Genomic DNA, 1,153,433 nt, shown 5'->3' on the forward strand with positions numbered 1-1,153,433 from the left:
AAGGCAGAGGAACCAGAGATCAAATTGCCAACATCCGTTGGATCATCGAAGAAGCAAGAGAGTTCCAGAAAAACATCTAATTTTGCTTTATTGACTATGCTAACGCCTTTGACTGTGTGGATCCACTGGAGAGTAGCGATCCACTGGGGAAAGAATACGCTTTCTGAAAATGGCGCTCCGCAACGATTCTATTTCCACATGCAAAAACATGGATCTACTAATAGATACAGACCATCATCTGTCACAGTTAACTTACATTGGATCATTAAGTTAAACTTCACTTAATGTGAAACACCAAACTGTAAGACTTCTAGACAATAACATAAAATCTAGGTGACTTTGGGTTTGGCAATGAGCTTTTAGATAAAACACCAAAAGCACAATCCATGAAAGAAAAAGTTGATAGACTTTTAAAATTGAAAACTTCTATGAAGACACTTTAAAAAGACAAGGCCAGACTGGAACATGCATGTGTTTGGTGTCCAAAGAATACCAAGGACTGGTATCCAAAATATATTAAGATTCTTTGTATGTGTGTGCATATTAGTTACAAAGAATTCTCAAAGCTCAACAATAAGGAAACAGACACCCAATTTAAAAGTTCACAAAAAATCCTAATAAATACCTCACTGAAGAAATATAGATAGTAAAGAAGCATGTGAAATACACCCAACATCCTATGTCCTCAGGAATTTCACATTAAAACAATGAGATACCACACTACACATCTTTTAGAATGGAAAACTTTTTTTAAAATCAACAATACCAACTGTTGATGAGGCTTCAGGGCATCATAAAAATGTAAGAGCAGTACAGAGCAATAAGCAGTAAGAATTCCGGTAAGAATGCAAAATGCAACAACTTTAGGAGACAGTACAGCAGTTCCTTACAAAGGTAACCACACTCTTATTATAACATCCAGCTATGCCCACCCACACAAAAGCTTGCAAACAAATGTTTATAGCAGCTTTATCCATAATTGGCCCAAAACTGGAAGCAACCAAAATAATCTTCATTAGGTGAATGGAAAACAAACTGGTACACCCAGACAATGGAGTAGTATTCAGTGGTAACAATGAGCTATCAAGCCACAAAAGACATGGAGGAAACTTAAATGCATCTTTAAGTTGTGAAATGCATCTTTAAGTAAGTGAAAGAATCCAGTCTGGAAAAGCTACACAGTGTATGATTTCAACTATAAGACATCCTGAAAAAGACAAAACTATATAGAGTCAGTAAAAAGACCAGTAGTTGCCAGGAGTTTGGAAGGGGTATGTGGGAGAATAGGGGAGAGTGGGGAGGAAAGACTGGTGGAGAACAGGTTTAGAGCAGTGAAACTATTATTTGATATTGTAATGGTGGATACGGGACATTATGCATTTATCAAAACCCATAGAAATGTACAACACAAGGAATTCCCTGGCAATCCAATGGTTAGGATTTGGAGCTTTCACTGCCATAGCCCGGGTTCAATCCCTGGTCTGGGAATTAAGATCCTGCAAGCCACGTGGCTCGACCAAAAAATAAATATAAAAAAGAAATGTACAACATAATGGTAAACCTAACTTTAAGTATGGACTTAAGATCATGATAATGTATCAATATTGGTCCATTAATTGTAACATATATCACACTAATGCAAGATGTTGATAATAGGGAAAATGTGTATGTGGGAAGCTGGATGTTAATGGGAGCTCAGTACAATTACCACTAGATTTTTCTGTAAATCTAAAACTTTCTAAAAAATAAATCTTACTAATTTTTTAAATGTAAAATGTTAAAAAAATGTAAAATGTTCATAAATTTTAACAAATTTATAAATTTCTGGTTATAAATAATTTCTCACTTATTTTTAATGTATTTTTAAAATGTTTTCCAGTGGATTAGTTTTTATTCATAGAATCAGACAAAAATTAAGCCCTGAATTCTAAAAACCCTATACTGAAAAGCACAATTTTTTTTTTAACTTGAAGTTTCAGTCCCACTAAGAGCAAACAGGCCTAAATTTTCCCAGTAAAATACCAAAAGTGAAGGTATGGGTAGTCATACCCATTTTTGAAGTGTTCACACATCCTAGCATATTACCTGGAGAGGAGCCCTGCTCATCTGGTCATGTGCTGGTCAAGACTCCTCGTGTGAACCCTGTGTATGACACTGGCTTTTCTCAGTTCCAGACCACAGGAAAGCCCTAACCCAGGTGGCCTAAACTCGGCACACGCATGAAGTGTGTTCCCATCCCCCCGGGGAAAACTGTGAACGCTACACATAATGCAGGTGCCTCCAAAGGGGAAACAGAGTCTCCAGAATTCCCTGGTGCACATTCTCACCTTTCTCATTCCTTGTCCATCTGACTGACCTCAGCTGGAGTGACCCTTCCTTTAAAAGAGAGGGTCCTGCCTTTCTTGGTTTTAAAGCACACCATCAGATGGGTGTTGGTGCTTGCTTCTGACTCAAAAAGAACCTCCAAGGTAACAATAAGCACGATTTGCTCAATGATACCCCTACACAAGAAGGAAATCACTGAACTCGGTGTGGTTTGAAATTCTGTGTAATACCACTTTCCTATGCCCACATCCCATGAGAGTAAGCAGTGAAGACTTTTAAACTGAAATGTGTTAGATTGACTGTTCTTAGCCAGAGTTTCACATCAGAACCACCAGAGGAACTTTTCCCAAGTGTACAAGCCTGGCCCCCTGCCTTGATCTCACATAACAGAAGGTTCTCAGGAGGCTGCTTTGGGCATGTGTATTTTGAGGATGCTACCCAGTCAGGTCTGGTGTTTGCTAATCGTTAGGAAACGCTATAAGAGGTAACTGCAGGTAGCCTGGTCATAGTCAAGGGTATTTGGGGCTCATCCCACCTTTACCCCTCTTTTGGTCAGTGAGCAGCTTACTAGTGTGCTGAGGAGGCAAGCAGTTTTCCAGGAACTGACCCATATGCCTTAGGTTCTTGTCATCTGTGCCTTTGCTGATCTCATCCTTGACTCCTAAAGCCGGTCAGGGGACGAAAGATGCAAATATTCAACAATAATTAACCTCTCTGGGCAGCTCCACTTGTGGCAACCTCAGCCTGGGGGCCCCTTGCAAAGGCTCCAGGCAGCTCCAGCGGGGCTTTCTGCAGACCACCCCCTCCTGTGCAATATTAGGGCTCCTCCAGATCCAGGGGGACATGGAGGGAACACAGGGGAAAGTGCTTGCAGGAGAAGAGAACATGCCACTGTCCCAGAAGGCAAGTGGCATTACCGAAATTTTGATGAAGTTGTTGATGCTTCTTTTGAGCAGCTACCACAAGATTGTCTGCATGACAGACATCAACAACTAACCTTATTTCAGGAGTTGACCTGCAAACCTCAGAGTTAATCCAATCATGTAGGTTTTTACCAAGAACTGCAGTGATTAATCCTCTACTGGGTACTACTGGAATGAGGGTGAAAAGGAGAAGCAGAAGAAGAACAGGACAGACCTAGTTTCCCTGGTCAGAGTAGGGATGAACCAGGGGCAGCCCCATCTAAGAGACTCAGAGTGCCCGCCTGAGCTTGGGTTTTCCAGGGATAGAAGCTGAGAACAGCACCTTGGTTATCATCTGGATCTAGCTGGTTAGTTGGTAACCCCCATCAGAGCCATGTTCGCCTTGGTCGTATAACTGGAGTCACTCTCCTTAGGCAGACTCCAGGGGCCTGACAGTCACTGGGGAACTTCATAAGTTCTTGCCCAGACTGAAGGCAAAAAAGCTGAAGATAGCCATGCTGGTGTTCCTTAAGTAATATAGGTCAAGCTCTAAGTTTCGGATGGACTCATCAGACAATCCCATGGATGGAGGAGCATGGTAGGCTGCAGTCCATGGGGTCATTAGAAGTCAGACACAACTGAGCGACTTCACTTTCACTTTTCACTTTCATGCATTGGAGAAGGAAATGGCAACCTACTCCAGTGGTCTTGCCTGGAGAATCCCAGGGACGGGGGAGCCTGGTGGGCTGCCGTCTATGGGGTCACACAGAGTCGGACACGGCTGAAGCAACTTAGCAGCAGCAGCATCAGACAAAATCACCTCCCTCTGCAAAAGTAACTCATTGATCCTGACAGAATGGCTACAAAGACTCTCTGTTGCAGGGTGACCTGGAGAAGGCCACCAGCTTCTTTGTGCCTCTGTGTCCAGCAGCCTCCTGAGAAAATGAGCTCCGAGAGGGACCAGGGGAGGAGTGCTGTTTTGCAATTGCCATGGGAGTGTACCATCTCCTATCAATGCAAGGATAGTCCCCTTAGTTCTTACTGATGACCAAAAACGTGGGGCCTCCAAGTCAGACCTGCCTTGAGGCCCGGGGACACGGCGATGAACAAGGCCACGTGAGCTCAGCCTCTCCGGGGACTAAGAATTTTGGCCCTTGCAGCTCTTGCAGAGTGTCTCCTCCAAGTGAACTGAGAGAAATTTGTGGCACCTTCACTTCCTGTCTGCATCTAGCAGGGCAGGGGCTTGCTCCCCTTCACAGAAGCAGATTGGGCACAGAGGCCTCTTGTGTAAAACCAGGCTCCAGGCCCCCTTCTAGACAAGCTCTGCAAGGGGCATCCCCGGGGACCATTGGCCACCTGCCCAGGAGGAGCGAGCAGATGCCTCTAACAACTCCGACTGTCACATGCATAGTACACTCCTTTCCTTCCACACACTATGTGGACATCCCTTCTGGGATGGCTTTTCTTTTCTCCTCTGTGTTCTTAAAAAACAAAACATCATTGTAAAACAGGGAATAATGCAGCTTCTTCTGAAGCAGGACGGGCTGCACGTGCTCACTGCTCCTTTCCCATTTCTGAAAAACCCCCAGTCCTAAGCCTCCCTTACCCAAAGTGGAGGAGGTGGGCAGCTGATGGCCTTGGAGGCAGGGGCTTTCCAGGGAAGGAGATAAATAGTCACAGGAACCTCTGTCCAAAAACTTGGACACAGGACAACATAGCAAAACTGGGAGTGGGGAAATTCCTGCTGAAAAGGTCAAAGCCAACAGCTCCAGCCATGAAATCAGAAGCTGCTTGCTCCTTGGAAGGAAAGCTATGGACAAATGTAGAGGGCGTACTAAAAAGCAGAGACATTACTTTGCCAACAAATGTTCCTCTAGTCAAAACTATGGTTTTTCCAGTAGTCATATATGGATGTGAGAGTTGGACCATAAAGAAGAAAGTGAAAAAGGATGAAAGTGTTAGTCCTTCAGTCATGTCCGACTCTTTGGAACCCCATGGACTGTAACCCACTAGGCTCCTCTGTCCATAGAATTCTCCAGGCAAGAATACTGGATGGAGTTGCCACTTCCTAAAGAAGGCTGAGTGCCAAAGAACTGATGGCCTTTGAATTGTCGTGCTGGAAAAGACTTTTGAGAGTCCCTTGGACTGCAAGGAGATCAAACCAGTCAATCCTAAAGGGAATCAGCCCTAAATATTCAGTGGAAGGACTGATGCTGAAGCTGAAGCTCCAATCCTCTGGTCACCTGATGCGAAGAGCTGGCTCATCTGAAATGACCCTGATGCTGGGAAAGATTGAAGGCAAAAGGAGGGTCACCCAGGATGAGATGGATAGGTAGCATCAGTGACTCAACGGACATAAATCTGAGCAAACTCTGGGAGATAGTGAAGGACAGGTGTGGCTGGTGTGCGACCCCATGAATCGCAGCATGCCAGGCCTCCCTGTCCATCACCAACTCCCAGAGTTCACTCAGACTCACGTCCATCGAGTCAGTGATGCCATCCAGCCATCTCATCCTCGGTCGTCCCCTTTCCTCCTGTCCCCAATCCCTCCCAGCATCAGAGTCTTTTCCAATGAGTCAACTCTTCGCATGAGGTGGACAAAGTACTGGAGTTTCAGCTTTAGCATCATTCCTTCCAAAAGAAATCCCAGGGCTGATCTCCTTTAGAATGGACTGTTTGGATCTCCTTGCAGTCCAAGGGATTCTCAAGAGTCTTCTCCAACACCACAGTTCAAAAGCATCAATTCTTCAGCACTCAGCTTTCTTCACAGTCCAACTCTCACATCCATTCATGACCACAGGAAAAACCATAGCCTTGACTAGATGGACCTTTGTTGGCAAAGTAATGTCTCTGCTTTTTAATATGCTATCTAGGTTGCTCATGACTTTCCTTCCAAGGAGTAAGCGTCTTTTAATTTCATGGCTGCAATCACCATCTGCAGTGATTTTGGAGCCCCCAAAATAAAGTCTGACACTGTTTCCACTGTTTCCCATCTATTTGACATGAAGTGATGGGACCAGATGCCATGATCTTCGTTTTCTGAATGTTGAGCTTTAAGCCAACTTTTTCACTCTCCTCTTTCACTTTCATCAAGAGGCTTTTAGTTCCTCTTCACTTTCTGCCACAAAGGTGGTGTCATCTGCATATCTGAGGTTATTGATATTCTTCCTGGCAATCTTGATTCCAGTTTGTGCTTCTTCCAGCCCAGCGTTTCTCACGATGTACTCTGCATATAAATTAAATAAGCAGGGTGACAATATACAGCCTTGACGTACTACTTTTCCTATTTGGAACCAGTCTGTTGTTCCATGTCAAGTTCTAACTGTTGCTTCCTGACCTGCATCCAGGTTTCTCAAGAGGCAGGTTAGGTGGTCTGGTATTCATTCCCATCTCTTTCAGAATTTTCCACAGTTGATTGTGATCCACACAGTCAAAGGCTTTGGCATAGTCAATAAAGCAGAAATAGATGTTTTTCTGGAATTCTTTTGCTTTTTCCATGATCCAGCAGATGTTGGCAATTTGATCTCTGGTTCCTCTGCCTTTTCTAAAACCACCTTGAACATCTGGAAGTTCACAGTTTACATACTGCTAAAGCCTGGCTTGGAGAATTTTGAGCATTACTTTGCTAGCGTGTGAGATGAGTACAATTGTGCAGTAGTTTGAGCATTCTTTGGCATTGCCCTTCTTTGGGATTGGAATGAAAACTGATCTTTTCCAGTCCTGTGGCCACTGCTGAGTTTTCCAAATTTGCTGGCATATTGAGTGCAGCACTTTCACAGCATCATCTTTTAGGATTTGAAATAGCTCAACTGGAATTGCATCACCTCCACTAGCTTTGTTCATAGTGATGCTTTCTAAGGCCCACTTGACTTCACATTCTTCTTAAATGCTTTCAAAAGTTTCAAAAGTGTCCTGACCTTCCAAAATATGAGAACGTTTTCACCCAAGTAATGGGGTTAGCAAGGCAGAAGCCAGCCTGCAGTTACAGAGCCTCCCTCCTCAGCTAGAGCAGAGCCAGTGTGGCCCTGGGCAACCTGCAAAGCCGCATTTGCTGCTCAGCCTAGGAGCCAAATCCCTGCTTCTTTCTGGATGAAGAGGTTCCTTCCTGGGCACCCCCGATTGCTCCTCTGCCTGCAACATGCACAGGCCGCAGCCTTTCCTCAGGCGGGACCCTGGCCTTCAAAACAAGGGCTGACCTGGCTCCAGATTCTCCTGCTGAACAAAATGGCATTGGGGAGCCAGCCTCTCTGACCCTGCATGAACCCAAAGCCTCCTGGAGCTCCGAGGGGAATCTGGACTCCTGTCGACTCTCACTCATCTCCCCTTCCAGGCAGGGCCTGCAAAGCAATGCTTGGTTCAGCCTGCCCCCCAGCTATGAGGTCCCTGGAGCCTGCTTCCCTCCCCCCACACCCCACCCCTCTCACCTCACCCAGGGTGTCCTGAGGACCTGGGTGGGGTCGATGGAGGGGGGCCAGAGGACAGGTGCCTCACCCAGCGAGTGTGAGTCAAGGCCAGCTGGGAGGGCGGGGCCCAGGTGGAGGAGCTCTGGGGACAGCAGGAAGGAAGGGGAAATGGAACCTTCTCCACGGCTGCCCAGGTCCTTTGGAGCTCTTTCTCTGGGCTGAGCCAGGAGACCCTGAAGAGGGTCACCCTGATAGAACATCCAGGGATCTTCCACCTTCTCTTCACATCCTTGTCGGAAGACTATGTCCTCTTGAAGCCTACCTGTGCAGGAGAATTTTGCAAATTGCCCATGGCTTTGTCACCTGTGGGAAACTACACAGGTCATCTTACAAACCAGCCTGCTTATCAGGTGACTGGAGCCAAGAAGATTGCAGGCCTGGGGTGGGGAAATCCCATCTAGCATGGCTTCCTTCCTTCCCCCCTCTGACTGGACCTCACAGGGGTGGGCCAGCCTTTCTGGACCTGGCATCCAGGCTGCTGGGCTCTCTGCCAGGTGTCCAGGGGACACCCTTCCTGCCACCTGGTTCCCTCTCATCTTCCTGGGGCACAGGGAGCCTGAGGCTCCTGCTCTGGAGACTACGTGGAAAACACCTGTATTTGCAGGGCCTCAAAACATCCTGCTCCAGCCTGGCTTCCTGTGAGAAGCCGAGCAGTAACGGTGGTTACTTTGGACTTCATGGAGCATGTCCTGCTGGTGGGGCCCTTACCAGCCTAGGACTGAACAGTAGGCAATGCAAAGGTGCCCATGACTGTGCTCCCTCAAGGCCCTGGGCCCAGCAAAGGACTATATTCATCAGTATGAATCCTGCCTGTGAGTGTCTGCACCTGAGCGTTACGAGTGACAAATTTAAAATCTTGATATGCTGGTGGAATGCTGCTTGATTTGTTTAAACAAACGTGGGTCGTTTTTGTTTTTTCAGATTCTCAGCCTATTTTAGAGGGTTGTTGGACCTCCTTTATATGCAGAAAATAGGTCTGTCTTCTCTCATTTCTTAATGGCCTTTGCATCCTGGGCTTCCCTGGTAGCTCAGTGGTAAAGAATCCGCCTGCAATGTAGGAGAGGCGTGTTTGATCCCAGGGTCAAGAAAATTCCCTGGAGAAGGGAATGACAACCCACTCCAGTATTCTTGCCTAGGAAATCCCATGGACAGAGCAGCCTGGAGGGCTACAGTTGATGGAGTCACAAAAAGTTGGACATGACTGAGCAACTGAGCACGCACGACTGAGCACGGTCCAGGTCCTACCCAATGAACACGTCACCCAAGCCCACAGTCAGGCCAGTTCCCAAGAATAAAGAGAAAAGGAGGGCGGCCTGGTCTCCATTCCTCTCCCCTTGAAGTTGTTCAGCTCTGCTGCTGCCAGTGTCTGCCCTGTCCCCCACCCCTCCCCCACATGCAGCCAGGGCCTGCCTGGAGCCCGGCGCCCCCTCCCGGTGCGGCTCAGGGGCAAGAGCGCTGTGGGAATTTTCCATCTGACTCTGCAGCCTTGTCGGCTCCTCCTCAGATCATTATCCTGCCACTGACACCAGGCGGGTTGGGCAAGCTTCCCTGCAGGGCCTGGACCTGCTCAGCCCAGGCTTCTGCTCTGCAGCTCACAAGGGCAGGAGCGGGTTTCGGGCCCCAGGTACCCTGCACCCAGCCTCTGCCCAGGCCTGTTTCGTCCTAGCCTCCTGCTCTCTTATTTCCTTCGGCTTTCCCTCTGGGCGGCTTCTGACTCTTCCAAAAACCCCCTCCAGGAAATATGCTTGTTGCCACAAAATAATGCAAACATGCTCCTGAGGCTGCCTGGGCCACAGTGTTCTTTGCCTTCCAGAGACCTGGAGAGGGAGGAAGAGGCAGGACAATGCCCCTTGGTCCCCCCTCTCCAGACACCCTGAAGGGGACAAGAACAAGCCACAGCCACTGCAGGGCCTGGGACAGACAAAGCCTTGGCGCATTGTCTTAAGGGAACCAAGCCAGGAAAAGGCCACACGAGACCCTCAGACACTCCCAGACCCTTTCTGTCTGTTTAGTAATAGGAAAAGTTTGTGTTCGTGCTCAGCTGTTTCTGTTTATCTGATTCACACTCCTTGCCCTGTCAGGAGCAGAAAGGGAAGACATGGGCACAGACACCTCCAAGCCCCAAGGTCCTGGGGAGTGCCCAAGGTGGGGCTGGAGGAGGGCAACGAATCCTGGCTGGGCAGTGTCTGGGGGCCATGCCCTGACCTACACCCCTTGGTCACAGTGGCCTGATGCCCTGCACCCCCAGGGGCACAGGGCACGAGGCAGGGGTGAGGGTTGCCCTCTGCAGAGGAGAACGGCAGTGGGGTGGGGGCTATGGGAAGTGTCCGGGGCAGAATCGAGTGATGCCCAAAGCCTCTCAGTGGCCTGACCCCTCAGCTCTTCTCACCCCTCCCCTCACCACCACTCGGGGTCGCTGCGCTGAGGGGCTGAGGAGAATGTGGCCCGTCCCCAGCTCTCCTCTCCTGCGGCTACCGCCTCCATGATGCCGCCATGCTTGCTCAGGAGAGGAGTGGGATCCCAGGGGCTCTGGCTCCTGGTGCAGCAGAGGTGGTGGGAGCACTCACCTACCGTCTCCTGTGTATCATCCCTCAGACCAGCACCACACATGAACTCTACCCCGTCGACTCTCTCAGTAGCAATCCTATGAGGTAAATGTTTTCATGCCCATTTGACATGGGCTCCTGAGGCTCAGAAAGATGAGTGAGGTCACACAGGTGGTAGCTGGTGACTCAAAGCCAGGCTATTTGACATGCAACAGCTGTGGAGTCTTTCCCAGTTTCGGGGCTGCCATCAACCAGAAGACACAGCCCTCACCTTGTGAAAGCCAGCACATCCAGTCTCACCCAGCTCCAAACTCCAAGACCCATAGCATCTTTGCACCTACCAAGGGGAGCCCAGGGACTCCCTGGATGCCCCTAAAAGAGACAGGTGTTTGAAAACTCGGCTTTCTGGATTGGCCTGGGACTGACTGGAGAAGAATAACATGGCAGTGAGAATTCCCTGGCAGTCTAGTGGTTAGGGCTTGATGCTTTCACTGCCCAGGGCCCAAGTTCGATCCCTGATTGGGGAACTAAGATCCTGCAAGCCATGTGCAGCAGCCAAAAAAAAAAAAAGTGACATAAAGTAGGTGAAAAGGTCCCATGTCCACCTTGGGTGTGTGCGTGCTAAGTCTCTTCAGGGGTGTCCAACTCTTTGTGACCCTATAGACTGTAGCCCATCAGGCTCCTGTGTCCATGGGGATTCTTCAAGCAAGAGTACTGAAGCGCTGGAGGGGGTTTCCGTGCCCTCCTCCAGGGGATCTTTCCAACCCAGGGACTGAACCCTTCGTCTCTTATGTCTCCCACATTGACCACCTGGGAAGTCCTTTTTCACCTTAAGCCCCCAAACTAGGACATAGACCAAATGAGGTATAAGGCCTAATAAGAAGCAAGCCAAAGTAATTGTGCCTTCTGATTTCAAGGAAGAATTGACCGCATGTTGGATGAGCTACATTTACCCTTGTGGCCCATTATTGGTTCTCACCAGCCAGAGGCCAGAAGGGGTTTAGGGCTCTGGGGCCAAGCCTATAGGCCTATGGCCTGTCTGCCTTCAGGCCCTGCAGCCCTCAGACTGCAGGTCAGAACCCAGGAGACAGGCTACAGGAGAAGATGAGTTACTTAACTGAGGCCGGAAAGCTTTTGAAATGAGGCCCATCTGCCCTCAGACAAGCACTGTGTGCCTGTGACCCTGGAGAGAGGGCAATGTCTTTGACCCGCCCAAGATCCCCCTTGGGGACCGTTCCATCCTCTTCTGACCTTCTCACCCCCCGGGCCACTCACCCCCACCTGCCGCATCTGTGGTCTAACAGCTGTGGAGGGTGAGCAGAGACGTTAAGCCCTAATGTCTCCAGGTTCTTAACAGCTGGGAGCTCTCTCTGTTGCCTGGTGGTTTCCAGCCTTTCTTCTGGAATGTTCAGCTGACAACATCTCTATCAGCTGTGAGTGCCCAGAGGCTGAGGACTGACAGGTAGGCAAAATGCGTTTCAGCCTTGGCTTCCCAGACAGGAGACCACCGCAAATCCTCATTTCTGCTTTATTTGCACTGTTTTCCGGTTGGGAAAAATGTTATTGAGTATGGGGGTGGGGCCTCTCGAGACTCCAGGGTCTAGAGTCTCTCTGTTGACACACAGGTGGACCCGGTGGGGATGGCAGCGAGAAAAAGACCCCTTCTGAGAACTTGTGGCAGAGTGGGGTATGGAACTGATAAGGATTAAAGGACAACTCCTGGGCTCTTGGGAGCTGCCATGCCCACAGCGAGCCTTCAGTTCCCAGCCTCCCGGTGGCTCCCAGGCCCCAGTAGGCCCCACTTCAGGGCTCTGAAGCCCCTGGCTGCCTGCATCAGAATCGCCTGGGTGCTTGTTACAGTTGCCCGATGCTGGGTTCCAGCCTGGATGTTCTGATCTCAAAGCAGAGGAGGAAGGACAGGGACTGTGCCTCCCAGCCCCCCCACCCAGGTGACTCTCACTTTAGGAACCATCTCCCTGTGCGCTCAGGCCGAACCCAGACCAGGGGCAGTCCACACACAGAGCCTGTTTCCTCTTCCCTGGAGACTTCCCTGCCCCCGGATTTCTGGGTTAAAGGCCAGACATTCCAGAAAAGCAGCATTTCTCCTGGTGCTCTCCGCAAAGGAGCCAGTGGCTAGGCCTGAGAAGCAGCCATTCCTCGCAGGAGCCCCTCTCCAGAGCCTTCCACCCTTGTAACCCCACCTGGACCCTGCCCCGCGGGCCTCTGGCCAGGTTGACAGCATGGGAAAGCCCCATGGGAGCCGCAGAGGTGGTGGAGAGGTGCCAGCGAGGGCTGGGAACCCCACCTCCCCTGAGGGTACTGCCGGCACCCCAGGCCAAGGCCTCCCCACCTCGGGGTGCCAGCTGAGCCCCATCCCATGGCACCCGCCCCCTCCTGCTTCCTCCTCTGCACTCAGAGCCGGGGAGGCCTGCCCTGGCCAACCTGCAGACTTGGATTCATCTTTCAAAACCAACCTCCGCCCCCTCACCTTTTCTGCTAATCCTCCTGCCAAGCTGACAGAGCCTTGATGTTCCCTTCCCGTGGGGAGGTGGCACGTCCCTCATGTCCCTCACGCTGTGGGACTCATGTCAGCACGCAGAGCGCCCCTGCAGGCGCACCTCTGTGAGCAGCCACAGGTGGGAGTAGGTGTGTGAGGAAGGTGGTTCTTAATTGGGCTTGTGGTCTGGAGGTAGTTGAAAGCTGCTTTTTTTCCCTCCTAACAAGGATTTGGGTGGGTTCTCTATTATCTCATTTCAGAGGTGAAGCAAGACCAGCTCAGTCACACCTTCCACACTTCAGGTAGGCTCATGGCTCTCAACTTTGGCTATTTCCTCCCTGATGCTTATTGCCATTTGCCATTATTTTTTTGGTTTGCGTTCTCTCTCTTTTTTTTTGGTTTTCCAGAGTGTGAGTGAGGATGGGGTGTATTGGCTTCCTCACTGAGTCTTCAGACACGATGGCCAATGAGACCCAGCAAGTGTTCACTAAATGTTTGTTGACTGAGTGCATAGGGCTTCGAGATTACTGTTTGTAAACCTAAACATGTTTGTGAATTGTGTAAGGATAGACGTGACTTTAAATCATTGGTCCTACCCAGCAGACTCATTTGACAGGTAATTTAGCCTCGTGGTCTATATTTTCCTGATCAGACGCAGGTACCACAGTGACTCTTGACCTCACTTCCACAGGCTCACCCCTCATGCCAACTGTGTGTGACTCAAGCCACTGGGATGAAATATGATTGGTTAGGATGTGACCTGCCACAGTGGCCTAAGTTAGCTCACAGGTAGGGGAGGAATGGGGCTTCCCTAGTTGCTCAGTGGTAAAGAATCCGCTTGTCAACGTAGGAGACATGGGTCTGGAAGATCCCCTGGAGAAGGGAATGGCAACCCACCCAGTATTTTTACCTGGGAAATCCCATGGACAGAGGAGCCTGGTGGGCTACAGTCCATGGGGTCACAAAGAGTTGGACACGACTTAGCAACTAAACAACAACAACAAGGGGAGGTTGTGGAAGCACACAGCCTGGGGTAGGGTCTGGGCTTTCTCACCCAGGGCCCTCAGGCTACTCAGTCCACCTGCCACTCACCACGTAGGCTGAGAGCTCACCCCAGGAGCCTGAAGCGCTAACGACCAGGCCAGACGTTCGATCCTGAAAGTGCCACACTGGCCTCGGGGGTGGGTTGCCCAGTGTCCAGGGCTCCTCTCTGATGAGTAACCCCCTCTGACACTGACCTTTGGGCACTAGGCACCAGCCGGCACAGGGCCTTTGTGAACTTGAAATAAAGGCGACCAGTGGCTCAGACGGTAAAGCGTCTGTCTGCAATGCAGGAGATGCGGGTTTTATCCCTGGGTTGGGAAGATCCCCTGGAGAAGGAAATGGCAGCCCACTCCAGTATTCTTGCCTGGAAAATCCCATGGACCGCGGAGCCTGGTAGGTTACCGTCCATGGGGTTGCAGAGAGTCGGACGCGACTGAGTGATTTCACTTCACTTCCCCATCCAGATGGTCACAGCCCAACCCCGGCTGGATGGGCCCCCACTCACACCTCCGCCCACACCTGCATGGCTGTACACAATAGTCCTGACCTCAGGAAAGTCCCCAAGATTTGTAGGAAAAGGAAAGGCGGACAGTACATTCTCCATCAGGCCCCTTCTCTGGGCCTTCCCCAAGCATTCCATTCCATCTGGCTTTACTGGGCGGATCTTGGGCTACCCACCCCCTCAGTAGGACCCTGGGCCCTGGAGGGGGCTGGACCTGCCCCATGGCCCAGGATTCGAAGTGAGGTTCCTAGTTGGGACCAGGGACTGGTCGGACTGCCCCACCTGGCTCCCCTTCAAGGCCTGTCTTGAGCTCCTGCCCACACCTCCCCGCCCTCTGTCCCCACACCTCCTTGCAGTGTTTACCACATAGGAGGCCCAGCGAGCCAGTGAGCTGGGAAACTCCCGGCCACCTCCAAGCCACGGCCGCCAGCTGAAATATAATTAGCCTGCCGCTCCCACAGAGGCGACACTGTGTGCTTGCCAAGCCCCTGCCTTCTACAGCATGTTGGCAGCCACCCAGGATAGGCGAGCCTCCCAGCCTGCCTTCACTGTGGGGAGAGGAAGAGCTGAGAACAGATAGAGAAGAGGGAAACAGAGCCATGTCGGGGAGGCCCGAGCTCGGGGCTGAGTCCCTGAGCCCGGAGCAGGCCTTGGAGTGTCACCCTCGTCCATCAACCCCTGATCCCCTTGCCCTCAGCCATCCCAGACCCTGTGCAGGGTGTAGGTGGGGAGACGCCTCTCTGGGCATCTCCGGCCAGTGGCTACCCTCACTGGCCGAGGGTTTCTACAACAGAAGTGTCCTGGGCTGTGGGGGACTTGGCCACAGGGGCCTCGGCTTCCCAGATGAGGTGTTTCAAGTGGTTTTGCTTTTGAGGAACCTGCCACCCAGCACTTCGAGGGCCTCCCCTGCCCCATGCCTGTCCCAAGGCCTTCGCTGGCCCCGTTCTCCACCGCATCCCACCCCACCCCTGGCTCCCACCTCCTTGCTGCTGGCCCTGGGCTTCTGTGGCCAAGGAAAGCGGCACAGGCACTGGCAGGTGCATTGCCCTTGACCCTGGAATGATTCCAGACTCCGCTGAAACTCTGGAAGGCACGCAGAGCCAGGGGTTACTCTGAAGTCCAAGCCTCCAATAACAACCTGTTTAAACAGAGCCAGAACCCTATGGGCCCACCCTCCCAATCCTCAGCCTGCCTTTTGTCAGCAGATAAAATTTAGTCAATAAGTTTAATCAGAGAGGTGAAGAAACAAAGGAAAACTATCAAAGGAGATCAAATACTACTATAGTCATTAAGCAAAGTCAAGGACCTTTTAGATCCTTCTCAAGGGTTACAGATAATATTCTGAGCCATTTCCTATGAGCTGTCCTATATAGACTGAGCGCCCCACCAGGTGGAGGAAGTTAACTCTATGATGACCAGACTGTAGCCAGGACATTAGCTGCCACAATTCCCAGAACTGGCCTCAAGGAAATGGGAACAAAGCAACCCTGGAACTAAAGACTAACTGTATTTGATGCTGATCAGACCACCAATGACCAATCTCAAAATAACTGCCAGAGCTGACTGTGCTGTTTCTACATGTTGCCCCCTCCATCAGCCTGTGAAAACTCTAACCCACTGATTGTCAGTGCAGGGGGATTCAGTCATCCTTTGGACAAGCGTCCGCCCTCCCCCCAGTTGCCAGCATCCAAAATAAAGCAAACTTTCCTTTCCACCAACTTTGCCTCTTCATTGGTTTTTGAGCAGCAAGCAGCCAAACCCCACTTTCAGTTATACTGTCATTCCCCAGCAATGACACCAAACTCCTGGAGGCCCCCAGCATACACCATCTCCTCAAGTGTTCCCCAAGGACCGTGCCCTACTTAGAGAAACACTGGCCCATAGCTCATGACTTCAGTGCTTATGCAGAAAGGAACAGGAGCAAAACCTTCCCACTGTTGGGGGCCACTGGGGACCATCACGGGGTCCATCTGGGTTCTGGCTAGGGTCTCCCCTCCGGCAGCCAGAGTACCACAGTCCATGCAGGCAGAATCTTCAAACCCCCTGAGGTAGGAGGACCCACCACTATTTCCTCTCTCCTCCCCAGCCATCCAGCCTGAAAGTAAAGGCCCATTGGAAGGTCAGAGCTTCTGGCACTCTTGACCCCATGTGTATCATAAACCCTTAACACAATGGTCTTTCCTGCAAGGGTTCATTGAGGAATTTACTGCTAGAAATCTAGGTAGTTCTCACAGTGCACGATATGGTGTTGTTGCTGTTTAGTGCCTCAGTCATGCCCGACTCTTTTGTGACCTCATGGACTGTAGCCCACCAGGCTCCTCTGTCCATGACAGGATTTCCCAGGCAAGCACACTGGAGTAGGTTGCCATTTCCTTCTCCAGGAGATCTTCCTGACCCAGGGATTGAACCTGTGTCTCCTGCATTGGCAGGCAGATTCTTGGCCACTGAGCCGCCAGTGCCATCTTTATCTCCTTCAAACGTTCATTCCTTGACCATCATTTCTAAGTACTCCCTGCACACTTTTCATTTCTCTCATTCTCCACACCACTGTTTAAGTTATCTTAGATAACTGGAGAATCCCATGGACAGAGGAGCTTGGTGGGCTACAATCCATAGGTTGTAAAGAGTCGGACACAACTGAAGTGACTGAGCAGATATTCGTTTATCATGTATCTTCTACCACAAGAACGTGCATTCCATAAGAGACCTTCTCTTTTCTGCTCACTGGGATTTCTGTCCCTCCTCCCCGACCCCTCTCCTACACAATGCATGGTGCGTTAACAGGTGCTCCATAAATGTGTTGCATGAATGAAATGCCCATGGTTTAGCCCCATTCTCTCTGCCAGGAACAGGTGTTCATCCTTTGATCACTCAGGAGGTTCATTTGAAAATTAGCACTGAGGCTGCCTTAGGCAAGGGGCTTGACCCCTGGGCCTGAGGAGCAGCCTGAAGCTCACATGTATCATAGATCATCCATGTGTTGTGGGAAGGGGCTGCTGACCACTTGGTCTACATTCTTGCTGATAAAGACCCATCTGGCCAGCACTGGCCTTGCAGACCAGAATCAGAAGCTTCCGGTGTGGCCCTCACCCTCTTTCCCGGCGTGCCTTCTGTGTGCGCCAGCAGGAGGCTGGCCACTTCCTCTATGGTTTGTTTTACTTCTCCCTGATGTCTAGTTCTATTTGAACTTTGACGCCTGAGGCAGGACTGCAGAGAGCAAGGGAGAGATGATCTAGAATCATCTCGGGATGATTCCCAGTTTTTCCTCAATCCCTCAGGTTCCAGCACAGCAGGACGGTGGCAGGTGGTGGAGAAGTTCTCCACGGGGTATCCTGGAAATATGCTGAGAGACACAAAACCATGTCTGGACAGGTGTCCTGGCCAGGGTCCACCTGCGTAGGAGAAGTCCCGAGACTGTAAGATGGGACAGTCCCTGATGCTCCCCACCAGCCACTCAAGACAGGGTGGAGCCTCTCCCTGGAAACAGCACCAGGATCAGAGGAGGTGACAGTGCTGTGGCCTTGGTCCTCCATTCTGGGTGCTGGGGTGACAGCCTCAGACCTGAGTCATGACCTGCGGATGATCCAAACCCTTCCCCCTCCCTCAGGAAGCAGGGGGCTTAACAGAAATGCAGAGAGAAAAGGCTTCCTCCCCACATCCTGACCTCCCTGGTGCTGCCAAGGGGCTAGCTTGCCCCCACCCCTCCCTCTCCCAGGCCCCGAACACAGGCACCCACCAGATCCTGCCAGTCCTCTCACACTTCTCAGGCTTCCTTGCCTCCCTTTCCAGGCCCTTCTAAAAATGTTGTCAGGAATTCCCTGGTGGTCCAGTAGTTAGGACTCCACCCTTTCATTGCCGAGGGTCCAAGACCTGAGTTCGATCCCTGATTGGGGAAATAATATCCCACAAGCCATGTGGCATGGCGAAAAATTAATAAATAGAAATAAAGATGCTGTCACCTTGAGCCCCCAAATGGCGACCGTGACATGGCTCCTTCTATAACCTCTCTCATCCCTTGGTGAGATAGATCTTCCTTACAGTCTGGTGTCAACATTTTTCTGTCCCAAACTCCAAACCCCAAAGCGTACAGTACTGCCTCTTGGGTACAATCCTCTCTTCAGCCTTTCCCACGCTGCCCAAACTGCCTTCCCAGCCTCATCACCACTCCAGCCAGTTCTGTCTGTCCTTCAGATACACTAATCGTCCATCCACTTATTTGTTCATTTATATTTACCATGAACAGTGATTTATAGGGATGAAAATCATCTTTCGTTTTGTGAAGGAGTAGGGACAGAGAGCAAGAAGGGATCCACACGTCCACTGATATGTGAAGTGGCCTCGGATTTTTAAAAAATTTAAGTATTTATTGACTGAGAAGTTGTGTTTATTATATTGGGTTTATAAAATAATTTATTTTAAAACTTTTTCAAAATAAGGTTCTTTAAAAAGATAAGGTACATTCAAGCAAATAACAAACTTATTTATATCAATTAGTCCAGTATTTTAAAATAACAAAAGAAAAATACTATTCTTGCTATCTCTTAAGTACCACGCCCCTGGTATTTTTCTGAGGAAAAAAAAAAAGTGCATTACTTTCAATATCGGTTTATCACTTTTAATTTTTCATAAAATTGCCTGCAATCTTCTTTAAAGTTGTGTTTTGAAGTTAATAAATTTGATATTTTGGAGACTTTTAATCTACTCTTTCAATTGACCACAATTTTTGAATGAGAATTTACCCTTTGTATAAGTGCCCCGTCAGCTTAGGAAAATTTTGCACATAATGGCTATTCTAAATTCTGATATTACAATCTGTAACTCTTTCAGTGCTGAGTTGCTGCGGGAACACTTAGCAACTGGGAGGGGTGGAGCAGTGAGAGCCCAGCTGGGAGTAAAGTTTTCATTAGCGGCGGCAGCCGCTTGGACCGGGGCTTCCCCACACAAGCTTTAGTTTCCCCCCTTTTGTAAGGAGCAAGGATTCCACCCGGCTGCACCCAGCCGGCACCCAGCTGGCACCCAGCTGACACCCAGCTGGCACGTGCGGTGAGGGTCTCGTGACAGTGGACACTGCAGGCGCAGCTCAGGGCTGACACGTGGAGGCGCTCAGTGGACCTGCAGTCCTGCTACAACGCAGGTGCAGCCTCCCCTGGACCCTCGGGGCTGGCTCCGCCTCCTGCCTCCCAGGACGCCCCGCCCACCGCATCCTGCCTGGGTCGGAGCCGCGGGGAGCTCGAGGTTCCACTCCGCAGGCTGTCACAGTTCGCGTGTACAGTGTGTACCCCGCGCCCGGCACTGTTCTAAGCACTTTGCGTCAACATTAACAAATGTACGTCTGGCAGCGGCGTCTAGGATCCCTACAGTCATTAACCCGGGAGGCCTAGGGGTGAATGGCCGAACCAGGCTACACGCCCAGGCAGGCCGGCTCCTCGGCTGGCAGGCTGCCTCCAAGGTTGTCCCGCTGTCCCTCTAGATGCTATCCCCACCCTTTTCCTGTGTCAGGAGGAGGGTGACCCTTGCGTCCAATCCTGCTCCGCCCAGCGCCCTTGCCCACAGGCTGCCTTTCCGCGCTGGGCAGTGGAGCGGCCAGGAGAGATCAAAGGGAGGGAAGAGAGGAAGGTCTGTGTTAATTCCCCCGACGCCCTCCCTGCCAGGTCACCCAGGCTGGCTGTGACCCTGGAAGGAAGGTCGCAGCCTCTGTCAGGTAGCCCCTTGCACTGATTCTCTCCTTGATTCCAGTAAGTAGTCCGAGCACGGAGCTTCACTGCTACTGAGCCCAGTGCTGTACCCCCTCACCCAACCCCCTACCCTCTCACGCCTCACTGCTCTTGGTTCCGGTTTTGTTGTTCAGTCGCTCAGTCGTGGCTGACTCTTTGAGACCCCCTTGAACTGCAGCATTCCAGACTTCCCTGTCCTCCACCATCTCCCCAACTCTGCTCAAACTCATGTCCATTGAGTCAGTGATGCCATCCAACCGTCTTCGCCCTTTACAATTTTTGTAAATAGATCCTTTGTCAGTGAAGTGTTCGCCACCCTCTACTGCCTCTCAGCCAGCCATCCTGCAAGGCTTACCTTGTCTTGGGCCCTATCAGTTTGCTTCCTCTTCTGCCTCTTTTTAAAAAATATTTATTTTTATCTATTTGGCTACAGTGGATCTCAGTTAGGCCTGCAGGATCTTTAACTGTGGCATTGGAACTCTTAGTTGTGTGGTTGTAGGATCTAGTTCCCTGACCTGAGATGGAACCCGTGTACCCTGCGGAGGAAGCGCAGAGTCTGTAAACCACTGCCTGCCAAAGGAAGTCCCTTCCTTCCTTATTTTTCTGGAAAGATTTCCATGGTTACAAAAGGAAGTGCAGTGAAGTCTCCCTTCCTTTCTTTCTTGAACACCCAGTTCTCCCCACAGGCAGCTCATGAAATGTTTCAGTTTTTAAAAAATGTAGTTAAAAGTAATATAAAATTTTTCCATTTTAATTGTTTTTTTAGCATATAACTGTGTGGAATTAAGTGCATTCACGTTATCACCACCATCATTCTTCAGAACTTTTTCATCCTGCCCGTCTGAGACTCTGTACCCATTGTCAGGAAGGAAAATAATTTTTTCCTCTACTCTTTGAGGTTTTTGTCTAAGACACCCCTTTCATGAAAGAGGGATTAACAGGAGAAAAACAGATTTAATTCAATTTTATATTTCTGAGGGTCCCAAAGATATGAGACCCAAAAAAGCGACTAAAGTAGGCACACAATCTCCAGAATGGGGGATTTTTTTTTTTTTTCTTGCTCTCAGAGGCACAAAGGAAGGTCAGAGTAGCTGTCCTTGCACTGGCTACTTCTTAAGTAACTTTAATTCAAAATAATCAATATACCATAGTGTCATGTTTTGGAGTGGCCTTCCCTGAACCCCATCACCATCACAAAATTCCTAAAATGATTTTCTGTGACGCCTTCCGGAGACATTTTATGCATGGTCACACAAATAATATAAATAAACCCGCAAGTGGTAGCTTATTTTATGTACCACCTGCATCTTGCTTTTTTCACTTTATACTCTATCTTGAATATCATTTCACATCCATCCATAATACACGCTCTCATCCTTCTGCTCAGCTTTCCCTTGTTTGGATATTCCCCTGAGCTTAGCCTTTCCCACACTGATGGAAACCAAGGGTATTTTCAATCTTTTGCGGTTTGTTCCTAACGTCCTGTTTCCTCTCCTGGTTCATGACCTTGCATCTCTTGCTCTGCTTCCCCACAGGGAAACCAACCATCCCCGTGACTTCAGGGCCTTCCAGTCCTCTGGGCTCCCGACTTGCCGTCCCTTCTCCTTCACCCCCGGCTCTGCAGTGACCCCAGCACATGTGTCCTGGAGCCAGTACTGTCCTGGAAGCCTGTGTATCAGATGTGATGTCAGGTAACTGGAGAGGGTGCCCATGGGTGAAGGTGCCTTCCTAACACAGGCTGCTGGAGAGCACCCACATTACACCTGCAGGGGTGGAGGTCTGAGTTCTGTCAGTGTCCGCAGGGGCCAGGAATTCAGCACTAGGTTTCCAAACTTTATTTGGTCCTAGCTGAATTTGCTGACACCTACTTTGGGAGGTGAGGCTGCCATATAGCCTATTTGTCTTTCCGTCCACATCCTACACTATTTTTCCTGACACTGCTACCCACATCCCACCTTCTAATTAAAATAAAAATTGTAGTAAAAAAAGAAAGAAAATAGTAGAGAAATCTCCCCTCCCCCCCCCAAAAAAAAAAGACTCAAGATTTATGCTAGATACGTGGGTCAGGATCACTTACAATGAAAAATGCTCTTCACAAAATACTATGAATAATAGTGTATATTTTATAAGCACCCATATGATACCCATGGACCCCGCTCATTGCCGTGCGAGGTAAGTACTGAATTTTTCACCACTTTACTGATGAAGAAAGAGGTCCAGGAAGATCAAGGGACCATCCAGGAAGTGCCAGAGGTGGGGCTCCACTAATGCCTGCATTTCCCCCTGAGTTTGACCTTCAGCCCTAAGGCAAGCCTGTTGGTGGATGATGTTGCTCAGAGATGCTACTGAGGAGAGGATTCTAGAAATCTTCTACTGATGAACCTCTTTGCAGGGGAGAAATGGAGATGCAGGCATAGAGAACAGACTTATGGACACAGCGAGAGAAGGAGGGGGTGGGACAAACAGTGGCATGGAAACCTATACATTACTATATGTAAAATAGATAGCCAGTGGGAATTCTCTGTATGACGCAGGGAGCTCAAGCCAGGGCTCCGTGATAACCTAGAGGGGTGGGGTGGAGTGGGAGGTGGGAGGGAGGTTCAAGAGGGAGGGGACATGTGTATACCTGTGGCTGATTCATGTTGATGTATGGCAGAAACCAGTACAATATTGTAAAGCCAATTATCCTCCAATCACTTTTTTTTTTTTTTTTTTAAAGAAAGATCTATAGGCCTCAAGGCCTTGGAGGTAGTGGGCACTGAGGTGGGTAATGGACCAGCAAAATTAGATCAGGTTGGGGCTGACCTCATGGAGGATGCTGGAGGAGACAATTAGAGATGGCTGGAGGCCTGGAGACAGCTGAGGATGCGTTTGCACTATCCTGAGAATTGATGCTGTCCAGAAGAGTGAAAGAGAGGCAAGGAAAGGCTCGGCCCCTGCGGCTCCCCATCCTGAGCAGCCCAGGTCTGAGGTTATTTTACACTGTCCAGCTCCCTGGCCTGATGAAACCTCAACAAGGCAGGAAGGCAGGCTGGGGAGACAAATGGGGAGGAGGGCCTATCTGCAGAGTTCTCTGGAGAAAAGCTTTCTTCCTGGTTCCTTGAAGCTCCGCTGAGGAAAGCCTTGAGGAGAAGCCAGGGAGTTCGTTTGGGGGGACACCCTAAGTAGCTCCCTCACTGGGACCCCACCCATCCTGGCCTTCTTGGAGAGCTCCCAGGATGAAAAAAGCCTGGCCTGTTACGACCAGTAGGTGATTCAGCACCGTGCACCTGACCGAGAGCCCAGACTTGCAAGGCCCACGGGGCTGGATGCCATCGAGGAGAGGAAGACAGGCCACCCCCCACCACCCGCAAAGGGCTTCTAGGGAAGGGGACATTGCAGGCATACAGACCAGAGTAGCCCCAGATGGTGTCAGCTGGGGGCTTGAGGGAGTCCAGGCCTGGGGCAGCCAGCGGGTGCGGCAACACTTGTCAGGAGAGGCAGGGTTTAATACCCGTTTGCTTTCTTCCTGGCAGTTCCTGATAAGCTTTGACCTTTCCTCTCTCTGGGAGCCACACACATGCACACACACTCTCACACACACACTGTCACACATTTCTGGCCATTCTCTGTGTGCACTGCTTCAGGGAAGGGAAGTGACAATATAAAAAGGAGAAAAAAGTATAAAAAGTCTTCCTGATCTCTGTGGTCCAGAATTCCAGCTCCTCAGAGGAATGGCAGACACAGGAATAGATTTGGGGAACTGTTTGAGGAGGAATAGCAAGGCTTGTCAGCATCCTGGGCTTGGGAGCAGAGTCGGGGGTCTGTGAGATATACATAAATGTTGGTGGGGCCCTGAGAAAGGGGTACTGACCCAGTTTTCTGGGATGAGCCAAGAGGAGGCGGCAAAGGTCCAGGTTATGAAGGGCCAAGTGGGGTGTCAGGCAGTTGGGCCCCTGCAACCCTGTGGGCGGCAGAGGAGTCCTGTGCACTCCACTTATACTGCAAGACTGGGGAGGAGAGCACAGCCTCGGAAGGGCCTTGTGGGCACGAAGGATCGAATGAACTCAGGCCCCCTCCTGCATCCTGAGTAAGCCCACCTGGACTCAGGATCCCCCAGGAACCTTGAGGGGATGAGGGAAGCAGCCAGCCTCTGGATTGCCAAGATCAAGTGTCTGCCACCTCAAGGGAGTGGGGACTGAAATGCAAAAATGAGGATGAGGTACAGAAATCAACCCTTGTCCACCCAAATGTGCATATTGCAAATCTAACCTTTTATAAGATAGCAAATTTTCCCAGGTGCCTCAGTGGTAAAGAATCTGCCTGCCAATGCAGGAGACACAAGAGATGCAGGTTCGATCCCTGGGTCTCAAATATCCCCTGGAGTAGGAAATGGCAACCCACTCCAGCTTTCTTGCCTGGGAAATCCCATGGACAGCAGAGCCTGGCGGGCTATAGTCCATGGGGTCATAAAAGATTTGGACATAGCTTAGCAACAACAAATATTTAATAAAAAGCTTACAAATAATGGATAAATAGTAAACTGGAGGATATTATTATACCATATATAATGAAAATACTAATTTCTTTCATATATGAAGAAGTCCTGTTAACAAATAGAATAGTTCATAAAGGATATAAATAAGCAGTTTACAGAAAAATAAATACAAATGACTTCTTAATGCTTGAAACATATTCCTAAGCCATAACTGGAAAAATGCAAAGTAAGATTACAATGAGATACCATTTTTCACCTACATGATGGGAGAAGGTTTGCAAGTTTAACAAAGCCCTATGAGAGAGCAGACAGACAACCCTTTCTTTATGACTCTTTTTTTTTTTTGATGTGCACCATTTTATAGTCTTTTTTGAATTTGTCACAATATTGCTTCTGTTTTATGTTTTTGTATTTTTGGCAAGGCATGTGAGATCTTAACTCCCCAACCAGGCATCGAACCCACACTCCCTACGTTGGAAGGCAAAGTCTTAACCATTGGACCATCTGGGAAGTACCTCTCCATGACTCTAGATGGTTGGGTAAATTGGCACAGCAAATCTATCAAAACTGAAGTACACATTTCTTCTGTTTGACTCTGTAGTTCCAGTTCTAGGAATTGACCTTGCAGGTACATCCTTACATGTCCACAAGGATGTTTGTTCGAGAACGTTCACAGTAGTAGCCTTGTGTGTAGTGGTAAAAAAGTGGAAAGGACCCAAATGTCTATTAATAGAAGACTAGATAAATAAATAAATAATGACACCAATGAAATACTAAGACCATTCAAAATGAAAAATTTCTGTGTATACTGACACGGAAAGAACTTGGAGCTATGTTGTTACTTAAAAAAAAACAAAAAAACAGGGACTTGCTTGGTGGTCCAGTGGTTAAAAGAATCTACCTTCCAGTGCAGGGGACGTGGGTTTGACCCTTGGTTGGGGAACAAAGATTCCACATGCTGAGGGGCAACTAAACCAGCTCACCCTTACTAAGCCTGCGCACTCTAGAGCCCAAGCACCCAACTAAGACATGATGCAGTCAAATAAATAAATAATTTTTTTAAAAAAGCCAGGTACAGAATACAATGTATAGTTTCCTTCTATTTGCATTAAAAAAAGATTATGTAAATATATGCATGCTTATGCATGAACATTTCTAAAGAGGTTGCAGAGGTTAAGCAAATATCCATGTGTTCTCATGGGATAATTTTGTAGTGTTTGAATGGTTCAGCTTCTCTGGGTGTCTTCTGTTTATACCAGCATTTTGAGGTAAAGGGGCAGGCAGGAGCAAAGGAGCAGTGGGAAGAAGGCTGAGCAAGTACTTCTGTTGGCTGAGGGCTGAGTGGGCAGCAGGTTCTTGCGTAGGGAATTAGCATTTTCCACGTGGATGGCCGCAGACTGCAGGGACAGGGGCTGAGTCACAACTATGACAAAAGTCCACAACCTTCCAAAGGCAAGCTTTGCTGACATGTTCCAGAACAATTTATCTTTGAGAAAGGAGCCCCAAAGGGGCTCCAGGAAGGGCTGGGAAGAACTGATAAGCATTCTTAGCAGAATGTACATAAGCTCAAAGGTGAGATCAACAAAGAGTTTTTAACAGTCATTTTAGATTATTACTGGGGAGGGTGCAAATGCTTGCACAGGATAAGAGAAGAAATCCAAAGCCTAGTAATAAATGAGCAATGAGGGAACTAGAAGCATAAATTCAAACAGAGTTAATTCCAATTCAAACAGGAAGATCTCATTTTCTACCCATCAGATTAGTAAACAATGTTCAGGATCGCTGCTATTCAGTGTTGGTGGGGATGTGGAAAGACAGGTGATTTCAGACATCATTGAGGGAAGTGAAAAATCACCCCAATCATTTTAAAGAACAGTTAGGCAGTAGCAACAAGTTAAATGTGGATTCACCCTGAGCTTGATATTACTACACTGCCTCAAGTTGGCTTCCCTGGTAGTTCAGACTGTAAAGAATCTGCCTGCCAATGTAGGAGACTCAGGTTTGATCCTTAGGTTGGAAAGATCCCTTGCAGAAGGGAATGGCAACCCACTCCAGTTTTCTTGCCTGGAGAATTCCATGGACAGAGGAGTCTGGGAAGCTATAGTCCATGGGGTCACAAAGAGTGAGTCGCTAACACTTCACCCTGAGCTAGAAATTCCACTCCTCGGAATCTGCCCTCTGCCATTCTGACAAAGGCATATTCAAGAATGTTCAACATACTGTGGTTTTTCAAGCAAAATACTAGAAACAATCCAAATGGCTATCAATCAGAGACCAGATAAATAATTTATGGGACATTCACACCATGGAATCCTTAAAATGCTTGAAGGGCTGAGGCAGATTTACATATGTTGGCAGGACATGACCTTTAAGGCATATTGACAAATGAAACAAACAAGTCAAAAGCATGGCACATATAGTGTAATACTTGTATTTAAAGACCCTCCCAAATCCAAAGACTATATCATACATAGAAATAGGTCTTGGGGATTCCCTGGTGGTCCACTGGTTAAGACTCCATGCTTCCTCTGCAGGGGCCACGGGTTCCATCCTTAGTTGAGGAACTAAGGTCCCACAAGCCAAATGGACAAAAAGAAAAGAAACAGTTCTAGAAGGATGTTACCTCTGAGGAAAAGAATTGGAAGAGGAAGAGAAGAATTGGAAGGGTGTGACAAAGAGAGACTATACATTTCTGTGCTTGGGGATTTTTAATTACTTATTTTTAGACAATGAGCCTGCATCAGTGTATTGCTTAGCTGCAGTATGTATGGCCATGGTTAGCGTACATCCTGGTTTTATTAGTTATTAGCTGTATAAGAGGCACAAAACTAAATCTCAATGAGCCTTACTTTTTTTTTTTTTCCTAAAAAGATAGGGCTAATAATGGCTTGTTATGAGGATTAAACTTATAGAAGCAAAATGCTCTGAACAGAGCCGACCCATGGAAAATGTTTCGATTATCACTACTTGTGTAATTAAACATAAACTTTGTTTCACAAGGAGTCTGTGCCTGCTTGGATGGAGAATCCCACACCAATATGGCCAAACGTATCCCATGAAGGGCTTGAGAAGGGAGGGAGAAACTTGCTGCGTCTGTGTCAAAGGGAGAGTAACAACTCACCCTGGAGGGTGAGGAGCCAGGCCAAGAAGGCACAGAAGGTGCTCCCTGAGCACCGCTGGGCTGACGTGGACAGTCTTTCTGTGGCACATCATGCTGGTAAGCTGCAGTTTGAGGTGACCAATCTCAGTGAGCCAAGGTGAGGGAGCCCCTCTTGTCTGAGACACAACCTCTTTGAGGGGGACACTGAGAAGCAGTGACTTTGGAAGATCAACACTTGTGTTTGGGATCCTCCCGTGGGTTCTGGTCAGGAGCCACTAGTACTCTGTGCTAACAGGGAGATGCTGGGAGCAAAGTCAGCCAGGCCTTGGACCCGGAATCACCTGTGTAGACCTTGTGCTTTGGAGACTTACGCAGACTGCTGTGTTTCCATCAGCAACAGATTCAACTGATAACTTTAAGGACATTTAAAACTTTTTTTTTTTTTTTTGCCCATAGATGATATTTCCCCCTCTCTGTTGACAGAAATTAGGCATGACTTTTCTTCCCCTCTTCACAGATAACATGCTTATAGAAAATAAATTCTTCAAAAGGGGTGATCAGCCCTCCCTGGGATGAGGTCTTTAAGTTCAGTTCAGTTCAGTCGCTCAGTTGTGTCCGATTCTTTGCGATCCCATGAATTGCAGCATGCCAGGCCTCCCTGTCCATCACCATCTCCTGGAGTTCACTCAGACTCAACATCCATCGAGTCCGTGATGCCATCCAGCCATCTCATCCTCGGTCGTCCCCTTCTCCTCCTGCCCCCAATCCCTCCCAGCATCAGAGTCTTTTCCAATGAGTCAACTCTTCGCATGAGGTGGACAAAGTACTGGAGCTTCAGCTTTAGCATCATTCCTTCCAAAGAAATCCCAGGGTTGATCTCCTTCAGAATGGACTGGTTGGATCTCCTTGCAGTCCAAGGGACTCTCAAGAGTCTTCTCCAACACCACAGTTCAAAAGCATCAATTCTTCGGCACTCAGCCTTCTTCACAGTCCAACTCTCACATCCATACATGACCACAGGAAAAACCATAGCCTTGACTAGACGGACCTTAGTCGGCAAAGTAATGTCTTTAAAATGCGTCAGAATCAGAGTGGAAAGATAAGCAAGACTAGAATGATCCATGTGGTACTGGAATAGAGTAAGGCAAAGTAAGAATTCATGTTTATCTTAATACAGACACAGATGGTTACATGTAGAAATAGTTACGGATGTCTATCTATAGACTAGTAAACACATTTTTATCTTTGCTCTGTTACCTGGGAAACGACACTCTAGTAGCAATGAGCAACACCAAGTACCTGAATCTTGGTTTCTAGAATCATTCTCCCATAACCAGAACCAGGGCTCCCTGGAGAATGGTCTGATTCCAGGACTGAGGTGGGAAATATACAAGATGAAACTGAAGCATCCTGTAGTGCCAGAGAGAAAGGAAGTGCTCACAAAACAAACACATGGATAGAGAAATGGCAAAGGGGCACAGGAGTCAACTGAAAGAGTTCCCAATGGCTAAGCGGAGAATTTTGAGCAATACAATAAAAAGTAGTATTGACTATACCCCAAAGTCTAAAACAAGTCCATATTGATATAAATAAATGATTGAATATATTCATAAATGGATAAGAGACATATCTTCTGTGCAGAGCGACTTCTACAAATCATTTTATTTTTGGCTGTGCTGAGTCTTGGTTGCTGTGTGGGCTTTTCTCTAGTTGCGTCCAGCAGGGGCTTCTCTCTAGTTGCGGTGCACAGGTTTCTCATCTCGGTGGCGTCTTTTGTTGTGGAGCACAGGCTCTAGGGTGCGTGAGCTCAGTAGGACTCTAGGGTTCAGGAGTTGCAGCATGGGGGCTCAGTAGTTGCAGCTCAGGCTCTAGAGCACAGGCTCAGTAATTGTGGCACAACGGGCTTAGTTGCACCGCATGTGAGATCTTCCTGGATTAGGGATCAAACCCATGTCTGTTGCATCAGCAGGAGATTCTTTACCACTGAACCACCAGGGAAGCCGCTGTGCTGAACAATTTAAAAAGAGAAGTGCATGTAAATTCCAGAAATGCTCAAGTCAATATCTTGTCATTTTCAAGCAGGAAATACACACACACACACACACACACACACACACATAATATGTATTTTTTGTGTTACTTGTCTATAAATATTTTGCTTATAAGAGCTTCAAAAATCTGTTTCCATTTTTACAGCATTTAAATTTGCAAATATATATACACATTTACAAATTTAAAAGCTGTAAAAAATATAAATATATATGCTGTAACACTTCAATCCTGGCAAAGCTGCAAGAAACTTCAGCACAGACACCCATCACTGTGAGCAATATAAGTTCATACATGCCTTTTGGACACCACCTTGGCAATATCTGTGAAGAAGTAGAAAAACATTCATACCCTTGAACACGGTAGTTTCTTTCCTGAAAATTAATCACAAGGAAAATAAATCCCAGAGAAAAGACAGCAGGAAAAACAAATTGCATTTTGCTGCTATTTTATTCAAATGAACAAAGCTTGAAACTATTTAAATGTTCCACTGAAGTTTACAAAGTGATAGTCACTTGGTGGAATCTTACTTGAGTACTAAACGTATATGAGAAGTAACATGGAAAATGCTTATGAGCACTTTCGAGAAAGAAGTATACACATGGGCTGGAGGTCTGGGAAGCTGAGCAGTTGGGCTGTTGGCACCTGGATCCTTTCCATTTGCATCGCACACCCAGCCTTTCCTCCCGCCTCCAGGGTCCAACACAGCCTGCTGACTTCCTCACCCAATGAACTCTCAGGCATAGACAGGTCGCTCAACTGGTATACTTTTGGAAGAAATGTTTCCTTAATGTTGCTATGATGTTCTCTAGTATCACTTTAAAAACTCTCCTAAATATTTACTGCTGAACCTGGATTCAAACTTGAACAGCGTCTGCCAGTGCCTCAGCCCCACTGAAGCCTAACCAAACCCTCCCACGACTCACACATCCTATTCAAAGTTTCCGTTACTATCACACAGCCACCTACCGGCTTTCTCAAACAAGAGTGCAAGAAAGCCCCTGCGCGCCTTCAGATGAAGCTGAGGATTTTAAAAGGTCAAGCAGGTCAGAAACTAGCAGCTTAAAACAGAAAGGATTTTCCAGGGAGATGCTCGGATCTCCTGTGGAGAATGTAGGAATCAGGCACCACAAGCCAGGGCCAGTTACTCTCTGTCTGGGGAAAGGGGCGGGGCTAAAGACCTGAACAGTTTGGTGGGAACTAGCGGTGGGACTGTGGCCCCGCCTCCTTTCCGCTGCTGCGCTGCGCACTGGATGGTTCCCGCCCCCCAGCAAGTATACGCGGAGTGCAGGCCACGGATGTAAAGGTTCTAGGAGGCACATTAAAAAGAGTGGAAAATAAGTGACATTAATTTTAATAACATACTATTAAAATAATTAATATATTTTGCTTAATCCAAAATCTCATTTCAGTATTTAGTTGATCAAAAAAATTTTTTAACATTCTTTTTTCATACTAAGTCTTTGAAATCCAGCTTACGGCATATCTCAGTTTGGATCAGCCATATGTCAAGCACTCAACAGTCACATGTGAGCAGAAGCTACTGTATCAAACTGCACAGATCTACAACTTTTATCTGTCTCCTTTTCTTTCCTTCTTCCATCCCTTCCCCCTTCGTTCTTTTCATTCCTTCCTCATTCCCCTCCTTCTCTCCCTTCTTTCCTTCCTTCCATCTATATTTCTTTTTTAAAACATACCATTTTTAAGAAATTGAGGCATATGCCTATCTGCCTACAATGCTCACCTAGGCAGGAAATCCTGGAAAGCCTTATTTTTTGGAATTCTCTGCTGGCCAGGGGCTGTTCTCTCCTGCTTGCTGCAGCTGACATGTGAGCAGATACCCTCTTTAGGCTCCTGGCAGCCTCCTTATCAGACTCCCCTGGACACATCTAGCCCCCACATGCTCATCCTCCCTGGTTGTAGGTGAACAAGTTGAGCTGGCTGTCTCCATGAAGAGATGGGGGCAGGCTTATGCAGGCCCTTTCTTCTTTTCTGGCAGAGTCTTCAGCACTTGGCAAGACTTCCCAGGTCTTTTTCGTGACTGGAGTTGCACTTTGCATTGGAAGTTGGCTGCTGGCCAGAGGCTCCTCTAGCCTGGAGAGTCCCTGCGTCCATCTCTGGGCCTGAGGGAAACTTTGAGCGCCCAAGTAGAGGTCTCATGGAGTTAATGACAGAGATTGTCACATGTCCCTTAGCAGTCCTGGAAAACCACTCTGGGAGCTAAGTTCCTGGAGGAGATCTTGAGAGGAGGACTTTTAAGGGGACAGGAGAGATAGAGAATAGAAAGTCATTTTCTAGGCATAATTTTACCTGAAGTCATTACTTCTTTATTTGCATTTCCTCTCATTATCAAAGTAAACACACACACAATTGCAGTTATGCAATGATTTATGCAGTTGCTATGAGCCCAAAAGCACTTGCGTAGCTATGTGTGAGTTGGTGCATCCCTGGCTTCCCGCTCTTGGGGCAACAGGAGGCGCTGGGAATTTCTCAAATGTTCACAAGAATGTTGAGAGGGAGTTCTGAGTAATCACAATTCCTTGAACTTCTTGTGGGAAAATAAAGTCCCAATTTCCTTTTAGAGATAACTGTCTTTGAAAGCTGTTTACCATGAGAATTTTTGTTTATGGTTCAGAGAATGGTCAAAACACACTTCTGTGGAAGGTCCCAGCAAGTAAAAAATCCCACCATGGGGACGCCCTGGTCCCCAGCACAGGAGCAAACTTGAATTATCCAGCTGGGCTCCAACACCTTCTGTATTTCTGATCCAACAGACTCTGGTGTTTTAGCCATGAATATAATCAGTCTCATACACTGTTGATGTTGGTGTGCCCCCCTGCTTCTGTTCCCTCCTGCCCTATAAGTAGCTCTCAGCTGGATCCTGGGGAACCAAGTATCAGGGAGACAAGCAGGATCTGCCTGCCTTGTGGGCTGGTCTGGGAGCCACTCCTCACCCAGGGGTCCCTGCTGAGCCCTCACTCTCACTGGGTGCCTCTGTTCAGAGCCACACCCTCTTTGGCTTCTGGTCTCCACCAGCCAGGTTGACACATAGATTAAGTAAAGAGAAGGCAAAAAAAAAAAAGAAAAGAGAAAAGGAAAGAGAAAAAAAAAAAAAAGCCATCCCAAGCCAAGATGTCTGTGCCCTCTCTCTGCAGGGGTGGAGAACTGTGTTGGCAGCTGCTGTCCAACCCACAGACCCAGCTGAAGGTGGAGAGGATGCCGTGGCACTGTGGAGCCCACAGTGTGGGGAGCTGCCTGCCCGCTCTGTCGGGGCAGCTGGACCATGCTCATCCAGCCTGGACCCTTAGCACCTGTCAGCAGGCTGGCTTTTGTTCTTTGTACGGAGCACAGTGAAAAGAAAAAACCCACAAAAACCCAAAAACTCTTTTCAGGGTCTCAGCCAACACAAATTTGATAATTCCAGCAATAGCCCAGATACAGAGTGATCTCATTCCCTCAAAGGGTGCCCGGCCATCCCCTACCTTGTGCAGAGAGGCAGAGGGAGGGCAAGCCCCTGGGGTTCCCAGGCCTCTTTGTCCCCAGCCGACCTCTGTGGAGGTCCAGGCTTCCTCATGAAGACCCCACAAGCATCACTCCTTTGTGCTCAGAAGCAACAGAGCAGGGAGCACCTACATGGGAAAGTATGGGCTTTAGGGTTTATACCAGCTTTGCTTCATGGTTTTTCTGTTATTCTTTTAGTCATCTAACAGACACAGAGCTGAACACCGCCTGGTCTTGGCTCTGACAGCCCCTCCCCTGGGCGGCTGGAAAGGCCTATCTCTGGTGTATCCTGGTTTTTCCTCCAGGAGGTGGAGAGCCCTTGCTTTGAAAAGTGCCTACAGAGCAGTTTCGCCCCTCTGTGAACATGAACCAGCCTTGGCAAGCGTGCGGCTGAATCACAGTCTTGGTGACACAGAGCACGTGGCGTCAAATTGCCCAGAGGTATGACTGGCACCCCAGCTTGTGCCTCCCCACCCCAAAGGGGGACCCACTGTCAACACAGAACAAGGGATCCAAAGATGAGCCTTCTGGTTTTCTAAAAGCCAGTTGTTGAGTTTCAAGGCCTTCTCTGTATGTGGTGAATTCCTTGAAGGCAGCTGAAGTAACCACTAATTTTTTTTTTTTTAACCTACCTAGGTTAAGTGCCTTTTTCTGAGAGGAGTAAATGCCTCTGTGTGTGCCAAGTCGCTTCAGTCATGTCCGACTCTTTGCGACCCAATGGACTGTAGGCTGCCAGGCTCCTCTGTCCATGGAATTCTCCAGGGAAGAATGTTGGAGTGGCTGGCCATGCCGTCCTCCAGGGGATCTTCCTGACCCAGGGATCGAACCTACATCTCCCCTCTCCTGCGTTGGCAGACAGGCTCTTTACCACTAGTGCCACCTGGGAAGCCCAAATTCCTCTGTGGGACTTCTGAATTTGAGGGGAAGGTGAAGAATGTTCTTACAAGGGAGTTGAGTGGGGCAATCAGTTCAAATAGCTGGCTGGGGGCACCTCGATTCCTGACCCTGAAAGCTCATGGCCAACCTGGTGATGGTCTGCCTCAGTCACAATCATGCCAGCCACAGCCCAGAACTGCTTCCAGCTCCTGACATGCCCTGGGTCTGGTGTGACCCCAGTGGATGTCTACCTGACCATCCTTGCAGATGGGGCAGAGGTGGGAGAAGGCAGGCCAGCCACTTATATTCACTGAGCCGGCTGGAAGCCAGGCAGCTGGTGGCTTATCGGTGACAAGCTGAGCCTGACTCATGGCCCTGTCATAACTCCTGGTGGCAGACTGACCCACAGAGGAAATTACACAGCACTCTGTGGTCATGGTAGAGGCAGGGGCTTTTCCAAGTGCATCAGCTGGGAAGCAGCCTTCACCCACACTGGAAGCTCAGGCTTGGGGACCCCCACTGACTTCAGGTTAGTCCTGGTGACCACGGGAGTGAGATGGCCTGTGCAAACCCCTTCCGTCGTGCCCTGCTGGCGGGTGGGGCACCCATAGCCCCAGCCCATCTGTGACAGAGTTGCCACGCTCCCCAAATCAGCCTTCCACACACAGCTCCTGGGGTGGCAGATCCCAGTCCTCCCACAGTCTACACAGGCCCTGGGAGCCTGCCAAGGGCCTTCGTTAAAAAAGGACAGTGCTAACAGAACCAGAGGCTTCTCCCCTTAGTTGGTTGTGTGACTCTGGACAACTAAATCAAACTTGCTGTATCTCAGTTTTCTCATCTGTCAAGTGGGTCTAGAATGCCTACCATAAGCTGTGGTGAGGGTTAGATGCTGTATGCAAAGGGCCTGGCACAGTGGCGGGCTCTAATACATGGCCCTTGTTCTCAGTCTGAGGCAAATTTCAGATTGGCCCCAACCTCCAGGGCTCAACTTTCAGAGCTGTCCCTCCCCCGCATCCAGGCTCCCAACTCTTCATGCAAATACGTGGCTAGAGGAGGAGACAGAAATGCCATCATCACGAAGGAGTTGATTCTTCTGGGCAGTGTGAAGGAGTGGCCTTGCTTGAGACACTCTGCAAGGGGCGGGCCACTGAGGAGGGTTCTTACCATCCTCCTCTTGTCCACTCCTATCGGACCCCCCAGGGCCATCCTGCAGAGAACTCCGGAGTGGGGGGAACTGGCTCCCTGCCCCCAAAAGCTGGAGGAGAAGGGTGACCAGAGCGCAGGAGGAGAGAAGTGATGGGCGGCGCCAGGCCCTGTGTCTGGAGTTAGTCCTGGGAGCCACCTCTGGGAGAGCCTTCAGCCCATGAAGACTCTGATGGGTTAGAATGTTCCCCTGGAACCCAGAGGGCAGGACTGTCTTATGGACTCTTCCAGCCCACCTGTGCTGTCGCCAGGGGCAAGGGCTGCACTGCCCCCATCCCGCCCGTCCATGACAGGGGCCCCATGCTAGGGTTACCAAGTGCCGGTTATGGGGATAGCTGCAGGGTGGGCAGCCCAGGTTGCCTCTCCAGGAGCTATCAAAGGAATAGATCAAGTAGATGTATAACAAGAAAACACTGCCCAGGACCCTGCCTCCTCCCTACCTGCTCTCCACCACCACCTCGAAGCTCCCTCCCCCTCGTGGTGTGTCTGTTCTTCCTTCAGCCTGAAGGCCCATCCACCAGCAACCCCGGGTCTGGAGTGTGTCTCCAGCATCCCGGTCAGGGTTCCAATTCTCTCCTGGCCTCAGTTCAGTTCAGTTGCTCAGTTGTGTCCAACTCTTTGCGACCCCATAGACTGCAGCACGCCAGGCCTCCCTGTCCATCACCAACTCCCGGAATTTACTCAAACTCATGTCCATTGAGTTGGTGATGCCATCCAACCATCTCATCCTCCTGGGCTCAGGGTGGTCTTAACCAGCAGCCTTGGGGTTCCCAGAGGCCAAGGCCAGCTCTTGTGCCTGGTCCCCTGAAACTTGCGCAGTGCCCAGCACACAGTGGGTGCTTGGCATTTGCAGAAAGTCTGGTGGGGAGGCCGAAAGCAGCTGTGTATATGCACATACATGTGTAAAGGGGGTGTGTAAGGGATGCAGATTCATTGTGCACCTGCTACGCAGGGTATCTCATTTCATCAAGTCATTTGGTCATTTGTGTAGTTGCTTTGAGGGTGGCTTTTCATGTACATTCCTCAGCAGGGGTGGGGGTGAGGAGAGCTCTATTCTATTTTTATCTCCCCCACTGAAGGGTGCTCTGTTCACAGGGCCCTTCCTCCCCTGGCACTTTCCCCTACATGCAGCTGCAACTACAAGCTTTGCTTGTAAAGGAACTAGTTGCTTCACATCCACTCACCTCACCCACTCCCTCTGAGCTCTATGGGGCCCCAGTGCCAGCGTCACTTCTTCCAGGGACCCTCCTCCTTACCCCACCCCAAGACCAACGCTGGGCTGCTTCCTCCTGGAACCTGGGAACCAGCTGAGATATGACATCTTCCTTCTCCCCCATCCCCAGCAAGGGTTCTCTTGGACTAGTGGCCCCTCCCTGCAGCAGCCTGGCAGTGGGAATAGCCCACGACTCCACGTGGCAAAGGAGCAACTCTAAGGCCCTTTCACACCCATCGAGGTTGGTTTATTTTAATCCATTTTATGCCCAGTTGAGCATTAGAATGCAGTTTGGGGACTTCCCTGGTGGTCCAGTGGCTAAGACTCAAATACTAATGCAGGGGACCGAGATTTGATGCTTGGTCAGGGAACTAGCTCCCACATGCCACAGCTAAGAGCCTGCATGCCAAAACTAAGACCCAGTGAGGCCAAATAAATATTTTTAAATCAAGAATGCAATTTGGAATTGGAGACACGATGGTTACATCTGGGAAAATGTAGTTATTCCGCATGTGATCTTTATAACCAGCCTGCATGTGAGTACATGAGGAGGACAATTATTATCTCTAATTTACAGATAGGAACTCTGAGGTCCAGAGATTAAGGTCACTCAACTGTTTCTCTGTCTTCTGAATCCCAACTCAGAGCCACTTTTTACCACCAGGTATACACAGAAGCAGGTGCCTGGCACACAGGCTAGAAGAGGCAGGGCTCAGATAGAGTTTCCGGGGACATCTCTTCCCAGGGAACACAAGCCGGGAGACCCTTGGCTGCACTAAATGGCTGGTCTACTCTGGGTGTTGAGAAAGCCTAGAAGCTGTGGTCTCCTAGGGTGGGAAACTGCACCACCTCTGGGCCAACACGTGATCATAGCTGGTAGTGAGGTAATGTGACCATGTTACAATGTCCCAGACTTCACATGCTTTCCAGAGATGGACTCATTGAATCCTCATAAAACCCTAGAAGGCAAATCTGATTCCCTTTTACAGATAAAAGGACAGAGGCATAGAGAGGTTAAGAAACACGTCTGAGGTTACACAGCTAGAAAATAGCCAATAAATGTGGCTTTCCCTCAACTCTTTTTGGACTGTTGACTCCTTTGGGCAGAAAATGAGACTGGTCCCTACATCTGTGCCCTGAACATGAAAACAAGTGTCCCTAACCTGTTGTGTCATCCCTGTGCTTACGAAGGTGCACTGTTGCTTGGCAGGTACAATGGAGGGTGGTTTACTGGATTTTGTAAAAGCAAAATTCCTTTTAGTATTTTATGTTGTTGGGGTAAGAAGTACAGGGGTCTTCATTTTTCAGCTATTTGCAGGCACAGGTGCTTTCCATCAGCTCGGGCTCTGCACAAGCCTGACCCGGAAAAGGGACAGGTGATCTAGGGCTTTTCTGGCCAGAAGACCTGGCATGCACCAGCTGCAGACGGCACTGCCCTCAGGACTGGGGCCTCAGTGAATGGCTGGAGAACACAAACCCAACCCAGCATGAGGCCTGGTGTTTTAGGGTAACTTTTTAAAATTAATTACTTTTAACATATATATGATTGAAGTAGAGTTGACTGACAGTGTTTCAGGTGCCCTGCAAGGTGAGTGCATTATACATATACGCATATATTTTCGAAAGTGTTTTCCGTTATAGGTTATTACAAGATATTGACTATAGTTCTCTGTGCTATTAGGGTAACTGACTGGATCTGGACGCAGCTCTTTGTAACAGTTATCTCTACACTGCAGTGCTGGACATTTGTCCCTGGGGCTCCTCTCACCAGTCCGCGCTTCTCCGTAGAGGACCAGGCTGGGCTCAGCCTGGGGGCACACAGCAGAGATGCGCGCAGGAGCCAGTGAGGCTGGCCTATTCCCTTACCCCACGGCAGGCTCTCTGGGCTCAGGTCCCACCAGGCTGCCCGGACTTCTGCCAGACCAGGCCTCAGGGAACACGGAGGCTGCTGCGAGGCCTGGGCCATGATCCTCATCTTTCTAAGTGTTAGTCGCTCAGTCGTGTCTGACTCTTTGCAACCCCATCGACTGTAGCCTGCCAGGCTCCTCTATCCATGGGAATTCTCTAGGCAACAATACTGGAGTGGGTTGTTATTTCCTTCTCCAGGGGATCTTCCCAACCCAGGGATCGAACCCAGGTCCCCTGAATTGCAAGCAGATTCTTTACCATCTGAGCCACCTCTAAACAGCCCCTTTATTAAGCTCTCCAATTACCCACCTGCGGGTGAGGGCTGGTTGCGGCCTATTACATCTCTAATGCGCACAACAGTTATCCGGACCCTCTCCTCTCATCCACTCCTCACGCCCACTGTGTCAAGTCAAAGTGACCTCCACCAACCCCACCCTCCGTTCTGAGGGGCCCGGAGCCCAGGAGATCCCAGCGCGTTGGGTTTAATGGAACTGATGGGCCTGGCGAGTGGAAGCCGGGTTACTTCCCGGGAGAGGCGCCGCAGGAAACCGACAGACGGATGTGCCAAGCGCAGTCCTCCAGGGTGTGGAGCCTCGGGAGGCACGGGCCGGTCGGGCCATCCACGGGGCGGACTGAGACCTCCGCTCGGTCAGGGCCGATGCTGCGGGCCGCAGGGCGCACGTGACCTCCAGGAGCGTCCGGGCTGAGAACGACCCCTCCCCACCCGCTCTGCAGACACGAGGGCTGGGACGCCGCTGCCCAGCTCCCACGTCAGCCCGAGACCAGGCGAGGGGAGGCTCCGCCCCGCGCTCCGGGGAATGCGGTCCTTTTTCGCAGGGGCTGCACCCAGGATACTGACCTCCGGCCTGTCAGCTCTAAGAGAAACGGGAAACGCTCATAGGCCGGTCCCTCCTTGGCACTCTGGTCTTTTTCCAGGTCCAGAAAGCAGTATCAAACGCACCCTGTTACGGTAATGTATGAGTCAGTTCTGTCCTGTTGGGGCTTCTCCCCGAGGTGCCCAGGTGTATGGCTTGACAGGTGGGGGCAGGGACTGGAGAGTGAAGAGTCCTAGACTTTGCAGGCAGGAGGAGAGGTTGATAAGCTTCCGACCATCTCCCTAATCACCTTATATTGTAGACAAGGAGGGGACCTGGATTGCAGAATCGGTCTGGAAACCAGGACTCCCAGCACCCAGCAGCAAGCACCCTTGCACCCAACCCTGCTCTCTGGCACTGAGCTGTTTTCCGAGCAGTTTTTCTAAACCTCTTGCTGAAGGCCCACAGGCTCAGGTCAAAGAAGCTTTGTTGAAAAGTTGTTGCTCAGAAGCTGGGGAGAGACGACCCTGGCACATTAAGGAAAGTAGATGCTGCCTCCTGAAGCCCCTCCTCCTGAGGAGCCTTGTGGGAGTACATCCCTTTTCTGAAATCCTCTGTTTCTCAGGATCTCCCAAAGTAGACTGTAAACTCTAATCTTCACGTGGGTCAGTCCACATTTCCTGGAGAATTTCGGTTCTCCTTCTTCCTGCACAGTACAATGTTGGCAACGATTCCTAGGCAACATTCCAGCCTGCCTCATACCCAGCCTGAGCAGTGTGTGTTGAATTTGGTTGCATAGTCATCCTAGGACAGAAAGTACAGCAGTCCAAGGACTGGGATTAAAGAAGGACTGGGTGCCGATGCCCAGACCATCCCAGCTGGGACAGGGCCTTCTATCTCCCAGACAGGGATGAGGGTGGGTGCCAGATGGGCTGGGGTTAATATGGATTGTTTTCTGAAGCAAAGCAGGTAAGACTTCCTCTTGTCCCCTACCCTACGACTAGTATCAGTGGTTGTATTATTGAGAGCTTATGGATCCTGCATGTTTGGATTGCTTCTTTCAACCCTGCAGGTTGGAACTACCAAAGCCCCAGTTTAAAGATGATCAAACTGAGGCACAGAAAAGTTAAGTGGTGTGCTCAAGGCCTCATGGCTGGCAAGCGGTGAGGCTCGGAGGCCTCCATTAACTACTCCATTCTATTGCCCCCTCCTCCCCAAAGTGATATCCACGGTGGGTTCCCTGCTTTTGAGGGCATTGAGGTACCTGCTGAGCAGAGTCACAAAGGCTGCCCAGGCAAGGCAGACTCCAAAATCAAAAAGCTTTTTCTTTGTTGTGCTTTTTCCATGACCCCTGAGCTGTGAGAAGTCCTTGCCCAGCCTGTACCCATGGTTGCCCAGTGGGCCTCTGAGGGGAAAGGTCAGAATTGAGAGGACAACATGAGGAATTAATCCAGCCACCCCAACCCTATCCGTGGCACTGCCTACTGTAGCGGGGGTGGTGGTGGGGGGATTGTCATGGAACCCTCACCAGAGAGCTTGGTTATTCAAACAGACTGCAAAACAATAAGGCTGGAAATCAAGCCAGGATGCAGGGCTGGGAAGCCAGAAAAAATAGGAAAGATACCTCCCTTATCAAGATCACAGAGGCTGCGTTCAGGGAGCAGCTGGAACAAAAAGTTCCAATGAAAACTCAAAGTAGCCACTGAAGGAGGGGGTGTTGGAGGACAGACACTGTGTGGCCGGTCCCATGTTTCCCAGGGCAGGGTCTGGGCCATCTTTCCTGTGTACGTGAATGGAGCCCACAGCACGGAAAAAGGGCATGTCCTGCTTAGAACTTCCTGAATCTGAAGCAGCTCTAGCCGTTAACACCTGTGCTTTCCAACCTTCTGTGACATTTACTAGGCCACTCATTGTACTAATTTCTTAATTTAGGAAAAATGAAATAGAAAAAGTCTTGGGAAATCTAGGAAGCTCATTGCAGGAATACCTCAGAAAGATGACTCAGCACTTCTCCATTTCACAAAGGGAACCAGAAGTTTCGCAAATACAATGTTGTTCTTGCTAAATAAGGGGACTGAACCAGGAACCTGACACCTAAATTTTTTGCTGAGTGCCCCTGGGGCTCAGTTCGAACATTCTTTGTTGGCAGGAGGAGCACCCTCACCTTTTCAGAAATGGTTGAGTCTGGAATGGCTGAGAGACTCGATTCAGCCAAGAATCACGAGTTGGTTCAGGCCTGGTAGTCAGCGTGTTTTTCTGGAACACCAGAGATTGTTGAACTATTGATCCATTTCTCAGACCAGAAGCAATAGTGCCAACAGAAGATTTCCCCAGGAATAGGACATGAATCTGTGTGTAGAGTATGCATGCATACAGTTGTGTCCGACTCTGCGACTCCATGGACGGCAGCCCACCAGGCTCCTCTGTCCATGGGATTTCCCCTGCAAGAATGCTGGAGTGGGTTGCTATTTCTTTCTTCAGGGGATCGTCCCGACTCAGGGATCGAGTCTTTTGTTTTTCCTGCATGGGCAGGCAGATTTTTTACCACTGTGCCAACTGGGAGGCCCAAATAGGACATGAAATCCCAATCAAAAGCAAGTGTCCAAAAAAATCTTTTAAGGACAGCATGATGAGTGGTTTTCTAGTTTGTTCACTATGATCCATTTGCTCTTATAAATGTGGTTTGTAACAGGCATATGAACATTAACTATAATTCATCAAGAAATTAGATGCGTGGAAATAGACTTTTCTGTTTCTGTAGTAGCTTGTTTTGCCAAGTTACTTAAGTTGTTTATTTTTAAAAAGTCCTTTCCCAGGTGCCATGCCCTCCTTACCAATGCTGTAATTTTCCTAATTTTGCACAGGCCTCAGATATGATGTATTGTAGCCGGTGAGAGTTCAGTCAACTTTAGAACATCCCAGCTGTACATGTCACATCCTATCACCTGCTTGCGGATGGCAACCACAGCATGGTTTGGTCTGGAGCTGACAGGAAGAGTTGAGAGAGTTCAAGACTTGTCTGAGAGTCCCCCCAAATCTCCCTGAGCCAGGGAACTGAGCCCAGCACTGCTGCAAACCCCGGGGACTCAGAACTGGGGGGTTTTCTAAGGCTGGATTTCTTCTTGCTCACATACACGCACACACGCACACATGCATAGCTGTTTATCAAGTGTCGTTTCTTCGTTACTGAGAACCACCTGTCTATAAAAAGAGGATGTCAGTGGCTTCTCTTGGAAGCCATGCCGGCCTTTAGTTGGCCCCGGAACTTCTTGCATGCTGCCTGCCCTGTCTCTGGGCTGGGAATCACAAGCATTGGTCCCAAGAGCAGCCTGGCACTGGTTTTCCTCAAGGACTGGAAGTTCTCGAGAACAGGAGCCACAGCACACTTTTGGAAACTCGTTATAGCACTTTTAAAAAACATATATACTTTAAAAGTAACCAGGGGAACAGCAAATGTTTTCAATACTTTTAAAGTGTCCCCTAGTCGTGGTTCATGATATGTTTATGTATTTTTATATAGACTCGATCCTGTGTTTTTGTCCTTTCTGTCTTAACATCCTACAGTGTACACAGCACACATTTCGATGTGATTCAGTCATTTGTTACTATGTAGTGTAAACTACCCCAACATTTAGTGACTGAAAGCAACCTTGATTTATGATTCCTCGAGATCCTATGGGTTGGCTGGGGTTCTTCTGTGCCATATAGTATTACTCAGGTGGCTCCTTCAGCCAGGAGTTCTCCTGGGCACCTCTGTTCCTCTTTTTGAGCTGCCTTATTCACAAAGATGTCTCCTCCTCCCACTGGCTAGTCAGGGCTTCCTTGCAGCATGGCAGCTGGGTCCTAAGAGGGACACCTTCCAAGAGAACAGATCTAAAGCACCAGCACTGATAAAGGCTGCTCTCTTATTATGCTTCCTTGGGCTTGTTGGCCATCATCAGGCACCTGGTTAAGCCAGAGAGGATGTGGAAGGGACAGGGGGACAGATTCGAGGAGACAGGCTTCCTGGGAGGGCACAGTCTATCTACCACGCTGGAATAGCCTGCCACCACTTCCTTCTTATTCCAGCAGTTGAGTAATAGTTATGGATTTGACATTTTCAGGCTCAACTCTTTGAGAGTGGACCTGATGTTGGCATTGTGACTTTGCACGGATGACATTAGACTCGTGCCTCCAGGCTAGTGCTGAAGTAAGAATCACTTACCAGTGAGTGAGCCTGGCTGTCAACAGAGTACCTAACTCTTAGCAGGGCTGGGATGGCCTCCATTTGTCTTGGTTACAGGGTACCTCTTGCAAAGTTGTGACACAGGTTGAGGGGAGATCAATACCTTTTTATTTGTGGGGCTGGGGGAGGGGGACTTCATGTGAGAGGTAAAACTAGTGATGGTGGAAAAGGTGCAAGAGTGAGCACAAGACCTAAAGGGCCTCTCGGTGATGGCATGACTCCAGGGGTGCGGAGACGGCTGTTTCCCAATGTTCAGATTTGGAGATTAGCAAGGATCTTGAAACATATCCATTGCAAATGTCAGGTGGCTACTGTCTTCATGTAATAAGTTTTTGCAGGGGGTGTAGGGGGGAGGGACGGAGAAGGCAATGGCACCCCACTCCAGTACTCTTGCCTGGAAAATCCCATAGACAGAGGAGCCTGGTGGGCTGCAGTCCATGGGGTCACTAAGAGTCAGATACGACTGAGCATCTTCAGTTTCACTTTTCACTTTTATGCATTGGAGAAGGAAATGGCAACCCACTCCAGTGTTCTTGCCTGGAGAATCCCAGGGACGAGGAGCCTGGTGGGCTGCCGTCTATGAGGTCGCACAGACTCAGACACGACTGAAGTGACTTAGCAGCAGCAGCAGCAGTAGGGGGGAGGGATAATTTAGGAGTATGGGACCAACAGATATACACTACTAAATATAAAATAGATAAAAAGCAAGGAAACTATAGCACAGAAAACTATCTTCAATATTTTGTAATAACCTATAATGGAAAAGAATCTAAAAAAGAGTGTATATATATATATATATATATATATATATATATATATATATATTTGTGTGTGTGTATATATATATATATATAACTGAATCACTTTGCTGTGTACCTGAAATGAACACAATATTAGATCAGCTATACTTCAATAATAAAGAATTACTCTTTTGCTGATATGAATGTAATTTAAATATAAAAGGAAAATAATTCACCCAGTGGCAACTTTCCCATCTCCAGAGCTCCTTTCTGAACACCTTTCAGAGAAGGTACGCACAGCCAGGACCACCCACCCACTCAGCAGCAGTCAGTGATTCACAGCCCTGTCACTTGTGTGTTTTCCCAGGCTGTGGTCATATTCCTGGATGATATATTGTAAGTGTAAACACGGGGTAGGTACATTTTGTGTTCTTTTAAAAATTCATCATACCTTTCTTTTTCCTATTCCATATTACAGTTTGCTTAACTCTTCCTCTGCAGGAGAACATCTATCTAGGCTTTCTACACTTTTGCCTTTATAAATGCTGCTGCTAAGTCGCTTCAGTCATGTCTGACTCTGTGCGACCCCATAGACGGCAGCCCGCCAGCCTCCCCCGTCCCTGGGATTCTCCAGGCAAGAACACTGGAGTGGGTTGCCATTTCCTTCTCCAGTGCATGAAAGTGAAAAGTGAAAGTGAAGTTGCTTGGTCGTGTCCAGCTCTTAGCGACCCCATGGACTGCAGCCCACCAGGCTCCTCCATCCATGGGATTTTCCAGGCAAGAGTACTGGAGTGGGGTACCATAGTACTGCTCTAAACATCTTTGCAAGTCTTTTATTTTAGGTGATTTCCTTGAAGGTAATAAATTTATACTCCCTGACCCACTTACCTCTAAGGTGAGTCAGGGGGTATATATGTATAGTTCTTGTTGCTTATTTCCAAACTGTTCCTAGACCCAAGCCACCCAAATACATTCCAGATGTATTGGAGTCAGATATGAAAAAAACAAACATCCCCACCCCCACTATGAAATCTAAGTGAAAGTGAAGTTACTCAGTCATGTCCGACTTTTTGAGACCCCATGGACTGTAGCCTATCAGGCTCCTCCGTCCATGGAATTTTCCAGGCAAGAGTACTGGAGTGGGTTGCCATTTCCTTCTCCAGGGGATCTTCCCAACCCAGGGATCAAACCTGGGTCTCCCACACTGCAGGCAGACACTTTACCATCTGGGCCACCAGGGAAGCCCTCATAAAATCTAAAGGAAAACAATAGAAAATAATATAATTGTTGGAAGTGAAAAGACTTTCTAAGTCTAAAAGGGAAATGATCATGTAAGAAAATATTGATAGAGTTGATTTAAAAAATATTTCAAGCCACACTGAGCTGAGTAAAGACCATTTCCTGAGGCAATGAGGGAAATACACTTCCAGGCAAAGGCTGATGTCCTCTGCATTCCGTTGAAATATAGGTAATGAAAAAAATCCCTTTCCAGGAACATCACAGAAGTAATGTGCCACTTTGTTTGGAAACCAGTTGGAGAATATATGTGGTACACCTGAAATGAACATTTCAACTAAGTCTGATGCTGTAATTATAAAGTGTTTAAGAATTTAAATAAAGCCTGGTAAAAGACATTGATAAGCAAAGTGACAAAGTATTAAAATTCTTACAGTATCAATAAGTAGGAAAGAAAAAACAGTATTACTTCAATATAAATAAAGGAAACAAGTAGACAAATCACAAATAAAAGCAGAGTTGAGTTCAGTTCAGTTGCTCAGTCGTGTCTGACTCTGCACCCCATGGACTGCAGCAGGCCAGGCTTCCCTGTCCATCCATCTCCCAGATCTTGCTCAAACTTATGTCCATTGAGTTGGTGATGCCATCCCAGCCATCTCATCCTCTCTCGCTCCTTTCTTCTCCTGCCTTCAATCTTTCCCAGCATCAGGGTCTTTTCTAATGAGTCAGTTCTTTACATCAGTTGGTCAAAGTATTGGACTTTCAGCTTCAACATCAGTCCTTCCAAAGAATATTCAGGACTGATTTCCTTTAGAATGGACTGGTTGGATCTCCTTGCAGTCCAAGGGACTCTCAAGAGTCTTCTCCAACACCACAGTTCAAAAGCATCAATTCTTGAGCGCTCAGCTTTCTTTATAGTCCAACTCTCATATCCATACATGACTACTGGAAAAACCATAGCTTTGACTAGACAGACCTTTGTCAGCAAAGTAATGTCTCTGCTTTTTAATTTGCTGTCTAGGTTGGTCATAGCTTTTCTTCCAAGGAGCAAGCGTCTTTTAATTTCATGGCTGCAATCACCATCTGCAGTCATTTTGGAGCCCCCAAAATAAAGTCTCTCACTATTTCCATTGTTTCCCCATCTATTTGCCATGAAGTGATGTGACCGGATGCCATGATCTTAGTTTTTTGAATGTTGGGTTTTAAGCCAACTTTTTCACTCTCCTCTTTCACTTTTATCAAGAGGCTCTTCAGTTCCTCTTCACTTTCTGCCATAAGAGTGGTATCATCTGCATATCTGAGGTTATTGATATTGATTTTGAGGTTATTGATATTTCTCCCGGCAATTTCTTCCAGCTTGTGCTTCATCCAGACTGGGCATTTGGCATGATTTACTCTGCATATAGGTTAAATAAGCAGGGTGACAATATACAGCCTTGACGTACTCCTTTTCCAGTTTGGAACCAGGCTGTTGTTCCATGTCCAGTTCTAACTGTTGCTTCTTGACCTGCATACAGATTTCTCAGGAGGGAGGTCAGGTGGTCTGGTATTCTCTTCTTTAAGAATTTTCCACAGTTTAGTATGATCTACACAGTCAAGGATTTGGTGTAATCAGTAAGCAGAAGTAGATGTTTTCCTGGAATTCTCTTGCTTTTTTGATCCAACAGATGTTGGCAATTTGATCCCTTTTCTAAATCCAGTTTCAACAACTGGAAGTCCACAGTTCATGTACTGTTGAAGCCTGGCTTGGAGAATTTGAGCAGTACTTTGCTAATGTGTGAGATGAGTGCAATTGTGCAGTAGTTTGAACATTCTTTGGCATTGCCCTTCTTTGGGATTGGAATGAAAACTGACCTTTTCCAGTCCTATGGCCACTGCTGAGTTTTCCTAATTTGCTGGCTTATTGAATGCAGCACTTTCACAGCATCATCTTTTAGGATTTGAAACAGCTCAACTGGAATTCCATCACTTCCACTAGCTTTGTTCTTAGTGATGCTTCCTAAGACCCACTTGACTTCGCATTCCAGGTTGTCTGGCTCTAGTCCACTGATCACACCATCATGGTTATCTGGGTCATGAAGATCTTTTTTGTATAGTTCTTCTGTGTATTCTTGCCGCCTCTTCTTAATATCTTCTGCTTCTGTTAGGTCTGTATCATTTCTGTGCTCTATCCTGCCCATCTTTGTATGAAATGTTCCCTTGGTATCTCTAATATTCTTGAAGAGATCTCTAGTCTTTCCCATTCTATTGTTTTCCTCTAATTCTTTGCATTGACCACTGAAGAAGGCTTTCTTATCTCTCCTTGCTATTCTTTGAAACTCTGCATTCAAATAGGTGTATTTTCCTTATTCTCCTTTGCCTTTCACTTCTCTTCTTTTCTCAGCTATTTGTAAGGGCTCCTCAGACAACCATTTTGCCTTTTTGCATTTCTTTTTCTCGGGGATGGGTCTTGATCACTGCCTCCTGTATAATGTCACGAACCTCTGTCCATAGTTCTTCAGGCACTCTGTCTATCAGATCTAATCCCTTGAATCTATTTGTCACTTCCACTGTATAATTGTAAGGGATTTGCTTTAGGTCATACTTGAATGGTCTATTGGTTTTCCCTACTTACTTCAATTTAAGTCTGAATTTGGCAATAAGGAGATCATGTCAGCTCCCATCTTGTTTTCGCTGACTGTATAGAGCTTCTCCATCTTTGGTCGCAGAGAATATAATCAATCTGATTTTGGTATTGACCATCTGGTGATGTCGATGTGTAGAATCTTCTCTTGTGTTGTAGGAAGAGGGTGTTTTCTATGACCAGTGCGTTCTCTTGGCAGAACTGTGTTAGCCTTTGCCCTGCTTCATTTTGTACTCCAAGGCCAAATTTGCCTGTTACTCCACATATCTCTTGACTCTCTACTTTTGTGTTCCAGTCCCCTGTGATGAAAAGGATATTTTTTGGGGGTGTTAATGCTAGAAGGTCTTGTAGGTCTTTATAGAACTGTTAGCTTCAGTTTCTTCAGCATTACTGGTTGGGGCATAGACTTGGATTATTGTGATACTGAATGGTTTGCCTTGGAAATGAACAGAGATCATTCTGTTGTTTTTGAGATTGCACCCAAGTACTGCATTTTGGACTCTTTTTTGTTGACAGTGAGGGCTACTCTATTTTATTAGAAGAAATAAAAGCACAATTACTATTAAGTAATCAAAAAAGATATGATAATCAAAGAAATGCACATTTAAAAGAAGACATACTTTTCCATGTATCAAATTAGCTGACTTCAAAAATGTATCACATCCAGGATTAGAAAAAAAAGTGCTATTGCAGCACAAGTGTTCTTACTAACCCACTGCCTGGAGAAGGGAGACTGGCTGTCTGAGAGGGCACTGATTTAGCAATAGATGTAAGAACTGAGCAAGCACATGCCCTTTGACCCAGTACATGCCTTTGTGAAACACCTACCTAAGTATATAGCCTTAAATGCGTAAGATGCTCTATATTCGACATCATTTCAGACACTAAAAGAAGGAAATAAACTAAATATCTAATGTTAGAGATGTGATCAGGTCCATTACAATAGTCACTTGTTGAATGTTGCGCAACACAGTCTGCTGACTGTGATGATGCTGAGCAGGAGAAATGAAGGCGTGGAACAAAGCCTAGCGTGTGATGACCGTTATATAAATGAGAATGAAGTCAACTCTGCCAAGACTGGTACCAGGCACTGGTTACGTGCCATTTAAGTATACGAAAGTATACACGATGCATCGGGTGCCACAGGTGGTAGTTAAAGGGGATTTCTGTTTTATGTCCAGAGTCCTATTTCATTCTGAAAGGAGGAAAGTATTGCAAGTAAATGTCACAAAATGTGATATGCCTGGAGGGGAAATGCTTTGATTGAGATGTACCAATGTGAGGGAATAAAAGGAGGCATGCTTAAGAATCCTGGGGAAGATAAGGAAGGGGTTCTGCAGGCTGAAGAGGAGTTGGCCAGCTGCAGCCAGATGAATGGGCTGCTGGGTTGGGGACAGAGGCCTTTTGGGCATAGGGACCAGAAGAAGCAAGGGTGCACAGAGAGACTGGGAGGTCGGGCAGCCAGGGTCCACTTATAAAGGGCCTTGTGCCCACCCAAAAGACCTTATGCTTCATCTTGAGGCTGCTGGAAGGCTCACTTGGGGGCTCTATGAAGGTCAACTGGGGGAGAGAGGGACCCAAGGAGGCAGGGACCATCCTGAGGAGTCCTGGAAGCTCGGTGGTCAGCCCACCAGTCACTCACCTGCCCGTGGCAGGCTCTCCCTCTCTTGGGCAGGAACATCAGATCCAGGTGGAAGGTCCTGGAGCTCAGAGATCCCTGGCAAGCCCTTCTGGGCAGTCACGTTAGAAAGCGGTATCAGGAAAGGAATAGTGATGGTCAGAGGTCTTGGCAAACTGCAGTCAGTGGGCTGGAAACATGGAGCAAGTGGAATCTAGTTGTCATTTTGAGGGTGTCCACTGCCCTGTCCTAAGAGCACTCTGACCCCCTTTTTGGAGATTGCCTCATCCCTACTTCCCTCAAAAAGAGCCATGGGGGCCAAATCCTTCCAGCTCCACCCCCACCCCAGCCCAGTCTTGACAGGCACGTGGCCTCTGCCTGATCAATCAGATGTTCTTGCCCAGGACTTCAGACCCTGAGTGCGTGAGCTGAGGGCAGCAGGTGGTTAGAAGTCATTTAGGGAAGGAGTTACAGGAGAGGTGACTGCAGCTTTGGCATCCTGGCCGTGACCTTCTGGGTGGCTAGAGCTCTCAATTCCTGACTTCCCCAAGTCTGGACTCCCTGGTCTCTTGTCCATTTTGTGAGCCCTCCATCCCCTGTGGGCTTCCACTAAATTCTCCTTTGCTTCAAAATTAGCTAGAGCTGGTTAATGGCTTACAGACAGAGAACAGGGCCCGAATCAACCCCTCACCTGATGTGTTGATGTGTTGGTAATTGGGAGCTGGTTGGAGTACCCCACACTTTTCTCTTTGCAGTACATCTCGTACCTAATTCATCCCCCATCACCTCCAGCCAGATCTGTGTTTTCTCACCGCTGGACAACTGCAGCAGCTTGCTAGCTGGGCTCCTTACAGCCCACTGCATCCTAAACTCTACTAAGTGTCACTGTTGCACTTCATCCTGTGGCTTCCCTGCTCAGGAACCTAGTGTGACTCCTGATTGCCTGTAGGTCCAGTCCAGATGTGCATAGCCTTCTGTAATCTGGTCTTGCCCGTGCCATCTGTCCATAGGAGCTCTGTGGTCAGGCTCCAGGTGGGGATCCACCTTGGCTCATTCTGCTTCTGGAAAGCCTTGTTTTTGCTCATCTGTCCAAACCCTGGCAAGGATTTGGGGCTGAGAGTTGGCTCTCTAGATCTGGTTCAGTGCCCTCAAGAACTTGCCTTGGTGAGGGAGTGGTCACTGACTCTCCCTGGGGGTGCTCCTGTTATCTATAGAAGGCCTGGAATGGTTGCTGGTGGTTTCTCACAGTTCTGAATTGAACCAGTACTATTCAAGGCCCCTTCCCCTGCTCCTTTTGTTCACCCTTTTTCTTCTTGAGGCCCTTGACATGCCTTTTCCCTCAGTACTAGGATTTTAAGGCATGCTCAACTAAGGGTTAATGTTTTTGAGAACAAACTAAAAATGGGAATAGTTTTTTTTTCCTGATAATTAAAGTAATAAATGCAAAAAGTAGAGAGTAAAAGAACTCTCTCTCCTGAAAGTTTTAAAGTGTGATAATGGCATTCGAGTTATACATTAAATATACATTTCTCTTTCAGGGACAAATACTAAGATATTTAAGGATGGACATATGATATGATGACTGGTGTTACTTCTAATGAGATGGAGGTAAGGAAATGGAGAGGTTTAAATGAAAACAAAATTGCCCATGAGCTGATAACTGAAGCTAGAGATGAAAGTTCCTTTTAATATTCTACATTTGTATATATTTGAAATTCTCCATAATAAGTTACCAAAAACCCCTAAAAAACCCAACCACCCTAGAATCCAACCCCCCTGGAGAGAACCCCTATTAACTTCTTGGGACATTTGTCTCTCAGTTTTGACATCTGAACCCACTTCTTACGTTTGGGGGATGCCCTAAGTTGAAGCAAAAATGCCAGGCACTCACGTTCCTAGCCTCCCTTGCACGGGCACATGACCAAGCCTCCAGCAATCACACCCTTCTGCCTAGGCCTTGAGTCACAGGCTAATAATGATGGGAGGGATTGTGTGGAACCCATTCCAGCCCGAGTGGAACAGGCCAGACTGCAGCGATGAGCTCACCAGCTCTTTTCTCTTGACTCTTCATACTGATGGGATTACTGTGCAAACTGCTCTGTAAGGTGTCTTTTTTCCTCTTCTACTTGATAGCATGTGGAAGTGTCTTTGTGAGTACAAAGACCCGCTCCCTCCTTCATTTTCACAAACACAGTTGATGCTGCTACAGGAGCAAGGGTTTCCTCTTTCTTACCTTTGCCACAAGTGGGTTGGTAGAGGGAAAGGAAGGGTTGTCATAATAAAAGTCACTTTCGTCTCAGTGAGGCAGGGTGGGGACTGGGACAGCCTGAGGGTGTGCCCGGTCAGCTGCTGCCCCTCATATGGGCTCCTGGCAAGGCCCCAGGGGAGGGGTATTCCTCACACGCTATAGGCAGGTTGTGCTCAAGCCCTGAGCAGCTGGCAGCCTGGCCCACTAATGACCACGGGAGCAGAGATGTCGCTTTCCACGGCTCCATGAGGCTGATGGAAATCAGGAGCCTCCAGCTCACAGCCAGGCCTGTGCCCACAAGAATGTTTAGTTTCCCACTTTGGGTCAGGCATCTCATTCAAGGTGTCTCCTAGTCCAGCCCTGTGGCAGCTTTTGTGGATCGGGTCTGCACTGAATGGGCTCCCCTCCCAATCAGGGGACCATGTCCCGAGGATGAGACGGGCTGGGCGAGGGTGGAGCCCTGGGGCACGGGACAAGGTCAGGAAGGGCACGAGGGAAGACTGGATACCCCAGTTTGTCTTTAGAGGATCTGGTTCCTCAGGTCCTGGATGACCCTGAGAGGCGGAGGAAGGAGGGTGCTGCTTGGAGGGGACGCCCTGCCCTAGGAAGGGTTGTCAGATGCCTCTCAATGCTGCTGATGTGAGTAATCCTAATAGCAGGAGCTGGCAGCTCCTGAGCCCTTGCTACGCATGGGGCACTTTTCCAAAGCTTTACGGACACCATTCGTGATGGTTCAGCATCATAGCAACTCTTTAAGGCAGCTGCATCGCCCCGGTTTACAATGAGAAACAGAAGCATAGAGGTTCAGCACTAACCCAGGGTCGCGCGATGGTATAGACCCAGGGTGGGATCCAGGCTGGTCTGAACCTCAAATAGCTGGGCAATCATGCTGGGGGTGGCTTCTGAGCTGACAGCCACCAAAGGTGCTATCTGCTGGTCCTTTGAAAAGTGATCCTTGAAGTCCCCTTCCCTGGAGCTTCACAAGCGTTTGGTTCTACCCCAAATCAGCTGGAAATGTGTTCTAAACTTAATCATAAATTGCTTTGGACAGGGTTTCCCAGCAGGCTTGGAGAAGGCAGAGCTTTCTCTCTCCTTCACTGGTGGGTGCCTGCCATTTGCTCTCAAGAATCCTCCAGGGACAGCCCTTGAGCTGGATCCGGTGTCTGGAGCTTCCCTGGCAGCTGGAGGCCTCCCACACTGAAGCCTGGCCTGCCAAGACTGTGTCCACAGTTCTGGGTGAGTCTCCTACGTGCTCTGTCAGTTACTTTTCAAACACTCCTAGGAGGTACCTTTCCAACTTTTCTGATAAGGAAATTCTCTAAAATAAAAGTACTAGTAACAAGTAACTTCTCAGAGTTAATAGGGGTTTACGTGGCCGACGGAGCTACTTGAGATTAAACAGCAGCAGCAGTGGGCAATGCCAGTGGTTGAGGATCTTCAAGTGCCCAGCAGATGAGGAGGCCCCCGGACCAGCCTGATGAGAAAGAGCTCTGGAGGCAGAAGGGGTGAAGTTTGGGTCCCAGCACTGCCCCTCTTCTTGGTTGCATCACCTGACAAGTTACTAAACTCTGAACCTCAGTTTCCCCATCTACAAAATCGGGCTAATAATTCTGCAGTCACCCTCCTCCCTGTTAGTGATCACGTATATAAAATGCCTGGCATATTGAGACATTATATCTATTATTATTAGTCAGCAGCAGCTGGATTACATGGGTACTTTGTAGTGGGGATTTGTGATTGTATCTAAGACTTGTCGATTATGGGTAAAGTGATGGAACATGTAAAACTTGTTGTTTGATCCCCCTCCACTTCCTCTGGGCTCCCTGGGTACAGTCTCCTCTGTAAGCTCCCTATTGGCCCACCCCTAACACTCACCTGTCATTGCTCATAGATTCATGTCCTGGATTTTTAGTCTTTTTAATTTATCAAAATGTGCCTGTCATGTGTCCTCGTATTCCTCAGGACCTCTAGGCCTAATGGCTAATCAGTGGAGGCTGCCCCTAGTTTACTGTCTACATTAACATGACTTTATTCTTCTACTGTTCATTGAGATAAGTTTGCTATTCCAGGAGACTCTTGCCCAGACAAATAAACTTGGTTGTTATATTACAGAAATTTCCTGAAAGACCCATCAGCTCTTTAACAGGAAGTATCAACAGATAGTGCATGCTGGAGATACTTCAAAACCCTCACCTTGAAATCCTCACCTTGCTGTTTTCAACCCCAAACTGCTATATCAGGGAAAGACCTGTTTTAAGCCACATTTGAAATTCTCATTGAGATATATATCCCCTTGCCTCTCCCCGCTCAGGGTGCAGTGGGAACACGGGTAGAGAGCCAAGTACAGAAGTTCCCTGGGGACACTGTTGCTGCATGCCTTGGGAAATGCTGCACACACAATGCTGCATACACCCCATAAAGACCCTTCCCCGGTGAATCTGCTGGTGGGAAAGTCCTAGTTCTAGCCTCAAAGAGGTGACAGCTTTCTATTCCATATGACTTGTTAATTACATGATATTTACATTTCTGTAGTTTAGACCTCACCAAGCCAGAGGTTTACTCAGTGTTTTGTGGAAGAGAGCAACTGAGTTAATTGCAAATACACATAAAGGTTTTTGGAGCCTGAGCTACCCCACTGGCTAGGCCCCGTGTGACGTGCCATGTGGCAATGTGCTGCCTGGACAGCTGCCTCCTAAGGATGGAGGTGGGAAAGTCGTTCAAAGGAGAACTTTAAAAACCAGCATAAAACTGAGTCAACAGTAGAGCATTTCACCTGAAAGAAGATCATTCACTGGTCTTTGGAAGTTGCATTTGCTTGTTTGTTTTGGGTTCCCCTGGAGATGAACATTAAAATACTGCCAAGTTTTTAAATGTCTGACCAAAATGTCTAATGTAGTGACTTTGGGTAGACCTGGCTTCAGTCGGGAACAAACATAGACCACACAACTGGAAACTCCTGGAAGGAGACACATGCCTCATTTCCTTTCATTTAGAATCATATGAAACTTGATACTGAACATCCAGAGGAGATGAATTAAGATTCGGGTCCAAATCTGCCTCAGTCCCATGCGATCGTTTGGTTTACTGAGGTTTCCCAAGGTCTTACATCTATCTTGTATGCTCTGCATTATTATGGAGTTTTTATCAGATAATCTTTCATTAAGCAGCCCATCGAAGTTCAAACCATCCTTAAGTAATATTTATCCAATTTTGAAAGGACAAAAGTAGCAAAGGTGTAAGAAATAAAATCAGAATTGATGACCTGAAGTCATTTAGTTAATAGGAATCTCTATGCATGTTGGGAGCTGCTTTATACCACAAGCTGGGAATGTGAACCCAGAGCCCACCCAGGCCTGGAGCTTCCATTTACTGTCTGTGTGACCTGAGCTGAGTTTCTTAACATGGCTGTGCCTTAGCTTCCTTTACAAAAAATATGAAAATAATAATAGTACCTACCTCACAGAGTAGTTTGAGGATCCCAGGACTTAATATTTATAAACCACTTAGAATAATGTCTGGCATAGAGCAAGTACTATGTACATGTGTAATACTGAATACGTAAAAGTAAATTTAGGGACTTCCTGGTGGTCCACTGGTTAGAACTCTGAGCTTCCACTGCAGGGGGCAGAGGGTACAAAATGAAGCTATAGCAACTTAAAAGCTTTCCAAAAATTTATCTTCAGATGGCTGAATGTTTTCCATATGGACTATATTCAGTGAATTTCTGAAATTAGGAAACATGAAATGCTGGCAACATTTAAGGGGAAGTGATTCTTTAAGGTCTTCCCTGATGCATTGTAGTCAGTACTTGTTAAGGCTTCTCATGTGCCTTTTTTCTATGTTTTTGTTCCTTTGATTTTTTTCTTGTTAAGGTGTCTCATATTCTGATAAGGATATTGTAGGGACTTTGTCATAGGGAAGCCAACCCCTCGTTCCATCTTCTTGAAGGAGGCCTGGTCAGGGCCCCTCCCAACACACTGCAGCAACCTCATGAAAGGGACAAATAACCTTCTTTTAAAGCCAGCTTTGCTTTTTCTTGGGCTTCCTTTGTGGCTCAGCTGGTAAAGAATCTGCCTGCAATGCTGGAGACCTGGGTTCGATCCCTAGGTTGGGAAGATCCCCTGGAGAAGGGAAAGGCTACCCACTCCAATATTCTGGCCTAGAGAATTCCCTGGACTATACAGTCCATGTGTACATGTGTACAGGGTTGCAGAGTCATACATAACTGAGCGACTTTCACGTTCTTCTTCTTAATTAGTGAATTACTCACCAAGTGCATTTCCTTCATGCTTTTGTCCTTTTCTTAGACCTCAGGTGATCACACTTCTGGCCTTTCATTGTATCAGCTGCTTTCCTTATTATTAATACACTTACCTGGTTCGATGGCAGGTTTTTTCACCTTGGCCCCTATTTTAATGTCAGCCCTCAGGATCCAGCCCTTCTTTGCAAAAGACTCACATTGCTGGATGCTAGATCATCCTCAGGAGCAGCTGCAGAAACGCTTGTCCAGGTTTGTCAGTGGTACCCAGGGGGATGCCCGAGAATGCTGGCTTTAATAAATAACCAACATAACAGTGTATTCAGAATGTTCCTCAGAGTGTGGTCCCCAGGCCAGCAGCACAGGCCTTGTCTGGGGACTTGTTAGAAATGCAAGTGTCAGGCCAGCCTGGGACCAAATGAAATAGAAACTGTGCTTCAACAAGATCTCCGGGGCACACAGGTGTACATTCGAGTGCACGCTGAGTTTGAGAAGTGCTAGATTAAGGAAAGGGGCAACAGAGGATGAGATGATTGGGTGGCATCGCCGACTCAATGGACATGAGTTTGAGCAAGCTCTGGGAGATGGAGAAGCCTGGTCAGAAGCCTGACCAGGAAGCCTGGCGTGCTGTAGTTCACGGGTTCACAAAGAGCTGGACACGACTGAGTGACTGAACAACAACCGACTAAGGCACGCACATCATTTGTCATTCATTCCATTGCTTTCAGGCTCAGTTCTGGAATCTCAGAGCTCACAGAAATGCAAAAATGAACAGTACAGCGTGCTGCGGAAGCTTACTTTAATCCCATCCCAGAAGTTAGTTTTGTTCTGAGCACAGCTTTGTTTCCTGTACTTGTTGAGAGGGGCCTACTGGTCACTTGGGATATAAGAGGATAGTTCTGGCCTGGGGAGCAGATAGCTAACTAGGGTGTAATCTCTTGGTCCGCCTCTCCTGCCACATTCTGCCCTGGGGGCCACTGATCTGAGGTCACATCACATTCTGTGCCTCATCCTGTCATCCTCTCTTCTATGTACTATCTTTCTCTCCACCTGAGCAAGGAGCTCTTTGGGGCAGAGGCCATTTCTGTGTCTCTTGCACCTGGCACGGGGCCTGGAGAATAATAATGCTTCGTCATGCATTCCCTCTAGGAGAGAAACACACATGGGTCATCCAGTTTCAGTTTCTGTGATACTCCTTCAAATGGGGAAATGAAGTGGGATATTCTAGTCCAGGTCCCAGAGGTTGGAGAGTGCTTCTTGGGTATGTTTCTGACTGTGGTTCCACTCTGACCTTTCTTGCCAAGTGAAACTTCAACTTTACCTAGGGCGAGTTGATGAAAATCGGGAGGAGAGGGGGCGAAGCAAGTACATCTCACTGACTCAGTTCTAACTGTAAGCATTTAATCACTTCCAGTAGCAAATGAAGTTTCAATGCAAATGCCCCCCGGCACCCGGCCTTGACATCTCTAGGCCCCACGTGAAGGAAAGTCTTCAAATTGCTCAGACTGGAGTTTGTCCCATCTTTAAAGAAAAACCCTTCCTTCTGGAAATGACTTATCCTGAGGATGAGGCAGGCGAAAGGAATCAAGGAACTAAATTCAAGGAAGTTGCTGACATGATTTTTATTCCTCTCTTATACCACTTCCCTTCTCCCCAAGGCTCCTATGCTTCTACCTGTCTTGACAGGACCTTTGGCTTCTTGGAGAAAATCAGAGCGCATAGAAGGCTGCCAGTCTGTTGAACTGTTTTCTTTGAAAACTTGGGTTCTCATGTGCTTAGAAATTTGCAAGGGAGAAAGTCTAAGGAAGATTTTCCATGGATTAGAATGTTTCAGTTCTGAAGTTTTTATTTCGGGAACTCCAGGCTCCAGCCACCAACCAGTGGTATGAAGGTAGGGTAGGTTAAAAAAAGAAAGGAGATGGAGGAACAGGAAGATGATCCAGGGAGGAAAGAAACTGAGGCCAGCTACTTCCAGGTTTATACAGACAATGGAATCCACTTTGGAGATTAGGGTCCAGAAAAGCAGAAAGATTGAATGAAGCCAAGAAGGTGGAAGGCTGGGCCCAACTGGGTCAGAAGAGGCCCTTCTGTGCTGTGAGCCTGCAAGGTCATGCCTCTACACATAAGCTCGTCCCCAAGGAGCCCGAGGACAGGTGGGCCACGTCTGTTTGTCCCATCTCTCCAACCCTCTAGTGTAGAACTGGAGTGACTTGTACACTCAACCACGAGGGGCAAAGAGGCACATCTGACTGAGACCCGCTAAGGGAATCATTCCAAAATTGGGAGCCAATTTCCAACCTTTGTTCTTTGAGATTGGAGGTGGATGTCCCTCCCCTCACCCCTCTGACCGCTTATGTGTGTCAGTGGAGGGCTGAACCTGACATTCATGTGTTAGATCATGTAACACCTGTGTTCAGGTGCTCCAAGAAGGACAAGGAGTTTCAGCGAGGGCCCTGTAGCACCTGAGAGAAGCTGAGACAGGTAGAGGGGCCACCACAGTGCTCAGCTCTAGACGAGTGAGGCTGCAGGAGGGGTATAGAGCCGGCTTTGACCACATGGTCCAGTCTACAGCAATACTCTTTACATATGAAAGATTCAGGAGGTATTGGCCCCTTTTTGGTCTAAGAAGATAATTATCATATTCACTTGACTGTGACATCATTTATGGGTCCAGAAGAGGACAACATAAGGGAAGAATAATGTCCTCTTAGGCATAAGCCAAAGTACATGAGTTGTATTGATACACCATTCTGCATTTTCTGCAATGCTATAAATTTTCCTTTACTCCTCTTTCTGTCTAGGCAAGAGATGCATTTTAGGGATAAAAACTTTGATAGCATCTAAACCTAAACTTCACAAGTTACTGATTTCTTGTGGAATCTTCTTCTGTAGAATCATTGAGGAGAATCAGATTGAACTGATGAAAAGACCCAGACTTCCTCAGTTTTATCCTGCAGCTAACAGTACAATAGGCTGATTTGCAGGTGGATGGTGCTTAAAAGCTGTTAATCACTGAAGACAAGAGTGCATTAACTAAGTTAACCACCTGTGTCCTGAAAGGTGACCCCAAACAGGACATTCTCTGTGGACTTATTCCTTCCCGTGTGAAATACAGGATGTTGTGCAACGGCTTGCGTTTTTTCTTCAGCACAAGGTGCCTGGCACTGTTATGATTTTTGCGCGGATAGCCTTGTGCAATCTTCAGATGGTCCAGTTTGTAAGCAAGGAAACAGAGGTGGGCACCTGCTAACATACGTTAGCACTGTCCTATTCCTAAGCCCCCATCCTCAGAAACTTCTCATACAGGAGACCTTTCGCAGCTCTAGAAAATGTAAACTCCACATACTACTCTTGGCTAAAATAATTTCCTAAAGCTGAAGTAAGGTCTCGGAATAGCTTAAACCAAGAAGATAAAAGCAGGCGGCAATGAAGAGCCTTCCAGCTGTGGGCCAAACAGCCTGCCCGGCCCAAGCCTGAGACTGTTTCCTATCACCTTACAACAGCCTCCCTCCCACGCACTGGGCCGGGGCTGCCTGCGAAGCCCAGCTGGGAGGCTGGTGTCAACAGTGTGAGAAGCTGCTCTGTGAGAGGGTTCCGTGGCTGTGGTGAGTTCTCCCACATGCTCTCCACCTCCGCCTCCGCCTGGGGACTGAATGACTCTCAGTGTAGGAGACCCACAGCAGCCCAATGAAAATGATCAGGATAACTCTGTTCATAAAAATCTGTTTAATAAATATACATCTTAAAAGTACCAAAATAATTACCGACAAAATACACTATGTGCACTATTTACAGGAGGGGAACACACACCTTGACAGGTAGTGACTTTTAACTCCACCCCCCCGACCGGTTTAACAACACACCTGATGGTTACATGTCACTCAACTGGCGCAGCCACAGAACCCATGGTGATTCAACCAATAAGCATAATAAATAAGAGTCCTTTCATCAAATTTTGAATAACCTTCCCCCTGAAACCCCACCAAAGGTGACATTTAAAAGAGGTTTTCTCTGAATTCCAGTGATTTTTCTTGCCCCCTCTTCCAGAGTTTACGAAAATGACAAACTGAGGGTTAATCCAGAGTAAAATGTTCCAGACCAGGCAGTGTGGCTGTAAGTACATCCCTCCCTTTTTTTTTTTCTTTTCTTTTTTTTTTAGAAAAATAAAACTCTCTTTTTGTACAAATATACAAGTCCATGTTCTTTTAGCTTCTTTCTGAAGCTCATAACGTCAGACGCTGGCCTCCAAGCACACAGTCATCGTAGGGAAGCTAAAAAGAGAAAAAAAGGCATGTTAAACTCGCAGGGCTTTTCCGAGGGTGCTAGGATGATGGGGTGGGCTGTTACTGGAAATAACTCAAGTATTCCTGGACCCCATTCTCTATACACTGAATGTAAATGAATTTCCTGGGCTGAGGGAGTTTTCCTTTAAGGATCCTCCTTCAACAAGAGCCAAAAAAAAAAAAAAAAAAAAGACATGCTCTTGGGATTCTGCTTACACATACTCAAGCTTGAGAGGCTCATTACATTGAGACCCTCAGGATAAGGAGGAACTCTAGGAGCCTTAGAAGGGGGAGGGAGAATGGCCTCTCTCCTTTCTTTTTGCAAAGCCATGAACAAGTTAATTGGGACTCACCTCATCTTCTGTGAACTCTGATTCGGTGTCATAGCTTTCCTCATCCTCGCTCTCTGGCAGTGTCTGAAGGTTCTCTAGGGTCAGCTGGCCCAGCTGCTGCTGTATCCGGGTGCTGGGGCGGCCCCACGTGAGCTGGTACGGGGAGTAGCCCTGGTAGGTGACTCTGTTGACATCAGCCCCACACTTCAACAGGAGTGACACCAGGTCGGGATTCTGCAGGTCCACTGCCAGATGGAGGGCAGTTCGGCCATTGCAGGGCTCCTGGAACCATAAGGAATTCAAGATGCTTATGGCTGAGTTTGGAAGTTCTGCTTGCAGCAAAAGCCCTCGTATTGAGGACCAGGGTGGCCTGATGTACCCCATTTGAAGGTGTGAGGCACTGACCTGAGCGTTGACATCAGCGCCCAAGGACACCAACAGCTCCACGATGCCCAGGTAGCCATGAATAGAGGCCAAGTGCAGACACGTGTGGCCTAGAAGACCAAAAGTAAGACAGTATTATAACTACTTGTTTCAACACTCATTTCTCAAGCAGAAGCTTTCACCTATTCTTTTTTTTTCTTCATTTATTATTTTCAATTGAAGGATAATTACAATATTGTATTGGTTTCTGCCATACATCAACATGGATCAGCCATAGGTATACATATATCCCTATTCTTTTGAAGGATACATTCTTAATTTGAAGAGCTCAGAATCTGGGTTCTGAATGGACTTTAGAAAGGCATCAACTAGGCCTTTATACATGTTTTCTCCATCTTTCATATGTTGAGAGCTTAGGCCTTGCTTGGCCTCCTTAAGTCAGCCTGCCTCCCCCGTGTCCACCTCACCTGCCCTCTGATGGGCAGGACAGCCAGACATACCATTGTAGTTGGTGGCCTGCAGAATGGAGTGGAGCTGCTGGGTTCCCCGGGGCTGAGTCAGGACTCCCACACTGGCCAGGCAGCCCTGCTCACAGGCAAGGTGTAGGGGGGTATTTCCTCGAAAGTCTCGGAGCTCAGGATCACAGCCAGCTTCCAGAAGTGCCTCAGCAATTTCTGGCTGGTTAGTGATCACAGCCAAGTGGAGTGGCGTCTACAAACAGAAGAGGGACAGAAAGGATAAGCCATGGATCCAACCCACCATCTGTGTTCCCTTGAACCCCAGAGATATCTTGGTTGTGGGTGCTGCTTTTCCCAGGCGCATACCAGGGGCAAAGCAAAATACCAGAGGCCCCAGATGGGCTTCATAAAGGCCTTCCCAAATCAATGGAATTTTGTGTTCTAGAATACTGGCTGACACAGGTGTAAAAAATCAGGGCAGATAATGCCCAAACCTTTGTTAATCTAGAAATCATGTGCAAGACCCGGTTTTATCTCGGGGTCAGAGCGGGAGAGAGAGGTACGCGGCGGGAGAGCAGTACCTGCTGCAGGTTGTTCTGGAAGTTGAGGAAGGCCAGGTCTCCCTTCACTTGGCGGACCACTTCCATGGTGAGGGCCTTCTCTTCATGGATGATGGCCAAGTGCAGGAACCTGAGGGGAAGAGAGGGAAAACCCCCAGGGCTGGTGAGTGCACTGCGTGGGGCCCGGGGAGGCGCGGCCCGCGGGGGATTGCGCAAGGCCGGGGTTTCTGGAGGCCGAGGCCGCGGTGTTTTCCGCGAGGTTATTATGAGCTGAGTGTTCCTGGCAGGCGCCCAGGGACTTTCCGGCCCCCCGCCCCCCCCGCGCTCGGCGGCGGGCGCCGGCCAGACCGCCCCGCCCTCTCGCCCGGCCGGAACGCCCTGTACTTCCCCTCCCGGCCGCGCGGCGCCCGCCAGCGGGGCAGAAACTCCCGCCCCCCCCTTATGCAAGCGGGGACTTCGCGTCCCCGCCGCCGCCCCGCCTCCGGCCGAGGGGACCCGCACGGGGGTGTGCGTGCGGGGGGTGCGCGCGGCTGCAACGCAGGGCCGCGGGACCACGGCCCCGGAAACCAGCGCCGACCCCCGACCCGCCCCCCCCGCCCCGGCCCCCGGCCCCGCAGGCAGCCGTGCACCTTTGCACAGCCTCGGGGTCGGTGCACGAACCCCGGTGCGCGGCCGCTGCGCGGGCCCCGCGCCTGGGGCTGCAGGCCCAGCGCCTCCACCCGGCCCTGCCACCCGGGCCCGCGACACTTACGAGTCTCCGTCCTCGGTGAGCTGCTGTTTCCAGGGCTCGGCGCCGCGCGGCGCCTCCTGCGGCTCGAGGCGGATCTCTCGCAGCTCCTTCACCATCTGCTCATACTCCTCGTCCTTCATGGAGTCCAGGCCGCTGTCGTGGCGGTCGTCCAGCAGCCTCTCCTTCTTGAGCGCGTCCCGGGGGCCCTCCATGGCCCAATCTTGGCCGGGCTCGGCAGGCTGGAACATGGCGCGGTGAAGGCTCGGGCGCTGCTCCCCAGTGCACGGGCCGCGGGCTGCGCTGCGCTCTGGCTGCTCTCGGAGTCGCGGGCGAGCGGGACGACGGGCTAGGACTGTTGTGGGCTCGGCAGCGCCGCCGCGGCGCCCTATAAGCGCTGGCAGGGGATTTCTCCGGGGCGGGGTCAGGCGCGGGGAATTTCCAAGCCAGTCAGACCAGAAAAGAGAACTGGCCTCGTCCTCTGCTAGGGGGAAAAAGAAGCCTAAACCCCGCGCCCGAGTTCATCAGAGAAACTCCCTGTGATGAGCCACTGGGGTCATGTACAGGGAACTTTTTGATGAACGCTGAGTGGCTGGAAAGTCCTCCTGACCGGGCCCCCTCCCCGGGTACTTCCCTGCAACCTGCACGCAGTAATCCTGGCCCTCTGCAAGAAGCTCTCTTTCCCTGGGTTTTCCCGATTTGATCGATTTGATTTAGGGTCGTCAGCTGCTGAGATCCCAAAGACGCAGGCCTGCAGGCTGGTTCTTCACTGGGGTTTACCGACCTGCAGGTCTTTTCCGGTTTTTTTTTAAATCTTTTGAAAACGCGAGTGGAAATGTTGGCCGGGTGTAGGGATTCACTTCCCCAAAGCTCTCTGCGGGGAGGACGCACTGGTCGGTGGAAGGTGGCTGCCTCTGCCTTCCTGCCAGTACCAGGCTCTTAGCATTGTAGGCACCGGCTGAATAGCCAGCCCCAGCCCACTCTCCACTCCCACCCCCACCGCCCGACCCCCGGGTAGAAGTTTCTAAAGCTTTTGGCATTAAAAGCCTAAATGATTGCTGCTACTGCTGCTGCTAAGTCGCTTCAGTTGTGTCCGACTCAGTGTGACCCCGAGACAACAGCACACCAGGCTGCCCCATCCCTGGGATTCTCCAGGCAAGAACACTGGAGTGGGTTGCCACTGGGGAACCGTCAAATCATTTCCTTGGGATTATCAATCCTGTTGACTGGAGGAGAGGCAAGCACTCTGCCCTGTATGCAGGAAAACGGTGAAAACAACCATGGTATTTTTCAAGGAAAGCAAGGTATGAGTCTTTGTAGCAGAGGCTGTAAATCCCTTGAAGTAAGGAAATAATTATGGAGGTCGGGTTCCCTGCTCTGCACTGTGCTGCTGCAGGGAACAGACCCTGAGCATACTTCTGGGTCCTCTGCTGGGTGACTTTGCAGAAGCATTTGGGGAAGGTGGCTGAAGAATGGGTAGAGTAGTGCCTTATCCAAGATGAGGCCTTATGGATGGCTAAGAAATTAGCTGCCAGGCATAGTGCAGGAGGCTCAAGGCAGCCCATGGTGCCCTTCATCCTGCCTCTGCTGGCTCCTTGCTCTCCTGCCTGGGAGAGACATGCATGGGACCCATGCTTGCCATATGGGTAGCCACTCCAGGCTCACCACCCTCCTCTCACCTGCAGAAATAGAACCTAGGCTCTCTGCGCCCCCCCCACCTCCTAGTCAATGAGAGGTATGCATTCATCTATTTCTAGAATTGGTCCAAGCAAAATAAAGAAACTTGGGTCAGAGTTCTTCAGAATAGGTCCCAGGAAGCCTCTGTAGTTTTGCAGAGATTTCTGGTGATTATTGCAATCATCTTCAGCTTAACTGACCATGTACTAACCAAGCCTTCTCCGTTGCTCATCTCCCCTTTCCATTCCCCTACCCCCAGTATCTGAATGTAGGGAATCTGGGTCAATGGGAGTGAGAGACAAAATATGAGGGGGAGAAAAAAGTAAAATCAAAAAGTAAAACTGTCGGGGTAGTAATGGTCATATATTAAAATGAAAACTTCTCAGGGATAGAGTCCTCTGCAGGCCTGTGATACACAAATACATAAGTATTAGGAGAGGTGCAATGGAGGCTCTAGGAGACCTCAGTTCCCAGCTTTACCTCTAGTTACCTGCATGTTAGTTGGAGAGATTAGCTGACTTTGCTATGGGATACCTGCTTTTATAATAAGATTGGGTTTAATGCTGTTTAGATTTTTCTCCAGATTAAAAACTACATTACTTGATCACGAATGCTCGTGTATCTTTGCTTAAGGGTGACCACGGCTCTTAGAAATATCATGGTATAAATTTTTGAAGGGCTCCAGCACTTTCTGCTATACATTGTTAGTTCTCAGAACTAATCTTGTAAGTAAGGAACTATTGTTCCCACTTTCCTAAAAAGAAACAGATGCAGATAAATTTACCTCGACATTCCATGGCAGTTTATCAAATTTCTATCCCAACCTGTTTAGCCAAAACCAGTCATGATATTAACACTTTTGAAAACACCTTGTGAAAATGAGACTGAATACACTATAATCTGAAAGATATGCAAAGTATTTTCTACTCCAATTGTTAGGTAAAATAGAGAGTAGATGTTCTCCCGTCTGGGGATTTTCATATATAAAAAATACATTTAAAAGGTACAGAAATAGCAAACTCTGACTGCCCCGCTTACAAAGGTACCTTAGAAGACAATTGTCAGCTACAGGTTTGAAAATAACCATTGAAAAAAACTATGCATAAGTCCAGAGTCTTTCAGGAATATGTTTCTTTGCACCTCCTGTGATGGTTTTCTGCAGCTGCTGCTGCTGTAGCCTTGGGCAACTGGGGGGGTCTTTATTTCTGATTGTTTAGTGTGACACCTAGTGGTAAGATTCAGGCCTAGGTAGTCAGTGATTTGTCATGGCACCTTGGAACTTTTGAAAAGACCATGATGCTGGGAAAGATTGAAGGCAGGAGAAGGGGATGGCAGAGGATGAGATGATTGGATGGCATCACAGACCCAATGGACAAGAGTTTGAGTAAACTCTGGGAGTTGGTGATGGACAGGGAGGCCTGGAGTGCTGCAGTCCATGGGGTTGCAAAGAGTCGGACATGACTGAGCAACTGAACTGAACTTGGAACTTTTGGGAGGTGCTGAGCTTTGATGACCTGTCCCTCTAGTGGGGATTCCCAAGGAGGTACCTTTTGTTTTCCTGCAACCAGGGAGACAGTTGTGGGTAATGTGATCCAAAAGGTTTTCTCTCTGTCATATGCTCTAAAGGGTTTAAATCGGCAAACATTACAGTTTGGGTGACAGAGAACATACTGGGGAAGTCAGAAAACAGCAACAGATGGAGCAGAAGACAGCAAAACTGACTTGGTTTAGAAAGAACTTTATACACTTAAGAGTCGTCCCTACCTCACTGTGAAGCATCTTAGCTAATCTTGACCATTTTAAAGATGTTAAAACCTCTTAAAGTCATGTTAAAGCCTTTTTTTTGGCTGTGGCAGGCAGCTTGTGGGATCTTAGTTCTGTCCCCACCTCTCCAATGGAGAAGGCACTGGCGACCTACTCCAGTGTTCTTGCCTAGAGAATCCCAGGGACGGAGGAGCCTGGTGGGCTGCCGTCTATGGGGTCGCACAGAGTCGGACACGACTGATGCGACTTAGCAGCGGCAGCAGCACCTCTCCAATTGGACCTGGGCCCCAGCAGTGAAGTCCTAATCACTGGACTGTCAGGGAATTCCTTTCTTTTCTTTTCTTTCTTCTTCTTCTTTTTTTTAATATAAAAGGCAAAAGAATAAGTTAGCCTTGAAGTGGCTCACGAGCAGCCCTGGAGAAGCAAGCATCATGGACAGGATGCCCAGTGAAGCTTGCTTGCTTCACTGCCAGCAGGAGCCACCCCCATGGGAAAAGGAACACCATTAAGGCCTGGGGACGGGCTGCAGGCACTTCATGTGCTCTTCCTGGGTGGGGCATGCACAGTGTGGACTGAACCTCCTGCCTGAAGTGTCCAGTGGCCTGGCAGCGTAGAGATTTTTCTATACGTTCAACCAGGTGGTCCAGCATATTTGACTTTTCTTAACAGCATGGGTCGGGTGTCCTGTGTCAGTGGCCAAAACTTGTTTTAGCTCCAGCAAACCAAGCTCCTGAAGAAGGCTGTCCATGGCTCCCTGCGGCTAGGCTGGAAGAGGGAAGAGCTATGACAAGAGCCCCGGAGGCCAGCAAGACAGGCAGGCTGCTGATGGATGCCCCGCTGTGAAATTCTGAATTTATATCCTGCCTCGAATCCCAGTCTTCTTTCCTCCTGTGGTGGTTAGCAACCATTTCTGTCCATCCCTCTCAGAACCTGGGGCTCCCGTGCTCTGGAGCATTCTCCATTGAAAAACAGCTGTCAGAACTTTCACAGTGACCTGAAAATAAGACTGTCAAAGCCTTCAGAGGTTTCTTTAGCTATAAATCCTGCAGTTTAATGGGACTCAAAGTTTGAAAGGGTCCTAAACTCCTTCCCGTACTTTCCAGTAGGGCCCAGGCAATTTTTGCAAATGCATGACGCTGGCCACGTGAGAGGGAATGGTGACATCTCTGACTGAGAGTGTCTCTCACACTCAGCTCAGATAATTTTTGCCAAGCAGCACTTGAAGTTCAGCACTGACATGCCATCGTTAAAGAGAAAAAGAAAAATCAGAAAATGGATTTTAATGTGAAAAATCTCAAATCTTAAAGCTTTGTAAAAAAACAAGCAAAATGCATTTCTGCATCCTTTGACTAAATCGAGCCTGCAGGCCCTGAGTTTATAACCTCTTTTTCAGCCAAGGTATGATGATACTTTGGGTACTTTGGGGCAAGGCACCTGCCTTTGCCTCCCTTGGCAACATCAGGATTCTCCTCTCCTGTGTAACTGTAACCAGGGGCTGAGAGTGGAGTGTGTCCCTCCAAGAAGCTCCATCTACCCCTGCAGGCAGGGCTGGAATCGCTGGAAGAGAGTTCTCTCTTGTCCCCCATAACTTTCAACACTATCCTGTAAAATAAGTGTAATGAATTCAACATAACTCTGATTTTTCTTACAGAGATTACTTAGGTTTTTAAAAAATACTCATATGGTTTCAATAAACCTCTCCTTGAGGTGTTCTGCTAGGCAGGTCTGCCTGTTGGATAACCAGCTGCTGCCAGGGGTGGGGGTGGCCCTCACATGTTATCTGTGGCCAGAATTCCTGGTTCTCCCTTTCGGCTGTTTGTTGGCAGTAACCAAGCTACAGGTGTGAGGGTGGTTCATGTTCTGTTGTGTTTAGGGAGGAGGACTTGGATTAGGGAGGGGGTGGAGGTTTAAGAGCACATTGCTTCTTCTGCATGCCTGTATGTTTGCTGCTGTTTCTTGTGTGTAAATTGACTCTGAGTTCAGTCAGGGCACAAGGCGGCGGAGCACTGGGGCCTCTCCAAAGGACGTGGGACCTAAGAGAGAGGAGGTCCCTGCTCTTGGTACATAATCAGGGGAGGAGGTCATGACCCCTCTCAATGTCAGAGCACCTCCAGAAGCTGTATGGGGATGTAGACGTTTTTATTTTTCCTGTGTGGTCTAAAGTTTTGGGAATGGTTTAGGTCAAAGGTAAACAGAATCATAGCTGCATCACAAATAATCATAGATTTGCTTCAGTTTATAAATAGAGTAAGGATTTAAGAACCTTAATCCTTAGCCCTTTCTTGTAATCACCAAGATAATGTCTTGCCCAAACCTCCTTTTTGACCCTCTGTTCTCTGAAGTAGAGCCCCAGATAAGTATTGGATAAGTATTAAAAATCAAGATGTGTCTTGGAGTCTTCTCTCTGAGGCTGTTAATGATGGATACTTATAAAAAAATTGATTCTGAATGTTACTCTTAGGCTTTTTATTTTTAATTTTTCAATTGAAGTATAATTGATTTACAATATTATATTAGTTTCAGGTATATTCATATATGTACATGTATAATGTATATATTTCATATTATTTTCCATTATAGGTTATTATACTAAATATTGTTCCCTGGACCAAACAGTAAATCCTTGTTGCTTATCTATTTTATATGTAGTAGTATATTTTTGTTAATCTTATACTCTTAGGCTGATTATTAGATGCTGAAAACAAATGAGGGACAGAGAAAGAGGAAGGGTTCCAAACAGAAGCCGTGAGCAGGGAGAAAGGGGGAAACTAATGTGGGACATTTTCCCTTTGTTGCTGAGTCTCAGCCATCAGAATCCAGTCCCATGACTGTGACATATTCCCTCTGGATAAATCACTCAGCTTGGCTCCGAAATGCTCATCATTTCCTATATCCCACGGCTGTTTATATAGGCCACAGTTCAGGGATTATTTTAACCAAGAACACCGGCATTTTCAGCAAATGAGGCAAATGTATGCGTCACCAAATCTTTAATGCTAATATTTGAAAAATGGGCCATTTAGAAGAGAATATAAAGAGCACAGGAGACAAGTAATCCGTGTACCCCTACGCTCACTGATTGAAACTCAGGAGGCTCGGGGAACGTGCTTAGGGGTGAGAGCACGGGTGCCGGTCTCGGTAAATAATCTACACAAATGTGATGATGGAGAGACGCAGGGAAGCCCACGCACAGCCTGGTGACAAGGTAGGCTCTGCTGTCTGGAAGGGCTCAGAGTCACCCCCAGGTGGCCAGGGCATCAGGGCAGGAGGGAGAGGGCAGGATGAGTGTTCACAGGAGAGAGAGGAGCAGCAGCTGAAATTCGGGGTGGAGTACAGAGCCACAGTGGAATTTTCCTGCTGGAATGGCAGAATCCAGACAGGATGAGGAGCTCAGTATGGATGGTATTGTCTGCAGCGACATCTTCAGGCCGTCCGTGGAATAACTTCTCCGAGGACCCACATTTTCTTAAGGATGGGATTTCCGGCAAGTTGGGTGGAAGATGTGCCCAGGGACTGGGTATTTAGGTGTGACTCGAGTGCATCATTTATCACAGTTCCCCGGAAAGCTGTGCATACTCCTGCTCCTGAAATCCCTCTAGCCGGTCAGTTCAGTGTATCCTACTTTTGATATGACTCCAACCCGTGTCCTGTTTCCATTGTCCCCATATTACTGTAGGCCTTGTTTTTTGACAGTAGCCTCTCAAGTTATGTATACTAAATTTACTGAACACTTACCATGGCTGGCACTTGATGTACTTTATCTATTTAATCTTCAGAAGCGTTGTCCTAGATGGAGATCGTTCTCTGTTTTGAAAGGTTAAGTCACTTACCCAGAAAGCCAAGCCAGCATTCAGACCCATCCCCTGTGTACACTCTGACAATGTGGCTTGACTGTTCCTACTTAAAACTTTTTCAAAGGTAACGGCACAAATTATGTGTTATATTTTCTGTAGTAATAAAAATATATAAACACAGAATTTGCACTTGGTTGAAAAAGTGGTTAAAAAATTCAAATAGTATCAGAGGGTTACAATGAGACAATTACATTTCCTTTCACTAACACACATTTTTGTCCTGTTATTTCCTGTAACAGGATCTCTAATGACTTACCATGACCTGCAGGACAGAGTCGAGCTCCTCAGGCAGGATTCACAGCCCTCCAGAGTTAGAGTCCGCCCAGTTTGGCCACCCTGGTCCCCATTTCTTCCCAGCACCACCATTCTGCTCCTGGGGATCTGGTCTGTATTGGGATATATCCTCTGCTGTCCTTCCCTGCCCAGGGACCAGCTTCCTTCTACTACTTCCTTGCCAGGACCTTCCCTTTCCAAGAGTCTTTCCCTCTGTTCCTTTCCCCAGAGGACTCTGGCCCGTCTTGAATCCTTCTGATTCTTATGGCCTGGCTTGTACATGGGGTCTGAGGTCACACGTTGACTCTTACTGCTTAGTTATTGCTCGGTGTCCCCTTTCGACTCTAGTTGGACACAGAGATGGGGGTGGAACGAGCCCTGCTGGGAGGGGTGGAGAAAATTCATGTCTTCTGTGTTTCTTTTGTTCAGTCCATTGTTTAAAGTGCCAGCATCCTCTTTTCAGAGCTAACATAATTGTTCTGTTTTAAAATGGTAATTTTAAAAATATTTATTTATTTTGCCTGTGTCGGGTCTTAATTGCAGCACTGGGGCTGCTATCCAGTTGTGGTGTGTGGGCTGCGTAGCACTCTGGGCTCAGTACCTGTGGAGCGCAGGCTTAGTTGCCCCATGGCATGTGGGATCTGAGTTCCCTGACTGGGGATGGAACCCTCTTTCCCTGAATGGGAAGGCAGATTCTTAGTCCCTGGGCGACCAGGGAAGTCCCGATACTTGTTCTTCGACTCTTCTGTTAATACCTCATTCTTCATCCAATCAACTCTTCTCTGTCTGGAAACTGTCTCAAGCTCATCTGGTCCAGCTTCTGCCGTGGAGTAAGGTGTTACCACTCTCATTTTACAGAGGAAGGAAGTGTTGACTATGAGGAGGACAGGGGGCCAACCCAGAGCCATTCTAGAACTCAGCCCATCAGGGGACTAGAGCATTAATAAGAGGAGTGAAGAGACTGCAAATAGACCTAGATGGTGCCTCACTTCTCTTCTTTCCTCTCTGCTCCATGAGGGTACCCTCTAAGGTGGGACCCAGGATAAATAAGGCAGATGACTCCCCCTCAGAACCCTCAGTACAGAGATAGATGAGGTCCTGGAAGCTTGCTTATGATTTAGTCCAGTTCCTCAGCACAAGAGATCAAAGACTAAGTTGAGGCAGAAGCTCTAGGTTATAGGAAAGATAAGCATTTGCCTAGAGTATTTCCCATGGCAGAAATCCTTGGGGGACATATTGGAATGAGGAGAAGAAGGCTGAATGGGAATCAACCTAGTTGATTGAGAGGTTGCCCAGCAGGGCGGTGCCTCATCAGAGCTCCCATCAGTGGACTGCAAGGCTGAAGGCCTATGGACACATGGTTGGGCTGGACTCAGTGGAGGGATAGCTGTCCTTCCAGGGTGATCTATTAGAAGCAGGAACATTTTCAACACAAAATATATCTCAAGAGCTTGACCTTGTATCACAAAGCATACAGCAACTAACATTAAAAAAAAAAAGTCGCTCAGTCACGTCCAACTCTTTGTGACCCCATAGACTATACAGTCCATGGAATTCTCCAGGCCAGAACACTGGAATGGGTAGCCTTTTCCCTTCTCCAGGGCATCTTCCCAACCCAGGGATCGAACACAGGTCTCACCCATTGCAGATGGATTCTTTACCAGCTGAGCCACCAGGGAAACCCCCAAAATATGGAACGCTTCACGAATTTGCGTGTCATCCTTGTGTAGGAGCCGTGCTAATCTTCTCTGTATCATTCCAATTTTACTATATGTGAGGTGGAAGCAAGCACCAACTAACATAATCAGTACTTAAAAAGCCCAAGAACGATAGATGGTGTGTCATATACCTCATTCAGGCAACATCTAGAACAATTCATTTCCCAGATGAGTTTTCCTCCAAGAGCAAATCCTAGTGAGGAGTTCAGGTCATTCAGTGCAGGCTCTAAATCTCAAGAGCCGGATCACAGAGAACTTCATTCAAATAACACGACATGTGACCATACACAAGACAGTTTTGTAAAAGAAGTACAGGGAGGCTTAGATGTGTTAGATGTCAGGGCATCTTTGCAACTTTCCACTGTTAAAGGTTTTTACCTTCTCACTTCAAGTCTGTCTTCTCACTTCAGGTCTAGCAATTCATCAGGCCAGCCCTGGGTGATTCATCTTGGCAACAGCAGGATTGAAAATTAACATAGAGGTGCATGAGAGGGGTGCTGTCTGTAGGGTGTTGAACTGAGGCTAAAAATAGGTGGGGGTTCCTGGGGAAGGCTCTTTCGTGGCCACAGGCACCACAAAAGGAAAACTCACAGGGGAAATCTGCCCACAAGAGAAGACAAAAGCCCCCGCCTCTGTCACCCCTTTTGCCCCACAGGAAAAGCTCGAGGTGACAGTGAATTTGGTGCTTTCAAAATGTCACAGCCCCCACAGACAGGCTGGCCTTCCTTCTTACCCCAGGCCTCCCATCAGAGTCTTTCCTGCTGAGCAAATTCGCTTTCTTAGTTTGTGATCCAGGATCCAGCATAGACGTCTGTCCCAAACTGCCTGCGGCTATGTTTAGTCAAAGGACTGGTTACGCTAAAGGAAATGTGACATACTGACACACTTGACTAATACGAAAAGAGCAGATCCCTAGAGAAAAAGTGTTGTGTATATAAAGGAAAAAAAAACATTAATTTGTCAAGCGTTTATTAAGCACTCTTCTGCCAGGCACTGCTGGTGTCTGAAGATACACACACAAAAATTATATATATATATATAGGTTCCTGGCTGTTAGGGAACTCATAGGCTGCTAGGGAGAGAATCAGATCCAGGAGTGATTTGAGTAAGGAGTGATAAAGGCTGAGGTTGAAGTAAGAACAAAGTGCTCTGGGAGCATAGAATTAGGGAAATTAAGGCAGGCTGTGAGGGTTGGTCAAGGAGTTGTTTTTTTTTTAACTGAAGTATAGTTGATGTATAGTATTATGAAAGTTACAGGTGTCAAATATAGTGATTCACAATTTTAAAGGTCATGCCCCATTTATAGTTATTGTAAAATATTGCCTATATTCCCTGTGTTGTACATATATCCTGGTAGCTTATTTATTTTATACATAGTAATTTGGATCGATTAATTCGCATACCCTATATTGCCCCTTCCGCCTTCCCTCTCCACACTATAACCACTTGTTTGTTCTCTGTGTCTGTGAGTCTGTTTATTTTTTGTTATATTCACTAGTTGGTTGTATTGTTCTAGATCCCACAGATCAGTGATATCATCCAATATTTGTCTCTATGTCTGATTTATTTCACTCAGCATAATACCCTCCAAGTCCATCCATGTTGTTACAAATGGCAAAATTTCATTCTTTTTTCCTGATGGAGTAGTATTCCATTGGGTTGTATTCCATATATATGGAATATATATATGCACGCACACACACATATATATCAGTCCTAAAAGGAAATCAACTCTGAATATTCATTGGAAGGACTAATGATGAAGCTCCACTATTTTGGCCACTTGATATGAAGAGCCGACTCACTGGAAAAGACCTTGATGCTGGGAAAATTTGAAGGCAAAAAGAGAAGGGGAAGCAGAGGATGAGATGGTTAGTTAGCATTATCAACTCAATGGACATGAATTTGAGCAAATACTAGGAGATAGTGAAGGACAGGGAAGCCTGTGGGACACAAAAAGTCCTATAAGACTTAGCGGCTAAACGACAAAAAATATATATACACCACATATTCTTTATCCCTTCATTTGTTGCGGGCCCTTAGGTTGCCTCCAAATCTTAGCAGTTGTAAATGATGCTGCTGTGAATATTGGGGTGCATGTATCTTTTCAAATTGGTGTTTTTCTTCCTTTCAGATGTATACTCAGGAGTGGAATTGCTGGGTCATATGGTAACTCTGTCTGCAGTTTTTTGAGGAACCTCCCATACTGTTTTCCATAGTGGCTGCACCAATTTACATTCCCACCAGCAGTGTGAAAGGGTTCCCTTCTTCCCACATTTTCCCCAGCATTTGTTATTTGTGTTCTTTTTGATGATGGCCATTCTGACAGGTGTGAGATGATAAAGGACAGGTTTTAAGGGACAAGTGAAAGTCAGTCAGAAAAGTGGGGAGAAGGCCCAGGAGAAGGTGGAGTCTGTGGAGAAGCGCCCAAATGTGAAACAAGCAGTTGCACGTGGGCTGGTGTGGGGCGGGGAGACAAGAGTGTGGGCAGGAAGGAGATGAGGCAGATCCATGTGACTGAGCAGAGAAGCTGGAACAGTGCCTTGAAACCTATGGAGAGCCCCTGGGGGGTTTTGTTTAAATTAAAAACTTTTTTTTCTTTTTTTTGGTTGCACCGAGCAGCATGAGGGATCTTAGTTCCCCACCTGGTGACTGACCCCAGGCCCCTTGCAGTGGATGTGCAGAGTCCCAACTGCTGGACCACCAGGAAGGTCCCTGGGGGGTTTACGTGGTGGCTGCCATCAGTGTGCTTTGGGGGACAGTGTGGCAAACAGACTGGAGAGGATTAGGCATGAAGCTGGCGGCCAGTGAAAGGCAGTGACTGGGAAGTGAGGAAAGAGATGGCTAAAGAGATCCCAGAGTGGGGACAGAGAGGATGAGAGGCAAGGAGAGAGAAGGAGGCATCAGGAGCTTCTAGTTCCTGACCTGGGCTGCTTAGTGGGGAAATTGGAAGAAGAGTGGGTGGGGGAAGTGATGGGTTCTCTGTTGGGTGTTTTAATCTCAGGGGACCTAGAAATGTGGAGATTTCTAAGAGAATAAAATATTTGGGAGTCGTCAGCTTACTTGAGAAATAGCTGAAGTCAGGGTGAAGACAAAGTCACCCAGAATTGCGTGTAGATTCTAAGAATCAAGATGCGAACACCAGCACTTAAGAAACTGAGGGTAAGAAGCCAGCAAAAAATCTGAGAACAGCTCAAGAGACGGGAGGGAAATCGGAAGAGGGGCTGTCCCAGAAGCTGAAAAAGGCGAGAGGTATGAGAAGATGGTCATTGGAAGAGGAGTCCAGTGTGGCAAGATTGTGTGACTGTACAGATTGCTCACCAATTCAGGAAACTTGAGAAAAGGCCAGATTGAAAGAAAATAAAGTTTTCCTTATGATAGAATGTTGAATTACTTCAAATACACATTTATAAGGTTAAGTAAAGAGGTCCTTCAGGGCTGTGATTGCAAGATTTACCAGTAGTACATTGAAATCATGGAAGAAAAATCTAGCAGCTATTTTATTTTGTAGGTGAAGAGACAAGGTCGATGAGGTTAAGGGATGTACCCAGCTAAGGGATGTTGGATGTGACCAATTTAGGTCACACAACTAAGTCGACCAGGACTAGAATCCATATCTCTAGATAATTTAGCCCTCCGCTGTTTACTCAGTGGTTAGTTCTCAAACTGCAGCTTGCCTTAGAGTCAACAGAGGGCTTTTAAAACTAGATTGCCTCACCCCCCTTCTCCCATGCCCCCACCTCTGGAGATCTTTGTTCAGTAGGTCCTGGGTAGGGCTTGAAAATGTCTTTCTTACAAGCTCTAAGTCCTTTATTGCTTCTGGCCGGGGACCACACTTTGAGAACCACTGCTCTAGATGCTTCTGAACACTTAAAAGTAGGGAGGATTTTAGAAAGCAGCTGGGTTTCCCAGGATGCTTGACCGTTCTCTAAGAAACTCTCAGGATAGTAATTCACTTGGAAAGAAATTCATGTGAGTCAGTGTCCCTGTGGAAAGTATGAATATGGAACTGGACTTGATTCATTCAAAGCTCTGCCCTGAGTGCGCACGCTGTTCTAGACTTTTCTTGGCATGGGAGATACAGTCCAAAACTCTGCCCTCAGGGAGCTTACCTTGTTTAGGAGACAGAAATATACCAGATAAATAAGTAAAATATAGACTACACTAGTGAGGGTGTTTAAGAGAAAAATGAAGTCAGAGAAAGGAGTAGAAATGTCAGGGCAGCAGGACATATTGAAATTTTAAGCAGGGTGGCTGGGAAGAGGAGAGGGCAACGGCGAAGACCTGAAGGAAGGGAGAGAGTGAGCTGGGTGAGTGCAAAGGCCCTGAGGTGGGCCCTCTTGGAAACACGGCAGGGAGGCACTGTGGGTGAAGTGGAGTGAGTCAGGGGAAGAGCAATAGGAAATGAAGTCAGAGATCTCAGAAAGCCAGGTCAATGCTGGGATCTTAGGAAAGGATTTTTCACATTTAGGAAATTCCTCCCTAAAAAGTTACTCCATTTCTCTTGGACTAAACCGTATTATCTATTGCTAAGGGAACATTAGGTCCCAAACTTGAGCTCTGGCTCTAGGGATACTGAAGGGTTATAGAAATTCCCTCCACAGAGCGGCTAAGGAGTTTGCTCAGCTGCTTGTTTTCTTCTCCAAACAATTGCCCACAGGCCGGTCTGCAGAGACAGGCCTAGGAGGACATGCGTTTCTCTGATCACCTTCTCCATGTGTCTATGCACGGCCCCATCCCGCCTTCCTCATTCATGCCCTATCCCACCCCCATCTCTTCACTCAATGCTGAGAGAATTGCCCTGGCAGTGTGTGCCACATTTTTTCTGTATTACAAATGACATTGTCCGCACTTCTGGGAAAAACGGACCCCACCCACAGGAGTCTTGGGCGGTGGCTCAGACCTTCAGTTTGTCAGTCTGCATTCTTTTTATGGTCAAGACTTTTGGATCCTGGCCCACCCCACAACCACCTGTATTGGGGAAAGAAAAAACCCAATGCTTTAAAGGACAGCCTAGGATGTTTGTCTTTCTGGAAGATTATTGAATTTATATTCGAATGTATAGAAGGCAAACTATTAGGCTTGATGGAACATTGTGCTAAGAAAGCTTTGCTTTTTCTTACATTCTCACACATACAGTCTGACCTCGAATAGGATTGGATCTATAGCACAGCAAGGTGTTTGTGGTCTGTGAAGTCTCAGACTAGGTCCTGCCGCAACACGCAAGACCAGAAAGATGTAGTCCTGGAGTCTGGGGGGTTATATCCTAGGCCTCTGAGAATAGAGGAATATTTATGAGAATTTATGTTTTCATGTCGGGACATGAGACGTATTTTCTAGCAGAACAAAAGAGAATTCTAAGCTCCCCTCACAATTTGGTTTTGAGTCTTCAGAGTATATATCTGTTTCCTTGAGTGGAATATAGTTTTGAAGCTAATACTAATATTGACAAATTAGTAAGTTATCTGTGGGTAAAAATGATTAAGTATTGGATTTAAGAACAAATGAGTTTTCACTGATGACTTTTCTTTCCAGACTTGAATTTCAGGCTCTTAGTGGCCCATGTAGCGTAAAGGGTGAGTTTCCCCACCTCTCTGGAACAGCAACTCTGTCCCATCCAGAAAAATATACCACATGTGGGATGCTCTAGGAGCTTAGATGACCTGTCCCACTCCTGGAGTCTGGGGGCTCTTTGGCACAGGGGCATTTTTTGTTGATCTCTAGAATCTTAGGTGGTGGGGGCTGAAGTGACCTTGAAGGTCAGTTAGTTCAAGTACTCCTTTTATATTTAAAGTGTGTCTCAATATCCTCACTAAGTGGTCTAGCAGCTTTGGTAAAACACCTCCAGTTTGCACCTAGGAAGGACATTAAGTGAGAAGAGAGACCCCAGTTATACTTACTGAAGGCCTTTGTGCGGGAGCTGAGTTTTGATGTGGTTAATCTGCTCAGTTCAAATGAAAGTCAGTTCAATTAAAAGAGAGGAAAAGGAAACTTGGCCAATGTCTCTCTTCTTTTGCCAAATGAAACAGTATTGTGGATGCAGAATTGAGACTACCTTTTTGGAAAACAGCTAAATGGCAAGCACCCTACACTCGTATTTCCCTTCTAATTAAAAAACAATGCCATTAAAAAAAAAAAAAAGGAAAAAGAAAAAACAATCCCAAATGCCAGACCACAACAGCAAAATGTTTCACAGTGCCCCCACCCCAATAAACCCTCGTTTCTTGTCTCCACCAACAAAAACAACTTTTATGGCCCAGTCTGTACATGAATCACTCTGTGGAAATGATAGCAAATGCAATAACCCCAGACAGCTGCAATTATCTAAATGTCTCCTTATTAGCCATTTGAATGGTTGAAGCCTTATAATCAAATCAGAATGAATGCTAATCGAAATCTAATAGAGCTTACGTCCGTTTGATTAGGTATCAGAATTTGATTCCGATATTGTTAAGTTACAGCTATGGCCCATCAAGTCACACTAAAAATACATTTTATAACCTTATTGGCAAAAGAAGATAGATTCTTTCCATAAACAAGGGCAAACTGGAACTGGTTTGTACTGTGCCAGCGCCACCTACCGGGATTTAGTGGAACTGCAGAGACCATCTTTCCTTGGAAGTGGGGCACAGCTATTTGTTGTCTGATTCCAAGAAGATTTTTGAAATTTAAGCAAGAGATACTGCCCACGTTTTTAATTCTATAATTAAATATGACTGCTTATCATGGAGAATATTAATAATGATTATTTCTGGGAAAGTGTGTGTTGGCAAGAACTAGAGGTAAAATTGGCTAGACTAGGTGAGACCAGTTAATGGAGGGCTGCTGGGTGAAGAGCTGCAGAAATGAGCCTTAGCACTCCCCATGTCCTAACTGACTCCATTCCTCCCCTTCTCTCTGCTAATGGAAGATTCACTTACTGTTTGTAATACCTCTGGAATAAATAACAGGTACTGAATCTCTGCTGTGGTACAAATACAGTCTCAAAATCCTGTTGAAATATAAACTGTGGTCCCTTCCTGAGGGGGTTTGTAATCAGTTCTGTGAAGAGTTTGGAAAAAATACATGATACCTCATAGTAGCAGTTAAGGGCTAACTTTTGTCATATAGTAGTGTGCTAAGAAAGAATGGTTGGGATGTAAATTTTTAAAAATTGAAGTATAGTTAATTTGCAATGTTGTGTTAGTATACAGCAAAGTGATTCAGTTATATATATATACATATATATGTATATACATATATTCTTTTTCATATTTTTCCATTGTAAGTTATTATAAGATATTGAGTATAGTTTCCTGTGCTATACTGTAGGTCTTTGTTGTTTACCTATTTTATATGCAGTAATGTATATATGTTAATCCCAGGATCCTAATTTACACTCCCCCATCCCCTGCTATCCCTTTGGTAAAGGGATGTAAGTTGGGTGTAAGTTTTTTGAGACTTTACGTGTGTGAAATAAATTTATTCTACACTCAAGCTTAAGACAGTTTGCCCATATAAAGTATACTTTTCTCTCACTCGGTGAATACATAGGGAAGCTTGTTTGTAAAATATATGTCCCAGGAGTTTGAGAGGTAGTAGAGGGATGGTAAGTCAAATTTGTTGCTTAATTTACTAACTGCCTAGAAACTTAAGGTCTATATATTTGCATACTGGATTTGACCTGAATTAGCCCTGATCTTTTTTCAAATTTTTAAAATTGTGAAATACACATAACATAAAAATTGCCATCTTAATCATGTTTAAGTAACAGTTCAGTGGTATTAATTACATCCATATTGTTGAGCAGCTGTCACCACCATCCATCTTCAAAACTCTTTTCATCTTACAAAACCGAAACTCCACAGCCATTAAACAATGACTTCTTATTTCCCTCTCCCCTCAGTCCCTGGCAACTGCCATTCTACTTACTATAATTTAGACTACCTCATACAAATGGAATCATACAGTACTAGTCTTTTTGTGACTGACTTAGATCTTCCCTGGTGGTTCAGACGGTAAAGCATCTGCCTACAAGGTGGGAGACCTGGGTTCGATCACTGAGTAGGAAAGAAACCCTGGAGAAGACAATGGCACTCCACCCCAGTACTCTTGCCTAGAAAATCCCGTGGATGGAGGAGCCTGGTAGGCTCTAGTCCACGGGGTCGCAAAGAGTCGGACACGACTGAGTGCCTTCACTTTTCAGTTCAATTAGCATAACAGGCTCAAGGTTCATCCATGCTGTAGAGTATGTCAGCATTTCCTTCCTTTTTAAGACTGAAAAATGTTCCCTTTATGCATAGAGCACATTTTGCTTATTCATTCATCTGTCCGTGAACTCTTGGGTTGCTTCCAAAATTTAGCTTTTGCAAATAAAGCCGCTGTGAATGTGGGTGTGTAAATATATCTTTGAGACACTGCTTTTAATTCCTTTGGGCATATATCCAGAAGTAGAATTGTTGGGTTATATGCCAAGTCTATATTTAATTTTTTTTTGAGGAACCACCATGCTACTTTCTACAGTGGCTGTATCGTGTTATAGTCACGCATGTAATGCACACGGGTTCTAATTTCTCCACATCCTTGCCAACATTTATTTATTTCTTTGATGGTAGTTACCTAATGGATGTGAAGGGGTTCCTCATTGTAGTTTTGATTTGCATTTACATAACGATTAGTGATGTTGCCCATCTTTTCATGTGCTTATTGGCCATTTGAATAGCTGTTTTGAAGAAGTGTCTATTCAAGTCCTTTGCCCATTTTTGAATCGGGTTATTTGGTTTTTGTTGTTTAGTTTTAGGAGTTCTCTATAGACTCTTAATATTAATCCCTTATCAGATACATGATTTGCAAGTATTTTCTCCTTTCATGAGTTGCATTTTCACTCTGAGTGTTTTTTTGGAGGGGTACCAAATTGCTTCATTTGAAAGAATGGTACAAAAGAATTTAAGTAGATGTTTGGGTACAACCTATAGAAAAGGTAAAGGTTACCCCCCAAAAAACACTTTCAGAGTGTTGTGAAGTCCATCTTGTGTAAATCAGTTATGTGGTCACCCAGTTCTTTGTATTACCTGGCTTATTCAGGTAATGAGTCTCAATGAGGTCAACAAGTGGGGGTTGATCTTATCAGTGGCCAGTTCTTGCAGCTCCAGTAGCAACTGATTCACGCTTCCCGAGGGTAACAGACACTCCACTGCGTTCAGCTCCTTCTCCCGGTCCTTAGGATCTGGTTCCTTGGTATCTTGGAAGAAGATGTGGTCACCTCATTGATTCTGCAGCTTCATCAGTTTCTCAGCATGTTTCCCCTCCTCACGAGACTGGTGAAGAAACTATTTGGCAAAGTTCTGCCGAGCCACAGGATTGCAGCCAAAGTAGTGAGACATGGACAGGCAGAGGTTGGAAGTGTAGGGCTCCGGGTTGATCTGGCAGTTGATGGTGGCCTCTGAGTCCTGTTGGAGGTTCTGGCCCTCCAGCGAGGGACCTCAGTGGTCAGGGAAGTGACAAGGAGAGGAGGTGAAGGCAGCCCAACACTAGAGCAGCAGCAGGGGCCGTGGGGTGGGGTGGCGTGTGGGCTTTGGGGCAGCCTGAGAGCTCTGTAAGGAGAGTTGAAGGGCTGGCTCTGAGCACCAGCAGGCATGGGAGATTAACACCTGTTCTGTCCAAGCGTTGTTTTACTTATTTATTTGGCTGCCCTAAATCTTTGTTGCTGCATGTGGGATCTAGTTCCCTGACCAGGAATTGAACCCAGGCCTCCTGCATTGGGAGTGTGGAGTCTTAGCCACTGGACCACCAGGGAAGTCCCTGCCCAAGCATTGTTGAAGCAGGAAACCATGGTTGAAAATGTCCTTTTATGCGCAATAGTTGTCGATTTTCATGAAGTCCAACTTATCTAGTTTTTCTTTTGTTGCCTATGTCTTTGGTGTCATCTCCAAGAAATCATTGCCAAATCCAATGTAGTAAAGCTTTTGCTGTTTTCTTCTCACAGTTTTATGGTTTAGGCCTTATGTTTAGTTCTGTGATCCATTTTGAGTTAATTTTTCTGTTTGGTATTAGGCAAGAGTCCAGCTTCATTCTTTTAATGTGGCTATCCAGTTTTCCCAGCACCACTAGTTGAAAAGATTGTCCTTTCCCCATTGGTTTTGCTACCCTTGTTGAAAATCAATTGACCATCTATGCAAGGGTTAATTTCCAGGTCTCTATTTTATTCTGTTGGTCCATATGTCTATAGACCAGTACCATACTTTTTGATTACTATTGCTTTGTAGTAAGTTCTGAAATCAGGATGTGTGAGACCTCCAACTTTGTTCTTCTTTCTCAAGATGGTTCCTTGAGATTCCATGTGAATTTGAGGATAGATTTTTCTATTTCTGAAAATAGTGTCATTGAGATTTTGATAGGAATTGCCTTGACTGTGTAGATCATTTTGAGTACAATAGGCATTTTCAATATTAAAAATTTAATATTTAGTCTTCTCATTCATGAACCTGGGATGTGTTTCCATTTATTTATGGCTTCTTTGATTTCTTTCAGCAATGTTTTATAGTTTTTATTGTATGTCTTTAACCTCCATAGTAAGTTAATTCCTAAATGTTTTGTTTTACAGTTTCCTTTTCAGTCTGTTCATCTTAGTGTGTATTAATAGAAATGCAACTGAATTTTCTGTGTTCAGTTTGTATCCTGCTATTTGCTGAATTTATTAGTTCTAACAGGTTTTTTGAGGACTCTGAGGGTTGTATACCCACTCCAGTGTTCTTGCCTGGAGAATCCCAGGGGCGGGGGAGCCTGGTGGGCTGCCGTCTATGGGGTCGCACAGAGTCGGACACGACTGAAGTGACTTAGCAGCAGCAGCAGCGGCAGGGTTGTATACATATAAGAGCGTATCGTCTGTGAACAAAGATAATTTTAATTCTTCCTTTCTGATTTGGATGCCTTTTATTTATTTATTTTCTTTCTATTCCTAGTTTGAGAGGTTTTTCTTTATAGAGTGAAAGGGCATTGAATTTGCCAAATGCATCATGAAGGTTTTTTCCTTCATTCTGTTAATGTGGTGTATTTATACTGGTCAAATTTTCATATGTTGAACCCTCCGTGTATTCAAGGAATAAATTCCACTTGGTCATGCTGTGTAATCCTTTTAATATGCTGCTTAATTTGGCTTACTATTATTTTATTGATGATTTTTGCATCACTGTTCATAAGAGAGATTAGCCTGTAGTTTTCTTACAGTGTCTTTTCCTGGCTTTGGTACTATAGTAATACTGGTCTAGTTGAATAAATTTGGAAGTGTTCCCTCCTTGTCAATGTTTTGAAAAGTTTGAGAATGTTTGGTATTGGTTCTTGTTTAAATGTCTGGTAGCATTTACCACTGAGCCATTAAGCCCAGGGCTTTTATTTGTTGGGAGGGGAGGTTTGACTACTGATTCAATCTCATTAAGTCTATTCACTTTTTCTATTCCTTTATGATTCAGACTTGGTAGGTTTTGTGTGTCTAGGAATTTGTTCATTTCATCTAGGTTATACTGTTTGTGGACATACAATTATTCATAGTACTTTCTTACAATCCTTTTTATTTATATAGATTCACTAATAGTGTCCCCACTTTCATTTATTTTGTTTTAGTAATTTGTGTCTTCTCTCCCTTGTCCTAGTCATTCTAGCTAAAGGTTTGTAAATTTTGTTGGTATTTAAAAAATTTTGTTGGTATTTTTGGTTTCATTGATTTATTTTTTTCCCTACTGTTTTCTACCCTTTATTATGGTTATCTCCACCCTAATCTTTATTATTTCCTTTCTTCCACTAGCTTTTTTAGGTTCATAAGTTGTAAAGTTAGGTTATTTATCTAACAAGAGAAATTTCTTATTTTTTAATGTAACTGCTAATAGTTATAAAATTTCCCCTTTCCACTGCTTTTGCTGCCTTGCATAAGTTTTGGTATGTTGTGTTTTCATTTTTATTAGTTTGCAAGTATTTTCTAATGTTCCTTGTGACTCCTTTTTTGATTTTTTTTTAAAAGAGTGTGTTGTTTAATTTCCACACATTTACTGAATTTCCAATTTTGCTTCTTTTATTGATTTCAAATTTTACCTTGTTCGGAGAAGATATTTTAGGTAATACTATTATTTTAGTCTATTGAGACAATTGTGGCCTAGCATGATTTATCCTGGAGAATGTCTCATGTGTACTTGAGAAGAATGTGTTTTCTGTTGTTGGGTAAAGTGTTCTATTTATATCTATCTGTTGGATCTAGTTGTTTGTTGTGTTGTTCAAGCCCTCTTCTTACCTGTCTTCTACTCTTTGTTCTATCAGTTATTGAGAGAGGAGTACCAAAGTCTTCAACTGTTATTGTGGAACTATTTTTCCCTCAATTTTGTCAATTTATGTATTTTGGTGGTCTGTTATTAGGTGCATAAAATTTTGTAATTGTTATGTCTTGATATATGCAACATTTGTTAATATAGACTGTTCTTTAACTCTTGCAACCTTTTTTTTATTTAAAACATTTTGTCTGATACTAGTATTGCCATCTCTAATCTTCCTTGGTTACTATTTGCACTCTTTTCCAATCCTTTCACTTTTAACTTATTTTTGTCTTTTGATCTAAAGTGAGTCTTGGGGACTTCCCTGGTGGTCCAGTGGCTAATACTCAATGTTCCCAATACAGGGGTCCCAGGTTCAATCCGTGGTCAGGGAACTGAACCCCACATGCTACAGTAAAGACCCAGAATAGCCAAATAAATAAATATTAAAAAATAATAAAGTGAGTCTCTTGTAGAGAGCATCTAGTTGGATCATTATTTTAAATCCATTCTGCCAATCTCTGCCTTTTTTTTTTTTAATTTTTAAAAGTTTTGGCTGTGCCAGGTCTTTGTTGTTGTGAGTGGGCTTCTCACTGTGGTGGCTTCTCTTATTGCAGAGTACAGGCTCTAGGTACTCGGGCTTCAGTAGCTGTGGTACTCAGGCTCAGTAGTTTCAATTCAAGGGCTCTAGAGCTCAGGGTCAGTAATTGTGGCACGTCGGCTTAGTTGCTCTGCGGCATGTGGGACCTTCCTGAACCGTGGGTCGAACCCATGTCCCCTGTATTGGCAGGCAGATTCTTTTTATATTCTTTTATTTACTTATTTATTTTTGGCTGTTTTGGATCTTTGTTGCTGCAGTGAGTGGGGACTACACTCTAGCTGCGTAGCTATGCGTGCACTGCTCATTGTGGTGACTTCTCTTGTTGAGGAGCATAGGTTTTAGGCACATGGGTTTCAGTAGCTGCAGCTCCTGGGCTCTAGAGCACATGCTCAGTAGTTGTGGCACATGGGCTTAGTTGACCCACGGCGTATGGGATCTTCTTGGATCAGGAATTGAATTTGTGTCTCCTGCATCGGCAGGAGGATTCTTTACCCTCGAGCCACCAGGGAGGCCCAACAGGCAGATTCTTAACCATTCTTCCACTGGACCACCAGGGAAGTCTGCAATCCCTGTCTTTTAGTTGGAGAGTTACTTTGGCCACCTGACGCAAAGAGCTGACTCATTTGAAAAGACCCTCTGATGCTGGGAAAGATTGAGGGCAGGAGGAGAAGGGGACGACAGAGGATGAGATGGTTGGATGGCATCACTGACTCAATGGACATGGATTTGGGTGGACTCCAGGAGTTGGTGATGGACACGGAGGCCTGGCGTGCTGCGGTTCATGGGGTCACAAAGAGTCGGACACGACTGAGCGACTGAACTGAACTGAATCTATTTACATTCAAAGTAATAACTGCTAATTTTATTTTGCTGTTTGTTTTCTATATGCCTTATACTTTTTTTGTCCCTCACTTCCCACACTGCTGTCTTCTTTTGTGTTTAGCTGATTTTTTTTTTGTAGTAAAGCATCTTAATTTCCTTCTCATTTCTTTTTGTGTATATTCTTTAACTATTTTCTTTGTGGTTGCCATGAGGATTACATTTGATAATCTAAACTGCAGCATTCTAATTTGAATTTATACCAGTTTAAATTCAGTAACATACAAACACTCTTCTTCTGGTACAGCTCCATCCCCATTCCTTTGTTATTGGTGTCACAAAATTACATCTTTATACACTATGTCCAAAATCAGTTATAATTTTTATTTATTATTCATCACTTAAATTGAATAGGAAACAAAATGTGGAGTTACAAAGCAAAGTTATAATAATGCTAGCTTTTAGACTAGTAATTGTTTTTTTTAATGTATTAAAAGCAGAATTACAAAGCACTTCTATAATAATACTAGCCCATGTATATACCTTCAGTGAGATATTTATTTCTTCATATGACTTTGAGTTACTGTCCAGTGTCCTTTCATTTCTACCTGCAGAACTCTAGCATTTCCTGTAGGACAGGGCTAGTGTTAATAAACTCTCTCAGATTGTGTTTATCTGGGAATACCTTAATTTCTCTCTCACTTTTGAAGGTTACTTTTGCCAGGTATAGGATTCCTGGTTGACAGATTTTATCTTCTAGTACTTTGACTGTATCAGTCCACTGCCTTCTGGGCTTCAAGGTTTCTGATGAGGAATCTGCAGATAAACTTACTGAGGATCACTTGTCCATATGTGATGTGTTGTTTCTATGGCTGCTTTCACGGTTCTGTCTTTTGTCTTTCAACAGTTTGGTTACAATGTCCCTTGGTGTGGCTCTCTTCAAGATCACCTAGTTGGAGTTTGCTGAGTTTGGTTGTTTATATTCATGCTTTTTATCCAACTTGGGAAGTTTTCAGCTGTTATTTTCTTCAAATAATCTCTTCCCCTTTCTTTCCCTTGTTTTGAAACTCTTGTAGTGTGCATGGTGGTTTCCTTAAAGGTGTCCCACTGTTCCCTTTAGCTCAGTTAACTTTTCTTTAATCTTTTTTTCTTTCCATTCCTCAGACTTGCTAATTTCCATCATCCTATCTTTAAGTTTGCTTATTCTTTCTTCTGCCTGCTCAAATCTGCCTTTGAAATTTTCATTTTAGTTATTACACTTTGTAACTCTAGAGTTTCTTTTTAGGTTTTCTATCTCCTTATTGACATTCTCTGTGTCTTCTTTTAGTTCTTTAACCATCTTTTTGACAGTTATTAAACAGTCTTTGTGTAGTAGGTCCACCATCTGTTTTTTCTCTGGTACAGTTCTGTTGGTGTGGGTTTTTTCTTTGAATGGGCCAACATTCCTGTTTATTTGTATGCCTTGTGATATTTTTTCTGTTGCTGTTGATAACATGGACATTTCAATATAGTGATATGATAACTCTGGAAATCAGATTCTCTCCCTTCCCCAAGGTTTGATGGCTTTTGGTTTTTATGGGGAGGGAGGTGGGATGGGTGTCTAGGAGGGAGGGGACACGTGTATGCCTATGGTCAGTTTATGTTGATGTATGGCAGACATCATCACAATACTGTAATTATACTTCAATTAAAATGAGTTAATTTTTGAAAGAAAGGGCAAAAAAATTGCGCTAGTCTGTCTCTGCCAAAAATCAGCCTGAAATGTAGACTTATAGTCATCTTGGGTCTCTTTTTCCCTAGATTATAATTTAAAAATTTTTTTAATTAGAAAATTTGAAGTATAGTTGATTTATAATGTGTTAGTTTCAGGTGTATAGCAAAATGATTCAGACATATGTATCCTTCTTCAGATTCTTTTTCCTTATATGTTATTGCAATTCTCAGGTCTTTTTAAGTCTGTGTCTTTCCCCAGGCATGTGAGGTGACTTTCTCATTTCTCCTATATATACAGTTGCTTTTGAATTCCTGGTGTTTTGGTTCCCAAAATGGAGGATAAATAGTCTGTGCTGTGCTGAGAATTGAAACTGATGAAAGTAGTTTCATGGAAGTTACAAACATTCAGTGGACTCTAGAGTTTCAAAATAGTTACATCAGACAGATTCTACCAGCACAATTGTTGTCCAGGTGGGGAGACATATTCCTGGTGCTTCTTATCTATTATCTTCTCAGAATCCTCCCTTCAGATTTGATTTTTTAAATTGCAATTTACTATCCCATAGTACATATTCTGAAATCATACCAAATTTTTAAGAACAAGGCAGGAGTATAAAAATATAAATGAAAAAGTTTGGAATTGGTGAGAAAGGAAAAGAAAGGTCACCTGAAGTGATAAGAAAAGATTATTTCAATGCCAGCATTACGGCTTGTGGTAGGCAGAACAATCTCTACCCCTACCCCAAGATGTCCATAATTCTCAGATCCATGTGAAAATTTGAGATGACATGGTAAAGGGGAAATTAAGTTTTCAGATGGAATTAAGGTTGCTAAGCAGATGATCTTGAGATGGGGAGATGATCCTGGATTACCCTTGTGGAGCTAATGTAATCACAGGGTTACTTATAAATGGAAGAGAGAGGCAGAAGAGAAAGAACCAGAGATATGGCAATGTGAAAAGAACTCGGTTGATGTTCCTGGCTTTGATGGTAGAGCCAAGGAATAAAGATAGCCTTTGGATGCTGTAAAGAGGTGAGGAAATGAATTCTCTACTAGGGTGTCCACAATGAACATGAGCCCAGTGAGACTCATTTTGGACTTCTGACTTCCGGAACTGTTAGCTAATACCTTTGTATTATTTCAGCCACTAAATTTGTGGTAATTTGTCATGGCAGCTTCAGGAAAACTAAAAGGGGATGGACAGGAAGGAAAGCTGAAGGTGAGGAGGCAGTAAAGATCAAGGCCACTGTTATAGGGCCAAAAGCAGTAAACCAGTTGAGGTTCTCAGCTCTACCAAATACCATCTGTGTGACCCAGATCAAGTTACGTAGCCTCTCTGTGTCTGTATATCTTAATTTATAAAAAGCAATAGTAATAACACCTCCTTACATGGCTGCTGTGATGATGAGATGAGGCAATCTATGGGAGACTTTAGGGCAGTGCCTTTGGTAAATCCTAATAATATGAGCTGCTGCTGCTGCTATAACTACTCTCACAGTTAAAATATATATATATATATATGTATTTTTATAATTTATTTGGCTGCACAGGATCTTAGTTGCGGCTTATGGAATCTAGTTCCCTGACCAGGGATTAAGCCTGGGCCCCCTACATTGGGACTGTGGAGTCTTAGCTACTGGACCACCAGGGAAGGGCCTCTGGCAGCTTTTATATGTCTTTTTTGTTTTTCAGTGATCCAGTGTTTATTTACAAAATTATCTGTATAACATATACATACGTAGCCAAAATTCACTTTCCATGTGAAGTAATACCGATTAAAATTATATTAGAATTTTGTGTATAACAAGGTTTTATTTAAGTGAACATTCAGTTAAACCTGCCCTACTTCTAACCACATTTCAGGTAAGATGACTCCTGCCTTCCAGACAGGAAAACCAGACCATCACAGTGGAAGCAGTGTGAAGCCCGATTGGTGACCACAGCTCCAGGTTAGTGAAATGAAGTTTACTTCTTCTTAATCATGGTTACCAGGTACCAGTATAGAGTGCTGCTCTTTTCTTAAGTTTTTGGAGTGGTTCAGAACATATAGCTCTATAGGATATTAAATATGGCTCTAATGTTTGCAACTGATGATCGTCCTGATGTGAATTTTTTACTTGGTAGCCCTTCTAATTGGAAGTCTGCCGTTTTGTTTTGTGTGTACAATTTTACATAATTTAAACTTATAACTTGAAATAATTTTGTGGTCATAAAAGTTGCAAAAGTAGAAGAGAGTTCCCATGTATTCTTTACTTGGCTTCCTCCAATGATAACTGTTAGGGACCAAACGATGGGCTCTAGGACCTGAGTCATGTTTACCAGAAAGAGACAGGATATGCGCTCATCCTGCCTGGCCAATCATGTAACACCAGCTACTCCTATAACTGAGACAAAGATCTGCCTGTATATAAGCCGCCATACTCCTTTGTTCGGGGCTCTTGTCGGATTCTCTTGTGTGGGATGAGACTTGGGCCCTAGTGCGCTAGAGATAAACTCCCTTCTTGCCCTTGTATTACAGTGGTGGACTTGCTCTCTCTCTCGGTGGGTTCGGAGATATGGGCTCGGAGCATAACAATAACGTTATCAAAACCAGCAAATTGATGCTGGTACAATGCTAACAATAATGAACTGCAGAGTTTTCTCAGATTTCAGTCTTTACATGTACTGTTTTTGTTGTTGTTGTTGTTTGTGGTGCAATTCTATGACATTCTTTAAAATGTATATATTTGTATAACCACTGTCACAGCCAGGTTATTGAACTGTTCTGTTGCCACAAAGAAACACCCTTGTACCCCTTCTAGTCACACCCTCCTCTGTCACCAATGCCCCGCAATGACTGATCTGGTCACCATCACTATAATTTTGTCACTTCAAGAATATCATGTAAACAGAATTATATGTAAGATTTTGAGATTGACTTTTCTTTTTCACTGAATTTAAAGCCCTTGAGACCCATCCAGGTTGTTGCATTTGTTACTGCTGCTGCTGCTAAGTCGCTTCAGTCATGTCTGACTCTGTGCGACCCCGTAGACAGCAGCCCATCAGGCTCTGCTGTCCCTGGGATTCTCCAGGCAAGAATACTGGAGTGGGTTGCCATTTCCTTCTCCAATGCCTGAAAGTGAAAAGTGAAAGTGAAGTCGCTCAGTCATGTCCAACTCTTCACGACCCCATGGACTGCAGCCTACCAGGCTCCTCCATCCATGGGATTTTCCAGGCGAGAGTACTGGAGTAGGGTGCCATTGCCTTACTAAAATGGTCTTTTTTTTTTTTTTTAAAACTAATGGGTAATATTCTATTATAAGGGTATACCACAGTTTATCCATCCACCTAATGAAAGATATTTGGTTTCTAGTCTTTAGCTCTTACAAATAAAACTGCTACAGGCATACCTGCCGGTATGCAGGTTTTGCTCCAGGTCTCCACAATAAACTGGATATTGCAATAAAGCAAGTCACATGAGTATTTTGGTTTTCCAGCTTATGTAAAAGTTGTGTTTATACTATACCATGGTGTATTCAGTGTGCAGTAGCATTATGTCCGAAAGAATAATGTATATATCTTAATTTAAAGAATACTTTATCTTAGTTAAAAAATGCTATTTAGCTAAAAGATGCTAACTGTCATCTGAGCTTTCAGTGAGTTATAGTAGTAGCATCAGTGATCTTGGATCGCTGGTCATTATAACAAATATAATAATAATGGAAAGTTTGAAATATTGTGAGATGTACCAAAATGTGATATGGAGACATGAGTGAGTAAATGCTGTTGGAAAAATGGTGCAGATAGACTTGCTCGACACAGGGTTGTCACAGATCTTCAATTTATAAAAAATGCAATGATCTGTGAAGTGCAGTAAAGAAAAATAGTAAAATGAGGTATGCCTGTATAAAATTCATGTGTATTTTTTATGACCATAGCTTCATTTCTCTATAATAAATACTTAGGTTTATAAGATTTTTAAGGGTTAAGTAAGATCATTAATGTTAAGGTACTTTGTAAATGGCAGTGCTCAATTTAAACTTAAGGCATATTACTCTGAGTTGTATTAATCATGATAGATAGTGATAAAAGGCTGAAAAAAATATAGGAAAAGAGGTGATAAGAGTTGGTGGCAGATGGATGGGAACAGTGAACCCAGTTTTTGGGCTTTTCTTTTGGAGAAGATAAGATGATGTTTTTCAGGTAACAGAAGGTGTTAGATTCTGGGGCAGCCTTTCATACAATGGAAATGTGGGATTGAAGTCAAAACAAAAGGTTGAAATGTCTTGGGACAGTGGTGATGCACCAGCCTCTGCAGGATACCCACAGTTCAAGAGGGAATATTAATAGAAAGAAAGATGGACAGAGAGAGATTCTTTCCTACATCCGACAAATATATACTGGGCCCCTGCTGTTTTCCACACATTAGTCAAGACCCTAGATACACCATGATGTTCGCTACCAGACAGGGTCCCTGCATTGATGAAGCTTATATGTTAGAGCGCAATCTAAAAAAGTTAATGTATAAGATAATGTCAGGTGGTGATAAATGCTATGAATAAATTCCCTTCTCAATTCCCTACTTCCTCACCAATAAAAGAACTAGAAAGGAATTCCAGGGAAAGGAACTGGAGAGAGACTGGAGTTGCTCTTTCGGAATGTATGGTCAGGAAATCTTCTTCAAGGAGGTGATTACTTTTGAAGTTTCTGGGGAGCTGAGGTCATCGGAAGATAAGAATTGCGCCAAGACTTGGTTCAGAGGAAGTTGTCGGAGACATTGTGTACAGGGGAGGCAGGTTTTTACTTCTACCCTCTTAGAGTTTTTCAGCTGAGCCTGAGACCTAAACTGACATAGAAGAGAGTGATGGGAAGAAAGCATACAGATAAATGATTACATGACAGCAGAGACCTCATAAGGAATGAAGACCCAAAGCCATGGGCCTCCAACTTGCTTTTGTATTATTTTTGTTAATGCATTTATCTTCTATTTGAACCCAGAGAAGCAAGTGTGGAAAAGTGACCTACGTGAGGAGGCCAAATGAAGAGAAGAATGACTTGAACAAGGTCTAATGTGTAGAATTCTCTTGGTCTCAGCTTCTCATCCTTGGTGAGAGGAGGAGGAGGAGGAGGGGAGGACCTCTTTCATATAAGGAATTTCCTCTTTGGCTTTTAAGAGAAAGAAGGAAGGTCATAAGCTTTTCTCTTATATTTTCTGTCTTTCAAGTGCCTTTAACTCAAAATAGTCAATATGTTAAAGCAGTATATTTTAGGCTAATGTGCTCTGAACTCCTTTGCATTCACAGGAAGAAGGAAACTTCTTACCCCTTGTCAGAGCCCAAACCTAGAGTTGTCAAATCAGAGCAAGTTGCCTTTCTCTCCTTTATGTAACTGTTTTGCTGTTTTTTACTCCAGTGAAATGGGTGAAAATGGAAAAGTACTATGGAAATACAAGTTGTGTTGTTATTAATGATATTGTGGCCCCTCCTGTGCCTCACACACACCATGATGATAAGACATACCTCTTCTCTAAAGAGAGGAATTATCCTTCTCACAAGTACTGGTGTGATACATGTTCTTTTTTCCTTTCTTCTTCCTTTCCTTTCCTCCCTCCTCCTCTCTGTCCTGTCCTTCCATCCTTCCTATTTGGGGGCACATACTGGTATCTAAGTTGTTTGAAAGACCAGAGAAAAAGAAACAAAAAATAGCGACATAGACCATTAATCCTGCATCGTTTTGCCCTGCAGACAGGGCTGCTCCCACTGAATATCCTTTGCAGCTTTCCTCTAGACAGGATGGGGGAATCTCACTTTTTCACTGCCCCTTTGCTCTCTCTTTTCCAAGGTGAGGAGGAGGAAATTGGGAAGGAGTGAACTTGAGGTCAGTTTTAAACAAAATATTTTGGATACAATTGAAGCTCTTTTGAACCCATCTCAGTCTTAATTCCCTACTTCCTTGCTCCTGTGTATCCTTCCTACCTCTGTTTTCATACTTTTGGTACCTATAAATGTATCCACAAACAGAGATTATTGTTAAAGATTTACATTAATGAGGGACTTCCCTGGTGTTCCAGGGGTTAAGAGTCCGTTCTTCTAATCCAGGGAATGGAGGTTTGATCCCTGGTTGGGGAACTGGGATCCCCCATGCCACATGGCACAGCGAAAAAAAAAAAAGATTTACAGAAATGGCATATTGAATGTATTCCGTTGCTATTTCACTCCTCATTCTGATTTGAGATACATTCATATTGATACATGTTGTTCATTCATGTGACTGGATTGCTTGAATATTCTACATTTACTCATCCATTTCTTTATTAGTGGTTTCTAGATTTTCACAATTGTGGACAATACTATGGTGAACATTTTTTGTATGCGTCCTCTTAGGTACCTGTATGATGGTTTCTCTAGGGCAGTGATTCTCCAAGGACAGTGTCTAAATCAGCAGCATCAGGCTTACCTGGGACTTGTTAGAAATCCAGATTCCAGGACCTTCACCCAGGCTTACTAAGTTAGAACTTAGGGGTGGGGCCCACCAGACTGCTTTAACAGACTTTCCAGTGATCCTGATGCAAGCTTGAGTTTGAGAATTATTGCTCTAGGTGTACATTTTTATAGTAGAATTGCTGGGTTATAGGATAGGTGTGTTTCCAAATTTATGCGATTTAGACAAATTGCCTTGAAAGTAGTTGTGGCTAATTTACATTCCTAAATATCATCCCTCAGTCTGCAGCTTTTCTTAATCTTTTTTTTTAATGATAAATGTTGCCATACAGAGGCTTTACATTGGAATGTAATTGAATTTATTAAAATTTTTCTTTGTGTTTTGTGGTCTTGGTCTTATTTGTGTCTGGATATCAGAGAGAGTATCCTAAATGGCCTTCTGATCATTTAAAAGTTTTACCTTTCCCACTTAGGCCTTTAAATTTTCTAAAATTAATGAAAAAATAGTAGTGCTTTTTTCTGACCTGCTAAAGAAATAGGGCTTTTGCCAACTTTAAAGTACCTGGACAGTTGCCTCAAAGATAAAGGTATCATTATAGGTAAATATTTGGTGAGGGTAGGCTGGATGGTGGTGTGGGGAATACATGTATATGGTGAAAAAAATGTAAAGAGCCAAAAGTTTTACTGTAATGAAAAACACAGATTTAGTTGAATTTAAGATCACTGAGGCAGAAGTTGGAGCTGTGTTTTCTATGATTGTTTTATTTATAGTGCTGTGTATTTCCTGAGCTTGTTTGTTTTCATGCATCATAGATGCCATTGTATATGGGGTCTTGTTAAAAAACACACACAAGCTGTGAAAATTATACTATTTTACAATACTACATTGTTTCTGTCTATATTTGGATCCTTAAGCCCTCTGAGTAAGTAAGTGATAGTCCCTCAGTTGTGTCTGACTCTGTAATCCCATGGGCGGTAGCCTGCCAGGCTCCTCTGTCCATGGAATTCTTCAGGCAAGAATACTTAGGCCCTCTAGTGGCCCCTACATTAGTTGGGACTAATTAATAATTAACCTGTGAACTTGGTATTATACATTCTTTGATATGAGGTTCTTCATACAAATTCCAAGAAAACAGAAGATTTAGGGGTAACTTATTGTTAATTTAGAGAAGGAAATGGCAATCCACTCCAGTACTCTTGCCTGGAAAATCCCATAGACAGAGGAGCCTGGTAGGCTACAGTCCATGGGGTTGGAAAGAGTTGGACATGACTGAGCGACTTCACTTTATTGTTAATTAGGAAGGAGTCTTCGAATACTTTTCTGATAGAGATCAAACATTTATTTTATTGAAGTATAGTTGATTTTCAGTGCAGTGTTAATTCCTACTGTATAGCAAGGTGATTGAGTTATATATGTATATATATATTCTTTACCCAGTGGCTAAGTGGGTCAAGAATCCACCTGCAGTGTAGGAGATGCAGGAGACGTGGATTCGATCCCTGGGTTGGGAAGATCCTCTGGAGGAGGTCATGGTAACCCACTCCAGTATTTTTGCCTGGAGAATCCCATGGACAGAGGATCCTGGTGGGCTACAGTCCATAGGGTTGCGAAGAATTGGACACTGTTGAAGCTACCGAGCACAGCGGAGTGGCAGCGGGGGGCGGGAGGCTCCCATCTACTGGTAACTGACAAGCGTTTGCTAGCCTGGCCGGGGGCCTTCCTCTCTCCCCAGGGCACCAGCACCTTTCCACTCAGTTTTCTTTGTGCTTTGTTTTGCTCTTCCGGGCTCAATTCAGGGCCTCATGATATAATGTCTAGAGGTTCAGTTTTGTCATTGTAGAAAATAAATGAGCCTAGAGGTTATTTGGTTTTAATTATCATTCGTTAACATGATCAATGTAGAGGATTTAGTCATTCAAATGGGTAATGGTGGGACATTTAGGTAATTACAGCTGTTGAATGTTCTCTCTTTTGTTAATTGTTTTATTGAACAAGATTTATAACTAGGTCTTGAAAAGGAGTGGTTGATGCTGAGGGTATCAGAGGCCAGCGTTTTGGGAGGAAGTGGTAGAGAGAGACCTGGGCCTAAGCCTTCACTCTCCACTGTTTCCATCTCTTCATATTCCTAAGAATAGATGTACAGTAAACAATCCCTTGAGGCTGAAGGAAAAGACCCAAGTCTGATTGTGTCTATATCTGGACACTTGTGACCTCAAGGAGCCCCCTAAACTAGTCGGCGCTAATTAATAATTAACCCATGTACTAATGTTTTCTCTGATAAATGGTCTTGGTTTATTTGTGGTTCTCCCTTTCTCAGATGTTCTTCTCTGTCCTTTCTAGTGATCCAGGTCTTACCCTTTCTCCACAGGCTGATTTCAAAACCACTTATTCATTCAAACCCCTTTACTCTGTATCCCTTCATTCAAATTTGTTATTTCAACCAACCAACTATGCACCAGGTTCTGTGATGGCCCTGGAGATTACAAAAGTGAGAAATTAGAAGAAAATTTAAACTTGCTTCCTGATACTGCCTATGCTTTTGTTTATTGTGAAGAATTCTTCCATGACACTAGAGTTTGTGTTATTATGGTTTGAATATTACCCAGCCTTACAGTTATCAAACATAAAATGATGATCACAACACACAAATAAAATCCTGAAAAGTATAGTTGAGATTAGAAGTGGAATAAAGATGAAATGTGGTTGGGATACTGATAGAAAATAATTCACAGAAACTATGCTGAAAGAATTAGAAGACTGACCATTCCAAAGTCGCTTTTATTTCCATGTGGTATTAAGTCAGTTTTGGCCAAATAGACGCATTCCTAGTTGTTATCTTATGCTCCATTTCCTTGATCCTTATCTCCATGTCTTCATATCGCCATTTAAGCAAGTTTCATAAATTCTACTAAATATCTTTTAGAAATATCTCACCTCTCCTTTAGCTCCTTGGGGAGCCTTCCTTGAGTGCCCTCATCCTACCTTCCAAAAAACAGACTGGCTGATGTAGGCGGTTCAGTAAATCCTTGAACTTGTCTCTGTCAGACTGAATTAGAAATGTTTAGTCACTCATAACTTTTATTTATCTGTGAGTTCCTTAAAAGTAGGCATCATGTCTTATTTAACTTTTGTGTTAACACCAGCAAAGTGCCTGGCACAAGGTAAATACTTCATAAATGGTTCCTGAATTTAAAAACATTAATAAACCAAGGAACAGTTTCCTTAAAACTCACAAGGGGGCAGCAAGGAATACAATTCTTTTCCGTTGTCTGCAAAATCATGCATCTTTAGAGCTAGAAGGACATTAGGTTAGTTGAATGAGAATGAACTTTTCTTCTTAGAAGGCTCAAACATTTCTGTTGAAAAGGACTTCACTGCACGTAAGGCACTCTTTAAGGTATCCTATAAAGGCAGCCTTTGATAGCTGCCTCAGTTCCAGGCTTTTAAACATGCAGTCTATTGTCAGTCTTCACAAACATGCGTATTTGGTCTAACTCTGTGCTTAGTTGCCTTAACAGATTCTTCTAAGATTGTGTCAAATAATATGCACTGCCCTAAATGAAATTTTTTGAGTACAGTGTTTGCTTGGCTTATTGGTTTCTTACATAATCACATAATTTTATTACCTTATTTAGTATCAACTCCCCATTTTTAGTACCCACTTGCCAATGCAGGAGACATAAGAGACGTGGGTTTGATTCCTGGGTGGGGAAGATCCCCTGAAGGAGGGTATGGCTACCTGCTTCAGTATTCTTGCTGGGGAACCCATGGACAGAGGAGCCTGGCGGGTTATAGTCCATGGTGTCTCAAAAAGGCGGGCACGACTGAACACATACGCATGTGCTATGTAAAGATATGTCTCGTTCTTTTTCATAGCTTTAAAGTATTCTAAGTACTGTACTAATTTAACCAACCTCAGTGAAAGGACAGTTGAGTTATACTAGATTTTAAAAATTTTATAAACAATGCTATGCTAAACACCCTTGACTACTTGAACATTTCCATGAGATGAATGTTTCTATTATTAGAAGTAGATACGTTGAATCAAAGGAGATGAACATTCAAAGTGTAATATAAATATATGTACAACAAGAGTATTTCTTCATTTATGTTTCCCTACTTGCTTTTTAAAAAAATTTTTATTTATTTTTTCCCTACCATCTTTTAAAAACACTTATTTATTTGGCTACCTCTGGTCTTAGTTTGGGACATGTGATCTTTCACTGTGGCACTTCGAAGCTCTGGTTGAGGCACACTGACTCTACAGTGTTCAGACTTGGCTATTTTGTGGCATGTGGGAGCTTAATTCCCTGACCAGGGATCGAACCAGTGTCCCCTGCATTGCAAAGCATATTCCTAACCCCTGGACTAGCAGGGAAGTCACATTTTCCTACCTTCTTGCTGACACTGAATATCATTAATGTTTCCATCTTTGGCAATCTGATAACAATATCACATTATTGTTTTAATTCTATTTGATTAATTTTAGGGGAAGTTGAACAGCTTTTAATGTTCATTAGCAATATTGGTGTGCATGACTTGCCTATTCATGCTCTTTGCCCATAGTTCTGTTTGAGGTGTTTTTCTTTTCCTTATTGATTTTTAGAAGGCTAATAAATTTTTGTTTTGAAAGATCTTTTGGGTTCTCATTTTCAGTAGACTATTATTCTTCCCTGGCCTGGAAACACATTCTCTGGTTCATCTGTGGTAAGAGCTTCCAGGCCATTTAGTTAATGAAACACTTTCCTGCTCAAGAGGGCTTGGTCTCTGATCATCAAAAGGATGATAATATCCAGTTTCCGTTCCTTTTGGAGCCAACATCTTTTTCTCTCACGTTAATTGCTTTATGTTCTCCCTGCTTGATGCATTTGACCTTAGGTTTTTCATGTAGTTCTTTCTTGTAAATATCCAGCTGTATTATATCAGAGGAAAATTCCTTTGGAGTTTTGAGTGCATTAGATAAGGAAACTCCATTGTATCAGTATTTCTTTCAAGATGTGTCAAATTTTTGTCTCGACCAACGAATCCCCTTTGATCAAAACTTTGTTCTTTGGAGTCCACCTGTTCTAAAGCTCTTTGGACTCCCACCTCCCCTCGGAGCCAGTGACAGCCATTATTTCTTTGTCAGGGTGAGAATGCCTAGATTCCTGGTCATATGTAATTGGTCATAGATAATTTCCCTGAACTCCCTATAGTGGGAATGCTTCTCTGTTTCTTAATTCAAATAACTGTCCTGGGTTTCTGTGTGCTATCAGGTTCTGCTTTGCCCCAGAAGCAGCAACAGTGACCTCTGGGGCTAGCCTGAGAAATTAATGAAGCCTTGTGGGATCCTTCACAAAGGAAGAGTTGGCATAAATGGGAGGTGTATTCTGTATGGTTCTCAGGGGAGTTGAAACAAACTAAAGATGAGAAAATGCTGCCACAGCTGCTGCTGCCTGTGAGTAACGTGAGGGTGAAGTGTTGATAGCACACGGATCCCCAGAGAAAACTTGGAGGGTGAGACCCTCATGATGCTGCAATGCTGTTTTCATGGTCTTAGCGTTGATTTTCAAATAACACATTCACTTAAAGCCCAACTGACCACGGACGAATGCAGGATGGGGTGGTTATGCAAAGCCCACCCACAGCAGCCTGATTATCTCTACCACCAAGCATCAGGGTGGAAACAAATCAGGAATTCTAGGTCCTTTTCAGCTCCCTGCTCATAAATAAGCTTTGTTTGGAGACAGGCTGAAAGAGGGAAGCCAGCAAGAATTTTCCCTCCGTGCCTTTGACAACGAATAGAATGAAATTTTGTTCTATTTTATTTTTATGAGGAAGCATAATATTATTCAATCACCTTTCCCTACTCGCCCCCACTTACCTTTCCATAGGTGAACCTGTGTACTCATCTATGTGGTTTTTCATATGGTAACTTATGCCGCTGGTACCTTTAGAAATATTAGGGTCCACCCTTAATGGTTTCCTCAGTAACTAAGGTCTTTTTTTTTTTTTTTTTGGTGTGATCTATTTATCATGGTCTTACATTTATTTATTGCATAACTAAATTTTCCTCAGTTGTATATATTACACATGTTGCTGATAGAAAATGCGGCAAATACTGCAAAATCCTAGAAAAAAGAAAATAAAAATCAGCCACCTTCTTATTAAAGATAGCCACTATCATTATCTTGATATATATCTTTCTGTGTTGTATGTACATAAACAGTTCTCATTATTTGTGGTAGTTATGTTCTGTAGTTACTACAAACAGTGTATTAGCGAATATTGAACCATTGCTCCTAGAAAAAGTATTGGGTTAGGTTCCTGTGAGTCTCTGGTAACTACTACTATAGTAGTCCAGGCTATGAGCACACCATGATTTATTTAACCATTTTCCTAGTCTTAGACACTGAGTTTGTTTTTGAATTTTTGCTCTTTTACTGTCATCCTAGAATGTTGAGCTTTATTCATACCTGTTATTTACTTGGATACTGTCTTCCAAGTGGAATTATGATTCTAGTTTCTAAAGACAGAATGTTATACAGTTCTGTCTTGCACAGATAATCTAGTACATGGCTTATACTTTTATGTACATGTGTAGTCAAGGGTTAACTCAGGAGGCCTAGGTGATTAAATCATGTATATTCCAAAGATATTTATGGCTGGACTTTGGTCAGCTCCTGGGAGAAAAGCTCTAAGCCCTTGGAATATCTGCCTGATAAGAGTGTCTTTGTACAATGACCATGCATGCGAGCTGAGTTCTCAATCGTGTCTGACTCTTTTCAATCCCCTGGACTATAGCTTGCCATGTTCCTCTGTCATGGGATTTCCCAGGCAAGAATACTGGGGCAGGTTGCCATTTCCGACTCCAGGGAATCTTCCTAACCCAGGGCTTGAACTCACGCCTCCTGAATTTGCAGGCAAATTATTTACCAGTGAGCCTTCTGGGAAGCATAGTGATCACAGGCCATGCCAGATAGTTTATGTTGACCATATGATTTGTGGTGAATACCTGTTTTGGTTCAGCTGAGGTTCTGGGCCACACTGTATTAGCTAGACCTCTGGGGGCGCTGGAGACTGACTAGCTGAAGTTAGTCATGTCTCTGCTCCATGTCCATATGATTGATCTGCAATTAACACCTTGGTCACCAAGGCTCAGGTGAGTCTCCCTGGTTGGCACTATGTTGTCACACATGTTGCTGGGAGAATAAGTGCTGTCTTTCCTGGGAGAGGACAGCTGGACGCTTGCACTTGATTTCTCCTGATTCTGCTCTATGAAATTTTTCTTTTGCTGTTATATCATAACCATGAGTATAAGAGCTTTTCTTTTTAAAAATTGAAGCATAATAGTTGATCAGAAGATGAGATGGTTGGATAGCATCACTGACTTGATGGACATGAGTTTGAGCACGCTTCAGGAGTTGGTGATGGACAGGGAAGCCTGGCATGATGTAGTCCATGGGGTTGCAATGAGTTGGACATGACTGAGCGACTGAACTAACTACAGTGTATAGTTTCAAGTATTGTTGTTCATTTGCTAAGTTGTGTCCAACTCTTTGCAGGCCCATGGATGGCAGCACACCAGGCTTTCCTGTCTTTCATTGCCTCCTGGAGTTTTCTCAAGTTCATGTCTATTTAGTCAGTATGCCATCTAACCATCTCATCCTCTGTTGCTCCCTTCTCCTCCTGCCCCTTATCTTTCCCAGCCTCAGGGTCTTTTCCAGTGGGTCACCTCTTCATATCCGATGGCTAAAGTATTGGAGCTTTAGCATCAGTCCTTCCAATGAATATTCAGGGTTTATTTCCTTTAGGATTAATTGGTTTGATTTCCTTGCGGTCCAAGGGACTCTTAAGAGTCTTCTCCAGCACCGCAGTTCAAAAGCATAAATTCTTTGGTGCTCAGCCTTTTTTATGGTCCAGCTCTTACATCTGTATATGACTACTGAAAAAACTATAGCTTTGTCTACATGGACCTTTGTTGGCAAAGTGATGTCTTTGCCTTTTAATATGCTATGTAGATTTGTCAGCTTTCCTTCCAAGAAGCAAGTATTTCAAGTATATAGAACAGTGGTTTAGTTATATCTGTCTAGACATAGATTCTTCTTCAGATTATCTTCCCTTATATTTTATTATAAAATATTGAGTATAGTCTCCCGTGCAATACATATAACAACTTTTCTGAATTTTGTGTATCCCCTTAGTGAATTATTGAAACTGAGGTGGTCTTAGAAATCCCCTTGATGCAATATGTTATATATTTATATATACAGGTAGGATTCTGTGCACCAAATCATATATACTTATTTCCTGGGAGATTTAAAAGATTTCCAACTATACTGCACTTAATTTTTGCCTTACATACTGTTTTTAGAAATCAATCTGTATTAGCAATTCCACTATTGAACTTTTTTTTTTTTTTCAAATGCTTATTGGCCATTAGAATTTCTTCCTCTGTGAATTGTCTATTCGGATTCTTTTTCTCAGCTGATTCTTTTTCTCTGTGCTTTCTCAGTAAGCACATTCACATATACACAAAGGAAATCAAACTTTATTTCCCTGTTGGTACATGGAGCTTGGTGTTGTCTATATAGCTAGTGATTTGCTTTATCTAAATAATCCCTAAAATTGCACACCCCTCAGGAATACCAGCTTTCTTCAATATCTAATTTTCTTCTGCCCTGCCTCTACCTTTAAGTCATGTCAGTCCCACTGGCAATCTCTGTTAGACCCTTTTCTCTGGGCAAAGGTTTCATTCACTAAATTCATTGATTTTTTTTCCTTTACAACATCTCTAATGTATGTATCTTTCTTTGCATTGCCATCGTGCAAGCTTAGACTTTTAGACACTCACATTGTATTATTACAAGAACATTCCCATGAATTCTGTAACTTTTGTCTTCAGACAGTGGTCAGTTTCTGTGTGGTTGGTCTAGATGTACGACCCAGGAAGTATCAGTAGGTGAAATGTGACCTAGGGAGTTAAAATGGTGAGAGATATTCAAAGCCTGGTTAAGGTTGTCTAAGCACTTTATGGTAAAGCAATTATGGTATTTACTGATAGAATCAAGCTTGAAGCAGGCTGAGAAGGGTGTGATCCATAACAGGATTGCATGTAACGGATGTGTGTGTGCCAAGTCGCTTCAATCATGTCCAACTCTTTGCCGTCCTATGGACCGTAGCCTGTCAGGCTCCTCTGTCCATGGGATTCTCCAGGCAAGAATACTGGAGTGGATTGTCGTGTCCTCCAGGAGATCTTCTCGACCCAGGGATCAACTTGCATCTCTTGCACTGGCAAGTGGCTTCTTTACTTGTAGAGCCACCTGGGAAGCATGTAATGAATGCCAGCTCCTAATTGTAGCATGTTTTTATATACGGTCTTCACTTTCAGGGGTCTCACTCCTGGTCTCTCCTTTTAGTCTTCACTGAATTGGGCTGGACTCTGGGTTTCTCCAAGTCCATTCAAGAGAAGCCTACCAAAAATTAGGAATATTTGTTAGGCAGGCTGCAGGTCTCCTATGTATTACCCTCAGGGATCTATCCATTCTTGTCTGTCTGTATTTCACCTGGGTACACGTGTATTCAGTAGGAAATCAAGAGATACCTGGAGTAACAGGCAAATTTGGCCTTGGAGTACAAAATGAAGCAGGGCAAAGGCTAATATAGTTTTGTCAAGAGAATGCACTGGTCATTGCAAACACCTTCTTCCAACAACACAAGAGAAGACTCCATACATGGACATCACCAGATGGTCAATACAGAAATCAGATTGATTATATTCGTTTTGTAGTCAGCGAAAACAAGACTGGGAGATGATGACTGTGGCTCAGATCATAAACTCCTTATTGCCAAATTCAGACTTAAATTGAAGAAAGTAGGGAAAACCACTAGACCATTCAGGTGTGACCTAGATCAAATCCTTTATGATTATCCAGTGGAAGTGACAAATAGATTCAGGGGATCAGATCTGATAGAGTGCCTGAAGAACTATGGATGGAGGTTTGTGACATTGTACAGGAGGTAGTGATCAAGAGCATCCCCAAGAAAAAGAAACGCAAAAAGGCAAAATGGTTGTCTGAGGAGGCCTTACAAATAGCTATGAAAAGAGGAGAAGTGAAAGGCAAAGGAGAAAAGGAAAGATATACCCATTTGAATGCAGAGTTCCATAGAATAGCAAGGAGAGATAAAAAAGCCTTCCTCTGTGATCAATGCAAAGAAATAGAGGAAAACAATAGAATGGGAAAGGCTAGAGATTTCTTCAAGAATATTAGAGATACCAAGGGAACATTTCATGCAAAGATGGGCACAATAAAGGACAGAAATGGTATGGACCTAACAGAAGCAGAAGATATTAAGAAGAGGTGGCAAGAATACATGGAAGAACTGTACAAAAAAGATCTTCATGACCCAGATAACTACAGTGGTGTGATCACTCACCTAGAGCCAGACATCCTGGAGTGGGAAGTTAAGTGGGCCTTAGGAAGCATCACTGCGAACAAAGCTAGTGGAGGTGATGGAATTCCAGTTGAGCTATTTCAAATCCTGAAAGATGATGCTGTGAAAGTGCTGCACTCAGTATGCCAGCAAATTTGGAAAACTCAACAGTGGCCACAGGACTGAAAAAGGTCAGTTTTCATTCTAATCCCAAAGAAAGGCAATGCTAAAGAATGCTCAAACTACTGCACAATTGCACTCCTCTCACACGCTAGTAAAGTAATGCTCAAAATTCTCTAAGCCAGGCTTCAACAGTACATGAACTATGAACTTCCAGATGTTCAAGGTGGATTTAGAAAAGGCAGAGGAACCAGAGATCAAATTGCCAACATCTGTTGGATCATCAAAAAAGCAAGAGAATTTCAGAAAAGCATCTATTTCTGCTTTATTGACAATGCCAAAGCCTTTGACTGTGTGGATCACAACAAACTGTGGAGAATTCTTCAGGAGATGGGAGTACCAGACCACCTGACCTGCCTCCTGAGAAATCTGTATGCAGGTGAAGAAGCAACAGTTAGAACAGGATGTGGAAAAACAGACTGGTTCCAAATAGCGAAAGGAGTATGTCAAGGCTGTATGTTGTCACCCTGCTTATTTAACTTATATGCAGAGTACATTGCAAAATGCTGGGATGGATGAAGCACAAGTTGGAATCAAGATTGCCAGGAGAAATATCAATAACCTCAGACACACAGATGACACCACCCTTATGGCAGAAAGTGAAGAAGAACTAAAGAGCCTCTTGATGAAAGTGAAAGAGGAGGGTGAAACAGTTGACTTAAAACTCAACATTCAGAAAACTAAGATCTTGGCATCTGGTCCCATCACTTCATGGCAAATAGATGGGGAAACAGTAGAAACAGTGAGAGACTTTATTTTAGGGGGCTCCAAAATCACTGCAGATGGTGACTGCAGCCATGAAATTAAAAGATGATTAATCCTTGGAAGAAAAGTTATGACCAACCTAGACAACATATTAAAAAGTAGAGACATTACTTTGCTGACAGAGGTCTGTTTAGTCAAAGCTATGGTTTTTCCAGTAGTCAAGTATGGATGTGAGAGTTGGACTATACAGAAAGCTGAGCACCAAAGAGTTGATGCTTTTGAACTGTGGTGTTGGAGAAGACTCTTGAGAGTCCCCTGGACAGCAAGGAGATCCAATCAGTCCATCCTAAAGGAAATCAGTCCTGAATATTCATTGAGAGGACTGATGCTGAAGCTGAAACTCCAGTACTCTGGCCACCTGATGTGAAGAGCTGACTCATTAGAAAAGACCCTGATGCTGGGAAAAATTGAAGGCAGGAGAAGAAGGGAGCGAGAGAGGGTGAGATGGCTGGATGGTATCATCAAGTCGATGGACTTGAGTTTGAGCAAGCTCTGGGAGTTGGTGATGGACAGGGAAGCCTGGTGTGCTGCAGTCCATGGGGTCTCAAAGCGTCAGACACGACTGAGAGACTGAACCGAACACATGTATAGACCCTGCAAAGGGTGGAATATTGTGGAATATGTAGGGTTACTAAAAAAACTAGTGGACCAAGTATTCCTCCCTTATGAAATCCAGACTGGAGGCTGGACTTTAAAGAGTAGTACATAAAAACAAACAAACAAACAACACTATTGCTACCGGAGGCCTTTATGGCCCATAAAACTGTAGTAGGTAAAATGGCTGGAGAATAAATGCCAACAGAGACAGATAGGGCCACATTCCTGTGAAATCCCAGCTGGGGTAATGCAGGTGCTGGGATTCTGTTCTATAATCTCTTCTGTTCTATAATCCATTTCTGGGTGAGGACCCAGTGGCCTGACTGACTGCTTCCTTCAGAAGATTTGAGACTGTGTTAGACATGGATTACTGGAGGAACAGAGACACTTGTGTTAGTTTTGACCCAGCTGGCAGGAAGCCCACGATCAGCAGAGATGTCTCAGATGTTTCAGGCGGTGAGCCTCTTCCAGCTCGTGTTGAAGGTGGTCGTCAGTAGGAGCTCTTTCACTCCAGTGAGCTGACAAGGAGGTGCATTTATAAAAGAAGTATGTTTTAGTTGTTAGAGCATTTGTCTAGAGTAGATGACCGGATCTTGTCCCTGGAAATTGTAACTTTTGATCTAGATGTGGGCCCAGGAACATGGTGTTTTTATCCTCAGGGAGGCTCGGAAAGCACTGGCCTCAGGTTCATTTGTGGAAAAAGAGCTCTGACCGAGGTCAGAACTGTTGGATTCTTCCAGAAACAGGCATTGTGGGGCTGGAGGGGGTTAGCATTGTAGTATGGGTGAAGTCTAATTTGCTAAAGAGCTGGGAAGTGTCCAATCCAGGAGCTGCATGGGTAATAGCCCTCCTCAAATAGATTCATCAGCAGTGTGCTCACACTGATGAAATGAGCGATAAACCCAAGGAACACAACTCCTTGGTGAGCTGGGAAGCGGGATTCCTCTTTAAGACTGTGGAGATTTTTGTTGGGATCAGTCATATGAACTTCTTGGATTAGGAGACATTGAGCTCTAAGAATCCGATCTCCCGGGTTCCTCTAATCATTTCTTTGCGTGTACATTCCCGAAAGGAACAACACTGGGTGGTGTCAACTGAGGGTTTATGTAAGGTCAGACCTGGAGAGTAATTTGTCATCCAGAGGGGACAGGAGAAGGCATATGTTTGTACTAAAAACACTTTGCAAGTGATTTTGATGTTCTGTCAAGAATTCTTGCTTTTGAGGAATCTGTGATCTCAATTTGAGATTTAGTGTAACCTGGGCTACAGACTCAGCCTTGTCTGGCTGCCTCATAATAATTCTCTTACTTTATTACTCTGACTTTCCTGATGCTTTAACAGCCTGGTATCTGGACTGAATAAATTCTCTTGCCTTGTGGCCTTTATCCATATGACTTGCATGGGGCTTCCTGGTGTTCCATTACTTTGACCTGGCAGCCCGGCCAAGATTTGCTCTCAGAAGCAAACTTGTCTGGGGTGGTTCAGCATCCTAGACCTATTCTACTCCAGTCTCAGAAAGCAGGTCCTAGCATTAAACCGGCATCCAAGGCCTTCATCAGATCCTAGTTTATCTTTCTAAGTTTCTCTCCCATCAACCTCTAGTGAGAACTCTTGGTATCAGTCGGACTAGCTCAGTTACTGCATTAAGACCATGTCTACCTTATGATGCTATATTAAAGCTACACTTCCCCACCAGTGGCTTTGCCCAAGGCCTTCCATACACTGGGAATGCCCTCTTCCTGCTTCTTAATCTATCTGAACTCCTCTGGTTTTTAGAATAACTTTTTTTCTGAATATAATGCTAATCTATGTATGTATGTGTGTGCGTGCATGCTAAATTGCTTCACTCGTGTCTGACTCTTTGTGACCCTTTGGACTGTGGCCCACCAGGCTCCTCTGTCCCTGGGATTTCCCAGGCAAGAATACTGGAGTAGGTTGCCATGCCCTCCAGCAGGGGATCTTCCCAACCCAGGGATCAAACCCGTGTCTGTTACTTCTCCTGCATTGGCAGGCAGGTTCTTTACCACTGGCACCACCTGGGAAGCCCAATCTATGTATACTATGAGGAAGTGAAGTGAAGTGAAGTCACTCAGTTGTGTCTGACTCTCTGCGACCCCATGGACTGTAGCCTACCAGGCTCCATCCATGGGATTTTCCAGGCAAGAATATTGGAGTGGGTTGCCATTTCCTTCTCCAGGGGATCTTCCTGACCCAGGGATCAAACCCGGGCCTCCCGCATTGCAGGCAGATGCTTTTAAATACTGGATAAATCATAAAGGAAAAAATAATCCACAGAAAAGATAATCCACTGTTGTTTCTTCCCACCTCTTTCTTTTTCTTATGTGCACAAGTGCATGTGTGGAATTAACAGTTAATTGTATTTATATATTTTGTTTTCATTTCCACTTAACAGTTCTTCAGTGCTTCCTCTTCTTACTTTTGCTCTCCAGAACAACAAAGTCCTCACTCAATCTCATGAAAGAGGTATTTTTACCTCTTTCTCTAATACCCTGGGGACCCTATCTTCTACTTCAAATACTTTGCAAAGAAAGATTGTGTTCAAAAAAGATTCTGATGCTAGTTCTCAAGAGAATAATAAACCTTATCTTGTAATAAGAGTACAGATAATGCAGATATTTAAAAATATTTTTGAATTTTACATATTCATTAGGGTCAACGATCAATGTTTGCATGTTGGAGGAAAAAATGGAAGGAAAAATCTGTAAATGATCAAAATTTTGAAACTATAGGAAAGTGTAGACTACATCTACTCTAAGAATCCAGAAACATTAATGTTTTATATGTATTCTACAGTTTTTTTGGTATACATTTGAAAAATAGAATTGGAAATCTGCCTCACAGTTTGCACCCTTTTTTATTACTACTATATCACTGATACTTAAATAATCTTTATAAACTGACCAAAGTTATTGGCATTTTACTTTACTAGAACAAACTCTCCTATGTTTGCATACTGGGTTTGCATTGTTCTTTTTGTGCAAATTGTTAAAATCTAAATTAAATATAAATGTTCATGATAGTTTTTAAAAGTGCAGTTTTTATATAGATAGAATATAAGTACTAAATATAATTAAATCATACAACTCAAAGGTGGATTTTTAATCATTTAACAATGTCTGAATAAGCCATTTATTCTCCATTCACCTCTCGTTTCTTGACAGTTGATCTCTCCAAGATCATTTCTATCAAATTCTGTTTTTGATTATGTACATGTTATGTTTGTCAAATATATATATGATTGAAGAAAGTAAAATTGCAGATGCTTGACCCTTTTTGACTATAGAAACGACAATTTCAACACACACACGACACGCTTAGCGTTTATCCTGCGTCTTAAGCTCTGAGTCTTCAAGAGAAGCACTAGTTACTCAGCCTGTGCCGCATAAATGCCTTTTTCAGGGATGCTACTGCTGCGCCTCCTCTCACACACTGCCCCCCTGGCTGGCAGTCAGTCCTCACCGTGAACTCAGTTCTCATAGGCAGTGGGGGTGGGGGGCAGAGGGAGGGGCGTTGGATAAATGTCCTGAATCAAGCAGCCTTTGTGCTGTAGTCTTCTGTCACTCTGGATTTGCTCACTCGCCTTTTCTGATGATAACTCTGACTGGCTTAGAAATGTCAGAGGCAGCTGTGGTTGAATCAAACTAAAGAGTGAGGCTCCTCTCAGTGGCCTCTGTTTCTTGCTTTCCTCTGGGGAAACACACTTTAAATGTGCCTGAATTGCATTTTTTGGCAGATTGTTACAGTAGAATATTGACTCTCTGATCTGAAGCCAGGCTTGTCCCAGGGATTGTCTGCTTTTCTGAGAGCTAATAATGAGAATTGATCAATGGTGGTGGTGGGAGGAGAGGGTGGGGTGGAAGGGAGAAGAACAAACCCTGATAGCCGTTCAGTGAACACTCGATTCTGAAGCTGTTTGGCAATTTATCTCTATTCTTTTGCATTATTTTTTCTCATCAGAAGTAAAGCAAGTATTCAATAGACATTGTACAACTGAATTAAAGCAAAGTAGAGTCAGCCAATCAAATCTAATTTCTGTTCCTTTCTTTCTGCTTATTTCTCTATCCTTTGGTTCTCATCACCACCGTATCCATATAGGTCAAGTCTGATTACAGACAACCCCAGCGGGAATTACATCATTTTCAATGTAATGGAATTTCATTATTGCAATAGGAAGCCTGGGAAGATGGAAGATCGGGTTCCAATTCACCCCCTGGGGAAGGAAGGATAAATACCTACCCTTCTGATTAATCATTATTCCACAACCTCAAAACAAACAACAGAAATCCATCGGTATGAGAGGGGACAGGGTGGTAGAAATGCAAGCCAGGGATGATTTCTTTTTTAAGTTGAAACTTCCTTCTTTTTGATAAGTGATCTTCTTCTGACGGTTTGATCAGTTTTACTTTATTTTAAAGCAGTGTTTCTCTACTTCCTGTCTAACTCAAACCCCTTTTTATAAAGGTAACTGTCTCATCCCATCTCTCCTACAGCCTACCATCCAAATTCTGATATGATTCTAGAAGTGCCATGCCGCTCCCTTGTTGGGAAGCACTGTATCACCTCTGGTAAAATACTTTTCTTGAGCTTCACTTTCTTTGTTTGCATTGTGTGCACAGTAGGTTGTTTTCTCCCAGATGTGAATTTATAGTATTGTTGATTCAGTGCGTCTTCCAATTAGATATGCTTCTCTACCTTACTAGCCCCTCTACCTTAAAATGATGATGTCTTCCAAGAGACTTCTCAGAAGATACTGACTTGAAGAGCATTTTTCTTTGGTTTTTAAGTGTGCTTGTTTGTGGATGACATATAGGAAAAACTTCCTTTTATATATATATATTTTTTTGTTTTAATTTTTGATATCTAACTGACATATATTAGTTTCAGATATGCAGCATGAAGATTCAATATTCGTGTATACTGTGAAGGATCACTAACATAAGTCTAGTTACTGATCACCACAGGAAGTTACCTTTTTTGTTTGAGAGCTTTTCAGATTTACTCTCCTAGCAACTTTCAAACATACTTATGGTATTATTAACTATCATCACCCTGCTGTACATTACATGCCCAGGACTTATTTATTTTATAACTGGACATTTGTCCCTTTTGACCTCCTTCATCTGTTTGCCCCCACTAACCTCCCTCCCACTGCCTCATCACCTCTGCCCAGGCCTCTGGCAACCATCAGTGTTCTTTATATCCATGAGTTCAGGTTTTTCTTAGTTTGATTTTTGGATTGTGCATATAACTGAGACAATACCGTATTTGTCTTTCTATGTCTGACTTATTTCTGTTAGCACAATACCCCCAAGGTCCATTGGTGTTGTCACAAATGGCAAGGTTTCCTTCTTTTTTATGGATAATGTTCCTATATATGTATATATACAACATTTTCTTTATCCATTCATCCATCGAAGGACAGACACATAGGTTGATTGTATATCTTAGCTGTTATAAACAATACTGCAATGAACACGGTGGTACACATATTTTTTCAGGTTAGTGGGATTTTTTCCCCTTTGGATAAACAACAGGAAGCGTAACTGCTGATCATATGGTAGTTCTGTTTTTAATTTTTTGAGAAATCTCCACACTGTTTCCTATAGTGGCTGCAGCAATTTGCGTTTCCACCAAAAGTGTGCAAGGGTCCCCGTTCTCCACTTTTTTACCAACAGTTTTTCTTGTGTTTTTGCAATAGTTATTCTCACAGGCATGAGGTAGGACCTTATTGCGGTTTTGATTTGCCTTTCCCTGACAGTTAGTGATACTGAGTCTCTTTCATGTACCATTGGTCATCTGTTGTGTCTTCTTTGGAAAACTGCCTGTTCAGGTCCTCTGCCCATTTTTAATTGGGGGTGGTTTTACTGTTGAGTTGTGTGCATTTTATATATATATATTGGATATTAACTACTTATCAGATACGTGATGTGCAAATATTTTCTACATTCCAAAGTTTCCCTTTTTATTTTGTTGATGGTTTCTTTTGCTGTGTAGAAGCTTTTTAGTTTGTAATTCCATTGATTATTTTTGCATTTATTGCCTTTGCTTTTGTGGTCAAATCCAGGGAAAATCATTGTCAAGACCAATGTCAAGGAGCTTATTGCCTCTGTTTTTGTCTAAGAGTTTTATGGTTTCAGGTCTTAACGTTCAAATCTTTAATCCTTTTTTGAGTTGGTTTTTTGTGTATGGTGTTAGATAATGGTCCACCTTCATCCTTTTTCATGTGGCTATCTAATTTTCCCAACACAATTTATTGAAGAGACAGTCCTTTCCCCGTTGTATATTCTTGGCTCTGCATCGTAAATTAATTGACCATATATGTGTAGGTTTGTTTCTGGTTTCTCTTTTCCATTCCATTGATCTATGTGTCTATTTTTATGCCAGTATCATATTGTTTTGATTGCTAGGCTTTGAAATATAGTTTAAAATCAGGAAGCATGTTGCCTCCAGCTTTGTTCTTCTTTCTCAGGATTGCTTTGGCTATTTGTAGTCTTTAGGATTATTTGTCCTGTTTCTGTGAAAAATGCCACTGTGTTTTTGCATTCTTCCTTGGAGTCTATGCCAGAAAATCAGGTGATATTTTTTCCCTTCTTGGTGCATACATATATTTATAATGATAATGTGTGCTGTGCTAAGTCACTTCAGTCATGTCTGACTCTTTGTGACCCCATGGACTATAGCCCACCAGGCTCCTCTGTCCAGGGGATGCTCCAGGCAGGAATGCTGGAATGGTTTGCCATGCCCTCCTCCAAGGGATCTTCCCTACCCAGGGATCAAACCTGCGTCTCTCATATCTCTTGCACTGGCAGGTGGGTTCTTTACCACTCGTGCCACCTGTGAAGCCCAAAATAATGATAATACTTAAAGCTTATTGAGGACTTTGCATGTGCAGGCTCTAAATGATTTAATTCTCATAATATCCTATTATTTCCATCTTAAGATGTAGAAACAGAGGCACTCAGAAGTGAGGTGGTTCACCTAAGGTCATGCGATTAGTAAGTGGTAGAGTCAGAACATGAACCCAGACAGTCTGAGCCTTGAGTCCATGCTTTTGATCTTCTTTTCAGTTGTGTGGTCCAAGACTGAGGGAAAATCCATTGTGCTAATACCAATAATATAGATCAAATCCAGTAGCATAAATAATATTAAAACAAAAATTTCTTATCAAATATTTTAAGCTTCATTTGTTGACTTTTTTACATTTCAAGTAATTACACATTCTTGGTACAGAAATTATAATAAAACAGAAGTCTCTTGGAATTTCCTATAGTGGAACTTACTGTGTAATTTATACTGTAACAATACTAAGAAAGCTTATCTGTATTCTGATAAATTAAAAAAAATCTGGTTACAGTAAAATTACCTACACTATTTTTTTAAAGGCCACACTATTCAGCATCATTATATGTACTCTAATGTGATTTTTAAAAATAGTGTTGTTTAAGCCAAGAAACCTTGAAATTTAAAAAAGGAACAATTATTTTGGATTAAAATTTTAAGAATCAAAATTTATAAGTGAGTGGATAAAATATCATTGGAATCTATCTACATGTTCTCTGTGATCCTTTCTACCATTTAACTATGAGCTATAATAAATTCCAATGATATTTTATCCATTCATTTATAAATTTTGATTCTTAAAATTTTAATCTGAACTAATTGTAAATTTTTTAAATTTCAAGGTTTCTTAGCTTAAACAACACTATTTTTGAAAATCATATTTTCAAAGATTAAAAGATACATATTAAAGAGTCACGTTATGGAGATGTGAGTACAACTCTCATATCTGGCCCTGTCTACCTGGTTCCCAGCCCTTCACCACCAATTGCTGTTTTATTTTCTTCTGAATCTTTCCAGACATTTCTACATATACAAGTAGAAATATGTAGAATACATATTCTCCCCTTTTCTTACACATAAGCTAGTACTATCCTATACTTCAAATATTTAAGTATCCTGGAGGTATTTTCCCATATCAATATCAGAGTTGTCTCACTGTTTTTGTACATCTGCAAAATATTCCAACATGTAGATATACCATAATTTAGTTAGCTCATTTCCTATTAGTAGACACTTAGATTGTTTTCCAGCCTTTTGCTATTACAATGTTTCAGTGGATAACCTGTGCAGTATATCTACAGAATAAGTTCCCAGCAGTGGATTTGCTACGTCACAGGACATACACATTGGTCATTTGGATAGGTAGTGTAAATTCCCTCCATAGCAGTTGTATTAATTTACACTTCCATCAGCCATGTGTGAGAGTGCCTGATTCTCCATAGTTTTGCCAACACTGTGCAGTCTCAAACATTTGGATTTTTGCCAGTTTAATAGCTGAGAAATAGTATACTTTTAATTTGCATTTCTCTTATTATAAGTGAGATTGGATATTTTCTCTTGTGTTCAAAAAACATTCTTGTTTCCTTTTCTGTGAACTATTCATATCTTTAGCCCATTTTGCTATTGAACTAGATCAATAGTCTGTTTTCTCTTTCTGTTTATAGGACCTCCTGGATAAGGGAGATTTGCCTTTTATCTGTGGAAAGAATTACTACAGACATTTTCCTCCAATTTGTAATTTGTCTTTTGATATCACATATAGTTTTGGTTTTTTATTTTTGCCATGCTGGATTCAAAAACTGTTTTTAGGTAGTTAAATTTATCTATATTTTCTTTAATGACATCTGACTTTCAAGTCATAGTTAGATCCTTCTCTAAGCCAAAGTTATTCTATAAAGGAATTCTCCTTTATTTTTGTACTTCTATAGTTGACTGGCTCTTTCTTCTATCTCTCTTTTCTTCCCCCATCCCTCTCCCTTCTCCCAATTCTTCCTCCTTCCCTCCCTCCTATCTGTGATCTATTTGGAATATTTCTAGTATAAGGTATGGACAATACTTTGTAATATTACTTTGTTTTTATATCTATGAATTTTCTTTTTTATTTCCTCTGTTTCAGGTAAATATCCTACTCAGGGTCTCTATAGGGCAGAAAGCCAGAGTATTACACAAGACTCTTTTGGCTTTAGTTTCAAAAGCTTAAGCTCTTGGAAAAATTAAGGGGGCTTGTGGAGAAAGAAAAATGAAGGAGATTTTCAGGTAGAGGTAGAAGGTACTGGAAAAGTGGGGTGGAAAGTGAGCCTTCGCCAGAGCTTTAGGTATACGGGATTAGATACTAAGTCCTGAATATGTTGATGAAATAGAGGAGAACCACTAAAGGCGCCATTTAGATAAGACCATGGAAGGCTAAGTGGTGACCTGTGCATAGAAGTGACTGGTTGCTAGAGCCAGTCCCATGCCCATTTGCCCCACCCCAACACACAATATATCAGCATCTTGACACAACTCAGAAGAGATGAGGGAAAGGCTTTAAAAAGAACTAATCTTAATTTTCTGCTAGCTCAAGAGATTGGGGAGCTGGAGTCAGAAATTAAGCTTTTCTATAAAATGAAGTGATATTTCTTGTTTTTTGAATTTTTGATCATGCGCACTACATATGCTTTAATTTAGTTGTACACTAAATGTTGTAGCTTGTAATGTATTTTACAACTCATTACAGCAAAATTTAAAATAAAAGATCAGCAAATTCCAGCTTTTGAGAAGTCATGAACTTGGATCCAGCCTGTGGGACTACATGTATCAAGCTGTCCTTGGGTGCACCTGGGCCTCAGGTTTTGTTTGGGTTGGTGAGTGCTCAGGTGCACAGAATTGAATTAGTCAGACGCCTCAGTTCTTGGCACATAGTGGTGATTCTATTATAAGGTCTCTCTCTCACTTCCATTCTCTTCAAAGCTACCCAATCCAGAGTCTTTCCCCATGGTTACCCATAGAAATTTAGACTAGTCCAAATATCTCTTACAAAAAGTAATTCCTGTTGACTAACAGAGGTGATTGGGAAAGAAACAAGAGCATGATAGGCAAGCTGCAAAAAGAGTGTAGCTGGAGTTGGATAGTATTCGACTGGACTTTCTTCACCTGCGAAAATGAGGTTAATAATAACCAGCTCCAGATCTAACATAAAATATACAATAAAGAAAAATAAACCAGGATTATGTAATGTTTACAAGTTTTGAAGAAAAAAGAAGTATTAGAGAACTTTCAGATATTGAATAAGCTAAATAAAGCAACAGATCTTTGAATACTAATGGGAAACCCCAGAAGTCTTTATTTATTGGTATGTCAGCTACTGTAAGATGGTGAGGGTAACTCACTGACCTGAAAAAACACATTTCAAACCAGTGTGAGATGTGGCTAATTGACTAATCAGAGTAAGAAAGACCCAGATGACTTTTTAGAATAATTCAGATCAGAGTGGATATTGACAGGGCAGATGGTGAATGGCACTGAAAGGCAGATTTAATTTATTTACTGTTTGCATTCTAGTTTCTGTAATTTTAATTAAAGTGAGTTAAACAAAATCTTGTCTAAGCATTTTTCCTTCCCAATATGAAAGGTGTTGACACATCACATCATTGAGTTGGGAAGATAAAGACAGGGGAAAGGATTGGAATTTGGTGTGAATTAACATATCACAAGGCTCTTGTGTCTGTAAAAGGTGAGGAAATAAACACATGTGTTGATGTAACCCCAACTGTATAGAAGATTGTCAAGGCATGTGTGTGTGTGCTTGGCCAAAAGCTGTTGATTCCAGAAATGTAATTTCATTTGATGGATTTTATTGTAATTAACACAGGGAGTTGTACTAACTCAGAACTCTTTATTATCTTGGGAGAAGACTTGTGAAATGTATGCACTTACAAAATAGGATTCATGTTTTGCAGAGGGTTTATAATGCTAATGGATCTTGGGAACCTTCTGGGATTATATCAAGCTTGCAATTAGGGTTTCTCTTTTGCAATCTCAAGTGTGATTTACCTGGAGCGTTTCATCTTAAATGGTATTTAATAGAACTTGGAAGCTCTTGAGGGCAGGGACTTGGGTTTCGTTGTTGTTGTTACCTATTGCAAAGCACCAACTCCACGGCTACAGAAAACTAGCAGTCACTTTTTATGTGTAATTTTGCTTATTCTTCAAATCCAGTAGAGATCATCTCTAACATTTAGCAGTTCACAAAAAGCATAAAGTTTACATGAGCACATTAATAGTATGTAGAAGATTCACTGTCTGTTTTAAGAGGGCTTCCCTGGTGGCTCAGATGGTAAAGAATCTGCCTGCGATGCAGGAGACCTGGGTTTGATCCCTGGGTCAGGAAGATCCCCTGGAAAAGGGAATGACAGCCCACTCCAGTATTCTTGCCTGGAGAATTCCATAGACAGAGGAACCTGGCAGGCTACAGTCCACGGGGTCGCAAAGAGTCAGACACATATGTTAGTAATTAAGCAGAAATCTTGGGACTTGTATGAAGATAAGGTAGATAGGATAAGCAAAAGGAAAACTAATTCATGAATTTCTTCACGTAGTGGATGGAGTTAGCTCATTTCCTGAGATATCCAGAATAAAATGCAAGATTCAGAAAAAGAGCTACCTAGAAATTTTAAACCTCAAGGTTGAGGACAAGATCCACCTGCAGTTCTGAGTTCAGCTGACGACTTGGATACTGTCAAAGCAGAGTCTGCCCTTTCAAACCTCTCCTTGGGAAACTAATTAGCAGAATAATAAAAAGGCAAGATCAGCTCTTGTCTTCCTTGTTGGGGATATAAAAAACAGTAGTTCTAATTAGCAATAATTAAAATTTAATTAAGAAGCTCTTTGCGATCCTCCTTCCCCCTCCCTCAACTGGTGCTCGCCAGCTCTTGGTCGTGGAGCTGTTTTTATCCCTGTGGTGCTGAATCACAGCTTAATCATAAAGCCTTAGATCACAGCTTACCCAGTCCCAAGCACTAATCACCACAGCCTTCAAGAGTGACAAGTACATAGTCTAGCTTTTAATAACATGAGCAATTACTTTCTTCAATTTTGTAATCATAAATTATGATTCTTCTGTCCTCTTTATCAGCTGATTGCGGATGCCATTGCCCTAAAAAAAAAAAAGATTTGTTCCCCCAGTTCTACCGCTTGTTGAAACGAGGATAGTAGGAGGCCTCCAAAGATATTAAATATTTGAACTTTTATGCTTTAAAGCAGAAAATTGGCTTTAGAATAAAAGGCTAAAACATTGGTGAAACCAAGCATTTAAAAAATAAAAGTAGGGACTCCTCTGGTAAGCCAGTGGTCAAGATTCTGTGCTTCCAATGCAGGGGCCTTGGGTTCATGGTTGGGGAACTAAGATCACACATGCTGCATAGTGTGGCCCAAAAATTAATAAATGAAAATAAGAGTATTTGACTTAAAAATTAAAACAACATACTGCAGAGGGAGGTTCAGGAAAGCAGCTATAGTATTTGATGCTCTTCACAAGCTTTATAGAGTCATCTAAGTATTAGTTAACATTTAGAATATTTCAAATTATAAAAAGGAGTGTCTCTGGATTATATGCTTTAACATGATTACAATGATGAATTTTATGTTAGTGAATTTTATCTCAATAGAAAAAGGCACTCAAACTCTGGCTTTGTCCTAGTTTTGGGTATGAATATTAATCACATAGTTTACAGAGAGAGGAGAAAAAAAAACAAGACCTGATAGATCATTATGAGCAAAAGAAAAAGGAAATAATCAAGAACAGAGGAAAATTAGTTTTTTAAAAGCCATCGGACTAGGAAATATAACCCCAGTTCTTTAATTATTAAGGGAAGGGCTCTGAATCTGCTCCATTATCTTAATTATGTTTCTGGAGCAAACATTATTTCAATGTGATAAAAGATGACATGACACTAAAGGTAAAGGCAGAGCAGATGTTACATGAGTAACAAGCCAATAGGCCCACATTCTGGTAATTTCTTCCCCACTAGACATGTTCTCATTAATCTGTGATTAATAGGATTTGAGTATAGTAAATGATGATGATCTATTGTCTGTCTTTGTCGAGCACCATGGAGAGAGTAATTTGTCAGCTCAGCTTTTGTGTGACTATTTAATAGCAAAGAGGGAGAGAGAAAAGACGCTAATCTTCTAATTGGCATCTATAGAGAAGGTCTAGGAGAACACTGCCTGTACGGAAATAGCCCCGAATAATTCCTATGCCTGAGCCAAGCAAATGTGGACTATGTGTATCTTTTATGTAACAGTGCCTTCCATAGAATAAAAGGCAGGGCCAGGGGAAGAAAAAGCAGCAATGAAACAATCTGAAGAGATCATAGGCTAGTATTCACTTACTTTTGAGTCTTTTTCATCTGTAGTGACTTGCCAAAAAGTGGGCACCCCAAAATCACTTTTGTTTAAAAATTAGTTGCCCAGCTGGACCGAAAAACAGCATATAAAATAAAAAGCCACCGTTGTCACTCCCACCAGCAACAAAATAGAATGCCCTGAACTTACAACTTAAAAAATTTTAATACACCAATTAATCAGATATTTTGAACTAAAATGGTTCAGTGGTTAGTCTTATCTGTTCTGGAAGTTTCTTCAAATGCCTAAACCTTGGTCAGAACAAGTACAAGTACAGAGTTACTCTTTCCCTCCTTCCCTCTCTCTCTCTTTATCTTTAAGGACTTTTTGCATGTTTTTCCATATTCTGAGTCTTTCCAGGTACTCTTCTGATTGCTGGAAATGAGTAAGACAAGGCCTTACTAAGAGATATCTACAATGTGTAAAAACAGCAAAAAAAAAAAAAAAGTAAATGCAGAGTATATAAAGAACTACCTCTGATCAGGTTTGATAGAAATTGGTTAAGAATAAAAATAGACAATTGACAGAAGAAGAAATTCAATGTGGACAGTGAACATATGAATAGATGTTCAATATGCCTAGTAATCAGCAAAATTTAACTTGAAACATAAGATTTCATTCATACCCATCAGATTGACAAGTCCAAATAGGGACTCAAATCTGGTTGGGAGTGAAAAATCAGACAACCCCTTTAGATAGCAATTTGTCAGTATCTAATAGTTCAGTTTCAATTTGTCAATGTTTATAGCATTTTTCTAGAGCTAGGCCCCAAGAAACCCATGCACATGTACAGTCAGGTGAAAGTATTCATTGCTGCATAGTTTCATTCAAAGTGAAAACAGTAGTTAGTAGTGTAGTTATATGGCATTTTTTTGGCAAAATGTCAGAGACAAGATTCCAGCTTCTAACAACAGTGCTGAAATTATTAGACAGGCTTATTGTCTAATTTTATTGTTTTCATGAACTTGAGAAGTTACTTTCGTTACTTTGTGCTTCAGTTTCTTTATCTATAAAATAAGGGGGTTGGATAGAGAATCTTTTAAGGTCTCTTCCAGTTCTAAAGTCTTAAGTTCTATTTTTATTCTAAAACACCAGTCCTGATTTATATGGAAACAAAACAGATGACCAAAATTTTCCCCCATGTTAGTAATAAAAGTGTATTTATCCATAAATACATGTAATACAAATAATAAAAGTATATTTATTGGCTGTTTTCAAAAGGCAAAGGAAAGCTTTCTGTCTTGAAATTGGAAGCAAACCATTCTTGAGCAGTACTAAAAGAGTTAATTGGTCATGATTAGAGTTGGAGAAGGAGATTTCAAGATTTGGAGATTTTATTTACTTATATATAGGGGCTTCCCTGGTGGTTCAGTGATAAAGAATCTGCCTGCCAGTGAGGAAATGTGGGTTCAATCTCTGGGTCGAGAAGATCCCCTGGAGAAAGAAATGGCAACATACTGCAGAATTCTTGCCTGGGAAATCTCACGGACAGAGGATCCTGGTGGGCTAGAGACCATGGGCTCACAAGAGTCGGACCCAGCTTAGCGACTAAACAACCACCACATGTAGCATGCATGCACACACATATATATATACATACGCACCCACATATTTTCATATGTACACATTTTCTTTCTTCAGGGAGTTCATGGGAAGCTAGGGTTCAAGAGAGATGAATTAGATTTTAGACAGTAACATCTGCAGATACAAGGCAAAGGACCTGAATAGACATTTTTCCAAAGAAGACATACAAATCACCAATAGGTACATTAAAAGCATCTTGACATCTCTAATTATCAGGGAAGTGCAAATCAAAACCGCAATGAAATATCACCGTATACCTGTTGGATGACCCATATCAACAAAGCAGGAGATAAGTGTAAGTGAGGATGTATAGGAAAGAGAATCCTGTGCAATGTTGGTGGGAGTGTGAATTGGTGTAGCCACTATAGAAAAAAGTATGATGTATGGAAGTTCCTCAAGAAATTAAATAAAAACAGAACTACCAAATCTTCATCTGTAACTTCTGGTTATAGATCCAAAAGAAACACAATCATTATCCTGAAGAGATACCTGTACTTCCATGTTCATTGGAGTGTTCCTCACAGTAGCCAAGGTATGGGCACAAATGAATGTCCATCAACAGATGAATGAATAAAGCAAATGTGGTACAGATGCAAGGGAAATTCACTCAACTTAGACAAGAAGGAAACTTTGTCATTTGTAACAGCACGGATGAAATGTTACAAATTTCATCCATGGCAATATGCTAAGTAAGATAAGTCAATTATTGCATGATATCAACTATATGTGGAATCATTTTTTCTTTAAAGTCAAACTCATAGAAACAGAAGAAAAGCGTTTGCTGAGAGTTGGGAGAAATATTGATAGAGTTGGTAATAGTGTAGAAATCGTTACAAGATGAATAATGTCTGGGGATCTAATTTATAGCATGGTGAGCATAGTTGATATCACTAATGTATAACTGAAATTTGCTAAGAGAGTAGAGCTTAAATGTTCTCAGTAAAAAAGAAAAAAGAACAACAAAAAAGAAAAAGATAAACTTGTGAGGTGATGGATGTGTCAACTAGCTTAATGGTGGGAATTCTTTCACAATGTATATGTATTATCAAATCATCACATTGTATATTTCGAAGATCTCAAAATTCAATTTGTTATACCTCAGTAAAGCTGGGAAAAAATTGACTGCTCCTGGCTAAATCTAATCATCTATTTTTTCCTGGCACAGTTTTTTTTTTCCACTGTATTTCAAAATAAGTGTAGATTAACAGGAAGAGGCAAAAAGTAGTAGAGAGAGTCCCCATGAATCTTTTATCCAGTGTTCCTCCTGTCGTAACATTTTATAGAATGAAATCGTATGTCATCTTGGAAAAGGAAATTGAGATTTCACCATTTTAAATGCAGCTGTTTGTGTTTCTGTCTCTATAGTTTCTGTGTGATGCTCTCACACGTATAGGTTTGTGTTACCATGACCACACTCAAGCCACAGAACTATTCATCAGCACAAAGACCCTTTATATTACCCCTTTATAGTTATGCCTACCTCCTTGTCTTTCCACATCCCAGTAACTATTATGTTCCTAATCTCTATAATTTTACCATTTTTATATAAAAGAAATATTGTAAGTATGTAACTCTTTGAGATCGGTTTAGTCACTCAGTGTAATTCTCTGTGATCCATCCAGATTGTTGCCCAGCTCAGCCGACCATTCCTTTTTATTCCATGTTATGAACATACCATTGGTGTTCATATCTAAACTGAAGGACATTTGGGTTGTTTCCAGTGTCTGGCTATTGTAAATAAAGCTTCTACAAGCTTCCTGTACAGGTTTTTGTGTTATAGTCTTAAAATCTTGAGCTTTTTTTGTGCTTTCACCCTCATTGACTATCCTATTCTTTTTGTGTGTGTGCAAAACCCCTGCATCTTCTTTATTTTGCATACTTAAATTTCAGAGCAAAATAAACAAAAAAATATTCTACACAACATTCAAATGCCGTGTTTCTGTCCTATTCTTAAAGTCAAAAACGAAGGACACTCATTTGAATCCTTATGTTTGTCAATTATTTCTCTTTAGCTCTTTCATTACCTGACCTGCTCAGACTTTGGTCCTCACAGGGCAGATATTTCTAGAAAAGATTATGTACTCTCATAGCTTCAAACACCAGTTTTGGTGCCTTCAGTTCAGTTCAGTTGCTCAGTCATGTCCGACTCTTTGCGACCCCATGAATTGCAGCACGCCAGGCCTCCCTGTCCATCACCATCTCCCGGAGTTCACTCAGACTCACCGTCCATCAAGTCAGTGATGCCATCCAGCCATCTCATCCTCTGTCATCCCCTTCTCCTCCTGCCCCCAATCCCTCCCAGCATCAGGGTCTTTTCCAATGAGTCAACTCTTCGCATGAGGTGGACAAAGTACTGGAGCTTCAGCTTTAGCATCATTCCTTCCAAAGAAATCCCCGGGCTGATCTCCTTCAGAATGGACTGGTTGGATCTCCTTGCAGTCCAAGGAACTCTCAAGAGTCTTCTCCAACACCACAGTTCAAAAGCATCAATTCTTCGGCGCTCAGCCTTCTTCACAGTCCAACTCTCACATCCAAATATGACCACAGGAAAAACCATAGCCTTGACTAGCTGGACCTTAGTCGGCAAAGTAATGTCTCTGCTTTTGAATATACTATCTAGGTTGGTCATAACTTTTCTTCCAAGGAGTACAGCTCTATATCTTTAGATAACTAGCTGTTCATATAGTATCGCTACTTATATATTAGGCCAGCACCAAAGTATAATATTTATTTGTCAAAAATGGAACTTTTTCCTATTGTGTACATCCTGAGAGCCTTCTAAGCCTCACCACTCTCCTGGATGCCTAGGGATATAGTCCTTGCTGTTTGTGACTTATCCTTTTCTTTCTTTTCTCCTATATTCAATCAAGCATCAAACCCTGATAGCTCTTTCTCTGTGTCACGTCTTATCCTCTTTCTTTTTTCCGTATTGTTTTTCAGTTCTCAAGCTATCCTTCTCTTCCTTAGTCTCTCTTATGTTATATACACATTATTATGTTCAATTCTGTGGTTAGTCCTTTTTCTTTTTTTGGGCATATGCTGACCAAGTGTGCTTTTAAAATTATTATTACTTTATGTTTTGTATTGAAGCATAGTTGATTTACAGTGTTTCCGTATACAGCAAAATGATTCACACACACATATACAGACATTCTTTTCAGATTCTTTTCCATTATAGGTTATTACAAGATATTAAAAACAGTTCCCTGTGCTATACAGTAAGTGCTTATTGTTTAGTCCTTTTGTTTTTTTCTTCTGTATTCTAATCTCTATCAGAAGGGTCTGTCTTTCCTATAGCATTGTTATGATACTCTATGTTAAGGAATCTAATTTGTCACTATTCTCTATTATATAAACTTCTCAACTCTATTGCCATTTGATTTCATTCAGGCTGGTCTTCTACCTTCTTCCACAGATAAATTTCTGTTATACAGTATCTGCCATGGAATTTTTCTCATATGTCTTCTTTACATGTTTTAAAATAATTTTTCATTGTAAATGTAATATGTGTTCCATATTTGTTATAGAAAATTTACAAAATACATAAAAGCAGAAAGAAAAAAGTTACCATAATATCACCTCCTAGAATAATGGTGTACTCTGTTGTATATCGAGTACTTTAGTAATAATCTTGTTTTATTTCCTTGAAGTCACTATTATTTTTAAAGGCTTAAGATGCACACCTTTGCATTTCCTTCACACTCTAAGTGTGTGTGTTTGCTGTTTGATGTGTGGTGTTTTGCCTCCCAAAGATTGTAAGTGCATCAGGAAGAGTAAGATGAATCATAGGGCATCTTGCCAGTCAAATTTTAGGGGCCACTTCCTAAGTCCTGGGTCAGCTGTTTACCCTGTCTCTTACATTGTGCATTGATGTGATCTAGTTTCTAAGTTCCACCACTTGCAATCCCAGAATTCCTTTTTCAAGAGTGCTGAGAAGCAGGATAAAGTTTTCAAAAATTTCCTCCACCGAACTGTTTTCGAAGTCAATATACAGATTCCTTTTTACTTTTAAGTTTTTAAAATATTGTTTAGTACAAATTTTTTCCTTTGTTCTTTTTAAAAATTTTCTTTTAAACTGCTAGTAACTTTAAAGAGCCAAACAGGAAGCAATAGCAATGCTAACAAACTGCATTCCTTTCCCCCAAACATTTTGGGGAAAGTGGAGTCACAAAAGAAATGTTAAAAATAATAGTAGTTGCACTTCATTTTCATTGAGATATAGGTGACTATTGTCTGTCTTCTCAGAGTCCAGTGAGATTTGTTGAGAAAACCCCACACTCCCCACACTATTGTTTCCAATTTCAATGTTCTTCCTACCTAACGTGTAGAAAAACCATCCACAATATCCCTTGAAAATCAATGTGTCACTCTGGAGTCAGAGTGCTTTTAAATCTGAGCTCTAATAGTTACTAACAGGCTGTCCTTGGGCAATTGACCTGATTTCTATGAGATCAGCTTATTCCTCTAAAATGCAAATAGCAAAACTTAGCGCCTCGGGGCATTAAAATAATCAAATGAGATATTGCATGTGAAGGGCCTAGCCTAGAGCCTGACACAAAGTAGACTTTCAACAAATGTTAGTCTACTCTCTGCTTCCTTTTCTTCTTAGAGGACCTTGAATATTACTTCTGCATATAAGGGGACGCTTAGTTACTTGCTACATGAACATATGAAAAATCTCCTTTACTCCTGAGTAGAAATTTCTCCCCCCCCATCTCTTCCTGTCTTCACTGATAACTTATATGCAACACAGCATGACTGATACCTTCCATTAAAATTTTATTTAGAATGATAGTAGTTTGTACATTATATTTACCCTGGAAGATTGGGAAGTCATATTACAAAAATGACAGAATAAAATAGAAACAGTGTCTACAGCTAACTGAATGAATCAAAGAAGGATGTGAGATTGGGAAAATATCATTACTGTTTCCTTAACAAAGGCAGAAAAGTTCAGAAGGCAGTTATAAAATTATATGAAGTTCAGAAAGGCACAAAACGATATTAAGATGGATCTCTGGTTATGGAAAAGTGAATAGGTTGACAAATTCTCTCCCAAAGTAACTATGAACTTGTACAGAAATTTCAAAACCAGTCATTTCAGGGCTCAGGGAATCTACAGGGCTCAGGCAAACAATGAATTGAAAAATGTATATCCTTTAGATATTGGTATGGAGAAGGAAATGGCAGCCCACTCCAGTATTTTTGCCTGGAAAATCCTATGGATGGAGGAGCCTGGCAGGCTACATACCATGGGGTTGCAAAGAGTTGGACAGGACTGAGCGACTTTACTTTCATTTTTAGAAATCGATGAAGAGTGGGCGTCTTCAGGGAGAGCAGGGGTGTCCTTGCCTAGGGCTCTCTCCATATTATACCATGATTTTTGGGGGGCTGTTGTTCTGTTAAGGTGGTACTTGCTGTGAAAATCAGTAACTTTGATGCTGGATGAGGCTAACTTGACTTGGAGTAGAGGGTGGAAAACCAGCAAACCAGAAGATCCTGGAATCTACAGGGGAATCTACAGAAGAGCCTGCACCTGTCTCAGCCTTAGGTCTTGTTGGAGCAAAAGGCAGACATGAGGACTATCCAGAAATTTAACAGAGAAATCCTAGTAATAAAAGAAATCAGTTATTGAATATTTCCTGTATGATTGGTCCTTTGCTTGACACTGGGACTATAAATATAACTAGGACATAATTTCTACATTCAAGGAGTATACAGTCTACTGAAATAAAACAAATATGCATCAATACCTAGTTTTCTAGACTTCCTGTTGTATGGTAGCAGCCATCAATCAGTAGCAATCAGGATATCGCCTGATAATCATCCATGCCCTAAAACTTTGTCCATCCATGCCCTAAAACTTAGCTTGCCCGCCTAAATTGCTCCTGAGTGTGAAATAGGAACAATAATACCTGTGTGAAATGACTGTTGGGAGGCTTGATAAGATGCACAGTAGCACAGAGTTAAACACTCTATAAACAATAACTTTCATGAGTTGATTTGAAATATACCATACTCAACATCATGGAACAAGTGGTATTTGAACCACTTCCTAGTCATAAGAATTTGGGTAAAATAATTATCTGAGACCCAATTCCTCTATGTGCTTTTAGAAGAAAAGGTTGCAGACTTATTCTCTGACTATTTATAATAGAACATTCTCTCTTATTCCTTCATGTTCCGCTACTACATGTTCTCATAGAATAAAGTTGCTTTTAGCAGTTATCTAATTTGTAATTAGACATTGGCAAGTATGATTGCTTGATAATGTTGATCTTTCCCACTAGACAAAAGACTCACTGACAGCAGGGGCTGTGTGTGGTTTTGCTTGTCATCAGATCTCTGGAGTTTAGCATGATGCCTTGCCCAGTGCCTTAGCGCAGTGGTAGGCGGTTAATAAGCAGAACAAATGAGTGAATGAATCAAGAATCGATTAAGAATAAAACACGAAAAGGATGTCTATTCATGTTGTGAATAAGAACTGCTATTGGTAAAACTATGGGTTGGAGGTGATGCAATGAAACAAGAAAAAAATATGAAAAATATTGAAAAGGAGGAGAAAATACACTTACAGATGATATGATTATACATGGAACACCAAGTAAATCAACTTAAAAACTACTAGAAATAAGAGAGTTTTTAGTAATTTAGAGTAATTGAAAAATAAATTTATTAAAATCAATAGCCTGTTTGTATACCAACAAAAACCAGTCATACAAATAACAGGCTTTCTGTTTTTTCATTTGTTTCAAGCATGCTTGTAGTTGTTCACTGAAACATTTTTATCATGGTTGCTTTAAAATCCCCATGAGTAATTCTAATATCTCTATCACATCAGTATTGACATCAATTATCTTTTATTTGTATTTGCTTTTAGATATTCATGGTTTTTTATTTGACAAGTGGTTGAAATCTGGACATTTTTGTACTGTATTCTGAGACTCCGGATCATGTTTAACCCTTCTGTTAGCTGACTGTCTCTGATGCTACTCCAGCATGGAAGTATTGCCTCATTACTGCTGGGTGAGTGTGTAAGCCCAAGTTTCCCTCTCAGTCTCCATTGCACCTCCTGGGGTGCTGCTTGCTGCCCCTGGGTAGGCGTGGAAGTTCTGGCTCCTTGCATTGTCTCCACTGATGCTGTGGTGAAGGTAGCCTCTTTATTGCTGGGCATAGTGAAAGTTCTGACCCTCTACTCTGCCTCCTCTGACATCATCCTGGAGAGGGTATTGGGGCACTTTGGTAATGCTTATTGAGATTGGAAGTCTAGGCTTCCTATTAGACCTTGTTGGCATCAGTGGAGGTGGGATCACAATTTTTTCTGTAGTGTTTGGCTGGAGTAGAGCAATTATTGTCTAAAAGATTTCTGTGTCCGCTGTGTTTCTGGTTCTCTGACTATAGAGAAGGCTTTTGCTGGGTCTCTATGTTTGTCTGCGCTTGTTGGCATTTCCAGCTTGCCAGCTTCTTGAGCTCCACGTCTGGGACATATGAGGCAAGAGAAAATCCAGGGGATATATACCATATATGTCAAGGTTTTAGCCAGTTTGTCTTCTTTCTGCCTTTCTGAGTCTTATGTTTGTTTAAATATAATGCTCAGTGCTCTCACTTGCACTTAGAGGAAGGAATAGGGATAAGTATGACTATTCTATCTTACCAGAAGTAGAATTCCTGAAACCTATTTTAAAAAACTAAATTATGTCTTATTGATTCTTCCATACAACTACTACAGCTGCATATATATATATATATAAAATTCTGTAAGTATAGATGAATGAACTTTATATAACCACCCTCCTGATATGTATTTGTTTTCTGGGTTCAATATTATAGAAACTAATCCTCCCTAGCAATTCAGAAATGCAATGAAATCAATGTGAGGTGACCAAATGAATTTCATAGTGGAAGCTTATATAAAAGAAAAACAATAAGGTATTACATAACTTCTGTTTTCATTGTTGTTCAGTCACTAAGGCATGTCTGACTCTTTGTGACCCCACGGACTATAGCACGCCAGGCCCCTCTGTCCTTCACTATCTCCTGGAGTTGGCTCAAAGTCATGTCTGTTGAGGTGATGATCCTATCCAACCATCTCATCCTCTGCCATCCCCTTCTCCTCCTGCCTTCAATTTTTCCCAGCATCTTTTTCCAGGGTCTTTTCCAGTGAGTCAGCTCTTGGCATCAGGTGGCCAAAATATTGGAGCTTTAGCTTCAGCATCAATCCTTCCAATGAATGTTCAGGGTTGATTTCCTTTAAGATTTATGGGTTTGATATCCTGGCAGTCCAAGGGACTCTCAAGAGTCTCTCTAGCACAATTCAAAAGCATCAATCCTTCAGCGCTCAGCCTTCTTTATGGTCCAGCTGTCATATTTGTACATGACTACTGGAAAAACCATAGCTTTGACTAAATGGACCTTTATTGGCAAAGTGATGTCTCTGCTTTTTAATGCTTTGTCTAGGTTTGTCGTAGTTTTCCTTCCAAGGAGCAAGTGTCTTTTAATTTCATGGCTGCAGTTGTCATCTGCGGTGGTTTTAGAGTCCAGGAATAAAATCTGTCGCTGCTTTCACTTTTTACCCTTCTGTTTGCCGTGAAGTGATAGCACCAGATGCCATGATCTTAGTTTTTTGAATGTTGAGTTTTAAGCCAGCTGTTTCACTCTCCTCTTTCACTTTCATCAAGAAGCTCTCTAATTCCTCTTCGCTTTCTGCCATAAGGGTGGTGTCATCTGCGTATCTGAGGTTATTGATATTTCTCCCAGCAATCTTGATTCCAGCTTGTGCTTCATCCAGCTGGCATTTTGCATGATGTACTCTGCATATACATTAAATAAGCAGGGTGGCAATATACAGCCTTGACATACTCCTTTCCCAACTTTGAACCAGTTTGTTGTTCCATGTCTGGTTTTGACTGTTGTTTCTTGACCTGCATACAGGTGCATGACTACAAAATAGTGAATAATACCTACCATAAAAATTATAGTAGTTTGATATTGATACAGAAAGTATAGAAGGATCAATGATTCAGAAGGAAAAAACTCTGAATTAGATATAGGAAAGAAATTCCCTGGCAGTTCAATGGTTAGGACTTCCTTGCTGAGGGCCTAGGGTCAATCCCTGTTTGGAGAACTAGATCCCACAAGCCATGGCATGGCCTAAATAAGTAAATAAATAAGATATAGAAGTATATGAGAATTTGGTATATGATAGAAAGGTCATTTTTAACAAATGGTCTTAGGGCAACATTTTCTAAGTTAGCAACTCTGCAAAAACAATAAGTTGATTCCAGATTGCTAAAAAAAGTAGTAACATAAATTCTAGATTATTAAAATAAAGAAGGAAGATATAATATCTGAAACATATAAAAGGGTTGCTTTTGTAATTATAAAATATTTCTGTATATTAAAAAAATAGATATACCTATAAAACATTACGAAAGCCATAAAAGTAAGTCAAAATGAAAAAATTAAATAGGGCAAAGACATACAAGATTTGCTTGACATCACTAATTATCAAAATGATGAAAATGACAATGATAAGGTATTTTTCATTATTCAGATGGGGAAAGGTAAAACTTGTTTGGCAAAATCTGACATCAGTGAGAGAGTATGGGGAAATTTCCCCTCAGTCACTGTCAAAGTGGGTACAAACTGAAACATTTCCAGAGGGCAAGAGGGCAATATATCATAATCTTAAATTAGAACACCTTCTGATTTAGTAATACTTTCAGGAATGTATCCCAAATGGTCATCACACTGTAGTTTGTAATAGCAAATTGCAGAATGGAAATGGCTTAAAATGAAAGAAAGGGTACATCTCTACATTGTGTCCTCTCAATAGCTGAAAATGGTTAAGTAGATCTAGTATTGACATGAAAAAATATTTAAGATGTTGAATAAAAAATAGGTAGCTTTTTACATAGTGCTGTTTATATAAAGCTGTATAAAGCTCTGTGTGTGTGTATGTGTGTGTGCGTGAGCATGCATGCCTATATATACCCTTTGAGAGATTCTAAAAGGAGCAAAGGTTTAGATTCTGGAATTTCAGGTATATTATACTTTGTCCTTTTTTTTTCTGTTGTATTAGAAGGAGAGAAATATCATTTTTAGAATCAGAAAAAAGCTATTTTTATAAAAAATGTAATTTCCACCATCACTAAAAAAATCTCAAGATTGTTCATAGCATATACTATTTAATATACAAATTGTATAAATGCGTATGCAAGGTAATAATCAGTGCCATCTTTTGCTCACCTACATAGCTCATATGTAGGTGGCACACTTAAGCTCTTCTTTGTGTGTTGCTATAATTTCATGACCAGATAACACAGGATGTCTTGCTGTGCTCTGTTGAAGAGCCGTATTACCATGAAATGATGTGATGTAATCCAGTAATGACATGATGTAATACAGTACTATCTGGCTGGGAAATCTTAGGCAAATTACTTAGCCTCTCTGAATCTCCTAACTATCCTCCTTTGTAAAATTAACATCTACACTACCTACTTCCTAACATCTATAAGGATCAGATGAGATGATCAGTGTGAAAACATTTGCTAAATTTTTAAAGTGCAGGTGTAGTTCCCATTCTTATCACTGTGTTTATTAAACTAAGGAAAACTGCCATTAGCAATTAGGAAGATTGATATTATCATGTATAAAATATGCTATCCAAGAGAAAACTTTGGAAGAAAGTGAAAAGGGAAGAATAAGCCTTAAATCTAGAATAAGAATCAAACTTTGGTCACATCTTTCTACTAAGAATTATAAAATGACATTTTGATACTTTGAACCAAATAAAACACAGAAGCAATTGCTCCATGGTGATGGTAAAGGAAGAAAGTGTAATCTATCCACCAGGAAGATTTTGATCCAAAATGAAACAGTTTTATCCCCCTGCTAGTCAGGCAGAAACCTAATTACTCTTGTTTGATCTACTACAGAGAGGAAAACCTGAGAAGCATAGATTATAGACAATTTTATTGATTTTAATCTTAGATATCAACAAATGAAGGTTTGGTACTTTGCATAGATAGGTACTATGCTGGTGTTAAGAATAAAACTCAATCAATAATAATAATTTTTGTTTGACTGACTTTTTTCTCCTTTCAATTACAGAGTTGGCTATCTCATAGTTCCTTTAGGTGAATGCTTTAAAGGTAATCTCTCTCCAGTTGAGAGTCTAATGTGGAACTACTTTTCATTTCATTTGATGTTCAGTTCAATTCAGTTGCTCAGTCGTGTCCGACTCTTTGCAACCCCATGGACTGCAGCACGCCAGGCTTCCCTGTCCGTCACCAACTCCTGGAGCTTACTCAAACTCATGTCCATCGGGTCAGTGATGCCATCCAACCATCTCATCCTCTGTCATCCCCTTCTCCTCCTGCCTTCAATCTTTCCTAGCATCAGGGTCTTTTCAAATGAGTTAGTTCTTTGTATCAGGTGGCCAGAGTATTGGAGCTTCAGTTGTAGCATCAGTCCTTCCAATGAATATTCAGGACTGATTTCTTTTAGGATTGACTAGTTTGATCTCCTTGCAGTCCAGGGGACTTTCAAGAGTCTTCTCCGGCACCACAGTTTAATGTTGCAGACATCAAACTGGAATAAAGGAAACTTACAAGCTATGGGAAGGTTGGGGGCGTAAAGAGAGATGAACTTAGATGAACTTTTCTTTATATTGTGTCAATCTTGATTACTGTTTGACCAGTTGGATCCAATGAAACATGGAAATGAGATCAAGCACGTGTAAACTAGACTACTCCTCCTCCTCTCTTGCTTTCCTTTGCACAACAGGGCAGTCTGAAGACCTGGGTTCTGAGCTCAGATCTGGTCCTCATGAGCTTAGCGATCTCATGTTGAAGGCTAGTGTGGCAAAGTGCCGAGAACTAGAATTCAGTGGTGCTTCACCGCAGGCATCGGGCTAAACACTTTATATGCACTCTTTTTTATCCTCACAACAATTCTGTGCTGTAAATGGTATTATCCCCTTTTTACAGATGATGGAACTAAACTAATGAGAGTTAGGGAACTTGGCACAGGTTACACAGAAGAGAAATATTTTGAAGCTCAGATGAAGGACTGTTTAAGACAAATGTTTCAAAAATTGTAAAATGCTCTACAAATTTTAACTATCGATACTATTATATCATCCTCAGCAAAAAAGGTAAAAATTTTTTCTTTCCAAGTGCTGTTTCTAGAGAGGCTTCTACCTATTCTGCGTTAATATAGCAACTTCTTCCATTTCCAAAAAATGTAAGATTAGTATTAATACCTGCAGGTGTTCCAATGGCCTTGCTGTCACAATGGCAGAAACAGTTGTTTTTGCAGAGATGATGACAGATACAGGAGGAAAACAAAAGGAAATCTACTCTCCTCGCCACTCTGTTAGGATTTAATAAAATCCACTGTGTTAATAAACCAGTGAATTCTATTGTATGTGTGGGAATCATTGGGCTGATAATGGCCCTGTATCATAATGGGTCTCTTGGGAAAGGTCACTCTTGGCTCTGTGACTTTCCTGTCTTGTCTCTTTTCAGTCACACAGGCAGCACACACACAAGCTATTTGTCAACTTCACAGGCACTCAGCTGCAAACAGCAGCAACCCTCAGATTATCTTGATGGTTGGTGTGTCCTGAGAGATAAGACAGCTGCGTCACTCCTGAATGACTGGTGACTCCTTTAGAGGCTGTGGCCCTTTCTTTCATACAGAAGTTATCAGAGCACCCACCATTCAGTTCAGTGTTCCCTTGTGGTTGTAACTGCTATTAATACAATTAACCTTCTTATGGGAATATAATACCAGACAGTAGGGAAAAAGGCACAACTTCATTCCCACGTTCTAACTAGGGCTTTGTGGTTTATTACATCTTTTCTCAACCCAGTGTTACTAATGGTATTTCTATTTGACTCTTCTCAGAAGTCAAATCATCAAATGATGCGTTTTGTTAATTCTCACGATCCTAATACGTTATGATCCTCTTTTATTTAGTTGGGGAGACTGAAGGAATTCTCAGCAGACCAATTTAGAAAGCACCAGAAAACCCCCTGGACTGAGAGATCTGATTACATGGCACACCATCTTACTCTCCTTGTCACAACCAGTGACCTCTTTCAGTGTCCCATGGTTCTTTCTTCATAAAAAAGAATTCACCTTTTAGGGAGTTAATCAAGCCAGTGAAATATATCTAGGGTTGTGTCTATGATCCGTATTGACTCCAAGTTGTTCTGCTGCACTGATGGGCTAGTCATCAGGTTTTCTCCTCTAAAATTCTTCAAGTCTGGGCACTGATGACCACAGGCTTTGGGGGGTTGCTGGTCCCATTTCTGGGTCCCGGATTGTGCTTATTTCTAACTTGAAAACACTTGAGACCAGGGCCCGATGAATTCTCAAAGGCATAGAACAGTCTTATTCTCCAAAGTCAGAGCTGAGGATCAGTTCAAAATCTGGAGGAAGGCTGGATGGATTGTTAAGGGCAGGCCTTCCAGAGGTGGTTAGTTACCCTCATCCTGGTCATTGTGGACTGCGGCATTTGTCCTAGCCAGCCATTTTTTAAAGATACACTCCTGGTCATGCAGTGTGTTCTGGAATACTTTTGTTTCCTTTTTATAATTGTTTCCTTTATTGATATTCTCATTTTGTTCATATGTTGTTTTCCTGACTTTCTTTTAGTTCTTTGGCCATGTTTTAATTGTTTTAAAGTCTTAGGCTAGAGAGTCCAATGTCAAGGCTGGTTTTGATCCAGTTATTTTATTCTAAAGGGATAGGCTGTTCTTTCCTGTTTCTTTGTGTGCCTTGTTTGTTGAAAACTGAGTATTTGAATATTGTAACGGGATAATCTGGAAACCAGCTTTTACGCCTTCTCTAAGATGTGCTGGTTCTTATTTTTTGACTATTGAAGGCTGTAGCAGTCTATTGCTTAGTGACTTTCCTGAACGATTTTTGCAAAGATTATATATCTTGTCATCTGTGGTACTTTAAGTCTCCGTTCCTTCAGAGATTCTTTGATGGCTAAGAAATAAAATAAAATTTTAAAAATGATCCCTTCCACCACAGGAAAAAAAAAAAAAAAGACCCAAAAACCACACCAAATACCTCTCCCAGTCTTTGCTGATGGGCTCTGAACTAGGACATTCCCACACTTATCCAGGCCTACCTTGAGTTTGGCAATCAGCCTGAGATGAAAATTTAGGGTCTTCTCAAGTTATTTTCTGAGCATGTGTCTTTCCTTGTACATGTGTGTAACTTTCTAAATTCCTGTGAATAGTCCTTGTATGGTTTAGTCGCTCAGTCATGTCTGACTCTTCGTGACCCAGTGGACCGTAGCCCACCAGGTTCTTCTGTCCCTGGGATTTCCCAGGCAAGAATACTGGCATAGGTTGCCATTTCCTTCTCCAGGGGGTCTTCCTCACCTGGAGATCGAACTGGCATCTCCTGTATTGGCAGGTAGATTCTTTATCAGTTTTCCTGGTGCTCAGTGGTAAATATCCTTGGGTATTTTTGATTGCCCTAATTTCCCTTAAAACCTCTTTCAGGTTTTCCTCCAAAGTTTGGGTGGTCTATTGTATGCCTGGACCCTAATCTTTTACCCCAGATATCTGTGGGTTATTTGTATGCTTTACAGCTTTTTTTGAACAATATATTCAGGTTTTCTGGCCCGAGTTCTCAGTCCAAACAGAGACAAGCACTTGATTTGGCCCTTCAGGTAGCCTCACACAAGTTGAATAGACATAAACAATAATTCGCAAATCAAGTTTGCTTTTTCTGGAACCCAGGACCAGAGTCCACACTAGGAACATGGGTACTGCTGTTTCAACACTGCCCTCATGCTGGGATGGAGGTGAGGCAAGCACAAGTTAAAAAGGTCACAAAGCCTTCTTAATTTGCAAGTTGTCTTTTTCTTGGTTGAGTATTCGTTTAGTTGCTGCAAACCTTTGTTTTCCAGAGTCCTGCCAAAGTTGATGCTGACAATTTCTATCTGTTTTTCAGTGTTTCAGTGGGGGAATGAGAGCTTGGAATTGCCTACTCAACCATTTTACCATCCTCATTATCATTAGCATTTACTATATTGGAATTTTTGGTTTACAAAGCCCCTCTAATTTCTGTATTGAGTTGGCGTTTCTGGAGTAATTTGAGACTTATTTATTTGTCCAGTTTATCTCTACTCTTAGTGAAAGATGTTGTTATCAATTATGACCATAATTTCTTACTTATTTAAATTTTTTATTGGAGGATAGTTGACGTACAACGCTGTTTCCGTTTCATGTGTACAGCAAAGTGAATCAATGATACATACATCCGCTCTTTTAGATTCTTTTCCCAAATAGGTCATTACAAAATATTGAGTAGAGTTCCCGAGGTCTTATTAGTTATCTATTTTTTTATATAGTAGTATGTACATGTCAGTCTCAATCTCCCAATTTATCCCTCCCTGCCCTTTATCCCCTGGTAACCATATATTTGTTTTCTACATTTGTAACTCTGTTTTGTAGATTAGTTCATTTGTACCTTAAGATTCCACATATAAGTGATATCATATGACCATAATGTCTACATTTAAGGTCCTGTAAATCAGTAGTTCTCAAACCTGACTGCACATCATACCTACCTATGGGATTTTTAAAATGCAGAGATGCTCAGAATCCTCCTCTGACTTGAAAAACTTGAAACTCTGAGATTGAGGAGCAAAGTGAATAAACTCAACTAGGCTTCTCTTTAGAGTACCATGGTGAAGGATAACACATTTTTAAACATGTAGTAAAGTACTGTGTACATCACTGTAGTACAGGCGCACCTCGGAGATACTACAGATTCCCTTCCAGACCACCGCAAAAGAGCGAATGTGCAATGAAACAAGTCACATGAATTTTTTGGTTTCCCAGTGCCTCAAAGAGTTATATTTACACTATACCATAGTCTATCAGGGCTTCCCTGATAGCTCATCAGGTAAAGAATCTGCCTGCTATGCAGGAGACACCAGAGACGGGGGTTCGATCCCTGGGTCGGGAAGATCCCCTGGAGGAGGAAATGGCAACCCACTCCAGTATTCTTGCCTGGAGAATCTCAGGGACAGAGGAGCCTGGTTACAGTCCATGGGTTACACAGAGTTGGACATAACTGAGCACATGGTTGCTGCTGCTACGTCGCTTCAGTTGTGTCTGACTCTGTGTAATCCCATAGACGGCAGCCCACCAGGCTCCCCCGTCCCTGGGATTCTCCAGGCAAGAACACTGGAGTGGGTTGCCATTTCCTTCTCCAATGCAGGAAAGTGAAAAGTGAAAGTGAAGTCGCTCAGTCGTGTCCGACTCTTAGCAACCCCATGGACTGCAGCCCACCAGGTTCCTCCGTCCATGGGATTTTCCAGGCAAGAGCCCTGGAGCGGGTGCCATTGCCTTCTCCAAGCACATGGCACACATAGTCTATTAAGTGTGCAGCAGCAGTATGTGTAAAGAAACCAGGTACACACCTTAATTAAAAAATACTTCATTGCTAAAAAATGCTAAGCACCATCTGAGCCTCCAATGAGGTTAGAACTTTTTCTCTGGTAGAGGGCCTTGCCTCAGTGTTGATGGATGGTGCCTGATCTAGGTGGGGGTTGCTGAAGGCTGGAGTGATTGTAACAGTCTCTTGAAATAAGACTGCAGTGAAGTTTACCTCGTCAACTGACTCTTCGTTGCACAAATGATTTTTTTGTAGTATTCAGTGCTGTTTGTTAGCATTTTACCCACAGTAGAACATTTTTCAAAGCTGGAATCAGTCCTCTCAGACTATGCCACTGCTTTGTCAACTAAGTGTAAGTAATGTTCTGCATCTTTTGTTGTCATTTCAACAATCTTCACAGCATCTTCACCAGGAGTGGATTCTATCTCAAGAAAACACTTTCTTTGCTAATCCATCAGAAGCAATTCCTCATCCATTAGAGTTTTATCATGAAACTGCAGCAATTCAGTCCCATCTTCAGACTCTACTTCGAATTCTAGTTCTCTTGCTAATTCTGCCACACCTGCCCTGACTTCCTCCAGTGCAGTCTTGAACCCCTCAAAGTCACCCATGAGGTTTGGAATCAAGTTCTTCCTGACTCCTGTTAAGGTTGATATTTTGACCTCTTCCCATGAATCATGTTCTTAATGGCATGCAGAATGGTTTTCTTGTTTCCAGAAGGTTTTTGCTGTACTTTGCCCTTATTCATCAGAGGAATCGCCATCTATGGCAGCTATATGCGCATGCTCAGCTGTGTCTGACTCTTTGCGCCCCTATGGATGTAGCCCGCCAGGCTCCTCTCTCCATGGGATTTTCCAGGCAAGAATCCTGAAATGGGCTGCGATTTCCTTCTCCAAGGGGTCTTTGTGACCCAGGGATTGAACTTGCGTCTCCTGCATTGGCAGGCAGATTCTTTACCACTGCACCACCTGGGAAGCCCAATGGCAGCTATAGTCTTACAAAATGTATGTTAAAGAATAAGACTTGAAAGTCGAAATTACCCCCTTGATACAAGCGCTGCATGATGGAAATTGTGTTGGCAGACATGAAAACATGGATCTCATTGTCCATCTCCATCAGAGCCCTTGGGTGACCAGGTGCGTGTCAATAAGCAACAATATTTTGAAAGGAATTGTTTTTCTCAACAGTGGGCTGAAAACATTCAGTAAATCATGTGGTAAAACAGATGTCCTGTCTTCCGGCTTTGTGCTTCCATTGACAGAGCACAGGCAGAGGAGATTTAGCATGGTTCTTAATCCATAGAATTTTCAGAATGATAGATGAGCACTGACTCTAACTTCAAGTCCTCAGGTGCACTAGCCCCCAACAAGAGAGTCAGCCTGTGCTTTGAAGCTTTAAAGCCAGGCATTCACTCCTCTTCTCTGGCTAAGTCCTTGATGGCACCTTCTTCCAACAGAAGCCTGTTTGGCTTGCTTTGAAAATCGATTGTGCAGTGTAGCCCCCGTCGCTGATGATCTTATCTAGATCGTCTGGGTAACTTGCTACAGCTTCTTCACGGCGCTTGCTGCTTCACCTTGCGCTTGAATGTTTCTCAAATCTCACGAGCTAACTCTGCCAGCTTTAAACGTTTCTTCTGCGGCTTTCTCACCTTTTTCTTCAGCCTTTCCTAGAACTGAGGCGAGCTGGGGTATTGCTCTAGATTAGGCTTGGACTTAAGGGAGTGTTGTGGCTGGTTTGATCTCTCCAGGCCACTAAGCTTTCTCTTTATCAACAATAAGGCAGTTTTGATTTCCTATCATTCATCTGTTGACTGGAGCAGCACTTGTAAAAAATCTTTCAAGAACGTCTGCTTTGTATTCACGCCTTGGTGAATTGGCACAAGAGGCCGAGTTTTGGCCTTTCTTGGCTTTCGAAGTGCCTTCCTTGCTCAGTTTGTTTCCAGCTTTTAAGTTAAGGTGAGAGATACGCAGCTCTTCTTTTTTTAACTTGGACACTTTGAGGTCATTGGGTTTTTACTTGAACACTTAGCGTTATTGACTGGCTTAATTTCAAAATTGTTGTCTCAGGGAATAGGAAGTCCCGAGGAAGGGGAGAGAGAGAGGTGGAGCAGTCAGGACACACAACACTTGTGGGTTAAGTTTGCTGTCTCATATGGGCGCAGGTTGTGATGCCCCAGAACAATAACCTCAAAGATCGCTGATCACAAGTCACTATAACACATACAATAACAATGAAAATGTTTAATATTTTGATCATTATGAAATGTGATACAGAGACCAGAAGTGAGCAAACACTGTTGGGAAAATGGCATCAACAGACTTACTTGACCAAGGGTTGCCACAAACTTCAGTTTGTAAAAAAACATAGTATCTGTGAAGTTTTTTTTTGCTAAGTCTAACATTTTTATTCTTAAATATTTTGTTTCAATAAAGATCAAACATACTATTTGAAGTTAACCAGTGATTAACTTTGACAACAGCAATATGTGCACACTTGAATTAGTTTTTCTAACTGTGTACTTATTACATATATGTGTGTATGTCTATTTCTATTTTTCTATTTGTATATTTGTACATATACATAATTAGATAGTTATTTTAAAAGGTAAACTCTTGACAGTGTTTAATGTGATGTTTAATTTTTCATTATTATATCTTGACTGGAAGAAAGGAGCAATAAAATAGATCTCTAATGATCATACTAAGTGAAGTAAGTCAGAAAGCAAAATACGAATATGTATAATATCGGTTATATGTGAAATCTAAAATATGACACAAATAGACCTATCTATGAAACAAAAACAGACTCACAGACACAGAGAACAGATTTGTGGTTGCCAGGGATTGGGAAGTGCGAGAGGGATGGAGTGGGAGGTGGGGATTAGCAGATACAAACCATTATATATAGGATGGATAAACAACAAGGTCCTGCTGTATAGCACAGGGAAGTGTATTCAACATCCACTGATAAACTGTAATGGAAAAGAATTTTTAAAATTATATATATATGTAACTGAATCTCTTTGCTGTGCAGCAGTAATTAATATTATAAATCAATTATACTTCAATAAAAGTTTCCACCAAAACTCCATCAGTGGCTAAGAAATGTAAAACATAAAAAAATGTTGACTAAAAAAATTTTTAATGTATCCCTAAATACATAGTTCTGTGGCCAGCAGTATTGTGAAAATATTGTTTATGTATGGTTAATGTCCTTACGGACTTTTGGTTTTCAGGAAATATCAGTTTAAAGTAAATCATTAATTCAAAAGGATGAAGATTCTCCTAGAGAACAGACTTCAGGGACTTCCCTGGTGGTCCAGTGGTCAAGACTCAGCTTCCAGTGCGGGGGGTATGTGTTTTGTCCCTGGTCAGGAAACTAAGATCCTGCATCCCACCCGACATCAGGCCTCACTGAGTCGCAGGCTCTCACAGCGTCCCTCACAACCTTCCTGCTGTTGCTCTGCACTAGTGTTTTAAGTTAGCTCCCTTTCTAAAGTCAAGAGCTACCTAGACCCTCCTTCCCTGTGGCTCAGATGGTAAAAGCGTCTGCCTACAATGTAGGAGACCTGGGTTTGATCCCTGGTTGGGAAGATCCCTGGAGAAGGAAATGGCAACTCACTCCAGTACTCTTGCCTGGAAAATCCCATGGACAGAGGAGCCTGATAGGCTACAGTCCATGGGATCTCAAAGAGTTGAACATGACTTAGCGACTTCACTTCCCTTCACTCTTTAGCTTAGTCTCCAGGGAAAGGTGTTGGCTCATTTATTTATCCCTATTCAACTTCTCTCTAGATAGATAGATAGATTAGATAAATTGACTAGATAAAGCCATTTATCATTGTTTTAAAAAAGTTTATTTTATTTAAGTATAGCTGATTTATAGTGTGGTGTCAATTTCTAGTGTATAGCAAAGTGATTCAGTTATATGTATTTATATATGTATATAGATGCATTCTTTTTCATATTTTTTTCCATTTTTGTTTATCACAGGATATTGAATATAATCCCTGGTGTCATTCTTTTTTTTTTTTTTTTGAAGCCCTCTTTTTAAAAGGGCTTGGGCAAAAAAGAGAAAATGTAATGCTTTTTTTTTTTGTTCAGTAGAGGCGCATTACTATTTGCTCCCTTAAGAAGGAATTTCAAGGAGAAGGCCTCAGAACATTTTTAAACCAGTGTCATGAATGCTTCCTTTTAATAAAAGAACCCCTCCTAAAATAATGCTGTCCTCAAGAGGATCATCTGATAGTTTTTTTTGCTGTCTTCTTATTTCTACTATATTTGTATAATCATCGTGGCGAAATTATTGGAGAAATAGATGCTGTGATAGAATTTTCATGGTAAGGGTAATTTCTTTCCACCCTCCAACCCACCTTTCCTGCGTGCACATACAGCGTTATTTCTATTTGTGCTTTAACCCGCAGTGTGCCATCTTTATTGTTTTTATTGGCAGGCGCTCCAGTTGACTTCCTCTGTGACAAATGTTCGCTACATTTTTAGACTTTCCAGTTGTGCTCCATCTTTTTTTCACCTTGGTTAGAGGGGCAAGGATCAAAGCACAGAACTGGGCCAGTCACTGCTTATGTTTGTGCTTTATCTCATTAAGTGCTTATCACCAGGAAAGCAAACAGCCTGTCATGAAATTTGCCTTGCAAACAATATAACAAAGAAATCTCATGAAAAGAGGCTGAACAGAAGGTGTGTTTAATCTGTTGTGGTGTTGGTTTCAGCCCCAGTTTTAGACTGAGAACGATGATACTTGGGAAAAAATTGGGAGTCTGCCTGCGGGCAACATTCACCCCTGATGCAGAGATTGCTACAGAAATCTAACCATTGGAAGTTTTCAACATACAAATCAGGATTTATTAAAGGAATTAATATCTTTGAAGGCTCACAAAGCAATCCTGTTTTCTTGCAAGATGGATGAAAGGCGGAGATTTCAAAACATTTGCTAGAAAACATCAATAGCCAATCCTGCTGATTTAATTTTTTCAGTCCCTCAGGCATCAAAAGAAGTTGTGACTTGTCCACATTTGCCTCGGAAGCAAAGCAATATTGTAAATTAAAGATGGCTGGAGCTTAGCTGGCTGCATTTCATTTTTAATTAGTTGGCGCTTCACAATATTTTTCAATGTTTCTTAAGCTCAGAAGATAAGGAACTTCCTCCTCACATTTGTTGTGATGAGGGTGTGGGAAGTATGGGTGACGTTCACTTACACACCCAAGAGAAAGTTCTTAGACTTGGCTGTCCATCCCAAACGTGAAAAGAATTGGTATTTAGTCAGATATATTCCTCTTCTTTATTCTTGAGCAAGCAGAGATTTCCGATTCCTTTTAACCAGTTGGGAACTCACAGACATAATGTCCCCAGAGATCAGTGCTAGGAATCAAAGCAAATTCTGACAAAGTGTAACAAAAGCAACAGATTTTGCTTTGGGCATTTTGTTGACGTGTGTGGCTAATTTGTAGGATGCAGACGCTGGAATTGTGTTTTCCCTATGATAATAAAAATGAAAAAGGCATGTAATATATGAGACTAATCTTTCATTGGGCTTCCCTGGTGGTTCAGAGGTTAAAGCCTCTGCCTCCAATGCAGGAGACCCAGGTTTGATCCCTGGGTTGGGAAGATCCCCTGGAGAAGGAAATGGTAACCCACTCCAGTATTCTTGCCTGGAGAATCCCATGGACAGAGAAGCCTGCTGGGCTGTTCATTCAAAATATGTCTGTTGACTACTCTGTCAGGCACTGTTTTAAGCAATTGAGATAAAATGATGAAGAGGAAATCAAGATTCTGGACCTTGTGAAGCTTGCATTCATTGGTAGAAATATTACAGCCTAAAAAATACTCTTGTAAATAGAAAGGCAAATTCTGGGAGAACATGGATCCTATCAAGGTAGCATCAGATTTTCAAGAACATGTGACAATATTAGTGTATCTAAATCTGTAATCTTATCAATTATACATGTTAAAGAACATGTTAAAAAGAACCCTAGAAAAAGGAAACATAAAGAATAGGAATTTGCCAGTATATCTTCAGGGCATTGAGCACGGAGCCTCTGACTGGCAGCTTCCAGTCCCCTTTGCAAGTCAGCCTTGAGAGTGGAGGTGAAACTGTCAGAGTAGCTTGATGTCATTAGTAAAGGTCCCTCAACTAACTTTCACTGCTATGATTCCAAGGTGATCAAGCAACCTTCGGGTATAATGTGGTTACCCTTATGAGGCTTCCTACAGGGAGAGAATGTATTAAGTACTCCAGTCCTTTTAACTTTAGAGTTCTCACTATGTGTATAGCAGCATTCTGGTTTGCATTTAAATATCTTGTGAATTTGGTTACTGTGAATCTGAACATCTTTGGGTATTTTGATGAAGCTAGCTTTCTATAACTGTATAACTGAAATTCAGACCCTCAAATAGTGTTTTCCCAAGGGTGGTTTTAAATTTTCTAAGTGTTAGTCATTCAGTTGTGTCTGACTCTTTGCGACCCCATGAGCTGCAGCCCATCAGGCTCTTCTGTCCATGAATTCTCCAGGCAAGAATACTGGAGTGAGTTGCCACTTCCTTCTCCAGGGGATCCTCCCAATGCAGGGACTGAACCTGGATCTCTTGCATTGCAGGCAGATTCTTTACTGTCTGAGCGACTAGGGAAGCCCCCTTAAAATTTCTGGTGTGAGGGAAAAGCAACACATAATATACAAGGGAGCTTCCCTAAGATGATCAGCTGATTCCTCAGCAGAAACTCTGCAGACCAGAAGGGAGTGGCATGATATATTTAAAGTGATGATAGGGAAGAATCTACAGCCAAGAATTCTCTACCCACCAAGGTTCTCATTCAGATTCAACGGAGAAATCAAAAGCTTTATAGACAAGCAAAAGCTGAGAGAATTCAGAATGACAAGACCAGCTTTGCAACAAATGCTTAAGGAACTTCTATAGACAGAAAAGGCCACAACTGGAAACAAGAAAATTACGAATAAAAAGCTCACTGGTAAAGGCAAACATACAGTAAATGTAGGAAAGTCATCTGCGCACAAATATGATATCAAAACCAGCAATTATGAGAAGAGGAGAGGTAAATGCAGGATAGTAGAAATGCATCTGAAATTAAACAATCAGCAACTTAAAATTTCCTTGTTTACATACAGACTGCTATGTGAGCTTCACTGGTGGTTTAGATGGTAAAGGATCTACCTGCAATGCGAGAGACTGAGTTTGATACCTGGGTTAAGAAGATTCCCTGGAGAAGGGATGGCTACCCACTCTAGTTTTCTTGCCTGGGGAATTCCATGGACAGAGGAGCCTGGCAGGTTGTACAGTCCATACGGTTGCAAGGAGCTGGACATGACTGAGCAACTAACACTTTCACTTTCAGACCGCTATCTAACTTTTCTGGCATGAGAGTCACCTAACCCAGGGGCTTTGTTAAACACACAGATTCCTGGACCCATATTGTGCTTATCCTGAGTCAGAAACTTTGAGAAGGGGCTGCACAACTGCATTTTACTAAAGTCCCCAAATGATTCCAGGGCACAGTAAAGCTTGAGGGTCACTGCCCGAGAAGCTCCGGATCAGTGCTACTGAAGCCCTGTTAGGACATTGAACCCTTTTCCTAGATAACATCTTCATCTTTGTAATCAGACCAAAGTATTTCAGCGGACCATTGTCCAGGCTGGGTGGCTCTCCCAGTCTGGCTTCCTTACTTTCTGGTCTCATTTCTCACTTCTCCTCTCAACTTTCTGTGCTTCAACACTCTGAACAGGCAACTTACATGAAACCTGGCAACCTGGAGGGTTTTTGTTTTGTTTTGCCTTTTGGAGGAGGAGCAATAAATAGCGTCCTGATTCCAGGCCTGAGTTCTAACCCAACTGAGAAAGATAAAGGAGACAGTCTGAGAGCTAACACTCTTAATCACTGCAGATGGTGACTGCAGCCATGAAATTAAAAGACGCTTACTCCTTGGAAGGAAAGTTATGACCAACCTAAACAGCATATTAAAAAGCAGAGACATTACTTTGCCAACAAAGGTCTGTCTAGTCAAGGCTATGGTTTTCCAGTAATCATCTATGGATGTGAGAGTTGGACTATAAAAAAAGGTGAGCCCTGAAGAATTGATGCTTTTGAACTGTAGTGTTGGAGAAAACTCTTGAGAGTCCCTTGGACTGCAAGGAGATCCAACCAGTCCACCCTAAAGATCATCAGTCCTGGGTGTTCCTTGGAAGGACCAATGCTGAAGCTGAAATTCCAATACTTTGGCCACCTGATGCGAAGAGCTGACTCATTTGAAAAGACCCTGATGCTGGGAAAGATTGAGGGCAGGTAGAGAGGGGACGACAGAGGATGAGATGGCTGGATGGCATCACTGACTCAATGGACATGAGTTTGGGTAAACTCCGGGAGTTGGTGATGGACAGGGAGGCCTGTCTTGCTGCAGTCCATGGGGTCAGAAAGAGTCAGACAAGACTGAGCAACTAAACTGAAACTGATTCCTAATGGTGACTAGGTTGGAGAATGTGGCTTACATGTGGAAAATAGGGGCTTCTTAATTCTAAACTCCAGAATTAGACACTCTTACCCACCTGTCCCAGGAAGAAATGGATAACTACTGGCCTCTTCTCTCAGGGGCAATCAGTGACTTCTATGCTTGGGTAAGGCCAAGAGCCGATCAGGTTGATCAGAAGGAGGAGAGAGGATGAAGGTGGCTGAGCTAAACATACCAAGTTCTGGTCCCTAATGCACCAATCAAATGACATCATCCTTCTTTCCCTAGTGAGGAATGAGTAAAGGACGGAAAGGAAGGAATCTAGTAATGTCACCATAACAGATGTCCCTTGATACAAAAGTTGATACAGGCAACATCAGGAGTGGGGAGCAGACACTCCCCTGACAATGTGACTTCTTGGTGGCTGAGATACCCTACTGCTCCCCACTCCTTCCCCTTATTTTATAAGCTTCACTCCACTCATCTTGCAAGATGCAGCTCAGATGTTGACGCCTCTGTGCAGCTTGGGGGAACTGAAGGGAATACTCCTTTTATGCCGTCACAGGACTTTGGGCAACTGTTATCATAGTATGTACTTATGTGCCTTCCCATGCGAGTGCAGGGACTGTGGCTTATATGTCTTTATATTTCCATAGCAGGTAGTCGATGAATTCTTGCTGGATGACTGTGAAAAAGTTGGTAAACTCAGATATATTTAAATTCATATACTTTTATAATACTATGAGTTATATAAATAATATTATCATATATTCTATTCTAACATATAACTAATAAAATAAACTTTATACTCCTATAATGTGTATTATATAAATGATATATAAATAATCCAAATGTTGTTAAATTAGTATTTTTAAAGGGTTTTTGGATATGGACAATGTTTTAAAAGTCTTGTTTGAATTTGTGACAACATTACTTTTGTTTTATGTCGTGGTTTTTTGGCCATGAGGCATGTGGGATCTTAGTGCTCCCACCAGGGATGGAACCTGCACGCCCTGCTTGGAAGGCAAAGTTCTAACCACTGGACCACCAGGGAAGTCCTAATATTAGTATTTTTAGGTCTTCATTTTAACACCAAGATCAATAAGAAGACTATCAAGTATTTTCCTTTACCAATCAGTTCAGTCACTCAGTCGTGTCCGACTCTTTGTGACCCCATGGACTGCAGCACTCCAGGCTTCCCTGTCCATCACCAACACCTGGAGCTTCCTCAAACTCATGTCCAGTCAGTGATGCTGTCTAGCCATCTCATCCTCTGTCATCCCCTTCTTCTCCTGCCTTCAATCTTTCCCAGCATCAGGATCTTTTCTAATGAATCAGTTCTTTACATCAGTTGGTCAAAGTATTGGAGCTTCAGCATCAGTCCTTCCAATGAATATTCAGGACTGATTTCCTTTAGGATGGACTGGTTGCATCTCCTTGCAGTCTAAGGGACTCTCAAGAGTCTTCTCCAACACCACAGTTCAAAAGTATCAATTCTTTGGCACTCAGCCCTCTTTATAGTCCAACACTCACATCCATACATGACTACTGGAAAAACCATAGCTTTGACCAAATGGATCTTTGTCAGCAAAGTAATGTCTTTGCTTTTTAATTTGCTGTGTAGGTTTGTCCCAACTTTTCTTCCAAGGAGCAAGTGTCTTTTAATTTCATGGCTGCAGCCACCATCTGCACTGATTTTGGATCCCCCAAAAATAAAGTCACTGTTTCCACTGTTTCCCTATCTATTTGCCATGAAGTAATGGGACTGAATGCCATGATCTTAGTTTTTTTGAATGCTGAATTTTACGCTAGGTTTTTCACTCTCTTCTTTCACTCTCATTAAGAGGTACTTCAATAAAAAAAAAAAAAAGAGGTACTTCAATTTCTCTCGGGTTTCTAACATAATAGGAGAGGTTATTGATATTTCTCCTGGCAATCTTGATTCCAGCTTGTGCTTCTTCCAGCCCAGCAATGCACATGATGTACTCTGCATGTAAGTTAAACAAGCAGGGTGACAACATACAGCCTTGATGTACTGCTTTCTCAATTTGGAACCAGTCCATTGTTCCATGTCCAGTTCTAACTGTTGCTTCTTGACCTGTATACAGATTTCTCAGGAAGCAGGTAAAGTGGTTTGGTACTCCCATCTCTTTAAGAATTTACAGTTTGTTGTGATCCACACAGTCAAAAGTTTTAGCGTAGTCAATGAAGCAAAAGTAGGTATTTTTCTGGAATTCTCTTGCTTTTTCACTGATCCAGCGGATGTTGGCAATTTGATCTCTGGTTCCTCTGCCTTTTCTAAATCCACCTTGAACATCTGGAAGTTCTTGGTTCATGTACGGTTGAAGCCTGGGTTGGAGAATTTTGAACATTACTTTGCTAGCATGTGAGATGAGTGCAATTGTGTGGTAGACTGAACATTCTTTGGCATTGCCTTTTTTTGGGATTGGAGTGAAAATTGATGTTTTCCAGTCCTGTGGCCAGTGCTGAGTCTTCCCAATTTGCTGCCATGTTGAGTGCAGCACTTTCACAGCATCATCTTTTAGGATTTGAAATACCTTAGCTGGAATTGCATCGCCTCCACTAGCTTTACTTGTAGTGATGCTTCCTAAGGCCCACTTGACTTCACATTCCAGGATGTCTGGTTCTAGGTGAGTGATCACACCATCGTGGTTATCTGGGTCACGAATATCTTTTTTGTACAGTTCTTCTGTGTATTGTTGTCACCTCTTCTTAATATCTTCTGCTTCTGTTAGGTCCATACCATTTCTGTCCTTTACTGTGCCCATCTTTGCATGAAATTCCCTTGGTATCTCTAATTTTTTTGAAGAGATCTCTAGCCCTTCCCATTCTATCGTTTTCCTCTATTTATTTGCATTGTTCACATAGGAAGGCTTTCTTATTTCTCCTTGCTATTCTTTGAAACTCTGCATTCAGATGGCTCTACCTCTCCTTTGCTCTTTCGCCTTTTCCTTCTCTTCTTTTCTCAGCTATTTTAAGGTCTCCTCAGACAACCATTTTGCCATTTTCCTTTTAGGCTTTTCTATATTCCAAAAACTTGCCAACAAACTTCTGGTCAATGTGGATGTTGACTGTTCAAGTCCTATTTTTGAAATCTTATGGACATCATCTTATTAACAGGGCACATAGGCTAGAAGATCTGCTTCCTAAAAGATGCCCTCTTCCAGTCATATAAGTTCACCTAGTCATGATTGAAATAAACTATTAGGTAATAAAGACTCACTTTTTAAATAACTGCAATGAAATAGAAACTACTAATAGGGAAGCTATTTCAGGTAAAAACTAAAATTTCAAAGTTCAATTATTTTAGAGAAAGTTCTATTATGATTAATGATTCACATGTATACTTTATTATGAGAAGATTTCTTCTCTCCACGTTTACTTACCTTTTTTTCCATTAAAAAAATAAAATTAGATTATATTTGACTTACAGTGTTTTGTTAGTTTCAGGTGTACAGCAAAGTGATTCAGTTATACACATACATCTATCCATCCTTTTTCAGATTCTTTATCCATATAGGTTACTACACTGAATAGAGTTCCCCGTGCTATACAGTAGGTTCTTACTTGTTATCTCTTTTATATATTAGTAGTGTGTGCTTGTTAGTCCAAAACTCCTAATTTATCCCTCCCTGCTATGTTTCTCCTTTGGTAATCATTGTTTTTGAAATCTGTGGCTCTTTTTCTGTGTTGTAAATAAGTTCATTTGTATCATTAAAAAAAAAATAGATTCTACCTGTAAGCAATATCATATATTTGTCTTTTTCTGTCTGACTTACTTCACTTAGTATGACAATCTTTCGTTCTGTCCATGTTGCTGCAAATGGCATTATTTTGTTCTTTTCTTATGGCTGAGTCATAGCCCATTGTATATATGTACCACGTCTTTATCCATTCCTTTGTCAATGAACATTTAAGTTGTTTCCATGCCTTGATTGTTGTAAATAGTGCTGCAATGACTATTAGGGTGCCAATATCTTTTTGAAGTATGATTTTCTCTGGATATATGCCCAGGAGTAGTAGAATTGCTAGATTTTAAGGAACTTCCATACTGTTCTCTATAGTGGTTATACCAATTTACATTCCCACCAACAGTGTAGGAGAGTTCCCATTTCTCCACACCTTCCCAAGTTGATATACTTTGTTTAACTGTGCAAAAAAAGGATAAAAGGCACTATATGTCTTTATAGCAGGGATGATATATTGTCACAAGCCACTGCTGCTAAGTCACTTCAGTCGTGTCTGACTCTATGCGACCCCACAGATGGCAGCCCACCAGGCTCCGCTGTCCCTGGGATTCTCCAGGCAAGAACACTGGAGTGGGTTGCCATTTCCTTCTCCAGTGTATTAAAGTGAAAAATGAAAGTGAAGTCGCTCAGTCGTGCCCTACTCTTAGTGACCCCATGGACTGCAGCCTACCAGGCTCCTTTGTCCATGGGATTTTCCAGGCAAGAGTACTGGAGTGGGTTGCCATTGCCTTCTCCGCACTAATTTCATACAATTTAAGGCACGAGAAAAGTTTCACTTTTAATTTCTAAAATCAATGTATAGATCCTTGTAAAAGGGACACAAAATATCATTTTTGTGGTATTCTCTTAATTTTGAGATGAATATTTGGTCTTAGAGAGTGTTTGATTGTCTCTAATACTGGCTTTGTTTGAAATTTACCTTTTGTTTCAATTGATTGTTGTGGGAAACTTCTCAGGTGATTGGTAGCAGCATTTATTAAGGGCTAAATCACTGCAGGTGGTGTCTGCAGCCATGAAATTAAAAGACACTTGCTCCTTGGAAGAAAAGTTATGACCAACCTAGATAGCATATTCAAAAGCAGAGATATTACTTTGCCGACTAAGGTCTGTCTAATTAAGGCTATGGTTTTCCCAGTGTCATGTATGGATGTGAGAGTTGGACTGTGAGGAAGGCTGAGCACCAAAGAATTGATGCTTTTGAACTGTGGTGTTGGAGAAGACTCTTGAGAGTCCCTTGGACTGCAAGGAGATCCAACCAGTCTATTCTGAAGGAGTTCAGCCCTGGGATTTCTTTGGAAGGAATGATGCTAAAGCTGAAACTCCAGTACTTTGGCCACCTCATGCGAAGAGCTGACTCATTGGAAAAGACTCTGATGCTGGGAGGGATTAGGGGCAGGAGGAGAAGGGGACGACAGAGGATGAGATGGCTGGATGGCATCACGAACTCGATGAACGTGAGTCTGAGTGAACTCCGGGAGATGGTGATGGACAGCGAGGCCTGGCGTGCTGCAATTCATGGGGTTGCAAAGAGTCGGACAATACTGAGCAACTGAACTGAACTGAAAATACATTGAGCTAGGATCTGCACAAGGCTAAATCTCTCCCTGCTCTTTAAGAACCAACAAAACAGAACTAAAGGCCAAAGAAAGCTTTTCCAAACAACAGTGTAAGTTGTCTCAGCAAGAGCCATATTTGCCATTTTTTCTGAAAGAGATCCAATGGCTTAGTGTATGTAGAATAATCAAGCCATTTTCAAAATAAGTCTTTCTTCTCATTTTAATACTCATTTCTATAATACCAGACATTCTTTAATTCTGTTTCAAACAGGTGTCTGTTAGTGCATTTTTTTCTGTTTAGGACCTTCTGTAAACTTTAAAAATTGGTCTGTTTTGCCAATCAGCATCTGCTAAACCCTGGGCCCACATAATATCAGTAAATGTGCTTCTATTTAACTATCTATTTACAGTCATAAGAGAAATAAACATATATAATAAATGCATCTCAATGCATAGCTGTGCGGGAGTACAGATGTTTTATTAATGAAAATGAATCCAGCTTTTTGTAAGTCATGACAGCAATATAACATTTCATTGTTTGGTTCTGTGCTAGACAGTCCCTGCTGTTTCTACATAGAAATTCCTGTAATGCCTAATGGACATCTGGAAGAATTCAGCCAATTAATCAAATTCACGTAGGAGCTAGGCTAATGGCTGTCTGAAAGGCAGATTACATTAAATCAAACTTGCAATATGAATGAAAGCACTTAATCATACATGCAACATTCATTAGATGCGACACAGCAAGTGTTTTGATTACTTTAATGAAAGATCAGGTAAAGTGCATCAGCTGAACAGATTGAAAAGACAGCATGCTTACAAATGTTTGATTATCCTGAATATCAACAGAAGCAGTGCCAATAATTTATAGCAAAACATATTTGTAGGTGTCTAGAGCTGGTGAGCTCAATGAAATTCAGGGCCTTTGCTCAAAACAATAATTAATATATGATAAAAACTTTGATCAGATGTCAGAAGAAGAGACAGATTGCTAGAAGTTTAGTAATTTATGGTCACTGGGCATCTTCATGTTTTGAGTTACTTGGAGTCTCCTTGAATCCCAGCTTCATTTGCTTTGAGATACACAGGTTTTTCCCCAGCTTCACTGAGATAGGATTAACACATAACATTGTATAAGATGTGCGTTATTTGATATACATATAACTTGTGAAATGATTACCACAGTGAGGTTAATTAACACATCCATCAGTTCAGTTCAGTCACTCAGTTGTGTCCGACTCTTTACCACCTCATGAACCACAGCACACCAGGCCTCCCTATCCATCACCAACTCCACCCAAACCCATGCTCATCAAGTCGGTGATGCCATCCAAGCATCTTATCCTCTGTCATTCCCTTCTCCTCCTGCCCTCAATCTTTCCCAGCATCAGGATCTTTTCAAATGAGTCAGCTCTTCGCATCAGGTGGTCAAAGTATTGGAGTTTCAGCTTCAACATCAGTCCTTCCAATGAACACTCAGGACTGATCTCCTTTATGATGGACTGGTTGGATCTCCTTGCAGTCCAAGGGAATCTCAAGAGTCTTCTCCAACACCACAGTTCAAAAGCATCAATTCTTCGATGCTCAGCTTTCTTCACAGTCCAACTCTCACGTCCATACATGACCACTGGAAAAACCATAGCCTTGACTAGACGGACCTTTGTTGACAAAGTAATGTCTCTGCTTTTTAATATGCTGTTTAGGTTGGTTATAACTTTCCCTCCAAGGAGTAAGTGTTTTAATTTCATGGCTGCAATCACCATCTGCAGTGATTTTGGAGCCCAGAAAAATAAAGTCAGCCACTGTTTCCCCATCTGTTTGCCATGAATTGATGGGACCGATGCCGTGATCTTAGTTTTCTGAATGTTGAGCTTTAAGCCAACTTTTTTTCACTTTCCTTTTTCACTTTCATCAATCACCTCACACATCCATCACCTCATGTATTTAACGTGTGTGTGTGTGTGTATGTGTGTGTGTGTGTGTGGTGAGAACATTTAAGATATACTCTGAGGTACATGGCTCAGCTGGTAAAGAATCTGCCTGCAATGGAGGAGAACCAAGTTCAATTCCTGGGTTGGGAAAATCCCTTGGAAGAGGGAATGGCTACCCAATCCAGTATTCTTGGCTGGAAAATTTCATGGACAGAGGAGCCTGGTGGGCTATAGTCCATGGGGTTGCAAAGAGTTGTACACAACTGAGCAACTAACACTTTCGCTTCACTATGGTACACAGTTTGGTTTTGTTTCAGTGTAAAGTTGTTGCTAAACTTAAAACATAGTATTGAAAGAGTAGTTAACTTGGTATGTTGGGCTCCAGAATCTCATGACAGGAATTAAAATGTTATTCTTAATAGCTGTTCCTGCCTTCTAGATTTATGAATATTTTCCACCTTTTTTTCACTAATGATCTCAATTTTTTCCATGATATTTTGCAGAAAGAAATCTTATAAAGTTCATTCCTACATAATATTGATGTAGCAAATGCCAACTGTAGCTTTCTGGGTGAAACAAAGATAAAAGCTTTTTGTATCTACATATCTCTGTGTATGTCTCCACACATGTGAAGAATTTCCTTTTGGTAAATCATTTTGATATTAGGCAGGATTGGCTCAGATGGTAAAGAATCTGCCTGCAATGCAGGAGACGTAGGAGACATGGTTTTGATCCCCGGGTTGGGAAGATCTCCTAGGGGAGCGAATGGCTACCCAGTCCAGTATTCTTCTTAGCCTGGAAAATCCTATGAACAGTGGAGCCTGGTGGGCTACTGTCCATGGGGTCACAAAGAGTCAGACGTGACTGAGCAACTCATACTTTCACAGGATTGCCTTTACAGGTGGTGGACACTTTTTCCTGGGGCTTATCAGAAGGACTGACATTATTTCCCTAGATTGATGTATGGGTCTAGAAATAGAGAAATGGACATAGGACCTTAAAAATCCTTTTTAAACATGTTATTTAATTTAAACCAGTGAATATGCAGTGAGTACACAGTTGTTTTAGATGCTATGGATGGTAGCAAATGTGAAAGATGTGGGTTCTCATAGTCACAGGAGTTTATAATATTCTATCCACCAGAACATACAAAGAGAAAAATCAAGGCAATAGCAATAACAAAGAGAAAAACACAGTCTAGCATGTATTCAAGCAGAAGATAAAAGTACAAATTTATAAATTTTGTAAAAAATCAGAGAAGAGCTGAAATAAAGGGAAAGTTTGCATCTGAGTTGCTTAATTTACTTGATGAGAAATATAACTTAAGAGAATTAAAATTTCACTGTTCCAGAATTAAGTGTTACAGAAAAATCTGTGAGTACTATTTTGCCTTTTTATAGAGATGGTAAAAATTGAGTGTATTTTCAAATACTATGAGGCTAAATGAGTTAACGGTTTTTACGACAGGCTAGAGATTGTTCCTCTTTCCAGGGTCCTCTCATTACACGTGCATTCACAAAAAGGGAAATAAAAACTACCTGGCCCATAATATAGCCATTATTTATAATCTAATAGCCAAATAATGATTTTTCTACCAAAGACTTCTTGAATTTCAGCAACACACTAAGCATAAAACTAGAAGGAAAGCTTCACGCGGTGGTACTGATTAGGACTTCCCAAAACATTTAGCTCATGTCACAGTTACTTCAAAAGATCCACATTGTCAGCTGCTAAACATACATATGATAAAAAAATGGCATTGTATCCTGAGCTACATGCTTTCTTGCCCCATTTATTTGTCTAATGTCTTTTCTTTTTATTGAAGTATAGTCTATTAACAATGTTGTGTTAATTTTAGCCCAGTGATTTAGTTATATGTGTGTGTGTATATATATACATACACATATACAAACCTATTCTTTTTCAGACTTTTTTACTTATGGGTTATTGAGTGTAGTTCCCTACGCTCTACAGTTGGTTATTTATTTTATATGTAGTAGTGTGTATCCGTTAATCCCAAACTAATTTATCCCTTCCCCCGTTTCCATTGGTAACCATCAATTTACTTCTATGCCTGTGAGTCTGTTTCTATCTTGTAAATAAATTCACCTGTATCTTTTTTTTTGATCCTACAGTAAGTGATATTATATGATATTTGCTTTTTTCTATCTTACTTAATATGATATCTCTAGGTCCATCCATGATGCTACAAATGGCATTATTTCATTCTTTTTTATAACTAAGTAATATTCCACAAACACATACATATACATATACACCACATCTTCCTTATCCATTCATCTGACAGTAGACATCAATCTTTTTTCTTAATAGGTTCAGTCCAGTTCAGTCACTCAGTCGTGTCTGACTCTTTGTGACCCCATGAATCGCAGCACGCCAGGCCTCCCTGTCCATCACTAACTCCCAGAGTTTACCCAAACTCATGTCCATCGAGTTGGTGATGCCATCCAGCCATCTCATCCTCTGTCGTCCCCTTCTCCTCCTGCCACCAATCCCTCCCAGCATCAGGGTCTTTTCCAGTGAGTCAACTCTTCGCATGAGGTGGCCAAAGTATTGGAGTTTCAGCTTTAGCATCAGTCCTTCCAATGAACACCCAGGACTGATCTCCTTTAGGGTGGACTGGTTGGATCTCCTTGCAGTCCAAGGGACTCTCATGAGTCTTCTCCAGCACCACAGTTCAAAAGCATCAATTCTTTGGCGCTCAGCTTTCTTCACAGTCCAGCTCTCACATCCACACATGCTGCTGCTAAGTCGCTTCAGTTGTGTCCAACTCTGTGTGACCCCACAGGTGGCAGTCCACCAGGCTCCCCCGTCCCTGGGATTCTCCAGGCAAGAACAGTGGATTGCCATTTCCTTCTCCAGTGCATGACAGTGAAAAGTGAAAGTGAAGTTGCTCAGTCGTGTCCGACTCTTAGCAACCGCACAGACTGCAGCCCACCAGGCTCCTTTGTCCATGGGATTTTCCAGGCGAGAGTACTGGAGTGGGGTGCCATTGCCTTCTCCATACATAGGTGATCTTAAAATTCCTAGTTGTCAGTGCTTCTGTTGGGAAACAGTTGACCTTGAACAATGTAGGGATTAGGGGCACCCCCTCCCCCAGCAGTGAAAAAATCTGCATGTGATTTATAGTGCCTTCCCTATATTCAGGCTTCCCAGGTAGCTCAGTGGTAAAGGATCCACCTGCCAATGCAGGAGACACAAGGAACGTGGGTTTGATCCTGTATTGGGAAGAGCTCTTAAAGTAGGAAATGGTGACCTGCTCCAGTATTATTGCCTGGAAAATCCCATGGACAGAGGAGCCTGACAGGCTACAGTCCACGAGGCTGCCAAGAGTCAGACATGACTGATCAAACTGAGCACGCACTCCCTATATACAGTTCTTTCCCACAGGCAGTTCTGTATATTCAGATTCAAACAAGCAGCCACAGACTGGATCACGCAGTATTTACTGTTGGAAAAAATCTGCCGATAAGTAGACTCCCTTGTGTTGTTCAGGGGTCAGCTGCAATTATTTGTATTAGCTCAGGTAGGTTGAGACAAAACGAAATACTTTTTTTCTCCCCACTAGCAAATCATCACCTATTTATGTGAGTGATCGATCAAGAGCTGTCACTTCAGATATGTTTTTAATCTCTTTTGAAGCGTGAAGTTTAACATCCTTCACCCTAGAGAGCCCTCCTCTGATGGGATTTCACTAACACTGAGTTCTGTCTGTCTGTCTATTACTACCAATCTGTCTAGCTGTCTATTTCTGTGTCTCCAGTTTTTCTAAGACTCCTTCTGTGACTTCATTCTTTGTACCATTCAGAGGGAAACGGCAGCTACATGATCTTCTCCTATTGTGTTATGGAATCATATTTTCCAGACACTTTAAGATCATGTTTTCCTGAGATACCTGAACAACTGCATCTAAAGTGTATTCTTTGCTATTCCTCCAATTTCTTTCCCTAAAAAGAATCTGGGAGTAGAGCAGGCAGAATAACAATGCCTCCCTTTATCTGTATCTAGGAAATGCCCTCATTCCCCGAATTCTAGAAGAAAACATTACTCTGAGATAGAGCCAAGTACCTGGTCCCGCTTTTCCTGCACAGAGCCTTAGGAATAAGACGTGAAACTTTAAATAAGTTGAAATGTTTGCTGCATCATACTCCTTCTTTCCTGTTTTATTGCCACTGGCTAGGTCGTTGAAGGCTTTGTGACATCTAGAGCTCTTCCTTCTCAGGAAGTAGCCCTATAAGAAATTGAACAATATTTTATTCAAATTCAGTGGTTTTATATTCTTGGCTTGTAATTCTTTTATGAAGGTTTTCATCCCCTGAACCCACCTTAGAGTGAGATGGAACAGCAAGTTGTGACTTCTGGCTTAGTCACTGGAAAAAACCTCCCTCTTGTTCTACTAGGCTTTCCCTGAGGCTCTTTTCAGAAGTGTTTCATTCTTACTTTAGTTAAGATGACTCTATCATTGCTCATTTTCATAATTTTCCATGGGGTCCTTTCTAATAATGCCCGTTATTGAGCTTTTACTTTAGGTCAGGTATGGTGGTTGGTCCTGGCTGTTGTTGTGTTCGGTTGTATCCAAGTCTTAGTGACCCCATAGACTGTAGCCCACGAGGCTCCTCTGTCCATGGGATTTTCCAGGCAAGAATACTGGAGCAGGTTACCATTGCCTACTCCAGAGGATCTTCCTGACCCAGAAACTGAACCCACATCTCATATGTCACCTGCATTGGCAGGCAGATTCTTTAACACTAGCCACCACCTAGGAAGCCCTAGGTCAGATATATGTTAGTATTATTCACAGGAAAACTATCTTCACAACTCTTCAAGGAAAGTCATATTTTAAGAATGAGGAAATAGGTTCAGAGAGGTTAAGTAAGTTGTTCAATGTAACACAGCTAGCAAATTGCCCAGCCAGGACAGGAACTTGGGTCTGTCCAACTTCAAGGCCTCTTTATTCAACATCATCCTTTCATTATGTACTTTAAAGGAAAGGAAAGTGAAGTGGCTCAGTCGTGTCCGATTCTTTGTGACCCCATGGACTGTAGCCTACCAGGCTCCTCTGTCCATGGGATTTTCCAGGCAATAGTACTGGAGTGGATTGCCATTTCCTTCTACAGCGGATCTTCCCAACCCAGGGATGGAACCCAGGTCTCCCGTGTTGTAGACAGACGCTTTACCGTCTGAGCCACCAGGGAAGTCTTTATATACTCCTTAATTCGCTTTTATTTGTGTTCCTTCATCATCATACTTCGATGCATTCTAAGAGTACCTTTATTCTGAAGACATGGTTATATAGGAGACAGAAAAAGGCCTCAGACCTTTAAATCTTATCAGCAGCTCCAGGGAGAAGAATTCAGTCAGGATTTGGCTTGCAGAGACATGAAGCCATCCAGATGAACCCCTGGCAGCTTATCAAGCAGTTCTCCACACCTGGGTTACCTTGAGCTTGGAAATAATGGGCAGCAGTTCCTCTAGGCTCAGTCCAATTTGGTTCCAAAGACTTCTGCAGTGCAGCCAACTTAGTAAGAGTGTAGTGTTATTTAATTACTTGAACTCATTTTTAAAAATATTAACTGCGTAGACCACTGTGCGAGGTACTTTGCAGGCAGACTCTGTCCCCCGCCTCAAGGGCATTCACAGTGTCAAGAGAGAGAATCTATTCAGTTGACACAAATATAGGTGTGGTGGGGCCAGAGCATGCCTAGGTGGCAACAGTGTCCAGTAATGCCGCCCGAAGCCTTAAGTCCTGAATTAGTGTTCTGGAGGATCCCTGGTTGTGAGATTAGACCAAATGCAGGTCGTTTAGCCATAAAACAGATAACATTTGAGTCCATTCTAGGTGGGTTCTTGGAAGCAATCTCGGATTTGATGGCATGAAACCAGAAGAGGGTCATAAAGAAATCAAAAAAGAACGAAGGTGAAGGAAATAAAGCTCAGCCTCAACCTTCAGTAGCAAAACAGTATTTCTTCTTAACATTTAAATGAACAAAGACAAAAAGAAAATGGCCAGCTTGAGAGGAAATGGAGGAATAGATGACAATACAGTTCTTATTGCCATTAGCCTTCATAGCTAAGGTTTTTAAAGTGCTTTACAAAATATTATGCTTCACAATATCTTTATGAGACAGGCAAGTGTTATTATCTCCATGGAAAGGTGGGGAAAAGAGGCACAGAGGTTTGCTTCTTTTATGCCAAGTGAGGCCAAATATTTTGTGGAGTATTTGAAATAAGACTTGAAAATAGAGAGGCCAAGAGAGAGAAGGCTGGAAGAATTTGTAATTGAGGGGCATAATTTCACACCACATAAGTGTCTAGAGAACGTTAATATAGTGAATCTTCATTTCCAGTGAAGTGGAATGAAAGCCTTGAATTGCTTCAATGCACCACATCGTGCAAATAGCAATTTCAGTTTCAGAAAATCCGCCACTCATAGTAGAGTTGTTCAGCGAAAATGGTTGTGATGAGGATTTCACACATAATTGTCCAAAATATGTTCAGAGTTGTGTACTGTGTATCTACAGAATATATCTATACAGACTTTCTCAGTTGAAATGTTAAATAATTACGGGCATTGTGCGGACTCTGAAAATACACTAATGAGTATCTAATATGTCTTGGCTCCACTGTGTTATTTGTTCACGTATTTCTTTTCCTTTTATTCCTTGCCTTTTAGATACTGCTTTTTCTGTGTCTTCTCTCATTTTGGAATTTTTTAAAAGGGTTCTGCCCAGGGAAGACAGCTGCGGTAGCTCACTAAGAATAAATGTCACCGTCCTAGTTTATTTATAAAATATGTATAAAGGATATAAATACATAGTCATCTCCTTTAAAGACTTAAGTCTCAACATTCCCAGTGAGAAATATGGTGCTTATAGTAATTTGTTTTTATATTTTTCAATAGAGTGTTTGAAGTTAAAACATTTAGAAAGTTAGGTTGTCTATCAATTAGTTTCTGACCAAACTAGGAATAAAGCCTATTGATCTGTTAAAAAAGATTTTTATTTTGTATTGGGGTATAGCTGATTAGCAGTGTTGTGATAGTTTCAGGTAGATAGCAAAGGGGCTCAGCCCTAAGTATACGTTTATCTATTCTCCCCCAAATTTCCCTCCCATCCAGGCTGCTGCATAACACTGGGCAGAGTTCCCTGTAAAACCTTTTGATCTTGACATCTAGTTAGGACTTTTCAAATTGTTAATGCTCATGAATATACCATGTGGGTCTTGTTTTAAAACTAGCATTCCATAGAAGATTTGAGGTTACAATGCTGCTTTCATTTTTAAACTAGTTTCAAAGGATTAAGCACAATAAACCTTTGGGAGGGAACAAATTAATCTATTTATGATCAATTGAAATTATTAAAGCTGTTTACATAAGAGTTTCAACTTTATTATGAAATTACAATGACTATTAAAGAATAATCAGTTCAGTTCAGTTGCTTAGTTGTGTCTGACTCTTTGCAACCCCATGGACTGCAGCACGCCAGGCCTCCCTGTCCATCGCCGGCTCACGGAGTTTACTCAGACTCATGTCCGTTGACTCGGTGATGCCATCCAACTATCTCATCCTCTGTTGTCCCCTTCTCCTCCTGCCTTCAATCTTTCCCAGCATCAGGATCTTTTCAAATGAGTCAGCTCTTCGCATCAGGTGACCAAAGTATTGGAGTTTCAGCATCAGTCCTTCCAATGAATATTCAGGACTGATTTCCTTTGGGATGGACTGGTTGGATCTCCTTGCAGTCCAAGGGACTCTCAAGAGTCTTCTCCAACACCACAGTTCAAAAGCATCAATTCTTGAGCTCTCAACTTTCTTTATAGTCCAGCTCTCACATTCATACATGATTACTGGAAAAACCACAGCTTTGACTAGATGGACCTTTGTCGGCAAAGTAATGTCTCTGCTTTTTAAAATGCTATCTAGGTTGGTCATGGCTTTTCTTCCAAGGAACAAGCGTTTTTCAATTTCATAGCTGCAGTTACCATCTGCAGTGATTTTGGAGCCTGATAAAGTCAAGTCTCTCACTGTTTCCATTGCTTCCCCATCTATTTGCCATGAAGTGATGGGACCAGATGCCATGATCTTAGTATTCTGAATGTTGAATTTTAAGCCAGCTTTTCACTCTCCTCTTTCAATTTCATCAAGAGTCTCTTTAGTTCTTCACTTTCTGCCTTAAGGGTGGTGTCATCTGCATATCTGAGGTTATTGATATTTCTCCCAGCAATCTTAATTCCAGCTTGTGCTTCATCCAGTCCAGTGTTTCTCATGATGTACTCTACATATAAATAAATAGCAGAGTGTTTATAAGTTAAATAAGCAGGGTGACAATATACAGCCTTGACGTACTCCTTTCCCAATTTGGAACCAGTCTATTGTTACGTGTCCAGTTCTAACTGATGCTTCCTGATCTGCATACAGATCTTTCAGGAGGCAGGTCAGGTGGTCTAGTATTCACATCTCTTTAAGAATTTTTCAGTTTGTTTTGATCCACGCAGTCATAGGCTTTGGCATAGTCAATAAAGCAGAAGTAGATGTTTTTCTGGAACTCTCTTGCCTTTTTGATGATCCAGTGGTTGTTGGCAATTTGATCTCTAGTTCCTCTGCCTTTTCTAAATCCAACTTGAACATCTGGAAGTTCACGGTTCATGTACTGTTGAAGCCTGGCTTGGAGAATTTTGAGCATTACCTTGCTAGCATGTTTTAATTAAAAATTTTAATTAAAGTATAATTTACAATGTTTCAGGTGTACAGCAAAGTGATTCAGTCACATGAATCTTGTCTATTCTTTTTTTCCTTTTTCATTATGGTTTATCACAGGATATTGAGTATAGTTCCCTGAGCTCAGCAGGACCTTGCTGTTTTTCCATTCTATATATAATAGTTTGCGTTGGCTAGTTCCAAACTCCCAAGGAATTATATTTAAATACAGCTGGAATTATATTCCTCATCTGATCTAGTGGAGAATTAAGCCCTAATAAATTAACTTTTTTCCTGTGCATCTAGAATAGTACTAATTTTGTACTGTCCTTGAGAGAACTGAGAGAATAGTCAAGAAATTTTCTGTGGAGTTCAGATGAGGAATCTGAGTTGAAAATGTTGAAGTTTTCTTTATTTAATCTTCTTTGCATTTCTGTCTTCTCTCAACAACCTCCCCTCAGCAAAATATTAACAACAAACAAGCTTTAGGAAAATTTGCCTTATTGGAAAGCAGAACAGTCCTTACATATAAGTGTTACAGTGCATGAAGGCAGAAAAAAGTTTTATCATTGACTGACAACTCTATTAGACAATAATAGCCAGGCCAATATTCTAATTATCTCCATGGAAGGTTCCTGGAGAAATAGAAAGGAAGTAAAGGAAACATAGCCAATAGTGTCATTCTATCCTATTCTCTCATAATAATACTGGCTTCTTTAATAATCATTTCCAACACAGACACATGTCCGTGGGTGCACACTCACACACACAGAATATTTGCTTTTACTAAACAAGTATGGTTGATATTTTAGCAATAGCAATTTTCAAAAACCAAGAAAGATGTTAGTATGGTTGATCTCATGAGGTATCATATTCTTAAGTGAAAAAGCAAAACAAAACCAACTTAATAATAACAGAAGATAAGAGAATATGATAATTTCATCTTATAGATATTTACTATAAGATGAAATGCTACTCATTTCACTCATTAGTTGATAGAAAAACTTGAACTATACTCTGTTAGTAAAGAAAATACCTTTAGAGAGTAAATAATGATAGTTTTCTGTTTACCTACTCTGCCTTTAAAGTCTTTTTCCGGATTACTGCTTGGGCCATGTGGGTTTGGTGCTACAAATGCTGATCCAAAGGGCCCCAAAGGAAAAAAATTACACAAACATTCTTTTTTTAAAAAAATTTCTCCATGAGGAACGATCTCTGAATCAGTGTTTAAAGTTACATATAGTAAGTTTTATGCCACTGTGAATAATTCAGTTCAGTTCAGTCACTCAGTCACGTCTGACTCTTTGCGACCCCATGAATCACAGCACACCAGGCCTCCCTGTCCATCACCAACTCCTGGAGTTCACTCAAACTCATGTACATCGAGTCGGTGATGCCATCCAGCCATCTCATCCTCTGTCGTCCCCTTCTCCTCCTGCCTTCAATCCCTCCCAGCATCAGAGTCTTTGCCAATGAATCAACTCTTCGCATGAGGTGGCCAAAGATTCGGAGTTTCAGCTTCAGCATCAGTCCTTCCAAGGAACACCCAGGACTGATCTCCTTTGGGATGGACTGGTTGGATCTCCTTGCAGTCCAAGGGACTCTCAAGAGTCTTCTCCAACACCACAGTTCAAAAGCATCAATTCTTCGGCGCTCAGCTTTCTTCACAGTCGAGCTCTCACATCCATACATGACCACAGGAAAAACGATAGCCTTGACTAGAGGGACCTTTGTTGGCAAAGTAATGTCTCTGCTTTTTAATATGCTGTCTAGGTTGGTCATAACTTTCCTTCCAAGGAGTAAGCGTCTTTTAATTTCATGGCTGCAATCACCATCTGCAGTGATTTTGGAGCCCAAAAATATAAAGTCTGACACTGTTTCCACTGTTTCCCCATCTATTTGCCATGAAGTGTTGGGACCAGATGCCATGATCTTCATTTTCTGAATGTTGAGCTTTAAGCCGACTTTTTCACTCTCCACTTTCACTTTCATCAAGAGAACATTGGCAGTAGCCATAACAGCAATATCTAAATCTTTAGGTCTATAAATAGTGATATAAACTGGAAAATACAAAAAAGATATCAGTCTGCACCACTAAATATTAATGACCAGTTTGGTTGTTTGGGTGCTGTTTAAACAGTTGATATTAGTTTTCAGTTTGAGTTTGTAAAGGGCATCTCTGGTGGCTCAAATGGTAAAGAACCTACCTGCAATGCAGGTGACCCGGGTTTGATCCTTGGGGCTGGAAGATCCCCTGGAGAAGGGAATGGCTACGCATTCCAGTTTTCTTGCCTGGAGAGTTCCATGGGCAGAGGAGCCTGGCGGGCTACAGTCTATTGGGTCGCAAAAAGTCAGACATGACTGAGTGACTACACTTTCACTTTGCATATGTAAAACTCAACAGTGCTGGTTTTTAAATCTGCTTAAAAATAAGTTAGATGTGGGGAAGCATGGCTAAAAATATCATATAAATTTTCATTATGCACACAAAAATATTTCCCTTTAATAAAGATTTTCTCATTATATTTAATGGGAAACAACTAAAATGTCATGAAAACAGTCCAGTAGGGAAACTTTTACTATTTATCTTTCAGATCATATTTTTTTTCCTTCCAAATGTGCACATATTCTTGTGATGTTTTCAAAAGTAGGTCCTGGTATAGATTTGACTCATCTGTAGATCCTAGAGGAGACACTCTATAGGATCCAGATTTAAATTCAGCAGCAACTTTTTCTAGTTCTTTAGTTATATTCTTTTGAAACTCCCACTGCATCTTGGTCAAATAAGTCTCCGTGCTGTTATTTGAAGGGCATGGAATTGAGGTAGAAAGCACTACATTTGCTCTTGGAGTAAGATTTCTATTGAGCCCTAAAGTATTATTAAAATTTCCAAACAAGGGGGACTCCAGGACTGGCCTCCTGGTGAGAGTGCTGAGGCAAGATCTGTCCTGCCGTTTCTGCATTCCAAGTTTGGTACTGACCTCTGCCAACCTCTCCTTAGTCTTGTCTAGTTTATTTGCCAATGACTTTCTAACTTCTAGTTCTTCTAGGTAGAGTTGCTTATATTTTTCCAACTCTGCTTTATTAGAATCTTCTTAAAAAATGTTCATCTTGGAGAGTTCAGATTCCAAGTCTTTAATTCTGAGTTCCACCTGACTTCTTATTAAAGCATTACTCCTCTCTCTTAACTGCTCAAAGTTTTCTTGAGATGCTGCTTTTACCTGACTTGTGAGTTGACGTAACTCCTTTTAGTCCTGTACCTCATCTTCTAAGTTAGCACAATCACGTGACGTGACCTCCAGTGAAGCCTCCAACATAGACTGCATTTTTAGGGTATCAGCCAGTTCTTGTGGAAGTTGTCTCACGGCTGCTGTAGCAATCGCACTGGGGCTCCTGCCACCACCACTGCAGGGCCCAGACCCTCGGGGCTCCCAGTCCCAGCTTTCCGGGGGCCGTGCGAGCCCCAGCAGGCTGTGGATTTCCTCCACCACACAAACGTTCTTCAAGTGTGTGAATTACTCCCTGGGCATTATGACTGAATTTTGGAATCTGGGTTTCTTTGTTTTGAACCCAGAACTGTGCAGTTCAAGCTGAGTGTCGTTGAAATTAAAGTATAGGAGCACCAAAGGAACCGAGAGGTCCTCTTCCTTTTCAAAACCTGTATGCAAGCCAGCCTAGTGCCTCTTTTGATTTCCCCCAAGTCAGCATTCAGTTTTAGGTCAATGTCAAATAAGGAGATAAACCACAGATTTCACAGGGCATCATATAAATGTAAGAGGAATCGAATGAATAAATTTATAGATTTTTTTCAATGAAGTGATGAGTAATGAATAGTTTGTTCGTTTACCCTGAAATATAGTCATCTCGATATCTGAAGGGAGTTGGCTCCTGGACCCTGTGGATATCCAAATCTGCAGATGCTCAAGTCCCTTACATAAAATGGCACGGGTGCATGCGTGCTTACTCACTCGGTCATGTCCGACCCTTTGAGACCGCGTGGACTATGGCCCGCCAGTCTCCTCTGTCCATAGGATTCTCCAGCAGGAACACTGGTGTTGGTTGTCATTTCCTTCTCTATGGGATCTTCCCAACCCAGGAATTGAACCGAGGTCTCCTGCATTGCAGGTGGATTCTTTACCATCTGAGCCATGAAGGAAGGCCATAAGATGGTATAGTATCTGCATATAACCTATGCACCTCCTCTCATACAATTTAAATCATCTCTAGATTACTTATAATACCCAACACAATATAAATTCTATATAAGTAGTTGTCAGAGCATGACAAATGCAAGTTTTGCTTTTTGGAACTTTTTGGAATATTTTCCCAAATATTTTTGGTCCACAATTGTTGAATCCATAGATGTGGAACATGTGGATATGGAGGACTGACTGTAGAATTACCATTAGCTAAAGCACAGTGATCATTCTGCCGTAGTACAATATATAACAAGTCTTCTAGTGAAATCATCTCACATCCAGTGTATCTCACTATTAACCTCTGATGTAAAACTTGATTCCAACTAAATCTGATTATATTGCAGGGAATCTAGCATTAGGATGGTCCTAGACATACACATGAAAAACTTTCTTTGTGTTGCCTACTTTTCCCATTGATGTAACACAAAATATTACTTATGACATCTAGTACAATGATTTAGGTAATAATGTCACCAGCTAAAGCTATGACATGGATGTAATACATAGTTTCAGTTAGCCTATCAGACACAAATCTTCAGGAAACTAGGCTTTATTGGTTCAGATACTTGCCTGCTTGCTTTACAGAACACTTTGTTAAGTGAAAGGAAGAATAATGTCTCCAATTGAAAAATAGAGGGAGTTTGGGGCTGGCAGAATGCAATTGCCCAAGTTAGAGCAAACCAAATTGATCTGAAATCATTTAGATAACAATGTGATGGTCAGTGGACAGCATTTGTTTATGAAGACAGATTATGCCCGGCAAATCTGATTTATTTGATCTTATAAAATTACTCAACAAGTTTGTGGATAAAGAAAACTCCATGGGCAAACAATATATCTAAATGTTTGTAAAAGCTTTTGATGTGGGTCTGCATGAGATTAAGATAATTGAAATGCTAGGAAGATGTTGCCTGGATAACAATGCAATGGTGAGGTTATCAGATTCAAAACAAAGTAATCATAAAAAATGGATCATAATAGCTAACTGATATATTTGGCAGAAGACCATAAAAGAGCTAGTATCTTTATAGATCAATATGGTAAACAAGTATGAAAATGATTTAGTGCACAAAAATTCATTTACTCTTTCTATAGGAGATAACAGATCATAAATAAGAATTAGTTTAGGGACTTCCCTGGCAATCCAGCTGTTAACACTCTGTGCTTCCAATGCAGAGGTCTCAGGTTCAATCCCTGGTTGGAAAACTAAGATCTCATATGCCACACAGCATGGCAAAAAATTCAAAATACTTTACTTCTTGTCCAAAATGAACTATTACTTTATTCTGGCTTCTACTAATACTTAGAAATTTTATAATTTGTGATATCTGCTAAAAATATTAACATAGACAATCATAAGCTTGATAGATTTTCAAAACATAATAAAATCTGATAAAAATCTTATAGATTTGTAACTAAATTCCTTTATAGATTTTTAAAAGCTGAGAGATCATTTAACAGCAAATAGCTATAGGTGCCAGAAATGAGGATGAAGATCAAACGTACATTTCTTACTATAAATCACAATTTCACAGCTTGTAAAGTAGAACTATATTTTGGAAGACATATTTTTTAAACACCTGATACAAGTTTTAAAATATTCTCTCTGAGAGTGTAGCATAGCTAATGTCAATTCAGTTCAGTCACTCAGTCGTGTCCAACTCTTTGCAACCCCACGAATCGCAGCATGCCAGGCCTCCCTGTCCATCACCAACTCCCGGAGTTCACCCAGACTCATGTCCCTCGAGTCAGTGATGCCATCCAACCATCTCATCCTCTGTTGTCCCCTTCTCCTCCTGCCCCCAATCCTTCCCAGCATCAGAGTCTTTTCCAATGAGTCAACTCTTCACATGAGGTGGCCAAAGTACTGGAGTTTCAGCTTCAGCATCATTCCGTCCAAAGAAATCCCAGGGCTCATCTCCTTCAGAATGGACTGGTTGGATCTCCTTGCAGTCCAAGGGACTCTCAAGAGTCTTCTCCAACACCACAGTTCAAAAGCATCAATTCTTTGGCGCTCTGCTTTCTTCACAATCCAGGTCTCACATCCGTACATGAATACTGGAAGAACCATAGCCTTGACTAGACGGACCTTTGTTGGCAAAGTAATGTCTCTGCTTTTAAATATGCTATCTAGGTTGGTCATAACTTTTCTTCCAAGGAGTAAGTGTCTTTTAATTTCATGGCTGCAGTCACCATCTGCAGTGATTTTGGAGCCCCCCAAAATAAAGTCTGACACTGTTTCCATTATTTGCCCATCTATTTGCCATGAAGTTATGGGACCAGATGCCGTGATCTTTGTTTTCTGAATGTTGAGCTTTAAGCCAACTTTTTCACTCTCCACTTTCACTTTCATCAAGAGGCTTTTTAGTTCCTCTTCACTTTCTGCCATAAGGGTGGTGTCATCTGCATATCTGAGTAGTAGCATTTCTACTACTCTGTATCTACCCTAGAGGAAACACTCTTAAATAGACTCAGAGACACAGGGACATGGATATTAATCATCACGCTTTGTTAAGTGTGAACACAGAGCAACAGTGAAATAAACAATGGCATATGCACACTAGGGAATATTATGCAGTAGTTAAAAAGAAATAGGTGATATAAAATAGATAACCAAAAAGGACCTACTGTATAACACAGGGAACTATACTCAGTACTTTGTAATAACCTACAAGGGAGAAGAATCCATAGTGGCTGCACCAGCTTGTTGATGCATACGTACATTTGTACACATACACATACATATCGCTTTGCTGTACACCTGAAACTAATGCAGCATTGTGAATCAATTATACTTCAATTAAACAAAACAAAACAAACGAAATAGGTGGATCTATCCATTCTGAAGGAGATCAGTCCTGGGTGTTCTTTGGAAGGAATGACGCTAAAGCTGAAACTCCAGTACTTTGTCCACCTCATGCGAAGAGTTGACTCATTGGAAAAGACTCTGATGCTGGGAGGGATTGGGGGCAGGAGGAAAAGGGGACGACAGAGGGATGAGATGGCTGGATGGCATCACTGACTCGATGGACGCGAGTCTGAGTAAACTCCAGGAGTTGGTGATGGACAGGGAGGCCTGGCGTGCTGCAATTCATGGGGTCGCAAAGAGTCGGACACGACTGAACTGAACTGATGAGTCATAATGTGGAATGATTTCCAAAACAAATTGTTTTGTGAATAAAGCAAAGTGCAAGAAAAGGAACAAATAGCTGTTGTAATGGTAATAATTTTGAGAGAAACTGAAACTAATTGTAAATAAAACTAGAAGGAAAAAGGAATACAGCATGATATGTTTTTAAAGTCTTGTTGTAAAATGGACTTTTTCCTTTTACATTTTTAAAAATATATTTTATTCAAGTATAATTAACTTGCAGTATTGTGTTTATTTCTGCTGTATAACAAAGTGACTCAGTTACATATATATATGTGTGTGTGTGTGTATATATATATATATATATATGTTTTTCATATTTTTTCCATTATGGTTTATCACAGAATATTGAATAGAGTTCCCAGTGCTATAAAAAAGGGTCTCGTTTATCCACTATATATATATAAATTTGCATTTACTAATCCCAGGCTTCCACTCCATCACTTCCACCCACTGTTGGCAACCACAGATCTGTTCTCTATGTGAGTCTGTTTCACAGATAAGTTCATCTGTGTCATATTTTGGATTCCACACATAAGTGTTATCATATGGTATTTGTCTTTCTCTTTCTGACTTCACTTAGTATGATAATCTCTGAGTCCGCCCATGTTGCTGCAGATGGCATCATTTCATTCTTTTTTTTAACGAGTAGTAGTCCATTGTATATATGCCCCACATCTTCTCGATATATTCATCTGTCAATGGATATGTAGGTTGTTTCCATGTCTTGGCTAATGTGACAGTCACACTATTAACATAGGTGTGCATGTTTCTTTTTGAATTATAGTTTTGTCAAGATATAAGCCCAAGAGTAGGATTGCTGGATCATACGGCAACTCTTTTTAGTGTTTTGAGAAACCTCCATACTGTTTTCCATAGTGGCTGCACCAACTTATGTTCCCACGAACAGTGTAGGAAGGATCCCTTCCACTGTACCCTCTCCGGCAGTTGTTATTTGTTGACTTTTTAACGATGGCCATTCTGACCAATGTGAGGCGGCACTCATTGTAGTTTTGATTTGCATTTCTCTAAAAATTAGTAATGCTGAGCATCTTTTCATGTGCTTGTTGGCCATGCATTACATCTTCTTTGGAGAAACGTCTGGTTAGATCTGCCCATTTTTCAACTGGATATTTTTCATTGTTGTTTCTGAGTTATGTGAGCTATTTGGTATGTTTTAGAAATTAAGCCCTTGTCAGTCACATTAAAAAAATACTTTCAATATATACGCACATATGTTACATTAAAAGGTTTAACAATATCTACATAATAGCTACTAACCAGTCAGAACTGACAATGGCCAGGGCTCTGAGCAAGGGGAAGACTCTAAAGGCCTGTTGGTATGTTGGACATTAACTCTTTAATGGTTGGAAAATGAGCAAGCGAATGGTGTTTGGGAGAGGCTGAAATGTCTGCGTGAGCCAAGGTAAGGCCATTTGGAAGGTGATGGCTATTTGCTGATTGGTATAGAAGTTGTTTAATATTTTAACAACTGATGTAGTTTTGCTGGTGGGTAGCAGCTTTATAGTAGCCAAAGGACCTAAGAAAAATAAAAAACAGAAATTTTTGAATAGGTTAAATTATAAAAAGTAAAATACAATTTAAATAAACGGACCACAAAACATTCAATTTCATTGGTAATTAAATAAGTACAGATACTTAGTAAAAGCAGGACTTTTCCCTTATTCAACTTGGAAATGTTTTTTCTCATAAGTGGCAAAATATATAGTTAAGGGAAAAAAGGTAAAAAAGAGGTATTTCTAAGCCTACTGATAGAAGCCTAAACAGGCACAACCTTTCTGAAGGACATTTTCTTAATAGTCACCAAAAAAGTTTAAAATGTGAGTCTATTGAATGGTTCTGGTAAACTAGATGAATCCTCCCAGTAAAAACAACTAAAAGATCCAGATTTAAAATTTATTCTTCAAGATAAAGGGATATGAAAAGGTAGTTTGGAATTACCAGACTAAAGGTGAAGGAGAAATGGGAATCCAAATACATTCTGCCCTGAGGGAATTGGCTGACTGGCGAAAATCAGAGTATTTGTCTGGGCTCAGTGGTAAAGAATCCACCTACTAAGCAAAAGATGTGGGTTCGGTCCCTGGGTCAGGAAGATCCCCTGGAGAAGGAAATGGCAACCCACTCCAGAATTCTTGCCCTGGAAGTCCCATGGACAGAGGAGCCTGACAGGCTACGGTCCATGGCCTTGCAGGAGATACACTGAGTGACTAAAACATCAACAGTATTTGTCTGGATAGACTTGCAAGTGCAAAGGAGACAAAAAGCGAACTCCAGGACCTGCACACGACAGGAGGTCTAATGGAAGACCCTTTTCCACAGGATACTGAGATTCCAAAGCCCTTGAGTATTTACTGCTTGTATGCAAATTGCCTGGGTCAATGAATCTCAAAGCCTTGAACCTGGGTTAAAATAGCTGTTTGGCAGTGTCTCCAGATGCTTGGCAGAAGGAAATACAGGTCTGCTCTTGAGGAAGATACTTTTATCATAGGCCTAAATAATTTCTATAAATAATTTGTCAAATACAATGTTCAGCACATCCTTGTATCTGGCAGAATATGAGAATGTGTTATCTTCTCAATGGTAATCAGGTGCACGAGGAAGCCAGATTAAATGAACAAGAATCATCAGAGACAGCAATCAACAAAAACAGACCCATGAAGACTTTAATTACTAGAATTATGAGGCATGGACTACAGCACAATTACGACAGTGATGTTTAAAAACGTAAAAGAAAAAAAATAAAGATGTAAAATACCAGCTTGATGCTTTCTACAGAGAAGAGGAAACTATAGAAAGTGAAAGTGAAAGCGAAGTCGCTCAGTCATGTCCGACTCTTTACGACCCCATAGACTATAACCTACCAGGCTCCTCTGTCCATGGGATTTTCTAGGCAATAGTACTGGAGTGGATTGCCATTTCCTTCTCCAGGGGCTCTTCCCAACCAAGGGCTTGAACCCAGGTCTCCCACATTGTAGACAGACACTTTACCGTCTGAGCCACCAGGGAAGTAAGTAAACAGCAAATCTGAATTTGAAAAAAGCACCAAGTACAATTTTACTGTGAGTTTAAATACTGTGACTTTATTTTAAATAAAAATATATAGGTATATTTTATAAATAAAAATATTTTTTATTAGTAAACTTATAAAAGTAGGGAAAACCGCTAGACCATTCAGGTATGACCTAAATCAAATCCCTTATGATTATACAGTGGAAGTGAGAAATAGATTTAAGGGCCTAGATCTGATAGATAGAGTGCCTGATGAACTATGGAATGAGGTTTGTGACTGTACAGGAGACAGGGATCAAGACCATCCCCGTGGAAAAGAAATGCAAAAAAGCAAAATGGCTGTCTGGGGAGGCCTTACAAATAGCTGTTAAAAGAAGAGAGGCGAAAAGCAAAGGAGAAAAGGAAAGATATAAGCATCTGAATGCAGAGTTCCAGAGAATAGCAAGAAGAGATAAGAAAGCCTTCTTAAGTGATCAGTGCAAAGGAATAGAGGCAAAGAACAGAATGGGAAAGACTAGAGATCTCTTCAAGAAAATTAGAGATACCAAGGGAACATTTCATGCAAAGATGGGCTCGATAAAGGACAGAAATGGTATGGACCTAACAGAAGCCGAGGATATTAAGAAGAGGTCGCAAGAATACACAGAAGAACTGTACAAAAAGATCTTCACGACCCAGATAATCATGATGATGTGATCACTCATCTAGAGCCAGACATCTTGGAAAGTGAAGTCAACTGGGCCTTAGAAAGCATCACTATGAACAAAGCTAGTGGAGGTGATGGAATTCCAGTGGAGCTGTTTCAAATCCTGAAAGATGATGCTGTGAAAGTGCTGCACTCAATATGCCAGCAAATTTGGAAAACTCAGCAGTGGCCACAGGACTGGAAAAGGTCAGTTTTCATTCCAATTCCAAAGAAAGGCAATGCCAAAGAATGTTCAAACTACCGCACAATTTCACTCATCTCACATGCTAGTAAAGTAATGCTCAAAATTCTCCAAGCCACGCTTCAGCAATACGTGAGCTGTGAACTCCCAGATGTTCAAGCTGGTTTTAGAAAAGGCAGAGGAACCAGAGATCAAATTGCCAACATCCGCTGGATCATGGAAAAGCAAGAGAGTTCCAGAAAAACATCTATTTCTGCTTTATTGACTATGCCAAAGCCTTTGACTGTATGGATCACAATAAACTGTGGAAAATTCTGAAAGAGATGGGAATACCAGACCACCTAACCTGCCTCTTGAGAAATCTGTATGCAGGTCAGGGAGCAACAGTTAGAACTGGACATGGAACAACAGACTGGTTCCAAATAGGAAAAGGAGTATGTCAAGGCTGTATATTGTCACCCAGCTTATTTAACTTCTAATGCAGAGTACATCATGAGAAACGCTGGACTGGAAGAAACACAAGCTGGAATCAAGATTGCTGGGAGAAATATCAATAAACCTCAGATATGCAGATGACACCACCCTTATGGCAGAAAGTGAAGAGGAACTAAAAAGCCTCTTGATGAAAGTGAAAGAGGAGAGCGAAAAGTTGGCTTAAAGCTCAACAGTCAGAAAATGAAGATCATGGCATCCGGTCCCATCACTTCATGGGAAATAGATGGGAAACAGTAGAAACAGTATCAGACTTTATTTTTGGGGGCTCGAAAATCACAGCAGATGGTGATTGCAGCCATGAAATTAAAAGACGCTTACTCCTTGGAAGAAAAGTTATGACCAACCTAGATAGTATATTTGAAAGCAGTGACATTACTTTGCCAACTAAGGTCTGGCTAGTCAAGGCTATGGTTTTTCCTGTGGTCATGTATGGATGTGAGAGTTGGACTGTGAAGAAGGCTGAGCGCCGAAGAATTGATGCTTTTGAACTGTGATGTTGGAGAAGACTCTTGAGAGTCCCTTGGACTGCAAGGAGATCCAGGCAGTCCATTCTGAAGATCAGTCCTGGGTGTTCATTGGAAGGACTGATGCTAAAGCTGAAACTCCGATACTTCGGCCACCTCATGCGAAGAGTTGATTCATTGGAAAAGACTCTGATGCTGGGAGGGATTGAGGGCAGGAGGAGAAGGGGACGACAGAGGATGAGATGGCTGGATGGCATCACTGACTCGATGAATATGAGTTTGAGCGAACTCTGGAAGTTAGTGATGGACAGGGAGGCCTGGCGTGCTGTGATTCATGGGGTGGCAAAGAGTCAGACACGACTGAGCAACTGAACTGAACTGAAAAGGACTAAATGCTCCAATTAAAAGTTAAATATTATCTGACTGTTTAAAAAATCCAGCTACTGTTAAGTGGAGACACCCTTAAAATATAATGATAAAAAAGGTTGAAGTCAAATACATACGTTGTAAATGCCCATCAAATAATAGTTGATGTGTCTAGAAGAAAATATCAGACAAAACAGACTTTAGCTCAGAAAGCATCACTACAGATAAAGAGAGATACTGTATACTTCTGAGACATTTGGTTATCTGAACAGATAATGTTTTAATTTATATGCACCTATGACAAAATGTCAAACTGTATGGAGTATAAATGAGAGACTGCAAAGAGAAATATCATAATTTACCTTGGTTCAAACAGCAAAAGAATCTACCTGCAATGCAGGAGACCTGGGTTCGATCCCTGGGTCAGGAAGATCCCCTGGAGAAGGGAATGGCTACCCACTTTAGTATTTGGAGAATTACAATGACGGAGGAGCCTGGCGGGCTACAGTTCCTGGGGTTGCAAAGAGTTGGACATGATGAGCAGCTAACACTTTCCATATATATGTGGAAGGAGGCATATACATATATAATCCTTAGTCTGTTGTTTAGTTGCCAGGTTGTGTCTGACTCTTTTGTACTTGGTATATACAGCTGCAAAATATATGCACATTCTTTTCAAGCATATGAATGGGATTTATTTAAATTATAGATAAAACCTGAGAAGGCTTTTTTCCCCAGCCATGTAGACAACCATCGTTATTATTTCAGAATGTTTACTGAGACACACACACACACGTTATTCTGTGTAATCCTAAACTGGTTAGATAGTCTCTACACTTATGAGTTTACAAGCAACACCAAGTATATAAATAGTGATAGAGAAAAAAAAATCAATAGTGAGCACAAGTAAGAGCCAGTGCTGTTGAGAATATTAGTTCATCACATTCAATTTAGTTCTCATTAGATGATATAGGTATTGTTATACCTAATTTCTGAAGGAGATCAGCCCTGGGATTTCTTTGGAGGGAATGATGCTGAAGCTGAAACTCCAGTACTTTGGCCACCTCATGCGAAGAGTTGACTCATTGGAAAAGACTCTGATGCTGGGAGGGATTGGGGGCAGTAGAAGGGGACGACTGAGGATGGGATGGCTGGATGGCATCACGGACTCGATGGACATGAGTCTGAGTGAACTCCGGGAGATGGTGATGGACAGGGAGGCCTGGCGTGCTGTGATTCATGGGGTCGCAAAGAGTCGGACACGACTGAGCGACTGAACTGAACTGATATCTAATTTAGAGATTGTTGAGACTCAGAGAGATGAAGTAAAATTTCCAAGATCACCTCTTCATTAAATGACAATGTTAGAATTGAAATCTACTTGTTTTATGAGCAATAAACCAACTCCATAAAATATCTTTTTGAATCTGGAAGTAAGGCAGTAGGTTTTCATATAGAAGGATCTCTTTAAAATTAGGAAGATGAAGTCTCTGCAGCCTTCACAAAGATTTTAGTGTTTATTGGTAGGAGGGTTATATACTGAGCTGAAGAAGTAGCTAAAAGAATTTGATGAGAGAAGTATCTTAGAAGACAGAGCTGGGGCTGGTGACTGGAAACACAAGAATGGCTGAGAGTAAAGAGCTGTCATGTTTCCTGCACAACAAATTAAAATGCTTTCCATTGTGGCATCTGATGCCATTGAAAGGCATTTTTTTCTAGTTCAAGCTCACTCTTTTCCAATTGCTTACAGTTTCTGAAGTGAATCTCAGTTTTAACAGGCAGTCTTTCACGGCCAAGTGAAAGTCAAGTTTTCTCTCTACTTCCCAGTTTTTAAGAAGGTGTCAACTATCTATTTCACTGCTTAACATGGGGAGAAAGCACTTATAGAGATACTATACTAATACAGTTCAGCAATCAATCATTTGAATCCATTCAATATTTGAATATTTAAGGCCATATCATCTTCTGTCAACTACTTTTAAAATTGTTATTTTTAATTTTAACAATTTATTTCATTTAAATATAGTTGACTTACAATGTTGTATTGGTTTCTGGTGTACAGCAAAGTGATTTTTTTAACACATATATATATATATAATTTTTTCCAGATTCTTTTCCCTTATAGGTTGTTACAAAATATTAAGTATAGTTCCCAGTGCTCTAGCTTCTTGTTGGTTATCTATTTTATATACAGTAGTGTGTATATTTTAATCCTAACTTCCTAATTTATTCCTCCCCTCCCCTTTCCCCTTTGGTAACCATAAGTTTATTTTCTGTGGGTCTACTTCTGTTTTGTATATAAATTCATCTATATAATTTTTTTTTTAGATTCCACATATAAGCATATATTATATTTGTCTTCCTCTGTCTGACTTACTTCACTTGGTATGGCAATCTCTAGGCCCATCTATGATAGTGCAAATGACATTATTTCCTTTTTTTTAGGTCTGAGTAACATTCCATTGTATATATGTATCACATCTTTCTTATCCATTTCTCTGTCAATTTTCAGTGCTTTATAAGAAAAATCAGTGGCTTTCTCTGAATAATACCAACGCTCAGTTTAGTGTGGGATACAGTGTTCTCTTCAATCCAGCCCTGACTTATCTTTCCAGCCTCAGCTCCTCTGCTTGGCAGCATCTCCTCACCACAAAGGACATCAGACTTCTTGCCCACATGTAGAGATCACAGTGCTGTAGTGCCCACGTGACAGCAATCTGGGGCCAGAGAGTTTAAAGAACCTGTCCCAGTCATAAAGCAGGTAAATGGCCGACTAAGAATTCAAACTCAGGCCTGACTCCAAATCATGGGCTTAATCCAGTCAACCACACTGTCTTCTGTCTTGGTATGTTTTGTGAATCTTATTTCAGTAAAACAAAATTAATTTTGAGCACACCAAAAGCTATGCCCCATCAGTGCTATCTGGCATCATAGTTGGGTATAAAATATCAGCCAGTCACATAAATAAGTCTGCTATTTCTGTAGAATTTATAGTTGCCATTAGTGTCAATAATTTTCCTTTACCTCAGTAATAATAATGATAGTACCTTCCATTCATTTAGGGCTCACTGTGTGCCATCCATTGTGTTAAGCCTTTAAAATACATTAAAATATTTAATGCTAAAAGTGTTCTTTGAGATAATTGTTACTATTTCTATTTTGTGATGAGGAAACTGAAGCTGCAAAAATGCTCAGTAAGGTGCTTGAGATGAAACAGCTAGTTGTGGAGCTGGAACTGAACTCAAGACCATCTCACTTTATAGCCTGTGCCCCTGACGGCTACACTATCTGTCTCTCCATAAAGCTCCTGAGAGACAGAACAGTGTAGTTTAATCTGGATTAAACTTGTCAATAACCTCCATGCCTTATGCCTGAAATTCCTTGTTTTCCACACAGGCAATCTTATCTGGCAAGTCTTGTCTTTCCATCTAAATAGCCGGCAAGCTTCTTTCTGCTCTCATTCTCCTGGTTTCTGGCTACTGAAGAGCTTGAGGCAAAAACTCTGGCTTAGAAGCTGGTGTTTATTTTCCCTGGAGGAAAGGACTTCAGAGGAAGGGAGTGGGAGTGATCCAAGCCATGGGTCAAGTGACTGACGTGGGGAGAAAAGATCTTTCAAGGATATAAAAATTCAAGGAAGACCTTTTTTTTTTTTTTTTAAGTTTTCTATTTTTTTAAATTTTAATATCTTTAATTCTTACATGCGTTCCCAAACATGAACCCCCCTCCCACCTCCCTCCCCATAACGTCTCTCTGGGTCATTCCCATGCACCAGCCCCAAGCATGCTGCATCCTGCGTCAGACAGACTGGCGATTCAATTCTTACATGATAGTATGCATGTTAGAATGTCATTCTCCCAAATCATCCCACCCTCTCCCTCTCCCTCTGAGTCCAAAAGTCCGTTATACACATCTGTGTCTCTTTCCCTGTCTTGCATACAGGGTCGTCATTGCCATCTTCCTAAATTCCATATATATGTGTTAGTATATTGTATTGGTGTTTTTCTTTCTGGCTTACTTCACTCTGTATAATCGGCTCCAGTTTCATCCATCTCATCAGAACTGATTCAAATGAATTCTTTTTTACGGCTGAGTAATACTCCATTGTGTATATGTACCACAGCTCTCTTATCCATTCATCTGCTGATGGACATCTAGGTTGTTTCCATGTCCTGGCTATTATAAACAGTGCTTCGATGAACATTGGGGTACATGTGTCTCTTTCAATTTTGGTTTCCTCGGTGTGTATGCCCAGCAGTGGGATTGCTGGGTCATAAGGTAGTTCTATTTGCAATTTTTTAAGGAATCTCCACACTGTTCTCTATAGTGGCTGTACTAGTTTGCATTCCCACCAACAGTGTAGGAGGGTTCCTTTTCTCCACACCCTCTCCAGCATTTATTGCTTGCAGATTTTTGGATCGCAGCCATTCTGACTGGTGTGAAGTGGTACCTCATTGTGGTTTTGATTTGCATTTCTCTAATAATGAGTGATGTTGAGCATCTTTTCATGTGTTTGTTAGCCATCCGTATGTCTTCTTTGGAGAAATGTCTATTTAGTTCTTTGGCCCATTTTTTGATTGGGTCATTTATTTTTCTGGAATTGAGCTGCATAAGTTGCTTGTATATTTTTGAGATTAGTTGTTTGTCAGTTGCTTCATTTGCTATTATTTTCTCCCATTCAGAAGGCTGTCTTTTCACCTTGCTTATATTTTCCTTTGTTGTGCAGAAGCTTTTAATTTTAATTAGATCCCATTTGTTTATTTTTGCTTTTATTTCCAGAATTCTGGGAGGTGGATCATAGAGGATCCTGCTGTGATTTATGTCTGAGAGTGTTTTGCCTATGTTCTCCTCTAGGAGTTTTATAGTTTCTGGTCTTACATTTAGATCTTTAATCCATTTTGAGTTTATTTTTGTGTGCGGTGTTAGAAAGTGATCTAGTTTCATTCTTTTACAAGTGGTTGACCAGTTTTCCCAGCACCACTTGTTAAAGACATTGTCTTTACTCCATTGTATATTCTTGCCTCCTTTGTCAAAGATAAGGTGTCCATATGTGTATGGATTTATCTCTGGGCTTTCTATTTTGTTCCATTGATCTATATGTCTGTCTTTGTGCCAGTACCATACTGTCTTGATGACTGTGGCTTTGTAGTAGAGCCTGAAGTCAGGCAAGTTGATTCCTCCAGTTCCATTCTTCTTTCTCAAGATTGCTTTTGGCTATTCGAGGTTTTTTGTATTTCCATACAAATCTTGAAATTATTTGTTCTAGTCAAGGAAGACCTTTCTATTCCTCTCATTTTTCTCTGTACCAAGATTCCCAAATGTCTAGAATCTGGGACTCTTTATGACTTTGTCTCCCCCTTCTGTGCTCAAGGTGGGCTCTAGATTTATAGTTTGCAGTAATAAAAAAGAGATGCTTTTATTTCCTGAGTCAGAGAGTACGTTTATTATATTTTGTGAACAGAGCCAAACTTTTTAAAAGGAGTTGTACTGAGTTAGCATCCATTAGCAGTGTATTAGAGTTCCAGTTGCTCCATATGCATGCCAACACTGTGATATTAACAGATTTAAATTTTAGTCATTTTGGTGGTGGTGTCAGAGCATTTCACTGTGGACTTAAATCATATTTTCCTGATGATGAATGAGGTTGAGCGCATTTTCATTTATTTGGATACAGTCTTCTGTGTAGTACCTCTTCTTGTTTCTTTTCTACTTGATTGTCTTTCATTGTTATTGAATTTGTAGAAGGTCCTTATAAATTTAGGATAAAAATCTTTTGTCACATATATGATGTAATACTTTCTTTTACTCTGTGCATTTTTCACTTTTTAAAAATTTATTTTTTATTGAAGTATCAGTTCAGTTCAGTCGCTCAGTCGTGTCCGACTCTGCGACCCCATGAATTGCAGCACGCCAGGCCTCCCTGTCCATCACCAACTCCCGGAGTTCACTCAAACTCACATCCATTGAATCTGTGATGCCATCCAGCCATCTCACCCTCTGTTGTCCCCTTTTCCTCCTGCCCCCAATCCTTCCCAGCATCAGAGTCTTTTCCAATGAGTCAGCTCTTCGCATGAGGTGGACAAAGTACTGGAGTTTCAGCTTTTAGCATCATTCCTTCCAAAAGAACACCCAGGGCTGATCTCCTTCAGAATGGACTGTCTGGATCTCCTTGCAGTCCAAGGGACTCTCAAGAGTCTTCTCCAACACCACAGTTCAAAAGCATCAATTCTTCGGCGCTCAGCCTTCTTCACAGTCCAACTCTCACAACCATACATGACCACTGGAAAAACCATAGCCTTGACTGGATGGGCGTTTATTGGCAAAGTAATGTCTTTGCTTTTGAATATGCTTTCTAGTTTGGTCATAACTTTCCTTCCAAGGAGTAAGCATCTTTTAATTTCATGGCTGCAATCACCATCTGCAGTGATTTTGGAGCCCAAAAATATAAAGTCTGACACTGTTTCCACTGTTTCCCCATCTATTTGCCATGAAGTGATGATACCAGATGCCACGATCTTCGTTTTCTGAATGTTGAGCTTTAAGCCAACTTTTGTACTCCCCTCTTTCACTTTCATCAAGAGGCTTTTTAGTTCCTCTTCACTTTCTGCCATAAGGGTGGTGTCATCTGCATATCTGAGGTTATTGATATTTCTCCCGGCAATAGTTAAATTAAAATGTTGTGTTAATTACTGCTGGTATAGCAAAATGACTCAGTTATACACAATACACCCACAGCCCCCATATATATTATATATATACAATATATATGTCTCCTTTTTCATATTCTTTTCCATTATGGTTTGTCTCAGGATACTGAATATAGTTGCCTGTGCTAGACAGTAGGACCTTGTTTATCCGTTCTATATATCCCACTTGGCACAGAGATGCTTTTTTAAAATCCAGTGGCTCACTATTTTAGTCATCAATTCATTTACAACTGTGCCAGACATTGTTCTAGATACTGGATATACAGCTGTGAAGAAAACAAAAAATAGCTTTGGGGGGACAACAATTAACAAATAAACAAATACATATATAATGTGGTGACAGATTGTGGTAAGTTCTGTCAAGAGAAAGCAAGGTGAGTGGTACAGGGATAGCAAATGATGAAGGGTACTAGTGGGTATGGGGCTGCCATTTCAGGTCAGGTGGTCAGGGAAGGTTTTTCTGAGGTGGAATTCTTTGAGTAAAGACCCCAGTGAAGCGAAAGAAGAAGTTGTGAGCATATCTGTAGAAAGAATGTTCTGGTGGGATGAATGGCCTTGAGGTGGAACGTACTTGTCATGTCTTGGGAAAATAAGGAGATCAATACGTATGGAACAAAATGAGGAAGAGCATGGTGGAAGTTGTGGTTTAAGAATCACAGGGACCAGTCAGAGTTTTGGATTTTATTCCAAATATGGCAGGGAGTCATTTCAAGATTTTGAGCAAAAGAGTGAAGTGGTCAGAGTTATGTTCTAATGGGATCCATCTTGCTGCCCAGTGAGAAATGCATTATTGAGGGGCAGGGGTGGACACAGAGAGACTGAAGGAGAGTACAGTGGAAGGGAAATCTGAGAAGTCTTCAGACTCAGGAAATGCTTGAGCTGACAAGAACTGCTCACAGATTGAATATGGAGTGTTTGGCTTCAGTCAGAAGTTTTTGAAATTTGGTTTAGGCAGCTAATTGAATAGAGGTGCCATTTACCAAAGTGAGGATTAGGTTTAGGAAAATAAATCCAGTGCTTTGCCTTAGATGAATGAGAGGCCATTTGACTTACAAGTTCTTGCGGGAGAAAAGGCCCATAGTAGATGCCACTGGTGTTTACCTTGTATAGGGGCATGTCTGTGTTGAGGTGAGGCAGCAGAGAAATAGAAGAGATAAAGTTCCTTCTGAGTAATCATCTGATATTCAAGTGACTAGAAAGTAGGTCAGTTATCTGAGCTTGTCTTGTACACACTATGATTTCAGGGCAAGAAGTCTCTGTACAGAAAATTTTTCCCATTGCTATTATCACAAAATTCCTGAATTTAAGTCAAAGTAATTCGTTCCATAATTAGAAATAGGAAAATTAAAATGCAGATAGCTTGAGAGAGAATTCAGTGTGTATGACTTTTAATCAAACTATACCAGAGCAGATGAAGGTCCTATTGTGTATTCAAAAGGTCTTGAGTAGTTAAAAAAAAAAATGTGTGATTATCAAGAGAAAGGATGTATTATAGATAAAGAAAGCAAAGATTTCACAATCTTGCTAAGGGCTACCCTATTTATCATAATTTCTAAGTGGGAAAATGGAAAAAGAAGTGTTCATATATTGAAGGATTATCTGGATTTACAGCTAAGTGGAGAGTATCCATCTAAATTATTTTTCTCCCCCCTAGAGCCCCCTTTCTACCTTTTATTTAACCCCTAATCTCTCCCCCAAAGTGTTCTTCAACTGGAAGGCCATGGCATGATAGAGGCTTTTCATCTCTTTTTTGGGCCCCGGGTTCTGGAGAATGTTACTTAACTGTGCAATTCTCATTTGATGTCCCACTGTCATTTCTGCAACAGTGTCCTGGAGGAGGGGTACCACGTCTAATACTAGAAAGGATTTAAGACATTAATTTTTCCCCTCATTATCAGAGTGCTATATGCTTATTGCAAAAACATTTTTAACAGAATCTTTAAAAATAATAAAATAAATCTCTACTAATTAGAAGCAAGTCCAACAAATTTCTGGCATATTTCTTTCTAGTCTTTTATTCATTTTGTACTTTCATAATTGAGCTTTTTATTGTACATGTAGCTTTGCAGCCTGCTGTTTTGCTTAACATTAAGACATACACATTTGCTAGTGTCATTGCATTTTAAAAAATTTTTATTCATTTATTTTTGGCTGTGCTGGGTCTTCCTTGCTGCACAGGCTTTCCTCTGGTTGTGGTGAGTGGGCTTCTCTTTGCAGTGGCTTCTCTTGTTGTAGAGCACGGGCTCAGTAGTTGTGGCACATGGGCTCAGTCGCTCCGTGGCATGTGGGATCTTCCCGGACCAGGGATTGAACCCGTGTCTCCTGCTCTGGCAGGGAGATTCTTTACCACTGAGCCACCCGGGACGCTCCAGTGTCATTGCCTTCTTACGGCATAATCATCTTTAGTAGAGCTGCACCACAAATTCAAGGTGGTTTCAGGTAGTTTCTGATTATATACAATCACAAAAACACAGTGAAAAATGGCTTGTGCATGTATCTTTTCCCTTCTTTTGGATGATTTACTAAAGGAGGAGTTGGTAAATTAAAGGACATACCTGTTTGTTTTAAAGCTTCTGACATTCACTGCTATACTGATTTCCAGAAAGGTTGGTATCAAGTTACACCTGAGGGGAAGTGAGGGAGGCCTATTAGAACTTGGATCTGTAGAAAATATTTGGTAGCAATTTTTCCTCTTTTTAAAAATAATAATGCTTTTTTATTTTGAACACACAGAAGAGAAATGACTGTGTTTTTTATGTGTCTGTGTGTGTGTGCTCAGTCTTGCCTGACTCTTTGCAACCTCATGGACTGTAGCCCACCAGACTCCTCTGTTCACAGAATCTTCCAGGCAAGAATACTTGTGTGGGTTGCCATTTCCTTCTCCAGGAGATCTTCCTGACCCAGGGACTGAATCTGTGTCTCTTGCGTTTCCTGCATTGGCAGGTGGATTCTTTACCACTGAGCCACCTGAGAATTGTTACATGCTAATCATTAGTTGTTCTGTTTCACAGTGGTAACATAGGGCTAATTCAATACTAGATGAGTATTAGCCTAAGTCTATGGGGTAGCCAATACAAGTGTTAAGGAGTGGGGAGAATAGCAGATGCACTTGTGCAGGGAAACTCTCCTTTTAATGGAGGTCTGATGTTCACTGGATATTGAGAGAATGGGGTGATGAGGAAAGGAAATAACAGAAGAGGCATTCTGGGGAGGGGAAGAGTAGAGAAGGAGGTGGCTGTTTCCCCCAGAGGAGGGGTGATTGCAGCAAGAGCAGAGCAGCTCCCAGGCAGGTAGTCAGCTCTTCCCTGGGAAGCAATGAAGCAGAGCTGGTAGAAGGATGGGTCAGGAGCAAACCCTTTGGTAACCCAGGTGATGCTGATGTCCATTGGGTCAACCAGAAATTTCAGGGTAGATTTCTGTAAAATGGTGGTCAGGAACAGAAATAGTACAGGCCAGGCCCTCTTCTCCATGAATTTGTTTATCTGAAAATAAAGATAATCCTTGAACACCATGTTTGTGAACCATCACAGAAAGATTACAGAGCAGTTACTTGATCTGATTGAATAGTTGTACAGATGGAAGAAGACAGGATGTCTGGAAGCCAGGAGGGCTGGAAGGATGCTTGGATAGATGGATAGACACACTCACTAGCCATTTAACAATCAGCAACATTCATTCAAAAAATATTTATTAAATATCAACTGTATGCCAATCACTTCATGAAGTATTCTCACCTTATAACTGCCCTTCTGACTTTTCAAGTTTCCATAATTTTTTTTTTCCTAGAAAATAGATCCATATTTTCAGAAAGGTGAAAGACTGAGGAGAGGAGACTGCTTTGTCTGTGTTTCCTTTTCTCTCTCTGGCAGAAATTTCAGGCAAAGATATTATCCCTCATGCAGTTTCAAAAGCAAATGTTACTCCCTCACGGTAAAACTTTAAGTGACTCTCTCTGCCTGTCCTGTGTAATTAAGTCCAAATTACATGACCTAGTCCTTTACATTCTTTCCACAGGCTGATATGCCATGGTTTTGCCTTCCACTCTTTTGGTGTGTGTGTGAAAATTTTTATTGTGGTAAAATATATATAACAAAAGTGTCCATTTAAAGAATTTTAAATTGTTTAAATTTAAACATGTGCAGTTTAGGCATTAATTGCATTCACAGCGTTGTCCATCTCTCACCACTATTAATAAAACTTTTTCCATCTCTCCAGAAGGAAATTATATAACCCTCTTAAGCGATAAGTTCCCATTCCTGCAGCCCTGACAACCAGTAATAATCTTTCTATTTCTATGAATTTGCCTAGATATTTCATTTAAGTAAAATATGGATAAGCATTCTTTTCAATAAGCATTATAGACATTTCATGTAAGTGAAATCTTGGAATATTTGTCTTTTTTTCTTTGGCTTATTTCACTTAGTATAATGTTTTTGAGAGTCCCCATGTTGTAGTATGTGTCAGAACTTCAGTTCTTTTTATGGCTGAATACTACCCGTCAGTTGTATATACTACATTTTGTTTGTGTGTTTGTTGGTGGACACTGGGTTGTTTTCACTTTTGGGCTATTGTGGATAACGCTACATTTTGATGGACATCAGTGTGCCAGCGTGTGATTCAGTCTCTGTTTTCAATTCTTCTGTGTATATACCTGGAAGCACAAGTGCTGGGTCATATGGTTGACAGCAATTCTGACACAGTACTATGCACCCAAGGAAAAGCCACCCCCCAAAAAAGGGGCCATCTCAAAGTATTAAAATTCTTATATTAGATTTTCCAAACCAGACAGTATCTGGGTCATTAGAAATAAGAGGAGAACAACTGAGAAGTTGAGTTAGAAATCATCCATAAAGTGGCATGTCAGAAACAATCAATTCAAAAAACAAAGCTTACCTATACAACTAAAGGACTCAAATATTTTAAGTAGTGATTCCAGATATTAATTTTGATCATAAAGTATGGAGGTTTATTTATTTTATTCAGTTTTGTATGGTTTCATGCTGTTTAATGGGAGACATCATAATGATGGTGTTTTTCAAACTGTGGGATGTAATCCATTAGTGAGTTATCAAATAAATTCGTTTGCTATGACTAGCATTTAAAAAAATAAAATAGAAGTGAATAGAAAATACAAAACTGCTTGCACCTAGTTAAGGGTAAATGTTATTTTGTAAAACTTTTGTTTCAGTTACCTGTGTGTTCTGTAAAATATTTCTAAATGTGGGATGTGATCAGAAAAAAAATAGTTTGAAGACACTGGTCTAGTGGAAAGTCTGAGCTTTGGAATTAGTGAGAACTTGGTTTTTGATTCCGGGCTCTGGGTGACTTCAGCCAGTGATACAACTTCTCTTGCGGCTCAGTCCCCTCATCATAAAAGGAGAATAATATCTACTTCTGTTTTGTGTTTGTGGAAAGATTAGAGATTACTTAAGTAGAATGCACAAAATCTAGCCACTGATTAACAAATATATAATTACTTCCAAATCTTCCCTCAAATAATGCTCTCTGTGTTAAAATGCTTCATGCATTAGAAGGAAGACAATATGTGTTACTGATGACTGGATCTGTTATGCCATAGTCTACTCTGAAAACATATCGGCTCAGTCTGTTTCTCCAATTTTACTTAGGAGGCTTGAACACACAGTTCTTTTCCCTTCCTATTCTCAGATTGTACTTGTCTATACCATGGATTTGGGGCACTTTACTATGCATCTGCCATATATATTCTAATTATTTTTCATAGATCAACTAGTATCACAAACTTTCAGATCTCCTCTAGTGCTGAAAACAGTGCTGGATGAAAATGTATTGAGTTTTTAAAGGTCCATAGCACATTTTTGGCAAAGTATTTCTTACACAAGGGGAGCAGAGGAAATCCTGATTCCACCAGTATTTCTCACTCAATCTACTCCATGCTAAACAGTTCAGTTAGGCACCGTCATGTCTCTGGGTAGTACAAGTGGAAGGTGCGAACAGAGAGAGCACTTTATCTGAGGACAGTCGAAAATTAGATCCTGTTTCCCCTCCCCGCTCCTATGCCCATGGGGAGGAGGCATTCATAAGCCCGGAGGACCGGGGCCCAGAAACCTGCTGGCGTCCTGAGCTCCAGAGGCTTGCCAGCACGCACGCTCTCCCGCACTGAGAGCCCTTCTTCCCAGATGAATTCTCATAGTATCACAGACGCGCGCAGGCTCGATCGATACTGGATGGCAGACGTGCTCCCACCGTCAAGTGTAGGCACACGGCGGTGGAGTCAGCCGCCCTGCCGCTCTGTCGCAGCTTCTCATCAGCTCGATACCAGCAGAGGACGTTAACCCGTTCGCCGGCTGACAACCAACTCGTCGCCTCCCCAGCACCTGCGGCCCGGCGCCCTTCCTCTCAGCTGTGCTCTCGCAAAGTGGCCGGGGAGGCGGGGGGGGGGGGGCGGTGCTTTTCCATCAGCCTCCCACACGCGGGGCCAGCGGGGTCCCGCCCGCAAGGAGGGCGCTGTGAGGTGGCCTCTCCGCCCGGCACCCCAGACGGCCCCTGGAGGCCACTGACGCAGGGAGCGCCGAGCTTCCTCATACTCAGCACCTTACCTTCTCGCGTCTTCGCCGGGTGGGCGGCAGGGAGGAGGCGCAGCTAAGCCGGGCCGCGCCGCGCCGCCTCCCGCCTAGTGGACCCGCGCGAGCCGGGTCCGTGAACGCCCCGCCCCCGCGCCCGTTCCCACTCCTGATTGGCTGGTCCAGCCCGAAGGCGACCTTGCGGCCCCTCGGCCCTCGTCTCAGCTATAAAGGCGGCGGACGCATGACGGCCTCGGCGAAGCTCGGGCGGCTGCGGTGCTCGCCCTCTTGCAGACCCCGCGGCGCCCCTGTCACTCTTTTGCCCCTGAGCGCTCCGACTCCACCATGCCTAGGGGCTTCCTGGTAAAGAGAACTAAACGGACGGGCGGCTCTTACCGAGTGCGCCTAGCTGAGCGGGTCTTCCCCCTTCTGGAACCTCCGGGGACGCCACCCTTCCCCGAGGAGGCTTCCAGTGCCCCTCAGCCCGGTGTGGACCGGGAGGCACACCCAACTCCGGAGGAGGAGGCGGCCCGTGAACTGTCAGGGTCGTCCTGTCGGGCGGCTAGGGTGAGCCCAGCGGCGGGCGGGAGGGAAGGCGCGGAGTGGAGGGCGGATGGTAGGGAGGGTCCGGGGCCCAGCCCCAGTCCCACGAAGCCGGCAGGCGTGGAACTGCGCAGGGCGTTCCTGGAGCGCTGCCTCAGCTCACCCGTCTCTGCTGAGTCCTTCCCCGGGGGCGCTGCTGCTGTGGCCTCTTTCTCCTGCTCGGTGGCACCAGCAGCTGCACCGACCTCGGGGGAGCAGTTCCTGCTGCCGCTCCGGGCACCGTTCCCAGAGCCCGCGCTACATCCGGACCCCGCACCCCTCTCCGCCACCTTGCACGGCCTGAAGCGGGCCACCGGCGGCGAGCGCCGCGCCAAGGCTCCTTCGGGCTGCTCGTCTGGGCCCGCAGCCGCGGGAGTCAAGAAACCAAAGGCCATGAGGAAGTTGAGCTTCGCCGATGAAGTCACCACGTCCCCTGTTCTGGGCCTGAAGATCAAGGAGGAGGAGCCCGGGGCGCCGTCCCGGGGCCCCGGGGGCAGCCGCACGCCGCTGGGGGAGTTCATCTGCCAGCTGTGCAAGGAGCAGTACGCAGACCCCTTCGCACTGGCTCAGCACCGCTGCTCCCGCATCGTGCGCGTCGAGTACCGCTGCCCCGAGTGCGACAAGGTCTTCAGCTGCCCTGCGAACCTCGCCTCCCATCGCCGCTGGCACAAACCGCGTCCCGCAGCGGCCAATGCAGCCACGATCTCCTCGGCCGACGGGAAGCTGCCTCCATCGTCGTCCTCCCCGGATTCCGGGACTGTTGCATCTTTCCTGGCCGAGGGGAAAGAGAACAGCCGTGCGGAGCGAACTGCGGATCAGCACCCACGGGCCAGGGACAGCTCCGGGACGGAGCAGCACCAGGACAGCGCCCCACAGCCCGGCCTCCAGGTGCTGTCCCACCCCGAGCCTCCACTTCCTCAGCTCCCTTATACGGCGGGGGTGTTGGGGCGCCGGGTGCCTGAGCCCGGCAGTGCCAGTGGTGTCGGGGGACCCGAGATCTTCGTGTGCCCATATTGCCACAAAAAGTTCCGTCGCCAAGCCTATCTGCGCAAGCACCTGGGCACTCATGAGGCTGGCTCGGCCCGCGCGCTCGGCCCCTGCTTTGGCTCGGAACGCGGCAGCTCCCTGGCCTTCGCCTGCCCGCTGTGCGGGGCGCACTTCCCGTCGGCAGACATCAGGGACAAACACCGGCTGTGGCATGCGGTCCGCGACGAGCTGCTCCTGCCCGCTCTGGCCGGGGCGCCTCCCGATGCACCGAATCCAGGCGGGGCATCCGACGGGGATGCTCAGCAGATTTTCTCGTGCAAGCACTGCCCGTCCACTTTTTTTAGCTCCCCGGGGCTGACCCGGCACATCAATAAGTGCCACCCCTCAGAAAGTCGGCAGGTACTGCTGCTGCAGATGCCGCTGCGGCCAGGCTGCTGAGGGCCGAGAGACGAGGAAGATTGTAAGGTGGGCTGTGGAGGAAACGACCCTGGGGATTTCTGTGGGGTTTTCTTCAACTTGCGAGTTTACCCTCTTTCCTTATTTTCTCACCTGAAACTCTCAATAGTGTCAATGTTCCGCCTGAGGAGCGGACAGAGAAATATAAAATCTCTCTCTAGAGCAGGTATGTATATGGTATAAGCGTTCCTGGTCAAGATGTGTCAGCTTTAAATCTTCCTCACAAGATAGGATTCCCCCCGCCCCCACCAAACTCTGGAGACCCCAACGAATCCTATATGACTTGTAATTCCTATGGAAAGTCGCAGTGAGTGCGTGCATGTCTCTACAAAGGATTCTAGCTACCAAAAGTGGAGGTCCTTTTTTTTTTTTTTCCCTCTAGCCATCGCAAGCGCCTCTGTAGTTTCTGTCTCAATGGGGTCAGACGTCTTGCACTGTATATTCTGTGAATTAACAGTTATGTGATTGGTGCCAAACTTACATTGGGTGGGTGGGAAATACAAGACCAGTGTCTTGTAAGAAAGGAAATGTAAGATGTTTGCGCACTTTTGGGTGATGTGGAGATCTCCTTGTAAACTTTCCTTTTCTCAATGCTTAGTACACTCTGAGGCTGGTGTCTGGAGGTGGGGAATAACGCCTCTTACTGAAAGGAGTTGAGAGCCCTCCCAGATTCTCACCTCTAGCCCTTTTGTGTGCAGTATTCAGGAAGATACTTTAAACCTTTAATATAAGCTTTTGGGAAATACAGAACTCATTTCCTAAAGTTTCAGTTTAAGTAGGGTTTCATCCAACTTGTTTTAATGTTTCTGTTGTAAATCTTATAATGTGTATTATATATGACACTATGTTCAGCTTAAGAAAGATGTTAATACTTATAACCCACTATGAAAATGAATGGCAATTCATTATTTCAGCAGCAATCTGGTTTTGAATTTCTTTTTGTAAACCATATTTAGCATGTATTCTGTACCTATGCCCTAATAGCCAGAGTTTGGAACACTGGCTGAGTACTGCTGGACAGGTAGCCCCTATTTGTAAGATGCTTACCACCAAATAAATGTACATAGCTGGTGCTTTGTTGCGTTGTTTGTCTAAAGAATCCCATTGAACACAGCCTGTTTCTAAATGCCACACTTCTCATCTCCCCAAAGCCAGTAATCTTGGTGATCCATTTAGTTGGAATACAGACAAAAGAAATTATATTTTGTAAATGATTATAATGGTGCATAAATGGGAGATTTTCCTTGGAAGTATGGCTGCATAGACTGAACTCCAAAAAGCAAGGGATATGTACTATTCTTCAAATATTAAAGATACTTTACCACCCAAAAATGTCAACAGAAAATATTTTACATATTTTTTTTCAAAACTAGTGAATTATTTGAAGATGAGTAAAATGTTAACTGTGCTAATTAACTTCAGTATTTTTAAGTTAGTATTTTCACTCCAATTTGTTACATATTATCAAACCATTAACTTGTTCATTTTTTTTAAAAAGGAAAAGCACTACAGAAATTTGTAAGTAGGTATTTTATCTTTTTTGCAGTTCTTCATTTTGGTTGTGGGAAACTGTATTGTTTAATCTTGTTCTCAGAGCTCTCTCTATCCATATTTATCCTTTATATAAGCTTTACTGGGAATTTTAGTTTATTTTCTACATAGTTTCTTAGGAATTTGTTTTTATCTATAAGGAAATCCAAAATTTTAAGTGCACAGGAACTCTGAAAGCTTCCTTTACAAACTGTAAAAAGTTTTGTTCCTGAATATATATTACCAAAAAAAGTAAAATTTAAGTAACCAAAGAAGCATGAAAGTGAGATAAATAGATGCTTTAACCAAGTGCACTGGAGGAAGTTTCTGGTGAGATGCTATGAAAAGTGAAAAATCTATTTTTAGTAACTGTGGTAGGATCTCTGAGAAATGGGGTGTATCCAAAGAAGAGAGTTAAAATTCGTTTTTCATGATTAGTTAAGCCTAGTTAAGTTAGTTTTTCATGCTTTATGGCCCTGCTTATTAAGTCTGAAAAAATATAAAAGACCACTCATGAACACAAAATGATAAGAATATTTTTATTGTATTATTAAATACCATCTTTTTTCCACTGTTACAAATTTGTAGATACTACATGAATGATGATACATAATTTATATTTTATAGTTTGCCGATATGATGTATTTACACATGCAGTTAGTACCAATGTCATGCTACATTTCCTTAGGAGATGCTCGTTCAAAAAAAAAAAACGTGAGCAAAATGTGAGCAGCTTATCTACTGTAGGAAAATATTTGTGGAGGGTGGAATGTATACCAACCTGCACCTGCATGTTCAGTATTAACAATATTAGATTAATTTAGACTCCTGGGTCATGTTCCCTTTTCTTTTAAAATAATACACATAATTTAAGCCACACACTTAGAAAAGTTTTCTTTTTTTCCTACCCACCCCACCTCATTCTTCCCTTTTCGGTACTTAAGAAAGAACATAGATATACCAGGGTCCAGCAGCCAATAATAAGGGGCCATAATCTCAAAACAGAAGTGGCATTTAACAGTGATACCATTTAAAAAGCAAAACATTAGAAAAATATTTGGAAGCTAAACATGAATCAGAGTCCAGCACAGTGATTTTTCTGGTTTTAGATATGTCATGGCATCACCTGCTACACAGCCGAGAAATGAGACACTGCTTTGGGAAGAAAAAGGTAATGCTAAACTTATTTCAGCTGGAACTTGAGAAGCTAAAAGACCATTTATTTTAAGTCGTTTATTTCGATAACATAAATAATCCATACACATCAAGTGTATTAACAGATCTGTAACTTTTGCCACAACGTTACAAATGTTTAAAGATGTACATTTATTAAAAAATTATATATTTACTGAGCCATAAAGTTGTAATGGGGCACGATAAAATCATGAGGCTTATCTGTCCAATTATATTTTGGCTCAAATTTAATTATGAAATTCAAAGTAAAACTACTTGGACATAATTAGTGAGGGAAGGTAAAGGGTATAGAATAAAGCTTCACCCCTTACCCCCCATATGGCAGCGTGGAGTGTGGGGGAAAAAACCAACCGAATAAACAACCCAAATCTAAAATACTAAGTTACAAATTATTTAAATCCAGTGTTTTCTAAAATAAATGTTCAGGAAGGAACATGCATATTATGGCAAACACAAAGCCTGGAAGGGTTAACGCCATGTTCATGCTAAGGTGGCTACTGGTGACCACTGCCAGGCTGCTGTCTCCTTAGGACTTATTGGCGGAGCCAGAGGAGCGACGCAGCTTCATGGACATGCGGCTTTTGCTCGTTCGAGGAGACATTGGAGAGGCCAGGTCGGCCCCGTCTACCTGCGCCGCTGTGGGAGTTTCACTGGATAGGATCTCTGGGTAGGAGCCTGTGGGAAACAGCAAGCGCATTAGTGCAAATCCTCTGGCTCTCCTCCTATAAGAGTAACTTCTCTGCTACAGATCCAAAGACCTTAGTGAGGTCTTTTGAGAGGAAAGAGCAAGCCCCAAATTTGCTTGTTACAAAAGTCTACTAGTATTTTATTTAAAACCCAGTGATCTGGGGGCTCATGTCATCATAGTAGCCAGAAAGCACCAATCATTATTTCCAGAACCAGAATCAACCAGAGAGCTCCCCAGAAGAAGCAATGGGAAGCAAGATCTTTAGGACAGAAAGGACAAGGATCCAAAGCACCATCAGCATGCACATGAGGGCTTAAGAAGCAGGTGAGAAGGACCAATTGCTATCTCTTGGGTACAGAATATAATCAACAAAAGGGCCTTCACTGCTCAAACTGGAAAATAAAACAGCACCAAGCGTTCCCAAAAGGGACTTAGTAGTATGAGACCATTAAACATGCTAGGAAGTTAAATTTAAATATGTTTTTAAGAAGGAACAGGATAAATTCTGGGGGGAGAGGAGGGTGAAGACAAGATCTCTCATCTGAAAGTCAGTTCAAAAAGAAAAAACTGCTCTCTCAAAGTGTCTCAATTTAGAAGAGATAAGTAATGCTCATTTTCTTAAACTTCTCTAGTTACCAGTAGAGTCAGTAGATTTAAATATTTGAAAGCAGCAAAAAAAATGAGTTCGAATTGGAAAATTCTTCGTATCATGTACAAAGTAGTTCTTCACTTTTGTATGTTATGTCTATGAATTATGATTCTCTAATTTACACACTTTGCACACTATAGGCACTCAAATATTTCGTTAAAACTAAAAACCCCTGAAAAAACCCGCAAATAACAAAATTTTTAACATTCTGTATATTTTGAGGCACTTTAATCCAGGTTTCCTTTGTTTTATGTACATAAAAATTATCTTTATGTGTGTCACAAACAAAGGTGCATGACACAGGCTGCAGGCTTCAATGGACACAGCTCCTTACTCTGTAGGAAACTTTTGGCACATCTGTTAGCCACTGGAACTCCTCACTGACACTCTGAGCTTGGGAATACTTATACTACTGCTTCCATATAATGAAACACTTGTGCCTAAGTTGAAGGTATGAATATTTATAAAGAAACAAAACCATTCAATAAAGGGTACAGATCCTACTGAGATGTCTTAGGAAATTAAGAATGTATCTCTATAGAACACTTCAAAATGTTTTCAAGGTCAAATAGTATACTCAAGAACAAGCATATATTGTCAAGGAAAAAATATTTTATCACTAATCCTAATTCAGGTAAATTTCCCTCTTTTTCAAAGTAACTTCTCCAACATTCTTTCTTTTCTAACTGAAATGAGGTTGGCCTTCAAAATACAAGAACGACACGTACTTCTGTTCGCCTTTAGTCTTCCCAAAGATCTGAACTGGTTCATACTGGACCCATACTGGAAATCTTAAAGAATATGAATCCACGGCCCTTTTTAGGGGAGCACTGCAGATGGATGGCAGAAGGAAGGTGAAGAGCAGTAGCTCATGCTTTTCGGGTAATGCATACTTATTTCCGGCCAGTCATGAGAGGCCTTCCCATGTCTGTTTACCTTGAGATGGCCAATGTTTTCTAGTGGAGGTTTTGGGAGGAAGAGAACTATCACTGCATTTCTTTCTTTGTTGTGAATGAAGAAATGGAGTAGCAAGCAGAAGTGAGAAAACAAAAGAGAAGACAGATAACAGATATGAGCGACATAGTGCAGAATTTTACAGGTGTTAACAGAGGAGCAGAGAAGACAGTAATCAGGTTTTTATTATGAAATACAATTGGGCATGCAATGTGTTAGGGTGATGAAGTTTCACAATGGACAAATGCTTGTACATTCAAATGTTATACTTACCCACTAACAAAACAAGTTCAAATAGGAAAAAAGAAAAGAAAGAAAAAGGTCTATGAGAAATTCTATAAACATCTACCTTTTAAAGTGTTCATTGTACTGGTGGCAGGTTATCCTAATCACTCAATCATAAATTCTCTCGGGCTATACTGCCCAACATGGTAGCCACAGCCACATTACAGTTAATTAAATGAAAAATTTAAATTTGGTTCCTTGATGCACTAGCTAGCCACTTTTAAACTGTTTAGCAGTCACAAGTGGTTAGTGGCAACCGTAATGGACAGTGCAGACACAGAACATTTCCATCATCACAGAAAGGAATGCTACTTAAGAGTATGCCAAATTCAAAGAATATTTTTCTTCAAAAACAGCAATTCCTCTACGTCCCCCTTACTGCCTTCAAGGTGAAACCCCTTTCAGCCAACTGAGTCAAATCAGACTTTTTAGTATGTGTGTGGTATACAGCTATTAGGACCTCCTCACGTTTTAGCAAATGATGTTTGTGATGGATACTCAGCATACCCAAATTCCATAAGTGATCGATGGTGGACAGATCTCAATTTTAGATTTAAAGAATAATGTGATACTTGCACTGCATTTCACATCCTACTCTAAGTATTGACTTATGTCACTTGAGTCAAAGAATATTGATTTATTTCTATCAATAAAATATTCTCTAGTATCAAGTTTAAAAAGTATATGCTCCTATGTTTTACAAAATGTATCTATTACTAATGTTTTTACAGTACTCACAGAGAATGGTGTCTATATCTTGATGGTACAATATATTGATTTGTATTTTGTACACTGATTACAATGAACTTTATTACAAGCAACATGAATATGACTTTGGGGATCTATAAAGATTATAAAAGGGCACTTAATGGATCGTTATTTGTTGTGGCTTTAATTATACTACTTGCTGACAGGTATCATCCATTTAAAACTGCTGAAGTTACTGGAGGTACTAAATGATACCTTTAAAAATATTGTGACTTTGAAAACAATTCTAAATAATAATGAAGTAAGAGGTAGTGTCATGTTAGAAACAGCACGGGCATAGGTTAGACAGACCTAAGTTAAATGACAAGTTTAGTTTGCTGGATACTGGGCAAACTAACCTGAGATAGTTTTCTTATTTGTAAAATGGAGACAATACTAGCTGTATTCCAAAGTTGTGGGAATGAACGCCTACAAATGCAAAGACCCTGACATATAGCAGGTATATAATAAGTGTATACAATAAAACTATGATAAGAGCAAAAATTAACAGACTTTAAATCAAAACAGATGAAGATTAGAAAAGATGGGATAGAAACTAAAAATAGTTTTTGAAGAAAATGACCAATAACAAAATGTTAATTGGTAAAATGTGGAGAACATAACCGTTTAGTTTGGGGGAAAATAGAGAATCTATCCACTTTTATGTTAATATTCCTACAAAATATAACCTTTGTTAAAGAACAGATCACCCAAATAATCTTACTGCTTTAATATCGGTAAAGGAGTAGATATGTGGCTAAGATTAGTGTGGACGCACCACTGAATGTCATAAAGTTAACACATAATTTAACATAACACAGAAATACAGGCAAACATGAGGTTTCTTATTAAGATACTCAAAAACTACCATTATTGGAGACTGAGAACATATCAGTCCAAACTTGTCATATTTTATCTCCTTACAAATGGGAAAACTGGGTTTAGGATAAATGGATTCATTTGAGTTCATGGAGATAATAAACAGGAGAACTAGGATTTAAATACAGATCAGTCTGACTTCCAAAGCCCATAGTTCTCCCATGGCAACCTTAAAACTATATAAAAAATAATGAAGATTTTTCAATGGATGGAGAAGTAGAGCCTTCAAAATAAAACTTTTTAACAAACTCTAATTTGCAAACATGACGGGTTACTGGGCAATTTCTCTCCTCCCTCAATATCAAGAAGGGACTGAAAATATTTAGACTAAATAATTATATTAGTTAAGATCATGCACTCTGAAGTCAGACTCTGACTTTAGCAGGTGACTGGGTAAACTTTTTTGGTTTTCATCTTATAGAAGATTCAATGAGAGGATGCACAGTGATTGTTCAATTATTGTTATTTTCATCACACAAATTTTATATCTAAATGACTGGTCTGTGTGAAAACTGAACCTAATAATTATTGTTATTAAAGGTTAATGGACTTTATTTAAGATTAATATTATGTGCTTCTTGGTCAACATACAAGTCAAATTTCTAAGTTCAAAATACTGAAAAGAGAATATACTTGGCTGCTTTTAATTTCAGGCTAACCTACTGATAAATATCATTAGGAATTTGTTTTTAAAAACATAGTAAACAAACATAGCTTATATGTCAAAGGCAGTTGATTTTCTATTGGCACTCACAAATAATATTTAGGATATATATAAAATAACTATCTTCTGAAAAGCTAAAATCTTTTCTTCTAGATCATTTCAAAGCCTGGGAAAAGGAGAAAACTTTAATGGCTGAATTTTGATGATTCATTCCACTGAAAGATTCAAAGAGATGGGCCTGACAATTGTCATACTGTCTCATCTATATGTGGCAATATAGATTTTATGAATTAATAGCAAAACTGAGGTTGGAATGAAAGATTAGATTCTACTCTAGGTCTTCATAATCACTATTTGGATTATTTGAATCATATTACTAATTTTTAGAATATTTACTTAGGAACCTATGTTTTCTAAAGGTAATTATACAAAGTGGTATGCATATGTAGATATACATATATTTATCTGCATATATGGTTGTGTATATATTATGTGTATATATGGTTGACCCTTGAATGTGGGGATTAGGGGTGCCAACTCTCTATGTAATGTGCCTGTAACTTATAGTCAGCCCTCTATATATGCAGTTCTCCCTACAGGTAGGTAGTTCTTGTTCCTCTCTATCTGTGGTTCTGCATTCACAGATTCAACCAATCTAGTATTGTGCAGTACTGTAATATTTGCTACTGAAAAAAAAAATGCATGTGTAGTGGACCTGTGCAGTTCAAACCCATGTTGTTCAAGGGTCAACTGTACATGTATATGTGTGTGCGTATATGTATGTATATATGTGCATATTCAGAGGGAGTCAAATACTAATCAACCCTTTACTATTTAAAATACTAAAATTTCTAACAATTTGTAGAGAAACAAACCCAAAGGGAGGTATCTAATACTAGCTCAACTAAAATAATAGAGTATTAGAGGTAATTCTAGATTATAACAGAATATATTCAAAAATACTTATGGCTGATGATAGTAAAAAAACATTAACACTGGAAAAGACTTGGGGCGGGGGAGAAAAGACAAGACTCACTTTGAGAAGATAATATGACATTAGGGGAAAATATCAGGATTTTGAACTGCCAATATAATCTGACCAGGAAGAGGAGTAATTTCAAAGTTTAGAGTCAGAGGAGAGGTGTTCATGAATATTAAGACATTAAAAAAGAAGGTCACTGTAAAACTTTTGATATTTTCCACACACATGCCTGACAAAGATAAAGGGATTTTTTTCCTGTAATTTTTTTTTTTAAATAAAGGACATGAAAAATCTAATAATGTTTTAATGTGGTTATGGAAGATCAACAATGTGTGACATCACGATATCTCCCTCAATGACCTTAGGGATAAAAATAATTTCCCTTAAGTATCAGTCTACTGCTACAGACAGAGTGCATTTTGAGAAAATACAGTTATGAAATTTATGGATCAACTATGATACACCAAAAATGTTTTTCATGTCTATTTAAATACTAAAAATTACCTAGAAAAATCCTCCTTGGATTTCAATGTCATCACAACTAATAAATTACTGTTATACAGGAAGTAGGTATTAAATAAGCTTGAGCCAAGTTAAATAAACTTAAAGTAGTATTTTTCCACTATTCTACTGAATAGAATTATATTATTATAATTCTATTGGTTTGGTTAGAAGAACAGATTATATTCTTTATATGATTATCATATTGATATTCCTTTAAAACATAATTTCAATTTATTGTATTAGTATTGATTAGTATTAGTTTATATAGATGTGGTATGCATAGGCTATCTAAATTGATTCTCAACTGCAGTTCTGAATGCCATTTCCTCAGTGTGGCGAATCAATTTTTTCATTATATTAAAAAGTAGTAATGAACCTAAAAATCTTCACACTAGTATGCAATTTTTGCAAACCGTAAGTCAGGTCCATATGGCTATTATGTGGCCTATTTCATGTCTTCTCTCTACACTTTAACTTATAACTTTAAAGGGAGTTCCGCATGTATGAGTTAGTTTGCGATAGGAAAATCAAAATTTGAGCTGATTGGGGAAAACAATCTTTCTTCAGATGTCATTATGTTTTGCTACTGTAAATGGGGAAATGTTTCCTTTTTTATATTATTGTGTTGAATTGAAAACCACTTTGGGGTCTCTCTGGGGGTCTAGGGGCGAAGACTTCACTTTCCAGTGTAGGGGTGTCGGTTGCATCCCTGGTCAGGGAGCTAAAACCCCACATGCCTTGTGCCCAAAACACCTAACACAAAACAGAAATAATATTATAACAAATTCAGTAAAGACTTTAAAAATGGTCCACATTAAAGAAAAAAAAAACACCTTAAAACTGATAAAAATTTTATCTTTCATAACTATTCAAGTCTATAAAAAAGCATAAAAATGTATTCAGTAATACTGGAAAAGTTATTTACAGGTAAAAAGACCTTTTAAAAAAATTCAAGGTCATGTTTCTAATGGTTCCTAAAAGCAAAGACAATTAAAAAAAAAGTAACCAGGGACTTTGCTGGTGGTCCAGTGGCTAGGACCTCTGGGCTTCTTCTAATGTGGGGGCCAGGTTTCATTCGATCCCTAGTTGGGGAACTAGATCCTGCAAGCTGTGACTAAGACCAGGCACAACCCCCCCACCCCCACTCCCAAATTAACCAAAGAGCCTTGACTTGGCTGCTGTATCATCCTTTACCTAATGTCTCAGAAAGTGAGACTACTACTTACTTCCCATATTATGTATCTGGTCAAATGTGTAGGATAATACATAAAATATAAGAAAAACATTAAGAACAGGAATATGAAGGACTACAGCTAGTAAACAACTACAACATAAAAACTAACAGCCTGTATACATTTGAGGGGAGAAGTTAGTCTGAACATGGTCTAATCAATATTTTCACTTGTGAAACTTATGGTTCAACTATATGATAAACAAAGGTGTTCATGTCTATTTCAGTAATGTAGTCTGATATTTTATTAGATATTCTCTTTAACTATTTTTTAGTGGTTGTTCATTAATTTATTTTTAGCATCTTTCTTTTACCATCTTTCTTAACGCCAAGCCGAGTAATTTCAGATAGTGTCAATCCACTGAAGCAAACATTGAGACTTTTTAATCTTTCTAAAGACTGAACCCAGTCTAATATAATTTTCTCTGTTAGGTATTTTATATTATTAACTGAAAGGGCTCCAAGTTTCTTTGTAAAATTATTTTTATAATGGCCAATTAAATGGGTGATAGGAATGGAAACTAATTTCACAGACTAAACCTCAATTGAGAATTAGTTATTTTTTTCAAACCAATTAAGCCAGAAAAGGAGTACTGTGCCTGTTAAACTTATTTAATACAAAGAAAACTTACATACTATAAAGAGAATTTGAAGGCTTATTATAATGAATTTCAAGTATACTGTATTCTTTTTCCCTGCTTCCCTTGAACATCATTAAAAGAGTCTTTGTATGTCAGGTGCCTAGGACAGTGTAAGGCACACAACAATAACTATTTGATGAGTAAGGATATCCAGTAACAATGCAACACATTACAAAATACAGACACACCATTTCAGTTCAGTAGGACTACTTTTTCATGCTGAGAAACAAAAAGGTCAATACAACAAGGTGTAACTAACTTCAACCAAGGGTTCTATTATTAGTTATTTTTATCCCAGAACCAATGTTAGTGTTTCATGCAGACCTAGGTTAGTAAGTATAATTCTGGAAGAAATTTAGTGACAATTTCTGAAATGTTTAGTATGAACCAGGGCAGTGTTAAGTTTGCTTATTAACTGAGTTACAAGCTTAGTGCTTGCTAATTTTTTTAAAAAGGAAATGGGGGAAGAACAAAGGGTGTTTTGTGTGACACTTTGTCTTACCTTCAGATAAACAGAACTGATATTTAATGATCTAAAGAGGGAAAATAAAATAAATGAAACAATCATAAGGAGTGCAAAGTATTACAGAATAGGAAGGCCATGAGTCATTTATTTTCTTACTGATTTCTTCAAAATTAGTTAACTGTAAAAATGCAGTACCCTCTTATAATCTTGAAATATTACAAATAATTTACTGTTAAGTACTTCTAAATCTAGACCAGTTATTTTAACTTTATTTGTAAAATCAGAAATGATAAGGCAATCTTCTTGGCCATAAAATTTGATCCTCCAAATTTGAGAGTGCCTGCTCAACTGTGTTTCTTTTGCAGATACTTCAGCAATGATTCTGTGAAACGTAACTGTTACTGCCCTTTAGCTAAGATAAAATGTAGTGTATGTGTTTTTAATGAAGACTGTTGACGTTTAAAAGAACTGTATTTAGGTAAAAGAAAGTATAAATCAAATTTATAGGCCAAATATGAAAATAATGATGAAAAATATCTATACTTCAATGACTGGAATTGTACTCGAGTAAGTTTTTCATTAAGAGTTTTGTTTTTTTCTCAGAACAAAAGGGTATTGCATTTCAAGTTCGAATAATGACCAGTAACTAATACTTGCTTTTAACCTTACCGGCATCAGATGGTAAATGATGGTAGGGAGCTGGAGAAAAAACCTGTGCTGCAAAATCTTCAAATGTCGTTGGCTCTAAATGGTGCTGGACAATCGTTTGCAGATATCGTGCTCTCTCCTCATAGCTGATTTCCTTCAGTTAAGGTTGAACTTAAATGCAGCTTACAATGGAAAAGAACAGATCTGCTCAAAAAGGCCTATCACTGCTAAGCCATTACTTCTTAATAAATATATTCGCCAACTATTCTTGCATATCACTAAGAGTGTGACTTTGTAAAGAGTAAAAAAATATAGCTATTAACATAAGTTTACTCTTCCGGACACCATTATACCTGGTAGCTTAACAGAGATACATTTATTAGAATATAACTAACAGTAAACTGTTGGAAGAAAGAAAGGTTAACAGTTTACTTGGAAGAGGATTCAACTGCTACCAGGGCAGCCTAGGCTCATCTTATCTGGTTAATCAGCTTCGATCTGCAGATGTACTCTGAAAAGCCACATGATAAATATTATAATGCTGCTTAAAATACTATGTCTGAAATTCTATTTTTCATTTGCAATGATTTATTGTGAAAAATTCCTGCATATCTTCTTTTTTAAATCCCTGCATTTTCCCAACAATTGTTCTCATTTTGAATGGAAGACTACTCTTGCTGTAATCCTTGAATAACTCCATGCAGTTAAGATAAATACACAGTTGAATCTGTATGTCAGAAAAAAATACCTAGTCAATTATAACACTGAAACAGGCAGGAATATTTGCAAAGAGTCCACAGGACTCCTAAATACTGTCTAACAAAAGCATCTACAGGGCACTGACACTGACAGAAAAATACTGTACTTCCCTTTCACCACATTTTCTTCTCTGATATTATTGACAAGCAACCAGTACCTTGAAGTGTTGTTGCTTTTGAACAACCCACTCCAGGCTTCCTGTTTCAGCAGGCCTGATTGTGCTGTTAGCACAGAGAGGGCGAGAAAGAGAGAGAATATTTCTGTTGTTCACGAAAGCAACTATGGAAATGGCTGTCAAAATGTAGAGCAGCAGGCAGCAACATACAATTATCAGGAAAAACTCACATGCTGACTTCATGTCGTATAGTTCCTGAACTGAGAAATCAGTTAACCTTTCTTCTACAACTTTTGAAAGTTTTCCTGCTGTACTCAGTGTGCTGTGTTGATAGGCTTTACATGAAACATATAAATAAGTATGAAGGATAATAAAAATTTGCCTATTGCTTCTTCTCTATTCACTGAATTTTCCCTAAGACCCATTTTAGTATTTTACCCTCAAAACTCATTATTCTCTCTTTTTAAAATTGCAATTCAATTGTTGTTCTTCACTTCTTTAAACTGTAGACCAGGTCTATAACCAAGACCAAGAAAAAATTTTGAGAGGAAGATAATTTAAAATGTTAATTCAGTGGGAGATCCCATAGCCAGTTACATTTACAAGGCATTATTGAGAGAAACAAAGTTAAGTCTATATTCATTGTGCACTTAAGACTGTGATGTCTTTTGCCATCTAAAGGATTTGAGTAATCTCTCATACTACATATTATGTATCAAATATTCAAATAATCTTAATTCCAATTCCCTGTAATCCATCATTTTTACTTCTGGGGCTGAACTTCAAAATAATTTCACTCCTGCAATGGGGAGCAACAGGAAAAGATGCTATATTAAAATGATCAGCAGTAAGGATTTTATAGAAGGATCATGCAGACATTTTTGAGTGTTAACCCAGAAAAGTAATATAGCACACTTTTTAAAAGAGAGTATATGGTTATAAATGAAAGGGGATGAAACTGATGGTTCAATCTAAATAATACCACATATCTCACAACTTGTTGGAAAGTACTTTTTTCATTGGGGGAGATTCACAGCTGCCGAATTTTCTGCAGTTAATAGAGTCCTTTGATTCACAGCAGTGCCCCTTGTACAAAAAATACTGGCCTTTGTGTATTACCAGAAACTAATTTTCTATTTGGCTGAAAAGGGAAAAATGGGGTTATTGCTTCTCCCTCCTACAGAGCTTTTCATTATGCCTGATGCACTCAACTTCTAAGCTCTTCTGAGAAAAAAAATAACTGAAGAGGCAAGAGGTAGAAAAATGAGCTTGTTAGCACATTAGAAGTGAAGTATCTTGGTGGGCCCTAGAAATTCCCAGTGGTGTGTTAACTTATCACTCTATGCATGCTGGCACTGATAGTCTCCCAATTGATCACTCTCTTTTCGCACCAAAGGTGCTGCCAGGAAGCAAAGGCTGAAGGCCCACAGGAGAACAGTCTGCTATCAAAACAAGCTGTTTTTAAAAGTCTGCTTGAATGGGTAAAATGCTTCATGAAAAGTAGGGTGGAGACACCTACCTGCTTTTAAAATGCTCTACTTTCAGAGGGCCTATAAATGAAATATTTTACTTTATCTTATTATATTTAGAGTTTACACAAAAATTAGGCAGAGAGAAAGCAAATTTAGTATTTCTAAAGCAAGGAGAATACTTCCAAAGTAGTAAAATTTATTAGAACAAGAAATGACTATCTAGAGAAGATACATTTTGGGGTGTAATTCTATTTCACTATATAAAAGGTGATTCAGAAAACTCTGAAGAAACTTCAATATATAAAACTATACAAATTAAAATTATCTAGACATAATATATTCATTTTGTAGAAAAGCCACGATATATTTAATAAAATTGCAAAAAAATCATTAGAGGTAATAATGCTTACTAAACAATTTTTAAAGTCCAAGTATAGGTGGCAGAGTAAAGGAAAACAATCACTGATGGTTGAATTTAAATGAAAAACTGTAACAGTGATATCTGCAGTTTCCTTTTGGGGGATTATTTTCAGAAAATAGTTAGCTTAGTAACAGTAGAGTACAGTAAACCACATTCTAAAAGCTAAATTCTTTCTAATTTTCTAAGTTTGCTGCAGTCAAATAAAGCACAAACAATAATATCAAAGCAACCCAATCTACGTACTTACATCTTTTCTCCTTTTACTTTGGAAAACATATATTAAGGTGATATACTGAACTCGAAGTACTTAAACCATAATCCTGAGTCCACAAACAAGGAGCCTTTTGTGACTAAGATGATTATAAAGGTCCAAACAGTGATGTTAGCATCTGGAATGGTAACCATAATCCAAAACAGTTAATTCCTATATGTCCTTAAAATAGGTTACCCACTTATTCCTTAAAAGGCAGCTCTCTAGGGAAGAGTTATTAGTACCTACAAATTGAGTGGCCTACACAAACCTGATGGATAATAACAATTCAAGCTATATTCCTACTGCAATTGTATGTTGCCATTGGCATTGAAATTACAAATGAAATGGGTGAGATGCTAAAAAGGTGACGGCATACTTAAAAAACTCAGAGTAAAACTTAAAGTACAAGTCTAAGTTGAATTAAGACAGTTTTTGTTGCAAATCTAAAACAACCCAAGCCAAAACTAGCTAGTAAAACCCCATTTGATGAAGGAGACTTTTGGCTGGTAGGAATCTTTAATACAGAACTAGCCAATCAAAAGAAATCACACACAGGTGCTGCAATCACAGCAATATAATTATCCACTAATCCTCCTTTCCTTCTACTTTCTGCAAAAGCAGAAATGGGGGGAAGGAGTATTACCCATTCTAAAAATAAGAAAAAGCAACTAAATATTTTTTATAGTATAAATAGTTTAAACCCAATCTGTACTTCATTAATGCAATGTTAACATCAGTATTCATTTTAAGTAATTACTTTGATTTTAAACTTACATGTGAAATAATAAATCATGGCCCTGTGTCACTGGATCAAGATCAGCTGTCATGAAACTAGGGTTCAATTTCAGCCCACTCCTGGAAAGAGATGCTTGAATTCTCTGTGCCACATTTTAATGTGAATGTTAAAAACAGTTATTTTGACCTCTGACTCAACCTCCTTGTATCAGGTTGGTGCAAAAGTAACTGCTGTTTTTGCATTGTTGAAATTTGCCAATTGATACTGGAACACATGCTAAATTAATGTGGTTATGCTATACATCATTTTAATTTGCAACTCTTGCCTTTTTTTGCTAAAGACTTATTACTTGCTGCTTATATTTATTTTAGACTATGGAAATAATGTTAGATAAGAAGCAATTTCGAGTAATTTTCTTGAGTTCAAAATCAGTCGTAAAGCAGCAGAGACAGCTCACATCATCAACAACTCATTTGACCCAGGAACTGCTAACGAATGTACAGTGCATTGGTGGTTCAAGAAGTTTTGCAAAGGAGACGCGAGGCTTGAAGATGAGGAGTGTAGTGGCTGGCCATCTGAAGTTGACAACCACCATTTGAGAGAGACCATCGAAGCTGGTCCTATTACAACTACATGGGAAGTTGGGGAAGAACTCAACATCAACCATTTTATGGTCTTTCAGCATTTGAAACAAATTGGAAAGATGAAAAAGTTCGGTAAGTGGGTGCCTCACAAGTTGACCAGAAATAAAAACATTGTTTTGAAGTGCTGTCTTCTCTTATTCTATGCAACAACAATGAAGCATTTCTTGATCAGACTGTGACAGGCAACAAAAAGTGGATTTTATACAACAACTGGCAATGCCCAACTTAGTGTGGTGAGACCAAGAAACAGCTCCAAAACACTTCCCAAAGCTAAACTTGCACCAAAAAAAAGTCATGTCACTGTTTGGTGGTCTGCTGCCCATCTGATTCACTACAGCTTTCTGAATCTCAGTGCAGCCATTGTAACTGAGAAGTATGCTCAGCAAATCGATGAGATGCACTAAAAACTGCAACAACTGCAGCCAGCGCTGGTCAACAGAAAGGGCCCAATTCTCCATGACAATGCCCAAGCGCATATTACACAACCGACGCTTCAAAAGTTGACTGAATCGGGCTACTAAGTTTTGCCTCATCTGCCATATTCACCTGATCTCTCACCAACGACCACTTCTTCAAGAATCTCTACAATTTCTTGCAGGGAAAATGCTTCCACAACCAGCAGAATGCAGAAAATTCTTTCCAAGAGTTCATCGAATCCCAAAACAACAGATTTTTATGCTATAGGAATAAACCAACTTATTTCTCGTTACTAAAAAAATGTGTTGATTGTAATGGTTTTTGACTAATAAAGATCCGTTTGAGCCTAGTTATAATGATTTAAAATTCAGTGAGAAACCACAATTATGTTAGTACCAACCTAATAAATAGCAAGTGTTGTCTCCATGTGGACACTTTTCAGTACCAGTTTAAGAAATATATACATGCATTCATTTGCAAGAATGCTTTGATAAAACTTGTCTATGGTACGTACAAGAGGAACTTCTGAGTTATTCTGAGAAAATTGATTTCTCATGAGAAAAAAGAATATGAAGAAAAGATGGTATGGTAAACAGTTAATTAGTGCCACTTATTTCAACTTTACTAATGTATAGGAAAAATAGAGAAAAGGTAATTTTTTTTAAAGGTAGATTTGGTTTTAAAGAAGGAACAACCTTTCATTCTCCACAATAATTTTCTTAATAATACAGTGTAATCAGGGGTTTTATACGTCCAATGTAATTCGTGACTAGTTTCAAAGAAATTGAAACTTGTGTGTGTATGTGTTTATATATGTATATATGTGTGTACACATGTAGTACGTAAGAACGAATATAAAGTATAATTTTTCATAAAAAGGTTACGAAAATGATAAGCAGACATCAAAGGCCTATCATTGCCTAACAAATTGCCTCTTAAATTCAAGTTTAATGTTTTCTTTCCAAAACAAAGAGAAACCCTACTGTCTCCTTTTTCAGTAAAGGCAAAGTATGAAGTATCTATATCTGTGCTTGACAGCATAGCCTCAGGGATTCAAGGCCCATTCTGAAATTCCTAATGCAGTAAGCACTTGCCCACACTCATATGAATGTGGTTTCTTTGCTGTTTTACCAGTTAGGAATTTCGTCTGCCTTCTCTCTATAGAAAATTCCAAGAATGGTCATTGCAGGAAGAAAAAGAGTTTTGCACAGTGACTTAAATTTTTTTTGTGAATACTACCTACCTTATTTACAAAGTTTGCAAGATGGTTGGTAGCTTGGTACTGACTCTGGTGGGAGTTTTCACATCATGGAACTCAATAAATGCCACAAATCGAGGCCTCTTCCTGCTCTCCAGAGCCAGCTGTTAAGCACCAAGTGTGCCTCTTTCCTCATGCTTGCTCTTCTAATAAACTAGTGGGAGACTAATGTCTGAGGATGGAGGCCATGCCGTTTTATCTTAGTATCTCCAGCACCTAGCACAAGACCCAGTAGTACTCCTTGACTGTTTATAAACTATAGAAGGAATGAATCAAGTTGGTTTGATAATTGATTAGGAGCCGGCTGACTTCCCTGGTGGCTCAGATGGTAAAGTGTCTGCCTACAATGCAGGAGATCCGGGTTCAATCCCTGGGTTGGGAAGATCCCCTGGAGAAGGAAATGGCAACCCACTCCAGTATTTCTGCCTGGAAAATCCCATGGATGGAGGAGCCTGGTAGGCTATAGTCCATGGGGTCACGAAGAGCAGGACACAACTGAGCGACTTCACTTATGCAGAGAGCCTGCTTCCTCTAATCCCAATTAGGCTCTCCAGAGACAAACCCCCTCGGGGGCAAATATAGTTGGGACCTACCTAGGATTGAATTTAGAGACAGTGTTTGAATCTTATGAGGAAGAGTTTGGTTCTACCCCTATCTTTAATCTAGCTGACCTTTTTTGAAAGAAGTGAGTAAAACACTGTGTATACCTATGTAAGGTGTAACATTAAAAGAAAGCTGATATTAACATAAAATAATTGCCCATGGAAGAAATGCTATAATGTTCAACATAATCACAACTCATTACAATTTAGCATTGAAATGCACATTTTGTCCCATTGGTTGGGATAATTTTTTTTTTTTAAGAAATTAAACATTTTTCATCAGTTCTACTTCTTATCATCCAAGTGGCCATCTGCAGTGAAAGGAGAAAAGGAAAGACAACTGGGAATATCTCCATAGATAAAATAAAATGAAAGGTATTTTCAAAATCATTTTAGGCAGATATCCAAAACTGCTCTGTACACTGAGTGGTAAAAATATCCTTGAAAAAAATACTTGGGAATTTAAATATTTAAGGTTTTAAAAAGGCAATCTTGAGAGGACTGATCCCAAGGCATAATTTATAGAGAATATTTTAGGACAAGTCAGAACTTGAGGAAGGATACAACAAAGATCTACCAACATTTCAGGAAACTCAGCAAAATGCTTTTCAACAATAAGCTTTGCCTTGAAGGAGAATATGAAGATTTGCTTAGAAAAACAAAGCTGCTGACTGGTAGAGTTGGGACTAGAACCTTGGTTATTTAAGAGTCCAGTGCTCTTTCTACAGACAATCTCAATGATACGAATTTAGATGGAAAAAAAAAGTATAAAAGGCTAATTTTAGTCAGCTCAGGGATGGCCAACACAATGACTATTAGCTTAACTTCTAAGATTGGCAATTTTCAAAAAATGTTTGTTTATATAGTTGAATCTTATATGTAGTATAGTAAAAATCTATAACATGACCTAAAAAATGAGAAAATAAACCACATTTGGCTTTTCAGTTCTAAAAGACCATGAAATATTTTCAAACATTCTGAAGCAGTATCATTATAGGATCTTGAAAACATAATGGACAATTAGAATTTTATTGAGATATAATATATAGGTAGATACATTTTGTAAGTACAACTCAAGGATCTCATGACTATTATTATCAGGAGTAAAGTGGGATACTTTCCTGAAATATACAGGGCAATAAAGTATCCCACAGACTAAAAGGCACTGCTCCTTTATAAGATAAAAGTAAGCTACACTGCTTACTTTATAAAGATCTAGTATATTAACACTCCATTTCTTTCCTACAGCAACTAATTTCTTTAAGAAACATGGAGTCTAGTTCATATGCAGTAAAAATAAAATTCTCCTACATAAACAGCATGAATCTTAGAATTGTTTAGCAGGAATTCTGAAAATCCACAACAGGTTATGACAAATAATTGTGTATGATTTTTATGATGTCTAATATTAATGAAATTCTTTAGTAGTTGATACTATCTACACCATGAAGGAAAAGCTGTGATTTGTCAGAGGAGACAAAGCTGGGCTTTAATCCATCCTTTTAACCATACTGCCAAGTCTATATTGTTTTCACTGCGTCTCAATTAGGAGACAGGCAGGACACCTGGTACTTCTTTATCTAAGTCCCATGGGCTGCCAGATGACTCAAAATCCATAACAGGTGCTAAGGCACTGTGAGGATAGTCCTATTATTGAAAGCTGGAGTTGTATAAAATTTGGACCATATATAATTGCTCATAAATCAGTCAATTATTAAATGAAAACATTAAGTAAAAAGTTGATAAACCCAATTCTATATAACAAAATTTATGTAAACGCACTTAAAAAGATTAACCTTAAATAAATAGGATTAAAAATTTAAACCTACCTAAAGGTTCTGAAAATCCTTCCTGATTTAATAATCCAATAATCACTGGCAGCTTCTAAAAAGCACTAACATTATCAAATATGTATATGTTTCACTTTCATGAAAGTTGTATAAACCAAATCATCTAAATGAAAAACTAAGTTACTTGGATTTCAAATTTAATGAAATTAAAATTTTGTACTCTCATTCTCAGTAAGATCTGCTTGGAAGTATTATCATTAAGTAATGAGACTTCCACAGTCAACAGAGAACTGCTTCAGAACTACCAAGTATTAGAGTAAGAGTTTTAATTGTTTAAAATTTAAACTAAGTTTAAATGTTGAGGGAAAATCAGAAACAATCACTTGTGTTTTTCCTTTTAGGAACAAAAATTTCAATACATTAAGTTAAGGAAATCAATGTGTTTGGAACAAATACTAAACTTGGGTTATGTCAGAAGACTGCAAAAAGGAAAAAAATAACTAAGTGAAATTTTACAGTGTACAATTACTTAAGTGTTATCTCTACCTAAATGTGCACTAACTTAATTAAGATTCTGTTTAAATGCTATAATTATTGGGAGTACACAAAGTGATTTATTATCATGGTAAATAGTTACAGGGTGCAGCAAACCATCATTTAAGACAGTGTCATAGAATCTACGATAAACAATATATTGGCTTAAACTAATGCACTATATGCCCCCAGGGAATAACAGGCTCAGAGACAGGACTTTAACATTAAAATCTACCCATTAATCTTGACTTAACTATAATCTATTCTGTAGTAAAAGGAAGAATGGGTATTCAATGAATTACTGTTTTTGAAATACTGCACTGGCTGCTCATTTACTAAAACAGTTTAAGTGCATATCAGAGATGGAATAGTAGTTAAATTTTACAGAATGTTACTAATTTTATAAAACATGCATTTGATTTTCCTTCAGTTTAGCAAGAACATCAAAATTCTAAAAATCTATAGATTGAAAAACTTTTCTTAAAATAACTCTGTGATCCTTTGAAAGGACATGTTGCATAAATTACAATACTGCAGTATAATTTAGTCAACTTAATTTCTGCTGAAAAAAAAGAATCATCTATGGAAATACATTGTGGGGTCAGGATCTTGGGGGCTGAAATAAGCTTTTAAGTTGTACATCATTGTTTTTTTGCATGAGAACCTCCAACTGCTTGATTAGACTGACCAGAAGAAAATGTAAAGACCTGGAGTGGTGTTTATATAAATATTACAGCATACACTGACTCACTTTTAAAAAAGATATCCAAAATAGAATTCAAGGAAAGATAATCATGAGTGACTGAAACAGGCATCACCTCATTTAAATGATAAATCTAGTATTTAACCTTGAGATTTGCTTAGCGGATTATTTTAGCATTTGCGACTGTTACACATAAAATTGATTTATATTTCTGTATCAGTATAGCTTCTATATATTCAGATGATATTCAGGAATTGTTAAAAGCACACAGTAAAGGAAATTAAGTCAAATTTGTCTCTAACCTTATGTGATGCATAAACTTTGGTGGTTTTAACCCACTTCCCCTTATTTTAAATTTCTATCAAGATTACAAAACATTATTTTCAGTTCATTTAAACATAAAAATACCATGAAGGAAAACTGACTTTTTGCTCTGCTATAATCTTGTGGGCTGTTAACAGGGAATTACTACAGGTGGTTGCTTAAATGTATTTATTTGCTTTCTTTTTGATAGCAGGTATGTGCTAAATAAAAATCAACACCTTTATCAAGAGAGAATAAGTAAATGTAGAAACATCAGTTCTACAACAGCTATTTTTGCTGCTTCTCTTTTTCTCAACAGCAATTAGTAAAGCAACCCCTTCCCCTCCTCCCTAGTGCCGTCAAGCTGTTCAGAGCAGTTTGCAACTCGACAATGGTACCATTGTGAATGCTCTCTGGGCTTCCTTCCCACAGAGAGTTAAATGGGCAGTTCCTGCTGCCCATGATTGGTGTCCAGTGAAATAATACTCAAGAGCCAGGTTTTATCAGCTTCACGCCAAAGAAGTGAAGCCAGGGAACCCAAGCCTTCATATCATACTGGACCATATGCCAACCCTGATGGCCCCAAAGGTTTATCACTAAGAATCAGGATCCATCATGTCCCTTGTGAAATTTCACTTCACATACCTTATGTGAAATGCAAAGCTTCACTAAAAACCGAACCTTCTTTACAATTGGCATGAACAGATGGACGGTAACAGTGGTTTGGCAAGCAAAAGTTAAGATTTAAATAGGCTGTATTCTAGTGTTTGAGAGGAAAAGCAGTTAGAAGAAAATGAGGAGATCTGTGATCCATAGTTTAATTTTAATTCCATTATTGAGTTATTAAAAACACAATAGCAAAATCTCTTATATTTAGTAAAAAAGGAAATTAATGGATTAAAAGCACTGCAATTCCTTCATTACACAAGGTTAGAGTAATTTCAGCTTTACATCCTTCATTCTTTGCTCTCTGAAATCCCCAAATAGCATCTGAATCTACTACTGTTTTTTATATTTAAAAAAAGACTAGAATAAAACTTACACATTATGTAGTAGGTATACTCAATAATAACATAGGCACACTAGTGCATCTAGGTCACAAATATCAACATAAAGGTTTAATGGAGAAAAAGTTCCTTTCTAGCATAGGTCAGAGGTTAGTAAAGATACAGAAGTAGAGAAACTTCAAGTTTTGTTGTTCTTATGGAAAAGTGGGACGATCACCTGATAGTTTTCTATTTTCTTTCTGGTATACTATGATATAACCCAACTATCTAGACTGGACCATATGTGGACCATACTGTCATGCTGGATGTGGCAAAACAGTTAAGATGCTGGTAGTGCTTTCTTTTCCTATCAGAACAGGATAAAAATACTTCATCTGTCAACAACATGTTAAAGTATAATAATATATAAAAGCACATTTTCTGAGCTCTTGCTACATGGCAGACAGGCTGCTTAGTGCTTCATATGGATAATCTCATTTAATCCTTACAACATTCCCGAGTTTGGTACTCTTTTTACAGATTAAATAAAAATCAGACATAAAGACAGTGACACTTAATAAACGGTTCTGGACTCTGAAGCCCATGCTGATTTCCCAAGAGTCAGCTGCCACACTTTAAAAAATAATTAATTTATAATTAAGGACTCAGGATAGTCTGTATTTATCAATATTATCTTCAGAGGAAATGATCTACAAAAGACAGTAGATATATAAATTTATGTAATTTCTCAATAAACTCACTTTCTTCTAACATGAAATGGCAGCAATATTGATGGGCCTCCCTAAGAGGTTTTATAATGTTCTATCGTAATGAATGGCAAACTGCATTAGCAGAGCCAATCAATTACATTTCGTTTTGGCTCTTATACTTTTGCAACAGGTTCTATACATTTGAGTAGCAGAACTGCAGGGATAACAAACTGTGACTAATTGAAGAATGATCATTGACTTCTGGTAATTTGTCTGATAAAGTTAAACAGAAACCCAATTCTGGCATTTACGAAAAAAGTCAAATCTAAACAGATTAGAAGAAATCAAATGATATTGGTTTGGTAGGAAAGAATATTAAATCTAGGAGGAAAGTGTTTTTTTAAAGATAACCATTTAGTTTCATAATATCCCTTATAATGTATATTTCAGAATATTACATATGTATTATATATGCATAAAAAACTGGCTCCCCTGGTGGCTCAGACGGTAAAGTGTCTGTCTACAATGCGGGAGACCTGGGTTCGAGCCCTGGATTGGGAAGATCCCCTGGAGAAGGAAATGGCAATCCACTCCAGGACTACTGCCTGGAGAATCCCATGGACAGAGGAGCCTGATAGGCTACAGTCCATGGGGTGGCAAAGAGTTGGACACAACTGAGCAACTTCACTTTCACTTTCTATACATAAAAATCTCAAAATATAAATGGCAAGGATTATAACAGACATGCTCCATTCCACCTACTCAGATCTCACCTTTGAGGCCCAGATTTTCCACACATTCTTCCCTAGTTTTCTGACTCCAAAGTAATGATTTTTTCTTCAGGACTCCCATAACATTATTATCTACAACCTGACCGTGACACATTTTACCTCGTGTAATTTTTAGTGTAAATATATATTATCTCTCCTATTAAATTATAAACTTATAGAAGAGATTAGCATCTGATTTGTCTTTGCATTTCTCTCAAAATATTTACCATTACTATGTAAGTGATCAACAAATATTTTTGATAGAAGAAAAACAGTATAGTTCTATCTTCTTACCTGGTGGTGGTTAAACTAATTATTCATCATATTTAAGACTGATAAAACTTTTTTCAAATTATATCCTGGAGTAAGAAAGGTTAAGAAGAAAACTTAAGAAAACTAAGACATGGGAGATGGTTAATTTTATGTCAACCTGGCTCGGCCACAGTACCCAGTGTTTGGTTAAATAGCAGCTTAGATGTTGCTCAGAAGGTAATTTTTAGGTGTGATTACCATCTCTACCCTAACTCCCACAGATTTCAGACTTGCCAGTACCCACAATCATGTGAGTCAATTCCTTAAAATCAACCCCTCTCTCTATATATACACTTAAGAACATGCATCCTACTGATTGTTTCTCTGAGAACCCAAATACAATATGATTATATACTGTAACTTCTGAAAATTTTGTATGTATAATAAATTTCACATTAAAGAAAAACAGGATGTATGTAATATCAACATATTTAACATTTATACACAGTCATAATGTCTCTGGGATCAAAACAAATAATTTAAAATTTTTATTTAAGAAAAAGCCATGATATGACTTTTGATCATGAAATTGATGTTTTAGAATTATATTCTTACAAAAAAGTCAAAAACAACTAAAAAAAAAACCCCAAACCCCACACCAAAACACATACACACTCTCTTTCAACAGGTAACTACTAAATGATGGCTAAACATCAACCTGACATAGTCCTTAGGTCTAATGGTTATACAGAATGTGCCTACTCTTCCTCCCCAGTGATGCATTTCAATTCTAACTGCATGATCAAACCAACAAATTGAGCTCGAGACAAAAAAAAAACAAAAAACAAAAAAAACCCAAAAAAACCTAGCTGACAAAGTCAGAAGTTGTAAGGAAATGCTTTTCAAGTACAAGTAATGCAAGAAATGACAAGTGAAGTGAAGGAGAGGTTTCAAAGCTTGAAAGACAGTCATCAATACTGACAGATTACTGTAATTCTGGCTGCCAGCATGATCGATTTGGGCAGCATATGACAATCAATATTGTCCTCATTTAGTGAACAGCATTAGATTCATAGATACAGAAGATGTTCCTAGGATAAAATTTAAGCTGTATTTAATGATCATAAATAGCACAATTTATGCTGTGGAATCTTAGTGGGTACTTTTATTGGGCATAAAATAACTGACACAGCAGTTCAATTATCTAAATATAATTGAGTTTATTACATATTCTTTTACTCCATTTCTCTTATGAGGATTAAAATAGAACCTGATGGTTTTCAAAGCCTATTGCTATCTCAATTTTTATTGTAATTTCTCATAAGCTTTATTGATCTGTTTTAGAATACATGATTTTTTCCTTAATGTGAGCTTATCTGAATTTGTCAAAACTACATATTTACAATTTTATTATTTCTGAAATATTTGCTATTTAAAATGAAATGACATCTATATTTAGTATCTTAAAATGAAATCATCTAGTTGTAATTTATTATATAAACTTAAAAATCAAAGTAATCTCTGTATATTGTCAATTCCCTCAGTATTTAAAATTAACATACACCTTTGTGAACCTTTGTGAAAAGAGAATAGTTCTTCAGATCAGCAAAGGCTAAGAGTATCTCTACTATATACTTAAATAGTATGGGGAAATAACTTCTATTCAGCTTTTAAATTCAAGCTTCCAAGTCAAGAAAAACTTGTTTGATCTGATTTAATATTTTTACTGATTGTTGCTGAAGTGGTTTTCCTGATAGAAGTTCCTCATATCTGCTGGGTAAAGTGTTCATGTTTACTGTTTTCATCTTAAATTCTCTCTCTTCATCTTAGAATTTTCTCCAGTGTGGTATCTATTAATGTCTCAGCAAGATTAACTATAAGAACTTCATGAAACAAGCCTGAAAATCCAATTCAATCAATTAACCAACGAACCAACTAAATATAAAAACCCAATTAGGCAATTCCTTGGTGTTGGGTAGAGTTGTTTTATATTGACTGTAATCTTTACACATAACAGAATTAATCACGGCACAAAATAATGTATCTTATTTCATTTACTAGGCGCATCTAAAATTCATTTTCTCATTTATTCTTTGCCACAATTCTGAGATGGGTATTAGCAAGTTTTTTATTAAAGATGAAGAAAGTTAGGGTTAGACATTCTGGGACTTGACTATGATCACACGGCAGACCTCAGGTTAAAATCAATGTTTATAACTGCAAATCCAGCTATTATACCTCTAGTGTAACATGCAAATGGGAAATAGTCTTCAAGAGGTGCAGGTAAAGGAAATTAAGCCATATCCTCACTTTTCATTGGTGTACTTGAACTATTTGGTGATGTGCATCTTACATGCTGTTTGTCTCTCAGGCCAGAAACAGTTTGTGTTAGCTCAATAAATTGAGTTCCTACTGACACAAGAGGCAAGTAGAGGTTTGTATTACACTCTAATTGCACTCTCATCACTTTCCCAAAAGATTTAAGGCATTCTTAAAAGCTTTTGCACAACAAAGGAAACTATAAGCAAGGTGAAAAGCCAGCCCTCAGAATAGGAGAAAATAATAGCAAGTGAAACAACTGACAAAGAATTAATCTCCAAAATACAACACACATTTCTCCAAAGAAGACATATGGATGGCCAATAAACACACGAAAAGATGCTCAACACCGCTCATTATTAGAGAAATGCAAATCAAAACCACACTGAGGTATCACCTCACACCAGTCAGAAGGGCCATCATCAAAAAAGTCTACAAACAATAAATGCTAGAGAGGGTTTGGAGAAAAGGGAACCCTCTTACACTCTTGGTGGGAATGCAAACTGGTACAGCCACTATGGAGAAGAGTGTGGAGATTCCTTAAAAATGGAACGGAACTGCCATACGATCCAGCAATCCCACTGCTGGGCATATACCCTGAGGAAACCAGAACTGAAAGAGACACGTGTGCCCCAGTGTTCACTGCAGCACTATTTACAATAGCCAGGACATGGAAGCAACCTAGATGTCCATCAAGGGATGAATGGATAACGAAGTTGTGGTACATATACACAATGGAATATTACTAGGCTATAAAAAGGAACACATCTAATGAAGTGGACAAACCTGGAGTCTATTATACAGAGTGAAGTAAGTCAGAAAGAGAAAGGCAAATACTGTATATTAATGCGTATATATGGAATTTAGAAAGATGGCACCAACGACCCTACATGTAGCACAGCAAAGGAGACGCAGACTTTGGGACTCAGTGGGAGAAGGTGAGGGTGGGATGAAACATGTATATTACCATATGTAAAACAGACGACCAGTACAAGTTCGAAGCATGAAGAAGGGTACCCAAAGCTGGTGCTCTGAGACAACCCAGAGGGATAGGGAGGGGAGAAAAGGGGGAGGGGGTTCAAGATGGGGGTCACATGTTTACCTGTGGCTGATTCATGTTAATGTATGGCGAAAACCATCCAATACTGTAAAATAATTATCCTCCAATTAAAAAAAAAGATTTAAGGCATTCTTTCTACTGTATCTTAAATGAAATGATGGAAAACACTAACCTCAGGATGAACATCAGGATCAGGGGAACTATCAAGAGGCAAAGGTCACAAAGACATCAACTGCAGTAGAGCTGACAATGTGGACAAAATCAGTTTATGCATAATAAGCTTTCTAGAGATAGGAAATAATAAACTGAATCTTTACATTTCATAACAATGACCACTTCAAATCTGAGTTTTCAACTAGAAGTAAATGAAGATGTAACCACTACAAATAAGAACAATATTGTAAAGTAATTAACCTCCAATTAAAATAAATAAATTTATTTAAAAAAAAGAAATGCTATATAAATGTCACTAAGCTTAATTAATCAATGTAACATGTCAGTAACCTATAATTCTATTCCACACCGTCAGAATACCTGAGAAATTACACAGAAATCAGGTTACTTAAGTCAGTGTTTCTTAAAAGAAGAAAACATATGCTGTAGACTTATGATAAATCTATTTCATGTGCAATAGGATATTTTAAAAAGCCTTTCTTGTAAAGCTTAACATCTACAGTTTATTATGTAGAAGATAAATAATTGAAACGTTTTTAATCATATAGAAAAAGTATATGAAGACACAAATCCACTTTATGAAGGAGTAATGAAAACAAATTTAAATTTTAAAACTGTGTGCATATTTCGTCCCAGGCAGCGCTCGAAGAGTTTTACACATATTGACTCATTCAGTTCTCATTAACACTATAGGCTAGATATTATTATCATTCTTCATTTTCTGGATAAGGAAATGAGGCTGAGAAGTTTTGCCCAGAACTGCAGAACCAGGAAGAGGTGACCAGTATTTGAGTCCAGGCAATCTGGCTCCAGAAGTCATGTCCTAAAACACTCCACGTCCTCTCATACTTCCATGTTTCTGTTATGCTGTTCCCTCTGCCTGGAATACTCTTCTTAATCTCATCTACCTGATGAACTCATTCATTGTTCAAGATTGGGTCAATCCTTATATTCTCAGAAGTGTTTGCTGATACCACCATCCCTTCCAGCTGAGAGGCCCCTTGTTATAATAACTTGCAGAACATTCCGTGCATAACTCTTATTACAGTATAGATACTGAAAACAATATATTTCCTCAACTAGACTGAGTACTCTGCAATGACTGCTTTGGTTATCTCTGCACATCCAGATTAGCAGACCACCTAGTATATAATAGTGCTCTAATTAATTAACCAAAAGACAAGTACTGACTACAACTGTATAAAAGAAAATACCATAACTGTTTAAACACTGGGGAGGAACACTCCATCATCTATATGTCAATAAACAAGAACTCCGTAGGTCTTTAGCACATTAGAAGAAGTTACCTTAGAAAGTAGAAAACAACTGTTAAACCAACTGTTGAAAAGGATACAAGTTTTGATACAATGGAATCAGGGATTTCAGAGCACGGCTTGCATTTATAGCTGTTGCTCGAACCATAATAGGTAGGACCTTTCCATTCACAATAGCACCATCAAAGAGTGGACCAAAGAAGGGAACCTGATTGAGAAATTAGAATAATTTAACAATTCAAACTGGAAAAAGGCTGTAAATAAAAACAATCAAAACCGTTTGCATATAAAACAATCTTTCTGCTTCCTCTTTAGTTCTTCCTTTAGCAGAAATGCTATTCAAATTTTCTGCCAAGATGGGTCATTCATACTAGGACAACAAACAAAACAAAAAACGCCAAAGGTCTACAGGGGTTCCATTCAAAAGAATTATGTGCTTCATGTAACTGATTAAACAACTTATACTACCTGCCAATTTTCCAATTTTTGGAGCCTCAACTGTATACAAAAATCCAACACTTCAAGTTACTTTATCATTTTCATGCAATGCCAGCTTTACCAATGAACCTAAAACACTATTTTTTATTATATGGTTTATTAGAAAAAGATCTGTCACTATTATCATATGACTGATGTTTTCAAAAGTATTCCATTTGAATATGGCTAGTACAAATGGCAGCTAAAGGCAAAGACATGAGCTATGGATAATACAATAAATATTGTATGTTTTGTGGCCACATATTGTCTCTGCTGTATATTCTTCAATTTTTCAAATGAGAAAAACCCATTAAAAATGTAACATTCTTAGCTTGTGGGTTATACGAAAACAATAGGAAACGGGCCATTATTTGCTGACCTCTGATTAGATGAATCCTAAAAGAAATCTGGCTATAAGCCATAAGCATTGTTTCATACATGGGAAACAATCCATTTCAAGAAGATTCATGATCAACAGTCAAAAACTAGTTTTTCCATAAACAAAATGTCCTCAAAAAAATAAATAATAAAAACACCAAAATACTGCCAAACTTTTATTCTGAAAGAAAATATTTCTGCAGGTGTTTCAGCCCTATGAGACATTCAACTAGAACTACTTGCTTTTTTTAAACTTTGTAGAATTCTCATTTATTAAGTGACATAACTAAATAATCACGCAATCTTAACAAAATGTATCAACTAAAAATATAGGAATCATACTATTCTAAAAGGGAATGATTACCTGTGTTTTAGGAAACTCTAAATCATCCTGTTAATAAAGGTAAGTCTTTTTGTGAGCTTAGTGTAAAGGAACTTCCACTCTGGCACTACCTAGCTTTGTCCCATTCAAGTACAGTTTCTATCTGTTTTTCCTGTTTTAGCTCCTTCTGAACTAGACTTGGACAATTCACATAGCTATTCGAGTCTGTGTCTCATCTCCCTCTCCATTTTTACATAGCCTAATTCATCTGACAGAAACTCACAAATCCACACAGAACTCAAAATATTTTATTAAAATGTAAGATAAAGAATTCTTACCTCTGGTTTTTTCATTATCTGGATACTGAACATGTGGTTTTTCATCGGGTATATAACAATAAGGACATCACCAAATTCTGTAGGAATAATTCCTCTCCTGTAGTCTCTAGTATGCTCTGACCAAACAATGTGCACTTCATCATTTCCTAAATGTCTCAACTGGAAAACCAAGAAAACAGTTCATAGTGCTTGAGAAAAGCCCTGTGAATACTGTCATACAGCTACTAACAACATACTAGAAAAAGATTAAAAGGCAAAGAAATTTTAAAAATATTTTTAAAACTTCACTTGACCATTTCTCACAACATGCAAAACACAAACACTCAAAAAGATGTTAGGAGATGCTGCAGAAGACCAGATAATTTTCAACTGTCTACAGTCAATGGGAAACAGAGAAATTAGATTAAAAAAGATTCACATACAGTCCACTCTTCTTAACCAGCAATTGCACCAATTTTCCACTACCAAACCTTTCCAAAAATTGTTTAAAAGAGTGTTTTAAAAAGTGACTGATTTAAGACTGTTCTTTTTTTCTGACCACTCTCTGGAAGTGCTTATGACTGAAAGTGAAAGGGACTAAAGGAGGCAACAGGAAGAGAAGTAAAAGAAGTAAATAATTCATAAATTACCTTTGGAGTAAGAGAAAGTTGATTATACTCAGCTTAACAAATTTATTTCCAGGTTTTCTTTGCCTATGAAATTTTGCCTATGAAGGTGTTCTTGGCAATCAGAGTTAACATTATGTTCATTAAAATTATAAAAAGTATCTAAAAGAGTTCTACTAACTTATTAGAAAAATTAACTTAATATCCATCAGTACTGAATTTTCTTCAAGGAAATATGTTTAAACATGTATTTTAATATACAGTTTGGTTATCTTGGTACATTTATTGATTCTGCCACTGCAAACATTTGAGTCCATTATTGGTGCCTAACTCACGGGTTTTTCAATTACCTTCAGATAACTTGAGATACTGTAGACAGAAATGTGTGCAAGAGAAAATTAGGGTAAGTGTTGTCAATATTCTTAGTATGAACTAAAATACAGGCAATTTCTGTTTTTGAAATAGTGATTTATTTTGGCTTACTTACTACACGGCAGGATTACAAACGTGTGATTCAAACAAACAAAGGAATTAAGTTCAGTTAATAAAAGGTTCTCTTCTGTCATCCTTTAACCTTGGAGTTCTTAATCTGGGTTCAAAGGAATCTATGTATTTTGCAAATTCTATGTATTTTTCTGAGAAGAGTCTATCATATAGGACTGCTGCTGCTGCTAAGTCGCTTCAGTCGTGTCCGACTTTGTGCGACCCCATAGATGGCAGCCCACCAGGCTCCCCCGTCCCTGGGATTCTCCAGGTAAGAACACCGGAGTGGGTTGCCATTTCCTTTCTCCAATGCATGAAAGTGAAAAGTGAAAGTGAAGTCACTCAGTTGTGTCTGACTCTTCGCGACCCCATGGACTGCAGCCTACCAGGCTCCTCCATTCATGGGATTTTCCAGGCAAGAGTACTGGAGTGGGGTGCCATTGCCTTCTCCGTCATACAGGACTAGGTAACACACAAAAAAGCCAAGAACCAATGTTCTAGCGGTTCTTAAAAGTCCCCAACACCAATCTATCTAGAAAATCCTAATCGCTATGAATAAAATTAAGTATGTGAAAACACAAGGTAAATCCCTGAACTTTAAAATTTATATTCCTAAGTAAGAAACGTCCTCTCTTCTATTATAAGATAGTGCCAGCTATTACTCTAAAGACAGTGCCTAGTTAAATCTATAGAGCAGGATCTATTATTTTCAAAATATAGAGATTTTTATTTTCGTTTAGAGAAGACTTTTCTTTAGGTTTAAGTGGATTAAAGTTTCTTTTTGGAAAACATAAATGTGCTCATTGCCCTAAATACATGATGACAGACCTCAAACATCAAAACAATGTTCATTTCAAGTTTTAATTATCATTATTTACAACAAACACATACACACACCTTGAATGATATACATGCACAGGTTGGGCTTTGTGACATTTTTAAAAACCAAAAAAGATTACACAACTCAGAAAAGCTATGGCTCTATAATTTCATTTTTTAATCAAAATACTTTAAAAATATCCTTCCTATACAGCCATCCCCATGTGTCAGCTTCCCTAATAGGTTTATGTTAACTGAATACAAAAGAAATGTGAAATAAATTTAACCAGGAGGGATGATCCAATCTAATTTTGATACATTAATGTCATATGCTGTACATGTTACAATAGCAGCCAGATCTAATACTAAGCTCCAGGCTATACTGAGATTTCCAAATGGCAGATTGTTCTAAGTGATATCAAGTATAATTGAAGTAATAAACGATAGTAAAAGCTGAGCACACTGTCAGGAAGAATTTAAGTATTTACTTTTTAAAATTAAATGAGTTAGGTTAGGAAAGACAAGACAACTGAAATAATGCAGGTCTCAATTTACAGAAAATTCCTTTTATTTATCTGCTACATTAACCCTTGAACTCTTGCCAAAGCTATCTATAATTTCTAGTGCCCACTTATCTAAAGAAATGAGAGAAAAGGGCAACTGTAGTTTTATTTTATAATGAAAGTTTGTCTTCAAATATCTACCACAGAGTATTAGAAGTCTGTTATGGAAGTTTAACAGAAAAGAATAATTTTTTACAAAAATACTGTAATGCAGATATTTGTGGCATAGAACCATGCATATAACAAAGTCATTCAGAACATGTTGAGTCATTTTAACGAAAAAGCTTCAAGTACATCCCTTATCATTATATCCAAATGCTAAAAAAGTAAGTATTTTATGCTGTTATGGTGAGGCATGTTTTTATATCTTTGTCTTTAAAAACCTGTTATATAAAATTAACTAAATTACTAATTATCATTATATAACAGACAAATGGAGAAATTGCTAATCACTACCATGTATCTTGGAGGTTTTTAAAGACTGCTGAAAATAAGAATTTTGAGTGGTTAACAGTTAATGGAAATTTCTGAAGTGTGTTTGACATTTGACATAAATATTTTATATAGCATTTTATATTTTAAATTATTTTATCTATACCTTATCTTATAAGGATTTAAAGGATTGTGTATTATGTACTGGTTTCTCTCTGGGCTTCCCAGGTGGCATAGTGGTAAAGAATCTGCCCGCCAATGCAGGAGACACAGGAGACTTGGGTTCGATCCCTGGAGGAAGAAATTGCAACCCATTTCAGTATTGTTGCCAGGAAATGCCCATGGACAGAGGAGCTTGTCCGTGGGGTCACAAAGAATCAGACATGACTGAACATGCATGTAATTATGTATACTGAGAAAGTTTTTCTATATACTGAAAACTCACAAAGGAATTCCTACCTGCGTATTTTTGTACCCATATGCCAATCACTTCTGAAATAGAGTATAAGAATTCTATATATGGGATAGGTCTGTTAAAATGATTGACAAGCAAAATACTCTTCCAAATTCACTTTGACTGCTATTGAAGTCATTTTGGAATTCAAGGTATATAACATAAGCTGCAGATTATCATCATCAATTTATGAAGACAAAATGGTTAAGTTTACCAACATTCATTTTCCTGATTATCTCAGTTTACTGATATTTCTACTAAATTTTGGTGTGTGGAACAGAACAATATCAAATGTGGAATGTGCTCAGTCACTCAGTTGTGTCCGACTCTTTGCGACCCCATGGACTCCTCTATCCATGGAATTTTCCAGGCAAGGATACTGAAGTGGGTTGCCATTTCCTGCTCCAGGGGATCTTCCAGACTGAGGGATCAAACCTGAGTTTCTTATATTTGCTGTACTGGCAGGCAGATTCTTTACCACTAGTGCCACCTGTGAAAGAGAATATAATATCTACATATGCTCTAATACAACCAAGGCTACTTCCTTTGTTCTGTACACTCAATTATTCTCTGCATTTTTACAACACTGACTTAAGTGGAAGCTGCAGTCAATTCAAACCCTTAAGCCTTTTTCTTAGAAACTTTCTTTTAAGTAGGTACAACTGACTACTAGAACTACAGCTCTTAATAAATTTTATCTTACCAGGTTCTGATTATCTTTAAGCGTATCAGGGTCTTTTGTTAGCATGATTCTTCTATTTAACACGTTGGCTCTGACTTTTCTAGATTTGGATTATCTTTAAAATCAAAATTTTGTGTCTTTATTTAGATTTTGGATAAAAATGTCAAAAGGGACAGATCTGGGTAGGAGGCTTATAGCAAGTCATTACAGATGTCCTTCTTAGTTAAATGAATATCCAACAGTTACTAAATGTTTTCTATTCTAAGTGCTCTGTGATAATTTATTTAATGTTCACAACAATGCTATAAGGTAAGTATAACTATTATTAACCTTATTTTTATATGTGAGGAATTGAGGCTTAAAAAGACAAAGTTATATAACTAGTGTGGCAGAGCCAGGATTGAAACCCAAGCAGGTTAGTTTCAGAAACCACATTTTAACCACCTCTATACATTGCCTCTCATTAAATAATTAATTTATGTCTCTAGATATAATTACACAATCAGTCAATAATATACTTATTGAACTATTATTAAGACCACATTTCTTCAACCTGTCCACAACAAACGACTTAGTTAAATGCTTTATACTGTGTATGGCCTTCCCTGATGTAGTAATCCTATTAAAACAAATTAAGTTACTTTGATGTGATTTGTTATGGTGAACTCATGCTAGCTCCTAGTGATCACTACTTCATTACCTAAGTGCTCACAAACCATCTGTTTAATAATCCTATTTTGCCGGGCACTGACATGGAGCTCATGAATGTTAGTAATTTTTGTACTTGGTGGCCTGTTCCACGTCCTTTATGAAAATCAGATGTTTGCCTATCAACAACAGTGTTTCTCATTTTCCATGATTATCAGGAGAGATTCCAGAGTTAATTCTAGATTTCCTCGGTTGAAAACCATTCATTTGATGCTGGAGACTAAAATTCAGGTAATGTAACTATCATCTCTTTTACAAAATCAGCTTATCCCCTGATGTCCCTATTTCTATTAAAAGCAGGTTGGGAAGATCTCTATTGGGAAGATCTCTTGGAGAAGGAAATGGTAACCAACTCCAGTATTCTCACCTGGAGAATCCCATGAACAGAGGAGGTTGGCGGGCTACAGTCCATGGGGTTGCAAAGGGTCTGATACAACTGAGCAACTACACTTATAGCATCTCTAAAAAGCTCATAAAAAATTTAAAATGTATTATATTCCATTTTTGTACTTTCCTTCCTAATGCCTCTACTGTTGCTCTACATAAGATGTAGTCATCCTAACAGCTGGACTAGTTCTTGAGTTCCTAAAAGGCCTCCCCCCTCTCTTTCCTCTCTACCTTCTTTCAAACACTGGCAAATACTAAGAGCCAAATGCACTGTGAAAATGTTAAGTCGCTCAGTAGTGTCCCACTCTTTGTAGTCCCATGGACTGTAGCCTACCAGATCCTCCTGTCCATGGAATTCTGGAGTGGGAAGCCATTCCCTTCTCCAGGGACTGAACTTAACGTCTCCTACATTGGCAGGCAGATTCTTCACTGTCTGAGCCACCAGGGAAGCACTGTACCAGCTACTGGAGATACAGTGGTGAGGAAAAACAGACGTGTTTTCTTTTCTCACAAAGCTTTACGTTCAGTGGAGTGAAAGTAAAAAACTATTCAATTAATGAATAATCAACAGTATAGACAATGATATAAATATACTTCTCTGAATGCAAAAAACAAAGACAACTCAACTATAATGGCATTGGAAGAATGCATAGAAGATAATTAAGTTAAGGCAGTTACTTCAGGGGATTAGTGGTATATGTGTAGAAACTGAAACTGAGTTAGTACTCACTGTCCCAAGCCCTTCATTCTTTGCCCCTCATCTTCATATGTAGCAAAACATAAACTAACATATACTCTTCAACCATGTGAAAAAATATAATCTCATACATTTTCACAACTCACTTGCTGTCTGGATCATTCATTCCTCGTAATTAGGAAAAGCTTCTTGAAGCAATAGGAACAGCATCTAGTATTATAATACTTTAGCAGAGTGGACACTTGATAAATATGCTATTAAAAAGATAATACCACAGTACTTAGCAATTTTTTTCCTACAATTACATAGTGTACAGCATAAAAATAAAATTACCTGCACTTATGGCTTTACGACTTCCCTGGTGGCTCAGACGGTAAAGGGTCTGCCTACAATGTGGGAGCCCCTGGTTCGATCCCTGGGTTGGGAAGATCCCCTGGGGAAGGAAACGGCAACCCACTCCAGTATTCTTGCCTGGAAAATCCCATGGACGGAGGAGCCTGGTTGGCTACTGTCCATGGGGTCAGAAAGAGTTGGACACGACTGAGTGACTTCACTTCATGGCTTTACTTAAATATACCATTTAGATGGTGATAAGTGCTTAACAATATAAAATAGGGTAATGTGGTAGTGTTACTAGGTAGAGAGGGCTTCCTTAGCTCAGATGGTCTGGAGAGGTCTCTCTGAGGAACTGTCATGTGAATCTGAGAACAGAATAATGCAGATGAGGAAGCGTGTGTGTGTGTGTGACTGTGACTGTGTATGTAAGTTGCTGTGTGTGTTTGTGTAAGTTGCTCAGTCGTGCCCGACTCTTTTCCACTCTATGGAGTGTAGGTCACCAGGCTCCTTTGTCCATGGAATTCTCCAGGCATGTATACTGGAGTGGGCTGCCATTCCCTCCTCCGAGGAGAAAGCCTGATGAGGTGGCAAAAGAGCATTTCAATGGAAAGAAACAGTAAGTGAAAAGCCCAAGTTGGGAATGAGCTCGATGTGATGGCAGGTTAGAATGATAGCTAGTGAGGCCAGGTTCTGGTAAATGAAAAGGAAAGTGACAAGAGATGAGATTGAAGAAGTAGGCAGGCAAATAGCCACATCTTGTAGGGCATGGAAGGCCATGGTAAGGAATTAGTTTAATCTATGTGCAATGAGAAGCCACTGCTATACCATCCAAATTAAACCAGCCACAGTGATAGGATAAATTTACTCTGAACCATTTATATTTCCTGGTTTCTCTATCTTCGATTCTTATCATCAGGAGTATATTTATAGAAACTGGGTTAAAGGTGTTTGTCATTCAGTTGTATCCAACTCTTTGTGACCCTGTGGACTGTAGCCTGCCAGGCTCCTCTGTCCATGGAATTTTCCAGACAAGAATACTGAATACTGGAGTGAGTTGCATTTCCTTCTTCAGGGGGAATCTTCCTGACCCAGGGATGGAACCTCCATCTCCTGCACTGCAGGCAGATTCTTTACCACTGGGGTTAAAGGTAGAGTTTTTTATATTAAAATTATTTTATATAATGTGGCTAAATTTGGGACTAAAATGATGTATATAATTCCATAGAATTATTAACTATTACATTAATTACACTTTTACTAACACAATGAAAAAATTTTTATTATTCCTTCAATTTGTTTTCCATTTTCCAGACTATACTAGAATAGAGTTCTTTGGAAAATGAAGTATTTTAATTCTATTTCTAGATAAAATCCAGAAAAATAGATTTAAAGTTAAAATCAGACCAAGCAGTTTTATAAAGCTCATTTACTTGCGAAACTATTGTGACCAAATTTCAAAACAGAAAAGAACTGCTGTCCAAGACACTAACAGTGTTTCAGAGGGAACTGACTTAAATAAAGTGCTTCTTTCCCCTCTTTTGGGGGGTCCAGGAAATGAAAGATAGGCTAGAGAGTCCAACTAAGTAGGTTACAATTATCTCAACTTGATCTTCATCAAATTCCTAAAAGGGTGATTCAGCTACCTATGAAGCAGAGTATCAGCAAGTGGCTAGAACAAGGAGACAGAGGAAATGAGACAAGCTCCTGTGAACACTTTATACCAATGCTTGCAGCACTTTTGATTTTTAGGGGTGAATAAACTCAGTTAAGTGGAAATTATTTTTAACCATTTTCTGTCAATCTTCCTCAGGTAGAGATAATTTACAGAACAGAAGGTTGGACTGGAGTTACATCAAGATTCTTAATATGGTGGTGTAATATTTCTAAGACAGACTACTTTGTAGACTGAATGCTTGGTTAATTTGTTAAAAAAAAAAAAAAAAAAAAAGAATAGCTAGTCCATGTTGTAAAAATTCTGTTGCTCTCATTTTGATCCTTGAAAAAGCCTTTCTTGACAAGAAATAAACAGCTACACTTATTTACCTTTATTTACCAAAGATATTTACCTCTAATTCTAAGAACATAAAATGCTTAAAAATAATCTATAGAACTACCATATGATAGTTTAAATAAAAAGTAAAAACCAAAATTAGTTTCTATAAAATAGATATAAATGATTTTCTCCTATCAAGTTTAAAACAAAGAACCAGAGTCATAAATAATTCTACCTTGCCAGAGGCACAGCTATTTCTTTATACTGACTGTCGAGTATCTAATTTAATTAGAGGTATTAAACTCCATGCTGAGGTCAACAAGCCTTACTTCCTTCAATATTACACTTCAACCAGTGCTCATTAATGTGTCTACTGAATGGATTAACACACCTAAAGATATATGTACAAAGGAAAGGGGGACAACCTAATGATATCCAATTGTTCATTTGTAATAGGACACATGTTCTAGGCCTCAACTTATTACCACTAATGTGGAATTTATTAAATTCAGGAGAAAAAATACCAATACAGAAAGTGATTTTTTTATTAAGGAGAACTGGTATAAGACAACTAGTTTCTATGATGAAGTTTAAGCATTTAACCTTTTATTAAAAAGAAATTGATACTATAATAGAGCTAAAATATAAGCTTGTTACTTAGAAAAATCTTACATACTAGGACTCTGAAGAGCACTGAGCAGAGAAAATAGGTAAAAGGAAATCTCATATAGAGAGCAATAAATATAAAGCTTTTTTGATATCTATGAAAAGAACATTTAGAATAATTTATACTGAATTATATAACGGGGTAAATTTTTCCTCTCTACTGAATTAAGTGAAATATTGCATCAATTTAGTTCCACCTTGATAGAGTAGATTTTGTTTAAGATTACTTAAATTACTACTGGAGAAAACAAGAGAACTATACCTTCCAAAATGATACCACTTTATTACATATTGTTTATAATTTTGACAGGTTTTGTTTTTATATGGTATTTTGTTTTTATATGTGAAAGAAGTGATATTTTGAAGATTTTTCACTACAACAAACAAACTCCTAAAATGCTTTAGGTTAAAAAAGCCTATCTAGCCAGGATAATTTTCTTCAATAAAACAGGTATAGTTACTTTACCAACTAACATAACAGCATGCTTGCATTATAAATTTTAAAATGATAAACATATGCTTACATTTTTATTTTTTTCTACCTATCTACCTACCTATTTATATATTTATCCTGGCTGCACCACACAACATGTGAGATCTTAGTTCCCTGACCAGGAATTGAACCTGTGCTCCTGCTTTGGAAGTGCAGAATCTTAACCACTGGACCACTATGGAAGTCCCCTGTATTTTTAAAAGTTATAATACTTCTTACATTTCAGTACTAAACAACTGGGAAATTATGCCATGTATCTGCCTTCATTTTTTTTTTTTAATAATTTGGGGAAAAAAACCCACTAAATAATTAGAAAAAAAATACCTGTCCTATTCCACTTGGTAAATTGTTAAAATATACAATTTTACATGTCTAATTAATTAACTTAAAAGGAGAGAAAAACTAAAATTTCTGTCTAAGGTGTTGTGTCAGCAAAATCGTGGACCAAGGAATTGTTTCTTTAGAGATGCTGAAAAAACACAATCTTATATACAGAAAACCCTGATTCTACAATAAAATCTGTTAGAACTAATATATGAATTCAACAAATACAAAATTAACACACAAAAAGCTGCATTTTTAACAGAAGAGGAAATTGTAAAAACAATTCAATTTTTAACACATTAAAATAAAATATTAGCATAAATTTAAGGAGGAGAAAGATGTTGAAAACTACAAAATATTGCTGAAAAAATATGAAAGACTACATAAAAAAATGGAAACATTTCCCATATTCATGGATTGAATATTATTAAAATGACTACTAAAGTGATCTAAAGAGTCAGTGCAATCCTACTGAAATCCCAACAAGGTTTTTCACAGAAATAGAAAAACCAATCTTAAAATTCATACAGAATCTCAGGTGACTATGAATAATAAAAACAATCTTGAAAAAGAGGAATGAAGTTGTAGAATTCTTATTACTTGATTTCAAAACTTACTCCAAAGCTATAGTAATTAAAGCATTAATTAAAGCAAAAGGACATTCAGACCAATGGAATAGAATAGGGAGTTCAGAAAGTTTTACATAGATGACCAACTGATTTTTGACAAGGGTGCCAAGACCACTCACTAAAGGAATGCGTAGTCTTTTAAACAAACATTAGTGCAACAAATGAATAGCCACATGTAAAGGAATGAACCAGACTTGTACCTCATACTCTACAGAAAAAAATAACTAAAAATGGATCCAAAACATAAACATAAAAGCAAAAATTAAAATACTCTTAGAAGAAAACACATGGGAAAATATTCACGACATCGGATTTAGCAATGAATTCTTGGATTCAGAAGCAACAAAAGAGAACATAGATAAACTGAACTCCATCAAAATAAAACTTCTGTGCATCAAAGGACACTATCAAGAGAGTGAAAAGACAACCTACAAAATGGGAGAAAGTATTTGCTAGTTATATATGTGATAAGACAGTAACACCTAAAATATATAAAGAACTCCAATAACATAACCAGAAAATTACAAGCAACCTAATTTAAAAAATGGGTGGAAGGAAAAAAAAAAAAAAAAGGGTGGAAGAGCTGAATGGACATTTCTCCAAAGAAGATATACATATGGCCAATAAGCACATGAAAAGATGCACATCATTATTCAAAAGGGAAATGAAAGTCAAAACCACAGACAGTATAACACTCTGCACCTATTAGGATTAGCTGATAACAAGTAATGGCAAGGATGCAGAAAACCTGGAACTTTTGTGCACTGGCTAGTGGAAACGTTAAATGGCACAGTCAGTTTGGAAAACAGCTGGACAGTTCCTCAGAAAGCCAAACATATAATTTCCATGTTACCCAGCAATTCCACTCATTAGTCTATACACCTAAAAGAACAGAAAATAGGAATTCAAACAAAACCTGCATGACAATGTTCACTGCAGCATTATTCACAATAGCTAAAAAGTGGAAACAACCCAGTATCTATCAATAGATATATGGACAAACAAAATGCACATACATATCGTGGGATACTATTCAGTCACAGAAAGGATGAAATTCTGACATGCTTCAACATCAATGAAGCTTGAAACTATTATGCTAAATGAAATCAGACACAAAAGGAGAAATACTATATTATTCCAACTTATTATATAGGATATCTAGAATTGGAAAATTAAAAGAGAAAGAAAGCAAATTAGAAGTTACTAAGGGCTGGGTGTAGGTGGTAATGAAGAGTTATTGTTAATGGATATAGAGTTCTGTTTGGGAGGATAAAGTTCTGAGATTTCCAGTTTCCAGCCTGGCAAGTAAGAACAGAAGTTAACACACTGTCCTACCAACAAGTAAAAAGCTGAACAACTGAAAATTCAACTATAGTACTCTTCTTAGATCAGAGAAGTGAGGTCATAGGGAAAATATGCAAAAAAAACCCCCCAAATTGGATAGGCAAATATGATGAATAACAATTTAACAGAGCAGAAACCTCTGCAGGAACCAGTGCCAGAGCAGGAAAACCTGAGTTGTTGTTGACGAACTGCTGGAGACTCAGTGTAAATAAGAGTGACAGAATGAAGATCAAAACCAGAGTAAGATATGGCAGGGATATGGGAATTACAACTTTGATTAATATGCAAAGGGCACTAATGGAAAAAATAACATGCAAGAACAGATGGATAATATAAGGATAGAGATGGACATTCTCAGAAAGAAAAAAATGATGCTAGAGATAAAAAAGAACAATGTAAGTAAAATGAGGAAAGCCTCTGATGGGCTCATTTGTAAACTGGACAAGGCTGAAGAATCTCTGAGCGTGAGGATATAACAACAGAAATTTCTGAAACTAAAAAGCAAAGAGAAAAAAAAACCCTGAAAAAAACCTCCCAATATCCAAGAACTGTGAGACAACTACAAAAAGTGTAAAATTTATGTGTAAGAGGAAAGAAAGAAATAGAAGCAACAGGATGGAGAATTGCCCCAAATTAATGTTAGACACCAAATAACAGATCCAGGAAGCTCAGAGAACACTAGCAGGATAAAAGGCCCCCAAACTACATCTAAGCATATCACATTCAAACCTCAGAAAATAACAGATGAAAAAGCCTTGGGAGAAGCCAGAAGGAGGAAAAACATTTTACCTATGGAGAAGCAAAGATTAAAAATTACATCTGACTTCTCTTAAGAAATGAAAGGAGGAACAGAATAGAATAAAATATTTAAAGGGCGGAGACAAAACTACTAATCTAGAATTCTATACCCTGTGAAATTATCCTTCACTAGTAAAGGAGAATAAAGACATTTTCAGACAACAGAAACTGAGGGAATTTGTTGCCAGCACACCTGCCTTATAAGAAATACCTTTTCAGAGAGAAGGGAAATGATACACGATAGAAATTTGGATTTGCATACAGAAAGGAAAAGCATCAAAGAATCAATAACCTGTGGCGGATTCATGTTGATGTAAGGCAAAACCAAAAAAAAAAAAATTGTAAGAGAAAAAAAAAGAATCAATAACTGAAGGCAAAATAAAAACTTATTTTTCTTATTCTTAATTGATCTAACACATAATAGTTTAAGGTAATAAATGGCAACAATGTATTTGATAATGTATGCTTATGTATATAAGAGCTTCCCTGGTGGCTCAGACAGTAAAGGATCTGCCTGCAATGCAGGGGACCTGGGTTCGATCCCTGGGTCAGGAAGATCCCCTGGCAAAGGGAATGGCAACCCACTTCAGTATTCTTGCCTGGAGAATTGCATGGACAGAGGAGCAGTGGGCTACAGTCCATGGGGTTGCGAAGAGTAGGATGCTACTGAGTGCCTAACACACTCATCTATATACACGGTTAAGTAAAAGTGAAATGAATGATACTGCAATGACACAGGGATAGGAGGGAAAAATTGGGCACATAGGTACTTTTAGTGAAGCATCATGTGTTATTTGAAAGAGGATTTAGTTATAAATGAATAGTACAAACTCTAGGGCAAGAACTGGAAAACAGTTTTTAAAAAAAGCACAAATGATATGCCAAGAAAAGAGAGAAATGGAATCATTAAAATGCTGTTATAACCACAAATGGCAGGAAAAAAATGTAAAGTACAAAATCAAAGAACAAGAGTAACAAATAGAAAATAATAACAAACATGGTAAATATTAGTCCAATTATATTAATAATCACTTTAAATGTCAATGATTCAAATACATAGAGACTGTCAGAGTGGATTTAAAAAAAAAAAGCCCTAACTATACGTTGTCTACAAGAAATCAACTTTAAATATAGAGACACATACAGATTCAAAGTAAACAGATGTAGAAAGATATACCATGATACCACCAATAAGAAAGCAGGAGTAGCTATACTAATTTCAGAGACAGCACACTTCAGAGCAAGGAAGATAACCCATGATAAAGGGGGGCATAACCTAATGATAAAGAGGTCAATATTTCAAGAAAACATAACCAATCCTAAGGTGTATGTACCTAACAACAGGGTGTCAAAATATGTGAGGCAAAAACTGACAGCACTGCAAGGAAAACAGAAGAATCCACTATTATAGTTGGAGACTTTAATACCCCTCTCAGGAAAGGAGAGATCTAGCAGGCAGAAAATTGGTAAGGATATAGTTGAACTTAACAGCTTCATCAATCAAGTGAGTATAATTGACATTTATAGACTATTTCATTCAACAATAGCAGATTACACATTCTTCCCAGACTCGCACACAACATTCACCAGATAGACTATACTTGGGCCATAAAACACACCTTAACAAATTAAAAAAATAGAAATCATATGATGTCTGCTCTTAGACCACAATGGAATTAAACTAGAAATCAATAACAAAAAGATAGCTGGTAAAGCCCCAAATGCTTGGAAATTAAACAGCACAGTTCTAAGCAACACATAGGTCAAAAAATATTTTGAAATAAATGGAGAAGTTCTGAAAATCAATGTTTGTGATGGCTGTACCACACTGTAAATGTACTTTATGACAAAGAACTGTACATATTAAAATGATTAAAATGATAAATTTTGTTTTATATACATATTTTACCACAATAAAAATTTCTGTGCTTATAAATGAAACTATTAGTATTTAAGGTTTAATCCCTCAATATACTCTAATATATCTAATACTTAAAAATTTCACCATTTAGAGTATAATTTTAATTAGAACTCAACCATTTAACTATTCTTAAATGGTGTTAACACATTTCCAAAATTAATTTTGCTATGATAATGGATTGTTAAACATCCATTTCAGATTCTTCTTAAATAATTAAGGAAGACCTTTGTGACTGCTGTGAAGAAAATAAGAAATCTTAATTTAAGACATTGCTATAAAGGTTGCAAAAATACAACTTCAAGTACCTTATAACCATCAGGTTTAATATATTGAAGTAAAAATATCCTACATAAGTTTCTTTAAAAAATTTTCAACAAAAAATGATATACTTTGTTCTGCTCTTATGTTTGCAATTGAAGATACTACTAATTTTAGACTCTGCTCTGGGGTTTAAAAGTTGTATCCACGGTTCTGTGAAAACGAGGATCACTGACAAGTTCTTAATGATTACAATAATTTATCTTTTTGCATTATACCCATAATTGTCTCTAATTTGGGTATGGCTTATTTTTATACAGATTTAAAATGAGAAGATGGAAGAAAGTGCTTAATTGAAGTTTTACACCAACCCAACTCTACCATTTTCTCGTCAGTATTTGTGTCTCATTCTGTATTACTAGAAGCTATATGCTAAGATACTCTATAGAAAATCTGTGACTAAATATACTTATCTTCCTAAGCATCAATTACCTATACCTTTACTATTCATTCCAATCTAATTAGCACCCATATATTAGTTATTCTAACCATTACTCATTTAGTAGGCAATTTCCAACAGTATTCTAAAATGTAAACAAAAAACATCAAGGGTATTAATTCAATCTTATAAAGTATTTGAGAGGAATTCTGAAGGTCCTTTTCAAAAGAGTATAAGTATGAAACTGTTTTCATAGGTTATTAATGAACTGTGATGAGCTCTGATATTAACTAACATAAGAGTATTGAGTAAAATGGTCTACTGTATTAAGCAGGTTACATTCAGCAGTGGTTTTGAATAAACTGAGGGATAGGAAAAAAAGAAGATGAAAGAAATGGTGGACAAGGTTTCACTTGAAAAATGTGTTTCTCCCTAAAAACACCAAACATGGATTGAGCACACACAATTTTATTCCAGGGTATGTCTGTGGTCACTAGAATGATGTTTGAATGCTGGCGTCAGCTACAGCAAAATGGTGGTGTAGGTTTTAAAAGACATGGGCCACTAAAACCATTTCACTGTACCTCTCATAAATCCTAAGGCAGTAAAATCTATTTTAATGAATTAAGACTTATTTTATCTGCTATATTTTTAGTTAAAATTTATTATAAAGCACATTTTAAATGCTTTATAATAATTTACATTTTCATTTTTTCCCTTTCCCTCAATCAATATAAATGTTACATCCATCTCTGTGTGGGGACGTGAATTATAATTTCACCAATCTGAACATATATAGTAGTTTTTCAATTTTTCAAATGCCCATTTTCTTGAAGGCAAATGCTTTTTTAAGACTATAACCGTCAATCATATCATTAAGGAAAACAGTTTACTCTGCAACAGTTTTTTACTGTTTTTTAAAACAGTACTAGGTGAAGAACAAAGTACTCAGAAATAGCTCTTAATCAATTAGATTTACTTGCTCACATATTTTACTAAGATTCTAACTCTGAGCACTTTTTTCCTTAGCACTTACTTTTTTGGTCAAAGAGTCATCAGAATCTGAAGGCATTCTTGTTGACACATGAAATATTACTTCAACTGTAGAGGTAGCAAAATACGGTGTGGTCAGTCCAGTGCTTTTATTTTTTTGTAGTCCTCCCATGAAACCACAATGGTTTGTAAGATTTACCTAGAAGCAATGAAAAGACACATAATGTTTATTAACAAAACCAAACTAAACTCACTACGGAGAAAGACTCAAGTCTCTCACTTTGCAAAAAATATGGGGAATGAAGTCTTTTGCATACTACCAACCATGGCTTGTTCCAGAATTATTAGTTAGAACTATTCTATACCCTGGTAGATCTTGTTAAGTATCTGAAGATCTCTAATTAGTAGGAACTAATTAGCAAAAGAATCAACTGCTGAGTGCAGCCCACTAGGTTGTTAGGCTGCTGTTGCTGCTAAGTCGCTTCAGTTGTGTCCGACTCTGTGCAACCCCATAGATGGCAGCCCACCAGGCTCCCCCGTCCCTGGGATTCTCCAGGCAAGAACACTGGAGTGGGTTGCCATTTCCTTTCTCCAATGCATGAAAGTGAAGTTGCTCAGTCGTGTCCGACTAGTAGTGACCCCGTGGACTACAGCCCACCAGGCTCCTCCATCCATGGGATGTTGTTAGGCTATTAGGTGTTAAATTGTAAAGGCTGTAGGGGAGACATCAAGGGCAAAGAGTAAAAACCAAGTGGCAAAAATCAAGACTGGAAATGATCTGGGGAAAAGTTTAAAACAACAACAACAACAACAACAGTAATTTCAGTTTGATTAAATAATTACTTTGGTGTGACATATTTATTCATCAAAACTGGCTGCCTAATTATTAGTACCTATCATAGCCCAGAACAAAAATACAAAAATGTACACTTCAAATGCATTAAAAAATCTTCAAATTAATCTGTGCAAAGACTTTTAAATCTCTTTTTCCCAATTATGATATATTTAATATCAGGGTCATTTCACTGGACTTATTCGATGCACAGACCAGTAACTTGCTCATTGAAGAAAACCAAAGAAAATACTGTAAAGAAAAAACCAAAACTTAAACATGGCTTGTATCTCTCCATTCAGAGAAAACAGCTATATATATGCTTGTAAAAAACAAAATATAAATAAGTGCAAAGTAGACAGAGGATGAGATGGCTGGATGGCATCATCGACTCGATGGATGTGAGTTTCAGTGAACTCTGGGAGTTGGTGATGGACAGGGAGGCCTGGGGTGCTGCAATTCACGGGGTCGCAAAGAGTCGGACATGACTGAGTGACTGAACTGAACTGAGAGACTTACAAAAGCAAATTTCTGCATATTTGAACTAAACATATCTCTACTAGCAGTATATTTTACTAATGGCTGAATGTATAAATAACAAGTTAGCTGTCATTCCATTACCATAAGATTTCCTCATTTATAATGTTTAAAATTTATTTTTAACTCAGTAATACATTCACACAATTAAAAGTTCAAAAGCTACGTCAGTATTTTTTCTTCCATATTTCTCATCTCTAGCTACTCAGTTTCACTCTAACAAAGCAATCTCTTAAGTATGCTTCCAAAAATGTTCTCTATATACAATTAAATTTTAAAGGTATGTATGTGTGCGTGCACACACATACAACATAGATATACAATGTTCTGCAACTTGCCTTAGCGCACTTAAAACTTCTTGAAAAATACTCCTTATTAGTAACAGCCTAGTCATCTTTTTGTTTTTATGACTTCACAGAAGTCCCTTTTCTTGATGTACAATAATTTAGTGCCCTACTTGAAGGATATTTAGACTTTCCCAGTCTTTTGCTATTACAGTCAATGCTGCACTGGATAACACTGAACACATATCATGCTGCGTTTGTGAAAGTAGATCTGTAGGACAGTCAAAAGTGGAAATTTAAGTCAAAGGACATGTGCATTTCTGATTTTGAAACCCACTACCAAATTGCTCCCTGTAGATTGTACCAACAGTTGCATGAGTGTTTCCCTCATATGCTCTCAAATATATTATCAAAATGTATGACCTCTGCTGATAGGTTACAAAAATGATATTTTAAGTGTACATTTTTGTTGTTTTCTTTTAGTGAGAAAGTTAGTTTCAAGTCAATTTTCTAAGTACGTAAGGAGAAAGTATAAGTTTAGCGCTCCTTGCTATAAAAGTTTTGTAATGTGCAGATCTCTATTTTTTAATTAAATGTTTTATCTGGAGATTAATTATAGATTCTACAAAGTTCTAAGAAATAACAGAAAGAGATCTTATGTACCCTTTGCTCCGATTCCCCCAATGCAGAACCATATTATAACCAGGATTCTGATATTGATATGATTGAGACAACATTTTCATCACCACAAGTATTCCCCGTGTTGCCCTGTTACATGACCCACACCCACTTCCCCCCTACCCCACCTCCTTCTTAATGCCTGGCAATCACTAACTTGTTCTTTACTACTAAAACTGTCATTTCAAGAATGTTATGTAAGTGGATTACATGGCATGTAACTTTTCCAAGTGTTTGGAGGTTTTCCCATTATTTCTCTGTTAATGATTTCAAGTTTGATCCTATTGTAGTTGGAACACACCTTATATGATTTCGACACCTTAAAATGTGACGTTTCTTTTAATGGTTCATACATTGTCTATCTTGGCATATGTTCCTCAGACAATGAAAATGTTATGATATTGCTGGTGGAGTGTTTTATATAAATGTTCATTAGGTCCTATTGGTTGTTGGTGGTGTTGAGACCCTCTATACACTTGCTGATTTTCTCTCTACTTCTCTCAGTTGTTGAGAGAGGGGTAAAGTCTCCATTTTTTGGTGAATCTGCCTATTTCTTCTTTTGGTTCTATAAGCTCTGCTTCACATATTTTGCAGTTCTGTTGTTTGCTGCACACGTTTAGGATTTTTAAGTCTTCTTAGTGGACTGACCCTTTTATCATTGTTATAGAATGTGCCTTATCTCTGATAATTTTCTCTGCTCTGAAGCCTACCTTATTTAATATAAATTCAGTCACTCTGGCTTTAAGATTTGCATAATATAATTTTTTCTGTCCATTTATTTTCTACCAGCCTGTAATATTATACTCGAAGTGAGTTTCTTTTACAATGCATATAAGTGAGTCATGTTCTTTAATCCACTCAGCCAATTTTTTTGGGAAAAAAATTTATCTATTTATTTGGCTGCCTTGGGTCTCAGCTGAAGCACATGGGATCTTTCAGCATGCTAGCTCTTTGCTGTGGTTTGCAGGTTTCTCTTGGAGAAGGCAATGGCACCCCACTCCAGTACTCTTGCCTGAAAAATCCCGTGGGCGGAGGAGCCTGGTAGGCTGCAGTCCACGGGGTCGCTAAGAGTCGGACACGACTGAGCGACTTCACTTTCACTTTTCACTTTCATGCATTGGAGAGGGAAATGGCAACCCACTCCAGTGTTCTTGCCTGGAGAATCCCAGGGACGGGGGAGCCTGGTGGGCTGCCGTCTATGGGGTCACACAGAGTCGGACACGACTGAAGTGACTTAGCAGCAGTAGCAGCAGCAGCAGGTTTCTCTCTCAAGTTGTAGTGTACAGGCTTTAGAACATGTGGGCTCAGCAGCTGCAGCACATGCATGGGCTTAGTTGCCCTGCAATATATGGGATCTTGGTTCCCTGCTGCTGCTGCTGCTAAGTCGCTTCAGTCGTGTCCGACTCTGTGCGACCCCATAGATGGCAGCCCACCAGGCTCCCCCATCCCTGGGATTCTCCAGGCAAGAACACTGGAGTGGGTTGCCATTTCCTTCTCCAATGCATGAAAGTGAAAAGTGAAAAGGAAGTCGCTCAGTCGTATCCAACTCTTAGCAACCCCGTGGACTGCAGCCTACAAGGCTCCTCCATCCACGGGATTTTCCAGGCAAGAGTACTGGAGTGGGTTGCCATTTCCTTCTCCCTGACCAGGGATCAAACCTGCTTCTCCTGCACTGGAAGGTGGATTCTTAACCATTGGAGCACCAGGGAAGTCCTGACTGCCAATTTCAATTGTTACATTTAGATCATTAATATTTCCTGTAATGACAGATACATTAGAGCATAAGCTCACCATTTTATTTTTTTGTTCTCTGCACATTTGCCCTTTTATTTTTTCTATTTCCTACGGGTTATTTGAAACATATTTTAGAACTCTGATTTTAGTTATCATTTTGAGCGTATCTTCTGTTATATGTTTCTTACTGGTTTATCTTGGTATTTATTAAACATACCTTATTACAGTCTACCGATGTTGTCATTTTACCAGTTTGAGTGAAACACAGAAACCTGTCACTTTATGTCCTTTAACCCTCCCCTGGTTTGTAATATAACTGCCATGAATATTTGCTTGGTGGTAGTGTTGTTTAGTTGCTAAGCTGTGTCTGACTCTTTTGCGACCAACATGGACTGTAGCCTGCAAAGCTCCTCTTCCATAGGATTTCCCAAGCAAGAATACTGGAGTGGGTTGCCATTTCCTTCTCCAGGGGATATTTCCAACCCAGAGATTGAACCCACGTCTTCTGATTTACAGGCAGATTCTTTAACACTGAGCCACATGGGAAGCCCAATTTCCAGTACACTATAGTTATATATGTGTTCTTTACATATATTTTCCCCTCACACCACAATTACTGCAGCCCACGTGCCTAGAGCCCAAGTTCTGCAGCAAGAAAAGCTACTACAATGAGAAACCCATGCGACGCAATGTAGAGTAGTCCCTGTTAGACACAACTAGAGAAAGCCCACATATAGTAATGAAGACAGCACAGCCAACAACGAATAACTTAAAAATAAAAATTAAAAAAGTGGGTTCCTCCATTTATACATATTTATATATATATTTATTATACATATTTACATATATATTTATACATTTATATATATTCTCCATTTTCTGTTAGCACATGTCTGCCTCACCATTTTACAATTTAAATAAACATACTAATTCAAATCTATTACAAACACCTCACTTCCCAGCTATAATTATTAACACAGACAAATTGGTTCAGGAACCTTGACATGAGCTGGTTGCTAGCATGACATAAAGTGTAGCACCTTCCAATATTTCCTGCTTTGCAACTGGAGATACTCTCTCTCGGGAACATGCCCTCTTGAATGAACTGTCTCTTTTTTGGGTACCAAACCTTAGAGGGCAATGTAGACCTCAGGTGAGTGAGAGGTATACTTTAACAAAGATGAAGAACAGAAAAGGAGAGGCGAGAGACTGGTAGAAGGGTTCTCACACATTAATTTTAGTAAAGTTGAGGATCTAGAAACTTATCTCCTCATAACTAACCATACCAACATGGTCAGTCAGAACCCTTGGGACAGTCCTAGAATATTTATATCTTCATTTTAAGATCACTAGTCTAATGGTCATAATTGTGAGGAAAATCTGGATCTTTTAAGTCTATGAATTTAGTACACTCTGAGAATATATTATATGATAAAACAGTCAAAAGATTTCCTAAATCCCAATCGCTGCTGTCTTTGTAGATGAGATATAAGGCAGAAACAATAACAAATCCATTGTTAAGTTGCTGAGTCTCCTAAAATAATGCTTCTAAAGTAAACTAAAAGGAAAAAGAAAACTGCTGCTTCCAAATGAAAATAAAATGATATTTATATAATTTAGAAACAATACCTCCCAACCAAGACCAGCTACAAAATCTTCATATGCTTGACTTCCTCCTGTATTGGTGAGAATGGAATGTTTGTCTTCTTGTCCTTCAGCAACATAAAATACTGCAATCTTGTGTGTCTCTCGGCTATAAAACAAAAGATTTCACCATTCATTCAATCATTAATTTATCCAATAATAAACTTCTAAATATGGGGCAATAAAAAAGATGAAAATGAATTAAACCTTATAATTCAAAAAGAGAGAGATCTAAGTATAAGTAAAAAATTCTGAAAGTTACAAAATTGTGATTTGGACAGAAGAAAAGCATGATTACTTCTGACTGAGAAATTAGACAGAAATTTAAAAGAGAAAGTAATATTAAGTTCGGTAAAGGCAACTAAGATTTGACAGATGAAGAAGAGACGGCATCCAGAAAGACACATAGGTGTGAGTGCACAAAGCATCTGAAGAGCTGCCTGTTGTACAATGTAGCTGAATCCCAGAGTTAGAGGGACTGTGTTTTAGAACTAAAACTAAGTAGGAGTACAGAGATGAATAAGAAATGATCCATTTCTCCAAATTACTTATAAGAAATTCATACATAAATACTATAAAACTTTATGAAATAACTGACAAATTCTGAGACATTTTAGTTTTAGTTCTCCCTAAAATTAAAAATGCTCCTAAAAGCAAACTTCTTGTATGAAATTTGGCTTTCCAAGATAACAATAAATGACTCAAGCAAACAACTATCAATGTACTTCTGATTCAAAGACACAAAGTAGAAAGTAAAGGAAATGGAAAAAGATGCTATGCAGATAGTAATCAAAAGAGCTGATGTTGCTATATTAGACTTTTAAATAAAAATGTTACAGGTAGTTAAGAGAGACATCTTAGGGTGAGGTGGGGGTTGGTTTGGGTACAAGGGATTCTTTTTTCCATTCTGTGTATTTATGTCATTAATCTGACAAGTCTCCCTCCTCCACATATGTCTGTCCCCATTCCCATATTTGTATGGTACAAGCAATAAAGACTAAAAAGCTATCAGAGCTAGTAAATGACTTCAGGAAGGATTTAGGATATAGTATCAACATACAAAAACCCAACTGTACTTTTATAAACAATGAACAATCCAAAAACAAAGAAAGCTATTTCTTTTATAATAGCATCAAAAACATACAATAATAAAAATGCTTAACAAAAATATTTTGTACTAACAAAAGTACAAAACTTAAATACTCTGAAAGCCACAAAATGTTTTTGAAGAAAAGTAAATATCTTAAAAAAAATCCCATATTCATGGACTTAAAAAACTTATTATGAAATTTACCAAATTGATTATAAATTTAATACAACTTTTACCAAAATCCTAGCTTCCCTTTTTTTGGAGAAGTTGATAAGCCAATTCTAAAATTCACAAGAAAATGCAAAAAATTCCAGAGTCAAAATAATCTTGAAAAGGAAGAATGAAATCAGAGGACTCATAATTCCCAGTCTTAAAGCCTGCTACAAAACTGTAGCAATCAATGGACCGTGGTACAATCATGGAAGTAAAAGAAGTTCATTCCTGGCTGACTCTCTGTGACCCCCTGGACTGTAGCCTGCTAGGTGCCTCTGCCCTGGAATTCTCCAGGCAAGAATACTGGGGTAGGCAGCCATTCCCTTCTCCAGGGGATCTTCCCAACCCAAGGATCGAGCCCGGGTCTCCTGCATTGCAGGCAGACTCTTTACCACCTGAGCCACCAGGGAAGCCTGTGGTATTACCACAGCAGAGACATATATATGTGGTCTTTTGTGACAGGGTTTTTAGCACAGTGTTTGCAAAATCCATCTATGTTGCAGCATGTGTCAGCACTTCATTTCTTATCCCTGAATAATACTAAATTTGTGAATGTACTACATTTTGTTTATTCATTCTTAAGTTGTTGGATATTTGCATTAGTTTCACTTCTCGGCTGTTATGAATAATGCTGCTGTAAACATTTGTGTCATTTTTTAATGGACAAAAAAGGCTTTTTGCCACAGTACCAAGCCAACTCAATAGGAGAAAAAAGTATTTTCAACAAATGGTCCTGAGGGAACTGGATATCTGTAATGCAAAAGAATAAAGTTGGAATCTTACCTGACACCATATACAAAAATTAAAAAGCATCACAGACTCTGAATATAATGTCTAAAATTATAAAAATCTTATTAAAAAGTTCACAGAACTATAAAATGTCCATGTAAAAAATGACACGAATGTTTACAGCAGGATTATTCATAACAGCCAAGAAGTGAAACTAACGCAAATGTCCATCAATTTATGAATGAATAAACAAAATGCAGTATATTCACAAATGAGTATTATTCAGGGATAAGAAGAAATGAAGTGCTGACACACGCTGCAACATAGATGAATTCTGAAAACACAGTGCTAAGAAGCCCTCACAAAAGACCACATATGTTTGAGTCCTATTATATTAAATATCCAGAACAGGCAAATCTATAGAGAAAGAAAGTAGATAAATGTTGTCTACAGCTGGTGAGTAGCGGCTAGTGTTCAGGGGTAACGGAGAATGACCAGTAATGGGAACAATGCTTCTTTTTGAAGGAAATACTCTAAAATTGCTGTGATAGCTGTCTATGAATATACTAAAAACATGTACACTTTGAGTGAACCTTATGGTATGTGAATTACATCTCAAGAAAGATGTCAGAATTTAAGTTGGAAGTATGAAGTAAATTTAAGTTGGAAGTATGTGTAAATTCTGATCCTGGCATAAAGGGGACCTGTCAGTGTTCTCAATATTCCAGATAAAGGGCTATCAGCTAGAACTCATAAATCACAATTAATAAAGTTGAGCAGAGTTATATAGAAATGTTCACCTATTACTAAGTCAAAAAGAGAAATACATGTGCCAAATAGGAAAATTTAGAAAATAAATCTTTAAAATGCAAAAGTAAAAGAGAATCACTTTATATTATCTATGCCCTTTTAGAAATTTGTAAAAGTAGAGCTTGTTGTTGTTTGGTTGCCCAGTCATGTCTGACTCTTTGTGACTCCATGGACTGCAGGCCTCTGTTGTGAAGAAGACCTTACCTGCTCTTTAACATCAGATGTTAATTTTTCACCATTCCTTCTTATTTTTCTACTTACTACTTCTACTAAAATACTTGGTATATATCGGATTGCCATTAAATTATTATGTGCCACAACAGTGAATGAAGTAAAAAAGATCAGAAAAAAATGAGTTTAGTGAACTTATAGGCACAAATATTCTATAATAAGTCCAGTACTGGCAAAATATTATGAGCTTACTATTGGAAAATTAAAAATGAAATATGCCAAGTTACAAGCACTCTGATTCCCTATATATACATTGCAATAGAGAGAATAATAAAAATAATTGAGATTTGAAGTTTAAAAATATGGTAGTTCAACCATGCAGAATAGGAATGAGTTAATTTAGTCAAAGAAAACAGAGTATATATAAATGGTTGAAGAGATAAGACTATAAAGAAAGAATCTTTTCATTTTCCTTCTTCCTAATCCTGCAGACAAATAATCAGGTTTGTTTCCAGATTCTTGGCTTAAGAAGAAGCTCAAAGTTGCTGTACTATTTATCACATAATTAGAATGAATTTTTACTTGAACCTATTATGTCAGAAGAAGAAAGGGAAGTGGTTTCATTATTTAATTCTTATAAAAAAGCAAAATAAATGTCATGTGTTCATTTGGCATATAATATCAAAAAGAATCTATGCTGTCTCAGTGAAGATGTCCTCCATATACTCCAGCTATATATGAGAATGGAAGTGGTTTAGCAGGAGCCAAAAACTAGAAAAGCATAAGGTAATGTAAAACAACCACGAATAGCCAAGAATAGCCAATATTGGCTGGTATGGCCTGAGTTCTAAAGAATCTGATCAGGCACTGGGAAGTCATTAAGGAATAAAATAAAAATTTTACATTAGAACAAGGTAATTTTAACATGACTTTTGAAGTCAGGGGAAAAGAACGTTTAAAGAGAGAACAAACACATGATAAAAACTAAATAAAAAGAAAAGAGAGAACAGACGACAGTATTAAATTTTTAGGAGATATAATACTCATGAGGTTTTTAGGGCAGAAACTATTCTGTATTATATTGTAACAGGGTATGTGCACTCAGTCGCTTCATTTGTGTCTGACTCTTTTGTGACCACATGGACTACAGCCCACCAGGCTATAGTCTGTGGGATTCTCCAGGCAAGAATACTGGAGTGGGCTGACACGCCCTCCTCCAGGGGATCATCCCGACCCATGTCTCTTGTGTCCCCTGCACTGCAGGTGGATTCTCCACTGCTGAGCCATGGGGGAAGCCTGCACGGTATGCGTGTGTCACCATACCTTTATTAAATCTCATTATCTCATACAATATACGATGCCAAGGGTGAACTCCAACATAAAATTCAGTTAATATATCAACACTGGGTCATCATTTTAACAAATGTACCACAATGATATAATGTAAAAATAACTATATGTTACCCACAATCACAGAAAACTAACCAATCTAATCACATGGACCACAGCCTTGTCTAACTCAATGAAACTAAGCCATGCCATGTAGGGCCACCCATGGGTCATGATGGAGAGTTCTGACAAAATGTGGAGAAGGGAACAGCATACCACTTCAGTATTCTTGCCTTGAGAAACCCCATGAACAGTATGAAAAGGCAAAAAGATAGGACACTGAAAGATGAACTCCCCAAGTCAGCAGGTGCCCAATATGCGACTGGAGATCAGTGGAGAAATATCTCCAGAAAGAATGAAGGGATGGAGCCAAAGCAAAAACAACACCCCATTGTGGATATGACTGGTGACAGAAGCAAGGTCCAATGTTATAAAGAGCTACTGCATAAGAACCTGGAATGTTAGGTCCATGAATCAAGGCAAATTGGAAGTGGTCAAACAGGAGATGGCTAGAGTCAACATTGACATTTTAGGAATCAGTGAACGAAAATGGACTGGAATGGGTGAATTTAACTCACATGACCATAATATCTACTACTGTGGGCAAGAAACCCTTAGAAGAAATGGAGTCCGAAATGCAGTACTTGGATGCAATCTCAAAAGCAACAGAATGATCTCTGTTCGTTTCCAAGGCAAACTATTCAAAATCACGGTAATCCAAGCCTATGCCCCAACCAGTAATGCTGAAGAAGCTGATTGAATGGGTCTATGAAGACCTACAAGACCTTTTAGAACTAACACCCAAAGATGATGTTCTTTTCATTATAGGGGACTGGAATGCAAAAGTAGGAAGTCAAGAAACACCTGGAGTAACAGGCCAATTTGGCCTTCAAGTATGGAATGAAGCAGGGCAAAGTTAATAGAGTTTTGCAAAGAGAACACACTGGTCATAGCAAACACCCTCTTCCAACAACGCAAGAGAAGACTCTACACATGGATATCACCAGATGGCCAACACTGAAATCAGACTGATTATATTCTTTGCAGCCAAAGATGGAGAAGCTCTATACAGTCTGCAAAAACAAGACCAGGAACTGACTGTGTCTCAGATCATGAACTCCTTATTGCCAAATTCAGACTTAAACTGAAGAAAGGAGGGAAAACCCACTAGACCATTCATGTACGATCTAAATTAAATCCCTTACGATTTATACTGTGGAAGTGAGAAACAGATTTAAGGGACTAGATCTGATAGACAGAGTGCCTGATGAACTATAGACAGAGGTTTGTGACACGGTACAGGAGACAGGGATCAAGACCATCCCCATGGAAAAGAAATGCAAAAAAGCAAAATGGCTGGTTGAGAAGGTCTTACAAATAGCTGTGAAAAGAAGAGAAGTGAAAAGCAAAGGAGAAAAGGAAAGATCTACCTATTTGAATGCACAAAGAATAGCTAGGAGAGATAAAGCCTTCCTCAGTGATCAGTGCAAAGAAATAGAGGAAAACAACAGAATGGAAAGACTAGAGATCTCTTCAGGAAAATTAGAGATACCAAGGGAACATTTCATGCAAAGATGGGCTCAGTAAAGGACAGGAATGGTACGGACCAGAGAAGCAGAAGATATTCAGAAGAGGTAGCAAGAGTACACAGAACTGCACAAAAAGATCTTCACAACCCAGACATCCTGGAATGGGAAGTCAAGTGGGCCTGAGAAAGCATCACTACGAACAAAGCTAGTGGAGGTGATGGAATTTCAGTTGAGCTATTTCATATTTCAAATCCTGAAAGATGATACTGTGAAAGTGCTGCACTCAGTATGTCAGCAAATTTGGAAAGCTCAGCAGTAGCCACAGGACAGGAAAAGGTCAGTTTTCATTCCAATCGCAAAGAAAGGCAATGCCAATGAATGCTCAGACTATCGCACAACTGCACTCATCTTACATGCTAATAAAGTAATGCTCAAAATTCTCCAAGACAGGCTTCAGCAATACATGAACTGTGAACTTCCAGATGTTCAAGCTGGTTTTCGAAAAGGCAGAGGAACCAGAGATCAAATTGCCAACACCTGCTGGATCATCAAAAAAGAAGAGAGTTCCAGAAAAACATCTATTTCTGCTTTATTGACTATGCCAAAGCCTTTGACTGCGTGGATCACAATCAAATGTGGAAAATTCTGAGAGAGATGGGGATACCAGACCACCTGACCTGCCTCTTGAGAAACCTATATGGTGGGGAAGCAACAGTTAGAACTGGACATGGAACAACACACTGGTTCCAAATAGGAAAAGGCTGTATATTGTCACCCTGCTTATTTAACTTATATGCAGAGTAATCACGAGAAACGCTGGGATGGAAGAAACACAAGCTGGAATCAAGATTGCCAGGAGAAACATCAATAACCTCAGATATGCAGATGATACCACCCATATGGCAGAAAGTGAAGAACTAAAGAGCCCCTTGATGAAAGTGAAAGAGGAGAGTACAAAAGTTGGCTTAAAGCTCAACAGTCAGTAAACGAAGATCATGGCATCTGGTCCCATCACTTCATGGGAAATAGATGGGGAAACAGTGGAAACAGTGTCAGAGTTTATTTTTGGGGGCTCAAAAATCACTGCAGATGGTGATTGCAGCCATGAAATTAAAAGACGCTTACTCCTTGGAAGGAAAGTTATGACCAACCTAGATAACATATTAAAAAGCAGAGACATTACTTTGCCAACAAAGGTCCATCTAGTCAAGGCTATGGTTTTTCCAGTAGTCATGTATGGATGTGAGAGTTGGACTATAAAGAAAGCTGAGTGCTGAAGAGTTGATGATTTTGACCTGCGGTGTTGGAAAAGACTCTTGAGAGTCCCTTGGACTGCATGGAGATCCAACCAGTCCATCCTAAAGGAGATCAGTCCTGAGTGTTCTTGGAAGGACTGATACTGAAGCTGAAACTTGATTGCTTTGGTCACCTGATGCGAAGAACTGACTCATTTGAAAAGACTTTGATGCTGGGAAAGATTGAAGGTGGGAGAAGGGGACGACAGAGGCTGTGATGGTTGGATAGATTCACTGACTCAATGGACATGAGTTTGCATGAACTCTGGGAGTTGGTGATGCAAAGGGAGGTCTGACGTGCTGCAGTTCATGGGGTCGCAAAGAGTCAGACATGACTGAGCAACTGAACTGAACTGAATATTCATTTTATGAATCTGGCTCTAACATTAATTTTAAAAACATGACAACAGACAAAAATTTAAGTAAAATATTCTAATAGATGAACCATGCCCTAATTAAATATGAAATTCTAGTAAATTTAACCCAGCAAGAAGTCATAGGACCTAGGAAGGTTTATCCCAAGAATGCAAGAATTACTTAATATAAACAATCTAATTAATATGTATCAACTTGGTAAGAAAGCAAAGGCTGAATGCAAAATAAATAAAAATATATGAAAACTTGAGTTGACGCTGAAAAGGATTCTGACAACATTTAACACCTGTTCATTATGAAATTTCATAGGAAATAAGCTACTTTTCCAGGATGATACAAATAATCTATTTCAAACTAATAACCAATATCTTACTTAAGGATTAAATAGAAGAGTCATTTCTATTAAAAGTAGACAAGACGAGGATGACCGGTCTTCCTATAGCTATTTAAAACTGTAGTTAAGTTTTATTCAGTGCAATAAGACATGATGATATAAGCAAAAGAAAGCATAACCTTTTTTTTGTCATTACTTTTTGAAAGGAGATATTTGCAGAAAATGATTGTACACCTAAACAAATCCTAAGAGTGAGACAACTATAAAATGTTTAAAATCAGTAAGAGTCATCCCAGGGTACACTGGGATGACCAAGAGGGATGGAATGGGAAGGGCAGTGGGAGGGGGGTTCAGGATGGGGAACACATGTACACCCATGGATTGTACATCCATTGATTCATGTCAATGTATGGCAAAACTACACAATATTGTTAAGTAATTAGCCTCCAATTAAAATAAATAACTTTATATTAAAATAAATAAATTCCTGATTTGGTAATGGCAAAAAATAAAATAAAATCAGTAAGAGAATTTATTAAGGTATTTATTTATTTATTTATTTATTTTCATTAAGGTATTTAGATACAAAATACAGTGAGGGGAAAGATTCTACTCAGAATACTAATACAAAAGTAAAATATACCCCTAAAAGTAATGTCCGGGTCTCAGAACAAATAAAAAGCACTCTATGATTATGAATGGGAAAGTGAAAAAGTGAAAGTGAAGTCTCTCAGTCATGTCCGACTCTTTGTGACCCTATGGACTGTAGCCTACCAGGCTTCTCAGTCCATGGGATTTTCCATGCAAGAGTAATGGAGTGGGTTGTCATTTCCTTCTCCAGGGGATCTTCCCAACCCTGGGATCGAACCCAGGTCTCCCGCATTGTAGTCAGACGCTTTACCCTCTGAGCCAGAATGGGAAAAATGATGATAATAAGGGTGTTTACTCTTTCCACAGGAAAGTTTTACTGCAAATCCAATCAAAATATCAATGGGATTTTTTTCCCCTGGAAAACAATATCATAATTCTAACAAAACTCTGGTAGAAAAAACAGGTAAGAACATCTACAAAAAGAAGAATGTGTTTGGATGAAATGAGGAAGAAGACTGATCCTATCAGATACTAAATTATAAAGCTGTAATAAACAGTAACATCTCCAGAAAATTGACAAATTAATAGCAATAAACAGATGGCTTTGAAACAGCTTAATATCTGATAAAGATGATATCAAGTCAATGGGAAACATATGGTCTTTAACAAATTCTATGACAAATTATAAAAATAGACTATTTTCCAACATTCAATGTGGTTCCATTTCTCATTCCATAAATCACAATACATTCCAGATGGGATTAAAAAATTAATATAAATACTTAGAAACCTAGAAGGAAATTTAACTATTTAATTGATTTTAAGACAGAACTCTCTAAGCACAATTACAGAAATTAAAAAGATTGAGAGATAATAATACATAAAATGAAAAACCTGTATGTTAAGCCACCTAAAGATGTTGAAAACTGAACTAGAACTCCCACAATAAACACAAATTATCAAAATTAATCCTTAAGACATACACATGTAAGAGAGCTCTTATAATTAATAAAAATTCCTAAAGAGGAAAAGGACAGCAAGAGAGAATTTGGAAACAGATTAAAATTTTTTTACAAGTATATGAAAAATATTAACTTCACTAGTATTTAAAAACTATAGGTTAATAAGATACCATGATCTGCCCCTCGAATTATAAAAATTAAGAAAATGTGATTAATATCTTGTGCTGAACAGGCTGCAGTTACACAATGTTGGTGGGATTAGAAATCAGTACTTACTGGAAAGCAATTTTATAATATATATGGCCTGAAATAAGTTCTTATGCTTGACCTAAGAATTCTATTTCTAGGAATCTACTATAGGGGAAGAAATAAAAACTCATGTCAAAAATTCACAGAACTTGGTGCCATAAAAATATTTTTTTTTGAAGAATATCAAAACAGTTGAAGAAAATGCTTACAATATCGAGTTTTTTTTAAAAGACATAACTTACTACATATTACTATGATTCCAATTTTGTAAAACAAAAATGATATATATGTCTATCAAAAAGACTAAAATACATAAAGAAATGTTAACAATAGTCTTATGAATAACAATAGTTTTTCTATTTTCTTTAACAGCCAAAGATATCATACATTATTCTAAAAAATTATTCTGAGGAATGCTGAAAACAAGGAAAAACAAGAATGACTGGAAATGAACAAAAAGTACATTTTTTTATAAATTTGGTAGTAAAAACATGGAAGGGATGTATTATAGCTTGAAAGGATAAAAACTGAGGAAAGTTTTGTTTTAAACACATAAACTTAGGGCAAGAGAAGTAGAAATACAAGATAAAGAAGGAATAACTTTCTGAAGATCCTAGAGGAGACTAAGAAGATAGGAAGCAGAAGCATAGAAAGAAAAAAAATGCTTTTCTGACAAAGAAAACGAGCAAGAGAAGATGGCTCAATACAGAGAAATTAAAAAAAAGATGTAAGGTATGTGTGTTTGATGTGGAAATGGTCTGAATCGTCTTCTTCACTTTGCACTCCTACAGAATACTGATGGTAGGGTGAATGGCTTGTTACAAGCTAGTTTCTCAATGGTCAGAATATAGAGATGACTTTTGATTACACTGACAACTTGAGGAACAAAGAAGTGGTTTATAATAATTACTTTAAGAAGTAAAGTATTATAAAAGTGAACAAGGGATAAAAAATTTGCCAAACAACAGAGGCAGCATTGTTGAAGTAAAGATGCATGAATCTACAGTAACTTCCTGTATCATACTGGTCTGATAATTTTCTCTAGTAATGTACTGCTGCCTAGGAGTAGAGGAAGCAGATGTTAAGAATGATTCTGATTAAAGAACTGGTTATAGAAATATATATCTATATCTATAAACTTAACAGTTTTGACATTGTAAGAGAAGGTGTTTTAAAAATGGTTAACAATATGTGAATCTGCTTGACAGGCAGGCAAGTGGAATCGGTGGTGGGTGGGCAAACTGACTGGGAGAACATGAAAAGCAAGAACTGTAGACACGAAAGTATAAAACATCACTCAAGCAAGATGTTGAGACAGTTAAGAAATGTGAATGTTAAGGATGTTGTGGATTTCAAATTTCAGAAATATAAGCATTCTGAAGGAGATAAGCCCTGGGATTTCTTTGGAAGGAATGATGCTAAAGCTGAAACTCCAGTACTTTGGCCACCTCATGCAAAGAGTTGACTCATTGGAAAAGACTCTGATGCTGGGAGGGATTGGGGGCAGGAGGAGAAGGGGACGACAGAGGATGAGATGGCTGGATGGCATCATTGACTCGATGGACGTGAGTCTGAGTGAACTCCAGGAGTTGGTGATGGACAGGGAGGCCTGGTGTGCTGCGATTCATGGGGTCGCAAAGAGTTGGATACAACTGAGTGACTGAACTGAACTGAATAATGGTACCATCCAAAGTGCTGCTTTACTAATGTGTTTCTAGTTATACTGCCAAAAAGCACCTATTCATAAATTTTATTTTTATGAACCTAAAAAGGAAAGTAGTGCATATGTAAGTTGACCATATGGGAATTTCAGTTAAGTAATATTTTGTAGTTTCTAGTACGAGTTTCTGAGGAAATCACATCCAGATACACCAGGAATCTAGAAATCAGGTTTATAGTAATATAACAAACTATCTCCATCTTCTTCATTTCATTAATATTTTTGTAGCTACTAGCTTATATACATACACCAGTCATTTCACTTTGGCCTCTTACACTAATCAAAAGGGAATATCTAAGTATGGGGAAACTAAAGGACATTTTATAGGTTCAATCAGATTTATTCAACTCAAAAGATGATTCTGAAGTATATAAAAAGATATAAATAATCCAAAGATATCAAACATTTAAATGTAGCTGTACATTTTTTTAAATGCTTATTATTTCTAAGATAGTATAAATGAAAAAAGTTTGTGTTCAGAAATTTGTAATTCAACAATACATTATTATTCACATTATGAATAGAAACAGCTGAGGTGCTAGATATAGACTTGAAAATTTCTCAACGACTTACCACTGTCTTGAGTCCAAGTTCCTAAGTTCTCTAAGTAGTTTTTCATTTTTCTTCAGGAGATGAAAGCTCCTCCTAAACAGAGAGATTTATAAACATTTTCATCATCTTTGCAGTGAATGACATGACAGTCCTGGAAATACTTTCCACTCTACTCATGCAATTCTTACACTTTTCTTGCCTTTTCATACTTCTAACACAAAGGAGAAATAGACCCTAAAAAAATGCAAAGAATATATGTCATTATTTCTACTGAGTCCCTCATATTTCTGCTTGTGGATCATTATCTCTTGACCATGTAAATGTCTCCTTGCAGATGCTATGAGTTTCCCAAATTCATATTCAGAAAAATGGATAAAAGCACTTTGTAGGTTCTTTCTCAAGAGTTTCATAAAAATGTGTGAGAAAGTTATCCTTCATGAGAAATATTTCACAAAATCTAACTCTTTATCAGATAGGGATGCGTAATCCAGATAGAGTTTCTTTCTTGTTTTACATTATATGTGTTTTTTGCACTACAAAGCAGTGTGCAAATTTTACCAAATACATTATACAGGTGCTGAATATGTATAAGTTACATTCATGAAAGTAAAATAGAGCTTCCTTTCTTTTTCTCAAGAAGCAATATACGGGCCATTGCACAGCAAAAGAGAGTAGCTGCTGCTGCTGCCGCTGCTAAGTCGCTTCAGTTGTGTCCGACTCTGTGCGACCCCAGAGACGGCAGCCCACCAGGCTCCCCTGTCGCTGGCATTCTTCAGGCAAGAACACTGGAGCGGGCTGCCATTTCCTTCTCCAACTGTCACCTCCTATACTCAGGAAATTACAAGAGTTTTAGGAGCTGTGTTTGAGAAATTGGGGACACAGCCCCAGTGTATATTTCTGTGTCATATGATACATATCTCCCCAATTTCTCAAACAGAGCTCCTAAAACTCTTGTAATTTCCTGAGTATAGGAGGTGACAGTTGGAGAAGGAAATGGCAACCCGCTCCAGTGTTCTTGCCTGGAGAATGCCAGGGACGGGGGAGCCTGGTGGGCTGCCGTCTCTGGGGTCGCACAGTCGGACACAACTGAAGCGACTTAGCAGCAGCAGCAGGAGACAGTAGAGTCGTACACAGACTTCCTAAAACCTCTGGAGTTTCCTTTTAATTTTGTTCTAATAAGGTAACTTTTGGTGGTGTTCTCGTTAACCTCAGGATGGTGCCTCATCACCAGAAACAGTAAGCCACCAGAAAGAGCAAGCTTGAAACTTTCAGCCCTGCCTCTGGGGAGAGAGAAGAACTAGAGAATTGAGTTAATAATCAATCATGCCTACACAGTAAGACCTCCATAAAAATAAAACAACGGGATTCAGGGAGCTTCCTGGTTGAACACATTCAATGTGCTGGGAGGGTGGCACACTCCAACTCCACAGGGACAGAATTTCCACACTTGGAATCCTTCCAGACTTTACTCCACATACCTCTTCATCTGGCTGCTCATCTATATCCTTTAATTGTCCCTTATAACAAACTGATAAACCTAAGTAAATGTTTTAAGAGTCATTATAATTAATTATCAAATCCAAGAAGGGGGTTGTGGGAACCCCTGATTTACCCAGAGTTGCAATTGGTGTCTGAAGTAGAGGGCAATCTCATCAGTCTAAGCTCTTGTCTGTGGTAACTCCAGGTATTGTTGAAACTGCCTGGTGTGAGAAACTCACACATTTGGTGTCAGAAGTGTTGTAAGAAAAAACAGTTTTTCCTATTAGCTTACATGAAGGTTGGAAAAAAGATTTTTCTCAATTATTTGAGCTATGTGTTCTAAGTCAGATAGTTATACTAGTCATTATGAAAATGTTAGAGTTAATTCATTAGATTCAATTATCTTCTTATTCCTCAGAAACCTGATTATGGCTCTGTGGACTAAAAAAAGAAAGAAAATCTGCCTACTGGTCAAAGAACTAACTGATAGGTAAAATTTAGTGAGGGAAAGAATGGAGACTAAAATGCTGATCATAAAATGATTAAGACTAATATTTCTTTTAAAAAAGGAAAAACCTGTCCTTTATCCTTACCTTTTGTCCCAGGAATTCATTCCCAATATACTAAGAAGCAATCTGCAATAATAAAATGCTGACTGAGGTTTCTGAGGTGTTGGTTCATCTTGTTCTGCAGCTTTCATGTTTAAGTCATTAAAGTGTTTCTCAACAAATTCTTTTTCCTCTGTATGCTGCTTAAGGATAGCATTAATAACATCATTCTCCTGTTTTTCAGAAATGCACACAGGCTGTGGAGCAGGAATATTAAGTGAGACTCCAGTTCTCTGTAAGCATTCAGGACTGGTTACACCTAAATACTGCAAAAGCTCATCAAGAACATCTTCTTCATCTCTGATTGTGTCCCAAGTTGGTACAGTTTCTCTAAAACTTCTTTTAAACTGGAGGGAAATCCCATCTTTAACTGTTATATCTTCTAAGCATTCATTAGATGCAGAAGGTTCTTCTGGCTTCTCTTGGTGAGACAATGAAAGTACGAGAGATGTAGGTTCTGACAGACCACTTACAAGAGGTGGTCCATACAGGATGGCAGAATCCCATGAATATTTTCCAGAAAGATCACGTACTATAATTCTGACATTTGAATTGGCTGATGCAAGACCAGCAGATAAACCTCCTCCAGGTATACTCTCTTCAGCTCTGATCTGGATACAGGACACTAAGGTTGTATTGTTTAACACAAAAAACTGAATATTTGGACTCTCGAAGAGTTCAGGGGAAAGTTCAGTGCTTTCACTGTAATGATTGTCGTGATTCTCACACACCTGACTTGTTAACATAGCAGGACCACCGCTCATTGGATAATGGCCCAAGTGATTCACCAGATGTGTGATAACAGTGCGGGCAGCTATGGAGATTAATCCTTGCTGCATCTGAGTTTTCACTAGGAATAAAGAAAAATATAAGTGAGTGAGAATACTGCTGCTTCCTAGAGAGTCATATAACAGTGAAACAGACAGCAAATAGGGATTCCATCACATTATCAAAATCACATTCAAATATTAGAGCAAATATTTTCAATATAACATATGAATTACAAGAATGATGGCAAAGAAGAAAACTACTCAGATAAAGTTTTGTTAATTTTTATAAGAAAGCCCTTTTTGAAATTTTTGCTTATGGATTCTTATTAATAATTTAAATTGAGGCCCTTAAATGTACATCATACCTTCAAAGAAGGTTCAAAATTGTTTTAAATCATGTGAAATAGCTTTGCTCCCAGATTAAAAAGTCAACAAAATCCAACTGATAAGTTTATCTTATCAGGAGATACAGAGACATAGTTTGTAACATGCCTTGAATAGCATTTAACTATGGCTTAGATGGATGATGTAAAAGTGTCACAGAAAAGTGATCTTTCAACTAAACTTCAGGAGTCAGGGTCAATTTAAACAGTGAGTCAGTGTAGCCTGTACATGCCAAGGAAACTTTAAAGGAAAAATATTTATGGCTTGCCTATTTTTCTAAGGCAGTAAACTGGTAAGGAGTACATCTATATGAGTAACTTTAAAACAAAAACAAAAACATAGGAAATGGTAAAAACAGAAAACTCAAAGAATATAGCAATAAGAGGCCTGAAGAGGCAAGGTGCCTAATGTCAGGACCTGAAGGAAGAGGAAAAAGGAGGGGAGGGTGGAAGGAAGACAAAGAACACAGAAAGAGAGTAAAGGCAGAAAGAAAGAGAGGAAACTCAACTTTTTAAAAGTTCACAAGGGAACTAAGTTGTACACTGTTGGCATGATTACTTAAAAAGAGGCAAGAGAGACAAATAGTGTCATATAGTCCAGGAAACAGCCTGGAAGATTCAGAACTGACACCCCTCGGTACAGGCAAAGCATAAGTAACAAGCCAGCAGCTATGCTATTAATACCAATAACATCTTCTTCATTATTCCAAATATAAAAAAGAACAATTTTCTTTGGACTTTGTTGATTTGGAAATGTTACTGTCAAAATTTTAATCTTCTTCCATAATCAATCAAGTTTTATTACATATATGTATATATAAACATTCTTCAATTTACTTAAAAAGTTCCAATTTCATCAAGCTGTTCTTTGATTATAGTTACGGCTAGCTCTGAAAATGAGCTATTTTAACACTACGTAAGAAACTAAATGACTGATCTTAATTCAGTCCTACATTTTCAAGACTTACTATGGTAAAGCAAAAAGATAGGCCACGAAATGATGAGGAACGGGTAATCTGAATCTAGTGCCTGCTTTTGCTTCTCTAATTATAACTCAGAATATAACGAGTGTTCACACTGTAAGGGGCCTCGCAGATAAACTAGCCAATACTTCTCATTTTGAACAAGAAGACAAATGGGTTTACAAGTTCAGGGATTTGCCACAGAAGGTATCACATTGGGGCAGTTATTATTTTCATCTTTATCACAACTCAATCTCCGTATTTTTCTCTTTTGTTAAACTGTCCTTTTCTTCTGGCAAATTACTTTGACATACGGAAACAACGCATTCAAATAAGTTTTTTCTGCGTACAGAGTCAAAAAAGGGTACTTAACATAAATTAATAAATGGCCAAGATCAACTGGAAAAACTCATTTAAACTAAACCATGAAAAAACAAATAAATAAACTAAGCCATGTTTTAAATAGTAATAGATAATTATGATTAAATTAAGTTTATGCAAGAAAATTTTTTTCCCCTTTCTTCCTTTTGAGTGACAAACAGGTGACTCATTTAGGCAGTGAATCTTTGCAGACATTTCTAAAGAAGCAAAAGAGTGTAATTTAATAAAAATGGACTACAGAAAAGAGAAGAACTTCTGACTTTGGCTTCTTCTGTGATCATGGACAAGTCACATAAAACTTCTTAAACTCCATTTTTCTCTAAGGATACCATGGAGTTTTTGGTAAAGATGAACTGAAAACTCATATACAAAGCCTGATATAACTGAAACAATACAAATCAATTTTGAGAGCACTGTAAGTCACAAAGGTTTTATGAATTCCTTTTGCAAACTTGCCTATAACTAAACTGTAAGAATGAGCCAGTTCCTTCCCTAAAACTGAAATAACCTAAGTCTAGGTCCTGTCCATTCTATACATGCTCCCCTCAAGGAAAGAGACAGTGAGAATGCAGTTTAGAGAGCTTCTTCACACATGTCATAATTACTAACACCGAGAACATTTGACAAATGAACTTAGATTTCACAAGTTGGTAAAAGCATTTTCTTTCCTAAACTGCTTCTCTAATTCTAGGATATTTAAAAATATACGAGGATTAAAACAAAAAAAACCTCTCAACTTATTAATTTGGCAGTTAGGATTACTTAGATTTATTTTGAATCATTAGCTATTGAACATACATATCTTCTACATATCTACCTAGATATAAAAAACATGAAATTCTCTAATTTAGAAATTAAAAATGAAATTCTAAAATAACTAGCCTTGTGAGAAAATGCAAAATGAAGATATCAGTGCTTCTAATGCTTTGGGTAACTAACATTCATTTAAGTAAGTCTATTCAAGGTTGTCTTTTCAGATCGTCAGATTAAACAAACCCTACAAGCATTTGCAGCAAACCCATAATTACAGATTATTATGGCACACAAAAGCAGCAAGACATAAAAAGCTGCTGCAATTCACTGCACTATAACAGAACATGCAGAGGAAGTTAATTTTGGCAAATGCTTTAAATATTAGCTTTGCATAATATGTACAGGTGAAACTATAATTAAGACAGAATGAATCCTTTGGAGCCTTCTTTCACTCTGACCCTGCAAATGATGACTTTCTGCTAATAAGACTACTGCCATTTGACAAAAAGCCAACTTCACTATCTTGCTTCTTTAGTAAATTTAATAATTACAGCTACTCCTGCCAATAGTTTTCAAATCAGATTTGTTCAGTCCAATACTGAGCTTATTAGGGACACTGTGTGTTTAGAAACCTTTGGCCAAAAAAGTACTTGAAGATGATGAAGGCATGCATCAACAATTAGCCATTTTTGCCACATTAAAAAAAAACAAAAAACCCTCAGCATGTAGTCACTACAGACCACAGAATCACCTGCTGTTAGCTCACAGCTGTTCCTAAAAGGTTCTGCATTTATCTGGTCCTTAATATCTTTAAGAAAGTCCAAAGGGAACAACTTTAATACATTTAGAGAATAGTACCCCATGGAGTATTTGGTATCAATATAAAGCTCATCTGTTTAAATCTTTACACCTTTCTTTTACAGTGACTGTTAACGGCACAGTAAATTTTACATGAAATACATTAAAACTTCCCTTTTAGTAAGTAAATATTAAGTAAACTATTTATTTCACTGTTTAAGAAATATACTATATTGCCCTGAACCAAGTTTTATTGTTTCACACCTTTAAAAATGCAAAAAGGAAAGAATATTTTCATTTAACTTTGTTTTTAAGTAAAATAAACACTGTATTATGCCAAATCTAAAGAAATAAGTCATGTATATCAATTATTGTCTGAATTATTTTTATTACATTCCTAGTTCACTTGTACATATGTGTTCTAGACAAACTATTAGGTATTTGTGGTTGACTCAAAACCCAAGCCCTGTATTTCCTTGATACGTAACTTTATACCTTCACTTGCATTTTATGTCACCAATCCATTACCATGGCCACATTCTGAATGTTTTAATTATTTATAACTATTCTACCTTTAAAAATCAAACTTTCCCTTAATAGTGTATACTCTAACCAAAACCTCCTAATCTATTGACTTTCCATTTCTGTTCTGAAGAGCCCTTGGAGAGGGCTCTTAGACATGAATGGGAAAGAAGTCTGCTGAATCTTCATTGTAGCTCTACTTTAAGAAGTTTTACAAAGTAGACTTCCTTGTGAAATTTATCTGAAGAGTGTCTGCTGCTTAAAAACTCATTTAATAAACCACTGTCCTAACATACTGATAAGCCCAGCAGTTCTCAACCTTGGCTGGATATTAATCACCTGCAACGTTTTAAAAGCCTGAGGAGTCCCAGATCAATATATCAAAACCTCTATGGATGGGACCAGAGTATCAGTATTGTAATATGCAGCCAAGGCTGAGGATCACTGCTCAAACTTCTTATCACCAACCACATCTACTTTCTGATTCATAGGATCACTTCTACTTTCTTCCAGCTTATTAGCTATTTCCTAACATCAGTTCAATCCTCACCAACCCTAGACTCTATAATTAAACCACATACCAATATTCTGAGAGCCATCGTTCCCTTGTCTATCTGCCAGATCCAATTTACGGAATGTTGAGAGATGTAAACAAAACATTGTGGTTTCCCCTTTCTATTGGGTCCTCAATACTTCTGTCAGTCCTCTTAACTTATTTCAATTTTCTTCATCTTTCTGATTTCAGAAGAAGAGCTAATATTAATACCTAAACTTTCTAGCTCTCAGGAACTTCACTGTTAATGAACCCGTTACAACTTTCTTTCCCAGTTTATAATGGAGTTTAGCTCTTTTTAAAACTCCTTTAATGCTGAATAATCTTATCTGTTTTATCATTTTTCTTGACTTTTTTAAAGAGCACTTTTGACAAATGGCTCTACTTCCTTAAGTCCTGCTTGCTCTCTAACCCACAGCCATCCACTTCTGTCTTCTACTCTGCTGAAACCAAAGTAGATGTATTTGTCAGTCTTTTTGTACTTAATATCTCTATCATTTAATACCTTTGGCCAGTCTTTCAAAAATCTTTTTCTTCTGTTTCTGAGAAACTACTCTTTCCTGGTTTTCCTTCCTGTCTAACCTTTTCTTCTCAGAACACACACATCTGTGTAAATACATATTCCTAACAAAGACCTCTCTGCTAAGGTGGAGATCTGCATGTACAATGAACTGTCCCACTAAGTCACATGAATATCCAATAGGCGCTCCTAGTTAAACCATTTCTAATACTGCTCTCATTTCCCTCCCTAATTCTTTAAACTTTCTCATATTCTTGGTCTAGTTTGGGGAAGATATAACCAATTTAACCCTTTAGCAACTCTTGTCTCTCCTACTGCAAGCTCCCTAAAAATCAATCTAACATATTAGAGATCAAGCAAATCCCTTTCTCTGCAAAGGACAGTAAATTATCTTTGGTTTTATGGGCCATGCTCTCTCTGTCCAAACTACTCAACACTGCTATTACTACACAAAAGCAGCCATTATGATATTTAAATGAACAGCATGGATGTGTCTCAATAAAACTGTATTTAGGTGGCAGGTGTGGGCCACAGTCTGCTGATTCCTAAAATACTACTCTCAAAGAGCTCTTAATAATAGTTTTACCATGTATATCACCTCCTTAAAACCCTTCAATAATTGCGGGATTCCTCTGGGCTACCCCTGCATCTTTTTTTAATTTTTAATTGAAGGATAATTGCTTTACAATATCGTGTTGGTTTCTGCCATACATCGACATGAATCAGCATAGGTATACATATGTCCCCTCCCTGATGAACGTCCCTCCCACCTCCCATCCCTCTAGGTTGTCGAAGAACACTGGGTTTGAGTCCCCTGCATCATACTATACCCCTGCATCTTGGATGTACTTTTATTTTTATATGTAGTCATATCATAAGGTTACTTGCCTACATATTTCCTTATCTCAGATAGTAAACTCACTGAATATAAAAACTGTATGGTTAAAGAACTTAATCAGAAATAAAAACTATATGGTTAAAGAACTTAATCAGAATAAAGAACTTAATCAGAACTTAATCACAATATGGTTAAAGAACTTAATCAGTATCAGAATACCTGTAAGTATAAAAGGAATGTCATCACGTATGATCTTAGTACTTGTGTATCTGAAGTTATTTCTTAAACTAAAAATGAACTTTAGTTATAATATACATGGCAAGGTAAACAATTATAAAGTAAGGCATACTTCCTTCCAGTATTTCTACGTAGGCCTCAAAGCATACTCTGGCAGAACCCAAGCAACAGTACTGTCCTGAAGAGAATTCATTTTACCTTCTGTTACTGGCTGGAGTTTAGAAGATCGTTCCGAATCAGGAGAGTGCAAAGGTTCAGGCTCTTTTAGGCTTTCCAAATGCATAAAAGGATCATAATCTACAGATGCCAAATCAGAAAGGCTTATTGGAAAATACCTCGGATTGCTAAAACACTGAGCTCCATAAACACACCCATGTAATACCTGCAAATACAGGGGAAAAAACATACCACATTTTCCTTTTCAGTGAAAATAAAGGTAAAAGGAGAAAACAACTGCTAATACAAGAACTTGACAAAATTTTTAAATATTTAAACACACCTCTTCAATCAAGGTAAAATTTTTCTTAAAAAGAATGAGCAATATTTAACTAATGATTCTCACATTCAACAAAGATTTCACTTTTCAACATTTTGCAATGAAACAAAGTCTTGTAAGAAGTACTTTTAAATTGTCCACAGGTACTGTAAGATAAATCTATGTTCTTAGAAAATTGCTAGCTCTAAAACAATGAAAATGCAATACTAAGAAATGTTAATTCTTTAGGTTTCAAAAATCCTTGGTTACCAAATAAATGATAAAGCAAAGTTTACCTTATAAATGCAGTTAAGAACAGATTTTTCTATTTTATCATTTTCTGCTCCTGTAGCATGGACTGGTTGGAGCAGTGTCTTAAGAGGTAAGGCCATGATCCAGTCCAGAAGACACAGAAGTAAGGATACCACCAACTGAAACAACAAAACCCCACATCCTCAGTATAACCAGAAAACAGAACATTCAAACTTCAAACTATCTGTAAGTATAAAAGATACACAGCAAATGAGCTTTCACCCATTCTCCCACTGTAAGCTTTTGTGAAGTGCAAGCGTAAATGAGAATGAGGAACTAGGTACAAGCCAGGTGATTTGGCACCTGTCCCTTGGGTGGCAGGCTTAAATAGCGGAGTGCTCGACGTATGGTCTAAACCCTTCTCTCCTCTGACAGGGTGTGAGTTGGGCATTTCCTCCTGATTGTATGGAGTTACGCTAGGAGTGGGGTTTATGACAAGTGCTACAGCCTTTCCTACCTATTTTTGATGTAGATATTTTCTCAGTCACTTGATGTATAGAGGTCACTTGATTAGTTTCTGGATTTCTCTCAGAGAGAACTGTTCCACGTGTAGCTATATTTTCCACAGGTCCAAGAGAGGAGAAAAACTCAGGAGCTCTAGGTCACTATCTTGGGACTCCCTCTCTGCCTATTCTTTACCTGTCACTCTTCAAGGTGTTATACTTTGCTAACCTATCTTACTCTTGAGCTTCTCCTTAAGTGATCACATATATTCCCAGTTTAATACAACTCATGTATTGACAATGCCAATAATTTTGTTTCCAGCCTCAAATTTACTACTTTAGTTATATAGATGGTGGTCTCTACCTGGGCATCACTGCTTACATGCAACACACTAAAAACTGAAATTCATCTTTCTTCAAATATCCTGCCTTTTTCTTTATTCCTGATGCTAGTGATGGATGCCACTTTGTCAATATTTACCTTTATTCCTTTAGCTTTATTTCAGAACATTATAAATTCTCATAGAGATTACTATAATTAACAATTACTATATTATTCCTTTTGCACATTCTTAAGTGATCTCTCACAAATCTGGCATTTTGTTGCATATTAAAACCTTTCCAAAAAGTCACTTTCAAAAAAACAACTTTCTCAAAAGCCCAAGTTTCTTAATGTAGAATTCTGACCCCTTTCTATGTCTAATGCCTAATTCCCCAACCTTGAATCATGCATTTCATGTCCTATAATATGGAAATAATTGCCTACTGCCTTCCCATAACATTATGTCTTCCCATAACATTAAAAGATGCTTGTTCCTTGGAAGAAAAGTTATCACAAACCTAGACAGTGTATTAAAAAGCAGAGACATTACTTTGCCAACAAAGGTCCATACAGTTAAAGCTATGGTTTTTCCAGTAGTCACATATGGATGTGAGAGTTGGATCATGAAGAAGGCTGAACATCGAAGAATTGATGCTTTTGAACTATGGTGTTGGAGAAGACTTCTGAGAGTCCCTTGGACTGCAAGGAGATCAAATCAGTCAATCCTAAAGGAAACTGACCCTGAATATTCACTGGAAGGACTGATGCGGAAGTTGAAGCTCCAATACCTTGGCCACCTGATGCAAAGAGCTGACTCATTAGAAAAGAGCCTGATGCTGGGGAAGATTGAAGGCAGGAGGAGAAGGGGATGACAGAGGATGAGATGGTTGGATGGCATCACCGAATCAATGAACATGGGTTGAGTGAACTCTGGGAGATAGTAAAGGACAGGGAAGCCTGGCGTGCTGCAGTCCATGGGGTCACAAAGAGTTGGACATAACTGACTAACAACAACTGTCTTCCCATAACACACCATGACACTGTACACATGATTTTACTCATGTTATTCCCTCCACTTGGAATAACTCTCTGACTCTACTTGTTTCCATTTATGTAGAAGACCCCATTCATCTTTAAGCAACTATTCCCTTAAAACAAGTCCTCCTGCCTTGATAGTTAATTACTCCCTCCTCTACCTTGTATCATACACATTTTTGTACTTTTTACAGTAAGTACTTACTATACTGGATTGCTTCACTTGTCTCTCTAATCTTCAAAATTCAGGAGAGCAGGGACCATCTTATTTATGTCTGTTTAACTAGCTCCAAGCAGAATACCACAGACATATTTTGTGATTAATAAATGTTTAGTGAATAAAGTAGGCGGGGAACAAAAACCTGATAGTGGAGCTTTTTTTTTTTATGAATAGCTAGGCCTTTCGAAGACAAAATGATAAAGAAGGAGGTGGCTAACCAGTGACCCAGATATAGTTCACAAATTCGATCTGGAATTCTTGACCATAGGTTAAGACACTAAAATGAAGGACTCCTGTCTAAAAATGGAGTAACAGGGTCTTTTAAAGATGAGGGATGTATTTATCAATCATTAGATAATACAATCAAATAAGTTTTAAACTAAGTACAAAGAGAAAGAATAAAAAATTCTTAGGTAAACTCATGAAGTTAGTGATATGGAAGACAACAGGAAAGACCAAAAAATGTTAAAAAGCATCACTGACTCAATCACTTTGCTCAAATGGACATGAATTTGAGCAAACTCTGGGAGATAGTGAAAGACAGAGTAGCCTGGCATGCTGAGTATGTGGTCGAAAAGAATCTGACATGATTTAGCAACTAAACAACAAGCCCACACAAGAAAATAACTGAGAAGAGGTCCAGAAACATAATTATAACTGCAGAGTTCTGTAAACAATGGGCAGAATACATGAGATTTCAATACAATATGATTAAGAAATCCTAACACTGAGATTTGGAGAAGAGAATTCAAGATTGGGATGCAAAAATGAGAAGGAATAATTTTCAGAGAAAATCAACAGGATCTAGCGCAACACTGTCTGATAGAACTTTGTGCAGTGATGGAAATAGTATATATTTGCCCATGTGTCTACTGAGCACTTGAAATGTGGCTGGTACAAACAAGGAATTAAAATTTTCGTGTAAATGTTCAATTTAATTTTATTTAAAGTCACACATGGTAAGCAGCTACCATTTGGGCAGCCCATATCTAGAGTCCCTATAACAAGCTATGTGCAAAAAATTAACAGACATATGAACCAACAGCAAAGTGGAACCTATAGCCTTTAGGAAAAAAGTTCAATGGAAAGAGACTCATCAATAATCCAGATATTGAATTTAACAGCTAGAACTTTAATTACATACATATGTTAAAAATCTATGAAAGAAACAGAGATAACTGATGAAATAATGCAGAATTTCAGGAAAGACATGAAAACTATAAAGAGATATCAAATAGAAACTTTAGACTGGTAAGTACAATATCTGAAATAATTAAAGGAATCTCATAATAAATTTACTGAGGTAAATACAATCTTGTAGAACATTTTGATGGCCAAAGGGTATGTCTTCTCCAAAGTGTCATACCTTTATACATTATATGAACTCTCCTTATTGGAAATTTCTTTACTTCCTATCAGTAACAGTTATATTAAAATGCATGGCTTCCTTAAGAATGAATTCCTCACAATTAGTAACTTTCAAGCATAAATAAGATCATAACAACTAAAAAAAAAAAAAATGGACAGAACCCTCCTAAGTTCCTTACAAAAAGACTTTATCCAATGACCATGATTAATTTGAAATATGAACTAAAAATATAATTTAGTTATACTTAAATAATGGAAAGCTGTATCTCATAATTAATGTAAGATTAATTGTGTCCCATATAAATATATATACTTTCACGGTTTAAAAATAAAAATATTTTACTAGATAATCATATTGTTAAATATAAAAACAAATTTAAATTACCCTCTTGTCCATTTCATAAGATGACGCTTCCGTACTTGGCAAAAGATGGGTAATAGTGGCTATTAGAATCTGTAAGAAATTTAAAAAAAGCTCAAAATATGTCAAACTAATGCTATATCTTAAAACAAACACTAATGCTAATAAAGTGATAGAAAATATACTGTTGAAAGTTTAAGCCAAAATATACTGTTATTTCAAAGTAATTTTTAATAGGTCAGTTTTTCAAGTATACTATCAAACATTTACAATCTTAATGTACAGAACCAAAGTTATATACACTCTCTTAACTATAAATGGTTTTCTTATAGATTCAATTCTTGAATCAATATGTATAAATATACAAGTAATATATGTTCTGACAGAAAAATCAGAAGATACAGATAAACAAAATGACATATAAAAACCATTGGTAATTTACTACTGAAGACATCTGCTTTAATCAACAAGTTAAGGAGGAATGTATCTTAACATAATAAACTCCATATAGGACAAGCCCAAAGCTAGCAACATATTTGAAGGTAGAAAGTCAATGTCCTTTTCTCTAAAGTTGGGAATAAGACAAGGATGCTCTTAACTGTCATTTCTATTCCACACAGTACGGGAAATCCTACCACACCAATTAGGCAAGAGAAAGAAATAAAAAGCATCCGAATCTGAAAGGAAGAAATAAAATTATTTCTATTTGTAGATGACATGATCCTATACCCAGGAAATCCTAAACATTTCACAGAAACAACCTATTAGATTAGAACTCACAAGTGAATTCGGTAAAGTTGCAGGATGCAAAATTCAACACATAAAATCCAGTTGCATTTCTATACACCAACAATAAACTATCACAAAGAGAACTTAATTTATAATAGCATCAAAGTCAATAAAATGCTTAGGAATAAATTTAACCAAGGAGGTGAAAGACCTATATACTGAAAATTAGAAAACACTAGTGAATGAAACTGAAGAAGACAAATAAATGGAAAGATATTCCATGCTATAGACTGGAAGAATTAACAGTTTAATTGCTCACACTACCCATAGTGATCTAAAGATTCAGTGTAATACCTATCAAAATTCCAGTGGCATTTTTCTCAGAATTAGAGAGAACTATCCTAAAATATCATAAAATTTGAATAGACTTCCTCCCCCCCGCCCTACCACCACACACAAAACCAAAGAGCCAAAGCAATCCTGAGAAAAAAGATCAAAGCTTCACACTTCCTGATTTCAAGTTTTATTATAAAGCTAGAGCAATCAACAGAGAAGGAGTACTGGCACTCCACTCCAGTACTCTTGCCTGGAAAATCCCATGGATGGAGGAGCCTGGTAGGCTGCAGTCCATGGGGTCGCTAAGAGTCGGGCACGACTGAGGACTTCACTTTCACTTTTTACTTTCATGCATTGGAGAAGGAAATGGCAACCCACTCCAGTATTCTTGCCTGGAGAATCCCAGGGACAGAGGAGCCTAGTGGGCTGCTGTCTATGGGGTCGCACAGAGTCGGACACGACTGAAGCGACTTAGCAGCAGCAGCAGCAGAGCAATCAAAATATGGAACACGGGCATAGAACAACTGACGGGTTCAAAATTGGGAAAGGAGTACAGCAAGGCTGTATACTGTCATCCTGCTTATTTAAATTATATGCAGAGTACATCATGTGAGATTTTGGGCTGATGAGTCACAAGCTGGAATCAAGATTGACAGGAGAAATATCAACAACCTCAGATATGCATATGATACTATAATGGCCAGAAGTGAAGAGGAACTAACGAGTGTCTTGATGAAGGTGAAAGAGGAGAGTGAAAAAGCTTGCTTGAAGCTCAACATTCCAAAACCTAAGATCATGGCATCTGGTCCCATCACTTCATAGCAAACAGAAGGGGAAAAAAGTAGAATCAGTGAAAGACTTTATTTTCTTGGGCTCCAAAATCACTGTGGACAGTGACCGCAGCCATGGAATTAAAAGATGCTTGTTCCTTGGAAGGAAAGCTATGACAAACCCAGGCAGCATATTATAAAGCACAGACATCACTTTGTCGACAAAAGTCCATACAATCAAAGTTATGGTTTTCCCAGTAGTCCTGTACGGATGGAAGAGTTGGACCATGAAGAAGACTGAGCCCCGAAGAACTGATGCTTTTGAATTGTGGTGCTGGCAAAGATTCTTGAGAGTCCCTTGGACTGCAAGGAGATAAAACCAGTCAATCCCAAAGGAAATCAACTCTGAAAACTCATTGGAAGGACTGATGCTGAAGCTGAAGCTCCAATACTTTGGCCACCTGATGGGAAGAGCCGACTCACTGGAAAAGACCCTGATGCTAGGGAAGACTGGAGGCAGGAGGAAAAGGGGCAACAAAAGATGAGATGGTTGGATGGTATCACCTGATTCAAAGGACATGAGTCTGAGTAAACTCTGGGAGATAGTGAAGGACAGGGAAGCCTGGCATGCTGCAGTCCATGGGATCGCAAAGAGTCAGACATGACTTAACAACAACGATCAAAATATGGCGCTGACAGTAAGCGACTGACATAAAAACAGGCACCCAGACCAGTGCGTTAGAATGAAGTCTAGACATAAACCCACACATACAGTCTATTTTAGACAAGGGTGCCGAGAACACACACACATGTAGTGTTGAAAAAAACTGGGTATCCATGTGCAAAAGCATGAAACTGGACCCCTACTTTATACCACTCACAAAAATTAACTTGAAATGGATCAAAGTCTCAATACAAAGGCTTGAAACCTTAAAACTCCTAGAAGAAAACATAGGAAAAACGCTCCATGACATGGGTCTTGGTAATAATTTTTTGGAAATCATACCTAAAGTACAAGCAACAACAACAAAAAAAGACAAGAGGGACTACATAAACTAAAAGCTTCTGCACAGAGAAAGAAACCATCAATAAAGTGAAAAGACAACTTACAGAATGGAAAAAAATATTTGCAAACCATTTATCTGTAAGGGGTTAATACCTAAAATATACAAGGAATTTCTACACCCAACAGCCAAACAAATTATCTGAATCTATAAAAGGGCAAAGATTCTGAGTAGACGTTCTGCCAATGACACACAATTGGCCAACAAGAACATGGTAAAGTACTCAACATCAGTAATCATCAGGAAAATGCAAATCGAAATCACAATGAAGTATCACCTCATATTTGTTAGGATGGCTATTTTTAAAAAGACAAGAGATAATGTTGGTGAGAATGTGGAGAAAAGGGAACCCTTATGCACTCTTAGTGGGAATGGAAACTGGTACAGTCATTATGAAAAATAGTATGGAGGTTCCTCATAAAATTAAAAATGTAACTACCATATATACTACTTCTGGGTATACATATGAAGGAAATAAAATCAGTAACTCAAAGGAATATATGCACACTCATGTTCACTGCAGTATTATTCAAAATAGCCAAGATATGGAACAGCCCACATGTCTTTTGACAGAAAAATGGATATAGAAATTGTGGTGTACATACATACACTATTGAATATTATTAAATCATAGGAAAGAAAATCCTGCCATTTGTGAGAACATGAAAAAACTTGGAGGGTATTATGCTAAATGAAATAAGTCAGAGAAAGATAATCTTGTATGGTATCACTTACATGTGGAATCTAAAAAAAGCTAATTTTGTAGAAACAGAATAGTATAGTGGTTGCCAGGGGCTGAGGTCTAGTGAACTGGGGAGATGGAGGTCAAAGGGTACAAATTTCCAGTTAAAAGAATAATAAATTCTAAGGATTTATCATATAGTACAATAAATACAGTTAATCATACAATACTATCTTAAAGTTGCTAAGAGTAGACCTGAAGCATTCTCACCATAAAATTAACAATGTGTAATAATCAATATGTTAATTACCTTGATCTTGGTAACCCTTCTACAATATCACTGCTTTCTACATTTAAAATATATTTATTAATTATTCCCCAATGAAGTGAAGGAAAAATAATTTACTTGTCTTCCTGGATATTGTGGTATATATACTCACAAATATATGACTTTTAAAAGAAATTTTATAATGCGGCTTTTAAAATTAACATATATTGTACACTGAACATAGTATGAACAAAATTGATGAAGTATGAAATAGAAGACCTTATTAAAGCAAAATATTAATATAGTTTTATCATTTACCCTGAAAATTTCTTGATCTTATTCAATTTTTTAATGTGTATGTTAAAAATGTATTGAGGTGAACTTATTGTATTTTTATTGCATGCTATTTTTATAAATGAGTGCTTCAAGTAAAAAAATTCCTCTAAAGGTAATTTACACTGTAAAAGGTTTTACTCACTAATAGAATGAATCTAGTATATCAGATTAATACTTAATACTGGTAACAGAACTGGGATTCTATTCCTAACCATGCAAGTAGGTAGCCATTAGGGAACTCCTCTACCATTTCAGTATTTCATTTCTTCATTCAATTAGAGATGAAGTATAACTATTTATCTGTAGCCATTGGCCACCATAATTTATAGTGAGGCAATCTGCAAAAACTCTACACAGCTAAGAATTAGATAAGTATTAAAATAAATAAACTGAGAAAGAAAATATAAGAAAGCATTTGGAGGCTTTCAAATGAGAAAAAAATATCTGCTTAAAGAATACCTTAACTTTCAACAGAATAACCAATCTTAAAGAGTAAAATTTTCAAGTTTTAAAATTTCAAATGCTTTAATACATACATATATATATATATATGAACATTCACATTTACACCCCGTTATCAAGTCATACATGATTACGACAGTAGCTGCAGCCAACACACTTTTTAAAATTTATGTCCAATCACTTTTATGGCAAAATGTATCAGTGTTTTATACATATTTTCTCATTTGGTTTTCAGAGCAACTCTGTGAGGTAGTTATTTTTATCCCAAATGCAAACATAAAGAAAGTCAGAGTTTAGAAGACTGAGTTCATAGTTACAAACGTAGTAAATGGCAGAGTTGTGGGTTAATTAATCCAGGTCTAACCTTCAAACCCAATCTCTGAACCATAATACTGTATTAAACTCAACAGATATTTATTTAAGAGATTTTATATGGAAGTCATCCTATGCATAAAAAATAATAAAGAAAAACTGTCACTGTCTTAAAGAAGCTTAGATGTTTTTACACAAATATATTTAGTGCTACAATAGGGCCTTGATGACATGGCTGACTGGCGAAACCTTGGACTTGAAATTTAACAGACTTGGGTTTGAACTCTGTTTCTACCCTGGTTTAGCTTATGACTTTATATAGTTACTATATCCTCAGTTCTCTCATCTTATATAAAGGGAGAAGAGGAGGAAGAGATAACATAACAGTCTGCTTCAAATGACCTTTTATGAATTAAATGAGGTTAACATATGAAAAGGTGACTAGCATAATGACTGATACATAGTAAGTGCTTAATAAATAATACTGTCTTTCCTAAAAATGTTATAAGAACATGAAGATAAGAAAGATAAATTCTGGTTGGAAAGAATAAGTAAGGATTCTTGTTTTTTGAGGAGATGGTGTTTAAACCAATCACTGAAAGATGAGGTGGGCAGAGAAAGAAGAGCATTTTAGGTAAGAAGATGAGTAAAGGGTATGTTTAGGGGATAACAGCTGACTCAGGTGCCTAGACTACAAGGTATTTCATCAAAGGAATCTGTACATGATTCTGAAAAGATGGTATGGGTTCTCATCTGGAGGCTTCCAAGTAAATCACAAATAGAGTTTGGGTCTTATAGGTAAAAGAAAGTCACTTGGAGACTTTAGTTTCATTGTTTTTTTTTCTCCTTCAGGATAGTGACATAAGTCATGTCAATATGAATGACGACTTGGAGGGATGACCTCAGAAGCCAGGAGACCAGTTTAAAAGGCTATTATAGTATCTTGTGTTACAGAAAGCACAGAACACACAGAATTAAAAAAAAAGAAATAAATAAAAGACTTTATAAATGACTGGCAGAAGAGGAAAGGGAAGGAATGAACCAAAATAATGTTCTGATTTTGGTAACTGAAGGGATGGTATGTTTTCTAACCTAAAACAGGGAATGATACTGAATATACATTATAAAGACAACAGCAATAATAAATTTGCACATAGCATTTAAAACCAACTACATAATCTCTTAATATATTAAGATAACATTATATAGAAAAGGACTACCATGAATTATGGTATTTCAAATATGTACCCTGAGTGGCCACTATTTAGCTATGTAAAATTTAAAGAAAACTATTAAATAATTTTATATTTCAAGGTATCCAAATGTAAGAATACTTAACAAGTCATAATAAACAAATGAGAAATTACTTACTTGAATAATTTTCAAGGGAGAATCAGGCTGGTAAATCTGAAGTCTAGGTACATAATGAACCAGCATGTGAAGCATGTTACAAGCTACATGGGCTACTGTTTTATTAGTAAACTGTAGTAATAAGAAAAAAAAACAAAAAAGAAATATGAAAAAAATTTCTTCCTGGCATTATTTATCTATGCACTAGTTGTTGAAAAAATTTTAATTGTATATACATGTTTATTTTTGTCATTCTATATTTATATTAATATTGGAAAGATAAATAAAACCTGCAAAATTAAAAAAATCATAACATTCCAAATATATAATTAACTTTATTTTTTCTTTGTAATGTTTGTCCTCATTAAAGTGTTTATTTCATTTCTAGAATGGCCTCTAAACTGCTCATCTTGTTATCCCATTTTTCCCCACTTCAATCTACTGTATAAGATACTTGCAAATTGTCTTCTGAACTGTGCTTAACAATCTTAGATTACTCCCCACTGGTATAAAGCCAAACTTCTATGCTTATCTCTCTATGACCAAATCTCACCCGCTCTTTAAGCCGTGACTAGATGTGTCCTCTTTCTAAAGTCTTCTCTGATACCTACATCAAAGTAACCTCTGCTTTCTCTGAATTGAATCAGCAGCTTACACACACCATTCATTTGGTTCTCTCAGCTTTTCAGGTTTTATTACTCTTATTTTGATATTTTTCAGCCATCATATTATTAATCTCTTCAATCTAGTATTTACATTTCTTTTTTATTCTGTATTTCTCCTCTGCCTAGCAAAGCACCTCAAACATAGTATATACTCAGAAATACCTGTCAAGTATTTTTGTATTTTGTGTGTTTAGAGTTCTATATAGATATCGTATTACAAATCACACAACAAAAAAAAATCACTAATCTCTTTACTAATAAAAATATACACTGTTCATTCAGACTCCAAATAATCAGGTTATTAATTCTGAACAAATCTGATTCTGGTCATAAACAGGGCATTTAACTTGAATGATAAAGCCAAAAAGTGGAACAGCTTAAGAATTCAGGAGGTAATAAAGATCAAAGAGTAGGTTACAAAAATATTGATTAAGAAACGGTAAACAGCCCTACATATATTGTTAAATGACTGGTTTCCTTTATAGCAGTCATCCATATGTATCTTAGGGACAAAGCCAAATATATAAAAAGCTGAGATAACATAGGCCATCACTAAGATACCCTAAATTCAAGAGTAGAACTACTAAGGAAAACGTCAGAATCAAGGAAATAATGTAATGCACAAGATAAAATTAACATTTGGGGAAAAATAATAATGCATTCTATACTATCTTAATATTCTAAATATTTACTTACTTACCTTTAAGGAAACACAAATTACATTCAGAGCTTCCTTAATTTGAGGATGATGAGACTCATGGACTAGTTCTTCACAAATCCAAATACCTAAACTGCAAAGTGCTACACATCTGCAAAAAGGCAACCAGTAATGACACAAATAAAAGCGGATGTGCCTGTAAATGAAATGAAACCACAACCACAACCAAAATATTCCCAACCAACCAACCTAGAGTGAAAATGCATAATTTAGGTGAATTAATCAATATGTTACTGTTAATCAATTCATTACTGTTCATTAATCAATTTGTTACCTAGGAAAATAAAGTGGGAGAAAAGCATATTCCCCAAACTCTAAGCCTTATTTTTTAAGTTTATTTTATATTGGATAGTTGATTTACAATGCTGTGTTAGCTTGAGGTATACAGCCAAGTGATTCAGATATACATATTTCCATCCTTTTTCAGGCTCTTTTCCCATATAGATTATTACAGACTATTACAGACTACTGAGTAGAGTTTCCTGTTCTAAGCCTTATTTTCAACTACAATTTACTACCAAGATCATAGGTGGGGATAAAGACACAGGATCTTTCTGTCAAACCCATACTGACAAACTGATATCATCAATTTCCCAAACAAATATGGAACCTGCTTTCAAAAAGGAAACTGTAATTTTATTGACTGGTAGCAGTAATAAGATATTTTTTCTTTCATATCTTTTAAATTTAACATAACTAGCTATGAATTCTCTTTAAAACAAACTGAGAACACAAAACTTATACACTTTATAAAGGAATTCCAACAGAAACAGAACTTGGAGAATTTTCATTTTGTTTTCTAATGTGAAGAGTTATGTCAAGTCTTAAGAAAGTCTGACTTACCGTGCAGGACCAGAGGGCTCATCTCTTGCAGAGCTTAACACAGTTTTGATTATAAGTTCCTAAAATGAAGGAGAAACAGTAGCAATGACTAAGATTTCATTCATTTATTCAGCAAATATTTATTAAATAGCCACTATGGGCCTAGGCACTAGGGATACAACAGAGAAATAAAAGAGACATTTTTGTTCTCATGTACATAATTTTAATATATTCCAATGTTATTCATAAAATTAGCTACATAAATAAAACAACGGTACGGTCTGAATGTTTGTGCTTTCCTTGCGAATTCATACATTGAAATCCCAACCCCTGAAGATGATGGTATTAGGAGGTACTTAGACCACCAGGGTGGAACCTTTATAGATGGGATTAATACTCTTCTAAGAGAGACTCCCACAGAGTTCCCTAAGCACTTCTTACTCTGTGAGGAAATAGCAAGAAGGTACAAGCTAAGAACCAGGAAGAGGGCCTTCACCACAATGTGACTATACTAGAGCCTTGATTTGGGGCTCAGCCTTCAGAACTGTGAGAGATAAATTTCGGTCACTTATAAGCTACCCATTCTGTAGTATTTTGTTATAGCAGACAAATATTTTTGGAAATTTATCACCAAATGTGTATGTTCAAAAACTTTTTCCTGATTTTGTTGTTGTTCAGTCACTAAGTCGTGTCCAACTTTTTGTGACCCCTTTTATAAGCTGCAGCACGCCAGGCTTCCCTGTCCTTCACTATCTGCCAGAGTTTGCTCAAATTCATGTCCATTAAGTGATGCTATCTAATCATCATCATCTCCTTTTGCCTTCAATCTTTCCCAGCCTCAGGGTCTTTTCCAAAGAGTCAACTTCTTTGCATCATAGGGACAAGTACTAGAGCTTCAACTTCAGCATTAGTCCTTCCAATGAATATTCAGGGTTGATTTCCTTTACGACTGACTAGTTTAATTTCTTTGCAGTCCAAAGGACTCTCAAGAGTCTTAATAGCACCACAACTCCAAAGCATCAATTCTTCAGCGCTCAGCTTTCTTTATGGTTCAACTCTCACAACTGTACACAACTACTGGAAAAACCATAACTCTGACTATATGGCCTTTGTTGGCAAAGTGATGTCTTTGCTTTTTAATACACTGTCTAGGTTTGTCACAGCTTTCCTTCCAAGGAGCGTTTTTTAATTTTATGGCTGCCGTCACCATCCAAAGTGATTCTGGAGCCTAGGAAAATAAAATCTGTTACTGCTTCCACTTTTCCCCTTCTATTCGCTATAAAGTGATGGGACCGGATGACATGACCTTGGTTTTTTGAATGTTGTGTTTTAAGCCAGCTTTTTTTCCTGATTAGGAAAGCAATAATATGTTCACTATAAAGATAGTTCAAGCAGATTTAATAGCTAAAAGGTATGAACATCTTTTTAAACTTTTCAAAACTGAGAATTATCATTTAAAAGTAAGCTTCTTTAAAAATTATAAACCATGACAATGTGTGAATTTGGGGAGAAGGGCCAGTTAATGTGTTTTTTAAATATCATTCAATTAGAGGTTTTCAATGGCTAAGTCAAATATCTTTCTTGGTAAATGTCACACTGCACTTCAAAGTATTTTCAATTATCTTTTGATATTGATTTCTAACATAATTCTACAGTGATAAGAGGACAGATTCTGTATGATTTCAATACCATTAAGCCATGAAATTTTTTTATATTGTTTTATGTCCCTGGTTATGTGCCAGTGTCTCCTGGCTTGTAGTCTATAGAAACTGGAATAGAATTTGTATTTCATTCACTAAAGATTTATCGGATATACAGATTGTAAGGTCCTTAAGAGGAGTGAACTTCTACTTACCTTTGTGAATTTAGCATCTAGCCCAATGGCTAGGAATTAATAGGTAGGTGGAAGTTACCTACCTATTTGTTTAAACCCTAGAGCTTTCTATGTAAGCTCTTTCCTCTCTGTCCATGGAATTCTCCAGGCAAGAATACTGGAGTGAATAGCCATTCCCTTCTCCAGGGGATCTTCCTGACCCAGGAATCAAACCTGCATTGCAGGTGGATTCTTTACCATCTGAGCCACCATGGAAGCCCCTCTATGCAATAGTGTTATTATTATTATTTTTTAAATCACTTCAGTCATTACCTCCTATACAATGGCCAACAAAGTAGAAGGCCACTCAGTTCATGCAAATCACATATAGTAGGCTAAGCTAAGCTCAAACAAACTCAAAACTGCTTAAGAACACTGAAGCTCTTAACTTATTTTTGATTTTCAGAATCCTCTGAAAGTAGAAGAAACCAAAGCCATTACATCCCTAAAGAGTAAAGGTCAATTTGTATAATTTCAATCAAGTATCATTGCAAATTCACATCAGCCCCTATGATTTTATGTTTCAGTGAAGTTCACTTGTCTAAAAAATGTCAGAGTATATTCTCCATGCCAAGCATCATGGTAAGCCTAAGGATGTAGCAGTAATTAAGACCTTGGTGTTTATCTGTCTAAAGTATAAATCAGACACTGAAAAATAACAAGTGTGATGAAGAAAAATAAAGGTGGTACAGAAAGTATATGCAATACTTCAGACAAAAATCTGTCTTTAAAAATTTTTTCAGAGAAAGCATGTGTTTTAAAAAAGTCATCAGCATGACTCTCAAGGAGACAGAATGCGACTGTCTTGTCCCTTCTTTATTCTCTTTTTCCTTTTAATTCTAGGGCCAACTCAGCTCACAGAGACCATTCGGCAATTACTATAACAAGCGCAACTTCTTAGGACTCTTAAACCCACAGGAATTTATAGTAGGTAAGAGAAGTTCATTATCTGGGTAAGCAATTGCATGGTCACTTCAATTTTGTACCATCTCTTGTTTAAGCCTGTTAATACTTCAGGTGCATGGGATCCCCACCCCAATTCCACACTTTCCTAGAACAGGAAAGAATGTTCCTTTACATTGTTTGATTCATCACCTTGGCAAACTAGAAGGAGAGAGTCAAATGTGCAGGCCGAGTACTATCAATCTTAGAAGCCTTATATTAGCAGCATCAAATCTGACTCAGGATTTCAATAAATGTTCAGTGAGTGAATGAATGAATCCTAAGATAATGGCATATAAGTGGGTTCAATAGTGAGAAAATGTTTCCAGCGTAGTTACAAATAAAAAAGGCTATGCTCCTAATGAACATTCCAGCTTTTGTGTCTGAGGGGTACAGCTGGCTAATGTTCTTTAACAACTGTGTGGCTTTCTAGAGGAAAATAAAGAATACAAATTTTCCCAAATATACTGCTATGATTATAAATTAGTCTCTGACTTCTTACCTTAACATCTGTAAATTGAGACACAGCAATATCAGGGATGTTGGGATGGAGAGCAGGCAGTTCACAATACAAGTTGGGAAAGCAAACCAAAGATCCCAGAAGAACTTGTGCTTCCACTCTTGGTGCCTATGTATCACATTTTAAAAATCTTTAACTTATCAGAAAAATTACTTTATTACCTAATCAGATTATACAGCGAAGTCAGAGTACAAGACAAAATTCAAAAAGGAAAGGGGAACACAAAAAGAGAAGGTTTTCACTTGTACTTTCCACATAAACTACTGTTGTTCTCAATAAACTCAATGAACAAACAGAGCTTTCCTTAAGAGCAGCTAAAAAGCAGAAATGTGGCTGCAGCTTATGTGTATGTAGACAGGAATACAGTTTTAGTTAACGGCATAAAATGACCCTAATTTCGAGGAAAAATATCCTTTCATTTTAAAGGCAACTTACGCATTGTAATAGATTGTTCTAATGAGTAGAAGACTCAATGTCTCTATATTACATCTGTAATAACCTAAGGATGAATAAAGTAACTAGGAATGAAAATGTTCACTGTATCTTCAAGAAACAGGCACTAGTCTAGATGAGTTTTATGGTATTATGTACATGATAAAAACACTACCTATACTACTTAATAAAAACAAAATTAAAAATTATGCTTGGACTGAAGATGAAGGTAACTTTTCATCCTTTCTCTTTAGCTATATTAAGCCATTTCTTAAGTATCAGCACTGAATGTTTATTTTTCTTCTTCTGCCTTCTTGCATGCCCACGAACCATCAACATCCACCTACTGATACAATACATTACTTAACTTACTAAAATACCTACACATCGATGTATGTTTAAGCACACCTAACAAAAATGCTAAAACAAATCAATTAGAAATATAAAACATCTTCTATATACACAAAACAAGAATCTATCCCCAAAAGGGTTTCCTTATGTTAATAAGCGCTGTAACAGAAATGATGGAGTATTCTAATTTTCAACAAAATAACTCATTTCTTATTTAAAACATAATCTAGATTTACAGATACAAGGCCAGAGGCATAATGGAACATGGTAGGCTCATAACCAGTATCTCAATTAAAAATCAATTATACTACAAAAGTGAAAAAAAAAAAAAACTAGATTAGTTACGGGTTTTCTTTATAGCTGGACAATGAAATTGGGAATACTTGTTCAGGTATGTGGGGCATAAGGGAAGGCATAACTAGAATGCAACTGTAATTAAGAAAGGCAACACCTAATCAAATTACTCCGTAATCTATCTAGGGATGGCGGAATTAACAAAAGGAAGATATGTATGGGATCTAAAATGAGGCTTAATTCTAATTAAATTATATATTTTCCTGAACATTAACTTGTCCTATTTTATCAACAATGGCTCTTCCTTTGTTGCTTTGTTAGCTGCATTTTGGTTAACTGCTGTTTGTTATATTATGAAGGATAGGAAATAAAAACTTACATTGAGAAAAGCTGAAGAAGCCACTCTACCAGCTGCTACAATAAAATCCATAATAAGCATTGTTGCACCAGGCAAACCAAGTGAGAAAAATTGAGGTGAGCAGTGCTTGATGATTGTATTGACAATATCCTTAGGAATAAAGAAAGGAGGAGAAAAAAACCCCACAAATGTAATTCTGGGTATCAGCTAATCAATATCCTTAAATATAGATAAGATATGAAATAATAAAACAAGTAATAACTGTAAGTGCTTGCATAATAGGAAAGAATAATTTTAATTTTTCCAAATAATCCATGCTTAGTACTATATTTTGTTAAAGGAAAGTAAACTTAAAACACTTTTTTTTTTCAACTGACATCAACCCTGGAGAGTCAGTCAGAAGGCTCTTCACTTCACAGGGTTAAAAATCTAAGGCCCATGTGTTGTAAAACTTAACTGCAGAGTAGTTCCTCCTGCCTCCTACCTGCTCCCATGAGATCACTTTGATGTCTGAAGCTGCATGGCTTGCTATGTGGCAACTTGGAAAATTCTTTTTTAGAAAAACTGAAGCCCTTTGATGATAGACATCTAGCCTCAAAAATCTAGACTTAGGCATTCTTAAGGGAATATTCTTAACTTGGTTATTCATTCATTTTGCCTTTGGAATTTACCATGAAGTGCACCAGGTTGTATTACTCAATCCAATTTACCTTAAATGAAGCTCTTTATCCACAATTAAGAGTGCAAGATAAAACACCGTAATTATTTCACAGTAACACAAGAAGTTTTTTCACTTTTCAGAAAGATATATCATCTTTCATATTAATTTAATGCTCCTTAAATGAACTGCAAGTGATGTACTGAGTCTTAGAATAGGAAAAAAAAACTTCTGACCACTGCATGGTTTTCACTAGCTGAGCAAATCCTAAGTCTTAAGTGCCAGCTATGGGCCTGCTTCATCACTCAATCATGTCCGACTCTTTGTGATCCCATGGACTGCAGCCCGCCAGGCTCCTCTGTCCATGAGATTCCTCAGGCAACAATGATGGAGTGGGTTGCCACTTCCTTTTCTAGGGGATCTTCTGACCCAGGGGTCAAATTCGCCATCTCGTGTGTCTCCTGCATTGCAGGTGGATTCCTTATCCGTTGAGCTATCGGGGAAGCCCTAAGCATGCGTGTGTGTGCGCTTAGTCGTATATTAGGACATTAAAGGAAAATGCTCTCAATGTAAGCAAAGGATGGTTCTTCAAAAACGAACTAGTTGGTGTAACACTAGAAGAAACATGCACTTAATAATCAAAAAAGATCTTCACAACCCAGATAATCATGATGATGTGATCACTCATCTAGAGCCAGACATCTTGGAAAGTGAAGTCAACTGGGCCTTAGAAAGCATCACTATGAACAAAGCTAGTGGAGGTGATGGAATTCCAGTGGAGCTGTTTCAAATCCTGAAAGATGATGCTGTGAAAGTGCTGCATTCAATATGCCAGCAAATTGGGAAAACTCAGCAGTGGCCACAGGACTGGAAAAGGTCAGTTTTCATTCCAGTCCCAAAGAAAGGCAATGCCAAAGAATGCTCAAACTACTGCACAATTTCACTCATCTCACATGCTAGTAAAGTAATGCTCAAAATTCTCTAAGCCAGGCTTCAGCAGTACGTGAACCATGAACTCCCTGATGTTCAAGCTGGTTTTAGAAAAGGCAGAAGAACCAGAGATCAAATTGCCAACATCTGCTGGACCATGGAAAAAGCAAGAGAGTTCCAGAAAAACATCTATTTCTGCTTGATTGACTATGCCAAAGCCTTTGACTGTGTGGATCACAATCAACTGTGGAAAATTCTGAAAGAGATGGGAATACCAGACCACCTGACCTGTCTCTTGAGAAATCTGTATGCAGGTCAGGAAGCAACAGTTAGAACTGGACATGGAACAACACACTGGTTCCAGATAGGAAAAGGAGTACGTCAAGGCTGTATATTGTCACCCTGCCTATTTAACTTATATGCAGAGTACATCATGAGAAACGCTGGACTGGAAGAAACACAAGCTGGAATCAAGATTGAGAAATCTCAATAACCTCAGATATGCAGATGACACCACCCTTATGGCAGAAAGTGAAGAGGAGCTAAAAAGCCTCTGGATGAAAGTGAAAGAGGAGAGCGAAAAAGTTGGCTTAAAGGTCAACATTCAGAAAATGAAGATCATGGCATCTGGTCCCATCACTTCATGGCAAATAGATGGGGAAACAGTGGAAACAGTGTCAGAGTTTATTTTTCTGGGCTCCAAAATCACTGCAGATGGTGATTGCAGCCATGAAATTAAAAGACGCTTACTCCTTGGAAGAAAAGTTATGACCAACCTAGATAGTATTCAAAAGCAGAGACGTTACTTTGCCGACTAAGGTCTGGCTAGTCAAGGCTATGGTTTTTCCAGTAGTCATGTATGGATGTGAGAGTTGGACTGTGAAGAAGGCTGAGCGCCAAAGAATTGATGCTTTTGAACTGTGGTGTTGGAGAAGACTCTTTAGAGTCCCTTGGACTGCAAGGAGATCCAACCAGTCCATTCTGAAGATCAGCCCTGGGATTTCTTTGGAAGGACTGATGCTAAAGCTGAAACTCCAGTACTTTGGCCACCTCATGTGAAGAGTTGACTCATTGGAAAAGACTCTGATGCTGGGAGAGATTGTGGGCAGGAGAAGGGGACGACTAAGGATGAGATGGCTGGATGGCATCACGGACTCGATGGACGGGAGTCTGAGTGAACTCCGGGAGATGGTGATGAACAGGGAGGCCTGGCATGCTGCGATTCATGGGGTCTCAAAGAGTCAGACACGACTGAGTGACTGAACTGAATAATCAAGTTAATCTCTCAATTACAATAGCTTGTTTTGAAACCATTTTTCAGGATAAATGATGTTATAAATAGGAGAAATCTGTAAATAAATTACTCATATAAAGGAATGCTTTTTAATTCTACACCGTGAAAGTCAAGAGTAAATACATTCAAGAATCAAAGATAAAGTCATAAAGTAATTTCTTAGAAAGTACATATATTTACCTGATCAATGTGAAGCAATCCACAATGCATTATGTTGTAGAAATGTGTTAGAAAATCTCTATTTGGAGAAACATCTTGTCTTCTTTTCATTGTATTACAAATAAGTTTATAGGCATGTAATTTACCTTGTTTATATTTATCAGTTAACATGGTTGCCTACAATTAAAAGATGTTGTTTTCAATACTCAAAACCAAATACTATTTGTTAAGTAACTGAAGCAACTGAATACAACAAGCAATATATTCGTTTTTATTTATTCCTATATTGGCCCATTTTCTTCATTGAAACAAATATCAGAATTACTAGAATTATCTTTATTACTAAAATTATACAATATAGGCGTGAATAACTACACACTGTTTCACTTAGGGAAATGCACCAAACATATCAAATAATACCTAAAAGGATCAGTACCTTAAAAGTACACAGTACACTCTGTAACAGAAAATTGAGGTTTACATTTCATTTAAATATAGTAACATAATTTTCTATATTCATTTTTATTTCAGTAATAAAATTGATGCATCCTAAATAATAATTTTGCTAGGCCCACTCCTCTCTATATAACCCCTAATGGCTAGTTAAAAACTAAGTGCTTTATAGGGAACTATATTCAATATCCTATGATAAACTGTAATGGAAAACTACATGAAAAAGAATGTGTCACACACATAACTGAATCACTTTCCTATACAGCAGAAATTAACACAACATTGTAAATCAACTATACTTCAATGAAACAAATTAAAATGCAAAACACAAAACAAAATTAAGTGCTCTAGAAGACCACACACAGTCTTTTCTTTCTCAAATGTTTGAGACTACATACTTATTTACTAAATGCAATTTTTAAGTTAATATTTTATATATTAAACTTACCTTAAAAAGCCAAGGTGTAAGAATTCTCAGTGGAGGAATTAAAACCGGTGGAGAAGGGGAGGTCAGGTTATCAGTTGAAATGCCAAGATTATCTCTAATCTGTAATTTTCAAATAAAATGCAACAAATCTATGATATGAAAAGTGTTCTCTTTTCTGGTTTACCTTACCTTAAACCTGAGATCTAGTTCCTACCACCAACTATATATTCAATCATGGTTAAGGCATCAGTCTGTAGTAGGGGACTGGGGAGGGAATATTATTTTAGGCTTTTTCTATACTTCTTAATACCTTATATTTCTTTCCTTCTCCCTTTTTAGCTTTTGCTTATTTTTTACCTTAGCTAGATTCTGCCAAAGTTCACAGAGGTAATCAAAAACTTGAGCATGTATTTCAGGATCCATAATAGCGTTGACATCTCCCAAAATACCCAGCATCCTTCGCCACATTACAGTAGCAACATCAGCATGCCATCCTGTAAGAGTGCCCCCTGCCATCACACTACAGCATTCAGATGGAAATTCACTGATTTCTAAAGAAAAAAATAATACACAAGTATCAGTAATTTTTCCAGAGAATTGATCAAAAAAATACATAGGAGTCAAATTAATAATCTTAAATATCTACAAAAGTGAGTAGGAGAAATGTCAATATGTCTAAGTGTTATTTTTTCCTGCTAAGGTCAAAACCTCACTAGTTTGTAATTCCTTATTATGACAATATGGGCTTCCCTCATAGCTCAGTTGGTAAAGAATCCAGCTGCAATGCAGGAGACCCCAGTTCGATTCCTGGGTTGGGAAGATTTCCTGGAGAAGGGATAGGCTACCCACACCAGTATTCTTGGGCTTCTCTTGTGGCTCAGCTGGTAAAGAGTCCCCCCTGCAATGTGGGAGACCTGGGTTTGATCCCTGGGTTGGCAAGATCCCCTGGAGAAGGGAAAGGATACCCACTCCAGTATTCTAGCCTGGAGAACTCCATGGACTGTATAGTCCATGGAATCGCAAAGAGCTGGACACGACTGAGTGAGTTTCACTTATTATGACAATAATTACTTCTTCAATAGTGCTTCTATCTAGATTTATCTAAGGAGAAAATGACACAGATACAAGATGGAGAAATTTATGTTTTGAAATAAGGATCTTATTTATAAGTATGTACTCTCTCTTTCATCCAATAGCTATTTCAAGTCACCTCATCAAATTTAACACAAAATCTCAGGATGAAGGCAAATCCTGTAGGAAACAAGTCTTCCTTAAGCTTGTTTCTTTGTAATTAAAACTTTTGAATAATAATATTTCTGTATTTCACAATTAAGTCAGGTCTAGCATCAAAAGGGATTATCACAATGGCATGAAAAAAAAAACCATAATCTAAAATTTCCATAAATTTCTTTTGTTTATTAATATTGGCATGATTATATATAAGACCTACAGGTAACCTAGGGTCCTAGTCTCATTTCTGTCACTAATTATGTGACACTGTATAAGTTATTCAATAATCTCTCTAAAACTACAGCTCATCTATAAAAATAGATGGTGTAGGTAGGTACCATTATAGATCTCCTCCAGCTTAAAAGAAGTCATTATCCTATGCAACGTATATAATGGAAAATGTAAAACCATTGGAAAGGTTTTTCCTGCTTGATGATATCTCAATGTACTGATAATTTACAAAGTCATATGTAGTAGACATATATCCTTTATGCTTAATGTTTACCTTTTTCTTCTTTGCATGTAGTGTGCAGTAACTGATTATTAAAAAGTTACTAAACAATCTTCCATAATAATAAAAACAGGCTTCTAGTGTAAATTCACTAAAATGAAATTTTTAAAAAACACTAGAGTTAATCATCACTGTTAACATCTTCTCTGTTCTACAGAACCTTCATAATATAGTGGTAAATCAATAGATTTGTAGCTATGAAGGATATAATTGGAACAACTGAGGATAACTGACTATAGACTAAAATTGCAGTAATACATCAATGTTAAATATCCTGAATGTGGCCCTTATATTATGATTTTTCAGGAAGTGTGTATACTTATTCTTAGGACATAGTTGCTGAAGTGTTTAGATGTAAAGAGTCTAATACTTGCTCTTACATGGCTCAGAAAAGAAGGGCAGGTACGGTGGTGGTGGTGGGTGGGTGGGTGTGTTACGGTGGGGAGTGTGTGTGTGTATATGTGTGTGTACAGAAAAAGATACAGTGGTAAAATATTAACAACTGGTGAATTTATCTGAAAGATTTATGGGCATTCATTTTATTACTCTTGCAACTTTTCTATCAGTTTGTAGGAAAAATTGAAAATAAAAACCAAGAAGCCAAAAAACTGCAGGCCAAGAGGAGGAAAGAAAAGGTCAGAAATAATCTGTTGATACAAACCAGAAAATGAGGGCTATGTAATTACAAGGTAATTGGGAATTAAGAGTATGAGTACCTTAAAAAAGGCAGGGGGGTGGGGGAGTAGGGAAAGGAGGAAGCAGGGAGGTGGAGATGGGAAGAGGAGGAAGCAGGGAGGAGGGGATGGGGAGAGGAGGAAGCAGGGAGGAGGGGATGGGGAGAGGAGGAAGCAGGGAGGAGGGGATGGGGAGAGGAGGAAGCAGGGAGGAGGGCATGGGGAGAGGAGGAAGCAGGGAGGTGAGGATGGGGAGAGGAGGACAAGGGAGGAGGGGATGGGGAGAGGAGGAAGCAGGGAGGAGGGGATGGGGAGAGGAGGAAGCAGGGAGGAGGGGATGGGGAGAGGAGGAAGCAGGGAGGAGGGGATGGGGAGAGGAAGAAGCAGGGAGGAGGGCATGGGGAGAGGAGGAAGCAGGGAGGTGGGGATGGGGAGAGGAAGAAGCAGGGAGGTGAGGATGGGGAGAGGAGGACGCAGGGAGGAGGGGATGGGGAGAGGAGGAAGCAGGGAGGAGGGCATGGGGAGAGGAGGAAGCAGGGAGGTGGGGATGGGGAGAGGAGGAAGCAGGGAGGTGAGGATGGGGAGAGGAGGACGAAGGGAGGAGGGGATGGGGAGAGGAGGAAGCAGGGAGGTGAGGATGGGGAGAGGAGGACGAAGGGAGGAGGGCATGGGGAGAGGAGGAATCAGGGAGGTGAGGATGGGGAGAGGAGGAAGCAGGGAGGAGGGCATGGGGAGAGGAAGAAGCAGGGAGGAGGGCATGGGGAGAGGAAGAAGCAGGGAGGAGGGCATGGGGAGAGGAGGAAGCAGGGAGGTGGGGATGGGGAGAGGAGGAAGCAGGGAGGTGAGGATGGGGAGAGGAGGACGCAGGGAGGAGGGGATGGGGAGAGGAGGAAGCAGGGAGGTGAGGATGGGGAGAGGAGGATGAAGGGAGGAGGGCATGGGGAGAGGAGGAATCAGGGAGGTGAGGATGGGGAGAGGAGGACGAAGGGAGGAGGGGATGGGGAGAGGAGGAAGCAGGGAGGAGGGGATGGGGAGAGGAGGAAGCAGGGAGGAGAGGATGGGGAGAGGAAGAAGCAGGCAGGAGGGCATGGGGAGAGGAGGAAGCAGGGAGGTGGGGATGGGGAGAGGAGGAAGCAGGGAGGTGAGGATGGGGAGAGGAGGACGCAGGGAGGAGGGGATGGGGAGAGGAGGAAGCAGGGAGGTGAGGATGGGGAGAGGAGGACGCAGGGAGGAGGGGATGGGGAGAGGAGGAAGCAGGGAGGTGAGGATGGGGAGAGGAGGAAGCAGGGAGCGGGGGACTGGGGAGAGGAAGTCATGTGGTTTTAAATTTCTTCCTTTGGCCAAACAGTAAATTTGCTGCATCACCAATTAATAATATAGTATATTATTCATTATAAATATTTTATTAACTGTGTCCTTGGAAAATTTTTTTAGCATATTTCCAAAATGATTTTTTTATCCTGATGCTTGTTACATCATGTAGGGCACAGCAAAAATAACTTTTTATTAACTTCCAGTTTCTAAGGCTTCCCAGTCACTTTTAAACATTTGCTTAAGCATAAAAATACTTCATTTGGACTGTACTTTATAATAAAATATCAAATAACAAAAATTAGCATGTAAATATCTTTAAGGGCAGGGAAAAAATGTTACAGCAATAAATTTCCCAAAGACAGAACAGTTCAAAAGACTTATAATACTACTTATATAACATATATAAAATACATAATCAAATTTAAGATGCATTATTCAAGATCTCCTGACACTAATGCTCCCAAAAGAAAAAATGGCAAAGATCTAATTTTTAAATATTGCCTAGGTCATCTGGTGTCTGAAGAACAGAGTGGTGGAGCTTCTCATCGAGCTGTAGATCCTTCTGTTCCATGTGATCTATATTCAGTGTGGAAGGAGAAGGTGTCTGTGACCTGGATCCCAGAGCTGAATGGACTGGAGAGGCACTTTCTGAACCTGTAAATATAATTTCATAAAATTACCATAAAGAGTATATTTAATACCCTCAACCTAAGATGTAATGCTTAAAAGCCCAATAAAACACAAACTGAAAATATCAAAAGATAAAATAGATTATAAATTGGGTGAAGAATTCAATAAAATCATGGTACTGTACAAGATTCATATCTAGCAGTCTCATTCCATGTCTACCTTGGGACTAGTGTGGAATGAGAACTGGACTTAGCAGTTAACAGGGACCGTCAGTGAAAGCAAGAATGTCCACTGCCATTCCTGGTCCAGCTATAGAAACTCTGGTACCCACCACTACTTTATTTCATTTACTTCAGGCTTGACGTGATTCAGGAGAAGAGAAACTTCCTTATTGCTATATGCCACTACCACTGCTAGCTTCAACATTTTTCATTTAAAAACATATTTTTGAGAGCCAGCTATGGTTTTGCAAATATAAGCATTTAATTTTTTTTAAATTGCTGAGTACAATTTCAATGAATACTGAATGAATGAATACGTTACAATTTGATAATTTATTCACTGGTTAATGGATATCTGGACTATTTTCAATTTAGCTACTATGAATAATGCTGTTATGAATGTTCACATATAAACAACTGAAATGAATACCTAGGGATGGTCATATAGTTAACGTATTGTTTAATTTGAAAAGATACTACAATGCTTTTGCAGTGGCCATATCACTTTGTGCTGCAATTAGTAATGTATTTGCAGTTGCCTCACACTCTTTTCAACACTGGTACTGTTGGTTTTTTTTTTTTTTTTTTAACGAGCTGATTTATTATATGTATAGCAGTATCTCATGGATTTTATTTATATTCCCTGATTACTAGTAATGTTGAGTATCTTCTCATCTAAATTTATGTTTCAGGGCAACTAAAGTAAAAGGTATTATTGAAAAGTAAGAACTTTTTCTAGTATTTCTCTTTCAGTAGTAACTTAAATTCTCCAACAATCAAACTGTGGAGCCAACCTAACTGGCTCCTGTCTTCCACTCAGCCCTCATTCTGCAATGGGCAAATATTTCACCTATCATCCATCAAAAAGGCATCAAACTACAATGGGAACCAGAGTGAATTTGGATAAGACAGTGGAACTCCTGAATATGGGTCACAGACTGCTCAGGCTTCCTCTGGTCACTGTACTGCTCTTGGAATAAAGTGACACCTTTCATGACTCAATTTCTTGGACCCCATGTGTCATATGATTGTCAGGTTTAACCACAAATAAAAAGTTGCTGAAATTCATAATTGACTGTATAAATACAGAGTACTAATACAAACAGTTTCTTTTTGGCAGTGTGGTTTATCTTTTCAATAATATTTTACCAAAGAAATCTACAAAAATCTAGGCAAATTCTGAAAATCAATGAAAAAGATAAAGTGCAGTGCCCCTTAACATTTTTCGGTTATTTATTTCAAAATTGCTGCAGGAAATGCTCTGGTGTAAACATCTATAAAATTTTGCATATGATATTAGGAGTTCCTAGAAATCCCCAAAGCTTATCCATGTGGACTCCAGGTCAAGGGACTCTTATAATAATGTTTTTTCTTCTCTCTCCATTGTTACATAAAGATGAGTGGGAAAAAAATAACACTTAAATAGTAGTAAGTAATAAATAAAATCTATCAAATAAAAGCCTGCAAAAGTTCTTTGGTGGCTTAAAAAATGCATTTAAGGAATACATTCCCTTGAGTAACTTTACCAGTAACCGTTGCAACTTCAGTACAGAAAGCTTGTTGATTAAGACTGCTTGTTTCTGAGTCAATGTGTAGTGTGGTTAGACTAGCCACCTCTTGCTCTTCAGCACTCTGATAATGGCCAGAACCTGAATCCATGTCAGCAGAGGATGCATTCCCAGTATCAGCTCCAAAACCAAAATCTACAGGAAGAAGACATGCTAGTGAACAGATGTTCTGATTACAAAACAAAAATATTTACAAAAGAGATGAGCTACTTTATCAAAATAATTAAATATGAACATCCCCCCTAAATCTACTTCATATTTACATACCATTCAGGCAAGTGTAAACAATATTAACACTTTGAAGTTTATAATTAGAAACAAATTTTTAAAGATCTTCAGAGCCGATTATTAACAAAAATAATGATAAAAAGGCAGAAACACAATCATCACTATTCTTATCCATGTTTTCTGGTAGATGGAAATTTGGTTAACTGCTTTTCAAGTTTTAGAATCTCCAGAACAGAGATATGTATCATAAAAATGGCACATATGTGGTAAAAGTAATTTTTCTCTTAAAACTCACTTCCACTCCAAGATTATAGTAGTATATAATCCACGAGGGCAAGAAATATAATTCTCCAATGAATCTCCCAGCTCTTCATAAACTCAGTTCCCAAGATTTTGACTCTCCTTTTAAATGTTGGTATCCTTCACTGACTACCAAGTATAATACAGATTGTAGCAGAAAAGCTATGTGGTAGTAATATAGCACCAAGTAACATCACTGATGTCACTTTAACATGAAATGATTATTCAAGTAAGGTTGTGGGTAATGTAACATTGAATGTGACTGTACTGAACATACTGAAGCCTTGCCCGTAACTAGATGCTAAGTGTTAGTCACTCAGTTGTGTCTGACTTTTGGCGACCCCAGGGACTAGAGCCCACCTGGCTCTTCTGTCCAGGGGATTCTCCAGGCAAAAATACTAGAGTGGGTGGCCATTCTTTTCTCCAGATCTTCTCGACCCAGGGATCGAACCCAGGTCTCCTGCATTGCAGAAGGATTTTTGTCCTGTCTGAGACACCAGGGAAGCCCCCATGACTAGACAGTGCTCCCCCAAAATGACTGCACGAAATAGTCCCTCTCCTAAGCATGACTGTCCCTTATTCTAATACCAACTCCATCCTAATTTTTCCCTCTTCTATGTTTCTGGTCTTAAGATACCATTTGTTTTATGAAATAAAAGTTTTTTTTTTTTAATGCCTTTAGTTGGCAAAACAAAGTAGTCTCAACTTGAAGTGACTCCCCCAAAAATCCTTACAGTTTCACTGAAAATGAAATCAAAATACATATATAGGAAGCAACATTAGGGAGGAAGGTGATGGTTATATAATCCTTAAGTCAGTCTCGAACAGAAAACAAGTTAACAAAAAACCATATTGCTCAAGCAGTAAAAAGATACTTGCTGTCAAATTTTCGGCCATCATACTGGAAAGCGCTGAAAGAATCCGAATGACTATCTGAGCTGATAAGATCACTGCTCCCTGCACTGGCAGGAGAAGTCCATTCTGAGGGTACACCTGGGTCATCAATAGGACGCATTTGGTTTTGCTTATTTAGAATATCAGGGAGGTCTTTGGGAATTTCGAGGCTACCTGGACTACTTCCTCTTCGTGTCATAGTCTAAAAGAAAAATTTTACCATTAAAAAAAATTGTTTTTAATTCTCACTAAGCATCTGAAATCTTTAATTTCCAAGATAATCATCACAATAAATACTGAAATTTAGGGCATGAAGTGGCGGGGGGTGGGGGTGGGCAGGGGGACACTAACTGAAGAGTCTACGTTAACTGTATGGAGCCAGAGCCTGAAGCACTGTTGGTCTGCCTAAATCAAAGAGTCAAATATCATAAACAGTGCTGGGCCTGAGACTCTGAAGACCTAAAAGGATCCATGGAGTGAATATTAAGTTAAGAAATTCGAACGGAAAAACAGAGGCCAATGGAAGAGGAAATTCCCTGGTGGTCCAGTGGTTAGGACTTCAGGTTGCCACTCCAGGGGGCCCAGATTCCATCCCTGGTTGACGAACTAAGATCCTGCAAACTGTGCAGTGCAGCCAAAATAAGGACAAATTTAAGAAGAAAGGAAAATGAAATGGAGCTGCAGACTTTGAAGGCAGCGGAAATCCAAGTGAAAAAGCAACTCCACATATGTTTATCTATATAATTTCACATATATTTATATTTAAAATTGGGGGAACTGGGCCAGAAGACCTCTACTGTTACCTTTCCTACTGAGGGCTGGCAGCAGGCATAGAGCACCCTAAGAGCAAAGATGAAAAACAAAGAGCTAGCAAACAGGTACACCAGTCTTTCGCTCTGGTCAAAACTAAAAGCCTGCTTGTTTTATGTCTTTGGATAAAGAATATTATAAAAATATAATTTAAAAATCTTAATTAAAAAAAAAAGGCCTAAATTTGGGGTGAAGGCTGATTGGAATAAAATTATTCACATATGTATCGCACACGTATATATGTAAAAGGTATGTATCTTTTAGTATTTCTACCCTCCTCTCTAGAAACAAATAAATAAAATAACACTTACTGAGGCATTACCACTTCGAAGTCGTTCTGCTATAAACTCATCCATCAGATCAGGAACATTAGCATTGCTGCTGCCAATATCACTATTAAGAGGAGGCAGTTTTGTGCTCATGTCCTCTTTATTGACTAAAAGCAAATAAACAACTATATATAGTGAGTAAAGACTTAACTACATTTCCTAAATTTAAAACAAACAACAACAGCCACAACAAATTACCTATGCCATATCAATTATTTGCCAGACATGCATCTAAGAGTAATTTTTCTCCTTTTAGATTTAATTTTAAGAATTAGTAAATTGATATTTACTTTATTTAACTAAGCAGATGTTAGTCAATCTTCAGTACAACCTTAAACAGCAAGAAAGCTTATAGATAAGCACTAGTTGGGAGTTAGGTTAATATTGTCTATAAAGAAACTGGTATATTTTTCTTTCTTCCTGTCTCTATGCTTCTACTTGGAGCTTTAATAATTTAGAAATCCATCTTCCCCGAAGAATATTTACAAGGAATATATCCCCTGAATTTTAAGTTATTAATAAGTTAAAATTCTATGATCTTGACATAATATTGTTTCTGTTCACTACAAAATCTAATTTTATTGTTTGAAGAAAAAAGATTTTCACAAAGGTTCTTTTAAAAAAAATAGTTATTATGAATTTTTTAAGACTATACTATGATTTACATTAACACAGACGTTTAAAAACTCGGGAAACTGACAGAAAGTAAGATATTTACTTATTTCACTATTATGCTATTGAAAAGGAGATTTCTCCACAACCAAAGGAAATCAACACTGTTAATATTCCTAATGAACTTCTAAGCATTTCAGGTTAAGAAAATATACTGGTCAGGAACTCACTGTGAAATACCATTATCTTTATACTACTTGGCCAGGCTTTGCTAAGCTGTCAAATACTGCCCTCAAGTGGCATTAATGGCTCAGTGCAAGATGCAGCGTTCTGTTAATCATGCTAACAAAACCATGTTAAACAAACGAAATCAAAACCTACCTTACTGCTGAAAGTTAATTTTCTATAACTGTACAGTTATTTTAAATTTGAATCAAGATAAGAGAAAACAGTTAACATAATCTTGCTTTCTGTAATCTGTCCATAGAGGTTCCATATCTAAATCATGATTGGCTATCATGAAACCTTTATGTACATCTAAAATCTCAGAAAAAATGATAAGTGTTTTAAGGATATGACTTGCATTCTATACAAATGAATGCAAAACTAAAAAGCCTACAGCTTATTTGGAAATGGAGTACATGAAAGTAAGCACACCTTGAGGTTTAAGACATAATTTCCTCTTCAATAACAATTAACTAAAAATGTTGGTGTTCATTGTAGGACCCTGATTTCCATTATGTTAAATAATGTCAAAATAATTTTCTACAAGAAAAAATAAAACTAAATAAATCAGCAGTAAAAATAAATGAAACCAATTATTAAGAGCTGGGATCCTTTTAAATGTAAACTATTGGGGGGGCAAGGGAGAAAGTATTCCAACTCCTCAGCAAACTTAATTTCAAGTTCATGTAGTAAACACTAAAAACATTTGATTTAGATAGTCTTTGGAAGGTCATTAAATTTTCCTGTATCCCCTCTTCTCTATCTGTTCAGCAGCAAAGAGGTTTAACTAAATGCTTTATAAGGGAAATTAGTAATTTAAATAAACATTTTATGCTGGGAAAAATACAGCTGGGGAAAGGCGCATGCATAACCAAACAGAGAGAAAGCAGTGACCATCCCAAAGCTTTTTGATTGCTTATAGCTTGCTTCAGTTGCATTAAGCCAAACTGGTGCTGTCTTCTCCTTTTGCGCTCTGCACAGTTAGTGCTCACCTGCAGCTTTCCTTCCAAAATAGCCCATTACATGACTGTACAGATCCCTCAGTGGAGCCTCTGGTGGCATTCTGTTCTGCCTCTGTGGGGAAACATTTGCCTTCGGCTTCGAAAGAGCATGGACAACAGTTTTATAAACGCCACCCAGGGAGCCCTGCGGTAGTCCTGCCTCGTGACTTGATGACTTAATAGTACTACGACTACCTAACTGATTAGTTGCAATTCCTTCTTTCTGTAATATGGCGGTGGGAATCTCTGTCGTTTCCTTAATTGTTTCACTGCTTGCTGATGCTGCACTAATTGTATCTAGAGGCCTGTACACACCAGGTTTTACTAGCTCTGCAGCACTGTTGGAGCTGGTGTGGGGGTTGCTGATGTTGCTATTACTACCACTAAAGCCACTGAGCTTCCGCAGTCTCATCTTCCATGGAGCCTCTTTGTTTTCCAGAGGATTATAAAACTGAACTGACTCAGTAGAAGGTCTAAAAGTAACATGAACACTATTTCGCTTTTTAGTAGCAATTTTCATGATTTTGGCTCTGTGAGTTACTGTTTCAGACAAGCTCCTTTTAGTTGGAGAAAGCTTGCTAGTGCTTGTAACATGAGGCATTCTACGGTTAACAGGTGCTTTTAGTGTAGTTTTCTTGGCATGCAAAACATGTGGGACAGTGATTTTTTCATTAATTTGCACACCCTTCACCTTTTCAGCTAGTGTGGTATCTATACAGGCATCTAATTCTGTGGCTGTTTGTCTATACAGATGTTTTCTCTTTTCTTTATCACAAGGGCTACCTGAACTAGGTTCCGATGACTGTTTATCATTGTTTAGTTGTTTACATTTTTCAGAAGTTTTTGTTTTCGTAAAGCTGTCTAACTGGTTGGGTGCACTAATATTTGTGAAGACAGTAGAGTTTGGTTCTTTTTGAAATTGTATATTTTCAGGAGTTCCAACAAAAGAGGTGGTATTTTCTGATTTATTTTCCTGGTCTATGTACTCTAATTTATCTGAGGATGATCTTTCATCCTTATTTACTGCAACAGAGATCACTTCCTGCGAAGCTGCATCTTTATCTAACTCGTTTTTACTGTGACTTTCTTGGGTTTCCTTAAAATATTCTTTCAGGGAGGAAAGAAGATCATCATCTCCTTCAAGGTCAATGTACTGGATTTGTTCAAAAGCTGAATCTGCAAGTTCTACTGGATCTATTAAGTGACAGAGATGGTCATATATGCTATCACCAACTTCCAGAGAAGACTCTCTACTATGAGTATCAGTGATGTGGCTCTCAGTGGATCTAGTTATTGAAGAAGCCTCTGTGGAACTCTGCAAGCTTGGTGCATGACGGGATGAACTGTCAATGACAGGAACTGCACCTTTGGCTCGTTCAACAGTGAATGGTTCCAAGATGTCAGAAGTGCTGCTACTTCGAGGCAATGGCTGCTCCTCACTCAAAGCACCAAAAACTTCATTTCCAGTGTCTTCACTTTGCGAAAAATGTCTGACTCTAGTTGGACGAGGAAGTATTTGAGCATCATCAATATCTGTTACAAAAAAAGAGAAAGAAAGAAAGAAAAATTATAGAGTAGAAACTATACAAATACAAAAAAAGTATTAATTTCAACCATTTTCTAAGCATATGCTTAAAAATAAAAAAATTTGAGTTTTTTTATAAGCTCAATGAAAGAAAATCTACACATTTGTTTGTAAATAATGATGGGCACAAGCCAATAGAGCATGTAGTATAAATGAATTAGAAAACTACCAGAATACATTTTAAAATGTTAACATGCATAGAACAAATAGTGAGGTGATGAAACATTTGGAAGTGCAGTTAAAGATAGAGCTGTGCCAATAATTTAAGCAATTCAAACTTGTTATTCAATTTTTCCTAATAAAGTTTCAGGCAGAAAAAAGTAGATCTTAACACAAAAAAGCTCATCTTAGTATCCCACTACAGAAACTCACAGGGTCTCATAAATTCCTGTTTCCTTCCCTACCAGGCAAGAAACATCACCTTTTCTTCAAATTCTGTTTATTTGACCACTTATTACACTTGGAAATCTCCATCCTCTTCCTAAAGTTCTCTTTGTCAGGAAACTAGTTATCTGTTCTACTGAGGTATTTTACTTTATTACACTATTAAAATCTATTTACCCTATCAAATAAAATCAATACACTGCTAAAAAAATTATACTTTTTCATTTCTGACACAACAGCATTAATCTACTAGGAAGCAATGCCAAACACTGGCCCGCTCCATTAGGTAACCACTGAACCCTAAAAACTGCACCTACAGCTTCTTATATTTCTTTTTAAAATTACAGATTTGAGAGTCAAAATGGATATTTTGACTGAACAAACTGAGTCCTAAAGAGAGGAAACCACTTCTCAAGTCTGAGAAGCAGGCTTAGTGTTCCATGTCATTGTATTGTTTTTAGTGCCTGAAGTGCTAATTATGTGATAAATTTTCAAAAATATGTATAAAATTGAAAATCACAATATGAAATACTATTTAATTGCAGAGATATATACAAATTAAAACGTTTACTACTGATAAAACGTCATGTTTACAAAAACATCTTGGCATTTTACTAAGACACAGTAAGAAAAATACCATGAAAAAGGGACAAAGAGTCAAAAAGTCTGATATTGGTACTCATTAGGCTTGTAATGCATAGATTAAAAGTAACAGAACTATAACTGATGAAAACGAAAAGATTTAGATCCAGAGAAAACAGTTACTTGTCCAAGATCAGAGATATATTTATTGAGGTGGTTCAAGATCTAAAACTTAGGTTTTCTTACTCCAGACTCTGAGAAGTAAGTTTTCTCATTTATAAAATGGGGACAGTAATTCAAAATATTCTCAGGATCTATGTGAGGGATGAAGAGAGGCTGGTACCTCTGCTATTTCACTGATATCACTTTCTTTGTATGAGATCCAAAAGGAGCCACCTTATACTAAATTCAAATCAAGAGCAGTTTGTGATATACTAAAATTGCACTGTATTCCTGAAGATATACACTGAGACTCCCAATACATGTCAAATATAAACTATCTCCTAAAGTTGAAACAACTCTTTATCGTTAAGTTGAGAATACTTTTAAAAAATGTTAGCTTTCTTCTTCACTTTTCTTACAAATTCTAAATGAAAAACAAAGCATTTCCGCAGAAACTTTATGCATATATTGTAATACTGTAGCAGATCAGTAATGCATATTTGTGCATCTTGACAAATGTGAAGTAGTTTTGGTTTGTCTCCCATAACAGGTCAGAAGAACCTCTGCCAAGAGATTATATTCACCATGCACTCCAGTTTCTTCCCACAAAATATTCTAAAAGGACTCAGCAAAGAATATAGATTATATAACTTTTCTATAAAAATTATTAAGAATGTTATAGTTGGAATTTTTTTAGCTGCAAATTTAACATCAAGATATTAAAACCTTATTAAAATCTAATGCCATGAGACTAGAAAATATATGAACTTCAGGGAAAAAGTTGAATATTAGTGTTAATGTTTAGTTTCCTTTATTGATAATCTCATACTTTTTCCATTCTAAAGAAACCAATAAAGATTACTGTGAAGTTCTGTTTTTAGGCATTTCCTCCCAAATCCAGTCTTCATGTTGCATGTTAGGAAATTTAGCCATTATTTCAGCTTGTTTTTCCCTAAACTTTTGATAGTACATATTAATATATAAAAAATGTTCATGTCTAAGAGGGCAAGGGCTTTGAAGAAACTGAAAATATTTTTATAACAATAATGTACTGTTAGTAAATCTAAGTTTCAACAAAAAAGCTTTCTGAAAGTTTTAAGTTTTAAAATAGTTCTTACCCAGGCATATAACACTAATACTAATCGCATAAAATCAAAGAAGAAAGTAACTGCCGAAAGGAAATCAAAATCAGCACTTGAAATTAGGCAAAACTGACTCTAACAAGGCTTAAAGTTTAAAGAAATAAACCTGAACCTTACTGAAGATAATGTCTAAATGACAGCTCAATCATACACAGCTGTCCTGTATTCATTGGGGACTGGTGTCCAGGAGCCCCCGTGGAAACTAAAATCCACAGACACTCAAGTTTCTTATATAAAATGGCCAAGTACAATAAATACAGCTGGCTCTCCAAACCAACAGGTTTACTTGTATTCAACCAACCTTGGATATGAAGGACCAACTGTATAGTCCTTCCTACATGCACTGTTCTAAGCATCTTACGTATATTAACTCATTTAATCTTCACAATAGCCTCATGAATTAGGTGTATTATCCCCATTTTACACATGAAGAAACTCTAAGACTTGCCTAAGGATACACAGCTAGAAGGTGGAGAGCTGGGATTTGAAGGAAGGCAAAAATTAGTCCAGGTTCTTACCTCCTGAATAATATGTATTCATGAAATAATTAAAAATTACTAGTAATATTATAAATCAGCATAGTAATTTATGTTTATAAAGCTAAGAATCTTAGGAATCAAAACTTAGGTCAACTACAAATATTAGTAAACTATATAGAAAAACACAACGGATAAACTTTGTATTGGACTGCTGAAAATAATGGTAATAACAGGTTAAAACAGACACGGCCTTTAAAACTATTTAATTACTCTGCTTACATTTTACCTTGAACAAGTGTCTAATTAAATTAATTCAATGTAAAGAATCACTAACCAATGACTGAACAGGAAAAAAATTTTTTAATGAACTTAAAAAAATAAGTGAACATTGAAAAAATGCTTCCTATAGAGCCTATAAAGTATTTGATATGTCAAGTTTCATCTCTGGATTTACTTAATGATGTTTTACCATTAAAGCGTTGGAGATCATCTCTGGATTAAATCATAGTTTTTTTCTGAATGTTGTGTTTCAAAAAGAAGTTTTCTTTGATATTTTGAAAAGATAAGCTGTAAATGAAAGTGCAATATTAGCTTGTAACATGTAAAAAAAAAAAAAAACAAAACACCTCTTTTCACTGAAATGTACCATTTTTCAGGATTTTCTTTTTTTATATTAACATGACCACATCCCCACTGTCTGAAATAGCTCTTGTCACACAGTAGGGGCTCAATAAATACTGGTAGAAGGGAAGCATCTTTTATATTAAAAACTAGAAGCTGCTAACTAGTAAAATATCAAGGTAGTTTCTCAAGGGGAAAAACAATTTATAATACTAAGATACTACTGGAAAATTTTAATAATTTCTAAAATGAGGTACAGAAAAAAGTACCCAAATCCCTTTTACCAAAGCTAAATTCTATTCCTAGTTAATCACAAACAGTAGCTATGAGTGGCAATATTTTTACAGCTCTTGAATTCATAAAATCATTTATATTAATATACCTAGAAACTGATGTTATTTAGAGGCTCAAGGCTTTTTTGGAATTACTGAAGGAAAAGACAATGTTCTTCATATAATTAAAAAATTTTTTTTTCCCCTATTTGGGCTATAGTGAAAATGTACCTTATTATTAGTAGAGGCTAGCAAAAACTCAACATCTTTTTAAGAGTAGATGTTCATTTTGTAGGTAATTCAAAGCAGTATCCACATCATTAAAATCGTATGAAAAGACTGAAAAGCAACTAGCCAAGCCAAAATAATTAATTTGAGACTACTAAAATTTAAAATACTGAACTATCATCTACTCTTACCCTTTTAATATTATTTCCTTGACTCAAATTCTGGAAATAGATAAATGACCAATATATTTTTTATAAGAAAATTATACAGATTTAGTATTTGTTTGCAAACATATTAAATAACACTGTGTTTAAGTTAGCTTCAAATTTTTCTTGAGATGTATTTTTAAAAGAATTAACACAAATTATTTCAGTGAAAAAAATTCTAGTGTCACTTAGCATTACATTAGAATCTGCTGGTTCTAGGCACAAAAATTGTTAGAAAATTACTATCACATATTGGTGAGAAGGAATAAATTCCTTGATTGTGCAAAGAAGGGCCTACTTGATTAGATAGGAAATTCTTCTCCTGATGAGGCAGATCTTAGGAACAAGATGGGGCATGAGACATACCATCTTCTTTCTCCTGATACTCAGAAAGTAAAAGTTGAAAGATCAAAAACATTTTGCTCTGCAGTCCTCAATTCAAATAATGAAGTACTGCTAATAACCTTAGCAGTCTATGTAACATGGCTTAGACAGCCTAGAATTTAACAGCATCAAATGTGGCAAACAAATTAGCAGTTTTGAGAACTAACTGGGAAGAAAGTGGGCCTGTAAACAATTTCAGACCAAGACAGTACTTGACTAGAAAATAGCAAGAACAGCTGCAAAAGTCAATTGCCTACCATGCTGTTCTTTTACGTGCCTTCTATCATGAAAGTAGTATTTTTGGCAGTGAAAGCTAATTTACATAAGAAAAATTATTGAGATTTCTGATTTCTCTTTTTTTAGGAAAATAAAGACTGCTAGACTGGGCTACCATATATGTAAAAGTACAGTCGGGTGGTACAGGAGACACGACAGGGAAAATGTGCCTGCCCAGACACCAGCACTACCTGCAGAGCTTTAAAAAAATAAAGTAAGATCTCCTGAAACCCCCAGGATATTATATCAAAACCAGAGACAGACACAAGTCTGGGAAGAAACATTTGTTCAACGTCAGATGAGTTCGATGTTAAGAACTCATGTCACTGGCTGTGTCAATGCTGTTGAAATAGTTCCTGGCGCTTAAGAAAAACTCTCCAAGGATATTTAGTGACTCAATTAGTTTAGTCTGTCTATATAAAGTTATACCATATAGAATCACATTTATAGCAATGTAGACTGAATAGTCATCTAACCCAGAATACTAGAGGAGAAAAAAGGGCTAGATGACAATAGGGTACACTGAGAACTGACAGTTCATTCTTAGAAAGAAATCATAGCATGTTAAACAAACAAATATCAAAGAACTAAAAGGAGTTGTCTTTTTGCCATGTAAGTATTCAAGAGTATCAGGTAAATATTTTTCTGGAAAATTATACTTCTAACCAAAAGCTAGAGTGATTGTCTATGGGTAGTTTCACTGTCTTACTGGTGAAGCAGTTATAGAAACTTCAACTCTTGTTCTTAAGATGATGCACCCAGGAAATATTTATTATGAGTTCAACTAAGCCCACTTATATCAGTGGGACAGATTAAACTATGAAAAACATACTTCACTTTCCTTTTCAGCTTTTCCTTATGTACCTCCTCTTGGTTTGGGAAAAATCTCTAATCTTACCAGGATTAGGGATGGTGGAAGGGACCTTCATGGACCTGAAATAACATTATTAATAAAAATGCACCTTCTCTCGCATAAGCCTACAGTTCATTAGGAACTAAAAGGGTACAAAGATAGGTTGTTAAAAAATAAAAATCAGTAACCTCACCAAAGGTCACAATATGAAGGGAACACTCCTAAGAAAACAATAGGAAAGCACCCAAGAAGGCGCAAATAACTTTCTTTAAGCCAGCACGTTTTGCATAATAAGTACAGCTGACTCTTGAACAGGGCTCTGAACTGTGCTGCTGCTCAGCTGCTAAGCTGTATCCGACTCTTTTGCGACCCCATGGAATATAGTCCGTCAGGCTCCTCTGTCCATGGGATTTCCCAGGCAAGATTACTGGAGTGGGTTGCCATTTCCTTCTCCAGGGGATCTTCCCAACCCAGAGATTGAACCTGCCTCTCCTGCATTGGCAGGCGGATTCTTTACCGCTAAGCCACCAGGGAAGCCCTTAAGATGTGTGGGTCCACTTATTTGTGGGTTTTTACAAATAAATTTGTACTACAGGACTACACTATGTGTGGTTGATCAAATCTGCCCATGTGAAATAACAGAAGTGGAGGGCTCATTGTAAAGTTATATATACAGGGATTTTGGATAATGTGGAAGGACAGCAATCTTCACCCTTGGATTGTTCAAGTACCAAGTGTTTATTAAAAACAAACTTGCTTCTGTCTAAAAGACAAGGCACTATATGATTCTAGTCATACAGAAAAAAAATTTTTTAAGAAAAAACTAAGCTAAGGTGGTAGAAATGACAGTGTATGTGTGCGTGTGCGCGTGCGAGAGAGAGAGACTGACTTGAAAGTGTCACTAGGGAATTTTGGCAGTAATGGAAATATTCTATTTTTTGTTTGGGGTGAAAGATGATGAGGGATGTACAATTCTCAAATCTAATTGAAATGAACCTAGGAACTATGCATTTTATTATGTTAATTATGCCTTATTAAAAAGGAGATCATCCCAGTACTGTAGATACAGGACCTGAGGCAGAAGTGGAAAGTCGATCACTTTCTGAGGAAAGGTTCTGAGGCTCCTTAGAAATTGGGGCTTCACAGAATGGTTTTGTTATTTGGTTTAAAAACTAGTTATTAGAATTCTATACACTATTATAATCGAATACAAAGATTTATTCCAAAGCAACTTTTCGATTACATACTTGATTCCCCTAGCTTAAATTTCATTACTATAGATGATGGAGAATGCACTATTTAATATTTACCATATATTCAGTCAAATGATGACATTATAGATGAAATTGTAAATACACATTACTACTCCACCTGACCACCTGAGAAGGAAAAAAATCAGACATGAACAGAAAAAAAACCCCGGCCATTTACAACCCCAAATATTGGTCATTGGCACAGCACTAAACTTAGCACTTCCAGAATGAACTGCAAGGATAGCATTAGAGTTCAAATAACTCAAAATGTTGATTTCTCAACCACTTTCCAAATTTCCCACACCTCCCCCAAAGAAATTAACTTTGAAGAGTTTATTTGATTAAGCAAAATTTGAAAGCAGAAGAATTAAAAAGTGAAAAAGGTGGTGCAGAAATTAGCAGAGGTGGCACTACCTGACAGCTCATCAGAAAGGGGAGTGAGAACAATATCAGGCAAGAAGGGTTTGGAAGTATGGATCAGAACAGGAGCACTTTTAGCACTGCGTATATAGGCCGATGGCAGAGCACATTCACCAATGGATCGGCTTCTCATGGCTTTAAAAAAGGAAAAGAAAGAAGTGGGGAAGGAAAAAAGAAGAGTGACTATAATGAAAGGCTTGTGTCATAGAAAAAGCAGCAACAGAGAAAACTAAAAGATACAAAGGAAGGAAATCTTAAATTAAAACATTTCAGCACGGCAAATACTGGCAAGCTGTAAGAAAAGAAATCAGAGAACACACATGACATTTTAAATGTAAATTTTTTGGTGTAAAGCAGGAAAATGATTTGTTTTTCATTATTAGCAATTACAATGGTACAGCATTAAAAACAGCATACACTTTAATCGGCACTATGTTCTCAAAACTAAAGACTGAAAAGTTCATTGAACAGAAACACTGAAAAGAACCCATATCAATAGTTTCAAGAGATTTTGGGTACCATATTTGGGCATTTTTCTGAGCCACTCTTCTTAATGAAGCTGAATTCCAAGAGCAAATTCCTACTTTCATACTTTTCCCTAATAAAGTTTCAAAGTTACTCACAGGTCTTTTTTAGAGAATTGTATGTAATTCATAATCTAAAGGATTGAATCTCATGGTTACTATCTGTTCTTGACAGAAGAAGAATGCTTAATTAAATCATTATCTCTTATTTAAAGATAACAGTATCTAAATTTTAAAATTTTAAGTAAAAATATTTATAGAAAATAGCATTTGGAATCAGCATGAAGAATCAAGTTATTGAGAAAAATAAGTTTGTGTTTATTCAAATCTTAACTATATTACATAAAAACTTAAAAGATTAAAAATTGTCTTCATTTCTATTTAGTTGTATTTGGCAATTTCTTAAAAGAAAAGTAACCAGTTTGCAAAATTAAAGACAAATTTTGACACCCTCAGAAATAAATAGTCAAGTTTATCTCTCAAGTACTTTTTAACACTTAGAGATTCTTGAATAAATGAAGGTATAAATATTTTAAAAGAAACAAGATTGCATAAAATCCAGTATAATGGTGACATAATACACATATACATATATATTTGAATGTTACCATCATTTCAAAAATCTTAGGTTTTCCTGGTTCCCCAATGCCTAAACCCCTTAAGTGTATCAGGGCCTTTGCAATCCAACCGTAATATCCACTGAAACTTCATCTCCTCCTACTGTTATTCCATGCTACTGCCACACAGAATTTTATACCATTTCTTGAAAATTCCATGCTCTTTCACAACATGGCCTTATGAGTTCATAATATATTTGGTCTTCTTTTCTTCTTGACACTCCTTCATATATAAAATGTCATCTCATCTGTGAAGCTTGAAGACTTTCCTACATAGTTAATTTACTAGCAATACAGCAGTTACCAAAACAAACAAGAATTCCTCTTTTTTACAAAGCTTACGATCTATTTTTAGTGGACTGTATGTTTTATATGCCTCCCAGTTTTTAAAAGGCAAAACCTGTATCTTCTTATCTCCAGTGCCTGGCACATATGAGCTCAACAAATCTTTACTGAGTACCTGTATTTGGATAGCACAGCAAAATTATTTGAAAAAAACTAAAGTTTTCATTGTGAACATATAGAAGAGAAAACCAAAAAAAAAATTACTAACTGAAAACTAGATTGTATGTCATAGAGTTTACCACTGGAAAAGAATAATCTAAGTCCCTATTCCCCAAATTTATTAATGCTGGCAAAATAACAGATTCTTTAAGAGTAGCTTTTTTTATAAGTTTATGTGTAGCAAAATGTGGAAAGCTGGAATATATTAAGAAAAGGTAACAACGTGCCTTCAGTGTATGACTTCCCGTGTATTATATTAAAGGTTAAGTGTATTTTAAAATGGAAACTATATACAAAATGTCAGAGTCTGAACCTACTCATGTTTTTCTGCTGGCTTCCTCTCCCTCTTGTGAAAGTGGTCAATTTTATGATCCAATTTGAAATAAAAGTTATGTTGACTTCAAGATAATCATTCCTTAGAACTTGTTAGAACAAAGACATAAACACAAAGGTAAAACCTAAAGTGCTGCTTATCAACACAAAAGGTAAATACCATCTACAGTGATAATCAGATGTGATTAAAAAGAGATATTTCTTTTAGAGCCAAACTGAATCAAATTCTCAATTCCGCAGATGAATTATAAGCTTTCTTGATGTTTTCCCTTGGGTTAGGTAATTTCTTGGAAATAACAATTCCTTCTTTCTTTTCTACCACCAACTTGAAGCAAGAGCTTGGGCATTTCTCTTGGAACTTTCCCCATAATCACTATGATATAAGTTTGCGTGCTATGATCCTGAATGAATTCTTCAAAAAGACATGCCTCCATCTGCTACTATCTTTATGTTTACCTGGAAATCTGTTAAGTGCCTCACAACTGTGCAATCTACACTATAGAAAATAAGTAACAATGAATTAGCTACAGAGATTTTGGTGGATTTACTCATTTAAAGCTTATATCACAGAATCTCTGTAAAGCCACTGAAACTGGCCCAACTTCAGTGAATTACCCTACAATGGTCTCTTAAGTGTTCAAGTGAAAGGAAGTGTCACACATCTCTCACTGTAAATCAAATGCTATAAATAGAAATGATTAAGTTTAGTGAGGAGGACATGTAAACAGTCAATATAGACCAAGAGCTAGACTGCTTGCTCCCAACAGTCAAATTGTAAATGCGAAGGAAAAATTATTGAAGAAAATTGAGACTGAAGAGACAAATGATAAGAAAGCAACAAAGTCTAATTGCTGGGAAGGAGAAAGTTATCTGGAAATATCAAACCAGCCACAACATTCCTTTAAGCGAAATCCTAATCCAGAGTAAGGTCCTAACTCACTTCAATTCTAAGAAGGCTGAGAGAGGTGAAGAAGCTGCAGAAAGTTTGAAGCTACTTGGTTCATGAGATTTACGGGAAGAAGCCACCTTCATAACATAAAAGTACACAGGAAGCAGCAAGTGGTGAAGTAGAAGTTGCAGTGAGCTATCTAGAAGATCTAACTAAGATCATTAATGAAGGCAGCTACATTATACAACAGATTTTCAATGTGGACACAACAGCTTCTACGGAAGAAGCCATCAAGGACTTTCATAGCTAGAGAAGTTACTGCCTGGCTTCTAAGCTTCAAAGCATAGTGTTATTAACAAAAGTCTATAGTTTACATTAGGGATCACTCTTAGTGTTATATATTCTACAGGTTTCTAACAAATGTATAACATGTATATACAATTATTGTATCATACAGAATAGTTTCACTGCTCTATTTAAACCCTCTGTGCTCCACTTATTTCTCCCTCCTCATTGCCCTGCTTTCCATTCCTTGGCAATCAGCATATTGTCTCTTCAGTTTTTCCTTCTTCAGAATATCATATAGTTGTAATCACCATGTATATAACATTTTCAGATTGGTTTCTTTCATTTAGCAATAGCATTCGGAACTCTTGCCTATTTTTTTCCATGTCCTGATAGCTCACTGTACCTTTTCAAAGAATAATATTCCACTGTATAGATGTACCACAGTTTGTTAAATCATTCACTTATTTATGAATATCTTGGTTGATTCCGAGTTTTGGCATAAACTTCAAGTTTATGAATAAAGCTGCTACATATATTTGCATGCCAATGTTTGTGTGGACATATGTTCCCAACTTACCTGGATAAATGCCAAGGAAAGTTTGATTCTACAGTAAGAATATGTTTACTTTTCTAAACTACAAAACCATCTTCCAAAGTGGCAGTACCATCTTGCAGTCTCACAACCAATGAGAATTACTATTGCTCCATATCCTGCACTCCTGTCTTTCTTACTCTACACTTCACTCACTCTGGCCTCTTTACTCTTCCTTAAATAACAAAGCACACTCTTAGACTAGGGCTTTTATTCTTTTCCTTCTGCCTGGAACACTTTTCCCTAGATGCTTCCTCTCAGTTTATTCAGGTCTCTGTTCTTATATGATTAGACAGGTCTTCACTGACCTCCCTATCTAACATCCCATTTCTCTATCCTTATACTCTTGCCCCTTACCCTATTTTACTTTTCTCCATAGCACGTAATACTGCCTGATGTTTGGTTTGCCTGCTTATTATGGGTCTCCCCGACAGAAGAACTGTCAGCTTCAATGGACTTTATTACGTTTGTTCTCACATGTATCCTCAATGCTTACAACAAAGCTTCCACTGTGAATAGAAGTATTTTTCATTTGAATGACTAAAGGCCATGCATACATTATCGTATATGCACAGTTTTAGAAAAATCCTCAAAAACTAGTAATAGCAGTTATCTCTAGTGGGGTGACCTGGGTGGGTGAGGAGCAGTGATGCAGGAATGACTTATTAGAATACATATATGCTTTATCACAGTTTGAATTTTAACTATGTACATTCCCTAAAAACATAAAAAATTAAAAACTTAAGAAAATATATGTCTAAAGGATATCCTAATTAAATGTGTTCGCCTTTTAGTATTTTCTAACTTTATGCAGGCACCTTTCTGAACAAAATTTATTATGCATTAAACTTCTGATTGGTCAGTCCAATGAACAAGCCAGAAAAGATTCTGATAGAGGTACAAAAAGTAATTAGTCAGGCATGCACTTAAGATGAATATTTTAATCATTATATGCTTTTATAAAGATTAGAAATATGCCATCATGTTAGCTATGATTTCTTCTCATTAGACACCTAAGATGTTTTTGTGCTTCCTTAAACTTTTATCTTTCACATTAAGCATAAATTACCTCTATAATCAGAAAAAATATAACCTTTAAAAAATATTCTATTTTTAAAGAAAATAAAGTAAAATTTTAAACTTAGAAGAATTCCTTCTTCACCAATACAGAAATATTTCCTATACATGTGACCTTAACATAAAATAAAGAAAGGCATTTCAGATGTAATCAACATATTCCTTAAGAATTTCAAAATATAATTCTACACCAAAATGTCTAAGTATTATATTAATTTTTATCCAATATCCTTTTTCCTTGTATAATTTCTTACTCTTCTTGCTTGACATACAATCAATATAATTCTATGGTTATTTTACAGGCAGGAGACAACAGGGAAAATATTCTTTTGAACAATTTTAAACTAAACATTTTAAATTCTTATAAAACCCTTAATTTCCCTATTCGCTACTTGTTTCTTCCTTTAGAACTCTAATTCTTAACACTTTAGAACACCTCATTTTACAGAAGACATATCCTACAAGAATTTTAAATTTATTTAAAATAACTGTTTTTCATTGACTCTATAAAATATAGACACATTCCCACAGAAAACTCCACTTTCACAGAATCAGATTGCAAAGCCTAAAGTAACTTCAAGCAATTTTTGTTTCAGGCATATGAGATACTATCATTCCAACTACACAGATGAAATAAATAAAGTCTAGAAAGTTCAGTAAATTATTCAAGGTTATTGAGCTATTTAGTGATGAGAGTGAAAAGAGATCAGGACAAAGTCCTCTTGCTTTTCATGGCAGCGCTTTTTCTACTATGATGAAGACCAGGCTTTAAATCTGAGAGGAAAGGAGTGAGACGGTAACTAGGTCCACAGTATGCCAAGTGATCCCACATCCAGAAATTCTTTCCATCATTGCCCTCTGCGGATATTTCCAAGACTAGAAATGTCTTCCCTACCTGTTAAAGGCAGCAAGGAACCTAGGAATATACTCTACCTTGGCCTCAGCTGTCTATAAACAGAAAACGTAAATTCCTCATTGGAAGTCTGTGAAGCCAATATAATTACATAATTGTAGCACTGAAAATAAGCTACCCTATTTTTTCATGTTTATTAGAAACTACATCAGTTAACGCATGAGTTCTGTAGAGTGAGTCAAGAGTTCTACTTCTCAATTCTGTAAAATAACAATTTAAAATTATTGACATCAGTGATAAAATAAACTACATAAAAACAGTAATGTAAGATATATCTTCCTAGCATAAAGGAATAACACAGTATGTCATCAGACTCCAAGTTATTCCTGAAATAAGTTTTGCTATAGAAGTTTTTCATTTAACAACAGAAAAACAACTGATATGAAAACTGTGTTTGCATATATTGTTACTAAGAACTATAAACATATCACTGCATACAATTCTTATGATTTTAAAAAGTACATACCAACAGTTTTTTGCCGTACTATACTCCTTGCCTTTTCTGTGCCTGGGGAACCAGTGGTTGTTGCACTTCTCTGCCTCATTGGGGCTTGGCCAGGCTGATCGCGACTCCATCCTCTAGAAAATGACTTGTCAACTGAAACTTTCTGAAATTCATGTCCCACTCCTAGAAATGCAGATGTTCAATCTCAGTGCACTGTCACCTCATCAATAACTGCATCAAATTATGTATGCCATTCTGCCTCAGATTCTTAGGTTTACTAATAAAGTAACTAGATAACATGCTTGTGTACTGAAAGGGTTTTTTGAAATTTGTGTAAAAATCACATTCCAAAACTGAGTGATAATAAATCCTCTGCCACCCACTTATTTCATATAGAAGTGAAACATTTGGACAAGCAAAAAATGATAGAAAATGAACTAACCAAAATTCATTGTAGGAAGGAAGTTACTTTATCTTTACCTGCCAATAATAGCCACTTGGGAAATAAACAGTCCAGGAAAAAGTAGTTTGGTCACATACTTACCACTCTGGACTGTTAAGTATGAAATGTGACTCGTGTAATCTCTAGATAGCAACTAATTATTGATAACAAAAAGTCCTAGCAAACTCAGTATAATACAAGTCTTCCCTGGTGGCTGAGTAGGTAGGGAATCTGCCTGCAATGCAGGAGACCCAGGCTCAATCCCTGGGTCAGGAAGATACCCTGGAAAAGGAAATGGCAACCTGCTCCAGTATTCTTGCCTAAAAAATCCCACGGACAGGGGGAGCCTGGCAGACTACATCCATGGGGTCACAAGAGTCAGACATGACTTTAGTGATAAAGCACTATTACCAGTATTATAAAGACATGTTTCTTTGATATAATCACTATGTTACTGTCCCTCTCCAGCTTTTTAACATTAGACAGATATATAATCCATAGTCAGGGAATGTTTGCTTTTAGTTAAAACTAAGGAAATGCTTTCAAAAGAATTTCTCAAGTACTTCTTTTTGAATACAGTAACATGAAATCACCTTCTAAGTTTTAATAAAAATATGTGTATGATAAAAAGGAAGAGTGTTTTATAATTTTCAGTTTGGTTGATTGTTAAAAATAAAATATTTAAGATTCTGAGCTACTTTATTAGATATGCACAGAACCACTGAATTTAAGGCTCTTCAAGAACAGTTATAAGGTAAGTACATGTTTCACTGTTGAAAATTTATAAACTTTAGGGTAAATTAAGGAGGGAATAATTAAGAGAAATTATGACTTTCACCTTTACTCCTCTCCCTGGCTTGATACTCCCAGAGCAAATTATTTAAACAAATTTATATGAAGCATCTCTGTGAACAACTCTTACCTTTCCCTTTGTGCTTTTTTTGTTTCTGTTCACTCAGCTTATCCAATGGTAAATCACTGAGATCCAAACTATACAAATTTCTAGCTAAAACTTTAGTTAGTGTCTCCATAGTTAGCGACCATTCAGTGGCTAACTCTTCCCAATAGGTCAACGATGACAATACTGAGAGTAAGTCATCCCAAAGTTCTCGAGAGATGTACACATTTAGATTTGCTTTAATCCAGGCAACTATAAGAGTCTGTAAAGACAAATAATCAGAAATAATAATGAAATATGTTCAAAATCAATTATTAAAAAATTATCCCCAAACTAGAACTTTAAATCACATAATATCCATGATATCCTTTCTTGGTACATAATACTTATAAAAGTAACACATGCACTCATTAGCATCTACTCCAAATTTCAAAAAGCTGCCAATTTCCAACATTCTAACATTAGGACAAGTTTCCAAAACTGAAAAGAAATATGTTAAGTACATGTTGTTCAAAAAGAGGTAAGTCTCCACATTATTACAGGTTGAAATAACTGAGTAATCAGTAGTTACTGAACTAACTACTAACATTCTCAAAAAAAAGAATGGAATCACTAACTACACAGTTTGAATATTCTAAAAGGAAAAGTTATTAGAGATGTATTTAACATATTGATACATGTTTCTAAAAATTTGTATGTAAACTTGAAGGATAAAATTAAATTTGATTTTAAAGACACCAGTGGAATTAAAGGTGTTCTGTACAAATTCAATCACAGGATAAAAAACGTATTTATAAAAGGGCAGAAATTACTGATCAGACTATACCCTTGAGACTTAATAGAATTCTATTGAAGATAAAATCCTACTTAAGAAATAGTCACAAAATAAGTGTTTTAAAAGCATAACTCAAATTTTATATAAGTTTAACATTAAACATAAAGATAAAAATAAGCAGAGTTTATGACATAAAACAGTAATAACTAGTGCTTTCCATTTCATTCAGAGAACAAAAATATTACTCCATATAGCAAGCTAAAATTGTATCATCCAATAGCATTCACCATTGGGTTAGTTCTAATGATGGGGGGAATAAAAGACTAATGAAGTCAAGAGGAATTTAAATAATAAATGTAGCTGATTTGAAAGACTTATTCACTATCAGCACAGAATTTTAGGTAAACTAGCACCATCTGGGAAAAAAAATATTAAACTGAAAACCTACACTAAATGGCCAAGAATGAGATCTGAGATAGTTTTTATCCTTGACATTAGGAGCCATTTTATCCATGTGTTTATATTTAATGTCTTGTCTTTAAAAAAACATTATTTTGCTTTCTATTCTCCAAATAATCTATTACACATGTAACGTCAGTACTCTATCCTTGGGCTGGAAAACACAACATATAATTCCTATATCATCAACTACTACTAATACTTCAAATGAAGACGTGAAGAGAATAAAGTCTTACAGTATACCGTGGTGGGAAAGAATCTTGATTTACTTTTTTTTAAAACTACAGAACAACTTAAAAGGAAGTTTTGTTTTTCTAACAATGCCAGAGACTTGGCAACTCATAACGCAAACAATTAAATCATTACCACAAAGCCTTCTGGCAGCTTTTTGCAATCATAGCAAAGTGTACCCCACAAGAGATAGAGTAAATGTCATCAGTTTAACACTTTTTTCATAGGCCTGATTGGTATTTCATCTATTCTGCTAGGCTGTTAGTTTGTATGTATGGCAAACATACTACTAGATATACAACTTTATTTGGCTCTACAAAAGCTCCTTTAATATGATTTCTGATTTAAAGCTTTTTTCCCCAGGAAACAAGTTCAGGGCTCAATGAATCTTAAGAAAAACTACGTATCTATCCACCTATTTATCTATCTATTTATTTATTTATTTTTATTGCCTGGAAAAGTGGTCCTGCAAGTCGACCTGCCAAAGTCATGTTTTTTTTCCCCTGGAACTGTAGAAAAGCTTGTGATGGCATCTTCAGTACAGACTCCGTGACTCTGAGCAACACAAGCAGCATCTGTTCCCTTAAAGTAAAAAAATTAGTTAATGTTTCCTTCTTGCATATGTTTGCTTTTGGTTAATGAATAACTTTGAAATTAATATTTGCTATAAAAATGGTATTATCTTTCAATAATTCAAATATCTTTCAAATTTCAGAATTCTTTATATATTAAAATATAAATTTTCATTTTACAAATCTACACCAGCCATTTTTCAGTCATAATACCTCTCCATCAAATAAAAATTTGTACAAAGCTGATGAATTAGGGGTGAGAATATGGAGAATGCTCCCATCCCCTCGCCCCACAAATCAAGCAGTGACCTTACGGAGCTGTCTGAAGAACATTTATTTGTCTTTACAATACAGTTCTACCTGATGCCTGTCTACCTCATTCATCTTTACAACATGGAGAAACTACGTATCTTGAATTGTACCAGGTTCAATTCCAAAAACTGCATGATACTTTAAAAGATCACAATGAGAGCCGATTATACAGAGTGAAGTAAGCCAGAAAGAAAAACACCAATGCAGTATACTAACACATATATATGGAATTTAGAAAGATGGCAATGACGACCCTGTATGCAAGACAGCGAAAAAGACACAGATGTGTATAACGGACTTTTGGACTCAGAGGGAGAGGGAGAGGGTGGGATGATTTAGGAGAATGGCATTGTAACATGTATACTATCATGTAAGAATCGAATCGCCAGTCTACGTCTGACGCAGGATACAGCATGTTTGGGGCTGGTGCACGGTGATGACCCAGAGAGATGTTATGGGGAGGGAGGTGGGAGGGGGGTTCATGTTTGGGAACGCATGTACACCCGTGGTAGATTCATGTCAATGTATGGCAAAACCAATATAGTATTGTAAAGTAAAATAAAGTAAAAATTAAAAAAAAAAAAATCACAATGAGCCTGATGAGAAAGCAAGGATCATTACTCCATTGCTTCTTTCTGTCCTTTCTAGTTTGGTCATCTTTCAACTCTTTATTCTCGATGTGTACTGCAAGTCACCCAATCCTTACTATGCCTCTCTTTCCTTAATGTTTAATATTAAGACCATAAAACTACCTTATTTGCACCTGATAATTCAAAAACTGACTCAACCACATGCCAAAAAAAAGTCTGACAAGGGGATTTCGGCGGGTATATAGACAGACTAATAGCCCAAGTCTCTATCACAGCTTCCTCTTCTTTGGCTTGTCTCCAGGCCCATTCCAGGCACAGCAATAGGTGGGACAGACCATGTGAGAAATGTGCCAGAGGCAGCAAGAGATCCCAGATGTAGGTATCATGGTTTTCTGGGAAGTGAGGGCAGAATTAAATATAAAAGTATACTCAATGAACAGTATCTGAACTTATTAACTAAACAAATATATGTACTAAACAAATATATATGTATTCAGCTCATAAAGTAAAAATCAGAGGTAATGTATTTGTAACCTTTAGGCTTCCAGTTTCATTATATGAAACAAAAAGCCATTTAAAGTCAACTACACATTCAATAAGTAATGGATTTTCCAAGTAAAACTTTCTGATTTGTGGTCAAACTCCAATTCACTCATATATCTAACTTTTCACTTTATAACACAATAATGATTTTAATTATAAAGTCCTGTAAATTCAATGTAAATATGTGAGTAATCTTTCACAATGCTATGACTTCAAGGGAACTTACAAAAATTCTAAAATTGTGTTCCACACAGAAGTCTCTCACTTTAACCTGGCTTAAGACCATTGATTCAAAGCATATGACAAGAAAAAAAGGGGAAGGACTAACAAAGAATGGTTCAAAGTAAAAGTTATTGGCTGACAATAACTTGGGCTCTGAAGTCAGAAGGACCACAGTTCAAAACAAAGGTGTGTAAACAATGATAAATTACTTAATTTCTTTGTGCCTAAGAATCACCATGTAAAATTATCTACCTTATGGAGTGCTACAAGGATTAAGAAAAAATTAGATGTAAAAAGATTAAAAAGATGTGACACAGAAAAGTGCTCCAAATAAGCTAATAACAGTAATTACTTCTAACTATATCAATATGGATAATAAAAAGCTTTTTTTAATGAAACTTTTTTCCTATATGTAACAAAACAAACTAGGCATATTCTTTTACTAAGTACTCCTACTTTTAAAGAATGAGTCAAAAGAGGAAAATCATATACATAATAAGGATGTTTACTGTCCTTCTCTCCTCCAACAACAAAAGTTAACTACATGTCCACCAAAAGGTGGTTAGTTAAGGTCTGGTACATACATATGGTATAACACTATGTGACTTTATGTGGTTTGGTCAACCAAACGTTCACCAAAGGACAAACAATGATTACCTATAGAGAATGAGCTGCTGGGAAACTTTTATTTTCTTTCTAAAACTTTTCTTTGTTTTAATTTTACAATGAACAAGTATCTTTACAAAAATTGAAGAACTGCTCTTCTCATCTCTCTAAAAGTCCTTTTTTAATTTCAATTAAATTTTTATAGAGTATCCATAATATATGATACTAGGCTAAGAAATGTAGGAAATATGAAAACAAGACAGTTAGTATATACCTTGTAGAGCATCTTAATTCAGTGAGGTAAACAGATATGTATAAAGTAATTTAGGAACTAAGACAATTTTGAAAAGATCTACAACACAGGTGATACTATTTAACCATCTCATCCTTATCTCTGTTGTAGATCTTGTCAAAATTGTCTTAGTAAATGTAAGACAAAATTGTCTAAATTGTATAAATGTCCATCACCAACTGAACAGACATAATTTGAGCTAACTCCAGGAGATGGTGAAGAACAGGGAAGCCTGCTGCAATCCAGGGGTTTGCTAAGAGTCAGACACGATTTAGTGACGGCAAAACCACAAAATGACAGAGGTAAAAACACAGAATGAAAGGAAGAGAACTGAAAGAGGAAGAATATGTGAGGAAAGGAAGGTAGAATCTAAGGATAGTTATGGTAACAACAGGAAGAGAGGACAGGAATTAGATTCTCTAAAGAAAAGTTCAGACTGCTTAAGAGAGCAATCTGATAAAGCTGGCAGGTAGGATCACATCCTGCAGGACAGAATTAAGGCTTGAGATAGGGCTAGAAAAGTAGTCAGGAGCCTGACTGTACAAGGCCTTGAATATCAGGTTCAGGAATCAGGCAGTCATACATTCAAACATTTATTTAATCATTCATTTAAACATACATAAATTCATTTATTCATACATGCATGCCAGTATTCATTCCTGGGGAAGGCCATCAATGCCCACTTTAGAAAGATAAACAAAGGGATCTTATAAAGTTTGATCAAAGATGTTTGAGATAAAGTGAAGGAGAACATTGTTGCCGTCATGATTATTACCTAAAATATTATAGTTATTCATTCATTCAATAATGGAAGCCTGTATAATATTGTTACCAGCCCTATTCAGACACTATTCCTCTAGAATTTACTATGTGCATATACACTTAAAAAAAAAAAAGCATTTTTTTACCAAGTCTTTTTGTCCATTGATACTTGCACAACCATGAACCGATAAATGTTAAGAATTCGTTTACACATATCTGTGTGCTCATCCAGAAGACTTTTTATCTCATTTGCAGGTTCAAGAAGAAATATGTTTGAAGAATTTATAATAAACACCTAAGGTAAAAGAAATCATAAGCTGTTTGTTACAAAATTTATAGGGAAAAAAATGCAAGATGTTAGGTGATCTACAACAAACTTAAAAGCATTAGACTGTAGGTTAGTTCTAATCCTGCTTCTACCACCAGCTTGATATGGGAAATTAAAGTTCATTAAATCTATTTTTATGTTTATCTAGACAAATATACAATTACTAGCAGGCACTGAAAGAAAATAAACCAAGTGAAAAACAGCAATTTTTAAAAGTGAGGCTTTAACATAATAACCTTATTACTGTCATAAAATGGAAAGAATAAAAAAATAAAAACAGTTTAGGATAAAAGAGGATAGATACCTCAATCAAGGTGAACTTTCTGAATGAGGTGTTCAAAATCATCTATTTTCTTTTTTCATGTTTATTGATTATGTGTGCGTATCTGTTTTGTTAATAACAGACTGCATATTACAGTGCTACTAATCAGGATCTATCAATATGTATCTTAAATTGATTATAATATCATTAACTATACTTTGTTATAGAGGACAAAGTTGTTATATTAGTGACAAGTATGTGCAAAGGTTCTCAAAACACTTTGGAGGAACAGAACATTACTTCTATTGTGAACCAAGGACATTTGCAACTTCCATACCCACAATTCTGATTTAAATTCCCTGGATGAACTCTGAAAATATAGCTGTAAAATCATATGAGCAAAGAACACTTAAGCTAACTTTAAAATCGTGAAAAGAGCTGACTCTGTAGGTCTATCAACACTGACTAAGAAAAGCAAAAGAGGCACAAATAACATTAGAAATAAAATAAGGATGTACCTACATACCCAGTGGAGAATTTTAAAATGATGGTTTAGTGAATAACTTTATGCCAGTAAAACTGAAAATTTAATAAAATGGATTATATTTTGTAGATAAAACATAAACTGCCAAAACTGACTCAAGAAAAAGTAGAAAAGAGGTACAATACAAAGACAGTGAACTGCTAATCAAGGTATCCCTGATCCCATCACTAAACACCAGGCCTACGCTGCCTTACAGGCAGAGTTTTATCCAATTTTCCCAGAAAATGATCCCTATTGTACATAAAGTGTTTCAGAAACAAAAAAGAAAAAAAAAACTACCAAATTTATTTTTATAAAACTATAAACCAGTTATCAAAAATAGAAAAGGACTATATAAGAAAATTAAGAGATACTTCAGAACATACAGATGAGAATCTTCAAAAAAGTAGCAATTCAACTCAAGCAAAATATAATACTTTATGACCAAGTAATATTTACTTCAGAAATCTAAGAATGCCTTGACATCAGCAAAGTTTAATAATATAATGTACCCTATCAACAGATTAAAATGTGAAAAGGTAGAATCATCACACTGCATAAAGAAAAGCACTTAGCACTTATTCATTTTTTTACAATTTAGCACACTAAGAAAAAAGGTAAAATTTCTTAATCTGAAAAAGACTATTTATCAGGAACTGCAGCAAATGTTTTAACAGCAATTGAACTTGAAAAGTTCTGCCTGAACCTGGATATATGGAAGTAGTGCCAAAAGTCAAGAGCAAGACAAGGATTCCTCACTATCATCTCATTGTCCCGTGGAACCCAGTAAGCAAAGGAAGTGACAGGGAGCAGAAAATGAATATAAATAAAGATGACTTAGAAAAGACAAAGATCAACTATGTAGCAACCTGGAAGAAAAATCTTCCTAAGAAGAAGAAAAGCAGGTTTAAATGACCTGAGGTGAGAGCCGGCCTAGCAAAAGCGAGGAATACCAAGTATAGAGTGAAGTGAGGAAGGGGAAAAGCAGTGGGAGGTACGTTGAGAAACAGCCAGAGCACCTAAAGCAGTTTCTTATACTGCCAGTGGTGAGGTACAGGTTTTCCCCCCAGTCTTTTGCAGACCAATCCTATTGTAAAATACAATTTTAAAAAATGAATAGGATAAAGGAAATGAGAAAAAGACATGCAAAGTACAAACCCAAACTTCTCATCAGAATGAAGGGATATTAAATGACTTAAGTTTCTAAACTTTTACTCTCAATTTTGTAACTACCTGTGGGCTGGGACTAGTCTGTGGACCACATACTTTGAGGAGCAATGATGTAAAAGGCTTGACAGATCACTGGGAAGAACTCAGTGATAATAAGTCACCAGAGGCTTTGGAACAGAAAAATGACATGATCTGATTTATGGGATCCCTCTGGCTATTGGGTTGAGAATATACCAGGGTGATGGCAGGTGCAAGACCAGAAGCAAGAATAGTAATTAGAAATTTACTGCAATATTCCAGATGGAAGATTATTGAGGCTTGAACAAAAGAGGTAATATGAGTGCTGAACAGTAGTCAGATTCTATATACATTCTGAAAGTTGACAGGATTTGTTGTCAAATTAGATATAAAAGAAACACAGGAAATAAGATGGCCTGAGCAACTGGAAAACAAGAGCTGCCATCAAATGAAATGAGAAAAACTGCAGGAAGACCATGTTTGTTGAACAAGATAAATCAAGTTTTAGATACGTCAAATTTAAGATGTCTATTAAATAGTCAAGTGAAGATGCTAACTTGGCATTTGAATATTTGAGTTCAGGACTCTTAAGAGTTCAGATAATAAGTCTCAGACTAGAAATAAAAAGTATAAGTTGCAGTGTAGAGATGACACTTAAAGCCCTAAGAATGGATAAGATCAATAAGATATCAGTAAGTTTACATAGAAAAGAGAGCCAAGCACTGGTTCCTGGGTACTTCAACATAAAAGTTTAGAAATATTTTGAAAAATCAGGAAAAAAAAGAAAAGAAACCAAAAACCTAAGAAGTAGCCAGCAAGTTAAGAGGAAATAGAAAAACAGGAGGGTATGATATTCTGAAGGCCATCTGAAGAATGGTTTTAACAGAGAGGAATGACCTACTCTATAAAATGCTGACAAATCTGGTAAAATTAGGACTGAAAAATTCCATGTGATTTAACAATGGAGAAGTCACATGTGGCCTTGACAAGAACAGTAAGATTAAAAAATGAATAAATACAATGAACTAAAAATCAGTAACAAAAAAAATCCAAAAGAATATGGAAGAACATATTAATAGGCCATACATAAGAAAAGACACTTTATTTCAGTAGTGATTAAAGAAAAGCAAATTAAAACAGGGAAACACAAACTAAAAAGAATAACATTTCATATACACAGGAGCTGCAAAAATTAAAATCTGACAATATAAGCTATGAGGAAGAGACAAGGAAATAAGAACTTATACGCACTACTAAGGGAATGTAAAATATAATCATGCTGAAGAACAATTTGGCAATTAATAGTTAAGTAAAACTGATAACGTACAAATGCTCCAACCCACCAATTCCACTTCTACTTATGTATCCTAGGGAAATTGTCCAACACGTACCCAAAAATACATGTATAATAATGTTCAATGCAGCATTATCTGGAATACTGAGAAACTGGAAACCACCTTAAAATACCAACTTAAAAAACCATCAACACATACACACAAAAAACATCAATAGAAAAATGATTAAGAAAGTGCAAAATAATCATAAATTAATTATAATACCACCAAGTAGTTTTAAATGGATTAACTATGGCTATGTATCAACAAGAAATCTCAAAAACATACTGGATAATGTAAAAAGTTGCTGATGACAGTATACTATGACACAATTTATATAAATTTTAAAACTGTATGGAAAAAAAATGCAATGTTTATCAATACACATTATGATATGAAGGTTAAGGAAAAAACATTAATACGGCATAACTAATTGATAACAGTGTGTGGTGAGTTCACTGTATTTAAAAAATTACACTGAAATATTGAAATATGTATTTGAAATGTTAATGATTTTTTTTTTATAAAAATAAACAAAAAGTGATCTACCTGCAAAACTGCCTGGGCACCAGCTCGTATGTTTTGTTCTATGGCTTCTTCAGAAGCATTATGAAGAATATCTTGGTAGGTTCCATTTTTAGGCCAAGTGGAATTTCGAACATGATCAGCAACATTGGTCCCATTTTCCTGAAGCAAAATATCAAGTTAATACTTTATCAATTAAGAATGCTGTGACAAGTCAGTAAGTTCAAGAAGTAAACTGGAAAGTAGTAGGTCCCTCTGTTAAACATCTCAAAATAGAAGATATCCTATTTGACTACAAAAGTAACATATATGTACACTGTAAAAAAAAGTTCTCATTGACAAAAACATAAGAAAAAAAAAATCAACCATCAGGACGAGCCAGAAATTGTACTATTTCAGATATAGAGACATTTTTCTACCTATCTAATGTATAAACCTCCCCTCTTACACTTACACACTCCAAATGGGACTGTACTGGGCTTCCCTGGTGGGACAGTGGTTAAGAATCCACCTGCCAGTGCAGGGGACACAGGTTCCATCCCTGGTCTGGGATGATCCCACATGACGCAGAGCAACTAAGCCTGTGCACCACAATTTCTGAGCCCACAAGCCATAACTGCTGAGCCAGTATGCCTAGAGTCTGTGTTCTGCATCAAGAAGCTGCTGAAATGAGAAGCCTGCGTACCACAACAAAGAGCAGCCCCTGCCCTGACTTGCCACTAGAGAAAGTCCCAACGCAGCCAAATAAGTAAATAAATAAATCTTAAAAAGAATGGGATCGTATTATTTATAGCTTTGTAAAAGATAAATCCTCTTCTAAAGGAAATGCCAGAATCCAAATGACATAAATAAAATAGCTTCTATTTATCCTACTTAAGAAAAATAAAATTCCTATTATCCAAAGATAGATGAATACTGACACTTCAAACCATTAATACTGCATATTTCTGCCAGAGTGTTAGCTGTCAAAAGTCCTGCTGATTAAGGAGTTCCCTCAGTTAAACAGAAATTTCACTCAATGTTGTTCTCTCTCTTTTTTTTTTTTTAAGTTTCTAATTTCTTTCTGCTTTTGGTCACTCAATAGTATCTTCATTTTTTTTTTTTTTAGTATTCTGCCTAGAACTTACAATTTTAAGATATGGGAGATTTAGTCTAATCAAAGTATTATTTCATTACCAGAAGTAGAATTGGAACTCAGCTTTGTCTGAGTAGCCAATACAATATATCATGGTCTAGTCTACACTGTTCTCTTAAGCTCCATACTTCTCCATCAGGTATCTTCTGAACAGTTCTTCCTGAATGACCCACAAGCACCTCAAATTCAAGACACTAAAAAGTAAATTTATACAAGCATGCTTTCCTCATTTCTACCAATCTGAATATAGCCTCCTTGGACATAATCACCACACTTGCACTTATTTTCACTCCTGTTCATGTGTGAACGGCAACTAACTTGGTTGCAAAAAGAAAAAGCTTGGGACACCTTCTCATTCCTCATATATAATTAATCATCAAAACTTGATTTCACCATCAAAGGAGCTCATATATCTGTCTTCTCCCTTATATTTCCATTGCAACTGCCACTGTCCTCTATCAGGTGCCTATTATCTCCTTCTGGTACTTCCTAGCTAGTGTCCTTGCCTCCAGACTGGCCTCCAATCTATCTTCCATTCTAAGCCTGGTATGAGCCTTCTGAGATTTGTAACTATCCATGCCATTTTCTATTCATAATCTTTCCAGTGTCCAGAATGTAATCAAAGTCCATCATGACAGCATACACGTTACTAAACAGGGTCCAGTTCTTGTCTATCTCACATTTCTTATCACTCTTAGCTACAGCCAAATAAAAGTATTTTCAGTGTATGTACTACAGCATCCATTTTGATTTAGTTTCACAGTTTTGTTTTGACTGGGATGTGCAGCTTGCAGGACCTTACTTACCCAACCAAAGATGAATCTGGGCCCCAGCAGTGAAAGCACCACATCCTAACCACTAGACCACCAGGGAACTCCCACCCCACTTTAAAATATTATCCCTTTTGTAATACCATCCAATTTTGATCTAGACAATGACTAAAAGAATCAGAATACAAGCTCTTTTAAAGTTGTGACATCAAAGAACTTTGGGACAGAATACTGAGATAACATATTATCTAAACTGTGAAATATAACTGACCGTTGAACAACATTGGGTGTAGGGCACCAACCCTTCAAGCAGTCAAACATCTGCATATAACTTACAGTTGGCTCTCAATATCCACAGTTTCTCCATTATCGACAGATTTAACCAACTATGGATTATGTGGTACTGTAATATTTACTATTGAAATAGATCCTCATATAAATGGACCCACACAGTTTAAACTCACATTGTTCAAGGATCAACTATATACTGAAAAGTATCTTTACCTTCCCATCTATCCCATATCACCACACTTCTGTGAAAATCTTATCTATTACACTTATACTAAAATACATGTCTTATTTTACCTCTTCTCTTTTTTCTCCTTCTTCCATTGAAATATCATGGTCTGTGACATTGTCAATGCACGGAAGGTCTGAAGAAGAGATCACAATTTCTTCAGGCTCTTGCATGAACAAAGGTTTTTCCTCTTGCTGGATCCATTCTTGATATACTTTTACCACTTTTCTCATAGCTGCTGCTTCGCAAATTGGTAATAAAAATGCCTAGTGAAAAAAAGAGAATATAATGACACCTTTTACTTTACTGCAAACTACTAAAATATACATTTCTATCTTAATAAAATGTGAGATATAAATGATTCTTAAAGAGCTAAAGTCAAACAACTCACTGTCAGAAAAAACCTTTTGTTTCCAAATAATCTGTAAGTACATTAAGACAAATACTTTTGGCAGATAGATATGGATTTCCAGCCCTAGGAGCAAAGATTTGTTTCAATAGTACTATTACAGAATGAAAATATTCCCTGTAACTGTGCTCCTATAAGTTTAATGTAAATATAACATCATAATAAATCACATTTTTGTAGATTAAAATAAATTTTGATAAAAAGATTTTAATTAAAAAAATGACTCTAAAAAGCAATAAAAACACTACGTAACAAGGCAACTTAGCTTTTCACAACATATTGTTTAAAAAGGTAAGAGTTTTCTTCTGTCATTTTACACACTTAAAATTTTACAAGCTAAACAATATGGCAAAAATATTTAGGAAGTTTAAAGGAATACTTTACAGTTATCCTTTCCTTTCAGTGTTATCTTAAGTTTAAAAATAACATTTTCCTTAACACAAAAACATCATCACAGAAAAAAAAAAACAACCCTTTTAAACAATTCATACTTATAAAGCAAGAAAAACAGTCTCACTACTCAAAGTCCTTCCCTTATAATATTTGTGCTTATGTGTTAACATTTTCATTGTATTTTTTTAACAAATAAAATTGGTATTCAACTTGATTTTCTTTTGTATTTGTTTCATAATGATTATCTATGAATTTCAGCTGTAAAAATCACAAAACCTTTACCTAAAACCTGCTACTTTCTACTCTAGAATTATCTATGAATATATAACAACAATCATGGGGTCAAAAGACTACTTTATCTGACTGAAACTAGCCAATAAAATAATGATGAAAAGTTCATGTGTAATATCAATAGGGTATTTCATGTTGTTTGGTAATCCTTTTATTTATTGCTATTATTGATTCCCTAGAAAACTGCATTACTTGTTACTTTCTTCCACCTAACAAACCCATTCTCAAATTCTCATTCTCATGTTCTGACAGTTTAATGGTCAATGACATAATTTTGATCATCACTGCCTGCTCTAAGACTATTTTCCAACTGAAGCAACAGTTCAGATTTCCTTAAAAATATTAAAAGAAAAAAAAAAAGCTCAATCTCTAAAAGTTCTATTCTCAAATACTGAAAAATTTACTTAAAAATCAGCATGAGAAGTCTCTGTATTTTCTGCTCATTTTTGTTTTGAACCTAAAGAGAGAAGTCACTCAGTCGTGTCCGACTCTTTGTGACCCCGTGGACTGCAGCTGACCAGGCTCCTCGGTCCATGGGATTTTCCAGACAAAAATCCTGGAGTGGGTTGCCATTTCTTTCTCCAGGGGATCTTCCTGATCCAGGGATCAAGCCCGGGTCTCCTGCATTGCAGGCAGACTCTTTACCATCTGAGCCACCAAGGAAGCCCTTGAACCTAAAACTGCTCTATAAAAATAAAGCTTATTAATTTTAAAAATATTAGACCCAGAGCTACAATTTTCATTATTGCACAAATTATCACACTATATTCCAAGTGGCTGGATGTATCTATTAAAGACAAGAGTGAATATATACCACATTTGTCCTTACAGGCCACCATACTGATTTTGCCTACACACTAAAGGATCTTGAGGAAAGACTGATCTTAGTCATGGATAAAAATCTGATGCATAAAAACTAGAGGGTCATTTTATACATTTACAATGAAAAATAGCAGTCTCAGACCAGAACGTTCAAATCCATGAGTGAGTGAAGTTGCTCAGTCGTGTCCGACTCTGCAACCCCATGGACTATATGTAGACTACCAGGCTCCTCCATCCATGGGGTTTTCCAGGTAAGCACACTGGAGTGGATTGCCATTTCCTTCTCCAGGAGATCTTCCTGACCCAGGGATTGAACCCGGGTCTCCCACACTGTAGGCAGACGCTGTACCATCTGAGCCACCAGGGAAGTCAAATCCATATATTGGCACCTTAATCTTTCTACATAGTACCACTTACAATCAGATACAAGTATTAATTGATAATAAGGCAATCTGTCATTATAGGCAAGAATATGTGAATCAATACTCAGCGAATTTTCTCTCTACAGGTAGACCTACAAGGTCATCTCCACTTTTATGATTCTATGACCATAAAACTACATCAAAACCAGAAAACTACAGGGAGAAAAAGTCAAAACAACAAGAAATAAAAAATAAGTAAAATATTTAATGGTATCAGCTTAAGGCAACCTGGTACATAGTTTTCTAATAACTGGCTTCACCAATAGGATCTGATTTACTGGTAGCTAAGGCTCTCTTCTTTGGTGAAAAAACACTAATAAAACATGTTAGTCTCTGATTAGTTTTTAAATGGGCTTCCATTATTAACCAACCCAGATTGTGACAAACACATTCTTTAAAATTTAATTAAATACAGTGAGCATTTAGCAGACCTGGCAATTTTTTGTCTCCTTAGAGCCAAAGAGGTTAGAGACAAACCTCCTTAGAGACAAAGAGGTTCACATTTTGTCTCAGAATACTTAATCTAACGTATGTTAACATGAATAATTCATTTTCCAAATTAAAAGAAGAGAATTATTAACTTTTTTGTTTAATGTTTAGCTTAATAGAAGACAGCTGGATTCTCTTATCTGCTTGCTTCCATATTAAATCTGATACAATATCATATGTCAGGTATCCTAGGGACAATTTCGTTGTACATTTGTGAGAGAGCAAGAGTGAAAAAGGTTTTGACCTTATGAACCTCAAAGGTTCTGGGGATTTCTCAGGAGCCTCAGGTTATACTTTGCAACCCACTGCCACCCATTTATATATTTTATACTATCATGTAAGAATCAAATCGCCAGTCTATGTCTGATGCAGGATATAGCATGCTTGGGGCTGGTGCATGGGGATGACCCAGAGGGATGTTGTGGGGAGGGAGGTGGGAGGGGGGTTCATGTTTCGGAATGCGTGTACACCCGTGGTGGATTCATGTCAATGTATGGCAAAACCAATACAGTATTGTAAAAGTAAAATAAAGTAAAAATAAAAATAAAAATAAATCTGTGGTGCTTTTAAAGGCTAAACTCTTTATGTGCTTTATTTACCTCACATCAAAGTACCTGTGGCTCCTCACTGTAGCCTCCAAGTACTAACAACATACAGCACAAAGAATGGGTTTATTTATAAAATAGAGTGTTGATGTCTAGAGTGTTATTATGCCTATTCTATACTGAACTGAAGGGATATGGAGAATAATTTTATCATTTCAAACAATGTGGGCATTTATGCTTTACAGCTGTACCTTTCTTTTAAAGACTGAGCTAGAACTCACAATCATTAAACTGGCCCTAAAAAAAATTATCATCTATGTAACAAACTGTCTCAAGACTTGGCTTCCAGAAATACATGTTAGCCCACAGCTGGCACTAACAAAGTGTCCAGCACTTGACAGTTACTGAGTTTCTTGATTAACTTACCAAATTTGACAATTCACCAAAATTCACTCAACAAATTCACCATAATTTATTTGGTGCCTAATTCACTGCTAGGCACTATGGCTACAATGATGAATGAGTAAGACAAGTATTTATGGAGGGTAATAAGAAAGATCAAAATTAAACAAACATTAAAAAATTTCTGAAACTACTCAGGAGAGATACTATGAAGGAGAATCTAGTTTTCAGAAACGTCATTAAAAAGAGGTCCTTACTGAGCACATGTGTGTGTGCACGTGTGCATACACCTGCTTCATGGGTGGGCAGGTGAAGGGGTGAGGGTAGTCATGGAAGACTTTTCTGGTGTACTCACATTTAAGCTACGATTTTAAAGGCTGAGTAGCCAGGCAAGAAGAGGAGGTGAGAAGGAAAGACAGGAAGGCTGAAGACAGGGAAACAGTTAAGTGTAATGGCTATGAGGATGAAATTATTTGAAAGACAAAAAGATAAGACATTTCTACTAAACTTACCTACAGAGGGACTTGTGCTCTAGCTGGGATTGCTAAGGGCAAAATCATCAGATGCCCATATACCTAATAATTAATGAAATATTTCTGTCTATACCACAATATGAAACATATGAGCCTTCAAATTAAGAAATTATTACACAGATTCTCCATTGTGCAAACTTATCATCAGTATTAACCAAGTAAAAATAGCTTTTCTACTACAATCTAATCTTAGAAATTGATTCCTTTCAAAACATTAATGATTCATTGGAGTCACCACCCTAAAATCTATTTAAGTTGTACCTTAAAAACCACTTTTAAAAATCAGCTGTTACAATAAAAACATCTCAGGGAACTTCAGTTCCCAGCAGTATTGTAAGAAAGATACCCTAGAATCCACTTGCACAGAACACCTAAGTTGTCGCATAAAAAGTATAATATATCTTTTAAATGAATGGCTCAGCTTGTAAGGATATTCTGAGTCTAGAACAAAATCAAAGTATTGATCTAGAGGGGTGAGTATGCAATGCAACAGGTGGGTGCTGTCTTGGACAGCCTTCAGAGCTTTGCTTTAATGCCCTCTGTGTGGACCGGAGAGACCATATAAACGAGAAACCAATCAAGGGTACATCCTCAAACTAATGGTGAGCTAGGAGAGGAAGAAAAAACTTGACTCCAGAGAAGAGTCAGTGAGGAAACTTGTCTGCTGACTTTGAGTAAGGAATACCAGTCTTCCCTGGAAACTCATATTTGCAGGCTGGCTATCACCTAACTTTGAGTGCTGCAAAGTGAGAAGTATCATCAGCAAAGAATTGTAATGTAAAGTAAACCAAGGTTGACAGGACTCCTCAATACCTGAGAGAAGCAAGTGCAAATCTTTTCTGGAGGAACACATGCTTCAACCCAGGTTTCAAAGAAATTCTCATAAGATTCCAAAGAAATGTAAGCTCTTAACATAAAAATCCAAACAAACAAATGAGGGTGAATAAACAAACAAACAAGGCCAGAACAGCAAAAACTTAAGTTACTAGAATTACTGGAATAAGGAATATGAATATTTCAATATATTTTAATATTAAGAAAGTGAAAATATGAACAAATAAGCCACTGTAAAAAAAATCACTGTAAAAAATCAGATATTTAAAAACAACCAAATATTAACTTCTAGAAATTAAAATATAAATAATATTATTAAAAACCCATGAAGGGGAATTCTATTTCCAAGAGTGTGATACTAGGTAACCAATCGTACAACTGAAAAAAAAATTTAATACATTAAAAAAAAAAACAAACTTGTATCTTCTTAAATGCACTGATGAGCCAAAACGTAGGGAGAAATATTTGAAAATAAAAACTTACATGAGGTCCAAATTCAAGAGAGGTTTTAGGTGTAGCAATGAAATGGTTTCATTTTGAGTGGAACCAATTACTCTGGATTTTATGGATCTATAGGGGCAAGGAAGAAAGAATGATAGGAAACCTCCAAAATTGGAGTTCCAAATGAATATATGTCATCAGTGAAATGCCCGGCTGTATGAAGCATAAGCTGGAATCAAGATTGCTGGGAGAAACATCAATAACCTCATATATGCAGATGGCACCACCCTTATGGTAGAAAGTCAAGGGGACCTATAAGAGTCTCTTGATGAGGGTGAAAGAGAAGAGTGAAAAAGCTGACTTAAAACTCAACATTCAAAAAATAAAGACGACGGCATCCAGTCCCATCACTTAAAACTACCCCATTAAAAGTCTGCAAGGAAAACTGCCCATACATAGAGGCAAAGTAGATAACAGAGATCTTCTCAGAGACACTGTCACCAAAAGCTAGCCTTAATACAGGTTTACACTTGTACGTTCATATTATCTGGCTGGCTTAAACTTCAGGAGTTCAGTTTAATGTGAGATTGGAAGAGTTTCCTTGCCTCTATATGAAGTAAATGCATCTCCTCTCTGGAACAATCAATCTTTAACAAACCAAATCAAGAAACAGTCATAAGTAGCAAAAGTTCAGAATCAAAATTCTGATCACAAAATATTTCAAGAGAATATATAGCACCATGAAGAGGAGCATTCAGAAACAAAATATGGCAGACTCAGACCTATAAAGACTTCAGGAATATCAGGAGGATCACTCAATAGAAAATAAAATATAAATATAATAAAAAATTTTGTATCAATACATAAAAAGTAAGGTATGAACTAGAGACCTAAAATTGACCAAACAGACTGGCCAACTTCCAGAAACAGCTGTAATTAGAAAGAAAGTATCCAGAATATAGCAAGGAGAGACAAAGAGATTGAAAATATATATGTGAGATTAGTAGATGTATAAAGCAGGAAGGTTTAACACATATCTTGAAATGCAAAAAAAAAGGACAGAGGCAATATTTAAAGAGAGAATGATGGCTGGAAATTTTCCATAACTGTCCAATTATACTAATCCATAAATACAGTATGCCCAAAGTATCCCCTGAAGAATAAAAGGAAATCTAGACCTGAACAGTGAAAAGTGAAAGTGGAAGTCACTCAGTGGTGTCCAACTCTTTGCAACCCCGTGTACTATACAGTCCATGGAATTCTCCAGGCCAGAATACTGGAGCGGATAGCCTTTCCCTTCTCCAGGGGCTCTTCTCTTTGATCCGTGGGATCAAACCCAGGTCTCCCACATTGCAGGTGGATTCTTTACCAACTGAGCCACATAGGAAGCCCAAGAATACTGGAGCGGGTGGCCTATCCATTCTCCAGTGGATCTTCCTGATTCAGGAATCGAACTGGAGTCTCCTACATTGCAGGTGATTCTTTACCAACTGAGCTATCAGGGAAGTCCCAAATATGCCACAGTAAAATACAAAATGCCAAATAATTTTTTTTTAAAAGGTATTAAAAGCCAGAGAAAAACAACTGACCTATAAGACATCAAGAGCTCAACTACTGATTGACATGTCAACAGTAACACGGTAAACCAGAAGAGTGGGAAAGTATCTGATATGTACTGGGTGAAAATAACTATCAATCTAGAATTTTATATGCAGTGGAAAAAATATGTGGGCAAAATAAAAGGCATTCTCAGAACAAAAATTTGTAAGTGTTTGACATCCACTAAGTTTACTCCTTGGAAGGAAAGTTATGATCAACCTAGATAGCATATTAAAAAGCAGAGATATTACTTTGCCAACAAAGGTCCGTCTAGTCAAGGCTATGGTTTTTCCTGTGGTCATGTATGGATGTGACAGTTGGACTATGAAGAAAGCTGAGCGCCGATGCTTTTGAATTGTGGTGTTGGAGAAGACTCTTGAGAGTCCCTTGGATTGCAAGGAGATCCAACCAGTCCATTCTGAAGGAGATCAGTCCTGGGTGTTCTTTCGAAGGACTGATGCTAAAGCTGAAACTCCAATACTTTGGCCACTGCATCCGAAGAGTTGACTCATTGGAAAAGACCCTGATGCTGGGGGGGATTGGGGGCAGGAGGAGAAGGGGACGACAGGATGAAATGGCTGGATGGCATCACTGACTCGATGGACATGAGTTTGGGTAAACTCCAGGAGTTGGTGATAGACAGGGAGGCCTGGCATGCTGCAATTCATGGGGTTGCAAAGAGTCGGACATGACTGAGCGACTGAACTGAACTGCAAGTAAATTCTCAATGATGAATTTCAAGCAGAGGAAAGTAATTCTAAATGAAAGATCTGAAAAGGAAGAAATCATAATCAAAAGGAGTGATGAATAAAACTAACTGCAAATCAACTGAATACACAGGTAATAATGATACTGGAGTTAAATATATAAACATGCAAAATAGAACTGAATTATTTGTTAATAACAATATATTATTTGGGGAGAAATTAGAATAATAGGGTTCTATTAACCTTGTATTATTTAGGAAGAGGGTAAAAAAACAATAATTTTATATTTGGAAAGTGAAGTATGTATGTTAAAATTTAGATAGTTATCACTAAAGGAAAAGAAAAAACTTTCAAACCAAGTGATAGGAAGGAGGATACAGAATGAAAAAATCATCAATTAAAAAGAAAGCAAAAAATAAGAGGAATATAAAAAATACAGACATAAGAAAAATGAAAACAACAAAATAAGATCATATCAATAAATCCAAACATATCAGTAATTATAATAAATATTCCAGTTAAAAGACAAAGATTTTTTAAAATCCAACCATATTTACAAAAGACATAAAATATAATAAAGAGGACTTAAAATTAAAGAATTAAAAATATATACATGAGGATAATTATAATAAAAAGTGGTATTAAAGTACTAAAAGTAGACAGATTACTATAGGTAGACTTTAAGCAAATTAAGTTTTCTTTCTTACTACAGATAATTTCTACAGATTAAGAGGTCCACAAACAAAAAGTTTAACTCACCAAGAAGATATAAAATTATAAATATGTATGTACTTCATTACAAAGCTTCAAAATATACAAAGGAAAATTTATGGAACTACAAAGAAAAAATAAGCAAATCACCATCAGAACAAAAGATTTTAATACACACTTCTCCATAACTGTGAGGTCAAGCTGACCAAATATTTTAGGTAGGAATACAGAAAAGTTCACCAACACAATAATAAGTTTGATTTAATAAACTTTAAAAATCATGAACTTCATAGAAAAGAATACATTCTCTTTGAACATACAGGACATTTATGAGGATTGACTACATACTAATTACACAAATTATATCCTCTGCCAAAAAGAATCACATTAGAAATCTGTAAGAAAAAAGAAAACTAGAAAAATCTTGTTTGGAAGATGGACACCTAAGTAACTCACAGGTCAAAGAAGGTATTAACATGAAAATTAGAAAACATTTAGAAGTGAATAATACACATAGAAAGTTTGTAGACTGTAGCTAAAACAGCATTCAGAGGTAAATTAACAGTCTCAAAAATGCTTATATGAAAAAAATGTTGAGCCTAATTAGCTACGAAAAGAACCATCAAATAAAATCAAGAAAAGTAGAAAGAAATAACAAGCAGCAAAATTAATAAATGAGAAAATGAACATAAAACACAGAGGATCAACAAGGCCAAAAGTTCACTCTTTGCAAAGACTAATAAAACTGACAAATCTCGTAAGAATCATCAAGAAAAAACAAACAGGGAACAAATACTAACAGGAATGACAAGGAAAAACATGAATATAAATGCTCCAAAGATTTAAAAAGATTATAAGAGAATGCATTTAAAAACAAATGTAATGAACAAGTCCCTACAAAAACAAACATACTCAAACTGACTCAAGAACTAGAAAACCTTTATAGTTCTATAAGCTTTAAATTTTCCCATAAGCAAAGTAGAGTCCACTCATACTTGTCAAATATCTTTCCTTTCGCACTTGTCTCATATTCTGTCAACCCAAACCTTAGAGCTGGCAACTCACTGCCAAAGCTGGACAAAATGTTACAACTTGTTTGTTTACCTTAGACTGACAAAGCTAATGCTGCCTCATGCTTTCTTTCACATATCAACAAACATGTAGGAGATGAAAATCTGTTTTGCCTGAGAGCTCCCTGGCATGTGAAGACAGTGTGGCATAGAATAAAGAGTACTAACAGAATTTTAGTCCAGGATCTACCACTTACTTGCTGTGAGACTTGAATGATCCCCTTCAGCTACAAAACTCAATGATGTTTACCTGTAAAAGTTAAGTACCTTTGCTATTAAGAGCAAATGATTAGTTTTCAAAAGGTTTATTTTCCCATAAAATTTCCATGTAACTGAAAATTTCTATGTAACTGAAAATGTGCACTCAGGAATTTTTAACTATCTTTATGTGAAATAGGTTTTATTCTTCTCCCTTCCCTCTTCTTTATTCCCCAAACAATATATGCATTAGGCAAATTTAATTTCAGAATGCCTTAGAAGACAAAAACCGAGCCTCCGTGCGGAGGATAAAGACACTCTATTCATAAATCATTTTTTATTAATTTTAGAGTGAAAGATAAATACTTTTAATATAACTTATTAACAAATTATAGGAAGAAAACTTTCAAACCATAAAGTGAGTCACTAAGAAAATTATTCTGGTAACAGAAGAAATATTGGGGGGATAATTATTAAACCAAAGTTATCATACACTAAAAAAATAACTGAAAACATTCAAAGATTAGATATAGTAAGTTTTAAAAACTAAATATGAACTTTAAAAAACTTTTTCATGAAAAATAAATTCTAAATAGCTAAAAGTCAGTATATTTAATATTAAAGGCAAAAGTTTGTATTACAAATTAAAAATATTGAGAGATATTTTACCTGACGAAATATCTCTGTGACAAAGTTTACGTTACTTCTTTTAGAAGAAAAAACTCGGCGAACTATTTCAATGTCTGTGAGATGCTCTTCATCAATACTACAGAGACTAGAAGAGCTAGGTTCTCGCTCCGTGAGAGTGCTTGTGTTGGAATGAGACTGTTCAGGTTCTGTACTTCTATCTGTTTTATCAGCATTATCATTTTTGTTTTCTTCTCTGGATACCAAACTAGCAGCTGCTCTCTAAAAGAAAAACAAAGTGGGAGAATGTCACGATCCTTTAACTCAATATTTTGTCTTCCAATAGCAAATACTGACAAAATTCAAAGCATTCCATAAGTAACTTATAGCATTGTTTAAAATCTAGGAATAGAGTTTCATTTAGAATACATGCTAAATAATTAAATGGCAATGAAATAATTCAATATCTAAGTGACATAGTGATACACAATAAACATCTACTCAATTAAGTTTTTCAGTGTGTTTGTAGCACAAACAAGTTACGAATTAGACTGGGTAAAAGAATAATGCCAATGGAGTCAGCTTGATCTTCAATAACAAATACCTTAAAACTGGACTATTTATTGTCTTAAATGTGTGAAGTCATCTCTATTTTACCATAAACAAAGATTATGCAAGCAAAAACTTCTTTAAAAAACCAAAGGAACAGAGAAAAAATGACAGAAAAAGTAGAAATGAAACTAACATAAAATATAAATTAGAAAACTCTACATTCTAATAACTTTAACAATTTTCACCATGACTGAAGATGATGGCTGAACTTAGGGAAAAAGCAAAAGTCTTCAGGCAGTATTAAAGAAATTACTACCATGGTATGATAGGTAGCACTATACAATTGCATGATAATATACTTCTGGTACATTATTCAATTTTTGGTCTCAGTTCTAGCATCTATAAAATAAAAGGGTTTTAAGTATGTAAATGATCTCAAATATGCCTTCCCAACTAAAAAAAAAAATCTTATTTTTAGTTTATTGAATTCTGGGATCAGAAAGAATAGTTCAGCTTCAGAGTGTCTACATTCAAAACTCTTTGTAGAGAACCTAGAACAATGTTTCAGGGAAAACACATCACATAATCTGCTATAGACAAATAAAAGGCTAGAGGGAATATAAGTAAAATTTTCTGAATGTTAATGAACATACTTTATACCCCCACTTAACTTTTAAAGTACTTAAAGAGGTTGTATAAAAAAGCACACACATATTAAATATCTTTAAAATGAGGAAATATGAGAAAAGGAAAATAAAAATAAAAACACTGCAATAAAGACAATTTCAGGAAAAAAATGCACACTGAGAGGAGGGGCAAAAAAGAGGGTAATGGTTTAATTAAAAATACAGAATTTTAAATATTAGTTCTTCCACTGCATAGCTGTGTAACTTTACACCACATTTCTAGAGTCAGTGTTCCTGAAAAAGAGGACATGACATGGCGACAGGACTTTAAAACAGTACTCTATGAATGGGATTTCCCTGGTGGTTCAGTGGTTAAGAATCTGTCTCCGAACACAGGGAATGTGAGTTTGATCCTTGGTTGGGTAACTAAGATCCCATATGCTACAGAGCAACTACTGAGCCCATGTGCTACAACTAAGACTTAAGGCAATGAAAATAAGTAACTAAATATTTAAAAAGTAAATAAAAAATAAATAGAACTATGAAGGTCATTTAATTGCAAGTTGTTTCCAATTGCAAGAATTTGCACAATTCAGAATATTTTTATTTGTACAATTTAGAATATTTTTAATACTGTACAATTAACATGAAATAAAGAAATAAGCTGAGACTTGTATATGACTGAAATTATCTTCTATACCTTACAACATTACAAACTGCATTTTTCATTAAGAAAACTATTGTTTCTATAATGCTTATTAAAATCTGGATTTACAAAACACATTTATAAAAAGAATGTAGCATTATTATTTGTTTAAAATGTGTTCTACATCTAAGGAACTGAAATCAGTGGACAAATCTCTAAACCCATTTTTAACTTTAACAAGTTTGCTCTGTGTGTGTATTACCTGAATATTTTTTGGCAAGACTTCACCTTCCATCCCAGGAATATGAGGTCCTGTATGCGGCTTTGGCTCCAGCCAGAATGAAACCAGCCAACGAATGACAATAACACGAGCCTTAATGAAAGGCTCCTTTGTACAATAGATTGCCTCATTGGTTTCAGCATCCTTCTTTATCATGACATAATGGGGCTTTGGTCTCATCTGTGGGATATCTACACAGAATGAAACAAAAACCAAAATAAGAAAAGAATTATGCTTAGATAAATCTGTGTTTTTAAATATTTCAGAAAACGTGATAATATCCTGATTTAAGAAATAGAATTAATACCTTTTAAAATAATTTGCTAGATATTAGCATGGAATCTAGAAGACTGACACATATACAGCTGATATATGGAAATGTGCAAAAATATCACTAAAAAAATCATTAAAAATATTAAGAAACTTCCAGAGCCATTTAAAATTAATGAGAGCTCACTTCAATTAACTAGGTCTGAGACACATATTTTGATATCATACAAAGTATGAGAATTGTCATAGAAAAATTATTTTTAAAGCAAATATCGTTTTCAATGGTAAAGGTCTGCTACTCTAACTTAAGTCATTTCTACCAGCCTTAATGACTATGCCTAAGCTTGTGAGCTGTCTAAACTTGGCAGAGCTTAGAACAGAAACATCTTTGGGCAAAAAAGACATCTCCACATACAGGCTGTCAATGGCTTCTATACATGGCAGTGGTCTACTTCTAACCCAGGCTTTGTCCTTGAGGCTATAGCTTCAAGGTTCCGAAAAACATTTTGGCACGGACACTGAATAATGGAACAAGATATGATCAAAATATATGATAATATAATTATTCATACAGAATTTGAAAGAGAGATACAAAACCAAACCTTTGAGGGACCTTTAAAAAGTTTTACAAAATACTTTAAAGATGATACCAAACATTAGAATTAAGTTTAATTTGTGATCACAAATATTCCTGGTAGGCTAACTTCTCCAAGAGGTGATACCCAGAAATAAGTTTTTGATAAATCTCTTCATTTGGAGTGAAAATTCTCCACTGATAAAATTGCACCTTCAGTATGACATTCAATATGAATCATGGTACACTATCTCCAATTAATCAATACAAATTAAATGTTACAAGTTTTCTGCAGGTAATAAATGCTAAATTTCTACTCATGAATGTTTTACTATTACATATAATATTTTAGAAAATTACAAAGATTACTTACCAAGTACAGGATGATATAAACTATTCTCCTTACAGATGTTTGGGAAAATATAAGGCAAATAATATTTCTTAAAATGTGAAAACAGAAATGAAAATCCTTTTTCTTGGTTTTCTTTGTTCTTCCACTCTAAACTTTTTACCTAAAAATAAACAAAAAATTAGAATCATTCCAGGAGGAAAAAAAATACTAGTTGTTAAAAACAAGCTTATAAGAGGCTACCTAAGCAATAAACTAGACTACAAAGATAAAAAGCTAAATCTGTGTATGTACATATGTTTATGTAAATAGAAAAACTTGTGCCATGCAAATACAATATACAGTTTACCCCTGAAAAACCTGGGGGTTGAAGTGCCGATCCTCTGTGCACTTAAAAATTCATTCGTAACGTTGCAGTCAGCCCTTCAAATTCATAGATTCATAGATTCAAGCAACAGTGGCTTGTGTAGTAGTGTAGATCATATTTATTGAAAAATATCTGTGTATATAAGGGGACCTATATTGTTCAAAGGTCAATGATATATGTTATCTTTCAAAAACCTTATAATGTGCTCTGAAAAACTGTCAAAGTTGACTTAAAACTCGGCTCTACTACTGACAAAGATGATAGTGTTCTTTCCTCTTTCTCCCTTCCTGAATAATTCAGCCTAAAAGTCAAACAAAACAGGCATATGTGAGAGGGTAGAGTGGAAAGCATGAAAGAGCGTCAGTCAAGCGCAGGCAATCAGAGCCTGACTACAGGAGGCGTCCAGGAAGGGAGTGTAACAGAGGCAGTTCAGTGGGGACTCAGAGTCTTACAGGGGTGAGGAAAGGATCCATCAAGTGTAGAGCAGAGTAAGCCAGAAGGAGCAGAGCTGTGAAATAGAGGGTGTGAAAACTCCAGTAGGCTGAGGAAGATATCTAAGTAGGGGGATAATAAAGTGGACCTGAGTGGACCACAGCGAGATACTACTGTACATTAACTTTAGAATGACCAGAACTACAGACTGACCATATCAACTGATGGTGAGTATATGAAGCAACCTTATATAGTCACAAACATAGCTAGTGGAATATAAAAAGGTATAACCACTTGGAAAAAATATACCTACCATACAATCTAGCTATTCCACTACTAGATATTTACCCAAGGGAAAAGAAAGTCTGTATTCACACAAAGACTTATTTACCAATAATCATAGTAGTTTTATCTATAATAGCCCAAAACTAGAAACAATTCACTGTACCATCCGTAGATGACTGGATAACAAATCACAGCATATCCATACACTGAAAAGTTACTCAGCAATAAAAAGAACCAAACTATAGATACATACAATAATAAAGATTTTTAAATTATGCTGGGAAAAAAAAAAGGCCAGACCAAAAATAGAAGAAAAAAAGAGGTAAATATGATCCTACTTATATGAAAATACAGAAGATGCAAACTACAGTGAAAGTAAATCAGATCGACAGGAGCCTGGGGAACAAGATGACGAAGGGTGGCAGGCAGGTACAGAAGGGAGGATTATTATGGCATCTGAGAATTTGTAGGGGTGATAGATACATTCATTATCTTGATTGTTGTGATGGTCTCAGGGGGGTTTACATGTAATAAAATTCATCAAAATGTACTTTTCAAACATTACAGTTTACTGTGTGTCAAATGTATCTCAATAAACCAGTAAAACAATTTTAAAAATTTACATGAAAAACAAAAGACATTTTAAAAATAAAAACTGGTAATACAGTAACGGTAACTACTCACTACAAAACACAACTATATATCATAGTTGGTTATTCTAAATACTATACACTAATTACTTAAGCCCCAAACACCAAAATGAGATATGTATTATTTTTTTGTCTCTAGGCACATAGAGGTTAAGTAATTTACCAAAAATCATATTATCAGTAAGATGCAGAGTCAGGATTCAAACCCTGGCCATCTCGTTCAGGGTGCAAATTAACTTCATAACGTTTGTTTGAAAGACACAGGGAATTTTTGTGTTCAAAACAATTAAAAGAAATATGTATATGCTAAAAGTGTTTTCATCAATCAGGATATGCACATTTCATATATGAAGACAAACAGGTTAACTTACATAATATAGGTACCTAAAATTTTTAAAAGTACAAGTAGGTTTAAGTTAAATAACATCCCTCCACCCTCTAAGGGCATCCTTACTCCACCTCCTCAATTGCTGCTTCTAGTCAGATTGATCCCTAAATCAAACCATCTTTCATTTAAAATGCCACAGCTGCTAACTATAAACGAAAGACTAGAAAGTAAACACAACTGGCTCACATAAGGTATATACACATAAAGTTCAGATTCTGCTCAGTTCAGTCCCTCAGTCATGTCTGATTCTTTGCGAGCTCATGGACTGCAGCATGCCAGGCCTCCCTCTCCATTGCCAACTCCCGGTACTCAAACTCATGTCCAGTGCGTTGGTGATGCCATCCAACCATCTCATCCTGTCGTCCCCTTCTCCTCCTGCCTTCAATCTTTCCCAGTATCAGGGTCTTTTCAAATGAGTCAGTGTTTTGCATCAGGTGGCCAAACTATTGGAGTTTCAGCTTCAGCATCAGTCCTTCCAATGAACATTCAAGACTGATTTCCTTCAGATGTGCTGGCTGGATCTCCTTGCTGTCCAAGGCACTCTCATGACTTCTCCAACACCACAGTTCAAAAGCATCAATTCCTTGGTGCTCAGCTTTCTTTATAGTGCAACTCTCACATCCATACATGATAACTGGAAAAACTATAGCTTTGACTAGACGGACTTTTGTTGACAAAGTAACGTCTCTGCTTTTTAATAAGCTGTCTAGTTTGGTCCTAACTTTCCTTCCAAGGAGTGTCTTTTAATTTCATGGCTGCAGTCACCATCTGCAGTGATTTCGGAGCCCCCAAAAATAGTCTCTCACTGTTTCCCCACTTACTTGCCATGAACTGATGGGACTGGATGCCATGATCTCTTAGTTTTCTGAATGCTGAGTTTTAAGTCAGCTTTTTCACTCTCCTCTTTCACTTTCATCAAGAGGCTCTTTAAAAAATTTTAAAAAAAAAAAGAAGAGGCTCTTTAGTTCTTCTTCATTTTCTGCCATAAGGGTGGTCATCTGCATATCTGAGGTTATGGATATTTCTCCCGGCAATCTTGATTCCAGCTTGTGCTTCATCCAGCCCAGCATTTTGCATGATGTACTTACTCTGCATATAAGTTAAATGAGCAGGGTGACAATACACAGCCCTGATATATTCCTTTCCCGATTTGGAAACAGTCTGTTGTTCCATGTCCAATTCTATCTGTTGCTTCTTGAGCTGCATGCAGATTTGTCAGGAGGCAGGTGAGGTGGTCTGGTATTCCCATCTTTTGAATTTTCCAGTTTGTTGTGATCCACACAGTCAAAGGCTTTGGCATAGTCAATAAAGCAGAAACAGATGTTTTTCTGGAACTCTCTTGTTTTTTCAATGATCTAGCCGATGTTGGCAATTTGATCTCTGGTTCCTCTGTCTTTTCTAAATCCAGCTTGAACATCTGGAAGTTAACAGCTCACATATTGTTGAAGCCTGGCTTGGAGGATTTTGAGCATTACTTTGCTAGTGTGTGAGGTGAGTGCAATTGTGTGGTAGTTTGAACATTCTGGCATTGCCTTTCTTTGGGACTGGAATGAAAACCAACCTATTCCAGTCCTGTGGCCACTACTAAGTCTTCCAAATTTCCTGGCATATTGAGTGCAGTAGCACTTTTAGAGCATCATCTTTCAGGATTTGAAATAGCTCAACTGGAATTCCATCACCTCATTAGCTTTGTTCATAGTGATGCTTCCTAAGGCCCACTTAACTTCATGTTCCAGGATGTCTGGCTCTAGATGAGTGATCATACCATTGTGATTATTTGGGTTATAAAGATCTTTTTTGTACAGTTCTTCTGTGTATTCTTGCTACCTCAATATTTTCTGCTTCTGTTAGATCCATACCATTTCTGTCTTTTATTGAGCCCATCTTTGCATGAAATGTTCCCTTCGTATCTCTAATTTTCTAGAAGAGATCTCTAGTCTTTCCCATTCTACTGCTTTCCTCCATTTCTTTGCATTGATCACCAAAGAAGGCTTTTGTATCTGTCCTTGCTATTCTTTGGAACCCTGCATTTAAACGGGTGTATCCTTGCTTTTCTCCTTTGCCTTCATTTCTCTTCTTTTCATAGCTGTTTGTAAGGTCTCCTCAGACAACTATTTTCCCTTTTTGCATTTCTTTTTCTTGGGGATGGTCTTGATCCCTGCCTCCTGTACAATGTCACAAACCTCTATTCATAGTTCTTTGGGCACTCTATCAGATCTAATCCCTTGAATCTATTTGTCATTTCCACTGTATAGTCGTAAAGGATTAGATTCAGGTCATTCCTGAATGGTCTAGTGGTTTTCCCTACTTTCTTCAATTCAAGTCTGAATTTGGCAATAAGGAGTTCATGATCTGAGTCACAGTCAGCTCCAGGTCTTGTTTTCACTGACACTATAGACATAAAGAGTCTACTATAAAAATTTCTCTCTCTAGCTCCCTTTCTAAGAGGTTCATAATCCCTCTAATGATTTTATTTCAGGAAGAGCATATTAACATATTTTCAGAAGTAAAAATCTGTTACTCCTCCTTTAGGAAAATAAGCAAGTATGTACTATTACAGCATAACTGGAAGGAGTTGAAAATGAACTACCCACAGGACAGTAAGAAGGGTGATACAGAAGAAGATTACACATACCTGAATTACTATATATTTTAAAAGTGCTTCAAGAAAATAGCTTGTAAGATCTTCTTGTCCTTTATCTCCTGATTGTGGGGGGACAAGTGGAGTGATTTCCTCTATAGTGACTTGAGCTATCCAAAGACAAAAGTTTGGTATAACCACAAATTTAAGAAGATGATAATATGACCCAAATAAAATTTAACTACAAAACGGATAAGCAAAGAATAAGCAAAGAATAAGCAAAGCTTGAGAATATTCTAATGACTGAAACTTGAAATAAACCTAAGGTCATACTGACAGCCCATCACAACAACCATCAACTTTAATAATCAACTGTTTCATGAACCCCTGATCAAGGAAATGTGATACAGGGATGGACAGATATTCAGGGAGTAAGAGTGAATAACGTCAGCCTGAAAAAGAACTGCTCATGATATTTTCAAATTCAGATTAAGAGTGTACATGACAAAATTCCATAAATATTATAAAAACATATAATACTATGCATATCCATCAATTAAAGGACAATCTGATTACCCTAGGTAATGTCCATGCTTGTTTAAGGTAGCATTTTATTCAAAGGATGAAATACTATTAATATTTCCCTTCCCGAAAGAAAGAGAAGTTAGCATTTTAGTTCCCTGTTTATAAAAGTCCACTTGTAAAAAAAGAAGAAACTTGCACATTTTTTAACTTTTTAGATATTCAAAAACATTGATTATAACAAAAGCAATTCAAGAAAATCAACCCACAACTAGCTAAATTCTCTTAAATATTTCCCAGGCAACACAATCAGTACCTGGTTTAGCATAAGCAGGTTCCCAAACCTATTTCTAAGTAAACAGAAGGCAAGAAATTAAGCCCAAAGATGATTTTTTTTAAACAGTTCTCTTTGCACAAAGTAAAACATACTTGGACTTCAGTGTACATCAAAATTACCTAAGGGAACAAGCTGATACATGACAATTCAAAATTAAATGTAAAAATGGCCTATATTAAACAATAACAGGGGTCTTACAGGCCCTAGTGAGAAAGCCTCTTGCACAGCTAGCTAATTCCTAGAGAGAAAACTACAGGCCTGAAAGTTTGTCTTTCAAATATAAACTAAATATCCAGAGCCCATATCTCTACACTTCCTCTGTTGGGCTCTTACACTCAGGGCTGCTGTTGCTAAATCGCTTCAGTCGTGTCCGACTCTGTGCGACCCCATAGACGGCAGCCCACCAGGCTCCCCCGTCCCTGGGATTCTCCAGGCAAGAACACTGAACTGGGTTGCCATTTCCTTCTCCAATGGGTGAAAGTGAAAAGTGAAAGTGAAGTTGCTCAGTCCTGTCCAACCTGTCCGATTCTTCGCGACCCCATGGACTGCAGCCTACCAGGCTCCTCCATCCATGGGATTTTCCAGGCAAGAGTACTGGAGTGGGCTGCCATTTCCTTCTCCATACATTCAAGGCTACTAATCTCCTAACCTAATGACCCCTAGGCCTAGGTACCAAATAACCAGATACAACCTCTATGCCCCAGAGCCTGCTATTAATAAAATTATCCTAACTAGCCAGTCCTAGACATGCTCACCCTACTTCACACATTTCTGACTGAGCTCTTGCCCATGATATCCACCCCTACCCTTTAAGCCCCATCCCCGACTGACCCTGGTGTTTCCCTGTGTGACCACCCTCCTTGGTGTGGCACAACCATTTCTCCTGGGAACTATGAGTAACAAGCTATTTTTTAACAGCAATCATCTCCTGATCTGTTGGCCTCATTATACCTGGATGTTAAAATTTTTATTTATTAACATTTTTCTACTGAAGTATAACTGACATACAACATTATACTAGTTTCAGGTGTACATGATTCAACATTTGTATGCACTATAAAAAAATCATGCCAATAAGTATTTATTATCTGTCACCAAAATTACAAAAAAAATTTTTTTCTTGTGGTTAAAAACTTCTAATATTTACCTTCTAAGCAACTTTCAAATTCACAACAATTGTCATCAACTACATCCTGATGACTTATGTATGTTATTTACTTTCTGACTAGAAGTTTGTAACTCTAGATCCCCTTCACCAATTTTGCCCACCCTCAAACCCCTGCCCCTACCCTGCTCAAACCCCCTACTCCCTGACCCGCAACCGCAAATCCTTTTTCTCTGAGTTTTCTTTTATAAATCCCACATTTAAAAACACGGCCTTGGATTAACCAGTTAAAAATGTACAGACATTAAAAAATATATATTAACAAACTATACAAAATTTTTAAAATAATGATGGAAAAGATGAATCTTACTTTCTTGTAGGTTGAGTGGAGGATTAATGAGGTTATCTAAAGTTCGAGGTCCATATTCAGACTGTGGTGCTGAAAATCCAGGGATTAAGCATGAAAACATCCAAAGCTGTTCTTTGCTACAGTTATTCTGAAGAGCTTGCAACCATAATAAGAAAAGCCGAACACCTTCTCGCCTAATCTAAAATGAAATGAAATGAAAAACAGTAGTTTTATTTAAAATGGAAATATTTTCTTCCTTCCATGCACAAATTCTCTGGAAGATGGTTATAGACTGATACTCTCCAAAGGAGAGGAAGAAAAGGAAGGCAGGCAGGAGAGGGAGTCAGAATGATAGCCATGACAATTTACTGACCCCCTTAGCACTTATAAATCTAAATTTATGGATTCTGAACAAATAAACTTGGTCTCTAACTACTTAAGGAGTTCATGATCCAAGCCACAGTCAGCTCCTGGTCTTGTTTTTGCTGACTGTTATAGAGCTTCTCCATCTTTGGCTGCGAAGAATATAATCAATCTGATTTCAGTGTCGACCATCTGGTGATGTCCATGTGTAGAGTCTTCTCTTGTGTTGTTGGAAGAGGGTGTTTGCTATAACCAATGTGTTCTCTTGGCAGAACTCTATTACCTTTGCCCTGCTTCATTCTGTATTCCAAGGCCAAATTTGCCTGTTACTCCAGTTACTCCTACTTTTGCATTCCAGTCCCCTATGATGAAAAGGACATTTTTCTTGGGTGTTAGTTCTAGAAGGTCTTGTAGGTCTTCATAGAACTGTTCAACTTCACCTTCTTCAGCGTTACTGATCGGGGCTTTAAGAGATTTAAGATTTAAGGGACTAGATCTGATACACAGAGTGCCTGATGAACTATGGATGGAGGTGCGTGACACTGTACAGGAGACAGGAAACAAGACCATCCCCAAGAAAAAGAAACACAAAAAAGCAAAATGGCTGTCTGAGGAGGCTTTACAAATAGCTGTGAAAAGAAGGGAGTAAAAAGTAAAGGAGAAAAGGAAAGGCATACCCATTTGAATGCAGAGTTCTAAAGAATAGCAAGGAGAGAGAAGAAAGCCTTCCACAGCGATCAATGCAAAGAAATAAAGGAAAACAACAGAATGGGAAAGACTAGAGAGCTCTTCAAGAAAATTAGAGATACCAAGGGAATATGTCATGCAAAGATGGGCTCGATAAAGGACAGAAATGGTATGGACCTAACAGAAGCAGAGTCTATTAAGAAGAGGTGGCAAGAATACACAGAAGAACTTTACAAAAAAGATCTTCATGACCCAGATAATCACAATGGTGTGATCACTGACCTAAAGTCAGACATCCTGGAATGTGAAGTTAAGTGGGCCTTCGGAAGCATCACGACAAACAAAGCTAGTGGAGGTGACGGAATTCCAGTTGAGCTATTTCAAATCCTGAAAGATGATGCTGTGAGAGTGCTGCTCTCAAGAGGCCAGCAAACTTGGAAAACTCAGCAGTGGCCATAGGACTGGAAAAGGTCAGTTTTCATCCAATCCCAAAGAAAGGTAATGCCAAAGAATGCTCAAACTACTGCACAATTGCACTCACCTCACACGCTAGTTAAGTAATGCTTAAAATTCTCCAACCCAGGCTTCAGCAATATGTGAACTGTTAACTTCCAGATGTTCAAACTGGTTTTAGAAAAGGCAGAGGAACCAGAGATCAAATTGCCAACATCCGCTGGATCATGGAAAAAGCAACAGAGTTCCAGAAAAACATCTCTTTCTGCTTTATTTACTATGCCAAAGCCTTTGACTGTGTGGATCACAATAAACTGTGGAGAATTCTGAAAGAGATGGGAATACCAGACCACCTGACCTGCCTCTTGAGAAACCTATATGCAGGTCAGAAAGCAACAGTTAGAACTGGACATGGAACAACACACTGGTTCCAAATAGGAAAAGAAGTACGTCAAGGCTGTATATTGTCATCCTGCTTATTTAACTTATATGCAGAGTACATCATGAGAAACGCTGGGCTGGAGGAAGCACAAGCTGGAATCAAGATTGCCAGGAGAAATATCAATAACCTCAGATATGCAATTGACACCACCCTTACAGCAGAAAATGAAGAAGAACTAAAGAGCCTCTTGAAAGTGAAAGAGGAGAGTGAAAAAGTTGGCTTCAAGCTCAACATTCAGAAAACGAAGATCATGGCATCCGATCCCATCACTTCATGGGAAATAAATGGGGAAATAGTGGAAACAGTGGCAGACTTGACTTTTCTGGGCTCCAAAAGCACTGCAGAAGGTGACTGCAGCCATGAAATCAAAAGACGCTTACTCTTTGGAAAAAAAGTTATGACCAACCTAGACAGCATATTCAAAAGCAGAGACATTACTTTGCCAACAAAGGTCCATCTAGTCAAGGCTATGGTTTTTCCAGGGGTCATGTATGGATGTGAGAGTTGGACTACAAAGAATGCTGAAGAATTGTTGCTTTTGAACTGTGGTGTTGGAGAAGACTCTTGAGAGTCCCTTGGACTGCAAGGAGATCCAACCAGTCCATCCTGAAGGAGATCAGTCCTGGGTGTTCACTGGAAGGACTGACGTTGAAGCTGAAACTCCAATACTTTGGCCACCTGATGTGAAGAGCTGACTCACTGGAAAAGACCCTGATGCTGGCAAAGATTGAGGGCTGGAGGAGAAGGGGACGACAGAGGATAAGATGGTTGGATGGCATCACTGACTTGATGGACATGGGTTTGGGTAGACTCTGGGAGTTGGCGATGGACAGGAGGCCTGGTGTGCTGCAATTTATGGGGTCACAAAGAGTTGGACATGACTGAATGACTGAACTGAACTACTTAAAGCTATCAGGTAATTTTTACACTATAACTTTCACTTATAAAAAATCAAAATCATTTCCTTCTTGTTTACTTCCATTCTTCCCAACATTGCCACTCTAATCCAAGAAGAAAGGAGAGGGCAATGACCACTCCTTGGTATAACTATTAACTGCTAAACAGGGGAATGGTCACGGGGATCCGGATTCACTGCTAACTCTTTGCTCTTGTCCTTTAAAGGCTTATCAGCCTGAAATTATCTCATTTTATTTACTTCTAAAGGGCAAACTTGGCCTATTACTGTATTTTTAAGCAACTAGAACAATGCCCAATACACAGAAAATAAATATTTAAACTGATGAATGCTCTTTCAGGACAACAAAAGGAGAAAACAAAGCAAACTCCATATCTCCAAGCAAAACACAAAGTTCTTCACTAACCTAACCTCACTGATAGCTTCAGATATTCCTCTATCACAGCTTTGTACACAACTGAGCTTCCCAGGTGGTGCTAGTGGTAAAGAACCCAGCTGCCAATGCAGGAGATGTAACAGAATCAAGGTTCAATCCCTGGGTTGGAAAAATCCCCTTGAGAAAGGTATGGCAACCCACTCTTGTATTCTTGCCTGGAGAATCCTGGACAGAGGAGCCTGGCAGGCTACCGTCCACAGGGTAGCACAGAGTTGGACAAGACTGAAGCAACTTAGCACACATGGATGGTTTGTAAACAGCCACTGCCAAAGCTAGGCATCTGTTGCCACCCTCTCAGTTCAGTTAGAAACAGGACAAAGCTGTAGGAAGGCTTATCCCGTTGTACTACAAACCCAAGCGTTGACACCAAAAGTACCTACAATGAGACTTTTACCCAACTTAACAGCAAGATGCTTTTGGACTGAGAAGCTTTTCTAACCACAGCACAATGGGATAATAAAAAGGAAAAAGTAATAATAATAAACAAACCATTTTTAACAGATGTACTACTTCCCCTCTACATCTCACGATAGCTATGGTAAAATGAAGAATTATTTATTGAATAGCTTAATAATTTGTATCTTCTGGGGACCACAGGGAAAAGCACAGTTGTTCCCCAGTATCTATGAGGTACTGCTTCCAGGACCTCCCCTACCATGGATACCAAAATCAGCATATGCTCAAGTCCGATATATAAAATGATATGGATGTAGAGCTGACTGTGTTTCTGCCAAATGAGTCAAATGCAGTGGTAAAACTACAAAAAGTTTTCAACAGCATGGTCAACCTCATGCATACTGACCATACTGCTATTTTTTAAGTGATTTCACTTCAATCAAGGGAACTGAAGATAATTCATATTTATTTAGGAAAACAATGATGCAGGCAAGTGGAGCAGTTGACTATATGCTTTACTCAATTAAAAAAAACAACACAATAATGGGGCTTTCCTGGTGGCTCAGTGGTAAAGAAACCACCTGCCAATCCAGGATACCTGGGTTCAATTCCTGTCCAGAAAGATCCCACATGCCACAGAGCAACTAGGCCTGTGTGCCACAACTGCCAAGCCTGTACCCGACAGCCTGGGAGCCACAAGAAAAGCCACCACAATGAGAAGCCAGGACACAACTGGAGAGCAGCCCTCGCTTGCCACAACTAGAGAAAAGCCCGTGCAGCGACAAAGACCCAGCACAGCTGAAAATAATTAATTCAAATAATATTTTTAAATATAAAAAAGAAATATAATTGCATTATACCTTCAAGGAGTTTCCTGTGTGTAGTAGTTTCTTTAAAATCAATCCTGAAAAGAAAAAATGATTTTAAACATTCATATCTTATTCATTTCTAAATGTTAAGAGTTATCAGTAAGACTTGAAAACACTTTAAAAACAAGTCCTTGGTCACCTCCAAATTGTTCTTGGTGACCTTAACATCCCTCTGGCCATAGTCTTGGGAAGAGGGCATATAAAAAGTCACCATTTTAACACATGGTTTACTGGAATTAAATATGATTTATCCTATTAAAATAAACAATAAAACCAAAATTGCATTTAAGGCAACAATATGTATTTTACTGACTGAACTGAAGAATATAAATACTTTCACCATCACTAATACAAATAAAAACCAATGTAGAAAATTATATAGTTAATCAAATAAACACCTAAAACTGTAGTATTTCTTAACAAACGTTTCCCCTGTACTACTTTTTCTTTTCAAAATACTCGAAGTATTCAAAATAATTTTTCTTGTAATTATACAATATTTCAAGCCTATAATAAAATAATGAAATAATATTCACAAACAACCAGAAGTCCACCATTCAGTTTGAACAAATCTAAACAGTCTCATGTTTCCTATAATTTCAAAATTTCATTTATTTATGTTATTTATGTATCACTTAAGCCTCCTGTGAACTCATCCTGTATCATTTTCCTCCTTCCCTTCCCAAAAGAAATCTTATCCAGATTTTGTTATTATCTCCAAAAATATTTTATTACTACTTATTTATAAATCCATAAAATATTTAGAAATAGTTTCTATGTTTAAAATTTATACCAGTAACAAAATTTCCTCTCAGCTATTTGTTCTAATCTTGCATCTTTATTCTTTCTAGGAACACCAAGATTACATATTTTTATATGAAATATATATATAAAATGATTAAGACTGTGACTCTACTGCTTAAGTTTTATTTATCATATTAAAATAAGCTTTAATATTTCAACAAATTGTGTTCATTTATCTGCAATTCCCTTCCTCGTGTCTGAGCAAATTCAGTTACTTTAAACAATTCTATATAAAGCCTATATAAAGGTCTTAATCAGCTCTCCTAAAAAAATCTATACATGCTAAATGCATTGTAGTATCACCGATTGAACCCTGGAACAGAAAAAGAAGTTAAGTGGAAAACTAATCAAATCTGATGAGTGTTTTTAATCATGCATGGGCAGTAAATTCTGTCGGATGCTTTTTCTTCTACTGGCATTACAGTCAAATAAACATCACAGTCAGCATTACAGGTGGTTTTGTCATTTATTCTATTAATAATTTTTCACAAAATGCTTTTCAAATATTAAACCAATCTTGCATCCCTGAGATAAATCCCAATTGGTTACCATTTACATACAGTCTTTTTGTCATACTACTAAATTTAGTTAGTAAATTATTAAAGATTTTTGCCTCTGTGTTTATGATGGATATTGAACACTACTGTGTTCTTTTGTGAGGTCTTTAATCTGGCTTTATTATCAAGATAATAACAGACATGTACATAGACTGGGAAGAGTTCATTTTCTGAAAGAGTTTGTAACCAATTGATATTACATCTTTTAAAGATATTTGGAATTAAGCTTTCCTTTGTGAGAAGATTTATAATTGTTACTTTAAGTGCCCCAGAGATTAAAAAATTATAGAAATTAGACAGTAAATTTGAAATGAATCCTTCCCAATTAGCAGATGTTTTTAAAGTAATCTGCAACAGGGAACAACGGCAGACACAGGAGATGCAAAATGGAATACAGCTTTTCTGGCAGCAGCACTGAGAGTGAGTCATCTTAATGAGGGCTCCCAGGTGGCTCAGTGGTAAAGAATCCGCCACCAGTGTAGGAAATGCGGGTTCAGTCCCTAGGCTGGGAAGATCCACTGGAGAAGGAAAGGTTTGCTATTTCTGCTATTTCCACTATTTCTGCCTGGAAAACCCCATGGACAGAGAAGCCTGGCAGGCTACTGTCCATGGGGTCACAAAGAGGTGGACACAGCTGAGGGACTGAGCACATTCTTTTTTGAGTCAGTCTGAATAATTTGTATCTTTCTATGAATTTGTTGATTTTATTAAAACTGCCTTGGGTCTTCCTGGTGATCCAGTGGTTCCAGCCCTGGTCAGAGAACTAGATCTCACATGCTGCAACAAAGACTCGCAGAGTCAAGTAAATAAATATGTTAAAGAAAAAACTGCCTAACCTGTTAGTGTAAAGTTGTTCAAGTTACTTTTTTTTAAGGATTCTTTTTTTTTTTTTTTTTTTAGTTTTTTATTTTTTAAATTTTAAAATCTTTAATTCTTACATGCATTTTTTTAAGGATTCTTAGTGACAAAGGAAAATTAGACATTTATTGGAATACTACTAAACATGACAACTAGATAGCCCAAAGCTCTTTTACAGATTGAAAACTACAGTCCTCAGTAGAAAAACTTTACAAGTTCAGATGTCTAGAGAAGTTTCTTCACAGATAACCAACAACATTTTAATGATTATGAAATAAAAAATAGGATTTCACTATTCTATTGAGCACCTTATCATGCTTATTAGCAATTTATATGTCTTCTTTGGTGATATATATGCAAGTATTTTGCATATTTAAAAAACTTGTTTGTCTTACTGAGTTGCCAGAGTTCTCTATATATTAAGGACACATCATTTTTAGTCTTGAGCTTTATCAAAAAAGTTTATTCTCAACAGGCTTTATTATTTAAAATTTTGTCTTTTTTTAGCCCCCGCATCAATATCCATCCTATATGTAGTTTCTTTTGCTTCCAGAACTGCTAACTGGGATGACTTATAGTTTCAAAGCCTTAGAGATTTTATTTGCTACAACTGATTAAGAATTGTAGGGCCTAAATAAACCTATGACTTTTTTAAGAGGAAAATACAATTTTTACAAATGAATATGAGGCCTGTAACATTCTACTTCAACAATGTAGATATGGTGGCTATCTGTGTATTCACCACAAGAGAAAGGTCATGAGAATCACTAGCAATCACCTTTGTTCTAACTGAGACACTGAACCAAAGCCAGAAATTGCCTACCTTCAGATTCCTTTTTCATCCAAGAGGGAAAAAAGGCTTACAATGAGAGTCAGAGAGTCCTGTGGCAATCCTATGATTATTAAAGAACCAGACTCCAAGCCAGCCAGCATCTTGGCTTAACTCATTGTAAGAGAAGCCTGTGACCTCCTGCCTATTTGGTCTTTCACAGTAATCAATACAGCAGGGTTGTATGTTTTTCCTTTCCCCTTTTCCTTTTCAGCTTTATTTCTTGATCTGGGAAGTTCTACTTTGGCTTTTTAAGCAGTAAGCTAAACCCCAGGTCCCCCCCACCCCTTTTTAATTTTTTTAAATGGAGCAAACTGCCAATCTACACTGCTTGCTTTCAAACCTGGAACCCACGGCTCTTATACTTGACACTTTGCATTTGCCTTCCATTTCTGATTACAGAATATTTACTTTGATGTAGCGTCTACTTTTATTTTTAGGCTTTATAGTTTATCATCATTGCTAACATATTCAGAGTAATAACAGGTGGATCCAAGAAATTTAACATGCCACTATGAAACTTAATATCCCTTCATGTATGTTTTAATCTCATATTCCCAGTAAGTTTAATTCTGTATTCTTTATTTTTACTAAAGTACAAACTATGAACTCATTTCAAGTAATAGCCAACTCATTACAGAATATGTTCAAATATTATCACTTATTTCAAATGTGAAGTAGTATTTATATTACTTACCAATACTATGAAACTGCCATCGCTGATGAATTCTTTCTGGAAGAAGTTGTAAAATTTTCTAAAAATCAATACGAATAAAACAAAGAAAAGTATGAAAAGCAAGTAACAAGTCCACATCTTGAACAATGTGAAAAATTAAAGAACTTACACAAAGCCTTTAAGAGTTTCTTATGCAGAAGACAGTATTACAAACACAAAATCATCTTTGAGCTAGTCTGATGGTAGTGGCACTACTTCAGCACTGGCATACTGATCAGTATCTGAAAACTCCAGAAAACAACGAGCTATACTAACTCTTGGAACAGGAAACTGATGAAATTTATCTTTTACAAGGATGTAAAAGTTATATTTCTCTTTAGTGAATAAATACTATATTTTTTAAGGCTTGTTTTCTATTCTTAGACTTTCTGTGGAAACTACTGATCTGTTCTAAATTCTTTTAGATACTAATACCTGTTATATTTTCTCTTCAAGTAGTTCTTTCTTTCTCCTATTTTGATAAACCTAAGAGGGGAAATATTTTGCTTTCACAAAAATCCTATCAAATATTTGTACTAATCACATGAACCTGAAGATACTTATATATTATAATGGTTATAGGTATGAGAAAAAAAAATTTAAATTCAGGAGCCCTATGGTTAAGCTAACCCATACATACTTCTACAAGTTTGGAATATTTCTTACATATAACATCTTCAAAATTTTGTCTTTATTTTCCTTTACATATTGTACCTATATGAATTATTCTACTTCAATAGCTGCCTTATTATGCTGCTGAACTATGTTCTCAGTACTCATCTGCTTGCTGAATGGTATTTGTTATTATTGCTGCTCTATTTTATTACTATTTAGAGTCATCATTAATTGAATGTTCATAAGGGCCAAATAACAGACACTTTATATAAAGGATATTTCATTAATCCTCAAAACCATCCTAAAAGGAGAGATCTCACTTGCCATAACAGGTTAAGAAATGTGTTTAGGTTAGAAAGTGGAAAAACAGATTCCAGCTTCCAGATTCCTATCTCCAGAATCAGTGCTTTCATACTATTCTGTTCAAAGAATGGTATGCCTGTTTTTACACTTCTCTATCTTCCTTTTGATAATCGTCTCTAGTCCTTCTCATGTAAGAGGATGATGAAGAAATTATAAAGTTCTTCACAGACAGGTGTTATTCCCACATAAGATACAGAAAATTCTTCAGCCTTGCTCTCCTACCTTTCTCCCATACTGAGCCAGCAACTGTATAATTATATTTATTGCAGTATGGAAAGAGATAAAATTATAGAAAACTAAAAAGACAACTTTGTGAACTACTTAAAGTACTTCTACATTGTCACTATTAAATTACACTTTATCATTTTTATTCAGTAATATAAAGATGAAAGAAATCTTGTACACTCTTAGCTACACAGAAGAAAACAGAATATCAATCCTATGTCATAATGACATTCCACAATGATGAACTTTATTCCAGAAAAAGGCAATCAGTGTATTTAGGTAATTTCCTGATCTTTTAAATCATTAGTCTCTAAAGGTGGAAGTCAGATATTGTTACCATCATAAGTACAAAAACAGCACACAGGTTAAGTATTTTTTCTGAAAGATAAAAACCCCATATTTAACACTTATTTTCCTAATGAAATTTAGTGATGGATTACAGACAAACATTTCAGTTCAGAGTAACAAATGACCAGTATAGATTACATACAGAAAAATAAGGATTATGTTTTAATAGAAGGAATACCCTGAAAGAGCTTCTGTTTAACTAGTCAATGATCTCAATTTCCTAAATATAGTTTCACGAATGTCTGAAGGAATACTTTCCAGGAATTATTATCTTTTCTCTGCACATACTTTTTTATTGTTTCTCAAAATCTCCATGCTTTAATATTCCCCTTGTAAACAATTCATGCAAACACTTTGGGAGGTAAATATGAGCAAATTCCTCAGGGTTAATGACAAACGAAAATTAACTGCAGAACTAGGTACCAAACCAGTTACTTCTTTTGGAATGCTTAAAAAAAAAATTTTTTTTTTTAAACTTTCCTTTTTTAAGCTGTGACTAACTCAGCAACTGAGAAAGATCAAGTTCTTTGAATTCTTCTAAACCATACCAAAATAGTCAATATACAAAACATTTAGCAGTAAATGGAACAGTCCAGTCTTTAGAAACTGATTTCTAAATTCTTTATGCCTTTTAAAACACAAGGTCTAATTAATCCTGGCTGTTTCCTGATCGCTAAAATTCTCAAAAAAGATTGGAATACTCCTATCACTATTTGATTTGAAAGCCAGAATGAAGAGCAAGGAGTTATTTGAAAAGCATGTGTGTCCCTCATTTTTATCACTGTGCCAAAAATAAAACAGAAGTTTTAACAGAGTATCATGTTATTTCCTTCTGCTTTTTTAGCAATACAAACGTGTCCCACCCCAATAAAAAGTAACGTGGTAGAACAACAATGTATAAAATGCTTAAAACTATTCTATACAAGTTTCCAATGAAAAGTAGTTAAACCACAAACTATGAACTCCTTAGGTATATAACAGTTCCATGAATTTATCCTCTCAAGTAAGTATGTTTTAGAATTTCTTAAAGAAAATTCTCCATTTGTGTAAACATCCCACAAATTAAAATTTTTATTGCTTTTAAACACCATAAATATTGTACCAATTGTGGCTTCAAATGCACAAAACCATTAATTCTATCTGTACCTAAAATATACCTCAGAAAATAATTAAGACAGGTATTTTTTTAGGTTAAACAACAGAATTTAGTTTTTAAAAAGCATGGCAGATTCACAGTGCTTGTTAATATTCAACATTTTCCTTTGTATGTTCCAAAAATTAATTTTGGGAAAAAAGTAACATGGGTAGGTACATACCTCAAAAATAAAAAGTATAGCATCCAATTCCTCCCTTTGGGACTTGTGACCTAAAACATTTTTACAGAAAAATATTTAAACGTTATCATTTTGTCCTCAATGTCAACAACCACTTAAAAAGCTTAAAATATTTCAGGCATAGTTTTTTCTCAGTGATTCTTTAATAAAATATTTAAACTGTATTCTGTTCAATGTGTAGACAATATAGCATCTCTACTCTTTAGACAATTACATTTAGGTTCTACATATTTATGTCTAAAAAACAAATAATAATATATTGTGGCAAACTGTTAAGTGAGCTCTTAAAAATGAAATTATGAAAATGACTGCTCAAACCTGACACATGGCCCTAGGGCAGAGTAAAGGTGAGAAAACAAATCTGACCAGGGAAAAGGCAAATCTTCTAAGCCTTCTCAAAATAATAAGGGTATAATTAACACTACTAACCCACAGTGTGAGCAGGGTATCTGCAAGCCATCTGAGAGGAGAACTGAAATGATACTAACATTCCAGTGTGCAAAAGTCTGTTTTAAGTGAACGTTTACGACAATTATTTGAAACATCAGCATAAGCCAGGATTGATTTTAACATCTTACCTTTCTGTTTAAGACTAGCTTCAATAGTAACAAAATTCTCAAAAAACACATAATATATATGTGAAAAATGTTGGTCAAAAAACTGTTTAAGATCAATGGATTCTGCATTCTCTGAAAAATAAATGAAAACAGTTTTTAGTGATTACTATTTATATCACATTCAGCAAGTATTTACTGTGGCAAGTTTCCTTCAAGAATGTCAAAGAACTGCTCTTAAACTTCTATCAAAATATTTGAGAGATTTATTTATACCTTATTCTCACAACTTTAGTTTTTAAAGATTTTATTTAGTTTTAATTTTTAAAACTTGCCAAATCAGGTTATCATAATCTTTGAAGAAAACAATGTCTCAGAAAGATTCATCCAAAATCATTAACCAAACCAAGTTTTATTTTCAATTCACAGCTCACATTTTGTAACTTCTCCCCAAGACAGTTAAAAATCAGTATTTCTAAGAGTAATAAAACATGACTAAAATACATTTATTTTAAATATCTAACAGCAGGCTTTCCAAATAGGCATTTAAGTATTACAAAACTCATAAAATACTGTTATAAGAACTGTCAGTGTAGTCCAAAGCACAGAAAAGTAAACATTTAACTGTATCCATAGCAGCAAGTGTTAGGTACTAACACAAAATTACGTTCAAAACACAGGAAGGAGTGAAGGTGGGGAAAGAAAAGCTTTGACAGAGAATGTATTATCTGAAAAGATCTTTACGGACAGGAAGGTATTTGGATATGATGTGGTGGTTTTGAATAAGAAAGACATTCTTGGCATTAACAAAAACATGAAGTGAAGAAAACAGACAGAATGCAGAAAATTCATTCATTTTGGCTAGCTTTGAGCATTTTGATGAAAAGAAAATGGAAAAAGTAGCCTTGATATGTCATGAAATGTCTTAAGTACAAACTAAGGAAATGGCGTTTATCATTTAAAGCAAGATACCTACACAGGTATATAGGTGCCTGTGCTTAGTCACTCTGCCTCGTCCAATGCTTTGCAACCTCATGGACTGCAGCTTGCCAGGCTCCTCTGTACATGCGGACTCTCCAGGCAAGAATACTGGAGTGGGTTGCCATGCCCTTCTCCAGGGGATCTTCCCAACCGAGGGATCAAACCCAGGTCTCCCACATTGCAAGTGAATTCTTTACAGTCTGAGCCACCAGAGAAGCCCATGAGTAATGGAGTGGGTAGCCTCTCTTCTCCAGGTGATATTTCCAACCCAAGATTCAAACCGGGCTCTCCTGCATTTTATTGTTTGTTTTCAGAGGGAATGAGAAAGTTGGGGAAAGGGGGAGGAATTAACAACTTTTATATACTTCCAACTACTCAAATTCATTTACAAAAAGCATGTGTCTCTTCTATAATAAACAAATTTGAAAAAAAGCAACTGGAAAAAAAAATATAGGATAAACTACTACTTGTTGGTAAACTCAAATTAAAGGTAAGAATCAATTAATTTCTTGGAATGCTTAAAGGCTGAATAGAAGATTTCAGTATAAAGTTAAATATTAACAACATATACATAGCACTTTAAACTCACTGTGGTATATTACCTTATCCTATGAATATTCATAATAACTCCTGAATTGATTAGCTCATCTATGGAGTTTTCCAAGACCGTTTCCCTTTTCCTTCACCCTCCCAAAGGAAGGGATGGATGCCCTCTCCTCTCTATTTCCTTCTGTTCTGTACAACTCTCTTTCATGAAAGTAATTATGTCTCAAGTATTTTCTTATCTCTTTTCCAGGACTAGTCTATAGCTTCTTTAGGACAGAAAGTGTGTCTACTTTAGCATTTATAAAACCTAAGCACAGTGCTGAACATGCAAATGTGTTTTATTATAAACAAATTATTTTAATTTTATTGTATTCACTTTGTAGCTCGGAAATTTATATCTTGGAAAACACTGCATAATCTACTGACAAGCAAAAGAGCACTGCTTCATCTTGACTGGAGTAAGAACACCCAGGTTCTGTTCCTACCTGTATCAGTATCTGTGTGACTCTTCAGAGAACTGGGCCGGGGGCGGGGGGGGGGGGGGGGGGGGGGGGGGGGGGGGTGGTTAACAGCTACCATAAACAATATTTCCCATATGCCAGACATTCTTCTAAGTTCTATATAGAAATTAATTCCTATAGTCCTCAAAACAGCACTATGAAATAAGTACTATTATTATCCTGACTCTAAAGATGAGGAAATAGGCACACAGAGTTTAAGTAATTCAGTTAGTGAGAAACAGGGTCATGGATTTAAACTCAACACAGCCTGGACTGGGCTTCCCCAGTGGCTCAGACTAAAGAATTCACCTGTGATGTGGGCAACCTGGGTTCGATCCCTGGTTTGGGAAGATCCCCTGGAGGAGGGCATGGCAACCCACTCCAGTATTCTTGCCTGGAGAATCCCCATGGGCAGAGGAGCCTGGCAGGCTACAGTCCATGGGGTTTTAAAGAGTGAGACACGACTGAGTGACTAAGCACAGCAACACACAGCCTGGGCTTCGTGCTTATGCTCTTAACCTCTACGTTATTCAGCCTCCAGTGTTAACACATTTATACGAAAAATAAGAAAAGAACAAAGATAAGAATAATAGTCACTGAATACTAGTTAAACATTTTAAAGAATACCAAAATAAAACACATACACTAAAATAAACAGGAAAAGTATTCTACTTTCCCCATAGAGTAGTTTGAAATAACAAAGAACTATGAAATCAGAATGAAATAAACTGCTGTAATTATCACTAAATTTCCTGAAACTAATGTTTCTAACAAAAGTAATGTCCCCAGGGAAAAAAGAAAATGAGAAAAGAAAAAACAAAAAAAATTCAAAACATAACAGAAGCAACTGTGAATCAGCTCAAGATTTTGCAACATAATTTAGGAGCCAAGACAGCCTCTCTCTATTTCCTTCCCATATACTAGGTTAAACAAAGCCTGGAAATTACATACTTACTAATAAAAAGTACTGGATCGAAATTAAGAAGTTTGTTTTTTAAATCTGTATCTATTTATAATGATCTAGTTAGCAAATAAAAACTCATAAAATACTTTTGCTCATCAATTCACAAAACTTACATGGTCAGGGGAAAATAGGAGAAGAAACACACAAAGTGGATATAAAAGGATAGGTAGATAGAATAATATAAAAGAAGGCTTCACTAATTTAAAAACAACTCTCTAAAATAATAACACAAGAGAAAGGAAAATATAAAAAGAAAAGAAAAGCAGGAAGAAAGATTATGGAAAAAACTTCTACCCAATACCTTTCCCTCCCTCCCCCTCAAATGACCATAACCCATTATGGGTATTGTTTTTTCTCTTTCTGTGAATGTCTCCATTAATTTCAGTCAATATGGCTCCTAATTATGTCACATTAGCTGGTACAACTGTCCCTCTATATAAGCAGGTGATGGTTCCGGGAACGCATCAGATGCCAAAATCCAAACATACTCAAGTAAGTCCCTTACATAAAATGACATAATATCTGCATATTAACTTATGCACATCCTCCCACACACACTTTACGTCATCTGTAGATTACTTATAAAACCTAACACGATATAAATACTATATAAATAGCTGACTGGGTGCAGTGAATTCAAGTTTGATTTCTGGAACTTTCTAGATTTTTTTTTTTTTCCCCTAAATATTTTGGATCCATGGTAGGTTGAACCTGAGGATGCAGACCCACCACTCCAAGATGGAGTGCCAATTATATTATTCTCTTACAGATACTGGATGCTTTGGGGGACAGGAAGCATGCCTTAGCTTCTTAAACCTTCGATATTTTTTTCAAAATTTTAATCTGAGGGAGTGCTCCACATAGTGCTAAACTGATGGCTGGAACTTAAAAGCTTAAACATTCAAAAATTTCCCCAATTTTAGAAATATTTTTGTTTGATTTGTTTGTGAACTAGAGGTTCCTTAAAGGAATCAAAGAAACAGTTCTACTATAAATTAAGATTGAAGTTTCTGAGATTGTGAAAAACTGACTCAGGCTTAGGAATGCTTTGAAGACCTTTGGGAATACTAACTTCAAGTGGCAAAACAGTTCCAGACCTCACTGAGTTTTCACAAAGAAAATTTCAGATGTCTCTTTAACATCTTTTTATGAATAAGGTTAACATATTTCCTACTACATACTTTGAAGACATTTAAGCTCTGTAACATACATAATTAAAAATTACACAGTTTAGAAGCCAGTGTTCCTGAGCTTAAATTTCAAGCACCTGTACTAATACCTCCATTATAAAAGTTATCACATAACCCAAGTTGGAAGACCAAAAATTCAACAAATTTTGCAATATCATTCTTCCTTCTCACCTGTTTAAAAAAAAAATTACCATTTAGAACTTTTTCTCAAATGATGGCATTATAATACACTAAACTACGAAGGGTACTACAAGGAATCTGCTTCTAATAATAAAGTAACAAACAATGCAAATTATTTCCTTAAAATAACCAGTAATAAAGAGGACTGATGCAACAATATGGTGAATAACACACCAAAAACCTCACCAATTGCAGAGACACAGAAATGCTGGATAAAAATAAATACAAGCTCAAAACAAGAGAGGGGAGAAGGAATGGAAATGAAGAAAAGAGAGTAAGTAGGAAAGGAGGAAGCGGGATGTTGGAAAAGGGCTAAGAGGGGAGAGGAAGATGGTAACAATGTGGAATGGTGAAAGGCAGGAAGGGGTTGAAGGGGAAGTATGGAGGGAAGGAGACTGGAAGGAAGGATGAAGAGAAGGGAGAAAGGTAAGAGGAAAGAAACACAAAAATACAGCATTAAGATACAAACAATATGGAATTAAGCACAAATAAGGAGGAAAGCAGAAGAGAAAAGTAGGAGGAAAAGCGGAGGAGGGGGGTAAAACTACACAAACAGGCTGGAAAATTATAAATAATACATTGTCAAGTTCTAAAAAGAGGCAGATATAGGAGAAGTGACAAGAAACTGAGAAAATGGAGGAAGAAAAGAAAGGACAAAAGAAAGAAACAAATACTTGGAAGAGAGCCTGGTGCTCTTATTCAGAATGTTCTAACACAGAAGAATAACAAGATGGAAATATTATATAAAGATGATGAGAGAAGATGGTAGAGTAGGAGAATGTGTATTCATTTCCTCCTGCAAGAGCACCAAAATTGCAACTAGCTGTTGACGCCAGAACCCACCAAAAAAAAGATACTCCACGTCCAAAGACAAAGAGACCTGTAGTGAGATGGCAGAGCAGCACAATCACGATAAAATGAAATCCAATAACCGCAGGGTGGGTGACCCATAAACTGGAGAACAATAATACCAAAGAAGTTCTCCCACTGTTGCAAAGGTTCTGGACCTCACCCCAGGTTTCCCAGCCTGGGGATCTGATAAAGGGACTGGGAATTCCCATGCAATCGGACCTTGCGGGCCAGCGGGATTTGATTACAGGACTTTCAGGGGCCTGGGGAAGAGGGAGACTTCAGTCTTGGAGAGCACAAACAAAATTTTGCACATACCAAGACCGAGGGGAAAGGAGCAGTGACTCCACAGGACACTGAACCAAAATTACCTGCTAGTGTTGGAGGGCTGCCTGTGGAGGCATGGGGACAGAGGCACTGGCAGGATCAGGCCAGTAAGGGCTCCCTTAGTGTAAATGCTCTTGGAGTTCACCATTAACCCTACCATAGAGCACACAGACCCTAAGTCTGGGTCAGTTCAGTTGCTCAGTCATGTCCAACTCTGCCACCCCATGGACTGCAGCAGAGTGCCTGAAGAACTATGGACAGAGGTTCATGACTTTATACAGGAGGCACTGATCAAGACCATCCTCAAAAAAAAGAAATGCAAAAAGGCAAAATGGTTGTCTGAGGAGGTCTTACAAATAGCTGAGAAAAGAGACGCTAAATGCAAAGGAGAAAAGGAAAGATATACCCATTTGAAGGCAGAATTCCAAAGAACAGCAAGGAGAGATAAGAAAGGCTTCCTCAATGATCAATGCAAAAAAACAGAGGAAAACAACAGAATGGAAAAAACTAGAGATCTCATCAAGAAAATTAGAGATACCAAGGGAACATTTCATGCAAAGATGGGCTCAGTAAAGGACAGAAATGGTATGGAGCTAACAGAAGCAGAAGATATTAAGAAGAGATAGCAAGAATACACAGAAAAACTATACAAAAAAGATCTTCATGACCCAGATAACCATGATGGTGAGATCACTCACCTAGAGCCAGACATTTTGGAATGTGAAGTCAAGTGGGCCTTCAGAAACATCACTATGAACAAAGCTAGTGGAGGTGATGGAATTCCAGTTGAGCTGTTTCAAATCCTGAAAGATGATGCTGTGAAAGTGCTGCACTCAATATGCCAGCAAATTGGGAAAACTCAGCAGTGGCCACAGGACTGGAAAAGGTCAGTTTTCATTCCAATCCCAAAGAAAGGCAATGCCAAAGAATGCTCAAACTACTGCACAATAGCACTCATCTCACACGCCAGTAAAGTAATGCTCAAAATTCTCCACGCCAGGCTTCAGCAATATGTGAACCGTGAACTTCCAGATGTTCAAGCTGGTTTTAGAAAAGGCAGAGGAACCAGAGATCAAATTGCCAACATCCACTGGATCGTGGAAAAAGCAAGAGAGTTCCAGAAAAACATCTACTTCTGCTTTATTGACTATGCCAAAGCCTTTGACAGTGCGGATGACAACAAACTGTGGAAAATTCATAAAGAGATAGTAATATCAGATCACCAGTTAGAATATCAGCAAGTTAGAACTGGACATGGGACAAGAGACTGGTTCCAAATTGGGAAAGGAGTACATCAGGGCTGTGTATTGTCCCCCTGCTGATTTAACTTATATGCAGAGTACATCATGAGAAATGCTGGATTGGATGAAGTACAAGCTGGAATCAAGATTTCTGGGAGAAATATCAATAACCTCAGATATGCAGATGCTACCAACCTTATGGCAGAATGTGAAGAGGAACCAAAAAGCCTCTTGATAAATGTGAAAAGAGGAGAGTGAAAAATCTGGCTTAAAATTCAACACTCAGAAAACTAAGATCATAGCATCTGGTCCCATCACTTCAGAGCAAATAGATGAGGAAACACCAGAAACAGTGACAGACTATTCTCTGGGCTCCAAAATTACTGCAGATGGTGACTGCAGCCATGAAACTAAAAGACGCTTACTCCTTGGAAGGAAAGTTATGACCAACCTAGACAGCATATTAAAAAGCTGAGACATTACTTTACCAACAAAGGTCCATCTAGTCAAGGGTATGATTTTTCCAGTAGTCATGTATGGATGTGAGAGTTGGACTATAAAGAAAGCTGAGTGCTGAAGAATTGATGCTTTTGAACTGTGGTGTTGGAGAATACTCTTGAGAGTCCCCTGGACAGCAAGGAGATCCAACCAGACCATCCTAAAGGAAGTCAGTCCTGAATATTCATTGGAAGGACTGATGCTGAAGCTGAAACTCCAATACTTTGGCCACCTGATGCAAAGAACTGAGTGATTCGAAAAGACCCTGATACTGGGAAAGGTAGAAGGCAGGAGGAGAAGGGGACGACAGAGGATGAGATGGTTGGATGGCATCACTGACTGAATGGACAGGAGTTTGAGTAAACTCCAGGAGTTGGCGATGGAGAGGGAGGCCTCGTGTGCTGCAGTCCATGGGGTTGCAAAGAGTCAGACATGATTGAGCGACTAAACTGAATGTATTTTGACAAAAAGCTCTATTTACCAGGAAGTCTTAATTTCAATTCTGCATTAAGAGAATTAAATAAAATATAAAGAGCAAAAACCAACAGCTATTTAAGGAAAAGCAAAGTCACTTGAAGTGTGGTAGATTTTGGAGAGGGTGGGATGTATAGGAGAAAGTGACATGGTAACACACATTACCATACCTAAAACAGAGAGCCAGTGGGAATTTGCTGAATGACTCAGGGAACTCAAACCTGGACTCTGTAACAACCTAGAGGGGTGGGACTTAGAAGGAGGTTCAGGAGGGAGAGGACATATGTATACCAATGGCTGATTCATGTTGATCTTTGGTAGAAAACAACAGAATACTATAGAGCAATTATCCTTTGATTAAAAATAGATAAATTTTTTAAAAGTATGGTAGATTTTAACACATCTGTCTCATTTAGCAAAGGTAAGGCTAGTCACTATGCATAAGATTTGAACAACACAATTAGCACTTTACCCTTAAAACTCTGAATTCAATACAGTATAAATCTTTTCATGTAAAAGTGAACTAGTAAGGACACAAACTAAGGAGAAAAAGAACCAAGAAAAACAGCACATACCATGCTCTCTGGGCTTTTCTGGTGGCTCAGCGGTAAAGATTCTGCCTGCAATGTAGGAAACCCGGATTCAATCCCTAGGTCAGGAAGATGCCCTGGAGAAGGGAATGGCAACCCACTCGTCTTCTTGCCTGGAGAATCCCATGGACAGAGGGGCCTGGTGGGGTACCGTTCAGGGGGTTGCAGAGAGTCAGACACGACTGAGTGATTAACATGTGCTCTCTGACGAAAATTAAATAAAATTTAGAATTAATAACTAAAGTTAAGCCCCCTTATAAAAGGAGGAAAGTTCTGGAGAGTACCTAATTCCCATAAGCCAGACTAGGAAAACTCACAATTGATGCAGCAATTAGCCCTAGAATGAACACTACTCCAGAGCCACCTAACATATCATAAAAGCAAGATGCAAACAGGTCAAACTGTTTAAGATCATCTGAACAGAGCTCAATTTTATAGATATACGACTATCCAGGACGAAATAAATTTATCTTGTCTGGTATTTAATTGAAGACTACCAGGCATGCAGAGAAGCAGGAAAACCTAAATCATAATGAAGAAAATAATCATCAAATCAGATTTAAGCCAGATTTTAACCCAGATGTTCGGCAGGCAGAAAAGGACATGAAGACAGTTATTATAACTATATTCCACATATCCAAAAAGTTGAGGATGGAAGCTGTATAAAAAGAACTCTTCGAATCGAGCTTCTAGGTATCAACCAAAATTACAATGTCTAAGGTGAAATGTTAAGAGATGTGTATATAAAGGCACTATAAACACTGGGCTGCCCCAGGTGGCTCAGTGGTAAAGAACTGTCACCTGCCAATGCAGCAGATGCGGGTTCCATCTCTGGGTTGGGAAGATTCCCTGGAGAAGGAAATAGCAACTCACTCCAGTATTCGTACTTAAGAAATCCCATGGATTGATAAGTCTGGTGGGCTACAGACCATGGGGTCGTAAGAGTCAGACATGACTTAGTGACTAAACAAGTACTATAAACATTAAAGCAACTACAAAAATAAAAACATACAGGTAATAAGCCAAAAAAAAGAAAACAAAAATCACAAAAATACTTGATTAATCCAAACAAAGGCAGAAAAAGAGGAACAATAATCAAAGGGGGTAAGTAGAAGATAAAGAGTAGATGACAGACTCTACATAATCACATTAAATAAAAATGATACCCTCAAAATGTTAAAGACTATCAGATGGATAAAAAAGCAAAACTCATCTACACTGCTCAAAAGAAATATAAAGCGTACACTTAAAATATATGCAGTTTACTATATGTTGTTATAACTAACATACATTTTAAACAGCTCAATAAAGCGGTTTTAAAAAATCTAATTTAATATATATTCAACACTATGTTCATTAGTTTCATTCCAGTATGCTTTTTGAAGTGAGAGTGGGTGAAATGGAACTTCAAAAATAAAGTTTCTGGAATCACTCTAGGAAATGCATTGATCTACAGAGTATTTCCTCAACACTTAAACCTATGCTCCTCTGTGTCCACAGAAGTTTTTGCACATGTGAATACATTCTTGCACTGGCAAGCAGATTCTTTACTACCGGCACCTGGAAGCTCCCTATGAATGCATTCTTAAGAAAAAAACCCCAAAACTCGGAAAACACTCATAACACAGGAATTTACAAATTTACAAAGGAATTTAAAGCAATATAAACAAAACCAAAAAAATGACTTTTTTCTTAATGCTTTCAAAAATAGTCTACTGTCCCAACATTTTAACTAGAAAATCATTTTAACTAGAAAAAAGACTCAGAAAATAATTACTAAAACCTATTTTTATTTTTATATAATAAATTAATATTAACAGAAATGAAAATGGCAAACTCACTCTTGTATTTAACAATGTAGCAAGGAGGCAAGTCAATCTCTCTCTTGATAACTGTCCTGAATGTTTTAATTCATCAAAACAAAAGCTAGGAACCTATCTCCTGTATAAATACTTAAGATGTTTGTTTTTTTAATCTTTCAAATACTTATTATTCGTTAGTCCTTTACCATGAAAAGCAAGCAGATACAAATCATACTAAAAACATGCTAGAATTTCAAAGCAAGCAAAATTGCTTAAGATATGTAGCTCATCTGTTTACCATACTGATGCTTCAAAATAACTGCAGAAAAGCTCCTGATATGATAGGAAGATAAAAATGTATAGAACTGAAAGAACAAAAAGCACTGAAGGAAGTATTAATATGTGATCATGATCTGAAAACATATTAAAAAGCAGAGACGTGTACTTGCCAACAAAGGTTCATCTAGTCAAAGCTATGGTTTTTCCAGTAGTCATGTATGGATGTGAGAGTTGGGACTATAAAGAAAGCTGAGTGCCGAAGAATTGATGCTTTTGTACTGTGGTGTTGGAGAAGACTCTTCAGAATTCCTTGGACTGCAAGGGGATCCAACCAGTCCATTCTAAAGGAAGTTGGTCCTGAATATTCACTGGAAGGACTGATGCTAAAGCTGAAACTCCAATACTTTGACCATCTGATGTGAAGAACTGGAAAAGACCCTGATGTTAGGAAAGACTGAAGGTGGGAGAAGGGGATGACAGAAGATGAGATGGTTGGATGGCATCACCGACTCAATGGACATGAGTTTGAGTAAGCTCCAGAAGTTGGTAATGGACAGGGAAGCCTGGCGTGCTGCAGTCCAAGGGGTTGCAAAGAGTCGGACACAACTGAGTGACTGAACTGATGATCTGAAAATATTTATAAGCCCTTTAATTTTAAGATTAAAATCTATAAAGTAAAATAAAATTTTTTCTCTTGCCTTCAATGATTCCACACAGGCACAGAGGAAATGAGGAGATACAGTGAAAAAGAGAATCTAATAAACAAAGATACAGTGTCCTATATAAGAACAAGTCAATTCTGTTTTATCAAACATACAAGCTAAGTATGGCAACATAAAGATAAGGAAAAGCAAACAAGTTGTAATCACTTACGCTTACTTAATAGTTTATATCTGCATAGATAGCACTTTTACAGTTACACAAACATGATCTTGCTCATTCTCCACAAATATATTTTTGAAATTCTCCACACAAAGCTATTAAACAATTCCAAACCAGCTCTTCTGAGCCCTCAATCAACACCACCACATTAGCCACACTTGAGGTGGTAAGCCAAAACATAAACTTGTGGCCAACTTTAACTGAATTCATTCTGAAAGAACAGTATCTTTAAAGAATTATTTGAAAGCTACACAGTCCAGCAAGGGATGAGACGGGAACTCTGAAGTTTAGGACAGGCAGGCACTGCAAATTACCAAGAATTCAGAGGATTTAGTGCAGTTGCATACATACTACCTTAGAGTATCTCCTGACACTGGCTGATTATAGCCTGTTCAGTTCATCAGAATACCTACATTTTAACTAATTAAATTCATTTGTGATACCAAACCACTCTCACACACAGTGTAAAGAGTTAAGTACCATTCAAACATTAGTATAAACTGGTACCAACTGCTTTCCTCATAACACAGCAAAGGAGCAAAAGAATTCCTCATACAGTATGAAGACGGGGAAGAAAGAAGGTAATATCATTTACTGACACCCACCATTCTCTAAAGACTGGGCTAGATACTTTAGTTTCATTAATTCTCATGGAGATAGGGACCTATCAATTTTATTTTACCTCTTCACTTTATTAAAAAATTAAACTCAAAACCAAGCTTCAAAGAGACTAAGACACTAGATCAAACAGCAATTAACAGAACCAAACTGAACTAAGAATAAAGTATGCCTTACTCTATGCTACCTCCCAAGACACATAAACAGTTGTGACATTAAAGTTTAGGGCTGACACAAGTCAATGCTGAAGGAAGAGGATACAGAAAACCTATTACGATAATGTTAGCAATGAACTGTCTTTTTCCATGTTCACTATGAACTTTTCTTTCTGTATACTCTCTCTTTAAATTGTGGTGTCTTCCAGGAACATGTCCTCCTCCTCCATCTGATACAACTTGAACTCTATCTATATAAAAATACTTCCCCAATCCCTGGGTTTTGGTGGTGGTAAAGAAATCAGCCTGCAATGCAGGAGATGTGGGTTCGATCCCTGGGTTGGGAGGATCCCCTGGAGGAGGGCATGCCAACCCACTCCAGTGTTCTTGCTGGGAAAATCCCATTGACAGAGGAGTCTGGTGGGTTACAGCCATTGGGTCACAGAATGGCCTGAAGCAACCGACCACCACCAACCCACAGCTACTATTTATTTCATGCTCTTTTCTGAGATTCAGGCTTACATTACCTATCCACTTACATCTTCCACAGGTGTTTCAAACTCAACTTGGCCCAATATGAATCCACCATCTTTCCTCTCATCTTCAAGTTCTTTATTATTAACATTCCCTGACTACATTGGTAATATTATCTAAATCTTAAACCTGACATTCAACTCAGATTCACCCCCCTCTCTTCAGATCCCTTTACTCCACACCACCCCACCCCACCCCCACCACTCAACGAAGCACTCATTTTTCACCCTAAACAGTTCTGCAATGCATTTCTTTCTCTCGATGCCTGCTGTCATTTGATACTTCATGATCTCTTGTCTGAATTTTATTAGTAGCCTCCTTACCTATTCTCACAATATTCTAAGCCCACTTTTTATCCATCCTCCATACACTGCTACCAGAATAATTTACCCAAACCTAAGTCCAACTACCTGTATCACTCATCTACTTAAATACTTACAGGGCTTCCCACTGTAAACAGAATAATGCCCAGGTTCCCTCACATGATATACAAGTCCTATTTTTCTTCCCTAACTTCTACTATCTTGCCCACTACCCACTTCACAGTAAGACACTAAATGAATCATGGTACATACATGCAAGTGAATAGGCATCACTAAAAATACTCATGGAATATTTTGATAAAACTATGAAACACTAAGTACTTATAACTTAAAAAAAAAGCAGGTTATAAGATAATATCAGCAAGTTAGCTGAATAAAGAACTCTGAAAATCTCCATTAAAAACAATTAAGCAAAAGTAAACACTAAAACCTAACTTTTTTGGAAACCTAGAAATTAATCAAAGGTTTGCAACAAAGACATTTATTCATGAAAAACAGATGAATCTCAATAAAAACAGTAAGCTTTGTGGCATTTTAAACTTATCGTGTTCCCATCCTCCATCCTCATCTCCATGGCAGCCTTAAAACCAACAGCCCACGAACACAGTGACAAGCAGCAGCCGATCAGTCACTGGAGAGTCAGAACAGAATCAGGGTTCTTTCAACGCTTTACTCTGAGAAACATCATTTTTTGCCTCACCTACCTGCTCCTTTGAAAACTGAGCTCACAAAGCTTGTCTTTATTTAACTTAATTTAGAACTCACCCAGTGTAACAGTTTTCCTCTTGGAGTCATTTGTGAAAAACGATCACTGGCAATTATTTTTTAACACCACAGCTGCCTGAGGCAGCAATCACTAATGAGGCAAACAACTAATCAAATAATAATAATAATAATAATAAAGGAAAAGCCAGGGGATGAGTTATCCATAGGGAACTTTAAAGAACACCAACACATTAAAGGGAGTATAGATGACCGCGTGCATGAGCTACAAGCGTATTAAGGAAAGACTGGAAAAATATTTAAACTTTCACCTCTGGCTGATCTGGAGACTGCACAAGAAGGATGTGAAGGCTAAAAAAGTACTGTAAACTGTTTCCTGAATACTGATAGTATGTCCCAAACACATACACAGAGCCCGGTGGTGAAGACTAGTGGACTTACAGACTCCAAGCTTGTAAATAAGTATCCATCCAATCATTAGCTGACCACTAGGCTGAATGAGTGAAGAATCCAGTGGTCATAAATAGAAGAAAACCGACTGCACATAGTTCAGGAAAGTCATTGAAGAATCACATAGCAACAATAACAAACAGAAGAAACAACAAATCATGGGAGAGAGGGAGAAACTGGTTTCCAGGGTTGCTGTGCTATTTAAAATGTTAACTTATCAACAAAAATTACGGGACACAAAGATATAAGAAAGTGCACTCCATGTAGAAGAGAAGTCAATAGAAACTGTCCCTGAAAAAGCACAAACATTAGATACACCAGACAAGTGTGACAGTATCAAACACTAGCACAAGTTTTAAATATGTTCCAAAAGATAAAGAAAACCATGTCTAAAGAATTAAAAGCAAGTGTGAGAATGGTATCTCACCAAGTGAGAGAATGTTAATAGTAAGGTGGCTTCCCTAATGACTCAGTCGGTAAAGAACCTGCCTGCAATGCAGGAGACCTGGGTTAGATCCCTGGGGTGGGAAGATGCCTTGGAGAAGGGAACAGCAACCCACTCCAGTATTCTGGCCTGGAGAATTACACGGACAGAGAAGCCTAGCAGGCTACAGTCCATGAGGTCCCAAAAAGTCGGACACGACCGAGCAACTTTCACTTCTTTATGTTTAAAAAAAAGTTTAAAAATACAATGAACAAAATGAAAAGCTTACTAAAAGCTTAACAGCACATTTGAAATGGCAAAATTAAAAATAAGCAGGGCTTCTCTGGGCTCAGTGATAAAGAGTCTGCCTGCCAATGACTCGGGTTCGATCCCTGATCTGGGAAGATCCCACATGCTGTTGAGCAACTAAGCCTGCATCCCATAACTATTGAGCCTGTGCTCTAGAGCCCACATCCCACAACTACTGAAGCCTGTGCACCCCAGAGTCTGTGCTCCACAATGAGAGACGCCACCACAACACGAAGCCCATGCACCACAACTAGAGTAGCTCCCACTCGCTGCAACTAGAGAAAAGCCCATGCAGCAACGAAGAACCAGCACAGCCAAAAATAAAAGTTTTCAATAAAATAAAATACAAACAAGTAAACTCAAAAGATAGGTTAGTTGAAATTATCCAGTCTGACAAACAGAACTTAAAAACAATGAATAAAAATGAACAGAACCTCAAACATTTCTGGGTCACCATCAGATGCAGTAATACATATTTAGCAGGAGAATTGAAAGGAGAGAAAAGAAACACAAGAATTTCAACAAATAATGGCTGAAAACTTCCCAAATTTGATGAAACACACTTCTCCATATTTTTAAGAAACTCATCGGGGCTTCCCTGGTAGCTCAGTGGTAAAGAATCCACCTGCCAGTGCAGGAGATGTGGGCTCAAGCCCTGGCTTGGGAGGATCCCCTAGAGAAGGAAATAGCAACCCACTCAGAGCCCATATCAAAGCACCTCATAACAAAACTGTCAAAAGTCAACAACAAAAAGAATCTTGAGAATACAAAGAGAGAAACACATCAGTTAACAAGAAAGCCTCAAAAAGAAAAATATAATTTGTCATCAGAAAACAGGGAGGCCAGAAGTCACTGAGATGACACAATCGAAAAGCGTAAAGAATACACCTGGCAACCAAGAATTCTATATTCAGCAAAACTGCCCTTCAAAAATTAAGGCAAAATTAAGGCATCCTCAAGTACACCAAAACTGAATTTGTTGTTAGCAAGTGAACCCATCAAGATGAAATGAGAAGATTCTAGACAGTAAATTGAATCTGCTGGAAAAAAGACTTTGACTTGTAAGTGAAAAAATAATAAACCAAACACATGGCATCCAGCTAAAACAATGTGTAGAGTTAAATTCAGAGCTTTAATCAACACCTCAATACAGATCTGAACATCAATAACCTAATGTTCTATTCTACAAAACTAGAAAACAAAGAGCAAAAGCATGGGGAAGAAAGGAAATAATAAATATTAGAATGGAGATAAGTAAATCAGAGATAAACAATACTAAGAAATCAAGGAACCAAAATTAGTTCTTTGAAAAGATAACAAAATTGACAAATCTTTGGCTAGGCTATCCAAGATAAAAAGAGATATGATTCAAATTACCAATCTGGACTGGAAAAAAAAACATTACTGCCAATCTTAAAGTAACAGAAAACATATTAAGAAATACGAGGAGCAACTGTATGTTAGCAAATTAGGTGATCTACGTGTAAAGAAAGCTAAGTGCTAAAGAAATGATGCTTTTGAACTGTGGTGTTGAAGAAGACTCTTGAGAGTCTTTTGGACTGCAAGGAGATCCAAACCAGACCAACCTAAAGGAAATCAGTCCTGAATACTCATTGGAAGGACTGATGCTAAAGCTGAAACTCCAATACTTTGGCCACCTGATGCGAAGAACTGACTCATTGGAAAAGACCCTGATGCTAGGAAAGACTGAAGACAGGCAGAGAAGGGGATGACAGAAGATGAGCTAGTTGGATGGCATCACCGACTCGATGGACATGAGTTTGAGCAAGCTCCAGGAGTTGGCAATGGACAGGGAAGCCTGGCGTGCTTCAGTCCATGGGGTTGCAGAGACAGACACGACTCGGTGACTGAACTGACATATAATGGACAAATTCAAAAAAAAGACATAAAAGAAACTACCAAAACTGCCTCAAGAAGAAACAGAAGATCTGAACAGATCCATAAAAAGACAGACTTAATAAAAAAGAAAACTGACCTCAAAGAAAAGACCAGGCCCAAATGGCTTCATAGGTGAATTCTAAAAATAGAAAGAACACTTTCAAACTAAACCAATGAGGCCAGTATTATCTTCACTCCAAAATCAAAGACATTACAAAACACCTGCAGATTGATAATCCTTATGAATAAAGATACAAAAATCCTCAACAGACTACTAGAAAACTGAATAAGATAACATATAAAAAGAATTACAAATCATGACCTAGTGGGATTTATCTCAGAATGCAAGGTCAGTTCAACAAACAAAAATCAATCAATGCAATATACCATATTAGTAAAAGGATCAAAACCCACATGACAGTCTCAACAGACATGGAAAAAGCACTTAACAATAGCCAACATTCTTTAATGATAAAGACACCCAGAAAGTTAGGAATAAAAAGTATATATATATCCTCGGGGCTTCCCTGGTGTTTCAGTGGTAAATAATCTGCCTGCTGATGCAGGTGACACGGGTTCAATCCTTGGTCTGGATCCCACACACCATGGAGCAACTGAGCCCGTGTGCCACAATTATTGAGCCTGGGCACCGCAACGACTGAGACCACACACGGCAACTACCAAAGCCTGTGAGTCCTACAGTCCATGCTGGGCAGTGAAAAGCCACTGCAACGAGCAGCTCATGCACTGCAATGACGAGGAGCCCCTGGGCTCACTGCCACGAGAGAAAAGCCTGCACCACAACGAAGACCCAACACAGGCAAAGATTAAAAAAACTGAATTATATATAATAAAAGTAACACCCTCAATCTGATAAAGGGTATCTATGAAAATCCCATATCTAACTTCATAATGACTGGTAAAAGACCTAAAGTTTTACCCCTAAAAACATAAGACAAGGATGTCTGCTTTTACCACTTTTATTTAACACTGTACTGCAAGTTTTTGCCAAAGAAATTAGACATTAAATAAAAATCACATATATACCATAAAGTGAGAAGCATTACATCTCTATTCACAAAAGACATAAATACATATTAAAAAATCAGACTGAAAAACTATTTTCGCTCAATCTTGAAACCTGTTCTCGATCTAGTTCTGCACTTCCAAAATAGAAAAGTTTCTTCAATTCATATCCCTAAAACAAAGGCTTTCTTTTGAATACTGAAAATAATTAAACATACACATATTTTAAAGTAATAGGAAGGGAAAGTAAATACTATTACACTAGGAGAAGAAGGCATACTTTAAAACAGAGGGTGAAAACAATAACAAAATAAAACAGGATAAAAACAGAATGAGTCAGAATGTGAAAAGTTAATTTTAAACACTGTGTAGACCATGCTTCTCAAATTATATACAGGGACAGTTGCTTTTTGTTTTGGGGGGATTTTGTTTTTAAATTCTAATTCAAAACAGACTAATGCTTTACAATAAATTGCTAGAAAATACAGTGAAAAGCACCTATACTCTATTTAATGGTCTATACGCTATATTCAACAAGGCAAGTCCTCAATCACACAACTGGATGTCACAGCATTATCACACTGAGATGAGCTTCTCAACACCTCAACTTCTGCACTTAACATGTTACAGACTTGTAAATAAATAGCTGGAAAAACTAGCACCAGTCTGTAGGCTACATTTTGAGTAGCAGTAGTATTGACTGGGAAGAATGATGCAGAGGTTTTGGTATACAGGGTGAGTATCCTTAATACTGGTACTTGAAATGAGCCATCTATTCCTGCAATGAATTCGGGAACCTTGCCATTAACTTTTCATTTCTAGGGTGAGGCCTGATATCCTTATTTTTTAAAAGCTTGAAAGACCACTGCCCTCAACATTCCTGCATTTATAGCTGTGCTCTTCTTTTACATCTACTAAAATTTCAATCCTCTTTCAAGGTACACTTCAAATGACCCAGCTTCATGAAGCTTTCTTCAAGGCATCTTGTTTATATATGATCCCTCTGAGACTACAAGATCCATCCTCCCAATGCAGGGGGCCGAGGTTCAATCCCTGGTCAGGCAACTACATAAGACCCAATGCAGCCAAATAAATATTATATAATATATATAACCCTTTTGCCTTTTATACTTATGTTTCATATTTGACATGATTCTCTTATTATACCATCAAGTCCCTTATTCTTTTGCAGTTGCCCCGAAACTAGCAAAGCACTATATATCAGCTATTTAATGGTTGCTCAGGACTATTATTTTCAGATTTTGAAAGAAATGGAGGCAGAAATTAATAATTATTTTTCTTAAAGACAGTTTGCAAGAAATGGCATGATTATAAGCAGCAGCTTATGGTAACAACCAACTTGCCTTCAAAAAGTCCTAAGGACAACTGACGGAAAAGAAAAGATGACTGGGTACTCTGAAGCTATTGATTTTAAAAAATTCAAACACTGACAAATTTTTGGTAACACAAACACACCTTTTACTAGCTACGGCACTTCAATTTGGGGTAGTGAAGCACAGAATAATGTTGCTAAGTGATGCAACTCAAAGATTTGTGTTATTCAAAATAAAACATGAACAATGAATTTCACTTCCTTTCATTTATTCAATTCTTTGTTTTACCAAAATATAATTTTTAAGTAAGTTCCTAATTTACCCGTTTTTAATAAGTTAGAAACTGAAAATACAAAATCAAGACCATCATCAAGTATATTCAGAGGTTCTGCTGACTTTAGATCATTAATATCTGATTCAACTTTAGCACCTTTAAGGTTCCAATTAAAATTCAAATGTTTTGAATTTTTCCATAAACTCTGTGCTTCAAATGCATTTTTTTCATATAATACCTGAAATTGTTAATTTTATAGACAGCCAAAGCATCTATAAATTGTTAAGCAAATAATATAGCTGAGATCAGAACCCAGATATTCTGACTGTACACACTATATACCTGTTACTAGTTATTTAATACTCAAATTTCCTTGGAGATCAATTACTATCTGCCACACTGGTCTGTTGAAGGAATTAAGTCAGGTAACACACATGAAATGTTTGGTCCAGCACCTGTCACAGGTAAGTGTTCAAAAATATTAACTCTTATTTCTATACATGATAGATGCTCCTATAAACAATTCCATTCTTGAAAAATTTCCAAAAGATAGAGAAGAGATAGACCCACATCTAAAATGTACTGTGTTCAAAGGTCAAACTATTTGTTAAGTAATTTTAGAAAGCTAACAATTTCTGAGAATGCTAATGTTCATCTAAAGGAACCATACCTAAATTCTAAAATCAACCCCCAAATAATATTTAGACTAGTTCAATTTTTTCATTATTCTAAACAACACTGCAGTGTTTAGACACACTCATCCACTTAGCTCCTCAGGCGAAAAAATACTAAGAAACGGAAGTATTGGTTTCAAAGCATATACAGGTGTACATCTAAAATTCTCACACTTAATGAAGCCCTCTAATTTACACTTGGCCAGCAATGTAAGAGAAAATCTCCTTCCATTATGTCTTGACAATGCCCTTTACAATTTTCTCCCAATTTCATACATTTTTAACAGTTCATAAATTAAGGAAATTAATGCCTTTAAACATGTTGCAAAAGTTTCTTGGCTGTTTGTCTTTTAATTCTGTTAATGACAGATTTTACCATTAAAAATTTTAAGTGTTTTATAAAGGCAAATTTATCCAACATTTCTGTGGCAATTTCTAACTTTAAGTTTTAAGAGCTGTCTTCTCTCAATATTGCAAATGTATGTATTTAATTTGTCTTCCTTTTTATACTGAAGAATCTAAGTAATGTAGAACATAAAGATATAAAGTAGTGATCTATATATGCTTTTTATCCAAATGAACATTCTTTCTTCCTAATCTTTATCTAAACCACCGTTTAATGAAGTGGTCACATGAGTTCCTTCTGCAGCAAAGAGAAGCCATCTCTTTTAACATTCTTTTTAAATACACCTATTCCTGACCATAAAAGATGTGCCAATCTTTCTCAGAGAAAAATATAAAATTTTCTTTTATGAACTTTAAGCAAAGCCTAATTAGATAAATGGAGACTTCTTGAGATAGGAAGAATATAGCTGACCCTTGAAAAAGACAGGTTTGAACAGTGCAAGTCCATTTACACATGAATTTTTTTCAAAAGTAAATACTACAGCACTACACAATCCATAGCTGAATCTGCAGACGTAGAACCAGGAATGTGGAAGGCCAACTATAAGCCACATGTTGATCTTCAATTGTCAGAGGGTTGGTGCCCTTAACTCTATGCTGTCTTAGGGTCAACTGCAGATATACCACAGATGTCAATCTCCTTTAAATTAAACGTATGGACTCAAGGCCATCCAATTTTTAAAATCCTAACAATATTTATAAAATTTAATTGATTTTCAAATTCATATGGAGAAGCAAAACAACAAAACACTAAAAGATTTATATCAGTATACTGTGGCTGCTGTGACAAATTAAGAGCCATAAACTCAGTATTCTGTTTCATCCTCTCCTCCGTGTCTATCTTCAAGTCAGTTTATTCTGTTAGGTATGTTGGGGGGTGGTGGTATATACTTCAAACATGACATGTTGTTGTGCTCACTGATTCATAAGTTTTTTGAAAATCAGATGTTATATGAGTCATTAGCTCTTTCAATAATGGTGAAGATTATACGATAACCTCTGCCATAATGCCATAAGCATTCTTCATTTAACATCCTATTTTTTTGCTTTTATTTTTCTGTTTCACACGGGACAAATTTTAGATTTTGAGCCAATTTTTTGCACAGGTAATTAAGATATAAACCAAGGGGGGTTCTTTTGATACTGACTTTAATGGTTTTTTCTATTCTTCATCGAAAGGAAGTTGTTCAAAGAAGAGCAGCTTTGCTCTCCTCGTACCTAATATATTCATTCATGAATTATGTAATATTTACTGAGCACCTAATTCATGCTGGGCACTATGCTGAGGTTAGGGATACAAAGCTTAAGAGAGACACTTCTACTCTCAGGAAGGTTGTAAGATATAGGCATGCAAATAAGTAATTACATTGTAGTAAAATAACGAAATTATTAGAAGTAAATAGGAAAAGTCCCTATACCTACCGGATGACAGAGAAGGCTTCAGCAAAGCTCTACAGGTTTCCCGCTATTCTTAAGGAAGAGGTTTTAAGGCTTGAGGCTTTCAGGTGTAAGCATAATTCTTACCCCTTGCTTTTCTTTGAATACAGTTGCCATCTTACACTGTTTAGGTGCCTTCTTGATAGCATCTGGTCTACTTTTTCTACCAGTGAGCAGCCCAGAAGTCTTATTACCACTCATATTCACGGAGTACTACTTTCATATACAGCATACCCGATTCAAAATTGGTTTGTAAGTAATAGTGATATTTCCTAAAAATGGATTACAGCACGCATGCAAACCATATTAGGTTTCCAACTTAAGAGTTCATACAAAGTCTACTTCCTTTCTATAGTAACTGTCCCTCCAGACTGTAGTTTTGAAATCCAATAGGTGGGATTATTATTTTAGTGCTGATGCTTCTTTCTTTCTTCCTTTCTCCTTCCTTCCTCCCTCTTATTCTTTCTTAGTAAGAAGGTTAAAAGAAATGGGCTATTGATTATGGTACAGTAAATACCATTACCAAAAGCATAGGCATCACAGAAAGTGATTTCTCATTCAATATAAATGAAATGTAAAATACCAGAGGGTAACAAGAAGTTGAAGAAGAAACTGAGACTAAGATAAAATTTTCTTTTTCTATCACATTGTCAATCTTAGTGAAAGATGGTGCTGTCACTTATACGAATAGAAAAAAAAATTATAGACATGTATTTGTAGACATTTGATCTTGTCTGTTAGAATAGATCTAACAAACATACTAATTGGCTATTTTTCTATTTTCTCCAAAACCTATTTCTACTACATGACCTTTCTAAAAGAGACATTAGATAATATATGAATGTACACATATACACAAATTGTGATTGAACTCAGAATAAAAAGTTTTAACTAAAAAAAAAAAAGTATGCTTTCTTTTCTAAGACACTGTAAACTTGTAACTCAACATGTTTCTCTTTTCACTTTGGCTGCCAAGAAATCTAAGAATCAAGTTCAATGCCTTATAGTTATAACCAGCTCATCTCTGGAACCTTACAGTGTTACCTTTAAGTAATGGCTATTCAGCTGTTCATCACTAATTGTTCTAATCTACATTTTATCCAGTCCTATAAGCCATGCAAAATTCTTTGGATGGAATAAAATCCTTAATAAGAGAAGTGTTAATGCAAAAATACAAAAAAAAAAAAATTGGTATATTATGCAACAGTTTGGTTTACTAAGCAAATTAACCAGTAACATTGTTTATGTAAATAATCTGCTCAGTATATCACTTCTTCATAAATACACAAAGATAAAACATTTCAAGAGTCATACTAAAGAATATAAAGAGTTTATACAAATTAAAGAATAATAAAAAGTCTAATGACATGTATATAGGATTACTTACTAACTTTGCATATCAAATCCTAAAAACATATTCAAATATCAACTTAGTTTATTTTTATAGGCAGTTTACAGTTCACAGTGACTCCTATACATTTCAGATTTCCAGGCATATCTGTTCCAAGTTAATCTATACCACTTTCAAGTTATTTACTTAATGAACATAAGCAATACTTGTTTCTGTCTTTATATATTATTTTTTATATCTAATGAACACTAGTTTCTCATTTTCCTGATTTAAGATATTTTAATCCAACTTTCTTTTTGAAAACATTGATATATTCAGATTAGTGAACAATTAAATATTTTTCACAGATATAATCAATAGTCAACTGATCATAAATTTCTTCTCTAAATATAAAAATGGTAAAAAGTAGGGGCCAAGTTGCATGGCTAGGAATCCAATTTTCAGTCTCATTCATTTAGAACTTACTATCGGCATCTGATGTCCAATGCTTTGAAAACTGTTTATGTTTCAGGGGTTTTTCTGTTCTTTGGTTTGTATGTTTCAAGCAGGTATGGACATCAGATAGGGAAAGTCATTCCTGACAGATGGCAAACAAATGACGTATACCTTTGACAGCTCCAGTTTACTGACTCAAGAGTTAACAGGCCATGGTGAGAGGAAAGGGAATCTAGGAGAGCCAGTGGAAACTGAGTTGAGAAAATGAGCTGACAGTCCAAGGAAACCAAGGTAATCAGAGTCCACATGACAAAGTACCAAAGATGAAAGAACCATACCTAGGAAGGCCCTAGGAGACTGGAGAAGGTCTCCTTTCAGTCTGAGCATAAACATGTGCAAGGAAACTTGCCAAGACAGGAAAAAGAACTATGTGAGGGAATATGAGAGAACAGTGCCAGAGGCTCACATAAGCTGGGGAACAGTGCCTGTTCCCAAGAGCTGGGCTATGAAAAAATCCTTCATACCTGTGGGGTACCGAATGGAATATTCAGGAAGGTATTGTCTCATAATACATAATTACCCTTAAATGGATCCACTCAACAAACTCTAAAGGCAAGACTTGAAATAATCAAACTGTTTTCAAGTAATTTAGCAGCATCTCAGTAAAAAGCTCAAGAATTTACAGAAATATAAAAATACCCTGAGGCTAAGAAGGTAAAATTCACAATGAGACATCCAAAAATAACTCAGCATTTAAAGAAGCAGGAAAAACAACCCAGGATGAGAAGAATAACCAACTGACAGAAACTGACCCAGAATAGATAGAGATGTTAGAATGAGCAGAAAATATTACAGAGGGTATTTTACTTGTATTTTATATGTTCAAGAAGCTAAGAAAATATACAGATGATATAATTTTATATGTACATACAGACACACATACACAAAGAACTAGATAAAAACTACAATATCTGAGATGAAAAATAAACCAGAGGGATGGCAGACTAATATAGCAAAAGAAAAGACTCGTGAATTTGAAGAGTAGCTATAGGAACTACCCAAGATAAAACACAGAAAAAAGAATCTAAAAAAAAAATGGAAAGAATATCAGTTCTTTTTCCAATGCTATAAGATCTTTCAATATAATACTTCCTAATAGATGAGCCTGATATTAATACCTTTTAATATGCCAATAAGTAAAACAAAAAAATAAAAGAAGTGAGGGAAGAAATAACCGGGAAAAAATGGCCCAAAAGTTTACCAACTTTATGAAAATGCTAAACCTACAAATCTAAGCATCTCAATGATTCTATGGCAAGAAATACTGAGAAAACTACACCACTGCACATCATAATCAAATTGTTCAAAACAAGTGATGAAGAGAAAATCTTAACACATTATTGAGTACTGGTCAGAGAGGTATTAACGCCACAGGCGTTAGTTTCAGCAAAAATTCCATGCTCAATAATGTGTTAAAAGTAGCCAGAAAAAAAGAGAAAAAAGAAGATACATACAGAGTAAGATAAGGGGAAAGCAGACTTCTTATCAGAAACAATGCAAGCAAAAAGACAGTAGAGCAAAATCTTTATTTAAAGGTCTAAGGAGAAAAGCCATCAATCTAGAATTATAACTGCAGCAAAACATCTTTCAAATAAAGCGAAATATCGATTTTGACATTAAAAAAGTAAAGAATCCATCACCAGCAGAGCATCATTACGCAAGAAATCTTAAAGGAAATCCAACAAGAACAAAATGATGCTGGATGGATAGAAATATCTCTGCAAAGGAATGAAGAGCACTGAAAATGGGCACTACATGGGTAAATATATACCTTTTTCTTCATTATTTAGAAGTCCTTAAAAGATAACTGCTTGTTTAGACAAAATGTGTAAGTAAATGTATGATCAAAAAAGTATAAAGTCTGGGAAGACGAAAGTAAACTCTAGTAAAGTTCTTATACAAGAAGTGGTACAGTATATTACTTAAATAGTAAATAGCCTCTGGCAAGTTGAAAATATTTACTATAAATCTTAAATCAACCAGTAAAATATTAAAAGATTACAGCTAATTAAGACAAAAAAAGAAAAATGTAAAAAAACCATCCATTTATTCAACTAATACAAAAAAAGGGCAATGGCTTCCTGGTGGCTCAGACGGTAAAGCGTCTGTCTACAATGTGGGAGACCTGGGTTCGATCCCTGGGTTGGGAAGATTCCCTGGAGAAGAAAACGGCAATCCACTCCAGTACTTTTGCCTAGAAAATCCCATGAACAGAGGAGCTTGGTGCAGGCTACTGTCCATGGGGTCACAAAGTGTCGGGCACGACCGAGTGACTTCACTTTCACTTTTCATAAAAAGCCAAATAGAAAAATGCAAGATAACAGACACAAAATTTAAACCAAACTCAAACAAATCAATAATGACTTTAATTGTACATCATCCAGTTCTAAATGATAAGTTATTGGTCTGAATCTGAACAGAACAATTAAGAGTAAGAAGACTAAATCACTAATCAAAAGTATCCCAACAAAGAAATATCCAGAACCAGATGTCTTCAACGGTGAATTCTGCCGAACACTACCATTCGATACAGCACAGGCAGACTTTGAGGGCATTATGCTCAGTGAAGTGGCAGGGAAACAAATACCGTGTGATCTCATCTACACGTGAAATCTATGAAACCGAACTCAAACAAACAGATCAGAATGGTGGTTGAGGCAGTGAGTATGAGGGGAAAATGGGTGAAGAGGGTGAAAAGGTATAAATTTTTAGTTATAAATGAGTTCTGGGAATGTAAGGTACAGCACAGCGACAAAGAAAAAAAGAAAAAAGTTCTCCAAATATCTTAACTAAAAGGCCAGTATTACATTATATTAAAAATTAAGATTCAAACATATACGCTGGCTCCAAAAAAATCTTCTTTATATAAATGTAACAAAACAAATAGATTAAAACCAGAAAAATATATATCCTAGTAATGCTAGTCAATGAAAGCAGAAGTCTATATCACTATTAAAGTAGATTCCAGAGCAAAGGTTATTACCACAGATAAAGATCATTTCATAAGGCAAAAGAAGTCAGTTTATAAAGAGGAGATAATAATCCCAAATGTTTAGAAACCTAGTAACAGAGCTTCAAAATACATTAAGCAAAATCTGATAGAACTCAAAAAGAAATAGACAAACCCCCAATTATAGTCAGAAATTTCATATCCCCATGTTCAATAATTCATAAACAAGGAGAAAGAAATTCAGCCAGGATATAGGAGACTTGAACAATACTATCAAACAACTTGTCTTGACACTTTTCAAATACTCAACCAACAACAGGAGAATATATACTGTTTTCAAGTAAATATGAAACATTCATCAAGTTAAAACATATTCCGGGCTATCAAATTTCAATAAATTTTGAGGAATTCAAGTCACAAAACATAGTTTCTGACAATAATGAAATTATAGCAGAAATCAATAACAGAAAGGTATCAGGATACTCTGTCAATATTTGAAGCTAAAGAACACACAGGTTAATAACCCATAGATCAAAGAAGAAACCAAAAGAGAAATCAGAATGCATTTTGGACCTAGATGAAAATGAAAATATAAAGTACCCATAATTTGTAGGACACTGTTTAGAGAAAATTTCTAACAACATATGCATACATTATAAAGAAAAAAGGTCTCAGATTAATAACCTGTTTACACTTAAAGAAACTAGAAAAAAGAGCAAATTAAAACTAAGCAGGAAAAAGAAATAATTAAGACCAACGCAGAAATCTATTAAATAGAGAAAAATCAATGAAGTAACAAACTGGTTCTTTTAGAAGATCAGTAAAAGTGATAAGCATCCAGCCAGACTGATTAGGAAAAAAAGATAAATTATCAATATTAGGAATGAGGTATGACATCACAGATTCTATAGGTATCAAAGAACAATAGGAAGCATTATGAACAACTTTATACCTATAAATCTGACAACTTAATATAAAATAAGAAAATTAACTGAAAGACACAAACTTGTTTTAAGAAGAAACATAACCCAAACAGCCCTCTACCTACTAAAGTAGTTAAAAACCTTCCCTCCAAGAAAACTGTGTATCTAGAGGGCTTCGTTGGTGAAGTCTACCAAATGTTCACGAAAAAAAAAAAGATACAAATTTTCTATGAACAATTTTCAGAAAACTAAAGAGAAAGGAATGTTTCTCAATTAATACTATACGGCTAACATTATGTTTAAAAAAAAAAAAAAGCAAAAACATTACAAGAAAAGTAATATCCCCCATAAACATAACTACAAAATTACAAACATTCTAGCATATAAAATCCAACATTATATGAAAATGACAAGATGTCACAATTAACTTAGGCTTACAGAGGACTGCAGAGTTGACCCAACATTTGAAAATCCATACTGGAATTTATCATATTAACAGAATGAGAGACTTCCTTGGTGGTTCATGGGTTACTTAAGACTTTGCCTCCCAGTTCGGAGGGTGTGGGCTCAATCCCTAGTCCAGGAGTTAAGACCCCATATGCCTCAAGGCCAAAAAAAAATAGAACATAAACAACAGAAGCAATACTGTAACAAATTCAAGAGACTTTTTAAAAAGTTAACAACAAAGTATTTAAAAAACAAAATGAAAAAAAATTTAAAAACCTGTTAACCTCAACAGAAACAGAAAAAAGCATTTGACATATCTAGTATCCATTCTTGATAAAAACGCTCAGCAAACTGAAAGATTAAGACTTTCTCAACATGACAAAGAACATTTATTCAAAAGCCTACAATGAACATGATATTATATGGTTGGTTTAAAAACAGATCACCTTACCCTTCAGATCAATAAAAAGACAAGGATATCCACTCTCACCACTTCTACTCTACACTGTACTAGAAATTCCAGCAAGTGCAATAAAATAAGAAAAAGATACAAAGGCATAAAAAGAAGACTTAAAGACTCTATTAATGAGTTCATGTATGTAAAAGATTCAATGAAATCTATAAAATACTAACAGAACAAGTGAATTTAGCACAGTTTCAGCATATAAGCTCAATATATAAACATCAATGGTATTTTACTAACAATCAGAAGTAGTCATGAAGATACAATTTACAAGGATATAAAAAGTACAAAATATTTAGGGATAACTGACAAAAGATGCATTTAAGACCTGTAGATTAAAAAATACAAAACACTGCTAGGGATATTAAAGGAGGTCTATATAAAATGAAGAAACATACCTTCTTCATGAGTCAGAGAAATTATTACTGTCAATTTTTCCCAAACTGACCTACAGATTCATCACAATCTCATTCCCAGCAAAATTTTTATTTATTCATTATTTATTTTAGAAATTGACAAGCTAATCTTATGGAAAATTAAAAGACAAGGCATAGCTCCCTTCTCCCAGAGCAAAAAAATACAAAAAACACCTTTGAAAAGGAAGAAAAAAGTTGTAGGGTCTACACCATCTAATTTTAAGATTTACTATCAAGTTATAATAACAACAACAATAAAAAGCACTGTGGTATAGGCAGCAACACAGATAAACAGATCACCAGAACAAAACAGTCCCAAAATAGTTCTATACATATAGAGACAACCGAATTTTGGAAAAAGTACAAAGGCAATTCAGCAGAGAAAGGAAAGTCTTTTTCAACAAATGGTGCTAGAACAATTGGAGATTCATATGCAAAAAAAAAAAAAAAAATCCTTCCATATCGCAAACTATATTCACAGCTAACTCAAGATGGATCACAGACATAGATCCTAAAATGATAAAACTCTAGAAGAAAGCATAGGAGAAAATTTTTATGATCTTGGACTTAGGCAAAGGTTTCAGATACAAACCATATAAGAAAAAGTTGATACATGAACTTAATCAAAATTAAGAATTCCTATTCCTTCAAATAAAATGTTAAGCGAATTAAAAGATAATATTTAAAAAAAACACTCTGCAAATCATGTATTTGATAAAGTACTTATATACAGAATACACGGTTTCCTAGGTGGTGTTAGTGGTGGTAAAGAACCCGCCTGCCAATTCAGGAAACATAAAAAACGCAGGTTCAACTCCTGAGTGGGGAAGGTCTCCTGGAGGAGGGCACAGGAACCCATTCCAGTATTCTTGCCCGGAGAATCCCATGGACAAAGGAGCCTGGCGGGCTACAGTCCATAGGATTGCAGAGAGTCAGATGTGACTGAAGTGACTTAGCACACATAGAGAATATATTCAGAATCTTCAAAACTGAGTAAGAATGCAAACAGTTCAATTTAAAAACAGGTGAAATATTTGAACTTGATTTCATCAAAGAAGTCATATACAATGGCAAATAAGCACGTGAAAAGAAGTTCATTGTTATCAGATATCAGGGAAACAGCAACTTGACAAAGCCTGTGACTGTGTGGTTCACAATAAACTGTGGAAAATTCTGAAAGAGATGGTAATACCAGACCACCTGACCTGCCTCTTGAGAAACCTGGATGCAAGTCAGGAAGCAACAGTCAGAACTGGACATGGAACAACAGTCTGGTTCCAAATAGGAAAAGGAGTACGCCAAAGCTGTATACTGTCACCCTGCTTATTTAACTTATACGTAGAGTACATCATGAGAAACGCTGGGCTGGAGGAAGCACAAGCTGGAATCAAGATTGCTGGGAGAAATATCAATAACCTCAGATATGCAGACGACACCACCCTTATGGCAGAAAGTGAAGAGGAACTAAAAGCCTCTTGATGAAAGTGAAAGAGGAGAGTGAAAAAGTTGGCTTAAAGCTCAACAATTCAGAAAACTAAGATCATGGCATCCTGTCCCATCACTTCATGGGAAATAGATGGGGAAACAGTGGAAACAGTGTCAGACTTTATTTTGGGGGGCTCCAAAATCACTGCAGATGGTGACTGCAGCCATGAAATTAAAAGACGCTTACTCTTTGGAAGGAAGTTATGACCAACCTAGACAGCATATTCAAAAGCAGAGACATTACTTTGCCAACAAAGGTCCGTCTAGTCAAGGCTATGGTTTTTCCAATAGTCATGTATGGATGTGAGAGTTGGAAAGCTGAGTGCTGAAGAATTGATGCTTTTGAACTGTGGTGCTGGAGAAGACTCTTGAGAGTCCCTTGGACTGCAAGGAGATCCAACCAGTCCATCCTAAAGGAGATCAGTCCTGGGTGTTCATTGGAAGGACTGATGTTGAAGCCAAAACTCCAATACTTTGGCCACCTGATGCAAAGAGTTGACCCATTTGAAAAAGACCCTGATGCTGGGAAAGATTGAGGGCAGGAGGAGAAGGGGACGACAGAGGATGAGATGGTTGGATGGAATCACCAACACAATGAGTTTGGGTAAACTCAGGGAGTTGGTGATGGACAGGGAGGCCTGGCGTGCTGCGGTTCATGGGGTCGCAAAGAGTCGGACACAACTGAGCGACTGAACTGAACTGACAAGGGAAAGAAATACCATATCAGGTGGTGTTGGTGCATTTCTACAGGACCTATAACTCTCATATACTGCTTGTGAGACTGTAAATTGGTTTAAAACAAAACAAACAAAAAAAAAAACCAAGAAGCAGTACATTTGTTTTTAAAAAGAATACAACTGCCACAGGATTCATCCATTCCATTCCTAAGTACTGACTCCAAGAGAAAAGAAAGCATTATGTCTACACAATAGGTGTACCTCACAGCAATTTTACATGTAATAGTCGAAAAGTGAAAACCCACATGTTCATCAACATGTGACCGGGACAATCAAATGATAGCATATCCATATAATAAAAGCGGTAAGAGCAATGTATTATAGACACATCATCACACAACAAATATAGAGGAATTTCAAAGTGTGCTGAGTAAAAGAAACCAATCCAAAAGAGTAAGCACTGTTAATTCCATGTATATGTTATGCATGGGTCTCCCAGGTGGCACAGTGCCAACGCAGGACACGTCAGAGACATGGATTTGATCCCTGGGTTGGGACGATCCCCTAGAGTAGGAAATGGCAACCCACTCCGTATTCTTGCCTGGGAAGTCCCATGGACACAGAAGCCTGGCAGGCTACGGTCCAAGGGGTCACAAAGAGTCAGAAAGAACTGAGTGTGTGGCAAAAGGAAACTCTGGGAGATTACAGATGTCATTTGTTTTCTTGATTATCTGACTATATTCCCAATCATGATGTCATGATGGCTTCACAAAGTGTATGTATGTCAAGAAGTATTCAACTATGCCCAGTGTTCACAGCAGCATTATTTACAATTGCCACGATATGGAAGCAATCTAAGTGTCCATCAATGGATGAAGGAATAAAGAAGATGTGGTGTATATATAACAGAATACTACTTAGCCATAAAAAAGAATGAAATTTTGCCATTTGAAGCAACAGGGACGTACTTGGAGGGTATTACACTAAGTGAAATAAGTCAGAGAAGGACAAATATTATGCGACATCACTTGTATGTGGAATTGAAAAAATAAAACAGACCAGCAAATGTAACAAAAAAAGCAGCAGACTCACAGAGAACAAAGTAGTAGCTACCAGTGGGCAGAGGGAAGGGGAGAGGGGCAAGACAGGGGTAGAAGATTGAGAGGTACAAACTACTGTGCATAAAATAAGCTAAAAGGACGTATTGCATAGCATGGGGAATATGGCCAATTTTATCACTACAAATGGAATATAACCTTTAAAAACTGTGAATCACTATTGTACACCTGTAACTTATACAATATTGTGTATCGCCATACTTCAACTTTTTAAAAAGTATTCAATTATATGCTTTAAATTTGTGTGACATATCATTTATCAATCACACCTCAATAAAGTTACTAGAAAGAATGAGCCAAAATTGATTAGCTAGGTGAGCACTTACCTTTCTTTAAGCCAAGAAGACTGAACTGTTACCATACCATACAAGAAAATTAACATTTAGTCAATATCCATTATATGCTAAGTATCTAACAAGTGGCTAGCATAATGCTAAGTTCTGTGCTTAGTATCATAAGGCCATTCCTTGGGGGGGAAAAAAAGGGAGGGGATAGGGCAGAGCAATGAAACTTTAGCAACTAGACAAGGTTTTATTTCTAGTCTGTAATAATTCTAACTTCCAGTTCCTAAAAATCAAATATACAACATTATCAATAAACACAGTAGATTTAAATCTAAATCCTCCAAGTTCTATAAATTCAGCTGGAATTGTCCTTCAGTGGGAATACATGCCAGGACAAAGGTTTACATTAGATGCTTAAATTATGTTCTCATATACTGGTAAGCCTGAGAAGGCAATGGCACCCTACTCTAGTACTCTTGCCTGGAAAATCCCATGGACAGAGGAGCCTGGTGGGCTGCAGTTCATGGGGTCGCTAGGAGTCGGACACGACTGAGGACTTCACTTTCACTTTTCACTTTCATGCATTGGAGAAGGAAATGGCAACCCACTCCAGTGTTCTTGCCTGGAGAATGCCAGGGACGGGGGAGACTGGTGGGCTGCCGTCTATGGGGTCACACAGAGTGAGACACAACTGAAGCGACTTAGCAGCAGCAGCAGCAGTATACTGGTAAGCACTGAATTCTAAAAATACCCTTTGAACGGCAGTTTAATTTAAAGGTTAAAAATACAGTTTAGATGGGACCAAAAAAAATCAAAATCCTGTGTAACTGGGAATACCCTCTTCTGCAAACTAGTTTCCTTATAGTGGTTATGGATTAATAAAAACCTGTAGTTAACTTGCAAAAAGGATTTGAAGTGGCTCTCCCATCTGGGAGAGCCCTAAGACATCTTCCAGTCTTTGCAGTCCTACTCTCCCCTACTCATTTGCTTAGGAATTACACTAATCATATTTCAAAGTCACTGTGACCACTCAGAAATACAGAATATTTAATTCAATTAACTAATGTTAGAACCAAGTATAGTACTTAGAGGTCCATGTTTTTTGTTCTACATTTGACAAGGTTTTCAGCACTATTCCCATTTGGAGCTGGAATACTGTTGTGAGGGATTATCCTGAGCATTTCAAGATGTTCAGCTGACTTGCTGCCCACTAGATGCCAGAAGCACATCTCCATAGTTGTGACAATCAACAGGGTCTCCAGACATTCTCATTGTCCTCAAGGGAGCAAAACAAGTCCCTGTTGAGAGTTACTGTCCTAAAATGAGTGCAGTAATCTCTCTGTATGGACCTCCTTCACTCACAGGGCAGGGAGTCTGAAAACAGAGTCCTCCATTTGAAAGTTCTTAAGAATATTTTAAATGATTATAGATAGTATATGCTCCTTTAAAAAAAAATAATAAAATTACTAAAAAGCAAAGTTTTTTTTTTTTTTAAACAAACACACACTGTTTTGTTTTCAAACTGAGAAAGCTAGGCCCTACAAAATACCTGATACCTATGACCTCTTCATTCAGACCATGTCTCCAGGGTGGAAAAAAAAAAACTTCTAAGGCCAAAGAAGTATAAACAAACCATTCCTTAACTAACGAACTGTGGCAATTAATTTAGAACATGTCAATACTCTATTGGAGTTCAATTTTAGAGCTCTGCCATTACCCAACCTACATTTTGTCCTAAGTAGGTTATCAAATATCACTGTCCTCAATTTCAAACTGCCATTATCTGTGGTAAATCTCCTACACATTAACTTTCCCTGTCACAGTCTCCTAACCAAATTTTTTCAATGGCTTAACTCTCAAGTGAAATGAAAATAAAAAGATCACAATGTCAACTGTGTCTAGAAAATTTGTATTTTCTTGAAAAAAAATCTCTCTTTACATTGCTAAACTGGACTTAATCGCTTTCTATTACACAATAAATATAATTTACTTGGGATACAGATTTGCTGCCATATATGCAGAAAGAGTTAAAAACAAACTGGAGACATGAAATCTGGGTTCTGGCTCTGCCTCCTAGTACTTGGATGACCAGGTAACAGTCCCAAACTTCAGCTCTCTTAGTTGTAAAAAATGGAGAATAACTTTACTAACTCTAAAGTTATTGTGTGGATCAGTTACCACTTACGTGAAATAACCGTACACAGTAAAGAGTCATACAAAGGTTGAGTACTGGTAGTATCCTGTTGGTGTGAGTACACCACATAGTAGAGAAACATGCACCTCAAATAAGAGAGACTTAATTCACTGAATAAACGTCATTTTCCAAAAGGAACATTCTTTACGAAGAGAGCCTGAGATGATAAACCTCGGACTAGGATTCAGGCATCTGAGTGCTAAACTCAGTTCTGCCATTTACTCTCTGTATCAACAAAGGCAAACTTTCCTTTTCACTTCAAATTTCGAAAAAAATGATTCAAGTTCTGGACCAGTTGTTCCATAAGTATTGTTACAGCCTATTGGCCCACGAAATTACCAAGTGGGCCAAAATGAGTGGGTTAAACTCATTTAACCCTTTATCCACAATTCAAGAGTAGTTCGGTTGGACGCAAAAGAGAAGGTAACAGACGGTAAGAAAATTTTATTTAAAAATAGAATGTTGTATGATTCTCCAAAAGAAAAAGAAGCGATAAACTACCTTGTTTTCTACAATTAATCATAGCTCTCCCTCTAAATGATAGTAATTATGAGCAAGGTGCATTAACAAGGGCGGGGCTCTTTCCCACAAGCTTTTAGGGAACCACCCACTTCCCAAAGAGGTGTAACTGCTTCCTCCTTGCCCTCCTTAGCCAAGAAACTTGAAAGATTAGGGTTTATATTGTCTGAGTTTTTTTTCTTTTCACTTGGGTGGGGATGGCGGTAGTCATCTGACAAACATATCCTATAAACACCATTATCTGCAACAACAAGTCTCCAGAAAGTCTAAAAATAATCTAAGTTGTTGAGTAGTAAGTGTTTTTAAATCAGTTCGGGCTATTAACTCAAAACGAGGTAACCCTGTGTGTGATTAGCGTTTGCCAACTACCAAGTGTTCCCTTCCCCAAATTATCCGCCCTCCCGCGTCTCTGTAGAGGCGATGCCTCGCCCTCCACTAGCGCATCGCGCCAGGGCCGGAGGGAGAGTCCCCAGGGGCTCCCAGGAGAGGGAAGGCCGAGCAACCCAGGCCTCCAGACGCCGTCAACCCCTCGCCCCTCACCAATGACGATGCGCAGGTGCTTGAGGCGGGTCAGCGCGTCCTTCTTGGTGTCCAGCACCTTCTGGGTAGACTTCTTCACGTCCCCGTGCGGCTTCTTCGAGAACATCCTGCCGCCGCCACGGCCGACTCCGGCCCCCTCCCGGCCAGGTCAAAGCGGCGGAAAGTGGAGGGAGTGGGCGGGGAGGAGACTAGTGCGAGCGGCTCATTCACTCCCCAGCCTTGCGGGCCCCGGCGCGGTCGACTCCTCCCAGACCAAGGCCAGGGCCGCCACCTCCACCCGACACGCGCGGCGTCTGCAAGGCACCTTCGCCTTTAGCTCCAATATGGCGGCTCCCCTCTTCCAGTACTGCACGGAGGGACGGAGACCCAGGCGCGTCGCCCGCCGCCGCCGCCGCTCGCCGCCACAGGCCAGGGCCGGGCACCCAGGACCCGTAGCCGCGGAGGTGCGGCTGTCGGCGGCAGCGGCAACACTCCTCTCTCCCTGAGGCCCCCTTAAGGTTAAGTCTTCTTTAGCAGCCGCCAAGGAGACGGAGTGTGGTGATGGGGTTTCACGACTTTGCCGTCGGTGGCGAATGGTCCCCGTGGCAACCGCCTTCTGACGTCAAGTCTTGACGTCACGCCAGCGTGAGATCACCCGTGGCATTACCTTTAGTTTCCTGTGTAAGTAGCCAGAAGAGTAGCCTGGGAAAGTCAGGAAAGGAAAATCTTGTGTGCGCCTTTGGAAGCTCCCAGAGTAGTCTGTTTTTAAAGGTCCTCCGCCTGTCCCTTCTATTTACTATGTAACTTAAGAACATAGCTCCAGAACATCAGAGTAGATGTGCAGTGCATTTTAGACGCCATTTCTGAAGGCTTTGTTTTTAACACCCCTTCATTTCCTTAATTTGAATTCTGTATAAAGAATTTTTGTTTATATTGCAAACTGATGGTTAATAATTTACTGTAGTTTTGAGATTTGTGGTATTATAGTACATCCTCTTGGTTAAAATTGTCTTACACAAATGAGTTCTGCCAAAAGCTTGTTGTAGTAGAAAGAAAAATTACAGGGAAAAGAAATCTGGAGAGCTGTAAAGGTTAATTTTCTTCATCTGTAAAGAGTTCACAAATCCAGGAGAAAATTGCTAAAGCACAAGTAGAAAAGTTAGTAGAAAACATGAAACAAGTATTACGGAAGTGTGTACTCAACTAAAACATGTGAAAAATGTTCACAACTCGTGGGTAATTTTTAAAACTCAGATTAAAATAACATTTCAACAATTTAAACAGCTTTTATTGGAGTGTACTTGATACACAGTAAACTGCACATTTTCAAAATGTGCAATTTGGTAAGTTGGATATTTGCACATGACCATGAAAACTTAAGCAGTCAAAATAGTGAACATACTCATCAGCCCCCAGATGGTTCCCTTACCCTTTTCTAATCCCCCCCTCCCACTGCCCCCAGCCTGGTCTTTGGGCAAACACTGATTTGCTTTCTGTCACCTGGAATTTGCATTTTCTAGAGTTTCATGAAAGTGTGTGCTTATAGTATACTCTCATCTGATTTCTTACAGTCAATATAGCTTATTTTTAAGTAATGTAACATTTTACCGGTCAAATGTTTTTAGGAGTTTGTTTTAAGTTAGTCATCTTACAGCAGGTGAGGGCAGCAGCAGACAATCCTATTGCTTACTAGAAAGAAGCAGTAATGACTACAAAAGTTGACATGGTGTATCAAGACATTTAAAAATGTTTATATATACTGATTCATTAGTTTCACTTTTAGGACCCTATTCTAAACTATCAGAAATGGGAAAATATTTATATAAAAATATTAAAGCATGATTTATAACACTGAAAGATTGGAAATGATTGATGTCCATCAGGAGATAAAACATCCAGTAGGTAGAATGTCACGGAACCATGAAAATTATTAATATGAAGACTTTTTAATGACATAGAAAATACTCAAGATACTGTTAAACGAAAAAGCAACACAGTGCTGAAAATATTATCAAAACTATGAAAGAAACTATGCATGTAAAATGTAGTTAGAAAAAATTCAAAAAACCTCCACAATTGTGATTATAGCTGCAAAGTAAAATCACAGGTGAATTTAATTATTTCCTTTACGTTTTTGCTTAGTTTTTAACTAAAAGTCATATATTGCTTTCACAACTTAAAAAACAAGTCTATTTAAAGAAAATTAAGAAAATCTAATGTACCAATTTTAAACTCACAAAACAAATTAAGATGTATGTATAGGAATAGAAACCCCTTGAAAATAAAGCCTTTTTTGAAAAATTTATGATATGTCCTGTGGTACAGAACAAATATTTGTTGATATTTAAATTATGTTTACATTAAAATGGTTTCTTTTGCTAGTACAAGAGTCACCCAACCCCATGATTCTGGCTAACATTTATTTGGTGATTTTGGACACCTATGTCCCTATTAGTAACCCAAGTGTCTTTTCTGAGCTTCCACAAGCTACTCAGATTCAGTATATACAAAACAACACACTTCATCTTTGTCCTCTCCACTCCCAAACCTGATCTTCCTCCTTCGTTAAATATCTCCACTGGTACTACCACTATTAGCTCAGATTTTCAATCCAGTTTTTCATCTTAAGGCTTCTTCTCTGTCATCCAGTCAGTTACCAACACCTGATGATTCTACTTCTTAAGTATTTCTTGATTTAGTCCTCTTCTCTCCATTATCACCACCTTTGTTCAGGCTCAGGGCTTCACCATTTCTAGCCATGTTTGCTAGAAATGGCAGTGGTTTCCTCCCTGTCCCCACATCTTAGTAAGATTTGAGTATCCATTCCTTTTTAAGTAAATTTTAAGAGTTAAAAAGAGATGCCCAGTGGTCTTGCAGTCAGTACTTGAATATCTGTGTTAATGAGGAAAAAATGTGGCATTAATAAATTCAAGACATCATTTCTTTTTCTTTTTTTGGTATACATATTTGCTTAAGGATATATTTTATAGTTAGGAAATGCACAGCACTTTGGATCAAAGAATAAAACCCGTATTGAGGAAAGGCTATAACACGTCCAGATTTTATATGTTGCTCCCACTTCATAGTGATTATAACCAATCTCTAAGTTTGTTAAGATGATGCAGGAAAAGCTGACCTAGACTCTTGCTCTTTCTAAACTTGAAGTGGAATTAAAAAAAAAAAGTAATTAGCCACATTGATTGTGGTGGATATATGCTGGCTTGCCTACCGTCTGGTAATCATACCCAGATTTTTCTCTGAAAAGCCCCCCCTCTCTTGGTCTCATTTGATATGCTTCTGCACTGCCCCGTTTAGACTTTGGTATTCTAGCACTCAGCAAAGAAAGAGTGTTAGGGATGGGCACGTGACCAATTCAGTCTAATAAAACTCTCTCCTACAACTACTGCAAAAGAGAAGTTCTTTTTTCCAAGATGAAGGCCTGGAACTGCTAGGAATCAACAGGTGAAAAGAATCTGCTGAGGATAAGGCCAATACTCTTGAGCACAGAGGGGATATTTAAGTAGAGAGTAAGTCTTGAATTGCTTGAGCATTTGGATCCAACTTGCCTGAAGTACCATGGTCTTTTCTATTTCCCAGGTCAACAAAGTCCTTATTTCGCTTTAGCCAATTTCACTTGGGTTTCAATCACTTGATAGGAAAAGTTCCTGACTTAGACATTTTAAAGATACTCTGCTAGGCTGAATAGGGAGTAGAAATTTTAAAAGAAAAAAAAATGTCTGAAAACAAGACTACAACCCTCCTCTGAAGTCCTCCAGCAGCTTTTTCTTTACCATGACACTCACCTTACTCTATGTTGTAGTCTTCTATGCTTCATCTCCATTATATTAAGCTGTAATCTGTCTTTAAGGCAGGTTTTTAAAATTTTTCCTATGTTGCATAATTCCAGGCTCCAAGAGTTGCTTTCTCTCCCTCTTTTACTCTGTCTTCTCTGTCTCTCTCTCTGCTCTCTTCAGCTCTACCAGGCATGAGGTAGGCACCCAATACATATTCATGGAAAGAATAAGTAAACACTAGGCACTCAGTAAATGCTTACTTATTATGCAAAGATAATAGTTGCAGTTTCTGCTGAGGATGGTGGAAAGAGGACTAAGAAAGGAGAAACAATGCTCAGTAGGGGCAGACAAGTCAATCTTTTATTATTTTTCAGGTTTCGATTCACAGGGAAATGTATTCTATGCTTTCCTTAGGGTTTGAGGTGGAATTTTTTCCTCCATCTTTTATGTTGATCTATTTCAACTATGAAGGTTAAATAGCTATTAAAGCTTTAAAAGATGAGAAAGTTGTACATGGTTGAGACAAGAATAAAGATGCAAGGAATAGGGGAAAAGAAAAGTAGTCTTTATTAAATGATTCCATGATTTATCCATGAAAATGAATGTAAGTTGTGGTCCCCAGAGACTCAAGCAGAAAGATAAACTTGGAGGCTACATTTTGGGCAATTCATTCTGTCCCAAATGTATTACTAAGAATATTTCACATACTATTTCTGTGTTTGTTTCATATATATTTTTTCTATTTGCTATATCATATCCCAGTTTTGTTTTTTTTTTGTCTTGCTGCAAACAGAAAGGCTTCTAAGCAGAGCTATGTGCTTTCTGTGAAATTAATTGTGATTTCCTTTCCTATTATTGTGGTTTTAAAAATCCTCTTTCCCTATTTGTACCTCATATAAACATGGCTATGCAAAGAAAAACATTTTCCTCTGCAAAGAAAAATTCAGGATGTCCTATTACATTGATGGAGTCACCAAAAGAATCTGCAATAGCTGAAAAAAATCCGTAAAATTCTGAACGGTATAAATTGAAATTGTGCTTGGAAAATTTCTTCTATAAAATAAGAGTCTGCTTGTTTGCAAAACAGTTTTCTTGACCCATATAAATAGCCCTGTCTAAAATACAATGAAATATTTTATTTTTTATTTTTTGGTTACTTTTTTTTTTAATAATTTTAAAATCTTTAATTCTTACATGCATTCCCAAACATGAACCCCCCTCCCACCTCCCCTCCCCATAACATCTCTCTGTTAAATTCAGCTAAGAGAGCTGTAAGACCCACCTCAACATGTTAAAAAAAAAACAAACAAACCCACCCCATGTGTTGCTTAATAGTAGTTTATTTCAATGACAATATATCCTTTTTTTTAAGTTTACAAAAATTATTCATTTCCCACATGCATAGCTTGTATCATGAAAGTTACAAAGCTTGTTTTGAGGAAACATTATGATTCAGTGGAAAGATATATGAATTATTCAAGGGATTTGGGTTCTAGTTCATCTCAGCATCAGTCTTCTCATTAGGAAAGTCAAGATAAGGTGTGCTCTCAGTGATTTGTGAAATTCAGGAAATAATAGTGTTTTCAGTCACAATCTTTAGAGTTAGGTAGATCTGAGCTGGACCTTTCCTTTCAGGATTTACTTTATCAGGGATCTCTGGCATATAGTTTAATCTCTCTGAGCCTCATTTTCTTCATACGTAAACCATATCAGTAATTGTGATAATTAGGTAAGAAGTGGTATTGAAAGTTACTTCTATAATAGCTGACATATAATGTTACTTCCCTTTCCTTTCCTTGATAGACTTTTAGTGGAGCAACTTGTATAACTGTTTAAAATTTTGCTCCCTCGATATCCTATATCCCATCTTCTTGCAAAATGCCCGGTACAAAATGCTCTCAATAAATATCTGTTGAATGGAAGAGTGGGTGTCAGTCCCCTTCCCTTTCTCTTGCAGGACACTCAGTAAATGATTTATGAATGAATGAAATAATTTTAGAAAACAAAAAATGTAACAATAATAATTATATGGCTGGCACACCTGAGGAAAAAGGACACACCTTTAACACCGTAGCAAAACAAGCTGGCACAAATGTAATTTAGAGAGCATGCCCAGTCCACTGCCTGATTTTCTCTTTAAAGGCTCTCCCCACTGGAGACACATTTATTTTGAAAAGACAAACCTAGAAAATTATCTTTATAATACTGCTTGTGAAAACTAGACTTGAAACTTAAGTTTAAAATCATGAGCATCCCAAGAAAAATATGTCATCATTGAACTCCCACATGTGAACATTACGTTACTATTTTTATAAAGTCAGGTTTATTCAAATTGAAGAGACCTTTTAAAACTGTTTTTAATGGGCCTTATTTCTGTAAATCAGTTTTAGGTTCACAGTGCTCCTTGCCCCCACATGTGCACAGCCTCCCCCATTTAGCAATATCCCCCATGAAAATGGTTCACGTGTTACAACTAGTGAGCCTACACTGACATATCCTTGTCACCTAAAGACCATAGCTTACATTAGGGTTCACTTTTCGTGATACACATTTTATGGACTTGGACAAATGTATAATGACATTTTTCTACTATTATAATATCAAATGGAGTATTTTCACTGCCATAAAAATCCTTTGTGCTTCTATTCATCCCTCTCTCTAACCCCTGGCGACCAGTGATCTTTTTATTGAACAGACTCATTTTTAAAAACAATTTTAAAATGTACAGGAAAATTGGGCCAATAGTATAAAGACTTCTCATGTGCTCAACTGCTAGTATGGTATATTTATTACAATTAATAAACCAATAAGAGATTTCCTGGGGTCCAGTGGTTAAGAATGCACTTTCTAGTGCAGGGGATGGTTCAATCTCTGATCAGGGAACTAAGATTCCACATGCCTGGTGGCAACTAAGCCCTTGGGCTGCAGCCAAAAAAGAAAAATGATATGTTATCATTATTAACGACATTCCACAGTTTTATTTTTTATCTGATGTCTTTTTTCCATTCTATGATCTTATCCAGGATACCTTATTACATTTAGTTATTATTTCTCCTTAGGCGCCCCTTGGCTGTGATAGTTTCTCATATTTTCCTTGGTTTTTATGACGTTAAGAGTTTTGAGGCATACTGGTCAGATTTATTGAAGGGTGCCCCCCTACTGAAATTTGTCAGTTGGTTCTCTCATGATTAGACTAAAGTTGTGGGTTTGAGGGAGGAAGATCACAGAGGTAAACCATTTTCATCACATCATATCAATGGTAAATACTATCAACCTGACCTCCACTGTTGAAGTTGGACCTAGATCACCTGACTGAAGTACTGGCAGGTTTCTCTAATGTAAATTTCTGTTTTGTTTTGATTTGTTCTTGGCTTTTCCCTACCATCCTCTTCGGAGGAAAATCATTACGTGAGTCATTATTAGCTGATTGCATTTTATTATAAAAGCTGTACATTTTCTTCTGTTACTTTAGACATGGTGTCTCTTTTAGTTTCATTACTTGTGAATGAGAGGGTTGCAACTGTGTCGCATTAATAAAAGGAGGAACAGAATGCTTACCAGCTGAGTCCTAATGAGACATGAATGGCAAGGAACTGAAGTTAACAGAAAATTAAAGACCAAAGAAGTAATCAGCAGGGAGACTAATAGTTTTCAAAGCTCTGTGTCTCTGGATCAAAATTATTGAGGGCCTCCAAAGGGCTTCTCAGGTGGCTCAGGTGGTAAAGAATCTGCCTGCAACCTGGAAGGCCTGGATTCGATCCCTGGGTCATGACGATCCCCTGGAGAAGGGAATGGCAACCCACTCCAGTGTTCTTACCTGGAGAATTCCATGGACAGAGGAGCCTGGTGGGCTATGGTCCATGGGGTCATAAAGAGTCAGACATGACTGAACAACTAACACACACACACAAAGAACTTTTGCTAATCTATAACATTATTAAAATTAAAGCTGAGGAAACTACAAAATTCAGATAAAAGAAATTATATATATAGAAATTATATACATATGTATATATGTGTGTATATATATGTGTTTGAGGTGAGGTGAGGTGAAGTCGCTCAGTCGTGCCCGACTCTTTGCGACCCCGTGGACTGTAACCTACTAGGCTTCTCTGTCCATGGGATTCTCCAGGCAAGAATACTGGAGTGGATTGCCATTTCCTTCTCCAGGGGATCTTCCCGACCCAGGGATTGAACCCGGGTCTCCCACATTGGAGGCAGACGCTTTAACCTCTGAGCCACCAGGGAAGCCCTATATATGTGTTTGTATATGTATATACAAACACATATATAGTGTGTGTATGTATATGTATACACACATATGTGTATATATGTATGTGTATTTACACATATGTATATGTATATATACACATATGCGTGTGTATGTGTGTATAAGTGGAGAAATGGACTTCCCTGGTGGTGCAGTGGATAGGAATGCACCTGCCAATGCAGGGGACACAGGTTTGATCTCTGGTTCAGAAAGGTCCCACAAGCTGCAGAGCAACTAAGCCCATATGCCACAACTACTAAGCCCGCTATAACTCTAGAACCACAACTATGGTAGCCTACATGCCCTAGAGCCTGGACTCTGCAATAGGAGAAGCCACCACAATGAGCGAGCTTCCCTGGTGCTTCTAGGGTAAAGAATCTGCCTGCAATGCAGGAGTCACAGGAGACGTAGGTTTGTTCCTAGGCAGGGAAGATCCTTTGGAGGAGACATGGCAACCTACCCCAGTATTCTTGCCTGAAAAATCCCACGGACAGAGGAGCCTGGTAGGGTACAGTCCAAAGGATCGCAAAGAGTCAGACACAACTGAAGCGACTTAGCACACAGCACACACACACACACCACAGTGAGAAGCCTGAACACCATAATGAAGAGTTGTGACCGCTCACTGCAACTAGAGAAAAGCCCCCGTGCTGCAATGAAGACCCAGTGCAACCAAAAATAACTGGAGAAATATTTCATGTTCGTGGAACGGAGCATTCAGTTTTTTAAAGATGTCAGTTCTTCCCAACTTTGTCTGAACACAATACCAATCAAAACCTCAGGAGGCTATTTTGTGGATAACAACACACTGATTCTAAAGTTTATGTGGAAAGGCAGAAGATCCAGAATCAGCCAACCAACACTGAAGACGAACAAAGTCGCTACGTCCTTATTTGAAAACTCACTTAACTGTAATAATTAAGACAAGTGTGGTATTGATGAAAGAGTAGACACAACCAGAAATAGAGTCACGCAAATATAGTCAGCTGATACTTGACAAAGGAGCAAAGGCAATTCAATGGAGAAAAGATCGTCTTTTCAATAAATGTGCTGAAACATGTGACATCCGCATGCACACACGCAAAAAGGCCTAGATATAGACCTTTCAATTTTCACAAAAGTTAACTCAAAATGGAGCATTCCTGAAGGTAATGTACAAAACTATAAAACTACTAAAAGAAAATGGGAGAACACCTAGGTGAGCTTTCATTTGGCAGTGAGTTTTTAGATATAGCACCAACAGCATAATCCATGACAGAAAAAAAAAAATGATGTCAGATTTTATTCAAGTTTCTGCTGTAGGAAAGATATGGTTAAAAGAATCACAGGATTACTCAGCAACTGGCAGAAAATCTTTGCAAAATACATATGTGATAAAGGACTTGTTTAAAATATAAAAAGAACTCTCAAGAAAACAAGTGACCCAATTTAAAAAATGGTGAAAAGACTGAATAGACACCTTGCCAAAGAAGATATACAAATGGCAAATAAGCAAATGAAAAGATGCTCAATATTGTTGACCATTACAGTAAGATACTACTGCTCATATATTCAGTTCAGTTCAGTCGCTCATATATTAGAATGACTAAAATTCAAAACAATGATGCACTAAATGCTGGTGGGAAAGTATTCACTGCTCAGTTCAGTTCAGTTCAGTTGCTCAGTCGTGTCCGACTCTGCGACCCCATGAATCGCAGCACGCCAGGCCTCCCTGTCCATCACCAACTCCCGGAGTTCACTCAGACTCACGTCCATCGAGTCCGTGATGCCATCCAGCCATCTCATCCTCTGTCGTCCCCTTCTCCTCCTGCCCCCAACCCCTCCCAGCATCAAAGTCTTTTCCAAGGAGTCAACTCTTCACATGAGGTGGCCAAAGTACTGGAGTTTCAGCTTTAGCATCATTCCCTCCAAAGAAATCCCAGGGCTGATCTCCTTCAGAATGGACTGGTTGGATCTCCTTGCAGTCCAAGGGACTCTCAAGAGTCTTCTCCAACACCACAGTTCAAAAGCATCAATTCTTCGGCACTCAGCCTTCTTCACAGTCCAACTCTCACATCCATACATGACCACAGGAAAAACCATAGCCTTGACTAGACGGACCTTAGTCGGCAAAGTAATGTCTCTGCTTTTGAATATGCTATCTAGGTTGGTCATAACTTTTCTTCCAAGGAGTAAGCGTCTTTTAATTTCATGGCTGCAGTCACCATCTGCAGTGGGACTGTAAAATGGTACAGCCTGCCTTGGAAGGTGGTTTCTTACAAAGTTAAGCATATTCTTACAATATGATCCAGCAGTTACACTCCAAGGTATTTGAAATTGAAAATATGACTGATTTGAAAGTATGGCTTCACCAAAATCTGCACACAAATATTCATAACTCCAAAATTTGGAAGATAGGTGAGTGAATAAAAAACTATGTTACATCCATAAAATGGGATACTATTCATCAGTGATAAAGAAAACAAGCCAAGAAAACACAGGGGTGAATCTTAAATGCGTATTACTAAGTAACAGAAATAAGTCTGAAAAGGCCACATACTTTATGATTTTAATTATATAACATTCTGGAAAAGACAATATGATAGCAACAGTAAAAATTAATGGTTGTTAGGAGCTTGGAGAGGAGGGAGAGAGGATTGAACAGGTAAAGGACAGGCAGTTTTTTAGGGGGTAAAATTATTCATTTTAATTGTGGATACTTGACTCTATGCATTTAACAATATTCACAGAAACTTATAGACCATCTAATGAACCTTAATACGTACAAATTAAAAGAAATCATTTAGAAGACTATAGGATCCCAAGTTGGAACACAGAATGTGACAAAATAATTAATCACTATTACATGTATGAGCCAGCTTCACTGAAGAAGGTAGGGAAAACATACTCATTTGAAAATGAAAGAAATCCGTAAGACTAAAGACTAAAGAAAATGTATGTAAACACTGTACTCTAGTTGATTAAGTCTTTTTCCCATGAGGGTATGGCTTAATTCTGATACTGGTATACTTGTATACTGAAATTAAATAACTACATAAGTAGATAGCAGATGGCAGGACCCAAGTTTCTTCCTGTTGGAGTGGGAGATTTTCAGATAAGCACAGGGAGGTGGGTAGAATAATCCATTTGGTAGTGGATTTGAGTTGAAGAGATCACCAGGGACTTATTTATCTTAATATAGATACAGGCAGTTACATGGAGAAATATTTACAGATAGGTATATGTGGATGGATTAGTAAACACATGTGTATTTCCTTGCTCTGTCAGCTGAGAGGACTTAGAAGCAATGACACCCTAGTAGCAGCAAGCACACCTATAGCCAGAGTTGGCTTTAATACCATTTTACAATTAAAAAACAACACAACAAAGCTCTTTGGAATAATGTCTGGTTCTAGGATTGAAGCTGATTCTAGGTTTCATATACAAGATGAGCCTGGAGCATTTTGTAGTGCCAGAAATAAGGAAATCCATCACACACACACACACAAAAATGACAGAAATATATCAACTGAAAGAGCACTCAATAGCAAAAGTTAAGATAATGTGAACAACAAAATAAATAAGGTAATCTTAAATTATAACCACAAATATAAACATCTATGAGTCCATATTGATATAAATAATAATTGAATAAAAGGTAAATGGGGGAGAAGAGATAAATCTCCCATTCAAGAAGATTTTCAAAGAATTTATATAGCTACTCAAGGAGATGGAGAGTAACTCCCTAGTTCTTAAGTGTGGTCTGCACATTCAGAGTTTCTTCCAAAGAGTACAGTACAGAAGGGGTGGAGGGAGTAACCTTATAGTGGAGAAATGACACAGACTCAGCCAGGTGATCAAGGTTAAAATAAGCAGTGAGGTATCACATTGACTGTATGTACCCTTGGTATAATATAATGAAAATGGCACTTCTGTGGTTCCTATTTAAAACCTATAACTTCAGTCTAATCATGAGAAAAACTTTAGACAAATCCCAGTTGAACAGTGCTCCTCAAAACTGTTAAGGTCAAAACCAAGGAAAGTCTGAGAAACTATCATAGTCAAGAGGAGCCCAAGGAGAAATGAAAACTAAAGGTAATAAGGAATTCTGAAAAGATTTGGGGATACAAAAAGGACATTAGGTAAAAACCAAGGAAACCTGATAAACTATGTAGTTTAGTTAATGATGTATCATTGTTGATTCATTAATTGTAACAAATGTACCAAATCATTTGTAAGAAAAGAAAACTGGATGCAGGGCAAATGGGAACTCTCCCTGTATTCAATTTTTTGTATAAATTTGAAATTGTTCAAAAATAATGTCTCTTAAATCATTAAACCTGAGAAATCATTAAGCTATTTTAATATGCATAAAATAACAATGATATGCCATTGCAAGATAACATTCATAATTTTTTGAAAAATGAATTTTGAACTGACATATTTATGAAAAAATAAAATATCTTTTTTTAAAAGACAACAAATATTTTGTGAGAATAAATATATAATTGGGAAGGGGGAATATTTTAATAATTTTTTTCAGATAATTGTGGCCACTCTACTAAAACTAAACTCAATGAGGGGTAGTTTCTTAAATATTAGTTGTAACATGGATTATGAAAGCATATCAATAAACTTTTTGTATTCTTTACATTAAAATCTTGCACTTTAAATGGAACTTTTGCTCATGCATAATTTTGTAGCATTATACACTTGCCATTTGGAAAATAATTGTTCACTGAGATATACAGATATTCCAAATGTTAATACATTTCATTAAACAATATAAATATTAAAAAAAATCAAATACATCAGAAAATCCTTTAAGTATTAGAAAGTTGTCATGCTCACCATGGTGAATAAAATTTTTCTGAATTCCTAATTATCATTTGGAAGCTTGAATTTAACCTTTAGTAACAAATATTGTCAGTTGTTTTACTAAAAGTGACAGGCTCACTTTGTTTATTTGATATTTTGTGAAAATATTTGCCAAATATCCAAGCCTGAAAAACTATAGTTTGTCAGTTCTTTCAAATAAAAATTCATTCCTTGAATCAAGTTGCTAGGTTAGCTTACAACTCAACTGTGCAAATATTTTTCCTGAAGACCACCATTGTACTTTAGTATGTAGGATTTGCCACAGAAAATATTAAAAATGATGTACTCAGTGCTTTGGTTGATTAGGTGCTAAGTTGTGTCCAACTCTTTTGCATCCTTATGGACTGTAGCCCACCAGGCTCCCGGGTCCATATTTCCCAGGGAAGAATACTGGAGTGAGTTGCCACTTCCTTCTCCAGGAGATCTTCCTGACTCAGATCTTGACCCATGCCTCCTACATTGACAGGAGGATTCTATATTACTGAGCCACCAGGGAAGCCCACTCAGTTCTTGGGATTGCATAAAGAATAATCTCTCCTGATTCATTTAGGATATTCATAAGTAGAATTGGTGATGAAGAATACAATGAATGTTGGTATCATTTGGTACCACTGCCTTCATGCTAACGTGCCAACCATTTTACTTATCATTGCTTTTGTACCTTCACTTCCAATGTCAATAAATTTTGTAATTTCTTTCTGTTGGACTTGATTTAATTTTTTGGGAAAACAGGTAGCATTTACATACAAGTCAAGAAGGAGTAGAATTAGGAATGTAATACACAACATGATAAATATAATTAACTGATGTATGTTATGTTTGAAAGTTAATAAGTGTAAATCCTGAGTTCTCGTTACAAGAAATTTCTCTATCTTTTTAATTTTTGTAACTATATGAGATGATGGGTTTACCCTAAACTTGTGATAATCACTTCTTAATGTATGTAAATCAAATCTTTATGTTGCATACCTTAAACTTTTGCAGTGCTGTCAAGGATATCCCTTGGACTGCAAGGAGATCAAACCAGTCAATCCTAAAGGAAATCAGTCCTGAATATTCATTCGGACTGGTGCTGAAGCTGAAACTCCAATACTTTAGCTACCTGATGCGAAGAACTGACTCCTTGGAAAAGACCCTGATGCTGGGAAAGATTGAAGGCAGGAGGAGAAGCAGACAACAGAGGATGAGATGGTTGGATGGCATCACTAACTCGATGGACATGAGTTTGGGCAAGCTCTGGGAGTTGGTGATGGACAAGGAAGCCTGGTGTGCTGCAGTCCATGGGGTTGCAAAAAGTCGGACACGACTGAGCAACTGAACTGAACTGAACAAAGATATCTCAGTAAAACTGGAAGGGAAAAAAAAAAAGAAGCATTGGAAGAAACTTTATGATTGGTTAAGGTCAGAAAGTGCTGAAAATAGTATTACAATGAATATAGAAGTTCTTAAGCGAAATATATTTTTAATGAGATGCGTTGATGCAAAGGCTGCTAACATTATTTAATAGCGTCAGGAAATTAATTCAAAGAGAGGATAGATAAGTAAACTATATTGTATATCCTTTCTCTCATGCCCCATATTTAATCCATTAGTAAGTTTTGTTGATTTTTATCTCCCATTATCTCAAATTTATCCATTTCTTTTTGCCATACAGCCTCTACTCCTGTCCAGGTCACCATTATCTTACCTCAATATCTGATTGATTTCTTCCTTTATTACTCAATTTATTTTCCACTAAGCAACAAGTGATCTTTTTTTTTAAAAGAAAGATCTGATCTTAAGTTAGTATAATCTTACCACTAATCTAATGGCATCCCTGCGTACAAACTTCCTAATGGCAACCCACTGCATTTAGGATTTAGAAAAAAATCAAATATCCTTATAATAATCTACCAGGCCCTGAGAGATGTGGCCTTTCTCTAATTTACCTTACCTTGTGTCCCTTTTACCCTTAAACACTGACTGTCCAAAGTGATCTCTTAATTCCTCAAACATGAATGTGAGAAAGCTCTTTTCTACATCAGGACCCTTACATATCCTGTTCTTTCCGTTTACGATATTCCTACTTTTCATCCAAGCTGGCCTAATGCCAAACTGTCAGATATTAGCTGAAATATTACTACTTTAGAGAGGTCTTACCTGATGGCCACTTACACAGGTCTCTGTGTTATACTCTTGTAACACCAGTAGAGAACATCCCTTAATTTGCAGTCAACTGTTTAATATTTACCGCTTTACTTTTCTCTGAGCTCTGTGCAAGCAGACGCTGTGTCTGTTCTGTTCATCAGTGAATCTCCTGAAACCACTGCTCTAGCTGACACACAATACACAATCAATAGCTAATATATAAGTGAAAATGAGAGGGAACTTTTGATAAGAACAGAGAAGAAAGTATGATAGGAGATTTTAAAATATTTTACTTGCTTTTCATAACACATTTTAAAGAAAAAATTATTAGCTGTCTGTTACTCAGAACTCTTTCAGCTGAACGGAAGAATAAGCAGAAAAACCACTTCAATAAGAAGAGTAGCTCATTAGTTCATGTAACTGAAAGTCTAAGGCTTAACACTGAGCCCATGTGGATCCAGGTGCTTAAATTAAAGTCATCAGGAATCTTTGCTTTTTCTCTCTGCTCTTCTGTTGCTTCCCATGCCTGCCTCCCTGCTTCCCCAAGTTGCATGTAGAGGAGAAATGGCCCTAGCAAAACTAAGTTCATAGGCTTCAGGGACCTTTTAACTTCTAAAGACAAAAACTCCTTCTCAATAGCTCCAATAAAAATTCTGTCAATGTCCATCATGGCCTAGGTTGGTCCACGTGTCCATCCCTGGACCAAGAGAATATAATATTCTGATTGGCCACTTGAACCACATGGGAAGAATGAAGCAGAGGGAGTTATTGAAGGGAAAATCAAGGAGCTATTGCTTCAAAAAGGGGATAGATATTGAGGAGGCTAAAAGATTCCCACTGTAACTACACAGAAAAATTATCTGAAGAGGAAAAATACAGATTAAAAATAAAACTGTATGTAAAATATTTGTCACTGAGAAAAATCTTAAAAGAGAGAAGAAAAATTTCTCTACTTAAAAAAAATCAGCTATTGACAACAGAGAAGAACATAATGTGAGCTATGAGATAGTGGAATAATAATAACATAAATATGCTAATAGAATATTATCAGGTTTATAGTTGAACTAATCCAAGAACTAATTTCTGCAAATAGATAGTTAATACAGGGATGGGCCCTGTACTGTCAACAGGCTATTTCAAGCACCTTTAAATAGTTTCATTCTTCCCAGGAGAAGGGCATGGCAACCCACTCCTGTATTCTTGCCTGGAGAATCCTATGGATAGAGGAGTCCTCTGGCTATAAGACCATTGGTTCACAAAGAGTTGGACACAACTGAAGTGACTTAGCATGCACGCATATTCATTATCTTGGCTTGGTAAATAGGATTTAAGGGCAAACATAATATGTAAGATGCCAAGGCCATCATATTGATGACAGAATCTATTCTTTTTTTTCCCAGAATCTATTCTTATATTAATAATAATTATAATAATTTTATATTAGGCTTCCCTGGTTTCTCAACTGGTAGAGAAGCTGCCTGCATTGCAGGAGACCCTGGTTTGATTCCTGGGTTGGGAAGATCCCCTGGAGAAGGGATTCTTGGACTTCCCTGGTGGCTCAGATGGTAAAGAATCTGCCTGCAATGCTGGAGACCTGGGTTCAGTCCCTGGGTTGGGAAGATCCCCTGGAGAAGGGAATGGCTTTTTACTAAAAATAATTGTTAATCATCTTATACTAATAATTGTTAAATGTCAGAAGTGAAATAGTTTCATTCTTTCTAAGTGAAAAGTTGTGTGTAAATTGAATAAAATTAGGTATTTTGCTATGTAAAAGAACAATTTGGAATGTTCTATAATTTTTTATTTCATTAAGCATGCCCAGATAGTCCAAGCTTAGTAAATAACATGTCTTAAAAAGATCAAGTAGCATTATTAGTAGAGGAAGCATTGTTATCCCTAGCATGAGTGCAATGGTGATATGGAAAACTGTCATCTGTATTATTGTAACAATAAAATGTTTAACATTAAAAAAAAGTTTCTTTCTTAAGCAACTGAAATCATAGAGCATGCTAATATGCTTTACTTGTGTCTGATCTTTGCAACCCTATGCACTGTAGCTCGCCAAGCTCCTCTGTCCGTGGGATTCTCCAGGTAAGAATACTGGAATGGGTTGCCATACCTTCCTCCAGGATCTTCCTGACCCAGGGATTGAACCCGCATCTCTTATGTTTCCTGCATTGGCAGGCGAGTTCTTTATCACAGTCTCATATAATTGATAATAAATTGGTCTTATTTAGTTGTCAATGTAGATCTCTGAAGACTTAGATTTGGTTTGAATGATTAAAATGTTTACCCTGATTTGAGTATTAGCCATTAGTTACTGCCTCCTGCCTTTGTTTTTCTACTACTACTACTACTACTACTACTACTACTACTACTACTACTACTACTAAGTCGCTTCAGTTGTGTCCGACTCTGTGCGACCCCATAGACAGCAGCCCACCAGGCTCCTCCGTCCCGGGGATTCTCCAGGCAAGAACACTGGAGTGGGTTGCCATTTCCTTCTCCAATGCATAAACATGAAAAGTGAAAGGGAAGTCGCTCAGTCGTGTCTGACCCTCAGCGACCCACGGACTGCAGCCTACCAGGCTCCTCTGTCCATGGGATTTTTACTGGCATCTGGCCTGGGTCCGTCAGTTGTGACAAGGTTTGTGGATGTACAGTTGATGTCTCAGCTCCACCATGTGGTAGTGTTTGGAATCAAGTTTGTGTGTGCTGCTCAGTCGCGTCTGACTCTGCGACCCTGTATACTTTAGCCCATCAGGCTCCTCTGTCCATGGAATTTTTCAGGCAAGAATACTGGAGCAGGTTGCCATTTCCTTCTTAAGCGGATCTTCCCGACACAGGAATCAAACCTGCATCTCTTGCATGGGCAGGTGGATTCTTCACCCCTGACCCACCAGGGAAATCATAATGAGGATATATTAGATTAAAAAAAAAATGGGCTTGTAGCTTCCTCCCTATATCTACTTTATTCCAAATAAAAATGAAATTGAAAATTTTATACACAGAAGTTTTCATCTTTTCTTCCTATCCCCTAGGCTATACTCCCTGAATACACGTACCGTACTTTGGAGACTACTGACCTAAAGAAATCCTCACACATAGGCCCCAAAAGATAAATACAAGGATATTCATAGAGGCAACTATTTTTAGTAGTGAAAAAATTGAAAGCAACCTACCTGTCCATTAACAGGTAAGTGAGTGGAATTTTTTGTGTGTGAGTGAAACAATATTTATTCAATGGAATATGTGTACTCAAGGGACTACCTTAGAGCAGATCAAAGTTACCTGGACTAGAGCTACCTGTATCATAATAGATATGTCTCAAAAACATTGTTGAGGATAAAGGAAGTTGTAGTATTACATGTAGCGTGATATGATTGTTTAGGTCTTCCCTGTGCCTCAGATGATGAAGAATCTGCTGGCAATGCAAGAGACCCAGGTTTGAACCCTGGGTCGGGAATATCCCTTGGAGAAGGAAATGGCAACCCACTCCAGTATTCTTGCCTGGAGAATTCCATGGACCAAAGAGCCTGGAGGTTATGGTTCATGGGGTCACAAAACATCAGACATGACTGAGTGACTAACACTACACTACTACATGACTGTTTAAAACATGTTAAATAATCATTTCTATAATATACAAAAAATGAAATGTACACAGAATCATTTCTAAATATAGAAAAAATGAAATGTACACATGCATGGTAATCAAAACACTGAAGTCAGAATAATGGTTATTCTGGAGAGGGAAGGAGAAAATTGGGAATGAAGAGGGATGTGGAACAAATGCAATAAAATGATAAGATCTGACAAAGCTTAGAGGGTATTCTGTTGTTATATATATAATATTCTGAATTACCTTTCTATATGTTTAAATTATCATGTCAATAATAAAATTTTAATAAGGCAGATTGAAAAGTTATACCAAAGAAAGTATAGGAGAAAAACTAGAAAGAAAAAGCCAGAATTATTTTATGTCTACTCTATGCCAAAGTGGGCTTCCCTTGTGGCTCAGCTGGTAAAGAATTCGCCTGCAATGTGGGAGACCTGGGTTTGATCCCTGGGTTGGGAAGATCCCCTGGAATAGGGAAAGGCTACCCACTCCAGTATTCTGGCCTAGAGAATTCCACGGACTATATAGTCCATGGAGTCACAAAGAGTCAGATATGACTGAGCAACTTTCACAAGCCAGAGCAAACCCAGTAGGAAATGGAGTGGTATTCCCTATTTACTGAATACTAAAATGACTACGGATTATGGTGGGCATACCATGGGAGAGAATGAGCCAAGAGCTAGAATCTCCAAAAAATGACGGGGGGTGGGGTGAGCCTGGGAGGTATGTACAGAACAGCCACAAGTAAAGAGACTGTGTAGTATATCCTGATGACAAGCTGGGGGCTTTTAGGGAAGGGAGGTGGAAATGATCATCTAGAAGGAACGAGGACACCAAGCATACTTACACCATGACAAGGCTCCTAGGGGAGCGCCATGTTCCCATTAGAACAGGAAAGTTAAGGGACCTTTCCAGAGAAAAGGGTAACAATATAGCAGATTTTGCTGATGACTGACCATGTGTTTTAGAAGGCTCTCAATAAATGAGTGCTTATTAAGGATTAATGAAAAATGAGACTTAAAATGTATCTAATGATTGCATCATGCCTACCTTTTAAAATGCCTCAACTGAAAAAACTTCATTCTGCTTTCATGTTTTTTTTAACGTTAATTTGTATTATCTAAAAATGACAATATTCTTTTCCAGCCTTATTCATTTTTCCTCTTATGGTTCCTCTTACATTTCCTATGTATCTTTTCTAAAATCTGTTTGGGGAGAGGAGAAAGAAACTCCTTTTAAGCAATACATCTTCGTGCAACTCTAATTGCTTAATCTCCCATTATTTTGTCTGCCTTAAACATAAATACATCAATGACAGGAATTTTAGAGCTTGACAAGAACATAAAGATAACATAATGCAACCTTCTCACTTTACAACTGACCAGAGAGTGTAAGTTCAGTTCAGTTCAGTCACTCAGTCGTGTCCGACTCTGCGACCCCATGAATTGCAGCACACCAGGCCTCCCTGTCCATCACCAACTCCCGGAGTTCACTCAGACTCACGTCCATCGAGTGAGTCAGTCCATCCAGCCATCTCATCCTCTGTCGTCCCCTTCTCCTCCTGCCCCCAATCCCTCCCAGCATCAGAGTCTTTTCCAATGAGTCAACTCTTTGCATGACGTGGCCAAAGTACTGGAGTTTCAGCTTTAGCATCATTAAGAATGGATTGGCTGGATCTCCCTGCAGTCCAAGGGACTCTCAAGAGTCTTCTCCAACACCACAGTTCAAAAGCATCAATTCTTCAGCGCTCAGCCTTCTTCACAGTCCAACTCTCACATCCATACATGACCACAGGAAAAACCATAGCCTTAACTTGGACCTTAGTCAGCAAAGTAATGTCTCTGCTTTTGAATATGCTATTTAGGTTGGTCATAACTTTTCTTCCAAGGAGTAAGTGTCTTTTAATTTCATGGCTGCAGTCACCATCTTCAGTGATTTTGGAGCCCCCCAAAATAAAGTCTGACACTATGATTTGCCAAATTGTCTTGCCTGGTTACTAGCAGAACCAGGGCTAGAATCCATGCCTCCTCTCCAATTTCCTTCTGTTTTTCTCTAAACAGCAGAAACACAGAAATCATCTGCTAGAGGGACATTGTGTACTGACAGTTGACTGCAGGCTCTGAGGTCAGACTACTGAAGTTCAGATCTTAAATCTGCTACTTATTAGCTGTGTGACCTTGGTCAAGCATCCTAACTGCTTTGTGCTTCAGTTTCTCCATCTACAAAATGGAAGGCATAATTATATCTACTTCATAGAGTTGTTATAATGATTAAATGAATTAATGTCCTTAAAGCACATACTGTGCTTGGAACATGAAGAGTGACCAGAAATTCAAGTTAGTGTTACTATTTAGCACATACTCTGCTAGCTGCTGATATAACAGAGATTAACAGAAGCCACAGATATTACTCACAGCTGTTTTTGTTTGGTCTGGAGTTTAATAAACCAAACCAAACCAAAGTAACAGCAAAAAATGCACTTGAAATAATGTTTACAAATCTGGTTATTTCACGTAAAGTTCTAAATTTCCAGTTTCTCTTGAAAATCAGAAGGTCTGACATCTAGTCCCAAATTCAGATGTAGCAACAACTGGCTGGAGCTAAAAGCAGCTACCCAGCTTTAGTCCACACCACTCACATGATGTATTCACATGCTTGCCTCTGAAACTGCATCCCAGGCTAAGACAATCCCTGTTCTCAAGGAATTCACAATCCAATAGGCAAGATGCATCTGCTAAACAACCCACAACAAACAAGTACAACATTGCCAAGCACTAATCTGAAGGAACAGGGGCATGTACTGAATGGTGGAGGAGTTGCTGGTGATGAATGTTGTCAAGAAAGTGGCTTTGAAAAACAGGAGTGCAAGAGGGTTGCAGAGAAATAGGATACACAAAGAACATTGAAATGGCCAACAGTTCGTCTGTTTCTCAACTGATGAGTCCAGTTTCGAGACTACAATAAGAAAAGGACAAGTAGGCTGACACTAGATAATAAAAGCCCCTTAACTTGGATTTCAGCCAAGAGATGGATGGCCCTTGAGATGTTTTCTGTCATTGAATTCTAAATCTAACTTTAATGCATGTATGCTTGGATACTCTTACATTCTCTGTCAAATGTCTTTGGACCTTGTATTTGAGAAAGAAATAATTTAAAACCCACGATATTGTATGAAATCTCTTTCAATAGCAAATTGCCACTTCAGGAAGAAGCCTTGTTTTTATAATTGATAAAATACAGTTTTTAGTTTTGTCTGCAAGTAGTTTCCTTATCTGTAAAATGGGTATAATAGCACCTAACTCAGGGCTAATAAATTGGGAATTCAACTCAATGTAAGTAATGTAAAGAACTTACTAGGGTATCTGATACAGAGTAAAAGTGGTCAATTAGTATGTTGTTATGATTAGGATATATAATGAGTTTTCCTTGTCTATCATCCCTACCATTGAAAAAATAAAACATTTCATTAAGTCAAATATGTATTTTTCATTTAAAACTTTAGTTAAGATTGGAGGCATTTTCAGGGCGCGTATGGTAAACTGGAACTGTGTTAGTCACTCAGCTGTGTCCAACTCTTTCTCACTCCATGGACTGTAGCCCACCAGGCTGCCCTGTCCGTGGAATGCTCCAGGCAAGAATACTGGAGTTGATAGCCATTCCCTTCTCCAGGGGATCTTCCCGACCCAGGGATCAAACCTGGTCTCCTTCATTGCAGGCAGATTCTTTACCGTCTGAGCCACCAGGGAAACCCGCATATGGTTAAAAAAAAAAAAAATGTAAAACGTACTAGAGAAAAGTGCCAAGATAAAGCTTCCTTTCCTTTCATATTGCAAAAGTTTCAATAATAATTTAAAGATTTTTGTGCAACATAGAAAATGCAAGTTGTCCGCAGAAACTAATTCAACAATAGTTTAATAGTGGTAATAAAAGTGCTTAGGTAAAGACATTTCTCCAGTTCCTGTAGCCTTAAAGAGGAGGAAAAGCCCTCAGGCAAAAGACCTTTTCACATCTGACAGTAACATCCTGGATGGCCTGGAAGCTCAGACAAGCACTTGGCGGGAAAAGAAAACATACAGACCAAAATCTCACAATCTGTTTCTGTTTAGTTTATAAACTGCGACCGAGTCTGGCAGCTTTCGTGCCTTGTGGGATTTGAAGTCCAGAGGGGAGAAACGATCAGGGTAGTTGAAGCTTCGAAGCCGGCGGCCCCTGCAGGTCTGAACAGTAAGGACTACAATTCCCGACACACACCGCGAGGCCGCGCCGTAATTACCGGCAACCAACCGGACCGGAGCAGGATTAGCTCCATCCCCCGGCTCGGGAGGACTGCCTCCACCAATGGCAGAGCTCTCACCGCTGAGCCTGCGGGTTAGGTTGTGAGGCTCCGGCGGGGGCGGGGAGGAGCCGAGGGGGTTCTGAACGAGCTCGGCGGCGGGGTGGGTCGGGGCGTTCGGCGCGCCCTTCATTGAAGCGGCGGTGGCCGGGCTGGGCGCCGGGAGTGGGAAGCGACGGCGCGGCTGGAAAATGCCAGTCCATTCCCGAGGGGATAAGAAGGAGACGAACCATCACGATGAGATGGAGGTGGACTACGCCGAAAACGAGGGGAGCAGCTCCGAGGACGAAGACACCGAGAGCTCGTCGGTCTCCGAGGATGGAGATAGCTCAGGTACGAGACCCAGCGGGCTGGGACCCCGAGTCCTCGCGCCAGGCTAGCGAAAGGCCGCTCTCCACACGCCGGCAGCTGCGTCCTGCTGGGAGAGCGGGGCGGGGAGAGAGGGAAGGGGCGGAGACTGGCTCCCGGCCCTCCGTGGCACCCAAACTGTTCGCGGGGCGCTGCCCAGCTCCTGGCGGGTCCCGGTTGGCGGGGCGGAGCGGGGCAGGGCGCGGGCCTGGACTCGTCCAGCTCACGGACGCTGCTTGGTTCTGTTCTCGATCCGCCCCGCCCTTGGGACCTCCGGGTAGTGCCTCGGGCTATCCGGAGCGGAAAATGTCCCGCATCTTATCTGGGAGACGCTAGAAATGCCTCCTCTCCCCACACCGCCGACTTCTTATTTTTGCACCTTTGCAGCCCTTCTCAGCGTGTGTGGGTTGTCAGGAGCCGAGGGTACTCGCTCTTGGCTGGTTTAGAATTTATTAATGTCAGCTTCCAAGTCAGCGTGTCAGTCAGTAGTTGACATTCGTCCTCTTTCGGGGGGCTGACGTGGGAGCTGGGTCATCTGCATCATTTCTGTGAACTTTTCAAGACTGAGAAGAAGAGCCCAACATCAGGACTGATTTTAGATCTTCATATGCTTATCAATAACTGGCTGATTTTGGCAGCTTTGAAGTTCTCCAAATCTTTTCTTCCCTTCAGTCTTTTCTAACTTTGTGCTGTTTCAGATTTTTTTGTTTGTTTATTTGTTTTTGTTTTCTGTTTTGAAGGGAGTGGGATGGGGTAGAGTGGCGGGGGGTGGGGGGAGCAGGTTAACACCATAAAGCATTTTTTGCAGTCTTTTAGGAGTGGTTATTTTAAAAAGAGATGAAATTTATGATTACCTGGGTTCCTTTCCTTCTATCCATACGACGAAGATGAGACTTATTTCTTTGTTTTGGCCTGATTTTGGCTATGTGAAGCAAGGATTGATGACAGGTTAACAACAGCCTATCATCACCATGACACTCTCTTTTTTTAGGCTTCCCTTTCAAAGAAAACCTCCGTGGAAGTATGTAATTTAAGTCAATAAATCAGCCACCCCGAATAAGTGTTTCTGAGTGACTTCCTTTTGCAGTATTGGGTTCTACTCAGTGGATGGTATAAATAGTTATGATCTGACCACAATTAAACAGCTGTCATAGGTCACCACTTGAATCAATTGCCAAATGAACGCTTATTTATAAACAATGCTGTAGAATTTGAGAGGTAGAGGACATCTTTTCAGTACAGGATGGTCAGCCAAAGCTAGTGGGATTACCTAATTATCTTGAGGAATGGGCGGAATTTGGATTGGAGTGGTAAAGTTCAGGTGTTTCTATAGAAGAAGGAATATAAGAAAAAGTGCAAGGCGAGAGCTTAAGCCTTATTTAGAAGAGTGAGAAAACCAGTTTGGTTGGGAGAAGGATTTGAGCTAGAAAAGGAAAAGATATAGGTGTTAAAGACTTCAGAAAAAGCAGAAAGTGGGATTGATGACTACCAGTTTAGGAGTCGATGTAAGAAGAAAAACCCAAATACAAAGAGAATGGTGGTCGTTTGAACAAAAATAGAAAAAAAAAGATTTGAGATGAAGATAGAAGATAAAGTATTACAGACATGTTGTTTTTGAGGTCCTGATGGTGTATTTGAGTCAGAGTGCCCAACTGACAGGTGGTAATGTGGCATTGGAACTTGCCTGGGATGGGAAGTATAATTTGGAACTCATCTGCTTAGTCATGAAAATAGGTGAGATTTCAAAAGTGAGGATTACAGAGAACATCTCTACTATATGTGAGTATGTTTTCTGGATCTGTAAAACATTTTATTTTCACATGTTCTTTGTTTTTGTTTTTATGGGAGTCAGGATCTTTCAAAATGACATTTACTAAAATTCTGCCTTTCTAATTTTTATGTTGATCCTTGTGGGCTTTTGTTTTTAACTGTCTTTTGTTCTATCCCCCCAAATAATGGACACATTAATTTATGAAGAATATGATAATAACTTGAAGCACAAGTCAGATTTTTTAAGCACAAAGAAATTAAATAGATTTTCCAGTTGCATGTTGCTTTTGTATCTCTTTTCTACCATTTATCTTGCATGTTAAACTCCCACAGTTTTATTCCTCTCCAGCCTTGGTACTGGGCCAGTCTTAAGGCTACAGAAAAATTCCATCCAGAGATATTAGGGAGTGAGTCATCTTGAGGGACCACATTTTAAAGAGTCAAGGAATAAGCTCTTAAGAGCCAGAGATAATTTTAATCTGTTTCAGAAAAGTTAAAAAAAAAATCATACTTTCTTGCTGTAGAAAGTAACTGGACATAATTTAATTTTTTCTCATATTTTGACCTTTATTTGATGATGATCAATACAAATATCATTTTGTGCTTAAGTTATTCTGATGTTGTCAACTATATGTGATGTATTGATAAAAACAGACAATGTGAAATATAGGAGAGAGCTGGTAGCTATCAGTTGTTTTCCTTGAAAAGTTTGCTTGTCTTCCTCCTTCCGCTTTCTCACTGACTGACAGAAATTTGGGGAGAGGGAACAGTGGTAGCCTAAAAGTAGGAAACCAAGATACTCTGTGGTAAACATAATGAGATTAATTTTCTTTTTTTATTTGACTTGCAAATTATCTGTGTGAGCATTCCATAAGTGGAATTCCATAAGTGGAATTCCATAAGTATTCTTGAGCAATATTAACCTTTAAAGGACATAATCATTTTGGTGCTTAAGTTCTGGTGAGTTGGTGGAAAACAAGCTGAAAGTGGATTAATTACTTTATAGTCATAGTTTAAGGTCAACCTTTCTCTTTTTGGCCGTGCTACAGCATGTGGGAACTTAGTTCCTTGACCAGGGATCGAACCTGTGCCCCTTACAAGTGGGAGCACCATCTTAACCACCGGACCCCTGCCCCATCAGCCCTTTAATAAAATGATTTAAGAATGAATAAAGAGGCTTCCCTGGTGACTCAGTGATAAAGAATCTGCCTGCCGATGCAGGAGACACGTTTAATCCCTGATCTGGGAAGATCCCACATGCCAGGAAGCAACTGAGCCTATGCACCACAACTGTTGAGACTATGCTCTAGAGCCCAGGAACTGTAACTACGTAGCCTGAGAGCTGCATCTGTTGAAGTCCGGGCGCCATGGAGCCTGTGCTCTGAATCAAGAGAAGCTGCCACAGTGAAAAGCCCGTGTGCGCAACCAGAGAGTAGCCTCCACTCATTACAGTTAGAGAAAGGCCCGCACAGCAACAAAGACCCAGCACAGCCAAAAATAAATACATAAAATTATTTTAAAAAGCGGATAAAATTAAGAATGTCTAGCGACTGTTTTAACTCTTATCTGTATTTTACATTAAATCTACAGTGGAAATTATTTTTGATAAATGTTTAAGTCCTAATGTAGTTTTTCTGTTTTTTTTTTCTTTAACCATTTGAATTAACCTTCAGATGTATTTGGAACATAACATTAGTTTTAGCTTTGATATTTGCATTTTATTAACAGAAATGGATGATGAAGACTGTGAAAGAAGAAGAATGGAATGTTTAGATGAAATGTCCAATCTTGAAAAACAGTTTACCGATCTCAAGGATCAGTAAGTAGTAATTTCTGAAGGTCACTGTTACTGAATCTCAACCTTGTCACATGTATACTAGCATGAGAGAAATTATATTCATTCTAAACTATTTTCCTTTTTGTTTTTTATGGGACTGACTGACCTGAAAAAGGCTTCAACTCTTGTTTTCCTGTTGAAGGCCTCATTAACTAATCAAGGGTTTTGAGGCTGGTTTTGGGGGGGATTTAATGAGATTTTTATGTGGGTATTGGTTATGAAAGTGTTTTCCTTGGATTGCTGTACCCTTGGTTCTAATACGCTTGATTCATTCTTTTGTTAAATAACTGGATAAAGATAAGATTTTTTAAAAAGTTTGAGAATAAGAGTTATTTCCCAGAGATGGCATGGTGATTTTTATTTATATCTTAACATTGGATAATGTATACATTGCATGTTTTCACATGCATTGTTTAGTTTGCTTCTCTGTAAGGTTGGAAGATAGTTTTGTCTCTCATTTGCGCTTGAGAAGATTGATGCTCACAGAGGTTAAGTGATTTGTTCATAGTTTATCAGAAGGTGATAAATTAAGCTAGGCTTTGCCTCTTAGGTGCTATCATGTTCCTTCCACTAAGGCACATTACTTTGGAGGAATCGTAGTGGAATCACAGGCCCTGAATCCAGGCTTTCTTGACAGATTTTAAAAATATAATAATAGATTCTTTACTATCTACTGTAAAGATTGAATGAGCAGTATATAAAATTCTCAGCCATGTGTCTGGCATGTAGTATGTGTTTATAGATACTGTTTTTTCCCCCTCTTTATAATGCCAGAACTCTTATGTAAAGTTGGTAATGCACGAAGGGGCTCCAGTGATTGGAGAGAATAGAATAGATGCAGATTTTAAAGACATCTGAAAGGTGAACGTTCAGTGTAAGGTCATGGGGCATGATATACTATAGGAAACGTAAATGAAAGGGAGAAACCTTTGAGCCCATAGATAGCTTAACTTATTCAGAAGCTGCCTCTTCAGTTTATGGATTCTTTGTGATTTTGCTGCTTATTCTCTTTCTCCTACTTCTTCCCTAGAGAGGCCCAAAGAAGAGATGAAAGCCCATTTAATATCTGGAATTGCCAGCCTGAAATAAGACAGATTTCGTTACCAGATGAATCCTGCTGTTTATGCCATTTCTGGTGTTAACTTTCATTGGTATTAGTGATAAATATATAGATAATGTTCTATGCTAGTGTGACAAATTGATATAAGCAATCCAAAATAATCCATAGTGTAAAATTTTGCCTTTAAAAAGCATGATGCTTTCAATGCTAAAGATTTACATTGTTAATTTGAAGTTAAAATTAGTTTGGATTCCCAAGAATCCATTGTTTGGGCAACACAGAGAGTTCATTCAGTTCATTTGGGATCATTCTGGAAAAGAGGAAGCAAATTTGTATTTTAGCATAAGAAATCCATGAACGAGTGATTCTTAAACAGTTATTTAAGATATATATGTTGAGCTTTTATAGAGCCCTTTTGGTTATCCAAGAAATGAAAATTGTTGTAAAGCTCTAGTATACTATATTACATAGGAGAAGTTTGCATCTAGTGAGTCATTTGGTCTAATCTTGTTCCCCTTGGGGCAAGTAGTTGCCTTGGTTTTTGCTTTCTCATGGCTCACCATGATCACCAGCCAGTTCCCCTATCAGCCTTATTCATTTCTGAAAGTATTAAAAGTAGACTCATTAACACTATTTAATAGGATTCTTTCTCAAGGAATTAGTATAAATATGTTTTTGAAAAAAAAAAATCTTGGCATAAGGTTTATAATTATTTTTTTGTCTTGCCCTGTTGCTTTGTTTTTTATTTTTGTCTTCTCATACTGTGTATCTCTTTAAGCTGTCTCAAATCCTCTTTGGAAGAGGTGGGAAATACATTAATAATAATAATAATAATAAATACCCTGCTTTGCCTGTTCTAGCACTATAGGGCACATATTAGCACTCTTTTCCTAAGGCAAAAAATCCACAATTTGCAGTATGTAAAGTGGTGGAAGGTGAGTTCTTCCACCTTCTTAAAAAGAAAGAGGGACTTGTCCCACCCAAGTGTCCATTCATTTCAATGTTCAGCATCCAACAAACATTAATTAGCTTCTATTCTGTGAATAGTATTGTGGTTGCTGCTGCAGGACTCATGATCCTTGCCTTTGATGAATTTATACTTGATTCCAAGGTTGTAGAAATTATACTGATTTTGGGGAATCTATTCTTTTAAAAGTGAGTTAATTGAACAATGTTAATTCGCGTATCCTCTTCATTCAGGATGTTCACCTATTCAGGATACTTTATTATCCATATTTTATGTGAGTTTGATGTTTTTCAGGTGCAGTCATCTTTTGTATTAGTTTTTTAGCATTTTGTCTGAAGTTGTATTTATAATTTAAAAACTATTAGTATCGTGTTATACTTTTCGGATTTCATACATTGTATGTTGAGTTTTAGAAAAGTTTAACCCAGACATGATAGTGTATTATTCTGGAAGTTGATTCAGATAATTTTTCCTTTCTGGTTTTAAAAAAAGAATATTAACTAGTTATTAACTAGTATGAACATTCAAACTTGCTTTATTCCTTTAAAATCATTATATAAATCACTATGCTAAATATAATGATCAATAATAGACAATATTAGTTGTCTTAGTTGTATTAGTTGGTATTTTCAAGAGGAGAGAGTGGAATGTTACATGAATGCCAAGTATCATCATGTTTTCAATAGTCAACTGCTATTTATACAAACAACTATAAGCATAATCAGTGGTTTCTTCTGGGAGTTACTATATGCCATCCTTGTGATGTATTATGACATAGTCACCTATGATGCAGTAATAAATGGCAAAAATTTTTTTTACATGATGATCTTAAATCTGCTTTGAGATTTTAGGATATCTTTGAAATGCTACAAAACCAGGGTTAGAAGTGCTTCTCATAAAGAATGACAGTTTCAACATTTTCTTGTTAAAAAAGTTCTATCCTGCAGGACTATTGGTAAAAATAAACATTGGGTTGCCTCACATACCATCTTTGATAATCAAGCTGAAGGTATTGATGTGCAAGCTGTTACATTAGGCCTGTTTGCATGTAGACTCATAAAAAGAGCAACGGGGATTCTTTGCCCCACTTTTCACTTCCCCATCTGCCAAGCAACTCATGTTGTTATAGCTTCTTCATTCGCAGTCTAGATGAGCTGGGTATGCCAGGTCTTAAGTTCCCTAGGCTTTGGTTTTACCTTCATCACTCTGCTTCTTCTTGGTTCTCTTAAAAATTAAGTAGGCTGAATATTTTTAAACTGACTCCTTTTCAAGAGATTTGGAGGGGAGGCAGGGAATTATTTATTTTTGACAGCTAATAATGCCTGTATCTAAATTACTCAAAATAATTTGTTCCTTTTAAACTCAGTGTTTATTTGACCTTTTCTCTTAGAATTGATTTATTCTGCAGTGAAAAACACCTACAGTGTCCAGAGGTAGTTATTTTGGTTGTATTTTTTTGATTTGTAAATTAACCATTAAAAAGTGATATGTCTAAAAAATAGAAAAACATTTCTTTGTGATTATTTGCATAAAAGTCAAATGACGTAACTGTGTTCTTGTCACCTGAGATCAAGGAAAAAATATATTCGGTAGGCTATTAGAATATGAATGATATTAAGAGATAATGTATAGAAATGATAAATTGTTAGCCTTTGCTGGGCCTTTAAAATTAATATCTTAATTTTTGCTTTGTTAAGACTTTATAAAGAACGATTAAGTCAGGTGGATGCAAAACTACAAGAAGTCATAGCTGGAAAAGCACCAGAATATTTGGAACCACTGGCAACTTTACAAGAAAATATGCAAATTCGTACAAAGGTAGCAGGTAGGAAAGTGAAACATCTTTTCCATATAGTAGAATATGAATTCTTCAATAGATTTAAAAGGTGGTTGTTGTTAATAGAAGTACAAATGTATCTACGTTGAACAGAATATTATACTATCAGTCAGCCCACAGTTATTTTAATTTATTAAATGCCTCCTGCTTTTCTCTGCTGCTGTGGAGCGTTAAAAAAAAAAAAAGCCCTCAAATTGCTCACAGTGTTGTTGAAAAGATATTTCCACATGTGAAACAGTTAGAAACCAGGATATTTTCATTAAGACATACTGTTAACACCGTAGTTTATTTTTCTATTAATGTTCAATTTAAGTCCTCTTAGTATTTTTCATCTTTAAGAGTGATAAAGAGTTCTTATTTATAAAAACATTTAAAAAATTTTGATCAGGATGTTACAGAACAGGGAATTAGCCTTCAAACCTGTAGTTCAGCTATGAGTTTTTATTTTGGAAAGTTTGATGGTGCATTTGTGATTATGAATAAATGGAGGTGTATTTTATTTGTATGGTTAAATTTCAGTCTTCTGTTTGTAACTGGGATCTGGCCTCGGAATTGTGTCCTACCATGCCTAACAAAGGATATATCTATTTGAAGATCATTTAATGATTTTTCATCGTCAAACTAAAAACTGAAATTTACTGAAGATGCTGATTGTTTTCTTTTTGGGGAACAATAATTGATCCTCATACACCTGTTACATATTAATAATACCTACGGCATTGTTGATAATAGGTTCTTCTTATACTGAATCCTCCTTAAACCGAATTTTAGTCTTGAGTGCTTAACATTAAGTATATAGATAATGTTATGCTTAATCTACTATTTTTGCATATTGACTTAGCACATCCTTAAAAGTAAACATGTCCTTACTTTTCTTTGACATTTGAAAAGAACTAAGTGAGACTTCCTTAAGTTTTGAAAATATTACTTGAGTCAGTTATTCACTTCGCTACGAGGTGGCCTCCTGTACTTTTTGATTGTACAAAGAGTAGTGTGTGTGATTGTGTTGCTGACGGCATAGTTCCAGATATCTGTTCCTTGCCTTTACTGTACAAGAAAAAGTATTACAGTTCTAGAGGCAGCTATGGCATAGAGTTAAGTATGTACATCTAGACCTCTTTGCCATTTTTGTGATGGCGTATTTGCATGGCCTACTTTCTGTGTTTTTTTAAGGGTGCCTATTTTATGCAGTGGTCTCGGTACCTCTAAGTTAAACTTGAACATCTATCCTCTAGGTAAAGCTCTGTCAGGAGCACTCAAACATCATGTTATTTTATAAATTTTCTTATATTAGTTTATACATTGAGTCTTGGAAGCTTCGGACTCTATTTTGTTTCGATGGTTATGGTATCCAGTTGTTAGTTTGAGTATATATGATTGAGAAACCAGAGTTTTTTTTTTTACTGTTTCCCTTATGAATCCTGAGACATTGTTTTTCATAGGTGAAGAGTTTTATTTTTGTTTTAATCATTCTCTAACAAGCATTTGGAAATATTTTTTAGAAAAATGGCTAAGAACTAAAATTCGCGGTGTAGTTTCTCTCTAGCTCTTAGTTTTGTAGTCTTCTTTGATGTATATTTTGACTGAGCCTTGTTATTTCTAGTTTATAAAGGTAAAGTTAGACCCACCAATTTCTTCTTGATCCATTTTATAAAATAGGACAGAATTCTTACAGGGAAGTGATAATGAAACTCCTTATTGCTAACATAATCAGAGTAATTGTGTTTGGTTGCAGGAATCTATAGAGAGCTCTGCTTAGAATCTGTAAAGAACAAATATGAATGTGAAATTCAAGCTTCTCGCCAGCATTGTGAGGTACTGTTATTTTGTTTAACTTTTAAGCTGATTTCAATTCTTCAAGTCTTCTTCTGAGTGCAGCAGTTAAAAAAGTAAATGAAACAAAATTGAATAGTACTTTAGCTCAGCCCACTTATGCAATTTTTTTTAATACAGTTTCATTGGAAGCTATATTGGAAATGGGACACAAAGAATCATACAAAAGAACTAAGTGATATAATTTTAGAAGTTTTGCAGCTGTCACCTTAAAAAGACTTTGTAATAATTATGTCATCTGGCATCACCAAAAGTAGTATAATTAGTATAATGTTAAAGACTCAAAAAATGTATATCCGGTAGTTATATTAACTTCTCAATTTTTTGATCTGTCTCCACATCTTAGGGCAAAATTCTCTATGGGGGAAAAATGGATTCTCTATGTTCTGTTTATTTTTAATAGCATTGGAAAACATAGTGTTGATTTTGCAGATTACTTTTCATAAGGCCTAGACAAGATCATAAATAACTAGGGAAAATAAGAACAAGCTCTGTGATGATTCTTATCTTAATGTACCATATCTTTATAAACTATTAAAATACTGAGAGTAGATAGATATAAAAATGATGGAGCTTGTGTCATTTTCTTGGTTATAACTGAGATGAAACATTTTCTTTTCTAAGAAGTACCTGTACCTATCTTTTGCCTTTATGTTGAGCTTTTAGTCTTTTCCTCATTGACTGTAGGGATTCTTCATATATTCTGGATACAAATGTACTGCTGGTTATAAGCTTTGCAAATATTTTTACCCAGGCAGTGGGGAATCTTTTTCATTCTTTTTGATGACCTTTTAAACAAAATTTCACATTTTAATGTGGTTGAATTTATCATCTTTCCTTTATAATACTGTATGTTTCTTGTGTTTTCCCCACTTTGAGTAAAACGATATGTTTTCTTTTAAAATTTGAAATTTGTTTTTTGTTGCTAAACTACTTTTAATTCATTTTTGTGTGTGATTAAAGTATGGATCTAATTTTACTTCTTTGCTTTTGGATAGGTAATCTCACTGTTTATTACATACTTCATTGTTTCCCCACTAATCAGCAGTTCCATCTCTTTTTTATACCAAATATCCATGTATGTGCTGGCTTGTTTTTAGCGTTTTTTTCATCTGTTCCAGTGGTCTGTTTGGCTCTTCTTGCACCAGTATCACAATTTCTCTATTTGCAGCTTTCTTTCTAGTAAGTTGATGACTCAATAGCCTAATAATTTTACCTTGCTCTTTTCCTTCTTACAGATGTTATTATTATTAATTATATTTGTTGTTTAGTAACAGCTTTTTAAAAATTACCTTTTTTACTTTTTATTTTCTGCTGCTGCATAGAAAAGTGAGTTTTATATATTGATACTATATCCAACCATGTTACCCTTCTTAATTTAGAGTGTAAATAATATAAGTAAATCATCATATAGTAATAATGTGATTTGTGAATAATGCTGCAGTGAAAGTGATGTGTGTATTCTTGGCACCCTTGGTGAAGTTCAGTTGACCATACATGCATGGGTCTATTTTCAAGGCTCTCTATTTCTGTTCCGTTGGTCTAAGTTTTATTCTGGTACCATATTGTTATAATTACTGTAGTTTTATAATATGTTTTAAAATTAGGAAACGTGAGGCCTCCTCACATTTGTTCTTCTTTCTCAAAATTGTTTTGGCTACTTGGGGTCCTTTGTATTTTCATATGAATTTTAGGATTGTTTTTTCTATTGCTGTTAAAAAGTCATTGGAATTTTAATAGAGGTTATATTGATTTTTTTAAATTGCTTTGGGTAGTATGGACATTTTAACAATAATAAGTCTTCCAATCCATGAACATGGGCTCTCTTTCCACTTATTTATGTTTTTCTTAATTTCTTTTATCAGTGTTTTATATTGTCAGTATACAAGTCTTTCAGTTTAGTTTATTCCTAAGTATTTTATTGTGTTAGATACTCTTGTAAATGAGATTTTTAATTTCCCATATCTCCTTAATTCTATCAGTTTTTGCTTTATATATGTGTGCATATATATATATATATATATAGAGAGAGAGAGAGAGAGAGCGAGAGAGAGAGAACTTCCCTGGTGGCTTAGACAGTAAAGCATCTGTCTACAATGCAGGAGACCCAGGTTCGAGCCCTGGGTTGGGAAGATCCCTTGGAGAAGGAAATGGCAATCCACTCCAGTACGATTGCCTGGAAAATCCCACGGACAGAGGAGCCTGGTAGGCTACAGTCTATGGGGTCGCAAAGAGTCGGAGACGACTGAGCGACACAGAGAGAGAGGAAGAGGGAGAGAGAGACAGAGAGTCTGTATTAGCACACACATATTAAAATTTTTGTGTTTTTAATGAGTGTAACATTTTATCCTTTTTTTATACCTTCTGTCTCTGTAATGGTGATTTTTGCCTTAAAGTCTATTTTGTCTTGACAGTTAAAGCAGGTACCCTAGTTTTATTTGGCTTGGCATCTGCCTGATAAGACATTTTTTCATTCTTTATTTTTTTTATCTTTTCACTTTTTTCTGGCCTTGTATTTTAGGTGTATTACTTATAAATAACATATACCTTGATTTAAAATAAAACTAACAATTTTTGTCTTTTAACTGATAAATTTAGTCCAATTATTTTGATACATAAGCCCAACCTATTCTGTGTTTTTAATTTGTTATGCTTTATCCTTTTATAAAATTCTCTCCTGACGTTTTTTTGGTAAGTATGTGTGATGTGTTGAGTTTTAACATTACATCAGAAATTTATATCCTCTATTTCTATTTTATTGATTACCTCCACATTTTCCATTTCTATATTTTAAAGCTTATCTTAAATTTTCAGTATACATACCTCCATTAGTAGAATCTAAATACCAATCAATGGCTCTGTTCTCCTCAATAAAATTCCTATATAAAGGATCTTAGAACTCTAACTGCAGTTACTCCCTCCCAAATTACAAGTTATAGTTGTTCACAATTTCTTACCTTTCATACTTTAGATGAGATGTTACTTTGATCTCATAGATTTAGTTGTGTTTAAGTTTATCCATATTTTATTAATACTAGTTACTTGTTCACTGTTTTTTAATTATTAATTTGTCTGTATCAGATCTTAGTTGTGGCATGTGGAATCTTCACTGCTGCATGAAGGATCTTTCTCTGTGGTGCTCAGGCACTAGAGAGCGTAGGATCAGTAGTTGCTATATGCAGGCTTAGTTGCCTGGAGGCACATGGGATCTTAGTTCCCCAACCAGGGATCGAACTCGCGTCCCCTGCATTGGAAGGTGGATTCTTAACCATTGGACCACCAGTGCAGCCCCTTGTTAGTTGTTTTTGAGTTGCAACCCTTCCCCGCAGGTTTATGTTTTGCTTTTTGAAGAATATCCTAGGCATTCCTTCCCTGAAAGTCCTTTAGTTCAGTTTTTCTTTGTTCAAAAATAGCTTTATTTGTAAATATTGTGGAACAACAGTTTAGGGGGTTATAACACTCTAGGATGACAATTATTTCTTGTTAATATTTTTAGGATCTTGCTTTCCACAGTCTGTGCTAGAAGCCTACAGTCATTTGTAGGTAATTTTTTTCCCTTTCCCTCACTGGCTGCAAAAACTCTTCTCTTTGTTGTTCTTCAGTTTCTGTACTGTGTGTCTCCACAGGATTATTTTTCTCTCCTGACTTGGATTTGTTGTGACTTCTGCATCTCAGAATTTGTTTTCCATTCATTCTCTTTTATATTTATTTTTTGTTTGTTTTTCTGGCCGCAAGGCATGTGGGATCTTAGCTCCCTGACCAGGGATCAAACCTGTACCGCTTGCATTGCAAGGCGAAGTCTTAACCACTGGACCAGCAGGGAAGTCCCTCCATTAATTCTGGAAATCTCTCAGCTGTTAACTTTTCTGGTATTGCCTCTCTTCCATTGTCTTTACTTCCATCTTCTGAAACTCTAGTAAGTCATATGTAAGTCCTCATTCTGTCTTTCATGCTGCTTAATAGTTAATTCATATTTTTATTCAGTAAGTCATTATCAGACCTTCTTAGAGCCTAATTCTGCTGTTTCTTATTTCTGCCAAACCTCACAGTTTGCTTATTTCATGATTCTGGAGGCTTTATTGGTAGGAATTCTGCGAGCCTTGGACAGAAGACGTGGCTCTTCAGATTGTGTGTATGTGTGTGCGTGCATATGCTGAGTCATGTCTGACTCTTTGCAACCCTGTGGACTGTAGCCCTCCAGGCTGCTCTGTCCACGGGATTCTCCAGGCAAGAATACTGGAGTGGATTGCCATTTCCTCCTCCAGGGGATCTTCCCAACCCAGGGATTGAACCGTCTCTTGTTCTCCTGCTTTGGGAAGCAGGTTCTTTATCACAGTGCCACCTGGGAAGCCCCCTTTAAATAGTATCTGCTTTTTTTTCTGCTGAGTTGTTTTAGCCAGTATCCTCATCTGCCACCAGCACATGACTGCTTCAGTTTTTTGGCTTAGGATTTTCTGTGTTTAAATCTCAGATATGTAGAAATCAGACCTGAGATGATATATGTTTAGGGAAAACTTTTTTCTCCACTTATGCTCTATGCTGAGACAGATTTCCCTCAGGTGGATCGTTTAAGTCAGCCTTTTCATAAAATGTAGTAACCCTTCAGAACCGTACGGGGATCTCAGTTACCTCCAAGATCTTTCTCTTTTAACCAAACAGCCATTAAAAACCATGCTTCCGCTGTTCAGTAACCAGCAAGTACCCTCAAGGAGACCACAGTTTCAGTATCAGGTTAGCATGCTGGTTTCTAGCTCCTTGTTTACGTTTGATCCTTGGGGATATCTCTTATTTTCTTGAGAGATTAGCTATATCTTTAAAAAGATTTTGTGGTATTCTATCTACAATGTCTAGAGGTGTTGGGAGTTTTATTTAATTTTGTTTTTTGTGAATATCTAGTGCTTCTTCATAGACTAACTCTCACATCCATACATGACCACAGGAAAAACCATAGCCTTGACTAGACAGACCTTAGTTGGCAAAGTAATGTCTCCGCTTTTGAATATACTATCTAGGTTGGTCATAACTTTCCTTCCAAGGAGTAAGCGTCTTTTCATTTCATGGCTGCAGTCACCATCTGCAGTGATTTTGGAGCCCAAAAAAAGTCTGACACTGTTTTCACTGTTTCCCCATCTATTTGCCATGAAGTGATGGGACCGGATGCCATGATCTTCGTTTTCTGAATGTTGAGCTTTAGGCCAACTTTTTCGCTCTCCGCTTTCACTTTCATCAATAGGCTTTTGAGTTCCTCTTCACTTCTGCCATAAGGGTGGTGTCATCTGCATATCTGAGGTTATTGATATTTCTCCCAGCAATCTTGATTCCAGCTTGTGTTTCTTCCAGTCCAGCGTTCCTCATGATGTACTCTGCATATAAGTTAAATAAGCAGGGTGACAATATACAGCCTTGATGTACTCCTTTTCCTATTTGGAACCAGTCTGTTGTTCCATGTCCAGTTCTAACTGTTGCTTCCTGACCTGCATACAGATTTCTCAAAAGGCAGGTCAGGTGGTCTGGGAAGAATTGATGCTTTTGAACTGTGGTATTGGAGAAGACTCTTGAGAGTCCCTTGGACTGCAAGGAGATCCAACCAGTCCATTCTGAAGGAGATAAGCCCTGGAATTTCTTTGGAAGGAATGATGCTGAAGCTGAAACTCCAGTACTTTGGCCACCTCATGCGAAGAGTTGACTCATTGGAAAAGACTCTGATTCTGGGAGGGATTGGGGACAGGAGAAGAAGGGAACGACCCAGGATGAGATGGCTGGATGGCATCACTGACTCGATGGGTGTGAGTCTGATTGAGCTCCGGGAGTTGGTGATGGACAGGGAGGCCTGGCGTGCTGCGATTCATGGGGTCGCATAGAGTCGGACACGACTGAGTGACTGAACTGAACTGAGTGTACTACATTGCCATAAATAAAAATCAACAAGATACATTTAAGTAATGTTTTTTCTTAGGCAATTGTATTGATATTCTTTCTCTTCCATGGTTTTTCAGCTTTGAAAGTCCTCACTTCTTCATAGAGATGCTGAATATTTACCTCAGTCTCTTCTGGTTTAGTTATGGTTTGATGTTTTAAATGTTTAATATATAATTACTACTATAATTAATCTGTTTAATTATATAATTAATCTGAAAATACTCACCAGTGGTTCAAGGGCATTTTTAGATAGGAAATAGAAGGTGAATAGGAACTTTAAATATTTAGAGTGTTATGTGTTTTACATTCACTTTCATTTGAATGCTTACAGCAATTTTATAGAATAGGAATTGTCTTGATTGTTATGAATGGGTTAACAAAGACTCAGAGAGTTTAAATAATTTGCTTGGAAGTCACACAGTTAATAAGCAGCAGAACAAGGATTGAAATCCTTTGTTTATTTTTCTAGTTATTTATGTAGTTTAGTGTTAAATCTGAACTTTGTCATACAAGGCTTTGTATCTGCTTATTCCTTAGTTCTTCATTTGACTCATATGTTAATAATGGAAATAACCCGAGGGACGAGGGACGTGGGAAGAAGGAAGACATACTGCCAGTTGTCAGAATAAAAGATTGATTAGCAGCAGATAGAAAAGAAGGGCCAGGGCCAGAGACTAGACAGGTTCATGCAGGTATGCACACAGAGAGTGTTCCAAAAACCACAGAGGCAATCAAGGCAGCAGATGGTTTGTGTCAAATTAAGGAAGAAAATCATATTTATAGAATACTATAATGTGCCTGAAACACTAAGTTGGGTAGAGATACTTTATTTAGGTTATCTCATTTAAGCCTCCCCATAGAGCTGGAAATGAGTTTTAAGATGTGATGGCAGGTGGTAGCAAGGTTTCAGCCAGGCCCTTAGGGTTCAGGGTTAGCATTCCTATTTTTAAAAATTGGTGAGAGCTCTTCAGAGCTCTGATTTTTTTTGATTTTCAATTCATTTGATTATTTTTTTCTGATTATAACATTAATAAGTGTTTGATGAGAAAACTAGAGAAATAAGTCTAAAGAAGAGAATAAAAGCAACCATAATCTTACTAAGCAGAAGTAATTACTGTTAATAAGTGTGCATGCATGCTCAGTTGCTCAGTCATATCCAACTTTTTGTGACCCCATGAACTGTAGCCCACCAGGTTTCTCTGTGGATTTCCCAGGCAAGAATCTGGAGTGGGTTGTCATTTCCTTCTTCAGGGGATCTTGCCAACCCAGGGATTAAACCTGAATCTCCTGTATGCAGGCAGATTCTGTATCACTGAGCCACCTGGGAAGCCCTAAGTGTGTGTATGTTTGTATAATTGTTTTTCACATAGCTGGTGTGACTCTATGTATACTATTTGTATCCTAACTTTTTAATAAGCAGCATTTCATAAGTTTAACCTTATTGCTCTAAATACTTTTTTTTTAAGGGTCACTTTGTGTTTTTTATTTTTAAAAATTGGAAGATGGCTCTTTTAAGGTGCTAGCCTGCCATCTTCTTGATCAGCTGGCCCCCTAAAAAGGTCTCTTTCTGCCTCAGCCCCTTATCTCTCAGATTCATTGGCCTGTTGTGCAGTGAGCAGATCAAGCTTGGACTCAGTATCAATTTGGCTTAGCCAGCCAGGAGCCTGCTGCTTGTGTCTAGCTGATACTAATCAAGGAATATTGGGGCAAGACCCTAGTAGCTGCTGGGACCATTTGTCCTGAAGTTCTTTTCTTTCAAGATTCCCTGCAGTGACCTGGCTGCCCCCAGTGCTTGGCAGTTGAGAAAAGGAACAGACAAACTTCTACTAGTTGACAGACTGGGATTTTGTTTGTAGGGATTCATTAATGAAAAACCCAGCCCTGCATGAGATAGATCTATAATCTCTTCAGAAACTTGACATCTTCCAACTCAGTTCAAAATTGAGTGAGCATCCAGGAAACCACTGGCTCATTCACTGCTCTGATGAGGTCTTAGCTTTGGAACACAGAACAATGCAGAGTTATGCACTTAAAGCTCAGAAAAGGATGCAGAACAGTATGCGCTAGATCAAGCCACGCTCCTTAGCACTTTAAGAGATGAAGCCATGAGCCTTTGGAGTGGGAGCACTGGCTCCAAGACCCTAGGCTACCAGAGAACTAACCCTCAGTTCAGTTCAGTTCAGCCGCTCAGTTGTGTCCGACTCTGCGACCCCATGAATCGCTGCACACCAGGCCTCCCTGTCCATCACCAACTCCCGGAGTTCACTCAAACTCACATCCATCAAGTGATGCCATCCAGCTATCTCATCCTCTGTCATCCCCTTCTCCTCTTGTCCCCAATCCCTCCCAGCATCAGAGTCTTTTCCAATGAGTCAACTCTTCCCATGAGGTGGCCAAAGTACTGGAGTTTCAGCTTTAACATCATTCCTTCCAAAGAACACTCAGGGCTGTCTCCTTTAGAATGGACTGGTTGGATCTCCTTGCAGTCCAACGGACCCTCAAGAGTCTTCTCCAACACTACAGTTCAAAGCATCAATTCTTCGGTGCTCAGCTTTCTTCACAGTCCAGCTCTCACATCCATACATGACCACAGGAAAAACCATAGCCTTGACTAGATAGACCTTTGTTGGCAAAGGAATGTCTCTGCTTTTCAATATGCTGTCGAGGTTGGTCATAACTTTCCTTCCAAGGAGTAAGCGTCTTTTAATTTCATGGCTGCAGTCACCATCTGCAGTGATTTTGGAGCCCCCAAAAATAAAGTCTGACACTGTTTCCACTGTTTCCCCATCTATTTCCCATGAAGTGATGGGACCAGATGCCATGATCTTCGTTTTCTGAATGTTGAACTTTAAGCCAACTTTTTCACTCTCCTCTTTCACTTTCATCAAGAGGCTTTTTAGTTCCTCTTCACTTTCTGCCATAAGGGTGGTGTCATCTGCATATCTGAGGTTATTGGTATTTCTCCCGGCAATCTTGATTCCAGCTCGTGTTTCTTCCAGTCCAGCGTTTCTCATGATGTACTCTGCATATAAGTTAAATAAACAGGGTGACAGCATACAGCCTTGACGTACTCCTTTTCCTATTTGGAACCAGTCTGTTGTTCCATGTCCAGTTCTAACTGTTGCCTCCTGACCTGCATATAGGTTTCTCAAGAGGCAGGTCAGGTGGTCTGGTATTCCCATCTCTTTCAGAATTTTTCACAGTTGATTGTGATCCACACAGAGGCTTTGGCGTAGTCAATAAAGCAGAAATAGATGTTTTTCTGGAACTCTCTTGCTTTTTCGATGATCCAGCAGATGTTGGCAATTTGATCTCTGGTTCTTCTGCCTTTTCTAAAACCAGCTTGAACATCTGTAAGTTCATGGTTCACATACTGCTGAAGCCTGGCTTGAGAATTTTGAGCATTACTTTACTAGCATGTGAAATGAGTGCAAATGTGCGATAGTTTGAGCATTCTTTGGCATTGCCTTTCTTTGGGATTGGAATGAAAACTGACCTTTTCCAGTCCTGTGGCCACTTCTGAGTTTTCCAAATTTGCTGGCATATTGAGTGCAGAACCAACCCTAGGTGGCATCAAATAGTGAGAACTCACACAAAGGAAAGCTCTAGAATACAAGACTCTGCATCACCCAACCACCAATAGCACCCTGTGCAGGATGCCTCATCTAAACAACAAACAAAACAAAAAATACAAACCACATCATCAGTAGACAGGAGTACCACCTCATCCAGCCTTGTCCATCCGAGGAAAAACAAACAAACATGCAGCAGAAATCTCACCCTATATGAAGGTTACACAAACCACTGGGACCAACCTTAGGTGGGGAGAAACCAAAAGGAAGGAAGAATTCTACCTTGAAGCCTGGGCAAAGAAGACCTCAAGTACAATAAATTAAAAAAGAAAAAATGAAAAGGCAGAGAAATACCACACAAATGAAGGACAAACTAGAAACAAGTCCAAATAAATGAAGAGGAAATAGGCAAACTGCCTGAAAAAGAATTCAGAATGATGATAGTAAAGATGATCAAAAACCTTGAAAACAAGATGGAGAAAATGCAAGAATCAATTAACAAAGACCTAGAAGAATTAAAGAATAAATATGCAGGACAAACAACACAATTACTGAAATTAAAAATACTCTAGAAGGAATTAGTAGCAGAATATCTGAAGCAGAAGAACGAATCAGTGAGCTGGAAGATAAAAGGTGGAAATAACTTCTGAAGAGCAGAATAAAGTAAAAAGAATGAAAAGAATTGAGGATAGTCTTAGAGACTTCTGGGACAATATCATATGCACCGACATTCGAATTATAGGAGTCCCAGAAGAAGACAAAAATAAAGGGTATGAGAAAATTTTTGAAGAGATTGTAGTTGAAAATTTCCCCAACATGGAAAAGGAAATAGTCAATCAAATCTAAGAGGCACGAAGAGTCCCATACAGGATAAACCCAAGGAGAAACATGCCAAGACACATACTGATCAAACTAACAAAGACTAAACACAAAGAAAGAATATTGAAAGCAGCAAGGGAGAAGCAATAAGTAACATACAAGGGAAACCCTATATGCTTAACAGCTGATCTTTCAGCAGAAACTCTGCAGGCCAGAAGGGAATGGCAAGATATATTTTAAGTACTGAAAGGGAAAAATCTACAACCAAGATTACTATACCAAACAAGGATCTCATTCAGAATTGATGGAGAAATAAAATGCTTTTCAGACAAGAAGAAGTTAAGGGAATTCAGTACCACTAAACCAGCTTTACAGCAAATGTTAAAGGGACTTATATAGTCAAGAAATACAAAAAAAAAAAAAGAAATACAAGAGAAGAAAAATGATCTTGGTACGGGGAGGGAGGAGGGAGGGGGGTTCAGGATAGGGAACACGTGTATGCCTGTGGCAGATTCATGTTGATATATGTCAAAACCAATACAATATTGTAAAGTAATTAACCTCCAATTAAATTTATATTAAAAATGGCAATAGGAACGTATATATCAATAATTACTTTAAATGTAAATAAACTAAATGCTCCAACCAAAAGACACAGATGGCTGAATGGATACAAAAACAAGACCCATATATATGCTGTCTACAAGAAACCCACTTCAGATCTCAAGACACACATAGACTGAAAGTGAGAGGATGGAAAAGTATATTCCATGCAAACGGAAAGCAAAGCTGGAATAGCAATCCTCATGTCAGACAAAATAGACCTTAAAGAAGACTACAAGAGATAAGGAAGGACACTACATAATGATCAAGGAATCAATCCAAGAGGAAGACATAACAATTGTTAATATCTATGCACCCAACAGAGGAGCACCACAATGCTATGACACTAGAAATCTGTTACAAGAAAAAAACTGTAAGAAACACAAATACATGGAGATTAAACAACATATTTCTAAATAACCAACAGATTACTGGAGAAATCAAAAGGGAAATAAAAAAATTTCTAGAAACGAATGACAAAACTCAAAACCTGCGGGATGCAGCAAAAGCCGTTCTAAGAGGGAAGTTTACAGCAATACAATCCTACCTTAATAAACAAGAAGAACATTGAATAGACAACCTACTTTACAGCTAAAACAACTGGAAAAAAAATTAGTAGAAGCAAAGAAATCATAAAGATCCAAGCAGAAATAAATGAAAAATGAAATAAACAGTAGTAAACATTAATAAAACTAAAAGCTGATTCTTTGAGAAGATAAACAAAATTGAGAAACCTTTAGCCAGACTCATCAAGAAAAAGAGAAGAATCAAATCAACAAAATTAGAAATGAAAAAGGAAACATTGCAACAAACAGTACAGAAATACAAAGGATTATAACAGGCTATTATGAACAACTATATGGCAATAACATGGATAACCTGGAAGAAATGGACGGATTCTTAAAAAAGTTCAATTTTACAAGTTCAGTTCAGTTCAGTCGCTCAGTCGTGTCCGACTCTTTGCGACCTCATGAATTGCAGCATGCCAGTCCTCCCTGTCCATCAGCAACTCCCAGAGTTCACTCAGATTCACGTCCATCGAGTCAGTGATGCCATCCAGCCATCTCATCCTCTGTCGTCCCCTTCTTCTCCTGCCCCCAATCCCTCCCAGCATCAGAGTCTTTTCCAATGAGTCAACTCTTCACATGAGGTGCCCAAAGTACTGGAGTTTCAGCTTTAGCATCATTCCTTCCAGAGAAATCCCAAGACTGAATCAGAAAGAAATTATGAACAACCCAATTACAAGCACTGAAATTGAAGCTGTGATCAAGAATCTCCCAAAAAACAAAAGCCCAGGACCAAATGGCTTCACAGGAGAATTCTGTCAAACATTTAGAGAAGAACTAAAGCCTATCCTTCTAAAATTCTTTCAAAAAATTGAAGAGAAAGAATATTTCCAAACTCATTCTATGAGGCCACCATCACCTGATACCAAAACCAGACAAAGACAACACACAAAAAGAAAACCACAGGCCAGTATCACTGATGAACATAGATGCAAAAATCCTCAAAAAATTTTAGCAAACAGAATTCAGCAACACATCAAAAAGCTCATACACTATGATCAAGTTGGGTTTTTCCAGGGATGCAAGGATTCTTCAATATACGAAAATCAATGTGATATACCATATAAACAATTTGAAAGATAAAAACCATATGATAATCTCAATAGATGCAGAAAAGGCCTTTGACAAAACTCAGCACCCATTTATGATTAAAACTCTTCAAAAAGTGGGCATAGAAGGAACCTACCTCAACATAGTAAAAGCCATATATGATAAGCCTACAGCAAACATTATTCTCAGTGGTGAAAAATTGAAAGCATTCCCCCTGAGATCAGGAACAAGATAAGGGAGTCCACTGTCTCAACTATTATTCAACATAGTTTTGGAAGTCCTAGCTATAGCAATCAGAGAAGAAAATGAAATAAAAGAAATCTAGATCATAAAAGAAGAAGTAAACCTCTCACTGTTTGCAGATGATGTGATACTATACATAGATAACCCTAAAGATAGTATCAGAAAATTACTAGAGCTAATCAGTGAATTTCTCAGTTCCAGGATGCAAAATCAATATGCAGAAATCACTTGCATTTCTATATACTAGCAATGAAAAATCAGAGAAATTAAGGAATCAATCCCATTCACCATTGCAACAAAAATAATTAAATATCTAGGAATAAACTTACCTAAGGAGACAAAAGAACTGTACACAGATAATTATAAGACACTAATGAAGGAAATCAAAGATGACATAAACAGATGGAGAGAGATTCCATGTTCCTGGGTAGGAAGAATCAATATTATGAAAGTGGCTGTACTGCTAAATGCAATCTACAGATTCAGTGTGATCCCTATCAAATTACCAGTAGCATTTTCCACAGAACTAGAACAAAAAAATTTCACAATTCAAATGGAAATACTACAGACCCTGAATAGCCAAAGCAGTCTTGAGAAAGAAGAATGGAGGTGGAGGAATCAACCTTCCTGACTTCAGATTATACTACAAAGCTACAGTCATCAAGACAGCATAGTACTGGCACAAAAACTGAAATATAGACCAATGGAACAAGATAGAAAGCCCAGAAAGAAGCCCATGGACCTATGGGTGCCTTATTTTTGACAAAGGAGGCAAGAATATACAATGGGGCAAAGACAACCTCTTCGATAAATGGTGTTGGGAAAACTGGACAGCTGCATGTAAAAGAGTGAAATTAGAACACTTCCTAACACCATACACAAAGATAAACTCAAAATGGATTAAAGACCTAAATGTAAGACAAGAAACTATAAAACTTTTAGAGGAAAACATAGGCAGAAAACTCAATGACATAAAGCAAGATCCTGTATGACCCACCTCCTAGAGTAATGGAAATAAAAGTAAAACAAGGGGGACCTGATTAAACTTAAAAGCTTTTGCACAGCAAAGGAAACAAGGTGAAAAGACAACCCTCAGAATGGGAGAAAATAATACAAATGAAACAACGGACAAAGGATTAATTTCCAAAATATACAAGCAGCTCATACAACTCAATGCCAGAAAAACAAACAACCCAATCAAAAAGTGGGAAAAAGCCTAAACAGTCATTTCTCAAAAGAAGACATATAGGCAACTAACAAACACATGAAAAGATGCTCAACATCGCTCATTATTAGAGAAATGCAAATCAAAACCACAATGAGGTACCATCTCACACTGGTCAGAATGGCTGCTATCAAATAGTCTACAAACAGTAAATGCTGGAGAGGGTGTGGAGAAAAGGGAACATCTTGCACTGTTGGAGGGAATGTAAGTTGATACAGCCACTATGGAAGACGGTGTGGAGATTCCTGAAAAAAACTAGGAATAAAACCAGAATAAAACCAGCATATGACCCAGCAATTCCACTCCTAGGCATATCCAAAACTGAAATAGGCACATGTAACCCATTGTTTATAGCAGCACATTTGTAATACCTAGAACATGGAAGCAACCTAGGTGTCCATTGACAGATGAATGGAAAAAAGTTGTGGTACATACACACAATGGAACATTACTCAGCCATAAAAAGAAATGCATGTGAGTCACTTCTGATGAGGTAGATGAAACAAGAACCTATTATACAGAGTGAAGTGAGTCAGAGAGAGAAAGATAAATACCGTATTCTAATGCACATATAGAATCTAGAAAAATGGTACTGAAGAATTTATTTACAGGGCAGCAGTGGAGAAACAGACATAGAGAATGGACTTACGGACATTGGGAGAGGGCAGGAGAGGGTCAAATGTATGGAAAGAGTAACACGGAACTTACGTTACTATATGTAAAATAGATAGCCAACAGGATTTTGCTGTATGGCTCAGGAAACTCAAACAGGGGCTCTGTATCAACCTAGAGGGGTGGGGTGGGGAGGAAGATGGGAGGGAGGTTCAAAAGGGAGGGGTTATATGTACACCTGTGACTGATTCATGTTGAGGTTTGACAGAAAACAGCAAAATTCTATAAAGCAATTATCCTTCAGTAAAAAATTTTTTTCTTCTAGTTTTATGAAGATGTAATTGACATATAGCACTGTGTAAGTTTAAAGTGTACATCACAGTGATTTAATTTACAAGCATCATGATATCATAAGTTTAATGGGCAGCCATCATCTCATATAGATATAAAATTAAAAAAATTAAAAAATAAATTTTTCCTTGTGATCAAAACTCTTAGGATTTACTCTTAACAACTTTTGTATATAACACATAGTGCTATTAATTATATTAATCATGTTGTACTTGTTTATTTTATAACCGGAAGTTTGTACCTTTGGACGGCCTTCAACCAGTTTCCCCCTCCCTAAATACTCTTAAAAATCTGCTTTAACTGGGTAATGTGTGTACATATTCCTGAAAGCACAGGCTTATAATGCAAAACAGCAGCCTCACTACCATCTCTGTGTTCTACATGCAAGCAGCAATTGTCTATGTAAATCTTTTATCTACTGCTTCTGGAGTTTAGCCTCATTTCTAAATAATATCAGTTTTGGATAGTACGTTTTGAAAGCCGAGGATTCCATATTAGTTTTCCTCATCTCATTCTTCTGATATAGTTATGTCATAATTTTTGTTTTTGTTGTAACAATAACTATTTTTTACTGATCCCAGCGTTATGCTTTGCTTAAACTTCCCTTCTTGTACAACTATGTTTTTTTAACCTTGGAATTAATTGCTTCGTTTATTGTTTGTTAGTTTTCTCTTGTTTATCAGTTCTTCCCAGAGACTCGAGCAGATTTATGAAAACCCCCAGTGCCGTTTTCTGCATGGTCAGATGCTTCAGGTAATCCATGAGACCCGTTTCCTTCTGGAGTTCTCCATCCTGGGAGCAAGTCTTCCATCCCTGGACCCCGTTCCTTTCTGCTCCATCTTTCAGATACTTTCTATGCCAGCTGCATCTCTGTCTTCATGGGTTTCTCTTCACAAGTAAAGTGATTCCCTTTACTTCTTTCCCTGCTATAGTCTTGTTTTCTTTTTTCAGTTTTGTTGAGTAGCTTCTTGGGAAAAAGGGTATAGAAGTTAGGTGTTTGAGACTTCTTGTATTGGTTATCTATTGCTTTATAATAAATTACTCCAAAATGTAGTCACTTGAAACAGTAATCAGCATTTTATTTTGCAGTCTCTATGGTCAGGAATTTGGGAGCAAAGTAGCTGGGTGGTTCTGGCTCAGGGAATCACATGAAATTGCCGTGAAGAGGTCAGCCAGGGAAGCAGCTATTTGAAGGCTTGACTGGGACTGCAGGAACTGCTTCTATGGTGACTGACTTAAAGACTGGCAGGTTGTTTCTGGTTGTTGGTTGGAAGCCTTATTCCCATAGGCCTCTCCACAGGCTGACTGAGGGCCCCCATGACCTTGTGACTAGCTTCTCCGAGGGTGAATGGTTCACAAGAGCAAGACAGAAGTGATAGTGTTTTTAATAACCTAGATTTCTGCCACATTATATTCCTTACAGATGAGTCATTAAGTCCTGCTCACTTTCAGGGAGACAGGAATTAGGGTCTACCTTTTGAAGGGAGGCATGTCAAAGATTTATTGGACATGTTTTAAAACCCTTACATCTTTCATGTCTGGAACCATCTTTTAACTCACCCTTCAGAGTATGGAATTCTAGATGTAAGTAATGATGTTTCCTCAGAATTTTGAAGGCATTTTTCCACTGTCTTCTAGCCTCTAGTATTGCTTTGGGAAGCCTGTTACCATTGTGAATCCTGATCCTCTGTACATGACCTTTTTTCTTCCTGAATAGCTGTAAGATGTTTTCTTTGTCCTTGATGCTATGGAACAGCAAGGTGATATGTGCATCTCTCTTCATTCATGTGGATACTCAAGAGGAACATTTATATCAGGAAACATACCTTTTGCTCTGAGAGGTTTCTTATATTGTTTCTTCTCTATTATTTTCTGTTTTCTCATTTTGGAATTCTTCTTGGTTAGCTGCTGAACCCCCAATATTGATTTTGAATTTTCTTATATTTCATATATATATTGTATTATTGCATATTTTGTAGATCTTATATATTATATTTTTATTATAGGTACTTCCCTCCACCTCTTCCCTTCATTCTTATTTTATTGTTTTTAAGAGTGTATTCAACTTTCTTTTCCAGTCCTTTTACTAAATATTTTATTTCCATTCTGTATTTAATTTCCAAGAGCTCTTATGTCCTCTGATTACCCATTTTTAACATTTTTTCCAACTCCTATTCTTTTCTCATGGGTGTAATCCCATCCCTTTATGGGTATTAAATGCAGTTGTTTTGAACTTTTTTTCTGTATCTTGACTTGTTCCTGTTTCTTTATACTTCTTTTTTGTTCCTTTGTCTCTCTGTGTTTCATTTTGATGCTTTTCACAAATAACTAGCCACCTTTGGCCATCATTCATATCTAGGAATGAGTCAATATAATCTGCCTGTGTGCAGAGCTTGTCACCTGCTGAGCTCTAGAAGTTTTCTTCTCACTGGTGAGCCTTTCTCTCTTTAGGGCTTCCCATGTATTTTCCCCCATCCAGACCCTTCTTCATTTCTTTGTAGATTTGGAAGTATGACTCAGACTTTTTGAATATTCCCCCCCTCAACTTCTTTCTTTACAGAGTTCCTGTGTGAGTATAGTGTACATAATGCAGATCTTGGGGTTCTGTCTCAGTTTAGTTATCATGTTCAGAGGTTATGGCCTGGCATTGTCCTCCTTCCTTTGTTTGATAACTATAAGTGTCGTTTGTTGATTTATTTTGTACTTGTTTTCTGTTTACTTCATTATGTCTTCGGGAAGAGAGAGTTTATGATCTGGATTCATTTGTAATTTTACTGTAGCCGTTTTCCCCTACTTTTTGAATTCTGAATGTTTGTTATCTGCAGAGTAGTAGTATGGATGTACAATAATTTCTGTAGCCAGTACTCTGTTATTAGATTTCACTTTGTTCCTGGTTTTATGCATTACAAATATTGCTGTTGTGGACATCCTTTTCCATGCAACATTGGCCAAGGTTGTTATTTCTTTAGGATGGAATCCTCAGTGTAATTACTAGATCAAAGGATATAGTCAGTGAAGTCCTTAAAACTTATTTGTAAGTTACTTTCTAAATTGTTGAGTTGGTTTATATTCTCTATATCAGTTGGCATAGTTTATTTATTTAAGTTAATTTATTAATTTTAATTGGAGGCTAATTACTTTACAATATTGTGGGTTTTGCCATACATTGACATGAATCAGCTACGGGTATACCTGTGTGAAGTAAGTCAGAAGGCATCCTCTCTCCCATCCTGAACCCCTGAACCCCTCTCCCACCTCCCTCCCCATCCCATTGCTCTGGGTTGTCCCAGTGCACCGGCTTTGAGTGCCCTGTTTCATGCATTGAACTTGGACTGGTGATCTGTTTCACATATGGTAACATGTTTCAGTGCTATTCTCTCAAATCATCCCACCCTCATCTTTTCCCACAGAGTCCAAAAGTCTGTTCTATGTATCTCTGTCTCTTTTGCTGTCTCACATATAGGGTTATTGTTACCATCTTTCTAAATTCCATATATATGTGTTAATATACTGTATTGGTGTTTTTCTTTCTGACTTACTTCACTCTGTGTAGTTAGCTCCAGTTTCATCCACCTCATTAGAACTGATTCAAATGCGTTCGTTTTAATAGCTGAGTAATATTCCGTTGTGTATATGTACCACACCTTTCTTATCCATTCGTCTGCTGATGGACATCTAGGTTGCTTCCATATCCTGGTTATTGTAAGCAGTGCTACTGTGAACACTGGGGTACACATGTCTCTTTCAATTCTGGTGTCCTCAGTGTGTATGCCCCGCAGTGGGATTGCTGGGTCATAAGGCAGTTCTATTTTCAGTTTTTTAAGAAATCTCCACACTATTCTCCATAGTGGTTGTACTAGTTTGCATTCCCACCAACAGTGTAAGAGGGTTCCCTTTTATCCACACCCTCTCCAGCATTTATTGTTTGTAGACATTTTGATAGCAGCCATTCTGACCGGCATGAGATGATATCTCATTGTGGTTTTGATTTGCATTTCTCTGATAATGAGTGATGTTGAGTACCTTTTCATGTGTTTGTTAGCCATCTGTATGTCTTCTTTGGAGAAATGTCTGTTTAGTTCTTTGGCCCATTTTTTGATTGGGTCATTTATTTTTCTGGTAGGCATTGTTTATTATAATTGAAAAGAATAAAACAACTTTGCCAAGTGAAGAATAGTATTGCATACTGCACATTTTAATTTGTACTTGTATTTCTCTCTGTCTCTTCTTTTGGCTATTTTTGGTAGTGAGTATATGACTGCAGCCATGAAATTAAAAGACGCTTACTCCTTGGAAGAAAAGTTATGACCAACCTAGATAGCATATTTAAAAGCAGAGACATTACTTTGCCAACAAAGGTCCGTCTAGTCAAGGCTATGGTTTTTCCTGTGGTCATGTATGGATGTGAGAGTTGGACTATGAAGAAAGCTGAGCACTGAAGAATTGATACTTTTGAACTGTGGTATTGGAGAAGACTCTTGAGAGTCCCTTGGATTGCAAGGAGATCCAACCAGTCCATTCTGAAGGAGATCAGCCCTGGGATTTCTTTGGAAGGAATGATGCTAAAGCTGAAATGCCAGTACTTTGGCCACCTAATGCAAAGAGTTGACTCATTGGAAAAGACTCTGATACTGGGAGGGATTGGGGGCAGAGGAGAAGGGGACGACAGAGGATGAGATGGAGGATGGCATCACTGACTCAATGGAGTCTGAGTGAACTCCGGGAGTTGGTGATGGACAGGGAGGCCTGGCGTGCTGCAATTTATGGGGTCACAAAGAGTCGGACACGACTGAGTGACTGAACTGAACTGAACTGATGGACAGTATTTAGAGTTTTCTTACTGATTTATCCATGCTTGTTTAATTTCATCTGATGGTTTTAAGGCTTTGTCATGTTGCAGGTATTTTTTATTGCTTTCTTCTTTTGTTTGCTTTTTAATGTGTCTTTAATTTCTGTGTGCACAAATAGTTCTTTAAACATAACTTGTCCTTCGGATTTTTGTGCTTTGAAAAACTTTCTTCATCCCAATATCATTCACTATCTTTCCTTACTTCCTTTAAATTTCATTTTGTAAATTTAACTGTTTAGTCCATTGTTTTATATAACATAAGGCAAAGAACCTTACGTTATAAAATTTTTTCTCTGTATCAGTTCAGTTCAGTCACTCAGTCGTGTCCGACTGTTTGTGACCCCATGGACTGCAGCATGCCAGGCTTCCCTGTCCATCACCAATTCCCAGTGCTTGCTCAAACTCATGTCCATCAAGTCGGTGATGCCATCCAACCATCTCATCCTCTGTCGTCCCCTTCTCCTGCCTTCAGTCTTTCCCATCATCAGGGTCTTTTCCAGTGAGTCAGCTCTTTGCATCAGATGGCCAAAGTATTGGACTTTCAGCCCAACATTAGTCCTTCCCATGAATATTCAGGACTGATGTCCTTTAGGATGGACTGGTTGGATCTCCAAGGGACTCTTCAAGAGTCTTCTCCAGCACCACAGTTCAAAAGCATCAGTTCTTCAGCACTCAGCTTTCTTTATGGTCCAGCTCTCACATCTGTACATGACTACTGGAAAAACCATAGCTTTGACTAGGTGAACATTTGTCGGCAAGGTAATGTCTCTGCTTTTTAATAAGCTGTCTAGGTGGTCATAACTTTTCTTCCAAGGAACAAGTGTCCTTTAATTTCATGGCTGCAATCACCAGCGGTGATTTTGGAGCCATGAAAAGTAAAGTCTCTCACTGTTTCCATTATTTTATCAGCCATGAAGTGATGGGGCTGGATGCCATGATCTTAGTTTTCTGAATGTTGAGTTTTAAGCCAACTTTTTTTCTCTGTACACTTAAACTCATTTTTCTCTTGTCATTTATTGTCATCTGGTTTTCAAATAATTTGAAAAGTCACCTTTTTTGTAACATTTCCCACAACTGGAATCTGTTTCTTGGCTTTTAAATCCTGTTCTGCTTATCTTTTTATTCCAATGCAGCATACTTAAAAAAAAAAAAAAGGACTGTAGCCTTTTAATATGTTTTGTTCTTTCTCTGGTAATGCTAGTCCTTGAAAATCTCCTAAGATGCTAGTCCAGGTTCAAAACTGTGAGATGCCTTAGTCAGGGAACTGCCAACAGGCAATTGATTCTGAACCCAGGCCAGAGGGAATATGAGTGCAAACATGGAACCTTGGAGCCACTTTGCTGGCACTCCCTAACATGGCCCTGATGAGAAGGAGCATGGTCTCAGTTGGTGAAAGGGATCAGTGAGCAGGTTCACTAAGTATACGTGTGAAGATTGGAGGGGTGTGGGATTTTGAAGCCAAATGTGTAGTTATAATTAATAATACTTTAAAAAAGGTAAATTACCTATTGAGTATAGAAGGCTCTACAGGCACCAAAGAAAGGGAGTTTGAAAGCCTCTTTCTTTTCCAGCTGTCTTTTTACCTGCTTCAGTTATGACTTTCTTTCCTTCTCATGGAAGGCTGTTGAGGGGCTGGGGATAAGGGAGAGAAGAACAAAGAATAATGAGGATAGAGTCAAGGCACTTCTATTTGTGTAATTTAAAGTATACCTGTGGTATTTTTTAGAGAAGCCTTCAAAACTTCAAACATTTCAGTCCTATTGTACCTTTTTTTTTTAAACAATGACTGGTAGGTTTATTTCAGAATTTCTGTTTGGCCTAGGGCAAATATATCAATGGAATACAAAGAGAATTCACCAGTTAAAAGTCCATATTCTTTTTTTTTTAGTGGTAATTTTTATAAAACATTTTTTCATTGAAATATTTTTGAAAGCAAAGGCTTTATCACTCCTACTTAGCTTTCAGAGGCCTCTTTGGTTGGAGAATCTGGCTCTGTTCATAGCCATCACACAATCTTGACTGTGACTGCAGCCTGTTCTCCCTTCTTATCTGCTATGTAACAGTTCCCAATTCTTGTAGTACAATTTAGATAATGCTAGACTATTCAGTAAAATTTTACCAAAAGCAGAGGAGAAAGTAAAAGGAAGTAAGCATAGAGAGTAACATGTAATGAGATAATTTTTCATAGGGGATCTAGTTTTAGCCTTCTTCAGCTCTGCTTTCTCTCTGCCTCCAGGATTGCTTCAAATTTACAAAAACCATCTTTTCTCTTCCACTTGGCAGAGCCTTCAAGCATACGTAGACTCTAAATTTCAAACCCAAAAGAGAAGACTTCATGATGGACACTGGGAATGCTCAAAATGGGCATGGCTTATGCCTTCCACAAGAAATCATAACTAACTGTATTCCAGTAGCTACTATGAGACAGGCATATCTAGCTATATCCCAATAGGCTATTGTCTTTACTAGAGATATGCATGTGGTAGGTGGGTGGCAATCTGTCACAGCCTTTTATATGATAAATCTATGTGATTTTATTTATCATATAAAATTATAGTGGGAAATGGCAACCCACTCCAGTATTCTTGCCTAGAAAGTTCCATGAACTGAGGAGCCTGATGGACTACAGTCCATAGGGTTGCAAAGAATTGCACACTACGGAGTGCGCACGTGTGCGCACGGACACACACACACACACACACACACAGCTCATCTTCACGCTGATGCTCATCCTCTGGCTTTAAAAATAAAGGATACAGTATTTTATAATTAAAAAAAAAAGGGCTAGAACAAGTGGATCCGGATTCTAGTCTGATTTACTAGTAAATAGTCTTGTCTCTTAGCCAGTGGCTCAGTCTTTCTATAGTTTTGTTGAAAGATTGGGATATAATTAGTCTGTAATATTACGATTTTATCTTTAATTGAATTGTTTGAAATAATTATAAAATTTATACTTGAATTTTATCTTTAATTGAATTGTTTGAAATAATTATAAAATTTATACTTGAATTTTTCTCTTGAATTCGTCTCTTTTAATACGATTGACGTATTAGTGAGGAATTGTTCTGATATGAGAAAAAATAGTTTTGTTTTACAGTGATACATTTTACAGGAAAGGCTCTCCATTGTGCTGACAGGGGGCCTGCCTGTATTTGAAAGGGGCTACAGGAACTCACTATGAGTTTTTTATGAAGTAAATATTTGCCTCTTTATCACATACAGATTTAGATATTCTTAAACAACTTAATTGCATGTAGTTCTCTGTATACTTAGATTCTTAGTTTCTAGTTTTAGTTCATTCATATATTTGACATTTCATCATTAAAATTTTTAAGTTGAATTTAAACAAAAGCACCATATGTTAAAATACTTTAAAAAGTGAGTTATTTGGTATTGTTAGTTAAACATGGAACGATTCTTTCTTCCTGGTTATGTGTGATCTATTTTTTTTTTTCCAGAGTGAAAAGCTTTTGTTATATGATACAGTACAGAGTGAGCTAGAGGAGAAGATAAGAAGGCTTGAAGAGGACCGGCACAGCATTGATATTACCTCAGGTGAGGGGAATGCTGTGACTGTCATGTTTAAGTGGCACTAAATCTTTGTTTTACTGAGGTGTCTCTTCATATCTAGTCTCTTATACAAATGGTATATAAATGAAGTGTCCTAATGAGAGGGCAAGGAGGAAGACTGCTAAAGAATTTGCTGTGATTGTTGCTTTAATTGGGACTCATACTTCAGAAGGATATAGAAAATGTAGCACATGAAAAGGAATAAAATAGAAGTGTGACAGGAACAACAGGCATGAGGATAATACACTGTAAGAACAGTTAAGAATATTATTACAACATAACAGTAGTATTGGAAGACAGCTACAGTATATATTCTTTCCTCTAAGTCTTGAAAGATTGTCATGTGGAAGAAGGAATAGAAAGGACCTTTTCTCTTGGTCCTGCACAAACTAGGACAAAATGATGGATATTATAAGGAGGCAGATTTTTGTCTCAAAAAGAGGAAATACTTATTAATAATTAGATTAGGCCAAAGTGAAATTGGCTTTTTCAGGGAAAGGCTTTCTACACCTTGGAAGATTTACTGGGCTATCCTATGGTTCTTGGATGAGTATTATGTTACTTGTTTTAAATTCTGTTTGTCTAGGATACAATAGGCAGAGCAGACGAGCTGAGCTCTCGTGCCATTGTTCGACTAGTTGGCTGGCCATCGTTGACAGTTTTAGCTTTTCTAGGTCAGTCTCTTCTTATAATTGAAGTGATGAGACTGTCTGCCTGAGAGGTAGCTTCGAAGATTAGTTGAGACCATTCATGTGATGAATATTTAAGTGCCTGACATATATGTTCATCAGTTACTAGGCATTAGGTGGCAAATTGAATTTTATTCTAATGAAAGAAGAGGAAAATTCATAAATATATAGCTGCTCATTAAATTATATGTAGTCATATATATATATAATATATACCCATATTTATAGCATATAAACATAGCCACCAATGTAGTTTTGCTACTATGAAATTAGTCTTTTTTTTCCTTTGATCTCAAGAAATCAAGTAATACTTAATTTTTATTTACTTGCCAGAGCTGTGGAATGATGAGCTTCAGTCAAGAAAAAAGAGGAAGGATCCTTTCAGTCCCGACAAAAAGAAGCCAGTTGTTGTGTCAGATATCCTTTTTCAAATTTTCCGGGTTTTTAAATTTTTTTTTTTAGTTGTTTTAATGTATGTTTTTTCACTGTGCCTATCTTTGTAACTTTTATTAGTATACATTATCTTTATTTGCATGATCCTGTAGTAAGAGATGATTTTTAAAAATGATTGAAAGCAGAAGGGTATAGTTTAGATTAAGCCAGGTAGAGAGGATAAGAAATTTAGCCATGATCTCAACACTGAAAATTAATGTGGCTTTGTAGATCACAAGGGCTTTGAAATGAAGCAGCTGTTTATTAGATAGTGTGATTGCTTAATTCTCACGTGTACTTTTTGACATTTTTAATGTCTCTGAAACTGGAATGTCTTTAAATTACATTAATATACACATTCAATCTTGGCATTCCCTATGGTACCTTCCCCTGGCTCCTGCTTTCCCCCTTACCCACCTCAAAACAGTGATTAGGTTGTTGGTTTATTTTACTGTCAGAGACACCATAGGATTAAGAGAATATGGTTATAATATCTGAAGTACTAGAACATACTTAACGCTGGTAAGTTTTTTGAAAAACAATTTGGAGTCAGAATTCAGCATGCTGATGGTTTCTGTCTGAAGTCGTTGTTCCAGTCTCTGAAAAACAGAAATTTGGAAGTATAGTTTAAAATTGAAATTCTTACAGCTAAACTGACCTTGACTTTTCAACGTCCGTATATAGTTTATATGTTACAAGATCTTGATATTCTTGAAGACTGGACAACAATAAGGAAGGTATGATTAAAGAGCAATGGAATTCAAGTATATTTTTTGTAGTCTACTTTTTAAGAGTGTATAATTTTTCACTAATACATCAAAATATTGTTGTAAATATGCTTTACTTTGCAACAGTCTCTCTAGGCAGTCATTACTAATACAGATATCTGTGGATTGCAAGAGTATTTTATGAGAGGCATGCTAGCAGTTTGATTCTATTTTTTCCTGTGATAACGTAATTAACAATTTATGCAAAAGTATGCAAAAGTATTTTGGTTGCCCCAAAACAGTAATGGATTACCATTCTGTGCCTAGGGCTTAGCCTGGTACTGGCTCACAGAAGGCACTCAGATATATTTGTTGAATGAATGAAAGTGAGTGAATATTTGAACCTTTATTATACATTTTTGCATTTTGTCATTAAACATTGAAATGTTAGAAGATTTTCTGTGCTTGTTTGAAAGTGGAGACTTGTTTTCCTATTAAAATTTTCCATTCTCAGAAGCTTCTTAGTTGAGAATTTGAGATTATATTAGGTATTGATAACACCTCTAGAATAAATTTTTATTCTTTTTATATTCCCATGGTTTTAAACATTACCAACTTATTGAAGCAGATCATATTTCACTGTTTGTTATTAAGCTTGTAAATTTTATATATTAAATGGATATCGAAATATACTTTGATTTTGAACTCAGACATCTTTCTTCTTCTTTTTTTAATTAAGGCAATGGCTACACTTGGTCCACATAGAGTGAAAACAGAACGTAAGTCATTTTGTCTGAGTTCAGAAATCTCTTTGGAGACTTTTTAAGTCAATTACATACTAAACCACTCCCCCGTCACTGGTTTCATTTAATCAGTGAACGCTATATGCAGAACTGTGAAAAATTCTTCTGGAGACTTTGCCTCATGTAAAAGTTTCAAGATTTATGAATGGAATGTATTTCTTCTTTAGTGCTTCAACTGCATTACAGTTGCTAATAATGGATCAGTAATCTTAAAAGTATGTATTTAGTGTTTTTTAATGGGCTCAGTAATTCTATAGGGGAGGTGTCTAGAGTCCATGGATGGCCTTCAGAGAGCCTGTGAATAGGAATTGTGGACTTTCAATTCCTCAAGCCTCTGGAATTGTGCACAAAGTTACTTCTGTACCTATATTTTCTATGAGAGAGATTAGAATGCTGGCAGTTGGGTTCATCAAAAATCCTGAAATCACTGCTGAAGTAGTGACGGACATTACTGTCTAGAATAATTTCTCTGTTTCTACCTTCTTTCACTGTATAGATTTGAGCCATGGATTCCTTTAAGAGTCTGACTACACTGTTGAGTGGGTCTCCTCCCCAGCCCCTGTTATCTTTAGCATGTGTATTCTTTGTTTTCTTCATGGCACTTACCACAATTTGTAATTTTTTGATTGTTTACATGTTTACCTGTCTCCTGAGAGAATCGTAAGCTCCACAAAGGTCAGAAATCTGTCTGTTCAGTCACAGTGCTCAGAAAACATTTGTTGAATGAATGAATGAGTGAATACTTACTGAAAACCTTTTAAATACCAGGCACTTTTTGAGGTCAGTGAATGTAGTGGTTCAAGAGTTGAACCTCCTGGAACTTCCTTGAGGGAGGCAGAATGATAATGTATATGTAAATAGATGACTAACTAGATACTGACAAATTGTAATAATTGCTATGAAGGAAATATAAAGCTGTGGTGAAGATTACCTGAGGAGTGGGTAGAGTGGTTGGGGAAGACCTTTCTGAGGTGGTGACATTTGAATGATGCAGAGGGGTATATTTCATGGTGTGCTTTTGACAGTGTGCTTCCATAAAGAATTTTTTTTTTTTCTGCATGAGTTTATCTGATGAATCTCAAACCATTTCTAGAATTTCAAAATGAAAATTCTACTGAGGACATTTGCTTTTTAGAATCAAAGGGCTGGGAAATTCTTGGAATATATGTTAAACTTTGCTTTTTTGAAGTGTCAGTTGAGACAATAAAAAGTGTCAGGCGAGACAATATGAAAAAATATAATTTTCAGTGGAGATATGACAACTCAGATTTTAAATCTTACTTAAAATGGCACTAGTAAAGCATAATGCATCATCTTTTCTCCTTACACTTGTCTAGTTATTGATTTATTATATATTGTTTGTGTGTGTGTTAGTCATTCAGTTGTGTCCGACTCTTTGCACCCCATGGACTGTAGCCCACCAGGCTCCTCTTTTCATGGAATTTCTCCAGGCAAGAATAATGGGTTGCCATTCCCTTCTCCAGGGGATCTTCCCCACCCAGGGATTGAATCTGAGTCTCCCGCTTTGCAGGCAGATTCTTTACCCTCTGAGCCATCAGGAAATTTTCAGTGGAAATATGACAACTCAGATTTTAAATCTTACTTAAAATTGGCATTAATAGTGGATAATATATCTGCTCTCTTGCACTTGTCTAGTTAATTGATTTATTATATATATTTTTAGCTTTTTTAAATAGCTCTATTAAACACTGAATTATATAAAAAAATGTAGGAAATGAAATTCTCTTTGTTTTTATTAGATGTAGGTTTGTTATCTGAAAAAGTATTTTTAGTGTTTTTTCACATATATGGGTGGATTGGTATTAATGCTTAAGTGTTCTGCACTTTTGTTCCTCTGACAATGTCTTATTAATATAACAGTTTTTGAACTGATCCCTTTAGCACCTGTGAAACTGGAAAAACACCTGCACAGTGCTAGATCCGAAGAGGGAAGGTTATACTATGACGGTGAATGGTATATACGTGGACAGACAATATGTATTGACAAAAAAGATGAATGTCCTACAAGGTAAAAAGCCTTTATTGTTTCAGTGCTGCTCAGTATTAGAGTGTACTGAGTTGTTGTCAGTAAATTTTTGCTGCTTGTGTAGTGCATTCCTAATACCTTAATATGTGCCTGTGGATTTCTTTCTTTTTGTGACGTATGATTTGATTAGCATGTTTGAACACCAGTGTTAATGTTAACTTTTGGGGGTATATTTTAGTATTTTGTATAAAAAAAATTGCATCAATCAAAATGGGAAAGGAATTGAAAATTAGTGAAAATTTAGAGTGATGGTAATTAAAGTATAACTTGAAAACTGAAAATTGCCTTTTAGAAGATTCAACCTGTCTGAGCTTAAATAAAGTTTCTATAATCATTTATAGAGCCTTCTAAGTTTTCTCTGGTGTGGCCTTTGGAAAATATTAATGTGCATCACTTCTTTAGTTCCTTTATAGTTTATTATTTAATCCTCAGAGTTTTTTTATCCTCTACAGTAAGAAAATAACTTTTTCTAGGTAGTAATAGTAAATAAGGTGTTTGCATTTATTACTGAATACTCGTTTCAGGAGCAGATTTTTCTCATAAAAGTCCATTGAGCTAATTAATTAGTAGGTTACATATATAATACTCCTGGATTTTTTGCTTTATCTTATTGCTTTTGAGTCATATAACTACTACCACTTAGGATCTGTGTGTATGCATGCTAGTTGCTTCAGTTGTGTCAGATTCTTTGTGATCCCATGGACTGTAGCCTGCCAGGCTCCTCTGTCCATGGGATTCTCCAGGCAAAATACTGGAGTAGGTTGTCATGCCCTCCTCCAGGGGATCTTCCTGACCCAGGGATTGAATCCATGTCTCTTAGATATCCAATATTGGCAGGTGGGTTTTTTACCACTAACACCACCTGGGAAGCATATATATATATATATATATATATATATATATATATATATATGTATGTATGTACACATATATATATACACATACATACATACATACATATATATATAAAGTACCCCTGGCTTCTTTGCCTTATCTTATTGCTTTTGAGACATATAACTACTACTGTGTACCATAAATGTGGTTAAAAAGGAAATGCTTGTGCTCAGTCACACAGTTGTGTCTGACTCTTTGCGACCCCATGGACTGTAGCTGGCCAGACTCCTCTATCCATGGGACTTTCCAGGCAAGAATACTGGAGTGAGTTGCCCTTTCATTCTCCAGGGGATCTTCCTGCCCCATAGATCAAACCTGTGTCTCCTGTATTAGCAGGTGGATTCTTTACTATTGAGCCACCAGGGTAGCACTAAAAAGGAGATAAAATAGCATAAAAGAGGATTAAACACAAACATAGTTTTAGAAAGACTTCTGTTAGGTTGGTGCAAACGTAATTGTGGTTTTGGACTGTGAATTTTAAATCATTGTTACTAGGTTCAAACACATCTTTATTAATCAAAATAGGAACCATTACAATCAGCACATTTTTGCCAATGGGAAATTAGTTTATTTCTGTAGCATAAAAATCCATGGATAGAGATGTGAACTCTTTCTTGGAAAACATTTTCGGCACCCTGCTGGTTGTAGAAGCATTTTCCCTGCAAGAAGTTGTCGAGATGCTTGAAGAAGTGGTTGTCAGTTGGCGTGAGGTTAGGTGAATATGGCAGATGAGGCAAAACTTCGTATCCCAGTTTGTTCAACTTTGAACTGGTGGTGGTGCAACGTGTGTTTGGGGGTTTTTGTGGAGAAGAATTGGACCCTTTCTGTTGACCCCTGCTGGATTCAGGCATTGCAATTTTCAGTGCATCTCATCAATTTCCTGAGCATACTTCTTAGATCTAATGGTTTTGTCAGGATTCAGAAATCTATAGTGGATCAGATGGGCAGCAGACCACCAAACAGTGATGGGGACCTTTTTTTGGTGTAAATTTGGCTTTGGGAATTGCTTTGAAGCTTCTTCTTGATCCAGCCACTGAGCTGGTCATCACCGGTGGTTGTATAAAATCCACTTTTTGTTACATGTCACAGTCCAGTCGAGAAATGGTTCATTGTCACTTCAGAACAACGAGTGTTTTGATTTTCAGTCAGCTTGTGAGGCACTCACTTACTGAGCTTTTTCACCTTTCCAGTTTGCTTCAAATGCCAAATGACCATCAGTTCATTTCAGTTCAGTTGCTCAGTCGTGTCCGACCCTTTGCAACCCCATGGACGGCAGCATGCCAGGCCTCTGTGTCCATCACCAACTCCGGGAGTTCACCCAAACTCATGTCTGTTGAGTCGGTGATGCCATCCAACCATCTTATCCTCTGACGTCCCCTTTTCCTCCTGTCCTCAATCTTTCCCAGCATCAGAGTCTTTTCAAATGAGTCAGCTCTTCACATCAGGTGGCCAAAGTATTGGAGTCTCAGCTTCAACATCAGTCCTTCCAGTGAACACCCAGGACTCCTTTAGGATGGACTGGTTGGATCTCCTTGCAGTCTAAGGGGCTTTCAAGAGTCTTCTCCAACACCACAGTTCAAAAGCATCAATTCTTCGGCACTCAGCTTTCTTTATAGTCCAAATCTCACATCCATACATGACCACTGGAAAAACCATAGCCTTGCCTAGACAGACCTTTGTCTCTGCTTTTTAATATGTTGTTTAGGTTGGTCATCACTTTCCTTCCAAGGAGTAAGCATCTTTTAATTTCATGGCTACAATCACCATCTGCAGTGATTTTGGAGCCCCCCAAAATAAAGTCGGCCACTGTTCCCACTGTTTCCCCATCTATTTCCCATGAAGTGATGGGACAGGATGCCATGATCTTAGTTTTCTGAATGTTGAGCTTTAAGCCAACTTTTTCACTCTCCTCTTTCACTTTCATCAAGAGGCTCTTTAGTTCTTCTTCAGTTTCTGCCATAAGAATGGTGTCATCTCCATATCTGAGGTTATTGATATTTCTCCTGGCAATCTTGATTCCAGCTTGTACTTCATCCAGCCCAGCATTTCTTATGATGTACTCTGCGTATAAGTTAAATAAGCAGGGTGACAATATACAGCCTTGACGTACTCCTTTTCCTATTTGGAACCAGTGTGTTGTTCCATGTCCAGTTCTAACTGTTGCTTCCTGACCTGCATCCAGGTTTCTCAAGAGGCAGGTCAGGTGGTCTGGTATTCCCATCTCTTTCATAATTTTCCACAGTTTATTGTGATGCACACAGTCAAAGGCTTTGGCATAGTCAATAAAGCAGAGATAGATGTTTTTCTGGAACTCTCTTGCTTTTTTGATGATCTGGCGGATGTTGGCAATTTGAACTTAATGATCAATGTTGAGTTCTTCAACAACTTCTTGTGTAGTTGTAATAGGATCAGCTTTGATGACGGCTTTCAGTTTCGTTGTCAACTTCTGATGACTGGCCACTGCACTCCTTATCTTCAAGCTCTCAGCTCCTTTGCAAAACTTCTTGAGCCACTGCTGCACTGTGTGTTCATTAGCAGTTCCTGGGTCAGGTGCATTGATGTTGTGAGTTGTCTGTGCTGCTTTACGACCCATTTTGAACTTGAATAAGAAAAATCACCCAAATCTGCTTTTTGTCTAACATCATTTCCCTTGTCTAAAATAAATATAAAATACACAGCAAGTAATAAGTCATTAGCAAAAAAACATAAAGTGAGAAATGTATGTTAAAAAATGATGTATAACATAACCGCATTTATTTAAGAATGTATTCCAATATCAAATGGCAAAGTTCAACAATGCAAAACTACAATTACCTTTGCACCAACCTAATAAAGATTAATAGTGTTAAAAAAATATGTATGAGTACCATAGATACTTGACACTGGGAATTAAGATTTGTATTTAGAACATATCCTACAACCATATCAATATGAGTTGGAGCTGTAATACCATACAAGAAGTGGTTTTAGCTCCAGTTTTTTGTCTTTTGGAGTTGGGTGGGAATGGACAATGTGCTTTTAATAGTTCCAAGAGTAAATTTTACCAACTCTATTAAGAAAAGAAAGGAGATAATTGTGTTGTTGAATGTGGTGTTTTTGGCAGCATGCCCTGCTAGTAGCATTCTGATAAATGACAATTACATACCTGAGTCCACCCTTACAGTCCAGCTATTTTGGTTTTATAGCTAGTGCTCTAAAAGTGGAGGAGGCATATTGTCATTCATTCATTCATATGTTTTTTTTTTCTTTTTAGTGCTGTAATTACAACAATTAACCATGATGAAGTTTGGTTTAAGAGGCCTGATGGAAGCAAATCTAAGCTTTACATTTCACAGCTACAGAAAGGAAAATACTCAATTAAACATTCGTAATCATGATTTAAGTGTTATCTAAATCTACCTTATTAGTGTTACCAAGTATGATGTGCCATGGGAATTAAAAAATGTATTCAATAACTTAATATTCTCATTGAATCATGAGAGACTGTGTATTTATAGGTAGTACTCTAAGTAAACCTCATGTTGATATGTTATTAAAAGAGACAGTAATAAAAGTTTAGTCACGATCATTACATTTATTTGCCTTTTTGATCCAATGACCAATAGGTGTATATGGTAGGGTTTTCTTACTAAACTTTTTCCTTTGGTTTTTATGTAAATCTGTCTTACCTTTAGTGAACTGTGTTAGCAATGGCGACATTTATCTGCAGTTTTCTTGATTTTCAAGATCTTTTCTCTGATCATATATTTGTAAATAAGCCTGATAAAATGTTTCCTATAAATGGTTTGTAATAGCACATTCGTGTTAAATCAAAACTGAAATTTAAACGTATATATGTGAGTATGTATAGATGGCTTCATCAGCTTATTTAGAACTGATGGCCTTACTTTACAATCTTATTTTACCCAAATTAAGCTATTCGGCTGGAAAGCTAAAAGGAGCACTTTTGTAGACTAGCAGTTTTCCTTCTCCTCTTCCTTGATTGTATGGTGGTGACCTATTTTTACAGGTCATACTTTATGTTGATTAGCAAAGTTAGTGTCAAGTAATAACATGCTTCTTCCTGTGTTTCTCGTGAATCTTTGGAAGGCAGGTATTGATGCCTGGTATTTATGATACAGTATGTAAGTGGGTGGACAGTAACTGACAGTATTGTGGTACTTGCTGTACATGTCTGATCTTTTGAAACAGATTTTTAGTAAGCATTTTCCAGAGGTAAAACTAGGTTCATATCCTAATTTTATTTCTAGGGCAAAATAGACACGGATGATCTCCTTGAATCTATTCCCAAATTAATATTTTTATCTTTGGTGTTTCTACACTTTAAGGCCATTTCGTGCAATTTAGAAAGTATTGGCCTCTTTTCCCCTAGTCACATTCAAAATTAACTTCTGAAACCTCAGGAACAGTACAGAGATCAAAGCCCTCAGTATGGCAGCACAATTGGCAATAGTATGTATTAGGGTACAACCAAATCAGGTATTCCTTGTGGTCTTATGCACTTTAATTTCTGTTATTTTGAGACTTAAGAGGATGAAGAAGAGATCTACTTATTAACACTTAGGGCAGGAATATCTGCATTTTTCCGTTTGTTTTCTCACCGTTTTACCTCTGCAGACATCTTCCTGTGCAGATCACTACTTCAGAGTTGCCAAATGTTAATTAAAATATTTGACTTCTGAAACTCGTTATCAGCAAAGTTATGAATGTTGTTCTATTTCTAATTAACCTTAGCAAATGTACATAATATCATAATCTGATAGTATTTGACAGTACTTATGTATACAATGTTTCATAAGCATTTTTAATAAGATTTGTATTTTTAAATTTAGTATATAATAAAAAGATGTGTTTGAGTGTCATTCGTAGTGTCTTGAATGACTTGTGCATGAGTTCTTTTATTATTTATAACCTGTCTACTTCTGAGAAGGATTTGAGCCAGTTTACATTAATAGGTATGGAGTGTTGAACAAATGTTACTTCTTCTCTCTTTCAACCTCTGTTGCAGATATTTAAGACAGCTAAGTTATACTTAATTTAAATATATGCACATATGTTCTACTTTAATAAAAATATATTGTATAAGTTCTGAAATTGTAAGTAGAAGTCTTTAATTTAAAAACCATGATTTAGCACATTTACTTTCAGAACTTCAATGTTTATATCAAATAAAACAAATTCCATAGTATTGATGCTGATTCAGGTAAGCATATGCTTGACTGTGATTGAAGTACTATAAAATAGATTGTATTGTTGTCAGTTTGCCATTTGACTTCTGCTCAAATAGTTTAGGGAAACTGTTCAGTTCAGTTCAGTTGCTCAGTCGTGTCTGACTCTTTGTGACCCCGTGGACTGCAGCACGCCAGGCCTCCCTGTCCATCACCAACTCCCTGAGTTTACTCCAACTCATGTCCATTGAGTCGGTGATGCCATCCAGCCGTCTCATCCTCGGTCGTACCCTTCTCCTCCTTCCTTCAATCTTTCCCAGCATCAGGATCTTTTCAAATGAGTCAGTTCTTCACATCAGGTGGCCAAAGTATTAGAGTTTCAGCTTCAACATCAGTCCTTCCAATGAATATTCAGGACTGATTTCCTTTAGGATGGACTGGTTGGATATCCTTGCAGTCCAAGGGACTCTCAAGTCTTCTTCAATACCACAGTTCAAAAGCATCAATTCTTCGGTGCTCAGCTTTCTTTATAGTCCAACTCTCATATCCATATATGACCACTGGGAAAACCATAACCTTGACAGACCTTTGTTGGCAAAGTAGTGTTTCTGCTTTTTAATATGCTGTCTAGGGGAATTGTTAGAATCTGCAAAATGTGATGTAGCAGCTGCTGATAACCCTACAGTCAGCCTCTGTCTTAGGATCAGTATGAGGACTTTTCCTGTCTCAGCTTCCAGGATTTCATGTTTAGTTATCCCTCCCCAACATTTCCCATTAAAAGAATCTAATCATTACTAATCTGGTTCATCACTAAAATTAGTTAGCACACAGTAAATGCACACTCATTTCTGTCCTTTCTTCTCACTGGCCCCTGAGTACTTTTCATTGCAAACTGTCACATAAAAGTCGTTTTGATATATGTATTGTTACTCAGTACTCAGATACCCCTGGACAGAAACATATACAATCTCAAATAATTGATAATTATTTTAAAAGAAGAACAAGAATGTTGTCTGTTATTTCTGATTTTGATTTTGGATCCACTAAGTCCAGTACACTAAAATTGAATTAAAATGAATTTATAAGATAAGGAAAATGGATGTAGGATGAATGAATACCCTAGTTAGGATTTATATAGTTTCTTGCCAGGTTGGAATATAAACTATTTTAATTGCTAAAGATGAAGAAATCTGAAGTATTTTTAAAAGAACATGCAAGCTCAGAATGGAGTTAGGGAAAACACATGTTCCTTACATTGTCTTCATGGATGAACTGCCAGAAGTATGCCTGATATATCAGGTGGGATTAATTGAGGCATTTCCATCATTGGTCACTGTGGTGCAGAGTCTTGTCCTTTACCTTCATAGGCCCCAAACTTAAACTTTATCCATATGCCCTTTCGTGTCTGCCCCCCACTCCCAATTCATATATTAAAGCCATCACACCCATTACCTCAGGACGTGACTGTATTTGGAGATGGGGCCTTTGAAGAGGTGATTAAGTTAAAATGGGTGTTTACATTAGGTCCTCATCCAATCTGACCAATGTCCTTATATTTTTTATTTTCAAAATTTCTTTTGAGGAAATTTGGACACAGAAAAATTTGGAAAGCAGATGTGTGCACGCAGAGGGAAAGACCATATGAAGACAGAAGTCCACTGCCTGCAAGCCAAGGAGAGAGGCTTCAGGAGAAACCAAACCTGCTGACACTTTGATCTTGGACTTCTGACCTCTAGAGCTGTGAGAAAATGCATTTCTGCTGTCTGAGCCACCCAGTCTGCGGCATTTGTTATGGCGAGTCTGTCAAACCAGTAACACGCCCTGAGTTGACCACTCCGGGAAAGTTAGACCAACTCACTCACGATTGAACTGACAGCTGTGTGTCGATTCAATAATTTACATTGGGAGATATAACTGAGAAGGGGACCTGACTCAAGTCAACTACTTGGCATATTGTTTCCTTCTAGGAAGATCTGTGTGAAATCACTTGGAATCCAAAGATTGGTTTGTTGAAACCTTAGGGAGTCCACCTGTCCTCTCATTATGCTGGACACATTGTTATAATCTGATTTTTAAAAAATTCTATTAATATCTGTTCTACAGCAAAGTGATTCTTGTACACATATATATTCTAATTCATGTTCTTTTCCATTATGATTTATCACAGGATATTGAATATAGTTCCCTGAGCTATGCATTAGGATCTTGTCATTTATCCATCCTATATAGTTTGTATCTGCTAGTCCCAAACTTTGAATCCATGTTTCCTCAACACTGCTTCCACTTTGGCAACTGCAAATCTGTTTCCTATGCCTGGAAATCTATTTCTGTTTTATATATATGTTCATTGATGCTTTATTTTAGATTCCACATACAAGTGATATGATACGGTATTTGTTTTTCTCTTTCTTTGCTTAGTACGTTAATCTCTATGCCCATTCATCTTGCTGAAAATGGCATTATTTCATTCTTTTTGTGGTTAGTAATCCATTGTACACATACACCACATATTTTTTTTTTTAATGTGTTCAGTTCAGTTCAGTTCAGTTCAGTCGTTCAGTCGTGTCCGACTCTTTGCGACCTCATGAATCGCAGCACGCCAGGCCTCCCTGTCCATCACCAACTCCCGGAGTTCACTCAGACTCACGTCCATCGAGTCCGTGATGCCATCCAGCCATCTCATCCTTGGTCGTCCCCTTCTCCTCCTGCCCTCAATCCCTCCTAGCATCAGAGTCTTTTCCAATGACTCAACTCTTCTCGTGAGGTGGCCAAAGTACTAGAGCTTCAGCTTTAGCATCATTCCTTCCAAAGAAATCCCAGGGTTGATCTCCTTCAGAATGGACTGGTTGGATCTCCTTGTAGTCCAAGGGACTCTTCAAGAGTCATCTCCAACACCACAGTTCAAAAGCATTAATTCTTCAGCGCTCAGCTTTCTTCACAGTCCAACTCTCACATCCATACATGACTACTGGAAAAACCATAGCCTTGACTAGATGGACTTTAGTCAGCAAAGTAATGTCTCTGCTTTTGAATATGCTGTCTAGGTTGGTCATAACTTTTCTTCCAAGGAGTAAGCATCTTTTAATTTCATGGCTGCAGTCACAATCTGCAGTGATTTTGGAGCCCCCCAAAATAAAGTCTGATACTGTTTCTACTGTTTCCCCATCTATTTGCCATGAAGTGATGGGACCAGATACCATGATCTTCGTTTTCTGAATGTTGAGCTTTAAGCCAACTTTTTCACTCTCCTCTTTCACTTTCATCCAGAGGCTTTTTAGCTCCTCTTTACTTTCTGCCATAAGGGTGGTGTCATCTGCATATCTGAGGTTATTGATATTTCTCCCGGCAATCTTGATTCCAGCTTGTGTTTCTTCCAGTCCAGCGTTTCTTAATCGGCTGTACTGGGTCTTAGTTGCAGCATGTCAACTCTTGTTGAGACATATGTGATCTGTTTCCCCACCAGAGATCGAACCCAGGCCCTGTGCTTTGGGAGTGCAGAGTCTTAGCCACTGCATCACCAGGAAGGTCCCAACACCACACCTTCTTTTTTCATTCATTTACTGATGAATATTTGGGTTCTTTTTATGTCTTCAGTTCAGTCGCTCAGTCGTGTCCAACTCTTTGCGACCCCGTGAACCACAGCATGCCAGGCCTCCCTGTCCATCACCAACTCACGGAGTCCACCCAAACCCATGACCATCAAGTCAGTGATGCCATCCAACCATCTCATCCTCTGTCATCCTCCTCTCCTCCTGCCCTCAATCTTTCCCAGCGTCAGGGTCTTTTCAAATGAGTCAGGCTCTTCGCATCAGGTGGCCAAAGTATTGAGTCTCAGCTTCAACATCAGTCCTTCCAGTGAACACCCAGGACTGATCTCCTTTAGGATGGACTGGTTGGATCTCCTTGGAGTCCAAGGGACTCTCAAGAGTCTTCCCAATACCACAGTTCAAAAGCATCAATTCTTCAGCGCTCAGCTTTCTTCACAGTCCAACTCTCACATCCATACATGACCACTGGAAAAACCATAGCCTTCACTAGATGGACCTTTGTTGGCACAGTAATGTCTCTGCTTTTTAATATGCTGTCTAGGTTGGTCGTAGCTTTCCTTCCAAGGAGTAAGTGTCTTTTAATTTCATGGCTGCAATTACCATCTGCAGTGATTTTGGAGCCCCCCAAAATAAGTCTGACTCTGTTTCCACTGTTTCCCGATCTATTTGCCATGAAGTGATGGGACAGGATGCCATGATCTTAGTTTTCTGAATGTTGAGTTTAAGCCAACTTTGTCACTGTCGTCTTTCACTTTCATCGAGAGGCTCTTTAGTTCTTCTTCACTTTCTGCCATAAGGGTGGTGTCATCTGCATATCTGAGGTTATTGATATTTCTCCCGGCAATCTTGATTCCAGCTTGTGCTTCATCCAGCCCAGCATTTCTCATGATGGACTCTGCATATAAATTAAATAAGCAGGGTGACAATATATAGCCTTGATGTACTCCTTTTCCTGTTTGGAACCAGTCTGTTGTTCCATGTCCAGTTCTAACTGTTGCTTCCTGACCTGCATAGAGTTCTTTTTTGTACAGTTCTTCTGGGTATTCTTGCCACCTCTTCTTAATATCTTCTGCTTCTGTTAGGCCCCTACTATTTCTGTACTTTATTGAGCCCATCTTTGCATGGACTGTTCCCTTGCTATCTCTAGTTTTCTTGAAGAGATCTCTAGTCTTTCCCATTAGATTGTTTTCCTCTATTTCTTTGCATTGATTGCTGAGGAAGGCTTTCTTATCTCTCCTTGCTATTCTTTGGAACTCTGCATTCAAATGGGTATATCTTTCCTTTTCTCCTTTGCTTTTCGCTTCCCTTCTTTTCACAGCTATTTGTAAGGCCTCCTCAGGCAGCCATTTTGCTCTTTTGCATTTCTTTTTCTTGGGGATGGTCTTGATTCCTGTTTCCTGTACAATGTCTTAGCTATTGTAAAATACTGCTGCTATGAACATTACATAGAAGGGCATGTATCTTTTTAATTACAATTTTGTCTGGATATATGCCCAAGAGTAGGATTTCTGAATCATGGCAACTCCGTTTTTAGCTTTTGATTTGGTTTTTCCTGGTGTGCTGCTGACTGGGATCTCACTGTGAAGACCAGGTGCACAGCCCTCCTCTAAGTTCTTTCTATACTATGTACTTTGCCACTCTGCCCTGTTTATTGGACCAGTGTGATCCCTGGCTCATGACAGCCAACAATAATAATGCTTGTAATTTGAATGCCTGCCATATGCCAGGAACATTTTTTTTAAATTTATTTTTTATTAAAGGATAATTACAGAGTTTTGCTGTTTTCTGTTGAACCTCAACGTGCATCAGCCATAGGTATACATATATCCCCTCCGTTTTAAACCTCCCTTCCACCTCCCTCCCCACCCCACCCCTCTGGGTTGATACAGAGCCCCTGTTTGAGTTTCCTGAGCCATACAGCAATTCCCGTTGGCTCTATATTTTACCTATGGTAATGTAAGTTTCCATGGTACTCTTTCCATACATCTCACCCTCTTCTTCCCTCTTCCCAGGTCCATATGTCATTTCTCCATGTCTGTTTCTCCACTGTTGCCCTGTAAATAAATTCTTCAATACAATTTTTCTAGATTCCATATATGTGCATTAGAATACATTATATGTGTGTTATCTATATTTTTCTGACTCACTTCACTCTGTATAATAGATTTTGGGTTCATCCACCTCATTAGAGCTGCCTCAAATGCATTCCTTTTTATGGCTGAGTAATATTCCATTGTGTATATGTACCACAACTTCTTTTTACATTCATCTGTCATTGGATATCTAGGTTGTTCCATGTCCTAGCTATTGTAAATAATGCTGCAATGAACAGTGGGATACATGTGTCTGTTTCAGTTTTGGTTTCCTCAGGGTATATGCCTAGGAGTGGGATTGCTGGGTCATATGTTGGTTTTATTCTGGTTTTATTTCTAGTTTTTTAAGGAATCTCCATACTGTCTTCATAGTGGCTGTATCAATTTACATTCCCACCAACAATGCAAGAACGTTCCCTTTTCTCCACACCCTCTCCAGCATTTATTGTTTGTAGCCTTTTTGATGAGGGCCATTCAGACCCCTGTGAAGTAATATCTCATTGTGGTTTTGATTTGCATTTCTCTAATAAAGAACTATGTTGAGCATCTTTTCATGTGTTTGTTAGCCATCTGTATGTCTTTGGAATAATGTCTATTTAGGTCTTTTCCCACTTTGTAATTGGGTTGTTTGTTTTTCTGGTATTGAGTTGTATGAGCTGCTTGTAGATTTTGGAAATTTATCCTTTTTCTGTTGTTTTGTTTGCTATTATTTTCTCCCATTCAGAGGGTTGTCTTTTCACCTTGCTTATAGTTTCCTTTGCTGTGCAAAAGCATTTAAGTTTAATTAGATCCCACTTGTTTACTTTTGTTTTTAGAGGTGGGTCATAGAGGATCTTGCTTTGATTTATGTCCTCAAGTGTTCTGCCTATGTTTTTCTCTAAAAGTTTTATAGTTTCTCGTCTTATATTTCGGTCTTTAATCCATTTTGAGTTTATCTTTGTGTATGGTGTTAGGAAGTGTTTTAATTTCACTCTTTTGCGTGTAGCTGTCCCGTTTTCCCAGCACCATTTATTGAAGAGGCTGTCTTTACCCCATTATATATTCTTGTCTCCTTTGTCAAAAATAAGGTACCCATGGTGCATGGGTTTTTTCCTGGGTTTTCTATCTTGTTCCATTGGTCTATATTTCTGTTTTTGTGCCAGTACCATACTGTCTTGATGACTGTAGCTTTGTAGTATAATCTGAAGTCAGGAAGCTTGATTCCTCCAGCAGCATTCTTCTTTCTCAAGACTGCTTTGGCTATTCGGGGTCTTTTGTGTTTCCATATGAATTGTGAAATTTTTTGTTCTAGTTCTGTGAAAAATCCTACTGGTAGTTTGATACAGATCACATTAAATCTGTAGATTGCATTTGGTAGTATAGTCATTTTCACAATGTTGACTCTTCCTATCCAAGAACATGGAATATCTCTCCATCTGTTTATGTCATCTTTGATTTCTTTCATTAGTGTCTTATAATTTTCCGTGTACAGTTCTTTTGTCTCCTTAGGTAAGTTTATTCCTAGATATTTAATGTTTTTGTTGCAATGGTGAATGAGGGTGATTCCTTAATTTCTATTTCTGATTTTTCATTGTTAGTATATAGAAATGCAAGTGATTTCTGTGTATTGATTTTGTATCCTGTAACTTTGCTAAATTCACTGATTAGCTTTAGTAGTTTTCTGATACTATCTTTAGGGTTTTCTGTGTCCAGCATCTTGTCATCTGCAAATAGTGAGAGCTTTACTTCTTCTTTTCTGATCTAGATTCCTTTTATTTCTTTTTCTTCTCTGATTGCTGTAGCTAGGACTTCTAGAACTATGTTGAATAATAGTGGCGAAAGTGGACAACCTTGTCTTGTTCCTGATCTCAGGGAGAATGCTTTCAGTTTTTCACCATTGAGAATAAAGTTTGCTCTAGGCTTATTATATATGGCCTTTACTGTGTTGAGGTAGGTTCCTTCTATGCCCATTTTTGAAGAGTTTTAATCATAATTGATGCTTTTGAACTGTGGTGTTGAAGAATATTCTTGAGAGTCACTTGGACTGCAAGGAGATCCAACCAGTCCATCCTAAAGGAAATCAGTACTAAATATTCATTGGAAAGACTGATGTTGAAGCTGAAACTCTAATACTTTGGCCACTTGATGCGAAGAACTGACTCATTTGAAAATACCCTGATGCTGGGAAAGATTGAAGATAGGAGGAGAAGGGGATGACAGAGGATGAAATGGTTGGATGGCATCACCAACTCAATGGACATGAATTTGAGTAGGCTCCCGGAGTTGGTGATGGACAGAGAGGTCTGGTGTGCTGCAGTCTATGGGGTTGCAAAGAGTCGGACATGACCAAGCAACTGAACTGAGCTGACTGAATCATAAATGGGTGCTGAGCTTTATCAAAGGCTTTTTTGCATCTGTTGAGATTATCATATGGTTTTTATCTTTCAATTTGTTAATATGGTATGTCACATTGATTTTCGTATATTGAAGAATCCTTGCATCCCTGAAATAAACCCAACTTGATCATGGTGTATGAGCTTTTTGATGTGTTGCTGAATTCTGTTTGCTAAAATTCTGTTGAGAATTTTTGCATCTATGTTCATCAGTGATATTGGCCTGTAGTTTTCCTTTTTTGGTGTTGTCTTTGTCTGGTTTTGGTATGAGGGTGATGGTGGCCTCGCAGAATAAGTTTGGAAGTGTTCCTTCCTCTGCAATTTTTTGAAAGAGTTTTAGAAGGATAGGCATTAGCTCTTCTCTAAATGTTTGATAGAATTCTCCTGTGAAGCCATCTGGTTCTGGGCTTTTGTTTTTTGGGAGATTTTTGGTCACAGCTTCAATTTCAGTGCTTGTAATGGGTTGTTCATAATTTCTGTTTCTTCCTAGTTCAGTCTTAAAAGATTGAACTTTTCTAAGAATCTGTCCATTTCTTCCAGGTTATCCATTTTATTGCCATATAGTTGTTCGTAATAGTCTCTTATAATCTTTTGTATTTCTGCATTGTCTGTTGTAACCACTCCTTATTCATTTCTGATTTTGTTGATTTGATTCTTCTCTATTTTTCTTGATGAGCCTGGCTAAAGGTTGGTCAATTTTGTTTATCTTCTCAAAGAACCAGCTTTTAGTTTTATTAGTCTTTACTATTTTTTCTTTCATTTCTTTTTCATTTATTTCTGCTCAGATCTTTATGATTTCTTTGCTTCTACTAATTTTGGGTTTTTTTTGGTTCTTCTTTCTCCAGTTGTTTTATGTATAAGTTAGGTCGTCTATTCAATGTTTTTCTTGTTTCTTAAGGTAGGATTGTATCGCTTTAAACTTCCTTCTTAAGGCTTTTGAATATAGTGAAAATGAGTATACTACCCAAAGCAATTTACAAATTCAGTGCAATCCCTATCAAGCTACCAGCCATATTTTTCACAGAACTGAACAAATAATTTCAAGATTTGTATGGAAATACAAAAACCTCGAATTGCCAAAGCAGTCTTGAGAAATAAGAATGGAACTGGAGGAATCAACTTGCCTGACTTCAGGCTCTACTACAAAGCCACAGTCATCAAAACAGTATGGTACTGGCACAAAGACAGACATATAGATCAATGGAACAAAATAGAAAGCCCAGAGATAAATCCACACACATATGGACACCTTATCTTTGACAAAGGAGGCAAGAATATACAATGGAGTAAAGACAATCTCTTTAACAAGTGGTGCTGGGAAAACTGGTTAACCACTTGTAAAAGAATGAAACTAGATCACTTTCTAACACCATACACAAAAATAAACTCAAAATGGATTAAAGATCTAAATGTAAGACCAGAAACTATAAAACTCCTAGAGAAGAATGTAGGCAAAACACTCTCCGACATAAATCACAGCAGGATCCTCTATGATCTACCTCCCAGAATTCTGGAAATAAAAGCAAAAATAAACAAATGGGATCTAATTAAAATTAAAAGCTTCTGCACAACAAAGGAAAATATAAGCAAGGTGAAAAGACAGCCTTCTGAATGGGAGAAAATAATAGCAAATGAAGCAACTGACAAACAACTAATCTCAAAAATATACAAGCAACTTATGCAGCTCAATTCCAGAAAAATAAACGACCCAATCAAAAAATGGGCCAAAGAACTAAATAGACATTTCTCCAAAGAAGACATACGGATGGCTAACAAACACATGAAAAGATGCTCAACATCACTCATTATTAGAGAAATGCAAATCAAAACCACAATGAGGTACCACTTCACACCAGTCAGAATGTCTTCGATCCAAAAATCTGCAAGCAATCAATGTTGGAGAGGGTGTGGAGAAAAGGGAACCCTCCTACACTGTTGGTGGGAATGCAAACTAGTACAGCCACTATGGAGAACAGTGGGGAGATTCCTTAAAAAATTGCAAATAGAACTACCTTATGACCCAGCAATCCCGCTGCTGGGCATACATACCGAGGAAACCAGAATTGAAAGAGACACATGTACCCCAATGTTCATCGCAGCACTGTTTATAATAGCCAGGACATGGAAACAACCTAGATGTCCATCAGCAGATGAATGGATAAGAAAGCTGTGGTACATATACACAATGGAGTATTACTCAGCCATTAAAAAGAATTCATTTGAATCAGTTCTGATGAGATGGATGAACCTGGAGCCGATTATACAGAGTGAAGTAAGCCAGAAAGAAAAACACCAATACAGTATACTAACACATATATATGGAATTTAGAAAGATGGCAATGACGACCCTGTATGCAAGACAGGAAAAAAGACACAGATGTGTATAACGGACTTTTGGACTCAGAGGGAGAGGGAGAGGGTGGGATGATTTGGGAGAATGGCATTCTAACATGTATACTATCATGTAAGAATCGAGTCGCCAGTCTATGTCTGACGCAGGATACAGTATGCTTGGGGCTGGTGCATGGGGATGACCCAGAGAGATGTTATGGGGAGGGAGGTGGGAGGGGGGTTCATGTTTGGGAACGCATGTAAGAATTAAAGATTTTAAAATTTAAAAAATAAATAAAGGGAAAAACAAAACAAAACAAAAAAAAATGGCTTTTGCTGCATTCCATAGGTTTTGAGTTGTCATGTTTTCATTATAATTTGTTTCTAGAAATTTTTTTATTTCCCTTTTGATTTCTGCAGTAATCTTTCGGTTTTTTAGAAATGTGTTGTTTAATCTCCATGTGTTTGTGTTTCTTACAGTTTTTTTCTTGTAATTCGTATCTAGTCTCATAGCATTGTGGGCAGAGAAGATGCTTGATATGATTTTGGTTTTCTTAAATTTACTGACGTTAGATTTGTGACCCAAGGTGTCTATCTTGGAGAATGTTCCATGTGCACTTGAGAAGAAGTTCAGTTCAGTTCCATCACTCAGTCATGTCCAACTCTTTGTGACCCCATGGGTTCCCTGTCCATCACCAGCTCCCGGAGCCTCCTCAAACTCATGTCCGTCACGTTGGTGATGCCATCCAACCATCTCATCCTCTGTCGTCCCCTTCTCCCACCTTCAATCTTTCCCAGCATCAGGGTGTTTTCCAGTGAGTCGCTTCTTCACATCAGGTGGCCTAATTACTGGAGTTTCAGCTTCAGCATCAGTCCTTTCGGTGACTATTTAGGACTGATTTCCTTCAAGATCATCTGGTTGGATCTCCTTGCAGTCCAAGGGACTCTCAAGAGTCTTCTCCAACACCACAGTTCAAAAGCATCAATTCTTCAGTGCTCAGCTTTCTTTATAGTCCAACTCTAACAACCATACATGACTACTGGAAAAACCATGGCTTTGACTAGATGGACCTTTGTTGGTAATTCTTCTGTGTTTCGATCTAATGTCCTGAAGATATCAATGAGATCCGTCTCACCTAATGTTTCATTTAAGACTGTGTTTCTTTATTAATTTTCTATTTTGATGATCTGTCCCTTGGTGTGAGTGGGGTGTTAAAAGTCTCCTACTATCATTGTGTTACTGTCGGTTTCTACTTTTATGTCTGTTAGTGTTTGTCTTCTGCTTTGAGGTGCTCCTCTGTTGGATGCATAGGTATTTACAGTTGGTATGTCTTCCCTTTGGATTGATCCCTTGATCATTATGTAGTGTCTTTCCTTATCTCTTGTAATCTTCTTCATTTTAAGGTCTGTTTTGTCTGATGTGACCGTTGCTACCCCAGGTTTCTTTTGCTTCCCATTTGCTTGGAGTATATTTTTCCATTCTCTCACTTTCAGTCTATATGTGTCTTGAGGTCTGAAGTGGGTTTCTTGTAGATAGCATATATATGTGTCTTGTTTTTGTATCCATTCAGCCAATCTGTGTCTTTTGTTTGGAGCATTTAATCCATTTACGTTTAAAGTAAATATTGATATAAATGTTCCTATTGCCATTCTTAATTGTTCGGGGTTGATTTTGTAGATCTTTGTTCTTCTCTTGTATTTCTTGACTATATAAGTCCCTTTAACATTTGTCGTAAAGACGGTTGGTTGGTACTGAATTCTCTGAACTTTTGCTTATCTGAGAAGCTTTTTATTTCTCCATCGATTTTGAATGAGATCCTTGTTGGGTACAGTAATCTTCGTTGTAGATTTTTCCCTTTAAGTTCTTTAAATATATCCTGTTATTCCCTTGCCTGCAGATTTCTGCTGAAAGATCAGCTGTTAAACGTATGTGGTTTCCCTTGTATGTTACTTGTTGCTTCTCCTTTGCTGCTTTAATATTCTTTCATAGTGTTTATTCTTTGTTAGTTTGATCAGTATGTGTCTTGGCATGTTTCTCCTTGAGTTTATTCTGTATTTGACTTTTTGTGCCCTTTGGACTTGTTGACTATTTTCTTTTCCATGTTGGGGAAATTTTCAACTATAATCTCTTGAAAATTTTCTCATACCCTTTCTTTTTGTCTTCTTCTGGGACCTCTATAATTCGAATGTTGGTGCATTTAATATGATTCCAGAAGTCTCTGAGACTCTCCTCAGCTCTTTTCATTCTTTTTACTTTATTCTGCTCTTCAGAAGTTATTTCCACCTTTTATCTTCCAGCTCACTGATACATTCTTCTGCTTCAGATATTTCTGCTATTGGTTCCTTCTAGAATATTTTAATTTTAGTAATTGTGTTGTCTCTGTATGTTTATTCTTCAATTCCTCTTCAGTTCAGTTCAGTCACTCATTCGTGTCAGACTCTTTGCAACCCCATGAACTGCAGCATGCCAGGCCTTCCTGTCCATCAACATCTCTCGGAGTTCACTCAAACTCATGTTCATCGAGTCGGTGACACCATCCAGCCATCTCATCCTCTGTTGTTCCCTTCTCCTCCTGCCCCCAATCCCTCCCAGCATGAGTCTTTTCCAATGAGTCAACTCTTCGCATGAGGTAGCCAAGGTATTAAAGTTTCAGCTTTAGCATCATTCCTTCCAATGAACACCCAGGGTTGATCTCCTTCAGAATGGACTGGTTGGATCTCCTTGCAGTCTAAGGGACTCTCAAGAGTCTTCTCCAACAACACAGTTCAAAAGCATCAATTCTTCAGTGCTCAGCTTTCTTCACAGTCCAACTCTCACATCCATACATGACCACAGGAAAAACCATAGCCTTGACTAGATGGACCTTTGTTGGCAACGTAATGTCTCTGCTTTTGAATATACTATCTAGGTTGGTCATAACTTTCCTTCCAAGGAGTAAGCGTCTTTTCATTTCATGGCTGCAGTCACCATCTGCAGTGATTTTGGAGCCCAAAAAATAATGTCAGCCACTGTTTCCCCATCTATTTCCCATGAAGTGATGGGACCAGATGCCGTGATCTTCGTTTTCTGAATGTTGAGCTTTAAGCCAACTTTTTCACCCTCCTCTTTCACTTTCATCAAGAGGCTTTTAGTTCCTCTTCATTTTCTGCCATAAGAGTGTTGTCATCTGCATATCTGAGGTTATTGATATTTCTCCCAGCAATCTTGATTCCAGCTTGTGCTTCTTCCAGTCCAGCGTTTCTCATGATGTACTCTGCATATAAGTTAAATAAGCAGGGTGACAATATACAGCCTTGACGGACTCCTTTTCCTATTTGGAACCAGTGTGTTGTTCCATGTCCAGTTCTAACTGTTGCTTCCTGACCTGCATCCAGGTTTCTCAAGAGGCAGGTCAGGTGGTCTGGTATTCCCATCTCTTTCATAATTTTCCACAGTTTATTGTGATCCACACAGTCAAAGGCTTTGGCATAGTCAATAAAGCAGAGATAGATGTTTTTCTGGAACTCTCTTGCTTTTTCCATGATCTAGCGGATGTTGGCAATTTGATCTCTGGTTCCTCTGCCTTTTCTAAAACCAGCTTGAACATCTGGAAGTTCATGGTCCATGTATTGCTGAAGCCTGGCTTATAGAATTTTGAGCCTTACTTTACTAGCATGTGAGATGAGTACAATTGTGTGGTAGTTTGAGCATTCTTTGGCATTGCCTTTCTTTGGGATTGGAATGAAAACTGACCTTTTCCAGTCCTGTGGCCACTGTTGAGTTTTCCAAATTTGCTGGCATATTGAGTGCAGCACTTTCACAGCATCATCTTTCAGGATTTGAAATAGCTCAACTGGAATTCCATCACCTCCATTAGCTTTGTTCATAGTGATGCTTTCTAAGGCCCACTTCACTTCACATTCCTCTAGGTCTTTGTTAATTGTTTCTTGCGTGTTCTCTATTTTGTTTTCAAGATTTTTTATCATCTTTACTATCATTATTCTGAATTATTTTTTAGGTAGTTTGTCTATTTCCCCTTCATTTGGACTTCTGGTTTTCTAGTTTGTTTCTTCATTTGTGCAACATTTCTCTGCCTTTTCATTATTATTATTTTTCTCAGTTATTGTGTTTGAGGTCTGCGTTTGCAGGCTTCAAGGAAAGTTGAATTTTTTCCTTGAAGAAAGTAAAATTCTTTCTTCCTTTTGGTTTCTGCCCTCCTAAGATTTGTCCACTGGTTTGTGTGAGCTTCGTTTAGGGTGAGATTTGTGCTGAGTTTTTGTTTGTTTTTCCTCTGATGCGCAAGGCTGAGTGAGTTGGTAATTCTGTCTGCTTATGGTTGGATTTGTATTTTTGTTTTATTTGTTGTTTACATGAGGTGTCCTGCACAGGGTGCTATTGGTGGTTGGGTGATGCATGATCTTGTATTCAAGTTGTTTCCTTTGTGTGAGTTCTTACTATTTGATACTCTCTAGGGTTAGTTCCCTGGTAGCCTAGGGTCTTGGAGTCAGTGCTATACTCCAAAAGCTCAGGGCTTGATCTCTGGTCAGGAACAAAGATTTCACAAGTGGTTTGTTATGGCATTAAATGAGATAAAAACAAATATCCAAAAATGAGAAACCAAAGATGAACCCCAGACAAATGGCAGTTAAAAATCAGGCAAATAATAATTAAAATGATGGAATATACACATATACACCCATGAGCAACATGAAAACAGTCCAACAGAAATAAAGTACAGTAGATTGACCCAGTGAACAAAGGACATCAAAAATTATATTTATCAGTTAAGAACAAAACTAACTTAAGCACAAACTGGAAAGCAAAACTCAAGCAAGGTGCCAAGTGGGGAATAAAGCCATGAAAACAAAACTGACAAATATGTTGAGAGGAAAGGAAAGAAAGAAAGAAAGTCTAGATATCCAAAGTTAATTAAAGGTTGATGAAGATTTACATACATTAAAGATTAACTGCAAGGGGAAAAGGACAGTAGGAAAGGCAAACAAAGGAATAAATGTATAAAAGATATAATAGGTTTAAAAAAGAAAAGAGAAAAAAAGTGGAAGAAGAAAGAAAAAAGGAGAAAAAGGGAAAACTCCACAGAACTGCAAAAGCCCAAAGTAAAAGCAGAGGTTTATAACAACAATAGAAAGTGTGAATGAATCTGCACATATAGATATACACACATAGTCAGAATCAAAACAGTCCAACCAAAATAAAGCACAATAGATTGACCTGGCAAACAAAGGAAACCAAAAATCAAATCTACCAGAACAAAACTAGTTAAAGCACAAACTGGGAAACAAAACTAAAGCAAAGTGCCAACTGGGTAATAAAGCAATGAAAATAAAAGTAACAAATATGTTGAGATGAAAGGAGGGAAAGGAAAGAAAGAATAGATACGCAAATTAAATAGAGGTAGATAAGGAAGATTTATATATTAACGATTAACTGCAAGGGGAAAAGAACAGAAGGAAAAGCAAAGGAATAAATGTGGAAAAAATAATAATAGGTTTAAAAAGTTAAAACTAAACAAGAGAAAAGAAAGAAAAGAGGAAAATGCCACTGCAGAAGTCCAACATAGAGGCAAGGGTTTATGACAACAAAAAATGCGACAGGAAAAAGAGAAAAAAAGCTCAAAAGCTTAATTGGATTTCTTAGTGCCAATACATTCGACAACTACAACAGAGGGTGTGGAAAAAAAAAAAAGGAAACCCAAAGAATCTACATAACAGGTCAAAAAATGAGAATAATAAATGTTTTTCTTGAGTCACTGCTGTCAGACTCCTTTCCCTCGCTGGGAGTCACAGTCCACCTTACCTCCGTAGGATGGCCTCCAACACTGTGCTGATCTCTGGACCTGCTGTGGGGGTAGCTTAGATTCTAATCTGGTCCTACGCCTCTGTGTTCTTGTCTCCAATGTCAACAGCTGTCAGAGCTAGTGTGTTTTCTTTTGTGGGAGCTCTCAATGGCGTTTCATATATTCCGTCGACAGGGTCTGCTTAGTTGATCATGTGGATTTAATCTGCAGCTTGTATAGCTGATGGGAAGGTTTTGGGTCTTCTTCCTTAGTCACACTGCCCCTCGGTTTCAATTGTGGTTTTATTTCCACCTCTGCATATGAATCATCCATTGGAGTTTGCTCCTGAGGCTGCCCTGGAGGACTTGAGCCTACCCAGGTGTGGGGGTGGTGCAGCTGCTTGGATTGCAGTGGTTCTGGCAGCACCAGGTATTCAGGGGGTTTGTCGGCTAGGGCAGCAAGAAATACAGTGCTCTAGAAGGGTATGGCAACCAGTATTGGCTAATACCCTCCAATATTCTTGCCTGGAGAACCCCCTTTCTGACAGAGAAGCCTGGCAGGCCATAGTCTACGTGGTTGCGAAGTGTCGGACACAACCAAAGTGACCTTGCATGCATAGACGCAAGACTTTTTTTTTGCTGGGGCAGCTCTGTCCCAGTGAGAGTTGAGCGTGAAGGTGGTGCAGCTGCTTGGCTTGCAGGGATGCTGGTGGCGCCAAGTGTGCAGGGACATGTACTGCCTCAAGCGCAGGAGTAATGGCCCTATCAGGGTCTTTTTTCGAGCCTTTCTAGCTGGCAATCAGAAGGCCTCTTTGGCCAGTCTTTCTCCATACCTCCATCCCATTCAGACACTTAGAGGGTTCCCTTGCCTGGGGTCCTTTGTTGTTTGGTGCATCAGGCACATAGAGAGGGACCCCTGATTGGGGTCCTACTCTGTAGATCAGCACATCAGGCACTTAAAGGGGCACCCTGGTGGGGTCCTACTCTGTAGTTCCATGGGTCAGGTGTTTGGTGGGCCAGCCTCTCTATTGTTCAGCTGTGGATGCTGGTGTGTGTGAAGAGAGAGGCTATGGTGATGGCTCTAGCCCCTGCGCGTGACTCAGCAGTATCGCCTTGCTTCCATGGCTGCCTAGCTTTCCTCCACCGGCATTTCCCACCACGATCCCCTCCCTCACATCCCCTCAATCTGTCTCTCCGCAGTCAACAGCAGCCCTTGCCCTGGGATTGCTCCACAATCCCTAAACTCCAGCTCCCAGCCGCTGCCCCTTCCTGGAGACCAGGGTTCCTATCTAGGGTATCTATGACTGTGGCAAGGACTGTCTGATTCTCATTCCATTTAGGCTACCATAGGTCCACTGTTTCACTCTCAGCCTTAAATGTTTCTCCTCTGACTCAGACAGTTGCCCCGCTGTGGGGATCAGACCCCTGCTTCAGTTCCCCCACTCGCTGAGGGCAGGTCCAGTCCTAGTAACACTCCTATTTTTCCCCCTGGTTCCTTCCTCCTGCTGAGTTTTGCGTGGTTCTATATATTCTTTTCCACTGGTCAGGTCCTCCTGTCCGTTCTAAGCTGGTGTTCTGCATGCAGTTCTATGTCTGAAGGTGTATTCCTGATGTATCTGTGGAGAGAGATGTACCCCACGTCCATCTACTCCTCTGCTGTCTTGTTTTCCAAGGAGTGATTTCTGGAACTATAGTATATAAGTAGAAATTCCCTAGTGGCTCAGACAGTAAAGAATCTGCTTGCAATGCAAGAGACCTGGGTTCGATCCCTAGATCTGGAGATCCCTTGGAGGAGGGAATGGCTACCCACTCTAGTATTCTTGCCTGGAGAATTCTATGGACAGAGGAGCCTGGCGGGCTACATACAGTCCATGGGGTTGCAAAGAGTTGGACACAACTGAGTGACTAACATTTTCACTTCACTTTTCATTTCAGAAAGTTATTTGATATTTTTCATGTTTAAAACAAAATGAACCTAAATATTGGAATTCTGATATGCTTTCTTTATAAAATTACTATTTAATAGGAAATTTCTGGTAACTTTTTCTCAAGGTATGGGAGGCAAAAGATTATGGCAGAACTTATATTTTGAATGTTTTTAAACTTAGTTGACTAGAGAAGGCAATGGCACCCCACTCCAGTACTCTTGCCTGGAAAATCCCATGGATGGAGGAGCCTGGTAGGCTGCAGTCCATGGGGTCGTAAGAGTCGGACATGAAGAGCGACTTCACTTTCACTTTTCACTTTCACGCATTGGAGAAGGACATGGCAACCCACTCCAATGTTCTTGCCTGGAGAATCCCAGGGACGGGGGAGCCTGGTGGGCAGCCGTCTATGGGGTCGCACAGAGTCGGACACGACTGAAGCGACTTAGCAGCAGCAGCAGCAAACTTAGTTGATTATCTCAAGTTTCTAATCTTTCTGAAAAATGTGTATTTGATACATATATTATCTATTATCTATTTATAACTGGGAAGCAAGTATAAGCCTAAGATTTCTTTTCTCCTAAACTTACAGTTAATATATACTCTTTCAAAGACACAATTTATTAAATGAAGATCAAGAGGAGAAGGTATGTAGTAACTGTCTTTAGAGTTCACCTTTCCTTTCCTTTTCCATTTTTCTGTATCTAATAGAAGTCTGAAGTGGGTGAACTTGCCAGGAGACGTTGCATACTCTTGAAGAGAAAATGCCATAATTCTAGTCCAGAAGCAGGTCATCTGTTCTAGTAAAGATTACAATTTACATTAAACTGCTTAGAAAACCAAATCCTTAGGTAGAAGCTAAATGATATCTGCTGTTAGTGGGATGGTGAAAGAAATGTATTTTGTTTATTATTGAACAAATATGGAAATGGTATTGCTAATGGCAAAGATAGTGAATTGCTCACTTTTTTGAAGATAAATGTATGGTTTCAGTATATTTTAAGTACATTTATGGATAATTGTACTTACTAAGGAAAGATGATTTAAAAAAAAGATTTAAGGCACTGTTTAAATTATTCCTTGGCTATGTCCATTTTTGATTTGAAGCTTACACTCCACAGTGTTAACCTATACATATTTTATCAACATACTTATGTTTGTATAAATAATAACACTACCCACTACACCAGGGCAAACTTGGTTTGGGACTTTCCTACACACCCTTGAGCTGTCCTCCTCACTCTGTGCCTCATGCCCAGGAATATCTGTTGGGGGTCTCAGGCTTCTCATAGTCAGGGGAGCCCAGGGGTTTTGTCTACTTGTTCCCCTTCCTCTCCGGTACAGCTCCCTTCTCCCTCCTCCTTGTGTGGCTGCTCAAGGGACTTCTTAGCACGGGTCACGGTCATGGCCCAAGTCCACTCTCTATGAGGCTACCGAGGTGGGAGGAGATCCAAGATGGAGAGGATGCTGGTCTGTCCACTGCCTGCAAGACCTCCCATGTCCTCTCCTGATTCTCTGGACTTTCTCTTTTTCTCCTTGCATTTTAAGCTTTAAAAGACTCTATAAGATTCTGTGACGTATAGTGGTTGTTTTCCTGCCAGGTAGATAAAATAGGACACAGCAGGACCCATTATTGACACTAAAGGAATATCGTGTGTACTCCTCTTTGCCTTTTTTTTAAATGTCAGAACTGATTAATTGCCTTTAAAATGTTTTAAATTTTAAAAAAATGTATTTTCAGATTCTTTTCCATTATAAGATATTGAGCATAGTTCTCTGGGCTTATACAGTAGGTCCTTTTTGGTTATCTATTTTATATATAGTAGTGTATATCTGTTAATCCCAAACTCCTAATTTATTTCTCTCCACACCCTTTCCCCTTTGGTAACCATAAGTTTGTTTTCTATGTCTATGAGTATATTTCTGTTTTGTAAATAAGTTCATTAGTATACATATATATATATATATATTTTAGATATCACATGTAAATGATATATTTGTCTTTCTCTGACTTCACTGAGTATGATAATTTCTAGGTCCTTTTATGTTGCTGCAAGTGGCATTATTTCATTCTTTTTTATGGTTGAGTAATATTCCTCTGTGTGTGTGTGTGTGTGTGTGTGTGTGTGTGTGTGTGTGTGTGTGTGTACACGCACACAGCATCTTCTTTATCCAGTCATCTGTTGATGGGCGTTTAGGTTGCTTCCATGCCTTGGCAGTTGTAAAGAGCTGGTGTTTTTATTTCTAAAACCCCAAACTGATATTTTTCCACTCTTGGCTGAACTTCAGTACTTTTACCCAGCACTTTAGTTCTACTTTTTCCGGAAAATGCTTCTTCCCCAGCCATGTGGTTCCAGTGGAGCAGCCATCTTTCTCATGTTCTGCCAGTCGTGGTCATAGTTGTTTAGATTAGGTGGGTCTGTAACTCAGGCTGCCCCAGCTGGAACCCTTCCCTAGGAGCTTCCAAATTTTTTCTGTGGAAGCTGGGAAGACAAGCAGCGGGCAGTTAAGTTTCTTGTGGTGTGGAGATGGTATAGAGAGCTGAAGAGATGAGAGATGGGCAGGCCGTTCTTGGCCCTTGACTTCCTGCTTCCAGCTCACTCACAGTCCACCTACACCCTTTTCTTTCTCATGTTAAGGAATCTTCAAGTTAATACCCCCTTTCCTAATTTTTTTTAGTTGACTTTCTGACCCTTAACATTTATCATGAACACTAGGGCTTCAAATTCTATTGATTGCTGTCTTTAAAATAATAAACTTCTTTAATTTCATCACAAATTCAAGGAATAAAAGTAAAGGTATTTTTAGAATTGTTCAGATGAGAAGGAAAAGCAGTCCCTGACAACTGGGAACTGTCTGGTGCTTATTTTGGTATTCTGTTGAACATTTGCAATTGCATAAAACATCATCACCAAACAAGGCTACTCTGTGTCCATGATGAAGTGAGACAAAATGCCAAGACCCTGCTCCCCCTCATAATCTTGTGTAAGTAGAGACAAAACCAGGGTCAGCCTGCCAACCACAAAAATCCGAAGCCTTCCCCTGTCCTGGCTAATAGGAACAGCTGCTGCTGTCCTTCCAGTGATGGCTTTGGCTTTGTTTCATTCCTCTTGCCTTATTAATAAGACTTATTAAGATTTCTAATCACAGAAGTGCTGCACTTCCTGACAGAATCCTATTCAGAGCAAAGCCCCACTTCTGTGACTCCAACCCCAAATCTTCTACTACAAGCCCACATCTTTTAAGTCCTTTTCTCATACCTTCTTTCTCAGACACGCGCAGTTCCCCATGCTGTGCTGTGTTCCCTTATGCAATGAGCAGAAAACGCAACTTGAACTACAGGTGTGCTTGTTACGAACGGTCTTTGGCTGGAGGGTGTTAATACATGGAAACTTTAAACCTGTTTTGCTTAGTCTAAAGATACTTAGGTGTATTCTAGACAGTGTTCTGTCTAGAGCTCCCATTGTGTGGTTATAGTTAAATGATAAAATATGGTAACCTTTGATTTTTCAGTTACATTGTAGAAGAATAATAAAAGACAGGGTGAAAGGGCATTTCATGAAAGACACTTGTACTGCAATCTGACTTACATCGCACTTTGCTTCCCCCACCAGAAGATAATGTTAATATTTTAACTACTTTAACCAGGGACTGTCTCCTGGAAATGTAAAAGTTGTGTTACAGTTGCATTTTGATTAAAACCTGAAGGTGGCAGTAAATTCCTACAAGTCTTAGGTGCTTAGTTTGGAATTTGTAATTTTTCATCTAATCATTCAAAATTGTACAGTGAGTCCACAGTCGCATTTAATTCTGTTTCATACTATTTAAGGGGTGTTCAGGAAGAAGATAAAGTTCTAAACAAGCATTACACTGTTATTACTGTTTACTGATTAAAAAGAATTTACCAGGTAAAAGGCTTAGGAACATTGCAACAGATTATATGCTTTAGAGTTACTACAGAAACAAAGTATGGAATAAAACTAAGGAAACATTAGAACTTTTCATACAGATCAAAGTGCTTTGAAGGGATGTGGTAGTAAACAGTTTAATTTGTCTATTAAATTAATATCCCTGTTGTGAGCTTTTCTTCTCCACTTCCCTGGTTTTATCCTCAACATTCTTTAAATAATTTTGTATGATTGTGTTTTACCCAATGATCTACCTATAATCAATAGGATTTCTAGACTATTATTAATCAGGAATAGCCTAACTGATAATTTCATAAAGGGCATTTATAAATGGCAAGTTTATAAATATTAATTCATATTGGAAAATGAATTATTTCAAAGATCTTTAACATAAAGATCTAAAACAAGACCATTTCATAGTTCTTTCTCATAGTCATTCTCTTCATTGTCATTGTACATTGATTTATACCCAAGTTTAGAGTTATGTTTTTAGTGATCCCAGTATATAGACACACGATTATTTGAGCTTTGAAATTTGGGAAATAGGATTTCTGTAACCTTACTAGATTAAAGTTAAAATAAACAGGTACTGTATGTATTGGGGCTTCCCAGGTGGCTCAGTGGCAAAGAATGTCCCTGCCAGTGCAGGAGATGCAGGAGACACATATTCATTCCCTGGGTTGGGAAGGTATACTGGAGAAAGGAACGGCAACCATTAATTATCAGTTTAGAAATTATTAAAATATGGATGGTCTGAAATTTTAAGATATTATTTTATCTCTTCACTTAATTTTATTAACTCTATTTTAAACTATTTAACTCTATTCTTAAGGTTATAGTATAGTAATAAGTGACTTTGTTAACCACAGTAAATACAACTGTAATTTTCATAACTCATATGATTTATTTGTATTATTTTTTTATGGTAGTTTCTCTTAGGCAGTCAGAAATTTTACATGAAGAATGAAAGAGGTTAGTCATGAGTTTGTTTATTTTTGACCAGAGGAAAATATAAAGTTAGAAGCAAATACATCCTAGGATTTCCCTGGGGGGTCCAGTGGTTAGGACTCTGTGCTTCCAATGCAGGGGACATAGGTTTGACCCCTGGTCGGGAACTAAGATTCCACATGCCACAGGGTGAGCCAAAAAGTGTATATAAATAAAGAAGCATAGATATCTGACATGTATATTTATTCATGAAATATTAATAACTCTTCATAGTATAAAGTTTCCAAAATAGTCATTTTTAATATGGCAGTTATTCTCAATAGTTATACATAACTAGTTTATTTCATTTTCAATTAGTGTTTTGATTTATTTGTAATACTTGAAAAAATAGTAAAAATCTTTTTTAATATTTTCATTATAGAATATATCTAACTTAGTAAGACACCTATAACGTTATCCATCATAGAGAGCCACTAATTGTGCTCTGTGTGTGTGTGTGTGTGTGTGTGTATTGTCTTTAAGGACATTATTTTTAAAGATCTATCAGTGTCACTCAAAGAGAGTCTTTTAACTGTAGATTCAGTGTAAGTTAGAGCTATTTTAGCTTATGTGCTTGAATTCCATTTTTCAGATGGAGAGCATAACAGTAAATATAAATATGACTCCCTATTTGTGATTCCCAGCTTAAAATGTAGTTATTACAAAGTAAGTCTCCATCAGTAATTATTTGTAATTATTGACTCTAGTGGTGATTGATACTGGCTGTCAGCAGAGGGCGCTTTGAGGTTTTTCCCTAGCAGAATCCCAAGATACTGGCAGCCCGAGTCTGGAATGTTTGCAAATTGTCTTCATAAGAGTAAAGACATTTCTAACATTTCTTCATTTTCTGTCTCAATTTTAAAACTCCCAGACTGTCTGGCAAGGGATAAGAGGAGCTTCAAAAAAGCCAGCTGCAGTCCCAGCTGAAAGCACAAACAGGTGTGTGATGGTCCTACGTGGTGAAATCTGATGGGTGTGGAAACTCCCTGAATTCTTCCTCCCAGCCCCTTTCAAACTCCATCATCACTGTCAGTAGCTCTCCTGTAGAGATCAAAATGGCAGCCAAAAATGAAAGCCTGTGGTTCTAAAACAGTCTAATTTATCCATAAGAAAGTAAACACCAAATGGAAAAGAAGACGCCTGAGGGGGACCCAATGCCTAGTAACCTTCTGGATGACCTAGGGCAGTGGCTTCCTTTCTGACAGGGACACTTGTCCTAACTCATACACATGTATGCACACATACCTACCACTCACACATACCTAAAACCAAAGTGTCTTGGAACAACATTTACCCTTATGATGTATGAAAGAGGGATCTACATTTCTAAATACTAAGGTGAAATATAGGGAAAAAACAGGATATTTTTTCAAGGAACCTGACACGCTTGACTTGAAAGTGTTTGGCAGAAACAAAAGGTCAATACGCACCTCAAACACTTCCAAGGAAGAATAAGGTAAAGGGATATGGTCTTACCAGATAGTAGAATTTTAATAAAGATTTTGTAGTTGAACACTGAGGGATCATGGCAAGACTGGATGCTGAGATCAGTGGAAGAGAACAGAGGAGGAGGAGTGCACTCAGCCCACTGGACATCCGTGGATGCTTGATACACAAGAGAGGGGGGACCTCAGAGCTGTGGGCAAAGAGCGGACTTTCCATAGTGGTTGTGGAAAAATAGTTACCCCTATAGGAAAATATGGAAGCTGGACTTGTACCTTAATACAAAAATTGGTTTCAGATGGAGAATTCTGGAGAGATGGTGATGACAGCAGTGTGGTTTTTCAGTCTCTTATTTTTCACATAAAAGCAGTCCGAGAAACCAGATAGCAGAACCAAAAGTTCATGGATTCCATTTATGATAAAACAAAATGGAGAAGTTTTCCTACAGACCCTGAACTATAGGTGGATGGGGCTACCACACCATGAGCCACAAAACACAAACAGCACCTGGGTAGGAGGAAGAGGGAAGCAACAGGGAACAGGAGACCCGTAAAGTAGCCGACGGGTGTTCACTGGAAAGCAACACGGGCTACTTAGAGAAGAGCGGCTGGCACTTGCAGAGGTTTTGCTCTCTCCACTGCCAAGGGCCTTGAAGGAAGATGGACTGATGGTGTGGAGAAACTCAGCCCCAGGAACTTTCCAAATGGTCAGGGATCCACACTGAGGAGAACCTTCTGGGAATATAATCAAAGTTGACCAAGATAGAGACAATAGAGACTAAGGACAGAGAAGGTACAGACAGAAGTGGGGTGTGGTAACAGAAGCAAAAAGAGCTCAAAAAATAAGCCACCATATTTTTAAGCGTCACATAGAAACAACTCAAGAGGAAACTCTAATATTGGACAAGGTGTCCTGTGCCTTGCTTACTCTAGCTGTCCAGGAAAACCATTTTCATATTAAAAGAAAGTATTAACTTCAAATCCCATACAAAGCTAGTATAAGAAAAAGACAGTAAGAAGTAGAATAACATCCCAATGCTGGAAAGACATGTCTACAAGTCAGATCAGAACAGTGATCTACTATTTCAAAACCACTCAGATAATTGAAAGAATGTTACAAGACATGAAAGAACAAAATATTTCACAATTAGAAAAACTCAGAAATGAGGTGACAGAACTCAGCAAACAATAAAAAATAAAAAAATCATTTCAAAAGGGAAGATGAAACTAAAAGGAGCACAAGAGTGAATAAACCCAATACATATTCCTTAAAAGAAACAGAAGGTGAAAAGAGGAAAATTTAAAAGTCAAGAAAGTAGGTGTTGAAAGGGATTCAAGAAGAAATGACAAATATTGAAGACAAAGAAGATTGATCACATGGATTATGATATCCCAGAAGAAGAAAGCCAAAGTGAAGGCATGGTTCATTTCAGTTCAGTTCAGTCACTTAGTCGTGTCCGACTCTGCGACCCCATAAATCACAGCACGCCAGGCCTCCCTGTCCATCACCAACTCCCGGAGTTCACTCAAACTCATGTCCATCGAGTCAGTGATGCCATCCAGCCATCTCATCCTCTGTTGCCCCCTTCTCCACCTGCCGCCAATCCCTCCCAGCATTAGAGTCTTTTCTAGCAAGTCAACTCTTCTCATGAGGTGGCCAAAGTACTGGAGTTTCAGCTTTAGCATCATTCCTTCCAAAGAACACCCAGGGCTGATCTCCTTCAGAATGGACTGGTTGGATCTCCTTGCAGTCCAAGGGACTCTCAAGAGTCTTCTCCAACACCACAGTTCAAAAGCATCAATTCTTTGGTACTCAGCCTTCTTCACAGTTCAACTCTCACATCCATACATGACCACAGGAAAAACCATAGCCTTGACTAGACGGACCTTTGTTGGCAAAGTAATGTCTCTGCTTTTTATTATGCTATCTAGGTTGGTCATAACTTTCCTTCCAAGGAGTAAGCATCTTTTAATTTCATGGCTGCATTCACCATCTGCAGTGATTTTGGAGCCCCCCAAAATAAAGTCTGACACTGTTTCCACTGTTTCCCCATCTATTTCCCATGAAGTGATGGGACCAGATGCCATGATCTTCGTTTTCTGAATGTTGAACTTTAAGCCAACTTTTTCACTCTCCTCTATCACTTTCATCCAGAGGCTTTTTAGTTCCTCTTCACTTTCTGCCATAAGGGTGGTGTCATCTGCATATCTGAGTTGTTGATATTTCTCCTGGCAATCTTGATTCAAGCTTGTGTTTCTTCCAGTCCAGCGTTTCTCATGATGTACTCTGCATGTAAGTTAAATAAGCAGGGTGACAGTATACAGCCTTGACGTACTCCTTTTCCTATTAGGAACCAGTCTGTTGTTCCATGTCCAGTTCTAACTGTTGCTTCCTGACCTGCATATAGGTTTCTCAAGAGGCAGGTCAGGCGTTCTGGTGTTCCCATCTCTTTCATAATTTTCCACAGTTTATTGTGATCCACACAGTCAAAGGCTTTGGCATAGTCAATAAAGCAGAAACAGATGTTTTTCTGGAACTCTCTTGCTTTTTCGATGATCCAGTGATGTTGGCAATTTGATCTCTGGTTCCTCTGCCTTTTCTAAAAGCAGCTTGAACATCAGGAAGTTCACGGTTCATGTATTGCTAAAGCCTGGCTTGGAGAATTTTGAGCATCACTTTACTAGCGTGTGAGATGAGTGGCTTGGAGAATTTTGAGCATTACCTTAGTAGCATGTGAGATGAGTGCAATTGTGCGGTAGTTTGAGCATTCTTTGGCATTGCCTTTCTTTGGGATTGGAATGAACACTGACCTTTTCCAGTCCTCTGGCCACTTCTGAGTTTTCCAAATTTGCTGGCATATTGAATGCAGCACTTTCACAACATCATCTTTCAGGATTTGAAATAGCTCAACTGGAATTCCATCACCTCCACTTGCTTTGTTTGTAGTGATGCTTTCAAGGCCCACTTGACTTCACATTCCAGGATGTCTGGCTCTAGGTGAGTGATCACACCATCATGATTATCTTGGTTGTGAAGATCTCTTTTGTACAGTATAAGGCAACATTTAAAAATGTAATTGCAAAAAACTTTTCTGAGATTAAAAAAGGATTTGAATTTTATGTTCAAAGTATAACTGAGAATATTGAATCAGAAGAAACAGTAACAAGACATATTCTAGTAAAATTACTAAAGTTTGAGGAAAAATATTTGGAGGTTATCTAAAAAGAAAGCGTATGACATATAGAAAACTACATTATCACTGGATTTTTCAGCGGAATGCTTTGTCCCAGAAGAGAATTGAGAAACATATTTAAGATACTCAAGGAAAGAAAGTGTGAGGCAGAGATTTTATATTTAGCACACTTGACTTTAAGAAATAAAGGGCACAAATCATCACCAAACAAGCACTCAGGGAACAATACAGATGTACTTGGAGGTATTGCAGGCCTGGTTCCAGACCACCGCAAGAAAGCAAATATAACAATAAAGTGACTCACATAAATTTTTTGGTTTCCCGGTGTGTATAAAAGTTATATTTTCACTCTGCTTTAGTCTATTAAGTGTATACTAGCATTGTGTCTAAAAGAACAATCTACTTACCTTAAATAAAATAATGCTTTTGGGAGAATGGTACCAATAGACTTGCTTGAAGGAGGTTTGCCACAAACTCAATTTTTTTGGCCCTACTGCATGGCTTGTGGGATCTCAGATCTCTGACCAGGGATTGAACTCAGGCCATGGCAGTGAAAACACCAAACGTAACTACTGCTGCTAAGTCATTTCTGTTGTGTCCGACTCTGTGTGACCCCATAGATGGCAGCCCACCAGGCTCCACCATCCCTGGGATTCTCCAGGCAAGAACACTGGAGTTGGTTACCACTTCCTTCTCCAATGCATGAAAGTAAAAAGTAAAAGTGAAGTCGCTCAGTCGTGTCTGATTCTTGGCAACCCCATGGACTGCAGCCTACCAGGCTCCTCCATCCATGGGATTTTCCAGGCAAGAGTACTAGAGTGGGGTGCCATTGCCTTCTCCGAACATAACTACTACCACCAGGGAACTCCCCCATCAATATTTTAAAAACTCAATATCTACAAGGTGAAGTGTGAGAAAATGAGGTATGCCTGTATTCCAGTGAATGCTGCCTAAACAAACTATAAGAGAATGAGCTTCAGACACCCAAAATGACTAGAGAGATGCTATAGTACAGGTATTAAATATATGATTAAGTGTATAACTAAGACTGGGGGTTAAGAGTTGTGTTATATTATTTTAGAAATAATATGCATTTCAAGTTAAAACACTGTTTTTCAGCCTATATCTTTAGTGTGAGATGCTGTTTCTTGCAAAATCTACTACCAATTTTAATAAGTATCTCACCAACAGTAGTGTTACAAAAATCAAACTTGAATAAATTCAGTTCAGTTCAGTCGCTCAGTCGTGTCCAACTCTTTGCGACCCCATGAATTGCAGCACACCAGGCCTCCCTGTCCATCACCAACTCCCAGAGTTCACTCAAACTCATGTCCATCGAGTCGGTGATGCCATCCAGCATCTCATCCTTTGTCATTCCCTTCTCCTCCTGCCCCCAATCACTCCCAGCATCAGTCTTTCCCAATGAGTCAACTCTTCGCATGAGGTGGCCAGAATACTGGAGTTTCAGGTTTAGCATCATTCCTTCCAAAGAACACATCTCCTTTAAGATGGACTGGTTGGATCTCCTTGCAGTCCAAGGGACTCTCAAGAGTCTTCTCCAACACCACAGTTCAAAAGCATCATTTCTTCGGCGCTCAGCTTTCTTCACAGTCCAACTCTCACATCCATACATGACTACTGGAAAAACCATAGCCTTGACTAGACGGACCTTTGTTGGCAAAGTAATGTCTCTGCTTTTGAATATGCTGTCTAGGTTGGTCATAACTTTCCTTCCAAAGAGTAAGCGTCTTTTAATTTCATGGCTGCAATCATCATCTGCAGTCATTTTGGAGCCCCCCAAAATAAAGTCTGACACTGTTTCCCCTGTTTCCCTATCTATTTGCTATGAAGTGATGGGACCAGATGCCATGATCTTTGTTTTCTGAATGTTGAGCTTTAAGCCAACTTTTACACTCTCCTCTTAATGCCTGATCATTATTTGGTTCAGCAAAGAAGTCATTCAGATCACTAGTGAATGAGACTCCTTCTAACGTGATAATTGGTTGATTTATATATATGTATATATACATTAAGGAGTAAGACAAATGTGAAGATGTATATCACAAGTTCACTCATTTGTCAGTGATGCAAATGACCTCTTTGATGAATTGAGTAGTGGTTCTTAAGTACTTTCTCATTTTTGGGGTGGTATTCCAAAATGTAATTGCTATAGAACCCTATACTTTTGAGTTTAATTTGCACTATTAACATTTCCTTCATCACTTTCTTAGGTCTGCTGCTGCTGCTGCTGCTGCTGCTAAGTTGCTTCAGTCGTGTCTGACTCTGTGCGACCCCATAGACGGCAGCCCGCCAGGCTCCCCCGTCCCTGGGATTCTCCAGGCAAGAACACTGGAGTGGATTGCCATTTCCTTCTCCAATGCATGAAAGTGAAAACTGAAAGTGAAGTCACTGAGTCGTGTCCGACTCTCAGTGACCCCATGGACTGCAGCCCACCAGGCTCCTCCGTCCATGGGATTTTCCAGGCAAGAGTACTGGAGTGGGGTGCCATTGCCTTCTCTGTTCTTAAGTCTAGGGAATCCTAAAAAACAATAAATCAAGCCCAAATTTGTAGCCTTTGTCAGTTTTTGTGATGTGCATACTGCCACCATGGTCGATTTCAGGCTGCCAATAAGTTGTCACTGAAGGCAGGGTTGAGAAGAGCTGGGAAGCCTCTCTCCATGATAGAGTAATATGGCGTTTCCATCATGCAGTTATAATTGATGTAAAACCCTTAAAAGCATAGCTAGTGATAACATGTAGTACAATATTTAGGAGATAATAAGTTTCAGGTATTTTCTACCTTTTCTTTCTTTATAATTTAATTGTAAGTTTATATAATTTAATTTTTTATAATGGATATGTTTAACAACCAGCTTGCAAAGTTCCTGAAAATGTAACAACTGGCTCTCCTGAGCTGATATGAGTTGGTCCTAGCATACCACTTGATAAGAGGGAAAGAGTATATGTAGTATGTAATGGCTTGAGGAAGTGGAGTATACTATTTTAAGAATAGGAAGAGTATATGAATTTTTAAAATGTTTTCTGTATTACTGGTGTTTATTTTGGCTGTTCTGGGTCTTTGTTGCTTGGCGGGCTTTTCTCTAGTTGCTGCCAAAGGGGGCTACTCTCTAGTTTCGACGTGAGGGCTTCTCTTTGCAGCGGCAACTCTTGTCGCAGAGCATGGGCTCTAGGGCACGAGGGTTTTAGCAGTTGCAACATGTGGGCTTAGTAGTTGCAGCTCCTAGGCTCTAGTGCACAGGTTGTGGTGCATGGGCTTTGTTGCCTTCCAGCATGTGGGATCGTCCCAAACCAGGGATCAAACTGGTGTCTCTTGCCTTGGCAGGCAGATTCTTGACCACAGACAGAATCCTCTGCATTCTCGAGAATCAGAATTCTCATATGGAAGAAAGGAGATATAATAGAAAAGTGGTTACATAAAAGCTTGAGTTGTAATTGGAATTATTCATATCAATATGTGATATTATTGGTATCAGTAACAAATATTATGTATATATTTTGTAGTTTTGTCCAATGAACAGTCCAAAAACAATAATCAATCCAGAAATAACATGCATCCTTTATGCTTAGATTGTGATACAGTGTAAATTCTCATTATAATTTCTAATTAAAAGAAAACAGGGCTTTGGGGAGGAGTGGCCAAATTGAGGACTTGGGCAAATGAGCAAGACAAGCCTACAGCATATCCTATATCACCAGAGAAAAAGAAAACTTCAAGTACTGCTAGGGTTACATCAAAAGGATTCAGAAGCCTGCTTTAAAAGGATCCTAGTGGTCAAAGATGGGACAATTTGAGCTCAAACATGATATTTACAATGGATTGAAGCTCATAAACATGTTTACATTGAAAAGCTTATAATGATTGTGTGTATGTGCGCATGTGTGTATATACCTTTTGGAGAATGATAAGGAAGCAACTGGAGAAGGCAATGGCAACCCACTCCAGTACTCTTGCCTGGAAAATTCCACAGACGGAGGAGCCCAGTAGGCTGCAGTCCATGGATTGTGAAAAGTCTGACACAACTGAGCAACTTCACTTTCACTTTCAAGGAAGCAACTGGAGAAGGCAATGGCAACCCACTCCAGTACTCTTGCCTGGGAAATCCATGGACGGAGGAGCCTACTAGGCTGCAGTCCATGGGGTTGCAAAGAGTCTGACACGACTGAGCGACTTCACTTTCACTTTTCCCTTTGATGCATTGGAGAAGGAAATGGCAACCCACTCCAGTGTTCTTGCCTGGAGAATCCCAGGGAAGGAGGAGCCTGGTGTGCTGCCGTCTATGGGGTCACAGAGTCAGATATGACTGAAGCAACTTAGCAGCAGTAGCAGCAAGGAAGCAACTCATTATCTTGAGAACTGGTGAATAAAGAGAATGAGTCCAACATTTAACCTGCCTTGCCTGTATGAGCTATACCACTTGGTAACAAAAGAGTAGATTATTATAAAGGTAATCTAACAAATGAAAATAATATCACTATTGGCAATTTCCAATGAATGGCCATAAGCATTAAACATTAATGACTGCTAATATCACAAAATAAAGAGATAATCAGAAATTATATGCCTTTAATAGTCTTGAACCTGAGTCTAATCCAGTTTCTGTATGCAACTGACAATTTGCAGAAATTCAGAGAACAGAAGAAAATTTTGGATTGTACCAACAAAATGCAATCATCAGAATCCAGTCTGTGGGAAACTCTACAGGTTAAATGGCTCAGGTTCTTCAACTGAAAATGCATAAGGAAATGAAAGGGATAAAGGGAGAACTTACAGAATAAGAGAACTCAAAAGACATATTTTTTTAAAAACGAGGCAAGAATAACTTATAATGTGTTGACAAAATTATTTTTAAAAAGCAGAGGAATGATTATCATAAAAGCTAGATGGGAACTTCTCTGGTGGTTCAGTGGTTAAGAAATCACCTTCCATTGCAGGGTATGCAGGTTCAATCTCTGGTGGAAGAACTAAGATTCCACATGCTGTGGGGCAACTAAGCTCATCTAAAGTCTGTACTTCAACTACTGAACCTGGATTCTCTAGAATCAGTGGTCTGCAACACGAGAAACCTGTGCTCAATGAGAAGCCCTTGTGCCCCAACTAGAGAAAACCCACATGTCACAGCAAAGACTCAGAGCAGCCAAAGAATGAAAAAGCCAGATGGGAAGCTTCTTCATGTGGGAAGAGGAAGAGTGGCGACTGGGATGGGACACATGGAGGAAGCTTCTGGAGGTGCTGACAAGATTCTACTTCTTAACCAAAGTATGTTTGCCTTATAATAATTTCTTGAGTTTTGTGTGTGTATTGCAGGCTTTTTCTGTCTTCACATTTTATTTTACAATAAAAATATTTTAAGCAATTAATTCCAGATGAATTTTGAGCTTGTGCCAACATGCTTATGTATCTCACCTGTGGAAGAAGCCTTGGCTGTTTCTTCCTATCAGCTAATTGGAGGGAACATCTATTGGGCCACAGGTGTGAACTGAAGGAGGGGTGTTGGTTCTCAGAGGCAAGTGAGTGGGGGGACTGGGCAATGTGTTTGGTTACTTATCTATGCCTTCTAGATCTGCTCAGTCCTCCCTGATCCTCTCTGATCCCCAACTTACCTCCTCTTGTATGCAACTGATGATGAATGGTTCTGGTGTCCATGATCAAGTAGTCAGTCTCTATTAAGGGCTAAAAGCAAGTCAAAAGCTGCTTTACAAATGATATCTAACTCCCTGCTATTGTTCCAGAGCCCTGGTGGTCTAAAGTCTGGCTCTCCTCTGTGAGACTTGCCAGAGACTGCAGGGCATCCTTATCTACCGCAGATACCTCTAGCTCATAGGGTTTGACATATCCTAATCCATGTGGCAGGCCTGCTTGGAGCACAGCCTACAGCTGCTGCCTACTCCTCCCTTACTATGGAGGCCATTCAAAACTAGCAATGTATGGAGTCATCTGGCCAAAAGGTTGGATTCCCCAAAATGCACAGTCTCCAAAATCTGTAGAGGACTACTGTTTGGTGTGCTTCCGTCTTAGCAGTAGATTGTACAAGGTGCCATAAATTGGTCTTTTCTTGGATGGTATGTTTCAGCAGGACTCAGGCCACCCAGTCTCACTCAGGACAGCTTCATTAACAGGGCAAGTCCTTGAATGATTGTGTAGTCATCTACCACTTTCTGATACATATATTTCTTATCAGCATTTAGAGGCCTCCATGATTCCCACTGCATCCTCCCAGGGCTCAAGTAGTTTAACAAAATGTCATTAATGTAAGCGACCAGCGTCATATTCTGTGGAATGCCCAGATAATCAGAGTCCCTTTGGACTGTATTGTAACAGAGAGCAGGAGAATTAATGTAACCCTGGGGCAAGACCATGAGTGCATATTGATAGCTGTTGCAAATGAATGTGATTTGCTTCTGATCTTTTTTCCTCATAAGCATTTAAAAGACTGCATTTGCCAGGTTAATAGCTACATACCATATGCTGGAGTTTGTCAATCTGTTCCATTAAACATAGCACATCAAAATCATAGCACAGCAGCTCAGACTGGGGCTATCACTTGGTTAATTTTATAGCAGTGCACTGTTCTGCCCTGATCTGTGTGATTTTTGCTGGGCCTGTGACAGAAGTCTCAGATTGCCTGCCGAGGGATTCTGCAAGGATTAGGGAGAAGGGTGTGTAGGGGACAGAAATCAGAAAATTTGAGAATAGAGATTTTATCTATGTTATAGAGATGTGAAGAATAGAAAATTAACATAACTAGAAAAACAGAATTCCATAGTTTCTTCTCAGTGTTGAGAGCCCACGTTTGATTATGACCCTACAACCATAGTTGCTGTAGTTCAGTTTCTGAGTTATGTACAACTATTTGTGACCCCATGGACTCTAGCACGCCTGGCTTCCCTGTCCTTCACTATCTCCCAGAGTTTGCTCAAACTTGTCCATTGTGTCAGTGATGCTATCCAACCACCTTATCTTCTGTTGCCCCGTTCTCCTGCGCTCATTCTTTCTCAACATCTTTTTACAGGCTTTTCACATTAGGTGGCCAAAGTATTGGAGCTTTAGCTTCAGCATCAGTCCTTCCAATGAATATTTAGGCTTGATTTCCTTTAGGATGTACTGGTTTGATCTCCTTCTTGTCCAAGACTCTCTCAAGAGTCTTCAACACCACAGTTCAAAGGCATCAATTCTTCTGCTACTTGACTGTGATTTTCTTCCAGCAAAACTCAGAGGACAGTAGGAAGAGTCAGAGAGTTGGGTCATCCAGGGTCAGAGGGACTACAGCGCAATGGAATTTTAAGGCTGTACTCCAGTATTCTTGCCTGGAAAATCCCATGGACAGAGGAGCCTGGTGGGCTACAGTCCATGGGGGCCACAAAGTCACACAACTGAGCAATTTTTTTTTTTTTTTTTTGCCACACCATGGGACAGATTTTAGTTCCCTGATCAGGGATCGAACGCTTCCCTGGCAGAGAAAGAGCAGAGTCCCAACTGTTAGACTGCTAAGGAATTGCCCAAGGCTGTGCTTTTAATACGTTGTCTATTCTGCCCCTGACATTTTCCATTTCTTCCATGGATGTTGATCTGGTTAAGTAATGCTTGTTATTTCTATTTTTAAAGAAAAGCTTGTATTTATACATATTTTTAAAGTTTTAGCATAGAGTTGTAGGTAGTATTTTGTAAAGAAAAAAAATTCCATCGTCTGTCCATGAATTCTCCAAGCAAGAATACTGAAGCGGGTAGCATGCGCTTCTCCAGGGTATCTTCCCAACCAAGGGATCAAACCATGGTCTCCCGCATTGCAGACAGATTCTTTACCATCTGAGCCACCAGAGAAGGCCCATATCTATGGTTAGCACCCCCATAGCTTTCCTGCCTGTCTGCATATATTCCTTTTTCTTGACTAGCTAGAGATTGGTGTTTTCATTTTGCTCCTCAGGGAAGCTGTTCTTAGATTTATTTTTCAGTTGCACTGGTTCTAAGCTCCTTTTAGGGCTATTCATATCTGATTCTGTTTCCTGCATTAGACAGTAGGCTGTGAGTAGAAAGAGACACACCTGGGGTTTCCTCTGACCCCCAGGAACACTTAACTCCAATGTCTTCCACAACCGTGGATTCAGTTCATTTTGATAAGATTGACTTAAATCTTCCTATTTGGTAATTTTCCTTTAGATTCTAAAAGAAATGAAAAATTTTATTAAATCTGCCCTAGTTTTTTTAGTGTAGGGCTTGTCAGTATAGGTTTTTCCACTTCCAACAAATCAAAGGAAAATTTTACGCATTCTATCTTGTAGGTTAAACAGATCTAGGAAAATTATTGTATATAGGATGGATAACAACAAGGTCCTACTGTATGGCACAGGGAACTCTAGTATCCTGTGACAAACCAAAATGGAAGAGAATATATATATATATGTGTGTGTGTGTGTCTGGGTGCCTCTTGTGAAACCTGTATGCAGGTCAGGAAGCAACAGTTAGAACTGGACATGGAACAACACACTGGTTCCAAATAGGAAAAGGAGTACGTCAAGGCTGTATATTGTCATCCTGCTTATTTAACTTATATGCAGGGTACATCATGAGAAATGCTGGGCTGGATGAAGCACAAGCTTGAATCAAGATTGCCAGGAGAAATATCAATAACCTCAGATATGCAGATGACACCATCCTTATGGCAGAAAGTGAAGAAGACCTAAAGAGCCTCTTGATGAAAGTGAAAGAGGAGAGTGAAAAAGTTGGCTTAAAGCTCAACATTCAGAAAACGAAGATCATGGCATCTGGTCCCATCACTTCATGGCAAATAGATGGGGAAACAGTAGAAACAGTGGCTGACTTTATTTTTTTGGGCTCCAAAATCAGTGCAGATGGTGATTGCAGTCATGAAATTAAAAGATGCTTACTCCTGGAAGGAAAGTTACGACCAACCCTGACAGCATATTAAAAAGCAGAGATATTACTTTGCCAACAAAGGTCCATCTAGTCAAAGCTATGGTTTTTCCAGTAGTCATGTATGGATGTGAGAGTTGGACTATAAAGAAAGCTGAGCGCCGAAGAATTGATGCTTTTGAACTGTGGTGTTGGAGAAGACTCTTGACAGTCCCTTGGACTGCAAGGAGATCCAACCAGTCCATCCTAAAGGAAATCAGTCCTGGGTGTTCATTGGAAAGAATGATGCTGAAGCTGAAACTCCAATCCTTTGGCCACGTGATGCAAAGAGCTGACTCATTTGAAGAGACACTGATGCTGGGAAAGATTGAGGGTGGGAGGAGAAGGGGATGACAGAGGATGAGATGGTTGGATGGCATCATTGACTCGATGGACATGGGTTTGAGTGGACTCTGGGAGTTGGTGATGGACAGGGAGGCCTGGTATGCTGCAGTTCATAGGGTCTCAAAGAGTCGGATGCAACTGAGCAGCAGAACTGAACTGAACTGATACATAGTGGAGTCACTTTGCTGTACAGAATAAATTAACACAACATTGTAAACAACTATACTTCAAAAAAATATTTTTTTAAGGCTCTATTTACTGGGGGTAGGGGACAGGGCATGTGGGAAGGGAAGGAGATGTCAGAAAACTCTATTTTATGATTTCTGAAGTTGGACTTAAGAACTGATGTTTGAATTGTTTTCCAGCTAGCAACTTGCTGGCTTTGGGTATAAGCTTCATTGCACAGTACTAATGGTATGAATACAATAGAATTGAAGAGGTTAATTTTCTTTCTGCAAGAATGTTTTGGTAGAGTGTTTGTAAGTGGGTGAGATAATAGGCATTTGGGCTTCTTGTATGGTGTGTGGGGAGATGAATATCATTATAGCCAGTATGATGGACTATTTGGTAGTATCAAAAGACTTAAATGTGCACATATCCTTTGTCCCAGAAATACTGCTGCTGAGAATATATCCTAGGATAATAATACAGACAAAAGGGCAAAGATATATGTATGTACATAGGTATTCATTGCATCACTTTAGAACAGAAAAATGGGAACTGGAAAATTTGAATAATAGTAATTTGTATAGATTCTGATATAGCTATACAATCGCTAGAGAATTATGCAGGTATTTTGCAAAAACATGAATATGTGTTTGTATGTGTGTGTTTGTATATAATTGATACTTAAAAGTCTGGACAGGAGTTTTAGTTAAGGTACCAGCAGGACCCAGATGGCACACTCAATTTGAGTAATTTGGGCCAGGTTCCATGTAGGGGTTATTCACAAGTTGTAGGCAGGACATAGAGAAACAATGAGATATAGTACAAGAACCTGCAACTGATGAGGGTGTGGAGGGTGGGATGTTCTTGCCACATCTGTGCCTGCCTGAAGTAGCCAGCTGTGCTTGGGCCACTTCTTCCTGACCTCATGGACTGTAACCTGCCAGGCTCCTCTGTCCATGGGATCATCCAGAAAAGGATACTGGGAGTGGGTTGCCATTTCCTACTCCAGGGGATCTTCCTGACCCAGAGATCAAACCCACGACTCCTGCACCTCTTGAGTTAGCTGGTGGAGTCTTTACCACTGAACCACCTGGGAGGCTCAAAGGAGCCAGAGGAAGAGGCTATTAGGGAGAACTATAGTCTGAGTGAACTCCGGGAGTTGATGATGGACAGTGAGGCCTGGCATGCTGCAATTCATGAGGTCGCAAAGAGTCGGACACGACTGAGCGACTGAACTGAACTGAACTGAACTGATGTGGCCTTTTGACAGGATTTGTGACTTTTCTTAAAGTGATGGAGTCTTCCCACAGTGTGGTTGCTGCATAATGAGTATCTTGGCCTTTCTTTCCTTCCTCTCCCTACTCTCCTACTGGTGTCCTTCATTCATTTGAGCTTAACCAGAATTCAGACTGCAAAAGGTCCATTGATGCAGTCCATGTAGATCAACCCATAAAACACAGAGCAGGGTGGGCAGGATTCAGAGGGGATCCCAAGGGGACAATCAGAAAATACCAGCTCAACAGATGTACAGCAATATGTTAACAGAGGTTATACTGGAGAGTGGGATTCAGTTCAGTTCAGTTCAGTCGCTCAGTCATGTCTGACTCTTTGCGACCCCATGAATTGCAGCATGCCAGGCCTCCCTGTCCATCACCAACTCCTGGAGTTCACCCAAACTCATGTCCATCGAGTTGGTGATGCCATCCAGCCATCTCATCCTCTGTTGTCCCCTTCTCCTCCTGCCCTCAATCCCTCCTAGCATCAGGGTCTTCTCCAGTGAGTCAACTCTTTGCATGAGTTGGCCAAAGTTGGAGTTTCAGCTTTAGCATCAGTCCTTCCAAAGAACACCCAGGTGGATTCATATTCTTGTCTGTTTCTTCTAATTTCTTGACAGTGAACATATCTGACATATGAGTTTTAAAAGTTGTATGGGTTTGTGTGTGTGTGTGAAAATAGTTTACCTTAAATTATCTGAAAATTATGAACTTACTTTACCAATATTTAGTTGTTTTGTATCTGAATGCCTTCTCTCAGTCCTTAAACCTTATTTACTTAAACAATATCCTCCTCAGGGTTTCTTAAGTGACAAAACAAGGAGTAACATCTTAAGTAACATCTTGCCTAATTCCAGCAGATGTTAACAACTGGGGTTGGGGTAGGGATTTAGCTTTATTTGGGAATGCTTATTGCCTTTTGATGAAATTATTGGTGCCACTGTGACATTTAAAGCCATTGTATGGAAAAGCAGTCTTAGTTTCTCAGAAGAAAGGAGCTTTAAAAGCCAAATGTAATTCTTTAATCCTCCTGATAGAATATGGAATTTAGTTGGATTAGTAGATAACATTATTAAAGCATTATTCTTAAAATGAATTTATTAGACCAGATTAAGATAAAATAGCCTATTTTATGTCCTTCAGGGGTGCATATAGAAACATTTATGTTATTGATTTTTTAGCACTTCTCTACCATGGAGGAGCCTTAATGTGTATGTAAGTTCATTTGTATCATTTCTTTTTAGATTCCACATACAAGGGATGACATACGATATTTCTCCTTCTCTGTCTGACTTACTTCACTCAGTATGACTATTTCTAGGTCCTTGCATGTTGCTGCAAATGGCATTATTCTTTTTTATATTAATACAATATTCCATTATATATATGCACCACATCTTCTTTATTCATTCCCCTGTCGACGGACAGTTAGGTTGCTTCCAGGTCTTGGCTGTGGTATGCAGTGCTGCAATGAATACTGGAGTACATGTATCCTTTTGGATTATGTTTTTCTCTGGACATAAGCCCAGGAGTGGGATACAGGGTCATATGGTAGCTTTTTTTGACCTTTTATGCAGTTCATGCGGTTCTAACGGCAAGTATACTGGGGTGGTTTCCCATTCCCTCCTCCAGTGGATCACATTTTATTAGAACTCTTTTTTGTGACCCATCCATCTTGGGTGGGGCTGCTTGGCGTGGTTCATAGCTTCACTGACCATAAAGAAGGCAGAATGCCAAAGAATTGATGCCTTCGAACTGTGGTGCTGGAGAAGACTCCTGAAGGTCTTTTGCACAGCAAGGAGATCAAACCAGTCAATCTTAAGGGAGATGAACGCTGAATATTCACTGATATTCAGGACTGAATGCTGAATAGTCCATCAGGAAGGACTGATGCTGAAGCTGCAGCTCTAGTATTTTGGTCATCTGATGTGCATAGATGACTCATTGAAGTCCCTGATGCTGGGAAAGATTGAGGGCAGAAGGAGTAGAGGGCATCAGAGAATGAGATGACTGGATGGCATCACTGACACAATGAACATGAACTAGGGCAAACTCCAGGAGATGGTGAGGGACAGGGAGGCCTGGCATGATACAGTCTGTGGGATCACAGAGTTGGACACAACTGGGCAACTGAACAACATGGTAGCTGGATTTTTAGTGTTTTAAGGAACCTCCATACTGTTCTCCATAGTGACTGTGCCAATTTACATTCCCACCAACAGTGTAGGAGGGTTCTCTTCTCTCCATACCCTCTCCAGCATTTATTATTTGTGGATTTTTTTGATTATAGCCATTCTGGCTGGTGTGAGGTTATATTTTGTGGCTTTGATCTGCATTTCTCTAATTAGCAATGTTGAAATCTTTTCATGTGCCCATTGGCCATCTGTATGTCTTCTTTGGAGAAATATCTACTTAGGTCTTCTGCCTATTTTTTGAGTGGGTTTTTTGTTTTGATGCTGTTAAGCATTGTGTGCTGTTTGTGAATTTTGGAGACTCATCTTTTATCGGTCACATCATTTGCAATTATTTTCTCCCAATCTGTGGGTTGTCTTTTCACTTTATTATTTCTTCTGCTGTGCTGAAGCTTTTGAGCTTAAGTAGGTCCCATTTGTTTATTTTTGTTTTTATTTCCATTTTTCTGTGAGATGGATCAAAAAGGATATTGCTGTGATTTATGTCAGAGAGGGCTCTGCCTCTGTTTTCCTCTAGGAGTTTTATTGTTTCCAGTCTCACATTTAGGTCTTAAATCCATTTTGAGCCACAGTCTTTCTCTGATTCTCTTTACTTCTTTCACTTTTAAAGACTCTTGTGATCAAATTGGACCTCCCCCCTTCCCTGCCCCAGATAATATGAGGTAATCTCCCTGTAATTCTAACTGCAACCTTAATTACTCTTTGGTGTAATATAACATATTCTAGGGTTCCAGGAACAGAATATGAACATCTTTGGAAGTCATTATTCTGCCTAGCATAGTCTATCTTCTGGACCCTAAGTATGTCAATACACATCCCATGTGTAATTTTATATTCATCACATCACAAGATCTGCAATTAAAGCATTAACACAAATAAAAAATTCATCTAAATCTCATTAGCTCAAAAATCCCAATCACAACTATCATCTAAATCATGTATGGGGGATTCTTCTGCCTACCACATACATGTTACATACTGAGGAATGAGAATGGGTAGATCAAGATAAATAAATGACAGTATATTTCTCATCTGAAACAAACAAATGAGAAAATAGTAGAGGAGCCTCTTTCAAGTACTGAGGGAAGAAATTGTTAATTAGAATTTAATACCCATCAAAATATATGTATTTTATTCAATCTCAAATAAGACAAAAAAAGAGAAGAAAAAAAAAAGCAAATGGGATATACAGAAAACATAGTCACATGATAGACTTTAACCATACCAATGATGGCATGAAATGTAAATGTTTGAACACTCTAAATTACAAGGTATAGATTACCAGATTGGATTAAAAGAGTAAAACTCAATTATATGCTGCTTACAAGAAACACTTTATTTATTTAAATTAATTTTTATGGGAGTATGGTTTGTTTTCTATGAAATAAGTTGTTTTCTTTGGTGCAAATAATATGACATTTTTCAAATCTCAGGATGTAAAAAATATTTCTTAACAGTAAGTATTTGGGATTCCTAGACATTCTAGAGAGCAGAGATTCTTCGTGAACTTTCTTTTTGAAGAACAGTGACAATTGGGAGCTTTTTTCTCCCCTACTCCTAGGTGTAAAGATTAGTTGAGAGACTGAATCTTCACTTAATGATTATTTCAAAACTTTCTTAACTAGTGTTTTTCATTCCTAAAGGAGTGAAATCAACCTCTTTACAGTGAGTTTTACATCTGTTCTCAACTGATCTCCCTCAATTGCTGGCTATTTCTCATTTCAGCTAAACTATATGGCACCTGACACAGAATCTGAAATAATTGTATTGGTCATTTTTGTCACATTTCACATCTCTGAAAGTGAAACAGGGCAGTTGATGTGCAGACATCAGTTGACATTACCTGGCTTTTTCTCTCCCTTTAGTCAGTTATGTACATTTATGGCTCGTAATGAGCACACTTGTCTGATATTTCTAGTTAGAGCCAATTGAAGCAGATGGTTCATCACTTTCTAACGTAGCTATTAAATGTCTCTGCATTTAAGCCCGACATGCATGCCTTTGGCTCAACTAACACCTTTTAATATGTTTGGTTTTCATTTTTTTAGAATCGGAATTCTGGTTATATAAGCTGAAGTTTTGTACAATACTCATTAAATTATTTTACGCTTTAAAAATAGCATAAATATGTATAAATTAGCCTATGCATATATATGTATATGTTTTAAAACAACTGTTTTGATAGGAAGCTGTGAAAATGCTACAATATTGTCGTTCAGTTGCTATGACATGTCCCCCCTTTATGACCTCTTACTGCAGCATGCCAGGTTCCTCTGTCCTCCATTACCTCTGGATTTTGCTCAAACTCATGTCCATTGGGTCAGTGATGCCATCCAACCATCTCATCTTCTGTCGTCCCTTTCTCCTCCCGCCTTCAATCTTTCCCAGCATCAGGGTCTTTTCCAGTGAGTTGACTCTTTGCATTAGGTGGCCAAAGTATTGGAGCATCAGCTTCAGCAACAGTCCTTCCCAATGAATATTTAGGGTTGATTTCCTTCAGGGTTGATTGGTGTGATCTTGCTGTCCAGGGAACTCTCAAGAGTCTTCTCCGGCACCACAATTTTAAAGCATCAGTTCTTTGGCAGACAGCCTTCTTTATGGTCCAGCTCTCATATCCGTACCTGACTACTGGAAAAACCATAGCTTTGATTATATGGATCTTTGTTAGCAAAGTGACATCTCTGCTTTTTAATATGCTGTCTAGGTTTTCATAGCTTTTCTTCCAAGGAGCAAACGTCTTTGAATTTCATGGCTTCCACAGTAATTTTTGAAGCCCAAGAAAAGAAAATCTGTTTCCATTTTTTCCCTTTCTATTTGCCATGAAATGATGGGACCAGATTCCATGATCTTAGTTTTTTGAACTGAGTTTTAAGCCAGCTCTTTTCACACTCCTCTTTCATTTTCATCAAGAGAATTTTTAGTTTCTCTTCACTTTCTGCCATTAGAGTAGTGTCATCTGTGTATCTGAGGTTGTTGATGTTTCTTCTGACAGTCTGAATTCCAGCTTGTGCTTTATCCAGCCCAGCATTTCACATAATGTACTCTGCATATAAATTAAATAAGCAGGGTGACAATAAATAAGCAGGGAGTACCTTGTGGTACTCCTTTCCCAATTTTGAACCAGTCAGTTATTCCATGTCTTCTTCTTGACCTGCATACATGTTTCTTAGGAGATAGGTAAGGTGGTCTGGTATTCCCATCTCTAAGAGTTTTCCACAACTTGTGGTGATCCACGTAGTCAAAAGCTTTTAGTGTAGTCAGTGAAGCAGAAGTACTTGTTTTTCTGGAATTCCTTTGCTTTCTCTATGATCCAGTGAATGTGGGAAATTTGATCTCTGCTTCCTCTTCCTTTTCTAAACCCAGCTTGTACATCTGTAAGTTCTTGGTTCATGTACTGCTGAAGGCTAGCTTGAAGGATTTTCAGCATAAACTTGCTAGCATGTGAAATTAACCCAATTGTATAGTAGTTTGAACATTCTTTGGCATTGCCCTTCTTTGGGATTGGAAAGAAAACTGACCTTTTCCAGTCCTGTGGCCACTATTTAAGTTTTCCAAATTTGCTGACATATTGAGTGCATCACTTTAACAGCATCATCTTTTAAGATTTTAAATAGCTTACCTGCAATGATAAAGGACAGAAATGAATAAGGACCTAACAGAAGCAAAAGAGATTAAGAAGAGGTGGCAAGAACACACAGAAAAACTATGCAAAAAATATCTTAATGACCTGGATAACCATGATGGTGTGGTCACTGAGAGCTGGGCATCCTGGAATGTGAAGTCAAGTGGGCCTTAGGAAGCATTACTACGAACAAAGATAGTGAAGGTGATCGAATTCTAGCTGAGCTATTTAAAATCCTAAAAGATAATGCTGTTTAAGTGCTACATTCAGTGTGGCAGCAAATTTGGAAAACTCAGCAATACTGCAGTCCATAGCGTCACAAAGAGTTGGACACGACTTAATGATGGAACAATAACAACAGCAAAAATGTCCAGATATTTGAAATATTTGTGACTTTTTTCTTCTAAAGATAAAAATATTTAAAAAGAATATTTACTTTAAGAATTGTCAGAGTTCAGTTCTACATATAAGAGAAAAAGGACCAAACTGATAATTAAAGTTTAATAAAAAGTCAAATCATACAAATTTAAGGTGTATGTGGATCTCTTAAACAGTTTTGAATCTAACAGTCTGGGATCTCATACTTTTCACCTTGAATCTTGAAATATCTTTTCAAGGTCCTTAATCAATTGACTTCGAAATCAGTAGATCATCAAGATTATCCTGAATGGGCCTGGCTTAATCAGGTGAGACTCTTAAAAGCTGGTCTGGGCCCTCCCTGAGGTGAGAAACTCTTTCTTGCTGGCTTTGAATAAATAAGCTGTCACAAAATAGTGGTTATGTGGAGAGGCCCATGTAGCAAAGAACTGTGAGTGACTCCTTTGGAGCTGAGGGTGGCCTTAAGCAAGAAACTAAAACCCTCAGTTCTTGACTTCAAGCAACAGAATTCTGCTGATAGCATGAGGGAGCTTGGAAGTGGAACTCTGCCCAGTCAAGCCTCTGATGACCCAGTGGATGCTTGGATTGCAACTCAGTGAGCCTTGAAAGCAGAGGGCTCAACTTAGTTCGCTTCTGACCTGTAGAAACTGTGAGGTAATGGATGTGTTTTGTGTAGCTGCTAAGTCTGTGGTAACCTGTTACACAGCAACAGTGACCTCATACAGTCCCCTCGTCTCTAATCTCTTGTAATTTTTCTTTCATGCTTCAGATAGCATGGTTTTTCTGAATGAAAATTTTGGTAGTATTGAGATTTCTCCTCTGCATAAAATCTTGCAATAACTCCCCATGGTCTAAAAGATGACGTCGACACTTGCCAAGAGTGTTAAGAATCGTCCTGACCTTTTCCTCTCCTCCTTACACTTCTCTTCTGCGTCCTGTGCTTTTATAGTGGAAACCACTGTGTGCCAAACACTCTTTCACTCCCATGCCTTTGCGTGTGTCCTTTTCCTCGGATTGCTTACCCTTTCCACCCCCTTGCAGGCAGTAGGATTATTTCCTGATGTTCCTGTGTCTTACTTCTGGGTATATTGTAGGATGGCACTTCCTTCTCCATAAAGGTAGGTATGGCCATGTAACGTGTTTTGGCAAATGAAAACAGAGCAGAAGTGACTAATATCTCATAGACAGAGACTCAAAGAGCCATTGAATAATTTATGAAATCCCCTTTTCTGGCTGTAGTACTTAGTGGTGATCCGGACAAAGGAGACTCTGTCTGGGCCCCAGAGGGAGGAGACGTGAAGCGTCCCAAAGCCAAGCTGACAGGTTTGGGGAACAACTATAAATCTTTGTTGTTATAAGCCATCATGACTTGGGGATTTGGGGTTCCTTGGGGATAATTTATGTTATACTGATGGGTATATCACTCCCTCTTGTCGGGATATGCATCCTATAGACTCTGCTCAAATTCCTGACTTCTCTAGACAGTGAAAGATTTTCTTCTCTGTGTTCCAATAAATGTTAAACCTACCTCTTTATCTCTGTAGTATCTATCTCATAGATTGCTGTGAGGGTTACTTGAGTAAATAGATAAAGTGCTTCTTAACAATAGCTGGTGCATTCAGTTCAGTTCAGGCACTCAGTCATGTCCAACTCTTTGCGACCCCATGAATCGCAGCACGCCAGGCCTCCTTGTCCATCACCAACTCCCAGAGTTCACTCAAACTCACGTCCATTGAGCCGGTGATGCCATCCAGCCATCTCATCCTCTGTCGTCCCCTTCTCCTCCTGCACCCAATCCCTCCCAGCATCAGAGTCTTTTCCAATGAGTCAACTCTTTGCATGAGGTGGCCAAAGTACTGGAGTTTCAGCTTCAGCATCATTCCTTCCAAAGAACACCCAGGGCTGATCTCTTTAGGATGGACTGGTTGGATCTTCTTGCAGTCCAAGGGACTCTCAAGAGTCTTCTCCAACACCGCAGTTCAAAAGCAGCAATTCCTCGGCACTCGGCTTTCTTCATAGTCCAACTCTCACATCCATACATGACCACTGGAAAAACCATATAAGTCCTCAAAAAGGATTAGCTATTCTCATCACTGGGGCTTCCCAGGTGGCTCAGTGGTAAAGAGATGTAGTAGATGTGGGTTCTATCCTTGGGTCACGAAGATCCCCTGGAGAAGGAAATGGCAACCCACTCCAGCATTCTTGCCTGGAAAATTCCACGGACAGAGCAGCCTGGCAGGCCATAGTTTATGGTGTCATAAAGAGTTGGACATGACTGAGCACACACACATGTATTCTAATTATTATAGTACCTCTCTTGTTGTATTGCAATCATCTGTTAAATATTTGTCTGTTTCAGTTCAGTTCAGTCGCTCAGTTGTGTCCAACTCTTTGCAACCCCATGAATTGCAGCACGCCAGGCCTCCCTGTCCATCACCATCTCCCAGAGTTCACTCAGACTCACGTCCACTGAGTCCATGATGCCATCCAGCTATCTCATCCTCTGTCGTCCCCTTCTCCTCCTGCCCCCAATCCCTCCCAGCATCACAGTCTTTTCCAGTGAGTCAGCTCTTCACATGAGGTGGCCAAAGTACTGAAGTTTCAGCTTTAGCATCATTCCTTCCAAAGAAATCCCGGGACTGATCTCCTTCAGAATGGACTGGTTGGATCTCCTTGCAGTCCAAGGGACTCTCAAGAGTCTTCTCCAACACCACAGTACAAAAGCATCAATTCTTCGGTGCTCAGCCTTCTTCACAGTCCAACTCTCACATCCATACTTGACTACTGGAAAAATCATAGCCTTGACTAGACGGACCTTTGTTTGCTGCTAAGTCACTTCAGTCGTGTCCGACTCTGGGCGACCCCATAGATGGCAGCCCACCAGGCTCCCCTGTCCCTGGGATTCTCCAGGCAAGGACACTGGAGTGGGTTGCCATTTCAATGCATGAAAATGAAAAATGAAAGTGAAGTCACTCAGTCGTGTCTGACTCTTAGCAACCCCGTGGACCGCAGCCCACCAGGCTCCTCTGTCCATGGGATTTTCCAGGCAAGAGTACTGGAGTGGGTTGCCATTGTAGTGCTTATTTGGAGAGCAAGGACTATGTTCTTTTTTGTCGTTGTATCATAGAAGCCTGGCCCAGTGCCTAGAACATAGAAGGCATTTACTATATATTTGCTAATAAATGTTTATTTAATATATTCCAGAAATCCTGATTTCTAAGTTTCCATGCAAAAATCCTCAATTTGTATTTTGTTACTGTAATTTATTGTGTGTTTGAGAAGGTTATGCTTCTCATTATTTTCATAACTGTTGAACAATGAGGGACAGTTCCTAGATTATATTTAAGATTTTAGTAGACTTAAAGTCAGCCTGTGACCTTTGACAAGTTGTTTAATCATTTTAAGCTTCTTTATCTTCATCTTTAAAAAGGATGCCTACCTACCTCATGTGATTGTTATAAGGAATTAACTAAGTGTGTGAGTGCTCAGTCTTGTCTGAGTCTTTGCAACCCCATGTAGCTCTCCAGCCTCCTCTGTTCATGGGATTTTCCAGACAAGAATACTGGAGCAGGTTGCCAGTTCCTGCTCCCGGGGATCTTCCAACCCAGGGATCAAATCTGTGTCCCTTGTGTCCCCTGCATTGGCAGACAGATTCTTTACCACTGAACCACCTGGGAAGCCCCATTAACCAAATAATTTTTTTGTAAAATAGCACAGTACTTGGACAAAGGAAAACAATGAATTTTTTAATGGTTGACTTACATATTGTAAAATGATTACTAAATAAACTTAATTAGCATCTGTCATCTCGTATAGATACAATAAAAAAAGAAGAAAAAACTTTTCTTAATTATTTATAATTTGCTATTATTAGTTCTTATATTTACCTTTGGCTTTTCTTAGCTAGCTTTAAGTGTCTGAAAAATTAGGAGTTTAATACTTCCCCCTTTATTTTTCATAGAAATGATATGACAATAATTTTTGCCACATGCCTTGAGTTTCATACTCTCATTGTAAGTAACATGAAATAATATTGTGTATATTTAACTATTTGAATGAAAAACAATACCAGAGGTTTCTGTTGTCATTGTATGAGAAATTCACTCATGTAGTTAGTATTGTCAATATAATACAATTCTACAAAGAACATTCGGCTTGTCCAAAGAGATGTTAGGTGTAAAATCACATTTTACCTATCTTTTCTGCAATATCACCATTACATTGTTTCTATCTCAAAGACCCAAATATTATCTGTATTAAATCTAGATGTACCATTTTTTACAGCTCCTTGCATCTTTAAAGGTAGCTGCTAAAAATACCAGAAAAGGAAATGGCAACCCACTCCAGTGTTCTTGCCTAGAGAGTCCTGTGGACGGAGGAGCCTGGTGGGCTGCTGTCCATGGGGTTGCACAGAATTGGACACAACTGAAGTGACTTAGCATGCATGCATGCATTGGAGAAGGAAATGGCAACCCACTCCAGTGTTCTTGCCTGGAGAATCCTAGGGACGGGGGAGCCTCCTGGGCTGCCATCTATGGGGTCGCACAGAGTCGGACACGACTGAAGCGACCTAGCAGCAGCAGCAGGAGCAGCCACCAGTGTTCTTGCCTGGAGAATCCCAGGGACGGGGGAGCCTGGTGGGCTACCGTCTATGGGGTTGCACAGAGTCGGACACGACTGAAGTGACTTAGCAGCAGCAGCGGCAGCCAAAAATACCGTCAGTGGGTAATCTTTAAAACCTTCCAGAAACCCTGTTCAGGTCTTTTCAAATGAAATTGCAATCTAGTTAAAACTAAATATCCCTTTAGAAACAGAAGAGTGAAGAAGATTAAAAAAGAAAATGGTTTAAAATATGACTCATTCTTCTGGTTGGAGGTTTTAAAGAGACATGCAAGGAAGAGCAAAATATAGATTTTTATTTCATGATGAGTAAAAAAAATTACCTTAGTGGTAAAGTGATACCATTTTGCACGAAATACTGCAATTTCTTGAAAGAATAATCAAAAAACTTATTTGGATCATTGTTAGCAAAGTTCACACTAAGTTTCTTCAAAACATAGCTCCTAATGTTTCTCCGAGCTTTTCATAGATCTATAATGGTAGAATAAGGAAAATATTTGATATTAGGAGATATTTCCTCTGCATCATAATGAAACTTCCAGTTATCATTTTCACTATTTTAGCAAGATTTATATTACTGTAGATGAACTTTTAATCCTTTTTTCTTTTATATACCACCTTCCAAAATTAATTACAATAGTCTGAAGTATAAATTGTGGTGAATGAGTCTTTGGAATTGATTTTTTCTTATAAAATATTTTAAAAGTTAGAAGTAGCCTTAAGTGGTTGAACCAGTTTAAGTTGTACTTTACCAGCTTCCCTGGTGGCTCAGAGGGTAAAGCGTCTGTCTACAATGTGGTAGACCCAGGTTTGATCCCTGGGTTGGGAAGATCTCCTGGAGAAGGAAATGGCAATCCACTCCAGGACTATTGCCTGGAAAATCCCATGGACAGAGGAGCCTGGTAGGCTACAGTCTATGGGGTCGCAAAGAGTCGGACACGACTGAGCGACTTCACTCATTTACTTTTAGAAGAAACTAAAGCACTTTGTTTCACCATCTATTATAGCTTTTCTCTGTCAGTTTCTTTTGTTGTAAAGAATATAGTTTGTTGTTATCATAATCAAAATGATAGAATGTATATTTGAAAAATAGGATTCTTAAAAATTCTTGACCCAGAATTCTCCAAGCCAGGCTTCAACAGTACATGAACTGTGAACTTCCAGATGTTCAAACTGGAATTAGAAAAGGCAGAGGAACCTGAGATCAAATTGCCAACATCTGGTGGATCAATGAAAAAGCAAGAGAGTTCCAGAAAAACATCTACTTCTGCTTTATCGACTATGCCAAAGCATTTGACTGTGGATCACAACAAACAGTGAAAAATTCTTAAAGAGATGGGAATACCAGACCACCTGACCTGCCTCCTGAGAAATCTGTATGCAGGTCAAGAAGCAACAGTTCGAACTGGACATGGAACAACAGACTGGTTCCAGATAGGAAAAGGAGTCCGTCAAGGCTGTATATTGTCACCCTCCTTATTTAACTTCTATGCAGAGTACATCATGAGAAATGCTGAACTGGAGGAAGCACAAGCTGAAATCAAGATTTCCAGGACAAATATCAATAACCTCAGATATGCAGATGACACCACCCTTATGGCAGAAAGTGAAGAACTAAGGAGCCTCTTGATGAAAAGTGAAAGAGGAGAGTACAAAAGTTGGCTTAAAACTCAACATTCAGAAAGCTAAAATGATGGCATATGGTCCCATCACTTCATAGCCAATAGATGGGGAAACAGTGGAAACAGTGACTGACTTTATTTTTTGGAGCTTCAAAATCACTGCAAATGGTGACTGCAGCCATGAAATTAAGACACTTGCTCCTTGGAAGAAAAGCTATGACCAACCTAGATAGCATATTGAAAAGCAGAGATGTTACTTTGTCAACAAAGGTCCATCTAGTCAAGGTTATGGTTTTCCAGAAGTCATGTATGGATGTGAGAGTTGGACTATAAAGAAGACTGAGCACTGAAGAATTGATGCTTTTGAACTGTGGTGTTGGAGAAGACTCTTGAGAGTCCCTTGGACTGCAAGAAGATCCAACCAGATGATCTTGAAGGAAATCAGTCCTAAATAGTCCCTGAAAGGACTGATGTTGAAGCTGAAACTACAATACTTTGGCCACTTGATGCAAAGAACTGACTCATTTGATAAGACCCTGATGCTGGGAAAGATTGAAGGTGGGAAGAGAAGGGGACGACAGAGGATGAGATAGTTGGATGGCATCACTGATTCAATAGACATGAGTTTGAGTAGGTTCCAGGAGTTGGTGTTGGACAGGGAAGCCTGGCATGCTGCAGTCCTTGGTGTCGCACGACTGAGTGACTGAACTATGACTAACTATAAATTCTTGACTCAGATGACTTAGTGAATTACTGTTAGAGCTGTTATTTTCATACCAGGAACTTTCCAGGTTAGAAATTTCATATGCAGAGTTGGCGATTATATGTTTCTTTGAATACACAACGATGTGATTACAGTGCCACTGTTAGCAATATTTTCTGGTGCCTTAAAGGTTAGCACTAAACACTTAAAAATGTGACTGTTAGTTAACAAGTAATGATGTAATTGGTTTGTGTTTCTAGCACTTACTGTACTCATATAAACAACAAAATAAGAACAAAAGTAATTTCTCCTGGGATCCATTGTTTACTTCCTTTCCTCTAAAGGTAAATGCTGCACTGCTGCTGCTGCTGCTAAGTCGCTTCAGTCGTGTCCGACTCTGTGCAACCCCATAGACGGTAGCCCACCAGGCTCCCCCGTCCCTGGGATTCTCCAGGCAAGAACACTGGAGTGGGTTGCCATTTCCTTCTCCAATGCATGAAAGTGAAAAGTGAAAGTGAAGTCGCTTAGTCGTGTCCGACTCTTAGCGACCCCATGAACTGCAGCCCACCAGGCTCCTCTATCCACGGGATTTTCCAGGCAAGAGTACTGGAGTGGGGTGCCAGTGCCTTCTCCGAATGCTGCACTAGAAGAGTAATTTAGAAAAAATAAATTTATGAACAAAACATGCCATGTTTCAACTTTTTAACTCATAACAGCATCTGCATTTTCAAAAGTATAAATTGTCAATCATGACAAAACCACCATATTGCCATCTAATGTAGCAAAAAGGTAAACATCATTGCCAGAGCCATCCTGTACACAGTGCAGGGTGTTCCATGGGCTGGGGTTTGGAAATCAGACAGACCTTGTTTCTTTCTTCCCTAGTTTCTCCTTCTTGCTGTGTGAAACAGCCAAGTGACTTGGGGTCCTTTGGTCTTAGGTGTACACATTTTAAAATGGTGATAAAAACATTTCAGCCCTAGGGTGTGGCTCAGATGGTAAAGAATCTGGCTGCAATGAGGGAGACCTGGGTTCAATCCCTGGGTCGGGAAAGATCCTCTGGAGAAGGAAATGGCAACCCACTCCAGCATTTTTCCTTGGGAAAGCCCATGGACAGAGGAGCCTGGTGGGCCCCAGTCCATGAGGTGGCAAAGAATCTGACACTACTGAGTGACTAACACACACACAAAAGCATTTATCTCCCAAGGTTGCTGTGATGGTAAATAAACCCTTGTAGAATATACTGTTTGGTACAGGATAAGTACTTAATCCCCTAGAGGAAGAAATGACAACCCACTGTAATATTCTTGCCTGGAAAATTCTATGGACAGAGCAGCCTGGTGGGTTACAGTCAGAGTCGGACATGACTTAGCACACACACACAAGCACTTAATACTATTACTATTATTATTACAAGTGTAGTATTTTATATTTTTATACTTTATACACTACTTTCAGCTTTTATCATAGAACAATTTACAAGGATTTAATAAGCATGATTGCTACTGGATTTGTTCAAATGAAAAAGCAGCATATTCCCCTTGCTTTGATGTAAGATCACAATGTATGAAAAGTAATATTTTTTACTCAAATTGTTCCTGACTTTAAACCATTTGAAGGTACAGTCTCATTCATCTGCCCTTGTGAAGCTTTATTCCACAAACTGTCTATTACCCCGCTTTATAAATGAGAAAGAGAAATGTGAAATAATTTCCCTAAGGTAAAAGGCCAATCAGCTCTATAACCAACCTTCATTTGATGAGGAAATGTTTGAAATATGTTGTTATCTTCTCATCTGGCTCTTGATAAATCCTGAAATTTTCAAATCTAGTTGAGGAACATCTGAATATACAGGAGTGAAAAGCAGGCTAAAAGAGAGTGGTGGTACGAAGCCTTTGGTAGCGACCCTGCCATCCAGTCTTAGCCATTTCTGCCTTTAATCTTCTCAGTCATCAGCAAGTGTTAAGTCCATTTTAAAACTATCCTGTAACCTCCAACCTTAAGAAAATGAAAAGAATTTTTTTTTTTAAATGAGAGATCTTGCAAAAACGTTTCACCCAGAGGTTGAGAGTTTTTTTCCTCTCTTGATCTGGGTGGAATTAAGTTCTTGCCAGAAGGAAGCAGAGCGGCATGACCAGTATGACCTGGTCTCGGAATGACCTGGCGGACGTCTTGCTTTAGGGAGTATTTCTCGCTGTGGATGACAGTTGCTGCCGTTCTTTTACACCCAAACATGCTAGTGACGGTGGTCGCCAGTTTACTCAACAAAGATGTCTAGCTAGCTGACAGATGTCAGTTTTTTCCTGGGGACAAAATGTTCTAAGAGTCTTGTGGGAAAAGAGGACAGACATGGAGACTTTATTATTTCATTCTGATTTGTGCTTGTTGCTATTTATGAATGGCTTCCATCTAATTAGGTGTTTTTAAAATTTAAAACAGTGTTTGTGACTCTAATAACTCCCAAGCACAAACTTGGGACATTAACTATTGTGGCGGGGAGGGTATTCAAAAAGTCTTTCAATCACAAGGCTGTAATTGATTGTATAGCACGTGAAAGAAATATTTATTGTTTTATAGGATAATTATGGAAACATGAAAAATAGCTTCCACTGCTAAGTAAAACCCAACTTCCGTTTTTCAGAATTAGAAGTTTTGTTGTAAAAATTTTTAACCCGATGAACATATTTGCTTTAGATTTATGAGTTAAGGTAAGTCAGAAGGGGATCTTTCGTTTGGGTGTTTAACCAGGAAACTTATTTTAAAAAGGAAAAAATAAAATTAATTTAAAATTTCTTGTTTCTTTGCAGATAGTTTCCAAACCTGAAGGCACAACTGAGGATAAAAGTAAATGGAAAGGGACATTAAGGAGTCAATGGTCATAGGAAAGAAAGCACAGTGAACAGTATCATCAGTAAATCACTATAACCCCAGGACACTAACACCCTTGAAAAAAGTGCATGGCCAATAATGCTTTTATGGCTATACTTAATAATTTTCTCCCATGATAAAAATTAAAACCAAAGTGTTTCATGGAGTCATTCTGAGATAATCTTTGAAATATTATAAAAAAGAAACTGGTCTGTTTTATACTTCAGGGGGGAAAAATGTTCACATTTTAGAATAGCATTCTGTGATTATTTTTAATGGGAAAATAAAATATAAGTGACTTCTCCAGGAATCAATATCCTCTTTTCTCCATTCTTGGTGTTTTGCAGGCTGATTAATTTGCAGAGGTTGAGTTTGATTGCCGCTAAAGTAGAAAAGCATTATAGATTCGCTGTTATTCTTCAAGCCACTTGGCTAAAGTCTATGGTTCTGCCTCTATGTATTTATCTACCTTTCCACATGGCGCTTAGCACTGGAGCTTTGGGCCTCTCCTAAACATATTGTGAAAATCTATTGTGCTGAATTCTCAAGTCTTGCTGTGAATAGGTAACTACACCCCCCCCCCCAACCCCCACCCAAGATAGCTGTTCTGTGAGGTAAAGGTAAATAAGCCAGAGAAACAGGCATTTATAAAGCAGCTTTGTGTGTCTATGAAGAATGCATCCAGCAAAATTTTGAAAGCAAAAAGGGGAGGCTCTAAAGGTCATAAAATTTCTATAAATCATGTAGCAATTAAAGAAATAATGACTGAAATAAAACTTGCTCAACATCTAATGTGTGGTATTTTTAAATGGTTGAATGGAAGAATTCAGTATTTTCAACACTCATGGTATACTCTCTTGGTTATGGTTATTGGTTATTAATTAATCCTGGATAAATTTTTTTTTCAGTTTCTAATGAACAGTTAATTGAGTAAACTATATCATTAATCTTCTTTAAATCACCTCTTTTCGAATGTTTGAAACATTTGAAACAAAGCATAAACAAAGCAAAAAGCAATGTTTTTTGATAGGTCAATTCTTTAATCAAATATTTCAGCATTAAATAATGGGATTATTGCAAATTGTTTGACTTTATAGATATTCTCAAAGTTGCATAAATATGTGTGTTGGAAAAAAAATTTGTATAACATTTGTATAGCTAGCTCCAAAGGTTAATTTGGCTTAAATACAAACTGAGTCAAGTATTATAAAAGCCTTTCAATATATTTGTTCTATTTTTGGGAATATGATGATAAGTTATTGTACAGTTTGTTAGAGTGATTGTCAAAATACATTAAAAATACAAACTACATAAAGTCAGGCCCTTTTTGAAGGAAAACTCAGTTATAAGGTAAATGTATTTCTTATGCAGATAGAGATTTATGCTTTAATAATTATGGTGATGTTTAAATAATGAAAAATGGAAAGTTCTTCAATGTTGGTAGTTGTTGAAAATGTTAATTCATTACATTTTCTGAAACACATAAAGAAAGCATGAAATACTTTAATATAGAGTCTATACATAAAATAATCTGAATTCTTTCCCAGAAGCAAATCTAGAATCAAATTGGTGAATCAACACCATTATTGCCACTGCAAACAGCTACTTAAGAAATCTGCTCCCAATTAACCTTATAGACAAATGAAAAACCATCTTCTAAAAACAGACACATTTATTTCTGTAAATATGTAAATTCCTCAGCATTTCTACAATGTTGAAATAAACTGTTTTCAATCTGTATTTATAGATTAGAGTTGGGAGCAATTTCTCTGTCCTTTACAAACAGCCTTGACTGCCTACTCTGAGTTCAAAACTGCCTTAAAATGTGTAATTTTTTGTATACAAAAGGCATTCTAAAATTGTATTATGCAGTTATTGTGCTAAAAGAATGACCCTTGCCATGCTTTGTTTACTGAATGTCAAATTTTCATTTGTATTACAGCTGTGTACCACAGCAGTTTCGGTTTTGTATGAAGGGCAACTAATGCACAAAACAGTCAAACCACAGAGCAGTAATTAGTCTGGAAAAGATCAAAGTGTGCTCTTCTAAATCCAGCCAATTTGCTCTGGGTGTGCAAAACCAATAGTCTTTCTTTTGCTAAGGTCTCTTATTAATTTTTGCTTTCGTTTGCTGCAGAGCAGCTGCTTTACTGTCAATCCAACATCCTGCTTAAAAAAAATCCATTTTGATGCCACAAATGCAATTTCAATGGGTTTAGGAATAATAACCAGCTTTTTTTTTCCTATCCCACTTCTAGGAGATAGAAACTTGAAAGTTTTCAGCATCTGTAAAGTGAAAGAAAGCAACAGAAGGCATAGCACTGTTTGGATTTGTTGCTCTAGAAAAAGCTGAAGATGAATGATCTGTAAATATTTCTGCTTTTAGTGCTTTTAACCAGCTCTGTTCTTATCTGCTGCTTGCCTCTCCTTTTAGTAAGAGTTTTTCTTATCCTTTTTATAGTCACATTATGGTTTTTTAATGGAGATATTGAATGGTCCAAATTATTAACTAAATTGATGGCAGGAAAAAAATTAAATGAGTGGTTTACATCTCTTGGAAAGCAAACACTAAAGTCAGGAGTATCACCTGCTATTTTCTTGATGTAATTATCATTATTTTTGACTGAGTATGGAAGTGGTCATTGCAAATGATAAATAAACTTTATTAGGGGAGGTGATTCAAACTTGTGAAGATGAAAAAGTACATCATCACTTAAAAAATGAAATATAATCCTGGAGAATATACTCTACGTGTAGTATATGCATTTCTCCCCTTCTCCATTTCTGTCATTTTGCTTATAATAGTCTCTCTGGCAGAAAGTAGAGAGAAAAATGTTGGTCAGTTTATTGATTCCTATTCATATGGCAGCTTTTCTGTAACTGTTACCTTGAACTCTGCTCAAATATTTTCTTCCCCTCTCTCTCTCTCTCTCTCTCTCTCTCTCTATATATATATATATATATATATATATATATATATATATTTCTTAGTAAATTTCTTTACCCAAGCAATGGATAGTAACATGTATTAGCTGAGTAAATCTGTGTTTATGTGTTTGCTGTCTCAACAATTTTCCTGACTTCACAACAAACCACTTAAATTTTATTCTGAGTACACTCCAAATATATGCCAAGTATTTGTTTTAGTGTCAATATCACCAGACACTGAAATACAGCACCCCCAAACCAAAAAGTGTAATGATACAGAGAGTTTGCATAATGAAAAGAAGCATAATAATTCAATCTCATTTACAATAATTGATTCATAAACAAATGTGGCATGTCCATGAAATGACCAGATACGTTTATTCTGAAAATATTTTCAACTGAACAAAAATTTAGTGCTTTTTAAAAATAACAAAATGATCATACAGAGGTTATCTCTTTCTTCACACGGTATGCACAAATCAGGCACTAACTACTGATTTTACTCTGAACTAACCATGACATCGGAGAAGGCAATGGCACCCCACTCCAGTACTCTTGCCTGGAAAATCCCATGGACGGAAGAGCCTGGTAGGCTGTGGTCCATGGGGTCGCTGAGAGTTGGACATGACTGAGCGACTTCACTTTCACGCATTGGAGAAGGAAATGGCAACCCACTCTAGTGTTCTTGCCTGGAGGATCCCAGGGACGGGGGAGCCTGGTGGGTTGCTGTCTACACGACTGAAGCGACTTAGCAGCAGCAGCAACCATGACATACTAAATTAACTTCAGCTTCAGAGCCCTCATCCTTTTATTATAATATTTGTTGTCTTATTAAAATCTGTCATTACCCAGGTGACTCAATGGTAAAGAATCCTCCTGTCAACACAGGAGATGCAGGAGACATGGGTTCAATTCATGGGTCAGGAAGATTCCCTGGAGGAAGAAATGGCAACCCACTCCAGTATTCTTGCCTGGAGAATCCCATGGACAGAGGAACCTGGTGGGATACAGTCCATGGAGTCGCAAAGAGTCAGACATGACTTAGTGACTGAGCACGCATGCACGCTATAGTCCTTATGATGCATTCCATTCTTTTTCCACTCATCAGTTTTGGAGGGGCCAACTCTGAGGATAATAATGTGATAGGAATACATCGATTGCTAGACATGAATTAAATATATTTAACCTATGTTTATAGCTGCTATTATAGAGTCTTTACCTGAATCTCTTAGAAGACAAATTGAAACATGACATTAGGCAGATAAAATAGTCTCAGGGAATGTACACAAAATCTCACTTAGAAAATTGTTTAAAATCTGGGCTGAGTTTTTTTGTTGTTGAGGTTTGATTGGTACACAGCACTGTATTAGTTTCAGGTGTACAACATAATGATTTGATATTTGTATATATTGTGAATTGATCACCATAAGAAGTCTGTTTGACTTTCATCACCATACATAATTACAGAATTTTTTTTCTTGGGATAAGAAATTTTAAGATCTACTCTTTTAGCAACTTTCACATATGCAGTACAATGTGGACTGAGATTTTTTTTAAAAGATTCTGAGGAGAAAGAGGTTCTAGAAAATTGAACAGACTTTCTTCCCAGAAAAAGAAGAAACGCTAATTTATAAACTGTAAATTGGTAGTCACTATCGATTTGTATTAAATTGTCAAGAGAGTGATTTGTGAATTCTTGCAAAAGTAATTGCCATTGGCCAATGTAGTAAGGCAAGACAAAGGTGTAAGAAATGTTAAGGACAAAAAAGAAAGACACAGAAAACTTTAAAACAACCAGCAGTGTATTAAAACAAATGGAAGAGTTCAATGAGGTGCTGGATAGCAGACCAACAATAACAAAAACAAAAACATCAACAGAGTTCTTTTATATTTGCACTGGTCAATTAAAAAATAATGGAAATTGTGCCTTCATTATAGCAACAAAACTTGAAATATCTAGAAAGTGATCTAATGAAATGTAGAAAATACTTGTAGAAAAATATTAAAATTCTATGAAAAGGCCCAAAGAAACTTTTGTCTAATATGATCACAGCTTTTATTTATTTATTTATTTATATTTATTTGGTCATGTTGCATGGCATCTTAGTTCCCTGGTCAGGGATCAAACCCAGGCCCACAGAAATGAAAGCACTGGGTCCCCATCACTGAACCACCGGGGAAGCCCTGATCATAGCTTTTAGAAGAGAGTTTGAGACATGGTAGACACTGAAGAAATATTTGTTGAATTAATGAATGAATCTGAATAAATGAAGAGATACATCCTTATAATCAATGGGAAAGTAAAGGTTGTAGAGCCCTTAATTCTTTCTTTTTCCAGTGCAGTTCCAATATGGTAGAGGGAAGCTTTAAGGAGGATAAGTGGGATTGGAAATGTTGTATAAGGGAGAGTAACAGCAATAATGGGCCTCCCTGGTGAGTTAGTGGTAAAGAACCTGCGTAGCAATGAGAAGACGTGGATTCGACCCCTGGGTGGGGAAGATCCCCCGGAGAAGGAAATGACAACCCACTCCATTATTCTTGCCTGGGAAATTCAATGGACGGAGGAGCCTAGTGGGCTACAGTCCATGGGGTCGCAAAGAGTCAGATACAACTTAGTGACTGAACACGCACACAGCAGCAACAACAACAGAAAATAAAAAGCAGCTGGGCAGATATTGATAATAGGATACGGTGAACCAATCAACTCAGTAACAGGTGCCTGGGAGCCAGGAGGGGCAAAATGAAATAATACAATTTTCAATTAACAGAAGCTATTTTGCCTGGAGAATCCCAGGGACAGAGGAGCCTGGTGAGCTGCCATCTATGGGGTCGCACAGAGTCGGACACAACTGAAGTGACTTAGCAGCAGCAGCAGCAAGTGATGAAATAAAATTGGAGACTCTGATGGGCTTGATAGTTGTCACTATCCAAACAGCACTTGATGAGTCAGTTGATGGATTGTCTTGAACAAAATGAAATAGGATAAGCACAAGGGGGAAGCCTTGTTCATAAGTCCAAAGACTCAATGACAAAAACACAGTATAAGAGAAATGCCTTAACATTACCACATGTAAAAAATTTAAGAGTTAATTTTAAGCTCAGTATGAATTAACAGGATGAAATAACTGACCCTTCTCCTTCCCCAAATAAAGCAAAACAATCATTTTTAGGCCACATTAATCAAGAAATAAAGTATAATTATATAAGCTGAAACTCTTAACTCTGGAAGCCCAGCCTTCTGATATCAATACTTATCTCATAGCAATTCAGATTCAACAGATATATGAGCTTTCTCTCCTAAATCCACTGTTCTCTTGATATTTCTTGTCTGGGAGGGCTTGTCTTCGTAAGTACTCCACTACCAGTGAAATTACCTATGCCCCTAGCTATCGAGTCAAGTCATCCTTATTTCAGATCTTTTCCTTATCCCCACATACATTTGGTTTTCCGTGTTTTGTCTTTGTTTCTCCTGTTAGCCGTTGTTCATCTCTCTCTCCCTTGCTATCATGTTGTTTTAGGCCTCAGTTCAGTTGAGTTCAGTCGCTCAGTCGTGTCCGACTCTTTGCAACCCCATGAATCACAGCACACCAGGCCTCCTTGTCCATCACCAACTCCTGGAGTTCACTCAAACTCATGTCCATTGAGTCGGTGATGCCATCCAGCCATCTCATCCTCTGTCGTCCCCTTCTCCTCCTGCCCTCAATCCCTCCCAGCATCACAGTCTTTTCCAATGAGTCAACTCTTTGCATGAGGTGGCCAAAGTACTGGAATTTCAGCTTTAGCATCATTCCCTCCAAAGAAATCCCAGGGCTGATCTCCTTCAGAATGGATTGGTTGGATCTCCTTGCAGTCCAAGGGACTCACAAGAGTCTTCTCCAACACCGCGGTTCAAACGCATCAATTCTTCGGTGCTCAGCTTTCTTCACAGTCCAACTCTCACATCCATACATGACCACAGGGAAAACCATAGCCTTGACTAGATGGACCTTAGTCGGCAAAGTAAGGTCTCTGCTTTTGAATATACTATCTAGGTTGGTCATAACTTTTCTTCCAAGGAGTAATCGTCTTTTAATTTCATGGCTGCAATCACCATCTGCAGTGATTCTGGAGCCCAGAAAAATAAAGTCTGACACTGTTTCCACTGTTTCCCCATCTATTTGCCATGAAGTGATGGGACCGGATGCGTGATCTTCGTTTTCTGAATGTTGAGCTTTAGGCCAACTTTTTCACTTTCCTCTTTCACTTTCATCAAGAGGTTTTTTAGTTCCTTTTCACTTTCTGCCATAAGGGTGGTGTCATCTGCATATCTGAGGTTATTGATTATTTCTCCCGGCAATCTTGATTCCAGCTTGTTTCTTCCAGTCCAGCGTTTCTCATGATGTACTCTGCATACAAGTTATATCAGCAGGGTGACAATATACAGCCTTGATGTACTCCTTTTCCTATTTGGAACTAGGCCTACTCTGTTGTTTTTCGGTCGTGGACAAAGTTGTGTCCAACTCTTTTGTGACCTCATGGACTGTAGCCTGCCGGGCTCCTCTGTTCTCTATCCTACTCAACTCTCAGTCTCCTAGCTTGTCAGTTTCCAAACTTGCATGACTAGCTACACAATTTCTAGGGTATGTATTCTTAAAACACAAATATGATCTTATTTCCCAACTCTAAATGCTTCCATAGGTTTTCATTCTTCCTTTCCATTACCTGTGCTCTATCCATAACAGTATTTGGAACATGTATATCCAATATAAATATAAATGTACATATATAAAGATTTATTTTGTGCATGATAAAACATACACAAAACAGAATTTTTAAAAAAACGAGGCACTCTAAGAATTTAACTCATTCAAAATATCATTTATTAATAGAACATCTATTTTGCAATGCATTTAAATAGGCTTCATTAATTTTTAAAAACTTGACTTAAATTTTTTTTGATACAGGGATTTGTGGTTCAGTTTTTTGTTTTGTTTTGTTTTTTTGATACTTGCTTTTGATTGCTGCAGTGGCTAAACACAGGGTACTTGAAAAACAAAAAGAAATAGAAATGCATCATTGGCTATGATTAAAACAGTTTGTATTTTTCAGTCCCATCCAACAATTATCCAACCTTTTTTTCTAAAATTTGAGTAATACATTTCCAACTTCCATAATTTCAATCAGTTGTTCTTGTGAACTAACTAAAAGGCATTACATTTTAATTTTTTTTTGAACAAAAAGAGCTCCCATGAAATCCTTTATTTACAAAATTTGAGAATGTTAGAAAATCATTTTTGTGCTTTTAAGTGTGCAGGTGTGAGAACAACACTCACATTGTTTTTGCTAATGAAATTGCATAATAATAGAAATGGTGCCATTTCAAATATGCTCTGTCCATACATGTTTCTTTTGGAAAATTGTTTCTTTCTCACTCATGGCTAAACTCTCATTTTTGTTCTGAAAGGACAGATTAAGTCTATTTATTAAGGACAATTTTTCTGCAGCAGTTTTAGATTTATAACAAAATTGAGAGGAAGGTCCAGAGATTCCCCATATAACCCCCTATACAATGCCTCCTCGATTATCAACATCATTCACCAGGATGGTACACTTTTGACCAAAAATGAACATTTTTGACATTAAAATTGAACATTTTGACATAATAGTAACCCAAAGTCCATGGTTTACCTTACGGTTCACTTTTGATGCTGTATATTCTATGGGTTTTGACAAATGTATAATAATATGCTAACTTCTGGTAATTCACTTCAGTCGTGTCCGACTCTGTGAGACTCCACAGACGGCAGCCCACCAGGCTCCCCCGTCCCTGGGATTCTCCAGGCAAGAACACTGGAGCGGGTTGCCATTTCCTTCTCCAATGCATGAAAATGAAAAGTGAAAGGGAAGTCGCTCAGTCGTGTCCAACTCTTAGTGACCCCATGGACTGCAGCCTACTAGGCTCCTCCATCCATGGGATTTTCCAGGCAAGAGTACTGGAGTGGGGTGCCATCGCCTTCTCCAGTATAATGATATATATCCATGCTAATACCGTTCAGAGTATTTCAGTGCCCTAAAAAATCCTCTCTGTTCTATTAATCTCTCTTCTATCCCCCACTCTGGGCAACCCCTGATGTTTTTATTGTCTCCATAGTTTTACCTTTCTCAGAATGTCATATAGTTGAAATCATACAATATGTAGCCATTTCATTTTGGCCTCTTTCATTTAGTATTACAGCAAGTCATCCACATATGAATGAACCTTCAAGTTGTGAACTTTCAAAGATGTGAACGTGTGTTCACATGTCCAGTCATGTAAGTTAGTTTATGTGTTTGGTTTATATTGTCATATGCGTGCATCATCTACAAGTAGAGCAGGAAACGGCAAAGGGATTTTTCTCTGTTTGAGGAGGCACTGTTGGTTTTTGAGGCACAAGACCCAAACGTAGAACTCTACACAAAGGTTACAGCTGGTGTTGTCAGCGTTTCACATTTTGGCCATCCTAATAGGTGTGTAGTGTTATCTCATTATGGTTTTATGTTTCTCATTGTTTGCATTTTCGTGATGACATGGGATGGGGAACATCTTTTCATATGTTTATTTTCCATCTATATGTCTTCTGTGGTGAGGCGTGTGTTCAGATCCCACTTTTCAATTGAGTTGTTTGTTTTCTTGCTGAATGTTCTTTGTATATTTTCAATAATAGTCCTTTATCAGATGGTGTCTTTTTAAAGTACTATCTCCCAGTCTGTGATTTGTCTTCTAATTCTCTTGATGTTGTCTATTGCCAAGCAGAAGCTTTAAATTCTAAAGAAGTCCAGCTTATCAATTGTATCTTTCATGGATCATGTCTCTGGTGTTGTATCTGAGAAGACATCACTATGCCAAAGGTCATCCAGGTTTGCTCCTATTATCTTCTAGGAGTTTTACAGTATTTTGTTTTACATTTAGGTCTATGATCCATTTTGAGTTAATTTTTGTGAAAGGTGTCGGCCTGTGTCTAGATTAATTTTTTTTTTTTGCATGTAGATTTCCAGTTGTTCCAGCACAATTATTTTATTTTATTTTTCTTTTTTTTACAATTAGTTTAAAATATAATCTTTACTCCTTTGTTACTCCATTGTTTTGCCTTTGCTCCTTTGTCAAAGACCAATTATCTTTATGTGTGTCTATTTCTGGGTTCTCTATTCTGTCCTTTGATCTATTTGTTTATTCTTTTGCCAGTTCCATACTGTCTTAATAAGCAGTTTTACAGCAAGTCTTGACGTTTAGTTTCATTAGTCCTGTAACTCTGTTCTCCAAAACTGTGTTGGCTAGCCTGGTCCTTTTCAGTTAAGTTCAGTTCAGTCGCTCAGTCATGTCCCACTCTTTGTGACCCCATGAATCTCAGCATGCCAGGCCTCCCTGTCCATCACCAACTCCTGGAGTTCACCCAAACTCATGTGCATCTAGTAGGTGATGCCATCCAGCCATCTCATCCTCTGTCGTCCCCTTTTCCTCCTGCCCTCAATCCCTCCCAGCATAAGGGTCTTTTCCAATGAGTCAGCTCTTCACATGAGGTGGCCAAAGTACTGGAGCTTCAGCTTTAGCATCAGTCCTTCCAAAGAACACCCAGGACTGATCTCCTTTAGGATGGACTGGTTGGATCTCCTTGCAGTCTAAGCGATTCCCAAGAGTCTTCTCCAACACCACGGTTCAAAAGCATCAATTCTTTGGTGCTCAGCTTTCTTCACAGTCCAACTCTCACATCCATACATGTTCACTGGAAAAACCATAGCCTTGACTAGATGGACCTTTGTTGACAAAGTAATTATCTCTGCTTTTCAATATGCTATCTAGGTTGGTCATAACTTTCCTTCCAAGGAGTAAGCAGCTTTTAATTTCATGGCTGCAATCACCATCTGCAGTGATTTTGGAGCCCAGAAAAATAAAGTCTGACACTGTTTCCACTGTTTGCCCATCTATTTGCCATGAAGTGATGGGACCGGATGCCATGATCTTCGTTTTCTGAATGCTGAACTTGAAGCCAACCTTTTCACTCTCCTCTTTCACTTTCATCGAGAGGTTTTTTAGTTCCCCTTCACCTTCTGCCATAAGGGTGGTGTCATCTGCATATCTGAGGTTATTGATATTTGTCCCGGCAATCTTGGTTCCAGCTTGTGCTTCTTCCAGCCCAGCATTTCTCATGATGTACTCTGTGTATAAGTTAAATAAGCAGGGTGACAGTATACAGCCTTGACATACTCCTTTTCCTATTTGGAACCAGTCTGTTGCTCCATGTCCAGTTCTAACTGTTGCTTCCTGACCTGCATATAGGTTTCTCAACAGGCAGGTCAAGTGGTCTGGTATTCCCATCTCTTTCAGAATTTTTCACAGTGTGATCCACACAGTCAAAGACTTGGCATAGTCAATAAAGCAGAAATAGATGTTTTTCTGGAACTCTTGCTTTCTTGATGATCCAGTGGATGTTGGAAATTTGATCTCTGGTTCCTCTGCCTTTTCTAAAACCAGAGTGTGAGATGAGTGCAATTATGTGGTAGTTTGAACATTCTTTGGCATTGCCTTTCTTTGGGATTGGAATGAAAACTGACCTTTTCCAGTCCTGTGGCCACTGCTGAGTTTTGTGGGCCTTTTACCTCTCCATAAAAACTTTAAAATTAGTTTGTCAATATCCATGAAATAACTTGCTGGGATTTTGATTGGTGTTCGCTTACTTTAAAAAAATCTTCTAGGTAGTGTGCTAGTGACAATCTACTTTCATCATAGAATAGGTAAGCAAATTTTGGACATTTGTTTATTTGTAAAAGAAAAATGTGCAACTCATATTTATATGTGAAAGTTCCTTTTACATTCTTTGCTGTGAGATAAATGTCTGCTAACCTCAGATTTGCATGATAATTTTTCACCTCATTAAAAGGTTATTTTAAAATATTTTAAAGATATGGGCTACATTTTAAAGGATTTGTTTTTGTAAAATTAATGCCATCAGCAAAATATTTGTCTGGATTCATCATTTTTGTACCCAAATTTGCCTTTAATGATGCAGGTAATGAACATTTTCCATTTATCTTAAGATTTCCTTTTTTTTTCTTTTAGTCAAGTTTGTATTTCTACTCAGTATTTCCTTAACGTAGCCTTCTTAAAAGAGGTCGTTACTACTAATGAGAACATATATTCTGCACTACACTTCACTGTATTGGCTTGCAAAAAAGTTCTTCACATATTTTATTATTGACACAGTGTCTAGCAAACATTAAAAATAGAAACTTGTTAGAAATATCTATAGTTTATCCAGTGGTTTAGTGAATTTTCTAGTACTTATTTCTTCAAATATTTAGCTCTTTATCTATCTAACATTTTAACTAGTCACCGTCTTAGGCTAGGCTCCCAAAGAAGCTGATTTTGAGGCAAGAATTTGAGTGGTAGTAATCTATTTGGGAGGAGTAGATCCCAGGAAGCATGGATGAGGGATGGCAGATGTGAGAAAAGAAAGGAGGGGGTGATCCAATGAAGGAGATGTTATCAACTGAGTTCCTGCTGTGGGAAACTAGGGTTCACTCCTATGGAGAGCTTAGGAGCCAGTACAGAATTTTTCTGAGGACTGCCCTGGTGGCTGGAGAAGGCAATGGCACCCCACTCCAGTACTCTTGCCTGGGAAATCCCATGGACGGAGGAGCCTGGTAGGCTGCAGTCCATGGGGTCTTGAAGAGTCGGACATGACTGAGCAACTTCACTTTCACTTTCCACTTTCACGCATTGGAGAAGGAAATGGCAACCCACTCCAGTGTTCTTGCCTGGAGAATCCCAGGGATGGGGGAGCCTGGTGGGCTGCTGTCTCTGGGGTCGCACAGAGTCGGACACGACCGAAGCAACTTAGCAGCAGCAGCAGCCCTGGTGGCTCAGGGGTAAAGAATCTGCAACCCTTCAATGCAGGAGACAGGAGCTTGATCATGCCTCAGAGCAACTAAGCCTGTGTGCCACAACTATTAAGCCTTTGCTCTAGATCCTGGGAGGTGTAACTACTGAGCCCACTTACCACAGCTCCTGAAGTCCATGCTCCTGAGAGCCTGTGCTCTGCAAGACGAGCAGTCACCACAATGAGAAGACCTCACACTGCAACAGAGAGTAGCCCCGGCTCACCGCTACTAGAGAAAAGCCTGAAGAGCAACAAAGACCCAGCACAGCCAAAAATAAAAATAATTTTTTTTTAAAAAGAATTTTTCTCAGTTGTTCCACTTGAAGCAGAGTAAATATTCTCTGACTCTTGTCTGTCATTGACTAAACATTAATCACCCAGTAAAAAATTCCATGGATAGAGGAGCCTGGCAGGCTATAATCCATGGAGTTGCAAAGAGTCAGACACGACTGAGCAACTGAGCCTGCACACACCTGACACACACTTTTGGCCTACCTATTTGCAGATCTAGAGGGAAGCCTCAGATACAGGGACACTGGTGCTGCTGGAAGATGTCCACAGGAGGAAGAAGACTCTTGAGAGTCCCTTGGACTGCAAGGAGATCAAACCAGTCAATCCTAAAGAAAATCAGCCTTGAATAGTCATTGGAAGGACTGATGCTGAACTTGAAGCTCCAGTCCTTTGGCCACCTGATGTGAAGAGCCGACTCACTGGAAAAGACCCTGATGCTGGGGAAACATTGAAGGCAGGAGGAGAAGGGGACAACAGAGGATGAGATGGTTGGATGGCATCACTGACTCAACGGACATGAGTTTGGGCAAGCTCCTGGAGACGATGAAAGACAGGGAAGCCTGGTGTGCTGCAGTCCATGGGGTCAAGAAGAGTCAGACATTACTGAGCGACTGAACAACAACAAAAAGTTCTGGCTGGAGTCCCTGCATCATCTGCTGAGGTCTCCACATGGCCTTGAGAATGCTTTTGACCATGTTTCCTAAGGCAGGAAGAAAAGAACCAAAGTTATTAAGTAAAAACTCTGCAAAAGAGGCTTATAAACTATTGAGTTTAGTAAACTTTGTAAGGTCTTCATATTCTACATGTAAATTCGTATCTTAAGTCATATGTCAATGACAACAGATTTGAATGTGTCGTTAGTATTTTTAGATTCTACATGGAGTAGAAGGATTAGCTCTCCCTTTTTTTTAACTCTTATTTTACTTATCTTATTAGAGTTTTTAGTTTTGGCTTTCTTTGATGAGATCTTTCAAAAGTCACTTGTCTAATTTGTGAGGGTTATTTACTTTAAAGTAGCTAATATATGCAGCATTTTAAATAAAAACAAAATGGTGATGACTAACTGTCCAGGGCTTCATGTGTGGAATTCCCATTTTTCTTTCAAGTTGTTTTGCTTACATGTCACTGTTTGTGATATGTGACAGTTTGACATTTAAACCTATTGAGGGTGCCAGTGTCAATTCAAATGATATATTAGTAATGCTTAATATTTGACTAGTTCTTGGGGTAAAAATCAATTAAAAGAGAAGTTCTCATACTCAAATGCTTCTTTGAGTATGTATAGTGAAGTCTCTCAGTCGTGTCCGACTCTTTGCGACCACAGGGACGGTAGCCTACCAGGCTCCACCGTCCATGGGATTTTCCAGGCAAGAATACTGGAGTGGGCTGCCATTTCCTTCTCCAATATGAGCTCATATTTCCCATGCTTCGCACCCAGCATTTCATGCCCAGTTATAATGAACTTTTTGGAGTTCCCTGAATTTATCATCTTGAGTCTTTATGTCAGGGCTTTTGCTTATAATATTGCTTCTTCCCAGATAGCTCTTTCTGTACGGATTTCTTGGTAGTACCTCTTCTATGAAACTTTTCCTGGCTCTTTCCTACTCCCCAGAGAGCACTAAAAACATACTCTTGAAATGTTACTGTATTCTCCACCTTAGCCCTCATTCCTTCTGTTGAACATATTTGCTGACATTCTTGGCTCCTCCTCTAGACCATTGCCTCCCTGAAAACAGAGATGTTGTCTAATTTATCTTTGTATCTCCAGCACAGAGCCCTAAACGGACACATAATCATGCTTGTTGAATTAACCTCTGGAGGTGATAGTCATCTATTATATGCACAGTATCATGGATATGAACTTGGGCAAACTGGACGACTGAATGACATTGGTCAGTTAGCACAGAGGATTGTGTGTAGCTCTGGGTGCCTCTTGAAGAAAGTCTTGGAAAACTTATATGTACTCAGAGGAAAAGAATTCCAAACAATGTCATGAGACCAGTTCTAGCCTGAGACTTGTATAGAATAACAGGGAAGGGGGATTTTGGTTTTAATATAAGGCAGAATTATCTAACAGAGCTGCTTGAACATGGGATGAAACCGGCTTTGGGACATGGTGGGTTTCTTGCCATTGAAGATGTTGAAATAAAGCCTGAGTGGATAACCTCCTTGAGCAGGCTGAACAAGGGCTTAAAGCATCTGGAGTGATCATAGTGAGTGGAGGGGAGTTTAGATAATCTTTGAATTGTAAACAATCAAGCTGAGATTTGAAATCATTTGATATGTCTAGTGATAGGTCTAAACTTTAGTAGATACTTTTCAGATAAAAACACACACACACCACAGTGAGGCTATTGTAAGTAAACAATTTCTGTCATTCAGAATCTCTAGACCTGGATGATACACAACAGTAATGTAGCTTTGCCTCTCATGAGTCAGGCTAAGCAAGGTTTTGAGCATGTACTGATGCTGTTATTATTTTTTTTTCTGAATATAACTAGACATTTAACTTACTTCCTCTTTTCATCTTAGAAGTAGAACACCTTCACTCTATCCAATTATGGATTTAAAATTTACAGTCCAAGAGTCCATAACAAAGTGAGTATTGAAAAAAAGGCAGTTATCTTTATATATTTAGGATTGCCTAAGACAGAATTTTAAAAGAAAAGACTGAGCAATTAAAACTTAATTCCGGAAATAAATAGTATATCATAGGCCTAACACTGCAGAGAGAAGAAAATAATCTAAAAATGACATCCCTAAATGGTGACTCTTATAGAAACTGAGAGGTTAGCACATATAAACTATTATGTAGAGACTAGATAAACAGTAAGCTCCTACTGTGTAGCATAGGGAATTATATTCAATATCCTGTGATAAACCACAATGGAAAATAATATGGAAAAGAATATATATAAGTGAATCACTTTGCTATACAGTAGAAATTCATACAACATTGGAAATCAACTATACTTCAATAAAATCAATTAAGAAAAGAAATCAAGACTCAGTGAGGTTAAAGGGACAAGGCTAAATGCTGTACAATGCATTGGTTTCAGAACCTAGACCCCAACCCATCACATGCAATTCCCCTTCTATGGGTTTCTCCTTTTTGCTGCCTCAAAAGTTTAAAATGTGGCCCCTACCATGAACAGACTCTTGCAATCTCTTAAAGGCATAAGCCATATGCATAAAACAATTAAAGAATAACAAAAATACAATCAAGTGCAATATATGTCTTACTGCTGAAGAGTAGTTTGGAAGGTCAACAAGGTGAGAAATCACGGGCTAGAGGATGCAGATGTTTTATTAAGAACAACTTTGAAAATAGCTCTGAAAGATAATTAGGCTTACAAATTTTTTCTTTGGTTCCCAAAGTTCACGTTGGCTTTGTCCACATTCATCAGGGCCTTTGCTCTCTTTTCTTTCTTTCTAGTTTCACTACTACTCATACTGGCCAATAGGATGCAAGCATCTAATTGCAGTAAATTCTTATACATTCCAAGTGACCCCCACAAAACAGGTTGCCATGGTAACCAAACAAAAAGGGATTGGAAACAGAAGTAAAGTATATTTACTTAATGTCTGATGGGCTCTCTGCACAATTTTCATGAGACCTGTTGCTGGCTTTCTTTTAGGTTTCGGTGCCAGTCACCACTTACTTTTTAAGCTGTTAAAAGATTAAAAACTTTATGTGGCCTTTCTAATATAGAAAGTTGTACTGAGCAGTGACGTTACCAATATTTATTTTTTAATATATAAATCTTATTTAGAAGTGTTGATTTATTACATAGAATTAACACAGGAGCTTGCAGTTCTTGTCAATGGAATTGAAGTGAACAGAAGGTTCATTTGATGATGATAAAGAGTCTTTAAGAATGCTACAAGAAAGGGAAGTGACAGTAGATTTGAAATAATTTTGTTAAAGGCCCTCCTATTTGTTTTGCCACATAATTAATAAAGATATTCACTAACCAGTTGAGATAGAGACTTCATTGATAGTTATTTTATGTAGAAAGTCTTAATTATAGACTACATAATTAACAATTTATTGTGTTCTGGCTAGTTTTAATCCTTTGGTGAAGGAAGATTTTGACAGTGAAATAAAGTCATTTAGGCTCATAAAATAAGCCTAACATTTTCTGAAATGGGGACTAGGACCCACACTCTACATCCCATCCATTGTCTTGGTACCTCTTTGAAGTGCAAAAACATCAGAGCTTCAAAGGCAGTCCAGAAAGATGGCATCTGCAGCTTATGGCCAACTCTGGAAATGTAGACAAATTTGCTAGTGGTGTTGGCATAATTGACTTGTCATTTTAAAATTTATTTATCATTATTTTTATGTATTTTCACTTATTTTAAATTTTATTTTGTTTTATTTTCTAGGCCACACTGTGTGGCATCCAGGATCTTAGTTCCCTCACCAGAGACTGAACCCATCCATGCCCCCTGCATTAGGAGCTTGGGGCTTCCCTGGTGGCTCAGATGGTAAAGAATCCATCTGCAATTCCAGAGATCTGGGTTCGATCCCTGGTTTGGGAGGATCCCCTGGAGAAGGGCATGGCAAACACCGCAGCCCGTTCTAGTGTGCTTGTCTGGAGAATACCCATGGACAGAGAAGCCTGGCAGGCTACAGTCCATGGGGTTGCAAAGAGTCGGATATGACTGAGTACGCATCCATACCTTCTTTGCATCTTTCTAGGTTAGTTCTCTTATTCTAGCAGCTGAGCATATGATTCTTGGAGCAAGATTTTTATTCAGTGAAGGGATTTGCCCCTTAGGAGTAGAGATGACACAATGCCAAGCTAATTCTGCTCTAGGGTCACAAGGGAAAAAGTTAAAAAAAAATACAAGTTTCCCCCAATAAATACCACTTGCTTGCAACAATAACAGAATACACAGAAGAATGTTCATTATGTATCTGTATTAATGCCTTAAATGTGATCTATGCTATTTTTGTACTTTGGGATCAAAATCTATTCCCTCTGCCTTCCAAACTGGGCTGTTTATGTGAAGGATGGTTATGCAGCCTTCACCAGCATCCTCAACATCTGGCTACCATGTCGCCACAAAGGAAGAATTAGAGCCAATGTGAAGTCTAATTCCTATTTGGAACGTTTCTCTATTGCAACCTCCAGTTCAGTCATTCTTTGGAAAGGAGGTGGCAAGTTTGAGTAATTTTGGAGTTAAGATCCAATAAGAACAATGGTCAATGAGCTCCAGCATAAAGGTTAATGGAGGCAGATTTTATTCTGAAGAGACAGATTGGTAGACACATTCTTAAGTCCCTACATATGTTATCTAGTTCATGTAAGAAAAGGACAGGTTTTAACATCAAAGGAATGTTATAAAGAATTCTTTACTGAAGTTAGGGAGATTGGGAGAGTAACTTTGTCCTTTACCTCCAGAGAAAAATGTAGACTGGTGGAGGGAAAAAAAGGTTTCTGCTAAATTCTTTCTGATTTGCTCAGCAGCAGCATTTAAATACTTGCTTTCTAACTTATGAAATAATTGATATTGAATTTTCCTTACTTAACTAGAATTCATTCATTTGTTCCATTTCTGTCCAGTAAGCAAAAATACGGCTTTTCCTGGGTATAGTCTTAATTAGTAAACATTTATTTAGAGTCTTCAATAAATGACCTAAAGATAATTTTAAAAATTGCTCCCCTGGCAACAACAATCTCCCCTCCTCTTGCTAAGCAAGAAGAGCAACCCCCAGCCGCCTTTTCCTGATAACAAAAAGGGGCTCGTGGAATGACCTCAGCTGCTTTCCATTTTTTCATTTGTTAACCCAAGTCTGCTGAGCCTTGTCAATAAGTCCCTTAAGTGTCCAAAGGAATCTCTGTCTTTCCTAAGCTTCCTCTCTCCCGAGGGGCCCATTATCTCTATTAGCCTGCCATAGAGAAAGAAGACATTCGTGGCATGCTCCAACTTCTCTGAAGTCAAGGATGCCTTCAAAAGCGAAGTTCGGGTGGTTAGGGGAGGGGAAGTAGCGCAGGGGACAACAGGGAGGAGGGAAGGAATTGTAAGCAAAGGGACAGCTGAGGGATTGGCTGGTTCTTCTGGGCATTCTGTGAAGCCTCTTTGGAGGCAGTGAAGAAAGTAAAATTCAGAGGCATCTTTTAAAAAATGCTGTAAAGGTTCTGACTCCTTAAGCTGATCTACATAAGGAATAAAGATGAGAGAAATAACGCCAGTCAGAGGGCCAGGTATGAACCCAACCCTATTTTCACTTACGTTTGCTATTTTTTAAAGGGACCATTATATTCTCTACTTGGCAGTATACCAGAGGAACCAAAACAGGAGAGCTACAGTATCACATGGGGCTTCCCTGGTGGCTCAGATGGTAAAGAGTCTGCCTGCAATACAGGAGACCTGGGTTCGATTCCTGGGTCAGGAAGATCCCCTGGAGAAGGAAATGGCAACCCACTCCAGTATTCTTGCCTGGAGAATTCCACAGACAGAGGATCCTGGTGGGCTACATACAGTCCATGGGGTCACAAAGAGTCAGACACGACTGAGTGATTCACACACACACACACACCCACCCCCACACACACACCCCATCACATGGTTGTGGTCCTAAAGCAAGATCCTGGTGGGCTATGGTCCATGGGGTCACAAAGAGTTAGATACGACTGAGTGATTCACACACACACACAAACAAAGTCAGACACGACTGAGTGATTCACACACAGACACAGACACACACACACACCTCATAACATGGTTGTGGTCCTGGATCAAGACCTAAGTAGGTTCCCTCAAATGCTATCCCAGTTAGAGGAGTATGGACTCTAGAAACACCTATTCTGACAAGAAGCCATAGATTAAAAAAAAAAAAAAATTAAGTTTACACCTTAAATAGCTTCGTGTTAAATGTGATAAAGAAGGAGGGAAATTATGAAGAGAGATAGGCAGGAAATTTTTTTCTCAGTGGACTTGTATTTCATTTCGTTTAAACTGAGGCAGTTGCTTCTCTTACTAACATGTTATGCAAGTATATTCTTAGGGAACTGGGGACAAAAATTCCAATTCTGAGCAATAGAAGATTGAAGACTAAGTGACTTTTCTATTTAAAAAATAACTTTTTCCAAGTATAAAAATAATCTATGTCCATTATAAGAAATTATGGACAAATTAATGAGTTCCACACTGGGGAAGATGTGATGGTAAGATTCTCTATTCATTTTTTAAGAGTGAAAAAATGGTTTGAAAGAACTGAAGCGTTTTCATATGTCTGGCTTGTAGTGAGGGGCCAAGCAGAATGTTGAGCCTTCCTGCAAGGCTGAGGTTGCTCTGATTATGACCTGGCTCAGGAGACTGTCACAAGGGTTTAAGGATTAAGAATCTGGGAGGCAGCAGTGTCACCACTATTAGGTATATTTGGCCCATGGTGTTACTAAATTAGATTCATTTGGCCCACCTGCCCCAGATTAAAAATGAGGTTTACAGCTGAGAAAGAGTATATTGACAAAGCAATCAAGCGAGGAGACTGGAAAGCAAGTCTCTGAGCAGCCTCCCTGAAGGTATGGGGGTGGGGATATTTATGGACCGAGCAGGGTGGTCTTAGGGGAAGGGGGGAAGTTGATTGGAGGCAGGGGAAAAGGTGAGGTAATTGGTGTTCTACACAGGTGTATCTAGGTTGGCTGTTTCTGCATATCAAAATGGAGGCGCTGAGCCATGATTGGAGAATGGAGTTTTCAAGTCCTCTGACGTCACCAGGTGGGGGCGGGGTAAGACGTCCGCGCAGGCTCAGTTTTACGGTCCGTGGTCTCAACCTGCCCCAGCTGGTCTGCATTGCACAGGAGCTGACTACAGGTTCCTGTAAACCAAGTGGACTGTATGAAGCTGGGGAGGTATGCAACTCAAGAGAAAAAAGAAAAGGGGGGAAAAAAGCTAAGTAAACTGAGGTTAATCAATGAAGAAAGGATTTTAACAAGCTATTCCCTTCTCTGTTCTGTAAGACACGCTTAAGAATTTCTGTTATCAACTTGTGTTAACTCTATGGGTCATTGTTTTAGTGCTGTGGTTCATCTTGGTGTTAAGTTTGAGTGATAGTGGGACTTAATTTTGGACTATTCTGGTGAGTGGGAATGCTGTGTGTTTGTGAATAATTCGGAAATCCAAGGGTTGTCAAGTGAGTTTGGAAAAAAAGTGAACATTTTAACTGGTTGGTTCCTTTTGTTTCTTCTCAGACATACCTGCTTAGAAGGAAAAATTAGGAGCTACTTCAACTATTGTTCTTTTATCTTTCATTTGCCCTGACTAGGGAAAGAGGTGCTGCAGACTTGGTTTGGTTATCATACCTTCAAAAATTAGCTGCAATTCAAGATGTTTTCTTATGAGAATTTGCACCCCAGGGCCATAATGTAACATCTGTTTTGCATAATCAAAATATTCCTGGGCTGAACTAAAAGGCCCTTTGAGTGCTTTGGAGGTGTTACCTGAGGCAATATTTTCTCTGCTTCTATGAGAAAAGGGCTTTAAGAAAGCTGCTCAGAGGAGGGTGCAAACCTCAGAACAATTGAAAACAAGTGGTACCCACTTCCTCTCCCAACCAGAATGTCTTCTGCAAGCTTGCCCAGGAACCAGAAAGGGAAGGAGACCTAACTACACTTTCATCTGGAGGTTGGAAGCTGGAGAGAGGATTGAATTGCCAGTGAACTTTGCACTGTGATTTCGTATCGAAGCGGCTGCATGTGTGCCACCTGGTGATGGCATGATTGGAGCATTAGTCCTGGCTCAGCCTCGGCACCATTGATAACTCTGCTTAACATCACCCCGGGGGAGGCTTTATTAGAAGACCAGTCACTTTGCCTGGGCAATGGTGTACATTGGTGCCCCATTCAACCCTTTTTCCCGACATTAGCACATCTGAATGGGCCACCAGTGAAGCCATTCAGCAACCAGGGTTTCTGGGTGGCCTGGGGCTGAGCTGAGAATTCTCGTTAATGGACTGTGAGACTTAGCCTATTGAGGTACATGAACTCAGTGACCAAAGAAAAGTGAGACAAAGATATCCCTCACAGGAACATGTAGGTCAGAAGTGGACAAAAGCAGACATGGGCCAGTCAAAGTTTTTGATGACTGAGCTGCAAAGGCAACACGGATCCCTGTGGGGCTGCTCCGCGAGAGCTATTTGACAGAAATCTCAAAAATGCCCTGACACTCTGAGAGGAAGGCATTTACCAGAATTGCAGGCGGTGTGTGAAGTTATTTTAAAAATGTTTTTTCCTTCCACTTGTCTTTGTGGTAATTTCCTATTTGGCAGTACTTAGAAAAGGCCCCCGATAACTAGAATGAGAAGAAAAGAGTTGCAACACTGAACTGGAAAAAGCATGCTTAAAAGTGAAAGGTGATCGTGGGCAGCATTCCCAATGTCACTGGTACTCTGAGTTATTTTCAGGGTCTAAAGGGACCAGAAGGTGTGCTTTGGGAACCAGAATTTGTGCATGTTTAGTATAATTTTAGTAGATTTCATATTTACTCTTAAGATGTAGGATAAAAAATACATTGTTTTGAAATTTTGCATAAACACAAAAGAATAACTGAAAAAGCTTAAGGAATCATTTGTGATCTACATGATTAATTATAATAACAGCTTGCTTAATACTGATTAACCCTACACTGTTGCTTCTCAATTCTATGGGAGAGACATTCATCCTGTGTTTAGATATATCATCAATGTAAATGTCTAAAGAACTAATACTCAGATGCATGTGAAATTTGAAAAGTGTTCTGTAATTTTTCAAGATGGTTTTTTAATAACTATATGAATACTTTATTCCAAACCAGCTTTATGTAAATGATTAGAATTTTTACAACTTTTTGAGATAGCAGTATGTTTTAAAATATTCAGAATTTTGGTTTTGTGAGATTTGGGGAACCTAGGAATACCTGTAATCTTGTTCCATAAAAGGAGCTGAGAAGAATGTGTGTGTGTGTGTGTGTGTGTCTGTTTTAAATCCTGTCATAAGTAAGGGAATGATTTTTATGTGGGAAGTATTCTATTTTAAAAAGTGTGACTGAGTGACTTCTCTGGTGGTCTGATGGTTAAGAGTCTGCCTTGCATTGCAGGCCAGAGGGACTATGGTAGAAAACATTCTGTTTCAGTATAAATGGATATGACTCAAGGTATATAAAGGTATATGACTCAATGGATATGATCTCAAGGTATGATTCTTCCTTTTCCTTCAGTCCCACTTTTTTTTTTTCTAACATTTATTTATTTATTTTGCTGCACTGGGTCTTAATTGAAGCAGATGGGATCTCTGCTGTGGTGATTTTGACTTGCAGAATTTTATGAGGGTGAGGGCTTCTGGGTCCATTTAGCCGATTGTAGCCATAGTATGATTGAGGCCTCCAGAGGTTTAGTAGTTTGCCAGAGACCCACTTAGTATCTGGGCTTAAAAGTAGCACTTTGTCTCGTGGGAATTGTTTCATTACAACAGTAATAGATCTTTCTTTGTTAAAGGCTAGAATCCTTAGGTTTCGAAGTTGTTTCACCTCATATTGGGATTTCCCTGGTGGCTAGGTAATCACTAAATTTTCTCTTCTGTTCCAGTCAAGCCTGTCAAATTGCTTTTTCTCCTCCAGTTGCCAACTCTTTAGTGCATTGTTCTTCCATGTTGTCTTACCCAGCAGTTTTCCTCTCATTTGCATCCTTTTCAGTTCAGTTGCTTAGTCATGTCCGACTCTTTGCAATCCCATGGACTGCAGCATGCTGGGCTTCCCTGTCCATAACCAACTCCTGGAGCTTGTTAAAACTCCTGTCCATTGAGTCAGTGATGCCATCCAGCCATCTCATCCTCTGCCGTCCCCTTTTTCTCCTGCCTTCAGTCTTTCCCACGATCAGGGTCTTTTCCAAGGATTCAGTTCTTTGCATGATGTGGCCAAAGTATTGGGGCTTCAGCTTCAGCATAAGTCCTTCCAGGGAATATTCAGAGTTGGTTTCCTTTAGGATAAACTGGTTGGATCTCCTTGCAGTCCAAGGGACTCAAGAGTCTTCTCTAATACCACAGTTCAAAAGCATCAATTCTTCAGCGCTCAGCTTTCTTTATAGCCTAACTCTCACACTCATTCATGACTACTGGAAAACCCTTGTCGGCAAAGTAGTCTCTGCTTTCCATTATGCTGTCTAGGTTGGTCATAACTTTCCTTCTAAGGAGTAAGCGTCTTTTAATTTCATGGCTGCAGTCACCATCTGCAGTGATATTGGAGCCCAGAAAAATAGTCTCTCACTGTTTCCATTGTTTTGCCATCTATTTGCCATGAAGTGATGGGACCGGATGCCATGATCTTTGTTTTTTTGAATGTTGAGTTTTAAGCCAGCTTTTTCACTCTCTTTCACTTTCATCAAGAGGCTCTTTAGGTCTTCTTGATGAGTTTGATTAGTTTTTCTTTACAGTTAAAATTTTTAGATCTCAAATGCCTTATTATTAGTTAGAAATGTCTTGGCAATGAGTGGATGTGATCCCACTATCATGTCACCTCTGTTATTTTTGGAGGGCATGGCTTATGGTGAAAAGAATGGGAATTCATTTGTAAAATCTTGAGCTATCTTTTCTACAAGCAATAAAGTCTTTGGATTTTAAAGGATAATGACTTTAGATATCTAAATTTTGTTTGAAGATACTGTTAAAGCAAAGTTGAGATGAATTAGTTGATTACTGTATGGAAATTTTATTTATTAAAAAAATTTTTTTAAAAATTTTATTTTTACTTTATTTTACTTTACAATACTGTATTGGTTTTGCCATACATTGACATGAATCCACCACGGGTGTACATGCATTCCCAAACATGAACCTCCCTCCCACCTCCCTCCCCATAACATCTCTCTGGGTCATCACCGTGCACCAGCCCCAAGCATGCTGTATCCTGCGTCGGACATAGACTGGTGATTCGATTCTTACATGATAGTATACATGTTACAATGCCATTCTCCCAAATCATCCCACCCTCTCCCTCTGAGTCCAAAAGTCCATTATACACATCTGTGTCTTTTTTGCTGTCTTGCATACAGGGTCGTCATTGCCATCTTTCTAAATTCCATATATATGTGTTAGTATACTGTATTGGTGTTTTTCTTTCTGGCTTACTTCACTCTGTATAATCGGCTCTAGTTTCATCCATCTCATCAGACCTGATTCAAATGAATTCTTTTTAACGGCTGAGTAATACTCCGTTGTGTATATGTACCACAGCTTTCTTATCCATTCATCTGCTGATGGACATCTAGGTTGTTTCCATGTCCTGGCTATTATAAACAGTGCTGCGATGAACATTGGGGTACATGTGTCTCTTTCAATTCTGGTTTCCTTGGTGTGTATGCCCAGCAGTGGGATTGCTGGGTCATATGTATGGAAATTTTAAAGCTTTCTCATACATCAATTAATGGGTATAAAGGTTGGTTTGGGTTTCCATATTTTTACTTTTCCATGTAAGAAACTGCTGGGTTTGGGTTTATTATATTAATAATATAATAATAATTTTCCATTTCATACTGTGTATGAAGAACTGAGTTAAACATTTGACATACATTCTGTTACTGAATCCTCATAACGATCCTATAAAATAAGTACTTTATCATCTCTGTTTGACAGACAAGGAAACTTGAACTTTGAGAGGTTAAGTGACTTGCCCATGGTTACCTGGCTATTAAGTGGGAAATTGAATAGTTTTTGGAAGTGGTCTCAACCTGGTTCCTTTGAAGAAGCAAGACCATCATTAGTAATTGTATCTTACTATGCCTTGTGAATGTCTTTCCCTTTATACTTTATTGATGACACATGGTGCTTTTCCAGCAATTCAAGGTCTGTAAGGGCACAGCCAAGGGCAGGGAAATGGTACTTAGATAAATCATATTACTAGGGTTGCAGCTAAGATCTACAGCCATAGGGGCCACTGTGGGTGGAGGATTGTGGGAAGGGGCATACTCAGTATTCCAACCAATGCCTCTTTTTCAGCATCGGCCACTGGCTAGATGTATGTGCTAACATGTTCTTATTCTCATATTCTGATACTCATTGATTCTGATTTCTGATCCCACGCATTTCCATTTCTTTTAGAGTTCAAATGGTCTGCTTTCTGATTCAGTTTCCCTAGGAAACATATGAAAATATTTTCTGAATTGTAGAAGTCCAAATTATCAAATACTGTAATATTATGGTTACATTTCTGCTGTTTAGATGATTATTCTGCTGTGAAACTTCACCCAAACTTCTGGTTTAGGAAAAGTCACCTTTACAGTTTTCATCAACTGAAAAAAGAGCCACATTAGGTGTAATTATAAATTTTGATAAAGTAAAGCATAATTATGTCGCATTTTAGGTTAGCAGATGGGGTTCAGGACACACTGCTGCCAAATACGAGTATTGTCATATTGAGTACTTTAAACTGAAGGAATTTGAGAAACCAGCATGTGTAAGAAGGACCTTCTGACCTTCCCCTGAAGTAGATAAAAAATTTCATGTTAGAGATGCCCTCATTATATCTGGAGGAAAGGAGCATCCTTATCTCTGAAGATCTAGGAACCAGAGAGGATTCTGAATGAACAGCCATTGCTAAGCTTCCCTATTTACTTGCTTCATGCCCTTTGTCCTCTGATGCTTTTTCATGACTTTCTGTTCTTAATCAGACCTAATATAAAAATGCTCAGGTTTAACCATTTCTTTGGGTCTTCCTTTTGAAGGTTCCCATGTCACATGAAAAGTATGCTAAATAAATTTGTATGCTTTTCTTTTGTTAATCTTTAAAAAAATTTTTTTCCATGTGAGTTAAACTTCATTACCATATTTTTTTGTGTGTGGATGACTCATATGGATTTGGGAGTTGGTGATGGACAGGGAGTCATGGCATGCTGTGATTCGTGGGGTTGCAAAGAGTTGGACATGGCTGAGCAACTAAACTGAACTGAATTTGGATTTATAGCATTTATTTATTTTAAAATTATTATTAAAATTTGGCCACACTGTCCCACATGTGGGATCTTAGTTTCCCCACTAGGGGTTGAACCTGTGGCCCATGATGTTAAAGTACAGGGTCTTAACTGCTGGACCACCAGGGAAGTCCCTGTTAAATCTGTCTTTTGTTATAGGGGTCCCAGTCAAGAACTTAGAAGGGTAGAGAAAGATGTTTTTCTTCACTAATAAAACCTACATAAAAGTCTGACAGATTGTCTGAAACTGGCTTCTACTCTCTCTCAGACGCGAGGCTAAGCATCGCTCCTATGAGAAGGATGACGTCAAAATGCAAACCTGGCTTTACCTTACACTCTAGTTTTCTCCAGAGAGGGTATAAAGTTGGCAGCAATGGCTGGTGCCATTTCACTAAGGAGATACACAAACAAAACATGAGCTTTTACAATCACCCTAGGAATTTTAAAAAATCTTGAGGCCAGGGTCCTACCCCAGACTTAGTTCAGTTCAGTTGCTCAGTCATGTCCAACTCTTTGTGACCCCATCGCCCTAGGAATTTTAAAAAATCTTGAGGCCAGGGTCCTACCCCAGACTTAGTTCAGTTCAGTTGCTCAGTCATGTCCAACTCTTTGTGACCCCATCGACCAGAGCATGCCAGGTCTCCCTGTCCATCACCAACTCCAGGAGTTTACTCAAATTCATGTCCATTGAGTCGGTGATGCCATCCAACCATCTCTTCCTTTGTTGTCCCCTTCTCCTCCTGCCCTCAATCTTTCCCAGCATCAGGATCTTTTCAAGTGAATCAGTTCTTCGCATCAGGTGACCAAAGTATTGGAGTTTCAGCTTCAGCATCAATCCTTCCAATGAATACTCAGGACTGATATCCTTTAGGATGGACTGGTTGGATCTCCTTGCAGTCCAAGGGACGCTCGAGTCTTCTCCAACACCATAGTTCAAAAGCATCAGTTCTTTGATGTTCAGCTTTCTTTATAGTCCAACTCTCACATCGATACATGACTACTGGAAAAACCATAGCCTTGACTAGACGGACCTTTGTTGGCAAAGTAATGTCTCTTTTTAATATGCTGTCTGTACCCCAGACTAATAACTAAATAACAATATGTGGAGGTAGAGTCCAGGCATCAGATTTTTCTGAAAAGCTTCCTGAGTGATGCCAATGTATAGCCAGGGCTGAGAAGCACTTGTCTAGCACCGCACATAGATCAGAAATTACCATATAACATGGTACAGGGTCCTTTGGGAGATAGAGACATTAGAGTTAAGACTTGGACCTTGCCTTTTAATGTGGTTCAAAACACTCCTGCCACAAAAATGGTTACTAATAATGCAGTGAGGTCACTTGTTATTAGTAACTGATTGGTAAGTGAGAGAGGTGACCACAGAGTATGCGTATGTAATGGTGGCTAAATAGCCTCCAATTCCTACCCTCATCCTTCTGGGTAATAATAATCACTGTCTCCTGTGTGCCAGATAGTTTATTTGCCTCATTTCATCTTCTCAACTGCTTATCACTTAGGTGGTATTCTCATTTTACCGCAGAAAACTAAGGCTTGATGATACTTGTGGAAGGTCTGTGCAACAGGCTTGGAAGGTAGGTCTATGGGGACCAGCATCCATGTCTCTAACCATTAAGTTGTACAGTTTGGTCTTGGTAGGTGCCTGGTCAGTAGCAGTTAGGGTGAGCTGTGTGCCATAAAATGTTTAACCTTTATACATTTACATTTCTTATTTTTAAACTGAGTATTTTGAGAAATTCCAAACCACAGGAAAGTTGAATGAATAGGACACTAAATGCTGTATAAATCCCCTTTTGGAATTTGATTGTTTTCTCATTATTAGATACAGATTAAATATTCATGGCAAGGATACTGGACAGCAGGTCTATAATTCTTAGTGGATCCATCACGACGTTCATATCAGATTGCCCCACTATCGGTGATGCTGCTGCTGCTAAGTCGCTTCGTGTCCAACTCTGTGATGCTAAGTTTGGTCATTTGGTTAAGTTGGTATCTTGCCTAAAGTCCCTGTTGTACAGTTAACCTGTGTGGTGATATTTTAAAACCAATAATTTTTTACCCTTTGGTTTTAGCATCTGTTATGATTTTTACACTGTGGGTTGAAAATAGAGATTTTTTATTTCTATCATTTTCTTGACATTCATTAGTTGGTATATTAGTTGCCTCAGGCTGCCACAACAAACTACCACGGCTTGGGTGGCTTGAACAATAGAAATGTATTTTCTCATGGTTCTTGAAGCTAGAAGTCCAAGACCAAAGTGTCATCAGGGTTGGTTTCTGGTGAATCCTCTGTTCTGGCTTGTAGGCAGCTATCTTCTCAAGGTGTCCTCACTGGCCTCTTCTTTGTGACTTGGGGAGGGAGAGAACTGTTTGGGGTGTCTTACTCTCCTCTTTCTACAGAACACTAGTCCTGTGGGGTTAAAGCTATACCCTTGTGACCTCATTTAACCTTAATTACCTTCCTACAGGACCCGTCTTCAAATACAGTCACATTGGGAGTTAGGGCTTCAACATATGGACTTTGGATGAAAGACAATTCAATTATAACAGATGGTGTTCTGTAAAACTGAGCTTTCTTCTCCCCACCCCTTCCCTCCTCCTCTTCCTTCTCCACCTCTACCATATTTTCTCCTCCTTCTGAGTTTCATGATGGATTCATGGAGTTATTTTTCATCAATTGTACTATGACCTGTTCTGTCATTTTTCACGGTGATCAAATTGTTCAAGATGTGGCCAGCGGGAGCTTCGTCAGACTAGCACCAGTGTGTTTCCGTATGACTCTCTCGATGTTTAAGCACTTCCTTCCTTTCTTGAATAAGATGTTCTGGTCTACCTTGTGTTTTTCCTATCCCAGTCATTTCTGGAATCAGTCAGTTCTCTAAGGAAACCTTGTTCCTTTTGGTGGGAGATGGTATTTAGAAACACTATCTTTGAGCTTGTGTTGCTAGCTCTGATTACCTTGTGAGTCTGTTATTTTTAATAGATTTCTCCATACGGTCGCTATAAAGACTATACCAAAAAAGACTTTATTGAATTAGAGATTAACTCTTCAAGAGTACAATCAGGCATTTAGTAACATTTGAAAAGCCTTTGAGTGGCTTGGAATGTAGCATGTACTTAGTAAATAAATATTGATAAATGAATGAATAAATGGCCTTGAATTGTGGGGTTTGCTTGGTTTGCTAGGAGGAGAATTTGCCCAGGCTGTAGTGAGTGGAGGAGATTGACATCATTCCTCGTATATGTATGTAGATATGCATCTTATCTGCATTTTTTCAGTCTGTAGCTGTCTCTCCTGTTAAGAAGAAAAATCCAGATTCCTACCTCCAGACCCTTTATAAGTTCTTGTAGCTGTTTCCCCAGGAAGTGATTCCTTGGAGCCTCTAACTTCTCATCAGTGGTTCTCAGAGCATCCCTTCAGACTTCTAGGGGGATGAGATAACTTATCCTGAAAAGATACTTGAAAAGAAATATTTTTTCCTAGTTTTAAAAAACAGCTAGCTAAGGAATATTATTTTTTCACAGATGAAGAGAATCGAGTTAAAATGAAGCTAAGAATACAGATTTCAGAGCTCTTGAGACTCTCATATATTTAATATCTATCCCGAGGAACAAGGATTCAGTCACAACCACTCTTTAAGGATCTATTTACTGTCAAAGTGTAATTGGATTTTGATATAGCAGTTCATTTTAGTGGGGGTGGGCAAGGGAAGGTGATTACAAAGTAACAAAATGTAAGTGATGGTACCTTTGATTTTTTTTTTTTTTCCCTTTCCTGCTCCTGGATCTTAACAGATACTGGGAGTAAACCCCTTATCCCCCACAGTAGTCTTAGAAAACAAGGCATACACTTCAACTACTTCTGCTGTGAATAATCCATTGAAGCCAAACAGTATTATACTAGATTCATCAGTGTTCACACAAAGGTCATATCCTTACATATCTCTTTGAATTTGTGGGACGCATATGGTGTACCACTTCTATAGAAGAAATATTTTCATTTTAGAATTCAACTTTTGTAACCTTTGGCAACATGTAGTATCAATGGCTCTTTGTTGTTCAAAAAAAAAGTAAAACTGTAAGCTATCCCCAAGGATATGCAGGGCGTTGCTATAGCAACAGAATCTGCCTCCTAGCACCACAAGAGAAGCTATGAATAAAAGATGGTGTTCTAAGGACAACAGAATAGAAGAGGTTGTTTCGATCCTTCTAATACCTGAAATTTGCTGTTATTTTGTTAAATGCAAAATAAAAATCTTGGGTAAAGGCCCAGTTCACTAAAGGGATGAATTTCTATATTGTACTTCAGATGTCATGGGGAAAAATATACACTTTCTGAATAGAGTCAGGCCATGGTAGGAGGACCAGGAAAGGGCCGAAATGTTTGATTTATGTTTTTTTTTTTGTTGTTGTTGTTTAATTATTTACTTTGGATGAAAGAATTCAAAGACAAACATGCTATTCAGACATACAGAAAATAGGACTATTTGGTTTTTGGCCATGCTGCACTGCATGCGGGATTTTAGTTCCCTGACCAGGGATCGAACCCACACCCCCTATAGTGGGAGCATGGAGTCTTAACCACTGGACCACCAGGAAAGTCCCTGGTTCTATATTTGAACATAGCACACTATGTAAAACATAGGACAAAACAAAGTACTGTAATTTCAGCTTGCACTGTCTGTTCTGAATCCAGTTATTTTTATGTGTACCCACTTTGGTCACTGAATTCTAGTTCCTAGTGATTTCTCTACAACTGCCTGCTGCTGTGCGACCCCATAGATGGCAGCCCACCAGGCGCCCCCATCCATGGGATTCTCCAGGCAAGAACACTGGAGTGGGTTGCCATTTCCTTCTCCAATGCATGAAAGTGAAAAGTGCCTATCTACCTACTAACCTAGCTATGTTATATTATATTGGGTATTTTAGGACCCACATCTTAGGATGATAGATAAAGGTTTCAGATGATGCAGAAATAGATGAACTTTGACTCTGTCTCTCTCTACGCACCAACACACCTACATACATGTATATATGCATGTATCTTTTCACAACCATATACCACATTTAATTTTTAAGAAACATCCTTTTTTATTGTGTGAAGTTATTGGTGGGTGAACTATTATTCTAACAAGAGGTAAAGAACTCACCCCTCTCTAAATGCTGATTTTCAATATGCTGCTGCTGCTAAGTCACTTCAGTCGTGTCCGACTCTGTGACCCCATAGACGGCAGCTCCCCCATCCCTGGGATTCTCCAAGGCAAGAACACTGGAGTGGGTTGCCATTTCCTTCTCCAATGCACGAAAGTGAAAAGTGAAAGGGAAGTTGCTCAGTTGTATCCGACTCTTCGCGACCCCATATGAAGAGCTAAATTAAATTATTGCCAGAGATATGACTTCCCAGGTGGTGCAGTGGTAAAGAATCCACCTGCCAATGCAGGAGACGGAAGAGACGCAGGTTCAATCCCTAGGTTGGGAAGCCCCCCACTGGAATGGTAAATGGCAACTCTCTCCAGTGTTCTTGCCTGGAAAGTTCCATGGACAGAAGGGCCTGGCAGACTACAGTCCATGGGGCCACAAAGAGTAAGACTCAACTGAGCACGTGTGAGCACACACGCAAGTTGTGATGATCAGAGCAAGGGGCTGCTATGCACTGGATTATTTCTCCCCCACCCAAATTGATGTCTTGAAGCCCTAACCCTGAATGTGACTCTTATTTGGAGACAAGGTGTTTGTGGAAGTGATTAAGGTTAAGTGAGGTCATAATGGTAGGACCCTGATCCAATAGGATTAGTGTTCCTTAAGACAAGAGACCAGAGCTTTCTCTGTTTGTGTGCATGTACTGAGGAAAGGCCACGTGATCACACAGTGAGAAAGCAGCCATCTATGTCAGGAGAATAGGCCTCACTAGGAGGTAACCATGTTGGCATCCTAATATCAGACTCCCCATCTCTAGAACTGTGACAAAATAAGCATAAGCCATTTAGTCCATGGCACTTTGTTATGGCAGTCCAAGCTGGCTGATACAGATTTAAAAACACTTGGTGTGATTACTTAATTTTCTTTTAGAGTCAGAGTTTAAGGGAGGGCAGGTATGCACATGATTCTCAAAGTTTTTCTAGGACTGGTCTTTTGTTACTGTCACCTTAACAACTTTACATAATTGGGAATCTGAAGGTTTCTAATACAGTTATTAAATGTGTTTAAAAACACTATTTTGGCTGTGAAACCTAGAAAAATAAGACCTTTTGTTTTAGTTGCAATAATTTTCCCACTTATTTTTGTGGCTGGATACAATTGCAGAAGCTTAACAAAAAGGCAGCATTTTGTTTTTCAATTCTATCTTAATTTAGGTGCTGATTGACTACATTTGGGAGAATGGATTAATAGACTCTATATTAGTACTAATTTTATGAGAATAGATTCTGGACAACCATTGTCAAAATTTCAGAGATCTTTTTTTCTGTTCAGTGTTTTCCTTTCCTTGGATCCCCCCATAAGTCAAAAGCTCCAGAGAATTTTTTTTTTATTAGCAAGGAGTCTATTCAGTTGAGCTGGTTATATGTCTTGGTTGTTTCTCCTAGTCTTGAAATTAAGTGGTACGCTAAAATGTTAATATTGAGGGGTGGGAACATGGATTATTCTTTTTTCTCCTACTTTCCCACTTATTTTCTAAATTTTGTATAATAAACATTCATCATGAAAAATAATAAATTTGAAAAATAAGTATTAGAAGAACTTGTAAAAATCCTGTCTTCTTTGAGGAAGAAGTTTAGATGGTTTACAATAAAAGACATTCATACAATAAAGCTAGATGAGCTGCTGCTGCTAAGTCATTTCAGTCTTGTCCGACTCTGTGCGACCCCAGAGACGGCAGCCCACCAGGCTCTCCCATCCCTGGGATTCTCCAGGCAAGAACACTGAAGTGGGTTGCCATTTCCTCCTCCAGTGCATGAAAGTGAAAAGTGAAAGTGAAGTCACTCAGTCATGTCGACTCCTAGCGACCCCGTGGACTGCAGCCTACCAGGCTCCTCTGTCCATGGGATTTGCCAGGCAAGAGTACTGGAGTGGGTTGCCATTGCCTTCTCTGAAAGCTAGGTGAGCTAGGAATTAGAAATTTAAAGCATGAAAAAAGGAAGTAAATACTCTGTGAGATTTAGTATAGTTATGGTAACTGAACATTAAATTTAGCTCTGAGCTTCTTTATATCCAAGAAAAAAATGATGGATTAGAAAATGATCATTATCTGATCAAGAGAAAGTATATCATCTAAGTATACTTAGTGAAAGGACATTTTTTTGCTTGTTAAACTAACTAAAAGGAACTTTCATAGTATGTTTTATTTGCGTAAACAAAGTTTTTTATATGCTTGTAAATATAGAGAAAATGTTTGGAAGATACTCAGGAAACTATTGATGGTAATATTAAGTTGCCAGACACTTTTGCTGCCTAGCATACTTTCCCCTTACTTTGATAACAGGGTCCCCCTTCCTTAAGGGAACAGCTCCACTTCTATTTTAGTCATGAGTTTCTGGGCACTGCCAACTGCAGTTCCTTCTTTGACCCAAATCAAGCTAATCAGAGCATTTCTCTGGGATTTTTTTAAGGGAGAGAAAAAACATCCCTTTTCTTGTTGGATGACAGTGATGCAGGGTATGTTCCCTCAGTCATGTGAAGCCCTGTTCTTCACCACCCAAGATAACTAACGTGCATGTAACAGCAGAGACCAGAAGCTTACACCCCAGTCTCATTCCCTGAGGCCTTTGGTACCACTCTGGTTTTGGCAGTGTTTGCTTCGATTCCTTGCCTTATCCCTAGTGGCCTTCACTTCTTCTCCAGCATTTAACTTCCATCAAATTACAGATCTGTCACTTGCAATAGAAAGAATCTTGACTATGTGAATACCTCTGGGAGTTAGAATTGTGTGGGCAAGAAAAGGATATGGGAGCTTTTATATTGCTTGGGGGAAAACAAAAACTTTTTAAACAATAAGCACTTATTGTATTTATAATAAAAATCCTACTGGAAATAAAGGCAGGAAAAATGTATCATGAAAAAATTTATATAGGAGACATTGAACAATACAGAAGACAGTATCTCCAGAAAAGCAAACACACTGGGCCTTTATTCAGGTGTCTAGTTCTTACGCTGAGCTTTGTTGCAGTCTGAGAATAACCCTGAAGTGGTACTTGGTAGAGGACCTAAGCTAATGTGGTGCTCCATTAATACTAAAGTAGCCTATGGAATGCTTAGAGGAGTGGACAGAGAACAAATCTCAGGCTGTCAGCCTATCAACCTAAGGGCCTTGGCTATTCCAGGTGAACTTCTATGATGAGAAGTTAAGTGTGCGTATACTGTTGATGGCAGAACAATATGCTTTGGATTATAGATGAGCAGATGGCGGGGTGACATCTTATGAAAGATGAAGATAATGCTCAGTTGTGTTTTTACCAGAATGAAAGGTCATCTCTCTTGCAAATGGAGATGGGTCATGGAGGTCCCTGAAGCTGAGACCAAATTTTCTTTAAGAGGCAACTTCACATCTGCTTAAGTCCTTGCGTGTACTTTACTGAGACCTTAGGGTAGCTTAAGATGGATACAGCATGTCATAGGGGAAACAGACTTGAACTAGTTTACACTTCCAGTATGACTCACTGACACCTATAACCTTAGCAACCTGCCAGGGCTGGGTTCCCCTTGAGCAGCTATAGATCGAGAGTTCCAAATGCTTTTTGACTAATCTGTCTGCAAGTGCTTCTTAACTCAGTATATATTCCTGTCTGTATTTCTTTATTCCCTCTCTAGTTTTGTTGTGCAGTTGCTCAGTTGTGTCTGACTCTTTATGACCCCATGGACTGCATCACGCAAGGCGTCCCTGTCCTTCACCATCTTCTTTTCTCCTTTAAGGGTACCTCTATCTATCTAGTCATCCCAGCTGGTAACCTGGGAACCATTCTAGATCTCTCCCTTTGTCTCACTACGAGTATACAATATAATTGCCCCACTCTTACATATTTAGAGATTTTGTCTTCCCCTCTCTATCTTCATGACCTCTGTTTTTGGTTCTGTGCTAATTATTTGTCATAGGACTAGTTAGTATTTATTGAGCGTCTATTATGTGTTAAGACCTGTGTGAGGTTCTGAGGATTCAGTGGTGAGGAAAACCGACAGTTCTGTTCTCATGAAGCTTGTAGTCTAGGGAGTTACTGTGATACATTTCAGCTGGTGTCCCTGCCTTTATATATGTTTTAAAATTTTATTTGTTTAGCTGCATGGGGTCTTAGTTGTGGCACCTGGGTTCTTCAGTCTTCATTGTGGCCTATGGACTCTTTAGTTGTGGCTTTAGTGGGATCTAGTACCCTGACCAGGGATTGAACTCCTGAATTGGGAATGTGGAGTCTTAGCCACTGGACCACCAGGGAAGTCCCTTAACTGTGGTGTCTGCTTTTAGAATACATGCTCAGTCTGTGAGCTTGAGTCCTTTTCTAAAATTCAAATGCAAGATGCAAATCTGATTTAAGTTAATTGTTTGTAGGATGAAATACAAATTCCTCAGCTTGGCACCCAAGTTATTCATGATCTGACTCCTCCCTCTGTCTTCAGGCTTATTTTTTTCACTATAGTTACTTAAAGAGTGACTAAAGCCACTGCTGAAAATTAGTATTCTTATATATATCTGACTGCATAGAAGGGTAAAATTACGGATTTTTATGTATTTGAGATGGGTGAACCTACAGCCTGTTACACAGAATGAAGTAAGTCAAAGAGAAAAATATCATATGTTAAAGCATATATATGGAATCTAGAAAGATGGTACTGATAACCTATTAGCAAGGCAGCAAAGGAGACACAGACATAGAGAACAGACTTTTGGACACTGAGGGAAGGAGAGGGTGGGACGGATTGAGAGAGCAGCGTGGAAACATCCATTTTGCTGTACTATGCTAAGTGACTTCCATTGTGTCCGACTCTTTGCAACCCTATGGACCATAGCACTCCAGTCTCCTCTGTCCATGGGATTCTCCAGGCAAGAATACTGGGGTGGGTTGCCATGCCCTCTCTCAGGGGAACATCCTGACCAGGGATCTAACCCACACATCCCTTAACATCTCCTGCATTGGCAGGTAGGTTCTTACCACTAGTGCCACCTGAGCATGGAAACATACACAGTAAGTAAACTGGATAGCCAGTGGAAATTTGCCGTATGACGCAGGGAGCTCAAGTCAGGTATTCTGTGATAATCTAGAAGAACTGACTCATTTGAAAAGACCCTGATGCTGGGAAAGATTGAAGGAGGGAGGAGAAGGGGATGACAGAGGATGAGATGGCTGGATGGCATCACCAACTCAATGGATATGAGTTTGAGTAAAATCTGGGAGTTGGCAATGGATAGGGAGGCCTGGCGTGCTGCAGTCCATGGGGTCGCAAAGAGTCGGGCACGACTGAGCTGCTGAACTGACTGACTGACAAGATAGAATTAAATAAATCGACATACCAAAGAGATTATGAATGAGAAGACAATATCTGTCATTTCTCTCTAATCCATAAAGTCATTTTATTTTAATAAACATTCCAATTTTTTTTAATCTTGAAATTTGACGAATTGAAATAAAAATTTATATGGAATAATAAAGTATCCAAAAGAGCCAAAATAATTTAAAGAATAAATTGGGGGGAGTTTACTTTGTTGAATAACAAGATTTAATATGAAATGATAGCAATTAAAACTGTGATTTTGGCACAAGACAGGCAGTTAGACCTCATGTGCAAGTGTGACATTGTGTGTAATAGAGCTGGAAGGATAAATCAATAAGGAAATTATAGATCTTTTTATAAATAATACTGAGACAATTGGCTCTGAGTATGGGAAAAGAATTGGATTTTTATTTCATGTCACATGCAAAATGAAATTCGTAAAGATAAAGATCTAGAGAGAAAATAAAACTTTAAAACAAGAGAATATCTTTACTCTACAGGCTAAGAAAATTTATTATATTAAAAGCACATCAAGGGACTTCCCTGGCTGAGACTCAGGGCTCCCAATGCAGGGTGCTTGGGTTTGATCACTGGTCAGGGAAGTAGATCCCACATCCTACAACTAAGACCTGACTCAGCCAAGTAAATAAATAGTTAGATAAATAAATATTTTTTTAAAAGCCCATCAAGGAGGAAAATGAATATGTTAACCATATTAAAATTGGTATGCAAAAGGTATTATAAAGTTAAAAGTTAGTCATTTTGAGTAATTATTTGCAGTACATTATCTGATACTGAACTCATTGTTACTGAAAAATGTGCCTGAATTTCTTTATTTCCCATCTTGATGAAGAGCATCATTATGGACCTACTCACCCAAGCCAACAACTAGTTGATGAAATAAATTAAGGGACAAGTCAATAAGAAAAATAAAAATAGCTCCACACACACACAAAAAGGGGCAAATGATGCAGAAAAAGCCAAACAGTAAAAGAAACCCTAAGAGTTAACATATGAAAGACATTTTGGCTTCACCAGTGATAAGGTAAATGGAATTAAAACAATACCAGGCTTCCCAGGTGGCTCAGTGGTAAAAAATCCTCACCTGCCAGTGCAGGAGCTGCAGGAGATAAGGGTTTGATCCCTGGGTGGGGAAGATCCCCTGGAGGAGGAAATGGCAACCCACTCCAGTATTCTTTCCTGCATAAATCCATGGGCAGGGGAGCCTGGCGGGTTGCAGTCCATGGAGTCCCAGTGAGTCAGACGAAACTGAGTGACCGAGCAAGCATGAACAAAATGAAAACAATACGGTGTTAGTTCCTGTCCACCAGACTGGCAAGTTTCTACAGGTCTGGTAGTACCAAGCATTGGCAAGAATGTCCCGAAAGAGGAGCTGTCATATGACAGAGGCAATTTGGTAAGAACTGATAAAATGAAAGATGTACAGCCTTTAGTGATTCTAGTTTTATTATGCCTTGGAGAAACTCATGCTTGTATAAGAGTTGTAATGGCAAAAACTTATAACATCTGAAACTTCCTAGAGCAAGAAATATGTAAAAGGAAATTCCTTCCTCAACAGAAACTTATTTCTCACTGCTCTGGAGGCTGGTGGTCCAAGATCAAGGCATCAGCATGGTCTGGCCCATTGGTGTGGGCTCTCTTCCTGGTTCATAGCTGGCATCTTCTCCCTTTGATCTCACATCTCTCAGAAGCCTCTTTTGTAACAGCACCAATTCCATCCATGAGAGCTCTATTCTCATGAGCTAAGCTCCTCCCAAAGGTCCCACCTTCCAATGCCATAACCTTGGACATTAGGGTTTCAAAATATAAATTTTGAAGGGACACAGACATCCAGACTATAACAATGCATTATGGAATACTCACATATTTAATTACTGATAGATTCAGGTTATAGATACATTCATTTTTTGTATTTGTCTTATGTTCTTTATTCTGTTTTTTCTCCTTTTTTGACCTTTATGAATAAAATATTTAAAGTTTTAAAAATTTCCCTCTTATTATCAGTTTCCCTCTCAATGCTATTCCTTTAGTGATTATTCTTAAGATTAGCACAGATATCCTTGACTAAGTAGATACACTAAAAATTAATGCTTTTAACTCTGTCCAGTCAGTAAAAGGTCTGTAGAATACTTTATCCTATTTAACCTTTTTCCCTTTTGTGCTATGGTTATCATTTTATTTCTCCATATAGTTTAAGCCTACAGTATTATTGTCAACAATCATTTGAATATAACCACATATCTCTTGCTCTGAGTTTCTGTGCTTACATCTGGAATCTTTGTACTTTTGCCTGAAGAACTCACTTGAATATTGAGTGTGGATCTTTTGGAATAAGGTTTCAGAGTTCTTATTTGCCTGAAAATATTTTGTTTTAATTTCAGATTTGAAGGATCTTTTGCCGGGTATGTAATGCCAAACTGGAATTTATTTTTTTCTGCACTTTAATTCCTTGGCTTCTTTTTTTCTGTTGACAACTCTTACTTCCTTACTTGTCTCTAAAGGAAGTGTGTCTGTCTTCTCTGGTTGCTTTTAAGATGTTCTCTTTGACTTTAGCTTTAAATAGCTTTGCTGAAAGTATTTAAGTGTGATTTTTTTTTGGGGGGGGGGATGTATTTAGCTCACTGGTGTTTAAATAGGTGCCTTGAGATCTGTATCAGTTTTTGAAAATTCTCATTCAGTTTTACAATCATTGTTTCTTACCACTTCTCTAAAACTGCAGATGTAGAGATATTAACCATTTTACCACATCCTACATATCTCTTGTGCTCCTCTTGTATATTTCTTTATTCCCCTTTCCATGTTCTAGTCTGTTTTCTACTAACCTGTCTTTCAATTTCCTAATTTCTTCTTCTGTATCTAATATGCCTTTAACTCTGTTTACTGAGTTCTTATTTTCAGCTATTGTATTTTATAGATTCCATTACCATGATGAACGTCTCTATTTTGTCATTTATCTTATTGAAATTTTTAATTAAAATTATTTTAAAGTTTATGTCTGATAGCTCCAATATCTGGATCACCTTCTGGTCTACTGTCTATTTTCTATCCCCCCCTCACCCCCACATTGGTTTTGGTCATTTCTTCTATACCTGGTATGCTAAATAGTTTTTAAAAAAAGAATGTATACATTATATAAAAAAATTATAAAGGCTCTGGATAATGTTATCCTATTCCAAATATGAGTTATTTTTTCCTTTTTTTTAAAATGGAAGATAGACCCCATCTTGTTTTAGTCACTAAGGAAGATGATTCAAAGCTGAATTTAAGTTTCTGTGAGAGCTGGTCTATTTTTTGTTTTGCTTTACCACAAAAGCATAGACTTTGGGGAGTCTGAACTGAAAGCCTGAGGTATTTATCAGATCATCTCTTCTTTCAGTTCAGTTCAGTTGCTCAGCCATGTCCGACTCTTCGTGACCGCATGAATCGCAACACATGGAGCTCAAGTTAAAATGTGTGTTTTTTTTTTTTTTTCTTTTCTGGCTGTGCTGAGTCTTCATTGCAGCTTGTGGGCTTAGTTGCCCCATGGCATATGAGATCTTAGTTCCCAGACCAGGGACTGAACCCTCAGACCCTACATTGGAAGGCAGATTCTTAACCACTGGACCACCAGGGAAGTCCCCTCGAATTTTTTTTATCTCTTCAGCACCAAAAGACAGCCAGCAACGTAGCTCACTTGTAATTTAGGAATTAGCAAATTGGCAGAAAATTTTTAACTCACTTCTCTGTGATTCCTTTTTCTCCTGGATCCTGCTCCTTCTAATTCCTGGCTAACATAAGTGTCAGTTTTTATCTTCTAACCCTATGTAATTGACACAATCTCTGAACCACTGTTTTCTTCTTGACTGCCTAGCCCTGAGCCTTTTAGGAAAGAAATGGTAATAGGAGGTGTCATGGTCAGTCTAGTGCATCTGCTTTCTGTCAAGGATTAGCTCTCAAGTTCTGGCAGTCTTGATTGCTCTCCAGTGCCTTAGAAAATGACTTTTTTGGATAGCTTATTGAGATTTTCTAGTTATTACTAGCATATGAGTGTTTGTCTTATATAAGCTACTCTGGCAGAAGTTTCTGATCTCCTTTTCCAATTGTTCTTTTCTGTTGTGGATGACTTAAAACTGTTTTAAAATGACACTTTGATTCATTACAATAGTTGGCGGACCTCTAGCTGATTCATTTATAATAATGTATACATTAGAAAGAGCAAAACATATCAAAATGAGTAATGCTGTTGAAATTTAGTATGGTTAGATAACTATACCTGATTTTTGTGGTTAGATATTTAAATCACACTAGAATTACTTATATTACTCCATTTCCCTGAAAAAAGGATGAAACTATCAATAGATTTTTGTAATGTCATTAAAACTCAGTAGTGAGGAAGATTAACTTGTAAAACGTTTCTCCATTGATTTAACTTTTTTGGTCAGAGAATTATTTAAAAAGAAAATCCCTAACTTTTATTGCTCTGCTGGCTAATAGCGATTTCTTTATGTCCTGAATTTACTGAATCAAGAAAACCTTATCTAGGAGTCAGGTCAGACTTTACCTAAACTAAATACTCTCTATCCAATAAGTCTATAATCTTGCCAGTGTGAATTTTATAAAAATTACAAGACAATGTGACTTAGTGGAAAAGAACATGGACTAGGAGTTCAGATATGCAGTTTCTAATTTATTGACTATGCCAAAGCCTTTGACTGTGTGGGCCACAATAAACTGTGGAAAATTCTGAGAGAAATGGGAATACCAGACCACCTGACTTGCCTCTTGAGAAATCTGTATGCAGGTCAGGAAGCAACAGTTCGAACTGGACATAGAACAACAGACTGGTTCCAAATAGGAAAAGGAGTAACATCAAGGCTGTATATTGTCACCCTGCTTATTTAACTTCTATGCAGAGTACATCATGAGAAACGCTGGACTGGAAGCAACACAAGCTGGAATCAAGATTGCCGGGAGAAATCTCAATAACCTCAGATATGCAGATGATACCACCCTTATGGCAGAAAGTGAAGAGGAACTAAAGAGCCTCTTGATGAAAGTGAAAGTGGAGAGTGAAAAAGTTGGCTTAAAGCTCTTAACATTCAGAAAACGAAGATCATTGCATCCAGTCCCATCACTTCATGGGAAATAGATGGGGAAACAGTGGAAACAGTGTCAGACTTTATTTGGGCTCCAAAATCACTGCAAATGGTGATTGCAGTCATGAAATGAAAAGACGCTTACTCCTTGGAAGGAAAGTTATGACCAATCCTGACAGCATATTAAAAAGCTACTACTTTACCATAATAGAAAGACTACTTTGCCAACAAAGGTCTGTCTAGTCAAGGCTATGGTTTTTCCTGTGGTCATGTATGGATGTGATAGTTGGACTACAAATAAAGCTGAGCACTGAAGAATTGATGCTTTTGAACTGTGGTGTTGGAGAAGACTCTTGAGAGTCCCTTGGACTGCAAGGAGATCCAACCAGTCCATCCTAAAGGAAATCAGTTCTGAATATTCATTGGAAGGACTGATGCTGAAGCTGCCAATACTTTGGCCACCTGATGCGAAGAACTGACTCATTTGAAAAGACCCTGATGCTGGGAAAGATTGAAGGCTGGAGGAGAAGGGGATGACAGAGGATGAGATGGCTGGATGGCATCACGAACTCAATGGACATGAGTTTGAGTAAACTCTGGGAGTTGGTGATGGACAGGGAGGCCCACCATACTGCGGTCCAGGGGGTCGCAAAGAGACATGACTGACCAACTGAACTGAAGAGTCTTGTTCTGCTAGTGACTGTGATTTGGATCCTATAGACTTCTTTGGGCCTCTGTTTCCTTATCTGACTACAGTTAAAGTAGTCAGTGGCTGTGGCAGATTGTATTTTCCAAAGATAGCTTCACACATCACTATACCTGATCGCACATATTCTTACAAAGTAACTGAAATTCTGCTTGCTGAGCGGTGAGGTCTGTGTTGTCCTTTCCCCACTCCCTCACTTTAATCTGGGCAGGAACTTGTAACTATTCCAACCAATAGACTATGGTAGAACTGAGGCTATGTTACTTCTGAGGCAAGATCATAAGAAAATAGCGCTTTACACTTTTTGATTGGGTCTTTTATTTTTCTGGAATTGAGCTGCAGGAGTTGCTTGTATACTTTTGAGATTAATTCTTTGTCTGTTGCTTCATTTGCTATTATTTTCTCCCATTCCGAAAGCTGTCTTTTCACCTTGCTTATATTTTCCTTTGTTGTGCAGAAGCTTTTAATTTTAATTAGATCCCATTTGTTTATTTTTGCTTTTGTTTCCAATATTCTGGGAGGTGGGTCATAGAGAATTCTGCTGTGGTTTATGTCAGAGAGTGTTTTGCCTATGTTTCCCTCTAGGAGTTTAATAGTTTCTGGTCTTACGTTTAAATTTTTAATCCATTTTGAATTTATTTTTGTGTATGGTGTTAGAAAGTGTTCTAGTTTCATTCTTTTACAAGTAGTTGACCAGTTTTCCCAGCACCACTTGTTAAAGAGATTGTCTTTTCTCCATTTTATTTTCTTGCCTGCTTTGTCAAAGATAAGGTGTCCATAGTGTATGGATTTATCTCTGGGCTTTCTATTTTGTTCCATTGATCTATATTTCTGTCTTTGTGCCAGTACCATACTGTCTTGATGACTGTGGCTTTGTAGTAGAGCCTGAAGTCAGGCAGTTCCATTCTTCTTTCTCAAGATTGCATTGGTTATTCGAGGTTTTTTTGTATTTCCATACAAATTGTGAAATTTTTTGTTCTAGTTCTCTGAAAACTATCATTGGTAGCTTGATAGGTATTGCATTGGATCTATAGATTGCTTTGGGTAGTATACTCATTTTCACTAAATTGATTCCTCTGATCCATGAACATGGTATATTTATCCATCTATTTGTGTCCTCTTTGATTTCTTTCACCAGTGACCTTTCTTTATTGAGAGATACTTGCTGCAACTTGGAACTCAGCAACCCTGCTGTGAGGAATCCTGAATCAGCCCTTTGGGAGCCATCAGATGGAGAGACATCCGAGTGCAGAGAAACTATTTTTCCTCTTTCAGTTTCATCCTTTGGCCCACCTTCAGAGGTAACTGGTATCTCCAGTTCCTGGGTCTTCTGTTGAACTGACTGGCTTCTTATTGCCTTTCCTTACTGTAGGTACTTAGTTTCTAACTTTCTCTGGTCCTCTGGATTCAGGGTCATCCATCCTTCTCCTTTCAGATTCAAAAATTTTGTTTTTCTCTCTCATTTGCTATTGTCTTCTCTCCTGTGTTTTTATCCTTGGGGCTTCATGACTTTTTATTTCTCTTATTTTGTTTAATAGTGTTGAGAAAGAAGCAGAGGTGAATGCTTGTATTCTATCCTCCATGTTTAATTGAAGTGTCTTCTTTCTTTTTCTAAATTTTCTATTAAAACTCCATTTTCTTTTTTGACCTTTTGTATAATCTTTGAAAATTCTGACTATAAAAGCTACTAAAACTTACTGCAGGGCCAGGTATTTGCTATAATGTTGCTAGTGAAATACATTATTGGGTGCTTTGTTTTAGTAACCCATGGAGAAAAGAGTCTGAATTAAAAGATAATCTCCCATACATATAAGATCTGTTGATTTACTTTTACTTTAAAATAATTGAGTATTTTTAAAAGTAGTTTTAGGTTTACAGAAAAATTGAATGGAAAGATCTGAGGTTTTTTTTTTTTTTTTAACAAAGGTGCAAAGGTAATGCAGTGGAGAAAGGATATTCTTTTCAACAAACCACACTGAAATAACTGGATACTCATATACAAATAAGCAAAAAGCAGAAAACTCTTCTATCCATACCTTGTACCATAAACAAATATGAATTCAAAATGGATCGTAAACCTGAATATAAAACCTAATCTATAAGATGTATAGAAGAAAATAGGTATGATCTCGAGTTAAACAGAGATTTCTTAGATAAAGCACCAGAAATAAAAATTGGTAAGTTGGTCCTCATCAAAATTAAGAATTTCTGCTCTTCAAGAGATACTATGCAGAGAATGAAAAGGCAAGCCACAGTCTGGGTGAAAATATTTGCAAACCACATATCTGATGAAGGACTTGTATTCAGAATATTCTAAGAGGTCTCAAAATGCAACAGTAAAGAAATGAACTCCGTTTTTAAAAGTGGGTAAAATGTCTAAACACATTTGATGGAAGAAGATACATGATGACAAAGAAGTACATGAAAAAATCCTCACCATCTTCACTCGTTAGGGAAATGCAAATAAAAACTGCAAAGGAGTACTCCCACATGTTTATTAGAATGCAAGACATTACAATGATTGACCATACCAAGTGTTGGTGAGGTTATGGAGGAAATTTTCACATGTTGCTGGTGGGAATGTAAAATGATATAAACATTTTGGAAAGCAGAAAACATACATATACCCTATGTCATAGTCATTCCATTCCTAGGTATTTATTTAATAACGAAAGCATATGTTCATACAAAAACTTATACACAGTGTTCTGCTGCTGCTACTGCTGCTAAGTCACTTCAGTTGTGTCTGACTCTGTGCGACCCCATAGACGGCAGCCCACCAGGCTCCCCCATCCCCGAGACTCTCCAGGCAAGAACACTGGAGTAGGTTGCCATTTCCTTCTCCAGTGCATGAAAGTGAAAAGTGAAAGTGAAGTCACTCAGTCGTGTCTGACTCTTAGCGACCCAGGGACTGCAGCCTACCAGGCTCCTCTGTCCATGGGATTTTCCAGGCAAGAGTACTGGAGTGGGATGTCATTGCCTTCTCCAACACAAGCATTCAGAGCAGCCTTATTTGCAGCAACCTTAAGCATTGGTAAACAGCCCAAATGTCCACTGTCAGGTGAACAGATGATTTGTTCACTGTTATCCGTCAAAACAATGGAATACTACTTGGCAATAAACAGAACTACTGTCACATGACCAACATGTGGCAGCTAGTTTTTTGAGGACCCTCCATACTGTTCTCCATAGTGGCTGTACCCACTTCCCTTCCCACCAATAGTGTAGGAGGGTCCCTTTCTCCACCCTGTCCAGCATTTGTTATTTGTAGACTTTAATGATGGCCATTCTGACTGGTGTGAGGTGGTACCTCAGTGTAGTTTTGATTTGCATTTCTCTCATAATTAGCAGTGTTTAGCATATTTTCATGTGCCTGTTGGCCATTGAGGTGCATGTATCTCTTTGAACTAGTGTTTTCTTGGAATATTTAATCAGGAATGGAATTGCTGGTTCATATGGTTGTTCTATTTTTAGATATATTTTTTTGAGAAATCTCCATACTATTTTCCACAGTGCCTGCATCAGTCTACATTCCCACTAACAGTGTACAAGCATTCCCTTTTAGGGATTTTAAGGGGAAAAAAGTACGCAAAGTTAAATGAGAAATCTGTTTCTGAAGAGTTAAAAGTTGTCATTAGAAAATGCTCCACTAACTTGAAGTGTTTCTTGCCTGTTCTCATTTGGAAATATAGAATGATGACTAAAAACTACTCAATATGCATGCTAAATTGAAGTTGATTAACCTCTGACCTTTACACATCATTTAATGAGGCAGCATGCACGCTGGCATGAAGAAGGCTCTGTCAAAATGCTGAGTTTCAGTTAATTCCTTTTCTGGAGCTCTTTGTTTTGCTCCCAGCCCACCTAATTTGACTCTTGTCATGCTCCATACAAGGCTGGGGGCTTTATATGAATCCCAATCAGTCACAGTTATTGGCAGAAGCAGCGTGGTGGGGAATGATAGTGTCGTGGAGTCTCATGTATAAAAAGATGTATGTGATCAACAGAAAATAAAATATCCTTTTGTCTCTGGTGAGTCCAATTTAGCAATTATTATGGCATTTGAAGAAAATGTCAGTGTAGTCATTTTGTTTAGATTATTTCGTGTCTTGATGAGCTACGAAAAGGGAATGAATGCTGAGATGGGTGGTGTGTGATAGAGAGCTGGCTGAATTTTCTGTGCTGTACACAAAGACTGAAAACAAATTGCCCACAGATTGAAATAATTTCCATGGGGTCACAGATGTCAACAACATCTTTCAGAATTGGTTTTCTTTTTAAAACTAGAAATTTCTTTCATGATGTTGTCCAGCTATGAAAACGAGCTTCATGTGAAACACATTTAGAGTCGTTGAAGGCCAACTTGAAGCTCTTGGTGATGTCACCCTTTTATATTATTTATTTTATCACTTTTATCCTTGTGATCATCAGTGTCATCATTAAATATTTATTGATTGTCATGTGCAGGTATTTTTTAAAAACCACTGAGACTATACATTTAAAACAATGTGAAAATGAAAGACTTCCTTTATATAGTTTCATTTTAATTATGTGACAGGTCTATATATGATATATCTGTAATTCTCCCATAAACAATGGGAACATTTTTAAAAATTAGCTTTTAAAAGCAACTTCGTGCCACAGTTAGTGTCTTTTGACTATTAGCGTGAGGTTAAAGTAAATACTTTTAGAATCTTCCTATCATTATAAAGTTGCCTAAGGGACTAGAAAGACTCTTCAAATGGAGGCAATAATTTGGGCCTTAGTTTCATAGAACACTACTTATCATCTGGGAGAGGCCGTGATATCACAGCCTCTCAGTGATATTATTCATTCATATGACTGAGATAAAAGTATAAACCCTTAGAGGGAAAACACCATCTAACATGTGCTTCACATCTTTTAGCCTAGATGCATTCATCTTTGGCATTTTTTGTCTTGTGCTTGTGCCCCATCATTTCTGACTCTTTGCGACCCGATTGACTGTGGCCCACCAGGCTCTTCTGTCCATGGGATTCTCCAGGCAGGAATACTGGAGTGGGTTGCTATGCCCTCCTCCAGGGGATTCTTCCCAACCCAGGGATCGAACCTGCATGTTCTGTGTCTCCTGTGTTCCAGGTGGATTCTTTACCTGCTGAGCTGTTGGGGAATACTTATTGAGCAGCTACTATCTAGGGAAAGATACAGGTAAGAAGCTGTTAGTTTGGTGAGACTATGACAGTATAGATGTGTGATCTAGGTATTGTAAGAGACACAGACCAGGCTCCTTAGCTTCATGTTAGGGGTCCTGGTGGTGCTCAGAAAAGGCTTTCTGGAGCAAGTGATAACCTCAACTAAGATCTAAAAGTTAACAAGGCAGAGGGAGTAAGGAGGTAGAGAGAAGTTGTGGAGAGGCCAGTACCCATGAACGCTCAGAGGAGAGAGGGTGAGCTTGGCACTTTCTTAGAGTTGAATGTGGTTCAGTCTGGCAGGAGTACACACTGGATGCAGGAGTGGTGACGCATGTGACTGGGGAAGTGAGCAAGGGCCAGAGCAAGGCCTGGTATACAAGGCCAGGGGACTGGAATACAAAGTATTGGGTTGGCCAAAAAGTTCATTCCAGTTTGTCTCTAAGTATAACAGCTTAAGGGAAAACCCGAACAAACTTTTAAACCTGATGGTTTAAGTGGGAAATTTCATTTGTTTATAGTTTCAAAAAAAAGCAAGAGAGTTCCAGAAAAACATCTCTTTCTGCTTTATTGACTATGCCAAAGCCTTTGACTGTGTGGATCACAATAAACTGTGCAAAAATCTGAAAGAGAAGGGAATACGAGACCACCTGACCTGCCTCTTGAGAAACCTGCAGGTCAGGAAGCAACAGTTAGAACTGGACATGGAACAACAGACTGGTTCCAAATAGGAAAAGGAGTACATCAAGGCTGTATATTGTCACCCTGCTTATTTAACTTATATGCAGAGTACATCATGAGAAACACTGGACTGGAAGAAACACAAGCTGGAATCAAGGTTGCCGGGAGAAATCTCAATAACCTCAGATATGCAGATGACACCACCCTTATGGAAGAAAGTGAAGAGGAACTAAAAAACCTCTTGATGAAGGTGAAAGTGGAGAGTGAAAAAGTTGGCTTAAAGCTCAACATTCAGAAAACGAAGATCATGGTATCTGGTCCCATCACTTCATGGCAAATAGATGGGGAAACAGTGGAAACAGTGTCAAACTTTATTTTTCTGGGCTCCAAAATCACTGCAGATGGTGACTGCAGCCATGAAATTAAAAGACGCTTACTCCTTGGAAGAAAAGTTATGACCAACCTAGATAGCATATTCAAAAGCAGAGACATTACTTTGCCGACTGAGGTCCGTTTAGTCAAGGCTGTGGTTTTTTCTGTGGTCATGTATGGATGTGAGAGTTGGACTGTGAAGAAGGCTGAGCGCCAAAGAATTGATGCTTTTGAACTGTGGTGTCGGAGAAGACTCTTGAAGAGTCCCTTGGACTGCAAGGAGATCCAACCAGTCCATTCTGAAGATCAACCCTGGGATTTCTTTGGAAGGAATGATGCTAAAGCTGAAACTCCAGTACTTTGGCCACCTCATGAGAAGAGTTGACTCAATGGAAAAGACTTTGATGCTAGGAGGGATTGGGGGCAGTAGGAGAAGGGGACGACAGAGGATGAGATGGCTGGATGGCATCACTGACTCGATGGACATGAATCTGAGTGAACTCTGGGAGTTGGTAATGGACAGGGAGGCCTGGCGTGCTGTGATTCATGGGGTTTCAAAGAGTCAGACAAGACTGAGTGACTGAACTGAACAACTTCACTTTAGAAAAGACAATGTATTTGATGAGAAGGAAAATACTTGAATTTGAAAACAAATTATTATAAACTGTTATAGTGAATATTTGTTAAATATATGAATGTGACTAAATATACTACAATTTAGCCCTTTCTAGAAATATGTTTTGCATAGTTTTTATTTCATTGTAATATGCCATAGTCATATATGAATATATTATTTAGAATTTAAAACCACACATAGTAGCCTTCTTCCCTTAGAAGTAGGGAGACAGAAACCTCTTCCATTTCATTCAGTTCAGTTGCTCAGTTGTTTACAACTCTTTGCAACCCCATGGACTGCAGCATGCCAGGCTTCCTTGTCCATCACCAACTCCCGAATCTTGCTCAAGCTCATGTCCGTCCAGTCGGTGATGCCATCCAACTATCTCATCCTCTGTCGTCCCCTTCTACTCCTGCCCCCAATCCCTCCCAGCATCAGGGTCTTTTCAAATGAGTCAGTTCTTCTCATCAGGTGGCCAAAGTATTGGAATTTTAGCTTCAGCATCAGTCCTTCCAATGAATATTCAGGGCTGATTTCCTATAGGATTGACTAGTTCAATCTCCTTGCAGTCCAAGGGACTCTCAAGAGTCTTCTCCAACACCACAATTCAAAAGCATCAATTCTTCAGGGCTCGGTTTTCTTTATAGTCCAACTCTCACATCCATGCGTGACTAGTGGAAAAACCATAGCTTTGACTAGATGGACCTTTGTTGGCAAAGTAATGTTTCTGTTTTTTAGTATGCTGTCTAGGTTGGTCATAGCTTTTCTTCCAAGGAGTAAGCATCTTTTAATTTCATGGCTGCAGTCACCATCTGCAGTGATTTTGGAGCCCAGAAAAATAGTCTGTCTCCGTTTCCATTGTTACTCCATCTATATTTGCCATGAAGTGATGGGACCAGATGCCATGATCTTCGTTTTCTGAATGTTGAGTTTTAAGCCAACTTTTTCATGTTCCTCTTTCACTTTTATCAGGAGACTCTTTAGTTCTTCTTCACTTTCTGCCATAAGAGTGGTGTCATCTGTGTATCTGAGGTTATTGATATTTCTCCCAGCAATCTTGATTCCAGCTTGTGCTTCATCCAACCCGGCATTTTGCATGATATACTCTGCATGTAAGTTAAATAAGTAGATTGACAATATACAGCCATGATGTACTCCTTTCCCAATTTGGAACCAGTTTGTTGTTCCCTGTCCAGTTCTAACTGTTGTTTCTTGACCTGCACATAGGTTTCTCAAGAGACACGTCAGGTGGTCTGGTATTCCCATCTGTTGAATAGTTTTCCAGTTTGTTGTGATCCACGCAAAGACTTTGACGTAGTCAATAATGCAGAAGCAGATGTTTTTCTGGAACTCTCTCTTTATCAATGATCCAGCGGATGTTGACAGTTTGGTACTGGTTCCTCTGCCTTTTCTAAAACCAGCCTGAACATCTGGAAGTTCACAGTTCATGTACTGTTGAAGCCTGGCTTGGAGAATCTTGAGCATTACTTTGCTAGCACCTGAGATGAGTGCAATTATGCGGTATTTCATTAAACTGAGGGAAAATAATTTTCATGCATCAAACATTTATAGTGTTCTCACAAACATAGGTTCCATGAAAACCAGCTACAATGGAAATAGCAATGAGGACAGAATCCTGTAATATTTACTTATCCTGTGAGTTGGGTTTGTGTTAATTAGGAACTTAATTAGGAAAAGTTGATGCATTTGGGAAATGGAAATTAGAGCAAGAAATAGCTGCATTTTTAGGTCAAGTTTTCCACATAGTTCTGGAAAACAAAACTGTAACCAATACATGAAGTAGCATCAGAAGGTTGAATGAACTCCCTGCCCTTGTGAATCAAATGGTCATCTGACCAACTAGAAAGTGAGGTACAGATGTGTTGGAGTGCTCTTACAGCCAGTATGAAACTTCTCGATGCCTCAGGCAGTAGTGTGCGTGAGCAAAGGAGGGCAGTTTGGATACCTCTTTTCTAGTTTCTGAAGAATCCCTGGAAATTCTTGAATCTATTTTTATATTCAGTGAGCTTCTAACTCTTACTTGATCATCAGCACTTTATCCTTTTATCACCTGGCTTCTTATATCAATTCATTTTGCTATAGATCCTCCCCACTGAGGTAGTAGGAGGGCTGATGCTGAAGTCTTATACCGCTGTAGGATCAGGGAAGAGGCAAATAGGTGGAATCTGCCTGCCATGTAGGAGACCTGGGTTCAATCCCTGGATCAGGAAGATTCCCTGGAGAGAAGGAAATGGCAGAAACTCCAGTGTTCTTGTCTGGAGAATTCCATGGACAAAGGAGCCTGGCAGGCTATAGTCTATAGAGTCGGACACAGCTGAGTGACTAACACTCACTCTTTTCATATGGACCTCCACTGGAGCCAAAACAAACCCATAGAGGGCAAAGCTACTTCTGAATCTAGAGTGCACTAGACTGTACCCTGTATTGCTCTTAAGGACCTATTTGCCTTCCTAGGGACATCACTACAGTGATTCAAGCCAGCAGCCTCCCTGTCCTGCTCCTCAACCAACTGCTTTCATCTCCTGTTGAAATGAAACATCACCTTTAACTTCACTGCAGTGGAATGTCCATCCAGATTCTAATAACTGTCTTGGTTTGGGAGAGAACTCCATACTCATATATGTCTGCTCTCTGCTCTCAGTCCTCTTTAGAATATACCAGAATCAATAAAAATAATGCCTAGATCCCCGTGCATATTAGCGTCCAGGTATGGCCATATGACAAATGCTTGCCAGTGGAATGTGAGTAGGTGGGGGCCACTTCTGAGTATGGGTCTTAAGACACAGGGCGTGTGCTCTTACATGTCCTCGTTTCCTTTCTGAGGGCTGGTATACAGTGGCGCCTGTGACCCAGCTTTGATCAAACAGGCATGGAAAACATGCTAGAGTTTTCCTATTCAGGATGTGGTCCACAGCCTGTCAGCCTGGGATCCTCTGGGAGCTTGTCGGAAAGGCAGACTTTCAGGCCATATCCCAGACCTGAAACCAGAATCTGCATTTTTAACAAGAGTCCCAGTAGTTTCATATACTTATTAAAACCTGGTAAACCAAAAACAGAAATATCTTGGCTCTCTGAGTGATCACATGGAGCGTGGCTGCCCTGATAACTGGTGCTCTCATCTCAGGATTGCTGTGTGTGAGAAAATAAGCATCTCTGAGAACCCACCAGAGTTTGAAGTCTCTTTGTTGTAATGGCTTCCTCCTAAGTAATTCAGTGTTGTTGTTCAGTCACTCAGTCACGTCTGACTCTTTGCGACCTCATGTATTGTAGCACACCAGGCTTCCCTGTCCTTCACCATCTCCCAGAGGTTGCTCAAACTCATGTCCATTGAGTCGGTGATGCCATCCAACCATCTCATCCTCTGTCATCCCCTTCTCCTCCTGCCTTCAATCTTTCCCAGCATGAGGGGTATTGTAATGAGTCATTTCTTCACATCAGGTGGCTAAAGTATTGGTGCTTCAGCATCAGTCCTTTTACTGAATATTCAGGATTGATTTCCTTTAGGATTACAGTTTACTATAACTGATTTGAAGACTGAGGAAACTTGAGATTTGAAAACTATCATGAAGGCCTCACAGGAAATAGGATCCAACTTGAATGTTTGGAATAAAGAGATTTTAATAATGGGAGGGGTGGGCAGGGTTAAGGATACAGGGGTACTGTGGGGTCTTCTTTTAAGAAGTTTGGGAGAAAAGTAAAGGAAACCAGCTGGCAGCTAGAAGTTATAGTTTTGGAATCAAGCCTTGAATCGATTTGGGACTGTGAAGAAGGGGCTAGTGAAAGGGAGGAGATGGAGCTAAAAGGAGGTGATTGATGGGGTTCTAAAGGAGCCGGGGGCTTCCCTCATAGCTCAATTGGTAAAGAATCCGCCTGCATTGCAGGAAAACCCAGTTCGATTCTTCAGTCGGAAAGATCCGGGGGAGAAGGCATAGGCTACCCACTCCGGTATACTTGGGCTTCCCCTTTTGGCTCAGGTGGTAAAGAATCTGCCTGCAATGCGGGAGACCTGAGTTCAATCCCTCGGTTGGGAAGATCCCCTGGAGAAGGGAAGGGCTACCCACTCCAGTATTCTGGCCTGGAGAATTCCACGGACTATATATTCCATGGGGTTGCAAAGAGGCGGACATGACTGAGTGACTTTCACTTTCAAAGGAGGCAGCAGGGCTGAGGAAAGAAGGATGGTCATTTCTCTGGGATAGGAAGGAAGGACGGACAGAGCTGTGTGGGGCCATGTGATGTGTGAGTGTGACTTTGCTGAGGAAACTCATGCCTTCTCTGAGAGCAGGAGGTGAGTGCTTGTGAGAGAGAAGGCATCATTTCCCATACAGGTTGTGGAGATCTTGTATGAATTAGGTGGAGGAAGGTGGCGAATATATGTGGGGAGGCCTCTGTCTATTTGAAAATCTCTCCTGTTGTAAGTCTTCTGCTTTGCTCCGGGGCACCAAGTAGTCCATTGGGGAACCACTCTGTCCCTGTAGAAAGTCATGCTTTTGATGAAGGGTCCCCTATGTTAGAAGCAGTTAGGTAGAGAAGTGCCTCAGAGTGGAACCTGAACCATTGGTAGCATATCCTGAACTACCATGTAACTCTGGGGCACTAACATTTCATTGTTGTTTCCTGGTCCATTGGTGTATCCAGTGCTCTGGATCTGGGGCTTGAGCCCAGGTGCTTACCTGGTTGCTTGAAGAGAATGAACTAATGCATAATAGAGCAGCTGCTTCAGTTTCATTCATTCAAGCCTCTGTTTAGAATTCATAGGTGGGAAAATCGTTTGGAAAATGCTATGGCCAGAGTTGGCTGTCAGCAGTCTTGTGTGTTATGAGCCAGAAAGCTTGGAAAGATGGATACTGGCCCAGTGGACTCAAGTTCCCACCACCTATTCTGTAGAATCTGGTTGGTGATGCTTGGGCCAGGGGGATGCTAGCATTATATAATATCTTCATGTTAGCCAGCTTTACCGGCCAAATCATCAGGACAGCTGGTGGCTTCTATTTGGCAGCTATTTTAAGAAAAGGATTTTTTTTTTTTTTACAGAGACAATGGATTTTTTCATCTATGTTTGGATGGATTTGGGCCTCTCTTCCACTGCTGAATTTTGTCCAGTTAAAAAAAAAGCAGTGAACAAGAACACACAATTCTCCATCTCTCTGTAACTTCTGATTCTAAGTCTATAAAAAGGGATCCACTTTATACCTGCTGGATATAACCATTTCGGAGTAATTTTTTATGTTGAAAGGTCATGTTGTAAATAGGGAGGGCATATTTTAGAAGCATTGGTTAATGTTTTCATAAGATTCACATCACAAAAGATTTATACCAGTATAAAACACTATAATACAAAGCTTCAATTATAAGATACCTAGTCATACAATATTTTTTTGACATGAATATAGTAAATAATTATAAATTCTTGGTCTTTTAAAAAATTTCAGGAACAAAATAACTGGACCCTTTTGGGAGATATTGTTGCTAATGTGAGATTTTTTTCTAACACTGTCTAGGTAAACTTGATTATCTAATTGTTTATGAAAGAGAAAAAAGCAAATTCAAACTTAGTTGATGGGATAATCCACTACTTTATCTTTTCCTTGCATTTCTGGTTAAATAGTGCTTACGAAAATTTTATTTGCTAGTTGTAGGCAGACTTATCCAAAAATAACCATGCATGAAAAAGGTTCATAGATGTTAAATGGAAAAGGCAAGTTATATTATGTATAGTGTGACTCCCAAACCTATAAAAAGAAAAATTAGCATAGGCATACACAAATACAGAGATTCATTTGTACATGTGTAATGTGTAAAAAATGATTGGAAGGAATTGAGTTTTAATTTCATTTTTTATTGACTTTTTTTTTTCCATTTACTGTTTTCCTAAATGGAGGTTCTTCTTGTGTGTGGGCAGGTGAGAGTAGACTCCTAAGGAAAATGCTGCTTCTCAAGTGAGCCTGGGGCTGAAGCCTACCAATGAAGTAAGTGCTGAGAGGTGTTATGTTATTTCCAGGGTGGGCGCAATGCTGCAGAATTGGAAGCCTGAAGTAATTGAACCCGATTGCTTCCCTAAAAGTATAAAATGCTGTACATTTATTTATTCCCAATTGTTTTACTGCCAGCATTCTGTATTTGAGGTTTGGATAAAAGTTTTCTTAATCAGAAAAAAAATATTAAAAATAAAGGGAATTTTGAAGTGATGAACACAAGTAACAGTTTGGTAACCTGTGGAAAATGTACTTGATTTTTAAAAATTTGTTTTTTTTTAAATTGAAGGACAGTTGCTTTACAGAATTGTGTTGGTTTGTGCCAAACATCAACCTAATGTACTAGATTCTGAGTCAAAGAAATCATTCATTGTATTAATGTGTATTCTACTAAGATGGTGGTTTAAGAAAGAAAAATGGAAAACGCTCAAGAAAGAACAACCACACAAGGCAACCTGTCCCTGTGTATCCTGGCTCATCTTATACCCATCACAGACAGGCATGTTTTGGGGTGTGTTAAATTATTACAGAAAAGATGCCAAGTGCTGAACACATTATAAATATAATAATTGTTATAGCAAAGACATTTTATTGCAGTGTAGAAGCCAATATTGTCTGATTTCTGAAGACTTAAAAGACACCTGCAACTTAAAGTAGGCCTCAGGGAAGCTTGTGGTGAGCCATCCAGCCCAAGGCAATTTATTGGCAGAATTAAATTCTGGCTCATTTCCTTAGTGCCTGTGCGTCCATCGCTCTCATTAACTGCACTAGTTACCAGTGGAAAACACATCTTTCAGTGCAGGGCACTTTGCTGAAGTGGAGCCAGCCTCCTGCAAAGTGCCTGGAAGATTGGTTTGGAGTATTCTGAAGTGGCTTGGGGGTCCCCAGAGACTCCCAGGCATGGTACAGTGACTCTTGTTAGGGGCTCCTTCGGCCTCAGTGGAAGGTTCTGAAGTGAGACTGTACTGACAGCAGGCACTGTTGCTAAGACAACTTGTGTGTGTCATTTTGCGGGGGAGGGGTTCAGCTCTGCAGCTCACCTCCTATCGCAATGAGAGGAATGTGAACGGAGAGGAGGATATGAAGTGAAGGGAGCGCAGAGGCCCAAGACAAGTCTGATAAAGAGACCTGGGCAGAGTCACTTACAGGGCAGAAGAGGCTGGGGTCAGGGCTAATGGCAAGTTGCAGAACATCAGTGGAGTGAATTCAGACATTTTAGGAGAGGCTGTGGAAGTGAGGGAACCTGGAGATGAGGTAAAGATGTGAGGTTTGCTGCAGCAACCTCAGTGGAAGGGCAGACTGGGGTGAAATGAGGCAGGGTAACATCAAAATACCTGTGGATTTACAGAGGTGGTTATGCCACACACTAGTTTCTGGAATTTTCTCTGTGATAATTTCTGCATTTTTACTCAACAAAGTCCCATTATGCTCTTGTGTTTTTTCTTTGCCAGTGCAATGCACAAGGTGGAGGAGTGTTTCATGAGTGACAGTTAGGTAAAGGAATGATTATATTTATCTGTGGTTTTTAAATTGGCCAACATCCCAATGCTATGGGATGGGACAGAGAGCAGGGGTTGCAGGAAGATGACATTGGTCAGACTGGAGAACATGGTGCTGCAGAGAGGTGGGTACTGTGCCCATAGTAAAGGACGTGGCAAGAATACTTGGAGTTGACTCTGGAACAGTTCCTCTTCTCCTTTCAAGGAAGAGGAGACTAGTTTGTGGCATTGAGGTTATGTCATCCTGGGATATGGGGAGCTCTGAGATGAAATTACAGGGTGCATTGAGACCAGGCTTGTCTTTGGAGTCAACAAAGAGAATGTGATTAGAATCCTAAGAGTGCAACTGAAACCCATAAGGATAAAAAGAAAGAAAGGAAAAGTCAAAGATTCGCCTAAGGATTGTAGTGCACTCTATCAAATTGAACAAGTTGCAGCAGCCTTATTGGCAGATGTCTGGAAGAACCAACTAGAATAATTTACTTCATATGCGTAAGCTGCAGAAAATCAATAAAGGGACTCATGAGGAATCAGGATAGAATAGGGAGGCCTTTTCAAAGGATCTTCCAAGTCCATGAGGCATCAGAGGAAGCTACTACTTCTGACAGATTTGGTGTTTTACAATGAGAAATTCCACCCTTAGTGAATATAGTGTATAGTGAGCTAGGAACAGCAAGTCTGTAAAATTTCGGTGATTGTGTACTATTTACTTATTTCCATATGCTCTGTGGTTAAAGTGAAGGGGCTCATATTTTCACTCAATGTTTTATGATTATTTAGTATCAATAATACTGTGTGTATTAGAATGAAACATGTTTAAGGTACCAGCGTCCTTGCCCTCCTAATAAGCCTCCCTAGCATGTAGGAAAGAAAAGGAAATATTATGGCTATAGTTTAGTTTAAAGCCTTTGGAGAGCATAAATAACAGTTTAGGCAAAGGATTCTTAGAGAATTTTTCAGTTGTTTCTACTTTACAGACTTAAAAATAATAGGTAATTTTCTAAATGAAGTTCCGTTATATACTTCCGTATATAATTATATTCTACTATGCATATTTCTTTATTTACATTGCTATGAAAACAACTTTACTGTACCATAAGGTTAAAGTTATTAATTGCTCTTGCTTCCTAGTTTTTATGGCTATAGGGCAACACTGACATCTTAATTTTAGGGCATACTTTTAAAGGTAAAATTTGAAAAACTCTTGATACTGGAATATCTAGGTTTGTTTTGTTTTTGGTTTTTCTTTTGGCTTCTAGTATGTGAATCCCTGTCCTGTGTTATTGGGGTTTCTAAAAGTTAAAAATGATTGATACTTAATTTCCCAGCTAATTGGGCATGCAGCGATCATATAGACATGTGACTGAGACTTGGCGAGTCAGATGCATCTACCATGGACTTTGAATTGATAGAGAATAACAGAGAAGTACAGGAAAAGTGGGGAGTCTTTCCTGGCATCAGCAATAGTGACAGCAACAGCCACTTCAAGGGGGCAGCAGTGCCACAGGGTAGGGCATTGTTACTGTCACTGGTGAGTTCTGGGTGACAAATTTGTTTAGCAGTAATTCTGGCTGCCTGATCTTTTCATTCCTGCTCATTTTCTGATCTTGGTCTTTTAATCGTTCCTGTGACTTTGGAGCTACCCAAAGTCCTTCTAGTAAATCTCACTGTTACCGAAATCAGCTAGTCATTCATTGCCTGTTACTTGCCATTGCATTTTATATTTGTAGGTTTACCACACTGAATTGAGAGGAACGCAGGTTTTTCTTTTGTTACCGTCTGAGTCACCAGGGAAGCCTTCTGTGGTTGAATGCAACCATAGAAGACCCCAGGACTTCCCTGGTGGCTCAGACAGTAGAGAATCTACCTGCAGTGTTGGAGACCTGGGTTCGATCCCTGGGTTGGGAAGATCCCCTGGAGAAGGAAATGGCAACCCATTCCAGTATTCTTGCCTGGAGAATCCCATGGACGGAGGAGCCTGCTGGGCTACAGTCCATGGGGTTGCAAAGAGTCGGACATGACTGAGCGACTAACACTTTCACTTTTTCTTTCAAACCTATGACTAGATTCAAGGGGGATCAACAGTCCCAGTTTCCCAGGGGGTTCCTGGGACACATAACTTATGGATGTGTCTCTGTGTTGAGCTGGTCAACCCTATTCAGTAGCCAGGTGGCCTTAGCCATGTTTCAAACTTGCTGTAACTGTTTCTTCATCTGTAAAATAGAGGCTTACCTGTTGTTATGAAATTCAAATCGGACAGTTAATATGGAAGTGCTTTGTAACACATTGCCTACTGGGGCTTCCCTGGTAGCTCAGACAGTAAAGAATACGCCTGTAATGCAGGAGACCCATACAAAGGGCTGCACGAAAGCACAGTGGCATTAATGTTGAGTGGTTCTAGACCAGAGTCCTCAGTATGACCCGTTGGACAGTGCGAGAGTGTCTTCCCAGGACCATCTGTATGAAAAGACCCTGTTACAATACATAATAAATGTTCAGACCTTTAAAATGATTTCTGGGCTCTCCTCCAGACCTACTGATCAAGCTTTCCTGGGAGTGAACTCCCAATAATCTGAGTTTTAAAAATTTAAACTGAAAAAAGTTAAAGTAGAATTTTAAAAAGTTTTCAGATTACTGTAATTCACACTAGAATCAGAAGATCCTGCCTTGAGAAGAGAGGATTGTTAACCCTGCTTGCCCTTTTTACTGACTGGAGTCCTCTGTTCTAGAGACCACATTTTATATCCTTGTTGCTCAAAGTGTGGACTGTGGACCAGCAACAGTGGCCACCTGGGCACTTGTTCAAACTGTAGACTCTGAAGCTCTGTCCCAGTCCTAACTGAGTCAGAATCTATAGTTTAACAAGATTCAAGATCTCCAGGTGATTGGCATGTACTTTAAAGTCTATAAAGCACTGATGCATGTTAAGTGAATGTCATAGAGTGGGGGAAGGATTGACTTGTCAGGTATAAGGTGTTGGGCCCAATAGGTAACTCTTTTGCCCCAGCCTCTCTACCAGCTGAGAGTCAGGCCAACGGATCAGATAGATGGGGATCAGAAAGCCAACATTTCTGCTGAGAAAAGCTGTGTTGAGGCATGTGACTTTTGTGTGGAGTCAAGTTTTCATGTTAACTCATTCCTGAATTGAACAGCAGACAGAGTCAAAGGAGAGAAAGAACTCATCCAGGAAGCTAAGTGTCCACTTCCTAGCCCTCCGGCCAGTTCCCATATCTCCTTGCTGGGAGGAAAGTCACCGTGCTCCACCTTGGTGGTGCTTCTAACATCGGGATGTAAAAAGCAGCCCAGAGACCTTTTGTTGTCCTTCAGGAGACCATGAATCAGTGTTGGGCAGTCTGCCCAGGTGCTTCAGAGTCACGGTGACACAGGGTCTTGATGCCACCCCATGGAGTCTGGGTAGGCAGCCCCTTTTCCCTCCCCAGCTGCCTCTTTCTCCTGTCTCCTCATTTTGCACTGGCTGCACAGCTGCCAAGGCCAGGGAACCCGTGGAAACCCAGGTGGTGGCTACATCTGCAGATGAACTTTGGAGGCGGGAGCCAGTTAGTGAGCTGTATGTACATTTTTGAGAAGAGAGGACTGCATTTTATCTCTTGCTAAGATCAGGTCACCTTGGATTCTTCCTTTAGTCCCTGAAGGACTTTTCTTCCATGTGTAGGTTTCCTGCCTCCCTTACGTGAAAATGACTCTCAAGTCAGGCTGATCGCCTTAATGCCTAACAGTGTGTTGGTGATATACAAAACCAGCCATTGAACCCCAGCATGTCTAGCATCGTCTAATCGTTTAATTGACCATAATGATTTGATTATCTGGGTTTAAAACAGGACAATCGGCAGTTTTTTCAGAGTGCTTCCAGGTTGATTACATATGGAAAGGGAGGAGGTATGTAATATCTATATACCCAGTAACTGCTTTTTCAAATTACATTCATTCCTCTTTATTTTATTTGAAAGTATAGGGAGTTCAATATAGTTCAAGGAAAGCATTGTGGTAAACAGCCAGCTTAAATGGTGAGCAGTGTAAAGAGCAGCAGCTTGCAGAAATATTGCTATAGATACTAAGACCATATCCTGCCTTGGTACAGACGGCACATAATTGAATCATGTTCAATAGAAAGCCATTACAAAACCGAACTTATTTGCAATGCTAATGTGGGGAAGACAGCTGTCACAGGGAATTAAATATGATCATTCAGGGCTTGAATAAATGAGGTGTCCATTATCTTCTGGCTGTGTTGCAGGCTGCTTAAAAACACAAATAAATGGTACTGTTGCAGTAACCAGCCCATGGTTTTGTTTTTTAGTCATAGAAATATGAGGGTGTTGGAGGCGGGGGTGCGGAGATAGATAGAAAAGAAGCTTGGCAGATAAATACAGGTAAGTGGGCAAAGAGTTTATTTCCCTCTTCCCCTTCAGAAACCATGGATGCAAAGACATAATCAAAATTCTATTTTTGATGCCTGAAACAGACTTTAATTCTATTAAAGATTTTTTTTCTTAATCAAGATTCATCCCTTCTCCTTAAGACTCAAATCACAGCCAACTTACAAAGGAGGCTGAATGTGAAAGGGTAGAGTGGGGAGTAAACAAAGCTAATCCTTTTGTCCCTTCCCCAAGGCCTTCCTTCTCAGCCAAATAGGATAATTCAGATAACAGAACTTCTTCAATCTGCCAGTGAGCATAAAGGATAGTTGGATCAGTGTTAGTTTAAAAAATGCCATTAATTATCCAATTAACAGAAAGGGAGGCTTCCTTTGATTGGATCTGACCAAGCTATCTACAAATGAGTTTTCTTATGTTAATTACATGGAGATAGTAAACTATCATCTTTTTGACACATTAAAAGTTAGAAACAGTTGTTAAAAAAGCACTTTTAAGACCATTTTCGGCTAGAATATCTAATGCAGATAATTCTGGAACGTGGGTTATCAGTCTGTAATTACATGACACTGGTTGAGAGGGAAAAGCCAGCATCTAGGGAACTGTGACTGGTGAGACCAGTTGGGCTTTCCTTATGACAGCTACTGGTCCAGAATGACCCCTTGAAAGTAAACAAGGTTGGGGGAAAAAGAGTCCAGTTCTTGGTCTTTTCTGTAAACTATCAGTGAAGTTAGCAGTCATTAGAAAAAAAAAAAAAGGTAGTAAAAGAGAAATTAAGATGATTGTGTGGGTTCGTATTTGTTTTTATGTTGCTAAGAAACAGCATTGGCTCTTTCATGTCTCAAGGTAAGTGGATTGTTTGCAGCACATAAATTCAATTCAAGAAAGTAGTGCTTTGCTCTGTTAATTCTGACAGGTTGGGAAATTTCAGGCATTGGGAAATATTTTAGAAATGGAATATGAATACTTGACTGTTATGTGGCTTCCCTCATAGCTCAGTTGGTAAAGAATCCGCTTGCAATGCTGGAGACCTGAGTTCGATCCTTGGGTTGGGAAGATCCCCTGGAGAGGGGAAAGGCTACCCACTCCAGTATTCTGGCCTGGAGAATTCCATGGACTATACATACAGTCCATGGGGTCACAAAGAGTTGGACATGACCGAAGGACTTTCACTCACTGATGCGTTTGTAGTGTGGCAGAGCTGTAAGTAAGGATTATTTCTGCAAACGCATGAAAGCCTTCCTCAGTGATCAATGCAAAGCAATAGAGGAAAAGAACAGAATGGGAAAGACTAGAGATCTCTTCAAGAAAATTAGAGATACCAAGGGAATATTTCATGCAAAGATGGGCTCGATAAAGGACAGAAATGGTATGGACCTAACAGAAGCAGAAGATATTAAGAAGAGGTGGCAAGAATACACAGAAGAACTGTACAAAAAGATCTTCATGACCCAGATAATCACAATGGTGCGATCAGTCACCTAGAGCCAGACATCCTGGAATGTGAAATCAAGTGGGCCTTAGAAAGCATCACTACAAACAAAGCTAGTGGAGGTGATGGAATTCAGTTGAGCTATTTCAAATCCTGGAAGATGATGCTTTGAAAGTGCTGCACTCAATATGCCAGCAAATTTGGAAAACTCAGCAGTGGCCACAGGACTGGAAAAGGTCAGTTTTCATTCCAATCCCAAAGAAAGGCAATGCCACAGAATGCTCAAACTACCACACAATTGTACTCATCTCACACACTAGTAAAAGAATGCTCAAAATTCTCCAAGCCAGGCTTCAGCGATACATGACCTGTTAACTTCCTGATGTTCAAGCTGGTTTTAGAAAAGACAGAGGAACCAGAGATCAAATTGCCAACATCTGCTGGATCATGGAAAAAGCAAGAGAGTTCCAGAAAAACATCTATTTCTGCTTTATGACTATGCCAAAGCCTTTGATTGTGTGGATCACAATATACTGTGGAAAATTCTGAAAGATAGGAATACCAGACCACCTGACCTGCCTCTTGGGAAACCTACCCAGCCTCTTGGGAAACCTATTGCAGGTCAGGAAGCAACAGTTAGAACTGGACATGGAACAACAGACTGGTTCCAAATAGGAAAAGAGTACCTCAAGGCTGTATATTGTCACCCTGCTTATTTAACTTATATGCAGAGTACATCATGAGAAACGCTGGGCTGGAAGAAGCACAAGCTGGACTCAAGATTGCTGGGAGAAATCTCAATAACCTCAGATATGCAGATGATACCACCCTTATGGCAGAAAGTGAAGAGGAACTAAAAGCCTCTTGATGAAAGTGAAAGAGGAGAGTGAAAAAGTTGGCTTAAAGCTCAACATTCAGAAAACTAAGATCATGGCATCTGGTCCCATCACTTCATGGGAAATAGATGGGAAACAGTGGAAACAGTGTCAGACTTTATTTTTCTGGGCTCCAAAATCACTGCAGATGGTGATTGCAGCCATGAAATGAAAAGACGCTTACTCCTTGGAAGGAAGGTTGTGACCAACCTAGACAGCATATTCAAAAGCAGAGACATTCCTTTGCTAACAAAGGTCCATCTAGTCAAGGCTATGTGGTTTTTCCAGTGGTCATGTATGGATGTGAGAGTTGGACTATGAAGAAGGCTGAGCCCCAAAGAATTAATGCTTTTGAACTGTGGTGTTGGAGAAGACTCTTGAGAGTCCCGTGGACTGCAAGGAGATCCAGCCAGTCCATTCTAAAGGAGATCAGTCCTGGGTGTTCCTTGGAAGGACTGATGCGAAAGCTGAAACTCCAGTACTTTGGCCACCTCATGTGAAGAGTTGACTCACTGCAAAAGACTGTGATGCTGGGAGGGATTGGGGGCAGGAGAAGGGGATGACATAGGATGAGATAGCTGGATGGCATCACCGACTCAATGGACATGAGTTTGGGTGGACTCCGGGAGTTGGTGATGGACAGGGAGGCCTGGCGTGCTGCAATTCATGGGGTTGCAAAGAGTTGGACACGACTAAGCGACTGAACTGAACTGCAGTCTTTTTCACCAGGGCTTGTATATTTTGAGGTGGTTAAAAATCTAGTCCTTTTGAGAGAAGACTTGCAGTGGAACATTTGTTTTGATGGGTAGAGGGAAAGAATGTGGCTTTGAGATTCTAAAAGAATTCTCTAGAACTTTGGCTTGGTAGGAACTTTATGGGCTCATGACATCTTAATGCCTATGTTGGAAGAGTGTCTTCTACTGAATACAGAATTTATCCTATGTTCAGGATTTCTTACTTATTAGATGCCTGAATAATTTAGTATGGGACTAAGTAGGTGTTCCAGCTGGATATTTCAACTTTTGTTTCTGAAAAGAATTTTTCTATCTGATTGCAAATATCGCATCAACGCATGTTTATAATGAAAGATTTCAAGCAGTAGAGAATTTATGACCCCATGGAATATGCAGTCCATGGAATTCTCTAGGCCAGTATACTGGGGTGGGTAACCTTTCCCTTCTCCAGGGGATCTTCCCAACCCAGGGATTGAACCTAGGTCTCCCGCAATGCAGGCGGATTCTTTACTAGCTGAGCCACAGGGAAGCCCCAAAATACTGGAGTGGGTAGCCTATCCCTTTTCCAGCTGATCTTCCTGACCCAGGAATCGAACTGGGGTCCCTTGCATTGCAGGTGGATTGTTTACCAACTGAGCTATCAGGGAAGCCATAGTAATGAAAATCCACCTAAGTCCAGCCTTCCAGAGATAATGGTGGACAGTCTCATGGATGTCATTTCAGCATTTTTTCCTGGGTCTATAAAAATCTTTATTCCCCCTGAAAGTTGTGTTAGTATAATTCCACATGTTTTATTCACTTGGTTGTTATGTCATAGCTATTTTTTCATATCTGCAATACAGATCTACTTAATTTAAAAAACTGAATAATTTTGTGTTAAATTTAATCATATTTATTATAATTTAATCCCAGGGTTGGCAAACTATGACCTACAGGCCAAATCTTGCCCCCCCGCCCCCAACTCCATTCATGTGTTTTTGGAACATAGCCATCCTCATTTGTTTGTGTATTATCTGTGGCTACTTGACCCCTAAAAAGGCAGAGTTGAGTGGCTGCAACTGAAACTGTATTGCTGCAAATTTGGAAGTATTTCCTATGTAGACCTTTACAGAAAAGGTTTGGCAACTTGTGATTTAACCAATCATCTGTTAGTTGGATATATAGATTGTTTCTCTTTTTGTGCCTTAAAAATATATATTTGTAAATCTATCTTTGTGTATTCACTATTTTTGTTAGGATGAATTCTAATAAGGACTGCAGAGTTATACCTTAAATTTTATAGATTAATGATTGGGATCTAGTTAACAAGTTCTTATCCTAAGTGATGCCCTGTAAAAACCAATTGATTAATTTTTATTAGAGTATAGTTGCTTTACAATGTCATGTTAGCTACTGCTGCAGAGCAAAATGAACCAACTGTACATATACATATATTCCCCGCGCCCCGGCCCCCCTGCCACCCACCCCATTTAGGACACCATAGTGTAAAACCCAATTCTTAGAGATGTAGTTGTTACAATCTGGCAGACCCTAATGTACATTTTGGTTTTATAATTAGTAGCTGTGTGGTTGCAGATTCTTTTTTTTAGTATATAAGTGGGACTTTAAAAAAATATTTATTTTTTAATTGAAGGATAATTGCTTTACAGAATTTTGTTGTTTTCTGTCAAACATCAACATGAGCACAAGCAACAGAAATCAGTTCTAGCTAATTGAAGCAAAGAGGTTTATTGGCTGTTGTACACTGCAAGGTTAGCTCAGTAGAGCCAGGCTGCTGAAGCTTTGCTCCTTTCAATACAGATCTGTCTTCAGAAGGGCTGCCCTTGACTGGTTCCTGAAAGATAACTACTCTGAGTCCTTGGAAGATCCTGCCTGAGAAGAGTCTTTTTGTATTTCTGAGGCCTTGGGTCACGCTGTATCAGTTCAACTGGATAGTTAATGCCAACAACGTGACTTACAGTGAATGCCATTTCTGTTTGCCTGAAGACCTGGGCTGCATTGTATTACTTTGACCCTCTGTGGTTCTGCAGACTGAGTAGCTCAGGTCAGGTGTTCATGCCTATATGACTGACCCTTGTAAAAAGTCTAGACACCAATGCCAATTTCCTTGGTGACCTTCCCTGGCTGGTACTGTCACCTGCACTGGTAGGAGAATCAAGCCTTGTCCATGCAACTCAACTGTGAAAAATTAACGGAGAGCTTGCCACTGTCTTCCCCTGGACTCCACTCTGTATGCCTCTTTCCTTTGCTGATTTTATTTAATCTATATCTTTTGCTGTAATAAACCATAACCATGAATATAACAGGCTTTCTGAGTTCTTTTGGCAAATCCTCACTTAGATACATGTAATGAGTAGCTCATGTGTGTATCATGTGTGTAATGAGAAGGCTAGAGAGTGAGGCTTAGTGTTAAGACAGAACCTGCACAAAAAGCATGGTTCACTATACTTGTCAGGCCAGGACCATTGGAATGATCAGGGTCTACCATTTCTGTGTTTTTGGCACGCTACTAAAGAGTAATGTTCCAGGAGAATTCTAGCTTAGGGCATGTGCTGCCTGTCCTGTCTTGCTGTACTGGTGATGTGAGGAAGGATCTGAGTTTGTAAAACTCTTAAGACTTTGACTGCTGTTGTGGGAAAACAGTGTACACATCTAAGTCAGCAAACACTTGTTATTTATTATCTACTATTCTGCTGCTGCTTCTGCTAAGTCACTTCAGACGTGTCCGACTCTGTGCGACCCCATGGACTGCAGCCTACCAGGTTTCTCCATCCATGGGATTTTCCAGGCAAGAGTACTGGAGTGGGGTGCCATTGCCTTCTCTGACCTACTATTCTAGGTACTGGGAATATGTTGAAGAATAAGAAAATGTCCTTGCCCTCAGGGTGCTTACATTATGCAAAAGTTAAATCTTCAAAAAGGTATTGATATGTATTTATGAAGCAGTGATGGATGCCGGATAGCCAAAAAATAGCAACTGTCCACTTCAGTGTTCAGATGACTCAACCTTTCTAAGTTTGTTCTCTGTAAAATGGGTATAAGAATGTTTAGACTGTTGTATCGATCCTGTGAGACAATCTTTATGCTTGGCACACAAAAAACACTCAATAAGTGGTTTTTAAAAAATCCTTCATTTTTGGTTGTGCTGGGTCTTCATTGCTGCATGTGGGCTTTCTCTGTTTGCAGAGAATAGGGGCTACTGTCTAGTTGTGGTGTGGGGGCTTCTCATTGTGGGGGCTTCTCTTATTGCAGAGCATAGGCTCTGGGGTGCACGGACCCAGTAGCTGAGGCACACAAGCTCAGTATTTGTGGCTTGCGAACCCTACTAGAACTCAGGCTTAGTAGTTGTGGCACACAGGCTTAATTGCTCCTCGGCATGTGGAATCTTCCCCATCCAGTGATAGAACCCATGTCCCCTGCATTGGCAGATGGATTCTTATTCCCTGTATTACCAGGGAAGTCCTGAATGGTGCTTATTGTTGTGTTTAAGAGTGGGAGTTTTGAATTTTGAAGTCAAGCTGCCAGGGTTCAAATTCCACCTGCTTATTAGTTCTTGATCTTATGCAAGTTATTGGATTTCTCTGAGTAGGAATGTCTTCATATATGTGTAATCTAGCAGTTCATGGGGCTTGCACTTGGTTTAGTGCACTGCTGCTGCTGCCTTGAAATTATTGAGTATTTTTGAACACAGGGTCCTGCGTTTTCATTTTGCACAGGGCCCTGCAATTATCTAGTTGGTCCTATTGCTGAATTTTGGTGTCCTTGTGCAAAATGGAGATAATAATACATACCGTGTTATTTCTCAACAGTCTCATTTTAAACTCTTGGTTTCAAAGTTTTTATCCTTTACATTTGTCTCCTTTTCAGATATAATATTATCACATTATGCTCATATGAGTCCATTTCATTTGTTTTATAGAAAGAAAGCCAACTCAATTTCCTACGGGAAAGTGAAATGTTAGTAAGTTCAAAGCATACACAGTCTCAACGGTTTGCAATGATGACTCATGCACTGAATGTTTCAACATCTTTCACAGACAACCCAGTGTTTTTATATGAGGATATTGTTGCATTTAAAACTGAAGATATTAGAAAATGTAGAACGATTCATTAACTTGTATAATAGGAATATAGTCAGCCCTTGAAGATTGGTGCTTTGATGTAGAGTGGGGTATGAAGGCAAACTTCAGTCCTGTTAAATGCCCTGTTAGAACTAATTCTTGCAATTTAGGTGCCTGCGGTCTAGGACAGAGACAAATAAAGAACCTGTCCCACTGTACTGGAGAAAGTAAATTTGAATGAAAAATTGGAAAGGAATAAACCATTTCTGAGTGCTTCAAGCACAATAACATAGTTGTCTTTTTAAACAGAGTACTTGTATTTAATTTTCACCCATCAACAGGTAGGAAGAGAAGTGAAGAAAAGTGAAAATAGCTTTATGGATCAACAGAGGCCTACTGAGGCAGTAAGAGGTTTGATGTAAGCTCATGTTCAGATCTGAGCAATTTAAAAATTTTCATATTCAGATTTCTATCCTCAACACTAGAAAATTAGGTGTTGGGTGTGAAATCTAATACCATTTGGAGTCTCAGCCAAATGACTCTAAAAGCTTAGAGGCGTCTAAACATGCCACTAAGGGCAGGGGTGTGTGTGTTGTGTGTGTGTGTGGTATGTGTGTTTAGGTGGGAAGTGCTTGAGAATGCCTCAGCATGGGGAAAAGTACACTTCAGATTTGCTTCTCTGGTGTTTCTGTGAAGGCCGTTGTGCAAATGGACCAGGAGATTGCAATTTGGCAAACAGGGTCTGTTTCATTTCAGAATTTGAAACTTAGAAAAAAAACTTAAAAATTACCAGTAGAAGCATAGTCTGTTAAAAAAAAAAAAAAGATAAAAACATTGAGTTAAAAAATGAAATGACTAAAATTCTTTGGATGAAAACAGTATTCCTCCTAACTTGATGACTGTATGACTAGGAATGAAGAAAGAGCACACACACGGTCAACATAGGCAGGCTCCGTGTGCCAGGGAGTGAGGGGGTGGTGAGTGTGAAAATGGTGGATCCTTCTCCAATGAAGGGCTTTTAATTTTGCAGTTAATAGAATGTCTGCTTTATTTTGCACCTAATTTAAGCTCAGAATGCTCCCCCTACTTGAACAAATAAGAGGAAACGAGCAGTTGGCATGGGGTTCAGGGATGGGAGTGTGAGAAGAGCTTGAGGTTTTAAAATTCATTGTTCGTTAGTTCATGTTCGTGGGCTAAAAGCTTCTCTTTGGACCTCAAAGGTCAACAGTGTATTAATGCTCTATTATCATAATTATTATAAATAGTTACATTTTGCCACTTTGACTATGCCACTTTGTAAAATTACTTCTGAAAATAGTTTTTCTTCTGTGTCTCCACCCCCACCGTGACCCCCCGCCCCTTGCCAGAATGGCAGAAGGGAATTACTGGTGTTGAATCATGAAGGGAACCGGGAGGTTACGATGGAGGGTACAGTGGAGGGTGGGGACATAGGCCGCACACACTGTGTGTATTGGGGGAGGGTTGAGCCAAGAGTTTGACGATATCAATGGTTTCATTTCCTGCCATGGGAAAGTGATTGGATTTCAATTTGGAAGGTGTAGGGTTGAATCTGAGATTCAGTTGTACTGCGGTAGAATGTGAGTGACAGAGCTTTTTTGTGTGTTCATGTAAGGTATGTGTATGTTAGATTTTTATTCAAGGGTTCCAGAGATAACGATGTAACTTGAATCTGTGCCTTGGAGTCGGTCAGAGTGTTAGAAAGAATTCCAGCTGGATTCTACAGTTTATATAGGGACTCAGGCTGATAGAATAGTGTTTATTGTTCATTTGCCAAGTTGTGTGCTTTTGAACTGTGGTGTTGGAGAAGACTCTTGAGAGTTGCTTGGACTGCAAGGATATCCAACCAGTCCATCCTAAATGAGATCAGTCCTGAGGATTCCTTGGAAGGACTGATGTTGAAGCTGAAACGCCAATACTTTGGCCACCTGATGCGAAGAACTGACTCATTTGAAAAGACCGTGATGCTGGGAAAGATTGAAGGAAGGAGAAGAAGGGGACAACAAAGGATGAGATGGTTGGATGGCATCACCGACTCAATGGAGATGAGTTAGAATAAACTCCGGGAGTTGGTGATGGACAGGGAGGCCTGGCGTGCTGTGGTCCATGGGGTCTCGAAGAGTCGGACAGGATTGAGCAACTGAACTGAACTGTCTGACTCTTTGTGACCCCATCGACTGTAGCGTGCCAGGCCAGGGAGAATAGTCTAGATTTTAGATTTAACAACGTCTGTATGTTTTTTATTAAGTTCAAGAGAGGGACGAAAGGCTGACGGTAAGAGTGAGAGACCTCGGCAAAACAACTTTTTTAGATGTGGCTAAAGAAGAAGATGCTAATAACCTTATAATTGGAAGATTTGGGGAAAATCATAGACTTGAGGATGAAATCTAAAAATAGAATGCCTCCTACAGTACAGAAGGAGGGATTTTATGTTTTTCACATTAATGAAATATTCTTGCATATGAATGTAACTTCTGGTGTAATTAGGCAAATAGGCTGCTGACTTCACATAATTTATTCCAGGCATTTGTTAAGTTCCAGCCATGCTAGAGTTTTTCCTACTTGGTTTTGGCATTGGATGAGCAGGGATGTCTTTATACTCAATGTTTCAAACCTGATGGTGTCATCCAAGTGTGAACTAAGACATACTATCATAGTTGGCTAATTTATACTATTACCCATAAGGACAGTCTCCCAGCCATAGAGGTTTAGGTGTTCGAAAGTCACTCAGTGACATTAATGTGTATGCTGTATGCTTAGTTGCCCAGTCACGTCCAACTCTTTGCAACCTAATGGACTGTAGCTCACTAGACTCCTCTGTCCATGGGATTTCCCAGGCAAGAATACTGGAATGGGTTGTCTTTCCTTCTCCAGGGGAATATTCCCGACCCAGGGACTAAACCCATATGTCCTGGGTCTTCTGCATTGGCAAGCTGATTCTTTACCACTGAATCACCTAGGAAGCCCCCTCAATGACCTTGATCATCAAAATGAAAACATTTCAACCATCTTTTCCTTCTAACTGCTGGTCTTTGATTGATTCTCACCAATGCCGAGATTTTTCTTTTACCTTGTCTCTAGCCTTGATAGATTGGGTAATATTTTGACTTTTTAAGGAGGAAGACACAGTGCATTCCAAGCAGATGAAAAGCACCAGCAAAAGCACATAGGCTAGGAGATGTGGGGGATGGGCGAGTTACCAAGGGTGTCTGGAGATGTGACGTTTTAGTGGGGAATAAGGAGGTGAGAGGTGAGGTTAGAAAGAGAGCATTGTAAGATGGAAGCACAAGAGAGATTGAGGTCAGATTGCATGGGCCATTAAAGGCCTGTGATCTGTGATTTCAAAAAGTGAGTCTGGTGGCAATGTGGAAGCAGAATTAGAGAGGATGAAGTACAGTAAGGTCAGAAAACCAATTATGGTGTTGCCTGATGAAAGAGAATGAGGCCAGCTCTGCCCGTGTCACCAGGAAGAGGGGGAGATGAGAAAGTTATTTCCTTGATACAGTTGAAAGGATTTGGTGTAAGATGGATGAGAAGGGGAAAGGGAAAGAATGAGTCAAAGGTGACCCCAACCCAGGTGGCTGGGAAGATGACCTCATGGTTTATTACTGAAATGGGGAACTTGCTGTGTGGGGATGCTCAGGGTGGGTTGTTAGTTATCCTAGGACTGATATAACACTACAGAGTGGGTGGCCTAACCTACAGAAAATTATGTTTCACAGTGCTAGAGGCAAGACGTCCAGGATCAAAAGTGTCCCAGTGTCCTTTTGAAGCCCTAGGCCTATTCTAGCCCTCTCTTCTAGCTTTTGGAAGTTCCTTGCATGCATGTAAAGTCACTTCAGTCATGTCTGACTCTTTGCGACCCTATGGGCTGCAGCCCACTAGGCTCTTCTGTCCATGGGATTCTCCAGGCAAGAATACTGGAGTGGGCTGCTGTGTCCTCTTCCGGGATATTCCTGACCCAGGGATCGAACCTGTGTCTTTTACGTCTCCTGCATTGGTGGGCAGGTTCTTTACCACTGGAGCCACCTTTGGAAGTTCCTTGGCTTGTGGCATCATTAGTCCAGTCTTCACCTGGTGGTGTTCCTGTGTGCATATCTGTGTCCAGACTTCCACTTTTAATAAGGACACTGGTGATACTGGATTAGGGTCCTTCCCCACTGCAGTATGACCTCACCTTAACTAATTCCATCTGTAGTGAGCCTGTTTTTCAATAATGTCACATTAGAGGTACTGGGGGTTTGGACTTCAACATATGAATTTTCAGAGGAACACAAATCAATTCACACAAGTAGAGTAGGGGGAGAAGGCAATGGCAACCCACTCCAGTACTCTTGCCTGGAAAATCCCAGGGACGGAGGAGCCTGGTAGGCTGCAGTCCATGGGGTCGCTAAGAGTTGGACACAACTGAAGTGACTTAGCAGCAGCAGAGTAGGGGAGGCAAGAATGACTAGCTTTAGGTTCCTGTGGGTCCAATGTCAGCAGATTGGTAGAAGTTGGGATATAAGCTGACCTCATAGAGTTTAGTCATCACTACCTATAGGGAAGGCTTCCCAGGTGGCTCAGTGGTAAAGAATCTGCCTGTCAATACAGGAGACGCAGGAGATGCTGGTTCTATCCCTGGTTAGGATGAAATGGCAACCCACTCCAGTATTCTTGCCTGGAAAACCCCATGGACAGAGGAGCCTGGCGGGCTCCAGTCCATAGGGTTGCAAAGAGTTGGATATGACTGAGAACATATTCCCTTAGGGGATACTCGTGTATTGGAGAATTTTCTATAGGGTGTTTTCTAGCTACAGGAGTGAAAGCATTTGCTTGAAGGAGAAGAAAAAGAGGAGGACTACAGTGTCCTTCCTTATGAGCCAAGCTTTCTGCCCAGTGTGTAGAGAGCTGCTCTCATTTAATCCTCAAGTGGACCCAGTGACGGAGGAGCTGAGTGGAAACTGAAGCCCACAGTCACACAAAAGGAGGATGGCAAGGCTAAGATCTGCACCCAGGTTAATTTGATGTTAGCGCTTCCCTGGTGGCTTAGATGGTAAAGAATCTACCTGCAGTGCAGGAGACCCCATTTCCACCCCCGAGTCGGGAAGATCCCCTGGAGAAGGGAATGGCTACCCACTCCAGTATTCTTGTCTGGAGAATTCCATGGACGGAGGAGCCTGGTGGGCTACAGTCCATGGAGTTGCAAAGAGTCAGACACAACTGAGCAACTAACACTTTTGCCTACTTGCTGCTTTATTTGATGTCACTAAAAGATGCTGAGTGCTCCTGGGGAGAGAGTCTTAGGACAAGGAACTCAGAGGAACAAGTAAGGGCAGCGGTGGGAGCCAGTGAAGGGGAAGGAAGAGAGCAAACGAGAGTTAGGAAAGAAAGCCGCTGAGAATTCAAACTAGAGTGTGAAGGAGCAAGGAGAGACACTGTGTTGACTGCCTTTAGGCAGGCTAAGGACCTACAAGTGTCTCTCTGGTTTAGTGCCCTCTCTGCTCTTTGAACGTCCATTTGATTAAGAAGTAAAATTAGAACAAATTTTCGTCCACAATGATTACAGGCAACAAATTCACTGGAAAAAAAGGAATCACTGTCGGTTTCATTCTAAGTCCGCCCCAGCCCATGTGCTGTTGGGGGAGAAATACCAGTTCTGATAGACTGCTCTCTCGATGTGTACACATCTACCTCGTGATGGCTTTGGAGGCTAATTTTATACTGCAGTTCTGAGCCTTAGGACCTGACACTAAGTTGGGGGTGGCTACATGCTTTCCCTATGTCTGTTATGGCTGCTAAGAAATGCTTTTTGGTTAGACCAACCTGTGGAGGGATCTAATGAGAACAGTTTTAGAGGCTAGATGGAGGCATTTTAGGACATGTGAGGCTATTAGTTGAAAAATAAGCACTTTCTGGCTTGTTGCCCATACCTGCTTTATATTCACTTCAAAGAAAAAAATTTTTCATTAAAAACAAAGCAGTTAAAATGTCAAGGTGCCCATTCTCTCTTTTCAGGCTCTCCTTTTTACATTACAAAACAAGTGGATTGAGTGAAGCAGAAACTGCTGCTAAATAAAGCCTTTTCTTGGCGTTCCTTGGAGAAATCAAGTCCAAGACCAGTGGTGAAAGGTGATTGTACTATATCCACTACACAGACTATTTCTTCTAATTATCAGCATGAATGTAATTACTTACAAGCATCTCAGGCTCCTGTGATCATGTCCCTCAGAGCATTTCATCTTTAATGATTTTCCCTGATAGAAAGCCAGTTGGAAGCATTTGTTGCATAACATTGCTCAACCAGAAAGAAAAATACGTACTTCTCAGAAGAAAGATCTGTATGCTTTCTTCTCAATGGTACTTATATTCTGCCGGAATTTGATTAGGAGCTATCCTGGCACAAAGATTGCTAATGACCGAGTCAAATAACTTACACAGATTAAACAATTTCTTGGAAAAAAAAATATAATGTAGTATGACATTCCTTTTCCAAGAATCTTGAAGTTCAGAATGGTAAGCACTTAATGGTGAATTGTTAAATCCTTTAACTTCTGAGGATAGAGAATACAGTAGGGACAGTTTTCTTGAGGGAGTCTGTAAAGTCTTAAGTGAGATAGTTTTAAGGGAAGAAATTTCTGGTCTAGGGGTGAGACTAAAGTGTAAACTCATGATAGTTTAGGGTTTTTAAAGCTGTCAGTGACATTAGAGCTTACCTATTCCCACGTCTTCAGTAAAGGAGCAAACTACCCAGATAAACTACAGTCCAAGTGGTTGGTAACATTCTCCCTGTCACAGTCTGTTGGCGTCATGACTAGTTGCCGGGCCTCAAATGCTTTCCCAGTATTCTTTCCACTCTCCTTTCTTTCTCTAGGATTAGAAAGAAGTGACAAAAGACTTCGTTTATCTGGCATTGCTGAGAAACACATTTTTTGTCATATATTTCTGGGTACGTTAATTTCTTAAGCATCACTTAAAAGCATTTTATGGAAATGGTCATCTTAAGGGGTTTCCCTGATGGCTCATGTGGTAAAGAAACCACCTGCAGTGTGGGAGAACCAAGAGAGATGGGTTTGATCCCTGAGTCGGGGAGATTCCATGGAGAAGGGCATGGCAAGCCACTCCAGTATTCTTGCCTGGAGAATCCCATGGACAGAAGCTGGTGAGCTACAGTCCATGGGGTCGCAAAGAGTCAGACAGGTCAACTTAAAGAGCGTGCTGAATACAACTTAGCCTTTCCTTGAGGAAGTGGTGTCATCATCATAGGCATTAATTATTTTACCATGGCTGAATCAAACCCATGGTTGCCCTCTAGAGTAGCAGTCCCCAACCTTTTTGGTACCAGGGACTGATCTCATAGAAGTCAATTTTTCCATGGACTGGGGTTGTGGGGGGTGGTTTCAGGGTGATTCAAGGACATTACGTTTGTTGTGCACTTTATTTCTAATCTAATGCCGCTGCTGATCTGATGGGGTACCAGTCTGTGGCCCAGAGATTGGGGACCCTTGCTCTAGAGGAAGTGGGAACGATTGATGTCATAATTGGATGGGATAGGCTAGTACTGATTGAAAGGACTACTTGTTCTATGGCGGTGACTCAGTTGCTCTTATGACCCTTACATCCATGTCCTTGTCCCCATGTTGTCATCTAGTACACATGCCCACTTGCCAACATGTTCTCCTAGGCTGCTGGTGCTCTTTGCACCTGGAGTCTCTCCTGCAGGACAAAATGCAACATTATGTGATCATTATATGGTTAAAGATTTTGCCTAAAAACTGAGTCCCATAAAATTAATCACAATTCATAACACCTACAATCTTGTGCATTCTTTAGGGCTGTTATCTGGTGATTTAAGAAAGTGATATTTGCTGTTTGCACCAAACACAATCTTAGTAGAAGGATTCACATTGTTGAAAACAATGTGATTACATAGGGGCCCATTGTTTCTGTAAGTAAATTCCGATTTCTGGTTCAGTATCTCTCCTTCTTTCTTGCCTCCAGATTGTCTCCTGATTTGGAGGAAAGTTTTAGGCTTAGATGCTGTTTTTCTTTTCTTCTCCAGTGTTATTGAGAAATAATTGACATACATCACTGTATAAGTCTAAGGTGTACAGCACAATGGTTTGATTTACATATATTGTGGAATGATTATAATCAGTGGTTCTTAAGCTTCAGCATACACCAAGTTCAACCTGGAGGTCTTGTTAGACCAGATCGCTGAGGTCCACTCCTAGAGTTAGATAAAGAAGACCTAGGGTGGACTCTGAGGCTCTGTAGTGTCAACAAGTTATAGGGGATGCTCTTGCTTCCAGTCTGATAACCACACTTTGACAGCCACTGAGGAAATCATCATTCTCCAGAAAGATCTATTCTCTGTTCAAGAGGATTGATCAGAGGATTTGCAGATTCTCTGATCAAGAGGATCTGTTTTCTAATCAAGAGGATAGCTCACGAGGATTTGAGACTCTCTGTGACATTGTCCAGAGCTGCCTTTGTGTTCCTGGGATCTGTCATGTTGAGACTCTGGTCAGTGTCTTCCACTATCAGAGAATAGCCTCAGCTCTCCTACCTGCTGGTCGTTGTCCAGTCACTCAGTCGTGTCCGACTCTTTGAGACCCCATGGACTGCAGCACCCCAGGCTTCTCTGTCCTTCACCATCTCCTAGAGCTTGCTCAAACTCATGTCCATTGAATTGGTGAATCATCTTGTGCTCTGTCGTCCCCTTCTCCTCCTGCCCTCAGTCTTTCTCAGCATCGGGGTCTTTTCCAGTGAGTGAACTCTCTGCATCAGGTAGCCAAAATATTCAAACTTCAGCATCAGTTTTTCCAATGAGTATTCAGGGTTGATTTCCTTTAGGATTGACTGGTTTGATTTCTCTTCGTTTGGGAATATTTAAAATACATACTTTTGCTGATGTCTTCAGTAGCAAATGGGCTTTATTCTTGCTTTCCTCTTCCACAACATGTATTATTTTAATAGTTGGGGTTTTTATATATACCCCTCTGGAATTTCTTGAGTAACTTTCAAAACTAATGCACAATACACCCCTGAGATTCACTTTTCTATCCTCAGTCATGGGGAACTTGAGTACCTAGCTCACAGATCTCATTTTAACTCTAGCAATGTTAATATCCGTTTGTCTGTGTGTCTCTCTTCTGCCTCACTTACACGTGTGTGTAAATGTGTATATGTGTACACTTAGATGCAGACACACACATACACGGGCTCTGCATAGGAATTTAGGCTGATACTACCTAATGACATCACCCTTGGAAACTTCAGCATCTGCATTATCAACTCGGCCAACCCTCCGATTTCAGCACATCTTATGGAAGCACCAGCCCCAGCCCTCGTGACTGCAGAGAGAGTGCTTAACTCTAGACAGTGGTACTTGTCTCTCTGTCTCCCGACTCCCAACCTGCCCTCTGATTTCCCCTCACTTTTTTGTTTACTCTTGATGAGCCTATCCTAGGAGGATGTGTGGCAAAATAGAAAGAATACTGGCTTTGGAGTGAGATGCACACAGGTTGAAATCCTTTCCAGCTGTGTAAACTTGGGTCTTTACATCTGTTTTGTGGGGCTGATACCTACATTACAGGGTTGTTGAGAGGGTTAAATTTGATGTTGTGTGTAAACACTTAGCCCATCTGTACATGGCTGATGATTAGCTCCTGAGAACTCATTACTCTAGATACTTCATATGCTAACAAGGTGAGTCACTCCTCAGTCTTACCTGTCACTCAGATTGGCACTGCCACTAAAGGCTTCAACCTGAAGCCCTCTCTGCTGCTGCTGCTGCTACGTCGCTTCAGTCATGTCCGACTCTGTTCGACCCCATAGATGGCAGCCCACCAGGCTCCCCCATCCCTGGGATTCTCCAGGCAAGAACACTGGAGTGGGTTGCCATTTCCTTCTCCAATGCATGAAAGTGAAAAGTGAAAGTGAAGTCGCTCAGTTGTGTCCAACTCCTAGCGACCCCATGGACTGCAGCCCGCCAGGCCCCTCTGTCCATGGGATTTTCCAGGCAAGAGTGCTGGAGTGGGGTGCCATTGCCGTCTCCGAAGCCCTCTCTGGAACCACCATATATCACGGGGAGGCAGGATGGTCTGGGGATGCTGGAATCACAACAGTGGGAGGAGAGAAGAGGATGGCAGAATCCTAAGTTGCTGAGAGTTCATCCCAGCGTTTCACTGCTTTGTAAAAGTCAAAGGGTCAGTGCCCCTGCAGCTCCAATGTCCCCAGAATTGTACATTCTGTTCCTCTGTCGCTCTTCTATGCCAACCAAGTCTCTTCATTGTTATCATTGTGACCTTTGCTGCTCTGTATTGTCACAGTTTACTAGATCTCTTCTTGGCAAACTTGCATTCCTTCACTCTTTTCCTTCAATCTTATCTGCTCTATTCTACTTTAAATCCTATGTTCCAGCCAAACTGAGCCATCCACCACTTCCTGGTTTGTTATCTTTTTTCATAGCATACATTTATTTCTAATCTAATATGTTATTTATTTTGGTTTTCTTGTGTATCCCTTACCAGAATATAAGCTCCTTGAAGTCAGAGACGTTTGTTTGTTGACCCATACCCTTGCACTTAGACTAGTGCCTGGCCATAGAATGTGTTCAATAAATATTTGCTGAGTGAATTCCTGCCTTTCCTTTATGCTTCTTTACACAGTGGCTCCTTAGGGTCACCCCAATTTCTGATTAATTATGACAAGAGGAAGAAGTAAATCAGAAACTTGATAGCATTGTCTTCAGGTCTAAGCTTTGATCTCCTGGGATGAGGACCAAAGAATCACAGGGATCACTCTGCCGGCAAGAGTCTGGCTGACCCTTCAGCCCTCCCTTGGGTGTGGCCTACCTCATATGATGGGGTGCTCTCCAGCTATTGGTGCTGGTCTGTGTGTGCCCCTGGGTGGGAGGTGTTGGACTGCTGGCCACCTTACTGGGGCTTTGTCCCATTAAGACACTGTCTGTCTCTTCCTGTTGGGCTTGTGGCTGCAATGCCTTAGGCCCTAGCACATTCCTGTTCTAACAACATGAAGTTCTCTTCAGGGCAGACCAACTGGTTCCAGGGATGGAAAGCCTAGGGAGGTAGAAATCAGAAGGCGAGAGTCCCAGTTCCAGCTGCATGTCTGGCACTCCAGACAAATCAGTTACTTCAAAAACTGTTTTTGAAGAGCTTATAATGTGCAGATGGGGTATATAGAAACTGTAAAGATGGTTTTTGTTCTCTAAGAGGTTCTGATCTAGTTGGAAAGACAAGATGACACCCAGTCATTCATTTTATCTTCAAAATATTTCTCCGATGTGTTCATCTCCTCCCATCCTCACAATCCACACCCTCGTCCTCTCCATAACTACACTGTGCACCCAATTGTAGGTATCATCTGCTCTTGCCTGAATAACTACAGCTTTCCACCTGTTCCCACCAACTCTAATCTTGTCCCTTCTGACTGTTTTCTCACAGAATAGTTACCCTTTAAAAATCTAATATCTCAATCAAACCACGGTGCTCTCCTACTTAGAGATTTTTGCCAGACACCTTACCTTGACTTATTTGGACTTGCTGGTCGTCTTCTGCCCACCTCTCCTTTCTCATCTCATGATCCTCTCTTCTTACCAACCATAACATAACTTATTCTGATCTCTTGGACCTGAGATGTCTTTTCCACGTTGGGGCCTGTGCACATGGCATTGGCCTGCCTGGAATTCTCTGTGTCCCCACCATTCACCAGGTTCTGGTCTTCACACGGCGAGCTCCTTCTCATCTCTGAAGTTTCAGCTAAAAAAGGGATCACTTTACAGGCCTTGTCTGAATCAAATTTCCCTGGTCATCCCATTGCAGGGCACTTTCTGTTTCCTTCAAAGACTTTTACCTCAGATTGTAGTGATTGCTTATTTATTCGTCTTTATCACTGGATCGTATGCTCCTGAAGTCAGGGATGGTGCCTTCTTCAATGTTCTGTCCTTATAAACCTCAATACCTGCTCAGCACAGTCCCAGATATATTGCAAGCCTTCAATAAACATTTTTACATGAAACAAGTAATGGCTAATAGCTGAGCATGCTGCCCCGTAGGATGGCACTATAACTATATGAACTGTTGAATCAGTGAAAGATTGTATTAATGTGGTAATTGTGCTCTGTGCTAGTTATCTTCAGGATACTTTTATATAATTAAGTACATTAAAAGATCATTAGAAACCTTAAAACTATGCACAATCCTAAAATCAGTGTAAGCTGTGTATTTGCCATGTGGGATATATTGAGGTTAGTCCAGCTGGTGGTATAGATCAAGAACTCATATTAATAATGTCTTAGTACACTTGCTTCATTTAAAATCAGTATTGAAACTGTGATATCCTTGTCCTGAGAAACATCTTTTAAAAGACAATTGCACTTGGAGGGAGATGACCCTCCTTTCCCAAGTGCCCTGGAGAGAGCTGTTCTGTTGTGTCCTTTTCAGATAACCTGGGAGTTGAGGGTGGCTCTGTTAAAAGTCCTTCTCTGTTAAGCATCAGATTGCAGCAGTCTTGGTGGGTGGCTGCAAAAGGCAGCTTTCTCTGTTGTGTCCACTCACAAAATACAGTTATTCTAAAACATAGCCAGTGGACTGCTTAATAAAGTACCTGCCTTATGTGGCTGTAAGTCATCTTACAAATATGCTCTGAGTAGCACTGCGCACAGTGTACACTTCTGTGAACAGCTGCTTCTCGTTTCATCTGACCTGATATTGATTCACCATCCTTGCTGGATTCAGTGGTTTGCTCAGTGGCATCGGAACATGGGCTTGATGCCTGTTGGCAGCTCCTGCCGTCTGGGTGCCTTTCAGTCTCATCCCTTTGATTGTAGAGCAGTTTTGCATTATTGATAAATTACAGGTATGGTACTCAGAGGGAGGAAAGGGGCAGCTCAGAGTGAATGGCGGTGCCCTTGGGTACGACACTCACTTGGACTCATCCATTAGACAATCCTATGTAGTAAAATGTATGTTTATGGGATTAGTTATTAATCACAAAACAGGATAGGAGTTACTTGACTGCTAATTACAACACTGGATGAGCACATAAAATCATCATAATAAACAATATCATCCCTGTAGGACCCTTCACATGAAATCAGTCCAACCAGACAAATAGTTATTTACATAAACATGGAATCTTAAAAAAAAAAAGATCCTAAAAAACTAGCAACAATCAAATAAGCAAAATGTGTGTATAGAAGCTAATAAAAATTAGTACCTTGAAAAAATCACTGCAAACTATGTTTTCTGTAATTACACCAAATCCTAGAGTTTTAACCATGTAATAGTAATTTTTTCGTGTTTTTGCAGTTATTGTCCTTTTGATTTACTTAACTATGTCTAACTTGAACAAACAATGTTAAGTGGGGAAACAGATGTGATTAAATAGCCTGTAATTATGTTTTTAGTCAACTGCTACCATCACAGACTTCTCCTGCTACTCGGACCAGAAAAAAAGTGACCTAACTGATTTTACCAACTGCTTTGCCAGGCCCTGATGCAGAATAGATGGCCTTATTAAGCAATCAAAAATCAGCCATTACAGAGGAATGGTAATCAACAGTGTTTATACAGCTCACAGACTAGCCCCACAATACACAATCAGGACCATGAATTCTGCTAATTGGGTACCTTCTGCGTCCAGAGGTGCCTGCAAAGGGAAACAAAAGGGACTTGAAAATTAGTGTTTGTAGCAATTAGTTTCTGTCTAAAGGCTTAACCCAGTTCACGGAAACCATGATTCAAACAAGGATTATTATAGCAACTCTGGTATTTAAATGTCTTCTGCCATTATTTGAGGTAGGATTTAGCTTGGCAAAAGTAATGTAGATACGTCCTCTTTTTTTAAAATTTACTTTAAATGATTTTTGTTTTAAACTTCTCAAAAATCAAAACCATTAAGCCATCTGCTGCTTTAAATTTTGTGGCATTCAGTGTTTTTTTTTTAATTTTTTTCTCTTTTTAGAAACCTATGATCTTGCTCAAGACCAGTTGAAAAGACTGTTAAATGCATGTATTGTTGAGGAGCTTTGCTCAGAGGGATAATACAGTTGAGTTTGTTGTGCCATTATTTCCCTCAGAATGATTCATAGTTTAGTAGGAAAACATAGGGTATAATTCTTGGTGGAGGAAAAAGGACAGCAAGTGTTTTATTTATAAATGTATGTACAAGTTTACATTCTAAGTAATACTGCTAAAATAGTCCAGAGGGAGAATGTAAGTTCTCTGTGTATTTTATGTGAGTAGCGTAGCAAGACATTTCCAAATGGGCTCCATGGAAAGCCAATGGGTTTTATAAAATTCATTACAAAAAGCCTTTTGCCCTCTTCTTCTCTTTTCGTCTTGAGCATTTCTGACGTAATAATCAGACAAATCTCTGTGCTTTGCTTCTGTCTTTATGACTCCCTGCTGTAGACACTCAAAGGGCAAATTAATAGTAGCACAATTTGAGGGACCTCTTAAACTCCCGTGGAAAGCATCAGCTGCAGGTTCTCGCGTTCCTGAAGCTCTCCACATGGCGACAGAAGGATCCTAACAGCAACATCAGAAAGATTAGGAAGAGGAAAGGAAAACCTTGATTCAGAAGGAGACAAAAGAAATAATCGATGTTTCATTTGCTGTGATTTAAAGGCGACATAAGCAAATGACAGTTTGTCTTTTGAAATTTATTAATAACCTGCTCTCTTGAATTACTTAAATGATTAATCAATGAGTCAATAAGTATGGTAAAAATTTTTATTATTAACAGCAAATTTGACATTATTAAGACAGAAATTCTAGAAAGGATATTGGTACTTTGAAGACAATCAGAATGATAAGTGTGATCGTTTTAGAGACACTGTAACCACGTTTTACTGCTGACTGATTACATTACATATTGATATTAGTGAGCATTAGTATGTAGTGCAATCAGTCAGGAGAAAATGAGTGAAATGTGAACTAATGAGAGCTAATTGTATCATATAATAGCAAGGACACAGAATTCTATCAATTAAATTAGTTTGAGATGAAACAAATATGAATATAATAATGTTTATAATAATGAGGCAATTAGAGCTAATGAAATCAGAGTTAATAAAGACCAAGATCCCTGTTCCATTTCTGCCCTTCTCCTCCTGATTCCTTCAAACTGGGCTGTGTTCTATTCACTGGATTATTTTCAGCCATTGATGCTATGTCTGTGCATGTTGAAGACGTAGGAATGAAGAATATAAACCTTCACAGTCTGTATGTTTCTTGATCTTATACTTTCAGAAGACTTCCCTTGACCTGCCAAGGTAGTCATCTCTGATGAAGAAATCATGTCTTGTTCTGTATACTATCTTCATAGACTATCTTTTCTTGATCCAGAGTAGAAATTAGCACTTCTTGGCATAAATGCTGATCTTATATTGTCCATATACTGGAGCTGACTCTTCAGGTCCAGTGCCTCCCCATTGTGTAATTCAGTTGAATTCTGCTTATTAGCTGCTGCTTCAGTGTCCTTAAGTTGTTGGCATTCGTTCCATTTTAATTTCCTGATTCAAAGAGTCACACATGTGATGGTAAAGCCAGACTTGTAGATCCTTGGAAAGTAATGTACTCTCTAGCAGAAATTATGTTCATTCTCTCTCAGAAGATGGTTTTGAAGACCCAATTTCAGGTTGGTAAATTATTAACATCAATGAAATGATTAGGACCCATATTATATTTTGTAATTTATATTGAATCTAATAGTCCATGTTCCTGAACACCGTATAAGGCAGTGGGTATGGGTATTAAAGAAGACAAAGCAGTGGTATATTTCTGATCAGTTTAGAAACTCATTCATTTAACTGTACAAATAATGGATTAAGAAAGTATTTTCTGTAGTACATACCTATTATATCATAGCTATTTTATTGGTAATTGACAGGAAAATGGAATTTTTAAAAATTTCTTCTCGATTATCTATTTGGATATTACTCTGGTTGTTGTACTTCTATTTATCCTTGATTTAGGCTGGAGTTAGTGTTAGTGAATGATATTTTCCCATTAAAGTAGGTGGAACTTTGTCCTGTAAAAGTTTCTACCAACTTTCTTATTTGACTACTTTTTTTTTTTTTTAAATTGTGTATCTTATTGGTGTTTTTGCTTTTGCTGTTACATTAAAAAGACATCAGAATCGGCTGTGAGTTACTGTTTCACTTGCAAAAGGTTATGGATTATGCTCAGCTGGTTTCTCAGGCTGGCACAGGGTTCATGATTAGAAGAATGAAAACAAACATGAATTGAAAATGTCACTAACCTTTACTGGGCCCTGAGAATCCTGGAGCCTGCGTGACAGGAGGCTTTCCTGTTTTCAACAGGATAAAGAAGATTGAAACAAAACAGCACAGATCTTGGCTATTTACATCTTTTAATGAATGCTTTTCACGTTTGGGTTTCTTTGTCTGTCTCCCAGTTTTCAAGGGTTTAACTGTAAAAAGTGTGGATGGTATCACATATTATTAAAAACTATGGAGCAGACATCTGTCTAGGATGGTTTTTCCTCCAAATCATGCCCAATATAAAGGGCATGTTTACAGCTGTACATGTGTATATAGCCAGTAATTCATTCTCAGTGTTCACCAGCACTGAGTTGAAAAGTATTTTCAGATATACTGTAAGTAAAGCTGTGTGTTTAAGTGGGGCATGTAGGAGGGATATTTAAGGTGAGATCTAAAGTCTTACACGTGACGGACCCACTGGATTTGAATTTGGTTGTGCTATCTTTAAAAACCTTTTGTGATCAATAAACAAATATATTCACGCTCTAGATCCCAGAACCTCATCAGAATAGAGGAAAGTCAAACTAACACCCTATTTATATAAACTGTAGAGCATCTAGAGATTAAACTGTGGTCCAGTGCTGGTCAGAATAACACATCTAACCAGTGTTAATTTGTTTGAAATTTAAATTTCTATTAAAATCCACTCTTTGTTTCCTTACAGTGATTTGGACTTGGTTGTTCCTGACCTAAATATGAATAATGTTGTAGCACCTGAAACATATTAATCTGTTTCTTTCTCCCTTAATTTTTCTTCCTGCTACTGCCTGGTCTGACACAACTTGTAACAAATTGTGTTGTACTTTTCACTGATTTCATAGGTAGTTTGAAAAAGTACTCTATGAAGGTTACTAGAGAAATCTCAAAATGAAACATATTCCTTCATTCTGGACTGTACATATGTGGTGGATGAGGAATTTTAGGCTTTTAACAATATATTTACTTGTTCTTGAATTAAAATGATGTCTTAGGCTCATGCTTAGTTCAAAATTATTTTGTTGTTGTTTAGTCACTAAGAAATATTTCAGTGCAAATCTGGCCTATATGGATTGAATGACTTTTCTTGAGGCAGAGTTTAAATATTTGAGAAATATAAGCTTGTGCCTTTTAATTCTCATTTTACTTAATTATATATTATTCTTTTAACAGATTTTGTTTTGCATTTTGAAACATGATCAAAGTGACTTTTTGGCCAGAAAGTGTTTTCATTTAAAAATATGAAGCATTTTATATTTTTATTTGAAAATAGCCTTTATAAAATCATATCTAATTTATATGATTAAACAAAACTTATGCACAAAGGTTGAGCATTTTATTGAATAAATGATCAGCTTTATTTTCAAGCATAAAGTTAAGAGACTTACCTGGTAGGAAGGAAGTTGCTCTTAGTGGCATTATTTTTTACTCAAAAGTGACAATTTTATAATTGTGGCAATGAAGAAAGCTGAGCACCGAAGAATTGATGCTTTTGAACTGTGGTGTTGGAGAAGACTCTTGAGAGTCCCTTGGACTGCAAGGAGATCCAACCAGTCCATTCTAAAGGAGATCAGTCCAGGGTGTTCATTGGAAGGACTGATGCTAAAGCTGAAACTCCAATACTTTGGCCACCTCATGCGAAGAGTTGGGTGATTGGAAAAGACTCTGATGCTGGGAGGGATTGAGGGCAGGAGGATAAGGGGACGACAGAGGATGAGATGGCTGGGTGGCATCACCGACTCCATGGACATGAGTTTGGGTGAACTCCGGAAGTTGGTGATGGACAGGGAAGCCTGGCATGCTGTGATTCATGGGGTTGCAAAGAGTTGGACATGACTGAGCAATTGAACTGAACTGAACTGAAGACTTATTCATGCATATAACATTCTTTTATTTCACAACAGTAAGGTGAGCTTTTTAAACTTAAAATCATGTTTCCTCTTTGGAAAAATATATGACTTTTTCATGTAAAGCCAGTCACTCAGGTTTCAGTTTGAAGGACCGTAGGTCGGTAATGGAGCTCCAGTTTTAATGTTGATGATTTATGCGATTTTGAAAGTCACATAAAGTCTCTTTATTCAGAATTCCTTTGTACTGAATTATTTTTCACTACATCAGTCAGAATAGGCTAGGTTATGCTGCAGTGACAAATAACCTCTACATCTCAGTAGCTTAAAATAACCAAGGTTTAATTCTCATTCACGTATTCCTCAAGAATGAGTTGGGAGCTGTGTTGTATCATTGTTGTTACTGTCTAATGCTAGAACCTATGTTGATGGAGTAGCCTCTATCTGGAGCATTGCCCATTGTGAAGGCAGAGAAAAAAGAAAATATGAGGAAACACACTAATTCTTAAAGCTTCCTTTAATCATTGGCTAAAGCCAATCTAGCTTCAGGCAGCAAAGAAGAATTATACCATTTAACGGTAAAATTAAAAGACACTTACTCTTTGGAAGAAAAGTTATGACCAACCTAGATTGCAGATTGAAAAGCAGAATCATTACTTTGCCAACGAAGGTCCGTTTAGTCAAGGCTATGGTTTTTCCAGTGGTCATGTATGGATGCGAGAGTTGGACCGTGGAGAAAGCTGAGCGCCAAAGAATTGATGCTTTTGAACTGTGGTGTTGGAGAAGACTCTTGAAGAGTCCCTTGGACTGCATGGAGATCCAACCAGTCCATTCTGAAGGAGATTAGCCCTGGGATTTCTTTGGAAGGAATGATGCTGAAGCTGAAACTATGTCGGGGGGACAAGAAGTCGCACTCAGGTGCTGGAAATGGGGTCAGGGTGGGGGTGGGGCTCCACTGGGACACTGAGGAGGAGGAAAAATTGGAGGATGGGAAGAGAGCCTAAGGGGTGGGGGAGCATCTCGCTGAGCACCTGTCACCACCTCCTTACCTCTGAGCTCCAGGGCTGGGGACCCCTGGGGACCCCTGGTTCCAGGAGGAATCCTGCAATTCATGGGGTCGCAAAAAGTCGGACACGACTGAGCGACTGAACTGAACTGAACTGAAAGGCAATCTAGCTTCAGGCAGCAAAGAAGAATTATACCATTTAACGGAAGGAAAAGAAAGACAGTGCTATCTGTTAATAGCCTTAAGACCACCATACACTCTCCTCACCCACTACCTCGTGTTTATTTACTTAGAAATGTTATTGCATGACAAAGTAATACACTGAAAAATCACTAAAATTAAAAGAAAAACCACCTGGAGTCCTATTACCCTAACATATCAAACCTTTTAATTTGTTCAAGTTTATTTAAACACCTTGGCAATATATATAATCTTTACATATTTGTATTGATTTTTTCTGTTTGTATTAGTTGGACAAATTTGCCAATGATTTTCTAAATGCTGGTGAACTCATTAATGAGGTTTGTTTTAAGTCTTTACATTGTCGTGGGTTTTTAACCTGCCTGTGATTATATTATCTTTGTTATGATTTTGACATAACTTAATATAAAAGAGAAGTTGGGGGTAAGTGTATGAGATAATAGCTTACATGTGGAGTGTCTTAAAATATGGAAGTTTCCATTGTAGTTAAAAGTGTTTTTCTTTTAATGTGTATGTGGATTAAGATAAGCCCAGATATTTTTAAGAGGAATCTAATATAGGTCTGTTTTTCTAAAATTTTAGGTAAATTATATTTCATTGTTACATTGTTTTTAATATAAGAACCTTATACTTTCAGTTCAGTTAGGTGCTTTTATTAGGATGGGATTACAGAGCTTGATTTACACAGGGGTGTGTAAAGCCTGGATTTTGTGAGGAGAGTCAATGAACAAAAGAACACATGAAGAGTTTTATTGTATAATATATCCAATTTAAAGCTTTAATTTTCAAATGATCATGAGAGGGGACATTGGCTATTTAGTATTAATGTTTGTAGTAATATTATGTGAAGACCCTTATTTTATTATGAATAAGACATTTGTGATAGGTAAAATAAACTTCTTATCTTTTATTGGGGTCTTATCAGTAGCAATGCCATTTTTTTCTTTTAATCTCTTTCTGGAGAAGTTGTTTCGAGTAACATTAATCATGAGTAGGTTTGGATGGTGCAAGCAATATTATGTCCCAATATATGGGATATATTTATGTCATGTATGTTTTATGACAGTTTTTTTTTTCATTGTCAAGGTTGCCAATGACCTCTGTGTTGTCAGATCCAGTGACCAGTTCTTAATATTTCCCATTCTTAGTCCTGCGGCATCATTTGACACAGACAGTGTGCCCCCTTTCCTGAAATAGGTTCTTCACTGGACTTCCGGTGCACCCACAGTGTCTCGGTTTTGTTGTTTCTTTTTTTACCTGTCTCACCAGCTATACCTTCCCAGTATTTGCCCTGTATATCCTCTTTGGATCTTACTGATTAAATGTTTGAGTGGGCCTCTTTTCTGTATATCTAAGCTTGCTCATTAGATGATCTTGTCATCTCATGAGTTTTAATGTCTCCCATATGCATATGACCCGAGTTTATATCTCCAGCCCTGCCTTTCCCCTGATATCCAGACTCATGTAGATATTTTAAATGACGTTTCTGTTTAGATGTCAATAGGCACGTCAAATTTAATGTCCAAACAAATCTTGATTCTTTTTCCTCGTTATCTTGCTTTCTACCCATTGTTCACCACTGCACTAAGTGCAAAACTCTTTGTCAGATTTCGCATGATGAAAGCATTGAGATGGATGATTCTTGACTCTCTTCTTCTTTTGTATCGTGTATGTAATCCTTTGACAAATCCAGTTGGCAGTTCTTCCTTCAGAGTAAATCCCCAGGCTACTTTCATTGCCTGGTACTCCTGTCTGAACTGCCACCATTTTCCTCCTGGCTGATTGCAATAGTCTCTCCATCTCTCCACTGGTCTTACTCTTGCAACTGTAGATACCTCCAGCCTTTTGAAAGTTTGTTTTATGTCACTTGGCTTTTGTGAAAGACCTACATTAATATCTATTTTGGCTAACAGCAAGAAATCTGCAGAGGATTTTTGCTTTTACCAAAAAAGGCAAAAATTAAAAATAATCTTTAGCATTTGTTTTGCAGGGAGTTGTTACAGAGGCAGTGCACACCCCAGCAGAGGCACCCCAAGCTTCTTCCTGGGGAACAACACTCAGTATCCAGCCGCCATGGCTTTGAATTATGTCTGTGAGCGTCGGCGCTTTATTTTATTTTGTGCACTTGTTAGTAAGATGTGGCCTACTGTAGTTACTTCTTAGTTTTACACCATTTTGGCTTATGAAAGATTTCATAGAAACAATCTGCTTTCAAATATCGGTGGGATCCTGTGACATTATTCTTCCATACTGTTTATTCTCTAATGAGGCGGCTTATCTTTTCTTTAAAAATCTAAATCTGTTCATGGCAAATCCTCCGATTCTTCCAATTTCACTTAGAGAAATCTTCGGGTATAAATGTTTTGATTCTCTTGGCAGAATGTAGACATTGTTTTGTCAGGCAGAGTTTGATCAAATTGTGTGACTCTTTTTCTGCCCTCTGTTATGATTCTCTGTGTTGGGGTATAATCCAGAATTTACAGAGTGAGCCTTTTACTGATAAACAATTTCTTACTCTCCTTTCCTTGGGTCACCCATGTCTCTTAAGTGGCCTAGTCATGTGGTGGTGAAGATAAAGCTGCTAAAAAATCATACCCACTTCTCATTTCTTTCATTATTTTCAACACAGTGCTAAGATTAGAATGGGAGCAAGGAGACACTTTTATCAACTTTGGGCTTCATGATGTCAAGTGAAGGACTGTATTAATACACTTGTCTTTCTTTGCCAGTGAGTTTTTAAACTTTTACTATTGTTCTCTATTAGATCCTTCCTTTTGAGTCTGCACTATTTTGATTAAGACAGATTTGTGTCAGGTCCCATCATTTATTTGCTTTTTTAATCCTGGTTACTGAGAGTCTGGATGATCTTTCATGTCACTTACCTTCTGAGGACTGTATACATCTAAGAGATAAGGTAGCAATGTCTGAACTGTCGCCATTGAAAAATGAACTTCTTAATGTTATTTCCTGGGTTGTCATTTAAGGCTGTTCTCCGCAGCCTATTTTCTGGAATTTGATTGCAGTTTAAGAGTCCCATATAGTTGAACATCTATCCTATAGATGAAATAGTTCTTTCAGAGCATGCAGGTTGACAAGTCAGTCAACCACCAAGCCATGCATGCTACCTTAATAGTGCAGGCAGAGAACTGAGTTTCTTTGATTCCTCCTCTCAAGGATTTTCCCAACATAATATACTGTGCAGTTGTATCTGCACAGTATACTGAACTTTGTATGAGAGGTAGAGACTACGCTTTTTCTGATACCTATCTGAGTAGCTTCAGAGCATATCGAAAGATATTTTCCCAGATTTGTGCTCACATTTCAGCAATATTTTTCTAAATCTGTGCTCACATTTCAGCTATTTGATAGGAGGAGTAATGTCTCCTGATTCGCTCAGGTTTTGTTCCAGAGAGAAGCCCCTTTTCTTTATACAGTGTAAGCTAGATTTCCTAAATCACAAAAAACGCTGACCAAGATTTTCTTTGAGCTCTTCCAACCTTGAAGATGAACTTTAGTGATTTGGGAACAAAATGTGACAACATTTGCAGAAGAAAGGCCAAACTGGCTGCTCTTAAACTGGTTTCTCAGTATCCCAATGTCCCTGTCTGACTCATGAGCTGCCTGCTGCTATTGCAAAGCTTTCAGCCTCTTTAATGGTACTAATTGTTTGGATGTTGCTTGTCCCTTGGACTGCAAGGAGAAGGAATGATGCTAAAGCTGAAACTCCAGTACTTTGGCCACCTCATGAAGAGTTGACTCATTGGAAAAGACTCTGATGCTGGGAGGGATGAACCCCGGGAGTTGGTGATGGGCAGGGAGGCCTGGTGTGCTGCGATTCATGGGGTCGCAAAAAGTCAGACACAACTGAACTGAACTGAACTGACCCTTTATAGTTCATAGTTCAGTCGCTCAGTCGTGTCTGACTCTTTGCGATCCCATGAATCGCAGCACGCCAGGCCTCCCTGTCCATCATCAACTCCCGGGGTTCACTCAGACTCACGTCCATCGAGTCCGTGATGCCATCCAGCCATCTCATCCTCTGTCGTCCCCTTCTCCTCCTGCCCCCAATCCCTCCCAGCATCAGAGTCTTTCCCAGTGAGTCAACTCTTCGCATGAGGTGGCCAAAGTACTGGAGTTTCAGCTTTAGGATCATTCCTTCCAAAGAAATCCTAGGGCTGATCTCCTTCAGAATGGACTGGTTGGATCTCCTTGCAGTCCAAGGGACTCTCAAGAGTCTTCTCCAACACCACAGTTCAAAAGCATCAATTCTTCGGTGCTCAGCTTTCTTCACAGTCCAACTCTCACATCCATACATGACTACTGGAAAACCATAGCCTTGATTAGACGGACTTTAGTCGGCAAAATAATGTCTCTGCTTTTCAACATGCTGTCTAGGTTGGTCATAACTTTTCTTCCAAGGGGTAAGCGTCTTTTAATTTCATGGCTGCAGTCACCATCTGCAGTGATTTTGGAGCCCCCAAAAATAAAGTCTGATACTGTTTCTACTGTTTCCCCATCTATTTCCCATGAAGTGATGGGACCAGATGCCATGATCTTTGTTTTCTGAATGTTGAGCTTTAAGCCAACTTTTTCACTCTCCTCTTTCACTTTCATCAAGAGGCTTTTTAATTCCTCTTCACTTTCTGCCATAAGGATGGTGTCATCTGCATATCTGAGGTTATTGAGATTTCTCTCAGCAATCTTGATTCCAGCTTGTGTTTCTTCCAGTCCAGCGTTTCTCATGATGTACTCTGCATAGAAGTTAAATAAGCAGGGTGACAATATACAGCCTTGACGGACTCCTTTTCCTATCTGGAATCTATCTGTTGTTCCATGTCCAGTTCTAACTGTTGCTTCCTGACCTGCATACAGGTTTCTCAAGAGGCAGGTTAGGTGGTCTGGTATTCCCATCTGTCTCAGAATTTTCCACAGTTTATTGTGATCCACACAGTCAAAGGCTTTGGCATAGTCAATAAAACAGAAAGAGATGTTTTTCTGGAACTCTCTTGCTTTTTCCATGATCCAGCAGATGTTGGCAATTTGATCTCTGGTTCCTCTGCCTTTTCTAAAACCAGCTTGAACATCAGGAAGTTCACGGTTCACGTATTGCTGAAGCCTGGCTTGGAGAATTTTGAGCATTACTTTACTAGCATGTGAGATGAGTGCAATTGTGTGGTAGTTTGAGCATTCTTTGGCATTGCCTTTCTTTGGGATTGGAATGAAAACACCTTTTCCAGTCCTGTGGCCACTGCTGAGTTTTCCTTAGAGACCTGCAAATCCTGCTAACGTCTGGTATTTGCTCCTCTTTCCAAAAAAAGATATTCCTTGTGATGAGATCTCTTAGAATTCACTCTCTTAACAACTCTCATTTATAATGTAAAGTGGTGTTAATGATCTTTTTCTTTTTCATGCTCTACATTTTATCCCTAGTACTTATTTATCTCACAGCTGAAAGTGTGTACCTTTTGCCTGCCTTTGTCTAAACCCCCGCCCAAACCCTGCCCCCCACCCGCTGGCCACAAATGTGATCTACAACACTGCCTTAGCTCCTGGTACACAATATAGTGATTTGATACTTATATACATTTTGAAATGATCACCATTATAAGTCTAGTTGTCTCAGATGAATATTTTTTTTTAAAATGTTATTTCTTATCATGTCTACTCAGGCTTCAAAATGTTAGTTTTTTTTTTAACTTTAAACTTTTAATTTTGTTTTGGGGTATAGCCGATTAACAATGTTGTAGTAGTTTCTGGTGAACAGCGAAGGGACTCAGCCATACAAATACTTGTATCCATTCTCTCCCAAACAGTTCTCCCATCCAGGCTGGCACATAACATTGAGTAGAGTTCCATGTGCTAATGGTGATGATTGTTTTTAACCAGATGTATGCTAGGTCAGAGGAGAAGGCAATGGCACCCCACTCCAGTACTCTTGCCTGGAAAATCCCATGGACAGAGGAGCCTTGGTAGGCTGCAGTCCATGGGGTCACTAAGAGTCGGACTCGACTGAGTGACTTCACTTTCACTTCACTTTCATGCACTGGAGAAGGAAATGGCAACCTGCTCCAGTGTTCTTGCCTGGAGAATCCCAGGGACGGGAAGTCTGGTGGGCTGCCGTCTAGCAGTCAGGAAGAAGAGCATTCTTAATGCTTTCAGCAGTGCTGGCATTTTAGAAAATTCTTTGCAATTTATTTTTCTTTACTTTTAGAAAGTATTAAAAGGAGTGATTTTTCTTAAATTTTTCTTCTGTTGAAATAGTATTCTAGGTAAATTATTTAGGCATTTATTTATTCTGAAGAAATTTAGCATTTATTTAACCATAATTTACTTTATTTGTATTCTTAATTTTAAAAATTCGTAATACAATTAGCCACATTGAGTTTATTTTGCCCTAAGCTGTGTCAACACCTTGAGTTGTTAAGAATACCAGCAATGCCTTACCTTTTGTTTTACTTTTTATAAATAGCAATACCTCCCTTTATTAGCTTGCTACTGCAATTAGTATTTTTTATTTTGATTAAAATAAAAATGTCTTCCAGTCATTCTGGCCTGAAATCCAGGACTTTTAATTCTTTATAGCTCGTTATCTATCTGGAATTAATTTTCTTAAATGGTATATAGTGCAAATCCATATTTTTTAACAGATTCTTGACCTATTCATCCCTAAACTATGTTAGGTAATCCTTCCTACTCTCTATTTAGTAAATATGTTATTTTATAATATATTCATATTTAAGCTGTAGAGTTGGTATACTTTTGATCTCTCTGTTCTGTTGGTCAAAGTGTGGACATGTACTCTTGTTTTAATTCTTTTTGCTTTCTAAATACTTACTAAGAAGTTGGTTATGTGTCTTTCTTGTTCTGTTTTCCATTCAAACAAAGGCTGGACAGATTGTTCGTGGTTAGTGCCATAATGCATTGTTGTGTTGAACTGCCATAATGAAGAGTTGTTTGAATTTTGATTTGAAACCAGACCTAGCAATAAGGGTAATTATTGTGATCTATTTTATTTCCAGAATCTCGCATGACAGTTTTTTGAGGTGGTCTTAAATACCAAACTAACTCTAATCTTTAAAAGCCTCAATTTCCCTCGAGCTTATGGTTTGAACTATACAAAATTTCAGACGCTACTTGGATATCTGGTATTTGCAATCTAATGTCCCGTTTTAAATTAAAGATTAAGACCCAGAGGGATGGTACGGGAGGGAGGTAGGAAGGGGCTTCAGGATGGGGAACACATGTACACCCGTAGTGGATTCATGTTGATGTATGGCAAAACCAATACAATATTGTAAAGTAATTAGCCTCCAATTAAAATAAATGAATTTATATTAAAAAAAAAAGAATTCCAGATTGTCACTCCACCCTTTATGGATGTTTTAGAGATGATTCTGTGTGAGTGTGTGCGTGTGTGTGTGCACAGATGCACGCTCATGTGCATACATGTGGTCGGGTGTCTGCATGTATGTTGAAAAATCACTCAGAAAAAAAGTTTACTTATTTTGTTCCCAGTTTTAGATATTTAGTGGTGACTTTAGTAAAGGTAGAGAACTAAGCTCATACTTTACCTCTGCTCTTTTTCAAGATGCCACTGAAATTATAGAATAAAAAATAAATCATAATTGTACTGCAAAACAGGAAGGATAACATAGTGTCCAGTGATGAATGTAGGGAAATGCTTGCTTTCATACACAAACCTATTTGCATTAGGGTTTGGAAGGCAAATTTGGCTGAAGGTACCAAAATAAAAATGTATGTATCTTTTGAGCTAGTAATTACACCCCTAGGAATATATATTCCAACCCCCCCAATTTAAACATATGCCCAAAGATGTATGTGGTAAGATATTCAACAACCTGAATGTCAAAAGGAAAATTGATAATGCATGCGTGTCTGCATGCATTTGGGGATTATTTGTATGATTATATTTATAAATGTGTTTGTGTGCTAAGTTGCTTCAGTCATTTCCACTCTTTGCAACCCTTTGGACTGTAGCCCACCAGATTTTTAACCCCATTATTTTATGCAGGCAAAAATCTGGAGTGGGTTTCCATTCTCTCCTCCAGGGGATCTTTCCAACCCAGGGATTGAACTCTTGTCTCTTACGTCTCCTGCATTGGCAGGCGGGTTCTTTACCACTAGTGCCGCCTGAGAAGCCCTTATAAATGTTACATACACTTAGTTATTACAGCATGGGAATACTTTGGAAACCTTTATATCCTATTTCTAAGCAGTGGCTACCATGAGAGGACAGTGGAGATTGAGTTGGAGAGTTGAAAGGAATAAAATAAACTTTTACTTTTTTACTGTACGCTACAGCATTGTTTGAAAAATCATCGAATGAGTATCAAAATTAAATGATGTGCATGAAGTTTCCTGTAGCTAGATTTCATTTTGTCCTGCACTCATTTTCCCAGAATGATCTCTCACCTTTCTTTTTTTTTCTGCTGATTATTGATGATTTTATCTCATGATTCTGTCAGTTGAAAAATTAGTATGACTATAATTTAATGAGTAAATGGTTTGGATGACATTTCTCTCTTGGTATTATGGTTTCTGAAAGACAGAAGATCATTAAAAATGTAGTATGATTTATTTGTTCTATATTCTCAAGACAAAATGTTGAGCTTGAAATTAGGCTCAGTTTTTAAATAGCACGGTTGTTGTTTTAATATTTATTAATAAGTGTCTGCGGTCCCCTTGATGCATTATCATATGTAGAATAGGCATGTTGTGCCTTCATTATTTCTACAGTACAAACTGAATAAAAAACCATAGAATGGAGAACCAAAGGACGAGCGGGCAAATTTTATTTATTATGATAATCCCCCTCAAGTCCCCTTTTCCCGCTTTTGATCTAGGTAAAAGCAAGCTGGGAACCTAATTAAACCAGTGCTGAGTGAGATGAGATAGGATGCAAAAAAAATAAAAGATTCTGACCAACCAGATTTTGAAATGGAAGTTAATTAAGAGCAATGTACAAATAATCCCCGCAAATGGTGACATTTAAAAAAGCATTTTGATATTCTGAAGCAGTTATGTAAATCATTGAAAATGAGACTCTGGAGGAAATGTAAAACATGGAGGCTCACCTTTTGATACCTTTTGGTAATGTTTTTATGTGACTTAATGTTTGTCAGGGGACTGAGTATTTGAAGGTAATTTGATGACAGAAATATTGTAGCCCATGAAATGTGGAACCGTAGAGGAGGGGCCGCCAAGAGGGAGACCTGTAGGTAGGCTCAATGTAACAATACCAGCAAGGAAACTAGGGACATTCTCTGGCTCTGTGGAGGTTCTGACCCTGTCTACGCTGTGCTGTACGAAGCAGAAACTAACAATATGCTAATGAATCAAGCTTGAAAAAGGGCATGACCTCAGTGTTCAAGAAGGCTCACACTGGGATGGGCTCTTGGAACAAGGGTGACAAAAACTAGACGAGGAAGCTACATCATTTACAAGCTGCATATGGCTTTCAAAGAATTTTTGCTTATGAACTTTAGTAGGACAAGTAGAGGGCATGTTTTAATAATTGCTGTTATTATATATCTGGAGAAACAAGGGCAGAATATTTAAAGCTATTTCTAAGATCATACAGTTAGTGGTGGATTTAGGAAACTGACACCAGGCACTCGCATTCTTACTTCCATACGGTATCTGCGGATTATGGCAGCAGCAACTTCCGATACAACTGCTCTAGAAACCTTTCTGATGACACATGATATAATTCCCTCATGAATATCTCTGAGCTCCCCTTCCCAAATATGCTGGTCCCTCTATCCTTACCTATTTCATTTTTTTCCTCTTTCTTTTTGTCATTGGCTAACAGTTTTTCCTCCTCCCTCATGTTTTCAATTAAAAAAACTAGTCGTTGTCTGTATCGCCAGAGACCAGCCTAGAAATCATGAACTCTCTTGTATACTGTCAGTTCACTCCTTGTTGACTATTGCTTTTTTTTTGGAGTGGGGGGAGGGGAACTGTGATGAGCTATTTTATATAGTTCAGAATTGGATTTCTAGAGTCACCAAGACTTAGAAAACTGAAAATGTGCTCCACATTTTGCCTATCAACAAAGCCTAATCAAGAATTCATTCTTTGCCAGCAACATTCTAAAAGACATGATTCCAAGCTGTGGCTTGGAAATAAACTCCTTTTATTGCACTTCAATTTATAGTGTTCTTTGCCTTCATTTTGCACAGGGAATTTACCCATTTAGAAGACCTGATGCACAAATTAGGATATTTTGAGTAATGCTATTCACGATATGTCCAGAGATTATTGTGAATTGAGATATGATACTATTCTGAATTTCTGACAACAATCTACTGACAGTATGCTCCTACATACAAGTTCTCACAGGAAGATTAATGGTTTTTGGATTATAACATTAATGAGACTGATTTATTATTCAAACCTCAATTTGCAAACCTTTTTTTTTTTTTTTAAACTCGTCTTGATTTTTCTCCTCACAAGTTGCTCTCTTGAGCCATATAGGATATGGCTAGTAGAATTGCTCAAAATTAATTTTGGACCCTAAGAGAACCACATGACTAATTTGAAGTAGCAGAATTCAGTAATGTTTAACAGCCGGATAAAAATTAAAAAAATACTTATAGGCATGGAACTCATACTCTATTTAAACAACTCAAAAGTTTGGAAACTGGTATTTGCAAATTTATTTTGTGGATCTGCTTGCTGGAATAATGTTTCTAACTAAACACAGGAAAAAAAATTAAGTGGCGGAAATGTTTAAGTTCACAGAGCCAGAAGAAATAAAATAAATCTCAAATACGCACATTAAATTAACCTTGGATTTATCTTGTTAACATGGCAAGTCATTATATACTTAACACAATTGAGATCATGGTTTCAATGAGGCAGACCATTTCTTGAAACACAGTACATGAAATATAAGAGCTTGGGATAACACCAAATTAACCCTGAGGGAGATAGTCATTGAAATGCTCATGGTTTTATAAGGAAACTGAGCAGAGTAAAGCTGAAGAACCTAACATATAGACAAACAAGTTCCCAAGCTGTGAACAGATGTTCTGAAAGTCTTGTTTTCACAAGCCAATAATTTCCAATTCAGAAGATTTTCCCATAGTTCAGTTCAGTTCAGTTCAGTCGTTCAGTCATGTCCGACTCTTTGCGACCCCATGAATCACAGCACGCCAGGCCTCCCTGTCCATCACCAACTCCCGGAGTTCACTCAGACTCATGTCCATCGAGTCGGTGATGCCATCCAGCCATCTCATCCTGGGTCGTCCCCTTCTCCTCCTGCCCCCAATCTCTCCCAGCATCAGAGTCTTTTCCAGTGAGTCAACTCTTCTCATGAGGTGGCCAAAGTACTGGAGCTTCAGCTTTAGCATCATTCCCTCCAAAGAAATCCCAGGGTTGATCTCCTTCAGAATGGACTGGTTGGATCTCCTTGCAGTCCAAGGGACCCTCAAGAGTCTTCTCCAACACCACAGTTCAAAAGCATCAATTCTTCGGCGCTCAGCCTTCTTCACAGTCCAACTCTCACATCCATACATGACCACAGGAAAAACCATAGCCTTGACTAGACGGACCTTAGTTGGCAAAGTAATGTCTCTGCTTGTGAATATGCTATCTAGTTTGGTCATAACTTTTCTTCCAAGGAGTAAGCGTCTTTTAATTTCATGGCTGCAGTCACCATCTGCAGTGATTTTGGAGCCCCCAAAATAAAGTCTGACCCTGTTTCTACTGTTTCCCCATCTATTTCCCATGAAGTGATGGGAGCAGATGCCATGATCGTTTTCTGAATGTTGAGCTTTAAGCCAACTTTTCACTCTCCTCTTTCACTTTCATCAAGAGGCTTTTAAATTTCTCTTCACTTTCTGCCCTAAGGGTGGTGTCATCTGCATATGTGAGGTTATTGATATTTCTCCCGGCAATCTTGATTCCAGCTTGTGTTTCTTCCAGTCCAGCGTTTCTCATGATGTATTCTGCATAGAAGTTAAATAAGCAGGGTAACAGTATACAGCCTTGACGGACTCCTTTTCCTATTTGGAACCAGTCTGTTGTTCCATGTGCAGTTCTAACTGTTGCTTCCTGACCTGCATACAGATTTCTTGAGAGGCAGGTTAGGTGGTCTGGTATTCCCTTCTCTTTCAGAATTTTCCAGTTTATTGTGATCCACACAGTCAAAGGCTTAGGCATAGTCGATAAAGCAGAAATAGATGTTTTTCTGGAACTCTCTTGCTTTTTCCATGATCCAGCGGATGTTGGCAATTTGATCTCTGGTTCCTCTGTCTTTTCTAAAACCAGCTTGAACATCAGGGAGTTCACAATCCACATATTCCTGAAGCCTGGCTTGGAGAATTTTGAGCATTACTTTACTAGCATGTGAGATGAGTGCAATTGTGTGGTAGTTTGAGCATTCTTTGGCATTGCCTTTCTTTGGGATTGGAATGAAAACTGACCTTTTCCAGTTCTGTGGCCACTGCTGAGTTTTTCAAACTTGCTGGCATATTGAGTGCAGCACTTTCACAGCATCATCTTTCAGGATTTGAAACAGCTCCACTGCAATTCCATCTCCTCCACTAGCTTTGTCCGTAGTGATGCTTTCTAAAGGCCCACTTGACTTCACATTCCAAGATGTCTGGCTCTAGATTAGTGGTCACATCATCATGATTATCTGGGTCATGAAGATCTTTTTTGTACAGTTCTTCCGTGTGTTCTTGCCACCTCTTCTTAATATCTTCTGCTTCTCTTAGGTCCAGACCATTTCTGTCCTTTATTGAGCCCATCTTTGCATGAAATGTTCCCTTGGTATCTCTTAATTTTCTTGAAGAGATCTCTAGTCTTTCCCATTCTGTTCTTTTCCTCTATTTCTTTGCATTGATGGCTGAGGAAGGCTTTCTTATCTCTCCTTGCTGTTCTTTGGAACTCTGCATTCAGATGCTTATATCTTTCCTTTTTTCCTTTGCTTTTCACCTCTCTTCTTTTCCCAGCTATTTGTAAGGCCTCCCCAAACAGCCATTTTGCTTTTTTGCATTTCTTTTCCATGGGGATGGTCTTGATCCCTGTCTCCTGTACAGTGTCATGAACCTCATTCCATAGTTCATCAGGCACTCTATCTATTAGACCTAGACCCTTAAATCTATTTCTCACTTCCACTGTATAATCATAAGGGATTTGATTTAGGTCATACCTGAATGGTGTAGCGGTTTTCCCTACTTTCTTCAATTTAAGTTTGAATTTGGCAATAAGGAGTTCATGATCTGAGCCACAGTCAGCTCCTGGTCTTGCTTTTGTTGACTGTATAGAACTTCTCCATCTTTGGCTGCAAAGAATATAATCAGTCTGATTTTGGTGTTGACCATCTGGTGATGTCCATGTGTGGAGTCTTCTCTTGTGTTGTTGGAAGAGGGTGTTTGCTATGACCAGTACATTTTCTCGGCAAAACTCTATTAGTCTTTGCCCTGCTTCATTCCACATTCCAAGTGGTCAAACAAGAGATGGCAAGGGTGAACTTCGACATTCTAGGAATCAGCGAACTAAAATGGACTGGCATGGGTGAATTTAACTCAGATGACCATTACGTCTACTACTGCGGGCAGCAATCCCTCAGAAGAAATGGAGTAGCTATCATGGTCAACAAAAGAGTCTGAAATGCAGTACTTGGATTCAATCTCAAAAACGACAGAATGATCTCTGTTCATCTCCAAGGCAAACCATTCAATATCACAGTTATCCAAGTCTGTGCCCCAACCAGTGATGCTGAAGAAACTGAAGTTGAATGGTTTTATGAAGACCTACAAGAACTTTTAGAACTAACACCCAAAAAAGATGTCCTTTTCATTATAGGGGCCTGGAATGCAAAAGTAGGAAGTCAAGAAACACCTGGAGTAACAGGCAAATTTGGCCTTGGAATGCGGAATGAAGCAGGGCAAAGACTAATAGAATTTTCCCACAGTACTAAGAGTAAATTCTCAACAATGTTAGCTATGTGCTAAGCTCTGAATGCTTTATGTGAGTTATTTCATTCTTTCAAAAATCCTATGACTTAGGTTAAAATTAACCTAATTTTGTAGAATCTGAGGCGCAGAGAGATTAAATTGTCTGGGGTCACGCAGCTGGATTCAGGAGTTTGATCCAGAACCGGTACTCATGTGTCACACACAGAGGTGATAGTATTAATTCTGTTAATTCTGATGTTAAATCATTAAGTTCTGTTCTAATGATCTATTACTACATAACCATTGACCCCTACCAAAATCTGATTTTATCTGACTCATAGTCTTGGGGCTTCCCTGGTGACTCAGATGGTAAAGAATCTGCCTGCAATGGAGGAGACCTGGGTTCAATCCCTGGGTCATGAAGGTCCCCTGGAGAAGGAAATGGCTACTCACTCCAGTATTCTCGCCTGGAGAATTCCATGTACAGAGGAGCCTAGTGGGCTACAGCTCATGGGTTTGCAAAAAGTCAAACACGACTGAAGAATACAGTTTTGTGGGTCAGTAATTCAGGACATTCCTCTGAGCAGTTCACATTTGCTCTGTGTCGTGGCAGCAGAGGTAGAGAGTGAGGCCAGGGGATTCGCCTCCAGCATGAATGGCTCGCTTAGGTGGCTGGCAACTTGTTGTTATCATTTGGGAGCTTGACTGGGACTACTGGTTAGGATTCTTGGTTCTTCTCCTCCGTAAGGGCCTCTCCACGAGGGGTTTCCTTGGCTTCCTTTCAGGATAGTGGGCTATATTACAAGAGTGAGTGTTCTAAGAGACAGAAAGTGGAAGCCTTCCAATTCCTTTTGGTCTGGGCCTGGAAAACTAGCACATCATCACTTTGGCTGTATTCTATTGGTCAAAAATTGTGACCGCCCTGATTCAAGGAGAAGGGGTCTATCTCTTGATGGAAAAGTGGCAAAGAATTTGCAGCCATTTTAAATCTATTGTAGGCATCAAGAATAGGTCATGGAAGCCTGTTTAACATGTGACCTAGATTAATCTTTCTCACACTTAGCTTTAACCTCTCTTCTTCTAACAGGTTAGTTTTTAATGTAAATCTTGTCTTTTAAAAATATAAATTTTCTTTTAACTCTTAAAGTTTATGATTCTTTGAGAGAAAGGTGTATTATTTTTAAATGTAAAATACTTGGAACATAGTTGGGATTCTGTATATGCTATCTATCAATTTTCTTTCTACTGGAAAGCAAGTATAAGATTTAACAAACAACTGAGTTAACAACCCAGAGGAACAAGATGGGTTGTTTGAAAGTGCAATATTCTACTTTACCTTTTACAACATAAATGCTTCATTTCCCAAGTTGCATAATAATATTTTTCTGGTCTGTCATCAAACATTGCCTGTGAGTGCTTTTGGAGAAGGGGCTATGTCTTATACTCTATAGAGTATAAGAGATGAATATATTCATAAGAGATATTAATCTCTTTTACTGTTTCCCCAGAATAAATACAATATGCTGGGAAACAGTGGGTACTCAGTAAATATTTGAGGGGATGAAACTTAACAGACAAAACAATTTGAATGTAAGACAAGACATTCAAAAGATAAGACATCAAAAACTAATTTGTCTTATCGAGAATCGAATGTGTTGACTCCTAATGAGACAAAAGTGCATCTGGTGGTCTGACAGTTTAGTGGTATTTGTTTATAGTTTTAAATGTTTTTATGCACTTTTAAGCCAGGAACATATATCATTCTATTTTTGATAAAGAAATTTAACCTGTGTAACTAATTTTAATGCACAGCTGTGTGCATTACCAAGGGCCTTCTTTATCTCTACCTCAAAAGGTGAGGCCTTTTTGTATTTCTAGTGAAAATATATTTTAATCTAGTTGTGTGCCATGAGGTATTTTCTATTTAGTTAAAATTAATGCTAATACCAGGAATTTGGCTGGAGATGATTAGATAGCATAACTGATTCAATGGATATGAATTTAAGCAAAATAGTGAAGGACAGGGGAGCATGGCGTGCTACCATCCATGGATGGAGTCACCAAGAGTTGGACACAACTTAGCAACTGAACAACAACGAAAACAGTCATCTACTTAACAATAATCAACTATTTTACCTGGTCTTTTTTTCTTTCTTTTCTAAGAAATGATAAAGGATAAACAAGGCTGAACATGCAGCGTATGACTTAGTTTGGACATTGGCTTTCTCAGTACCAAGCGTAAGTTTGGGATTCTTTCTTCAACCCAGGGCAAGTGGAACCCCTACTGTTAAGCCATTCCCTATTACAGCTGGGATCTCCAGAACTCTGGACTAAGAGTTCTTAGATTATTCACTTTTGCTCTAAGTTTAGAATGCAGTTTATTTACATATAGAGAAGAAGTGTTATGGAAGCTATTTTCTTTGGGGAGCAGACAGTGTAAGTCTGAGTCTGAAGGCCTGAGCACTTGAGGTGGGAGTGCTAAAGGTGTACAGTACTGGTCCAAGTTCAAAGGTCTGAGACCCAGGAGTGTCGATGTTGGAGGGCAGGAGAAGCTGGATGTTCCAGCTCAAGCAGAGAGCAAATTCGAGCTTCCTGTCTTTTTGTTCTATTCAGTCCCTCAATGGATTGGATGATGCCTACCTACAATGGCAAGGGCAGTCTCCTTTATGCAGTCAAACAATTCAAATGCTAATCTCTTTCAGAAACACCCTCACAGACGCTTCCAGAAATTATGTTTTACCAGCTATCCGGGCATCCCTTAGCCCAGTCAAGTTGACACATAAAATTAACCATCATAATCTTCAATTAAAACATTCTTATCTGAATAGCTAATCTTCAGGACAGTGGCTCTCACATTTCTTGATTGTGAATCATCCAGATTCATTACTTCTCCTCCTTTTAAAAGAATTTCCATGTAAATTATGTGCTCCAATACCTGTCTTACCCTGGGTAGCAATTATGATTTAGCAAAGCGGGGAGTATAAAGGGAGTGCCAAAGGAGAATCTCCCATAAACTCACTTGGCTACTTATTCTGTGTTCTAGTAATAGCTCCATGGACTATAAAATTAGAATTGTTAGGTAAAATTAATCATGGATTTTTATTGTCTGCAGATTATATTCATGCTTGTGGTCTTTTCAATAACTATCATGAGCAATAAAGAATTAACTGTTGATAAGTAGGAAGACCTATGTGTAAGAGGGGCTAACATTGAGAGACATAGGATGATGAGCTAGAAAAGATTTAAACAGTAGGAGTTATTAAATCTCATAGAAATATGTGGAAGGTAGTTCAAAAAATCAGTAAAGATCAGGTACTTGATAATGATGATGATACATAAAGGTAATAATAATAAAAACCAAAACCCATATGATGGCACACAGATTTAGAAATGAGAATAAAATCAGGTGGAGGATTTCAGTTTGAGTCAACTTCTCTTTTATCTACTTTTCCATTTCTAATCAAAACACTCTGGTACTGAAATGGGAACTGATGAATGAGGACATTTAAAAAAATTTTCACTTCCAACTTCATCAAGACCAAGTGCAAATAACTTATCTCAGAGAAGTGAAGAGCACCTTCATCTCCGTGGTTTCTATTGGTTGGGGAGGGGGGTAGTGTTTCATAAGCACACACACAAAATTATGAAAATGAGCATGTGTGAGGTTTAATAGCTAATTTTCCAAGTTGATTATCTTGGCCAGTTCATTGGGATGCTCTTGCTTCTTAGCTAATTTAATTTGTTTCATCCTTTTTATTGTCTCACTTAAATAGCAATTAGGGAGATAGCACTCCATTTCGCCTCCTACTTGCCCCTTTACTAAATCATGATTTCACCCTGTGCCAGATAGTTACGGGTGTATGAAGAGATGGCCCCAGTGAAAGGCAGAGTGGGTGAACACTTGACTCAAACCTGAGTGATCCAGGGAAAAGTTGCCAATGATCAAAATGTGTGTGTGTGTATGTATGTGTGTGTGTGTTTAGCAAATACCTTAGAACAACTCATTTATTCATATATTCAGAAATGTGAAACATTCCTACTTGGAAATTCAGATTCATCTATATGATACCAACTAGCATGCTGCAACTATAAAGCCAGTTTTCCACTTGCATAAAATAAACGAACCCTTTATTTTGTACTTCCTGTTTTAAAACTATGTATTGTATATACAATAAAGCAACTATTAAATGCTATAATATTTTTTAGTATGTGGTCATTAAAAGGGGTTTATGAAGTGCTTGTTTATGTAGTCCTATCTTAGGTGAGTCCGAAGAGGGCTTCCTGGATCTGGAGCCCTCCATTAAGAGATTTTGTGCTCTGCCCTTGAAACACTATATATTCTGATGAAAACTGTATGCGAGGTCTCACTCAACATGTATTGATTTTGTGCCCCTTTTTTTTCAGACAGCTTTACTTGGGCAAGAAAAGGCAAACAAATGAGATTGAATGTGATAAGCAAATTACACAGCTGTACTGGATACTTTTAGTGCAGGTTGGTCAGTGAGGTTAGGTTACAAGATTCCTGAAAGTGGCAAAATGGTGAGAGAGAGTGATTGGCATGGCCTGGGTGTCAGTGGGGTTCTTATCTGCCAGGTGGCTCTTGCAGCTTTGTGTGTGTGAGTGCTCAGTTGCTTCAGTTGTGTCCGATTCTTTGCGATGCCATGGACTGTAGTTCATCAGGCTCCTCTGTCCATGGGATTTCCCAGGCAAGAATAGTGGAGTGGGCTGCCATTTCTTTCTCCAGGGAATCTTCCTGACACAGGGATCGAACCCATGTCTCTTGTGTCTCCTGCAGTGGCAGGCGGTTTCTTTACCACTAGTGCCACCTGGGAAGCAGCTTTGCACAATCCACAAAAGGCCACCCTAATAATTGTCCATGTTTCTATCCTGTCCATTAGTCCTTAAGTTCATAAAGTCCAAAGCAATAAGGGAAAAATGCATAAACAACAGCCTCATTGGCACTTACATTATTAGAGACAGCAGAAATTTATACATCTTCAAAATAGTATTTGCTGTCAAGTATCTTTCAAAATCATGATAGAACTCTACAAGGCTTTAGCATTACTAATTCTATTTGCTTATCTTTCATTCTCTTGAATTTGTGAAAGTAGAATGTTTCCCTCCAAATTGTAACATGATGATGAAACAGTAAAAGTCTCCCTCCCTAGGAAGACAAATGAAACAGAAATGTAACTGAAAAAAATCTGTCTTCAACTCACCAGTTTTTGCCTCAGTGTAACAGTTGTCCAGAAAGAACAAATTGTCTTAACAGGGGAGAGAGACTGTCATGTCTTTCTAGTTATTCCTATAACTGGATTTTACTAACCTCTTCAGGTGTTTGTATACTGGGTAAAGGGCCTTAGTGTGTGTCTGAAACAGTATTTGTGGAATGAATGAGTGAGCAAAGGCATAAGTGAGGAATCTGAAGGGCCATTGGAAGCATCAAAATGGCCAGCCTTCTTTGCCTGGCTTTGTGGTGTGAGGACATTGTGGAAATGAGCAGCATTTCCTTAATAGGAGAGGTAGCGTCTTCAGGGGAAATTCCAGTGTCTAGGTGGAGAGAGCATTTTGGAAAAGGCTGAGGGTTTAGGGGAATTTACTTACTTTGAAGTTGGGATTCCAGAAGGAACTGGGAAGGGATTATCCAGGAGTACAGCCATGAGAAGATGATTTGCTCAGGAAGAAAGACAGAACTAAATCAGGATGGAGTGTGGGAGAGGGGCAATGACTCTCTAGAGGGGTTTACACTTTGGCAGTTTAGGAAGATCTGGATGAAATGTAAGTGGGATGAAATGGCCTCAAGCTTCCATTTTGAAATTGTTTCCATCCTGCAGTGTGTCAGGAATGTGTGTGATCTGCTCATTGCCTTCTGTCCTATGAACTCCCAGAAATGCGTGTTTTCTAAGGAGCCTGGCACCCAGTAGGTGTTCAGTGCAAGTTTGTTGATAATACGAGTTGGTTAAGTATTATGGGGCAGGAAATGCAGGATATAGGCTTGAATTGAAAAGATAGTCTTTGTTTGTAACTCCTAGGCTTGCCTTGTGTTGCCAGATTACTTTTAGGAAATTAGTTTGAACAACTTGCAGCACTTTCCTGTGGAAGATGGATTAAGCTGTTCTAAAGGACCCCAACCAACTCGATGGATATGAGTTTGAGTAAGCTCCGGGAGTTGGTGATGAACAGGGAAGCCTGGTGTGTTGCAGTCCACAGAGTCACAAAGAGTTGGACATGACTGAGTGACTGAACTGAACTGAAAGGACCTCAAAGCTTAGAACTGAAGAAGTTTGGTAGAAGTGAGAGAAAAGTAGATTTTAGCCTAGAATTTTCTAACAACTTGAGTTATACAGAATTTTAAAAGTGCTGCCTTAAAAGTGTAGAGAGCTTCCTAACCCAGAACATATGCTAGTAAAAACTAAATGACTGTGTTTTACAAAAGTTTTAGAGAGGGTCCCTGCATTGGAAAGAGCTTGGTCCTGTCTTCCATGAAGAGTGTAGAATTTTTTTGTGCTTGGTATTGTGTGATACTCCAACATGATAAAATAAAACCAGTGTGTTTGAGAAGGGAGAAACAGATACTATTCCTGAAAAGGGAAATAGAAAAAAAGATTGCATCCATATTATCATTATATGCTTTTGACAGTATGTATAGTGCAGAAAACTATTTAAGAAATTATTTAAGATGTGCAATGGAAAATGTAGAAGCCAATCTGAATTAAGCAGAGAGAGATTGAAGAGGTTCAGAGTCATTTGGAATGGCTTCATGAAGCAGTTGGTTGTTTAACAGGGTCTCAAGAAAAGGTTAGAATGAGGACTGTGAAGTGAGGGGTGGGGAATCCCTCCAGGGAGGCCTGAGGCTTGAGGACTAGCCGGTTGAGGCTGCTGGGGCCTGGCCTGTCGGGGGGTGAGTGAGTGATTGGGCTCATCAGGTCCCCTGCGTGTCCCCAGCAGGGAGATGATAGAAACAATCAGTGGTCATTTGAGGCAATGAAACACTTAACTTCCTCTTGTCCAAAATCCTAGAGTACTCTAAGCTCTACTGACCTGCAAGCTAGGAGACCCGGGAGTCCCAGCTGGGTCCCTAAATAGTTGTTTGGTGACAACACATCAATTAATGTCCCCTGAGCCTTATTTTCCTCGATTGTAAGGCAAGGGAGTTGGTTAAATCAGTGCTTCTCAAACTTGAGTGTGCAAATGGAGATATTAGCCAAGTGTGGCTCTGATTTTAAAGGTCAGGGTAGAACTGCAGGTCTAACAAGCTTCCAGGTGAAGCTGATGCCACATTTTGGGTAGTAAGAGGTTGGATAACACTACAAATTAGTTTTAATTATATTATCATACATTTTCACGGTTGTTTCATAGTTGTATTCTAACTGGGTTATAAGATTAAGAAGAGTATCTAGCAAAGAGCTTAGTCCATAGTGGATACCCAGTACATTAAAAAAAAAAAAAAAGAATATAAAGTTACCTCTTTGGACTCTGTGCTTACCTAGAAATGCAGTCATTTTGACTGTTCAATCCTGCCTTTTAACCATGTAGTGCAAGCTCAGGAAATCAAATAAAAGTCAAAGAAAAACCTCAGGAATCTTTTCCAGATCTCTTCTCTCAAGACTCCTGATTCTTCCAGGATAAAAGGAAATTATGGGCTGCTTAAATATCTGGTTGTTGTGTTACTTTCAGGAAAAACAATGAGAGAGGCTTGCCACATGTTGAGTAGATGGAGTGGAGGTTTTCATTCCATTAATACCCATTCCATGAGTCATTCTACATTCTTGAAAGTAGGCCAATGAACGCCAGTTAATTTACCACAATTGCCAATGGTAGCATTTTGCCTATGCAGGTAATCAGCAATACTGTAATCACTTATTTCACAAAGAAAATGAGGTTGCATGGTTTGTTTTTTCTACCTTTTTGTTTTAATATTATCATTCCTTTAAATAATAAGGTGTATTGGTCTCTGTCCTCAAGAATTGAGAAAGAGGAGACTTTAGAGTTCCCAAACTGAAAGGGAGAATATTGGTATTGAGAACAGTATTATTGCTTTTTTGAATTGACAGTGATAATTTAGAAGTATTCTAAAGAGGTTATATTGATTGCATATACATGTCTTTGATTACTCAAGATTTTTATCAGACTTAAGATGGCTTCCAACAAAAGGTCTTCAAAAGTAATAAGATTCCTTCCAGTCCTATGGCTCCATGAAATCTGACCAAGAGTAATTTACATCCAGAACAATTTACAGTGGAAAGTGAGGTTGACCAAAGGATTCCTGAAGTCTGCTGATGGCTGCTTAATAGAAGACAATGCTGATTAAAAAGAAGAAAGAGGAGGAAAATATCAGAAACAAAAATCTTGCCACCAAAGTAACCTAAAGGCCTAGTGATTAAAATGTATCACACAAATTTGATATGAAACCTCTGCTCGTTAGGAGAAATCCATTACAGTGGTCGATCTAACAGAGTATCAATGTAATGCTGAATTTGCTCTATAAAAAAGGCTGGCTGTGGTACATATACACAATGGAGTATTACTCAGCCATTAAAAAGAATACATTTAAATCAGTTCTAATGAGGTGGATGAAACTGGAGCTGATTATACAGAGTGAAGTAAGCCAGAAAGAGAAACACCAATAGAGTATACTAACACATATATATGGAATTTAGAAAGATGGTAATGATAACCCTGTATGCGAGACAGCAAAAGAGACACAGATGTATAGAATAGTCTTTTGGACTCTGTGGGAGAGGGAAGGGGTGGGATGATTTGGGAGAATGGCATTGAAACATGTATAATATCATGTAAGAAATGAATCACCAGTCTAGGTTTGATGCAGGATACAGGATGCTTGGGGCTGGTGCACTGGGATGACCCAGAGAGATGGTATGGGGAGGGAGGTGGGAGGGGGGATTCAGGATTGGGAACTCATGTACACCCGTGGCGTATTCATGTTGATGTATGGCAAAACCAATACAGTATTGTAAAGTAAAATAAAGTTAAGAAAAAAGGGCTGACTTACCAAACCATATTTATTATTTGGGTTGGGAAAAACTTGAGTCACTAGATTTTTGACTGGTGTCTGAGATTCATATTTAACTAGTTTATGAAAAGCGGGTAATTAGTGGAAAGATCTTAGGGTAGCTGACGTAATTGAAATAAAAAAAAAGAGCAGGACAACTGAATAACAAGGAGGGTTGGGAGGAATACAGGGAGGCCTCAGGAATCCTGAAACAACGAACAACTTGCCAGGACTTCATCTCTCTTTTGGTTTCTACTTCTCTTGGCGGGTTTTATTTTCTCCCACTACACACCAGCTTTCTCCACTTGGCAGTGAATGGGGCTGTTGATGTTTTGCTTAGGAATTTCCCATTTTACAACTTCTTCCATCAGGAAGATATAAGCTGTTTTTTTTCCCAGATCATTTCAAAGTACTGTGGAAGAACTGTGATTGGCTGTTTCAGGTGATTGCTGAGTCCTGCTCCAATCAGTTGTGACCAGAGGGGCAGGATCCTGTAAGAACAGGCCAGCTCCCATCATAATTAGTGACTGGAGTTGGGAGGAGAGCAGTAATTTCCAAAATAAGGGAGGGAATGTATGTGCCAGAAGGTGAAGGTAAATGCCTGGGAGAGGGCTCCTAATATGATGGTCCTTGGAATGCGCTCTGTCCTCCTAATATGATGATCGTCATGTTTAATACTCTTTGTGTCCGCTACTGGTTATGAATCCAAGGTGACTATAGCTGTTGTATAGTCACCATCACATAACCTTCAGGGGCATTGTGGTCTCTACATCTTAGAAAATAAAATTGCCTGAGTGTTTCCTGGGCCCCACACTTGGCTGGGTGGTGGGGCTCCTTTGCTTCTGGAATTGATTAACTTGAATTGCAAAAGGAAAGACAAAGATAGGCTGACAGGTGGTATTTGCAATAGGTGTGGAAGAGGATTTGAGAGTCTCTTAGTACAAGACTTCTTCCTACTCCACTTCCCTCCACTCTGCTCCTACCAGCCAAGGAGCCTGTGTGGTCCTCACAAGTAGACTGCAAACCTTCCAGTAGGCAGGAACAATAGCATGTGTTTCTTTAAATCTTAGGAATCTCTGCATATGATCCTTACACAGGGCATAAGTAACAAATACCTTTGAACCAAATTTAACCTGTATAAAAAGTCAGAAATGTCGTTGGAGATGTATGGTGATTTGTAAATACAGTAAGTTCCCTACATATGAGCCTTCAAGGTATGAACTTTCAAAGATGCAAATGTGTGTTACATCAGCGTCAGATGTGAGTGAAACTGCAGCTTGCCCTCCAGCTCCTATTGCTGATAATCCTTCAGCTATAGCACCTCCCACCCCTCTCCCTCCTCCAGTCAGTAGCTCTTCTTGCCTATTCACTGGATGCTAGCCCTGGATGCCAGTTGTTGTACTGTACTCCTGTACTCTACTCTAAGATTAGATATTTTTTTTGTGTGTGTGTTGTTTCTTATTTATTATCTGTGTGAAAAGTATTTAAACCTATTACAGTACAGTACTATATAGCTGATGGTGTTAGTTGGGTATCTAGACTAACTTTGTTGGACTTATGAACAAATTGGACTTATGAATGTGCTCTTGGGCTGGAACTTGTTCCTATGTAGGGGACTTACTGTATCCTCACATTGAGCATTTTATATCTGATACATGTGTTGCTGTTGTGTCCAGATGGAAAGACAGTCCTATCTGTAATTCCACTTGTCGACTACATAATGTATTTTTAAGAATATTACATATCTATAGTAATTTTAATTCTTCACCAATAATGAATGAATCTGAGTTTCTGCTTATGAAATACAAGATTTGTATGATTCAAGCGTATTATCTCTTACAAGCAGACACTAATGAGTCCTACGAAGGTAATAGACTCTAGAAATAGAAGCAGAATCCAAACAAATGTGTTCATTAGTCTCACTTGTCTTCTGATGATGGATAAGTTGAATCTTCAGCTGGACACATGTCCCGATTTGAAGTTTTTTAAAATACAGAGATTATATTTTAACAGAAAACTTGACAATAAATAGATTATGCTACCATTTGTTGTAGAAAACAATGTGTTCCTGATGTGTACTGTGAAGATTCTCACAGACACTTTGCTGCTTTTCCTAAATGGAAATTTTAAAATTATTTTTTCATGATTTTATAAGTAACACATTATCATTGTAGAAAATTTAAACAATTCAGAAATAAATATTAAATGTAAATAAATCCCCCATAATCCTATTCCCTAGAAGTAGTCACTGTTCACAGGTTGATATACATTTGTGGATTTTGCTTAGCAAGCCCTGGCATAGCAATTACTATATGCCAACAACTGTACCACATTTAATCCTCATGACAACCCTATGAGGTAGGTATTATTTCTTAATCCTCATGACAACCCTATGAGGTAGGTATTATTTCTTTATTTACGGAGAGGAAAATGGAGTCTTGGAGGCATTAGGAACTAGCACAGAGATACAGAGTTATATGAAGTTGAGATTCATACATAGTCTGGCTGCAAAGTCCATGCTCGTAATTATATATGAGGCCTTTCTATTCCCTTCCAAATGGCTGTTTATGCGTATAATATAGATATATGTAATGTGTTTCCAAGGTCACTCACCTTCCTGTAGTCAACCTTTTTTTTTAAAAAAAATGTACTTAAAATGGCTCCAGACCCTATTGCATGTGAAGTGGGAAATCTGCCGTGCCTCTCTCCAGTATTTCTGTGACTTCCTGGAGGTATCTGTGCTCCAGGACGGGGTCTTCTGCATCCTGCTCTCTTGTAGGACCCTGTCTGTGCATTTGCTGTCCTCTCTCTTCATCTCTGGTCACTGCCCTCTTTCTTCTTTTCCCCGAAGTACCCCTAATATAAATAAGGCAGTTGTATGTAGAAAATTTGTCCTGAAAACTCAGGGGTAAAATAGAGAATTATGACTTAGAAAAAAAAAATTAGCACAGTGTTTCCAATGATTGTTCTCAAAGTCTGAGGGAAAATTACAACGTGAAAAATTTCAAAGTAACCCCTCTTGGGGCGCACTCCAACTCCTGAAAGTGCCATCCTGTTTTGTGAACTACGTACTTTCAGATGCTTTTCCTTGATTACTTTCTTCTCTCTCTGAAATCCTTGCCCCCTTATTATCCAGGCTTTCACACACAGACACTAGATGGTCCTTCTCTTATAATGCAGAGTGATTTAGTTCTACTTTATCTTTTCTTTTTATGTCCAGTAAGCTCTATCTTGCCCGGGAAAAATACTTTATGGTGGAAATTTGTTGTTTTCCCAGCAGTTCTCAATGGTGGTGGAGGCAGGATAAGGGGTGGGGGAAATTTCATTCTCCAGAAAACATCTTTGTGTGAAAACAAAGAATTATCCAGCCCCAAATGTCAGTAGTTCTGAGACTGAGAAACCCTGGTATATACAAGTGTCTACCTTCCTTTCAGGGATTCAGTTCAGTTCAGTAGCTCAGTCATGTCTGACTCTTTGCAACCCCATGAATCGCAGCACGCCAGGCCTCCCTGTCCATCACCAACTCCCGGAGTTCACTCAGACTCACATCCATCGAGTCCGTGATGCCATCCAACCATCTCATCCTCTGTTGTCCTGTTCTCCTCCTGCCCCCTATCCGTCCCAGCATCAGAGTCTTTTCCAATGAGTCAGCTCTTCACATGAGGTGGCCAAAGTACTGGAGTTTCAGCTTTAGCATCATTCCTTCCAAAGAATACCCAGGGCTGATCTTCTTCAGAATGGACTGGTTGGATCTCCTTGCAGTCCAAGGGACTCTCAAGAGTCTTCTCCAACACCACAGTTCAAAACCATCAATTCTTTGATGCTCAGCTTTCTTCACAGTCCAACTCTCACATCCATACATGACTACTGGAAAACCATAGCCTTGACTAGATGGACCTTAGTCGGCAAATCAGGGATTATTTCCCTTCATTTGGATGATGCAGTTTTGGCGGAGCTGTGGTACCTACTCTGACTAATGGTAAGCCCTTTGCCAGGCTGAGTCTGATTTTTGGAGCCCCAATTCCACGGCCATGTACCAAGAATGGAGATTTGTATCAGTCTGGACCAATCCTTGCTTGGGGATGTATCTTACAGATGCATTCCTGCATGCTCGCTTGGGGATTGGGCAGAAAGTTCACACAACACTGTTTGTAATGACAAAGGTCAGTAACCATTCAAATGTCCATCAGTGTGTGTGTTAGTTGCTCAGTTGTGTCTGACTCTGTGACCCCATGAACTGTAGCTCACTAGGCTGCTCTGGCCATGGGATTTCTAGGCAAGAATACTGGAGTGGGTTGTCATTCCCTTCTCCAGGGGATCTTCTTGACTCAAGGATTGAACCCAGGTCTTGTGCATTGCAGCTGGATTCTTAATCATCTGAACCACCAGGAAGCCCTTCAGTAGAAATTTCATCAGTAGGTGACTGATTAAAGTATGATCAACTCATACAAAGAAATGCTATCATAGTAGTCTGTACTGAGTTAACTGAGTAAAGCTATTTCCCAGAATCCCTTTCACTTCAGATTCTGAGTTAGAATTGGTATAAGAGGCATTGGTAGGAGCAGGCATGAATGGCACCATTAGTCTCTTCAGCTCCTTGGGATGAGATAAGGTGACAGACTCAGCGGTGCTGGTGGCTTCCAACCAGCCTTCCCTCTTTGCTCTGTGTTTAGCTTTTCCTCCTGACTGATGGTTTCCTGCAGATCCTCAGAGGACCCAACGTCCCATGTCCTTTCCCTTTTCTCGTCCTGTTTTGGCTGCAGGACTTGCCTGGCTTCTTAGGTTGACTATTTGGTGATCTGTCTGCAAGGTCAATTCCGTCTTTCAGATCTTTACTTCCCAGATCCTCCCCTACTCGTATAATGTCTGATTCCTCTGCTACTGCTGCTGCTGCTAAGTGGCTTCAGTAGTGTCCAATTCTGTGCGACCCCATAGACAGCAGCCCAGCAGGCTCCCCGTCTCTGGGATTCTCCAGGCAAGAACACTGGAGTGGGTTGCCATTTCCTTCTCCAATGCATGATAGTGAAAAGTGAAAGTGAAGTTGCTCAGTTGTGTCTGACTCTTAGCGACCCCATGGACTGCAGCCCACCAGGCTCCTCTATCCATGGGATTCTCCAGGCAAGAGTACTGGAGTGGGGTGCCATTGATTCCTCTACTACATCTCTAGTATTGTAACTCTAAATGGTTTTGCTTCCGTGATCTAATACAGGCTGCTGCTGCTGCTGCTGCTATGTCGCTTCAGTTGTGTCCAACTCTGTGCAACCCCATGGACTGCAGCCTACCAGGCTCCTCTGTCCGTGGGATTTTCCAGGCAAGAGTACTGGAGTGGGGTGCCATTGCCTTCTCTGCTAATACAGGCTAACACAACCATATAGCCTCTTAAAACAATGAGACAGCTGTATATATTGACATGAATTGATCTTCCAAATACATTAAGTGAAAAGAACAAGGTGCTAAACTGATGAAAAGTATTACCAGTAAAGTTGGAGTTCCTTTGACCGATGACTTGTAATTCTGGTCCGTATTTAATTTCCCCAGAGGTAAATACTGTTACTAGTTCCCAATCAGGAATCTTAAGTTCTGGGGAAAAGTTCCCAGGAAATCGTAACTAATAAGATTATTTTGTTGACATGTAAGTAACATGCAATAAGATGCACAGATTTTCAGTGTACACATTAATGAACTTTGATAATTTTAACAATGCAAACAAGATACAGGACATTTCTGCCACCCCCTTCCTTTGTACTCTTTTCTGATCAGGTATCCTATTCCCTCTGCAACCGCTATCGCATTTCTGTCTCTGTAGATTGATTTTCACCTGTATCTGGCTTTCATATAAGTGGAATCACATAGTATGTACTCTTTTTCTGGCTTCTTTTAATTAGCTTACTGTTTTTGAGATTGTTCCATGTTGTTTTGTGTATGAGTAGTTCATTCTTTGATGGTTGAGTACCATTTCATTGTATGCATATTCTACAATCTATCTGCTTTCCTGTTGATAGACACTTGCTTCATTTCCAGTTTGGGGCTGTATAAATTCTGAGAAGGTTTTGAATATAACTGAGAAGAGATTGCTGAGGCAATTCTTAGTAGTATTTTAAAGATTATACAAAACTCTGTCTTAATTTTCCCAGAGTACTTTATTTCCTTCTGAAAAGAATCGTAAATTAGGTAAGAAGTTACGATTTCTATATTTATGCCCGGAGCCTTCCATAATTCAGGGAAAGAAGATGGATGAATTTATTTTTACTTTATAGATGAAAGAATCACGCTAAGTTTTTAAAGGACTTTCGGGGTCATAGAGGGAGTCACTTGGCGAGTCCAGGAGCAGAGGCCAGGCATGGTGACTCCAGAGCACCAGGTGGAAGACCACAGTGTATTTATCCAGTTCCATGGCCCTCAGCTGGTAAAGAATCCACTTGCAATGTGGGAGACACTGGTTTGATTCCTGGGTTGGGAAAGACACCTGGAGAAGGGATGGCCTACCCATTCCAGCATTCTTGGTCTTCCCCTCATGGCTCAGACAGTCAAGAATCCACCTGCAGTGCAGGAGACCTGGGTGCAGTCCCTGGGTTGGGAAGAACCCTGGAGAAGTGAATGACAGCCCACTGCAGTATTTTTGCCCGGAGGATCCCATGGACAGAGGAACCTGGTGGGCTGCAGTCTATGGGGAGCTCAAAGAGTTGGAACAATCACAGAGAAGGCAGTCAACCATTGAGCTACTAAACACAGCACGCATGGTCCTCGAGGAAGGTGTAGAATGCTGGATCCCTGACAAGAGACCACAAAGACAAGTCTGGAATGTAGTTTTTAAATGTATGAAAGGAAGAGTAAGATAGTTCTAAGCTTTCACCAGCACATAATTTAAGTTTTCTGTGACATGGTGATGAGAGTCTTTCCTAGAATTATGACCGCTGAACTAAAAGTTTCTAGGTAATCAAAGCTAGAGCCGGCGTTGGCCCTGTTTTTTTCCTGTGGTTGGAGTTAAATGGAATTTTTACTTTTAACTGAAACCAGACCATTAAGACCATTGAACTCTGTGACTTAGAATGTTTGATATTTGTTGGGAATTTGAAATAAAAAATTTTTTGTTCTTTTATAAACTTTAGAGATAAATGGATTGTCTTTCTCATAACATCTAGTGTTAATTAATGGCACTGACATATTAATGGCATCAAGAACATAATTTTTTTCTTATAATGATGCAATTACATAATTGTTTTAATAGTTTAAGTGATCTGAGAAATCTTTTATCTGTTTTTGCAGCAGCTCTATCCTGATTTCTTCTTTTATGCTTTAAAATTTTGAGATATACATTTGTTACATTAGTTTGCTAATGAAAAAGTATATATTTTTCAATGACTAGAGATTTTCCTAAAGGTCATAAAAGATATATTAAAAGCTGTGCTCTTAATGATAGCTGTTGTTAAATCAAGTATGTTGATGAATTGTGTATTTGACTGTTAAATGTCCATGACAATGAGATGCTTAGAAAATAGTAAAAGCACTTTCTGAATCTGCTTTTAAGGGAGTCTCAATTAATATAACTGATTCTTTTAAATCTCCTCCTAAAAGAAGGCATTTCATTGACGTATAATCTGGGCTCAAAGTTTAAGATCTGCAATAATTTTCTGTACTCTTAGAGTCTAATCCTGAACAATTTAGTATTATTGTGACCAATATTTATTTACCATTGAAGTAGTAATCATTATTTGCTGACACTTTATGATTTTTCTTCAGGTAGTCCTATTAGATATGATAAGGATGAATCAACTTAATTTCATAATGATGCTCATACTTTATTTTCCCCACAGAGGCAGCAAAGCAGCATTGTTTCTTGTTACATATCTAGCTTCTTTTTGTCCAAATGCTATTTTTTTAGTTTGTTTCTCATTGGTAAAAATATGAATGTGTAAAATAGATAGCAAATGGGAATTTGCTGTATGGCTCAGGAAACTCAAACAGGGGTTCTATATCAACCTAGATGGGGAGGGAGATGAGAGGGAGGTTCAAAGGGAGGGGATATATGTATACCTATGGCTGATTCATGTTGAAATTTAACAGAAAACAATGAAATTCAAGAAAAATGAACATAGAAAAGAATATGGATGGATACTAAGTTAAACACATTCATAATATTCTTTAAAGGAGCTACATTTGAGTAGGTCAGTGCTCTTGAAGGATTGCTTTCACCCAAATGCAGTGTCTCCTTGGCGTTTTTGTATCATAGAATAATACATTAAATGCATTTTCAGTGCTGTTATTTACCTGTAAGTTCTTTGAATTTATTTTCTGTGCTTTCTGCAAATTAACTGACCAGCCCAAGGACAGAACCAGATTTGGAGCCTTGAATCTGACAGGCATGAGGGTGCTTTATTCCTTGAGCCAAACCAGCTTCTCCTTTAGTAAAGGAATCAGTTGAAGGCTCAACTTTGCCTCTTCAGGATAACTGCTCTCTGAGACAGTAAGTCACATTCCTAGGAAGAGGGTGGGAGGAGGGTAGATTGGAAAAGGGAGTCAACTGTAGAGTGACAGGAACGAAACTTTCGGTGCTGAGCATACTGTAGTATACATATAGAAGTCGAAATATACTGTTGTACCCATGAAACTACTATAATATTATGAACAACGTTACCTTAAAAATGTTCCTCTTTGTTATTGTTTTGTGATATTCTAGCAATGCAGACTGATAGCTTCTTTGTGAGGGGGGTCTGCTGAAATCAGGCTGCTGTATAAAGCCAGACATCTCAGTTTTAGTGGCTTTCTCTTACAGAGGGATTGAGAGTCACAGATGGCAGTGCATGTGTGAAAAGAACACACAAGTTTTGAGATCTGGCTGAATGAGAAAGGGCTCTATCCAGTGTTGTGGTGTCTTCTCTGACCTTGCCTGGAATCCTCCAACTCTCACAGTCTTTAATCAGTACACATTTCAGGACTTAAACAGAGTACCATTCAGTGCCATCACTCACTCCTAGGGTATTTGTCTTATCTCCCTCAGTGGATATTGACCAGTTGGTATGTGGGGAGCTAGTCACGTTGTTAGTATCCCTCCATGGCGATTTAACACTGACTGCAGAAACTTTTCCTAAGGATTTGGTGCATAATCACAGACATAATCTTTCTTGCCCTGTGATACTAGCTCTGTGATTTATGGAACATCACAGCATGACTATTAAGAGTTTGGGTTCTAGAATCAGACTGCATTGGTTCTTCCAATTGCTACCTAGGGGATCTGAGACAAATTCTGTAACCTGTTTGGGCCTCAGCTTACTCATCTGTAAATAAGAATAATAATGGCTACTACCTTATAGGGTTGATTATGAGCTTTATATGAGTTAACATACATGAAGCACAGAAAATGGTGCCTGGAGTAGAAAAAGGGTTCACTATTGTGTTTTAAGAAACACCTAAGCCTCTAGGGTCTTAACATTTGAAAGTGAAAGTCGCTCAGTCATATCCAATTGTTTGAGGCCCCATGGACTGTAGTCCATGGAATTCTCCAGGCCAGAATGCTGGAGTGGGTAGCCTTTCCCTTCTCCAGGGGATCTTCCCAACCCAGGGATTGAACCCAGGACTTCCGCATTGCAGGCGGATTCTTTGCCAGCTGGGCCTCAGGGGAAGCCCAAGAATACCGGAGCGTGTAGCCTATGCCTTCTCCAGCAGATCTTCCCGACCCAGGAACTGAACCGGGGTCTCCTGCATTGCAGGTGGATTCTTTACCAACTGAGCTCTCAGGGAAGCCCCCTTGACATTTACACTGGTCATAATTTATGAGTTTGAGAAACCTGAAGATTCTAGTCACAGCTGGCCTGGGGCCTCTGTGGGCAATTTTTGATCATAATGGAGTGATATGGCTCTGGAAAGTTCCCACTTGTTCAGTATATTTGAGAAATGGAGTTGAGCCATGACGGTAACAGTTTTGGAAGAATTTTGGCTCAAGGTTAAGGTGAAATAAAAGGATTGACTCAGAAGCCGTGGTGACAGGTTGGCACAGTGTCCTCAAGGTTCTGTTATTTCAGTAAGAAACAAAGAAAATCCATCAGAGGATTCCAAAGCTCAATAAAATCTTGAATTTAAAATCTCTTTTAGCAAAGTTCTTTAAAGGTGTCTGTAGTTTCCTGAGTTGAAGTCCAGTCAGCTCCAGCTTTGGTTAAATAATCATGTGGTTCTGAACTACAAGGGGTAGTGCAGAATGGGGTTGGCTTGTCTCCAGAGATGCCCCCCATGAAGTGTGCTTTCCAGTACTCACACTTGTTTAGTCTTCTCCCCGGCCTCTAGAATGGCTGTGAGACTTACTTTTGACCCACAGAATGGAGTGGATGTGAAACTCCATGATTCTAGGTCATAAGAAGGCTCAGAGTTTTCACCCGTCCTCCTGGAATGCCAGATCTAAAGGAAGCCAGTCAGAAACTCCAACAGTCCAGAGGCAGCCATGTTGGAAGCAGTGGCGTACTGACACAGTGGGAGTTGTCCACCTGAAGTGTAGAATAAAGGGGGTATAGAGAATTTGGCAATGGCACCCCACTCCAGTACTCTTCCCTGGAAAATCCCATGGACGGAGAAGCCTGGTGGGCTGCAGTCCATGGGGTCGCTACGAGTCGGACACGACTGAGTGACTTCACTTTCACTTTCCAGTTTCATGTATTAGAGAAGGAAATGGCAACCCACTCCAGTGTTCTTGCCTGGAGAACCCCAGGGACGAGGGAGCCTGGTGGGCTGCCATTTATGGAGTTGCACAGAGTTGGACACGACTGAAGCAACTTAGCAGTAGCAGTAGTAGAGAATTTAAAAATGATGTTAAAGCCAACAAAAAAAATCAGTCTGCTTTTTATTATTACCATGCAAGGCAGTTCCAAACAATGTCAGTGATAAAATATTCCTTCCCATGAGTGGCTCACTCTCACTTTCTGTCTCACCCATCCTACCCACTACAAGCTAGTGTTGTGAAGCCCAAGCTAGCTGTGTGAAGAGAGAGGTTGGGCTAGCCTCCAGCTCTCCAGCCATCCCAGTCCAGGCATAAGAGAAGAAGCCATCATGGATGTCTGGCCCAGTCTGGCTTTTAGGAGACTCCAGCCCCTTCTGTCTTCTGACTGGGAATTGCATGAAAGATCAAAGCCATAGCCATCCGATTGAACCTAGTCAAACCACAGAACTCTAAGAGATAACATAAGAAGCTGTTTTTGGCTACTAAGTTTTGGATTGGTTTGTTATGCAGCGATTGGTAAATAGACCAGAGAAGATACATGTAAGAAGAAAAAATCCTCTCAGAGAAGCTCTTTCTTTCTTTCTCCTTCGAAGGGTAAAACAGTGCCCAAGTATCCTTTGATGTGTAGCATATTGAGAGATCAGCATGTCTTGAGATTAACAAGAGACTAAAAATAATGATTTCACCACTAGATGGAAATTATATATATATATATATATATACATATATATATATATATATATCTGTTGTTGCTAAGCAACAACAGATCAAAACCCCATAAAGGAATGACCATAGACTGCAAAACATTTGGTCAGCCTACTAAGTGCCTGCGGCACTTCTTTTTAAAAACCTGGTTAAAGGAAGAAGGTATGGTCCACACTGTGGATGCGGAGAAAGGTCTCTTGGAACTCGAAAAGGACATCCTTTGCCTGAAAAGAGCAAAATCAAGAGTGAAATAAAGGGCCAAAATATGACCTGAAAAATATCATTGTTCATGATTGAAAAGCATGATCATCTTTAGGGGTAAAGAGTAGCAGTACCAGGAACTTTATAAAGGGTTTAAATTCTTTCCCTTGAAATACCTCAAAGCTTTAGATATCTATTAAAACACCCAATGAGTCAACTCTTCGCATGAAGTGGCCAAAGTACTGGAGTTTCAGCTTCAGCATCATTCCCTCCAAAAGAAATCCCAGGGCTGATCTCCTTCAGAATGGGTTGGATCTCCTTGCAGTCCAAGGGACTCTCAAGAGTCTTCTCCAGCACCACAGTTCAAAAGCATCAATTCTTCAGTGCTCAGCTTTCTTCACAGTCCAACTCTTACATCCATGCATGACTACTGGAAAAACCATAGCCTTGACTAGACCAGCCTTTGTTGGCAAAGTAATGTCTCTGCTTTTCAATATGTTTGCTGGGAAGGATTGGGGGCAGGAGGAGAAAGGGACTACAGAGGATGAGATGGCTGGATGGCATCACTGACTCGATGGACGTGAGTCTGAGTGAACTCCGGGAGTTGGTGATGGACAGGGAGGCCTGGCGTGCTGCGATTCATGGAGTCGCAAAGAGTTGGACACGACTGAGCGATTGAACTGAACTGAAAACACCCAAATTAATATGCAATAATGCCTTCCTGAGCTTTATAAGCATATTCTTAGATGATGAGAAAATACAGTGAATTTTGGGAGAAGATCAGTAGGGGCTAGGAAATTTTCCTTTGGCTGGTCAGAGGCAGGTTGAGAAAGCAGATCTTCTGAGGTCTTTGGGAATAGCCTAGTAGCAGGTGCTGAGGGAGACATTCATGGTCATAATAAAGTCTCTGTCCCTTAACTGTTCTTTACTAGCAGTCATTTTCATTATTTCCTCTGTTTGACCTTTCATCTCTCCATTTTTTCTGATAACTAGGTTTTAAAAATTAAAAATGTAGAAAAAGGAAAGTTCAATAAAAGACAAATAACAATGTCTATTTTCAATGTTTTAGCAAAACCTGCATGTACCCCAAAGCACATAGATTATTAGGGCACCCCAAATATCCAAAGTCTTTGCTGAGACGTGGGCAGTGGGCAGATAACCCTGCCCAGTGAGTAAGAAACCTGCCCTCCGCCTGCCAGCCCTGCTGTGGGAGCGTACTCTCAGTCAAGCACGACTAGAGCAGACCCACCAAATCCCATGTAAGTGGTCAGGGGCACAAATGAGGCTGTCGGTGGGTAGTCCTACCCTATTCATGAGCTCTTTCAGAACAATTTTCATTACTTTTTTTAAATACTGTTTTTGGCAAACACTTGATACTTGAAATAAAAAATGCATGAGTCACCTACTGGGATAGGCACAGTGTGTGGTTCATTGAATTTAGCTAAATTGTGAGTCATCCATCAATAGTCCTCTTGGTGAACATACTTGTAATAATTTCACACGTTACAAACAAAAATAGGTATGATTTTCAAGATTCTTGAAGCTGTTCCCCTTGGGGATTTTTGGATTGTGTTTAGTGTTTTTTGTTTTGCTAGGTGGTGAGAAAATTGTCAGCCTTGTTTTCAGACGGATCCAAGGCTCATCTCCGTCGCGTTGTAAAGGAACTTTGATTTGGGAGGTTTGAGGGCAGAATTTGGAGTTGGAGTCACGAGCTGGAGGAAATAACGAAACGCAATGATTAACATTTTTCCTTGTCAGATCATTGGCTTTTAAGATTAATTTCCACATCTGAAAAATGATTGGCTCCGCTCTCAGAAGAAAAGTCTTAGAGATGCAAGAAGATGTACACAAGCCTCTCCCCCGCTGTGAATGGGGAGAGCAGAGCCGGGGGGTTACCAGTGTCTGCGCACTACTGCCCTCTATCGGATGGTGCTAGCGTTTCTCCGTGAAGTTGAATGAAGTAAATGTCGCTCAGTCGTGCTCGACTGTTTGCAACCCCATGGACTATACATATACAGTCCATGGAATTCTCCAGGCCAGAATACTGGAGTGGGTAGCCTCTCCCTTCTCCAGAGGATCATCCCAACCCAGGGATCAAACTCGCATCCAAATTGATTGTGTGCTCCTGGTCAAGTGGCAGGTGATTTAGGCAAATAAGTAGTGTTGTCCATTCAATATGTTCAATGACAGGACAGAAGTTGTGATTAAACAACTAGATTGTTTTCTTTTCAGTTAGTGAAATTAATCATAAGAGAAAGTGTCCCTACCTGTTGTTTTTCTTTTTCTTTTTTTGATAAGCATAGTAAAACCATTGAAAGGGCTTTTGCTTTTGGCTAAGAGGTGAAAGTTTTTGTAAAAAGTGTAAAGTGGATATAAGATGAAAAGTTACGGTTCTTTGCAAACAACACTTAACGTGCCCATATCAGTAAGATGAATGCAGGAGTCGCAGGAAACTGGTTGGGCAATTTGCTTTTTTTGGTACATCTCTCCCCACCTTTACCTTCATAAGTGTATCAGGACAGGGTGTCTGGCCTGCAGATTTGGGGTCATGTCCTACTGCTACTGGCTGAGTACCTTGGGAAAGTTGTGTAGCCTCTGAAACCTCAGTTTGCTCACGTGTTAAATAAGAGGCATTCAGAATAGATACTTTTTAAGGGTCATTTCATTTTTGAGATGCACTAAATGATCTTTTCTCCCTACATGATAATGTAAGCACAAAGAATAACTTAGCTATTTTAATATCATACACAGTCATACTTAAACACGTCATTTTTCTTTGAAAAAGTAGTGTATTCACTGTGATAATTTAACACCACGGTATGTTGTGCTGGAAATAGCTTTGGCCACTTTGATGCTACAAGTCTGCTCATGTACCTGCTGCATGGGACAAGCTTCCTTGCCCAGCGGCCAAGTTTGAGTCTCTTAGAGCCAGCAGATGGCGCACTTGCACAGTCCACACATTTTCCAGACTCCCAAGGTAAATGGTACTTCTTGATTAGGACCAGAAATAACAGCTACTGTTTGAACAAATCGCTGTATTTTCAAGTCTAGTAAAACCACGGCACTGTGTGAGCTGGAACATTTGCTAGTATTTAAAATGGCTAGGACGCTTGTTAATCTGTGGGACACTTATTGGTTTATAGCATCTTTCACGTGAGCATCACCAGCCTTCAATAAATTGCCTTTTTTTTTTTCTTTAAGTTGGAGAAATTAGGGCAGAGATAAGTTAGCTAAGATCACAGCAGAGCTAGTCCAAATGATTCAGACTATATAGCTTAGTGATCTTTAAAAATTGTTGTTCTTATTCTTCTTTTCTTTAACTCTCACTTCTCTTGGCTGTGGAGGGGTGTGTGTGTATGTGTGATTGTGTTGGCTAGTGATATAGGAAGAGGAATTGACTCCTCCTGAGCCTTGGTTTGTTGCTGCCTGCTGCAGCCATTGTAACTCCTTACCTCCCCAGCTTATATGTGGAAGACTTTGTGATGATAATAAATGACATTTATTGATTACTTGCTTTAAGCCAGGGATTGTCTGAGCAGTTTTTATATGTTAATCATTGAACCCGCATAAGAACTGCTTGAGGGAAGCAGAAGAGTGAATAACTTACCTACAGAAACAAATCTGTACTTTCTAGGCTCTGAATTTAAGCAGTAAGGACAACAAACTGCTTTTTGGTGGTAGCCACTTTTGACCACAAATATTTTCCAGCTAGTAGATCATGGACAGTTTTTTTTTCATTTTTAAATGATGGAAACTTTTATGAGAGCTTTGGTTATATCATGTAAATCTTGGCTACATCAGCTTGTGGGACTAGTGTTGGTGTAGAAGAGTTCCTTTCACAACTTCACGCTTAGAAGGAATGGTTCAACAGAAACGGAAAGATGTGAATGAAAGAAGGAAGTTTTTCTGGCAGTTTCATCACCTGAGTGATAAATATTTTCCAGGTGCTCGCTTTATACATTAGCCACCAAGCAGTATTAGGGATATGTAATCAAAAAACATTTATGTTATAAAAGCATAGAGTGCTACAGCGTGCCAGGTACATGCATTGGTTCATGTAATCCTCAGCACAACTATGCTGAGCCCCATTTTACAGACGAGGCAATAAGGCTAAGAGAGGTTAAATGACACAGCTAGTAAGTGGCAGAGTTATAATTCAAACCAGCTTCTGATCCACACTGATAACTGCTAGGCTGTGCTACCTCTGGCGGGAGGTAGCAGATATGTTGCTGGGATGTAGAGCAATTTTGGGCTTCCCTGGTGGCTCAGTGGTAAAGAATCCTCCTGTAATGCGGTAGTTGCGAGTTTAATCTCTGGGTCGGGAAGATCCTTTGGAGGAGGAAATGGCAACCCACTCCAGTATTCTTGTCTGGAGAATTCCATGGACTGAGAAGCCTGGCAGGCTATAGTCCATGGAGTTGCAAAGAGTCAGACATGACTGAAACAACAGTATCAGTTCAGTTCAGTTCAGTCACTCAGTCGTGTCTGACTCTTTGCGACCCCATGAACTGCAGCACGCTAGGCCTCCCTGTCCATCACCAACTCCTGGAGCCTACCCAAACACATGTCCATTGGGTTGGTGATGCCATCCAACCATGTCATCCTCTGGGGTCCCCTTCTCCTCCTGCCTTCAATCCTTCATGCACGCAGAGTAATTTAACCAGAGTCAATGATGGAAACAAACACTAATAGTGTTGATTTCCTTTCACCTAACAAAAATTCTGACATAGCAAATAACTTATAAAATAAAAAGCTAGAGTCGACTCATAGGAAAAGACCCTGAAGTGGGGAAAGATAGGAGACAGGAGGAGAAGGAGACCACAGAGGACGAGATGGTGGGATGGCATCACTGACTCAGTGGACATGAGTTTGAGCAAGCTCTGGGAGATGGTGAAGGATAGGGAAGCCTGGCATGCTCCAGTCCATGGGGTCACAAAAAGTCAGACACAACTGGGCAACTGAATGACAACAACAAAGCTTAGATAAAGGAGAATAGGAATATAAAGAAGAGGACGCAGAAGAGAAACTATGAATGTTTTTTTTTAATTTGAGTATTAACGTTTGTGATATTTAGAGTGAAGGCTAGTTCTTCATTTCCCCTAAAGGCTAAATGAAGAGAAGCTGGATTCCATCTCACTTGTGTTTGAGTAAATATCTTCATGTCCTCCCAACCCCCTGTAAATACATCATCCCCCAGTGCACCCTTCCTAGGAGAAAAGCCTCTCCGGTATTTTTGGGCACGTGGATCACCCAAGGAGCTTGGTTAAAGTCCAGATCCTGATTTGATGGACGTGCAGCGGGGCTTGAGATTCTCAGTTTCTAACCAGCTGCTGGTGCTGTGGGTCTGTGGAGGGCCGGCTGGCAAGACTCCTCCCCTGCCCATGTGGTCAGGGTCGGGGCTGCCAACCAGAGAGGGTGGCACATTGCGTTCCCTTCACTCTGCACTGGAGTGGTCATGAGGTCCAGGCGCGGCCAAATAAAGTTCCTACCTGGAATGTTGTTCTCCTGTCCCCAGCTCACATGCCTCAGAGAAGCCTGGCTTCAGGTGGAGGCAGTGTGACACATTCATTGAGAGATGTTGAGCGGAAGAGAAGAGAGGAGGGGAGAGAGATCAGGAGAGAGGCCAGGGGACACGCCTGAGTCCTGAACACCCAGTCACACAGCCAGTGAATTCCCTTTTAGCTGAAGCTAATTTGAGTCATTTCTGTTATTCACAATTGAAAGGGTTCTGCATAATACAGGAGTGATTTAGACTTGATATAAAGGAGAATTCTTTTCTGTGGCAGCAGGGTGGTTGCAACTCTTAACTGAAGATCCCTAAGAAGGACTGGCTTCATCAGAGGCTGCTGCTCATTTATGGGAGACAGAGTCCGAGGTCTGTCTGAGGAAAGGCGATGTGTTGTTGCAAGAAGATGACCTAAGAGCTGGCCAGGTCATGAGGTCGCCCCACTAATGTGCTGAAGGCCCAGGGGAGGTCATGACCTGCAGGCTGGGTGCAGTGGCTTGACCTGGACCTGTGACAGTGCCCCTTATCCACCATGACTGCATCTTTCATTTGGGTCACTAAGACGTCCATGACTGCACCCAGCGCTGGCTAGGACGTTAGGGAGTGGAGCCTGAGGCAGAGAGTGGAGGTTATTCTGGAAGGACTTGTCGGAGTAATACTAAAGTACTTCTATGGCATGGACACTGACCTGTGAAAACAAATTCCATCCACAGTGACATTCCAGGGAGTGTTAGTTGAACAGCAGCCGTAATCTCCTGGACGCTCTTTGTATTAATAGTAGTTACAGGATATGCAGTATTTTTGTGTTAGTATTGAATTCTCTTCATAGACCCTTTCAGCTTCAGCTTCTTCAGCATTACTGATCAAGACCTTCTAAAACTAACACCCAAAACATCCAAGACCTTCTGGAACTAACACCCCAAAAGATGTCCTTTTCATTATAAGGGACTGGAATGCAACAATAGGAAGTCAAGAGATACCTGGAGTAACAGGAAAATTTGGCCTTGCAGTACAAAATGGAGCAGGGTAAAGGCTAACAGAATTTTGTCAAGAAAACACACTGGTCATAGCAAACAGCCTCTTCCAGCAACACAAGAGAAGACTACACATGGACATCACCAAATGGTCAACACTGAAATCAGATTGATTATATTCTTTGCAGACATCCTGAAATATGAAGACAAGTGGGCCTTAGAAAGCATCACTACGAACAAAGATATTGGAGGTGATGGAATCTCAGTTGAGCTATTTCAAATCCTAAAAGATGGTGCTATGAAAATGCTGCACTCAGTATGCCAGCAAATTTGGAAATCTCTGGAGGGGCCACAGGACAGGAAAAGATCAGTTTTCATTCCAATCCCAAAGAAAGGCCATACCAAAGAATGTTCAAACTACCAAACAATTGCACTCATCTCACACGCTAGCAAAGTAATGCTCAAAATTCTCCAAGCCAGGTTTCAACAGTATGTGAACCGTGAACTTCCAGATGTTCAAGCTGGATTTAGAAAAGGCAGAGGAACCAGAGATCAAATTGCCAGCATTCGTTGAATCATAGAAAAAGCAAGAGAGTTCCAGCAAAACATCTATTTCTGCTTTATTGACTATGCCAAACCTTTGACTGTGTGGATCACAATAAACTGTGGAAAATTCTGAAAGAGATGGGAATACCAGACCACCTGACCTGCCTCCTGAGAAATATGTATGCAGGTCAAGAAGCAACAGTTAGAACTGGACATGGAATAACAGACTGGTTCCAAACTGGGAAAGGAGTATGTCAAGGCTGCATATTTAACTTATGTGCAAAGTACATCATGTGAAATGCTGGACTGGATGAGGTATGAGCTGGAATCAAGATTGCCGGGAGAAATATCAATAACCTCAGATATGCAGATGATACTACCTTTATGGCAGAAAGTGAAGAGGAACTAAAGAGCCTCTTGATGAAAGTTTGAAAGAGGAGAGTGAAAATGTTGGCTTAAAACTCAGCTTTCAGAAAATGAAGATCATGGCATCCGGTCCCATCATTTCATGGCAAATAGAAGGAAACGGCGGAAACAGTGACAGACTTTATTTTTTGGAGCTCCAAAATCACTGCAGATGGTGACTGCAGCCATGAAGTTAAAAGACGCTTGCTCCTTGGAAGAAAAGCTATGATTAACCTAGATAGCATATTAAAAAGCAGAAACATTACTTTGCCAACAATGTCTGTCTAGTCAAAGCTATAATTTTTCTAGTAGTCATGTATGGATGTGAGAGCTGGATTACAAATAAAGCTGAGTGCTGAAGAATTGATGCTTTTGAACTGTGGTGTTGGAGAAGACTCTTGAGAGAGATCCAAGTAGTCTGTCCTAAAGGAAATCAATCCTAAATATTCATTGGAAGGACTGATGGTGAAGCTGATAATCCAATACTTTGGCCACCTGATGAGAAGAACTGACTCACTAGAAAAGACCCTGATGCTGGGAAGCATTGATGGTGGGAGGAAAAGGGGACGACAGAGGATGAAATGGTTGGATGGCATCATTGCCTCAATAGCATGATTTTGACTAAGCTCCGGGAGTTGGTGTTGAACAGGGAAGCCTGGCATGCTGCAGTCCATGGGATTGCAAAGAGTTGGACATGACTGAGTGACTGAACTGAATTGAATTCTCTAGGCTTATAGTTTTCAAAAGAGATTTTTAATAATGATTATTAAATACACTGTCCCTTTATTATTTATGAATTAAAAACTTCTATTTCCATCAATATTTTTATACAAGGTACATTTATTGTCATACCATGTGATCACCTTTATCTTTTCTAGAATAATCTTCAGAACTTTCTCCTATAAAACTAATTTCAATATATTTAGCCCACATTCAAATGAAACTATCATATTATTCTAAATGTATTACATGGGTGATTAATTAAAGGCTTCCAATTCTGTGATATTAATCTTTTGGATTTTTAGAATATTAGATGAAGTCAAGAGTGATATGATAATTAGATTTCATTAAACATGATAAAATTTTACCAAAAGAAGCCCGAGAAAAGTCAGTTTTCAGGAGTTACAGCCATGGTAGATTCTTGTCTTTATATGTGCTATTAATTTCACCATTGTTGTTCAGTTGCTCAGTTGTGTCTGACCCTGTGACCCCATGGACTGCAGCATGCCAGGCTTCCTTATCCACCACCAACTCCTGGAGCTTGCTCAAACTCATGTCCATTGAGTTGATAATGCCATCCAACCATCTTATCCTCTGTGGTCCCCTTCTCCTCCTGCCTTCAATCTTTCCCAGCATCAGGGTCTTTTCCAGTGAGTCAGCTCTTCACTTCAGGTGGAAGAGTATTGGAGCTCAAAGTATTGGAGCTTCAGATTCAGCATCATCCTTCCAGTGAATATTCAGGGTTGATTTCCTTTAGGATTGACTGGTCTGATCTCCTTGCAGTCCAAGGGACTGTCGAGAGTCTTCTCTACCACCACAGTTCAAAACCATCAATTCTCAGTGCTCAGTCTTCTTCATAGTCCAACTCTCACATCCATACATTGACTACTGGAAAAAGCATAGCTTTGACTATATGGACCTTTGTCACCAAAGCGATGTCTCTGTTTTTTAATATGCTGTTAGTCATTTGTCTGAATTTGTCATAGTTTTTCTTCCAAGGAGCAAGTGTCCTTTAATTTCATGGCTGCAGTCACTGCCTGTAGTGAGCCCAAGAAAATAGTCTGTCTCTGTTTCCATTTATTCTACATCTGTTTGCCACAAAGTGATTGGACCACATGCCATGATCTTAGTTTTTTGAATGTTGAGTTTTAAGCCAGCTTTTTCACTCTCCTCTTTTACCTTTATCAAGAGGCTCTTTAGTTCCTCTTCACTTTCTTCCATTAGGGTAGTGTCATCTGCATATCTGAGGTTATTGAAATGTCACCATAAATCGAGGAAATTGTTGTCCATTAGTGAATAAAAAAAATGATGGGAAAGTTCCGAAGACTTTTTGCTCAAGCCTAGTCACCTTTTTAATGCTTTCTTTGTTCACTTACTTGAAAGGCAAGAGCATTGCCTTAGAAGTCCAGGGATCTGGGTTTCAGTTTAACATCTTTTTGTCATTTCCACTCTGTACCTCCACCTCACCTTTTTCAGCCCCACCCCTTGAGCCCATTTTTTGTAGAGCAGAGCAGATGGAAGAACTTCTTGGAATGAGATGCCATACATGGTGTTTATAGTGAACAGTAACCAAGCTCATAAGACAAAAATTCTCCAATAAAGTGAAAAGGCCTTGATTTAAGACAGAACAGCCTGGTTTTGTTCTTGTCTCGAATATGGGTGGTTCTCATGTTGGGAACCATGAAAATGTTACCAGGGACCTGTGAATCCTGAAAATGCATCCAGCCTTGTGAATGTACTGAGTGAGTAACTCACACATGGTGCACTACTGTTTTCCAATGTGTGTATGTGACGCTTTAATTACCAAATAACCACAAAATTATGTGGAAAAGAATTTACTATCACTTTCTGTTACATTTTTCTTAATATAAGATCTAAAATATAAGATTCTAATTCTAGATCCTATGGTGTTTGACTCCTTTAAAATTTCAAATTTGTTATACTAAGTAAGACAGACAAAGATAATCTAATATCACTTATAAGTGGAATCTAGAAAAATGATATCACTGAATTTATTTATAAAACAGAAATAGACTCACAGACATAGAAAACAAACTTGTGGTCACCAAAGGGGATGTGGGAAGCAAAGGGGATGAATTAGGAGTTTGAGATTAGCAGATACAAACTCTATATAAAACAGGTAAATGACAAGGGCCTACTATATAGCACAGGGAACTATATTCAGTATCTTATAAAAACCCATAATGGAAAAGAGTGTGTGTGTGTGTGTGTGTGTAAAATCACTTTTGCTACATTCCCCAAAACATGAACCACCTATAGCATGCTGCATCCTGCGTCAGACATAGACTGGCGATTCAATTCACATGATAGTATACATGTTAGAATGTCATTCTCCCAAATCATCCCACCCTCTCCCTCTCCCTCTGAGTCCAAAATCCGTTATACACATCTGTGTCTCTTTCCCTGTCTTGCATACAGGGTCGTCATTGCCATCTTCCTAAATTCCATATCTGTATTGGTACTTCACTCTGTATAATCGGCTCCAGTTTCATCCATCTCATCAGAACTGATTCAAATGAATTCTTTTAACGGCTGAGTAATACTCCATTGTGTATATGTACCACAGCTTGCTTATCCATTCATCTGCTGATGGACATCTAGGTTGTTTCCATGTCCTGGCTATTATAAACAGTGCTGCGATGAACATTGGGGTACATGTGTCTCTTTCAATTCTGGTTTCCTCGGTGTGTATGCCCAGAAGTGGGATTGCTGGGTCATAAGGTAGTTCTATTTGCAATTTTTAAGGAATCTCCACACTGTTCTCCATAGTGGCTGTACTAGTTTGCATTCCCACCAACAGTGTAGGAGGGTTCCCTTTTCTCCACACCCTCTCCAGCATTTATTGCTTGCAGATTTTTGGATCGCAGCCATTCTGACTGGTGCTAACACAACATTTTAAATCAAGTATACTTCAGTTTAAAATAAGGAATGAAGTTCTGATGCATGCTATGACATGAATGAAATTTGAAAACGTTAGACCAGGTGAAATAAGTCAGTCACAAAAGGATAAATGTTGTATGATTCCACATATATGAGGGACCTGGAATAGGCAAATTCACAGAAGCAGAAAATAGAATAAAGGCTGGATGGGGAGGGAGGAATTGGGGGTTGTTGCTTAAGCGGTACCTTCTGTTTGGGGTGATAAATTCTGGAAGTGGACAGTTGTGGTGGCTGTGCAGTAATGTAAATGTCATGTCACTGAATTATATACTTAAAATGCTAAATTTCATGTTGTGCATATTTTACCATGATAAAAAAGTTATGTAATATTTCTGAAGTACAAAAAGTTTACGCATATGAAAAATAAGTCCATAGAATTTTATAGGTAACTTGGCTTTCAAAAAAAATTATGTGGAAATTCTCTCAGCAGCAATTTTTTTTTTAATTCCTTGGACTGCTCAGAGAGTGTTCTCTCTGTATCCTTAGTTCTGTGAAGAATTACCTGGAGGCATGATAAAAGCTCATTAATTAAATGTTTCTGTACTGGACACTCATCCTGCCTGACAGTTCTCTCATTATGTGCCCCCGAGAGGGATACTAGTTGTCAGCAACTGATGTAAGATAATTTTCTTACTGCTGTAACTGGAGGAGAAAAGGCTTGATAGCAGTTCTTCATGTCTATTAGGTAAATTATTCGAGGAAAAATGGTTTTGCACTAAAGGGAAAGTCAAAACATTTCATGCAAAATCTTAAAGTAATTTGTTTTTTATGACAAGAAAAAGATGGGCTTTCTCCAAATATAAGCATCTTTTGCTAGTGCCCCAGGGACCCTTCCATCTTTGCATTGCTGCCTCTTTCCTCAGGTATATTTCTCTTTTATTATGTAAAGAGTATTCTGCATTCCTTGATGCCCTGTAGTAGAAGTGCTGAGTGTGAAGAATTCAATTTTTTTAGTGAATGTTATAAACTGAGAAATGCAGCAATTTTTTGTGGCCTTTTTGTGGGCAAGATTTTTGGGTACTGTTTCAATATATATATATTTTTTAACACAGATGAACACAGTGAAAAATCCACATCTATGTCAATAATCTACATCTCTATCTAAACAGAATGGAAACAAATTTACTTTGTGGTTTCTTTTTATATGAATTGTAAAAGCAGAACTCTGGTCATTTGGCCAATTATGTTGGTTCCCATAAGTAAAACCAATCATATCCTATTTGCATAGCTGATATACATGAAGCAAAGAAAGGCACATCTTGAAATGCAAAGAAATGGTCATCAGAGACTTTCCTCTGGAACAGCACTGGATCCGTATAGTTTTACAAGCAATTCTTGAAAACTTTTAGGAAAGAGACACTATTTTAAACATTTCTGATCTTCACAATTCATTTTATAATAACTTTAATGGTCAGAGCAAACCACATGTGAAACTCAGTTGAATACAAAAGCATCAGATTAGAAAGTTAAACCAGCTGGACTAAGGCAGGTTTATTCAGTAACATGGGTTTGCAGGTGCCTTGGGATCCTACCCATATCCCATGGCCTGCCCTGCCTTCCACCACAGCTGGGCTCTCAGCTTTTCTGCCTTGAGGCTTCTCCAAGCCTTGGTTGCTTCCCCAGTCTACAGGCAGAAGTGCGGCCAGAGGTGTGGAAGAATCTGTATCTCCACAGACAATCCCTTCTATCATTGGGATTAAAAGTCAATAAGGAGGCCTTCATTCCGAGCTGCGTCATACCCAGTTCCTCTCAGGGTCCACCAAAGAAATTAAACCCCAGTTGCTCTCAGTTATCATCAGCTCATCTACATAGCTCTTACTTTCCTTTCCTCCTCCTCTGTCTCACTCTCTCCATTCCATCACTCATTTCCTGGCATCACCTCTCAGTAGCCGCCCTGTACCAAGGTACCTGTGTTGCTTTGGGGGTGGGACCTAAACCTAAATGTGTGAAAATGATTCCATGTTAGGCAGTCTCTTAATGTAATTAATTTCATCAATATCAATAGAGAAGGCAATACGCTCCTCTTAACCAATTCAGAAAAAGCACTTGATGTAATTCAACATCCATTCTGATGAGAACTGTTAACATTTGAATGGAGAAAAGTTCCTTACTCTATCAGTTCGAGCTCACTCAAGAAAATAGAAACCACTCTACATGTGTAAAACAGACATTTAATATGGGAATTGATTATATGCACAATGGAGGGACTGGAGGAAGGTGAGGTTACTGAACCTGTAATTGCTGTAAACAGGCTTGAGAGACAACGCTGCCCAGTAGGCGAGGGCACTCAGCCAGACGGGCTCAATGTTTCTGGAGGCAGCTGCTGTGCCGGACCCAGGAACCGGCACTGACGCCACGCCTGCTGTTGTTGGCCCTTGCTGCTGCCTCTTGAGGTATTGTTGCCCCCGCTACAGGCTGACATTGTTCTCGCTGCTGCTTCTACCACCCGAAATGTCATTAGAAACCAGAAGGAGGAGAGTATTGCTTCTTCCGTCCTCCAGGCTTCTAGCAGTGCCTTCCACGGGCCAGATCTGCCAAAAGTCAACTGGCAAGAGTGTCGAGGAAATGTAGTTTTTGAATTCCAGTTAAATATATAGATTTGACTATATATCAAAGCACAGAATGTTGGCGATGAGACCTTGAAGCAAAATGATTTGCTCTGTAAAACCTGTAACCGCAATTATATAAAACTGAAATACCACTTGGAATTTTTTCTTTTAAAGTCAGCACAAAGATATAAGTTATCAACCTCTTTTTTTTTTAATAGCGCTTTTTTTTGAGATCTAATACACATACCATACAATTCATCCTTTAAAAGTGTATAATTCAGTGGTTTTCAGTATATTCACAGATGCGTGCAACCAGCACCACAGTGAATTTGACATAATTTTCATCACTTGAAGAAGAAATACCCCGTATCCCCACATTCCTCTGCACTTTCAGCTGTAAGCAACTATTAATGCATTTTCTGTCTCTATAAATGTTCCTATTTTGGACTTTCATGTAAATGCAGTCATATAGTATTTGGTCTTTTGTGATGGGCTTCTTACATATAGTACATTTTCAGGTTCATCCATGTTGTAGTACAGATCAATACTCACTACATTTTTATGAATATGCCATATTTTACAACTTTTATTTGATATTTTAAGTTGTAACTAATTTAGTATAAAAATTGGGAAATAAAAAGCAAAATTATCCTTATTTTCTGATTATATGATTGTCCATCTTGAAAGCCAAAAGGATTAAGAAAAAAATGATTATAACTAATTAGAAAACTCTTCATGGACTTTCCTGTATAATGCCAATTAACAAATATTGTGGAGAAGTATTTAATTTTTTTCTGTTTCTGTTTTTTTAAGTTATTTATTTATTTTTGGCTGTGCTAGATCTCTTTTGCTGTACCTGGACTTTCTAGGGGGCTAATCTCTAGCTTTGGCGAATGGGCCTTCCATTGCAGTGGCCTCCCTTGTGGAGCACGGGCTCCAGGCCATGCGGGCCTCAGTAGTTGTGACTCGAGGGCTCCAGAGCACAGGCTGAATAATTGTGGTACATGGGCTTAGTTGTCTGTGGCATCTTCCTGGACCAGGGCTTGAATTGGTATCCCATGCATTGCAAGATCCCTGTCTTAACCACTGGACCAACAGGGGACCCCAGTATTTCAGTTATAATATGCTAATATAAAAAGAATATTATATTATATCCTAATATTAAGAAAATCCTAATATAATATAAAAGCTTCTATACTTAGAAGATTAAGTTTCAGTACGCAGGATATACACATACACTCACATCTCTTCAGAGACCAGCAACCCCCACAACTAAGAAGCCTTAATGTTGCTGGAGTAAAGACAGTGTTGTAAAAACACTATACACTAATTTATTAATATGTTGTTTTCCATCAAAACTGTAAAGACATTTGTGTGGGAATTTTATAAAACATTTCTTAAGATTACACAGAATAGAAGAGAATATGTTAGTAAAATTTAGAAAAAGAAAAGTAGTTAAGTGAGAGAGACTTGCATTGTGAGATATTTAAGAGAGATAAAAAATGTATAATTCAAGGAGCTTATTTTTGTACCCAGAATAGACAGAATAAGCAGCAAAATATGATACATAATATAAAAGTGATGTTAAGTATTCCATTCAGTCATTCAGTCATGTCAAACTCTTTGTGACCCCATGGACTGAAGCATGCCAGGCCTCCCTGTCCATCACAAACTCTCAGAGCTTACTCAAACTCAATCCATTGAGTTGGTGATGTCATCCAGCCATCTCATCCTCTGTCGTCCCCTTCTCCTCCCACCTTCAATCTTTCCCAGCATCAGGATCTTTTCCAATGAGTCAGTTCTTTGCATCAGGTGGCCAAAGTATTGGAGTTTCAGCTTCAGCATCAATCCTCCCAATGAATATTCAAGTCTGATTTCCTTTAGGACTGATTAGTTTTATCTTTTTGTAGTCCAAGGAACTGTCACAAGTCTTCTCCAACACCACAGTTCAAAAGCATCAGTTCTTCCACACACAGCTTTCTTTGTAATCCAAATCTCAAATCCATACGTGACTACTAGAAAAACCATAGCGTTGACTAGACAGGCCTTTGTAATGGTTCTGCTTTTTAATATGCTGTCTAGGTTGGGCATAGCTTTTCTTCCAAGGAGCAAGCATCTTTTAATTTCATGGGTGCAGTTACCATCTGCAGTGATTTTGAAGTCCCCCCAAAATAAAGTCTGTCACGGTTTCCATTGTTTCCCTATCTATTTGCCATGGAGTGCATCTGTGCTGCATCCTTCAGACATAGTCCCCAAATCATCCCCAAGTCCAAAAGTCTGTTATACACATCTGTGTCTCTTTCCCTGTCTTGCCATCTTCCTAAATTCCATATATATGCCATTCATCTGCTGATGGACATCTAGGTTGTTTGATCTTAGTTTTTGAATGTTGAGTTTTAAGCAAAGTTTTTCGCTCTCCTCTTTCACTTTCATTAAGAGGCTGTTTAGTTCTTCTTTGCTTTCTGCCATAAGCATGGTATCATCTGCATATCTGAGGTTATTGATATTTCTCCCAGCAATCTTGATTCCAACTTGTGCTTCATCTAGTCCAGCATTTCTCATGATGTGCTCTGCATATAAGTTAAATAAGCAGGGTGACAATATACAGCCTTGATGTACTCCTTTCCCAACAACCAGTCTGTTGTTCCATGTCTGGTTCTAACTGTTGCTTCTTGACCTGCACATTTCTCAGGAGACAGGTAAGGTGGTCTGATATTCCCATCTCTTTAAGAATTTTCCACATTTTGTTGTGATTCACACAACAAAATAAAACAAAGCTTCTAGATATTCAAGCTGGATTTAGAAAAGGCAGAGGAACCAGAGATCAAATTGCCAACATCTATTGGATCATTGAAAAAGCAAAAAAGTTCCAGAAAAACATCTATTTCTGCTTTATTGACTATGCCAAAGACTTGGACTGTGTGGATCAAAACAAAATGTGGAAAATTCCCAAAGAGGTGTTAAGTATTAATAAAAAACTGATATACAATAAAGGTATAATTCAAATTCATCATTATTACTCAATAGGAAACCTGATTAGTGATTTGCAACCCTGTAGTCATCAAGATATAGTCATTAGCGCTTCCCTGGTGGCTTAGACAGTAAAGAATCTGCCTGAAATGCAGGAGACCTGGATTCAATCCCTGGGTTGGAATAATCCCCTGGAGAAGGGAATGGCTACCCACTCCAGTATTCTTGCCTAGAGAATTGCATGGACAGAGTAGCCTTTGTGAGGTTGCAAGGAGTTGGACACAGCTGAGTGACTAGCACATTTTCACATTTCAATCGTCAAGATACCTAGTTGCAGACATTAAAACCCACTTTAATAAGCTTCCTTGTGTTTAAATTAGCTAATGTTACTAGGTAACTTTCATAATTTCCAGATCTGAGAGAAAATATCGGCCAACGTAGAATTTTATATCTAGCAAAAATATCCTTCAAAGAGAAGGTGAAATGAAAATATTTCAAGATAAAAAATGAGAAAATTGCTCAGTGAACAGATTTGCACTAAACAAAGAAGCAAAGATAGTTATGTAGGCAAAAGCAAAATGATCTCAGATGGATAAACACAAATATAAGAATAATTGAAGAGCCACAGAGCAAGTAAATGGAAAAATATAATGGAATATATGCTATACAGAGTAATAGTAAAAATGACTTACAGATTTTAAAATATGTGTATAACTAAAAAACATGAAAATAAAATTAATTTAAAAGGTGATGCTGAAGCAAATGGAGTTAAAGTATTCTAAGGACTTAACATTGTCTGGAAAGTGATAAAGGAATTATTTTATATTCTAAGAAATCAAGAATCCATTCTATAAATGAGGATGACAAATAAAAGATTAGTGAAATATACAGTCAACAAGTTACTAGAGAGGAAATGGAACAAAAATATAATTTATTGATTAAAGAGAAGAAGAGAAATAGAAGCATAAGAGGTTGAAGAAATGGTCAGTAAAACAAGAAAAATAATAGTTGATAAATATGAATCCAAATTAAACTGTAAGTATACTCAGTGTCAGTGGAATAAATTCTCCAATCAAAAGACAAAAGTTATCAGACCACATTTAAAAATAACTATACCCAACTATATAATGCTAGAAGAGACACACCTTGAATATGAAGACAAATAAAAATGGAAAAGAATGGACAGAGAAATACTATACAAACCCTAAACAAAAGAAAGCTACACTGCTATCAGTCAAAGAAAACCTGAAGACAATACAAACTTCCAGAAATGAGAAAAGACGTTTCAAAATGATAAAAGAGACAAAGGACCTTAGAGATAACATGATCATAAATTTGTGTGAACCTAAGATGATCCCCTGGACAAGGAAATGACAACCCATTCCAATATTCTTGCCTGGGAAAACTCATTGACAGAGGGGGGGTACAGTCCAAGGGGTTGCAAAAGAGTTGAACACAACAACAGCAATAAGTTAGGTACAAGATATACATAGTGAAATTTGGTGAAGCTAAAATGGCATATGTAGAACTCTATTTTCATAGTGAGAGATACCAAAACACATCCATCAATAACTGATAAAACTAAAACACACACACAGCTATAAGTGTGTAGATCTTAATGATATGATTAATGAAACTAACACAATTGATGCCATCGACAGATATAGAATACTGCAATCAACAACAGAGTATGCTTTTTTTTAAGTAACATGGAACATTGCGAAAATTTAATGGATGCTGAACCATAAAATGTTTCTCAACAAATTTTTAAAAGACAGACTTGTACAGGTTATGTTCTCAGGTCTCAGTGCAACTAAGCTACACAAGAACAGAAAGATAAGTAAATGTCCAAATGTTTGGAAATAAACTACTTAATTACCCAAGGGTCAAAGTAGATAGTACAATGGAAAGTAGAAAATATTTTGAACTGAATGATAATGAAAATATGACATAGCCAACTTATTGTGGGATATAGCTAAATTCATGTAGAACAGTAATAGCCTTAAAATTCTTGTATGGCTGAAAAAGCAATGACCAGTATCTATTTTAAGAAATTGAGATGCTGTTGAAAATTAAGCCCCAAGGAAATAGAAAGAAACTATGATGATAAGAATAGAAATTAAAGAAGTAAAAAACAAACATAAAATAGAATAAAAGTGCCAAATTTGGTTCCTAAAGAAGAAAAGTTCTTCTGATAAACTTCTAGGAAGACTGATCAGGAGATAGAAAAAGGAAAGCATAAAATTGCTAATATCAAGAATTGGAAAGAGGACAGCACTGTAGAGCCTACAAAATTTATAAGAAAGTAAGAGGATATTATAAAGAACTTAATGTGAATAATTTTGAAACTATAGGTAAAATGAGCACCAAGTCCTGGAAAATAAACCAGGATCAACTACATATTCCTCAAGGGCATTCAGCATAAAAGTGATGATAGAGTGCACTGGTTTGAATTTTTTTCCTTTAGAAGAAAGATGATAGTCACAGTGGGTTTTTGAATTTATCCTCAAAATGATAAGTCAAGAAATGGAAAATCTGAGTAGTTTTATAATTATTGAAAGAAACATCTTCCCATGTAGAGATCGCCAAGCCTCGATTGCTCAACTTCCTCTAATTTTGTTATAGAAGAAATAACATCCTTCTTAAATTCTTCCAGAGAACAGAAAAAAAAGTAACTCAACATATTTTATGAGGTTAACATGACCTTGATACACAAACATGATAAAGACATTGTAAGAAAGAAAACCCACATTTCTGTGAACACAGATGGAAAAGTTCTAAACAAAATAGTTGCATATGGAATCTAACAATTATAAAAAAGATACTATATCACAGTCAGCTTTTATTCTATGAATACAAAGTTACTTTAATATTAAAAAATCAATATAGCTCACCACATTAATAGTATGATGGAGAAAAAGAAAATTATTTTCTCGTAAGTTGAACAACACACAGTTGATAAAATTTCATACTCATTATTTTAAAAAACTTAGAAGTAGAAGAAACTATAATCTGAAAATATGTATATTTATAAAACTTATAGTAAAATGATATTTAAGGCTGAAATATTGAAAGCTTTCCCTTTGATACCAGGAAAGTGATACCTCTATCATCACTTTTATTCAACATTTTCTGGAAATCCTAGATGGAAACAAAGGCAAATAAAAGAAATAAAATGTGTAAGGATTGGAAATAAATCATTATTGGCACATGACATGATTATGTGTCCAGAAAATCCAAATGAATCTGAAGAAACACTGTTAATAAGTGAATTTAGGAAGGTCACTAGATGTAAGATCAATATGCTATATATATGTATATATATGTATTTATATATAGCAGCAATTACAAAATTTAAAAACATCATATCACCAAAACATTAAATACCTAGGAGAAAAATCTAACAAAAGATATGTAAGGCTTCTATATAGAAAGCTATTATATGAGACTTTATAAAAACTGTAGGACTAAACAAGTAGAGAAGTAAATAATTTTCATGAATTGGAAAAAGCTATATTTTAAAATGTAAATTCTCCTAATATCATCTGTAGAGTCAATGCAATTCCAAATAAAATTATAGAAGAAATACAACAAAACTAAGTGACTAGGTAGGGTAGACACAGAGATATACTCTTCAAGGAAAGACCTGTTGCCCAGCTGTGAGAACTCTCAAACTCCTTCAGAATGTGCCTCAACTGCAGAGAGTTGCATTGCCTGGAGTTACTTCTTTCCTGAGTAGCCCATATCCCGCAACTAAAAGAGATGAGTTATAAACCTGTGGCCATTTTGACCTAATGTGGAACAATTCTGACAAGCAGTATTTGTCAACAACCTGCTGGATTGTTGGTAAGATTGTTAGACCTGAACTGCAGTTCGTCATCTCCTTCTGCCCAACCCTGCTTCTTCTCATTCCTGTTTATCTGTGTTGTTTCATAATGAACATTTTGCTGTCTGAACATCTCAGCAGATGCTTCTGGCAATCCCAACCTGAGATACAACATATCCCAATGAATTTCAAAATACAAGCATACAAGCAAGTAGTAAACACAATGGCAGCTGCTAGTATCTGTCTGGGACCTGAATCCTTAGATGGGAATGCAGAGGGAAGCAAGGCAGTATTTAACTGACTTGGGAAGAGGAGATTTCTAAAGTCACTGAGAGAGATTTACTGAAAAGCCCGGTGGCTTTTCATGAAATAATGTGTCCCCTTTGGGAGGGGTTTTGCCCACTTTAATAGTGGGTTAGCGCAAAGGGACAGTGGTCAGATCTGAAGAGGATGGAAAATCTAGCCTTTGTGAATTTGCCAACCTCATCATCCAGGATTCTCTTCCTGGGCAGCAACCCAGATGATGAGCAGGACAGGCGTAACATAACAGAGGAAGGAAACAGCAGGTAAAGATAGAAGTGGGAGATGGGGACAGGCCCAGGAAATCTGAGAAAGCAAGCTGCTGTGTTTTTGAGCACTTCAAGAAAGCAACAGAAGAGGGAGCTCTATGAAGTGAGAAAAGCTGCCCTGAATTAGGCCTCCATACAGAAGCTGAGGAAAACTGACTTCGCATGAGGACTAAGCCACAAAAATTTTTGGGGTAGAATGCCACACAAAATTACAAGAAAAAAAAAATCATCCTTACAGACAGTTAAACCATGCCAGAAAGACACGTGAACACAATAGATGAAAACTGTAAGCTCCTATTTCAGTATGAGCTAAGAAACATGAAAAAAAGAAAACAATGTCACAAATCAGAATTAGAAAAACATAAAAATGAGGTGACAGGACTCAGAAAGAATTAGAACTGTCATATGATCCAGAAATCCCACATCTGGATGTATATGCAAAGAAAATGAAATTAGAATCTCAAAGAGATAGCCGCACTTTGCAACACTATTTGCAATAGCCAAGACATGAAGGCAACCTAAATGTCCATATCTGGATGTGCATGCAAAGAAAATGAAATTAGAATCTCAAAGAGATAGCTGCACTTTGCAACACCGTTCACAATAGCCAAGACATGGAGGCAACCTAAATGTTCATTGACAGACATGTGAATAAAGCAAATGTGATATTATTAATGCAATAAATATTTGTTGTTATTGTTTAGTCACTAAGTTATGTCTGACTCTCTTACAGACCCATGGATTGTAGCTCTGTCCATGGGATTTCCTAGGCAAGAATGCTGGAGTGGTTTGCCATTTCCTTCTCCAGGGGATCTTCCCAACCCAGGGATCAAACCTGCGTCTCCTGAATTGGCAGGCAGATTCTTTACCACTGAGCCACCAGGAAAGCCCAATAAAGCCTTAAAAAAGAAGGAAATCTTGCCATATGTGACAATATGGATGAACCTGGAGGACATTATGGAAAGTGAAGTAAACCAGACACAGAAAGACAAACACTCCATGATACCACTGATGTGATGAATCTGAAAGAGTTAAACTTACAGAAGCAGAGAGTAGAAAGGGGGTGCCAGGGGCTGGAAGGAGAAGGAAATGAGGTGGTCTCAGTCAAAAGGTACAAAATTCCAGTTATGCAAGATGAATAATTCCTGGAGAGTTACAGTAAAGCAAATTGCCTATAATAAATAATACTGTATTGTATACTTAAAATTTGTTGAGTGCAGATCTTATGTTAAGTGTTCTTATCACAAAATAATGATGATAAAGAGAGCAAGAGGAAACTTTTAGAGGTGCTGGATATGTTGATGGCATAGAATATGGTAGTTATTTAATGAATGTATACTTATCTCTAAATTTGTTATACAAATTAAGTATACAGCTTTTTTTTATGCCAATCATACTTCAATAAAGTAGTTAAAAAGGAAAGAATTAGAAATAAAAGAAAAAATAGCTTCAGACACTAAACTAGAAGGAACACAACATAAATAAGTCCAACAGACAGTGCTCTAAGAGACATAGGTGGATGAAGGACTTTTTTTTTTAATGAAAAAGAAAAGGAAAACAGAGATGAGAAGCACTCAGTAATCAGGATTTGGGAGGGGTTATAGACCTGGAAAAGCAGAGACATTACTTTGCCAACAAAGGTCCATCTAGTCAAGGCTATGGATTTTCCAGTAGTCATGTATGGATGTGAGAGTTGGACTGTGAAGAAAGCTGAGCGCCGAAGAATTGGTGCCTTTGAACTTTGGTGTTGGAGAAGACTCCTGAGAGTCCCTTGGACTGCAAGGAGATCCAACCAGTCCATTCTGAAGGAGGTCCGTCCTGGGTGTTGTTTGGAAGGACTGATGCTAAAGCTGGAACTCCAGTACTTTGGCCACCTCATGTGAAGAGTTGACTCACTGGAAAAGACTCTGATGCTGGGAGGGATTGGGGGCAGGAGGAGAAGGGGACTGCAGAGGATGAGATAGCTGGATGGCATCACTGACTCGATGGATGTGAGTTTGAGTGGACTCCAGGAGTTGGTGATGGACAGGGAGGCCTGGAGTGTTGCGATTCATGGGGTCGCAAAGAGTCGGACACGACTGAGCAACTGAACTGAACTGATAGACCTGGAAGGGGAACATGGAGGGGTTCCAGGTGTAGCAGGTAAAGTTCTATTTAATGACCTGGATGGTTTTTAACTCATAATAGTTGATTAAGCTGTATATTTTTTATGTGGTTTTCTGCATCTGTGTTTTATTTTATAATAAATACTTCACATTATACACAAATGTCAGTTTCAGAGGGATTGTAGATATAGGTGTGAAAAACCTTCTATGGCAAATAAAAAAATAGAGAATATCTTCATGACCTTGAGGGAGCAGGGATTTCTAAGCAGAACTCAAAAAACACTAACTCTAAATGAAAATACAGATAAAAATGCTTAAGTTAAAATTAAGGACTTTTGTTCAGCAAAAGAATATTGAGTGAAAAAGCAAGTCAGAGAGTGGGGGAAGATACTTGCAATATATAAAGAACTCATCCAAATATGTAAAGAACTCATCTAAATTAATTTAAAAATACTGCCAAGCCAAATAGAAAAAATGCACCAAAAGGACTTGAACTGGCAATTTATAAAAAGAATATCTAAATGTCCAATAAACATATGAAAAACTATTTACCTCATTAATATCAGGGAAAGAAAAATTAATATCACACTGAGATACTACTTTGAGAAAATGTTCCTGCTTCTAGGTGTTTACCATAGGACATGATGAACTATACACCTGAAAATGTTCATGATGAAATTATTGTAACATGAAAAAATTGATTGCTATCAAGATGTCCTGTTTAAGAAGATCTGCTTTTTGTTAGTCTTTCTCCCTGCTCAAACCCCCAAAAGGAAATGAAATGCTTCTGTCCATGACTGTTGTTTAAAACATAGAATGAAACATTCTAGAATAGTAATTAAATCTTATTTTTTATTTATCATGTGCATACAGTTACATGCTTGTTCATAAATATGTAGACTTCTATTCCTAAGGAAGATATATACACACAAAGAGTCAGTGAAAAATGATAGATTGTAACATCATGAGTTAGAAAAAGGGTGTTTCCTTACTCTAGGGGAAGAACATTTAAAAAAATTGAATTATAGTTGATTTACATTATTGTGTTAGCTTTAGGTGTACAGCAAAGTGATTCAGTTATCCATATATAGATTTCAGGTTATTTTCTACAATAGGTTTTTGAGGTAAAGTTGCTCAGTTGTGTCCGACTCTTTGCGACCCCATAGATTGTAGCCTACCAGGCTCCTCCGTCCATGGGATTTTCCAGGCAAGAGTACTGGAGTGGGGTGCCATTTCCTTCTCCAGAGGATCTTCCCAACCCAGGGATCGAACCCGGGTCTCCCACATTGTAGGCAGATGCTTTACCGTCTGAGCCACCAGGGAAGCCTATTAAGTATAATTCCCTCTGCTATACAGTGAACCCTTGTTGCTTATCTATTTTATGTACAGTAGTTTGTATCAGTTAAGTTAGTCCCATATTTTTAATTTTTCCTCCCCACTTCCCTTTCCCCTTAGGTCACCAGAAGTTTGTTTTCTATGTCTATGAGTCCCTTTCTGTTTTGTATATAGATTCATTTGTATTATAGTTTGGATTCCACGTATAATAAAATATAGTATTTCTTTTTCCTCTGACTCACTTAGTATGTTTATCTTTAGGTTCATCCATGTGCTGCAAATGACATTGTTTCATTCTTTTTCATGGCCAAGTAATATTCCACAGTATATTAACACACACACCGCATCTTAATTCAGCTATGCACTGATGGGCACTTGGGTTGTTTCCATGTCTTAGCTATTGTAAATAGTGCTGCCATGAATATAAGGGTGTGTGTATCTCTTTGAGTTTTCTCCAGATATATGCCCAAGAGTGGATTTCTGGATCATATGATAGCTCTAGTTTTAGTTTTTTAAGGAACCTCTGTACCCTTTTCCACAGTGGCTGCACCGATTTATATTCTAAGGGAAGAACTTCCAAAGTTACTCAGTCAAGCTTTCTCCCACTACCTTCCCTGTACAATAACACTCTTTTGTTCAACTTTCCAAGGGCTTTGTTACCACATTGATTTATGTTAGAATACTTGCTGAATGACCTTGGTCAAGGTATTTAACCTCTCTGGGTTTCATCATCTTCACCTGTAAAAGCAGACATTATATGCGATCTCGGAGAAGGCAATGGCACCCCACTCCAGTACTCTTGCCTGGAAAATCCATGGATGGAGGAGCTATATGCAATCTACCTAAGGTATAATGTGTATATTAACTAGTTTATGCAAAGAATCTGGCATCTAATAGTGCTCAGTGAATGTTAGCACTCTTTCTTATCAACCATGATTTGGCCCTTTAGTTTATCATATTTAATACAGATTGTCTTAAATTGTTCTCAGATTGTTTGACATACATGATGGTTAATCTTATGTGTTCACCTGACTAGGCCACAGTACCAGATATTGGGTCAAACATTATTTTAGATGTTTCTGTGAAGGTATTTTTTAGATAAGATTAACATAAATCAGTAGGCTTTGATTCAAGAAGATTTACTCTCGTAATGTGGTGGTCCTCATCCAATCTGTTGAAGGCTGTAATTGAGAAAAGGCTGACCTGTCCAGGAGAAAGGGAATTCTGCCAGCAGAAGGCCTTTGGACTCAAATTGCAACTCTTTCCTGGGTCTCTAACCTGTTGTCCCTTCCCGGAGAATATTAGACTTGGCAGCCTTCACAATCACGGGAGCCAGTTCCTTAAAATAAATCTCTCTCCATATGCACATTATATTGGCTCTATTTCTCTGGAGAATCCTAATTAATACAACATACAGTTATAATTATTTAGTACTTCATTAAGAACTCAAGACTTTAAAAGTGGTAATTGTATACTTTTAAGTGTTTTTTGTATATGTCAGCTCCCTCCCCAACTCTTACCTTATACCCAGCATCTAGCATGTGATAGGTTTTGACTACCTACTTATGAAATGAATGACTGAATGCGCAAACGGACGCTGTAGAGGGAATCTGAAAGGCAAAGGGGGTTTGTTTATTTTAGGAAGTGTTATATATACATATAATTGGCTCAAACCCTGGGAATAGTTTTTAATTTTTTTTGTTTGTTGGAAAGATTGAGGGCAGGAGGAGAAGGGGACAACAGAGGATGAAATGGTTGGATGGCATCACCGACTTGATGGACATGGGTTTGGGTAGACTCTGGAAGTTGGTGATGGACAGGGGGGCCTGGCATGCTGTGGTTCATGGGGTTGCAAAGAGTTGGACATGACTGGGTGACTGAGCTGAACTAAAGCATGAGGAGAAAGTCTCTGGCTCTATAAAGTGTATTCTAATTAGAAGTGGGGAGAGAAGTGGGGCAGAGAACAGGAGCCTCATAGACTCCCACTGGAAATAGAACAAGTTGTAAGTATGGGAGTAGTTCTGTGTAGTCATCAGCCATGGGCTCCTTGAAAGATGCTCCCAAACTGCAAGGACACAAATAGTATAAGGATAATATATACCTATCCATCCATCCATCCATCCATCCATCCTTTCATCCATCCATTATCATTTTTTAAGTGACCAGAAGCAAAAGATTTGAAAACTAGAAGGAAAAGAGAAAAAGAAAACCTCTTCTTACACTGAATTTCCAATTTGAATAAAAAACTGAGTTTAAAGTCTGTTATAAAGGATCAAAGTAAACCAATTACAAACTAGAAGGAACACAAGTGATATTTAGAAGTGGCAAATGGGAATGTGACCAGGAAAGCAAGGTGAAGCTTTTTGCCCCTGAACAGGCTCAGAGAAAAGAATAAAAACATAATGAAAACTGGAAGTTTTGAGGCCATGATGAGGAAGGGGGGAATGCTCCAGAAGCTTGAGGCCATGCAAAAATAGATGGATTATCTATGAAAGTGAAAGTCACTCAGTCACGTCTGACTCTTTAGTGACCCGATGGACTATACAGTCCAGGGAATTCTCCAGGCCAGAATACTGAAGTGGGTAGCCTTTTCCTTCTCCAGGGGGTCTTCCCAACCCAGGGATCAAACCCAGGTCTCCCCCATTGCAGGCGGATTCATTACCAGCTTAGCCACAAGGAAAGCCCAAGAATATTGGAGTGGGTAGCCTATCCCTTCTCCAGCTAATCTTCCTGACCCAGGAATTGAACTGGGTCTCCTGTATTGCAGGCAGACTCTTTACCAACTGAGATATCAGGAAAAGCCCTATCTATGAAGGAATAGATGTAAAATGTCCTTTTTCCCTCTTTGGCCCAAAGCTACCCCCAAGCTACCCCCTTTCTCTTACCCACCCCATGTCACAAATCAAGCCACCCTTGCTTATGACTTGGGGACTTGGGAGGTGGTGATATCTCTAAATTGAATACGTCTGGTGCATTCTCCAATGATGGCCTTCCATGGCTCTAGCAAAAGGCCACTCTGATTCTAGAGGCTGGGGACTTTTCAGGGGAGGAACAGTTGAAGGGGAGGAAAGAAAGCCTTTGTGCCAAGCCTTGAGGCTTTGCATATAGAGTGAGTCTGGATGAGGGCAGGGAGTGGCTTATCTTTCACTTTTCTGAAAACCTGCTATGAATGTTTGTGTACAACTCTTTGGATTTATGCTTTCATTTTTCTTCTCACCCCTTCCTCTGCCTCCCTGTCTTCCTTCCAAAAGACGGTTATTGAGTTGGTACTGTGTTCCTGGCATTGCTTATACGTCCCATGGATGCATCAGTGACCAAGACAAAGTTCTGGACTCTTGAAGCATGGCTCCTGGTGGGTGAGAAAGAGGCAATAAACACAGGCATTTAAAAATGTAAAATAATGTCAGATAGTGATAAGTGCTAGATAGAGAAGGATTGAGGGGTGCTGTTTATCAGGATTAGGCAGGGGAGTCTTGACATTGAAGTAAAAACTTGAATGATTAGAAAAACACAGCACACCTGGCTCTATGAGTATATAACTCCAGGCAGAGGGTACAGAGATGGGAACAAATCTGGCATGTTTGAGGAAGAGAGAGAAGAGTGAAATGTGAGAAGTACTGTGAGGGGAAAGTGGCAAGAGGTAAGGTTGGAGAAGACACAGAGGTCATATCTTATGATGCTTTGGGGACCAGAATAGAGTTTGGATTTTATTTTAATTGCCAAAGGAAGCCATTTGCACATTTTAAACACAAGAATGATATCTGATTTATGCATTCCATGTGCTGTTGACCCTTTCACTTGAACCCTGGCTGATAATTTTGAGCCCATCAGTGCCATTGGAAGGCTTCAAATTATTCACTCTAAATCAAATGATCAAAAATGCTGTGATCCTTAGTAGACAGTTGAAGTCAATGTAGCAGGAATCAACCCAACTTAAACATAAGCAAAAGCTTTGAATTGACATTTCATAAAAGAAGGTATATGAATGGATAATAAGCACATAAAAAGTTTAACATCATTCAGGAAAATGCAAATTAAAACCACGCTGAGGTATCACTGCACACACACTAGAATGGCTAAGATTAACGATTGAGAATATTGAGCCCTGGTAATGATGTGAAGTAACTGGAGCTCTCATATGTTGTTGAAGGGACTACAAAATGGTACAGGTTCTTTGAAAATTTCTTGTAAGTTAAGCATTCGCTTCGCTATATGATTCAGAAGTGCACTCTTAGATATTTACCCCAGAGAAATGAAAGCATATATCCACACAAAGACTTGTACATGAGCATTTATAGCAGCTTTATTTATAATACCATAACCTGGAAACCTGGAAAAGGCAATAGCACCCCACTCCAGTACTCTTGTCTGGCAAATCCCATGGACGGAAGAGCCTGGTAGGCTGCAGTCCATGGGGTCTCTAAGAGTCGGACACGACTGAGCGACTTCCCTTTCACTTTTCACTTTCATGCATTGGAGAAGGAAATGGCAACCCACTCCAGTGTTCTTGCCTGGAGAATCCCAGGGACGGGGGAGTCTGGTGGGCTGCCATCTATGGGGTCACACAGAGTCGGACACGACTGAAGTGACTTAGCAAAAAAAAAACAACCTGGAAACCATTCAACTGTCCATCAACAGGTCAGTGGATAAATAAATTGTGCTATTCATTCAGTGAAATTCTACTCAGCAGTACAGAGCAATGAACTACCACTACAAATGGGATGGATGGTGCTAGTGGTGAAACCCGCCTGCCAATGCAGAAGACTTAGGATGTAGGTTTGAGTCCTGGGTCAGGAAGATCCCCTGGAGGAGGGCATGACAACCCACTCCAGTATTCTTGCCTGAAAAAGCCCACAGACAGAGGAGCCTGGCAGGGTATAGTGCATAGGGTTGCACAGAGTTGGACATGACTGAAGCAACTTAGCATGCGCGCATGAATACAAAAAGCATTGGCTTAACCAAAGAAGTCAGACAAAAAGTGTATATAATGTAGGACTCCATTTATATGAAATTCTCAAACAGACAATAGTTCACAGTGACAGAAATGAGGTCAGTGATTGTCTGGGGGCTTGGGATGAGACTTATAAAGGAAACTTTTTGGGATAATGAGGATAGCCTATATTATGAATGTGGTGATGGCTGTGGTGTTATGTACATTTGTCTAACCTTACAAAATTGCATATTTAAAATGAGTGCATTTTATTTGTGTGAATGTAAAAGACATAGCAGGAAATGCCTTTAGTATATTCCCATTAAGGAGCTCTCATCTTTTTTTTTTTCCCCCTTAATTGTTATAATTTTTTAAAATTTTTAATTAATTAATTAATTTAAATTTTACTTTATTTTACGCTACAATACTGTATTGGTTTTGCCATACATCAACATGAATCCACCACGGGTATACTCGTGTTCCCAATCTTGAACCCCCCTCCCATCTCTCTCCCCATACCATCTCTCTGGGTCATCCCAGTGCACCAGCCCCAAGCATCCTACACTGTGCATTGAACCTAGACTGGCGATTTGTTTCTTATATGATATTATATATGTTTCAATGCCATTCTTCCAAATCATCCCACCCTCTCCCTCTCCCATAGAGTCCAAAAGACTGTTCTATACATCTGTGTCTCTTTGCTGTCTCACATACAGGGTTATCATTACCATCTGTCTAAATTCCATATATATGTGTTAGTATACTATATTGGTGTTTTTCTTTCTGGCTTACTTCACTCTGTATAATTGGCTCCAGTTTCATCCACCTCATTAGAACTGATTCAAATGTATTCTTTTTAATGGCTGAGTAATACTCCATTGTGTATATGTACCACAGCTTTCTTATCCATTCATCTGCTGATGGACATCTAGGTTGCTTCCATGTCCTGGCTATTATAAACAGTGCTGCGATGAACATTGGGGTACATGTGTCTCTTTCGATTTTGGTTTCCTTGGTGTGTATGCCCAGCAGTGGGATTGCTGGGTCATAAGGCAATTCTTTTTCCAGTTTTTTAAGGAATCTCCACACTGTTCTCCATAGTGGCTGTCCTAGTTTGCATTCCTACCAACAGTGTAAGAGGGTTCCCTTTTCTCCACACCCTCTCCAGCATTTATTGCTTGTAGACTTTTGGATCGCAGCCATTCTGACTGGTGTGAAATGGTACCTCATTGTGGTTTTGATTTGCATTTCTCTAATAATGAGTGATGTTGAGCATCTTTTCATGTGTTTGTTAGCCATCCATATGTCTTTGGAGAAATGTCTATTTAGTTCTTTGGCCCATTTTTTGATTGGGTCATTTATTTTTCTGGAATTGAGCTGCAGGAGCCCTCGTCTAAAAAGCCCGTAACCAAGTTCTGTCAGATCTTGACTCTGAGCACTTGGGGCCCACATAGTCAATTTAGAGTCTCATCATCTTACTTCTTTCCTCCCTTTTCCCACTGCCAGCTCATTACCTGGAGCTTACTCTGTTCTCTAACCTGATCTTTTACTCTTGGGCCACAGAATTTCCTGCCTTGGTTTTACAATTTGCATCATTAGTCTGCATTAGGGGAGAGATCTCACCTTCTGGGAACTATGAAGTAAGTTGGTATAATCAGCCTTTCTTGGCGGCATATGGGTTAATTCCCCTTTTATATTCTATTGATCAGAGAAGGCACTGGCGACCCACTCCAGTACTCTTGCCTGGAAACTGCCATGCACGGAAGGAGCTTGGTAGGCTGCAGTCCATGGGATTGCTAAGAGTTGCACACGACTGAGCAGCTTCCCTTTCACTTTTCACTTTCATGCATTGGAGAAGGAAATGGCAAACCACTCCAGTGTTCTTGCCTGGAGAATCCCAGGAAGGGGGAGCCTGCTGGGTTGCCGTCTATGGGGTTGGACAGAGTCGGACACAATTGACGTGACTTAGCAGCAGCAGCAGCATACTCTATTGATAGGCTGTTTCTCTCAGATTATTCTGAAAGAATTCCAGTATTAATAATTTTTTATTCTTAATCTAGTTCCTATGTTTTCCTGAAACTATCCAGATTATTATAGTTCCCTGTATTTATCATTTATTTCTTACATTGGTAGAAATGCATCCATGTACTTGACAGTCAAGTATATCCTGATTAGAGGAAACAGGACACCCACAGATGCCAACAGTTAGACGTTCTACTGCAGGAAATGAAGAGAAGACTTTTTCTCTATCGGCACCCTAACTGTGGGGTGCCTAAAATTGGGTCTACCACTTGAGTTAGTGACTGAGTTAAATATTTTGACTCTAATTTCATAACTTGTCACAGTGATCCCATTGGCAGTAGAGTGGTGGGTTGCCAAGAAGGCAGTTAATTATCTCTCTGTCTCCCTGTGTATTTAAATTTTGTTCCCTCTCCCTAAAAGAGAGGTGATGCTTTGGCTTACAACTAATATGCTCTTGCAGAGCTCTCCACACCAATTAGAAAAGTTCTGTGTTATGACACTCTTTGATAGGATATTATGACACTCTTTGATAGAAAGCCGTTGTCCCATTGAAGCGGAAACTTCATCAGAAGCACTGAGAATCAAGGGTGTGCTCTAGACATCATGAATGGGAGGGGACTATCTGTGCTCTCTGGGTTCATCAAACAAAGCGCCTCCCACTTAGGACTTTCTATGCAATCCAGCTGGTTTCCTGTATTTACCTCCTGGCCCCACCCTTATTTAGTGCAGAGTTGGAAGCAGGCCTATAAAATAGCATTTTGTAACTCACTATTTGGAACTCTCATGAGTTTGTTTAAAACTCTGAGAACCTTCTTTTGTGAAAAGTAACATTGCCCGCAGCAGGTGAAGAGGATGGGGTTACTTCTTGATTAGAATTGGACTTTTCTTTGGGAATGAGAGTCATTGCCATAAACCATGGCACAACACTTTCTTAGAATCATAAATTTTAATATCTCCATCTCCAATCCTAATTTCATCTTACAGAGGCTTTCCCATGGTCTCACAAAGAGCTTCTCTGTCTGAAAAGTGGGAAGTTTAATTTCAGAGATGTTAAACCAAATTTATATTTACTTGGCAGCCAAGATTCCTAGGTATTCTTATGTTCAATTTATGAGGACTAAGAATTGTATGGATAACTCATTTCATCTTCCCTCTTTAGCTTTAATTAGAGCTAATTAAATAACAAATAATAATGAACAAACAAAAAACATCAAAGTGGAGATTCAAAGCACTGTTCTTCCTACTCTTGGACTTACTCTGATCAAAATGTCTACAGCTGAGCATATGGGATATCTCATTAAGGAAATGTTAAGTTTTATGGAAAAAAGATGTACTATTAATTCAACCTCCTAGAGTCTTGAATAGCTGGACAATTCCTGACCTTGATATATTCACTTTCATTAGCACCTTTGAATCCAAACGGATTCTAATTAGACCTATGGTGAAGAATTATGTTGAATTAGATGATAACTTTCAAAAGTGAGTAAAAATATCTATGTTAATAGTGGTGACAATTGCTCATTTTCATCTTGGAAAGTTTCCCAAGTTTTTATTCAGAGAAGAATTGCTGTCCTATGTTTACTGATGGTCCTTCCTGATCCTTATATTCTGACTAGGATTACCTTTTAGTTTTCCTATCCATCAATACTTGGCAGTTATTATGCTGGTAGGTTTTTTCCCCCCTTTTGGGGTGTACAAAGTTTGAAGTGTAAAAATGTATCAGAAATTGATGATGCGGAAGCCTGGATTCTAATCTAAACTCTATTGTTTACCAGCCATGTTATCTTGGGCAGATCACTTAATCTTTGTATTAGTTCCCTCTTCTTTTAAGAGGAGGTAATGATGTCTACTTTAAATGGGTAATATTGTGTAGAAGTAATTAACACAGAGCCAGGCATAGATGAGATGCTGAATAAGTGTTAATTCTACTCTAAAAAGAGTTAATGTCTGCAGGTCTAAATTTTCACAGGCTCTAAATAGGTCTGATAATTAAAAATATGCTTGCATTTCTCAGAACCAGTCAATGGCAGAACTTGAGGGTCATTGGGATAAAGATACTAGCAATAAATTCTGTAGTAGGCATTTGTTTTTAGTCCTTAGATGGTTCCAAGATATTGGAGCTTATCTGCATATTAATGTTAAGGTACAAAAGAAAGAAGAGGATTATAAAAAGACATATTTTAGCCTTCTGAGAGCCACCGTTAGTATAATAAGAAATCTTTGATATTGATGCAGTGGTTTTATGCTTTTTGCATTTCTCAACTTTTGTAGGGAATTTTTAACTTATTTGAAATTTGTGATAGTTTACACTGAAATTTTTAAGACATTATTTTTTAAATTGAGGAAGATACAAATAAATAGAAAGATATTCTGCATTCATCAATTCAAAGAGTTAATATTGCTAAAATGTCTATATACTACTGATAGCAATCTACAGATCCAGTGCAATCCCTATCAAAATAACTGTGCCAATGGCATTGTCACAGAGATTGAACAGCTAATCCCATAATTTGTATGGACCCACCAAAGGCCCCAAATAGCCAAAGTAATCTTGAGAAAGATGAACAAAGCTGGAGACATCATGATCCCTGATTTTTAACTATATTACAAAGCTATGGTAATCAAAATAGTATGGTATTGGCATAAAATCAGACACATAGATAACAGAACACAGAGCCCTCATATAAACCTATGTATCTACAGTCAAATATTTTACAGAAGGAATCAACAATTGGGAAAGGATAGTCTCTTCAATAAATGATTTTGAGGGAACTGGATAGCCACATGCAAAAAAATGAAACTGGACCCATATTTTTACATCATACACAAAAATTAACTCAAAATAGGTTAAAGAATTGGATGTAAGAACTGAAACCATAAATCTCCTAGAAGAAAACATAGTTGGTAAGCTCCTTGACATTGATCTTGATGATAATGTTTTGACTCCAAAAGCAAAAATAAACAAATGGGACTATGTCAAACTGAAAAGTTTCAGCACAGCAAAGGAAACTATCAGCAAAATGAAAAGACAGCTTTCTGAATGGGAGAAAATATCTGCAAATAATATATCTGTTAACATTAAAAATATTAAATGTTAAAAATGAAGAACTCATACTATTGAAGAACTCAATAGTCAAAAACCCAAACAATTTAATTAAAAATGGGCAAATGATCCGAATAGACATTTTCTCAAAGAAGACATAGGTACATGAAAAGATCTTAACATCAGTAATCACTAGGGAAATGAAAATCAAAACCACAATGAGATATCCCCTCACACCTGTTAGAATCAGTTCAGTTCAGTTGGAATCAGTTCAGTTCAGTTCAGTTGCTCAGTCATGTCCAATTCTTTGTGACCCCATGAATTGCAGCACACCAGGCCTCCCTGTCCATCACTAACTCCCGGAGTTCACCCAAACTCATGTCCGTCAAGTCGGTGATGCCATCCAGCCATCTCACCTGTTAGAATAGGCATTATCAAAAAGACAAGAGACCACAAATGTTGGCAAGGATTTGGAGAAAAGGGATCCCTTGTGCATCATTCATGGGAATATAAATTGGTGCAGTTCAGTTCACTTCAGTCACTCAGTCGTGTCCGACTCTTTGCAACCCCGTGGACTGCAGCACACCAGGCCTCCCTGTCCATCACCAAATCCTGGAGTTTACTCGTACTCATGTCCATTGAGTCAGTGATGCCATCCAGCCATCTCATCCTCTGGTGCAGCACTATGGAAAACAGTATAGATGGGCTTCAAAAATTTAAAAATAGAGCTATCATATGATCCAGAAATTCCACTTTTGAGTCTCTACCTGAAGGAACAAAAACACTAACTTGAGAAGATTTGTACGCTGGCCCCCTGTCCACCATGTTCATTGAATCACTACTTACAGTAGCCAACCTAAGTGTCGAACCTAAGGGAAACAACCTGAGTGTCCACTGATGAATGATTGAATAAAGAAAATGAGGAATATATATGCAGTGCAATATTATTCAGTCATAAAAGGCATGAAATCTTACCATTTGCAACAAGATGAGTGAATCTTGAGGATACTATGCTAAGTGAAATAAGTCAAACAGAAAAGGATATATACCATATAATCTTATATGTGGAATCAAAATGAAAAACTAAGCTTATAAACACAGAGGACAGATTGGTGGTTACCAGAGGCAGGGTGTGGCAGGTGGACAAAATGGGTGAAGAGGGTCAAAAGGTACAAGCTTTCAGTTACAATATAAGTAAGTCACAGGGATGCAATATATAGCATGGTTACTGTAGTTAACAATACAGTGTTGCGTATTTGCATATTTGATACTTGCTGAGTTGATCTTAGAAGTTCTCAGGACAAGAAAAAGAGTTTGAAACTATGTATGATGACAGGGGCTAACTAGATTAATTGTGGTCTATGGCAAGAAGCTTTATGATTAAGGAGGTGACTCAGAAGCTGCACATGTTACTTCTCACATCTTATTGGCCTGAACTTAGTTATGTTGCTACTTTTAGCTGTAAGGGAATCTGGGAAATGTACTGTCTAGATGGGTGACTGGAGATTCTGTTATTTGAAGAAAAAGAGAATGGACGCTGGCTAATAACTAGCAGTCTCTGCCATATTCATTTACTCTTTCAACAATTTTAGTTCATATGTGACCACTGGTCTCTCTTTTATTCATTCTGTCACTGGCAACAGGGACGTGACTGATATTCCCAAGCTGCCTTTGAACCAAGACAAAAATGTTACTGGTCCTTGGAGTTATTTTCTTATATGTTACTATATTTGTTTGTCTATCTATCATCCATCTATACCCATCTATTATCTATCTGTTTGCCTTATTTGTCCTGAGGGTACATGTTTGTCTGAAATTCTGACATAAAAACTTCTTGGTTTTGGTTAGATTCAGTTTTGTCAAGGAATTTAAATATATTTTATTGGGAAAGTAACTGCATGCTAATGAATGAGTAGGAGTTAACCAAGAGTAGAAATAATTATAAAGCACCTGTCAAAAGTGAAGTGCTATAGAAATGCTAAATAATGACACTAATAAAAAACTGATTGTCGTGACTTCAAAGGAAGTGTTAAGATGGAGTGTTTTGATGTGTATGGCATTTGAATGATCTAAATAGGTGTTTAGATACTCACATGAGAGACTGTTCTAGCCACTCAAGGGAAGTAAGAGTCTGTTCTACCCACTCAGTATTTTGATGCTTCCGTGAGAATTTTCTCATCATTATATATTATTATTTTAAAAGTAATGCTTGTGTTGTTTTGACTAAACTCACATGAAGAAAGGACATTACCTACCAAAAATGTGACATTCTTCTTAGACCACTTTGCTTTGAACCTTAAGTTCCTGGAGCACCTTAAGTTCATAAATCCCTCTGGTATGTTCCAATACCTCTGATTCCATGGTTTAACCAGATGCACAAGTTAGGGCTACAAATCGGTAGTGAATTAGTTTTTATTTTTAAAGAGCTCAGCTTTTATTGAATGTGTTACTAAAGAGGTTTAGTCAAAAAGACCAAAGCCCATGTCATCATCAGACTCTTTAGATTCTGCTTTCTATGCTCCTACTTTCTTCTCCTCAGCTTGGGCAGCAGTGGTGGATGGGGCAGGACCTCCTGCTGGGGCAGGTCCACCAGCCCCTACATTGCAGTTGAGGCTCCCAATGTTCACATTGGCCAAAGCCTTTGCAAACAAGCCTGGCCATCAACATTTACATGGGCTGCTTTAATGAGGACATTGATCTTATCCTCCATGACCGTCACCTCATCGTCCTGCAGAATGAGGGCTGAGTAGATGCAGGCTTGCTCCGAGACAGAGACCGTGATGCTGGTGAGTGCTAGTCTCCAGATAAACTGAGGGTCTCACCCTAAAGCCTTAGCTTCTTGGAAGGACTGAGCACCTTAGTGGCAGTGGAGGAAAAAAGAAAGAGGTAGTGAATTCTTATTAGAGTTAGAGCTTTAGGTTAAACAACTTCCTTGTTTTAAAGATGTATCTTTAAATATTTACAAGTTACAGGAGACTTCTCCTAAGGCAGTAACCTGGTGATTTGAAAGTTAAGGAAAAGAGAAATGGATGCTTTATATTGCTTGTGTTGTTATATTTTTTAAAGTTCTTTGTTTATTAATCTTCTCATGAAAAATCTGAACAATCACCACAGGATTATCAGTAATTTAAAAATAACAAATAATAGGTACTTTAAATTGTAAACTCCTAAATGTTTGAGATAGCTTCAAGTTCAATTCCACCCTACCCATGCGTGATTTGTCTAAAAAGTGTGATTTAGCAAAATGGTGAAACCTCTAGCTCTGGACTCAGAGTTGAGTTCAAATCTATCCTGTGATTTTGGGCCACCACATGATCTTTTTTTATATCTCAATTTCTTCACTAGTTAAATGGGTGTTGGAATAATAATAGCAAACTTTTCTTAATAGGGTTGTGAGAATTAAATGAGATAATGCAAGTGAGGGGTTTATCATAGTGCCTAGAATTTGTAAATGCACAGGAAGTGTTAGGGATTGGTTTTCTACTTTTCTCATCTGCTCAAATATTCTGTGAGAGCAGCTTCCACAGTCTTTTCTGCTGGTGATTTCACATCTCAAATTTTGTGAGGTTTCATGGAAATATTCTTTCATGATATGGCAGTATGGCTTACTGGTTGAGCTGAAAAAAAAAAATATCCTAGCTCCACAAATCAGTGTCTGCCTGTGTATCTGGTGAGTTAGGTAACCTTTCCATCCCTGCGGTTTCTCACCTGTAAAATGGAGGTGATAATATAAGCACCTCCCTCAGAGGGTTTCTGTGAAAACTAAAGGGTGTGTGAAATACTCAACCCAATGTTTGACGCTTAATAATTGTTCAACAAATATTGGCTCTCACTCATTTTAAAGATTACAATGGTTATTTATTTATTTGGAAAAGTGAATAGGTATTTTGGGTGTCTACTTTTTCCCCTTTTGAACCCTGTGTGTAGATTTCCCTGCTTCAGGAATTACTCTTTCAGTACGTTGTGGTCCTCAATGTGGTTTCTCAGTTAGGGCAGGGTGTGCTATCATGAACAAATGAAAGGAAAACAACACCAAACTGAGAATTTAGTTTTCTAACTTTCCGGATACCTGCTTAGTTCTAACAGCACCCTCAGTTGGTTACAATAGATGCCAGTGAATAATACATCTGGGAGTTTTATGATCTTTTCTCCTTTTTAAACTTCCAAATAAAGTAAACAGATGGCGGGCAGTGGAGGTCAGAGGTGAAAAGAACTGGTACTAAAATGATTATTTTCCTCTCCCAAAGGACTTCCGGGCATTTTCTTAGTGTTGCAACTGGTAACTTGTAGTTTCGATAGGGAGGCATGAGAGTGGAAGAAGAGGGTGTAGGAAAGGGAGTCACCATGTTCGGCTACCCACCCCCAAAAACTGCCTGAAGCAGATGCAGTGCAGGTGAGGCTGCGAACAGGAGCTCTGCCCTGAAAACCCATATCTAGTGGGCTGCGATGCTGGACATCTCTGTGGCCCTGCGGAAGCTTCGAAGGCATGATGTGTATTTCACTAGGTTTGGTTTATCGTGTGCAGAACACTGACATAACAACTGCTTAATAGTTGTTTACTAACCAAATACCTGAAAAATAACTCTTGATAACCTTTGTTCGACTCGGTTTAGTTTAGGTGTTGCTAGTAATGAGAGATTATACTGTTTGTCCACTTTATGCTCAATAATTTTGTAAGCCAAAACAAGGTTTTTTATGTACTAAAGAAACTTAAAGAAACCTGTGAAAAATCCTTTTTCTAAAATTGATTAATCCTTGCCTACTGTGTACTTTGTAAATTTCTCTCTCTTTAAAGTAATACAGAAGCCTGAATCTAAAATAAAATGCTACAGAACAAGCTTAACAGCCTAGGGAATCTGAAGTCACTACTTCTTCAATCTTAAATGTAGATCTGTCTACTTATCACTTTCTTCTTTCAGAATTGCCTGCCACCAAATGTTAAATTAAAACATCTCTATGGGTAATTGAAAAAGAAGATTTGAAAGTACTATAAACTCTTCAGAATGGAAGTGTTATATTTCACGCTTCTGTTATTATTTAAAAGTGTATGCTTAATTCTTTGTAGAGCCAGTTCTCTGAGGTAGAAATTCTCTGGGGCAGAGGTGCAGGGGCTGGGGAAAGGAGGTAAAATTTGGGGATTTCTTTCAGAAGTTATGCAGAGAGGGTTCTCAGAGCAGCTATCCTCTGGTTCTGCTCTCATTGATTGTGAAATCATGATGGGGGTTAGCCTTTCTTTGCAATTACCGCTGAACTGGGGCATGAACCTGGGAGAAAACCAGGTATGACCTACCTGTGAAATGGGGCTCCAGGAGAGCCCTGGGACCCACCCCTTGCCCCGCCTTTATCTTTCAGCAAAAGGAAAAAGTGAGTCCTTTCCAAGGCTTGTTCAGGGCTCCATGGTCCTGGACTTGGGCAGGATGCCCACTTCAGGATGTCCCTGAAGTGTAATGCATTTTAAAATACTCTTTCTGGGAAATGAAAACATGATTTTGAAGTAGTCTGTAGTATTGAAATGTAACACTGTGCTTCTGTGAGAAGCAAGACTAGCTTTAGGCTCACTGGTGCAGAAGAGTCCTCAAGGCAAAGAGGCTTAGAAACAGCAGGAATGGGATCTTCAGGAAGGTATCACTCATTCTACAAAACAAATGGCTCTAATTAAAAAATACGTCACATTAGCAAGAGTAGCTCAGTTGGTAATGTGGCAGTGGGAGCAAGTTGTAAAAAGGCTCCACAGAAATATCTGCTCTACAGTTTTATAATATGTTGTTTAGAGTTATGATGAAAGGGATTGGATATTGATGGCCAGCGGCTTCCAACACTTCTGGCTATTCTTTACTCCTTTCACTCCCTTCTCTGGAGAATAAGAACCTTAGAAAAATTTCTCTTCGGTTCTCCTTTTCATCCTCTTGTCTGACTACTTGACTGCAACAGGGAGAGCTTCTTCAAGACTTTAACTTTTGAAAATCAACTTTCATCTGTTTCAGCCATCACCTACAAATTCCTATGAAAATTTGAAAACAAGATTATTAATTTGTACATCTGTGGGAATTTTTGTACCCTTAGTAATGAAAGAAAACCCCCGAAAAGAAAAAACTGACATTTATTGATATATACACAAAATTTGAGATCATAAATCTCTGTGTCTACCTAGACGTACACTCCCCCATTTTTGTTTATCATCTTCATGCTTTTGTTTGAACCCATTTGCATGGATTAAACTATTTTGCCATCTGTTTTTAGAAATGCTAAAATTCAGATGACTTTAATTGAATCATATTGCTTATTTGTGTAGGGAGTTCTCATCTGTTTCATAATAGATGGGAAATGTCAGGAAGCAAAATGCTATTTTGAAGTGAAGGATACATGTTTGGGGCTTATATATCTCTGCATATTCTTAGAAGTATTATTCCAAATTTATGTGGAGACATGAAATTTTAATATTAAATTTATTTAATTTTAATTGAGGGATCATTGCTTTATAATATTGTGTTGGTTTCTATCAAACATCAACATGAGTCATTCTTAGGTATATCTCTGTTCCTTCCCTCCTGGCGTCCCCCTCACCTCCCTCCCCATCCCTCTTTTCTAGTCTAGATTGTTACAGAGCCCTAGTTTATTTAATATCACTGTTTCTCTTACTTTAGTGTGCATACAGATCACCTGGGAACTTATTAAAATGCAATTCTAAGTCAGTATGTGTTGGACAGAACCCAAGACTATATATTTCTGACAAGCTCTTGGATGCTACTGATATTTCTGGAAAACAGACAGCATTTTGCAGAGCAAACCATATACATGTGCATTTTAATTTCTTTGATTCTAGTTGTATGATTCTATTGGTTGGTGGAGCTCTCAAAGTTTATTTAGCAGGATTTCAGTTATAATAAAATTTGCCATTTATCAGTAAGTTGGCAGTGATCAAGCTCCTTTTCCTTATCAGAAGAAATGCTAAGCTTCACAGGTTAATTCTCAACTGGTGTTCATCCCTGGGCCCTCAGATCCTTCTTGTGGTTGTCTAATGGGTCTATAGGACTTCTTCTGTGTCTCCTAGTTGTAGAGGATTAAATTTTCCATCTTTAGATATCAATTAGAAATGAGTGTTTTTTTAATGCAATCTTATTTCAAAATATTTCCTTATCATTGAGTTTTACCAAATTCCTTGAAGACTATTCAGTAATTTGCCAACACATGAAAGCACTGCCTCCCACCCCCAACTTCTGGCTGATTATAACACATAAATAAATATCTGAATTAAATAATTATAAAATAACCAAAATTTCTTACCTTTAGTTATTTGAATGTTGTTCCTTCCATTGGACCATAAATTCTTTGAGAGTTGGGTCGTTGTATGTTTTGTTTTTATATAACTATGTTTGATGATAGAGGTTATAGAGAGAGTTGTTATACCATAAATAGTGGATTAATTAAATTCAAATATCAAGTTAGCATCAAGATTCAAATATAATAAGATCTCTAAAAATGGTAACAATCATTCTTGGGGACACCTTGGGTTCATTTTCTTCTTAGGACTTGAGGTTCCTTTGACATGTCTGCCATTGACCCCGTGTTTCTCTGTAACAGAGGGAATCTTCATTTTCCCTTGTTAAAATGGTGACAAAACATTTTTCATTAGCCAAGAATGTAAGAGTAAGCATAAGTTTGAATGTTTAGTAATTCTGCCAGTCTGCTTTGCTGGACATAAAGGGACTCATGGCACATACAAAACATCTTGAGAAAGAGTAAGACTCCTTACCTCACTGATAGAGAAAGTTTCATATTCTTTATATTCTTTCACCACACAGAAAGGTTATACATTCCAGCCTCCTCTGTAGACAAGTCTGGGACAACATGGCTGAGTTCTATAAAATAGAATATTAGTCAATATGATGTATCCTATTTTCAGACTTGATCCTTTCTATTTGGCTGCATCAGGTTTTAGCTGTGGCACACAGGATGTTGGCTCATGCAGATCTTTCATGTGAACTCTATCTGTGGCCTGCAGACTTAGTTGCTCCAGGGTATGTGGGATCTTAGTTCCCTGACCAGGGAATAAACCCATGTCCCCTGCATTGCAAGGTGGATTCTTAACCACTGGGCTGCCAGGGAAATCCCCAGACTTGATCTTTAAAAACACTTTGTATCTTCTAAAAGTATCTTGTATCTAGAAACATCTTGTATCTAAGACTAGAAGTGCTAGTCTTCTTTTGCTATTCTTCCGTGGCCTTGAAAGTCACATGCTCCACATTGTGTAGCCATAAGATGAAAGTAACCTGGCTCCCCAGATTAAGGAGTAGCTGGTCAAGAGGGCCAAGGACCCATATTGAACTGTGCTGTGAATGAGAAATAAGCCTTGTGTTAAGCCACTGGGATTTTTGCACTTGTTGCTCCAGTGATCATGATTAATCATTCTGACTAACATGCCTCCTAGCACTTGTGAAAGATTTTCTAGTCTGGGGCATGAGAGACAGGATCAAGTGAGAGAGAAAGATTGGTGGGCTTGAGAAAATGGAACTAGGCCTGAAGATAACATGCAAAGAGCAGGAGTCTGTGTCCAGAGTCAGTCTAGCCCCTACCGGTAGGAGAACTTCACCTTAGCATCACCAAGAGCGATAATTATTGTTGGTCTTACTGGCATAAGATGAGGGTTTCTGTCCACAATGGGCAGTAAGTCCCCTGTTGACCGAGCTTGACACTCGTCTGTTTCAAGACTTTGATTGGTTACAAGTTCATTTCTCTCTTCCTTCCTCCATCCCTATATACATGAGGTTTCTGGACTTTCGTGAACCAAATAACATGAAGAGGGTCCCTGTCTGTCCAGTAGGGTGACAGTAGAATGGAGAGAAAAGATCTCATTAGTATACTTGCTATACAACTGAGCTCAAAGGCAAAAGAGAAAAAGTATAACACTGTTATAAAAATAGCTAACATTAAATGGTGTTTACTGTGTGTCTGACACTGTGCCGAAGGTTAGGCCTCCACCATCTCATTAATCATCACTATATTCATAGTGAGTGAATAGTGAAGTTGCTCAGTCGTGTCCGACTGTTTGCGATCCCATGGACAGTAGCCAACCAGGCTCCTCTGTCCATGGGATTTTCCAGGCAAGAATACTGAAGTATGTTGCCATTTCCTTCTCCAGGGGATCTTCCCAACTCAGGGATCGAACCTGGGTCTCCCTCATTGTAGGCAGACGCTTTACCATCTGAGCCACCAGGGAAGTCCACTATATTCATACAGGGTAGTTACTATTTTATTTTTACTTAATATGAGGAAAATAAGGCACAGGGAGAATAAATGAATTGTCTTGATCCTGCAGTTGGTAAATAAAAGATTCAGAAGAGGGTCCCATTGCTTTGAAGATCAAGACCAAATACCTTGTTGTGACTTACAGAGCCCTGTATAATATGGTTCTTGTCTGTGGATCCACTCTACTACTGAAGCCAGATATACTGACCTTTTAATTTTTCAATGACATAATGCTTTTCCTTACATATTTTATTTTTACTAGTACCATCTACTCATCCTTCAAATTTTAGCTCAAAAGTCATTTGCTAGGGGAATTCTTCTCTGACCAACTTCCAGTCTGAAATTCTCTCAAGTTCTGCTGCCCTCCATGCTCCTAGCACTTGGCACTTTCCCCTCATGGTGCTATCAGAAATGTTTGTCTTACTTCTCTGAGGCAAAGGACTAGGACTGGTTAGCTCATTATTTCTGCCAGAAACCTGTTAAGCTCATAGTAAATGTTAAGAGAATAAATAAAATGAATGACCCTAAGATTTTAAATTAGCCCCCAGAACAAATATTGATAGAAGATGGGGAGAGAGCAGTAGAGTAGATGAAGAATATTGCTATTTGGAAAGAACTATGAGAACTCTCACTTACTAGTATTAACAGTTTCATTGTATTGAAAAGAGAATTTTGTTTTTATTCTTTTTACAGTTTGCAACAAGAGGTAGTCTTGATGTTTTTTGAAAGTAGTATTATTTTATTACAGAATAATTTAGAGATTTTCAATATCCTGAGTGACTCTGAATTTATAAAGTGCCCTTGAGTTTATAAAAATGTTGGGCATTGTATGTATATTGATTAAATGACATGCCTTCACTTACATACAATGCTATTTAAAAGATACATGTTGATGCTATTGTAAATGATAGTAACTTTTTATAATTACTTTCTTTAATCAGCAGATATCAGAAGTACCTTCATTATAATACTTTTAAATGTTCTATTGAATAAATATTTTAAAAATGGCCTTCATGCTTAAGTGGTGAAAACCTCTAGAGAGAGCTAAATCTTCTAGTGGTATTATAAACCTATTCTTATTTATTTCTGTTTTTAAAAGTAACATTTATTTTTAGTTGTGCTGGATCTTCATTGCTGCATAAGCTTTTCTGTAGTTGCTGTGAGCAGGGGCTACTCACTAGGTACCTGGGCTTCTCATTGCAGTGACTCTTCTTCTTGCAGCGTACGGGATCTAGGGCACACAGGCTTCCGTAGTTGTGGCTCCCAGATTCTAGAGCACATGCTCAGTATTGTAGCACATGGGCTTAGTTGCTCTGCAGCATGAGGGGTCATCCTGGAGCAGGGATTGAACCTGTGTCTTCTGCATTGACAGGCAGATTCTTTACCACTGAGCCACCAGTTCAGTTCAGTTCAGTTCAGTTGCTCAGTTGTGTCTGACTCTTTGCGACCCCATGAATCACAGCACGCCAGGCCTCCCTGTTCATCACCATCTCCTGGAGTTCACTCAGACTCACATCCATCGAGTCGGTGATGCCATCTAGCCATCTCATCCTCGGTTGCCCCGTTCTCTTCCTGCCCCCAATCCCTCCCAGCATCAGAGTTTTTTTCAATGAGTCAACTCTTCTCATGAGGTGGCCAAAGTACTAGAGTTTCAGCTTTAGCATCATTCCCTCCAAAGAAATCCCAGGGTTGATCTCCTTCAGAATGGACTGGTTGGATCTCCTTGCAGTCCAAGGGACTCTCAAGAGTCTTCTCCAGCACCACAGTTCAAACGCATCAATTCTTTGGCGCTCAGCCTTCTTCACAGTCCAACTCTCACATCCATACATGACCACAGGAAAAACCATAGCCTTGACTAGACGGACCTTAGTCGGCAAAGTAGTGTCTCTGCTTTTGAATATGCTGTCTAGGTTGGTCATAACTTTTCTTCCAAGGAGTAAGCGTCTTTTAATTTCATGGCTGCAATCACCATCTGTAGTGATTCTGGAGCCCAAAAAAATAAAGTCTGACACTGTTTCTACTGTTTCCCATCTATTTCCCATGAAGTGATGGGACCGGATGCCATGATCTTCGTTTTCTGAATGTTGAGCTTTAGGAGAAGCCTTAAATCTTTGGAAGGAATGATGCTGAAGCTGAAACTCCAGTACTTTGGCCACCTCATGTGAACTGAAACTCATGTGAACTGAACTGAAAATAGAAGTTATCTGCACATATCAATGTTGCAGTTTTATATTGTATTTTTATATTCCTCTTGGAAACTGGGTTCTTAAGTCAAGGCTAACTCCAAAATTGTGTTTGATTTTTCTTTTTGTGAGCTATCTCTTCAGTTGGTTGGTTATTCACTCTCATCTTAGCTTTCTTTTGGAATAAGGAGTATTTAGAGATCTATTACTAAAGGTAAGAATTGATAATTAAGGGAAATGATGAATTAATTTGACTTCTTCCAAAATTAGAAAAATATTGTCTTGCTATAAAAATATTGCATTCATAATTATCAGCTTGATTGTGTTAATATTATCAATAATTTAAAAAGTGAAATATCTTTCTAATAAATCAAATTTCATACACCATTACTCCATCCATTCTATCCATGCATGTCTCCAGAATAATATTCCTAGATTTCTTATTTTAACAGATTAATTTCTGTGTAAAAGTATCCACTGGCTCCAACTCTATGGTTTATAGCCCAAATATTTTGTCTTAATATGCTGTATTCTCCCCAATCTGGCTCCAATTTATTCTTCAATTCTTATTTGTCAAATATCCTAGAAAAGCAGTTATAGTGCAGAGATTAAGCATGTGGTTTAGAGCAGGAAACTTGGGTCAAATCCTGGTTGTGTCACTTGCTACCAAGCACTGGCCTGAGTGCTTATTAATCAGTGTCATGTATAAACCTCATGGTAGTCTTGTGAGAGGTATTAGTAGTATTATATCTTGAGTTTGCAGATGAGAAAACTGAGGCTTAAAGGATTCAGGTGGCTGGTCCAACACCACACTTATTTCAAATATCGAGCTAGAGAATGAGAGTTTCAATTTCTGAAAATAGTCTACATGTGTTGATCTTCAAATAAATTTGAAGCATAGATTTTTGAGCACATTTGATTTTGAAAACAAATTCAAATCTGTCTAAAAGAGAGACTGTGAATAACACCATAGAATTCATTAAGTGGAAATCAACTTATTTCCACACTTTCATCAAAGGAATTTTCAGAAATAAAGCCTGACATTTACAGTAGAAGAGTGATGTTGACAATAGCAGGGTGTGGAGAGAGAGTACAGGTAGAACTCAGGACCCATTTTGGATACTTTGTGACTGGGCATTCAGCTTCTCTGAGCCCTAGATTTGTATATTCTAGAATGTGTGCAATGAGAGTCGTCTTTATGATCTCACAAGCTTATTCTGAGGACATGTGAATATATTAGAAAATGTATTAAGTTCTGTATAAAGACAAGATATTAACTTCTGTTCAATATGTGACTTTTTTCCTACATTGGTAGAGGGTAAAATCATACTATTTCCACCATGGGACTAAACCTTGGTTATAGGAATACTTTTCTCAGTCCATAATATTTTCTCTATATAATTGTATCCATAGTTGAATTTGGTTTTATTTTCCATTCATACAAACAACTCCATTTTGACTGTTGAGTACATTAACAAGTTGAGTCACATAATGATAATAATGGTCAGTTGATGAATATGAATAGGCAACTTGTTCATGAGTTATAATTATATTCAGGAAAACTTTAACCACTTGCAGAAATGTCATTGGCTTTTCTCTTTTCTCCTGTTTATCAGTGCCTTTCCTCACTGTTCCCAATACTTCGCATCAGGTGGCCAAAGCATTGAAATTTCAGCTTCAGCATCAGTCTTTACAATGAATATTCAGGACTGATTTCCTTTAGGGTGGACTGGTTGGATCTCCTTGCAGATCACTGGAGAAGACCCTGATGCTGGGAAAGATTGAAGGCAGGAGGAGAAGGGGACATCAGAGGATGAGATGGTTAGATGGCATCACCCACTCAATGGACATAAGTTTGAGCAAGCTCTGGGAGTTGGTGATGGACAGGGAAGTCTGGCATGCTGCCGTCCATGGGGTCACAAAGAGTCAGACATGACTGAGCAACTGAAATGGCCTAAGGGAGTATGAGCAGACAAATCAACATTCTCTCCTGTACAGCAAAGCAATTGGCCAGTTTATAAGGGATTCCAAAGTTCACAGATCTTGCTTCTTCTGTTTTCTCTTTTTATCTTGCGTATATGTGATTTAGCATGATTATAGCATGTAAAGTCAAAACTATACTCAGGTGGAAAATGAAGAATTTAAACCATTCAATTTAGAGGAAGATGGAATACTTTCAAACTTATTTTATTAGGTCAACACTACACTAATAGCAAGTTCAGAGAAAAACATTACCAAAATACCCTAAAGATCAATATCTCTCATGAACATACTTGCAAAAAAAAATCATCAAGAAAAAATTAGCAAATTGAATTCAGCAACATACAAAAAGAATCATACACCAGAGTCAAGTGCTATTAATCCTGAGAATGCAAGTTTGTTTCAATATTTGGAAATCAGTCAATGTAATTCACCTTATTAACAATTTCAAAAATAAAATCCACAAAATTGAATCAACTGAGGAAGTAAAACCTTTGGGAAAATATAATCTTTATTTACAATAATAATTCTCAGCAACCTAGAGTTGAAGGGAATGTCCTTAACCTAATGAAGGGTATCTACAAGAAAGTCTACCAATAATATTATACTTAATAGTGGAAAACCAAATGTTTTATACCTAAGATTGGGAAAAAGGCAAAAACTTCTGCTCCTCTCACTTATGTTAACATTATACTGAAAATTTTAGCCAGTGCAATAAGATAAGAAAAAGAAAAAAAGATAAAAGAAAAAAAAAACAGGTATATGGATTGGCAAGGAAGAAAAAATTGTTCCTATTCTCAGGTATGATTGCCTATGCAGGAAAATCTGTGAAAAACTTTTAGAATTAATGAGTTTACCAAGGTTATATAATATAAGGTCAATACATAGAAATCAATCTTTTTTCTGAATTCTAGCAATGTACAACTGTAAACCAAGATTTAAAAATCAGTATCATTTAAAATGTTTTAAAAAATGAAATATTTGTGTATAATTCTAACAAAGTATGTTCCAGACTTGTATACTGAAAATTAAAAGAATCCTATGAAAGAAATAAAAGAACCTAAATAAATAGAAAGGCCTACCTTTTTAATGGATTAGAAGTAAAGATATCAGTGGTTCCCAAATGAGTCTGTAAATTTAATGTAGTACTAATCAGAATCCCAATAGAATTTTTTTTGCAGATATAGAGAAAGTGATTCTAAAATTTACATGGAAATGTAAAGACACCTGAATAGCTAAAACAATTTTGAAAAGGAAGAATAAAGGTTGAAAAAGCACACTACCCAGTTAAAAAACTTACTATAAATCTACAGTATTCAGGATAGTATTGGCAAAGGAAAAGACATATAGATCAATGGAAGAGAATAGAGAATCCAGAAATAGACACACACAAATATGGCTAATTGATTTTTGACAAAGATGCAAAGGCAATTTAGTGGAGAAAGGATTATCTTTTCAACAAATGATGTTGGAACAATGGCACAGTCAGATTTAAAAAGAAAACAAATTTCTTGTTGTAAACCTCATACTTTATACAAAAACAAACTTAGAATAGATGGTTGATATAAATGTAAAACATATAACTATAAAAATTTTGGAAGACAGCGTAAAAAGAAAATCTATGTTGACCTTGGGTTTGGTAATGAGTTTATGTATGTGACACCAGAAGCACAAACCACAAAAGAAAAAATAGATAAATTGGATTTAATTTTTTAAAAGTTTTCTTGTGTCAAGGCACTTATGAGAATGAAAAGACATGCTACAAATTGAGAATGTTTGAAAATTACATATTTTGTGTTTTATAATTCAGATAAAAATGCATGAAAGACACTTCACCAAGAGGATATAATGAAAACTAATAAGGACATGAAAAGATGTTTGACATCATTAGCCACTTAGGGAAATAAAACCATGATGAGTTACTACTATATATCTATTAGAATGACTAAAATTAAAAAAAACACTGACACTACTAAGTGTTAGGATGAGAGCAATTAATTTCATACATTGTTGCAGGAATGCACAGTGGTGTGAAGCATCTTTTATTTCCTTTGAGTTTTCTTTATTCATTCAGCAACTATGATTGAGTGCTCACTGTAGACATTCAATCATATTTGTGGAATGAATGAACTCAGGGGGAGAGATAAATCACTCCGTTCTACCTTGCTTCTCCATAACTGTAATGATAAAGCATGGTGTAACTGCCTCAGGCTGGCCTTTTGAGTAGGAGTGAGAAGGATAGTATGGGTGCCTGAACTTGGATCTTCCTAAGCTGTTTCCCATGGGTTTAGCACTTCTAAGGGAGGAATTTTCTAGAAAGCTGAGATTAGGACCCTTTCTGGTTTGTGTTCAGAGCATGTTTGATAAGACTATATAGGAAAGTATCATCCCCTTGAAATGCCAGGCTTGTGCAAGTGTATTTCTGTTATCAGTTCTTTCTCCATCTGATAACTGATATCAGGCCACTAGGCTACTTAGGTCTGGACCATTTACATATCTACAGCTTCTTCAAAAAGTGGATAGTAGGGTTTCCGCTTGTGTTGGAAACGTAGAGGTGCTTCAGATGGAACATGGCTTTGCCTGCTTTGACTGATTTCCCTGACATGCCACCCTGACACAGTTCCTTGGCCTGTCCAAAAATCTTCTGTTTGTGGCATTAGCTGCCCTGATGTCTCAGAGAATATGTTTTTCAGGTCCTTTTTCACTCTTCAGTTTTTCCTGAAAGGAAATATCGAGATAACTTAGGTGATGATATAGATGTGGATCTCCCAACACTTTTGTCTTTCTTCCTGATAATGTATTCGGACCAAATCCTAATAATCTATTCTTTAAAAATCAAGTAGAATCATGACTAAAAAACAACTGCAGATTCCTATAAATTCCCATCTCCTATCCTTTCTCTTGAATTTCCCTCCTGTGAATTCCAAGTTCACAAAACGCTGAGCTGATCAGAAGAAAAATGTATCTTTCAGGTGTCAAACATTAGTTTCAGGGATTCTTCAGATTTTCTCTATATTGGTTTTAGAAGACTTCAGTATTTCCAGTTAGATGTGTAGAAAAAGTAATTAAAATTAGTTTCTAATTGAAATATTAGAAAATAATTTCTATCTGAATAATTCCACAGAGATTGTTATTCAAAAAGTCTTTAAAATCAATATGTTTCTGGTAAAGACTCATCATTTCTTGTCATTTACACAAAACTTTGGGATTTTCTTCCTTTGGTCTTGACAACCTGTAACTTTATCATGTTAATTATGAAACACTGTCTTAATAAAAAGTTTCTCTTAATTAGAGGGAGATAAGTAGTTCCCTGAGTATAATTTTTTTCTCAATGAGAGAAAAGATATGAGAAATAAAATGCATTAAATTAGGTAGAAAATAATTTACATAATTTTCTTTATAACTTATGAATAAATATAATTTTATTTTTGTCTGTGTATTAGCATATTAAAAAGCAGGGCTATTACTTTGCCAACAAAGGTCTGTCTAGTCAAGGCTATGGTTTTTCCAGTGGTCATGTATGGATGTGAGAGTTGGACTGTGAAGAAATCTGAGCACTGAAGAAATGATGCTTTTGAACTGTGGTGTTGGAAAAGACTCTTGAGAGTCCCTTGGACTGCAAGAAGATCCAACCAGTCCATCCTAAAGGAGGTCAGTCTTGGGTATTCATTGGAAGGATTGATGTTGAAGCTGAAACTCCAATACTTTGGCCACCTCATGTGAAAAGTTGACTCATTGGAAAAGACCCTGATGCTGGGGGGGATTGGGGGCAGGAGGAGAAGGAGATGACAGAGGATGAGATGGTTGGATGGCATCACTGACTCAATGGACGTGAGTTTGTGTAAACTCCGGGAGTTGGTGATGGACAGGGAGGCCTGGCGTGCTGCGATTCATGGGGTCGCAAAGAGTCGGATGTGACTGAGCAACTGAACTGAACTGAACAGATACCAAACACAGTGATGTCATTGAGTGTTTTGGGGTATAGCCCATGATGAAGCAAAGTAATTTGTATGTTTGCGTGCAAGTTATATCCAGATAAAATGTTAATCTCTAATCCTTGTTCCCATGATTGCCAAAGTTAAGGGTTTAGATTAGAAAAAAATATTGGTTGGGAAAGGAGGTCTTTTAAAATGTAGAGAAAGACCAACCATTTTAATTATATTCTTCATATTAAAATATCATTAATAAAACTCAGTCAATCAACAATGGCATATTTTATTGTAACACTGAAGTAAAAAAGAAACATGGGGAAGTTGTAGCATTTCCCACTGTTAGTTTACAAATAACAATATTTAAACACAAACTATTAAACCAACATAATTAAGGCTCTTATACTTCAAGAGTCAGTTAGCAATAATATTGAAAGTATCTAAATTACTAAATGGTAGAGGAACATACTCCTGTGTAGTCTAGCTGCACTAAAATAGAAATGTCTAAATTAATGTTAGTGCACTGTTTTCTAAAGAACAAACCAGCTTTCTGCAATTGGTTTGAATAAGATGTCTGAAGTGTGAATGTATAAAGTTGACTGTCATATGTGATGGCCCCTCTGGAGGGTTCTCCTCTGCTAAGTTCATGCTTCTTTTCTAAGTGTAGCTTCTTGAAGGCTTGTGTGAGAGCTGTTGAGTGGAAGAGTAAATTTCCTAATATTTCTCCTACTTCAGGGAGTAAGTTTAAAAAAAAGGCGGGAAGCGGTGCTTGAAAACACATTCTTTTTTGCCCCAGTTTTTTTTTTTTTTTTGAAGATTCAAAGGTGGATGAGTGAAAGTTGGATCCATCCAGTCTAGTAGTTCTTGAGCAATTGCAAATTTCCTTCTGTCGAAAAAAATGGCGGTCTTATAGTTGGCTCAGATGTACACCTCAAGATAATTGAAACTTTCACCAGGGGTTTTAGACTTTCTATAAGAAAAAACAACAATAATTGGAAATTGTTCATTGTGAATACATTAGATTTGTACAGACAAAACATTCATGAAGTGCAATTATAGCCAGTGTTGCTATATTAGTATGAATGTTAATAGCATGTTTGTTTTTGAAATGGGTTATGCATTCTGATAAATGTCTGCTTTAATCTAGTCATCTGTGTATCACTTGTCTAAGTACTCTCATTTAAGATGCCATATCCCTTCTTGTAGCAATAAAGGGGTAAAGCAACATTAATATTAAATAATTAGAAAAACAAAAGGGGAATGATTAAACATATTTACATAATTGAAATAACACTGTGTCGCAGTGGGAAATCGGGACAATGTTGTCTCCTTTCAAAGTAATTCATAATTCAGATTTTTAATTATGGCATATTCATTCATTTAAAGATGATTCTGGATGAGAGGGCCACTAATGAAATACAATCATTAGCATCTAAACAAAGTAATTTACAAAGTCTCCTTTAGGGGAAAAGATTTCTAGAACATCATCAATCACACAAGATATGCAAAAACAAGCAATTAAACCACACACAAGAACTACAACAGCCTTATATATCAGTAATGTACACATGAAAACATAACTGATTACAATGATTAGACTAGGGTAGTGTGGTTAATTTGTATTTTATGTAGTGATTCCATGGAAGAATGCACCCGGACAGACACATTACACATGAGAGGAACTTCATTTCATTAGTACTCACTTAAAACACATGACCCAAAGCCCAAAAAAACAATGAATTTTGAGTCATTGCCTGGCCATCCATGTAGGGTCAAACTACCGCATACTTTAATAAAATATCTCCCTTTCTCCTGCATCTCTTTTTGCCTGCTATTTGCTTTTATAAACTGACAAAATGTGGGCTTAGGAAAGTACTTTGTGAGAGGCGGGTGCTGCCTGGGTTTCTCATTATTTGTTCTAATTCTGATTTAGGCTTCCAGGGACAAAGTGCCCCCAGCCCTCACAAAGTCGGTGATTTACTGGCTCTTCCACCATATACACAATTACAGATCATTAAGCATGCAGCAGGACTAAATGGATATAATAATTCTCTAATTTTTAATGCCTGTATATGGTATTTTGGTAAATGGACCACAAAGGCTGGTTTCAAACCCTGCTCCTACAGGCCACGCTATAATCTTTTTGAAAACCTGTACGACTTAAGTTCTGCCGGTGGATTTTTCTTTGTGAAGGTGGAAAGAAGGCATGGATGTAAAAGGAGTAGGAATTAGGAAAGTGGTGTTGTGTCAAGGAGAGGGAAATCCACGGGGGAGGCTGGCGCCCCTGCTGTACGCTGAGCCGCCTTCGATAACCACCAGCTTCAGAAGCCAAAATATGCTCTATTGGGTACTCAAAGGATAAAAATACTGGTTAATTTTCAACAGTGCTCCTTCATTTGACTTTACAATTTACAACAGCGAACATTAATGCAGGAATGGCTTGGTTGAGGAGGAGTTTGAAATTAGAGCCCCTCTTCTCATTAGCCCCGACTGCCTGACCCAGGGTGACTGAGAAGCAATTTGTCGCCAGATTCTCATTTTGCTTCTGTTATGGCTCCTTGTAAATGAAGCGCGGCAATTTATTGTAGCACCTCTAGGAGTCAAGAACATAATGTGTAAAACACATACAAAAAATCTTTCTCCACGTTCATTAACACCCAGCACATAGAGGCTGTTCACTTTTCTCTCTAATGAAGGAGGGAGATCTTAAATCTAAAGCTTTCCATCATGTGAAGAAGTCCTCTTCAGGCCATTAGATGGAGGCTGAGTTGGATTGAAGAAAGGTCATTGACAAAAACAGAGAGTGGCAATACAAGGAAAATAGAAAATGGATAAAAGAAGAGACTTTAGAAGCCTCAAAGAATGGAAAATACATTTTTGGCATCAATGCTCAACCCCGTTGTCTCAGTGTATTTTTTGTTGTCAGTGAAGAAAAGAATATCTGGCTTTTTATTTAGCTGGAAATTGCTCTAGTGTTTGGCCAATTCTTATTTCTTCACCCTTGATCTGACCTTGCAAGAGGCATTTACTTAGGTTCATTTGAAGAGCATATTGTCTATGATCTTTAAAACTTGTTTGCTTACGGCCTCACCCCTCCCCTGCAGCCTTTACAAGAAATTGGCGTGTCCACGGTTTTAATACATTCTGATTTAACAGGCTGCTTCTGCCCTGGAGCTAGCTTCAGGCTTTTATCTTATTCTGTGGTTAGTTCCGATGAACGGTTTTGTTGCGTGGGGTCTCACAAATGGCACCTCCCGATGAACCTAATAACAAATTACTATACGGAATAATTTTCTAGAGGGTCCAGGATTGCCTGTTTGTATTAAATACTTATTGTTGCTGGACGGTACACATGTATGCTCTTATCGGTTTTATGATATAATCATAGGCACTCAGTGTTGTTTAGTTGCTAAGTCATGTCAGACTCTTTGGGACCCCGTGGATTCTAGCCTGCCAGGCTCCTCTGTCCATGGAATTTTCCAGGCAAGAATAATGGAATGGGTTGCCATTTCCTACTCCAGGGGATCTTCCCGATCCAGGGATCGAACCTGCGTCTCTTGAGTCTCCTGCATTGGCAGACAGATTCTTTAACACTGTGTCACCTTAGGATACCAAGTCAATTAAAGTAGAAATAGGACATTCTATATGATAATATAGAGCACAAATATTATAATCCTCCTTCCTTCCATTGAGGAAACTGAGTCTCAGAGAGGTTAAATACGTGTTCAAACTTAGAGGTAGGAAGGGGCAGAGCTGTGATGCCAAACCAGGGCTGCCAGCATTCCCTCAGCCACACATCTGTTATCTAGGGTACCTTTTGTTCTAAACTCTACTAACAACTTCCTTTTCTTGTTTCAATTAAACTTAGCAACCATCTATTTTTGATGCAACAGTTAAACCTTTCTCTTTAAATATTGAAGTTTATAAATCTAAAACATATACATTTCTATTTTAAGGAATGTATCAAATTGATTGTATGTAGTAAAGCATTACTTTCTCTTTTCTGTCTAACTCAAATAATCAGCATCCATTTCTCTGTTGCCTTATTCTATCATTTTTCTTTCTTAGTCCCACTCTTAGTGTATCTGAAATTTGGATTGGTGTTGCTCTAGCCAGTTGAGCTTTGGCTTCTAATATTTTAGGGACCTCCTCCTCAGAGAGCATGTGTACTGACTGATCATGGTTAATATTTGAAGGTCAGAAGTTGGCACACACATAAAAGAAAAAAATGTAAGAACAATTGTCTTATGCAGTTTAGGCTGCTAGAATAAAAATACTATTAACTAGGAGGCTTATCAACAGTATAAATTTATTTCTTACACTTCTGGATGTTGAAAGTCTGAGATCAGGATACCAGCCTTGGTCAGATCCTGGGGAGGGCTCTTTTCCTGATTGTGGATGGCTACCTTCTCATTGTGTCCTCACAGGGAAGAAAGACAGCTAGCTAATTCTATTGCTGCTTCTTATAAGGGCACTAATCCCATTTATGAGGGCTCCACCCTTATGACTTAATTATCTCCCCAAAGTCCCACCTCCAAATACCTTCATATTGGAAATAGTGTTTCAACATATGAATTTTGGGGAGACACAAACATCCAGTCTGTAACAATTTAACTAAAAATATTTTTGTGCAAGTCTCAATTTCTCTCTGCTTTGAAGTCCCAGGTTAGCACCTACAGTGCTAACAGAATAGACTGGTGTTGCTGACTGCTATCTGAAGCTCTTTCCTGAATGGTATCTCAAATTACCTCACCTGGGTAGCTGCTGCTATCCTCAAATTGCAAGAGACATAAACCCAATCAACCTAACAGGGAAAAAGCATTAGCTGCTCAATGGTGCAGCTGAATCCCAGCGTCACCTTGTAATTGTGATTGCATGTATCTAGTTCAGCTAGACAGCAACTCCACTTGAACAGGATGTATCAGTCCTCGTGTAGGGAGCAGCCTGGTGCTGTCATGCTGTAGGCACATATGTTGTTACTGAAGGAATGGTGACTCTTTAAGAGAAACCTGGAGCATCTGCCCTCTGTAGTCTTCAGACACATGTGAGCAAATGTGACTTTGGTTAGAAACTGGTGGTCGTGCAGCTTCTAATTACCTATCCATTTGGCTTTCAGTTCAGTGGCTCAGTCGTGTCTGACTCTCTGTGACCACATGAATTGCAGCACGCCAGGCCTCCCTGTCCATCACCAACTCCCGGAGTTCACTCAGACTCACGTCCATCGAGTCCGTGATGCCATCCAGCCATCTCATCCTCTGTCGTCCCCTTCTCCTCCTGCCCCCAACCCTTCCCAGCATCAGAGTCTTTTCCAATGAGTCAACTCTTTGCATGAGGTGGCCAAAGTACTGGAGTTACAGCTTTAGCATCATTCCTTCCAAGGAAATCCCAGGGCTGATCTCCTATAGGATGGACTGGCTGGATCTCCTTGCAGTCCAAGGGACTCTCAAGAGTCTTCTCCAACACCACAGTTCAAAAGCATCAATTCTTTGGCGCTCAGCCTTCTTCACAGTCCAACTCTCACATCCATACATGACCACAGGAAAAACCATAGCCTTTTAGAGCCATTCAATTCCTTTGAATTAACTGTCATATTCTCCCTATAACTCTTTTCTTAAAATATGATTCCTGAGGGACTGGAGATATGTTTTCTGACATAATGCCTTGTGTATAGTAAGCATAAAATTAAAGTTGTGGATTAGTAATCTAAATATTGATTGATTTCTTGACTGATTCAAAAATGCATATATTTGTACCTACTGTATGCAGCCAGTGTAGGCTTGGTGTTGAGCTAGGTGGTGGGGGTATAAAGATGAAAAATCCTGTTCTTAAGAAGCTTATGAATAATAGGGGATTAGAGAATGGACATATAAACAGATGTAAAAGGGAACTTCCTCACTGACAATGTTCTTCACTGAGGAGCTAAGAGCTTTGTCCACACACCTAGTTGTTCAAGATTGTACAGTTAATATATTTAGCTGAATGACTGGATTTACTTCTTTCTTTCACAGAGCTGCTAGAAGGTAAAAAGTAAATCCAAAATATACCCCTAAGATTTAGATTATTAAGTGAATCATGTTCAGAGATGGAAACCAGTAAATCCAGTATCTCCAGAATAGCACCATTCAGAGTTAAATCCTAATCCTACTTCTTTATGATGTCATTTAGATGTTTGAGGATTGTTCTCACAGTCCCATAAAGTCTTCTCTATTCAAGTTCTTTCTGCTTTAAATCATATCTCCTGTTTCTGGTAAAAAAAAAAAAAAAAAAAACAACAAAAAACAAAACAGTATGGGAACATGAAAAGGCAAATTTATAGTGAAGCTAAATTTCAGCATACCTCACTCTCATGGAGCCCCAGAAGTGTGTTCATATGGATATATATCTTTGCAAAACTTGCTGAAAGGAGGTATTTTACCAGCATTGTCTGTTTCTTTCCACTTCAGCTTCCGCCCATCACACTTCCCCTCTAGTAGCATGGCATCATAGTGGTATTGAACAGTTCTCAAAAGTTGATTTGGGGTGCAGATTTTTTTGATTCAGTGGGGTTTTTTTATGTTGTTTGTGATCACTTCTGTGTATAGTTAAATTAGATGCCATAGTCCTGTGTTGAAATTTGAAATGAAATATATAGAATGTCAAAGGACCCTAAAAGCTAAAATAACTGTGAAGAAGAATAACAAAGTTGGACAACTCATAATTTCCTGATTTAAAAACTTACTACAAAGCTACAGTAACCCAAACAGTGTGGTACTGGCATAAGATACACATGTAGACCAATGAAAGGAATTGAGTGCCTAGAAATAAACCCTTGTGTATTTTGTCAGTTGATTTTCCGCAAGGGCACTGAAGCCACTTAAGGGGGAAAGGACAGTTTCTTCAACAAATGGTTCTGGGAAAACTGGGTGTCCACATGACAAAGAATTGCTAAAGTACTCAGCAGCCAAAAATTAAGGGAAAGAGTATTATAGATGTATGTCAAGCAGTTAATACAAATATTATGTTGTTATGGATTTGGTGATAGTTTAATAACTTTTCTAAATTTGATATGATTTCATATTCTAAATTAATATTGACTTTATACCTAATCTAGTATTTGTAATTTTATTTTTTTCTGAAAGAGCTTTCCCCCCAGTTGTATAAGCTGCAGGCTGTATAAAACCTGGTTTGGCTTCTGGAAGTCAGGTTGGGGAAGGGGAAGCCAAATACCATATCAAATGGCAAATGGAGTAAAGCTGCATTCCAGCTACCCTCATCCCTTGGCTGGGTGCCCTCATACAAGGTACATATTGAAAATTCTCGCCTGCTACATAAGATATTTCCAGTGAAGTTCAACCTTCTCAATATGAAATGAGTATCTTTTCTTTCTAGACATTATGTAGTTTTAGTACAAATTTTTTCACAAGTGTTAATAACTGTAGTTTGGGCACTGACATGATTTAGCACTCTATTTCATTAATTTCAGTTTAGTTCAGTTCAGTCGCTCAGTCATGTCCGACTCCTTGCAACCCCATGAATCGCAGCACGCCAGGCCTCCCTGTCCATCACCAACTCCCAGAGTTCACTCAGACTCACGTCCATCGAGTCGGTGATGCCATCCAGCCATCTCATCCTCGGTAGTCCCCTTCTCCTCCTGCCCCCAATCCCTCCCAGCATCAGAGTCTTTTCCAATGAGTCAACTCTTCACATGAGGTGGCCAAAGTACTGGAGCTTCAGCTTTAGCATCATTCCTTCCAAAGACATCCCAGGGTTGATCTCCTTCAGAATGGACTGGTTGGATCTCCTTGCAGTCCAATGGACTCTCAAGAGTCTTCTCCAACACCACAGTTCAAAAGCATCAATTCTTCGGCACTCAGCCTTCTTCACAGTCCAACTCTCATATCCATACATGACCACAGGAAAAACCATAGCCTTGACTAGACGGACCTTAGTCAGCAAAGTAATGTCTCTGCTTTTGAATATACTATCTAGGTTGGTCATAACTTTTCTTCCAAGGAGTAAGCATCTTTTAATTTCATGGCTGCGATCACCATCTACAGTGATTTTGGAGTCCAGAAAAATAAAGTCTGACACTGTTTCCACTGTTTCCCCATCTATTTCCCATGAAGTGATGGGACCAGATGCCATGATCTTCGTTTTCTGAATGTTGAGCTTTAAGCCAACTTTTTCACTCTCCTCTTTCGCTTTCATCAAGAGCTTTTTTAGCTCTTCACTTTCTGCCATAAGAGTGGTGTCATCTGCATATCTGAGGTTATTGATATTTCTCCCAGCAATCTTGATTCCAGCTTGTGTTTCTTCCAGTCCAGCGTTTCTCATGATGTACTCTGCATATAAGTTAAATAAGCAGGGTGACGATATATAGCCTTGAAGTACTCCTTTTCCTATTTGGAACCAGTCTGTTGTTCCATGTCCAGTTCTCACTGTTGCTTCCTGACCTGCATACAGATTTCTTAAGAGGCAGGTCAGGTGGTCTGTATTCCCATCTCTTTCAGAATTTTCCACAGTTTATTGTGATCCTCACAGTCAAAGGCTTTGGCATAGTCAATAAAGCAGAAAGAGATGTTTTTCTGGAACTCTCTTGCTTTTTCCATGATCCAGTGGATGTTGGCAATTTGATCTCTGGTTCCTCTGCCTTTTCTAAAACCAGCTTGAACATCAGGGAGTTCACGGTTCACGTATTGCTGAAGCCTGGCTTGGAGAATTTTGAGCATTACTTTTCTGGCATGTGAGATGAGTGCAATTGTGTGGTCGTTTGAGCATTCTTTGGCATTGCCTTTCTTTGGAATTGGAATGAAAACTGACCTTTTCGAGTCCTGTGGCCACTGCTGAGTTTTCCAAATTTGCTGGCCTATTGAGTGCAGCACTTTCACAGCATCATCTTTCAGGATTTGAAATAGCTCAACTGGAATTCCATCACCTCCACTAGCTTTGTTCATAGTGATGCTTTCTAAGGCCCACTTGACTTCACATTCCAGGATGCCTGGCTCTAGATGAGTGATCACATCATCATGATTATCTGGGTCGTGAAGGTCTTTTTTGTACAGTTCTTCTGTGTATTCTTGCCACCTGTTCTTAATATCTTCTGCTTCTGTTAGGTCCATATCATTTCTGTCCTTTATCGAGCCCATCTTTGCCTGAAATGTTCCCTTGATGTCTCTAATTTTCTTGAAGAGATCTCTAGTCTTTCCCATTCTATTGTTTAGAAAATATATTTTGGGCACATATTCTATTTGAAGCCCTGTGATAACCAAAAAGATGAGTGAGGACAGATTCTGCCCTCAAGTCATAATCTACTAGGGAAGCAAAGACATATCCTCATGTCAGTACAATATAGTATAAACAGTGAAAGTTTCAGAGAGGCTGTAAGAAAGCATTATGGGTAGAGTGATCATATAATGTGTTGTTCAAACTGGGATGCTTTTGAGAGTGAAAGAAGCTTCTGCTAATAATTAAATTGAGGCAAAGTTCAAACCAAGTACTGCCAAAGTTGGACACTTCTGGGCAAACCAAATCTTATGATCGTCATCATTATGGGAGAGTAAAATCACAGTGGAAAATGACATCTGGGATAGTTAATTTTGCGTCAGCTTGACTGGACTGGGGGATGCCTACATATCTGGTTAAACATTGTTTCTGCATTTGTCTGTGGAGGTATTTCTGGGTGAGAATAGTATTTGAATTTGTGTACTCAGTGCAGTATCATTCTCTCTTGCCCTTCAGCTTAGATATATATCATCAGCATCCCTATTTCTTAAGACTTTGGACTTGGACTAAATTACATCACTGCCTTTCCTGAGTCTCCAACTTGCAGAAGGCATATCGAGACACTTCTCAGACTGTGATTATGTGAGCCACTTCATAATAAATCTCCTCTTATATTCTATTGAGTCTATGTCTCAGGAGAACCCTGAATAATACAACATCCACATTAGAGGTGGAAACTGAGGTGCAGGGAACAAGTAACTTGAGAAAGTCACATCAATAAAGTAACAGATCATCAGATTCTGATCATTTGTGTTGAGGATGACTAGACCGTGGTGCTCCTGACCCCCCAGAGAAATGTTCATTGTACGTTATCTTATGACAGTGAAAAAACTCAGAAGGATGCTAATAAGATTACACATCTCTGAGCAGTCCCTTGTTTTACAACCATGTGTCAAACAGTGTCTTTCAGCACTGGTTGAAAGCATTTTCCTAGGAGATAAAGTTTGATGTCAAATGCTTTTTAAAAATTGTAACATTATACTCTGCCTTTCCTACCTTTATCAGGATGTCTGCAACCTGATTAGTTTCTTAAAAGATTATTATTTTCCTGCATTCAACCCACATGCCTACAGGGACAGAGGTGTGAACAACCAGTGAAAGCCCAGAGTTCAGAAATGGTCAGCTATCACATAATCCATGGACTATATTAGATACTAAAATTCTGACAGCTTGCTCTTGTGACAAAGATGTTAACAAGGAAAGAAAATGGCACTAATTTAATCTATTCTTACAGTTCATTCTAAAATGAGACTAGCATGACACCAAGTTCTAATAATAAATACTATAGTAATTTCACAATTCTTCCTACTTGCTGTTCACAGTCCTTTCACATGCAAATTTGCCATCCATTGCTTCATGACAGTGATTTTAAGTGCATTAAAGAGTTCTGAATTTTCTTATACTTGATCTCCTAATTATGTTGCAGGAACATACACAGAATAGTACTATATCCTGGCATTTGTCTGGTTTATAGCATTTCTCCATGCAGTGAGCTCCCCTCTTCTCCTGGCATAGCATCTGGGTTTTGGAACATAGGTTTTACCAGCAGGGTTCGATGATTACTTCTGTACTAATTATTACAGGATTAGTACAGCAGTGATAATTGAATCATCAGATTTGATTATTACTCCTGTAATAATTAGTACAGGAGTAATAATGGACTATTCACTATGAGTAGTGAAAGAGAGAAGTAAAATTCGCCCCAGATTAAGTCATTGTGAAATACCAAGTATATCTTTATTTTGTAATAGAAATTTACAGAAACCTTTAGAACATGTAAAAAGAAACTTTTATAGAAAATTAAAAAGAAAACCCAGAGAACTTTAGTAGATTATGTCTGAAGAGTTGTTAGGTTTTGAGGACTTGTTTGAAAGACGTTTTAACTAGGTAGTAAAGGTATGTAGGATCAGGACTGTCGGATCTCCTTCTTCCCTTCAGTGCTTCTGGGGCAGTGCCCTGGGCTGGTGTGCTGGGTGCATAGCGCAGCGTTGGTGTTGTGTGAAAGAAAGTAGAAATGTTATCATTCTTTAAGGCCCTTGCAACCCAGGTCAATGGGTATCTTCTCATATGTGTTAGTGAGTACAGGTGGCTAACACATAGGATGCTTAGGTCTAACATGTTGGATGCATATGGGGATTGGGGGGCCTTGAAGAGAAACAGTATGGAGAAAGACTTATCTCAGACTTATCTAGCTTGCTGCTGCTGCTAAGTTGCTTCAGTCGTGTCTGACTTTGTGCGACCCCATAGATGGTAGCCCACCAGGCTTCTCTGTCCTGGGATTCTCCAGGCAAGAATGCTGGAGTGGGTTGCCATTTCCTTCTCCAATGCATGAATGCATGCTAAGTCTCTTCAGTCATGTCCAACTCTGTGCAACCCTATGAACAGCAGCCCACCAGGCTCCTCCATCCACAGGATTCTCTAGGCAAGAATACTGGAGTGAGTTGCCATTTCTTTCTCCTTACTTAGCTTATGACCCTGGAAAGATGGTATCCAAAGGTAGCCCAAAGTAAGTGTATTGGAAAATCCTCCATCTTGATGAAACTATGAAGAAGTGTCCAATCTCATTATATGTTTAAAAAATATATACTCGTCATGCTTGGTGGTTCAATGGTGACGGATTGTGGGGCACTGAATTAAAGTGTCCACTTTCTGGGAAATGACTTTGCAGTGTTTCCCAATGAAGAGACAGCTGTGACTGAAGAGATCTCCAGGTGACAACCCTTCTTGCCTGTTTCTTCCACCCCTGCCCACCAGGAGAGTGAAGGCAAGATCTGACTCTGGTAGGAACTTCTTTGCATGCTTGTGTAACTAATTAAGGGTCGTAGGTGTATGACAGCCTCTGAATTCAGCTTAATAGTCTTAATTGTGTAGGAAAACAATACACTGTATAAATTAGTACACACCAGACATGACATAATTACCAGGGCAGGGTGGACAGTGTTTTGTTGAAATGCTACTTTGAATGAGTTATTTCAATGCTGAAAATATATTTTTTGTATGTGAGAGCTAAGGTACTAAATTGTTCTTTCAGAAACCTGGTTCCAATTGCTTTAAAATGCCAGGTAGGTGGAAAATAATAAATTCTGTGTCTTCGGAGATAAGAACTGCATTTTGTATTATACTGCTGGGCATGACAATCACTGTAATTTTGGAAGGTTGTTATTATTGTATGAACAAACTTTTTTGGTATTATTACTGTTTATTTTAATTCAGGGACATATTCTGTACTAGATGTTTAATGAAAATGGCCTTGTATTAAAATGTTTTACCTGCTGTTTGCTGAAAGACATTGTAAAATTAGAAATGAGAAAGACATCTTATGTCACCTAACCCATCCCAGGCAGCGTAGAGAAAAAGATTGTACTATAAAGCAGCTTTGCTAGGGGAGCCAAAAATAGACCTTACTCTGCATTTCTCACTGAGTAAATTGTAGGCAGCAGGATGGGATCGTTTGTGTCAATTCAGAAGGAAAACTGTATTCTTAAAAATGCTTAGAAAGATGGGTACCAACTTATCAACCAATTTATTGACTGAGGTCCCACATTTGAGAGTTTTAAGGTCAGAAAAAAATTTTTAATTTCTCAAACTGATTGTGCTGAATTAAACAATCATTTAGAGTTTAGAGTTAAGGTCAGAGTTAGAGTTTTAGAGTTTTAAGGTCAGAAAAAAACTTTAATTTCTCAAACTGATTGTGCTGAATTAAACAATCATTTAGAGTTTAGAGTTAAGGTCAGAGTTAGAGTTTTAAGGTCAGTAAAAAACTTTTTAATTTCTCAAACTGATTGTGCTGAATTAAACAATCATTTAGAGTTTCCCTGCTTGCTTATTCAATTATCTGTGCAAGTACTTCTGCAGTGGAAATACAGTGAGGAATGTTTTTCTTTCACTCTAAAATGTAACAAAATGGTGGATGGGTTTGAATATTATTACTTCTTTTTTCCCATCTGAGTTTTCCAAAGGTACAAAGCAGTAAGAAAAAGCAAAAATGTACGTAAAAGCAGAAAGAAGCAAATGAAACCAAGAGGCTTAGATAATTCACACCAGATATGAGCCCTCAGCATTCAAGTGTTGAAGTGACTTTGCAATGATAAAGTTGAATTACCCCTTTGCAAAGTTGTGAAGTGGTCCTGGTTGTCCCTTTTCTTGGTTTCTGACACATTTCTATCCTTTCCTCCACTCTTTCCCTCCCCTGTTAGTGCCCACCACTCCTGTTTTTCCTTCCCTCGTGACCCAAGAACCTCTACCAAAATTGGGAAAACTACTGTCTGCATGGTCTCAGCAGGTGGCTGCCCCATGCCAGGTCCAGGGTGTGCTGGGGGAGCCACCCTCAAAATAATGGAATTAGGGGGTGGCAGGAAAGGTGGCCACCCCACCCCCTCACTTGTCAGGAAACATCCAAGTTTGTGGCGACCTGGTGTTAAACTCCTTTCATAGGCAGCCTGCTTCTGTGAATTCTGACGGTTGAAACACAGCTAACGAGACTATAAAGTTGTGGTTTTTGATCCACTGATGAATCCAAGTAGTTTCTTTGCTTTTGTCCTAATCATAGATCATGCCATGATCTCCTGGAGGAGGAAATGGCAACCCACTCCAGTATTCTTGCCTGATATATTCCATGGTCAAAGGAGCCTGGTGGGCTGCAGTCCATGGGGTTGCAGTCAGACACGACTGAACATGCACACAAAATCGCACACAGATCATGCCATACTCGCCCAGCTTGTAAATTTTCCCCCTTCATTCCAAGGGAATTCTTACATTTAGTTGACTGTGGAATTATTTTTAAGCAGAATCTCTTCTCTCATGAGACCTGTGGTCTAAGGAACACAATTTGGGAAATTGATATGCTATTTCCTGTTATTGAGCATATAGATTGTTGGCAATTTTTAACTACTGTAAATAATTCTTATCTTTGAGCACATATTGAATTATTTCCTAGAGTATATCCCTAACCTCTTAGGTAAGTGGCATGTTTAAATTTATGGACACATATTTTTAAATTACACTTCAGAAATGTTATACCGATTTCCAGTTCCCACCTGAGTGTGTTTTCCTCAAACCCTAACCTTGGAAATTACCATGTTAAGTATTTGTCAGTTTGATAAGTGAAAATTATATTTTACAATACATTTCATTTCTTTCATTACTCATGTAGTTAGACATTTATTCTTTTCCTTGGTGAATTGCTTAGTTTTGTACTTTGCCCATCTTTTCTATTCATGTGTTTGCTTTTCTTTATTATTTTGTGGAAGTTTTGATGTAATTTCATGTAAACAGTACTTTGGAGAAAAATAAAGTGGCTAAAGGAGTGACAAAGGATAAAGGTCAAAGGTTGGAGGCACATTATTTTAGATAGGGTTGGAAAGATGGCTCAGAGATGGTGACTCATTTTTATTTGAAACATCATTGATTTGCTTTTGTAAGGACATTGGCCATTTGCCATACCATATTCCTTTTCTGCCCTTCCTATTTAAGCCAGGGACTGTCCTGTGTGCACACTATTAGAAACTTGCTCCGACTTTCCACTGAGCTTAGCAAATGGGGAACCCATCAGGAGATCAGAGGAAGGAAGGAAAGTGAAATTGGGATATTTATTTCCGTGCCCCACGCCCATGACTAGTTACTTTGGGCTGATGAAGGTCATTGATCTCGCAAAGCAGCTTCCTTACTTGACCTGCTGTTTCTTGGTTCCACTAACCACTGTATCCCTTCATCCCCCAAGTTCTAGAAAATACTAACAGTTGTATCTCTTGTAGTTTACCTAACCCCCAAGCACATCTTTATAAATAACCCCTTTGCGTTACACTGTCTATCCTAATTTGAGTGTGCCATCTATTTACTTACAGGACCCTGTACTAGGAACTGTTAGTATCCCACTCAGATGCCTTCTGGTAGGCCAGTGCGCTCATCTTTTGCTGTGAGTATTTGCTGCTACTGGCTTATAACTGTGCACTTCTCCAGTGTTGCCTTTGGGCTCTGGAGCCAAGCTGGCCAGAAATGCCTAGGAAGCTAGGAGCCCCCTATTCTGAGGGCAGTCTGCAGCCAGTGATTGACTGATGTGAGGGGCACAACACAAAAACCTAAGCCCTTAGCCTAGATGATTAGAAAAAAGAAAAATAGGTGATGAATCATTTTACCATATGTTAGACAGTAATATAAAGCTGTGCTATTTAAAACTGTGAGGTACTCGCTCAGATAGACCAATGAAGAAGAGTGAAATTGAACTAAGACCAATATATATTAGGGTGCTTTATATATCAGAGAGATGATAATAAAATCAGTAAGAAAAGGAGGAATTATTCAATAAATAATTCTGAGAATATTGGCTATTTCTATAGTACAAGAGAAAATTAGATCTCTATACTACATCATTCACAAACATATATTCTGGATAGGTTAAAGATCTGAATACCAAAGGCAGGGTTCTAAAACTTTAACCAAAGAAAGAATATATCTTTATATCATTAGTAGAAGATAATTCTTAAACACACAAAGCACAAAAAGAGAAGGAAAATATTGATACATTTTTCTACATTAAGAGGCAAAACTTGTAGGATAACAGGTGACAAAGATGAAAATGCAGGCTTACAGACTGAGAAAAGATAGTGGCAACTCATGTTACCCACAACAAGTTAATGTCCAGAGTATATTAAATGTTTTTAGAAATCAGTAGTACAGAAAGAGAAACATATAATGGTAAGTCACAAGATATAATAGTAAATTCACAGAAGAAGAAAGATAGATGTCCAAAAAATATATGCAAAGATGTCCAACGTCTTTAGCAATTAAGGCATGTACATTAAAACAAAGACATACATTTTATATTAATAGATCTATTAATGTCAACTGTGAGTGATAATGTGGAGAAAAAATACCTTTAATGCTTGGCTGAGGGAAGGGAAATCGGTATGACCACTTTGGAAAACTGTGTAGAATTAGCTTGTGAAGTTGACAGCACATATTCTCTGAAACTCACGTTTTACTTCTGGACCTTGTATTAGGTCCAGAAATCAGGCAGAAATTTTTAGTGGACATGTACAACTATACTAATTTCTGAATCATCTGTTGTTTGTTGAAAGCCTAAGAAATCCTGACAGACAATAAGAGAATCAAAAAATACATTGTGGTTTGTTGGTCCCATAAAAAGCATAAGGATGAAAATGAATGAACCAGATTTGAATATATCAACACAGATAAGTCTTGTAAACATAATGTTGTAAGTAAAAAGCAAGGTTGAGTATAGATATAGTAACAAATATTGAGGAAGTTTGCTCAAAGAAGGACCTGAGTTTGAGCATCTCTGGGAGATGGTGAAGGACAGGGAAGCCTGGTGTGCTGCAGTCCATGGGGTCACAAAGAGTTGAGCGAGTGAACAACAACTCAAAGGATAACAAAACATGTATGAGTATCATAGCACTTATTTCAGGAAAGGTAGTTTTGGCTCTGTAGCGGTATATATAATATTTTGTTTCATTCCATGGGGATTTTCCAGGCAAGAGTACTAGAGTGGGTTGCCATGCCCTTCTCCAGAGGATCTTCCTAACCCAGAGATCCAACCCAGGTCTCCTGCATTGCAGGCAGATTCTTTACCATCTGAGCCACCAGGGTAGCCTGAAAATAAACTAACCTAAAGAAAATGAATCAAAATACTAATAGAGATTTAATTGCAGTAGAGTGCTTGAATCTCATACATTGCCTGTAATTTTCTGTTGGGCATAAATATAATCAAGTGTTAAAATTATGATATAGAAAAATTAGAATGAACAATGAAAATAATAAAGCTTATAAAGAATGTTTAAATTATTTGTGTTAACATGACTGTAAAACACCAACTAAAATTTTATTGATGGAAAAGTCACTTGATATAAAGAATGAATATATAGCTTGATTGCATGAACTTCCCCTTTACCAAAATCACATATATTAACGTTCCCCCACTACCTCTTTGGAACAGTTTCTTGGAGCTATCTGAGGTGCTGTCTTCTGGGCCGCAGTCCTCACTTTACCACACATAAAACTTAACTTGCAAAAAAGAAAAGAATTTATGTATATAGTCTGGGTCTTAAAACTTTTTGCCTCAAAGTGAAACATCCTCGTGGTGTTTTCATACTACAAGAACTCCCCTAGGGATCAGGCTGAGGGTCGGTTATACCTGCAATCACTTGGGACAAATATATTAATACTTTGTCCTGTATGATGTTTTGTATCTATATAGTCCAACGTGGTCTACACTGCCACTCTGGTTATTGAACACTTGGATGTGGCTTGTGCAACTGAAGGATTGCATTTTAAATTTTATTTAATATTTAAATTTTTCAATGTGTATAGACACATGTGGCAAGTGGTGACTGTAGAAGCCAGAGCAGATCTTGACTATCAGAGATCAGCAGTGGCCCTCAAGTTAGACACTCTTTTCAATATTCTTTTACCTTTTGAGATGAATGTTTCTGCTTTACCCTTTTGGTTTCTGGGATTTAAAACCAAAATCTCCATTAAATTATGATTAAAAATATTTTAAATTCAAATTGATCCTTGAATAACATGGGTTTGAACTGCTGCTGCTAAGTCACTTCAGTCGTGTCCGACTCTCTGTGACCCCATAGACGGCAGCCCACCAGGCTCCCCCGTCCCTGGGACTCTCCAGGCAAGAACACTGGAGTGGGTTGCCATGTCCTTCTCCAATGCATGAAAGTGAAAAGTGAAAGTGAAGTCGCTCAGTTGTGTCCAACCCTCAGCGACCCCATGGACTGCAGCCTTCCAGGCTCCTCCATCCACGGGATTTTCCAGGCAAGAGTACTGGAGTGGGGTGCCATTGCCTTCTCCGTGGGTTTGAACAGTGTGGATCTTTTTTATGTGGATTTGTTTTTTTTTCAATCAATACTATGTTAATACAGCTTCTGAGGTTTGTTGAGTCCTCAGGATGCAGACAGAGAAGGCAATGGCACCCCACTCCAGTACTCTTGCCTGGGAAATCCCATGGACGGAAGAGCCTAGTAGGCTACAGTCCATGGGGTCATATAGAGTCAGACATGATTGAGCGACTTCACTTTCACTTTTCACTTCCATGCATTGGGGAAGGAAATGGCAACCCACTCCAGTGTTCTTGCCTGGAAAATCCCGTGGACAGAGGAGCCTGGTAGGCTGCAGTCCATGGGGTCGCGAAGAGTCAGACACAACTGAGTGACTTCACTTTCACTTTTCACTTTCATGCATTGGAGAAGGAAATGGTAACCCACTCCAGTGTTCTTGCCTGGAGAATCCCAGGGATGGGATGGGGGAGCCTGGTGGGCTGCTGTCTATGGGGTTGCCCAGAGCTGGACACGACTGAAGTGACTTAGCAGCAGCAGCAGCAGGGTGGGAGATAATAAAGACTATATGGATTATCATCTCTGTTCTTAAAACAAACATGAAAGCACTGAATACCTTGGTACAGGAATATTATTACCATGTCTTTTATTGCCAGCATCTTCCATGCCACAGTGCTCTCTTCTCTTCTACAGCAACTGTGAGGCCACTTGGAAGGTGAATTATTGTAATGGGAATTTTTAATGCCATAATTTTACTTCTGCAAACTCTGCTTCCAGTAATTATTTTCAACATGGTATATTTTAGTAAATTCCACAGTTAGTCTTCTCGGTTAAGGTAATTTCTCATCTAGTTCCACAAATTACCTGGAATATATTATTGAATTAAATAGAGTATCTGGGTGGAAAGGCTGTTTATGGGCAGGGCATCAGTTATTGCACATAAGTACCATTATTCATCATTATGCTCATTACAGTACAAAGGCTTTATCTGCTTTTGACATCTTGCCCTTTAAAGCAACCCTATTTTGGCTGTATGTGGAAGGTTATAAAGAAGTACAGCCCATTTCTCTAATGATGGTGCTATAGAAGCTAATGGCAGTATAAGCCATTTTAGACAACTAAGAACAACTTGAGTAGTACTTTTAAATACTTTTAGAGAAAAATATGAAAACCTATCAAGAAGAAAAAAAATGTAAGTTTACGTTATAATCAAAGAGCTTTTACTTCTTTTTACTGTCATCTTCAGTTCAGTTCAGTCACTCAGTCATGTCTGACTCTTTGCGACCCTCATGAATCGCAGCACTCCAGGCCTCCCTGTCCATCACCATCTCCCAGAGTTCACTCAAACTCATGTTCATCGAGTCAGTAATGCCATCCATCCATCTCATCCTCTGTCGTCCCCTTTTCCTCATGCACTCAATCCCTCCCAGCATCAACTGTCATAGATGGAGAGAAAAGGAAACACACCCTGATGTGGATAGATATACATGTGTGTGAAAGAGAGAGAAAGAAGAAAGAGGGAGAGGAAGAATGGGTAATCTTCTTCAGAGAGACCTTGATAGAAATTCTGTATTTTAAGGAATCAGAGGTTGGATTCAAGTATGAGTTCAAGTACTGATTGGCCTTTGTTGAGTGATCTTAGGCCAATCAGTTTATCTCTTGGGCTTCATGCCTTAATATGTCACAGTTCTGCAAGCTATCTTTCCTTAAAGAAGGGAGGTGATCCTTTCCCACTGGAGAAGTGTCTCAGTTGTGTCACCGTTGACAACTGTGATATTTGCCTCTGCAGCTGTGATCCCCAGAGGCACTGGCCACAAAATTTTCTGTCTCCTGCTCATGGTATGTCATAGGTTATAATCACAACTTTTGGTGATGAAGGTAGTACTAATAGTGAAGTTGAGAGTGCATGAGCTTTAATGTTTATTGTATTTTAAATCTCTTTATTAGGAGACCTTCTAAGAATGTCTTAAGAAATAATTAGAAGATATTTGCAAATGATATCTCTGACGGGGGTTAGTATCTAAAATATACAAATAACTCTTACAACTCAACAACATACAAAACCAAACAACCTGATTAAAAATGGACAGAGGACATGAATAAACACTTTCCCAAAGAGATATACAGGTGACCAATAAATACATGAAAATATGTTCAATCTCATGATTTACCAGGGAAATTTAAATCACAACCACAATGAGATATCATCTCACTCCTGTTCAGTTCAGTTCAGTTCAGTCACTCAGTCCTGTCTGACTCTTTGCAACCACTCGGACTGTAGCACACCAGCCTCCACTGTCCATTGCCAACTCTTGGAGCTTGCTCAAACTCGTGTCCATCGAGTTGGTGATGCCATCCAACCATCTCATCCTCTGTCGTCCCCTTCTCTTCCTGCCTTCAGTCTTTCCCAGCATCAGGGTCTTTTCCAGTGAGTCAGTTCTTCACATCAGGTGGTCAAAAAGTATTGGGAGCTTCAGCTTTAACATCAGTCCTTCCAGTGAATATTCAGGACTGATTACCTTTAGGATGGACTGGTTTGATCTCCTTGCAGTCCAAGGGACTGTCAAGAGTCTTCTCTAGCACCACAGTTCAAAAGCATCAATTCTGCGGTGCTTAGCTTTCTTTATGGTCCAACTCTCACATCCATAAGGACTACTGGAAAACCAAAGCTTTGACTAGACGGACCTTTGTCAGTCGAGTAACGTGTCTGCTTTTTAATATACTGTCTAGGTTAGTCATAGCTTTTCTTCCAAGGAGCAAGTGTCTTCTAATTTCATGGCTGCAGTCACCATATACAGTGATTTTGGAGCCCAAGAAAATAAAGTCTATCTCTGTTTCCATTGTTTCCCCATCTATTTGCCATGAAGTGATGAGACTGTATGCCATGATCTTAGTGTTTTGAATGTGGAGTTTTAAGCCAACTTTTTCACTCTCCAAGTGGTTCTTTAGTTTCTCTTCCCTTTCTGCCATAAGGGTGGTATCATCTGTGTATCTGAGGTTCTTGATATTTCTCCTGGCAATCTTGATTCCAGCTTGTGCTTCATCCAGCCCAGTGTTTCTCGTGATGTACTCTGCATATAAGTTAAATAGGCAAGGTGACAATATGCAGCCTTGACATACTCCTTCCCCTAATTGGAATCTGTCCGTTGTTCCATGTCTGGTTCTAAGTGTTGCTTCTTTACCTGTGTATGTATTTCTCAGGAGGCAGTAAGGTGGTCTGGTATTCCCATCTCTTGAAGAATTTTCCATGGTTTGTTGTGATCCACACAGTCAAAGACTTTGGCACAGTCAATAAAGCACAAAGAGATGTTTTTCTGGAGCTCTCTTGCTTTTTTGGTGATCCAACAGATGTTGGCAATTTAATCTCTGGCTCCTCTGCCTTTTAAAAATCTAGCTTGAACATCTGGAAGTTCTCAGTTCATGTACTGTTGAAGACTGGCTTGGAGAATTTTGAGCATTACTTTGCTAGTGTGTGAAATGAGTGCGATTGTGCGGTAGTTTAAACATTCTTTGGCATTGCCTTTCTTTGGGATTGGAATGAAAACTGACCTTTTCCAGTCCTATGGCCACTGCTGAGTTTTCCAAATTTGCTGGCATATTGAGTGCAGCACTTTCACAGTGTCATCTTTCAGGATTTGAAATAGCACAACTGGAATTCCATCACCTCCACTAGCTTTGTTCATTGTGATGCTTCCTAAGGCCCACTTGACTTTGCACTGCAGGACGTCTGGCTCAAGGTGAGTGATCACATCATCATGATTATCTGGGTCATGAAGATCTTTCTTGTACAGTTCTTCTGTGTATTCTTGCCATCTCTTCTTGATGTCTTCTGCTTCTGTTAGGTTCGTACCATTTCTGTCCTGTATTGTGCCCATCTTTGCATGAAATATTTCCTTGGTATCTCCAGTTTTCTGGAAGAGATCTCTAGTCTTTCTCATTCTATTGTTTTCCTGTATTTCTTTGCATTGATCATTGAGGAAGGCTTTTTAAAAATTTTTTATCTCTCCTTGCTATTCTTTGGAACTCTGCATTCAGATGGGTGTATCTTTCCTTTTCTCCTTTGTCTTTTGCTTCTCTTCTTTCATAACTATTTATAAGGCCTCCTCAGACAACCATTTTGCCTTTTTGCATTTTTTTTTCTTGGAGATGGTTTTGATCACCACCTCCTGTACAATGTTACGAACCTCCATACATAGTTCTTCAGGCATTCTGTCTTATTAGATCTAATCTCTTGAATCTGTTTGTCACTTCCACTGTGTAATTGTAAGGGATTTGACTTAGGTCATACTTGAATGGTCTAGTGGGTTTCCCTGCTTTCTTCAATTTAAGTCTGAATTTTGCAATCAGGAGTTCATGGTCTGAGCCGCAGTCAGCTCCCTGTCTTGTTTTTCCTGATTGTATAGAGCTTCTCCATCTTCAGTTGCAAAGAATATAATCAGTCTAATTTCGGTTTTGACCATCTGGTGATGTCCATGTGTGGAGTTGTCTTTTATGTTGTTGGAAGAGGGTGTTTGCTATGACCAGTGTGTTCTCTTGGCAAAACTCTGTTATCCTTTGCCCTGCTTCATTTTGTACTCCAAGGCCAAAGTTGCCTATTTGAATCACTCCTGTTAGAATGACTGTTATCAAAAGACAAGAAATAAAAGTGTTGGTGATGATGTAGAGAAAAGGCAACTGTCATGTACTATTGTTAGGAATGTAAGTTGGTAGAGTCACTATGGAAAACAATAGGGAGATGCCTCAAAAAATTGAAAGTACAACCACCATGTAATCCAGTAATCCCACTTCTGGCTAATTTCCCAAAGGAAAAAAAGCACTAATTTGAAAAGGTATATGTACCCCTATGTTCATTGCAGCTTTATTTACAATATCCAATATATGGAAGCAATCTAAGGGTCCATTGATAGAGGAAGGGATAAAGAAGATGTGCTATGCACAACGGAATATTACTCAGCCATAAAAAGAATGAAATCTTACCATTTGCAACAAGACAGATGGATCTAGATGGTGGTATGCTAAATGAAATGAGACAGGGGAAAAAAACACTGTATTGTTTCACTCTTATGTGAATTCCAAAAACAACCAAACAAGCATAACAAAACTAAACACAGTCATAGATGTGGAGAACAACCTGGTGATTACCAGAGGGGTAGAAGGTAGGAAGATGAATGAAATGGGTGAGGAAGATTAAGAGGTACAAACCTCTAGTTATAAAATAAAGAAGTCATGGATGTAATATACAGCATAAGGAAATTATCAATAATATTATACTAACTTTGGTGACAGATAATAACTAGATTTTTCCTGGTGATTATTTCATAATGTATAAAAATATTGAATCACTATGTTGTACACCTGAAACTAATATAATTTTGTAAGTCAGTTACACTTCAATTAAAAAAAAAAGACTTATTGCTACTGGGGGACAACCTATACTCACTCACTGTCTTTGTCTCCAATTTTTATTGGTGATATACTTCTGCAGAATATTGTCTCCTTACAGAAAGGACAGGGTAAAGATGAACTCTTAGATATTTAATTTCAGTGCTGTTTTAAGCTTTCTATCTGTACTTTAGAAATAAGTTTCTGTGATTGCTTTTTTAGGATTGATAAGAGGCAGGTGTGGAAGATGTGATTATAAGAAGGTACAGGTAAAGGATAGGGTAACAATAAGTTTCAAGGTTCAGGTGGGGGTGTTTGGAAGAAGAATGAGAGTCGACAATGAGAATGGGAGAGAGGAGAGGACTGATTCTATTTATCCAATAACTGTGTTCTTAATACATACTTATGTCAACTCATTCATTCATTTGTTCTTCAAACATTTATTAAATTATATTATGCTAGGTGTCAGGGAATCAAATACAAATAGAATATCATCAGATAGTGAAAAGAGATCATAGGTTTTCTAGAAGAGATTAAAATAAAATTCTCTGCGTGTCCAGAGAAAGAGGAAAGTTCTTTGTTTTTCTGGAGTAGGTCAGGAAAGACTCTGGAAAGAGGTTGTAAAGGATGCATACAAGTTTTTTTCTACTGGAGAACAAATATTAAGTGAATTCCTACTTTATTGTAGGCTTTCTTCTTGTGCTGGAAATATGACATTAAAAATTTAAAGTTTTTGCTCTTGAGCTTTCATTGTGGAAGAGGAAGACTGGAGATTAACATAAAGTGTTTCCTTTTCCTTGGTAAGTGTTGTATAGAAAAGTAAAGCAGAATAACAGGAGTTGAAAATAACATATGGTGCCATTTTATATGAAGTGTAGAAAATGATGGCTTCATAAAGATGACATTTGAGCAGAAAAATGACAAGATGAGGGTGTAAGCCACATGGATATCTGGGGTGTGAACACTGTAGACAGAGGAGACAAGTACAAAGACTCAGAATAAGGTGCCTGTTTGTCATGTATTATGTGCGTGAAGGAGGCCTGTATGGCTGAAGCAAAACAAACATGAGGGAGAGCGATAGGATATGAGGTCATAGTGATATCAAGGGGCATATTATGAAAGGTCTTATAGGTTATGTAAGAATTTTGGATTTTACTCTTTATTTTAAGCAAGATGAGAAATCACTGGAAAGTTTTGAAGAGTGACGTGATGATTATGTTGCTGGGCAAAGAACAGCTTGTGGGTGCATTGGAAAGGGAGGCGAGTGATGATGGAAGCAGGGGTAGGTCAGGAGGCTCTCATGATAATCCATTTAAAGGATGATGGTGGCTTAGATCTGAGTGGTAGCAGCAAACATAATGCAACATGGTTAGATTTTGGATGCAGTGTAAAATTGGAGCCCCAGGGGTTTGCAGTTGGATTGGGTACAGGATGTGAGAAAAACAGAAGTCAAAGATGAATCCTAGGTTTCTGACGTGGAGCAACTGTAAGGTTGATATATAATCTTCTGGTGAAGATGGAGAAAGAGCATGTGTGAAAGGGAGCCATGGAAATTAATACCTGTGTCTTAATATGTTACAGTTTAGATGTCTGTTTATTAGGCATCTATGTGGAGAGGGTGTTTATTGGCCCTATGAACATGGAGCCCAGTGCATAAATTAGCCAGTGGCCCTGGATATTAGATCAACAAATTCCAGCTCCAGCTCTTGGACAAGGGTAATCTCCTGTTGAATCACTTTAGAGAATACGAAGCCTTTAAACAAAATTTTATGAAGTTCTTCTTCAAGCAGAATTTTGAAGTGGTTAGTACAGAAATGTGATAAAGGATATTTGGCATGGAGAATAGAGAAGTGGTTAATGGCAGAAGAACCATTAGGAAAACTGAGATTTAGAGATCTAATAGGTGAAAAACTAGAAAAAGTTTTTTTAATGGAAAGGAGACAGGATCTGTTTAAAGGATTGTATGTGACAGTACAATTATGCTACAATATCTGCTTAACCCCAAGGAATTCCATTCTCAGTTCTGCTTTTTATGAAATATTATGTAAAAATGGTGTTCTCTTTCCAAATGTCTTTTAAGTATTTGACAAAATATTTGGGCAAAGTCTTATATTTTAAGCCTCCTAGAGTTATTTAAAAAAATTAACTTTTAGCCCTTAGAGAGTTTTTTTTTTTAAATTTTATTTTAAATCTGTGCTTCCCTGGTGGCTCAGATGGTAAAGAATCTGCTTGCAATATGGGAGACCTGGGTTCCATCCCTGGGTTGGGAAGATCCCCTGGAGAAGGGACTGGCTATCCACTCCAGTATTCATGCCTGGAGAATTCTGTGAACAGAGGAACCTGGGGGGCTACTGCCTATGGGGTTGCAATGAGTAGGACACGACTGAGCGACTAACACTATCATTCACTTTTTCATGAGCATTTTAGTTCTGGGGCTGATCTGCCCTGCCCACTCCATAAGGAGATATGTGACATAAAGTAAGAATACCATAGTAATGTTTCAATTAGTAAGTGGATGATTTTTATCTCCTTTAAAATGATAACTTATTATGCTTGGAAATATTTTTCAGCATTAACAAGTGTTAAATGCAGACTTCATTATGTTATAAAGGTAGATATGATCAAAAATAGCCACTTAATCTTCCCACTGTTGAGTATGTCTTGCTAGTCTATTTCCATCTTTTCAAAAAATGTACAAAATATAAAGTGGGAAGTATGCTGGCTTTTGACAAATGTGACTTCTTGAAATCATTATATCTGAACCCAAGTCATCTTTTTTGGAAGGACAGTTTCCTAATTTGTTTCCAGTAGTTTTTATGAAACAAGATATAGAAATTCAGTAACCTATCTATTCTACTTTCTAAAATAGAAGGCTGATACATTTGCTGTTGGAGGAGTGAGAGGGAGAGAGGGAAAGAAATGAAGAAGAAGTGAAGTTAGAGAGTAGAGACAGTTTCATCCTGTTGTTTGGACTTAGGAGTGGTGGTAGATTACAAAAATGGCACAGATTCTTCCCATTTCTGTATATATGCCCCTTTGCAATGTGACCTTGCAGTTCCTCCGACACTGGTAAACATGGCTAAGCAGTGGCTTGAAAAGTGCTTGAGCTTTGCTTCATGGAAGCTCTTAGACAGCCATGTTCTGAAGGATGAGAGGCCATGTTGAGGAGCCCCAGCCAGCAAACAGCTAGTATCTGGCCAATAGCCTGAGAAGCAACAGTCATGTAACTGAGACCAGCCACCAGCTCACCTGCCAGTTGGTGAAAGACAAAGGGGAGGCATTCCCAGTTGAGAAAAGTGTTAATCAGAAATATGTGCTACAGTTGACTCTTGAACAGCATGGGGATTAGGAGCACCTGGGCCCTTGTGCAGTTGAAAATCTGGTTCTGCATCTATATCTTGAACCAACCATGAATCATGTTCTACTGTGGTACATATTTACTGAAAAAAAAAATCTGCATTTAAGTGGACCCACACAGTTTAAGTTTAAAGGGTCAACAGTGTTTCTAAACCTGTATGAAATTTATAGCACAACCTCAAAATGCATAAAGTGCAAGTTGACAGAACTAAAAAGAATAATAAGAAAATCTACAATTGTGAAAAAATATTTTTAACACACTGATAGGAAAAATGACCAACAACAAAAAAGAAAATTTGGATACAACAATTACAAACTTGGCTTAATTGGCATCTATAGAACATTGCTGTCAGCATCTATAGAATATATCTTCCCAAATGACATAGAACACTTAGCAAAACTGACCATGAGCTTGGCCATAAAACAAATCTCAACACTTTTAAGGGTTACAGTAATACAAAGCATGTTCTCTGACTATAGTGGAATTAATTTGGAAATCAGAAGTATAAAGTAGAAGATTCCATGGGTCAAAGAATAAATCATAGTAGAAGTGAAAAAATATTTTAACTGAATGATACGGAAAACATCACATTTTAAAACTTATCCAAAGAAGCTTAGATTACATTTCAAGGAAATTTTATGGTCTCCCTTGTTTATATTAGAAAAGAAGAAAAGCTAAAAATCCATGACCTGTGTACTCACCTCAAGAAGTTAGGAAAGAAATAGCAAATTAAACCTAGAAAAGAGAAGAAAGGAAATAAAGACTGAAACAGTTAGTAATGAAACAGTTCAGAGAAAATCAGTAAAACCAGAAGTTGGTTCTTTGAAAAGGCTAATAAAATTGATAAACCCTTAGCAAAAATTATCACGGGCAAAAGAGAAAAGGCATAAATTATTAATATGAGGAATTTAAAAAAATATGTTTTTAATGTCTTTAGAATGTGTAGATATCAGGAATTCAGCCACAGGGAATAAATGATGATGGACTCAGCCACCTGCCATTAGCAATTTGGTTACAGTTGATGAAGCAGCTGTAATTGATGAAATGGCTGTGTTTAGATACTGAACTATGTATAGCACATGACTGTGATCCTTGAGTGAAGAAAAATAAGGTGAGTCCCATGGTCACCCCCACCTTCTGAGTGGAGGAGTTTTTTCAGGCTGTAGCATAGAGAGAGTTCCACCCTGGGGACTGAGATTAAAGCTTGCAGTCAAAGTCGGCCAGCATCTGTGGGGCAGAATGTATCAGGGAGAAGGGAATATTAACTCAAAATGGACTTAGGCATCAGATCTGAAACTGTGAAGCTTCTGGAAGAAAACAGGAGAATATCTTCATGTCCTTAGCATAGCCAAAGATTTCTTAAATATAACACAAAATGGATAAAAGAAAACAATTGATAAATTTGATTTCATAAAATTTTCAAAACTTTTACTCTTTAGTGATTGTTAAGAAAATGAAAATGCAAGCTGTGGACTGTCAGATTATTTACTATTCATATAACTGACAAATATATAAGAACTGTGTAACACAATAAGAGTTAAAAAACAATTAAAAATTAGGCAAAATTTTAGACAGTTTGCAAAGGAATATATGTGATTGACCAATAAACTCATGGAAAGATGAAAGAAATCACTAGGCATTAAAGATATACAAATTAAAACCACAATGAGCTAACACTACACACCCACTAGACTGGCTAAAATCAAAAGGATTGGCATAATCAAGCCTTGGTGAGAACATGAACTCATACATTGCTCTTGGGAATGTAAAATTGTATAATCACTTTGAAAAATATGTTGACAATTCAGTATAAAAACATTCACTTACTGTACAACCCAGCAAGCCACTTATAGATATTTATCCAAAGGGGTAAATACATTTTCAAAGTCTTGTATGTGAATGATCATAGAATAGCATAATAACTAAAAACTGGGAGTAACTAAAGCAAGTTATATGTGGAATATCCATAGTATAACAGTGCAGAGCAAAAAAACCCAAAAACCCAACAAACTACTAATCATGAAACAGCGTGGATGAGCTCCAAAAACCTGCTGAAAGAACAAATCCAACATGAAATGGAATATCGCTCAGTTCAGTTCAGTCACTCAGTCGTTTCCAACTCTTTGTGACCCCATGGACTGCAGCACGCCAGGCCTCCCTGTCCATCACCAACTCCTGGATTTTACCCAAACTCATGTCAGTTGAGTCGGTGATGCCATCCAACAATCTCATCCTCTGTCGTTCCTTTCTCATCCCACCTTCAATCTTTCCCAGCATCAGGGTCTTTTCAAATGAGTCAGCTCTTCGCATCAGGTGGCCCAAATATTGGAGTTTCAGCTTCAACATCAGTCCTTCCAATGAACACCCAGGACTGATTTTCTTTAGGATGGACTGGTTGGATCTCCTTGCAGTCCAAGGGACTCTCAAGAGTCTTCTCCAACACCACAGTTCAAAAGCATCATTTCTTCAGTGCTCAGCTTTCCTTATAGCCCAACTCTCACATCCATACATGACCACTGGAAAAACCATAGCTTTGACTAGACAGAACTTTGTTGGCAAAGTAATGTCTCTGCTTTTTAATATGCTGTCTAGGTTGGTGATAACTTTCCTTCCAAGGAGTAAGCATCTTTTAATTTCGGCATAATTGAAATTTCTAGATAATTCTAATACAGACAAAGTTAATCTATAATAACAGAAAGCAAAACAGTGGTTATTTGTGACCTGGAGGTGAGCATGAGGGTTGAGAGTGACTGACTGTAAAAGGAGGTAAACTATTTTTGATAATAAACATTTTCTGTATCTTGATTTAGTGGCGGTTTTATGAGTCTTACATTTCTCAAAATTCCCTGAAATTTCCAAAATTCCCCCCAAATTCCCTAGTCTTAAGTGGTGTGCATTTCATCAAGTGGAAATTGTCTCCATAAGGCTATAAAATGACATTAGTAGGAAAATGTTAGTAATTATGTCAATAATTATTTAATTATATAATTCTGCCAGTAATTATGAAAAATAGATATGAATGGATAAATTTCTGTAGAACATACTGAAGATGACATGAAAATCTGAAAATATTTTAAGGAACACTTTTAACTGATTAAACAATATGCTTTTATTTTTTCAATTTATTTTAAATTGGAAGATAATTGCTTACAATGTTGTGTTGATTTCTGCCATACAGTAATGTGAGTCATTCTCATCGCCAAGTCACAAATAACCCCTGTTCTGCTTTCTGTTGTTATAGATTAATTTGTCTGTATTAGAATTTTTAGGGAATGCAAATAAGCAGTATATTCCATTTTATGTTGGGTTTGTTCTGACAGCATGTTTTTGGAGCTCATCCATGTTGTTTCATGTATCAGTTTTTTTTTAATTGCTCAGTAGTGTTATATTATGGGTATTCCACATTTCACATGTTTTGGGTTATTTCCAAAGTATACATATACCTCCTCCCTCTTGAGCCACCCTCTCACCCTCCATCTCTCCCAGCTAGGTTAGCACAGATCACTAGGCTGAGCGCTCCGTGTTATTCAGAAGCTTACCGCTAGCCATCTGTCTTACCCACAGTGCTGTATAAGTGTCGATGCTACTCTCTCAATTCATCCCACTCTCTCCTTCCACAGCTTTGTCTGCAAGCCCATTCTCTGCACCTGCGTCTCTATTCCTGCCCTGCCCATTTCCCTATATATGCATTGATGTGATATTTGTTTTTCTTTTTCTGACCTATTTTACTCTGTATAACAGGTTCTAGGTTCACCCACCTCACTAAAACTGACTCCGTTTCACTCCTTTTTATGGCTGATGAATACCTGTTGTATATGTGTACCACACCTTCTTTATCCGTCCATCTGCCAGTGGACATCTAGGTTGCTTTCCCGTCCTGGCTATTGTAAATAGTGCTGCAGTGAACATTGGGGTATATGCATCTTTTTGAATTGTGGTGTCCTCAGGATATATGCCCAGTAGTGGGATTTCTGGGTCATATGGTAGTTTTTGGAGAAGGCAATGGCACCCTACTCCAGTACTCTTGCCTGGAAAATCCCATGGATGGAGCCTGGTAGGCTGCAGTCCATGGGGTTGCTAGGAGTCGGACACAAGTGAGTGACTTCACTTTCACTTCTCACTTTCATGCATTGGAGAAGGAAATGGGAACCCACTCCAGTGTTCTTGCCTGGAGAATCCCAGGGATGGGGGAGCCTGGTGGGCTGCCGTCTATGGGATTGCAGTCAGACACAACTGAAGCAACTTAGCAGCAGCATGGTAGTTTTTTTTTTTTTTTTTGCTTGTTCAATAAGTTTATTATTGTATTATCTGAAAAATCTTGATAGAAAATTGTGGTTTGATTTAACTCTCAGCAGCTCGTTCCTGAGCTCTAAGGAAGCTTGCCTTCTTCTGAGCTACCCGATCTTTTTTCTGGGCAAGTGACATTTTGGGATGGTTCCACCTCTTCTTTTTAACTTCTTTCTTAGGCTTCTTCTCATACACTGGATTCTCTCGTATTGCAGCATGAGCTTTCTTATACATCTCCTCCATCATGTCTGGAGTTACGTTGTTCTTTATGTACTGAGAGAACTGTTTCTTGTAAGCATCTTCATCTTCTTCAATCAGGTAACACATGTAATCTGCCACGTTTTGCCCCATGATGTGCTTTCGGTGTATCTCAGCACTGAATTCTTTGCTTTCTGAATCATAACCAGGGAACCGTTTGGTACTGTGAGGGATAGACAAGCCTCCATCGACAGCTCCCTTTAGGGCCCCCAAAACTTTATTCCCGGTAGTAGTTCTGGCAAGTCCTGCATCCAAGTAACAGGTGAAGGCACCAGGTTGACCATCAATGCTTTCCACATTGTATTCATCACCAGTCACCTCGACTTGGCCTTCATAAATTTTGTCCATACCAAACCTATTAAGAAGCCTGCGGGCCAGCAGCAGGCCAGTACAATATGCCGCAGCATAATTTGTCAGGCCAACCTTCACACCGTATTTTGGGAGTTCGTGAGCATAAGCTGCACAAACTATCATATCTCCTTCTATACGGGCATAAGCAATCTGACAAATGATATCTCTGTTCGTTACACGAACTATCATTCTGTATTTAGGTGTGTTGTACTTATTTTTATCTTGGATTACCAATCGTTTCCGAGCATAGTAGTCAGTTTCGCCCTCTCGCCTTCTTCTGAATTTCACTTGGTATCTCTTGAAGTAGGCCTTGTTCTTGACAACTGTAACAAACCCCATCCTGAGGAACAGAACCCCAACTCCGCGGCTTGCCACAGAGCTGCAGAACCAGCACGGCTCCTGGGGGGAAAAAGCAGCATGGTAGTTTTATGCCTACTTTTTTTTTTTTTTTAAAGGAATCTCCATAATGTTCTCCAGAGGTATTCTTAAGAAGGACTTTTAAAAAATACTTTTAAGGAAATTTAATTTATAATTAAAAGCTTTTCAGCAAAGAACCCACAGGCCCAGATGGCTAATTGTTCCAAATATTTATGAAAAGAAAACCCAAAACTTTTATAAAAATATTCCAGAGAATAGAATGAGAGAGAATACTCCCTATTATTTTATGTATTCTGCATTAATTTAATACCACTACCTCCAAAAACATTTTAGAAAAATGTTTTAGAAAAAGAGTAAGTAAAATAGACTGCTGGAACTGGAAGAGTACAGAGTTTCATGTATATGTGACACTTGTCACTTGTTGCATGATAAATGTCCCCTACTGTAGTGCTTAGTAAATCTAACATGATATATACAATTCTATGTGGACAAATGTTTAATAAATTTTATATTTTAGAGCAGCTTTAAGTTTACAGAAAAATTGAGCAGATCATATAGAGTGCTTGTAATACCCTATCATCCCTGCTCAGCTTCCCCTAGTGTTAGCGTCTTGCATTAGTATGATAAATTTTTACAATAGATAAACCATCATTGATTTATCAACCAAAGTCCCTAGTTTACATTAGAATTCTCTTTGTGCTGTGCAATTCTATGGTTTCAACAATGTGACAGATAATGTAATGTCCTGTATCCACTTTACAATATCATACAGAATGGTTTCACTGCTCTGAAGTTCCCCTGTACTTCACTGTCCATCTCTTCCATCCCACTCCATAAATCCATGGCAACCACTGTTCTTTTTTTTTTTCTCTGTAGATTTGCCTTTTCCAGAATGTCATATAGTTGAAATGAGTGTGTAAACTTTAAGAATGGCTTCTTTTATTTAAATATTCATTTGAGGTTCTTCCTTGCCTTTTTATTGTTTGATAATTCATTTATTTTTAGTGCTGAATAAAATTCCACTGCATGGATGTGCTTTGTTTTACCCATTTATCAATTGAGGGGCATCTTGGTTGTTTCCAGCTTCAGTTTTGGGCAATTATGAATAAAGCTGCTATAAACATTTGTGCAAACATAAGTTTTCAACTCCTTAGGGTAAGTACCTAGGAACACATTGGTATTTGTATGATATGTCTATCTTTGTGTGTGTGTTAGTTGCTCAATCATGTCTGACTCTTTGTGACCCCATGGACTGTAGCCCACCAGGCTTCTCTGTCCATGGGATTCTCCAGGCAACAATACTGGAGTGGGTAGCCATTTGCTTCTCCAGGGGATCTTCCTGACCCAGGGATCAAACCAAGGTCTCCTGCATTGCAGGCAGATTCTTTACTATCTGAGCCACCAGGGAACCTCCAAGTCTATCTTTAGCTTTGTAAACAAAACTACCAAAGTCTGTACCATTTTGCATTCCCTGCAGGAATGATTGAGAATCAACTGTTTCTTCATGTTCAGCATTTGGTGTTATTGTTTTGGATTTTGGCCATATAACAGGTGTGTAATGATATCTTGTTATTTGAATTTGAAACTCCCTAATGACAGGACTGGAAAAGGTCAGTTTTCATTCCAATCCCAAAGAAAGGCAATGCCAAAGAATGCTCAAACGACCACACAATTGCACTCATCTCACACACTAGTAAAGTAATGCTCAAAATTCTCCAAGCCAGGCTTTCAGTAATACGTGAACCGTGAACTTCCAGATCTTCATGCGGGTTTTAGAAAAGGCAGAGGAACCAGAGATCAAATTGCCAACATCCGCTGGATCATGGAAAAAGCAAGAGAGTTCCAGAAAAACATCTCTTTCTGCTTTATTGACTATACCAAAGCCTTTGACTGTGTGGATTACAATAAACTGTGGAAAATTCTGAAAGAGATGGGAATACCAGACCACCTGACCTGCCTCTTGAGAAACTTATATGAAGGTCAGGAAGCAACAGTTAGAACTGGACATGGAACAACAGGCTGGTTCCAAATAGGAAAAGGAGTACGTCAAGGCTGTATATTGTCACCCTGCTTATTTAAGTTCTATGTAGAGTACATCATGAGAAACGCTGGGCTGGAGGAAGCACAAGCTGGAATCAAGATTGCTGGGAGAAATATCAGTAACCTCAGATATGCAGATGACACCACCATTATGGCAGATAGTGAAGAGGAACTAAAAAGCCTCTTGATGAAATTGAAAGAGGAGAGTGAAAAAGTTGGCTTCAAGCTCAACATTCAGAAAACGAAGATCATGGCATCTGGTCCCATCACTTCATGGGAAATAGATGGGGAAACAGTGGAAACAGTGTCAGACTATTTTTTTGGGCTCCACAATCACTGCAGATAGTGATTGCAGCCGTGAAATTAAAAGACACTTACTCCTTGGAAGAAAAGCTATGACCAACCTAGATAGCATATTCAAAAGCAGAGACATTACTTTGCCAACAAAGGTCCATCTAGTCAAGGCTATGATTTTTCCAGTGGTCATGTATGGATGTGAGAGTTGGACTGTGAAGAAGGCTGAGTGCTGAAGAATTGATGCTTTTGAACTGTGGTGTTGGAGAAGACTCTTGAGAGTCCCTTGGACTGCAAGGAGATCCAACCAGTCCATTCTGAGGGAGATCAACCCTGGGATTTCTTTGGAAGGAATGATGCTAAAGCTGAAACTCTAGTACTTTGGCCACCTCATGCAAAGAGTTGACTCATTGGAAAAGATTCTGATGCTGGGAGGGATTGGGGGCAGGAGGAGAAGGGGACGACAGAGGATGAGATGGCTGGATGGCATCACCGACTCGATGGACATGATGGGTCTGAGTGAACTCTGGGAGTTGGTGATGGACAGGGAGGCCTAGTGTGCTGTGATTCATGGGGTCGCAAAGAGTCGGACACAACTGAGTGACTGAACTGAACTGAAAGCCAATCTAGGTTCAGGCAGCAAAGAATGACATGTGATATTGAACATCTTTTCATGTTTACTTGGCATCTATATATCTTTGGTAAGGTGGCTGTTCATATTTTTTGTTCTTTAATTGGGTTGTTAGGATTTTTTCTTGTTGAATTTTAAGAGTTCTTAGTACATTCTGCGTATAAGTCCTTTATCAAATAAGCGCTTGGAAAATATTTTTTTCCCAGTTTGTGGCTTATATTTTCATTCTCTTAACAGTGTCACAGAGCAGAAAATTCACAGAGCAGAAAATTCTGATTTTAACAAAGTTCAAATATTTCCTCCATGAATTATGCTTTTAAGTTGTATCTAAAAGCTTATTGTCAATTTCAGGGCCACCTAGATTTTATCCTATGTGGTCTTCTAGAAGTTTTATAGTTTTGTATTTTACAGTTAGATGTATGACCAAATTTTTAGTTAAATTTTGTGAAAAGTATAGGACTGTGTTTAGATGATTATTATTTTTTGCATCTGGATGTCCAGTGGTTCTATCACCATTTATTGAAAAGACTATCCTTTCTCCATTGGGTTGCTTTTACTCCTCTAATTTTCCTCTCTTGTAATATCTAGGTCTTTGTGTGTGTGTGCTAAGTCACTTCAGTCATGTCTGACTCCTTGCAACCCTATGGACTGTAGCCCACCAGGCTCCTCTACCCATGGGATTCTTCAGGCAAGAATATTGGAGTGGGTTGCCATTTCCTTCTCCAGGGGAATCTTCCTGACCCAGGAATCAAATTTATGTCTCCTACAGCTCCCTCATTGCATATGGATTCTTTACCACTGAGCCACCCAGGAAGCCCAGTGTCTGGTTTTGATATTTGGGTAATGCTGGCCTAGTAGAATGAGTTAGGAAGTGTTCCCTCCGCTTCTTATTTCTGGAAGATGTAGTGGTGAATCACTATCATTTCTTCCTTAAAAATGTGGAAGAATTCACTAGTGAAGCCATTTTGGCCAGGTGCTTTCTGTTTTGAAAGGTTATCATTTGTTAATTCAATTTTAAAAAATACATATAAACCTGTTCTGGAGAGGGAAATGGCAACCCACTCCAGTATTCTTGGCAATTATGAATTGCCAGTATTTTAAATACTTTATTTAGAAGTATGTTATCTAACCTCCAAATATGAGTTTTTTTCCCAGGTATCTATTACTGACTTCTGTTTTAATTCGAGAATATACTTTCTATGATTCCTAATCTTTTTAAATATGTACAGATGTATTTGATGGCCAAGAATGTAGTCTGTCTTGGTGACTATCCCATGTGAGCTTAAGAAGAATGTTATTTTGTTGTTGGATAAAGTGTTTATTTTATGGTGTTTTTGGTTTCTAGAATTTTCTTTTGTTTTTTCTTAGAGCTTCCATCTCTCTGCTTACATTAACTTATAAGTTTTTCATATTGTCCATTTTTCCCTATTGGAGATCTTAGCATCCTAATTGTAGTTATTTTAAATTCCTGGCTTGATAATTCTAAAATCATGTCATATCTGAATCTGGTTGTGGAGCTTCATTTGTCTCTTCAGACAAATACAGACGTAATGTATTGGGAAATACAAACTGAGATAGATAGACCTTTAAGTGTAAGATATTGTTTATTTGGCTAGAAGGTGGGATGTGTTTATTGTGTTTAGCTGTAGGTATCAGAAGCTTCAAGTTATTCTAGTATCTTTGTTTTTGCACCTCTGTCATGTTTGGATTTTCCTAGAAACTTCTTAAATTGTCAGTGTCTTGCAGCTCTCTCAGTTGTAATTCTATTATTATCCTGAAGCTCCGTTGATAGGTGGTAAGATGTTGGGAAGGGGAAATGTTCTATTATCTTATGATTAGATAGCCTTTTAATTTTTTTGAATGGTGAAAGTGCCAGGGCTGTGACTTTCAGAATTTCTTAAGCTTTTCCCCCCTCTCTTCTGTGATTGAAAGACTAGCAGAGGCTGCCATTGGCTAATTGTTTGTCCTTTTCCTGGGTCAGATAAAGTTTTTATAATGTAGTTTCCCTTGAGAGCTGGCCTTTTTTACAAAGAATAGAAAGAAGAATAGAATGCCATCAGTTCAGTTCAGTTGCTCAGTCGTGTCTGACTCTTTGAGACCCCATGAATCGCAGCACGCTAGGCCTCCTTGTCCATCACCAACTCCCGGAGTTCACTCAGACTCAAGTCCATCGAGTCTGTGATGCCATCCAGCCATCTCATCCTCGGTCGTCCCCTTCTCCTCCTGCCCTCAATCCCTCCCAGCATCAGAGTCTTTTCCAATGTGTCAACTCTTCGCATGAGGTGGCCAAAGTATTGGAGTTTCAGCTTTAGCATCATTCCTTCCAAAGAAATCCCAGGGCTGATCTCCTTGCAGTCCAAGGGACTCTCAAGAGTCTTCTCCAACACCACAGTTCAAAAGCATCAATTCTTTAGTGCTCAGCCTTCTTCACAGTCCAACTCTCACATCCATACATGACCACTGGAAAAACCATAGCCTTGTCTAGATGGACCTTAGTCGGTAAAGTAATATCTCTACTTTTGAATATTCTATCTAGGTTGGTCATAACTTTTCCTCCAAGGAGTAAGTGTCTTTTAATTTCATGGCTGCAGTCACCATCTGCAGTGATTTTGGAGCCCAAAAACATAAAGTCTGACACTGTTTCCACTGTTTCCCCATCTATTTCCCATGAAGTGATGGGACCAGATGCCATGATCTTAGTTTTCTGAATGTTGAGCTTGAAGCCAACTTTTTCACTCTCCTCTTTCACTTTCATCAAGAGGCTTTTAGTTCCTCTTCACTTTCTGCCATAAGGGTGGTGTCATCTGCATATCTGAGTTTATTGATATTTCTCCTGGCAATCTTGATTCCAGCTTGTGTTTCTGATATATCACAAAAGGGGTAATTTTTCCCTGTGTATATTTCAAAATGATTACTTTTCCTCTTCTCCCTGTTCGAAGCAAAAGGGAAGTTTTCTCAGATCTTCACCATGACAATGGGTCTCTTGGAAGTAAAACTCATGGAAGTGTGGGTTTTCTCTGAAACTGGGCCCCCTGGTATTTTTAACTTTCAAAGTTAGTTAACACTGAGTTTCCAGCAATTCATAAATTATACTGTAAGTATACCTATGGGTGCTGGCTCCAGACATAACTTCTCCTATTGTTGTTCAATCACTAAGTTTTGTCTGACTCTGCAACCCCATGGACTGCAGCATGCCAGGCTTTCCTGTTGTTCAGTGTCTCCTAGAGTTTGCCCAAGTTCATATTCATTGAGTCAGTGATGCTGCGTAACCATCTCATTGTCTGTCATCCCCTTCTCCTTTTGCTTTCAGTCTTTCCCAGCATCAGGGCCTTCCCAATGAATCAGCTCTTCGTATCAGGCAGCCAAAGTGTTTTGAGCTTCAGCTTCAGCATCAGTCCTTCCAATGAATATTCAGGGTTGATTTCCTTTAGGATTGACTAGTTTGATTTCCTTGCTGTCCAAGGGACTTTCAAGAGTCTTCACCAGCACCACAGTTTGAAAGCATCAATTCTTTGGCACTCAGCCTTCTTTGTGGTCTGAATCTCACATCTGTACATGACTACTAGAAAAACTGTGGCTCTTGGCAAGTGGTTATTCTCTATGTTTGCCTGACTCCAGTTTTTGAGGTAGTGGTTTGCTCAATTTTCTGATGAATCTAAGAAGAGTTATTGATTTTTAGTTTGTTCAGAGTTTTTCTTCTGATAAGGAAGGAGTGACTTCAAATCTCTTAAAATGTTGGAGTTAAGGTACATATTCCATAGGGATTTTAGACCTAAATATGAAAAATAAAATAACAGAACTACTATAATAATCACATACAAATATATCTTCATGACTTGAGATTGACAAATATTTGTAAACAGAAAGAGCACTAGATAGAAAGTAAAAGATGGATAAATTGGACTTCATTAAAATTAAAAACTTCTGTATATCAATACATCATTAAGTTAGTAGAAATACAACCACAAAGTAGGAAAAGATATTGCAGTACAAATAAGGGTTAATATCCAGTATGCATATAGAAATCCTACATCAAAGACTCAAATTCAGAATATGAGAACTCTTACAAATCAATTGGAAAAAGAACATTCAATTTATAAAATTGCCTAAAGTCTTGACCAGGCACATCCCAAGAGGACATCCAAACAGCCATTGAGTCTATGAAAACAACATTAGTCATTTGAGAATCACAAATTAAAAACACAATAAGTGAACTCTGCATGCCCATTACAATGGCAAATTTAGGAATAAAAACAACTAAAGCCTACAATGTTGACAGTGATGTTGAGCAATGGAAACTCTCATAAGCTTTTAATAGAAGTTTATTTGTACAACCACCTTGGGACATTGTTTGGCAAACTCTGCTAAAGCCAAAATATGCACTCTCTGACCTAGTAAATCCACTCCTAACTATATACCCAACATGCTGCTAAGTCACTTCATTCGTGTCCGACTCTGTGACCCCAAAGATGGCAGCCTACCAGGCTCCCCCGTCCCTGGATTCTCCAGGCAAGAACACTGGAGTGGGTTGCCATTTCCTTCTCCAGTGCATGAAAGTGAAAAGTGAAAGTGAAGTCACTCAGTCATGTCCGACTCTTAGCGACCCCATGGACTGCAGCCCACCAAGCTCCTCTGTCCATGGGATTTTCCAGGCAAGAGTACTGGAGTGGGGTGCCATTGCCTTCTCCGACATACCCAACATAAATGCATCCCAACATAAATGCATCCAAATGTGTTTGGGTGTACACCAAAGACACGGACAAGAATATTCACAGCAGGATTTGTAATAGCTGACAACATAAACACCTAGATTCCAATAAAAGTAGAATGCATAAATACACTCTCTTACATGTGTACATGGAATACTCTATTATGAAGATGAACAAATGACTCCTATAATGTTAAGTGAAAAAAGATAGGAAAGAAAGAAAACATACTGTATGATTCCGCATATTTAAATTGAAGTGTGTGTACGAAGTAATGTTAGAATAGTGGTTACCAGAGGTATTGAGAGGGAGAGGACAAGAAAAGGGCATCTAGTGAGTGAGTAATCTATGTCCTGATCTAGGCGATAAACACACACGTATTCACTTTGTAAAAATTGATCAAGCTGTTAAATTAGACTTTGTATGTGTGTCATTCTTCAGTATGAAATGTACTTTAAAAAACTGATTATATAATAATATGTAAAGTGTTCTCCAAAACTGTACAGACACAAGCACAGATACACTGGAAGATTACACACCAAAATGGTAACAGTAGGTATTGATGCATGGTAGGATTTTCATTTTAGTGAGATTTTTGCTGGTGGTGGTGGTGCATTTTACAGATTTACTCCAATGAACCAGATTCCTTTTGTGGTCAGAAAATATTATAACTATTGCTGAAGAAGCTTTGCAGGATGGGTTGGGCAGTGGTAAGGCTGGAGGATCAGAAGGCATTAGTAAGGGCCTTGTGACATGTGAATTGGCCTTGAACTGAAGTAGGGTGGGAAACAAGAGTTCAAGAGGAATAACAGGAGTTCAAACTATAAAGAGTTTCAGTTTGAAACATGTTGAGTTGGATTCTGCTTGGCACAATCAGATAGGGATGTCTTGTAAATAGTTCAAGCTGTTACCTAAGATGTCCATTTTCAATGTTTTCCATGGTTATCATTTGATAGTTGACTCTAACTGAATAAAAAAAAGGAGTCAGCAAATCGAATAATTTTACCTGTAACAAATTCTTTCACTTCCTGGCCCTTTGCATTTACAAATAAGGTTTTTAAATATCATATAAATGAGAATCCAGAAACTTAATGAGCATCATGCTCTTTACCGGTGCTTTATCCCCCTTAAGGTGAATTTTCATGGCATAAATTACCCCTCAGAAAAAAGGCGCATATTCTTGCAAGAACTGTAGAACTATAGGAAATGGAGATTAATTGGCTGAGAGGTATAAGTGCATCATCATTAAAGAGTCTGGAGTTTAAAAACAAAAGAATTGTACTATTGGAGTTCCAAGGTAATTATATAACTAAGAAATATTTTCCCTCCTTATCTATATGTACACCCAATGTGAATCAAGAAAAAAGACATCGAGATAGAAGAAAGAGGCCTTAATAACATTTTTTGTGGTTACACAGTAAAAACTTCTCTTTATCAAGAAAACCTAACTAGGTGATGATATATGAGCTACTTTAGGTGTGAACTCCCCAGGAGTTCATTAGTGACTCTTTAACATATACATTATTTTTTTATATAACATTAGTCTTTAAATAACAGTCATTTGCAGCGTAAGAGGCAATCTGAATAGATCATCATCCTTAGATGTCACATGAATAAAGAATGTATTAATAATAGAAGTCCAAATATTAACTCATTGCACAGTTGAGTGTGCCAAGTCTTATTGCTAGATTTGCTTGATTGAAAATCTATTCCTCTTTTTCAGTGTCCCATACAATTTCACAACATAAGCCCTAGACTAAATGGCCAGAACGGTGGCAGTTAGGATTTGGTTGTTAAGTTTGAATTTACTACCAAGTTTTTGGCAAATGCATTTTGTATTCCTAAGTAGTCAGTACACAACAGATCACCTTGTACTTTTTTGGTTAAGATGTTATCACCGTCCCTGCTTTAGGCAAAAAAACTAATAAAGAAATTAAGTAGTTTCTAAAACCATGTTATGAGTTATTCAGTGATGGAGTTTGGACTGGTACCAGGAACTTCTAGGTTTTGATTCAAGACATATATGTTCTCTAATAGGAATGTTTTTAAGTTTTTCAAAATTGCAATAAAGTGGAAACAGTGGCAGACTTTTTCTTTTTGAAGAAAATTTCAATAGTCTTTACATAAATAGCTGACAAAAATGAAACCAGAGCAAGCGTGCATGTCCAGGTTTGTTGTACAAATTGAGTGAACTACAAATTAAAAAATAAGCATAAGTGGGGAGAAGTTAAGTGGGGGATACTAAAGAATATGTCACTAACCCCCACATCTTTCCTGCTCTTCTACTCAGCTTGTAATTTTCAACTTCTTTTCCCCTTTTTCTGATGAAATTCAGCCTCAACAATGGAAAGTGGAAGAGTCAATCAATTGGAGCAAGACATAGAGAAGGAAATGGCGACCCACTCCAGTATTCTTGCCTGGAGAATCCTGTGGACAAAGGAGCCTGGTGGGCTATAGTCCATGGGGTAGCAAAGAGTTGGGCACAACTGAGTGACTAACACACACACACACACACACACACACACACACACACGAAGGAAGAACAAACAGATTAAGTAATTAAGAAAGGAAGGACGAAAATGGAAAGAGGCGAAGCAAACAAAAAAGGAAAGAAGGCAGAGAGGGGAGGAAGAAAAGAAAATCTTGATATAACAGATCTGATATAACAGAAGTGGACCCACTTCCAGAGGTCGAGGTTATATGGGCTGAAAATCTATTTGGGTCCTGATTTTAGAGGAATTCTGTCCACACCTTGAGAGGATTTTAACTAAAAAGTATAAAGCTTAACATTCTATTGTGACTGTTCAATGATGCAAAGGAGTTTTAGCAATGTATTAAAGGTCAAAAATGTTTCTTTTAAAAATATAAGGATATGAATCCTTCTCTGTCAAGCTCATTAACAGAAAATGATATCTTTATTATTTGTCAGGGAATTTCCAGTCAATTACCATCTAATGCAAAAATAATTCTAGGAGCTAAGATTAAGTATTGTTTAAATTATGGAACCAAGCCTTATAGTCAGACATGACCTCAATAATGCAAATTTATTTGTGAATAGCTGGGAAGACTGATTCATTTATAACAACAGACAGTGTCAGGAGAAGATTAAAATATATATGCACCACATAGATGAAATAATTGTAATCAGGACAGTGGAATTACCACAATTGGAGAATTTCACTGAATAGCTGAATTTCATGTATAACACAATCAAATCTTCTGTCTCATTCAGTCTCACCAGTGTTCATTTCCTGGATGTTCTGATTAATTTAAACTATGGTTAATTGAACACTGAAATATTCGGGTAACTATAGACAGGAACAACTTACTATGGACAATTTCCACCTTTCGTCTAAAGACTCAAACACCAGATAGATAGAATAAGACAGGTGAGGAGAATTGTGCTTTTACTAAATGTCTGTCATGGAAGTAGAGATTTTATCTGTGAAGATGTCAAAGCAGGAGCTTAAAAAACACTAAAGTTAAAGCATTCATTTGAAAAAAAGAAATCTAAGTAGTTATGAATGACTTTTACTGTTCTTTGGTAGAAAAGATTTTAAACAATTTTCAAGTTGCCATCCTGAACTAGGCTTTCATTCATGTGTTATTTTTTTTTTTTAATAAATGGAATTTGCCTATTCAAGTGCACTTTAAAAAAGAGTCATTCTTTTCATCATGCTAAATTAGAACATTTTCCAGTAAAAGGTTTTAAATTAGAAATTTTTATAAAATAAGTATCTATACTTAGGCGTTTATAGATTTATTCTCAGTTTTCAGATGGAGACAGATAATTAAAACACTGGTGACTTCAACTTACACATTCCCCCACTGCACCCCATGTCCACACCCCCTTTCGCTAAATTGCTCAGTAGTTCTACTTTGCTCACAGAGACATCAGACAATATTTTCACTGTGTAAATAACTGGAATGTTGATATTCCCATTGATGAAGTTAGTGGCATAGAGCAAGTTATTTCTTCAAGTAACATATTTTCCTTTGACCAAAATGTGAAACCCAGTCCCAGCCAGCTCATTCTATTACTGGAGCAATATATTGACAGTCATAGAGTGACAATCCCTAAGGATTTATTAATTAAAGCTGTCTTACATGAATTCACACAATTCTGAGCCTACATAATGTTTAGCAACCCTTTACAGCTGTTTTAATGGTGATGTAACTAATGTAAACATTTATCAGTAATATCAATGTGTTATAACATGCTCACATATATTATGCTTTCTTCCTTGTGACCATAAGCCAGTGGCATGTTTTCCTGATTGGAGTCAACCATCATTAGATACTCCAGAACATCTGAAATCATTGAGACAGGATTTATCGAGGACTCTGAGGTCTGCCAGTAGTTATTAAGGAGGTTATCAGCAAGATAAGAGATAGGACACTAAAGAGCGCTAAGTCTTGCTGTTTACACTGGAAATAATAATTCTACAAAAGGCATGAAAATATCGAATGTGAGAGCTGGAAGTAACCTTGGCCTATCCAGGCTAATATGCCTATTTTACAGGCAAGGAGCCAGAGTGTTTCGTTGACTACTGCACAGCCACGCAACCAGTGAGGGAATGATCCCAAGTCAAAAACAACACGGCTGAAAGTAGAGGGAGTGAGGAGATGAACCAGTTCTCGAGACTATAATAAGGCTATGACGAAAGGACATTAGAAGAGCAGTGAAAAAGCAACAATATGTGGCACTCAGCAGGGGTTGTCGGAGGGTGGGGTCTTTTTAATATTTGCACCCTTTCCCTACCACATCAGGCCTGGCTGTTTCTCCACAGTATTAGCATCTGGCCATGTGTTGGTCTCAAGTCCTGCAGTCTTTCTGTCTTTAGGACCTCTCTGGTCACTCACAAGGGGTGTGTGTGTGTGTGTGTGTGTGTGTGTGTGTGTGTGTGTGTGTGTTTATTTATATTTTGACCATTGCCCTCATTGTGTGTGTGTGTGTGTGTGTGTGTGTGTGTTTATTTATATTTTGACCATTGCCCTCATTTATTTACCTCCAGCATAAGAGCACTGGGGCTTCCCAGGTGGCACTAGTGGTAAAGAACCCACCTGCCAATGTAGGAGATGTAAGAGGTGCAGGTTCCATTTCTGGGTGGGGAAGATCCCCTGGGGGAGGGCACGGCCACTCACTCCAGTATTCCTGTCTGGAGAATTCCATGGACAGAGGAGCCTGGTGGACTACAGTCTACAGTATCACAAAGAATCAGACACTACTTAGCGACTAAGCACATATGCACAGCATAAGGGCAACAGATTGAGAGTTAAAAAAAAAATCCTGTAACATGCAACAACTTGGATGAACCTAGAGAATATGATGCTAAGTGAAATAAACCAGTCACAGAAGCACAAATACTGCCGGATTCCCGTTCTGTGAGGTATAATATCTAAAATAGTCAAACTCGTAGAAGCAGAGTAGAATGGTGGTTTCTAGAAACTTGGATATAAAATTTGTCATGCAAGATAAATTCTAGAACTGTGTACAACATGTGCTCCTAGTTGACGAAACTTGTATTATACACTTAAAAGTCTGTGTAAGAAAGTAGGTCTCATTTATTTACCACAATAAAGTTTAACATAAATAAATATACAAGCAAGTAAATACATAAATTTCTTCTAATCTCAAAGAAAGTATTCAAATTTAAGGATGGATCAAAAAGAATGCTACCACCATTATTTAAAGAAAAACTAAAATATTTTAGATATTTTGCTGATTATCTTTCCATTAACTCAACCAGGATTTGAGCTGAGGAGATTAATGAAATATTTAGAGAGTGTTCCCTAATCTGTTTATTTCCTTTTTTTTGTAGGAACTAATGGAGGTTTTGAATAGCTGCTTCAGAAAGATAATGAAACTCATGGTTTAGCGCTGTAGAAGAACCCACGGGAGGAAGTTTCACATTTGGTGAGTCAAATACAATTTTTGCAGGGCTTTCTGCTTTCAGAAACCCCTGAAATTTGCTTAGTGGTTTTGTGATTCAAGGGGCATATCAAATATTGAAAAGCTACCAGTGAACGGAATGGTAAATTCTCTCTCAAAGGCAGTCAGAGGCCCTCTAAAAACTTGCTGTTCTAAACCTACTGCAAAATCAAAATTGCTCAAAAGAACAACCATCCCCAAATGTTTGTTTCTCTTGTCAGTGAGCCAAGATGAATGGTAAGTTCAAAAGGTCTCAGTGTTATTGCTTTGTCCATCCATCCGTTTATCCATTCATCCAGCCACAGTCTATTTTCTGCATGATTTGAGGCTGGGTGGTAGCCTAGAATATTCTAGACACAGTAAAGCAACAGAATACTCACAAATTGCCTTTGACTTAAGACTGCCTAAGTCTTTGATGCCTTTTCAATAAAATATGCTGTAGAGAATATAATGACTAAACATAGTCCTGCTAAAGCAGAGCGAAATATGTATGAGTTATTAAGTCTTGGCTGTCTCTGCATTTTTAGTGCCATATGTTGTAAGTTGTTTTGTTTCAATGCAAGTGACTACATTGTTTGTTAAAAATTTAAATTTTTCTGACAAACCAGAAGTACCTTTTCCAAGTCCGAGTGTTTGGTGCATATTCTTCCCAATGGAAATATATACCTTTTCATAGTTTTTATGTCAATAGGGTCATAATTTATGTTGTTCTGTATCTGGCCTTTTCACTTACTATATTCAGCCGGTACTTCCTTGATCATTGTAGTTATCCCCCCAATCTCTCTGTGGTTAGCAAGGAATGTACTTTTGTCTTTGGTTTAATAATCACGCTCATAAATTAGGCCAAAAGAAAAACTATATTAATATTCATTTTGCCGTAATAGTGAATATTGTGAAGCAATTGTGGAGGGATTGCCAAATTGCCACCCTTTACTGAAGAGTGGAAGAAGTAACATAGGCAAAAACTGTCAACCTCATCGTCTGTGCTGAGAAGTTAAAATGGCAATTCTCCTGTTACTGTCGTCACTGGGGAAAACACTGTCTGAACTTTATAGTGACTGACACGTGGGATTGAGACAGACAATTGAGATCTTTTTGTGGGCTAACTTTCAGGTCTGATTAGTTCTGTGGCTGAGAGGGTTAAACTTTACTGAGAACAAGTGCCTCAGTAAAAGAGAGACCATTTGAAACCCAGCAACGCTGAGTGCAGTTATTTCAGTACTTTCCCTGCTCTTTTCAGCATGATTAATCTGTTGCTATTTCACCCATATATTTTATATTGAAATCTTAATAGTTTTCTAATAGATTGCCAAGAATGAAAGAAACTAGCTGACCTGTTTCCTTCGTTTTGTTAATTCTCTTGCCTGCTTTACACTCTGGTGAAAAGATGTTGATGCCTAACCTCTCCAGATGCCCTGATGAATTATGTCATTATAAATGGCATATTATAACTGGGCCTCTGAAACCACAGGGGGAGGAATTCAATTTCATTCACAAAGAACCCTGAAGCAGTTTTAACTCTTGCCTCAGATGCTTGGAGTTAGTTGACTTCATCAGTTGTGATCAGTCCTGGTTGGAATGCAGTCTCATTACACAACTTCAGGACCAAATCCTGGCTTCTCAGTGTTAACCAAAGCTGCCCTCTTCCTCAGAGACCTGAACCCCCTCCCACAACCCAGGGGAGTGTAAACAAATCCCTCTCTCTCAGAGTTACATGAAAAGCCAAGTCATCATCTGACACAATAAAAATAAGCCGGTGAAGGAAAGAACCAATCAAACCTCTTTGATTCTGCGACTTAGGGAAAGCACTTAGGAAACCTCATAGTCTGCCCATCAGAGGGGGGAAAAAAGGCTCCAATTAAATGGGAAGAGTACTCATTTTAAGCACTCTAAAATGTTAAGATTTTTAAAATACAGTGCTTAATGTTCTGTAGAGCTACAACAAAGAATACACTAACCTTAGTATTACATGCCGTTTCTGCTAAGCCAGTTTGTAATGTACCTTAAAAAAATGTCATGCTTTCTCACAATAAAATGGCCCCACCTCGCTTGCTGATGGCCTGCATGTTCCCAGGCATGTGAATTGTTTAAGTTTGAGGTTTTAGTGAGGCTGGGAGCTTGAAGGTGAAGCTCATGCCAATAATGTTGTTGCATGATGCTCAGAGCTATTACTGCTGAAAGAAACTATTATTTTCTATCAGGATATTTTCTCTGTATGAACAGACTACTTTTCGTCAGGTCAGTTTCATCTATGTTGTCTATGTTCTGGAAAGTAGGATTAATCACCTGTTGGTCCTTTTTCTTCTGTTTTTACCCATACAACATGATGATGCTGCTTCTTTAATAAACCATCATGCCCTTTCCACTGAAAACTATTATTGGTAGTTTAATCTATTTATTCTGGAATTTCACTATATTAATTTTTTCTACTTTTTACATGGCTGTGGAAATTCTTTGCTATTCCCCTCCTCATACATTGAAGCTAGAATCCTTCCAAAACTCTTCAATAGAATAACAAGAGCACTGTCCACTGGAATGAAATGTTAGGAAAAAGTCAGAGATTTTTTTTTAAAAAAAGAAAGAAGAGAGGTTTTAAGAATACTTTAGGACTGTAGGAAAAAAGAAAATACAATTACCATAGCTATATTAGAATTATAAAACTTTAGAGGTAAAACAGGAACCTGAGAGACAATCTATATTTAACCCTTCGTTTTACATGTTAAGGGATAAAGGCATAAAGAAAGAAGTCTGCTAAATCATATACCTAATGAGTAGCAGAGGACTGAACCTGCTGTTTGGTTGAGTCAGATATCTTCCAATTTTACATGTTGAATTTGGGATGCGGCATTTTAAAACTCAGCTGTGGGTCAAACTTAGGGTTTTAAAGTATATATTTTTTTGAGTTTTTAAAAAGCTGAGCGCCAAAGAATTGATGCTTTTGAACTGTGGTGTTGGAGAAGACTCTTGAGAGTCTCTTCGATTCCAAGGAAATCCAACCAGTCCATTCTAAAGGAGATCAGTCCTGAGTGTTCATTGGAAGGACTGATGCTAAAGCTGAAACTCCAATACTTTGGCCACCTCATGCAAAGAGTTGACTCATTGGAAAAGACTCTGATGCTGGGAGGGATTGGGGGCAGGAGGAGAAGGGGGCGACAGAGGATGAGGTGGCTGGATGGCATCACTGACTCAATGGACGTGAGTCTGAGTGAACTCCAGGAGTTGGTGATGGACAGGGAGGCCTGGCGTGCTGCGATTCATGGGGTCGCCAAGAGTTGGACACGACTGAGCGACTGAACTGAATGTGTCCTAAATATATAATTGTAATATAAATTTAGAAAAGCACTCAAAGGGCTATTTATGTCGATTGCATAAATGATATGCTCTAAAAAATTTATGACTATGTCTTACCATTATTAATGATGTCATAGGTCTCTAACGAGAATTGTTTTTTGTGTGTGTGTGTGTGTAAGTACACAAATTCCTTTGTGAGAGACCATGGAGCAAATGGATCTAGATACAATCAAAATCACATGAACTCTTTTGTCTATTTCTGGCATTCACTTTGACCGGAATAGCTTTTTGAAGTTTAGAAGTGTTTGCTCTCTTTCCCTAGTTGGTGATTATATATCCAATGACAGTTTAAACTGAAGTTGGAATGTGGGGCAGGTTAATTGGTCTGTTTGTGCTGTCCATCTTTCTACCTACAGATCTGCTCGGGTTTGAGGGAGTAATAAATAGCACCAGCACCTGTTTGTCCTCCCCAGTTTCTGTACAAAATAAATAAGCCAGAAGAGCCAGAGCCTCCTCCTTTCTGAGGGAGAGGAAGAGCGTCCAGGACCACTAGAGCTAGTGGAGCTCTATGCTCTTGGCAGGAAACTTACCAGTTTGGGAAAGTGTTGCCACTTCTTCTCAGTGAATTGACCTCCTACTGTGGCCCAGGCACTATGCAAGGCACTGAAGACACAACAGTGAGGAAAACACAGTCCTTGTCCTTTGAGAGCTTGTAGGCAAGTGGGTGAAATAGATTTAAAACAAGTATTTATCATATTATGCATTAACTGCTATAAGAGAAATATACAAAATCTAGGACCATAATGTCTAGAATGTTAGACGTTGTATTCCTGGAAATGATGCATATGCTGTGGAATAGGAAGTGTCTTTTGAGATGCTCAGCTTTATGTCTGTGTCTTTAAATGCTAGAGATTTTCTGATGCCTGGACTGGTATTATCTATGCTTACTCATTTTGAAAATGTATCTTTTTTTGCAGTTAGAAGGTTTTCAAATACATACTGAATGACTGATAATTTGAGTTCAGACCAGTTTCTCAGCAGCGACAAGCAAAGAATAGCCTGAGTTCAGTGTTCTGAACACGAATTCCAATTAGTCTCACAATTATTTGAACCAATTTCTTTTAATTAGATTTTCATTTGCTCATTGGAGTTGATGGAAGTAGACATTCATTTTGATATCCTTTAAATAACCCTAACCCTACTATTTTATATACTGTGATATATGTATATATTTCATATGTTTTGCATTAAATTACAAGTTGTTAGATCTCAAAATTAATATTTTTAGTATCTGTTCAGTACAGTGGCACCTGTCATGTTGTATGCACTCAGTGTATTTTTATAATAATCTTGAGTTTAATCAGCTGGAAAGAGGCCATTGGAATCAGAAACTAGTCCTATGTTTGAAGTGAGGAGAAAGAGAGCTTCCCCTGGGATCCTGGATTGAAGATTTTTCGATACCAAGATGCCTTTTTGCAGGCTGCCCAATGTCTATTGTGGCTTTGGGAAATAAAAGAGAAAATTGCCTATTTAATGGGTTGCTAGTCAGTTCCTTCTGAGGGTCCTGTGCTTTTGAATTTGTAAGGTTTGTGATTGTGAGTTTCCTAGATCTTGGAGTGATTTCCATGAAATGTTAAGTGTTACCAATGTCCTGAGTACTGAGTTTGGGCTATGAAGACAGATTTGGCTAAAAGGTTATCCTATAAAAGTTTATTTACCCTACTATGTAGTTAAAATACCATATATTTCCAACTGAAGAGTTTTCTGGCACTGTAATTTCTGTAGTTCTTGTATTTTCAACTATATAAATAAATAGGCTATAATGGGCTAGCCTAGGAACCTAACCATCAATTATAATAGTGTGTTTCTATGGAAATGTAGATTTATGTGTTCCACAAAATAGCCCAATAAATGAACTTTTGGATCACAGCTTTTTTGTAGGTTAGGAATTTCCTATGTTTGTATTTTTATTTCTTTTTACCTTCATTCCTATCATCTCTTTTCAGCATTGAGGTCTGATGGTGATAGAGTGTGATTATAAAGATACTACCTAGCTACCCTTCTTTTCAGGTAGTGAATACTAAAATAGCATGATGTGATATAATAGGAAATGGAAATGATAAAAGCTATACATTTCCTATTTTTCAGCAATGATAGAAAAATAATTGAGGTGATATTTGTGAATACTAGGAAGCAATGTGCTATATAGAAATCTGAATGTCATTATTCCTCCACATGCTGTATGAGGAAGAAAAATGTAAACATCATTATTGTTCACCTCACTCCTTTTATTTCAGACTGAGTGACCTCTCAGAGTCCTTTATTTTGAACAATCTAATGGGCATTTCTCAAATACCTATGGATTGCTCCTATAATCCCATTGTTTTCACACATGAAATATATAATATCACAGCCAACCCCCAATATGATTTTTATTTGTAAATTTAACAAGGTGGAAAAATCAGTTTCCACTCCGAAGGAAATAATTTTTAAAGGCAAGAAAAATGCATTCTTGGACAAGAAGCTGGCGAAAGCAGGAAGGTCATTGTTCAAGGACTATTAACCTGAGAGGGAAGACCTGTCACCACGTGGTATTTAAATGGGCAACATTAAACATGTACTATTTTGCTGTAATTTCACTGAAAAAAACACACCTTGGTAGAGAAACCTTGATTATGTTTTAGAAGTTCTGTTAAGTCTCTTTCTTATGAAATAAAATAGTAACAACATTTTAGGAAGAGAAACACTAATACGGATTTCTTTTTCAGAAGGCATTAAACAATATGTTTAATGTTGCCCATTAAAATAAACATGGCACTGTACTAGGTACCAAGGGGGTATAAAGAGGAATTAAATGTAGCCTTTGAACTAAAACAAAAAACAAAAAACAAAAAAAACGGAAAGAAACATGTTTTGTCACATCAAGAGGCTGGCTAGGTGGTGGGGTGGGCAGGATCAGCGAACTCTTGACTTTTTCAGTAAACTCCTGACATGCACACTGAGGGAATATGAACAAGTGTGGGGTATTTAACATGCTTCCTCTGCCTGTTCTTCCTCTGTGACTAGAAGCAATAGCAAAGCTCTGGCAAAGGCTAACAAGGAGAAAAATAAAAGCTGAAAGTTCTAATCAAAACTCTAATCAGAAAAATGACAACTGGTGAAGATTATTAAATTTTCTTTGCTCCCTTGATGAATTTAATAAAGAACTAATCAAAGATCATTAGAAGGCTTTTGTGCCTGGCTTGCATTGTAACTGGATTGCAATCTGAATTTGTTTTAGTGGGTTTCCAGGGTTGAATTGGATGTGTAAATACATGTAAAAGTATAGGTGGTTAGACAATTTTTTTTTTTTTAGTATTTTTTAGTTAAGATACAAACCTATGAAAATGTATAAGCTATTTATTGTGCTCATCTACTCTGCCAACTAAAAATATAGAGAAATTTGATTTTGATCTTTAGTAATTAGAGTTTTAAAAATTTGTATCAGTGTCTAGCTCAAAAAATTTCTAATGATCTTTGATTAGTTCTTTTCTTAAATTAACAGGAAAATAAAAAATGGTATCATTTAATTTCTAGAGCATAAAAATATGTAAATAACTCTAACTGCCAGAGCCACTAGAAATTTATAGAAAATTATGGTAATATCTGAAGAGCTTTCTCACTCTCCCTCCACCCATTCCGGAACATTTGCTTAATGTTCCTTGTTTTCAAATGATCTTCTCATGGTCTTCCAACTACATTTTAAGTACTGCATTTATAGTGTCTCATAAAATCTGCATTTTAACTTCTTTCTTTATGACATCTGTGCCCCTTTCGTTTCTGGTGCTCATTTTTTCATGGCTCAGAATCTGTTAGGTCTAATACAGTCTGCTCCCCAACCTTCCATACCACAGTAACTCAGGAACTTAAGATTCCTGTTAATTCTTATGTTCTCCCATGTCAAGGCGCCTGCTAGTTATCTGAATCTATGACATTTGATTTCGATTTGTCTTAGCTGCAGAATACCTCTATGCTTATCAGGAAATAATCAGCTTATGTTAATATTAAAAGAGCTTAAGCTGTGCTTTGAGCTTTTTTGTTTAAGTCTGGTTGTATCCTTAGTAAAGTAGTTCTTAGGCTTCTACCATTCTATTTGCCAGAATAGAAGAAGTATTCTGAAATTACCAGGGTGAGTAAAGAAAACAAAAGAAATACTAGGTGCTTTCAAAAATGAAATAAAAAATATTAGACTCTTACAATGTACCTTTTATTAGATTCTACAGATAAACTTGATGAATTTTACGTTTTCTATTTGCAGCAAAATTAGGTATTTAAAGGGGTAACTCAACTCTGAGTGTGCATTAGAGAAACACCTGTTTCTGTACTAGTTCTTACCTTTCTTTTTAAAGTTAAAATATCTTATGACTATTTCAAGCTTATAGAAGAATTTTCAAAACTGTATGAGATGGATAATGTAAAACTCTACATCCATTACATGCATGAAGCTCATTGACTGAGCTTTTGTGGAAGCAGTCAGCAATTTAAATCCAGATTAGAGCCCCTGTTTCAAAGGAAAGTAGATGGAAATATGAAACTAGACTCTGAACTCTTTATATTCAGTGTTAAATGAAATTAAATGATAAATTCCCAGACAGCATTGGAATGGAGAAGAATGCTTTATTTAAAAATCACCAGCTACCTGCTAGCATCATCCTGATTACAAGGGCCAGGTATTAAGATAGTTAACCCTTCAGTAGAAGTAACATGAAATGATGTCTGTGGGAACTGCAATTACATAATTATCTCCTTCTTAGCATGGTTCTGAGGAAGTTTGTCTATCTCTTCATGTTTTAGCTGCCCGTGTTCTCTTATTTACGCCTTCTATTGCTCTTCTTTTCTCTTATAAACCCAAGTTTCTCTTTGGTCTGAAAGCCATCCTTTAGGTAGTATAGGCTTGCTTCAGATAAATCTTCTCAGCTTTTAATCTTTAGTAAGTGTTTTTATTTATTTTTTGTTTGTAAAGGCTATTTTTGCTGCATATAAAATTCTGGGTTGACAGTTTTTTCCTTTCAGCACTTTCAAGAAGTCATTTCATTGCCTTCTGGCTACTATTATTTCTGATAAGAAGTCAGTGATAATTTCTATTTTTGTTCCCTGGTATAGAGAGTGCCTCTTTCTATATGAAAGTAACTGTTTTTATGATTTTCTCTTTATCTTTGGTTTTCAGTAGTTTGGCTGTGATGTGCATTGGGGTGATTTTCTTTATATTTATTTTATGTGGATTCACTGAAATTCTTGTATCAGTATGTGAATGTTTTTCTTGATGTATGTGGAGTTTGGGGCCATTATTTCTTCAAATTTTCTTGTCCCTATATTAGTCTCTTTTTCTGGGACTCAATTACTTTCTTCCTAGGCTGCTTGATATTGTCTCATGGGTTGCTCAGCCTCTTTTTATTTTTTCAATAGACTACTTTAAGAGCCATTTTAGGTTTACTCAAATTTAGAAGGTACAAAGATTTCCCTTATGCTCTCTGCTCCCAACCCAATAAAGACTTGGGCATTATGTAAGTTCTGAATGTTAGATAATAACTTTCTGTTGAGCATTTTTTTTTAATCATTATTGATAACTGGAAAAAAATGCACAACCTGAAAGTTGAAAGTTATGTTTTATTTGGTGGACAAAACTGAGGCCTTAAGCCTAGAACACAGCATCTCAGATAACTCTGAAAGACAGTTCAGAAAAGGCAAGTGGGGACCCAAGATATAGAGAAGCTTTTGCAACAAAGACCAGGTAGATGGACCATTTTAAAAGATTACTGTTAATTAAAGAAAGCCAGATATCTCAAGTTAAGGAATGTAGTGTTTTTCTATATATGGGCAGATGAGTCCAGGCTCACCAAAGTCATTCCTCTGACGTGGATATCTGGGACCAGCATCCTGTGCTTTCTCATCCTGCATCTCCTCAGGGTTCACGGCATGGGTATGTGTGGGGGAGCTGTAGCAGTTGACTGTTAGATGGGGGGCATTTGTTTCTGTCCTCATCTGTCTCAGGGCTCACCACTGAAGCAGCTACAATGTGATGGCTCGTTGTCTGAAACATCCTTTGTTTTATTTTTTTTTTCATTTATATTACATATGTAAAGCTTCCTACCTTCACTGTCATAGTATAATGGGACAAGCTACAAGGATAAAGCCCCTCCTCACTTTCTGTGCCTTTATCTGGGATGGGTCATTATCAGTAAATACTCAAGCCTATTGTTTTTGTGAAAATATAGTGTTCCATATAATGAATTTCCATTTACTCCAAAGTCCTTAACTTCTCTATCCTTCTGAGCCACCCTTTTATTTACTAACCATTCTATATATTATGGAAAGCCCAACACATTCTCTGATTCCTCTGCAGATTCTGAAGTTGAAACTTAGTTCTTCCTAGTTTTTCTTGCTCTAAACTCTTGCTTCTGACTTTTCCTGATTTCTTCTCTTCCCTCAGCTGTGGCTCCTACATGGTGACCCAGGTTATTCTAGTGGCTTTTAGCTTCAAAATAGGGACTCATTGCTCTATTCTTCATGATGATTGCTTTGTGACTACCAGGGTTTCATTACATTTTGTTGCTTTGTAAGCATAATACAGGGGAATTCTAGTATAAAATAGGGAACAATTTAAAGTTGAACATACAGTAGCACTATTGTTAAAGTTACCTGAATTCTCTGCCTGGAGGAGCCCCTTATCAGCAACCCTCTCAGTAAATTTCTGAGACCTGCTGTCTAGACTCTTAAGAAAGCTTTCTGTTTTCAATCCCTCTTTCAAGGTCTGAGCCTCCTTAGCCCTGTAGTGGTGGGAGGAACCCACTCTGAAATTCCCAAAACTTTGTGATGCGGAGAAATCTGGCTCTCCCTCAGGCTCACCCTCTCCAGCTGGGCTCTCCTAGAGTCCTTAAAAAAGCACACTGGATGCTTTCCCAAACCAAAGAGCAGTTTTTCTCTTCAAGAGGAACTCTGTTGCTCTCCTAGAGTAACCAGTGAAAATAGTTGTCAGCTTAAAAAATTTTTAAGTTATAGCCATAATTTCTCTGAAAATGAGTTTATATAATATTTTAAATAAAATGAATTGATGGCAGATTTCATAATGTGATGGATAAGGATGAATGGCTCAGTTGTCAAGGAAGGTGATTCTGAGGCAGGAAAAGTCATAGGTAGAAGAAGAGAAAGAGTTTGTGATTTCTTTCTTTTCTCCAGTTATTGGTGGAAGAAGATGGGTTAGACAGGTGGTGACAGTTGTCTACCTGTGTGCAGCTTCTCAATCCAGAAGCTAAAGCAATCACAAAGTTGTCACTGTGGAACCAGTGTCCATAAAGAAAAGATGAAGCTTCAACTGAGGCTAGGGAGGGTGAGAAGGAATTTTTGGTGACTTTTCATATCCAGGAATGCAGTTGAGGCCTAGGGAGCAGAAAGGCTGCTTTCAGAGGTAAGTACACCCCCAGTATCACTTTAGGACTCTACTCAGGACAATGATAGCCCTTAAGGGTAAGGGGATTGGGTTTTGCAGGCTGAGGTTTGGCTGCAGGTCATCTGCATCTTCAGTATTATTTAGTAAAGATACTAAATTCTGTTTATCACATTGATTACAATATCTGTGAAGGTTGCTCTGTAGTTTAAGGATTCCTGGGAGTGTTGGGAAAGGGAAACATATCCCATTGCAACAGCCTACTATATAAATTACCTTCAGAAACTTATGAAAATTTACAGTGATGCTTATAGAAGGCATATAACTGTTACAGAAATATAAAGAATATATGACTACTTTTAGGTATAATTTTCTAGTAAATTTCAACATTGTAACTACGTTTTGTATATAATGCCTCATTTAAAAATAGGTATTAAATAGAGTGTATCATTTTGTAAAAAGACTTTTGGAGTCAGATTAGGAAAGCTATTCTCTTAGTGAGGATAAGCTGTTCAGTAACAGTAAAGTGATATGCATGGTTCTTAATTTTTTTCCAATTTCTCATATCACTGATAGGAAAACTTTGTACTTATAACTTCACTTTCATACACATTGTTAGCTGAGTTACTTTTCTGTATATTTCTACAATGGGGTAAGTATTCTTTAGATTTTGAAGAAGCCCAACAAAGCTGAAATTTTTCAAAAAGTCTCTTGATAGCACATATTTATTCTAGTTGCCTTTTCTATAGCATATTACAGTGTAACACAGTATATGGATATTATTGTCTTAGCTAGATGGTATTGCATAGTGGCAAAAAATAGGCCAAGAGACATAGACCACATGTTTATAGTGATTATCTTTGAGCGATGCATGGTCAGTGATTATTTTTCTTTGTTCTGTTGTTCTTTGTTTTTGTTTTCCAACTTCTCACATTGGTCATTGACTAAGGTTCAAGTATAGAGTATAAATTCATAAAAGTACTAGAGGGAAATACTAGCGAGTATTTTTATAATCTTTTGTTTAGGAAGGTCTTTCAAAGTATTACAGTGAAGTCAGAAACCATAAATGGAAAACTCACACGTTAGACTTCATGTACAAGATTAATTCAATATGCTAAGTGATCACATAAAGTTAACTAATAACTGTTGTGGAAATATTTGTAAGATATATGATAAAAGTTGATATAATTCCTAAATAGTTACTATAAAATAGCATATAAGGAGATCAACCCTGGGATTTCTTTGGAAGGAATGATGCTAAAGCTGCAACTCCAGTGCTTTGGCCACCTCATGAGAAGAGTTGACTCATTGGAAAAGACTCTGATGCTGGGAGGGATTGGGGGCAGGAGGAGAAGGGGACGACAGAGGATGAGATGGCTGGATGGCATCACTGACTCGATGGATGTGAGTCTGAGTGAACTCCGGGAGTTGGTGATGGACAGGGAGGCCTGGGGTGCTGTGATTCATGGGGTCGCAAAGAGTCAGACACGACAGCAACTGAACTGAACTAAACAGAACCCAATTGAAAAATGCCAAAGGATAGAAATACACATTTGGCAAAAGAAATGTACATGACTTAAAACCTATGAAAAGATACGTGCCCTCTCTGATAAATAGTATATGCAAAGGAAAACTCCAACGTAGTACTTTTCATCTTTCAATTGACAAATTCTTAAAGAAATGAAAATGGTTTGTGTTGATAAAATGTGCAGTATGAGACAGTCTTAACATCACTATTGGTAGAGTATAAGTTCGTTCAATTTTCAGATAATAGTTGGGCATCAAAGTGTTCATAACCTTTGACTCTGCCTTTTCTAAAGCCAGCTTGAACATCTGGAAGCTCACGGCTCACATATTGCTGAGGCCTGGGTTGGAGAATTTTGAGCATTACTTTACTAGCGTGTGAGATGAGTGCAATTGTGCAGTCGTTTGAGCATTTTTTGGCATTGCCTTTCTTTGGGATTGGAATGAAAACTGACCTTTTCTAGTCCTGTGGCCACTGCTGAGTTTTCCAAATTTGCTGGCATATAGAGTGTAGTACTTTCACAGCATCATCATTTAGGATTTGAAATAGATCAACTAGAATTCCATCACCTCCACTAGCTTTGTTCGTAGTGATGCTTTCTAAGGCCCACTTGACTTCACATTCCAGGATGTCTGGCTCTAGGTGAGTGATCACACCATCATGATTATCTGGGTCATGAAGATCTTTTTTGTACAGTTCTTCTGTGTATTCTTGCCACCTCTTCTTAATATCTTCTGCTTCTGTTAGGTCCATACCATTTCTGTCCTTTATTGTGCCCATCTTTGCATGAAATGTTCCCTTGGTATCTCTAATTTTCTTGAAGAGATCTCTAGTCTTTCCCATTCTGTTGTTTTCCTCTATTTCTTTGCATTGATGGCTGAGGAAGGCTTTCTTATCTCTCCTTGCTATTCTTTGGAACTCTGCATTCAGATGCTTATATCTTTCCTTTTCTCCTTTGCTTTTTGCTCCTCTTCTTTTCACAGCTGTTTGTAAGGCCTCCTCAGACAGCCATTTTGCTTTTTTGCATTTCATTTTCCCTGGGAACGGTCTTGATCCCTGTCTCTTGTACAATGTCACAAACCTCTGTCCGTAGTTCATCAGGCACTCTGTCTATCAGATACAGTCCCTTAAATCTATTTGTCACTTCCACTGTGTAATCATATGGGATTTGGTTAAGGTCATACCTGAATGGTCTAGTGATTTTCCCCGCTTTCTACAATTTAAGTCTGAATTGTGCAATAAGGAGTTCATGATCTGAGCCACAGTCAGCTCCTGGTCTTGTCTTTGCTGACTGTATAGAGCTTCCCCATCTATGGCTGCAAAGAATATAATCAATCTGATTTCCATGTTGGCCATCTGGTGATGTCCGTGTGTAGAGTCTTCTGTTGTTTTGTTGGAAGAGCGTGTTTGCTATGACCAGTGCGTTCTCTTGGTAAAACTCTATTATCCTTTACCCTGCTTCATTCTGTACTCCAAGGCCAAATTTGCCTGTTACTCCAGGTATTTCTTGACTTCCTACTTTTGCATTCCAGTCCCCTATAATGAAAAAGACATCTTTTTTTGAGTGTTAGTTCTAGAAGGTCTTGTATGTCTTTTTTTGTGTGTGTGTGATAAAAATAATATTTTATTTTATTTTTTTTGGTATTTCTTCTTTTTATTTTAGTTTTTATTTTTTAATTTTAAAATCTTTAATTCTTACATGCGTTCCCAAACATGAACCCCCCTCCCCCCTCCCTCCCCATAACATCTCTCTTGTATGTCTTGATAGAACTGTTCAGTTTCTTCAGTGTTACTGGTCGGGGCATAGACTTGGATTACCATGATACTGAATGTTTTGCCTTGGAAACAAATAGAGATCATTCTGTTGTTTTTGACATTGTACCCAAGCGCTGCATTTTGGACTCTCTTGTTGACTATGATGTCTACTCCATTTCCTCTAAGGGATTCCTGCCTGCACTAGTAGATATAATGGTCATCTGAGTTAAATTCACCCATTCCAGTCCATTTTAGTTCACTGATTCTTACAGTGTTGATGTTCACTCTTGCCATCTCCTTTATGAGCATTTCCAATTTGCCTTAATTCATGGACCTAACATTCTAAGATTCCTATGAAATATTGCTCTTTACAGCATTAGACCTTGCTTCTATCACCAGTCACATCCACAACTGGGTGTTGTTTTTGTTTTGGCTCCATCCCTTCATTCTTTCTGGAGTTATTTCTCCATTCTTCTCCAGTAGCATATTGGGCACCTACCAACCTGGGGAGTTAATCTTTCATTGTCCTATATTTTTGCCTTTTCATACTGTTCATGGGTTTCTCAAGGCAAGAATACGGAAGTGGTTTGCCATTCCCTTCTCCAGTGGACCACATTCTGTCAGATGTCTCCATCATGACCCACCCGTCTTGGGTGGCCCCACATGGCATGGCTTAGTTTCATTGAGTTAGACAAGCTGTGGTCCATGTGATCAGATTGGCTAGTTGTCTGTGATTGTGATTTCAGTCTGTCTGCCATCTGATGCCCTCTCTCAGTGCCTACCATCTTACTTAGGTTTCTCTTACCTTGGACGTGAGGTATCTCTTCATGGCCGCTCCAGCAAAGTGAACATCAAATTGCCAACATCTGCTGGATCATCAAAAAAACAAGAGAGTTCCAGAAAAACATCTATTTCTGCTTTATTGACTATGCCAAAGCCTTTGACTGTGTGGATCACAATAAACCTGGAAAATTCTTAAAGAGATGGGAATACTAGACCACCTGATCTGCCTCTTGAGAAACCTGTATGCGCGTCAGGAAGCAACAGTTAGAACTGGACATGGAACAACAGACTGGTCCAAATAGGAAAAGGAGTACGTTAGGGCTGTATATAGTCACCCTGCTTATTTAAATTCTATGCAGAGTACATCATGAGAAATGCTGGGCTGGAGGAAGCACAAGCTGGAATCAAGATTGCTGGGAGAAATATCAGTAACCTCAGACATGCAGATGACACCACCCTTATGGCAGAAAGTGAAGAAGAATTAAAGAGCCTCTTGATGAAAGTGAAAGAGGAGAGTGAAAAAGTTGGCTTAAGGTCAACATTCAGAAAACTAAGATCATGGCATCTGGTCCCATCATTTAATGAAAAATAGATGGGGAAACAGTGGAAACAGTGTCAGACTTTATTATTGGGGGCTCCAAAATCACTGCAGATGGTGATTGCAGCCATGAAATTAAAAGACACTACTACTCGGAAGGAAAGTTATGACTAATGTAGACAGCATATTAAAAAGCAGAGACATTACTTGGCTGACAAAGGTCCATCTAGTCAAGGCTATGGTTTTTCCAGTAGTCATGTATGGATGTGAGAGTTGGACTATAAAGAAAGCTGAGCACTGAAGAATTGATGCTTTTGAGCTGCGGTGTTGGAGAAGACTCTTGAGAGTCCCTTGGACTGCAAGGAGATCCAACCAGTCCCCCTAAAGGAGATCAGTCCTGAGTGTTCATTGGAAGGACTGATGTTGAAGCTGAAACTCCAAAACTTTGGCCACCTGATGCGGCAAGCTGACTTATTTGAAAAGACCCTGATGCTGAGAAAGTTTGGGGGCAGAAGGAGAAGGGGACGACAGAGGATGAGATGGTTGGATGCCATCACCTACTCAATGTACATGAGTTTGAATGAACTCTGGGAGTTGGTGATGGACAGGGAGGTCTGGTGAGCTGCAGTTCGTGGGGTTGCAGAGAGTCGGACACAACTGAATGACTGAACTGAACTGAACATTTAACTCAGCAATTCCATGTTTATGAATTTATCCTATGGTGTAAGTTTATAGGCTTCCCTGGTGGCACAGATGGTAGAGTCTGCCTGCAATGCCAGAGAGTGGGGTTAGATCTCTGCATCTATACCCCCTGGAAAAGGGAATGGCAATCCATTCCAGTATTCTTGCTTGGAGAATTCCATGGACAGAGGAGCCTGATGGGCTACAGTCCGTGGGCTCACAAACAGTTGGACACGACTGAGTGACTAACACTTTCACACTTTCAAGTTTAGTAGGACTTCCAAGGTGGTGCTAGTGGTAAAGAACACGCCTGCCAATGCAAGAGGCATAGAGTTTTGGGTTTGATTTTGGGGTTGGGAAGATCCCCTGGAGGAGGGAATGGCAATCCACTCCAGTATTCTTGCCTAGAGAATCCTTTGAACAGAGAAGTCTGGCGGGCTACAGACCGTAGGGTTGCAACGAGTCAGACACACTGAAGTGACTTGCATACATTCATGCACATGTAAGTTTAGTAAACATGTCATGAGAGCTATTAGGTGTGGCCAATGCCTGTGGTTTTTTTCTTTCCTGGGTGTGCCTGGACTGCATGTAGATAGAGCCATGTGGCTAGTGAATCCAGTGGAATGTGAATGAAAGTGATGTAGATCACCTCCAGGCTTAGGTAATTGTAGGGGATGTGTGAGCTTTTTGATAGTCTATTGAAGAGATAAGAAAGCCCTCCTCAGCAATTAATGCAAAGAAATAGAGAAAAAGAACAGAATGGGAAAGACTAGAGATCTCTTCAAAAAAATTAGAGATACCAAGGGAACATTTCATGCAAAGATGGGCTCGATAAAGGACGGAAATGGTATGGACCTAACAGAAGCAGAAGATTTTAAGAAGAGGTGGCAAGAATACACAGAAGAACTGTACAAAAAAGATCTTCATGACCCAGATAATCATGATGGTGTGATCACTCACCTAGAGCCAGACATACTGGAGTGTGAAATCAAGTGGGCCTTAGAAAGCATCACTACGAACAAAGCTAGTGGAGCTGATGGAATTCCAACTGAGCTGTTTCAAATCCTGAAAGATGATGCTGTGAAAGTGCTGCACTCAATATGCCAGCAAATTTGGAGAACTCAGCAGTGGCCGCAAGACTGGAAAAGGTCAGTTTTCATTCCAATCCCAAAGAAAGGCAATGCCAAAGAATGCTCAAACGACCACACAATTGCACTCATCTCACACGCTAGTAAAGTAATGCTCAAAATTCTCCAAGCCAGGCTTCAGCAATACGTGAACTGTGAATTCCCAGATGTTCAAGCTGGTTTTAGAAAAGGCAGAGGAACCAGAGATCCAATTGCCAACATCTGCTGGATCATGGAAAAAGCAAGAGAGTTCCAGAAAAAACATCTATTTCTGCTTTATTGACTATGCCAAAGCCTTTGACTGTGTGGATCACAAGAAACTGTGGAAAATTCTGAAAGAGATGGGAATACCAGACCACCTGACCTGCCTCTTGAGAAACCTATATGCAGGTCAGGAAGCAACAGTTAGAACTGGACATGGAACAACAGATAGATTCCAGATAGGAAAAGGAGTACGTCAAGGCTGTATATTGTCACCCTGCTTATTTAACTTATATGCAGAGTACATCATGAGAAACGCTGTGCTGGAAGAAGCACAAACTGGAGTCAAGATTGCCAGGAGAAATCTCACTAACCTCAGACATGCAGATGACATCACCCTTATGGCAGTAAGTGAAGAGGAACTGAAGAGCCTCTTGATGAAATTGAAAGAGGAGAGTGAAAAAGTTGGCTAAAGCTCTTCAGAAAACAAAGATCATGGCATCTGGTCCCATCACTTCATGGGAAATAGATGGGGAAACAGTGGAAACAGTGTCAGACTTTATTTTTCTGGGCTCCAAAATCACTGCAGATGGTGATTGCAGCCATGAAATTAAAAGACGCTTACTCCTTGGAAGAAAAGTTATGACCAACCTAGATAGCATATTGAAAAGCAGAGACATTACTTTGCCCACAAAGGTCCATCTAGTCAAGGCTATGGTTTTTCCAGTGGTCATGTATGGATGTGACAGTTGGACTGTGAAGAAAGCTGAGCACTGAAGAATTGATGCGTTTGAACTGTGGTGTTGGAGAAGACTCTTGAGAGTCCCTTGGACTGCAAGGAGATCCAACCAGTCCATTCTGAAGGAGATCAGCCCTGGGATTTCTTTGGAGGGAACAATGCTGAAGCTGAAACTCCAGTACTTTGGACACCTCATGCGTAGAGTTGACTCATTGGAGAAGACTCTGATGCTGGGAGGGATTGGGGGCAGGAGGAGAAGGGGACGACAGAGGATGAGATGGCTGGATGGCATCACGGACTCGATGGATGTGAGTCTGAGTGAACTCCGGGAGATGGTGATGAACAGGGAGGCCTGGCGTGCTGCGATTCATGGGGTTGCAGAGTCGGATACGACTGAGCGACTGAACTGATTGAACTGAACTGAGCTAATTTCCCCAGCCATAGGCAGAATGCCTATGGGAGGTCAAGGACCAACAAAAGAGTGGAGTCATAAGATGAAGGAGGTTGAAGCCCTGAATGAACAGAGCCCATCACCAACCTGTGTGAGGCTATGGTGTGAACAAGCAATTAATTATTTTGACCTAAATAGCTGAGATGTTGAGATTGATTGTTACACAGATATCCTACTCAGACTAACTTACGTGAAACTTCATTCTGTTGAAATATAGCCATTGCATAATTAAATACAATAGCCAGGAATTAAAATATAATCTGGTGGTTTTAGTTGTTCAGTCGTGTCCGACTCTTGCAATCTATGGACTGTAGCCCGCCAGTCTCCCTGTCCATGGAATTTTCCAGGCAAGAATACTGGAGTGGTTTGCCATTTCCTTCTCCAGGGGATCTTTCCGAACTAGAGATTGAACCCAGGTCTCATGCATTGCAGGCAGATTCCTTACTGACTGAGCTGCCAGGGAAGCCCAATAATCTAAATGTCTACTAATAAATGAATTATAGAGCAATATGTATAGCATAGTCTATTTTTTTATAAAAATTATATCTGTCTACTTTAGCAGAAAGGGATAATTGAAAAGACATGTCAATCTACTAATGATGATATTGCTGTAGAGTGGGACTGTAAGAACTATGCTTTTCCCGCTAAGTATATTTTTAATTATTTGAATATTTTACAGAGCCTCTTATTAGTTTTATTTTCTATGAAAAATAATATTCAATAAAAACATGAATGTAGTTAGACTTAAGTTGCCTTGAACACTTCTGGAATAGGAACATAACATAAGTAATATAATAATATCACATAGAAATATATAAAATAAAAGCAAATAATTAATAATTCTTATGTGTAAAAGTGGGCGTCAGATAGAGGTAACTGAAACACAGCAAACAAAACCAACATATATCGAAAAGGCAATAGCATTTGTCTCCAGAGGTGGAATGATAGGTGAATTTTGTTATTTTCATTCTATGTTTTTCTGTGTTTTCCAAATGTTTTACATTAAGTATGTAAATTACTTTTGTAACTTGTTGAAAACTCAAAGTGTAAATCTTGCAAATAGAAGCATAAAATAAGAAAGCTTTCAAATAAGACTATCCTTTTTTCTGTACTAACCTGTCTTAAACCAGTGATACATCTTCCAAGGATTTAAAAGCATGAACTTGACCTTGAGCAGTCCCACCCACTAGAATAATTTTTTAGCCCACAATGATAGATTAGGACCTCAAGTAAACAACAGACCTAACTGTCTCCATATAGGAAGAAGTGATTCTTACAGGATTTCAGGAACCCTTTTTTTGCTTAATGGATCACCATAATGTGTCTATTACAGAATAGAATATGTCAATCTGATAATTGTTAGTATCTTCCTGCCAATTGCTTGCTAATTATGCCTGGTCTGAAGGAGAGAAACCAGGTAAGTAAGGCAACCACATGCATGCTCAATCGCTTCAGTTGTGCCCAACTCTTTGCTACCCTATGGACCTTAGCCCACAGGCTCCTCTAGCCATAGGATTTTCCTGGCAAGAATACTGAAGTGGGTTGCCATGCCCTTCTCCAGAAGATCTTCCCCATTCAGAGATCAAACTAATGTCTCCTGTATCTCCTGCATTGCAGGCAGATTCTTTACCTACTGAGCCATCAGGGAAGTCCAAAATCACAAACAGAACTTAAAAAGCAAACTCTCATCTCCTGTGTTCAGCAGAGTGTGTCTAGTACAGAGGGTGGTTCACCAAAGTCATTCCCTGAGAGAGATATGAAAGAGTATGATGCTGAGAACCCAAGAGCTAAGAGCTGTTGCAATGTGAGCTATTAGTTGTCTCTCCGAAGCAAGCACCATTCAGATGTGTGTTAAATGAAGGCTGGTCACCATGCTAAAGGTGAAGTTTTAAGTGTTTGAAGAACCCTATTCTCTGTCATGACTTAGACAAGCAGAAAAAATGTGTTTCTCAGTAGAAAAGAAAATGAAGTGCAGAAAGTTTACAGCAACAAGGAAAAGGAGACTCAAAGTTGGTGTTCAGGACGGGGTGAAAGGAGAACTCTGACAAGGACGAATTCTTTCCGTTGAGGGTAAGTCTGAGCATCCCTGTTCCAGGTAGGCAGCTTGAGGTGTGGAGGGCAATCAGAATGACTCCTTCCTCCTTGGTGGTTTTGGTGAGAGGGTACCTGAAGATGGCAGAGAAGGCAATGGCACCCCACTCCAGTACTCTTGCCTGGAAAATCCCATGGACAGAGCAGTCTGGTGGGCTGTAGTCCATGGGGTTGCTAAGAGTCGGACATGACTGAGTGACTTTACTTTCACTTTTCACTTTCATGCATTGGAGAAGGACATGGCAACCCACTCCAGTGTTCTTGCCTGGAGAATCCCAGGGACGGGGGAGCCTGGTGGGCTGCCATCTATTGGGTCGCCCAGAGTCGGACACAACTGAAGCGACTTAGCAGCAGCAGCAGCAGCACCTGAAGATGGAGTTAGAAGAAACCTCTTCAAAATTAGGCCCCAGTCAGAAAACTGTCCCTTAGGTCAGTGATTTGTTTTTCATCCAGTATTTAATTTTGAAAAATACCAAACATAAAGAAGGTAAAAGAAGTTTAAACTCTCATATAGCCACCATCTAGGTCTTAGTATTAACATTTTACTGTAATGTTTTACCGTGTGTGTCCAACCTTGTATTCACCTAAAATTTTGGGATACGTTTCAAAGTGGCTTCAAACATCAGTATACTGTTTAATATTTTAGCATAATACATCATAAAGTAGAATTGAATATTACATTGCATTTTTTCTTTTCAGGTGAAATTTACAATAAATAATATGTGCAACTCTTAAGTATACTTTTCAACAAACTTTGACAAGCTTTCATCTTAGTAACTCAAATGCTTAGCAAGAAACAGAACATCACCATCGCACCAGAAAGTTCTCCCATGCCCCTTGTCATTTAACCCCCACCTCCTTTCTGATAGAGGAAAGCACTGTTTCAGTTTTTTCACCATAGAGCAGCTCTTGTTCCAGAACTCCAAATAAATGAAATCATACAGTGTATACACTTGTATATAAGACTTCTTTCTCTGAGTATGTTTTTGAGGTTCATCATGTTATTGCTTGTATCAGTACCTCCTTCCCTTTGATTGCCAGATTATATTGCATTGAATTAATACATGATGGTTGGTTTGTTCCCTGTCTGCTATTGACAAATATCTGGGCTATTTTCAGTTTGGGCTATTATGAGTAAAGTTGCTGTAAACATTCTTGTACAAGTCTTCACGTGAAGAGAAAATTTTCATTTCTCTTGGCTGAATACTTGAGTGGAATTGCCAAGTGGTAGGGCAGGTGTATTTTTTTTTTTAATGTTTAGTTTTATAAGACACTGTCAGGCCTTTTTACAAAGGCCTTTTGGACCATTTTATACTCTCATAACCAGTGTGTGAAAATTCCAGTTGCTCTGCGTCATCAGCAGCATTCAGTGTTGTCAGTCCTTTTTAATTTTAGCTACTTTAGAGGGTGTATAGTGATATTTCATTGTGAATTCTAATCTGTATCTCCTTGGCCAGTGGCTTTCAAACTTTGCTGTGCTTAAGACCTCCCTGTGGGCTCCTGAGCCCCAGTAAGGGCACTTTCATTTGTATATTTTGTACTTGTATTTTAAATTTTTAAATCAGGCCAGCCAAAGCCCAACATGGTTTGAACTCAATGGGTCTAGGCTAGGGCTGAGGTGCTGCTGTGCATGATACGTCATGCTGTGCATGTCAGTCATGTCTGACTCTTTGTGACCACAGCCAGGTTCCTCTGTCCATGGGGATTTTCCAGGCAATAATGTTGCCATTTCCTTCTCCAGGGGATCTTCCTGACCCAGAGGTTGAACCCACGTTTATTGTGTCTCCTGCATTGGCAGGGGGGTTCTTTGCCACGAGTACCATCTGGGAAGCCCAAGGTCTAAGGTATCTGCCTCTTAACTAGTTCCCTGGAGATTCTGGTGAGTGTGGTTCATTGATCATCTCTGAGGAATTGGCCCTCTGGGAACTTAAATTTGATATTTGGTATCAAGGTACCTTCATTTCTCTCTGGCGACTAGAAGTGATTTAATTCCTTCCAGTGGACGTGTTGGTGGACTTTTCATACTTAATAAAACATTTCATCTATTTACTAAAGCTTTAGTCTTAAAAAATTGAGTGTTCTATTGTTTCATGTAAAATAAGAAAATCTAGATGAACTGAACCAAATTCCAGAAGAATGATTATTTGAGAAACTGCTCCGAAAGAGAAAAAATTCATATTTTTAGGTGTCTACAATCAACATGCCACTGTCAAAAATTACCTAATGGATCAGAGATCAAGAAATAAATAGTATAATTTTATTTTCATTAGTGGATTAATGTATTTGCCAGTTCTGTGTCATACTAATATTGTTGTATGTCATCTAGTGAATAAAATATAGGCCTGAAATAGCCTAATGGTAATTGGAAGGGAAAATGTTGGAAATACATAAACATACTATCATTACTGTGTTGGATGTTAAGAGTGAGGGGAAGAAGGACAAAGCTGCTATTAACCTAAGGAGACAATAATAACATGTTATATGTAGACTTTCACCAAAGGATAGATGTGAATAATGAAAATAATAACTGTAATATTGAATTTATCTAGCACCTTTTAATCAACAGCTCAAAAGCTTTCTTGAATAATAGCTCTAATAATCTTGCAACATCTCTGTAAGTTAGCCAGGGGAGAGAATTACACAATATATATATTTATTTTTCCAGTGGAGAAATTAAGGGATAGAGACTTTAATGTGAGAATAGGCGTGAAGACAGAACAAGAGACAAGAACAGGACTAAGGAAAGCCCCAGGGCTCATAACTTTATCTAAGTTCCAGTTCCCAAGGCCTGCTTGGTAAATTCATTTACTCCCACAATACATCTTAGAATGAAGAACAGACACATTGAACACACAGATGGGATTCTTTTTAAAAATTTTTGTTTTATATTACAGTTGATTTACAATGTTGTATTAGTCTCAGGTGTACAGTGCAGTGATTCAAATAATGTACCTATATCTATTCTTTTTCAAATTCTTTTCCCATTTAGATTATTACAGAATATTGAACAGAGTTCCCTGTGCTACACAGTAAGTTCTTATTGCTTATCTATTAAAATTTTAAATATAGTAGTGTGTATATGTCAAGCCCAAACTCCCAAATTATAGGTGGAATTCTTAGATTCAACTGGGCATAGGAAAACAATAGCAGTGGTCTGCATTTGAAGAATGTTGACAGACACAGCTCTTCTCTTGAATTATTTAGTTAATTTCCTTTTTCAAATAAGCTCTTAACTAAAGAGTAATGAGTCAGACATAACTTAGCAACTAAACAACACCAAAAAAGTGTAAGACAAGTAAAGCAAAAGCAACAGACGATGAGATGGTTGGATGGCATCACCAACTGAATGGACAGGAGTTTGAGTAAGCTCCGGGAGTTGGTGATGGACAGGGAAGCCTGGTGTGCTGCAACCTATGGAGTCACGAAGAGTTGGACATGACTGAGCAACTGAACTGAATTGAGCTAAACCTCGGTAAGTGTCTTAACTAAACAGGAAGTCAAATGCTCCATTTCTGCCTTGAGGGATTTCTCCTCTTCCTCCCACAATGAACCTGTATGTGTCTCTTTAAGATAATTAGTCTGCCTGGTGGATAACATGGCCATTGAAGACTGCGTATCAGCATAGCTGCCTTTTTTTTTTCTTTTTAATTTAATTGGAGGATAATTGCTTTACAATGTTGTGTTGGTTTCTGCCATACATCAACATGAATCAGCCATAGGTAGGTATATGTTCTTTCTCTCTTGAACCTCCCTTCCACCTCCCACCGCATCCCACCCCTCTAGGTTGTCACGGAGCACCAAGTTGAGCTCCCTGTGTTATGCAGCAACTTCCCATTAGCTATCTATTTTACATATGGTAATGTATGTATTTCAATTCTACTCTCTCATTTGTCCAACCCTCTCCTGCCCCTTTGCCCTGCTTCATTCTGCATTCCAAGGCCACATTTGCCTGTTACTCCAGGTGTTTCTTGACTTCCTACTTTTGCATTCCAGTCCCCTATAATGAAAAGGACATCTTTTTGGGTGTTAGTTCTAAAAGGTCTTGTAGGTCTTCACAGAACTGTTCAACTTCAGCTTCTTCAGCGTTACTGGTTGTGGCGTAGACTTGGATTACTGTGATATTGAACGATTTGCCTTGGTAACGAACAGAGATCATTCTGTTGTTTTTGAGATTGCATCCAAGTACTGCATTTTGGACTCTTGTTGACCATGATGGCTACTCCATTTCTTCTAAGGGATTCCTGCCCACAGTAGTAGATATAATGGTCACGTGAGTTAAATTCACCCATTCCAGTCAATTTTAGTTTGCTGATTCCTAGAATGTCAACATTCACTCTTGCCATCTCCTGTTTGACCACTTCCAATTTGCCTTGATTCATGGGCCTAACAATCCAGGTTCCTACGAAATATTGCTCTTTACAGCATCAGACCTTGCTTCTGTCACCAGTCACATCCACAACTGGGTATTGTTTTTGCTTTGACTCCATCCTTTCATTCTTTCTGGAGTTATTTCTCCACTCTTCTCCAGTAGCATATTGGGCACCTAATGACCTGGGGAGTTCCTCTTTCAGTATCCTATCATTTTGCCTTTTCATACTGTTCATGGAGTTCTCAAGGCAAGAAGACTAAAGTGGTTTGCCAGTGAACCACATTCTATCAGACGTATTCATTGGAATACGTCTTCATTGGAAAATGGAATGAAGCAGGGCAAAGGCTAATAGAGTTTTGCCAAGAGAACACACTGGTCATAGCCAACGCCCTCCTCCAACAACACAAGAGAAGACTCTACAGATGGACATCACCAGATGGCCAACATGGAAATCAGATTGATTATATTCTTTGCCGCCAAAGATGGAGAAGCTCTATACAGTTAGCAAAACAAGACCGGGAGCTGACTGTGGCTCAGATCATGAACTCCTTATTGCCAAATTCAGACTAAAATTGAAAAGGTAGGGAAAACTAGTAGACCATTCAGGTATGACCTAAATCAAATCCCTTATGATTGTACAGTGGAAGTGACAAATAGATTTAAGGGACTCAATCTGATAGCTAGAGTGCCTATGAACTATGGGCGGAGGTTTGTGACATTGTACAGGAGATAGGGATCAAGACCATTCCCAAGAAAAAGAAATGAAAAAAAGCAAAATGGCTGTCTGAGGAAGCCTTGCAAATAGCTGTGAAAAGAGGAGAAGCAAAAAGCAAAGGAGAAAAGGAAAGATATAAGCATCTGAATGCAGAGTTCCAAAGAATAGTAAGGAGAGATAAGAAAGCCTTCCTCAGCCATCAATGCAAAGAAATAGAGGAAAACAACAGAATGGGAAAGACTAGAGATCTCTTCAAGAAAATTAGAGACACCAAGGGAACATTTCATGCAAAGATGGGCTCGATAAAGGATAGAAATGATATGGACCTAACAGAAGCAGAAGATATTAAGAAGAGGTGGCAAGAATACACAGAAGAACTATACAGAAAAGATCTTCATGACCCAGATAATCATGATGATGTGATCACTCATCTAGAGCCAGACATCCTGGAACGTGAAGTCAATTGGGCCTTAGAAAGCATCACTACGAACAAAGCTAGTGGAGGTGATGGAATTCCAGTTGAGCTATTTCAAATCCTGAAAGATGATGCTGTGAAAGTACTGCATTCTATATGCCAGCAAATTTGGAAAACTCAGCAGTGGCCACAGGACTGGAAAGGTCAGTTTTCATTCCAATCCCAAAGAAAGGCAATGCCAAAGAGTGCTCAAACTACTGCACAATTGCACTCATCTCACATGCTAGTAAAGTAATGCTCAAAATCCTCCAAGCCAGGCTTCAGCAATACGTGAACCGTGAACTTCCTGATGTTCAAGCTGGTTTTAGAAAAGGCAGAGGAACCAGAGATCAAATTGCCATCATCTGCTGGATCATGGAAAAAGCAAGAGAGTTCCAGAAAAACATCTATTTCTGCTTTATTGACTATGCCAAAGCCTTTGACTGTGTGGATCACAAGAAACTGTGGAAAATTCTGAAAGAGATGGGAATCCCAGACCACCTGACCTGCCTCTTGAGAAACCTATATGCAGGTCAGGAAGCAACAGTTAGAACTGGACATGGAACAACAGACTTGTTCCAGATAGGAAAAGGAGTACGTCAAGGCTGTATATTGTCACCCTGCTTATTTAAGTTCTATGCAGAGTACATCATGAGAAACGTTGGGCTGGAAGAAGCACAAGCTGGAATCAAGATTGCCAGGAGAAATCTCAATAACCTCAGATATGCAGATGATACCACCCTTATGGCAGAAAGTGAAGAGGAACTAAAAAGCCTCTTGATGAAAGTGAAAGAGGAGAGTGAAAAAGTTAGCTTCAAGCTCAACATTCAGAAAAGGAAGATCATGGCATCTGGTCCCATCACTTCATGGGAAATAGATGGGAAACAGTGGAAACAGTGTCAGAGTTTATTTTTTTGGGCTCCAAAATCACTGCAGATGGTGACTGCAGCCATGAAATTAAAAGATGCTTACTCCTTGGAAGAAAAGTTATGACCAACCTAGACAGTATATTCAAAAGCAGAGACATTATTTTGCCAACAAAAGTCCCACTAGTCAAGGCTGTGGTTTTTCCAGTGGTCATGTATGGATGTGTGAGTTGGACTGTGAAGGAAGCTGAGTACTGAAGAATTGATGCTTTTGAACTGCGGTGTTGGAGAAGACTCTTTGGAGAGCTCTTGGACTGCAAGGAGATCCAACCAGTCCATTCTAAAGGAGATCAGTCCTTGGTGTTCACTGGAAGAACTGATGCTAAAGCTGAAACTCCAGTACTTTGGCTACCTCATGCATAGAGTTGACTCATTGGAAAAGACTCTGATGCTGGGAGGGACTGGGGGCAGGAGGAGAAGGGGACGAGATGAGATGCGGGATGGCATCACTGACTGATGGACATGAGTTTGGGTGAACTCCGGGAGTTGGTGATGGACAGGGAGGCCTGGTGTGCTGCGATCATGGGATGGCAAAGAGTCGGACATGACTGAGCGACTGAACTGAGCTGAACTGAACTCCTGCCCCTGCTTTGTCCATAAGTCTGTTCTCTATGGCTGAATCACCCTTGCTGCCCTGCAAATAGAGCACCACTGCCTTTGCTAGGACACTCAGCCTGCTTCTTGAAGCCTCCGTGGCTCTTAGGCACCTGCAGTTCTGGCTTGGTTATCACCAGGCATTCCACCGAGAATTCCCTCTAGATCTCCAAGAAGAGAAATCTCTTTTAGGGATTTGATTTGGCAAGACATCATTTTACAGACAGGCTGCATTCACAGCTATCTGTGTAAATGTTTATCTTGATTCTGGAAATTCCATTCAGCAGGTGGGCAAGTGTGTATGGTTTAAATATGGATGTCTCTCTTGTTTGAAAACCTTGACAGCACCTCTTCTTCCAATATGAATCTCCAGCTCTCTCTCCCTTTTTAACCTCATTCCATATTTTTTACTACCTTGCTACTCCTTTCTTTTCTTGCATCAGATTTATACTTCTCTATTCTTTTAATTTAGTCAGTTTTTCCAACCCAGTTTCAGAAATACCATGTTAGCTCTGGGCCATGCTATTTCCTTTCCTAGGTAGAAAGAGAAGCATTGAATCTCTATCTTCATGATAAAGCCTCCTGGGTCTCTTGCTTTTTTTCTATGCTTAAATTATCTTTGTTGCTCTGTATTGAACCTCTCCCAAGTCCCCTGACCCCTGTAAGACAGAGACTAGAAAGATTTTATCTCCCTTGTCAGGGTCTGTTTTCCATTATTATATATTGATATTGATTTTGGTTCAGAGATTACTAGTCAGAAGTCAATTAAGCTCCCCCGAGATGGAAAACATTTTAAGGTACATCCTAGCACCTCCTCCTCCTCCATTTCACCTAATTTAGTTTTGCTGTCTATTGGTCATTAACCCTTTAAGAAAGATTACTGAGTCAGTATTTCTTGTTCAATTATATTTGACTTGCAATGGAAAAAGAACCATTTAGTGAACAAATGGGGAGGGAAACATTAAAAGCAAGAGCTATTAAAGAATTATAGACTTAAGAAGCCTCACAGTACCTGTGCATTTTGCCCTGTAGTCAAGAAACCTACAAAACTGTGCACTCACAAGGAGAAAAGTTTTCACCCAGCATGCATTGATTTAACGTTGTAACTCACAGTAATGTAAAGTATGGACCTTGATTCTTAGGGCACATTTTGTTGTAATCGTCTCTTTCTCAATAGGACAGGGTTTAAAAATATGCTACTGTGCACACACAATAGCTGCTTTTCACTTATGCTTTTATCTATGCAGGAATTATTCTCCGGGCAAGAGATTAAAATAAATGCATAACAACTTTTTAGAATTACTAATCCGGGCAAACTCCTCAGAGAAAATTCAGCCTTAAAAAAAAGTAATCTCAAACCTTGACATAAACAATGAACACTAATAAAATTTATTTCTTCCTACAGTGGACAATGATGAAAATTAGATAGACGTATGATTTTCTTCCGTAGGGAGCCAGGTTGGTACTGAGAGAAGCCAATGTATGTGTAACTGCTTTATATGGTACCAATACTTTTGTTTCTAAGCCAAAATAGGGATCAGATAAGGATGATATTTTGACATAAGTGGATAATAGGAAGAAAGGTAAGATGGATATAGGTTGGTACTATTGGAAAGGAGTTCTCTGAGCCCTGAGGCTGGCATTGGGTCCCGGTTCTAACTGTGGCCTTGGACAAGTTACTTTTGGAGGGGTTGGATGGGAAGCAGAGAAAGGGGATACTTTGTGCAAGGAAATGTGTCAGAAACTTCAGCTGTGTCATCTCCTTTTGATCTTGACGTAGCATTTTTTGAGAGGAAGAAACCCAGGTTCAGGACACATGTGAATTGTTCTGAGTTCCTCAGCAGAAAGCTGTTTGCTTTGCTAGGACTGAAATCGTTCATGCTCGATTTTTTGTGCTTGTTCACTTTGCTCTCTTGCGCCTCTCCTGCTCCTTCAGCCTTCTGCAATGCAGGAGATGTGGGTTTGATCCCTGAATTGGGACGTTCTCCTGGAGGAGGGCATGACAACCCACTCTAGTATTGTTGACTGGGAAATCACACGGACAGAGGAGAGTCGGGCACGACTGAGGCAACCAAGCACACCCGCACGCATCTTCACCCAGACTTACTCACTCAGGAGTTGAAGCTCTAGCTGTAAAGCTTTCTTCTGTCTGCAAGTTCCTTTTTCTCTTTCCTCTAGTCCTTGTCAGAACTTGCCTAACAACACAGGTCATCTCTGGTCTTCCCTTTCCTCATACTACTTGTCTTCGTTTTTAAAAAGGCTCTTTTCTGAAAGTCATGGCTTCCTATAAAAGGAGCTCTTTCCAGTCCATGCCCTGATGTCCACCTGGTGGGCTCCATCCCCTATTTAAAACCTCAAAATCTCAAGGGTTGAGGAGGTCAGGGTAGTTATAGGTCCATTTCAAGGATTTCCAACCAGTCCATCCTAAAGGAGATCGGTCCTGGGTGTTCACTGGAAGGACTGATGCTGAAGCTGAAACTCCAATACTTTGGCTACCTGATACGAAGAGCTGACTGATTTGAAAAGACCCTGATGCTGGGAAAGATAGAAGGCAGGAGGAGAAGGGGACAACAGAGGATGAGATGGTTGGATGGCATCACTGACTCAATGGACATGGGTTTGGGTGGACTCTGGCAGTTGGTGATGGACAGGGAGGCCTGGCGTGCTGCGGTTCATGGGGTCACAAAGAGTCGGACATGACTGAGCGACTGAACTGAACAAAGAGTCTCATAGGATAACAGAGTATTTGTAGAACTGGATGTGACGTGGAGAAGATGTAATTACCACTCATTTTGTAAATGAAGAAACTGAGGTCCTGACTTGCCCAAGGTCATAAAATAACCGGCCAGCAGAGCTGAGACTTGAACTCCAGCCCTCTGGTTCCCATTCTGGGGCCCTTTCTAGCACACCAGAGAGTAGTTAAAGCATTAAAGACAGCTTCTATAGTCCCTTAAAAACCCCAGTATGAGCCTTTTGCAAATTTAAAGACTGTGACTTCATATTTACATTTTATTCCGAACTCTGGCCTCCTTTTTGTACTTCTCTTGGCATTGGCTCTTGCATGTCAAAATCTTCTTTTCTTTTGTGGTGAGGAGAATGTGCTGACCAGAAGTCCAGAGAGTCATACAGTTTGCTGCATGTTGTTGTTCTCTCTCAAGATGAATTTGCCTGGGCCCATTTCCCTGATCGTATAATCCAAGCCAATTGATTTTCCCCTGGGAGACTGGACCGGGTGCACTTGTTACAGCGCCCCCCACCCCGATATCTTCTAGTCCAGCAGTCCTCAAACTTTGGTGTGCATAAGAATCGCCTGGATGGCTTGCTGGGCCACTAGTAGCTTCCGATTCTGTGGATCTGCGGTGGAGCCTGAGATTTTGCTGTTTTAACAAGTTCCTAGATGCTGCAGCTGCTGGTCCAGGGACATACTTTGAGAACCACTGTTCTACCTGAATAGATACTCCACAAGCCCTCAGCTCAGAAGCAATGGTAGACCTTTCTTTAGGAAGGAGTAGCCTCTGACTAATCCGGAGGAAGATATATTATAAGAGAAGGGATTAGTAAATGATCAGTAAGAGGAGAGTAGGATCTAGATCCCAAGAGAAAGGTTGAGAAAGAGAGAGAGCAAATGCATCTGAGGGGCTTTCATGAAACAAATGAACCCACACTACCTAGATATGATAATTATTGTTTTTTAGGATGATGTTGTTAGTTCTCTGCACTGTGTATAGTTGGAGCTGTTGGAACCCACCCAGGACTGAAGAGGTGGGTTCTTTAAGGAATCTTTTTCACTGCTAGTCTTCTTTTTCACTCTTACTATGAAACCAGTAGAAATACAGCATGGGTTCTAAGAGCCCAGCTATAGGATTTACATATAGGAAGGACTTCAGGGTGCGAGTCTGAATAGAACTGGGACAACCAGATGGACTTGCTGTGAAGTATTTGCTTAGAAAGTGACCTTTTATTTTGATTGTTTGCCCAATAGGTGTGACTTAGAGGTGCTGATGGAAATTACAGGTGGATGGATAAAGGAGTCCCAGTTGACACCTGGTCACTGCTATTTGTGTGGTTTTTTAAAATATAATGTATTTATTTTAATTGGAGGTTAATTACTTTAGGGAAAGCAGCTTCAAATGTCTCCCCTTGCCTTTTCTGTTCCTGCAGATCTTCCTCTGTCATCTCACACCAGGGTCCTTCGACCTCAGAGGCCCTGCAGGGCTCCCTGTGATGTGCCTCTTCTGAAGGCAAGCAATATGAATAGCCCTGTTATTATTGAGGACTTGACTTGTAATAGATCTTTAGGGGAAGATGTAATGTCATAATTCCCTTGGACATTCTAGGGATATTCTCTTTTTCTCACACAGGGATGACCAGGTTGTTATGATGAGAGTTCCGCCAATGATGGTGATCTTGAAGATTTTAAAAAGAGACTCAGTAGGCAATAATGGTTAAAGTATAGTGAGACAGGGACCACTGTCACATTCTGAGATGGTTCCCATTCTGTCTATGGGATGCGCTTTAAATAAACTTGCTTTCACTTAAAAAGATATGGTAAGAGATAAGCACTTTGACATCTTGCTTATAAGGTGGCATGACTTTCCTGGAAATCAATCTGGCAATCAGCTCAGTTACTCAGTCATGTCCGACTCTTTGTGACCCCGTGGACTGCAGCATGCCAGACTTCTCTGTGCATCACCAACTCCTGGATCTTATTCAAACTCATGTCCATTGAGTCAGAGATGCCATCCAACCATCTCATCCTCTGTTGTCCCCTTCTCCTCCTGCCTTCTATCTTTCCCAGCACCAGGGTCTTTTCAGATAAGTCAGTTCTTCACATCAGGTGGCCAAAGTATTAGAACTTCAATTTCAGCATCACTCCTTCCAATGAATATTCAAGACTGATTTCCTTTAGGATGGACTGGTTGGCTCTCCGTGCAGTCCAAGGGACTCTTCAAGAGTCTTCTCCAACACCACTGTTCAAAAGCATCAATTCTTCGGTGCTTAGCTTTCTTTATAATGCCATTCTCACATCCATGTCTCACATACATGACTACTGGAAAAACCATAGCTTTGACTAGATGGACCTTTGTTGGCATAGTAATGCCTCTGCTTTTGAATATACTATTTAGGTTGGTCATAGTTTTCCTTCCAAGGAGCAAGCATCTTTTAATTTCATGGCTACAGTCACCATCTGCAGTGATTTTGGAGCCCCCCAAAATAAAATCTGTCATTGTTTCCATTGTTTCCCCATCTGTTTGCCGTGAAGTGATGGGACCAGATGTCATGATCTTAGTTTTCTGAATGTTGAGTTTTAAGCCAACTTTTTCACTTTCCTCTTTCACTTTCATCAAGAGGCTTTTTAGTTCTTCTTTGCTTTCTGCAATAAGGGTGGTATCATATCTGAGGTTATTGATATTTCTCCCGGCAATCTTGATTCCAGCTTGTGCTTCATCCAGCCTGACATTTCAAATGATGTAATCTGCATAGAAGTTAAATAAGCAGGGTGAAAATATGCAGCCTTGACGTACTCCTTTTCCTATTTGGAACCAGTCTGTTGTTCCATGTCCAGTTCTAACTGTTGCTTCCTGACCTGCATACAGATTTCTCAGGAAGCAGGTAAGGTGGTCTGGTATGCCCATCTCTTTAAGAATTTTCCACAGTTTGTTGTGATCTACACAGTCAAAGGCTTTGGCATAGTCAATAAAGCAGAAATAGATGTTTTTCTGGAACTTTCTTGCTTTTTCAATGATCCAACGAATGTTGGCAATTTGATCTCTGGTTCCTCTGCCTTTTCTAAAACCAACTTGAACATCTGGAAGTTCACGGTTCACATACTGTTGAAAACTGGCTTGGAGAATTTTAAACATTGCTTTGCTAACATGTGAGATGAGTGCAATAGTGTGGTAGTTTGAACATTCTTTGGCATTGCCTTTCTTTGGGATTGGAATGAAAACTGACATTTTCCAGTCCCGTGGCCCCTACTTAGTTTTCCAAATTTGCTGGTATGTTGAATGCAACACTTTCACAGCATCATCTTTAAGGATTTGAAATAGCACAACTGGAATTCTGTCCCCTCCTCTAGCTTTGTTCCTAGTGACGCTTCCTAAGGCCCACTTGACTTCACATTCCAGGATGTCTGGTTCTGGATGAGTGATCACACCATCGTGATTATCTGGGTCATGAAGATCTTTTTATATAGTTCTTCTGTGTATTCTTGCCACGTCTTCTTAATATCTTCTTCTGTTAGGTCCATACCTTTTCTGTCCTTTATTGTGCCCATCTTTGCATGAAATGTTCCCTTGGTATCTCTAATTTTCTGGAAGAGATCTCTAGTCTTTCCCATTCTGTTGTTTTCCTCTATTTCTTTGCATTGATCGCCGAGGAAGGCTTTCTTATCTCTCCTTGCTATTCTTTGGAACTCTGCATTCACATGGGTATATTTTTCTTTTTCTCCTTTGCCCTTTGCTTCTCTTCTTTTCTCAGCTCTTTGTAAGGCCTTCTCAGACAACCATTTTGCCTTTTTGCATTTCTTTTTCTTGGCGATGGTCTTGATCACTGTCTCTTGTACAAATGTTATGAACATCTGTCCATGGTTCTTCAGACACTCTGTCTATCAGATCTAATCCCTAGAGCTACCAGAACTTAACACAGGACTGGGGAAACAGACTCTTGGAGGGCAGAAACAAACCTTGTGTGCACCAGGACCCAGGAGAAAGGAACAGTGACTCCACAAGAGACTGCCCCAGACTTTCCTATGAGTTTCCAGGAGTATCCGGTGGAGGTGTGGGTCAGCAGTGGTTTAGTGCAGGGTCAGGGGCACTGAGTGCAGCAGTGCATGCATGGGACCTTTTGAAGGAGGTCGCCATTATCTTCATTACCTCCACCATAGTTTGGCCTCAGGTGAAATAACAGGGAGGGAACACATCTCATCAAGAGAAAATTGAAATAAAGATTTACTGAGCATGGCCCTGCCCCATCAGAGCAATCTGGCAATATATATTTCAAAAGGCCAAAAAGTTTCTATTCTTTGATTTAATAATATCACTTCCAGGAATCTACCCTAAGAAAGTAAACAGTGATTCAGACAAAGATTCCTATCACTGCCTTATAGACAACAGTTGTGGTAGACTTAGTGGTTAGGGCTCAGTGTCCTTCCAACCCTGTGCTCATTAGCCCCTCTTCTCTGCAGAGACTGAAGGCTAAATCCAGCAGGAGTCTGATAGCCCGTACATAGAGAAAGTGAAGTGAAGTGAAGTGAAGCCGCTCAGTCGTGTCCAACTTTTGCGACCCGATGGACTATAGCCCACCAGGCTCCCCCGACAATGGGATTCTCCAGGCAAGAACACTGGAGTGGGTTGCCATTACCTTCTCCAGGGGACCTTCCTGACCCAGGGATCGAACCCAGGTCTCCTGCATTGCAGGCAGACGCTTTAACCTCTGAGCCATCTGGGAAGCAAGCCCTTACATAGAGGATCCACATGCAAATCAGGTGAAAGTGAGGTCACTCAATCGTGTCCGACTCTTTGCGACCCGTGGACTGTAGCCCACCAGGCTCCTCCGTCCATGGGATTCTCCAGGCACGAGTACTGGAGTGGGTTGCCATTTGCACTTATATAGAGAGAGTGAACGTGAAGCAGAGTTCATCTTCCTGTTGACCCTGGGTGGTGGCATTTGTTTGCTTGCTTTTCTGTTGACACACATGGTGGGAACATTGAGATTTCCTTAAGAAGCAGCCAGTATCCATCACTCATGTGGGGAGTATCAAGAAAGGCAGTGGCAGTGGTCCTACTTCCTGGATCACAGCCAGAGCGGTGTGAGGTCAGCAACTACAGCAGGGCTCGCCTGATTTCCACATGTGTTTCCAGAGTTCTGGGCTTCCCTGGTGTCTCAGAGGTTAAAGCATCTGCCTGCAATGCAGGAGACCTGGGTTCGATCCCTGGGTCGGGAAGATCCCCTGGAGAAGGAAATGGCAACCCACTCTAGTATTCTTGCCTGGAGAATCCCATGGACAGAGGAGCCTGGTGGGCTACAGTCCATGGGGTCGCAAAGAGTCGGACATGACTAAGCGACTTCACTTCACTTCACTTCCAGAGTTCTAGGAATCATGCCTGGGATCCATCTTAGTTCACTGTTTCACACCTACAATTTTACAAGCAACCAGTTCCCTGTATCAAGTGCCTTTTTGCCTAACAGAGGCTCTGTTTCCTGACTCTTGATTAGGATTAGGATTGACTGAAATCTCTAGTAATAATAAAAGGTTCAGTATCTTGCAGTGTATCCTTTTGATAAGATATATTAATATGCTGATATTAAAAACAATGTTTTGAAAGGAAATAAAATAATAGGGGTTTTATCCCTTGGGGGAAATAAGAGAGGAATGAGATTTAAAAAGGAAAAAACACCTGCTGATGAAACATGATCCCAAAGATGGAGAGGAAGTTGACTCAAAATTGTTAGTAGTAGTTACCTGAGGGTAATAGGAATATAGATGATTTTTATTTTATTTGTTATAATTTCTTCTGTTTTCTAATTTTAACAATAAAGCTTATTATAAAATGGTTTTAGTAAGCACATTTTATGAAATGTAAGGAGTAAATCAGTATAGGAAAGAAATGATGGTTGTTATAAAACTAGTGTAACCAGAAGGAAATGGAAATAATAAATAGACAATTTGCTAATTCATAATAATGTGCATTTTTAAAATGTCACATACACTTGTTGACCAAGCTTATTTAGAAGCTATTAATTGGAACTTTTTTGTACACTGGTTTTATAGCAACCATCATTTCTTTTCTATATTGATTTCCTCCGTACATTTCCCTGGTGGCTCAGACAGTAAAGAATCCGCCTACAAGGCAGGAAACCCTGGTTCAGTCCCTGGGTTGGAAAGATGCCCTGGAGAAAGGAATGGCTACCCACCCCAGTATTCTTGCCTGGAGAATTCCATGGACAGGAGCCTGGTGGGCTGTTGTCCATGGGGTTGCAAAGAGTCAGAAACAACTGAGCCACCAACCCTTCTTAATGAAATGTGCTTATTAAGATCATGTTACAATACATTTCATTGTTATTTGAAAGTGCTATTTGGTTGATATGCAAACCACATCAATATATTTAAAAGTATCCTCCTTTGCTTTCTATCCTGTATAAAGGATTTAAAAAAAGAAGTACTAGGTGACAGATAATAAAAGGTACTAGTATTCAACTTAATAAAGATAGAATCAGTTGATACTCCCATTTATATCAAAGCTGTAACTTTAATATACAGACTATCTCAATTTTGGTTGTTATGCTTTTATTTCTTATCTCAGTTTTAGAATTAACATTGTGATCATGATATGTTGAACTAGACATTAAAGTTCTGATTAGTCTGTCATCAGAGAATCATAGATTTTTAATCTTAAAATTTTGTCTTGCATGTTGCTCAGCTCTATTTAAACTATTTCCAGCAGATGAAAACTCACCCTGTTGAAAACCAACAGTGAAGAACATTCTACCTTCTGGGTAATTTATTTCTGTTACAGTTAAGACAATTACCTTTTGAAGTTTAATTTCTTATTCTACTGTTTCAGTTTATTTCTTTTGGATCCAGTTTTAATATTGATGGAGAGTAATGGTCTAAATGCCCTTCTTTAATATTTAGCATTTATTTTTCTATTATTCCTTAATTTTTCACACCCCAGGCTAGGAAATCTCAGTTTCTACTACCGTTTCTGTTACCAACCCTCTCGGATCTAGTAAATCCCAACTGGGTCCTTCCCTTGCCTGGTGCTGTTCAGGACAGTTGAAGAAGACCAGGTTCAGCAAAGCAGAGGAGAAGCTTTATTCATGGATCAAGGAATGGAAAAGGGAGAGCTCATGCTTGAAGACAACTTCTCCTCAAAGGGCAGAAAGTGGGGGACTCTTTAGGGGTAAGAGGCAGGTGCATCATCAGAAACTGGGGGAAGGTGTGGAGCTTTCTAAGAACAGCTGGGACATGCACAGTCTCTCAGGCTCTTTGCACAGGGCGCTAAGTGTGCCTAGCAAGGTGTCAGTCCCTCCTTGGGGTGGCGATCTTAGCATGGTAATGAAGTAGAGGCAACTTTCAAACACTTGGGTTTCCTTTGCCAGGCACTGCTCTTGTAGTTTGGCTGGAACTGGTTCACAGCAGTTAACTGTCATATTTCCTTCAAAGTGTAACTGAAAAACATCTTTGACAAACCTCAGGTGTTTTGCAATAAAAGTAGAGATCAATTAAAGCAGAGATTTTTTTCAGCTCCCTGGGATACTTATGGGTGACAATTTTCACTTGTTTTCCCCATTGCTATCACAGTCCATGGGATATGCCCCTATAGGATGATCCCCACCAGAAATATACATGAAGGTCTGAAGGACCAGGTTCCTTCTATCAGTCAGTGCTCTGAGAAGACATGATAAAATACCCTTAAACTCTTCGTGGATCTGAAGAGGAAGAATTGGTGCTGGGAGCTCTTTGTATTCTTCCTTGGACATGAAATAAAGTGAGAACTGATAAGGGAGAATGTAAGATTTCCAAGTACACCAGAAAAAGAGCTATCTTTTGCAGGCTAGAGGAGAGGCAAAGAAACCAAGTCAGCTCTGTAGGTGGTAGTTGGTTATTTAGTCACTAAGTCACGTCGGACTCTTGCAATCCCACAGTTTATAGCCCACCAGGGTCCTCTGTCCATGTAATTCCCCAGGCAAGAATACTGGAGTGGGTTGCCATTTCCTTCTCCAGGCCGTCTTCTCGACCCTGGGGTTGAACCCTGGTCTCCTGCATTGCAGGCGGATTCTTTACTGGCTGAGCCACCAGGGAAGCCCCTCAGCTTTGTAGATCCATAGCTAAACCATGGTTGTCGTGGGTTTACAAATGTGTGCCTTGTGAATAGGCCCAGTTCCACAGTTTTTTGTTCTCCAGAGTGGAGGCTTGGCTTTTAGGATTTAAAGTGAGGACATAGGGACTTCCCTGGTGGTCCAGTGGTTAAGCAAGTGCCTTGCAATGCAGGAGACATAGATTTGGTCTCTGGCTGGGAAACTAGGACCCCACATGCTGCAGAGCAACTAAGCCTGCACCACAGCTATTGAGCCCATGCATTCCAGAGTCCATGCGCCACAACTGAGACCCAGTGCAGCCAAATAAATATTTTTAAAAAGTAAATAAAATGATGGCATATTTTGAGGCAGTTTTTGCTGGGAGTGGGGACCTCTCTGCAACCATCTTTCTTTCTGGAGTGACTTTTCACAGATTGTTCAGTGTTGGTCTCCTGTAGACCTGTACCAAGTATGGCAACAGTTTGCCAATCACTGCTGATAAAACTGACTGCTAAGGAGGAAGAAGGCATGTTTGTTGCTGGGATAATCAAGGGCTGTTTCATGGAAAAGGAGAGTTTGAATTGGGCTTCTAGCTAATGGGTATGATTTGACTGGGGAAGATAGTGACTTGCCTGAGCAAGTCAATTATATTCTTCACGTTGGCCACGAGCAATTAAAAATGCTAGAGACACACTTCTAGGTCATGTCTTCCTGGTTGTGTATGTGACAACCCCACCAGAATTTGTGGGTGAGGGAATCTCAATCACATCTTTAATTGGTTAATTTAACTGTCAACTTCTTTCATTTTTCAGATATAAATTTTTGAAATCTCATTTTGTTAACATGAAGATAAAACACTTTCTAAATGTGGAAATGCAATCGTATAGTTTTATTGGCTTATCTCTAAAATCCTACTGTTATACTCTACTCATGAAACAAGATAGTCTACTATGAATAATAATCCCAGGAAATGCCTTTTGTTTTTGCTCTTTTTCAGTCACTCAGTTGTGTTCGAGTCTTTGTGACCCATGGACTGCAGTACACCAGGCTTCCTTGTCCTTCACTATCTTCCTGAGTTGTTCAAACTCATGTCCACTGAGTCAGTGATGCCATCCAGCCATCTCATCCTGTGTCGCCCCCTGCTCCTGTGCCTTAGTGTCATTAAGAAATGAGCATGGGAGGGAGGTTCAAAGGGGACATGTGTATACCTGTGGCTGATTCATGTTGATGTTGATGTATGGCAGAGACCAACACAATATTGTAAAGCAATTATTCTCCACCTAAAAGTAAATAGATTAAAGAAAAGCAGACGAGCAAACTGAGATGGTGAAATGAAGGTGAAATCTATCCCTTAAAGAGGAATAATGAGGCCAGGGGAACAAACACAACTGAAGCTGCCATACATGGAGAAATGGTTCTGTGACACACCATGTGGTGAGGAAAGTAAGCAATGGCTGCCTGTTTGTACAGAGGAAAGCATGAAATTGATGTCAGATAAAGACTGATCCATGAATTTGGAAGAGGTAAAAAGCCATGAACTTAATTCAGAGCTCAAGGGTGGTCTGGATTATAAATACCACCTGACAGAATTATTTGGTAACTAAACACAGAGACTGGCTTTTCTTACATACTCTTTAACCCTCTCATTTCCCGCAAGAGTTAGTGCAGCCTGCTCTTGCTATTAATTCCAGAGCAAATTTGTCAGAAGAGTTCAGAAATTAAGATGTGGGGAAATGGCACTTCTATGATGTGTTTTCTAAAATTCATGAACTTTGACTTACCTAAACTGTATCTTCTGCTTTTTATTGAAAGGCAAAGTGTTTTTAGCAACACTGGTGATTTTCAGTGACAGCTAAAAATACAGCTGAAAAAGGAGATAGGAAGAAGTACTTAATGTTTGTGGTAAATGGAATCTAAATCATCCTTTCAATGAAAGCACTGCAATTTCATGTTTTTGAAAGAACGAACACAATGCTCTCTAAGCTCAGATAAATGAGTTTACCTAGGGGAAATCACAAGCAAGCAGTCAAAGCCTGATATCATTTATTTCTTGTAGACTGAGCAAACTGTTCTCTAAAAACAAGTTAAACTTGCCCTTGGCAAGCACTTAGAGTGTTTGGGGTCTTTATCAGGTCAATATCAGGTATCCCTCCAAACATCCCTTGGTGCCACTGTCAGAGTTGGAAGTTGGGGCTGGATAGACTATTGTTTCTAATTAATAAGAATGGTCTCATGAATCTTTGTTTGAATGAGGGAAATCCAGCAGGAGAATCTGGCCAAAATTTGGAAAGGACAGGCATGACAGCACAGCCCCATTGGAGTTCTGTCCTCATTCCTGCCCGAGGGTGCTGGCAGCAGATCCCACTATAGCCTCTGAAGTTGCAGGAGTGGACCCTCCATGCAGCACTAGGTATCTCTGTTCTCTTTCCTTCACAATTAGGGAGAAAGGATGAGAACCCACCAGAGAGTACATATTATTACAATGGATCTGGATTCCAGTTCTGCAATACTTCCTTTTAAAATATTCTATGTACTGTTCTAGCAGCTTCCCTGATGACTCAGAAGGTGAAAAATCTACTTGCAATGCAGGATACCCAGGTTTGATCCCTGGGTTGGGAAGATCCCCTGGAGAAGGGAATGGCTACCCATTCCAGTATTCTTGCCTGGAGAATTCCATGGACAGAGGAGCCTGGTGGGCTACAGTCCATGGGGTCGCAAAGAATCAGACATGACTGAACAACTAACACTTTGTTTCTTCTCACTGTTGTGTTCATCACCCCACTATGCCCACAAACTTCGCATATAGAACTGAAGTTGCATTTACAAATGTGGTGGCAAAAGGACTGGATAAAAAAATTTAAGAATCCGCCATCTGCAAGACTATTACCTCACATACGGTGATGCTTAAGAAACACTTATTGAATGAATGAATGAATGAACACTATTTGCATGACGCATGAAATGTGCCACTGAGAAGCCAGAAACCAGGCTTCTGGGTTTCTGCAGTTCATGTAACTCTTTCTGGTGGGGACTGGCAGCCTCACATTCCTTACAGTAGCTTTGCTACTTTGAGGAAGAATTTTATTTTGAGCAGTAAACACCAACTATTAATATAGCCCAGTACAGAGCTCTGCAGAAATAGATTTATCTGATGTTTTTTGACCAACCTAGCATCTAAATATTGGCCAGCCAGGGCACCATTTTTAGGTTTGGGTACACTGCATATATTCTTTGGCAAGGATGGTTTATTTGTGTTTTATCTTCTTATCATTATGCATTATGGTTTGTGAGATAGTAAATTAAAATTATAAGTGAGCAAAATTAATGAAACATTATAAGTGGATAACACTGTGGTTCTCCCAACTCCTGGATGAAATGTTAAATGCGGTGTCTAGGGCCCTATTTTCCCTAGCCCCTGACCCAAAATTCTTATTCAGCCTGGGGTTAAGGCCTAGGAATCTGCATTTTAACAAATGCAAGTACTCAATGCAAAAGGTCTATGGATCTTACTTTAAGAAGCATTGGTTTTGTGAGTTTTGTAAAACATGTGCAAAAGAACATTTTAACTGTTAGTAAACTGCATAGAAATAGCAAACAGTTATTGACCAGCTTCTGTGCTCTAGACTCCTGATCTACCTGGGTCACCTTATTACCCCTCTTTCCAGATGAGGGCCTAGATCTGATAGATAGAGTGCCTGATGAACTATGGAATGAGGTTCGTGACATCGTACAGGAGACAGGGATCAAGACCATCCCCATGGAAAAGAAATGCAAAAAAGCAAAATGGCTGTCTGAGGAGGCCTTACAGATAGCTGTGCCAAGGAGAAAAAAAGGATATAAGCATCTGAATGCAGAGTTCCAAAGAATAGCAAGAAGAGATAAGAAAGCCTTCTTCAGTGATCAATGCAAAAAAATAGAGGAAAAGAACAGAATGGGAAAGACTAGAGATCTCTTCAAGAAAATGAGAGATACCAAGGGAACATTTCATGCAAAGATGGGCACAATAAAGGACAGAAATGATATGGACCTGCTAGAAGCAGAAGATATTAAGAAGAGGTGGCAAGAATACACAGAAGAACTGTACAAAAAAGATCTTCATGACCCAGATAATCATGATGATGTGATCACTCATCTAGAGACAGACATCCTGGAATGTGAAGTCAATTGGGCCTTAGAAAGCATCACTACGAACAAAGCTAGTGGAGGTGATGGAATTCCAGTTGAGCTGTTTCAAATCCTGAAAGATGATGCTGTGAAAGTGCTGCATTCTATATGCCAGCAAATTTGGAAAACTCAGCAGTGGCCACAGGACTGGAAAAGATCAGTTTTCATTCCAATTCCAAAGAAAGGCAATGCCAAAGAATGCTCAAACTACCGCACAATTGCACTCATCTCACATGCTAGTAAAGTAATGCTCAAAATTCTCCAAGCCAGGCTTCAGCAATATGTGAACTGTGAACTCCCTGATGTTCAAGCTGGTTTTAGAAAAGGCAGAGGAACCAGAGATCCAATTGCCAACATCCACTGGATCATGGAAAAAGCAAGAGAGTTCCAGAAAAATATCTCTTTCTGCTTTATTGACTATGCCTAAGCCTTTGACTGTGTGGATCACAATAAACTATGGAAAATTCTGAAAGAGATGGGAATACCAGACCACCTAACCTGCCTCTTGAGAAATCTGTATGCAGGTCAGGAAGCAACAGTTAGAACTGGACATGGAACAACAGACTGGTTCCAGATAGGAAAAGGAGTACATCAAGGCTGGATATTGTCACCCTGCTTATTTAACTTATACGCAGAGTACATCATGAGAAACGCTGGACTGGAAGAAACACAAGCTGGAATCAAGATTCCTGGGAGAAATCTCAATAACCTCAGATATGCAGATGACACCACCCTTATGGCAGAAAGTGAAGAGGAGCTAAAAAGCCTCTTGATGAAAGTGAAAGAGGAGAGCGAAAAAGTTGGCTTAAAGCTCAACATTCAGAAAACAAAGATCATGGTATCCGGTCCCATCACTTCATGGGAAATAGATGGGGAAACAGTAGAAACAGTATCAGACTTTATTTTTGGGGGGCTCCAAAATCACTGCAGATGGTGATTGCAGCCATGAAATTAAAAGATGCTTACTCCTTGGAAGAAAAGTTATGACCAACCTAAATAGTATATTCAAAAGCAGAGACATTACTTTGCCGACTAAGGTCCATCTAGTCAAGGCTATGATTTTTCCTGTGGTCATGTATGGATGTGAGAGTTGGACTGTGAAGAAGGCTGAGTGCTGAAGAATTGATGCTTTTGAACTGTGGTGTTGGAGAAGACTCTTGAGAGTCCCTTGGACTGCAAGGAGATCCAACCAGTCCATTCTGAAGGAGATCAGTCCTGGGATTTCTTTGGAAGGAATGATGCTAAAGCTGAAGCTCCAGTACTTTGGCCACCTCATGTGAAGAGTTGACTCATTGGAAAAGACTCTGATGCTGGGAGGGATTGGGGGCAGGAGGAGAAGGGGACGACAGAGGATGAGATGGCTGGATGGCATCACGGACTCGATGGACGTGAGTCTGAGTGAACTCTGGGAGTTGGTGATGGACAGGGAGGCCTGGCGTGCTGCGATTCATGGGGTCGCAAAGAGTCGGATACGACTGAGCAACTGAACTGAACTGAACTGAACTGAACAGATGAGGAAACCGAGACATGGAGAGATGAGTAGACAGCAGAATCAGGACTGAGCCCAAAGTGGTCTGACCCACTGTCCACTCTCTTAAGTGTCCAACTGCCTCTCCCATTACTGAATGCCTTTCAGTAAATGCTTGCGAAGTGACCCCTTGATTCAGGAATTCTGTCTACTACTGTTCTCTCTGTTATTATTCAGGTTTCAATACAGTCGTGAATGGAAAGTCCTCAAAGTGAAGTGGAGTTGTGATGTCAGGGCCCTGCTGGGCACCAATCGGCAGGTCCACCGCATAGCATGTGCTTCTAGGTTATAAGCTGACCCTCAGCTGGTGGAAACGTGGGTTTTATCCAGTCTAATGCTTTTACATTTTGAAAAATTTATACATTGGTTAAAGTTTTGGCCTGTTCAGAAGGAAATAAATCTCTTGCCTGAGGTGTTATCTTTCAGATTGTTTGGAATTAGGTGGCTTTGAACATTAGTGCTGCTGAAACAAATATGGATGAAATTTTGGTTGATGGACAGAATTTTGACTAAATCAGACATTTAAGCATTATGAAAACAGTTATTTTCCTTTAACAGTTAAGTATTTCCCTTTGAATGGGTAAACTAATGTGAAAGTAACAACTTAGATTTCATGAGAGACGGTGATAGGTAACGCAAATACATATGCTATTATGGTCTAGAGAAAAAGAATGACCAGTTTACACATTAAAAAGGATTTTATTGATTTACTTGTAATTCACTCTTTAATCTGTAAGTTTAAAAAAAATTAAAGTATGTGGATTACTTGAAGGAAGTCTGACTTCTCCCTTATTTCTTGATGTATTTTTCTCCTCTTTCTTTTCCCTGTCTCTTTTCTTTCTCTGTAACTGCTGCCACTTTAATGTAGAAAATAGGCTCATTCATCTTATCTTCTAACGAGCTTTGATTGTACAGTGTAAGAAAACCTACAGTCTGGAGAGGCGTGTTAATGTTGGATTCTAAGAGCCCCAGCATTTGTACTTTTGACTCTATCATCTTTTATCATGTAACAAAAGACATTAAAACCAACAGAACGCATTATCTACAGAAAATACCTGTAATTGTTTTGTTAACCCAAGAGTTGACCCCTTAGCATGTAATTTCAGGTTTAAAATAAGATCAAAGGCCACTGTTTGGGTTATGTCTGCATTGTGACCTCCCCCACCATCTGAATTCCCTACAGAAAGCATCAGTTTTTTTCATTACCATCTCCTCATGCCCGGCAAGCTGCTGGCACAGAGTATTTGAGGATGAATTGTTTGCTCTGTGAGGAATTTGGGAGGTTTGCACAGTACTGTCTTAGCTATCTGATACAGCACTTTGGCACCTGTGATGTGTGATCTTTTCAGAGTCACTGTGGTTTGTTGAAAGGATACTAGATGGGGAGTCAGAAAATAGGAGTTCTTTCATTGCTTCTGGGATCTGAAGCAGTTCTCCTCAGCAGTTTAGGCTACAGTTTCCTCATAGATAAAGTAAAATGGTTGGGCTAAATGGTTTTTTTCTGTTTCTTCTGGCTTTAAAATTAATGTTTTAAAACGTTTCTACCATTATTGATTTCCTTTTTATCTTTAAATTTTGAAATAATTTAAATCTTACAGAAAAGTTGCAAGAACAGTATCAGACAACTCCTGTTTGCCCTTGACTCAGTTTCACCAATTGTTAACGTTTTGCTTCACCATTCATATGTCTATGCTGTGCTGTGCTCAGCTGCTTCACTTGTGTCTGACTCTTTGGGACCCTGTGGACTGTAGCCCTCCAGGCTCCTCTGTCTGTGGGATTCTCCAGGCAAGAATGCTGGAGTGGGTTGCCATGCCCTCCTCCAAGGGATCTTCCTGACCCAGGGATTGAACCCGCATCTCTTATGTCTCGTGCATTGGCAAGTGGGTTCTTTACCACTAGCGCCACCTGGGAAGTCCTCGTATATTTATACCTATATGTATATATATTTTTAAATATTAGTTGAGAATTCCTTCAGAAATACATTTCCAGGTACACCGATGCTTTCTTACATAACCATGATAAAGTTATCCAACTTTAGAGAGTTAATGTTTATTCAATACTATGATCTAACAAGTAGCCCATATTCAAATTTTGTCAATTGTCCAATGATATTTTCTACGTCAGTTTTTCCCCTATTCCAGGCTGACACATTGCATTTAGTTATCGTGTCTCTTTGAATCTGGAACAGTCCTTTCTTTGTCGTGTAGGGCTTTGACATTTTCAAAAGTTACTGGCCAGTTTTTTTGTATAAAGCCTTTTAACCTATTTTTTTTTTCTGATATTTCCTCATAATTAGATTCAGGCTATGTCTCTTTAGCAGGAATACTATATTCAGTAATATTGTGCTGTTCTCAGTACATCACATCAGGAGGTATATAATGCCATGAAGTTCTAAATATTTTTGAGATATAAATTTATGGAGGAGGATAGGTTTTCCATTTTCATTGGTTTGGGGATCTATCTAAAAGACTATTAACAAACAGAAATAGCAATTACTAAATTACCCAGATTCTGGAATTCTTTAGATTAAATAAGCTGGTTGCCTATATTTTTTAGTTTTCATCGAAATAGTTTTATTTGCATGTCAGAGAACCTTAAGATAACTACTTCTGCTCTTAGCTGAAGAAATCTCATAAGCTTGAAAAGTTTTTGAAAAGGGTTTTGAAGAAGATTCAGATACCTTTATGCAGGAGTCCATATGATGTGTTTATTTTCTTGAAAGAAAGAAATCCTCAAGACCATCTTGCTAACATTACGCCAGGTAGGATTGTGAAGGCTAACCAGAAGATGAAGTCATACAGTAGAACAAGAAGAACAAGAACTGTGTTCTCTTGACCTTTACTCTAATACTTTTTCACTGCGTTGTCGTTCCCATTAATCATTCTTTGGAAGCAAGTCTGGCTAAAAGAAGGAAAAAGAAAGTGATTAGTCAATGACTATATGAAATATTTCACAGGGCCTCAGAGTAGCCCCATGGACCAGTTCTAGTGATATCCCTGATGAAAAAGCAGCCACCTTGGGTTCACTGGGTCATGCTGGCATTGTTAAGATACGTTGATTTCATTATGAAATCTGGAAAAGGGAGATAGTACTCCAGAGATTTACTATGTGGTTGTTCCAACTAAGGGGCTTCCCTGGTGGTTCAGTAAAGAGTTTGCCTGCGATGTGGCAGACCTGGGTTTGATGGCACCTCTGAGGCTGAGGGTCACTGAGTCTTAATCTCTTATTACACAAGCTCCAACCTGGCTTGTTCATATGGTTGACAAAGTCTATAGGGTTTATGTTTGAGATCATGGATTTGGAATCAGATCTGGATTCCAATCTATACTGTGTAGGAGACTTGCTTTCTCTGAGCCTCTGTTTTTTTCAACTATAAGTTAGAAATACTTCATTCACTTGGTAAAGTTCCAGCAATTCTATCATCTCTCTAATGTTTATTTTATTCTCCTCTAACATGATTTAACTGTAAAGGTTTTGGGTGGGGTTTTGTTTTTTTTTTTTTTTGCAAATAATGTAAATCTTAAACTTTGCTTCAAGTGTTTGGTAATCTATTTGGCATTGGGAAAGCATTTATTATTTACCTCACTCTTGATACTGGCAACTTGGGAACATATATGATCTTTCTTTATATTTCTTAGCTAAAGAAACCTTTATATTTCTTAGATAAATATAACCTTTTATTTCTTAGCTAAAGAAATATACTTTAGAGCATTTCTTACCTTTGATCTGTTTGTATGATATTTACATAAGAAAAAATGTATTCAATTTTCTGATGTCTTATTAGTTTAAATATTTGATTTTTATTTTAAAATAACTAGATAGTTGATAGTTTCCATTTAGATAGAAAATACCATGAAAATATAAGTGTCTTATTTCATGACCCCATTTTTTGGTTTTTTAGAATGAGTAGGTAAGATAATTTATAAGTCACATACCTAAGAAGCCTCAAAAAATCTGGAAATAGCATCATCTCCATAATCCTTGATGAACTCAGGCCTTGATTATTTGCATTGAATGCAAACTTTACTGGCTCATCATAATACTGTTTAAACACCTCACTTAAATTATGCAGATAAAAATTGTATTCTGTCCCTTTATTTTAAAAAAGCCTTAAAGAGATAATTAAAACTATGTTTAACCAAATTCTTCAGATGAGAAAAATCATAACTAAGGGAATGGAATTCATTTTTGCTTCTTTTAAAAAAGAAAATAATTTAGTTTTCTATCTTGGGACAGGAGTTTATACCTTGTAGAGCCATGACATCACATGAAATGTTGACATCTGTTATCAACCTAATTAACTATTTGCTGTTCAAATTGTGGTGAAAGTACATTGAGACTTCTTTTGTACTCTTATCGCTTGTTTAATACCAAATTGCCTGGCATCTGTGTATCAAGGCTTTGATCTAATACTCTATCAGTTGTTGGCTCAGGCACAAGAGACTAGAGAGTACACAAAACTGTCGCTGCAGACTCCAGGGAGAAAAGCAGCCTGGATATACAGCCCTGATTAGCTAAGTCAGTCAATATTTGCATGATGCAATGATAATGCCTTCTTTATGGTAGACTGTTATTTTACTGAAGCAAGTAGGAAACTTCTTTTCAAGAACTTAGTGTAGTTTTTAGAAATTCTCCGCTTCCTCCCATCAGGTACATATATGGCATATTTTCTTTCATCTCTGTCCATTTTCCTTCCTGCCTTCAACATTTGACCATATACAAATTCAACCCAGTATCTATCCTTGAGGAGAAGACATTATTTTTTAAGATTTATATATATAAAGAATTTTGATGAAGTTGGGATCCTGCCTGCAATATGTCAGAATCTTAAAATCAGATTTATTTAATACCTTAAATACAGAAACAGCTTATTTTATTTCTATTCTCTAACCTTCAATTACTTGATTTGTAAACTCAAAACTCTGGTGTATTGATTCTGCCTTCTAGAATAGCCCTCAGGCTTCTACATATTTTAACATTACTAAAGGATATGAGAAATAAATCTTATAAAATTGATATTTGAATGAAGGGAATAGAAAGCTGTAGTATGTTGAACTCTAAGCAAAAGTCAAAATTTTCCTTATCATCTCCTTTGTCTTACATTATTTTAGAATTCTTGGCCTTGACAGTGAGGATTTGATACTATGAGTTTGTGTTTATACCCAGCAAATTCTGTTATCTGAGATGTTCTTTCTCTTTCTATCCTTCTTTCCATTTTTTCTCCTGTTTTTAATATATGAAAAGGAGTCAATGGTGATAAAACAGACAGACTGGTATTCCCTTTAAAGTCATTCAATTAATAGTTATGGAATAATCTGAGGGAATAAGCACTGTGCCATTTGCTGGAAGGGACCAAAACAAGATACAGTCCCCTATCCTCAGCGAATGTATAGTTCAGAACATGAGTTGACCTGCAACCTCAAGTAAGGAGCATGAAGAAATATAGGGATTATGATCAAGTTCTGTATAATGTACTATGGATGTTGGGGAAGAAGTGATCAACTCTACCTGGGCTGGATGGTCTGATGGGCTTGGAGGCAGAGGGAGCACAGGAAAGGCTTTGTGAGGGAGCATCCAGGCAAAGAAAGCAATATGAGCAAAGGTGAAGAAGTAGAACAACAGGATATCTGGGACAATTGAACTATTAAAATTTTATCATGAGTTGGAGTTGGGATGTAAGGAGGAAAGAAAATTGAGATACAAATGGGTGCAGAAGTCAGCAAACTAGATCATGGAAGGCCTTGGAAATGAGTTTGCGTTTTATCTTAAAATGGTAAGATAGCATAACATTTGTATAGCAGGCCATGATTGGATTTATACATAGGAAAGACATTATGGAAGTAGGATGAAGGATAAGCCAGAAGGGTGAGATGAGAAGCAGGAAGAATAACAACTAGGAGCAATTAGCTATTCTAGGACCTCAGGTCCCTTTTCAGAATAATGTATGTACATAGATGGACTTTTCAGGTGGTGCTAGTGGTAAAGAATCTGCCTGCTAGCGCAGGAGACATCAGAGACAAGGGTTTGATCCCTGGGTTGGGAAGATTCCCTGGAGGAGGGCATGGGAACCCGCTCCAGTATTCTTGCCTAGAGAATCCCATGGACAGAGGAGCCTGGTGGGCCATTGTCCACAGGGTTGGAAAGAGTCAGATATGATTGAAGTGACTTAGCATGCACACACATGTGTACGCTCATACATACACTTTATATGAAACATCAGTGGCTCACATATCTCTTGAACTCTATTCATGGATTCATGCAGATTCCATGTTAAGAACTTTTTAAATAGATGATAAGGGAATAAACGAATGCAGGAACATGAAGATAGAAACAGTTGAATGGGAGAGGTATAACTGAGTTTCTAGAACTTGTTTGACAAATTGAACATAAGAGTAAAGGATAGCAAAGAGTCTCAGATAACTCCCAGGATTCTAGCTATGGTTAATGGATGGACAATAGAGCTTTGATCAAGAAGAAATATTTATCTAGAGAGGAATGTTTGGGGGATTATTGGAATACTTGTGGAATATCCTGGTGAAGATGTTAGAAGATAGGTATAAATAAGGATCTTGAGTTTAGTAAGGGGGGGTTAGACTAAAGATACTGATATTCTAGAATCTCAGATCTGTAAATAGGGATTAAACCCATATGTTGAGGGAAGAGCATGGAGATCACATAGAGAAAGGAAGAGAAGGCCAGGCAATAGTCTGAGGGGAGCACGAACTTTGAAGGATCTATCAAAGAAAGAGGAGTGAGTGAAGGAGGTTGAAAGGCAGAAGGAAAAGATAGAGTGAAGAGTCTTAGAGGCTAAAGGAAGAAATAACATAAAGGAAAGAATGGGTCACAGCATCAAAATTTTCAAGGATAAATAGAGTAAAGATTTCATTGTACATGACAACTAGGTAGTTATTTACAACTCCTGTCAGAAGGGTTCCACTGGAATTGGGGGTGGGTGAAGGTAATAAGCCATGCTACTGAAAGTCACAGTGAAGGGGAGATGAGAAATTGGCCCTGGACTATTCCTCCATGGACATTGACTGTGGTGGCAAGATGAATGATGAATTTACGGTTTTGCTGGATCAAAATACATGTCTATTTATGGTGTAGAGAGATAGAACTGATTCAGTTCAGTTCCATCTCTCAGTCATGTCCAACTCTTCGTGAGCCCATGGACCGCAGTACACCAGGCCTCCCTGTCCATCACTCCAGCCATCTCATCCTCTGTCGTCCCCTTCTCCTCCTGCCCTCAATCTTTCCCAGCATCAGGGTCTTTTCAAATGAGTCAGCTCTCCGCATCAGGTGGTCAAAGTATTGGAGATTCAGCTTCAACATCAGTCCTTCCAATGAACACCCAGGACTGATCTCCTTTAGGATGGACTGGTTGGATCTCCTTGCAGTCCAAGGGACTCTCAAGAGTCTTCTCCAACACCACAGTCCAAAAGCATCAACACTTCGGTGCTCAGCTTTCATTATAGTCAAGCTCTCACATCCATACATGACTACTGGAAAAACCATAGCCTTGACTAGATGGACCTTTGTTGGCAAAGTAATGTCTCTGCATTTCAATATGCTGTCTAGGTTGGTCATACCTTTTCTTCCAAGGAGTAAGCGTCTTTAAATTTCATGGCTGCAGTCACCATCTGCAGTGATTTTGGAGCCACCAAAAATAAAGTCTTGTCACTGTTTCTACTGTTCCCCCATCTGTTTGCCATGAAGTGATGGGACCAGATGCCACTTCGCTTTCTGCCATATGGGTGGTGTTATCTGCATATCTCAGGTTATTGATATTTTTCCCAGCAATCTTGATTCCAGCTTGTGCTTCATCTAGTCCAGCATTTCGCATGATGTACTCTGCTTATAAATTAAACAAGCAGGGTGATAATATACTGCTTTGATGTACCCCTTTTCCTATTTGGAACCAATCTGTTGTTCCATGTTCAGTTCTAATTGTTGCTTCCTCACCTGCATACAGATTTCTCAGGAGGCAGGTCAGGTGGTCTGGTATTCCCATCTCTTTCAGAATTTTCCACAGTTGATTGTGATCCACACAGTTAAAGGCTTTGGCATAGTCAATAAAGCAAAAATAGATGTTTTTCTGGAACTCTCTTGCTTTTTCATGTTTTTAAATGAGGTTAAACAACTTTCCATATATACTTTTTTAGCTATTTGTATTTCTTCATTCTTGTTTAAAATCTTTGTCCATTCTGCTATTGAGTTTGTCACTTCATTAATTTGTAAGAGTTCTTTTTACTTACTCGTATGGATCATTTTTCTGTTCTATATATTGAAAACACTTTCTTCCTGGCTGAAGTTTGTGGGGTGTTTTTTTTAGCATGTTTCTTTTTATTTTTTAATTAATTTATTTTAATTGGAGGGTAATTACTTTACAGTGTTGTGGTAGTTTTTGCCATACTTTGACATGAATCAGCCATAGGTGTGCATGTATACCCCTGTCCTGAACTGACCCCCCCTGCTTCCGTCCCCATCCCATCCCTCTGGGTTGTCCCAGTGCCCTGACTTTGAGTGTCCTGCTTCATGCATTGAACTTGGACTGGTTATCTATTTCATATATGGTAATATACATGTTTCAATGTAATTCTTTCAAATCATCCCACCCTCACCTTCTCCCACAGAGTCCAAAAGTCTGCTCTCAATGTCTATGTCTCTTTTGCTGTGTTGCATATAGGGTTGTCATTACCATCTTTCTAAATTCCATATATATGCGTTAATATACTATATTGGTGATTTTCTTTCTGACTTCCTTCACTCTGTATAATAGGCTTCAGTTTCATCCACCTCATTAGACTGACTCAAATGCATTCTTTTCTATAGCTGAGTAATAGTCCATTGTGTATATGTACCACAGCTTTCTTATCCATTCGTCTGCTAATGGACATCAAAGTTGCTTCCAAGTCCTAGGTATTGTAAACAGTGCTTCAGTGAACATTGGGGTACATGTGTCTCTTTCAATTCTGGTTTCCTTGGTGTGTATGCCCAGTAGTGGGATTGCTGGGTCGTATGGCAATTCTATTTCCAATTTTTAAGAAATCTCCACTCTGTTCTCCATAGTTGCTGTACTAGTTTGCATTCCCACCCACAGGGTTCTCTTTTCTCCACACCCTTTCCAGAATTTGTTGCTTGTAGACATTTGGATAGCAGCCATTCTGACTGGTGTGAGATGGTACCTCATTGTGGTTTTAATTTGCATTTCTCTGATAATGAGGGATGTTGAGCATCTTCTCATGTGTTAGCCATCTGTATGTCTTCTTTGGAGAAATATCTGTTTAGTTCTTTGGCCCCTTTTTTGATCGTGTCATTTATTTTTCTGATATTGAGCTGCATGAGCTGCTTGTATATTTTGGAGATTAATTCTTTGTCAGTTGTTTCATTTGCTATCATTTTCTCCCATTCTGAAGGCTACCTTTTCACCTTACTTATAGTTTCCTTTGTTGTGAAAAAGCTTTTAAATTTAATTAGGTCCCATTTGTTTATTTTTGCTTTTATTTCCATTTCTCTGGGAGGTGGGCTATAGAGGATCTTGCTGTAATTTATGTCAGAGAGTGTTCTGCCTATGTTTTCCTCTAGGAGTTTTATAGTTTCTGGTCTTACATTTAGATCTTTAATCCATTTTGAGTTTATTTTTGTATACGGTGTTAGAAAGTGTTCTAGCTTCATTCTTTTACAAGCAGTTGACCAGTTTTCCCAGGACCACTTATTAAAAATATTGTCTTTTATCCATTGTATATTTTTGCCTCCTTTGTCAAAGATAAGTTGTCCATAGGTGTGTGGATTTATCTCTGGCTTTCTATTTTGTTCCATTGATCTATATTTCTGTCTTTGTGCCAGTACCATACTGTCTTGATGACTGTAGCTTTGTAGTATAGTCTGAAGTCAGGCAGGTTGATTCCTCCAGCTCCATTCTTCTTTCTCAAGATTGCTTTGGCACTTTGAGGTTTTTTGTGTTTCCATACAAATTGTGAAATTATTTGTTCTAGTTCTGTAAAAAATACCATTGGTAGCTTGATAGGGATTGCATAGAATCTGTAGATTACTTTGGGTAATACTCATTTTCACTATATTGATTCTTCTGACCCATGAATATGGTATATTTCTCCATAAATTTGTGTCATCTTCAATTTCTTTCATTAGTGTTTTATAGCTTTCTCTATATTGGTCCTTTGTTTCTTTAGGTAAATTTATTCCTAAAGTATTCCTTTAGGAATTCCTAAATTTACTTAGGAATTATTTATCCTAAATAAATTCCTAAATTTATTCCTAAAGTGTTCCTTTAAGTATTTTATTCTTTTTGTTGCAATGGAGAATGGGATTGCTTCCTTAAAAATGTAGTTTGTGTTTTAACTTTGCTTATGGTGTCTTTATGACAATCCCATATGTCAGTCTTTATGGAATTTTTAATATGTTCTCCTTTATTTTAATCCAATATTTTAAAGATTTTGTTTATTATATATGGCTGTTGATTCCATCTGGAATTTGTTTATATATGTGACATAGTGCCCATGTTTTATTCTTGTAAAGTAGGTACTTTCCAGTATCATTATTAAACATTCCTTCTTTTTTCTGATGGTTTGAAGTACTACCTTTATTATATTCCAAGTTACATGTGTACAAGAGTATTTCAGATTTTGTTTGTTTCTTTGATATATTTGCCTATTCCTGCACTGAGTTTATACTTTTAGAATAGAATTTCATAGTATGCTTGATATCTGATGGAAGAAATAGTCTTTATTTTTTACTCTTTGTTTTTGTAAGAGTGTTAAATTCAATTTTTGCTCATTTTAGTCTTCTCATGAATTTTAGGATCAGCTGGTCAAGTTCCATTTCAACTTATATTACAGTAGCTCATAGAATAAAATATTTATTATAGGAAGTCTTCCCAATCCAAAGCTGTTCCTTCTATTTTCTTGAGGCCTTTTTAAAAATAGTTTTCTTTATATGGGTCTTGGAAATTTCTTGTATTTATTTCTAATGTCATAGTTTTTGTTTCTTCTGGATTTGAAAATGTTTTTCCATTGCACTGATTGTTAGACTGTATCAGTTAGGAAAGTATATGGCCACAAACAACAGAAAGCCAACTGTGGCTTAAAGAAACAGGAGTATATTTTCGTCACATAACAAAAAGCCAGAGGTAAGCAGTTGCCAGGGCATCTGTCTCTTTTGCATCTTGTACCGTTATCTTCAAAAGATGCCCACTGCACCACTAGCCCCTAGTCAGCATTCAGACCAGAAAGAGGAAAAGAAGGGAGAGGAAAGTTGAAAAGTCTGTACCAAGAAGGCATAAGCTCCTCTAGAGGCATGGCCTACCTCTCAGTAGCTTGTCTCTCCACCACCTCCAGGTGGCAAGGGAGGCAGCAGGGGTGAAGAGGGATGAGCATGGGGGTTAGGTCCACCAAACAGCAGTGACTCCACACCTGGCTTGTACTATAGCTACTCATTTGTGTGTTGATCTTCCATCAGCTGCCATCCTAAACATTCTCATTAATTTGAGGAATATGTCAATTGACTCCCTTGCATTGTCCAGGTATATGTCTACAAATAATGACTGTGTCTCTTCCTTTCAGGAGCTGTACCTCCTTTTTTGAGAATATTTTTTCTTTTTGGTCTAATTGTACTGGGTAGTAACCTATTTTGGTCTTAGGATGCAATTGCCTTTTATGTCTTTTTGAAGATATTCATTAGAATAAATGTTTTGTTTTCTTTCATTCCCTTAATGATCTTTAATTTTCACGGAAGCTCTTCATTATTGTTTCTGTTGTTAAATGCTGCTAGTTTTCCTTCAGTATCTGGTAAGCCTCAGTTGTTTATTTAATATAAGTAATGATGAAAAGACTAGATTCATTAATATAAGCAGCTCATATATATCTCCTCTGAAGCAGAATCCACCTGTTTTCCCTGCCTGAGGGGGCTGGCAGACCAGCAGGCTTTGTTTGAGGTGTATAGGCTTCAAGCAGCAGGCTTCAGGCGGATGGCATCTTCAATCACTCCCATGCCTAGGAGAGGAGGGTGGGCCAAGTTCTGATGCTGAGGGAGGCAGTGCATTTGCCTCCAGGCAGAGGTCCCTCCCCATCATATCTTCCCCTTCCCTGTCTGTCCTAAAGGTCTGGAGTTACTTATATTCCACCTTTCTCCTTTTTCAGTGCCTTGCACCCACATGGGATACCCATAGATAGGATATTTCTTGAGAGAGATGATCTGAGGGTTTAGCTGGGGGGTTAAAAGCAGCTGCTGCCAGTAGCTCTGCATAAAAAAAAAGGTACACATGCCAAGGGCAGTTCTTTAGTGAACTCTCAAGTTCTCTCTAGGGCCTCCTCTTAAGAGTGAGACTTCTCTGAATTTGTACTTCTCTCCAACTCCTGGTTTGGACTGTTTCTTTCCCTTGGATCCTGTTCTCAGTCAATACCATGCATCCCCTTTGCTTTTCTATCTTCTAGGGATTCTTTGGAATTTCTTGTCTGCTGACAAAATTTTTATTTTATTTTTTTAGTATGCTCATGAATGTATTCTGTTAAAATATCTGTCTTTTTAGATATTTCAGGGATTGTGGCCAGAAGTAGACGTGTGTCTTTTGTCCTCCATCTTGATCCACACTTCTCTGAAGAGATACTTACAAAATCATTTACATGTGGCCAATTGACTGTCCCTCCCAAAGCAAACAAAATGCAGCTGTGTGGTGATTAATTGTTAAGTAACCATTCTGTATTCTGTAAATCTTTCAGTAATAAAAACACTGTCCATTGAGATTAACATATACACACTACTACCTGTAAAATAGATAACTAACAAGGACCTACTGTATAGAACAGGGAACTATACTCAATATTTTATAGTAACCTAAAAGGGAAATAATCTGAAAAAATGGATATATATGTCTGTATAACTGGATGGCTTTGCTGTATGCCTGAAACTGACACAACATTGTAAGTCAACTCTACTTCAATTTTTTAAAATAGAATCTAACTTTATCTCCAATATTCTAAGATTTCATTCATCCTCTAAAATTCAGCTGTCAGCCAATTTTTTTCTTAAAAACCCTAACCAAAAAAAAAAAAAAAAACCACTGTCAGTTTGAGGTACAGTGATGAATTTTTAAGCTTCTTTTTTTTTTTTTAAGAAATAAATGTTGATACTTTAAAGCACTGATTCAATATTTCTCAAGATCACACACACACACACACACACACACACACACACACACACACACACACACCCATTTATCGTTATTCTGTGTCCTTGTCTCACCTTGGGGACAATTTTTTCCTAAAAAAATTTTTTTAAGTAGGCATTTTCTGACAATACCAAATTTCCCAAATGTGATGTTTACATAACACTGATGCCTGGGAATTATTAAAAGAAGTTTGGTTTTCTGTATTTTGTTATTGTTCTTTCTTTTCCTTTCTTTTGGGTGGGGTAGAAGAATCTTCTGCTTTCTTCAGAAATGAACTTGTCCATTAAAGGAAGCTGTTGTATTACCATAACAATATATTTTCATTTATATTCAGCTCATTTCCAGAAGTGACTGTCTGTCCAGCAGGAAAGCCCTGGAAGCTCATCTAATGACCAGATTGAAAATTTTCACTGCAAGATGAGGACTAACTTCCTTGTTGACTGTGGGGACATAGGATCAAGTTTTCATCACCATAAACTCATGGCAGAATCTGTAGAGTTATATTTGAAAATAAAAAGGAATGGAACATGCTTGTTTCAGTGATGGGCTCTGGTTTCTCATCCTCAAAAGTGTGATGCTCATCATATTAAAATGCTAAAAAATCATGGCACATGAAACAAGCATCCAAAGATTCTAAGCAGAACACCATACCCTGAAATTAGTAAAATTAAATGGCAGCTATAATTCAAAGCTTTTCTAGTATAATATTGCCATATAAAGGTTGAACAACACCTTCTTAATTCTCTCTACTTACTTTATTTGGAAGGGGCAGTAGCAGTATAACCTATGGTATAGATGAGACTCAGCTGCTAAAGAATCTGCCTGCAATGTAGAAGACCCTGGTTTGATTCCTGGGTTGGGAAGATCCCCTGGAGAAAGGATAGGGTACCCACTCCAGTTTTCTTGGTCTTTCCTGGTGGCTCAGATGGTAAAGAATCCGCCTGCAATGCAGGAAACTTGGGTTCAATCCCTGGGTTGGGAAGATCCCTAGAGGAGGGCATGGCAACCCACTCCAGTATTCTTGCCTGGAGAATCCCATGGACAGAGGAGTCTGATGGGCTATAGTCCATGGTGTTGCGAAGAGTTGGACATGACTGAGGGACTAAGCACACAGAAATTATTAAATAGCTCAGTACAACAGATTTTGCCAACAAAGTTCTGTCTAGTTAAGGCTATGGTTTTTCCAGTGGTCATGTATGGATGTGAGAGTTGGACTGTGAAGAAAGCTGAGCGCTGAAGAATTGATGCTTTTGAACTGTGGTATTGGAAAAGACTCTTGAGAGTCCCTTGGACTGCAAGGAGATCCAACCAGTCCATCCTAAAGGAGATCAGTCCTGGGTGTTCATTGGAAGGACTGATGTTGAAGCTGAAACTCCAATACTTTGGCCACCTGATGCAAAGAGCTGACTCATTTGAAAAGACCCTGATGCTGGGAGGGATTGAGGGCAGGAGGAGAAGGGGACGACAGAGAATGAGATGGTGGGATGGTATCATCGACTCGATGGACATGAGTTTGGGTGGATTCTGGGAGTTGGTGATGGACAGGGAGGGCTGGTGTGCTGCAGTTTATGGAGTCACAAAGAGTCGGACATGACTGAGCGACTGAACCACTATTAGTGACTTAGAAATGTATTTCTAACACTTTCCTAAGAGGAAGGGAAGTGATTAAATACGTGAGTATGACTCAGTTCATGTTGGCCTAGTTTATAAGCTAGAGTTTGGAGGGAGAATAAATTGAACTATTTGCTAAATGGGGTTTTAGAATTATTCTAGAGGAAACAAGAATTTCACATGTGGTTTTCACTCTGATAAGTTTTTGATTATGGATTCTACATTTATTACCAAGGGTTTGGTATACTTAGAACTGGACACCCCAGTGGCCAAGAGAGAATGAGTCTGTGGAAAAACACTCTTGTTGGGCCAGAAATATTGTCAGAATTTCCCCCCAAAAAAGCAATCTGAATGTTTGTCTTTATTCTAATTTAAATCACACGGTGATTTGCTAAGGCTTTAAAAATGCAATTTAATCCTGTTCAATTTCCAAAGAGGGGTGAACATATAATGAAATGAATTAACTAGGCCAGTCATAATGAAATGCTGGAGAAAACCAGACTCACTCACCATATGCCCAGGGTTTTGCAAATAGATCTCATCCTGCCTGATCTGTGTGTGGGGGTGGGGGTGGGGAGGTGGTAACTGGGGGAGGTAAGATATCATTTAAAGAAGGAGCATTACTCCTTTCAGGAGATCTGTTCATAGGACTTTCAACAAAGCATCAACCCAAAGCGTCATATTGTGTGAGTAGCTAAATTTTTAATGGCAGCTGAGGACAAAATTTGAAGCCACAATACAACAGCCTCTCCTCATCTCATACTTGGCTAGAGGTGACACTCTGGGAATAATTTGTTCATCTGGAAAAAAACACAACAGCATTGTATCTGGAACAATCACCGGACATTCTCTAAACTCAAGAAATACTGCTTTGAAGCAGGTCGATAAGAAAGCATTAAAATGAGAGGATCCAGAGTAAGCCATTGTAGCTTTAAAGGCTGGCTTTGCTACTGATTACTCATGTGGCTTTGGAGCTAAGTGAAGTTATGAGTGACTTAACTTCAACAAACTTTGGTTTTTCTCATCTGTAAAATGGGGATATTAACCTCATGCAGTTGAGGTTAGGGTTAAGTTAAATAAGTAAAGTGTATAACGCACTGCATGATGCATGGTTAATGTTTGGTGAACATTAACAATTGTTCTGTTATTATTAAAGTCATCAAAAATACTACAGTTTTCTTCGTGCAACAAATACTGTGCATTCACCATGTGTGAAACCTTGCTAGAGGCTGGGAATCAAGACTTCCATCTCTGTTGGCTACAGATGTCAATTTCTGCTTGCTGATCTTACCTTAAAGACAGCACTTTACGGTGCATTGTTCACTTTTACAGATTAGCCCATTGCCACATTGGAAAAAATGCGAAGATTCATGCATTTTAGTTAAGCTTAATGAATGATTACAGCAACAACCAAGAAACTGAAGTACACTTTAACTGACTTCTGTCTTATATAAAAGATGGGTAGTTGGGTTTCAGTCGGCATCGTAAAAGGAAGAAAGGGGCTGGTGTTACATGCTTCTGTGATTTTTTTGCATAGCTTATGATTTTTTTTTTCCCCTCTCCCTTTTAAACATGATACGCACTAAGATCTTCATGTACATAGCTACACCTTCTAAGATGCAGGGCTTGCCTCCATGTGAACATGGAATCCCCTTGCCAGTTATGTTTGCTCATGCATCTCTAGCAGCTGGAGGAAGAATCAGATCAGGCTCTGGAGGGCAAGCTATGTCCCACTCATGCCCCCCAGGAGACTGCACTTTGAGGTCCACCTTCCCAGAGAATGTGCTTTAGAGCACGGTGACTGTGGGCTGGGGACTTGTCTCGGCTTCCCATTAATCTCTGAAGATGGAAGGGTAATCCTTTCACAAATATGGGAATGGGGGCTGCTCTGAGGCTGGCAAATAATAAACAATGAGGGCTTTTTTTTTTTTTTTGTCCTGGATTCCTCCAGCCCTCCTCTCTGCAGTCCTTAGCCCTCGTCTTCCTCTCTTAAGGATTTAAATGGAATGACCTTAATTCTCGCTTTGTTTGCACTCTATCTTTTAAGGAGCTGCAATGAAGACCAAGACAAACAGTAGATTAACAGTGGTACCTTTTATAAAGCTGATTAGTTCCTAAAATATGCTGAAAGGAAACAAAACTAGAAAGGAGAAAAAAAAAAAGAGAGAAAGTGGAATGGAGGCTGAGACAGAAGCCTTTGTCGGTGAGTTTGAAATAGCTCCGTTCCTTTCTATGGCTGCAGGTATTGACCTTCCAGTAAAATATTTCCTTTGTGTGCGAAGGCTTTGCTAGGATAGCATTTATAGTACTAAGCAGGTGCCTGGTAAGTGTTTCTAAACAAATATTACTTCACTGCCTAATTTTGATTTAAGGGGAGAGTGGTACTAGGGATGAATTCAGAAAACATTTGATGATGGCTCATCTGCTGCTCCTGGTTAGCAGGGCCTATCAAGTGGCTGACAGCATAAAATCAGAATTCCAGAGATGCTGTTCCATGTGGAGTCATTAAGAGAAACACTTCCTCCTAAAATCTCCTTCAGCTCCTTCGGATTTGAAGGAATTTACAGAGAAACTTCCCAGGCACCTCAGCTATATCCAAATGAAAGCCAAAGCAGAGTATGGCAGATCTGAAAGTGGGTCTCTGGAATGACAATGGGTTACTGAAATTGTTCGATTTAATTTAAAGTTAAATAAAATGTGAAAGGCTCGGGCGCGTTAATAAGACGATCCATCTGCTTATAATAATAGGATAATTCACATCTTCACTGTCAGAGCAGAAAGCCTCTGATAAGGTCAATCATTAAACTCAATATGCTTCATTCTTTGGTGCTATGTCGCTTAGTTTCTCAGCGCCACTTGTCTGCCCTTCTTTTCCACTATGCACCTATATTGGAAATTTAGCTCCATTAGGTAGATGCTTGCACCATTATGAAGCCTGATTCCATCATTTTCCAAGTGCCAAGCCATTTAAATACAGTGCAGTCTTTGGTCCTATTTAATCCAAACATTTACACACATCCAGCTCCTTCTTATCTTTTTAAATAGAATGCAGGGCTTATTTTTAAATTACATCCTCATTCATGTTCTATGAAAGCCTCAAGAGAAACTGTCCATGGGATTTAAATTCTGGTCTACAGGTGCTGCTTCCAGTTCCTGGCCTGTAAATCCTGGCACCAGCATAATTCTGGGCATGACTTCCCTGTGATGAGGTGGAAAAGATACAACAGAAACAGCCATTTTTTTTTCCTCTCCCAGAAATTATACTACACTGGAGTATACTGTAGCTTTTGCTTTCTTCTCTATTTATACCCAATTTTAAAAACATTTAAGTGTCCCCAGAAGTTAGGATGCTTGAAATGAGGCAAGTGCTTACCCAAAACTAAGGTGTGCATCATTTCTTTCACCATGTGGGGTCAGTGAGACTTACATCTATGTGCTGGCAGTTTCTGATGTTGCAGTGAGTCCCTCCATGACTTGTGTGATATGACTGATACCAACCTGTCCCACATTCCTGAATCATCCATGGTTCCCTTTAGGCCCTTGAGACTATCTTTTCCACCAATGTCCTCTTCTGCTGGTTTCTAGCATCAACTATTCAATTCAGCTCTTGTAACCAAAGCAGAGATGCCCTGAAGGAATAGACACTAGCTTTTTTCAACTATTACTCTGCAGATACTGGTTCAATAAAAAAATAATCTTTTGCCGACTTGGAAAAGCAATTGGACAAAATGACTTTTTGCTTAAACAACTTGTTCTCAACCTACTTTATCTTGTTCTATACTTAAAAAAAAATCCCTGACAACACAGTGAGATTCCCCAAATGATCAAAATGGTGTAATTGTGTTGGGTGCACATCTCTGCTAGGCTCCCGCTAGTTCCCACTCACCTAGAGAGCTCATGGATAAGCCTGAGAGGTTGGTGTGCGTGTGCGTGTTTTAACAAATTTTCAAAAGTTGCCATGGGGAGAGAATAGAAAGAAAGCCCTTCAGAAAGAAAATTATTTTCACAGCATCGTCACCAGAAAAACACCCTCGCAATGGATATCTCTGAAGGTCGGCTGCCCTCTGAACTAATTGGGGGAGGAGGCGGGGAGCACTTTGAGATTTGCTCACCTTTTATAATGGGTCTCAGAGAAGTGATCAGTAGCCAAACGCTTCCTGCCATGAGTGGTTTGGGCACTCTGTAAGCAAAGGAAAAGGCTCCTCCAGTTTCTTCTTGTTCATGTCCCTGAGAGAGGTCACCACCTTCCCTCTTTTACTTGCCACTTCTGATTATTGGGTAGGTTCTGCTCCAAAAGTCATCTTTTGTTGTGAGGACATTCATCTTCTCCCCTGTGATGAAATGCTCGCTGAGAAGGAGGGGTGGAAGTCGGAAAACTGATCTCAAAAGCCTCAAGATCACAGGCAAAGAGCCTTATTTATAGACCTGTACTGAAAATCAAGTTCAATCTGTGTGAATGCACTACATTAAACCAATAACAGACAACAAGCTTGTGAATATTTGGCAGGATGATGAAATCGGCCACAGCCTGTGTGCTGAGGGGAGTCGGGGGGAGCATTGTCTAGGAAGGGCTGGTGCTCTTCCTTTGGAGTGTGTTGTGATTGCTAGCTGGTTTCCACAGATCCTTGCTGAATATTATGCCATTAAACAGTATGAAAGAAAATCAAAATATATGTTTATGGGGGTACTAAATAGTAAGTGCCCTTTCAAATGCTCTTTAATGGCTAGGCTTTAAAGTCGTCCTGGAGCACCCTCAGAAAGCGAGAGCAGCAGGTTTTACAGATTTCTGTGGCTGTAAACCACCATGAGACGCTGAATGAAAGTGCGCTGGGATTTATGAACACCCGCACTCTGTACCCTTAAAGGCATATTCCCAAAGACAAAACAGCCCTCTGCCCTGTCTGTTCTTTTTATTACTATTATTGAAGTGTATTTGATTTACAATGTTGTGTTAGTTTCAAGTGTACAGCAAAGTGATTCAGTTATATACACATACATTTTTTCAGAGTATTTTCCCTTGTAGATTATTAAAACTACTGAGTATAGTTTCCTGTAGTAGGTCCTTGTTGGTTATCTGTTTTAAATACAGCAGTGTGTTTTATATACAGTATATAAATTCTTAAATTTTAGTTTTTAGTTTTCATTGAAAAACAGTGATTTCTCACTGTATTTCTCAGTGTGTTTTTCTAAGCTGTATTTTTCTCAGAACTTGAGTGACAGTTGATGTTTGGCTTGACATAGTAGTGAATATACTTCCTGGGGCAATCAAAAAGGAATATATGTTTGGATTGCAATAGATAAAAGCAATTTCTAAATAAGAAAATATATTTTGCCATGTAAAAAAGCAGATATAATTAAGAGCATTTCTAGACTAAGTGCAATTCTTGTAGCATATTGTAGATTGTATATTTGTTATGTTAAATGTACTGGAGCTCCATATATGAACAGACACCCAGGCCAAGATAACAGAAAAGGAAGTCCAGAAATAAATCAAAAAAGTAATGTACTTTAACATCTGGAAAGGAAACATCTCAAACCAGTATAGGGAAGGGCAAGGGGGAGATTTTTTTATTCTATAACTAGTATAGGATAATTGGATAGCCATCAGAAAAAAAAAATCAAAAGTTGGATCTGTCCCTCGTACCATGCTCAAGGATAAAGTTAAGAAAAGGTAAAGATTTTTTAAAAATGAAGAAAAGGAAAGAAACCAGACAAGCACTACAGAAATGCTCAGGAGAGCTTCTTTGTTGGGAGTTTTTTTCTTGGCATGGGAATGGGAGAGAAGAGACAGGCAGAAACCATAAAAGATTTGTACGACCACATAAAACCCAGAACTTCTGCACGGAAAAGTCCTTATGCAAAATTAAAAGACAATGAATTGGGGGAAATATTTGCAACCCATAACACAACATAGCATAAATTTTTCAAAAACATAAAGAGCTCATAGAAATCAATAAGAAAATATCAATACTTGAAATATGGGCAAAGTATCTCAAGTGAGAATTAACAGGGAAATAAATGCAATTGGCTTTGAAACATATGAAAGATATTTGACTTCACTAATAACAGAAATTTAAATTAAAACTGTAGGGTTGCCCTGGTTTTTTTACCTATCAGATTGGCAGAATTTCAAAAGTTTAATATTACCCTTTGTTGGGAGGTTATGAGGAAATGGGTACTTTTGTACACTCTCGATGGGAGCGTAAATTGGAATAGCTTCTATAAAGTCAATTTGACAATATTCATCAAAGTTACAAATGCAAATTTTTTTAACCTAGAAATTTCACCTCTGGGATTCTATCACATATATATTTGCATATATATAAAATGACATACACAAGGTTATAAAAGCAAAATAATGAGAATAACCTGAATATCCATCAACAGAGACCGATAAAATGAATTCTAGAACATAAAGGAAATCAATCCTGAATATTCATTAAAAGAACTGATGCTGAAGCTCCAATACTTTGGCCACATGATGTGAAGAGATCACTCATTGAGAAAGACCCTCATGCTGAGAAAGAGAAGGGGGCAACAGAGGCTGAGATGGCGGATGGCATCACTGACTCAATGGACATGAGTTTGAGCAAACTCTGGGAAATAGTGAAGGACAGGGAAGCCTGGCACGCTGCAGTCCATGGGGTCACAAAGAGTCAGACGCGACTTAGCGACTGAACAACAACAACGGAATATTATACTATTATAAAAGGAAAAGGGAGGAGGAATGTCCCTATGTTCTGATACAGAAAGACAACCAGATATAGTGTCAAGTGAAAAGTGCAGAGCAGTGTGAATAGCAGGCTAACATTTGTGAATGCAAGAGGTAAGAGAAGAATCTCTGTCAGTATTTTCTAATATTTGCATAAAGAAATTCCAGAAAACTACAAAAGAATCTAATAATAATGGCTGTAGAGGATTAAGAGAGAACTACATTTCAGGGGTGGGAGGGAAATTTGTCATAATAAACCTTTTAATCTTTTTAAATTATATTTTACCAAGTATTCCTACTTAAAACTTTGTATCATTAAGAACTAAATTATACAGTTAAATAAAAATTAAATTAGATCATTTCAAGTTCAAATAAAACAAATGAAAAAGTTCACAGGAAAATTGTACCAATGCTAATGAAAGTAATTGCTGATTTGGACAGATATATGTCTAGCAATGCAATGATGAACAAAGATTAAGAGTGGTTTTTTTTTTTTTAGGAACTGTTATTAATTTGGTCCCTGTCTATAATGTATCCCTTTATTTATATGCTATATCTCTCCATTTTCTGGTTAAAAATCTAGAAAATTAAAAATTAAGGAATGATTATATTTATATTGGTTAGCGTCAAGAAACCATTTAAATAAAAAGTTTTTCTTTTTAGTAATCCCTCATCTTTAAAAACTTACTTCCACATTCCCAAAGTAGAAATTGACCCCAACACTGTCTCACCACCAAAAGAAAATTTGCCCAACTCTTCCATTTGGCTTCAGTCCTAACTTCCACCATGCTATCTTTGGGTTAAACAGAACGTAAGGTTAAAGTAGCAGAGCCTCGAGAATCAAAGAGTTGATGCCACAATTGTATAGTTAAAAACTATATTTACTCTAAATTGCAAAATGGTAGGTATTGTATGTGATGTTTAAGTTGCAGCGATTGTTCTAGTAATAAATGTAATATTCAGCAGCATTTTTCATAGATTACTCAGTTCATCATTAGAGCCATTTTGCCTCTTTATAATAATGTGCACTTTCCTTTAGAAAGAGCTTGGTTATTTCTTTGGTTGGGCCTATTTGCTCCTTTTTTATGTGAGATTTTTCAATACTATGAAATGATGCAGAGCAAAAAAGGTCCATCCACTTCACTTGTGTTGCCTCCTGCGTTACCTAAACCACAACAGAACAATGACAGACAACAGAGCCTTTCTCCTCGCTAACAATTCAGTCACCATGACAACCAGCAGAAGAACGTTGGGCCAGAAAAAAGCACTGAGCTTGAGGGACTAGACTAATCAAAAAATGGAATAACATGGCAACAATTACACTGATGAGTGAGAGGGAAGCTACAGATGCATTCAGACACCTATGGCACCACAGACTCAACGCATTCAGCATTTCGTGTCTAGTGTCTTGTGTTTCTGAGAGCAGGTAAATAGACAAGATCGAATTGTGTAACAGAATGTCAGTGCTCTAGTTAAATAGAAAATTCCTTTCCTTTGGCTGTGCTACTTCAAGCGCATTGAAGAGGGTTTAGGGGAGATGAGGTTTTGAAGTGAAATGTGTAATAGATACAATATGAGTGCCACAAGGCAACATTATTTAGTTTTAAAAAAGTAAACTGGGGTATGTCCCCCCCCACTTCTTTTTTTCAAATATATAGGCACAAATAAAGGGAGAATGCCGCTGGATTGGTGACTGACACGGTCTTAAAACTCAGCTTCTTGTCAGGAACATACATGGTTCACCTCCCTTCACGTGGTTCTGCACTATATTGATTTCTATTGACAAAATCAAGCACCATGATTTTTTTTAATTGTTTTATTGAAGTGTTGTTAATTTACAATATTGTGTGAATTTCTGCTGTACAGCAAAGTGATTCACCTCTACATATACATGTGTGTGTGTGTATATATATATTTTCTTTTTCATATTCTTTTCCATTGTGGTTTATCACAGGATATTGAATATAGTTCCCTGTGCTATACAGTAGGACCTGTTGTTTATCGATTCTACATATAGTAGTTTGCATCTGCTAATCCCAAACTCTTCAGTCCATTCCTGCACATACCCCCAACCCCCAGGAACCACAAGTCTGTTCTCTGTGTCTGTTAGTTCAAGCACCATGGTTTAAGCTGTGCAGTTCTAATGTCTGGAGGAAGTTAAGCTGAAAGGGACAGGATGGTTCTGTGGGTCAGATAACAGGAGCAGAGGTGTATATTCTACTCACATCCTGCCTTAACCTCCTTAGAATTCCCTCCATCCCTGAGGAGGTTAGTATAATGTATATGTATATTTCTTTTAAAGCATTTGCCCTGGCCTCACTTATGCATTGTATGCAGGTATACTTGTTGGGTTGTAAATCAGCCTGGCATACACTGACCTCTGCTTCAGCTTCTCTGATTAAATTTTCTCACAGTGTTTGTACGTTTTATGATGTGTTGTGCCTACTTACTTTGGTGGGTGTTTTTTAGTGAACCACGTTATCTGGTCTTGATTTATCAAAAGCGAATTTTCCTTTCTCTCCCCAAGCAGAAAAATTCAAGTTAGAGTAAGTTTATTAAATCATAAATAAAAATTTCCTCTCCAAAAAAAGGTGAAAATTTTGAAATATTGTCATTTCCAGAGAGAAATTCCTCATAGAGGAATGAGATCTAACTTTTTTTTTTTTAGTTTTTTTATTTTTTAAATTTTAAAATCTTTAATTCTTACATGTGTTCCCAAACATGAACCCCCCTCCCACCTCCCTCCCCACAACATCTCTCTGGGTCATCCCCATGCACCAGCCCCAAGCATGCTGCACCCTGCGTCAGACATAGACTGGCGATTCAATTCTTACATGATAGTATACATGTTAGAATTCCCATTCTCCCAAATCATCCCACCCTCTCCCTCTCCCTCTGAGTCCAAAAGTCCGTTATACACAGCTGTGTCTTTTTTGCTGTCTTGCATACAGGGTCGTCATTGCCATCTTTCTAAATTCCATATATATGTGTTAGTATACTGTATTGGTGTTTTTCTTTCTGGCTTACTTCACTCTGTATAATTGGCTCCAGTTTCATCCATCTCATCAGAACTGATTCAAATGAATTCTTTTTAACGGCTGAGTAATACTCCATTGTGTATATGTACCACAGCTTTCTTATCCATTCATCTGCTGATGGATTCCTTAAAAAATTGCAAATAGAACTACCTTATGACCCAGCAATCCCACTGCTGGGCATACACACTGAGGAAACCAGAATTGAAAGAGACGCATGTACCCCAGTGTTCATCGCAGCACTGTTTATAATAGCCAGGACATGGAAACAACCGAGATCTAACTTTTAAGTTGCTCAGTTTAAGTCATTTGTGTTGTGGTGGGGTTGTAAAGCTCCAGTCTGCAGACGTTGAGTTAATTCCATCTCCACAGATTTCATAGACTATAGCATTTCCAGTTCTCTGTCCTATAATTTAGTATATTTTCTTAGTCTGACTCCTGTAACTGTTTGCCTGTCTAAAATGGGCTACTTTTTTACTCTCCTAGTTTTTTTCTTTTTTAAGTATGGACAGAGGCAGGGTAGAAGAGGCATAACGAATTTGCTTTGAGTCTATAAATAAATGTGTATTAATGAACTTTTCTGTATGAATGAACAAGTTATCCTCTTTATTTTAGTCTTGGTGAGGCCAAAAGCTTCTAGGTAGAAATCGCTCTTTGGGAAGATGATTCTAAATTATTCTTCCTATGTTATTTTTCCTGTTGTTCAGGTGAGAGGATCAGCATGGTTAGAATGATGACAGCCCACTTTGAAAATGTTCATTTATTCATAGTTCATCTGCTTCTGTGAAGGCAAGTTACACTAGAAACGGAGTTCTACTCAGAGAGTCATTAATAGAGGCTGGAAGACAATAAAGAAACATGAAGTGATAGTTGAAGAAACATGTATATCAAGAAACCCTGCCCCCCACCCCGCCAAGAAAAAGGAGTCCAGTTTCCAGCTCTGGGCTTTCCAGCAGCCAGGCAAAGAGAGAAACTGTCTGAATTACACAGCCCTCCTGGGCTAATCATAAGCATTGTGTTGGTTCTTTACGAGGAACAAGCTTTTTCTGTCCCTGAACTCTTCCAGGTGGAATTTGTCCCGGAAATGGTGTGTAGGAGGCGGGCAATGAATTGCCACCAGAAGTGGGCTTGCAGCAGAGGTGGGGACAGTCGCTCTGGAGGAGGGTTTGTCCTTCTGACTTTGGCTGATGTGCATTCTGAGTCAGGAGCAGAGAAGGGCCATTCTTTTCCTCTCTGTGATCGGGGAGGGATGAAGAAGTGGAAAGGAGAAAAGAACAATCTCTCCTGAACAGAAAAAAAGAGATCCAGGTCACCCGGAAGGAACTTAGAATAAGGAACTTATTTGGAAACTACCCTGTAGAGGAGGACTTGAATTTGGCTCAAGTGGTACTTGGTTTCACCAATGACCTTGTTTTAAAGGTAAAGCAACAATGACTAGATATCAGAGGGGCTCAGCAGTCCCAGGAGGGCCTTTTCCTTGAGGAAGTCCAGTAGAGCTGCTGCCAGATTTCTTTCCAATCTTGAATGAAAAGCAAGAGTTTTCTATGAGATTCTTGTGAAAAAGGTGAGAAAACTAAATCAGCATTGTAAGAGATAAACAATGGCATCTTGAGCAGACCACACTTTACAAAAGCCAGATTTTATTTTAGACAACATAAGCGTGTTTGTTCTTTCCATACAGACTCTTTTACTGAACTTCGAAGAAAATCTGCTTATCAGTGTTAACAGCCTTGTCTGAGTTGCCTTATAAAAGGCCACAGCAATTGGAAGAAAGTTATCTTTAAAATGTTTCCATTATGCTTGGTGACAATGCCGCCTCCACTGAGGATTTCTCTAGTATGTATTTTTTTTCCCCTTTCCTATGGATGAAGCAAGAATCAAAAAGGACTTTTATCTCTGCCTCTGGAGAACAATACAGGCAAGCAAACACTGAGCCGGGCATTGCATTAAGCTCTGAAGATGCTTTAGGGCACCGGTGACACCGTGCACGTGCATCAAGGCAAGAGTCTTTTAGTCTAGGAAATTCAACAAAGTATGGTAATTCGTGCCTGAATCCCAAACAGAGATTGTTCCTGTTTAATTCCTGCTCTCTATTTCTCTCAGTGGCTCCCACACTCAGGAGTATGTCTTAAGGGGATAAATTCACTGAGGTTACAGATTAAGGGAAGAAGCAGCCCACTGGTTCCATTCACCCTCCCCCATGCCAAGGCTTCATTATAGGATAAAGGCCAACAGTTAAGGGGTATTTACACTGCACAGGTGCCAGGTGAGTGCCCTCTTTCACATCATGTACCCCTTGCTGCAGTCCTATGCCCAAGTTCCTATATTAATCTGGCATTCCTTCAACACAGTTTTGGAGGACCTGTGCTACAAGCCAGCTAACATAGTGCTAAATATTGAGGTTCCATGATAAATAAGATATGGCACCCTGCACAGAAATGGGAAGAAAACCAACAAAGCAGCTAAGGGATTACCCTAAGGAAGAAGGAGTATCTGAATGTGAAGTCGTTTGTGTAATTCTGAAGGTCGTGCCCTTTCCTCCACAGGGTGGTGCTTTTCTCAACTGGTTCCTGCCTTCTGATTTGTGAGTTTCCTGAGGCTAAGAGCACTGATTTGGGGCTCAAGTCAAAGGTTGCCATATCTTAGCTGAGTGACCTTGGGAAAATCACTTAACCTCTGTAGCCTCAGTAATTTTATCTAAACAAGAAGTCTAATACCAACCCCATCCTTACATTCTGAGGTTTAAATGAGATTTCATGCAAAAAGCCTTTAGCACTGTGCCCAGCACATAGTAAATGCTCAGTACATTTAAAATTTGATTATCATCCTATTCTGTATGACTTTTACACTGAGGGACTTCTGGGACTGTTTGCTTTCACGTAGAATTAAAATTTCTTCCCCTTCTTCCCTGGCTGGCTTTGCCTCATGGCTTGTCAGGGTTTCTGCTCTGACCTCAGGTGACATTTGTCATGATTTAGCCATTCCCACTGGGGTCCAGAGGAGCAGAGATGGAGAAATGTCCTTGTGCTCTGGTGCACATGTATGACTTCATAGAATGTTTCCAGGAAGAGAGGAGCCTACAGAAGAATTCTTAAGACTTGAGTTTTTCTCTCTGGGCTGGGTAATACGTCGAGGAAATCACAGGCAACTCATTCTTGTCGTTTTAGGGTCTGTCATGGTTAGCATACAGTAAGTGCTCATTAAATATTATGGACAGGGATTCCCTGGTGGTCCAGTGGTTAAGACTCCATGCTTATGCTGCAGGGGACACGGGTTCAACCCCTGGTCAAGGAACTAAGATCTTACATGTTGTGGGGTCTAAAAACGTGAATAAATGAAAGAATGAAAATTGACCCCAAATTTCCATTTATTTGTTTGTTGCCTTTAAATGGATGCATTTCTGCTTTTCAAAAGAAACAGAAAAACATCTGCAAAATGTAATATGAACAATGGTTTTCTCTGGGTGCTGAGATTGGCAGGTGATAGTTTTTCTTTGTACTTTTAGGATTTTGTGGATTGATAACATTGACAGCAGTTAATGGAAAAGCTTGGTATTCCTTAACCAAAGAGTAGTGTGATGAGAGCTGGAGCCTCTGGAAGTTTAACATGATGGTGGAGCGCAGCATGGTCCTTGCCCTATACTCCCTAGGCACTGAGCAGACCACAGTTAATATCCCTTTGCAGTTCAAATTATGTCTGTCTTTCAAGGACCTCTCAGCTCATTGAAGCCATCATGGCATTCAGCCTTCATTTAGGGGGCTGACATGACCAGTCCCATTGGACTGGGATCAAGAAGATTATGCCCTTGACCCAAGTTTAAGGTCCCATATTCTGCTTTCCTATAAGCTAACCTTCTATACCATCTCTCACAGTGATGACTTAATTCTCCCACTCCCTACCACTGGTGCAAATTTCCTCATTGATACATGCAATCAGCAGGAGCCAGGATACCTAATTATGTTTAGTTTACAAGCAGTGTCATTCTTAATGGCTTAAGAAGGTTTTGTTCTTTCTCCTTTCCTCTGTGGCAATTGACTGTCTCATAACTGGGGTTTTTAGCAATGATTTGCATACTCTTATTAGATGGGACATAAAGATACATTATGCAGACTCTGAGCTCTGTTGCTTCCAAACTGGGCTGTGAAGTTGCTGTAAAGGTTATGAGTCACTGAAGAACAAGTTCAGTCCAATCCTTTCCCCTTTGGCCCCACGGGTTATTTTGAAAGCTGCCCACTAAATCATGCTGTCAGTTGGGTCTGCACAGGATAACAGCTGTGCCTCTGAGTGCAGGTTCAATGTCTGGCCAGTAGGTTATTGGGGATCAACAGCACAAGGCTTATCCTCTCAGGCCACCGTGGTTCTTTATCTGGCCAGAACGAATGTTGAGGAGACAGCACTCTGGGAAGAATGGAGTTGGTCTCACAGGTGTGGCAAATTTATAAATGGAGTTAGTCTTGACTAGATTTTCAGTTCAGTCCAGTCACTCAGTCATGTCCGACTCTTTGCAACCCCATGCACTGCAGCATGCCAGGCCTCCCTGTCCATCACCAACTCTTGGAGTTTACCGAAACTCATGTCCATTGAGTCGGTGATGCCTTCCAACCACCTCATCCTCTGGCGTCCCCTTCTCCTCCTGCCTTCAATTTTTTCCAGCATCAGGATCCTTTCAAATATGTCAGTTTTTCACATCAGGTAGACAAAGTATTGGAGTTTCAGCTTCAGCATAAGTCCTTCCAATGAATATTCAGGGTGTATTTCCTTTAGGATGGACTAGTTGGATCTCCTTGCATTCTAAGGGACTCTCAAGAGTCTTCTCTAAAGCCACAGTTCAAAACCATCAATTCTTCGACACTCAGCATTCTTTACAGTCCAACTCTCACATCCATACATGACTACTGGAAAGACCATAGCTTTGACTAGACAGAGCTTTGTTGGCAATGTAATGTCTCTGGTTTTTATTATGCTGTCTAGGTTGGTCATAACTTTTCTTTCAAGGAGCAAGCGTCTTTTAGTTTCTTGGCTGCAGTCACCATCTGTGGTGATTTTGGAGCCCCTCAAAATAAAGTCTGTCACTGTTTCCATTGTTTCCCCATCTATTTGCCATGAAGTGATGGGACCAGATGCCATGATCTTAGTTTTCTGAATGTTGAGTTTTAAGGCAATTTTTTTCCTCTCCTCTTTCACTTTCATCAAGAGGCTCTTTAGTTCTTCTTCATTTTCTGCCACAAGGGTGGTGTCACCTGCATATCTGAGGTTATTGATATTTCTCCTGGCAATCTTAAATCCAGCTTGTGCTTCATCCAGTCTAACATTTCTCATGATGTACTTTGCATATAAATTAAATAAGCAGAGTGATGATATCAGTATATTGTCAGTATATTGCCTTGATGTAACTCCTTTCCCAATTTAGAACCAGTCTGTTTTTCCATGTCCAGTTCTAACTGTTGCTCCTTGACCTGCATACAGATTTCTCAGGAGGCAGGTCAGGTATTCCCATCTCTTTAAGAATTTAACAGTTTGTTGTGATCTACACAGTCAAAGACTTTCGCATAGTCAATAAAGCAGAAGTAAATGTTTTTCTGAAAACCTCTTGCTTTTTCAATGATCCAACGGATGTTGGCAATTTGATCTCTGGTTCCTCGGCCTTTTCTAAATTCAGCTTGAACATCTGGAAGTTCATGGTTCGTGTACTGTTGAAGCCTGGCTTGAAAAATTTTAAACATTACTTTGCTAGCATGTGAGATGAGTGCAATAGTGTGGTAGTTTGAACATTCATTGGCATTGCCTTTCTTTGGGATTGGACTGACCTTTTCCTGTCCTGTGGCCACTGCTGAGTTTTCCAAATTTGCTGGCATATTGAGTGCAGTACTATCAGCATCATCTTTCAGGATTTGAAATAGCTCAACTAGAATTCCATCACCTCCACTAGCTTTGTTCGTAGTGATGCTTCCTACGGTCCATCTGACTTCACATTCCAGGATATCTGGCTCTAGGTGAGTGATCACACCATCATGATTATCTTGGTCGTGAAGATCTTTTTTGTATAGTTCTTTTGTGTATTCTTGCCACCTCTTCTTAATATCTTCTGCTTCTGTTAAGTCCATACCATTTCTGTCCTTTATCGAGCCCATCTTTGCATGAAATGTTCCCTTGGTATCTCTAATTTTCTTGAAGAGATCTCTAGTCTTTCCCATTCTATTGTTTTCCACTATTTCTTTGCACTGATGGCTGAGGAAGGCTTTCTTATCTCTCCTTGCTATTTTTTGGAACTCTGCATTCAGTGGGTATATCTTTCCTTTTCTCCTTTGCCTTTCACTTCTCTTCTTTTCTCAGCTATTCATAAGACCTCCTCAGACAACCATTTTGCCTTTTTGCATTTCCTTTTCTTGGGGGTGGTCTTGATCACTGCCTCCTGTACAGTGTCACGAACCTCCATCCATAGTTCTTCAAGCACTCTGTCAGATCTAATCCTTTCAATCTGTTTGTCACTTCCACTGTATAATCATAAGGGATTTGATTTAGGTCATACCTGAATGGTCTAATGGTTTTCCCTACTTTCTTCAATATAAGTCTGAATTGTGCAATAAGGAGTTCATGATCTGAGCCGCAGTCAGCTCCCAGTCTTGTTTTTGCTGACTGTATAGAGCTTCTCCATCTTTGGCTGCAGAGAATATAATCAATCTGATTTCGGTATTGACCATCTGGTGATGTCCATGTGTAGAGTCTTCTCTTGTGTCGTTGGAAGAGGTGTTTGCTATGACCAGTGCGTTCTCTTGACAAAACTCTATTAGCCTTTGCCCTGTTTTATTCTGTACTCCAAAGCCAAATTTGCCTGTTACTCCAGGTATTTCTTGACTTCCTACTTTTGCATTCCAATCCCACATAATGAAAAGGACGTCTTTTTCAGTGTTAGTTCTAGAAGGCCTTGTAGGTCTTCATAGAACCGTTCAACTTCAGCTTCTTCAGCATTACTGGTTGGGGCATAGACTTGGATTACTGTGATATTGAATAGTTTGCCTTGGGAATGAACAGAGATCATTCTGTCGTATTTGAGATTGTACCCAAGCACTGCATTTCAGACTCTTTTGTTGACTATGATGGCTACTCCATTTCTTCTAAGGGATTCTTGCCCACAGTTCAGTTCAGTTCAGTTCAGTTGCTCAGTCGTGTCCGACTGTTTGCAACCCCATGAATCGCAGCACACCAGGCCTCCCTGTCCATCACCAACTCCCAGAGTTCACTCAGATTCACGTCCATCGAGTCTGTGGTGCCATCCAGCCATCTCATCCTCAGTCGTCCCCTTCTCCTCCTGCCCTCAATTCCTCCCAGCATCAGAGTCTTTTCCAATGAGTCAACTCTTCGCATGAGGTGGCCAAAGTACTGGAGCTTCAGCTTTAGCATCATTCCTTCCAAAGAAATCCCAGGGTTGATCTCCTTCAGAATGGACTGGTTGGATCTCCTTGCAGTCCAAGGGACTCTCAAGAGTCTTCTCCAACACCACAGTTCAAAAGCATCAATTCTTCGGTGCTCAGCCTTCTTCACAGTCCAACTCTCACATCCATACATGACCATAGGAAAAATCATAGCCTTGACTAGACGGACCTTAGTCGGCAAAGTAATGTCTCTGCTTGTCAATATGCTATCAAGGTTGGTCTTAACTTTTCTCCCAAGGAGTAGGCATCTTTTAATTTCATGGCTACAATCACCATCTGCAGTGATTTTGGAGCCCAGAAAAATAAAGTCTGACACAGTAGCAGATATAAAAGTCATCTGAGTTAAATTCACTCATTCCAGTCCATTTTAGTTCACTAATTCCTAAAATGTCAGTGTTCATTCTTGCCATCTCCTATTTGACCACTTCCAGTTTGCCTGGATTCATGGACCTAACATTCCAGCTTCCTATGCAATATTGCCCTTTACAGCATCAGATTTTACTTCCATCACCAGTCATATCCACAACTGGGTGTTTTTGCTTTGGCTCCATCTCTTCATTCTTTCTGGAGTTATTTCTCTACTCTTCTCAGTAGCCTATTGGGCACCTACTGACCTGGGGAGTTCATCTTTCAGTGTCCTATCTTTGTGCCTTTTCATAGTGTTCATGGGGTTCTCAAGGAAGAATACTGAAATGGTTTGCCTTTCCCTTCTCCAGTGGACTACATTTTATCAGAACTCTCCACCATGACCCATCCATCTTGGGTGGCCCTACATGACATGGCTCATAGTTTCACTGAGTTAGACAAGGCTGTAGTCCATGTGATCAGATTGGTTAGTTTTCTAACCAGAAATAGATTATGGTTTTCAGTTTCTCTGCCTTTGGATGGAAAAGGATAAGAGGCTTATGGAAGCTTCCTGATGGGAGAGACTGACTGAGGGGGAAACTGGGTCTTGTTCTGATGGGCAGGGCCATACTCAGTAAATCTTTAATCCAATTTTCTGTTGAAGGGTGGGGCTGTGTTCCCTCCCTGTTGTTTGATCTGAGGCCAAACTATAGTGAAGGTAATGAAGATAATTACCTAAGTGACTCAACTCACTGAACTGAGTGAAGATACATACCTCCTTAGAAAGGTTCTTCTTGATGAAAGTGAAAGAGGAGAATGAAAAAGTTGGCTTAAAGCTCAACATTCAGAAAACGAAGATCATGGCATCTGGTCCCATCACTTCATAGGAAATAGATGGGAAACAGTAGAAACAGTGTCAGACTTTATTTTTTGGGGCTCCAAAATCACTGCAGATGGTGATTGCAGCCATGAAATTAAAAGACGCTTACTCCTTGGAAGAAAAGTTATGACCAACATAGATAGTATATTCAAAAGCAGAGACATTACTTTGCCGACTAAGGTCTGTCTAGTCAAGGATATAGTTTTTCCAGTGGCCATGTATGGATGTGAGAGTTGGACTGTGAAGAAGGCTGAGCACCGAAGAATTGATGCTTTTGAACTGTGGTGTTGGAGAAGACTCGAGAGTCCCTTGGACTGCAAGGAGATCCAACCAGTCCATTCTGAAGGAGATCAACCCTGGGATTTCTTTGGAAGGAATGATGCTAAAGCTGAAGCTCCAGTACTTTGGCCACCTCATGCGAAGAGTTGACTCATTGGAAAAGACTCTGATGCTGGGAGGGATTGAGGGCAGGAGGAGAAGGGGACGACTGAGGATGAGATGGCTGGATGGCATCACAGACTCGATGGACGTGAATCTGAGTGAACTCTGGGAGTTGGTGATGGACAGGGAGGCCTGGTGTGCTGCGATTCATAGGGTCGCAAAGAGTCGGACACAACTGAGCAACTGAACTGAACTGAACTTGAAAGGTCCTGGGCAGGCACTGCTACAGTCAGTGCCCCCAACCCTGCAGCAGGCCACCACCAACCCATGCCTCCCTCAGACTCCTGGACACTTACAGGCAAGTCTAGGTCAGTCTCTTGTAGGGTCATTGCTCCTCTCTCCTGGGTTCTCAGGCCCACAAGATTTTGTTTGTGCCCTTTAAGAGTTTGTTTCCCCAGTCCTGTGTAAGTTCTGGTGGCCCAGTGGTAGGGTTAATGGCGACCTCCTCCAAGAGGGCTTATGCCTTATCCAAGTCTGCTGCACCCAGAGCTCCTGCAGCAACCCACTACTGACCCATACCTCCTCAGGAGACACTCAAACACAGTTTTGTCTCAGTCTCTGTGGGATCTCTGGGTCCTGATGCACACAAGGTGTGTTTGAGTCCTCTGAGCATCTCTGGCAGATATAGTTTGATTCTAAATGTAATTTCACCTCTCTTACTGTCTTTCTGGGGCTTCTCTTTTGCCCTTGGACATGGGGTATCTCCTCAAAGTCACTCCAGCACCACGGATTTTACATCTCATTAAGAAATTATTGGAGAAGGCAATGGCACCCCGCTCCAGTACTCTTGCCTGGAAAATCCTATGGACGGAGGAGCCTGGTAGGCTGCAGTCCATGGAGTCGCGAAGTTGGACACGACTGAACGACTTCACTTTCACTTTTCACTTTCATTCATTGGAGAAGGAAATGGCAACCCACTCCAGTGTTCTTGCCTGGAGAATCCCAGGGACAGGGGAGCCTGGTAGGCTGCCGCCTATGGAGTCGCACAGAGTCGAACACAACTGAAGCGACTTAGCAGCAGCAGCAGCAGCAAGAAATTATTAGTGATAACAAGAACTGGATTGTCCCCAGTGTATAGTTTATTGTTTGGTAATTAGTTAGGCAATTTGGGAAGATAAATAAATCAATTAAATTAATCTCCACTGTTTTCTCAGTCATATATTTTTGCTTAGTTAGTTTGTGCCTGTACCTAAGGAGATCCTCAAAGAGTGATCCTAATGGTAGACTTTCATGTCCCTGATCTATGATCAGAAAGCACTTTGGGAGGCACCAAATCCCACCCTACAAGGAACTCCCTACAAAAGCTCCTTACCTGACATCAGAAAATTATCTTTTCTGGCAGGTCTTTCAGAAAGTCCAGAGTCAAGCTCCCTATTACTTTAGATAATTGTTTTCTTTTCCATTATTGTTTATTACAGGATATTGACTATAGTTCCCTCTACTATACAGTAGGACCTTTTTGTTTACCTATTTTATATGTAATTGCATCCACTAATCCCCAAATCCCCGTTCATCCCTCCCCCACCCCTTAAACCTTGGCAACCATAAACTTGTTCTCTGTGAGTCTATTTCTGTTTCATAGATAAGTTCATTTGTGTCATATTTTAGATTCCACGTATAAGTGATATCATACAGTATTTGTCTTTCTCTTTCTGACTTAGTATGATAATTTCTAGTTCCATCCATGTTGCCGCAAATGGCATTATTTCATTCTTTTTATGGCTGATTATATTTAGTTGTATATATGTACAGTATCTTCTTTATCTGTTCATCTGTTGTTGGACATTTAGGTTGTTTCCATGTGTTGGCTATTATGAATACAGGGGTGCATGTATCTTTTAAAATTGTAGTTTTGTCTGTGTATATGCCCAGGATTGTGATTGCTGGATCATTACTTTAGATAATTTTAAAATGGATTCTGGAAATTCTGGTTGTTGTTTTTTTTTTTTTTTTTTTTTCCCTTTCAGTATTGGCATAACTGAACTTGCTTACTGCATGGGCTCTCAGGAAGTTTTAGTGGTAAAGTGAGTTGAATGGTAAACCCTCCCCCCAGAACCTCAGAAAATGACCTTACTTGGGATGAAGGTCTTTGCAGACAAGATCTCAAGATAAGATCATCCTGGATCATCCAGGCAGGCCCTGAGCCCAGTGACAAGTGTCATTATAAAAGACCAAGAGAGAAGAAACAGAAACACAGGAGAATGCCATGTGTTGACAGAGACAAAGATCAGAATTTTGCTACCACATTCCAAGGATCCCATTAGAATCTGAAAGAGGCAGGGAAAGATTATCCCCTAATTCCTTCAGAGGAAGCTCCATTCTGCTCATACTTATCAAGTTCAGTCCTTGATTTCAGACTTCTGGCCTCTGTGATCACTGAATAAATAAATTCTGTTGTTTCAAGCCACACAGTTTGCGGTAATTGGTTACAGCAGCCCTAGGAAATGAATGTAAGCACATTCTTTGAGGTTCATGACCACAAGTACTCTAAAGGGTGGCAGAAGGATTTGGGAGTGGGTGTTACCTAGGGTTGTTTTCTGAAGGGTCTGGATTTAGTCGGTTTGTTACAATCTATTGGCATCTGATGAGGCATTAGTATGTTTTAACACAAAATCCAATACACCGTTGGTAGTTTTTGGTAAAGAACTGATTAGGAATGCAATATGTTCTTTATGCATTTTTTGAGTAATTAAACAAGTAGTCTCTGACACCTTTTCCACTGGGAGTTCACCTTCTTGAGCAACCTGAGGTTTAGAAATACCAAAGGCATGGACAATAATTAACTCCTGATTGCAGTGTACTGCCAAAAAGTCCTGTTTTGTTATCGGTTCTTGAATCTCTAGGAGATCAAACATTTGATTAAACATATTTCAGCAACAGAAATTACTGAAATGGCTTTTGAACTATTTTAGTCACGTAGCTGTGTGTTTACCTTCTAAGCACTGAAACAGTATCTTATACTCTGCTCATTTGTTTATGTGTTTGAAGGAACAGGGCTTCATCTGTTCATTCCACCCTTTAGTGAACAACAAGGTCGTGATTCAATTCAAAAAATATTTGTCCAGTGACTCCTATATGCGCTGGACACTTTTAGAACTGGATTACAACAAAAGTAACAGGCAAAGGCCGCTTCCTTGTTAATCAAGGAGAGAGAATGGGTCAGAGATACCTGCAGTAACTGAGAGACACATGGAAAGACACCCAAGCAGGTGTCACTGCACTGCTGACTTCTGTTTTTTCTCTGGCAGCCCCTTTTTTGTTTATTTACCAAGTCTCTACCTTCTCCACCAGTTTATTAACTAAAGGAGCCCCTCCAGGTTCAAACAGAGGCCCCTTTTATATTTATTTGTTTATATCTTCCTATCTTCCCCTATTATATTTATTCATATCTTCCCCTTTTATATTTCTCCCTGTATAGGAAAGTCCATACACACTAAGTCTTCAGTTACTAATGAGATTCCCCCCAAATATCTCTTCTGCGCAGATATTTTTTCTGAGCTCTGGACTCCTATGCTCAACCACTCGATATCTTTTGTATATCTCAGATTCAACATATTGGTGCTCAGTTGTGTCCAACACTTTGAGACCCCATGGACTATAGCCGGCCAGGCTTCTCTGTCCATGGAACTTTCCAGGCAAGAATACTGGAGTGGGTTGCCATTTCCTCCTCCAGAGGATCTTTCGACCCAGGAATTGAACCTGCATCTCCTGTGTCTCCTACATTGGCAGGCAGATTCCTTACAAATGAGCCACCTGAGAAAGCTGTGTTCAAGCAAAAGTCATGATCTTTGACCCCATATCTCAGATCTGTCTTTCAATGTTACTCATGCCCAAGAATGACCAAGACAGAAACCAAAGTGCTGTTTTTGGTACTTCCCATATTCATATCCTTGTCTCTAAACCATCACAGAGTCCCATATGTTTTACCTTCGGAATTTTCTCAAACTCATCTGGTTTTCTTTATTTTCACTGCTCTAATATGTGTTACAACTTAATCATAGGACTGCTTTCCCATCACCTTTGCCGCAATCTATTGGTTATGAGTGAATCACAGGTTCTGCCCACACTGAAAGGGAAGAGTTTATAAAGACACAACAACAGGAACAAGAAGGCTATCTTTGAATCCTGACTATCATTAAGATCTCAACTGTACCTCACTTTCTCAGGAAAACCTTCTCCAACCCAAGACCTGGGTCTAATCCCATTCTTACAGGTTCTCATAACACTGTACATCTCTTCTTCACAGAATTTCTCATAGTTCTAATTTTAACCTGCTTATATGACTGTTTGGTTACTACCTCTCTCCTACTTTTCAGTCTCGTGAGAGAATGCATTGTTCACTAGAACACCAGGCCTGGAATATTGTAGAAACTCAAAACTATCTGTTGAATAAATGGACAGGAAAAACCTTAGAAGCTTTCTGTACATTGTTGCCTTGATCCCTCTTGCAGAAATCAGAGGAAATCTTGCTTCTGGATTTCATAATGAGTTGCCTTCTACCCTTCCTGCAGGAATGTTGTCTAATGGAAGTTTTACGAAAAGAGAGACAGACAGAGACATGCTAAGCTTTTATCCACCATCGTGGAAACAGGCAAATCATGGTTTCTCAAAGTCCTAACTATGATAAACATCCCAAAATGACACTAAATGTTAGAGGATTTCAAGGACAGAGCAATGAGCTGGAATCACCAATACAAGTCAGTGTTATAGATTTATTTTTATTTTGTTTCTTGGAATTTCTGATTAACTTGTGTTCAGAGGATCCATGCTAAGCCATTGACAGACATAAGTTGATACGACTGTGTTCCATACAGATTCATGTTTAAGTAATTTTAGAAAGCAAACAAGCATTTGCTTGGTTACCTTGTGAGGTGCCTGGATAAGATCAGTGTTGTCTCTAGTGGCCTAGTATCATGTGTGTGAGTGTTAGTTGCTCTGTCATGTCAGACTCTTTGCGACCCCATGGACTGTTGCCCACCAGGCTCTTCTGTCCATGGAATTCTTCAGGCAAGAACACTGGAGAGGGTTGCAATGCCCTTCTCCAGGCCTAGTATCATCAGTTCAGTTCAGTTCAGTTGCTCAGTCATGTCCGACTCTTTGCGACCCCATGAGTCACAGCACACCAGGTCTCCCTGTCCATCACCAACTCCCGGAGATCACTCAAACTCATGTCCATCGAGTCGGTGATGCCATCCAGCCATCTCATCCTCTGTCATTCCCTTCTCCTCCTGCCTTCAATCTATGCCAAGCCTGGACCAAACACTTTAGGTGTGTTATTGTGTTTATTTATTACAGTCTTCCAAGTATGTAATATCTACCCTGTAACAGTGGTTCTTAAATTCTCACTAGCAGCAGAAATCACCTGGAAGTCTGTTCAAAGAGATTTTTCCACCCTGCCAGCAGAGGTTCTGATGTAGTAAATTTGGTGTGGGGGCCTGAGAATTTGCATTTTTAACAAGTTCCCAGCTGTAGATATGCTGCTGCTGGCCTGGGGACCATGGCTGAAGAACTACTGACCCATGAGACAAGTATTAACCTCTCCATTTTACTGATCAAGAAACTGAGGCTTTGAGAGGTGAGTGAGGGCGTGTAGCCAGAATTCAAGTTCAAGTTTGTTGGCTCCAAACCACTAGGTAACACTGCCAGAATCAAACATTCTTTTAAGCCCATAATCAAAGATAATTTCAAACATTCTTGATCACATTGGTTTGGTTTAAGTAACTGCTTATATTGTCGTGTTCTCAATGCTTATTTCATTAAGTTTCAGTACGTTAAAACCTAAAATTATTTGAGTTCATTAAAAAGACAGTTTGAAAATCTTGACCAAGAGACAGAAAGGGAAAGAAAAAAAAAAGGAAACAGAATCTGAAAAGAATTTGTATAAGCTGACTCCAAAAGGAAACCTCTCGTTCACTTCTCATAGGAGATAAAAGCGGATTGGTTAAAATAAGACACAGGTCTAGACAAGTCCTTTTTTGATGGTTTAAGAAAGGTGGTAAGCAGACAGAAAAACTCCGTATCACTGTGTCCATTCTTCTGGAAGCTACCAGTTTTGAAGTGATGGACACTGGAGATCAGAGGTAATTTTCAGGTCTGGCTTGAATAGGCCCTGGCATGAAAATGTTTGTATTCAATGACTAGAAGTGGAGTCTCCTTTCTGTTCACATTTCCTTTTCTTTCTTGCTTCTCACCTTATCCCAGAGGCTGCCAGCTGGTTTCCAACCCTAGGCTTACCTCCCTAATGACAACCAATAGAATAGCAACTTCCTCTTTCTTCAAACAATGTTTTCACAAGATTCTCCCCAACTTATGAGCTGTCAGAGGCATATTCAAGATTTTTCAAGTTATACTCCTTTTTCTTTCTCTCATCTTGCCAACCTTACTTTCCATTAATCCTTAATGAAATTTTTGCTCCCGTAAGCAAATGTGTTATTCATCAGCCTTCAAACATTTTACTCCTGATTTCTTTTTTCCCCTCTCTTCCTATTCATCAGTTACTATAATTCTCCACCTTCAAACCCAACTCAAAATTCCCTTCCCCCAGCTCATCTTTCATGACTGACTTCATCTAACTCTGCTTTTGCTTAGTGGCCTTGCTGGGCCAAGTCGGTACTCAGTTAGTTTATATGTGCTGGAAAGAAAATTGTTCTGAAAGTATTTTTCAGTCATTCAATTAGTGTTTTCTATCTCCTCAAACAGACCACAGCCCCTTGATAGCAGAGATATTCTGTATTTCTTTTTTAAGTGCCGGGTGGATCTCGTTTATTCATTCCTCATTCCACATATTCTCATCAAGTTCCTCATCCCTTCCAGGCACTGAGTCCACCCTGTTGCTTTCAGTGGAAGCTGGATAGCTTTCATAAGCCCTGTACTGCCCAGGAGCCTTCTATCTTTGGATTTGGAGTGGGTAGGTGGGAATTCCTGCCAATGATTTGTCAGGAAGTCTAAAATAGAGGGCAAGAAGGGAAATAGGAGGAGGCTTGCTGGGAAGGCAGAGTATTCTTGCAGTGGGGGCTCAGATGGAGATGGACGACTCTGAATAATGTTCCTCTCAGGAATCTTTTTGACAAATATCAAAGAAAAGGGTTCATTTTCATTAGTTCTGTCTAAGGCAGGGACAGTTTCGTCGTGTTTTCAGTAGGCAGAGGCTAAGTAGGTAATGGAAATCAAAGAGTGGGTTTCTGAATTTAGCCAACTTGGGAGTTTGATGACTCTGAGTAGCATCTCAGTTCCTGAGTTGCTCTCATCTTTTAAAAAGTAGAAATTAGAATTGGCACACAAATGAGCCTAAGCAATTCATAAATTAAGAGCAAGTTCCTTACTCTTAGACATTGACATTTTCTATGCATATCTGTAAACTTGGCATTGTCTGTAAAAAATAGTTACAAAGGCAAAAAAATTAAAAGCTCAGTTAGAAATTAGTTAGAATCAGTTAGAAATGGACATTAGAACTGGTATATGTGTTAAGGCTAATATATAGAAAATAGAGGTATAATTCTATATTTTTGCACATTCTAAGCAATAATTTCTGCAAGCTTAAGGCAAACCATCCCAGTATTAGAGTACCAAGCGCTGCCAGACAATTTCAGCCTCTTTGTTTACCTGTCCTGCTGTGTATCTCAGTCAGGTCACCCCATCTCCCTGAGAGTGGCTGGAGAAGCCAGAGTTAGGCTTCTCTGGGTTTGTTCTGCACAGAGGGGACTAACACAGAGATCCCTGGGAGGCATCCTGAGAGTTAGAGCCAGGCAGTTTTATCCCTGAGGGCTTAACTTAGGGCTAAACTGAGGGCTGATGTTCAACTGAAGGCTGAACATCAGCTACTGAAAGATTATAAAGAGAGAGTTAGGAAGTCTCCCCCAGTGTTTTCTCAGCCTGCTTGTTTCTTTCCCTTGTCTTTTCTGCTCCTATGCTGTTGCCGACTTCACCTTCCTCACCTTGGTTTCACTTGCCCGAAACCTTGCCAAAGCACACACTCAGCTCTCCTTCCCTCATTCCATTTCACCCAGAGGAGCTTTCTCAATGTTAACTCTTTCCTTTCCTAGAACCCTTCATTTAAACCCACCAAGAGGCAGTTCTCCTTGAGTTGTCTTCTCCTTCCCTTCCAAGAATGAGGGAAGAAGATAAAAATCCTGGTGCTCGCAGAGACATCATGGCCAATCCCAGGGAGGCATGGGCTAAGGGATACAACTTTCACTTTCCCCTCATGGCTACCAAGCAACAGGGACATAACTGTGGAAGGTTCTCAAATAACCTACACCACGAAGACCCAGGGTCAGTAATTTTACACATAAAGTCAGTTGACATGGTGCAGTGTGGGGACAATATATTTTACTTGGTAGATAATCTTGCAAAGAAAATGACATTGGCCACTAAGCCAGCCTTGTACCTCCTTGACAAACACTACCAAAAATACCAAGTAAAACTTGAAATTCTCTTACTTTAATAAATTCCAAGCATGCCTCATCATATTTGATGTAAATATTTTAGGTAATTTATTATTAAGAGGTGAAGAATATATTGCTATTAAAATTACATTGAATTTTAAAAACTTGATGTTGAAAACTAATCTTTGGGGATTGGGGCAGAGGTTAACTAGGAAGGAACATGAAAGAACTTTCTGCAGCAAGGGTCAGTGTCTTAGATCTTAGTAGGGCTTTGGTTTACACATTTGTCTGCATTTGTCAAAATTCAGTGCATGTACATTTAAGATTTGGGCATTTGGCCATGTATAAATTTAATTCAAAAGGAAAAACATAAATATTGAACTTCAGTTAATGATATGCATGCTGAAGTATTTAGAGGCAAGTGTACTAATGTCTGCAATTTACTTTGAAATGCTTCAGAAAGGTAAAATGGATTGAGGAATGGGTAATAAATTGCTATGTGATAAAGAATGTGTAGAAATATATTAATGGCAAAATCCAGATGGTGGGTAGATGGGTATTCGTTATAAACGTTTTAAAGCTTTGCTTTATGTTTGAAAATTTTAGTAACAAAATGTTGGAAAAATTATTGTTAAGATAAATTTATACCATCTATCAGCCAACTGTTGTCATTTTAGAATATCCCACTTATTCTGACTGATGAACAAAACCAGCATTATTACACAGATCACTAATGTTTTATTTAAGAAATATGCTCTGGCCCTGGATAAAATAATTGTTTATGAAATTAATGCCTTTTCTTCCATTGTATACATGCTGATGTTGTTGTTGTTCAGTTGCTCAGTCATGTCTGACTCTGTGACCCCGTGGATGGCAGCACATAACTTCCCTGTCCTTCACTATGTCCTGGAGCTTGCTCAAACTCATGTCCATTGAGTCGGTGATGCCATCCAACCATCTCACCCTCTGTTGCTCCCTTCTTCTCCTGCCCTCAATCTTTCCCAGGAGATAGAGAACACTATGAGGAGAGGGGGAAGCCACACTTAATCATGCACAGTATTAATTATTTCCTCTAATCACTGCTACATTAATATATTATTTTTTCTATTTAAGGTACTTCTATAATTTTCTCCTGTATAATATGAAAAAAATTCAAAGGAGATAACATTTGAACCGAGTCCCAAAGAATGAATAGGAGTTCACCCAGCATCAAAAAGAGGGAAGGAGAATGATTTGTTTCATTTCTATGTCTCATAATACCTGGCAGAATAAATGCTAGATGAATGTTTAGTTCAAGTTGCAAAAGTTCAAAGGTCAAGTTCCTAAACAAATTAAAAGTGAGCCTACCTGATTAGAAATAAACTGCCATTTTGCTTGGTCATTAAATTTCAGCGTAAGGAATTCTGAGATGATGAAAAACCTTGGAGTTTTTTCCAAGATGTGTGACCCTCCTAGGAGAAAAGAGACCCTCTGTCACGAAATCAAATGTGGTTTGCTTGATTTTTCTAAAATAAATATTCCAGTCTTAATCCAGCCAAATAAATTAAAGCAATATTCCTGGAGACCTAGTTGCTGTAAATTTCAGCAAACTTTTGGAATCCCCTTCTTGAAATCAGACCCAAAGCTTATAGCACTTTCTTTTGAATATCTTCAGAGAAATCAGATTTTATTTATGAAATGAGAAATTCGTGCAGAAGCCAGCTCAGTTGAGTAAGCTAGCTTTGCAAAGCAGTACAGCTGTAAAACAATCATGATTTTCTTGACATAAATTTGTCCTCCAAATTACCAAAGAATAATTTCAAAAATGTGCTTGGCATCATGAAAATACACGTATAAACTTCTGCAGTGACTCCTTAAGGGCGAAGCTTAGGTAAGAATAGACAGACACACGTGGAAGCATAAAAAAGCATGAACATACCTTCCCACTGGCCAGCATGGGCTCAGGGAGGAGCAGGGTAACTACACCTACGACCCCCATTGGCCCCTGAGAAGCGAGCTTCTGAGGCAGTTCGTGGTGGGTTTTCCATGGATTCCTCAATGCTGGTTTCTAAAAAAAGCAGTTCTTAAAGTGTGTCTGCTTAACATTTTACCTTGTGGTAAAGCTCCGAAAGGAGGCAAGCTGAGCCCAGTGGGAACGTTAGAAATGCCCCAGAACTGAGCAAGAAAGAGAAAGCAGTCACGTACCCTGTGACCCTGGTCTCCACCCTGAGCCAGCAGCTGCAGAGGAGCAGGCAGGCAAGAGTCCCCAGGTGGCAAAGGATAAACGTGGAAAATGGAAGCAGCCGGATTCATGTGTGCTAAACTGAAGCCTGAAGTAGTGGCAAGAGTGTATTGTGCGGGGAGGCTTGAGAGCAAAATGAGGTGTAGGATGAGTCACGGCCAGTACATTGAAAATGCAAGAGGGGGTGACAGAGAGTGTGGGTGGGGAGACTCGAAACTCATGTTCTGTAGGTAACAAGATAGGCAACAAAAGAATAGGAGGAAATCGGGGCCTTGAGCCTTCGTGAATTCTCCCTTGCTATCTAAGACACTCCACTCTTGCAGAATAACATTTTTCAGGGTCTAATTGCCTTGTGTTTGGGCACTTACATTCATTCTGACTTCTGGTTTATGCAGGCTTATTCTTCTTTAGTGACTGGTTCCTATCTGACTCCTAGACATAGCAATTTACTCAGTGACTCATGTTGAAGGGACATTTTATCACCTTCTATTTTCCAGACAACTATCACAGCACCCTAGATACCTTGAAAGACCACCACCACCTCCTCTTTACCACCACACCTTCTTATAACCAAAAATATGCGTGCGCACGCGCGCACACACACACACACACACACACACACAAGTATTCTCATACTCATTTTTTTTCTTTGCAAGGTCAGCATTTAACATCATTGTATTTAAAACACCAGAGTTTCGTGGATGAACTCCAGAATAATTTGCCCTATTTTTATCACCCTTCCTTAGAGAATTATCCTCTTCCTCATTCTTTCCCTCTTTGTTTAAGGGTATTATTCCTTGCATGGAAGCTATCAGACAGTAAGTGCATTATAAGTGTGTCCTGAATGAACAAATGAATGGTCACTTGATAGCACAAATCTTTCCAAGCGGTTCAACCATCATGCTTTCTAGCAGATGATGGATGACTTTCTAAAGTCCCTTTGGTGGCTAGGCCTCGAACATTTAAAGACATGCATTCAGAGAACTTGGAAAAAAGTGATATTATGATTCACTGGTAGCATCGTCAGAAGTGATTTGGAGGAAGAAGGATGGTCTGTTTAAGTGTGTATGTGTGTGTGTGCCCATGTGTGTGTTGTGCAATCTACTATTCAGTTCAGTTCAGTCACTCAGTCGTGTCCGACTCTTTGCAACCCCATAAACTGCAGCAGGCCAGGCCTCCCTGTCCATCACCAACTCCCAGAGTTCACTCAAACTCACGTCCATCGAGTGGGTGATGCCATCCAGCCATCTCATCCTCTGTTGTCCCCTTTTCCTCCTGCCCCCAAACCCTCCCAGCATCAGGATCTTTTCCAATGAGCCAACTCTTCCCATGAGGTGGCCAAAGTACTGGAGTTTCAGCTTCAGCATCATTCCTTCCAAAGAAATCCCAGGGCTGATCTCCTTCAGAATGGACTGGTTGGCTCTCCTTGCAGTCCAAGGGACTCTCAAGAGTCTTCTCCAACACCACAGTTCAAAAGCATCAATTCTTCAGTGCTCAGCTTTCCTTATAGTCCAACTCTCACATCCATACATGACCACTGGAAAAACCATAGCCTTGACTAGATGGACCTTAGTCAGCAAAGTAACATCTCTGCTTTTGAATATGCTATCTAGGTTGGTCATAACTTTCCTTCCAAGAAGTAAGCGTCTTTTAATTTCATGGCTGCAGTCACCACCTGCAGTGATTTTGGAGCCCCCCAAAATAAAGTCTGACACTGTTTCCACTGTTTCCCCATCTATTTCCCATGAAATGATGGGACTGGATGCCATGATCTTAGTTTTCTGAATGTTGAGCTTTACACACACATAAATCTAACCATTCCTCACATTGCTATGTTACTTGACATAAATTCTTCAATAACTAATAGACATTACATAGTTCTAAAGCAACCACATTTCATGGTTAGTTGAATGTGTTTTCATTTATAAGTGTAATTGCAACTCATGGACATGATGAAGTCATGGATTATTTTGTATAGGAAGTAGGATAATCTGTAGTAGGGCCTTAATTTAGGGATAAGGAAACTCATGCCTGGAAAAGTCCCATAGGCTCCACACAGGAAAGAGATGGCAAAGGAGAAAACAGTCTCCCTGGTTCCTGCCTCCCAGTCCAGCCATCATTGAACAGCTCCTCCCTTATGGGGGATGGTCACCGTGCTGAGAGCAAGCTGTCTTGGGATGAGCTGCAAGAAACAAAATACCTAATAGACTATTTCCTTTCCACACGAGAGGCTTAGTGACTTAAAAGGGTGAGAGAAAAAATAAAGATAGACTTTCTTTTAAATTATAAATGCAGAACATCTGGCATAAGCAATGTCTGTAAAGAATACACATATCTAAACAGGTGGGTTTTGTTTTGCATTTTAGATTAATTAGGTATAGCTTGGGGTTAATTGCAGCCATGAAATTAAAAGACGCTTACTCCTTGGAAGAAAAGTTATGACCAACCTAGAAAGCTTGTTGAAAAGCAGAGGTGTTACTTTGCCCACTAAGGTCTGTCTAGTCAAGGCTATGGTTTTTCCTGTGGTCATGTATGGATGTGAGAGTTGGGCTGTGAAGAAGGCTAAGCACTGAAGAATTGACGCTTTTGAACTGTGGTATTGGAGAAGAGTCTTGAGAGTCCCTTGGACTGCAAGGAGATCCAACCAGTCCATTCTGAAGGAGATCAGCCCTGGAATTTCTTTGGAAGGAATGATGTTAAAGCTGAAACTTCACTTCTTTGGCTACCTGATGCAAAGAGTTGACTCATTGGAAAAGACTCTGATGCTGGGAGGGATTGGGGGCAGGAGGAGAAGAGGACGACAGAGGATGAGATGGCTGGATCGCATCACTGACTCGATGGGCGTGGATCTGAGTGAACTCTGGGAGTTGGTGATGGACAGGGAGGCCTGGTGCTGCGATTCATGGGGTGGCAAAGAGTCAGACACGACTGAGCGACTGAACTGAACTGAACTGAACTGGGGTTAATTAAGGGTTCCCTTTTATATTAAACATTCTTGGGAAATGTCCTTCAGTCATTAGCTCACACAAGGAACAAGAACATGGACTTAATAAATATTGGAATTTGGAATATAAGTTGCAAAGGAAAATAAGTTTTAAAAACTAGGTTAATCAGCATGAAGAAAAACAGTTTCACAATTACAGGTTTCAAAGAATAACTTATTTTTAAAAACTTGCTCCTATTTTTACATGTAACTTTGTAATGCATTCTCTCCTAGATAAACAGTATTATTTTAGTTTCTATTGCTATAATAAAATATTATAGCTGACCAGTTGGTGGAGCAATTACATTTCTATAGCTCTTAGTGGCTATTTTGCTTAGGTACTAGTCACTTAATTAGAATCAAGAAAAAGACTATTAGTATTCTAAGAACTAACTAAACTGATCACAAACTTTTGGAAGAAACAATAGAAAAAAATCACTTTAACAAATCCGGCCCATTGAAGACAGCCTGTAATTCCACTGGAGAGTCCCCTCTTGACTCAAGCTCCTTGCAAAGTCACAGCTAGAGATAGGTATGGCTAAGGAATGGGAACCTGTCAGCCTTAGTGCTCTAGCTCCTGAAAGTGTGAAGTTAATGCAATTATAATATTTAGTGATAAACCAGACACCCTTTTACAAGACCATCTAGTATGGATTTAAATGTAATTATTGGCATCTTTGACTTAAGCAGATGTCCTAGAAAGATAGCCTCTGGGAAAGCACTTTGTTCGATCAATATTTCCTCCAAAAAAATGGTTAGCTTAGTGTTTGCCAATCTAGTGTTTAAGTCCCTCAAAATCTTTGTAGTTACTTTGCAATACTTAGGAAATGTAACCTTCACCTGTGATATATTCAAGTGAAAAATGTAGGAATTAGTATAGATATGATTACATGAAAAACAAATCCTTTGAGTAGACAAAAGGCTATAAAAGAATATAAAACGCTAACCATGATTGCCCTTGCATAGTGAGATTGACTGATTTTTTTTCTTATATTTTTTGATTGTCAAAATTTTCTAAAATAAATATTTATTGGTTTACCTTCTAAAAATATAAAAGTGTTATTCAAAAAGTAGGAAATTAGTGACAGTGAACTTAAAAGAATGATTATGTGTACAAAAGAGTACTATCTTAAAACTATCTAAATACATCCTTGTAACAGAGCCCAGTCAAGGCTATGATTTTTCCAGTAGTCATATATGGATGTGAGAGTTGGACTGTGAAGAAGGCTGAGCACCGAAGAATTGATGCTTTTGAACTGTGGTGTTGGAGAAGACTCTTGAGAGTCCCTTGGACTGCAAGCAGATCCAACCAGTCCATTCTGAAGGAGATCAGCCCTGGGATTTCTTTGGAAGGAATGATGCTAAAGCTGAAACTCCAGTACTTTGGCCACCTCATGTGAAGGGTTGACTCATTGGAAAAGACTTTGATGCTGGGAGGGATTGGGGGCAGGAGGAGAAGGGGACGACCGAGGATAAGATGGCTGGATGGCATCACTGACTCGATGAACGCGAGTCTTAGTGAACTCTGGGAGTTGGTGATGGACAGGGAGGCCTGGCGTGCTGCAATTTATGGGGTTGCAAAGAGTCGGACACGACTGAGTGACTGAACTGAACTGAACTGAACAGAGCCCAGGCAGCACAGAGGCTGGCATCTGGTTTTCACTAAAATTATGGACTAACCTGCACATATTAATTAAGTTATATTGCCTGGCAAGCTGAAAAGAAAGGAGTCTGACTGATGTGGATTAGGGTGGGGTAGGAAGTTTTATTTTCTTAAAATCCACATTTCTAGCAAACATGTTTTTAAAGTCAGCTTTAAAACAGATATGTATCAAGTACCTATGATATTTACACAGGTCTGTTTTAGATGGTAAAGCAGTAACAGACTAGAGATCCTTGCTCTCTTGGGGCTTACATTTTAGACTGGGGAGTCTGAGAATCATCACAAGAATCTATAGTATTTTAGATGGTGACAAGAACAACAAAGGAAAATAAAGATGAGAAGAGAGATAAAAAGCACCTGGAAAGGGAAGAGAAAGGTCACTTTCTCAAAAGAAGGCCAGGGAAAATCTCACTCTGATAAGGTGATATTAAGCCAAGACCCGAAGTCTCCAAGATGGTATCTGGGGCAACAGTTTCAGGGAGGGCAAACAGCAAATTCAAGTCTGTATGGGGTGTCCCAGGGATCACCCAGGAGGCAGGTGTGACTGGAGCAGTGTGTAGAAAGGGGGATTTGGGAAATGAAGTTAGCAGTGTAATGGAATATTGGACCATGTAAACCTTGCAGACCATTCAAGGAGTTTTGGCTTTTACTGAGAAGGATGGAAAATCATTGAAAGGTTGGGGACAAAGGAGTGAGTTGATATGAATTTTAAAGGGTTGCTCTGGATGTTTATTGAGAATAGATTTTAGAGGGAGAAAGCAAGGGCAGGAGAGGGTGATGTCAAATTTTTGGTCTGAGTAACTGGAAGAACAGCATTGACATTTATTGAAAAACGAAAGGCTGGGTGAGGGTGAGGGCCAAGATAAGGGTTAGTTTTGAACATATATGTTACATGTGAGTTGCTTGTGTGCTCAGTTGCTCAGTCATGTCTGACTCTTTGCAGCCTCATGGACTATAGCCGCCAGGCTCATCTGTCCATGGAATTTTCCAGACAAGACTACTGGAGTGGGTCGCCATTTCCTACTCCAAGAGGTCTTCCTGACCCAGGGCTTGAACCTGTGTTTCTTAAGTCTCCTGCGTTGGCAGTCAGATTCTTTACCACTGTGCCACCTGGGAAGCCTACAGAAGTAAAGAGAAAGTTGAAAATGAGAAGCCTGAGTTGTTTATTATTAATAGTTACCCAGATGGACGTGTCAAGTAAGCAGCTGGATTTACAAGCATCAAATGGAGAGAAGTCCAGGCTGAAGGTGCAAGTTGAGAATTTGTCAGCATGTAGGTAATGTTTGAAGCCATAAAAGTGGTTGCTGCTGACATAGTGAGTGTGGATAGAGAAGTTCAAGGACTGACCACTTCTACGCTTATGTATTTAGAGGCTGGAGAGATAAAAAATTATCACCAAAAGGGGCAGAGGAGTGGACAGTGAAGTAGAAGAAAAAATAACAACAACAACCAAAAAAAACTCAGAGAAGGTGAATAAAGGAAAAGCTGGAGATTTGTTTGTTCCAGACCCTTAAGGAAATCCCTAACCAGTTATTAGCTTGGCCACTAAGCAACTGAACAGAAACTTCACTGACCACACATGGCAAAAAATACAAACTTTATAAAACTAGTTCATGAAAATCACTAAAAAATGTTACACAGATGAGCCAAAAATGACCTCTGTATATTGGCCTCTAGGTTGTTTATTTCAAATTTTTGACCTGTTGGGTCAAAAGCCTGGGGAACCAAACTCAGATTTTTATGTATTCAAATGTTTTATCTCTAGTTTTTAAATTGAAGTGTAGTAGATGTATGGTAATATTCTATGCTACAAGTGTACAAGATAGCAATTCACAACTTTTAAAGGTCACATGCTGTTTATACTTACTACAAAAATATTGCCCATATCCCCCATGCTGTACAACATATCCTTGTAGCTTATTTTGTACCTAATAATTTTCCCCTCTTCATTCCCTATCCCATGTTGCTCTTCCCCTCTCCCTACTGACAACCACTAGTCTGTTCTCTGTATCTGTGAATCTGCTTTTTTGTTATATTTCTAGTTTGGTTTGTGTGTGTGTGTGTGTGTGTGTGGTTTTTTTTTTTTTTCATTTTTTTAGATTCCACATGTAAGTGATATCATAAAGTATTTGTCTATCCCTGTCTGACTTGTTTCATTTAGCATAATGCCCTTCAATTATTTTAAAAATAGCCAAAACCAGCAAAAATTTAAACCATTTAGAAACTTCCTGCTTCACATACCCTGCAGAGCCTCACTTGACAGTTGTTACCAATTGATAAGATAAAGCCTTGTGGTTGTAAGACCTCAAGTTACTATGGCCCTTCAAAGCTCTCTGACACACAGACTCCTTGCCATGCTGCTGAGCCATCTTTTTGGAAAAATTTGTTTGAAAATGGACTACACCTAAGAAAATATGATTCAACAATAGCTTAAAAATAGAAATTGTACCATGAAAGCACTAACAGTAAACATCTGAACCATTTAAATAGCTAAGTTTAAATGATTAATGAAAATATGATTCTTGAAATAAAATACATAGAAGATTTTTAGAAAAAATATTTCAGAAAATAATTTTTAACATCTGGGTCTAAAGCCACAGAAAATACAAACAGCTAAAGCATATACTGTGCTGTCAATGTAACAAATACCAAATTCTAATTATATGCTGCTTAAAAGACATCTATGTAAAACAAAATCGGTAAACCTCTATAAGAGGATGGATTCACATATAAATATCAAAACAAATATCCTGACTAAAATACCAGCAAATCAAATCCAGCAGTTTAAGAATTGTTTAATCTGTACTATTTATTTCAAGAATATATGACTAGCCTAACGTTAGGAAATTGATCAGGGCTATTTGTCACATGCACAGTTTAAAGAAGAAAGTAACATGGTTGTATTTTTTGAAAAACCTGATAAAAATCATGTATTCAAAAAAGTAAATTATTAGAAATAGAAGATTTTGTATTTAATATGATAAAGAACATCTCTGTCAAACTGAGGGACATGACAAAAATTCTAGAAGTATTTTTATGAAAGTAGGTGTCAGAATACTTACTATTAACACTGTCCACCAATTTTGATGGTCTTAAATATGACCACAGATTCTTTGAGATTTGTCTTAGAAGCAGAGTCTCCAAGCCTTAGGATGACTTGTAGCCCCAGCTGACATCTCAACTGCAACCTCTGAAATACCTGGGTCAAAACTAGCCAACTATTTGCTCATAGATTCCTGACCTCAAAAACTGGGTTTTGTTGCTTTAAGTTTCTAGGTTTGGGGGTAATTTGTTACACAGAAATGTTTGACTAATATGCTGTTGTTCAAACTGTTCTAGGAGTGGCAATGGCACCCACTCCAGTACTCTTGCCTGGAAAATCCCATGGACAGAGGAGCCTGGTCGGCTGCAGTCCATGGGATCGCTAAGAGTCGGACACGACTGAGCAACTTCACTTTCACTTTTCACTTTCCTGCATTGGAGAAGGAAATGGCAACCCACTCCAGTGTTCTTGCCTGGAGAATCCCAGGGACGGGGGAGCCTGGTGGGCTGCCGTCTATGGGATCACACAGAGTCGGACACGACTGAAACGACTTAGCAGCAGCAGCAAACTGTTCTAGTCAATCAGTATCAAAATCAATTAAATAAATCATAAAATGATCTATGACTGTGAAAATGGAGAAGACAAAAACAAGTTTTGAAGATTTTATGAAGTGGGTTGGATGAGTTAAATTTTTTTAAGCAAAAAACTAGAAGATGATGTAAGTGAATATTTCCTTGATCTTGGAATTGGTAAAACTAACAAATGAAAAACTTAATAAATACAATATCAAGGTACCTTGGTAAGGATTTGGGTTACACAGGTGTTGCATTTATCAAAACTCGATGCATGTGCACTTGAGTTTTATGTATTTCATTGTATTTAAATTTTACCTTGAAAGAAAAGTGTTAACTAGTGCAAAACTTTAGCTGAAAATATGAATGTTGAAGTATTTTTCAGAAAATATAGTGATGCCTGTAATGTTTGAAATGCATCAAAAAGATAAAATGGATTAATGGATGGTTGGAGGGGTGAGTAGACAACTAAATGTGTGATTAAAGAAAACAGTGAAGTGTTAATGGTGGAATCCTTGTAGTGGGTTTATGGTTGTCTACCAAAAAAATTCTTTCAATATTCAATTTCCAGTGACATTTTTTCTAGTAATATGTTAGAAAAAAATCATATTTTCAAAGAAATTACTTCAGATACCTTGTCAGATGTTTTGAAAGGCAGGATTGAATGTTACATGTGTAAGATGATGTCATTTAGTGAGAGTGTGAAAGAGAGCACTAAAATAGAGAAAAGCAAAGTGGTTACACTGGAGGGTTGAGATAATAGGTAATTTTTATTTTCTGTTCTAAAATTTTCTTTGCATTTTCTAAACTTTTAACAGGAAATGTGAATGACTGTTACTATCAGAAAAAAATATATTTTATCCTTTAGCATACCTAAAAATAGTTTCAAGGAGGCAGGTTTTAACTTAGAACACAGAAGAACACTTTCTGATAGAGTTACATTTAGATGAATAGACCACTCAAATGGTGAGATTGCCCATCTCTCAAGAACCACTGTTTAGGCTACTGCTGCTGCTGCTGCTAAGTCACTTCAGTCGTGTCCGACTCTGTGCAACCCCATAGACGGCAGCCTACCAGGCTAACCTGCCCCTGGGATTCTCCAGGCAAGAACACTGGAGTGGGTTGCCATTTCCTTCTCCAATGCATAAAAGTGAAAAGTGAAATTGAAGTCACTCAGTTGTATCCGACTCTTTGTGACCTCATGGATTGCAGCCTACCAGGCTCCTCCGTCCACAGGATTTTCCAGGCAAGAGTACTGGAGTGGGTTCAGGCTAGAAAATCACAGGTAAAAATATTTTTGAAAGGGTTTAATAAGATATAGGGGGATTATAGGGCATCCTCAAATTCTGAGACCTGTATGTGAAACAGAAAATACTGAAGAAATGAAAAGACCTCTGGCATTTTTCTAATCTACTACAAACTCAGTACTGTGTGTATATGTTCAGTCGCCAACTTGTGTCCGACTCTGCGACCCCATGGACTGCAGCACACCAGGCCTCCCTGTCCCTCACCATTTCCCGGAGTTTACTCAGTTTCATGTCCATTGAATCCATGATACCATCCAACCATCCCATACTCTGCCATCTCCTTTTCCTCCTGCCTTCAATCTTTCCCAGCATCAGGATCTTATCCAGTGAGTCAGCTGTTTGCATCAAGTGGCCAAAGTATTAGACCTTCAGCTTTAGCATCAGTCCTTCCCATGAGTATTCAGGGTTGATATCCTTTAGGATTAACTGGTTGGATCTCCTTGCTGTCCAAGGGCCTTTCAAGAGTCTTCTCCAGCAAGCATCAGTTCTTTGGTGCTCTGCCTTCTTTATGGTCCAACTCTCATATCTGTACATGACTACTGGAAAAACCATAGCTTTGACTATATGGACCTTTGTCAGCAAAGTGATGTCTTTGCTTTTTCGTATGCTGTCTAGGTTTGCCATAGCTTTTCTTCCAAGGAGGAAACGTCTTTTAATTTCATGGCTGCAGTCACCATCTGCAGTGATTTTGGAGTCCAGGGAAAGAAAATCTGTCACTGCTTTCACTTTTTCCCCATCTATTTGCCATGAAGTGTGATGGGACCAGATGCCATGATCTCCATTTTTTGAATGTTGAGTTTTAAGCCAGCTTTTTTACTCTCCTCTTTCACCCTCATCAAGAGGCTCTTTAGTTCCTCTTTGCTTTCTGCCATAAAAGTGTTATCATCTGTATATCTGAGGTTGTTGATACTTCTCCCAGCAATCTTGATTCCAGCTTGTAACTCATCCAGGCCAGCATTTTGTGTGCTGTGCTCAAACTCAGTACTACTCCATGAAAAAAAATATACTAATCCAAGACTTTGTGTATCACTATATACACAAATCTATTTCAGTATATCACAGGAAAGTCATTCTAGGCACCAAATGAGAGTTGTTTCAAGATCTTAGCTGCGCTATAAGCATTGTGGAGTCCTAGCAACATTTTGTATTTGTGAAGTGAGAGTGAGCAGAGTGCTTCAGTATATATTAATATTATTTCATCCAAGTCTGTGACAAGCCTGAGATACAGTAGGCAGAGGTTGGCTTTCCAGAGCTGAAGACAGCCAGATGTCTCAGGGGCACCTAGGCATGGACTCTGCTTTCTCCCTCCTTTGTGAATGTGCTGCATTTAGTTTAAGAACTAAGAGAGCCTGGTATTTTTAAACATTTCCTTAAAGAGATGCACCAAGTTAGTTCAAGTACTTTTTCCAGTTAAGTAGTGTAATCACAACTGAATTTCTCTCATAATCCTTTCGTATCCTATCTGGCAGGTGTGCTGCCTTCACTCCTGTCTGGATGAGTCTCTCCTTCATGGCTGTGTTGAGAGCAGTTGGGCATGTTGGTGTGGAGAAGCTTAGGAGTTTATCTTCAATGATGTGGGGCTTCTCTGGTGGCTCAGTGGTAAAGAATCTGCCTGCCAAGGCAGGAGACACTGGTTCAGTCCCTGGGTCGGGAAGAGCCCCTGGAGAAAGAAGTAGCAATCTGCTCCAGTATTCTTGCCTGGGAAATCCCATGGACAGAGGAGCCTGGTGGGCCACAGTCCATGGGGTCACAAAAGTGTCAGACACAACTTAGCAACCAAACAACAGCTTCAATCATGCACAATCATACAGCGGCCTCTGTTTTTCTGTCCTTTTTTTTCCCCTTTTCTTGTAAACAAAGAAACTGAAGTTCAGAGAGATTAGGTAGAAGAATTAGAATTTGTGACACTATAGCTGGTTGAGGGCACCTAGATGAAACTTAGATTTTCTGAGCATTACTCAAATGCATTCCCACTCAAACCTCTAAAATCCTTTAGATTTACCAGCAGGTGTAAAAAACAAACCAAAAGAGTCCTGATTAGCACCTTGAATTTATTTAAAACTTAAAATTTTCCTGAATGCTATAAACATTGCCCTGAGCATTCTAAAAGCTTTTACCCAGGAGGACAAGACTGCGTGCATCCAAGGTGATACATTAAGTGTTCTCTTTCTCCCAAATGATGGTGGACAACTGGGAGAAAGAGCTTTGTCTGTTGCACTTTTGATTGATGCTCTGTTTAAATTGGGACTTTTTTCATCTGGGCCACTGGGGCTGCCTGTCCTGTTCATAAAAAGGGACAATTACATCCATGGGCCATGCAAGAGGATTTAGAGTGTATGCACAAATCCATTACCACAAACCAAATAACAGTACAATAACTAATACAGCATTTCTGAAAACATTTTCCCAATGAAAAACCAGAAGGGGTTGGAGGCAGAAACATACTTCAGGAATCCAAAATCTATTTTGGAAGGAGATTCTACACCAATGTTTGGAGAGCCTTCAACACGAGCTTTTAAATCTAGGACTAGCAGACAAAGCTTTTCCCGATGCCCTCGTGCCTTCAACGTGGAAAGGAAAAAAAATGAGTTTTCCGTGAGGAGAAGACCATGTGTGTCTTATTTACTCTGTGTGTTCAGCATGAAGGATGCTTTTCAACCACTATCACCCCTGGGATGGTGCTGCAAGTCGCCGCCAGTCGAGTCCATGCTGGCCAGACTGCTGTAGCAGTGGGTTCCAGCTGACGACCAAGGTCCAGAGCAGGGCGTGATGTAGGCTGCATGCTCCATCAGGAGTTTTTGAATGAACGAATGAATGTAATATGTGTTTCATAAACAAAAAAGTCCAATATAGCATATTTCTGTTTTTGACTCAGTTCTATTAAGTGAAGTAAATCCTGTCTTTACTGAGCCAAAGGTCCCTCTCGTTTTAGCCTTGGAACTACGAGCCCGAGCCCACTGCCTCTTCTTCCATCAACAGTGATTTGAGTATTAGGTGCTTGTGCAACTTTTCAGGTTGCCGCAGCCTTCACTAAACATTGCCAAGAAAACTCCAGAGGAGCAGTATCATCCCATTTTTCCAAATATTGAAGCCTATCAGGTCACTCCTAAATCTGCATTTCCAGATTATCTGTCTAGTAAACTCTTCATGCCACCCTAAGCCAATTTGAGGGAAAGCCTGACTGCTGAGGGCAGAGGTGACTGGAAGGAGGATGCCCCTTCCGGAATCTCAGGGCCCTCAGAAGCCACCTTGCCTCTTTGCATTCACTTGCCCTAAACACTTCTCCAACTCTAGGTTTGCCTGAAATTGTTCAACTAGGAGGTTTATTTCTTTAACTTGGCTTCCCTTAAAATGTGATACCCCTGGGGGAGTTAATAGCACCTTTCAACTCAGTGTGAAGATGTTTATCAGATTCCTGTATGAGGAAGATTGTGATTGAACAGAAAAACTCTCAGTGCCCCTCTGGGAAAGCAGGAAAGCAACAAAGAGGAAAAAATACTTCCCAAAGGGGAGGCTGGGGATACAGGCACCATTGGCTTGCACGGTTTTCTCTGACTGTCCCTGGTCTTAAGTGGAAAAATGCTGTCTATCCCTGTCATGAAATCTTACCTACTTCTCTGATAAAATATTGCAATAAAAAACCACATCAAATTCGTGTGTGCCCAACTTTTCTCTGTCTTGACCAAATACAGGAAATGAATCACTTTGCAAAGCACACAGAGACCAGCCAAAGCAATCTGCAAATTGAGTAACTCTGTCCCAGCTCTTAGCTCTCTGGATTCAGTAAGAGCTTCAAGTGAAACCTCATTCCTGTTCACCCTCTCAAATGCGCACGCCCAGATTTTTGGGGTAGACTTGTGGGCTTTGATTTTGCAACCTCCAGTTTGGGGAACAAGCCGAAAATACTAACACTCCATCTGTTTTGTGCTTTTTTCAGTGTTTTGTCCTCTATTGAGATACACTGGAATAGTGTTTTAACTTGCAAAATATAGAGAGTACCTCCTTTCCTTATGTACACAAGCACACACTTATAAAAACCACGTGACCATGAATTGATAGCCCATGTAACTCTATTCTGAGCATAGGATGAAAAGCTTTGAAGTACAGGAGAAAGAACACATTTTCCTGAATCACCCAGCCAAGCTATTGTCAAAACTTAGAACTAGACTTCAGTTTCAGATACTCAGTGTTGTACTAACTATAGAGACTCACCATGCTTTCTATTTCTGAAGCTGTTTTAAAAGCCACCAAAGTAAGCAAGGATATTATCTTTAGGAAGAGATGGTATGATGTTCTCTCTAACTATACTTATCACTGACTTCAAGTACAGGATCTTTATAAAGTCTCTGTGCCATTATTAAACTTTTACCTTCAAAAGCATACGAGGTAGACATGATAGTAAACTGTAAATGGGATTTAAAGGCAAATTCAATTACCTTCTTAGAGCTATCATGAACTTCAATTCTGCTGGCCATATTTCATTTGTCACAGGATCTGAAATGAGCACATATTGTGTGCAATTGTGTAAGATAGTTGTCTTAAACTTTAATACATTTACTTTTGAGTACCATTTATAGATTGTTTCTCTAACACGTACAACCTGAGTTATTAAAGTTTAAAACTGCACAAGGCCCTTATGAAGACCCTGTTTATAGCTCAAGCACAGAGCACAGGAATTCTGGCTAAATTACCTCTTTTTGCTGCCAGCCCGTTCTCCTTCATTTCAAACAGGCCATAGTATCCAGGGAACTGAATGTTCCTCTGTAATGAAAAGGAGATATTCTTAAACTCTAGTATTTAGTGAATAACAGGTTACAAAAGACTTCATTTTTAAATTGCCTTTCTTCTTGGGCTTCGCTTGTGGCTCAGCTGATAAAGAATCCGCCTCCTATGGGGGAGACCTGGGTTCGATCCCTGGGTTGGGAAGATCCCCTGGAGAAGGGACAGGCTATCCACTCCAGTATTCTGGCCTGGAGAATTCCATGGACTGTATAGTCTGTGGGGTGGCAAAGAGTCAAACACTGCTGAGCGACTTTCACTGTTCTTAGAATACATAGATAATGATAAAATCTAATGTAGGAAGACTAGGTATTGACTGAGGAAGATGACTAAGAGCAATAAGTCATATAATTAGAAGGCTGACCATCCTGTACATGAATACCATTCAGCAGCTACCAATTTAGATTCTACCATTTCTCCAGGTCCATGCAAGTGTTCCTATTTCCTGAACACTCCTTGTTCGCAAGGGTGCAGCTATTCTCTGTATTCCTAAAGCATCTGTAGAGTGAGCCTGAACTCAGGGAGACCTCAGGGTTCATTGGCTAGTTCATTGAAGAACTGGATCTAGAACCCATGACTGATCTCTGTCCTCCAGATCTTTCCTTAGTCCTGGGGTAGGGAGTGGTCACATTTGTAGCTTGGAGGGAAAATCAGATCTGGGAGGTGAAAAAGAAAGATTGAAAGATGTCAAAGGCTTTGAACCTGGATTACTTAGAAAATATAAGGAGCTTACACTGAAGAAAGGTAGTCAGTTTCATTTAAACATGTTGAGTTTGAAATGATGACAGAACATCAAATCCATGTAGTTTGGATGGGTTAGGATTCTTAGAACGATAAAGGCCAGAAACTTTGTGTAAACGCCAGGAATCCCTGTAGAATGATGGACAAAAGTTTAATCTTGGCCGAAGAGAGTGTAAAGCTTAAATTCAGTGTGACCTAGATAGGTTTGGATGACATACCAAACTCTGTTAGAGTGATGAACAGGGCCGCTCCAATGACTCTTTCCTCTGGAGCAGCTATGGCCTTTTCATTTTGGAGTAAGTCTTTCACTTTCAGCCTTGTTCCTAGGTCAGGTCAAAGGTCCACAAACTACAGCCAGTGGGCCAAACTTGGCCCACTGCCTGTTTTTGTATGGCCAGTTAGCTAAGAATGTTCCTTCTGACATTAAATGGTTGAAAAAAATCAAAAGAGTAATATTCTGTGACAAGTAAAAATTACATGTAATTCAAATTTTAACATTCATTGGAATATAGCCACATCCCTTCATTTACATATTTGTGCTACAACAGCAGAGGTAAGTGGTTGCAATAAAAACCATGTAGAAAACAAAGTCTAAAATATTTTCTATGTGATTAAGGAAAATTTTGCTAACCCTTGGCTTAGATCTGTAAGAGTTCAGGCATCTGAAGATGGCTTCTGATCCTTAGCATTCCCATCTGTCCATCCATCCATATCAAGTATATACCACTTGAAGTTCTAAGTAATCCCAAGACCTGATACTTGCCCTGAGTACCAGTGTTATATAGTGGTGTTCATCACCTCCTGTTGAAAGACCTTGGCGTTCACTTGGAAGTATTTCATAGGGTAGTTGAGGTCTGAGTTCTCAGTATCCTTAGGTTCCTTCTCATTAGAGTCCTATTCTCAGGGCCTGGCTCTTTCTGTGGCTGGAAGAGGACTTAGTCTTTGAAATAGGAGTGGAACCAACACTTTACAGCTGTTCACCCAGGGAAGAGAAGGATTGCTGAGGGTGGAAACCAGGCTGAGTTTGAGGAGCTAGCTGCAGCTTTTGCCAGGTAGACTAGGGCTTGTTTCTCTGGCTCTCTGATGACTGTCATAGGCCTTATACACCTTTACTTTAGAGAGAAACTTCTGCCATTAAAATAATAATAATAAAAGTTAAAAATGGTATGACTGCATTGGTATTATTAATATGAATGCAAAGCAGTGTGGATTTATTCCTATTACCTTTTTTTCCTGACTTTAAAAGAAATTAATGTTTTTTCTGGTACCTATGGGAATACCAGACCACCTGACCTGCCTCTTGAGAAATCTATATGCAGGTCAGGAAGCAGCAGTTAGAACTGGACGTGGAACAACAACTGGTTTCAAATAGGAAAAGGAGTACGTCAAGGCTGTATATTGTCCCCCTGCTTATTTAACTTCTATGCAGAGTACATCGTGAGAAACACTGGACTGGAAGAAACACAAGCTGGAATCAAGATTGCCGGGAGAAATCTCAATAACCTCAGATATGCAGATGACACCACCCTTATGGCAGACAGTGAAGAAGAACTAAAGAGCCTCTTGATGAAAGTGAAAGAGGAGAGTGAAAAAGTTGGCTTAAAGCTCAGCCTTCAGAAAACGAAGATCATGGCATCCGGTCCCATCACTTCATGGGAAATAGATGGGGAAACAGTGGAAACAGTGTCAGACTTTATTTTTGGGGGCTTCAAAATCACTGCAGGTGGTGACTGCAGCCATGAAATTAAAAGACGCTTACTCCTTGGAAGGAAAGTTATGACCAACCTAGATAGCATATTGAAAAGCAGAGACATTACTTTGCCGACTAAGGTCCATCTAGTCAAGGCTATGGCTTTTCCTGTGGTCATGTATGGATGTGAGAGTTGGACTGTGAAGAAGGCTGAGGGCTGAAGAATTGATGCTTTTGAACTGTGGTGTTGGAGAAGACTCTTGAGAGTCCCTTGGACTGCAAGCAGATCCAACCAGTCCATTCTGAAGGAGATCAGCCCTGGGATTTCTTTGGAGGGAATGATGCTGAAGCTGAAACTCCAGTACTTTGGCCACCTGATGCAAAGAGTTGACTCATTGGAAAAGACTCTGATGCTGGGAGGGATTGGGGGCAGGAGGAGAAGGGGACGACAGAGGATGAGATGGCTGGATGACATCACTGGATGGATATGATGGACGTGAGTCTGAGTGAACTCTGGGAGTTGGTGATGGACAGGGAGGCCTGGCGTGCTGCAATTCATGGGGTCACAAGGAGTCAGACATGACTGAGCGACAGAACTGAACCGAAAGTATTATGGGCCCACTGTGCCTCCTGTGCTGACTGGATAAACCATCCTTGGCTAGGAGATGTAAAATAGGTGGACAGGAACCCCTGCCAGCCAGGGGAGAGCTCAGAAGCATGGATCCAGTGCCTTGGGGGCTCAGCCTAAATCCCTCCCATAAAGATTTGATTTAAAGGAGCATTAGCCTGAGCCTCCAAAGAAGCTTCCTCCAGTTTCTCCAGTGGCCCTCAGCACTGGTGAACTACATTAATGTCTTCTGCTTTCATGTATCATCTCTAGCTTGGCTCCTCAGTAGACTTTTTCAATTAGAATTTTATAATTTTATTGTCTTTAGTCTGTTTAATCATTTGATAGGAATCATGATAGTGTTCATATAGGGATTTCTCACTGATACAGATTCTAGACACCTATTGTAAAGTGTAATGCATGCTCATAGAATTTAGGATGTATTACTCCTAGAGCAGCACCTCATTATACCACACCATGTTCCCTTTCCATCAGTTTCATGTATGAACCCCAGCTTAGGTCTCACTGAGTGTAACTGTATGGACCATAGCCTTGTCCCTCTCAGTCTTTATAATTTAGGCATTTCCTTGAAGTGCAGAAATGCTGAGGTTGCTTTTATTTTTTCCTTCTCTGTAGAACATCCTATCTTTTTTATTTGAGGGCACAGAGGGTGGGAACAGGGTTTTGGATATCATTCTTCATTCAAAGTCATGCCGCTATTTTGGGTGTGATACACTCACAGGCATCTCCCAGCACGCTGTAGCCTGATTTGCTGACACTTCACACCCATGAACCCTGCAGACCTCTCCATTGCAGCAAGTTCTGATACGCTTACTTTCCCACTCAGCCCCAGCCCGGACTGCCTGTTGGTAAGGAGTGCCTGTACCAGGACCCTGTACCACTGCTGATCCTTTTCAAATCCTCATTTTCCTTCTTATTGGTTTATTGCAAAGACACTTTCTAAATGTGAATAGTTAACAAAATATGGGATCAGTACAGGACAGTATTGGTTTCTTCCAAAGGCATTCCTGTTTCAGGAAAATGGCTACTCTCTTATAGTGTTAGCAGGAGTACAAATTATTACAATGGTTTCAGAAGGCCATTTGAAAATACACATTAAAAGCTTAAAAATGTAAATGCTCTTTTTGGACCCCAGTAATTTTGTTAGGGATGTACCTTAAGAAAATAATCTTGGACAAATAATTTTGTCTGGGGTTGGTGACTGTTTAACAACATAATTGGGACATAGTCCACATGACTAAATAGTAAGATACTGATTAAATAAATGCTAATACCCCTTGATAGTGAAATATCATATAGCCATTAAAATAATATAGTAGATGAATATTTAAATAAATAGAAATAATTATATATAGAAAAGTAGAAAAAGATATCAAACCTATATGTACAGTATTATCCCAAATTTGTTTAAACTTTAAGAAGGATATACATGTATTTTTACATAGAAAGGAGCATATATTTATGTTTTTGTCCCAAGGAATACATATATAATCAAATAATATATTTATTACATATATTGTTATTCAGTTCCTAAGTCATGTCTGACTCTTTGTGACCCATGGACTGCAGCCATGCCAGGCTTCCCTGTCCTCCACTGTCTCCTGGAGTTTGCTCAAGTTCATGTCCATTGAGTCAGCGATGCTATCTAACCATCTTATCATCTGCTGCCCTCTTCTCCTTTTGCCTTCAGTCTTTCTCAGCATCAGGGTCTTTCCCAAATGAGTTGGCTCTTTGTATCAGGTGGCTGAAGTATTGGAGCTTCAGCTTTAGCATCAGTCCTTCCAATGAATATTCCTTTAGGATTGACTGGTTTGATCTCCTTACAGTCCAAGGGATGCTCAAGAGTCTTCTCCAGCACCACAATTCAAAAGTATTAAACCTTTATAACATATGTATAATCAAATGTTAAAAGCTATTTTTAATATCTAAAATTTTAAGTGATAAAATAAATTTTGGTATCAGCATACAATGAAACTCTATACAGTCAAATATATATCCATGCAGATAGATGTTTATTAGCTTAAAAATGCATTCAATATACATTAAAAGTAAAAATATAGTTGCATGGATTATATTCTAGTGATTCTCTTTTGTAAAATAACCTGGGTGCATATTTGTGTATGGTTTACGTACCTGTAATTTCATAGGCTAGAAATATATGCTAATGCTTAATAATAAAAAATATATGTACTAAAATATTAAAATAATTGTATATTTAAAATTATGGATATTTATAATATTTGTAAAATTAAAATATTCACCTTTAGGTGGTGAGATTTTGGGTGATTTCATCTTTCCTTTCTTTATTTCTGAACTTTATCTATTTTTTACAATACACACTAATTACATTTATCATCAGAGGATAAAAATGATTTATTTTAAAATGCAATGTCTGGACAGTAGCGGAAAGCTGCCCAGTTATGCCTTTGCCCCGAGCCAGAGAGGAGAGAGCCATGACGAGACCATGTGCTTCCCTACCATTTTCTGTGTGATGTTTGAGTTAGGAATGTTTTAGCTCCAAGCAACAGAAACTCTAACAGCTGAATAGACCATAACAGCCTATATTTACCCATCATGTTCAGAGGTAGACAATTTCAGGATTGTCCTGGCAGTTCCACTGTTAACAACTTTCTAACTTTCTGCTCTGTTATCCTTTGAATGTTGGCTTTTTATCCACATGCATGTCCCCATATGGTCTTAAGATGACAGCTGTTCCCATTCAAGTTAGGAGGAGGGGGCTGCATTGATATGTCTGGAAAGCAGGTCTTTCTGGGGCAAAGGAGAAGGAACTTGGAAATACAGCTGTTGTGCAAGCCAATCAGAAATGTTGGCCACAGGTAGGAAGGAGCTGTTCTCCTTGTTGAGACATATCATATACTGATGATGATTACTATTTATTACAACTTAATCTTATAGTTAAAAAAAAGAAAATTCCTCCAAGATGCTGGCAATGAGTTTTTCAGCAGTGTGAGTTTTTCTTTCTCTGGCTTTCAGGTCATTGGGAGTAAATAGATCAGCATGTGCTATGTAGAAGACCACTGAAATGGAATTTCTTGAGTTTTTAAACGTTAACATCCTTTATTTCATATAAGCATGGGAGGTATGTAAGTATGTGTGGTTAAAGAGTAGATATGAAACTATTTTGCAAATTATATATATGGTGATATGTAAAGAGAAAGACTAACTGATGAAAAAGGCAGATGGTCCTAAATCAGAACATATTTATGATGCTTGAGGATAACTAACAATGAGTTAGACAGCACAGTGGGACCTTAGTCCAGGTCAGACATACTTCATTTTTATTTAGTTTGATTCTACTGGTAAAAGAACATTTCAGGAATAAATGACATATCGTCCATAACACACTTTGAAAACTAAAGAATTTCTTTCATTCCATTGTGACTGTAACCACCCCAATCCTCACCTTTCTCTAGAGTGAGTATTGCCTTCAGTTAAGTAATTGTGTCTTACTCTCTTATTTGTAACATGAAAATTATTTTATATAGAACCTGTCTTGCTAAATGTTCCTTAAATTGGCCTGCTAATGTGCATAAAAGGCTTTGTAAGGTAAAAAGTGGTGGGCATCAGTATTAGTTCATCTAATTTGTATTTAGTACACAGTGATTAAATCTCAAAACGAACAAAAAACCAAACCCAGTGAAATTAACAAACAAACCCTGTTAAAAGATTTGAAATTCTCTGTAATAGGTAGCACTTGGCTGATGACATTGCTAGCTGAGTGGTTGTGAGTCTATTTTAGTATTTTCCCAAATAAAACGAATCCAGAAAATAAAAATTAGATGAGTTTTACTTAGAAATGAACTGAATTTAGTGATAGTTTATCTGATCTGCAGGCTTTTAATATTCAAGCAGCAAGATTTTGTGCTGTGTCAGTATCACTTTTATTACACTATTTTAATTCATTATAGCTTCATATTCTTTGTTACTGTTTTCCCATTATTTCCTACAAATGACCATTATTGAATGAATGAACTGACTTCCACTATAGGTATGCTTGAATTTTCAGTTAAAATGCATCTTCATCATTTATGAGCAGCCTCTCTGCACAATATAAACTCCTTGTATTCTGCGTTGAAATTTCCCCCAGTGGTTTCATACGTGTTATGTTTCCTCCCTAACCATAAGAACAGAAGCCACTGCCTTTACTCTCTTTTCCTAGTGAAAAGGTTTTTAATATAACATACCTAATACAAACCTTCATGTTTATGTTTACATAATACTACTACATATCATTTTCAATGTCTTTCACATCTATTAGTTCATTTGATCTTCATTGGATATGTGTGTCATTTTTCCTATTGAAAATATCTACATTATGTGGCTCAGACGGTAGAGCGTCGGCCTGCAATGCGGGAGACCCAGGTTCGATCCCTGGGTCAGGAAGATCCCCTGGAGAAGGAAATGGCAACCCACTCCAGTACTCTTGCCTGGAAAATTCCATGGATGGAGGAGCCTGGTGGGCTATAGTCCATGGAGTTGCAAAGAGCCGGACATGACTGAGCGACTTCACTTTCACTTTTCACTATAACACTTTCTTTGCCAAATGAAAAAACCCTAGAATCAACTCATGATTTATAAAGTCTTTATGAAAAGCATAAAATTAATCTTTTTTGTAATAGCACTCTTATTTTTCTCTATGCTCAAAATTTCAAGATAGGAATATTAGGAGAATGCAGGCCAGAGCAGTTAAAGGATATGGCCCAAATTACGTGTTATTAGATCAATGACATGGACCCAAATTTTGGGAAAGTCACCCTGCAGTGGTAGGAATGGCCTGAGGTGGACGTTTTTCTTCTGTAGCGAAGAAGCCAGAAGGAGCTGAACAGTATTTGAAACTCACTTTTTTTAAGCACAAGAAATCATTCTGCTAGCAACTGTTGAGCACCTTCCAAGTCAAGGACTCTCTACAAAAATAACCAAGGCCTACTCCCTACCCTCTAGCTGCCCTGGAAAATCCATAGAGACCATCTTTTAGGAAATCATATCAAGTCACATTTTTATGTGCCTAACTCAGCCTGAAAGATGGCAGTGGCTGGGGGAAAGTAGATTGTGGGAAGGAATAAGGAATGCTTTCCCTTAAAGTTAAGTCATTATCAATGAATGGAGAGAAAAGATACCAATAACTTTACGTAAAGCAGATTCACACTCATTGTTGTTCTTGTTCAGCGGCTAAGTCGTGTCCAGTTCTGTGACCTGATGGTCTGCAGCATGATAGGCCTCCCTGTCCTTTCTGCTATCTCCTGAAGTTTGCTCAAATCCATATCCAATGAGTCAGTGATGCTATCCAACCATCTAATCCTCTGCCATCCTCTTCTTTTGTCTTCAATCTTTCCCAGCATCAGGGTTTTTTCCAGAAAGTTGGCTCTTCTCATCAGGTGGCCAAAGTATTGAAGCTTCAGCTTTAGCATCAGTCCTTCCAATGAACATTCAGGGTTGATTTCCTTCAGATTAACTGGTTTGATCTCTTTGCAGTCGAAGGGACTCTCAAGAGTCTTCTCCAGCACCACAGTTCAAAAGCATCCATTCTTTGGCATTCAGCCTTTCTTATGGTCCAACTCACATCTGTACATGACTACTGGAAAAACCATAGCTTTGACTATACAGACGTTTGTCGGCAAAGTAATTCTGTCTGGGTTTGTCATAGCTTTTCTTTCAAAGAGCAAATGTCTTTTAATTTCATGGCTGCAGTCATCATCCACAGTGATTTTGGAACCCCCCAAAATAAAATCTCTCATTGCGTCTATTTTTTTCCCCTTCTATTTGCCATGAAGTGATGGGACCAGATGCCATGATCTTAGTTTTTTTAATGTTGAGCTTTAAGCCAGCTTTTCACTCTCTTCTTTCAACTTCATCAAGAAGCTTTTCAGTTCCTCTTCACTTTCTGCCATGAGGGTAATGTCATCAGCATATTTGAGATTATTGATATTTCTCCCTGCAGTCTTGATTCCAGCTTGTGCTTCATCCAGCTTGGGATTTTGCATGATGTAATCTGCATATAAGTTAAATAAGCAGGCCTTGATGTACTTCTTTCCCATTTTTGAATCAGTTGTTCCATGTCCGGTTCTAACTGTTGCTTCTTGACCTGCATACAGGTTTCTTAGGGGGCAAGTAAGGTGGTCTGGTATTCTCATCTCTTTAAGAATTTTCCATTAGCATAGTCAATGAATCAGAAGTAGATGTGGAATTTCTGGAATTCTCTTTTTATGATCCAGTGGATATTGGCAATTTGATCTCTTTTTTTCCTCTGTTTTCTCTAAATCCAGCTTTTACATCTTGAAGTTCTCAGTTCACATACTGTTGAAGCCTCTCTCGGAGTTTGGGCATTACCTTGTTAGCATGTGAAATGAGTGTAATTGTGCGGTAATTTGAACATTCTTTGTCATTGCCATTCTTTGGAATTGGTGTTAGTTCTAGAAGGTCTTGTAGATCTTCATAGAATCGTTCAACTTCAGCTTCTTTGGCATTAATGATTGGGGCAGAGACTTTGATTACTGTGATATTTAATGGTTTGCCTTAGAAACAAATAGAAATCATTTCTGTCATTTTTAAAATTGTACCCAAGTACTGCATTTTGGATTCTTGTTGACGACGAGGGCTATTCCATTTCTGCTAAGGGATTCTTGCCCACAGTAGTAGATATAATGGTCATCTGAATTAAATTCACCCATTCCTGTCTATTTTAGTTCACTGATTCCTAAATGTTGATGTTCACTCTTGCCATCTCCTATTTGACTGCTTCCAATTTACCTTGATTCATGGACCTAACATCCCAGGTTCCTATGCAATATTGTTTGTTACAGCATCAGACTACTTCCATCACCAGTCACATTCACAACTGGGTGTTGTTTTTGCTTTGGCTCTATCTCTTCATTCTTTCTGGAGTTATTTCTCCACTCTTCTCCAGTAGCATATTGGGCACCTACCAACCTGGGGAGTTCATCTTTCAGTGTCCTATCTTTTTGCCTTTTCATACTGTTCATGGGGTTCTCAAGGCAAGAATGCTGAAGTAGTTTGCAATTCCCTTCTCCAGTGGACCACATTTTGTCAAATTCCTCCACCATGACTCATCCATCTTGGGTGGCCCTACATAGCATGGCTCATAGTTTCATTGAATTAGACAAGGCTGTATCCTTGTGATCAGTTGGGTTAGTTTTCTGTGATTGTGGTTTTCATTCTGTTTGCCCTCTGATGGATGAGGATAAGAGGCTTGTGGAAGTTTCCTAATGAGGAGGGACTGGTTGTGGGGAAAATTGGGTCATTTCATTATACCACAACAGTTTATTTGCATGTTTATCACTGCCACTAAGCTTTGAGCTCCTTGTTAATTTCATGACAGAAACTGCTAGTTGAACACTAAAACTCATTCTCCCTTTCTTTCTTAGCATCAGAATCCTGACTGTTAAAGAGAAAAACTAAACTGATTAAATTTTAAAGATCTTAATGATTTTATTCTGTGATTTGTGAATTGGGCAGCATCTAATTTAGCAGATAGAAAGGAGCTCCAAGGAGCTGTACAGAAAGAAAGACTTTTATAGGCAGAAGGGAGCAGGAACAGGGAAGTCATAGGGAGCAAAAGTGGATTGGTTATTGCAAGGTTGCTTTCCTTACATGGAAGAATGAAGTCTTGGAGCTGACCCTGGTGACGTGCTGAGAAGTGAGCACTCATTGGTTGATGTAAGTCCTTTTCTGGGAGATTTGAGCAAAGAAATTTAAGTTTTGGTTTGCTTAAATGGGGCTTAGCATGAGTGACTCCATCTTATATCTAATCTGGCTACTTTTTTTTTAATGATTTTTTAAAAAAAATGTTTGCGTGCCTCAAGTCTTAGTTGTGGCATGTGGGATCTTCGTTCTTCATTAAGACATATGGGTTCCTCAGTTTTGACATGCAAACTCAGTCACACTATGTGGGATCTAGCTCCCTGACCAGGGGTCTAGCCCAGGCCCCCAGCATTGAGAGCCCAGAAGTCTTGGCTACTGGAATATCAGGGAAGTACTTATTCCAGTCATGACTTTTTGGCTGAACAAGTGACACCAGAATAAAGTCTACATCTCCTAGTCTCCATGCAGCTGTCTATGTGACTAACTTCTGGCAAAAAGATGTGAGGAGAATTGTTAAGTGGGAGTTCTGGGGAGACTCCTTAAGGGGAAGGAGTCTTTTCTTTCATTTGCATTCTGCTGTTTGGGATACAGTTGTAGTAGCTGATGTTTCAGGAACTATCCTGGACCATGAGATGACCTTGTACTCACCAAAATAGGAAAGAAAGAAAGATTCTGGGTCCGTGATAATTTTTTGGAGCTTGTATCCTCTGGACTGCCTTCTTATTTCACTCAAAATAATAGATCAGAGTGCTAAGAGATGTAGTCAAGTTTCTGTTGATAGCAGCAGAAATAAATCCTAACCGATATTAGTCATATTTCTGTATTCACAGCAGAGAGCATGGTACCTAAATTGATAGGTGGTCAAGATATTTAATTACTTACACTTGCCTTATTCCAAAAATACTTGAAGATGTGGTGCTAAATTAAATGGTTGTTAAAAATTGAAATTACACCAGTTTACCAGGGAACAGCATAATAGCCAAATCAGAAACAAATACAAAAATGTAGAGTCAGTCCTCAAGACATAAAATCACTGAAGTTATCCAGAGAAATGTAAATGTGAATGTCATTCCTTTGTTGGGAAGAAAATCTTGCAATATATTTTTAAATTATTTTAACACATGAATAGTTAAATAAAAATTCAGAGTAAATAATTGGCTCTAAATACAAATTGATAATATATTAAAAGACAAAAATCAAACTCCAGGTGATAGTGGAGATTTGATCTCCCTTATGATCATATGAAAGTAGAGAAGGATTTAGTTGCGTACCTGGTGAGACAATGAAATGGACAAGCAAAAATATGATAACAAATAAGCTAGATCAGAGAATCATATGCTAATGTGCTGGTAACTGATTTATTTACCAATCACTGATTTAGCAACTCTTTGTGCCAGGCACTATTCTATTCACAATTATTAGTTCATTAAATCTATAAAAAAAAATCTTATGAGTTAGTTATTGGCTTATGTCCACTTTTAGGATGGGAACACTGAAGCCCCAAAAGTCCATGTGCCTTGCCCGAGATCACATAGTAAGTGGAGGAGCAAGATTTTACCCAGGCACCATCATTTTAAAGATGAAAAGTAGCAGGCATTATTACTAGTTCTTCTCAAGCATACTTTAAAATACAGTGTTCCAATGGACAGACCAGCTCCTTGATGCATTTACAGCTAGTTCTCATTTTGAATTTGTGGAGAAAGGGAGTCTGGAAAGGGCTCAGAGAAGGGTTAAAAGGAAAAAATCCTAAGATGGAAAATTGGTGCCCTGAGGAAAAGCCAAAGATGTTGAATGCATTTAATTTTGAGAAGAGAAGATACCAGTGAATTTTCCAACCTCTGGTGAGAGAGTATAGTCAGATGAAAGAAACAAATAACTAATTATGATATTAATAGCTTTAAAAGAAGGTGTTGGAATCCCTGATCCCGGTAGTTTTTAAGATGGGAAGAGACAATGTAAAATATAAAGATTAATTATGAAGATTTTATAAGACATTTGTATCACTTTTTCCATATTTATTCTTCTGAACTAACTAATCCTTGCAGTTTCACATATGAAAGTGTTGCTTGGTCGTGTTTGACTCTTTGCCACCCCATGGACTATAGCCCACCAGGCTCCTCTGTGCATGGGATTCTCCAGGCAAGAATAATGGAATGGGTAGCTTATTCCCTTCTCCAAGGGTTCTTCCTGACCCATGAATCAAATCCAGGTCTCCTGCATTGCAGGCAGATTCTTTTCCATCTGGGCCACCAGGAAGTATACATAATTCTGAATGTCTTCCCTGCTTTCCATTCTCCCTTCTGCTCTAGTATCATTCCCTGCTGAAGTTCCCAAACCCTCACTTTGCCCCTTTCTGAGCACAGTTGGTGGAAGAGTTTCAAAATTTGTAGCTCTTGTTGACCCTTCTATTCAAGCTCTTTTCCAATGTGTTTGCAGTTCACACGCGCACACCCCGCAAACAGGCAATGAGCTTTGTGAGTCAAGAACCATCTCTTACTAGTCTTTGGAACCTTGACACCCCACACAGCGGTGGGTAGATACTTGCCACTGATAAACACTTGAATGAAGAAAGAAATGACTGATTGGCAAGCTGTATTATTTGTTGGTTTCCTTATGAGGTTTGTGTCATCTGGAGAGAGCAGTATGGTTTTGCAAGTGCTTCTCAAAATTTGACAAGTGATGTGAAGATGCAGATTCCACTGTCCAGGAATAATATCTGAAATAGAAGGCAAAGCAAGGCCTAAGAAAATAGTAGGTGGGGTGTTACTGGTGGTTTTTTTTTTTTTTTTGAGAAATCACCAACTAACCTTGCCATCTATGGCCAGGAGACATCATTGTTAGTTCTTTGGCCTTTGTCCTTAAAAAGGTAAACATCCCTAGTGGGGAACTCAGAACAACAGGAAGAGAAAAAGAAGGGGGAAATTTGACCCTGTCCTTTATCATCTCCTGGAGAAATTGTAGTCATTTTATTGTGTGGCCATGACTCTGGCCATGACCTCCGTATAACCCAAGGTCAGGTCAGCTTTGCTCATAGTTTATGGATTAAACTCTTCGAACTATCTCAGAGCCTGGCTTTAACCACTCTGAAGGACATTCAACCATACCTGCATATTCTTTTCTTTTGCTGCTTTTACTTTTCAGAAAATGGGGCTCCTTCTTAAACCTTAGGTTCAGAAGACAGTGGCTAGAATTTATGCTGAAGTGGAGTAACAGGCTTTGGAGCTGAGCAGTGTCCTAATACAGGTGAAAAGCATGTATTGATTACTTAAAGAAAGTTAAAATAAAAGCAATTTTTCTCCCCATTTCAGCACATTGCAGCTTTTGGCCTATCCACTCATAGCTAAAAAAGCATTCTTTCCTGATAATCAAGCTTCAGCTGTCTGAATTTCAGGCCGAGCCTCTCCTCCTGAGCTCTGTTGAAGAGCTGCTTTAATTAACCATTATACCACAGATGTTATTGATTTTTTTTTTTTTCAAATCTGGTTGAAACATCATTGTGCTGGATCATGGCCAAAACTAAGGCCTGAATTTGTGTGTGTGTGTGCTGCTTTTCCTCCTTCTGCATACTTTATTAGTCTCCATGTCTGTTAAGTGCAATCCTTCGTATTAACTCGGAAAATATAGAATTGATTTTTAGCCTAGCAGCCGTGATCTAAGGGCTCCTAATTTGAAATCTGTAAACCTCAGTTGCTGAGGAAGTCTTTCTGCTGTGACTCTACACTTCCTTGAAGTAAGCTTTTTATTCTTTAATTTAAAAAAGAAATCTCCCTCTGCCTTTTACTCTCTCTTTCGCACACACAATTGGAGGTTTTCCAGGAACATGACCCGTTCTTTGCATTTTGAACATGCTCATCATGAAAGGTTCCCAAAGGCTTACTCTTATCTGTCTAGAATGTGTGACCTGCAACATGGACCTTAGGAAGATTTGAAACTGACCAGTCTCCATACTTGAAGTATTTTGAGGGAAATGTGGAAAAGCTTGAGCCACATTCACTTTGTGCAAATTGCAGGATATTAGAAACGACAGGGCATCTGCATTTTTTTTTACAGTCTGCCTTCCAGTGATGATAAAACTCAAGGACCAAACAATCACAGTGGGTTCCCAAATTCTGATAAGGTTTCTGTGAGTTTAGTGATATGCGCTTTAAACATAATTTGAAGCTTTTAAAATACTGTAATGGCAGCTCTTGACCTTTAAAAAAAAAAATCACAGGGAGCAAGAGGTGGTGAAAAATGTTTATTTACTCTGCATTAGTGGCTAAACTCCCTTGCCTTTCTAGAACCGGTAGTTCCTTTATACTTGGGAACTCACGCATGTCGCCCCCATTCTTCCAACACGAACCAGACAGGCCCACTTGAGCTGGAGAATCAATGGCCCGCAGTCAGTCCTATGCCTCAGTGAGAAACAACAATGCAGGCCTCTTGACAAATTCTGGCGTCAGGAGTGGAATCTTGCAGTTCAACATGTCTGCTGAACAGAAGTTGGAAAAAAGAAAAGATCATCTTGTAAACAATTAATTAATGTTTGTCATGAATTATCATTTTTACTTCCTTCTCAAGAGGCTCAAAGGGAATCAAAAGGCATTTTTGCAGGTGGTGGCATTCAAAGTAAGGGCAATCAAAGGTTTGAGAGCCAGGCACAGCACTCTGCGCCTCGAAGGGTGAATGGTGCTAGGATTAGAGCACAGCGGGGGGTTGAGGGCTTCAGGTGTGAAGCTTAATGTTTGTGATCAGCAAAAAAAGTCTTGAATTTATCTAAACTGCTCTTCTGCTAACAGTACTTCTAGCACATAAATGTTCTGAAACTGACAAGTGTTCTCATTGCTCTTCTAATGCAAACATGATCTGCATTTGAAAGATGCATCCTTTTGCCTAATGTAGAATGTGCATCACAAAGAGCATTAGATGATGACCCCACAAAGCAATAGCACACACACATACCACACACACTCAGATACACATACACTCCAGACGTGCCTGCTGAGTGCATATAACATACATGCAAACCACGTCTTTCTTCCCTGGATCTTCTCTGGAGCTCCCAGCGAGGATCCTGCTTGTCTAGAGTACTAAACCAGAGGTTGAAAACTAGGAGATTCAATAGCCATCTGACCAGTGAGTCCCTCTGAATTCTCTCCATGAATAATTCCTTTTCATTTGGTTTGAATCATTACCTAGAATATAGCATGCTGCAATTTAATTTCTCCTGCCTCCCCCCACCTCTTCTAACAGCAGAAAGGTATCAACACAAAAAAATTTTGAACATGCACATACATGTTACCAATGATATTAAAATGCATTGAAGAATTGTTAAGTAATGTTTGCAACCCCTAGAACCAAAGACCAAGACAGGCATTGTTGTTGGTGAGAAGGTTGCTAACATCCATAGAAATGCATCTGATCGTTTACTGAATCCCCTCCATAATCTACTGCTGAACTCTCAATACTCATTTTCTCTCTCTTTATGTCATCGATAGGCGTCACCTACTAGAAGAGCTCTAAAAAGAAAGACTAAGTGAAGGGTTGATAAGACAGGATAGGGTGAAAGTCAGTCAAAGGCAAAATTTGGAAGGACTAAGGTCAACCTAAGATTGTGGAGTTAATTTTTAATCTAACCTTCCCAAATTCTCCATTATCCCATGGTACCTACCCATTTTCTGTTGTGCGTTTATAGTTTATATTCTCTGTAGTATTCATTAACCATAATTTAATAAACACAGCTTCTTGGGGCATCAAGCTGCCTCTTTCCCAGTGGAGTCTGAGGGCAAAGATGATAAAGGGAAATACAGGCTTGCATTTGCCTCTTTTGCCTTGGCTGCTCTGGAGTGAAAAAAACTGAGCGCTGCTCTGAGCTTTGTGGTCACCATCCTTGACTATTTCTAATGATGTTTTCCTTTGAATCCAAATTTGGAACATAAAACTGTGGACTTAAGACCCTCAGTAACTAGAAAAGAGCTTGGGTAAAAGGGCCAAATTTGGGGATAAGGGGTATGAAAGGAATTTTAGGAAATTTAGAAAAGAAAGGGACCCAGAACAACAACAAAAAATGCCAGCACAACCTCTGAGACAGAGTGGAGGTTAAGGAGCCCCTTTCTTCAAATTTCTGGAAACTCTGGTTTAACTTTAAAGAGTGGGTAAAATGACCAGAAAAAGTAAATTAATTGTTCATAATTATCAACGTTCTTCAAACCTAGAGCCCTTCCTAAGTATTTACTTGGGTCTCCACTTTTTGTAAAGATGTTAAAATCCCATTCAAAGCCTAATGCCAACTGCTTTAGAATCATAGATGAAAATTGTGAAAATAAAACAGCAATAGTTGCTAATAAACTGAAAAGAGTTCCTGACATTCAGGAGTCAGTATAGAAAGGAACATTTTTGACCAGTGTCAGGAACATTAGGGTTGTTTCCTGGTCCTAGGATCCTGGACCTTTGTCAGAGTTTGTGGCTCTGCCTGGTGGCCTGCCCCATGCCCACACTGTCTCTGAACCTACCTCATGTCCCCTCAATCCCTTGTTTAACCATACGCTCCATGGGGTGCTGTCTCCAGGACAGATCATTTGTTTGAGGAACACGGAAGCCCACCTTTATTCCATGCCTGTCCCATACTAGGCTCGGAGCCATGTGCTGTCCTTTCTCCCCGCTGCTTTGGATGGCTGAGGTGGCACACACTAGTGGGTATGGGAGGTGGGTGCTGAGAAGTCTGCAAAAGGGTGAAAAAATTGGAATTCTGTGTGGCTTGTATCAGTTCAATTGATCAGGCTCTAACTGGAAAATGTTTTATCAGAGGGTGAGTATTTGCAAAGTTAAGAGCATTCATCGTCAAAATAAATAACACTGCCTAATCCAACCCTTTAAAATATGTACAAAAATGTATTAGTCCGATGCCCTCTCCCTACCAGGAATAACAGATTGGAAAGTAGATGGCAATAATTTTTCATGTTTTTTTTTTTTCACTGTAAACAAATACAAGTATTTAGCTGCAAGTTGCATTAACCCAAAGTGACAAAGAATAGTTTAAGGAGCTTTACTAGGAATATATGAACTTCCTCCCATAGCAGAAAAAGTGTTTTTGAAATAAAGTCCTCCTGTAAATTACTAATAAATGCCCCCCTACCAAAACCACCCAAGAATGAGTTGATGATGAGCGAATTAAAAATTGTCACCACTTGAACAGCTCTCCTGGCTGGATATGTCTTTGCCAAATGGGTTGACCTTTCTAGGACTTCAGTCTGCAGTGAGAGGTCCCACCCACCCTGTTACTATTTTAAGGAGATCTGTAAAAGCTCCTTCTTTGGCTTCTCTCCTCCCCCCACCCCCCTTATGCCACCACTGTGTGTTAGTCCTTGAAATTAATCAAGGGCCCCTTCTGGGGAAGGGATTCCTCTTGGAGAGAGAAACGGAACTGGACACTTCTCTGCCTTCCCACGTCCCCTCGCCCTGCCAGGACCTGCTCCCAAAGCTTCCCAGACAAAGCCCCAAGGACGCTGGAGGTGGGGGTTGGGGGAGGCTGCTAGAAGCTGGAGCCCAGTCTTTGCCAGACAGCTGCTGTTTGAACCCAGCTCTGACCGTAAAATCAAAAGCGGGTCCGAGGGAAGCGGTAAACACTGTGCACTGAGCCTTTTGAAGGCAGCTGATGCCTCATTTGGGGTGACATGTTGTGGCTGATGAGTGTGGATGATGTGGGGTTTTCGATAAGTGCCTCATCAGTACCCTCATCATGCTCGTGTTGCCCCGCCGCGGCGTGTGCCCTGACTTGATTGTAATTGCCCGAATCTGCTCCTGCTGCTCGGGCGCGCACAGTAATATGCAATAAAACAGCAAGAAGTGAATGTTAACCATCTGAGTTCTGACACGGCAGCTCTGCAGTTCAAGATCTCCATTAAGGACCAAGAAAAAAAATTAAAAACCTGTAAGAAAAGAAGGAATAATTCCCAGGGTCTGCTGCTGTGATCAAAGGGAAAGTCCCAAAATGAAGGTGCTATTTAGCCTTCCTAGGTCCTCCCAGGTAGAGACGAACAGATAGTTTGCTGGTATTTATTTATTTATAATTTAATTTTTTGATCCCAGGTGTCCCCGCTTTTGCTCATTAGCTCTAATAGCGGTGCTGCCATTTGCCTCTTCCCAGGTGTGGATGGTGGTCCACCTTCATCAGGGTGAGAAAGCCTCCAGTCTGTCAGTGCCCAGGCTCTGCAGCGGCTTCAGATGCTAAATTTCCAAGAGCCAATTTTTAGCAACTCCAAGAGGCAGACACCTGAAGCAGGGCTCGGTCAAGTCACAAACTGCCAGGCTTAGTTGTCAACTTCACTAACATGCAGAGTAGCAAAAGTTATCCCCTGTTCTTTTTACCATCACCACACACCAATGGAAGCCTCATTCGATACTTTGAAATTAAACCTGATAGTATCCAGGACTCCTAGAAACTGACTTTGAGGGGCCACGTGGTCCTCAGGACTGGGTTCCATCTTCAGTTTTAAGAAAGTCTCTGAACAAGGAGACCTCAGTCGAGTGCATGTGTAGGGAGTGCCTTTCCTTTCTCAGGTGAAATAGGCTGAATGCTGGGGTTGGGGAAGGGTTGTGGTATATTTTTAAAGAATTTTCTTAGTCAAGTTTGGACTTTGTACAAATGTTTCATTTTCAGCTTATGTCTAGGGATAAATATGCACACTTGAAAATCTAATTTTACATTATAAACCTACTTTTCTTAGCACACTCCCTTTTTCTTCTACCCTGGAAGGAACAATAATTGCTTATCATTTAGTGGTAAAAGCTACTTTCCAACCTATTGTCTTCTTAGTAGTATTTCTTAAAGTATCTTGAAGAAAATACCACATTCTTTACAGTTTCCTGTTAATTGAGTTCTTTGGGAGCCAGTGGCAATGGTAACTTCAAGGATGAGATTTTAATTACATATGGAAACCTTTACCATTGTTTTTCATTTTAAAGAAAGTAGCGTTTGCTTGAAAGCATTTATTCGTTTTTTCCCCCATCTCCTCATTTCCAGTAGCAGCGTCTTTTCAGAACTTTACAAATGCTGTTTGTTTGGACTGTTGGTTTTTCTCCTGGCTTTAAAAAAAAAAAAAAGCTGCGCATGTGAAACTAATGAATTCAGCCTGCACTCCCACTTGGAAGCCGCTATACAGATGGAGTTTCATTAACTGTTTGAATATCTGTATCAGTAACTGCTCCAGAGAAACAATTCCTGCTCACATGGATAATTAACAGAGCACTTCATGGGACAAGACCATCTCTTACTGTAACTACCTGGCCCTTGCTTTGCTAAACCGTCAGGGTTCATTCACCCTTTTTGTCTGTGCTTGCCCAAAGCTCATCTTTCTATGGGGTCACTGACTGCTTCCGCACAGCTGCTGCAGCCCACCACCGGCTCTTGCCTATATTCCTGGAGTGATTCAGCTTGGGTCTACACAGAAGAGAATCAAATCACCCTGTACTTGGGACCCTCAATAATGCTGTAGGAGGCAGCCTTCCTCTCCACCCCAAAGATATGCTCTAGCCCGGTGCCTGGCAGACCCTCTCTGTGATAATAATGGCTTTATCCGTCTTTTATTATGAGACAAGTTTTAACTCTTCATTTTGGGTTCAAATTCCCATGTAGGGTCATTACACTCCAGTTTTTAAGATTCTCCCCCTCAGCCCTGCAAATTCAGGTAGAAAGACATTTCAGTTATTGTCTGCCTTAACCAGGTGTGCAATGTTAGCAGGGCTGTGCTTTCTCACAGCTGTTGCTTTTTATCCAAGAAGTGGCTGTATTTCAGAGGTGGGTGATTCCAGTGTAGAGTTCTGGCTCTTATTATCTTGGGCATTATATTGCGTCTTATAAAAGATGCTTCCTTAACAGGTGATATGCACATGAAGGAATAGTAGGATTTTTAATCTCCTAAAGGCAGACACATTAAATGAATACAATTTGAAAACAGGATTTTTAAAAAGCTATAAGAGTAATATTAATTGTGTCAGAAAAGCAACAATGGATAAACTGAGTAAAATACACAATTTTCAATGAAAGTGAGAGCACCCCAAATCAGGAGAATACTTTGTGAAAGAAGTTAAGCCAGGAAGTGGTATATAGGAATGTAGAAACTGATGCTTGTGTCATTTTTCAAAAACTGATTTTAAAGAATTTTCAAATAAGCAAATTATAAGCAATTTTTCAAATATATTGCTGCAAAGGAGGCTTTTAAGTTTCTTTCTTAACTATTATCAATCTGGTTAGTGTGGTAGCTCAGAGAAGTAGTAAATTGAAAAGAAGTTACATAGAACTTTATAGATGTAAAATATGAATGAGGTTTATTTTAGATGTTTTACTTTGTACTGGGGGTATAGCTGACTAAGAGTCTTGTGATAGTTTCAGGTCAACAGCTAAGGGACTCAGCCATCCATATACATGTGTCCATTCTGCGCCTATCTTCCTTCCCATCCACGCTGCCACATAACTTTGAGCAGAGTTCCCTTGTTAGTTATCCATTTAAGATATAGCAGTGTGTACATGTCCATCCCAAAGTCCCTAACTATCCCTCCCCGCAACCAACCAGCAACCATAAGTTCATTCTCTAAGCCTATGAGCTTTTAAATGCATATTTCTTCAAGTATCACATGTACGCACACACGCTGTAATATGTGTGTGTTCACTTAAATTTCGAGTTTGCAAGAGAGTTTCTTCTCAAAAGTAGTTCTCTGCTATAGCAATTAAGAGAAAATCGTGAAAGGAGGAAAATGAATTCTGAAATGCAAAAGGCTTTTATTAAATGGCAGGTTTAATCAGTAAGAATGCATAAGTCAGCTTTTAGATGGTGTGTCTTAGAGAACCTGATTGGACTCAGGCTGGTAAGTCCCGGCTGTGAATTCTGCACAAGTTGAAGGATGTGCAAAAACTGCAGCATCAACAGTTCATTTCAAAAAGGTTCCAGAAAAAAAAAAAAAAAAAAAAAACAACCAACCCTGCAGTCACATTTCAGCATTAATAGATGGGGTTGCCATGGGCACCGGAGAGAAGCTGGGGCTAAGGAGTGCAGCCTGAAGTTCCTCATGGGGGATGGGTGAGAGCAGGAGGAACATATGTAGGGCTGGGCATCAGGAGCTGAAGGGTAAAATCATCATTCCATGGGACCTCCCCAAATGTCGTATACTATTGCCCAGTGGGAGAGAATGGGTGTGTACACTTGTGGCATGCCCGTGAAGTGAGAACTAATTGGTACCCTGGAATTTATAGACAGAGAAACTGAAGCTCCTAACTGGGATTATGACTAGGGTGAGGGAAACAGTTGGTGATCACTTGCCCAGGTGCTAGTCCTGCCCCCATGTGCTGTTGTTTAGGGAAGTGACTGGCAAATGCTTCTGGATTGCTGATTAACTGAGGTCAGAATGAACCCTCGAGCTGGAAATACAGACAGAATTTGGTAAGCTCATGTGGCCCTAGACCTAAACCAACAAGAAGCATCAGGGAAGAATGTAGTTTCTTCCAGAGTCAAATATAGAACGTGCGTTTGTTCAAGGAGAAGTTTAGGGTAGTCCAAATAAATCAGCTATCCTGATGGAGGTCCCGATTGCCTGCCACAGCCTAGACAGACCCCAGAGGGCCAGCAATAAACGTGTACCCTCAGCTGAGAATCACTGTCTTATCTTCCATTCCATGAACATATGGAAGGAGCTTTATTAATTAATGGTAAATGCACAGTGTAGAGTCTGTATTAGTATTGTAAGCAGAATGTCTTAAAGAAAATGAAAACGGTAGGGAAAATGGCATAGGAGCAAAAAGAAGCAAATAAATATCCAAACATCAATGAATAAGACATTCCCATCTTTCCTACCTAAACCTGGGACAAAAGAGACTAGTCAGGGATCTGAGTTTTATTCCTTTTCTTTTAGCCAATGGAGAGAACTTTTCAAGAAAAAGAAATCCATGGAATAAACTAGAAATGTGCCTTAAGACAGACAAAGGGAATGCAAAATTAAATTCTTGATGTGAAAGGAAAGGCACAATGAAGGCTTCTAGATGAGATACCTTTGGAGAAAATTTCAATTTCACTGTTTCTTTTCTTACTTGCTTGCTTTATTTTTTTCACAGATATGCTCTGTGGAACGCCTGAAAGGCTTTGTATTATTTCTTATTTTCTTTCTCTTTTTTTCTCTATGTGGTATACATCCTTTTTTTTTTTATCTTCCTTCTGGTGTTGAAGCGGTTCCCATTTTTCTAGTTTTGTTTCTGACACCTAACTGTGCCCAACAATACCTTCCATTGAATTCTTTCTTTCATATGTTCCATCTCTCTTATTTCCTTCATCCCTCCTCTTCCTTCACCTCCTATTTACCTCTTATTAACCCTTGGTGTTCCAAGTATATTATGACTCTCATAATGATATTTTCCTCTTTTCTTTTTCGAAATCTAACCTATTTTTCTACATAAGCTCAAGTTTCTTGCCGTGATTCTATCTAACCAGATCTGTGGACTCAGTCTTAGCAAATAGTGAACTCATATTAATTTACTATATGTTATATAATTTTGCCTATATTTTGAGGTGTTTATAAGATGTTATTTTCCTTGGGCGAATAAAGTTTAGTCTGGGTATAGAACAACTCTACAAACTTTATATTGTATTAATATAAGCTTTATATTGTATTAATTTTCTAAGTCAGTGACTTTCAAGGGCCTCTGACCCTATATTATGATATGGCTTGGATATGGACATAATGTCTTCTGCCAATTTTTCATATCATTTTTCTTGTGGAAGGATAATCAGTATTTCACTGAGTGACGTTTGTCTGGAAAACAGATCTTTAGGAAGCTAAATTTATGAGATAATCAACTAAAATTTTAAATTGCCACTTTTCAGTATCGCTTTTCAGTATCAGAGCTCTTCCAGACACATACGTATCCATGACATGTGGGTGCATTCCCAGTTTTTCAGCATAAAAATTCCAAATTTATGAATGAGAGTTATCTCATTATAGTACCTCCCTATTCATGAATATTTGTTTTTTGCTATATTCTTCCACATGTTTATTTTTTGATCTTATATTCTTCTTTATAATGCTCTGAAACAAAGGGGAAAGTATTGTTTTTGAAAAACAGGGATTATGTTTGCTTGTGAATGTGGAAGATGTAAACTTTTCTTTAATATCATCTAATATAAAGTCAAAGAAGATGTAAAATTCAAACGTGCTTATTTATCAGACAGAAATATTCCTTTAAATCTACCCAGGAATTTTTCTTTTAACTCTTAGATTAAATATTCTGAGTTTACCTCACAAAAATCTCTGTAAGTTAAGGAACTTATTGGAAAATTGGTTAATGTGGCAATTTATTTTGCATGAATCAGCAATAAAATTTTTACAAACCTAATCAACTTGGAAATTGCTTTTTTTGTGTGGTCTTTTCTACTTTGGAAATAAGCCTTAAGGAAAGCACCTTTATTTTTTTCCTTTAGAAGAAAAAGTTCTTTTATAATACAACATAGAAATAAGTTTTTACTTTATAAAACATTTATCAAAGTAAAGCCTTGAATGAATAGACACTTTGAAAAACTTAGGGAAGGACATTTTGGCTGCACCTCAAAGGTAAAGATGTGTTGTTTTTGTGACAGTACACTCATGCATTCCACCCAACTTACTCTAGGTCATTAAGCAGAGAAAATTTTAAATAAATGAAATAAATGATCTTGAGGAAAAGTCTATATTCTGAATTCAAGTGAAATTTGAAATATCTAGGAAATCTTAGAAACTTTTTAAAGTAAAATTTTGTAAATGATAACATTTTTCAAATTCAGAAACTCCGTTAACTCCACAGGCTCCTGTACCATTAAAAATCATGGAATAGGGAATTTATCCTCACCACACTAAGGTAGCCACAAAACTGAAAATACAGTCATGTTTTTCAAAATATTTGTTCATGAAACACAGATGATTTTTTTGTAATACAAGTAGTCATGTTTAATGGCAAAATGCATATTTCTAAAAACTTATAAGAAAGTTTTATGGGAAATGATTTTCTGTCTTGGGAAAAGTTTCTTTTCCCTTTAGTATTCTCTTCCTGTATTTTCTTAGTTGTCATTTGCATCATAAACTTTCATCAGTTCGACTTAATATTTTTATTTCCACTGTGCTCTAGGAGAGAGTTTTGTAGAAATGTATTGCAAAGCCAGTGAGTTTGAGGCATGGCTTTTCTTTTATTCATGAATTCGGAGGTATTGTTCCAGTAAAATATGCTTTCAGGATTGCTGAGGGGATCATATTCTTTTAATAGGCAACAGTAATTTTCTCCAGCTACATTATGCCTCTCTGTGTCAGTCTAATAATTATATGCTATCAGTTTTGTGTCATTTCCTCGGGGATTCCCTGTCTGCTATCCACCACTTTTGACTGTTTTACTTCATTCAGCATACTCTCTAATTGCCATATCAAAGGTTTACTTGAACTCATTTTTAAGGATAATGCATTTGATCATAAAATCAAGCATTTGCAGTTGAATATGCATTTATGTCAAACTTATAGCTTTAAATTTCACTTAGGGGAAAAGCCTCATATTTTAATGCAGGTTTTGAATGCAGATTTACTATAAAATAAGTGAATAATAATGCCGGGTTATTTTGGAAAGTGTTCTTTTATGCAATCACTGCATTTAATACAGTCACAAAATGGCAGCCCAACAGGTGGTCTTTTCAGAGTGTTAAGCCACAACAATCAGGACAAAAAGGACACCAGAATCTAATGTTCTTCAGAATTTAAAAAGCTGTTCACTTTCTTTTGTTAATTTTCAGATTTAGCCATGTTCATTATTGTCGGGTCCCCAATGCAGGACATTCTTTTTTGACATTTTGCCCTAAATAGACACTGACCGAGGCTGACTCTCCAACGAGCTGTTTTGTCACACGAAAGCGGAAACTAGTCGTGAACAATGAGTGGGCATTCTTGGTTCTTAAATGGCTAAGGAAAGGACCAGTTTTGACACATTGCAAATCTGGCAAAGTCTGGGTTAACAAAAGTGTGTTTGACAAAAGATGAAGTTTCTTTTCCTATATTTTCCCCCAAAGTATTTAATTATGTGGTAATGCATTTTCTTCTTCTTTGCCTGGAGGATTATATACCCTAGTGACAGGTCCATTCACTCTCTGAGGTTATCGTGCAGAATCATGGACCATACCATTCAAAAGCCTTCTTTAGCAAGAAACTATTCTTTAATAATTATTCACTAAAGGGAGAAGGACTCCAAAAATATATAATTTCATTGTAGCATTATTGTTACTTTATAATAGTAGAATTTTGTAAGGTAAAGTTTTTTGAGAAACTTCTCAGGAAATTGATAAATATGGCAATTTATCTTTCTAAGCCAAAGAGCAGGCTACACTAAATAACACTGTGAAGGATTTGAGTTTATAAATGCTCAAGTGAATGAAAGAAGGATAAAAGAAACCAACTTTTATACTTAAGTGTAAGACTTAAAGTATACTTTAGAATCAGTTGTGAATATCTTCTTCTCCGGAAAGTCCTCTTAAATTGAGGCTTTAAATACTAATATATATAAAGCATGGCATTGTTTACATTCCCATAAAGCTAAATAATCTTCCACTTAGAGAAAGATAGGTATTTGTGAGAAGAATATGTAGATCTTATGATATGAATAAATTAGCATATTTGTAATAAATTGCCATTCATTTGCCATAAATAAATAAGTTAAATAGCTGAAATGGTTTTATCTGGGTAGTGTCATAGAAAGAAAGAAGCAATAATAACATCTTACTCTTCAGGGTTTTAAGTTTTATTTAAAAACACAACCTAAGCAGTGTTCTGGGCTGTGCCAGATTCAATCAAATCACCCTTGTCTTCTGCATCAGCTGTTCAAAGAACACTGATGCTCAGAAGGGTGAACCTGAAGCTTCTGGACTTCTGACTTATCTGCACAATCATCAGAAAAAGATTTCATTACATCTGGCAGAGTTTTTTTTATTTTAATCTCTTTATATTATTAAATCTTAATCCTTGGCAATAAATACTGTGTGTATTGTAAGTGGGACTTTTACAGACAGTTTTATTTTTCCATGGTATGTTTTCAAAAAAATTTTTTGGCGTATAGATGCTTTACAATGTTGTGTTATTTTCTGCAATACCATAAAGTGAATCAGTCATACATATACATATACATATACATATATCCCCTTTTTTCTAGATTTCCTTCCCATTTTGGTCACCACAGAGCATTGAGTAGAGTTCCCTTTGCCATACAGTAGATTTTTATTAGTGATCTATTTTATACACTAGCCCTGGGTGTTCTTTGGAAGGAATGATGCTAAAGCTGAAACTCCAATACTTTGGCCACCTCATGCAAAGAGCTGACTCACTGGAAAAGACTCTGATGCTGGGAGGGATTGGGGGCAGGAGGAGAAGGGGACAACAGGATGAGATGGCTGGATGGCATCACTGACTCGATGGACATGAGTCTGAGTGAACTCCGGGAGTTGGTGATGGACAGGGAGGCCTGGCGTGCTGCGATTCATGGGGTCGCAAAGAGTCGGACATGACTGAGTGACTGAATTGAACTGAACTGAGTGTATGTATGTCAATGTGCTTTGTGGCTCAGTTGTGTCCAACTCGTTGCAACCATGTGGACTGCAGCCCACCAGGCTCCTCTATCCATGGGATTCTCTAGGCAAGAGCACTGAAGAAGGTTGCCATGCCCTCCTCCAGGGGATAGTCCCAACCCAGGGATAGAAGCCAGGACTCCCACATTGCAGGCAGATTCTTTACCGTCTGAGCCACCAGGGGCGCCCATATACGGCAGTACCACTCTCCCAATTCCTTATACCCCCTTCCCCAACTTGGTGTCCATAAGTTTGTTCTCTTCATTTATGTCTCTCTTTCTGCTTTACAAGTAAGTCCATCTGTACCATTTTTCTAAATTCCACAGCTAAGTGATTTTATTCAATTTTTGTTTTTTCTTTCTAACTTCTTTCACTCCGTGTGACAGTCTCCATGTCTATCCATGTCTCTAAAAATGGCACCATTTCTTTCATTTTCATGGCTGAGAGTGAAAAAGTTGGCTTACAGCTCAACATTCAGAAAACGAAGATCATGGCATCTGGTCCCATCACTTCATGGCAAATAGATGGGGAAGCAGTGGCTGACTTTATTTTTGGGGGCTCCAAAATCACTGCCAATGGTGACTGTAGCCATGATATTAAAAGACGCTTACACCTTGGAAGGAAAGTTATGACCAACCTAGACAGCATGTTAAAAAGCAGAGAGATTACTTTGCCAACAAAGGTCTAGTCAATTCTATGGTTTTTCCAGTAGTCATGTATGGATGTAAGAGTTGGACTATAAAGAAGGCTGAGTGTCAAAGAACTGATGCTTTTAAACTGTGGTGTTGGAGAAGACTCTTAAGAGTCCCTTGGACTGCAAAGAGATCCAACCAGTTCATCCTAAAGGAGATCAGTCCTGAGTGTTCATTGGAAGGACTGATGTTGAAGCTGAAACTCTAGTACTTTGGCCACCTGATGCAAAGAGCTGACTCATTTGAAAAGACCCTGATGCTGGGAAATATTGAAGGCGGGAGAAGAAGGGGATGATGACAGAGGATGAGATGGTTGGATGGCATCACCGACTCAATGGACATGAGTTTGGGTAAACTCCAGGAGTTGGTGATGGACAGGGTAGCCTGGCATGCTCAGGTCCATGGGGTTGGAAAGAGTCGGACACAACTGAGCGACTGAACTGAACTGAATATTCCATTGTATATATATGTACCATGTCTTCTATATCCATTCCTCTGTTCATAGACACTTAGATTGCTTTCCTATCCTGGATGTTGTAAATAGTGCTGCAGTGAACATTGGGGTATATATATCTTTTTGAATTATGGTTTTCTTTGGGTATATGCTGAGGAGTGGAGTTTGTGGGTCATATTGAAGTTCTATTTCTAGTTTTTTGAGGAACCTCCATACTATTCTCCATATAGAGACACACAGTCTTTTTTAAATGGAGTTTGTTGTGATGCCCATAGCTTTTATTAGCCTGGCCTAAACAGCTTTTATTCTTTAAGGATTCCAAGGCTTTCTGGTTTAGAGAATTTCAGCCTAAAATTCTGTCTGATTTTTAAGGTAGACCTAAGTTTTCCCATGTAAATTTGGACTGACCTCAAAGAAGATCTGGCAAGAAGAGACCAAATGGGTTATGGCCAGTCCAGAGAGTGGTTTACATTATGTCTATAGCTTATATCACTTCTACCCACATTCTGTTGGCCAGAACTCAGTTACATGATCCCTATCTAACCGCAAAGGAGGTTGAGAAGTGTAGTGTTCCTTTATGTCTAGAGAAACAAAATGATATTGGTGAATCTCTAATAGATCTCAGTCACAGTGATTTTACTCCAGGTTAGAGATCATTTGCTTTTCCTCCCAATCACTCAGGTATCCACATTTCCAAGCTTGGCCTTTTGCACACATCTGAAGTGTCTTGACTTCTCTGGTCTGCATTATGGACTTGGTTGATTATTAGCACTTAGGATAAAAACGAAAACATCTTTCCAGTCCTTCCAAAGCATTTATAACTGATCTGGATTTTGGTGAAATAGCTTTAATTAGCTTCTTCTGGCATAAAAAAAGGGAAGAATGTCTCAGTATTTATGTGCGAAAACTCTGGCCCTTGAACTTCTGTGCGTATGTGTGTGTATGTATGTGCTCAGTTGCTCAGCTGTGTCCAACTCTTTGCGACCTCACAGACTGTAGCTCACCAGACTCCTCTGTGGGGTTTTCCAGGCAAGAATACTGGAGTGGGTTGCCATTTCCTCCTACAGGGGATCTTCCCAACCCAGGGATTGAAACCATGTCTCTTGCATCTCCTGCACTGGTAGGTGGATTATTTACCACGGAGCCATCTGGGAAGCCCTTAAGCATGTTTCAGTTCAGTTCAGTCGCTCAGTCGTGTTCGACTCTTTGTGACCCCATGAATCGCAGCACACCAGGCCTCCCTGCCCATCACCAACTCCCAGAGTTCACTCAAACTCACGTCCATCGAGAAGGTGATGCCATCCAGCCATCTCATCCTCTGTCGTCCTCTTCTCCTCCTGCCCTCAATCCCTCCCAGCATCAGAGTCTTTTCCAATGAGTCAACTCTTCGCATGAGGTGGCCAAAGTACTGGAGTTTCAGCTTTAACATCATTCCTTCCAAAGAACACCCAGGACTGATCTCCTTTAGAATGGACTGGTTGGATCTCCATGCAGTACAAGGGACTCTCAAGAGTCTTCTCCAATACCACATGTCTAGGTTCATCCAAATGTCAAATCTAAACATATATACACACACTATACATACATATATGCTGCTGCTGCTGCTAAGTCGCTTCAGTCGTGTCCGACTCTGTGCGACCCCATAGACGGCAGCCCACCAGGCTCCCCCATCCCTGGGATTCTCCAGGCAAGAATACTGGAGTGGATTGCCATTTCCTTCTCCAATGCATGAAAGTGAAAAGTGAAAGTGAAGCCGCTCAGTCCTGTCTGACTCCTAGCGACCCCACGGACCGCAGCCCACCAGGCTCCTCTGTCCATGGGATTTTCCAGGCAAGAGTACTGGAGTGGGGTGCCATTGCCTTCTCCGACATACATATATATATTTATGAATATATATATATATATATATATATATATACACACTGTAAATTTCTAAGAAAGAAAACTGAAAGGTTCTGGACAGACATTGTGGTATCAATGGTGCTGCTATGTTAAGTCGCTTCAGTCATGTCCTACTCTTAGCAACCCTATGGACCATAGACTGCCAGGCTTCTCTGTCCAAGGGATTCTCCAGGCAAGGATACTGAAGTGGTTTGCCAGACCCTTCTCCAAGGGATCTTCCCATTTTAATGGTACTAATTATAATTCAAAGCAAGATAATAAAGGTGTGAGATTCAATATAGTATATTACTGAAGTGGAAAATATATGTTTATTGGAAAAAATTAGAATTAGTGCTATCCATGAACTAATTTGAGTGGACAATGGCTCTCTGGGTTATCAAACGCTTATCTATTTACTTACTTTTAACAGATGGTTATAATTTTTTATCCTTGATTCAAAGTGTAAGAATTCTTCACTGTGAAATTTAACATCAAGTAGCATTGGCGATGACTGTCCTTTTATTGTGTCCTTGGAGAGTTTGCAGTATATTGTGAAGCTAGAACACTGTGCCGTAATTAATTTGGGTAGCTAGTCTACCACATGGACAGAAGCAATTCACTTGCACTTATGAAACCGATTGGTAGGGAGACTCTATTTTACTGCTGAGACCAAATAGATTTTTCATGATATTGTTATGCTAAGTTGAACATCACACCTTTTATGTTCTCTCCATTTGGCCTTGAATAAACATCAGTACAGTAATAATCTAAATGGTTTGCAAGTGGTCATGAGCAGTTGCCCATCTGCTTGGACAGTATTATACAAATCAATTACATGGACATAAAAGCCAAACAAATGTGAGTGAATCAGCAACAGAAATGAAATTGATGAACTCTTAAGTTTTGTTCATCACATATACCCCCTTTAGTAACCAAAGATGGGTAAATTACACTCATTAACCTTGGAAAAATTAGATGATTTGTGCATAATAGGTTTGAAACAATACCTTTCTGTTCCCAGTTGTGATGAGTATTTTGTCCAGCACAGGCATAGTTTAATTAAAGGTCTACAATGGAGATCGTTTCGATATGGTTTGCTCCTTTCTAGAGAGATTATGTCATAAAATTAGCATGTATTTGTTTTCACTTTCTAAAAATCCAATTTCTCAGTTATGCCAGATAAAAGTGAACATTGCCTATCCCAAGAGCAAAGTAAGTATTTATTTAGTTTTAAAAAATCAGTGCTGAACTGGTGGGTAGGGCCTTAGCTTGATAGAGGCCAAGAGAAACACTGTTTAAGGTTTCTAGTGGGTATTTGTCAAGAGAGTCTTAAGCTAGTCATCGCTGCCATGAAAAACCTATTAATAGGGAATTCCCTGGCGGTCTGGTGGTTAGGACTCCATGCTTTCAGTGCTGTGGGCCTGTGTTCAATCCCTGGTCAGGGAACTAAGATCCGACATACTGTGCATAGCCAAAAAGCAAACAAAAACTTAATGAAGAAACCTTGCATGTTGAGCTAAAATTAAGGCAAAATCTGAAACACTTAGTTTTTCTGAGGATATTTTTCTCCCATAATAGGAGGACTTATTGAGATTACTTTTGCCGCCATGAGACTGTTGGGGAGATCATTACTGGGAAATCCTGAGAGATGAGTTTTGGGTCCTGGTTCTGTTTCTTATGACACTTCAACATCATGAATACATGGTGGTTGTCCTCTCCCCTAACAGGGAAACCTTCGATTTATAGGACCTGGGCTGAAAATCCAGTCACATCCTCTCAGAACTGCTTTGGAGAAAGCCACTGGCCATGAGTTCTCTGAACTGAGGAAAGCCTATGCATGAATTAGCAAGTTTATATTATAGAAAGGGAACATTATATTGGTGTAGGAATGATTTGATTGCATGGATTAAAAAGTGGGCTGTGTAAGTGGAGACTTATACCATCAGTCAGTTCAGTTCAGTCGCTCCATTCAGTTCAGTCATGTCCATCTCTTTGCGACCCCATAAATCGCAGCACACCAGGCCTCCCTGTCCATCACCAACTCCCGGAGTTCACTCAGATTCACGTCCATCGAGTCAGTAATGTCATCCAGCCATCTCATCCTCTGTTGTCCCCTTCTCCTGCTGCCCCCAATCCCTCCCAGCATAGATGGTGGTTAATTTTATGTGTCAAATTGCCTGGGCTGTATTTCTGGGTGTGTCTGTGAGGGTGTTTCTGGAAGAGATTACTGTGTGAATCATAGTACTGAGTAAAGAAATTTGCTTTCACCAGTACAGGTGAAATTTGATCTGTTTGAGGCCCTCAACGATCTGTTGAGGGCCTGAATAGAACAGAAAGGTGTAGGAAGGGCAAATTTGTTCTCTGTTGAACTGTGGGACATCCATCTCCTGCCCTTGGACCTGGATCCTCATGGTTTTCAGTCCTTTGGGTTTGGACTGAAGATAAACCACCACTGAAGCTTTCCTAGGCCTCTGACTTGCAGATGGCAGATTATTGGACTTCATTCTCCTGAATCATGTGAGCCAATCTCTCTTAATATTAGAATGGTCCAAAAGTTCATTTGGGTTTTTCTATAAGATCTTTTCCACATCTTATGATGTTCATTTCCCAAATGAAATTTTTGGCTAACCCAATATCTATCTGCCTGTCTGCCTATCTCTCTGTCTATGCTATTGACTCTCTTTCTCTGGAAAATACTAATATGTTCTGATAGTTCTGATACAGACTAATATGTATAGCTAAGACATTTCATCAGATGTTACCAGCTTGGACAAAAGATACCTTGAATCCCCTTTCTGTGCTGTAAAACTACCTAAAATGATCACAGAAAAACTATTTTCTTTCCATCCCTATTTTTTGTCAATGTTTTCCATTTATCTCATGCAATTTTTTTTTTCTTTTTGAGGACTAAGTCTGTGCTAGGTGCTCTGCTGAAAACCTTGCATCTTTCATGTTCTTCATATCTCCCTTCCTCCCACAGCAGCTTCTGACATGTGATGTGATATAAATCTAACATATTCAAAGCCTTAAATTTTTAGCTTGTTCTGACAGTATGTCTGGGCTATCTTTCTAATTCCCATTTGCCATCTTTCAGTGCATTTTTTTAAACGAGCACCTGCACACATCTTGATTCCTTTAATCACTCTGGGTTCTTGCTTACCATTGTTATGTTTTCAAAGCTCTTCATGAATCAGGATTAATCCGGAGGACTTAAGCTTGGCACTGGGGGAGTTAAAACACTTGAGAAGTAGTGTATGTTCTTAATTAATACAGAAAGAAGAATCACTTATAATTTACTAAAAAAAAAAAAAAATCCAATGCTGATCTAAATAACATTTTGGAGTAAATGCATATGGAGTGAACAGTCTTCTGTGGTTCCTCATTCACTGATTCTTCCTGCTGGTGTGAGGGCTGTTCAAAATAGCACTTCACTTTTTGGTTTATTTATTAAGATCCTGCACTCAACTATAAGAAATTAGCCTCCTAGAGATGAATCGCTTTCTACACAGCAAAGAAGAAATCTGTTCCTATAGCAAAGATGAGAACGCTGCATACATTCCCTAGGCAGACAATAAAGGATCAGATAGATTTATTGCATAGTCTATTCCCCGTGTGAAATAGGGCAGCTGGGTGTTTAAGTAATGTGCACTGTAGTGTCTGAAAGAGTGATCTCCTTACTACCCATTAGACATGGGAGACGCCTGAGACAGGAACATGATGGGTTTGGGGGTGAACTTTTAAACTCAAAGCTCTTTAGTAATTGAGAAATGGAATGGATTGAAGAAAAACGTCTCCCCCCACGCAGGATATTCTGAAAGCTAATGGCATAACTGCAAAGGAAGAGACATTGAGAGACCCTAGTCAAGCCCTGTGCCAGATATGTTAAAATCACCCTTCTGTGAGTCACAGCCTTCACTTTAATTATCTGCAGAATGCTCTGGCAGTGGAAACATCTTTCTTCCTTTCTGTTCTCCTCCAGGGTACTGGCTGCGGCTTTATTGCATTGGAATGTCCAAAGACCTCCCTGCCTCCCACCCATTCCATTTCCAGGGAGCAAATGCTAGTCGGACTTTAAGTGTTTAAACAAGAATAAACTCCTCAGTAAAGGCTGCCTCAAGGACACAGGTGTACTGATTTATGGTTGGCTGGCCTGCCTAAGCGATGCTGTCTATAAGCCCCAAGAGGCCAGATGGGGGCAAAGAGAATTAGTAAGTTTGGCCTTGCCTCTCTACCCTCTCATTGCCTTTTTCCATCTTTTTCCTTAGCTGCTTTATTAACTGGGTAGAAAGGCACAAAAACATCCACCCATATTTAGAAAAACTCATACATGGCTCACACTATGCCCCAGAAGGGTGTGCCTGTATGTGTATGTATTCTATTTATGCAAGTGTGTGCTTAGTCACAGTCATGTCCACCTCTTTGCAACCCCACAGACTACAGCACACCAGGCTTCCCTGTCCTTCTCGATCTCCCAGAATCTGTTCAGACTCATACCCTTTGAGTTGATGATGCCATTCAACCATCTCATCCCCTGTTACCCACTTCTCCTCTTGCCCTCAATCTTTCCCAGCGTCAGGGTCTTTTCCAATGAATCGGCTCTTCGCATCAGATGGCCAAACTATTGGAGCTTCAGCTTCAGTATCAGTCCTTCCAGTGGATATTCAGAGTTGATTTGCTTTAGGATTGACTGGTTTGATCTCCATACAGCCCAAGGGACTCTCAAGAGTCTTCTGGAGCCTCATTGTTCAGAAACATCAATTCTTCAGTGCTCAGCCTTCTTTATGGTCCAACTTGCACATTTGTTCATGACTGCTGGAAAAACGATAGCTTTGACTATATGGACCTTTGTCAGCATAGTGATATCTCTGCTTTTTAATACACTGTCTAGGTTTGACATAGCTTTTCTTCAAGGAGCAAGCATCTTTTAATTTCATGGCTGCAGTCACCATCCACAGTGATTTTGGAGTCCAAAAAGAATAACATTTCTCACTGTTTCCATTGTTTCCCCATCTATTTGCCATTAAGTGATGGGATCGAATGCCATGATCTTTGTTTTCTGAATGTTGAGTTTTTAAGCCAGCTCTTGCACTCTTTCACTCTCCTCTTTCACTTTCATCAAGAGACTCTTGAGTTCCTCTTCACTTTCTGCCATTAGAGTGGTATCATTTGCATATCTCAAGTTATTGATATTTCTCCTGGCAATCTTGATTCCTGCTTGAGCTTCCTCCAGCCCAGCATTTCACATGATGTACTCTGCATATAAGTTAAATAAGCAGGATGACAATATGCAGCCTTGATGTACTCCTTTCCCGATTTTGAACCAATTCATTGTTCCATGTCCAAGTAACTGTTGCTACTTGGCCTGCATACAGGCTTCTCAGGAGGCAGATACCGCAGTCTGGTATTCCCATCTGTTTAAGAATTTTCCAAAGTTTGTTGTGAGCCACACAGTCAAAGGCTTTAGCATAGTCAATGAAGCAGAAGTAGATGTTTTTCTGGAATTCTCTAGCTTTTTCTATGATTCAACAGATGTTGACAGTTTGGTTCCTCGGCCTTTTCTAAATCCAGCCTGTACATTTGGAAGTACATGTTGAAGCCTAGCTTGAAGGATTTTGAGCATTACCTTGCTAGCATGTGAAATAAGTACAATTGTGCAGTATGAATATATATATAATCACTTCATTCACCTAAGCAGTTTTTAACCTGTTCAGATACAGTCAGTGGAAAACCTGTTAAGTAAGCATTAGTTTTGGGCCTGACTCCTAATATCTACTTTTCATAATATCACAACAATTCTTTGAGAAACACTGAACAGTGACTTGGTCATAAAACTCTCTGGTCTCTTAGATATGCAGTTCCATCCTCTTAACCTGAACAGATTCACCTGCTTCCTGGTGAGCTGGGTTAGCCTTTTCCCCTTTTACCTTCCCTGTCGAATCTCAGCAAATCTGTGATTCATTGCCTAGAGGCTTGGTAGCTGGCTGGCCAGTTCATGAGGTGAGTGAGTCATGAAGCAACCACACATATTAATGTAAGATCTCCACCAGGTAGTAGGGAGGCTGGCTCAAGAAGTGGCCATTTCCTGTGCTCCTGGAATTTCAATATGTGGGTCACCATCAGCTGCACCCCAGGCCTGGATTAGCCTGTGTCTTTGAAAGGGCATGAAGTGATTTTTCAAAGTGACTGGCTCTCTGGCCAAAGGGAGTCTGTATTCTAGAATTTTTGTCACAAACCTAAATGAAAGCTCCTTTTGGAGACAGAAGACCCTCTGTTCCCTGTAGCAAGTAATGTTACCCTGTTGGGCAGCCAATACACTCAAAGAGCTGACTTTCAGAGGATCTGAATGCTCATCAAACCTCCTTGACCAATGACAAATACCAGGCTATGTGAAAGAGGTTGTGTTAAATGACTTAATAAGTGGATATCTTCCCTGTAGCATTTTATTTTTAATAGTAGTACCTCAGCAAGAAGAACATCTCCTGAATTCTGTAGTTCAATAGAAACTATATTTATGGCTATACTTGTCATTTTCCAAAAAAATTCAAAACTGATGCTCTCCATCACTCTTCATTTGAGATGAAAATTTGCCTTTCTGTGCTCTTATCAAAAGAAGATAAGAGCTCATAATTTTTTTCCAATTAAATTTTTGCCTTTACTCCAGCTGAACATCTTTCCCCTTTTATTCTGTTGTTATTCAAGGTTACCTCAGCCTTTCCTCAACCCATCTCCTGCCTAACTTAGCTGTACTGTGAATGTATTTGCAGCTTTTTGTAAAGAAAGGAACGTGGGCTTAAAGAGAGAGTGAGGGCAGGTTAGCCAATTCTGCCCCATACAGAGGGCAAGACTCAGCTTTCTCAGTCTCGGATCCATTATCTGCAAATAAAGGTAATAACCCAAGACTTTGTTAGCCTGTTTTAAGGATTAAATAAGATAATGCATGAGACCTTCATCCTTTGTCTGATTTGCGTAGATCCTCCCTGTTGTTAGTTCACATCAGCTTTCTTCCTTTTTCTCCATTTTAGACTTTTTTTTTTTTTAATTGGTTTTGCCATACATTGACATGAATCCACCACGGGTGTACATGTGTTCCCAAACATGAACCCCCCTCCCACCTCCTTCCCCATAACATCTCTCTGGGTCTCTTCTCCATTAGTTGAAATTCACAGAATCGAATATAATTGCAGATGTTTGCTATTTATATAACTTTAAATCAACTACATTTGAATAGACTGTGGTATTTAAAACAGATCTACTGTGGTTTCTTCAAAGCATCCCTTTTCTGAAATTTTTTCTTGGAAGCCTAGAGGTTTAAGGTTAAGACCCTGTTTATGGGTCTCCCGCATTGGAGGCAGACGCTTTAACCTCTGAGCCACCAGGGAAGCCCAATAACTTCTTAGTCAAGTGTAATGTAGTTAATAACTATAGTAATCTGCTCTCCACACTGTAGACAGAAGCCAGAGTAATTTTTCTAAGGAGCGAGTCTGACAGGGCCATTTCCCTCCTCCTTCTACTGGCTCCTTAAGCTGCTTCCTATGTCTTTCAGACTTGGGTCCTTCTCTCTCCAGTGTCTTCCTCCCAGTCCCCTCTCCCCATCGCCTAACACCCAGTGCTCTACACACAGCAGCTAAACCACAGCTATAAGCTGAATGAATAAGTACATGAAGGAATCACGAAGAACAAGGAGGTCACATATTCCATAGCTTTTATTAAGCTGTAGAATTCAACAGATGATGGCCATGTTGCTGCAAAAAAATTCATTTATTCATTTAAAATATATATCTCTATTTGGCTGCTATCAAAGAAAGACATAATTGGGAAATTCAATCACAGTGTTTGGATTTTTTAAAATATTTATTTATTTGGCTGCGTTGAGTCTTAGTTGTGGCACATGGGGTCTTCAGTTGTAGCCTGTGAACTTCCTAGTTGCAGCATGTGGGATCTAGTTACATGACCAGGGATGGGACCTGGGTCTCCTGCATTCGGAGTGTGGAGGCTTAGCCACTGAATCACTGGGGAAATCCCTGGATTTTTTTTTAGGTAATTTTTTCCCCATGGGAATTTTCAATTTTGTTGCTTATATGTCTGGTGTATTTTTTTGAAGACAAACCTCTTTTCTATAGTTTACAGCAGATGTTAGTGTTAAGTGGAAATCAATTATATTAACATATGTGTATATGTATTAAACGTGTGAAAATAGAATGGAGAGATAGCAGTGCCTATGTTCTCTCAAGTGTTTTCATAAACTTCCAACCCTCCAAAACAGTAGAAAAGAAATGTGTTGAGAAATAAACATTTTTGATCACAAATTAAATTTGCTTTTATGCTGGAACTGCTCACATGTAGGTCGTTTTTCCAGAGGAGGGGGCAGACAATAAATGTGATATTTAAGTAAATTATGTAGTTTATAAGAAGAAACAGTGTTAGGAGGAATGGGAAAAAAAATAGGGCAGGTGAGAAGAAATCTGGAATGTGGGGGTAGAGGGAAGGCAGGATGTACTTGGGTCGGGGTAGGACCCCTTTGTAGGGTTGCCAGATTTAGAAGAAAACAAAACAAAACAAAAGGATATACAGTTAAATGTGAATTTCAGATAAACATGAAAGTATTGGGTACCTAAGAGGCTATTTATTGCTTTCCTGAAATTAACATTTAAATGCTGCCTGGTGTTTTTTCTGGCATGTCAACGTCCTTGAGAGTGAGGTTTGAGCAAAGAGGGGCAGGGCATGTGGGACAGTCATCTGAAGAAGAATGTTCCAGGCCGGGAGGTAGGCGTTTGGTGAGCGTACTGGGGCAGCGAGGCAGTAGGTGTGTCTAGACCAAGGGGTGGAGAGGGGATGGTCAGAGAAGGAAGAAGGCAGGCAGATCCTGCAGATTCCCTCTTGAGTGAACTAAGAATCCACTCTAGGGCTCTCAGCGAAGAAGTGGCTGATGGGAACTGATGTGGTCACCCTGGTGATGTGATCACTCTGGTGATGTGATCTGAGTGATCATTCTGGCAGTGTTGAAAACAGAAGCTGAAGTGCTGAGGCAGAGGCAGGGAGACCCCTGGGGGGTTTCGCTGTCAGCCAGGGGCTCAGCTGGTGGCTCAGGCTGGGGTGTAGTGGTGAAGTAGACAAATGGTTGGATCTTGAATATGTTTTGAAGAGCAACAGAATTTTCTGCAAACTGAATGTGGGAGAGTAAAAAAAGAAAAAAGGAGTTAAAGGTAGTTTTTGAGCTGAGGGCCTGGAAAGACAGGAATGGCCACTGCTGAGATGGGAAGGATGTGACTGGGAGGGGTCAGAGGAAAAGATCAGGAGTCTAGTTTCTGAAGTGCCAAGTCTGGTGGGAGACTCAGGATGGCTAAGCAGTGGGACTGGTGGGACTTGAGCATGCCATGGCAGAGGAGTCTGGTCTGGACAGGAGATGTCAATTTTCCACTCTGTATCATCTCCGTATATAATAAATCAGCATTTCCAAGGAGAAATAGCTTGGCACCATCCTCTTGAGGGAATTCTTATTCCTTCCTAGTAGTCTTAGTTAGGAAATGTCTTGTTCTCTGAACCTGTTGCTTTCTTTCATTTCTATCGCCCAACTTCACTTTTGAAAAAGAGGGGTTAAATGTGACAGATTTAAAACATTTTATCACTTTTTACCCTCTTAAAATCCAGGAAAGTAGAAAGAGTAATTTTTCCTATACAGTAACCCTTCCAGTGAGATTTTTCTCAAATATTTCCTCTAGGATCCCGTTAAGGTATTCTTGTTCTTTTTTTCATTTGACTTTTGGCTCTTTCTGAATCAAGATGTAACCAGTGAAGTTGCTCAGTCATGTCCAACTCTTTGCAATCCCATGGACGGTAGCCTACCAGGCTCTTCCATCCATGGAATTTTCCAGGCAAGAGTACTGGAGTAGATTGCCATTTCCTTCTTCAGGGGATCTTCCTGACCTATGGATTGAACCCAAGTCTCCCACAATGCAGGCACACACTTTACCATCTGAGCCACCAGGGAAGCCTAGATATAAATACGATTTAAATTCACACACATGCCTAGGCCAAGGCTTGCTGCATTTTGAGTTTATATGGAATATGTAGCAACTTCTAATAAGGAGAAGGTGATAGCAACATTCCCATCTGTTTCAGAATTTTCCACAGTTTATTGTGATCCACACAGTCAAAGGCTTTGGCATAGTCAATAAAGTAGAAATAGGTGTTTTTCTGGAACTCTCTTGCTTTTTCCATGATCCAGCGGATGTTGGCAATTGGATCTCTGGTTCCTCTTCCTTTTCTAAAACCAGCTTGAACATCTGGAAGTTCACAGTTCACGTATTGCTGAAGCCTGACTTGGAGAATTTTGAACATTACTTTACTAGCATGAAAGATGAGTGCAATTATGTGGTTTGAGCATTCTTTGGCATTGCCTTTCTTTGGGATTGGAATGAAAACTGACCTTTTCCTGTCCTGTGGCCACTGCTGAGTTTTCCAAATTTGCTGGCATATTGACTGCAGCACTTTCGCAGCATCATCTTTCAGGATTTGAAATAGCTCCACTGGAATTCCATCACCTCCACTAGCTTTGTTCATAGTGATGCTTCCTAAGGCCCACTTGACTTCACATTCCAGGATGTTTGTTTCTAGGTGAGTGATCACATTATTGTGATTATCTGGGCCTTGAAGATCTTTTTTGTCTAGTTCTGTGTATTCTTGCCACCTCTTCTTAATATCTTCTGCTTCTGTTAGGTCCATACCATTTCTATCCTTTATCGAGCCCATCTTTTCATGAAATGTTCCCTTGGTAGCTCTAATTTTCTTGAAGAGATCTCTAGTCTTTCCCATTCTGTTCTTTTCCTCTATTTCTTTGCATTGATCTCTGAGGAAGGCTTTCTTATCTCTTCTTGCTATTCTTTGGAACGCTACATTCAGATGCTTATATCTTTCCTTTTCTCCTTTGCTTTTTGCTTCTGTTCTTTTCACAGCTATTTGTAAGGCCTCCTCAGACAGCCATTTTGCTTTTTTGTATTTCTTTTCCATGGGGATGGTCTTGATCCCTGTCTCCTGTACAATGTCATGAACCTCCGTCCATAGTTCATCAGGCACTCTATCTATCAGATCTAGTCCCTTAAATCTATTTCTCACTTCCAGTGTGTAATCTTAAGGGATTTGATTTAGGTCATACCTGAATGGTCTAGTAGTTTTCCCTACTTTCTTCAATTAAGTCTGAATTTGGCAATAAGGAGTTCACCTGCCTCTTGAGAAACCTATATGCAGGTCAGGAAGCAACAGTTAGAACTGGACGTGGAACAACAGACTGGTTCCAAATAGGAAAAGGAGTACGTCAAGGCTGTATATTGTCACCCTGCTTATTTAACTTATATGCAGAGTACATCATGAGAAACGCTAGGCTGGAAGAAGCACAAGCTGGAATCAAGATTGCCGGGAGAAATCTCAATAACCTCAGATATGCAGATGACACCACCCTTTGGCAGAAAGTGAAGAGGAACTAAAAAGCCTCTTGATGAAAGTGAAAGTGGAGAGAGAAAAAGTTGGCCTAAAGCTCAACATTCAGAAAACGAAGATCATGGCATCCGGTCCCATCACTTCATGGGAAATAGATGGAGTAACAGTGTCAGATTTTATTTTGGGGGGTTCCCAAATCACTGCAGATGGTGACAGCACCCATGAAATTAAAAGACTCTTACTCCTTAGAAGAAAAGTTATGACCAACCTAGATAGCATATTGAAAAGCAGAGACATTGCTTTGCCAACAAAGGTCCACCTAGTCAAGGCTATGGTTTTTCCAGTGGTCATGTATGGATGTGAGAGTTGGATTGTGAAGAAAGCTGAGCACCAAAGAATTGATGCTTTTGAACTGTGGTGTTGGAGAAGACTCTTGAGAGTCCCTTGGACTGCAAGGAGATCCAACCAGTCCATTCTGAAGGAGATCAGCCCTGGGATTTCTTTGGAGGGAATGATGCTGAAGCTGAAACTCCAGTACTTTGGCCACCTGATGCAAAGAGTTGACTCATTGGAAAAGACTCTGATGCTGGGAGGGATTGGGGGCAGGAGGAGAAGGGGACAACAGAGGATGAGTTGGCTGGATGGCATCACTGACTCGATGGATGCGAGTCTGAGTGAACTCCGGGAGATGGTGATGGACAGGGAGGCCTGGTGTGCTGCGATTCATGGGGTCACAAAGAGTCAGACATGACAGTGATGAACTGAACTGAGCTGACTGCCACATTTGAAAAAGCAGCATTTTGAACCTAATATATCCAAAGTACCTAGGTTTCAGGGATCTAATAGCTGGGGCTAGATTGGAGAGGTTATGCCTTAAAGAAGACATTATATTAGAATTTATTCAGAAGATAAATTCTGAATTTTTAAAAACAATGTTTAAAGGGTTTCTAGAGTGTCATAATTTTAAGTTACATGAAACTTTGTTGAATTACTCCAAAACCTTTGGATTAGGAGTGAAGTAATCTGGTTTTAATATTGATTCTGTGACTACTTAGTCATGAAGTCCTTGGAGCAAATCTTTTAACTTTCAACAATCCCAGTTCTTACATCTAAAAAATGAGGAATTGAGCCTCATGTTACCCCTTTCTAGAGTAAGAATGTGGTACAATTCAGATTACTGTATGAAAAGGTACTTTGAAAAGAATAAATTAAAGGGATTACTTCCTTCTTGTCAGCAGTATTGTTTAATTATAAGAATAATCCTTTCTATTCTATCATTGACATAAAACTTAAAATTTGGCTTGTTGACACAATATAAAACAGAGTCAGGGACATATTTTTATTTCTTGAGGGAAGAAAATGTTCCTTCAGTAATGATGTTTAACTGATGAAATGAATAAGAGTTTAAAATCTTATTATTTCCCACTTAAAGTTTCAGGTTTGAAATTATTTTTCTGAGAGCAAGCAATTGTAAGAAAGACTTAATGGAGACATAGACACCTCCCAACACTGATCTTGTTTTCCAGCATAGTCATATGGAAACTTTAAAAACAAATTTCTTGATCAATTTGTTTAACACAGGGATTTTAACTTCCCATTTACATTACTGCCTGTATGTCCCTGAGCTTTACACAATACTTGTCATCTATTTGGTTTGTTCATTTATTTTTTTTTTAGCTAAGAGTAGAGAACATTTGGCGTGTGGGTGCTCAGTATTTTAAATTGAACTAAATTCGTCTAAGCCAATTGTGCAAATGTAATTCCTCCTGGTAGTGACGGGTTTAGGAAGGTGTATGTGTTGCAGTTCTGGTCAATGAAATGTAAAAAGAGGAAGTCTCAGAAAAAAGAGACACTTGAGGAGTGTCAGAAGACAACATCTTCGGCTTCCTACCTACATTGTTTTTCCTGGATGTGATGCCTATAAGTGTGGCAGCCTTCTTGCCCCCATGAAGGCTTATGGGTGACAGAGCAGAAAGATGGGAAGAACCTGTCTCTTTAATGAAACTAATGGATTAACCAATCTTGGACTTCTCTTTTTGTGCAACAACAAATGTCTCATTGTTTAAGCCAGTTGAGTAGAAGTTTTCTGTAATTTGTGTACAAAAGCAGCATAATAGATACACAGACCCTAACGATTAGCTTTTCTGGTTATTTTCATTCTCTTGGTCATGTTAGTTATGCTTCTTGGCATTCCAGATCCCCCGAGTTTTCTTGAAAAGAAGTAACTGGGGCTGTTGTCAATGCAGTGTATAAGGACGTATGCTGCTTAAGGCTTCTGAGGGCAGCAGTTCTACCTGTTTTGTGCATCACTATATACCCAGGCCCTTTATAGTGCTTGTTTTTTAATACAAGTTGAGTGAATAAATGAATTTTCCACAGTTCCTTTTATATCATAATGTTATATTAGGCTGATCATCTCAGGCAAGAGAATAAGGTTAACAGAATGTCTTTTCTATTCCTTTTTGTCTGATTTTGTTTATAAAGGCAAATAAAAGTAGAGGCCATGACTTTTCAAGCATCAGTCATGTTTTTTTTTTTTTTTCCACCAGATTTGTTAATTGGCACGAGAGGTCATCTATACTTGTCTTTCTATTGAAACAGATAAAATGAGATCACAATTCCAAGAACAAGGGATTAAAAAGAGGTGGTGAATAGAAGCTGTTTAATAGGCTGCCATATGAAAGCTGAAGTTCTTTAGCAACAGTGAATGTAAAAGGATATTTCCCATGCTGTTAAGCTCTAAATGTTTAAATTGACTAGAGTGGTACAAGAAATAAAATTTTCACGGTTAAAAATTGAGCACATGTTTTATGCTTGGTTAAACTTTACTGTATACCACTTGAAATATCTGGTTCTACCTATATTAAATAACTGGTTAACCTACATCCCTCTTTTAAAATTACATTCCAGCATATCTCTAGGGTAGCTTGTTTTCCAAGGTTGGAAGCTATGTATTTTGGAAACCTACCCATGCCAGAGGCTGCCAGACATAATTCAGGGTATCCGCCAAGACATGAAAAGAGTGGAAGCAATTTAGATATCCCTCATTTGGGAAATGAACATATAAACTCCAGTTTATTCATATATTTGAAATATTAATGAACAGTTAAAATAGGTAAAGTAGATATACATTAGTCAATATGGTTAAAACTCAAAACTGTGTTCAGTAAAATGTAGCAAGTTTTAAGTAGGATATGATTAACATAACATGCTAAAAACAAATCAGTATTTTTAAAATATTATGAAAATGATGCATACCAACATTAGGATTGTGGCACCCTCTGTGGAGAGAGAGAGATTGATTTGATTTTCACTATATCTCTACTTGGCCTTTCCCTTTAAAAGTAAAAACTTTAAATAAGTATGGCAAATGTTAACTCCTGTTAATTCTGAGTAGTGGGAAATGATTCATATATTATTGTCTGTATTTTTCTGTATGTTTGAAATAGTTCATACTTTTTTAAAAAAAGGGCTAATTTCACAATTTTGGAATGACAACGATCTATTATTATCTTAACCCCTTCTGTTTGATAGTCTAAACTTATATCAATATTAAAACTTTTAATTATAACTTAGAAAAATTTTTCTAGTGATTTGTTGCAGTGTAGATTAAGGTCATCCCAGAAAGGCCACTTAAAGACATGAAAATAGTACTTAGAATAAGTCAAATTTCTCAGCCAGTTCTGTCTTTGCTAGGAAGTCCAGGTTATAAAAAATAAGTAAAGAACATTTGAAGCATTTTGTCCTACAAGGATGGGTTGTTTTTAAAGTATCCCAACTTTTTCCATAGAGAAAGCAGTTTGCCAGCAACTTAAATGTTTACTTTTTTAAAAAACAGAAGCATGTCAATATTTTGCACTCCAAGGATTTTCTCATGGTTTTATTCATTCCTCTTGACTAAACTTTCCTAGAGAAAGTATGTGGGAAAGTGACCTCATGTCTTTAAATTTCTTGGAACCATTTAAAAAACAATCTTGTAAAGTGATTTTGTATTCTTATCTAAATATATGATTACTTTTTTTACTTTGGTGCTATTATAAAGTTACCATTAGGCATATGAATTTTACAAAGCTCTTCATATTTGAAAAATATATCTTAACTTTCAGTATACCAGGAAAAATACCATTTGCATTGATTAATCTTAAAATTTAACAATATATATTTAAGTCACTTTATGAATAATTTTACAGAAGTATAAAGGCATGACCTAATTAGAACTTTGAAAATTTAAGCATAGTAAACACAATTTTTTTTTTTTGGCTTTGAAGTTATAGACCCTTAAAATGGACAGTGTCAGTTGAAGGTAACTAACTGGTCATTACCTGGTATGCATGAATCTGGAAAATACCCATCTTGTAAACAGTGACTCCAGATTTCAAATACATTTCAATTAGATGCTGGCTTCTTGTTACTCTGATTCTTCTTGCATGTGCATCACCAAAATGTAATACATTAAAAAATTTTGACATAATTTTTTGAAGAAGGATGGCAATTATTGGAAAAAAATTTAATTTTTAGATTTATAGGTATGAATAATTAGAATCCAAGTCCAGTAATTTTTCATGTCTACATCATTTATTTATTTTTAGTCACGTTTGTTTGTGTTGTTCTCCAGTCACTCAGTCTTGTCCAGTTCTTTGCAACCCCATGGACTGCAGCATGCCAGGCTTCCCTGTCCTTCACTATCTCTAGGAGTTTGCTCAGACTCATGTCCATGGAGCTGATGATGCCATCCAACCATCTCATCCTCTGTTTTCCGTCACCCCCTTCTTCTCCTGCCCTCAATGTTTCCCAGCATCAGAATCTTTTCTAATGAGTCAGCTCTTTGCATCAGGTGGCCAAAGTATTGGAGGTTTGGATTCAGCACTAGTCCTTCCAATGAATATTCAGGGTTGATTTCCTTTAGGATTGACTGGTTTGATCTCCTTGTTGTCCAAGGGACTCTCAACAGTCTTCTCCAGCACCACAATTCGAAAGCATTAATTCTTCGGTGCTCAGCTTTTTTTTATGCCAACTCTCACATCCGTACATGACTACTGGAAAAACCATAGCTTTAACTATACGGACCTTTATCAGCAAAGTGATGTCTTTGCTTTTTAATATGCAGGATTAATAATCTGTCTGGGTTTGTCATAGCTTTTTTTCCAAGGAGCAAGCGTTTTTTAATTTCATGGCTGCAGTCACCGTCCACTGATTTTGGAGCCCAAGAAAATGAAGTCTGTGTCTGTATTTAGTGTTTTTCACCTGGGAACTATATCAAGTAAATTTTGGTGGCTAAACATCAAAAACAGTGGACAAATACTCCTAAACTATCCACTTAGCAAAATTAGATGCTCCAAGTCCTTGTCTTAAATTATTGCATAATGAAGCCCTTTCTATTGAGTAAGTGGATGAGAACACCGTATTTCCTTGTTGCTCTTAGAAATATCTGATTCACTCATCTATTCTTGAGTTTGAGAAAACTTATTTAGAATATGCACCTGAAGGCTCATAGTCTGAGGTTTTGCCTCAATGATCACTTTCATCAACATCATTAGGATTTGGATAACCCTCTGTCTCTTTGCATCCACCTCTGATTCTCTTAATAACTATGAAGATTCCTCTGTTGATTTTCTCCTATTCATATTTGTCATTATAGTCAAAATGAAATATTCTTAACTCTCAACTGTGGTCTAGGCCATACCACCCTAAATGTGCCCGATCTCATCTAAACTCTCAACTGGATTCATTGAGGGCCTTAAAAAAAAAAAAAAAAAAAAAACCTCAAAAGATGGTATCTTTCTAGAATTTTATATCTTATTAAAAGATGATGTTAATATTAGGGGAAATGCAATATGGAAACTGAGGATGATGTAATAGTGGTAATCATTTATTGTAAAGTAGTTACATGGGAATAATTGATTAGTAATAATAATTCCTGAGATAATGAAAAAGTAAAATATTTCAAACGATGTCAGAAAAATTGAGTAAAATTAAATCACTGAGATCCCATAATGTATCTTAGAGTAATAAAAGGGTCCAGTGGATTCTCATGGGGACTGGAAGATATAATGGATTGTATCCTATTTATAAAAAATAGATTTTCTCTTTATCCCTGGGAGAAAAATTAAGAAAAGCTAAAAGTCATGAAATATCAATCCTTACAAATAGATGCTCAAAAGAAACCAAAAAGCTACAGTTTTGTCTAGTGACCCCAACTAGTATCTCTAGGGTTAACAATCATAAAATGTTTTCAGTTAAAGTTACAGGATAAGAAGTATCTCTTAACCAAAAACTTTATAATGTGGCAGAGAACACAGGGGCTGAGTTCTGAGTCAATGTTTTCTTTCCCATAAGGCTTGGCAAGTGTGTGTGTTCTTGGAGATCCTAATACTCAAACCAAAGAAAATTGGTCCAGGGTGGATAGCTGACCAACTTGAGAATGTGAATTCCTTTTTTCTCCAGCTTTTGAATCATAAGAAACAAACTCAGGACACTGGAACCAAAGGGCTGGGTCAAAGCTAACAGCACCATGGAGCTCAAAGTCTCGGAGAAAACCAGATTGCAAAGACATCTTTGAAGCCAAACTTTAAACGAAGCAAAGCTGGTATGCAGAATCCAGATAACAGGCCCCTGTGAGGGACAGAGGGTGACCAATCCTGGGTGAACTTCCTGCAATTTGAATTATTCACATTCTTTATAACAACACCCTTTTACTTAAGTCAGAATTGGTTTTCTGTTTCTTGGAAACAACGAAATCCCTAAAACAGAAACCAGTGCCAGGAATAGGATTGTATTAGGCTCTGAGTGAAAAGTGTAGAACTGTCTGTGGAGTGGAGGCAGAGGGCTGGGGTAAAGGCACGGGTGCAGAGATTCCCCAGTCCCATAGAAATCGGGTAGCATAGAGGTAAGAGGTGGCGAGATACCTAAACAACTGCCCCGAATCTCTTGAGCCCAAGCCATGTCACAAAAGCCAAAGGCTCAGATATAAGTCCTCGGATGTTGAGATGTGGGAATGTGTTCATTCCCTATGGACGTAAAAGTCAGTGGCAAGGAGTTCTCAGTACCAGGTTGTTTGGCTAAAAGTATATTGGAAAAAAAAGCAGGTAATTATGTATCTATATTTCATATTCTTTTCTGCTTCGATTATTAAAGACAAGATCCAGATATTATTCATTAATTTGGAAAAAGTCAGGGCTCGAGAGCCTGGCAGTTGAAAGGATGATAGCTAGCAATAGCTAGACTGGTTGAGGAAGCTTAGCTTTTTCCACAGGATGAGTTTGCCTATCACCCCCACAGCCCCCAATTCCCAATCTCTAGTAAAACATGTCCCTAGACTGGAATGTAACTGTGGAGGGGGTTTTAAGGGTAGACTAGGGAAGAAGTGCTTCCTGCCCTATCGTCCTCTTTCAGGTCACTTTTCTTCCTTTATTCTCTTAACAGAGCCATTAAGAATAATGGGGTCTAAGGAGAGTAAATAACAAAAATCCTGAAGGAATGGTCATCAGGTGGCCTGGTGATCAAGGGTGCAAGCTTACTCTGCCGTCTAGTCCCCTCAGAAATTCCTGGGATCACCTTTCAGTCAGTGACACACTCAAGACAGACAGTGATTGAAAGCCCACTAACACACTGGGCAGTTACCACCAGAACTGTGGTCTTAAGCAGTTATACCAACCCATACCAATGTGGTGCATCTTGGCCTCTTCTGGAGGCTCCAACTCAAGTAGAAAAGCATGCTGGCACCAGACAATACTTGCTGGAGAGAGAAGGACTCTCTAATGTCCTTCTGAAGAGCAGGTCTGAAGGACAATTGAAAAAGGAAATCCTTCTAATGGCCAGATCCTAGGACTGGCAGATGTGAGTTAGGAATTTACTTTGCTAAGAGCCAAGAAACAGATTTGGGGTATTTATTTTAGGGGCAGACCCATGATCAGTTAATGATCCTATTTTCTAAGTTTCTTCCCCACCTCTTAAGTCATTCCCCTTTTTCAACTGATCCTTTTTGTTGAGGCTTCTCCTATTGTATTGCTGATGTAATGGTAGTGAAACGTGCCAGTAAACCCAGAGGTGGTCATTCTGACAGAATGGTGATTATGAACACCAGATGGAGACTGAAGGGCAGGCATTTGTCGCTTTTTCTGTAATACTGGATCACATTAAGCAAGATTATAGACCTTAGTGGAAACAGCTCATCCACGTGCCATTCTTGGGAATAGTTTTAAAGTCCCCCCCACCTTTTTTTTTTAACCAGATGACTCCATTTTCAAGGCTTCCACAAATGGTGGTTCAAGGTCGTGTGTACATGGCATATTCCTATGAAAAGGTCCTGCCCCACCAACCTGGCCACAACTGAATGAGACCCCTGATCCCACTGACATTCAGCCTCTAAAGGACTTAAAGGTAAGAAACACAGAGACAGGTAAGCAAGTGGCGGTCCATGGAATTGTGAGGTTCTGTAGAGCTGGGTTCAGAACATGCACCATGGAGGTTCAAAGGTCATGGGGACAGGGCTAACAGATCACTGGTGTGAGGAAGCAGAAATGAAGAGACCTTCAGGGGAACCAGTATATAGAGAGAATAAAACAGATGCGTAGGGGATTATGAGTAAGAGAAAAGGAATGAGGAGGAGAAAGACAGAAGGCAAGAGACAGAGAGGGAGAGCAGAGAGGAGGGCAGAGACAGAACTAGACAGAGCCAGAGGCAGATAGAGACCCAGCGAAAGAGATGAATGAATCCGCTGGTGACTTTCTGGATGCCACAATGTCAAGCTATACTTCCTGCAATAAATTCCATATTTCTGATCCTTTTTAATAATTTTGCTTTACAAGCTTTTTTAGGCAGATTTCTGATTCTTACAACCAAACGATTCTTGAGCGAAATATCTGCTCCTTGATTATAGCTGCTTTAAAACTTTTTTTTAAACTGAAGTATAGAGGATTTACACCATTGTGTTCTGGGTGTACAGAATAGTGATCATCTGCAAATTATATTTCATTATAGGTTATTACAAGATAATTGGTCTAGTTTCCCATGCTGTACAGGGCTCTTATCCTTACTGCTTCTGTTTTACACATAGTGGTTCCCATCTGTTATTAATCCCACATCCTTAAATTGTCCCTTCTCACATCCCTCTCGCCTTTGATAACTGCAGGTTTGTTTTCTAGGTCCGTGAGTCTGTTTTGTATATATTCATTTATATTTTTTTTAGATTTCACGTAAGTGATATTATTTGTCATTCTGTGTTTCACTTCACTAAGCGTAATATCCTCTAGGTCTACGCATGTTGCTGCAAATGACAGTTACTCCATTTTCTTAGGGCTACGTAATATTCCACTGTATATACACACATCATCTTCAGCACTGTTGATGGGCACTTAGGTTGCTTCCGTTTCTTGGCTATTGTATATAATGCTGCTGTAAGCACTAGGGTGCATGTATCTTCTTTGGTGTGTTTTCTCTGGAAGTATACCCAGGAGAGGAGTTACAGGATCATATGATAGTTCTCTTTTTAGTTTTTTTAAGGAACCTCTGCAGTACCACACCAATTTACATTCCAAACAACAGTGTATGAAGGTTCTCTTTTCTCCACAGCCTCTCCAATATTTGTTCTTTTTAATGACAGTCATTCCGACAGCAGAGTTATCCCATTGTGGTTCTGATTTGCATTTTGCTAATAATTACCTAGGAAATAACAATGTTGAGTATCTCTTCATGCACCTGTTGACTATTCTGCCTTCTTCAGAAAAATGTCTGTTCAAGTTGCTTGCCCATTTTTTGATTGGATATTTTGATGAGTTCTATGAGCAGTCTAGATATTTTGAATATTAACCCATCAGTCACATCCTTTTGCAAATGTCTGCTCCCATTCCATGTTGTCTTCTTGTTGATGGTTTTCTGTGCTTTGCAAAAACTTGTAGTTTCACTAGGTTCCATCTGTTTGTTTCTTTTTATTTCTCTTGTATTGGGAGACTGATCCAAGAAAATATTGCTACAACTTATGTTAAAGACTGTTTCACCTATGTTCTCCAGTTTTATGGTTTCATGTCTTATATTTAGGCCTTTTAACCATTTTTATTTTTGTATACTCTATGAGGAAATGTTCCAGTTTCACTTGAAGAGACTGGCTTTTCTCCACTGTATATTCTTGCCTCCCGTGTCAGTGATTAATTGATCATAGGTATGTGGAGTCTTCCCGGTGGCTCAGATGGTAAAGCGTCTGCCCGCAACACGGGAGACCCGGGTTCGATCCCTGGGTTGGGAAGATCTCCTGGAGAAGGAAACGGCAACCCACTCCAGTACTCTTGCCTGGAGAATCCCACGAACGGAGGAGCCTGGTAGGCTACACCCCATGGGGTCGCAAAGAGTCGGACACGACTGAGCGACTTCATTTTCACTTTCATGTGGGCATTTAAATGTTTAATTTGCAACTATGAAAATATATGTACTGCCTAATATAAAACTGGGGCAGTCCAAAGAGGGGAGGTGCTCAAGGAAAAGGACTATGTAAGCTGTAATATCTTAACTACTTTCCAAAGACTTAGTTTTAGTCAACAGTAATAACATTTACTAAGCACTTCCTTTATGTCAGACAGGCTCAAAAGCTGTACATGCATATCTCAACTATTGTTCATTACAAATGTAGGATGTATTCTAACATTTTACAGATAAGGAAATTAAGGCCCAGTGAGAGGTTAAGTAACTTGTTTAAGGTCACATAATCAATAAGAGAATAAAAGGTATGTGTGTGTGCTGTGCTCAGTCTTGTCTGACTCTCTGAGACCCCATGAACTGTAGCCTGCCAGACTCTTCTGCCCATGGAATTTTCTGGGCAAGAATAGTGGAGTGGGTTGCCATTTCCTTCTCCAGGGGATCTTCCCGACCCAGCGATGGAACCCACCTCTCTTGAGCCTCCTGCATTGACAGGCGGATTCTTTACCACTGCACCACCTGGGAGAAGGCAATGGCACCCCACTCCAGTACTCTTGCCTGGAAAATCCCATGGACAGAGGAGCCTGGTAGGCTGCAGTCCATGAGGTCGCTGAGAGTCGGACACGACTGAGCAACTTCACTTTGACTTTTCACTTTCGTGCATTGGAGAAAGAAACGGCAACCCACTCCAGTGTTCTTGCCTGGAGAATCCCAGGGACGGGGGAGCCTGGTGGGCTGCCGTCTATGGGGTCGCACAGAGTCAGACACGACTGAAGTGACTTAGCAGCAGCAGCACCACCTGGGAAGCCCTAAAAGGTATGATCTATTTATTTAGATTAAATTGACACTTGGAAAAGAATATATGCACTTAAAATTCATTTCAAACTTTTACTGAATGCCTATTATGTACAAAGTACTGTTTTAAACTAAAACTGGTTAACATCAATGTTAAAAATACAAAGTCGTCTTAAACATCACTATTCAAAATAAATCTTCCTTTCTGTGATAAACACACATACACACAAAGATGTACTTTCTAATTAAGGTTTTCAATTTTCAAAATACCTCCTTTAAAACAGAAGGGAATAAATTCCAACAATGCTACTTTCAACGCATTAACTATCTTAAAGTATACTGGAATATTTGAAGACTGCTTGCAACAAAATGGACTCACGTGAAAATGAACCTTGATTTCAGAGGTAAGTCTACTATTAATAAAAACACTGCAATTAATTAAATAGATATGTAAGTTACACACATATCTAAAAAAATAAAATGACAATGAGAAGGAGAGGAGTTTTTCATGGAAGGTGACGTGTCCCCATGGATTCTGTTTCTCTTGATTTTCTGAGCAGAGCTTGTTTGAGGGCGCTAATTTTCTCATCAAGTTCAGCCAGTGAATAGTTCTGCTGTAAACAATAACACAAATTGCCGAGTAAGACTTTTAATGAAGGTAACCTGCTAAATGTACTATATAAATACATAAAATATCCAAAAGCATGGTAAATAACTCTCATGAGAATAATTTTTAAATTGAACCATATATGTTGACTATGCTATAAATTTAAAGGCATAAAACAACAAGGCTTAAGTATTTCTTACTTTTCGTAATTTCTTAATTTTCTAATGACTAAGCTATCTTGGACCTTTTCTACTTTGAAAGGGTCATAAAAACATTTTTTCAACTGCCTATTCTCATAGTCAATAGTAAAAAGGAAAAGTTTTAGTTTAATTGGTTAAAGTAACTGGGAATTCTCTTTTGATAGCCAAGGTAGTTGATTGCAGTTAATCTAAAAAAAAAAAAAAGTGGACACTCAAATTTCAAAGTTTTACAATTAAAAATAGAAGGGGATCAAGATTGCAAAGGATGTGGAGCTCACCTCCGCAAACAATCAAAATATACATGTGGAACAACTATCACAGAAAATTAACTGGAAATGGCAGAATTATACAACCAAAGCTGCAAGAAAGATCTCTACGAAACCAGGTAATACAGAAAAACCAAACATCAGGTCAGAACTTGTGCCCCTGGGATGGATATGTAAGGAAGAGAAGGTTTCCAAGGGAGGAACGCTGGCACTGGGGAGGGAGCAAGCAGGCTAAGCCATAATCTGGGAATTCCAGTCCTGGGGTCCTGCACAGGGGCGACAAGCCCCCACACCTGCTGGGAAATCCACTGCGACAGACAGAAGGGCTGGTGAAGCCTAGACTCTACAGCGAGGAGCACTTGTGCTGGATTCCCAATAATCATGGTGCAGAGAGCCTCGCACTGGCAGATGCTGCCTTGCTAGATCTCTCAATCTAAAGAGGTGAACACCGCCAGCCTCCTTCACTCCATACCACAGCCTGCTAGATCTGGGCCAAACAAACACTGGGAAAAGACTGTTCAGCTATGCAGAAACAGAAAAGGGTGCCAAGAGTATGACTGGGGTGGGAAGGAGGTGGCCACTGTCAGAGCACTCAGGAACACAGTGGTTTGTCTCCCAGCATGTCCACTCCACACTGCAGCTTAGAGTTGAGCTTTGGGCACTAACAGAAGAGCCACAGAGAAAGTCCAAATCCTGGACAGCAGAGCAGCCACCTCAGTTCCTACACTCACCATGCTCTGGCCTCCTCCATACCTTTGCACTAGATCTGGGACAAATACAAAAATAAGCCACAATAAAGGAATGAAATTTTGCCATTTGCAACCATACAGATGGACCCGGAGGGTAATATGCTAAGTGAAGCAAGTCAGACAGAAAAAGACAACTGCTGTATGATAACACTTATATGTGGAAAAAGAACAAACTACCAGTGGGGAGAGGGAAGGTGCAAGATAGGAGTAGGAGCCTAACAGATACAGGCTTCTATGTACGAAATAAGCTACATTGACATACTGCACAGCACATGGAATATAACCAATATTTTATAATAACTAAGTGGAGTATAACCTGTAAAAAATAATCTATTAAATGTTGAAATGATAATACTGGATAAACATAAAATTTTAAAGATTCAATTAATACAGTAGTACTGTGAACAGGGGTGGACTAAAGTTAACTTTGCCAGACACCTTTTTTGACTTAGATGCTAATTAGCGGTATCTGCAGAAGGAAAGCGGGTGAAATTTAAATTGAACATTTATTATTTTTCAGCATTTTGTAATTGATACTTTCTTCTACAGTTAACATCTGGATAGATTTTAAATAGTTATCTGACCCTTCTGAGTCATTCCATGCCCTTAAAATAACACATTAATTTATGCTGCCCTTTTTTTCCAGTCCTAAATCCCAGGATATGACCTAAAAGCAACCACAGTAGAAACTTTTATTAATAAGAAAGGTATAAAACCAAACTATTTCAGAAACCAAAATAAAAATATAGTAACTTACTTGAGGTGGTTGAACTTTTCTTCTTTTTCCAGAAAAGTTCTAGATTAAAAGTAAAAAAAGTAATCAATACTTAGAAAATCTAAATAATTTTTCTTTATAGATGAGTGAACAAAAATAAGGAGAACCCTGGCAGAAATAAAGCCCACAAACTCACTGAGCACTATCTGTAACTGACACCTCCTTTTTTCCACTTTGGAAGTTACCCTCCAAAGATGGTATTAAAAGTATAAGTGGTAATGTTAGAACAACATGCTTGTCCCTGGCTATACACAACTATACTTCTGCTGTTAATTTCCACCTTGTACTGAAGCTTAGTGATTATGGTAAGAGGAGCTTTGTGGATCTTCTACTTAGATTCCTTTCTTAGAACATTCCTATCCCAGGATATTGAACAGGTGAAGCAATAGTCAGAGACAAACAGAATGTGGAATACCAGGCAGCAGGGTGAAAACAGTCATATACACCCTTGACTATAATGGGCACTGTCTATGTGACTCAGGGGACTAATGATTCCACTCCACTGGTTGTCAGTGACCACAACAGGCAAGGGCCCAGTTCTGGCCAGCAATTAAGGAGAGGTCAGCTGGGAATTAGGGAAGAGCTTCTGGAAAAAACTTCCTCACTTCTAAGAGAAAGCCATCTAGGAGGCAGTTCTTCCGGATGCTGTTGTCATCTGGACAGGACACCAGAAAACACGGTAGCTACCTTACCATCTGCCTGGGGAAAAAGTCAGCACCAAGCAGAGCTGAGAGGGGAAAGAGCTCAGTTCTTTGACAGTCACGATTTAGCCCAATAAATTAATTTGCCGTAAAGACTGCATTACTGTTGAACTTCCTGTGTTGTAAGAGTATTTCCATACTGTTCAAGTCAGTTTGAGTATAAATTTCTATTACTTGAAGCTAATAACATTTTTTCACCAACATGCTGCTGTGCGTTTTTTTAAACCCTGATCTAATAAATGATTGCTTGACTTTGTTCTTAGTTTCACAGACCTACAAGGCCTTGAATGGCAAATTATATTAGCACATTAGTACATCTGACAAAGAAACTGTCAACACAGGCAGTAAAATTTTCTCGTGAACATCTGCAACCATGAAGATTTAAAGCTGTTTTCAAAGAATACTGAGGTATGCCTCTTATCAGTAGTTTCTAGTAAGTGGGAAATCGGTAAGTGTTGGAATAATTAAATATGGAAGTGCCTATATAAACACGCTTCTTCTTTTGCCAAACTGAGCAGGATACTGTTGTGGGGCCTGTGGGCAGGTAAGGGCTCAATTTTGGTGCCCACTCAGTCTCAAACTTTCCCAAGAGGTGGCTTTTGACACAGCGATGAAAACATACTTCCCCTTGTTTTCCTAACAGCTTAACCTGTAAAATATGGCCAGTTTCCATGTCACTGAGCAATCAGATTAATGTATCATGAAACCAAAGTGGGAAGTATCAGAATAAGGCCATCAGTGGTTCAATGACTTAAAAGAAACCCATGCTCTGAGGAAACTTAGTGGTAAGGAGACCTCTTTCATGACCAATCCCTTTCTTTATTTCTAATCAGTTGTAAAGGGTAACCGATTATCAAGGGTGACAGGGGGAGTGCCTTTAACGTTTCGTCCCTTCTAGCCCCACTGCCCTGTTTCAGACCTCTTTGACTCCAAACTCTAACTCATGCTTTCACAATGCCACCAGACAGAAACCCATTCAAGGTTTCTCTTTCTCAAAAACTTAATTAACTCAGTGCTCCCTTCTCCCCACACTTCCCTTTAGAACCAGGACTTAACCATTACGGACTAGAGTTACGATTCCATCTAATCAGTGCTTTCAAACAAAGTCAACATACCTTTAAAAATCCCATAGTTAACTATCGGCCAAGTCCTATCCATTCATTTGCACATTTATGTAATGCCTGCTACATTCTGTGTTCAAAGATGAACAAGACAGTTCCTGCCCTTCAGGGGCTAAAAATTTAGTGTGAAAAACAGACACATAAACATGTAAGTGATAAATGCTATCAAATGAACAAAGTGCTATGGAAATATACTCGTGAAGAATATTATACGTACTGTTTTCCAGGGTCATAATTTAAAAATCAGTAAGTAATTATCTGGAAATACTCATAAAGATTGTATCTTTTAAATGGTCTGTTAAGCAATGCACTCAAAAATTTTAAAACATTACTAACATTCAAATTTTTCCATGTTGAATGTGAAGGGTAAAGATCTTTAGAACTACCACATTAAAAGTTTAAACATATACTAATCTTTGTTGTAATTCCTGCTTTATAGACATTAACTTTTTTGGAGTTTTATGTCTGTTTCATAAATGAAAAGAACTTTATATAAGCTAGTTTTTTTTAGGAACCAAATATAATTTTATATCATTTTCCTGTTTCCCTTTTCATATGCTGTGCTGCACGGTTACCCATGATAATCTCTATCCGACTGTGTTCAGAATTTACCTACATGTGAATCTGGATTTAGATACATTTCATTTAAAAACTTTTCAGAAATTTGATTGCTAACAAAAGTTCAATCCTTAGGAAATTTAATGGGTTCAATTTTCCTTTACTTTCTACCTTTGGAAGCTTCTTCAACAGTCTATAGGAAAAAAAAAAAAAGAGTCTACAGAAAAGACATGAAAAATTATGCAATTGCCATTATGAGTGCTCTCAGCAACAGGAAAGTAAGAGTGTGAATAGTGTGCTATGTCATCTGCAGGGTGTGTGTTAATCTCCTCTCACACACAAGGACAGGTCTAGGGCTGGTTCCATTCTGAGAAAGGAATGCAGCTCCTATAGCTGGGACATTCCTCTGTTATGGAAGGGTGGGTATGAAATCTTTGCCTTTGAGTCTGTACCATACATATTCAGAGGTTTTAAGGACAAAACCAGTTTGTTTAAACATTTCAGTGTTTTGTGCTTGTAGCTATTAACTTGGATATGTCATTTCAAATACTAATCTAGAAATGATCCCTCTAATCAAATATATGTTGTTTAACATATTTGGAAAAACAATTTTTTAAGCACTAGTTTTATTACAAGTGTGACAACCCCACACATACAGGCCAATCCTGTTTACATTTATAACACTCCCTGCCTCTGAAGTTAGTTTCAGGCCTCGAGCCTCTGACAGTCTCAATGTTCTTACCCATTCTATCTATCACATCTATATTGTCTCTCCCAATTATATCAAGTGTTAAGTCCTACCTACATCTTCAAAAGTTTACCTGATACTTCTAACTGCATATCCTGCTGACTATAAGTCCACATTTCCTCCCAAAATATCTCCTCCTCCAGATTTTATTTCTACCAATGATAGTATTATTTTTCTAAGCAAAGACTGGACTCATTCTTGCTACACAAGAATGTAGCAACTTCTTCGCCAACTTTTCTTTCCTACTGTTGATGGCACTAACCTTTTCTATTCTTGCTCTCACGTCCTTGTTTCAGGATCACATTTCACATTTAAGCTGGTATAATACTCTCTTCTTCTTTAGTCTCTCCCTTTTCATATATCTTATAGAACATTCATCTTATATCAGAGGAACCTTCTACCATTTGCACAAGTCATTTCCCTGCTCAAAAATTTTCACAGCATGTAAAGCTTAAATTTCTTTTAAGGTCTTCTATAATCTATTTCTACCTCTTTAACTAAACATTCTACCCTGTGTATAAAGAATCCCTCAAAATAAGATTATGATTTGAAGGGGTTGTTCTTTTGTTAATTAAATTTAGTAACAGAGATATGTTAAGCTTTTAAAATCCGAATCAGAGAGAAAAAGGAAAGACTGAAGGGCCAAGATCCACTGAAGGTATGTAATTCTATAATACTCTCTTTTAAGATAAGTTCTATTGTTAACAAGAATTATATTAACAAGATATGAAAATGAACTAGAAAAAATAACCTAAGGATTTCTTAGTGAAGGCAGCTTGAATGGGAAAAACTTATGGTGTGTTACTGTAGGAAAAGGCATACAATCTCTATGAAGTTTCCTAGGAAGAGGCAAAGGAAAATCTTCAAGATGGAAAGGCCTTTGCAATTATGTAGAACCACCAACAAATCTCAAATTAGAGGAGAAGGCCAGAGGAGTTGTACAACTTACCCATGTTTATACAGCTACCTCTAAATGGTTTCTGAAATTAAATAAATGCTCATGTTTACTGAGGTTTTACCTTGCACTACACAGCATGCTAGGTGCCTGACTGGCATTATCTCATCTAATCCTTGCTTCAGCCCTCAGTACTTTAATCAGCCTCATTTTATATTGGAGGGAAGTAAATCACTAAAACTCTCTAAAATGATTGAGCTTTAAGATTCACTGCTCTCTTTGGTTATTTGACTTACCTTCCTCATCTGGAAATATTCCTTTTTTGTATCTTACTCTAATACCAACTTGAAACTTTGGAAAGATCACTGTTATTCCTACAATAATCCTGTTTTCACCAGTGACTTATTGAGTTTCATCATGCTAATTGAGTTACTTTACATAATATTTCAGAAATAGGAGTTTTAGTAAATTTCATTAAAAATTTAGTAAATTTAAAAATTTAGTTCACTTTTACTTTAGTTCTTTCAAATATGGCATTGCTTCAAAACACACACACACAAAGCGCAAAAAAAGGCAGGTGTTATGTATAATCACCCCAGAAGACGGAGGAAAATTACACAGTGAGCCCAGGATCAGTTGTCTGAAAGATGCTAATATGACAAAGATACTTTCAGCACAGATTGTTTTTTAGTGTTCTTGGAAAAGGAGAAAAATGAAGACTAGTCTTTCAGAAAGTCTACAGAGAGAGAGATTAAAGAGGCAGAGGGATAATGGAGAACAAGGCCCCAGAGGAAGCCTCTGTTTTACAAGACAGCAAGTTCAGAGCAATAGGGCTATTCAGGCTGATTTATTATGCCACAAAAAATGGCTTAAATTTGAGAATTTAGGTAATGTGCCATGACGTAACTCTTCAAAAAAATTATGTCCATAATATAACATTAAAAATCTCAATCTTTAAAGAACAAGATAACTCTTTACTCAGAACTATGTTCATTCATCACTGAACTATTAAAACAGTTTTTTGCTCCCAGCAGATCTATGAGTGAATTGTTATATGATAAAAAGAATCCTAAAATAACACTTATTTTTTTCTTAAAGACACTTATACTTACTATAGATTGAAAATATTCAGGAGAGATGCCTTCCAATTCAAGGATTTTGTCCTCAAGTTTTTTAATTCTCTGATAAATGTCTCTTGGCACTGGACCACCTACATACATTAAAAGAAACTGAGATATTATTGGATAATTCTTCTTACAGTTTTATCCTTAAAATACCATGCAAAGACACTTATGCAAAAGAATGGGAACTATTTAAACTTAAGAAAATAAATTAACAGGAGTAAAACAGAATGAAATCTTTAGCAAACATTTTCATATTATACACTATGGGATATATTATTGTACCACGGTTCTCCCCAAACCCTATTTATGCTTCCTATGTTGCTAGGCATGTTGTTTTATGATAAGTTCACTTGATATTTCATAGTTCCCACACAAAACAACTTGTATCTCTGACAGACTCTGATACTTACTTAGGAGGAGAAAAATGCATAGTGACAAGTGACAATTCAGTGGTTGCAATATGTCATATTTTCTTCAATTTAAACCTCTCCTTACATGCCATATTTTCTCCTTTAACTGAGAAGAACTTTTTATAAAAAGGAGCTTTACCATAATTCTTAACTAACTTTCTAGGGAGGGGATTGGTAAAATTAAGGTTACTGAGATTTCAAGGCTATGATTACATCCCAAGTTCTTCCATTCCTCAGCACCCTCCAATGCAAACATTCTGGTCAAAAGTACCACCTCGCTCTGGATTATCATAACCTCCAAACTGGTCTAGTTGATTCTGCTTTGCATACTTAAAGTCTGTTCACAACACAGCTGCCAATGATCCTTTAAAAATGTAATTCAGATAGTGTTAGTTCTCTGCTCAAAACCTTCCAACACCTTCACACCTCACTCACATTAAAAACCAAAACTTTTACAGTAGTCTACAAGGTCCTATACAATTTGGACATTGTCCCCACATACCATTTCAGCTATTTGATCTCTTTTTTCTGTTATTCAACTAGGCCAAGTACTCTTATAGCTTCAGCACTTGTGGTTCTCTCTACCTCTGTATTCACAAGGCTAGCTCTTGCCAACTTCAGGTCTTGGCTCAAAAGTTACCGTATCAGTAAAGCCTTCTGTGACCGCTCTTTAAAAAATACCAGAGCTACCACTTCCCCCTACCCAACACTCCCTCCCTTATTTTTCTCTAAACCCACTGACATTCTATATATTTTGCTTATATATTGCCTGTTTCTCCACTCTAATAATATAAGCTCTAAGAAGGCAAACTTTTTTGTTTTGTTCATTGGGTATGGCTGTGCAGCCTGTGCACTGCACAGACCTAGGAAGCATCAGTTCACAGACTGCACAGGCACTCAATATGTACTGATGAATAAATACATTAGATAATCATTATGCAATTAATATTCACATCCAAAGTATCAACTTGTTAAATACAAAAACTCTAGACATATGTTTTTTTCTGAAAACTTCTAATTTTTAGGAGCTTGGTTTTTCCTGCTCTTGAATAAAGGAAAATGAATAACTTACTCATCTGACTTTGCTCCTGCTGCTCCCTTTCCCTAGAATGTCCTCTGCTGCACCTCTGTACCTTTCAAGAACCAGTTCAAGCTTCACTGGATCAACAAAGCACTGCCTGAATCTCTTCACAAAGAGGCTCCTTGAGCCCCACCATAACCTTCCTTTAACATCCCCCGTCACTATTAATCTTTCTTCCATAGATTATGAAGTCCTCGAAGCCAGGAACTGCGATTACATCATCTCAGTATCCCTCCTGTCTAAAACAGTGCTTTGCGTATAGTAGGCATTCAACAGGTACTTCTCAAAATTAGCTACTGGATACCATTAGATTTAATAAACCAGTCAATCGTATTATACCGTTGTAGTTTTAAATTAGTTCTGGGAGAATTAATTTTAATGCGTATCTCTTATTATCCTCAATGGTTTACTCATTCTCTTATTATCTTCTACCTCCATCCACAAAGACACCAGCTAGACTGGATTTAGAAATTCCCTGAACCATATTTTGTGCCTCTGTGCATAATGATATTTATAAGATAGAATTGACAGGATCTGATGACTAAATGGGGAAGGATACTGAGGCTTTCTAGCCGTTAAGTTCTACGTTTGATTTCTAGTTTCCACTTACTACATTGGGCATGCTGCTTGAGTTCCCAGAACTTCAGTTTCTTTATCTGACAAGGGTAACAGCACCAACACCTCACAAGGTAGTTAAATATTAAGTGAACTGATATATGTATAACACTTTCAGAGTGACTGGCACTTAATAAACGTTAGTCACTTCCCCAATGGCAGGTCTTTATTTAGATGCTTGTCTTCACTGGAAAATCTTAAAGGACGAGGATCACACCTTTTAATACTTTGTACCTAGCACAGTATGTGATAAGAATGAGAGAGATGGCCAGGGTTAAGTTATGAAATTGACAGAAGTGTAAGGGGAGGAAGAGGAACCCAACCACATGAACTGTAAAGTCCTTAGGAGCAGGGACTATGCTTTCTTCATTTTTCTACCAATCAGAACAATGTTTTGTACATGATAAGCCCTCAGTGAAAATTAGGTGACTAAATGAATTGGGATTTCTTTAACCACCTGCAAAGGTACACTGTGGGCACTGCCAAGCACTCTGCTTACCCGTCTGCAGTCGCAAGTGAGCCTCGATATTCTGTAGCCGTTCCTCTACAGCCTGATTACCACAGTCTCGGAGCATGCTGTTAGGGTTATGACCCGACCCTTGAATTCCTTCAGATCTAGTCTGTGGTCCATATGTATTCACAACTCTAGAAACTAAGTTCAAAAGCTTTGAGTCTATTACATTTACATTTCAAAACTCATAAATTCTCTCTCCCAAATAGTACTATACACTCTTTTCATATCACAAACACATGTAGGAAGAAAGGCAAGATTTTTTAAAATAAATAAATAAAATTTAGATAGGAAAGTAATTTCTATTCCATTTTGCTTATAATTAGGAATAAGCTTCTGTCAATGATGAAAATATTATGTGGTGGATACTTACCTTTTACATGACTTTTAAACCCAGGGTAAGGAGTAAAAATCGCATCAGTTCTTGCACAACTATTTTCTAAGAAGAATTTAGATGAGTGTAAGTTTAAGTATATTCTTAACTTCAAATGTACATTTTGATAACCCTTCAATAATGCATATATTATTCATAGTCATAATCAGAGAACATCTAATCGTATCTAATGTCCGATTTATATACAGAAAAGTCCTCAACATTCAGTGGCATAATTTAATTTTTAACAAATACCAACATTCCTAAAGACCATCTGTGTCTTTGGAGAAAATAATTTATATATTATAGAAAGTTAAAAATGTCTAATCTAAAGAGATATTATTCAATTTCAACATAGAAATAAGCAAAGCTCAGTATTTTTACTCAAATATAAAAAATACAGCATTTGTGACACTGACTGCTCATCTAATTAGGGAACATCAAATAGAAAAGATTATGCATTTAATACATTTGTATTTCAGAATACCACACAAGACCTACAACACATACTTTTACACTTGCCTAGATTTTTGACGCTCATTTTTTTAAAATCCCTAAACACAAAAGCTATCTATGTCTTTCCTGACTACCTCTTTCAGAAAACATAATTTTAAGAAGGATACCATGTGAAAATTGGTTGCAAATTTTTTCTAAGAGGAAATGTATAATTTCTTTCAAGTTAGATATCAACAAATAAATTAGGGGAAAAGTTGGAATGATATTAATATATAAACATAAAATAATCTTTAAAATGATGTTAAGTAAAACCATGTACTGCAGTAAATTTCCTAAAAAATTCCCCTTGATTATTTTATAATAAAAATGGATGGTAAAAGATACTGAAAGAAAGTTCTTTTCCCTAGGGAATCTGACTTTAAAAAAAAACCTAATGTATGTATGTTGGTCAACTGAGAGGTCCTGAAAGGAACACATTATAATACACCTGAATTTTTTCAGTCTAAGTTTCCTTGAGATAGTGCTGCTGACACAAACTGTGGGAATAAAATTCCAAACTTGCTTATCTTTTATATATAGATACCAAACAGAGTCATTTTCTTTTTCTTTTTGAAACCTCAAAATATGTTTAAAGGGCCATCACGTCTCCATTCTCTTTCTACCATTTCACGGGGCTAAGGGTTAAAAAAAGAAGCTATCATCCATTCCAGAGCTATATTCCAAATACATAGATTAACTGACCCATTAGAGAGAAATTCAGCATGGTGTGAAGACATTGAATGTATGAGTGCTAGTCACTCTCCACAGCAATTCTTCCCAGCACTGTTTGGAAGCCAGCAAGGGATTGAATGGGCCAAGGAATCCTGCTGAGCATTTCAATTCTTGTCAATTTCTATCCCCTGGTGGTTTATAATAATAGAGTTAGCAGGGAGAACAGAGGAGTAACATTAGTGACACATGTGCTTGCTCCCTCAACAAACCCTTTCTCATGGGTTGCTTGCAGCTTGATCGTCGTACCTGAGATTTTGCCACGGCTGCACCTGTTCTGAAAAGCTAACAGTAAAATATACCAAATCTAGAGATACGCGTGTATAATGTTAATAATAGGAAAGGCTGAATTTAGGACCCACCTTGAGCCTGCTATTACTTCATTATGAAGAGAATCAGTGCACCAGTGTGGTGTGAGCCAATTCTAGGTTCATCTGACAATTCAGTATTCATAATAATTAGTCAAGAGATATTAGAGGCAACAAGAAAATGCCTCATCCCAATTAGGAACGCTTCTCCATAATTTTTTCTAAGAACTACTTGTTCTGATTATTACTGTGATGCCTGAATATGATCTATGCCAGTGCTTTGCAATTTTGTATTCTGCAGCATACCTGCAGATCTGTAAATACACTATAGCATCATGTGAAGAGGAAAGGAGATTCTGATGAAAAACGCAAATGTATGCACAGTTTGAAAGAAACGAAAGAAGCATAAGATACCACAGTCTTGATGACAAATTGGTTTTATCATGACATAAAACCTTTCAAACAGCTAAAGAGTAGTGAGAAAACTGCTCCCTCTTGAGGAGTATTAACTTTACTAAGTTTAACTTCATGTATTAATATAATTTCATAAGTACCTTTAGACTTAAAATTTATATAGCTCAGCTCCTTCTTACTAGTGTGACTGAGCAACCCGGTCATCCATACGTTATCTTCATTTCCTAAAGGAACTTTAAAACAATCTCTTCACCTGTGGTAAACATTTACCTTTTTAAGTTAGCATCTGATTTCTGTACAACCAAAATTAAAACCATTTTGCAATACACTCTATTATTAAACAGAAGAAAATTCTGCTGTCTTAGTTTCCAAATAAACCTGTGAAATAATTAAACTGCGTTCTTAATGTTATCCATTAAAAAAAAAATCATTAAAATCCTAAAAAAATTAACTTCTTCTAGGTAGTTACCTTGATTACAGTCAATAACATTGCAAAATTCCCTGACGTTGTTTTCATTGATTTCAGCTTGCTTTCTTTCAATAAATGCAGATATTCGTCTGTCAATCTGCAAACAATAAGTATATGCATCTTAATTCAAACATAGGAAAATTTTAAAAAATACTCCCTTGGCCCCCCAGAACCCAACTTCTTACTTCTGCTTTTCCAGCCTTTATCTGAACTACTTCTGGATCAAAATGGATCTGTGTCTTTTTCACATCTCCTAAATCACCGTCTTTGTGCTTTTCTTCCTCTTCCAGGTCTCCAGTGGGAAAGTTGGCATTTACTTCATTCTTGTTCCCTGTTTCTGTTTTTCCTATTTCTTCAACAACAGTTGTATTCTCCTCTTTAATCAGAGGCTGAAGTTTTGCTAAAAAAGGCTGAGAAGAACACAATTCCATCTGCTGAGGTTCAAACTGATCAAAATTAATCACATTTACCATATTTATATAAATTTCAGCTAAGTAAAAGCAATATTCAGTATCAATTAACTAAATATAAAAGGTTGGCATCATACATAGATCTGACCACATGTAAGTGTTTTTGCTGTTCTCTATTATTGTGACCAATATCATTTGCTATAAATCTATTTAAAGAAAAAAGGAAAGAGAAAGAAAACCTGAGGAAATTTAAAATTTTCTTTGAGGGAATCATTCTGTCACTCATCTTTTATTTTGTGCCAAATCAAAGCCTCAGCCTCTGGCACCAATGCCACTTAATTAACATGTCATTCAAATGCCTCCTCAGAACACTAAGGCTTAGTATTTTTCCTCCTTAACACAAGAGCCAGTGCTCTCACTCAGCAAAGCCCTGCATTAGCACTGTATCACTGGAGATTCTCCACTTGAAACTGCAGTTGGCCAAAGTGAATGAGAGAGCATAGACATGAAATATATAGGTGTTATGCTGAGTGAACACTCAGGCTTTTCCTGACATGACAAGATATCTTCTTGGGTCATGAATTTAAATTTTTAAAAAGAAAATGAACAAGGAAAAAAGAAAAACATTACCAAGAGCCATAGCTGAAAGAGGTAGATGCCTACAATACTAGTGGGGAATACAACTCTATCATGTAAATTATACTACAATCCCCTCCAACACACTCACACAAAATTAGGCCTCAACTGAGTCCTATAGCTCATTGCTTCCACCCTTCAAAACTATGGTTAACTATTACTTTTAACATGAAACAGTTAAAATTTCCCCAAAAGTCACTGAATAAAGGGCTGAAAATTGTCTACTCTACTAATCAAAACATACCAACACTTGTCAAAGTTCCAATTATTTTTTCATACCTACAATTTTGCTTCCTTTGTCTGCTATACCAAAAATTCTTCTGAATCCTTATAATATCTTAATGGCACTAAACTGACCAATCCAAACCTTTATGACACTTCATATTTTATACTTTGATTAGAGATAAACTGTAAACATCTATCAATAATAACTGCAAATATGTTCAGCTGGAAACTAGTAAGGTCATAATACTGTTTGGTTATTGAACTGAAATATTTTTTAAAATATAGCAATACTATTATAGATTAACAATTCAGTGTTGACTTTTAATATAAAGAATGAATTATTTTAAACTCTTAAGATCATAAAATAGTGACTGGCTACTTACTAATATGAGACATTAATGTCACAGAAATTACTTTCTTTTTAAAAACTATGCTGAAACTGTTTAATTGCAATAGACACTCCAGGATGTGTCATGCTGGGATAATGCCACTTCTTGAACCACTGAAAGCACTCCATGAGCCTCCAAACTCACCCAAGGCATGGAATCATTATCATAGCATGACACACACCTGCCGTGTCTTATTGCTTAATTATAACCCACCATAGATGCAACTGTATTGAATTTTCAGTGCAAGTCTGGAATCGAATAGAACTGCATTCATTCAGTTGTCACACCCACAGCAGCCCATTCGGCTATATTCCTGTAACTGTCCTGATCACTATGTAAATTAAAGATTTAGATCCAATCTGGCTGAAGTAACCTTTTATTAATAACAGTATTAATAAGGTGTTAAGACAGAACCTACAAATACTCCAGTGTACAATTTAGCTACAATTAATTTCTAGTCTCAGTATCGAGTTAACATTTTTAACAAGAAATTTACCTGTAAATATAAAACGTGTTGCTCAAGTGCACTAAAGAGAAAAGCGGGCTGGAATGCCGAGAGGCTCTGGAGCTTGTTCCAATCGATTGTAATTTTCACCACATCATCTCTGAGGTTAAGCTTTAAAGGGGCAAACCAGCAATATCACAAAAATTACATGATTAAGCTGTACATATGGGATTGTCACAAAAATAAGATTTCTATAGAATAACATGCCATTTAGATCAAAGTTCTCAAGTTTTTAATGATACATAAAAGTGCTCTACCTAGTTACCACTCCAAAAAGGCAAGAAAGGTCCAGTTCTCAGAAAAAAGCAGATGACATCTCTAATTCTTTTCTTGGGTCTGTGTAATGGGACCATCTCACAGGTAAAACTATCCAGGAAAGATGAAAAGATGAGGCTTTTTTTTTTTTTTTTAATAATTCAGTATCTGAAAACTTTTGGATAGGGGCCAACAAATGCTTGCCCTATTCAAAATCCTACTGCTTCTAGCTAAGAACATTAAATACAGGGGGAGGTACATTTATGAAAGTTCTGATTTCATAATTTCTGCATTTGTTTTTGTTAAATATGCACATAAATATGTAACAAATATATCATTCCTCTGATGTCTTCCGAATCACATTTTCATTGTTTTCAATTTTAACCAATTTTTTAAATTTAAAAATCAACTCATATATTCATATTCATATATATTATAAAGTCTGCAGCTACATGGCAGCATATGTTTACTTCAAATAAAAATTAAACTATTATTTAGCTGTGGAAATCTGAAATTTAAAAACAAATGTTTTTCCACAATAGTGAAATAAACAGCCAAAGACTGGATGGAAAGGTCAGACTCACTGCTAAACAGTATTTTCTAGTACAATGTAAGAGTTCATGAAAATTTCTCCTAAATTGGCTATGTATGGCCTATTACGATAAAGTTATACATAGAAAACTACCACAAACCTGAATATAAAATTAATACCAAGATGAGTCAACATTTCAGAGGGAAAGCCTCCATTTTTAGTATTTCAAGTGAATAAAAGTGAATCACTGTAAACATTTTTAGGGACACGTGTGTTATGGCATATATCCTGCATCACAGGATCAAGTTAACTCTTATTTTTTCAGAAATCATTTATTTAAAATTAGTCATGTTTTCTACAAAATAAGGACAAGTGTTCTATTAGTTAAGATCTTATGAACTGTGATTATAATAAAACAAAAAAAATGAATCACTGTACCAAAGAGATCCAAAGTTCCCCAAAAGGCACTATATGTATGAATGCTGTATGACAGAAATTTACCACCCTTTGACCAGAAATATTTAAAGTCCATATTAGACAAGTGTAAAGAAGTTTTGTGTAGGATGCACTGGCAAAAATTAGTTTGTTATTTTAACTAAATTAGTTTGTTATTTTATATTAAGAAAATCATATTAATCTTAATTTCTATTTTTTAGTGCTTATAAATGTTTCAACAGCTTATGCATGGAAGTAACCCATCACTATACTTTTACAGTTCTAAAGGAATCTATAATTGATTATAACAAACTTACAAATACAGTTTGGGGATAACGCAGGCAAATCCTCAACCAAAGCAAAGCATCAAATTTTCTAGAAAATAACTTATAGAAATTAAATTGAATGTCTGGATTATATTCTCATTTCAATTTAGCAGAATTATATAAACTTTCAAGTGCAAGATACTTGGTCTTTGAAGAAACCACATAACAATGCCACAAATTAACTTTAAAACTATCCCCAATACATCCAACTATTATTCAACAAATTCCCTATTAGTAATATATGAATTCTGTGCATTTTTACCTATAGAACTTGTAAACCATTCAGTCAAAAAGGTATTAGTCTGTCATTAATATGAACTATTTAAAATACACATTTCAGTAAAAACTTTATTACACTAATATAAAAATCCAAGTTAACAATAAATATTTCTTCAGCTTGGTAAAATGCAGCAACCAGAGGCAAAATCAGTATTCAATAAATTCAAAATCTGGGCTAGGAAAATTTTAACATCTGATTCTATGTTTCCTATTGAGGAGAGCTAATAACACAATGATACTATATAGAAGGAACTAGGCATTTTACAACATAGATTTTTTTAAATTTCTTAATCTTGTTTCAAAGGGAAATAGTTATTTCCACCAGGAACAATTTTATAAGTATAGTATTCTGGCTTTCAGTATCTTTAACAGTACATCTCAAAATATAAAGAGTATCACCAAATTGGCTAGCATTTAATTGATGAGATAATCTTACTTTTTGACAATCTTATTTAGTCTTATTTATGGCCCCTTTACTCTGTCATGAAAACTAACCAAATATTTACTCTCTAGATATTTTTGACAGGTGACATAAGTAAATTTTAACCACAGCACTATTTTTACCTACAGAATGTTTAAAATTTTTAAATGAGTTTTAAAAATTCAGTATGCAAACTATTTCAAAAGATAGGTTTAAATTAACGTTTTTAAAAAGTATCTCATCAGTGGTGGGGGGGTACTTTTGTAAACTTTAGGTGCATATAAACTTTTTAAATCTTGATATTAGGATTAAAAAAAGAAGTTCCAATGTCCACGCCATAGAAAGTTCTCCAACTTTTAAACCATTTACAGATCTTGAGTCTTCAGACTGAAATAATTACCCTAAGTCTTAAAAAATACATAAATAAAAGTTCTAAGTCCTTGACAAACTAATGAGTTTAAAAGTTACAACTTTTAGCTGACTCTATTAATAATCATCCCATTACTCCAAAATGAATGTTTAACTAAGACCAATGCTCTCTGTAAGTCAGGACAAACATTGAAATTTTTTTAAATACTGAAATAACCTTTTAAAAGACTGATTCACCATCTACCCAAGGCTTTTAAAAATAATTTTCACAAACACTCTATTTTCATAAAGGAAGTTACCGTTATGTTCAACGCAAACGCCTAAGTCCAAGATTTTTTTTAAAACATTTCTTTTTGAAAGCAGATAAACATATTTTCAAGCTGTTTCTCATTTAAAATTTGCTTTGCATTTACATCAGTAAACAGTGCTTTCAGTGCAAGCAGTACCTTTATTTAAGCTCCATTTTATTATGACATTTCGACAAAAGCTATTTACCAGCCAGTTAAACTAATAAATAGTTGAATTACGAGTTAAACAAATTGTGATGCAAGCTGTATTGACCAAAGGTAACTCAGCCAACTTTATGCTACAAACAGTTTAGGTTAATTCTTTTTCTCTTCCGCCTTGTTTTAAAGGGGAAGAGATGCAAGCTACGGCCAGAAGGAAAAAAGTAAACAAAAGCAAGTGACTCATAAGAGCAAATCACCCTAAAGAGGCGGAGAGAGCGCTATTCCAGAAATCTCAGGCCCTACGAACCTATCAATTTCTACAATGAATGAACTGGAGGAAAAACGATCCTGAGGCTCCAGGCGCCTCCCAAACCATCAGAGAAGCTCTTCCGTATCCAATCTCTCCAAGCCAGTTTCTTACCGAGCCGCGTTTTCACTTACACTAGCCTCATTCACTCATGGTGAGAAGAGCTGCAAACCTAGCCTGTCACCGGTCAGGATATAACCCGCGCGGCCATCCTCATTCAGCCCACAGGGTACCCGGCCCACGCTCCTCCCCCGGCCTCTGCTGCTCCAGCCGGCTCCCACACCCTGCAGGCCTCCGGTGGCCCCTGCCTCCGCGCAAGGGAAAATGGGAGGAGGGGCAGGCCTGTTCCCAGACCCCTACTCCACAGAGCATCACTCACTTGTCCAGCCAGGTTATGCAAGGAGCGGAAGACTTCGCAGACTATCTCTCGGGAGAGGCTGGGGCTGCAGCTCCGCTCCAGGCTCCTGTCACCGATCGTAGGGCGACTAAGCTCAGCGGCTGCAGCCATGACACTTTCTGAGGCTGCCCCAGCCAGCACCAAAGTGCGCTCACAACCCACCCCTCCCTCCATCGCCTCTGTCGCTCCGCGATGATGTCAAAACACTGCGTCTCTTTTAGACCAAGGCTTTGAGGACCCTCTGTGTGACTGACAAGCATCTGCCCCAATCAGGTTCCGCTGAGGACCGCGAGCGGATGATTGCCGACCTACGTGAGGCTGGCCACAGTATTTCCACTGGAGATTGGAATTGGTAGCCAAAGAGGGTTAGCTTCGTGAAGTCTACCTTGACCCAGATGTTAATGATGAGTATTGCTAGAGAAAACTTTTATAGTTAAATGTTAGTGATTTAGTCCCATATTAAAAGTTAAAATTTTAACATGGCCCTGTGGAGTGGCCTGGAGAAAGATCGCTCGTCAGGGATGCAGCGCTGCCAACGATTGTTTGTAAATATTGAGAACTTTTCCACATAGAATTGTCATAACTGGATAGAATATTTTCACCAATATTCAAATTAACATCACTAATTTTTCATTAGAGGAAGAAGATATAAAACAAAAATGTTTATGCCTCATTTATTATCAAGGGAATGTTAGATCTGCAAAGTAATTCTGTCAAGTTTTAAAACTGATGAATCAGTTGTTTTTCTCTGGGTAATAGGATAGAGACACTCATCCTAAAACTATTTCAATAAAGGGAAACACTGTCAAGATGATCCCAACAGGAATTTAACCCGAGTAAGCAATCGCATGCAACACAATCTCTGAAATCAGAATATACAAATCCAAATTGAAAATTGACAAAATGTTACTTATCAGATAACTTTGTTAAAAGATGCTTAGTTTGTAGTATTACAAAGTCTAACATTAAAAGTCTGTCCTGTGCAATTGAAGAAAAAAGTTTAGAAAGTTTTTAGTGTTAAAATCTGTTACGCTTGAACAATAAACATTGTCAGTATAGAGATAAGGGAGGAAGGATTTAATGTTCTAATAATCTAATGCCTTTAGAAGAAGCAGAGATGGAAACTTGCACAAAGTGTATTCTTCAGTTTTAGAGTAGTCTGAATGAAAGGAAAGGAATAAGGCACCAAGGAACTGGGATTAAGAGCAATAGGGGTTTTTAAAAAGCCTTTGACCTGTCCCTGCTGCTGCTGCTGCTAAATCGCTTCAGTCGTGTCCGAATCTGTGTGACCCCATGGACGGCAGCCCACCAGGCTCCCCCGTCCCTGGGATTCTACAGGCAAGAGCACTGAAGTGCTGTTGCCATTTCCTTCTCCAATGCATGAAAGTGAAAAGTGAAAGTGAAGTTGCTCAGTCGTGTCCGACTCTTCCCGACCCCATGGATTGCATCCCACCAGGTTCCTCCGTCCATGGGATTTTTCAGGCAAGAGTACTGCAGTGGGGTGCCATTGCCTTCTCCCTAAGTAAGTGTTAATCGCTCAGTCATGCCCGACTCTTTGCGACCCCATGAACTGCAGCCCACCAGGCTCCCCTGTACATGAGATTTTCCAGGCCAAGAATACTGGAGTGGGTTGCCATTTCCTTCTCCAAGGGATCTTCCCAACCCAGGGATTGAACCCCGGTCTCTTGCACTGCAGGCAGATTCTTTACCAACTGAGCTACAAGGGAAACCCTGCCTTCTCCCTAGGGAGGCTCTTAATTAGGCTTTCATTTTCAAAGAGCATCAGGCTTGATAGGGTCTTCAGTAGTCTTGTCTGGTCCCTGTTCACAGCAAGATATACAGTTTATAATCCAGCCTATGTCTAGAGATGTCAGATAGAAAGATCTCACAATATCTAATCCCAAATTTAAGCAACCTTCTCATTCAAGCCACTCATCCTCATATTTAACCTAAATTCAGGATTCTTTGCGATGTTAGCATATTTTCTCTGCCTTTGGTTCTCTTGTTAGAGAATCATTCTAATGAGGTAACTAGTTTCTGTTTGGTAACATATTAGCAACCAATTCCAGATCATTTGTTTTCATCTAGATGTGAGGTCTTTCTTTTATTCCCCCAATATTCAGGACACTGGTATGAAACACATTTGGGAACTTGATTTGTATAAGAATACCATCTTTAATAAGATACTGCTCATCTTTTTCTTTTGGAGAAGGAAATGGCAACCCACTCCAGTATTCTTGCCTAGAGAATCCTGGGGACAGAGGAGCCTGGGGGCTGCTGTCCATAGGGTCGCACAGACTCGGACACGACTGAAGCGACTTAGCATGCATGCATGCACTGGAGAAGGAAATGGCAACCCACTCCAGTATTCTTGCCTGGAGAATCCCAGGGACAGAGGAGCCTGAGGGGCTGCCGTCTATGGGGTCGCCCAGAGTTGGACACGACTGAAGCGACTTAGCAGCAGCAGCAGCATCCTTTTCTTTGCCATCACTGATTTTGAAATTTAGAGTTTTACTTTTTCCCTTGAACCTCTAATATAGAATTGATTGATGGCCTTTGGATCTGTATATAAATTCTCTATTTCAATATGTAGACTACCACTTATAGTATTGATTACTTAGCTAATAACCTGAAAATTAACTCTCGTGCATTATTTCTTCTTCCAAGGAACTTTTCTTACTCCCTCCTGAAGCCTGTTATCAGGAGGCTTCTTGAAGCCTACTATCCTGAAGCTATTCCTGAAGCTCAGTATATATATGCTTGTTGAGTTGAATTTATTTGCCTAAGTTGAACAGATTTGTAAAATGGAAAAACAAAAGCTCCTACTCTTGAAGGGAAATTGTACAACATAGTAAGAATGCTATAAACCATTCATTTCAAATAATGAAGCATGTCTGTTTATTCTCTCCTGGAACAGCAAATTCAAAGTGCTCAAATTTTCCTTAATGAATAAGCACAGCTAGCCTCCAAAACCTTCTCATGAAAGACACACATAAAATTAATTGTACCAGCTGTATGCCAGGCACTCTGACCAGGTTTGAAGGTACAAAGATGAATCAGGCAAGGAGTATCTTTCAAAAAGTTCTAGTTCTCATGGGTGAGGCATATATGTAAAAAAACAACTATGATACAATATGACAACAATCTTATTGGAGGTATGTATAAAGCAATACAACCAATTAGAGGTGTTTGGATTCATTATCAGGAAAAGCTCCAAGCACTTGATATAAAACATGGATTTTGAGGCTCAAATGATGAGTACAAATTCTCAATTTAGGTAAAACAGTAGCAGCAACTTTAACATGCCATGATATGTTTAGGGAGGATACACTGGATAGAAAAGTATGGTGAAGCCAGCATTTCTCAAAGTTTGCTCTGCTGAATACCAGTCTTATAAGATGCTTCTTTTCAACAAAAGTTTCCATGATCAAAGAAGTTGGAGTAAAGTTGACTGTGTTGCCATAGCATGCAACAGATCACAACATTCCACTTTCTATTAGCAAGAAGCTCAGCACTACAATCAATCCAAAACCCCAGCTTTGAGGATTGGTTTACTAGGACTTCCCATACTGATCTGTGATTCATTCAAGGTTAAGAAAACATACTGCTACTTCAACAGAGAAAATTTTAATAGAAATTGTTACGTATGATAAGTTAATTAACTGAAAGGATAACAAGAAAACAATAATCTATCACACTGTTAGGAAATTTGGGAAATAGCTAACCCCTCTAGAGCTATGGGAACAAAGAGAAAAGTTTGAAATTATTAAAATTTAGGAGCTTAAAGGTACATCCCTGTGGAGTCCCTCAGAGAAGGGGGTGCTGCTCAGCTTGAATTGGTGACAAGGATGGCATGATGAGGCCAATTTTGCAAGTTTTAAAAACTGAAAATAGAGCATCCAACCACCGTAGAACAATATCATGGAGTCTAATATACATGTAATTGGAACCCCTAAAGAAGAATAGAGAGAGACTGGGGCAAAAGAAACATTTCAAAAGATGACGACCAAAAAATTTCCAAAACTAGTGAAAGCCAAACCACTATCGAACAGTGAAAGCATCACATCCAGGAAATCCTGAGAACTCCACTATTATATACTGCTGCTTAACAAATATCCCCAAATTTAGTGACTTAACACAGATTTCTTAGCACCAAATTTCTGTATGAGAAATTCAGGAGTGACTTTGAATGGTGGGTCTGTCACCCACTTTGGAGAAAGACAGCAAGAGAGAAGTCAAAATGACTTTAGGACAGAGTCAAGTCACAGGCTTCCCTGGTGGTTCTGTGGTAAATAATTTGCCTGCCAAGCAGGAGACGTGGGTTCAATCCCTGGGTCGGGAGGATCACCTAGAGGAGGAAATGGCAACCTACTCCAGTATTCTTGCCTGGGAAATCCCATGGACAGAGGAGACTGGCAGCCTACAGTCCATGGGGTCACGAAAGAGTCAGACACAATGAAGCAACTAAACAACTCCCAAGTCACACACTGTCATTTCCATCTGATTCTACTTGTTAGTAGCAAGTTACTACGTGTGGCCCATACCCCAGAAGAAGGAAATTAGGCTTCATATCTCCATTTCAAAGTTGAGAGAGAAATAAAGAATTTTTTTTAAGGTAGACAAAATGAAGATAATTCACTATGGCAGACCTGCACTATAAGAAATGTTAAGGGAAATTTTTTAGGCAAAAGGACTATGACAGCAGAAAAAGATTGGCATCTACACAGCAAAATGAATATGTTAAGAAATGGTTAAAATAAAGTGATATAGGAGACATTTTTCTTTTATTTGTTCTGAAGATAATTAACTGTATAAAGTAAAAATAGCAGCACGTTATTGTGGGTTTATAGCATATATAAAGGAAATGTGTGACCAAAATAGCACAAAAATTGGGAGGGAGGTATTATAAATATTCAGTTGTAAGATTTTTACCTTGCACATGAAGCAGCATAATATTTGAAGGTAGACAATGATAAATTAAAGATGTAAATTATAAACCCTAGGTTAACTAACAAAGTATTTTAAAAATAAGTTAAATAATAAGCTAACAATGGAGATAGGAATCATAAAAATATTTAATGAGAAAATAACAAGGTAATAGATTATAATCCAATAATATCAATAATTAAATATGAATGATCTAAACAGATTTAAAGACTGATTAAAAATTAATATTTAACTATATGCTGATTAAAGGAAACCCACTTTCAATATAAAGATAGATACAGCTTAAAAGTTAAAGATGGAAAAAATATACACTGTGCAAATACCAATAAAAATAAATCCATCTATTCTCCATCAGCTATTCACCTGCATGGTATGCCCTTGTTTTTTTCCTAATATCTGCAACCTATCCTAAATCCAAAAGCCAAATATTTCACTCTAACAGCCACTTTATATATTTCCACTGTACTACCTCTAGTGCCTTAATTCCAGTAATCCTTTACACTGACAAAAAAGAAATAAAGCCAGAATGACTATTTTAATATCAGACAGTGCGGATATCACAAGAGCAGCTGCTGCTGCTGCTGTTTAGTCACTAAGTCGTGTCCAACTCTTTGCAACCCCATGGACTGTAGCCCACCAGGTTACTCTGTCCATGGGATTCTCCAGGCAAGAATACTGGAGTGGGTGCCATTTCCTTCCCCGGGGGATCTTCCCCACCCAAGGATCAAACCCACGTCTCCTGCTTGATAGGCAGATTCTTTACCACTGAGCCACCTGGGAGGCCCACAAGAGCAGTATGTAGTGTTGAAAGGGTCAGTTCATCAAAAAAGACTTAACAATATTGATTGTACACCAAAAACAGATCTTGAACATATTTGAGGCAAAAACCGATAGGACTGAAAGGAGAAAGACGCAAACCACAATTATATTTGGAAACCTCAACACCATTCTCTCAGTAACTGGTAGAAAAAGTAGAAAAATGGTGTCGAAGTTGCTAATATTAGTAGAAAAAAGACCAACTAAAAGAAAATGGCTCATTCAAAGTTATAAAGTGCATTTTACATTTCTTCTATTTTATTATAGTTGTTAATCGCCTCATTTATCTTTATAAATGCTCACCTTATATTAAAAATATTTTTTCTTTGAAAAAATCATGTAAATCAAGCTTTATAAAATTAACCCCACATTTCCCCTTTGATTTGTATTTTATTTTCAGAGGTAGTTGGTCTATATTTCTAATTCATTTTCATAAGTCAGTAGTTCATAATATTTAAGATTTAGGTTTCCAAACTGATGTACAAAAATCTACCTAAACAAAACTATAAGACACTTCTGAGAAACACAGAGTAGACGCGAAAAAATTGAAAGACCTCCTACATTCTTGGCTAAGAAATATCATAAAGATGATAGTTCTCCCCATATTAATGTACAAAGTTAATATACTCTGAATAAAATACCAAGAAATATTTTTTTTCCTAGATCTGGAAAGTTCATTTTAAAAGTTAAAGTTAATATGGAAACCTAAACAAACCATCTACAGGAGAATCTACACATGTTATGTGCTTGTCCTTAGCCACTCAGTTGTGTCCAACTCTTTGAGACCCCATAGACTGTAGTCATGCCAGGCTCCTTTGTCCATGGGGATTCTCTAGGCAAGAATACTGGAGTGGGTTACCATGCCCTCCTCCAGGGGATCTTCCCAATCCAGGGATCGAACCCAGGTCTCTGGCATTGCGGGCAGATTCTTTTACCATTTGAGCCACCATGGAAGCCCTAGAATACTGGGGTGGGTAGCCTATCCCTTGTCCAGGGGAACTTCCTAACCCAGGAATTGAACCTGGGTCTCCTGCATTGCAGGAGGATTCTTTACCAGCTGAGCTACCAGGGAAGCCCACACACGTTACATCTTCCCACAAACGATTATTATTTAGCCTTGAACCAACCATTATTTTTTAAGCCAAAAATATGAAAAAATGCATTTTCCATTAACTCATTTATTCAACATTTCTGGTGCCCTTCATTTCTCTGGGTAGATCCAAATTTCCATCTAGTATCATTTCCCCTTTGGTTGAAGAGCTTCCTTTAACTCTGTTGGTAATGACTTCTCTTAATTTTTATTTTTCTGAAAATTTATTTTGGTTTCAGTTTTTAGTGTTTGCTGGGTAAATAAATCTGCTATCTTTTTCTTTCAGTACTTTAAAGATGTGTCTCCATTATCTTCTGGCTTGCATAGTTTATTGAGAAGTGTGCTGCAGTTACTAGCCTTGTTTCTCTGTGTCTCTGTTAACTGCTTTAAATTTTTTTCTTTTTCTTTTTGGTTTTTGGCAATTTTGATTACACTGTGCCTTGGCATTGCCCACTTGAGCCCTTTGCACTCCATTTCCTTATGTCTTTATTTTTTTTTCCTTTTTGGTTCAGTAGGTCTCTTCTTACCAAGAGGCTATCTTGAGAGTCTCTTGGACTGCAAGAAGAACAAACCAGTCAATCCTAAAGGAAATCAACCCTGACTATTCATTGGAAGGACTGATGCTGAAGCTCTAATACTGTGGGCATCTAACGTGAAGAGCCAACTCTTTGGAAAAGGCCCTGATGTTGGGAAAAATTGAGAGCAGGAGGAGAAGCAGGTGACAGAGGATAAGAAGGTTGGAAGGCATCACCGGCTCAATGGACAGGAGTTTGAGCAAACTCAGGGAGATAGTGAAGGACAGGGATGCCTTGGGTTGCAAAGAGTTGGACATGACTTAGTGACTGAACAACAGCAAGTCTCATCTGAGATTTAAGCTCCCTCCTTTTGGTTAAGCTCGCCAACTTTAATTCAGCGTCCGTTTTTGTTTTCATCAAAGCATCATTCTTTGGTAAGTATACGTTTGTTTTCTGAACCACAGACTTAAAATGGAATCCCAATTTTCTAAATTCTCTCAAGAGGATCTTCTTTCTGGGAACCCAGCTAGTTTACTCTATCCTCATGTACATTTTTAGCTAAATGGACTGACCAAAAATAATTTAGAACTCCAATGGCCGTTATGGGGAAATTTCAACATCCCCAAACTCGTTTTTCTCAGCACTAAATGAGAAGACTGCAGCTCTAAAATTAAGCACACTGAATGGGATCCCTACTAAATTGGAAACTGGAGGTTTATGAATACATTCAATACTAAAATCTCCTGTTGCCAAAATACCATTTCTAAAGAAACCAACACAAGCCTACATTTGAAAGCAAACAAGAAACCTTCTAAGGCCTCTTTTCCTCCTGGATCACCTTCTTTGTCTCTTGGTGCCATCTTCCTCTTTCCCTTCTGTGCCATCCCCACCTCCTCTATACTGTTTGGTTCTCTATTCTAAATCTCTCATTGAACTTTTATTTCTCCTTGAACCTCTCCTGACTTCTTCCTTCCCTGGATCTGTAAAAATATGTCCCTTTAATATCAGACCTTCTAAGGATCCAAATGTTGCTTATGTTCCCTAATATGTTCCCTAAACTAAAACTATGAGCCATAGTCAAAAATTTTCCTAAAGTATCCACAGATTTGGTGAGGAATGAGATGGCTGGATGGCATCACTGACTCGATGGATGTGAGTCTGAGTGAACTCCGGGAGTTGGTGATGGACAGGGAGGCCTGGCGTGCTGCGATTCATGGGGTCGCAAAGAGTCAGATACAACTGAGCAACTGAACTGAACTGAACTGGTAACATAGTCATTTAAACACATCAGTTTCATTTCTCTGACTTATATCAGCTAGTTCCCATGCTTGTTCACTAAAGGCTAGATCCAATGCTGAATGGAAATTGCTAATTGTGATGATCTCAGGAAGTCTTTAAAATTACAATCTGGGGAAAAAACACTGTTGCTTTATTATATGATTAGAATCAGGGAATTGGCAGATAACTCCATTTCCCAAAGCCAGCTGAGAGAAGCAAAATTCAAGCTTGTATCCAGAAGCCCAATGAGCTGTTCATGGTTGTTACTGCCAGCTCCAAATTGTCTTAAAAGAAAAACAAAAAATTCTAGTCTTCCTTTGAATGTTAAATCCATTCAGGTGGCCTTTAACACTATGTTGGTTCATGGGCTGAACCAGGATCTTTCTCTTCAGGTTAAAAGGATCAGGATGAATGGGAAATTACATCTTCTCCATACTTAATTAATTTAGCTGACCAGCTCACCCACACCCCGGATGATTCAACTAAAAGCCCGCTAAAATCCTCAGTTTTCAACTCTAGCAAATAGAGGTCCCTAAACAAACTTTAATCCTTCTTTGTCATTATTACAAAGAGCAAGGATGTTAGAAGAAAGCCTATTGCAAGCTGAAATGCCAAGGTGCCTTCAGCCTTCTAACCAGCCTTTCAAATGCCCTCGTAACCCCCAATGATAGGACTCAGATATTACACAGGCTTTCTCAAGACTTCCATTTAGTCAACTTGAAGAAACCACTTTCCAGACTGGGAATGAATCTCTCTGTTATTTTACTGACTCTGGAGCTACGCTCTTGGTGCTCAAACACTAAGATTTCTTACAAAAATATCATGCTGGAATTTCTTTCTCCAAAAAGGGGAAATAATTCTAGAATTTGATAGCAGCAAGCAAAATGGACAACTAGCCAAAACAAATGATCCTTCAACATCTTTTATTTGTTCTGTTTCTGATGACTCTAGAGCTAATTCTAAGGACACTAGTTATTTGTCTCTATTGACCCACTACCACCCTCCTTAAGGTCAACATCCTTAATAACACTAGTACAATCCAAGGTGCAACTTCTATTAAGTAGATCCCTCAAAGCCTCTCCTCAGAATTAATAGTGATAAATATTCAATAAATATGGAGGCCCTATATACGACTAAGCCAAAATCAGAATACTAGAAGGCCAAGGCCTCATTTTTCCCCACACTAGTTCCTGCAGCACCCCTATTTTACCTGTCAAGGAACTCAATGGCTGAGAACAGAGATTTTTTTCAAGACTTCTGAACCATAAACAATATTGCTACCCTTCATCACCTTGTTCCAGATCCCCATACATTACTAGCCTCTCTCCTCACTGAAAGCAAATTTTTCACTGTGACTGATTAATGCAGTGCTTTCTTTAGCATCTCCATGGATAAAGATAAGTCAATATATCTTTGCCTTTATTTGGGAATGACAACAACAGGCATGGACAGTAACGTCCAGGGTTTTACTGAAAGTCCTTCTTCTCAAACCTTAAAAACTGATTGAGATGATATAAAATTTCCTGGAAGCTCTACTTTATTATAATATGTAGACAATTTGCTTCTCTACCCAGCTTCTTTGGTGGCTCAGATGGTACAGAATCTGCCTGCAATGTCAGAGACGTGGGTGCTATCCTTGGGTTGGGAAGATGCCCTGGAGAACAGAATGGCTACCCATTCCAGTATTCTGGCCCAGAGAATTCCATGGAAAGAGGAGTCTGGCAGGCAGGCTACAGTCCATGGGGTTGCAAAGAGCTGGACACGATTTGGCAACTTTCACCCTGTTCCCAGGTCTCCTCTCTGGAAGATAGCAGTCATCTGTTAAAACTTTTAGCCTCAAAGGAACATAAAGTTTCTAAGGAGAAACTGCAGTTTATTCACACCCAAGTTTGGTATTTGGGGCCCTAGTCTCAGAAAAGAAGAGAAGCAAAAGGCACAGAGAAAAGGGAAAGATACACCAAACTGATTGTAAATTTCCAAAGAAAAGCAAGGAGAGATAAGAAAGGCTTCCTAAGTGAACAATGCAAAAAAATAGAAGAAAAAGAATGGGAAAGACTAAAGGTATCTTCAAGAAAATTAGAGATACTGAGTGAATATTTCATGCAAAAATAGGCACAATAAAGGCAGAAATGGCGAGGACCTAACAGAAGCAGAAAAGATTAAGAAGGGGTGGCAAGATTACACAGGAGAACTGTACCAAAAAAGGTCTTAATGACCCAGATAAACACAATGGTGTGATCACCCACCTAGAGCCAGACATCCTGGAATGCAAAGTCAAGTGGGCCTTGGGAAGCATTACTACAAACAAAGCTAGTGGAGGTGATAGAATTCCAGCTGAGCTATTTCAAATCCTAAAAGATGATGCTGTGAAAGTGCTGCACTCAATATGCCAACTAATTTGGAAAACTCAGCAGTGGCCACAGGACTGGAAAAGGTCAGTTTTCATTCCAATCCCAAAGAAGGGCAATGCCAAAGAATGCTCAAACTATTGCACAATTGCACTCATTTCACATGCTAGCAAAGTCGTGCTCAAAATCCTTCAAGATAGGCTTCAGTGATACATGAACTGAGAACTTCCAGATGTATAAGCTGGGTTTAGAAAAGGCAGAGGAACCAGAGATCAAATTGCCAATATCTGTTGGATCATAGAAAAAGCAAAATAATTCCAGAAAAACATCTACTTCTGTTTCATTGACTACGTTAAAACCTTTGCCTGTGTGGATACAACAAATTGTTGAAAATTCTTAAAGAGATGGGAATACCAGGCCATCTTACCTACCTCCTGAGAAACCTGTATGCTGATCAAGAAGCAACACTTAGAACCGGACATGGAACAATGGACGGGTGTAAAATTGGGAAAGGAGTACGTCAAGGCTGTATATTGTCACCCTGCTTATACCTATGCAGAGTACATCATGTGAAATGCTGGGCTGGAAGGAGCACAAGCTGGAATCAAGACTGCTGGGAGAAATATCAATAACCTCAAATATGCAGATGACACCACCCTTATGGCAGAAAGTGAAGAGGAACTAAAGAGCCTCTTGATGAAGGTGAAAGAGGAGAGTGAAAAAGCTGGCTTAAAACTCAACATTCAAAAAACGAAGATCATGGCATCTGGTCTCATCACTTCATGGCGAATAGATGGAGAAACAACGGGAACAGTGAGACTTTATTTTGGGTGGCTCCAAAATCACTGCAGATGGTGACTGCAGCCGTGAAATTAAAAGATGCTTGCTCCCTGGAAGAAAAGCTATGAGAAACCTGCTGCTGCTGCTGCTAAGTCACTTTAGTCGTGTCCGACTCTGTGCGACCCCACAGACGGCAGCCCAGCAGGCTCCCCCATCCCTGGGATTCTCCAGGCAAGAACACTAGAGTGGGTTGCCATTTTCTTCTCCAATGCATGGAAGTGAAAAGTGAAAGTGAAGTCGCTCAGTAAGTGTCCGACTCTTCGTGAGCCCATGGACTGCAGCCTACCAGGCCCCTCCATCCATAGAATTTTCCAGCCAAGAGTACTGGAGTGGGTTGCCATTACCACTCTAGACAGCATATTAAAAAGCAGAGAAATTACTTTGCTGACAAAGGTCTATCTAGTCAAAGCTATGGTTTTTCCAGTAGTCATGTGTGGGTATGAGAGTTGGACCATTAAAAAAGGCTGAGCGCTGAAGAATTGATGCTTCAAACTGTGGTGTTAGAGAAGATTCTTGAGAGTCCTTTGGACAGCAAGGAGATCAAACCAGTCAACCCTGGTTTGATCAGGAAATCAACCCTGAAGATTTATAGGAAGGACTGACATTGAAGCTGAAGCTCCAGTACTTTGGCCACCAGATACAAAGAGCTGATTCACTGGAAAAGACCCTGATGCTGGGAAAGACTGAAGGCAGGAGGAGAAGAGGATAACAGAAGGTGAGATGATTGGATGGCATCACTGACTCAGTGGGTATGAGTTTGAGCAAACTTGGGGAGATAGTGAAGGACAGGGGAGCCTAGCATGCTGCAGTCCATGAGGTCAAAAAGGGTCAGACATGACTTAGCAACTGAACAACCACTCAGAACAAGGGCTGAACTGAGATCCAGATATGCATCATGGCCTCCTGAATCTCCCAAAACCCCAATCAAACTCTGACTACAAAGTGTTTTCACATTGGCTGACTATTGGCAGAACCAACTTCTGAACTTTTCTCTCCTGGCCCAGCCTTTATATACATTACTAAAGAACACCAAACTTGACCATATTGACTGAAAAGATCAAAATTACCTAGCTTTTAATACCAGAAAGAAAAGCCTGATAAAAATTTCCCTGCCCTTGAATACCTTAATTATCAACTTCCCCCTTTCATCTTCATATATGAGAAGGATGGAAGCACCCTTGGAGCACTTACCCAAAAACAAGGGGGTTACCATTGCCCCATAGAGTACTACAGTCAGCAGTTAAGCACTGCTCTTAAGTACACTATTAAGTACTAGAGTATTAATAGTGGTTATTGCTAATAACCAATAGCATTGGTTCAAGGATACCCCCTTCATTTCAGTCATTCCTGCTACTGTCCTTTTAGTTAAGGCCACTGAAGAAATAGCCATGGGATCCTTTCCAACCATCTTCATATCCCATGCGGTAGAAGCCCTCCTGAATTCTCAGCACACTCAACACCTTTCAGCCAGCTGTCTCACCTCTTGCTAACTGCTCCTCATGTAACTCACTATAATACTTTAACCCTGCCATCCTTCTTCCCTCCTCTAAAAATGATAGTCCTTGTGACTGGTGTTGGGATTCCCTGGTGGCTCAGATGGTAAAGCGTCTGCCCGCAATGCGGGAGACACGGGTTCGATCCCTGGGTTGGGAAGATCCCCTGGAGAAGGAAATGGCAACCCACTCCAGTACTACTGCCTAGAAAATTCCATGGATGGAGGAGCCTGGTGGGCTATAGTCTATGGGGTCGCAAAGAGTCAGACATGACTGAGTGACTTCACTTGTGACTGGTAGACTCTGACAGATCACTTTTTGACCCCTCACAGTGATTTACAGCAAACTTGGCTAACCAATGCTGAGTTCTCGTGGTTTACCAATGCTCTGTATTTAAAGGATAAAAATGGTGAACTTCGAGCTGGAATATGCTGATGCAATTCCTTTTGAAGTCACAGAGGCAGCATCTTTGTCTTTGGCTACCTTGGCCCAGTATGCTGAACCATATATTCTCACTTGAGCTTGTATTCTAGCCCTGGCAAAGACACATTTATTCCAGTAGTCTGTATGCCTTTGGAGTAGCCCATGGCTTCAGAATGCTATGGAAACAGATTTCAACCTCATTTCTAATGGGAATAAAATGAAAAAAAAAAAAAAAAAAGCTCTTACTCAGTTCAGTTCAGTTGCTCAGTTATGTCCAACTCTTTGCAACCCCATGAATCGCAGCACACCAGGCCTCCCTGTCCATCACCAATTCCCGGAGTCCACCCAAACCCATGTCCATCAAGTCGGTGATGCCATCCAATCGTATCATCCTCTGTCGTCCCCTTCTCCTCCTGCCCTCAATCTTTCTCAGCATCAGGGTCTTTTCAAATGAGTCAGCTCTTTGCAGCCAAAGTATTGGCTTCAACATCAGTCCTACCAATGAACACCCAGGACTGATCTCCTTTAGGATGGACTGGTTGGATCTCCTTGCAGTCCAAGGGACTCTCAAGAGTCTTCAACACCACAGTTCAAAAGTATCGATTCTTTGGTGCTCAGCCCTCTTTATAGTCAAACTATCACATCCATACATGGCCACTGGAAAACCATAGCCTTGACTAGACGGACCTTTGTTGGCAAAGTAATGTCTGTGCTTTTGAATATGCTATCTAGGTTGGTCATAACTTTCCTTCCAAGGAGTAAGCATCTTTTAATTTCATGGCTGTAATCACCATCTGCAGTGATTTTGGAGCCCAGAAAACTAAAGTCAGCCACTGTTTCCCCATCTATTTGCTATGAAGTGATGGGACCTGATGCCATGATCTTAGTTTTCTGAATGTTGAGCTTTAAGCCAACTTTTTCACTCTTCTCTTTCACTTTCATCAAGAGGCTCTTTAGTTCTTCTTCACTTTCTGCTATAAGGGTGGTGTCATCTGCATATCTGAGGTTATTGATATTTCTCCTGGCAATCTTGATTCCAGCTTGTGCTTCTTCCAGCCCAGCGTTTCTCATGATGTACTCTGCATAGAAGTTAAATAAGCAGGGTGACAATATACAGCCTTGACGTACTCCTTTTCCTATTTGGAACCAGTCTGTTGTTCCATGTCCAGTTCTAACTGTTGCTTCATTAGATGCCACTATATTACTAGGCATTTTGGCTATTATTAAGGTCCCTAGGTATTCCAAACTTAACTCCCTGGAAGCTAAAGAAAACCACCTCACTGATATTTCCACCAAGCATTCTGCTCTCAAAGGAACCAACAATCAAACTCTATTATGGTCCAAAGGGATGTTTCTAGATAATCTAGAAAATTTGACTAGGGGCTTCCCTAGTGACTCAGACAGTAATTCAGGAGACCTGGGTTCAATTCCTGGATTGGGAAGATCCCCTGGAAGAGGGATTGGCTACCCACTTCAGTATCCTTGCCTGGAGAATTCCATGGACAGAGGAGCCTGGCAGGTGACAGTCCATGGAATCGCAAAAAGTCAGATACAGCTGAGCAACTAACACTTTCAGTTTCATGCCCAAAAGTCAGCTGCAGAAAAGAAAAAAAAAGTATTGGATTTTACTGGAAATCTAATAAAAAGAGAACTCTGATTTGAGGCAAATACTAACCCAGTCCTTCCAGATATTCTAAGATTCTCATTACTGATCATTGCACATACATTAAACCATTAGTCTGTGGATAAAGTGATGACATTTATGAATCAACACTGGTGGGGAAATAAGGCTGGAAGGAGTGCCTACTTCGCTTGCTCTGCCTGCCCAAAATATAATCCAGGGAAACATGTCCACACTGCTGCTGAGTGAATTGCCAAATGGACCATTTGAAGTTTGGCAAATGGATTTTATTCAGCTTCTTTCTCTCAGGGATATAAATATATGATTTAGTCATAGTTTGTTTTTCCACTTGGTGTTAATCTTTCCATGTAGATAAGCTACTACCACTTCGGTGGCTAAAATACTATCATAAAAGATTATCCCTAGCTGGGGAACCCTTCTTGAACTCCCTCTTGAACTGGGGAACTAATTTTACCGGTCAAATATTATTTCAAGTCTGTGTTATTTGGCCAGTTCTATAGCACTTTCCACTGTGCTTATCATCATTCTTAAATTAGTCTTTAGGACTAGATGAAAGAACTAATGATGTCATCAAAACGCAGTTGGCAAAATTTGTAGAAACCCTCCAAATACGTTGACCAAAGGCATTGCTACTGGTCCCTCTAAATCTCAGATCTACCCTCTTTGGAACTCATAAATTCCCACTCTTTGAGACAATTTCTGGGTGCCCAATGCATCTAGCTACTGCCTCTTTTGGTCCACAACTAATAAAAGGAGATAGACTTCAATATTGCAAAGGTCTAATTACATGCACTAAAAATAACCAGGCTTTAGCCGAACAATCTTTTCACAGCATGCTCCCAAGAGGTGAAGACCTCAAATACCACATTTTGCAGTCTAGAGGTTTCATCTACCGGAAAAGACACCTCCAGAAAACTTGTCTTCAATTTTCCCAGTGGAAAGACCCCTGTGGGATACTGATAACCGATCCTTATGCTGGTACACTTCTGGGAGTAGGCTCATGTGTCACCTCTGAAGAGATCACCAAACCTTGACTGAGCCTGTCTACAACTGCTGACCTGAAAATAGAGATTTCTGGGAATTGAAGCAGACGACAGCTGAAGGAGGAGGCTCTTCCAAGGTGGCCGTACCAGATCTGCAGACAGTTTTTCCTCACTATTGCTTCTTAGCTTATTTCCTCCCTTTCTTTTTTGGAAAGACAATGCTCTTATCCATGTTTTCCCAGTCTACTGCAAAAGGGAGGAATCTTCCTGGATGTTAGATCAGTCACCAGAAACTCTGTTCACTATGGCATAGACCACTTGGTCTTACATGTAGCCAATTTCTCTTTAGTCCCAAATGCCATTACCAATTATACCTGGGAGCCTATGGATGCTATCTACTGGGTTAGGCTGTTATGATCAAAGCTTGTTTTAATCTTTCCCCAGTCATAACCATACTGGCTCAACTAAACACCGCCACCCTTGTTAATTACATGACTGTTGTTCCCCCACATCTTTCCTTTATCTAAACATGATGTGTCCCCCCTGCATCCAAGGGAAATACAAACAGGCTAACTCTGCTTTACAAGGCTTCCAGAAAGGATCTTTTAGGATGGAATGGCATCTTACAGAATGTCATCCCATTTCCTCTGATCTTTGGCTTAAAAGGTTAATCGAGAAATTCCAGCTAATGGATCTATCAATATCTAGATCTTAGCTAGGGTTCTCTGAACTCCAGCTGGTTTCATTTTTGTCTTCAGTGAACAGCATTTCCCATGGGCATATGAATGTTTATATAACTGGTGAACTGGAGGCCAATGCTTATCAGGACATTTAATTGTCTCTCTTAACATACACAACAAGTCAGAAGTCTCTTACTGTCCCACCCTATTAAGCCTCTGTGGCTGCCTTAAATGGAAACTTCTAGGAGGCTTTGTGACTCCAGATCGCCTCTGGAGGGAGAGTGTTTCTCCCTTGGGTTGCAGTAAGTGCCAGTGAACACATTATCAGAAATCTTTCCCTATCATTAGGAGAGCTGTATGATTCCCTATCCAAAGCAAAAATGACCCAACAAAAATTACTTGACTTGTTGGCTAAAATATTTTTAGATGATCACACAGCGCTTGATTACCTGCTTTGTGAACAAGGAAGCATTTGTGTAATAACAAATACTACCTGTTGCACATGGATAGATGCCCCTGGAGGGGCAGAAACCCAAGATCAGAGAAGAGTGCACTGGTTACAACAAATATAACCAACTCTTCATGGTCCTTTGATTTTTTTCAGTTTTCAGTTGGCTATCTTCAAGTCTAGAGTCCTGGTTTAAAACTGTAATATACTTTGGATTTGTCATAAACTTTTAATTTTTCTTTGCATAATTGTTTTAAAGTTTTGTACCTACTGCTTGTCAGACCCTTAGAGAAACAATGTACTAATAAGGTGATGCTAGCTCAGAGCTTCAAGATGATCTCCAACATGACTTCTATAAGATACAGACTTTTGAGAAATGCCTGAGAGCTTTCCACTCACGCTGTGAGAACACAAACTATTGTATTTACATTCCTTGTGAGCCCTGTGTTCTATTACTGTCTATCCTGTGCTCTATTACTTTAAAAACTTGGGTAGTTCTCTCTCACATGTATCTGGATCAATACTCAGCCAAAGATCTGTAGATCTCCAGAACTGTCCTCTGCAGAACTCCCTTGTCTCTGGTTCTCCATCCTACAAACTCTAGCTTCCTTTCCTCCTCAAATGCTGCTCACTGGGTTCTTCAACCCAGTGAAATAATCAGACTTATTTGCAGTCCACCTTCCTATGCTGCAGACTAGAAACTGTCCAGGGCTTCCCTGGTGGCTCAGTGGGAAAGAATCCACCTGCCAATGCAGCAGGTCCAGGAAGATCCCACATACCATGGAGCAACTAAGCCCATGCTCCACCAACTACTGAAACTGTTCTCCAGAGCCTGAAAGTTGCAACTACTGAGCCCATGCGCTACAGCTACAGAAACCAGCATGTCCTCTGGTCGACAACAAGAGAGGCCACCACATTGAGAAGCTGGAGCACCGCAACTAGAGAGGAGCCCCCATTGCCACAGTTAGAGAAAAGCCCACGAAGCAACAAACATCCAGCACAGCCAAAAATAAAAGAAAATAAATTTTTTAAAAAAATATATAGAAACTATCTAGTTACTGCCTAGTAAACTGGTGCAGTTGTAGGGCTCAACTTGCTTCCTTCCTTTCTTTCATAGATCACAGTCCTATGATTCCTACTGTCCAACATCTGAACGTATCTGCTTCTTTTTTCTGCTCTTTTTTTCTTTCCTAGGTATTTACTTGGCAGGATAGAACTGAACCCTGTTACTCCATCTTGGTCAGAAGTAGAGACCTATCACAGCTTTAATTGACCTTTTGGTTCTCTTAGCGGTCAGGCAGTGGTTTGACATTCTCCAAAGTAACATCCTCCAGAATGGAGAAAGCTAAGTTCCAGCTCAGCCAATAGAACCAGCAGGGCTACATTCTCCTAAGAGTAGGAAGAGGGTGTTAGGCAAAACACAGACAGTTCTTGGATGTCCCAGGCAACAGCTCTACCTCTAATTTCCTACTGTTCTAAAAAGTTCATTCCCTGACTTTGATTTTGTTGTTGTTGTTTTTCAGTTGCTAAGTCATGTCCGATTCTTTGCAGCTCCATAGACTGCAGCAAGTCAGGCTCCTCTGTCGTCCACTCTCTCCTGGAGTTTGCTCAAATTCATGTCCAAGTTCATGCCTTTGATTTAACACCATTTAAAAGAGCATTTCTGATACCAAGTTTGCTTCAACTACAAGTCCACTTCTCCAAATATCTTAAAGCAAGGCTCTGTGGAGGTTAAAGTTTCTATATTTTAAAATGTCTTTGTCATCACTCTTGACTGACAGTTTGAATCATCAGATTCCTATGTTCAAAGGTTTTTTTTCCTCCCTCAGTGCTTTGAAAGTAGTTGTGTTTTTTTGTTTTTTTTTTGTTTTTGTTTTGGTTTTTTTTTTTTAATTTTCTCTAGAACTATTGTTACAGATGAGAAATCTAACAACAATATTTTCTCATTCCTTATAGTGTTCTATGTTTTCTTTATAGAAGCTTAATGATTTATTTTACTTTTCACAAGTATCATGAGTTTTTATATGAGTTTTTTAAAAATTAATATTGTTTAGCATTAGATAAGCTTTTAAAATATGAAGACATAGGTCTTAAAACTTTTGTTTCTCCCACATTGATAGTTACTTTCTGTTCAGATAATGCCCATTCTCTCTAGTCTTTCTTCCTGAAAATATGTGTCCTAAAATGGCAACCCACTCCAGTATTCTTGCCTGGAGGATCCCAGGGATGGGGGAGCCTGGTAGGCTGCTGTCTATGGGGTCACATAGAGTTGGACACGACTGAAGCGACTTAGCAGCAGCAAGTGTCTTTTAAAATTTCTTTTATATGTCTTCTAATAGCTTGGTTCTGGGAATTTTCCTCAGTTGATCTTCCTGTTCATTAATTTGCTTTTCATCTGTATTTTGTCTGCCATTTAGCCCGTCTGTTGAGATTTTTAAATTTAAAATGTAGTTTTTATTTGTAAGATGTTTTTTGGTTATTTTGCTTTACTAGGTTAATGTGTGTGTTTCAAAACCCATTTTTTGTTGATTTTATTTTTCTCTTTGAAAATAGTAAATGTATTTATTTAACATTTCTAACCTAGACTTCTATACTCTGTCAAGCATTTGCTGGTTAGTTTCTCCCTTGGATTGTATGGGGATAATTTCACCTACTTTTTAGAGCTGTGAGCATGAAATTAGATAATATAAAAATTTTCTCAGGCAAGTGGCTAGTACGTACAATCAGTCTACTATGTTCTTTTAAACATTTTTCTCAAGTTATGTGACTATACTCCTTTCTTTGATTCTCACTAGTATTCACATCCTAATCTTTCTCTTTCAGCCATCTATGACTTTATAAAGAAAGAAATGAAAAGTACACGTCACTCATTCCTCCTAATTGTTTCCCTCTTCCATTTTTAATTGCCTCTGAGAGATTCTACAACATTTCTCAAGATCAGAAAGTGTCTATTGGTATATCTATTGATTGACTAGCAGCAGCTTTTCTTATATTCTACATTTATTTAAGGGAAACCTAAACCTACTTACCATGTTAATAAACTGGTTTCTCATGCCTAGTTGAAATGAATTACTTTTCTTTTTTCTCAATCATGCAATTATCTTATATTGAATGAACGCACGTAAAATGCTACAACACTATGCCATGCACATAGTGAGTTCTCAGTAAAGTTGGCTGTTATTATTAACATCTTCATCTTTTTAAAGGGAATGATACCCAAATTAACAATATTCTTTAAATAACTCATTCTATTAATATAACAACTTAGATTTTTTTTTTCTTCATCAGAGAACATAATGAAAAGAGTGATTTGAGGGCTTCTGTCTCTAACATTTAAAAAAGATGCAAAGAAAACTTTCTATAGATTTTTAAGGATTGTAAAATTAGAATTGTTCTCAAAGGCAGTAAGATTAGCTACATCAAATCAAACCCCTTCGGATCCTGTGCCTGCTTCTAGCATTTGATAAAGGTAATCTTGTAATCTGCCCTGATAAAGTACCCTGAAACACACACAAAAATGTTTTGAGCATAAAGAGCTCATATTTTGAGCATAAAGAGGTCATAGAGAGCATATTTTTGAGCATCTAAAATATCTTTTATGTCATGTTTAAAAATTAGAATTATCTTATGCAGTTGTTCAAATGATATTTAAAGACTCAGAGGAAATGGGAAATGGCTGTTACAATGCCAAAAGAAAACAATGGAATAATAAACTAGTCGCTAAGAGTTGGACACAACTGGGCAACTTCACTTTCACTCTTCACTTTCATGCATTGGAGAAGGAAATGGCAACCCACTCCAGTGTTCTTGCCTGGAGAATTCCAGGGACGGGGGAGCCTGGTGGGCTGCCATCTATGGGGTCACACAGCGTCAAACACGACTGAAGCGACTTAGCAGCAGCAGCAGCAGCAGCATGGAGTGTTAGCTTAAATACTGGAATAGCACATAGAAAAAAAAAGACTGAAAGGAAATTCACCAAAATAGTGACTATGATTGGCTTAGAGTGTTCTTTTCTATGTATTTTCCTGTATTAAAACTATCTACAATGACTATGAATTGCTTGAATAATCAAGGAAATAGAAAAAAATCAGCGGGCTAGTGTTAGCTGCATGACTTAACTTACAAATTGCTCAAATCCATTGAGACAAAGTGTGTGAAAGTACATTGTAAACTATAAAGTAGTAAGGTAAATTATTGTTATTATCAATAAGTGAAGGGTCATATAATTCATCTTTTGAACTCTTATTTGGAGAGCTCTCTTTTTGGTCAATTTCATCTAATTTATATTTGTCAATACAGATGGGGTTCCAAAACACTTGGAAAATCTCCCTGAAGATAATAAAAATGGTATTATCTTCTTAGTTTTGCTTTGAACTATTACAGTGATGATAATAAATGAAACTCTTTAACCTGGTTTTATTTCCTCTTCTTATACCCCAGAAGCAGCAGCATCCCCACCACCTGCCTACAAAAGCTAAAACTATTGAGATTTAAAATACAGTTTTACAACAGCTTTCTTTAAAAGGTGAGTTAGTTAAATCATGGGCAAAGAACATACCAAAATTTACATGAAGAAACATATGCCTATTAAGCAACACATTAACTGCAAGTGATTTCCTATGTAGATTGCCTATAATTTGAATGCAATTTTCTAAATTTTTTTTAATGTGAGTAGTTCCTAAAGTTCTTTGGTGTTTAATAACATGTGCTATTATTAAGATAGTTGTTAAAGTGCAGATGTTTTGTTCAGTGCCTCATCCATTAAGATACTGCCTAAGAGAATGGTATTACTTAGAATTGAAAGTAACCATCTCTGGACCATTTCTGAGATGGGTGGATGGCATCACTGACTCAATGGACATGAGTTTGAGCAAGCTCCGGGAGTTGGTGATGGACAGGGAAGCCTGGCGTGCTGCAGTCCATGGAGTTGCAAAAAGTCGGACACAACTGAGTGACTGAACTGATTCCTGGACCTCCTGGCTTCCTTCCTTCTCAACATCAATTGTATGTCTGATACTTTGGTAGGTAATGGAGATGTAGCTGAGAACAAGCCAGATACAGACTCCTTGGGTTGCTTGGAGCCTAGGCACACACATATTTGAGTGTCTGGTATGAATCCAGTCCTATCCTGAGAATTTGAGGGTTCCCAATGGAAAAGATACTCCCTATACTTGAAGAGTTTCATGAGTTCTTATCCTTCTGAATGTTATTTCCTTGACTACTACAAAACAGTTTATATTAACCACCGACCTGGCTTCCTTAGGACAGGAATCGAGAACAACCAGTCAGTCAGCTTCTTTCCATCAAAGACTAGGAACCCATCTAAACTGAGGAAAATCCTGGTATCAGAAAATTGGCTTAAAATGAAAGATGCTGATTCTGCCATGGGCTTTAGAACAGTGACATATTCAATCATATTTTTTGATAAGCTAATGAATACCATTTTGTCATATTTTCTTAGAGTCACTTCAAATATTCAGACACATATAGGCTGTGCTTAGTTGCTCAGTCATGTCTGACTCTTTCCGACCCCATGGACTGTAGCCCGCCAGGCTCCTCTATCCATGGGGATTCACCAGGCAAGAACACTGCAGTAGGTTATCATGCCCTCCTCCAGGGGATCTTCCTGACCCAGGAATCGCACCAGGGTCTCCTGCATTGCAAGCAGATTCTTTACCAGCTGAGCTACCAGAGAAGCCTGATTCAGACTATGGAATACATAAATTTGACTAGATGATGAGCAGCATAAATGAACATGATAGCAGCTAAATCATTAGAGGCTGTTCTTTAATTTGAACAGATTTAATGTCCTCTGAAAGGATCTCCCATTTATTCAAAACAAGGATTTATAGGATTTATTGTATGGGATTTCTAAAATCTCACAATGGAAAGATAAATATTTTAATATTAATTTTAAAACATCTTACATTCAACTTCATTCACAGTTTTATGAAACTTTAAGATAGGAATCTATCATAAGAGGATACTTCTATGGACATTCTGATATAAATGAAACAATTCTTTGGCCACAGGACCGGAAAAGGTCAGTTTTCATTCCAATCCCAAAGAAAGGCAATGTCAAAGAATGCTCAAACTACCGCACAATTGCACTCATCTCATATGCTAGTAAAGTAATGCTCAAAATTCTCCAAGCCAGGCTTTAGCAATACGTGAACCGTGAACTCCCTGATGTTCAAGCTGGTTTTAAAAAAGGCAGAGGAACCAGAGATCAAATTGCCAACATCCACTGGATCATGGAAAAAGCAAGAGAGTTCCAGAAAAACATCTATTTCTGCTTTATTGACTATGCCAAAGCCATTGACTGTGTGGATCACAATAAACTGTGGAAAATTCTGAAAGAGATGGGAATACCAGACCACCTAACCTGCCTCTTGAGAAATCTGTATGCAGGTCAGGAAGCAACAGTTAGAACTGGACATGGAACAACAGACGGTTCCAAATAGGAAAAGGAGGCTGTATATTGTCACCCTGCTTATTCAACTTATATGCAGAGTACATCATGAGGAACGCTGGACTGGAAGAAACACAAGCTGGAATCAAGATTGCCGGGAGAACTCTCAATAACCTCAGATATGCAGATGACACCACCCTTATGGCAGAAAGTTAAGAGGAACTAAAAGCCTCTTGATGAAAGTGAAAGAGGAGAGCGAAAAATTGGCTTAAAGCTCAACATTCAGAAGACGAAGATCATGGCATCTGGTCCCATCACTTCATGGAAAACAGATGGGGAAACAGTAGAAACAGTGTCAGACTTTATTTTTGGGTGCTCCAAAATCACTGCAGATGGTGACTGCAGCCATGAAATTAAAAGACACTTACTCCTTGGAAGAAAAGTTATGACCAACCTAGATAGTATATTCAAAAGCAGAGACATGACATTGTTGATTAAGGTCCATCTAGTCAAGGCTATGGTTTATCCTGTGGTCATGTATGGATGTGAGAGTTGGACTCTGAAGAAGGCTGAGCACCGAAGAATTGATGCTTTTGAACTGTGGTGTTGGAGAAGACTCTTGAGAGTCCCTTGGACTGCAAGGAGATCCAACCAGTCCGTTCTGAAGGAGATCAGCCCTGGAATTTCTTTGGAAGGAATGATGCTAAAGCTGAAGCTCCAGTACTTTGGCCACCTCATGCAAAGAGTTGACTCATTCGAAAAGACTCTAATGCTGGGAGGGATTAGGGGCAGGAGGAGAAGGGGATGACAGAGGATGAGATGGCTGGATGGCATCACGGACTCGATGGACGTGAGTCTGAGTGAACTACGGGAGATGGTGATGGACAGGGAGGCCTGGCGTGCTGCGATTCATGGGGTCGCAGAGAGTCGGACACAACTGAGCGACTGCACTGAACTGAACTGAAAACACGTTTACTGATGGTACAACTATTTCAGAAGTCATGTTGGAGGGAAATTTTAGAGTAGTCAGTTTAGAATAAAGCAACTGTTTATGGTTTAAGAATATGAGGGAAATATCATATGATACCAAATCAAGTTGTGTGGAAGAGAGGGGGCCTACATTTGGCAAAATGAGAAACTCTACTTTGCATTCCTTAAACTCCTATCTTTATGCCGTGCCAGTCCTCACCGTCAGTCACCACCCTACCCCTGTGTGTTTCCCTGAGTCTTCTCCTATACTACAGAGAATTTTATTAAAATAGTATCCTTGGAGAAAGTCATACCACTATGTATACCCCTGGCCCTCTGCAAAATCAATCCGCGCTCCTCCAACTGGCTTCTCATTGCTGCTTGACAGTCTTGATATTGATCTCCCATTTATTCCCCAGCACACTTCCCTTAGCAGGTGCTTCGCATCTCTCTGCTCACACATCTCATTCACTGCTTATCCATTCCATTATCACCAGATAATAACCATCCTGCTTTACAGAGAAATTTTCAGATAATCGATAGTGCTTTCTCATTTTTCCCAATTCCCACCTTAAAGCAGCAAAATTTTATTGCGTATCAACCATGTGCCAGGCACTGTGCTTGGGCAATTGTATGCCAAAAATGATGTAGCTGGCTGATCTTTGTGTGCACCATGCCCAGCACAGTTCCTGGCACATAGTAGGTGCTCAGAAAATGTCTAAATGAATGTACATATTGATGGAAAGATAGGTCCAAAGGCTAAGATACTATAGGATGTATTTCCTAAAGAAAATACCATTCAAGAAGAGAGGGGAAATACAGAATAGATATTATGACCCTAGGAATTCTTTCTTAGACAGAGGAGCCTGGCGTGCTGCAGTCCATGGAGTTGCAAAGAGTCGGGCACAACAGTGACTGGACGACAGCAACAAAAGAAGGACGATTCCTATTTCAAAGGGAAAGGTACTGTTTTATTTCCAAGTCTAAACTCCTCATACCATTCCTTTCTGCTTCCTCTGTGAACTTGATTCAACTCTCAAAGGAGGACAACTTCACTATACTTAAATACACCTCTCCCTGCCGAAACTTTCATCAGCACCATTAACAAATGCTAAAATTCTGACACTGCTGACTACAGACATCCTATTTCATACTTAATGAAGTGGTCTGCAATTACTACAGTATACTCAGTTTCTTGCCACCCATATTGCTCCCTTGCATTCATTTTGTCTATTTGACTAGTCTTATCTATACCAACTGAAATCTCACCTATTTTTCAAGACTCAGCTTAAGACTCATTTTTTCCATTCAGCCTTCTCTGGCCTGTTAACTGATAGCTTCCTTGAACGAGCCAGAATTGCCAGTGCTGACCCTATGACATATATCCTAACCTGCCCCCTCCCTCCAGTTCTGTGCAATGCCACGGTGGCAAAAGGAGTAAAATGGTTAAAGTTATCGGTTTACAAAATGAACTTTTTTTCTATAATCACTCTAACAAACAATTCGTTTTAATGTTACTTCTATTCATGTCTTGCTACTCAAATGAATAAAATGATCAGCAATTTGGCTAGCTTCAATCTTTAGGTAGCAGGATATTGTTAGAAATAGTGATGTTAGAACACAGCCTTAGTTCCCTTCCTCTGCTGTGGGAGGAAACTAATGCCTTAATGCTATATGTGATGTTAAAGTCTTGATTTCTCCAATGAAACATGAAGGGAATTGCCAACTACCTCTGAAACACTGGTTTCTGAAATCATTCTAAAGTGGATTACTTAAACTACAAATGGGGATTTCTGGTTTGCTTGTAAATAGTTCTATTTTTCATTTTGTATGTTTTTCAGCTGGTACTGGTTATCACTGTACTTTATCAAATAGCATCCTTATTTCAACAGAGAAAGAAGAGATTCTTAGATAAAAAATTTGTAAAATTTGGGTACATAATAAAATCATGGATGGTTCTTAGAACTTGCTAAAATGAAAGGCTGTATCTAAGTGTGAATAAGTGTAACATCTTAGCCATATAAGATCATTATCATAAAGTAATCATCATGATTAAAAAAACTCTAATTAAATCATTATTCTTTCCAAAAGATTGGAATTCTAAGAATACTTCTCAGAAGCTCTCAAACTTAATATGGAGCAGGAAATATTGCAATGAGTCCTCAAGGGTGAGAAATAAAAAACAGTTGTACTGTTCTTTCATTATACTTTTTAATCATTTCATTATTCATAACTATACAGTACTTATGTGTGGTGAAGAATGTATTCACAGGAGAATGTATCTGTCAATATATTGGTATATAAAAAAGAATCAAAGTAAAAACAAAATAAGTCAACTCAATACGTTCTCATACTTCATATTTGAGACTTTTTATATATTTTCCTTTTTTGAAACAAACATAAGAAAACAATAAATATTTTTAAGTGTGTATTTATGCCATAACTAGGTGAAAGCTACTCTTAAGTCAATTAGTAAAGCCAGATCTGTGATTTCTTATTTTGACTCTCTGGACAACACCAACAGCAAAGTAATGCCAAAATATGCATATCATTTTATAGCTAGACCTACAAGGACACTAATGATATTTTAATATTCAATCAGAATAATTATATACATAAAAGTTATGGAAATCTATTACTGAAGTTTGTGGTTATTAAGATTTTAGTGGAGTCAGTGATTTCAAAATTATGTGCAGAGTTCAAAGGCAAAATGGATACCAAAAAGGAGAAAGGAAAAGAAATTGTAAACAACTCAACAACAAGGTGTTTAAGGATCTATTGAGCTTGATTCTTCACCCATCAGTTTAAGAAATGAGATGACTAATCTTACATACTTCTGGTTCCTGTTTGTAGATGCTTTAATTTAGACACTCATTCTGTTCTTTCAGTCTTATTCTCATCACGACATTCTGAGCCCCATCTTGACTTTAGTAAGCTGTTACATCAGGGAGCATAGAGTAAGCTATGCTGCAATAATAAAACTTAGTTGTTTAAAACAAGACAAGTGCGTTTAGCCTCTTGTTGCATGAGTTGGCTGGAGACTCTGCTATATATTATCCTCATTTAGAGACCTCGGCTGAGGGAAGGGCTCTACCTCCATTCTTTCACAATCACTGCAGAAAAAGTAAGACGGCAAATAGCACAAGCTATCGAAGCTTCTCCTTGTAAGTGATATTTGTCACTTCTAATCATATTTGTTGACAAAATCAAACCACATGGCCATTCTAACTTCAAATAGGGTCATGGGTAATCCTCTCACATGCTCAGAAGGAGAAAAACCAAAAATATTTAGCACATTTGGCAGTCTTACAGCTACCTATAAAAGATTGGAGACGGCAACTCTTCTAACTCATTCTCTGTTCAAGCCAGATTGGAGGGTGGATTCCTTTCTCAGCTGTACAGCTACAAGGGATATCAATGGGTGACAACTTTCTCTGAAGACTAAATGTGAGAGATTATTATATGGACCATTAGGATAAGCTGGTTTACTCTTCATTCATTTGTCTATGGATTTATAGTCTTCTTTTGCCCCCAAGGAGGTTATCATTTGGTGGAAAAAGGAAAAAATTATAGGTCTAGTGTCCATGAAACAAATGGAGGATGAAGCACTCTATCATATCATTCAAGCAAATGGTGACAGGCCACATAATAATGTAATGGGGCAGATGAAATTAATTTAAAGATCAGGGTTGAGTGGAGTGAGTTGAGAAAATTGCCTTAGAGAATATCTAACATTAGATGGACATGGAATATTAGATTGATAGAAAGAAGGAAAGAGGGTGTTTTTAGTAAGAAACAAAGCAACAAAGCAAACAGGCCAGACAAGAGGATGAGGAAAGAAGCAGAGATGAGATTTGCTCAGCTGGAATGAAGGGTGGGATTAGGGGTTGGGATTGGTTTTCTATGAACTTGAACATCAAGCTAAAATGTTTATATTTGACCTGATGGGTAGCATCAGGTGGCTTAAACCAAAGAATAAAAGTGCTTTAAGTTGTTGGAATTTTTAGGATATACCTAAAGAAGAAATTCCTAAGAGGTTATGTTTTGTCACAAAAACATCTTGAGGAAGCTGACAACCCACAGAGTTCCTCTTAGGCATTTCTGTGTGGCTGGGGAGATAGACTGTGACTGAGGTAAAAGCAGTCTTTGGTTCAACTTTTCAAGTATAAATTTGGTTATTGTTGGAAATTCTTTCCCTAGGTAAAACAATAAATAATATTCTTTTTTTTTTTTAATTTTTTTTTCTTTTATTATTTTTTTTTTAAAATTTTAAAATCTTTAATTCTTACATGCATTCCCAAACATGAACCCCCCTCCCACCTCCCTCCCCATAATATTCTAATTCAACTATCTGAAAAGTTTTGGTGATTCTACCTGAAGACAAGAAGTTGATTTAACTTAGAATGATTAAACATGTACATGTATAATAAAATATAAATTTATATATGCTATCTAATAAAAGAACAGATTGTGTTCTCAAATCACGACTAAGTAAAAAATATCATGTTCTATTAGTTAAAACATCAACCAGGGTTTCAGTACATAAGGTTGCAAAGAGTCGAGATACAACTGAAACAACTTCGCATGCGAGCACAGGGCTTCATAGAAAAAGCATGATCTTTAGAAGGAGACAAATCTGTGTTCCAATTCAAGCTCTACAACTTAGTAGAGAAACACAGAGGGTTCAACTATTTTATCTTGTAGCCTCAATGGTGAAGATGACTATATCTGCCTCAGAGAATTGTTATGAAGATTAAACAATAAAACACATATAACATCGATAGAAATAATGGCAATGATTGCACATAAGCAGTTCAGTTCGGTTCAGTTCAGTCACTCAGTCGTGTCCAACTCTGTGACCCCATGAATCGCAGCATGCCAGGCCTCCTTGTCCATCACCAACTCCCAGAGTTCACTTAGACTCACGTTCATCGAGTCAGTGATGCCATCCAGCCGTCTCATCCTCTGTTGTCCCCTTTTCCTCCTGCCCCCAATCCCTCCCAGCATCAAAGTCTTTTCCAATGAGTCAACTCTTCACATGAGGTGGCCAAAGTACTGGAGTTTCAGCTTTAGCATCATTCCTTCCAAAGAAATCCCAGGGCTGATCTGCTTCAGAATGGACTGGTCGGATCTCCTTGCAGGCCAAGGGACTCTCAAGAGTCTTCTCCAACACCACAGTTCAAATGCATCAATTCTTCGGCGCTCAGCCTTCTTCACAGTCCAACTCTCACATCCATACATGACCCACAGGAAAAACCATAGCCTTAGTCAGCTAATGTCTCTGCTTTTGAATATGCTATCTAGGTTGGTCATAACTTTTCTTCCAAGGAGTAAGTGTCTTTTAATTTCATGGCTACAGTCACCATCTGCAGTGATTTTGGAGCCTAAAAAGATAAAGTCTGACACTGTTTCCACTGGTTCCCCATCTATTTCCCATGAAGTGATGGGACCAGATGCCATGATCTTCGTCTTCTGAATGTTGAGCTTTAAGCCAACTTTTTCACTCTCCTCTTTCACTTTCATCAGGAGGCTTTTTAGCTCCTCTTCACTTTCTGCCATAAGGGTGGTGTCATTTGCATATCTGAGGTTATTGAGAGTTCTCCTGGCAATCTTGATTCCAGCTTGTGTTTCTTCCAGTCCAGGGTTCCTCATGATGTACTCTGCATAGAAGTTAAATAAGCAGGGTGACAATATACAGCCTTGACGTACTCCTTTTCCTATTTGGAACCAGTCTGTTGTTCCATGTCCAGTTCTAACTGTTGTTTCCTGACCTGCATACAGATTTCTCAAGAGGCAGGTCAGGTGGTCTGGTATTCCCATCTCTTTCAGAATTTATAAGCAGTTAGTAAATACTAAATTGAATTAAATTTAAGGAAAGCTTGTCTTTACATTTGTAAGGATTATAAAATAAATCAACACATTAACTATTAACTAAAGTCAACCTTATAATTTTTTTGTATTCTAGAAATTAAAAAAAGAAATAAAGAAGAAAATAAATGTTAATTCAGAGAATGCAGTGTTATATTTCTAAAGTGTTCATTATCCTTGGTTGGTTTTATTCCACTTAGTAGAATTTCTCTTTTCCTACCCTAAGGGTAAAAACTATCAACAATAACTACTTCCCCAAACTGTCTGTGGTGTACAATGTACTCTATTTGAGAAGAAGCAGCAAATATAATAAGTAGCACTCAAGAAATTAGTTGAAAAATTAGTACTTTAACTCAAAGCATTTCATTTACATATTTTGTTGTTTCCCAGGAGTTGTATAATACCTGGACTTTCAGTGGAAAAGTTATGGTCATCAGTGTGTCCATCTTTGAACTGTATTCCCAAAGGCCATATTTAGCCAATCTAACGTCCCTGAGGATGTAATTACTTTGTTAAGTTGTATTCCTAGTTTTTCCATCATAGCTGCTCCATACTTTGAGTATAGACGTGAAAATATGGAAGTGAAAATGAGGAAATAAAATAGAAATTCATATTTAACAACCTTAAGGCAGTAATCACAAAATTTTAATTTAAAATGTCTTGCTAAATTTCGATTTAATTTAATTTGAAAATGTCCTGTATATATGATAACAGGGCCATTGACTTAATGGAGTATTGAGGTCTGATACTTCCTCTAACTGGATAGATCAGCACAGTGCGGAGTTAATGTTCTTAGTTCAAGCAGTTACAAAGAAATGAGCAATGGTAATCATTCTCTTGAAGTATTTATCTTGGTGGTTTCTCAGGAGTTGGTCCAGAGTTTCTACTTTACTGGAAAATCATATAGCCAATAACCACTTTTGCATTATTGACCACAGACCTTAAAATGGAGTGTGTGTGTGTGTGTGTGTGTGTGTGTGTCTGTGTGTCTATGCAAAAAAAAAAAAAAATGCTTAAGGTGATAAAGTAAATTCTTTGTGACTCTATTGTACCAGGTAAGTACTTCAGCATTGATGTGCAAAGGGGCTTTGGGGCAAATACATTTAATAAGTGAGTGATGAAAAAAGACCTTTGTAATTAGACATGAGTGCTGCTATGTCATACAAACAAACAAAAAAATCTACACCCCACCCCCCCCCAAAAAAAATGTCGAGAGAAGAGGAAAGGGAAAAAAACACCCCAGCTTCAATGATAGATTTTGTAAATGTTCTGCTGGTTTATATTTTTTAGTTGGAACTACAGTTTCCTTTTTCTTCTTTCTACTTTTATACACACAGCCCAGAAGATGGACATTTGGCAAGCCATAATAGACTGCTCCTTTCCCAGGTATCTCCTGCTTGTTTCCTTTATCTATGAATAGGAAATGGCTTAAAGGCACCTGTGTGATGAAGGTCCCAGGGGCAGCTGCCTGACTAGTGAATGCCTGATTATGTGTTAACATGCTTTGTCAGATATTGGCAGAATCTGTTCTCTTCTTTTGCCTTTTCAGCCAGGGTACCATTGACAGCCTGGCTACCCATTTATAGAAATGTTGTCCATCAAACTGTGAGGAAGGACAATAGTGTTTTTCTGTGGCCAGTGACTGTGGGAAACTTTTCTTTGGCTATTCAGGCAATTTTTGTAGCTTGCTCTGAAGAGGAGAGACTGATGAGTGCAAAAAGTACAATTAAGCAAAGCCAGACTTCCATTGAAGGCTCTAGTGTAGTCTGGTGTTCTCTTTTTTTTTTTTTCTTTTTTTTTTAATTTAGAGGAGGAAAAAACCCTATGGGTTTTCACGTTGCTGTGTGGCATTCAGCGGGGGGCTATTACAATCCTAAATTTTTTTTCTAGACCACCTAATTCTAAGTTAAAATTAAATGTAATGAGAGCCACTTGGAGTTCTGAATATTTTAAAGCATAATTCCCACAGAAGGGATTCGACCTAAACTGCAGTGCGCATCAGTTGGCTAATTATAGCTGCATTTTATATTACAGCAGGTGTCAGATGCAGTCATCTCAATAAAGTCCACATAATACTCTGGAAATAACAAAGACTTTCCTTTGAATGTGGGTACTAATTTCTGCTAGGTGTCATATGAGCCTCGATACTTCTTATTGGCATTAACAAGAGCACTGCTGCACTCAGAAATGCTTTTTGCTTGGGATGAATTGATACTGTAAAGCACTTACCAGTCAGACTTGGCAGATGTCAGTAGTTAATACTAATGTTGCAGAGGTCGGAATATAATGCAAAGAGTCTTATGTAAATACTCTTAGATGATGGACTGGTTTTGAGAAGGCGCCAGAGCACTGCACCAACTCACTTAATGAAAGTTAAATAGATAGCAGTGGGGTATCTGCATTTACTTGGGCTTCTGCTTTATTGCAAGTCCTCCAGAAGTGAAGGGCAGATGGTAAGGCAGTAAACTAGGTGAACAAAATACACTGGACTTGGATAAGGACTTGCTATGTTCACAGGACTTTCCCTGAATTTGTGTGGATGGTTCAAATTACTAACGTGATGGAGAGAGCAAAAGCATGCCTGAGGATGAGGACTCCTGCACAAATTCAACAGATTAAAAGTACATTTAATTAAGAAAATATGTCCACAGTTGACATATAATTGGACAATAATATAGGCAAAAGGGATGTCACTTTAAAATCATCACAATTGTCCTGCACTGTCCCATTCTTCTAGGAGATTTACAGTTTATCCAGACTTTTGTTGTCCCATAGGATCATAGCAAATCAGATTGAAATGGAGGACCTATTAAAATCTTATTACAAAATACCAAGTAAGATATAACAAATGTGAACTCTTTCTATGCATTCCACTCTGGAATCAACACTGTTTACTTTAAATCTAATTCAGAGGTAACAAAGCAAAGACAGTATCCTTAATTATAATCCCCTAAATCAGCTCTGGGTTCTCATTTTGGCAGGTTACAGTTTATGTATATCTCATAGCAGACCCTACCAGTGCACTGTCGGCAATTAGGCAGGACTTCAAGGAGTTTAACTGTTCATTCAACATTGATTCAATCAACACCTGAGCACTGGTGTGGGCAAAGGTTTGGTAAGCCCAGCAGTGGAATCTACAATAGAAAAGAGGACACAGAGTCTGTCCCCAGAGTGCTAACCATCTATTCACAAAAACAATGTCCCTCAAGGCTCTTCTGAAAATGTCTGCTAATTTTCATTTAGATCAGATATGTCCATGAATTTGATACAGTCCAGGACAGTATCATGTCACCCAGAAATCACTACAAGGAGCACAAGTAATCTGCTCATTGACAGGTGTTTTCTTATAGTACTCAATGCAGCCCCAATGAATTTGGTTTTTTTTTATTTTTTTAAAATTTTTACTCTATTTTACTTCACAATACTGTATAGGTTTTGCCATACATTGACATGAATCCAGCACGGGTGTATATGCGTTCCCAAACATGAACCCCCCTCCCACCTCCCTCCCCATAACATCTCTCTGGGTCATCACCATGTACCAGCCCCAAGCATGCTGTATCCTGCGTCAGACATAGACTGGCGATTCAATTCTTACATGATAGTATACATGTTACAATGCCATTCTCCCAAATCATCCCACCCTCTCCCTCTCATAAATATAGTATTTATAATAGAAAATTTAGGAAAGGCTTAAAAGATACACAAAGAGAGTGATCCATAATTCTACTACCTAGACTTAGATAAGATTACTAATATTTTGGTGTGTATCATATATCTTCTCCATTCTTCACTTATATACATATACAGTGCATACATACATTTTAAATAATGGGATTGTACTATTTTGTAAATAACATTTAAAGCAAACCATATATTTAGAATATCTTTTTATATTATATATTCTTCCACAAGATAATTTTTACTGATTACATAATATTCTAGTTCATGAGTATACCACACTTTATTTTTAAATTTACTATGATTGTAGATTTAGCTTATTTCCAATTTTTTGCAAGTATAAACCAACACTGTAACACACACTCTTGTGGCTAGATTTTTTTTTCTTCTAAGTCCATGACAATTTGCTTATTCCTGGTAGTGGGAATGCTGGCTCAAGTGCAGTTTTAATTAAAGATACAGATTTTAAGACACTTGTCATAAAAAAGAAAAATGTATTTCATATGAAATTCCTTATTGCTTTCCATCCAGGTATGAGATTTTAATTGTTGAGAGAATTTAAAGTAAAAATCAAGCATTTAGATTAAATACTAAATTGCAAATAAAAGATATTTCTGCCTTACTAGGAAATTGATAAGCTATTATCCAATTAGTAAATAGGTCACCATAAGGTAGCTTCTACAAGCCATGAGATTCTCAGTTATATAGAATCTATAAACTAACCTCTAAACACACAGTGCCTGGCGGCAGAGTTTGAATATCCAAGGAACTAGGGACATTATTTAAACCTTTATGTGGAAAGAGTTCTGGTATACTGGGCTGGCCCAGAAGTTCATTTTCCAAAACATGTTATTGAAGAACCAGAACTAACTTTTAGACCAACACAATATTTAAACATTATATATACGAGAGAGAGAGATCTGGTGAAAATTAAAATATTATGTATATACATATTAATTAGTACTGTGACTATAATATCATGAATTTAATAAAGAGTTAAAAGGCCATTAGTCTGGGATTGCCTCCAATTTAAGTGCTCCAATTTCAGATGGCTTTCACTGTGGCTCAGAATTTTCTGATACATCAATTTTTACCATGCTTCCCATAACAACTATTCCAAACCTTTTTTCTCCCCCAGGCTAATCCAAGAAGATTCAGAAGAACTAGAGAAAATTAAATGCACTAATTTTCTGTTTTGCATTGATGGAAAAATAATGCATATTTTACTTTATAATAGAAAATTAGGGGTAGTAGATGATCTTGGAAACACTGCGGGGCTCTGTTTTCCAAGTAGGGTACTGTAATTTTAATCACTGAAACTAAAGACGTGAAAGAAGTTAGATGATCATATTAATCCTTCACCTAACCCTCACTGACAGCTGAGATATCCTGCTTTGGAATATTTTCAGTTAAATATCTATGTCCTACCTTAGTGTTGCATTCCATAATTTAATGAGTCTTTTAAGTCCCTTAAGTTATTTCACAAAGTAGACACAAACTGAGATAGCTGCCAATGCTTAGCATTTCTACAACAGTCTGTCCTGGCTGCCTGTCTACTCGCTTTTGAGGAATCAGTTCTCTTTCACCCCTAGACATTTGTGGATTTTAATAGCTGGTTGTAATCAAGGAGAGAGTAACTGTGCACATACCCTGAGATATACTTCTTGAAGAGCAACATCAGAGGCTAACACTGTAAAGGAATATAAACTTTACTAAAATAATCCAGCTATTCAAATAAACAAGCAAAAGAAAATAACATAGCCCAGAGAAGACCAGTACCTGCAATACATAATCCTCCTTCCTGACATGATGATTGATTCAGGGGTGGGTAAAATACCTAAGCAGATGCAGAAAGCCATCCCTAGCATTTTTTATAACCGGAGATACTGGATAAGATTTCTCTACACTCTAATAAGACCTAAGGATGTAAGCTTTAAACTGCTGGCAGTCATGTCTCCTACCTACACAGAAACTGCCTGCAACAGGAGAGAATGAACCCAATATGGAAGAGAGAAAGAGAACAAGAGGCAAAGAGCAAGGGATGTGACCAAGAGAGAAAATGAATGTGAGAACAGCTGGGGAGACAGACTGACCCATCTGACTCTAGGTATCCTGAAGCCAGCTTCAGTGCTTCTTTTCTTGTCGTATGGCTATATAAGCATTTACATCTCCCTTTTTCCTTTTACATGAAATATTTAGAATTGGGGTTCTATTACTTTTGTAACAGAGCAGGATTCTATGGGGCCTTCCCAGGACAGAACCCCCCACCCCAATGTCTTCCACCTGCCCCCTTTCTGTAGAAAAACTTTAGCCAAAGAATACATTTAATCAGAGAAGAAAACACAGAAGCAAAGAAAAGCAGTCAAACATAACAAAATAATAATAGTTTAGCCATTAAACAAAGTCAGGGGCCTTTAGTTCCTCCTCAAGGGCTACAGATGATATTTTGAGCTATTTTGAAGATACTGAAAATCCCACCAGGTAGAAGAAGTTAACTACATGGTGACCAGATTGTAGCTACAACATAAGCTGCTGGATCTCACTCAAATCCAAGAACTGTACTCAAAGAAACAGGAACAAATCATCCCTAGAACTAATGATTAACTGTACTTGAAAAAATCAAGGTCACACCACTGGTTGACCAATTTCAAGATGACTGTCAGAGCTGACTATGCTGTCTCCATGTAGCCCCCTCCATCCACCTGTACATCCCTAAAACTCCCCTTTAAAAGCTCTTGCTCCCTGACAGTGGGGAGTTGACTTTTGGACATGAGTCCACCTTCTCCCCAGGTTCCTGGTCTCCTGAATAAAGCAAGCTTTCCTTTCCTACCAACACTTGTCTCTCATATATTGGCTTTAGAGCAGTACGCAGCCAAACCTGAGTTTGGTAACACTTTCATACAGGGTCCTGACTAATATACGTTGTAAGTTTTGCTTACTTGTGTGCCCTCAGTAAATTTTCTAGAGTTTAGAGTAAAAAATTAGAAGTGGATTCCCTTCCCCAGAGCTCTTAGTAGAGAACCAAAGAGAAATATTGACAGAAATTTTATACTTGACAGTACACAAAATCTTCCAACTTATGATTTAGTCACCATGTAGTTCTCATTCCAATTTTAGTCCTCAGGTTAGTTAATCCTGTTATTCATTCTATAATCATTTACTGATGTTTTTCTATGTGCACAAAGTAGTGATCAAGAAGCTACCATAAAGAAGCTTCCAACTTGGTAATAATTATGATAGCAAATACTTACATAACTGGGCATAGTTCTAAGTGCTTGACACATTTAATCCATACCACAACCCTATGAAACAGGAGTTGTTATCACATTTATTAGGAGTTATTATCCATTTATGGATAAGCAGGCTGAACTATAGAGGTTATGATTAGCTTGTACACTGTCTCATAGCTACTAAGTGATAGAGCTGGGGTTTGAACCTGAGCTGTGTGGCCTGAGCCCAAGCTCCTAAACTCTACTCTGCCATCTCTTCTAGTAGTAAAGACTAAAACTGTCACCATAAGTCTTTACATAAGAAAGAAAGGTATAGTCATCCAGGCACATTAAGCTCCGTATGCAGTAAGTTTTGGATGTAACAGATGATAATTGTACCTTATAAAATGAATCTCTAAGTTGTTAAAGTAGTTACATATGCAGAAATATCCATAACATGGAGATAAACAGCTTTATTTACATGTTTAGCAATTAAGGTTTCTCCATATGAACACAAGCTTCTCTAGTGCTCTCTAACATTTAACCACTCCTCTTCTGATTCCAAAAAAGATGCATTTATTTCAAATATATAGAAAATCTTAGAAGTCAGACCTAATTTCACCACCAATATATATACTCAGTGATAATACTTATTATGAAGTTCATGGTATAATCTTATCATTTTTATTTCTGCTAGGTAGGACAGTAATACTAGTCCATGCTATTTCTCTATTTCGCTAAGTATGGTTCTAGTATGTATCATGAAATTTCTACTGCAATTTGGCTTTAAAGGGATGCTTTTCAGTATTGGTTTTTTTTTTATATAATTTGCATTGAGATTGGTTGATGTAACACCCCGCTACATTACCATAATTCCTAGAAATTAAGAGTGTGCACTAATTGTACATTTCACAGCTATTATACCTCATTTAATTCAGAGCATGTTGCCCATAAGGAGGGCAAATAGGCCATTCTTTGAGAGGCACCAAATTTCTTTTCTTTAAGAAATAATTCTCTCTAACCCCTGTTAGAAATGTTACTTTTAAAAAAAATCTGAAGGCATTTGATTTTTAAGATTTAATCATGAAAATGTGAATATTATAGAATTTTAATAAAGCTAACTAGTGTCAACAAATGTCTTTTTAACATGTTAAGTGGAAGTAGTTGAATTAATGCTCTGGAAAGCAAACCAGTATCTGGAAGTGAGAAGAATGGAAATTTAATCTAATAGTCAAGTGGCCTGGGTTCAGATCCTGTCTCTACTATAAGCTGGCTGCATTCAACTTCTCTGTACCTCAGTATCCATGTCCAGAGAATAGGAAGTATTGCTATTAGTTGTTGTTGTTATTATTATTATTGATCCTAGATCTACTTTAGATGATTTAACACATGTAAGGTACCAAGAAGATTATTTTAACAAAAACATTTTTAGTGCCTACTGTGTTCAGGACACTTCAAGTTCTAAGAATTCAGCAGTGAACACAAGTTTTCTTGTTGAAGTCCCTGACCAAATAATAATAAAAGGCGAATAAGATTGGGGGTGGAGAAGTCAATGTTAAATAGGGTGGTGAAAGAAAGCCTTGCTAAAAAGATAATTCTTGAGCAATCATCTGAAGGAGGAAAGGGAGTACATTATGCAAGTATCTGGGGAAAGGGTTTTCTTTCTAGGCAGAAAGAACAGACAGTACAAATGCCCTGAGGAAAGTTGCAATTATGGCTAATGTAAAACAACTTTGATGGGTAGAAAGTCTGAAATGTATATGAGCTATGCATCGTATTTGTATATGCTTATACAAAAACAATGCAGCTAGTTAAGAAGTTGAAACTTCAGTTAAAATTTTTGCAGGTTTCTGAAATTAATTTCTGGTATGATAGCATGAGATGCTCTGTTGACTTGTTCCCCAGTGAAATACTGTTTATAATCACAAACAGCAAAGAAACAAACCAAAATAGACCATTCAAAACCTCTGGAAATGATCCTAATGGCAAATGGCAAATGGAAAAAAAATATATCTATTCAAGAAAATCTAGGTTAGGGGCTTCCCTCGGAGAAGGCAATGGCACCCCACTCCAGTACTCTTGCCTGGAAAATCCCATGGACGGAGGAGCCTGGTAGGCTGCAGTCCATGGGGTTGCTAGGAGCCAGGCACAACTGAGCAACTTCACTTTCACTTTTCACTTTCATGCATTGGAGAAAGAAAAGGCAACCCACTCCAGTATTCTTGCCTGGAGAATCCCAGGGACAGAGGAGCCTAGTGGGCTGCCGTCTATGGGGTCGCACAGAGTCGGACACGACTGAAGCGACTTAGCAGCAGCAGCAGCAGTAGCAGCATGGGCTTCCCTAGTGGCTCAGTAGTAAATAGTTTGTCTGCCAACGCAGGAAACCCAGGTGCAATCCCTGATCTAGGGATGGATCCAAGATCCCACATGCCACGGAGCAACTAAGCCTATGCACCACGACTATTGAGCCTGTGCTCTAGAACCTGGAAGCCATAATGACTGAGTCCATGTGCCACAACTATTGAAGCCCACTACAAGAGAAACCACTGCAACGAGAAGCCTGAGCACAACTAGAGAGTAGTCCCCACTTGCCACAACTAGAAAAAATCCCAGACAGCAACAAAGACTCAGCACAGCCCCAAATAATAATGAATTAATAATAATTTTTAAAAAAAGAAAATCTTAAGTTAAAAAAAATTAGGGGAAAGGGGAGGAGAGGGTGAGACATATGGAAAGAATAACACGGAAACTTACATTACCATATGTAAAAGAAATCGCCAACAGGAATTTGCTATATGGCTCAGGAAACTCAAACTGGGGCTCTGTATCAACCTAGAGGGGTGGGATAGGGAGGGAGATGGGAGGGAGGTTCAAAAGGGAGGGGATATATGTATATCTGTGGCTGATTCATATTGAGGTTTCACAGAAAACAGCAAAATTCTGTAAAGCAATTATACTTTAATAAAAAAGTAATTAATTAAAAAAAAAGAAAGGCAAGTCTATGGTATTTGGACCAGACACACTCTTCTGCTCTCTTCCCGAATCAGTGATGCAGAGACTCCACTCCAGCCCAGAAGACAGGGCTCTTCCCAGGTCCTCAGAGTAGCAGGACTTCAGCATTTTCACTCTGCCCTTATCTGCCTATTGCTGAGGCTAAGTCCTGAGTCAGTGCAGTCAAGAGGTAAGGGATCCCTTCTGCCCAACCCTCATTTGTGGAGCAGAAGCTCTACCTTGGGACTGGCATGCCAGAAATACTAGGGCCCTGATAACCCTTCCCCCAGTTCCCCAGAAGAAGCAAGTTAAGAAGACCTCATTGTCTCTATGCCCAACTCCAGTGCCCTGACTCAGAGAGTTTGCCTAGGGGGAGAGGCAGGCCATGAACCAGAGAGCTCCTAACCTCTTCTCAAAGGAACAGACTTCATTTGCAACATAAAATGAAAAAGTTAAGCCTAAAGATACTCTTAGGAATAGCAGATGGGTAGTGAAAGGCTGAGAAAGATTGAGGGCAGGAGGAGAAGGGGGCGACAGAGGATGAGATAGTTGGATGGCATCACTGACTCAATGGACGTGAGTTTGAGCAAACTCTGGGAGACAGTGAATTGAAAGACAGGAAAGCTGGCCTGTTGCAGTCCATGGGGTAGCAGAGAGTCAGACACGACTGAGCGAATGAACAACAGCAGCAGTAAAGGCAACTGGTAGGAGATCTGATTTATAAATCTAATGAAGATACAGCCAAGACTGAGGCTGGCCAGTTTTCAGGAGGGAAAAGAGAATAAAACAGCTGTAAGGAACCCTCCTGGAGTCAAAACAAGTATCAGACACTGACATCAGAAACTACTTCTTCAAAGGAGACAAAATTCATTTTCACTTCCCTAGAGGCTCAGTGGTAAAGAATCTACCTGCCAATGTTGGAGACACAGATTCAATCCCTGGGTCAGGAAGATCCCCTGGGGAAGGAAACAGCAACCCACTCCAGTATTCTTGCCTAGAGAAGTCCATGGACAGAGGAGCCTGGCAGGTTACAGTCCATGGGGTTGCAAAGAGTCAGACATGACTGAGCAACTAACACATTTGTACAGGAACTAGTTCCCCAGGGCGTTATTAAAAATAATAGTCAGTCAGCAATTAGTAGAGTTTAACAGCTGCTTGTACTCAGACAGAGTGACTCTGAGTGTCCCCAAAGTTGTACCTCCTTGAGGGGCAACATCAGCAGTTTAACACTGTGGGATAAAATCCTTGTTGTTTAGGTGCAAAGCCATGTCTGACTCTTTTGTGAACCCATGGACTGTAGCCCACCAGGCTCCTTTGTGCATGAGATTTCCCCAGGAAAGAATACTGGAATGGGTTGCCATTTCCTTCTCCAGCGGATTTTCCCAACCCAGGGATCAAACCTGAGTCTCCTGCACTGGCAGACAGATTCTTTACCACTGAGTCACCAGGGAAACCTAGGATAAAAACAGACTTCATTAAAATAATCCAGCCTATCAATAAACAAATAAGCAAGTAACAAGCACCGGGTGGTGGGAGTGGGGACCTACAATACCAAGAGTTGCTGCAAAATATTATCTAAAATTTCCAGTTTCCAACAAAAAATTACAAGGCATACAGGATTTGGGAATATATGACTCAGGAAAAAAAGCAGGCATCATAAACTATAAAAGCAACTAGATGTCAGATTTTTAAAAAAAAATTTCGAAGTAGCCATTACATACATGTTGACAGAACTAAAGGAAAGAATAACTAAAGAAGTAAAGGAAGGTATGATGACGATGCATATCAAATGTGAAACAGCAAGAAAAAGAAATTATAAAGACAAGAAGCAAATGGAAATTCTGAGGTTGAAAAACTATAACAACTAAAATAAAACATTCACTAAAGGTGCTCAGAAGATTTAAATTGGCAGAAGAAAGAATTAGTGACCTTGAGGATAGACTGACAGAGATTATGGAAGCTGAAAAACAGACAGAAAAAAAGAATGAACAAAAATAACAGAACCTCCAAGATGTGGGACACCATTAGTGTAATGGAAGCATGAGAATGAGTGGAGAGTGTTTTACCTATGTTCTCCTCTAGGAGTTTTATAGTTTCTGGTCTTATGTTTAGATCTTTAATCCATTTTGAGTTTATTTTTGTGTATGGTGTTAGAAAGTGATCTAGTTTCATTCTTTTACAAGCGGTTGACCAGTTTTCCCAGCACCACCTTTTAAAGAGATTGTCTTTAATCCCTTGTATATTCTTGCCTCCTTTATCAAAGATAAGGTGTCCATAGGTGTGTGGATTTATCTCTGGGCTTTCTATTTTGTTCCATTGATCTATATTTCTGTCTTTGTGCCAGTACCATACTGTCTTGATGATTGTGGCTTTGTAGTAGAGCCTGAAGTCAGGCAGGTTGATTCCTCCAGTTCCATTCTTCTTTCTCAAGATTGCTTTGACTAGTCAAGGTTTTTTTGTATTTCCATACAAATTGTGAAATTATTTGTTCTAGCTCTGTGAAAAATACTGCTGGTAGCTTGATAGGGATTGCATGAATCTATAGATTGCTTTGGGTAGTATACTCATTTTCACTATATTGATTCTTCCGATCCATGAACATGGTATATTTCTCCATCCATTAGTGTCCTCTTTGATTTCTTTCACCAGTGTTTTATAGTTTTCTATATATAGGTCTTTAGTTTCTTTAGGTATATATATTCCTAAGTATTTTATTCTTTTTGTTGCAATGGTGAATGGAATTATTTCCTTAATTTCTTTTTCTATTTTCTCATTATTAGTGTATAGGAATGTAAGGGATTTCTGTGTGCTGATTTTATATCCTGCAACTTTACTATATTCATTGATTAGCTCTGGTAATTTTCTGGTAGGGTCTTTAGGGTTTTCTATGTAGAGGATCATGTCATCTGCGAACAGTGAGAGTTTTACTTCTTCTTTTCCAATTTGGATTCCTTTAATTTCTTTTTCTGCTCTGATTGCTGTGGCCAAAACTTCCAGAACTATGTTGAATAGTAGTGGTGAAAGTGGGCACCCTTGTCTTGTTCCTGACTTTAGGGAAAATGCTTTCAATTTTTTACCATTGAGGATGTTTGCTGTGGGTTTGTCATATATTGCTTTTATTATGTTGAGGTATGTTCCTTCTATTCCTGCTTTCTGGAGAGTTTTTATCATAAATGGATGTTGAATTTTGTCAAAGGCTTTCTCTGCATCTATTGAGATAATCATATGGCTTTTATTTTTCAATTTGTTAATGTGGTGTATTACACTGATTGATTTGCAGATATTGAAGAATCCTTGCCTCCCTGGGATAAAGCCCACTTGGTCATGGTGTATGAGCTTTTTAATGTGTTGCTGGGTTCTGATTACTAGAATTTTGTTAAGGATTTTTGCATCTATGTTCATCAGTGATATTGGCCTGTAATTTTCTTTTTTTTGTGGCATCTTTGTCAGGTTTTGGGATTAGGGTGATGGTGGTCTTATAGAATGAGTTTGGAAGTTTGCCGTCCTCTGCAATTTTCTAGAAGAGTTTGAGTAGGATAGGTGTTAGCTCTTCTCTAAATCTTTGGTAGAATTCAACTGTGAAGCCATCTGGACCTGGGCTTTTGTTTGCTGGAAGATTTCTGATTACAGTTTCCATTTCTGTGCCTGTGATGGGTCTGTTAAGATTTTCTATTTCTTCCTGGTTCAGTTTTGGAAAGTTGTACTTTTCTAAGAATGTATCCATTTCTTCCACATTGTCCATTTTACTGGCATATAACTGCTGACAGTAGTTTCTTATGACCCTTTGTATTTCTGTGTTGTCTGTTGTGATCTCTCCATTTTCATTTCTAATTTTATTGATTTGATTTTTCTCCCTTTGTTTCTTGATGAGTCTGGCTAATGGTTTGCAAAACACTCTCTGACATAAATCACAGCAGGATGCTCTATGACCCACCTCCCAGAATACTGGAAATAAAAGCAAAAATAAACAAATGGGACCTAATTAAAATTAAAAGCTTCTGCACAACAAAGGAAACTATGAGCAAGGTGAAGAGACAGCCTTAGGAATGGGAGAAAATAGCAAATGAAGCAACTGACAAACAACTAATTTCAAAAATATACAAGCAACTCCTGCAGCTCAATTCCAGAAAAATAAACGACCCAGTCAAAAAATGGGCCAAAGAACTAAATAGACATTTCTCCAAAGAAGACATACAGATGGCTAACAAACACATGAAAAGATGCTCAACATCACTCATTATCAGAGAAATGCAAATCAAAACCACAATGAGGTACCATTTCACACCAGTCAGAATGTCTGCGATCCAAAAGTCTACAAGCCATAAATGCTGGAGAGGGTGTGGAGAAAAGGGAACCCTCCTACACTGTTGGTGGGAATGCAAACTAGTACAGCCACTATGGAGAACAGTGTGGAGATTCCTTAAAAAACTGGAAATAGAACTGCCTTATGACCCAGAAATCCCACTGCTGGGCATACACACTGAGGAAACCAGAAATGAAAGAGACATGTGTACCCCAATGTTCATCACAGCACTGTTTATAATAGCCAGGACATGGAAGCAACCTAGATGTCCATCAGCAGATGAATGGATAAGAAAGCTGTGGTACATATACACAACGGAGTATTACACAGCCATTAAAAAGAATACATTTGAATCAGTTCTAATGAGGTGGATGAAACTGGAGCCTATTATACAGAGTGAAGTAAGCCAGAAAGAAAAACACCAATACAGTATACTAATGCATATATATGGAATTTAGAAAGATGGTAACGATAACCCTGTATGCAAGACAGCAAAAGAGACACAGATGTATAGAAGTCTTTTGGATTCTGTGGGAGAGGGAGAGGGTAGGATGATTTGGGAGAATGGCATTGAAACATGTATAATATCATATAAGAAATGAATCGCCAGTCTAGGATCGATGCAGGGTGCAGGATGCTTGGTTCTGGTGTACTGGGATGACCCGGAGGGATGGTGTGGGGGGAAGGTGGGAGGGGGGTTCGGGATTGGGAACACATGTACACCCGTGGTGGATTCATGTTGATGTGTGGCAAAACCAATATAATATTGTAAAGTAAAAAATAATAATAATAAATAAATAAAAATAAAAAAGAATGAGTGGAGAGAAGAAAAAATTCAAAACATAATGACTGAAAACTTCCCAAATTTATTGAGAAACAATAACCTACACATCCAGAAAGCTCAACAAACTCCAAGTATTATAGGATAAATTCAAAGAGACCCACAGATACAGCCCAGCAAAAATGCTTAAAGTCAAAGACAAGGAGAAAATCTTGAAAGCAGCAAGAGATGAGTTGGATATAAGGGAACCTCAATAACATTATTAGCTAATTTCTCAGCAGAAATCTTCTTGAGAAGATAAAATGAGGTGATGCACACAAACAATTAAAACAGCACCTGAATCACAGCAGTTAATACATGTTAAGTATTAATAGTACTACTGCTAGATATTTGTATAATGAAACAAAGGAAGTCAGAAGACAGTGGGATAAAACAGGTGAAGTACCAAAATGTTATAAATAAAGATCAATCAGGAAGTCTATATCTAGCAATGCTATCTTTCAAAAATGAAGGGAAAATAAAGACTTTCTCAGATAAACTAAAAGTGTATATTTTTCTCAAAGATCCAGGTGTACCTGGATCCAGGAGCCACCTTTCCCCAGCAATGACCTTGATATAACACAATTTATTGCCATCTTTTCCTTTCCAGTCCCGCTCTCACTACTCCTTCCCAGAATTATCTCCCAAATACCTGCAGATAATTTCTTGTCTTATCCGGGGCAATGGATCTAAGACAAAGGCATTCCCCAGAACTGAGGATCAAATACTTCTCCTTCAAACCAACATGAGTTTGCATATGGCAGGAGAGATTATTAGAAAGGCAAGACTGGAGCCCAGTGGGTATGACTCTCCTGTGTTCTTACTTGGATCACATTGCCAGATGGTCAGTTGGCACCAAAAATGCACTAGATTAACAGACTGATCTTGAAGAGCTCTCCAGCTACATTTACAGTTACTGGTACCTGCTCACCTTTGTTTTACTGTGTGGACATAAGGCTAGGACTCCTTACAGTACTAATGAGGAAAGATCTCTAGTGCTTAAATCCTCAGTCTGTGACTCAGTAGATATCTCTGGACCCGCCTCAGTTTCCACATCTAGAAAGAGAGGATAATAATTCCACCTTCACTAAGTTACTGTAAAAACAAAATGAACATCATATAAATAAAAGTACTTTATAGATTGTAAAAGACTTAAGAAAACATTGAAGTTGCCACAGTATATTCATTAAGGGTATTAGGAGTAAAGCTACCCGAGTCCAACTTACTAGATGTATAACTTTGGGTAAATCGCTTTTTGTGCCTCAAATTCCTCATCCTTTAACAGGGACAATAACAATACCTACTCCAGAGGGTTCTTGAGAAGATAAAATGAGGTGATGCGCATAAAGAATTAAAACAGCACCTGAATCACAGCAGTTAATACATGTTAAGTATTAATAGTACTACTAGTAGATATTTGTATAATGAAACAAGTTATTAAGTACCTAAAAATAAGCAAAGCTTTACACAGAAAGGATTGGGTCATTGTATTATAAGCAGCTAACGTTGCCTATCCTGGTGAATACAGCTATATACTCAGATATGTATGATACCAAGCAGTATGTAGAAAATGTTGGTGGAGAGTTGGAGTTGAGCTGGGCAGGCACTGAGGGATGGTTTCTATCTTGGTATATGAAGATGCAGGGGGTAAGTATTTTAGTTAGTAAGAGGTACATAAGCAAAGTCACAGATATGGGAGTGTCCTGGGATTTAAGGCTAGACTAATGTGTTGGATTCAGGTTGTGAAGAGTCCAGAATGGCAGGACCTAATTCTGGATTCTCTCTGGAGTGCAGGAGAGAGCCACTGAAGGACTTTTGAGCAAAGTGATATGAACAGAGTACCACATCAGGAAAATTAATTTGATGGTGGTTTGTGTAAAACAACAACGGTGGGCAGCCTTAGATACCAAGAGATGATTGGGAGGAAAAGTGTGGTACTCCAGTAGTGAAGGGATAAGGGCCTGAATCAAAGTGGGGAAGTGGCATCAGAAAAGTCAAGACAGATGTGAGAAGCATTTTGTTGAAGAAGTCAAGAGGGTGAGTGGTTCTTTATGTTTCACTCACAGGAAAGAGCTTACCTATCTGTTTACTTCAACACATAACAACCAATATACAAATAACCAGAGATTTGTACCCAGCTACACAGAAGACTCTTGAGAGTCCCTTGGACTGCAAGGAGATCCAATCAGTCCATTCTAAAGGAGATCAGTCCTGGGTGTTCTTTGGAAGGACTGATGCTAAAGCTGAAACTCCAACACTTTGGCCACCTCATGCGAAGAGTTGACTCATTGGAAAAGACTCTGATGCTGGGAGGGATTGGGGGCAGAAGGAGAAGGGGACGACAGAGGATGAGATGGCTGGATGGCATCACCAACTTGATGGACATGAGTTTGAGTGAACTGTGGGAGTTGGCAATGGATAAGGCGGCCTGGCGTGCTGCGATTCATGGGGTCACAAAGAGTCGGACACGACTGAGCGACTGAACTGAACTGAACACAGAACATTTATCCTTATGGAACACTTTTGTGGGGGTTGCAAAAGGTCACCTTTCCACTAGAAGGCTGATGCTCTATCTTTCTAAAGTGCTTTGAAAAGTGACCTGGAAACATAAACAATGAGTTAATAATAGATATCGGCAAGTGCACACATTCCTTGAGAAGTAACTATTATTTATGAACTATCCATGAAGTTAGGTTGATCCTGTAAACATTACTACAGAATAGTCTGTGAGAAGTACCATTATCCCTGTTTTACAAACGAGAACATAAAGACACAAAACAAGAGTTTTACAAGCTCCCTTTAGAGATCCAATCCATCCTTCCAGTCTGAGCTGGCATGTCATCTCTCCCTGAGAACTTTTCAGAGCCGAGAAGCAATATGAACTCCTGAACACTTGTTTAGAGTCTTTTGTGCTATTTAGAGTTTGTATTAGATTCATTTGTGTGTATGTTTGATCTCATTTATTGCATCGTAAGTTTCTTTAAGAAAGAGGCTATTGTAGCCATCTCTGTATTCCCCATAGAGCATAGTCCTAGTGCTGGACACATAGTAGGCAGCTCAATAAATGTTTGTTGAATTGAGTGACATATGAACACTAATAAGCCCTTGTCTGCTTTCTGTGTGTACCTGTGTGTAGTTGCTCAGTCGTGTCCAACTCTTTGGGACCCCACAGACTACAGCCTACCAGGCTCCTCTGTCCATGGGATTTTCCAGACAATAGTACTGGAGTGGATTGCCATTTCCTTCTCCAGGGGATCTTCTCAACCCAGGGTTCGAACCCGGGTCTCCCGCAGTGTAGACAGACGCTTTGCAGTCTGAGCCACCAGGGAAGTCTCTTGTCTGCTATGGGTATGTTTATTTGAATGTGTAATTGGTAGTTTCCCCATGGATCCCTTGAAGAGTGTGTTGATACCTTAGCTGCTCTTTGAAGTTCTGGTGAATTTAATTAAATGTATAATCTTTATCATACATTTAATTAAATGTATTTAATGTAATATACATTTAACAGAGGATAAGATGGTTGGATGGCATCACTGACTAGATGGCCGAAAGTGAAGAAGAACTAAAGAGCCTCTTGATGAAAGTGAAAGAGAAGAGTGAAAAAGCTGGCTTAAACCTCAACATTCAAAAAATAAAGATCATGACCTCTGGTCCCATCACTTCATGGCAAATATATGGGGAAACAATGGAAATAGTGACAGACTTTATTATCTTAGGCTCCAGTATCACTGCAGATGATGACTGCAGCCATGAAATTAAAAGATGCTTGCTCCTTGGAAGAAAAGCTATGACAAACCCAGACAGCATATTAAAAAGTAGAGACATTACTTTGCCAACAAAGGTCCATCTAGTTAAAGCTATGGTTTTTCCAGTGGTCACATATGGATGTGAGCTGGACCACAAAGAAAGCTGAGCACCGAATAATTGATGCTTTTAACTGTGGTGCTGGAGAAGACTCTTAAGAGTCCCTTGGACTGCAAGGAGATCCAACCAGTCCATCCTAAAGTAGGTCAGTCCTGAATAGTCATAGGAAGGACTGATGCTGAAGCTGAAGCTCCCATACTTTGGCCATTTGATGCAAAGAACTGACTCATTGGAAAAGACCCTGATGCTGGGAAAGATTGAAGGCAGGAGGAGAAGGGGATGACAAAGGATGAGATGGTTGGATGGCATCACCAACTTGATGGACATGAGTTTGAGCAAGCTCCAGGAATTGGTGATGGACAGGGAAGCCAGGCGTGCTGCAGTCCATGGGGTTGCAAAGAGTCGGACATGACTGAACTATTGAACTGAACTGAATGATACATCTTTTCATGGCAATTTTGCCTCCTCTGCCCAAAGAGATGCATGAACATGTCCTGAATTTTAAATACCAACGTGTTTTCCTCATTACTAGTGAGAGTGAAATGGCAATCCACTCCAGTGTTCTTGCCTGGAGAATCCCAGGGACGGGGGAGCCTGGTGGGCTGCTGTCTATGGGGTCGCACAGAGTCGGACATGACTGAAGCGACTTAGCAGCAGCAGTGAGAGTGAACCTTCATAAATTTTGTTATACATTTGCCTAGTTTTCTATTTACCTGAATCAATGTTGCCTCTATTAGACTGCATATTCCTGAAATTCAGGGATTTCCATTTTTTTTGCCTTGTCTTACAGAAAAATGCTGCACAAATGCATATTAAATGCAGAAAAATATGATGCTGATGTTGGTGGTAAATACAATAGAACTGACAGGCTATTATATTGTCTTGTTTCAATAAAATTCTCTCGATCCTGAGGTATATCTGCCTGATTCTTTTCCACTTCAGAAACAATTTAATGTACAGTCTTTATCTCTGCATTTCAATTTTAAGAACTTTATGTGTGCTGATTTGTCAAGCAAAACTTTTAACAAACAACTCCTGGAAATTTAGAATACAGAATTTTGAGGCATTCATTTGCTTTTCTTGGCATTTACTTCCTTAAAGAAGTCAAGAAATTACTGAAGCATGACTTTTTCATTCCAAAGACTACATTGGCTATCCTTAATCAAGCTGTGCTTTTCTCAATGTTCCCCATTTAATCTCCTAAAATACTTCCTAAGACTTTGCCCCCCACAATGGAATCAAAACTAAATGGTCTGTAATTTCCTCAAGTGTTCGCAGATCCTGTTGTAAATAATGACATTGTGCTGGCCACTTTCCAGTCTGAATGAAGTGACCTTGTAAAAATGTCTGCTCACTCTTCTATAATGTCTTTTTCTACTTTCTGTAGGGCTCTTGGATACGGCTTGGCAAACAATACCTATTCCAAGAAACACCATTCTTCACCTCAGTCATGTTATTTCCTTCATATAGGCAGTGCTGTATCCAGAGCTAAAGGACTATGTTTAAAGTTAATTAATATTTTAAAATAAGGAATTATAGGTGCACTGTGGCAGAAGGCCAGACCAGACGACCTACGAAAATCTGAATCGACAGAAAGAAAATCTATTGTTGTTTTGTAAACTCTAAGAAACTGCTAAACTTTCATTCAGATAGCTTTTATTGTAATCATATTCAATACCTCTTTTTTTTTTTTAAAGGAAAGAAACCATTTCCTACTTTATAATACAAATGCATTTAAAATTATTTATTTCAGGCTAATGAAAAAGGAGGATTTCACCTTATTAGTAAAGATATTCTGAACAATTATGTTGCATTCAAATGAGAAATACATGATGTTCTGGTCGTCCCCATGGTTGCCCTCTGCAACCCCCATAGGTCAAAAAAAAAGAAAAAGAATTAGGACATCTGGCAAAGCCCAGGGAAAAGCAGCTAAACTCACTGAAGGGACAGGGTACTTCTCACATGAAGACAGACTAAAAATACAAAAACCTATTAGTGTGAAATAACAAAAGCTGAAAGGGGAAGAGGTAACTGGGACCTCTGCTGAATTCCCAGCTATGCCAGACCACCAGCTCAATGAGCTAATTAAAATCAGAAACCCCATTTTTTGTTTATGGCCTACATGTATACAAGTTTTATAAATTACGTACAAGTACTGCAACTAAAAGTAGTTTAATAAAGATACTGGGAATTTTCAACCAGATGGCAGTGATTTTTTTTTAATTATTTTAAGAAAAACTAAGGGGTAATCAACTTGGGAGAGTATTTTGAACTTCAGAAATCAAACAAAACTTACGGACATTTTTAAAGAAGAATTTGTAGAGTTAGCAGATAAGACAGCAAAATTTTTTCCTTTTAACATAGGAGCAAAGTAACAGTTATTCTAAAAAGTGGTTGTTTGGTTTTGATTTTGAGTAAAGCAATTGCTTCTGCTTGTGCTTTCGTAACTATAAACATCACATGCACTAGTGGGGGGTCACTGTGTACACATTTACCTTCCGTGGCATTGTTCAGCTCTAGCAAACACCTACAACACAGGATGCTCCATTGTAGGAGACTGGCAGCGAGGTCCCATTTAATTAACTAATTAGATGGCTACATCTAAATTAGATCTTTTATAATGCTTGTTGAAACATTGCAAATTAATTTTCTTACTGGCTATGACCATCATTTGCTGCTATCACAGTATTAAGAGATAATGCCATGCACAGTAGGAAATCTCTATCGGCAGAAAATGAACATGGTCATCCTTGGATCACCAATTAGGAAACCTATTGTGTAGCAAAAACATCATTTTCTATGCTGTAATATGATCAAATAACCATTAATTACCTTCACTAGTGAGAATTACCTTCTTTGTTGGAGAAGTATTGCATTCCATATTATAGTTCAAAAATGTCAGGAGAAACCAGCAACAAAAACATCAATTTCTAAAAATGATACATGTAATCCAAATCATATTAACCTAACATACTCATGTCGGGTTAAATTAACATAAGCTTTGTTACTGAGCCTGAATAATATAGCTTACCTCTTATCCTAGATGTATTGATTAAATAGGTCATCCTCACCTGCCTACAAATACAAATATAATCAAACTGTACTGTTCTCCAGGGAGCCAAATGGCAAAAAAAAACCCTGATAAATATCCAATCCAGATTCATGATAACTGAGAGCCTGTTACAAAGACGACAGAATGAAGATAAGCAAGTCCCTGGAGCACGCATGTGTGTGTGTCCATCTGTGTGAATATACATACTTCCTATGGCCAGATTCCAGGAACTTTCATGAAATTCTCAAGTCAATCTATGACGGACTCCCCACAGCTCCCATCCCCAGCAAAGTGCACGGCTTTAGAAGGCTCATGTGTAAGCAGTCACTACTTGGGTACGATAGCAGTACTTAGCAGCCATGAATGAACCTGAGTGCTGACGACGTTAGGCCTCAGCCTTGCTCAGCATGGTTGTTACAGCTGCAGTGGGTGGGGGTATAATGTGATAGTCAGGAAAGGCAGCCCTGAATTAGGTTGCCAGGGTTTGGTATGGTGTGATAGTCAGAAGAGGCAGCCTTGGATTAGATTGCCAAGGTTTGGTTCCAAATCCTACGCTTTACAAGCTGTATCCCCTTAGCAAAATGCCCAAATTTCTCTGTGGCTCAATTTCACTCATCTGTAAAATATCACTCACTTAAAAGTTTGCTGTACCTACATATATTCTCAGGGGTTTCTGAGATGGTAAAACCCCTGTTGTGTTGGTGATCTACACAACAGAAACCATAAAATGAAATACTAATAAATTTGTCTATGCAAAAATTAAAGTCACTGTGGGACTAAATTATCAAAGCCAAAAAAATAACATAAAATGATATCTTTACTTAAAAATAATCCTGCAGGGCAGAGGGACAGCAGTAATGCAGGAAGAGCTGGTAGTATGTGAATTCAGTTTGTCTATATATTGATAATGGTGGGTATTCGGCCCATAAAAACTTATTAATCTACCCTATTTTTGTATACATTTGAAATTTTCTGAGATAAAACATCTAAAAATAAAAATAAAAACAAAAATAACACAGACAATATCAGAAAAAATGATGACAAATTAAGGGGAAAATGTTTGTAAGGCATATAATAATAATGGGTTAATTCCCCTAACATATAAAGAGCTCAAACAAACTAATTTTAAAAGGCAAAAAGCCGACATAGAAATAGAACCAAAATAGAAAATAACCCAATTACAGAAAAAAGGGAAAACTATATATAATAATAATATATACATCATTTTATCTTTATAAAACATTTAATAGTATTGCTAGTATTTAAACTATTTAAACTCTAAATTAAATTTTAATTAATTTAAATATTATAAATGTAATTTATATTTTATGAAAGAAAATTTGATTATATTTAAAATTATCAAGTAATGCTCATTTTACTCAAAATAGGAGAATTACAAATTAAAACAACAGCAAAAATCCATTTTTGACCTATCAAATTGGCCAAGACCAGAAAGCTTCATAATACATTGTGGGTAAGAATATAAAGTAGAATAACTTCTTTGGAGACCAATTTTACAAAATCTGTGAAAAGTTAAACTGTACATTCCCTTTAATGCATCAATTCTTTCCAGGAATTAGCTTACAGACATACTCACACGTGAATTAAAAGCAAAACATCTAAGGATATTAAATATAGGTGTTTGTAATAGTAAAAGATTTGCAACATCCTCAATATGTATTGGGAAGGAACTGGTTAGAGAGATTACAGCACATCCATATAATGGAATACAAGGAGGCAGTTTAAAAGAAAGAGACAGTCCCAGAATATGAGTTGATCTTTAACACATTAAAAATGAAAAAAAAAGAGAATAGCATATTAGTACATGACCAATTGTGTAAAAAATTATATATTTATAAATATATATGCTTCCATATTGGAGAAGGGAATGGCAACCCACTCCAGTATTCTTGCCGGGAGAATTCCATGGACAGAGAAATCTGGCAGGCTACAGTCCATGGGGTCACAAAGAGTCAGACATGACTTTGTGACTTTCTCACACACACACACACACACACACACACACACACACACACACACACACACACACACACATGCTTCCATATACACAGAATAGGGCTGTCTAGAAGGATATACAGAGAAGGCAACCCACTCCAGTACTCTTGCCTGGAAAATCCCATGGATGGAGGAGCCTGGTAGGCTACGGTCCATGGGGTCATGAAGAGTTGGACACGACTGAGCAACTTCACTTTCACTTTCATGCATTGGAGAAGGAAATGGCAACCCACTCCAGTGTTCTTGCCTGGAGAATCCCAGGGACGGGCTAGCCTGGTAGGCTGCCATCTATGGGGTTGCACAGTTGGACATGACTGAAGCGACTTAGCAGCAGCAGCAACAGGATATACAAAACAACAACAGCAGAGGTTGCTTCAGGACAGGAGAAAGCAGGTAGATGAAAATACAGGCAGGGAAGGAGTCCTACCTTCACTGTCCACCCTTCTGTTACTTTAAACTGTTACCATGTATTAGCTATATTAAAAAAATGTATATTTTTGCATTTAAGTGTTTAAAATTGAGTTGGCATGTAATAAATGCTCTGTAAATGTTATTTGCTTTTATTATTGTTACTTCACTTTTACTCCAGCCTCCATTTCAGGTCTTACCTTCCACTACACCATTGCGCATACCTTCTTACAATACCAAAGTCAACAATAACTAGGCATCTGGTCCCATCACTTCATGGGAAATAGATGGGGAAACAGTGTCAGACTTTATTTTTGGGGGCTCCAAAATCACTGCAGATGGTGACTGCAGCCATGAAATTAAAAGACGATTACTCCTTGGAAGAAAAGTTATGACCAACCTAGACAGTATATTCAAAAGCAGAGACATTACTTTACTGACTAAGGTCCGTCTAGTCAAGGCTATGGTTTTTCCTGTGGTCATGTATGGATGTGAGTGTTGGACTGTGAAGAAGGCTGAGCGCTGAAGAATTGATGCTTTTGAACTGTGGTGTTGGAGAAGACTCTTGAGAGTCCCTTGGACTGCAAGGAGATCCAACCAGTCCATTCTGAAGGAGATCAACCCTGGGATTTCTTTGGAAGGAATGATGCTAAAGCTGAAGCTCCGGTACTTTGGCCACCTCATGTGAAGAACTGACTCATTCGAAAAGATTCTGATGCTAGGAGGGATTTGGGGCAGGAGGAGAAGGGGATGACAGAGGATGAGATGGCTGGATGGCATCACGGACTCGATGGACGTGAGTCTGAGTGAACTCCGGGAGATGGTGATGGACAGGGAGGCCTGGCGTGCTGCGATTCATGGGGTCGCAAAGAGTCGGACACGACTGAGTGACTGAACTGAACTGAACTGAACTGAAATGTGCCCTGTGCTTTGCTATTTCCCTACTTATATTCATGTGCTTACCTCCTCTTTGAAATTCCCTTTTCATCTTGTCAAAATTCTACTTACCCTTCAACTCAAATACTGCCTCTTCCTTAATTATATAAGGCTGTGTGATCTTGAGAAATGTATGTAACTGCTTAAGCCTTGGTTTTCACATCTGTTAAATGGAAGGTAATAGAAATCGTAAGGATTAAATGTGATAAGACAAGTAAATCTGCTTATGCATTCATCCAACATATAGTTCTTCATCACCTATTTTATGCAGGCATTGTGATATGCACTAGGGCTAGAACTGTGAAAAAAAAAATTGATAATATCTTTGCCTTTGTGAAGCTCATAGTCCAGAAAAGAAATTTCCAGTCTTAATAGATGCTATGGGACAGGGTATGAAAGTTCAGGGGAGAGGCACCTACTGAAAAAATTCAGACCTGCAGGGGAGAAAGAGTTGAGTTGGAAGACCCGACAGCTTTATGAAAGCCACCACCTAAACTAGTTGGAAGAATGGGTACTAGTTCCAATAAAAGCCAATAAGATCCTTTTGACCCTAGAAATCCTTCTGATAGAGGTTAGAGAAAGGTTTTGCTGGTTCACACAGCCACAAGTTGAATCATTTCTCTATCAAGAATTTGTTTGCCCTTTTCCCCCCACACAGTAAACAAATAAACAAAAAGTAAACAAATAAAAAACCCACCTCTGAGCCAAAAATGAAAGTCTGTGATTCTCCAAGGAAACCGGAAGTAAGCCTAGAGGTCCCCACATGACATCCGTAACCACGCCCTGCTGAAACAATAGATGAGAGGCTTTCATTCGTTTTGATCAAGTAGTATGAACTGGAGATATGATCAGGTTTCACAACACAGAGAATCGTATGTTGTCCTAATGACCCCTGCCTGGGTAGGTGAGGAGACACCAGGAGGCCTCAGTCTGCCTTTGGAGAAGGGGGCTGCCCAAAGCCTCTCTGAGCATGTGCAAGGCAGCAGATTTATGCTGCCCTCTGCTGGTGAGCAGCTTTACTGCAAATTTTTTTTTTTTTTTTAAACAAGGGCACTAGGACCTGAGTAGGTAGACGATTGCCACATTCCCAGAAACCTGAAAGAGAAATAATCTGCTAAGCTTAGAAGCTGAGGAGGGTGGGGCTTAGATGAGAGTGGAGTGAAGGACAAAATAGGCCAGGAGAAGCAGGAAGACCACACACCGGATATATGTCATAATTAGAATCCAATATAGCTCACAGAGTTATCTGTGTATTCGCTTTGTGGAGAGAAATTTTCATTTGAACTCTTGTGACATTCAAGTTGCTTAGTACTGAATGCATTCTGTGATGTATTTAGAAAATGCATTTCACTAATGCTTCCCTAATTCATGGAGGCTGCTGTTTTACCAGTCACCATGATCCTTAATCAGTAGAGTTGTATAGCATGTAGATAGTTTGTAAAAGTGCTTAATAAAAATCATTTAATTCTAAATTACATGAGTGCACTTAACCCTAAAGATATTAAAACTGATTGTTTGATGTATTGCCATGAGTAGGTAGAAATTCAAAAATAAAAGCTTCCTGCACTTAAATCAAAGAGCACCAAGCTCATAGCCACTCAGTACAAGCACATGCATCAGTGTCATGAGGCTGAGCTATGATAAACTCACCCATTTTAGGCTTTTAAACTGTAAATATGAAGTACTTGAATTTGATCAGTGATGAGATACATAAGTGAGTTTTTCCCAAGCAAAGCACTGTATGTGACCTGATCGCCTGTTAGAATCCTGTGGAGATCACCTGTCACTTATTTGCAGTCGTAGTGAGGGCAAGCAGTGGTGGGGCCAGCCGCTGGTGTATGGCAGGGCTAATATGAGATGCTTGTCCACACTCTAGCCTAGAGGCAGTTCTGGTCTAAGTCAATAGGAAGGCAGGTATTTTCACTGACTTCACTTTTCCCCTTGGGATTTCACCATAACTACATTCATACCTGCTTGATGCCTTTAGTACAGCCCTCAGCACAAGACTATGGCTGTGAGAGAACTTAATTGTGGGCTTGATTATGGGTCAAAAATAAATTTTGGAGGGATATGCCTATCCAATTTGCATTCGTCTTAACTAATCCTCCAACAATTTGCTACTTTTTTCTCAAGTTGTCTGGTTAATATGATGTCATTAATATAGTGAACCAATATGATGGGTGGAATATCCTCATTTTCTAGGTACCTTCAGATTACATATGGCAAAGAGGGGAAGAGTTAGCGTTAAGTCTTGACCAAGAAGGTAAATGTACACTGTTATCTGTCCCACACAAATGCACACCACTTTGATCTCACTGATCAGATCACTGGGTTCATACCATGTACAAGGCTGTGCTAATCTCCCCTAGCAAGGATTCCTCATCAAGCATAGCAGCTGCAGTTGACACTACTCTTTGATTTTGTCATAGTCCGCTGTCATCTTCTAGAATTCAACTATTTTTTGTATGGAGCCAGACTTGGGAATTAAATGGAGATATGATGAGGACTGGGCTTCCCAGGTAGCTTTGTGGTCAAGAATCTGCCCGCCAGTGTAGGAGATGTGGGTTTGATCCCTGGGTTGGGAAGATTCCCTGGAGAAGGGAATGGCAACCCACTCCAGTATTCTTACCTGGGAAATCCCACGGACAGAGGAGACTGGCAGGCTATAGCTCGTGAGGTTGCAAAGAGTCAGACACAACTTAATGATTAAACAACAAATGATGAGGACCACTGCCCCTGGATCCATTATATCACTAGTTCAGTTCAGTCGCTCAGTCGTGTCCGACTCTTTGTGACCCCATGAACCGCAGCACGCCAGACCTCCCTGTCCATCACCAACTCCCAGAGTCCACTCAAACCCATGTCCATCGAGTCAACGATGCCATCCAACCATCTCATCCTCTGTCGTCCCCTTCTCCTCCTGCCCTCAATCTTTCCCAGCATCAGGGTCTTTTCAAATGAGTCAGCTCTTCGCATCAGGTGGCCAAAGTACTGGAGTTTCAGCCTCAACATCAGTCCTTCCAATGAACAGCCAGGACTGATCTCCTTTAGGATGGACTGGTTGGATCTCCTTGAAGTCCAAGGGACTCTCAAGAGTCTTCTCCAACACCACAGTTCAAAAGCATCAATTCTTTGGTACTCAGCTTTCTTTATAGTCCAACTCTCACATCCATACATGACCACTGGGAAAACCATAGCCTTGACTAGACAGACCTTTGTTGGCAAAGTAATGTCTCTGCTTTTTAATATGCTGTCTAGGTTGGTCATAACTTTCCTTCCAAAGAGTAAGCATCTTTCAATTTCATGGCTGCAATCACCGTCTGCAGTGATTTTGGAGCCCAGAAAAATAAAGTCAGCCACTGTTTCCCCATCTATTTCCCATGAAGTGATGGGACCGGATGCCATGATCTTTTCTGAATGTTGAGCTTTAAGCCAACTTTTTCACTCTCCTGTTTCACTTTCATATCGATAAGGGTGACATTAATCTCTGCCATTCTCCCCAGGATGTGATGATGCTGTTGACTTATAGCTTGATAGGGGAGGACGCAGGTTCAGAGGCTTCCTCTTGGCTTTTCCAACTGTGACAGATCTTACTCCACAGAAGAATGAACCAAAATGAAGGTTCCCAAATATGTTCATTACAAATATACATTCAATGACTAGCGAAATGACCACTGGCTAGATCTCTGTTCTTGGTCAGGACCCATTCTTTGTCTGGTTTTAACACAATCTCCACTAGTAAGAGTCATTCAAATACTTCAGGTATTAGTATCAATTGAAATCTTGTGTCGAATTGTCATCAAAATGTCTGGGAGTGGGGAATTCCCTGACAGTCCAATCACTAAGCCTCCATGCTGCCAATACAAGGGGCAAGGCTTTGATTCCTGGTCAGGGAACTAAGATCCCATATGTTATGCAGCACAACCAAAAGATTTTAAAAGAATTATCTGGATGTTCCCTATTATCCACTCTACAATTACCTTAGTGAATTGCCATTGGTCCCCCTGGGGAAGCGGATCATTATTCTATGTACCAGTCACGGTTATACGGGGTCGTAGCCTCTGGTTCAATGAATGGATTCAGGATCTGAGAACCGGCTCAGGTCCAGAAAGTTGGCAAAGGATCACGGCTTTTTGTTTTATATTTGGGTGGCTGCTCTTAGCCTCTGGATTATTCATCCTTGATTTAAGTGTATAAATTAAGAACTATCTTTGTCAGCTGCCCATCCATCCTGCCCCTTGGGAACATCATGTTCTATAAACTATCTTTCTAGCTCTCTGAACTTCAGACCAGGCTGGCTGCCAATCCAACCTGACTGCTCATTACAAGAACTACGGTCATCTTGCTGTTGACAGTTAAGTGCCACCATCTTGCCTCTCTCTGTATTTACAGGATATGATCAATCTCATTCTACTATGGCCAGTTTTATAATAAATTGTCTACCATGAGCCATAGCCTACAGAAGACAGCCATTCCTGAGCTTCTCAAAAATGCCAGTGGCCTCCCCACCAGCACATAGCTTTATCACTTTGATAAATAGTGTCCCCCAGACCCCATCCATGACTGCTTATTTCCAGTCTTAGCATATCTGTTCTAGCATGCCCCTTTCTCTATGTATTTGATTCCATCTGTCATGGACTTCACATTTAAATGTGGGCTCTTGCTTTTTCCAGGCTTCTGTTGTGGCTCAACTGGTAAAGAATTTGCCTGCAGGGCAGGAGACCTGGGTTTGATCCCCGGATTGGGAAGATCCCCTGGAGAATGGAAAGGCTACACACTCCAGTATTCTGGCCTAGAGAATTCCGTGGACTGTACAGTCCATGGGGGTCACAAAGTGCTGGACACAACTGAGTGACTTTCACTTTCACACTTTCTCCAAGCTTCCTAGATCACACTAGCACTGTCTCCTGGGGTCCCTGCCAGGAACAAAAATCTATGTCCCTGGTGAGTGTCCTTTTATTGACAAATTCTTCTTTATCCAACTTTACATTCTGCCCCACCTTTTATCCAGAATCTTTAGGCTCCAATCACATAAAACCACCCTGGCTAGGTCCCAAAGATCCTTCTGCATCTAATCCCTTTCCTCCCTTCCAGGCCTAGCGCTTCCCCAGCACTTGGGCTGTACTGTGACTTGATCCTAGTGATTGGTCTGGTGGCCAGGAGGGAAAATGAGCATAAATCCTCTGTAGGATTTCTGAGATCTAGCAGGCAGAGACCTCTGTATAATCTTTGGGGGATTGTGGGAAGGAATACTAGCCTTTAGCAGTAAGGAGTGGCTCTCTTCTGCAGTTTAGAGGGTTCAGACTCCTCTGTATATTGAAAGTTCTTGAGTACAGTGACCGAAGTGTCCCCATCTCAAGTCCCAGGATCCCAGTCCTTCTCCACCAGGACCCTGACCTTAACATAGGAGACTTGCTGTGGTTAAGAAGTCAACCTTCTCCTTTTACCCTTAAAATTAAATCCTGGATCTGATCCTCAGCATTTTCTGCCCTCCAGCTACAAAAACAATCAAAGAGGCCCTCTGACTTTCACAGTTTGCCTTTAATTGGTGATAATTTATTTCTGCCTTTCATTGTCTTTCTCTAAAGTACTGATAATAGCCAGCAATAGTCAACCAATTGTATAGTCTTTGTAAGGAGCACTTTTCCTGTTCCTTGACAACACCTAAGATTTTGTACCTGTCGGTACATCCCCTTCCACTGGCACCTGCTCCAGTTCACTAGCTGTAAAAGTTCTAACAATCACATTAGTATCATGCCAGGCCTATCCGTCCTTCGCTTAGCACCAGTCATGGGATCCTAATTACCAGCTGGACAGTGCATCAACCAACCTCAAAAGCCTATTGCAGTTTCCTAGGACCATTCCTGGTGCCAACTGTCTTGGGTTCCTGAGAATTAAACCCTGAGGTAGAGATTTGCTTGCAGGATGTGTATTGGGGAATTTATCAAAACAACACCTATAAGAAAGTGAGGGAAGCAGGACTGGGCAGAAGAGAAATTAAACTGCAAGGCAGGTGCCACAGAGACTTCCGGCAATCCTGTGAGGTGTGCTGGTGCTGGCCAGGCCCTTCTGAGTTATTCCAAATCGAGGCAAAGGGTCCAGGGCTTTGTAGCACTGCACTGGGTGTGGACTGGCCCTGGGAAGGAGGTGGAACACTGGGCAAGACAGCATCCTTTGGCCAGGTCAGGATTCCTCCACAGTGACACTATTGCATTTTGGACCAGATAATTCCTTGTTGGCTGGGAAGAGCTGTTCTATGTATTATAGAATGGTTAGCAACCTTCCTGGCCTCTACCTACTAAATGCCAGTAGCATTCTCCTCACCACCGGTCAATCAAAATCCCTCCAGACATTGCCCATGTCTCCTAGGGGCATAAGTACTCCCAGTCCAGAGCCACTGAACTGAGGGCGTTTTACACAAGGAATGCAGCTGTGAGCCACTGGCAGTCAACAGCCCAGAAAGTGGGGAAAGAGTACCTGGGTCCTGAAGGAGGCACATCCACCCCATGCCCCAACCAGCCAATAAATGCAGGAGGAAAATACAAATTTCAAATAATGTAAGGTTCCAACACTTTAATAACTAAATCTTTAATCCATTTGTAATTTATTAGGGTATGATGTGAGGCAGAACACTAACTTCATTTTTAAAATTTCAATTAATTATGTAATATTTTTAATTGACTAGGTCATCACTTCCTTGCTTATTTGAAATGTTCCTCATCATATTGTAATCTCCAGTATACACGTGGGTCTGTTTTTTAACTTCTTATTCAGTTCTGAAGATCATGTATCTATCTTGGTACCAATACCCTGCTATTCTGAAATTATGAAGTTAGTTTTCTTTTCAATGTAAGTATATTGTTCTTCTTCAGAATTTCTTGGCGATTATCACCTATTTATTGTTCCAGATAAAACTTAACATTAACTCATAAATACCCTAATCTCCAAAAACAATTATTTGAATGTTTATTAAAATTGTATTACATTTATAGGCTATTTCAGAGAGCGTTGACATATTCACAATATGAAGTTTTCCCTCTAGGAACCTAGTATTTTGCTCCAATTACTCAATTTTTACTTTATGTACTTCAGCAAAGTTCTATAGTTTTCTTCAATACAAATTCTGATGTCCATTCTTGCTTGTGTGTGTGTTGGGGGGGCACTACTGTGGGTGAGTTTTTCTCTTATGTACAATAACCTCCACTTATTTTTTGACATGTTTGATGTTTTACCAAAAATGATTGATTTTTATATTTGTACTGTTTATCTGTTCATTTTACTGAATGTATTAGTCTAATTGCCTTTAGTTGATTCTTTAAGGCTAAATAAAAATATCATCCTTCCCTTTGCAAACTTTCTACATCTTTTTTTTTTTCCCCTTGTGCATTGCCTGGATTCTTCAGAAGACCACCACCTTTGTTTCCTTCCTGTTTAAAAAGAAGGCCTCTAACATTCTTTTATCGTTAAGTTTGATGCTTGTAGTCTCTTCCTGATAAATACATCATTTTATCAACATTTTCATCTCTTTCTAGCTTATTATGAGTTTTAATTAGCATGCATATTAAATTTGATCAATTGCCACTGGGATATTAATAAACTCATTATTGATCTGGAAGGTGACTGGCAGAGTACCACTCATACCAGAAGTATACTGAGCATTATGTTGGGAAAGTAATTACCTTTCTGTCTTTCTCAAACGCCTACCAGATATAAACCCCAAAATACGAAAGAGCATGTGCTTCAACCTGAACACTAGTGGGAAGAAACTTGTAAGGAACACGCTTGGGAAGGATGGAGAAAGGCGACTGTGCAACCACAGACCCGTTTGAGGGCAAAGGAACACCAAGAGATACAGGCAGGAGTATCAGCAGCCAAAGATGAAGAAAAGGGGTCAAGTTGCAAGAATATTATTTTGTGAGCACACTGGCTGCCTGGTCAGGGAAAGGGCCCTGGGGCTAGCTGGGAGAGAACCTGTGTGCATTTACCAGGGTGTTAGATGATACTGTGGCAGCCACACATAGTGCAAGTCCCCAAATAACTGGTAAATTTCAAAACTCCAGCTCCCCTCCTGAGCCTTAGAGTCCATGTCTGGAGAAAACAGACTTAGAAATTGAGACTAAAGACAGCCTTCTCAAGGAAACAGCAAATGAAAAGTGAACTTTCAAGGAAACAATGTAAATAAAATACCTGTGGGCACCACTAAAGCATCTTTAGCTGAAGCTCACTTGAAACGTAGGCCTTTAGTATCTTGCTTACATTTCCATTTACTGTTTATACTTAACCTTTCCATATACTGTCAGTACTTAATGAATTTGTACCTTTCTATGACTAGGTTATGCAATCTTATGAGTTTCCACAAATAAAGAAAGAAAGAATAGCTGTTATGTTTGCAGGGTGAACAAATATCATTTTTACCTCTTCTATGAAAAATATAAGCCCTAAAAATCAACAAATAAATGAACTATGACAATAATAAGTCCCATACTACCTAAGCAATCTATAGATTCAGTGCAATCCCTATCAAATTACCAATGTTTGTTGTTTCTTTCCCCACAGAATAAGAACAAAAAATGTTACAATTTGTTTGGAAACACAAAAGACCAAAGCAATCTTGAGAAAGAAAAACAGAACTAAAGTAATTAGACTCCCTGACTTCAAACTATACTACAAACTATACTACAGTATTCAAAATAATGTGGTACTGGCACACCAAAAAAGAAATATAGATCAATGGAACAGAATATAAAGTCTAGGGACAAACCCATACAGCTATTAGTTGAGCCACCATAGGACAACTAATCTATGACAAAGGAGGCAAGAATACACAGTGGAGAAAAGACAATCTCTTCAATAAGTGAAAAGCTGGAAGCTACATGTAATATGAAATATTGAACACTCCCTAACACCATACACAAAAATAAACTCAAAATGGAATAAAAATCTAAATGTAAGGCCAGACACTATAAAACTCTTAGAAGAAAATATAACAAAACTCTCTGACATAAATCACACCAATATCTTTTTTGACCTACCTCCTAGAGAAATGGAAATTAAAACAAAAATAAACAAATGGAATCCAATTAAACTTAAAAGTTCTTGCACAGCAAAGGAAATCATAAAGAAAACAAAAAGACAACTCCCAGAATGGGAGAAAACATTTGCAAATGAAGCAAATGACAAGGCATAATCTCCAAAATATACAAACAGTTTGTGTAGTTCAACATCAAAAAATCCAGTCAAAAAATGGGCAGAAGATCTAAATAGACATTTTCCCAAAGAGGACATACAGATGGCCAACAGGCACACGGAAAGATGCTTGACATCACTAATTATTCAGTTCAGTTCAGTCGTTCAGTTGTGTCCAACTCTTCGCAACCCCATGAAATGCAGCACGCCGGGCCTCCCTGTCCATCACCAACTCCCGGAGTTCACTCAAACTAACATCCATCAAATCGGTGATGCCATCCAGCCATCTCATCCTCTGTCATCCCCTTTTCTTCCTGCCCCCAATCCCTCCTAGCATCAGGGTCTTTTCCAATGAGTCAACTCTTCTCATGAGGTGGCCAAACTATTGGAGTTTCAGCTTTAGCATCAGTCCTTCCAAAGAACACCCAGGACTGATCTCCTTTAGAATGGATTGGTTGGATCTCCTTGAAGTCCAAGGGACTCCCAAGAGTCTTCTCCAACACCACAGTTCAAAAGCATCAATTCTTCAGTACTCAGCTTTCTTCACAGTCCAACTCTCACATTCATACATGACTACTGGAAAAACCATAGCCTTGACTAGACAGATCTTTGTTGGCAAAGTAATGTCTCTGCTTTTTAATATGCTGTCTAGGTTGGTCATAACTTTCCTTCCAAGGAGTGTCTTTTAATTTCATGGCTGCAATCACCACTAATTATTCAGTTCAGTCGCTCAGTTGTGTCTGACTCTTTGCGACCCCATGAATCACAGCATGCCAGGCCTCCCTGTCCATCACCAACTCCCGGAGTTCACTCAGACTCACGTCCATCGAGTCCGTGATGCCATCCAGCCATCTTATCATCTGTCGTCCCCTTCTCCTCCTGCCCCCAATCCTCCCAGAGTCAGAGTCTTTTCCAATGAGTCAACTCTTCGCATGAGGTGGCCAAAGTACTGGAGCTTCAGCTTTAGCATCATTCCTTCCAAAGAAATCCCAGGGTTGACCTTCAGAATGGACTGGTTGGATCTCCTTGCAGTCCAAGGGACTCTCAAGAGTCTTCTCCAACGCCACAGTTCAAAAGCATCAATTCTTTGGCACTCAGCCTTCTTCATAGTCCAACTCTCACATCCATACGTGACCACAGGAAAAACCATAGCCTTGACTAGACGGACCTTAGTCAGCAAGGTAATGTCTCTGCTTTTGAATATGCTATTTAGGTTGGTCATAACTTTTCTTCCAAGGAGTAAGCGTCTTTTAATTTCATGGCTGCAATCACCATCTGCAGTGATTTTGGAGCCCAAAAAATAAAGTCTGACACTGTTTCCACTGTTTCCCCGTTTATTTCCCATGAAGTGATGGGACCAGATGCCATGATCTTCGTTTTCTGAATGTTGAGCTTTAAGCCAACTTTTTCGCTCTCCTCTTTCACTTTCATCAAGAGGCTTTTGAGTTCCTCTTCACTTTCTGCCAGAAGGGTGGTGTCATCTGCATATCTGAGATTATTGATATTTCTCCCGGCAGTCTTGATTCCAGCTTGTGTTTCTTCCAGCCCAGCGTTCCTCATGATGTACTCTGCATATAAGTTAAATAAGCAGGGTGACAATATCCAGCCTTGACACACTCCTTTTCCTATTTGGAACCAGTCTGTTGTTCCATGTCCAGTTCTAACTGTTGCTTCCTGACCTGCATACAGATTTCTCAAGAGGCAGGTCAGGTGGTCTGGTATTCCCATCTCTCTCAGAATTTTCCACAGTTTATTGTGATCCACACAGTCAAAGGCTTTGGCATAGTCAATAAAACAGAAATAGATGTTTTTCTGGAACTCTCTTGCTTTTCCATGATCCAGCAGATGTTGGCAATTTGGTCTCTGGTTCCTCTGCCTTTTCTAAAACCAGCTTGAATATGAGGGAGTTCACGGTTCATGTATTGCTGAAGCCTGGCTTGGAGAATTTTGAGCATTACTTTACTAGCATGTGAGATGACTGCAATTGTGCGGTAGTTTGAGCATTCTTTGGCATTGCCTTTCTTTGAGATTGGAATGAAAACTGACCTTTTCCAGTCCTGTGGCCACTGCTGAGTTTTCCAAATTTGCTGGCATATTGAGTGCAGCACTTTCACAGCATCATCTTTCAGGATTTAAAATAGCTCAACTGGAATTCCATCACCTCCACTAGCTTTGTTCGTAGTAATGCTTTCTAAGGCCCCCTTGACTTCACATTCCAGGATGTCTGGCTCTAGATGAGTGATCACACCATCGTGATTATCTGGGTCGTGAAGATCTTTTTTGTATACTTCTTCTGTGTATTCTTGCCACCTCTTCTTAATATTTTCTGCTTCTGTTAGGTCCATACCATTTCTGTCCTTTATCGAGCCCATCTTTGCATGAAATGTTCCCTTGGTATCTCTGATTTTAAATCAAAACTATAATGAACTCACATCAGTCAGAATGGCCATCAGCAAAAAAATCTACAAACAATAAATGCTAGAGAGGGTGTGGAGAAAAAGGAATCCTCCCACACTGGGAATGTAAATTGGTATAGCCATTATGGAGAATAGTATGGAGAGGCCCTAAAAAACTGAAAATATAACTACAATATGATCCAGCAATCCCACTCCTGGACATATAGAACCATAATTTGAAAAAAATATATGCACCCCAATATTCTCTGCAACATTATTTATAATAGCCAAGATATACAAACAACCTAAATGTCCATCGCCACGAGTAAATAAAGAAGATGTGGTACCTAGATATAATGGAATATTATTCAGCCGTTAAAAAGAATGAAATAGTGTCATTTGCAGCAACATGGATGGATCTAGAGGTTATCATACTAAGTGAAGTCAGAGAAAGACAAATATCATACAATATCACCTATGTGGAATCTTAAAAAATGGTACAAATGAGCTTATTTATAAAACAGAAATCAAGTCACAGATGTAGAAAACAAATTTATGGTTATTAGAGGTGAAGGGAGGGGTCTAGGGATAAATTAGGAGACTGTGGTTAACATAGACATACTAAGACATGTGAAAAAGATAACTAATAAGTGTAGGGTAAGGGAGTTAGAGAAGGCGAGGTTTGGAAAAAGAATGAGACCGGCACTTTACAGAAACAGATCACCTTTAATGACGCGAGAAGGGGCAGCAGTCAGATTAGTGAGCTGCTGCACTAACCCAAGAAAAGAGTAAGTATATATAGGCATATATGTGGAAAGCTACTGTCTTAAGGGGGCCTGTTCCTCTCCAAGGTTGTTCGGAGTAGTTATCTCTTAAATGGATGGGGCAAGGAATTCTGGAGATCAGCCAGAGTCTGGACCAGCTGGGAGCTGGGCATAATCAACCTTAATGTCCTTTTTTTTTTTCCCCTTCCAGTGAGAGTGCTCTTTGTTTTGCACAGAATGGTGGGGAGGATCTGGAGGGGAGTTTTAACTCCAGGCTATTTTGAGCCATGTAATTTTCCTTCAATAAGGACCTGCTGTATAGCACAGGGAACTCTACTCAATATTCTGTAAAAACCTATATGGGAAAAGAACCTAAAAAGGAATGGATATGCATAACTGCTTCATTCTGCTGTACACTGGAAACTAACACAACACTGAAAATCAACTGTACTCCAGTTTTTTTAAAAAAATGCAAGCCAGCCTGGTCTTTTCCTCACTTGGTGAGGACTCAAGGCAGCCAGGAAGCTCTGGGAAGGCTGGGACACCTCCACTCTGGTTCTGTTCATTTTATGCAACTGTGGTCAGGATTGCAAGAGGGAACTTAGGAAAGGTACTGGAGGAAGTGAGCTTTAGAGTCCCTAAAAATGCCTTTAATAGAAGGAAACTGAAGCCTCTCAGAAACAAAACCCTTTATCAACTCTGCTTTGGAAGTCCTCATAAGAAGACTTTTTGTGTTCTAAAGTGGGGGATAATAAGCAAACAAGAAATCCAGTGCTCCAGCTATGATCCTGGGGCAAGAAACAAGGGTCATGGAAGAACCAAGTCAGTTCATAATGTGCCTCTCTAAATATCTCCGGCAATCATCTCCCCTTCCCATCTGAATTTCCACCACCGTACTTCAGACCCTGCTCACTTCTCACCTTACTTATTCAACAGCCAACACTGTACAGGCTCAGAAGACCTTTCCCTGTCCACCTGCCTTGGGTTCTCCCAGTGTCTTTCTTCAGTACAGACATGATAAGCTCACTGCTTAACTAACCCCATGCCCTTACCTGCAGTAGCATTTTCCCAAGTAGGGTCTGCATTAGTCACCAGGGGTGCTGATTTTAAATGCTGATTTCAAGGCTTCGCACATCAGGATCAAAGTCTCTGCGTGTGTGATATTTTGGAAAGCTCCCCAAGTGATTCTTCAGCACATTATGATGAGAGGATTCCTGAACTACAGTCTAAGCGCATACTCCTCAGGGCAGGAGAGATCCATCCTCAGAGCCTCATCTCCTCCACTCATTCCCCATTTTTATTGTTAGAGCTGCAGGCAGCTGAATTACATGTGTTGTGTTGAAGCAGGCCAGGCATGCCTCACATCTATCCTCTTTATAATCGCTGCCTTCTTCTCCTCGGACTGCTAAGACCCCTGTGTATCCCACTCCCTCTCCCTTGAAGCCGTCCCTGACGATGCCTCCACCTGGATGTCTTTCTTTCCTTGGGGCTCCTGAAGCACTGTGCACACTCTCCTCTTCCAGGACTCACCCCAGGCTACTGCTCTATAAATACCTGCCTCTCCCCTAGACTGGGAGTGTCTGAGCTGAGTTTGGGTCTTATCTATTTCAGCACATTAGCTGCTCACTGACTATAATGGTACTCACTCCAGACTACTGCTGTCCAACTGAAGCATACACGAAGGCATGAATATAATTTTTAATTTTCTAGTAGCCGTCATGAAAAGATTAAAAAGAAACAAATGAAATTAACTCTAATCATATTTTTTAACTATGTAAAACATTACCATATTAACATATCCACATAAAAAACGATTGAGGTAGTTCACTTTTTTTTTTTCTTATACTACATCTTTGAAATTTCACTGTGTATTTTTTTACTTAACATATCTCAAAACAGGCCAGCCACATTTCAAGCATTCAGTTGGTACATGTGACTGCTGCTGCTGCTGCTGCTGCTAAGTTGCTTCAGTCGTGTCCGACTCTGTGCATCCCCATAGATGGTGGCCCACCAGGCTCCCCCGTCCCTGGGATTCTCTAGGCAAGAACACTGGAGTGGGTTGCCATGTCCTTCTCCAATGCATGAAAGTGAAAAGTCAAAGTGAAGTTGCTCAGTCGTGTCCCACTTCTAGCAACCCCATGGACTGCAGTCCACCAGGCTCCTCTGTCCATGGGATTTTCCAGGCAAGAGTGCTGGAGTGGGGTTAGTGGTTCCCATATTGGACAGCACGATTCTGCAAGGAGATGAAACCAGTCAATCCCAAAGGAAATCAGTCCTAAACATTCATCGGAAGGACTGATGCCGAAGCTGAAGCTCCAATATTTTGGCCACCTGATGCAAAGAGCTTACTCACTGGAAAAGACCCTGATGCTGGGAAAGATTGAGGGCAGGAGGGAAGCAGGTGACAGAGGATAAGATAGTTGGATGGCATCACCGACTTGATGGACATGTTTGTGCAAGCTCTGGCAGTTGGTGATGGACAGGGAAGCCTGGTGTGCTGCAGTCCAAGGGGTCGCAAAGAATCAGACACAAATGAGTGACTAAACAGCAGACTAGAGAGGATGCTTATCCACATCTATGTGGGAACTGCTGCACATAAAGAAAGCTACAGTCGAGTCCAGGGTTCATCCTTGGTGGTTGCACGGCACTGGAATGGTTTTTCCAGGACCTGGTTACCCTAGGTCTCCCTGTGTGCTGCACAGAGCTGTGAGACCAGGTCTGGCCATGAGGGTCCTGCATGTGAGCTGTGCCCGGCCAGCAAGGAGGCTTCAGGACCGTCAGCAGCCAGCAAACCTTTGCTACGAGGCATTGAGCTGAAATGCACTGTAATGTGCTCCTTTCGGGAATATTAAAGTTGTCAAGTGAGAATGCTGAGTTCTTTGGCGTGCAAAGCCACACCCTCCATGCCATCATCAGGAAGGCTTGGGTCACCATAAGAAACCCGCAGAAGAGTAAATACAGCTCATTTGTAGACGCCTGGGTAGAGGTAAGCTCCAGATATCCACGCCCTCTAGGGACATCATTCCATCTGAGGGAGGAGACTTTAAAAAAATGTCTTAAGCAGGAAACTTAGAACACTTCCAAGATGCAGGCTGTTTGTCTTGCTCAGGCCTGTCTGCTGGCTCCCTCTAACTCAGACGCAGGGAGTGTTTGCTGGGCCCAACCTCTACTCTCTTGGGGTCAGAAATAAGAAAATGAGTCTCTGTCTCCTGACCCCACACTCTAGTGACCTCGATTGAGAAGCCTAGTGCCAGCTGGCACCCAGAGTAGGGTAGAGCCAAGTAGACTTGGCACTCCCAGCCTGGCACCCTCTCGGTGGGCAATAACCCAAAGCAGTATTTCTCCCTGCTCCCCCCTTGTAGGCCCTACTTTCAATTAAAACAGTCAGGTACACAAATTAGCATCAGAACCAAAATGGTTTCCTGGGAAACTAATGACAAAAATCCCAGTTTTAAAACACTTTCTTTACAACCTAGAGAGCAAAGCCATGCCTTTCATGAAAACAAAAGCCCTGAGCCAAAGAAGTCCATCTCATAAAGAAGTGTCATTGACCAAAGATTCTGGAATAGATGAAAAGTGCTATTGGAAGCTTTCAGGACATGCTTTATGTCATTTCCTATACCTTGCTCCCATATAATCCCTGCCCACCATTCACTCATGCCTATTTTCCCTGAAGTGAAACGTTTCCTTGTTAATTTCTTTTCCCAGCAGTTCTTCTTGCAAGAAGCTGAACCCTTTAGAAAGTAAGCAGATGAGGATGGTCAGATATTTTTGCCCTCATCAGGTAGAGAAGAGTCAAGATCATACCTCTAACCATTAAAATATATTGAATCTGATACAATATCACATTTCTAACCATTAAAATACACTGAATCTGATTCAGTATCATACCTCTAACCATTAAAACATACCCCTAGAAAATTATCTGTGAAAAATTTGCCAGTGATAATACCAATGTGCATTTATGCAGTGATTAATAGTTTATAAAATGCCTTCACATATAATTTCCTCAATTCAACTTCATAATAGTTGCAGTAGAAACAACATGTTCAGCCTTTATGTGAGGTCTTTCCTAGGAGAGACCTAGGAAAGATGAACAAGCTGAGAGCTTTCTGGGTGCAGACTTGTGGGATGAATAGAAAATATACAATTAAAATTCACGTAAACCTCTGACAGAGGTACACATCATGCTATGTGAACACATTAAGAAGGGCCCTCAGTGAAGAATTTTAATATCAGATAATCTTTTAATCTGAAGAAACTACACTCCTTTATAATGGGATTTCTGGAATCCTAACAAGCTAGTAAGGGAGGTATTGCTAGAGAAGAACACCCAAGGACCCGGGAATTGCACCATGCTGGCTGTGTCTTTTTACCTGGAAGGTATAACTATAGTATGCATGTAATATGTATGTATTATATATGTAGTGACAGGATGAAACTAGAGTAGTGTGGTAGTCATAACATCAGGTATGGCTTGAAATGGACAGGCTTGATTCTTTCACGTTATACCACGTTCCATGTGCTCTTAGCCTTGGATTCCCACAGTCTAGTGCTAACTTCTGAATGTAGCCACTGCGTAAAATATTTTACAATTCCCCTTTACTGACCTTTTCTCCATATGTCCTTCATCTTTCCTCTTGTTTTCTAATTATAAAAGTAACACCCATATATACTCATGGTAAACAATTCAATATTATACAAATATGAAATTTCAAAATGAAAGTCTCCCACAGTCACTCACCTCAAATATTGCTTCTACTTTGGGGGAATATCCTTCCAAGGTTTTTAAAATATATGTATTTACATATATATTTTAATAGGAATGAGACCATATTATGCATAGTATTTAACAACTTGCTTGAGAAATAGCTCTTTTAGAGATTGTTCCATGTTTGTATAGACTGAACAATCATTTCCCCTTTATGGATCATAGCCTTGTCATGGCAAACGGGCTTGGGTAACTCAATGAAGCTATGAGCCATGCCATGTAGGGCCACCCAAGATGGATGGGTCAGAGTAGAGAGTTCTGACAAAATGTGGTCCACTGGAGGAGGGAATGGCAAACCACTTCAGCATTCCTGTTGCAAGAACCTCATGAACAGTATAAAAAGGCAAAAATACATGACACTGGAAGCTGAGCTCCCCTAGGTCAGAAGGTGTCCAATATGCAACTGGGAACATCAACATCTTAGGAGTCAGTGAACTTAAATGGACAAGAATGGGCGAATTTAATTCAGATGACCATTATATCTACTACTGTGGGCAGGAATCCCTCAGAAGAAATGGAGTAGCCCTCACAGTCAAAAAGAGAGTCCGAAATGCACTACTTGGGCGCAATCTCAAAAATGGTAGAATGATCTCTGTTCATTTCCAAGGCAAAGTAATCAACATCACAGTAATCCAAGTTTATGCCCCAACCACTGATGCTGAAGAAGCTAAAGTTGATGGGTTCTATGAAGACCTACAAGACCTTCTAGAACGAACACCAAAAAAAAGATGCCCTTTTCACCATAGGGGACTGGAATGCAAAGTAGGAAGTCAAGAGATACCTGGGGTAACAGGCAAGTTTGGCCTTGGAGTTCAAAATAAAGCAGAGCTAAAGCAGGGCAAAGAGCTTTGTCATGAGAACATATTGGTCATAGGAAACACCCTTTTTTTAACAATACAAGAGATGGTTCTACATATGGACATCACCAAATGGTCAATACCAAAATCAGACTGATTATGTTCTTTGCAACTGAAGATGGAGAAGCTCTATACAATCAGCAAAAACAAGACCTGGAGCTGACTGTGGCTCAAAAATCAGACTTAAATTGAAGTAGGGAAAATCACTAGGTCATTCAGGTATGACCTAAATCAAATCCCTCATAATGATACAGTGGAGGTTATCAATACATTTAAGTCATTTTATCTGGTAGACAGAGTGCCTAAAGAACTATGGACAGAGGTTCATAACATTGTACAGGAACCAGCAATCAAAACCATCACAAAGAAAAAGATGCAAGAAGGAAAAATGATTGTCTGAGAAGGCTTTACAAATAGCTGAGGAAATAAGAAAAGCGAAAAGCAAGGGAGAAAGGGAAAGATATATCCAACTGAATGCAGAGGTCCAGACTAGCAAGAAGAGATAAGAAGGCCTTCTTCAATGAACAATGCAAAGAAGTAGAGGAAAACAACAGAATGGGAAAAGTTAGAGATCTCTTCAAGAAAACTGGAGATATCAAGGGAATATTTCATGCAAGGATGGGCACAATAAAGGACAGAAATAGTAAGGGCCTAACAGAGATAGAAGAGATTAAGTAGAGGTGGCAAGAATACATAGAAGAACTATACAGAAAAGGTGTTAATGACCTGGATAATCACAATAGTGTGGTCACTCACCTAGAGCCAGGCATCCTGGAGTATAAAGTCAAGTGGGCCTTAGGAAGCATCGCTACAAACAAAGCTAGTGGAGGTGATAGAACTCCAGCTGAGTTATTTAAAATGTTAAAAGATGATGCTGTTGAAGTGCTGCACTCAATATGTAAGCAAATCGGAAAACTCAGCAGTGACCACAGGACTGGAAAAGGTCAATTTTCATTCCAATCTCAAAGAAGGACATTGCCAAAGAATGTTCAAACTATGATACAGTTGTACTTATTTTGCATGTTAGTAAGGTTATGCTCAAAATCCTTCAAACTATGCTTCAACAGTACATGAACCAACAACTTCCAGATGTACAAATTGAATTTAGAAAAGGCAGAGGAACCAGAGATCAAACTACCAACATTTGTTGGATCATAGAGAAAGCAAGGGAATTCCAGAAAAACATCTACTTTTGCTTCACGTTAGTCTTTAGCATAATCAAGGAAGCATAGACATGAAACAAAGGACTAGTTCCAAACTGGGAAAAGGGTACATCAAGGCTGTATATTGTTGCTATGCTTATTTAAGTTATATGCAGAGTACATCATGCAAAAATGCTGGATTGCATGAAGCACAAGCTGGAGTCAAGATAGCTGGGAGAAACACCAATAACCTCAGATTTGCAGATGATATCACTCTAATGGCAGAAAGTGAAGAGGAACTAAATAGCCTCTTGATGAGAGTGAAAGAGGAGAGTGAAAAAGCTGGCTTAAAACTCAGCATTCAAAAAATTAAGATCATGGCATCTGCTCCCATCACTTCAAGTCAAATATAAGGGGGAAAAGTGAAAGCAGTGACAGATTTTATTTTCTTGGGCTCCAAAATCACTGCAGATGATGACTGCAGCCATGAAATTAAAAGACGCTTGCTCCTTGGTCTCCTGACAAAGGTCCATATAGTCAAACCTATGATTTTTCCAGTAATCATGTATGATATGAGAGTTAGACCATAAAGAAGGATGAGCACTGAAGAACTGATACTTTCAAACTGTGGTGCTGGAGAAGATTCTTGAGAGTCCCTTGGACTGCAAGGAGATCAAACCAGTCAATCCTAAAGGAAATCAAGCCTGAATATTCACTGGAAGGACTGCTTCTGAAGCTCCAATACTTTGACCACCTGATGTGAAAGCCGGCTCATTGGAAAAAAGCCTGATGCTAGGAAAGATTGAAGGTAGGAGGAGAAGGGGATGATAGAGGATGAGATGGTTGGATGGCAGCACTGACTCAGCAGACATGAATTTAAGCAAACTCTGGGAGATAGTAAAGGAAGGACGCCTGGGGTGCTGCAGTCATTGAGGCTGCAAAGAATCGGACACGGCTTAAATGAATGAACAGCAACAGCATTCAGTTATGACTGCATGGCTATCCACTGTATAGATGCACTATAATTTATTGAAGTAACTTTCTACCGATAAATACTGGGCTGTTTATATAATTTTTCAGTCTTATGAACAATGCTGTAATTAATATCCTTATAAATATTCATTAGCATATTGGTTTGAGTATTTCCAGAAAATACATTTCTAGAAGTTGATAGCATATCCTCAATAAGGGCGAAGCTTTAAGATCTAATAATAATAAATTCTGAAAATATTTTTGGTCAAGATAAAACTTGACAATAGGTGAGGAGGAGAGAAAAGATTTATTGAGCGGCTGCTTTGTACCAGGCATGGTGCTAAAAGCCTGCATTATCTCATGTGTTGTGCTGTGTTTAGTGGCTCAGTCATATCTGACTCTTTGCAACCCCATGGACTATAGCCCGCCAGGCTCCTCTGTCCGTGGAATTCTCCAGGCAAGAATACTGGAGTGGGTTGCCATGCCCTCCTCTGGGGGATCTTCCCAACCCAGGGATCGAACCCAGGTCTCCCTCATTGAAGGTGGATTCTTTACCATCTGAGCCACGAGAGAAGCCCAAGAATACTCGAGTGGGCAGCCTATCCCTTCTCCAGCAGATCTACCCAACCCAGGGATCAAACCAGGGTCTCCTGCATTGCAGGAGGATTCTTTACCAGCTGAGCTACCAGGGCAGCCTACATTATTTCATAACTCTTTGAAATTCTGAACACTGCGATTCATGGGGTCGCAAAGAGTCAGACACAACTGAGCGACTGAACTGAACTGAACTGACATTATTATTGCTATTTTAGAGAAGAGGAAGGTGCAGTACAGAGGCTGAACTTTTCCAAGGTTACACCATCAGCAAATGGCAGAACCAGGATTGGAACTTGGGTCTTTCTGATTCTTTCTACTGTCTACCACTGCCTCTAAGTAGTATAACATCACATTGCTGGCTTCTTGGTTTAAACTTCAGTTGACTCTGAAAAAAAAATCTCAAAAATATTTTAAGCAGTTTCAGAACTGCTGAAATAAATATATATATCTTCTCAAACTTATATATCAAAGACATTACTCCTCGGAAATGTACATTTTTCACATGTTAATTATAAAATATCTCATTAATTTAGTCTCTTCTTTTTCCTTTTCTTACTGAATAACAGTGCTCTACATAAAAATAACGCATCTAAAAATACATACATTTCTTTGTTCTTAAATCCTTCTGCTCTGGGTTTATGCAAATTCTGTTGTTTAAAATAACAGTAAGGAAGCAAGCTCGTTATGAAGCCAATTTAGCTACGTGCTTCATTGTACTTGAGTAGAACTAACTTGTCATCTATAGGGTCTATTCTTTGCTTATTAATTACCACCTCTTTTTTTTTTTTTTTTTCACCTGCTTTCGAAAAACAGGACTTCCCTGATGGCTCAGTGGTAAAGAATCCACCTGCCAATGCAGGGGACATGGGTTCAACCTCTGCTGTGAGAAGATCACAAATGCCTCGGAGCAACTAAGCCCATGCCCCACAACTATTGAGCTGTGCTCTAGAGCCCTCGTGCCATAACTCCGGAAGCCCCTGTGCCTAGAGCCCATTCTCCACGAGCTCCACAACGAGACAAGCCACTGCCATGAGAAGGCCATGCACTGAAGCAACAGTAGTCCCTTCTCCCCAACTCTCCATAATTAGAGATAGCCCACACAGAGCAGTGAAGACCCAGCACAACCACAGCTAAATAAATAATAACAAAAAGAAAGAAAACCCACAAGTTCTATACTCTTTTTAAGTTTTTTTTTTTTTTTTTGCTGGGGCAGTTTCTTCTGGAAACAAAATACACAAACCATGAGACAAGATGGTTGGGGGAAAAAAGTGAAACCAGGAGGCCAAAAAAATTAATAATACTCAGATACTCTTCTCTAAATAGTGGTGTCTCGATTGCTTCATTTTGGATTGTCAACTCACAAGGCAATAGCTATATTTTCCATTGTACTATTTCACTCATAAATGACTTGCTCATCAGCACCGGGTTTGCCCTCTGGTCCAGACACCATCCTTCTCTACTCTCTTTGCACCTTCTGCATACTCCCATCAATTCAGTTGTCACTCCCAGGCTTCCCCATCAGACTGAAGGTTTTTGATAACAAAGACCAGCTCTCTGTTATCACTGTGCCCTTGGTTCCTGGCAGAGGACCCAGCACATGTAAATGCTCAGTAAATATCTGTTGCTTGAATGAATAACCTCCAAAGCATTGCTTTCCCTAAACTTTCTACCTGACACAACTTCAGTCAAAGAAGCAGACTCTCAAGGTGGCCTGATTTAAGGCAGGGATGTACAGTCACAACAGAGAATTTCAGGAAACTCAATGGCAGCTTCCCCAGATGTAGCCTTTGTTTTTATCTTTCACCAGTATTAACCCAGAGCTCAGTTCTTTACAGTCCCCCTAAAGAGATTCATTCACACCACAAGCATTAGTAGTCAAAGTTGACTTCACTGAAGATTCTGATCAATATTAGGGAAGGGCGGACTCCTTAACAATCCTGATCAAACACCTCTGCTCCCAAAGGTTCTTTCTTCCCCAGCATGCTTCAACCTCATAAGCCTCTTTCCTGTATCACGCAGAACAATGTAGCCATTCCCCAGCTTCTGTCTCCAAACTTCCACGCTCACACCTATCAGAGCCCACAGTAGATGCAAGCCTTTCAAAGATGGTGGGCCAGTGTGCGTGTGTGTTAAAAATAACATTTTCCTCTTATATCAGCATTTGCAGTTGTTAGTATTTAAATTTGATTTTCATATCATTTTAAGCAACCTAACATAAGCAAAAATCATGCCTTTTCCAAGTGTACCATTTTAAAAGTTATCTTCTACCTTGCCACTCCAAGGAAGAATTAGTAGTTCCTTGGTGATTCCAGCTCATGGGTCAAGCAAGGCCCTTCCCACTCGGCTCTTAGACTGAACTCACCCCATCATCTCTTGCTGCTTCACAGTTCCTAGTCTTTGGTAAAAGGGCCCCCTGGCCCGAGGCCCTGAGGTCACCACTCCAGCTGAGGCAGAAACTTTTCTCACCTGACAGCTGGCGTCTTCCCACTGTGGTCTCCAGGAAATTGTCTTTCCCTTATTAACTTTGATCATTATAATGCAATTATCATGCAATTTATTGACCCACTACAATGTGCCAGGAACTGTGCTGAGCACTTCTTATATGTTACCTCATTTAATCTCTAGGACCACCCTATTAATGATGATGATGGTGATTGTTTTTATCTCACAGATAAGAAAACTCAGGTTAATAGAAATTAAGTAATTTGTCTAAACGTGAACTCACAAGGGGCTTGAATGCAACAATGATTCTAAAGCCTGTGCATCAGCTTTGCTTCCATGCTCTCTTGATCCAGTGTTACCTCCTTACAACCAGGGCAATCTGAACATCCCCTCCTACCTTTCCCTCTTGTGTTGATATCGGCTACTTAGAGGTCTTAACCTTACCCTTGCCCTATAGACCACCTGCGACCTGGTCGACTGTCTTGCTCTTAACTCAAGCTGTGTGGTTTCCACCCTGGCCATTGGCACAATTGACTCTGGACCCGCATTTTTTTCCTCCTTTTCTTCCTTGCTGTGGCCTTGGTTGATTGGCTCCCATTTTTTTGTTCCTCTTTTTTATTCTTACCAGTTACTAAATCTCTATTGAGAAACATAAGGTACCTAACTTCATCTACGTCCAGCCTAAACCTAATAAACTTCCTATTTTTCTTTATTAGGCCATCTTTGACAGTTCCCAGCAATTCCTGAATGTCCCCCAGTACGTTTTTGCTATTCTTAAAAATCAATAATTTTTATTGAATGTTATTAAGAAAAGATCTCTCAGTCATATTGTTACATGAAAAAGGCAAAGTGCAGATAAGTGTATATGCTATAATACTAGCATGTAAAAAGGATTTTAAAAACTACTTGGTTTTGGTCATTTGGGGGTGAAATGAAGATTTTTACTGGGCAAATGAGGCACCAAGATGGAAAGAGATTTCACTATATATCTTTTATAATTCGTGGTGTTTAAACCATATGAATTACCAATTTTAAAAACAGATGAGTGATTTAAAAAAAAATGCAAGCAGCCTTTCTGGTGGGCAGGAGAGGGTGTTATCTACAGTTGCAGGTAAGCAATAATAAAAAAATAATAAAATAGTTTTGAGAAAGAACACAAAGAACCTGTTCCAGAAGAATGTCCAGTGTAACCCAAAACACCCAGCATTATTGGCCATCTGGGCAATAGTCTGAAAGTAATCAGTTGGTAAACGGAACATACTGATACAGCTGTATGTGTCCTGCTTCTTGAACTGCACATGCCTATAGGTCAGAACTTTCTCATTCAGGTAGAACTCCATAATGCTTAGCAGTAATAGGTAAAGATTGCCACATAGATTCGCTTTAACTCTAAGAGGAGCAAGAAGCTATTTCAGCATGATGTGTTGAGTCCTAAAAACTCACAGGATCTTTTGGGGCACAGTAGAGTTGATATCAACTCAATCTCTTCTTAATAGGATGAGACAGAGGGCAGTCTGTGCCCTCATCCGCATTCCTAGGCTTAGTCTTAGAGAACAGATAACCTGCCCCAGGCCAGCTCTACCCAGCTCCCAACACAAGTGACAAGGAAGCTAGACTTGTTAGCTTTGTAACGTCTTAGGGTAGAATAAATTCCTCAAGGCCATCCTTAGAAGTGGCTGGCCTTCTTAGTTTTCTTTGGTTTGCAGATAACCAAGGGTTGACACCCCCTGTCCCCTACCCTGAGATCAGAATGGGTTGGACATGACTTCAGGCTTCTCAGCATTCAGATCCATGTCCCCGGTGACCAGAGCAACCTGAACATCCCCTTCTACCTTTCGCTCTTGTGTTGATTTCAGGTTACTTAGAAGCTTTAACCTTACCCTTGCCTTACAGGCCACCTATGCCCTAGGTGACTGTCTTACCCTTAACGCAGGCTGTGTGGTTTCTACCCTAGCCATTCACAAAGTTGACTCTGGACCCTTCTTTTTCCTCCTTCTTGGGAGCAGGATAAATGGCAGCTCTTATAGCAGTTTATGTCATGTGATGCTCATAGCAGATGGGATTTCATCCGGATAGTATTTTAAGCATGATTTTAGAATCTTAAAGTGACTAAAAACAATGGGAGCAATGTGAAGCTAACTTTCAGCTTTTGCCAATTCTAAGAGCTGTAGACAACCTCTAGTCGATTTAGTGAGTCCCAAGTTATTCCAGGGTGGGATCACATGGAGACTGGCAGCGGATATCCGGGCCCTTTCATTCCAGGAGCCTAAGTCTGAGATAATTATTACGATATCTGATCATCAGTCTGACTTTTTATGTTTTTCTTTTAAGAAAGATTTTAAACACTAAAAAAGAAAAAAATCTTCTAAATCTACCTTGGGTTGCAGGCAGGTAGTTGATCTGGAGAATGCTCTCAGTAACAAAACCTGTGAGGGAATGAGGGAGGCAGAACAGGGCGAAAGGAGAGGCTGAACTTAACTAGTCACAACAGACTTCAGCTGACTTCACCTGGGGAGCTTTGAACCTGGGGTGGTTTTTCAGAGCTTTTTAGAACTGAGATAAGAGGGTCTCCTATCTCTGCATAGACCAGGCACTGGATACAGGCTACCAGAGGGAGGGATTGTGAGCTGCTGAGGTTGCTCCCTTAGGCTGCAGGCAACTCCTGAGGAAAGATTCATCTACAGGTAGTCAGCAAGGCAGAGTCCTAGCAGCTGAGAGAATAACTACCTCAGCCCTCCCAGGGGACCTGGGTGGTGCGAAGTAGCACCTACTACATAATCAAACACCAAAATGAATACCAAAAAATGCATCACAGCTCTGACAGTTAGTCCCAGGGAATAAGGTAGTATGAAATTTGATGGAGCCATGTCCTGGCTGAATATGTTAGGAAAGTTCTTGAAGCCATAATCGTCTGTGTATGATTACCTTCTGACTCTGAAATTGCCAGTTCAGTAAGCAAAAGGAGGCTGATTAAAAGTCATCTATATTCTAAAGCCCTTAGAGGCAGGGCCTCTTGGGGCCAATTCAGGGAATTCTTACTAGAAATTCTTTGGTATTTTTTCCATTTCTGTGCATTCCCTGAGCAGGTGGCCACTACCTGCAGCTGATAATTACAGGCCTTATGTATGCTGCACTGTGAAAGGAATGTGTCTGTGTTGCCAGGGCTGATGGGGAAGTACACAGCATATGTTTGACCCTGTGAAAAGGGAAAAATATCCTATTGTTATGGGCTATAGGGTTTTCAAGGCTGCTATCCATGGCAAATGTTCACCATGCTTAAAGGCTAAGGGCCAAGCATACAACCTTTCAAAAGCCTGTCAGCAGAAAGTCCATTCACTGGCAGCCTTGGCTGTCCCAGCGATCAGCAGGCAATCAAAGCCACATTGTGTTCCCCCTTTGTAAAACGGTAGAAGTTCTATGCTTCCACCACTGAAAATATTTAATGTTGGACCTTTATTTTCCAATGATAATAGTAATAATAATAATAACAGAGAAAATGTTGCCATGGACTTTGTGGATAAAAATGGATATTTGGATCTTCGGTAAAACATTTTCTCTTCTGCGATGGAGCAGGGCCGCCATTTTGGCAATAGCTAGGAAAACAACCCAGCAGTTCTGGGCAGGAATATTGCAAAAGTTCGGCTGAAATTACAAGAAGAGTTGAAACAAGGGATTGGCCCCAACCTGGGTAATTATGTCCCTTCCCTTTTATTCCACTTCCAACTCACATCCACTGACAGCTGGCAAACAGATGTTTACTTGATGATCATGAGGATTGAACCATATCGCAGCATTATATTACTATCACGAGAACTGTTTTCATTATTGGTCGCTGAGATCATTTATAACAAGGTGCTCATAATCTAAAAACTGGGTCACAAAGTGATAGTAGGAGAGAGTAGAGTGACTGTTTTCCCTTATGACAGCAATAGTTTTGGTCCTCCTGATTTCAAAAATGATTACTTGTGAATAAGCTTAAAAAAATCACAACTTATTTGTTCAATCATACGAACATTTTGGTATTAGAGACAAAACTGTAGAAATAGAGGTTACCTCCGAGGTTACTGATTACAAGTTCAACTTTTACAAATGAGGAAGAGGCCAAGAGAGACAGAATTTGGCAGGGTCTTACCTTCAGAACAAAGATCCAAGTCTCCTGAACCCCTGCTATCTTCTTTCCACTGGAAGAAACACATGCTTTGGTTACTATTGCATGTCTATGTTAGTGGCAATTTTTTATTGACTAAAAGAAAAGGAAGGCCTAGATGCCTTTTGACTAGAACAAGTTTAGGATTGTGTCCTATGTCCCAGAGAAAACTGGATTTGAGACTGTGAAACCCAGCTTGACTTGAGCTGATTATATAGTAACTTATGAAGCTTGTCAGCATATAATCAGCCAGGCTGGGAGTTCCAGCATTCTGGGGTTTAATATCACTGTGTCCAGAACCCTTGCAGACCTTAGAGGGTGGTATGACAGCAGTACCCAGTGAGATCTCTAAAACCCCTAATAGATATGGATACACTTGACGATTCAGTGTCCCATTTGTTCAGATTCCCACATAATGGCACACATTCACAAACTGATGACTTGCAGACATTCTCCTACAAAGAAGAGTAGAATCATTGTGTTCTGCTAAAGCGAAGCCAACAGATCTGGCCCTACATACTCCAAGGTCCTAGAAGAGTGGAAAAAGCCACTAGAGAAGTCAGAAGGCAAGTCACTTGTGTGAAAAAGCTCCAATTTTATAAATGTAGCCTTGCAAGTGGTATAGAGCTCTTCAAAAATAAAGCACCAGCCTTTCTTACTTTTATTTCACAAGGCTTTTCCATGACTGCTGATTGCTGGGGATGGAAATCTATTTCCCAATTCTTTATACGTCTTGAAAGTTTCAGTGTGGGCGTGGAGGTATGAATGCAGATCAGAGATCTCCTTTAGAATGACTTGCAGCTCATCCTAACTAGTCCAATGCAGGACATCAATATGTGTTGATTTGTAAACAATGTGTTTCTTTCTTAAAATGAGGGTGTTGCAGATCTGTGATGCCAGGACCTACCAGCTGATGCCTGGTGCAATACCAGTTGAGTTCATGTTAAGTCTGAAAATGCTGCCTTCATGTACACCTCCTTTCTGAAAGGCTGTATGTAGACCCTCACAAATATCCCTTCATTTTCCTTCCCTTCTTGCTTAGAGATCTTCATCATGGTGGGTCTCCGTATGGAAAAAAAGAGATCCCTGAGAGAGTTTCATGACTTGTAAGCGTGAACCACAGCCACAGACCTTTCAGCTGTACCTGAGTTAGGGATGGAGTTGGGATCTTGGCATTAGGTTTTGTATTAGTTATCTAAGCCCACTGTAACAAAGTACCACATGCTAGGTGGCTTCAACAACAGAAGTTTATTGTCTCGCAATTCTGGGGTTAGAAATCTAATATTAAGAAGCAGGACTGACTTCTTCTGAGGGTTGTGAGGAAGAAATGGTTGCATGGGTTCTCTCCCAGCTTCTCCTGGGTGGGTGTGTGGGTGTGTGGGTGTGTGGGTGTGTGGGTGTGTGGGTGTGGGTGTGTGTGTGTGTGTGTGGGTTTAAACTTCCCCTTTTTCAAAGCACAAAGTCATTTTGGATTGGGGCCTACTCTAATAACCTCAGGGGCTTCTCAGGTGGCTCAGTGATAAAGAACCTGCCTGCCAATGCAGGAGACGCAGGAGACGCTGGTTCAATCCCTGGATTCGAAAGATCCCCTGAAGAAGGAAATCGCAACCCACTCCAGTATTCTTGCCTGGAAAACTCCACATGGACAGAAGATCCTGGCGGGTTGCAGTCCATGGGGTTGCAAAGAGTCTGACATGATTGAGCACACAGAGGACTGTGACCCAATAACCTCATTCTAGCTTGATTACATGCAAAGATCATATTTTTCAAATAAGGTCACACAGGTACTGGGGCCTGGAACTTTAACATCTCTGGGGAGGGACATAATCCAGTTCATAATTGGGCTTCTAATGTAGATCCAAGCATTGGATTGAGCATATATAGTGCTAATCTCTCCCTCTTTATGCCATCTCACTGGGAGCTTCTTCATTCTCCAGCCTGGTCTAACTGTCCCCTGGATGGGCTTTCTTTTGGAAAGCTTAGCCCTATTGGCTTAGGCTGGAGTGGAGCTTCCCTCTGTCTACTGAGCTCCTGGGCCTGCTGCTCAGAGTGTAGGCCTGGATTTCAATGCTTCTAATACACAGCATCTGCTTGGGCTTCTGATCCCAAATTTAGATAAATTGTCTATGCTGCTGGTCCTTTACATCTAAATTTGTAGACGAGGCAATATTAGGTAAGGGTTAACAACATAGGCTCTGGGACTTCCCTGGTGGCACAGTGGATAAGAATCCTCCTACCAATGCAGGGCACAAGGGTTCCATCTCTGCTCCAGGAAGATTCCCTATGCCATGGAGCAACTAAGCCCATGGGTCAAACTACTAAGCCCAGACTCTAGGGCCCACAGGCCACAACTACTGAAGCCCATGTGCCCCAGAGCCCATGCTCTGACAGCAGGGGAGCCACCACAATGAGAAGCCACAAAAAAGAGCAACCCCACTCACTGCAACTAGAGAAAGCCTTCACAAAGCCCCAGAGACCCAGTGCAGCCAAGAAAAAAAGAGAATCTAGGCTCTGAAGTGAGACTCCCAGCTCTGAAGCTTAGATGTGCCTCCTGGACAAGCTGCTTAAACTGTCTGTGCCTGTTTCCTCATCTATAAACCCATCACTCCAAGGGATGTAAAGATGATAACATGAAATAATTCATGTAAAGTACTTAGAACAGTGCCTGGCACATAGTAAATGCCCACAGAAGGGAGCTGCCATTATTATTAGCATACCCCTGGTACAATAAGCTAGTCTTCATTCTTGGAGAGGAAGGGAGGGCAACGGTGATGGGTCAAGTGGTAAATAGAGAACTGAGCTCCAAGGACAAGCAATGGAGGAATCAAGCCCTTGAAGGGCAAACATCTACATGGAGGATGGGAGGAAGCCAGGACTCATCAATAAAGGAGTAGATGAGAGGGCACCAAGGGGTCCAGAATTGTCTGGGCAGCAGACTCTGAGAGGCAGTCAGGCAAAGAATCTGGAGCAATAGGTCAGGGTCTGTTGTTTGTATCCTCCACTGGAAGCAGAATGATCGCAGAGTGTGGGCAGGCTTAAGCCTCAGCAGGCACAACCCACACAGGGAGGTAGACCAGTAGTACAGGATGGGTGGATGGGAGGGTGGGTAAGCGTGTGACATGGGGAGGTAGACCAGTAGTACAGGATGGGTGGGTAGGAGGGTGGGTGTGTGTGTGAGGGGGGTGTAGGCTCAGTGGGGGGGGTGGGGGTGTATGTGGTGTGGGAGGTAGGTGTGTGTGTGTGTGTGTGTGTGTGTGTAGAAGTCACCAAGAAGTTCCTCGTCCTCTCCCTTCAAGCCTCTCCTCTGGTTTCTCAGTGTCAAGTCCATGCCTTTCATCCAGAGCAGCTGCCGCCACCAGTAGAGGTGCTCTGCTTGCAAAATTCTCTGTTTGGTTGTCACTGTTTGGCTATTACCCCACTGCAAAGGAACAACTCAACAAATGAGTTTAAACTATTCGCTTTTCAAATATTAGGTTAAGGCTATCTGAAGTTTGATCAAGATATGGTGGATAAGAAATCACTGCCCCTCCTAAAAATTTAGGTTATGATTCAAGTGCTCTTTCAAGAAGCAGTTCAGAATGTTGACTGTATGCATTATCCCAGTGCCCAGCAACCGCAGCATAACTGCATTTCGTCAGCCTTTAGTGATGAAAGATGTGTAAGGGTGAAGCATTTGGTCATTCAAAGAAGCACCAACCTTCTCCTGACCCTGCTGTTCCTTTAAGGCACCACCCTACCTCTCGCTTTCCTTCTACCCCCAAATTGTTAAGAAGCTAGCCCATACTTGTTTCCACTGCCTCACCACCCAAATCACATTGGACTGTATAATCCTTAGCTCTTTGCATCCTCACCACTCAGCTAAAATTGCTCATCGCAAGCTGTCATTACCAGTCGCATCACCAAATCCAATGGCTGCATAACAACCTTTCACCTTCCTGAATTCTCTGCAGTATTGGGTATATTTAAGAATTTTCTCCTCCAAGGCTTCCATGACGTTGAGCTGCTCTGTGCTTCCCGTCTCTGACGGCTATTCCTCTGGATCCCTCTTTAACTAATTTTCCTGTCTTCTCGCCCTTCTCCTCCCTCTTGTATCCTCTCTTTGGCTATGTCTAGTTCATGGGATACTGAAGGGCCTCCAGACAGTGCGTTGTTGGAAACAGAATAGCCAAGGCTAGGTATGTTTAGCCATGGGATTGTGCAGAATCTCCTAGCAGGAAATGAGAGCAGGCATTAGCCCAAGCACCAAAACAGGAGGAACCAGCATAGCAATGAAGTGATGGGGTGCCACACCTAGATGCAAGGCAGGACAGGGGATGGGCACCAGGATATTTGACCACAGGACAAAGGAAGGGTTCAAAGAAGTTTTAAGCTAGCATGATTGAAGAAGCTTATTTCTGATGGTTGTTTATAGTTGCTTTAATGGTGTTTCTGATCTCTCCATAGGGGTTAGATATCCCTCTTATACATCCCCCATCAAGACCATATTGCATTGGATATGGCGTATTGTGTATTTAGTAGTCTATATCCTCCTGTGGGGCTTCCTGGATGGCTCAGCAGTAAAGTATCAACCCGCAATGCAGGAGACACAGGAGACATGGGTTCCATCCCTGAGTCAGAAAGATTCCCTGGAATAGGAAACGGCAACCCACTCCAGTATTCTTGCCTGAGAAATGCCATGGACAGAGGAGCCTGGTGGAGTACAGTTCATGGGGTCTCAAAGAGTCGGACACAACTGAGCCCAGCATGCGCACACACACACATCATCCTCTGGTAGACTGAAAGATCTGAAGAGCAAAGACCATAGATATTTTTACCATTGTATTTCTAACACCCAGACCAGTGCTTGTCCCATGCTGCTGCTGCTGCTAAGTCGCTTCAGTTGTGTCTGACTCTGTGCGACCCCATAGATGGCAGCCCATCAGGCTCCCCCGTCCCTGGGATTCTCCAGGCAAGAACACTGGAGTGGGTTGCCATGTCCTTCTCCAATGCATGAAAGTGAAGAGCGAAAGTGAAGTCGCTCAGTCATGTCCGACTCTTAGCGACCCCATAGACTGCAGCCTATAGAAAGGGCCAAATAAATATTTGTTGAAAGAGAGAATTAACTGAATTTTTAAACTTGGAAATTATGGGAAAGAAATCATATGTAAACCAAGAAAAATCTGGACAAAGTACATGCCATATAGTCACACAGCATCATTAGCGGTAGGCTGCAAATTCCATTCTGAACTACCTAACAATCAAAGCAAAGGAAAAAAAAATCAAGTTAAAAATTTGATAGTACCTACAGGATTTAAAAAGAAAAGTTGCTCAGATGAAGCATAACCATCCCTGTATTGGCTTAAAAGAAATGTCCCCATGAAGTCTTCCAAAGGGTTGCTGGCTGAGCTACAGACAGTGTGTTCTAGGAAATACCTGTATTAAATACAACAGTAAATTCTTTAGGTCTATTTCTTTAATGTCCTTCAGTATAGACTAATTAAAGTAATTCTATGACAGAGAGACTAGAATAATGTAGCCAAGTACCCAGAACACCGATGAACTGACTTGATCCAAGGATAAATTTAGAATATCTAGAATAAGGTATGTTGTGAGGAACATGAGCAGTCCTTGTAATATGATTACAACAAAGATCTCTGTGGCCAAGTACATTTGGGTAATGTTGCATATTCTTATTAGACCTACCCTTATAGATATTTATAAGTACATTAACATATGCTAAATGCTCTAAGAAGTCCTTCAGTAAAGAAACTTTAATCCAGAGTTTTACCAAAATAATAATTTGGTCCTTTCATTATATAATACCTGTTTACATTTAAGGGAAATTTAAAGATGACACTTTGGGAAACAATCATATAAGGAAATTATAGACTACATGTTTTCAGGCAACTCTATGTGAATATTGTTTTTCATTTCTTAAAAAAATTCTGTTTTATCAAAGTATAGTTGATTTACAATGTTGTATTAATTTCTGCTGTTTCAGCAAAGTGACTCGGTTACACATATATAATTCTTCATCTTCTTTTCCATTATGGTTTATCACAGGCTATTGAATATAGTTCCCTGTGCTATACAGTGGGACCTTGTTGTTTATCCATCCTATATGTAATAGTTTGCATATGTTAACCCCTAACTCCGTCTCTCCCCCTACCTCCTCCCCACTTGGCAACCACAAGCCTGTTCTCTATGCTTATGAGTGTTTCTGTTTTGTGGATAAGTTCATTAATGTCATATTTTAGATTCCACACGTGTTATTACATGGTATTTGCCTTTCTCTTTTTGACTTACTCCATTTTATAATTTCTAGATCTACCCATGTTGCTGCAAATGGCATTATTTCATTATTTTTTATGGCTGAGTAGTTCTCCACTCAGAGAAGGCAATGGCAACCCACTCCAGTACTCTTGCCTGGAGAATCCCATAGACGGAGGAGCTGGTAGGCTGCAGTCCATGGGGTCTCAGAGTCGGACACGACTGAGCGACTTCACTTTCACTTTTCACTTTCATACATTGGAGAAGGAAATGGCAACCCACTCCAGTGTTCTTGCCTGGAGAATCCCAGGGATGGTGGAGCCTGATGGGCTGCCATCTATGGGGTCGCACAGAGTCGGACACAATTGAAGCGACTTAGCAGCAGCAGCAGCAGTACTCCACTGCCTGTATGTACTGCATTTTCTTTTTCCATTAATCTGTCAGTAGACATTGAGGTTGCTTTCATGTCTTGGTTACTGTGAACAGTGCTGCTATGAACACTGAGGTGCATGTATCTTTTCAAATTATAATTTTGTCTGGATGTATGCCCAGGAATGCAATTGCTGGATCATATTATAATTCTATTTTAAGTTTTTAAAGGAATTTCTATACTGTTCTCCATAGCGGCTGCACCAATTTACATTGCCACCAACAGTGTAGGAGGGTTCCCTTTTCACCACACCCTCTCTAACATTTGTTATTTGTGGACTTTTTAATGATGGCCATTCTGATCAGCGAAGTGGTACCTCATTGTAGTTTTGATTTGCATTTTTCTAATAGTTTGTGATGTCAAGCATCGTGCCTATTGTCTTCTTTGGAGAATTGCCTATTTAGGTCTTCTGCCCATTTTCTGATTGCATTGTTTTTTGTTATGAATATTATTTTTCAGCACTAAATTCTTAAGTAAGAATCTGTCCACAGAGTGTTCTAAGTTATTTCACCTGGCAACAACATGGGAGTGCAGATATTTTGTACTGTCAGATACAAATGGACATTTTGCTTTGACAGTCATCTAAATGACAGGTCATCCCAGGAAAGTAAAAGCTCCTCATCAATCGCTGTGCCCACACCCTCCCTAGGGAAGGCCCAAAGGCAGGATAAATATTGTCTTCAGAAACAGTAATGACTCCCATCTATTTTAAAAACCAGTGACATAACCTAAATTATCTTAGTGGCAAGCAATCTGAAAATCAAAGTTAGTGTGAACTGCAGTAATGGGATTCTAGAAGTAGTGAGGAACTCACTGCTATTGCTACTAAAAATAACTTCCAAAGATTATCTTTCCAGTGACTCCTCTCTTCATAGGTTAATGGGCCAATAACTCCAGCTGCTCGACTTTCTCCACTGAAACTAAGATTTAAATCACTAGATCACAGAAAAATTATACATTAAATACATTAAATGTATTTTTTAAATGTATTGTGGGCAGGCATACTTCAGACTAACAATAGTGGCTAAGTGTAATTTCTGTGGCAAGAGGGAGCAGAAATGAATTTTGTGTCCTGGTATATTCCTTCTGGGCAAATGCAGTATGTCAGAAAAAACTTTAACTAAATGAAGGGACCAGAGATTTTCAGAGTCCAAATCACCCAGCCTAAATGGGAGAGAGTCCTAAGAAGGAAGAGGAAGACATACCTTTGTTTCTTTTTTCTGTTACTAATCTCCTTAAAATGTCTAAGATATTTCCCACCCTAACTTACCAGGTTTTGTAAAGCATCTTATAAACGTATCAGATAAGTGAGCTAATATCAATTTCACATTTCATTCTGGAGTTCATTATATTTTTGGCAGCAAGTTTATCTCCCTAATTATATTTTGCTTAGGTTGAAATTAATTTTAATTGGTGTTTCCTGTGAACACACTGAATAGGAAGCAGGGAAATTTCCTGAGATTAAAAGTTGACCTTGAAGATTCACATTCACCAGGGATGACCTATTCATGCCTATGACTTGACCTGTCTGATGTTTTAAGGGCTCCCCAGTCATCATTTCCCCTCCAACCTCTCTCCTGAGCTAAGCAGCGCCTCCCATAAATGCTTCCTCCATCCATCTGTGACATGTGCAAGGAGAGTTCATCTTTCCTACCATCTGTCACCTCTGCTCCCTCCTCCCCATAATCCCAGCTGCAGCGATTCGAACTACCTCCCAACCAACTGCCCAACCAAAATCTAGAGACCATCCCAGACTCCTTGTTCTCACCACTATCTTTCTTGAGACAAAAACCCAAATTCCTTGATAAGACTTTGAAAGGCCTCCATGGTCCAGCCTAGTGTTTCTCGATGAAGGCCCTGTTGGCTTTGTTGTTGTTTAGCCTCTAAGTCACATCCAAGTCTTCTGCAACCTCGTGGACTATAGTTTGCCGAGCTCCTTCTTCCATGGGATTTCCCAGGCAGGAATACTGGAGAGGGTTGCCAATTCCTTCTCCAGGGGGTCGAACCTGTGTCTCCTGTGTTAGCAGGCAAACTCTTTCCCACTGAGTCAGCCGGGAAGCCCCCTATCGGCTTTGAGACACAGCAATTTTCCTCTTTGTGCACAATATCTTTCTCAGTAACAATCCCTAATCACCATGACAACCAAAAAAAAAAAAAAAAGATCTTCACAGTTCCTAATGCTCCTTGTTGGGGTCACAAGTCTAGCCCTCTCTTGCTTTCCAGCCTCATCTCTTTCAAGCTCCTCCACAGACTTGGCATTTCAGCCACACAGGAAGATTCGCTCTTCCTGAACATGGTGTGCTATCTCAAGCCAAGCCTCTGGGCCTTTGTATGCGCTGTTTCCTCTGTCTGTAAGGCCCCCTTTCAGGACCTCTTCTTCTTAGACTGGTCAAAAGTCTATACCTCAAGATCCAGTCCAAACCCCTTTGTCCCTGTGAAGTCTCCCAGCCCCACCTCAACCACAATGACCCATCATCTATGCAAACTTAGGTGGGAATTATTCTACGTTTCTCCCCTTTGGACATGAATCATTCTTCTGTACACCAGAAACTAACATAACATTGTAAATTAATTCTACTTCAATAATAAAAAAAAGATGAACCAGGCTCATTAGATTCTCTCTCTCTCTCATTTCTAGTAAGAAAAACAAATAGAATGAGCTCTTTTGTATTGTCAGGAGCTGCTATCACTGAAAGATCACAAGGAGAGATGAAACCAGGAGGAGGTTACAGTCAAAGTCTGTGTGGACCATAAGGGGCACAGGGGACGGAGCAGAGTCGTACTGGGAGCACACAGCCTGGGCTCCTCTCCACCATCGTCCCACCAGTCCTGGCAGCACGGACAATGATACTGGGAAACCCTGAGAAGAAGCACAGAGGGAAAGCAGGGTACCAGGAGAACTGAGCAACAGAGTTACTCCTAGGGCAGGGGTGATGCTTGCCTCTGATCTGCCTCCAAAGACCTTTCCAACCCCAACTGTCATAGGTCTGATTTTTCTGCAAGGCACTGACCAAAAGGGAAAGGCAGGCCAAAGGCAAAGTCTGTTTCTTCGTTCAGCTTCCACTGATCACAGTCATCATGGTCTCAGGCAAGTGTTTCTGGAGCTTTTTCTTTCTCATTTATATGATGGGAATTTTAGTATCTGCCCTGCCTGAGGTCCTTCTCAATGATTGACTGTATGACCTTGAGCAAGTCATTTGGCCTCTATGAGTCCAGTTTTCCCAATTTAAAAATAAGATCTATAAAACCTACTGCACAAAGAAGATACAATAATCAAAATAGATAATACATTTAGAAAATTATCTTGTAAATTGGTAACTGCTATATAGATTCTTTGCCATCTGGGGCATTAGGGAAGGCCCAGGAATACTGGAGTGGGTAGCCCTTACTTTCTCCAGGAGATCTTCCCAACCCAGGGATCGAACCTGGGTCTCCCTCACTGCAGGCAGATTCTTTACCATTTGAGCCAACAGGGAAGCTCATATGTGTATACACGTGGCTATTATAATTTCCTTTTCCCAGGAAATGGCAAGTAATGTCACAGAAGATATTTTTAGATATTATATATTCACGAGCATTATTCTAAAATCTTACTCAGTTGTCCTCTCCTGGTGTTACTTAAATCTTAAACCTCATTTTATACTATTTTGTAACTGAAGCTTATCATTTAAGTTCAGCAGTCTGTCAAATAACGGACTGCTAATACTTCCAAAAATCATTATCACTTGCTTTTTATCATCACATTTTGCATTTAGATTCCTTGAGACCCAACCTTAAAATAATAACAGATGTTTATGGTTCTGAGCAGAAATGCCACGGAGTGATGTGAATACAAGCTAATGATTTATTGTCAACAGATGCCTCACATTTGATATTTTGCTATATGGAATATAAAGGGGGGAAAAAAGTATGATATAGCAGCTGTCTTAGGTAACTCACATGATCCGAGAAGCCTGCCTCCCTTCACTCTGGTGGGAAACCTCTTTAGCGGTAAATTCCAGAGGTGGCTTGAAAGAGATATTCCTACTGAAATATCAAGTTTCTCACACTCCTTCCAAGTCATTAACAGTATGAGCCCTACTTATTTTATGTGCATTTTACTTCTTTTAAGAACTTGAGGTGATATAGGCACACGTACACCATGAGATCACAAGTAAAATGAATAAGGAAGTAGAAGTAAAGGGGTAAGTAACAAGGGTTAAAGAATAAGATGAAGCTGGGAGTGAATGATCACACAGTTTCCAATGTCTTCAGTTTCACTGCTGTAGGGCAGAATGCAATTTGTATATGGTTGTTAGGAAGATTTGCTATTACTTCCACATTTTGTGTACCGTGTACCCTCAGTTAAGAAAATTACTAGAATTTATCCACATTTTTCCCCTAATTTTGTTCCTATATTCCTAAAAGTAGACCCTAGCTGATACTACTATGAGCATTTGGGTCATTAGGAGTAAATATTCTTTTCAATTCTTCTGTATTTAGTAAACATGGTTGATGAATTGAACTCTGATAATAGTCTCAAGTCACCAGAATGACATTCCCTGGTAAGGGTAAAAGAAATGTGATTCTGTCAGTTGAATAATTTGATTCTCCCAACGCATCTGGCCGGTGTGCCCAGAGCTCACGATTCCTGACATGGGGGTATTGTGCTCTGCAGAGCAGATGCCTCTGTGCTGCCCAGGCCACCTTTCCTAACCCACCAAGGCTCACAATTGTGGCCATAGGGTTAAAGGTACCGTAATGGCAATGTCCTAGGAAGCCACTAGGTAGAAGGGATTTTTTTTTTCTTATTTCATGAAACCTTTTTTTTCTCAACCTAAGCCACCTCCACAGAGGACAAGCATTTTAAATGACTTGTCTTCATTTTTTGCCACTGTACCCTCCAAGTAAGTTTGTGGTAGTTGTTGCTTTCTCTTACAAAGAGACTCATTTTACGGTACCAATGAAACTATTTGCAGGGCAGGAATATAGACACAGAGGTGGAGAACAGACTTGCAGACACAGCGGGGGAAGGAGAAGGCGGGATGAACTGAGAGAACAGCACTGACATATCCTACCCTGTGTAAAACAGCTAGCTACTGGGAAGCTGCTCTATAGCCCAAGGAGCTCAGTTAGGTGCTCTGTGATGACCGGGAGGGGTAGGATTGGGGTGCGTGGGAAGGAGGCTCACGAGGGAGGGGATATAGGTATACTGATAGCTGATTCATGTCTTTGTACAGCAGAAACTAGCACAGCATTGTAAAGCAATTATCCTCCAATTAAAAAATACATCCTATGATAAACCATTATGGAAAAGAATATTTTAAAAGGATGTATTTATATGTATAACCAAATCACAATGCCGTACAATAGGAGTTAACTTCCATAAAAACAAATAAGGAAAACAAAACAAACAAATTTTAAGAACCCTACTGTATAGCATAGGGAAGGCTACTCAATACTCTGTAATAACCTATATGGGAAAAGAATCTGAAAAAGAATAGATGTATGTGTACGTATAATTGAATCACTTTGTTATATACCTGAAACTAACATAACATTGTAAATCAACTACACTCCAATATAAAATAAAAATTTGTTTAAATATAAAAAAGAGACTCATTTAAAGGGCACATCGTAGCATTCTCCCCAGTTACCTGAAAAAGTGCAAACATTATATCTGAAATGAGCAGGGGTAATTATCCTGATCTGCTTCTCATGTGTTGGAGCCATGGTCAGGACAGTCTGTTGGGTTAAAGTCCAGCAGACAGGTAGGTAGGTAGATAGGTAGGCAGGAAGGTGGGTGGGTAGGAGGACGTGTGTGTGAGAACGAGAGAGATCTGGGAAGATGGGATCCTCATGGCCAGGGGATCAAGATGCAGTGGAAAACTGCCTCAGGGTATTTATTACCAGTGTGTTCAAGAACACTGACTAATGTGCATAGTATTAAGTAGCAACATGAGGATAAGGCAAGAGCAAGTAGCAAAAGATTTATTCTTCAGCGAAGGAAAGGAGAAGTGAAAGATGTTGCCCACTACTTGTACTCCCTTCCCCAACAACATTAAGAACCCTAAGGCAGCAGCAAGGCTCAGAGGAACTGTCCTGTATTGTAGTTTGGTTCAGTGTGAGGGTTTAAATCCCAGTCTAAGGAAGCTTTATCTAACTTGTTCAGAATACAGGCAGTTTCCCCAAAGTTCTGCTCTACATCCTAACTTTTTACCTTAATAGTGGTCAACCTACCTCTTTAATAAAAAAGGGGGAATCAGGAGGGGGAATTAGTGGAGTTAATGGAAATGGAATGGCAAGGCTGAGAAATGTTCAGAGCAAAGATTTCTGCACCCTGTTGAAAGCTGGTGACACTTTCCTTAAAAATTCACAGCCTCCCAGTTCACCTGATTGAATCAGAAATGACTAGAGGATTTTTTTTCCAATTTTAAAAAATTGTAAAAATAGAGAATATACTCTTCTTATTTTTAATAACATTTGACAAGCTGAGTGCACCTAGAAGGGTATTTGAATATTGGTTTGAGATGCTTTCATAGAATATCTTGGTTTTAAAATTAAGACAAAGATGTAGAAGGTACAAGAGAGAAAAAGCATATAATGATTCTCACCTCTGGCCCCAGCAAGTGTCCTGATGACTACCTGCCCCCCTTTCCGTTCTGTAAAATAAGGGGACCACGTGCTGACCTTATACAGTAGTATCAAGGTCTGTTGACTTTGGAACACTTTTAAGTAGCAGCCTAAGCTGTTTTCTGGGAGAGAGGTGGTATTATCATTACTAAGGGCTTCCCTAGTGTTCTTGCCTGGAGAATCCCAGGGATGGCGGGAGCCTGGTGGGCTGCCGTCTATGGGGTCGCACAGAGTTGGACACGACTGAAGTGACTTAGCAGCAGTAGCTCAGATGGTAAAGAATCTGCCTTCAATGCAGGAGACCCAGGTTCAATCCCTGGGTCAGGAAGACCTGCTGGAGAAGGGAAAGGCTACCCAATCCCATAGTCTTACCTGGAGAATTCTATGGACAGAGAAGTGTGGCAGGCTATAGTCCATAGGGTCTCAAAAGAGTCAGACACGACTGAGTGACTAACACTTTCACTTTTCATCATTACTAAGACCCTGAAGCCCCTCAGGACCAACATGAAGGGCTGGGGTGGGAAGCGGTCTACTTCTTCAGGGAAGGCAGTAGAGAGGATTCAAGTTGCGGCTGATGTGAACAGAGTACCCAAGCCAACCTAGACATACTTGGGGCTGAGGTTTATCCAGAAGTCTGATACTTCAGAAAGCTGCCCTGAAGCCATTGCCAAATCAGAGTCCTGAGTCCTGTTGAATTCAGGGTTGTGGCAAGTCAAATGAGCCAAGACACCAAGTCCAATGAGGCTCACTTTGTATGAATGTCACTGTGGGTAGCAGAAAACAATCTCCTCTCTCCTTCTGCTTCCAAGTATGGGAAGTGGATCTGGCTAAGCAACAGGAAGAGGCTACAAGGAATTGGGGGAGGGAAGGGGGGGAGGCTCCTGTGCAGTGAGGCCTGTGCAGGGATCAGCTTAATCTGTACCACTGGAGACTTTCCCACCACAACCTGCATCTGGCCAGTGTGCCTTGCCTTTCTCTGTTTCACCTCACAGGGGTACAGTGCTCCTATATTCTCAAAGCCCAGGGCAGGGTAGGGGGCATCCAAAAGCTGACCACAAGCATCTAAGAGCTCACTCTAGTCAGAGCCTGCAGGCCACTGTCATCACAAATGTGTTGTCGCTCAGTCGTGTCCAACTCTTTGTGACCCCATGGACTGTAGCCGACCAGGCTCCTCTGTCCATGGGATTTTCCAGGCAGGAGTACTGGAGTGGGTTGCCATTGCCTTCTCCAGGGGATCTTCCTGACCCAGGAATCTAACTCAGGTCTCCCGCATTGCAGGCAGATGCTTTACCCTCTAAGCCACCAGGGAAGCCCAAAAGTCATCACAAAGAACACCAGTTATCATGGCTTATGATCACCACACCTAAGAGGGATACAGAAATAGCCGAAGGCAAAATGCTTGCTCTGTAAGAGTTAACAATCCAGCTAGTGATGAGGAATACAGCAGAGACCACAATCTAGGACCATGTAAAGTCAATGCAAGGGGGTTTCCCAGGTGGCACTAGTGGTAAAGAATCCACCTAGCAATGCAGGAGATGCAAGAGATGCAAGAGGTGTGGGTTCGATCCCTGGGTTGGGAAGATTCCCCTGGAGGAAGAAATGGCACCCCCCCCCCCCGCCTCTAGTATTCTTGCCTGGGAAATTTCATGGGCAGAGGAGCCTGGCGGGCTACAGTCCATGGGGCTGCAGACAACTGGGCACAACTGAGCAACTGAGCACAAAGTCAGTGCCAACAGTGCAAGCAGGCTAGTCCATACACGCAAATACAAAATGAAGTGAATCACAGGAAAGTTCCCTTGAAGGTGTAAGTTCTGAGCCATGCTGTGGAGGAGGACTCAGATGGGGGCAGGGGACTTCTTGGGGCCAAAAGAGACATTGCCAGCATGAAATAGAGGAAAGCTGAGGGTGGAGGTTCACCCTGCCATGGCACAGAGCAACTGCTTCTGGGGTGGAATCAAAATGGACCCTAGAAATAAAGCTCTAGCCCTGCTGACCACAGATTCACAGGTTGAAGCCAGAAGCAGGAAGGGTCTAGGCAGAGTATCGCCCAGCATTAAGCATAAATAAGAGTTCTGTAGCTCTTTTTGGCCTGGTGAAGTGGGAGAGAGGTCTATGTTGAGAAGCAATAAAAACGGAGGTCACTGTGCAGTTAGAAGGCAGACCTGGTTAGATGAATTTTGATTTTAAATGACTGACAGCAGGAAGCCCCTGGAAGTTCCTGAGAAAACAGTGATATGATGCAAAGAGGTTTAAAGAAGACTATTCTAGAGACTGTGTCCAGTGAGTCACAGAGGAGAGACTATGTATGGGGCTGAGGTGAGGGGGCACCAGTTTACAGGCCATATCTGTAGCTCCAGAGTACTGCTGTCTGATCCTAAGGCAAGTTTGCTGATTTGGGACTAAAATACAGTATTAAGCTTCCTGGTCTATTACATTAGGTGTCAACATTTCAAGTTAAAAAAAAAAAAAAAAGATTGATGCAGTCTATTAAGCTTTTGTCTCAAGATATAGTTCACAATAAAACAAACAATACCAACAACAAAAATCACTGAAATTGTGGCCTTTTGGGGTTATCTATCCCTTGGGTCAGATTAAATGTTATTATAGGGCTTGAGTTATCCAGAGGGGATAAATGACCTCACAAAGAGATTACAGGCTTGAATTAAGACAGAGTTCTACCTTTGCTGGTGTTAGCAGTATTTTGGTCAAAAGTAGTATTATTTCAGGAATAAACCCTGAGCAGAGAATTTACAGACAACTATATTCTGTATATGCAATCAACCAGTCAGACACCTTGTCCCTGTGGTGTGGTACACGGCCCATTGACACTTAGCAGGCCACAAAAGCCAAGGATATTATGATGAGGGCATTCAGTGCCTGGTTTTGCTTAGACTAGTGATTCTCAGCCTGACTGGGCATCATAATCTCCTGGGAAGCTTTTCAAAGAGGAAGGATGCACAGCTTATACCAAAGGATGGAGCCAACATTTGTCTCTATCACTTTTTTCTTAGCTTCCCCAGATACTCCAGTCGTGAGCCACTGGTTTAGATTGTGAAGCTGAAATACGCTCACATAAAACACACGTGTGTGGGGGCACACACATAGACACACACACCTTCTGTGATAGCCTGTCAAACTTACACTTTTTTTAAAATTTTTTTCCACAGACAGAAGTGGTCACAGATACTCTGGGATTATCAGGGTATCAGAATCTCTAAATCCGTCCATTAATAATAAGATCAGTCTCCAGGGTTTTCTTAAATCTAGTCCTAATCGATTATATAGTACTTGCCCAACTACCATGGTGTCTTAAAAAGCAGTTTTCCTAAGTGAAGATGCAGTCAGCTAAAAACAAGACCTGGAGCTGACTGTGGCTCCTTATGGCAAAATTCAGGCTGAAATTGAAGAAAGTAGGGGAAATCACTAGGCCATTCAGGGATGACCTATATAAAATCCCCTATAATTATACAGTAGAAGTGACAAATAGATTCAAGGGATTAGATCTGATAGACAGAGTGTCTGAAGAACTATGGACAGAAGCTCGTGACATGGTACAGGAGGCAGGGATCAAGACCACCCCCAAGAAAAAGAAATGCAAAAAGGCAAAATGGTTGTCTGAGGAGCCCTTACAAATAGCTGAGAAAAGAAGAGAAGTGAAAGGCAAATGAGAAAAGGGAAGATATACCCATCTGCATGCAGAATTCCAAAGAACAGCAAGGAGAGAAGAAAAAGCCTTCTTAAGTGAACAATGCAAAGAAATAGAGGAAAACAATAGAATGGGAAAGACTGAAGATCTCTTCAAGAAAATTAGAGATACCAAGGGAACATTTCATGCAATGATGGGCACCATAAAGGACAAAAATGGTATGGACCTAACAGAAGCAGAAGATATTAAGACGATGGGCAGGAATACACAGAAGAACTATACAAAAAAGTTTCAATGACCTGGACAACGATGGTATGATCACTCACAGAGAGCCTGGCATCCTGGAGTATGAAGTCAAGTAGGCCTTAGGAAGTATTACTACAAACAAAGCTAGTGGAGGTGATGGAATTCTAGCTAAGCTATTTCAAATCCTAAAAGATGATGTTAAAGTGCTGCACTCGATATATCAGCAATTGGAAAACTCAACAGTGGCCACAGGACTGGAAAAGGTCAGTTTTCATTCCAGTCCCAAAGAAGGGCAATGCCAAAGAATGTTCAAACTACTGCACAATTGTACTCATTTCACAGGCTAGTAAGGTAATGCTCAAAATCCTTCAAGCTAGGCTTCCACAGTATGTGAACTGAGAACTTTCAGATGTACAAGCTGGATTTAGAAAAGGCACAGGAACCAGAAATCAAATTGCCAACATCCGTTGGATCATGGAAAAAGCAAGGAAATTCCAGAAAAACATCTACTTCTGCTTCATTGACTATGCTAAAGCCTTTGACTGTGTGGATCACAACAAATTGTGGAAAATTCTCAAAGAAGTGGGAATACCAGACCACCTTACCTGCTTCCTAAGAAACCTGTACACAGGTCAAGGAGCAACAGTTAGAACCAGACAAGGAACAAACTGGGAAAGGAGTACATCAAAGCTGTATATGCCACCCTGCTCATTTAACTTACATGCAGAGTGAAAAGTGAAAGTCAAAGTCACCCAGTCATGTCCAATTCTTTGCAACCCCATGGACTATACAGCCCATGGAATTCTCCAGGCCAGAATACTGGAGTAGGTAGCCTTTCCCTTCTCCAGGGGCCTCCCCAACCCAGGGATTGAACGCAGGTTCTCCTGGTGGATTCTTTACTGTCTGAGCCACTAGGGAAGCCCTGTATGCAGAGAACCTAATGTGAAATGCCAGGCTGGGCGACGCTCAAGCTGGAATCAAGATTGCCATAAGAGATACCAAGAACCTCAGATATGCAGATAGTTCAGTTCAGTTGCTCAGTCGTGTCCACTCTCTGCGACCCCATGAATCGCAGCACGCCAGGCCTCCCTGTCCATCACTGTCTCCCGGAGTTCACTCAGACTCACGTTCACCGAGTCCATGACGCCATCCAGCCATCTCATCCTGGGTCGTCCCCTTCTCCTCCTGCCCCCAATCCCTCCCAGCATCAGAGTCTTTTCCAACGAGTCAGCTCTTCGCATGAGGTGGCCAAAGTACTGGAGCTTCAGCTTTAGCATCATTCCTTCCAAAGAAATCCCAGGGTTGATCTCCTTCAGAATGGACTGGTTGGATCGCCTTGCAGTCCAAGGGACTCTCAAGAGTCTTCTCCAACACCACAGTTCAAAAGCATCAATTCTTCGGTGCTCAGCCTTCTTCATAGTCCAACTCTCACATCCATACATGACCACAGGAAAAACCATAGCCTTCACTAGACGGACCTTAGTCGGCAAAGTAATGTCTCTGCTTTTAAATACACTATCTAGGTTGGTCATAACTTTTCTTCCAAGGAGTAAGTGTCTTTTAATTTCATGGCTGCAGTCACCATCTGCAGTGATTTTGGAGCCCAAAAAAATAAAGTCTGACACTGTGTCCACTGTTTCCCCATCTATTTCCCATGAAATGATGGGACCGGATGCCATGATCTTCGTTTTCTGAATGCTGAGCTTTAAGCCAACATTTTCACTCTCCTCTTTCACTTTCATCAAGAGGCTTTTGAGTTCCTCTTCACTTTCTGCCAGAAGAGTGGTGTCATCTGCATATCTGAGGTTATTGATATGTCTCCCAGCAATCTTGATTCCAGCTTGTGTTTCTTCCAGTCCAGCGTTCCTCATGATATACTCTGCATAGAAGTTAAATAAGCAGGGTGGCAATATACAGCCTTGACATACTCCTTTTCCTATTTGGAACCAGTCTGTTGTTCCATGTCCAGTTCTAACTGTTGCTTCCTGACCTGCATACAGATTTCTCAAGAGGCAAGTTAGGTGGTCTGGTATTCCCATCTCTTCCAGAATTTTCCACAGTTTCTTGTGATCCACACAGTCAAAGGCTTTGACATAGTCAATAAAGCAGAAATAGATGTTTTTCTGGAACTCTCCTGCTTTTTCTATGATCCAGCAGATGTTGGCAATTTGATCTCTGGTTTCAGCGAATTCACGCTGGGGAGAAGCATTATAAATGTACAAAGTGTGGCAAACCTTTAATCAGAAGTCACATCTTACTGAACACCAGAGAATTCATACTGGAGAGAAGCCTTATAAATGTAAAGAATGCGGAAAAGCTAACACCACACTTATGGCAGAAAGTGAAGAGGAACTAAACAAGCCTCTTGATGAGAGTGAAAAAGGTGGCTTAAAACTCAACATTCAAAAAACTAAGATCATGGCATCCAGTCCCATCACTTCATGGCAAATAGATGGGGAAACAATGGAAACAGGGACAGACTTCCTTTTCTTGGGCTCCAAAATCACTGTAGATGGTGACTGCAGCTATGAAATTTAAAGATACTTACTCCCTGGAAGAAAAGCTATGACAAACAGCATATGAAGAAACATAGTCATCACTTTGCCGACAAAAGTCCAGATAGTCAAAGCTGTGGTTTTGCCAGAAGTCATGTATGGATGTGAGAGCTCGACCATAAAGAAGCCTGAACATCAAAGAACGGATGCTTTCATACTGTGGTGTTGAAGACTCTTGAGAGTCCCACGGACTGCAAGGAGATCAAACCAGTCAATCCTAAATGACACCAACTCTGAATATTCACTGGAAGGACTGATGCTGAAGCCCCAATACTTTGCTCCCTGATGCTGGGAAAGATTGAAGGCAGGAGGAGAAGGGGGTGACAGAGGATGAGATGGTTGGATGGCATCACTGACTCAACGGACAAGAGCTTGAGCCAACTCCGGGAGACCGTGAAGGACAGGGAAGCGTGGTGTGCTGCATTCCATGGGGTCGCAAAGAGTCGGACACGACTGAGCGACTGAACAACAACGAAGTGAAGAAGAGCCCTCCCTCACCACCCAGTGGAACACCTGGAAGCTCTTTTCCTTGCTGTCCTTGCTCTTCCTTCATTTACTTTCTGTCCTCCACTCAGCAGTATTCGCTAAGATTCACATTCCTCGTTGATTTCTTCCAAAACATAGGAAGGGGAGAAGGGCATTGTTTCTAGAGCCTGTGGGGAAGAAGTTGCCTCCTAGGAATGAAATCACAGAAGAGCCCCTGAATTCCTTGAGTAATCGCCATTGAATAAAAACACAGAGGGAAGCTAATTTAATTAGCGAGTGATGCCTTGTCCTAGAATAAACTTCTTGGAGAAGAAAAGGCACAAGACCCGTAAGGGCTGGTGCCCAGACTGTCAACAGGGAAAACATTGGCAAAGCTTGCAGTCTGCCACCCAAAGGGCAGTAGTTGCTCACTTGAGTATTTTTTTATTGAAAAAGAACCAAAGTGTTAGGCTCTTTTAGGACACAGAGTTGTGTTCACAAGATAAAGTACACTGATACAACCCGGAGAAAGAGAAGGGATAAAAATATGCTTCAAGGAAATGGAAGTCTAAAATCCAAAGGTGAAGAGCTTTAGAGAAACATTTCACATTCTGACTTTTAAGTGAATTGAAAACAATTCTTGAAAGAAATGCATCTTGAGAGAGCACTCAGTGTAGAGCAAAGAGTTCTTACAAGACAATTTTGGAGGGAAGGTGGGGTTGCTTCTTCAACTTCTAATGTGGTATCTTGCATGTGATCAGTTCAGTTCAGTTCAATTGCTCAGTCATGTCCGACTCTTTGCGACCCCATGAATCACAGCACGCCAGGCCTCCCTGTCCATCACCATCTCCCGGAGTTCACTCAGACTCACGTCCATTGAGTCCATGATGCCATCCAGCCATCTCATCCTTGGTCATCCCCTTCTCCTCCTGCCCCCAATCCCTCCCAGCATCAGGGTCTTTTCCAATGAGTCAGCTCTTCGCATGAGGTGGCCAAAGCACTGGAGCTTCAGCTTCAGCATCATTCCTTCCAAAGAAATCCCAGGGCTGATCTGCTTCAGAATGGACTGGTTGGATCTCCTTGCAGTCCAAGGAACTCTCAAGAGTCTTCTCCAACACCACAGTTCAAAAGCATCAATTCTTCAGCGCTCAGCCTTCTTCACAGTCCAACTCTCACATCCATACATGACCACAGGAAAAACCATAGCCTTCACTAGACGGACCTTAGTCGGCAAAGTAATGTCTCTGCTTTTGAATATACTATCCAGGTTGGTCATAACTTTTCTTCCAAGGAGTAAGCGTCTTTTAATTTCATGGCTGCAGTCACCATCTGCAGTGATTTTGGAGCCCCAAAAAATAAAGTCTGACACTGTTTCCCCGTTTATTTCCCATGAAGTGATGGGACCGGATGCCATGATCTTCATTTTCTGAATGTTGAGCTTTAAGCCAACTTTTTCACTCTCCTCTTTCAGTTTCATCAAGAGGCTTTTGAGTTCCTCTTCACGTTCTGCCAGAAGGGTGGTGTCATCTGCATATCTGAGGTTATTGATATTTCTCCCGGCAGTCTTGATTCCAGCTTGTGTTTCTTCCAGTCCAGTGTTCCTCATGATGTACTCTGCATATAAGTTCAATAAGCAGGGTGGCAATATACAGCCTTGACATACTCCTTTTCCTGTTTGGAACCAGTCTGTTGTTCCATTTCCAGTTCTAACTGTTGCTTCCTGACCTGCATACAGATTTCTCAAGAGGCAGGTCAGGTGGTCTGGTATTCCCATCTCTTTCAGAATTTTCCACAGTTTCTTGTGATCCACACAGTCAAAGGCTTTGGCATAGTCAATAAAACAGAAATAGATGTTTTTCTGGAACTCTCTTGCTTTCTCCATGTACCAGCGGATGTTGGCAATTTGATCTCTGGTTCCTCTGCCTTTTCTAAAACCAGCTTGAACAGCAGCGAGTTCATGGTTCACGTATTGCTGAAGCCTGGCTTGGAGAATTTTGAGCATTACTTTACTAGCATGTGAGATGAGTGCAATTGTGCAGTAGTTTGAGCACTCTTTGGCATTGCCTTTCTTTGGGATTGGAATGAAAACCGACCTTTTCCAGTCCTGTGGCCACTGCTGAGTTTTCCAAATTTGCTGGCATATTGAGTGCAGCACTTTCAAAGCATCATCTTTCAGGATTTGAAACAGCTCCACTGCAATTCCATCACCTCCACTAGCTTTGTTCCTAGTGATGCTTTCTAAAGGCCTGCTTGACTTCACATTCCAAGATGTCTGGCTCTAGATTAGTGATCACATCATCATGATTATCTGGGTCATGAAGATCTTTTTTGTACAGTTCTTCTGTGTATTCATGCCACCTCTTAATATTTTCTGCTTCTGTTAGGTCCATACCATTTCTGTCCTTTATCAAGCCCATCTTTGCATGAAATGTTCCCTTGGTATCTCTAATTTTCTTGAAGAGATCTCTAGTCTTTCCCATTCTATTATTTTCCTCTAATTTGCATTGGTTGCTGAAGGATGCTTTCTTATCTCTTCTTGCTATTCTTTGGAACTCTGCATTCAGATGCTTATATCTTTTCTTTTCTCCTTTGCTTTTCGCCTCTCTTCTTTTCACAGCTATTTGTAAGGCCTCCCCAGACAGCCATTTTGCTTTTTTGCATTTCTTTCCCATGGGGATGGTCTTGATCCCTGTCTCCTGTACAATGTCACACACCTCATTCCATAGTTCATCAGGCACTCTATCTATCAGATCTAGGCCCTTAAATCTATTTCTCACTTCCACTGTATCCATAAGGGATTTGATTTAGGTCATACCTGAATGGTCCAGCAGTTTTCCCTACTTTCTTCAATTTGAGTCTGAATTTGGTTCATGATCTGAGCCACAGTCAGCTCCTGGTCTTGTCTTTGTTGACTGTATAGAGCTTCTCCATCTTTGGCTGAAAAGAATATAATCAATCTGATTTCAGTGTTGACCATCTGGTGATGTCCATGTGTAGAGTCTTCTCTTATGTTGTTGGAAGAGGGTGTTTGCTATGACCAGTGCATTTTCTTGGCAAAACTCTATGAGTCTTTGCCCTGCTTCATTCCGCATTCCAAGGCCAAATTTGCCTGTTACTCCATGTGTCTTGACTTCCTACTTTTGCATTCCAGTCCCCTATAATGAAAAGACATCTTTTTTGGGTGTTAGTTCTAAAAGGTCTTATAGGTCTTCATAAACCCGTTCAACTTCAGTTTCTTCAGCGTTACTGGTTGGGGCATAGACTTGGATAACTGTGATACTGAATGGTTGGCCTTGGAGATGAACAGAGATCATTCTGTTGTTTTTGAGACTGCATCCAAGTACTACATTTCAGACTCTTTTGTCGACCATGATGGCTACTCCATTTCTTCTGAGGAATTCCTACCCACAGTAGTAGATATAATGGTCATCTGAGTTAAATTCACCCATTCCAGTCCATTTTAGTTCGCTGATTCCTAGAATGTCGACATTCACTCTTGCCATCTCTTGTTTGACCACTTCCAATTTGCCTTGATTCATGGACCTGACATTCCAGGTTCCTATGCAATATTGCTCTTCACAGCATCGGATCTTGCTTCTATCACCAGTCACATCCGCAACTGGGTATTATTTTTGCTTTGGCTCCATCCCTTCATTCTTTCTGGAGTTATTTCTCCACTGACCTCCAGTAGCATATTGGGCACCTAATGACCTGGGGAGTTACTCTTTTGGTATCCTATGATTTTGCCTTTTCATATTGTTCATGGGGTTTTCAAGGCAAGAATACTGAAGTGGCTTGCCATTCCCTTCTCCAGTGGACCACATTCTGTCAGACCTCTCCACCATGACCCACCCGTCTTGGGTTGCCCTGCAGGCATGGATTGGTTTCATTGAGTTAGACAAGGCTGTTGTCCTAGTGTGATTAGATTGACTAGTTTTCTGTGAGTATGGCTTCAGTGTGTCTGCCCTCTGATGCCCTCTTGCGACACCTACCATCTTACTTGGGTTTCTCTTACCTTGGGCATGGGGTATCTCTTCACGGCTGCTCCAGCAAAGCAGAGCTGCTGCTCCTTACCTTGTATGAGGGGTATGTCCTTACTGCCGCCATTCCTGACCTTCAACGTGGGATAGCTCCTCTAGGCCCAGAAAAATGTTTACTGAATAGAGCATTATTTCAGTATAGGTTGGGGTCATATTTTCACTCTCTTGAATTTGAAAAAGATACTCAGAATATTAGAGTTGATGCTTTGATCTTGATATTATAAATACCTCATCCAGAGTCCCAGTGTTACTCTATTTAGATGGGATGAGCAGCTCATGGTGGGGATGGGGAGGGTGACACTGAGTTTTGCTGCTAAAGTTGTCCTCTGTAGTGGGCTCTGAACAATCTTGAACAAATCCAAGGGTTTGGGGGGCATGGTTTGGAAGCCTCCAATCTAGCACCTTTGTCTTTATAGGTGTTTCCAGTGTTAATCGCTCAGTTGTGTCTGATTCTTTGTGACCCCATGGACTGGAGCCCACCAGGCTCCTCTGTTCATGGGATTCTCCAAGCAAGAATACTGGAGTTGGTTGCCATTCCCTTCTCCAGGGGATCTCCCAACCCAGGGATCGAACCCATATCTCCTGCAGTGCAGGCAGATTCTTTACTGTTTGAGCCACCAGAAAGCCCATTTTTATAGGTAAGGAAACAAATTCAGAGTGTCAGAGCTGGAGCCAAGTGCTCTTTCCACCACACCAAGGTGAAGTCCTACTAGAAGGTCCGTTTCTTTTCCATGCCTGTGAATGTTTTGTCCTGGGCCTGTGATGCACAGTGAAAGAGCACGAACTGGGGGTCAGACATACCTGGGTCTGAAGGTTGACTCTATACTTATTCGCCCTGTACTCTTGGAAGATTACTTAACTGCACTGAGCTTCCACTTCACTTACCAAGTCGGGATAAAATGCACATTTTAGATCTTAGCCATGTACAGTAAGTGCCTGGTGTATGACCTGGGCTCAGTATATGTTAGTGCCCTCTTTCAGGCAAGCAATCGAATATTTGAATAAAGTGACAAGAGAGGTGGAAGGCACTGTCATAATCATAATAATACCTAGCACCAACTATTTGTCACATGCTATTCTTGGTACATCACTTATGTTAACTCATTCAATCTCAAGAACATCCCCATGCTGGAGGTACTATATTATATCCCCTTTTTACAGGGAAGGAATCTGAGGCACAGATGGGTAAGATAAGTTGTTTAAGGTCTCACCAAACTAACACATAGGTAAGTTAGTATTAAATCCCAGCAACATGACTCAGAATCATGCTCTTAATCAACATAACATATCTGGGCAGGATAGGAGACAAGGGAAGACCAGAGTAGAGATATATGGGAGGGGTTTGGTCCATTTAGGTAATTGAACCATGAAGATCTGGCATTAAAGGGCATGTTTACATGGAAAGAGATACCTAGGAACAGGTATCTCAAGGTTCTAGAGTGAGAAACTGAGCTCTCCCTCTTTATATATACATAAAATTTGGGCTATTTCATATAAATATATATATGTATATAAACACACATACCCACACACACACACACACACATATATATATGTTACACTTTCATGCATTATCTAATCTCCACAACAGTATCCTATGAGACAGGGCTGATACCCAGAAGGTAAAATAACTTGCTCACAGCCATATGCTTTCTAAATCATGTTGCTAGTAAGTGAAACAGCTGGTGGACCCTTACTGCTGCATGGGTTCCCAAGCATTTTTTCCTACACCAGTTATGAAACTACTTTTTATAACCCTTCTCTACCTTCAAAGGATTTGTTACCCACCAGCATTGAAGTCAACTATAGTTATCAGTGGGCATGTAATTCTTCACTTGTGGCCTTTCAGGCTCTTTTCTAAGTTCACAAATGACATCTTGGTCTTTTCCTCCGCAAGAAGAGCCTCTCTCAGGGGCCCACAGCAACAACTCTTTAAACATCTGACCTCTGCCCTGTCGTCACTCTTTCATATAGCACCACAGTGGTGCAAATCAGCTCCCCTGTCCATAAACAACTGCACTTGTGAGGCAGAAATGACTACTAAAAAGAATGGTGGAGACCCCCTGTTGAGTGCTCTAATAGGCTCGGCCAGGGACCAGGGAGAATTTCTATCACATCCATATGTGTCCTCTTACGGGGTCAGCCTCATGGAAACAGGCACAATACCAGCTTCAGATAAAAGCCAGGGGTGATACTAAACTCTTTATCCCAGGAGAAGCCTTTTTCAAAAGGCCACCATATTCTTGATTAGGGCCAGCAAGCCAAAGGGGAGGAATGGATTTGAGATTTTTTTTTTCATTTTTAAAACTAGTGAAATTAATTTGCATACACTCCCCCAGGTTTTTTGTTGTTGTTGCTGGCTTTTTTTTTTTTTAACTGGGCATTTTAATTTGGAGACTCAAAGTGAGGGGATCATCTTTACTCACAAAGCCTCTTCCTTTCACCACACAGAGTATAGCAGGAAGCGTTCGTGCTGTATATTTTCTGAATGAGGCAGTCAAGCTAAAAGCCCTGCGTGTTTCTGACTCGAGTGATCAGAGGCCAGGTTTCCAAAAAAGTTTTTGAAAGATAAAGCAAATTTTTTTGCAGCCTGGTTAAAAAGAGTATTTTAAAAAGAGTATTTGTTTGCTACGTACGGTGTTAATGGTGATGACAAATTGAAACCCGAGTGACATCTCCATTTCTATGGAACACATGAAGCAATTCCACAAGGGCATTTTCTATGTGGATTCTGTTTTCTTTTCTGTTGCCAATGAGTGTAATTTTAGTTGTCGTGTGTCAAAGTTTATACTCTTGCTTTAGAGCATCTCTTCAACTTGAACAGCATGAGTGAAATCACCCAAGTGTATGGCCTCACTGGTAATATGGCTTTCAAAATATAAGCCCTTCTCCTTTATACCCCTTGTCATTAACTGGTAAATTACTAATTTATTTCCTATTAGAATTTATATAGTTTTCAGCAATTAAGGAGAAAGGCATAATTGCTGACAAACCCAGGGCACTATTTAAATCACTTCCTTGTTGACAACATATGTCTCTTTCCTTAAACTGAATGTCACTGAAATCTGATTTGTGCAGAACCCTTGCGGACGAGCGCACTGCACCTGTCACCTGGGCGCTAGCATTCTGCTGAGGATCAATTTACATAACCTCATTTAATGGTTCATAAATCATACCCATTAAGCCCAGCTAACAGGAACCGAGGGTTCTAATTTATGCTGCCTTTCATAGCAGAAAATTGGGAGGCTGGAGCCTGTGGATAAAGAACCCAGGTCTTGCCTTTGATTGTTGATTGTGATGGTAAATGTATGGATGATGAGAACAGATTTTCACTTTATTGATTTCCTGCCAAAGCACAGCATGCTTTATTGTGAAAAGGCGCCTTTTGGCAGCAATGCTAAAAGTGGCAGTTGTTTAGGAGCCCTTTGCCAAGATGAGGTCTAAGACAATACAGAGTGGTAAATACTAAAATAACATCAAGCTGAAATGGTATTCTTTGGAAGGAAAAAAAAAGCATCTCTAACCTTTTGGAAATCAGTGACCTTTTCTCCTCAGGAGCACCTCCTCCCATCACTGACCCCCCAACCCCAAAACACGTGAAGCCAAGAACTGGGACAAGATGCTTTTAAGAAAAGGAAAAAACAATGCTTTTCCTCCCCGCTCTCTTAAGTTACTTGCGGATGGAGTCTCATGCAAAATAATGCAGATGTCTAGAATCCTTCAGATAATGCCATTTCAGCCAGCATGCTCTACTGGGCCAAGTTTACAGCCTCTGCACTCTCTCCTCTGCCATGTACTGCTTTTTGGTTGAATACCCAGAAATACCATTTTTCTCTCTATTTCATTTTTCCCCTTTAGGTCAAGATATTGTATCCAACTATATATAGTTCTCTGCAAAATGCAATATATAAAAGGTCATCTCACAAGTGCTTGGGCTGGATTTCAAAATAGCAAAAGTGGTCCTAAGATCATTTCCCAGATGAAAAACATCTCTTAAGTATTGTTGAGGCATATTGATTCCTTTCTCTCATCTTAGTTCTGCCCTATAATGGACATTGTATACTCTTATTTTGCCTCGTTCTCAAAATCTTTGCTAAACATGGTGATTTTTTTTCCCTGTAAAATGTAGTCTCTTCTCCCCACCCCCTTCAACTCTCTCCTCAAGGCAGGGTTTTCTGAAACACTTGTATTTAAAGTTGTGGGTGTTGCTGTGGAGGTTTATTTAGCATGAATTAGTCCACACTATGGACTCCTCTCACTCCCATCTCTAAATTTTAAAGCTGCCATGTAGAAAACCAGTCGGAGCTAAGCGAGACAGTCAAAAAGCTTGGCAATCATTCTGTCTGCTTCTCCATCCAACATGAAATGTCTCCTGCTTTGTTACTGGTCCTTCTTCATAAGGGGAAGAAAAGAAATCAATAGCATCAATGTCTTTTCTACTACCTGGGAGGGTTTGTCCACAGTTAGATTCACAGTGCCACTAATAGAATGTAAGTGGACATGGTTCTTTGCTCTCCTGGCAATAGAACTCTCCTTTCCCAGGGGAACCCATCCCATAGGATGATGGGGTTGACCCTGCTCCCAACTCTATCCACAGGGAAAGACTCACAATGTGAGCCTGGCCAGAAAGAGGGTAACTGTGCCCCTTGTACAGCAATCAGTTCAGGAATGGTCACTGGACACAATGCCAGGAGTTGTCTGGAGCTGTTGTCAGTAGAGACACTCTCTGTTCTCTAGAGGTATTAATCCGTGGATATTATCTGGATAGAGTGTCCAAGAAACAGAGGGAGAGTGACCGAGTTTCACAGATGTCCTTTGGGCCCCTGGATCCAGCCATGTCTGAAGCCCTCCTCTAGGCTTGTACCACATCCTGGTGGTGCCACAATATCGTTATGTACCACCATCTTGGCCATATTTTTAATCTATTATAGGTTGCCAGACAAGGCCCCAATGAAAAGATGATATTTATGTAAAGACCAGAGGGAATGAGCCATGTGTGTGTCTTGGGGAAGAACATTCCAAACAGAGGAAATAAGCGCAAAAACCCTGAAGTGGCAGGAGGAGGAAACTCAGGAAGCAGGAGTAGGGGGCCCACGTGGCTGAAGTGGGATGAGCAGGGTTGAAAGCACGGAGTAGGTGAGCTCAAAGTGATCATGGGGAGCAGGGCCTTGGAGAGAGCTTTGAAGGCCTCTGAGTTTTACTCTGAGTCAAAGGACAGTCCACTGGGGTTGGGGACAGTTGAGCAGAGGAGTGACATCACTTTACTTACAGACTAGAACAGGCTCACTCTAACTGCTGAGTTTTGAATAGACTAAAGGGTCAGGAGGAGAAGGGAGAAGAGTGAAAAATAAGCCCAGAAGATAATTTGGAGCCAGTTTGTGAAAGATCTAGAATGCCCAACAGTGGGCTGGGGTAGTAGTGAGTTCTTCCAAATTCGAACCCAGCATTTCTTACCATCCATAGCGGAAGTAAAAGAAGACGGGAAAGGAGGACTAGTTTCAGTCTGTGAACCATATTCACTATTTCAGAAAGTTAAACTAAAACATTAAGTTTCTTTGCTTTTGCTTAGAATTACCCTATTCCTGAGGATAGATAATCTTGGCAGCTGCTGCTGCTGCTGCTGCTGCTAAGTCGCTTCAGTCGTGCGACTCTGTGCGACCCCATAGATGGCAGCCCACCAGGCTCCCCCGTCCCTGGGATTCACCAGGCAAGAACACTGGAGTGGGTTGCCATTTCCTTCTCCGATGCATGAAAGTGAAAAGTGAAAGTGAATTTGCTCAGTTGTGTCCGACCCTTAGCGACCCCATGGACTGCAGCCTACCAGGCTCCTCCGTCCATGGGATTTTCCAGGCAAGAGTACTGGAGTGGGGTGCCATTGTCTTCTCTGATAATCTTGGTTAGATCATATTAATAGGCAACTTGGCTTGATTGTCGCTGGCATCTTAGGCATTTCTGGTATGTGGTTGGGATACTTGGTTCTTTATCAAACCTAGAGGCCAGGCAGTCTCTGCACAGAGACCATTTCACAAAGACAGGGATGGTGCGGCCACCACAATTATGAGATATATATGAACAAACAGGACTTAACTATACTTTCTTAACTTCATTGCTTTTCACACTGCAAATTGTTAATCTTATAATATTACTGTGCAACCCTTATAACCACTGATTACTGATGAAACTTAATACTGAAGTGCAAATTATGCTAACACTTACAAAATGCTGTTTCATACATAGGCAGGGTGAAGATGAATTGCTTTTAGTTTAAAAGTAATAATGAAAGACATAGGTCTTGTATTGTAACTCTTTTTGGACTTGGATTTGGTACAAGTTATAAATAATAATGTTCTATATTTTGATTTTTTTAGTTGACATATGGTTCTGGCATCATAGGGCAAAAAATGAGGGAGAAGAAAATTTTCCCAATTTTGAATTTTGAACTTTTCTATAACCTATTTCTTAGAGTCATTAATCTGGAATTATTTTTCAAGCAAATGAAATTTACAAGGGTCATAAACATTCAACAAGCAGAGATTAGTTGATACATTATGGAACATCTGTAGATGGAATATTATGTAGCCATTAAAATGATATTGTAAACCATTTACCGAGTGAACAAATTTAAATTGTAAAACCACAGACATGACATGATTACATTTTTTAAATATATGTGTGTATGTAAATATACACATGTGCTTATCCAAAAATAGGAAGAACAAAGAAAAAATCTATTAAATTATTTCAGTGTGGTGAAATATAGGGTCTATATTCTAAATGTGCATCTACATTTTACATTTTATATAATTAGCACGTGTTGTTTGTATGACTTTTTACTGCTTGACATAGAATCAAAGGATACATAAATACGGCAAAGTTACTTTTTAGACCTGACATCCTAATTTTGGCTCATCAGACAAGATGGGTTTTCACAAAAGGCAGCCTGAGATCCTTCCAAGAGTTTCCTTGAACTACTCTTTCTGTTTGGGGTTTGACAGATGTCTTTTGGTCATTTGGAACACCATTTAACATCATCAAGGACTGGGGTTCCAATAAATCTAATTTGTAACCTGATCTAAACATTTTCAAAATTATAAATCATGGCAGTCATTAAGAGCCTTCTAGAAAGTGTCTTTCTCAAAGCCACTGATTCAAAACATTAGAGTGGGTAAGGAAGGGCTGACAGTGATGAAGGAGAAAAAGAATTGTTAATGGAACTTGGGAAATAGAAATCTTTTCCTTCTGATCTTATATGTTATAAGCCAGTGTAATAAAATGTCAGTAAAAATATTTGGCTGCATCTAGATTAGAACCCTTCAAAACTTTTATTTGGGAGGACTTTTAATAACAAGAATTCACTTACATCCCATGCTTTTGAATTGGAAGAATTAAAGTTAAAATGGCCATACTACCCAAAGCAATCTACAGACTTAACGCAATCTCTATCAAATTATCCATAACTTTTTTCACAGAACTAGAACAAACAATCCTGAAAGTTATATGACCACAAATGACCTAAAATTGCCAAAGGAATTCTGAGGAAAAAGAACAAAGCTGGAGGTATGAAGCTCAGGCTTCATACAATTTTACAAAACTACAGTAATTAAAACAGTGTAGTACTGACACAAAACCAGACATATAGATAAATGCAACAGAAATAAATCCACCCACATATGCTCAATTAATCTCTGACAAAGGAGGCAAGAATATATAATGGAGAAAAGACAGTCACTTCAGCAAATGGTGTTGGGAAAGCTGGACAGCTGAATGTAAAGAGGTGAAGTTAGAACACTCCTTCATATCATATACCAAAATAAACTGAAAATTGCTTAAAGACTTAAATATAAGACATGACACCATAAAACTCCTAGAAGAGATCATAGGTAAAATATTCTCTGACATAAATCATACCAATGTTTTCTTAGGTCAATCTTCCAAGGCAATAGAAATAAAAGCAAAAATAAAAAGTAGAACCTAATCAAACTTACAAGCTTTGCACAGCAAAGGAAACTACCAACAAAACAAAAAGATAACCTACAGACTGGGAGATGATATTTGCAAATGATGAAACAGACAAGGGATTAATTTCCAAAATATACAAATAGTTCATACAACGCAACAATAAAAAACCAAACAATCCAATCAAAAGGGCAGAAGATATGAACAGACATTTCCCCAAAGAAAACATCCAGATGTCCAGCAGGCACATGAAAATGCTCAGCATTGCTAATTTGTGGTGGTGTTCAGTCGCTAAGTCAAGTCTGACTCTTTGCAACCCCATGAACTGCAGCACACTAATTATTAGAGAAATGCAAATCAAAACTACAATGCAGTGCCATGTAACATGGGTCAGAGTAGCCATCGTTTACAAGTAGATGCTTGAGAGGGTGTGGAGAAAAGGAACTGTCTTACACTATTGGTAGGAATGTAAATTGGTACAGCCACTGTGGCAAACAGTATGATTTTAAAAACCTTAAAGAGAGTTATAATATGACCCAGCAGTCCCACTCTCAGGTATAAATCCACAATAAAACATGGACCAAAAGGATACAGGCACTCCAATATCCACTGCAGCACCATTTTACAATAGCCAAGACATGGAAGCAACCTAAGAGTCCATTGACAGAGGGATGGCTAAAGAAGACGCAATACATATATACAATGGAATATTTGTCATTGTTTTTTAGTCGCTAAGTCATATCCAACTCTTTTGCAACCCCACAGACTATATCCTGTCAGGCTCCTCTGTCCATGAGATTTCCCTGGCAAGGATACTGGAGTGGCTTGCCATTTCCTTCTCCAGAGGATCTTCCTGACCCAGGGATCAAACCTGCATCTCCTGCTCTGGCAGGTGGATTCTTTACCATTGAGCCACCAGGGAAGCCCCTCAGTGGAATATTACCCAGCCATTAAAAAATAATGAAATAATGCTATTTGCAACATGGATGGACCCAGAGATTGCCTTACTGAGTGAAGTTAGCCAGAGAAAGAGAAGTATCATAGGATATCACTTACATTGCCAAATCGAAAAAGAAATGATACAAATGAACTTATTTATGAAACAGATACAGACTCAAACTTAACAAATTTATGGTTACCAGGGGGAACAGATTGTTAAGGAGTGTGGGATTGACATGTACACACTGCTATATTTAAAATGGATAATCAGACTTTGCTGGTGGTCCAGTGGTTAAGAATCTGCCTGCTAATACAGAGGACACTGGTTCGATCCCTGGTCCAAGAAGATTCCACATGCCATGGGGCAACTAAACTCATGTGCCACACACTACTGAGCCCATGTTCCAGAACCTGTGAGCTGCAACTACTGGGCCCACGTGCCTCAACTACTGAAGTCCATACACCCTAGAGCCCATGTGCTACCAGAGAAGCCACCACAATAAGAAGACTGCCCACCGCAACTAAGTGTAGTCCCCGCTCCCTGCTTATCACAACTACAGAAATCCCGCACACACCAACCAAGACCCAGCAGAGCCAAAAATTTATAAAATGTTCAACTTAAAAAACTAAAATGGATAACCAACAAAGGCCTACTATATAACACAGGGAAGGTCAATACTGTGTATTAATAACAACCCAAATGGGAAAAGAATTTGAAATAGAATGGATACATGGATATGCATAACTGAATCACTGTGTTGTACACCTGAAACTATCACACCATTGTTAATCAACTATACTCCAATACAAAATAAAAAGTTGAAAAAAAGGAAAGTTACATGCACACTAATGTTCATAGCGGCACTATTTACAGCAGCCAAGCCACGGAAGCAACCTAAGTGTCCATCAGCAGAGTAATGGATAAAGATGCAGTATATATACACAATGGAATATCACTCAGCCATAAAAAATAATGAAGTAATGCCATTTGCAGCAACATGGGTCGACCTAGAGATTATCATACTAAGTGAAGTAAATCAGACAAAGACAGACAAATATTATATCACTTATGCATGGAATCTAAAAAATAGTACTTGTGCTTAGCCGCTTAGTCACGTCTGGCTCTTTGAGCCCTTTGCACTGTAGCCTGCCAGGCTCCTCTGTCCATGAGATTTTTTTTAGGCAAGAATACTGAGTGGGTTGCCATTTTCCTCCTCCAGGGAATCTTTCCAACCGAAGGACTGAACCCACATCTCCTGTGTCTCCTGCGCTGCAGGTGGGTTCTCTACCCGCTGAGCCAAATGAACTTGTTTATGAAACAGAAACAAACTCACTGACTTGGGAAACAAATATACAGTTACCAAAGGGGAAGGTGGGGAGGGATGAATTGAAAGTATGGGATTAACAGTTACATACTACCTTATACAAAAGAGATAATCAGCAAGGATTTACTGTATAGCACTGAAAACTATAGTAAATATCTTGGAACAACCCACAATGTAAAAGAATATAATTACATATATATATATATATATATATATGCATAACTGAATCACTTCACTGTATACCTGAAACTAACACAGTATTGTAAATCAATTGTACTTCAATAAAAATAAAGTAAAAATTTACTTCCCTTTCCCTTTGCAATAGAAGCACATTTTTAGATTTAGACTTACTGATGGCCTTCTTTATTCACAATCCTATTCTTTCCCATCTGCCAGATCTGGAGAGTATAGTCATGAGGTCCTCTGGGCAAGAGGCTAAAGAAGTACGTGTAGGCCTGAGGAGCTCAGCTGCATTTCAGGAACAATGCAGGAATGTTTCATATGCTTCATTCTCACTCGGGTGGCTTTTACTTAGAGCATTAGCAATATGTTTGATATTATCAAATAAATAAGATTCTATCAATATATCAATACGGATGTTATTTCATTAGTGTTGATTCCCCTTAATCATGGAAATGCATTCCTTCTCTTTAGGGAAGGATTTTGGTCAGCTGATCTCATCAGAATGTAGAAGTCTGACAACAGTGAGTTATCTGTATTTCTTTTTTTTAATCAAAGTAGCCCTGATATCATTTAGCAGTTGGATTATATGAAAAATCCCAACACAACATAGCTCTTCTATTGAAATTGGATTGATTTCTTTAGAGACCATCTGATCTCTAAAGCAGTCTGTAAAAAATCCTCTGGACCTTGAAAGAAACCAAAATTAATGGATTTTTTAAAAAATCTAAGCTTTCAGTTTTTTAGCATAAAGATTTCTATTCCCAGTAATTTGCATCTAAAAGCAAAAATCAAAGTGTACGTGTCTGTACATATAAAAAAACCTAGTACTCTGTTCTTATGCTGAACTTTCTGATTTCTCTATTTACTAAAGAGAATCACCATATTTTCAAACATGCTAAAATTTTCTTTGAAATATCTCATCAACCTATAAACCCAAAGTTCTCCCAACTGCATACACTATTTTTAAATGTGCATAGTTTTTGAAAAAGGAATTGCCATGTGCTTCCCATGTTTACATACAGAAACTCATTAACTATCTCTCCAAAACTGTGTCAGGGTTCTCAACTTGAATACTTATGTCTTTATCTTAAAGCAACTTGAAACCAAAGCATGAAATTTTGAGATCTTTACAGTACAGAATGATTATATTATGGTGATGATTCAAGTTATGAAAAGACTTCTTTTAGGTTTTTTTTCAAATTGGTGACTTTCTCTAAAAGTTTTAAAGCAATTTAACTTGCAAACACGTTGTACTTTTTAGAAATACATATATTGTATGGAGCTGCTGCTGCTGCTGCTGATGCTGCTAAGTCGCTTCAGTCATGTCCGACTCTGTGCGACCCCATAAACGGCAGCCCACCAGGCTCCCCTGTCCCTGGGATTCTCCAGGCAAGAACACTGGAGTGGGTTGCCATTTCCTTCTTCAATGCATGCAAGTGAAAAGTGAAAGTGAAGTCACCGAGTCTCGTGTCCAACTCTCAGCAACCCCATGGACTGCAGCCTACCAGACTCCTCCGTCCATGGGATTTTCCAGGCAAGAGTACTGGAGTGGGGTGCCATGAGCAACATTTCCCAAATCTTGAACTTTTGTATACCATATTTTGGGCTATATCTACACATCATTTGTTCGTTATTTACTTTATGGTTCTCTTTAAAAGGACTTTAAACCAAATTACTCTAGTTACTGCTTCTTATCTAAGACTTATCCTAAGAAACAATATTCATGTTTAATATATTGATCATTAATTTTTCTGATACAAAATAAAGTTATAGCCATTATAATAAATATCTTTATGTATATGTCCTTTAAGACCAGTGGTAAATGCATCCCAGTTTGAGAATATAGGCATCAAGAAGTTACAGTATCTCTTTGATAGCAAATTGTATGTGTCAGCTTGCCTGGGCTAAGAAATGCCCAGATTATTGGTAAAACACTAGTTCTGACTGTATCTGTGAAGGTGTTTAAGTAAAGAAGATGTCTCTTACCAATGCAGGTAGGCGTCATCCAATCCATTGGGAACCCAAGTAGAATGGAAAGACAAATTCTCTCTCCTTTAGTGAGCTGGCACAACTGTCTTTTCCTGCTCTCAGATGTTACACATCAGTGCTCCTGATTCTGAGGCTTGCAGACTAGCACTTGTAACAGCAGCACCCTGCTTCTCAGGTCGTTAGCCTCCAACTGAGTTATATCACCAGCATTTTCGCTTCTCCAGCTTTCAGACGGTGGGTTGTGGGACTTCTTAGCCTTCATTTTGGTTAAGAAAGGGAGGAAAAAACAAAATTAGATATACATTTGCTTACACTTCTCTAAAGAAACTATAAGAAACTAATCAAAGAATTGATCAAAAAGGGAGATGGGGAACAGGGTGGACAGAGATGAAGCGACGATCAAGTCTTTTCAAGGAATATACTTTTATTTAATATTTATTTTTGAGCTATGTGACTATACTGTCTACTTAAAATGAACAAAATCCAGCCAGAGATTAAGGGAAAAATAAGACTGTGTCTTTAAGGGGGATGGGAGACAGGAGGCAGCACAGTACTAGTCATTTCATCACAAGGTGAGGGAATTTTCAGACAGCCGTTTTGATGGGCAAGATGTGGCCACTTACGATCTGGAGGTTAACTTCAAAGTTTGATGAGAACCTATTTGGTATATTACCAGATGCTGATTCTTGTTCCCAGTCAGGCATTTGGGACACAAGATGACATTTAACATCTGGGATACAGGTTACTGATCTGCAGCTCTGGGATGCATAGAACCTGGGCCCTTTTAGCACCTGTAGTTGGTCCCAAGTTACAGTTCTAGATTAAGGCATCATTACCCGTGGTTTTCCCTGTTAACGCAACAGCCCTAGGGGGCCTACTACTACTGTGGCTTATGTACTAATACGTCTATAGGCATAAAGGGGTTGGAAAACATGATTCATATCTGTAGGTGTATATGTTATAGATACATTCAGGTCTTGATTATCCACAAGTAGAACTGTCCAGGTGGCAAGGACAGGGTCAGTCAGGAGTCTGGGGCTGGGTACAGAAAATTTGGATTCATGCACGTAAAGGACAAAAAAGTGAGCATACAGAGGATGGAGAGAGGAAGAGGGCCAAAACCAACCGGAAGTGTGCTGCCTCTCCTTTCACTAACCTGAATACAGAGAGATCAATCAGAGGCCAAGAAATTTTAGGGCTCAGAATGATATTAGAAATAAATTAGTGGGACTGCTTCAATTTACAGACAAGAAAACTGAATATAAAGCCTCTGGGTGGTAGGTGGGGGGCGGTGCATATATGTACACAGATGTAACATGTATGCGTTATCTACTCACACAAAAATACACCTCAGGATGCTTTTCTGTTTCTCAGGCTTCATCTATACTCAGGTTTCTTTAAAATTGTATTATCAGCTCATTCTCTTTGCTAAAATGAGCCAAGAACAGCAAGCATCCATGTCCATTTATTATTTTGAAGCAATCACTGTGAAAATGGTTTCCTTTACCTCTAGAATTCACCCCCTCCCCTCCAAAAAATCTGATGATGACTGAAACCAGTAATGACTATTTTCTGTTTTCTTTTCCCTAAGTAATTGACCATTAATTATAATATCAATAGGCAGTGGGTAAGGAAAGCAGACCCATGTTAGGGCTATATTTCATTTGTAACTGTTTTGTATATATCATAAATCTCTAATATTGGGCTATTGTCACCCATGATGAATTATTGTAAGCATGTCAGCACATGGTGGAAGTCAAGTACATTCAAATACTACTCAGTCAGAATTGAATTTGGCATGATAGTCTCATAAAAGGGGGCTCAATTGAGAGTTTCCACTTGCCTGCTCTAAACTTGTCACTTGTAGGTGCTAAAGAGCTTGTTGTGTTGGTTTAATTAGTCAACAAATCGGTCCTTACTTGATTGCGTGGTCGTATCACATATGTTAACACTTCAGTGTTTGATGGAGATATTAACAAGTGACAAGAGTCTCTTGGTCTGTGGACTTTAAAGAAGAGAAGCTCTTCTATATTATTTCATTTGGCCCTGCCAATATTTATTAGATCATGCAGCCCTCAGGCTGCCAGTTAAAGAAAGACAACACAAACATTTTTCAGGGTTATGCTCATCAGTATCCCAAAGAAGGGTCACTGAACAATCGATGGGAGAAGAGCATGAGTAAGATAAGTGTTTTCTTCCACCGCTTACAAATTCATTATTTGATACAGTTTGCTGCAGACCTCCTTTGAGCTTTTTTCACTTAAAGATAATTTATGACAAGAACAGAGAGGTTCTTGAAAATGCTATAGCAACTGAAGCTGAATGATACCATGCTGGTGCAAGACGCCGAGTCACCAGAGGCGGGTAAAGAGGAGGTTTGCATTTATATAAAATAAAATTTAAAAAACTCTATTATTTAACATTCATCCATGGTGGATAAAATTATCCTATTAATGGTCCATAAGAGATTCAAGGAAAAAGATTCAATGAAATGATTATTCCCCAGAGTGGGAGAAGGAGATAAAAAGTTGGTACCCTGAAAGTTTGCAAAAGACCCGTCTATTCACTTTTTCTATAGCAGAACAAACAAAGAGCCGTACTTGCTTTGAAGGACGGGCTTCACTTGTTCTGTCACCATTCCGTTATGGCTTTTATCTGTGCCCTGGCAAGAATCAGTCTCCACGCCATGGGCAGGAATGATGTAAAGCCTATGAAACAGAGCCATCAGGTACTTCATTTTGGTTGGATGCTGGTTTGCAAAAAAGTATTTAAATAACTGTTATCAGTTCAAAAATTGCCAGCAGTGACTTAACCAGTGAATATGGCAGGATAAACAATTATGAGTCAAAGGTTTTCTGTGAAGACTCTCTAGTGGAAACTTTCATAATCTATTTTCAGCTGTCTTAGGAAACTGAAAACCCAAAAGATCCTTGTCTCTTTGCCTCACAAAGGCTAAAAGTTGCCATTTCTCACCTTAGAAGAGCTCATACTGATGTATGATACTGATATTGATGTATTCAGTATCTAATTATGTGGTGGTCACCATCTTGGTTCAGCTTCCCAGGTGGCGCTAGTGGTAAAAAACCCACCTGCCAATGCAGGAGACTTAAGAGATTCAGGTTCGATCCCTGGGTCAGAAGATCCCCTGGAGGCGAGCATGGCAACCCACTCCAGTACTCTTGCCTGGAGAATCCCATGAATGGAGGAGCCTTGTGGGCTACAGTCCACAGGGTCACAAAGAGTTGGATGTGACTGAAGCAACTTAGCATGCACGAACAAACTTATTGGTCAGAGACCAAGCCTATCTCTTCCTTAACTACCACCAACTGAAACCCCATGGGCCTGGCCTAAGTGTTCATCTACTGGTCAGCTGACAATTGTCTCGAAGCTTTGGCACAACTCAGGCAGGGGGTGGGACGGGTGGGAAGGTCGGGTGGGGTTGGGGATTGCAGTTAGGGTGGTGGTGCTACACGTGAAGAGTTGCAAATTTGGAGAGCGTGAGCAGCCCTGGCTTAAGGAAAATTTAATCTAAATAATTAAAAATACTCTTCAGATAGTTATAGCATCTTCCTCCCTGAGGCTCTCCATTTTCAGCCAAGCCCTGGGGCTGGAGTAGCTGCAGTGTCCATGACAAAGTCTTTTCCACTCTAAGGTCTGTGCAAGAGAGTTGTAAAGAGGAAACGTCCTCTTTCTTGCTTACTTTCGCCTCAGCTTTTGTTTAGCCTGCGCGCCAAAGTCACCTTTAGACTGTGATTCAACGTCATAACTTCCTCAACCCATCCCCCACCATCACAAATGCTTTCTCAGGAGAGTTACAAATCCATCCACTCCCAGAACCAGCCAATCGGGTTTTGCTGGGAAGCGGGCCTTCAATGAATGCTCGTTGATTAATTGATTGATTGACTAGGGTAAATTATGAGTGTTAGTCTACCCAATAGAAACAAAAAATAATCTGACAGAGTGACAGTGTTAATAGTGAAAGGTTAAAGGGGGCAAGATGGGGTGTGCTGCGGGTAGCACAAATTGACGTTCCGAACGTGAAGGCTTTGACAGACTATTTTCTTTTGAGGAGCTGGAGATGGGAAATGGGTTGGGTGGCTTGCAAAAGACATGGGTGCTCTCAGGGCAAGAATTTTCCTGCCTGAACTCTGAAGAAAAAAAAATAAAATAAAAGAAGAAAGGCCAAGGATGCAGAGAATGAAAAGCCATTTAATGTGAGGTGAAGAGGAAGGGTTAGGAGGAGGGGAGGCGGTAGTGAAAGCTGTTACGAGGGAAGCAAAGGAAGCAGGAAGGGAAGCAAGACCATGTGTGACTTAATTTAAGGCTCAAACTCCCGCAGCTTCCAAGTTTTGCTATTACCACAATGCGATAAAGAACAGCCTTTTGAAAATTATTAGGAAGAATGGAAACACAAGGACCTTCCTTCCTACTTTTTGTAAATTCTGTAAGATTGGGATTTCATATAATCAAAATGGATTGATTTTATAGCTGGGAAAAAATGCAGAAACAGAAAATTGAAAGATAATTCTCGGGGCTGTGACTATTTTCAGAGAGGAGGAAGCATCAGCCTTTGAGGTCTAATGATATAATAATGAGTTGGGACTATTAAGATTTTTTTCAGTTCATTTAGGAATTTTCACCTTGGCTTCTGAAATGGTTTGATCTCCTTAAGGGTATCTACTTTCCCAAAAGTTGTCATCTTATTCTTTAGTTCTGAGAGATTGTTACTTGCTGTTCCGGTCATATAAAATCATTTCCCCCTGTAATGGCAGAAAAACCTTATTTCAATTGTTTTTCTAGTCCCATACCCTCCACAGGATGGGAAACTGTTCCTAAAAGTGAAATGGGCTGACAGAAAGCAGACCTATGTTGCCTGGGGCCGGGGATGAAGGGCAGGAACCTTCTGCTAAAGGGGACATGGGAACTTATCGGGGAGATAGAAATGTTGTCTATCTTGATTGAGGCGGTGGTTATATGACTGTATACATGTGTCAGAATTCATCAAATGTACATTTTAAGTGGGCGAATTTTATTGTATGTAAATCATATTGCAATAAAGCTATTTTTTTAAATAGCTTTATAAATGAAGTGAACCAGAACTTTTTTGAGTGATCATTTTACAAGAGTATTCCAAATTCTGGAAGCTTTCAGGAGGCTTCTCTTTTCAAATGTCCTCAAACTGGTATCAAGAGATGTGTTAGGTTGAAAAGCTAAAAAGACTATCTACTTAAATGTCATCTTTACATGAGGCTTAGTAGAAAAAGAAGAAAAACATTTTAAAATCACAGATTCTTATTCAGTAATTCTTGTGGTTCTTTTCTCTTTTAATTTTCCTTGGAGGGAGGTATCGTCATTTGGGTACTGATATTTTGATTAAGACAAATATCCGCCCATTCATTAAAAGTTTCTCTCATATAAAGGAATTCAATTTTTTTTTTTTTGATTGGTGCTAGACAGACAGAAATAAGCTGCCATTCTTCCATTTGATAGCCAGACGCTGCCAGTTGTAGCCAGGGCAGTCATGCTGTTAAATTAGGTCTAATGAAGGAGTAATTGCTTTAGATATAGTGAACCATTTCAAAGAAAACAAGGATTCTAATTGATTTGCAATTTGTTTGGCACATTGCATTGTCTGCGGCTATTGATTAGTCTTCTGGATTTCACACTGCATGTGTTTCCCTTTATTAAGGGAATAACAGGTTACTGATTACTTTCTTTCTGGGTTTAATGTAGCGGTTAATGTCTACTTTGTTCTTGTGTCATGTCACAGGCGAGAGAGGAATAATAGGCAAGTGGGTGGCCCTTTGCTAAGCGACTTCCCTGCTGCTCTGAGCTGTGTGCTCCGAGACAGGCTGAAAAGCAGATCAAGAGAAAGGGTTAGAATAGCAGGACTCACAAGTTAGGGCCTGAGTCAGGCTAGACCCGGCTGGCAACTTGGCTTTCCCCTCCCAGTCAAAGCAGAGCAGGGGACGAAGCAGCTGGTGGTAGATTTGTTCTTGTATCATTCGATTATTTGGAGACAGGATATGAATCTATGCCCATTGTTTTCTCTAATAGGTGGGCTCACTAAATGGGCGCAGGAGGAGAATATTTGAGGCTGAGGCCTTTGGGTTCATTTAACCCTTTGCAGAGTGACATTTTGTTGGCACCTGGAAAGCACTTGCTGCCGAGGTGTCGATATGATCATCAAAATGGCTCTTATGTTTATACCAACTGCAGGGGAGGGAGAAAAAGTTCTCAGGGCTGCAGTCATTTCATTGCCCTTAAAGCACAGCGGGAATTATTAGCTTACCCTGGCGCGCCCCTTTGTTTTCCTAGGGCTTTGCTCCTCCAGCAGATACTCATTTAAGGCGAATCCACTGCTTTCTGAAATGTGTTTAGCAATGGTGCACAGAGCAGGCTCTCACTTAGCGGATCTAATCCTTTCACGGCTCAGCTTGTTAATGTAGCAAACTGCTGAAAATGGGAAATGGATTCTTTAATGAGACCGGTTCCTTCGTGGCTTTATTCTCCCAGTTCAACCCTCAGGCATTCATTCATTCGAGTCCCCCCTCTGCCCGGCCCCACCACCACAGCCCCTTCAAGCCAGGATCAGACACCCCCACTTCCCACCCAGCAAGGCACCTGTTTTCCAGCATGCAATCCCCTATCTCTAGGCCCCTTGCCTCCTTACGACCTTCCCAGAGCCCTTGGAAGCTCACAAATAACAAAGGAGTGTGGGCAGTGAAAGGTTCCCTTTTCTCTGCAGTGGTTACCTCCTTCCTAAACCAGAGCCCATCTTCTCCTGAGCTCCCAAGCTCACCAACAAGGTGGGAGAGGGGAGCAGCATTCACAGGAGCAAATGCCCAGGGATTGCCTCTAACATATCAAATAAACACAATTTTGTTATCTGACCCAAAATATTTATACACTTGGTATTTTTTATGTTGAAGAAGGAAATGGCAACCCACTCCAGTATTCTTGCCTGGAGAATCCCATGGACAGAGGAGACTGGTGAGCTACAGTCCATGGGACATGACTTAGCGACTAAACAACAACACTTTTATGTAATATAGTTTTTGTGCCCTATTGGCTTTTACACTGATCCTAATTACAAAGGGTTTGAAAATGGAGCCAAGAAGTGAAGGCAAACTTGGGCTCTAGTCTTAACTCTTTTTCTTTTACCATTTATACTCCCCTGGGTCTTCCTAAAGACTTCATACTTAGCAATCACACTTCCTTGAAACAATTCTAACCAACCAAAATTCAGGTTAAGAGGAATATTAAAAGCAACTTGGAATTCATAACAAGTCAGTCTTCAGTTGGAAGCAGGCATTGAGAAGACAAAGTGAGGGGAGTTCTGCCTATTTTGCTCTGGAGACCACCGATGTGGGAAAGTAAATTATATCTGCATGAGCTCAGATCTTCCTTTATTCCAAATTCATAACTTTTTCTTTTGTGTGTGCCGTAGAATCCTCTGGCAATCTGATGAAGCCTGCGGATCTCTTCTCAGAATGCTTTTACATGCATTAAATAAAACACTCAGGATTACAAAGAAAATCTATTATACTGAAATAAAGTTATCAAAAGATTTAAAAAGCAAATTTGTATACAAGCAATTCTATGATGATTTAATGTTAATGAACTTACTGCTTTAAATATTAATAATTAGGTCTATGCACAAAAGTAGCAACTCCTGTAATTTTTTAGTCATAAAGAGTACTGAAGTTTTGAATATCGATAATAACTTTAGTGTGTTATTTTTAAAATCCTGTGATTTCTATTGGTGACACAATCACAGGTGCTGATAGTCATTACTTTTGTTGCTTGTATCTATAATTGAAAAGGGTAATAAAAATAAAGGTTCATTTTTTCCCATCCAAATTAACAGACTCCTGTATTCTATCCACAAATCCACAGGAGCCCTGCCTCCTGAAGGAATGGCCTCTTTTAACGCTCCATTAGGTGCCCAGCAGCCTGCCCTTGTAGCTGTGGGGACAGGAAAAAGAGGAGAAATGGGCCCAGTTTGTGGTGCTAGGATCTGACCGCACCATATGTATGACTATATGGAATTTCATGGAGTATAGACTCCCTCCATGTCTTCCTTGATTTTGGCTCCACCCCTGTACCCGCCTCCTACAGAACTCACGTCTAGGCCATACATCAGAGACACATGGAAAGAGAAGAGCCGGCAAAAGCAAAGCAGAATAAGCACGCAAATGGTGCCTCTCTGCACTATATGAGTCCGATTATAGACATGCAAATGTATAAGATACAATTCAAGAAATACAATCTGGGGATTGGTAAGATGTGAAAGTAACAAAGTCAAGATATTATCATGGAGAACTTAGCGCACATTGAGTTAACTAGGGTTGACAGATTTAGCAAATAAAAATACCAATATTATGCAGAACATACTTAGACTGCAAATTTATTTCTTGCTTATCTGAAATTCAGATGTAGCTGATTGTTTTGTGTTTTAGCTGGGAATCCTGAATTAAGGTTTTGTCTAATGCAAGTAAGGAAAAATGTAAACAGTGACATTTTATTTTCTTGGGCTCCAACATCACTGTGGATGGTGACTGCAGCCATGAAATTAAAAGATGCTTGCTCCTTGGAAGAAAAAGCTATGACAAACCTAGACAGCATATTTAAAAGCAGAGACATCACTTTGCCAACAAAGTTTTGTATAGTCAAAGCTATGGTTTCTCCAGTAGTCATGTATGGATGTGAGAGTTGGACCATAAAGAAAGCTGAGCGCTGAAGAATTGATGCTTTTGAACTGTGGTGCTGGAGAAGACTCTCAAGAGTCCCTTGGACTGCAAGGAGATCAAACCAGTCAGTCATAAGGGAAATCAACCCTGAATATTCATTAGAAGGACTGATGCTGAAGCTCCAATACTTTGGCCATTGATGCTGGGAAAGATTGAGAGGAAAAGGAGAAGAGGATGACAGAGGACGAGATGGCTAGATGGCATCATTGACTCAATGGACATGAGTTTGAGCAAACTCCAGGAGATAGTGAAGGACAGGGAAGCCTGCAGTGCTGTAATTCATGGGGTCACAAAGAGTTAGACATGAGTTAGTGACTGAAGAATCACAAGGCAAGTAAATCCAAGTGTAGATCATAATTGAGTGACGGGAGAGAACTTTCATTTTACTGGTCAAAAAATCTTGAAATAAACAGTGGCAAGTTTTGGGTGATTTGTTTTCAAATCAAAAAAGATTTTCAGGATGGAAAGGGGAATAAAGAGAAGGAGGAAATTCTCTGGCAGTTCAGTGGTTAGGACTGGGCACTTTCAAGCCCTGGTCAGAGAATTAAGATCCTGTAAGTCTCATGGCATGGCCAAAAGATAACTGGGGGAAAAAAAAGTTAATAGAGGAAGTTAAGAAGTGAGGAGGAGGAGTGAGGATGAAACAGGAGGCAATGCAGAGTTATCCTGGCTGAGAATCCTGGGCCAGGTGGCTTCTGGCAGGACCTTACTCAATGACATCTTCCTGTCTTATCTTTTGAAATCAACAAACAAAACCAACACGGCTTGGGCTTGGTCTTCATACTCATAAGACATAAAGGAACCAAGGCTGTTGGAGGTCAAGCAACTTGTAGGCAGCTGCATATCTGGGATTCATACTCAGGGCTGACACACCGAAGACCTCATGCTTGCCACCAGACCCCACCACCTCTAGCAATTAATACCCTGGGATTTGGTACCTCGCTGCTCCTTCCACTTCTGTTTCCTATAGAGGATTGACACTGTCAGGGCCAGGAGGCTTGCGTCATGTGTCAAATACCATGAAAGCCCCGCTCTCTGGAGGCCTTTCCATTGTCCAATAGGGAGTAATTAAATGAACCAGCTAGAAATCCCACTTCCTGAGAAGGAAAAGACAGGCTCAGTCTAGTTCCTTATTAACAACAATGGCAGCAACACCACACAGAGTCCCATCACGACAGCATAACCCAGACTTTGCTTTACTCTCTGGTCATGGGAATTCTGGGGGCTTCCCCTGTGACTCAGTGGTCAAGGATCCGCCTGCAATACAGGAGACACAGGTTCTACTCCTGGGTTGGGAAGATGCCCTGGAGAAGGAAAGTCAGACCACCCGCTCCAGTATGCTTGCCTGGAGAATTCCATGGACAGAGGAGCCTGGCAGGCTACAGTCCATGGAGCTGTAAAAGACTTAGTGACTAAACAACAACATGGAAATTTAGACTTTCTTTTTAATTGGTGGATCCATCTCCTTATGATTTTTTGGCTTTTATTTATTTATTTGGCTGCACTGGGTCTTAGTTGCCTAATGTAGCATGTGGAATCTAGTTCCCTGACCAGGGATCGAACTGGTTCCCCTGCCTTGGGAACCAGGAGTCTTAGCCACTGGACCACCAGGGAAGTCCCTGGACTTGGAGTTTTTAAATTGAGGAGGGTGCACATTCAGACTCCAAGAGCAGCCTGTGGACCCGGGTGCTCTGAAATGGTTCACCTTTCCTAGGCTGGTCCCATATCCCAGAGATGTCGGGCTGCCATGCTCTGCAGTCCTGAGATAGAGCCTCTATAAAAGAACGTGTTATTACATGAATTCCTTTTATGCTGCAGAACACAAGGGCAAAGGCAGTCATAGGCATGCCTCAGACACTCTCTGTGGAAGTCCACACTTGCTGTAAATCACCTGTGGTGGTGCTGCTGGGTCAGCCCAACCAGGGCCCGCCGTCCTCGCCAGGCAGCACGCCTGTGTTTAAAGCTGCTGCAAGGAAGAGCTTCCCTGAGTGAAGTCTCAACCACCATCCCATGCTGATACTCAGATATTTCCCTGCTTTTAAAGGCATTTTCTTTCACTTTATCACAAGTGTCATCAATAGGTTATTTATATTTTGAACTCTATTGAAAAGGGGATTATATCAGGACATTTAATTTTAGTTAAGAAAATATAGAAATTACTCCCATGTATGAAAAGCAGTGCTCTAAAATGAAAGAAAATAGTTCACTTCTCACTGTCACAGCAGTAGCACTGGTAAGTACTTCTAAATTGCTCCACTTTGCTATTGTCTGAGGTCTTTGATAAGCATTCCGCATTTTAAGCTTTATCTATTTCCCATCATTAAAAAGCTCATTAGTTAGTCAGCATACTGGTACTTTCTTTACAGTTCACAAATTCAGATTATAACCTTATGGCCTATAAATGGTGCCACTCGTTAGATCATCCAAAACACTAGTGTAGAGACATTTAATGGGTAAGATTTAAAATCAGATTTCCACATTTAGAAGTCTCAATAAAATCCTGGACTGCTTAATGTTTTATTGAGAGACATAAAATCAATAGTATTTTATTGTATGACAGGACTCGGCATCTCACTGAGCTATTGCAATGTTTAGCCTGCGATCAACACTGCCCAGATAGTACCTAAATTAGGATTAGGACATATGGACTTAGTGAACCCAAGCCTAAAGTTTTGATGCTAGGTTCTTTTTTCCCTGCTCTAATATAAGTGGTATTTCCTGTTTCCATAGTGGTCAAGTTTTGCAATGATGTCACCCCTCGTATGGCTTTATTGTGAAGTCAACATATCTTCAGGATTTGGGCAGTCTATAAGAAGCAGCCCACTAGTCACTGACTGATAAGCCATGGATCAGGTAAGAACCCAGTGGCCTCCATACCTAGGGAACCTCAAGATGTGCAGAACATTACTAAGGATAAGACAAAATGCTGGCTATCTTGACCTGAGATCAGTAATCGAGAGGAAGGAAAGAGAGTGGCAAAGAGTGCCTTGGAAAAATGGAACCCATAGACAAAGCATTGTTCTGTCACCCTGGCTTGAAACAAGGGGCAAATGCAAACTTACCAAACTACGTACTGAATGAAAGAGGAGGAAGCTAAGTGCCGATGAACACTGGGAACACCACCAAATGACAAAGAACCAAGAGCAAACATTTTCTGAGGGTCCCTAGAAAATACAGACACACACCACACCCCTACATCCTCTTCCATGATATTCTTCTTTCTACTTGACACTTTGTCCTAAAGTGGATACCATCGATCTCAATGGACTCATAATACATTTCTACTGCCATCGTTCCCTAAGGTGACCTACCCAACTTCCACTGCCACCCCATGTAATAGTGAACTACATCCCGGTGTACAGTGTGAGAGAATGAGGCTGAAGGATGATGGCAGAGCCGCGTGCAGGTGGTAGGCAAAGGTGGGGTGGTTCTGGTTACAATCTGTGAGGCATGGCATTCCCCGGTGAAGTGCTCTAGGCTGGATCTAAAGCTTCTTATGCTGGAGAACTTGAGGAACTATGATTTCTGTCCTATGCTGCTCTTGACAGATAGGCACATAAGTAATTTTACCAAAAATAAACTTGACTGCTTACCGCACTTACAAATCTAAATTGAGGAGAGTAGTCTCTTTCTTGGCTACTTAGCTCCCTGTTCTTCCATTTTCTTTAATCATCCCTGAATATTCATTGGAAGGACTGATGCTGAAGCTGAAACTCCAATACTTTGGTCACCTGATGTGAAGAGCCAACTTATTAGAGAAGACCCTGATGCTGGGAAATACTGAAGGCAAAAAAAAAAAAAAGAAGCAGGTGGCAGAGGATGAGATGGTTAGATAGCACCACCGACTCAGTGGACATGAATTTGAACACACTCTGGGAGTTAGTGGAGGACAGAGGAGCCTGGCATGCTGCCGTCCATGGGGGTCACAAAGAGCTGCACACACGTGACTTAGTGACTAAACAACAACATACTGACTCTTAACAGTTTCCCTTTCCTCAGCTATCCCTCACCACCAGGTAGCACCGGTTCAATAATTTTTATTCACTGAAGCCTGTCTTTAAGAATCTTCTGCGATGCCCAAGTCCCAGGGTTGCACAGGCCCTCACCCCTTGAGAAGCATATATGACTGTTTTCTAAATACCAGCCTCTCCCTTGCCATATCCCTCCCTGCCTACCCTACCACCTTCTGCATTCCACTCTCACCACAATACTGTGCACACACAGCCCAAAGACACCAGCTTCAGAGTACAATTCCAGGAAGTCTAGGTACTATTCCCAAGTCTACTGGGCCTGCCTCTGGGAACTTAAAACTATGTTCTAACATAGTGTGGCTTGGCATCTGTAAATCAATAATAATAATAACCTAAATACTGTTAAGAAGCCAGCAGTGAAAAACAGTGGGGGTCACGGAGAATGAAGGTGGTCCACCTGCTCTAAGCCAGTGTAGCTCCTCTATGGAAGCTACAATTGTTCTTGTGTGAAAAAAGGACAGTCCTCTGGGGAGATGCCTCCTTATTAGAACACATATTTCCTTAAACACATTCCCCGACTTTATTGCTATCATTCTTATGACCTTGCTACACCACTGAAAACATCATCTCTACATCTTGGCCAGTCTCTCATGCTGAGGCAAACCCCTTAAAATCTTTAGCAAAACATTCTTAAGCTCTGGCTCCAAATTTCCCTTGGTCTGCTATTTTTCAAGAATCTTAGCTTGTGTGAGGCTCGCTTTATACAACAGCTATGTTTTTGGGAGTGGGCAGTACAATTTCTGTGGTTAGAATTCTGTTTCAGGTATACCAGAGGAGCTCACTATACCAACAACCAATTTGATGAGTTATCTTGTAAAGCAAAAAATTCAACGCCTTTCTGTTTTGGAGAGGAGATTTTCTTAAGCCAAGGTACATCTCAGCACCCCCACCTCTTTTGCTGCCTGACCAGGAACATCTGGGACTGGGTGAGGTCTCACCTCAGTTCAACTCAGTAGCAGGTTGTTCTCTGGATGTTTGATTCCTGCCTACTTCACTCTTCTGGGCAGACTCTGCTCATTCCAATTTCCTCCCATTTAAACAAACAACACGTTGCTATGTTTCACCACCACAAGTCTGGCCCCAGCCTCTGCTCACCTCCCTGACCTCTCCTCCGAAGCCTGGCCCTCCTCAGCCTCTGCAGCCCACAGCCAGCCCCAAGGTCCGATTCCCCAGGCTTATCCTCATGTCTGCAGAAGCCCTTCTGAGCCCCAACAACCAGCTCATACCCTACACAGATGGGGTCTCAGCACTTCCCAGAAATCTGCCTGTTGGGCTGCACCCTGCAGGTCTATCAGGCCTGTCCTTGCCCAGCTCCAAGACCAAAGAACAAGCTTGGCAACCAGTGACAGAGATATCAGTGGTTTAAAACTTAGGGGGAGCTTACATGTCAGAAGCAGGTCCTGAAGCAACACCTCATCACCCCCGGGTGCTGCAGGTGGCCAGGCTGCGGGCAGAACATGGTGGCCATCCTCGCTCCTCGCAGCATGGGGCGGTTACCAGTTGGGGAAATTGATATCAGATTGACGCATCGGTTACTGTGGAAACCAGCAAGCTGCATGCCCCTCACCAACCCTTTGATAAGCATTGGAGAGTTCTGAGCTAAAGCTAGGATAATCACCAGCTGAGGCAGGGGCAAATAGGTAAGGGTCAGTCAGGTGAGTAAGGTGTAGGTGAAGCAGGTTCTGGGCAAAGCAGGGATGCACAGAGAGCAAGAGAACAGCCATCTTGGATGGCCTGAACTTCCACCAGAATTTTGCCTTTCCCATCACTGCATTTTAGAAGTCAGGGCTACAGCAGGTGGTGTTTCTTCCTATTATTCTGAGTTTCTGTGGACAGCAATCCATGTCACTCATTCACACAGTAAAGCAGCGTGTTACAGCCCAACACCATAATAAAGCACAGAACACACGATGATAGCTCTTAGCCTGGCCATGTCCGTGCTCTAAGAGGCAGCCCTCTTATCAAGAGGCTGAAAAGGCCCTCCAAACTCAGGAGCCTAGGAGGGAGGGACAGGACAAAGCCTGGTCTATGCTGGCTCTGTGTTAGTTAAGACACCTGGCACAGAAGGGCCATACAGAGTTATTGTCTATGGAAGCCATAGAAATCCACTGCCCTTGGCCTCCAATGCCCACCACTCTTCAATAATCCAGTTCCCTGACATTAAATGTGCAATGACTCACAGCTGTAGAGAAATAGAAACTTACCTACCGTATGTATATTTTGCATGGGTTTGCATGACAGGCAGAATAATGCCCCCCTCCCTGCCCAAAGATGTCCCCCGACCCTGTGGGTGGGTTACCTTACACGGAAGAAGAAATGCTGCAGATATGATTGAGTTACAGATTTGTGATGAGGAGATGATCTTGGATCATCCAGGTGGGCCCAGTGTAATAACATAGACCCTTAAAACTAGAGACTCTTTCCCACTCATGGTCAGAAGGAAATGTGACTACCGAAGAACAGTGAGAGAAAATGTGGCTCTGAAGAGACACAACCCAAGGAGTGTGGGTAGACTCTAGAAGTTGGAAAAGGCGAGGAAAGGAACGTAGCCCTGGTGACACCTTGATTCTAGCCCAGTGTGACCCCTTCCAGACCTCTGATGAGAAGAGTCAACTCACTGGAAAAGACCCTGATGCTGGGTAAGAGAAGGGAGCGACAGAGGATGAGATGGTTGGATGGCATCACTGACTCAATAGACAGGGGTTTGAGCAAACTCAGCGAGATCCTGCAGGACAGGGAAGGCTGGAGTGCTGCAGTTCATGGGGTTGCAAAGAGTTAGACGTGACTTATCAACTAAACAACAATAGGAAACAAACAGTCTGGAAGAGTAGTTCGCTGAAGTCGTTGCCACAGTTTATTTTACTTAAATGCTACAAGAGCTTTCATCACATCTCACCTCCCAGAGGTCTTCTGGAAACAAATTACTCCCTTGCTGTTTAATTTTTCTTTTTCCCTTCACATGTAGGCTGAGGCTTCATCAGACTTATTCCACTGGAAGGCTCCAGCAATACTATCTCAGTGCATAGCCCCCCAAACAGGAGATCAAACCAGTCCATCCTAAAGGAAATCAGTCCTGAATATTCACTGGAAGGACAGATGCTGAAGCTGAAACTCCACTGCTTTGGCCACCTGATGAGAAGCACTGACTCACTGGAAAAGACTCTGATGCTGGGAAAGATTGAAGGCAGGAGGAAAAGGGGATGACAGAGGATGCGATGGTTAGATGGCATCACCAACTTGATGGACATGAGTTTGAGCAAGCTCCGGGAATTGGTGATGGACAGGGAGGCCTGGAGTGCATGGGGTTGCAAATAATCAGACACAACTGAGTGACTAAACTGATAGCCCCCAACAAGCACAATCCACACGGGATGCTACATTTTCTCCCTCAAAAAGGGGAGATGGAGGGTATCATGTGGGGGGCAGCGAATGTATTAACCAAAGACACGCTTCAGGGAAGAAGAATTAAAAGAAGATGTTTTGACTAGCTTGACTGTGGCACTTCATCCCCGGAGTCATTCCCTTAAGTCTAAATTGCCGCTGCCTGGGTAGTTTTCCCTCTAAAAGCTCCAGGGATGCCGCGTGTGCTGCCCTGGAGGAAGGCCTGAGGGGAGAAGACAATAGCTGTGAAAGAATCAGAGCTCTCACCCCTAACCACTCCCCTCCCCAACCAGGAAAAGTTAAGAAAACCACCAAATGTGGCCTCAGAAAAATGCCTAGTCAAGCAGTTGTTTCGTCCCTGCCTGTTGAACATTTGGGTTGCCCAATGCAAATGTTAAAGCTGTGTTCAAACCAGAAAAAATAAAAATAATAAGCTGTCAGAATAATTACTAAGAACATGCAAGGATTATACAGAGTAAACTGCAGCCTGCAAAAAAGAGAATTGCATGTTAGCTAATTGTTAATTTTAGCAATCGCAGTGGCTAATTACCACGGCTCACATTGACTATTAGCTTGATGCCCCAGCACCTGCTTTCTCCAATGAACAGATTTCTTCATCGCTAGCACAGGAGCAAAATGTGTAATTATTGGCCATCATTGGGGCGATTTTTCAGTGATTCTTTTGTGCGATGTGAATAAAGCATAATGACATATTTTATTAGAGGGCAAATAGCTGTTTGTTAATGGAAATGATTTGAAATCCAAAAAAAAACTAGAAGCTAGGAGCATGTTTTCGGTATCAGCATGAATTCAAATGTATTTTCTTTTAACTCTTTATAAAAGGAGCATAGAAATCAAATCTAAACTGAGTATAATATATTTAATGATATGTACAAACACAGCATTGATTAATTACCTCAAATGCTTTCACTGGTACACCATTTATTTTGTTTCAGTCATGTGTTAAATTTTAGTATTTCATATTTAAATTCTTATTTCTTGGTCCGAGAGTCTTGGCGAAGCTGACCTGCGTCACACCTCATTTCCTGGAGAACTCTTTTCATTGGTATACATGGCACTTTGGGAGAGCTCTGAAAACCCAGGCTCGTTACTTTGAGAGCTGACGTACCGGCATCTCCCTAAAAAGATGGCCATGAATTAGGTTATCAACACCGAACTGTCAGCCACTGGGTGGATTGTATGTTGTAAATAAGGAGCCCTGAGGATAAGACTGGAACTCTTTCAGACTTGGAAATGACCTTTTCCCTTTCATGACAAAATTAATAGATCTACTACTGGAATCTATTAAATAATAAAAGCAACGTCCATCTTCAGCTAAGGGATATAAATGACCATATAAGAGTACGTATGTATGTGTGTTTACTTATCTACTGGAGAACAGTACTTCCATTGGTCATAATGCAACATAGCAGGGTCTTTTCTTTCAACTCTGTCCCCGACAAGGTTCTCAAACCTCTGTCTAGCCTCTGTTTTCTTCTCCTACCCCTACTCCCAACCAATTTTTATGTTCTTATAATGGATAATAATTCTAATTATGGTGCTATGAAGTTTGAGTATAAAGTCCTCTGAAACTCTCAAATGCAAAAAAAAAAAATTCATTTAAGAGTGGATTCATGAAGAATTAATACTAACATGATCAGCTTACCCTGTTGGTTTGATCACGCTCAGGGGTAAAAAGCTGGTTTGGAGTGTTTAATTCCACCACATATTTATACCTTATTTGTGTGTCTAACTCTGAACACCCTGTGCTGAATTCTTCCTAAACCATGACACAAGAAAAGGCGCCTCTCGTTCTCCACAGCAAAGATTAAAGGGCTGTGCTTGAGATGTGTTTGCCGAGCTTTCGTCACTCCATTCCACTCAGGTTGGATTATGAAAGTTGTGTATTTTCAAAGGTCACTGGAAGGCAACCCACCTCTGTTTCCTGAGTGTGGAGAACTGGCTCCTAATTGCCAGGCTTATTGTTTTATTGCCACTGTTTACAAACAGGGAGAAACTCCCTTGAATGGGCATGTCCCTTTCTTACCACAGGCCTCCCCACTAGTTTGAGATGTAGATAAGTTCAGTATTCAGGTTCACTGTTTGACCCATTAAACTGGTATTGAGGTATAATTTGTGTGTTTTCCCAGTACCGTTGCACATAGAATGGGGTTCATTTCCACACGTTTGAATAAATTTATCCAGTTCAGTGAACCTGTTGTGAGGCTCAGCAAAACTCAGTAGGTGGCTTTAAAGTCCTGTAATTAGCCCATTACAGAAAATCTGTACTTTGGATTTTTGCACATTGGTTAATAAGCATAACATGCTTCATATATAAATAACATTACATTAAATGATGCAATATAAAGGAATTAAAGGCCAATGGAGTTAAACAAAATACTTGAAAAAGACCTCAAATTAGCATGTTTAATTCCAACTCACTGCACAGGAAAAGCCTCTGGCTCTTACTGTACAGCGCTCCCCACGAGCTCAGGATGACGCCGGCTGTGCTCGAGGGGCCGGGCTCTCTGTCTGCGTGGCCTAGAGTCATCTGTCAACTCTGTTAGGTTCGGGGTGGGTTTACCTTTACCTCATTTCCTTTCACTTCTAATTATGGACAAGGAGACGAGTTGAGGGGACAGAAGAAAAAATAAACATTAAAAAGAAAAAAAAAAGATCTTCACCTCTCTGTGGAATGAAATTCTATTTCCATTTAAACATCAAATAAAGTGTAACAGTAGGGTAAACCTGCTCCAATGAATCAAGAACAAGTACGACACAAAGATGAAGTCACCCTATAGTCATATAAAGAGTAACAGGAAAAGAGTTGAACTACCACTCCACAGAGAAGGTAAGCTTCCTGAAACCAAGAACCCTGATGGTCTTTGCCTTTATATTCCCCCTCCCCCCAACCTCCACCAGCAGTTCCTTCATTCATTTATTCACCCCACTGTTTATTGAGCACCTTCTGCATATCAAGCACAGCAACAGGTTTTTGGAAATGGTAAATAAAAGAAACTGTAGAAAAGAAATTGACTAGTTAGCCAAAAATCGATCCTGCAAAATTAATTCATCAAATGATCAAATACTGAATCACTAATTTGTCAGATTTACCAAATGTAATGATCAAAACAAGTTTAACTATTTACACAATTTTTATAGGATAGTCTTAGTTGGTTAGTTTTTACTGGCTTTTTATAGCAGCATGTTGAAGAACCATAATGTATCAAAACCTATGGATACTTTAATCTTCTCATAGACAAATTTTATATTCATAAAATGTTATATTTTACCCAAAATTTTAGTTATTTTTTAAAGAAATATTTAGCCTTACACAGATTTCTTTAACTCGTCTACAGTTTTGTCAGCTCTTCAGCGTTCTAGGATTATTTTTGTCAGTTTCCTAAGACGAATATTGGCTTCAGTATATGATGCTGTTGCTTCATTATTTCCAAACTCATTTCTAGTTTTACCTACCATTTTAGTATTTTTAGAAATTTTAACCAAGGTTTAAATCCTTTTTTGTAAACTTCAGTTTTATGGTAACATGTAAATCAAATTTAAACTTCAGCCATTCATTTGATCTTGCCAATCCCTTGTGAGCCTCTTGACTTCATTTATGTGACTTTGAACACATGTGCCCTTTTATTTTAGATTTTTTGATGCATTACAGCCAGGTAAAAGTACCCTAGTTTTCCCTTGCTAGAAAATAAAAATTGAATCTTCAGTTCAGTTGCTCAGTCCTGTTCGACTCTTTGTGACCCCATGGACTGCAGCACACCAGGCCTCCCTGTCCATCACCAACTCCTAAAGTTTACTCAAACTCATGTTCATTGAGTCGGTGATGCCATCCAACTATCTCATCCTCTGTCATCCCCTTCGCTTCCTGTCTTCAATCTTTCCCAGCATCAGGGTCTTTTCCAGTGAGTCAGTTCTTCGCATCAGGTGGCCAAAGTATTGGAGGTTCAGCTTCAGCATCAGTCCTTCCAATGAATATTCAGGACTGATTTCCTTTAGGATGGACTGGTTGGATCTCCTTGCAGTCCAAGGGACCCTCAAGAGTCTTCTCTAACACTGCAGTTCAAAAGCATCAATTCTTCAGCATGCAGCTTTCTTTATAGTCCAACTGTCACATCCATACATGACTGTTGGAAAAACAAAAGCTTTGACTAGATGGACCTTTGCTGGCAAAATAATGTCTCTGCTTTTTAATAAGCTGTCTAGGTTGGTCATAGCTTTTCTTCCAAGGTGCAAGCATCTTTTAATTTCATGGCTGCAGTCACTATCTGCAGTGATTTTGGAGCCCCCAAAAATCAAGTCTGCCACTGTTTCCATGCCATGTATTTGCCATGAAGTGATGGGACCAGATACCATGATCTCAGTTTTCTGAATGTTGAGTTTTAAACCAACTTTTTCACTCTCCTGTTTCACTTTCATCAAGAGGCTCTTTAGTTCTTCTTTGCTTTCTGCCATAAGGGTAGTGTCATTAGCATATCTGAGGTTATTGATGGGGATCCCCGGCAATCTTGATTCCAGCTTGTGCTTCATCCAGTCCAGCATTTCTCAGGATGTACTCTGCATATAAGTTAAATAAGCAGGGTGACATTATACAACCTTGACATACTCCTTTCTTGTTTTGGAACCAGTCTATTGTTGCATATCCAGTTCTAACTGTTGCTTCTTGACCTGCATACTTCTAATTTCCATAATTGTTTAATTTTTTTCAAATATAACCATAATTAATAATCTTTTTACAATTGCTCAGGCTTCCCTGATAGCTCAGTTAGTAAAGAATCCACCTGCAATGCAGGAGACCCCGGCTGGTTGGGAAAATCCCCTGGAGAAGGGATAGGCTACCCACTCCAGTGTTCTTGGGCTTCCCTTTTGGCTCAGCTGGTAAAGAATCTGCCTGCAATTCGGGAGACCTGGGTTTGATCCCTAGGAGAAGATTCCCTGGAGAAGGGAAAGGCTACTCACTCCAGTATTCTGGCCTAGAGAATTCCATGGACTGTATAGTCCAAGGGGTCTCATAGACTGAGTGACTTTCGCTCTTACTATCACTTACAATTGCTTGGGGGCATGGTAGACTTTTGTTTCTAGCGATTAAATTTTTAAATTTCAGCATTACACATAGGATGAGATTGTTTCACTTGACTTAGTTTCCCCATATTTCTGAATATCATTTAGGATTCCTCTTTAAACATTTTTACATTCTTTCACCAATCCTTCAAATGGCGTATTACCTTAATTTTATATGACTAGCAATTAGTGTCTAAGATCCCTGCATTTCATGTGAATTCAGTTACTCTGAATTCCTCTTCAGCAATTTCATACTTAAAGGAATGAATGTCAGATTTGGGGTACTAATCTCTAAGTTTTGGTTACTGGTTATTAATTACTCTTTCTTGAGTATTTGATATATACTCTAAAAGGCTAAACCATTCTATAATCCCTAGCTTTTAACAATCCAATATTCCTTAAAATGCTTAAAATTCCTTAAAATTCCCTAAAAAATTAAAACCAATCAACTAAATCTTCACGGAAATCATCAAAAGCTTTTAAAATATTCTCTCCAATACAACTGGCTGTATAATTTATAACAGAAAAATAACTTACTCTGTTGAACTGGTACATTGCTAAATGTAGCAATAACTCCAAAAACTGGACTTCAGCAAATTATTTTTATAAGTGACTCAGAGCTAAAAATAATGAAAAAACAACAATAAAACAGCCTGGCCCTTGCCCTCATGGAGCTTACAACTGAGACAGGCATGAATCAAGAATCCTATTTCCCAGGTTAATGATATCAGGAAGGCATATTGTGGGGGAACTGCCTCATTAGGGAGGCCAGGTCTGGAAGCAGAAAATTAACCAGGCAAAGCTGAGGGAAAGTGGCCTTCCAGGAAGACAGAAAAGTGTGTGCAAGGCCCACACCTACAGCATGGATCTGGAAGAGGCCCCTATGACTGTCAAATGAATGATCTGCTGTTTGAGACTTCAGATTCGATGAGCCCTCCCTCAGAGAATGAGCCTCCTCGAAGCTAAGGGGTCCTTTGACCTGCCTCCTGCAGAGTGTGTCTGGGAGGCCTGCCCAGCTAAGATCAGCCAGGGCACAGGTGTGTGCCCTGTCACCCACACAGGGAGGGCTTCTGTGTCCCTCACCCCACCCTTGGTTCTGTCTCAGAGTTTCCCTAGAACAAGTTTTTCTTGTTGAAGAGCAAGAAACTTACTGGCAGCAGCTGAAGGCATTGTCAGCCGTCACCAATTCTCCAAAGACAAGCATTCCTAGAGACTGTTATTAGCTTCATCCTAAATAACCTCACAGAACATCAGCTCTTGCAGCACTCGCCTGATTTTCAGGCTTATTTTCTCAGAGATTACTTCTTTGATGAGGGACACGAGATTCCCTTCTGGGGGTGGTCTGAAATGCAAAGTGCTGGAACTCACCCCAAACTCACAGAATCAAAGTTTTACAGGAAAAGGATCTGGGTCTTTTCGTTTTAATAACCACACCCCCTCCAGGTGTTGGTTCAGCGGGTAAAGAATCTGCCTGTGATGCAGGAGACACAGAAGATGTGGGTTCAATCGCTGGCTCAGGAAGATACCCTGGAGAAGGAAATGGTACCCCACTCTAGTATTCTCGCCTGAAAAGAATCCCAGACAGAGGAGTCTGATGGGCACAGTCCAAAGTGTCTCAAAGAGTCGGATACGACTGAGCAGCTAAGCACACATACAGGTAATTTTACATCGTAAAATTTGAGAACCACTAGTATGAATGTTCAATAAATAAAACTTGAAGAAAACATTGTGGCAGGGTTTACCAGATGGGTTTTTACCTGTTACTTTGAGTAATTGTTGGTTTTTCTCGTGCCTTCATGTTGGAAAATTTGGGTTGGGGAAAGGGCATTGCTGGTCTTTCTCTCCTAACACCAAGCCAAATGCTTCTCTGGGAGCTCTGTTCTGGGCTCCATGTATCAGCACCGATTTGCTTTGCACAGACACTGGGGCTTAGGGCGTCTGGATCTTGGCATATCCCAGGCTGAGAGCCACAGCTCCTAGGTGGGCCAGGGTAACATCTCTTTCACACCTGAGCCCACCTCCCTGCATCAACTATTTCCATGTTCAACTGTGGGACAGCACCTTCCCAACAAGAGAAATGTCTGTGCCCTCACTCAGCGTCCTTCCATTTCCTAACTGCCCCCTTGGACCACCCGCAGTGTATAAATTAAGTAGAAATGAGATTTCTAGGTAAGCTATTTTTGGTTGACATCCATAGCATTATTGCCCAGAGCCCCTAGAGTTTGGTTTGCTCTGGGTAAGCAGTTCCCATAAAGGTGTATAAACACCCACTGAGTTCAACTGTTCCATGGGAAGTTCACTTAGGAGAGGAGTTAAAGAAAACTGTGAAGCTAGAGAAAAGGAAGGAGTATTAAGAGCTCAGATTATGGACTGAAACAGAACTTGGTCGTCCTCCTGCTCTTTCCCAGAATTGTAGCATATAAGTGGGAAAGCCATCCAGCTGCTCAGCTTAGTTCCCTCCCAGTGACATGGGGGTAATAATAGCTTCTCCCTCATGTCATGTTGAGATGATCAAATGAGACAATGTTTATAAAGTCCTCAGTACATCTGGCACACAACCCTCAAACATTTTCAGTTAGCTTTCATAATTTTTAAAATAAACTGACTAGTCCTGCCTGATAACCTGAGTGGCAAATAGACATTATAGAGTTTATCTTTAACCAAACAAGGGTACCAAGTGAGAAAGCCCATGATGTCACCTATATTACACACAACCTTCTTGCCTTAGAAAGAGGGGCACTTGTAGGAATCTGGTTATTTCTCAAGGAATGAGGCACAACAGAAGCACAAGGGACTTTCTGTGTGTGTACCTGAAAGTTTGGGGGCTCTTTGTTTACAGCTCTTCGCCATCAAAATGGGCTTTCCTGGTGGCTCAGTTGATAAAGAATCTGCCTGCAATGCAGAGGACTACCTGCAATGCAGGAGACCTGGGTTCTACCCCCTGGGTGGGGAAGATCCCCTGGAGAAGGAAATGACAACCTACTCCAGTATTCATGCCTGGGAAATCCCATGAACAGAGGAGCCTGGCAGGTTACAGTCCATGGGGTTGCTCAAGAATCAGACACAACTTAGCAATTAAATCACCACCAATGATAGATCAACAAGGATCTTGCAGGTAAAATTTATTCACTCAAGAGGTATTTATTGTATACTCACAATGTGTAAGGCACTAAATTGGTTTAGACTGGATCCTCCCAAGACGTCTACAGTTACTCAGGGTGATGAAATATATAAAAACAACAGAGAGGCTGAAAGACAAGTTGCTTTCACAGTTCAGAAGAGGAACAGATTCCTTCTTAGTAGGACAACAGAAAGCTTCATGGAGGAGACAGCATTTAACCTAGGACTTGCACGAGGAAAAGGAATTAGACAACCAGACGTGGGAGTGAGGAGATCCCCAAAGAGAAGGCCCACTGAAGTCAGGAGGTATAGATAGAAGTCAGAAGTCAGAAGAGATACAGAAAACAGAGTCATCTATTAGTTTGAGTGAACTACAATGAGATACTTTTCACTGAAGTTTCCCAAGGAAACTTGAGGTGTTTACTTGGAAGTTCTCTAGGGAAACAAGAAAGCTTCTTTATTAAGATAGACAGTTAAAACAGGAAGCATCCCCTACATATGTATTCTACTCAGTTTTTAAAAGAGGTTATCCCTTGGTAAGGACTTCCCTGGTGGCTCAGATGGTAAAGAATCTGCCTGCAATGCGGGAGACCTCGGCCCAATCCCTGGGTCAGGAAGATTCCCTGGAGCCCCGGAGAAGGGAGTGGCTGCCCACTCCAGCATTCTTGCCTGGAGAATCCCATGGACAGAGGAGCCAGGAGGACTACAGTCCACGGGGTCGCAAAGAGTCAGACATAACTGAATGACTAAGCATGCACATGTCCCTTGGTAAATATTCCAGGTGAAAATATTGTCATTAGATTTTTACGGCGATGATATAAAACCTCCAATGATCCAGAGACTAACAGTTTAACATACAACAGATTTTCACCATTTGTGCCATCCTTTTTTTCTTTATTTTAATTAACTATAAAGCGCCCCCCACCCCCACCCCCAGCATGTACCTCTCAGGATGTGGCAAAGATTTTGTTAGTTGATCATGGCATGAACTATCTCATGAAAAGAATTATCCAGTAGCGCACTCATTGGTCCTGCAGCTCTGTCCTTTGTTTCAACAATATATGGACAGAACAGACCCCAGGGACACCCCTTGCTCCAGCCTCAGACCACCCTCCATCCTTTTCAACAGTTGCAAACCTTCAGAATCAGCCAATCAACCATCTTTGGCCACTGGAACCAGCCAGTTCTCTGAGCTATGTTCCTTATTACCGATCACCATGAGCTTCCAGGTCGTCAGAATTATTCCACCGAGGTGGAGGCCACCGTCAATATACACCTACAGGCCTCCCATACCTACCTCTCTCCAGGCTTCTGTTTCCACCGGGAGGACCTTTTCCGTGAACTGGGCGAGGAGAAACGCCAGGGTGCCAAGCATCTCTTGAAAATGCGAAACCAGTACTGCTGCGAAGCAGTCTTCCAGGACGTGCAAAAGCCATCTCAAAATGACTGAGGTAAAACCCAGGACACTATGGAAGCCGCCATGCCCAGGCAGAAGGGCCTCGACCAGGCCCTTTCAAATCTGCGTAGCCTAGGTTCAGCCCACCCGACCTCCACCTCCGATTTCCTGGAAAGCCGCTTCGTGGAAGAGCAGGTGAAACTCATCAAGAAGATGGGGGACCACGTGACTAACCTCTATAGGCTGACTGGGCTGGTCAAGTATCTCTTTGAAAGTCTCACCCGTAGGCAGGACTGGGAGCCTCCAAGCCCAGCTTCCTTCGGGGAGACCCTCTGATGTCAGGGCTTCTGCTTGAAGCCTCTCTGTGCAGCCAGGAGGCAGTCTTTTAAATCACCGTGGAGCCCTCTCCGAAGCCGTGGACCAAACTGAAAGAAGTTTTTTGCGAGGGGAGGGGGAAGAATTACCCAGGTGATCACCATGATTAGAACATTTGGAATTCCCAGGTGGCGCAGAGCTAAAGGATCTGCCTGCTGATGCGGGAGTCGCAGGAGATGCGAATTTGATCCCTGGGTCGGGAAAAACCCCTGGAGCAGGAAACGACAACCCACTCCAGTATTTTTGCCTGGAAAATCCCATGGACAGGGGAGCCTGGCAGGCTGCAGTTCACAGGGCTGGGACGAGTCAGACACAATTTAGCGACTGATCACGCACACAGTATGAAAATGCAGTTGACATGTCTGTGTTCTAACATACCAATATATTACACTGTTATTTTTATAACCCTTGCACAAAGACAGGAATGAAATTTTACCCTTAGTCCACTCCACTACATTGTTCTTTAGGAAGTCCAGTAGAAACATTTCAGGAAGGAATAATTAGAAAGAAAAATGTTAGCACTCACAGTCTTTCATTTTATATATACGTTTATTTTTTTTTAATATATATATACAATTTTAAAATAGATTAATTCTTGCAGTCAATTACCTGGGTCAACTATAAATCATCTTGAATGGTAAAGCTCCAATTGTGACTTGTTATTTGTTCCATTAGTTTAAAAAAAAGAGTGAAAATAGAACAGAAATCAGGCACAATTCTTTCTGGGCAGCCGCTATGCAGTTTGTTAAAGTTCTTAAGCATGACCTTTGGGCAAAGGCAATAATACAATGACCCAGTACCCTCCCTGGGGCTTGTTGTGAGAGAGTGTATCAAACAAGCCTTGTTTGTAAAGTGATAGAGGCCTGGTATCTGCTGCTCTGTGAGAACATCATTTACCCAGATTAGATTAACAATAACTAATTGGGGCTATTTCCAATTTTGCAGTATCACAGGTTGGATTTAACAGATGAGCTAGGTCATTTGCTAATGAGTTGCCTTCATTATAGCATTTGGCAGAGGAATTTTTGGCATCACTTGATGGTCTGAGTAAAAAGTCGTGTGTGCTTAGGTCTTAGGTAAAATAAAAATTAGGAGAGACTGTTCTTTCCTTTAGCTAAAAAATAATCCCAAAACATAATTTTAAAGACCAAAAAAAGTTATTGAGCTAGAAAAGGTGCCTAGGAAAATAATAAAATTCTTGAAACTTATATTAATTATATTAATTATTCAAACTTATATAGAATACTTAGAATATGCAAATAAAATGTGTGAAGGATGGAAATAAGAAGAAAGGACTCAGAAGTGTGAAAGAGAACATATAAGAGAGCTGCTAAAGTAGTTAAATCTGGTCAGAGATCTCAGGAAACTGGTCAGTGGGTGAAAGAAACTTCTTTGAACAGCTAGGCTTTAAATGATTATATATTATCTTAAAAATTTCTGGAATAACTTTTGACACATTGTTCAAGTGCTCTTGTAGGGTTTGCTTTATTATTATTTTTATTCATGATGAGCTTACCTCAAATCAATTTTTGCAAGCTGTTGGATTACAAATGATAAGTGAAAAAAATAAATACATAAAACCCCATAAGAAAGCAGTTGGAGTGGGGTGGGCTAAGGGGGATTAAAACAAAATATTTCACTGCTCTGACTTTTACTCATTCCTTTTTTATAGTCTACATCCTAAACCTCTTAGAATCTCTCTGCAGATTTCATAATTTCAGTTTTACCAAACTCATCCACCTTGTAATTATGAATAGATGGACGCAATTAACTGAATCACTTTGAGAGAAGGAAAAAAATACCCTATTTAAGGCTAATTAGATGAATCATGAATGCCTGGAAGAATGCATTTCAATAAGGTGAAAAACTTTGGGTAAAAAATTAATGAAGTTTCCAATTGCATTTGACCACAGAGAATATTGATAAACATTCATTCCATGCATATGATTAAATTGTATTGATTTAGAAACTCAAAAGTATCAACACCACCATTGCCTCCAGAGGAGACCTGATTGCACTTACATGTCACATTCATAAAAAACATGGTGCACTAATTGGGAGTCTCCCGCCATCTGCACACTTGCTTCCAGGCGCACATGAAATGATCAATGGGAAAGCAGGGTCAGTCCAGGCAGACTGTGAGTGAAATTAAAATAATAAAATGTCTAAACATTTAACTGCAAATAGGAAATCTTTATACCCACCCACACCCTATTCTGTAGCATAAAGCTAAGGCACAATTATTCATATACCTCAAGTAATTTGCAGGCTCCATACAAAATCTCATTTAAAATAAGAAATTGCTATTTCTGCACATTTATTCCACCAAATGCCAGCTAATTGCTGCAATGGCCATTATAAAGAATAATTTTCGCTTAGTGAAAAAAAAAAAAAGGAATGAAGAGAACATTTTCTGGTTTTGTTCCACTGCGAAGGCTCTATTCAGTGAATGCTGAATGCACAGCGTTTCACTGCTACATTTATTATGCTAAGAGGTCAAGTATTACACAGCATCTTGTATTACGCTTTGCATGCTAAGTATTTCACTTCACAAATTGACCCTCCGGTGTACTTACTACATAATGCTTTAAAAACCCAGCTAAAACGCAGGACAATTAGCAATACTTTCACTCCCAGTGAACAATGGGAACACCAATGTAGGTGATTGCATTTACAGTGTAGCTTTCTTCACAAAACATTTTTGACACATTAAGGTACTTTGGAATTGTGCAGTACCAGTCCTCTCTTGTGAATGGCTTTCCAGCATTTGCAGAGAGAAACAGTTACTGTATGTTAGCGCTTAATTGAAAAGAATTCAGCCACGGCCTATGAAGCACCAATTAGGGTGATATTATATCATAAAAAGCTGTAATATCCATTTTCAGACTTCTGCATCAGCCAATACAAAGTAGGACACAATTAAAAAGGTATACAGTTTAAACTCTTGAAACTGTTAAATTTAATTAGGAGTTCAGTATGGGGGGAAAAAAAGTGGGGGTGGGGTAGAGAGAAAAGGAAGTTCTCTGCAGAGCCGGAGGGCCCACAGGCACTAGTTGCCCAGGAGGACGGCAGAAGATGCTCCTTCCTGTTTAAAACACCTTTCGTTAATACAAGGTATTTGCTTTGCCCCGTGACTATTTCTTCAGGTCAGATGAATATTCATGCTTGTTGTTGGGAAGTGCTGCTTTCCAGTAATTCTGGTATCTGCTGGTGCCTGCAAGGGAGAGAAGGCAGAACCTGCTCTGGCCAGGGAAGTGGGAACCCGGTATTGATGGGTCTCTTGCCCACACAGATCAAACACAATTAAAAGGGAGTTAGATGGATTGCTTTTCACGAAGAAATTCACAGATAATTGTGAAATAAAATGGACATGGCCAGATCGGTATAAGTGTCTTTGCAGGCTTGGCTCCGAATGTAATGTTTAAATATAGGAACCTGCATGAAATCCCACGTTGAGGTGACAGCTGGCAGGTAATTATCAGTAAAACAACATTATCAAAGTTCTAGTGCATAGCATGTTTGATGGACTGGAGTGCTTCTCCTTACAAATCCCACTAATATCCATTTCAATCTGTTTTAATATGTTCACAAGTTGGGGCTTATTTTGAATTCCACTGGGTAAATGAGGACAGTACACTTTGAATTTGCATACTATACACTTTTCTTTCATTTATAGAGGGTTTCCTGTTTTTTTTTTTTTTTTTAAAGGAAACTGCTAACATCCAGGATCCAAAAACATTCCTTCCTTATAACTAGATTGAAAATATAAAGTAGCTTGTTTATTCATTGTATTTGTTCCATTTGAAGGTATATAACAGATCTAAGAAAAATGGTCTTTATTATGTTCAAAGAAGAAAAAAAGTGATTTTAATGATTTATCAGTGATCATGCAATTTTCTAAGGTTTCCAAGTGTTGAAAGGTTAATTTATTATTTTTCAAGTCTGTGTTTGAAAACTGCTGGTAAAAAGTCCTCATCTCTGATTTGGGGAGGTTTCTCTTCAATCCACAGGTCACTCCAGGCCTTTTTAAAGTTCCACCTCTATCCTGTCCAACAAATAAGCAAAGCTGAAGTGACATTTTATTGATGAGACAAGTTTGGGATGATCTAAAACCAGATATTCCATGTTCCCTTCTTTCTCAATCAACTCTTCATGACCTTTAAAAAAATCAGCAAACAGAAAAGAGGTATCCATTAAAAATCCAAGGATGCTCCCCCTCTCAAACCCACTCTGAGTCCCAGATAGTTCAGAAGACACAGTCACTACTTTGGAGCAATATCTGATATTCACCTTTGTTTCTAATGCTTTGAATTAAATTAAGACATTAATAAAATAGTGATAGTATTGTGGAAGTCTGCAGTAAGGTTACATTAAATTGTACACACTGGTTTCGTTTTATTGGTTGTACATATAAAGAGAGATATTTTTACTGGAGATTCTGCCTTTGAAAGCTGGGTCAGTCAGCAGATTCTAAGGTAGTACTGGTATGAAGATGTCTTCTCCTTTAGTGAAAGTGGAACCAACACATTTGATGAATGTGAGTAACATGTAAGGAATTTTAAGGGATGTGATAATGCTTGAGAAACTACCTAGGAATTAAATACTGAACAGTCTAGATTCTAGACCTCTCTGCTGCTGTTAAGTCGCTTCAGTCGTGTCCAACTCTGTGCGACTCCATAGACCGCAGCCCACCAGGCTCCTCTGTCCCTGGGATTCTCCAGGCAAGAACACTGGAGTGGGTTGCCATTTCCTTCTCCCTAGACCTCTCTATCCAACCCAATTTCTGTGTTAGATCTCCCTTCCAAAATGAACAAGATGGGAGGTTCAGTTCATAGGTTTCAATGACAGTTCAGTAGCTTGTTGTATTAAGATTCTTCTGAGATGACAAGAGATTTTACAAATGTTTTCCTGAGTTCATTTTCTGACTAACGGTATTTCCGAAATTCTCACCCTCTGAGGGGGCTGATAGAATTAAGTATCCTATGTGGTCTGAAACTGATTTGATGATGAAAATTGCTACTGAGATACTGAAAATCTTTTTTTTTTTTTTAATGGAAGACAAATGTCTCTTCCTCCACTAATCAACTCTATCAAAAAGGTACAAAATGGCTTAGGTGCCTGTACCTCACTTTTCCTTTCATTGTAGTGTTTTATCTTTATATCCAGAGCTCATTCTACCCTACTACTCAAGAAATCATCAAATGTTCATTCACTATAAGTGCCCATCTATACTATAAAAGTAGTAGGAGAAATAGAAGTATACCAGTTGACTTGGGGACATCTTCTGGAGGCATTGCCCAGTGAGAGGAGTATATAATATGATGCTATTTTTCAAAAAGGAAAAAAATAAAAGGCCCCCAGAAGCCCATTCATGGGAATGTATATATATACATATTACTGTGTACCTATATATCCTTACACAGGATTACATGATCGTAGATTAAAAATATGCAAAGATGTAAGCTAGTTTGATAGCAAGGGTTGTGTCACAGGTAAGGGTAGCAGGAAAAGAGATGAGAAGGAAGGAGGTATGAAAAGGAAAAGGAAAAAATAATCTGCACAAAACCCCAACATTTGTGCTGTAATCCCATTCATTTGTTAATGCAAAGATTTACATATAATGTATGCATGCATGCTAACTCACTTCAGTCATGTCCGACTCTTTTTCCAGGCTCCTTTGTCCATGGAGGGCTTCCCGGCTAGCTCAAATAGTAAAGGTTCTGCCCGCAAAGTGGGAGAACCTGGGTTTGATTCCTGGGTCGGGAAGATCCCCTGGAAAAAGGCATGGCAACCCACTCCAGTATTCTTGCCTGGGTGGCAAAGAGTCAGACACAGCTGAGCAACTAACACTTCACTTTTGTCCATGGGATTCTCCAGCCAAGAATACTGGAATGGGCTGCTCCAGGGGATCTTCCCGACCCGGGGATCAAATGTATATGTACACATAATTTCTAATTATAATAAAAATACAAATTTGATGGTATAAGAACAAATGAAACATTCCAACCTAATGGCACTGACTATGATTTAGGCTTTTAGATTGAGGGAAGTCAATCAGAAAAGTCCTCACCTAGCTCAGTCTCCAAAGTTCATTACAGTTGCTATTAGCTAATCATTGCTTATTAATGGCTCATTTTTATTTAAGGGCTCTTTTTTTTTTCCCCCCTTTCTGGCTGTGTCGGGTCTTAGCTGTATCAAGCAGGATCTCCCGAGTTGTGGTGTGCAGGCTTAGTAGTTGTGGCACATGGCATGTGGGATCTTAGTTCCCCAACCTGGGATCAAACCCTCACCCCCTGCATTGCAAGGCAGATTCTTAACCACTGGACCACCAGGGAAGTCTGTTCGTAATTTTAATAATGATGCTTTCACTTGCATTTTCTTCTAACTGATAAGCCAAGGCAAAGATTTGTAGCAGAAATTGACAGACATCTGGACTGGATCTTCCATAGAAACGTTAAAACCACTCGTTTTGCAGCAAAGTAGACTCAGCGAAGCTGGGAACCTGGTTGTGGCCTAGAAATTTTAATACAACTGTTTTTCTTTAATTGTGGACTTTGTTACCCCTGCAAACCATTTTCAGCCTCTAGTCAACCATACTGCAAGCAGAGATGCCCTAAAACAATTATTTTTAAAAATTGTTACAAAGCAATTTTCAAAAACTGGAAGCTCTTATTCTTAATAACAGGTATCTGATGTCTCTCAAGGTTGCCCAACATTTCAAAGTAGTGAAGATGCCAGTAAAGAAACTCATCGATTTCTGGTTCCCATCACTTGCCCCTGATTATTTGCCTAGGCTTCTACAACCAAACTGGTGGGACGGAGAGAATACGTGTCAGACGAATGCCCGCTCCTCAGTGACTTGAGGCCAGTCACTTTCTCTCCCTCCAGCCTCATGTCTCATGTGTTCGCTAACGTAAGACCTCAGAGAAGCCTGTTCTTTTACTTAATAGCATTTATAATAACTTGTAGTTATATTCTTACAGGTTTGTTTAACCAACAGTCTTCTCCACTAAGACATAATCTCTATACAGATAGGGACAATATACTAGTACCCCGACACCCAGCATAGTAGCTGATACATTTGGTTAAAAACTCACTGATTTAATTGGTGAGTGAATATATGAGAAAAGTGATCTTAAAGTATCCCCTTGATTTTTATAGTTTATGATCCTCTAAATGCATGAAACTGATTTTTTTAATTGGACCATAATTCCATCATTCTCCTCAAATATCATCTAGTAGATTAAGCGCCTACGTGAGCTTGGTTCTTTTCTGCACATTTGCTCTGAAAAACAAAAAAACAAAACAAAAAAACTTAGACCTCTTCACAGTAGTCCCATATCTCTGTAGGGGGTCAGGAAGATACCATTTCTGCTGACTTTTGTTGTATCTTAACAGAACTACAATTAGTGCAAGATAGATACTTGTTGTATGTCCAAAAAAATGCTCCACCTTCTCTTGTTATTTTGTTTCTGGATCTTAAAATCCTAATAGTAATCAAAGCATTCCTAGAAGGAAAGGATTCCTAGGGGGAAGAAGACTTAGAATTATCTAGTTCAGTGATTGCAAGCCATATTTTAGAAGTGAAACCCTATTTTATGAAAAGAAATTGTCTGCATAAATTCAATATTTCTACGTGTTAAGGGAAGGGAGAGAAAAGGAAAGACAGAGAAGGGAGGAGGAAGAGAGGAAGGAAGGAAACAAAGAAAGAAATGCTCTGTCCTGGTTGCTGTGAGAAAGGGAACTCCTAGCCCCGTCCCTCAAACTGCTTCCTCCACCACCTTGGGTTCCTGCTGCACCACCCTCTCTGCCCTCTCCACCTGCCCTGCTGGTCCACAGTGTCCCTTAAGGTACCATTAAGACCAGTCATTACAAATAGCTTGAAAGCCACAAGTTAGAACAAATACCTCCTTTTTTAAAATTTATTTTTAATCGGAGGATAATTGGTTTACAATCTTGTATTGGTTTCTCCTTTTAACAAATAAGGAAACTGAGACTTAATGGCTGTCACGTTCCTCTTTAGTATTCCAAATCCTTCCTTCCAAAAGTCAACCCCATTTTCTTTTTGTTTCTTGTTAGCAAATTACTCTGTACATTTATCCCCAAGATAATTTTAATGGACTCCAGATCATCATGGTTCAGCAGACTCTTCCTTTTAGGTAAACCACCATAATTTAATTTTACTCATATAATTTTATTTCAATGAAATTTTCAAAAATGAAAATTTTTTACATCTCATAGGCACTGCTTTCCTATTACAAAAATATACAATTTGTTTTCAAATAAAAACAACGTTGACCTTTATAATCACAAGTCCAAATTTTAATCATGTTCATTATGAAGATACAGAGAGAATTAAAAGAAGGTATCATTTAATATTGTCAAATGAAACAAAGATCTCCTTATCCAAATAAAGAAGATGTAGATATGGTTACTTAACAAAGCAAAAGCTACGTCTACCAAAGCACAGACATGAAGTTATTGATCTGGACTTGGCACAATGACAAGCTACTCTCAAATCTTCCTCTTCCCAATTAATGTGTCTCTCTTGAACTGATTGAAAGCTGTTTGATAAGTATACTTTTTTCAAGATGGTGTGCTCGGTTGGGGGTCTTTCTATTAAACTGAAATTCCATCATTAGCTTTGACTACTACCAGCTGCTGTATAAATTCTGTGTTGATGTAGACCTCCACTGGTATTCCAAATATTGCAGGTGAATCTCTGACTCCAAAATCCTCAATCATGCAGTATGAATAATTAATAACTGATAAATGCAGAATGGAAAGAGCTCTCATTAGAAGAAACTGTGCTAAGTCGCTTCAGTCCTGTCTGACTCTTTGCAACGCTTGGGCTATAGCCTGCCAGGCTCCTCTGTCCTCTGTCCATGGGATTCTCCAGGAAAGAATACTGGAGTGGGTTGCCATGTCCTCTTCCAGGAGAAGACACTGTAGTAGGGTCTTAATCCCATCTCAGCTCCTCAGAACATTGAACTAAATAGGACTTTGGTTGTGGGCGGGGGAGGGGGTGGAAAAGGCATTTCTAAATCTCTCTACTTCCTAATTTTGCCCTATACCTGACCAGAAATGGAAACATTAGGACACAAGATGAAAGGTTTTAGTTTTGCAGCAAATTTAAAGACAGAATCCAGGATTTAGCACGGTCCAACTAATGCTTATGTGAGCATGCTAATTCCTGACCAATTCCAAAGAATTTAGGGCTCATACCAGCCATAATTGTTTACCCTTCTAAATAGTTTACAGTTTGTCATTATTTTAACACAAAAGTGAAACTTTTCCATTGATGAATCTAATAATATATTTATGAGATAAATGGTAATAATGCAGGACAGAAGAATTTTAGGAAAGTTCTTTGCAATGGTGAAATTATAAAAAAAATCTACTTTATATATGAGGTGTGCCTAGTGAGACTTTTCCTAACTATAGTTGGTATGTTCAGGAGATAAGTTTTAAGTCATGATAAACTTCAATCTGTGAAATAATAAAATATATTAAAATGAACCATGTCATGATAGTACAGTGGTAGACAGCAGACTATTCTGGAGCTCAATTTCTGAGCCCCAATTTCCTCATCAGTAAAATGGGAAAAATATCAGTATCGGTCTTGTGGGGCTTCCCTGGTGGCTCAGATGGTAAAGAATCAGCCTGCAATGCAGGAGACCTGGGTTCAATCCCTTTGTTGGGAAGATCCTCTGGAGAAGGGTATGGCAACCCACTCCAGTGTTCTTGCCTGGAGAATCCCATGAACAGAGGAGCCTGGTGGGCTACAGTCCATGGGGCTGCAAAGAGTCGGACACGACTGAGTGACTAAGCGCGCACACACACACACACACACACACACACAGAGGCTCGTGAGGTTCCTTCAAGCACTGAGAGAGTACCTGTGTGGTAGTTAGCAGAGCACAGTGTATTCATGATTATGTAATTCATGCACAGGCATATAACTAATAAAACAAAGTTGAAAAAAGTTTAAATCTAATATGGATGGACAAACAAAAAAATGTTAAGTACCAATCCATAATTTGTGTTTTACTAGCTGATCATTGTGAGATAGTAACCTGTAAGATAAACTGCATTAGTATTATTCACCAAACAACTGACACAACTTGTAACTCCCCCTCAGTGGATGAGTATTTGATGATAATTACCTCTTATTAGTCAGTGGTAAGGATGACTGCATACCCAGATAATCAAAAAACTCCTTTTCAGACCATAGGTTCATATTAACATGAAGCCAATATAGAGGAGAAAAAAGTTCTTTCTAATTTACTTCTACTATACTCGTAGCTGAAACACAGTAAAAACAGGTATAGATTAGACTCAGGAAGAGCAAGAAGACTAGGTAAAAGGATTCACTGTTCCACGGGAAGAGAATCTGCCCAAAAATGAAGCCGGTGCGTTTCTTTCAGTGAATATTCTTATTGGCAACACCTCGGCTTCTGATGACTGCCTTATCTGTGACGGGCCGCTGGAAGCAGTAGGCAAGCACCATCTCTGGACTTGGCACAGACAGTGAGACAGGGAGGGGTCTTGCTTTTCCCTCTCCTTGGGCCTGTTCTGGGTAGATGGAGTATCAGCTTTCATGCCTGTGATAATATGCTAATATGTTCATCCACATTAGATCTCTTCAGGAGTGAGTTATAGCCTGTCTCCGGTCACGGCCAAGAATGGAAGGGCCAAAACCATTAAATGAATAATAGTAAGCACTCACTGGAGCTTCCCAGGGGGCGCTAGTGGTAAAGATCCACCTGCCAATGCAGGAAACGCCCTGGGTTTGGGAGATCCCCTGGAGGAGGAAATGGCAACCTACTCTAGTATTCCTGCCAGCAGAATCCCATGGACAGAGAAACCTGGCAGGCTTCAGTCCATGGCAGGCTTCAGTCCATGGCAGGCTTCTCTGTCCAGGGGATCACAAAGAGTCGGACAGGACTGAACGTCTGAGCACCATCGCTTTAAACACTCACTATATGTTTTTTATTACTATCAGTGTTATCTTTATCTCTGGCAGGAATGAGGCAGACCAGCAAGGATTTGTTCCTAGAACCAAGAATGGGCTCTCTCATGTCAAAGAGGCGGACCATCATAGGATACCTGCAGCGGAGGGTGGTAGGCGAAGGTCTGGTCCCATGAACATAGTACTTGCAGTTGATGGTGACAGACAGGCAGCAGATGGTATCTGGGAGGGCAGATAGCCACAGGCAGGGCCTGTGCTTTCCAAACACGATTCCAGGGAGACAGGAGATCTGGTAGTGCCACTCATTACCCCTGATGATAAAGGGCAGGATTAGTCTGAGACTTGAGGCTGGGAGACAGGAAAGTGACATGGGAAAGGTGGGTCAAGAGGGAAATGGGGGAAGAAGTTAAGGAACCAAGAAGGGGGTTACAGTGCATTTCTGAGGGCAGTCGCTTGGTATTATGAACTGGAAGAGAGGAGGAAATAGGTTATAATATAAAGTTTTAGAAGGAATGAACAGGCTCCACGTTTGGTCCAGGTGAACACTGGATGTCCCAGCTGGTCCCCACTGATCTTTTCTCCCTTCAGTCTATGTAATAAATGTTATTTCGGTCCTGATCCTTTAAATGTGATTGCCCTAAACTCATTGGAGGTCCATCCATGTTGTAGTTTTAACAGTTTAGGTAAATCTTAAGTATGCATGTCTCTCTTAGACCATAAACTTTTAGAATATAGGGATCAAATCTATATAGTTCTTTCTGAATGGTGACTATGTGAAAGCCTTTGACTGTATGGATCACAACAAACTGTGGAAAATTCTTAAAGAGGTGGGAATACCAGACCACCTTAATCTGTCTCCTGAGAAACCTGTATGTGGGTCAATCAGCAACAGTTAGAACCAGACATGGAACAATTTGGACTGGTTCCAAATGGGAAAGGAGTACGTCAAGGCTGTATATTGTCTCCCTGTTTATTTAACTCACTTACAGACTACATCATGCACAATGCCAGACTGGGTCAATCACAAGCTGGAATCAAGATTTCTGAGAGAAATATCAACAACCTCAGATATGGAAGTGATACCACTCTAATGGCAGAAAGTGAAGTGGAACTAAAGAGCCTCTTGATAACGTAACGGTGAAAGAGAAGAGCGAAAAAGCTGGTTTGAAACTCAACACTAAAAAAAAAAAAAACAAAAAAAAAAAACCACAACTAAGATCATGGCCTCTAGTCCCATCACTTCATAGCAGATAGAAAGGGAAAAAGTGGAAGCAGTGACAGGTTTTCTTTTCCTGGGCTCCAAAATCACTGTGGATTGTGACTGCAGCCATAAAATTAAAAAATGCTTGTTCCTTAGAAGAAAAACTATGACAAACCTAGACAGCATATTCAAAAGCAAAAACATCATTTTGCCAACAAAGATCCATCTAGTCAAAGCTATGGTTCTTCCAGTAGTCATGTACAGATGTGAGCTGGACCATAAAGAAGGCTGAGTGCCAAAGAATTGATGCTTTCAAACTATGATGCTAGAGAAGCCTCTTGAGAGTCCCTTGGACAGCAAAGAGATTAAATCAATCAATCCTAAAGGAAATCAACCTTGAATATTCATTGGAAGGACTGATACTGAAGCTGAAGTTCCAATCCTTTGACTACCTGATGAGAAGAGCTGACTCATTGGAAAAGACCCTGATGCTAGGAAAGTTTGAAGGCAGAAGGAGAAGAGGGTGGCAGAAGATGAGATGATTAGATAGCATCACTGAATCAATGGATATGAATTTGAGAAAACTCTGGGAGATAGCAAAGAACCAGGAAGACCGGCATGCCGCAATCCATGAGGTTGCAAAGAGTCGAACATGCCGTAGCAACTGAACAACAACAGAAAACAACTGAACAGTGTGTAACATTACAAACAAATAGATGATTAGTATTTTAAATATAAGGAAGAGGATGCTACTTACAAAATATACAGGATGAATGAGTCAAAAAGCCCCCCACTTTGGTGATAACATCAGTGGGACTTGAAAAGTTAGTACTGTGCTGGTGAGAAAACAGCTGTATCACGTTCAATCGTTAATATGAAACTAGCTTTCTTCTTCCTCTGAAAATGTTTAACATTGTAGTCTCACTTCTAGAAGCCTGGTGTAGGGAAATGATCAGCAACAGGAACAAAGATTTGTTTGTAAACACAGGAGCACCTAGATGCCTAACAGTGGAAAAATGGCCAAGTGAAGTTTGGTATATCTGTAAGGTGGAACTGTCTAGCAGTTATCAAAAATCATAGTCAAAATAGTAACATTAAAATAGCAAGTGAAAAGAATATATACAGTATGTTTTCAACTATATTTTTCCAAAAGCATAGAAATATTGGAAAGAAATATACCAAAATGCCTTAAAAATCAAAAAAGTAGGAGACAGAGAGGAAGTGATAGCAGAGAAATGTTTTGAGGGTGAGCGGTGAGCGAATGGGCGCTAGGTAAAGGGAAACTCAGGCTTTAAACACCTACTGTGTGCTGATTCAGCTTTAGGGTCACATGTCTAGCTATTCAGTGGACGCTCCCAGCTTCTTCCAACCTCAAATTCAACATGTTCCAAAGTGAACTCATCTTCCCCCCAAAACTACCCTAGTTTCATGTCTGTGTTGGTAAATGGGACCACCACCAAATCCAGACACTTTTGAGTTTTTGTGACTTTTTTTTTTTTTTTTTGGTCAGTACTGCTCAGCTTGTGGGATCCTCGTTCCCCAACCAGGAATGGAACCCAGGCCCACTACACTGAAAGCGTGGAGTCCTAACAACTGGATGGCCAAGGAATTTTCCGAGCTTTAACCAGTCTTTCCTCTCTCCCTCACCCATGAGGCACTCTCCTTGTCCACTGTGGCACTACGTTCAATTGATAACCTACCATCACTCTCCTGTATGCTCATTCCCCCACGGCCCCACCACTGTCTCTAGTCTATCCTTTGAAATACAGTCCAAGAGATCTTTCTGATGTGCAAGTCTAATTATGTCAGTCTTTTCTTTAAGACTTTTTCCATAGATTGCTACTTTCCCTAAAATAAAGTCTAAACTTCTTAATGCGGCTTGCAAGATCCTCTTCAAGTTCATTTTCAACACACCCCTTCTGCACACCCCAGCCCAGTGATACTTCCTGCTATTCCCCCCCTGTAGGTACCCTCTTCTCTCTCTGGCTGTTTGTGGGACTTGAAACACCATCTCCTAGCTTTCTGGTTAGACTATTTCAAACCTTTAGATCTCAGCTTATCACCATTTACCCAAGCTCAGGTTAATAACCTTCTTATGTTTAAGCTGTTCTCCATGGGTCTGCAGTGCCTGGCAAAATCTGGCACACAATGTGCTCTGTATTTGTGGGGCTAATTCACATCACCAAGAAGTTAATTTATCCAAGGACATATAGCTAGTAAATGGTCTAAGCCTAAGTCTCTCTCATAGCACACTGAACAGAAAATGGGGCCTCTTGGGGAGGTGAATTTAGACAGCAACCACTCTAGAGTTGATACTGAGGAGGGCTCATCATGGGCCTGCCCCGTGCTATTCTAAATCCTTTCAAAGTATTACCTCATTTAATCCTCCAACAACCCTACAAGATAAATAGAACTATTAACCCAGAAATTCTGGAGGGGGAGACAGAGTTGCCTAAGCCCAATCAAAGAATCAGAGAGAACCAGAGGAAGGCTTTTAATCCAGGAGTACTTTAGTCAAAGGCCAGGAATTAACCATCATTTTATCACTTTAGTGTTAATAACAAGTTTTAGGACTGGTTTTAGAGAAAAGCAAGTTAGGTAAGATGACCGAAATAGAGCCTTCTCTAGAGCTTGCCATCCTATTACACATACACACACATGTGCACACACACACACACATGCACGCACATGTCTTGGGTTGTGTCTCACATGTGCTTGGTTATAATGCTTGTGGAAGATGCCACTGTTGTGCTTTTTGGTTCTATTGAATACAGCAGCATCTTACAGGTACAACCACATCTACTGTACACTGGAGGGCAGAGTTAGGGATACTTGTCTTCTTTTTGCTTATCCATATTCTCTAGTTTCCTATAACACATATATATTGGTTCAGTTCAGTTCATGTCCGACTCTTTATGACCGCATGAATCACAGAACGCCAGGCCTCCCTGTCCATCACCAACTCCCGGAATTTACCCAAACTCATGTCCATCGAGTCGGTGATACCATCCAGCCATCTCATCCTCTGTTGTCCTCTTCTCCTCCTGCCCCCAATCCCTCCTAGCATCAGAGTCTTTTCCAATGAGTCAACTCTTCGCATGAGGTGGCCAAACTGTTGGAGTTTCAGCTTCAGCATCAGTCCTTCCAATGAACACCCAGGACTGATCTCCTTTAGGATGGACTGGTATTGGTTACAGAGTGATAAATGAAGCAAAATTAAACAAGGATAAATATCCTCCAGTCAGAGTTGGTTCTCAGAGCTCTGAGGGCTCAGTCCTCCCAAAACCTTCACCTTCCTTGAGCATAGGATGGAAATGCTAAAAAAGAATCAGAGGACCTCTGGTACAATTTTCCTCTTTTGCATCCTCTGCTTTATCACTGAGCAAATGGATAGATTCAATACCTCATGAAAGCTTTCTCTGTGCATCAAAAACTCCAAGCTATAATGTTAAATAGTAACAACAATAATAATGTGTCTGAGGCTTATACAAAATAAATAGATTGGTTGTTGAGTGACTACTGACCCAAAATAAAAGGCTTTAAACAAAATGCTTCTCAGAATGTCACTCTATTTTCCATTTCTTCAGTTTAATCCTAAGTAAATTATACTGTAAAAATCATTTTTACTATATACAAAAATAAATTAAAAATGGATATATAGACCTAAATATAAGACCTGAAACCATAAAACTCCTAGATGAGAACATAGGCAGAACACTCTTTGACATAAGTCATAGCAATATTTTTTGGCTATATCTCCTCGGTCAAAGGAAACAAAAGTAAAAATAAACAAATGGGACCTAATTAAACCTAAAAGCCTTTGCACAGCAAAAAGGGAACCATCAACAGAACAAAAAGACAACCTACAGAATACGAGAAAACATTTGCAAATGATATGACTGACAAGAGGTTGACAACCAAATTATACAAGCAGCTCATACAGCTCAATATTTTTTAAAAACTTTAAAAATGGGCAGGAGACCTGAATAGACATTTTTCCAAAGACATACAGATGGCCAACAGGCACATGAAAAGATGCTCAACATTGCTTATTATTAGAGAAATGCAAATCAAAACAAAAATAAGATATAATCTGACACCTGTGAGAATAGCTATCATCAAAAAAATCTGCAAATAACAAATGTTAGAGAGGATGTGGAGAAAAGGGAACCCTCCTAACATTGTTGGTGGAGATGTAAATTCATACAACTACTATAGAAAAACAGTACAAAGGTTCCTCAACAAAGTAAAAATAAAACTACCATGAAAGTGAAGTCGCTCAGTCATGTCCGACTCTTTGCGACCCCATGGACTGTAGCCTATCAGGCTCTTCCGTCCATGGGATTTTCCAGGCAAGAGTGCTGGAGTGGGTTGCCATTTCCTTCTCCAGGGGATCTTCCCAATGATCCAGCAAATCCACTTCTGGGTATATATCTGGAAAAAATGAAAACTCTAGTTTGAAAACATACATGCACCCCAATATTCATAGCAGCACTATGTACAATAACCAAGACATGGAAGCAACCCCTCAACAAATGAATGGATAAAGAAGATGTGGTGTGTATGGCTGTCATAGAATATTACTCAGCCATAAAAAAGAATGAAATTCTGCCATTTGCAACAACATGGATGGACCTTAGTGAAATGAGTTAAAGACAAATACTGTATGATATAATTTACATGTGAAATCTAAAAAATACTACAAATGAATGTATAATAAATGTAAAACAGAGTCAGACTCACAGATATAGAAAACTAACGGTTACCACAGAGGAGAGGACGTGGGGAGGGGCAAAATAGGGGTATGGGATTAAGAGATACAAACTATACAAACTACTATGTACAAAATAGATGAGCAATGAGGATATACCGTATAGCACAGAAAATTGTAGCTATTAAATTTGAATGGAGTATAATCTGTTTTAAGACTGAATCACTATGCTATACACTGAAACTAACATAATATTGTAAAGCAACTATACTTTTTAAAAATTTTATTCTTATACACAAAAGCTTTTAGTAAGTTTTCTTTTAAAGGCATATAGAATTGGGTTTTTTTGGTTTTTTTCTTTCTTTCTTTACTCAACCCATATACGAACAATACTCATGTATAATAATCTTGTGAACCAAGTAGGTATTAAAATTTTTAGGGTCTGAATTAAAATCTCTCTAGGACTTTCCTGGTGGTGCAGTGGACAAGAATCTGCCTGCCAATGCAAGGGACGCAGTTTCCATCCCTGGTCCGGGAAGATTTCACGTGCCGCGGAACAACTAAACCAGTGCGCAACAAGTTCTGAGCCCGTGAGCCACAGCTACTGAAGCCCACTCCCTCTGGGCCCATGAACCGCAACTACTGAGCCCGTGAGCCACAACTACGGAAGCCCACTCGCCCAGGGCCCACGAGCCACAACTACTGAGTCCGTGTGCTGCAGCTACTGAAGCCCGCACGCCTAGAGCCCATGCTTTACAGCACAGAAGCCACCAATGAGAAGCCCATGCACCACACCAAAGAGCGGCTCCTCACTTGCCACAAGAGAACCACCCCCGCCCCCGCGCCCCGCAAAAGCAACAAAGAGCAGCAGCAGCCAAAAATAAATACATAAATAAATATTTTTAAGTCTAAAAAAATAAAGTATCTCTTTAACAAACGACCTCCTGTGCATCTCTTTATGTCTTGGCCATCATCTTCATCTGCATCATCACTGCAAACGTCTAGATGGAACTTGAAGTTTACACATCATTTCTATACAAGTATCTCTCTCCATACTTGCCCCACTAAGCCCTCCTTGTTACTTAGGAAGAAACTGAGGTTCATAGAGGCCGAAGGACTTGCTTAAAGTACACAGCTGCTTCAATTACAGAGCCAGACCTCAACCTCAAATCTGACAGCTCTACATTTGTTCTTTATTCTACCACACTGCTGTTCATTTCCTTACCATAACATGCTGTTCACCATAACATGCTGTTCATGCTACCGGTGGTGGCCTTTGGCTTGACCTGAAAATTTTAAAGTAAACCTTTGAGAAACTGCCTTTACCACAATCCCTAGAAACCAACCCAGGCATACAAGCTTTGTCAGGAAAAAAAACCCTCCTATCTTATTTCATATCCGTCCACCCTTTTAAATCTAGCGCTAAACCTTAAGGACCTGCCTTTGAAAATTCAAAATTGGCAGAGAGAGAAAAAGAAGAAAGTAGGTTTTAGAGAGTTTTCTCTGTATTACAACTGATGGGAAGGCAATGTTTATCTCTTTCCAATCACTAACATTTAAAAAGTTCTTTGAAAACAAGCAGTATGAACAAAATGTTCTTTTGGGAAGAGGCTAATACAGTCTTGTCTGACTCTTTGTGACCGCATGGGCTGTAGCCTGCCAGGCTCCCCTATCCGTGGAATTCTCCAGGCAAGAATACTGAAGCAGGTTGACATTCCCTTCACCAGGGGATCTTCCCAACCCAGGGACTGAACCCAGGTCTCCTGCATTGGAGGCAGATTCTTTCGCTTTTGAGCCACCAGGGAAGCCCTTAGGAAGAGGCAAGCTTAGGCAATAGAGGGTAAGGCAATACACAATAAAAGAAGCAGACTATGGTGCTAGAGGGAAAGTTTGGATTTCGGGGTTTCAAATGTGTGAGGCATCTTGCCTGAAGAGTCAGAACATAAGAGCTACAGCGTATGTCTGCCTAAGCATGTTGCATGTAATGTTTGGGGCATATTTATACTAAAAATTATTCAGTGTTTACATGAAATTAAATGTAATTGGGCACCCTGTATTTATCTAGCCACCCTACTCAGGGGCTGGTCCCCAAGGCAGCCTTGAGCCAGGTACAGAACATGCTTGTTTGGAGACATTCCTGATAAGCCAAGAGCTAGAGCTCAGCTGACATGAGACATCTGAATTAAGTCCTTGGTTGTATATATACGTCTATTTCATGTGTTTTATCATTCACTTGGACCTTTTGTCTTTGACTGAAAGTCTCTATAAACTGTGCCTGAATACCATGGCGTTAATCACAAGCCTCCTGAAGTATCTTTATATTGTGTGAAATAAATGCCCATATACTTAGAAGTTGAAGTAAGAAATACTCACCACAATATTTAGCTAAAATTACAAAGGGAGTATAAATTAAGCCATCATTTTGTTAAAGTGTATATTGTAAGTCTTAATTCCTCCATGTTCTTAGATGTGTGTTTGTGTAACTGTTGTGTCAAGACTTTCACTGATAAAGTATTTCAATTAGCTGGTAAAAGAATACATTTAAGGAGTTACAACTGATGTACATTTGGGCTAAATACCTATAATCAGAGTTGTTTCTCACCTGAGTTGCTCTTACTGATGCTATGTTAACAAGTGGCCCTGATTGCCGGCAATAGATCGCTTAACATGTTGATGTTTGTGTGGTAATCACATAAAAATAGTGACTCACTAGTACTTGGAAAAAGAACCTGATACTAGGTTTAGGCTGAATAAGTTATAAGGCCACTTTGTCATCTCCGGAAGCCTTATTCCCAAGTCACCAGGATTTTAACATGGGACTGATTTGAGGTCAATTGAGATATTAAATGATTCGGGGTGGGCAGAGGGGCGTTGAAATAAACTGGTGAACTGAAGGTGCTGAGTCACCTGCTTTCACACTCACCCACCCCCCATGTCTCCAGCCACTTGCCACTAGCTCCCGGGGTAGCCAGGGCTTATCACTTGGGTGTAATCTTACAGACGAAAATGGCTGAAATGAGCCAAAAAGGCAGGAAGAGGGGAAGCTGTAGTAGTCATCATCATTGACATCGTAGTGAGGAAATTGTAGGGCAGACATGTACAAGGAAGTCAAATCTCCTTCATCCACCAGCAGTCTTTTTTTGTCCCTGGGTGGTTTGTGTGATGATTATATCACTCTTCAACAATCTCCTACCACTGTCTTTTATAATCATGAAATTACCATCAACACTTTTTTCCTCACAAGCTATTTATTCTCTACCTCATTTTTTCATAACCTCATAATCTCAGTTCACAGAAATGACCAAAGAATTCTCAAGATCTAATTCTATCCTGCTGCTTTTCCCCAAATTACCTTAATGTGGTATTCTGGGAAATTTAGGGAGCACATGCTTGTCAAAGAAAAGTAGCATTTCTGTGGCAAGGCAAGTACTCTCTCTTCTTTGTAACTCAGCATAAGACCTATATTTAAAAATTCAAGAAGAAAATGTTCACATGGCTCAATTTCATGACTTTAGCAGGTCAACTCAAGGTATGGGCAAATTATGTCTTTCCTACAAAGCCATCACGGGAAACCTGAGATGGCCACTCTGAACAGCCTGGCCTCTAGAAAGTTTAAAGAATGAAATCTATTCCATGTCTTACATATGTTCCATGTTTATAAGAAATTTCATCACTGAGAACTTTGTAGAGAGTGAAATTCTTCCTCCTAGCTCTGCTGAATATAATCTCCTTGAGGTAGTGGGTCTAACAATATGGTAAGAAAAAGTCAGTGGTCTCTAAAAAGGCTACTTTCTCTTGTTCAGAGTCTCCTTGTCCAGTCCCAGGTAACAATCTTTATCCCAAATCAATGTAGCTAAGCACTTCCATGTACCTCCAGAGAATGCAGAGCTTTTATCTTATAATACAAATATACTTAATATAATTTTGAATAGACAATACATTCACATAGTACAAAAGTTAAACTGACAATAAAAAGGCATGCATTGAGAAGCTGTGCTTCACCCCTTTTTCCCATCCACCCTACTAATTCCTGATGCCCCCTAGAGGTAAGCATGTGCATTAGTTTCTTTGGGGGTCTTTAAATATTTTTTTGCATATTCAAGCAGACATTATTAATTCTCCTATATTTTCCTATATTTCCTATCTCATTTTCCTATATTTCATATACAAAAGGCAACACGTGCTATACATATTCTGCAGTTTGCTCCTTCCATAGGGAAATACACCCTAGAGATCACTTCCTATTAATAGATAGTGAGCATTTATTAAAACCCGATAAAGCATCCTTATCAACAGACACTCAAAATGTTCCTTAACTCTTACCATCACAAACAATGCTTCAGTGAACAACGCATCTATGTGTCCTTTCATACACATACAGATATATCTGTAGGATACATTTCCAGAAGTGGGACTTCATAGAACTTTTATTAAATACCTCCATCTTACTTACCAAAGAGTAGTCTGTACTTCAGTTTGTAATCTTTTCACTATTTTATGAGCTTTTGGAAGGCATGAGCTGTGTTTCACTCGTCTTTGTATCCACAGCCCCTCCATAGCACCTAGCATGTTAATGCAGAATACAAACTAAACTTCCTCGTGTAACTATATCCTTAAGAATGTTAAAGTAACCCTCAACTTAAAAGGCTGAAATCTAGGGTGTAAATTAAGAGGCACTTCCAAGTTTCTATTTAAGGATAAAAATGGGACTTACAAGATGCCAGGCCAGATGAAAATACTGAATAAGGAGTAGAAGTTTCAAGGATGAGGATGTGTCTTCAAATCCAGTGACTGGGACATGTCACATAAGTGTTCTGGGCTATTTGAACACAGAGACACTGAATAGTAAATGGGGAGGATTTCTGGAGGAACCCTGCCTGCTGAAGGCCAGTCACGAGTGACTGAGAACAGCCCTAACTTAAAAGCCCAGCCCAAGATGCAAAAAGAGAAAAAAATGTTAAGTACACAGCTGGCTAAGAACTGAGCAGATAAAGCAACTATACTCCAATGAAAATTAATTTTAAAAGAATCTGAACAAAAAGAGAAGTTGTGTTACGGTGTGTGTGTGTGTGTATTTGATGTGATTCTTATTCTCCTCCATCTCCACTCTCTTGATAGCCTATGTGAATGACTCCTGATCCTACTCTGTGACCCCTCTACATTTGTCAGGAAGACTGCCAGCAAGTTGCGGTGAAAGCTCAGACCTGGTCCTAATGATGGCAGCTGTACCTCCCAGCTCATTCCCTCACCATCCCAGGGCTGCCCCCGCCCAGCCACCGCTGCCACGCCAGCACACAGCCCACAGGAATGTTTTCCTTCTCCACTAGGCCCTCACGTACCATTGCAGCTGCCACTGAACGATGTAGAAAAGCCACGCCTGAAGAGACAGGATGGCGGGCGAACGTGCCACACACAGAACTCCCCTCAGCCCTGTCCAAGTACCTGCCTCTCAACAGTGAGTGAAAAGTAACTTGAAAGACCTCTCTGGTTGTATCAATAATGTAACAATATCATTCAAAAATTGTAAATGTGTTTTTATCTAGCACTTTTACTTCAAACAATTCTACCAAAATTTATAAAAGTTCACAAAATACACGTTTGCTAAACTATTATTTGAAAAAGAAAAAAGCCTAAAAGAAAACATTTGAAATATGCACCAATATGTGTACGTTAGATCCATAATATCATATTATCTGACACCCTGTGCAACTGCTAGGAGAATGGGGTAGACCCATGAATAGGGCAACATACAGCCAAAATACATTGCTAAGTGAATAAAAGGAAGTTCAGAAGAGTAAATATATTGTATGATGTTACTTGAGATTTAAAAGAGGACACACTTGCTTGTGAATAAAATAATGTCTGTTAGAGGCCTCCCTGGTGGCTCGGTGGTAAACAGTCTGCCTGCCAATGCAGGAGACACGGGTTCGATCCCTGGTCAGGGAACTGAGATTCCCACATGCTGCAGAGCAACTAAGCCCATGAGCTGCAACAATTGAGCCTGTGCTCTAGAGCCCTGAACCCACATGGTGCAACTGCTGAACCCCACTTGCCCTGGAGCCAGAGGTCCGCAACAAGAGAAGCCACGGCAGTAAGAAGCCCATGCACCATAGCTGGACAGTAGTCCCCACTCTCCACAACAGAAAGAAGCCCGAGCAGCAACAAAGAGCCAGCACAGCCATAAATAAATAAATAAAAGCATTGTTTTAAAAGTGTCTGTTGATATATATGAGAGGGAGTTTCCTGGAAGTCCAGTGGTTAGGACTCACTGGCTTTCACTACCGGGGCTGAGTTCAATCCCCCGTCAAGGAACTAAGATCCTGCAAGGCATGCAGCAAGGCCAAATATATATATATAACTATTATTAACAGTTATTCACCAGGGAATGGGGCTTCCCAAGTGGCACTAGTGGTAAAGAATCCACCTGCTAATGCAGGAGACATAAGAAATATGGGTCCAATCCCTGGGTCAGGAAGACCCACTGGATTAGGAAATGGCAACTCACTCCAGTATTCTTGCTGGAAAATCCCATGAGCAGAGGAGCCTGGGGGAGCTCCTCCCATACATTCCATGGGGTTGCAAAGAGTCGGACACGACTGAGCATACCAGGGAATGGGATTGAGGGGGCTAGGGGGAAAGAAAGGAATATTTTAAAACTTTATATCCTGTTTGTATTGTTTTCATAAGTAAAAAGTTTTCTCACAACCAATCTATTATTTCTTAGGTTGTTATGGTATATAGATTTGATGGGGTTTAGCGATCATTTTTGAAGTTTTGGTTATAGTGAATAATTACCACTTTAAAAATCCTCCAAGAGAGTTCTGTGTGGCTGAGGGAAAAGCTATGGTTGATCTCAGTTGAGGCACACAGACACAACTACAAGTTGTGGACGTACACTCAAATCCAAGTCACACAGAGAGGTGAGCGAAATTTCCTGTGATTTCAAAAATCCAGGTGTTGAGCTTTCAGATTGTTGATGAGATTAGCAGTAATTTTAATAAAACTCGATCACCCCCAAACTTAGAACTGACACTTGCCTACACTCATCTTTCAAGGGATGCATTTTAGCTTTTACATTGTGTTTGCAAGGAGATTTCCCATGAAGTTAACTTTAAAAATTACGAAAAAAAATTGATCACATTTTACAAAATCAAGGAGAAGTGAGGGAGAAAAGATACTCCCATATTATGCAAGTGTCTTGTTGCTAAAGAAGAGACTGCTCAAGGCAGACATACACCAAGCAGTAGGTTCTGCAGTTTGGTTTTTCAATTCCTGATCAGTGGAGCCATTCAATCAGTTTCTGTGTCTGATCCTGAAGAAAGAAAACCTGAGATGAAACAAGAAAAAGAGAAAACGTCAAAGCAAGAAAAAAATTGACAGTACAACTGGCAGTAGATCCAAATATAGGTTCCCTTGGGGCAAGGCTTTACTCAAGAAGCTTGAAAGTAGCAACATTTCATTTGGAATGTCAATTTCCAGGTAACCTACCTTTTCCAAGATTTTCTGTTGCTGAGATGATGACATCTTTGGTTGCTAATCTAACCAAGTTTTCCAGTGTCAAAAGTTTTATCAATTAGTCTTTCTCTCTGCAATATAGAAAAAGGAAGTTGTAAGGTATACATTAATTTAAATGCTTTATATGATTCTCCTTTTCTCTGGAATAGTATTTTGTGTTTGCAAATGTACCTACTTCTCTTGGTACTAACATGGTAGGTCTATAGTAGAAGCTAAATAAGACAGACAAACCAAGCAAACAGACAATTCAGCTTGCTGTAATTATAACCACATCTAGTTTATGGAAGTAATGCAAGCCTGAAATTCACAAACAATTTTAATAGATCTTTAGAACCAAAGCATACTTTTGAGTTTAGCCCCAAAACTAGCCCAAAATCTTGCCTTGTTGCTCAGTCAGTAAAGTCTCTGCCTGTGATGCAGGAAACCCAGCTTTGATTCCTGGGTTGGGAAAATCCCCTGGAGAAGGAAATGGCAACCCACTCTAGTATTCTTGCCTGGAGAATCCCATGAACAGAGGCGCCTGGCAAGTTACAGTCCATGGGATCACAAGGGTTGGAAATAGCAACTAAACCACCACTACCAAAACTTTTGAGAACTTTCATTTTACAACTGAATGCTAAAGCACAATAATAACCTTTGAGATTAAAAAAAAAAAAAGCAAGAGACAGGTTGAAAGAACTCAGGAAGGAATAATAGAAATTAAGAGAAATAAATAAAACAGTAAATATATCAATAATTATACCTTTGTTTGCCTAATTCACTTATTACCAAGCAATTGTGTATGCGTCCTCAGTTACTCAGTCATGTCTGACTCTTTGCAACCCCATAGACTATAGCCTGCCAGGCTCCTCTGTCCATGGGATTTTCCAGGCAAGAATACTAAAGTGGGTTACCATTTCCTACTCCAAGGGGCCTTCCTGACCCAATGAAGCAAATAATCTTCAATTATAAAAATGAGCGTAACCATTTGAGAAATGTTTACTTCCACAAAGTAGGTTCTAAGCATGTTTGGTAATTTAATTTTAAACATATGTTATTGTATTTTGGGGTTTTCAGGCACTGGCCTCCAATATTTAGATCAAGCAATCTAGAAATAAATTATCTTGATAACTAACATTAAGTTGTCCAAAGGCACATTGCTCAAATTATTAGAAAGATATGGCTGAAAGTATATTTTTGAACTCAATTATCCAGATAACTTGCACATAAATATCCAAACCAAATCCACAGAGTTGGGATATCTGTATATTCCATATACACCTGTTTTGATATACAATGTTTTTTCCTTTGAACCACTAATCAAGTTTATTATGTACAACTTCTACAATACAAGTCTATTTGCCCCAATGTCTTAGCATCATCGGACCCTCTCATCAGAATATTGGTTAGATTCCCTAGTGTGAATCACTTATCCAGTTGCTTGCCTGATTATTCATGTGTTTTTGAGACTTGTGAAATGCGGCAGATAAACAGGTTTATGCTGTGTGCAGCTTGGAGGGCAGCCAATGTCTGTCTGACTATCCAGTGTATTGACTCTCCTGCCTTAAATCTCTCTCATACAGAGAAGCTGTATTTTAAGTCTAAAATCAGTGTAGAATGCAATCCAGGAATGTCACTGCAGAAAACAGCAGGTGCTCATCCACTCATTTGTGGTGATTCTTGCAGAGAAGAAAGTGAATCAATGATTCACCCAATGGACAAAGAAACGTCACAGTGAATATTTGGAATAGAAGTCAAATGTGGGAAAAGAACATTCTCATCTAAAAATGTGCTCTTATTTTAGAAGGGAAAACCTCCCACAAGAAAATCAGGAATTCTGCTGAAGTGCTCTGATTGTACCTGCAGTAAGCAATAGCTCCCTTCTCCCTGCTTCTCCTGTTTTATTGCTTTTGTGTTGTACTTCTAAAATAAATATCAATAAATCATTGCAGTTAGATACTCTAATATAGACAGAAATGTACTTGACTCCCTACAGTCATTACAATTGGAGGGGACTCTGATTAGGATGCTTTACTTAATTAAGTGATATCGTCTAAAGAGAGTTCTTCCCTCCATTTTCTGTTTAACAGTCTTATAAAACACCAACAGAGGAAATTCATTCTGTTGTTTGCTTTCCTTATTGTAAATGGTTTCTTCTCATTCATAGTTTACAGAAGATGTTGTGATAATGAAACGGCTAATAAGCCAAAGGCTGTGGTTCAGCTACACACAGAGCCTTGTTCAAAGCAGCCCAAGCCACACTAGACTTGAGAACATTTTCTCTCTCAGCCCTAGAAATGTATTCTAAAATTTATTTTTACAGCATTTGTAACCTAAAATTAAGATGATTCAAAAGAACATTTTTTCCTGAGAAATCACACTTCATCTGGTCTATATAGGGTTCAGCAGAGATCTTCAAAATCTGTTTCTTTCGAAAAATAGAAAAAAGATGGGCAAACAATAAGCAGTCCTTATGTATAAGATGCTATTTGTGAGGCACTTTAATTTTACTGAAAGAAGTCATTAAATTTGGATTGCCAATACAAATATGATTATATATGTTTTCTAAATAAAATGTTATTATGTTGCAACTGAACTCATCCATTTATTGTTTGTTTACCTAGTGCTCAAACACATGTTTTATTCATAGATGTCTGGGAGAAAAAAATTTTGCTTGATAATCATACCAAGCATATTTAACAAAAGCGATTCTCCTTTTATTAGTGAACAAGTTTAAGCAGAATGATTTCATTTTTTTTTTTTCCATTTGGTTAATTCAGACTTGCAGAAGCCTCAGTATACAGCTTTTGTTTCTCCGCCTGCTGGCTTTTATGCCTTTAATGTATGCATGCCTATCCACTGATGGGAAAATATCATTTCCTCCAAGTCTTCCTTTTTCCTTCTTGACTGCACTCTCAGTTGATTTCTGGTTTTGGTGAGATTTCACTAGCTACTTCTGTCAAATCATATACAAGACAATCAAACTGATTCCCAGTAAAAAGTTCACTATCCTGTTGGAGATTTTAAACTCTCTTTCACTGAAGCAAATGAGAATTCTAAATATATTTACTTATCCCTTTAAAAATAAATATCTGTATTCTAAAATAAATTTAAAATGTTAGAAAGTAGCCAAGAAAGTGAAGATTTATTAATATCTATGAAATTGTTTTCATTAACAAATAAAACATATTAACAAATGTTTTTACATTTAGCAACTTTTTATTAAAAAGCAACATAAATGTAAACACTCTCTTAAATGAAAAAGCTTACAATATATATATTTTGCCATAACACAACATGTAGCTAAAATCATTTAATGATCTTAAATTTTTAAATTCATTTGAGTCTCAAAATATAAATATGAATATTAATGAATCACATACAAGGGGCTTTTAATTAATTTCTAGTCTATTAAAGAAACTTTAAACCATTGCCAAGAACCTGAATTTATTCCTGGCTTATATACAGTTTGGTCATTTCTCAGGGGAAATAATAATAGCAGTAATAACAATCCACAATTAATAAATGAGTTAAATGACTCTAAGGTTTTGGTTTTAAACTGCATTACACTAGCCCTGCATAAAACCACTACCTGAAAACATTCTCAAGTTATATAGATTTTCTTAACTCCCAACTTTAATCAGCTTTACCATAGAAAACCAAAGAAAAACAATAAAACAATGTGTCCCTGGACATGTTACCCAAAATGAATTCTAGAAGTTGCTTGTAACTGCTTTTATTTTTTTTTAAGGAGGCTCTTTATTAAAGATTAACCTTACATTAGTTCTAAAGTTCATTAGATATTATTTTCTAATTTTGTAATGTAGATAATTTTTATAACAAAAAGTTTAGTTAGCCTATTAAACAAACTTCTTTATAGATTTTCTTAAAGCTCGTCATTTGAAAAGGTGCCTTTGTGCTGAAACTGAACATATGACATTCCTGTCCCCTAGGAAAAGGTTTAAAGAATTGAACAACAGTAAGTAAATTCTGTTAGAAATTTTAGTCCATCTTCCCTGCATTTGTTTACTTTTTAAAAAACAAGTTTTAAAAATAAAGAAGGTGGCTCTTTTCTTAGGACTTTAAGATGAATGAAAATTGCGTCTAATGAAGTACCGCTGAAGAGTAGCTGCTGAGTCTGGCAAAAGAATGTGAGTCCCATTTTACATGAACCAATTATTTTTATCAAATGACGTTTCTATCTAAATTGTTTGCTTTAAGAAATAACAATGTTAGAGATAAACAGAGTTATTTTAATATGCGTTTTACAGCATTATTATTCTAATTCCTATAAATCAAATTGACTGCAACGGAGCTCATTTCAGGCTGTTATTTATTGAAACTGCTTTTCATGGAGCAGTGAACATTTGCAGCAAATGCTCCAAAGCTGACAAGCAAATAGATCAGATTTTTTAAATGTAAACACAAATATTGCTATGCATTTAATAGGCTCTATAGTTAGAAAAAAATTTACATCCTAACATAGTCTTTTCCTGTACTTGTAAGATGAGCATTCTAAAGTATTTCTCATCAAAGCTATCTGTCTCTGTAAAGCAGTAGAAAGAGTAAATTTCCTGGAGAGAACTCAGCTAAGAGACACCCTTGGTCGATCAAATCTGTACCAAGAAGAGTACAAAGAAAAACGAGAAGATAATTATTTGAAACTATTTTTTTTTCTTTCTACAGAAATAGATAATGAATGCTCAAGAAAGAAAATATTCAGCAAAAAGCTTTTTGGGGGGAACAGAGAGAAAAAAAAATCTTGTGTGATGTGATAGGAGAAAGTATAGAGATTGAAACAAAACAAACAAAAACAAAAAAACAGTCAAACTCGGACTGTATTCTTCTAAAGCATGTTTCCTTTCTGCAAGAGATGACTGCAGTCTGAGGAGTAAATTACTGCTGTCAGTGAGTTGCACTTTATAAACACAGGAGAAGGGATCATCCGCTCCTTTGGAACACAATTCTCTTATTAATAGCACCAGTTTCAGAGCTATTTTTGCCTCTAAAAGGGGCACCTGCTAGACATTTACAAATTACCTTTAATAAGGGAGAAAAACTTATAAACCGTTGTCAAGATGTATATATTTCTGACCCCAGTTAAACATTTTTAACAAGCCATCTTACCAATGTTTTGAAGCACCTCAGTCGCCTGGAGGGAGCTCTACCTTTAATGTAAAAAGACAACAAAGAGCCGGACACACACCCAAAAAACAAAATTATAAAATAAAATCAAACATAGGACACACAGGGAAAACAAAAGGGAAACATGTTGTTTATAATGAACAAACCATGAACTTCATGAAAATATGTCAAAAGCAATATTTGTGCCTTAGCAGAACAATTCCTGATATATAATAAATGAAAGAAAAGTAAAACTTCTGAGTAGAACCAAGCATTGAATAAGCTGTAGAAATATAACAGTGTTAAGTACTGCATATTCTTTTAAGACATAGTATAATATAAATGTTAATGCAGTTAACTTAGTTCAGCATTCTGTTAATATAAAAATAGCCATAATGTAGTACTTCATTATTTGTAATTAATCATAAAATAATGACTCAACAGTCCAGGAGAATCCCGGTCATGTTTTACAAGTACAGTAATCATACATAAATCATATAAAAACTCAAATTCATGTTTTAAATGTTATTTTCAAAATCTATATTTTTTCTCTGTTTAAATGCATATAAACTCAAACTCCCCCAGCTTAAAAAAAAAAAAAAGTAACTAAGATTATCCTCCTAAAACACTTACAGCTCAACATTTGGGAATTTTCAAATCTTATTTTCATAGCAATAAAAAATAATCATTGAAAAGAGCAACTGAAATACATCATATACTTTAATGACTCAAATATTTATTTCTAGTCCTTTTTGCATCAAGGCTGTGGGAAATTTGTATTATGAAGATCAGATGGTGCACTGATGTGAGAAATGTTGCAAAGCATTCTGTTGATTGGTTCTAATTAACTGCAGTGCTCTTGTGTTCTCAGTTTTAGCCGGCACACACTACACAATGCCTTTTATTTTGCTTTGAATGGATTTTTACTTAAAAACAGCTGATCTCAATATCCAAAGCATTTTGGCTTTTTTTTTTAATCTCTTAAAATTTTCTTGCAATATTTTCTTTTCAATTTTAAAAGATAAATTTGAAAATATTTCTAAAGCAGAAAGTATAATCAGTTAAATTAACACCACTCGTGTGGTCTTTCACATGTATTTTGCATGTTCTATAGTACGTGATTACATTCTCAAACCACATTTCAATTCCTCTTTAAAAGTTATACATCTGAGTGATGGTTTAAGCAGGAAATTCTGAAAAGCAGTTCAGAGCATGCTGCTAATTTTTAATTTTTTTATTTTTGTAATCAGTCGACTAAATAGAACAGAACTAAAACACGGGAGCATGAGCAAGAAATGGGAAGGATTCCAGAACTAAAAGTATTAAACAAAAATTCTTTACACTCACCTTTCTCTGATGATTTAAGCTCAAGCAGCCCTGACAGAGAGTGTCATGAATTTTCATCAACTTCACACATGTCATACATTTAAAAACATTTTGATTTGTCCTGGGCCCCCTGCATGTCTCTGGAGCACAGTAACAGTGCTGAGCTGTTTGGTAGGTACAAACCCTATGAACTCCCAGAGCCCTGGAAGATATATTACTAATGTAAACAGGCCCTGAAGTGGGGGAAGAAAAAGATCATTAAATAACTGGAAGCTTCCAAGGAAATGCAGACTTTAAAATAAGGAAAGTATTACTAGAAGCAGTGCATTTGCTATAATATTTAAGGGCCACAGGTTTATCCATACGTTAGTTTTCTGAGAATATACAGTTATCTAACCTGAAAATCATTTTGGAAAGGAAAATCCACAACCTAAAAATCAAGCTAAATTATTAACTTAACCTAGTAGACATTGAAGGTGATTAGTCATCTTTTTGTTCACATGAGGATAAGATGTGATTCATTTGAGCAGAAAGTCCACAGTTTCAAAACGGCTAGCAATATCCCGCTATTTCTAGGAGGAAAGCTGTGTTAAATGCAGTCAAATAAAAACAGAATTTTGCCCTAAAGAACACATCCGGGATTATCTTCCGAATATTTATGTTCCCTTTAAAATTGTGAAAAATCATTCAGATGAAGTAAGAAATAAACAGCAGGAGAGGTTAATAAGCGTGAACAAAGTCACAAGTCATAGAACAATATCAATATAGTAGCCTTACAAATAACTTACACTGTGCCCTCACTTTATGACTGAGAAAGCTGAGGCTCAAAGAGAGTAAAGTGACTCCCCCAAGGTCTTACAGAGACTAGGAAACACAACTGGAGACACAATGGCCAACACAATGTCTGTAACACCATAGAGCCTTTCAGCACAGTAACAGGACCGGCAGCTCAGGTGGATGTCAATCATACAATCAAGTAAAACAATGAGCAAGGCATCCTTGACCCTAAAAGGAATACGCAATGCATACAAAATTAACCAACCATCTTTACCCAGTGTCAACAGTTAGTTTTCTTTAAAAGGTGCCTCTTTGGAAGCGATCTTTATGCCTTTATTCTTTCCAGGGTTTGAAGGTTTCTATCTATTTAATGAAAGGTAGTTCTCGTTAGCACTCTTACACCAAGCAGGCAGGTAAAAACAATTATCATATGGTCTCATTGTCACTAATTTGTCCCCACTTCCAATCCATTGTCCAGTCTACTGACAAGATGGTCTTCTAAAATGCACAGCTCATTATGTCTGAATTTTTTCTGTGGCTTTCCATGTGCTACAAGATAAATCTACATTACTTAGTCTAGCATTCAAGGGTCTTCAAAACGTTTCGCCGGAACCATCCCTTCAGTTTTACTCCTGACACTCTCCTTACACTTTCTGTTTCAGGAATACAAACTAGGTATGACTCCCTAAACACAACATGCTCTTCATTGCCCCCAAGCCTTTGCACATGCTGTATCCTCCACCTGGGATGCCTGATAAACTGCTCTTTCTTCAAAAGTGAGCGCAAGTCTTACTTTTTCTTCTCCTGCTGAACATAGATGCCTCTTCCCATGGGATTCCACTGCATTTTTGCACAGACCTCACATTACTCCACTCATCTCATTGAACTCTGTCTAAATATATGACTGTTACCCCAAACACATTGTTTCTGAGGTCAGAGACATAGCTTTTTCTCCATGCCTAGTACTTTGCCTTCAGTGACTATTCATTGACTGAATGAAAAAAAATCAATAAACAAACCATCATATTTTTTTCTTGTCACAAATCACCTAGTTCTTCTATATAAGGTCTAAGCTGGATGTACAGTGACAACCGGATATTTGCGTCAACCTCTGTTTTTGGTTTCTATCCACTGTTTATTTTAAGCACAATTTTATAATCACCCTCTCACCATGCTGCTGCTGCTAAGTCACTTCAGTCGTGTCCGACTCTGTGCGACCCCATAGACGGTGGCCCACCAGGCTCCCCCGTCCCTGGGATTCTCCAGGCAAGAACGCTGGAGTGGGGTGCCATTGCCTTCTCCAATGCATGAAAGTGAAAAGTGAAAGTAAAGTCGCTCAGTCATGTCCGACTGTTAGTGACCCCATGGACTGAAGCCTACCAGGCTCCTCCGTCCATAGGATTTTCCAGGGAAGAGTACTGGAGTGGGCCTCTCATCATAGAAAGCTACTTTTGGCATGAAGGTGGTGACAAAATATTAACTCCTATCTAACTGTGAACCAAGAGGAGAATTCTTGGGTAAACAGTGGGTCACCAATATTCAAGATATGGCATAGAAGAGTTGGTAAATGACAATTCCTTTCATGACTCCTTTTCTTATTAGAAACACAAGTTGAAGGACTATCTGTCACCCCCTAAAACTGAAAATGCTCATTTGGATAAAAACTGGAAGTGATATCAGTATCTTCACGCCAAGTGAGTGCTTTAAAAGAGGATTTTTAGTCTGAAACAAATGGAATTTAAATCTGAGAGTCTGCTTATTCAGGGTTCTATTACTGTTTAACTCCTTCCAGTCTTCCTCATCTTGAGAGAAAACGCTGTCCAGATACTAATGTCCTCTCCAAGCCTACTCAGCTGAAGTGGGGGACGTCCTTGGTACATAAGCACATATTTTGCACTTGAAATAATACCCTCACACTCATTGATAAAAGGCTTCATATTCAAAATAGAGAAGAATTTGCCAGTATGGTCTTCCCTTAACATGTATAACATCTTGAGCAGACTCCAAATCAATGAAGAGCGACTCCAGTAGAAGCTGTTTGGACCAATAAAAGGCACAGAGCATCCCAACCCTGAACCTACTTCCAATGTTTTGATTATTGCCCCCACTGACTTCACTACAGGGTTCCATTTTGCCCCAGAGCTACAGTCACTACTCAAACATGAGGGGTGCTCACTAAGGACTAGAAGTTGGGAACACAGTTAACAGCAGCCATTGTGCCTGCATAACAGATTCCTCCTGGCCTTTGACCACCTTCCTTAGAGCAGCCCTCGGTGGCATTAATATTAACAACCAAAGTGAGTTCTTGAATTATTTTCTGGTAGGTGAGACCCACAAAGGCCAGTTCCTACCCCCACCCTTTAACGAATGATAGGATTTGTGACCTTCTGGTCTCCTCACCACTTCAGAAGATGACTACTCTCTAGAATTGTAAGAGTCTTGAATGGCGGGTGCGCCGCAGAAAGTTTAAGGCTGGAATGTAAAAAAGAGATTAACTCTGTGGATTTTCCAAGTCATTAATTTTTAGGGTTCATCTTGTGTTATATCTAAGCTTTGGGGGGTTGTTTGTTTTAAACATTACAGCATTACCTAAAACAGTTTTCCTGTGAATAGGCGGAGAACTGTGTGAGTCAGAGATTTCTCTCTTGCTAACTGGCATAGAATGGGGACACTTTTCTGTCATTCTGAGTCAAACCCACATAGAATTTTAACAATTTTCTGTTCACATTTATAAAAAGGAAAAAAAAGTTAATAACACTCCTTTATTTTTATATTTACATATATCAGAAAAAATTACAACCAGGGATACAGTTTCATACATTTATTCATTTAGCAAACTTATTGAATAACTATTATTATTCAATAACTATTATGTGCCAGAATAACTATTACGTACACAGGTGTTGACTAACAGCAGATATACAAAACGAAAAAAAAAGAATATGATTGTTTTGACTTTCCCGGTGGCTCAGCTGGTAGTCTGCCCGAAATGCAAGAGACCAAGGTTCGATCTCTGGGTCGGAAAGATACCCTGGAGAAGGAAATGGCAACCCTTTACAGTATTCTTGCCTGGAGAATCCAATGGATGGAAAAACCTCTTAGGTTACCATCCATGGGGTCACAAAGAGTCGGACACAACTGAATGACTTGACTTTTGCTTTCACTCTACAGCTCTAAATTCAAGAATGTGAATTGTGACTGTTATCACATCACATAAGCTTAAAATTTCCTTTTGTCCACTTGCTATCTTTTCTCTTGGAAGAAAAACTTCTCTGGCAAGAAGTGTTAGTCAATATGGAAAATACTCTTTGGCATAAATTCCAACTTTTAACTTAGAAAGCAAGAAAAAATATATCTATGTCTCCAACCTGGGTGGGACCAGTTGAAAGTTCCTCATAAACCCATAAATGGACATAGGCTTTGGTTTCCTTGAGGGTTTCTGAAATGAATCCATTACATTAAAATGGCTCTTAGTAGCAAAAGCAAGTAATGATTTGCATTATAAGCTAATAAAATGGGGGATTAGGCATATCTGTACAATCAGATCTTTTTTATTCACTTTTATAGAGATTCTCTCCCTATCCCTGCTTAAATGAACTTGGAAGATTATTCACCATTCAGTATTGTTTAAATTACAAGGCACCAAGCTGTCATCTGGTTTTTAAATATTTTTCCCCTTTAGTAATGTAGATGAGTAATGTCTACCTCCATTCTTTAAGAATACACTAATATAATGACAGTCTAATTTTGAAAAAAAATTAGTTTTTCTTAATATCTCACAGCTAAAGATTTCCTGACATATTAGAAACAGAATATTCTTCCAAAACACACTTTTCCAGCCATCTTGAACATTCATAGTTCAGTGAATTGTACTTTTCATTCCTGTTCAATAAGTGCTACAAGTCCTCTCACAGAAGCAAATCTCCTGGAGAAGACTTCACTGATGAGGTCAGTGTACTTGTCCCGGTGTTAAGTCACTCAGTCGTGTCCAACTCTGTGTGACCCCATTGACTGTAGCCCACCAGGCTCCTCTGTCCATGGAATTCTCTAGGCAAGACTACTCAAGTGGGTTGCCATTCCCTTCTCCAGGAGACCCACTAGCTCAGTCATGGTACTCACCAGTAAAAGTGATGCCTTTATCGTCAATCATGATACTTATAGATCCCAGAGTCATTTCCAATGTAAAAGTATGAAAAAAGAGCCTATCCTGCAGACAAAGGGAACCTAGAAAGTTTTGTTTCACCCTTATGACTCTTTCACGCTATACTCCTAGATTTTACATCATCAAGGAAAGGACAGAGATGTATTTTACTTTTGCAATTTTCCTATATGCCAAATACCTGCTTGTTTCAATTTAAGAAAGCAAGAAAATATTTTTTTATCTTTCAATTTCACTTTGCTCTGAAAGTTGAGTACTTAGATCTTATTAAATTATCGACAATTTCTCTGGTAAAACAAATGTGAAAAGCCAGAGGTTTGTTCTACGGACAGCAAATTATAATCCTCCAAATTTCATTAAAAGATCTTGATTTATTTTCCCCTCTACTATCTGATAAGGGACACTTTTCCCAATTATTGCTCCCTGTTAGTAACGAAAATCCTATTTCTGTCTGTGGCAATTTTCAAAACTGAAGCTATCAAAGAATGCACTTACAACTTACTTTCCAAGGAAACTGCTCGAGAGTTCCTGTACCTAAGTCACTTCTTAATATTCCCCTCCCTGACCTTCCTACAAGTGAATTTTCTCAGAGGAATTTATCATATATATGAAGAATTTAGAAATGGACCTGCCTGCTGCCACTAAAGTTTTCCTGGTTCCTTCTAGCTACTAAGGGATTACATGACTGATTCACTCCTCTCCTTGTCTCCTGGCAGCTAAATGGGAATATTGGAGAGCTGCCAGAAGGGTAGGTAGCCAACCTGCTTGCCCTTGATTGAGCCTGCCAGCTTTTTAATAACAGAAGTAGGGTCAAGTAAGTGAAATCACAAACTGAGGAGAGTATTCTGAGAATGCAAAGGCAGTTAATGTCCTTCCAAACCTCAGATGGCTGGCAACCCCTGGCAGAATAATCTATGATTTGTGGCACCTGACCCTTCCACTGTGACTGTTAGCTGTGTATTCACTAGAAACATATTTACAGAATCTCTCCATTAGCAAAGATGCCTAGTGTGTGATTACCCAATTGGCATGGTCACACTAGGATTTTGATACAGTCCCTATTCACAAATGAAAAACTGCACTAAACTGCACACAGGTCTCATTTAAAGCAGGGATCCTCAATCAATAGATCAAGACTTCTGGTAGATCTCAAAGAGATTATCACAGTCTGGCTCCCCCTCCCTCCCCACCCCAAGACCACATTCCCACCTCCCCCCATCCAAAGGCAAGACAGAATCTCTTTTATTCCTTTGAACCCTTAAGAATTCTTAATAAAGTTAAGAATAATTAGCTTTAAGAATTATCCAAAGAGATGAGACTGTTTAAAATAGACTCCACCTCAGAAAATACCAGAAGAGAAAACTACTTGTTTAAACTAGCTATCACTGCTCACATTTATGTAGTACTCTCAGCAAAGTACTTTTTCCTCATTTAAAATGTTTTGTTTACAAAGGCAGAGCCAGGCTGTAGGCTGGCTTTCCTTCATTACTAGAATCAAATACAAAGAGCATTAAAAAAAAATTTTTTTTTGGTCTGCGGCAAGTGACAATGACAGCACTTGCCATTAAAAAGTTTACTGGAAAGTTTCAAAAGTGGTATCTCCCTGCTCCCTTTGCAGATATATGCCATTGAGGTCTAGGTACCAGAAAATTCCTCCTGATTATATCCTACGTTGGCCGACTCCAGGGTGCATGAGAAAGGTGCAGCAGTCAGTTAGGGAACTGAATCAGAGTCACTGGGAGCAAATATGTGGTCGTGAATCAAAACAGAAAATTCCCGATAAACAGAAGTCACTGGTATATGTCTCCCAGATGAGATAATCTGAGTGACAAAGTCGCAACGGATAAATAAATGAAGGCGGTAAACTCACCACAGATCAAGAACTACTACTAAGGTGACCTGATCTGACAGATAGTAACCGCAGGCGACCCTGGGGGACCGCAGCGGGGTGAAATGCCCTGAGAATCGCTGAGATCCTGCCGGCCCGGCAGGGGATGCCCGGAGCCCCGCGTTCTGGACCGAGCCCGCCGGAGAGAGGCTGGAGGCCGCCCGGGGCGCTCCGGGCCTGGACGCTGGCCGGAGCCAGGCAGCGAGGCCCCACGCCGGCCGGGCCGGTACGAGGGCGGAGGAAGCCGTGGCGCGTTAGAGACCACCATCCCTCTCCCACGTCCAGGCGCTGAGGGGCCCAGTGGATTCCGGGGAAGAGGGGGTGAAGGAGCGCTCTGCACCACGCGGCGGTTGCAGTAACCGCGCCGCCTGGCAGTCGCGCCGGGCGCCGTAGAAGCATCGGCTCCACCTCGGGAAGCCGGACGCCGAACGCCGGACCCGACCCGCGCCTGCTGCCCGGAGCTCGCGCGGGGACCAGCAGGCCAACCGGCGCGGGTGGGAAAGCCCCGCGCTCCAGCGGAATGGAGGAGCCCAGTCGGGAACCTGGGGACGCCCCAAGAGTTTGGACGCCCCTGGAATCAGGGAGCCATCTCCACGCGGTTCTTCCCAGGCGACCTGAATTCAGCCCTGAGAAGCAGCTCCGGGCATTAGCATGGCCACAGGGGAAGAAAGAAGAGTTATTTACATGGGGGGAGGGGCGGGTGGGAGGACTAGGAGGAAACCTTGCCGAAAAGAAATCTCCCATCACCACCAAAACCGATCCTAAGAAGTCCTGAGGTTCTTCGCCTGGAGATTTCACTTTAAAAGCTGAAGAACAAAAAAAAAAAAAAAAATTATTCCACTGCTTTTAATTGAAGTAAACAAAGTGCAACAAATCCTAACTCAAATATGATTGCAGTGAGATTAGGGTCTAATTGCTTAGGGTTCAGGTGGAATCTGCGGGCTAAATCCTACAGGGCCAATCTGAATTTCACAATCATTCTGTCAAAAGGAGAGCGATGAGAGCCCACACGCTTCCTAACAAGTCATTTTTAACAGTTACAAGCTTCGCACAAAGACCACACAGGGCGTCTAAGAGATGCAAATCTAATCCCTGGTCATTCTACAGGCCTTCAACAAAGATGTGCTAAACCCTAATAGAAAAGAAATCAGTTCTCTGTCACCAGCCCCTGGTAAAATCTATTAGAGAATGGACAGAGCCGCATCTACAGCAGTTGCTGCAAAGGTTAAGGACAAGTACAAATAAGAGGGACCCAGTTTTGTTTTCCGTGTGAAATATCGGTAGAAGCTAACCCCAAGTGAGTGACGGGATTCGATCCGTGGCTTCGCATTCATTTGAATGCTAGAAAATAATAATAATAATAAACACATACGCTTTAAGACTTGTGAAGACTCCATTTCTGAATTTTAGGAAATGAAACAAATCCCTGCCCCCACCCAAAGTTGGACGTTTTTGCCTCAGAAATTATCGAAGAATATTAACGGAGGAGAGAGGGAGAGCGCGCAGGTCCAGGAGCGAGGACCTGGGAGTCTGGAGCCGGCTGGCCGGCCTTTGCTCGCATGCGGTGCCTCTTCATTCTCAGAAAAAAATCCGACGGCGGAGCCGCAGTGGGGCCGGGGTCCGGGATGCGCCACGCCTCCGGCCGCGGGGGCCGAGCAGTGGCCGCTGACCGCGGGAAGACTGGGCGGCCGCGCTCGGCCTGGGTCCCTCTCCTCGGTCCCTCTCGAGGGCTGGGGGAGGGAAGGGACGGAGCGGCCTGGTGCCTCACAGGCCAGGAAGCATATCAAATGTGCCCTTCTGCGGTCACCGAACACATGAGGTCCTCACGAACAGTGTCATCACGCTGATGTATTAAAAGAGTTAATACATTTCAGCTCAAATGTATCACACTGTGCGCGAGACCCTTAAAAAAGGGAGGGCCCCGGGGAATCCAGGGCCCAGGGAGAAGCCCGCAAGCCGGCTGGGCGAGGGGAGGAGGGCATGCCGGGTCGGTCACTGAGGGTTGGGGGGATTCCCTTCTCTTCCCGGCGGGGCAGAGACCCCGGGGACCCGGCCAGCCCTGGCCCCTTTCGCGGGCTGCGAGCGCCCCGTACAGCCGGGCGCGCCGGGGTAGAGCCTGGGGAGCGCTCTCCTGCACAGAAGTGGTTCTGCCCGCAGCGTGTCCTCCGGGGTCACGGGGAACCTGCCGTCCCCTGCGGCTCCGCCTTCCACCAGGGGAAGCGGCCCAGGACCCGATGGCAAGGGTTGCGGGGCGGCCTGGGATCCGAGTCCCAGCAGAATCGCCCTGCGGTCCTCCCAGGTGGCTGGGACTCCCTCCACGTGGCGCATCCTTCGAGGCTGCGCCGAAAGGACAGCGACGAGAGGGGGCGCTGTCCAACAGTCAGGGTCGGCAAGCATCAATTTTTCGGAAATCCCTTCTTCACTTGCAGGGAGGAGGGCTGGGGCACTTGTGCGAAGGAAAAGATTTTTGTGTGTTTCCACGGAAGCTTCCAGAAGCCGCTATTTCTTCACCGGGTGGTTCCGCCCTCTGCCACCACCCTTCCCCACAGCCTCCCCCCGCCCCCCATCAGATCTCTCGGAATTTGCTCCTCCCCGGGGTTCACAGCCCGGAGCTGGCCAGGTTGAAGTTGGGAGGCGAACTCCAGTCCCTAGCCCCTCCGCTCCGTAGCCCTTTAACTGGCTTTGAAGAAAGTCTCCATTCGTAAGATATGCCTGCAGGGAAGGAAAGGGTTGGTTGCTAGATTCGCCCCTCAGCTCAAAGACGGAACACCATACACAGACCTGTTCCCTCCTCAGCCCATTCAATGCCTGCCCAGGCTAGGCGTACGTATGCCTTAGATGGGGGCTGTATTCCTTCCTTCCCATCTACTGACATTAATTGAATTTCTCGGCGCTTGCTGCTTCTCTTTGCTTTCCTCATTTTTCTCGCTAGTCCTCTGATAGGCTGACCTTGGCGGTTCTCTGATCTCCTTACCTCCCAACTGGCCTCCCATATGGGTCTTGCTGGCTTTCATTCTTCATGACTTAGCGCATCCACTTTATTTGCTTTTCCTTTTAGTACTGACATTAGGAAAATGATACCGGATTGCCTATGAAGTAAAACTGCATCTGTAAGGCTGGAATTGGGCAAGTAAGCAAGGAAAATGTAGGCACTGAAATGAAAAAATGGAAAACGAGGAGGATGAGGAAACATGGAAAAGTAGATACTGAAGTCATTTTGGGCTATAAATACAAGAATATGATGTTTCCACAGGTGATCTTTGGGTCCTAAGGAGAGTCTCCCACATCAGCTTTGCGAGTTAGGGACAGAACTTCCTGAGTAAGGCAAGCTGAAGTTTCTTCCCCTGACTAGGATTGCTGCTGAAGATGGGCCAGCAGTTCTAAATGTATGCTTGGTCCCCAGGGAGGTCCAGGAGGCTGGGAAGGAATTATCACTCATAGAACAGCGCTCCTAGAAATGGTCTGTAGTCAGTGTATCTCTATGGGGCTGTCAGGTGGCTGAAACTTCTGGCCAGGAGTCTGCTCTGGCTCTCTGATTCTTTGGAGGGCCATTCCTGTGCTTTCCTTCTGACCACCCAGCCAAGGCCCTCAGGTGGATGAGCTACTCCCCTGTGCTGTACTTAGTCCCTCAAGTCATGTCAACTCTTTATGACCCCATGGACTGTAACCTGCCAGGCTCCTCTGTCCATGGGGATTCTCCATGCAAGAATACCAGAGTGGGTTACCATACCCTCCTCCAGGGAGCTATTCCCCTACACCTAGCAGATTGAGTCCTACTAGTCCAGCCCCACCCTCCCCTCCTGTCAGTTGTATGAGTTCCATCCTTCTGTTTTGCAGAATAGGGAGTGTGGAGGCTCTCTGTTGTAGGAGGCCTGTCCTGCCCCCCACCCCTTGGCTCAGGGTGAACCTGTGCCTGAAGACCACTCTTGCTTATCCACAGAATGAGTCCTAGAGAGATGGCAGGGTAGGGAGGAACCTACAGAGTTTACAGCTGGTGTGTGTATGTGGGATGTCTTTAGATCTGTGTGGTCCCTATAATTTGACATCTGTTAAAGAGAACATTTCCCCTGGAGGAGGGCACGGCAACCCACTCCAGTATTCCTGCCTGGAGAACCCCCATGGACTGAGGAGCCTGGTGGGCTACAGTCCGTGGGGTAGCAAAGAGTCGGACACGACTGAGCAACTGAGCACAGCACAGCATAAAGAGAACACCCAGGCTTTTAGGATGAGTTTTGCAGAAAATTGAGCAAGCCAGCAGGAGCTGTACAGAATCTCCACCACACCCCCCCCCCCCCCCACCTCTTTCTATGGGTTCTCCTGAGATCTTCCCAGAGGCGAAAATGCTTTGCAAGGACATCTAAAAACACAAAGCCTGCCTAAGAGGCACTATGTTGAGGAGGTTAATAAATTATCTCCTTGCAACATAAAAATGGAATCGACATTAAACATGCTATTATTAGACCGAGTTTCAGCCTAATAGAAAGTTCGTTAGATGTTGGTATCTGGGCAGAGACGACGGAATCTCTTTTCCTTAAGAACACTCTTCAGGGAAAAAGCAGCAGTCCGCTGGCTTTGTTTGATTTCACTTGTTCAGAAAAAGGTTGTACGTAAGATCGTTTTAAAAATCCCTTCAGGTTAGGGTTTGGATCATCGTCGTAACCCAGTGAAGCTAATACATTCACTATATAATCTGGGGTCAAAATACACGGAAAATTTCTTCTCAGCCGCACACCAGACTTCTTGGGGAGCTTTCCAGAGGGGGTTGGGGGCCGGGTGGGCAGGCGGCGCTCCGGTCTCCAGCTAGGAACCGGGTGGAGAGTCACACAGGCTTGGGGGTGGGGGCGAGGCTGGGTGGGAGGAGAAACTGGGGCTTTGGGCTGGGCCTTGTGGGTGGGGGAGGCCGCAGTGGGCGGGGTGCTGCTTTGAAACCGGGGTTGGAGGGGAGACCTGGGGGGTGGGGAGAGCTGAGCCCGCCTGAGGAAAGGGGCGGGGGGCGGGGGGGCGCGGTTTGCGGACTGCTGCTTCAAACGAGCCTGGAAACCAAAACTTTCTACAACGAAAGACCATAAAACAGCTTGAGATTTTAAGTGCCCACCCTTCTAGCTGAAACCGCTGACAACCAATACGAAACCGCGGGGTCGGGATGGGGGGGCTCGGATCTCTGGCGGTGAGGTTGGGAGGCCGCCGAGCCTGTCGCTGGGTTTTGGTGGCAGCTCACCGCCCCCGCCGCGCTCGGGAAAGACTTCGTGGCTCCAACCCACGAATCTTAGCCCCAACCTCTTCAGGCAGCCCTTCCTTTGAAAACAAGGTTGAATTTTTCATCAAATCTTTTACCCGTGTACTCTTCACTAAATGATTGTTAACCAGCACCTAGGAAAAGCACTAACATGGTTTTTCTCACCTTTCTTGACGGCTCCCAGCCCCGCCCCCATCATGGAATCTAGATATTCTAAGCAATTAAGCTATATATTCAACAGGAATATTCGATTAAAATACATCGGGACTAAAGGCTGATGCATAAGGTCTGAGGCTAGAAGAAAATATTTAGTGCTTGCCTGCAGATTCTGTCACCCATCATCCGCTCAGAAAGCGCTCTGAATCTTTCAGCGTGTCCGGCTCTTATGATTGCAAATGGCCCTGTTTTCAAATGGAAATAAGACTTGCAAACTGATTATGTGTATTGAATCGGAATCACTCACTAGATCCTCTTGTTTAAAATGTATTGAAAAAAGGATGATGGCTGCAGACCTCTGTAACCGGCTCCCTCTCTTCTCAGGGAGGTCGATCTATTTTGCAACTTTTTGCCATTTGAGCATGTTTAAGCTGGATAATTATGTTGCCCTTGTGTCACTGGCCCAACGCAAAGACATGGTACACACACTATCTCCTATTCTGTTCCTTAGCCCTGCTTACTAAAAGCATCATCCCCTAAACACCAGATATACCAAGACACACCACACACTCATCCACCCTGCCCCAATGCTTCCATCTAAAGACCAGCTCTAACCAGGGAGACTCAGCTGTCACAAACACCAACAGAACCTCACACACTTCCACTGGGCACGGTTGTTCCTTTCCTCTCCCCTCCAGTCTCCTCTCCTTCCTCTCTTGTCTTACCAGTGAACAAAACCACAAACACACAAAGCCCCAGCTTCCACAGACAGCCAAGCAACAGAATCTAAGTACTCAGCCATGCTGAGAATTTTCAACAACTAATTTTAGGTTGGCATGACATTATAGTTGATAGAAAACAGTTCATACAGGAAGGTTAATGTCAACTGTTAGGGATGCATGATGGTCCTTGTATGGGACCATCGATGTCAATGATTTTCTCTTTACACCCCTTCCCTGTCCTGTGCTAGATGATGGCTGTGGGTGAGCTGGCTTTTGTTAAGTATTTGCAAAGGTTCCCCTGTTTGATTTGCAGACAGATATCAGAGTTTTACCCACTGTATGAGTTGTAGGTATGATACACTACAGCTCTTCCAAAATTTACTACACCCTGGCCTCAGCCTCAACAGTCCTACCAGGGAGCAGTAATCAACATTTCAGTGACTATTATTGCAGCTCAGTGAGTAGTAAGGAACTGGCTACAGTTTCTATTTGCCCTGGCCAGAGGCACAGATGTATGCTCTGTGCACACCTGTGGTGCAAGAGTTGCAATTCTTTCTGAAGCACACTCTCACAGGAAGGAAGAAGCCAGTCACTGCCCAGAACCACCCACCCTCCTTTAGACTCCACCCAGAAAACAGTGCCTTGCAGACCTAAAGGCACCAGAGTGCCCCAGAGGGGGAGAGGTTTAACCCTCTAGGCTTCAGAGCCTCCTATGAAAAAAAAAAAAAAAAAAAAAGTCTGTTTAGAAATCTGGTGCTTTGGGGGTACCTCAGGGGACCCTAGCTTGGGAGTTCTCTCTATACACAGCCATAGCCAGATTTGTTAAACCGTTGCCTTGGTCTCCTAGGGTAGACGAATCAACTTACTGTTAGTCCTTTTCATATCATTACAGTAATTCCCAGTTTTACATCTGTGCTCGCACACACACACCTAGCCTTGTGTGTGCCCAGATCAGGTAAATCGGTAGCACACAGACCAAATAAACTCTGGTTTTCCTAGAGCTTTGGACACCTTCACACAACGACACTGGTGCTAGGTAAGGTGGAGGCTGGGCCATTCTGGGTGACTCTTCCACAGAATGGCTCCAGGATGTAGCACCCAGAAAAGGGTATCCAAGGACACTTTTCAGGTCCTGACACCTTTCGTAGAAATGACATCATCAACAATCACCCCAAACCCTAGAAATGCAAAGTTTAACACTACACGGACAGCCAGGTGTTACTGACAATTCCATGTAGCAATCGAAGCCTGGACTACCGGAAATGTACAAGATGCACAAAATGGGGGACAGGAGGAGGGAAAGTTTGTCTTTCTGTTGTCAGACTCAGACCTGCCCTCTCATTTCCAGTGCTCTGTGAAGGCCAGAAGAGCGGGAACTGCTAAGGGCAGCAAACTAAGGGCAGCAACGTTTCCATCTGTTTTTGTTAGCTAGCAACAGTGTTCATACTAACGATTTCTACTAGCGGATAATGTCGGTGAAGCACACGACAACAATTTTTGTTGTAGATTGCTTCAGGAAGTCTCATTTACCGCTGTGTGTCTCAGGCAACAAGTTCATTTTCTTTAAGGACAAATTTTAATATTTCCCCCCAAAATAGTTCTGTGACATGAAAATAAATTAATATTCCAATTTAAAGTGGGAAAAAACGAACAAGGGTTTTTGTTTATTTGATTTTCTTAAGGAAAACTCAGTTTCATGTGACTTCTTCCTTGAGATAGTAAACACATTCAACTTTCTTACATCTAATGGGTCCTATAAGATCTCCTACTAAGAAAATCCTATGTTAATTTTTTTCTTTTTGAAGATCTTATAAAATAGATATATAAGATACATACACATGTACATATATATCTATAATACATACATAGACAGGTGTCTTCTTTTTTCAGACAGGTTGTCTTATGTAGCCTACGTCCAAGTGGACAGTCAGATGTGAATATTGTATTGGATAAAAGAACCCTGTTTAACAAAGTCTGTTACTGCCTGTGACTTTTTTTTTAAATGTTTGTTTCCATTTCAAGCAGAACACTAACAGTGTCCTGCAAATAACTAAAAGAGAAATAAAACAAGAAAGTCCATTTAAATCTCACCCTTTCCAAAACTTTGTTAAGACTCAATTAATAACAAAGATGATACACGTTTAGGAAGCAGAGACCTAATGGCAAACATTATCAAATGAGAAACCTGGGGCTGTGCCTAGATGCCCTCCGAGTAGGGCATTAGGTCACTATCAGAAAGAAATGCATCCAGCCACTCCAAATGTGGCTTCAGAGGAGGCAGAAGCTGTGCGGTCAAGTTGCTGAGCCTGGCTCCTCCTCTGTTTCTTTGAAAATCATCGAGGAAAGTTTAGAAACACAACTACTTGGAGGGGCGGTGACATTCGGACTCTGGACTCTGGTCCTTTCCTTCAGTAAACACATTCTGTCCTCTCCTCCCATCCACACCCGGTTCCTTCAGCGACTTGGACGGACAAGCTTGCCACAGAAGGTGATTGGTGAATAGGACACTTTCCTGAAGCTACCTGCCAAAGAGACACCAGAAAACTTTCCGTGCTCCAAGTTGAGGTGGAAGCCCCAAACTGAGGCCCACAGAGGGTGGCCCCAAGTTACAAGAATACATTTGCACAACCACAGGCACATCAGTCAGAAGGCGGGGAGGACCAGAGGGAGGTGGTATCCAGGATTTTCTAACAAGGAACTGCTCAAGGAACACATTCAGTGTCATCCCTCCCAATACTCGAGGTTGTCGCTTTCCATCCATTCTGAAAGACAGCAGCATTTGAAACAAACCAGCTGGCAAACCATGCCCAAGAGCCACATCATCTCAGATTCACATTTCTCAACAGGCTTTCTAGTTCTCAGCAAATAATATCCCCTATCACTTGGCTCCCCCCGCCACCCCCCAACACACACACCAATCACTGGGGGGAGGGAGGGCAATGTCTAGAGAGACTGGTGGCATCAGATCAGAATTCAAGGCAGCTTCTCACAGCTCTCTTGTTTATAGAAAATGAATGTCTGCCTGGCTTGCTTTTAGTTCAGGAAAGGGGTCAGTCTTTATCAGCATGGTTCACACAGATCCTGGATTCTCCCCTCCTCCTTATCTTAAATTGACCCGCTTTTAAGATAAAGCCATAATAGAGAAAGCATTGACCTTACCTGGTCCCTAATGAGTTGAAAGTCAGAAAACCCCGCTCTCCTTTCCTCTTAGCTCGGGTCGCCTCAGAAGAGACTCGGCGCTACCTTTTGTACACTCGCGACTGGAGAAGGCCCCTCATCCGCGTCCAGACGCCCGCAAGCGCGCTCCGAGAGTGTGCGGCCTCTAACGTCTGAGACTTCTTCCACTGGCGTCTCAAAATCGGACACCTCAGTGCCAGCCCTAGGCCTGTCCCCGCCCCGGGAGGATTTCAAATCCCTTGGAAGGCCAAGCCCTTTAAGCAGTGGGAAGAAGAGCTGCCTCTGGCGAGGCCCTTGGAACTGGAGCACGCGGGGCCTCCCCCCGCCTCCAGGAGTTAGGGAGCGTTTCTCGCGGAGTCGGCTCCGGCCTGGCTCTGATTTCGCTCCTGGGCCCTCGAGTTACTTCCCAGCGAGCCGGCCCCGGTCCCAGAGCCTGTGTCCGAGCTGCTGACGCATTCCCTGTCCCCTCCCGCTTTCTGGGCCTGGAGGACTCCAGCTGTACCCGCTTGTGTCCCTGTTGCGGGGTGGCGGCAGGCCGGGCTCCCCCTTCTTTCCTGCTCAGAGCATCTCTGTCCCAGTCTTCACGCCGCCCCAGAGCCCAGCCAGGCCAGCTGAGAGGGTTGCTTTCCTGCCTCTCCGACCCACAACTCCGGGCTCCCAGGCTGGGGCAGGGGTGGGGGAGTCGCTTTGGGATGCTAAACATCAAACAAGCCAAGCCTGGGGTTTCAGACCCTGAAGCCACTAGAGCCGCTCTCCAAGACTCTCGAGAAAGTCCTCGTGTTTACATGGCGAGGTTGGGGGTGGGGAACAGGAGGAAGAGGGGGTGGGATGCCGTCTGCAAAATCTCCCCCATTTCCCGCAGCAGCAGTTGGGACCTCGGGATGGATAGGGTGCTTAGGTGGCGGCGCTCAGCTTCTCCCGGATCTGGGGGCAAACTGCGCGGCCCCCACGCGTGGGGAAGTTTCCCCATTAGGGACATCCCCAGAAAGCTGAGTTCTTCTTAGCAGAGACCAGAAGCTCCCCGGGCCAGAGATGCTGGAGACTTGGGGGAGGTCCAGGAATGAAGAGGACAAAAGATCGCAGAGGCTGACGGGGTGTGAGGGTAAAGTGTATCTCCAGTCTTGGGTGTTTTACTGCGCCCAGCGCTCACCCCTTTCCCTATCGAGACGCTTCAGATTGTCTTCCAGGGCCGCTTCCTGCAGCTACAGCAGTCTCGAGGCCAGGAACGGAGTGAGTGGACCCCGCGTGACCGACGGAGAGAAGCGGCCAAGGCCCTGTTCGTCTCGGCCCCATCTGCAGACGCGGCTCCGTTCGCCTTTTTCCCGGGACCAGTAAACAGACTTCCAAATTAAGTCAGGTCTAGACGGCGAGGGGCGGGGAGGGGAAAGAACATATTTGGTAGTAACTCCATCCAGGGCAAGGGTGATCAGACCGAGGGTGCCATAGCTCATAGAATTGTGACTCTCAGTGACCCGCTCCGCAGCGAGTTGGGGTGGGGTGGGGCAGCCCCCTTTGGCAGCGCTCAGGCAATGTCCGCCCTTCCCCTTCCACGCTCCTGTGCTGGGCGTGGGGGCAGGTCGAGCGTAAGCTCCCACCCCACAGAATTCAGACCTTAGCTGTAACATCTCCCCTGCCCGGCGGGGGCCTGAGCTGGGTGATTTAACCACCTTCACAAACTGCCCGGTGTGTGTGTGTGGGGGGAACTGCTGCCCATTCCAGCACAAGTGTTCAACCTTTCCAGATTTTCCATTGTTTTCCAAAATGTGAGGCCTACTGAGAATTCTCCCAACCAGCACACCATCTAGATCCAACCAGTAACCCTCTTGAAATCTCTGAGTCTCTTCTAGATACTGAAAACAGTATCTCAGCAGCCAGACATGAGAGAGGAAGCTGGCCGTGTCCACAGTTAGGGCATCACTGGAAAAGAGTCCCCAGAAAGTCAACAGAGAGGACTGCTGGTGCCAGCAAGCACCTATATCCCCACCCCACCCCCCACCTTCATTTTCCTTACAAGTTCCTGGGGCTTGAGGGTGTTGATCCAGGAAGACAGAGATGGAGTCAGAATGAGCTGAAAAGAAGAGGAAGAAAAGGTAGAGGCAGGCGAGACAGGAAAAAAGAAAGTTGACATTCTAGGCAATAAATGAGTACATGCCAAATACGAATCAATCCCCCCTGCTCAAACACTTTCAGGCCTAGAAAAAAGTGCTGGGAGAGGCTCTGTCCACAGTGTACTCAGCCAATTTTCCTGTAGGTTCATCAGAGATGACAGAAAGAGCAACAGATTACCTAGGGACTACGACTTCTGTCTACACCTCTCTTTCTTCCTCCCCTCCCCAGAGCAGCTAAGAGTTCCCCAACAGCTATATCAGGGTACCAAAGAGACTGAGAAATTAGAGGTAGGAAGAGAGGTCAAAGATTTTTTTGTTCCTCCCAGGGGTGGATGTTGAGGGGGGATGCGATGGGGGAGAGGCGGAGAGTTGGGGACAGGAGAAAGATTCCTTACTACAAAGATTTAGGAGGCCAGGAGCCCAGAGGTGAAAATCTTGGAACAAAGAGCAGAAAGCCCTGCCAGGGGTGTTCCCAAGGCCAGCAGCCCAGTCAGACACCTTCCCGGGCCCAGGAAGCCAGAAGAAGCCGCTGCGCAGCCTGTGCGGGGGAATAACTATTTCAGAGCAGAGACGAAACCCACGACTTCTCCACTTTCTCAAAAACAGTCTCCCACCACATCCTAGTCCCAAGGAGGCTCTGCCAAGGATTAGAAATAAAGAATTAACGTTGAAACCTACAGGGACAATCCATCTATAAAAATAATTGTTTATTCAGGGTTCTTTAAAAATGGAATGTCCAAGGCCGACTGTTTTAAAACGTTGGCTCAGCTGTGTAAGACCACAGTAGATACTTCTGCGGTTTTAAGACACAGAAGTCTGGCTTTGAAAACTACTCCTTTGGTGTCTTTCTCTTTCTTTTTCCTCCTGGTAGAAGTAGTTAAGCTTTTCTACTCTCTATTGCCGAATCCCAAGACTGCTCAAGGTTTGGTTCTACTTAATTCAGAAGCAGAACAAAACTCTCTCTTCCTGTGGGGCAAAGACTCTGGTCTCAGCCTCCTTCGCTGGTTCAGGATCCTTTGAGCCCCCACACAATTCGAATCCTGTCAAGCCAATGCTGAGCCACTCCCCTACCACCAAAAAATGCCATTTAAAGCCAAATCAAAACCAAACAAAAGATGGGGGTTTTAATCAGAAAAAGAATCCTTTTAATTTGTATAATTTATTAGAAGCCTCTTAGGAACTATATTTAAGCCAGATATCTACATAAGTTACAACAGAAAAAGACTGACGCTGCAAATACCAAACTGCCAAATAATATACACAGATTTGTCTTGGCCCATAAAAAATATGATGGGCTGGGGAAGGGGACGGGGACTGCTTTTTTGTTTTTGCTTTTTACAACAAAATGTACAGATTACTAAAAACTAAGTGTTTAGTCCAACTTTTGACAGCGTTTTACAACTACAAGTTCACATCAAACATAAAACGATTTTAACCAGGGCCGGTCTCAGCTGAGCCTGGGTGGCCAGGGGAGGCAGGAGGGGGCATTTCCTTTGTGTCAGTGGCAAGCGGGTTCTGTCTTTTCCTTTCCCCAGCCCCCTGTCGCCCCTTCAAAGAAATCCCCGTATTTACAAGCGAGTCCACTTTGCTGGCACGGTGTACCCAGAGTGAAGATTTCGATTTTAAGCGTCCAGAGCCATGTCAGCGTAGAGCCCTCTCCAAACTACATCCCGCCCGAGCGTGGGAAACCCATTTGAATCACCCCCAAAGACACCCCCAAAGCGGTTCTTGTTATGTCCTTCTCTGTTTAAAGACTCCTTAGAAGAATTGGATTCGCTTGGTTGTTTTATTTTCTTTAAAAAAAATCCTGCACATTTTAGAAAAAAAAGAAAAGAAAGACGTCCAGCAGTTTGGTCTTTGTGTTTTTTTTTCCCTTGGTCTCAACGGGACAGGTTCTTAAGAAAAGTCGAAGCGCAGGGTGTAGCGGGTGGTTGGTGGTGTGTGACCGGGCAGGAGGGGGAAGCGATGAGGCAGAGCGCTGGGCTAGGCCCGGCCCGGCGTCCTCTCACCAGGTCCGACCGTATAGCAAGGTGGAGCAGGACATGGTGCCGTAGTCCGAGCCCGAGGAGTTCAGGTGGGGCAGGCTGGAAACCTGGCCCTGCAGCGCCGCGGGGCTGGCGGCGTGGTGCGCCAGGTCCGGAGACTGGCCCGCGCTGCCCGGCTGGTGGCCCGGGTGGGCACCCAGGCCGGGGCCACCGCTGCCCACCGAGATAGCTGCCGCGGCAGCCTGAGCGGCCTGCGCCTGCTGCTGCGCCTGCTGCTGCGCGTGGCCTTGCAAGCTGGCGGCGCCCGGAGTGGGGGCGCCGGCCTGGCAGGGTTTGCCGTCTTTCACCAGGACCGGCACGGCCACGCGGCGCGGGGACTGCTGCTGCGCTTGCTGCTGCTGCTGCTGGCACCCCGCGCCGCCGCCGCCGCCGCCGCTGTCCTGCTGCAGTTGCTGCTGGGCCGCCTTGTCCTTGGCTTGGCGCTTCATCTTGTAGCGGTGGTTCTGGAACCAGATCTTGACCTGCGTGGGTGTCAGGTGGATCATGCTGGCCAGGTGCTCGCGCTCCGGCGCGGACAGGTACTTCTGCTGCTTGAAGCGTCGCTCCAGCTCATACACCTGCGCCTGGGAGAAGAGCACCCGGCGCTTCCGGCGCGGTGCGCTTGGCAGCGGGGCCATATTCTTGCTCACGTCCCCCAGAGAGCCCAGGCCGCCCATGCCGCTCATGTTCATGCCGCTCGCCGGGCCCATGAAGCGGGAGACTGTAAGCGACAAACGCACAGGGTCGGCAGGGGCCGGGCCGGGCCAGACCACCTCTGCCGCCTGCGCCCTTGGGCCAGCCCGGCCCGCCCCGACGGCGCCCTTCTCACCTAGGTCGCCTCCACCCTGAGAGGCCCAGCCGCGGCGATCGAAGGCGCCTGCCTCGAGGCCGCGCCGTCGAGGGGGTGTACTGCAGAGCTCCCCGCCTCAACCCCGGCTACCTCCCTCTGTCTCAGTGCTTTACCCATAAAAGCAGAGTGGAGAAAACCTTCCCTGTTCCTTTCCTGCCCAGCCCTCCGGATTCGTGGGGTTAGCCGGCAGCAAACCGGGCTCACGTCAGGAGCCGGGGTCTAACGGTAGACACCCAGCCGTGGGAGCTTGGGAGAGGGAGGTGTTCATTTTCGAAAGCTTGAGACCCCAGACTCTTTGTGCCTTGGCCGCTGGCTCCTGTCAGCCCGCTGAGGGCACCGGCTCGGCCCATTTAGAACCCCGTCTGGAGCCGCGCGCCCTCCCACCTGCCTAGCCTGGAGAGCGGGCCAGGCCCGGGGCCTGAGCGCGTCCCAGCAGGGCACCCTCCCTCCCGGCCAGGCCGCGCCCCTCCGACCTCTGCTCATCCCGGCTCTCTTAGCTGGGGGGACGCCTGCCTCCGCGCTCTCCCGCGCCGGAGCAGAGCGGCCAATTGGCCGCATCTGGCAAACGCCAAATACTAGTTCCTGCCCTCAGGACTCCAGGGCTACCGAGTCCCTCTTCTTGGACCCCTCAGCTCAACCAGGGCAGACTCCCCAGCTCCTACACCCGACTCCTTGGCGCCACTGCCCGGCCGCCCACCTCTGATGCCCAGCGCGCAGCCGGCGGGCGCCGCGCCTTCCCGGCGGGTCTTCCCCGCGCCTCCTGCGCTCAACCCGCGGCCCCGCGGTGGGGCGGCCTCACTTACTGGCGGGGAAGCGCGGGTCTGGGTTGGCGCCGTACCATCCGGGGCCCGAGGCGCTGTTCCGCATGGTGTCCTGGTACGGCGGCAGCTCGCTCATGTTGCCCAGGTTGCCGTTGCAGTAGCCCCCCACGGCGGAGTGCGAGAGCTGGGGCACCCCCGCCGCCGTCATGTGGTAGGCGGCGGTGACTGCGCCGTGGTGCCCCACGGCGTGCTGCTGCATGGCCGCGGCCGGCGGTGCCGCCTGGCCCTGCCTGTAAGCCGCCAGCGGAGCCCCGAGGCCGCCGCCCTCCATGCCCACTTTCTTGTAGCTTTCCTCCAGGGGACTCAAGATGTCAGACACTGAGAACGGAGTCGTGTGCTTTGGACTCATCGACATGATTCGGCGGCGGCTGGAGGAGGAAGGAAGAGGAGGAAAAAAAAGGGAGAGGGGGAAGGCGAAGCCTCGCTGCTTTTTTTTTTTTTTTCTCCCTTTGCCAAATATTCTGGTGTTACCTTAACGCCGATCTTGTTGGATGTACACGTAACCGAGTGGACCGAGTCCGCCTTAATTGGCTTGAGTGGAGGCTCGGGGGCTGCCTCGCGTTTGTTTTAGCCCGGCGCCAGGTTTTAGGCAGCCACCAGAGGCGGGGCGTAAGCGCTAAAGCAACAAGACAATAGAAGCCTACATCTTGCCCGAGATAATTAGCTTACATGCTGATGACAAGGTAAACACCTTTAAGTTTCACTTGTCAGGATTTTTAGGTCTCAAAGAGGGAGAGAGAGAGACAGAGAGAGAGAGAGGCAGAGACGCGACCCAAAGCATTTCTCCCCCGGACCCCCTACCCTCATTTTTGTGGGGTACGCTGGCGCGCGGGAGGGGGGGGTGCGGAGTCGGGGGGAGGAAAAGGAGGAGGGAACCGAGAGAGGGGAGGGCAAGAGGTGGGATGGGGAGTAGCCGAGGAGGAGGGCTGCTGGGGAGGAAGGAAGGTGAATGCTGCTTTGCAACCAACTTGCGGAGTTACAAAGTGAACCACTTTCCCATTCGGTCGGGGCTCCCGGGGCGGGGACAGGGAGTGGGCCGAGGACGGGGTGGGGGTTTCACCTGAGCCTGCTGGGGCCGCTCCTCCCTCCCGCCGCGGCCTCCCAGCCCCGCGCCTTCCCACTGCCTCCGGACCACATCTGGCTTCGCGGCGCCGAGCCCCAGTCGCCACCAAAGGAGCTCGGGAGTCAGGGGCCGCACCCCGGGGCCGCACTGTTGGTCTGCTTGTCTGTCAGTCTGTCTGCCTCTTCTGCCTCCGTCAGAAGGACACCTCTGCTCCCCGCCCCCTTTCCCCCCTACCCGAGAGAGAATCCCCGCGGGTGGAGGGGGCGCTGAGCAAGGGGGGATCGGCTGCCGCCGACAGGCTGTCCCAGATCCCCGCGCCCCCCCTTCCCTCCAGCTCAGGGTCTTCTCAGAGGCCCAGGGCCTTCGGCCTCATGCCCACCCCGCCCCCCAACCCCCACACGGCTATGCTTCCCCACCCCCACCCCCAGCTAAGGCAAGGACCCACCACTGGCCGCCCGAGCTGAGAAGCTGCGGGAATTCATGCGAAGGGACGTCGCTGAAGTCGCTCCACCTCGAACAAACCTGGTGTCCCCGACCCTCGCCCATCGTCCAGACACGGGGAGGTCTGGGACGGGAGGTGACTTTCCGAGGACATCACAGCCCAGCACCCCAGCCCGGGGTCACACTGTTTTTCCCCCTCAGTGCTTCAGGGAGGCCTTGGGCAGGGAGCGGCGTGAGAACCGGCTCGCCTGTTGCCGGGTGGGACTGAGCCTGAACCCCGGCTGGACTAGCCGGCCGGGAGGGGGCGAATCCCCTGGCGTGAGCAGCCCAGCTGGCGGGAGGCTGGGCTGAGGCTTGCCTCCACCCGGAGCTCAGCCATGCAAAAGTGCACTTGCTTCCCGGGAATAACCAAATATCTTTGTTTAAAGTGGCGGCGTAAATGGCCAGTCGCTTTGTGGCCACGCTGGATATTAGTAGATGAGGATCATTCTGTTTCAATTGGGCGCCTCTCAGCCGGCTAGCAAGAAACTGCTTAGGAGGAAGTGGGTTTCCTGTCTGCGCGTTCCCAGGCTTCAAGTGTGAGCCCCGCGCCTTGAGGGTCCTTGGGCGCCTGGAGAGGAGGAGCTGTAGGCTGCGCTTTCCGAGCGGGCGGGCGGGCCGGAGGAATCCGCCGCGCGGCTCCGGCCAGGCCCCGGCCTCCAGCAGAGTGGACCACGGAGCCGAGCCCTCCGCTGTGCAGATCCTGAGACCCGCTCCGACTTTTCCTCTTGGATTTTAAACGTTTTGTTTTTATTCTGTTTTCTTTTCTCCTTGGCTGTTTCAGCCTCCTTCTCCGCGCTAGGGGTTGGGAGGGCGGAGCGCTCCCTGGTCGGGCAGGGGCCGTCAAGACACTGCGGGGGCCGGTTAAGGAGGCTTCTCGATTTGGGTTTTTGTTTTCATATTTTCGTTTCCTTCCTTGTAGAGGAGCTCCTGATGATGAAAAGGCGCTTTTGAACGATTTAATTCAGCAGGTTAGATGCCTTTTCCATTAATAGCAATTGTACTAAGGAAACTTGTTTATTGGCTTTTTATTTCAAGATTTCAATCCTCCCCTTTAGAACTGCACTCCCTCAATACAAAGCCAACTTACATGCTAACATTCAGTTTCCTCGCCACCTTATTTAAGTGGGGAGAGAAAGCTCAGGGCACCCCATCTCCTGCCTACTGCACAGGGCCATATTTCCCAGCCCCCTTGGCTGCTTTGGGGCAGGCAAGCAGGAGTTTGAGGGTCGAGACAGCACTCTTCAGTTATGCTTCGAAAGACGGGTGCCAGATCGGCTCATTGCCTTTCCCACCAGGAGACTTCTCTGGGGGGCGCTCTCAAGAAGGACTCAGACTCCCATCGAGGGTGCCTTGGTCAAAGTGATGCCTAAGTCCAGGGAGCAAGGAGGGAAGAGGATGACGCTGGATCCAAGTGAAAGGACAGAGGACAATACTGTAGAGAGCAGACAAAACTGAATATAGGTCTTGTGTGCAGGCCAGCCCCCAGCCCTGGGCCTGCGCCTCAACTAGGGTCTTTATGCCAAGGTGGGAAGGGTCTCCGAGTCTCGAGTCTTCTCCCTCTCCATTACTTTATATTATTACTAAATGTAAGAAACACTAGGTGTAGACGTTGTAGTCTCTCCTGGTTTCAATGCCATTTAGAAATGGAGGTCATTCTTCACCAGGTTTTTGTAAGGTCCAAGTAAGACAGGGTGCATGAAAGTACTAGCGGGGTGAATCTTCCGCAGTCCTTGAGCCATGCCTCCTCGGCCTTCGTCCCCTCGCAGCTTTCAGCTCCGGAGCAGGCACGTGGCTGACAGTTCCCCGCCCCCACCCCAAGCTTACTGTAGGGAAAGGACTCGGAGCCACTTAGGTAGCTGGCTAGCGTTGGGTTCAGGCACTGAGCGGAGCGGGAGCGGGAGCTCGAGGGAGGGAGTGGAGGGTAAGGGTCCCTGTCCCCCGCCCCCTCCCTGCCGCAGCCGGGATTGGGCTGCGCGCGCTAGCACCAGTTCTTGTCTCGACTTGGCGTGGGCCATCGCAGCATCTTGAGGCACCTGCCTCTTCTGCCCCTACACACACACACACACACACACACACACACACACACACACACACACACAGCTCCGCACCTTTCCCCAGCTGCGCTTCACTGCCAAGAATAAGCCGTCTTGTGGGGAAAAGGCGGACATCCTGATCTCCGGGCTGGTCCACGTGAAAGCCTTGAGAGTCCCTCACCTGGCCCCAATGCCTCTTTCTGACCAGAGGGTTCTCTTTTAGTCGGCCTCCCCACTCCCCCGACTCATTTTAAACGGCGGGCCGCAGTTACGCCAGCAGTTTCTTTAGGGCATACTTGGGAACCCGAGTTCGCCATGTAGGGCCCCCTCATCTTCCCTTATCTTTCAGCCAAGTTGGGGCGGTGGGGCAGGCTTAGAGCAAGCGGATCTCAGGCCTCTCAAGGAGCTTTTCCCTGGGGTGGCCGCCGGTGTCCGCCTCAATCTCGACCACGTTCTGCTTTGTTGCCTGCGGCTCAGACCAGGATCTAGGAGCCCTGGGGGTGCAGGCCCAGGCCGGGCCGGGGACTCGCGAAATTGCCATCGGTCTTTGCTCACCACCAGCCTGGCCGAAGAGAAACGCCCTTCTTTCCCTCTTGCACCACTTCTTTGAGAACTTAGGACAGACGGCTCATACAGAAGGCTAACCCCGGCTCTATAGCTCTCACCAGGTTTCGGATGATGAACTAGGAAAGCCTATCTTCTCCCCTCCCCAAGTTTTCTAATTCCCTTCATGGTCCTTCCGGCTTCCCTAGGGCAGGGAGTGACCCTCTTTCCTGGTGGGGCTAATTCCGGATTATTTTGCCCAGAGTTTCTGCAATTTGTGATTCATTCAACAAATAAATGTATTGAGTGTGGGCTCTGTCCCAGGCTCCCTGCTACGTTGGAAAATTCAGCCTTAAATCAGCTAGATGCGGTTCCTACCTATAAGAGCTTACAAATTAACAAATCCCTCAAATAATATGTAGTTACTTTGTGCCAAACGTTACTTCCGGCTTTCACCAAGATAGAGAGGGCTGTAAGGAAGGTTTGTGTGCGTGTGTCTGCACCATTTCCCTATCTTGAAGGGCTCAGGGGCATGGGCAAAGCTCTGGAATATAAACTCAGAAGTCCTGGTTCCAGCCCGTTTTGCCACTTTCCAGCCATGTGGTATGGCTATTGTGGACGTCTGGAGCCTTTACCCTCAGGGCCAAAATAAATAGGGTGTTGTTTTCAGCTCCCCCCACCCTCCTCAAGGGCAAGTCCTTGCTTTATTTATCCTCCAGTCCTTCAGTGCCTCAAAAAATGTTGAATTAAGGAAATAAAGCATTTTCACACCTGGTTCCTGAGCTGCAAAAATGGTCATAACCTGTCCGATGTAGCTCTCAGGTTGTGCTAGGCATGCCCGTGAGTCTGTAAACTGTAAAACTCGCTAGCACACGGAAGGAGTTATTACTTCTGGTTCTGAGTCCTGGGTTTCTAGAAACAGTCTCTTGGCATGAAGCTCTCGACCCCTCGTCTGCTCCCGAGCCCAAACCCGAGGCGAGCGAGTCTTCCTTAGCCAGGTGCAGACTCCCGAGCCAGGCTGGTCTGGGTTCCCATGTGCCGTCGAGGCAACCCCGCCCAGGGAGCAGAAAGTAGGAACGCAGCCGAGCGCTGGGGGCCGCTGGTCTCCAACTCGGAGGTGGTGCAAGGAACCGAGAAAGGATCGGGAGCCCCTTGGGGCGGGGGCGTCTTCCTTTCCCTGAAGGATCTCACAGGGCCCCTCTGCCCCGTTTCCCCAGGCACCACAGTCGACTACCTCTGGAGAATCTGCGCAAAGCCCCAGGGCGCGGCAGTCTGGCGGCTTTCCGCAGGAGGATTTCTCAGACGCCGGGCGAAGGAGAAATCTGGAGATTTCTCTATTGCTCTCCATCTCGCCTTGACCATCTAGGGTCTTTGAGGGTAGCCTTCTTTTGGGGAAGGCCCTCTTCAACCGTGGCCTTTGGGCAGGTCGTGAGGAGAGAGGAGGTGGATGACCCTAGGACGTCCCGGCGAGGTTCCTGTGCAGCCCTTCCCTGCATACCACTCGGCCTTCTGGGGTGGGAATGGGAGGCGAGTTTGTGCCTGTGAAGGCCTTGCACCTGCCAGGAGAAAAGATTTCCACCCTCAGGTCTTTGGTGTGAGAGAAACCTTTCCTGTTAGGTCTGGCCCTCCTGAAGTCGACACCAGTGGTCTTGAAACCGTCTTACGTTCCTGTCACACAATTCAAGCCTAGATTCAATTTATGTCAGAGCCCCTGACCTCTCCACTAACTCCGGGGGCGCCCCCTGGCGGGAAGGAGTCTGGGGTAAGGAGAGAATTTGGGGTCTGGTTTACAAAGCAGAGGCGGGGGGAACCCAGCGCTAGCAGCACCCGTTGAAAGGAGGAAAACCGAGATGCTGTGGGTGGGATGTGGGGCCGCGGGCCCGCAGCTGCTCGGACACTCCGCAAAGCCGATGCAGGGCGCGCAGGTGTAAACTCAGGAGCGAGTCTGAGCTCCACATCGAAGCGGCTTCCGTTTCTTCCCATTTCTTCGTTACTCTTTAAAAGGCCTCTGAACAGGCAGAGAGAGAGGATGGTGGTGATCCCACCACACTCTGGACCGACACGGGAAGCCCCCTATTAAGTTTCCCTTAGTAGGGAGAGGGACACTCGCGAGCTCGCTCTGGGGTGCGGGCAGCTCGAAGGAAAGTTTTGCAGTTGCTGGTGAGACCAGAAAGATTCGGGAAGGGTCCTCATGGCGGCACCGCTGATTCGCCCCAGACCCCCGTATGCAGCCGCAGTCAGCTTAGATGGCCGAAACCCGCAGCTTTTCCCACCTTCTGTCTCCCAACAAAACAGCAGCCCCAGCAGTGTGCTCCCTAAAGGCGGCTTTGAGCGTTCGCGTTTCCCGCGGAGTCACCAGCAGCGCCGGCGTTCCTCCCTCTGGTCCTTTCTCCTCTCCAACCTCCCACCATTTCCCCGCCCCCAACACTTGGCTCAGGCAGTTTCGGGGAGCCGAAGCACCAAACCCAGGCGCTCTCGGGGAGATGTCTGCAGCCCTGGGTTTTTCCAGGACCGGACCACGCGGGCTTCGCCCTTCGCGTCCCAGGACTCTAGGTCTGTCTCTGACAGTAGCAGACCGAGACGATCCGCAGCGCCCTCTTCCGTCCATCGGGAGAACTGTATCCTCCGGGCTGTCCTGGGGACGCTTTGTTACTGTGGATGCTTTGTTACTGTGGATAGTTCCGCCCAAGACTGACTGGTCGTGTCCAGATACTGATAGTGGTTCGTCCGCCACGAATTCGTCTACCTAACTATTCACTGTATTATCTATCTGACCACATATCTGGTTGCCAAAGCCGTTGCAATATGGGTTAAAAACGACTCTTGGGATCACCCACTATTTGAAAGGACCATGGAAGGCACTTTGATACAACAAGCCATCTTCTTATTAAGTTTTGCCTGGGAAGCTCGTTATTAAAACTCCCCCTCCATGCACGACAGCAATTGGACACATATTTGGTGGCATGTCTGAAACCTGTAGAAAGCAGTGGCCCTACTGGCTGTTGCAGCTTAGCGTGCAGCAACAGGTGCTTAGGCACCAGGCGCTTAGTGACTAAAAAATACTGGAGCAAGAATACTTCTGAGACAAGCTATGCTAGGGTGGGCACTTCCCCTCCCCAGCCTTCTCATCTCTGACACAAACTCAGCCAGCCAGCCAGGCTTTCTCCCCTATTATTCTCCTCTCCTTGGACACTTGTCAAGACTGGATCCTCTCCATCACTCCCTATGCACCTAAATTACTCTGGTTTCGTTTTTTCCATTTACCCAGAGTATCATTATCCACACCGCTGTAACTTCTTTTTATCAACAAAAAGCCCAATTGCCTCATCCAACAGCTAAAGTCAGGTACACAGTAGGAGCTCAACATGTTTGTAGGATAAATGGACGAACATTTATTGCACTTCTCTGTTACACTAAGACAATTTACCCTAGTTGAATGATCCCCTAATTGTTTCATATGCATTTGTCTTCTCTTTTTCAGCTAGACTGTAGGGTCCTTGGTTTTAAAAGGGTCATGCCAGACACAACAGAAGCAGCAGTTAGAACTGGACATGGAACAACAGACTGGTTCCAAATAGGAAAAGGAGTACATCAAGGCTGTATATTGTCACGCTGCTTATTTAACTTATATGCAGAGTACATCATGAGAAACGCTGGACTGGAAGAAACACAAGTTGGAATCAAGATTGCCGGGAGAAATACCAATAACCTCAGATATGCAGATGACACCACCCTTATGGCAGAGAGTGAAGAGGAACTCAAAAGCCTCTTGATGAAAGTAAAAGAAGAGAGTGAAAAAGTTGGCTTAAAGCTCAACATTCAGCAAACGAAGATCATGGCATCTGCTCCCATCACTCCATGGGCAATAGATGGAGAAACAGTGGAAACAGTGTCAGACTTTATTTTTCTGGGCTCTAAAATCACTGCAGATGGTGACTGCAGCCATGAAATTAAAAGACACTTACTCCTTGGAAGAAAAGTTATGACCAACCTAGATAGCATATTCAAAAGCAGAGACATTCTTTGCCAACTAAGGTCCATCTAGTCAAGGCCATGGTTTTTCCAGTAGTCATGTATGGATGTGAGGGTTGGACTGTGAAGAAGGCTGAGCACCGAAGAATTGATGCTTTTGAACTGTGGTGTTGGAGAAGACTCTTGAGAGTCCCTTGGACTGCAAGGAGATCTAACCAGTCCATTCTGAAGGAGATCAGCCCTGGGATTTCTTTGGAAGGAATGATGCTAAAGCTGAAACTCCAGTACTTTGGCCACCTCATGCGAAGAGTTGACTCATTGGAAAAGACTCTGATGTTGGGAGGGATTGGGGGCAGGAGGAGAAGGGGACGACCAAGGATGAGATGGCTGGATGGCATTGCTGACTCGATGGACGTGAGTCTGAATGAACTCCGGGAAATCGTGATGGACAGGGAGGCCTGGCATGCTGCGATTCATGGGGTTGCAAAGAGTCGGACACGACTGAGTGACTGAACTGAACTGAACTGATGCCAGACACTTAACATGTCCCTAGAAATATGTCAAAATTTTCTCGTTGGCTTTAGAGTCAAAATTATCTCGTTGGCTTTAGAGTCACCACTCAGTCATTGTTATACTCCTCTGTCTCTGGCCATTTCCTCTCCCTTGTTGGCCTTTCTGCTCCTACTGTATACCCATCTCCATGGTTGCAACTGCCACCGATTGCTGATGGTTCCTAAATATGTGCGTGCTATGTGCTAAGTTGCTTCAGTCATGTCCGACTCTTTGTAACCCTATGGACTGTAGCCCACCAGACTCTGTCCACGGGATTCTCCAGGCAACAATACTGGAGTGGGTTGCTGTACTCTCCTCCAAAGGATCTTCACGACCCAGGGATCAAGCCCATGTCTCTTATGTCTCCTGCATTGACAGGTGTATTCTTTACCACTAGCTCCACCTGAGAAGCCCGTCCTTAATATGTACCTCTAGCCAATCTCTCTCCAGAGCTTCAGGCCTATATCTTAAATGGTTTATGTCCTCATGTGAATACATATCCCAGTCTGAACTCATAACTGCACCAACTTGCTTCACCTTCTGTGTTCTTGATTTAGGTGAGCAGTATGAACATATCTACACTTCCCCCCACAAGCTCACAACCCCCCAAAAGCTTGTGTTAGTCTTCTTGGGCTGCCATAACAAATACGATAGACTGACTGGCTTCAACAACAGAAATTAATTTCCTCACAGTTCTAGAAGCTGGAAAGTTCAAGATCAAGGTTCTGCAGAGTTCAATTTCAGGGGAAGACTCTTCCTGGCTTGCATCCAGTTCCTTCTCACCAGGCTCTCACATGATGGAGAGAGATTTCTATTTATTCCTCATCTTAGAAGGCTATAGTTCTATGGGGTCAGGGCTCCACCTTAGTTAACATATTTAACATTAATTACCTCCTAAATACCCTATCTCTAGATGTAGTCACATCGAAGGTCAGTGTTTCAGTATGTGAATTTAGGGGAACAAAATTCAGTCTAAAGCAGCTTCCAAGCCAGATATCTGACTATGTACCTTTTCCTCTCCCTTATCCAATTGGTCATAAAGCTGTATCAATTCCATATCTGAAGTGCCTCTCAGATCAAGCCCCACTTCTTCATTACCAGTTCTCTCCTTTCACTGCCTTCATCAACAGGGTTCATCCTCTACTGCCAAATCACTCAGCTCTTGTCTCTACCATCAGGCTCTCTCTAGTCTGCTTAAGTTCTCTCTGGTCTACTCATGGGCTTCCCAGGTAGTGCTAGTGGTAACGAACCAACTTGCCAATGAAAGAGTCATGAGATATGGGTTCGATCCCTGGGTCGGGAAGATCCCCTGGAGGAGGGCACAGCAACCCACTCCAGTATTCTTGTTTGGAGAATCCCATGGACAGAAGAGCCTGGTGGGCTATAGCCTGCACGGTCACAAAGAGCTGGACACGACTGAAGTGACTTAGCACAGCGCTGCACCACAGTCTACTCCATAAACCTGTCCACAGGACAGAGGCCAGCCTTTCTCTCCAGACTAATTTCTCTCTGCCCCTTCACATTCTACGCTCTCTAAACTTTTCACAGCCTTATTCATTTTATATAGTTTTGTGAGGTATAACAATAAACTGCACATGTATACAGTGTAAAATTAGATGTTTTGATGTATGTATACACCGATGGAACCATGATGACAAGATAATAAACATGTATAACACCCCAAAGTTTCTCATGATTCTTAGAGTAAGCCTTCTCTTTTATTCCTCCCTGTTCTCATACTGATGCCTAGGCAAGCAGACCAGTGGCTTTCAGTCCCTATAGGTTAGTTATCATTCTCTAGAATTATATATAAGTGGAACCAAACAGTATGCAGTCTCTTTTATCTGGCTTTTTTCACTTCATGTAATTATTTTGAGATTCATCAATGTTGCTATATGCATCTATAGGTTGGTTTATTATTATTGCTATTGTTGTTATCATTGCTGAGTAATAATCATATGGATATACCAAATGTGCTTTATCTATTCACCTATGGATGGACATTTGGATTATTTCCAGTTCAGGGCTAAGATATTATAAAGATATTATAAACATTTATGTTATACATGATGTCTTCATTTGTCTTAATAAATAGGTAGGAGTGGAATAGCTGGGTGAGATGTCAAAATGACATCTTTTGTCAGTGAGCATGATGTTAGCCATAGGCTGTATGTAGATACCATTCAACAGTTTAAAGGAGTCCTTTTCTGTTCTTGTTTGCTGGAGAGTTTATGTCAGGAATGGATGCTGGATTTTGTCCAGTGCTTTTACTGTATCTCTTGAGATAAGACCATTTGACTTTTCACTTTTGGTCTGTTAATTTGTTGCATTACATTAATTGATCTTGTGATCTCGGAATGTTAAACCAATCTTGCCTTTTTGTGATAAATTCCACTTGGTCATCATTTGTTACCCATTTTATACGTTGCTGTATTTAATTTGCTAAATGTTACTTAAGAACTTTAGTATCTATGTTCATGAGCATGTTCATCTGTAGTTTTCTCGTAATGGTTTTTTCTATTTTTAGTTTCAGAGGCTGGCTATACAGAACAAGTTGAAAAATACTCCTTCATCTTCAGTTTTCTGGAAGAATTTGTGAAGAACTTGTATGTCATCCTCAAATGCTTGAATGTTTGGTAGACATCACCAGTGAAGTCATCTGGCCCTGAAACTTCCTTTGTGGGAAGATTATATATGTGTATTATGAAAACACATATTTGAATTACCTAGTTCTTCCTGAATGATCTTTGTTTGGTAGTTTTGTCTTTCAGTGAACGTATCCATTTCATATAAGTTTCTTAAGTAAAATTATTCATATAAGCTATTTCCTTATTATCCTTTTAATATCTGTAGGGTCTATAGTTATGTCATCTCCTCTTTTATTGTTATTGGTAACTTGCGTCTTCCCTCCATCTCTCTTTTTTGAGGAGTCTATCAGTTTTACTGATTTCCTCAAAGACTCCACTCTTGGGTTCATTGATTTCCTTATATTGATTTTTGTGTTTCCCATTTCAATGATTTGTTCTCATCTTTTATTATTTATTTTATTCTGCTAACAGTGTGCTTCCAGTTTCTTAACATGGAACATGAGGTCACTAATTTGAGACTATATTAGTTTCCTCTTGTTGCTGTAAAAAATTTATGACAAACTTGGAGGCTTAGAAGAATAAAAAATTTTGCTGTTACAGTTCTGCAGGCCAGAAGTCTGAAATCAAGGGGTTCGCAGGTTTGTGTTCTTCCTAGGGTTTCTAGGGTAGATTCCGTTCCTTGCCTCTTCAAACTCCTGATGACTGCTGGCATTTCTTGGCTTCTGAATACATTACTTCAAACTTTGTTTCAGATGGACTTCTCCTCTGAATGTGCTTCTCTTTGCCTCTCTATTATAAAGATGCTTATAATGGCATTCAGAACCTACCCAAATAATCATATCCTCATCTCAAGATCCTTAATTATATCTACAAAAGATTCTTTTTCCAAACAAGGTAATGCTCACAAGTTTTTGGGACTAGGATGTGAACATTATCTTTTTGGAAGTCACAATTCAGAGAGCTTCTTTTCTAAATAAGCGTTTAGTAGTACAAATTTCCCTTATAAGCACTGCTTTACCTGTATTCTATACATTTTGATAGTTTGTGTTTCTTCTTTCATTATTCAAATCAGTTAAAATATTTTCTAATTTCTGATTTGAACCCTTCTTTGACTCTTGGGTTACACAGATTAATGTTCTTTAATGTCCAAACATTTGAGGATTTCCCAGCAATCTTGCTCTTGCTGATTTCTCTCGTAATCTGCTGTGATTCTGTGTACTCTTGATTTGACTGATCAAAGTCGTATACTTCCTTTGTGTGACTTGAATTGTTTTTACTGAGACGTTTAATGGCTCAGAATATGGTTTCTCTTGGTAAATCTATGAGTACATTTGAAAAGAATGTTTATTCTCTTAAAGGTGAGTGCAGTGTTCTATAAAAGTCAATTAGGTCAATTTGCTTCATAGTTACTATTTAAATCTTCTGTGTTCTTATTATTATTCCGGCTACTTGTTCTATCAATTATTAAGACAGCAGTATTGAAATCTTCAGCTATAAAATTTGGGGGGTTTCTCCTTACAGGTCTATCAGCTCTGGCTTCATGTATTTTGAAGCTGTGTTATTAGGTTCAAAAAATTTTGGATTTTGCATTGTATGTCCTCTTGAATTCAACATTTTACCCTTATGAAATGAACGTTTTAAATATCTGGTATTATTCCATGTTCTGATCTCTTCTTTTTCTGATATTACTATGGCTTTACTTTGATTAGTATTAGCATCATATATCTATTTTCCTTCTTTTACTTTTAGCCTTTATAGTTATGTGGTTTCTTGTAAGCAGCATATAGTTGAGTCTTCCTTTTAGTCCAACTCCACGATTTTTGCCTTTAATTGCAGTATTTAGAGCAATTGCATTTAATGTGATTATCGCTATTGTTGGGGCTAAATTGACCATCTTACTGTTTGTATTTTATCTGAGACTGCTCCTTTATTCCCCTTTCCCTCTTTTGGTCTTCTTTTGGACTAAATGAGTATTCTCTATGATTCCATTTTATCTCCTTCTTTTGGCTTTCTTAGCTATAATTTTTGTTGTGTTATTTCAGTAGCTGATTTAACATTTAACTTACCGCAGTTTATTTTCCAGTGATATACCACTTTATGTGCAGTATAAGAACCTCACAAATGCATACTTCCAGCCCTTCGCCTTCTAGCCTTTATGCTATTGTCATCATATGTTTTACTTCTAAGCATATCATAGTCTCCATAGTAAATGTGTATTGCCTTTGTTTTACACAGTCCATTATCTTTTAATGAGATTTAAATACTAAGGGAAAAAGACTTTGCTATTTCACACATAATTACTATTTCAGGTACTCCTCAGTAGATCCATACTTCCACCTGGTATTATTTTCCTTCTGCTTGAATAATTTAAACATATTTTGTAGTGCAGGTCTGATGGTGATAAATTCTTTCAGCTTCTGCATACCTGAAAATGTCCTTATTTTAATCTCCATTTTCTAAAGATATTTTCATTGGGTGTAGAATTATAGGTGTGCAGTATTTTTTTCTTGCAATATTTTAAACATGTTGTTCCACAATTTTCTGGCTGCCATTGTTTCCAAGGAAAGCACAAAGTGAGAAGCCTTGGCAGGGCCTCACTTATTTCCCAACAATCTCTAAAAACTCCTTCCAGCTTTTGATATGGCAAGTTGATTTTTATTATCATGTGTACGTGTAGTTCCATAGCCCTGCCTCCCATCTGCTTGAAGGCACACAGGATTGTCCTCTCTCACTGAATCCTATATGGAAATTATAGACCTGCCCCTGATTGTTTCCAGAATAGCAGGTGGTATATATCAGAGCTAGACATTCTATAATCGTTATTTTAAGCCTTTTCCAGAATGTAATTGTCATGATCATGGTTATTCTTCTGTTGCCCAAGTCTCTTATAAATTATCCATCAAGTTGCATTCTTTTGGGAAAGTGAGCAGGAAACTCTATGTTTTCAAAAAGTTACTATGTGTTTAAGTTGCTCCCTTTAAAAACAAAGTATTGGGGCTTCCCTGGTGGTTCAGTCGTGAGGAGTCCACCTGCCAGTGCAGGAGACACAGGTTTGATCCCTGATCTGGGAAGATCCCACATGCAGTGGAGCAACTAAGCCCACGTGCCACAGCTTTTGAGCCTGTGCTCTAGAGCCCGGGAGCCACAACTGCTGAACCCACATACTGCAGCTACTGAAGTTCTCATGCCCGAGAGCCTGTGCTCTAAAACAAGTGGCACCACTGCAACGAGAGGCCCAAGCACCACAACTGGAAAGCAGCCCCTGCTTGCTGCAACTAGAGAAAACCCGTGTGCAGCAACGAAGACCCAGCGCAGCCAAAAAGAAAGAAATAAATAAATAAAAGTATTTTTCAGAAGTTTTGGGAGAATATAGATTGAATCTAAACCAATCAGAAATGAGTTTGCCTGGGTCTTTTGAGAACAAAGCTTGTGGAATACTCTTAGATAAACTGAAAGTCCTGCACCCTCTCTTCTGAAATATCCTGAGAAATGTTCTGGACAATTTGGCATTCATATTCCAAGAGAACGGTTCCCAACTTTTATAGATGAGGAAACCAAGGTTCAGAAAGGTTAAGTGAATTGCTGAAGATTATATCGCTAATAAGTAGCAGAGCTAAGTTTTGGTTGCCAGCATGTCACAGCCTAAAGGGATTCCCTGATAGCTCAGTTGGTAAAGAATCCACCTGCAATGCAGGAGACCCCAGTTTGATTCCTGGGTCAGGAAGATCCCCTGGAGAAGGGAAAGGCTACCCACTCCAGTATTCTTGGGCTTCCCTTGTGGCTCAGCTGGTAAAGAATCCACCTGCAATGCAGGAGACCTGGGTTTGATCCCTGGGTTTGGAAGATCCCCTGGAGAAGGGAAAGGCAACCCACTCCAGTATTCTTGCCTGGAGAATTCTAAAGGGTTGCAAAGATTGGGCACAGTGAGTCACTTTCACTTCACTTCACTTCACAGACTAAAACACAAGAGAAGTCACAGCCTAGACAAACAGGGAGTTTTAAGAATTCTCTACCTGCCCCTCCATTTATATCTCCTAATTTTGTAGTTATTTTGATAGCAGGATAATTTGAATGTCTACTCATTGCTTAGAGAATTTTTTCCAATTACCCTTTTTGTCTAGCTCAGTAGTTCTCAAACTTTAATGTGCATAAAAATTATTGTATCAAGTTACATACACAAATTTTTGTCATCATTTTATAAGATTTTCTAGGGCAATTTTGATATTAGACCTGTACCATAGACATTACATGGGATCAATCCCTGGGTCAGGGAGATCCCCTGGAAGAAGTCACGGCAGCCCTCTCTAGTATTCTTGCCTAGAGAATCCCATAGACAGAGGAGCCTGGCTTGCTACAGTCCATAGGGTCGCAAAGAACACAACTGAAAAGACTTTGTGCACACACCATAGGCATTATCACACTTAAAACCTAACAACCAAGGACCACACTGTATTCTTCCCACTCTCCTACCATGCTCTCTGATTTTTAACAAACAGATTCCAGTCCTTTTGGGAAAATGTAGTAACAAGGAACACATTGTGGGGAAGAGCACAGTTATGTTTGTAGGACTTTACTTTCACCATTAAAGGAGTGTGACTAATGTACCTAAGAAGTTTAAATTCTTTTTGGCAGTGAAGATGACTTTTTAAAGGATAAGTTAAACAGAAGTTTATCTAAGACAGCAGCTCCCAAATGTTACCGTATAAAAGAATCATCTTAAAAGCTTGTTTAAGTGTATATTCTCGAATAGGAGTTCTAATTCTGGTAATGGAAAGTAGCTTATATCAGACTAAGTCTCAGATAACAACAATAAACTCTTGACAGTGCATACACACATACACAAATACACACATGTAATTATATTTGAAGGCACTGGAAAGTGATCAAAAGCAGGCAGAAACTGAAGGGGGTTCTAGTCCTTAATGGAACCACTCACTGCATGAAAATCAAGTTTACCAGTCTAGTTTACTGAGCACTACTCAGATCACACACAGGGCTGAAAAGCCCAGTGTTTTCAGATTGAGGTATTAGAGGATGAAGTTAGAGGCTGCAAAAACATCTGGAAAATTACATTAGAGAAATTCCAGGACAGAGGAACCTTGCAGAGGATTTGGGGTATGGAGAGGAAAGACCATAATTTGCATTTAAATGCTATTCAAATCACAACCCAATTCTCAAAATGCTGATGCATGGGAAAGATTCCTAGGAGCTGAGCAGAAAAACAGTACCTGGAAAGAATGTAAAAGCAGGAGAGTTTGGAGGTTTGTTCTCAACAAGTTCAATAGATTGAGTGGACACCGCTGGCTTTCTATCAAAGGAAAGTTTGCCTTGGAAAAAAAGGCAATGTCACAGGACTAAAAGATTGGCCTTCCCAGGTGGCACTGCTGGTAAAGAACATGCCTGCCAATCCAGGACACATAAGAGATGTGGGTTTGATTTCGGGGTTGAAAAGATTCCTTGGAGAAGGAAATGGCAACTCACTCCAGAATTCTTGCCTAGGAAATCCCATGGACAGAGGAGCCTAGCAGGCTACAGTCCATAGGGTTGCAAAGAGTCGGATACAACTGATGCAACTTAACACTCATGCACACACCAAGGTAGCGTTCAGTCACTCAGTTGTGTTCAACTCTTTGTGACCCCATGCACTGTAGCACGCCAGGCTTCCCTGTCCTTCACCAACTCCCAGAGCTTACTCAAACTCTTGTCCATTGAGTCAATGATGCCATCCAACCATCTCATCCTCTTTTGTCCCCTTCTCCTCCCACCTTCAATATTTCCTAGCATCAGGGTCTTTTACAACGAGTCAGTTCTTCACATCAAGTGGCCAAAGTATTGGAACTTCAGCATCAGTCTTTCCAGTGAATATTCAGGACTGATTTCCTTTAGGATAGACTGGTTGGATCTCCTTGCAGTCCAAGGGACTCTCAAGAGTCTTCTCCAACACCACAGAGAAAAAGTATCAATTCTTCAGCACTCAGCTTTCTTTATAGTCCAACTCTCACATCCATACATGACTACTAGAAAGACCATAGCTTTGCCTAGATGGACCTTTGCTGGCAAAGTAATGTCTCTGCTTTTTAATATGCAAGTGGCTCAGACGGTAAAATGTCTGCCTACAATACAGGAGACCTGGGTTAGATCCCTGGGTGGAGAAGATCCCCTGGAGAAGGAAATGGCAACCTACTCCAGTACTCTTGCTTGGAAAATTCTATGGACGGAGGAGCCTGGTAGGCTACAGTCCAGAGGATCACAGAGTTGGACACGAATGAGCAACTTCACTTCACTTCACTAGGTTGGTCATAGCTTTTCTTCCAAGGAGCAAGCGTCTTTTAATTTCATGGCTGCAGTCACCATCTGCAGTGATTTTGGAACCCCCCAAAATAAAGTCTGTCACTGTTTTCATTGTTTCCCCATCTATCTGCCATGAAGTGATGGGACTGGATGCCATGATCTTAGTTTTTTGAATGTTGAGTTTTAAGCCAACTTTTTCACTCTCTTCTTTCACTTTCATCAAGAGGCTTTTAGTTCCTCTTCACTTTCTGCCATAAGTATGGTATCATCTGCATATCTGAGGTTATTGATATTTCTCTCAGTAATCTTGATTCCAGCTTGTGCTTCATCCAGTCCAGCGTTTCTCATGATGTACTCTACATATAAGTTAAATGAGCAGGGTGGACAATATACAGCCTTGATGTACTCCTTTCCCAATTTGGAACCAGTCTGTTGTTCCATGTCTGATTCTAACTGTTGCTTCTTGACCTGCATACAGATTTCTCAGAATGCGGGTCAGGTGGTCTGGTATTCCAATCTCTTTCAGAATTTTCCACAGTTTGTTGTGATCTACACAGTCAAAGGCTTTGGCATAATCAATGAGCAGAAGTAGATGTTGTTCTGGAATTCTCTTGCTTTTTCTATGATCCAATGGATGTTGGCAATTTGATCTCTGGTTTCTCTGCCTTTTTAAATCCAGCTTGAACATCTGGAAGTTCACGGTTCATGTACTGTTGAAGCCTGGCTTGGAGAATTTTGAGCATCACTTTGCTAGCATGTGAGATGAGTGCAATTGTGCAGTAGTTTGAACATTCTTTGGCATTGCCCTTCTTTGGGATTGGAATGAAAACTGACCTTCTCCAGTCCTATGACTACTGCTGAGTTTTCCAAATTATCTAGCATATTGAGTGCAGCACTTTCATAGCATCATCTTTTAAGATTTGAAATAGCTCAACTGGAATTCTATCACCTCCACTAGCTTTGTTCATAGTGATGGTTCATAAAGCCAACTTGACGTTGCATTCCAGGATGTCTGGCTCTAGGTGAGTGAGCACACCATCATAGTTATCTGGGTCATTAAGATCTTTTTGTATAGTTCTGTGTATTCTTGCCACATCTTCTTAACATCTTCTGCTTCTGTTTCTGTCTTTGATTGTGCCCATCTTTACATGAAATGTTCCCTTGGTATCTCTAATTTTCTTGAAAGTCTCTCTCGTCTTTCCCATTCTATTGTTTTCCTCTACTTCTTTGCATTGATCACTGAGGAAGGCTTTCTTATCTCTCCCTGCTATTCTTTGGAACTCTGCATTCAGATGGATATATCTCTCCTTTTCTCCTTTGCCTTTTGCTTCTCTTCTTTCTCAGCTATTTGTAAGGCCTCTTCAGACAACCATTTTGCCTTTTTGCATTTCTTTCTCTTGGGGATGGTCTTGATCACTGCCTCCTGTACAATGTCAAGAATCTCTGTCCATGGTTCTTCAGGTACTCAGTCTATCAGATCTAATCCCTTGAATCTATTTGTCACTTCCACTGTATTTGATTTAGGTCATACCTGAATGGTCTAGTCGTTTTCCCTACTTTCTTGAATTTCAGTCTGAATTTGGCAATAAGATGTTCATGATCTGAGCCACAGTCAGCTCCAGGTCTTGTTTTTGCTAACTGTATAGAGCTTCTCCATCTTTGGCTGCAAAGAAAAGAGCAAATAAATATGCCTATTAAGTGTAAATCAATACTTGACAAGTTCAAAGGGGATCAGCTAGTAACTTAACTTCCTGGGAGAACCAAAACTAATACTCTTCAAGGAAGATTAGCAGAAAGACAAAGGAACTCTAAGATGTATTATTCATAATAGCCAGTTTGTAATAGAAAACTGCTAGACATGTGAAGACATAGGAGATAGTTTCCAAGGTCAAAAGAGAAAGCAGTTGATAGAATTCTATATGACCAAGATGTTGGAATCTGCAGAAAAGTACATTTAAAAAGGTAAATATATATAATAATACATATGTATATATTCAAAGACAAATTAAAATATTTTAATAATAACTAAACCAAACAGGGAACTTTAGGGAAATTAAAGCTATTTTATAAGTCAAGTGAAAATCCTGAAACTAAAGAGCTACAATATATGTAAGGAGAAAAATAGTCACTGGATGAGCTGAGGAGAAGATTGGAGACAGAAGAAGAAAGGGACAAAGAACTTGAAAACAGATCAATAGAAATTATACAATCTGAAAAGCAGAGAAAAAAAGATTTTTTCTTTTTTTAAAGCAGAGCCTCAGTGACCTGTGAGACCATAAGTGAGCAAATAACACAAAGATTTGTTTTCATGCTCTATTAGATCATGAAACAAGCAGAAGTGAACTTTCCATTTAAATTTTTTTTCTGTCATTCAGTGAAGATTATTATTGCTTCTGGCATGACTACCAAAATGTTTCCTCTTGAATAATGTTGTTTCTTACCATTAGATTGGTTATAGCATTCAAGAGGTCCAACCACTCTGACAACAGAGTGGCAAACACCTTACCAGCATAATCAGTCCATTAATTTACAGACGCCTTGATTAAGTTTCAACAGAATAACATACTTTTTGACAAACTGTCTCAACAGAGTTTCTTCTACCTGTCTCACTAGCTAACCAAACACAGGTCATTATTGCTTGGCTTGACTTCTCCCTCCAGCAGAACCTGGGAAGCCTGATTCAGACGGTAAAGAATCTGCCTGCAATGCAGGAGACCTGGGTTCGATCCCTGGATCGGGAAGGTGCCCTGGAGAAGGAAATGACAACCCACTCTGGTATTCTTGTCTGGGAAATCCCGTGGACAGAGGAGCCTGGAGGGCTACAGTCCATGAGATTGCAAAGAGTCGGACATGACCGAAAGATTTTCACTTTGTTAAATAGTTAATAATATGTTCCTCATTGTTCCAGGGGATTAGGGAGAGTGCTGTAAAAGGAAACCATATCATCTTTTCTTCTGATATCCTTTAGCTGAATCTCATAGTTTTGAAATCAGCAAAACGCTTCTTTTACTAGTTTGTCTAGATTTACCTTTTGTCTTGGAAATCAGGCTGAAGATTACTTTCCAACACAATGAGTACAGACATTAATAACTCCATGATGATCCCTCTGTTCTTTGGCTAGCTGCTATTTTCCAGCACGTCTTCAAGAAGGAGAAAGAAGGTCCTCTCATACATGATCACGTCTGACAGATTGGTTGCTATGGTAAATGCTTAGGTGCAATGATACCATTCAGTGTTTTTTGCAGGGCATGTAATGCTTGGTCAGAGAACCCAGGGAAAGTTCTATTCAAAGACGAAAGCAATTTGATACCTATTTAGTCAGCATCTTCCATGCTGCTGAGGCTGCAAAATATCCAACAGAAGTTGCTTAACTTCACTAGGCATTGGGTTGGTCAACTATCGAACATTATCATTCTGGTGCCTATAGCAGCAGAAAATAATCTCAGACATTTTATAGCCAAGTTCATAGATCCTTCTCTTGTCACAATCATAGATCCTTCTCTTGTCACAATCAGTGTGACTATAGGTAAGAGTTAAAGGCACAAGCCTTATAAGCACAGTCCTGGTATTCTAGTTATCATCACACCTTTTAGTGGAAAAGAGACCCACTGTTGGACCTTGAAACAGCAGCAACGTTAACTTGACATTTCTGTAATAATGACTCAATTTATCCCATCTTAGAATATTAATGTTTTTGAGAGGTTCATAAGCAGAGAGGAGTCTTAAGAAATTGGATTAAGAGGATAGGACTGCATCAGGTGAACCGGCAACTGCAAATTATTGATTGTAACAATAAGCATCACGAGCTAAACTTAACACTTAGCCTGGACTCCCTCTGCTTCGGGGCTTTCCAACTCACTTTGTCCATAAGCCCCACAACCTTACCATGTGCTCAAGCTGCTGCCTTGCCGTTTGGCTCTTATTTGAATTTTCTACTTATTCATTTGTTACAGGCATATTCATTTATTACAAGCATACTCATACATTATAAGCATACATCCCTGAGCATAGTTATAAAAGTTGCTTTAAAATCCGTCTGCTAATTTCAACATTTGGGTCATCCTAGGGTTAGTATCCATCTGAGTGAACTCCAGGAGCTGGTGATGGACAGGGAGGCCTGGCGTGCTGCGATTCATGGAGTCGCAAAGAGTTGGACATGACTGAGCGACTGAACCGAACTGAGGGTTAGTATCCACTGCTTATCTTTTGTATATGAGTCTCATTTTTCTTTTTTCTACATGGTAATGTTGGATTTCATTCACTGTGAATGATTCCTTGTAGAGGCTCTGTGGGCTTCTGAGCTTCGTTTTCCACTGTGGCCTCTCTTTAAGAAAAAAAACCCATAAAAGTCTGAAACTTTTCCAATGATGTCCTCTTCTTCCAAATGTTGACTCCCTTCTAGGTTCTGCCTGCTTTTGTTACTCTCTGGGATACTTAGGTAGATGTTTTTATATTTTGTCTAGAATTTATAGTTATCTGTGGAAGATTGATTAAATAGAAACTACTTTGCCATGACAAGAAGCAGAGCCCCATTTTTATTTTTTTTCCTTTTGATCTATTTGTGACTGTATATAAATCTTTTTCGTATAGATAGCATGTAGTTAGATCTTGCTTTTTCATCTGGACTGATGACTTCCGCCTTCTTACGGGGATGTTGTCTTCTTGTTTAGTCTCTAAGTCATGTCTCACTCTTGCAGCTTCAGGACTCTAGCCTGCCAGATTCCTCTGTCCATGGGATTTTTCAGGCAAGAATACTGCAGTGGGTTGCCATTTCGTTCTCCAGGGCATCTTCCTGACCCAGGGACTGAACCCAAGTCTCCTGAATGGTAGGCAGATTCTTTACCAACTGAGCCACCGGGGATGTTTAGACCATATCTATTTGAAGTAAGTTTTTAACACACTTGGTTTAATTTTACAAGACTGCTATTAATCTAATATTTGTTCTCTCTATGCTATGTTCTTTTCCCCCCCTTTTCTCAGCCTTCTTTTGGTAGTTGAGCATTTTTAAGTATTTCATTTTAAAATCACATTGTTTCATCTACTTTAATTCTTTATAAATGGTTTCCCTAAAGTTCATAACTTATAAATAATATAATTTATAATGCATGTTTAACTTACCATAGTTTACTTTCAAATATTATAATATGTCATATACAATGTAAAGAACTAACAATAATATAATTCATTTTTTCTTTATGCTATTTCTGCTATTGTCATACATTTTACTTCTATATATTATAAATAAATAGTCTATTATTTAAAAATAACATTTTAAACCAGGGAAATTATCTTTTATATATACTCTCATCATTACCATTTATAGCAGTCTCTACTCTTGTGTAGATCCCATATTCCATCTGGTATTATTTTCCTTCAGTGTGAAGAACTTGTTTTAACATTCCTTGGAGTGCAAGTCTGCTGGCAATGGAGTCTGTCATTTTTTTAAATTGGTTTGAAAATGTTTTATTTTGCTTTCTTTTTTGAAGAATATTTTTATATGGAATTACAGGTTGATAATCTCTTTCTAAACTACTTTATTGTACTATAATTATCATTACAAAAAAACTGTACATATTTAGTGTATACAATTTAATGAGACAATTTCTTTCCTTTCAGCATTTAAAAGATGTTATTCTAGTGCCTTCTGCTTTGCATTAATTTTAATGGGAAGTCTCCTACTTGAGTGAATATATCTGATAGTCCTTTTTTCTTCTTTGTTTAGAAAAGGTGACCATAATTCCAACATCACATTTAATAAGATCAATACTACCTTAGTACATCTAATATCCAGACCATATTCATATTTCTTCAATTGTCTCAACAATTTCCCTCCCCCTTCAATCTGGGTGTGTCTTATAATGACCATCAGAACATGATGGAAGTGATGCTTTGTGAGTTCTGGACCCTAGGCCTTAAGAGGAAACCCAGCCATGAAAAGAATTCAGTCTAATCTAATAGGGGAATAAGAGGCTGCGTGGAGGAAAACTGAGACTCCACATCTGACAGCCAGGACTAACTGCCAGACACCCCAGTAAGGTCACTGTGCATCTTTCAGTCCGGATGACCATCCAGCTGATTGCAGTTGTGCAACAATGCCACAAGAAACCAGCAAAGAGACTGTCTACCTGCCCCATGGATCATGACAAATAATAATTCATTGCATCTTTAAGCTACTATATTTTGGAGTGTTTTGCTAAATATTGGACTTCTGTGGTGGCACAGTGGATAAGAACCTGCCTGCCAATGCCAGGGACACAGTTTCGATCCCTGGTCCGGAAAGACTCCACATATCATGGAACAACAGAGCCCATGCACCACAGCTACTGAACCCATGAGCTTTAGGACCTGTGAGCCCCAACTAATGAGCCTGTGAGCCACAGCTACTGAAGCCTGCATGCACTGGTGCGTGTGCTCTGCAACAGGAGAAGGCTCCCCAAGAAGAACAAAGAGTAGCCCTCCTCATCACAACTAGACAAAGCCCAAGAACAGCAACAAAGACTCAGTGCAACCAAAAATAAATAATAATAAAAGAAGACAAGAAAAATATTTGCTAAATATAAAACATAAAAATTCTAGAGGTATTTAGATAGAAGAATTAAATTGCCTTTAAGGAAATAAAAATTATGTTAATCCAAGATATAAAATATTAAATATCAGAATGATAGTTCCACAATTTAGTGGAAAACAATAAATGTTAAAATAAAAATTTTAAGAAGTATCTTAGAATCAGTGAAATACAGCAAGTCTGTGAAAAGCAGGATCCACGCAGCTCTGAGAATATGAGTAAATGTTTAAGGACTTTCTCTGTGGGGTCTTTTAATTTGAATATCAGGATATTCTTGTTGTCTAAGAGAAACATACATACTCCTGTTTACTTAAGGACATATCAGATAAAAAATAAAAATGTATTCTTTAAGGATGATGAACAGCTTCAAAGTAGTACTGTACATGTTGGCAAGATTTAAAGTTAAAGCAAATTAAAAAGAAGTCTCACTGTGAATATATTTTCCCTAAAAATCTAGTTTTATTTTTAAAAGATGGAAACAGAATCTCACAGCTCTAATTATTTTAATATTTTGCTTTTCTTTTATACATTTAAGAATCTATCTGTGATGTCTAACAAACACATGGAAAGATGCTCAACATCACTCATTACCAGAGAAATGCAAATCAAAACCACAATGAGGTATCATCTCACACCGGTCAGAATGGCCATCATCAAAGTGTCTACAAACAATAAATGCTGGAGAGGGCGTGGAGAAAAGGGAACCCTCTTACACTGTTGGTGGGAATGCACACTGATACAACCACTATGGAAAACAGTGTGGAGATTCCTTAAAACACTAGGAATAAAACCACCATACAACTCAGCAAGCCCACGACCCTAAGGAAACCAGAACTGAAAAAGATACATGTATCCCAATGTTCATTGCAGTACTATTTACAATAGCTAGGATATGGAGGCAACCTAGATGTCCCCAGTAGATGAATGGATTAAGGAAGTTGTGATACATATACACAATGGAATATATTACTCATGTATAAAATAGAACACATTTGAGTCAGTTCTAATGAGGTGGATGAACCTAGAGCCTATTATACTGAGTGAAGTAAGTCAGAAAGAGAAAGATAAATACCATATATTAATGCACACACATGGACTCTAGAAAGATGGTACTGACAATCCTATGTGCAGGGCAGCAAAGGAAACACAGATGTAAAGAACAGACTTTTGGACTCAGTAGGGGAAGGAGAGGGTGGGATAATCTGAGAGAATAGCATTGAAATATTATCATATGTAAATATGGTATTACATAAGTATTACCATACGTAAAACAGATAATCAGGGCGAGCTTGACGCATGAAGCAGGGCATCCAGAGCCAGCGCTCTGTGGCAACCTGGAGGGACAGAGCGAGGAGGGAGGTGGGAAGAGGGTTCAGTCTGGAGGGGACACATGTACACCCATGGCCAATTCATGCTGATGTATGGCAAAACCCACCAAATATTGTAAAGTAATTATCCTCCAATTAAAATAAATAAATAAAATTTTAATTTATTTATCTGTTTTCATTTTTAGAATGCCTCCAACACACCAAACAGAGAAGGCAATGGCACCCCATTCCAGTACTTTTGCCTGGAAAATCCCACGGACGGAGGAGCCTGGTGGGCTGCAGTCCATGGGGTCACTGAGAGTTGGACACGACTCAGTGACTTCACTTTCACTTTTCACTTTCATGCATTGGAGAAGGAAATGGAAGCCCACTCCAGTGTTCTTGCCTGGAGAATCCCAGGGACGGGGGAGCCTGGTGGGCTGCTGTCTATGGGGTTGCACAGAGTCGGACACAACTGAAGTGACTTAGCAGCAGCAACACACCAAACAGATTATAAGTGACAAAGTGATAGTTAATATCAAGATTAATAAAGTAAAGAAAACTTGTTTTAGTCAATATAAAAGGTTTATTTGTAGCCCCAAATTTCTTTTTCTTAAAGGAATTTTTTTTTTTAAGGAACATAATTTTTTCCTAAAGGAACATGGTATTAGAGATATATAAAAGCTTAATTAATCTGATGGTTTCTTAATCTGATGGATAAACAATTAATTTTATTGTCTTCCTACTTTAATAGTATTTTATCAAGTTAATTTTTGACAGTTTATTTTTAGACAGTTTCAAACACAGTGCCATATTTTTGTTTTATGAAATTTTGTATGATAGTGGTATGAAACTCTGTGAGAACATTCCTTGTCAACCAGAATATGGGTCATCAATTATTAATTCTTAACTTGCAAAAGCATCAAAAACTGAAAATATTATACAAAACCATAAAAGAATTATATCACTCAAAATAGATTATGCAGTGGTTAACAAGCAGGCCCCATATCTCAGTGGCTTAAAACAGTTTGCCCCTCATGATCAGCAGGGGGCTCTGCTCAAGGTAGTCACTCAGGGATCCAGGCTGTAAGCAGGCTTGTCTCTGATACTGCCCATCTCCATGCCAGAGGACAATTCAATACTGGGTCAAGATGTGCCTCAATTAATTTCAGCTCACAATTCATAAGCCAGGACTAGACACGTGACCAGACCAAATCAAACCAGAAAGGGGAGGATGGACATTCCTAACATATTTCAAGAGGTGTGGAAATATTTGGTGAACAACATTAATGCCTATAGGCTTCCCAGGTGGCACGGGGGAAAGAACCTGCCTGCCAGTGCAGGAGACATAAGAACGTGGGTTCGACCCCTGGGTCAAGAAAATCCCCTGGAGAAGGGCATGGCAACCCATTCCAGTATTCTTGCCTGTAAAATTCCACCAATAGAGAAGCTTGGTGGGCTACAGTCCGTGGGGTCACAAAGAGTCGCACACAACTGAGCTATTGAGCACAAACACACACACTACTACTACCACAGACATTCTTACCTCCAGGCTCTGGGATAGAACTTCAACTTAAACAGTGCTCTTATTTCATTCAGGTCCAGTTCTACTCCATGAGGGGCAGGTCAATAATAGAGACTGATGGAACCCCAGGAGAGTTGCCTGGAAGACTATAGCTAAAAGCAACTCAGATCTTTACATGGCAGACAAAAACATTCAGTCACAAAGTTTATCGTCAACTTGACCCCTACTTTTCTCCAGGAATAAAAATGGGGATAAAATAGGTTAGAGAGGATGACTCTGGCCTGGATGTTAATTCACCAAATTGATTAACCAGAAACTTAGCTTTTCTATGGGAAGCAAACTCTGAAATTCTAACAAAGTGAATGCATGAGACAAACAATGAGAGTTTCCTGGTGGTTCACTGTTTTATTTCATTGCCCTTACCCTTATCATTTCCTTAAGTTTTTTATCCATTGCTTCTTCCCTCCTGGCTTACTCATCCTGCCTCCCCAGACTCCAGAGAATCTGTCTCCCAGATATACCAGCTGAAATTCTCATCCATGAAGCCAGAAGGAAGGTAGGCTACAGGAGATGAGGGTGGTTTATAGAGAGAGGCACCATGATCACTTACATGTGAGGGCAGTCAGCACCAAGAAAATACTCCAGATCCACTATTTGCCCATATAGCGGTGGGGGCCTGTGCACTTTAGTCATGGCTGACTCTTGAGACCCCATAAGCACTTTTGCGCAAATTAGAAAAAGACACTTATTTCCTCCTTCAAAATAGATGTAGCTTCATATTCAGGGTATAGATAATTCTTACGACTCTGCAACAGGAAAGAAAAGGTAATAATAAGTCTATGAGTCAACTGTGTTCAAATAAGTTGGGATCCAGTTAAGTACAGAGGGTTTTGAGTTCGTTCTCAGTGGATTACTTAATCACTTTGAGCCTCAGTTTTCTTGTGTATAAAATGGGAATAATAATATCTTGATTTAGAAAACTGTTGTGATGAGAAAATGAGATAATATATGTAAAATTTCTTATTCTCATATTTCTTCAGGTACCATGGTTAGAATTCATTAAAAAGTTAGTTTTCCTTTTCTTTCCTTAAAGGAGAAATCCGAATGCAGCAGCAGCTGGGGCCTATTGTCTTCCGTTAAGAGATCCTTAAGAGGGAGAAGACACCATTTAAACGACCTCCAAATCAATTCCTCCAGGCACTCTAAACCCACTAAACCATTGTTGTTCAGGGTCATTCTTTCCTCTAGTCATGTGGGAACCATGACTCAACAAAATGTATCTGAACTGAATTGAACTGGCTTGTTGGTGCCTGAAATATCTTTAGAGCCTAAGGTAGAAAGAGGTAGAGATAGAACTACTCAATATTGGAAACAATGCAGACTAGTCTAATGACCTTGGGAAAGTCACTTAATCTTGTCACATGGAGTAAAACCCACTCTTTTTAGCACACAGGTCTATAATTTTTGCCAAAGTTACATATAGTCTTGGAACCACCGCTAGAACTCCACCGCAGTGCAGTTCCACCATCTCAAAAATTCCCCCCTGCTGCTCTTTTCTAGTCAACCCTTGTCACTCCTAAGCCCCTGGCAACCAAGGACCTGTTTTCAGTCCCTATAACTTTCCTTTTCGCAGAATTCCATGTAAATGAAATCATACAATATATAGCCTTTTGAATGTGGCTTCATTTATTTAGCACAGGGTGTCTGAAATTCATCAGTTTTGTTGCATGTATGAGTAGCTCCTTTTTATTGTTAAGGAGTAATCCATTTATATGGATGTATCATAATTTGTTTATCTTTCACTCGATGAAGAGCATGTGAGTTGTTTTCAGTTTGGGGGCTTTTGTCTTTGTAATTAGGATTAAAGCTACTAAATGCATGCAAGTAGATTTTTTTGTTTATGAACTCTGGTGTTCATTTCTCTTAGGTACATCTCTAGGCATGAGATTACAAGCTGGATCATACGATCAGTTCAGTTCATTTGCTTAGTTGTGTCCAACTCTTTGCGACCCCATGGACTGCAGCACACCAGGCCTCGTCCATCACCAACTCCTGGAGTCTACCCAAACTCATGTCCATTGAGTCAGTGATGCCGTCCAGCCATCTAATCCTCTGTCATCCCCTTCTCCTCCTGTCCTCAATTTTTCCCAGCATCAGGGTCCTTTCAAATGAGTCAGCTCTTCCCATCAGGTCACCAAAGTATTGGAGTTTCAGCTTCAACATCAGTCCTTCCAATGAACACTCAGGACCGACCTCCTTTAGGATGGACTGGTTGGATCTCCTTACAGTCCAAGGGACTCTCAAGAGTCTTCTCACACAGTTCAAAAGCATCAATTCGTTGGCACTCAGGCTTCTTCACAGTCCAACCCTCACATCCATACACGACAACTGGAAAAACCATAGCCTTGACTAGACCGACTTTTGTTGGCAAAGTAATATCTCTGCTTTTTAATATGCTGTCTAGGTTGGTCATAACTTTCCTTCCAAGGAGTAAGCGTCTTTTAATTTCATGGCTGCAGTCACCATTTGCAGTGATTTTGGGGCCCCAAAAAATAAAGTCTGCCACTTTGTCATATGATATGTTTATGTTTAACTCTGTCAGAAATTGCCAAGTTGTTTTCCAGTGTCTGTACCATTTTGGATTCCTATCAGCAGCATGTAAGAGTCCCATTTGCTCTATAACTTCACCAGCAACTGCTCAAACCTCAGTTTCTAATCTTTGCAGTGGGAAGAATAATAAAAGACTATAGTGACAATAAAAGTAAAAAGCAGTGGTAAAATGGTTTGAAAATTATTAAAGCACTATATAAGTATGTATAGATGTATAGTGTTATTTTTAAGGTGAGTAACTGAGTGAAACAGGTTTGATACTGAAATTCATAGAAAATATAATTCAACCAAAGTCCACAATTTTTCTCAGGGGTTTAGTTTCCTATAATAACAGCTATCAGTTCAGTTCAGTTCAGTCACTCAGTCATGTCCGACTCTTTGTGACCCCATGAATCACAGCATACCAGGCCTCCCTGTCCATCACCAACTCCCGGAGTTCATTCAAACTCATGTCCATTGAGTCGGTGATGCCATCCAGCCATCTCATCCTCTGTTGTCCCCTTCTCCTTCTGCCCCCAATCCTTTCCAGCATCAGGGTCTTTTCAATGAGTCAACTCTTCGCATGAGGTGGCCAAAGTATTGGAGTTTCAGCTTCAACATCAGTCCTTCCAATGAACACCTAGGACTGATCTCCTTTAGGATGGGCTGGTTGGATCTCCTTGCAGTCCAAGGGACTCTCAAGAGTCTTCTCTAACACCACAGTTCAAACGCATCAATTCTTTGGCGCTCAGCCTTCTTCACAGTCCAACTCTCACATCCATACATGACCACAGGAAAAACCATAGCCTTAACTACACGGACCTTAGCTGGCAAAGTAATGTCTCTGCTTTTGAATATGCTATCTAGGTTGGTCATAACTTTTCTTCCAAGGAGTAAGTGTCTTTTAATTTCATGGCTGCAGTCACCATCTGCAGTGATTTTGGAGCCCCCAAAAATAAAGTCTGACACTGTTTCCACTGTTTCCCCATCTATTTCCCATGAAGTGATGGGACCGGATACCATGATCTTCGTTTTCTGAATGTTGAGCTTTAAGCCAACTTTTTCGCTCTCCTCTTTCACTTTCATCAAGAGGCTTTTGAGTTCCTCTTCACTTTCTGCCATAAGGGTGGTGTCATCTGCATATCTGAGGTTATTGATATTTCTCCCGGCAATCTTGATTCCAGCTTGTGTTTCTTCCAGTCCAACGTTTCTCATGATGTACTCTGCATATAAGTTAAATAAGCAGGGTGACAGTATACAGCCTTGACGTACTCCTTTTCCTATTTGGAACCAGTCTGTTGTTCCATGTCCAGTTCTAACTGTTGCTTCCTGACCTGCATAAATTAAATATTATCAACTTTTCTTAGATAAAACTGTTAATTTTTTAAGAGTCTGACTGCAGAAGCTGCTTATCTTTGGTGGATTGTTCCCTCACCAAGTTGGAGAATTATTTCCTTATATTCTAAGTAAAACCTTAGAATAGACTGCCTAACTCATAATTCATATTATTGGAGGACTGGTTTTGGCCATAGAAGCCTGACTACACTGCATTTGACAGACCACAAAATTTGGTTCAAGTTCAAGGATGGGCAAGAACAGTAATTTAGACTTGGTTCAAAGTTGCTACTTCTTTACTCCTAAAGCAATCAATAAGCACACAAAGTTTATGCATGTGATAGAGATGCAAGTAGATAGATGTTGTTTTTCCACTGTCTCCCTCGCATCTCTGGGAGGCACACTAAAACTTAATACCTCTTGTCAGCCTGCCCAGAGTCAGGTATTCCAGCCAACTAGGGAAGTGTGGACCTTTATATCTCTAGCCACTAGCACACTATGTTCTATTGCAAAGAGTGATAACTCAGCTACACCATCCACGCCTAATGTCTAGGTTCCAGGCCTGGAAGTTCTTTCTATGAGGACACCAGGGAAAATCCCCTTATCAACCTTTGTTCTACTGTCCATCACCTCTGTTGGGCTAATCTAGCCCTCAGTTCAGTTCAGTCGCTCAGTTGTGTCCGACTCTTTGCGACCCCATGAATTGCAGAATGCCAGGCCTCCCTGTCCATCACCAACTCCAGGAGTTCACTCAGACTCACGTCCATCGAGTCCGTGATACCATCCAGCCATCTCATCCTCGGTCATCCCCTTCTCCTCCTGCCCCCAATCCCTCCCAGCATCAGAGTCTTTTCCAGTGAGTCAACTCTTCACATGAGGTGGCCAAAGTACTGGAGTTTCAGCTTTAGCATCATTCCTTCCAAAGAAATCCCAGGGTTGATCTCCTTCAGAATGGACTGGTTGGATCTCCTTGCAGTCCAAGGGACTCTCAAGAGTCTTCTCCAGCACCGCAGTTCAAAAGCATCAATTCTTTGGCGCTCAGCCTTCTTCACAGTCCAACTCTCACATCCATACATGACTACTGGAAAACCATAGCCTTGACTAGACGGACCTTTGTTGGCAAAGTAATGTCTCTGCTTTTGAATATGCTATCTAGGTTGGTCATAACTTTTCTTCCAAGGAGTAAGCGTCTTTTAATTTCATGGCTGCAGTCACCATCTGCAGCGATTTTGGAGCCCAGAAAAATAAAGTCTGACACTGTTTCCACTGTTTCCCCATCTATTTCCCATGAAGTGATGGGACCGGATGCCATGATCTTTGTTTTCTGAATGTTGAGCTTTAAGCCAACTTTTTCACTCTCCTCTTTCACTTTCATCAAGAGGCTTTTGAGTTCCTCTTCACTTTCTGCCATAAGGGTGGTGTCATCTGCATATCTGAGGTTATTGATATTTCTCGTGGCAATCTTGATTCCAGCTTTGTTTCTTCCAGCGCAGCGTATATTGTCACCCTGCTCATTTAATCTAGCCCTAGGCTAACCCATTTACCCTGTCCCACCCTGTCTGTCTCCCCTAGGGATAGTGAGCAGCTTAAAGGGACCATAAACCAAGTCTTTTTCTGGACTCTCTCTTGGGATATATGTACCTATTTAATGTATATGAGAGTGCTTTCTAATAAAAAAAATTCAGCAAGCATGTAGCGCTGTTATTGTTAGACATAGTTATTTTAATTTATCCTAGTTCTGATACTGATTTGGATAAATCTCTTTTTTTGTACCTCAGCCTCTTCTAAAGGACTGGGAAAAATCTCACTAGATTTTAATAAATATTATGTATAATTCTTAATCATTTGGAAAATAAACTGAAACCAGTTTATGAACATTACTTATTTTGAATTTCCTATACATGAGGGTTTATTGCAGTCGTCTCCTTTGTAACCCAGTCCAATGGCAGAGATTTTAATGGCCTCATCACATTCTAGATTCAGCATAGTTGAGTGTCACTGAGTTTATTTTTGCAGCCACAAACCCTGCTAGTTTAAATGACAGTCTTTCCTCAAATCATATCCCTAAGTTCAGAAGCTCATTTCATTCACTCATCTTTTTATTTTTTGTAACATTATTTAAATTTAACAAATTGCTGCATGTGATTTATTTTGAATTTAATTACAGAGCCAAACTGCCACATATAATTACAGATGTAAGTAGCAGTCAATTCTTTACCCTGATGGCTTGAGAAAGGCTGAAAAGTGTAGCAGTCTTTCTACATAATCTCCTATGAGCCTTCTCTGCCTGCCATTGAATCAGTGCTGACAAATAAAGTATCAGAATAGCAACTAATAAGAGGTCATGCTTTTGTGCCAAGCCCACCCCTCGCTCCTCATTCATGATGATGCTAATGGGATGCTATTTAACAGAGCTCAGTAAAATTCATAAAATCGGACTGCTTGGAAAGAACCTTTGATCCAACATGTACAAATCACAGCACTCCAGGGGTTAGTTTAAACTAAGTTGTAATATGACATACTTCCCTTTGTTATGGGTTAAAGCTCTAATGTGCATTTTTATACTCTGGGGGAAGAGACTTAGCAATTTGGAACAGCACAGGCCACATATGAAGAAAACAAATACATCACTGATGATAATACTAGTTTCAACTAGTGAATTCCAAAATGGGTAAGTAGTAATAATTTTCTGGGGTTCTTTACTCAATGAGGTTTTTGATATCTTCTGATTTTAAATTTGTTTATTTAAATTATTGACTGTGCTGGGTCTTGGTTGCTACATGCAGACTTTCTCTAGTTGGGGTAAACAGGGGTTACTCTCTTATTGTGGAGCACGGGCTCTAGGGTGCACAGACTTAGTTGCCCTGTGGCATGTGGGATCTTAGTTCCCAAACCAGGGATTGAATCTGTGTCCTGCGCATTGTCAGGTGGATTCTTAACCACTGGACCATCAGGGAAGTCCCAGGTCTGATATCTTTTTAACACTACATATACAGAGATTAGTTTACAGCTGTGAAACCTTGGGCAGGTTATTTAAGTTCTCTGAGCCTTAGTTTCTCCACTTCCAATTTAGAAATAGAATTGTGTGGATTAGCTGAATGTGTGTAAAGCACTCAGCACAGTGCCTGGTGCATAGTGATGGCCAACAACGGCAGCTGTCATTATTCTTTATATTTGGCCTTCCTCTACTGCTTTTCTTTCAATTTCTGCAGCCAGACAAATAATATATGTTTAGGGACTGCTTATGTAGCCAAAACTTGGTATTGGCAGCAACTTTGTCTCAGTGGCTGTGAACCCTGGGGTTCTTGGATCTGCTGACCCTAGGACTCCCACTAAGCAGCTGTCTTAGTTCAGGGTTCTATAACCAACAAATCATAGACTGGATGGCTTAAATAACTGCTTCTCAGCCTCAGTTCTGGAGACTGCAGCATCTAACATCAACGTGCTGACAGACCTGGTGTCTGGTGAGGTCTGCTTCCTGGCCTGCAGATGGCCATCTTCTTAGTAAAATCTCACATGGCAGAGAGAGAGGAAGTAGGTTCTCTGGTTCCTCATAAGGGCACTAATCCTATTCATGAGGGCTCCACCCTCATGACCTACTTACCTCCCAAAGGCCCCACCTCTGAATACCATTAGGGATTAGGGTTCAACATATGAATTTGGTGAGGCCATATTTAGTCCATAGCAGCAGCCCTATTTTCAGATAGCTCCTTCTCTAACCTTGCCTGGATACTTTTTCACAAAACAAGTAGAACTTTCCTAAGAGCTTAAATAAACCTACCATACATATAGGCATATTTAAAATTTATTAGGCAAGTTTGCTAATTTAGGTGAACTAGGGAAGATTTCATAAAACAAATCAAAGTTTTATACTTTAGGAATTGTCTGCTCTGATTTTTTCTATATTTTTAATGTATTTTTTTTTTAAAGAGAATTTGAGATGTTCCTGGTTCTAATAACAGGATGAATTTTAGAATGAATAAAAATATTGGATTGGCCAAAAGCTCATTCAATGTTTTCCATAAGATCTTATGGAAAAAGTCCAAGTGAACTTTTTGACCAACCCAATAGAAAATGACAAAAGGAGATGTGAAAAACCGAGAAAACTGGAATTAGATGCATATGTTCAACAGAGGTTCATATCCATTGATTTTATTTTTAAACAACTTAATTGAGATATAATTTCCATACCATAAATTTCCCACTATAAATTATAATTCAATAATTTTAATTTTAGAATATTTACAGAGCTGTGCAGCCATCACAGCAATGCACTTTAGAACATTTCATCAGCTCAAAAAGAAAGCTCCTATCCATCAGTATTAATAGTAACACCCAGCTCCTCCACTCATCCCAAGTCAATCATTAATCTACTTTCTAACTGTACAGATTTGTCTGTTCTGGACATTTTATATGAATTGAATCATATGATATGTTTATCATGTCATAAGATATGATATCTTTTGTGTCTAGTTTCTTTCAGTTAGCATAATGTTTTTGAGCTTTGTCCATATTGGATCATGTATCACTGAATTTTAAAAAAGAACATTTTATAATTTTATTTCATTTTCAGGTGAAACTTCTCATTTTAGTCTCTGTTGAGAATCATAAGACATGAGAAATAGTTACTTATAAAAGAATAACTTATTAAAATGGAATATTAGTCATAAAAAGGAACACATTTGAGTCAATGCTAATGAGGTGGATGAACCTAGAGCCTATTATACAGAGTGAATTAAGACAGAAAGAGAAAAACAAATACCATATTTTAACACATACATATGAAATCTAGTAAGATGATACTGATGAACCTATTTGCAGCACAGCAATGGAGATACAGACACAGAGAACAGACTTGAAGTGAAGTGAAATCGCTCAGCCATGTCTGACTCTTTGTGACCCCATGGACAGTAGCCTGCACCAGGCTCCTCCATCCATGGGATTTTCTAGGCAGGAGTACTGGAGTGGGTTGCCATTAGGGACACAGATTAGCGGGGGAAGGAAGGAGAGGGTGGGACAAATGGAAAGAGCAGCATGAAAACATACATACTACCCTGGAGAAGGAAATGGCAACCCACTCCAGTATTCTTGCCTGGAGAATCCCATGGACGGAGGAGCCTGGCGGGCTACAGTCCACGGGGTTGCAAAGAGTCGGACACGACTGAGCAACTTCACTTACTCACTCACCATATGTAAAATAGACAGCCAGTGGAAATGTGCTGTATGACTCAGGAAACTCCAGGACTCTGTGGCAACCTAGAGGAGGGAGACAGGGTAGGAGGTGGCAGGGAGGTTCAAGAGAGAGGGGACATACGTATACCTATGGCTGATTCATGTTGACGTATGGCAGAACCAACACAATATTTTAAAGCAATTATCCTTCAATTAAAAAATATACATTTTTTAAAAGAATAACTTCTAAAACCTGCACACTAGTGCATTTCAAGCAAGCCCTAGTGACTTGTGTAAGAAAGAGAAATAGTTTCAGACAGTAGAATTGACCATTAAAGGGTAAACAGGGTTGTTTGAGACTAACATTAGTTGAGAAAAAAAATACCTTAGATAGAGGAATTAGAAAAGTTAAAAGACAGAGAATCTTTCTTTGGACAATGAAACACAGCTTTGGGAAACAAAGTCCTCCTTACAGGTGAAATCAGTGCTGAAAGTTTCTAAGGACTCTTGAAAGAAATGTGATAAATCAATAACTAATATAAGACACAGCTACAATCTACCCAAGGAAAAATGATGGGCAAATCTGTCAAGGGGACAACCTCATGTCCCTTTAGAAAAATATTGGACTTTATTTTTTAGAGCAGTTTTAGATTCACAGCAAAATTGAGGGGAAGATCTAAAGATTTCCCATACTTAACTCTATCTCCACACTTAGTCCTCAGCCTTCCCCATTATCAACATCCCCCAAGTGAGGGGTACATTTGTTACAGCTGATAAACCTACACTGACGCATCATTGTCACCCAGAGTCCATAGATTATATTGGTTCACACTTGGTGCCTACACAATCTATATGTTTGAACAAATTTATGATGATACGTATCTACCATTATACTATCATACACAGCAGTTTCATTGCCCCAAAATTCATCTGTACTCTGCCTATTCATCCTTACCTCCCCTCCCCAACATCTGGCAACCTCTAACCTTTTTGCTATCTCCAAAGTTTCAGCTCTTCCAGAATGTCATATAGTTGGAATCATATAGTAGATAGCCTTTTCAGATTGGTTTCTTTCACTTTGTAATATGCATTTAAGTTTTCTCCATATCTTTTCATGGCTTGATAGCTCATTTCTTTTTAATGCTGAATATCCCATTGTCCAGATGTACCACAGTTTATTTATCCACTCACCTACCAAAGGACATCTTGATTGTCTTTGAGTTTTGACAGTTATGAATAATGCTGCTATAAACCTCATAAAAACATGTAGGTATTTGTGGACATAAGTTTTAAACTCCTTTGGGTAAACACCAAAGAGCTCAAAAATGGCTGGATCAGATGGTAAAACTATTTAGTTTTGTAATGTTTTATATTTAGTACTTTCCTGCTTTTTCTCCAGCATTTTTGCCCTGGGCCCTGCAAATGACACAGCTGCCCTGCCAAGAACTCATTTAAGAGGCAAGGAGCTGCGCTGGTGGCTAGGAGCCATATCTTGATTGGGAGGGAACAAAATAGCCAAGTAAAGGTCAAGCTTGGAGGTCATGATGCCTAAATGATGAATGTAGGAAGCACATCTTGTGAGATACGAGCTGATGTGTGGACACAAACTTACAGGAGGGATAATATTGCCGGGAACCTAGCATCACATGGGCGGAGAGTTCTTTCTTTACTTTGAGGGTGTATTTTACTTCATTTTCCTTTTTACAACTAAAAGATAAAGAAAAAAGTTAACAAAGGTACACAGGGATAAATTATTCCCATTTTACAGATAAGGAAGTTGATAGCCAAGAGTTAATTATGTATTTCATAGTCAGGGTTAGCCAGTGACAGATTTGGCCTCAATTCAAAAATTGATGCCCGATTCAGGCACCATTCATTGTTTGCCACTGTTAATCATGGCATGTACCTTACTAGTTTCTGATAACCTTCCACTTGCCAGTGGTTTATATACAATGTCATTTGATTCTCACACAATTCTTTCAGATGGTAGGTATTACACACATTTTAAAAGGAAGAACCTAGAATAAAAAAGGCTAAGTAATTAACTCAAGATCACAAAACCAATAAATCTGCCTCACTTCAAACTGAAAATTTTTCTACTCCACCACAGCTAGGCTTCAACACAGAGCTGGCTTAAGGTTTGATGATCCAAAGGGAAAAGGAATCTGTTTTAAAGTCTATGGTAATGTATATGAATTTTTCATATTTTAAGAATTAAACCTCAACATTTTTTACTTATATGAATAATAACGACAAGCTGAACACTGAAGAATTGATGCTTTTGAACTGTGGTGTTGGAGAAGACTCTTGAGAGTCCCTTGGACTGCAAGGAGATCCAACCAGTCCATCCTAAAGGAGATCAGTCCTGGATGTTCTTTGGAAGGACTGATGCTGAAGCTGAAACTCCAATACTTTGGCCACCTCACGAGAAGAGTTGACTCATTGGAAAAGACTCTGATGCTGGGAGGAATTGGGGGCAGGAGGAGAAGGGGACGACAGAGGATGAGATGGCTGGATGGCATCACCAACTCGATGGACATGAGTTTGGGTGGACTCCGGGAGTTGGTGATGGACAGGGAGGCCCAGCGTGCTGCAATTCATAGGGTCACAAAGAGTCAGATATGACTGAGTGACTGAACTGAACTGAACTGATAGGCTGTAAAAAATTAAGTAGATAAAAACAATAAAGAAAATAGAATTTTTCAAAAATTCAAGGTAAAGATTTGGCATAGACTGATCTATCACTCAACTAGCTAGTTAGGTTCTAGCAAGCTGGCAGCTAATGCACACCAAGACAGGAAAAGCAATCAACAAATTCATGAAACTTGATTATTTATAATTATCATTTGTTTTATATCGTCACTTGTCACATATCTCTGTCAGTTAAGATGGCAATTTCACGTGTGTACTTTACTGGTTTCCTCTACAGGGACCAAGACTCAATATTTCACATAGTGCTCTAATCCACATAGGAATTAGAAATTCCTGAAAATGATATTTCTTCACATTAAAAGTCTCTTCAAAGTTATGACTCAATAACTTCACTTTTTTTTCCTATTACTACTATAGTTTGTCTTAGCTTTTAGCTTACAAAAGAGAAAATCTTTTGTAGGATGACCAACTGTCCAGTTGCCAAGGACTAAGGGTTTCCCTGAACACACAGGGCTTTCAGTGAAAAAAACAGAACAGGAGGAAATATTAAAACAACAAAGTTTTGCATAATTGAGTACTGGTTTTAAATATGGGACTCTAATCTCATTTTTGTCTACAATTATCTGCATTATTTAGAATAAGATAGTTTAACATTTAATCTAAAAATGAAGATATTAGTGTCCATCTTTTGTATCTTTTTTATAAGATATAAAATTATAGTTTTTAATGGAAAGGGAGGTTTCAATTAGCAACTTTATACAGAGGATTCTCCTAGTCCTCTCCTGATACAATCTATACATTAAAAGGGGCTTCCCAAGTGGTGCTAGTGGTAAAGAACCTGCCTGCAGGAGACATAAGAGACTTGGGTTTGGTTCCTGGGTTGGGAGCATCCCCTGGAGTAGGAAATGCAACCCACTCCAGTATTCTTGTCCTGGGAAATCCCATGTACAAGGAGTCTGGAGGGCTACAGTCCACGGTGTCTCAAAGAGTTGGACTAAAGCGACTAAGCATGCGTGCAAGCATACATTAAACAGGGAAACACTGAAACTGGGGATTTCTGGTGATCGATAATTAATAAAATAATCTTAGACAAATTTAAACAATTTTTTCAGGGTATGTGATAAAGACCTAACTTCATTTTCTTCTGCATGGGAAATGATTTTTGCTGGTTCCATAAACTACTCTTTTCGCACTAAACTGAAATGACACATTTATCATATGAACTTGGACCCATGGTTAAGTTTCTAATGAGTTCTTTGCCTATTCTAACTATGCATCATTTTCATACTGTTTTCACTCAGGAAAGCAGGAGTGTTAGGACCGATGTCAAGCAAAGACGGAATGTGAGAAGAGGTAAGAATGGCCAGAGAAGGAAAAGGAAGCCCTCAACTCTCTGCAGGGTGAACAGATAAGTCTGTGGTCGGGGTAGTTACAGCTTTTGATGGATAGAGAAAAACAAGCAGTATAGAAGGCAGTGGGATCAGAAAGGAACCATATTTACCAGGAAACTCCATCTTAGGGAGCACGATTTAAGAGAGGTAAAAGAGGCCACAATCTCTCCTTTTGAGTCTAACATATGGATACCAGGTTACCTAAATTTCAAGGAGGCAGCTGTATGTAGCTGTGTGAAAGCCAGTGGGTGGAGGCAGCATAAGCATTTCTCTTCTAGTCAAGTGATCAAACAGCCATTGTCCTGACTTTAGCACAGACTTCAGCCAAGCTGTATTACCTCTTACTTTATATAATAAGACTTGAGACCATCATCCTTTCTGAAGAATGCTTCTTGGCCTGGCTAGGGACCTAGGATATTTCATTACTCATGCCAGACAACCAGAGTGCAGTGTTTTAAACCATATCCACCATCCTACCAGTGTCCTGTCAACCTAATAAGAGATATCTGTGAACTGTGCTCATCAACCAGTATAATAATTAGCCACTGAATTCTACATTATTATATCCTGTAATACTTAGAGAATTTTCATGTTAATTTAAGTGGTAGCGTTAGCATCAAAATATGTGCAGAATCCCGAAATAGCTGAACCTTAGGGGAAAAAAAAGCCGCCCATTTACTAAGATGTGCTTTGTGTCCTGCAGAGAACAGTCCCTTCCACCAGGGGTCTCTAGCTCACTGACATTATCAGAATCTTAACTCCCATGGACAGAGGAGCCTGGCCAGCTACATGGGGTTGCAAAGAGCCAGACATGACTGACAGACTAAACAACAGCAACGAACTCTTCCATGGGATATAGTAAATCTGTGCTGTCCAATACCATAGCCACCAGCCACATGTGCTATCTAAATTTAGTTAAGAATAAATAATGAATAAAAATAAAATTTAAAACTCAGTTCCTCAGCTGCACTAACTGCATTTTAGTGATCAATATCTACACACGGCTAGTGATTTCCATATGGGACAGTGCAGCTAGCTAATGGGTGCAGTATGAATTCCTGTATGTATAATTCATCAATGTAGAAATACAAGTTTAGGATTTCACTGTTGAAGGAACAAAGAGGCAGTGCCTCTCCTGAGAGCCCCAGCTAAATCTTCAGGATGGTGTCTGAATCCTCCCTTTATTCCAGTATCCTGGATGGACGATGAAAACATTCTTCAGGATCACATTCAACTTACTCTCCCCACACAGCCTGCATATTCTATCTCTTTAATAATGCATAGATTCTTTTTTTTTTTCATATGGAGAAAATCAGGGCCAGCAAATTATAAGAAATACATGTGGTTAAAAAAAAAGAAGAGTCACTCACCTCTGTCCCTAGCAGCTAAGAGACAGAGTTGCTGAACTCTGGGCTTGCAAATGCTCCTGGATAAGATGAGTAAGGCAACTACATGCCCTCTTAAGACCTAAGACACCCAAGTGCAGCAAGACTAACATGTGTACTCCTTACAAGTAAAACTAACCTCTGGCCCATACAACAGGTTCCAAAATGCTTAGACTGTGTGTGCAGCTTCTGCCTCATGTCACAGGTGAGTTTTAAAGTCACAGAATGGTGTGGCTTCAGAGCAGTTTTGGTAAATAGCCTCAGCTAAATATTTAGACCATATGAGATGATAATTGCTATTTTTAGTATATATATATATATATATATATACACATATATATATATATATGTTTTCCTTTTATTTAAAATGAGATCGTGACCTTAAGATAATTGTGGTCTCAAGAGATAATGCTTATTCTTTATTGCGAATGTATCACAATGAGTATATCACTAGTCAGTGAGAATACAATATTTCAAAATAATGATGCACTTTATTCCCAGGAGCTCAATGACAGACTTAATCTAACATTGTGGTCATTAAAGAAAAAAAACCCTTCCTAGGTGGCCCCCTGAATTATACCTCTCTGGAAGATGCCATTCTTTTAATAGATAAAAGAGATTGCTCTTTTAATAGAAATATAGGCATGGGCTCTATTCTTTGTTCTATACACTTACATTTTGAACAAGTGGATGAATTTTTTTTTTATTTTAAATGAAAACATGAGCTTCTTTTCAGGCTTAATGTTGCCACTTCTCTCAAACTTGAGATGAAAATATTAATATGTTTGTACCTGGGATTTCTCTTACAGGTAGCATTTATCCTCAGTGCATGGGCCAAACCCTTGCCTGTCTGCATATAGTTCACTGCTTATCATGGCTATAAGTCATAGAGGGTTGAATATGGGGAAATGAGTGATAAAATGAAGTTTAAGGAGAGAAAATTGTGGGCAGGAGGAAGCAGTGATTAAAATAGGAATGTTGGTCAGGAGTGTCAACCTGAAGCGTTTTCTCCAGGGGCTTTGTTCCCAGAAATTGAAGGGGAAGAAAGCAACTTTTCTATTAAACTCCACCTGAATTCTTTCAACTACAATGATGCAAAGAAAATACACCCTAATTATGAGCAGGAACATTATCTATTAATATGTTAATGAAGCAGGTTTGCTAATGGTGAAAAACCTGAATTTTAATAAAATTTTAAGAGCTTCTTGATTACGTGTTTGTTAGTCGATATGATCGTTTAAAATTATCTCTAGGTGGCTTTACATGGAATAAAACCTACATTAGAACTGTATTCTAAACAGGCCTTAATGAAGCAGGTGAGGATACCATCTGTGACATAAACACTGTCAGCCAGAAATTCACTTCAAAAGCAATGTAAACTAGTTAACAAGAAACGTGTTATCATATCTGCCAGTAACAGCTTTCAATGTAGGTAATTTATGCATTTACTTGCTAATTTTTTCAAACATATTTGCTTATGAAAATACTGTTCAATTGAATTAATAGATACTGCCTTTTAATACTAGAAGGGTTATTTTTCATTAAAAAAGAACCAACTCTAGTGTCCTGTTTTGACAACATCCCATACACAGAGGTAAAGTGTTTTATCCACCCAAACCCAGACGCTGTTTGAGAAAAAAAAGTGGAGAGTCACCCCAAATCCAAGTCACACAAGAACCTGTATAGAGAGCTCCCTGATGCGTCTTGATGAATAGGAGAAATTGCATTACCTGTTATCCAATATGATTTTGGCGTCAAAGTGACTGGTAACCCCCATCTGCCTCTCCAGGATGTGGGTGAAGGTGCTTGGCGTCATTCCCCTCTCTGCGCATTAGAGGCGAGAGGCCCGGGTTAGACGTTGAGCCTGGATTACAAGCCAGGGCTTCTGAAGAAGGCAGGCCCAAGGAGACCGTGGGGAGCCCCAGCTGCAGGGGCCTAGCGCGACGATCCAGGGCGGAGCCCGCGAGAGTCAGAAGGGCATGGGCCACGGGCCTGGTTGTATCGCTGGGGGGCTGTGGTGTGGGTGTGGGTGGGGCCCGCGTCTTCCCACTATATGTGAAGCCAAGATGACGGTGTTAGCAAGGAAAAAGCACGAGTTAATCCTAGAATCCTAGGAATCGCGGCTTAGATCGTGCGTGTCTCAAGTGCTCCGCTGCTGCTACTGCTGCTAAGTCGCGTCAGTGTTCAACTCTGTGCGATCCCATAGACCGCAGCCTACCAGGCTCCGCCGTCCCTGGGATTCTCCAGGCAAGAGTACTGGAGTGGGTTGCCATTGCCTTCTCCAATGAAAAGTGAAAGTGAAGTCGCTCAGTCGTGTCCGACTCTTCGCGACCCCATGGACTGTAGCCTACCAGGCTCCTCTGTGCATGAGGTTTTCAAGGCAAGACTACTGGAGTGGGGTGCCATTGCTTTCTCCGCTCAAGCGCTCGAAACGCCCTAATTCTTAACCCAAGAAAGAAGGGAAGCGAAGCGGGTGGGTGGGCAGAGACCTCTTATTCCCTCCATGTCCCTCTGAGACACCCTGAAGAGAGGCTGCAGAGGAGAGCTTCTGATGGGAAGTCGCTGTCGAAGAAGCAAGCCCGTCTTAGAACCCGGAGGTGCTTCCTCCTGAGCAGCCTTCCTTCAGCCAAGGTGGTGGGGATTCAACCAGGTTTCTTAATTTCCCAGGGTTTGCAATGCTTTTTATTTGATGATGTCAATGGAACATATATCTGTGGTAGTTATCAGAACTCATAAGTTCTCCTAAGTTCTTGGTAGGGTTTCTAATGAGATTTTAGAGGGTCTTTCGTAAGGTTCAGTTTAGTCGCTCAGTCGCGTCCGACTCTTTGCGACCCCAACAGTTGATAAGAGACAATTCAAGAAGATGATTGGCCCTTTCAGCGGCTTCCAATTGGGCCCTGGGTGAGTTTCTTTGAGGGCATGCTGCCCTCTAGGGGTTGAAGCACTTGCCATCAAGGAGGATGTCAGAGGTTTAAGAGCCTTGCTTGTTTGAAGGAATGAAGTGCTTTCCTAGGATTTTCATAAAAATGATTCACTCTTTTCATCCAATTGTATTTAAGCTCTAGAAATATTTTATTCAGAAAGTATCACCTATTCTAAAGGCTATTTAAATACAACAATATTAGATTCAATATAGTGCTTTCTCTCCTCTCTCCTCTTTTCAAAATTCACTACATGCCATCATGTGGGGTAGGTGGGGACAGAGAGACAATGTGTAGGCATTAAACACCCTAATACTCCAGTTCCTGATTATTCAGTGCAAAAGTCTCTCTTAGCTTTTATTGGTGGCTCCTCTCAGTAGGACCTTCCACATGCGGCCACATTAAATTCAGACTTCAGTTTTACTGAGCCAGATATCAAGAAACAGCAGAATGTCTATTTGAACCCAAGTTTTCCTATTCCAAAATCAGTGCATTCTCCATTTTACCACCAGAAAAAATACAACTGGCTATCCCTTAACTTATGAATAATTTGTAACTTGATGCTTTTCTTTTTATGCTTCTCTGGTTTTGCACAATAATCACAGCTTTCATTGTAAATGAAAGGATTTACAGATAGATAAGTAAATATGTGACAACCATACATTTTATCATTTGGCAGTACATTCATCCAAAACCTCAATGTTGCTAACATAGCCTAGAAAGAAAACTGAATATGAAAATTATCATGGTATAGACCAAGAGCCAGAGAAAAATGCATGTTCTAAAGACCTAGAGAGTGAGCCAGAAAAACATAAAATAGCAATAGAAAATGAAACTAGATGCACAGAGTAAATGAAAAGAAAAATGGGATAGAATATTAATAAACAGAAGAATTCTGACCTCCTTTGGCCGGGGTGCTTCATACATCGCAAATGGACTGCTCAGAGAATCCAGCCCTTTCTAGGCAGGATGTGTGTTCCCTCCTTCTGAGAGGAGCTCCCAGCTGGACACTTCTGTTGCTTTCCCCTGTAGCCCCCGACTACTCCCACTCTAAACAACATCAGCAACAAAAAGGTCAAGGCAGGCTGTAAAACTGTTCTATAGTTACTGTGTTAGTGGAGAGGGAGTTTGTGGAGTGGAAACCACAGCACAGAGAGGGGTAATTCTCAGAGTTATAAACAGCTGCAGATGGTACTTTACACACACACATACACACACACGAATAAATAATAGTGTCACAGCATAAATTTGAAAAGGACTTTACCCATTGGTTTTCTAACCCAATTACCTAAAATGCACAACTCACCTAAGCTCCTCCACGAATCCTCTTTCAGCAGGTTTTTGTCCAAATTACATTTATTTAAGTCTGCCTTTATCTTGAAATCCACTAGTCCTAGCTCTGGTGGATTTGATAACAAATTTTTACAGTCAGATACATCTTTCCAAAGTTCTGGCTCAATACATCGATACATAATAACAAGGAAGAACCCTATCCTACTCCTAGTCTTGGTGACCACACTCTGCCCCATTCTCACCATCTACTCTATTCCTAATATACTATACAGAGAGCATACATACCAGCGTGGTTGCTTTTCTAATGATGGTGTTGATGTTATCAGTGATTTTCACTCCTTTTTCCTAATTTCTGAAAATGACGGCTTGAAGTGGAGAAAAACAGTGCTCGGAATTCCCTAGTGGTCCAGGGGTTAGGACTCGGCACTTTCACTGCCGAGGGCATGTGTTCAGTCTCTGGTGGGGAAACTAAGAACTACCGCATGGCCAAAACAAACAAACAAAAAACAATGCTGACA

General features: G+C 39.6%; 7 protein-coding genes, 5 long non-coding RNA genes, 1 other non-coding gene and 2 pseudogenes across 37 annotated transcripts; 5 read left to right on the forward strand and 10 right to left on the reverse strand.

Moving 5' to 3' along the window:
- Positions 1–18,653: 18,653 nt before the first annotated feature.
- On the reverse strand, positions 18,654–30,860 carry LOC132658129 (uncharacterized). Its single transcript, XR_009597252.1, has 2 exons — positions 30,589–30,860; positions 18,654–29,993 (listed from the first exon to the last, which is right to left on the reverse strand). It is a non-coding gene; the product is annotated as an uncharacterized LOC132658129 (long non-coding RNA).
- A 29,353-nt stretch (positions 30,861–60,213) lies between these two features.
- On the reverse strand, positions 60,214–63,166 carry NFKBIA (NFKB inhibitor alpha; the record flags this gene model as incomplete). Its single annotated transcript, NM_001166184.1, is given in 6 exon segments — positions 60,214–60,354; positions 60,720–60,980; positions 61,104–61,192; positions 61,583–61,793; positions 62,122–62,230; positions 62,852–63,166. Coding segments are annotated over 6 exon segments (945 nt in total). The 3' UTR covers positions 60,214–60,306.
- Positions 63,167–72,080: 8,914 nt separating this feature from the next.
- On the reverse strand, positions 72,081–72,187 carry LOC114109282 (U6 spliceosomal RNA). Its single transcript, XR_003585955.2, has one exon. It is a non-coding gene; the product is annotated as a U6 spliceosomal RNA (small nuclear RNA).
- Positions 72,188–81,133: 8,946 nt separating this feature from the next.
- Positions 81,134–720,102, reverse strand: LOC114109112 (large ribosomal subunit protein uL18-like). The gene is made up of 2 exons (XM_042235301.2): positions 718,947–720,102; positions 81,134–81,747 (listed from the first exon to the last, which is right to left on the reverse strand). The coding sequence occupies exon 1, from the start codon at positions 720,025–720,027 to the stop codon at positions 719,134–719,136; it is 894 nt and encodes a 297-aa protein (XP_042091235.1). The 5' UTR covers positions 720,028–720,102; the 3' UTR covers positions 81,134–81,747; positions 718,947–719,133.
- On the reverse strand, positions 137,369–187,790 carry LOC121817053 (tigger transposable element-derived protein 1-like; annotated as a pseudogene).
- INSM2 (INSM transcriptional repressor 2) lies at positions 187,699–191,740 on the forward strand. Its single transcript, XM_060401814.1, has one exon. The coding sequence runs from the start codon at positions 187,789–187,791 to the stop codon at positions 189,448–189,450; it is 1,662 nt and encodes a 553-aa protein (XP_060257797.1). The 5' UTR covers positions 187,699–187,788; the 3' UTR covers positions 189,451–191,740.
- On the reverse strand, positions 191,524–392,608 carry RALGAPA1 (Ral GTPase activating protein catalytic subunit alpha 1). Of its 12 annotated transcripts, XM_060401805.1 has the most exons (43): positions 392,067–392,608; positions 364,642–364,686; positions 356,341–356,451; positions 355,745–355,794; positions 352,860–352,917; positions 349,106–349,149; positions 344,574–344,751; positions 342,294–342,409; positions 337,561–337,699; positions 336,326–336,534; positions 334,282–334,521; positions 323,815–324,012; positions 321,349–321,486; positions 317,311–317,459; positions 313,718–313,847; positions 311,825–312,062; positions 310,482–310,643; positions 304,273–304,413; positions 295,423–296,964; positions 293,576–293,700; positions 292,440–292,656; positions 290,991–291,167; positions 289,115–289,267; positions 285,242–285,435; positions 284,906–285,004; positions 284,026–284,181; positions 280,985–281,113; positions 279,511–279,636; positions 276,215–276,273; positions 275,354–275,462; positions 274,010–274,120; positions 267,704–267,772; positions 263,915–264,049; positions 263,342–263,525; positions 256,412–257,276; positions 254,361–254,432; positions 242,316–242,439; positions 236,665–236,820; positions 220,598–220,756; positions 219,163–219,290; positions 201,552–201,676; positions 200,919–200,949; positions 192,775–192,867 (listed from the first exon to the last, which is right to left on the reverse strand). In XM_060401805.1, the coding sequence occupies exons 1-42, from the start codon at positions 392,170–392,172 to the stop codon at positions 200,942–200,944; spliced, it is 7,674 nt and encodes a 2,557-aa protein (XP_060257788.1). In that variant the 5' UTR covers positions 392,173–392,608; the 3' UTR covers positions 192,775–192,867; positions 200,919–200,941. The 12 variants fall into 12 exon arrangements, with proteins under 12 accessions (XP_060257785.1, XP_060257787.1, XP_060257791.1 ...); XM_060401802.1 differs by lacking the exon at positions 200,919–200,949 and having other exon boundaries at positions 191,524–192,867; XM_060401804.1 differs by having other exon boundaries at positions 191,524–200,949.
- BRMS1L (BRMS1 like transcriptional repressor) lies at positions 415,110–458,510 on the forward strand. Of its 4 annotated transcripts, XM_042235692.2 has the most exons (11): positions 418,889–418,982; positions 420,031–420,151; positions 422,418–422,460; positions 422,725–422,852; positions 424,600–424,679; positions 447,965–448,061; positions 449,099–449,182; positions 449,870–449,934; positions 450,644–450,683; positions 452,589–452,736; positions 456,902–458,510. In XM_042235692.2, the coding sequence occupies exons 2-11, from the start codon at positions 420,124–420,126 to the stop codon at positions 457,017–457,019; spliced, it is 831 nt and encodes a 276-aa protein (XP_042091626.1). In that variant the 5' UTR covers positions 418,889–418,982; positions 420,031–420,123; the 3' UTR covers positions 457,020–458,510. The 4 variants fall into 4 exon arrangements, with proteins under 4 accessions (XP_011954214.1, XP_004017947.1, XP_042091626.1 ...); XM_012098824.4 differs by lacking the exons at positions 420,031–420,151; positions 422,418–422,460 and adding an exon at positions 415,110–415,378 and having other exon boundaries at positions 418,892–418,982; XM_004017898.4 differs by lacking the exons at positions 420,031–420,151; positions 422,418–422,460 and adding an exon at positions 415,110–415,378 and having other exon boundaries at positions 418,892–418,982; positions 452,610–452,736.
- A 74,633-nt stretch (positions 720,103–794,735) lies between the features above and the next one.
- LOC121817108 (uncharacterized) lies at positions 794,736–908,420 on the forward strand. The gene is made up of 5 exons (XR_006056865.2): positions 794,736–794,824; positions 884,592–884,733; positions 886,378–890,541; positions 892,911–893,055; positions 907,916–908,420. It is a non-coding gene; the product is annotated as an uncharacterized LOC121817108 (long non-coding RNA).
- On the reverse strand, positions 851,323–854,761 carry LOC132658144 (uncharacterized). 2 transcript variants are annotated; one of them, XR_009597305.1, is made up of 3 exons: positions 854,665–854,761; positions 853,681–853,798; positions 851,323–851,566 (listed from the first exon to the last, which is right to left on the reverse strand). It is a non-coding gene; the product is annotated as an uncharacterized LOC132658144 (long non-coding RNA). The 2 variants fall into 2 exon arrangements; XR_009597304.1 differs by having other exon boundaries at positions 854,546–854,761.
- Positions 889,429–908,580, reverse strand: MBIP (MAP3K12 binding inhibitory protein 1). Of its 4 annotated transcripts, none has more exons than XM_012098826.4 (9): positions 908,416–908,580; positions 904,655–904,774; positions 902,684–902,908; positions 902,499–902,595; positions 900,084–900,149; positions 899,699–899,851; positions 897,082–897,179; positions 891,929–891,967; positions 889,429–889,960 (listed from the first exon to the last, which is right to left on the reverse strand). In XM_012098826.4, the coding sequence occupies exons 1-9, from the start codon at positions 908,542–908,544 to the stop codon at positions 889,856–889,858; spliced, it is 1,032 nt and encodes a 343-aa protein (XP_011954216.2). In that variant the 5' UTR covers positions 908,545–908,580; the 3' UTR covers positions 889,429–889,855. The 4 variants fall into 4 exon arrangements, with proteins under 4 accessions (XP_011954216.2, XP_004017948.2, XP_042091237.1 ...); XM_004017899.5 differs by having other exon boundaries at positions 889,429–889,963; XM_042235303.1 differs by lacking the exon at positions 904,655–904,774 and having other exon boundaries at positions 889,429–889,963.
- Positions 908,581–1,053,933: 145,353 nt separating this feature from the next.
- LOC114109048 (ferritin light chain-like) lies at positions 1,053,934–1,054,470 on the forward strand (annotated as a pseudogene).
- A 2,974-nt stretch (positions 1,054,471–1,057,444) lies between these two features.
- Positions 1,057,445–1,086,245, reverse strand: LOC132658089 (uncharacterized). 5 transcript variants are annotated; one of them, XR_009597105.1, is made up of 8 exons: positions 1,085,359–1,086,245; positions 1,084,015–1,084,055; positions 1,078,882–1,078,979; positions 1,078,629–1,078,720; positions 1,072,619–1,072,679; positions 1,065,619–1,071,116; positions 1,064,676–1,064,814; positions 1,057,445–1,058,666 (listed from the first exon to the last, which is right to left on the reverse strand). It is a non-coding gene; the product is annotated as an uncharacterized LOC132658089 (long non-coding RNA). The 5 variants fall into 5 exon arrangements; XR_009597104.1 differs by having other exon boundaries at positions 1,065,619–1,065,792; positions 1,069,659–1,071,116; positions 1,084,015–1,086,245; XR_009597103.1 differs by adding an exon at positions 1,061,607–1,061,794 and having other exon boundaries at positions 1,084,015–1,086,245.
- Positions 1,086,246–1,104,658: 18,413 nt separating this feature from the next.
- Positions 1,104,659–1,109,535, reverse strand: NKX2-1 (NK2 homeobox 1). Of its 3 annotated transcripts, none has more exons than XM_027957253.2 (3): positions 1,108,764–1,109,535; positions 1,107,238–1,107,623; positions 1,104,659–1,106,305 (listed from the first exon to the last, which is right to left on the reverse strand). In XM_027957253.2, the coding sequence occupies exons 1-3, from the start codon at positions 1,108,862–1,108,864 to the stop codon at positions 1,105,566–1,105,568; spliced, it is 1,227 nt and encodes a 408-aa protein (XP_027813054.2). In that variant the 5' UTR covers positions 1,108,865–1,109,535; the 3' UTR covers positions 1,104,659–1,105,565. The 3 variants fall into 3 exon arrangements, with proteins under 3 accessions (XP_027813054.2, XP_027813053.1, XP_042091238.1); XM_027957252.2 differs by lacking the exon at positions 1,108,764–1,109,535 and adding an exon at positions 1,108,316–1,108,491; XM_042235304.1 differs by lacking the exon at positions 1,108,764–1,109,535 and adding an exon at positions 1,107,727–1,107,815.
- A 17,237-nt stretch (positions 1,109,536–1,126,772) lies between these two features.
- On the forward strand, positions 1,126,773–1,136,064 carry LOC132658090 (uncharacterized). Its single transcript, XR_009597107.1, has 4 exons — positions 1,126,773–1,127,982; positions 1,128,847–1,128,964; positions 1,129,478–1,129,664; positions 1,132,859–1,136,064. It is a non-coding gene; the product is annotated as an uncharacterized LOC132658090 (long non-coding RNA).
- Positions 1,136,065–1,153,433: the final 17,369 nt, after the last annotated feature.

Source organism: Ovis aries, chromosome 18 (genome assembly GCF_016772045.2).
Source record: "Ovis aries strain OAR_USU_Benz2616 breed Rambouillet chromosome 18, ARS-UI_Ramb_v3.0, whole genome shotgun sequence".
Taxonomy (NCBI): Eukaryota; Metazoa; Chordata; class Mammalia; order Artiodactyla; family Bovidae; genus Ovis; species Ovis aries.

Bases quoted from the DNA above. Each gene is read 5' to 3' on its own strand.
- INSM2 (XM_060401814.1), top strand. From the start codon at position 187,789: ATGCCTAGGGGCTTCCTGGTAAAGAGAACTAAACGGACGGGCGGCTCT.
- RALGAPA1 (XM_060401802.1), bottom strand. From the start codon at position 392,172: ATGTTCTCGAAGAAGCCGCACGGGGACGTGAAGAAGTCTACCCAGAAG. The intron at 355,795-356,340 runs GTAAGATGTTAA...AAAATGTTTTAG, and splicing joins AGCTAGTCTTAAACAGAAAG to GTCACAAGTCCCAAAGGGAG. The intron at 334,522-336,325 runs GTAATACACACA...TTTTTCTTTTAG, and splicing joins TCTTGCCAAAAAATATTCAG to AGAGCAGCTGCTAGTTTGGT.
- BRMS1L (XM_012098824.4), top strand. From the start codon at position 415,237: ATGCCAGTCCATTCCCGAGGGGATAAGAAGGAGACGAACCATCACGAT. The intron at 424,680-447,964 runs GTACTGTTATTT...TTTTTTTTCCAG, and splicing joins CTTCTCGCCAGCATTGTGAG to AGTGAAAAGCTTTTGTTATA. The intron at 448,062-449,098 runs GTGAGGGGAATG...TTTACTTGCCAG, and splicing joins CAGCATTGATATTACCTCAG to AGCTGTGGAATGATGAGCTT.
- LOC114109112 (XM_042235301.2), bottom strand. From the start codon at position 720,027: ATGGGGTTTGTTACAGTTGTCAAGAACAAGGCCTACTTCAAGAGATAC.
- MBIP (XM_004017899.5), bottom strand. From the start codon at position 908,544: ATGGCTGCAGCCGCTGAGCTTAGTCGCCCTACGATCGGTGACAGGAGC. The intron at 902,909-904,654 runs GTAAATTTCTTG...TGTTCTTCTCAG, and splicing joins AACACGTTTTATATTTACAG to CCTTTTTTAGCAAAACTTCA. The intron at 902,596-902,683 runs GTAAGAAGTTGG...TATTGTTTGCAG, and splicing joins TAAAGGCTGGAAAAGCAGAA to ATTGACAGACGAATATCTGC.
- NKX2-1 (XM_027957253.2), bottom strand. From the start codon at position 1,108,864: ATGGGCGAGGGTCGGGGACACCAGGTTTGTTCGAGGTGGAGCGACTTC. The intron at 1,107,624-1,108,763 runs GTGGGTCCTTGC...TTCCTCCTCCAG, and splicing joins CTCAGCTCGGGCGGCCAGTG to CCGCCGCCGAATCATGTCGA. The intron at 1,106,306-1,107,237 runs GTAAGTGAGGCC...TGTCGCTTACAG, and splicing joins AGACCCGCGCTTCCCCGCCA to TCTCCCGCTTCATGGGCCCG.